Source organism: Ambystoma mexicanum, chromosome 14 (genome assembly GCF_040938575.1).
Source record: "Ambystoma mexicanum isolate Mex_15411 chromosome 14, UKY_AmexF1_1, whole genome shotgun sequence".
In the NCBI taxonomy this organism is placed as follows: Eukaryota; Metazoa; Chordata; class Amphibia; order Caudata; family Ambystomatidae; genus Ambystoma; species Ambystoma mexicanum.
Genome location: NC_090940.1, coordinates 215076261 through 216024757, shown reverse-complemented (window position 1 = coordinate 216024757; position 948497 = coordinate 215076261). Strand labels below are relative to the sequence as shown.

General features: G+C 46.6%; 1 protein-coding gene across 3 annotated transcripts; it reads left to right on the top strand.

Annotated features, from left to right (window-relative positions):
* The first annotated feature begins 114172 nt into the window (after nucleotides 1-114172).
* On the top strand, nucleotides 114173-835123 carry VCPKMT (valosin containing protein lysine methyltransferase). 3 transcript variants are annotated; one of them, XM_069638975.1, is made up of 6 exons: nucleotides 114173-114506; nucleotides 148123-148233; nucleotides 227648-227720; nucleotides 284212-284331; nucleotides 365537-365642; nucleotides 833297-835123. In XM_069638975.1, the coding sequence occupies exons 1-6, from the start codon at nucleotides 114256-114258 to the stop codon at nucleotides 833401-833403; spliced, it is 768 nt and encodes a 255-aa protein (XP_069495076.1). In that variant the 5' UTR covers nucleotides 114173-114255; the 3' UTR covers nucleotides 833404-835123. The 3 variants fall into 3 exon arrangements, with proteins under 3 accessions (XP_069495076.1, XP_069495075.1, XP_069495077.1); XM_069638974.1 differs by lacking the exon at nucleotides 833297-835123 and adding an exon at nucleotides 447901-448204; XM_069638976.1 differs by lacking the exon at nucleotides 833297-835123 and adding an exon at nucleotides 481771-489021 and having other exon boundaries at nucleotides 114177-114506.
* Nucleotides 835124-948497: the final 113374 nt, after the last annotated feature.

Below are 948497 nucleotides of genomic sequence, written 5' to 3'. Positions count from 1 at the left end.
TCTAGTAGACTGGGGCTACTTGTTCATGTATACGAGAGGGAAAATATCTAATGTTGGGAATTGCCATAAATGCTCAAGTGTTCTCTGGAGCTACAAGTCGAGTTCCTTTTACTGACGAATTACCAGTCTCTATAGGAGAATGTAACATGTCTGTTCCACTGTTGTTTTCATGACAGATGCCAGTTAGCATTTTGGGAAGGGACTTGATGACAAATTTTAACGTGATGATTTCATTCACTGATGAAGCAATGGTGCGTTCCACTACTGGAATACACTACTCAAATGTGGCTGAATTTATACTGGCGTTCACAGAGCAAATGACTTTGCTAGGCGTGCCAGTAGAGCCAGAGGTATTTCTTTATGGAGTAAGCATTTTACTAACATGTCTACCTGGGAAGTCTGTGAGGATACGCGACAAATATTTTTTCAGACCACAGATACCTATGGACGAAGAGGGGGGACAGACTATCCCTCTAGAGTTAGAAGCAGCCATAGTACTAAGGGAAATGGCGATGCTCGAAGGAACTAATGATGAGGGTAGACCATGGAGAAAAGTAATGGCTCTCGAAGAAGGGTACAGGTTGACTGATATTACTGATATGTTTAGAGAAGACCCAACAGTCGATGAAGTAGTGCTCTTTATGAGCATTACGTACTAGATTAGAATAGAGAAAAGGGAAATCCTACAACGAATGGCAATAATGCAGCAGAGTCCAGCATTTTGTTAAGAGGACTTGGAGAAAGTGCCCAGCTTCCTATCGACTATAGGCCCTTATGACGTAGGATTATTAAAGGGAATTGGGGAAGTTAAAATAAAGTTGAAACCAGGAGCAATTTTACCTCAAGCAAGACAGTACCCCATGTCTCGAGAGGCTGATGGAGGGGGGGTATATTTCAGACCATTTCAGGACTGATGAAACAAGGTATTCTGGTATATCCTATCAAGAAATCAAAGGGAGGGTCGTGGAGATTCATACAGGACATGAGACAGATAAATCAGATTGTAGAAGCAGAGTTTCCTATAGTTCCTAACCCGGTGACGATACTATGCAGTATCCGGGTGGAAGCACGACATTACACAGTAATCGATTTGGAAAATGCGTTTTTCTCAATCCCGTTGCACAAGGACTCACAAGACTTGACTTCATTTACGTTCTGCCAGACTCATCTGAAACATGCTAGGCTACCTCAAGGGTACTGCGCGTCTCCATCAATCTTTAACAGGGTCCTATAAGATGGACCAAGGCAATGTCGCTTTGAAAAGTGTGGTGATACAGTATGTGACATTTTAATTTGTAGCACTACAGAAGATGGGTGCAGGCAGGACTCTTCAGCTGATGACTATCTCAGCAGACAAAGGATACAAGGTAGACAAGGAGATGCTACAATATTGTCAAGAAGAGGTATTATATATAGGACAGTTGATTTCACATGAGGGAAAAAAGGTGACACCTGAAAGAGCTGAGGCGATTATGAAAACTGCAAAACCGCATACAGTAAAACAGATGCGACTATGCAATTATTTTTGAGCCTGGGTGTTTGACTACAGTTCCTTATACAAAACCCCTTTTTCAGGCTTTAAAGAAATCACTGGTGAATAAGGCAAAATAGAATGGACTGAGGAGATGTAGGAAGGTTTTGTGGAATTGAAGAAAGCGATTTGTACAACCCCTGTTTTAGGACTTCCCAATTATGCTGAGAAATTCTATTTATTTTTGCACACAAATGGGACAGTCATGACAGCAGTGCTTACACGGAGGACTGCATTGGGGTACAAGCCTCTCACGTATTACAGTGGAATTTTAGACCCAGTAATGAAAGGACTCTTCGTGGCGCATGCTCTGTTTGCCGTTTTAGAGAAACCCAAAGGTACATTGACATTTCAGAGAGCCTCCGCTTATGATGTAATAATTTCGAACCCAACCATCAGAATTCTCAGATGTAAAATAGTGAATCCTGCCACATTTCTAGCTGAGCCAATAGCTGACGGCGATCATGTGCAAGACTGTGCAAATTATTTTACATTTTATGATGATATACCTTCTGTGAAAGAAAATGCTTTGCTAGGAGGGGAAATTCTCTTTATTGATAGTTCTTCGGACTAGTGGAGAACGACACTCTGGCACGGCACATATGTAGTGAAGAATAGAGAAAATGGAGAGTTTGAAATTGTAGCAAGTGCTAGACTACCATCTCACTTTTCAGTGCAAGTGGCAGAATTGGTAGCGCTGATTGACGTGCTCAAGAAACACAAAGGGCAGGAAGTGATGGTGTGCAGTGACTCTGTCTATGTGACATCAACCGTACACGCATCGTTAGCACATTGGAAAAGGAGGGGTTACCTCCACACAGACGGCACTCCAGTGCAGCACGCTTCTTTATTGGACAGGCTTAGTAAGGCACTACAACTCCCAGTAGCCATAGCAGTCGTTAAATGCACCACACACACTAAGCGAACAGATTTTATTTCTTGTGGAAACGAAGCCGCAGAAGCCAAAAGGGTTGCGTATTTACCAGATATCTCGAGTTTTGAAACTCCAAATGTCATGGAGAAAGTAGTCAAGATTATGGTAAAACAAGAAGGGTTTAATCATTTGCTGAATACCCAATTAATGGCCATCCAAGGCAGTGCACCACAGGAAGAGCAGGAGTTATGAAAACGAAGGGGGTGTTCTTTATCCCCCACAGAAGCATTATTGCAACAGGATAACACTGGAAAGCCGGTTATGCCAGTGGCATTGTTAAAGGTAGCGCTTGAACAGTTGCACTACCCCTCGCATGTTACTAGGGAAAGTCTTGCTGCAATGATTGCGGAGGACTGGTTTGTTCCAAATTTGTTATAACATGTTGTGTTCTTTGTAGTGAATTGCATCATTTGTCAGTTTACCGCTGGGCATACACTGAACGATTAGAGGAGTAATACCTCGACCGAATGGTCCTTTTCAGCATTTAAATATTGATTATGTTGACATGCTGCAGGTGTGTAATGGATTCATGTATCTGATAGTGGTGGTGTGTCCCTTCTCTAGGTGGATGGAGGCAGGTCCGTGTACACACCCTGACGCCACTTGTGCAGCAAGGTTTTTAGGACGTGAGGTTTTTCAAAGATGGCGTTTGTGTGAAGTGCTGAGATCTGATAATGGGACCCATTTTGTTAATGAAGCGTTCAAACAGATAGGACTATTATTGAGTATTAAACATACATTTTCTTCTGCTCATCACCCGCAAACAAACAGGATATGTCAGAGACTCAACAGCCTCCTTAAGGTAAGGATTACCAAAATCAAGCTAACTTTGAAGAAGGGATGGCTATATTGCCTGCCCTTAGCTTCATATGGCCTAAGGAATCGGCCTGGTTCGGACCACCACCTCATCCCCAGGAACTAGTGCTGGTAGACGGATGAGAACGCCTCTTACACTTCCATCGAGGAGTAGAAGTGATGCCCAGAGTACAGCGAAACTGTTTGGTGCTGAGATGCACAATTATTTGACATGTATGACCTATAGCATTTCTCTCATTTCAGATCAACTCAAGTGCCAGAGGGGTAGGTCTCGGAACACAGATGAAATCCATCCAGCAACTGGATCAACTGAAATTTTATCGGCATCTAAATTATTTGTTGGTGACATTGTTTTAATTAAAAATTTCACCCGAATGTGGCACGATCCACATTTTAATGGAACCTTTATCGTTGAAAATATAAGCCCCTCAGTAGTAAAAGTCCAAGGCAGACGAGCTTGGCGTCATTTGAATGACGTGAAATTATGCACCAGCAAGACCGTCCAGCCAACTCCTGCTGCCCTACCCACTGTTGCCGATCCAGAAGCAAGACAAGAAGAATTTCAGCGGGTGCAGACTCGATCAATGACGAAGGAGGGGCATGATAAATCAATGAGCTTGAATAATGCAGTTTGTGCATTTGGACTGTGACTCAATCGGACATTCTTATAGCTATTATAGCACAAGTGCAAACCCTTGCTGAGAAGTCACAGGAACTTGAAAAAAGAACGTTAGAGATTTATTGACATATCAAAGTAATGCCCAAAAGACAGTTCTTCGTTAAAAACTGGAAAAGAGCTAATTATCCCGGTGCATTTCTTGGTACATATTTGTTCTAAGTAATTGAATTCCATAGTGCTGACTGATGGGGATATACACAGACTTATACTTGCTGTTTTTGTGTTTATTCTTCAAGCTTATCCTGCTCTTGTCAGAAGAGACGTTGATGTTCGCACTTTTTTACAGGATCCTAAAAACTGCCCCTTGTTTAGGATGTTGTTAATTGTAATCATTGAGCATATATTACAACACCAGTAGACATTGCAATTGCAGGAGTACAAATGTTTATTTTTCCTTGAATGATCACAGAAGAAATGATGAATGTTGAAAGTAGTACGATTTTAAGGAAAGAACAAGCCCAACCAATTCCTGATTGCCACAAATGGTGGGGGTTAATATGTTGGTTTGTGATATACGTATGTGCAACTATACTTTGTGTCTTTCTGTTTCTCCTGTTTAGCATTCCCTATTATATTGATGCTCCTGTTAAGATAGAGGCCACTATGGTTTCCCCTACTGCAGGAACTGCTTTTGATTCGCTTACTTCCACTAAGACAGAGGCTTCTATAGGTCTCCCCAAAGAAAGAACTCTTTCTGATTGGCTTCATGAATATTATGTACTGACCTTGTAGTAGTAAGACACAAGAAATACAGAGGAAGATAATGAAGGGATAAATACTTACCTAGATAATGCAGCACACCTGGGTAATAATGTGGTATCAGCACATGAGAAAGGTGGGAGAGAGAACATCTAAGGAGGGCTGCTACATCTGCTCTCTCATACCCTATGCCATGTATGCAGCTCAAACTTTAATTTCAAGAGAAATCCCAGAACACAATGCCAAATGTCTTGTTCATCTTGCAGCGTGTATGACCAGAGGACCATTTCAGGGGAATTGGGCGCCTCTGTGGTGGAGATCGAAATGGTTGTTTCCATTCCCGGATGATTACATCAAGACCACACAGATGGAAAAGTAACCTGCATGGAATAGCAAGATGCTTACATATCCGGTTACAGGAAAGGAAGTGGTAATCATTGCAGAAATGAAGAGACTGAATTGCGCTGATAAGACGGAAGTAGCTCGATGGCCTGGATGTGGGGAACAAACTCAAGTTTTAGTCTATGGTCGAGTGAAATTCAACATGCCAAACTACTGGCGTGGGTAGAAGATGAATCAGGTCCTATGATTGTGATCGCATTGGCAAATGCAACATTGTGCTTTCAGGGAGAAGGAAGAATTTGTGTGGGAAATAAAAAAGGCTGCAAAACAGTTTTGGGCCTGAAACTATCCTTGGGCCTGGTGCGCTTTATAAATAAATAAATACAAATACAAATACAGTTAATTTTATTTATTTATTTCTAAAGCGCCGGAGCCCGCAGTCATAGGGGCGCTAACGTAGACACAGAAGTACAAACATAGTGACAGGACAAGGCATTCAGTCTTCAGAGGTTAATTCCAGAATAACAAAATTTTAGCAGAAAAGATATGTTTTTAATGTTTTCTTGAAACAATTCCAGTCTGTGATTTCTCTGATGGATAAAGGCAAAAGCTGGGGCCTTAATCTGAAAGGATCTACCTAGACCTCTGGTTCTTTTAGATCTGATTTCTTGTATCGGATTCAGATCAGATGAACGAAGGTCTCTTGCCGGACAGTATGGTATAATAGTATTTTCCAAATACTTAGGAGCCTTACCATGTAGAGATCAGTGTATTATAGAACCCATTTTGAAATGTATATGTTGTTGTATCAGTAGCCAATGTAGGTCTTTCCTGAGATTTGTAATATGTGACCTCCTCGAGATGTTCATGGTGATGTGAATGGCATCATTTTAATTACCTGGCATGGTTTGACATTGGATTTAGTTGTACCACAAAGTAAGATGTTACAGTAGTCCAGTCTTGCAAATTAACAAGGGGGGCCCTGGGAGTCTCTCTGCCAGACATTAGTCCTGGTTGCGAGAGCCTCACCCAGATTCTTTAGCTCACTATCTTTCACAGAGGAGACATTTCCATAACATATCAGTCTTTGTCCTGCTAGGCAATTCTCCTCTGAACAAGAGTACCAACAGCAACCCTAGACATGTTTTTCCGTCTGGTTGGACCTCATCAGTAGGGAGGAGCTGTGCCTCTCCAAGAATAGTGAGCAAGGGGTCCACGTCTGGATTCCCCTAGTAACTTAGGGTGAGACCCAAAGCTACTTAAATTATGAAAAGTAACAAGGGTTAGGCTCTCATAACCGGGACTAATGCCTGGCAGAGAGACTCCCAGGACACACCCTTGTTTGAATAGGGGCTACCTTGTCTAACAATGTGAAAGTGTCATTAAATGCAGATAACATATTCTTAATTAGATCGGATGGCTTTGAAGTAGCCATAACTGTCTGAATTCCATCTATGATGTCCTGCAAGCTCAGTTTCTTAAAATTACGACCTTTAACTGTTTTCAAGTTATTACTCATCTTGACAATGGGTGTAGGTAAATGCATCATAAAACTAATTATGGAATGGTCAGACCAGATGCATGGTATTGTGATGGGGTCGGTTGTTCCAATGTTCTTAGCTACTACCCAATCCAGCATATGGGAGTTCTCATGTGTTGGGTCCTTATTTATGTTGTTGAATCAATTGACCCTTCCTAACCTTTCATGCTACTGAACTCTTAATCTCCTCCCTCATCTTCTCTAGACTTTTCTACTGCTCTACTATTTTATTTTGTGTCCCCTCCTCTCATCTCTCCCCATTCAAATCTGTCTACCGCTCTGCTATTCGCTCCCTCTGCCTCCTCTTGACTCTATCTCTTCCTCTCACCTCACTTGGTTGGCTCCCTTTCCACACTCAGCTCAAATTTAACTTCCTCTGCCTAGTGTTCAAATCCCTCTATGGTCTTGCCCCCCTACCTATCCTCCCTCCTTACTTTCCACACTCCTTCTCGTTCTCTCCGATCTGCTGATCTCTTCCTTCTCTCTCCTTCTCCTCCCCCCTGCGCCGCTTCCGCTCCCGCTCCTTCCAATTGCTCGCTCCCTTCCATTGGAACCGCCTCCCCCTCTATATCCGGTCCATTCCCTCCTACCCTATCTTCCGTACCTCTCTAAAATCTTATCGCTTCCATTCACCTCCCTAACCCTTCCACTCTACTCCCTCCTACCCTTCTTCCAGCATCTCTAATTCTTATCTCGTCCATTCTTCTCCCTTTCACTGCCTCCTTCCTCTTTACTTCTGCTTTTACCACTACTCATTGCTCTTTTTCCCTGTCTTGTTCTGTTTTCTGGTTTGATTCAGTTTGTTACCTAATGCTTGATGTTTCTGATGTTTGATGTATCTTGTTTTGTTCCTCTTGTAAAGCGTTTGGGATTAAAATGCTATATAAATTCAATGAAATACAAATACAAATTGTCTATTTGTGCTGTCTCCAGCAGAGTTGCTTCCTTGCCCTCTACAACTCCCTACCACCTATTGAGATCACCCAAAAAGTTAGTGGAGGAGTTTGGACTGTCCAGGTCATTTAGGATACCCATTATATCATCATTGAACTAGGGCATATTGCGAGGAGGGCGGTATATCACTATAATAACACAGTGATGGGGTGTTGGAGTCATTTTGATGTGTAGAGTTTCACAGTCCTTGCATGTAATAGCGGCTGGTAAAAGGTTCAAGTTGGATTTGGCTATTATGGCTACCCCTCGGCCCCTCCCTTCCTTATGATCTGCATTAAAAAAGGTATAACCATGGGGAGAGGCTTCAGATATATAAGGACTGCTCGTGTCTTGTAACCAAGTTTTGGTTATAAACATTAAATCTACTACATTAGAGATTATATAGTCATGAATGTCCAATGAGTGTTTAACTAGCGATTGTGTATTAATGAGTGCAACTTTGATGCATGTGGGATAGTGATAATAAAGGAGGACCCGATCTTTTCTTTGTAGTACCTTCCTCTACTGGTCTCACTTGGTTGATCCTAATTTCACTGCCTGAATTAGACGGTAGGGAGTCTAAATGGAGGTTTTTAACCTCATCAAGTGTGGCAGTGATCTCGTTTGGATTAATATCTGCAGGAGAAAGAACAATCAATTTAACGATTGCCTCTTTAATGTCGATGATAGTGGGAGGGGGAGCCAATGTTTGACGAAATGGACTCCTTCGTTACAGAGTCAGCTGGAATGAAGTCTGCCTGTGTACTTGCCGATTCTAAGTTGTTAGCATGTTTGTCCAGAATTGTTCTTTTTAATTTGTGTATAAGGACTAAGCGGTTTATTCATAATGTCGTAAGGGACAAAGGTTCATATTTAGTGTATCCCATGTTATACTTGTTTATTTGGTGTAGCAGTGTCAATTAACCGAACAGAAAAACTTGTTGCCGAGATACACGAGTCACGGCGAAGACCGGCTTGGCTCCTGAAGCGCCTGACGTTACGGCATATAGGTGATAGGGCACCTAGGAACTGTAGTTCCTGTGGAAATTTGTTAATAGGTTGACAATGTTAACCTGTAGCGAGTTCTTTCTCGCTACGTAAATGAACAGCAATTACAAGACAATGTGCAACTTCTGTTTCTAAGCAGAGATCTTAACTTTAATCAATTCAAATAGGTCTATTTCCTGCAAAACACTGTCTAGATAGCAGCGGCTGACTAAAGTTGAAGCTGTACTAACAAGTTCCCCATAGCGCTCTGCCGCCCTTTAGCACAGAGTCACAATCAAAGCAATATCAATCAAACAGATTGTTACCAAGGTTTATAAATCCCCCGGCGGGACTGGCGAAGACCGACTTGGCTCCCAAAGTGCCGGCACTGAAGCGCCAGACGTTACAGGATAAAGGTGATAGGGCACCTGGGAACTGTAGTTCCTGTGGAAATTCGTGAATAGGTTAACAACATTAACCTGATGCAAGTGCTTTCTCGCTACGTAAATAATTAAACAGCAATTACAAGACAATGTGCAACTTCTGTTTCTAAGCAGAGATCTTAACTCCAAACAATTCAAATAGTCTATTTCCTGCAGAACGCTGTCTAGATAGCAGCAGCTGACTAAAGTTGAAGCTGTACTAATAAGTTCCCCAGAGCGCTCTGCCGCACTGAAGCACACAGTCAAATCAAAGCAATAGCAACGTTGTACCAGGTATGAAGGAAAAAACAGCCATCCTAATGGATCATTATTGGGCTTGTGGGTCCAGAGGGTGTCCAGTCATAATTTCGAAAACATAATTTCGAAAGTCAAAAAAGTCGAATCAAAAATGTCGAAAAAAAAAATGTCGAATTGTTTTTTTTTTCAATATTTTTTTTTGGGCTCTAGTTTCTGTGAAAAAAATAGGTAAAAATAAAAAAAGGGGGGGTTGGGGGGGAACCCCCCCATTTCGAAACAAAACGTCATTAAAAAAAATTCGACATTTTTTTTTTCGACGTTTTTTTTTCGACTTTTTGACTTTCGAATATTTTGTATTCGAAATTATGTCTATGAACCGGTCCAGAGCCTTCATGAAGCTGCCCAAGGACTAGGGAGGAACGTGTTCCTTAGTGCTCATCCATGTTCCAGCACTAGTGATTCCTCAGTGTGACCTGGACATTGGAGAATATACAAAGGTAGATGCTTATTTAAGAAGATCGCTTGAATTTCTCATTATCTCATTTGAACCAAGAGAGGGAATTACTTCACAGCAAAAGCAATAGAAGCCTTTAATGCTATCCCATATGAGCACAGGTTGTTCAGCAAGACTGTTTCAGCATTCACAACGATCTTCATGCCTTGGATCCAGACGATGGCCAACGCTAAATGGTTGCAGATTACCAGATGGGAACTTCTGCAGACCATCAACACCACCATAAAGGGAGTCAATGCTATCAGGGAAGAGCTGAGAGCCATACGACTAATGACCCTAAGAACAGCTATGTCCTCGGCATGGAAGGAGGTGGTTGTGCCAAAATCGGGCCACTATGTTGCACGTTCATACCTTTAATTATGACGAAAATGGGACCTTGACAGCGGCCATAACGTTGCTGACAAACCTGCACAACGAGTTGAAAGATGAGACAGAAGACATCATGGATGGTTCATGTCCATTTTCTCATGTGTCCCACAGTGGATGGCAAACATCTTCAAGCTTCTTGGAGAAATTTTGGTGATGGTGATGTTTGGATTCTGTGTGATCAGGATAATAATTACACAGTGCAAGAAGACAACAAAGAAGACAGTAGGAATGAAGATCATGATCGATGTTGAATCAGAATTTAGATCCATGGAGTTGACCGATGGAGATGTCAGAAAATACATAGAGGCCAGCATTGTAGCACCTGAGGGAACGAAGTTCCTGTATCCGAAGGATCACAAGACGTACGTGGGATGATGGATCTATTGTAATCCGAATGGACGGTGCACTTACATGACCTGGGGTGTTGAGGAACATGTCAAATCAGCAGGATGCCTGAAAGGAGTAATGAAGTTTTGGACCCCGAAGAAGCACTTCTTCAAAAGAAGAAATCAAGATGCAGAGATTAATGAAGATGTGGTTGACGAATCAACCAGAGGGGGAGTGTAGATGAGCAGTCAACTGCCTATGCAGGAAGTCCTGGCCCCCCTACTACCTGTATGCTGGAAGCCTAACATAGTGCCATGTTTGGCACCAGCAGTTGTGACTATTCCGCATCGTGTTTTTGAGAAAAGGTATCCACTAAGAAAACCCTATCAGATGTATTCCGGAAGGGATGACAATCCCATGGAGGAGATCCCTGAAGGAATATGAAAAAGAGAGAAAGAGGTGTTGGTGATGTCACAAGAAACTAGCGTGACGCACTGAGAAGACTGGCTGACTAAGAGAATGTATGGAACTTATAGAAACTGATCATGAAGTAAAGTTTGAGTAAACTCATGTGCAAAACGAAGATTGCACATGTGAAAAGCATTGAATAAAATGTAAGCTGTTTATTAATTGTACAGATGCAGCAATGCAAGTAGACTAAGTGATCATAGAATCTGGCTATAAATAGTGAATAGACTACAAGCAAAGCCGCCATTATATAGAAGCTGGACATTGGGGTCACAATTTTAGTAAGTTCAGACCATGCAGAGAAGGGATGAAGATTGTGTCGTAGCAAAGAATTAGCGGGGAGCATGGAAAAAGCGAGAATTGCTGTCTGGCCTGGTGTAAAGACTGAAGGCAGCCAAGAACTGGTTATCTATCCTCGAAGAACAGTGAACGTGAGAAGCTAAATTATCCCTCGTTAAGATGCAAAGAAATGCTGCAAAAAGAGCCGAATTGCAGCATCCTGTCATGTGAACCAAGGAATGGAATAGAGTGGGCACGCAATGCAGAACTTTGATAAGGCTGTGCCAGTACTCCCTTATATTCACAGAGATGAGAATACATTGCCATGCTAAGCTAAGTTCAAAGACAGTCTGCATGACAGAAGGTATGGGTGATGAGAGATGGTGGGCTAATTGGGTGGGGCGGTACAGTCAAGTCCACCTCCTGGCACCTGGGTCTGAGCTCCCATGCTGCTAAGTGAATTGAATGTTCCAGAAGAGCACGAGCGTGCCAACCAATTGTAGAGGGCCATATAATGAAGGGCCTTATAGTTTGAGAGCCAATTAAGTACTGTGTTTCTAATAGCTGATGAAGATGACTTGCACTAGGGGTGGGCATGAATTGTCCACCTGAATGTAGAGATTCAACCACAGCCCAACCCTTTATAGAAAGTATACTTAGATATTCCCCTTGAGCCAACCACAATCCCCCATAGGTTTTTCTTATTTGCCATGTAGTATAACGTCAAGTATGATGAGTTTTTGCTATATAAATGTTGTTTTATATTAAATGCTTTGAGAGAACACACTGTGTGACGTCCGTTGTAACTCTCTGTGTTAGATAATTGATATTAAAACAGTAAAAGAAATTAGCTGTCTTCCTGAGTAGGTCTGATTATTGGAGTACAGAGTTATTCTGTTTCCCATCCACCTGCATGACACGCTACCTACATTAAGGCCCATATGGTCAAAGGGAAGAGTAAGAACGACAAGAGGAAAAAACACTCACTGTGTACATTGAAATCTTAACAGAGGATATGGAAAAGGTAAGAGAAATGGGCAGAGAATTTGGGAAGAGCCCATAATGACCACGAAGTTCAATATAACACACAAAAAAGAGACAGATGAGAACCTTCAAAACAGGCGATAAAGTGTTGATTCTTTTGCCCACCAGTGAAAACAAAATGCTGGCATGACGAAAGGGCCTCCATCTCATAACCCAAACACTAGGATCGGTCAACTATATGGTAGCCCACCCAGAACGTAAACAACCTCAAAAAGTCTACCATTTCCATTTATTAAAGGAGTGGAATGAACCAGAAGGATCCATCAGGCTCATTACTATGGAAACAGTAGAGGACCATTACATGTCCCTATACAAACCAACCGTGACCCTAGAAGACGATGGTGGAGCTGTCTGTCAAAGAGAGAAACTGAGGAAATCCTAGAATCTCTCAAGATCTACAATAAGGCGTTTTCCAATATACCTGGACAGACCTCGTTAGCCGCACACATTATCCACACAATACCAGAAAAGGTAGTATGGATGAGACCATAGCAGATTCGGGAAGCAGGTATCCGGTTATAAAGGAAGGTGAAGAGATACTAAAGATGGGTATAATCTAATCCTCTAAGCCCCTGGTGTTCCCCAATTATTTTGGTACCAAAATCTAATTGTTCAACGCAATTTGGTATGGACTTTTGACAACTGAACAGTAGATCAGTTCACAAGGCATACCCAATGCCAAGAGCGGATGAACTCATAGAGAGGTTTGGGTCAGCTAATTATCTCAGTAACATTGTCCTCCCTAAGAGTTACTTACAGATTCCTCGAAGGCCCCCAAGACAAAGAAAAGACCGCCTTTGCAAGCCCACAAGGAATGTTCAATTTCAAAATGTTGCCATTTGGTCTTCACGGGGCACCAGCAATGTTCCAGAAACAAATGGACCATATATTACAACCCCATGAGCTGTACGCTGCTGCTTATTTGGACAATACTGTTGTTGTCCGTGGGTCATGGGAGGAACACCCGGGACAATTGCATCAGGTGGTAGAAGCCCTGGCCAAGGCAGGAATAAGAATCAATCTAAATTAGTGTCACGCATGCATGCAGCTCTACCCAGGAACTCACCTGGGGTCCGCAGAGGCTGGTGAGTGTACCCCCGATGGTGCAGGAGGCCGTGGATGGTGGTGGGCACGGCCGTGGTAGCATCCTTGGACGAGAACCACGCAGAACATTTCTTGCTCCAGACAGACATGTCGGGAGGAGGAACCTTTAGGCCTCTGTCCCGTCTGTTTTATCAGACATATACTTCTTCGTGTCAATATGTGGGAGCAAGAGAAAATATTGTATGCGGAATCGCTATTCACAAAAGGGTTTTTCCATTTTATTGAATTAGGCCTTGTTTCTGCATCACTCTAGACAGCCCATGGACTATCAAGTACTCGGCAGAGTGAACTGGCTGCACAAATATTACCCCTGGTATCAACAATTGGGCCTCTCAATGTTTAGCCATTTTAGTTTAGTGTCTCTGCCGTTTTGAAACAAGTTTTGTTTCTACCCCATCCCAGAGAACCTTCAACCTGCCAAATATGTGGAAGGATGGCCAGGCAACACCAATATTAGCTATTACTGTAATAGTTAGGCCCCTGGTACACTTTCTGATGGGATCCTTCCAGAGGAGTGGAGCACACTATGAAATTATGGTTTTAGCTTTGGGATATGCAGACATGAATACGAAATCCACACGGTCAGACTTTAATGTGGGAGAGCTGCATGTACGGGGAGTGACGCAGGATGCCAATTTATCTGGTTTTACGGAAGAGAATAGCTACAGCAATAGTTTATTGCTGGGAATGACCGAGTTCGCTCTTGCTGACAGCGCATGATAAGTCATTGCCGGGGGATCCACATCGAAATGTAACATGTTTTGTACTGACCAGTGGTAGTGGGGAAATGCACTAACCAATGAGAACACGGAAATGTAGTAACCTCTTTGAATAAGACAATTTGTACTGGCTTAGGGTTTATTTATGCAGAAGGCAATAGAATGCTTAGAATGTAGTTATAAATAATGTTTAGATTATATGCAATTGTATTCTAATCTTGTGGTTTTAGTCTTTAAATACTCGTGGGAGTGGGTGTGGCGAGTTCTCAGCTTTTTGGTTGTACGTGACTGACCTCACCTCTCCGGCCATTAATTCTCTAATAAACCTGTTTTTTCTCACAACTTGTGCTTCTCATCTTTGTTTCCCGGAACGTACTAAGGGTCTTCATTTTCATCCGGTGAACTTGACGTGAGCTTCAGTGCCCCCCCATAGACACCTGAGTCCTGCTACATGCCCACGGTCGTGGCACACACCTTCAAGAGAGCAGTTTGTGTGTGCACCAACAAAGATGTGGGCAGGAACCGTGTTTCCCTAAAGTCCTGCCTGGTTTCTGGATAGAGGGCGCTCGGCAGGGCTGCGCAGGCTGTTGCGAGGACGTAGTGTAAGGAGGTCTAAGATCACCTAGCGAGTAAAGCGCACAAGTTGGGTTGAGTAAGATACAGTACTTTCTCTCTTCTTTCCTGGAAGATTTGTTATTGTATACATGTTGAATAAGTAATGGGGAAGATCCTCTGTATGGGGAAAGACAATGTTGTGTATAAAGTGATCGTCCTATTAAAAAAGGGCAAGATTTCCTGCGATTCTGAGGTGCAAGGGAAATCTGGGAGGTTTTAGTACGGGGACAGAGAAAGGAAGGGATCTACATTGTGTAAATGAATGTCTTTTATTGTCAAGCTGTGTTATTAACTGTGTGCATAAAGGTGTTTGTTTTTGTTTAGTACTGGTAGCAATTGTGTTGAAAGACAAGAGAACCCAAATTTGGGATCCTCCCGTCCCCTGCACACTTTCTACATACGGCCTACGGGTGGTAAAACATATAGATAGTCAAAAGTCAAACAAGTAAAGCAAAATTCACAATTTAATACCACAATGGGTTCTGAAACGCAGTATTTCTTTAAGAACAATGATTAAATGTTTCAAGCATAATGAATGCGAGGAGAAACACAATGTATAAGCAATAGTGTCCAATGTACATCGGCCGATGCGTTTTCGAGGATTCCCTCTTCTTCAGAAAGGGCCTAATTGGACTGTTAGTTGAAAGAGAAAAAGGAAAGAAAGAGTCGGGTAAGTTGATACAGTTAGCCCATTGTTACATTAGTTGCAGGTTTATAGTTAAGCCATGAAGCAGTTGTGTCATGAAGCAGGTGAGTCTAGGTCCAGAAGTATTAGAATTCAATTAACAGTAGAATAGGCATTGAAAACAATCTAGTACACGACATTGGATGTATTGATATTATTAAACCAAAAGGGATGGTCCCTAAAAGAACATCCACGTACCAACAAAAGTGGGTGGTCAGCTTGCCATTAATGAATAGGTACTTAAATCTCCACATGCACCAAGTGAACGCGCTACCTGGATGTCTAGCTGTCTCCAAGCATCAGTTCTTAGAACATGCTTATGATATATTATGAGAACGAATGACTCAAGAGCCACTCAGAAAAAACCCAGAAAAAGTCCAACTATGTGAGAATATGTGGAAATACCTCAAATCATCCACGACTAGGAATGCGATGTCTGTCCAGGCTCCAACCACTAGTTCCTTATGCAGGACGTGTATCTATTAATGGAGGAATAAGCAATAATGAAATCAAAGTTGGGTGGTATCTGAAATCCACTGATAAGGTCATTATCTGCTGGAGGATGACTAAATCTCAATAAACTATATCTCATGGTATAATATCCTACAGTTTGAAAGATACAGGATTTAGAATATTAATGAGAAATGACATTATGGGGGTGGTTACCTCTTATGAGATCGAGGTGGGAGTACAGATGGTGCTCGCTGTATTGATACAGGCGTAGACTCTGTGGTACTGTCATGGTTACTGAACCCGGTCTATAGGTAACAATCTATCCAGAAACAAGTAGAAGTAGAGAGAGCATGAACAAATAAGTGTTGGGTAAGAGATGCATACGGAATATCATCATGTTGGTACTCATTATACAATTGGGCATTTCCTATGATGAACAGATCGATACATGCAATATAAAGAGCCCGGGGCTCAAAAGTACCTCATGCTAACAGGTCCAAGGGGTACAGAGGTAGTTCCTTCAGCGGATATCTGAGCGGTGTCAGAAGCGCCTCAAGTATGGATATCGGGATACTCACAGGCCGTGAGGGATCTATAATATAATTTGAACAGTGAGGATTGTGTTAAATAAAGTTAAATGGACATCGGCTCATGCAACATAATTGCTATGCTTACAAATGTCTTACCTTCTCAATGGATTGAAGATGTTAGCACTCGAGTCACAGCATACTAAGTCTCTAGCGCAAGAGTCACCTAGGAGACAGTGGACGCGCCATATGCGCAGCGCCATTTTAGTAAAGAATATAGATCATAGAAACTAAAAAGGGACATTGCTGTAAGTTGTAGAGCAAAGTGTTTTGGAGTCAGATAATTGTAGTAATTGTGCAAACAAAGGTGTTCGGGTTTGGATAGCAGTTGTGTGAGTGAACCGGTTCTATTGTCCAATTGTGTATTTTAAATAGGAACCTTTATGTTTTGGTGGAAGGTGTAGGCCATGTTGAAAGAGTTTTGTGATAAAATGGACACTCCATTGGAGCATGTATGTAAAGTGCTCATGTTATAAAGACAAGATTTTGATGTACCACAAAGGGGGACCGATGGTGAAGATTTTTACACCGTGGCCCGAAGAAGGCATGCATGAAAATGTTTTATTGGAACATGTGCACACCTATTTGTTAACATATAAGGGGGGAAAAGTTGAGGAATCATATTTTGAATTTATGGAAATTGTGGAAGAAGAAAATAATTTTGGCATGGTTAAACAGGCAAGCGCCCCGCCACTACCACAGACCAGTATTCCGCCACCCCCATATGGGTTCTACCACCTGCTGTAGGATTCACCAACCCCACATTTTCTTTCCCAGTAAAGGGGTGAAGCAAGGTCAGGGAAATCAAGGAGGGGGTTGGGAGGATTACCAGATATTATAGAAATTGAATACCAGGTTCGCCGGCAGTTACAGGACACAAGCTATCATGAGCAGGGAGAAATGCAAACCAGCAACAGGGACAAGGGCGAGGCTTTGTATGCCTATATTTGCTGATAAATGATGGACAGAACCGATTTTCCTCAAGAACGATAGAAAAGAGATAGACCATGCATCTCTAGATGATATGGGTAGTGTGTGCGGCCCAGGCAAGTCCTCGCAGGATGGGGCTATTGATAGGGACAGGGTTTTTGGGGAACAGGACAAGGACAAGGAAATGTGCGGGAATCAGAGGAATAGGTGGTAAGGTCATAGTGGATAAAGCTCTGACCGCTGCCCGGTTGGATGGTCCTAGCCAAGACAAAGGAACTGGTGCAGATCGCCCGACCCGGCCAGCAGGAAGCGCAGTTTCCATTGCTCCAGAAGGGGCAGTGGGGACCACAGTATGTGACCTGGCCTCACATTGACTAGCAAAACTTGATGAATGCCTTGCCCTCCCTTACAGTGGGAGTGGGAAGGGGATTTATGCCCTCGCAAAACATACCGCAGGCATCACTTTAGCTGTGAGAGACATGGAAAGTATGTTTGCCTCCCTGTTAGGGGAACAAGCGGACGAGATGTGGAAAAAGGCGTGGCATCTAGGAGTAACGTTAAATGATACTGTTTAATAACAACTGAGCGCATGTGTGGGGATGTTGAGGAACATGTAACCCGACAGGTAAGCCATGCATTTCATCATGGCCCGCACAATAAAGGGAGATGAGGACCCTACCGCTTTTATACAACGAATACAAGAAATGTGACGGACAGAGACAGGGGAGTGTGAGGAATCTGAGGGCATCTTCACTTCTTTCCCCAATATATCCTCCCCACAGGTGGCCAGGGAAAAGCCATCACTTTCGTATCCTGACCATGGGGGTGGCTATGCGAGGGAGGATCACCTGGGTGGAGGAGACTAGGGGAGTGGGGAGGAGGCACCTTTGGGTGGGACACAGTGTCCCCCATTTCCCTTTCACAATGAGTCCACCATTTCCAAAGCCTTTATACGCTGTTGTCAATCCCTTCAATGGTTACCTCGAAAATCTTTCCCTAATAAACACCACGTTGGTACTGGGACGAGGAAGAAGGATGCAGATTACCAAGATCGTTATATAATGAATGAACATTGCCTACACCTGAAGCCAAGAGGACGGTATAGATGGCCCGCTCAGGTGAGGATAAGGGGATCACTTTTGGAACTTTTGCTATAGAAGCTGGAGGTGAAGCCAGAGAGACGTATGCCTATGAGCTGTAGAGCCGTTGCAGCAGAAGCTGATCGTGGCAGGAGCATTCGAGAGGTCACTGGTAGCAGAGCTGGTCTGAATACCTCCTGGAGCGAGAGACACTAGCTCTCCATGCAGCCGAGGCAGCGGAGACCCTAGAGGCGAGACCCACCGATCCGGGAGAAGCGACAGCCGTAGCCAACCTGCAGAAGTGGAGAAGAGCACCTAGAGATAGTATACCCAGTGAGTCAGAGAAGCCTGAGCGACTCTGGGAACGCTGAGGTGTAGATCACATGGTTGTTGCAGGCCGGGCCGCTCGCGAGTGAGTGAGAGACAGTTTGGGCGATATGAATGCTGGTTTAGTTTCAATTCCAACATATTGTTGAATACTTTTGATAACAATGATGACATAAAACAGCTAAGAAAACCAAGTGAAAGGTTTTGTGAATATCGAACTGCAACAGAGATGAAAGAAAGGCTAACCTGGATCTGAGCTAAACCCCAGGGTGAATTACATGAAAATGTGAGTTTAAGCAAGCTTCATGAAAGAGTGCCAAGAGGAGGCTGTAAGCCTTGCCGAAAATAAGACAATGAAAGAAAGAAAATAAGCATTGTTTTATACCGATTCATTGATTATTGCTGTAGTTTTTGATTGGCATCTCAAAAGTATTGCTTACTGCTGATCACTGAACAATGCTGCATATGAGTGATGCCAAGTTATCTGCAGGAACTGTGTAATATCTTGGTACCAACACCCAGACCAGCAGGTAAGATATAAGTAGGTTTATTGTAGTATAGTTGCCAGGAACAACATCGCGTCACAGACCAAACTGGAACCACGCATCTCCTGATGGTGTTTCCTACGGGACTCCATGAAGGCAACGCACTCTCCCTCGCATCCGCTGCTGCGTTCCAGCGTATCACGCTGGCATGCTTCGCACGTTGCAGACGTCATCATTCCGTCTGCTGCGCTGTAGAGGCCACATCTCCTCTGCACCTCTGTTACGGCAGCTACTCCAGAGTCCGTAACGCCGGGGAATCTCCACCCCCCCCCCCAACGCCCTCCAAAACCGCCAACACTCGACAGCTGCCTCAACGCGGCAGGTCATGTTCATCCGGACTCCTGGCTGTGTTGCCTCATAACTCGGGCACCCGCTCACCTTGTTCAAAGGCTCCTCGATGCACATCCAAACTCCTGGAAGTGCTACATCACCATCCGGGCACCCGTTAACCATGTCTGTACGACGCCTCTCGCGTGCTCCATGTCCGCCAGACACAAACCTGCAATTGACCCTCCTGGGTTTCCGCTCGCACCGCTCAGGCGCTACCTCCATATCCAGCTGTAACTCCTTCCAAACCGACCCCGAACACCAATCGGAGCTGGAAACAAAAGGGCCCGATGCGCAAGGACCTCCCAGCAGGGGCACAAAAGGTACTCTTCGAAGCGGGGTAAAGGTGCACCGAGGCTGGTGCACCCACCCCAGGCTGGTACACTCACCCAGGCGCTACTCACCGACCTGTGCGCCGAACACTACCCACAGCACCACCCGTTGACTGTGTATGGGGGGGCCCCTAGAGCTACTGTGCCAACCTGCACTGCACACCGACCTGTGTGCCGACTGGGCTCCTCAACTCAGCACCACCCGGCCTGCTGAAAAGGATACACAGCCCAATCCGAACAACTCTGGGCCATAAACCTGCTGACACTTCTTCATGGGACATGGATTCACTGGAGGGCAATGTTTCCTGGTTCTGGACTGTCCCCTCCTCAACAGGATCCCATCCTCGTTGCCAGTGTAATATCCTGGTACCTGAAGCAACACCCGGACCAGCAGATAAGATATAAGTAGGTTTATTGTAGTATAGTTGCCAGGAACAACATTGGCATTTCCCCTCAAGCCAGCATAACTCTAACTGTAAAACATAGAACCCAGCTTCAGAGCATAACATTCCAACACTCCACTTACCCTGACATCACAGCATTCCATGTAACAGTGATGTCACCACCTCACCTCAGATGCACATTACAACACCTCTCCCTCCTTTCATTTCTTGAACAAGAAGAAAAATTCCACTAAAACCACCACTGACACAAACCCCTACATACACGTGTGGCCAGCACGTAATGCACCAACTCACCAGACTCCAATGGCGACAAGAAAACTGCCACCCGGAGCTCACCTAAGACCCACGACACTCCAAAATTTAAGACACTACTAGGGAAATGTGCTATGACCACGAAGCCATGGGACAACAATACCTACATGGCACCCCAAGAAATACACAATCTAACTGTGCCACCAACCAATTGGACAACATTACCAACCACTGTCAACAAAGACACCCAAATCCAACATCAGAACTAACAAAATTCAACTCCAAACCTACTCCTCCCTCTAATACACAACAATGAGGAACCCAACGCAGTCTAATAAGGCTAACTCCTCCCATAAACAGAACTGGAAAATACCCTTGAGGAACAAAAACAATAAACTAAGCACTAAGGACCTGCCACGACCCAGCGTTCACACGATTAAACTAACACACCAAACACTGCGTGCACAAACAGCCTTCCGCCCTAGTCTGCACCCTAGAGCACCAGGGCTGCCACCCCCGGGCAAGAACCCAGCCCAAAACGAGCAACAAGCAGCACACCAACCCAAAATCAGTCCCCAACAGCACCCCAACAGGGCACCCCAACACAACCAATAACACCTAAGAAACCCTAACACTAAGGGTCTCGCAAAACACCCACCGTAAACCAACACAACCGAGTACACCACCTCCTAGGACCCTTAGGGCCTCATTACACGGTAGGCGTTGAACCATGGTGCTATTAGCGCCATGGTTCATGCCGGTAAAATACCGGCACCGCCTTGGTGGAAAGGGGAATTACCACCCCATTCCAAGGTTGGCGGGGCGGTAATTCCCCCTTCCACCATTGCCCTTCCCCTTTCCCATTTTTGCCCCATAGGGCTCTATGGGAATGGAGAAGGCGCTAATTACGGTACCGCAAATTGCAGTACCGTAATTGGCTCCACTGGTCCCTTTGCGGGTTGGTTTTTAACGCCTGCAAAAAGCAGGCGTTAAATTCCCCAACCCGCAAAGGGACCTCGTAGTAAGGCGGTAAGGATTTACCGGTAAAATACTGGTACCGGTAAACCCTTACTGCCTACCGTGCAATGAGGCCCTTAGTCCAGCCAACTGCGTAACCGCAGTACACCCACACACACACCATGGACCCCTAGTCCAGCCAACTGCACCACCGCAGCACACCCACTCACATAATGGACCCCAAGTCCAGCCCACTGCATAACCGCAGTACATCGACTCACACAATGGACCCCAAGTCCAGCCATGCTACACTATAATTATCCACACCTGGCACACGATGTGCAGAAATGCGATCACACACACAAACATTAGCATAAATGTGCAAACACACTGGCATAAATGCAAATACACTGGCATAAATGTGCCAAAGTGCACCATTAGGGTGAAATCACTGCAGAAATGCTACAGAAATACTCCACTGATTACTCCAAATCCTTTTAGCACATAGTAAAACGCTGCCATCAATAAAGCATCAACAACCTGCAAGTGCCCCACCCACGAGTCCGTCCAAACCCACAAGTGAGAAACCCAACCTGCAAAAAAAAACAACTTTGTTAAACATTAACACATCACTTTAGCACACTATGTTCAGACCATCAACCACAGGTCTTTGCAGGCGAGTACCCCCACTCACGAGTCCAAAATCCCAAAAGTTCAGACCCACCTGGAAGAAAAAGGTTACACAAGACAAACACAATGCACTTTGGGAATTAATGCAACAATTCAAAAACCTCACTCGCACAATATTGCAATATGTACCAAGACACAAAAACGCACATCCGGATACACATCTACCACACACACTGTAACCACACACACACACAACTGGCCATACACACAAATTATCAATAGTGTCCTGCTAAAACGCCAACATTCCTCCACCTGCCAATGCGTCGCAGCCAAACGAAAGTCTGTGCCTCCAAAGTTCTTCATCCGACACGGCAACATCCATGGAATGACCGGTAAAGACAACCAATGGAAGTGTGCAATCCAAAGGAAGCCTGCTGTCTTGAGATCCTCCTCTGACCAGCATCTCACAAGTCTGCACTCCATTACTGTAACACGTCTCCTTACGGATCATCCCCCTTAGGACCACAATTGTTCGCCGCGTAAGGCTTGGTGCAACTCTCACCAAGTTCCCTCCTCGGAATCGCGTCACAGACAAACTGGAACCACACATCTCCTGATGGTGTTTCCTACGGGACTCCATGAAGACAATGCACTCTCCTTCGCATCCGCTGCTGCGTCCCAGCGTATCATGCTAACATGCTTCGCACGTTGCAGACGTCATCATTCCGTCTGCTGCGCTGTAGAGGCCACATCTCCTCTGCACCTCTGTTACGGCAGCTACTCCAGAGTCCGTAACGCCGGGGAATCTCCCCCCCCCCCCCCAACGCCCTCCAAAACCGCCAACACTTGACAGCTGCCTCAACGCGGCAGGTCATGTTCATCCGGACTCCTGGCTGTGTTGCCTCATATCTCGGGCACCCGCTCACCTTGTTCAAAGGCACCTCGATGCACATCCGAAATCCTGGAAGTGCTACATCACCATCCGGGCACCCGTTAACCATGTCTGCACGACGCCTCTCGCGTGCTCCATGTCCGCCAGACACAAACCGGCAATTGACCCTCCTGGGTTTACGCTCACACCGCTCAGGCGCTACCTCCATATCCAGCTGTAACTCCTTCCAAACCGACCCCGAACACCAATCGGAGGCGGAAGCAAAACGGCCCGATGCGCAAGGACCTCCCAGCAGGGGCAAAAAAGGTACTCTTCGAAGCGGGGTAAAGGTGCACCAAGACTGGTGCACTCACCCAGGCGCTACTCACCGACCTGTGCGCCGAACACTACCCACAGCACCACCCGGTGACTGGGTATGGGGGGCCCTTAGAGCTACTGTGCCAACCTGCACTGCACACCGACCTGTGTGCCGACTGGGCTCCTCAACTCAGCAACACCCGGCCTGCTGAAAAGGATACACAGCCCAGTCGAACAACTCTGGGCCATAAACCTGCTGACACTTCTTCATGGGACATGGATTCACTGGAGGACAATGTTTCCTGGTTCTGGACTGTCCCCTCCTCAACAGGATCCCATCCTCGTTGCCAGTGTAATATCCTGGTACCTGAAGCAACACCCGGACCAGCAGGTAAGATATAAGTAGGTTTATTGTAGTATAGTTGCCAGGAATAACATTGGCATTTCCCCTCAAGCCAGCATAACTCTAACTCTGAAACATAGAACCCAGCTTCAGAGCATAACATTCCAACACTCCACTCACCCTGACATCACAGCATTCCATGTAATAGTGATGTCACCACCTCACCTCAGATGCACATTACAACAAACTGCTTGTTTAGAAATCCAGTGTGAGACTCCTCAGATCTAACAACTTACACCAATTGAAGCATCCCAGTTGTAAAAGCAACAAAAGCCATGAAAGGGACTTTTGTGAAAGTGGTGCCTAGGGCATAGAATGCCCTTCCACTACACCTAAGAGACTTAAAGACTACAGATGTCTTCAGGAAAAAATTTAAGATGCACTTATTCTCCTAGACATCCCCGCTGATCTGCTGCTCATCATTTTGGAGGGCTTTTGTATAATGCCTCTATTCCTGTGTGTTTGTCATTGTCGTGCCTTTTTGTGTGCCCTTAAGCCTACGGGTCGTTGGTTGTGCATTATAAATTAAAGTAAATATTTTAGTGAATACAAGTACTGTTGAAAACAGATCTGAATTAAAACAGTTTTGTGAATTCTTATGTTATAAAGTAACTCTGTGAATTGAGAGAACAAGCATTGGCTAGTGCCTTAGAAAGATATGAAAGTGCAGCAAACCAAGCAAATGGTAAAGCATCATGATGTGAAATGGGAAGAATCCAGGTACCGCCATAGAGCTGAAACAGGGACAACGTGTATACAAGGAAGAAGCAGCAAGACGGGTGACCTGTGTGAGAAACCAAACGGTGTCTCACTGCTCAGTCCCCGTGGAACTGTCATCCAGGTGGCCAGGACACAGCCATCGCCTTGGGATCCAGTTCCTGGGGTGGCCCAGTGAGGGAAGATCACCTGGATGAGGGGGGTCCCTGGGGAGTGGGGCACCCGGAGGAGAGACGCTGTATCCCTGTTCCCATTTTTCTGAAGAACACCCTCATTCTATATACTATCTAGAAACGTTACTCCCCCCCCACTTCCTATACATGCTCTGCTGCATGGGCAAAGCGCTTCAGGACAAGATACTTGCACACAGCCAGTTATTTTGATATGTCCCAGCATCAGGGTCAGGCAGAGTAAGGCACTTAACCTTAATGACTCGCACCTGAATACTGTTACTTTTCCCCACTGGGATAAAAGACAGAGCATGAGAGCTCCCGGAGAGCGAGGTGAGAAGGGCAACCGAAGCGAGCAAGACCAGCAAAACAGAAGGGCAGTAAATCCTGGGAAGGCGACATGACTATGGAAGCAGAACAGACTGCACCAGGAGGCGAAGGAAAGGCAGTGATTCTATCAGCTGCGAGGTGACAGTCCCTGCAGAATCCAAAAGTGGCAACTCCCAGCCCGTGCAGAAATTCACAGCGGTACCTCCTTCATCTGTGACGTGAGGACTTGAAAGAAGGCTAGCCGCACTGGGCCAAAAGCCTGGACTGAATGGTAGGTCTTTGAAACTGTATCAGCCGCTGCCAGTGAGTGAAAAGGGAGACCGGCTTGTGTGGATAAATGAAAAGGACATTCATGTTTGAATTGCTCGTTAGGTTGTCAAGAAACAGCGAGCGAAAGCACATTGTAACAAGAAGGAAGAATGCAGAGATTGTGTGTGTGAGAGAAGACAGGAAAGAAAATAACTAAGAAGGGAAGTGAATACTCAAAGTGGTCATACGAGTATAGAATCAAGGGTACAAGCCCCCTCGTACAGTTGAAAGTTCTCAACAAAAAGTGAAAGTAACTGCAGATACCAGAAGGCCTCGGGAGGGGATGGCGATATTGCGCGTAGGCGGCAGCTGTGAGAAAGGGAAGCTTAATTGTAAAAAGTAAATGCACTCGCTGCAATATAACAGAGTGGCTGGCGAGACGCTATCGTCTATCAGAAGTGTGGCTGTTTGAAGGCTTGCGCCCGACCGAGGGAAGCTAGAACTCTGCTACAGAGGAAGGTCTGAGCCCAGAGGAGGGTTTCTGAGTGAACCGGTGAAAGTGAACCAAATATTTGTTTAAAAAGACATTAAGAGTTCCTGAATGCTATAAGCTAGTAGATCTGGTAAAGTTAACTTGTGTTTAGGCACGTTATAAAATCATAACTGAACTATGATTTGAAGGCTACAGTGAACCCGACTGAGGGATGCCAAGTGAAAGTAAGGGAAAGTGATTCCCGCGTTTTTATAAAGTGACTGAATAGTGGTGTAAAGACGAAGGTGAACCCAATGAAGGGGTATCGTGGGAAAGCCGCGGAAGTGGGGAATCCCGCATGGTGAGAGCTTGGGAAAAGTCTTGTGCTGCCAAGTAAAAGACATTTATTCGAGGGATCCTGCCATTTCAGAAGAAATGGCTTCCTGATGCCTATAGACTCAAGGGGTGCTCAGTCATGCCACTGTTCCGCCTTGTCCGTGTTGCAATGTGGGGAAGGCAGTGTATTAGTTCAGCAGTCCTGAACTACCGAAAACCCTTTTGGACATTTCAGTTTGCATTACACTCTTTTGTTATACATATCATTGTCCTGCACCTTTTGTTATATAGAGTAAGGATTCAGCAATAGCTTTATTAGTATAGGCCAATTTGATTTGACACACCACTAAAACAGCGTTTTCTTTACTTTGATGGTCGTAGCTTGCTCCCATCTTAGATTTAGGTTTAGATTAGGTGTTTTTCTCACCCATATACTGTTCAATAAACACACTTGGATTGTACTCCTTGTGTCTGTCGTGCTTCTGATAACCATGCCTTCCTTACACCTGTAATGGGGTCACTGTGTGGGCTGATAACTGGGCCTAGACCGAGGACACCTATATATGTGAAAGCCACTTAAAATGTCTGCCAAGAAGCTTGTACTTGAATATAAAGGGAATTTGGTGAACTGAAGTTAAGCAACGGTACTTTGTGAAATTGGTAAAATGTAACCAACCCAGAGGAGCTGGAAAGTATCACAAAGAAATGTGTTTTGGAAAAGCTGAAAGACTTGAAGCTTGGGGTAGGGACCTCCTTTGCATTTGGAACTATTTAAATGCTTGGAGTAGATTACCCCTTTGCATTCTGAAATATATTGAACCTACGAGCTGGAAGAAGCTCTGAACTCTTATTTGAACATTTCTTGATTTGACATGGACATCCCTACACATTAGATACAAATAGCTGTGAGTGCAAGCTTATGTTTTGGACACCGACAGATTTTTACTTTGGACTTCCTGTCGCAGACTATCCTTCGTTTTTTTGGTAAGGGAAATACCACCTTAGCACAGGGCAAGTTAGGCCTTTTTCCAACCTGCTTTTTGCTGAATAAAAGTCTATAGCCCAAAACTTGAATTCAGTTGTCTGTGTCTACTTCATGATGTCTTCACAAGAGGCATAGGACAAGAATATGATTGTGTTTTATCACATGCTGTGTAGGGGACTCCCTGCAGGCGTACAAGCAAATTTGAACAAAGTTGTTGGGCTAGAAGCACAGGAATGTCCAGAACTGCGGACACACAAATATATAGTACATTATTGCAGACAGAAACAGGAAAAGGATAAGGATTGGACAGAGCAAGCACAGAGGGCAGATGCAAAATTGGTGCAGAAAAAGTTAGCGAAGCGGAATGTGGAAGGGGCAGTGACAACCAGCATGGCAGGAGAGCAACATGAGCAAGGACCCCCTGCAGCGTTGGACAGGGAACGGGTGATTTTAGGAGGGACATGGGAGGTTTTCAGAATGGAAGAGGGTGAAGATTTGGAGGCATGAGGCCTTGAATGGGGCCGCAGTGTTTGTCGTGTAGGAAAAAGGGTCACTTTGCACGAGAGCGTAGGAGCAGACCAGCAATGCCCTTTAAGTATATTGTCCCAGCATATTACCCCACATTTTAGCACTAACCCAAGTACAACACACAAACACAGTTCATCCTGCAGACCCCAAACGCACCAAATTTCACCCGTCACCTGCCTAGCTGTGGGTTAAGAACCCCCTGCCACAGAGCACAGTAACACTACATATGGGCAAACATAACAGGGGGTACCCCTTTCCCGTTCCCAGGGTCGAACACATTTCCTCAATAGGATGACACGAGAGGGCTCTCTGGTGTGCCCAGTGCTATCCGTACGCCCAGTACTATCTGTACCTACAGACCCACATGAGGAGCCTTGGGTGGGGGTGAAGATGTGGGGGGGGGGTCAAACATTCTTCTTTTTGGTTGACACGGAAGCAATGAAATCCTGTATTAAAGAGGGGTTGTTCCCTATGTCAGACAAAATAGATACACAGGGATTATCTTGGTCTGTGGTATTGGTTCCTTTCACTGAAGAATTAACTGTGTAAGGGTGCAGAAGGAGGCTGACCAAAAAGTGGCATGTTTGGGGCTAAAGACTTGTATACAAGAAAGCAAGAGAAAACCTATCTGTCCCTATTCCTAAGAGGGGTTTCCCTGCCTCAGCAAATGATAAGAGGATGTCTGTCAACTGAAGTGTCCACCGTCCTGTGTCAAGAAAACCTTACTTCTGTCCCTTGCACTATAAACTAAGGAATTAAGCAGTACTGCTCTGGCCCCAGGAGAATGACTCCCTTCTCCTTGGTTATGGTTCCTGGTTTGTTGAAACAGTGCCCAAATCTTAGAACAGTCTCCTGTCCCACACGTTGTCAGGGGGAATGGCTCCCTTCCCATCATAGTAATGTTCCACACAATACATTGTTGGTGGGCCAGCAGAATGTCTCCCTTCTCCTGATGTCCATTCTCACATACCCATGCGGAATGACTCCCTTCCCCAAGCCTTTCAGACCTTACTGACGCTCCGTGTTACCAGGAGAATTACTCTCTTCTACTGTTATCTTGTTATCAGTTCCTTACAACCAGGGGGAATGCCTCCCTTCCCCATGTCGTCTTTTCATTAGGCTTCACAACACCCAACTCTGAGCGTTAGGAGGGTCTGTGACCCTAGCTTCTTTTTTTTTAACCTGGCCCACTTGGTTTACTTCCCTGCCAAGTACTTCCTTGACTCGTATCTTGTTTATGGTCCCTTACTCTCCTTTGAGTGTCAGTGGTTATATCCCCGCCACTGTCATGAGGGACTCTCCCTCTCGAGTTCTCCTTAGGATACTTGGGGTTCTTGACCCTTCCCTGGTGAATGGGCTTTGTCCCACCACTGCAATGAGGAGGAGAATGTATGTAGGCTTTCTGCCCCTGCCATGCCACCCAAGCATTATGGTTGCAAAGGGGCCTAAGGACAACTGCAGGTTCCCTCGTGGTAAACCACCCTGTGTCCCCTCAGTGTCTCCTATGCCGCCCTTTATCTTGTTGGAGGTTTTCAGCATGTAGCCGGGGCTCCCTGTGATGGGGGGCATTCCATTCGGCATCTCTGGCTTCTTGCTTTCCCTCCGGCTGCAGGGCAGTGTTCCCCTGCTTCCTTCTGTGTGCCTGCCTCCTCTTTTTATTTATTTATTTATTCACATTTGTTTAGTGCACAGGCAGCCCAGAGGGCATCGTGGCGCTTGTTACAGATATGAACATGACTTGTTGTACATACAGTGAAGTCATTACTTAGTTGCAAGAGAGGAACAATAGTTACTGGAGAGGAGGAGAGGAGAGGAGAGGAGGAAAGGAGGAGGAAAGAGTAAGCTACACGAGGAAGGTGAATTAGTTAAACAGGGTGGTTTTCAGTTTTTTTCGGAAGGCAGTGAGAGAGGTTTCTGCTCTGAGCGTGCTGGGTAGTGCGTTCCATAGCTTTGGGGCAATGTAGGGGAAGCTTATTCCACCTGCTCTAGCTCGTTTGATGCGTGGGACCCTAAATTGGTTGGAGTGGCATTGCCTGGTTGGTCTGGTGGAGTGTGATCTGGCTAGCGTGTCAGACAGGTATGAGGGTGCAGACAGGTTGATACATTTGTGTGCAGTGGTAAGTATTTTGAATGTAATGCGCTCTTTGACAGGTAGCCAGTGTGCTGCATTTCTGGCTTGCGCAATGTGGTCCCTTTTTGGTATATTGAGGGCTGCTCTTAGTGCATTATTCTGTGTTGTTTGGAGTTTATTGAGATTGGAGTTGGAGGTGCCAGCCAATAGCGCATTACAATAATCTAGTTTAGCTCCGATGGTGGCTCTGGAAATAGAAAGGCAGTTATCTTTGGTTAGAAACAGTTTTATGGCATTAACCCTTTAAGTGCCATGGGTATTTCTCCCCAGTGCCAGGGCCTTTTTTGGTGATTTTGGTATGTGGCCATTCAATGGCTTGTAACTTTTTTGTTACATGAGATATCTCGGCCAAATTTGGCTCCTTTTTTTCCCACATGTAGGCGGTCGTAACGCCACCCATGAATCCCAGGTTGCTGTAGGGGGGTGAGAGAAAATAAGGAAAAAGTGTGAAAAATTTGGGTTTTTTCAAAAAATGCCAATAAAATGATGTACAAAGAAGCCTGTGGTTTTTTTCCTTGTAAGAGCTAGGAACAAATGGTTTGCTGTGCTGAGTTCCCCAATTTCGTGGCTTTCAGGAACAGGTTGAGTGGAAATGGAAAAAAAATATTTTGATGTGGTTATCAACCGTTTTGTGAGAGGTAGGCGATTTTTGCCATTTTTGCCAATTGGACATGCATGGACGGAATGGAAGAAAAGGGCAGGAAAGCCAAATTGGAGGACAGAAAGACATATATTTCTGAAAAGTAGACAAAATTCCAAGTTTAGGAAGGGGTGATTTGCATAGCTCAGGCAACAACTAGGTAGGGGAAACTGCCATCGAATGGGGGAAAAGCGGGAAAATTACTGAAAAAAAGGTATGTGTTGGACATGGTTGGCTTGGTACGGCAATGGCTTCTATGAATAATTTTGAGAAAAGCACTGCTCCGCTACATTCCCCCAACTCTTGCAGTTAGGAGAGCATACAATTTTTGTAGTGTTTTTACAAAACAAGCAATACCACAAGCCAAACATTGAGCCATGGTACACAGGAGTTTTACGCTCACGGCCTGACCAGACGCACTTAGCATGTGTAAATTGAGAAAACCAATGAGGTGAGGAACGACAGCCATACATTTTTTGAAAGAGCACAGGCAGACCTTTTCAAGGGTAGGTGTCTTGTGCAGGTTACAAAAGTGTATGGTGGCTAAAGCAGCGACTAAATGTAGGTCACATTTGGGAAAAGAAAGGGTTGTGAGACAAAGGGTACCAGCAAACGGGTCAAAACGTTATGAAAACCACACAAACACAACACATGGCCTACCGTCCCGCGTTCCCACAGGTGTCCCGATGAAAACGGTACCCCACATGTGTGGGTGCACCTACCTGGCCGCCAAGGGGAAAGCCTAAAACACAAGTAACCCCAAGTCTGTTTTCAGAGCGAAATCTCAGACATTCTGCCGACCGGCACAACGTACAGATATGGGCCTCGGGTGTCCAAGCCACCGAGGAAAACGGGGAACCCCATGCATTTCTGAAAAGAGGACACCCGTGGGAATCTGCAGAGGTATGATTTGCGCGCATCGCCCCAGATTTTATTACCCAGACAGCCCCGCAAAGTCCGAAATGTCGGGAAAAAACGCTTTTTCCGCACATTTCGCTCGACGCACCCATCGAAACACGCCCCCAACAACACATGGTCTACCATCACACGTTCCCACAGGTGTCCCGATGAAAACGGTACCTCACATGCGTGGGTGCACCTACCTGGCCGCCAAGGGGAAAGCCTAAAACACAAGTAACCCCAAGTCTGTTTTCAGAGCGAAATCTCAGACATTCTGCCGACCGGCACAACGTACAGATATGGGCCTCGGGTGTCCAAGCCACCGAGGAAAACGGGGAACCCCATGCATTTCCGAAAAGAGGACACCCGTGGGAATACGCAGAGGTATGATTTGCGCACATCCCCCCAGATTTTATTACCCAGACAGCCCCGCAAATTCTGAAATGTCAGGAAAAAACGCCTTTTCCGCACATTTCGCTCGACGCACCCATCGAAACACGCCCCCAACAACACATGGCCTACCGTCACGCGTTTTCACAGGTGTCCCGATGAAAACGGTACCTCACATGTGTGGGTGCAACTACCTGGCGGCCAAGGGGAAAGCCTAAAACACAAGTAACCCCAAGTCTGTTTTCATGGCGAAATCTCAGACATTCTGCCGACCGGCACAACGTACAGATATGGGCCTCGGGTGTCCAAGCCACCGATGAAAACAGGGAAACCCATGCATTTCCCAAAAGAGGACACCCGTGGGAATCCGCAGAGGTATGATTTGCGCACATCGCCCCAGATTTTATTACCCAGATAGCCCAGCAAAGTCCGAAATGTCAGGAAAAAAACGCCTTTTTCGCACATTTCGCTGGACGCACCCATTGAAACACGCCCCCAACAACACATGGCTTACCGTCACGCGTTTTCACAGGTGTCCCGATGAAAACGGTACCTCACATGTGTGGGTGCAACTACCTGGCGGCCAAGGGGAAAGCCTAAAACACAAGTAACCCCAAGTCTGTTTTCATGGCGAAATCTCAGACATTCTGCCGACCGGCACAACGTACAGATATGGGCCTCGGGTGTCCAAGCCACCGATGAAAACAGGGAAACCCATGCATTTCCCAAAAGAGGACACCCGTGGGAATCCGCAGAGGTATGATTTGCGCACATCGCCCCAGATTTTATTACCCAGATAGCCCAGCAAAGTCCGAAATGTCAGGAAAAAAACGCCTTTTTCGCACATTCCGCTGGACGCACCCATTGAAACACGCCCCCAACAACACATGGCCTACCGTCACGCGTTCCCACAGGTGTCCCGATGAAAACGGTACCTCACATGTGTGGGTGCACCTACCTGGCCGCCAAGGGGAAAGCCTAAAACACAAGTAACCCCAAGTCTGTTTTCAGAGGGAAATCTCAGACATTCTGCCGACCGGCACAACGTACAGATATGGGCCTCGGGTGTCCAAGCCACCGAGGAAAACGGGGAACCCCATGCATTTCCAAAAAGAGGACACCCGTGGGAATCCGCAGAGGTATGATTTGCGCACATCGCCCCAGAATTTATTACCCAGACAGCCCTGCAAAGTCCGAAATGTGGGGGAAAAAACGCTTTTTCCGCATATTTCGCTCGACGCACCCATCGAAACACGCCCCAACAACACATGGCCTACTGTCACGCGTTCCCACAGGTGTCCCAATGAAAACGATACCTCACATGTGTGGGTGCACCTACCTGGCGGCCAAGGGGAAAGCCTAAAACACAAGTAACCCCAAGTCTGTTTGCAGAGGGGAATCTCAGCCATTCTGCCGACCGGCACAACGTACAGATATGGGCCTCGGGTGTTCAAGCCACCAAGGAAAACAGGGAACCCCATGCATTTCCGAAAAGAGGACACCCGTGGGAATCCGCAGAGGTATGATTTGCGCACATCGCCCCAGATTCTATTACCCAGACACCCCTGCAAAGTCCGAAATGTGGGAAAAAAACGCTTTTTCCGCACATTTCGCTCGACGCACCCATCAAAACACACCCCCAACAACACATGGCCTACCGTCACGTGTTCCCACAGGTGTCCCGATGAAAACGGTACCTCACATGTGTGGGTGCACCTACCTGGCGGCCAAGGGGAAAGCCTAAAACACAAGTAACCCCAAGTCTGTTTTCAGAGCGAAATCTTAGACATTCTGCCGACCGGCACAACGTACAGATATGGCCCTCGGGTGTCCAAGCCACCGAGGAAAACAGGGAACCCCAGCATTTCCGAAAAGAGGACACCCGTGGGAATCCGCGGAGGTATGATTTGCGCACATCGCCCCAGAATTTTTTACCCAGACAGCCCTGCAAAGTCCGAAATGTGGGGAAAAAAACGCTTTTTCCGCACATTTCACTCGACGCACCCATCGAAACAAGCCCCCAACAACACATGGCCTACTGTCACGCATTCCCACAGGTGTCCCGATGAAAACAGTACCTCACATGTGTGGGTGCACCTACCTGGGCGCCAAGGGGAAAGCCTAAAACACTGCTATCCCCCCCAAAGGGTTTGGGGAGGCAACCGACAGATTTAGGCCTGGGGTGCTTCAGCCACCAAGAAAAACAGGAACCCCCATGCATTTCCGAAAAGAGGACACCCGTGGGAATCCGCAGAGGTATTATTTGCGCACATCGCCCCAGAATTTATTACCCAGACACCCCCGCAAAGTCCGAAATGTGCCCCGGACTTTGAGGGGGTGTCTGGGTAATAAATTGTGGGGCGATGTGCGCAAATCATACCTCTGCGGATTCCCACGGGTGTCCTCTTTTCGGAAATGCATGGGATTCCCTGTTTTCCTTGGTGGCTTGGACACCCGAGGCCCATATCTGTATGTTGTGCCGGTCGGCAGAATGGCTGAGATTCCCCTCTGCAAACAGACTGGGGGTTGCTTGCGTTTTCGGCTTGCCCCTTGCCAGCCAGGTAGGTGCACCCACGCATGTGAGGAACAGTTTTCATCGGGACACCTGTGGGAACGCGGGACGGTAGGCCATGTGTTGTTGGAGGCGTGTCTCGATGGGTGCGCCGAGCGAAATGTGCGGAAAATGCGTTTTTTTCCCCACATTTCGGACTTTGCAGGGCTGTCTGGGTAATAAAATCTGGGGCGATGTGCGCAAATCATACCTCTGCGGATTCCCACGGGTGTCCTCTTTTCGTAAATGCTTGGGGTTCCCCGTTTTCCTTGGTGGCTTGGACACCCGAGGCCCATATCTGTATGCTGTGCCGGTCGGCAGAATGGCTGAGATTCCCCTCTGCAAACAGACTGGGGGTTAATTGCATTTTCGGCTTGCCCCTTGCCAGCCAGGTAGGTGCACCCACGCATGTGAGGTACCGTTTTCATCGGGACACCTGTGGGAACGCGGGACAGTTGGCCATGTGTTGTTGGGGGCAGGTTTCGATGGGTGCGCCGAGCGAAATGTGCGGAAAATGCGTTTTTTTCCCCACATTCGGACTTTGCGGGGGTGTCTGGGTAATAAATTCTGGGGCGATGTGCGCAAATCATACCTCTGCGGATTCCCACGGGTGTCCTCTTTTCGGAAATGCATGGGGCTCCCTGTTTTCCTTGGTGGCTTGGACACCCGAGGCCCATATCTGTATGTTGTGCCGGTCGGCAGAATGGCTGAGATTCCCCTCTGCAAACAGACTGGGGGTTGCTTGCGTTTTCGGCTTGCCCCTTGCCAGCCAGGTAGGTGCACCCACACATGCGAGGTACCTTTTTCGTTGGGACACCTGTGGGAACACGAGAAGGTATGACATCTGCTGTTGGCGACATGTTTCGGTGAGTGGACACAGGGAAATGTCTCTGAAATTGGCTGGAAATGAAGACAATTCTCAGACATTTCGCTCTGGCCACCCACCGAAACACACCGCCAACAACACGTGGCCTACCTTCCCGCGTCCCCACACGTGTCCCGATGAAAACGGTACCTCACATGTGTTGGTGCACCTACCGGGGGCGCAAAAGGAAAAGGGTAACCGACTGGGAACCCCAAGCCATTCGCCACTGCCCATTTTGTTCATGTGGGCAACCTACAGATTTGGGCCTAGGGTGTCGAAGCCAGCAAGGGAAACGGGGAACCCCATGCATTTCCCAAAAGAGGACACCCGTGGGAATCCACAGAGGTCTGCCTTGCGCAAATTGCCCCAGTTTTTATTAGCCACAATCCCAGACAAAGTGTGATATTTGGTGGGGAAAAAACACAATGTTCACTTTGTCTGGGGTTCTGGGTAATAAATTCTGGGCCGCTTCGCGCAAATCAGACCTCTGTGCATTCCCACGGGTGTCCTCTTTTGGGAAATGCATGGGGTTCCCTGATTTACTTGCTGGCTTCGACACCCTAGGCCCAAATCTGTAGGTTGCCCACATGAACAAATTGTGCTGTGGCGAAAGGCTTGGGGTTACCAGCGGGTTACCCTTTTCCTTTTGCGCCCCCGGTAGGTGCACCCACACATGCGAGGTACCTTTTTCGTCGGGACACCTGTGGGAACACGAGAAGATATGACATCTGCTGTTGACGACGTGTTTCGGTGAGTGGACACAGGGAAATGTCTCTGAAATTGGCCGGAAATGAAGACAATTCTCAGACATTTCGCTCTGGCCACCCACCGAAACACACCGCCAACAACACGTGGCTTACCTTCCCGCGTCCCCACATGTGTCTCGATGAAAACGGTACCTCACATGTGTGGGTGCACCTACCGCGGGCGCAAAAGGAAAAGGGTAACCCACTGGGAACCCCAAGCCTTTCGCCACTGCCCATTTTGTTCATGTGGGCAACCTACAGATTTGGGCCTAGGGTGTCGAAGCCAGCAAGGAAAACAGGGAACCCCATGCATTTCCCAAAAGAGGGCACCCGTGGGAATCCACAGAGGTCTGACTTACGCAAATCGGCCCAGAATGTAATACCCAGAACCACCAGCAAAGACCCACATGGGAGAAGGGTGCCCAAGGCCAGGGATATTACCACCGACTTTGCTGGAGCCCTGGCTGCCCTGCGTTACAGCTTCTCACCACCAAGGAGTCTCGGCAGTGTGCCAATACCTCCTCGAAGGGAAAAGCTGTAATGCAGCCCAGCCGCAACTCCAGGACAGTTGGAGGTGATCTGCCCAGACGGGCCATTCCCACCCACACCACCAACAATCCAGCCCCAGTCTCACCCACCCCACTGAAAGTGGGCCCTAACCATAGAATAATAAAAAACAGTACTCACATAACGTTGCAGCTGCTCGGGTAGAAAAAGCTGTAAACAAAACAAAGAACATGTGTTACCTACGGTCACACCAGCAAAATGTAGCCCTCCCCGGGGGCAGATAAGGGGGGGGCTGTCCTGCACTCCTCCCTGGGCTCAGGCGTCCGTTCCTAGGAGGAGATATCTGGTTCCAGGGAGGGCTGCATGACTTGGCACCCACTCCATTGGGGGTGGGGGGTAGGGGGTCAACGCCCCATCCCATTAGAAAATTCCCTGACCCTTTGGGGTGCCCCACCGCCCCCCCCCTAAAAAGCGTTCCACCATTTTCATTTTTTTCCTTTGGTAACCCAACTCCCCTTGGTGCAGAGGGTCACATTGGTGTGCCAATCTGGCGCCGGGGTGCCCAAACCTTACTGCCCCACCCACTGGGGGGGCCTGTCCCACCGTTTTTGGGGGCCCTCTCACCCCTCACCCCAAATGGCTGGCGGGGACACCTCATGCAGACCTCCCCGGGCCTCCTACAAACAGCTGCGTGAGGTACACCCCACCTCCATTTGGGATGGGGGGGGGAGAGGGTCACCACAAAAGGTGGGGCAGGACCCCCAATAGATGGGGCAGTAGGGTTTGGGCACCCTGGGGGCAGATTGTCACACTAATGTGGCCATCTGCACCAAGCGAAGTTGGGTAAACAAAAAAAATAATACAAATTCATAGGCTGCTTTTTAGGGGGGGGCTGAGGGGCACACTAAATTGGCAGCGAATGATGTACTGCAACGGGGGGTGGCCCTCAGCCCCCCACCAGAAAAATGGAGGGCCCCACCTCATGCAACCCTCCCTGGGGGCTGATATCTGCTCCTAGGAAGGGGCATCTGACCCCAGGGAGGGATCCAAGAGGTGGGGCCCCCCTATCTGCCGCCAGGAAGGGTTGCATGAGGTGGGGCCCTCCATTTGGGGTGGGGGGGCTGAGGGCCACCCCCGTTGCAGTACATCATTCGCTGCCAATTTAGGGTGCCCCTCAGCCCCCCCTAAAAAGCAGCCTATGAATTTGTATTATTTTTTTTTGTTTACCCAGCTTCGCTTGGTGCAGATGGCCACATTAGTGTGGCAATCTGCCCCCGGGGTGCCCAAACCCTACTGCCCCATCTATTGGGGTCCTGCCCCACCTTTTGTGGTGGCGCTCTCCCCCCCACCCCAAATGGGTGGCAGGGACACCTCATGCAGGCCTCCCTGGGCCTCCTACAAACGGCTGCGTGAGGTACACCCCACCTCCATTTGGGGTGGGGGGGGGAGAGGGCCACCACAAAAGGTGGGGCAGGACCCCCAATAGATGGGGCAGTAGGGTTTGGGCACCCTAGGGGTAGATTACCACACTAATGTGGCCATCTGCACCAAGCGAATTTGGGTAAACAAAAAAAATAATACAAATTCATAGGCTGCTTTTTAGGGGGGGCTGAGGGGCACCCTAAATTGGCAGCGAATGATGTACTGCAACGGGGGGTGGCCCTCAGCCCTCCCCCACCCCAAATGGAGGGCCCCACCTCATGCAACCCTCCCTGGGGGCAGATAGGGGGGGCCCACCTCTTGCATCCCTCCCTGGGGTCAGATGCCCCTTCCTAGGAGCAGATATCTGCCCCCAGGGAGGGTTACAAGGGGTGCCCCCTTTCTACTTCGGTTGGGGGGGCACCCCCACTTTCATTCAGTAAAAAATCCATGGTGGCTAGTGGCCCCCACCCCTTCCCCCACCCCCTTTTCCCATAATTTCACTTTTTTTTTTTTTACATTTCCTTGGAGCAGATGGTCAGCCATCTGCCCCGGGGTTCACATGCATGTGCCCCCATGCTTTGGGGGCCGGGAGGGGGAAGAGGACTGCTTACTTGAAGCAGCCCCCTCCCCCCCACCTCACAAACGGATCCATTGTGGTCTAGTGGGTTGCTGGTCACGGATCGAGCGCCCTGCGCCCGATCCGTGACCAGCAATGCCTCATATGTGGTGTCCTTGGAAAGGGGAGAAAGTCCCCTTTCCAGGGACACCACTTTTTGATCAATCCCTGGTGGTCCAGTGGGCCCCAGGGCCCCAAACCCCCTCCCACCTCCCCTTGATTTTTTTTTGATTTTTTCATTTTCACCCCTGGGGGCAGTGATTATCTGCCCCCAGGGGTATCTGGCGCTGTGGCCCCATGCCTTGGGGCCATTGGGGGAGGGAGGCCGCTTACCTAGTAAGCAGCCCCCCCTCCCCCTGCGTCACAAATGGATCTGCATTGATCCACTGGCATTGCTGCCTGCGGATCACGCGCGCCCTGCGCCCGATCCGCGGGCAGCAATGCCTCATATGTGGTGTCCTTGGAAAGGGGAGAAAGTCCCCTTTCCAGGGACACCACTTTTGTTCCATCCCTGGTGGTCCAGTGGGCCCCAGGGCCCCAAACCCCCTCCCACCTCCCTCCATCCCTCGAATTTTTTATTTTTTTATTTCACCCCTGGGGGCAGTGATCATCTGCCCCCAGGGGTCCCTGGCGCTGTGGCCCCATGCTTTGGGGCCACGGGGGAAGGGGGCCGCTTACCTAGTAAGCAGCCCCCCTTCCCCCGCGTCACAAACGGATCTTCATTTGATCCGTGACATTGCTGCCCGCGGATCGAGGCGCCCTGCGCCCGATCCGCAGGCAGCAATGCCACACAATTGGTATCGTTGGAAAGGGGAGAATCTCCCCTTTCCAACGATACCCGCCTCGATCTCCGGCTTGAAATACAGCCGGAGATCGAGGCTGACAAAGAAGGGAACTCACCTTCTTTATCCACCGCAGCAGCCGAAAATGGCTGCTGCGGTGGATTTACTTTCAGTTTCACGTCGACGTGCGTTACGCACGCTGACATGAAACTGAAGGTAATCCAGCCCCCTGGCAGTGAGGGGGGACCTCCCCCTCACATAGCCCGGGGGTTGGATTACAGTTTTGAGCGATCCCTGCAAAACAAGGTGCCGAAAAGGACGAGCTATCTCGTCCTTGGCACTGCGTGTGCCCTGTCAAGGACGAGATACCTCGCCCTTGGCACTTAAAGTGTTAATTAGCTTTGTGCTCAGGGCGGAGGCAGAGACAATGGAGTTGACTTGCTTGTCCATGGAGAGTGAGGCGTCAATGTGGACTCCTAGTGTTTTACCCGAAGGTAGAACTGGGATGACACAATTGTCTATGCAGAAGTTGGTGTAGAGTGGGTCGAGGTTCGTGAGAGTGGATTTTTGACCAAGGATGAGGATTTCGGTCTTATCTCTTTTAAGACATAGGCTGTTCGTGGCCATCCATGCTTGGATGGTGGCGTATATATTCTGGAGGGTGGCTGCGTCCTGATGGTAGAGACCTGTGAGTGGGAGGAGCACTTGGGTATCGTCAGCGTAGTTGGTGTAGGTGATCCCAAGTGCATCCAGTTTATCAAAGAGAGGTTTGGTAAAAAGATTATAGAGGGTGGGAGCCGTACATGAGCCCTGAGGGACTCCATACCTGATGGTGGTAGGCTCTGTGTTAGCTATATTGGAAAACACTTTCATCACTCTTCCTTCGAGGAAGGAGGTGATCCAATTTGTGGCTTGTTTGGAGAATTGTGCGGCCTGAGTGAGATGGTTCGTAAGGATGGCATGATCGACTAAATCAAATGCCGCCGAGAGGTCTAGGAGGAGGAGAAGGGCCGGCTTGCCTTTGTCTAAAATTAGGGTAATTTGGTTCTTCAGATCTAGTAAAGCAGTTTCCGTGTCATGACCTTTACGGAATCCGGACTGTCTTTTACCTAGGACAGCGTTGTTTTCCAGGTAGGACTGTATCTGCATGTGTGCAGCTTTGTCTAAGATTTTTAAAAGAAATGGAACTGTTGTAATGGGACGGTAGTTGTTAGGTTGGGAAGGGGCCAGGGTTGGTTTCTTTAAGAGTGGGCGCACCCATGCCTCTTTAAGGCTGTCAGGGACTTTGCCCGTCTTAAATGAGGCGTTGATGAATGCTGTGACGATCAGTGCGAGGGGTGCCGCACACTCTTTAATGATGTTGGGGGGGCATATATCGCCTTTGCATTGAGATGGTTTGAGCTGTTTGAGGATGTGTAGAGCATCTGATTCGGTGATTGGCGAAAAATTGAATTTGGAAGTGTGCTTGTCTTTAGCGGTATTGACGGAGAGGGTTTGTTAGGGGTTCAGGGCCTTGTAGTGTTCTGCTATTTTATTTTGAAGAAGGTCTATTTTGTTTAGCATAGCTGTTTCAATGCTGTTGCACTCTTAACACTACTATGCACTGGTGTGCTGCTGCAGACATCCCGATCATCAGACCTGGTGTACTGCCAGTGTCCTTTGAGTTCTCGCCCTCTGGATCAGTGAAACCGGTTTGAATCTCTCACTTTTGGTCCGCAGCACAGCTGACGTCTTTTGCGGCTGCCCGAGACAGTGTTTAGTCCACTGTTGATTTGTATACAATGTTGCCTGCAGTGTCTGGGCCCATTGTATAAGTCCTTCTCGTTCACAGGTGTAATCTTCATTACTCTGCAGGGCTAACTCGTCCCAGTACTTGGATTACCTAGGTTCCTGTTGTTCTTTGTCTCAGTACTTTACAGAACCTTAAGGTACTCTGCCTTATAACAGTACATAGGTCTACTGTCTACAAAGAGGTTGGCAAATGAAGGAGAGGTTAGAGTATGTGGGGGGTGTAATGTTAGCATATGGGCTGCACCCTAGATGGTCGTCCTTATCCCTAGATCGGGAGTCCCTCCCCATGAGATCCTCCTGCATTATACCACCCCCAGATGGACTATCTGTTAGCAGCCTCGCCTATCTGGCCTCATGGGAAAGGTCTGCCTCTCTTGGAGAAGTGGCGACATGTTGTGAATCATCACACCCGTCACCATGGGTACACATGAGCTGTCAGCACCTTTGTTATATTTACAAGACTCCCCGGCCAATCTCCTGGGTAGAGGCCTGAAGAGCAAGTTAAATATGACCATTCCATTTATGGAGGAAGGTATAGTGTGTTCCAGGCATGTACCACACGAGGGCCGCCGTAGTAAGACAAGCACTTTGTGGCCACAGAACCCTGCAAGGTGTACCGCTCCATCTAGAGTTGCTCCTTTATGTGGTGACAGTTGTACTAAGTTGGGTGCCAGGGATTAAGGACAAGATTTTACGTGTACCTGCTGAGTTCCTATTTAGACTTGCTGTTCAGCAGGATTGGAAGTCAGGTACAATTGTCAAGATATATTTGGAGGCAGTGATCACCAAGAAAGGCATGTAAATCCTGTCCGGTTTTCGATGAGGAGGACCAGGAATGGTGCTGTTCGAGGACACCAAAGATGAGGGAGAAATAATATTTGAAATGTCTACACCCTGCCAGGTAGTAGTGCAACACAGTAAAGTAATGCATACCTTGCTCTTTGTTAACACCGTATCTTTGCACTTTCATAAAGATTTGGAAAAGGTGCCCAGTCACTTGTGGAACATAGGCCCACATGATGTAGGGTAGCTTAAAAGCATAGGGGCAATTTGAATCAAATTGAAGCCAGTTTTGCCCAGAGTAAAACGACACCCCATGTGAAAAGAAGCGCAGAAAGGAATTTACTCCACCTTTAGAAATGTTATGGCAGCAGGGCATACTACAGCCTACATAGTCCCTATGTAACACAGCTATTTATCCAGTGAAAAAGTGAAAGGGTTATCTTGGAGGATGGTGTAGGACTTACGCCTATTGAGCAACTTTGATAAAACAGAATTCCCAGCGGTCCCTAATCCTACCATCATCCTGTGTAATATACACACGGAAGCAACCCATTTTACTGTAATAGATCTTAAGAATGCATTTTTCTCCATTCTGGTACACTCGGAGTAGCAGCACCTTACAGGACTTACCTACAAGGGTTAAAGATTCCAACACACTTGTTTTCCGCAAGGGTACTGTGAATCCCCCAATGTTTTTAACAGAGTATTGCAAATGGATTTGGGAACTTACAAGAACAGAGCACAGCGATTCAGTATGTAGATGACCTTCTGGCCTGCAGCATGACAGAAGAGCTATGTAGATAGGACTCAGTAAAACTTTTGACCTTCTTGTCGGAAAAGGGTTACAAAGTGGACAAAGATAAACTGCAGTATAAGCCCCTATTGCAAGGGCTCAAAGAAGCGCAGAAAGCAGAAGTGACCATTGCCTGCACAGATCAGATGATCAAATCATTTCAGGAGCTTAAAATAAGCAATCAGCAGTGCCCAAGTTCTCGCCAAACCAGATTTTTAAAAAAGTATTTTTTGTTATCACACTATAACAGTCAGGTGATAATGGCTGTCATCACACAGAAGACCTCAATGTGACCTAAGCCTGTGCTTATTACAGTGGTCATCTGGACCCAGTGATGCAGAGACATTTCTCATGCAAGCAGGGTCTAGCCGCAGCAGCCTTTGCAATACAGACATCTACTTTCACTATAGGATGCCCTGTAACTCTTTTTGTGGAATGTGCAGTTTTTGCAATTCTAGAAAATCCAAATCCACACTCGCCACCCAACGAGCATCAGGATATGAAGTGATTCTGTTGAACTCCTCTATTTGCACTGTTAGGTGCCACACAGTTAATCCAGCCACATTTGTTGCAGAACCAGTACAGGCAAATGACACAGTACATAGGAGGACACCTTGGACGAGAGTGCCTGCATTAAGGAAGATGCTCTTGAGGAAGGAGAGGTGCTCTTTGTCGACGGTTCATCAACGATTGATCAGAACACTGGTGTCAGGCACACGGGAGCAGCAGTAGTAAGCCTTGAATTGGGGGAATACCATGTGGTAGCACAAGTACAATTGCCTGTGCATTATTCGGTGCAAGCGTCGGAGCTTGTGGCCCTTATAGCCGCGCTAGAAATATCCCAGGGTTGCCCTATTACAATTTACTCTGATTCAGCTCACTTCACATCCATGGTGCACTTGGGCCTCTCCAGATGGCAGAGACAAGGTTTTAAAATTCAAATGGTACGCCTGTGCAGAATGCCACACTACTTTCAAGGTTGATCAATGCATTAGTGTTCCCTGCAGTAGTAATGATAGTGAAATGCACAGCTCACACAAACAACACAGACCCAATTGCTCAGGGCAACTGCACAGCAGATTTAGCAGCAAAGGAAGCCGCATATTTAGATGTCCCCACTAACATAAGACTCTGCAGATCTACCAGAAAACGAAGAGGCATATGTAGTAGATCCCGATGACATAAAATCCACTGAGTTTTCAACACAACTAATAGAAATTGCAGTTTATTACAACACCCTTCCCCTGACCCAGATTATTGAACTACAGGCACAAGCTCCCCAGCAGGAAACAGAATTATGGACAAAGGGGGTGCTCTAGATCTCCTACAGGCCTCCTATGGAGACCAAAACATTTCAGGAACCCCAGTTATGCCCAACAGCTGCTCACAATTGCCCTTGGGCAGTTGCACTTTTCTGCACATACCTCCAAAGAATACATCTCTGCCGACTTGCAGCAGGAATGGTTAATTCCCAACTTAAAAGTGCTCGTTAGTAATTGCATTACCTGTCAAATGTATAGTACTTGCCAAACTCTTATGACACTCAAAGCAACCTTAAGACACTCAAAGCAACCTTGCCCTGCCATTTCAACATTTGTACATCCACACGTGAACAGGGTTAACAGGTGCAATAACTACTGTTACCTTATTGTTGTGGTTTGATCTTTTTCACAATGGATCGAGGTGGGTCCCTGTGTTTGCCCTGATACTAAATGTGTGGCCCGATTTGTGATACGCAAAGTATTTCCCTGATGGGGGATATGTGATGTTCATCAGGTCTGACAATGTGACCCACTTCTTTAATTAAATGTTGAAAGAAATGTGTGTTTTGCTAGGTATTAAACACAAACTGTGATCGATTACTCCCAGGCCAACGCAATGGTTGAGAGAATGAGTGGCCTCTTGAAACAAAGGCTTGCTAAACTTTGCAACACATTTGCACAACGGAACCAGCCAGGGTCAGATCCTCACTTTACTCCACACAAAATTACTACAGGAAGGAGGCTGCACACACTTCTCACACCCGTACGCATATCCTCCGATTCACACAACTGTGCACAGATTTGAGAAGAGTTTCAGGGATACCTTAGGGAATTAACCAAATTTGTCAGGTTTATCTGTTGCCAGATTGGGCCTGAATGACACAAACTAGCTCACCACTGCTTGAGGCCTCCTCACCACACTGTCATGACTCATCACAAGCACAGCTACAACAGCTTTTTCCAGGTGACCGGGTCTTTGTGTGCAATTTGTCCACAAGTGGAAGGAGCCCAAATTGCATGGACCTTACAAAGTGATCTGTACTACTCCCACATCCATTAAAGTAGCAGGACGCAAGCAATGGCTACATCTCAGTGATGTCAGAAAGGACAAGAGTTCCATCGCCCCTCACCAACAGCATGAGGATAGAAGGGGGGGGATAACAAGGGGAGTAACATCATTGTCATAAATTCATTTGGGTGTCTTGACCAGCGCCCTTGACCTTAGGCAGTATAAGCCTTATTTTCCCTTCTTTTGATGTCTTGTTTTCCCATGCTATATTTTGTTTCGTCCCTCAGAAGGGTGGGGTGTATAATGCTACTAAGCATGAAGATGCGTCAGCAAATATGAATGTTTCTATAACAAGAATTAAGAGTGATATTGGGAATCCAACTGTCCTTCCAGACAAATTTAACCATGTGCATCACCACACAGAAAATAACGTGTGGTTCCGCCACATGCAGGTGCTAGGGAGAGAGAAATAGAGTGACTCCTGTTTTGTTTGTTCTTTGTTCCCCTATGCAACAGCCAAGAGTTGCCAATATGTGAGGCAATATGCTTAGTTCACTTGGCTTTATGAAGAGTGTAAGGCACTGTCCAGGCAAATAAGGGCTACTTTTAGTGTCGTGCAGTTAACACAATATATGATCTGGCAATTTGAAACACATTTCTGTTGTATAAAGCGCCTTACAACATAATAACGATGTACAGGACAACATTATCACAGAAGGAAATGGTTTGAGTAATCGTATACAAATGTATCGAAAGAGGGGCAGGCGCTGGTGGTTGAGGAATGGGAAAAGTTAATCAGGAAGTTTTAATGACACAGGGCTGAACCAATCTCATTGTGCAAATAGGCCTGGCTTGCAGGAACAGTGCTGTCTAATACAAAGGCAGATGGGTTGCACGGACAACTGGCTGAAGGGTTGTTTGCACTAAGCAATAATGTGCTGCAAAGGATAAATATTACTTGTTTTCTTACCTGGGGCAAAATGTCTATCATGGATAAATCAGCACAAACTTCCAATAAGAATCATAAAACCTACACTGTTTTCCTTATGTTTCAGTGGCAATGGCAACACTTGTGAGAGCTAACAGCAATTGCAACAAGACGGTCTACCTTCGTGGAGGCACTGCAGCACTCATGGACATTTACTGTGTGTGCGGAAGACTCTCCTGCACCCAACTGCCACCGTTAGGGGGAGGGCTGTGCTCGATGGTTATGTTGTAAGCTCCCATATTGGTGATCCCTGATATTAACCTTACCACCATCCGCAAGCATCCCATGGCAAAGAATATGTACGTACTGCACCAGCGGGTCGGCTGATCTCTAAATTCGCGTCAGTAATTGCACTGCACTCAAAAGTTGAGCGTCACGCTAAACGTGGTACTACAAGAATATCGACTATTTAGCAAAACAAAAAAATGTTGCCTGTCTTCTCACTCCTGGAGTGCATGCAGCAGTAAACACCAAATGGCTGCAAACCACCATGTGGGAATTCATTCAGCTAGCCAGTGATACAGAGAACAGACTGAATGCTGTTAAAGAAGAATTTGAAGCTATAAGGATAACCACCTAGCAGAACTGGTAAATCCTAGACCTCATCCGTGGAGGCAAATCTGTGGCAAAATAGTCACTTACATACCTTCAAACGATACAGAAAAATGTAAGCATTACACAAGCAATACATGAAGGACAATGATTGGTTTTCCTCTATTTTCTCATGGGTGCCGTTGTGGATGAGTAACCTTCTAAAAGTATTGCTCCCTTTTATCATCCTACTATTGGTTCTTTTCAACACCTGTCAATTAGCTCTGGGGTGCTGCTAGACAAAGATCGCTATAGCTATTTCCATGATATGCCTCACGTTAAAAGTCATTGATGACACTCCCCTTCAGAATACCCATACCAAAACTAACACCGAGACTTGCAGTTAAAATGTCACTCAATTGGTCGCCCAGGAACTTTGGAGGGCCCTGATGATCCACAGAGGTATTTTGAATTGTACATCAAACCTGCGGGGGGCAGGGACTACTGTTTTTTTTAAATCATCTAACCCAAAAGAATATACTGGAGATCAAAGAAATATTTTTAAAGTATGGGTACCGAAGACTCCATTTGACAAGATGAAATATAACGATAGTGTAGTTAATAAATTAATTAGAGGGGGGAATATAACTATGGGGGTGCAATGTCCTCCACACAAGAGAAAATATTGCCTGCATGACTGCTATTATCAAAAGGGTCTTTCCATTTTGTTGAATTTGGCCTTGTTTCTGCATCACTCTAGAGAGGCCATGGACCTGTCAAGTATGTGGCAGAGTGAACTGGCCTCACACAACTTAACCATGTTAACAACAATTACCCCTGTCAACATTCAGCCATTTTAGTTTAGTGTCTCTGCCATTTTGAGTTAAGTTTAGTTTGTATTGCATCCCAGAGAACCTTCAAGCTGCCAAATATGTGGAAGGATGGCCAGCAACACAAATATTAGCTATTATTGTAAGAGTTGGGCTTCTGGTACACTTTCTCATGGGATCCTTCTCAAGGAATTCAACACACTATGAAATTATGGTTTTACCTTGGCATGCTGTGAGGAACTCGAGGGCATCCTCCCATCTATTTTCCTTGGATCTTCCTCTCAGGTGGCCAGGGAAAGGCCATCACTCTTGGATCCTGACCATGTGGGTGGATATGCGAGGGAGGATCACCTGGGTTGAGGGAAGAGGATGTCTTTAGGTGAAGCATGGTATCCCCCTTTCCCTTGTCATAATGAATCCTACCCTTGTAGGTGTTTGTCAGTCATTTTCTTTTTCACACACACCAACTGTCCCCCATTCATGCTCCTTTAAGACTGGGACGAGGAAGAGGCAACTGGGAGTTATGCACACTTCCAGTCATTCACACCACTTTGGTACTGAGACGAGGAAGAGGACTATGGAGTACCATTACAATGGCCAGACATGTCCCACTAATAGAATTAACTGTGGTCAGCAAAGGACTTGCACATGCAATCAATGTACAGGCTACAGGTGCATAAAAGAAGAAACGGGCAGGAGTGAAGGAGAAATTCGCCTTGGAAGAAGGACAGGACAACAGCGACACGGAGCAGGTTGGAGATGGGACGGTGAAAAAGATGCTGACTGTTGCAGAGGGGTGAGAGAGATGCCAGGCCCGAGGGTGCCATGAGAGGGTAGAGTCCCCTGCAGTCCCCAGTGCCGTGTGTCCACAGCCAGAGCTGTGGGACACCGAACACTCCAATAAGCCACAGTCTTCTGCTGTAAGGTCGTGACAAGCACAAGGGGAGTGAGAAAGATCCGGAGATGAGAATGACGATGCCCGGAGGAGCAGCCTAACACCAGTGATTGAAAGAAAGGGAACACTCATACTGAGGTGCTCCAGGGGCTGGAATTGGGCAGAAGGAAATGCAGATAGAACAGAAACTTATAATTAATGAGTTTGAAGACTGAATGGAAGAATATTGAATATGCTGCAAGATACTTTTGAAATGCAACATGTATTATTGAATACTGAACTAGAGAAGATATGCAAAGTAAATCACAATACAGCACAAGGAAAAAGAAAGTGATATGAATTTATGAACACAGTGAAAACAAGTAATGGGCATTGAAGGACAATGTGAAAGTATGAACAAAGTGTAAGCCAGTAATGAGCACTTATGGAGTAAGTGAAAAGCAAGTGAGAAGTACTAATGGACAATATGAAAGCAAAGTGGTGAAAAGGAATAACACCACAAAGTGAGTTGTGTGAAAGTCACGTTGTGGCATGGTCAAGAGACTGCCAAGGAGAAACAGAATTTAATGTGGACTAATGAGACACGTTCAGAGGGAAAACCTGTGTTGGCAAGGAAATCCAAAGGAAAGCATAAGTGGGTAACCAAATGCCCAGGGTTATCAGTTGCGTGACCTGTAGTGGGTGGACTGTGTGGTCTTACAACTGTGCCTAGACTGAGTAACCCATATTTAGGAAGCACCAAAGAAAGTCGGGATACAGAGGCTGTTTTAATTGTTGAAGTGATTGAAGAAAGAAGCAATCTATGTGAACTATTAGAAAACCTGAAGGGTTACAAAGTTGAGCTAGAATCCTTATTAAAAGCTGAGAGATTTGAATAGACTGTGGTTTGGATGCTGGAAGAGCTGCCTTCTTGGGGAAAGACACCAGAGACTTTGTGAACTGTGTTGACCTTCAGCAAGGGAACCCTGGGGCCTTGTGGAATTGTTTTGAACTTGCGGAAGAGAAGCCTGAGACCTTTTTGGAGTTGTTTTGAACTTGGAGAAGGGAACACAGAGGCCTTTTCAGAACTGTTTGAACTTGGGGAAGGGAACCGCAAGGCCTTTTTGAAACTATTTGAACTTGGGCAAGAGGAAGCTGAAAGGTAAGCCAGGAGCTGAAGAAGCTTGAAACTTTGTGTTGAACACTATTTCTTTCATTGCTGACATTCATACACATTGTATATCTTTGTATATCTTTAGTTGTGAAGGCAAGTATAGGTTTTGACAAAACAGACAGACTTTTGAATGACACAGACTATCCTTATCTTCCTTAGGTAGGGAAATTCTACCTTAGCGTAGGGCAATTGAGGGCTTACTCCACCCTGACATATAAGAGGAATAAATCATTTTTGTTGAAAAGTGAATCTGTTGTCTGTGTCTTACTTCATAATGCCTTCAAAATGGTGTATGGAGTGGGATACGGCTCAACCGATACAAGTTGAGGGAACCCTAATATTTGAAAGGTTAAGTACTAGAGTATCAGACCCCTCAGTCGCCACTAAAGGCTCTATTGGGTTTTATATTTGTAGCAGTAGGGACGAGATTATTCACTGAGGTGAAAGAAGACTGATACCCATTGATTTGATTTTAATTCCATGCCATGAAACTTACATTAGACTGGCTCCCAAATCGGGACTAGCATGGAGGTTTGGAATTGATGCGCTAGCTAGGGTTATAAACCCAGACTTTAGAGGTGATGTTAAAGTGTTGTTTACAGAATCATGGAAAAGATCCCTTCCAAATCCATCCAGGGGATAGAATTACTCCAGGGGTGCTTGAGAGGGCGATATTCCCTAGGATCAAGGAAAATGCTGGGAAGGAGAAAACAGATGGAGGCACTCTGGTTTTTGGGGAGGCGGACGATCTACCAGACGACCTTCCAGAACCGGAGCCTAGAAAAATCAGAGAAGAAACAAACCCTTCCCGACCTAGCCTTTGCCGAAAGGCACAACCATTGTTGGCTAAAGCCTTCTTACAGGTTATATCTGAACAAGAGAGCCGTGAGAAAGGTGGACCTTTTCGCTTTTTAAGACCTGCGCTTATGTATCTGGGTGACACTACTTCAGAAAGCTTAGTAAAACAACAATTGGTGTCCCTAAAGTTAATAAGTATTTGACATGCCATTCAGGACAAATACGTAGGCCCAAATCATTAATAGGTTCTACTGGCCAGAAATACATGCTAACATTAAAAACTTTCTCCATGCCTGTGAGATTTGCCGAAAGACTAATACTCATATGCCACCACCAGTTCCATTAATTCCTTTGGCAATCATTGAAATTCCATTCTCAAGAATTGGTATGGATATTGTGGGGCCCCTAGAAACATCGAAATTGGGGAACAAGTACATTTTGGTAATCGTGGATTATGTAACATGATACCCAGAAGCTTTTCCCTTGAGAGCAAATACCACCTTGAAACACCTGCTGCCTTTCTTTTCATGAGTAGGGTTTCCAAAGGAAATACTGACATGTCAAGGCTTTAATACATGAGCCAACTCATGGTGAAGTTAAACAATTGTTGCGTATTACTGCTTTGAGGAACTCAGTATACCATCCACAGATGAATGGCCTTGTAGAAAGATTGAAGAAGACGCTGAAGCTCATACTACAGAAGTTTGTGGAACAAGATTGCGTAAATTGGGATTAGATGATTCCATGGGCTTTATTGGCAGTCAGGAAGACACCTTAGGCTTCCACAGGATTTCCCCTGTTCTAGTTACTTTATGGATGGGAACCCCAGGATGTCTTAGATATGCTGAGGAAAACCTGTGAGGAAAGGGAGGAAGCACCAGTACCACTTTCCCAAACTGCCACTAGATTTGAATAACATATGACGGCAGTTAGATCTTTGGTACAAACCCATATGGCCAAGGCACAAGAACAACAGAAAGCCTCCTATGACAAAAATATCTTTTTCCAAAGGCCAAAAGGTATTAGTGGTGTTACCCACTTCTAAGAACAAACTAATATCCAAGTGGCATGGGCCATATGAGGTGTTAGAACAAATGAGACCTTGTAACTATAACCTTTCCCGAACCTGATTTCTGACAAAAAACCTCTCTACGACATTAATCTTTTAAAGGAGTGGAAGGAAAATGCTTCATGATCTAATGTCACCGTTTGTTGCCGAAGGATTCGGATAACTCTGCCCTAATACCACCCAAACTTAATAACAACCAAAAGCAAGAGCTGTATGATCTCATAAGACAATTTACTGACATGTTCAGAGAAGGGCCAGGAAGAGTGAAGGATATTTATCATCAAATCCGCACGCCAGAGGGCAAAGTGGTAGATTTAAAACATTACCAACTACCTGAATACCGAAAATAAACCATTATTCAGGAAGTGAAGCAAATGCTAGAGGCTAATATTATTGAACCATCTACTAGCCCCTGGTGGAGGGTGGGGTGGGGGAGTACAGTAGGTCCCAGTATGCAGCCGAACACCAACTCGCACCTCCCCCCAATGTCTGCTCTGGGGTATGTCAGCCAGCCACACAAGCCCATTCTCAGTGCAGTTTTCTTCAGAGTGCAAAGCACATCAAGTGATAAGCAAATCAGAATACAGACCTACAGGACCATTGAGTTTCAACAATTTGAGAGTATTGTCATGTCTGTCCACAGAACCCGTTCAGAGAACCAGTGCTTTTTGCTAGTTCAATAATACATTTATATAACGGCACCTATCTCTGTCTCCTAAGTGTGATGCCATGTCACAGGCGATATGTGAGATTGATGCCGAACAGGTAGCCACAGTACGTCAAAGGGACCATCCCTTAGCTTGCCCATACTCCCTCGCTGTTACCCACCAAGTGACCATTTCCCGATAGAATCACTCCCCTCTGCTCAAAGAACGGCGCAGTGCTGAAACGTGGATCGGTCGGGCATGACGGGAGCCGTGCTTTGCTCCAGGAATCCCGGCTTGGCGTGTGGGTCACTGGACACTCGGCGCCAAGCGGTCGATGACACATCAGATGGTCCAAGGGTCAGAGACTCTGAGGGCCATGGTGACACAGGAAATGCGGGCGAATGCTCACTGATGCTGCAGGCACAATGGCGGCTGCAGGCAGGAAGGAAATTATGGTGGCCATTACAGGTGGGGCGGGGCTAACTGATTTAAAGGACCAATAGACTCCCCATACAATGAGGGCCAGGATTGGATGACCAGTGGGCGACCTCCTATAAATGACCGGGGATTTCAACAAATGGCATTCACTTGTTTCTCTCAGTACGGGGAGAGGAGATCCACAGAGAAGAAGCTGCCCAGTGGTGGGCATATTAAGAGAACTCGGAGGAGAGGAGGAATTCTCCCTTAGCCAAGGAGGAAACCAACACACTCAGGCTCAGAAGAACTCTAAGGGTGAAGTAACCTGGAAAGAGATTATACTGAAATTGACTGCCTGTCAATAAAAGCTTAAACCAACCCTCATTGAGTCTGGCTTTCTGTCAATCTCACAGGCGGCAACACTAGAGTGGCTATTTTCAGCTTGCAATCTGGCATCACAAATTCCTCAGAGCAATATATATGCTAGAAAGGCAATATGTTTTTTGTGCAACAACAAATGGCATACATGGGTTTATTAAAACTTGCATGAGATTTGTTTTTAAGGAACTGCATTGGTTTTACAGGCTGGCACATTGAACAGCACTTTGTCATTTTTAGTAACCTGGCATGTGGTGACAACACCCTTGCATCTAGTTCTAATAGTGTTTTATGTTCTAGCAGTCCTTATTGTATCTTATTAAATAGCACATGAACAACGAGGTGCTATATTTAAACCTGGTGTCATTTTTACTGGCTATGTGATTTGATTGCCTTTTCGCCTAGTGTGGTAGCGGCACAGTGTAACCGGAACGGTTTCAAGGATGTGGACAAATATATGTATTTGCCTACTGTGCCTCCAGTGTTTCTGTTGGTCACGTTTTTTGAAGGACACACCAACTGCTAAAGCTCCTGTATACAGTGGGCGACCCAGCATCTGAAGAACTGGAGTATTTTATGTTTGCCTACAAAACTGCCTGTAAATCCCCTAGGCGTTTTATGGTATTTCACCTATAAATTGAGTTGTAAAATTCACTCTATCAACCCATTTAGATAAAAAATGAAAAAAATAAATTGTTGGGGAGAATTTGCAGAAAACATCTCTTGGTTTTTTTGGGCTCATCTGCTATGGTCACACATACCAATTTGGGCAAAATATGTACACCCCTTTGCAGCTGCCACCATTTTTGTGCCTACCATGCTCTGTCCACCCCAAGGCATTCCCTTCCATTGCTTAAGATGGCTAATTGTGGCATGGTCCCATCTATTTTTCAGCGATAGCTGCATATTTTTGAGCAGTTAAGTTATTATGTTATGGTGCTGTGACAAATCGGAGATATTCATCCCTTCTCCCCAGAGGGGAGTCACCCCCCTTTGAGGATAGGGAGGTGATCCCGCTATGCAAGACCCTCCCTAGGGGTCCAGGCAAGTGGAACCTCATTGGGAGTGACTCCCCTCTTGGGGACAAGGACTCCCATCCCAGCATGGAACTCCCACCCGAACTACCCTTTCTGTATTCATGGATGTCAGGAAAACTTGCATTTATAGATCCTTCTGTGACCCTGTTGGCTTCAGCTAATGGTAAACCATGCACGGGGTCATAGTCATGGAAAACGGACATCACTCTGATGACGTCTATAAGAACTGAGCGTTTTGTGAATGAAGAGGTAACTCCCACAGTGGGAGGAGAGTGGGTGCTATGAACATTGTAACGTAAGGCTGGAGGCTGACAAAATACGCCAAGATAAGAGAGTGAATCAAGCACACAGCCCTCACTAAATAAGAGTGGGAAAAGATACAGAAACTGTATATCCAAGTGGAAATAAATCACCAAGAGTGTTGAGAAAAGCACAGACAAAAAGTCCTGTGCTGAGACAGAGTAAAGGGAAATGGAATACACTCTAGATCACGGACAGCAATGTGTATAATTCACGGGGAGTGGTGTTATTCAATTGGGGGAAGAACCCTAAGATAATTTGTATATTGAAAGATAACACCTTTTACGACAGACTTTGGAGAAATCCTAACGCTTCGAAGGTGGAAAAGAAAGAAGTGTATTTTCAAGTCATCCTGGAGTGATTGGAGCATTTAAAAATCAGAAACAGTTTCCTTATCAAAGGGAGAGGGAATCCCAGAATGATGACATTTGTGAGTTTTCCTAAAGGATCTAATAATCGAACTGTGAAGAGAATCTACAAGAACTGTGAGACTATAACGTCGAATACAAGTGGGCCAGACAGAAAGAAGCCCATACAGAGGCTTTTCTACAAGCCTCTGTTTTTCTTTTTAGTCGGGTACTTTTCTAAAGTGGTAGGGCTAGTTAGAGACTCAGGATTCACACAGAGGACTTTTTGGTTGGACTTGACGTGCACCCTTAGTTTTACTTTTGTTAGGTATGGGAATTCACTCATAGCTTTAGGGCAAGTTAGGTGTTTTCTTTTAATTTAAATAAAACCCTTTTTGAACGTGTCACTAAGTGTCTGACTCAGTCTTCTGGGTCACCACAGTGCATTTCCCTAACTTTCCCATTTGTTTGTCAGTGCCATACTTAATTTTCTTTCTCTCTCTCTCTCTCTCTCTCTCTCTCTCTCTCTCTCTCTCTCTCTCTCTCTCTCTCTCTCTCTCTCTCTCTCTCTCTCTCTCTCTCTCTCTCTCTCTCTCTCTCTCTCTCTCTCTCTCCCCCTCTCCCTCTCTCTCCCCCTCTCCCTCTCTCTCCCCCTCTCCCTCTCTCTCCCCCTCCCTCCCTCTCTCTCCCCCTCCCTCCCTCTCTCTCTCTCTACCTCTCCCTCTCTTCCTCTCCCTCTTAGCTGCTTGGCAATTGCTTTACCACAGGTAGGTCCAGAAAGGAATCTATCAAAAATGTAGAATTGTGCCGTGTGCACCCTCCAGTCAGCCTGCACCCTTATGAATTAGTGTGCATCACAAACCACTATACGTGTTGCATCACTCCACACACATGACCGAGTCTGGAACATGCACCTCACTGTTACCTCTCCCGTTTTGTCCCAGGGAAGTGACTCTCTTCAACTCTCATTGTAACTTGTATGGGCGTGTTTTTTATGTTTAATTTTCCAATTGGTCACTTTGGAAAAGTTACACCGAACTCATCATACTCCGCCGAATCTTGTGCACAAGTAAATTTAATTTAAAGGATTTAAAGATAGTGCCTAATACTACTCTGAGTGACTGGCACTTATCTTATATTATGCGCATTGGGAACCTCCACAGAGCGAGTACCTGTGATGGGTTGACTTTGAATTAGCTGACAACTCTTGTTTAGTCCAAGTTGCACAAGGAACTGGAGACTGGCAGCTATATGGTAGGTTGCCTGTGTCACAGGGTCTCAGTAGCCTGTCTCTGTCAAGAAGAATAGGGGCCCCTCTCAGCCTGGGGTGGGAGTCTTACCATAGTGGACACCAGAGATATTCCCACCCGATAGAGGGAAGGTGGTAGTTAGTGGGGGCATTCTCTGTCCATTCTCTGTGTATGATTAAACATGATACTACTCTTAATCACCCATACCGCGTATTACCAAATGCTGGGCAGGTTCTTTCTATGTGTTCTATGGAACTACAGATACCAACAGCCCCAGCGGTGAAACAAAAGACAACAGCCCACAAGAGCCTCTTGAAGGGTACCAAGTAACAGCAGACCCCGAACAGCAGCACACCACCAAGGAACTGCTATGCAACACAGAAGGACCAAACCTAATGTCAGCATGTGTGTGGAAACTGCCATCCACTCCTTACAGCAACCATGCTCACCTGCACCGGAGCCATAGGAGCAGCTTTTTTACATAGCCAGCCAGCCGCTTAAGACAGAGCAGCTGCTTACCGGTAATAGAGTGAGAGACCCTGTGAGAGGCAGTGTCCCTGCAGAAGTGCAGCACTGGCTTTGATGGTGTACCACTGGAAAGGAGAGCAAAGCCTGGTAGAGCTGCCCACAGGCGCGTCCATGAGAAATTCCTAGTGACCTGGAAGTCTCAGACATGCCCGTGCAACGTGGCCAAACCCACCAGAGACTAAAGGGGGGGTGGAATATCCATCCTCTCCCCAGCTAAATAGCTCTGGGGTGCGTAACATCAGGCCCCAGAATATGACTATGGACACTTACAGTGCTGAGTTGCCAAGGCCACTCTGCCGCAACCCCACACAAGGAAATGTGGGTTATTTGGGTGAGCTCAGAGTTGGAAGTGGATGACGACTAAGAGACGAACAGGGGAGAGGAAGGACCGGCAAACTGTGGAAGGGTATAGTAGTGTGGAGGAAGGAAATATTGTTGTGGAGGAAAGAGTAGCAGCACAAAAGAGAGTGGTAGTCGTGGGAGGAAGAGTAACATCAAAAGGCCAGAAGAAAGGTGACAGGAGTAAGGAGTGGGATGGAGCTGGAAGAGTAGAAAGAAAGAGGTGAGAGTGAGTTTGCTAGAAAATGCCTGACTAAAAGCAGCATAATTGCAAGGCACCATCCCAATTTCCATTAGAACAGTTGTAACCATTGGATAGAGTAAGGCCAGCTAGGAAGTCCTGGAGGGAGTCTTAGATAGAAAATGCAATTTGGCCTTTAGGTCCTCACCACCAGGACAAGACAGTAGCAGTTGACCTTCGGTATCTATCAATTAACTCGTGCCAGGGATGATTGGTTTAATGTGGGGTGGGGTGGGTCAATATAAAACGAGAGAGGGATGGCCTTAATGCCGACAAAGGCATCAATAACAACCCTTGAACTACCTCTGAGATTTGGAGGTATTCTTGTACCATCTATGACCGTAGAAGAAGTACTAGCCTTGTGTAAGCGGGAGTAGCAGTGGTGTAGAGACAGGAGAGTAGTAGCAGAGGAGGAGGGGACAGTATTAAGTAGGTCAGAGAGCAATGCTCTCAGGGGGACGGATAATAGTGGGAGAAGAGAGGGAGGAAAGAAAGGGAGGACAGTAGCAAAGCAGGAAGAGAGAGTAGGAAACCAGGGAAATTAGTAAAATGGCATGGAAGAGCAGGAGAGTGGCCATAGTGATTGGAAGGCACTATTCCTTTGGAGCACCTGATGGTTGTCACCTAGGTTGTCGCCAAAGATAGAAAAGGGGTTTACCTTTAAGCCATCACCAATAGACAGACAGCTTTTAGATAGTAGGGGGTCACTGATCACAAGTACCAGTGCAGGGTTGAGGGAAGCCTGGGTTAGGGTGGCCCATTGTTAAATTGAAAATAAAAACATTTGAACCTCATCTGGGAATTGCTGTCTTCTTGGGGCCATATGTGACACGTGGGATCCATCGAGTCCCGCTACAAAAGCAGCTCGTGGGCGAGAGAAAATGGATGAGGAATGTGAAAAGGCCTTGTCAGGAGGTGATGGGAACTCCTCTGAGCAACAGGCAGGAGGATTAGCAGGCAGAAATCCAGTGCCAGTCCTTACCCCTGAGGTGGACAGTAGTAGTTGTGTGCCCCAATTCCTGCACCCCATACCAGTTTGTTTCTGAGCAGTCCACTTTTCTCATGCACTACCTCCTAGAAAAGATGCTTTCCAGTGTCTGTTTTTTTCCTAGTGACCGACCATCACAATGGGAAACCAGCAAGAAGCATTCGAGTGAGAGTCAGCTGCAGGAAGATTGGGACTCGACTATCAGTAAACAGCAGCCTAGTGTTCCGTACTCCGCTGCCGGCAATTGGAGCCCAGTGGAACGAGCAGAACGCAGCAACCCAAGCCATACGCAGTGAAGAGTGATATCCCACTTCGCCACTCAGTGACTGCCCACAGCCTGTGCCGTTACACAACCTTACGGATACAGAATTGGATGATGACTTGCAGGTGATGATGCTTCCAGGTACCCCACAGGCACGGATGACTTTGACAACCGTATCCTCGGAGATGGAGAACCTCATGAGGCTCCTCTTTGAGATTCCCCACTGCATGAAATCCGTTCAAGGGCCACAAAGATATGTGGCTTAATCCCAGAGGAGCAGAAGAAAGAAAGCTTGCTCTACCAAGGATGTGAACAACCAAGAAAGTCAATTATGGCACTCCCTTTGCTTGAAGATTTATGAGAAGACGTTCTCCAAGCCATGACCAAACTATCACCTGCACCTCCCAAGAAAGAGAGGTTTGATAAGAAATATAGTGTGCCTGACTCAAACCGAAATATCTCAGGACAGAAGCCAGTCCCGACTCTGGTGTTTGCTGCGGCCCGCAAGCGTTCCTCCAACCCCTCCTTCACTTTCTCTGCTCCCCTACACAAGGAGGGAAAGCATATGGATGCCTTTGAAAAAAGGGCTTTCTCGACTGCTGCCACCACCTTCAAGGCAGCAAAAGCAATGGCCATTCTGTCCAGATATGACAGAGCTGTGGTTAAAGATGGGCCCATTTGTTGAATTCCTGCCTGCAGATAAAAAGGAGGCGGCATTCTCCATTCTATACAAGGATGAGGCAACTTGGGGTCGTGGCCAGCAGCCATACTGTAAGGACACGTTTTGCTCCAGCTCCTCGAGATCCGAAACGATCCTGCCTGAAACTCTAACAATAGCAGGTTAAATCCCCTGCAAACATAAGACAGATGCAAGAAGCGAGCCGGTACATTGTGTAACAATCTGAGAACTGACGGATAGCGGTTTGCTAAGCACAGACTTGCAGATATCTGGACCCGGCCAGCAGCAGCGAGATAAAATGGCGGACATATGAAGGGACTTGGTGCGCACTTGAGGACAAAGGGACATGAAGCAAGGTTTGGTTGGTGAGCAATGAACCAGGATGCTCGGTCGCCCCCTGCGGTCTAATTGGGCTCTGTGCAAGATGGGCTGGCGGACAAGCAAGTGAAGTGGTCCTCACGGAGTAATTCTGCGAACTGAGAGGCGGAAGAACTGGGAGCCCACAATCTGAGGAGACTGGCGTAGGCGGTGAAAGGCACAAAGGGAATGCAGAAGGAGCTGCGGATAAAAGTGAGTGGAGTGCAGAAGCGGCGGTGGCTAGAGAAACGAGGCACAAAGCAGAGCAACAAGGAGCCTATATAGCCCAGTAACAGAGCGAATAACCTAAGCACACTAAGGCATTGGAGGTCCAGTGCCTGCAGCAGCTCTTGACCCCGTCAGCAGCGGGTCTCCGCTCGCCGAAAATTGATGCCGGAGCAGAAACCGACTACAGCCGGCACGGACTGGTGGGAGGCTCGACTAAGCATTGCAGAGTGGAGCGCGCCCACCGTGTGCAGAGAAGATGACCATCGCAATGCCAAAAGGAGAATGTTTGAGGCAGTGAGAGGTGGGGAGTGGCCAGGACCTGAGGGATGGGGTGCCTCCCAGCTTAGCAGCTGAGGAACCGGATTTCGGCACAGAGTAAAGGCTGGAACAGGCGGAGGGCGGCTGGTGCCGGGAGAGACCCCTGATCCCCTATAAACACCTTGGTGTGTGACCGTAGGTGCGTGCCAGTGATCAGAGCAGGGAGAGTGAGAGACGCAACATGGACGGAGCACCATATCCATGCCAGCACTAAAACTTGCAGAGCAAGGAGAGGGGAAAAACTGCCGGGTGAACCGCATCTCAATGCAATCCACATCCCTACAGGTACGGAGCGATTGTGGGGATCAGAATAATTGCACATCGGAGGGTGAAGCAATGACCGTTAGTATACAGGCGGAGGTGGAGATGGGCTGCCCAGGTAACAGACACATGGGAAACAACGAGCCTGCATAGTTAGAAGATGCTGCAAAAACAAAACAAGACGGCTTCCGAAGCCCGGAGCACACATCAGCGAGTGGGCGGTTGATACCAGGAGCGGTACCCGGCTCCCCATACGCAGACGTGGCACACAGGACATGAAAACTGGGAAAGGCAAGTACCACGGCCGGTGGAAGCTAGCAAATGGGGGTGGGTATACATCCCTGCCCACAAGAGACGTTACTGGTGTAAGAACGAGGTAGAAGCCACTGACACACTCTGCTCTTCGGCGCTACCCACTTCTGGCGAGCAGAAGGAAGTAGTACAAGCAAGGAACGACCCACAAAGGAGAGCTGAACTGGTACTGCAAAGTGCTGTTGTTGTGGGGTGGATACCAGCCACAGGAGAAGGACATAAGAGACAGCGCACCTGCATGGCCGGAAGACGCCGCAGGTGGCAACCACAGGGACCAGAATAGAGACACTGAAGCTTGAATAACCATAACAAGCGGTGGATCACATGTGCAAGCAACTGCACAAGGTAACAGCAGGACACATGATTTAAAAAAGCCTCAACAGACACAAGTGGCTGAACTCTTGAGGACGAGCTGCAGACGACATTTGTTTTTTTAGTCTGCAACAAACAGTGGAGTAACAACCCACCTCCCAAACCGGTACACCAAGCAGGCCAGCAAACACGTGACAGAGTATCGGCCACCAATGGAACATATGGTGAGCAGAGTAGAGACAATATTGCGATACCGGAAGACACAAACAACCCCTGTCCAACAATAGTGGACAAGCCAAGGTCCGGACATCGGTAAGCGCAGAACTAAGTGGTGGCAGAAGAGCAGCACTGGGGACTTCAGCCATGGCGTTCAAAAACGCAGAATAGCAAATCCAAGCCACCGGCACTGGACAGTTTTAGTTAAACTATGACTGCAGCAGAAACCGCCATTCCAGCAAACACATGTACACAGAGGGAGCAGATCCAAGCGAAAGGAGATCAGCAAGTACTGGACGCTACTGCAGCCTTGAAGATAGCATTAGAATACAAAATGGATGCAATCAGCACAGATGTAAACCTCCTGAGACAAGATGTCCGTGCCCTCGCAGAGCGCACAGGGGTGCTAGAGAAGGAAGTCGCAGTCAATACTGCTAGACTTAAAGACACTTCAAGAGGTGTATCGGTATTGAAACAACAAGTGAAGAAACTGGAAGGCTGAGTGGAAGATGCAGATGGAAGGGCCAGATGCAATAATGTCAGAATAATTGGATTCCCGGAAGGAGAGGAGGAAGCAAACCCCACAAACTTCTAGGGACCATGTTATTACAAGAAATTGGTCCTGGCAACCTCATCCAAGGCTTCACAGTGGAAAGAAGCCCTGGGTGAACCCCACCACGGCCCATTATAGCCCGGATTTTAAACTACAAAGACAGGGGAAAGATACTGGAACACTTCCGTAAAGGTGGCACGATGCATCGAGCATCAGCCAATATTACTGCACATCCGGACTACACTATGCAGTTGCAAAGACAGAGGATGAACTTTACTTCGGTGAAAAGAAGGCTGCGAGCGTCAAACCTCAAATATATGCTGCTGTACCCTGCACCGCTAAAAATAATAAGCAAAGGGAGGGCCATTTTCTTTGACACCCTGGAGGAAGCCCACAAATGGATGGATGTGGTGAATATTCTGACTGGAGAGGGCGATCGGTCAACGAGGAAGGAAGGCACATGCTAACAAACTACGGATACATAGTAAGAACATTGCCAGATACTGCTGACTGCTCGTACGAGAAAAGGCTTTACTTGTGGAAATCAGGCATAATATTTGGAGGACTGCAGGAGCCAATGGAGGAGTTCCCATCCAGGAGCGCCCCAGGGGGAAGTGTTCTTCACCTAAGAGTGGTACTGTTTGAGGATACTAGTGTTTATGTAGCTGCCTGCTGCAACCGAGACACCAGGATAGGTGACTGGGGTAGGGGTGAAGGGCCTGAGCAGAAGGTATTGAGCTGGGCAATCGTTGGGGCGGAGGGGAGGGGACTGGGGGTTGTTAGTGCGGAGTTAGCCTATAGAAGCACACAAGAAATGTTAGAGAAGCACATTGAACTGTTGAGACAAGTGCGGAGGCAAATTCATGATGGGGGAACTTAGAATAGCCTTGTGGAATGTCACGGGCCTAAACAGTTATATTAAACAAAATAGGATAATTATTTATTTAAGGCGCCAGAAAATAGATATAGCGCTTTTGCAGGAGACGCATCTTACAGCAGAGAAATAAACTGTCCTAGCTCGAAAATGCAGGGAGACAACTCTGGTCTCATCGTATTCTGCATATGCGAGAGGGGTTCTAATATAGATTGCACCGACGCTGCAGTTTAAAGTCCTTAAAACCTTTGCAGATGTGGGAGGGAGGGTGATAGTAGTGCAGGGACTCATAGGACAAAAAAGTATGAGCATAATCGACACTTATGCACCAAATAAGGGTACAGCAATTTATTTCCATCCATTATATACACATATTGGCACATACAGAGATGAGACATTAGTATGGGGAGGAGATTTTAACTGTATGTTACACCCGGAACTGGATAGGTTAGATGACAAATTGGCACATCCTAGCCCGGCGGCTAAAGCCTTAAATACACAGCTACAAGCATTCAATTTGGCCAACATATGGAGGACCCTACACCGGCAGGCATGAGGTTACACGGCCCCCAAGAATTTAGATACCAGATTAGACTACGTTTTCACGGGAGAGGAGACTCTGGATGAATTTAAGACAGCCAAATACAAAGCATGGGTATTTTCAGACCATTCGCCACTTGTGGTCGTATGGCAGAGCTCACCCCTTAGGGCATGCATCATGACCTGGAGGCTTAGAAGCAAATCCCTGAAGGACCCAGTGTTTTAAGAGAGGGGGGTGAAAGATTATTTCAAGAACAATACAGAGAGTGTCGAATCGGCAAGCACGCTGTGGGAAGCCTTTAAAGTAGTGATCAGAGGGACGGCGATAGCTAGGGCAAAAGGAATGCAGGCTGCAATTGAAAGGGATCTACGGGAAGCTGAAACTAAATTAGAAGCATTAGATAATGCAGGAAATCCGACTGTGGACCAAGCCCGCAAGGTCACCCGACTGCAGCAGGAATGTTTTTAGAGCATTGGGAAAGACTAGGCATGCTGAACTACAGGAAATATGTAGAAAGACAATGGCTGTTGGAGAAAGGCACGAGGCAGGGTTGCCCCTGGTCACCTATGTTATTTATTCTGGCCACGGAACAATTAGCGGCATACCTCAGAAAAGGGCACTGATAACCTGATTTTGTTATATGCTGGTGATATGTTGCTATACTTAGAGCAACCTGAAAACAACCTGCAGATTATTTTAGAAGTACTTGAGAGATACGGAGAATTATCTGCCATCACGATGAATGCACAAAAATTGTGCCTGTACCCCTTGGCTTGGTAAAAAAGGGAAATCCCAGAATGCATTGCCAGTGTTGACGATTGCATGGGAAGTGAATACATTCAAATACCTGGGAGTGGACCTTCTTAGAGGCCTTGCCTGCTACAGGAATTCTGTGAAAACGGCTCCTGTACACCACTGTGGGTTGCGAACGTGGGACTGTTCACTGATGGTCGGCAAGGCCCCTCCAAAGATGCGGCCTGGAAGCCTCCGTCTGGCACGGAAAAAATCTGGGATCACGTCAGGGTCACCAAAAATGTAGAGAAGCCCCGCAGCATGCCCCAGCACATCTCTTGCAAGGAGAACAAGGTTTAGTCTCATAAAAAAAACGAGTACATGATAGCCAAGAACTCTGCTGCCATGCAGCGCTCTGTCAATAACAGCACAAGCAAGGGATTATAAAGGTACACAGTGTCACAAGTGATGTAACTCACACAGGTTACAAATCCACGTAGCTGGTCGGTGCGACCCTATACATAGACGGCCTGCTTCAAAGGGGATACCAGGTCATTGGTCCCAACTTCTTCTGTCCGTCTTCTTCCAAGTGGGGTTCTTCTTAGCATGTCATCGAGCGCACAACTTATTAATTGGCAATTTAAAGTCCAAATCATAGTATGTCCTATCTGTGGCCCAATGTGGACATGGTACTGCAGACATGGGCGCAAAGGTTACTTTCAAGGTCACACTATCTTACATACCCCAGCTCAATCCCAGATGCGTCCGCTTCCCAGTTCTTCTCACCTCGGGCTTAAATGTGTTACCGTCCCTCCCTGCACCTCTCAGCACAAATCACAGGGGCCTGGGATATTCTGCTGTTGTCTTTCTGATAGATTGCCGATCTAACAACTTTATGGTCGGTGGTCTGGGACTGACCTATGCATCTGGGCACTATAACTTGGAGCTTGGGCTGGGGGAAGTTCAGAGGCTTGTGTCCTCTTTCTCGTGAGATAACTGCTCACAGGGAACTTTCGGCCCCCTTACGGCCTTGCAGGGCACATTCTTTCTGGGTTAGATGTGCCATCAAAATAAGACAATGAGAGTTTTATGAATCCCTGTGGATTTGGCCTTTCCCACTGCTGCCCAAGCTGCAACCAGCTTTTACATTCACATGTGTGTTTCTATGTTTTGTGCATGGGCCTACTGTCCTAGCTGCAGCCCAGCGCCAGGTCTCGATTTCAAAATGGCTGCTGTTTTCTAAAATGGCATTTTATTCTCTAGTGTAATCTACACCCAGTCACACAATAATCTACCTGTAATACATCTTCTATTAATACCTCTGTACCCCTACAACCTTCACAAGCACTTGCAACATACTGTTAGGCCTCTGCCACATTCAAAACCATTTGGAGGCCTGGGACAATTGCCCTCGCTTGCCAACAGGTGAATTCAGATGTCTCGTGTTCGGCCTCTTCAGTCCAGTTCGTACTTTTCTGATTGTTTGATGGCAACCTTCTCAACTCCAGTTGGACATCTGATTGGTTCTCTGCAAAGGTAAAAAGTACTTTAATATAACATAACTGGCTGTTAGCAAAGAGCCCCAGTTTATCAAACAGTCTACTGAGCTGACTACAAACGTTCCCCTGCATTAAACCACAGCTATCAATTTCACTTTCATCAATGAACGAGGAAGGGCAGTCATCAGCACCATACAAGTGTTCTTTGCCACTAAGTGTGGTCTAGTATTCTCACTCCCCACACTTATTTTATTTATTTTTTATATTTATTGTGCATTTAGCCAAACCCATTTGACTTTTTACACATTCAACACCCTGTAAAAACTATCATAAGAAATAAAACAACAACATACATCATAATTAAAATATAATTATCAAATATACATGAAAAAATGAAAAAGAAACAATAACAAGGGAAGGAAAGAGACGATACAATGATTTGCATCATTCATCAATGAACTATACTATGTTCCCTACTTGCACTTAAGTTCTAGTCTCACACCCTCTTTAACTTTCTTTGGAGTCTGGCCTTGGGAGCACGCTCTGCTGAAACATCTCAATGTTTCCAACCAAAATTTTAGTTTCATGGTTTCATTACCTTTAAATTTGATTCTGTAAGCCTAATGCGACCATTGCTCAAAGAAGTTCATCAATCACAGACTGATTTGGACCCTGGTATTCCTATGTATAAAGATGGCAGGCATTGAGAACTCACAATTTTTGTAGGCAATGTGCAGTGAGATTAAATTATTTGCCAAATATAACACACTTTGGCTAAGCAGCTACAAGCCCATTGTTTTATGGCTGGGCCTTGGCGACTGTTGATACATAGCAGGACCCCAGGTAAGCGCGTTTAAGCAGAACAGAAAAGGGGAAAAGAATGACCGGCTGCAATAGCCGTGGTAACTTGTACTGTAGATGTGTTAGTCCCTTGGTTAATTATTTTCTGTATGGATGGGTAAATTATAGATTGAAGGGATAACTGCCAGATCGCATATCCCACAACACATCTGCGCCCCCCTCGCCCCCTCCCTAATCCCTTGCGAATGGGCAACCGTTCACCCGTCCTTTCTTTACTTCCCCTCCCCCTGGAATGCGTGTTGGGGTGCCAGAGCATGCGCTCTGGTAGCGGACATTTGGTGGACATCATCCTTTAGGATGGGGAAGCGCCTGCGTGGGTCCGCCCACGCATCTGATAATTAAGAAGAAGACGAAGGCCATACATTTCTTCTTGTGAGCACTAGCTGATTAGTATTTAGATGTACCGCGTGTTCTAAGTTGGGTGCTGGGAGTTCTTAGTTGCACCAGTACTCCAGGCCTACGAGTATCGGCATGCACTGTATCGCAATGTGATCTTGATAGACAGAGAGATATATCAGCACCCCTCCACAAATACAAAATGACCCACAAAAACTTTTAGGTGCCCCTTCTATTACTGTGTGACTTCACCACACGCACGCACTTCTCTACGCTCACATGTGTCCAGGATGCCCAAGAAATGATTATATACAGTAAGCAATTTCAAGGTGAAGTAGCGCTCAGAGGCAATGCCAGCCTTAGCATTTTTTACCGCAACCCATTGCGGCACTCATGAACTTGCCATGAACTTGCACATTTACCCACTGGGCTACCTTCTGCACACAAACGACAAAGGTTTCGGAAAAATACTGCGAGTCATACTGCACAGTTGCCAATTCCAACACTCGTGCTCCTTGCAACTCAGGACACACCCAGGACAAAAGCTTTTCTTCAATGACATATATTATGTCACAGGTTGCCTACTTGGCAGGGCGGCATCTGCCTGTCACTGAGTATTGAGTGTTTCCTCGAGGGTGCAAGGCTGCCTTGCAGGTAAGTTAACGCTCACTATTCCCACTGCCCCTCTATGCCATCCATCCCCAGTGCCCACTTAACCAGACGAAGCTGCCAGCGTTACATGTACTGCCTGCAGAACACTTGTAACTTTACACATATCCAGTCCTGTATGCGCCCACCCCACAATGCTGCATGTAGGCCTGGGGGTTGGTGGGCACAAGTGTATAGAGTACATGTGATAGGACCTAGCGATGAAGGCCCCTTGGACCTGGAGTGGCTGTGTGCCTTGCTGGCGTGACCTGAGACACCCGAGGCAGCGGGCGGTGGCACAGGGGTGGGGACGGTTAAGAGGCGGTGGCAGCTGCAGTCTCGAGCCAAATGGGCATTTTCTGGTGGGCATGGTGAAAACATGCCTTTGATTATTGAGGGTGATCTGTGTATCTAACCCATGTACAATTTGAACAGCCACTGTTTCCTCCCACTGCCTCCTTCCTCCGGTCAGTGAACTTACTTTAAAAAATGTCCCAATAGGCTGGGCACAGGCTGGGCACAATGATGGTGCTACGATACAAGAGGTGTCTGCCACCACAAATAGATCCAGCAAAACACAGCCACCTATATGAGGGGACAGGTTTTCATGGACAAGTGTTTAGCACAAAAGGGGCATTGGGTCCCCTCCCCACACAGACCTCAATGCTCCCAGCAGGACCTCTGATAGCCTTCTAACCTCTACACCTCCCCGCCCCTTATGCTGGTGTCCCTCTTCCAAGAACAAAAAAACTACTGTGCTGGTTGGCACACAGAGCTTGGAGCTTTGTCAAAACCAGTGTTTTCTGGATTTCCCTGAAGAAGATAAGAACCATCTCGGAGGACTTCTTTCGGCTTATTTGGGATTTCACCAGAAAACCCTTAATAGAATACACAATAATTGTACAAAAATACAAACATGTATTATAGGCCTTTACACGCACTAAAAAATGAAACTAGCAGGTGATATTGCACAATACTCAATAATACCTAATAATAAACATATATACATTCATCATAGGTTCTTAAAATGCATTCAAATATAGGAGGTAAGTAAATTAATGCCGTAAGGATAGAACTAAGTCACAAGTGAATTTCCTTAACTTCAGCAGGTCATTCCCTAAAATGAATGGGGCTTTGCGCCCAAAAGTCACATGAGCCACAATGCTTCTCCCCACTGTAGGTAAGTTCTAATTTTGCTTGAGTTGATGATTGTTCAAAGAAGATATTCAACAAAGTTACTAGGTAAGTTATGTTCCTATCTTTATGAGAATACTACACTGGCTGGATGACCAAAAGTCAGTGGAATGTAAGATAAGGATACAAAGGGACTGGTTCACAATGTTATCCTATGGAGGGACAGTGGGGACAAATGCTTTGCGTTTACTTACACCCCCTGACTCTGATTTTCCGAGTTGATGTGACGAGTCGACTGGGAGTCACTGGAGGTTAGATTTCCCACCATTGATTCCAGCGAGAGGTGCCCAGAAGTTGTGGATGCAAGGATTCTTCGGGTCAGTTGCAAGATGCAACCCTGGTGATGAAAAAATGCAAGATTCACCAATGCAGGCCTCTTCACAACACTTGAGAGGATGGGGGAAGGCGAGTATGAGTGACAGCCACCGCACCCAGATGATGGCAGTCACAGTTGAAGAAGCTTCTCTAGAACAGGATCCCTTGTGGTTGGAAAGCTAAAATTCTCAGGGAAGGCAACTCTTACCACAAGCTGGCAACCACCAAAGTTCTGGGTGCAACCATGGAACCGCAACACTTCCTGCGAGGTACCCCATGAGAGAGCTGGTCAGTCCACCGGGTGGTCCAAGGGCACTTCCAAAGGCTCACGATGGCTGGATCCTGGAGAAGGTGTTGAGACTAGTTGGCTCCGCTAGTCCAATGTTTGAAGCACCGCTAAGGGCCTCTGGAGATCAGGTAGTGCAACAGGGCTTCTCCGGGCCAGACGCAGGAAGAGATGGCAGACCTCTCCAAGAGTCTTCTTCGGATCTTCAGTCAGCTGTTTGTCTACAGGGGATTCTTGGCTCCAACGCTGATCTGAAGAAATGGTCGCAGGAGTCCTTCCTTTCCAAAATCCAGCCGCCTGGGAGGAAGTCCAAGCCCACCAATGCTAAGGATCTGCACCATTCAAACATTCAGTAGTTGTCCAATCAGGGACAGCTAATGGTTTCACTAAAGCACCACACCTACACACTCTGTCTCCATGTATGTGGAATGGGCCTCAGCAGCCGAGAGAGAGAGAGAGAGAGAGAGAGACTCTGACTCTCTCTCTTTTCCCGGGCAAGTGTATTACCTTATATGGGATTTCATGACCTTGCAAAGGGGCAATGCGTTTGTTTTGGAAGCAAGACAATGCGGTACAACATAGGTTTGAATCCCGATCCTACGCTTAGAAACCACTTGCTGGTATTAAGCAGATTATAAATGAACAATAAAATAAAGCAAGTGAACATCTCGTGACACGCCCATTTTAGGGCACTAGCTATGTGTAGCAGCCATATGCGGGAAATATGAATGCACACACTAGTCTTTAGGCACATATAAAAACAAAAATAAATCCCAAGTGTAAAAAGCTAGGGTGATACAAATGTAGTCCCATTGCACTGCATTGTAAAAAGTTACAAACATGTAAAGAATTAAAGGTAAACCTAATTTCCCACTACTGATAGTATGAAGGATTGATCAGTTTCCCCATAACAAATGAGAAAACGGCAAGGGACGTGAAGCCTAAGGCTTTACTTCCTTTCAAAAAGTCAGAACAGTTTAAAAAACAGAGCAAAAATATTGGGGGTCTTAAGAAACTATGGAGGGAAAGTTGCCAAAAGAGAAATCTTTCCTAACGCCTACAAAACATCATCTGTCAATTACAGGAGACACCCATCGAGGAAGCAATCTACACAGACTATGGGCACCAAATAGCCATGTATTCCAAAGAAGTGAAGGACCCAAGAAACCCAATGATAGAGGAAAGTCCAACCCTGAGGGGGGCAGGTCCCACCATCCCAACCCCTGAGGCCAAGAAAAGCCTCCAATCCAATGGACTGGCGCACACCTGGACCTCCACCCGCCTGATGTACATAAATGGTATGCCTTCTGAAAACCTAGACACCTTCCCAGGTTCTTTCTAGAAAAGCACAAGGAAGATCCCATGGAGATCATATTCCTACCCTGCTAGTATAAGCCCTGAGGGAGGGCCCACCAGACTAGAGAGACGAACCCAGCATATGTGGCAGATCTGTTTCCAGAAGAAGAGGAGGGTCCCGAGCCAACCCACTGGCCCTTCTACACAACCGGAGAAAGCAACCAGAAATTCTATATACTCTTAATGGTCCAGGGTTTTTCAGCCAGAGCTCTGCTAGATTTGGGGAGCAAGAGAACCTCTATCAAATAGCATATGGCCACACTTGAAGGGCTCCACCCAGGGGCCCTTTCTCAAATCATCTGTGTCAACAGGGAGAGGGTGTATTCTACCGACGGTCCACTATCGATATCTTGGCCCTGCAGGAAGATCGAAAGGTGCCAATGATAGTTATGTTGGGATGCCGCAAGGCAGTTTTCCTGAGGATAGATGTTCCTTTATTTAACTGTTTCCTCAGGGAAATACAAGAAACCCAGTGTTCTTATTTGGGGGTTACAGGGAGCTAGTTTTCCTGGGGGAGAAAAGAACTTGGTGAAAGGGGTGGAGTTGTATGACCGGATCAGTAGCCTGCCCCAGTCAAGAAGGGATGGGAACCCTTCCTAGCCTTGCGAGGAAGGCCTACCAGGGTGGAAGCAAGAGCCAGTCATACCTCAGAGGGGGAACATGGCAGTTGGGAGGGCCCCCACTCCCTGTCCCTTCTCTATGTGTATGTGTTATTGAAAATTGTACCACTCTTAACAGTCCGGTACCTCTGTTAACAAATGCTGGCCACTTTCTCCCTATTTCTTTTAGGGAACCACAGATACCAGCAACACCAGTGCTGGACAGAAGAGAAAACAACCCACACAATTCTCTCAAGGGGTACCAAGTACCACAGCACCTCAACCAACATTCCAATACCATGGAACCACAGCACAACTAACCAAGCCAATTGTCAGCGTGTATGCGGAATATTGCCATCTGCTATTTACAACCGCACACGCCTGTCTCAGTGCCACAGAGTGGCGTTTCCACACACTGTTGGCTGCTTAAGACAGAGCAACTGCTTACCGGTAACAGAGCAATGGAGTTGCTCTTTAACAAAGACTGCCGTACCAAGGACTTAAACTCTCACACAAACTGGAACTTTGATCATAGTGGGCTGCCTTTGATGATCTGCGGCAGACACACCCACAGATTTTATGTCTATAATACCTCCTGGGCGGGGCAGGTAGGGAAAGATTGGCCCGGGAACCAGAATGGGAGATTCAATGGAGGCTGGAGGGGGATGATATAAGGGACAACAGGAAACATGAAGTTGTGGGTTGTTCACGTTAGGTCAGAGGAGGCGGCGGCCGTGGACCAAGAGACCAGAAGGAGGAAGGACGGAGTAAAGGAGCATGGAGGCGGTTTATAGTAATTGTGAGATATTGGCTGGTGAAAGAAACTGGTACTGTTGTGCGTTTGTGTGAGTGAACCTGGTAGGAGAGTAGGGAATGAATGAAGGTTGATTGAGGGAGTTGAGAGGAGGGTGATTGAGGAGAAGGCAGGTGGAGTATTAGTGGTGTGGAAGTGGGAGGGGTGCTATAGTATTGGTGGGAGTAGTAGGGGTGTGGAGGTGGGAGTAGTGGTGTGGAGGTTGGAGTGGAGGTGGGAGGAATGGTGTGGGAGTAGTGGTGGGGAGGTGGGAGGGAATGGTAGAGTATTGGTGGGAGTAGTAGGAGTGTGGGGGCAGAGTAGTGGCTTTGAGGTAAAGGGATTGGTAGGTGTGCAAAGGAAAGAGTTGCAGTGCAGTAGACAGGGGAGTAGTAGCAGGGGCGAGTAATAACCAGGCAGGAAGAGCGAGAGTAGAACAGCAGGGAAAGTAAAGAAGGGTGTGGAAGAGCAGGCAATTGCCCAAAATGACTGAATGGTACTTCCAAACCATGGTTCCTAATAGGTATCGTCTATATTGTTCCCAGAGGAAATCTAGATAGAAAAGGCCTTTGCATTTAGAACATCACCAAAAGACATATGGCTTTTAGACAGTAGGGATTACCGATCACTTGTACCTGTCCGGGGTTGAGAGAAGCCTGAGTTAGGGTGGGACTGGCCATCCCTAGGCTCAACAGAACGGGACGGCCCATAGACCTGTTGCTAAATTGAAAATAAAAATCCTTGAATCAAATCTGGGAGTTGTGTTCTTGAGGACATCTATAACAGCTCCAGACATAAGCAGAGGGGTTCTGTGCAAGGTGCAGTCCATAAACCAGCATTCAGTGTTTGTGTGAAAGTCAGAAGTACTATTGCAAAATGTTCAACTGGCTGTTAGATGTCTTACTTTGGGCAGTGAAAGTTAGCACCTTGGTGAGAGAATGCTCTTTGTTTCAAGACCAGGGAACCCTGAGGTACCTACACACCAGAAAGTACCACCTGGATCCTGGCCCTGCCTGATGGTTGCTAGTGTGCGTTGGACCTCTTGTTGTGTGATTGCTTGGCTTTCAGATGAGTTGATTTCGAGGGGATTGGGTCCTCCGACGTATTCCATATCTATGACAGTAATCACCACAGCTGTGCTGCTTCGGAAAATCTTCGGCGTCTGCGTCCTGCGTCGATGACGTCGATAAACCGCCCTCGAGGACCTCCTCCGACGGCCGACGTCACTGGATGTTATAAGTAGGACGCACGACGCCTGTAGCCTCAGTTCTGGTTTTTTTCCGCAAACGTTTTTGCTTCGGAGATCTCGGCGCGCCTCGACTCTTTGGAGTTTCTGTTCTTTCTCGGTTCTTCGAACCTGTTTGTATTGTGTAGTATATTCTTCGTGAAGTGTCTACCTCGTCTTCCACCCCGTGTCCGGGCTTTAAGAAGTGCGGGGACTGTGGGTCCAAGATGTCGGTGACGGACTCGCACGACGCCTGCCTCTGGTGCCTCGTGGAGGCCCATGACACGGATGACTGTGTCGACTGCCAGTCGCTCACGTCCAAAGCCTTGCGGGTGCGCAAGAAGAAGTTGTCGGTAGGTAAGGTGCCCAAGCGACGGAAGTTGAGGTCTGCGGGGCTTTCGACGGACGATTCGAGGGGCGACTCTCCGCATTGTCGTGGGAAGTCCAATGGGTCTCGGTCCCGGAGTCGGTCCTGCCACTCCTCTGCCTCTTCGAGGCACTCCCGGAAGCACCATCATCGGTCGCCTTCCCCGTCCTCATCCGAGGACTCCGCCCATCGGCGGGTCGCTTATCCCAGCAAGCATGCGACGCTGGAGGAATGGGCTTCCTTCGGGAAGAAAATGTTAGCGATTCTCGAATCGCAGGGCACTGGTCCGTCCGTGCCTCCGAGTGGGGTCGGTCGTGATTGGTCGAGAGACACCGCTTGCACGCCTTCGGGCTCGGGTGGTCGGCACAATTCGCGGGAGAGGTCCCGCTCGGAAAAGGGGAATCGTTCTCGTCATGCCCGTCCAGGTCCTGGTCCTTGACGCGCTCGAGATTGTGTGCACCTGGGGTGTCTTCGAGGAAGACGTCGACGCCGGTGGCGCCGAGGTCGTCGCCAGACTCTTTAGAGGCCCCGCCTCCGAAGAAGTCGTCGACGCCATCGGCACCCAGGCTGTTGAGGGACACGCTCGAGGCTCTGGCCACGAGGCCTGTGTCGACGCCATCGATGCTGTCAGCGCCGCGTTCGCTGTCGACGCCGATTCACTCAACGCCTTTCGAGGCTGTTTCGATGGGGGTAACCCGGAGCTCGGTGGAACCCCCTAGAAAGGCTCTGGCCAAGGTCAAGCATGGCTTTGTTCCACATTCTGTGCCTTCTTACCGCCATCTTGAGTTTATTTCAGAGGTGGATGAGGGCTCTGATGATGACATGGTTCCTGATATGGTGCCAGACGAGATTCTCTCGGGCCATAGCCAAATTGAGGACCTGTGGCAGTCCCTGCTCGATGCCAGTGGGCTGGAAACCTCTCCGGAGGTGGAGTTTTGTAGGCCTGAACCTGGCACTCCTGCCGACTCCTCGTACCGGCGTCTTAAATCTGGGGTCACCGAGTACTTGGGATGGTCTGCACCCCCAGGGGTTTTTCTTCAGGATGACCTTACGGATATCCTCGACCAACGTCCACCAACTGACCCGGTACTGCCGTTCCATATGGCTCTACAGAGGAGGGTGGCGGCGGCTTGGACTGCTCCGGAGAGTCTCCCGGCAGTGGGCAAGTCTTTGCCGCGAAAATACTGGCCAGCCAGTAGCGATCCCTGCTATTTGACCAAGCACCCTACTCCGGAGAGTTTGGTGGTGCAGGCGGCTAAGGCCCCGGCAAAGCAGGCGTCGTATCCTACCATCCCTCCTGATAGGGGCGACAAGCGTTTTGACGGCTGGGCGAGGAAGGTGTTTTCTTCAGGGGGTATGGCGCTTCAGGCGGCCAACTCCATATGTGCCTTGTCACGTTTCACGCACACTCTGTGGAACTGTGTTTCCTTAGCGGCTGAACATATTCCCGAAGGGGATGAACGGGATGGTTTCCTTGCCATGGTTCAGGATGGCAAGGATGCCATGTGTGAGGCCGTTCAGTCGGGTTTGGACATGGCAGATTGCGTAAGCCGGTCCATGGCCGCGAGCACTGTAATACGCAGGTTTGCATGGTTGCGGAAGTCGGGGTTTGCTCCTGATGTGCAGGCCCGGCTCCTCAACATGCCCTTTGACGGGGAACATCTTTTTGGCAGCAAGGCTGACGAGAGCCTTGAGAGGTTGCAGACCTCCAAAGCTGCAGCAAAGTCGTTGTGCGCTGCAGTTCGCCAACCTCTGCCTTTTCATCCTAGGAGACAGCAATGGAGGGGAGGTTCCTTTCGTTATTACTCATCCGTTGGTAAAGCGAGAGGAGCTGCCAGTCAAAGGGGCCACCGTAGGAGTGCCAGAGGTGGAAAACAAGGCACTCGAGGTGCCAAGGCCGCTCGGGCTGTTGCCTCTTTGCCCTCAGGCAATGGCGCAGCCGCTTCAGCTCAGTCATGAGGCCATGTCCCCTGGTTCGCCGGTTGGGGGAAGGCTGGCGCAGCATCTTGCAGAGTGACGCGCCATTACTTCAGATGTGTGGGTTCTGGAGATCATAACCCACGGCTACTGTCTTCCTTTTCAGCAGAGGCCTCAAGACAATCCACAGGGGAATCTCTCTTTGAAGAGTCCGGATCCGCGCCTTGCGCAGGAAACTCCATTCCTGCTGGAGAAAGGCACCATAGAACTGGTGCCTGTAGCGGAGAGGAACAAGGGATGGTATTCCCCTTATTTTTTGATTTCCAAGAAAGACGGGGGATTGAGACCCATCATGGACTTGCGCGGTTTGAACAAACTGCTCAGGAAGGACAAGTTCAAGATGGTTACTCTCTCTCAAGTCCTCCAGGCCCGTCAACGTCAGGACTGGTTGGTGTCTCTCGACCTCAAGGACGCTTATTTTCATGTGCCGATACATCCAAAGCACAAGAAGTACCTGAGGTTCGCGGTTGGCGACTTGCACTTTCAGTTTCGGGTCCTGCCATTCGGATTGACCTCCGCCCCGAGGGTCTTCACCAAGCTCATGGTAGTGGTGGCAGCGCACCTCAGGAAAGGGGGGATTCACGTCTACCCCTACCTGGACGATTGGTAGATCAGGGCGTGCTCTCCTGAGCAAGTCCTGGATCATCTGTCAGTCACCTGCCACTCCCTCCACAAGCTGGGCTTCTCCCTCAACTTAAAGAAGTCACATTTGACACCAACTCAGAGGCTCCAGTACATCGGAGCAGTGCTCGACACGTCCCTGGGGCAGTGTTTTCCTCCCCAGGTGAGGGCTCATCAGCAGGTGGTGCACAAGTTTCAGCGTGCCCAGAGTCTCCCAGCGTTCGAGTTCTTGAGATTGCTCGGCCTCATGGCATCCTTCATTCTTCTGGTGCCAGAGGCCAGGTTGCGGATGAGATCTTTGCAATGGGCACTCAAGGTCCAGTGGTCTGTCCTCCGGCAGGATGTCGGACCCTGTTCAGGTGCCGTCCTCGGTCGCCCAGGACCTTCTGTGGTGGGCCGTCAAAGACAATCTGATGAAGGGGGCTCCATTTTGGCTACCCTGGCCAGAGGTGACGATCGTGAGGGACGCATCCCTCACGGGATGGGGAGCTCATGCCAACGAGTTGACAGTCAGCGGTTGTTGGTCTCCATCGGAGTCCAGACTCCATATCAATCTGTTGGATCTGAGGGCCATCAGGCTACCCCTGAAGGCTTTTCTGCCAACTGTGCGAGGGAAGAATGTCCTGATCCTGACAGACAACACGGTGGCCATGCACTACCTCAACAAAAAGGGGGGGCAGGGTCACTTCCTCTGTGCAGGGAGGCAATGCAGCTCTGGTTCTGGGCAATCCAGCAGGAAGTTTCGATCTCGGCAGTTCATCTGGCCAGAGACGAAAACGAGACGGCGGACGCTCTGAGCAGGCCGAGCGCAATCACTCACGAGTGGGAGTTGGCTCAGGAGATTCTCCTGGAGATCTTTGCCCTTTGGGGACCCCTCAAGTGGATCTCTTCGCCTCCAGTGTCAACCGGAAGTGCGAGAGGTTCTGCTCGCGGGAATTTCCTCCAAAAGGAGCCTTAGGAGACGCGTTTGTGGAGGAGGGGTCATTCCCACTGCTGTATGCGTTTCCTCCAGTCCCCGTCACCCCGTCATTCTGCAAGTACTGCAGAGGTTACGGAGGTTCGGTCCCGGATGATCCTCATTGCTCCGGCGTGGGCCCAGAGGACCTGGTACCCGGACCTTTTCGATTTGTCCATCTGCCTCCCACGTCGTCTTCCCTACCGAGACGATATGCTCTCACGGGAGGGGGGTCAGGTTCTCCATCCAGAGGTCAGATCCCTCAACCTTCACGCTTGGTTTCTGAAAGGTTGAGATATAAGGATTGGGACCTCCCTAAAGACGTGATGGAGGTGTTGCTCTCGGCCAGCCCAGTACCGTTGCCGTTGGCGTAAGTTCTGCGACTGGTGCAGGGTTAACAATGTGGATCCTTTTGCATGTGACATTCCAATGGTTCTGTCTTTTTTGCTTTCTTTGGCCCACAGGAGCTTGCAAGTGGGTACCGTTAAAGGTTACCTGGCGGCGCTGTCCATATTTAAGCGCTCGTCTGAAGAGTGTTCCTATTTTAAAATTCCTTTAATTTCTCAGTTTCTGAAAGGGCTCACTAATGTGTTCCCTCCGTCACCTTTCCAGGTGCATGGTTGGGATTTGAACCTTGTTCTCAAGTTTCTGATGGGTGCTTCGTATGTGCCTTTGCATTCATGACCTTTAAGACTGTTAACTCTTAAAACTGTATTTTTGGTTGCGGTCACTTCCGCTCGCAGAGTGAGTGAGTTACAGGCACTTTCAGTTAAGCCACCCTTCACTGTGTTTCATGAGGACAGAGTTGTCCTTAGAGTTCGTCCTTCCTTTCTTCCGAAGGTGGTGTCGGAATTTCATTTAGGCCAGAAGATTGTTCTTCCGGCGTTTTATCCTCCACATCCTGGTAAGGAAGAGGAGAGGCTCCATAGGCTTGCTCCTAGGAGAGCGTTAAGCTTTTATATTTCATGCATGTCCCGGGTCAGAGTGGACGATCAACTCTTCATTGGTTACGCCGGAAAGCGTTTGGGACAAGCTGTGATGAAACAGACTTTGTCTCGCTGGATTATTCTGGCTATTTCTTTTTTTTTTTAAACTCTTTTGTATTGACTTGACAGCACAAACAAAGGACCAGAGGAAGACCACAAGACACCAGCATAATTTACAAACAGTATGAGGAAGAAACATATACAATTACATGAATGTAGCATATCAATAATCGGCAACACCCAGAGAGTAATATACATGCCCCGGGGTAGTATGGTATTTAGGGGGAAGCATCTGGGGATGTAGAAGAAGAGGTAGGGGGCGAGGTCATGGCAGAAATATAGTCACGGAATCTCGGCCAGATGTCCCTTGGTCTAGAGTGGGGATGTTGTATATCACTCCAGGACTGCTCAGTATCATGAGCCCATGTGACCGATCTGAGCCACTGGGCGTAGGTGGGCGCTCTGGGGCAAAGCCAGCAAAGTAATATACAGTGAACTGCCAGTAGCTTGCGGAGGCCTGCCAATTTCTTAGCATCGCCGGGGAGCTGTGGGAAATTGTGGAATAAACAATGCAGTGGGGTGGGGGTGATTGGGTGATCTAGAATGCCTGACAATGTAGAGCAGATGTCTAGCCAGAAATGGGACAGATGGGGGCATAGCCATAGCATGTGTATATAGGAGGCCTGATCTGCGCCGCACCTAGGACAGGTAGAGGGGTTGGTGTGAAACATGCGGTGAAGTCTCACAGGTGTATGATGATACCTGTGTAAGACTTTGAACTGAATGAGCTTAAATTTAGTATTGTAGGAGACCTCATGAGTCCGGGCGCACATCCAAGCCCACCTCTCGTCAGTTATTTCGGCATCAAGGTCCTCCCCCCATCTGTGTCTCAGCTCGGTAAAGTGGGGGGCCGCTCTGGTCTGAAGTAGGGAGTAGAGCCGCAACACTTTACCCCTGAAGGAGAGATAGGAGCAGAGCTCCTCCACTATAGGTTCATCAGTGGGCAAGGCGGGGAAGTCTGGATAGGTGGACTTGAGATGTGCTCGAAGTGAAGAGTACTGTAGCCACACCGAAGGTCGTCGCCTGAGTAGGGGGGGGAGGTCAGACCATTCTATGAAGTTCCCCTGTTCAAAGGCATCACGTAAAGTCAGGAAGCCAGCAGTGGCCCAGCGGGTGACTACCGAAAGTGGGATGTGTGGAACATCGGGAAGGAAGTTCCACAGGGGCAGGTCCCCGTGAAACAGACGGGGTGAGCCGACCATTGACCAGAGTTTAGTCAATGCTAGGGACGTACAAGCCACCGGGTTCGCAGAGTCTATGGAAGGGGAGATTGGGCGGAGGACCAGGGACCCGATCACTTGGTCACAGACAGCCAGCTTCTCAAGGCGGACATGAGGGGGGGGGGATCAGTAGTGTTGAACCAGAATGCAGCAAACTGTGATTGGGCCACCACCCAGTATCTGATGAAGTCGGGTGCGCTAAAGCCGCCCAACGCTTTAGGGGCAGTTAGTGTACTCAATTTGAGCCGAACGGCCCCTGAGTGCCAAAGGAATGTGTTGCATGTGGTGCGCAGTGTTTGAAAAAAGGTATCCCCAGGCCACAGGGGGAGATTGGTAAAGCGATACAATAATTGAGGTAATACGATCATTTTGAGTATGCATACTCTGCCCGCTAGTGAAAGGGGAAGCTTAGTCCAGCTTGAGGTTTTAGTTTCGAGCTTGGTTAAATAAGTGTGATAATTGTCGTCTCGTGGCTGTGACGTGTGCCTGGAGACCACCACTCCCAGGTAGGTGAAGCTAGAAGAAGCCCAGGTGAACCCATGAAGATCCTGAGGGGGTTGCGTCGAGTCTGTGAACGGGAATAATATAGACTTGGAGCAATTGATCGTCAAGCCTGATATGTCCCCAAATCGAGCCACATCTATCAGTATCGGTAAAAGATTAATTTCAGGGGATCGAACAAACAACAGGGTATCGTCAGCATAAAGGGAGACTATGTCGGTCTGGCCAGACGTGCGCAGCCCTCTGTGTGAGTGTGACTGCCGGAGCATGTCAGCGAAAGGTTCCATGGCAATTGCGAAAATAAGCAGAGAGAAGGGGCATCCCTGACGTGTTCCTCTAAATATCCGAAAAGGGGAAGAGCATCTGTCTTCTGTACGGATCTTGGCTGACGGGGCAGTGTAAAGGAGCTTCATCCAGGCGCGAAAGTTGGGGCCGAATTTACATTTCTCGAGGACGCACCACAAGTATTTCCAAGAAACTGAATCAAATGCCTTATGCATGTCTAATGTGGCCGCCACTGCATGTGTGGCCGGGTCGATTCTGTTAAGGATATTAAAGAGTCTCCTTAAATTTAGGGAGGTGGACCTGCCCGGGACGAACCCCGCTTGGTCTGGATGAACAATGTGGGACATATATGGTCCCAAGCGGTTGGCAAGGAGTTTGGCAAATATTTTAATATCGCTATTAATCAGGGAGAGGGGTCTATAGGAGCCACACTGCGTGGGGGCTTTACCAGGCTTGAGGAGCACCGTGATGAGTGCCTCACGGAGAGATGGAGGGAGTATGCCCAATTCGCACGATTCCTCCCACAGGGCCAGCAGGTGCGGCGCTAGTTGGGCTTTGTATAATTTGTAGAAATCCATCGGAGCCCGTCGGGGCTGGGGGCCTTCCCCGCTGCCAGTGACTCGATGGCCTCAACGATTTCTTCTAGAGTAAAGGGCCGCTCAAGGGAGGCACTAGTTTCGGCTGATAGGACTGATAACGGGAGGTTCTCTAAGTAGGAGTTGATTTTGGTTATCTGGGAGGTGTCGACCTCCGAGCATAGGGAGGAATAAAATGCGAGAAACTCAGAGTTGATGTCCTGAGGGGAGGTGGCGAGTGTGCCATCTGATCTAGCAATGGCCGGTATGCTGGGGGCACCAAGTTCGTGGCGTAGCAGTCTAGCCAACATTCTGCCGGGGCGTTCACCCTCGCCGTATTTCCTCGCCAACCGAGGGGAGTCCAGGAGCTTAACCTTGCGTTCAGCAAGGCCACGGAACCTGTCCAGCTCAGTGCCCAGATTTGCCAAGGTGGCCGGGGAGTGATCTACAGCGTACTGTGCTTCATAAGCAGATAGGGCCGATTCGCTGGTGGCGATGTCGGCACGGATGGTTTTAAGGATACCACTGCTCTTAGAGATGGCAACTCCTCTCGTGTGTGCCTTGAAGGCTTCCCATAGCACAGCATGTGTAGAGACGGAATTTAAGTTAATCACGAAATATTCCTCAATTGAGGATTCAAGCTCGGAGGTGAAAACCTGGTCGAGGAGCGCGTAAGGGCTCAACCTCCACAGCCTTGGTTTGTTGGCGTCAGGTCCCCAATTTAAGGAAATTAGTACTGGTGAGTGGTCCGAGAGTGTCCTGGGGAGAATGGCTAAGCTAGTTACGCATCTAATCAGTAAGTCTGTGACCAGCCATCTATCTATTCTAGAGTGGGAGTCATGTACTGAGGAATAAAAGGAGTAAGTACGGTCATTAGGATGCATTAGGCGCCAAGTGTCCACCAGTGCCAAGCGGGGGAGCGAGGTCAAGATCGAGTAGGCCGCTCTAGACAGTTGACGAGGGCGAGAACCGCCCTATCCAAGGTGACGTCTAATATAGTATTGAAATCCCCGCCCCATATGATGGGGATCAGGGGGTAGCTCTAAAGTAACGTGACTAGGTGATGGTAAAAGTCGGGGTCGTCAACGTTGGGACCGTATATATTCAGGATGATTATCTCCTGGCGCTGCAGTATACCAGTGATGAGTACAAATCTACCAAGTAGGTCTATGTGGGATTGATGAGAGGTGAACTTGAGGCTGCTCTGTATTAGGGTAAGGGTGCCCCGACTCTGAGTAGAATAGTTAGTGTAGTATCTCTGGGAGCCCCATTGTCTGGCGAATCGCTCACATTGCTCTGAGCGAGCGTGGGTTTCCTGTAGGCAAAGGATCTTCGCTCCGTGGCGTTCGGCGTGGAGCTGGATCTGCCGCATCTTCTTATGATTGCCTAACCCCCTGACCTTCCAGCTCATAAAAGTCAAGGAGGTATCAGCCATTTTCATATGAATGGCGGTGGAATAAGCAAGGGTGGATTCCAGGGTCGTGAAAATTGTGTACCTTAGGTGTATGCAGATGGTGGACTGTATATGTGGATTGCTTGGGCGCGGTGTCTGCGGGGCCTCCGGAGGCTGTCAAGACATTTTTAAACCAGAACGTTCCCTTCCAACCCCCCACCCAAGTCCCTCCCCCAATCAGAGGGATGAAACCCGAACAAAACCAGAACAACCGTGAACTTTTAGGCATCAGCGCCTGGGAGACTGTTAGCAGCCGGCCAATGGCCGCCGGACTGGGGAGAGCGTCAGGAGGTTTATATTACGTGGTAGGTAAAGGTGGAGAACATAGAGCGGGTGCAGGTCATCACGGTACCCGAACCATAAGCTAGGGCCCTCAGCGAAACAGGATGGGACCGTGCAGTCCGTTACAACGCAAGAGAGGAGCATGCAAAATCATGGTTGGTGAGGGACCAGGGTGTAGGAACATGACACAGAGGTGGATGGGTTGGGAGAGCAGGATATGTCTAGGCTGTGAGTCCAACAAGAAACAGATAATAGGAACTGTGATGGGACAGCATGGTAACGAAACATCGCCTATACGGAAAGGTGAAGGGGAACAGAAGCAACCTGTGCAGTAGTGGGCTACGATGAGCAGTTCTCACAGTGAGGGAGGGAGCGCCGTGGCGGTCCGATCCCATGGCACAGGTATGATAATTGATGATGGAGCATGTGAGACATATTAACATTGCTTAGATCAGCCGGGTATGTGTTTGTCTATAAACTTCGAAGCCTCTTCCGGGATGGTAAAGAAATACGTTTGATTAGAATGTTCAATCCTCAGTTTGGCAGGGAAAAGCATGGAGTACTTGACTCCCAAGTCTCGAAGTCTTTTTTTCACCGCGAGGAAGGTTTTATGCTCTTGTTGAACAGCCACTGAGTAATCCGGATACAAGTGTATTCTAGCCACCCCCACATGTAGCTCCCCCTTGGCCCTGGCCGCCCGGAGTAGGGAGTCGCGATCGCGGAAGTTGAGGATCCTGGCTATGATGGGACGGGGCGGAGCACCCGGCCTGGGCTTGGCAGTTAGGGATCGGTGGACTCTCTCCACTGCAAATTGTGCTGACAGCTTGGGGTTGTCCAAGAGCGTCAAGAGGGTGCGCTCCACATACTCCTCCATAGGCTCATGAATGTTTTCCTCCGGTATACCTACAATGCGGAGGTTATTCCTCCTGGAGCGGGATTCGAGGTCGTCATTTTTCTTCTCGACCGCAGAGACCCGGCTGGTCAAGGTGGTTACAGCGGTACGCAAGGAAATCAGGTCATCCTCTGCGGTGCCAACCCTTGTCTCAATTTCAGCGACCCTGCTGTCCGTCCTCTCAATATGGGCCTTAATAGACGAGATGGTCCCATTCATATCGTCTAACTTAGTGTGGAGTGTGGTGAAACCCTCTCGTATGTACTCTAGCATTTTCTGCGAGTCGTCAGAGGTGGAGGGTGCAGTGGTGGACGGTGGTTCCTCCGGGGGATCAGAAAGTGACTTAGAGGGGGTCTTGGCAAACATGTTTAGTGAACTTTGCTTCTTATTGGAGCCGGCTCCCTTAGTCATGGTGGAAAGCAGAGCTATAAGTTCAGGAGTGCTATAGATGGGGAGCGGCGAGAGCACAGTCGTGAGGAACCTAGAGCAGGCGGTTCACTGCAAGCAGGTGTGAGACGGCCAGATAGAGCTCCCGTGGTGCAGGTTGGATGTCACACTACAGGGGGGGGGAGGCGAGCAGACAATGCACCGGCAGCGGGCGGGAGGGCAATTAGCAGTAGTACAGGCCGGCCGCTGGTGTAGGTCAAGTGAACCAGGAGATACACAAAGTCCACGGCACAACCAGGCCCGTGATGGCTATCCGCGCAGCCCAAGCACTTCGCCGCGTATAAGTGAGGGTATATGGCAGGCACCACACCAAGACAGTCAGCAGGTGGTAGGGAAAGGGGGGGAGCGACAGTGCAGTGCGGGCTCCCAGCTGTAGTATGCGCCCCCACAGTGCACGTGGGGGGGAGACAGCAATTTCAGGAGAGGCGCCCCAAGAGCAGGGGGCTCGGCGCAGAGCTGAGTAGAGATGTGGCGGGGCGCGCCTGTAGTGAGCGAAGCGGGCAGCACAGGATCACTGGAGCCAGTGGGACGACTCCCCCGTGTCCCCCACCCCACCGGAAGGAGAGTTCTGTGTTCCGTGGGAGGGGGGGGCACCGGAGGAAAAGCAGGTCAGTAAGCTGGAGGATAGAGGACCTGCAGTGACGGCTCCGTTCCCCGCCGAGTGAGATCAGGAGGCGGGGGGACTCCGGGGCCCAGTAAGCCAGTCACGTTGCCCCTGGGTTGCAAGAGCGCATGGAGGCTAAGGTTGTGAAGCTGGTAGTCGTAGGCTGCAGTACGTGTCCAATTTCAGGAAGGGTATTCCCAGAGCGGGGGGCCTGGCGCGGATCCGCTGCCGTGCAGAGGCACAGTGGGCCACGGAGCCAGCAAAGACGAACCCCCCCGTGCCCCCGACCTTGCTGTGAGCAGCGTTCTGTGTTCCATGTGAGGGGGGGCAGCGGAGGGAGCGCAGGCGAGTAGGCTGGATGAGAGAGGACCCGTGGCGGTGTCTCCGTCCCCCGCCGCGTGGGACCAGGAGGCGGGTGGGCTCCAGGGCCTCCAGGCCCCCGCGAAATTGGCGGGCCACAGTAGTCGTGAAGCCAGTGGAGCTCCGGTCAAGATTGGCTGCCCGGGCCGCACCACAGGGCCGGATGCCCCTCCTCCGCAGCGGTGTCGGGGGGAGCCACAGATCCAGGAGCCGCAGCGCGGAGCGGGCCAGCGAACCAAGGCCCCTGTCCAAACGGGGCCCACAACAGGTAAGCAGGAAGCAGGGTATAGGGAGGAGAACCTGCGTCGGCGTCCTCGTCGCCCGCCGTGCGAGGCCAGGAAGCGGGGACTTCGGAGCCCCCAGGCCAGCACGAAGCCGATCAGCGGGGGTGGTGGCTCGCCAGAGTGGGGTCCTCAGTGGTGAGCGGCAGAGCGGGAGCCTGGATCCGGGAGATGCCGGGTGAATCTGCGTCCGTGGAAAGCTCGGGCCGCCCGGGAGGTCTGCAACGCCCCTCCCCCGCAGCGGCCTGCAGCGCCGCGCTCTCTGGTATCAGGGAGAGTTGCAGTTCCTGGAGCCGTAACGCGGCTCGGAGATGACACCACAGCCCCAGTCCGAGCGGGGCTCAAAAGCTCAGCCCCTGGGGGAAGCCTGGGTCCAGGAGTTGGCAGAGGGGTAGGTTGGTGGTTCACCCACAAATACCGCCAGTGTGGAGTAGTATTGCAGTATATTAGGGCATCTTTTTAGGTTTTTGCGCTCTCCCAGTCCGGAGCACTACGATTAGGCGGCCATCTTGTTTCAGCGCAACAGTGTTACTGAGTGTTACCGCTTGGTGTAACGCTCACCTGGCTCCCACGGAGGCGCTGACCTTGTCTGGATTGCTGTGACCTCTTCAAGCGTGATGCGCAGGATTCGAAACACCGACTGAACTGGACCCCCAAATCTGGCTTGTCTGGCCCGTACAAAAATCTTTCTGTAGGTGGAGAAAGGGGATTAACTGACTGCAGAGTATTGTGATTGCTTCCCACCTCCCCTTTGCTCTTTTCTGACCAACTCCGAAATCCCCAATCAAGGCTCACCTTAATGTTTGAATGGATGAGCTCTCCATCCTGCTTCTGGTGCAGGGGCGTGTATTTGACCAGTTACTTCACTGGTTTCGGAAGGTGAAATGCCGTAAGTATACAGTTTAAAATGTTCCAGAGTAGAGTCTTCTCTTTGTCTGCTTTTCTTAACCTGCGATCTGTCCTTATTTTCAGGTGCAGAGTGGAAGTGATGCTTCGAGGGATATTGCCGGAGATAAACTCAGGTGAGTTTGTGATAAAATGATCCCTTTAAACGTCTTTGAATCCCTCTAGTAATGTCTTTCTTTTTTCCCCTTAGGGGCCGGGGTGCGGTACCAGGCCAAGAAGTGGCGCCGACCCGAAATGAGGAGTGGTTCCGTCAAATATGGCCAGGTAAGTCTTGTGACGGAAAATCAGGCTTTCCTCATTTGTTCCTCCTGCTCACCTTTTGTCTCTTCTTCTCCCCTGCAGGTGCAGAAATGTGGCGGAATGCCCAGAAGGTCGCGGTGGATAGTGAAGAGCCCACGAGGCAGGTGAGTGATGCGCGGCGCTGCTACAAGTAGCGTGATGCTTTTAAAGAATGTCTATCTTCAGGATCGCTGGCGTGATGAATTCCGGAGACAGGTAGGAAATTAGATTAAGTTCTTGGTTTTCACCTTTTCTTTTCCCTTCCTTCCTTTCAGGTATCCCAAGATCGAGGCGGGCGTGGCTGGAGGCACGATGCAGGAGCAGGCACGGTGAGCGTTCAGCTGCTAGATGCAGAGCAACGCGAAGCACGTGTGGCAGTCCGGGCGTGGTTTAAATAGTCTTGGAAGAAGTTCCAGGTAAGTATTCTTCCATGGTCCCCACCCAAGTAAAATAGTTCCTTTGATAAAATAGTCCCTCCTAAGCCTCATTTGGCTTGAGGCTTCATGCAGCATGGTCTGTGTCAGGTAAGTGCACCAAACACCCTCTTTTATGAGCCTGGCCCCTATGGCGCCAGGACTGATGTCCAACATGAGCCTGGCGCCAGGACAAAGTCCAAAGAACCCCTATTTGGGGCCGCTGGGCTTTTACCCGAGGGCATGATGCCTGCTCCCGGGGGTGCTGGGCCTGTCCTGGTGCTCAGGGGGTAAGCATCATGACACTTGGCGGGTAAGGACCCACCGGTCGGCTTGCGGGCCCATTCTACCAGGGGTATGGCTGCCTCTACTGCCCTACAGAGGGGTGTTCCTATTCGTAACATCTGTGATGCAGCCACCTGGGCTTCGGTCCATACTTTTGTACGTCACTACTCCCTCGATTCCATCCGTGGGCAGGATCTGGCCTTTGGCAAGGCGGTCCTTTGCTCCGCAATTTGATTGGGCATTCTAAATTTCTGTTTTCTAAATTCTTTTCCCACCTCTTTGCATTGGTACTGCTTTGGGAGTCTGTCAGAGATATGGAATATGTCGGAGGACCCAATCCCCTCGAAGAACAAGTTACTCTCTTACCTGGTAACGTTCTTTCGATGGGATGGTCCGACAACGTATTCCATATCGCTCCCTCCCTGCCTTCCCCGCTACAGAATTTCTTATGCAATTGCAGCTTATGTTTCCGCAGGGCTTTGTGTGTCAGACTGGCAGAAGACTGGTGCCACACGTTCTGGGACAAAACTACAACTGAAGCTATGGTCGTCGTGCGTCCTACTTATAACATCCAATGACGTCGGCCGTCGGAGGAGGTCCTCGAGGGCGGCATATCGACGTCATCGACGCAGGACACAGATGCCGAAGATTTTCCGAAGCAGCACAGCTGTGGTGATTACTGTCATAGATATGGAATACGTCATCGGACCATCCCATCGAAAGAACGTTACCAGGTAAGAGAGTAACTTGTTCTTCTTCATGTTTGTCCCAAGTTAAAATTAATTCTGTAGAAATTATGAGCCTCCCAGCCAAGGGTTGTGTAACACCTGGATGTTCGCCCCAGCTGGCCATCTACATGAACCCCTGTGCACCGCACAAATCTGACTTGGTGGTCTTTGTGGGCCCACCAGTATCTGGAATACGGCTCCTTTCTAGGATGCAACTATTCCCCCTTCTACCTCTCTGCTCTGCTTGGATCTTTTTGCTTTGCCCCCACCAGTCTTATGGTCCAGGTCCACAAAGCTCTCAACACTCTGAGACCCCTCTGTTTGACCAGCTCTCACTCCACTGATCTTTCCTTAGACCCCCCCAGAGCTCTTTTCAACCATTGCCCCTCGTAGCTTGGCCAAAGCTGCTAGCTTTCTCTGGACCTCACTGTCCAACTCCACTTCCTTTCACCTTCAACTTTCCTTCAATGACTTCCACCTTCTTTGGCTCTAGTCTACTACCCCCCTCAAGCTCCTTTGTCCATTCCCAATGCCTTCCTTTGCTTTTTTACTTTCTTCGCCCACTCTCTTGGCCTCCCCCTCCTCCAACACCTATCCCTTCTCCCGTCCCCCACTCTCCATATGACTCCACACTGCTACCTGGTCTCCAGGCTATTGTAGAATCACCTGGAATACTGAATTTCACTTGCCTTGGAATTGCACAAGTCCTGAATGTTCCTCTTCTCTGTGTAGCTACTACGTTTTGCATTACTGATGATCAGTCTGCACAGGCTGAGTATCTAAAAGGGTCTCTGGCCTCTTGGAATCAGAAAGATGTGTCATGGCTGCCGTCTGATTCCACGGCCAATGTGTGTTCATAGTTACCACAGTGTTTCTATCTGTTGCGAAGAACCGGTGAGCTTGTGATCACAGCACAGATTGGGATCATGTCCCTTCTTTCTCCAGGGTTTGGCGCTGCAAATGATCAGATCACAAGCAATTGGCCAATCTGAGTTGTTTAGCAAAATGGCTATGTCTTCTGGCAGATCTTTAAGAGAGGGGCAGTGGGTTAGTAGGGAAAAGGCCAAGGGAGTCCACATAAACCTCTGGGGTTGACATTGCTTATCGGGTGGCATCCTCCGTCTGCCAGGGTCTCCCTTACCCAAGTTTGTGACCTCACCTAAGGGACTTTGTCACAATCTGCAGTTCTCCCAATCAAGCTTGATGAATTGACCTTATAGGATATGCCCTTTCTGGTGGTCTCCTGCTGCCCTTCACCCTCCTTCGCTTTCCCCACTGCCTCATCAACCTGTTTTTCACAAAATGTCTAGATGCTATACCTGTTGTGTTTAACATGTGCAGCACGTACACAACACCAAATTCTCTGAACCCGTGACACCCCAGTTACAGATTTCCCTCAGGAAACCATCCCTCCAATTACTACTATCAAATGTTCGGAATGGCTGACCCGCAAAGGTCTGTAAGCAGTGTTGTCAGGTTAGTTTTGGGCCACCCTTGCTGCCTGTTTGAGCAACTGTGTAACTCCTGTAAATAACCAACAGGTACAGACATGGGCACCAGTGCCTGTATCTTCACCTGAACCAGAACCTATTCCCGAACAATCTCAAGAGTTTTGCGATTTTAAATCCTTGCAAATAAAACCTAAGACTTCATGGATGAACCTGTCTTTTCAGGACACGGTGCTCACAGCAGCTTTAAACAAGGTAAAGTCCCAGCACCTCAACCTTCTTCTGTCCAAGAGACAAGTAATATGCTTGGCAGAAGTAACAAAACAATACCAGCCAACACTGTGCTTCTATCATTCTACCTGTACTATATAAAATGATAATCTCCATTTGCATATTCGTCTGATCTATGCATACAGGCTATTCCTTAGCTCATATAGTGTTTGCAGTGGTGGAACGATCTGCTGGTTAAAGTGCATTTCTTTGAATATAGCCCAGAGAGGGAGATATGAAAGCATACTTTTATTTCCTAAAAGGGGGCATTTAGAGTCAGGTAAGTAATTTAGGCTTACAAAGCCTCACATCTTTGAGGGGACAAATCTGGCCCTGATAGGTCAGTTTGGCCCTGATAGGTCAACCGCTAGTCCCTAGGGAGGCTTTCAGCTTAAATCATTTTTGAATAGTGTGCCCCAGGTGACTTTACAGCCTGTGCTCAGTCAACTGAAGTTTAGTCTCGTACAGTGGGTGAGACAGACTGGCTTCTCATAGGCTGATCAGGATATTGACCTTCCATGATCTCCCCGAATGTTAAGGATAAGCCATTTCTTGATTATAGGGTCAACATGTGAGGTGGGACTTCACTCATAGGCCATTCGGGTGCCTTTTGGAAAGTGTGCCAATTGGTGTGAACCTAGTGGGGCTGGTACATTTAGTAATTTCTGGCTGCTGCCAGTCACCTCTCTGGTCCCTATTCGGTTAGCAGCAGCAGTTACTGATGTTCAGGTTCACTGGTAAAAATGCCTGAGCGGCCTCCTGACAATCTTCAATCAAGTCAGACTGGTCTGTCAATGCTCGATAAGCGGAGTTGACAAAAAAGGAGACAGAATGGTAACGCTGTGATTCAGGGCAGCAACTCTTTTCAATGGAGATGCAGACAGCGTCCAGTGATGACAGTTCAACAAGGAGGTTCTTTGTAGATCGGTTCTAACTTGGGTAGCTAACAGGTGTAGGTCTCAGATCCTGTAAGTTGTGGTGCAATCTGTGTCCGGTGCTCTTGCCTTTTGTGTTAGGTTTGTACAGGAACACAGTAAGGCTTTCAGAGGCCAGGGGTTCTTGACGGTTTCTGATTTTGCTAGCTCTCAAAAAGTGTCATGTTTTGCCACTCCCTTCAAGGTTGCAGTCTGCACAACTTTTACCAGATTATAGAAGTGTTTTGGCAGGTTGCAGGTTCTGGCAAGCACAGCCTCGTGTCCAGTATTTAGGTTGGATTCTTCCTTGCTTCAGGTCTTGCTCCCAGCTGCTACAAGGTATGGAAGTGGAGGGACCACTTTTATAGGGATTTGAAACTGTGACGAAGTCCCAGATTTCAGGTTACAAATTATGGAGAAAAGGAGCCAGAGGGCACTTGGAGACCACCCGCTACTTGATGTCAACCTCAGAGGTGGTCTATGCTGGATTTGCCAGGGCCACTCCTTTGTTCCCAGACATTGGGCGAGAACCAACAACTTGTGCCCTAAAAAGGAAGTAGCACAGTGTTATCTAGAGAACCAGGGTGCATGTGAACACTGATTACAGCCCGTGAACCAGAGATGGGGGAATGGGAGAAGGGAGGAAGAAAGGAGAATAGGATCAGATGGAGGGAATGAAGTAGGGAAGGAACCATCAAAAGGTAAAGAGAATGGAAAGTCCAGAGAAAGGAAGGAGTTTGAAAGGGAGAGATCAGGAAGAAAGCAAGCAAGAGGAAGGAGAGGAAATAGAGGAAGGAAGAATAGATAGTGCTATTAGGTGGAAGAGAAGGGTGAATAAACGGGTGGTGGACAATAAGGGCTGAGCCTTACCATGTACCATTGTAAATAAGTATATTCAACATTATAATCCTGTCCAAAGTTATCAAACAGTCCAAATCAGTTTCCTAAAGAAGATGACATAAATGAAACAATATCATACAACATTGTATGCAGTCATCAAATCAATGTCATACATACCCAATTGGGTGCGCCGAGAAGTACATGTAAACAAATGTATACGAAAAAAGAATGATGATGTGGTATGAATAGTGCAATTCACCAACAAAATACTCGGTGGTAGAGTCAAGAAAGGCAAAAATGATGAAAATACCTTTGTTGTTTGACCAGGTGGTCAATCTCTACGAACTCTGTAAAGTCCAAAATAAACGTGTAAAGCACTATCCAGTGTGAAATCATTGGTGAAATCGTAGTGTGTGCTGGAAATATACATGAAGTTACCCCATACGAGTTAGCCAAGTGCTTCAATTTCAATAGCAATCCAAGTTAAGCAAAAGTGACGGTTACGGCTCTGCTTACTCAGTGATTGTAAAAGACACGCCAGGGTGTGTAATGTGGGCGCTTACCTGCTGTTTCTGCACAGAGGTCTTGACAGCTAATGGAAGCCGCACACCAACGCCCGCCTCCAAATATTTTGGATCGTCTCCATGGCGACCAATTGGACGCTGCGACACGGCACACCCGGGGAACCTCTATGAAAATGCATAGGCATTTGAGCTCTTTCCATTGAGGCAACATCTGGCCTCCCCTACTTTTGTTATAAAAGTTTCATTTTTTCACAAGAAAATCCTACGACTGGTTCTGTAAGCCTTACATTACTTTAAGATATTATTTGCATTCATTTTTCAGAAGGGACATCTCTTATATTTACCTTCCTTCAACTCACTGGTGACCCCGTAAGGGAAAGCGAGTGAGAGCGACTGGCTAAATGGGTGGTTCCCACCCAGTTTTTCCATGTTACTGTTTTTTGATCCTTGAGTCTTTGGATCTCTTCAACCAGTCTGCTAATCTAATTGTATGTTACTCGATTAGTGAAGACAGCATAATTCTGAATATTTGAGTTACTCAGTTGTGCCCACCAATACCTGTCATCAATTGGTGGACAGTAAGGTCCAAAGAGCAGCTCTATATTCACTACACCAAGAGAGCACAAAGATCAAAGGGGAGGAGGGGGCAAGAGGTGGAAATCTGAGTGTGATCTAGATTGGAGAGGAGCCAAGATACCAGGGCTGAGACATCTAAAAGTCTTTTTGGGACTGGGCCTCCCGACTGGCAGAGCCCACACTTTCAAAAGCTGGAAGCAGCAAAAAGCTAAGACAGAAGTGTTTCTAGCTGCAGGCTTTAATCGGTATCTGCTGGCATTGGCAAGCCCACTGGGAGCACTAAAAAATACATTTGCTCAAATAGAAAGCCTGAATCAATGAGAAAGAAGTAGGCTACCCAGGACCCATATTCCAGATCTGGTGTATTGGCAAGTCTACCAAGAATACAAAAGACTTGTCTAGCAGTCACAAGTCAATGACTGCTAGCCAGCAAGCTCCTTAGGACCGGATACCAGTAGGTGGAACTGAGGTGTGAGCACTGGTGCCGAACCCTAAGACAATATTTAGCTGGTGAAAGGCTCTTGCAAGACCACACTAGAAGGGAGAAAGGTAATTGAAGCACCATCCTAGTGAGCAAATCCATGAGCTATTGCACTTGGAAGGAGGCTAGAATGAGACTGGCTTAAAAATCCTCCCATGGTAGATGGGAAAGAAATAGACTACCATGGCCCAGGATGGCCAGCCCTTGCCTAAAAGACTGGTATTGTAATTTGTGGTCTCGGGTGCAAGATCCAAGGAGCTGAATTAGACTGTAATGTAACCACAGTATCTGGAACTGAAGTCCCAAATGTAAAAAGACTTGGATGAGTCTAGGGCTCCCAGGGATCCAGATCCAGGGACCTTTTTAGAATAATAATTCCAACAAAAACTGGCACTAATCCGGTAAATACTCCCTGTACTTCAGTTCTCCTCATCGCCACAACCTTTTAAGGAGACGTGTCCATATTGCTTTGAACTCTACTCCAAACATGAAGACCTGTTCCATAATAAAACTAGTACTATTATTGATAGTCTCTGCTCGGTCCCATACAGTGTGTCAGGGGGTGGCAAGAAGCCAGACCTCAGTCACAGAGCTGCATTCTTTCTGGCAGTCACACGAGTCAGTAAGTGGTTGCTACAGTTAGCTTTCCCAGGTGCTCTCTCAGGTATGGATTCATACCTTGATTCCTAGCTACGATTCAAAAACTGGTCATAGTTCATTGTGATACTCTGAGATGGGCAGCAGCGACGATCATATACAGCTACATCAGTATCCCATTCGATCACTCGGAGAAACAATGGCTCATGGACCTGATGCTTGATATTATATGGTTTCCATCATAAAGTGTACAGCAGGCTGTACCACATTAGAACCTCGAATGTCGCAACCATCCAATGTAGCCCAAACAGACAGCTGGGCAAGGAGATTTGCACTGGGGAAAAGGGGTATATGGTGACACTGACCATCTGGGGAGTAGGTTCCTCAGGGGCAGAAAGTAAGCCAGGTGTACAAGTTAGGAAACCTTTATAGGGGGCTCATTCTGACATGAGGCCGGGACTTTAGGTCTCGCACCATTCTGGATCATCATTACAATGTTTGGGATCTGGAAGGTTTGTGGAGTGCAGCAATTTGCGTTTTAAGCATGCGCTGCTTTTAGGAGTCTCTGCCTCACCTCTTCTATTAAGGACTTTGCAGAGGCCTACCATCAGCAGCAAGGGATCCACTGCAAATTCACACATCTTCTATCCAATAACATTCCTTCTTTTGCACAGTTCCAGCATCATCTGGTTCATTGTTGGTTAAGGCCACAACATGTTGCCATGTTGTGTTGAGGCTTTCTGATTATTTCTGAGTGCACAGTCCCTCTTTTGTCATGGCCCATTGATTCGACTCAGGACACAGACATTGTTTTGTCCATTGTGTTGGCCTGGATTGGTGTCCTCGCCCTACCTTTGGGCATTCCTGTGGGGCAGCCCTTCGTTGTAGTTCGGCTCTCTTATGTGGTCTATCTAACAAGAGCTGACCCATTTCTTTTAACCTTGGAGTGCCACCTTTGTGGCCAAAAGTGGACCCACCCTTGGTAAATTATGGCTCCCTGGATATGCATTTGATTTCTCTGTTGAGATCCTGTCACGATCTAGGAACTATTTACCAATCCATACCATTGAGTGAGCAGAGTAGCATTCTTATGTCCAGGAGTCTGACGGCCAGAGTGAAGAAGATCACAACATTGGTCTTTGTGAATCCCTATGAGAGGTGGCCACTCCTGGGATCTGTGTTGTACTATCCAGGGGTGATGCCTGGGTGACAGCTCCTCACCCGACACGTGGTTAAGCCACTATAGGTGTTCTGAATAACCACCCTGGGACTTCTCCCGAGGGGTACTCCACTCTTATTACGCGGTCCACACCTGCTGGCACCCGGCCCAACAGGTCCCTCCACACTCTGCAATACTGCACCAGACTCACTAGGTTCAAGGCACTACTGTGGCAAACCCAAGGCACGAGGGTTGGGAGAAGACTGGTAAACCCACCTTAGTCCACAGTTTTCATTCACCTAAACTGCCATTCACCAATTGACTCTGGTTCATCCAAGCTGACCCACGGCCATTCCAGCATCACAGGCACCATCTTGCTTGTTAGGGGGCCCGAACTCCCACCCTAGCATCCATTCCTCATGCCAACCAGGGGTTCTGCGGTGTCAGGCGGCAGCAGGAGATCATCTCTGTCTGCTGCTGCAAGAAAACTGCTTATTCAACCATGGCCTTCAATGAATCCAGAGGTAGAGGGACCCACTCCTGGGCTTATATGCACTTGTCCATACGTGACCCGGTGTAGTTACACCCACCATTAAGTGAAGCAGCATTTCCTGCTGCCCTCTGCTCAGCACTGAGTGGATCAGTGCTGCTAATATGGATAAGATGTGAGCGGCTGAAGAGTTCAGAGCTGATGTCTGTTAAGTGGAGGGCCCGCGGCCTGCGCGCGGGGGCTGGCGTAATGCGATTAGGCCGCGCGGCCTGTGGCGCAGCTCCAGCGGGAGCTGAAATAACATACACCCACGCTGATGTCAGGTCTGCCCCAGAACTGCCTCCCGAACGCGGGGGCGGGGCTTTTATTAGGACGCCCTGCGTCACCGCGTAACAATGTCCTCATATTTGGGCATGTAGCCATGCCCCTGAATGTTACAACAATCTCATTTCATTTCTTGACTCTGGATATCTTCTTCATGGTAATCTTTCCCGTTTGGCAGGTGTTGCAAGTAGAGGACTGGATGTACACTGTATGACACGGAACACAAGCCGGCAATGTAGCATGGACAGGCACTAGAAAAGTAAGTTATACCAGATAACCAATATTGGTATTTTGAAACAATAGACATTATATCTATCAGAAGCTGTCGTTATACAACCGTATTCTGATATGTTTATACTGTGTAAACTAAATAGAATTGTGGCAGACCGACAAATTAACTAATACAGATTTAACTACCTCCCCAGACACACGACCATAGCCTATAAGGTGTGCAGTCATAACATCGAAAGAAATGTTGAATTACACAAAAATCTAAAAAATAATGTCGAAAAAAAACAGTCGAATGATTTATTTTTTTATTTATATTTATTTTTTGGGTCCCGCATGTAAAAAAAAAAAAAGGTAAAAGCAAAAAAAAAGGGGGTTTGGGGGCAACCCCCCCATTTCGAATAAAAACGTAATAAAAAAGAAATTTGCCTTTTTTTTCAAAATTATTTTTTTGATTTTTTTGACTTTTGACATTTTGGTTTTCGATTTTATGACTATAAACCAGCCTATAAATAGAGTGTTATGCGCAGGACCTTGGCCGCGCAACAGCCACGGACAGCATTCAAGTTTGGGGTTCACTCCCATGGCAAGTTTCTGTCCAGAAACCCTTCCATATGGAATAAGTGGAGGTTGCCATGGAGAATAACAGCAAAGACCCATTGTCCGAGTCACGTAAGGACCCGACGTACGCCACGGCGGCTTACTCACGTTCATGCTCCGCCGAGTTCAGGAAGTTAAATAGGTTCTCTTCCTGTTTTCCCGTGCTTCTAATTGAAGTTACTCCTCAGACCTTTACCTGCGAACTACCTTTGGTCTCCGTATTTGATCATCCGGCTTTCGACCCTGCTTCGTCCTCCGACCAGCTCCTGCCTTCCGAATTTGTACCGACTTGGTCTACCTGGTAACGATCCCCGGACTGCATACAACCTGCTTTCTCTTACCGTTCTGTGGTCACAGCGTTTATCTCCGCAGAAATCCTTTCCTTCTGTAACTCGTTCCGAGTACTGCCTCCACCGCAGACCCGAGGAGGTCCTGCGTAGCGGGACGCAGGGCGGAACGTAACATTCCTCCTTTATTATAAAACAAAACAAAACACATAACTCTAACTGCCAAACAACGGCGAAGTCCAACAAACTTTCAGTCTTCAACACTCAGCCACCCTGCCATTGGGGTTCATGGCACCAGTGCACCGGCTACCACACATAGTCACTTAGCTTGGCTGGCGGTCTCGTCGTCGTTCTCAGTCTGTATCGTCCTTCGCGGGGGTCATTCCCCCTTGCTTCCGGCTCTGTCCCGTCTTCGCTGTTCGGGCCCTCGCGGCCGGGTTCATCCACCGGCTCCCAGTCTCCATCCCGCGCTCCATTCTCCTCAGGGATGGCCTCCGGCTCTTCTTCACTGGGAGGAGTGTCCTCGCCTTCCCGATGGCCCTCCTTATCGGTCCACAGGGTACGTGGTACGGCCTTGAACCATGACGCGTTCCTCGTCACTTGGCGTCTTCCTCGTGTCACAGTTACCATGGTTCCATGCCGGTGGCTGACGGTCCATGGGAGTTCCTCGTACCTGGTGTCAAGTTTCGACTTGGAGGGGTTTCGTAGCATGATGACCTGGTCACCCACTTGATGATGGGACGGCCTCGCTCTCCGCTTGCCACTCATGTGTTCGTTGGCATCCCTTCTCCTTCTCTCTGTGCGTTCCTCGTTCACCGTGTCCGGGGTTCTGCTTGGGTGATGCGGGATCGAGGATCTGATAACGGTGCCGAACATGAGGTCCGCTGGCGGAACGCCGGTTGTGCTGTGAGGCGTGACCCGGTAATTTCGGAGGAATCGGAAGAGGTCAACCTTCCAGGGGCTGGCGTTAGCCTTAGATACTCTGAGCACCTTATTGATAGTCCTCATAAATCGTTCTACGTCCCCATTTGCCTGGGGGTGTCTTGGAGTGATGTGATGATACTTCACATTGAGTTCCTGGAGATACTTTTTGAAGTCCTCCCCTGTGAACGGCGGCCCATTGTCGCTTTTGATTGAGATAGGTAGCCCGTGGGTTGCGAACATTTTCTCTAGGGCCGGAATGACCACTTCAGCTGCTGTGGACTCAACTACCTCAACTTCCGGGTATCGAGAGTGATCATCGACGGCCACCAACAGGTGGAGGCCCTCTCGGAGCTTGCAGAAGTCAATGCTGATGGCCTCCCAGCGAGAGAGGCCCCGTTCTGCTGATATGATGGGTTCCGGGTCTGGCGGGGCCCCCGTTATCTGACAGGATAGGCACGTGGCAACGAGTGTCTCGACCCGCTCCTCGATCTGGGGAAACCATACTCGGTGCCGAATGCGGGCTTTCGTCCTTACCAGTCCTTGGTGTCCTTCATGTGCTAGGGCCACTATCCTGTCCTGTAGTTTGAGAGGGATCACGATGCGGTTTCCCCGTAGTAACAGTCCACCTTCCGTGACTGACAAGTCTTGCCGCACTGTGAATATGCCGGACAAAAACCCTTTCGCTTCCGCTGTTCTGTTGTGTGTGTGTCTCATGAAAGTCTTCCAATCACCGGAAAGGATGGCATCTTTCACTAAGTCACAACACGGGTCCTGGTGCGTTTCCGCCTCGATTTCCTATATGCTCACCGCCTTGGGCCTCATTGCGCGCACTACCTGGCATATATGTTCCTCTGTCTCTGCCGCTACTTGGATCTCTTGTTGAGTGGCCTCTCGCGGATGCCTGGAGAGATAGTCCGCTGGGTTTCCGCTGCCTGGTTGGTAGGCGAGAGTAAAGTCATATTGCTGGAGGTGCAGTAACCATTTGGTGATTCGTGCCGGAGGGTGTGCTGATGTTCCCATGAAGATTGTAGTAGGGGCTTGTGGTCCGTGATCGTCGTGAAGTGACGCCCATATAGGTAGAGGTGAAAATGTCGGCACCCCCACAGCACGGCGATGGCCTCCTTTTCGATGTGTGAGTACCTTTGTTCGGTCTCTGTGAGGGCTCTCGATGCATATGCAATCGGTCTCTTCTCCCCTTCCTTCGTGACTTGCATTAGGATGGCTCCGAGCCCCACGGGGCTGGCATCTACGAATAGTTCTGTGGGCAGTTCAGTGTTGTAGTAGGCCATCTTGGTGTCAGCTGAGAGGGAGTACTTGATGCTCTCGAACGAGTCCTGGCATGTTGGCCCCCATTCCCACTTGACGTTGGCCTTCGTGAGTTCCCGCAGCGGCTCAGATAGTGTGGCCAAGTTTCGGATGAACCTCCCGCAGTAAGTGGCCATGCCTAAAAAACTGCGCACTTCTGTGGGGGTCATCGGTGGGCTTGCCGCCTGGATGTCTGCGACCTTCTGCGGGTCAGGGGAGATGCCTGTGCTGCCAAACTTGTATCCGAAAAAAGTGATCTCGGATTTGAGGAACTCGCACTTTTCCCGGTGTATTGTGAGCCCAACCTCTTGTAGTCGGCCCAGTAGGGCGTGAAGCCTCTTGACGTGTGTTTCTTTGTCGGGGGCGTGAATCAGAATATCATCGCTCACGTTGAGGACACCAGGGATGCCCCGGATGACCTCCTGGATGGTTTGCTGGAACACCTCCGCGGCAGACGATATTCCGAAACTTAGGCGTTTGTATCTCCGCAGCCCCAAATGTGTAGAGAACGTTGTTATGTATCGAGAGTCTCTGTGGAGTTTGAGTTGATGATACCCCGCCTTGAGATCAATCTTTGAAAATATACTCGACCCTGTGAGGTCAGCCACAATCTCGTCGATTGTTGGGGTTATGTGGCGTTCTCTTTTGATGGCAGTGTTGGGGAGGCGCATGTCTATGCAGATCCGTACCTTTCCAGGCTGCTTGGGCTTCCGTGTTACCACCATTGGAGAGACCCACGGTGTGGGCCCTGTGACCTCCTCAATGATACCCGCTTCTTCCAGTGCCTTGAGTTCCTGCTCCACTTGTTCTCTCATGTGGAACGGCGTTCTCCGGTGCCGGACGGCTTTCGGCTGCACTGTCTCATCAATATGAAGTTTGATGGTTTTGCCTTTTAGACAGCCTATGCCTTCTTGCAAGTCAGGGTATTGGTTCAGCATCTGCTCCACTTCCTTTTCTTCGTTGACATGGCAGATAAATTGGACCACCCCCAAGTCCTCCGCTGCGTCCCCACTCAGGAGGCTCTCAACACCTGCCTTCACAACATAGACTTTGGACCATAGTCTGTTTTTTCCGTGTTCCAGCGTGGTGCGGAACCTGCCAATTACCGGCAGGGGCTTTCGACAGCCGTATGCATATAACAGAGTGTCGGTGCTTTTCAGCTCTGGTGTAGGACTTAGAGTCAGGAAAATGCTTTCAGGCATGACGTTCACCGAAGCGCCTGTGTCGATGGTCATCAGAATGCACTGGTTTTGGATGGTTACCATGCATTTGCGCCTTCGGGCGGCTTTTCTTCGAGGTCCTCGGTCTTGGCATAGTGCAGACACCAGGTATACCTTCCTTCCTTTCCTGTCTGTGTCCTTGGAGGGGGCCTGCAGCATCGCTGAGATGTCATCCCCTTCATCCTCCGTGGAAGAGCTGGCCACTGCGACCTTTCTGGCACTGGCTTGCTTCTTTTTCTTAGTCGCGACCTTCTCCGGCTGGTTCTGCGGGGGCTGTATGGGGGTGTCCGTTGATCGGCATACCTTCGCGTAATGGTCCTTCCGGCCACATGCTCCACATGTGGTGCCTTGAGCAGGACAGTTGCGACGGCCATGTCGAGGGCCACCGCACCAGCCACACTCTGTGGGTCCCGGAATGCGCGGTTGCCACCTGTTTTGGCCGTATCCACCACTGTTGTCATCTCTCGAGGATTGTTTGTTGGTGATGCGGGCCACCATAGCCGTGTTGAGAGCAGGTTGCAGCCTGTGTAGCGTAGCCTCCATGTTGGCCGCTCTGGTGTGTGCCAGTTCCCTCTGACGTCCCAGTTCAAGGATCCGCTGTAGGGGGATACCCTTCTCACTAAGTATCAGGCGCCTCAATTTTTACGAATGAATCCCGTTGATGATCTGCCTCCTGATTTCCTTCTCCACGTTCGTGAATTCACAGGACATGGCTAACTTTCTCAGGCGGGTGTGGTACGCATCAAGGGTTTCCTCCGCTGCCTGTAAGGTGGTGCAGAAGAGAAACGTCTCATAGTCTGGGTTTAGTTGAGGGAGGAAGTGATCAGTGAGGGCCTCTTTCGCGCTTCGGTACCCATCCTGGCCATCATCAACGTTCAGGGAATTGAAAATGCGCAGTACCTCGTCACCCACGCTGAGTAGAAGGTGTGCCTTCAGTTTCCTGGGCGCTGTGATCTCTTTGCACTCCATCGCCATCTCGAACTTCTGGATCCACAGCTGCCATCTGGGTCCGCATGACGACGGATCCGTGAAAGGGTCAAACGGCTGGACCAGTGTCGACGAAGTGCCTTGTGTTCGAGGTGGAGGTGGCGTCATGGACAGGTTTGCCGCAATTCTGGACGGCGTGGAGGGCCCAGGCGTGGATGTGCCGGCCGCCATGTTGGCGTGGACCTGATCCGTGTTGTCGTAGGTGCCTCTGACGGCCACCAATGCTGCGACGTTGGGCCTACCTTGGAGGTGCCGCCGTATCCAGGCACCGTGTTACGACTCAGGGCCTGGCACTCCCCACACGCCGTGATGCTGCTCTCTTGTGTTGGATGTCCGATGCCACCTGGTTCTCCCGTTTCCGGAGGGAAGAACTATGGTCTTAGTGGCAGAGAGCATGAATGGATGAGGTGGAGAAAAAAAAAAAAAAAATGTTCTTTTTTTTTTTTTTTTTTTGGGGTGGGGGGTCACGTGTGTGATGGCACCCCCACCGGGTGTCCAAAAATTTAGCCGCGATGGCTGTGTGGCGTTATGGTGCTTTCAGAGCACCGAGCCTGTCGTGGAGTTCGTCTCTCCTCGTCGCCATTGTTAAGTGGAGGGCCCGCGGCCTGCGCGCGGGGGCTGGCGTAATGCGATTAGGCCGCGCGGCCTGTGGCGCAGCTCCAGCGGGAGCTGAAATAACATACACCCACGCTGATGTCAGGTCTGCCCCAGAACTGCCTCCCGAACGCGGGGGCGGGGCTTTTATTAGGACGCCCTGCGTCACCGCGTAGCGGGACGCAGGGCGGAACGTAACAATGTCCTCATATTTGGGCATGTAGCCATGCCCCTGAATGTTACAACAATCTCATTTCATTTCTTGACTCTGGATATCTTCTTCATGGTAATCTTTCCCGTTTGGCAGGTGTTGCAAGTAGAGGACTGGATGTACACTGTATGACACGGAACACAAGCCGGCAATGTAGCATGGACAGGCACTAGAAAAGTAAGTTATACCAGATAACCAATATTGGTATTTTGAAACAATAGACATTATATCTATCAGAAGCTGTCGTTATACAACCGTATTCTGATATGTTTATACTGTGTAAACTAAATAGAATTGTGGCAGACCGACAAATTAACTAATACAGATTTAACTACCTCCCCAGACACACGACCATAGCCTATAAGGTGTGCAGTCATAACATCGAAAGAAATGTTGAATTACACAAAAATCTAAAAAATAATGTCGAAAAAAAACAGTCGAATGATTTATTTTTTTATTTATATTTATTTTTTGGGTCCCGCATGTAAAAAAAAAAAAGGTAAAAGCAAAAAAAAAGGGGGTTTGGGGGCAACCCCCCCATTTCGAATAAAAACGTAATAAAAAAGAAATTTGCCTTTTTTTTCAAAATTATTTTTTTGATTTTTTTGACTTTTGACATTTTGGTTTTCGATTTTATGACTATAAACCAGCCTATAAATAGAGTGTTATGCGCAGGACCTTGGCCGCGCAACAGCCACGGACAGCATTCAAGTTTGGGGTTCACTCCCATGGCAAGTTTCTGTCCAGAAACCCTTCCATATGGAATAAGTGGAGGTTGCCATGGAGAATAACAGCAAAGACCCATTGTCCGAGTCACGTCAGGACCCGACGTACGCCACGGCGGCTTACTCACGTTCATGCTCCGCCGAGTTCAGGAAGTTAAATAGGTTCTCTTCCTGTTTTCCCGTGCTTCTAATTGAAGTTACTCCTCAGACCTTTACCTGCGAACTACCTTTGGTCTCCGTATTTGATCATCCGGCTTTCGACCCTGCTTCGTCCTCCGACCAGCTCCTGCCTTCCGAATTTGTACCGACTTGGTCTACCTGGTAACGATCCCCGGACTGCATACAACCTGCTTTCTCTTACCGTTCTGGTCACAGCGTTTATCTCCGCAGAAATCCTTTCCTTCTGTAACTCGTTCCGAGTACTGCCTCCACCGCAGACCCGAGGAGGTCCTGCTTCCAATCGGCTTAACTTCTGCACGCAGCATCGGGAGAACAGCATCGCCCAGTCCACATCCACGGCGTCTCCTGAATCAGAGGCAGGTTCTCCCAGCTGTGGTAAGCAAATCAGAGTTTTTCTGGGGACAGTATTCTATTCCTTAATTGCGCTCCAGCTTTCTCATACAAGTGCATCTGAACTACATTTCCCAGAATCCAACTTACTCTCTGATTTCCTATTTCCTGAAACTTATTTGGTTATTTCCCAGACCTGGCCATATCGAACTACAAAAACCCTGAATTAATCAAGTGCACTTAGAACGCTCTGCTGAACCCGTGCACAATCCCGTCAGCAGTGCGTCCCTCGTGCCGCCCGGGTTAGGTTCCCATACTAACCTTCCTATTTGCTATTTCTTCCTGCCGTTGATTCCTTAACTGGTTTGGCCAGTTCCATATCTTGACCTGTGGTATCATATTAGTTGGTAAGAACTAATTCTTGAATAGGAGGGAGGTGGCATTAAGAACTTATATCCATCCAGTAATATATTCCCTATTCCTTAGTTCTGGGATTTCCTGTCCTTAACAAGATAATACGAGGTACTTACTCTGTTCTCTAGTGGGATAGTATTTGATGACTTGTGCAGACCATTAACGGTTGTTGTTTCTTTTTCAGCATTGGTGTAAGCAGTGCGTGTTTTCACCGGTCTTTTGTGGGATCAACTCCTCTGTCTGTCTCTTTACAACAGCAGAGGGGTGTATCGTAAAAAAGAGTTTCCCTCAAGTTGAGGAGGCCTGCATTCTGGGAGGTCGTTTTTCGAATGAGGCTCGTTGTCGATCTTGCCTTTGTGGCTTTGCCTACCACCGAGACGACATCGCCCCTGGCAGTATAGGCGTGGTGAGTAACATAGAGGTGGGAGACATTCAGTCCATAGAGAAACACATGAGAGCCACATGAAGGCGAACCCTCCTAAACGTTACAACAGAGGCTGTAATTGTGTTAAATATACTATATCCTTGTGGTGTTCTGTGATGAAACATGACTGTTACGCTCACCTGGTGTCCACGGGGATGCCACCCAGCCAGTTGGACATTGGTGCCCTTCTCTATGACTCCCTGGTGTGGTTCTCGGTGTCGATGGGATTCCGCCTGGAAATGAAGACTATATTAGGACTGGACGACCAAGGTAAGTTTACCCCACCTCCCGTGTGTATTCAGCCCCTCTGGGTTCTCTTCTCACCTGGCTGTCGGAATTGGTGAGCTCTCAGTCCTGCTTTCTGGGCAGGGGCGCGTGGTCTTTTGTGGGTTCCGGGCGGTCCAGTTACTTCACTGACTGCGGCCCTTGTAGGGTTTTTCAGGTAGGTCTTATTGAGATTGATGGCGTTGTTATTCTTGCATGCCTTTTCTCTGTTCTAAAATGTCTCTTTTTATCTCCTTTAGGTGCGTGGAGTATCCGCTTGGAGAACTGGGTAAACTGGTTCTCACCGGTAGATGATGACGCACAATAGCGCTATGATGCGGTAAAGAGGCGCTTTGCGCAGCGCAGCAATGTCTTGTCCTCACTGACCTGTGCTTTTCACTTTTTCGTAGGTCACGGTGTGCTCCCAGCGCAGATGGAGTTCCGGAGGTATGCCGGTCGAAAATCAGCCAGCCAGGTAAGTCTCTAAACGCTTCGTGGTTGTAATGTCTCTTTTACCTTCTTTAATAATGTCTTTCTCCCTTTTTTCAGGTCCTTCGATCCCGGCGGAAAACTCTTCAAACGGAGCTGTCCAGGAGCTGCGAGCAGTGAAGGATGGCGATTACAGGTAAGATTCTGCTGCTAACGATGTTCTTTGTTTTCTGCAGGTCCGGAATTCGTGAGGCTCGTGAGAAAGCTGGACACGGTGAGCGTCACGTTGCTAGTTGCAAAGTAACGTGAAGTGTGTTGTCTTGTTCGGGTGTGGTTTAAATAGCCACTGCAAAGTAGTCCAGGTAAAGTAGTCCCTAGGCCACCCCACCCAAAACACTAGACCGCATAGCATTGTTCTAGGAATCAAGCTATGTGGATGCCTCCATGTTGGCTGAAGGCCCTAAAAAGTAGTTCCACAAGCAGATGTCTATCTTTGTTTATGAGCCTGGCACCAAAGGCACCAGGACTGGCCCCAAGAGGGCCTGAGAAGTGGATGCCAGGCCTTATAAGCGATCCGAGTCCTGATTCCACCTGGCCAATGGGCTTGCCAGTGGGGATCAGGGCTGAGGGTCGTGACAGCGACTTCGTTTGTTCACAGATTATAAACAAGTGGATTTCAGTAGAAAGAATTAAGTGAATATATGAGCGAAAAGTCAAGAACACGGATTACGAATGCATTGAGATACGCTGGACAGCAGTTGTGTAGCCAATGCTCCTTCTGAACACTGGGTAAACCTGGATTAAAAACTAGGTAATAACATGTCTTTATTGCCTTGCTGAACCATATAACTTTGGTACCGGTGCCCCAGGTTCATAGAGAGACTGTGCTGTGAAATTGAATATATTTAATAGAAAACTGTGTAAGTGTGCATGCAAATTTATGGCCACTTTAAGTTAGATCATGCTTGATATGGTCAGGTTCAAACACACTCAAATGTAAGACAAGAGTCTTTTTTAAGTGTCTTATTAGAAGTCATATGTAGTAGACTAAAACTCTAATATGATTGTTTAATAATGAATGTAAGTTAAAACATAAGACATGAGCTATGTGATAAATCCTGCAGGGTCATCAATGAACTCCAGCCTAAAGTCTCCTCCCATGTGGCTCGGGGAAGGCAGCCGCTACCTGCTTCTGACCCCTGGTCATGGTATTCTGAGGGTGGATCACATATGAAGAGATGGCTGTTGGCGGTGGGTGATGGCTCTGACAGGGGGGGCGCTGTATTCTTCCCTTGACAGTGAAGAAGAAACCCTAATCCCAGTGTTCCTAGTGGCCTGCTGTCATTATTCAGAACCCTTTAATTGTGAAGTCTTAAAACCTACTTCGGTTAAACATCTTAAGCAGAAACTTATTTACCCTTCACATGTACCTAACCTCTTTAAAACTCCTTTGACATCTAATGTTGATGATGATTGCTGTGTAGATAAACATGTGCAACAAAAGAACTTAAAACCCCATAGTAATCCTTTGGACTTCAATTCTCTGAAACCTTTAAGTACTGGTACGAAGAAGAGGAGTGAAGAGTTAATGAGGATCAACAATAGTGCCAATAGTAAAGTGCGGCCTAGTTGGCCATTCATTCAACTACGTGGAACATTTAAATTAGGGAAAGACCTGCAGACGGTAGAAGGAGAAAGTGAAGGAGATGCCAGATCGGGCTGCATAGTACGCAGAGCAGGAATCTGGGCCGCTGTTAGACGCAGACGTGTGGGAGTGCACCAGGCTGAAGGAGAGAGGTGGTCTCGGACTGCCGTTTGTTACCCCAATGTACTGAAGTGGCAGGAGACCCAACAGAGGTTGGCCAACTCCAGAGAAGTGCTGCAATGTTGTCGGCAACCGCAGAAAGGTTTTACACGACGCTGTCAGATGGGGGAAACCTGGAACAAACATTTCCAAGAGCCAAGAGACATTCTAAGAGAGGTTGACAAAAGGAGTGTGAACAAACCTTCATGTAAGCGATGTAAGTATGGGGGAAACTGGTGCAAGTGTTAACTGAAGTCAACAAGGTTGTGCCACTGAGGGGGTGCAATTGTGAGAATATTTAAGAGAAATGTGAATGTTGTGGAGTGACCTGATAAGAGCATAAGGTAGTGAAAGCTTTTTGAAAGAGATACCTGTCAGGAGAGTAAACCAGGATAACCAGAATTTTCAGTTGAATCTTCTTTGGAAATAGATACTTGGCAAGGGAGTACACCAGGGGATCTGTGTGAGACAAAAGGAGGAATTTCCTGCCAGGGGAGTATACCAGGAAACTTAATGTTATGTTGAAAAAGAGGTTTTGTTATATTAAGTCTTTGTTGAACTTGGATATTTCAGTGGAGGAGTTCCTGGCAGGGGAGTGCACCATGAAATCCAATGTGTTGTTGAAAAAGACATTTTATTATATCAAGCCTTTGTTGAAACAGAACACTTTTGCTTTGGCCATCCTAAAGACTCTAATAGACTGTCTTTCAATGTATTTCAACCCGTATGATATAAAGAACATTTGTCTTGCCATCTTAAGAAAAATACCTGAGAAAGAGACATTCTCATTACCGTTAATGGAACCTTTGGTGAAACAGAGTATTTCAAAATGCCTTTTTCCTGAAACCATTCAGGGGAAGGGAAACTTAATCCTGGAGACAAGGGTTGTTTTGTTGAAACTGTATGTATATGGTGTCTTGAACAATTTAGTTGAACTGACAATAGAAATGATATTGTACCTTTTGATTGTGTACGTTAGTGTGAGGGTCAGATGCATTTTGGACACAAGGTCAACTTATTTTAGTTTTGATTTGATAGGTATGGACATTCTCGTTTGGTTAGAGAAAGATAGACTTTTTCCAAATCCATTTTATTTCAATAAAAATGGCGAATATTGAGAACATTTCAACTTTGTGTCCCCCTCTCATTTCAAATAGTGATATGTGATTACTACAACAGTTATGTAGAGGGGTGTGGCCTGAGCCCGTGAGGTGAGGATGTGAAGTAACAGAGCTCCCATCGTGATCCTCAACTGATCCTGCAGTTTGAAGTTTATAGATAACTTTAACTGTGCACAAGACCATCAACGTTCAGGGGAAACCAGCCCTTTGCTGTGGATAGCTGCTCTGGTGAAAGGCAGACTGGTGAGCTGGAGTATTTGCCATCGAAACCCTGACCCGTGTCAGGAAAGATGGCAGCTGGGTCTGCTTCATAGTGAGGAGGTGGAGGAGGGGCATAGACGCGACTGTATGCAGCGACACCCCCTGCACGACCTGTGTGCTGGTCGGCGTGGGGAGCATTTGTTGCTGGGTGCTGCCAGAGATGCTGACTGGTTGTGGAGCGGTGACCGAGAGTGAAGCTGAGGCACATATGGGATCTGAGCTCAAACGCTGCCCGAAATGCTGAGCTAACAGATAGGTGCCTGCGGGTGCCTACCTTGAGTGACTGTCGGTGGACCCAGGTCGCGGGATTGTGGGTGCGCTGCCTGCCAATGAAGAGCAATGTGGAGCCTGATGAGGAGTTTAGGGTCACCGGTGCGATGCCCGGTGATTGAGGTGCGGCCTGCGCTGTAAGAGGAGAGGTTTTCTATCTAGCTGGAAGACTCCATCGCTGGGAGCGGCCCCAGCGTGGAACTGGGATTGAGCTGGCGCGATACGGACCTCATTGATGGAGAATCGGGGGCCTTGAGTCCTGTAACACACACTTAGCGATAGGCAATCAAAAGGGCCCATAATGTCCAACGACACCTTCGACCAGACTTCTGTAGGCACCTCCACTGGATAAATTGGCTGTGGATGCACCACCTTGCTCTTATCGCTAAGTGCACAAGAACAGCAATCTTTGACCATGACTTCCACCTCTCAGTCCATAGCTGGCCACCAATATTCTTCCCGCAACCTCCTCTTGGTTAACGAACGACCAAGATGACCTTCATGCGCCAACGCAACCAATACATACATGCCAACCCTCCCGATATAGGCGGGAGACTCCCGATTTTTTCATTGAAAACAGTGCTATTTTTTTACTGTCTCCTGCCTAAAATAACAATATGCCCAATGCATTCCTATGGAGAAAATGCATTCTCCCGATTTCGGTACTGAAATCTCCCTCTTCGGGGCTTTGAAATGTTGGCATGTCTGCCAATATATTCCTTAGATTCACGGGGGGTATTAATCTCTCACCCCTAGACACACCCCAAGGCACAACAGCCAGCTCCTCCAACACTTGGGCATATCCTTTCCCTTCTACCCTATCTTTGACCTCATCCCAACCCTTAAGTAGACTTTCCTTGATCCAACACAACTCAAAATCCTTGTCACTTTCCACCTCCCATTCATCCTTATCAACGACCGGAATAATGCTTGCAACTTGGATACTGTGATGTCAGCTTGCGGGGTTGCATGCAGGCCCGACATTCAGGAGTGCACATTGCAGGCCGCTGGCAGTGCGCGGGGCAGGGGCTTCGCAGGCAAAGGACGACACGACCACTTGGTAGGATGCATAAACCCGGACTGGCGTTCTAACGCCAGTTCCGGTGATTCCTTTATTTCTGGCGTGTCACGTGACCCGGAACTAACGGGCACGTGACACCACATTCCTCCCCAACTTGGAGGTGTTTATACAACTTTTAAACATCAACAATCAACTGGGCCATGCATAGTCAGATACCTTTGAGTTCATCTGGGCAGGGTATTCTGGAGGTAGACCCCGTCTACTACGTATCCTTGGAGACGGGATGATGGTTTGGGCCTTTCCCTCAAAAGGTATCGTGTGCCGCTTCTCTCGGGTGCGTCCGCTCTTGGGGTCCCGATCTCGCTCTGGTCCTCTTGCGGGTGTGGTGCTTCAGTGGCACGGGTCATGGGCGATATTTGGCCCCGGGGTGTGCGAGGTGTTATCGCCTCGCTTCTTGGGGACATCTGGTGTTCTTCCCATAGTTCGTCTGGTACCTTCCTGAAGTGTGACACGTTTCTCATCACGGTCTCGCTCCCTCGGGTGGCGGTGACCATGCTGTGGTTTGTTGTGCTGACCGTCCATGGTTGGAGCTCGAAGTTGAGGGGCATTTTCTTGGGCGTTGCTCGGTTTTTGACAATCACAGTATCACCCGGCATTAGCTCTCTGTGGCGGGCTCGCCTGGCAATGCTCTCTTGCTCATTCCGCCTCCGTCGCATGGCATCTATTGCTGGGATGTCTGGTTTGGGAGCAACCCACTGAGGGTGTATGGGAAGCTCTGCTTGTATAGGTACCCCGAGCATCAGGGCTGCCGGGCTGATGCCGGTGGAGGAGTGTGGGGTTTGCCTATGTGTCCTTAAGAATCGGTATACGGCCTTCAGCCATGGATGTCCTTTTTCTTTGGCGATACAAATGACTTTATTAAGTGACCCCATGAATCTTTCTGCGTCGCCATTCACTTGGGGCCATCTCGGGGTGATTTGTTGGGGTTTGACGTTTATGTCTTTGAAGAACTCCCGCAATTCTTGGCTGGTGAACGAGGGCCCATTGTCGCTCTTCACTTTTCTCGGGATTCCATGTGTCGCGAAGATCTTCTCTAGCGTGAAGATTGTGGTCTCCGCGTTAGTGGACGCTACGTGTTCTACTTCAGGATATCTGCTGAACTCGTCAATCACCACGAGTAGGTATCCTTCGCCGGCAATTGTGCAGTGATCCATACTAACTGCGTCCCACCGCTTGCTGCTTCTCGGGGCGCTGCTGATCGGCTCTGGGTTCTCGGGCCTCCTGGAGGCTTGGCAAGCAGCGCAGGATTCCACAAGCACCACTACTCTTTGTTGAATGTTGGGCATCCACATTCTGGACTTGAGGTATGCCGTTGTTTTGATGACGCCCTGGTGTCCACTGTGCGCTAGCCGGAGGGCTCTCTCTTCAAGTGATGCAGGTAACACGATGCGGTGGCCTTTGAGGAGCACTCCTTCAGGGGCTACGGTGAGTTTGTGTCGTATTCCGAATAGCGCTCGGAGCTTGGCCTGAGCAGATGTGGTGCGTTGAGCCATGGACGTGAGGTAGGTCTTCCAGTTTCCTGACTGGATGGCAGCGGTGGTGTGTTGCAAGATGGTGTCTACTTCCGTCTCACGTGCCACTTCCTGTAAGGTCATAGCTCGTGGTCGGGCGCAAGCGACCACGTGGCATACGTGTTCGTCAGTTTCTCTTGAATGGCGTTGTTCTCCTTCGGTGGCAGGCCTCGGTTGACGGGACAAGTAGTCTGCTGGGTTATCTGTCCCTGGGCGATAGTCCACCTCTATGTTATAGGGCTGCAGCTGCAGCATCCAGTTCTCAATGCGTGCTGGTGGGTGAGGAGCGGATCCTCGGAATATCGGGATCAGGGGCTTGTGATCTGACAAGACTTTTGCTTTCTTTCCTAGCAAGTATACTTTGAAATGGTGGCAACCTCACAGGATGGCGAGGGCTTCCTTCTCTATGTGGGCATAGTTCTGTTCTGGTTTGGTGAGTGCTCGACTGGCGAATGCAATGGGGAACACATTCCCTTTACTGTCCGTCTGGGTTAGTACCGCCCCCAGGCCAACCGGGCTGGCATCCACGAGGAGCTCGGTGTGTCTTTCCACGTTGAAGAACGCCATGGTTGTGGATGCTGACAAAGTGTCTTTAATTTGTTGAAACGCCTGTTGGTGGGACGATGTCCATTCCCACTTCTGGTCTTTCTTGGTCAGTTCTCGGACTGGACTTGCGATGTTGGCGAGGTCTGGAATAAACCGTGCGCAGTACGTCGCCATTCCCATAAAACTCCTCACCTCCGTGGCAGACTGAGGAGCTTTTGTGTTCTTTATGTCATTGACCTTGGCAGGGTCAGGGGATACGCCTTTTGCACTGAAGTTGTACCCAAAGAAACATAGTTCTTCTTTTGCGAATTCACATTTCTCTGCGTTCAGCGTCAAACCTGCTGCTTCTAGTCTGCCCAGAACTGCTGCCAATCGTTTGTGGTGCTCTCTCTCGTTTGACGCGTACACCAAGATGTCGTTGCTGATGTTGGTGGTGCCTTCTAGGCCAGTGATGACCCTGCGGATTTCGTGTTGGAATACTTCTGTGGCTGACGAGATTCCAAAATTGAGCCGTTTATACCTCATGAGACCAAGGTGATAGGAGAATGTGGTGATATATCTTGAGTCTTTGGCCAATCTGAGCTGGTGGTAGCCGGATCTGAGGTCAAGTTTGCTGAATATTGTGGCTCCTGTGAGATCTACGATGAGCTCATCTATTGTTGGGGTTATGTGGCGTTCTCTTCCAATCGCTGCATTGGGAACTCTCATGTCTATACAAATTATTACTGCGTTGGGCTGCTTAGGTTTTTGGGCTACCACCATGGGCGACACCCACGGGGTTGGTCCTGATGTTCTTTCAATTATTCCTGCTTCTTCAAGCTTTGCCAGTTCTTTTTCTACTGCTTCTCTCAGATAGAATGGTATCCGTCGGTGCCGTACGGCTTTCGGCTCTATGGTAGGGTCTATATGAAGCTTGATTGTTCGGCCTTTTAGACACCCGATGCCTTGAAATAGTTTCTTGTGTTGTTGCAGTAGGTCGTCGAGTTTGTTGTGTTGAAGGTTGAACGCAAAGTGGATTAGTTTTAGCTTTTCCGCTTTCCTGCAGCTTAGCAGTGTCTCGCAGCCGGCATCTACGACATAAATGCGCGCTCGACAATTGGTATTTTTGTGGGCGAAGTCTGACTTGAAGGACCCTTGCATGGGCAGGGGTTTCTTACATCCATAGGCGTATAGCCGGACCTTCTTCTTGTGCAGCGTAGGCTTCGGGTGAAGCTTGCTGAATGCCATCACTGGCATTACGTTGACCATTGCACCAGTGTCGATGACCACTTTTAGCGGCTCACCATTTGAAATGACCGTGCACGATGGCCTCTTCCTTTGTCGTGACCGATGCGGTTCAACGGCGGATATGAGGTGTACCCGGTGTATACGTTTGTTCCCTCTTCTCCGTCTGTCTTTCCTCTCAGGGGATGCACTGTCGTCGCTCTTGCTCGTGTCTGGGGACCTCTGAGAACGTTCCACTGCTCGGTCTTTTCCTTTCCGGTCTGATTGGTATGATGATTCTCTTGGTGCGAATTTCTTCCGGCGCTCTTGTGCAGGTCGCGAGGCGAGATGGTTTCCTTGTCGTTTCGGTTTGGCGGGTTCAGGCAGACGGCAGCATAGTGATGAGACGGTTGCATTTTCTGCACATGGATCCCCATGCTGGGCAGGATTCTCCCTTGTGCCACGGGCCGCCGCACCACTTGCAGGATTTGTCTCTCCCTTGTGGCATGTTGGTTTTCCGGCCATGCTTCGTACGGGTGTTCTGGTGTTTTGAAATAGCTGCAATGTCTTCTGTTGGCTTGGGATTGTCAAGTGGGAGCCTTTGAATCGCTGCTTCGATCAATTCTACCTGGTCTTCTGTCTGTTCATGCAGGCGTGCCATTTCCAGGATGCGGGACAGGCGAATTTTCTTCTCTGAGAGTACGGCTCTTCTTAATTTCTCGGAGGACATGCCGTTGATTATTTGGAGGCGGATGGCAAACTCTTCATCCGGAAATTCACAGCCTACTGCCATTTCACGGAGGCGAACATGAAACTTGTCCATTGTTTCTTTTTCCCGCTGCCTGGCCATGCAGAAATGAAAGCGTTCATAGTCGGGGTTGAGGTCTGGCTTGAACATGTTCGTTAGCACAGCCTTTGCCGTGTCGTAGTTGTTGTCATCTCCATGGTCAGGGGTGGCGTTAAATAGACGTAGGGCAGCAGCCCTGACATTGAGCAAGAGGAAGGTGCGCTTTTTCTTTGCTATGGTGATGTCCCTTGCATCGAGGTGCATTTCAAATTGTTGCAGCCAGATTTCCCATCTGATAGCTGCCCCTGAGGTTAATGGGTCGAACGGCGGCATGAGCGTGGTTAATGCTGGGTCAGGGTGGTCCGTGGCGAGGCTCCTTCTGTTGGACGAGCTTGTGCTGGACCTCACGGGGCTAGTTTCAGAACTTGACATGGTGCCGGGGTTTCTGATATGATGTTACTTTCCTGTGGGGGTGGTTGTAGGGGTACACTCACCGGTGCGTGCTGCTCCCCGTGTTAGCGTTGGTTGTTCATATTGAGTATTGAATATCAGGGCAGCTACAGTCCTTCCAGAAGGCACAAAAAGGATTACATGTCTTTTCCCTTTGTTCTGTGGCTGGTATCATGCAGTGATAGGTTCTCTAGTGTTGAGAAAAACTGTGAGGGCCCTGCTGGAACGCGTGTCAATACGAGGTCTTTTGGAACGTTGGAGGATGTTTCCCAACGTCGTTGCAGCTGATGGACGTTGCGGTCGGAGCGCGTGTGTTGCATCGGCTGACACGCAGCCTTACGGGACGTCGCTGCCGATGCGCCTGTTACATGCGGCCTCGTTCCTTTGATGGACTGGAGTGCTGGCGTTGCGCTGGCTGACACGCTGTATAAAAAATGATCGGGTCTGCAGCTGTGGGCAGCACGGGCCAGCCGGTGCGCGTTCGATCGCGCGGCTCCACAGAGGCAACGTCCTCCGTATGATGAGGAGGCGTGGTCACGCGTGGCTCTCACTGTAGCCTCGTCGCCAGTGTGATGTCGGCTTGCGGGATTGCATGCAGGCCCGACATTCAGGAGTGCGCATTGCAGGCCGCTGGCAGTGGGCGGGGCAGGGGCTTCGCAGGCAAAGGACGACACGACCACTTGGTAGGATGCATAAACCCGGACTGGTGTTCTAACGCCAGTTCCGGTGATTCCTTTATTTCCGGCGTGTCACGTGACCCGGAACCAACGGGCACGTGACACCACAGATACCTACTTCACCCAATTCCTGATCGCCACTAGACACTGCCACCGGCAAACGAGATAAGCAATCAGCCACAACATTCTTGCTTCCCGGCAAATACTCCATCGTGAAATTGTAATCTGCAACTTCACCACCCATTTGGTAATTCTTGGGGAAACCACGAGTGGAGAACACATGTACCAACGGTTTATGGTCTGTCCTGACAATATAAGGGATACCCCATAAAAACGATCTAAAATCATAGCTCTCAACCATTTGTGTCGCAAAGGCGGGTGAAAACACCCGATGTTGTGTATGGAGGGTGAGAGCCCATTGAAATTAATGGGCGTGCATGAGGCTTGGCGAGTGAGTCAGCTCTTTACAAGGCGGGTGACACCCGCCAAAAGCGTGTGAGTTGGGAGCTATGTAAAATGCTTGGAGGCCCATAAAAAAATTCAACAGGGACAGAGGGTGGGGGGAAGATGGCGGCGGGAGGTGCCGACCGTCAGGCAGCATGGAACGTGGGCTTTCACCTTCAAGCCCGCGAGCCTATCCACCTGATTGGCTGGCTCCCCTAGCCAGGGCATACATGCCAACCCTCCCGATTTGGGTGGGAGACTCCCGATTTTTTCATCAAAAATGTTGCTCATTTTTACTTTCTCCCTCCTAAAATATTTGTAACCTCAATTCAATCCAATGGGAAAATTTCCTTCTCCCGATTTCTGTCACAAAAACTCCCTCCCAGCTGTGGCAAAATGTTGGCATGTATGCCAGGGTGCTAATAAGGATTGAAAAACAAAAGTCAAGGACAGTCCTGCCCTAAAAAACCACACAAGCAAGTCTGCGCGGAAACCTCGACAGTCAGGTTTAACACCTTATAGTGGCAATTTTGGTAGCTGAAAAAACACACATCACAGATATGGGCCATGAGGTATGCCCTTCCCTAACATGGCCGCCATTCGGAAACTGAAATATAGAGACGTGCGTTCTAGCACCTTTTGTGACCAGGCGGGCTTTCGTGGGCATGCGCGCGGAATCACCCGTCGAAATCATCTGTTTCTTGACTGTGCTGCTCTTTCAATTTTTGTTATGACGGAGCTCAAGTCCCCGGGAAGCTTCCAAAGGGAGCTGCATCTGAAGGATGGGTCCGCGCTCCTTCTGGAGCAGCGAAGCCTAGGGGATGTGGGCTGCGTGGTTTGGGACGCGGCGTTGGTGCTCGCCAAGTTCCTGGAGACTGAGGCTTTCTACAACGCCGATTCCGGGCATGCTTTCCGCGGGCGCTCGGTGCTGGAGCTGGGCGCTGGCACTGGGGCTGTGGGTCTGGTGGCTGCAGTGCTGGGGTAAAGGCGCTCCCGTGACACTTTAATTCGCTAGCAAGGCCTGCCACATATTTCTTCTCTTTATTGAAAGACTCCAACAGGCAGATATGTTTTTGTTCACACAACTAAAATGTCTTTTATTTTAATTGAAGACACCGAGCAAATACTGTCATCCCTATTCGTCCTCTGATCTGACATTTTCAGTTTGCTGTTTTCTTTGATACTGTGTGGTACACTTATTCTGCATGCTCTCTGCCAGCTATGCCTATATTTGCAAATCAAAACCCCTGATTTTTGCGCGTTCCTAACTCCACTCCTAAATGTTTAAATGTTAATCATTGCCACAAGCTGTGGTCTGGCTGAACTATTGATCATTGCCACAAGCTGTGGTCTGGTTGAAATATTAATCCTTGCCACAAGCTGTGGTGTGGCTGTCGTTATCTGCAAAGGGAGAAGTTTGACAAGCTGCCGATGTCATTTGTGTGATGTCGGAAGCAAAATGTGTGGAACGTGGTATATGCTGTGTTCTACGAGTGGCAGTTGGGGAGCATAGATGGTGGGTACCGGTGGCTTTTGTATGATCTGAAGTAATTGCACCTGGGTTGATAATTACGTTGTAAAGATTTGTTCCTGCGGTACCTGTAGCAGCGACAGCAGAGTGATTGAGTGTATCCCCAGAACTTATGTTACACGTATTGGCTGTGGTGGAAAATGATGTTGAGAAGTTGGTGAGTTTTTTTGTAGTTATATTCAGAGTTCAGGTGTTTACAGCAACAATTACATAGATTTTTCTCATAGAGTGGTCCGGTTTGGGTGGCAGCAAAGTGGTGCCTAAAAAGAGGTAACATGTAGCTTTGCCTGTGGGACTAGTTTAGGGGCAGCAGATGCATAAAGTCATTAGTGAAACTGGGATGGTACCCCGCCCCTGTGGCACTGGTGTGGTTGCGATAGGGGACACTGGTACTGTTACAAGGGTATTGTTGCCCAGTATTATATCATTAGGAATTGGTGTTTTAATAGGATGTTGAGTAGTGTTATAGTACTGTTAGTAAAAAGTAACAGATATATCTTTACCTGCAGTGCTAGAATATTAGCGGCAGATGGATAATGGCATCGGTGTGAATGTGATGTACTCTTACCCCCGTGGCACTCGTGTAGTGGCGATTTTGGGGTGGGAGGGCAGTGGTACCAAAACAAGTGTAGTCGTTTTTGATGCCTGTGGTACTCGTTAGGGCTGGCTGCAGGATTCTAGGGGTCTTGGTAATTTTAATATTTTTATTGTTCTGAAAAAGTCCATTGGTTGACTTCTTGTAGGTTTGAATGGGTTATTTCATTAAAGGTTAACCTCTGATTATTACGTTCAGTGTGTTAGTAGTTATCTAAAATGATGGTCTCTCCTTCATTTACTCTGTTTTGGTGAGTGTTCGGTTAGATTTGTATTTCTATGCTAAATCTGCCTCACCTGTGAGATCCCCAGAATGTTTTGCTGGTCTTGTGGATTTTCTTTCCATGTTCCTGAGTGATTGGGAACATTTTCCCCCGCTCACCCTTTCTTTTACTCTTTTCCTAGGTGTCATTTTGCTGACTCCATACTGTTTTTTTGAAGATATCCTTTGGGCATCTACATTCATTGCAGCACACAGCACTTTAAGTACAGTGTTGCTGGGTTGCACTTGTGGCTTCCTTTTTTATTTTCTCTTGATTTACTTCGTGTGAACTTCTGTTCCCAAGGGCAGAGAGGGATTTTCATCCCCTTTACATTCTATATAGTGAGATCAGCGCACCCTACCTTATCTGGCGTGCTGGGGAGAGACATACAGGCTCGTTCCAAGCATGCCGGTCCAGAAACCACAGTGCTGGTAAGCTTACCGGCACCGTGGTTTCCGGACCAGCGTACTACAGGTCTGCCTGCCGGAGCTGCTGTGCCCAAAAGGTGGGACCCTGCCAGACACAGCGGCCACGGTAAACAGACCGCCAAGGAAGCACCGGCACCGTTATTAACAGTGCTGGTGCTTCTGTGTTCCCCATTCCATGGGAATTGGGAATTACAATTCACTGGCGCCTGACTTTCCAGACCACTGGGGTTTTAATCCCCCAGTGTTACCAGCAAGTCAGGCCCCGTAAATAATTATGGGTTCGGCGGCAACCCGCCAGTAATACGGCACAGTTACGGCCAGACTCGTAATGAGCCCCATAGTATTCCCTTTCCCACTGCTCCAATAACATTTCTGTTACTGTGACAAGCTAAGTCATGGCTCGTGGCAGTGGTTATACTTTAATGACATTTGTGTTATTATTACACGCAGGCTAAACCAGCTGTGGTACTGCATAGAAGGGTCACTATTCTGCTAGAAAGTGGCTTCTTTATTTTTTCGCCATTTGTAGTGTTGTTGGGACAAACTCCCAGGCATGCCAGAGGGCCACTAAGAGTTGGCGGACTCTCGGAAGCCCCAACACCTTCCACAGGACAAACTGAGGACTCAGTCAAGGGCAAGTTCAAACTGCATTTTATCTACAGACAAAACCCACAGGGATTCGCACAGGGACAGAAGAAATCCATGGACATCTCAACTTCTCCTGGCTCGCAGGCCAGTTTTGATGTAGAATTACATCACTGCTCCATCACGACCTGGGCCTTTCTCTATCGACATCTTGGATTGGTCGTCAGGAGCCTAATGCACTATATGGTCACCTATATATGTTATTCTACTGGCTCTCCCATGTCAGGTGGCTGGCCTGGTCCATCCCGAATTCACCATCTATAACAATGTTGCATTATGAGGGTCTTACCATTGGTTCTTGCCCGTTTCTATCCACCCCTAGGATACTAAAATGTGATGGGCTAGAGCTGACGTCCCCAGGCCTGGGATCTGCAAAAGGTTCTCAGCTCTTGGTGTACCTTTTCAAGGTAATAAGAATGACTGTGTCTGCATTGTAACTTGTGTGTACCACCTTAGGCTATGAGAATGCTTGTTTGCTCTTTGCAACACTTGTCTCACATTGTAAAATATTTGTTGCGGTCTTTCCCAGCGCTGGTCGCTGTCCATTGTCTGCGTTGTCCGGGTCACGTGTACGGAGACCATGATTTGGAGCTGTGCAGCTCTGAATTATGAGGGAGGAATTATTTGTATTTATTGCAGCTGATGCTACTGTCATTCCGGGAATGGAATGGCATCCATATCTTGTGGCCTTGCCAGTGGGCCCTGTCCCACGCGTTTTGCTCTGTTCAGCCCGAATTCAGCTTAGCTCTTGCTGAGAGGCCTGTGGCCTGCTGTAGTTTTCCTAAACCATAATACGGCGTCTATGGTATTCGTGCAAGTCTATATTCTCGTTAGGTTAGTCACACTTGGTTCTGTCAGGTCCCATAGGTGCTCCTGCAGTTCCGCAAGGTTATTCACATGTAAGCATCTGAAAGCTTTGCTCAGGATATCTTGCTTCTGGCAGTTTCTGCGTTGCTGCCTTTAGGTAATGATAAATAAAAATAATAGTATTTATATGTGTCTGTCCTCTATCTATAAAACTGTACGTTTGTGTTCTTTGTGTATTTAAGTGCATGTTTGTGTTCCGAGTGCGGATGGCACATGTGCTTCATGTCTACCGCTGTTAAGTGGTGGTGTCTCTAATGATGTCAGCAACATGGCTTCTTGGTGTTTTAATCGATACTGTCGATTGAGGCATCTTTTTTATTTGCTGCCTGAGTCTCCTCGTCCACCCTGGGGTAGATTTTAACCGCGCTTGACCTGTAGGGCTGGTTTAGGGGGTAGCTCTCGACATATTTGTCAAATATAGGTCAGTTGGGAATTCGTCGGAAATAGAATGGGTGATTGCGATGTTTCCTGGTCTTCTTCCGTGATGTATTTCATAGGAGGGGGTAGGCTTCCCCATCCATCTTCAGTGTGCTTGTCCTTTCTTGGGTCGTCTTCTGCCGTCCTAGGTGGAGGAGATCCTGGTTGAATTTTTGTTTTGTCCTCAGTGGGAACCCTTTGTGTAGACTACTGAGGCTCCAGTCTTTGTGAAGGCAGGAAGTGAGGGAGGCGACTGAAACGCGCAGCCCTTTGTCTTCTGGTGTGCCTGAGCGAAACCAGTTACCACTCGGGGGCTGGCCGTGCAGATTGGACAGCCACCCTCCCCTTTCTCTGAACTGCAGGGAGAGTTTGTAAAAGTTGTGTATGGGTTCCTGGATAACTGTCTGAGTCTGGTAGCTGAAGACCTGTCAACCACTGGAGCTGACTCCAAAGATAAGAGAAGATAGCTGTAGCTGATTTCAGAGACCCAGATGCCTGCTGTGTAACCAGAGCTTGTTCTGATCCTTTCTTCCATGCAACTTACGAGTCCCAAAGCGATGCCTCAGACCCAGAGACAGTTGGAACCCTTCAATCTTGAGGGCCTGCAGAACGAACCATCCCACGATGTGCTGTGACCTTCCAGGGCAGCATATTGCCAATATCGTGGGTCCTCGAGCCTGCTTGCTGTGCAATGTCTTCCGAAGTCCGATTCTCGCTGAAACTTTGGTGGAGTCTCCAAAGACACTATTAGAATCCCTGAAGTCCCCTTACCAGAGTGCTGGACCGAGAGAGTGAATAGAATCCAACTGGCGACAACAGTCCTTCATCTGGTACCTGTAAAAGGTTGCAAAAGCACAGAGCCACGAAAAGCACAGAAGTATCCTTTATTCAGAGCCTTTTCTGTGGACTGCTGCTGCAAGTTCCCATACTGTGCCCATTCTTTCGTCACTGCGAACAAGAATCCAAAGACCGGGTCCTGTGCTTCTGCATCGTGCGACGTCCGTCTGCAAGCACCTCTAAAATGCTGAGGTACTGTGTTCGCTTGGGTAGTACTTACCTAAATTCTTGTGTCGATGCTGTGTGGCTTAGTGGGTTATTTTGGTGTTTGGGAGTTCGCCCAGGCCTAATGCCAGAATGCATCAAGGGAGCCTTCTACGAAGTCCCTGAACACTTTTTACTAACTCTAACGCCTGTACTTGTTCGACGAGATATCTTCTGGAACTCTGACTTTTCTGCATCTAAGCCCTATTCTAACTTGCCTGCTCTTGGCCACTAGACCACTAGTGCCCCTTGTGATGCTGGAAATGCATCTGAGGGACAGGGCCTCTGAATCCTTGTCCTTTTTCTGTTTTTACTGTGTGTTCTGTTATGTTTTCTGCCCCGGAGTCCATGTGGGACTCCTGGCAGTGCAGCTCTCTCTTTTTGGTTTGGTGAACAGACCCATGGGATACCCTTATGGCACCCATGGGTAGGGGTACAACCCTGTGCCCCTAGTGTATGTTTTTGGGAACCTGTGGGTGGCCCCAGAGCAGGGTATGGGCTGGTGGCAGCTCCATGCTGAATGTGACAGGTGCTCTGGGTGTCCTCCATTTTGGGATACCCAGGCCCTGCCATTGGGATCTGTTGATTCCTAATAGAAAACAAGATGGCCCCTGTGGCCTCTTGCTTTCTATTGCCTGTTATCTTGTTTTCCCAAAGTCCTGGGAAGCCCTGTCTCTGTCCCTTCCCCCTGACTGGCTGATGGGTGGCAGTTCCATGTATGGTATTGTGGTGAAGGCCCAGCTAGACTGGCTGGAGCCTTCCCAGTGTCTGTATCTTGTGGGTACCTCCTGTGGGTGGGACCTGGGTGAATGGAGTGTGTGACCAATATACACTTCTTGTTGTGGTTGTCTGGTTTCTGGCATGAGAGACAAAGACTGAGACAGCCCTGCCCGAAACTGGCCTGAATGCAGTGTGTAGTGTTGAATGGCTGGGTACTTGTCCCAATCCACATTCCTTGTTGTGAGTGTCTGGAAGGGAGGAGTGTGGCCTGAATGCACTGTGTGCCTGATTGGCTGACTGACTGCATGAATGCCCTGCAGTATGATTGGCTGCTGAGTGTGTGCCAGCAGCGTGGATGAGAGTGAGGATAGTATATCTGGGGACCTCTCACCACTGGAAAAGTGTTCAGTTCAGAAGGGACCTTTGGTTGAGAAGCGACCATTGTGCTCCTGAAGCAGCCAGGGAGCTGAGTCTCCACTCTACGAGTAACTGGAACTGCTGATCCTCGATGTCCAGCTGGAAGAAGAAGACTTGCTGTGGCATTTGCTTCGACCGATCCGAAGGCTGACGAATTTGTCGAGGGCTGACCCGAGAGAGGACCTGGTAAGGCGCCCTCTTCCCGTACTCCGAGGGACCATCGAGCACCGCTCCATCTTCGCCGAAGCGCCCTGGAAGACAGACCCCGGAAAGGTTGTCGACCCGAGACAGGACCGCTGAGGAGATCGAAGTGAAGCACCCGGACATCGACGCCGTCGAAGTCCATTGCCGTCGACCAGGGTTCGCAGGTTTGTGTAACCGCTGGAGGCCCGTCGAAGTTGTGTTGCCCAGCCGTGGGAACCACTTGACGCCGTGCCGCCGACGACCGGAGCCGTCCGCTCCCTTGCCTAAGAACATTCAATCGAAGGACTCTCTCGACCGCTTCGTCGACCGCTTATCCTGCCGGAGAAAGTCGAGGACGACCAACGCGCCGAGGAGAAACCTGCCGGTGGGTTTCCCGCCACCCGACGACCTCAAAGACTCGGACGACTCGACGCCCTTGCCGGGCTCCCGTCTCTACAATCTTTGCGGTCCAGAACTATTGTCATCGAGGTGCCCCGCACACCTCCGCCTTGCAGGACGCCGACGTCTCGACGCCGACGAGCACCGCTCAGACGAAGCTGCCGCCGCTTCGACATCGTTCTACCTCGTTCGTCGACGGACGTTCGACGCCCCGTGCCTCCCGCTTGAAAGGGAAGGCATTCAAGAAGGGCCGTCGATTCCCTGTCGCCGAACAGCGAGTCCCTCGACGTTTGTCGACGCCTCTTCGAGGAACTCGACTCCACCAGGTACATTGGGGGGGTAAAAACATTATAGGAGAGAATAAGACTTACAGAGCAATATATGGACTGGGCTTGTGCTATATCTTTCTTTACAGGTTGCCCAGGTGGGGGGATCTCCACACAGAACTGTGCCCAGTGGTAGGGGCCAGTATCCTGCCTATTGCTCAACCATCTTATTTTCTCTCCTCTCTCTATTGCTGGTTTCACTCTATTGGTCTGTGTGTCATTGTACTGTATTGTTCATGCACTTCAATGAGATCTAGGGTGGTACCACTTTAGGATTGTAAATATTAGTCATTGTAGATTTTGCCGGAGTACAAAGTGAGTTATCATGATGAATGTACATAACCTTAACTTTTGATGATATAAAGACTGTGTTCTAACCAATACAGAGTGTGGATATTCCTTTGTGGGGGCTTGGGGAAACACTCTACTTAAGAACCAGCCTGCATCACCTCCTGAGAAGCTAGGCCTTGATTGCTCGACCATTGCTACCGAATAGAGAATCTTGGCTGGGGTCTCCTGTGCCTCTCCTCCACCATATAGGGAGCGGAAGTACAGACACCCCCCACCGGTCGTAGAGGCCCGTTCTCTCACACTGGTGTCAAGCGGTGGGATGCTTATGGTTTTAAGAATCAGTGTATAACCGTGCCACTTACAAAGGATATTTGCCCTTTATTGAATTAAGGTTTAGTTGTGTACAAGGTAACTGCATTACAAACAATGGAGTCTATTGCGAATGGCAAATTAACTCGGATGAGCTTGGAGGCTCTCCAGATTGCTTGTGAAGCTAGGGAGTTAGACTTTGTGGATAAGTCTAGGGCTGAGCTGATAGCTGCCCTGGTGGACTACCAGACTGATAGTGAAACTCTTGATGAGGGGGGGAATGCAACCAATGAGGACTCTGCCCCTGGGGTTTCAGCTGAATCTGTTTCTGGGAATGCCGCCATTCCTGCTGCCTCTGTTCCAAACTCCAGCAATTCCTTAGAACTTGAGTTATTAAGGATGAAATTGGCCTTTGAATACCGCAAGTTGGAAATAGATGCTGAGCTTAAGAAAGAGGAGTTGGCTCAACAAGTTGCACTCAAAAATAAGGACCTTGAACTCAAGAGCCAGGACACTGAATGTCAGAGGATCCAGCTAGAGAAAGCTAGAGTGGAGACTTCAGCTAGATCCAGTGAGAGTGTCAGGTCCCCAGCCACCAAGTTTATGAAAGATTTGGTTGGTGTATTTGTGGAGGGTTCGGATATCCTCCAATGGATTGAAGCGTTTGAAATGGCTTGTGAGATTCATGATGTGGATAAAAGAGATTGGGCGAAGTGTTTGTTAAGCAGAGTGCCTCAAACCGGGTATGACTGTATTCTGAAGCTGAGTGTGGAAGAAAGGGGTCAGTACGAGTGTATGAAGTCTGCTTTGATTGCCAAGTTCGGCAAGACACCTACCCAATACCTTAGAAGGTTCAGGGATTTTAAGAAAAAGGAGAATATGTCTTGGGTTGACTGGGTGAGTGCTGCGCACATGAACATGATGGGGTGGATCGATGGATACAAGGTTAAGACTTTTGTTGAATTGTCCCACCTCTTGTTTTTTGAGCATTTCTCTGAAGCCTGTTCACCAGAGCTGCGTCAGTATGTGGCTGACCAGAACATTTTGGACCCCTTTAAGCTGGCTAGGTTGGCTGACAAGTGGGTCTCCCACCGGGTGTCCCCTAAGGACTCCAGTGGGAAGGACAAGGATAAAGAGAAGGGGGCCTCTCAGAAAGCTGAGGAGTCCCCCAAGCAGTCACAGTCGGGTAAACCAAAACCTTCCTCTCCTAAGACCCAAAAATCTAGTGGGGATAAGTCATCTGGGGGTGGGAATAAGAGTAGTGGTCCACCTGCTGCAAAGCAGGCTCCCAGTGGTTCCAGTACCGTACCCCGCACTCCTGGCGCTTGTTGGGACTGTGGGGCTCTGGATCACAAAAGGGGTGACCCCAAGTGTAAAGGTAAGGCACTTGGAGTACAGGCTGTCAGCCTGACCTACCCTTACCCCGTGTCTGAGGTGGAGGCCACTGTCCTCCCCTCCTCTGCCGGTATCACATTTGGTGCTCCGGTGGAGATTTCCTTAGTGTCCCTTGGGGCCTGGGACCAGTACGCGGAAGTACTGGCGACTATCCCACAGAACACCCGTAGGTTTTTGAGAAGTGTCCTCTTGAATGGCCAGCCTTCTACTGGTTTGAGAGACACTGGGGCAAGCATGACAGTGGTGGACAGGACCCTGCTCAGGCCAGAGGACTATGAAGGTGCTCCTCTGCAAACCACCAGGTTAGCTGGTGGGCCTCCCAAATTATCACCTGTAGCCTTAGTCACACTCATGATTGGCGACAAGACAGCGAAGCTTCCTGTCATGGTTCAGGACAATGTCCCTGCTAACATTTTGTTAGGGAATGATCTAGTAGAGTTGGGGTTGATCTCGGATGGTCTTCCCATGACTGCTGCTGCCGTCACTAGATCACAGGTGACATCGGGTCTGGCTGTGGGTCAGATACCCGAGCCAAAGGCGAGGCCTAAGGCAAGAAGGAGGAAGACCAAGAAGGCCACCTCTGTGGAGGGAGCACCTTCTCTTCCTGCTGCACCCATTGGGGTCCATGCTCCGGACGGGCTGGGTCCAGTGGAAAACCTCAACTCCTTTGGGAGAAGAGGCAGAAGACTCTCCTGTGGGAGAGGTTCTTAACCCGGAGGATCATCCCGACCTTCAATGCTTGTTAGCTGAAGGGGGACCCTCCCGGGCAGACTTCTGTAAGGGACAGAGAGAGTGCCACTCTCTCTCGAGGGACTGAGGAAACAGGCCCTGGCCCAGGCACAAGGAGAGGTGCCTAGGAATTTCCGGATTTATTGGGAGGGTGAGCTCCTTGTTAGTGAGCCCACTAAGCCTGAACCTGGTGCCCGCAAGAGGTTGGTGGTACCCCAGGTTTACAGGCCCTTCCTACTGCGGTTGGCGCATGAGGTGCCCTTGGCTGGTCATCTTGGGACCAAGAAGACTAAGCAGAGGCTCTCTGCCCATTTCTACTGGCCACGGATGGGAGTAGAGGTGGAGTCCCACTGCAGGACCTGCCCAACTTGTCAGTTGTCTGGCAAGACTGGAGGCAGTGTCATTGCCCCACTACAGCTATTGCCAGTGGTTGGCACACCATCTGAGAGGGTGGGCATCGACATCGTCGGTCCCCTTGACCCTCCCTCATGTCTCTTGCTAGCTTCCGGGCAAGAAGAGGATGAGAGTGAGCCCCTTCCTGATTTGCTGCATAGCAACCCTCAGGATGGCTCAGTGGAGGGAGTACATCTCTCTCCAGATTTGACAGCAGAGCAACAGAGGGCCTGTAGGGCTTTGCTCCAACAGTATGCCTCTCTGTTTTCACTGAAGCCAGGCCTTACACCGTGGTGTAAGCATGAAATTGACACTGGTGACAGTGTGCCTGTCAAAAGCAGGTGCTACCGTATGTCAGATACCGTTAAGAACCACATCCAGGCTGAGGTCGCCAAGATGTTGGATCTGGGTGTTATTGAACCCACAACCAGTCCCTGGTCCAGTCCAGTGGTCCTTGTCCCCAAGGCAAGTTCCCAGGCGGGCACCAAGGATTGGAGGTTCTGTGTGGACTACCGAGGAGTCAATGCCGTCACCAAGACTGACGCGCACCCATTGCCCAGGGCTGATGAGCTCGTGGACACCATCGGTGCTGCCAAGTTTGTGAGCACCTTTGACCTCACTTCAGGCTATTGGCAAATAGCTCTGACGGACCATGCCAAGGAAAAGACGGCCTTCTCAACACCTGAGGGACTCTACCAGTTTAGGGTCATGCCTTTTGGGTTGAAGAATGCCCCTGCCACCTTCCAGAGATTGGTCAATCATGCGCTCAGTGGGCTGGAAGCCTTTTGTGTGGCTTACTTAGACGACATTGCCGTCTACAGTTCCAGCTGGGAAGAGCATTTGACACATCTGGATAGGGTGTTGCAGGCCTTGAAAAGGGCTAACCTCACTATCAAGGCTACCAAGTGCCAGATAGCTCAGGGGAAAGTTACCTATCTTGGTCATGAGGTAGGAGGGGGGTCAAATCCAACCTCTCACCAGTAAAGTACAGGATGTACAGAACTGGGAGGCTCCCACTACTCAAACCCAGGTGAGAGCCTTTTTGGGCCTCACTGGGTACTATCGCAATTTCATGGCAGACTATGGGACCATAGCTGCACCTCTGACAGCTCTAACGTCACCCAAGCAGCCTAGGAAGGTTAATTGGACCGAAGACTGTCAGAGGGCCTTTGAGGGCTTGAAAGAAAGTCTGTGTAGGGCACCTGTGTTGAGTGCGCCTGACTACAGCCGACCCTTTATCGTCCAGACGGATGCCTGCGACACCGGAATTGGAGCTGTCTTGTCCCAGTTAGATGACAAAGGGAGAGAACACCCTATCATATTCATCAGTAGACAACTCAAGGGTAGAGAACTTAGGTGGGCTACTGTTGAAAAGGAGTGTTTTAGTATAGTTTGGAGCCTTAGGCGTTTTAGGCCCTACCTTACGGGGTCTACCTTCAAGGTCCAAACAGATCATAAGCCCCTGAAGTGGCTTATGCAGATGAAGGGTGAGAACCTGAAATTGCTCAGGTGGTCCATTAGCCTGCAAGGGCTAGACTTCACCATAGAGCACAGACCAGGGAAGAGTCACGATAATGCAGATGGCCTTTCCAGAAGGTATGTTGACCGTCTGGATGAGGGTGTCTATCCCGTGGGAGATTAGACACCCTCCACCTCAGTCTGGGGGGGGGCGACTGTGATGCTGGAAATGCATCTGAGGGACAGGGCCTCTGAATCCTTGTCCTTTTTCTGTTTTTACTGTATGTTTTGTTATGTTTTCTGCCCCGGAGTCCATGTGGGACTCCTGGCAGTGCAGCTCTCTCTTTTTGGTTTGGTGAACAGACCCATGGGATACCCTTATGGCACCCATGGGTAGGGGTTCAACCCTGTGCCCCTAGTGTATGTTTTTGGGCACCTGTGGGTGGCCCCAGAGCAGGGTATGGGCTGGTGGCAGCTCCATGCTGAATGTGACAGGTGCTCTGGGTGTCCTCCATTTTGGGATACCCAGGCCCTGCCATTGGGATCTGTTGATTCCTAATAGAAAACAAGATGGCCCCTGTGGCCTCTTGCTTTCTATTGCCTGTTATCTTGTTTTCCCAAAGTCCTGGGAAGCCCTGTCTCTGTCCCTTCCCCCTGACTGGCTGATGGGTGGAAGTTCCATGTATGGTATTGTGGTGAAGGCCCAGCTAGACTGGCTGGAGCCTTCCCAGTGTCTGTATCTTGTGGGTACCTCCTGTGGGTGGGACCTGGGTGAATGGAGTGTGTGACCAATATACACTTCTTGTTGTGGTCGTCTGGTTTCTGGCATGAGAGACAAAGACTGAGACAGCCCTGCCCGAAACTGGCCTGAATGCAGTGTGTAGTGTTGAATTGCTGGGTACTTGTCCCAATCCACATTCCTTGTTGTGAGTGTCTGGAAGGGAGGAGTGTGGCCTGAATGCACTGTGTGCCTGATTGGCTGACTGACTGCATGAATGCCCTGCAGTATGATTGGCTGCTGAGTGTGTGCCAGCAGCGTGGATGAGAGTGAGGATAGTATATCTGGGGACCTCTCACCACTGGAAAAGTGTTCAGTTCAGAAGGGACCTTTGGTTGAGAAGCGACCATTGTGCTCCTGAAGCAGCCAGGGAGCTGAGTCTCCACTCTACGAGTAACTGGAACTGCTGATCCTCGACGTCCAGCTGGAAGAAGAAGACTTGCTGTGGCATTTGCTTCGACCGATCCGAAGGCTGACGAATTCGTCGAGGGCTGACCCGAGAGAGGACCTGGTAAGGCGCCCTCTTCCCGTGCTCCGAGGGACCATCGAGCACCGCTCCATCTTCGCCGAAGCGCCCTGGAAGACAGACCCCGGAAAGGTTGTCGACCCGAGACGGGACCGCTGAGGAGATCGAAGTGAAGCACCCGGACATCGACGCCGTCGAAGTCCATTGCCGTCGACCAGGGTTCGCAGGTTTGTGTAACCGCTGGAGGCCCGTTGAAGTTGTGTTGCCCAGCCGTGGGAACCACTTGACGCCGTGCCGCCGACGACCGGAGCCGTCCGCTCCCTTGCCTAAGAACATTCAATCGAAGGACTCTCTCGACCGCTTCGTCGACCGCTTATCCTGCCGGAGAAAGTCGAGGACGACCAACGCGCCGAGGAGAAACCTGCCGGTGGGTTTCCCGCCACCCGATGACCTCAAAGACTCGGACGACTCGACGCCCTTGCCGGGCTCCCGTCTCTACAATCTTTGCGGTCCAGAACTATTGACATCGAGGTGCCCCGCACACCTCCGCCTTGCAGGACGCCAACGTCGCGACGCCGACGAGCACCGCTCGGACGAAGCTGCCGCCTCTTCGACATCGTTCTACCTCGTTCGTCGACGGACGTTCGACGCCCCGTGCCTCCCGCTTGAAAGGGAAGGCATTCAAGAAGGGCCGTCGATTCCCCGTCGCCGAACAGCGAGTCCCTCGACGTTTGTCGACGCCTCTTCTAGAAACTCGACTCCACCAGGTACATTGGGGGGGTAAAAACATTATAGGAGAGAATAAGACTTACAGAGCAATATATGGACTGGGCTTGTGCTATATCTTTCTTTACAGGTTGCCCAGGTGGGGGGATCTCCACACAGAACTGTGCCCAGTGGTAGGGGCCAGTATCCTGCCTATTGCTCAACCATCTTATTTTCTCTCCTCTCTCTATTGCTGGTTTCACTCTATTGGTCTGTGTGTCATTGTACTGTATTGTTCATGCACTTCAATGAGATCTAGGGTGGTACCACTTTAGGATTGTAAATATTTGTCATTGTAGATTTTGCCGGAGTACAAAGTGAGTTATCATGATGAATGTACATAACCTTAACTTTTGATGATATAAAGACTGTGTTCTAACCAATACAGAGTGTGGATATTCCTTTGTGGGGGCTTGGGGATACACTGTACTTAAGAACCAGCCTGCATCACCTCCTGAGAAGCTAGGCCCTGATTGCTCGACCATTGCTACCGAATAGAGAATCTTGGCTGGGGTCTCCTGTGCCTCTCCTCCACCATATAGGGAGCGGAAGTACAGACACCCCCCACCGGTCGTAGAGGCCCGTTCTCTCACACCCCTCTTCTGCCTCTCCTCTGAGATCACTCATGCCTTAGCAAGGCATACATTCGTTTTCCTAAATTGATTAGCAGAGTTTGCTAATTTAAATGTTCTTGGTTAGCATACCAATTTGATTAGCAATGTTGTACTAATATTTTTAACGTTGCCTGAAGTTATTTGTATCCAAGACATAAAATAAGCAACAATACAGCAGTTGTGTACGCTGAAGAGCTCAGGCATTGCAAATTCTTTAAAATTCCACTTGACCTGCAGGTCGAGTATCTTAGTTTACCTACTTGACCTAAGAGAAATGCTCAACCCGTGACAACAGATGACGACAAATTTAAATGCGCTTTCTGTAAAATGGTGCATGTCGCCACAAACTACTTGGGACACTGCTGCCACCCAGAGGCCAGCCATGCAAAATGAAACCTTTTATTTGACATTTTTTGCAAACAAAGTAAATGTTAAATAAAAGTTTCAAACATCCCCTGCAAATGGTGCTCTCCCTTTATAAAATCTACTATGCGAAGGGGCCGACAAGACTTTGCAAGCCATGGATGAGTGTCTGTAAAATGTAAAAGGTTAGCTGCATGAATGGACACAAATAAATACATATGATAAAAAGGCTCTGGAAACAGTTTGGCTAGCTCTCTCCTGCAGGTGCTAATATATATAATGCAATCATAATCATAGAGGAGAGCAAGCTCTGTAGGCTAACTGCATTGTTATGGCAGTGCAGTAGTTTTACAGACTGGATGGAACTTTTGATCACTACTTTGTGTAAACCTAAGCTCTGTGTGCAACACTAAGTAGAGTGGATGGCGTAGCAGGCAGGGCACTAGGAAAACTAGCTAGAATATTGTAGTTTGCGGCAATCGAATATGTCATGGATTATGGGATTTGCTTATGGATTGAGTACCAGTTGCAAGATGCATGCAACCAGCAAGTTACATAACTAGGTTAGCCATCAAATGTATTTGGCCATGTGATAATGTACATTTTCAAAAGTGTTCGTTCATCAGTATGATGCATCTTCCCCAACAAAATGAAATATAGTTTACACTGAGATTTGGATGCAAATCTCAAATTTACACTTTACTGTAAAGCGTGGCGACAATGCAGTGTTTTACAATAGAAATACTGTAATTATGTTTTATGTAACAACTTAAATGTTTAGGAATAGAATTGCAAGACAACTTTTATTTAAAAGAAAAAAGATGAACACATACTGACTGGTCTTTGCCAGACAGATTATAGTCAACTTAATAAAAGTACCATCCCGATTACTTCTAGTTTGCAATTATTTGAAAAAGTTAACAAAAAAAACCTGCCTAGCACTCATTTTAGAGGTCTTTGGCACTCAAGCATGGAGGAGAGGATTAGGTCTTTGGCACTCAAGCATGGAGGAGAGGATTATTGCTGCGCTGTATCTACATTAGCCGCTTTAAACTTGCAGTGAACAGAGAAAAGATAGAGAGCGCCCTGAAGGTAAGAGGAATGCAGGGTGAGCTGTGCTTTCATTGAACAGGATAACTTAAATCACTAGCTTTCCTACACATATGCCAATTTAATTAGCAAACCTACAGAATTGCATAGCAAACTGCTATGCAACACTGCTTATTGTATGCCTTGCTTAGAATAGGGAAGTACTCTTAAATACATGGACTCTGACTAGAAAATATAACAAGTGGTTGCAAAGTACTTACTTGTAAAGCTGTTGGTGTGTAACTTTGATTCCCGAAATAGAATAAATTACAAAGTGTCACAAAGGTCTTTCTCAAATGTGATTGCTTATTGTCCCTCTGAAAAGTATAAGAAGATATTTACTTTTGATTTGTGTTTCAATCTTCTAAAAAGTAATTGAGTTGGTATTTCTTTATTATTCCTGAAACTGAATAAGTGTAAAGGTTTACCAATAAGGTTTACTCACCTTGAGTAGCTGCTGCCATTCGAAAAGTATAACATTGGCTACTACTTACCCTGAACTGCTTAGAGCCTTTGTAACATAGTTTTACAGAGTTCTCACTTGTCCTGGAGTTGAATTCTGTCCCTCCAAAATGTATTGTGTTGCACTCTTCTGAAAAGTATCATTGGTATAACTGACTACTCCTGTAAGAGTTTATGACCAGAATGGTTTTACTCACCTTGAATAGCTTGGTGTCATTCTAAATGTGTATCCTGAGTGCTTACTTATCCATGAGTAGACTGCACCTCTAAAATGTATACAATATTTTTACTTACCTTTTGAACTGTTAGGAAAAGTAATATGAGAGTAACTGTATCCATGCTGAAAGAATAAGTTACGTATGTTGCAAGGTTTATACTTGTAACGGTGTTGGTATAGCTGTACTATTCCTGAAACAGAATAACACTGTATGTTATTACCAATAGGGTCTGCTTACCTTGAATTACATTGTCATTCTTAAAGTCTAACTAATGTGGTTTTGCTCCCCATGAACAGCATTTTGCCATTCTAAATGTGTATCAATAGGCTTTACTCACATTGAACTGCATATTGCCCTTCTAAATAAGGTTCATGCTTTGGTTTGCATACCATAATTATCGTGTTTGTTTTTATAATTGTTTATGAATGATAGTACTTGGCTTTCTAAAGAACTCATTGCCTGTGTATGTATAAAATCCATTATTTTTATAATACATCAGTGTTTCTTTGGACCAAATGTATGCTACAATTCCTTTGTACCTATCTACAGCGCTGTCTCCCTCCTAAGATTAGTCTGACTGCTCTGTCCACGCCACCAGCAGCGCATGAGGCAAATCAATGAGAATGCAACGATGGATGAGTGAGTGTGAGAACAGCAAATTCTACAACAAGGCCACGTTTTGTGGCACCACTCTTACCATGCAGCTGCCAGGAAGTTCTAGCTTGTGCAAAGGTGCTTACAACCCCACAAGCTGTGTCATGGTCTTTTAGAAGCATCCTTCTGTCCCAGTTTACCCAATTTGAATGTTTGGGAGAGTGGTGGGTGGCTTCAGGTGTTCTTCTTACCAGTAATACTATCCTAGGACATATGAATTTGACACTCTCCTGCCCTACCCTCACACTGCCAGAGGTGGCTTTGGTTCCAATGGGCGTGGGTGGCTTCTGAGGGGGCCTCAGCTTTCTGTTGTCCATTGGTGAACATTTTCAGTGTAGGGGCATTCATATTTCCCTTGATTTAGTATGAGAGCAGGCATATGCAGTGCCGAGGAACCCCTAATGTGCAGGGTGTATGTAGTGGGGTGACAGTGGAGTTTACCTGCAAGACATGTTTATAAAAAGAAAATGCACCCTTTTGGTTGAGAAACTACAGGGGAAAAGCCAGGCAGTAACGCATTCTGGTAGGCGCCACGTCACCTACCGACAGTCACAGGTGCCTTTTACAACATTTCCATTATGTCTGTGCCGACAGTATATACCAGTATTCCTTCTGTAAAACTTTGATTGTGCTGAACCAATAATATATGCCAGAATTCTCATGTAAAGTACTTTCATGATGCCTGTATTTTCATTATATGCCAGCTTTTTCACTGTAAAACATTTCTATAATGCTGGTGTCCACATCCTCATTGCCATTGTAACACTTTCATGATGCTGCAGCTTCACTCACAATGTATGCCTGCATTTTAAAATGTCCAGAAAATTGTTTTAAAATGTCCTTAGTACGCAGGAGGAAATTGTAAGCGCGTTTCTTCAATGCAGCAAATAAACTGGGGATATAAGTGGGCGAAAGTCTCTCTGATGCCCACCCTCTCACCACCTTTAACATGTAATATATTAAAGCTTCATAATTCACCCTTCAGTTCATTGAACATTTTTGACAGTAGTGACAGAGATGAAGATGTGCACTCCCCACTAGCAATTGACGAGTGATGGTGTGCTGTGTGAATGAGGACAATGCAGAAGGTCAGTGATGTTTTATGTCTGGGTAATAGCTTGCAACCTGACACTTTTATAGCTGGTAGTTGTATGAACTATTGCCACACACTATCCACTACCACCATGGATATGAGGGTGGAAATTGAATACTACCATAGGTATTCCAGAAATAAGATTGTTAAAACCGGGCTAATGGCATTTCTGGATGATAATTTGAATTACCTTTGGCAGTGGTACTAATTACTACTGGTACTACTTCATTCCCAAAAATCTGGTAAAACTGTAACGAGGCACTAATGAAACTTGTATAGTCTTCTCTGAAGCCAAAGTCAATTTCTCCGGCAGGGTGTGTTAGATGGATTCACATGCTGATGAATATTCCCTGTGAGGCTGGGAATCCTCAGTAAGATTAAAGCAGCTTTTTTGCTTTAAAGTTAAAGAAAACTGCTCATCGCTTCTGTAGCGTATTGTTGTCACTTTGGGGTATACTGCCCCTGCCAATGACAGTCGTCCTCCTAAACTGGCCATCTTCCGATTTATCTTGCACTTTTTTGGATTCCTCGTTTTCACTCCTTGAAATTCGATCACTTTTTTGCCTATTTTTGCGAGAATTAGTCTTGATTTATCATGTTCGAGTCACGTGACTACCGGCGATGGGGTCCCGTTGCCAGAAGAGATCTTTGTCCATCGTTGGAACTCCGACTCGTGGGATGCCATAGGCCCAGGTTTGGACATTTGCTTCACACCATGGTGGACACCACAAGGATAAGCCTCTTCAGGGCCTGGGAAATCTGCGGCCTGAAGAACATCTTCATTGAAGATTGGCACATAAAGTGCATCTACTGTCTACATCCCGACTATGATGCTGATGGATGTTCGATATGCCAGACCTTCTCCTCTAAGATGCAAAAGGACTGCCGTAAGAGGTTAGTGGCGTGGATTGAGATGGGAAGGCCTCTGACATGGCCTCTGTGCGTAGTAATGCGTCTTCCAGGGTCGGCAGACCCAAAGGCTGCTCCCTGTGACAAGAAGAGGTTGAGATCCTTTTAGGACACTTCCCTGGGGAATATACCAAAAAAGGCCAAATCATCCCACGCTCCAACAGCCTCTTCGTCAACGGTCGCTGCGGGACCCAGATGAAAGGGCGCCGTCTCCATATCCGTTGATGGTTGGCCTACCGGCAAGTGGGCAGGTTCTGTCCGCGAGGAAATCGCTGACACCAGTGGCCCACCATAAGGCTTTGTCGAAGCGCATACCTGCGTCGTCATTGTCATGGGCCTCATCGAGGGAATCGACGATCACTCCGTCGACGACTTCGTTTTTTTTCGAAACCTGGTCTTCTGTCGACTACTTCATCCCATCAAGGGGCTCGTCCACTACCATTACCAATTACATGCCTTCCACACCCAGAGTAGCGTTACCGCACAGGCCTGATGCAGTGCCAAGTATATCCCCTTTTTCTGCTCCGCAGGCACCAGTTATCCTCTTTTTCTAAGGGTTCCGATTTGGAGAGAGCTGTTTCTGGCCCTCGATTTTTCTCCCTAGGTCCACCAAGGCCACACCACCTTTCACGCTGGCTCCCTTGGAATCTCCCAGGATGTCACCAACGTCAATAATACACTCTCCCAGCTCTGAGGATGACTTGCCAGAGGGATTTTACTCTGGCCAGAAAGGTGGTCAAGGGGACTTGGATCCCACTTTAGTGGCACCCCGGCAGGGGGCGCCATCTCGCCAGCCACCCAAGCCATCTCTGGCTCATGGACCAGCACCAAGGGATATGTCTTTAGACATTTTTGACTTCTTTGCACATACTGGTTGTCGGAAATACAGCAGTGTCTACCAGCTGCTCCCAAACTCGGCTGATGGGGAAGCTCCTGACATGGACACAGCCGCAAGCAACTCTCCGCCAGACGAGATTGGGTCATTTCACTCCCTGATCTCAAGGGCGACAAAGCTTTCCAGCCTTTCCCTTCTTTGGGTATCCTCCTTGAGACCAAGCCTGAGCCCAGGCCAGGGAAACAGAGGAGGAAAATCTTCACACTTAAGCAACGGGGACATTGACCCCTAGTGTGGCTGAAGTCTGCAACGAGGTGCATCCACGAAACCCCCCCCCATGATCAAAGGTGATGCTTTAAATTTAATTGAAGAAATTAGCAACTTCCTGGGCAGTGTACTGGAAACGGGGTTGGGGGTAATCCCATCTTTGCTTCTACTTCTACCACAATGCCGCCACCAAGCCTCAGCAACACTGAAGGAGGGACCCATGAGTTGATGGTACATGCTGGTGAGAATTGTGGTGTTTCCGGTCCAGTTAATGCTGCCAGTAGTGCCACCAGTGAAGGACCCCTGTTGTACTTGTGTGGCGAAGGAGGGGAGGATTGTGGCAAAACTACCATGGGAGGTCCAAACCAAATGGCTTTTACTGCCGTACCCCCCACTTGTGTCCCCTTCCTGTCATTCCCATCCCTATGCCACAATACGACGAGAACCCTTCGACAGAGTGGCTCCCAGTTTCTTGTACCATTCCCCCTTGGATTCGGCCTAGCCTCCAATCCTGCTGCACTTTAAACCCCGGCCACTTTGTTGACAGTTCACTTAAATCTGCTTTACTCCCCAGGCCTTTGTTGGGAGCAGTTGGCTCATGAGGATCCAAAAGTCCCTATGCTCATGCAGCACAAAGGAGCCCCATGATTGTGTGGGATCAGTAACTGGGGCTGTGCCTGCACTAGGGTTTGCTAATGCAGATGTTGAAGGGTTTCGGGGTGAGAACCAGATGGACGGAAGCTCAGTAAACGCCTCACCACTCTGCACCCCCCACCCCCTGGCCAAGCAATCCATCGCTTGCACCACGCCTATCAAGGGGAATGATTGCCTTCACCCTTCACCCCTTTCAATCAGAATCTGTAATGATTTTTCTGCTAGATGATCTTGCGTTGCTCCAGGACCGCAGAGAGACCGGAGTACTTATTCTCCTGGATCTCTCAGCCGCCTTTGGCCCATGTGGATCATGAAATCTTGTTGACTAGGCTGGAACAGGCGGGGGGGTCACTGGCTCGCTCCTGGCATAGTTCGGTTCCTTCTTGGAAGGATGCTCTCAAACCGTGTCCTTTCAGGCATGTTTTTCTTCTCCTGTGGAGTTCCGCAGGGATCAGCCTTTTCTCCTGTTTTATTTAACCTGTATGTGCGTATGTTGGCTGATCTCATTATGAAATGCGGAATACTCTTCTGTTCTTATGCGGATGACACGTAGCTAATGTTCCGATTGGATTATTATCCAGTGGCATCCCCCACAAAGCTGCGTGACTGCTTGGAGAAAGTGGGCAACTGGATGGCGGGAAACTCCATTAATTTGAATGGAAACAAAACTGAGGTACTGGTGGTTGGGCCTCTGGGAAGGGACCATCTTTGAAATTCACAATATTGGCCTGAATCACTTGGTCCATGCCCAGCCCCATGTGCCTCGTAAAGAGTTTGGGGGTAAAACCTCTGCCAAATGGATCAAGGGAAGCTTAGATCTGTGCCATTTGCAGTGTGGGTTTTGGAAGGCTGAAAGCATTGAGGAAAATTCTCCCCCTGCTTCTGCCAGAAAACCGCATTACTCTGGTGACTTCTACTACAATGGGCTCTGTAGACTATTGTAATGGTATTTATCTGGGGCAGTCAAAGTACAAAATCCAGTGGTTGCAGGTCATTAAGAATGCTGCAGTACGCCTGGCTCTTAAGGCTCCTCATTTGACTTCCTCTGTCACTCTCCTTCACTGGTTGCGTTGGCTGCCAGTGGTATCGCGAATCGTTTTCAAGATTTTGTGCACTGTCCATCGAGCCGTGCATAATGTCCGGCCACATTACCGTAAGAAGAAATTGGAAAGGTACTGCCCAGCAAGAAGTCTCTAATCGGAATCTCTGGTACTTCCTAAGATTCCAAAATATCTACTTAAGTGGTTGGGTGGCCGTTCTTTTTCAGTACTGGCCCCCACTCTGGAACGCATTGACGTTAACACTTGAGGTTACTCAACGAGTATCTCTCCTTTAGGAGAGCCCTGAAGACTCATCTGTTTAGCACTATTCTTCTTAGGTTGATTTTTGAGCACTGGTTACTGGTAGCTGCTCCCCTTCCCAGCACCTCGATGCTTTTGGGCCATAGTTTGCGCTCTATACATTTTTATAATAATAATAATAAAGGTCCCAGACCTGACCCATGACTGTGGCTGCAAGCAAGAGTTGGTCGAGCTTGCAGCTATAAAAAGTCTCCTACTGGCTCTGATTGAACTTGAAGGAAGAGGGGATATGGGAACAACGGGGGGGGGGGTCCAAACCCTAGCACTGTATTAGCTCCAGACATCGGAGTCCATAATCTCCACGAGGAACTTGAAACACATACCAGCACAGATTCCAGGAACATTGACAATCATTATCTTCTAACTAACAGGATTACACCCCAGGGCATCACTCAGTGTGAGCCACATGCACTTAGTCCAAACCCAAGGAATACCAGGGAGCAATCTGCCCGCCAGCACACTCCAAAGGAATCTAACAAGCCCCCTAAATTCTATACTCTGCATGTAAATAGGGCCCCTGCGATCCCAACTAATGGAAGTAACTGTGGCTTTTCTCTTGGTTCCATTTTAGCCCACCACAGTGCTTCTCGTCCGGGTCCTTGAGTTGGGCTGATTAAAGGCAACAACTTTGGGAGGCAAGGGAAGGGCACTGTATTTATTCATGGGTTACCCAAGCTGCACGATAACCAATGAGAACATAGGGATGCACTCTTGAATAAATGTCTGCACTGGCTCCACACTACAAGAGGCTGCTCATTTGTAGCATGAGATGCCATAATGAGCTGCCATAGACTGTGCCATGAGTGTGATCCCTGTAATTAGAATTCGGGGATTGGAAATCGACTAATGGGAAACTGGATAGTAATGTGGACCACGCTTGGAATAAACCCAGCAATATTTCCATTAGCCCTATCCCTACTCGCAGTAATATTTCGACCCCTGAAAATAACTTCCATAATTTTGCTCTCACAGGTGCCAATTTAATCCCTCTGGGGAATAGATCTATGGGCCACTAGTTTGGCAAACAGCCTGTTTGGCAAACAGCCTGAAAGTTCCTTACCATCTAAGCCTCCCTGAAAGGGGGATTTGGTTCTTTTTCTCGCAATGATCACGTCTTGTGCATTATGTAACTTATCAGTTGTTGTATTATACTAGGATGTACTTTGATTGCCAACGGCTGAATAAAGTTATTCTGATTTTAAACACATTGCTTGACATAACAGCGTGTGAACTGACATGACAAAAGATAAGATTACCAACCATACAGCATAGGCTCACAGGTGGTGCCCTTGGGCCCATGTCCAACATCAGCGGACTTCCAATGAGAGCCCACCATACCCTCAACCTCCTGCCCCCCCACCCATTTGCACCAAAAGTTTGCCAGACAACCTTGTGCATTGTACACCTGTCTCTCCAGGGCCATACACATGTCCACTTCTGCTGTCCACCGAACAGTCTGGGGGTGTTCCGGGGCCCTCCCAGAGTGAAACAATTTTTTGATCTGCCCCATGGCAACCGATAGGAACAATTTCTCATATTTAGTAAACCCAGCCTCACCCCCACCCCCCATATACCCAGCAGCACACACTTCAGATCTCTGTGGACCTCGGAACCCAATGCTGCCGACAGTCTGTCTATGCATTTCCCTCAGAAGAACTGGACTTAAGAACACTCCCATAGTATGTGAAAGAACGGGACCCCAGACCCCCACGCTGCAAAGAATTGTCATTTTCAGCCCTCCCTCATCCATACAGCATTGTGCAGGAGCAGTAGACCCTGAATAATATCTATTTCATGAGGCAAAGCTTGGCTAACCCTCCAATTTGCCTGGCAAACATCGTCTCCCGCCACTCCTCTGGATCCAACAAGCCCATGTTCCCCCTCCCAACTACCCTTGAGGTGGGACAGTTCCTGGCACCCGAAAGCTAATAATACTTGTTAAAGAGTGGAAGTGGCCTTGGTTCTTGATACATGCCGGGAGTAAATTAGCCTCTAATGGGGAGCACTGTGGTATGTCATTCAGGTCTGTGAATTGCAACCTCATTGCATGTGTCAGCTGCATATGTCTAAAGTGCTCACTACCCCAAAGCCCAAACCTCTCATGTAGTATCTCAAACGGGAGGAGGCCACCCACATGAACAACATCTGCCATGGTCCGGATCCCAAGACTCCCAATTCCTGAAGTGACCCATCCTGAGAAGCTCTGGAAGATACGAGTTGCTCCAAAGGGGTTGCCCTAACGTGGGTCTCCCAACGTGCCTGTGTGCCTCAGCCCATATCTGTTGCACATGTCACATCGTAAGTGCAGGCCCTCCCATATAGCACTTGTGTCAAAGACCTTCCTGCCATCCAGCCCCGTTCAGCTACAATGTGTGGTAACCCGGGATTGCGTTGTCAGTCGTTCACCACTCCCAGCTGTGGTGCCCAATAATTCCATTGCAAGCAAGACGGGCTGATGCCGCCCACCCACACAGAGCGCTGCATAGTTATGACAGCGATAAGTTCCCGTTTACCCACCCAAAAAGCTCCCTGAGAACCTGTTCAATCTTTCAGAAGACCAACATGTAAACCACGAAAGGGGCATTCTGCAACACATAGAAAAACCTGGGCAAAAATAACATCTTGAAGAGGGCTGCTTTGCCCATCAATTTCAATGGAAGGGTCTGCCAGTGTGTTGCATCAAGCCTAAATATGTCCCTTATCAGGTGCACGTTTAGCCTGAGAAACTCCAAAAGGTGTCCGTCAAACTGGATACCCAAATATCTAAAGCCTGTCGCTGATACCTGGTAGGGGCAGTCCTGTGGGGCTGCTATGTTCCTGCCCTGGATGGGAAGGAGGACTGACTTCTGCCAGTTGACCTTGACGCCGCTGAACCCCTGGTATTCATTTACGTTTTGTGTCACTGCGTGGCAGGAGACTGATGGATTGCCCATATGAAGTTGTCGGCATACAGAGTCCCGCTCGCCACTGCCCCATGGCCATCTAAATTCCACCCATTCCGGGCTAGACCTAAGCTCCACCTTTAGCGGCTCCACTGCCAGCGTAAAAAGTAGAGGAGAAAGGGGACATCCCTGCCTTGTCCGCTGCCCCACGGCAAAGGTCTTGGCAGAGATTCCATTCACCCTAACTTCGGCCATCAGCAAGCAGTATAACAGTCACACCAAACCCAAAAAGTTCTCACCCAACCCCATACCGTCCATTATGTCCCACAGAGAGTCCCAATATATGGAGTCAAATGCCTCTCAAAGTCCACTGGGAGTAAGGCTAACGGACAAAAAATGTAGAGTCTTGACCCATGTGCACCCTGCGTATATTCATGCAGGTAGGTTTGGATGGCATGAACCTGCACTGATCCGGCTGAATTAGACGCCCTATGAACCCTAACATGCAGTTAGCCAGAACCCTTGCAAGGTCTTTTGCCCCCCCCATTTATGAGCGAATCACCTGTAGGAGGCGCAGTGTTTCAGTTCTTTGCCCGGTTTGGGAAGAACTACTATATGTGCTTTCCTCAAGTCCTCGGGCAGTATGTCGTCCTGCTTGCTTTGAAAAATAACCGGTGAAGTGGTCCCACCACCTCTTCCCCCAATCACTTCCAGACCTCTACTGGGAAGCTATTCGGCCGTGGGAATTTCCCAGACTAGTTGGGGAAATAGCTGTTGATATTTCTTCCTTGGATACATCTGCTTCCAAATCCCTTTGCTGTCGAGTGTGGGAGAACCGCTGGGTCAATCGCCCTTGGTCCATCAACCCAGGGTTGTCTCAACTGGTGCAATATGAGGACTCGTAGTATGTCGCGAATGCCTGAGCGATATCCACATCTTCCATCAGCACATCCCCAGTGTCATTCTGTAAGATCCGCACATAGCTATTGTCCCGATTCCCTACTTTCCAGCCATGCCAACATCTTCCCCGCATAATCTCCGCCTTATGAATCTGGGTTAGTTTGTGCCAGTGCGCCTGCTTAGCATCGTCTAGTGCTACATTTCTGAGTGTTTCCTGAGCTGTCTGAAATGACAGCTGTGCCACCCTAGATTCTGACTGTGTGAAATTCACCTCTGCCATCTACACTGCGACCTCTGCTTCTCTCACCGCTGACGTGTATTGCTTATGCCATGCCGCCACCCGTGAGATGGCCTCCCCCGTAGAACAGTTTTGAATCCCTACCAAATGGTGATTGGGCTGTCTACAGAACCTTTGTTGATGGAGAAGTATTCCTGGGTGGTGTGCGTTAACATCTCAGAAAATTCAGCGAAACCCAAATAGTGTGATTTCAGCCTCCACGTGGGTGGTGGCGTCGCACGCCTGCTCTTTAGTTCCAGTAGCATTCCGTGACTGTCACCATGTGGAATAAAAAAAAGAGTCCAGCCTGGACATTGAGGAGTGAGTCCCAGAAAGAAACAAAAACGCCTTTTCCATGATGTACAATCATCTGCAGGCATCTAACCAGCCCATCACCATACCAAAGGAGTACAGGTTGGTGGGCAGCTCTGGATGCCTGCTGCCCTCCTGAGACCTGCCCAACACTGTATCCATAACATTGAAGTCCCCACCCAGGATCAGGTTGAGCCTGAACAGTAGACTTCTGGAGGTCATTCAGTAGCTCCTCTGTGAGTGTGGGGTGCATAAACCGCCTCAATACACCATGAGACCCTCGTAACTCCCCGGATAAGTACAGACCTCCTCCTGGGGTCTGACCGCACCTCAGTGAGCGCAAATGGAACTCTTTTATACATAAGGATCAGAGTACCCCATGACCCTCCTAGTAAAGCCGGCATGAAAGACTGTCCTACAGTTGGATCACATGAAGAACTTGCAGTGCAACCCCGCTATGTGGGTCTCGGTAAGGAGGGCAAAGGCTGGCAAGTGTCAGAGACTGAAGAACAAGCCTACGCTTAATCCTATTGCACAAGCCATTCACATTGCACATTAGGAACATGACCCCTGTCATTCTCCCTGAAAAGCCATGTCCGAGGCCCTCAGCCCCGCTCCCCCTTAAAGACCAGAGATAAACAGACAATCCTCGCTGCCCCCCCCGAACCCTACATGACCCCCACCAAGCAATGTGAACCAACAATTACCCAAAAACATCCCCAACTCTCCCCAGCTCGCACTTACCCCACAACTGAAGCACCTGTCACCCAAAGTCTGTGCAAACTAACCCAAACATGAATGGAACATCCTCTGAGACAGTTAAAACCCCTCCTGGGCTCAGGCAATCTGCAATTCAGAGGCCAAATTTGCTGAGGTACAACTGCCTTAAAAAGCAAACATTTCCACTGAGTCATATCCTGTGCCACCCTTCGGAGAAAGATCATCCATCTGTTTCAGGTATTTGCCCTTTTCTTTTGGAGTCATCGGATCCTGGGAATACAGTGGGGCTGAGGACGTTACTTGTTTCAGGACTTGTTTCTGTCTATCTTTCTGTGTCGTGGGGCTGGCGCATACTGGACACTGGCCTCATTCTCATCCTTCCCTATTTATGCTGAAGAGGAGAGCCTGTGCCCCATACTTGTAACTCCGAGGGGAAGAAGAGGGCGTACTTGATGCCACTGGAGAGCAACTTCCTCTTGATTGAGTGGAATGATTGTTGTGCCCGCTGCACTTCCCTTGTGTAGTCTGGGGAAAAATCCAATTTGAGAGCCATTGAATGTGATTGGACCAGTGGCCCTTGCCATTTGCAGGAGCGCGTCCCTGTCCCGATAGTTCAGGAGCCTTGCGATAACTGTACGTGGGATGGCTCCCGGAGTGGCCCTACCAGTTGGTACTCTTTGGACTCATTCAATTGAGAAGAAGTTGGAAAGCCTCTTCAGCACCATAAGATCTGTGAGCCGTTGCTCCAGGAAAAGTTCCATGTAGGACCCCTCTGCTCTCTCCGGTAGCCCCAAAATGCAGAGATTATTTCGCCTCAATCTCCCTTCATTGTCCTGCGCACATTTTCCAGGGACTTGAGCTTCTGGGTTACCTATGTTAGTTGCTTCTCCATCTTTATCACTTCATCTTCCGTGTCCGATTTCTGCTTACTCCACCCTCTAGGAAAGCTTACGAAAGTCCTGACGCTGAAAGGAGACCTCTGAGGATAGCCCATCGGTCTTTGCTGCCACTGTGGACCGAGACTCAACAATAACCCCCATGATTTCCCTGAGCGAAATGGATGGCAGGATCCTGGGCCGGAGCCTCGATATTAGGGATGCTGTGTGTGACAGGCTGTAAAGCTGCCAGGCCATTTACTGCAAACTGGTCTATTTTGCTTTGCTGTGTCGTGTTCGTGCCTTTTTCTTTGCCATTTTGTAGTGGGGAGCCCTCCCCAGCGAGACGCTTGCTGTACCCTGCACTGTCCTCTGCAAAGGGCCACCTGCACCAGTCACTGCCTGCGCACCCTGTACTCCCCTCAGTTCTGCCCAGGTGGGCCCCTCTAAAGTGCTTGCAGTGTCTCTATCAACTGCCGTGCCAATGCCATTTGTTAGTTGCTGCTCTCTGCCCCGATTCGTCATTGGATCCTAGGGCTTAGTCCCTGCCTCAAATCTTTATGCTTTCATCAGGCTCCCATATGTTCTCTCTGGGTGGCCTTGGGCAAACCCCTAAGATTCACCACTCCCAGCGTGCTGTCCTGCGCTGCCTCCTGGTTTGTTCATGGGCCTCCCCGGGGGACCCACACCTGATGCACCACCTGCAAGACCCTGTGCAAAGGAGCCCAACCCACTGATGGTGGGGACAACGTACCAGGCTTAATTCACCCGTTTCACCGGGATTCTCACAGCGAATCCGCTGTTACCGGGTCGTGCAGCCTTCCTGGTGCCTTCCCACTCTGTCCCCGCCAGGTGCTGCAGGGCTAAATATTGGGGCTGTTAACTTCCTCCAGCGACCTTTCTGTGCCACCGCGCCCGCTTCCCTCAGCCGCCTCTCACATCGGCCCTCCCGTTTGACCGCGGTTCACTGCCTTCCAAGGGCTGATTCCTCCTCTGGTTTGCCCTGACTCGCTAGGAGCGTGGGCAAAATGGTGACTGCTCCTCCGCTCTTAGGTATCCCGCCTCTGTTTCACACCGGGAAAGCTGCAGGCTGACGCTGACCCAGGGCTCAAGTCGAGGGTACATGCGGGTGGGCCGAGTCCCCCACTTTTTTCAGAGGGCACCTTGATATGACAATTTCTGGTGTCCCATCATCCAATTGGTATCTAAATGAGACCCCCTACCCCCACATTTATTTTCTTTTTGGACATGACCCCTGTGCTGCCCCCTCCTGCTGCACTGTTATATGTTTATGGCACCTAATAATAATGTAACTTCAGCCAGTATATTCGTACAGGCTAGTGGCGGCCTTGCGGAGCACCGAGAGCTCAAGTCTGCATCCTTCTGGTGCTCAGCAGCACTCCCTCATAATTAAATCTTGACTAGCAAACAAACTTATTTGATTAGCAATTTTCTACAGATTTCATTTTTTTTTTGTCTCCCGACGTTATTTGTAATTTTTGTGTACCGTTGAAGTAATGATTGTCTGTAAAATGTAAAGGCTAGCTGCATGAATGGACACAAATAAATGATAAAAAGAATCTGAAAACAAGCAAGGCTCTGTGCAACTGGGTGCAGTCAGTGTTGCACAGAGCAGCGTCCCATGTGTTGTATAATTGACCCATCATTTGCAGTGTAAAGAGAACTTCAGAAGTTTGTAAATAAAAAGAAAGTTCACAATGTTAAAGGAAAGTCTTATCCTGAGTATGGTGTTGCATCAGGCAGGGCAATTGTCAACTTAAGGTAGACAAGATGGCCCTTGCCCGTCATTGATGTAAACTCTTTTCAGTATAGCATTCAATATCACTTTTGGGGAAGGGCAGGGCCTCTAAAGGTCTTCAAGCCTTAGCTAAGTATCCCCAACAGAATTAAAGCCCTGTGCACCCATGAAAGCAGTATTTATTACTATTAGCACTCTGATCCCCATCTGGGGTATTGATAGTTTTTTTTTTCCTTTTTAAGGGGAGCAAGGATTGCTCAATTTATGCTTCCCTTACAAAGAAAGTACACATGTCTGTGATTGGAAATAAGTATTTCCAGAAGCTGGATGTGGGCCAGAAGGTGTGTAGGTGAGTGGGCAGGGTTTGTGAGGTGTGTGACTCCAGTGGAGACTACTATTACTTGCAGATTCTGATTTTGTTCCAGCCTCTCCAAGAAGGTGGTAATACAGAATGCAATCATAACCTTGGAGCAAAACAATCTCTGGGGGCTAACTACAGTGCATGGTATTGCAGTAAAGCTGTAGATGTACAGACTGGATGGAACTATTGATCACTACTTTGCGTAAACCTCTAGTTAGTTTTGTATATTGATTATGTAAGAGGAAAGAAAGGAGACTAAGAGTGAAGTGGTTGCTGTAGCAGGCAGGGAACTCGACAAAATAAGTGGAAGACTGTAGTTTGCGGCCATCTCACAGGGTAGCTGGTATAAAGCCACAGGGTGATAAAGTAAAATGTCAAGGAGTTTGATGATCAGCTTATGGGTTGAGCACCTGTTCCACAGATGGATGCAGTCATCAGTTAACAGAAATGGGTTTGCCTTCAAAAGCATTGGGCAGTGTGATCATGTACATTTTCAAAATTATTCACTCGTCAATATGATGCACCTTCCCCAACAACATGAAATATAGTTGACGGTATGAGATTTAGATGTACTAACCCAAACTTTACCGAAAAACGGACCATGCAGTGTTTTACAGTATCAACACTGTAATTGGGCATCATGTATCAACTTACATTTTTAGAAATGATTGACCCATCATTAGAATGAAGGACTGTCTTTTAAAAATATAAATAAAGTTAACACATACTGGTCTTGCAAAACGGGGTATAGTTGGCTTAAAAGTATCGTCCTGATTACTGGTTTGCAATTATTTGAAAAAGAAAACCTTTCTTGCCTAGCATTCCCACACAGGCCTTTGGCACTTGTTTCTGCTGCATTCTTTCCTTGTTATCCTCTTTTGAACTTCAGTGAGGGGAGCAAGGAGGGTGGAGAGAGCCCTGATGGCAAGCGAGGAATGTAGCGTGAGCTCTGCTTTTATTGACCATGAACAGGGTAATTTATTTAGCTAGTTGTTCCAAATTAATTGGCAAACCTACAGAATTGCCTTGTAAATGTCTATGCAACACTGCTTATTTGTGCCTTGAGACCTGCCTGGATGAGGCAGTAATATAGGCCAGGTAGGACAACTTCTTTGACATGTTGTTTTTTCTGTGCTGGACTTAGAAGGGGAAGTATGTTTCGGCAGCCAGTGACATGAGCCCTGGATGCTGGCCCCAGAAAGATGTCCTTTATTCATCTGTTTGGTTGATGGACAACCCTCCAAACTGGGGACAGAAGTCCAATGTGGGGAGTAAAAAGAAAGCTACCAGACACTTCAGCAAAAACACAATTTGGAGATGAAAGGATCATGTGTGGCATCTGTATGTGTTGGAAGAAAGTAAGAAACCTAACCACCTTTGCTTAGGACCAGTCGAAAGGACTTTGGCATGTAATCCAATGATGAGTGGGAAAAGGAGAATAAATCCAGTCTTTGTATCTCAACAGTATGCAGAAGTTGTGAGGTCATTGCAAGTAAGCATAGGTAGGCTTTGAGTCTTCCAACTCCTTGGTGGGCTGTAGTCAAATGAGTGGGCTAATTCTGACCCCATCTTCCTGTGACTTTGAGGGACTACTTATTGGGTACGGGATACTCCTTCTGCAGTTCTCGCCGCTTCCTCTGGGACCAGTTTTGCAAAAGCCTCAGTAAGGATTGGATCACATTGTTGAGTAAAGGCCAGATTGAGGAGGAGATCAACCTCTTCTACTTCTTATGTTAAAGCACATTATACTGCACACTATCACCACCTGAGTGGTCCCCTGGCGCTCAGGTGGATCTGACCAAGAGTGTGGCGGAGTGGGAGGGGGAGAGTCGGGGGTGGTGGTAAATTAGTAGGACTGAGCAGGAAAAAAGCCCCATAGAGCTGTAATGTGCTGTTGGTAGCTTCAATTCGGTGTACACCTGAGCATATGTTTGAAATTTCGATCAGTATTTGTCATGTGTGGATTGTTTCGTTGTTGCAGTGTAGTGTAGTGCGTGTGGCTCGTGCTGTAGAGGTATAGTTGTGTTTAGAGTTTGAGAAGTGTAAGCAGAGGGATGAGTTTTATTTAGAGGGGTTGGTTAGTGGTGATCCTTTCTCCTCTAGTCTCGATCAACTCTACCCCCTCCCTTCTTTCTGCCCTACTCGTAAGCCTTCCCAACCCTGACTCTCCCCTCACCTCCTATCCATGCGTCGTCTCCTCCGTCGCCTTGAGCGATGTTGGCTCAAATCCCCCACTCTTTCTAACCTAACCTCTTACCTTTCTTACCACTCTCTATACGACTCCTGCCTTAACTCTGCTAAACGCTCCTACTTTTCTTACCTCTTCACTCCCAGCCTCTCATCCTCGTATCTTTCAAACCCTTTCTGTCTCCTCTCCCCTCCCACTCCTGACCTCTCTGCTATATCTCCTCTCTCTCCTTCTAACTTTGCTGACTTCTTCTCAGCCATAATTCTTTCTCTTTGCCATAAAATGAACTGTTCTCCTTCCTATTCCCCTCCGTCCCCCACCTTCCACTCCCCCTCGGCCTGCATGTCTGAATTTTCTCCAGTCACTCCCTCTGACGTCTCTCTCCTCCTGACCAAATCCCACCCTACTGCCGCCCCTTGTGGTCCCATCCCAACCCTTCTTATTCCCAAGATCGCCGCCCCCCTCTCATTCCCTACCTGACCTCCACCTTCAATACTTCTCTCTTCTGCCACCTTCCCTTCTGCCTTCAAATATGCCACTATTATTTGTATCTGTCATTGCTAGCAGGATTTCACCCAAAACAACCTGTTCTTCATCTCCATTCATTTCACTTAGCAGTCACCTCATGCTTCAGAGCAAATGAATTCTGAAGACATTCAAGTCTATTTTGCTGCTAACGTAATATTATTTAGTAATGCCTACAAATCCACAGTGCAGAAGGCAGCCCAGTCCCAACATTAGCAAAGTAGCATTTATTGGGCTTTACAATGGAATGCATATCAGTACTAAAATATGAAGTGTAGAAAAGCATAAAGAATCCAGCAAAAATAATTCTAGGGCAGTGTGGAAAGCCTATGCTTCTTGAACCCGGGCTAAAAGCAGCAAAAAGAAACAGAGCATTACATAACCCTTTCTCAGACAAATTGGCTCATTCCACAAACATATGTTTTTAGTATTCCTAACAACAAGTTTGGGCTGAAGGTCTGCTGGTGGAACTGTAGGATTTTTGATGCCTGGTGTTAAAAGGAAACCAAAGCATTTCTAGTAATGTTTAACATGTCTACTCAGCGAGCAATTTCAATGCCTAGAAAATAGCCATATTCTTTCATAGCAATTCTATCAGCTACCAGGGTGATCAGTTAAGAGGAAAGTGAAGAATACAATAATATAATTGTCTACCATGTGGCTTTGTGCGAAGGGAAACTAAACTTTGAGCAACAGTAATTTGTTTTCATTTAATATTGGATTAGGTCTTTGAAGGGTGAGGCGGTAGCCTGAGCAACCCAATTTACAGTCCATATTCAATCCCGCTCAAAATATATTTTAAGGCATGGTTGTATGTTGAAATTTGTGGACATTTGTCTAATAATCTGTCTTAATTTATTGTAGGGCAAATGTGACCATTACAGATCTAGAAGACGTGCAGGATCTCCTCAAGATTAATATTGAAAATAATAAGCATCTCATCACTGGTTCTGTTGATGCCAAGGTACTGAAATGGTTTGTATGTCCTTTTTTCATAAGTGTAATGTTGTGAAAGACAGGTTTCAACATTTAAGAAATGTACATTCCAGTGGCAATTTTTTAAAAAATACATTTAATTTCTTTGCATACATGGGAAAGTAATGCATGTTTTGCCTGATACTACTCCTGTGAGGAGTCGGCATGAAACTCGGATACAGGTTAAATGGGGTTTTGGCTAAAGACTTTTATTGATAAAGGGCTAAATATGGGAAAATGCCTCGCTGTCCCTGCAATAGAGGTGTTTCCGTACCTAAACTCAAAACTAAGGAAGTTTCTGTGTCAATGTCCAAAACAAAACCGTCCTGTGTCCAAAGTACTATTATGATACTCACATTCTGAAAAGGATAATGTATGTGGCCATTCTCTTGGATTAGGCTTCACTCTTCTTTCAATTCAAGAAAAATAGCGCTTTTTGGGTTCTTCTTGATCTATAACACAGCTATTCCAAAACAGAAGCTTCTGAAGTATTATTGTTTCGGAGAGTGATTCGCTTTCTCTCTCTGATTTGGATATAGGTGTCGATTTAAGACTTTGTGCTTTCATACTTTTTGTAAGGAAGCTCATATGTATTTCAGCCTTTGTTCCAGAAGTAGGTTCCATGTACTTCTCAAGGTTCTTTTCCCTTTCTCTTCGGAACTCTGTGGTTTTTAGGTAGCCCTGATATTTCCCTCTCAGGACTCCTCTTTCGTTTCTTTAATTTACCTCAAAGTAGTTCACAACCAGTTTGGCTTTATCTTTAGGCACTCAAGATACCTGGTATATGCTCCTGCCTGGTTTTCTTTGTTCTTTGGATTTACCTTTTTATCCAGAACAAAATCATATACAAATGTGTTTGGTCTTTGTTTTGTCAGGATACCTGGCGTAATCTCCTGCCTGAATTTTGCTCCTTGGTCCCCTGGACCAATACTGCTTTTCTGGCTATTCCTAAATGTTCCTCAATATGTGCTTGCCTGGTATGTTTCCCTCCCAGGACTTTCTTTGTACACTTTTACCTGCCTGGTACTCTCCTGCCAGGCTTCCTAGAATCACACACTTGCAATTGTGCGGTATACTCTCCTTCCAGGGCTTCTTACAAACATACACGTTTAACTGCCTGGTGTATTCTCCTGTCAGGGCTTTCCACCTGTGTGTCTTTGCTCACCCTTCCACTCTTGATAGTTCACCACATTAACTTTACTGGCTAGTACACTCTCATTTGTATATTGTCTTGTTAATGTATGCAGACACATACTCGCAAACTTCAAAGTCTCCCTTCTTTAAAAGATGCATTTTCACTTTCTCTCTCTTTGGTTTTGTAAATGGCTCTCTTCCTCCCTCAGTTCCGATATGTTTAATTATTCGGATTTGGCGTGGCCGCCAAAATGCCCCAGTGTTCCCTCTGTCCCTGTGTGGACTCAACATCTCTTCGCGGCATTCCTTGTTCTTCTCGCAGCTCTCCGGTAATAGTCTTCGGCTGCTTTCTTGCCCGAGACCATTCGCTTTCTACATCCTTGCTTCCCACGGTTCCAACTGGGCATGTCTGCTTCGCATGGGTCTCCGGTAGGTGAACTGATGATTTCTGAAATTGGCGGATGCCAGGACTCTTGCACTGACCTCTGGTGTTCCTGCTGTGTGCTACCTTCAATGTTGAGCCTTCTGCTTCTGAGCTCCTGAGCCGGTTGCTCCACCGACCTTCTTTTAGCCCATCTAATTGCGGTATACACACATTTCGCCGAATGAAATGTCATCGTGGGACATTTCATCGCCGGAATTCTCATCGCCAGAAACCCTTTTTTAAAAAAAATATTTTTTGGGTGGTGTTTTGTGCGGGTTGGGGTATGATTATAAAAGTAGGCGAGGTCTGGGGGGGGGGCCACAAATAAAAAAAATAAAATACAGGGTTTCTGGTGATGAGATTTCGGCAATGAAATGTCCCACGATGACATTTAATTCGACGAAATCACGTAGAACCTCTATTGCATAGATGGGAGCAGCCCACTACCACCAGCAGTCTTCCTGAGTCTCTTGCGGCCCTGATTTAAATGTCCTGGGCAAAGGTGTGTGTTTCCAGCAACTAGAGCGCTACCTGGGCTAGGGACTACTCTTGCTCTGCATTCCTCCACTTCTCTTCCTCGTCGCAGTTTTGTGGTGGTTATGTTAACAGTAGTCCTTTTTTTGGCAACTTCAATGAAAACGTTGGATGAATGTCCATAATTGTTGCTGGCAAATCAGTCATGGAGGATTGGTATGTGGAGTTAGGACAGGTGGTTTTAGCAGATTTACAAGATTTGAGAGTTGGTCTATAGGTTGTAACAAAATAGATTCAATGATCTCCATAGAGGGAGGAGGGGAGAGATCACAGTAGGATATTAGAGTGTTGTAAATGGGAGGTTCATGTTGCAAGGGGAAGGGGGATACCATATCTCACCCACTGATACCATCACCCCCTCCCAGAGCTTGTTCCCCCCCCCCATTTGATCCTCCCTCATATAGCCGCCCCCAGGATCAGGTAGCGCCAGCTGACCCCTGACCACTTGGGAGGAGGTTACTGCTGGGAAAGAAGTCATGATGGCATCGGATTCATTACCCTCCTCTTTTTATGCCTAATGCTGCAACCTAGGGTATTTGCACCCATTCATCTGCCAGAGCTGCTTTTAAATGGCAGGGAGGGCACTCCAAAATGCTTATAATGAACAGTAAAGGTTCCAAAAACACAACTTTTTTTAATGTAAAAATCCCCCTGCATGTTCTATAATCCCATTTTCTGGTTATGTGTGATCATATGCAAAAGCTAATTCAGAGAATGGTGGGAAAGGCCCCAAGTCCTGCACTCAGGTCTTGCAACAAAGCCCCCGCCCCCTCCTGAACTAAAATGCATCAAATGTCTATTTTCTTATATACACACAAAACAGAAATGAGGGGAGCAAGTAGTACCATGATCTCATCTGCTGTATTGATTTATACAAACCTATTAGCGGCTGCCATGGAACATAGATTCTACCATATCAGTGGCACTAGGTGCTTCCTTGCAGCAGAGACCTGTACCTGAGATAGCCAAAGCAACCGGGGCATCAGCAGTATGGACATGGTCATGTATTTAGTAAGGCATAAATCACACGTTGTAAATACAAACTAAAATCACGTGTGCGTTCAAGAAAAGTCTACAGCAAAACAAAAGAGGTGATGGCTGCAAACTTTAGGATTAATCTTAACCTCTGGCATTGCTCTGGGCAACCCTACAGACCATCGTTCTTCACCTGTCAAGCAATTACAAATGGGGACAGACCATATGCGAATCAGGCTTGGCCCCACCACAAAAGGGGAGTGCAGCCTAAACTGCCTGGTCAATGGCATTTGTAATGGCTTTACAGGTGAAGGACGATCTGGAGGGTTGCCCAGAGCAGTGCCAGAGGTTCAGATTAATTTGAAACCTTCCAGCCATCGCCTCTTTTGTTTTGGTCAAGAAGAGTCTACCCAATGGAATGATCTGTGGGTTGTGACTGTTCCCTGTTCTTCTTGTTGGGGAGAAACTTCTCTCACATGTTCACATCCATCTGACCTACATTAGACTTGCTTTCAGCATTTGGTTGGAAAGCGCTGTGGGCTTAAGTGTGGAAAATTGTCACAAAAAATGTAACTGTAATCACTCTGTAACTAGATGAACATTAGGTATTTTTTATCTGGTCAGTTTTGGGCACACAGTATAGTGTTCTTGCCTTGCAGTAAAAAGAAAGTTTGCTTTACACGTACGCATGTATTCTAAGAGCAAGTCCAACGAGTGGAAATAGCCCCTGTAGCAGCTGCATTAGCAGTAAACTGAGACCCTGACTCTGTGTTTGCATTTAGCCTGATGGTTTAATGCCTGTTATGAAGCAATGTAACTGTTCTCAGAATTACAAGGGGGGCACAGACAAAGCCAGTTGCTTTGTTCAAGCCCCACTTAAACGAATTAAGAATAAAATAGGACTGTGAAGACTTTGAACTCTTCTGTGCTGCTGTCTCATTCTGCTGGTTATGGGCACAGGCAGTGATATGAGTATGGCCAACACAAGTTCCACAGATTGTTAAAGAATCAAATTTAGTTTTTGACTTTTAATGGTGAAAAGATTATCCATAGGTTTTGGAGGACTTCAGAAAAGAGCATGTTTACACCAAATAATATAAGATTCACTATACATAGAACAGAAATGTAACTCCTGACCCATGCAGTTCTTTCACCTGTCACAGGAGGAGGGATAAACTAATGACTCCAGTCCATGAAAAAAAGTGCTTTACTTGGATCAAAATACAGAGGTTCGAGTAAGGCTTTATGTGAAACAGAATAGCTATCATAAAACTATGAATGTCTCTGTATAATGTGCAAATGATCAATGAATATACAAAGTGGGGGTGGGTAGGTTTGTCCAATGTCCAAAGGTCCTCTCTAAAGAGGATTAGAGCACGGAATACCAAGTTCCATAGTTCTACAATATGGTCCGGGGTTTACCACCTTCAGTGGCTCAAAGAAAGTCACTCAGTTCTTGAGATTCCAAGGGTTTACGGTGCTTCTGCTATTTTCTGTTGCAACCGGTAGCTCTCTTGTACTACGTAGCTTGATTCCATGACATCCAATTCCTTCCTAGATGGATTTGGGTGGAATTCACACCCCACAGCCAAGGACTGGTCCCAGTGGGGGGTCCACAGACTTCAGGCTTGTATCTTGGCTAAGCCAAACAGTTAGCCATATCATGGTCCTCATACTCTTGAGACAGTGTAGAACATAAAGGTCCTTTTTATATTTTTTGTGTGTAGCGATCCTTTCTTTGTATAGTTCTCAGTGTTTCTCTGTATATATGGGACATTGTCTGCCATCCGGCTTCCTAGTCTTCTCTCCTTGGTTCTCCTCTGGTCTCTCCCTGCCATAAACTGGGTCAGGACTCCAAAGAAGCTGTGGGCAAGGCTACTCCCATACCAACACAGAGACTGGGTGACTTCCCTTAGTTTCTGTCTGGCATCCCCTTTCCACCTCCATATGATTCTATTTCTCTAATCTTTTCTTTTCCAACACCAACCTTCTCAAACCTCTTTCTTGCCACCGCCTCCTGGATCTATCCCTCCTCCAGCTCCAGTCTTGCTATCACAGTTCCCCTTGCCGCCTCCTCTATTTCCTCCTCCAACAGCAACTTTTACCTCATGCCCCTCTCCCTCATGCTCTTTCTTTCCTCCTCAATCCCTTCCGTCTTCCAGCTCCATTCTCTCTCTCAGGCTCCTTGCTTCTTTATCCTTGCTCACTCTCTGCACAATACTTTTTCCAACAATCTTCCAAAATCCCTTCCTTTGGTCCTGACCTGACCCCTTTTTATACTAGGGAAATAAGGACATTGATGGCTTTACCCCGGTTTAGTAGGATTCTATCATCCCGTTGATCAGCTGTACCTTGTATTATGTTAATACTTCACCACAGGTTCAAACAGTAAGCAAGAAGGCCAACAAGGCCACCATCTTGGTGTCAGACGGCCCTCTCATGGCTGCCACCTCACTCTGCCATGGCTCACTCCTACTTGCCAGTGGGCTCCCTAGCTTCACTGCTACCTTTGCAGTGATGTCTCTCCTTGTGAGCAGCTCTCCCTTTTGCCCATTCAAACTGGTGAGTTTGTGAGTGCTTCCGCAGTTGCTCCCTAAAATGTTTCTCACTAAAATCACAATCCTGGCTCCTGGGAATCTGTTTCTGGGCTTCATATTACCTTAACGCCACATCTCTAGCCTTGCACATAAGGGCTAAATCAGCATTCTGGGGATGGGAGAGCGACTCGGGAGGCTCCCCCATATATCTCCTCCAATGTTAGAATTGCAAAGCAGGCACTGTTCCCCGAACCTGACTCTCTTGATCTTCTTCACTTGGATGTTCACTTTTCTCATCTTCATGCACCCCAGACAAACAAACCCTAATGATGTCCACAGTAATATTTAAAAAATCATTCCATACAACATTCTATCAGGTTATCTCGAATCCCTAATGCCACAAGTAACTGCTTCCAATCATCTACTACATCCTACTCCTTGTTATGTAAACCTCCTTTGCAACATGTTCAATTTAATCCCTCCACCCCTGTCAAATTTTCAGTCTCCCCCACCCCCCAAATTAGGTACTTATGAGCATCTTAAATGAATAGAGTAGGAAACAACTGAGACTTTTAAACCGCTTTATCAGACCTTTGTTCGGGGAGTGAGAGGCACTGACCAACAAATAGGTACAGGGTTTCCTGTAAAGTAGTCTGAGAGAGAGACCATCAGAGTGAGACCTGAGAATTTCAAACAAGCTGCTGGAGTGACGCTGATGAACACAGGGAAAGGCTGTTTCCTAAGCTGGAAGGGAGGCTGCAGAGGACGGGTGAAAGCCGCCCTGTTCAACGATCAAGCTAAGTTGAATCCTGTTTCCGAGGAACAGAAACAAGAAACAAAGGAGTACAGTGACCTGGTAACATGGCCCCACTGCATGGAAGGTGACTGGGAAAGCGAGAGGCGGGAAGGGAGGCAGTTAAATTGATTGGCATAGTCATAATGTCACAGTAAGAAAAACTAATGTAACAAGTGGAGTAATCTTACTCGGCCCAGTGGGACACAAGTTTTCAAGGAGATGGAGAAACCTCCCAGGGTAAGATACACTACTACTACCAGTGAGATATAAATGGACAAGAGTGGAAAATATTACTGGGTTCATCATCCTTACTCCAGTGAAAGACAAGCTAATAAGAGTGAGAATCACTACTGGTCCCAAACTATTCGTCCCAGTAGGATATATTGTAATGAGAAGAGCAAGAATCATTACTGGGCTCAGCATGCTCGTCCCATTGAGGGACCAAATCGCAAAGTGTGAACATCTTCGCTGGGTTCATCATACACTTCCCAGTGAAAAGCCAAGTGATCAGAGGATTAAGAGCAGTGCAAAAGAGAAGACCGTTTATAATCCTCAAAACACAAGTTTGGCGTCGGGGAGGGACTTTTAAGTGTATATGACAGAGTGAAAGTACCTTAAAGTATAAGAGCATATGGACAGAGGGACTTGAAAAGCCAAGAGAGAACAAAGAGACTGAACAAACTGTTATGAGAGATAGCCAAGAACCATCTGAAGATTCTATATTGATAGACACTTGCTGAGAAAGCAGCTCCAGGAGAAAGTCATTCTCCTGGCCTTTAGTTGTTTAGTGATAGGTTCCGAGCAACTTAGGTTTGGAGAGAGGACAGACTTTTACTTTGGACTTTACTACTGACAAGCATCCTGGTTAGTTGTTAAGTAGGGAAACCCATAGCTTGGGGAAAGTAAAGCATTTTTTAAAATCATTTTTCAGTGAAAGTTTCTTGAGAATGGCAACTTCTAGTCTTTCTCCTTCTGACTCTCCACAGATTTATATGGTTCAAGATAAGAGTATAAGACACAATGTGCTATAAGGAGATGTCTACCCAAAGATGTTACCAAAGTATTCATTTATTTTCTTTGACAGTAAAATGTATTGCATGTTTCTGATAGTTATTTTTTGTGGTCTAAGTTTTCAAAGGTTGTGATCCTAATGTTTCGAGTCCATGGCAGTGTAGAATGCCAGCCAGATTACCGGGTATCAGGTTTTGTTGTCCGACCAAGGGGTAATTTTGGATCGTTATCCACTCAATCAGGAGTTAGCCTCTGGGGATTACAAGGGAGAGATGGATTTGGTTCTGATTGACCGAGTGGGATACTGGCTTGGATGCTGTGGTAACCCCCAATGTTATATATAGGTCTTCAATCTGCAGATAGAACCCTTAAGGGAACTCGCAGGGCTTTGGGATTACCAGGATTTAGCCTGGGAAATTCCTCCCCAGGTAGGCATCTTAACCCCAGAACACAACGTCTTGCAGTTTAGTCTGCCTGTGTGCTGTTTAAGCTAAATTTGAGGGCCTATAGTAGACGCTTCACAAATAACCAGCTGGCTCGCCACACCTTTAATGGCCTTAATGGTTGTTCTTCTAATGACTGTATTCTAATTTCAGCAAAAGACTTGACCAGAGTTAGTGACTTTTAGATATTCCAGAGGATGGAGAGTGAACACTTCCCTCTGTCAATTTTCTTTCTCAGCGTCTAATCCGTTTGATCCTAATGCCTGTTCTGCCCTCTGCCTTCAACAGATAAGGGTCAAAGTTAATGCTCAAAAATCTTCGAAATGGACAAACGTAATGGATCATAATGTGAAGCCACTTAATTATGATATAATGTATCCTAACCCAGAAACAATCTTAGTCAGATATCACTGATACAGCAATTTTTGCTGGATTCGAAATTATGCTGGAAAAAGATCCACCCATTTGTAGCGGTTCCTATGAAAGTTAAGAGAGCACCATTAGAAAGGCTGATTGGTATGACGATGAGAGCCGCTTAGTAAAGATAGCCATTGAAGAGTGTGTTGCCTCCTGTTTAGGGGTGGACAGGATCTAGTGATGTGTTTTAAGGGGAAAATATAAGTGTTCTTTCAACCAAGAAGAAAGAATTTGCAGCTGAGAAATAGAGGGCTCGGTATGCTGCCTTCAAATCAGGGGACATTCCCCTCTTTAAGAATCTAATAGAGACACTAAACTTCAACTTTTGGCAAGTTGTAGCGGTGAGGTGGAAATCTCATTTTTCTGGCTTATATTGCAATGCATCATCCCTTTTACCTTTCTCATTTGAAAAATGCAGTTTCCTTGTACATTACTGTTAAAGAGGTGGAAATGGCTTTAGCTACATCCAAGGGTAGTAAGGACCCGGGCCCAGACTTAATACCCCTGAATTTCTTCAAAAATGAGGCTTGAATCTGGGTGCCACTTTTATCGAAGCTTATCAATGCTATTCTTTCTATGGGGGTTACCCCCGACTCCTGCCTTAAAGTGGTGATTGTCCCGATTTACAAAAAAGGGAGGCAGCGATAACCCTGCAAACTGCAGCCTGATCTCTGTTAGACGGTGTGGGAGCGTTATTTGGCAAAATCGTTCTCCAAAGTTGGGTGGATAACAATAACATTATATCGGATTAGCAGGCGGAGTTTAGGAAAAACAGGGGCACAATAGACCAGTGCCTAATAATCCCAAAGTATACCGTTCTCCTGAAAATGAACTTGTATGTGGTTTTCCTTGATTTAAGCACCACTTTTGATTCAGTTGTAAGGGGAAGACTGGCACATTTTATTAAGACAAGGGGCGCTGTCTATGCTGATTCATGTTTTAACTCGATTGCACTCAAATACAATCGCTTGTGACCACTATGGAGTGGGTAGGGAGACATCTGATCAATTCGATGTGACCATGTGAGGTAGACAGGGTTGTGTCCTGGGTCTGGGCCTTTTTAACATCTATATGCAACAGATAATTGATTTACTGAGCGGGTACCAGGACTCCCTGAGATTAGCATCTTACAAATATCCGGCCCTTTCTACGTCGATGACGCAGTTTTAATTTCATCTACTCTTCAGGGTTTAGAAAAATCATTGTCCATTTTTGGTGCTAAATCCTCCGTGCTTCAATTAAAGTTAAATGTTGATAAAACCAAATCAGTGGTGTTCAGTCCTCACCCCTCTAAGCACAAACTGGTCCACTTAGAAGTGGAAGGAGTCTTAATTGAACAAGCTAACCATTCTGACTACCTCTGGGTGAGGTTTCAGGAGTACATTGGCTGGGTGGCTCAGGTTGACATGGTAACTATTCAATTGGAAAAACTAAGTGGTGCCATTAGGTCTTACTATTATCGTCCTGGTAGTGGAGTCGTGTCCCTGCCTCTGGACTTGTATAATATATAATAAACAAGTTTTACCAGCCATATTGTATAGGTCAGAGCTATGGGGTTATGCTAAAATTGACACTTGAGGGGGTGGGGGAGTTCCCAGGTTTAGGGAACTTACAACCCCAGCACACTATCAATGGCTCAAAATAAGCCCAACTTTAGGATGCAAAGCTGAGCCTATTGGGTAGCTTCTGTGCTTAATGATTTAAATGCAATTATACAATGCAATAATTATTTTCCATTTTTAGAAATCAAACATAAGTTGAGGTAACAAAGTTTTTTTTCATTAGAAGCTTTTTACTCTTTTTGCCCAACGCATTTCGAGATTTGTATTCTCTTCTTCAGGGGCTTTTAAAAAAAATGTTTTTATTTTTTTACATATGAACATTTCTATTACAAAAAATCAAATAGTACAATCTTAGTCTAATCAGTTTACTTTTGGTCAGATCAATCATATGTTACTGCTTCATTACTGCTTGTACTGGTACAATATCCAAATTCAATATCTGTACAGATTCTAGTGTTAGTATGGAGTAATGAAGAAACAAACTTTTGTTACCTCAACTTTTGTGTGCTTTCTAAAAATGAAAATAATTATTGTACTGTGGAAAAGACTACATAGGCAAAAAAACATGCAAAGTTAAAGAACGCTGGACAGAGCATAAATCAAATTTCAGGACGAAAAATATATAATCCCCAGTCTACAGACACTTCATGGACAATAACCATACCATAGCACAGTTAAGGTGGTTGATTCTTGAAGTAAGACATCCTCTGCCAAGAGCGGAAATCTATCAAGGATATTGTCACAAAGAGAGCTATTATGGATACACAAATTGGATTCAATGGCCCCATTGGGTCTCAATGAAGAATATTATGTAGGCTTTACCAAGAATGGATTAGAGATCAAATCATTAACCGCCAATTTACATTCAGATAGTATAAAATGAGAATATTTTTCTATTTCTTTTTTAGAGGATAATTTGTCATTGCCTCCCCCAAATCGTTATACAATGAGCCTGAAATAGGGTTTAACCATAGTCTGTACACATTTTGCATTTTCCATTTCACAGTGTAAACCAATGAGGACAATGACAACTCTAAACGCAGCACAGCTATTGGCAGACAATCTGGTCGACCTAACGCTTTCCGCCAAATAATAGCTTCCACCTTGTCCCAGGCCATTCCTCTTTATATGGCAGCAACCGCCACCCCGTAAGCCAAAGCTGGTATGACTTTTACAGGGTTCGAAATTGAGATTTGATGCACAGGAGCTAAAACCACATCCTGGGTGTCGGGCATGTAGGCAGGAGCTACCAGAGCTCCTCCTTTAACTTGGGGAGGAAGGCTAGCTCAGGGGCAATGCATTTGTCTTGGAAGCAAAACAACGCAGCGCAACACAGGTTTGAATCCCGATCCCGCGCTTAGAAACCACTTGTTGGTATTAAGCAAGTTATAAATTAACAATTATAACTTTTTGCATTTTGGAAGAACCATTGGGTTCAAATGTGTATTAAATGTGTTCTAATTCTTCTTTAATAGCATTATTCGATACTAAAAGTTAATGTCACATATACCTGTTTCGAAGGCACCAGTTGGCCCTAGGAGCCAAATCTAGCTCCTGGTCGCTGTTGGTTTCATGCTAACCAGGCTCCAGTATGCTAGAAGCAGGAGCTAAATGGTCCCCAGATCCCCTCAATTTCAAACCCTGTTTTAATTTGTAAAAATCATAAACTGGGACAAGGGAGAAACAGCAGTATTGCCTATGAATTCTCTTAATATGCACTAAAATTGACCTCTCCCTAATCCTCACCACTACATTACCTCGATTCAGGCTTGCTTCCATAACAAAACCAAGATAGTGTGATTAATCTGATGGTGTCATCACTCCTATCCCAGAGGTGACTTCTCCCTGTATAGCCAGGGGGCGACAGTTGCTACCTGACCCCGTGGGCAGCTATATGAGGGAGCATCACATGAGGGAAGGCGGTCCATGGGAGGATGTCGGGACCTCATCGGATGAGACCTTGGCACCACCTTTTTCTTTTGAAATACCCCTGCTATTCCCCATGCCTTAATGGCATATTGTCCTATCTTCCCTCACCCAACTAAGAAAGGTACTGGAAACACTTTTACAGGATCTGTATACAAGTCTTTAAAATCAAAATTGCCCTTCAAGACTCCTAAAACATCTTTTTCAGACCTTGCATACAAGTTATCAGAAACGGACTACCATTGCCCTAAAAACAAAAATACTGTGACGAAGAAGATGAGCCAAGTAATGAAGATCACTGGCAGCCAGGAGCACACGCTGCGCTCTAGTTGTTGCAGGTACAAGTCTGATGCTGGGAGATTTAAGCCAGCAGAACAACTGGCAGGCAGACGCTGGCTGGAGAACACTACTTCTCTAGGTGCTGACCAGGAGTATGTTGCGAGAATGCCCGATGCAAACAAAAGGCTTCTGGGCCTTCGCAGGTACTGGAAGACAGCCGCCACACCACCAAATCCCAGAAAGACGTGGAGCAGATGAGCAGGATTTGCAAGAGGCAAAAAAGCAGAGAAGCAGAGGGTTTGAGAGGTTGTGTAACGCCAAAGGAATGCCACAGGCTTGCTGCGGGAGAACCAACATAAGCCAACAAGTGCCTGTGAGCCCACCCAAGGGAAGAGGAGACACTGGGGCGTATTGGCAATCCTGCCACAACCGAATAAACATGAATGAAGAATTTGAGAGAGCGAACAAGTGACCATTTCTTGGAGGCAGAACAGAATATGTATAAGACTGTTGAGTTGTGAATGTATGCAGTACCTCTATAAGAGAAGTGCTGGCAGGATAGTACACCAGGCGTATTCAAGACGAGACAGAATATATATGAGACTATCAAGTTTGTAAGTATGCGGAGAGCCCACATGAGAAAAGACCTGGTAGGAGAGTATCCCAGGCAGATGCAAGTTACAAGTGTGTTCATATAAGAATAGCCTTAGCGGGAAGAGTATACCAGGCACCTTCAAGTTGTAAGCGTGTTCATGTGAGGAAAGCCATGGAAGGAAAGCACACCAGGCATCGTTAAGTTGAACAGTGTATAATATACAGTACCCAAGGATGTCCTGATAAGGATACACCAGGGCTAATAAAAGGCTTCGGAAACATATTAAAGAGGAGAGGAAACCTGGCAGGAGAGTACACCAGGTATTCTAACAAGATACAAACAGTCAAGTTGTTTTTGTATACCAGTTGTGGTGTTGACCAAGAGAAACTTAAGGAACTGATATTCTTGAATATAAAACTGAATAAAGAGAAATCCAGGTGAAGGGAACCTCCCTCTGGAACAAGTAACTATCCTTTTGGAACCTTTTGTGTTGGAGTTACGCATTTCCTATTTGAACATTTGCACACTACTAAAAGCCAAAGAAATTTTCACTTTAGAGTTGATTTTTAGAATTTGAGGGCCAGAATAGTACTTTGGACACAGGACGGTTTTGCTTTAGACATTCTGACATTGACAGACCCTTAGTTTTAGGTGGGGAAACACCTCTTGGAGCAGGGACAGAGAAGCATTTCTCAACCCCCTTTTTTATTTTAATAAGTCTTTGACAAAAATCATAAATCCCCTGTGTCAGTGTCTCATTCCTGGCTCCTCACAATAGGTTATGCTTGTTTTCCTTATCAAAGGTTGATTATATATTGTCCAAACATAACCCACTGGTTTTATAACGTTCATCTTTTTCCGTTAATAACTAGAAAATTGGTCTTTGCACTATTTTCAATGGAACTAGCAATCCTCTGAATTCCTACTTGGGTCATATCCAGCCAGACAACATCATCAGCACATGTCAAATACCAGACTGGGATGTTATTAATCCCTGGCAGGACAAAACTTGCACACCTCAAGTGCTCACCCAGAACAGATCAGTATAAATTGAACAGACGGAGCCAGCATGCAACCTTGTCTTATCCCTCTGTGCATATTATCCCCCTGTGCGTCACAAACTCTGACAAGGCTCCCTGCCTGGTTCAATCTGCCCTGTAACACTGTTTCCTCGTGCAAAAAGATCAAAATCGAGAGCAGTGATTTAGGAATTTCCCATTCCTGTAATGTGGCCCAAAGAAGCCAGTGATTAATGGAATCATAGGCCTGGGAGAAATCAATTGCCATCACAAAAACGGGGCCTTCGTTGTTCTCCCATGACTGTTCCTGAATACACGATGGAATAAGGCTGTTTCAGTTTGTTGAAAGGCCTCTTCTAAACCCTGTCTGATATTTAGACAAGCATCCCACAGCATTTGCCCAACTCTCTAGCTCTTGGAAGATTAACCTGGCAAAGATTTTGCTGTCACAGTCCAATAATGGTATTGGATAGTAATTCATAGGATCACTTCTGTCACCCTTCTTTTACCTCTGATCACTTCCAGAAAGGGGGCATGGATCTAGTTTCCAAAATAGAAACAAAAAGAAAGTATAGAATAATGGCCCACCCCACTGGGTCAGATATTAATAGCATGTTTGACACACCATTCAGAAATATAATGGTCTTAAACAAAAAAAAGGGTTATTGTCAAACATTTATAAATACAAAAATTATGATCAACTTAAATCAAAACCAAAGGTTTATAAAGTGTTTAACAACTCACTTCATATTAATGACTTCTACCCTTTATGCAAGATGAACAATCTTTTTTTACAGGTGCCTAATAATAACAAAACCTCAAAACAAGTATGTTGTGCTAAAGTACAACATTTTTAAAATACTTCAAACCAACACCAAGCAGTTACATTGGAAGTGCAGAGTCCTACAAATGTTATTCAATGGCACTTCAAGGAAGCCGACGCGTTTTGGAGTCCAAGTCCATTTTCAAGGCTGTAACTCTGCTAGTTTTCTAAATTCAGAGAAGTCTTTAATGCCTAAAGAATATAATTTATAATTACTATACCATTCAATTAAAGCTTCAAATCCTAAACCAAAAACATGTCAATTACTGACCTCTCGGTTACATCTCATGGGTCTACACCTAAAAGGCAGAAGCAAACAGCCTAGTCATCCCCTCCAGATTCAAAAGTCCACTAATCTGACTATCCGTGTAGCATAAAGTGTAACATAAAGTGTACTCACCCACAGGTAAGTCATGTTGCCCACATTCCAAAATGAAACCCTATGGGTAAAATTCACATATTTTCTTTGTTTGAAATCAATTTTTTTGAAACTATCAAAAACTTTTCAAATGAAGTCCGGATTGGATTCTGGACCGGCGGATAGAAGGTACTTTTGGGTGCCATCTCCGAGCACTAACATTCTTTGTCACTTTCACTTTGTTGCTCCAAAGAATCATAATATACCTTCAACTCCCTCATTAGAGCAAAGAAATCAATCTTTTTGTGCAGCGAACTGTTACAATGTTGCGGAACGATTGAGAGGCCTTTCGGTAAAACCTTCGCTTCAAATTTATACAACTGATGTTTTGATATGTGGACTACTAGGTCTTCCTTGAGACAACTGATTTCCGTATCTGATTTTTTCTTCTGCGCTCTTCTAGTCTTTCTGGCAGTAATTGGCGGGACCTTAAGTTACATAATGGCTACTTACATGAACCTACACCGGTTCATCTAGTCCTTAGTTGAGGGGATGTATAATGATACATGGCCATTATCAACATGTGTCTTTATTGTGGAGTTTGTGTAAGAATGTTTTTAGTTGCAAAGATTTTTGTAATTTTCTGTTATTACTATGTTATACATCTACTTTAGTATTTATTTTATAATTATTTATTGGTATCTGGATAATTTTTTTGAGGACCATACCTATGCACATTGGCCATTCCAAGATGGCTGGTAAAGTATGTTGCCTCTCCCTTGATTTTGGAGGGGTGGCGCTGCGCGTTCCGTTGAACTACATTTGCATGATTGCGTAGGGAGTACTGGTGAGTGCATTGGGAATGGCCAATGGATACAGATTTTGATTACCAAAAAGGGGGAGGGCTAGACTGCTCCCTTAACACTTTTGTTTTGTTTCAGTAATTGAAGAGATCTTTGGGTGTTGGGAGCTGGCTGCTTTCATTTTGGAACGTGGGCATAGGTGAGTGCACTTTGTTGCGCTTTATTTTTGCTACACGGACGGCCAGATTAGTGGACCTTTGAATATGGGGGACTGACTGGGCTGTTTGCGTCTGCCTTTTTGGTGTAGCCCCATGAGATGTAACTTCACTCTGAGAGGTCAGTAATTGACATGTTTTTGGCTTAGGATTTGAATCTTTAATTGAATGGTATAGTAATTATAAATTATATTATTTAGGTATTAAAGACTTCTCTGAATTTAGAAAACCAGCAGAGTTACAGCCTTGAAAAGGAACTTGGACCCAAACGCGTTGGCTTTCTTGAAGTGCCAGTGAATGACATTTGTAGAACTGTGCACTTCGAATGTAACTGCTTGGTGTTTGTTTGAAGTATTTTAAAAATGTCTCACTTTAGCATAACATACTTGTTTTGAGGTTTTATTTGTCATTCGTAGGCACCTGTAAAAATGATTCATTATCTTGCATAAAGGGTAGGAGTCAATAATAGGAAATGAGATGTTAAACACTTCATAAACTTCTTTTGGTTTTGAATGAAGTTGATCATAACAATTTTTGTATTTATAATTGTTCGAAAACCGTTTTTGTTTAAATGCATTAAATGTTGTATTTAACAAATGTTTTCTGTATAAAATACACTGATTGGATTTGTGATTAGTTGCAGCAGAGTGCATTTGGGGGTACCTGTTGGCAACAATGGGCAGTATTTGATTTTATGCATAATTTGAGGTCCCATGTGCTCGTGGGGCCCTACCTAGTTGCAAAACAAAACAATGGAATTAGATTGAATTACCTTTATGTGATTAATCCACTACTGCACTAATTGAACTATACCGAATTGTGCACCTCCTTTTTCAGATGTTTTCGACACACCATTCAGCCCAGCGGCGCGAGTTTGTAACTTTCCTTATAGCATCCTCTATCAAATCACAACTGATCAACCATGATCAATCAAGGCAGTGGGAAGGAACAGCGAAATCTGGTCTCCTATACAAGGAGATTCATTGTTTTTCCCACTCTCCCTTTTCAATTGGCTTAGCTTGTCTATCCTCCTCTAGTTTCACTAAATTATTGATCACCAACTAGAAACTGAGTATTATTGCCCAAAACAATTTGTAGCATTCTTTCTCTCTCCTGTTATAAAAACCATTGTACCTCTGTGCCAATTTTTAAAGGATTTTTTCAATTTACGTACGTGCTCTCATCACACCTCCATATTAGATATTTCTGTCATCACCGTACACATTTTTTCTACATAGTTCCTTTTTCCTAGCTTGCACAATCTTATTGAAAGGATTTTGCTAATTGCTGGCTGTGGGAACTTCGTAATCTTTGCAAAATCAAATGACCACATTGATGATCCCTGTATCCAGTTGAACATTGACAGTTCTGGTTTCGATGACTAGGTTCTACAAGCAAGCACGACAACTTACTATCCACTGGAGAAAAGTTCTGCTTCAGAGAGTTGATGCCCTACTCAATTATGGTACAGGTCAGATGATTGGTTTATCACCAGTTATGGTACAGTACTGGGGAGGTTCAGGTGGGTAATTATTGGTTGGCATTCACAGAAGACTCACTATTCGGAGTCCCATCGATTCCTTTAAGGCTCCTGGCTGTTTCTTGGTATTTGTAAATGCCCCTAGCATTGCCTGTTACTGGTACTCTCGGTGTCCCGTGCTCCTGCCAATTGATGTCTGGTCTATGCAACTAAGAGCAGCAAGGATTTTCCTTGAAATGGGGTGACTTAGTCCAACTGCACCCGCTCGGCTTGGGGAAGGGAGCACTGGTTATTCTGCTTTTTCTTGTCACGTGAGACATTTGATGTCTTTATACACTCGTAGAGCTTAACCGTCAAATTGGTTTTGGCATGATTCAGGGTATCGTAGCTTCCTCACCACCCTCTTCGGTTTGGCTACTTCTCAGTCTAGCAGTGTCCCCCATCTTCCATGGTCGACTTTAACATAGGGAAAGTTGTGAATCGTGGTGCCGCAATCCCGACAAGAGACTTAGCCAGTACTGCCAGGTGGCATTAGCAACTCTGCCTGCTGCAGCAGAAGAGCGGCATCAGTGGTGCAGCTCATGATATGTGGAGGAACAACTGGGCATCCACCCGTTAGCATGCTTGTGTTGGAGCACTGGGATCCAGGACGCAGAATGCTCCTCTCCGAGGGATGGAAGTGGATGAGAGAAAATGGCAGAGACACTGCAGAACATCAGAGGAAAGGCCCTGGCCTTTTCCTTGGAGGGCCAGGACAAGTCCCAAATGTTCGGAACACCATAGAGCATATGGGAGGACCTGGTATCATAGAGGAAGCTGGGGAAATGTAAGGACTACTTAAATTAATAAAACTCGAGCCCTCAAGTACCGGACAAATAATATTTAAAAAGGGCCCAGGACAAAAGAAGAATAAATAAAGGAAATGACGAAAGTGAAACTACAATTGAACTAATAAAAGTCCAACTGGCCAATAGAATGAGAGCCCCATACAGGAAGACTGAAGTGGAAACACACTGCCAGCCAATCTTGTAGGCTGGGCTTTCCTGCAATCATCAGGATGGAGAGGAGTTTGGCTATAAAAGCGGAGCCAGCTCACTCTGAACTTGTCTCACTCAGGGACAGGTTCCCTGTATTTCTCTCCAGACGCTGGTGAATTGAAGAGGAGCTGTATCCTGAAGGAGTTGCTGCCTGGGTGAAGGAGGCTGGACTGTCCTGGAGCACTGCCTACCTGGAAGCTGCCTGAAGAGCCTGGAGGAAATTGATTGAACAAGGAGGAAGAAGGAGACTACCCTTGCTGTCCCACCTAATCCTAGAAGCAAGTCCCCTGAAGAGAAGGAGCAAAAACCAAGTCCCCCTGAAGAGGAGAGTGGCAAAGAGAAGGAGCAAAGAGGAGAGCTGATCAGTCTGGGAAGCCTGTGAAGAGGCTACGGAAACACCTGGATGAGATTCTGGTAGAGGGACCAGGACAGAAGCAAGTCCCCTGAAGAGAAGAGGGACAAAAGCCAAGTCCCTGGAAGAGAAGAGGGGCAAAGCAAAGAGAAAGAGAAAAGGGCCACCAAGTAAGAAGTGAGCATACCCCACACAGGGCGTAAGAGACGCCAAGAGAGACTGACAACCCCTTGAGGAAGACATGGAAGGTAAAACCCCCTGAAAGGAAAACGGAACACAAATAGCATGATGGGGCTCAACAGGAGTTTAGGCACAAAAGACCCCTGAAGCAGGAGAGCTGAAGAAGCATAAGGCTGCAGAAGAAAGTGAGAGAAACTTAGAAGCCCAACAGGAGGTTGGGGTCACATACTAAACAACCAAGAGAGTGAGCGAGAAGGATGAATCAACCAGAGGACTGAGATAAGGAACCAAAGAGCAGGTCCCAGCTGATCCCTTACCTGAGAGGCAACTACAAGTCCCAGTTTGAGGTCTTTGCGTAAGCAGACCTGTTTGTCTATCCGAGGAGGCCTGGGAGATGGCTTCTCTGAATTGATGGACTTTGTTATTTAGGGAAGGACATTAAGATTTTACCCCAACACTTTTCCACCTAAGGAATGTTATTTTCCTCATTTCACCTTTAATTTAGCCATTCTGACAACTCCCTATTTTAGGGACATTGGATTCAGGAGACCCTCAAATTAACTGAGGATTAGTTGTGACCGGCGATTTTAATTTTGTTTTTTTTTGTTTGTACGTTGGGTACCTTTTGTACTCCATGGATGAAGTGCACCTTGGGTTTGCGTTATTCACACAGATGGACTTCTAGACCATTGTGTTTGAACACTTTGCTTATTCCTCAAACCCTGCTTTTGTCTTACACTTGCTTAATAAAGAGTTTTTCTTTGAAAAGACACAAAGTCTGAGACAATTCGGTTCGCCATGTCTTTACAGGCTGTAGACTTACAGGTTAAGTAGCCACTTTTGTGAACTAAGCACAAACTCTGCTTCAAATCATGAGTGCATCTTTTAAAATATTTGGCAGCAGCCAGTTACTGCAGGCTACCGCATTTAAACGTTACGAGGCTTGCACGATTTAGGTAGCTAGCCTATGCTGGCCCTGGCTCTGTAGCGCTCATCCTTCTGAGGAAGGTAAAAGCCATGCCAGTATCTATGGAAACATCCCTTTCAAATTCACTTGCAGGGATCAAAGTTGAGCTGTGTGACTACATTGCATTTTAACACTGGCCACTTAAGACTTCCCTCAGGATACAGCAAGCTGTTCCCCTACTAGTATTCTGAATTTGCAATTATTTGTCACTAACCCAAGGAACCCACACAAGTAACCATGCATGGTTACTGGCCCGGGGGGGGGGGGAGGGGGGGCACCCTAAACCTGAGGGACCTAGTACCTCTCAGTGGGTCTCACCAGAGTTGCTTCCCAAATAAGGCCATGGTTGTGGACCTCTCTGGGGTAAGTTGGTTGGTAAGTCATTCAGGGGAAATAACATTATTTAGGGCTTCTTGTCACAGGTAGGATTGAGGACTTTTAATTCTCACAGAGAACCCAAAATATGATCCAGTTGTTGACCTATCAAAATGTGTCCCTCCTAATCCTCTAGGAATGTCTCCATATTCTGAAGAAATCAGCGTTATCAAGGCTTGCATTCTCATACATGTATAATCCTACAGGAGTTTGGAGTGTTACAAGCTGTCGCAAATCTGAAGAATCTAGGTACTCTTTTCTTTTAATGTGTGAAATATACTTTCAGCTGCCACACGTCCCATGTTTTCTTTTAACAAGCATTGAAGTCAGTTGTGAGCGCTACCCTCCATAATTTCCCCATCCATGATGCTAGAAAATGCTGAGTGATCTGCTTTGCTCCTCATTAGAACATTAGGCAAATCCTCTGCACTGGTATTCTAAGGAGATCAAACCACTGGGTTCTTTGCATCATGACCTCTGCAATTTTTCTAATATAATTTAAAGTGGTCTTATATATCACCCTTCTGCTAATGTTAGTCTTGCTGCGCGTGGCTCTATAAAAAACGGAGGGCAGGGTGAGTTAGTCGGATAGCAGGAAGGTAGATGCAGAAATCTTTGGTGTTAATGGATGCAGGCCAAAAGTACCCCTTTTTGTGCTGATATGAACATCTGTTTGTGGTAGGTAGCGACTGAGCAGGTTGGCCAAATGGGCAGCCCCCAGATTGTGGAGTACAGAACTTGACAGCATTGTTGTTGATAGAAGATGGCTAGGCTCTAATTCTGTTTAGTAACTAGACCTGATGGTCATCTGAATGAGTTTGGGAGGTGGAAGGATGCAAGATTCTAGTACTGAGGAGGCATTTGCGGGATGAGGGGGTGTAAGACTGGTGGGGAGTGAGGGCGTTTTTGCTTCCTGGCTCTTGGTTGTAGATTTCACGTTCTGTTACTCAAATTGGTTTCCCACAGATAATGAGCCAAGAGTTTCAAAAGTGCTTGTCGTAATTTAACCCAAGTTCATGGTGCACAGTTTTTAGTTGGTTGTTATTTTTATTTTCTTTCAAAGTGGTTGGTTAAAAGCCAAGCCTTCAGCAGTTTCCTGCAAGTCAGGTGGTTCACTTTCAGGCGGAGAGTTTTGGGTAGGATGTTCCACAACTGAAAAAGAGGATCTTCGTTGTTGTTTCTTCTTGAGGACTAGTACTAGTGCAACATTGCTAGACCCAAGTGTTCTGGAAGAAGTGTAGTGTTGAAACGTAAATGTATGGCCCCCTCCGTGGTATGAACAATGGGCAGTGCACAAGGCTTTGACATTAACCCTTTTTTTATGGGTATCCAGTCGAGAATACTGTAATGCTGGTGTGATATGTTCAAATCTTGTCATTCTGAGAAGTAGTCTTGCCCCTTTATTTTGAACACTTTGAAGTTTCCTCATTGGGTAATCTGGTAGTCCAAAATACAAAATGTTTGCTTAGTCTAGTTTGGATAGTATCAGAGAAATTATGACCATGACCCTGTGGGTGAAGGTAAGGTAAGATGTGGTGCACCATGCACATCTCAGTGATACAGCTTCTGACAGTGGCTTTGACCTGTGGATCAAGAGTGAGGGTGTTGTCCATTATCATTCCAAGATTCCTTACTGTGATTGACTGGTTTGGGCAAGGGACTTTAACTTTTAGATTTTGACATAACCCTGGTCAGCCTCTGTGGAAACCCCAGTTGCAGCATCTCTTTTGGCCGAAATCAAACATAAGGATCTCTCACAAAATCCCCAAGTGGGCACCATCACTGTCCAAAAGGCTGCCAGTTCTACAATTAATTTAGCTAACAAACAGTGCCCAGCCCCAACGCTGTGATTCAACTCCTGAATCCAGACACTAATCAAGACCAAACCTATGAGCAGAGAGAGGAAGAAGCAGAACTTATTTTCTCAGGACTAGCCGAAAATCCAATAGCAGCCCAAGGTGAACACAATTTTTCATTAAAGGAAACTTTTTCAGACTCAAGAAAGGCTTCTGAAACAGGAACTAGCATGTTGGTGGGAAATTAAATAATTGGACAAATACCTACAAATCAGTCGAAGACCGCGCGGACTCAGAGTCTGCATTTTCCCTCCGTTTGAAGACGACATGGAAGAAATTTTGGATTGGGAACAATTACTACCACCTCAAATTAAATGATTCATAGATTGATCAATTATGCAAAAGTTAAACATATATGACATAACTCGGGTCAAAGAAGACATAGAGAAATTAAACCTTTAAAAACTACAAGATCCTGGATGAGATAATTGACAAATATTCTGCAGAAATCAAAATAAAAAAAACAGAGACAGTTCCTACGCGAGGAGCTGGATTATACATTCAAAAGAGTACACATTTAACAAAAGACCGACAGCTCATCCAAAGGACGAGCACCTAACATTAAAATACCCAGTAAACCATTAACTACCCTAACAGCATCAGACACTGACACCGTCAGCGACCGCAAACTCGAAGATAGAAGTCTAGCACAGCAAACGCAGCAAACGCAACCGGTTAAAGAAAGCCAAACCACAAACAAGGAAAAACAAACCACTAAAAAAGGCTCACCTTTTTTTAGAGGAGTTCCAACAATAAAAATTGATGAGAAACTACCAAAGAAAATCAAATACCAGAAATCCTACCTTGACACCTCCTCCAGGCCAAAACGAGGCAAGAGAGAAGGGAGACCCAAACAATCAAGGAAAAACAGGAATACAACAACTCGCTCCCAAAATCCCTTACCACAACGCAAAACCAAGTAATTAATCTATCAGGAGACGAACTCTCAACAGCCCTCACTCAAGCATTAAATATGGGACTCAACTGCTGTCCCAAGAACAACTATGACTACTTTAAAAGACAACAGTAGACCTCTACTTATTTTGTAGAAAACTGAAACTCAAGTTTTTGCAAACATTGAAGTACGGAAAAACCACTCTAATTCAAACTGTATCCTCAGAACGCTTGGTCGAACAACAATAGATCTTCTTAATATCACAGAAGAAAGCAACCAATTCACCATTGAAAGGTTTACAGATGAGCAGAACATCGAAATTGGCCTAGCAACCAGCACCAAACTGAAGGACAAATCGACCTTTACACCAACACTACCAACAGAAAATATTATTGACACATTTTTTTAAAGTAGTACAAAAAGATTTGAGAAAAGGAAACAGAAGAAACAGTTACCCATCCAACCTAAGAATTGAACAGACCAAGGCGCTCAAAGAACTAAGGAATAACGACTATATAACTGTAAAATCATCCAATAAAGGAGGGAACATTGTGCTCCTGAAAACAAGTGATTACATGAAAATGGCACTTAAACATCTCAACGACAGAGTGTTACGAACAACTGACCACCAACCCATTGACTCAACTAGGTACCAAATGGAGAACCATAGGCAGCTAATGGAGAGACCAGTCACTCATCACAGAAGAGGAATATCAGTACATGAGTATACCACATCCCATCATCCCGACTATCTACTTCCTACCAGAAATCCATAAAAAATTCACTAATCTACCATCTAGCAGGCCCATAATCAAGGGAATTGGATCCATAACAGAACACATCTCAGAGTACATTGACCACTGGCTACATCATTAACCTCATACATCAGAGATAGTCATGATCCCTGCTTCCAAGGGGTCAGGACTTGCCCCACGACCTTGGAAGCAGGCCCATAACTCTGATCCCAGGAACCAGCCAGTCCCTATTGGGACCTTTTGGACCTTGTCCTGGCGCCAGTGGCGCCAGGCTCATGAAGGTGACTGGTCCCGGCACAGGAAGCGCCGGGCTCATATTAGATAAGAGTGCTTGGTGGACCTACCTGTAGCAGACCATGCTGCTTACTTACCAGCTAGCTGGTCTCCTGATCCTTCTCTGCGCCTAACACTGAAGACGGTATCCCCACCAGATCAAGGCCTGCGCCTCCGAGGGAACCAGGTGAGCGTTACAGAACGCGAAGCCTTACCACATAAATCCCGCCCAGGCACAATGGAAACCTCAGACACAGACCAATTGGCCCATTTACTCGGGGAGTTGAGGGCGGAAGTAATCGCCGCACGTCAGGAAACAAATGCCCTAACGAGGGAGTTAGTGGTCTCCAAGGAGCGAACAGACGATTTGGCTAGGCAATTGCTGCAAGCCCAAGCCGGACAAACTCCTCTACCCACCCCTAGTGGGGGCCACGCTCCTACAGCTTTCTCAAATCCGGTGCAAATCAATCTACCAGGAAATATACCTTTGGCTCCGCCCGAACGCTTTTCAGGTGATCCGAAAAGGTTTGCTGTGTTCATCAATCAATGTCGCTTGCACTTTTTGTGCAGACCCGCCGCTTTTCCAACGGACCAGGCTAAAGTGGCCTTCGTGCTCTCTTATCTCAGTGGCAGTGCCGCAAATTGGTCTGTTCCTTTAGTGTCTCAAGATGACCCCATTCTCCATAACTTCCTGGACTTCCAAGCCAGTATGGAGAAACTGTTCGCAAGGCACTATCAGGGACAGGCCTTGGACAATGAACTTCTTTCACTACGACAGGGCAATCAAGATCTTCTGACTTATATTGCATCATTTAACAGACTAGTGGTGGAAACCGGATGGCCGGAGGATAAGAGGATCACACTGTTTTACAGAGGTCTGCGTGGGGAATTAAAAGACGTTCTGGCTCAAGTGGTAAATCCTCCACAAGACTGTTCCGAATATATCGATCTGGTAGTGCAATTGGATCATCGACTACAGGATCGGAAAGCCGATTGATCCAGATTTGAAACCCGACTTTTTCCAAGGCCACAAAGTTCCACGAAAGGAACTGATTCTGTGGAACCCATGCAAATAGGGGTTGTTAAAGGACCTTTAACCCAAAAGGAGAGGGAAAGGAGGAGACAACTGCAATTATGCCTCTATTGCGGAAACTCAGGGCACTTTCTTCGAGATTGTCCAGTGAAGCCCAAGAAGAAGATAGTAGGGGCGTCTGATAAAGGTACCGAGAATTCTGAGCCGGGAAACGACCTCGCCCGGCAAGTGTAGAGGTCCGCTTGCCGAGCGTTAAAACCAGTTCTTTGACCTCGCATTTCATCATACCCATGGTCCTCGTGAGTCCAGAGCAACCTAATTGTATGCATGCCATTAAAGCATACATTGATAGTGGCGCAATCGGGAATTACTTGGACTGTGAACTGGCAGCCAGGATGAATCTATCTCTTTGTCCAAAGACGGTGAAAGACGTCATCACCACCGTGGATGGGACGGAAATAGCTTCCGGACCCGTAACTCACACCACCATGGAAGTAACGTTAGTAAGCCAAGATGGGCATCAAGAGAAGATCGTGTTTGATATGATCAAGGCCCCGCAGTTTCAAGAGATCTTGGGAGTCCCTTGGTTGGAGAAACACAATCCTCAAATTGATTGGCGAGCAGAGACAATCCGGTTTCCAGAATGCGCTTCTACCTGTTACCCTCAGCCCTCCACCAAACTAGCTGCAACTGTTTCTGAGAGTCCACAACTGCCTCCTGAATACCAGGAATTCCAAGATGTCTTTCGGAAAGACCAAGCTAATTCTTTGCCTCCCCACAGATCATACGACTGTCAGATAGACCTGATTCCCGGATCCACTCCTCCGTGCAGTCGGATTTATGCCCTCACTGAACCTGAAAATCTCCACCTAAGGCAATATTTGGACCAGTACCTGGCTAATGGATTCATCCGTCCTTCGAAGTCCCCGGCCTCCTCAGCTCTGTTCTTCGTGCCAAAAAAGGAGGGAGACTTAAGAACGTGTATAGACTACCGTGCCCTGAACCAGATTACATTTAAGAACAGGTATCCATTGCCATTGATCCCAGAACTACTTGACCAAGTCAAAAACGCCTGTATATACACTAAGTTGGACCTCAGAGGGGCCTACCATTTGGTGCGAATAAAGGAGGGCGATGAATGGAAGACGGCCTTTCGTACCATGTATGGACTGTTTGAGTATCAAGTGATGCCCTTCGGGTTGTGTAACGCACCGGCCGCGTTCCAGTTCTTTATGAATGACATGCTCCGTGAACTCATTGATGTGTGTGTAGTTGTTTACATTGACGATATTCTGGTTTATTCGTCCTCTGAGGCAGAACACCGAAAACACGTCACCGCGGTACTGGAGAGGCTCCGAAAACACAAACTTTTTGCAAAATTAGAGAAGTGCGTCTTTCATGTCACTGAGGTCGAATTCTTGGGATTTATTTTGTCGCCGACGGAGTTCACATGGACTCGAGGAAAGTAGACGCAATCATCAAGTGGCCCTCACCAACATCTGTAAAAGGGGTTCAAAGTATGTTGGGCTTCGCCAACTTCTATCGTAGGTTTATTCCAGACTTCTCTCGGGTAGTCCAACCCATTACAGCTCTCCTCAGAAAAAACAAACGTTTTGAATGGTCTACCGAGGCAGAACAAGCCTTTCAGGAGTTAAAGACTAAATTTACCTCCGCCCCGATTTTAAAACATCCCCGCCTGGAACTACCTTACATCGTCGAGACCGATGCCTCCAGCCTCGCTATGGGAGCAGTGCTTTCACAAAGAGATCCAGAAACCAACCAGTTACACCCCGTGGCGTTTTGGTCTCGCAAATTCTCGGCTCCAGAAATCAACTACACCATTACTGATAAGGAACTTTTGGCTATTAAATCCGCCTTTAAGGCCTGGCGGCATTATCTCCTAGGAGCCCGACACACTGTCACCGTCATTACTGACCATCGTAACCTACAGTATCTTAAATCAGCCAAAGCCCAATCCTCCAGACAACTTCGCTGGGCATTATTTTTTGCCGAATTTGATTTTATAATCACCTACCGACCAGGCAGTAAGAATGGTAAAGCGGATGCCCTCTCTCGAATTGGAGTAGATGAACACATGGTTAACCCTGAGCCCGTACCTATTATTCCTGAACAAAGAATCCTGGGTCTGATCGGCATGCAATCCATTGAAGAAATTGAAGCCCAGGTTAAACAACTTGTAACTCCAGCAGACATACAAAAATGGCATCTTCAGGGGGAAGACTTCACAGTAAAGAACGACTTATTGTACTTCAAGGAACGACTTTATCAACCCTGTACTAGCTTACAAAATCAAGTCATCTCTTGTTATCACGACTCCTTAATGGAAGGACACCCGGGTATGGCCAAGACCTCGGAAAAGGTCAAGCGTCACTTCTGGTGGCCATCTTGGAGAAAGGATATCATAAACTTTGTCATGTCCTGTGGAGTGTGCGCCCAAAACAAGAGTCCTAAGGAGAAACCATCAGGCCTCTTACAACCAATTGACATCCCACCTTGTCCCTGGCATACCCTCTCCATGGACTTTATCACCGACTTACCTCCCTGTTCCGGATACAATACAATCCTGGTAATCGTAGACTTATTCTCAAAAATGGCACATTTCATCCCACTAAAGGGTTTACCGTCAGCAGCAATCCTGGCTCGAGAATTTCTTGAAAACATCGTTCGGTTGCACGGCTTTCCTTCAATTTTAATCTCGGACAGAGGAAGTCAATTCATCTCACACTTCTGGCGGAGTTGCTGTCGGTTGGCTCAAATTGATGTGAGACTTTCAACCAGTCACCACCCACAAACCGACGGTCAGACCGAAAGGACCAATCAGACTTTGGAACAGTACCTACGCTGCATGCTGCAACAGACAGAAGGAACTTGGAAGGACATCCTTTGGATAGCCGAGTACGCTTACAATAACTCAGTCCACTCTGGAACCGGAAAGACCCCGTTTTTTCTTTTGTTTGGTAACCATCCTCGAACCTCTAACCTGGATCCACCTCAGGATCTTGGAACACCAGCAGTTGACCACCTACATTCAACCATCACCCAAGCCTTCAAGGAAGCTACTACCCACCTTCAAAGGGCCAAGGAACAATACAAGAAAGGAGCAGATCAACATCGGAAGGAAGCCCCTCAATACCAAATAGGAGATCAAGTCTGGTTATCCACCAAACATTTACCCCTAAAGGGACCACGCACCTTTAACCCAAGATACCTGGGACCCTACTCTATCACTGCCATAATAAATCCAGTAGCGGTCAAGTTGGATTTACCCCCTCGTATGAAAATGCACCCAGTCTTTCATGTTTCACTACTAAAACCTGTTCAACCAGAAACCCGATTGACTAAATCTCCTGAACCTATGCTAGTTGACGGAGAACTCGAGTTTGAAATCAAAAATATCCTGGATTCCAAGATCTCCAAATCAAAACTACACTACCTGATTGACTGGAAAGGCTACGGCCCCCAAGAAAGATCTTGGGAACCTGCAGAACATGTACATGCACCTCGACTAATCAAGAAATTTCATCGGACATTTCCTAACAAACCAAGACCTCCGGAGAAGTCAACCTTGGGAGGGGCCTTAAGGGGGGGTGCTGTCATGATCCCTGCTTCCAAGGGGTCAGGACTTGCCCCACGACCTTGGAAGCAGGCCCATAACTCTGATCCCAGGAACCAGCCAGTCCCTATTTGGACCTTTTGGACCTTGTCCTGGCGCCAGTGGCGCCAGGCTCATGAAGGTGACTGGTCCCGGCACAGGAAGCGCCGGGCTCATATTAGATAAGAGTGCTTGGTGGACCTACCTGTAGCAGACCGTGCTGCTTACTTACCAGCTAGCTGGTCTCCTGATCCTTCTCTGCCTGGGACTACTTTTTCTGTCTGGGTGGAGCAGGAGCCACTCCCTGGAAGCAGAACACAGGAACTCTTTTAGAAATCTGGAACTCTTTTTCTTACCTGGGTGAGGCCGTGGAAGAAGATGCCTAAGCACTACTGAAGGCTATTTAAACCACACCCGATTGGTTTCACGTGCTTCGCGTTATTCTGCATCTGCAGCAGGACGCTCACCGTGTCAGCTCCAGGAAACCTCCAGATCCTGTGAACACGAAATCACCTGCTGGGATCCAACCTTCATTCTTCAGCAGCTCCTGCAAAACAAAGGCACAGGTTAGGCTAAAGCAAAGGCAGCGCATCTACTTACCTAATCCAACGGCAGCATCCAAGGCGCCTTTTTCAGCCTTTCTCTTCCGGCATCCGACATCTGCAAAGAGAAAGAACATCGGTCAGTAATATTTAACTACAAAGTCTGCTTACCTGTGTTACGTCCGTTCCAACTCAGCTCGCGCTGCATTCCGGCACCTGCAAGACAAGATACATCGGTTAGTAACGCTTAGTTACAAGACTGCTTACCTGTGTTACGTTCGCTTCCAATCTGTTCGCGCTGCACCTCGGCACCTAAAAAGACAAAAGAGACATTACGGTGCATTCTACAGCGCTAGTGTAGTCTTTCTACTTACGTGCCATTAGAAGAATAATCTTCACTACCACAGCATCTGAAAAGGAAAAGACATAGACTTTAAAGACTTAAGACCTTTGAAAGAGAAGAGAACAATCTAAAAGGAACTTAAATACTTACAAGGCACGCTTGTGCAATAACGGCGTCTTCGCTCTCAGCTAACCCTCTGCTATCAAGAGGCAGAGCTTGCATCCAGTGAAGCAACTGGACCCAGCGCCCCTGCACAAGACGCAGGATGGAGAGCCCGGCATTTACCTATCTAAGGTAAGCGCAATTATCAACCCAGTTCCACGGGGAAAGAAAGGGCGAGAGGGGCTAGGAACTTTCCCAACCTTCCAATCACTAATACCTTGGTTTACCCTTGCAGACACCTCACTCTTCAGCTTAAACTTTCGGTGAGAAGGGGGCCCTGTCCGGGAGCAAAACAAACCCTGCGCCTAACACTGAAGACGGTATCCCCACCAGATCAAGGCCTGCGCCTCCGAGGGAACCAGGTGAGCGTTACAATAGTACTCGCATCATCCAGCAAACAGAAACTATACCTTGGGACAAAAACTATTGGTTGATTACAATGGATGTCACGGCACTATACACCAGTATACTACATGATAAAGGACTCGCCACTACTGAATATTTTCTAAAAACCCGATCTGTTTCATTCAATGACCACAACAATATGATTCTCGAAATGTTACAATTCACGCTTCAAAACAATGTCTTCATGTTCAACCAATCACTATACCGACAAATCTAAGGGACGGCCATGGGTGTGAAATATGCCCCATCTTATGCCAATCTTTGTATGGGCCACTATGAACTTGAATATGCGTGGAACATCCATCCTTCACCGACCTTAATAACATTGTATTTTGGGCCCGCTACATTGACAATTTTTCTCATATGGAATGGTACAATCTTTTCAGGAATACTTCAGATACCTCAACAACAATACTTACAATCTCAAACTCACAACAGAATACAGCCAAACCAGTATCCACTTTCTGGATGTCGCACTATACAACGACACGATAGACACACTTTACACCAAGCCAACGTCAGTCAATGGCGTGCTACACGAGTCAAGCAACCATCCACAGCATGCGATTCGCAACGTTCCATTTGGCGAAATGCTGAGGATAAAGAGGAACTGTACAAAGGAGGAGGAATTTTCCAAACATGTAACTCCAACAATTGAGAATTTTAAGAAAAGATGTTATCCCACAGAACTAGTAAACAAAAGCTATCAAATCTCTAACAAGACCCAGACAGGCATTGCTACAAGTGAAAACCAAAAAGGATAAGAACATTACAGATATGGAGCGTAAAACCAACTTCGTAACGACATACAGTACCAACAACAAAACAATTAGAATGTTCCAGTTCCTGTTGAGGATTTTTCGAAGATCAGACCCTGATCTACTTTCAGCACTGGGAATGCGACCCACTTTAACATTTAGAAAAGCAACAAACTTGAAAGAACTGAGTCCTTCACACTTTCAAATTAAAACAACCACACCAAGTAAAGATCTGAACACTATGTGGTTACAAAAACCAGTTCAAGGGAATTTCAAATGTGGTCAATGTTCGGTCTGCCAATATTCAGATAATGCGAAGACTACCATCACAAAACCAAACGGCTCCAAATATACTATTCAACAACTAATCAATTGCAACAGCAAACTCGTTATTTATGGCATCAATTGCCTATACAATCGCTCTGCATAGGAAGTACCATACGACATCTGAAAACAAGGATAAGCGAACACATACGTGCCATAAAGAACCACGACAGGAAATCACCTATATCCACTAATTTCCATGAATTCCACAAATTGGAACAAATCAAGGTTCTTAGATTCTTTGGAATCGTGAAACTCAAACCAACACCGAGAGGAGGAAACGCCAAACTCCTCTTAAGAAGACAAGAAGCTCGTTTGATTTGCCTTATGGACACGTGCAACACTGGATTAAACACAGACCAAGAGCTATTCCATTTTTTATAGACAAATTCCAAGCCAATCATGTGTTTATACTAAACACTCACACATAAGAATACATCACAACTTTAAAACAATTTTTTCCATCCTCTGACCTCTCTACTCCCCTTCCCTTCCCTTTGCTTTTTCTCTCTTTTCTCCTGAACCTAGCCTTTCATGACAGTTCTGCAACATAATAATAAAATGAACAACATATTACATATACCATTGAGTATTTCGTCCTCATCTCTGCCACAAATCTAACTGCAAGCACCATAGAAATAGAGTCTCACCATCTGTAGAAATCAAGCCAAATTGAAATTTAGACCCATGTCAACACTCCGAATTACAGTAATGAATCATCTACACAATCGGAGTTCTAACAAAGTTCAGACCAATGCCCATTTGAAATGAAGTCAACTCTGTATTACATCAACATCAAATAGCAAGCAGAACCATTGACCTACAATCATCTCCACATCAGCACCTTGAAGTAGCTGACACATCACTCATTGACAAAAGCAGATTTGCAAATACTAGACATGTACCTCAAGTCTAATTAACCCATTCTGCTATAAGAGTACCCCCAAGATGGCCGACAACCGCGGGCGCATGACAATATGACATCATTGCACTTAGCCAAAAAATACCAGTAGCACACAACAAGCAGAATTAACACCACACAAATATCCCCACATTAGCAAAACTCTTCAAGCAGCGCTCACATCTTCCGCAGACACAAATATATTTGTTAACACTAGCGATATAGCTCAAGGTTAACTAACCTATCATGCCAAAAGAGCACCACAAAGATGGCCGACAATCGCGGACGCATAACATCATGATGTCATTGCATTTAGCATAAAACGCATGACGTCATTGCATCAACGCTATCATACGCAAATACACGCTATTTAAAGCGGTCATCTTTTGCCATTGCACTATGGCAATCGGACCATCCAGACGTATTTAGTAGCAACACCAGATCCTGCTTGGGTAAGACCTTTCTTTAAACAGGAGTTCCTCTTGAATGTGGTAGTCTAGATGAGCATGAGCTATAGAACAAATTCTAACCACTAACTGTTCTTCACAACTTTAGGAATACAACGCCTGTATTACTACCAATAAACCAAAGGAGACTACACTGAATCACCACCTGTAACATTAAGGACACACGCCAACGTGAGTACACACACTTCGAGCATTGAACAGCTCAACCTGTAATTGAGAGTGTGCAAAGAAACATACTACTGTTATTTCATCTTTTCAGGGAATTAACACAGTTAAAACACACTACTTGCTCAAACGAGAATTGAAACTAGAACCAATGAATTCAAATTGGAACCAGTGAAACATCTTCATACTAACTGGAGCAATTCTCCTTACTAAGTCCTACTCACCTCCTGAAGAACCACTCAAAACCTTGAGTGGGGAAACACGTGTCGAGGACCTTTCAACAACCAGGAGTATTCTCCTCAACCAATTTGAGGGCCTTCCAGTAACAAATTCACGGATCTTTCATATCAGTAAACTCAATCAGAGGACCTTTCAACAACTAGGAATATTGTCCTCCGTCAATTTGAGAACTTTCCAGCAACAAATCTGAGGATCTTCTGTATCGGGGAAATCGATCAATTGAACTGAGGATCACACAGTAATAAGGAGCCTTGGTATCAACACACTCAACTAATTGGAACCTAAACATTTTGAAAATACACCTTTTCCTGTGGGTCCTAGACCATACAACCCAGGAAAACACTGAACATCTCAACTAATTGAACACTGAGTGTTAATGCAACAAGTTTGTGCAATTATTATAATTTCTTTCTTGAAACAGTGAATTCAACTGTATTGTTTTCAGTTCTCTATTTTCTTCAATGGTAAAGCCTTTTCATGATATGCATTCAAATTTGATTTATTTCAAAAATTCAAACTTGAGCCAATAGTTTAATTTCACAGAGTAGAGTGACTCAGGGACTTTAAATTTTATGGTCTAGGCAAGGGCCCATCTCGCCAGGCCAAAATATTGTGGTCGAGTTAGAACCTATATAATTTCAGAACATCAGTTCTGTTTTGCTAGGGTTGCGTTTTAGCACCAGTTTTCTGTCACACATGCGTCCACCTATGCAAGCCATTTTTTAATATCTGTGGTGTCACATATTTGAAGATTATTTGTGTCATCCTTGTAGTTGTAGCAGGAGATACAAGATGTATTGTTACCTAGTAGGGGTGCAGTGGAGATGTTGAAAGGTATAGGCGAGCATGTGGATCCTTGGGATACTCCACAAGTAAGTTGATGGGGCCAGGAATTGTTGGTGCCCAAGATAATGGTTTCTATTCTAACCATGAGCAAGAAGGTGTTCCAGTGAAGAACTGCTTCTTCAATACCAACATCTATCAGTCTTTTTAGGAGGATCTTGTGACTGATGGTGTCAAAAGCGGCAGAGGTGTCTAGGAGGTTGAGCGCACTCAGAGTTTTAATATGCCTTGTTTTTACATGTATCCCAGATGGAGCATAGAGCGGATTCTCTGCACCTAGACGGTCTAAATCCGTGCTGTGCCTCATTCCGGAGACGTGTATCGCAGAACTCCCTGAGTTGAAGATATATGAATTATTTCCAGAAGTTTCAACATGAAAGGAGTCTTTGAGATGCAGCAATTGCTGGCTGAGTTATCTGGGTCATCTATGGGCTTTTTAAGCCAAGGTCTAATGTCTGTTGATTTCAACGGATCTGGGACTCTTAAGTACTTATGGAGTCATTGAAGAGGGATAGGAAGATTTGAGCCAAGTATGGACATTTTAGGATTGATTTGTTAAGATTGGGTGGACATGGATCCTCAAAAGATCCTGATTGGTTGAATGAATCAAGATAGATTGTAGGTCCCCTGCAGAGAGAATGTGGAAAGACCATAGAGAGGAGATAGTGGGATGTGTTGGAGAGACCTCCTTGCTAGCGTCTGGATTGGAGTGTCCTTTATTGTCAATGTGATCCTGGATGTAGAGGATATTGTCTGTATGCAGCAATCTGGTCTCTGAGCTCTTGCGTAGGGGTAGGGTTTGCACTGCAGGCTATCTGTTTTTTTAATTCTATGATGATCATATGATGATTTCACATGCACCAAACTTATTTGTTTGGAGTAGTGTGCTTTCTTTGCTGAGAGGACTTCATCCTTGTAAGGGTGTAACTGTTGATAGTAGGCACATTTTTCTAGTGTGTGGATTGTTTTGCGATTTTCCTTTTTATAAAGTAATTCATTCTTTGGTGAACCATTTGTCTTGTTTATTTTTTCTGAAAGTTTTTGAAAGGTTTCTTAGGGGCAGTGCAGTCCAACATAGTAATAATCCAGTTGTGAATGTGGTGGAGTTTTGCATCCAGTGTGGTGGTTGGTCCATCTGTGAATATGGTAGATTTAGTTGCTTGTGTTCCTTTCCACGGTCTGTTCATGGTTGATGGTTCATTTGAAGGTCCGGTCCTCTGAGGCATAGTGTTAAGTGACCTCAATTCAGCACTCCAACTAAGTCAATGCCGAGTCTGGGATGCCCAAAGGAAGCCCTTAATTATATATTTTTATGACAAGTTCATAGATCTGGATGATAAACTCTTGTATAACGCCCCTCTCTTTGAATCCCCCTGACCTCACTGAGCCAAGAAGGAGGTTTGTTTTGCAAATTAAAAGATTTATTTGAAAATTTAAACAAGATATATCACCCTTTTATAAATAAATATTTGATAGCACACTTATGAATATGACAGTGATCAACAATGGAGAATATTACACTAGCACAATTTTTTAATTACTTAGGAGTTGGTATAGAGAGGATAACGTAGCTGAGAATGCTTTTATGGTTTCAAGGAAATGGAATGATGGAAAATAATGCCACACAGAAATAACTGAGATGGTTTCCACGAGAGATAATATGATCACTTTTTCTTTTGACAATTCACTCCCCCCCCCCCCCCTTATGCAATATAAGGAGATGGAAGGAGAGCACACAATTTTCAGGAATACAATCAAATGCAATACCAATTCAGTTCCCCCCTAGCAAACTTAGAGCAACAGGGATGATTTTAAAACACAGGCAAAAATACTTTAAATGTGATTTGCAAAGAAGTGAAAATATGCTAAAAATTATTTTAATTCCCTATAGGAGATTCTGGGTAGGTGATGGCTACTTAAGATTGGTTCAGGTCAACACTATCAGTGATTCATGAGGGATTATCAGGTTGAAAACGGATTTCAGCAGTTGCAAGCAAAAGACAGCGATTTTGACAGGTGGAGAAATTTGATTCAAATTGCAATTCGCGGCACTGTTTCCGAGTTCGTCGAGCGCAATTACAGAAAAACTATAAGGAGTAGAAAGCCGGTTTAGGGGGCTTGTTGGAAAGCTGAGGATCCTAGCCTTAAAATGAAAGTTAAATCTCATTCCTAGCACACGTGGTTCAAAAGATACGGACGATTTTGTGGAGGTAGATTTTCAGAAATTAAATAACGATTCAGAATGGCAAATGACACTTTCACAGGTTTGAAATCACAGAATGAACACACGATTTCTATGATGCAGTTCTAAATAGGTGGAAATGGTTTGAATTAGATTATTTTAGACTAAGAGATTGGTTTTGTACAGTTCTGGCTGAGTACTCGCACTATAAATTTGAAATAGGCCGTCGAGGTCTGGTCAGGTTTGGGCTTCACTCACCACGGACGGTCTCGGGTACTGGTTCTTCTCACAGCGATCTGGTCTGGGTCTGCTATCGGCACTGCACAGCGGTCTGGTCTGGTCTCTGGTTCTGGCAAAAGTTCTTGGCACTGCACAGCGGTCTGGTCTTTGGTTCTGGCAAAAGTTCTTGGCACTGCACAGCGGTCTGGTCTGGGTCTGGGTCTCTCTGGATACAGCACTGCTTTCTGGGTTCTGGCACAGGGTTATAGCCAGAATCAAACATCACAGCCCGGCTGTTGAAGAGTTTAATTAGGTTGCAAAAGATTTTGAGGCCTGCTGAAAAGGATTCAGCTTGTGGATCCGGCCTCTCTGCTACAAAGTTCTGGAGTCTGGTTTTCTAAGTTCTGGTTCTGGAGTCTTCTGGATATTGTCTGGTCCGGCAAAGTGCTCCGCAGGAAATCAGTTTGAAGTGGAAAGTGAATGTCCCTACCTGGGTTTCAGTGGTCATTTTTATGTCTTTTGAAAGTGGGTGGGAAGGCTGATTTTCTATGCCCAACCCTCTGCAGATCCTGATAGGTTAGCAGATTTTCTGTGCTCTCACTGGAGAACAGAGTTGTGAGTCATCCGATGTCATTTTTATGGCATACAGAAAGAACACTCCCCTTGTCACTTTGCACACAAATCTATTTTTGATCCAAATGTGTATTTATCTATGTACAATTTTTCTAATATTATATGTCCAGTTAACATATTTTCTGTAGCACCAAACATCCGATCCCTGTCTTTGTAAGATGTTGTGTCCACTTCTGACAGAATTCTGACCTTTTCATCCAGAACACAACCTCTAAACTTTTCCAGAATGTACACAAATTTGCGCAAGGAATATGGGCATCCGATGAAGTGTCAGATTTGTAACATACAGACACTTGGAGTAACACCCTATTTTCCGATACTACTCCCCAGAACATACCACAGAGACCTAACACCTCTTAAAATGTGCACAGAAAAATTACAGAAATTATATTATTTACATAATTGTGACACTTCCGTACTATGAATTATCCATCTTTTTAAAATTATGCTCTGGCCCAGATGGGTGTGGTTTAGGTTCCAAAGCACATGGGGGGAATTTCTGTCTGTCCCTGCCTCCAGCTCAGGTGGCTCCCAGAGGCAGCGCCCCTCCCATTTCCTTCCAAGAGGAAGCCATTTACGACCCCCTGATTTAGCATTTACCTGAGCCATGGAAAGTTCATTGTTCTGTTTCCTGCAGTCCCAGGTAATCCTCCCCTAATTCAATCAAAGAGGTGTGATCTCCTTTCGGTGGGAACAGCAGAAGGCAGCCAGTCCTGTGAATGTAGTTGCTGGGCAAGTTTCAACTCCTGTTGGGGGTAGTTGACGGGCAGAATTCAATCTTTTTAAGCCAGGCATCAGCTAAATGTCACGTTTGTTCCAGTTTTCTTCATTCAAATCAAAATTACAATGTTTACACATGCAGCTAGAAAGCTGATTCTAAGTTCAAAACTATGACCTTTAAACAGTTGCAACCTATGTGACACTCAAAAGTAGGTCACTCATTTATTTTAAAGATTTTGATTTTAGTGGTTTTAAATCCAATTTCACTTAAGCTGCTGACATCCACAGCTCAGCCAGTTGTGTTATAAACATTGTTTTAGGCTCTTCATCTTTCCAGATTTTGTATGCACACAAAGTCTTGTCAAATGTCTGCTGGTGTTCAGTGAGATTTCTGAATATCTTGCTATGTTTGAAATAGGCATTTTGAGCTTGCATTTCAGAGAAACAAATGTGATTTCAAAGCGCTTTTTGAGATAACAGGCACTGCTGTTTTTCCTTTGGCACCACGTTTCACTCATGACGCTTCTGGCCCATCACGCCCGCACTGGTGGGTGGCCGGTCACGCGACCATTTTGGTGTGCGCAAAACTGCACGGTTTTCCTGGATTCTGGCGCACATGTGGGCTTTTCGGCCATCTTGGATTTTCTAAGCCCACAGCACCACATGTTGTAGCATAATAATTTAAACGTGGGTCAAGCCACCTGACAGTAGTGTATCTGTGAATATTGTGAACTGGATAGATACGTGCTAATTTTAGTTTTGTCTGCTTGTTGCTTTTGGCTCAAAGATGAATAAACTGAGATAACTGCCCCTCTACGATGGGACTGCCCCATATGGTCGAGGACCTTGGGGGTAATATTTGATTTTGAGCTGTGTTTCATGCCTCAGATCTACACCACTGGAAAAGGGGCTCATTTGCAGCTCCACAGACTTCAGAGACATCCCCCCACCCCCTTCCTAGACTATCGATGCAAGCTGTAAACCGTTCAGACTAGCCCTATCCAGTTTGGATTACTGTAATAGGCTTAATGGGTTTGCTGAAAACATCTGTTAGACACATGCAACTGGTCCAGAATAGGGTGGCAAGAATGCTACTGGGCTTAACAAATAAAGGGCCCTATTGCTCCAGACAGTCTTCACAGACTCCACTGGAGCAAAGGATTGAATCCACACTAATTTATAATGTACACTGTGCCATAGGGAGAATCGGCCCAGCCTGGCTGACAGAAGAATCCAACCAATATCAGTCAATACTGACCTTCTCCGGATACTCTGGTGTAAACGCAAGCATAAAGAAGGAATCTGATTATGGGTATTCAGTCCCTTGGTTCAGAACAATCTCACTCCTTAGCGCAGAAAACAAGAGTAATTGGGTCCTGAGGTTTCAGCACTCTGCCCTGTTCTGGTTTAAGCACAATTTCATAATTCCGATAAATTAGATGCAAAATTCCGTTCCATTGAGTGTAGAATACGATTGCACAGCTATTCAAAGGAGTTTTAATGATTCCATTTAGTATGGTCAGTCACAGCCGACACGTGTTTCGACCCACACTAGGTCGTCCTCAAGGATGTTTGTCAAATATACATCAAATCATCAACAAAAGATTTAACATGTTACATATTCAATACAGTGTGGGATAATGTTGCACATAACATGGTACAGGAAAAAGATTTTTTCAAATAATGTATAAAAAAACAAAATATGTCAGAAAACTGATTGCATACCCCAGATTAATTGTAACACGAAAGAAACATTTGATGAAGCGGGAAAAAGCAGAGCAAAAACATTAGCATATAATTAATGGCTTCATAAAATATATTGCTGCGCAGTATTCATAGTACCTGTGAAGTGTAAGATAATGCAATCTATGATAGCTAATATTGTTAAAACTACATAGAGAAGGTGATGGAAGCCCACCTCTCCCTGCCAAACACAAATCTCATGAAAAAAAGTGTTGATTGGAAGGCTAGATAATAATAGATGATGCCAAATAGCCAAAGAGGACGAGTCCAATCAAAAGATAGAACAAACTGCCAAGCCTGTGCTACAATCACCAAATGTAATTTGTGTGTCCAAAGGGGAAAAGGTCTAATCAGAACATATCAACAAGAGGGCTTACAGAGTCCAAATGGGATAAATCAAAACTTTTGGAATCCAATGATGAAATCACATAATGAGAAATGAACTAAAACTCTAAAAATATACGCAAAATAGATCACATACCAGGTTTGGTTAGCCATTAAGGGTTCTAGAAAACTTGATGTCACAAAAATGTATTTTCCCAAGTCAAGTAGCGTTCTTAACTCTCATTGGGAAAATCCCATGCAAAACTGTGTTGAAAAAACAGATCAGATGATTTAATGTAACTGGGTCCTCCCCCCACAAACGTCATTAGCAGCATGATTGAAAAAACAAATTATTTTTTCTGAAAATTAGATTTGGTTCATCACTGTTGCTAACATGTGAACAAAAAGGAAACAGGAGAATGCCTGTGCAATTCTTACCATGTAAAAAGAGCACTTCTTATGCACGTGTTGGATACGGAGTACCAATACTAAGTAATCCAATTAACGGGGATGAATCCCTAAAAGACAACAGAAAAACGTGATCCCATATATGGCGGTTCTGATTTGAAAAAGGGATATATAATAAGTCATGGAATTTATTATTAAAAAAAGAGAAATAACCTTCACAGAAGCCAAGCTGCAGCTTGTACCTATGGCGTTTCACGAGTGCGGAAGAAATTGCACACAATATATGGTAGTGAGCCTGTGTCATAGAACGTATAATGATGTCACACGCTTGCCCGTACCGGAACACGTGGCATCGCACGTCAAACCCGTGATGTCATATGTTTACATTTTTATGGCGCATGTGCGCATGCATTTAAAACAAATAAAGCTCAGCCAAATGCAAATCACAAAGCGGAAAAATAACAAATGTTTAATGCCTAAGCCCTTGAATCAAACCTAATAAAGGTCAGATATGTCAGGTAATCTTATATTTGTTTCAAAAACCTATTTCAGAGAATCCTAATCAATGGAGATATCATACTAGACCAGTGAAATAAAGAGTCCATGTATGTTTAATGCCTTAAATGCTAATGTTTGAAGTGTGTCTAATGTACCAACTGAACATGAAGCAATATAGATAAACACCTCTTTGGTATTGGAGACAAAGGTGGGTGCTCGGTTGGCTAGAAGGCAAAAAGGGGGAGGTGGCAGCCATCACCTTACTCACCTTACACCTTAAAGTTAGAAGGCAGATGACATTGTGATGGTGAACAATGCAAAGCCAGGAAAACAACAAACATCCAGTTCACAAAATCAATCATTTATGCTAAAGTAATCCCAATCACAGAAAGGCATAGTTCCAGTTGTGGATGAATACCATTGGATTTGATTCACACAAAAACACCCATACAAAGATAACATCGGGTTTAAGTATCATAGGCAGATATAGTGCTCTATTTAACATAGGAAAATACTCATTTCATGGTCTGTGTTTAGACCCCTCTCTATGCATCGGAAAAAACAGATACATTTGCTCTCCATTTGCGTAAGTCTTAAGCGGAGATCACCACCTCTCTTACCTGTTTTGGCTTTCATTAACCCAACATAAAATGGAACCACATCAATTGAACCACAAACACAAATTGGCGCATATATCACATGCGTGGTTCTGCAGTTGATGAATTCTTTAATTGAGATATTAATACCAAAAGAATCTGTGAAACTTGTACAATCTGTACATTTGTGAAAACCCACTTTTGGTTTAAGCCAATTTGTATTCACTGAAGGCTTCAGGCTGCTTGTATCCAAATGTGAGGGACAAAGATTGGTTTTAATCGTTTTAGCCCTCGTGTAGACCAATTTAGGTTTTCATTTTTTTTTTAAAACTTTTCTTTATTGGCAAGAAGCAGTAGACGGCACGACACGTGCTACAGTGACATCATAGGGTACAGGTAAAAAAAAAAAAGAAAAGGAAGGCAGGTGTCGATGCATAGGCACAGCACAGAAAACATATAAGCATATACCAGCCGGTAGCTCACAACAGGCAGTTCATATTACAGCATGGTCCATATCCTGCCCCGGAGAAGGGGGAGAAGATAAAAGCTCCAGGTCAACCCTTCTGTTAAGGTAGCTACAGAACTCAGTCCAAACATTTTTAGGTCTAGCATTCACAGGCAACATGTTGATGTAGTCTTCCTCACATGTTTGTGTCCAAGTGAGGTCTTTCAGCCACATCTGTAGTGAAGGGGGGGATCGGCGTTTCCAACACCGCAGAATGCACTTCTTGGCCACGCTCGCAGCCACATTCAGGAATCTAGCAGCCCGCTTCGCGTCAGTTCCCTCCCAGACCCCAAACAGTAGAGAGAGGGGGTCGGGGTCAATGTGGAATCCCACTATCTCAGAGAGAGCCCCGAGGACCGCGTCCCAAAACGAGGCCAGTGCCCCACAGGACCAGAACATGTGTGCGTGATCCGCATTGCCAGCTCTACATCTCTGGCAGGAGTGGGAGTGGTCCTGTGCAAATCTCCCAACCGCGTGAGGGGTGTAGTATAGGCGATTGAGCAGCTTGTATTGGATGCATCTGACCCTGGAGTTGAGAGAAACCTTGCGAGTGTGCGTGCACATTTTAGTCCACAAGCTATCTGTGATATCCAACCCCAGATCGCGGCTCCAGGCGTCCCGGACAGCATGGGAGGGTTCGGGGGCTCTCGCCATCAACATCTTATACAGGGCTGACACTATGCCTCTGCCCCCTGCGGAGTTCGCAATGTAGCAGATCTCTGGGGATTCGGGGGGTTCGTCAGGATACGAGGGCCACATTTCCTGGACAGCCGCTCTGAGGCGAAAGTATTGCAGCAGTTCCAGAAAGGACCTAGAGTGCCCCGGTTTCCAAGTGAGAGGGGTGATAAATTTCCCATCAGGGAACAAATCGGCGAATGATCTGTATCCCAGGTCCAGCCAGTGACGTGTTAGTAGTTTGTCCTGTGTGGGGGTGAGGCCAGGGAACGACCACAAGGGAAGCCATTTATAGTACGGGGGGGAGTCGGAGTATGGCATCAGAACCTGTCGCCACGCTCTGATGGTGGAGGCCACCGGGTCGGCGGGGGCGTCTGAGTGATACGAGTGGAAGAGGATAAGGGACATGACGTTTACTTCCGGAGTCGCGAGTCTCTCAAGCTTAACATGGGGGGGAGGGTCCTGGTGGTGGTACCAGTAAGTGGCGTGCTGAGCTTGTGCGGCTATCCAGTACTGGGTAAGATCGGGCGCGTTGAAGCCCCCTTTCTCGTAAGGCAGAGTCATAAGCTGCCACTTCCTACGGACGGCACCAGAGTGCCACAGGAAGCGAGCACAGCCCGCATGCAGGTCAGCAAAGTATTGTTTTCCGGGCCAGAGTGGGACATTGGCAAATATATATAGGAGCTTTGGGACGATGATCATCTTGATTAGGGAGAGCCTCCCTGATAATGAGAGTGGGAGGTGGCACCATCTTTTCAACTTGGACTCGGTATATTGCGCGGCAGCCCCATAGTTGTCAGCCAATAGAGAGGGTTTCGAGAGGGACACCTGGACCCCCAGGTATTTGATGCCATCGGGGGCCCACTTGAGTGGGAATTCGCATGCAGGTTGGGGAGTTGCGGGTGTGAGGGGGAAGATTTCTGATTTGGTGTAATTTATAGTGAAGCCCGAGAAGGTGCCAATTTTAATTATTTCACGAATGATCGGGTCAAGGTGGACCGATGGGTCTCTTATGTACAGGAGCACGTCGTCCGCATAAAGTGATATGATCTCAGGGGTGTCCCGTAGCCGTATACCTTTACGGGTGTGGTTGTCTCTGACACTGTCCGCCATGGGCTCAATAGCCATCGCGAAAAGAAGGGGAGAGAATGGGCAGCCTTGACGGGTCCCTCTATGGAGGGTGAAGGGAGCTGAAAGGTGAGAATTGACCAGGACTCTGGCGGAAGGGTTAGTATACAACAGTTTAATGCAGGCCAACATGTGAGGGCCGATTCCCATTTTCGCCAGTACCGCCCACAGGTATTGCCATGAGACCATGTCGAACGCCTTTTGGGCGTCGAGTGTCACGGCAGCCGCATGGGCTTTGGGGTCTATCCTAGAAATAACGTTGAATAACCGCCGGATGTTTAGCGTAGTGGAGCGAGCGGGGACAAAGCCACTTTGATCCGGGTGGATCAAATGTTTCATGATGGGGAGGAACCTGTTGGCTATGACCTTGGCGAAGATCTTGGTGTCGGTATTAATGAGGGACAGGGGCCTGTAGGAGCCGCATTCGTCAAGAGGCTTACCCGGCTTGGGAAGTACAGTGATGACGGCCTCGCGCAGGGTCAGGGGAAGGGTGGCCAGGCGTAGGGACTCGGTCCAGACCTCATGGAGTCGTGGGGCAAGAAGGGCAACATGCTCTTGATAGAATTCGGCGGTTAGGCCGTCTGGGCCAGGAGCTTTCCCCTTAGGGAGGGCGGAGATGACCGAGGCAATTTCGTCGAGGGTGAGGGGTGCATCTAATTGTTCTTTAGTTGCTAAAGATATGATGGACATTGGGATGCGGTCGAGGAGAGCGTCCAGGTCTTGTGGGCTATGCTCCCGTTGTCGGGCATAGAGGGTAGTGTAAAAGTCTGTGAAGGTATCGAGGATGTCTCGGTCGGACCAGTGCCGCCCTCCGTTACTGTCGATGATGCTGTCGATCCGGGCTCCGCCACGCTCGGATCGGACAAGACGGGCAAGGGTGCGACCAGGCCTCTCTCCCTCCCCATACCTTCGAGCCGCGACTGGTCGGGCAAGGTACTTTATCTCGCTGAGGGCAAGGGATTCAAAATTATCCAGCTCAGACCGTATCTCTGCCAGCTTCGGAGGGGAAGGGGAGGTAGCGTATTCGTGTTCCAGCCCACCCAGTCTAGTCTCAGAGCGGCGTAACGAATCTCTAATAGCTTTCAGAACCCCTGCCTCCCTGGAAATACACATGCCTCTAATGTAGGCCTTGAATGCCTCCCATCTCACCCCATCTGTTGTATCATGTCGTTTGTTGGTATCAAAGAACAAGGTAATATCTGCGAGGATATCTGCCCTGAAGACAATATCCTGGAGCGCCTCCGACTTAAAACGCCAGTTAGAGTGCTGGGGGAGAGACGGGTGCATGGCAATGTCCAATGTGATCGGGGAGTGGTCGGACATAGTGCGTGGGAGAATCTGTGTGGTGAGTGTTTTGGCCATGAGCCCGGTAGAGAGAAGGAAAAGGTCGATTCTGGAGTAGCTGTCATGGGCAGAGGAGTAGAATGTAAACTCTTTAGACCGAGGGTAGAGTGCTCTCCAGGCGTCGACCAGTCCGGCAGTTGCCATATGTGCGCGGAGGCGGCGAGCAGCCCTGGACAGCACCCTGGGTGCGGTTCCGGATCTGTCCAATTCGGAGTCCAGGATGAGATTCATGTCCCCCCCCCAAATAATCGGAACCCCGACATATCTTAGGTGGGTGTCGTTGATGCGATCGAAGAAGTCAGGCGCATCGAATCTCGGGGCGTAAGTATTAACAATTAGGCATTCGATATTAGCTAGGAAGCAGTGGAGAATCACGTACCTGCCCTCCGTATCTATGTGGCAGGAGCGGAGAGAGAACTCCAAGGACTTGTGAATCAATGTGAGGACCCCCCTGGACTGTGAGGAGTACGCCGTGTAGTACTTGTTGGGGCCCCATGCCGGGGCGAGAGACGCCGAGAGGTGAGCGAGGGCGTGGGTTTCTTGTAATAGAAGTATTTTGACATTGTGTCGCTGGGCATATGCAGTAATCCTACGCGCCTTCGTGAAGTTACTGAGCCCTCTGATATTCCATGACATCAGCCTAACCGCCATTCAGTAGTGTTCTTACAGGGGGTTCCAATATCGAATGCCACATCCAGTGGGGTAAGTGTCTGTCACCCCGTCAGCCACACGCTGCGTCGGGCCATAAGCCACTGCTATCTCACCATTTTTTACATAACATCCCGCAACTGAACCCTCCCCCTCCCTCACTGCCACCCACAACTCAGCAGTGCCCGTGTACCCACCCAGAAACCCAAAGCGAGCGTGTGAGCCCAAACAGGGTGCCCCATACCCGCGCGCCCAACAGGGGCGCAACCAGGGATCAAAACAAGCCAACCTCGGCGTTGCAGTTGCAGCGGGGGTCGCTGCTGCCGTAAGCCCGACTGCGATGACTGAACGGTGGTATACACCGCCTAGCGTACAGCAGGGAACATGGTGATTTTAAAGAAACAGCACAGCAGAGCACGATAGACGGAGGGTATAGAATTAAAGTCCCCAGTGGACGGTGAGATGTACCATAGTTCGTGCTCCAATGTCCTATATTAAGTTTCAGAAGACGTTACAACAAGTTACAACAAACACAGGATATGCAAGACAAGGGTTCATGAGATTGCAAGGCAAGTATAGATGGCAAGGAGGCCATCGGTACAGTAAAGGATTCGAGTCTCGGGGCGAGGTCAGTCCACTTAACCCTCCGCTGATGGTTCGTCGAGAGGACCGGGGAGAGGAATATGGGACTCAATAAATTTCACCGCCTCCTCTGGGACCGTGAAAAAATACAACTTGTTGCGGTGGGTAAGCTTCAGCCTTGCGGGGAACAGCATGGCGTATTCCACCCTTCTCTCCCTAAGCAGTTTTTTCACACCATTGAATTGTCTGCGCTCCATTTGGACATTGACGGAGAAGTCAGGGAAAATACGGATTGTCTGGGACTCAAATTTCAGTTCACCCTTCTCTCGAGCCTGACGTAAAATGAGATCCCTATCCCTGAAACTGAGAACCTTGGCGATGATTGGTCTGGGAAAATCGCCGGGTTTGGGGCGGGGAGCCAGTGCGCGATGGGCGCGCTCAATAGTGAAAAACGGGGAGAGTTGAGGATTGCCCAGGAGGTCTTTCAGGAGGTTTTCGACGGCGTGTTCCATTTTGCCCTTGAGGGCCGCCTCCGGCACCCCGATGATGCGGATGTTGTTCCTGCGGGATCTGGACTCCAAGTCATCGCATTTCGCTTTAATCTGCTTCATATCGCGCACCAGATCTGTGACGGTGCTCTGGAGTGTGTGCACCGCATCCTCGTTGGCCCCGATCCTGGTCTCAGCCTCGACCAGCCTAGTGTCGTGTTGGTCCACTTTAGTGCGCAGTGAGGCGACACTGGCGTTGATGTCGTCAAGTTTTTCATGGAACGAAGCAAAGTTTTTGGCCATAGATTCCATCAGCATTGAAAGGTCTGGCTGAGGGGGGGGCGAGGAGACATCCGGATCATCCTGAGGTGGGGTAGTTCCTCCCTGCTCCTGTCTGGAGAGGTTTTTGGCGAATTTGTCCATTGCCCCAGATTTGTTGGACCCACGTGACTTGCCAGACATGGCGACGACGACCCCAGATCAAGAGAGCGGTAGAAAAGAAAGCGCGTGGTAGGCCGCAGGGCAGGCGAAGGCGGGGGTCTCAGAGGGGATGGCAGGCCCCACAGGGCTAATCACCGTATAGGGGTGAGAGTGAGGTGCACAGCAGGCAGGTGCGCAGCGGAACGCGTATATCTTGGTCCGAGGAGGGAGTGGGTCCGGTTGGGGACTACATTATAGAGACCGGCTCAGCAAGGATCAGGTCAAGAAGCATTTAGAGAGCAGTCACCACATAGCGCAACCCAGGCCCAGGACGCCAGGCAGCAGGCGGGGGAGTGGGACGTTGGCAGTGGGGTTGGCAGGAGCAGGATGATCCCCCCAGCGGTCGTCCGTAATGCAGGCGTAGCAAGGGTCCTGGGGTATGCACTGTGCTCCGAAAGTGTGGGGGGTGATAGCGCTCTGCAATGGATCCCCCAAAAGGATTGGAGAAGTAAAGGGGGGCGGCAAGCTGCAGTGAGGGGCCCACCACTCCTCACCTGTATCCAGTCCAGTCAGCAGGCCGATGGATGTGGCGTCCGGCGCGGGCGAGATCCCAGAATCCGCGGGCAGCGTAGAGAGGGACAGGGGTGTGGTGATCCAAGTGGCTGCGGGAGGTGGGATGCCCCGCAGGCGGCCCGCCGCATGAAGGAAGAGCAGGCCGAGGGGCGGAGGGCGTCCCAGGTGGAGCCGCCAACACAGGGTCCACCCCAAGCATTCAAAGGGGGGGCCAGTGATCCGCACCGCGAGGGACCGAGTTGGGGAGGCCGCTCCAGCGGCCCCCGCGGGAAGGTGTCAGCGATCTCGCCCGCCTCCGCCCCGCTCAGGAGACAGGTCGGGAAGTGGAGTCGGGAGAGCGGGGGCGGAAGGGGGGGCTCAGCGGCGCCAGGCCAGGCAGTCAGGAAGGTCCTTGGGGCCCCGGCGGCCCGTGTATGTGCAGAGGAGGCCCGGCGGGGCCGCTTGGGGAGCCCACAGTACGAGAAAGCCGCTCCGGCGGCCTCCGCGGGAAAGTGTCAGCGAGCTCGCCCGCCTCCGCCCCGCTCAGGAGACAGGTCGGGAAGTGGAGTCGGGAGAGCGGGGGCGGAAGGGGGGCTCAGCGGCGCCAGGCCAGGCAGTCAGGAAGGTCCTCGGGGCCCCGGCGGCCCGTGTATATGCAGAGGAGGCCCGGCGGGGCCGCTCGGGGAGCCCACAGCACGAGGAAGCCGCTCCGGCGGCCTCCGCGGGAAAGTGTCGGCGGGGCCGGCCGCTCCACCTCCCCCGAGAGGCGGTCCAAAGAGAAGCCGGGGCCGCCCGGCTAGTAGGAGGGAGAGCGATGACGAGGCAGTGGAGCAGAGCCGGCGGGCGGAAGAGCCGGAGATCGTGGCCCAATCCCCAGGCTCCGCAGGCAGTGGGGGAGAGGGCTGGCAGGAACCCGGCCCCGAGCGATCCGCAATAGGCGAGGCCGCGGCTCGAAACAGCAAACGAGGCCTCAGCTGTCCGAGGGGCCCGCCGACACCAGGGCATCCAGCGCTCCGATCTTCTCGCGCAAGGTATCGCAGTGATGCCCACCACGCTGGCAGCCTGATTCACGGCCTCCGGAGCACAGATGGCGCACGTATCCGCTGATATGGACGGATGAAGGGCAGCCAGGCACGGAGCATGAAAGCTAAGCAGCCATCTTGCAGGCTGCTCAACAGCGCCCCCCCCAATTTAGGTTTTCAGATAAGTAGGGACATAGATCTTTATCAAGACATAGAATATGCCAGTGTTAAGCAACCAGTTTGTGCAATAGTCTTGAATCAGATGAGTTTTTGGTTATGATACTCAACTTTTGTTATTGTTTAATCTGAGTTTTTACAGTGGTGAGCAAATTAGTTCTGTCCACACTATTGTATTTGTCAAAGGCTGTATTTATCACCTTGCGTCGATAACCTCTATTAAAAAACCTGGTCTTCAGTAATAAAACATTCCTGATCGAAGTCCTCTGATATAATACAATTTCACCTGGCTCGGTAGAACTCGGCACATGGTATATTTTCAATTGTGGACCTGAGATGGAAACTCTTAGCATGCAAAATGGAGTTAGCTTCTGTAGGCTTTCGAAACGTATTGGTCTCAATTTTGTTATTCTGAATGGTTTTGTGTAAATCAAGAAAATTGATCCTGTATGACTCTGACTGGCCTGTAAATTGTATTACAAAAGTGGTGTTATTGATATGCAGTACAAATTCCTCAAAAGCTGCAGGAGTACCTTGACAGACTATCAGTGTATATCATCAATAAATCTCTTCCATGAGACCACATTGTTAGAAAAATTGTCATTATTGAACACGTTTCCTCAAAAAAGGCCATAAAGAGGTTAGCGAGCGATGGGGCAACTTTGCTCCCGTGGCTACGCCCCTGGTCTGCATGTAATATGTATCATTGAATGTACATGCGTTATTTATAAGAGTGAATTGAAGAAACATTTTGATCATTTCAATATGTCTGTGTGAGGCAGACACATTTCTAAAGGTATAGTCCACTGCATGTACAGCAAGGGCTTAGTCTATATTTGTGTAAAGGGCAACAACATCTAAAGTTGTTAATAGGAAGTCCTCTTGCCACACAATATTAGACAAATGTTCCAGTATGTGGGTCCTGTCCCTAATGTATGAATGCATTTTAATCGCATCTGGTTTGAAGGCATTGTCTAAATACTAGATATTCCTTCCATCGCCCATCCAATTCCACAGAGTATAGGTCTCCCGTCAGGGAGGTCAGTGTATCCTTTATGCACTTTAGGCAGGAAATTGTTATGCTCACCTGGTCTCTGCGGAGGCGTTGGGGCATGGTTGCAGCCCTCCCTGAACTTGAATGACCCCCTTCAGGCCTCTCCCTCAGTAGAAAAGCTGTGAGCGGTGGTACGCTGTGATGCTGCTCCTGTGTGGAGATAAGTGTGTGAGTGTGCCAATCTGTGATTGTTGTACCTCTCAAACCCTTCATCCCAAATTACGGTTTCTGTGAGCATATGCCGGCCCATAAAGCTCACCTGTGAATTATGGAAGATAATCTGACCGTTCTGCTACTTCTGGCAGAGGCGCGTCGAATGGGATCTAGTTCCTTCACTGATCCCTGATCAGGATTAGTCCAGTCCAGCTGCCACTATGCGTCTCCTTATGATTGGTAAGTCTTTCTTGAGCTCTTGTGATGCTGTTCGTTCTGTTTAATGTCTTTATATGTTGCTCCTATTTCTCCAGCATTGGATCTTTCATGGATTCACATGCTTTGAATATTCCCCGTCGTCAGGCTGGGAATCCCCGGTACATTATATAGACCCTTTCCCGTAGGAAAACTTTTTCGACGCTTACGCGTCCTATCCACCTCGTTTTGTATCATGCGTGCCCGTACCGTTGGGACGTCATGATACAAATCCAGGCCCCGCCCCCGCGCTCCCTCAGATTTCAACCGTCTTTCAAATTAGTGGGATCCTCGTGTTTTACTACTAGTGAAAACTAGGTTGTTTTTGTCTGTTTCGCTTCGGCGAAGTTCAAATTCTGGAGAATTATGTCTGTAAAAGCGTTATTTCGCCCGTGTGCAACCTGTGGCCTCAAAAAGGTTTATGAAGGAGACGGCCACATGGACTGTATCTACTGTCTCCACCCGCACCACACGGCGGATACATGTGAGATATGCCAGGGTTTCTCCCAAAAAACCCTTAAGGACCGAAAAAGAAGGCTGGTCGACTGGCTCAATGACGGAGCGGGGGCCTACCCGGCTTCGGAAGTTGGCTCCACGGCCTCCAGGAGCAAGTCGGAACCTCCATCGAAGAAGGTACGGCCAGCAGAAATTTGCGCTGAGGGCAAGCATAAGAGGAAACAGGCTGGATCTTCCTCATCACATAAAAAGTCCTCCTCTTCCTCCTCCTCATCATCTAAGACGGAGAGGCTAGCGCTGTCAAAATCCTCCTCAGGGGACCGTCCCAGGTCTTCCATGAGTCGGGAAGCCTCAGCCGGGGAGTCGGTATCCAAATCGACGACGAAGTCTAAGGGCTCGACGACGACGACTTGCTTGTCGACCTCGGTGTCATTGATGATGCCTATTACCGTTCAAGCAGCAGCGGTTGGGATTCCTTCGTCGACGGAGACTCAGTCTATGGCTTGGCTGCCTGAGGTCTATGACCCGATCCCCCCGGAGGTCTTACTGCAGCCAGACACGGCCGGCTCGGCGGAAGGAGAAGGTGATATGGTTCTGCAGCCATCAGATTTAGGCTTACGGCCTTCCATGTCGACGACGACGGCGACGAGTGCGAGCGGGGGTATGGTACCGATATCATCCACGTTATTGACCCCCCAGACGGTTTTTCTCTGGATGTGCTTAATACTCTTCAGAAGCTCCTACAGCGGCTGGATACGCAGTTCCCTCAACCTGGGACGTCATCGTCACTTTTGTCTGTACCTTCCGTCGACGAGCAAACTTGTACGGCTCGCTCGACGATGAAACACCCATCGGCTCCCCAGGCGGCGAAAGATCGTCCTCGAGCTCAGGAGGAGGGTGAGTTGTCGGAGTCCGACTCTATACTAGATGACTCGGGGTCAGACGTCTCCCTGTCACCGTCGAGGGACCCAACATGGAATTCGGATGTAGAGTTAGAGTCTACGAGGAGCCAGACACAGCCATCTCCCCCTGATGATGTGGGAGCCTTCCATGCAATGATGGGGAAAGCTTGTTCCGAATTCGGCTTGATTCCTGAGGAGCAGAAGAAAGACTGTTTCCTTTTTGACCATATGGGTCAAAGGAGAAAATCGGTATTTGCCATCCCAATCCTGGACCACGTGTGGCAAGAAGGTCTCAAGACGATGCACCATCCGTTCTCGGAGCCAGCCATAAAGGGACGGATCGAGAAAAAGTTTAAAGCTCCGGAGTCCACTCCAAAATGTCTAACATCACAGCCTCTGTCTGACTCGGTGGTGTCGGCGGCAGCGGCTAGGAAGGCCAGGGTCCAGCAAAAATGTTCAACGCCACCGGAAAGCGAGGCTAGGAGACAGGACGCCTTTGGAAAGAAGGTGCTCTCGGTCGGAGCGACGACAGTAAGAGCAGCCAATTCCTTAGCGATCGTGTCACGATATGATAGGGAAATGTGGCACAAACTAGCCCCTATCCTAGAACACCTGCCAGACGAACACCGGAAAGCAGCTATGTTACTGGTGCGGGATGGCGAAGAGGCCTCGAACCACGCTATTAATATCGCAGTTGACCTAGCAGAGTCTGGTTTCAAACAAATCAACCATGGAGTAGTACTTCGTCGACAAGCGTGGCTCAAATGTATTACTTTCCGTCCTGAAGTGCAGTACAAAGTCCTGGACATGCCATGCGAAGGGGAACACCTGTTTGGCGAAAAGGTTGATGAAGCGCTGAAAGGGATGAAAGAAGACACGGATACTGCTAGGTCCCTCGGCGCCCTTCAAATGGGTAGAAATTTTCGCTCTTTTCGCCCTTTCAGGGGTGCTTCTGGAAACTCCCGCTTTGGAGCCTCGAGGGACCGTGGATTTAACAGGCCCTCTTACTCTTCACAAGGGTTCAGACGAGTGTCCCAGTCGGCACGTAGAAGCAGGGACTATCAAGCCTCCAGGCGGCGAGGCTCGGGTCCGTCGTCAACGAAGAACAAGCAAACCAGCAACCAATGACGGCCTTCGGAACGTCCTGGGGGGTCGAGTCTCTCATCACTTCGACCGATGGAAATGCATCACCACAGATCGATGGGTCCTAGACACGATTCGCATGGGTCATGCGCTGCAATTCAAAGACAAGCCTCTGCGTCTGCCTCCTTTATTCTCGACACAGCCCCACTTCCGAATCCTACGACAAGAGGCGGCGCTTATGTTGCGAAAAGGGGCGGTAGAGAGAGTTCCTGTGGCACAGGAAGGACAAGGAGTTTATTCCAGGTTCTTTGTTGTCAAAAAGCCAAACGGCAAATGGAGGCCCATTCTCGACCTGAGGGTACTCAACAAGTGGCTAAAGAGCCTAAAATTCAAAATGCTAAAGCTCCAAGAGGTTATCAGGTCGGTGCAACCCATGGATTATCTATCATCACTAGACCTTCAAGATGCTTATTTTCACATTCCAATACGCCCACGACACAGGAGATATTTAAGATTCGTCGTCGGGAGAAAGCATTTTCAGTTCAAGGTCCTCCCATTCGGGCTCAAGTCCTCCCCCAGGACGTTCACCAAGTGCTTGGCCCCTATAGCGGCCCATTTAAGGAAGGATGGTCATCATGTCTATCCATATCTAGACGACTGGCTGGTCAGAGGTTCATCCAAGGAACAAACCCGAGACAGTCTACGAGCCACAATGTCCCTCTTACAGGAACTGGGCTTCGCAATAAACTTCAACAAGTCCTCCGTAGAGCCTTCGAGGACCTTGGTCTTCCTAGGAGCGGAGTTTCATACACACACAAGCCTGGTGAGACCATCCAGCGAAAGAATTCAGAAACTTCAAAACAAGGCGTCGGAATGGAGAGGCGGTACCAAGATCTCGGTGCGCAAGTACATGTCCCTGCTAGGGACCATGTCGTCCTGCATTCCGTTGATAAACAACTGCCGTCTGTTTATGAGACCTTGCCAGGAATTTCTAGCGGACCGTTGGACGCAGAGCCGAGGTCGCTGGTCCGACAGACTGGTCGTCGACGAACAACTAGTTCAAGCACTCGGCTGGTGGAGAGTGTCTACTCATCTAACGAAAGGGATGCCTCTACTGGAACCAGAGTTCCAAAAGACGGTGGTGACGGATGCATCGCTGAGAGGATGGGGAGCTCATCTGGATACGTTACAGGTACAAGGCCAGTGGTCCTTGCAGGAGTCCTCCCTGCATATCAACCTGTTAGAACTGAGAGCAGTGCGATGGGCTCTAAAATCTTTTCTTCTGCAACTGAGGGATTCGGTGGTGCGTGTCATGACGGACAACACCACTACGATGTTCTACTTGAGGAAACAAGGAGGGACACGTTCCAGGTCCCTATCGACGGAGGCACAGAAAATCTGGCATTGGGCCCTGCAACACAACATGCAAATCTTAGCGTTCCACCTAGCAGGCGTGAGAAACGTGGAAGCCGATGCCCTCAGCAGAGAAATGAACGAAGTTCACGAATGGGTGCTGAACGACCAACAACTACAACAAGTATTCAAGAAATGGGGACACCCGTCCATAGACCTGTTTGCAACGAAGAACAACAAAAAATGCCATCAGTACGCAAGCAGATGGCCTCAGCAGGGCTCACTGGGGGATGCGTTCTCCTTCCCATGGACGAACAAATTCATGTACGCATTCCCTCCATTTCCCCTGGTCAGGAGGACGTTGCAATGGATCCTCAGGTACCCATGTCGGGTAATTCTGGTGGCCCCATACTGGGCCAGACCGGTGTGGTTTTCAGACCTGCTACACTTAGCGGCGGCGGAACCGATGAGATTCAAGAAGACCCCCGACCTTCTGTCTCGACAGGAGGGTGTTGTTTGGCATCACGACCCGGACAGCCTCAAGTTGACGGCCTGGCTCCTGACTTCGCCGAATTTGGTCGGCTAACGATTCCGGAGGACTGTCGGCGTATCCTACAAGCGGCAAGAGCACCTTCCACAAACGCCTCATACGCGTACAAATGGAAAAGTTTCCGTCAATGGTGTGAGGATCAACCAGGTTTGGCCCCGCAATCGATTAAGCCAGAACAGCTCCTTCCATACTTGCTGCTCTTAGCTCAAAAGGGCCTGTCGGTATCGTCAATAAAAGTACACCTAGCAGCCATTTCCAGGTTTACTCGTCGACGGCACTCGGCACCTTTGTTCAGCGACCGCCTGATTAAGCACTTCCTTAAAGGCCTCTTTCGGAGTTTCCCTCCAGAGAAGAAATTTCCGCCGGAGTGGAGCCTCAATCTGGTCTTAACGTCTCTTATGAAGCCTCCTTTTGAGCCAATGTCATCATTGTCTCTAAAGTTTCTGTCGTGGAAATTGGCCTTCCTGGTGGCCATCACTTCAGCCCGACGTATTTCAGAAGTTCAGGCTCTAATGGTAGACCCACCATACTTACGATTTTTCAAGACCAAGGTAGTCCTAGCCACTAACCCACAGTTCATACCAAAAGCTCCTTCGGTGTTCCATAAACACTCCTCTATTGTGTTGCCTATGTTTTTTCCGGAGCCATGCTCTGGAGCGGAGCGCATGCTACACACATTGGATGTAAAAAGGGCTCTCAAGTTTTATCTTCATCGTACGCAACCGTTCAGAGAAACGAGGCAGCTGTTCGTGGCCTATGGTTTGGGTGCTAGAGGAAAAGCTATTTCAAAGCAAGGACTATCAAGATGGGTGTCATCTACCATTTCGTACTGCCATTCCAGGGCAGGGAAGCCTCTTCTACGACGGCCAAGAGCTCATTCAACTAGAGCAGCGGCATCGTCGACGGCACTGTGGTCCGGAGTCCCTCTAGGGGACATCTGCATGGCGGCTACCTGGGCGGCTACACACTCCTTTACCCGCCATTACTGCCTGTCGCAGCAACATGCCGAAGACACCCGGATGGGACAGGCGGTGCTTAGACACCTATTCCAATAAGGTAAGCCCCGGCTGAGGGGTTGCATCCTGTGAAATTTATGACTGTATGTGGTTCGTTTTCCTATGTTAACGATTACTGATGTATACATGATCATAGGGAACGGGCTTTGCGAAGAAAGTATATGGGTTTGCATGCACGCCTCCTCTTGGGGGTGGTACTGCTATGTAATCTATTCAAAGCATGTGAATCCATGAAAGATCCAATGCTGGAGAAGGGAATAGTTTCTTACCTGTAACTCCATTTCTCCAGCATTGGTATCTTTCATGGATTCACATGCGCCCGCCTGCCTCCCCTGAAAATGCAAACCGGTTCCCCCACTACTTTGGGGGCCGAAATCTGAGGGAGCGCGGGGGCGGGGCCTGGATTTGTATCATGACGTCCTGACGGTACGGGAACGCATGATACAAAACGAGGTGGATAGGACGCATAAGCGTCGAAAAAGTTTTCCTACGGGAAAGGGTCTATATAATGTACCGGGGATTCCCAGCCTGACGACGGGGAATATTCAAAGCATGTGAATCCATGAAAGATACCAATGCTGGAGAAATGGAGTTACAGGTAAGAAACTATTCCCTTATGTCTGCAATAATGTCTCTCCTCTGGGGAAATGCGGCCTCAATGCAGCTGTGAGACGTGAGACGCGGCTGGATTGGAAGATGGATGTTACCGCAATGTTCGACAGCAGGTAAGTGATTGTTTAAGGAAAAGCGCGGAGTACGGTGAAGCGCAACCTTAAACTGACTGTTTTTCGATGTCTAACCTTGTCATCTGTTTTTCCTTGCAGGTGCTGCTGTCGACGAAGGAGCGTGTCGTGCTGCGGTGCCAAGATGAAGATTTTGGCATTCCGGAAAGTGTAAAGATGAATACTTGGTTCGCCGAAGAGATGTAAAGGTATAAACGGCTTCACCCAGTTGGTAAGTATGCTGGCAGGAAGCAGGATGTCTAGGAAGTAGGATCTTCAAAGGTAAGTCTGACCTCAGCCGACTGTGAGCGTTATGCTGCTTGCAAGTGCAGAATAACACGAAGCGTCTGTCTTGAGGATGGGCAGCTTGTATAGCTGAGATCATGGGCACGCCCATTAGGGCAGGCTTACCAGCCACACCCTGCCACTCCGAGAGAGTGAGCATGTGCGAAGGCAATCCGTTAGCAGCCACACCCAAGAATACACTTGCGGCTGCTTAATGCATGGTGGAATGTTCAAGGTTAATGCATCCTGCTTAATGTATGGAATGTTCAAGGTTAATGCATCTGAAGTGCTATGTCCATAATAAAAGCTTTTTGGTGTTAAATTATCTTGTTTACGTTTGTTCATGAGCCTGCCACCAAAGGTGCCAGGACAGTGTCCACCAAGGTCTCCTGTGCATGCGACCCCTGCATGCATGTGCCCCTGACTTCATGACCATGACAGAAATACATTGTTGGCATAATGTTTTTTTTTACACTTGGGAATCTTTTTACATCGTCTGTGAGGTACCTAAGAGCATTCCATTCATTAATCATTATTTGTGGATATATTGTTCTCCTTTTGGTAGGGTTAGCAGAAAGCCTAACATAGCTGCCTGGTATTGCTAGGTGCTTTTCTCCCATAGTAATATAGTCTTTGGTATTTAAAACAACAACATTTCTCCCTTTATTGCTTCTTTAATGGTAATCAAGGGGGTCCCGTTCAAGGTTCTTAAGGACTGCGATTTCAGCCTTAGTCAAATAAGTGTAATGATTACAGTCTCTCAAAGAACCTGTTGTTCGACGGTCTGGCGTTTGTGTATGTCCTTAGTTAGAGCTTGTTGAAAAGTATCAATCACATTATCATTTGCCAAATTAGGTGTGAACCTGGATCTAGGTTTTAATTCCTCCAGTTCCAAATGTCTGGCCTGAATCCCCAATTCAGAACACAATTTTCTGGGTATCATTGTTTAAGGATAAACGGTGATTCATTTCCTCCAAATCTTCACTGGTTTACATACTTACAAGGGATTCAACACCAGTTTGGGTGCAAAGGTCGATACCGGAGTAGCACAAACGTTTTTAATTTTTTTAATGTAAGTTTACGCGTAAACTTAAATATCTCAACTTGAGTCAGTAAAGTCAGTCTGGGTGGTGGGTGCAAAAGATAAGCCTTTATTCAGTAAATCATTTTCAGATAATAAAACCTGATCTGAAAGGTTGGCAACTAGTTCAGTCTCCGTTATTTTACTAGTCTCTTTTTGGCATTGGAGCGGGTTAGGATTCCTACTAAACCTTGATCTTTGTCTGAGCTCCTGCTTCCGCTTGATTTCCCCCTACCCCTCTTCTGTCCCTGCTGTGGTGTGTGTGTGGTGTTGCTGTATTGGTAACAAGGGTTTTTTGAAATCGTACTTGCTTGAAATTCAGTGAGGTGCCTTTTTGATAACGTTGAATCTGGTCTTAAAAAAACCACTGGATTTTGAGAAAGGTTCTAGAGCAATAGTTTCTCCCTCAGTAGTTGTTGCAGCTTCGCCTTCCGATTCTGGATCGGAACTGCCCGGAGTGGTATTAGGTGTAATATTTGGTGTGTTGCCTCTAGATTTGGATCCCAAATTATCGTATTTTGATTCAAAAGTAGATACTCTATCATTTCTGTAATCTGTCATCTCTAAAGTATTTTTGTGCCTTTCTTAACTTTTCAAACACATCATTTGTTTTTTCAATCATGCTGCTAAGGACGTTCGTTTGTGGGGTGAGGACCCAGTTACATTAAATCATCTGATCTGTTTTTTCAACACAGTTTTGCATGGGATTTTCCCAATGAGATTTAAGAACGCTACTTGACTTTGGAAAATACATTTTCGTGACATTAAGTTTTCTACAACCCTTAATGACTAACCAAACCTGGTACGTAATCTATTTTGCGTATATTTTTAGGAGTTTGAGTTCATTTCTCATTATGTGATTTCATCATTGGATTCCAAACGTTTTAATTTATCCCTTAGGGACGATAATTGCATTTTTCCCTTTGGATACACAAATAGGGTGTGGTGATTGTAGCACCGGCTTGGCAGTTTGTTCTATCTTTTGATTGGACCCGTCCCCTTTGGCTATTTAGCATCATATATTATTATCTAGCCTTCCAATCACAACACTTTTTTTCATTAGATTTGTGTATGTGTTTGGCAGGGAGAGTTGGGCTTCCATCACCTTCTCTATGTAGTTTTGACAATATTAGCTATCCTAGAGTGCATTACCTTACACTTCACAGGTAATATGAATACTGCGCAGCAATAAAGCCATTAATTATATGGCAGTGTTTTTGCTCTGCTTTTTCCCGCTTCATCAAATGCCTCTTTCGTGTAACAATTAATCTGGGGTATGTAATCTGTTTTCTGATTTTGATTTTTATTCTTTAAAAAAAATATCTAGTTTTCCAACTGAATATTGCAATAAACATGTCAACAAACCCCCTCCTCCTCTGCCCTCCCACTACCCCTGGGTGGCAGACATCTTCCTTGCGTTCGTCTTCTATTGTTCTCATGCGGAGGCTATAGTAAGTTCAGGATACGGATCTTGTGCGGGCTCCATTGTAGCAGGCAATCGCTCTTCAGATATGTCAAGATAGTGCCCCAGTGTGACTGGAATTCTTCTGGAATACCCTGAATTTTATGTCCTACACTCCACTTCCAAACTTTCTGTAGCCATTGAAATTGTGTTGGGGGATCTTTCTGTTTCCAGAGTTGTGCTATTATTAGCCAGGCCGCTACGATTAGTAACATTATGCCTTTCTGCTGCTTTTTAGTGTGCGTTCTCTTTTCCGGGTTCTAAAGGCCTGCCAGCCATACCCTTTCCTCTAGGGCCTCTGTTCCCTGGAGCATTTTCCCTACTTGTTCCTTTATATCCTTCCAGAAGTTAGTTAAGGCTAGGCAGCTCCACATGTGTTTCCAGTCACCCCGTTGTTGGCAGCGACGCCAGCAGTTCTCGTTGGAGGTGGGATAAATGGCGTGCAGTCTTTCGGGGGTAAGATGCCATTGAAGTAGTATTTTATTTTTTGCCAAGTTTCTCTCAGTTGTTTAGACCGTGCGAGTTGTGGAATTTTATGCCATACCTCTTCCCATTGGTTTTGCGGTATCAGCTCTCCCAATGTTCTCTCCCACTTTCTTATGTAGTTCCATTGCACCTCTTCTTTCTGCTCATTTAGGATATTGTACAGATTTGATACTAGCTTGCGGGACCCTGAGTTCGTTGTCATGAATGTTTCAAATTTCATCAGCGGCCTTGTGACGGCCTCACTGTTAGCAGGAGTCGCCAACCAGTGTATGAGTTGAAAGTCGTAATACGCCTAAGAGGGTTTTAGACCCAGCTCCTGGCGGCCTTCCTGGAATGTCATGATTGTTGTCGCCTTGTACACATCTCGAATTTTGGTGCATACCACTTGTTTCCAGGTAATGAAGGTGTTGCGGTCCATCCCTGGCTGAAAGTCTGGATTTCCAAACATTGGTGTGAGGGGTGACGGGAATGTCGTGAGCCTCCCTCGTTTGACCGCCGTGTCCCATGCATCCAAGCCTGCCCCCAAGGCTTTGCTGATTCTGGTGTTGGGGTGCCTATATCTTTTGTCTCTCCAGAGTAGGTTTGAAAGAGGGGCACCGGCCACTGCCTCATCTCGTTTTGCCCAGATGTGTAGGGGGTTGTGAGGCACCAACTCCTTTATTACTCGTAGTTGTGTGGCTTCATAGTACTTCCTAAAGTGAAGGAATGGCAGTCCACCTTCTTGTTTCTGTTCTGTTAGCGTCATCTTTGCTATTCTTGTCTCTTGTTTTGCCATATGTAGTTTGATACCATCTTATTTAATGACCTGAAGAATGTTTTCGGGAGCTTTATTGGGAGCGTCTGGAAATGGTAGAGGAGCTTTGGTAAAATGGTCATTTTGACCGCCGCTATCCTGCCCCACTATGATGTGTTGAGGGGGGTTTCCATTTCTCTAGGGTCGCTTGTAGCTGAGTTAGTAGACTCAGGAAGTTTGCTGCCTATAGTTGTGTCACTGATGTCAGTTTAATTCCTAGATAGGTAATGTTGTTTGTTGCCGTTTTCATACTTGCATTGCGGGATGGAGTTCCTTAGGGTCCATAGTCAAGTTCAGGATCTGACTTGTGTCTATTGATTTTGAGTCCGAAGATGGTGCCAAATATGTCTAGTTCGCGAAGTAGTTCTGGGAGTGATTGGTCTGGGTTTTTCATGGCCACAAGCATATCATCTGCAAAGGCCATCGTTTTATGCTCCTCCCCTCCCATCTGGATGCCCCGAATCTGACTGAGCATACGTATTTCCGCGAGGAGGGGTTCCAGATATGGAGCGTAAAGAAGAGGTGAAAGCGGCCATCCTTGTTTGGTACCTCTAGTTAGCGCCACACTGAGTGATGGAAGGCCATTTATTGATATCCTCATCAAGGGAGATTTATAATGGCCTTTACCATTCGCAAGTAGGATTGCCCGAAGCCCATGCGCTCCATCGTGGAGAAGAGTTACATTTTGTTTTTTATATATAATTTACTTGAAAACATATTTTTCCTGTACTTTATGTACAACATTATCCCACACTGTATTGAATATGTAACATGTTAAATCTTTTGTTGTTGATTTGATGTATATTTGACAAACCTTCTTGAGGACGACCTTATGTGGGTCGAAACAGGTGTCGGCTTTGACTGACCATACTACATGGAATCATTAAAACTCCTTTGAATAGTTGTGCAATCGTATTCTACACTCAATGGAATTTTGCATCTAATTTATCGGAATTATGAAATTGTGCTTAAACTATAACAGTGCAGAGTGCTGAAACCTCAGGACCCAATTACTCTTTTGTTTTCTTTACATTATAAATAGGCCTCTATGGCGGGCCCTTGGGTCAATTGGGAAATCGCAGCCGCCCACTTCGAACCTTGATTTGGCATCTTTGCGCCGGCCCCTCAGGGATCATACCTGTAGCAAGACAATTGCCTCTTTCCTTGGCTCAGACGGCAGAAGAACCTCCTCCACTTCAGGGAAGTCTTTAAGACCCTCCTTTTCCAGGAAAAACCTTTTCACTTTAACCCCTCCAGCCTCTTCCTTCCTGTCAGTCTAGTAATTGTAAACTGCCTCCCTTAAACTTTCTGTCTCACATTATCAGTCAATCTTCCTGGTCTCCTCCCCTTTTCCATCGCTTGTTCTGTGGGATGTATTGACGCACTCCGCTATGCTATGCGACATCTCCCTGCCAGTTATGGGGAAAGAAACGGCAACAATGGCAGCAAAACCTTTGTGCGTGCCAAAAACCTACAAAAACCGTGTGCTTCAGAACACGGAAGGTTGTTCAACCTGCCACCCATGGGGCATGTGCGGGGAAATAGAGCACATCCTGCAGAAAAGGTGCCAGTGGGCTCCATGACCAGCAAACAGAGTGCAAACAGAGAAGCAGCACTGTGCAAGTGAAACCCCAAAATGTGCCTACAAATGTCATTTGCTTTGTTGCTAAAAAATTCAAAATGCCTATAACACAACACTTTTCAACATTTAAAATCTTGCCTGGTATCTAATGAAGCATTGTAAATATACAAAGTCCTAATATGAAGAGCAAAACATTCATCAGAAAACTGGAAAGTCTGTAAACTGACAGCCTCTATGCCAAAATCTGGGTGCAGTACCCTGGGCCGCCTGAATGACAGCTGTCAGAGGAGTTACTAATGAAGCCTGCTGTATTAGCAAACGGAAAAAGGATTGTTTCCAAAAAGTGTTACTTATCTTAGCTGTGTTTTTATCCCACAGACTTTAAGGCTAAGAAGATAATGTATTATGTTTGATGCAACAATGTAGGTTTTGCTGGATTTAAGTTAATTAGCCTGGCTGGGGCTGCAAGAACTGAAAAGCAGTTTTTTCTCCTGGAAGAAGGGCCTACCTCTTAGCAGAAACTCACGGGGAGGTGTTAATTGCAGGGTAGTACAGAATCTTGTAAGGAACAATGGACAACCCCCAACCCAGGATATTGAACGTGTGAAAGGCCATAAAACCGCTGCAGCCCAGGAAACTCCTGGCTGACGGAAGCAAATTCCAAAGCAGGGGACCACCACATGCTTCAAGAAGTGACAGATACTGACCATTTGGTGTTAACAGGATATGTAATGGACATTTTTAAAAGGTGTATAACTTATTATCAAAAGGGGTGCAACATTTGAAAATGGCAGATTAATTAACCTGATTTTTAGCACTACCTTTGAAAACTTAGTACAACAGTGTAGCTTATTCTGAACAGGAATGGCAAAAAATGTGGGTTTATGGGGTCTGTATTTCTGCTAGAATTGTGAAACTTTATACACTCATTCCCATGTTAAACACACACATTTTTGGAAAGTTCCATAAAAATTGGAAATTATGTTCATAGCAAAAAGGACAAAATTCTGTAGAAAGTTAAAACAAGCTCCTACAGCTGCAAGATTTTGATGAAAAGATGCTACACAAAATATGGCATCTTTGTGTGTGATTTATATGAAGGTGACTAATGTAGAAATGTGTGTTTAGTGTAAAATCTGATTTTGAGACCAGTGGCTAAAGGGAGGTCTCGGAGGACTGTAAAGCAAATCATAAATTGTGACATCAACCGGCCTTGATCTAATCACCCCAAATGCAAGGCGGAGATGAAGTGTTGACCCTATCCCAGCTCAAAGGGGCGAGCTTAGCTAAGCCGGCCCACAAAGCCCCTTTATGATGTCATTTTATAGCATAAATAGAGACAGTTGACAAGACATAGGACGGACAGATCCACTCACTTTCCTGACTGTTGGCGGAGTGCCCTGCTGCTGAAATCTACATCTTCCTTGTTCCAGACTCCAGAAACTTGATAAAGCAAAGGCCTACGCATAGCTGAACCATTCTCAGCTAGGCCTCAAATTCTAGAACAGAACCCCAAAAGCCTGGGGGAAGCATCGTAATACAGCCGGGTGTGCTATTAATGCTTGCCTGCTGAATTGAAATATCCTCAGAACCAAGAGGGACAGATCCCATCCAGTCCTGTGCCGTGCTGTGACCAGAGAACCTTGCTGACCTTGTCCAGTCCGATGTGCCCAGCTGTCCGTCCCTGATAGATCCGATACAATGGTGCAGAATCCTGACGGTCCAAAATCCATTGTTTTGTGGATCGAACTGGATTTTGACATCAAACTACCCAGACCCAGAGGCGGTAGGGCAATTAATACAAGAGTGTGAGCTGAGGGAAAGTCAAAGTGGTCCTGCAGAGGTCTATAGTAAAAGCCACGCATATTCAAAGTCTTCGACATCAGGAAAAGGTCTGAGACCGACTGAGGGAGACCGGAAGTGTGATGTTAGGGGAAGGGAACCCCTAAAGGATGTGAATTTGTTGTTTGAAAGGTCTGAGCCCGACAGAGGGAGACAGTTGTGAACCTTTTGTGAAACTGTGTTTTGAAAACTGGATAGAGAGACTTTAACATTGAAGACCAGGAGGGCCTCAATCCATGTTTTGAACTGCCTTTGTTTTGAGAACCTGAGCCAGTGTGTCATCCTGTTTACGGGGAGCACCTTACTCCTTGCTGACCAACGTGGAGAGGAGAGCTAACTCGGCCACATTTCAAAACAGTGCGATTCTCCCCTTATCGTGAATATCGCACACAGAAAAGTTTGCCGCAAATTCCCATTTTTTGAGAAGTTTTTACACGTGTGAAATAGCTTCCATTTGTTTCCGACCTGGACTTTAAGATTGCAAATGTTTTCTGCTGACTAAAGCATTGCTGGTGATTGTGTGCAACTGTTCATAGCGGTTCCCATGGGAATTTAGAATAATTTAAGCATTTTTCCACACATTTGGAGTTCTTGCTCAGCCACTTTAAAAGTCATCCTGACAGTTGAAAAGCCCACTACGTTTTTCTCTTTCTGTGTAAAACGGGAAGGGGGAAGTGAGACACTGTTTGATCTGTACTATTCCTGAATACCTGCTCTCTCCTTCCATCTCTTTGCATCTATTGGGGGTTGAGGGGTTTTGCTGGGGCAACCTCTAACCATAGTGCTATCTGATCTGAACCAACACAAAAATATTATTTTCTGTGCTGCATTCGTTTTGCTCATTACTTTGCTCATTACTTATTCCCAGTGTATTCAAGATATTATTCAGTGTTCTGTCACCCCATTGGTGATTGTTGTTTATCTATTAAAATATATATTGTGATTTTGATCTTTAATAAATAAATAATACCTTTTACAAACCAGCCTGATTCCTGGTCCAGCGTGACCCGGGGTATTTTTAAGTAAGGGGTGTGATACGAGTGGTACATCTTTCAAATAATTGAATATATATATCAAATAAGTTTTTCCATTACACTGTACGCTAGGCCGAAAACAGAGTGTATCGCCAGATTGAAATCCTTAATAGGTCCATAACCCAGAGAAGCTTTCTTTAAATCTCCCCCTCCAGAGGTTTCTCTCACCACCCCAGCACTTAAGATTCCCCCCTGCTATTCTGATCCCAAAGAAAGGGTTTACCCAAGGACACTTCCAGTACCCTGTTTCTAGTAGAAGGTGCCTCAGCGCTTGCCCCCCGATGGCTTTACATCACGAAAGGTGTCAGTTTGAGAGTCATCTGCCACCAAGTCTCCCTTTTTCCCACGTTTACTGTATCTCAACAATTTGGTATATCAGGGCTGCAACTTCCTGTCAGCACTGACACCACATGCCCTGTACTTAATGGACAGAGTCCCACTTAGAGTATCATGCCAATGAACCTCCCTTCCCTCACACTAGCTACTTCTCATCTGCTTGGTTTAAACGGTCTTCAGTCCTAGGCTGCTTTAAATGCACCAGCCATCTTAACCATTTCCCCCTTGGAACTCTTTCATATCCTTTCTGTGCCTGGGGGTTTGCGCATTTCTATCTTTTTTTCTCTCCATCCCTGCCACCCCTCCAGCCAGCCTTTTCTGGCTTTCAATCTCTGACATTGTTCCTGCCTCTCCTCCCCCAACTTCCCAAACCGGCTTTTCTTCTATCCCCTTAAACTGAAACTGGGTTATTGAACCTGTGTCTGATTGGTTTGCAGTAAACAAAACAAATAAAATTATTTAATTTCACTTGTACTACAATGATGTCCCCTACCTGCCCCTTGGGTTAAAGGTTGGGTTGGTTGCGATGTGATGCTGGGCTCGTCGGCTGAGTGGAGTGGATATCCTGGCCAAACATGCCACCACCTGTAAGGAGAAACGCTCCAAATTAAGAAACAATGTCCCTTTAAAGGGATCTGTTGTACTAGAATCAAGATTTAGCAGATGTACCCAAGACCAATGTGAGAGAGGGAGAAGCTTCAGCCCGGCTAGACCATTACATCTGGATAAGCCAAAACAGTGATCCCCAAGGAACTAATAAATCTACACAGGAATTGGAGCAGGCACTTGTGTGTTTTTGTGTGTAGAAACTATCTTGCCCACTAGCTGGGAGACCGGAAGATGATCGGTCAGAGTAGCTTGATGGTAATTCTCCACTGCTCTGTGGTAGGACATTGAATTGCCTCCAGACATTGCTTCTTCTGCAGCCTAATTTCTTGCAGGCTGGCTGTACCCATGCACTCCCCACCCCTCCCACATTTCTACTGTTGCTCACCATTGTTTAGAGCCCAAGGGCCAAGAGACCATGACACCCTGTGCAACCATCTCTTCCTGGGCTTCTGGTCCTTGACCTTTGGGCAAGACCTCTTCTTTGGAGTCCATTGATCTCATCAGCTGGCTGTTTGCTAATCCTGCTGCACCTTTGCAGGAAAACAAGTACTTAAACTTTTTCCATTATTTCAGCAGGCTTGTTGGGTTTGTCCTGTTGATTTTTATGGGAGAAACTTGTGGAAACTTTACAAATCCCTAAAAACTGACTTTTCCAGGCACCATTCTGAACTGAGATTTTCCCCTAGTCCCACTTGCGGTCCTGGGTTTTCTAGTACAGAAAATATAATTTTAACAAGTGCTGTTGATTTGTTTTACATTTTTGTACAACAAATTGCTGAAGTTAACTCTCCCTCAGGAAATACCGATGTTAGGCTAACCACTACTGGTTTATTTATTTCTCGCTATATCCATAAATAACCTGGGACCTATTCTGTTCCAGCACTGTATTGCTGATTTTAACTACGGTTTGTTTGCCCTCCCGGCCTTGTTTTCCTATAGTAGTTAACCCTTTTTCTCCCTCCTTTTTGGGCACCGTATAGGCTTAGTGCGTCCCTGTTAGTGGTCCTCTATATTGTGTTTTATGGGGTGGTGTAAAATCGCTGTTTAACTGATTACTGGTTTTTGTTATATACTTCTACATTGTTTGGTATATGCTGGACTACTTATTTGACAGTGCCTTTTTAGTCTAATGTAACAATGGTATATATCTATACAATGTATTGTGTAGTTTATTGTATTGTGTGTTGTAAGGGTGCAGAAGTAAGGCTTGGACACAATGGTGGCATCATTTTGGGTATAGACTTTTATTAATTAAAAGTCGGCTGGAAAAATGCCTCTCACTAAAGCTAAGGGGGGGGTTTCCTAACCTCCAAAGAAAACTAGTGAAATGGTCAGGAAGTCCAAAACTAAAAAGTCTGTCACTGTTGTGTCTGAAAACCTACCTCTGTTCCGAACACTAATATTCTAAAGCAACTGTGCAAGGATGATCTCTAATCAAAGTAACAAGTGTTCTTTGCATGTTCTTTGTGTTTTCAACCGACAGACAGGTTCCCAGTCTCTCTGGTAATAATGTTATACAAAACAATGTTCAGGATACAAGATTCCAATGCCAGTGTTGTGCTCCTTTTCCTTAGACTTCCTCTTATCTTATGCCTATTCCTTTAGGGCTCCTGAAACACTTTTCTCTTAGCTAAAATGACAAGATTGCATTGTGAATTCAAAAATGTAAAATAATGTTATTTGGGACCTCTATTAAAAGGCGTATCCATCAAAGAAGGACTCCTCAAAAGAGTAGGCCAGGCAAGTAATTTTTATTGACAAAAATGGATATCCATCAGATTAAACCGTGGTGAGACCCCCTAGAAGTAGGGGAACACATTTTAAAATATTGTCTCACTTTGGATCGGTAATAAAACCCAGAGCAAATGATTATCTTGGAACAATTCACCAACTCTTTGCCTCTTTTCTTACAAAAAGCAGTATTGCAGTTAACTAGGCCCACCCTTAGCATGGCTATTGAGACAGCCCAAAATCACTCAGATGCAGTAAAACATTTCCACTCCTTACATAAAACTGAACACCGAAAAGATCAAAAACCAACCTACCGCTCTCAAAACCAGATATTAGAATGAGGATGACTCTCTAAAACCCGAGAGTGGACCCCCAAAAGAAAGGCTAGAAATAAAAAATTAAAAAAACACATTAAGGGTAAAGAAGAGCCCAGAGGAGTTAAACCATTACCACCCATCTTCTTCTCATGTAGAGAGAGGTCATTTGGCCCGCCATTGTCACGAAAATCAAAGGGAGGAGCCTATGGAAATAGGATGCCTAACAGGAGAGGTATGGGAAGAACAAGAGGAAGACCTAGAAACCATCATATGTTTAGCATATGTTATGCCGATCCTCAGCCTATTTTACAAATGAGATATCGCTGGTAAATGGGAAGACAGTGAAGGCATTAATTTACTCTGGCAGTAAACAGACAGCCATAAGAGCTGATTTGCTCACTCCAGCAGCTCTAGAAAATGTGTCTATGGTTAGTTACCTGTGTACACGGAGATAACAAGATATATCCCAGAATACCCGTATACATTAATCCCAAAATGTCCACCTTTATTGAAGAACTTCCAACTCCACCCAGAGAATATATACCTCAAGATCGGTGGCAATCTGATTTTTCTATACCCAGACGTCTCTGGTATGGGAATGGACGGAAACAGACCCTCACAAACATGTAATTTGTATAAAAGCCCCCCGATCTCAGTTCATGGGCTACTTACAGGGGACTAATGTCAACATCCATTCCCTACCAGCACAGCCGGAAGGAAACCCTTTGAATATGCGAGAGCCCCTAGATAAAATGTTCCCTTGTTCTCTCCAAGGCCCTCAAACTGGAGGACCTCAGAAAAGAACAAACCTATCCACCTCGCATAGAGGAAGGATATGTGATAAACCAAAGGGTGTCTCACCTGGTAGTCTCTCGGACTTGTCATCCAGGTGGCCAGGACACGGCCATCGCTTTTCGATCCAGTTCCTGGGTGTGGACCAGGGTGGAAGGATCACCTGGGTGAAGGTTCTTGTGGGGATGAGGCAACCAATGGTGAGACACGGTATTCCCCCCCCCCCTTTTCCCGTACACATGACCCATCCTATTTTATAGGATTACCCAATTTCCCAACTCCCTCACCCCTTATTACACAAACACTGGGCCGAGGAAGAGGCCGACTGAGTAAAGAGGCTAACCCTTACATATCTCATTGGACATGTCACTCTAATCGGGTAAGGCACTTGACTTTAAGTGCATACATCTGATACCAATTAGCTCTCCTCGCACAGATAAAAGGCGGGACAGAGACACACTCTGAGCAAGGTGGAACATGAGTAAGAGCAGTACCTCCGGGGCAAAGGTGAACCTACTAGTGCGGAGCGACGGACCAAGGGACGAGAGCCAAGGTTAGAGAACCCCAGGAGTTCCCTGCAGGATGTCTTTGCCTCCAAAAGGCAGCAAAAGACCTGTGGAGAAGGCCAAATCCCAGACAAGAAGACTGCATTGTGTCTTAAGGACGCCAGTGACCCTCCCAGGTTAACGGCAGAGTTGGGGAGGCGAGGCCAAGCCTGTGATATTAACCTTGACTTTTGAACTGCAAAGACAACTGTGAAACTAGCGATACTGAGTAGCGGAGTGGTCCGGTGAAAGGAAGTGGCCCACTCGAAAGTCTGTTAAAGGTTAAATGTCTTTTTTCTGTAAAGTGAATGAACCATAAAAAGCAAAGTGATCAAAGTAAAAAAAAAGGGCGATGTAAAAAGGTGAACGTTGAACTTTTGTGCTTATGACATCGAACGACCCAGACCCAGAGGCGCTAGGGCAATTAATACAAGAGTGTGAGCTGAGGGAAATTCAAAGTGGTCCTGCAGAGGTCTATAGTAAAAGCCACGCACATTCGAAGTCTTCGACATCAGGAAAAGGTCTGAGACCGACTGAGGGAGACCGGAAGTGTGATGTTAGGGGAAGGGAACCCCTAAAGGATGTCAATTTGTTGTTTGAAAGGTCTGAGCCCGACTGAGGGAGACAGTTGTGAACTTTTTGTGGAACTGTGTTTTTAAAACTGGATAGAGAGACTTTAACATGGAAGACCAGGAGGGCCTCAATCCATGTTTTGAACTGCCTTTGTTTTGAGAACCTGAGCCAGTGTGTCATCCTGTTTACGGTCAACGCCTTACTGCTTGCTGTCCAACGTGGAGAGGAGAGCTAACTCAGCCACATTTATTCTTTATATTCGAACACTGATTTTCCTTTGCATACATGTTCTCCTTTACACACTTTTTGTACGAGAGATAGGGTAGGCATTGGGTTTTGTTAGTGTAGGCCATTCCGATTTGATGGACTCAACTAGGACTGTTTTATTTATTATTTGATGGTGGAGATTACTCCAATCCTAGAAATAGGGCAAAGTAGGAGTTTTTCCAAACCCTGAATGTTGAATAAAGGTTTTACAAATTGGGCATTTTGTGTCAGTGTAATACTTGTGATACCATGCCTCCCTTACAGCACCTTCTAAAGATCTTGGTGAATTATTTTCTGCCCAAGTTGATGGTGGTTCTGTCTTAAACGTAGCCCTGATCTTTTGAATGGCAGTTCCATTCGACCGATGCGTTCCTGGCCTTGCAGTACTAGATCTCTGTGAATATTTTTGTGTCCGTTGTTTGGTTTGGTGGGTGTTGGATGTTGACTATCCCTCTTTGCATTGCTGATTCCACTGGCAGCTTCATAAAGATAAGCTGACATACAGAGGTTGCCTATGCAGAATTAAAATGATCTGGAGCACAGTCAACAGGGTTATCTAGATATAGCTTGGTTGTTTGTTGAAATCACTAGCAAAACACCATGCAAGAGCAAATACTTAATTGGTGAGCCTGAGTTTGATTTTGTCTCTTTAGGAAAGCGCATGCTAGAGAGTGCGCTAGTGCCAGAGAGTGGATAATTAAGAGGGCTCTGTGACCAAGAGAATAGATTACCCAGTTCAAGACCTTTACCAAGTATAACAGGATTGGTTGGATAACTTGTAAAGGAACTAGAGTTTAATCTAGAAATCAATATAGAATTCCCATAGTAAAGGCATCAAGCTGGGTAAATTCAATTTTATTGAAGGACCTAACTGAGACTATTTTCCAAGATTCCCCAACTAGTCTACAGTTTGAGGGAGTTGGCAAAAAACATGCATTTTGGCTTCACAATATAAGGGTTATGCTAGCCAACATACTCGGCCTCTCACCTACAAACTACATCTCCCACTTGCTTTAGGGTACCTGTCAGGATCCGATATTCTTACCTGTAGCTGCAGATTGATCACCTGCTCTAGAGTCAACACCTTCAATACTCTCCTTTCAGCAGGTTCTTGCTCCTTGCCTAGGATCTTTGTCAGGCTATGTTATTGTACCAGACCAACTATAGGTAGCCCTGCAGGGTCAATGTCTCCTCTGGACTTTATTGCATTTGGTCTCCTCTTCGTGTCTGAGATCTATCTCTCCGTATGCTCTTGATGTTTTCTCCTTCTCTATCTGGTAGAAACCAGTGACTGAGCTATAGTCCTCCACAGACTTGTGGTTTTGTCTCGACTTCTGTGTTTAATCTCTGCCAGGGTTTGATATATAGCCCTGGGCAGGCTCTGGACATTTTCCCCTTCCCTGGGTCTGGTCTCTGAGTCTGGACAATAGGCAATCTCAATTTTCTAATACCACTACCCAAGTTGGTGTTGCGGCACACTTTCACCTCATACTTTTCCAATGCCAGAAAGCCTGGTGACTCCCCATGAAAACCTCATCTCCCTGTCCTGAGTTGTGGGACTTAGGTGGGTTGCTTAGAGTCTATTTTTGAAGTCCTCACGCTGGATAGTCTGGGTACAGAGGATGAGGCGGTTATTGAAATCCAGTATATACTGCCTCCCGGTAACTCTTCTTGAGCCAGTGTTTCTTCCCGTGTTCCCAGAGCCCTCCTTTGTACCAAAGGAGGTCTGTCCAGTGTTTGTGACTTTGTTACAGGTGTAGGGTGTTTTGTGTATCTGGCTGGCATAGTTGTTCACAACAGACGTCTTTTGGACCAGAACTTTTCTTGAATGTTTGACATCCCTACATGAAAAGCTGGATGAGGCCTGAGCCCTTGTCTAACCTGAGCTACAGCGCTGTCTGAAACCTTAACATGTATTACTGTGTAACCTAAGGAGATCTCACCTGCCCATGTCCGAATAGAGTGTTAATGGAGTAATCCTGCTTGTTACTTTTCTGAGCTTGTCAGTGTTACTGAAGAGATTGCTTTGTCCTTGGACCAAGCCTCCGAGGTAATACTTGAGACCCCTTTAACATATGTGTTACTTGCAGGCTATCTTTCCAGTCTGAACCGAAGTGGTTGCTGCTTCCTGAGTTATAGGTGTGTTGTTTAAGGATGATGATTCAAGAACTGTGCAACCCAAGGGATTGTTCTCTGAAACTGTGTAATTTGTGGTGTCTGGGAGACTGTTTATGACTACAGGGTGGTTGGCCTTGCTGCCCTGAACCGGAATGTGTAGTTGTGTACAATCTAACAGATGGCTTTGCTGTTTAAGCCGTTTTGCAATGGGAACAAATGAGTGTCATGCAAATAAACGAATCATGAATGAAAACCATGTTTTGAGGGGATTGGGTCCTCCGACGTATTCCATATCTATGACAGGTAATGTCCACAGCTGTGCTGCTTTGGAAAATCTTTGGCGTCTGCGCCCTGCGTCGATGACGTCGATGCGGCGTCCCCGAGGACCTCCTCCGACAGCCGACGTCGCCCGATGTGATAAGTAGGACGCACGACGCCCATAGCCTCAGTTCCGTTTTTTCCACGAACGTGTTCGCTTTGTGAATCTCGGTACGCCTCGACTCGTTGGAGTTGCTGTTTTCTTTCTCGGTTCATTGAACCTGATCGGTTTGTTTGTGGCGATGTCTTTTTCATCTTCGACCCCGCGTCCGGGCTTCAAGAACTGCGGGGGACTGTGGGTCCAAGATGTCGGTCACAGACTCGCACAATGCCTGCCTCTGGTGCCTCTGGGAGGCCCACGATACGGACGACTGTGTCGACTGCCAGTCGCTCACTGCGAAGGCCTTGCGAGAACGCAAGAAGAAACTGTCGGTAGGTCGGGTGTCTAAGCCCCGGAAGTCGAGGTCTGCGGGGCTTTCGACCGATGACTCGAGGGGTGACTCTCTGCGTCATCGTCGGAAGTCCGGTGGGTCTCCTTCCAGGAGTCGGTCTCGCCACTCCTCTGCCTCTTCTAGGCTTTCCAGGAAGCGCCGGCATAGGTCGCCTTCCCCGTCCCTTTCCGAGGACTCCGCCCGTCGGCGGGTCGCTTATCCCTCCATGCAAGCGACACCGGAGGAATGGGCTTCCTTCAGGAAGCAGATGCTAGCGATTCTGGAATCGCAGGGCACCGGTCCGTCTGCGCCTCCGAGTGGGGTCTGTTGGCACTGGTCGAGAGACACCGCCCGTACGCCTTTTGGCTCGGGTGGTCGGCACGGCTCGCGGGAGAGGTCCCGCTCGGACAAGGGTAGCCGTTCTCGCCATGCCCGTTCCAGGTCCCGGTCCTCGACGTGCTCGAGACCGCCTGATCCTGTGTCGTCTTCGAAGAAGACGCCAACGCCTGTGGCGCCGAGGTCGTCGACGATTACTCTCGAGGTTCCGTCTTCGAGGGGGTCGTCGGCGCCCAGGCTGTCGAGAGACACGCTCGGAGCTCCGGCTTCGAGGACTGTGTCGACGCCTCCGATGCTGGAGGACTTGCAGCTGACGTCAACGCCGATTCGCTCGACGTCGACGCCTTTTATGTCGACGCCGGCGGCGACTCTCTCGGCGCCCTCAACGCCTTACAGGGCGGTGGTGTCGGAGGGGCCCCGTCGCATGGGTTTTGCCCCTAAAGAGGCTATGGCTAAGGTCCGGCACTGCTTTGGTCCGCAGAGGTCTTCCTCTCCCCGCCTGTAGTACATTTCAGAGGGTGATGAAGGCTCTGATGGCGGTCTGGTTCCGGTTACGGATCCGGATGAACTTATCTCGGGCCATAGTCAGTTTGATGACCTGAGGCAGTCACTGCATGATGCCAGTGGATTGGACACCTCTCCGGAGGTGGAGTTTTGTCGGCCGGAGCCTGGCACTCATGCCGATTCGTCATATCGGCGCCTTATGTCTTGGGTTACCGAGTACTTGGGTTGGTCGGCTCCCCCAGGGGAGTTCGTTCAGGATGATCTCACTGACATCCTTGATCTCGGTCCACCCACTGACCCGGTTTTGCCTTTTCATATGGCTTTGCAGAGAAGGGTGGCGGCGGCTTGGACTGCTCCGGAGAGTCTCCCGGCAGTGGGCAAGTCTTTGTCGCGAAAATACCGTCCAGCCAGTAGCAACCCCTGCTACTTGTCTAGGCACCCCACCCCGGAGAGTTTGGTGGTGCAGGCGGCTACGGCCCCGGCAAAGCAGGCGTCGTATCCTACCATCCCTCCGGATAGGGACGACAAACGTTTTGACAGCTGGGCGAAGAAAGTGTTTTCTTCAGGGGGTATGGCGCTTCAGGCGGCCAACTCCATATGTGCCTTGTCTCGTTTCACGCACACTCTGTGGAACTGTGTTGCATTAGCGGCTGATCATATTCCCGAAGGGGACGAACGGGATGGTTTCCTTGCTATGGTTCAGGATGGCAAAGATGCCATGTGTGAGGCCGTTCAGTCGGGTTTGGACTTGACGGATTGTGTCAGCCGGTCCATGGTGGCGAGCACCGTAATGCACAGGTTTGCGTGGTTGAGGAAGTCTGGGTTTGCTCCTGATGTGCAGTCCCGGCTCCTCAACATGCCTTTTGACGGTGAACACCTTTTTGGCAGCAAGGCTGACGAGAGCCTTGAGAGGTTGCAGACCTCCAAAGCTGCAGCGAAGTCGTTGGGTGCTGCAGTTCGACAACCTCCGCCTTTTCGTCCTAGGGGACAGCAATGGAGGGGAGGTTCCTTTCGCTATTACTCGTCCTTCAGCAAAGCGAGAGGAGCTAGCAGTCAAAGAGGCCATCGTAAGAGTGCCAGAGGTGGAAACAAAGGTACTCGAGGTGCCAAGGTATCTCGGGCAGTTGCCTCTTTGCCCTCAGGCAACGCCGCAGCCGCTACCACTCAGTCATGAGGCCAGGTCCCATGGTTCGTCAGTTGGGGGAAGGCTGGCGCAGCATCTTGTAGAGTGGCAAGCCATTACTTCAGATGTGTGGGTTCTGAAGATCATAACCCACGGCTACTGTCTTCCTTTTCGGCAGAGTCCTCACGACAATCCACCAGGGAACCTCTCTTTGAAGAGTCCAGATCCGCTCCTTGCGCAGGAAATTCAAGCCCTGCTGGAGAAAGGCGCCATATAACTGGTGCCTGTAGCGGAGAAGAACAAGGGGATGGTATTCCCCTTATTTTTTGATTTCAAAGAAAGACGGGGGATTGAGACCCATCATGGACTTGCATGGTTTGAACAACGTGGTTTGAAGTTCAAGATGGTGGCTCTTTCTCAAGTCCTCCAGGCCCTTCAACTTCAGGACTGGTTGGTGTCTCTCGACCTCAAGTATGCTTACTTCCATGTGCCGATCCATCCCAAGCACAAGAAGTACCTGAGGTTCGCGGTTGGTGACTCGCACTTTCAGTTTCGGGTCCTGCCGTTCGGATTGACCTCTTCCCCGAGGGTTTTCACCAAGCTCATGGTGGTGGTGGCAGCGCATCTCAGGAAAGGGGGGATTCACGTCTACCCCTACCTGGACGATTGGTTGATCAGGGGGAGCTCTCCCGAGCAAGTCCTGGATCATCTGTCCGTCACCTGCCACTCCCTTCACAGGCTGGGCTTCTCCCTCAATTTAAAGAAGTCCCATTTGACACCAACGCAGCGGCTCCTGTACATCGGAGCAGTGCTCGACACGTCCCTGGGGCAGTGTTTTCCTCCTCAGGTGAGGGCTCTTCACATTCAGCAGATGGTGCACAAGTTCCAGTTTGCCCATACTCTCCCAGCGTCCGAGTTCTTGAGACTGCTCGGCCTCATAGCGTTCTGCATTCTTCTGGTGCGGATGAGATCTTTGCAGTGGGCGCTCAAGCTCCAGTGGTCTCAGTCCTCCGGCAGGCTGTCGGACCCTGTTCAGGTGCCGCACTCGGTAGCCCGGGACCTTCTGTGGTGGGCCGTCGAGAGCAATCTGATGAAGGGTGCCCCATTTTGGCTGCCTTGGCCGGAGGTGACGATCGTGACGGACGCATCCCTCACGGGATGGGGAGCTCATGCCAACGAGCTGACAGTCAGTGGCCGTTGGTCTCCGGAGTCCAGACTCCATATCAATCTGTTGGAGCTGAGGGCCGTCAGGCTAGCCCTGAAAGCTTTTCTGCCGACTGTGCGCGGGAATAGTGTCCTGATTCTGACGGACAACACAGTGGCCATGCACTACCTCAACAAAAAGGGGGGGGGCAGGGTCACTTCCGCTGTGCAGGGAGGCGATGCAGCTCGAGTTCTGGGCCATCCAGCAGCAAGTTTAGATCTCGGCAGTTCATCTGGCCGGAGACGACAACGAGACGGCGGACGCTCTGAGCAGGCAGAGCATGATCTCTCACGAGTGGGAGCTGGCTCGGGAGATTCTCCTGGAGATCTTCGCCCTTTGGAGGACCCCTCAAGTGGATCTCTTCGCCTCCAGTGTCAACCGGAAGTGCAAAAGGTTTTGCTTCCGGGAATTTCCTCCAAAAGGAGCCTTAGGAGACGTGTTTGTGGTGGAGTGGTCATTCCCACTGCTGTACGCGTTTCCTCCAGTCCCTGCCATCCCGCAAGTGTTGTGGAGGTTACGGAGGTTCGGTTCCCGGATGATCCTCATTGCTCCGGCGTGGGCCCGGAGGACGTGGTACCCGGACCTTCTAGACTTGTCCATCTGCCCTCCATGTCGTCTTCCCTACCAAGACGATCTGCTCTCACGGGAGGGGGGTCAGGTTCTCCATCCAGAGGTCAGATCCCTCAATCTTCACGCTTGGCTTCTGAAAGGTTGAGGGAGGTATAAGGATTGGGACCTCCCTGAAGATGTGATGGAGGTGTTGCTCTCGGCCAGGCGGCCGGCAACTAAGTATGTACCGTTGGAGAAAGTTCTGCGACTGGTGCAGAGTTCAGAATGTGGATCCGTTTGAATGCGACATTCCCATGGTTTTGTCTTTTTTGCTTTCTTTGGCCCACAGGGACTTGCAAGTGGGGACCATTAAAGGTTACCTGGCGGCGCTGTCCATATTTAAGCGCTCGTCTGAAGAGTGTTCCTATTTTAAGAGTCCTTTAATTTCGCAGTTTTTGAAAGGGCTCACTAATGTGTTCCCTCCGTCACCTTTTTTGGTGCCAGGTTGGGATTTGAACCTTGTTCTTAAGTTTCTTATGGGTGCTCCGTTTGAGCCTTTACATTCTTGCCCTTTAAGGCTGTTAACTCTGAAAACTGTGTTTTTAGTTGCGGTTACTTCCGCTCGCAGAGTGAGTGAGTTACAGGCACTTTCAGTGAAGCCACCCTTCACTGTATTTCACAAGGACAGGGTTGTCCTTAGGGTTCGTCCTTCTTTTCTTCCGAAGGTGGTTTCGGAATTTCATTTGAGCCAGAAAGTTGTTCTTCCGGCGTTCTATCCTCCTCTGCATCCTGGTAAGGAAGAGGAGAGGCTCCATAGGCTTGATCCTAGGAGAGCGTTGAGCTTTTATATCTCGCGCATGTCCCGGGTCAGAGTGGACGATCAACTTTTCATTGGTTACGCTGGAAAGCGTTTGGGACAAGCTGTGACGAAACAGACTTTGTCTCGTTGGATTATTTTAGCTATCTCCGAGTGTTACCGCTTGGCGGGTAAGGACCCTCCGGCTGGCTTGCGGGCCCATTCTACCAGAGGGGTGGCTGCGTCTACTGCCCTGCAGAGGAGAGTTCTTATTCATCACATCTGTGATGCAGCCACCTGGGCTTCAGTACATACTTTTGTACGTCACTGTTCCCTCGATTCCATCAGGGGGCAAGATCTGGCCTTTGGCAAGGCAGTTCTCTATTCCCAATTTGATTGGTCATGCTAAATTTGTATTCTAAATTCTTTCACACCTCCTTGCTTGGTACTGCTTTGGGAGTCTGTCATAGATATGGAATACGTCAGAGGACCCAATCCTCAAGTTACTTTCTTACCTGGTAACGTTCTTTCGATGGGATGGTCCGACGATGTATTCCATATCGCTCCCTCCCTGCCTTCCCCGCTGCAGAATTTCTTTTGCGATTGCAGCTTGCGTTCCGCAAGGCCTCGTGTGTCTGACTGGCAGAAAACTGGTGGCACACGTTCTGGGAAAAAACTATAACTGAGGCTATGGGCGTCGTGCGTCCTACTTATCACATCGGGTGACGTCGGCCGTTGGAGGAGGTCCTCGGGGACGGTGCATCGACGCAGGACGCAGACGCCAAAGATTTTCCGAAGCAGCACAGCTGTGGACATTACCTGACATAGATATGGAATACGTCGTTGGACCATCCCATCGATAGAACGTTACCAGGTAAGAAAGTAACTTGTTCTTTTAGTAGGAGTCCCAACAAATATTCTGTACATGGAAAGGAAATATTATCACATGATGCCCTTTCGCTTCCAATAGAGGGACTGCTGTCACAGCCATTCTATGCTCCCATCCAAATCCACAGGCTGTCTGAATAAGGTATATATGGTTCCATGTTAAAAACATTTTAATGGCAGGATGAGTGATTTTGAAAAATAAAACTAATGCAAAACCCATTGTGCACAGTATACTTAGTGATTCAGTCGTATAACCCTTTTATCGAAGGCATATTTCTCAAATATAAAGATCTGTTGTAGTTCTTATTTTCCCAAAATGATCTGTGATATTATGCAAAGCAGGCAACAACCCTCACTTGTGTTATTTGTCCCATTGTCCTTTCCTTAAGGGGTTTTTCAAAAGAGTGACCCAGACTTTATATCTTGGAATTATAACTTTTTATTCTAGGTTTTTATAATGTGTTTTTCTCAGTAAGACATGCATACCTTTATTATTATGACCAAGTTATATATTGGAAGTGATTATTAGAAAAGACCGTTTCCAGTTTCCAATGTTAGTACGAATACCATTGATTAATTTCCTTTGTTTTTTGATAGCTACGTTAGCAAGGAAAACACAGCCCTTCTACTCCTCCTCTTCCTTCCTCCCCCGTAAAAGGCATGTTTTCCCCCTACAGTTGTGCAGCTGTCGAGATTGCCCCATTTGTTGGGGCTAGGAGAGGCTATATCTGTATATGTTTTTGGTGTGCCCCACACTGCTTTCTGAAACAAGGGTGAGTGGCTTTTATGTCTGACTAGCAGTTTAGAACTTCAAATTTTGCAGCACCTACCTGCCCTACCTAATATCGGTTGTAAAATAGTTTTCAGAAAGTGACCACACCACCCACTACGCTCCATTTTTAGTAAATGGAATAACCTCAAATAGTATGATATGCTTTAGAGAATAAAGGTATATGGAACCATGGGTCAAGGCAGGGTACAGTTCAAAGTTAGTAGTGTTGTTTGTACACTGCCTCTAAAACAGTGGTGATTGGGCTGCATATTTTAATTGGTCACAATTTGGATTTTTGTGATGAAATGTTATTTTAAGGCCTTGCATATTTGAATCATATTGAGTAATCAGTGAAACATTTTGTGGAAAAAGCACTAGCGATATTTCATGTGCATATACGTTTGTATTTTTATAGGGGTGAGAATGTGTCGGAATTCCTTCCTGCTCCGGACTACATATTGATTGCAGACTGCATTTACTACGAACAGGTGGGTACCTGTTCCCATGTGACTTTTGTATATTTTGACTGTTTTTATAATTCCACCTGATTGAAAGATAGGACAGTTTTACTTTTTCCATACAATTCATACCTCAACAAAAATACTGTGGCGAGTTCACCAATTCTTGCAAAAAGTGTAATATTTTGACAGGATTTTTCTGATTTTATTTATTATTATTTTTTTTATTATTTGTATTTAATCAATTTTGATTTTTACAAAGACTTTTCCTGGTTGTAGAAGAGAAAGAAGTGTCATTTTCTGTACATTTGTAGGTTTCGCAGACCGGTGCTTTATAGAAGAAAGGTCTCTTTTATGTCACTTGCATAGTCTTCTCCATAGCGATGGTTATAAGTTTGGTAGCCGCTATAAGCCAACGCGTTTGGGCTCCTGCGATGAGGCGGTTCCACCAGATGTTTTCGTCAATGATGTAGGATGCTTTATACACAGGACCGAGGAAGGCCTCTCTTTCAAGGTCAATGGCCGGACAGACCATTAAAAGGTGTTTGATAGATTCTGTGACTGGAGGTCTCTACAGAGTCTACAGGTTTTTTCTTTAGATACAGATCGAATTGCTAGGACTTCCTGCGTCGGTAAAAGGTTTAGACGGGCTTTCAGCAAAGTTCTCATGAGGGATTCACTTGGATATTTGGTGCAGTACTCCATCGGCTGCTTCAATTTGTTGAAGACTGGCGGCAGATGGGTTAGTCATTTGTTCGAGATTGCACTGTCATTGGTTTTTATCCAATCAAACCACTCCATTTTGGTTTTTATTCTCATTGGATTCTGGAATTGTTCTTCTTCTGAGAAAGCTATTTCTTGCAATATGCGCCTTTGTTTGTCTGCCCAGTTGTTAAGGAAACTGTTGCTCCCTTTAAATATTTCCTCAGAAATCATCCTGTATATTTCCAGGCTTTCTTGTCTCTGAATTTTCCTGTAAAGTTGGATCGTACTCTGAGCGACAACTGCCTCCATAGAGAGCAGCCCAAGTTCACGCCTTATGGGAGCCACAGCTGTTGATTTCGGTAGGCCTAGTGTTGCTCTCCAGATGAAGCCTTCTAGTTTGGACCATAGGGTCAGTGGGATTGCGGGGTTAGCGTCCACACCATATGTCAATGCTGGAATTACTTTCGACTTATAGAATTGGATTGCCGGGAGGAAACTGTATTTACCATATTTTCTGTCGACAGCGCGGAGTTGGGCCGTTAGGTTTTTTGTTTTTGACCACAAAGTTTTCTGCATACTTAAAGATCTTTTCGAACTGTCGATGTCAACTCCAAGATATTTGAATGTGGAGACGATTTCGATTTTCGAGTGGTCAAGGAACCACTTCAATGGCTCCTGTTTTTGCGGTCCGTCCCTGCTTTTGTAGAATCAATATCTTCGTTTTTGAGTTGTTGATCTCCAGATTGTTCTCCTTGGTGTATAGGGCCAGGTTGTCTAGTTGGCGTTGAAGGCCCACTTGGGTATGGTCTAAAATTATGAGGTCGTCTGCATATTAGAAGTCTGGCGACCATTGTGTTTCCAATTTTCGGAGGGAAGCATCTGATCAGTTCTTGTGAAGTTTGAAAATTGCCAAGGAAGGAGATGAAGAGTGCTGGGGCCAGAGGGCAGCCCTGTTTGACTCCTCGATTAGACAGAATGGATTTGGACAGTAGCCCTTGGTGGTTTAGCCTGACTGATACAGTAGTGCCGGTATGCAGGGCGATAATTGGATCGAGGATCTGGCTAGGACAGTTCCAGTTCTTCAATTTGGCCCACAGTTTCGGTCTGTCCACTTTATCGAAGGCCTGGGATAGATCACGAATGCGAGGAAGATTCAGAGAGCACCAAGCAGAACTTTTTCTTTTAGGATGTTTAAGATCATTATATTGGCAGCAGTACTGGCGTTTTTCTGGAAACCCGTTTGAAGTGGGTTTCTGGCAGGAGAAGATCTTGCCCAATTCTGGAAGTGAGTCAGAAGAGAGGTAGCGAAGACTTTGCCGATGACATCCAATAAGGCAATAGGACGATAGTTGGAAGGGTCTTCTCGAATGCCTTTTTTGAAGATCGGGACGACAATAGCTTGGTTCCAGGAACTAGGGATTATCTTTCGTTCTTTGCAGTGTTTGAAAATCAAGCTCAAGACCGCTGACCAGGCTTCCGGATGTTCTTTTAAGTCGGTATTTGCTAGACCATCTTGTCCAGGGGTACGTGATAGTTTCAATTTCGAGATGATTGCCCTTATATCTTCTGTGTCGGAGAGGTCGACCCAGTTTGATTTGGTAGGAGATAATGTCTTCTCCGTGGCAGAGGTAGGGCAATCGAACACTTTTGAAAAATGGGTGATCCATCGTTCTTCGGAGACCGCATTTATCTGCGAATTTGGCTGAGCTTTGTTGTTGTAGATTGATTTCCGAAATTCTCGTTTTTTTTTTGCTGGCTATGGCCTTAATCATGTTTTCAGCATCTGCTTGAGTGCTGATCTGGTGTTTCTTAGCCATTGTTTGTAGGATCTCAGCTCGAGAGGATAGAATTCCCATAGCGTTGAAGAGCTCGCGGTCGTTGCCTCTTTTTTTTGTTTTCTTAGGTGACGGCGCCTGATCACTAGGCTTCGATTGTAGGTGTGGGTATGGTTTCTAGTCCAGTTTTCGAACCCTTTTCTGGGTTTTTTGTATGTCGGGAGCAGTGGGATGTAGCTGGACTTAAATGTTGTGTCGTTTGCTTCGATATCTGAAGTATGAGTTTTATATTCATCTCCCAAAGTTTTGATATCTTTTGAGGTCATGCGCAGACGAGAGAGCCGAGTGTTAGTCTCGACCGCTACGTTGTAGAATTGCTGATCCCGACGCTTTATACTGCATGTGAGGTTTAGCAGGTTGTGGTCACTAGCCTTGGTTCTGATTACTTCAAAAGAGGATATAATCGCGAAGATTTTTTCTGAAACAAAGATGTAATTGACATTGGCTGTAGATTGGTCTCGCTCCCATGTAGGAATGGTGGTATGTTTAGTGGATTTTGCAGCGCTGCGGAGGTTTTTAGAGTTCATTAGCGATACCCACTGTTTTCCTCTTTCTGCTGCCGGTGTGTGATCTGACGGGTTCAAGCAGTTAGAGTTGAGGTCTCCACAAATAAGAATATTCGATGTTTTGTGTTTGATCATTATTTCATCGATGATGTTTGCTGCTTCGTCACAGAATTTGTCGGGAGAAGTTTTTTGTGGGTTCCAGTAGGCGTTGATAATAGCCCAGACTTCAGAAGACTTATTGTCACCCGTTGTTATGAGCACTGCCAGAAAAGCGTAGGTGGCTACTATAGTTTTACTGATGATTATGTTTGATCCCGTCTGAATTGCAGTCAGGAGGCCGGAAGAGGGTCTACCGAACGGACCTTTTAAAGCTGGCGAGATTTCGATCGAATAGCCATCAAGGGCACGCTTACTCAGTAACCATGTTTCTTGTAGGAATAGGATATCGTGGACTCCTAGGTTGTAGCTCCCAATTTTGGTTAGATGCGTGTGACCTCTGGTGTTCCATGATGCGTGGATGGTTTTCTCACCTCTTTACTTTTATTTTTCATCTTTACCATTGTGCGAATGCAAAACCTACCAAAGTGTATAAGAACGGCAAACAGAAAAGTACGAAACAGCCCAATCTACAAAGCATCACCACTTTGATACTGTAAGATACAATACCTCGTTCACGCAAGCCGGGCCAAACACCAAAACTGTATCTATTGACCGAGCCAATAATGGCTTGCTTCATCCCCGCTCCTTCAATCCCCATCAGTACCCTCTTACACAAAAGTGTTTGCTTATTTCCCCCTACAGGAAGCCCACAAGAATTGCAGCTTGAGGGAAATGGCATCACAAAATGCACATGAACAATAACAAAGAACAAAACCTGTCACAATCCCAACAAAGACATCCTAGTTTGAAATAACAGGCACGCCAGTTTGCTAATGTCCTCAAAAAGGTCAGAGATCACCTGAGAGTGTCCTGCACACAACTATTAGTTGCCCGATCCCTGGTTACTGAATTAAAGCAGCAACAGTGAGTGCCCATGTATTGAAAAGGAACACAATAGAACCAAGCATCTCTTTCGTAGACTTCTAGTTAGTGGAAGGGAATGCTATATTGATCATGACACTGTTTGACCTAATTGAACCATTGCATTTCTGAAAAATGCCTGTTCAGTGTCAATAAACTGCAATAATAATTTAGTAATGGATTTTCCTTTGCGATACAGTGTGACGTGAAATGACCACCAAATCGCCCATGCGGTGACGAGATCAGGTCTACCTTTACACGATCTTTCAAACCTATCCCTCCCTTATGCCCGAGGTTAGAAATACTAATGTGCTCTATGTTCCACCCACCGAATCCAAGCAATAAAAAATTCCACATTCAGCCCCTTCCCTACCCCCCACAAGAAATGCATTACTACTACAGCTGAGGTGGATTGCAGACCTGAAATTCTGAAAAGGCCAGATGACTTCTCTCTTCCACTCTCGGTGACAACATCTCATGGCACATCTTTGCCTAGCCTGGATGTCTTGTTAACTCTTTGCTTACGGTTATCACATTACTGCTTCTTACTGGTCAGGCCCTTTAGACCGGCCCCACTAATTCCCTGCATTGGCAAGTCCATGCTCTCTGTAGGTACTTCCCACCAATGACCCAGGTTGCTAGACCACAAGCTTGGAGGCAGCTTGAGTGATTTCGCTCTCAATGCCAGTTTAGATGGTTCACTAACCTTCTTGGCCTTCCTTGTGTAACCTGCTGCCAAATCAAGGCATGTTACACAATTTGTGGTAGTAGCTTGATAGTTTGTACTTCTATTTGCTTTGTATTTGGAATGCATAAATGCAATGGTAGGAGAGATTTTATCACATGAAAACGAGAACAGCCATACAATAGACTACTTGTCATTGATGATCCCAGTGTGATTCTTGTTTTTTTTAACATATTTTGTTCATTTTCTTTTACTGCCTCTTTGCTTAAGTATTGTCTACTCTTGAGCCCTCGAAATTAAAGATTTCCCATGATCTTCCACACTTTAACATCTTGATTGACCGACCCACCAAAAAGGAGATGGTTGGAGTCTAGGGAATACATCAATGCTGAGGAGACTGTGAACCAGGTTCTTTTTATTATTGGAGGATCGTCTTTTGTATTTATATGGATATCATTTCAGGAAGAAAGATCGAGCAAAATAGAAAGGAATGTTATGGGTTTCTGCACCATTCCGCCCCTTTCTTAAGCCCCACGCTTTTTTTTTTTTTTGTATTTATAGATTTTGTAAACTGGTGCAGAAGGACAAAAAGAGTCCAGTGTGCGCCAGATAATAACCCTTCACCCATTTCACCCTTCACCCTTCACCCATTTCTAAACCTATATCACCTACACAAATTGATGACCTACAGCACCTGGAGCACCATAACATAATGTACATATATTAATTTCAAGCTGTGGTTCGAGAGGACCAGCATGTACGCAGTCCACATCAGATCTTTATCCTGCACAATGTAGCAGAAAATAGAAAATGTTATGAGCATGATAATTAAACCAATACAATATATATCATGTTTACCTTCACAGTGGTAGGCTACTATGCAAGTCTATGCAAAAAGGACGAGCATACTCGTCCTTGGCACTTAAGAGGTTAATAGAAAGTAGTATGAAATAAATCACCATGCTGCAGACGGCATTCGGCTCTGTGTAAGTCATGGTCAGCAGATGACCACTTCATTATCGCTTTAAACTAAAGTCTAAAAGCCGGTGCATACAAGCCTTTCCAGTGCTGCACTATAAGGCGTTTTAGTGAATCCACCCTATAGAATTTAGTAGTAATTTTACTTTCATACACATGGGCAGCAAAAACAATAAGCACACCTAGGGAGACCTTTTGATTTCCCAGCCTGATACATCAGTGAAGTACTTTAGAACTTCCTGTCATCAGTCTTCTATGGCAGCCCAATCCCACGTCATACAAAACAAGTTTCCTTTGGGTGGGAACATCGGGGACATTATGTAGTTTTATTTATTGCTCACTTGTTTGGCGCTTGTACAATTACCAAAACTGTTTCAAAGCGCCCACAGGGCAAACGTGGTGGGGACAGAGGAAGGTAGACAATTAATTACATCAAAGATAAATAAGTTAATAGTGCAAACAATGATGAGAATAAAGGGAAGGGGAGACAACCCTACTATGGCTTGCGAGTGTTCAGAACGTGCAAGTGCAGAGGGGAATAGGGGTGAGGGAGAGGCACTTTGATGCTCATGGAGAAGTGCTTGTTTGGTATAACCCCAAGTATCAATGCTTGGGGCATACATGTTCTATGCAAATATTTTAAATGTATTAGTTTAAAACTAGCATTCATGGTGACCTCTTTTTTTGTCTGATGACACGTATGCATCGACTCGCCAAATGTCGAAACAGTACCCATATCTTTATCCCAGTTGCCCTTGCTTTGCAATTTAACTTCACTTGGTTTTGGGATAAGTGCTTGTTTTATGACCCAGTTTTAATGCCAGTGCTTTGAAAGGCCAAAACGCTCCACACTCAGGTAACCGCTCGGGGAAATCCAGTTAAGTCCTATGGACAATGGGCAATTTTGCTGCATAGTTTAATATCTGGCGGTTCCGAATTCCCAATGAAGTACATAAATCTTGAAAGGACAGTACTTTGAAATTCGAAACAGGTATCCCACCGCCTTACATTCTTTTTTCAGCCATAAAAGTCTACCCGATGCAGCCAGCACTTCTCCAATTATGCATTTACACTCCAAATGAGTATCCATTGAAAATATAGAGCATGCAGCCCTATGTGAGGCTGAAGTTGTCCTAACATTCTGCAATGTCTCCACTGAATGGGCAAGTCAGCCTCCATATTGTGGTGTCCTCACAACACATCTATTAATGTAGATGGATACACAATAATGTTGCGCTTCATTCTCTCCCATAAGCCAAGATAACCCTCATGACACCGTGAGACCACATGTTGGAGACGAGTAATTTAAAACGTCGGGAATCCAAGTTCATAATGGAGCTTCTGTGTAAATAGGGTGACCCAAGCGCTACAACCTTTCCAGAATATTGGCAGCAGTAACCCATCCATCACCCTGAAGAGTGATGTATAGAGAAGAGTGGAATCCCTTTCAACACATGCAGCAGTCTAGGGAAGAGAACCATCTTGGCCAATGACATTTCCTCAATTCAAGGTAAATGGAGCCTAGACCAGGATTCGACTGCTCTGTACAGTTTAGTAATGTCTCCACGTTTCACCATGGCTGTGATTCGGGATCCACAAATGTCTGAAGTACTCTACAGAAAACTGAAGTGGCAGACCATCCAGATCCATAGTAGGCACCCCTGCAACAAAACAAACAAATGTACATCAACAAGTTTATCTTGATGTCTGATAATATATCATTCTCAATCGTTTCAAGCATAGCAGAAATTGCAAGCAATGAATCGCGCATATAACAGTGCAACGTGTGGAACAGCAACAACCACCAGGAGATGATCTGCAAAGTAGGTCATCATTTTTGCACTGATGGACACCCCTGCCTGGTACTATTGCCAGTCATAAAGGATTCTAAAATATAATCATTTGTTCTGATCCTGGCAACAGTTAATATTACATTTCCAGCCAAACCTTTGAATCATCAAATTAATTAATTCCCAATCGAAGTAATCAGTGGCCTTTTCCACATCTGAATAGGCAATGACCCAATTGCCTGGGTTAGTATTTGCGCACTCCAGCACAAGAGAAAGCCTTTGCAAATTCAGGGTGATGTTTCTACCTGAAGCTTGATCCACCAGTCAGTTTTTGCAATTACCCTTGAAAGCTTGCACACTATATAATTTTGCTGAAAATCTGTGCTTGAGTGATAACGGCCTACAGGCTCCAAATTGTGTGTAGGTCTTACCAGGCTTCAAAAGCTGCTGGCTTCATAGATGGTGGAAGTATCCCCTTTGAGAAAGCCCCCTCGGACACTGCAAAGAGTTGCGAAGCATGGATATCAAATGCCACATATAACTTCACAGGCAGTTCAGTCCTGGAGACCCACAAAAATCTGTGTTGATCTAGTGGTGCATCCAGGTAGTCCCTATCACCATGAGGCAGATTCGATGGGTCAGCTTCATCTGAGAAATCTAACAGCTGATTCCTGTACATCATGATATGCTGGGTGTGCAGTTTCCAATAGAAATCTCTACCAAGACTTCATAAACACCATTTCGAAGGGATTGTGTCCTCCGACGTTTCCTCATCTTAGATAGATATATCCTTCCAGCTCTGCTGGCCTCGGAAATTTTTTTCTCTAGAGGGCGCTGCGCGTCGACGTCCCTCGAGTCGATGTCCTTCGACAGCCGCCGTATCGACGCTCGACGTCATCCTGCCTATAAAGGCCGCGCGCAGCGTCCGTTGCTCAGTTCCGTTTTTCCGCGCTACTCGGTGCCTCGGAATACCGTTGCTCAGTTCTTAGTCAGATAATCCTATTTACCTCGAGTTATTCGATCCGTACTCGATGGCTTCCTCGTCGGAACCGACAACTCCTCGATCCGGCTTCAAAAAATGTCGAGATTGTGGGAAAAAGATGTCGTTGACCGATCCTCACAGAAATTGTCTGTGGTGCTTGGGAGCCGAACACCATTGTTCGGAGTGCGAGGACTGTATGTCCATGACAGCTAAGGCCCTGAAGGAGCGTAGGGGGAAGCTGGAGAAAGGTAAGACTTTTAAAGCTTCTTCTTCGTCGACGAAGTCGAGACATTCGTCTCCTCGTCACCATTCGCGCTCCAGGTCTCGGAGTGGGTCTCATCACTCCTCGAGATCGAAGCACTCGAAGAGGAGACGTCGAAGATCCCCTTCTCCGTCTTCCTCTTCCTCTGTTTCGCCAAAAAGAATCCCTTGCCCCACGAAACATAGTTCCCGGGCTGAATGGGAGGAATTCAGAAAGAATATGATGAGCGTCTTCGAGAAAGCGGCCTCGACCCCCTCGAAGACTGCCGAGAGCGATGCTCTGGTCGAAAGACCCGAAGGTCAAAAACGCCGCGAGTCGCAGTACCCGGCGAAAGAAACCTCTCGAGCGCGTCTCGAACCCTCGAGTAGGACTATGACCTCCAAACCTTCCTCGAAGGTTCCGTCGACGCCGTCGACGAAGGTTCCGTCGAGGTCGATGTCTTCGACGCCGTTGTCGAAGGGACCTTCGACACACGGGTCTGTCGACTCGACGGCGGCCTCGACACCGGCGTCGACGCCGAGAAAAGTCACGGTGACCACACATCCACTGACGATCCCCAGGCCCTCGACGTCGATGGCGTCGATATTGTCGAGTAGAATTCCAATTCTGTCGAGGTCCTCGAGGCCTCCACCTCTGTTTTCGACGCCACGCTCGAAGCCTTCGACGTCGGCGTCGACGACATCGACGTTTTTGAGGCCAATAATGACAAGTTCGGCACCCTCTGCCTTGGAAATGGGATTTACTCCCTTTATGAGTTTAGAACAATTGAGAACTATATCCTCAATTTTAGAAGAGGGTTATTTGTCTGAACAAGACACATTTGAGTTACAGGGACCTGTAACCCCACTTAGAGAGGAATTTTCCTCTGAAGAGCGCAGATTAAAGGATCTTCATGATTCTTTACATGAGGCAAGTGGGTTAGACACTTCCCCTGAGGTGGATTTTGCTAAGCCAGAACCGGGGGAGCATGCTGATACCCCCTACCGAGCCTTAATGGCTAGGATTACAGAGTTCATGGGCTGGTCTGCACCTTCACAATCTTTCCAACAAGATGACCTCACGGATATTCTTGACAAAGGCCCACAAGAGGATCCGGTGGTGCCCTTTCATAAAGCTCTTCAGAGAAAGATCATGACAAACTGGGAAACCCCAGATGGTAATACCAGCAGTAAATAAAAAACTGTCTGCAAAGTACAGGGTATCTTCCACAGACCCAGAGTTTTTGTCTAAACATCCATCCCCAGAAAGTCTGGTGGTACAAGCAGCATCCTCTACCGATGTCAAGACGGCTTATCCTACAGTCCCACAGGACAGGGACGATAAAAAATATGATGCTATGGCAAAGAAAGTCTTTTCAGCATGTAGCATGGCGTTAAAGTCGGTTAATGCTACGTGCACCCTTGCTAGGTTCAGCCATACACTTTGGGAGTGTGCTTCTACAGCGGGTGACTGCATCCCGGAGGGAGAAGAAAGGGATGCGTTCCTGAATATTATACAGGACGGTAAAGACGCTATGTGCGAATCCCTCCAGACGGGCATTGATTCGGCTGACAGTATCAGCAGAGCAATGGCGGCAAGTACATCAACCAGGAGGTTCGCTTGGTTGAGAAAGTCGGGTTTTGCCCCAGATGTGCAAGCCAGGCTCTTGAACATGCCATTCGATGGCTCTTCTTTGTTCGGGAAAAAGGCAGATGACAGTTTGGAGAAACTGCAAACTTCAAAAGCAGCAGCAAAATCCCTAGGAGCTGCAATCCGTCAGACTCCTTTTCGTCCCACAGGAACCTCTGCGAGGGGCAAGTCCTTTCGCTTCTACTCCGCATTCGGAAGAGGTAGAGGACGACCGGCTCAAAGGGGTCAAAGAAGAACTACCCGAGGTGGACGGGGTAGATATTCTAAAGCCGCAGCAACAGCAGGTGCCTCTTTACCATCGGCATCTGCATCAGCCGCCCCAAAACCACTCTGAGGACTCCCCTCACAGGACACCTGTAGGAGGCAGGTTGACTCAACATCTGACGGTATGGCAGGCTATCACGTCAGATGCTTGGGCATTGGAAACAGTCGCCCAAGGTTACTGCCTGCCTTTCCTACGTATACCTCAGAGTCATCCACCGGGGATCAGCTCTCAGAAAGCTCCAGATCCGCTCCTCTTGCAGGAAATTTTGGACCTGCTAGAGAAAGGTGCCATAGAACCGGTACCTGTAGCGGAGAGGAACAAGGGCTGGTACTCCCCTTACTTTCTCATTCCGAAGAAAGACGGAGGACTAAGACCCATCTTGGACTTGCGAGAATTGAACAAATTCCTCAGGAAAGACAAATTCAAGATGGTCACTCTTTCTCAGATCCTCCAGGCCCTTCAGTTTCAGGACTGGTTGGTATCTCTGGACCTTCAGGACGCTTATTTCCATGTGCCTATCCATCTCAAACACAGGAAATACCTGAGGTTTGCAATTGGCAACTCTCACTATCAATTTCGAGTACTGCCATTTGGGCTGACCTCCGCCCCGAGGGTCTTCACCAAGTTAATGTCGGTAGTGGCTGCAAGTCTAAGGAGGGAAGGGATTCACGTCTACCCCTACCTGGACGATTGGCTGATCAGGGATGTTTCTCCGGAGCAAGCTCAGATCCAGCTAAATCACGTGTGCTACTCCCTTCACAAACTGGGCTTCTCCCTCAATTTAAAGATGTCTCAAATGATACCATCGCAGAGACTCCAGTTCATAGGAGCGATCCTGGATACTTCCCTGGGAAAAGCCTCGCCACCAGAGGTGAGGGCTCAAGATATTCTACAGATGGTTACCAAGTTCCAACATGCCCAACGTCTCCCAGCCTTCGACTTTTTGAGGTTGCTAGGCCTCATGGCATCCTGCATTTTCCTTGTGCCAGAGGCTCGCCTGAGAATGAGATCCCTCCAGTGGGCACTGAGGACTCAGTGGTCACAATTCTCAGGGAGAATGACAGATCTTCTTCAGGTTCCCGGCAGGGTGGCTCGAGACCTTCAGTGGTGGGCCTGTCAGGAGAACATTCTGAAAGGAGAACAGTTTTGGCAACCCTGGCCGGAGATAACAGTAGTCACGGATGCCTCACTCACGGGGTGGGGAGCCCACGCCAACGACTTGACCATCAGAGGTCGTTGGTCTCCATCGGAGTCCAGACTACACATCAACCTGTTAGAGCTGAGAGCCATCAGACATGCGTTGAAGGCTTTCCTGCCAGCTGTACAAGGGAAGAACGTCCTGATAATGACGGACAACACGGTGGCCATGCATTACCTCAACAAAAGAGGAGGCGTAGGATCACTACCCCTGTGCAGAGAGGCGATGCAGCTCTGGTTTTGGGCAATCCAAGAAGGAATCTCTCTTTCAGCAGTTCACCTAGCCGGAGAGAAGAACTTGACAGCGGACGCTCTGAGCAGGCAGAACACAGTCTCCCACGAGTGGGAGCTAGCTCAGGAAGTCCTTCAAGAGATCTTCGCCCTTTGGGGAACCCCTCAGGTAGATCTGTTCGCCACCAGCCTAAACAGGAAATGCGACCTGTTCTGCTCAAGGGAATTTCCTCCGAGAGGCGCTCTGGGAGACGCGTTCATAGTGGACTGGGAGTTTCCGCTTCTGTACGCGTTCCGACCGGTCCCTGTCATTCCTCAAATGATCAGGAGGTTGAGAAGATTCCGGTGAACCATGATCCTAATTGCCCCGGATTGGGCCAGGAGAACGTGGTACCCGGACCTTCTAGACTTGTCCATCTGCCCTCCAATTCGACTTCCTCTCAGAGAGAACCTACTCTCACAGAAGGGAGGTCAGGTTCTCCATCCAGACATCAAAACCCTCAACCTTCACGCTTGGCTTCTGAACGGCTGAGGTACAAGGATTGGGACCTCCCTGATGATGTTATGGAGGTGTTGCTTTCGGCAAGGAGGCCAGCAACAAAGTCTTTATACCGCTGCCGTTGGAACAGATTTTGCAGCTGGTGTAGAGAACAGAATATCGACCCATTTTCATGTGGTACACCAATGGTTTTGTCCTTCCTACTATATTTGGCAAATTCAGGCCTTCAAGTTGGCACCATTAAGGGCTATCTCGCAGCGCTATCTATCTTTAAGCGTACTGCGGAAGAACCATCCTATTTCAAATTACCCTTGGTAATACAGTTTCTAAAGGGGTTAACCAATGTTTATCCCCCAAGACCATTCCAAGTTCCCCTATGGGATTTAAACTTAGTACTAACTTTCCTGATGGGTACACCTTTCGAACCTCTCCATTCTTGTTCGTTAAGATTCCTTACCCTTAAAACTGTTTTATTAATAGCACTTACATCTGCTAGAAAGGTGAGCGAATTACAAGCTCTTTCTTGTAAACCCCCTCATACAATCTTTCACAAAGACAAAGTTGTCCTGCAAGTGAAGCCTAATTTCCTCCCAAAGGTAGTTTCTGAATTCCATATCTCTCAGAAGATTACCCTACCATCTTTCTATCCTCCTCCTCACCCGGGGAAAGAGGAAGAGAGGTTACACAGACTAGACCCTAGGAGGGTTTTAAGTTTTTACATTAGTAGACTAGCCAGGATAAGACAGGCAGACCAGCTGTTTGTAGGTTACGCAGGTCACAAGCTGGGGTTACCAATAACTAAGCAGACCATTTCCACATGGATCATTCTAGCCATTCTGGAATGTTATAAACTGGCAGGGAAAGAGCCCCCTCAAAACCTTAGGGCTCATTCGACCAGAGGTATTGCAGCTTCATCGGCCCTCAAAAGAGGCGTGCCGGTTAAAGACATATGTGCGGCCGCTACATGGTCGTCTGTCCATACCTTTACACGTTTTTACAATCTGGATTCCTCCTCTAGTCAAGAGACTAGGTTTGGAAGGGCTGTACTGCATTCTATTCATCAATAGAAGACAGCGTGAAGTCAGTACTCCCTCCTCCGAATATAGAATACTGCTATGGGAGCCTATCTAAGATGAGGAATACGTCGGAGGACACAATCCCTTCGAAGAACAAGTTACTTCTTACCTTGTAACGTTCTTTCGACGGGATGTTCCTCCGACGTATTCCTCATCGACCCTCCCATCCATCCCCGCAGTTCTACTTCCCTTGTTGTTGCAGCTTACGCTCCTTCAGGGTGATTAGTCTAGTCCAGACAGTAATACTGTGGGCTACAAAACGGAACTGAGCAACGGACGCTGCGCGCGGCCTTTATAGGCAGGATGACGTCGAGCGTCGATACGGCGGCTGTCGAAGGACATCGACTCGAGGGACGTCGACGCGCAGCGCCCTCTAGAGAAAAAATTTTCCGAGGCCAGCAGAGCTGGAAGGATATATCTATCTAAGATGAGGAATACGTCGGAGGAACATCCCGTCGAAAGAACGTTACAAGGTAAGAAGTAACTTGTTCTTCGAATGGATTGTGTCCTCTCATGTATTCCTTGTCTTTTTTCACATAGGTTTGTATTTCCATTTTCAACCAAACTATTCCCAACCCCACCTCCCTGGTAATCCCTTTTGCCCCCACACCCACCTTCCCAATCCTCCTCCACCGAAATTCTCAATTTCTCCAAAGATAAATCATCAAAGTCCCAATACTCTATGTTCATATTCCACATGTTCCTTTCTCTGTCCCTCCCTTTCTTCCCCTCGCCTCTGGCTGACCCTCTTATCAATCAATCCCAAGAGACCTTTGGCACCATGCGCTTGTAGAATCCTTCCGTTAGAACCATCACCAAGTCCCAGTCTGCCACAAACCCATGTGGTCTCCTTGCAAGGAATAAGACACGCACTCCATTGCCACAAAGTGCCAGACCTTACCCACCCATTTGTGCTCCGTCGGCGGATCTTTTTCTTTCCAGTTCTGTGCAATCACCAATGCCCCTGCCATCGTCAAAATCACATCAAACCTTTACTGTGTTTTCGAGGTTAGGTCCCCGAATGGTTCTCCTGCCCAAAATTGCCATGCCTCTGTGTCCCCTCCCCTTTATCCCGAGAATTTCCTCTATAGCTTCTTCTCTCTTTTCCCAAAACTGTTAAGTGTGCGGACGCTCCCACCAAATTTGTTCCCACGACCCTTATGCCCCACAATCCCGCCAGCATTCACTTGATACCTTTGGACAGAATGTATGAAGTCTCATCGGTGTGAGATGCCACTGGTACATTAGCTTTACCCATATCTCTTTCAATTGGCTTGACCTTGTGGGTTTGGGGATATTTACCCATAGTTGTACCCACTCCTCCTCTCCAATCTTTGTACTAACTGACTCTTCCCATTGCTTCAAGTAACGTCTATGAACTGGGACCTCATTCTGTTTGATATATTTGTAAATTGTGCCTACCATATGTTGGTTCCCAGAGTCTAGTGTAAGTCATTTTTCAAAGGGTAATATGGGTCTGGTTGCCGCCTCCCTATTCATTGGGTGCTGCAACCAATGCCTTAATTAGGTATAGTGAAATCTTTCCCCCTCCCCCAATGAGAAGTCAAGTTTACACTGGTTGAAGGATTTGATCTCTCCCCCCTCAAACATGTCTTGTAGCTTAAGACATCAACCCTTTTCCCACTCACTGAAGCTGGACCCTCTCGCACCCGGGGAGAATTGCGAGTTGTGAAATATCAGTGTGAATGGGCATGGAAATTTGGTGAATCCTGCTCTGGTTACTAATTCATCACACACATTTTCCACCGGGGCTCCAATCTTACCCGAATACATGTTGTCTGGTCTATCCCTTTTAGGTTTCCACAACACCTCCTTGAGATGAACCCCCCGCCCCCACTGGTGCTTAGTCTATTTGTCTCCAGACCTTCTGCCTGTCATCTTATACCCAGTCCCTTAGCAGTCTGTTTTGTGCTGCCAAATAGTATGCCCTAACATCTGGCTTTCCCATCCTGTCCCTATTTCTTGGCATAGTCATCACTTCTCTTGCAACTCTGTTTCTAATTTATCCACATGAATCTCGCTTTTTCCCAATTTCAACTACTAGAGGGGGATAGTTTGCTTTGAATAATGATTCAATGTCTTTGATAATATTAACCCCCAAATATCTTATAGCCTTGGAAGGCCAGGACTTTTTGAGTTCCTGTTCCTTATCCACAGGAATCATCAGGTTCAATACCTCTGGTGTGTTCTTTTTTAGTATACATTTTTAACTTTGCTGCTAAACCAAATGTACTCGACTCCATATCTAGTGCTCTCATCGACTGGATCCCTGAGTAATAACAAGTCGTCCGCAAATGTGGTTACTTTGTGGGTTCGTCGCCCAAAACAGCACTCCTACAATCTCTTCTGATTCCTTTATTGTGGCCATTAATGGTTCTAGGTGAATCGAGTAGAATAATGGGGAGAGGGGCACCCGTGTTTGGTACCTCTTGAAGCCCTGACTGCGTCCGATAATTGACCATTAATCAAGAGTCGCTGCGTTGGGTTTGAGTAATTAGCCCTTATCTTGGACATGAATTTGTTCCTGAGTCCCATTTTCCCCATGGTATAGAATAGGAACTGCCACTCCACTCTATCAAATGTTTTTTTCAGCATCCAACTTGATCACAAAAGGATATTCTTTATATTGACCTTTTAAATTAAATGTATTATTCTCCTAGTGTTATCGCCAGTTTGTCTGCCCTTTTATAAATCCTGATTGGTCGGTGCTAATGAGTCTCGGAAGTAAAAGATCTAACCGGGAGGTTAATATTTTTGTATAAATGTTCGCGTCTATGTTGATTAATGCGATAGGTCAGTAGGATTTACAGCTTGCTGGATCCTTCCTCGGTTTAGGGAGTAACACCACCTTAACCTCTTCCATCGTTGGGGTGGTCTTTCCCACTACCCCAAAGTCGTTATTGGGACCAAATGCGGGATTAATTGTTCCCTGAATTCTTTATGAAAGTCAGCCTTAAAACCCGTCCGGCCCTGGTGACTTATTAATGGGCAATGATGTTCTGATTTATTCACCTTTACATAATATGTCTATTTAAGATCAAGCAGTGTTCGTTCTACTTCCCTTGATTGTAACATTTCTAATTGACACCTTATGGCCCTATATTCTCTCCGAACTTTACCACTAGCTCCCACCCACATGCTCTTTTCTTTTAAACCTTTATTTTTGTGCTTTTTTGCACATAAACAAACACAACAATTGTTAACCGAAAGACGGTTGCTATTCAGCCCATTCACCCCCCCCCTCCCATGCCCCACCCTGCCCCTAGGCGCAAGGTCTGAGTCTTCCCCATCACTGGCTCCACTCGGACACTTCTGTGCTTTCCATAATCGAAGGATGTAAACTGCAGGGTTGCTTTACTCGCTCCCTGCCATTTACGTGTCCGTTTGTGCGGGCGAACTGTCTGGTCGTGTTAGTAAATAGTTCACAAAGGGACTCCAGATGTCCAGAGGACGGGTATGGAGTGGCAGAGTTCTGATAAAGTTTGTCTCTACGTCGTGGCAGTATGTCACTTCCCTGAGCCACTGTGTATGCTGCGTTGTAGATAGAACCCTGTCCCAGAATTGCCTGATGGGTGGGCACTCCCACGCAAGGTGCCAGAAGTTTGAGGGAATGTAGCCACATTGCTGAAAGGCCGGAGAAACACAGTCTTGGTATCAATGGAGTTTGCACGGCGTGAGATAGGTCTGGTGAAGAAAGTTGAAACAAATCAGTTTGTCTCGTGTTGAGCGCAACCTTTTGGGTCTGCCTTTGGATGTAGGCCCAATCGGCTTAGTCTATTGTCCGGGCCAGGAGGTTTTCCCATCTCACTTTTGAGGTTTGTGGTTGGTCTAGGGCAGTGAGTAGTTCTTTGTAGATGAATGAGACTAGTTTGCCCTCACCACTTGCTTGTATAACCTTCTGCGATAACCCCCACGTGGGAGGACGGGCTGGGAACGTTGAGAACTGCAGTCTGAAGGCGTGCAATCTGAAGTATACAAAAATATCCAATGCTGTGACTGTGCAGCAGTCTTTGACTTGTTGGAGCGTCATAAAGCTGCCATCAACAAACCAGTTGTCTATTGTGGTTATTCGGAGTTTGCTCATCAGGTGGTGATGCACCGTTTCGGTAGTTATTGGCAGTCCCGGAATAAACTTCGCTGGCAGGAGTGGGGGGAGCATCTGCACGCAATGCCTTGCTTTTGTGCTATTCTTTTCCAGATCTCGTAGTTGATCAGCATTATATTCATGGTTTCGGCGGGACCGACTGCTCTCCAAGGATCACTGCTCTCAAGAGATTGGGGGTGGCAAGGGCCCTCTCTATATAAACATGCGGTCTGATAAATTGAGTCATGTACCAATAACTCAGAAACTTTGCTTGTGCCGCCCAGTAATATCGTTCCAGGTCCGGTAAAGCCAGCCCTCCTTTTGCAATGGGTTGAATCAGCGTATCATGCGCCACTCTTTCCGGCCTACCAGCCCAAATCAGGTCGTGGACGAGTGCCCGTAGTTGCTGGAAGAAACGTTGTGGCGGTAGCAGCAGGACATTCACAAATAGGTACAACAATTTTGGCAGGATCACCATCTTAACGATGGAGACGCCCCCATAGTGTTAACGGTAAGCGTTTCCAGCGGGTGATCTTCTCAGAAATCGATGCTACAACCCTGCCGTAGTTGTCACGAAGGATCTTGTCGCGATCTCTGGACAGCATGATTCCTAGGTACTTGACATCTGATCTGTCCCAACGAAACTGAAAGTCATCAGCAAATGCTACTGTGCTGAGGGTTAGTGGGAAAATCACTGATTTGCTGTTGTTGATTTTAAGGCCGGAGATGGCTCCGAACTTGAGGACTTCGCATCACTGGATTGAGGTTGGTCTCCGGGTCGCTGAGAAACAGTGCCACGTCATCTGCATAAAGGGAGAGTATCAGTTTGTGCGGTCCAATTGTGATCCCTCTTTCCATGAATTTGCTCCTGAGGTTGGCTGCGAGGGGTTCCATGGCTAGAGCAAACAGGGCCGAAAGGGGACAGCCCTGCCTAGTGCCTCGGATCAGCTCTATGGGGGCGGATGTTGTGGTCCCTAGAGTAACATACGTTCTGGGGTGCTGGTATAGAAGCGCCACCAGCTTTATAAAGAAAGCACCGAGGCCCAGTTTGTGAAGGATGGCGAAAAGGAACAGCCACTCCCCGGAGTAGAAAGCCTTTTCTGCATCTAGGAAAACCGCAATGGCCTGTCTTGATGGATCTAGAGCTTCCATGATGCCGAAAAAGCAGCGAATGCCGAAGGTTGTATTCTGGCCACGAATGAAGCCAGCCCGGTCTGCCAACACCAGACCCGGCATTAAGGGAAGGAGTCTGTTGGTCAGGAGCTTGGCCAGGATTTTGTTGTCCATCTTTAACAATAAAATTGGCCTGTAGGAGGCGCAATCTTCCGTTGGTTTCCCTGGCTTATGTAGAAGAATGAGGTTGGCTTCCCTCAGCGCAGGGGACAATTGTCCGACTGCCGCTGCCTCATTATAGACCGCCAGGAGGAGAGAGGCCAGTGAGGGTCCCATTGCCTTATAGAACTCGCCTGTAAGGCCATCAAGGCTTGCTGCCTTTGAACTTGGTAGTTCTTTTATGACATTTAAAATTTCATCTGCAGTGATTTCTTTAAGGTGTTCTCTCATCTCATCTGATAACCAAAACAGTTCAGTGTCGTCGAGGTATTCTCGGAGCGCCGATGTGATGCCCATGGATCTGGAGTTGTACAGCTCCTGATAGAAGCCTCTGAAGGCCTCGACAATTTCTCTTTCCGTGTAGACCAGTGTCCCCAGATGGTTGCGGATGCAGTTGATGGTCGGTGGCTTCCTGTCCGCCGCGAGGATTCTGGCCAGGAGTGCTCCCGGTTTCTGCCCTTCTACATACTGGAGAATCAAGTGACGCCTCGATAAGTAGCAACTCTCTCGTTCTGCATTTTTGTTGAACTCATTCAATTCAGTTTTAATGAGGGCTAAAGTAGTTTGATCACCTATTACTTCAAACGATCTTTCCAGGTCTTTCAGACAGGATTCGTTTTTGTGGAGGTCCCTCTTTATTGTCCGTAAGACCGCGAATTCCTTGGCGATACAGATCCCACGTGTATAACACTTGAGGGTTTCCCAGAGGACTCCTTGGGATGGGGCGGACTCCTGGTTTGCTGTTAGGAAGAGCGTGATTTCTTCTGACAGTTCCTCGGCAAACGCAGCTTCCTGGAGTGCTCCAGACTTGAATCTCCAGGTGTGGGTCTGCACGCTTCTGTCTGCAGGGCCGACGTCCAGGGTGACCGGGGAGTGGTCAGATACTGTCCGGGGTAGGATCTCACATTCTCCCCACTGTAGTGGTCCTGTTATTGATACTAGTAGGTTATCGAGTCGAGACCTCGTCCCGTGTACTCAGGAGACTGACAGACTGGCCACTGTGCCTTACCACATATTTCTACTCAGGCACTCATGCCATGAATTCAGATGACCTACAAGAGTTTCTGTGACTGAGGAACTATCCCTGCAGCGCAGTATCCACTTTTTCTATTCAAGAAACATTAACCTACTAGGGTATTTGCCCAGCATCACTAGACTGCCTTGATAACGACCCAGTGGTCAAAACACGTGTCGGCTGATACTTGGATTAAAATCTCTTTACACATAACCAATCGCTTTATCCATGTATATTTTCTGATGTTGTTATGGATTCTGAATTGGAAATTCAAGTATGAATTACTGTAATTCAGGTCTATTTGCGCATTTTAAGTACACTCCACATCCTTTATTGCTCATCACCTTGGAGGTTCTGAGGGAAACCTTCTGTGTACTTTCTGCTGCATTCAGACAAGGCTATAGAAAGTTGAGCCCACCACGTCAGTTATCCCCCTCAAGTTCTGTTATTTAAATTCTTGAGTGGTTTGGTGTGATTGCCTAGGGACAGAAAGAGAGTCGGAAGCGACCCCAGGTCAACCGTATATAGTAGGTAGGTCTAGGTTAGCAGCAAGCTAGTGTTTAATAACTAGTTAGTCAGGGTCACTTGTAGTCCTAAACAAACAAATTCAATTTTATTTTACAAAAGAAAACACAAGAAAAATGAAACAAATTTAGAAATGTCGCATATAAGCTTCATGTAGCTTTTAATGGACGGAGAAACAGGTAAAAGGTAAATTGTTGGTAACATCACAGTTGAATTAGGTGAGGGTTAGTAGTGATTGCCTCCAGATATCCACCAGGTCATGTGTCGCAGATGTCTTTAATTTGGGAGGAGACGTTAGACCGCTGGCTACTGACTGCGTTGGATCTATCTACTGCTGGGTCAAGAACAGTATTGAGATCCCCCCCATATGATCGTGGTGAGTCCTGTGACTGCCAGGTTCCGCATTACCCAGTCAAAGGAATAGGTGCCGTCTACGTTGGGGCCATGACGATGACTATGATGGTCCCAGCCAGGACCCCTTGCACCAGCAGACCTCTTCCTTCAGTGTCTCGAGAGACTTATCAGTTAAAAGGAGATATTCTTGCCAATTAGGATTGCGACCCCTCTTGCGTATGAGTAGGAGGAGTAATAACAGTGGCAACCGCTGACCGGGGTCCATTGATTATCTGAGGAGCGAGTTAGGTGGGTTTCTTGGATAAGGGCAATGTCCACCTTGTGCCGTCTCAGATAGAGGGAGATCTTCCTGGTCTTTGCAGGGGCATTAGCGCCTCTAAAGTTCCATGTGATTATCTTTAATGGAATGCTGGTGTGAAATAATTTGTACAGACGTTATTGCGCTGATGGCTTGTAGTAGACGAGCGGGTTGGCGCCCGAGTGGCTACTATGGCTGTTCCCAGGGTGGGCGGGTGGAGGCGGCTTGGGCTGGGGCCGCTGCAACCTTCTTAACATAATTCCCAACTTCTCTGCAACCCTCCCTGTCGAGCAATTCCCAACTTGCCCGCAAATACCCCCATCCCTTCAACCATATAAAACATTAACAGTGCAGAGCGCGGGGAGCTAGTGCCCTCCAAGAGCTGGTGTCCCTGTTAAAGCGAAGTAACTACGAGCGCTCCCGTCATATTTGAGTTATTCCTGGTCTCGTGGCATCCTCGGCAGCGCTGCTTCAGAGAGGTTCTCTTCCCCCTCTACCCATCTCTGTGGTCTCGGGTGGTTGCGGGGGGGGGGGGGGTAGGGCGCATCCAATGCTGTCCAGAAAGGAGTTGGCTTCTTCAGGGGAGGTGAAGAAATTGGTCTTTTCAGCATGGAGTACACGCAGCTTGGCCGGGAATGGCATGGAGTATTGCATCTGGCTATATCGTAGTCAGTGCTTTACACCTGCAAAAGCTCTCCGAGAGGTCTGTACCACTGGCGAAAAGTCAGGAAAAAATGTGTACCTTGACTTCATCGTGCTGTAGTTCTCCCTTTTCTCCCGCCAACTTGAGGATGGTGTCCCGATCCCTGAAGTTGAGGAGCTTTGCAATGATGGGATGGGGTGGAGCTCCAGGAACTAGGCGGCCGGAGGGGACCCTATGCACCCGCTCCACCACGAACACCTGAGAGAACACCCCCTCACCGAAGAGATCTTTACACAGGGACTCCACAAAGTCCTTTGTTCGTGTTGGGGTTTGCCGTTCTCTTATGCCCACCAACCTTATGTTGCTGCGGCGAGCACACCCCTCCAGGTCTTCATTTTTGTCGACTACTCCTTTCATTTGTTTCTCAAGCGTTGTGACCCTGGACATCAGGGATGAGGTATTGTCATCGAGGTCTGACATCCTCTGTTCCACCGAGTAAAGTCTCTTGCCCTGTTTGTCCATACAGTGCTGTAGGAGGTCGACTTTGGATGATAGTGTCGATTTTGGAGTCGAGGTTACCGATACCAGCCTTAAACTCGAAGGATTTCACAAATGTCAAATGCTGGCATCTGCTGGGGTTCCTAAGTTTGCTCCATGTCAGGGGGACGAGACGTCGTTTGGAGCATTTGTTTTGGACGTCTGACAACAGTACCGGTTTCAAATGTTAATCTTCGTTGAGATTTGTCTGTTTTGCCCATCTTGGGACGCAGAGGAACAGGTACAACAGATCGGCTGTGTGGATAGAGGGTTGCCAAAGAGTGTCACTTTTAGGTTAATAGCCGTTTTTTGCGGCTAGGCTGGGCACTCTGTGCTTAGGGATCCCCCGGGGTGACCGGCTGCTGCGAGCATAGGTTAATTTGGTGAGTGCGCTGCACCCCTACCATAAAGAACGGCAAGGGAATTACTGGTACTCTTGCCCCTCGCTGGATGCTGACAAACGGTGTGGCACCACAGACCTCGGACCCACCCATGCAGTTTAGGCTGTCCAATGATCCGCGTCTCAGGAGCCTGCGCTTTGCCAACGGCAGTGGCAATGGCAAGTGATCCCGATCTCACGGCAAGCACTGGTGCCCGTCTAGCTTAGCAGAATTTGTGAAGTCTTTTATGTCGCCACAAGCAGGGGTGGGGGGCTGTGTCAAGCGTTCCCCGCGCCCTCCGTGATGCGGTGGGCTCCCGGTATGTAAGGCTCCGCAGGAGTGGCCGCCTTCAGAGGGTATAGGTTAGTTGTCGTGTACGCTGCGGCCCCTTTCCTCCAGTACTGTAAGGGAGTTGCTGGTGCTCCTGCCCCGGACCCCGGATTCGTCTAGGGCCGGCAAGGCTGTCCAGTGTTCTGTGCTTTGGGGGCTCGAGATCCGTCAAAGGCTGTGGAAGTGGGAAGCAGTTCTGACCCCCATGGTGTGCGCTGATAATTGCCTGAAGCGCACGACCCTGTTGGCAGGTAGCACGGTCAGGTTTCTCCTGGTGTGTTATTGCCAGCCCACCAAGTTCAAGCCGTGGTACAGCACCGCCAGCTTTGTGGACTCTGTGTGGTAGTTTACGGTTCTCCAGGTAGGTACCAGAAGTATCAGTAGGTCAGCGGTGGTGGGGGCTAAGACAGGAGCCCACCACGCTTTCCGTAGTATGGCGTGGTCCTGGACCGAATAGTGTCAGGGAGGCACCCACGATATTACTGAGTCCCCAGCATGGAGCAGCGTTGTGATAGACCGCAATTGGTGGGTGGGGGGGCCCACTATTGTGCAAGAGGTTCTTCCATCTGTGGCTTTGCAGGGTGGGAGGAGGCAGCGGGGGGCGCAGGCTCTGTTCCCACCCACTGGGCAGCCTGCCCTCTTGGGTCCAGCAGCACGGACCTCACTTCTTGTGCTGCTCAGCTGCCTCCGCCAGCCCGCCCCCACTCCAGGACACTGCGCCGCACGCCCAGCAGGCCTCCTGGTCGCGCTGTCCCACTCCTTACCAGAGTCCTCACAGCCGCCCTTTCCCGGGGTCCACCACCTTCGCCCGCTTGGTCGCCGGCTCGCGGCGCCGCGTCTGATATCTTTGTCAGAGGCGGATGGGCCCCCCGCCATACCCGCTCTGCCAGAGCACAGGACACCTCGCTCCGTCGCCACGTGGATGCTGTCTCGGGGGCACCCACGCGGGTCCGTCTGCCCGACTCCTTCTCAGGGGGGCTCCGACCCGGACTCAGAGTGTTGGCGTTGCCGAGGGAGCCACCCCCCCTGCCTCCCAGCCGCAGCGCTGTCTCTGCACTGGGCCGTGCAGCAGTCGCCTCTTCTCCACCCACCGCGACTGCAGCTAAGGTACGTTCGGCAGGGCTGTCCGGTCCAACTGCTGGGTTTCGGCTCTGGGTGCTGCACAGGAGCTTGAAGCTTCGTCGCTGACTGTGCTGGACGAAAGAATTGCGTGGGAGTGCTATTTTCAGGATTTTTAAAGGGGGACCAGCAGGGAGCTCTTAGTGAGCTGCCATCTTGGATGGCACAGTAGCGCCCTCTACCCCCATGCTCTCCATAACCTGCCTTCATTTTCCTTCCAACTCTTCCATATCTCTCCTTTCTTTATCTCTTCGGGCCTTAACTACAATAATCCTACCTCTAATCGTTGCCTTAAATCATTTTACTTGCTGGTTCATATCCGCCAATGTATTTTTTTTTATATAAGTTTCGAAAAACAAACTGTAATACTCTGCAGCTTCCACTAGATGTCGGCCTATGCACAGCATGTGAATCTAAGCAGATACAAGCATCAGAAATACGATTACGGTGAGTAATGTATCCTATAGATATATAGATATATAGATATATAGATATATAGATATATATATATATAGATTGTCATTGGTGGACGCCAGAAGAGAGGTGATGCTAAAGGATATACTTTCTTCTTTCATGTCCACAGGACATCCTCCAGAATAGTCTACATTAGGGTATTGCAGAACTTGTTGGGTCTGGTACTAGAAATTGAAGTGGGGCCTATAACATTATCGGATCACGTCCCCCTAACTTTGAAGGTGAGGAGGAAACACATACTGCCCGGGTTATGAACTTCCATAACCCGGGCAGTAGGTGTTGCCTCCTCACTTTCAAAGTTAGCCCTAGGATTGGATGGTGTCATTGTACCTTCTGGATGCTTACTTTCATGTTCCAATCATCACAAGCACTAAGTAGTTGAGGTTAGCTGTTGTTGGTTCTCAGTTTCGAGTTCTGCCATTTGGGCTGATCTCTGCCCCGAGAGTTTTCACCACGTTAATGGCGGTGGTGGCAGAGAGTCTCATTAGAGGGGGGATTCACATCTACCCCTACCTGGACGATTGGCTGATCAGGACTCGTTCTCCCGAACAGGCCCTGGAAAATCTCCTCACTCTCTCCACAGACTGGCCTTCTCCCTCAATTTCAAGAAGTCCCACATGATACCATCTCAAAGACTCTTTTTAGAGGATACACTAACTTGGGTAACAATAACTTGAGCGTACTTTGTAACTTCTTCTTTCACAGTGATACAGTTACCACACTAATTATTTCAGCAAGTATATTTGCATTTGTTATAGACAGATGCCTTTTCTTATCATGTCCTTCTCTAGTCTATTGCATGAGTTATCTGAGGCAGAAGAGGGACCATGGTCTAGGTGCCAGCTGTAGGCAGGTTGAGCTAGGTTTCAGTTACAGGAAAGGAAAGTGTGTGTGTTTTGTTTTTTTTTTTAAATTTTTTTATTAATTTTATTTCAACAAACAACACATACCAGACTTGCAGTGCATATAATAACATTTTGAATTTACATCACTCCATCCGTGTCCACTGCTTCTCCCATTTCCCCTCCCCCCGTTCGAGCCTACTCTCCTTCATATTCTACCTTCGTCTTGCAGTAGGGATTCCTCTCCTGTGGTCTCTGCCGGGTCCCGATCACTTGACCGGTCTTGCGTGGGTCCAAATAACGTGGCTATCAGATGTTTCCAGGCTATCAAAGTTTCAGCCTCCTCCCCTCCAAAATTACTAGCTTCCTGCCATATTGCGGTTTCAGCTTCTGTCCATTTCTGTAGGTCTTTCCACCATACTTCTATTCTTGGTCTATGGCATGCCTACCCTCCCATAGCAATTCTAAGTATGTATGCCAAGTCTTTTAGTTTACTTACATGCTTGAGTTTACGTGGTCTGGGAACCCCCCCCATCAAGCATGCCCACACTGTTCCCACCATTATCTTAATCCCTTTTCCTTCCAGCCTATGTACTACTTCCCTCCAGAAACTCTCAATTACTGGACATGTCCAAAACATGTGCACCATTCCAGCGTTTTCTTTGTTACATTTGGGGCATGATTGTCGTCCTGTATTTTTTAATTTGGCTATCCTCTGTTGTAACCTCGCATTCCTCGACACTTTCGTGTGGTACCCTTGGGCTCGCTCCCACATCCCATCACTCGTTAGTGCACCCACTTCCTCTTCCCAGTCCTGTCTCAGTTGTACCACTTCCTTCCCCACTTTGGACATCATCAGCTCATAAATTCTAGATATCTCATGTCCTCCTTCTGCTATATCATATATTGTATCTATGGTGGCGTCCGGTTCATCTTCTAGTACTACTTCGGACCATGTCTCTTTGATTCGCCGCACCACCCTATGGTATGTAATATATTGTCCCGTATGTAACCCGCTTTCCTCCTCCAACGTCTGTCTTTTTTTTTTTTACATTCTTTTTATAAACATTTTCAACAGACATAACATTCCCCATAACTCCCCCCCCCCACACTTCCCTTCCCCCTTCCCACGGTGCTGCCCTGGGTTTTCCGTTGTTTCCTGTGCGCTCTTTCTCTGCTTCCCGGCTCTCCTGCTGCACCCTCGGGCCGAAGGCCCATGAGGGTCGATTCCGGGGGCGTGTACCCCCCAATCCGAACACCTGTTCTTGTGCTTGACGGATTTCCTCCCAGAATGGGACTATCTTTGGGCACCTCCACCAAATATGTTCCGCTGTGCACTCCTGCCCACAGACTCTCCAGCAGATTCCCGTTGTCTCCGGGTATATCCTGCACAGACGAGCTGGAGTGTAATGCCACCCATAGAGTATTTTATACCAGGCTTCTTGAGTCTGTGAGGCTCTTGCTAGTTTGGGGATTTTCCTCCAAAGTTTCTCCCATTCCCTCCTGTCTGTCCCTGCCCAGTATGTGTTCCCATCTTCCCATATATGCCCACTGTGCCCTTGGGACAGCTTCATCTAGAATCCTATACAGCTGCGAGATTAGCCCTTTCGTACCGTCATTAGTCATCAAGAATATCTCGAAGGGGGTCGGAGATCTGGTGGCCGCCTCCTTATTCGTGGGGTGGAGAAGCCAGTGGCGCAGTTGGGAATATCTCGGTCTTTCGCCCTCCCCCAGAGCGAAGTCCCTTTTGCAGTCCACAAAGGTGCTGATCTCCCCCCCCCCTATGAATATGTTTCTAATTCTCTGGCAACCCCCTTCCTGCCAATTCCTGAATGCCCCCCTCTCCAGCCCGGGAGTGAACTCTTTGTTATTGAATATAGGTGTGAAGGGGGACGGGTAGGTTGTGATTCCCATGCGTTTGACCAGCACGTCCCAGTTATCCGCCACCAGTTTAGTGATGGAGCTCTCGTACATGTGTTTTGGCCGGTGCTGCTTAGGTAGCCACAGCACCTCCCCTAGGTCATGCTTTGTGACAGCCCTGTCCATTTTAATTCAGTGTTTTTCTTCCCCCTCATGAAACCATTGCCTAATGACCCTTAGCTGGGTTGCCTCGTAGTAGCGCCGGAAATTGGGTAGGGCTAGTCCCCGTTCTTTCCTCAGGCTAGTCCCCGTTCTTTCCTCAGAGCCATGAGTTGCTGCCTGCTTATCCTAGCCCTTTTCCCCTCCCAAATAAAATAGTTTGTTACCGCTTGGAGCTCCCTAAAGAAGCTTGCTGGAACATTTTGGGGGATGGCTTGAAATAGGTAGAGCATCCTTGGCAGAGTGACCATTTTTATAGCTGCAAGCCTCCCAAGCCAGGAGATCTGGAGACTCTGCCACCTGTGGAGGTCTTTTTTTAATACTTCTCAGTAGGATGGGGGGGGGGGATAATTTGCTGCATACCATCCTGTGAGAGCCGGGGTAATCCTTACCCCCAAGTATGTGATCCCCCCAGGTCGCCATGAGAATGGTGTTAGTCTTTTAAGCTCTTCCCTCTCCTCTTTCCCCAGTGTCGGGTCCATTAGCTCGGATTTGTTCATGTTAATGCGTAAACCGGACGCTTCCCCAAATTCCTCGAGTAATAGTCTACTCTGCCTGCTTGATTCTATGGGGTTGGTCAGGGCGAGTAGCATATCGTCAGCGAATGCTGCCACTTTATGCTGTCTGCGCCCAAATGGGATTCCCTGTATTCCCTCCGACTCCCGAATGGCCTGTAGAAGGGGTTCCAAGTAAATTGCGTAGAGCAGGGGCGAGAGGGGGCAACCCTGTTTCGTGCCTCTTTGGAGTTAGAACGGTCTCGATGTCGAGCCATTCACTACCACTCTCGCTTGGGGCCCCACATAGTTTGCCTTGACCATCTGCAAGTAGGTGTCTCCAAGTCCCATTTTTTCCATAACCTTAAAGAGGAATGACCACTTCAGCCGGTCGAAGGCTTTTTCAGCCTCCAGAGATGGTAGGGCCGCTGGGGTGTGGGTTTGTTCCGCCTTTTCCACCAGGTGTGCCACCCTCCTTATATTATCTGCTATCTGCCTCCCCTTTATAAATCCCGCCTGGTCCTGATGTATCGGGTCAGGGAAGAGCCCCTCCAGCCTATTGGCAAGGATTTTTGTGTAAATCTTAGCGTCTACATTGCTGAGCGCTATTGGCCTGTAGGATGACCTTTCCAGGGGGTCTTTACCCGGTTTCAGGATTCCTGATAACACCCCTCACTTCGTCCTCCGTTATCTCTTGGTGTAGCCCCAACTGGGCGTCTTCGTCTATTTTGTGCAGGCCTACCTTTTCCACGAATGCATCTTGGGCTTGGGCGCGGGGGTTTTGTGAAGTGTACAATGTCTCATAGAATTTGGCCATGGTTTCTTGAATCTCTTCTGTTTGCGTAACCCTATCGCCTGTTTCTGTCTTTAGGGCAAGGATAGTATTTTTTGACGTCACCCCCCGGAGGAGGCGCGCCAATAGGGCGTCCGTTTTGTTCCCTTTTGCGTAGAATTTTTGTCTCACGTAAAGTAGAGCCCCTTCCGCTTTTTTGGTTCGTAAGATCCCCAATTGACCCACCGCCCTCCTGTATTCCCTCTGGTTGTATCTACTGGGGGTCTTGGCTACTTTGTTCCTTGTTTCCTCGACCTCAGCCTCCACCCGGGTCTCCAGGGCCAGCAGCTGCTTGTGTCTTTGTGCTGTAAGTGCCATGATCTCCCCCCTCATAGTGGCCTTAAAAGCATCCCATCTTATGTCTTCAGCCATGTCTTCCCTTTTATTATGGTCGAGGAATTCCCTCATCTTTCCCTCTATCTCCTCCCTTATTATGGGATCCCTCAGGACGTGTTCTGGGTATCTCCATCCCCACAGCCCCCTACACCTTCTCCCCAGTTCCAGCTGCATTGATAGTACTTTGTGATCTGCTATTCCCACAGATCCCACCTCTATCTCCGTGACCCTTCCCACCAAGGCCGCTGATACCCAGATATAATCTATTCTGGACTGTGCCCCGTGTACTTCATAGAGGAAGGTGTAGCCGTCCGCGTTCCCCTTCAGTTCCCCCCAGACGTCGCTCAGCCCCATGTTTGCCATTTTATCCCTCAGCCCCGACAAGGCCACTGCTCCCCTGCCTGCCCCCCTGGCTCCCCCCGATCTATCTTTGGCCTTGTCCCAAGCTATGTTCAGGTCCCCCATTATAATTATCTGACCCCTTGCGTGTTCCTCTAGTTTTCCCAGAATGCTCCGCAGGAAGGAGTCCTGCCCTGAATTGGGTGCATAAATGACCCCAATAGTACAAGTTATTTCCGCAATCTTGCCTCTCACTATTATGTATCTACCCTCCTTGTCCCTGAGGGTCTCCTCCTCCCTGACGTTTACCGAGTTCCTAATAGCCAGCGCCACCCCTCCCATCTTTGTGGGTCCTGATGCCTGGTACACCTGGTCGAACCCACTTAGCTTGAGTCAGCTCTGGTCTTTACGGAGCAGGTGTGTTTCTTGTAGCCCCAGGAAGTCCGGTTTTCCCCTTTTCATGTGTTGAGCTTTTTCCTTTTTAGCAGGGAGTTGAGTCCCCTGACATTATGTGTTACCCACTTGAATGGTGATTTATCTCCTGCTCCTGCTGAGTGTTTTCCCCCCACTTTTTGCCTCTCCCTTCGTTCACTTCGCTCCGAGCTCCCAGATGTTTTGCAATGATCACTGTGTCCCCTGAGCAGCACTCGGGGGGAACCCCCTGCCCTCCTGACTCCCTCCCCCTCATACATCCCCTGAAGACCTTGGAACTAGGTCTTCCCGTCCCCCTCCTCCTCTCTCCAGGCTTCCACACCCTTGCTGGTCCCATGATGTTTGCTCGTCTCCCCTCCTCCCGCCTTGAATAAGCCTTTCTGTCCACCACCCCTTATGATTGACCAAATTTCCTGTCAGCCCTCTTCCTCCCGCGCCATCCCCTCCGCTGCTGATTCCATCTCCTCCCACGTCCCGGCGGTGATTCACCTCCTTTTCCCCTCTCCCACAACCGACCACTCCCATGGTCTGGGTCTCGTCCCAGTCCCTGCTTCCGTTGGTTTTCCCGGTCCGGTCGCCCCGCGCTCCTGACCCCGCTCCTGATCCAATTCAATTTGCAGGATGTCAGCCCCTTCTTGCATCGTGGTTATCCGCTTTTGTGTGCCTGCCCACTCGAACAGGAGCCAAAATGGAAAGGACCCCTTGTGCTTTAAGTTTGGAAGTGATTGGGCTCCATTGTCTCCGCTTGCGTAGGGTGCTGCTGGCAAGATCTTGGTATAATTCGATCCGTTGACCGTTATATGATATCGGCTCTTTCCGCCTGGCCACCCTGAGAACTGCTTCCTTTTGGGTGTGCCTTGTGAATGCGGCCAGCACGTCTCGCGGCCTGGCCTTTGGGTTCCTGTTGAAGTGGCTCACTTGGTGAACCCTATCCAGCTCTATCTTGTCAGGGGAGGGCTCCCCCAGCAGCTCCGCGTAGATCCCTTGGACGGTCTCATTTAAATCTCTGTCCTGTACGGTTTCCGGCAGAAATTTAAACCTGATGTTGATCCTACGAGACCTGTTTTCCATGTCTTCCATTCTGATTTCTAGGTTTCGCGTTGCAGCGTCTAGTCTTTCGATTGCTTCGCTATTTTGTCGTTTCTCTAGCCACCTCCTGTAGGCCTTTTTTGACGAGGTCCGTTCGCTCTCCCAGCTGGCCTACTTCCTGCTTGATTCCCGCCATCGCCTGGTTCATATCGGATCTCAGCAGTTGGAATTGGTCCTGAAATGTCCTTCCCAAAGAAGTTTGAAGGGAGAGCATCGTCCCGCGCAGGTCCTGGCGTGAGATTTGTGCTCTTGTCCTGTGGTTTTCTCTCATATGCTCCTGCGCTCTTCGTGAGCATCTTTATTCACCCACATAGTTGTGAGGGGGCCTGATGCGTCAACCTGCGGCATTCTGTTTTTTTTGTCCTGCTCTTGTTCTTGGTGGCCATGGTTATGGGATTCAATCGCTTGCGGAGAGCCAGATGACTCCGCTTAAGTGGTGGGGGCCCCGGCTGGAGGGCCCCACCCGAGCTCGTAAGCGTCTCCCCTCCAACAAACCCTCCGGCCGTGGCTCACAAAGTGTGCCTTCAATGTCTCTTACTTTAGTGTCTAGTTGGGCTTTATACTTGGAGTGAAAGTCTCTCTGCGGATCTGAGGAGAGCCAGTACCAATGTAGAGACCATCCACAGCCGGATGCCGCGATCTGTTTGTGAGGGGAGATGGCAGTCGATGAGCTGAGATGTACCGCCCTTATCCCCCCGCTCCGAAATTGTACTTATTTGAGGCCTGGTGCTGTGGCCCCCGGGATGGTCAAGCAGCAGGAGAGGGGGCTATCAGGCTTGTGGGGAGGCCTCCCACGCCCCCCTCCGGATCTCCGCTGGACACCTATCGGCCTCTTTGCGCCGTGCTCTAGCTCTGGCGGGAACAGTTACAGGGCCGAAGTGCAGGTTTTTTTAAAAAAAAAATGTGTGTAGTGGGCTCTGGGTCAAGCATTGGTAGGAGCGGGGCCCAAGCTCACCGATCAGAGGGCAGCCCACTCAGAGAGCTCATCCGGGCCAAGGTCTCCGGGCCCAGCGCCTGCCGCCGCACTCCTGGTCTCCCTCTCAGCCGGAGCCCTCGACCCCTCACCTGCGCCACTCGCAGGCCCACGTCCTCCTGGGACCGGCAGAATGCCTGCTTCCCCGAAGAGAGTCCTGCGGTCCCCGGTGGGAGCCGCCGGTCAGGAGCTGGAAAGGGAGGCCCCCAAACTCGCAGGGGGGCCGACGCCACTTTGCTCCGGGCCTCCGTTGAATAGGGGGCAGCCCCACCAGAGTGACCCCCCCCCCCGGGCCCAGGTCTCCGGGGCCTCGCGCCCACCGCTGCACTCCTGGTCGGGGAGCCCTCGACCCCTCGCCTGTGCCGCACGCAGGCCATCGTCCTCCTGGGCCGGTAGAGGGCCCGCTTCCCCGATGGGAGTCCTCCTTTCTCTGGTGGGATCCGCCGGGACCCGCCGCAGGCAGCCTGCTTCCAAGTCCTTGCCCGGCGCGTGCAGTGATGCCTGCCGGGGACCCGTTTGTGTTGGGCCCAGATCTGGCGTGTGCCCCCCTGCCGGCCAATCCGAGTCCCCGCAGGCGGGCGTGCTCCGTGCCCCCCTTGGCCCGAGATCAGAGCTGGGCCCGCTTCTCCTTCTCGCTGCAGGGCTCTGCGCCCGCCGCTGCTTATGCTGGTGGGCTCGGGCTCACACGCCGGATAGCGGGGGCCAAAGGGCGCCCAGCCGTGCTCCCGTTCTCTCTCCTGTAGCCTATTCCCCTCCGCCCGTAGTCTGGGGAGGCGGGAGCAGAGCCGCCTCTTCTGCTAGGGCTGCTGCAGTCGGCCGGGGCCTCCCCCACCTCCGCGGGGCTCCGGACTTTGGGTTCCCGTTTCTCTTCTTGCTGGACGTTATCGCGGCCGTGGGTGCACACCTGTGTAGGGGACACCGCTCAATATTGTCAGAGTCTCGCTAGCCTACTAGGGGTGGTGTAACCGCGTAGTTTAGCTAAAGGAGACAGGAGCTCCGCCGACACACGTCTATCTGGTGTCGGCGGCCATCTTGGAAACCCAACGTCTGTCTTTTATGCTCCCCTCTTGCCATATGTCTCCCATTGTTGCTATCCCTACCGGTTCCCAATGCTTCCTGATCATCATCCTTAGTTGCTTTTCTTTTCCCGCCAGTGCAACTAGTGGCACTTGCAGGGGAACACGGGATGGGTTCTCAATTAACTGACAGGCCCTACGCCATATCTCCCACCCTAGTATCATCATCTTTGGGCGCTCTTCCATATCCGATCTGGGCAACCACATCATTTCTTTTAAGACGAATGGGGCACAGTCCAGTCGAAACAGCCTGGACTCTGAGGTTGGTTCTTCCGAGAGCCATTTTGCTACATATTGTAGCTGGCTTGCTATGTAGTAAACTTCATAGTGTGACAATTTTATACCCCCTCTCTCGTGTGAGTTCTGTAGCTTCCAAAGGGCAACCCTGTTCCTGGTCCCGTGCCAAAGGAATTCCCTACATATGCCATGTATCCTAGCAAAGAATCGCCTTGGTATCAGGTATTGGATGTTCCCAAAATAATGCAGTAGTCTTGGCAGGACCACCATTTTCAGCATTGCCCCTCGTCCCATCATCGCCAAGGGGAGCTTTACCCAGAACTTCATACTATTTTCTATACTTCTGATCGCTTTCTCTGTATTATGTTGGTGTTCTGCCTCCACAGTATGATAGATGTCTATCCCCAGATACCTGTTTTACAGATACCTCCCATGGTATCTGTAAAACAGGTAATTGATCTAGCGGGATCCCTTTATATCTGCCCAGTGGAAATATACAAGATTTCTTATGATTCACTGCTATGCCAGACAGCCCTGCAAATTGCTCTATCACTTCCAGGACATATTGGAGGTTTTCTTCAGGGTAACGTAGATACAGCAGCATATCGTCTGCATATATGGAGATTAAGTGCGGTTCCCCTTTTATGGTGATGCCTATTATGTTATACTGCTGCCTCAGGTATATCGCCAGGGGCTCTAGGGATAAGATATACAGCATAGGGGACCACGGGCATCCCTGTCTGGTACATCTTCTGAGTTGCCACCTCTCTGATATTACTGCTCCCGTTTTAACCCAGGCCAGCGGCGCGCTATATTATACTTTGACCCATTTGAGATACCCAGGTTCTTTTCCATAATTGGTCATGGCCGCAATCACATCCAGCGATACAATTGCCATTTCGCCCGCATCCTCGTTCGCATGTTCAATAACTCGATGGAGTCATCTGAGGTTATTGGATATATTTCTATTAGGGACATAACCGGTCTGGTCAGGGTGTATGTATTTGTTAATGAACCTCCTCATTCTGTTTGCCAGAACCGCTGTTAGCATGTTGCTATCCTGATTCAGCATTGAGAGCGGTCTATATGAGCCACAATCATTGCCGGGCTTATTGGGTTTGGGGAGCGGTGTGATAATCGCCTCTCTTAGGGACTCTGGTAGCCTTCCCACTTCGTATGCCTCAATTAACATCGCCAAGAGCGGGGGGAGCACCTCATTTTTGTACATTTTATAAAATTTGCTAGGGAGTCGTCCCCCGGAGTCTTGCTGGTGGGTAGTTGCACCACTACCTCTTCTAGTTCCTCTAGAGTAATCGGAGCATCCAGCTCCTCTCGCTCCTCTGCGCTAATTTGTGGCAACCCAATGTCTTCCAGTGTTTCTCTTATTTTCCTGCAATCACTTCCCTCTTCATCTCCGTACAGGAGTCGGTAATAGTCTACAAATTCCTGATTAACGCCTTCTTGGGTATCCACTATGCAACCATCTTCCTTCGTTACGGTTCTGATTGCGGGTCTAGGGGTCTCGCTTTTATAGAACCATGCCAGGGCCCTCCCTGGTTTATCCCCTCCTGCTTGCTGTCTCTTGATGTACTTCTTATAGTTAGGATTACACAACCTCTCCCAGTGCCCAGCACATTTCTGTTGCAGCTGGAGTATTGCTTTGTTATCTTCCTTGGTGTTACCTCCCCTTCTTAGCGCTGTTTCCAATTCTTTTTCTGCGTCTTGTAGTTGGGCTAATATCCCTCCCTGTTGTCCCTTGGATTTGGCTATGGCTATTCCCCTCACTACCACTTTAAAGGCTTCCCAGAGCATACCCGCTGTCTCAACACTGCCAGTATTGATCTCAAAATAGCTTCTGATTTCCTCTCTCAAATCCTCCCTGAAAATTGTATCTTTCAACGCCTCTGCTCCGAGGCGCCACATTGGTATCCTTGCTCTTGGGGGTTGGTATTGCCATACCAGTACCAATGGTGAGTAGTCTGATGGGACCCTCGCTTTATATTCTGTCTGCGCTATTTCTGCCATTAGCTCCTGTGTGGCAAACATGTAGTCCAGCCTGGTGTGTACATTTTGTGGGGCCGAATAATGCGAATACTGTCTGTCCTGCGGACCCCCCATACATCCTCGAACCCGAAATCCGTTAACAGTGACTGCAACGCCCTGGCGGCTGGAGTGGGTCTATCTACTTTGCCATCTGATCTATCTATTTTCGGGTTTAGTGCGCAGTTAGTCTCCTAAAGTATGTGCCATGTCGTGATTCGGGGCATATGTGTTTATAATGCTTATTTCCTTGTTTTCCACCAGCCCTCTTATTATAAGCATCCTCTCGTCTGCTTCGACTGTGGAGTGTAGTAGCTGGAATGGGACATGCAGTGCTACCCAGGTAATCACCCCTCTAGCACAGGCCGAATATGTTGCGTCTACAACAGTCCCCCTCCACTTCTTCTGGATCACCTCCAGCTTTTCTTGTGTGAGGGGAGTCTCCTGTATTAGGGCTATGTCTATTTTCTGTACATCATAACCTTATTCCTATTTAGATAGCTATTGAGCCCTCTAAACATTCCAACTAATTACTTTAAGGTCCCCCATGATGTATTGGGATACTACTCCACCCTCCGCAAGTGCAGGCCATATCGAAGTCTTTTCCTATTACGTGTAGGCTCGTTCCACAACATAAACTTCCCCTAACTACAAACACAGCAACTTCACCCACGTCCCTCCCTCCCTCCTCGCACCCCAACCCCTCTCCAACCTCCCCAGCTCCCAAATCCCCCCCTCCCTTTCCAGCCCCAACTCAATCCCCAACTCCCCATCCCAACTGTTGCCCAGCTCCATCCCTAGATCTCAGGCATCCCCGCATCTAGTCCTTTTTCTCAGCTCTTGCCGGTACTCGGGACTCCACAGGGTGATATCGCCCTATCAGCGTTTCAACTACTCTACCTACTGGGGATAGGTCGTCCTCATCCTGTGTCTCCCGTATTACGCTACCTATCGCAGTGCGCTTCCCCCTTTTATCTGTTTTGCACACTTCTATATTCTAGTCCACCAAGTCCACATATTTAGCGTGCCCATTAATTAGCCCACGCCTTGTTTTAACTTGTCTCTTGTTCTTCCCTAAGGCATAATCTCTTATGTATTCCCCCTCCCCCAAAATTTACAAACATGGCGCCGGTTCACCTATCCTGTTCGTCTCGCTTCTGCCCATCTCCAGACTCTTGGCATCCCTGGGCATCCAGACATCGTTCCGCTTCCTCTGGGACCTCGAAAAAATGTGCTTTGCTTTTGTGTAGGAATACAGAAGCATATATTTAAATCCGGCCGTTCACAGCCTTCTTTTTATTGCCAAGTAGCTGTAGCGCTGTCTCTGTACCAACATGGTGTAGTCCGGGTATGCAGTGATGGTCGCCGACGCCCGCGTTATTGTCCACCTTTCCGAAAAAATTCCAGGATCTTTTCCCTGTCTCTGTAATTCAAGATCTTTGCTATAATTGCACAAGGGGGAGCCCGGGGTTGAGGCCTCTTTGTCAGGGCCCTATGTGCCCTTTCGATCGTGAACGCTTGGGAGAGCGTGCCGGCCCCTATTTCCTGGATTAACATATTTTCCACATACTCTGTTGGGTCCATGCCTCTTCCCTTTCAGGTAAGCCTACCACGCGTATGTTATTGCGTCTGGCTCGCCCCTTCGCTTCCTCTGCTCGGTTTTCCAGGTTGGACACCTGCTGCTTCAGTATGTGAACTTCCTTAGCATTGGTGGTGCTCACCTCCGTGTTGGTTTTCACTGCGCTCTCCAGGCCACTCGTCCTTTCCGCCAGTGCTCTCACATCTTGTCTCAACAGGTTGATCTTGGTCTCCAGGGACACTTTCAGGTTCGCCATCGCTGTCCCCCACGAGGATTTCCATTCTGTAATGGCTGCAAGGATCAGGTGATCCTTGGCAAGGTCATCCCTTCCGGTGCAGTGGTCAGGGCTTGTGCAGGCATAGCTGGGGACTGCTGCTGTTTCGTGAATATGTCCATCAGGAAAGGAAAGTTTAATAGGAGAGCTTCTTAAACAAGTAAGCATTCACTTTCAGAGTTAGTTAAAGTGTTCAGGGACTTCTGAGAAGGCTCCCTATATGTGTTCCAGCATTAGGCTTGGGCAGGTGGTATGGCCAAACTCCCAACCACATGCATCACCCACTCAGCCTTACATGATGCACACCAGATATAAGGGAAGTATTACCCAAGCCTACACAGTAACTTAAGAGAACATAAGAGCTTCAGAGTGGATGCCTTCACGATGCAGCAGCACAGGACCTGGTCCCTGGATTCTTGGTCTGGAGATGAAAGAACTGGACACTGGATGTGAACTTGCAGCAGCAGTCAGTGCAGGAGGCCTTCAGCAATGTATACTTCAGAGATTCTCGTGGCTCTGTGGGTTTGGGGCCTTTTCAACGACAGCCAGATGAAGAACTAATATTGCTGGTCGGATTCTCTTCACTCTCTCGGATCTGCACTCTGGTGAGGGGACTTCAGGGATTCGAATCGTCTCTGGAGAGCCAGGAGGAGGCCGCCAAAGTTTCGCACAGATTCTGACTTCAGAAGACCCTGTACTGCACAATGGCTCAAGGTCCCATTGTATTTAGTTATTGCAGTCCAGCAAGGTCGCAGCACGTTGTGGGGTGGCTCAAAATGCAGGTGGTGTTGAGACTAGTGGATTTCACCAGCCTCTGAGTAGGAGTCTCCGTTTCCCGGGAACCCCAGGTCGATTGGAAGGACAGGTTACATCAGGCTCCAGATACGCAGCAGGCTCGCCAGTCGTCGGATATCGCTACAGATATCCTTTATTTTTCTTCCTCTTTGGTTTTAGCTCCAGTGGTTGACTTGTCAGGTTCAGAGTATTTCTCAGGAACCACAGCACAAATACTGCAATCTCTCCCTGCATTTTACAGAAAGGGGTGGTCTGGCTGTCCAATCGGGACAGCCAGCCCCTCACTGTGAGTTGGGTAATTTCAGGCAAGGTGAAAGACAAAGGGCTTCAGAGTTTTGGACTCCTCCCTCGCTTCCTGCCTTCTCAGACACTATGGACCCTGGGCAGGGAATACAAAGGATTCCCGCCAAAAGAAAACTTCCACGGAGGTAGTTCCCACCTAGAATGGCAGGGGAAGACCTCAGACACAACAACAAGCATACTTCTAGCAGAATGTTGGCCCTTCTGTGCATTACCAAGGCTGATTTAAAAGCCTGCAAGTAATACAACTAAAAAGTCACCAAGGTAAAATCACTGCCACCAGCCATTCAAGTATACTTGTAATTGTAATAGAAATGCTACAGGTAAGTAAGCAAGGGGATACATTGTACCCCCCAGCACTCCACATAAGGTGGGGTGTGCTGGCTCACCATATGAAATGTAAATGGGGATTAGCATTCCTCTTTACCAATTGGGAATAGTAGTTCACCCAAGTACACTGAAGAGAAATTAACATGGAAGCCCAAAGGGGCAACCCAGCCTAAGCCCAAAGGTTATAGGTGTCAGGGATGGCACGCTATTAAGAGTGGCACAGGACACCCAAAAAGGGTTTGGGTGGTTGTGCCTAAATAAAGTGGACAGAGAAGCACACACACAGCTGAAAGGAAAGAGAACGAAGAGTAGGCAAGAGTAGCAAGGAAAAGGTACAGAATGAATTCCCTCTTGGGGTGTATGCAGATATAGGAAAAGAGTATTCCACGAACCTTAGGAAATACTCAAGCCTTCTGCACAGTTTGCTATAACAGAGGCCCACGCTGTTTGCTCATGGCTTGGAACAGCAGCTATGGGTGTCTGTAATGTAGAAACGAGACAAGGGAAGGGGCAGAGGTTGACTGATGGGAACCAACAGACAAGCTCTGTACAAAAGGGTCTACAAACAGGACAAGAGAAGATACTTACAGACAAATCCAGGAAAAGGAGGTTGATAGCAAACTAGCAGAAGGAAATGAAGGGAAAGTCGGTAACAGGATAGGATAGCAGAGGACAGTAAGGAACAAGGTTGAGAGCTCAGAGGAGCAGGAAAGCAATGAGCAAGCCCACAGGAGCAGGGCTGTAAGGTAGAGAGCCCAGAGGAAAAGGGCTTGGGGCAGCAGAGTAAAGCAGGCTGCACGGCAAGGAACCCAGAAGGACCGGGCAGCAAGGAGTGAGCCCTGAGGGACAGGGCCGCTGACCGTAGAAGGTTACAGAGGACTGTAGAGGGCTGCTAGGCCGAGAACCCAGCGGAAAAAGGTAGGTAGTAAGCAGCGGAACGTGATCAGCTGCAAAGTAGGAAGCCCAGAGGACAAGGGCTGTAGGCAGCCGGAGTGAGGCAGGCTGCAGAGCAGGGAGCCCAGAGGACAAGGGCTGAGACTGGAAAGCAGCAGAGCGTGATAAGCTGCAATGTAGAGAGCCCGGCAGGGCAAGGGCGGAGGCTGGAAGGCAGCAGAGCGTGATCGGCTGCAATGTGGAGAGCCCGGCAGGGCAAGAGCTGGATGGCAGGCAGCAGAGCGTGATCGGCTGCAATGTGGAGAGCCCGGCAGGGCAAGGGCGGAGGCTGGAAGGCAGCAGAGCGTGATTGGCTGCAATGTGGAGAGCCCGGCAGAGCAGGGCTGAGACAGGGAACCCAAAAGGCTAGGGCTGTAGGCAGCAGGGTGTAGCAGACTGCAAGGCAGGAGCCCACCAGGGCACTGGAACAAAGAGCAGGTGAACTCAGGAAACAGCATACAAAGTTTGTAGCTCGAAGCAAATAAGGTGCCGGAAGGACACTCAATGCAAGAGACTGAGCTCTCGCAGGCAGCAGCCTTTATACTGCCCAGCCCAGCACAGAGGCAGGCTAATTGGTTGCACCTGGCTCAGCACACCTGCAGACAATTGGCCACCTCCCTCTCTGTTCCTGAGCTGGTGGAAGCAGAGCAAATCCCTAGGGCTTCTGGGGATTGTAGTTCTGATGAAGAAAAATAGGAATAGCCAGGAATGGATGATTATAGCCAAGTGCATTGTGGTAAGTGTAGTTTTCTGGGAAAAATAAAAAGGCACCAAAAGTCTTGCAAATGGGAAATAAAGTCCAAATAGTGAATAGCGGTTGATCCAGGAGTTTTCTGTAGATAAATGAATAACAATTTGTCCATATTGATTGCCAATGTATGCGCCCATGGCGCAGGCATGACAATGGGAAACTAGAATTCTAAACTTACACTATGGAGAGACATAAAAAGGTCACCCATAAAAAGAGTAAGACTAGGTGAGAGGGGGAAAAAAGATTCCCCTTCACCAAGGGTCAATGGAAAATAATATCCACATCCAAGCAAAAGGTTCTGGGGTTGACACAGGTCAGGAAGATTTTCACTGAAATCAAAATCCTACCTAACAAGCTTCATTAATGAGCTACAGGTATAACCATCATTATCCGCCTTGATATGTGAAATGGATTTATAATCTCTTCGTCTTGTAGTGAACCAAGTTAAGGCCCCAACAGGTGTATTGGCACCCTTGCATGCTCGCTTAACACATTCAGTATTCTCGGGTTTAATGAGCCAATTCAGTGCCTGGAAAAGAAATTCTGTACCAACAAATCCATGCGCCCTACCCAAAAGTTTAGCTTGATCCTATAATTGTTGTATTTTTCTGTATAATGTATTCTCAATACCATACTTCAGATATCATATAACCTTTTGATTTAATAATGTTTCCCAAAACATGCTTCTTGACGATAGTTTAAATTATTAGTGAAAAGATGACATATTGCCATGCCTACCTTGTGAACAAATACAGTGTCAGCAAGTGCAGCATAGTTGAGCGTCCAGGTGGGAACTGGGGTCCGGCATTTCCTCACTAATAAATCAGTATAGTAAAGTGGTCCGATAAGAAGTGATCTAAATATTTGGAATGTGCTGCCCTGTTTAGTTGAGACATATTCATGAACATATTAATTCTAGAAAAGGACCCTGTGAACATGGGACCAGTGTGAACACCTTTTATCCCCAGGCTGATAGTCTCTCCAAATGTCTTTTAGCTTTCATTGTGACAAAACAAGGGAAAGTCTCAGAGGCTAAACCTAGAGCCGAATCACTTCCCTTAAAGCTCTCCAAAATGGTGTCTGGAATACAATTAAAAACCTCTTCCCTTCTCCAGCATTGGATCTTTCATGGATTCACATGCTTAGAATATTCCCTGTCGACAGACCGGCAACCCTCGGTACACTTATAAAGCTGTTTCCCATAGGAAAACTTCCAACACTTCTGTGTCCTATCTACGTCGTTTTCGGGGCCGCTTACGCATGCCCCACTAGGACGTAGCGGTATAAATGCCCCGCCCCCGCGGCTCCCTTCAGATTTCAACCGTCTCCAAAGTAGTGGGATCACCTTGTGTAGTCTACTATTTTGTCAAGGTTGTGTTGTTGGAGCTTTGTCCTGATGTCTGGGAAAGCGCTGTTCCGCCCGTGCGCTACGTGCGGGTTGAAGAAAGTGTATGAGGGGGACGGGAATATGGATTGCATATATTGTCTACACCCTCATCATTAGGCAGACAAGTGCGACATATGTAAAGGCTTCTCCCAAAAGACTCTTAAAGATTGAAGACGGCGGCTAGTGGCATGGTTGAGCGATGGAGCGGGGGCATACTCGCCTTCGGAGGTAGGCTCCATGTGCAGCGTAGCCTCAGCGTCAAAATCTTCAGGGGCCCTGCGCCGCTCGACATCGTCGGAACCCCCGGTGAAGAAATCGCGACTGGCGGTGAAAGAGTCATCAAGAAGCCATTCCAAGGATACATCGTCGAAGAAAGCCTCATCATCCTCATCTTTGGCGAAGAAAGACAGAAAATAAAGGTCGAAATCCTCCTCGGGCTATCACCATAGATCGACCTCGAGTCGAGAAGCGGAGAAGCATAGGTCAAGTTCAGAAAAGTTTGGGTACGCCTCAGGGACCTACACGACCACCACCGTCGTCGACGGCAGGGCAGTCGACCCCTTCTCTACCATTGACACAATTGGTCTCAACTATTCTTGGACCGCAGGTGGTGACGGCGACGACGGGGCCGGCTTTAGCCTCGTCGACGGAGATTCCGCAAGAGGCCTGGCGACCAGAAGTATTCAACCCGGTTTTGCCGGAGACCCTGCTGCAGCAAGAGGCGGCCTTGTCAGTGTCCTCGGGAGATGAGGAGGGTGTGAGAGTAGCTGGCCCTGCAGACCTCGGGTTACGAGGAATTGGCAAACCTCTCTGCGGGGGAGCCATCATTCCGGGGTCTACCCCTCTTCTTAATCCGCAGTCAATCTTATCGCTGGAAGTTTTATCCACCTTACAGACTTTATTGAAGTCATTGGACGAGAGGCTACCTCAAGCAACTCCGGCCAAGTCGACCATTGACAAACCAGGCCCGTCTTGTCGGCCAACCCCATCAATCCCCACGACAGTACCAGCGGGTGAGGACCTCGCAGCTGCACGCCACAAGGAGGGAGAACTGCTAGATTCGGACTCGGACAGGAGGACCCTATCAGATGTCTCATTATCCCCCTCCAGGGATCCAACCTGGGAGTCGGAGGTGGAGTTAGAAACCCAAAGAAGCCCGTCTCCCCTGGACGACATTGGGTCATTTCACGCCATGATGGCCAAAGCGTGTACAGAATTTGGGTTGGCCCAGGAAGAGGAGAGAAAGGACTGCTTTCTTTTCGACCACATGGGAAAGAGAAGAAGTTCGGTGTTCTCGATACCCATCCTGGATCATGTGTGGCAGGAGGGGGTACGGACCATGCCGTCACCCTTTCTCGGAACCGGCAATAAAAGGTCACCTGGAGAAGAAATATAAGGCCCCAGAATCTACCCCCAAGTGTCTGTCCTCCCAACCAGCCCCTGACTCGGTGGTGTCAGCGGCGGCGAAGGCGAGAAAGGCGAGGGCCGAGCACAAGTGCACAACCTCCCGGAAAATGAGGCCAGAAGACAGGATGCCTTTGGCAAAAAAGTGCTGTCGGAAGGAGCAACCACAGTTAAAGCGGCCAACTCTCTAGCTATAGTAGCCAGATATGATAGAGCGATGTGGCACCGGCTGGCACCTATGCTGGAGCATCTTCCGGAAGAACATAGGAAGGCGGCGATGTTACTAGTCCGGGAAGGGTGAAGAGGCCTCCAATCATGCTATAAACATCGCTGTGGACCTTGCAGAATCGTGGTTTGAACAAGTGAACAACGGGGTGGTTCTAAGAAGGCAAGCATGGCTTAAATGCACCAACTTTAGACCAGAGGTGCAGTACAAGGTGCTGGATATGCCCTTTGAGGGAGACCTTCTGTTCGGCGAGAAGGTGGATGAGGCCCTAAAGGGCATGAAGGAGGACTCTGACACAGCGCGTTCCTTGGGTGCCCTCCAGAGTGGTCGAAGTTTTAGGTCTTTTCGTCCCTTTAGTGGAGCAGCGGGAAACTCCAGATTCTCGGCATCGAGAGATAGATCCTTCAGTAGGCCGGTGTACCCCTCCCAGGGATACAGACGGGCTTCTCAAGCGGTAAAACGACGCCGGGACTACCAGACCTCCAGGAAGAGAACAGGCTACTCGTCGTCGACGAGAGATAAGCAGACCAAGGACCAGCAATGACGGGCGTCGGAACGTTCTGGCAGGCAGAGTATCGTACTGCGTCGATGAATGGGAGCAAATAACGGATCAGTGGGTGTTGGACACAGTAAGGTACAGACATTCCCTGCAATTCAAGAGCAACCCTCCGCACATTCCACCGGCGTTTGTAGCTCAACCCCATCTGAGCGTGTTGCAGCAGGAAGTAGCACTTACGCTACAAAAAGGAGCTATAGAATTGGTTCTGTCATCGCAGAAGGGTCAAGGGGTTTATTCCCGATACTTCGTGGTGAAAAAACCAAACGGAAAATGGCGTTTAGGACCCTCAGATTGTATTTTGGGTTTGGGGCCTTTTTTTGGCACAAGGAAGTAAGTTGAATAAATACCCTTGTTTACCTGGTGTCCTGGGACGAGTTCTATCGCATCCTTTGCTAGCAGATTGACAATCTCCTTGAGGAGGATCTTCTGGTGGTCCAAAGAATGTATTTTTTGTCGTGGAGTATGGTTTCGGGGACGCTCTAACAGTTCTATGCAGTACCCTGCGGATACTGTGGACAGCACCCATCTGTCTGATGTGATCCCTTCCCAAGCTTGGGTGAAGTTGGAAATGCGTCCCCCTACTGGGGTTGTGTGAGAAGGGACCCTGAACGGAGCGTCACTGTTTTGGTGGAGGCGTGCCGCCTCCTCTACTGGGGCTGCCTCTACCTTTACCACGTCCTCTTTAATTACCCCTGCCGTAACCCTGGGTAGACTGTTGGTTATTATTGTTCCACAGTGTACCCTGCCCCTGGGAATAGTTAGATCCTCTCTGGGAATTTTGGCCATCTGATCGACGAAAATTGCCATTCCCTCTCTGATTAGGGGGTTTATTGGTTAGTTGGCCCAGGGATTTGAGTGTCTCATACTCGTCCTTGGCATTTTTCAGCGCGTCCTCGACCGCCTTACCAAACCGATCCGGCTCCACCGGTTTATCTAACAATGATGCTTGGGTTTCAGCTTTAAATCCAGACTGCCGTAACCAAACGTGTCTCTTCATAACAGTTCCTTCTGCTATCAATCTTCCGGCGTTATCCGCAGCATCAAAGGTTGCTTTTAAAATGCAACCGGACATGGGTCTTCCCTCCGCCGAAACTCGTGCCAACTGGCTCTTTAAGGGTTGTGGGGCGGAGTCTATGAGTGCAGCGACTTCTTCCCACTCATTGGCAGTTGTAGCTGGCCAACAGGGTGGTGGACTTGGCAATCCTTGCCTGGTAGGCGGAAGTGGAGGCTACTTTCCTGCCCAAACCGTACAGTTTCTTGCTCTCCTTATCGGGTGGAGTTTCGGACGATGACAAGGCTGTTCCAGTCCTCTTACGCGTGTTTGTAACAACCAGGGAGTCCGGCTGCAGATGTCCCCTTATATACAGTGGGTCTGATTGGGCTGCCCTGAAAAGTTTTTCAATCCTGGGGTTCACTGCGCTGGTGAGGTTAGGATTTACAAGTGAAGGGTCTATTCTTCTCTGAATAGATTTAAGGATAGGGATAGCCTGAGCAACAGGCCTCCTTTCTCCCACTAACTCCTCGGCGAAGTCCCTCTCCTCTTGAGCACCCTGGGTGTCAATGTGGAAATGTTCTGCTGCTCGAGACAGAACTTCATTCTGGAGAGGTTGGTTGTCGACAGGGGAGTCGGTAACCGGGGTTTCCTTCTCTACCAGGGAATCTACTCTGTAGGTTTCAGGGTCATCCTCTTCCTCTTCTTGGTCCTCATCCCCATAGTAGCCCGTACCAGTTTGCTCTTCCAACATGCCCAAATCTGGATCCTCACAAAAGGATGTCTCTCCTTGATACTGAGAGTAGGGCTGTACATAGAAGGGGTCCGAAGACTGTGTTGGTTTTTCAAACCGGGACTTTTTACTTGGAGGTATTGGATCCTTAGAGCCTGAGGGTGCTGACCCGTCGGGGGTATAGGAGAGAAAGTGTTCAGGGTGTTTAGTGTAAAAATCTGCCAATGTTGACATCCTTGACTTAACCCTGTCTATGTCATTACTAGACCATTCTCTAGAACTGGGAATGACCCTTTCTGGGACTTTCTCCGCCTTATCCTGACTAGACTTACTGGTTTTAGCAGGGGTCCTAGGGATAACAGAAGACTGGGACTTGTCTGTCTGTTTAAGTGGAGTGGACATTTTTTGAGGTGTGTAAGGAGGCTGAGACTGCTTACTTTGTTGTTTTCCCCTATCCCCGTGGGCGGATGAGTGTTTTCCCTGTCCTTTCGCCCTTACGGAGCCTTCCGACACCTGGCATCGAGGTTCGGGGGTAGTGTCCCTATCCTTAGAACGTGGAGGTAGGGACTCGGGAGCCGCCGTTACGCGGTCTGCGGGCCCCGACTCCTGGAGTGCGGTCTGGGGATGGAAGTCGGCTTCGTCTTCGGATGATCGAACTTCCGTTACCTTGGGGAGCGAGGCACTCTTGGCAACAGTGGACGATTGCCTGAAGTCATGCGGCGATCTAGATCGAGAACGCCCAGAGGACATCGATTCGGACCGTTCTTTATGTGCCTCTTTCTGAGAACTCGAGGTGTGCGTCGAGTCACGGTTGGACTTCATGTGCTTTGTGGAAGTGCTGTGGGTAGCGCTTGTGTCGACGGGGGTCTTCACCATAGCCGCCCTGCCGGACGACCTTCCGAGGTCGGGGACTTGCGCTCGGCTGTCCCTTGACGCCGCATTGCCCTCGCCATCTGAAAGCAGCATCTCTGCCATCGCTGAAGGTGCCCTCCGCTGCCATGGCCTCCTGACGCCTGGCGTGGTGGGCCCAAAGCTTGACCGAACGGTCCTTAAGTGTCTTTGGTTTAAACCTACTACACGCTCTGCAATTCGCCTCGGGTAGTCCCTCGGCAAGCAGAGATTGCATGTGGCGTGCTTGTCGACCCAAGGGTACTTGCGGTTGCACTTGGGGCAGAATTGGAAAGGGGTACCCTCCATACGCACCTTGTGGCAGTGGGCTGGTAACTGTAGGAATATATAAGAATGTACCTATATACAAAAAGAGTGTAGAGTATGTCCACCCCCCACTCTCCCTACGCCCATTTATGAGTTCCGAAAAACAAACTGTAATACTCTGCAGCTTCCACTAGATGTCGGCCTATGCACAGCATGTAATCTAAGCAGATTCCCCAAGCCTCAGAAATATGATATGTATACACACACACACATACATATTAGTGTATATATATATATATATATATATATATATATATATATATATATATATATATATGCTTAAAATAAGTACAGACCCTTCATGAAAAGGGCTTACCTTATTGAAAACAGATGGCGCAAGACTGCTCTTCCCATTTGTACATCGTTCGCATGCTGCCGTTGGAGGCAGTAATGGCGGGTAAACGTGCGAGGCACTGACCATGCCGCCACCTGGCAAATGTCTGCCAGCGGGATTCCTGCCCACAACGCTGTCGAAGACGAAGTTGACCTCGTGGAATGAGCTCTCGGACGCCCTTGTAGCGGTTTTCCCGCCTTGGAATGACAAAAGGCAATCGTCGACGAGACCCATCGAGCCAGGCCTTGTTTTGAAATTGCTTTTCCTTTTGTCGACGGACCATATGCAATGAAGAGTTGCTGCGTAGATCTAAATTGTTGAGTCCGATGAAGAAAACATTTTAGAGCTCTCTTCACGTCCAAGGTATGGAGGGCTTTTTCCGCAGCCGATGAGGGGGTCGCGAAAAAGGTAGGCAGGACAATGGACGAGTGTTTATGATAAGCAGTAGGAACCTTTGGGATGAAACGAGGATTAGTTGACAGCACCACTTTGTAATTCTGAGAGCCGCCTAGCTGATGTAATAGCTATTCGAAAAGCCAACTTCTATGATAAGAACTTCATCAACGAGGTGGCCATTGGTTCAAAGGGTGCTTTCATTAACCCAGCTAGCACCACATTAAGACTCCACGTTGGTGGAAAGCATTTAATCGGCAGGAATGTTCGGAACAGACCCCTCATGAAGTGTTTCACCAGCCTGTCACTAAACAAGGGAGACGACTGCTTCTTCCTCGTGAACCTAGAGATGGCCGCCAGGTGTAGTTCGACTTGGTCAACCACCAAATACTATGTCGGCACCTAAAGTCCGCTGCTCACTTCTCTGACAATGCATCCAACTGGATCAGGTCATTCCTCGACAACAGGCACATGAGAGTTTTCTCACCTACCGCATCGGCCGACCCTACACCAGTCCCGTGTGGAGTCCCGCAAGGTTCCTGTGTCTCCCCTACTCTCTATAATGTCTTCACCAAACCACTATTTGATGTGCTTGACTATCTGGGCGTCACCTACACGAACTATGCCGATGACACCCAGATACTCATACCTATTACTGGTGACTACATTGTTGACTCCAAAGCCCTCAATGACATTTACCTTGTCATTCAAGCTTGGATGGCCCAGCACGAGTTGTGCCTCAATGATGACAAGACTGAGCTTCTCATCCTAGGCACGCAACAGAAACTTAACAAACTAAGTCCCCTCTTCGGCTCCTTTAACATTGACGGCAATCTAATTAAAGTATCTAAAGACACCAAAACTTTGGGTATTTACCTGGATGCCTCCTTGAATCTCACCCGACAAACCAATGCAGTGGCTGCTGCATCTGCCTACACCTGCAAATTGATCTCAGCCTGTCGCCCATTCCTTACCGCCCAGAATTGCATCACCTTGGCCAGGACCTTGGTCATGTCCAAACTGGACTATTGTAATGCACTGTACCAAGGCACTAACCAGAGTAACCTTAACAAATTACAGACTACCCAGAACAACGCCATTAGAGCGGCTCTCAATATCCCCCGATCTGCCCACATCTCAGAAACCAGAAAGAACCTCAACTGGCTCTCAGTCGCCCAAAGGATTTCACTGAAAGCACTCACCCTTACATACAAATGTGTTAACCACCAGGCCCCCTCATATCTAGCCTCTCGATTCACTCAACATATTCCAACGCGAGCACTCAGATCCGCACAGTCCCACGGTCTCGAAATCCCCAGATTCAAGCTTCATACAGCTGGGGGTGCTAGCTTCCCTGTCCTGGCAGCCAAGCTTTGGAACACGGTACCACTCACCATCAGATCCTTACCATCACTTAAACTATTCATACACAAAGCCAAGCTTTGGCTAGTTACCTCTCATTAACAACTGCCCTCTGACCCTGACGGGCTAGCTGCGACTTAGCTTTGCTCTGCCCTGGCACCTTTGTGCCGCTTGTTGCCCTGTTTTGTAACGTCAACTGTATTTGGTAACGTCAATTGTATAATCCGTATATCTTTATATTGTATATATTGTATATGTTGTTCGCAATCTGTTGATACCAATGTGATGATATGTTTTACCTGTAACCTTCTGCCAAGATATGCGCCCGGTTGCCTCAGGGCCTGGTTTGCGCTATATAAATAAATAAACATAAACATAAACACATAAACATTGATGAAAAAGACAATCCGCTCTTCGCCAGGTGTAGCAGATACGGTAGAAGTTACTCCGGAGTTACCCTTAGAGGTTGCACTCCATGCTGCCCTTGACACCACGTACAGAACCTTCTCCACTTACATGCATGCGACTTGTTGGTGGAAGGGGCCCGTGCTGCCTGCAGGATTCTCCGACAATCCGACGAAATGCTCAAGGCACCAAATTCCGAAAAGTCAGGAGCCAAGCTGTGAGATTGAGACTGTCTGGATTGTGATGCCACACTGTCCCTTCGTCCCGGGACAGGAGATTCGCGACCTTCGGAAACGTTATCGGTTGTTCTATTGACAGGTGAAGCAGGTCGGAAAACCACGGCTGCCTCGGCCAACACGGTGCCACTAAGATGACCCGGCACATGTACCTGCGTATCCACTGCAGGGTTCTCCGTATAAGAGGGAACGGGGGAAAGGCGTAGAGAAACTTGTCCGTCCACGGGAATGAGAACACTTCCCCCAGAGAACCTTTCTGTGGCCACCTGCTGGCGTACAGCTCGCACTTCTTGTTCCTCTTCGTTGCGAAGAGATCCAGCGGAGGCTGCCCCCATTTCTCGAAGACCTTCGCCAACTGAACGCTGTATCTCCCATTCATGTATTTGGACCATTTTTCTGCTGAGTGAGTCCGCTTGCTCGTTCCTTACTCCAGGGAGATGATGAGCTACGATGGATATATCGTGCCTCAGAGCCCAATGCCACACATTCTGAGCCGCTTGCCCCCTTGCTTCCTTAAGTAAAACATTGCCGTTGTGTTGTCTGTCAATATTCTCACTATTGACCCTCTGATGTGCGGCAGGAAAGACTTCAGGCCCATCGCACTGCCCTCAGATCCAGAACGTTGATGTGCAGGAGTGACTCCCTCCGGGACCATCAACCTTGCGTTTGTAGAGTGCACATGTGTGCTCCCCAGCCCGTCAGGGACGCGTCCGTCACTATGGTTAGCCGAAACTCTGGCTCCTGTAGGGGTACCCCTCTGGATAGGTTCTGAAAGCTCTGCCACCACTGAAGAGCTAGCAGGAGCTGGTCGTAGTCGACGGTCAGCTTGTCCCACCAGAGCCCTTGGGCCTGCGTCCACCGGTCCGCCAGGAACTCTTGAACCGGCCTCATGAACAGGCGGCAGTTGCCCACTAGAGGAATGCAGGACGCCATAGCGCCCAGAATCAACATATTTTCTCACTGATGGTCTGGTATTGATCCTCAGCCGACTTGCCAATCGATTGAGTTTGGTGATTCTGTCGAGGGATGGCTTCACTAACCCTGACTGGGTCTCGAACTGCGCACCCAGGAACACCAAGCTTCGAAGTTTACCGCAAACCCCAGCCGTTGTAAAAGTTGCATGGTGGCCTGCAAACTTGTGTGAGTCGACATAGGGGAGGACCCACTCACCAACCAGTCGTCGAGATACGGGTACACATGATGACCTTGCCTTCTCAGCCAGGCTGCCACTGGGGCCAAACATTTCGTGAACGTTCTGTGAGAGGATTTCAGCCCAAATGGAAGTACTGTGAACTGATAGTGAGTCCGTCCTACCACAAACCTTAGGAACTTTGTGTCTACGACGCATTGGTATGTGGAAGTACACGTCCTGCAGGTCCAGAGATGCCAGAAAATCCCCTTCTTGAACTGATCGGATCACTTCCTGGAGCGTGAGCATCTTGAATTTTAGGTTTTTCAACATCTTGTATTGTATTTTTTCTGACATGAGGTAGCATGAGGAGTAGCGCGAGTACAGAAAATCTAAGCAGATAGAAAGGTAAGACTACAAGCATCCATGCGCCTTCTCTCAGAGGGGAGGAAGGGTGGGTCGCATGCGAATCTAAGCAGATACAAGCATCAGAAATACGATTACAGTGAGTAATGTATCATATATATATATATATATCAGCCACCATATGTTTCAGAAGCATTGAAGCCGAAAAGTGGTGGGGACGCCTGAGAGTTGCCTCTATAGTGCATCTGCTGGGCACAGTTGGTTACTTTGTTTATTGTTGGTTGAAAAGTTAGAAGTACTTCACAAAAATTGTGGCAACGAAGAAATGGGCACTTGACTGGAGGAAAACAGGGTGCAGGGATGGGGTGTAAGAGTGGGACATGGGAGGGGACGAAACACAGCAATGGCAGCTGACATACAAGTGTTGACATGGAATGTCAGAGGGATGGGCACCTATATGCGTAGGAACAGGATTAAATCTTTCCTAGGGAGGAAGAAAGTCTCGATAGCATTGCTGCAGGAGACCCATCTCACTGCTGACATGAGCCACAAAGTGGAAGAGCAATGGGGGGGACAAGGATATGGAGTGACCTACTCCAAATATGCAGGCGGTGTGTACATATGGATCAGTGAAACCATACCCTTCTGCCTACTAGCAAAGTAAGTGGATGCAGATGGGAGATACCTAATACTCAGGGGAAGCATTGAACGAACAGAAATATGCATAGTTAACTCCTACCTGCGGGATCCCAGCGTACTTGAGAATGCTGTGTGCTAAAATAGCCCCTTACTGCAACTGTTTTTTATATGGGAAGGCAATTTCAATTGTGTCTGCGATCTCGACCTAGACAGATCCAGCCCACTGATGAGGGGGGCAGCGTTGGCCCCGATGGCATTAAATGAAGTAATAAGGACCCTAGATCTGGCAATAAGGAACCTAGATCTGCCAGAGGTATGGAGGGAACTACACCCAAAGAACAAGCAATACTCATATTTTTCATCACCACACGAGCTATACACCAGAATAGACTATCTGCTAATAGGTAGACCTTACCTGCCACAAGTAGAAACAGCGCAAAATGTGGGCAGATCAAGATCTGATCACTCACCGTTACTCATGGAATGGAGGATGATAGGCCTTAGGCCCCCCATACCACTGTGGCGCATGTCAGCAGATGCACTCACGGACAGTGCATTTAAAGATGGGCTCTGTGGCAAAATGGTGGAATACATAGGGAATAATATGGGGAGCGTGGCGGACTGGAGCACGGTCTGGGAGGCACTGAAAGTGTTAGTAAGAGGGGAAGCCATTGCTAGCGCAGGGTGCATCAGAAGGACACTCAGGAATGAACTGGAGACGAGGGGAGGAGAAGATCAGGCAAATGGAGGCTGGTGCCCAGAAAAATAGGGAGCTGGAGCTAGCGGCAGCTAGGGATGAATGCCACGGTACCTGGACTAGACTAGCGAAATTTGACTACATAGCGAGAACTACTAAACACATTCAGAGGGAGACACGCCAGGCAGGCTGCTGTCATGGCTGTGCAAAAGGGAGAACCCAAGATACCTGGTCACAGAAATTAAAGATGGACAAGATGTGGTGCATAAGTCACAACTACTAATTAACGACGCCTTTTAAACATTTTTATTCCTGGTTGTACGGTCATGACACGCTGGTGCCCCAAGATGATATTCTGGGCACTTTGGAGAAAATAGGGCTGCCCGTATTGGACAGCGCACAAGGCGAAACACTAGAGGGGGAGATATCAGCTGAAGATATAGGTGAAGCGATCAAACCGTTAAGCACTAGCAAGACTCCAGGGAGTGACAGGTTACTCCCCGAGTTTTACAAGGCATACAGTTCGGAGCTAACCCCGGTTTTATATGAGGTATTTAAGGAGGCATATTAAAAAAGTGTGTTGCCAGGAAGCATGAGGGAGACACTAGTGATCCCGATGCCCAAGCCTCGGAAACCCACAGATAAGTGCGATTCATATAGACTATTAGCAATGCTAAACTATGATGTTAAAATATTAACGACCATACTGGCCAAACGGCTCTCGAGGGTTATAGGAGCCCTAGTGCATGGGGACAAAAACGGATTTATACCTGGCTGAAACACGGCAATGAATCTGCAAAGATTGCAACACATTATGGCACACACCGCAGGATCGCAGGATCAGTACGCAATAGTATCGCTGGACGCAATAAAGGCGTTCGACTCCATATACTGGGAGTGGTTAATCGCAACACTGAGAGAGTTTGGGTTCGGCGAGTGCTTAATTAGGTGGATAAAAATACTCTCAGGCACCAGTAGCTAGGGTGAGAACAGGAAGAGTAGTGCCGGAGATCTGGAACATCCAAAGGAGCACTAGACAGGGTTGCCCACTGTTCCTGATGCTCTATGTGCTGGGACTGGAACCAATAGCAATATACCTTTTAGAAAGCTGTTCTTCGAAGCAGGAATCGGAGTGGGTGAAGTGAACCATGTGGTATCCCTATATGCGGATGATGTACTATTGTACTTCAGAGATCCACATTTACACTTACCAGTAATCTTAGATGTAGTGGAGAACTTTGCAAAGGTATCTGGAATCTGCTTTAGGGCTGAGAAGTTTTGCGTATTCCCGCTTGCAGGGAAGCAAGAGGGAGAACTACCGAGAGTTGGGTTCCGATGGCAGTTGAAGTCTAGGAGTGAATATTTGGCACACATCTGAATTGATGCATGAGTCAACACTGTAAAGGCGGTGAAGGGACTCAGGAAATCTATGAAGTTCTGGGCCAGACTACCGCTGTCGATGATGGGCAGGGTCACCATTGTTAAAATTATAGTCTTACCAAGATTTCTATACTACTTTCACAATGTTCATTGTTATATACCGGCCGCATTCTTTCGCATAATAGAGACGTTTCCGCAGGACTTTCTCTGGGGTCCCACCAGACACCAGCTGTCCTTATCCATACTCACGCTATCGTACAGAGAAGGTGGGGTCCAATTACCAGACTTGGAGAGATACTACCTGGCAGCACAACTCCGCTTCGTGGCCAAGTGGCTCGCAGATGAGGTCACCTCGGAAACGAAGCTGATAAAGCAACTGGTGGCGCCAGCACGGTTGAAGGAAATACTATGGATTCCGAGGTGGTGTTTGGGTAGTGTCGTGTCCCAATGATTGTATCACTGGGCAGAAGGGTTTGGAGCAGGGCCCATATGCTACTGGGTCGCAAACAACTCTACTTACCAGAATCCCTGATTGCAGCAGATGTTTGTGCAGTCAGGTCAGACCTAGCGAATGTAAGGTATTGGGAAGGTTGTGACATCTATATCTCGGAACGCGTATGAGGAGGGTGTCTTTAGGGCGGTCAAATCTTTGCGAGAGAAAGAAGGAATACCCAAAGGTCAGTTCCTATGGTACCAAAGGATTAGGAAAGTAGCTAAAAGGAAATGGCAAAAATGGCCAGAAGAGCCCACAGCAGATTTTGACGCTAATACACAATATAGGCGAGGGTTGGAAGCCAGTGTCCACTCTATGGTCAGCTGTCAGACAGACCCAGCCCCAAGAGCAAAACACTGAAGCAGTGGTGGGAAGCGGACCTAGGAATTAATATAACAGAGAGGGAATGGGAGAGGATCCTAATGTATTCCCGGGAAGTCTCCAGAAACTCCAGATTCTGGCTGATCCAATTGAACATCTTGTATAGAACCTTTGACACCAAGCAGAATGGCCAAATTTAGTAGCAAAACACACCCACTGTGTCCTTGGTGTGGCACCGATGAAGCAGGAATTTTGCATATGTTCTGGGGATGCCAAAAGATACAGCGCTACTGGGCTATGATAGAAAGGGCGTGTAGAAGGAATTGTACGAACGGACCGAAAAAAAAGTCTGAACTCACAAAAAGTATGAGAAATGCTACCATCAAAGGTTCGAACACCAAACGTTCGAACCTTTGGTGGTAGCATGCATTGAAGGTAAGTTTAAAAAAAAAAAAAAGACTGCGGGGTGTCCCCCGCTCACCATACTATGCAGTATGGTGAGCGAGGGTTAGAGGGGCACCCCCGCTGCGCACACAACATTAAAAAAAAAACAGGGGCTGCGGGGGTGTCGCCCCGCAATGCCCCGCTCACTATACTTTACAGTATAGTGAGCAGATGTTACAAGGGAAACCCCTGCAGCCTTCCTTTAAAAAGGGAAAAAAAAGGACCCTGTGGCACCGGGTTCCCGATCACGGACGTGAAAGGGAACGGGCGCTGCAGGGAGACAGCCTGAAAAAAAGGTAAGTAGGGTTTGTTTATGTTGAGGGTGTGGGTGGGGGGGGTTGAGGGTGTGGGTGGAGGGATGTGTCGTGGGTGTGTTGTGGGTGAGTGTGTGGGTAATGTAGTGATGTGCAATGTTTGTTCGCATGGGAAATGGACGTACCTTTTCGTGGTGCGTACATTTCCCATGCAAACATTTCCATCACTGACTTTTCAGTGATGAAGGATCACACAGATCCTTGTAGAAAGGTTGGGATAGTCAGATATGATTGGACCCCGAAAGAATGCCTGCTAGGTATCTACCAGAGAATAAGCAAATTTAGACACATGGTCAAATCTATGGACATGGTATGTGTACTAGCCCAAAGGTCTATAGTAATTGCGTGGAAGACAGCGGGGGGCCCGCAATATGCTAGATGGCACAGGGAATTAGGACACCGGACAGAAGCAGAAACTAGAGTATGGGGTAATGGAGTGTCCAAGGCGGGACGCGAGGCAAGTCCTGCGTATGAGGCCTGCAAAACCCTAACAAGGGATATGTTCTACCCATCAGATGATAAACTAAAACAGTTGAAATCAATAAGAAACGCACTGTCAAAAACAGATGGCCCAAGCGATCACACTCCTGCCCCGGATGACTCTGGCTGAGTTCTGTGCCTCAGCACTCGCTTGAGAGATGCACCAAGAGGCCCAAGGAATAATCCTAGTGGTGAAGACAGTTGGATTTGGTTATTGTTACAATGTTCTCTGTTGTTGTATGACCGCTTTTACAAACATGTAGAACAAATATGACTAATTGAGATGCAAACTAAGTGTAAATCACAAATGCCAATAAAAATATTTAAAATAAAAAAAATTAGAGCATATAGCAGTTACAAATGTAATTCATTTTGATATGGAAGATGTTACATACATTGTGAACTGCTAGGGGAAAAGTATATACAAGTCTGTATGTTTGTTTTCTTTAGATATTTGAGGGTATGTTTGGAATTCTGCCACTTATTTTTTTTTCAAATATTGTTATCTAGTCTCTAGAACCTATGCTTAAGACGCTAAAGGAACTAACCGGTCCAGACACCATCATTTTATGCTGCTATGAACAAAGAACTATGGGTAAAAATCCTGCCATAGAAAGGAACTACTTTGAGGTAAGATTTCATAATCGTGAGCTTTAAACGAGATGGGGTCCACCCTGCCTACAATGGTCTGGTTTTAACTCAAACCCACCTGTCCAGGTTTGATTCCATTGACATATATTTTTGTCTGCATGTATGTATGAGCACCTCTCATCGTCTTTACTCGTTACTCGTGGGGCTTACCAACATATTAAGGCAGTGGCAGCCTGTATCATTTGTATAATTTACTAAATAAATGTGTATTAATTACTGGTGGGTGATGGGGTGAGATGGGGGGCTTTTTAAAAGGTTTTCAGAAATTGAGGAGTTACCACTACCACATACATATGTTTTTGTAAACATTGCAAGCTCTAATATGCATTCTTCTTTCAATTGAGTAGTGATCTCGACTTGTCAGATCACCCACCAAAAGAGGCCAACATACTGGACTCCTAAGCGCTCATATCCACCTTATGTAGTGCTTAGATCGGCATTCATAGCAAACCCACTAGAAGGACAGAAAATGGAAAGGGGACATAAGCGAGTTATCGGATGACTAGAGGGAAGATGCACAATTGGCATAAGCGGTCTAAATGAGAGAATATACTGGGAACAATATAATCTGTTTCTTTTTAATGCGATATGCTTCACACAACGGACTGCACTAGAGATGACATGCCTCAGATGTACGATAAGCAAGAGATGCTAGTTTGCTATGTTACTAAGTGTTGAGATGGATTTCCAAAATCGGCTCTTGTGGGGAGGATTTTGGGAGGCCATCCTATTTAAGGTAAACGGGGAAGACACTGAGAGGTTAGCCAAAACCCAATCAAGGTAGGGTAGCTGAGCAGTCAAGGCTTAGTCGTGCCAGGAAACACTTGTATACAGGCGCGTTATAAATGCCACATCATATTTCATATATCATAGTCTCAGGATAAGTGTGAGAGTGGTCTAGCACTACAATGAGTCCAAAAAGAGCCGCCCCTAATTCTCCATCATTGGATAGTTCATGGATTCACATACAAATGACGACGGGGAATATTCAAAGTATTTTTGTATTTTATTTATTTATATAGCGCACCTGGCCCAAGGGCATCCGGGCGCATATCTTAACATACAGGAGATAGTACAGATTTACAGAAAGTATACAGAAGATGGCATTATTACAAGTCAGGTACAAGTTATACAATTATAAGGACATCCAAATTGCATATGTACAACAAAATTTTTCATCAGGTCTGAGCATAATGGTGGTTAGCGTAAAGTCTAACTCAAAGGGTGGTCTTCTGCAGATAACCAGGCTTTGGCCTGCTTTTTGAATGCTGAGAAGGAGGGTTCCGCTCTGAGCGGGTTGGGAAGAGCGTTCCAGAGTTTCGCTGCCAGGACAGGGAAACTGATCCTGCCAGATCTCTGGAGGTTGAAGTGGGGTATAGCGGGGCAGTTAGACTGGGCGCTTCTGAGGGGTCTGTTAGCGGTGTGCATAGTAAATCTGTTGGCAATAATGCTGGGAATCCTCGGTTACCTCGGTAATATATTATATAATGAAGAAAAAACAGCACTGTTTTGTATTCTATTCATGCCCTTTTGGGTGCATTCAACTCCAACCAATGGGACGTTGAGTATCTAGCTCCACACTGTAGGCCATCTTCATATCCTAACCGCCAGTTGTACTGCGGAACCTTTCTCCAGCTTTAGAAAACCTTTATCCAGTGTAAGGGTGCAGAAGGAGGAGACTGACACACAAGTGGCCTGGCTGTTGGCATATTAGTAATGAAAATAAAGAGAAAACCTTCCCTGCCTCAACTAAAATGCTAAGGGATTTGTCAAGATGTCCATGTAAACCAGTAGTCCACCGTCCTGTGTCAAAAACCTTATGGCCCTCACATTTATAATTATACTAAGAGGTAATGGATCTTCTTGGTTCAGAAGAATGGCCCCTTTCTTCTGGACATCGGATCAAAGTTCCAGTTGTTAGGTGGGATCTTTACCTGAAGGAATGACTCCCTTCCCCCGGTCTCAATCCCTTTCCAAGGCACAAAACCAAGTTCCAGGTTGTAATGCAAAAAAGTGGTAAAGTTTTCAATTCAAACATCAACATCCCTTATTGAACATAGTTGCTTCTTCACTATTGGGTTCCTGGAGAATGCCTCCCTTCTCCAGGTGCCTGACTCTGTGATTTTTCCCCACACAAAGCCAGTGGGAATGACTCCCTTCCCCTGGACACTCTCTTCACTTGGTTTTTACGATTTCACAATACCAGGGAAATGACCCCTGGCCTTCCTTGGCTTCATTCTCACACTCTTGGCTTTTACATTCACAGTTTATGCTGACTCCCCTTTTGACCTGCGGCATCAGTTCCCACCCACTTAAGTGAGTTAAGTGAGTCTTTTCTTTTTGCTGTCTTTTTTGTTTCCTTAACTTTCTTGTCCCCCCCCGCTACCCATCTAATGGAAGCGAGACACCCCTAACCCCAATTACATCAACTAAACGGTGTGGAGGACACCCCTGCAACCGCTGTTCCCCTTAGTCGGTGTAATGGGGGTCGGGGATTTTTGTAATGCGCAAGGGCGCGATTTAGATAATGGGCCACATTTTTAAGTCGCAGTCATGGAACGATGCCGGCCTTGCCTGGCTTTAGTTTCACAATTCACAGTACCAGGGGTAATGACTCCCTTCCTCTGGTTTTTCTTAGGCATTTTATCACAGTTAAACCACATCTTTCCTATTGACTAATATAACATGCCTACATGCAGTTGGCCCTATTGTGCCAGCTAGCCAAATTCTGCTTTCAGCCTATTTGTGCCAGGTAGCATTTCTCTGCTGTTAGCCCAATTGTGTCATGTAGCCACACCCTGCATTAAACAATTGCAAGGACTACCTAAGTGTCTTCATAAGATGAGGAATATGTGGGAGGACACAATCCATTTTAAAGAGACATTAGACATGTAGAGACAGAAAAATGCAGATCAACAGCAGACTGGGAGAGCTGGAAATGGAAAATCCAGACTAGAGAAAGGCAGGCCAATACCAAAGAGGCACAGTGCAAGAAAAATAATCAAAGAAGTAGCAAATACAACAGAGAAAATGAAAAAACAGATATAGCTAGGGTAATGACATGAGAGAAGAAAATGGGTTATATCAACCGATACAGAACAATGTAGGAGGGAACCAGCAAAAATAGAATGCAGGGATGGGAGTGACAGAGCAATAGACCTCAAAACGTGGCATAGTAACACTTAACGGTCAGAAGCGGAACATCAGAAAGTGAGAGACTGGGAAATGGAGTAGCAAAGTGAAAGAGAAACGGAGCAAAAACATGGATTGGCTGTCAAGCAGGTAGTGTCAGGCAGCAACAGTCCCTTGGAGACGCCATCAGGCAGCTACAACCCTCTTATCCCACTGGATCATCTTGGAGGGGCAAGTCCTTTCACTTCTACTCCTCAATTGGAATGGCGAGAGGACTGGCTAGTCAAAGGGGTCAGAGAAGATTCCCTCGTGGTGGACGAGGGAGAGGTGCAAATCCTGCCCAAGCAACAGCTACTTTACCATCAGCCGCTGCTTCAGCCACCTCAAAACCTCTCCGAGGAACTAATCCACAAGACCCTGGTGGGAGGTAGACTCTCACGGCATCTGAAAGAATTGCGAGGCATTACTTCAGAAGCATGGGCGTTGGAAACAGTAGCCCTGGGTTGCTGCCCCCTCTTTCTAAAGTTGCCTCAAGACCATCCCCAGAGAGATACTTTTCAGAGTTCCAGATCCGTTCCATGTGCAGGAAAGTTTGAGTCTGTTGCTATGGAACCAGTACCTGTGACGGAGAGGAACAAAGGGCGGTACTCTCCCCATTTCCTAATCCCCAATAAGCACAGAGGATTGAGACCCATTTTGGACTTGACACTTGAACAAGTTCCTTAGGAAGGACAAGTTCAAAATGTTCACACTTTCTCAGATACTTCAGGCCCTCCAGCTCCAGGATTGGATGGTGTCATTGGACCCTCAGGAAGCTTACTTTCATGTGACGATCCATTGCAAGCACAGAAAGTACCTGAGGTTTGCAGTTGGCTGTTTTTATTTTCAATTTGGTGTTTCACCATTTGGGCTGACCTCTACCCTGAGTGGTTTAACCAAGTTGATGGCGGTGGTGGCAGCGAGTCTCGGGAGAGGAAGGATTCATGTCTACCCCTACCTGGACGATTGGCTGATCAGTGCTCGTTCTCCCAAACGGGCCCTGGAAAATCCCAGCATAACTTGCCACTCTCTCCACAGACTGGGCTTCTCCCTCAATTACAAGTACCACCACATGATAACCATCTCAAAGATTTCAATTAATCGGAGCAGTGTTGGATGCATTCTTGGGAAAAGCCTTGCAACTGGAGGTGAGAGGTCAACACATTGTGCAGATGGTCATGAAATTCCAGAGTGCCCAGCGTCTTCCGGCCTTGAGGTTGCTCAGCCTCATGGCATCCTGCATTTTCCCGGTGCCAGAGGCTCGCCTGAGAATGAGACCCCTTCATGGGCCCTCAGCACGCAGTAGTCTTAATTATCGGGCAAGATGTCAGACCTACTTCAGGTTCCAAACGGGGTTGCACAGGATCTTCTGTGGTGGGCCTGCAAGGACAATATTCTGAAGGGAGAACCTTTTCGACAACCAAGGCCGGAGATAACAGTAGTTATGGATGCCTCACTCACGGGGTGGGGAGCTCACGCCAACGATCTGACAGTCAGAGGTCGTTGGTCTCCATCAGAGTCCAAACTACACATCAGTCTTTTAGAGCTGAGGGCTATCAGACCAGCGCTGAATGGAGAAAGAATGTCCTGATAATGACAGACAACACAGTGGCCATGTACTACCTCAAAAAGAGAGGAGGCGTAGGGTCACTATCGCTGTGCAGATAGGCAATGCAGCACTGGGTCTGGGCAATTAAAGGTTTCTCCCTCTCAGCAGTTCACCTACCCGGAGTGGAGAACATAGCGGCAGATGCTCTGTACAGACAGAGCACAATCTTCCATAAGTGGGAACTAGCTCAGGAAGTCCTTCAAGAGTTCTTCCCCCCCTTTGGGGAGCCCCTCAAGTGGAACTGATCGCAACCAGTGCCAACCGGAAGTGCAAACTGTTCTGTTTCAGGGAATTTCCCCCAGGAGGAGCTCTAGGGGATGCATTAGTAGTGGACTGGGAGTTTCCACTTCTACACGCATTTCCTCCAGTCCCAGTCATTCATCACGTGATCAGGAGGTTGAGAAAGTTTGGGAAATCCATGATCCAAATTACTCTGGATTGGGCCAGGACGACGTGGTACCCGGACCTTCTGGACATGTCCGCCTGCCCTCCAATGCGTCGTCCACAAAGAGAGGACCTGCTCTTGTGAGAGGAGGGTTGGGTTCTCCATCCACAGGTCAAGACGCTCAACCATTCACACATGGTTTTGAAAGGTTGAGATAGAAGGATTGGGAGCTCCCGGACGACGTAATGAAGGTTTTGCTTTCGACCAGAAGGCCAGCAACGAAAGCCTTATGCCATTGCTGTTGGAACACATCCTGCATTTGGTGTAGGGTTTCAATGCAATACACCTATGGTGTTGTCTTTTTTGTTAAATTTGGCTAATCTGGGGCTACAGATTGGGCCCATTAAAGGATACTTGGGTGCGCTTTCAAGCGCACCTGGGCAGAGGTATCATATTTCAAAATACCATTGATTATACAATGTCTTCAAGGGCTCACTAATGTGTTCCCTCCTAACCCTTTTCAAGTCCCAATTTGGGATCTTAATCTGTCATGAACATTTCTGATGTGTGGTCCTTTTGAGCCACTCCACTCATGTCCATTAAGACTGCTAACATATAAAACCATTCTGATAGTTGTGTTAACATCAGGCTGCAGAGTGAGTGAGTTGCAGGCCCTATCTAGTAAGCATCCAATTACCATTTATTTTTACAAAAATATGGCTGTTCTTAGGGTTAAACCAGATTTCCATTTGGCCCAGAAAATTGGGCTTCCAACTTTCTATCCGCCCCTCATTCTGGCAAGGAAGTAGAAAGGCTACACAGACTTGATCCCAGAAGGGCTTTGAGCTTTTAAATTTCTCGGATGACAGATATGTCAACATGACCAGCTTTTTATTGGGTACACTGGCACAAACTGGGTCTTCCAGTTACAAAACACATTTTGTCCAGATGGATAATTCTGACTATTTCAGAGTGCTACAGGTTGGCTGGAAATATCCCTCAGAAGGCCTAAGAGGCCATTCCACAAGGGGCATGGCAACCTCTTCCGCTCTTCAAAGAGGGGTGCCGATAAGACATTTGTGCGGCAGCCACTTGGTCTACCATCCACACTTTTACAAAGCATTACTGTCTGGATTCATCTTCTAGCCACAAAGGATGATTTGGGAAAGCAGTCATATACTCGATCCATGACAAATCTTGAAACTGAAAATACTTAATCCCTCCTCCAGGGATGGAAGCCCTTGAGGGGCATCGAGTCGACCGCATCGACGCACAGCACCCTCTATCGAAAAATAATTTCCGAAGCATCTGAAGCTGGAAGATATATCATACAATGAGGAATACATGGGAGGAACATCCAGTCGAAAGAACGTTATCAGGGGTAAATAACTTGTTCTTTGCTCTGCTTCCATCCCTCACTCCTATTGTGTTCTATTATTTACCTGGTTGCCTTTTCATTTTCTTTGTTTCTCTCTTAAGTACCTCATTGGTGTCTCTCAAATTCCTGCTTTGGATTGTCTAAAACGTTCTCTGTTCTCTCAGCCTCCCCTCTAACCCCCACTTTGTTCTCCTGTATTGCTTTGGTTCTTCCTCCTTTTTGTCTTTTGACATGGCACCAATAAATATTCAAAAAGCTGAAAATGCCCTTTTCCATTTATAAATCTAGCGCAGATTTACCATTGGGTGCTCCTTTTACATGTGTGCAAACCTACTTTTGTTCATTACTCTGGGAATTAGAGTTACAGGTTTGTCTTACCAGATGCACTTGTTCGAAAGCGCATGTTTTACCAGCACTGTTTGCCATTACAAGTATAAGAGCCCAGATGAGATGTGTGTTCTGAGCCATTACAAGTATAGCAGCCCTCATGGGATGTGCTTGTTCTGAGCCTTTACAGGTATAGCAGCCCTGGGGAGATGTGTGTGGTCTGATCCATTACAAGTATAGCATCACTGATGAAATGTGTGTGTTCTGAATCACTGAACATTTAGTAGTCATTTTGATAAGTCGAAAGCTAAATCCGCTCTGTTACAATTGAATGTGACCTGCATCTTAAACACATACCTCTGATGCAGGCGCATTAACTCGCCTAGTTTAGTTTATTCATTTGTATTGCGCACCAGACCCGAGGGTATGAGGGCGCATGAGCAGCAAGGTGATTCAAAGCTTGGTTACAGGATGCTTATACTTTACATTACATAATTATACTTTACATTACATAATTACAGTGTGACGATGAAGGAACATGTGTACAGTTTGGCAGGAGAGAATGCAGTAGATGTATTTAAAGAATTACAAATATATACAAGTTTAGTATTACAAATTTACAGATTCTCTTAAAGCATGCAACGCGGAGAGCAGCCGTGTGGTGTTAGAGGTGTTAGTGGTTCGTGTTCTTTAACCAATGGATGTAGTTGCGTCTAAAAAGTGAGTAAGGTTGGGGAGTTCTGAGCGATGGTGGTAGGGAGTTCCAGTGTTGGGGTGCTTTCACCTGGAAGCTGTTGCCAACCATTTTAGTGCGTTTAAACCTGGGGACGGTGAGCAGATTAGCATTGGAGGTTCTGGTGGGTCTGATGGGGCTGTGTTTGCATATTCTGTCTGCCAGATAGCGTGGGGCAGCATTATTCAGGCATTTGTGGGTGAGCGATGCTACTTTAAGCAGGATTTTGTCTGTTGTGCTGAGCCAGTTATGGGATTTCCTGATATTGGAAATGTGTTCCCTCCTGGGAATATTGAGTGCTGCCCTAAGGGCGTTGTTTTGTAGCGTCTGAATTTTGTTGGTGATTTGTTTGGTGGCTCCTATGTAGAGGGCGTTACAATAGTCCAGTTTGGATAATACCAATGCTCTGGCAAGTGTAGTGCAGCTGTGGGTGGAGAGGAAGGGTTTGGCTGCTCTTATGAGCTTACATGTGTAGGCCGTAGAGGATGCCATCGAGCTAACCTGTTTGTGGAAGGTTAGGGAGGTATATTCCTAGGGTTTTTACTTCTTTCGAAACCTTGATTAGGTTCCCATCTATGATGAAGTTGGCATAATTGTGGTCGAGTTTGGTTAGGTTGGACGTAGAACCAAGGATGATTAGTTCAGTTTTGTCATCATTCAGGCATAGACTGTGCGAAGCCATCCATGCCTGGATGATGAGATACACCCTGTTCACCAAGGCCAAATCCTGGTTGTAATCTCCCATCAACGGGATGAGGATCTGTGTATCATCGGCGTAGTTAGTGTAGGTGATACCCAGGCCGTCTAGATCATCAAACAGGGGCTTTGTGAACACGTTGTACAGAGTGGGGGAGACGCACGAGCCCTGTGGGACTCCACATGTAATGGGGATGGGTTTGGCGGCGGCAGAGGAGGAGAAGACTCGCATGGATCTGTTGTTGAGGAATGACTCAATCCAACTGATGGCTTCTTGTGAAAAGTGGGCAGCTGAGTCTAAATGATTACATAGGATTTTATGGTCAACTAGGTCAAACGCCGCAGAGAGGTCTAGCAGGAGTAGTAATGCAGTTTTCCCGTTATCTCTAAGGTCGTCTATTTGGGCTTTCAGATCTATCAGGGCTGTTTCAGTTCCATGTTGGGGTCTGAAGCCGGATTGTCTTATTCCTAGAAGGTGGTTTGTTTCAAGATACTTTTGAATTTGTTGGTATGCTGTCTTGTCTAGTATCTTGAGCAGGAATGGGACGGTGGTAATCGGTCTGTAGTTGGTTGGGATGGACGGGTCAAGGGAGGGTTTTTTGAGGAGAGGGAGGACCCAGGACTCTTTAAGGTTACTGGGGACTGTTCCTGAGGAAAAAGAGGCATTGATGAGTCTGGTGATGAATGGCGAGAGGTCTCGTGCTGCGTCTTTAATGATTTGTGGGGGGCAGAGGTCACCTTTGCAGTTGGAGGGTTTAAGGCCAAGAATTATTGTTTCTACTTCGAGGGAAGAGACTTTGGAAAAGCTGAAGCGAGCAGAGTTAGGTGTGTGGTGTGAGGGTGGAGGGCTCGAGTGGGCGTTGATGGGGTTGGTAAGATTGGTGAGGGAGTCTTTCTTATTTTTAATTTTTGTTTGAAGGCCAGTGACTTTGTTGTTTAGTGCATTTTGGACACTGGTGCACCATTGTTTGTTTTTAACGCAAGTATCTGGGATTGTTACCGGGGTTTCCAATTCTTTCAGGATAGTAAATAATTCTCTGGAGCTGGAGTTGGATTGGGAGATTCTCAGGTTATAGGATTCTTGTTTGGCCGCTATGATTTCTTTTTTATAGTTGGCCGTTATTTTGTTAAGCAATAGTTTGTTGTGGTCAGTCGGAGATTGTCTCCAGACTTGTTCCAGTTTACTCTTTTCCAATCTAAGGGTTTTAAGATGGCTTGAGAACCATTGGTTGAGGTGCTTTTTTGGTTTGGATTTTCTAAGTTTCAATGGTGCAATGGCGTCTAAGGCTATGCGCATGGTGTTGTTCTAGCCTTCTACGAGGTCATAGGGATTAGAGTCTTGGAGTTGGCTTAGTGTAGGAAGAATGAGTGGGATCAGTTTTTCTACTGTGATATTTTTTTGTTTCTCGTGTGGATGGCTGGGGCTAGTGCCATGTTGGTTGTAGGGCTTGAGGCCTCAAGTGAGAAGGAGAGGAGGTGGTGGTCGGTCCAGGATTGGGGAGTGTTGTTAGTGATCGATACGGCACAGTTATAGTCTGCTATCCAATCAAGGGTTCTCCCTTTGTTATGGGTGGGGCTGGTTACTTTTTGTGTGAAGCCTAGTTCAGACAGGGTGTTGCTGATGAGAGTGGCTTGATTGTCTTTGGGGTCTTTGTAGCCTAAATTGAAGTCTCCTAAGAGAAGGCATTGTGAGGAGTTTTTTAGGTTGTCGGTAAGGATGGCATTGAGGTCTTCCTCGAAAGATCCCGGGGGTCCGGGCGGTCTGTATAGTAAGTGAATGGATATTGTTTGGGAGTTAGCGATGGGTAGTTTGGCTGTAAGTGATTAACAGGATTTGAGGTAATAGGACCCACTGGACCTACCTTTCCCAACAGGCTGTTGACTCGGAAAGGCACATAGAGTTAGGGCACTGGCAATTCCATGTGAGGCTTGCCTGATATTACTGGCTTGTAAAAAGCCCTCCGCCCGTTTGGACTATCCTACATGAGTCAGGAGATTCATAATAAGGCTTTGAAATGTGCTAGATTTTTGGCAGTGGGACTCAGTAATCGGACATAGGAGAAGCAGAAGTTTTGAAAAGCACAAGACTGAGTAGGGGGGATTAATGTATGACAGCAGTGCCATCTTCTCACACTGTCCACGTGTGCATCACACCAGCTCAGGAGAATGGTGGGTGGATTTTTAATGCAGGGAAAAACCCCCACAGATCCCTCTCACCCCCTCCACCCCACACTTTATCAAATACCCTGACCCAACCCCCTCAGGCCCCTCCCCGTCTTTTTTTTCGGTGAAATTTGCTTTTCAGCAAGGTTTTCTACCTCGCAGTAATGGGATTCAGTATTTTGTAGTGATATCGTTGCAAAGCGCTCAGACACTGTTCTTGCTCAGAAAATGCCAACACATGTTCCTGCTTTGTCATTACAGCAGCTCTGTTAAATTCAGGTGCAGTCCTACTACAAAATGTGGGCCTGATGCAATCAGCCCTGCTGTGAATAATTGGCATTGTGCCATGACATGCGTATAACAGCACTACTGATAAATTAGGCTACTTTGTCTGAATACATAGCAGTACTGTTGAGAGTTACCAGTATAATCTGTGCCACTGAAAATATATACAGCACTGCTTCTACCTGCATCTATTAAACCTGCTTGGGGTGGGTGAGTAGTCAGAAAGGGAGTTAAATTAAAGATCAGACCACATGCCCAGCTATTACTTGCTCTCTAAGACAAACTGTACTGTGCCCTTTAATGCATGTGCATGGAATAGAACACATGCAATCTTAAGACTAAAAAAAAACACCTCTTCATATATAACACCAAAAGCTTTTCTTTCTCACAAATGCCGAACTACTTGCTGGGAGACTCTCCTAAAACTTCAAGCCCTCAAGAACCCCAAGCCATTAAATGCAATTGGTGTGCTTCTCTGATGAAAAGAAAACTAAGTATGAAATGTTCGTGCTGCTGCAACTGCCCTGTCTCTATTAAAGCTGATTAAAACTTGAAAGTGCAGCAAGAATGCAGCCCTAGTTTAAGAAATTTTCATTTTACACAATACTACATGTGTCCTAAAGCAATGAGAAAAGCGTGTTCGTGATTGAAAATGCTTTAATAACAGTGTAACATACAAAATGGAGGAAGTTGAGCAAAGTGAACAAAACACAAATTGCCTTCTACATTACTCAAAGTATTATCCTGATAGAATTATTAACAGGAGAGTGTTGAAAAAATAAACAGACCAGGACTCCTCACAGTTGCTTCTTTCAAGGAACTGTGTGGATTGCTAAAATAAAGAGTGGATTTGCAAGCTGCAGCTGGCCAGACTGTCACCAGTAAACTCCATAATTTATGGGGGTGCTGCTATAAATAGCCAGCGTAAGCTGTACACAAGGAAGAATTAAAAGGGCTGTATTGACAAGATTTCTGTGCATAAAAAGGCCTGATATGCACCTTATCTGGAGGACTGGGCATCATAGATCGAGCTCTTCGTCCTCTGACTCCTCACTCGATTGCAAGGTCATCTGTCCAGGTAAATAAGCTTCTAAAGCAGAGTGGGAGGATTGTTGCCTCTGAATGTTGAAACTATTTGAGAAGGCAGCTTCTCCCAACCCTTCGAGAAAGTCAAAGAAGATCACTGACCCTGTCGTGCCTCGTAAGGCTGAGAAAGGTTTCTGCTTGTGTGCCCACAAGCCCGGGCCCAAAATAGTCGACCCCTCGAGAAGACTCTAAACCACGAGATTAGAGGCCTAAACCTCATCCTTCGACTCACTCACTGAGTCTCGGGTCGGGTACTCTTAGTCCCAAGTATACATCAACCTTTTGGAGCTGAGGGCAATCGGACTAGCGCTGATGGCCTTTCTGCCCTCTGTACGTGAAAAGAATGTCCTGATAATGACAGACAACACAGTGCCATGCATTACCTCAAGAAAAGAGTGGGTGTAGGGTCACTATCAATGTGTAGAGAGGCAATGCAGCTCTGGTTTTGGGTACTGCAAGAAGGAATCTCTCTTGCGGCCATTCACCTAGCCAGAGAGGAGAACACGCAGGGGGATGCTCTGAGCAGGCAGAGCAGTCTTTCACGAGTGGGAGCTAGCTCAGGAAGTTCTTCATAAGATATTTGCCCTTTGGGAAGCCCCTCAAGTGGATCTGTTCAGGCCCAGTTTCATCAGGAAGTGTGACCTGTTCTGCTCCAGGATGTTTCCTCCAAGAGGAGCCTTGGGAGATGCGTTTGTAGTGGACTGGGACTTTCCACTCCTATTAGCGTTTTGTCCAGTCGCCGGCATTCCTCACGTCATCGGGAGGTTGAGGAGGTTTGGGGAAACCATAATCTTGATTGGGCCAGGAGGATGTGTACCCAAATCCTGTGGACCTATCCATCTGCCCTCAATTCGTCTTCCCCAAAGAGAGGACCTACTCTTGCAAGAGGGGTGGTTGCATTCTTCACACAGAAATCTGGACCCTCAGCCGTCACGCCTGGTTTCTCAGAGGTTAAAATACAAAAATTGGGACCTTCCGGAAGACGTAATGGAGGTGTTGCATTCAGCTAGAAGACCAGCAGCAACATCTCTGTACACATTTTGCAGGTGGTGCAGAGCTAAGAATGTAGACCCTTTCACCTGCGACACACCAGTGGTGGTGTCTTTTTTTGCTTCATTTGGCCCATCACGGGCTGCAGGTTGCGACTGCAAAAGGCTATCAGGCAGCACTGTCTATTTTTAAGCATTCGCCAGAGGAGGGATCATTCTTTAGGATCCCTATTGTGGTCCAATTTCTGAAGGGACTAACTAATGTTTTCCCTCCTGTTCCGCTCATTGTTCCCATCTGGGATCTGTACCTTGTGTTAAAATTCCTCATGGGTGCTCCGTTTGAACCCCTTTAAGGATGCCGACCCTCAATACAGTCTTCATAACGTCCATTACCTCAGCTCCTAGAGTCTGTGAATTACAGGCTCTATCTTGTAAGCCTCTGTTTACCACCTTTGTACAAGGAGAAGGATGTGTTGAGGGTCCGCCCTCCCTTTCTTCCCTTTCTTCCGAAGGTAGTTTCAGAATTTCTTCTAACACAAAAGATTGTGCTTCCTACCTTTTACCCGTCACGACATTCCTCCAAGGAGGAGAGACTTCATTGTCTTGATGCTAAGTGGGCCTTCAGCTTTTACATTGTCAGTCCAGAAAAAGTAGACACCCCTTGATCGTAAGGCAATGTATTTTGTTGGCCGAAGACCAACCGGCTCATGTGTTTAGTATTAGAAATATATAGCCATAAGCTTGACTAAAGTGCGGCCATTTTAAAGGTGATTGAAATCGCCATTTTGTTTTCTCTAACGTTGCTTTTTGCTTTCTGTTAAAACTGCTTTGCTGAAATATTATTCTGCTCCACTAGTGCATAATGCAAGGCTGCGAGGGGCATGTTGAAACGTAACGCAGTAACCCAGACAGAAATGCCCGGTCTCCTCCCTTGCATATCCTTGGAAGTAAGCAGCAAGGCATCCTAATCAGTCCACAGGTGCCAGTTAGTCTCGAAAACACATTAGAAATGCTAAAAGCGAACATTAAATGGCTTGAATTATGCTCTTCTTTGCGGCCCCCCTTTCCTGAGCCCTGTAGAGCCCTGGAGAGCAAGTTGACCCCCAGTACACAAATAGAAACTAGGAGTTAGCAAGGCCTGGAATGTGTCTCTCCCCTGCACGCAGCTTGCTTGCAAGAACAGAAGCATTGTGTTCTTTTAAACAAAGACTTGTGTCTGTAGGCTTGTGAAAATTGCAAACTGTTGCTAAATGAATGTTCGAAGGAGTCATACTCATCACCATTGTCAATCATTGTGCCCAATTCAATGGAAATGTATTAGGGGCGGTATTGGATGTGTCACTACGGATTACAAGATGCTTAATTTGTATATATGTAACTGTTGTATGATTCTCTGTCTCTTGCGTCCCCCGGGGTTTGGAAACGCACGTCGCTGGACGTGGGACCCAGTTGGCCAACTGAGACTATTTGCTTTGCAATAAACCCTAGATTTTGGGAATACAACCTCGTGTCTGGCGTATCAGTTCGTGTGTGGTGGTTGTGCCTTGTTTCCATATGCAAGGGCCCCTCAGGGGCCCCTTCAACATCACTAGAATGACAAAGCATAGGCAAGATGGCTAGCTTTTTGTGGGGTATGCCGGTCACAAGCTAGGTTTAGCTGTAACCAAGCAGACCTTGTCCCGCTGGATTATCCTTTACATATCAGAATGCTATAACCTAGCGGGTAAAGACGTCCTGGTTGGATTACGGGCACACTCGGCTAGGGGTGTGGCTACTTCATCAGCTTTACAGAGAGTTGTTCCAATGCAGGACATCTGTAGTGCTGCAACCTGGCCCTCTCTTCATACTTTCGCAAAAACATTATTGCCTGGACTCTGCATCGGGCTTTACACAGTGTTAATGAAAGACACATTTTCTGTTCCCACCTCCAGTAACATACTGATTTGGGAGTCTATCAAAGATGAAGAATGCGTGGGAAGACGCAATCCATTCGAAGAACACATTTCTTACCCCTGGTAGTGTTCTTTCGACTGGATGTTCCTCCCACGTATTCCTCATCGCCTCTTCCATGCTGCCCCTCAGGAGAATTGCTGTTTATTACACCTTCCTCTCCTCCAACATCTGGTCAATCCATTGCCTCACGAACGTCTGTGCTTTTAAGAGCGGAAAAACTAGAACTGAAGAAACAGGCGCAGTGCATGCTATACATACATACAGTCAGTGACTTTCTGCTTGAGAGCGGACAGAGGCCATCAAGGGGCACAAGTCGGGGACACAAAGCAACTGATGCTGGATGTAAGATAGCAAAGAGGAGTAATACGTGGGAGGAACATCTAGTCGAAAGAACATTACCAGGGGAACATAATTTGTTTGGGTAAGTAATTTGTTCTTCTAAACCGAAGCAAATACCTATCCCACTACAAAGAAAAGAACAGGCAGGAGGAGTATACCAAGTGGGGGAGGGGGTTCACCCCTCCCCATCAACATTTTCAGAAATCATGCCGAACCAACTCCTGGAACATGAAATAGATTAGGAGTTTGAGCATGGGTGTCCCCCCCCCCCATATTTTTTGAAGACTAGTGAGATTCACAGTGTCAACTACTGCAAAAACCTGCAGTTTTACAAGAACCAATGACATTTCAGGGTTCAGGCATAAACCCACAGATGCTGTTCTCACAACAACTATTGAGTTCTCTTCAAACCTTAGTGGCACAGTTGGATAAGTGACTGCTGGGAATGCAGATACAGCCAATACATCCTTCACCATACGTACATACAAGGGTGTGCCCCACTTCGAGAACAAAGGTCCAGTACAAGGTCACCTACAGTCAGACCAACATAAAGGTTCTTTGAAGTACCTTCAAGGCCACGGAGGAGATCACTTTTTCTGCTTAAACCGATGGAAAAATCAAAAAACATCCCTGGCACCTCTGCCGCCTGTACGGCCAAGGTATTCCCCATAGACTGAACAGGAAGAAGGTGATCTACTGTCTTCAGATACAGATGAGAGGCAATAGATACTGACTCCACAACGTGTCTCTCAGATCCACAGGATGACTGGGACGTGGATGATAATGGCATTGGCTCTGTCACTGACGAACCGCCTAAGCAGTCGCTGCTTGACGAAGTTGGTGCTTTTTACGCAATGATGACTAAGGCTTGTGAAGAGTTTCGGCTGATGCCCTCCGAGAAATAGGACTATTTCCTTTTTGACCTAATGAACAAACGGTGCAAGTCAGTGGTTTCCATCCTAATATTAGTCCATGTTTGGGAAGAGGACTTCCTCCTAATGAAGAAACCGTTTTCTAAACCAGCACGTAAAAGGGAAGCTATAAAAGAAGTTCAGGGCACCTGATGTCTCTCCCAACAACGCAGCTGTCTCCAGAGTCCGTGGTATCTGCAGCAGCAGGGAGGAAGTTGCAGGATCATGGCTCCAAATGTTCGGTGCCGCTGGATAACTGCAGGAAAGCCGATGCCTGCGATAAGATCCTAGCCATAGGCACAACTACAGTTAAAGCTGCAAACTCCCTGGCAATTATGGCATGCTACGATCGACGAATGTCGAACTGCATGGCCCCCATCTGCAACATCTACCAGAAGATGAGCGAAAAGAGGCGGTGGCCATGCTGCATGGGGGAGAGGAAACGTTCAATCACACCATTAACATTGCAGTGGACATACTGGCGATTGGGTTCAAGCAAATAAGCAATGGGGCGACCCTTTCGCCGGCAATCATGATTAAAGTGTATGGACTTTCGTCTGAAAATACAAGCTAAAGTGCTTGGCGTTCCCTTCAAAGGCCCTTTTCGGAGAGCGTTGGGTCACCCAACTACCACGTCCAGAGGAGGAAAATCTTATCAAAGAGGATCCTATTATTCGCAAGGGTATCGAAAGCCATATACCAATACAGATCGAAAGACTTTAAAGAACACAAAGGAGACTGGTGGTGTTTGCTCAAAAAGGAAGTCAACAAAAGCAAGCCTGCCACATGATACCCATTGGCCCCTACAAATCTGCAAACACGAGTGGGAGGCAACCTCTAAAATCATCTAATCCAATGAAAGGAAGTGTCTGAGTTTTAGACATCATTCAACAGGGGCATGTGCTAGAGTTCAGCAAAACACCACCACACGTGCCCCACCAAACACACCAGCAGCCTCATCTAAACATCCTACGGGACGAAGTAGCAAAAAATGCTTGTGAAACGGGCAATACAAAGGGTTCCAAGGAACACAAAGGCTAGGGAGTCTACTCCAGCTTCTTTGTAGTAAAAAAGCCTGTGTATTTGACCTACATACCCTGAACATGTCCACAGGAAAACAAATATTCTGGATGATCATGTTACAGGATGTCATCAAGGCAGTCTAACCAGGAGACTTCCTCACATCGTTAGACCTACAGAACGTGTACTTTCACGGCCCAGTACACAGAAGACAACCACTAACAATTCAAGATACTATAGTTTGGACTCCAGTCTGCGCCAAGAACGTTGATGAAGTGTTTGGCACCAGTGACAGCATTCCTAAGAAAGGGGGGTTATCTCATAGCTAGAGGATTTGTTGGTAAGGGCAGCCACAAAGTCGTCTCAGGCTCTGCAATGCACAATGCAGATACTGAAGTGCCTGGGATTCAGGCAGAGATGTCCCTACATTCTTTGGACCTTCGAAGAGCCATAAAATTTTACCTAGATGGAACAAAATTATTTAGTCTGTTTGTGCCTTCGGCTCTCCTAACAGAGGTAAAGGCATCTCAAAACAAAGCATAGGCAGAAGGGTCATATCTGGAATCTCCAGGGGTCCAGCAGAAGCTAATAAACCTCCTTGGGGGGCCAGCACGTGCCCATTCCACAAGGGCTGTAGGAGCATTGGCAGTAATGTGGTCGGCAATCCCACTGGCCGACATCTGCTGAGCCCCTCCCTGTTCAGTTCAAAATTAGTTATACTGGTCCAAAGTGTACTGGGGAGACCCCCCGGCCGGCCCATAGAGTCAGGGTTTGCTCCAGAGTACTTGAAGATAAGCTAGCTGCACTTTTGAGATGGATGGGGGTGCAGGTTTTCTACTCCAACACCAATCAATAAGGACAACTCAATGGTTTGGCAAAGGAAGTCCGTTTAATGACAAGAACAAAAAACGGGGAGTCATGGAAATCGACAGTGATGCGATAGTCCGTCTCGCTTCGACTCTCCGAACTTCATTCAAACAAGAACATTTATACTCAAAACTCGTCATAATTGACATGTAACACTTAAAAGTTAACATGCAATTCTATTGGTTTGGAAAAGGTAACTTTAATATAGGTACTATATCTGTATATGGTAACGGAGTGAGGGGTTTGGATAAACTATCAGTTGGGCGCCTGAGCCCTTCCTTCTAACATCACTCTTGTAGACGTCACTAAGAGTACGACGTCCCATTGGTTCCACTATCTATAGGACCCTAGATTATTTGGTCCATTGTGATTGGGTTGGCCTCAACCCCATGCAAACATTTCCACTTTACTTAGCAGCACGCCGAATGGTCAGCCAGGTTCAGGGTGCCCCACGATTCACCCGGCCTTCTTTCGATCAATCATTACTTTAGTGGCTATGTGTCAATTAGTTGGCTGTGGTTGGCCTCAACTGTATCTTCTTGTCAGGAAAAGTTATGATATCTCTGTCTGGGCGGCTGCCAAGCGTAGGTGTGAACCTGTGCCTCTTCTTGCTCAGATGGTTGGATGGTCATGTGCTATCTGAATCTGCCTAGTTTCCCTCAATTTGTGCATTTAGTTCTTATTCGGCTTGCCACCTGCCTGTGACTCCTTATCTCAACCTTCCAAAGATAGGATATTCTGTTCTTAAGTTTCAATTCTGCAAAGCTACTGTTCGCTCCTTCTATTGGTCTGACCTTGGCTCTTTCCTGGCGCAAGTTGCATATGCTAAGTTTCGATTCAGCCATCCTGTCTCGTTTTAGCTGGAATACGAATCTTGTCCTGTTTGGCCTCTAGTAACCTGAGTTGATTCTGCTTTTGTGTAAAGTGGACTCGCACTTATATAATGTGCTTCGTTGAGGTAGATATGTATAGTTGGTGCTTGCCGTGGTCTATCTTCTACTAGGCATAGCAAGCCGCACCTTTTTCTTAGCTTTCTTGCGGTTTCAAGCATATGTACAGACGTTAGCTGTTTTAATGACTTCATTCTGCTTTACAGCTTAAGCTTCTTTGTATTTCAACATCGCCTCTCCTTTTAGGTTCACAATATCCTTATTCATGGCGTTTCGTCTCCGTGTGTCATTTTTTGGTTCTGCGCGTTAGTCCGGGCCCTCGTGACGTCTCCATTCGTCTTCCATTAAGGCCTTTTGGGTTTCTTCCGGGACAGTGTTTAGGCTATCTTCATTTCGTCTTATTTGCTGGTAGGGTTTTCTCAATGGATACCTTACTGTCCATGGTTTTCTAGGTATCGGTATTTCAACAGGTGTTATTCTCCTGATAGGGACCGGGCAGAGCCCTACTGCGGCTCTCTGCTGGTTTATTTGCCCGTCGTACATCACGTATTTTGGTGTGAACGTTCCTGGTACTTCAAAATGGGCGATGGGAGTGCAGGCTTTATTTGGGACCTCCTCTACACTCCCCCCTCTGGCCGATTCTTCCACCACTTCTACTTCCTCCTCTGGATTCAGCTTACTTGGTTCCTCTGTATTTATCTTCACTCCATCGTCTGTGTTCATTCCTTCTTAATCTTCTGGGTTTGTACATGATGGTTTGAAGAAGTGTCTCTTTGGAGTCCATATTTTTATTACCCCTTTTAAGCTTCCTGCTGTTCTTACATATTAGTCTTTATTCCATGTCATTATTTGATATTGTCCATTTGGGCTGCAGTAAATCCATTTTCCTCATAATTTCTGCGTTTCCTGGGATAAAGAAACTTTGTACCTTCTGGTGCATGCTCGCTGGCCTTCACAAAGTCTCTTATTTCTTCATCAGTTAGGTCTCGAGGCCTCCATCCTGGCTTCACATCAATCATGATCTTCATCCCTATGGCTTTCTTCGCGGTTTTCTGGCATTGCGAGATTATTATCTTGATGACTCAAAATCCTAGTAATATCACTAGCAGGGCTCCCAGAAACTTGAATGCATCTGCCATCCATTGTGGAACCCATTAGAATAGTGATCCAAACCAGCTGTCATTGTCAACTTTGGCGGTTTCGTTGATCATCTGATTCTGTAGCTTCATCAGCAGTCCTATGGCTTCTGTTAAAGTTCCATTTTCTTCGTCGTGAGAAGGTATAAATGTGCAACATGATTCTCCAATTTTTGCACAAACTCCTCCATCCATAGATGTGATCATGTCAAGGAAATATCTGTTCTGGAGAGTCATCAGTCGGATTGCTCTTAACTCTTCCTTAATCGCATTGAATCCTTTTATGGTCGTGTTGATTGTCTGTAGCAATTCCCATCTGGTTATCTGCAACCATTTAGTGTTTACTCCAACTTGGATTCGTGGCACGAAGAGCGTCGTGAACACTGATGAGGTGAGACTGAACAGTTTATGCTCATATGGGATTGTGTGGAATGCTTCTTCTGATTTGGCAGATAAGTAATTTTCTCTCTTCATTCGAGTTATCAGTTCCACAGATCTCTTCCTTCTCAGGTGAGCGTCTGCTTTTGGGAAACTGTCAATGTTCAGATTGCTTTTCGGGATCACCAGTGCTGGAACGTGGACATTTACTATTGTGCATATGCCTGCCCAGTTTTTCGTCTGATGTATGCCTTGGGTCCGCATGCCCAATAATGATCCATAATTACTGCAGTTCCATGTACCATTCCTGGAGCGTCAAAGATTCGTCCACAGTTCTGATTCTCTCCCATCTTCCTTGTGCCATTATTCCTGAAGCACAATTTCGGGCTTTCTAGCAGCACTATCTGCAGGGGTCCCCTTTGTCTTCGACCCATGTCAGCAGCTTTGCAAGTTTTGGCCATACTGGTTTGCACAATCTTTGTGAATTCTCAATTGCTTCCTTGTAGGCTCCAAGGACCATCCATGCTCGGCATATCACCACTCCTTGCTCTCATACGTTTGGTGAGAGAACTGTTCCCCAAATCTGCATTTGGCCTCTATTTTTCCAAATGTGAGCCTCTTCTGGAGTTTTCCCTTGGATATTTAGTCTTGGGTTTACTGTCCAACTTATTCCTGCTCCTTAAACTTCAGGTTTCTCGTACCTGATCACATGATTCCTAGTATGAGCTCTATTTCTCGTCTTAATGTCCTGGACATAATCATCAAAAACAAAGAGGTGATGGCTGAAAGGTTTAGACTGAATCTTAAGCACTGGCATTGCTCGGGGCAACCCTCCAGACCATCGTTCTTCGCCTGCCAAGCCATTACAGAAGGGGAAAGACCATATGCAAATCAGGCTTGGCCCCACCCCAAAAGGGGCAGTCCAGCCCGAACTGCTAGGTCACATCCCTTCTGCACAAGACCACAAGCATTCCCAAACATGTTTCGCCCTTGTTGGGGCTCATCAGTGAGGAGTATCTTGGGTCTCTAGGCCCAGCAGGCACGGGACCCACGTCTGGGCATACCCGTCCCACTCGGGGGTGACAAAGCAAAAACAAAGACATAATCATCTTCATCAGTATAAGCTGTTTCAGTTGCCCAGATCAATGAGGCGTCACTTCCCATGAACTGGCCTCTGGTCTTACACATTGCTACGTGTGAGAGACAGTGTGCTGTCGGGACATCAATTTCTACAGCTACGAATTTTGTTTCCCAGATGTGCTGTGCTATCCAGGTAGTCGTTTAGTTCATTGTCATCTCCATGCATACTTCTCTTGATTCTTAGTGTTTTCTTGTAGTTGGCTATGATGGCATCCCTGAATGCATCGCTATGGCTTCTTCTTGCTGGAGGAATCTAAGGTATCCCGGTCCATGGTGCAGGTTTCCTCATCTGCGTCATTTGAGTGGACAGGAGTCTGGCAGCTCTTTCCTGGTCCTCATGCATCTTTTCTTTGCTGCGTGCAAATGCCCATGACAACCACCCTGACGCCGGTCCGGTATATGGCAGCATTGTAGAACTGGTACTTGTCCCTTGTGTTAGGACGTGTGCTTGGCAATACAGTCTGTGGTTTTGTTCTTCAGTTCCTCTTGTAGTTTTCTCGCTCTGGCTATGTAAGGGAATAATGAGTCTACTATCAGTTGTGTCTGTGCAGAGAGTTTCTCCGAGTTGGCTTTTTTCTCAAGAGTTTCTAATTTGACTGCTTCTGTTGGCTTTTCTCTTAATTGTTCTTGTTTTCTTACAATATCTGTTGTGAGGGTTGTTATGGCAGGCCGTCTCTTCTCTACTGCTTTGGTTCGTGGTTCTGCAGTCATTGAAACTAGGCCTGTTTCATGTGCATTCAGTGTTTGTGTGCGTGTAGTTATCAGTGATTTCACTTCATTCATCTCGTGCCGACCCTGTCTCTGGCTTTTCTTTTCATTTGTTACCTCAAGTGTGTGTGTGTGTGTCACTGCTAATTACATTCCTTTTAAGTTCATTCGCCCCACCGGCATATCTCTTAGGGACTGGAATGACTATATAAGGTCTGGGTGCTTTTGTGTGTTTCATACGTGTATCCTTAGGTGGGTGCACTGAATTTGGAACGCTTCGTGCACCAATAAAGAATGCAGTTCTGATCCTTAATGACAGTAAAATAATGATAAATATGATGCATAAGTACATTATGGTTCTATACGTTAGACGACAGCATTTCCTTCCAGAGAAGCGGGGGTGCCTCTCTGCTTGTGGGAGGACCAGGTTGCTGCTCTGGACCCCCATCTTAATCATTCAACAAATGTCACTGTTATTCTTCCCTCACCCAATATCGTCTTCCAAGCTCTGTGTTTCAGAGTGTCGGGTGCTTCAAAAGTGTCCCCCTTCTTGTGAATTCCAAATTGTCTTATTTCAGGATGCAGTTCCTTTGCTAGACTATGGGAAGAAAAATTAAATCAAATAACGCTTCAGTGAGTTCCTTTACTGTGCATGTTCAAAGTAAGTAAGCTCCCAGTCCACTCCTCGAATCCGCTTCAGTCCTGAGGACATATTGGACACTGATCAGTATGAAAAAATAAGGAAAGAATGACAATATAACAAATGAAGTTCTTGACTCTGTTCCCTCGATCTGTCCCTCTGCGGAAAGCTTTCTTAGAATCTCCTCAGATAGTCTCTCTGATGGTTGGAAAGTTCCACTTGGAGTATGATTCCATGCAGGAGCATTCCCATCTGTGGAACATTAGCTGGATCTCTGATGAATGTGAAGACGTCAACATCGATGGGTCTCCCCACTAGCTCTGGAGAGTCAGTGACTGGGCGAAAGAGGACATTGTGTGCCAATCTGCTGTCTTCTGGTGACAGGGACATCTGTCCTGTCTTGCTAGGTTCAGGATTGTATGCTTTTTCCTTGATGTAAACAATGTCTGCACTGTCCGGTCGCGTGGAGTGCGACTAGAATTCTGATCTTATTTAAAAGATGGCTTAAGTGTTCAGTGTTTGCTGGGTCTCGAAGAAATGCGAGTGTCGGCGTTCTTCCAATAAGAGTTGGACAGTCTTCGATTATGCGACAGAACTGTGTGTTGACAAGCTAATTTATTTCCGCCTGTGTTGGGAACATTTGATTCTTTCTCACTGTACTCAGGGAGTAGGATAAGTTGTTCGGCAATGACAGTGAGGAGTTGTCTTATTGTCTTTTCGTTTTCAGGATCTTGTAAAAAGTCTGTGACACTGGTGAGCCTCCCTACCAGTGACGGGTATGACCTCAGTACTAAGTTGAAATATGTGACTGGGTCCTTTGTGATGTCTCTAATGTGGGACACCATAAGTGATTCCGAATAGAGTTCCGGTGTGGAACGAGTCGGGATACTGTATTTGCTTCCAATGTAAGTGTCCTCCTTCAAAATTTGGCATATCCTTTTCTTGTCGAGGCTTAAGTGTGCCTCAGTCCGAAGTTCAAAGTCAACAGATTATATTGTGGCTTATGTGTGCAATTTTTCTTCTTCACCCTGCAACTAGGATGCACAGAGTATCCGTTTTTTATGTCCTCATCCTCTTTTTTGCTTAGAGGAAGTGTCCAATTTAAGCCACAATTTGCAAAAGGTTCTTTGTCTTTACTTTGCTGGTCATGCGTCCTTCTTCCTCGTCATGGATCACGTCTGCACGTGCTGTGGTTCTTCCCCATCGCTCGTCGATTCCTCTCGTTGGGGTGCGGCAGGGGGCCTTCTCCGATATAGGGTTTGATATCACCGAGAAAAATCCATGCTTGTTACGCTCACCTGGTATCCACAGGGACGCCACCCAGCCGGGTAACTCGCTGGTATGCTTCCCAGCTTTGCCCTGATGTGGTCTGCGGGGAAGGTTCTGCCTGAAAATACAGGAGGACTGTGTTCAAGACTGACCGGCTGGGGTAAGTATCCTCCCTCCACCCCCGTATGATTTCAGTCCCTCTGGCGCCCTCTCCTCACCTTGTGGTAGAATTAGGCGTGCTCTCCGTCCTGCCTTCTTTGCAGGGGCACGTTGTCTTTCATGGGCGTGTGTGGTCCAGTTACTTCACTGATGCCGACCCGTTTGATATTGTTCAGGTAGGTCTTATTGCTGTTCTTTAGTTTTGTTGCTATCCTGCATGCCTTTCTTTGTTTAAAATGTCTCTTTTTTTCTCCCTTGGGTATGCGGAGCTTCAGCGTGGCGAACTGGCTTGGTTGAGCCCCGCTGGTAAATGATGGCACATTAAGAGCGCTATGATGCGGTAAGTAAGCGCTATGCGCAGCGCTGTGAAGTCTTGCCTTTGCTAACCTGTGTTTTCCTTCCTTGTAGGCCGCGGTGTTCTTCAGCGCGAGTGGAATGCCCGGAGTGGTGCCAGCCGAGAAGCGACCAGCCAGGTAAGCCTTTTGAGCAGTTCGTAATTTGTAAATGTCTCTACTGCTTTCTTTAATGTTGCCTCTATCTTCCTCTTTCAGGTCGTTCTGTCCGGGAGGCGTGCAGATTCGAGGACGCTGTTCTCAGTAGCTGCAAGTGTTTAAAGATTAAGACTGCAGGTAAGATGCTGCTGCTAATGATGTTCTTTTTGTCTCCTTGCAGGTTCTGCTTCTCCGAGGTTCGAGGGAATAGCTGGACACGGTCAGCGTCACTTTGCAAGCTGCAAAGTAACGTGAAGCGTGTTGTCTTGCTCGAGTGTGCTTTAAATAGCCCCAACAAAATAGTCCAGGTAAAGTTGTCCCAAGCTATGTGGATGCCTCCATGTTGGCTGACAATACAATACAATAAAGTAGTTCCCAAGCAGATTGTTTTTCATGGTGTATGAGCCTGGCGCCATAGGTGCCAGGACTGGCCCCATGAGGGCTTTTGAAGAGGATGCCAGGCTCTAGAGGCGCGAGTCCTGACTCCACCTGGCCAATAGGTTTGCCAGAGGGCGTTTTGGGCGAGGGTCGTGACAACGCTCTCCTGCCCTGTAGCTTCACGGCGGACAGAGTGCAGTCCTCTACGATAAAAGGACTGTTGAATCTTGGCTCGTCCCACCTTTTCCTTGTATGATTTTTCACAAGGACGGCGTCTCCAGGGAAGACGAGTGGAACACGTAGACCTTGAACTGAGTCTGATGCAGTGTCTCCTTCTGTGTTCTGTGCTGTGCTGCACCCTTTTCGTCATCGCTGCAGCTGTTCTGAAATTACAGTAAGGCAAGTTCTGATGTTTGTTAATCTGCTTAGAATCACATGCTGTGCATAGGTCCGACATCCAGTGGTCACTGCGGAGTATTGCATTTTGTTTTTCGTAGTCGAAAAGGGGACGTCGACAAGGCGTGTCTGTAACACTATCCCTACAGTGACGTGCGTTGTACCCACAATCCCTCACGCGTCGAGGTCCCTCAGATTGTTTTTTTCCGCCCAGTTTTCTGGTCGCCTTTCGCGGAGCTCCTAGAGAGACATTGCTATACTTGCCACGGACCTCGGTCCTTTTGTCATAACTTAATATACTGATAACGATCCCTCCCCCTCGACGTTAGCTGTGAAGCTGTTTCTCCGCCGAACTGATTTTCGACGGAGAGGAAGAGCGGAGGAGATCCTTCGGCGCTGCCGAACACGTGGCCTGGCCTCGACGGCCAACTTACAGTAGGGAGAGTGGGGGTTAAAACTTTGTCTCTTCTCTTTGAGAATGTCTTTCTTTCTCCCCTTTCTTTCCCTTGGGGTTGTTATCGCCAGCTATTATTGCCTCAGCTATGGAGAGGACACCATTTAAGTTTTGCCCACGCTGCAGGGGCAAATATACTTGGAAAGATAAGCACAAGCTTTGTAATCGTTGCTTACCCCTCGATCACATAGAGAACAGCTGCGCGGCCTGCAAGCTCTTAAAACCCAGGACTCTTAAAGAACGTAGGGTTAAGAGGTGGGCGGACTACGCGATGTCGAAGTCAGTTTCCTCACCCGCTGCCGCTGTTACTGAAAGTGACGAGGAGTGCGATAACTCGACATCCGTTACGGAAGTCATGAACCCCCAGAAGGAGCGCTCCCGCTCCTCGTCCGTCCCCGGCCCCGACGGGCTCGGCTCACGCCCTGCTTATGGGGATGAACACCCCGGCGACAAGGACGCACACAAACCCCATAAGGCTAAACACACTACCCACGGCTCTTCTTCGTCGAGAACGAAGGATCCTTCAGCACCGAAGGGGACGCAGGGCACTCCGGCGTCTACCGCAGACCGTAAAGGTCACAAGCCCCACCCGCAAACGCAGCCGCGACCAGCGATTGGGCTTCCATCTAACACGGGCGCTACCCCAAAAACATCCGACGCAACGCTCCATAGAGCGACCGTCGAGGTACAACGCGCAACGCACACAACGTCGACACCAGAGCCCTCGACGGACAAAATCGTGGTCGAGAGCCTAGCGAGAATTGTCGCCGAAGACAAACGTACGCGGACGACGAAACAAACGTCGAATACCGCGTCGAAAAAACATAAAAGTAGCCAGGAACTGCCCCTTTCTCCAAAGGACGCTTCCAAACTACCTGAAGGCTTTTCAGAAGGAGACGGGAACCTCTCGTCGACGTTGTGGGAGCGTTCGAAACGATTCGAAGGCGAAAACACTAATTTCCCCCCTCTAGACTATTCAGGGGTACCCCACATGGGAACTCCTCTCCCATAGATGACCAACCTTCCCTCAATGCACTATTGCGCAAGGCAGCAGCGCATTTTGAGATTGATACAGGGGAAACTCTTCCAGACATTGACTTTGTAGAAAAAGTCATCAAAGAAAAAGCCCCTGTTAGCCAATCTATTCCACTCCTGGCTTCTATTAAAAGAAGAATTTCTCCTTCCCTTACTAACCCAGCTTTAGTACGAGGGGTCAACCCTAGAATAGAAAAGCTCTTCAGCCCTTCATCCTCTGACCCTTTATACATCAGAGGACACTCTATTCCGGACTCCCTTGTGGTTACCAACACAAGAAAAAGAGCAGGGGTGCCACTATCCACTAGTGAAGCACCTCCAGACAAAGAAGGCAAAAAACTCTACGCACTGGGGAAGAGAATCACGACCTCCGCCGCCTTCTCTACTAGAATTGCTAATAACAACTCACTTTTAGCTAGCTACGCAGATGCACAGTGGAACAAGCTGCGCAGCGAAGCAGAGGAAGCACCTGAACCTCTGCGTTCTCGCCTGCTAGCTATAATATCAGAGGGCACACTGGTAAACCAGGGCATCGTTAAGAACTCCCTAGATGCCGCTGAGACGGCTGGCCGCTCACTAGTGCAGGGAATACTTCTCAAGCGCCACGTTTGGCTACGCAATTCAGGTTTTAAGCCCGAAACCCAAGCCTCCCTCATAAATAAACCCATTGAACAGACGCATCTGTTTGGGAAAGCAGTAGATGAGGCCCTAGAACATGCTAAAAAAGAGTTTGATACCATCAAGACTCTTGATCAAATTTCTAGGCCCCCTAACAGGCGAGGCTATGGTAATAAACGCTCCTTTCGTGGCCAAAGACAGCAGCAGAACCAACAACAACAATATTACTCTGGCTCCAACTGGACCACTAACCAGGGTAACACCCAGTTCAGTCAAAGAGGCCAACGCCGTGGCAAAGGAAGAGGTCGTGGCTCCAGCCCCAGAGGTTCCACGCCCAATACCAGCAAATGACCCGAAAATTCGGGTCCCCTCCCATGCATCACCGGTCGGGGGCCGGCTAACATCGTTCCTTTCAGCATGGGAGGGAATCACGTCAGACCGTTGGGTATTATCCACCATAGCCCACGGATACTGCATCGAGTTCAACGGTTCCCCGAAGTACAAACCCCCACGGAACCGACGCATGACACCGCAACACCTCTCCATTCTTCTTCAAGAGGTGGAAGAACTACTGAAGAAAGAAGCTATAGAGCCCGTCCCCCTATCACAGGTAACAGAAGGTATTTATTCAGTGTACTTCCTTGTACCCAAAAAGGATTTAACCATGCGCCCTGTATTAGATCTGCGCCCAGCGAACATATTTGTCAAACCCCAAAGTTTCGTATGGTGACCTTACAGGAGGTAATCCCACTGTTATCACAAGGGGATTACATGACAACACTGGACATGAAAGATGCATACTTTCATATTTTAATGTTGACATCGCACAGAAAATACCTCAGGTTCAAAATAGAGGACAAACACTACCAGTTCAGAGTACTACCCTTCGGGATAGCATCTGCACCAAGGGTATTCACGAAAGTACTGGCAGTGGCAGCGGCCCACCTGCGCAGATTATCCATCCCGGTATACCCTTACCTCGACGACTGGCTCATAACAGGGGATTCTTACGAAACATGCTTCTCCAATACCCAAAAGACCGTAGACCTTTTGTCCCAACTGGGCTTCTCCATCAACGAAAAGAAGTCCAGCTTAGACCCCAGCCAAACCAAACAATTCCTAGGGGCTCTAATTCGAACAAAGAACGGCCTCGTATTCCCCTCCAACGAGAGGGTCCAAAACATGCTGTTTCGAATTCCCCATTATGTAGCAGGCCGAGAGGTGACGGTACGCAAAGCAATGCGCTTGCTAGGGATGATGGCGTCATGTATTTATTTGGTACCTCACGCGCGCCTGCGCATGCGCCCAATGCAAGAGTGGCTCTACAGCCAGTGGTGTCAGGCCAGCGGACAATGGGACGATCTAGTGGTGGTCTCGCAGGCCTTGGTTCTCTCGCTACGGTGGTGGACAAAAGAAAACCTGTTATTAGGGAAAACTTTTGCCACACCCGCAGTGGAAGCCACTCTAACCACAGACGCTTCCCTTACAGGATGGGGGGCTCACCTATCCCATCAGACGGCCCACGGAGTTTGGACTCCGAGCTTGGCATCCAAGCATATAAACCTGCTGGAACTACTAGCGGTGTTCAAAGCACTGAAAGCCTTTCAGAAACAGCTACAAGGAAAGACAGTGATGGTCCTCACAGACAGCACCACAGCCATGTACGACCTCAACAAGCAAGGAGGCACTCACTCTCCAGGACTGTCCAAACTGTCCCAGAATATATGGAAGTGGGCTCTCAGACACAACATGTTCCTACTGTCACAACATGTACCAGGGGAACTCAATCTTCTAGCAGACAAACTCAGCAGAGACTTCCCCCTGCCCGGAGAGTACGAATGGCAATTACACAAAGACATCGTCTTAGACGTCTTCACTCAATGGGGATTCCCGGAAATAGACCTGTTCGCAACTCTGGAAAACTCACAATGCCAAAGTTACGCCTCCAGGTACCCCCAGAACCAGTCCAAGGGGAACGGTCTGTCGATTCTATGGTCAGGGAAATTTGTTTACGCCTTTCCCCCGACTCCCCTTCTCAACAAAGTGGTGCACAAGATGCATCAGGAGCAGGTTACAATGATACTAGTGGCCCCAATGTGGGCCCGGCAGCCATGGTTCGCTCACTTGATGGAGATGTCCCTATCTCCCCCAGTGAAACTTCCCTGCCCGTACAACATGCTGTCACAAGACAAGGGCAGAACACTGCATCCATGCCCTCAGACCATGAACTTAGCAGCCTGGCTCCTGAGATCATAGAATTTGGACATTTACAACTCCCACAGAGATGTATGGACGTCCTCAGGGAAGCCAGAAAACCTAATACTCGACACTGCTATTCTAGCAAATGGAAAAGATTCGTTATCTGGTGTAGAGGTACTAGCATCAACCCAGTTGACTGCTCTCCTACTGACATTATTCTATACTTGACCCATTTACTGGATTCAGGTTTAGTGTTCAATTCCATTAAAGTCCACCTAGCGGCACTTTCTGCATACACCACTTCCCAACTTAAAGTGTCATGGTGGAAGATACCAGTTATCAAAGCCTTCATGGAGGGGGTAAAGAGGATACACCCTCCGATAGCTAACCCAGCTCCCGGATGGGACTTAAATGTGGTACTTTCCAGACTCATGGGCCCTCCCTTCGAACCCATGCACAAGGCAACTCTTAAAGATATCACCCTTAAGACTGCTTTCCTAATAGCCATCACGAGAGTAAGTGAACTACAGGCTCTTTCTGTACTAGACCCCTTCGTAACAGTTCACAAAGATAAGGTGGTTCTACGCACACACCCAAGGTTTGCACCTAAATTCATCTCGAAATTTCATGTAAACCAAACTATAGAACTACCAACGTTCTTTCAAAACCCTTCCAGCTCGGGAGAAAAAAGTCTGCATACACTAGATGTACGCAGAGCTGTCATGTTCTACATTGAAAGAACCAGACCACTGATAAAGATCAGTTCTTTGTCTCGGTGGCAGCAGGAAGAGAAGGAGATGCAGTCTCAAAATCCACTATATCTAGATGGATTGTTCAATGCATCCCTCTCTGTTACACTCTTGCTAAGAGAGAACTACCCTTCAAGCCAAGAGCACATTCCACTCGAGGCACGGGGGCTTCCATAGCATTCATTGCAAATGTTCCCCTTGAGTCCATCTGCAAAGCGGCAACCTGGAGTTCTGTGCACACATTTACAAAACACTACTGTCTAGATGCACACTCTAGATCTGATTCCCAGGTTGGGCAGGCAGTATTAAGACATCTTTTTTCTACTGTTCCTTCTCATAACCCACCGCCAACTCCGGGTACTGCTCGCTAGTCTATGCACAGCATGTGATTCTAAGCAGATTAACAAACATCAGAAGACAATGCATTACTTACCGTAAAAGCATTTCTGATGGTTGTATCTGCTTAGATTCACATGCGCCCACCCTTCCTCCCCGCTCGGATGTAAGGAACATAGACATCCTTTTATATATATTTCTCTCTCTTTTCTGTACTCACTCACGGCTAAAAGGCTCCCTCAGGGCAGAAAAATACAAACAGAGGGACCTCGACGCGTGAGGGATTGTGGGTACAACGCACGTCACTGTAGGGATAGTGTTACAGACACGCCTTGTCGACGTCCCCTTTTCGACTACGAAAAACAAAATGCAATACTCCGCAGTGACCACTGGATGTCGGACCTATGCACAGCATGTGAATCTAAGCAGATACAACCATCAGAAATGCTTTTACGGTAAGTAATGCATTGTCATGTCATGCAGTTCAGGTAGTTTTGCATTTCAGACCCTAAAACCACTCCTGTTGACTGGGCATCACATCTAGCTCTATCTCGTGGTGTCAGGGGAGTTCATTTTTCTTCTTCATGTGGCTATCTCGTGTGGCATACGATGGTTGGAGCCTGGTTGGTTCCAAAGTGCATACAGTGCCAATGGAAGGCAGTGCAACCATCCCTTCCTTAGAGTAAGCTTCAACTTGGCTATTCTCTCCTTCAACAAGCCGTTGAGCTTCTCACAGATTCCATTACCTTGCGGATGATAAGCCGACGAGAACTTGTGCTTTATACAAAGCAGCAAGCTAATCTGTTCAAATATTCAATTAACAAAGTGAGGGCCATTATCTGATCTCATGACTTTGCATACCTCCCACCTTGGGAACACGTCCCTCACTAAAAATGTGGCCGCACAGTTAGAGTTTGGGTGTGTACATGGACCTGCCTCTATCCATCTAGAGAATAGACACACCACAACAATTAAGTATCTGTACCCGTTACATACTTGAATCATGTAGACATAATCAACACGTAAGTGCTGAAAAGGCCCATTTGGCCTGGGGATGACTCCTCTCATTACTTTTAGTGTGCGCCCAGCGGTGAATTGTTGGCAGATTATGCAGTTCACCATAAAGAATGCAACATGCTCAGCTAAATTCGGTATGAACCAGTCTTCCGCGAGCGTTGCTGCTAGATTCTCCTTTGTCACATGCGCCAGGTAATGTAAGTGCTCCAACGCTATTTTTAATAGGGCTACAGGCATTACTGGTTTACCAGTGCTGTCTTGTCTCCACAAGCTGTCGGAGGGGTTTAAAGAACACCCTCGACGTTTCCACAGGTGTTTCTCTCCCTGTAATGCCTCCCCTTGCAGTTCCATTAGCTGCGTTTGCCCAAGGCTATTATTGCCTTCAGGTGTTGTTTGCACAACCATCATTCTTTCATTGGTACAGGCGACTTCCACTTCCATAATTGTCTCACTTTTAGATGCCATAAGCTTGGCTTCTGTGTCTGCTGTCTGGTTTCCTCGTGAGATAAAATATGTCCCTTTCGTGTGGGCGGCGCATTTCACGGCCACTATGCCCACTGGGAGCTGTAGTGCTTTAATCAGCCTGTCCAATAGGGCTGCGTCCTGCACTGGCATGCCGTCTGCTCGGAGGTAGCCCCTCCTTTTCCAGTGCGCTAAGCCTTCATGTACTGTTGACGTTACATAGACAGAGACACTGTACACCGTTACTTCCTGGTCTGCATGATTCTCAATGGCAAGTATCGACGCCAATTCTGTGGCCTGTGCTGAGTAATGGGGTGGTATTCACGCACTAATAAGTACTCGGAATTCCCCATTTGCTATGTGTTTCATTACAGCGACGCCTGTATATGTTTGCTCATCATTTTGGTCGATCCTCGAAGACCCATCAATAAAGACGATCTCTCCTCCTGCCAAGGCATTTTCTTTCACCCTGGGAATTTCATCATAGAATTCTTCATAATTTGCACAGTCATGTATGGGCTCTCCCTCAGTGACTTGTTCTGCTATGAACATGGTTGGGTTCACTATTTTATATTGCACTATTCTTATCGGGGGATTCGATATGATCACTTCATAAGCAGAAGCTCTCTGAGATGTCAATGTGCCTTTCGGTTTCTCTAAAATAGCAAATAATGAGTGCTCGACGTACGTCATTGAGCATTCCGTTACAATGGTTGACGCCTTCTCTATGTCGAACGCTGCGGCAGCTAAACCTTGTTCGCATGGGAAGTGCCCTCTCATTACCGGGTCCAGATTCCCGCTGTAATAAGCCAGGGGCTTGTACCCCAGTGAGGTTCTTTGAGCGAGTACTGCCGTCATGACGCTGCCATTTGTGTGTGAAAACAGGTACATTTTTTGGGGATCCCTAGAACTGGAGCTGTGCAAATAGCTCTCTTGAGTTCAGCAAACGCTTTCTCCATGGCCTCAGACCACTCTATCTTTTCTTTCGTCACTTGGGCCTTTTTTAGAGCCTGAAGTAAAGGCTTATTGTAAGAACTGTAGTCGAAGACCCATGCTCTGACATAGTTGCATAGGCCTAAAAAGCTCTGCATCTGCTTTATCGTGTGCGGCTTAGCCGTGTTCAGTATGGCTTCAGCCCTTTCTTGGATCACTCTTTCCTTCATGTGAGATCAGCTGGCCTATGTACAGCACTTCTTGTTGACAGTATTGTAACTTTTCCTTGTCAACCTTATATCCTTTCTCAGCCAGTATAGTCAGTACCTGAACAGAATCGTGCCTGCATTGCTCTTCTGTTGTGCTGCAGATTAAGATGTCATCCACATACTGCAGGATGACACTTTTTAATGCGATATTGCTTAAGTCCATCTGCAGGACTCTGTTGAAAATAGGAGACGCATCTGTCTGAACGTGAATGACCTCAGATCTTGTGAGTCTCGGTGCAACGGGATTGAGAAAAATGCATTTTTCAAGTACATCACCGTGACATATCTTGCCTCAACGGGTATAGTACATAGGATTGTAGACGGGTTCGTGACTAGAGGGAACTTGGCCTCAACAATATCTTTTATTGCAGATTAGTGTTTCGGGATATTTGTCGGTACAACCTCTCCTGTTGGCGACATAGATAGGTTTAAATTTAGCCTTTCAGCCGTGTCGCATCCTATGTGGCATTTGATGGAGGAACCAATCCCCTACCTCCTTGGTTACTAATATGTATAGATAATCTGCCACTCAAGAATTGCGCCACAATTGTTAATTCAAAAGTTTCAAAGCAACTCCTTTATTTCTTATTTGCCCTTTAATTCTTGTTGACACGTGTTTCGGCTACTCAAGAGCCTTTCTCAAAACAAAACAGGGCTTGGATAGAGTACACATCAAATTCTATTCACATAATTATTTTACATAAATTGTTCATGAATTTGTACCCAAAAAGGTTCAGGCAAAAAAGAGGGTTATGTAATGTGAATACACATGTATTTTAAGAAATAAATAATAAATAATAAATAATTTACAATTGCATTACATCGCAATACATATAATTAAATCAATATATACATCCAAGTCACAATAAATGCAAAACAACAAAAATTGTAAAAGAACAATGAAAAAGTGGAAAAAGAATAATAAAGATAAAATAACAAACAGAGAAACAAAGAAATATTGTTTTAGAATAATTAATCATAAATAAGTTCAAGTTTATATATTTTTGGTTTCAATATTAAATGCAAGTTCTCATTTGTAATCCTTGTATATTGGTTCTTTCATATATTATAATCTACAATATTAATCCCTCTAATGGATTGTAGTAAATCTCCATTCGACACACAGTAATAAATGCACGTGTGAGTGCAATAAATGGATAAATTAAAATTTCTTACCCGTCTTATTCCATTAGTCCCGGGTAATTCCCTATAGTAAAAATAATAATATCGAAAAAATATTTCCAATCTAAATTGTTATTAGCACACAACAATCTAATCTATTGATTGTCACAGAGTTTTGTTAAAGCCCAGCCTCTCGTATGAACATAAATATATCCCTCCACTTTACAGTCCTATACACCTACTTTGTCACTCAGCACACCTTCAATTATAATCAATTTCTGTTTATCATTGTGCAATCCTATTTAGTTACTCAACACACCTTGAATTATAATCAATTTCGGTTTATCCTTGATTGGTCAAACATTCTCCCCGTTAACAAACCGTCCCCGATCTAAATGGACTCCCATATGGTTACTTGGGATGCCCGACTGCGGGCATGCAAAAACGTCTCTTTCCCCTCGTTCGGAGACCCACCGCTGTTAGCTTACCTTCTGCTTGGTAACAATCCGTCTCCTCGCGTCGGCCTCGAAAAGTAATGAGCCGTCGCGGGGATCCAACATGCAATGTATAGCATCACCATGGTTACACAAGTCCACCTTCTTCTCTTTCTAACATCGTTTCACACAGCGGCCATATTGGAAAGGTTTAAAGACACGCACATCATCCATTCACTTTGTCATTATTTCTATCATGATGATGTGACGTATAGAAATTAAAAAGATTAATTTTTATGTATTAATCCAATTGGTATTCCAACTGTATTTGTGTCGAATGTTATTGACCACTATCCACCCTTACATAGCGCTGTTTCTCATCTCAAGCGGGACCTCCCCGATGATCTAATTTAATGTATTTATACATATTCATGTCAATCTTGATACAAGTAATTGTTATTGAAAAGACTCGGTATTACAAAATACCCTTACATACATTATTGTGTATCATTATATACATATTACATATAAGATCAATTTTTCAAAAAATAAAAGAAAATAAAAAGATATATAATAGTCACTCCATTTCAATACCCATTGTTACCTTCTACCAGATTAAGGGTATCATACTCAAATGATATCCTTCGATTTCGTGATATATATGAGCATTCAAAGTCAGAGAAAATGTCCCATCTCATTGTCATGGTTGAGACCAAACTCAATCGATCTAAATTTACATATCAATCTGGCTTCCATCTGTCTTAGTCTCTCCTCTAGGTTTCCACCTCTTTTCCCCATTTGTATCTTCTGCAGTCCAATAAACCTCAGAGATTTTTTGTTTTCCATTTGATGTTTGAGCTGCCAATGTTGGGCCAGCGGTAATGTTGCATCTTGGCTTCCAATAGTTGAAAAATGTTCTCTTATACGAAACCTAGTTTCCCTAATCGTACTCCCAATATAGATCATCTTGCATGGACATATTATCGCATATATTGTGTATTTTGAGCGACAATTTATGTTTTCTTTTATTTTCATTTTCGTCCCTCTTGAGTCCACAAATTCCATCGTCATATCATGTGCAAAATCACACATGGTACATGTGCCACATTTTCGGAACCCTGTCATCTTTCGATCCAACCATGTTCTACTAATTTCAGGTTTCACATCTGGTAGAAGAGAAGGGCTCAAGGTCATTTTCAAAGTTTTAGCCTTCCGATATATCATTCTTGGTCTCTCTCCAATACAGCCCGTTAGGTGAGGATCAAGTTGTAGAAGATGCCAGTTCTTGTTTAAAGTTTTCTTCAGTACTGCAATATTAGAGCTGTATGTTGTAATAAAATTAATCATCATATGCTCGGTATCATTCCTTATTTCTTTGGGCATCAGAGTCTGCTCCCAGGTTAAATTGGCTACCTTTTGTTTTGCTGCTCCAATGCATTTCCTCGAATACCCTCACTGTTCAAAGCGGTCCAGCAGTAATTCACATTCTGTCTTATAATCACTAGTATTTGTACAGTTTCTACGCGCTCTGATAAATTCCCCTTTCGGGACATTCCATTTTACAGGTTTGTGATGGCAGCTACTGGCATGAAGGGTTGAGTTCACCTCCGTTTCTTTGCGAAAAGTTTGTGTTGCCAATCTATTGTTCTGTACAAAAATGGTCAGATCCAGAAAATTTATGGACATCTCGTCATCATGACCTACAAATTCAATGCCCAGATCATTATTATTTAATCTGATTTTAAATTCATTCAAATCCAAACTCGTTCCATCCCAAATTATAAAGACATCATCAATAAACCGGACCCATAGAATCATATGTTGTTTAAATGCCTCATCCTTGTATACTGTTTTCTCCTCAAACATTCCCATAAAGAGGTTTGCCAATGCCGGTGCATACTTAGTGCCCATAGCAATCCCTTTCTTCTGCTGATAGTATTTGTTATCAAACAAGAAAACATTATTTTCTAATGTTACTGCCAACATCTCCTTCAGCATTTGTATGTATTGGTAGTGCGATGCCGAGTCCTGTCTAAATTCAAAGTTAATAGTTTGTATAGCCGCTTGATGTTCAATGATAGTATATAGTGCGCGGACATCCCAGGTTGCAAGTCGGTATGATGGTTTCCAGGTTATTTTACTGATTGCCTTGATGGTATCTGTGGTATCTTTAATAAACGCCTTTAGTTTTGGTACACGCGGCCTTAGTATATTATCAATATACTCAGAGATTCTCTCCGTTAACCATCCAATTCCACTGAGTATTGGCCTTCCCTCAGGAATCTTGTCAAACAGTTTATGTATTTTTGGTAAAAAATACATGGTTGGAATCACTGGAGTTTTATTTGATAATGCAGATTTTTCATCATCCGTAATCGGACCTTTTCTATGCCATTCATGTATCCGTTCTTCCACTCGAAGAAGAACTGATAAAAACTGATTTTACTATGGAGGATATTGAGAACATTCATACTTTAAAAACATTGGGACATGGTGAAGATAGTGAAATTCACAATACACTTCCTGATTTGAAAATCAGACCGATTTGCCTTATAGAGAAGGAACTTAAACCTAAATCTAAATTTTCACCGCAACTTTCAAATGAAAATATGATTGAAGTATTCTACAAAGCAACATCACGAGATATATATAATATGTATGACGAAATTAGAATGAACGTGGACAAACAGAACCTAACAATGGGGGAAAGACAAGCATTGAAAGACTTGGAGAATGATAAAACAATTGTTATAAAGGAGGCCGATAAAGGCGGAAATATTGTATTGATGAACAGAGAGGACTACATTAATATGGCTCAGAATCACCTGACAACACCAAATTGTTATCTGGAATTACCAGGTATCCCTGTAGTGGAAATTATAATTCAAGTAGAAGAACGGATACATGAATGGCATAGAAAAGGTCTGATTACGGATGATGAAAAATCTGCATTATCAAATAAAACTCCAGTGATTCCAACCATGTATTTTTTACCAAAAATACATAAACTGTTTGACAAGATTCCTGAGGGAAGGCCAATACTCGGTGGAATTGGATGGTTAACGGAGAGAATCTCTGAGTATATTGATAATATACTAAGGCCGCGTGTACCAAAACTAAAGGCGTTTATTAAAGATACCACAGATACCATCAAGGCAATCAGTAAAATAACCTGGAAACCATCATACCGACTTGCAACCTGGGATGTCCGCGGACTATATACTATCATTGAACATCAAGCGGCTATACAAACTATTAACTTTGAATTTAGACAGGACTCGGCATCGCACTACCAATACATACAAATGTTGAAGGAGATGTTGGCAGTAACATTAGAAAATAATGTTTTCTTGTTTGATAACAAATACTATCAGCAGAAGAAAGGGATTGCTATGGGCACTAAGTATGCACCGGCATTGGCAAACCTCTTTATGGGAATGTTTGAGGAGAAAACAGTATACAAGGATGAGGCATTTAAACAACATATGATTCTATGTGTCCGGTTTATTGATGATGTCTTTATAATTTGGGATGGAACGAGTTTGGATTTGAATGAATTTAAAATCAGATTAAATAATAATGATCTGGGCATTGAATTTGTAGGTCATGATGACGAGATGTCCATAAATTTTCTGGATCTGACCATTTTTGTACAGAACAATAGATTGGCAACACGAACTTTTCGCAAAGAAACGGAGGTGAACTCAACCCTTCATGCCAGTAGCTGCCATCACAAACCTGTAAAATGGAATGTCCCGAAAGGGGAATTTATCAATGCACGTAGAAACTGTACAAATACTAGTGATTATAAGACAGAATGTGAATTACTGCTGGACCGCTTTGAACAGAGAGGGTATTCGAGGAAATGCATTGGAGCAGCAAAACAAAAGGTAGCCAATTTAACCTGGGAGCAGACTCTGATGCCCAAAGAAATAAGGAATGATGCTGAGCATATGATGATTAATTTTATTACAACATACAGCTCTAATATTGCAGTACTGAAGAAAACTTTAAACAAGAACTGGCATCTTCTGCAACTTGATCCTCACCTAACGGGCTGTATTGGAGAGAGACCAAGAATGATATATCGGAAGGCTAAAACTTTGAAAATGACCTTGAGCCCTTCTCTTCTACCAGATGTGAAACCTGAAATTAGTAGAACATGGTTGGATCGAAAGATGACAGGGTTCCGAAAATGTGGCACATGTACCATGTGTGATTTTGCACATGATATGACGATGGAATTTGTGGACTCAAGAGGGACGAAAATGAAAATAAAAGAAAACATAAATTGTCGCTCAAAATACACAATATATGCGATAATATGTCCATGCAAGATGATCTATATTGGGAGTACGATTAGGGAAACTAGGTTTCGTATAAGAGAACATTTTTCAACTATTGGAAGCCAAGATGCAACATTACCGCTGGCCCAACATTGGCAGTTCAAACATCAAATGGAAAACAAAAAATCTCTGAGGTTTATTGGACTGCAGAAGATACAAATGGGGAAAAGAGGTGGAAACCTAGAGGAGAGACTAAGACAGATGGAAGCCAGATTGATATGTAAATTTAGATCGATTGAGTTTGGTCTCAACCATGACAATGAGATGGGACATTTTCTCTGACTTTGAATGCTCATATATATCACGAAATCGAAGGATATCATTTGAGTATGATACCCTTAATCTGGTAGAAGGTAACAATGGGTATTGAAATGGAGTGACTATTATATATCTTTTTATTTTCTTTTATTTTTTGAAAAATTGATCTTATATGTAATATGTATATAATGATACACAATAATGTATGTAAGGGTATTTTGTAATACCGAGTCTTTTCAATAACAATTACTTGTATCAAGATTGACATGAATATGTATAAATACATTAAATTAGATCATCGGGGAGGTCCCGCTTGAGATGAGAAACAGCGCTATGTAAGGGTGGATAGTGGTCAATAACAATCGACACAAATACAGTTGGAATACCAATTGGATTAATACATAAAAATTCATCTTTTCAATTTCTATACGTCACATCATCATGATACACATAATGACAAAGTGAATGGATGATGTGCGTGTCTTTAAACCTTTCCAATATGGCCGCTGTGTGAAACGATGTTAGAAAGAGAAGAAGGTGGACTTGTGTAACCATGGTGATGCTATACATTGCATGGTGGATCCCCGCGACGGCTCATTACTTTTCGAGGCCGACGTGAGGAGACGGATTGTTACCAAGCAGAAGGTAAGCTAACAGCGGTGGGTCTCCGAACGAGGGGAAAGAGACGTTTTTGCATGCCCGCAATCGGGCATCTCAAGTAACCATATGGGAGTCCATTTAGATCGGGGACGGTTTGTTAACGGGGAGAATGTTTGACCAATCAAGGATAAACCGAAATTGATTATAATTCAAGGTGTGTTGAGTAACTAAATAGGATTGCACAATGATAAACAGAAATTGATTATAATTGAAGGTGTACTGAGTGACAAAGTAGGTGTATAGGACTGTAAAGTGGAGGGATATATTTATGTTCATACGAGAGGCTGGGCTTTAACAAAACTCGGTGACAATCAATAGATTAGATTGTTGTGTGCTAATAACAATTTAGATTGGAAATATTTTTTCGATATTATTATTTTTACTATAGGGAATTACCCGGGACTAATGGAATAAGACTGGTAAGAAATTTTAATTTATCCATTTATTGCACTCACACGTGCATTTATTACTGTGTGTCGAATGGAGATTTACTACAATCCATTAGAGGGATTAATATTGTAGATTATAATATATGAAAGAACCAATATACAAGGATTACAAATGAGAACTTGCATTTAATATTGAAACCAAAAATATATAAACTTGAACTTATTTATGATTATTCTAAAACAATATTTCTTTGTTTCTCTGTTTGTTATTTTATCTTTATTATTCTTTTTCCACTTTTTCATTGTTCTTTTACAATTTTTGTTGTTTTGCAATTATTGTGACTTGGATGTATATATTGATTTAATTATATGTATTGCGATGTAATGCAATTGTAAATTATTTATTATTTATTTCTTAAAATACATGTGTATTCACATTACATAACCCTCTTTTTTGCCTGAACCTTTTTGGGTACAAATTCATGAACAATTTATGTAAAATATTTATGTGAATAGAATTTGATGTGTACTCTATCCAAGCCCTGTTTTGTTTTGAGAAAGGCTCTTGAGTAGCCGAAACACGTGTCAACAAGAATTAAAGGGCAAATAAGAAATAAAGGAGTTGCTTTGAAACTTTTGAATTAACAATTGTGGCGCAATTCTTGAGTGGCAGATTATCTATTAATATCTTTTATTGGCCTTAGGTCCTGTACTAGCCTCCAAGACCCCCCTTTACTTTTTTTCACAGGATACACTGACATATTACATGGTGACTCTGACGTCACTAAGATGCCCTGGTTCATCATGGCAGAAATTGTCTTGAAAATCCCCTCATTTGCCTCTCTGGACATGGGATATTGTCGGGCTCTGGGTAGAATTGCTTCTGGTTTCAGTTTAATCCTTACTTCTCCAACCCCCTTTAAGAGACCCACGTCATAGGGTGCTGTAGTCCACACTGAGACAGGCACCTTAGCTATGTCGTCATAAAAATATTCAGGACATTTTAGTACCAACATCATTCTCTGAGGTACTTCTCTTTTAATCATCTTTACCCAAAAATTGACTCACTTCCACCATCGTCTCTCCCATTTCTGCTTGTTCTTCAAATAGATCATCGGTGACGTCAGTCACTCGATATCCTTCTTCAATGGCAATTATCGCGCACCATTGTCTGCCCTCGTCATCGTAACCGTCATCTAAGACCAGTTTCCCTCGTATTGCAGCTGTACGTAGTATCAAGGGAAATACTTGTCCCTGCTCCTCGTGCATAGGTATTCTTGATCTGAATAAAAACTCCTCAGGCGTTCTCATTATTCTGTCTGCAAGGCCTGGTAATCCTTCCATAAGCACACGCATGCCATATGCGAAGATTTCTGGCTGTAATGGTATGGCCCTCATGGCTACGTGTCCTGAGTATGCTCTAACCATTTTGCATACATTTGAATAGTGCATTCCTGGAGTGGAACATACTATGCCCTCTCCGTGAACGAGATTGTCATGTTCAACTTTGTCATTAAGTCTCGACCCACAATATTTACTGGGGTCTTCCGAGAATATAGTAGAGGCACGTTCATTTCGCAATCCCCTATAGAGACTGGAAGTGTCTTTGTAAAGGGAACTTGACTGGTCGCTCCTGCAAAACTCTGAGTATCTATGGCCTCGCCGGACAAGGAAAATTTGCCTTCACGTATGCACGAGCATGTCGCACCTGTGTCAGCTAGGAAGGAACATTCTTTATCCCCTATGACAACATCCACCCTGGGTTCCCTGTGAAGGTCTGGTGTCACCGATAGGGTGAAACACATCAGGGTTCCCAGTGAGCTGTCCTAGCTTATATATAAATTTGGCCCACTGTGTGCTGGTGGTTTCCCCATTCCCATTGTTACCTCCCATTCCAGGGTTCATGGTCTGTGATAGTTGCAGCGGTGCCTGTTGGGATTGTGCTTGTGGAAAATTCCCCATGTTTTGCGGTTGCACCCCTTGCTGCGCTCCTTGTGCTTGTTGTTGCACTGTGTGATTCTGTGCACCACCCTGCTGTAAAACTGCAGGTGGATTTGTCATGCCTGCTTCTGTTCCTTGGCCGTTCTGCATCATGCCTTGACTTCTGCATGTGCGCGCCAGATGCCCTGTCATTCCACACAGCCAACAAACTGGCGGTGGTCAGATCATTTGCCCGTTTGACATATCTTGGTTATCATTTTGCATATTTTGAAAGCCTCCTTGATTGTTTTGGAAACCTCCCTGATTGCTCTGCCATCCTCTTCCCCTAAATCCACTTCCCCTTGGATAAAATCCTGTATTGCCCTGGTTATTTTGCTGCGGACTAGCCACCTGCTGCATGCTTGGTGCAGCTGTACTAGTTATCATGGCTCCCTCAAGAGCATATTTTGACAATTTCTTTTGCACCAATTTCGCTTCCTCACCTTTTCGAGTTGCTTCCTTTTTGTGATTCTTTTCCTGCAACAGTCTACAATAATGTGCAATGGTCAACTGTATTTCAGCCCAAGGTTTGGCTTCGATTCCCACCAGTTTCTTGAGTTGTTTCTGCACCGGCTCTGGCAGCCCTTGGCACAGGATATGGTAAAACACAGGTATAGATTTTGTCCACGATTCATGAGTCTCGAGCACCCATGCGTCTTGGAAATTCTGTATATAAATGAACAGATCTTCAGACTCCTTCATTTTTCAAGTCATTATAGCTCCCAAATCAGAAGTATCTGGGTAAAGTACTCATAGCTCTTTCCATACTGTGGCTCTACAATTGTTAAATGGCGCTCCATCATGTGCGGTATTAATTGTGGTTGTGCCAGGTTAGCCTGCTTGTGCACACACATCGTCTGCTCTCTCACCAACTATGGCGATCAGGAGACCTTTCATAGCCCCTATAGCTAACTTGTTTCCTCCTGTCATCTTTTCTAACTCGTGTATCCACTTTGCGGCTCCCGATGTCAGCATTGGAAGCTTGTTTTAAAAATTTTCTCAATCCATGTGTGGCCATGGAATATATTGTGGTCTTATTCCCCCCCCTTCTCCAGCAACGGAAATTGGAATGTGTAGCCCTCTCTCTCTTCTCTCATTGTTCTCCTGTCTATTGGAGGGGTAATATTCCCCCATCGCCGTCTACCTGGCAATGCCCTTTGTCTGTCCACATGGGGAGGTGAAGACACCCCCCCCCCTCTGACCGTGAGATACTTCTTCATATCGGTCAGGCTGCGTGGCGGACTCTGATGTTCTCGGTTTAGGTTCGCTATTGTCTGACCACCTTACTCTTTTCTCTTGCGAGTCATCTTTCGCTACGTCCCTCTTCCTCATTTTCCTTGCGCTCCTCCCTTTCAGAGTCGGACATTGGTTGTCCCCAACTAGTGCGACTTCTTGTATCCTCTTTGTTCCTACTTATTGCCAATCTATCCAGGGATAGCTCTCTATCCCCACTACTTCGGGTGACATCCCCAGTTTCATACAGCTGAGTGCTTTCCAGGCCCTCATCTTCCCCCTCCTCTTGGGGTATTTGTTCTAGCCACATTTCATCATATATTCTATCGATCGTTTCTCGTATTTGTCCTAGACGTGCCTGGTACTGAATCGTGTGCGGGAAAGAATTCCTCGATGTCTTCCCAGTCTAAAACTGGAGTTGGTTTTTTAACCTCTCCCCCCAGATATTCAAGATTGCGTGCTCTGTCTTCGCTTACGTTCTATATCGTCATCAAATTCTTTGTGCTTCCTCACCTCTTCTCTGACCCTATCTTCTTCCATTCTCTTTTAATTTCTACGTTCATCTGGCTTTTGAATTTCCTCATCTCCTCGTCTCCTTATTCTTTTTTCACGTATCCTCTGCTCTTCTAACCTTTGCTGTTTCTGTCTTTCTTGATCATAGGCTGCTCTTGGGTTGTGATCGAGCTGTCTTTCATGATCTTTGCGATATATAGCTGTTCTCACCTTTGTCTGTCTTTCCTTCTTATTGTTTCGTCTCTTAACTCCTTTTCTTTCTCCTTCCTCTGTGTCACATCTAACCTCTCCTTTTGTTTCGCGTCATCAATGCCTTTCCCATCGAGTTTTAATAAAATTTGTCCTCCCATCCATTTGCCTTTTGCGAATGCTATCTCGTCAGTTCTGTCTTCGCTCCCTTTCCATCTCTTCCCTTCTCTCTTTGTCAAGAGATGCACTTGCCTGTGCCTGATCTTTTCTTTCGTCATCGCGTTTCCCCTTGTCCCTTGGGACTATGGAGGTAATATTCTTGTCCTTATCCTTCCCTTGATTTTCATCAGTACTATTTGTAGGTGACTCATATGCGGGGTTGCTGTACCCCGTGGCTGCTTTGATTTCCCTCAACGGGTATAATCCCTCGTCCTTACTTTCTTCGACTTTTGCTTCCGGTGGGGCAGGTGGCGCAGTAGGTGTCTCACCCCCCACTGTGCATACATTAAGTATCCATTCTGTTGGTGGTTCTTCCTCCTTCCCCAGTTCATACATTTTCCATAACTCGAGAACAGCAGGGCGTTTTTCTAACTTCTTGCCTGTGTATGTGGCATGCAAATATGTCGTCATATGTTGTAAAACGGCTTTAGATAGACTCCTTGTGTGGCCACGGCATAAACATCTTGTGGGCGGTACCTTTAACCCACTCGGTACTATATTTCTTTAGCTTGGGTGCATGCTTTGGCAACTGTTTGCATAAGTGTGCCAATGGAGTTATGTCTTCCATGCTTAAATCTGTTCCTTTTCCTCTTATATAACACTTGTCAATGTTTTCGTGCGACTTAAACCGCTTCTAACAATATGAGCAAGCACCAAATATCGCAAGCTCCAATCCAAATTTTCCACAAACTTTTAGGTTCCAATTTATTCAAAAAACGTCAATTCACGTGCGATTTTGTCTCGGCTATCAAATCTCACAAAATTTTAAATCAGTTCTTTCAAAAAATGTCCAATACATATGACATCACAACAGAGAAACTTGTAAGACAGACGCTTGGCAGACTAGACGGACACCAGCCGGACACAGATATCTCTGCCTCTAATCAATACCCCTTCATGGAGTGTAAACGTACCCCTTTCACGACGTCTTTAAATGTTGTGGTAGTCTAATTGTTCCCCATTATGTGGGACTCTGGGTACACGTTTCTTCTAGCCGCTATATTTAAAGCGCAGGAATAAGGGGAATCCTCTTACGTCTCAGGTGTCTGCCCGGTACCCTCTCTCTTCTCGGGTGTCTACCCCGGTAACCTTGCTCTACTTTTATTACACTTGAGTCATTATCCATATATATATATATATATATATCTTCTCTATTTCTACCTATATTTTGTTTTCCCCTCCTCCCTCTGTTACCTTTTCCCTTTACTTGTTCTAAGGCATGCATCATTTGCCAAAACATTCCATTTTTGTTCACTCAACGTTCGCATAGTTCCTCTCTGGACCCTCGGGATCACCGCCTTTGTTACCGCCTCCTTCAGCTCTTCGCCAGCTCAGTTGCCTGTAGGAATGGGAAGGGATGTGTGGGGAAAACTGGTCCCTTCAGGCCCTTTCTGCAGATTCTTCTTAGGCTATCATTTTCTACGGGGAGCTTCACGGTCTACTCAGCCGAATGGCAAAGGAGTTGTGATATTGCTGAAGACCTAGAGTTACTTTGTCGACGGTCAATGGGTGTCTTACTTTAGTCAATAATCGATAGTCGATAACCATCAAATCTCTGCTCCCAAGTGTACTTGAGACACCCCCCGGCCGGCCCATAGAGTCGGGATTTGCTCCAGAGTACTTTAAGACAAGATAGATGCACCTTTGAGATGGATGGGGGGGTGCAGGTTTTCTACTCCAACACCAATCAATAAAAACAACTCAATGGTTTGGCAAAGGAAGTCAGTGTAATGACAAGTACAAAAAACGGGGAGTCATGGAAATCGACAGTGATGCGATAGTCTGTCTCGCTTCGACTCTCCGAACTTCATTCAAACAAGAACATTTATACTCAAAACTCGTTATAATTGACGTGTTACACTTAAAAGTTAACATGCAATTCTATTGGTTTGGAAAAGTTAACTTTAATATAGGTACTATACCTGTATATGGTAACGGAGTGTGGGGATTGGATAAACTCTATCAGGTGGACGTCTAAGCCCTTCCTTCTAACATCACTCTTGTAGACGTCACTAAGAGTACGACGTCCCATTGGTTCTACTATCTATAGGACCCTAGATTATTTGGTCCATTCTGATTGGGTTGACTTCAACCCCATGCATACATTTCCACTTTATTTAGCAGCACAGAGAATGGTCCGCCAGGTGCAGGGTGCCCCACGATTAACCCGGCCTTCCTTCAATCAATCATTACTTTAGTGGCTATGTGTCAATTAGTTGGCTATGGTTGGCCTCGAAACTGTATCTTCTTGTCAGGAAAAGTTATGATATCTCTGTCTGGGCGGCTGCCAAGCGTAGCTGTGAACCCGTGCCTCTTCTTGCTCAGATGGTCACGTGCTACTCGCACCGTGAATCTGCCTAGTTTCCCTCAATTTGTGCATTTAGTTCTTATTCGGCTTGCCACCTGCCTACGGCTCCTTATCTTGACCTTCCAAAGATAGGATATTCTGTTCTTAAGTTTCAATTCTACGAAGCTACTGTTAGCTCCTTCTATTGGTCTGACCTTGGCTCTTTCCTGGCGCAAGTTGCATCTGCTAAGTTTCGATTCAGCCATCTCTTCTCGTTTTAGCTGGAATATGAATTTTGTCCTGTTTGGTCTCTAGTAACCTGAGTTGATTCTGCTTTTGTGTAAAGTGGACTTGCACTTATATAATGTGCTTCGTTGAGGTAGATATGTATAGTTGGCGCTTGCCATGGTCTAACTTCTACTAAGCATAGCAAGCCACACTGTTTACTTAGCTTTCTTGCGGTTATAAGCATATGTACAGGCGTTAGCTGTTTGAATGACTTCATCCTGCTTTACAGCTTAAGCTTCTTTGTATTTCAACATCGCCTCTCCTTCTAGGTTCACAATATCCTTATTCATGGCGTTTCGTCTGTGTCATTTTTTGGTTCTGCACGTTAGTCCGGGCCCTTGTGACGTCACCATTCGTCTTCCATTAAGGCCTTTTGGGTTTCTTCCGCGACAGTTTTTAGGCTATCTTCATTTCGTCTTATTTGCTGGTAGGGTTTTCTCAATGGATACCTTACTGTCCATGGTTTTCTAGGTATCGGTATTTGAACAGGTGTTATTCTCCTGATAGGCACTGAGCAAAGCCCTGCTGCGGCTCTCTGCTGGTTTATTTGCTCGTCATACGTCACGTATTTTGGTGTGAACGTTCCTGGTACTTCAAAATGGGCGATGGGAGTGCAGGCTTTATTTGGGACCTCCTCTACAAAAGCGCTTAGCAATGTAGATTGTTTATTTTTCTTCACAACAATGCCATAGCAGCCAACACGTGTTTCAATAGATTGTCGTTGTCAAGGTTGCCAAACGCAACACAATTTTACATGACAAGTTTAACCAGAAAACCAAATTGTAGCAAATTACATCATTTAACAAAAATACGTTCATATACATGATTTGGTATCTAATTATCTGAACATCATGAATGTATTTTTGTTAAATGATGTAATTTGCTACAATTAGATTTTCTGGTTTAACCAAAATTGGGTTGTCTTTGGCAGCATTGAAAAACAAAAATCTGTCGAAACACGTGCTGGCTGCTACAACATTGTTGTGAAGAATAGAACAATAAACAATCTAGGTTGCTAAGCGCATTTGACTAGTAGAACTAATTTTTGATCTGTTGATTGATGTAGTACATGGGTAGTACTACTATACTAGTCTTTGCGGCTGGTATAAGGAAAGACGTTAGTCATGGTTTAGCTCACTGAGAGTTTGGTGTACCCACTGCTGTTATTTGCCTACCTGGAAAGTGCCTCACAAGTTTGCAAGACAATGTTGTCTAGAAGGCAAGTGCAAAGCTGGACTTGGGAGAGCCGTACTGCAGTGCCTTTAGCAGTAAGGTATGCCTTTCTCCCTTTACACCACCTATTGTGCATGAAATTGCCATCAACTCTATTCAAGCATGTGAATCCATGAAAGATCCAATGCTGTTGTAGGAGTCAGTTGCTTACCTGTAACTCTTGTTCTCCAGAATTGGTATCTTTCATGGATTTACATGCTCCCTCCTCTGGCCCAGGTCAAAAGGCTACTGCTGAAGTGGTCACTCTGGGGTTAGAATCTGAAGATGGCCTCCAGGGTGGGTCTAGATACTTGACGTCCAATTGGTTGGGGCTCAATGTCCCCAAAAGGACATGGATAGAATACACAACCGTGCTGCTTTTTCTTTATTATATCATCTGTTACCGAGGATTCCCAGTCTGTCGACTGGGAATATTGAAAGCATGTGAATCCATGAAAGATACCAATGCTGGAACACTGGACTTAGGTAAGCAACTTACTCCTAATTCAAGTTAAGCAATAAATATATAAAAATAGTTATTTATTAGGTCTTTAGTACTGTGAGGAATCCATGGCATCAAAAGCAAGACCGACACAAAAGATACATTTGGAAAACCTTTATTGGTCTCGAAAGGGGTTGGAAGAATGCCTATCTTACCCTATGTCTAGGGTGGGAGCACATTCGACCATAAGTAATAAAAGTAATAAATAACACATTCGGGTGGAGTCTGTCAAAACAAGATGACCTATGCAAACAGAACCTATTACCAGCCCTTACTCTTACAAAATGTATGGGAAAATGTTTTATGCAAAAGGAATATTGTGGAATAATATAAATAATCAATGTGGCTGAGTCAGCTCTCCTCACTACGTTGGACAGCACAGAGAAAGGCAGCCTTCTTAGACAGGATGACACTGGCTCAGGGTGTCAAAATAAAGGCAGTTCAAAATGTGGATCGAGGCATGCCTGGCCTTTAATGTTAACGTCTCTTATTCCAGCTTTCAAAACACAGTTCAACTTCACGCAGATCTCCCTCGATCGAGCTCGGACCTCTCACAGCAAAAAGTTCACATAGGTCTCACTCAGTTGGGCTCAGACCTTTCAAAGCAAAATGTTCACATAGGTCTCCCTCAGTCAGACTCAGACCTTTCAAACACAGCACTCGCAGGGGTTCCCTTCCCGAAGCTTAATTCACATCCTTTTGGGGTTCTCTTCCCCCAACATATCACACTTCCGGTCTTCCTCTCTCGGGCTCAGACCTTTTCCTGATGCCGAAGAGTTTCAAATGTGCGAGGGTTTTACTTTTGACCTCCGCAGGACCACCTCAACTTTCCCTTCAGCTTACTCTCTTGTGTCATTTGCCGCAGTGACTCTTGGTCTGGGTTTTCCTCTATCATTAACCCAAAATTCAAAAGTCACCTTTTCACTTCCCCTTTTGCCAGGGTTAATCTTGATCATTACGCTTTTTAGAGTTTGTTCACTTTATCGCTTCATAAGAAAAACATTTCACCTTTCGCTGAGACTTTCGAGTGGGCTACTTCCTTTCGCCGGACCACTCTGCTACTCTGTATCACTAGTTTCAAAGTTATCAGTACTTTAAAGTTCACCACAGGTCTGCCTTCCTCCTCGTCTCATCCACACGCGTGCAGCCTTCAATTGTGCGATATACTGTTTCAACTTCAATCTTTCCTTAACACACACACCAGCCTTTCCTGTTGCTCGCCAACTCATCGTCTGTGTGCATTCCTTTCTGGTCTTCGCAGTTTTAATTAATGAGTCAAGGGTAACACCACAGGCCTGGCCTCGCTTCCCCAACTCTGTTGCTCACCCCGGAGGGTCGCTGAGTGCTTGAAACACAATGCAGTCTTCTTGTCTGGGATTTGGCCGTCTCCATGTATCTTTCACAGATCTTTGGAGGCAACAACCTCATGCAGGGACCTCCTGGGTTTCTCTACCCTTTGCTCTCCTCCCTCTGTCAGTCGCTCTGGTCCAGTATGTTTGCCTCCGCCCCGGAAGTTCTGCTCATTCTCATGTTCCACCTTGCTCAACTTTTTCTCACCAAAATGTCTCTGGACTTCAAGTTCCATAATCCTTAACTCTGATTATGGTCCCGCTTCGCTAGGTCCCCTTTTTGGTACTCTGGCAGTTTTGGGAGCTGCAGGAGTTAAAGGGCATACTTGTTGAGGTCAGGGTCTCGCCACCTGCCGCTCAAAGGCCTGGCTTTTCTGATTTGCGCAGGGGTGGAGCTCTGGTGTGGGCCCTGCCAGGTAACCCCAGCTGCCCCCTGCATCTCCCCCGAGGGCATTCCTCCTGTAGTCCCCAAGGACCCCTTGTCCAGGTGATCCTCCCGCACTGGTCCACCTACAGGGTCTCGTTCCAAAGGTGATGGCCGTGCCCTGGCCACCTGAACAAAAGATCCTTGTGGGCCTATCCATGAGAGCATCCTCGGGTTTCTCACAGTACACACTTGGCATATAAAAATCACAGGCAGTATTGTCAACTAAAACCATTTATAACATATATATATATATATATATATATATATATATATATATATATATATATATATAATTACCAATCCGGAGAATAAGGGTGAATATGAATTAGATACCAGTGTAATAATACAGGTGAATAGTCAGATGCAAGAAAAATAGGTAGAACAGTCAGAATAAGCACATGGCCTGTTAGCTCTATCTTATGACTTCCAGCCCTAAGATGTATGGGGCCTTGTGCGCAAGAGTCACAACGTCCAAAATACGCTTTTTCCAGGGAAGATATTTCAGAAATTCTGCAGTGGATTGTGTGGTGCTTTAGAAAGTTCTTTAAAGAAAGAAGTAGTTACCCCAGATAAATTGAGTACTCTGCTCTATCCTATTCCCAAGGTAAGGCCTAGGAAAGTATCTTTAGCCCAGACTCGATGACCCGAGGCCAGGCAAGAGGGATTTAGGGACAAGGGCTTTATATCCAATAATGCCTTATGGAGGAAGTGGGAGATAGAAACAGGTATGCTAACTTACAGGCCCTCCGCCGACTGATTCTTCCAGTTGACACTGCATGTCTTCTCTAATATGCTGGTGACACAATTTTCTGTCCTTGGTTCGGGTGAGGGAAGCCCAGGGATTGTGGGTGCAGAAGTCACTTTACAGGTAGGGAGCTGGTCACGTTGATTAACGGATGGTACCAGTCAGCTTCCAGAAGAAAACCCCAATGACGAAAAGGTGAAGACTTCGGCAGAGCTGACACCCTCAAGACACCTCACAGGAATGAAGGAGTGTTCCAACAAAGGTCACCACGGTCAGGCGGCGAAAGGCGATCGTACAGCTGCGAACACAAAAGCCGCCCCAGCACAGCTTCGCTTGGAGTGAGATGCCTGAAAATGCCAGAGCAGGCAACTTGTAGCTTTAAGATCTGCACATTTTTAAGCTCTGAACAACGGCCTCAGTGATTTAGTGCAGAAAACAGCTGATCAGTCTACTGGTGTTCCAGGGACACTTCCAGAGGCTTCCAAGGCATTGATCCTTGAGCAGAGGTTGAGACTGGTTGTTCCCACTGGTCTACGGTATGAAGCACCAGCAAGAGTCTTCTGCGATCGGTCAGAGGAGCAGGGCTTCACTGGGCCAATCCCTGGAGAGAGTGCTGATCAGCTGCAGAGGTTGTCCGTGTGCCATCAGTGGGCTGCTTGTCTTTGTAGTAGTCTTAGCTCCAACAGTGATCTGAAGAACAGTTGTAGGAGTGCTCCTTTTATCCAAGATTCAAGCTTGCGAGCAAGCCCATCCACCAATGGTAAGTATCTGCAGCATTCAAATAGGCCTGGGTTGTCCAAATCTGAACGACCACTGGTCACCACATCTGTCCCACAACAGACTTTTGGGAGCCAGAGGATGTGGATTGGGACCAGACCGTCCCAGCCAACTCTTCTGGCTCACACACACAAAGCACCCTTACCCGCGAAAGCCACAGCTTTCCCCTGGAAAGGGTTTCCATATATGGCATTTGCCCATCTGAGAAGGTAGAAAGAAGGCCAAAGAACAAGCGAATATCTCCTGGCACAGGCGTTTTAGGGTGCAAGCCACCTTTAATAGCCATTCGCGGTAAATGCAAAAGTACACCAAAAAAATCACAAACTGTAAAAATCATGCAGTGACCACCAGTTTGTCTTAGGTACATTGTCAAAGTAACTAACAAGCCATTGTATAGTAGGTTATGATACAAAGTCTCCTAACTGCACTTCACGGTAAAGTGCAATTGTAAAAATACAAGAATCAATAAAGAGAGACCTAGGGCCTCATTACGAGTTCGCCGGTGTGGCCAGAAATGGTGGTAATGCAGTCCATTACCGAACTAAGGGTTTGGCGTTAAGGTGGAGGAAAAATCTACAGCAGAACAGAACTTGTTGCCGGCTGTCATTCTGCTGAAATCCTCTTGGCGTCCTATGGACTCCAATAAATGGGGACTCACACTGCCTACCATCCCTCGTATCTGGCAGTAATTCCGCTGTACCAAGTGGCTGTAATGTTAAATCTGCTTGGTGGTATTTTGGTGGATTTACCACCAAACTTGTAATGAGGCCCATAGTCTCAGTACTGATAGTCTTAGGGAATTGTCAATTTCCCCCTAAAAATTAGCAACACAGGCAAGTGAAGCAGAAGGCTTTACTGACCTCCAAAAAGTCAGGACAGGGTTCAAAACAAGCCAAGACTGGGTTTTCCATTGAAATCTATTGCAGGACTGGTGTAAATAGAAAAACTTTCCTAACGCAGAGGCATTGCTGTAGGACATGCATAAGGCAAAGTGCCTAAGGACAAGGCTGGAGGCCATGCTCGGTGCGAAAACTGGGTTTCATGGAGTACAATTTAACTTACTGTTGTTCAAACAAAATTGAAATTCACAGAAATTAACTTGGGTTGAATGCACGCTCCTCATGAAGCCGCAAATGACAGGGATGTGCCCTTAGTTCTTCGAGACATTCAGAATGAAAAGAGCTAATGAAAATCTGTAGCACCCCAGATTGATTATTTTTTTCTTCTAATTTGTGTGTTTACGTAAAAGAAAGCCCAAATAGAATGTAAAGATTATTTTCAAGAGTGTACTTTGCATGTCAGCACATGTAATGTAATGAGCCATGAATGACAGGGTTTCGAGTTTCGGTTGCTTTCAAAACCATAATTGGCAAATTTCTGGGGGGTTTTGTGTTTTGTGCTAGAACCCTAACATCCCTTTAACTAAAGCTTTACAATTCAGTGTAAAGGGGAAATATCTTTTTCTTTACAAAATTAGTTTCTATCTATAAAAAGGTGAAATGTGCAAACGGTGGAAATGACAATGTTACGGTACAAACACTGTTTGTGTAAAGTATACCACCAGCCCCGGCATAGCACAGACCACTGGAACCCCATCTTGTAATGTAATGGTGAGGTAGCATATCTGGTGTTGTTTGCGCAACATCCTCCAATTTTCTGTATTGAGATTTTTTAAATGGGTTGGGGGTGCAACTTCATCGTGATTTAGTTACCATACTGGCATATAATGTAGCCGCAGCTTCGCAGCATGATGTATAATGACCATACAAGCCTAGATTGTGTTTTCATCTTTGTAAGTTATTTACACTGGCCTTAGTGGCATATATTGTGACCACAAAATCAAGTGCTTTACACTAGGAATGCTGGTATTTACTATGGACTCGGCTACTTAAAATGATTTACACTTACAATGATGGGATAGATCGTGGGCACTCCTGCATAAAATGAACTCCAGCACCATGAAAATGTCAATTGCTCATGTGTACTGCTGGTGCCATGGCATCTACTAGATATTTTCATGCACTACCCTAAAGAAACAATTGTAAATTGTATGACTTAAACAATTTCTCTAAATAATATGCCTTAAAATATACCATTTAAACAGATCATTTTAAATAGGTTCTTGGGAGAAACTCCCAATTTCCTGTACATTACCTGGGGGCTCTCTTGTTATTCTTGCTTGCGCAAATTTATGAAAGATATTCACCTTACGACACTGACCTTGAATCGTTTACAATGCCAGTGTCTCCTCAAGGGCCGCCAGGACCCCCTACCGGTGCCAAAAGCTGCCTCTGCTACTGCCATCCCACAATAATAATACTGGCGACACATAGTGGCAGCCGAAACTTTTAGGTTCATCCCCTTGTTTCTATGTTGGGTATAAAATAACAGATTTGAATCAAAACCTTAAATCTACACACAAACGTAAATAACTGATTCAGCCCCAGTATTGAGTCTTTTATTGACACACACATTTTAGAGTTCCAGGCAGTCAAGGAAGCAATGTATGCACATGAAAACGGAGAAGAAAATTAAAAAAGCAAGAGAAGAACCAACAATTGTTTCTGTACCTGGGGTATGGGGTAGGAGGCCACTTATTGAAATAAACTCGTCAACACTGCTTGTCCGACCTGATCTTCCTGGTGAGCTGTTCGGTCCATGCAGTATTGCCGGCTAAATGTATGCACACTCGTTTGCATTGGAGATTTCCTGGAGAGGATTGTTATTGCACAAGGCACGTTTTGTTGCTTTTCCGCTCACCTAGTGCACCAAAACAGAGCCGGGCAACTGTTGATTGGCCTTACAGTATTTGATTCCGTATTTGATGCAGGGCTGGTGGGTTTTCATTTCTCGGTCTGCTTAGGCCCACTGGTTTCAGCACCATGAAACCTCTAGGTTGAGGCGATACGTTTTGCACTTGCTGGGCCATACCATACCCATACAGTCTGCAATCCATCTGGCAATGCGTCTTTGCGATCTTTCTCTGCGTCCAGTGTGTTCAGCACATTGTTTGCAGTGCTGGCCAGTTTCTGGAAAAACACTGGTAGATGTACTCTGGTTTATGTGAATATGTTAAAACACTTTAGGGAGGAAGCAAGGATTAGTGCTTTGCACCACCTAAGTCTCTTGAATATCACAAAAGGTTCAAAGGTAGCAAGGGCCTGCATCTTTGACACCGTCTAAGTCAACGTGATGGCCAGGATGAAAGTCACAGACCAAGAGAGGAACTTCAGATCTGACGAATGCACGTATTCAAATTGAGGGCCCATCAGCATTGACAGAACCACATCCAGCAGTAAAGCTGGCGCTGGCCTGTGAACAGATGCGTGCGTCTGAAGCAGCCCCCCACCCATAAACTCCTTGAATACTGTAATATTGAAAAAAGAATCCTGATCAGCCCTCTTTCTGGATCGCGTGATGACACAGAGATGGACTCCGGTGGATGAGTGCTGCAGCCCACTCTGAGCAACGTTTAGTAGATCAGGCAAGACCTCATGAGGCTGGCAGAGGAAAGGGTGTAGATCCAAACAAGTTGGCAGAACCTCTTCCTCCTCTTCTCATAGTGTCTCTTGTCAAGAGCGTTGTCACCTCAGCAAGAAAGACCTTGCAAACCTGCCACTGCACCAGATCATCGAACTCTAGGACTTCCAAAGCCACACTGCTAGACTAGGTAAGGCGGGGTGTTAGGGAGAATTCTCTTTAGGCTGAATTTCCTATCCTAGTGAGTCCCCCAGCAGCTTTGCTGGATTTCTGGAGTTTGTTTTTTTCTCCTGCCAAGAGTGAGACTCTCTTTCTCCCACTTTTGGACATCATTTATGGTGTTCCTTTGACTGTTAATGTGTTTTATGGGCTATGGGGTCCTTAACTCCATAGGGTCTCATGTGTTTTTACTGTGTGTGTTACACAGCACCCTCCGTGCAGTAACACAGGGGTGTCATAGTGACACCCCACCATAGACTCCATAGCCTGGGACTGACTACTGTCTCCCAGGGCATGTAAAGTCACCATTGGCTTTACTAGTCCCAAATTATTAACAGAAACCAGTACAAACCATCATATTGTGGACGTACTGGTCGGGGCAATTCGATTGCCCCGGGGTCTGTTAGTCGAGGGGGCACGTCTCCATCCCCCCTGATCGAGTTTTGGCTGGTGGCAGTGGAAACTACTTTTTATATTCGACCGCAATATATCCCTATGGGATTTTCTCAATGTTCGAGGCTACCAACTTTAATTATTTAATTCTCATAGCCTCGAACATACCGCCGGTTTATTTAATTAATATTAATTCGCCGGTTGGTATTTTTTGCCAGGACTCGATTCTAAAATGGCGTTTGTGTTCTCTTCTGTGACTCCAACCCAAGTCGAGCCCTTTGTTCCACTTTTTGGCGGGCTTCTCCACAGAAGCCTCCAAAAGTGGTACTCTGTCTGGGTACCACAGGGGGTGTGGCAGGGGGTTTAGGCACCCTGGACTGAGTTACCTTGGTAACTCAAGTCGCACTCTTGTGTGATTGGCCCAAGTGGTGAGCATGTTTGATTGACAGCTAGGCTGAGTGAATGGGGATATGCTGCATAAAAGCAGGGCTTTGGGGACTGGAACTTCAGAAGTCGCCACAGGACCTGAGAATCCGATGAGGGAGAAGCTGAGCCGACCTACCACGACGACACCACCGGTGGAGCCCTGCGGAACCGACTCACCACTTCCCGACGACAGAGAAGATCTCCCAGCTGGAGAGGCTTCTTCCCCTGACTGGTGGGCACAACCAGTTTACCTTCTTCTCTTCGCAACCCAGACCGGTTTGTGGTCGAATTGCCCGTGCCAAGCACCCCGGCAGCCGGATAGCCACTTACCACTGGACCGCGAATCAACGGACCGCTCCTTGTACCTGAGAAACTCCGCAGCTGGTTTCTTCCCTGGCAGTGCAACGGACTCCTGTCTTCCTCCCCGACGAGATCCTCTCTTCCCCCGGACGAAGCACCGACTTGCATCCGCTGCCAGGAACAACAGCCCCCGCTGGAGTATTCTCACCACTTTAAGGTACCGTGTCCGCCAGGCCTCCCTTTCTAAAGATTGCTACAAGGTAATAATAACCCCTTAACCTTCTGGACTGGGCTGGCCGCCTTGACCCTCTAACTGGTCCCTTTCTTTGGTCCAACTCCTTTTTGAACCGTTACAAGACTTTTGTGCACTGCAAACGTGTGACCTTGGACACATTTCGTTTTGATCCTCTTAAAGCGGATCCGGCCAACTGACTCTGAATTCACAGTGTTACTTTGCCTTCCTCTCTTGTTGTGTTCGTGAAAAAGTGTTGGGACCTGTTTCAATTTATTCTCTGCTCTTCTCTCCCTTTTTAAAACGAATTATTAGTGTGCCATCTACGTTAAGCGCTCACTGCTGTCTGAAAATAAGTGGGTCTTTACTTAAGACTTGTCTAATATTCTTTTAAGGGAGTGTATATCTTTTAGTGACCGTGTTTATGAATTGCTTACTATTAGTCCCTGTGTGTTTTTCTAGATGTGGTTTTAAATAAATAATTATATCTCTTTTACACCAAGCCCTGGTCAGTGTTTACTTGTTCTATTGTGGTCTCTTGACCTATTGTGAATACTCTGTATACTGCCTAACTCTTCTTGAGGGAAGTCTGACTGCTCAGCCACAGCTACCAAGTGAATCTGTGTGGTACAGACTGCTACCAAGTGGGTTTACTGCCAAACACCTGTAGTCCTAAATCTTTTGCAGTGGTCCCAGAGGGAACTGCACAGGTTTCTGCCTAACACGGGGGGTCATGGCGGAAGATCCTGCCCTACTCCATGAACAACAGGATATGTTGGTGAGGCAACGCCTTGTGGGAGTCCAAAGATTAGTGGAGAAGCTTCAAGTACCAGGTCGGACTGCATGGAGTGTACCACAGTTTTTTTGGCCACTTTCTGGACCAGAGGGATTCCAGGAATGGCATACACATGTATCCCTGACAAGCTCATCAAAAATGCACCCCCACAGAGACTTCTGTATTGTTGCACCTGGAGACAGTCTCTGCGTTTTTGTTTTTTGTGCTGACAGTGGACCTTACGCCACCCCCCACCGCCCCTCGCCCAAGCTCCAAACTCGTGAGCTGCCACTGCTTTATCCAACTCAGTCTTCAACAGCCTTTTACATTTCTGATGAGTGAATCTGTGGTTATGTACTTTTCACCTGTTAGATACACCACCTCCACATAGTCTGTGCCTCCTGCGACAGGGGCAAAGACCTGGGTGCACCTGCTACCAAATATAACCCATCACTGTCGTGTAGCCTGTCTGGGTCCGGACTGCTTTCCTATCGGTCACTCGGGGCCAGTGCAGCAGGCCACTGTGTTCCACATAGCATCCTTCATCCTTTGCATCCCCCTTAGTGTCCAGGCAGATCAGCCAGTCATCTAGGTAAGGGTAAACACGGATGCCCTGCGTGTGTAAGTGAGCCGCCACTGAGGCCAGATACTTTTAAAACCCTGAGCACTGATCTGAGCCCAAACAGGTATACCTTGCGTTAGAAATGTGTGCCCAAGAACTCAAACCATAGGACTGTTCAGTGTTTTTTTTTTTTTAGGATGGGCATATGAAGTATGCGTCCTTCAAATCTACAGTTCAGAGGAAGTCTCTGTTCTAGCCCAAAGGGATGACCTTTTGTAGTGTCGTCATCTTAAATCTCTTGCTGACAAATAATTGGGTAAGTGTGTGCATGTTCATGGTGGGCTTGTGCCCTATGTCTCTTTCGAATGAGGAAGTATCTGGAGTAGACACCTTGTCCCCTTCTTTCCCAGCGACCACCTCAATGGCACCTTTCAAATGCATCTGCTGCACTTTCCCAAAAGTTGAGCCTGCTGTTCTTCAGGCACTCCTTTCCGATGTGGTGGTATGCAGGGAGTTCTTTGAAGGAATTTTAATGCCTGGCCTTTTGCCACAAAGTCCACCATCCATTTGTCCAACGTTATGAGCTGATGAGCTGATAAGCTGACAAATGGCTTCAGACCCTTCCTCCCCCTGTGGTGCTGTGTGTGGAAGGGTTGGATGGAAGGTCAAGCCTGACTAGGGCTGGCCCCCTTCCTACGATTACCCCTTTAGGCTATGTATGGTGAACAAAAAGAGCCTTGTCCCTCCACTGAGGTTGATGTTTGTATCTCACCAAGGACTTCAGGAACTGAGATGACATACGGCCTCCATTCCTAGACAGGCCAGCAGACAATGACCAGTACCTGACCAACGACATCCCTGTGGATTTCGCAATCTGTCTTAATCTTATGCCTTGTCCCTGCTCTTCCCGAACAGCAGCACCAGAATCCTGGAATGAGCCTCCGGCCTGAAACCAGTGTGCTTCAGCTCCGGCTACTGCCTGAGCACCACCCTAGTATTCATCTCATGGAAATTGACATCCACAGAGTGGTCTGCATGAAGTTGTCTGGGATAAAGGTTCTCCCAGCGACCAGGCCTTTGGCCTCTCTCTGCTGGTCTTCTCGAAGTGGGACTGCACCGTATCCCATCAGTCCATCTCATACTGGGTATTAAGGATGTTTTTTTATTTTTTACAATTCTCTGTTAAGGGACCTACAACCAGTGTCTTTATTGAGGCTACCACACCTTACAAGAAAGGGAAGCCTGTTAGGAAAGATTTCTCTTTGGGAAACTTTCCCTCCATAGTTTCAATGGACTCCCCATTCTTTTTTTTAAAAAAATTTTGTTGCCTGCTCTGACTTTTTACACAGAGGTGGAGCCTTCAGCTTCACTTCCTGGCCTTTTTGCTCATTTATTAGATCAGTCCTTCAGACTGGGAAACTGTTTCCCTTTTATCTTTTATATTTGTGTAACTTTTTTAACATTTCACACACGGTCTTATTATGCAATGCAATGAGGATACTTTTATATCAACCTAGATTTTTACACTTGGGATCTTTGGTTACTGCCTAAAGACAAGCTTGTGGCAGCAGATCTATTTGTTTACATTTTTGCATTTTTTCTAGTGTGCACATTTGTGTTTACTGTGTATGGCTACTAAACGTGGCTAGTGTCCAAAAATGGCAGTGCCATGAGATTTTCACTTGTTCTTTGCCCATATTGTAGTTTTACCTTCTTCCTGCCTTGCCAGGTCAGGAAATCCTGTGCAAGTTCATGCACTTGTCCGGTAAAGCTGCTTTCGTGGGTTAGTGATGCCTTTGTCGCTCCTTCACAACACCCACCCAGCCATACCCCGTATAAGCATATACTTGCTTACAACCAGCAGTACGCTAAATCATGAAAATAACTGAAAGGAAGTGGGTGTGGGCGGTTAGTGACGTAGGGGTGAAGGGTGGGGCTGGCGCGCCGTTGGACGCGCGCGATACATGGTCACATCACTTGAATGTTCTTAAAGGGGCTGCTATCTTTGAGTCAGCTTTTTCTGACCTGCCTGCAGATGCAGGCGTCCCAACCAGTAGTGGAGGAGGGAGAGCAGGGACTAAGAACCTGATTCACCATGATGAACATCACCTGATTGTTCATGACCTGCCTCTGTGCACCATCTTAACACAGCGCTAGCCTATGATTAAGTAGTACTAGCTATGGAAATTAGGTATTTCATTAATCATACAAAAGAAAATGTTGCTATCATGTTTTCTTTACTGTGTAATCAGCCAGGTGTGTGTGTCTTAAAAATTAAAACAATATATATAGAAGAGATCAAATGTGCAGACCTTTTGCAGAGGAACAATGAAAGGCATATTGAGTGACTTGTTCTCCTGCATAATATTAACATCCCACTCTGAACCATGCTTTAGGGAAGTAAAACAGGCTGGGAACTGGTACAAAAAGCATTAGTTTTCCTAAGGTTGAATTCCTATTAAATGCATGTTATCTGATTTTGGGCACACTCTGGGAAAAGAGCGCAGAGGAAGTGATTGTACTTTTGCGTTACTTAAAGAAATTGAGAGATCACCTATTCTCAAAATCTTATCTGTGCATTTCTTGGGGGCTGTGCAGCAGCGCACAAGATGCATTGGCCTGACCCTTCGCATACATCGGTGACTGGTGCGTGCTCCCGACATTATTATTATCCCCGTTTCGGGTGTGGAGATGAAAGTGAGACCACCATGAAAGATTAATTACTCTGTCATGATTTGTTCATCCATTGCAGCTGTTTCCAACAGGTGCAGGGGAATGTGCGTCATTCCTGTGCATTGGAATTATGGTTAACAGAATTGTGGCTAAGTGAAGCTTTCTTGATTCCAGAAGCAAAGTTAGTCTACACATTTGGACTATTTGCTGCTAAGTTGAAAGGAGTTTTATCGGTGTGGGTCTTGCTCTGCAGATATTCATGCAGTTTGTTTTCTATTTGGGTGGTGTTCCCACTGCTGTGGGTAACTTGCCTCACTGAGGCCCATGCTGGGCATGTTCTTTGTGATGGGGACTTAGAACTGCTGAGGCTTATTCTGTCCTGTTCTATGTGAATGTAGTTTGCATTGCAGAGGGCTTTCATTTACCTTTTCAGTGTGGGAGGAGTTTGAACCTGCAGAGCTTTGACCCACAATGCTTCTGTTCCAAGTGTGTTAATCCTGCACTGTTGAGACCCATGACGTTCCTACTATGTGAGGCAAGCATGCTCTACGGCATACCTTTTCTACACTAGGAGGGGAGCTGCAGCCCATGTTGTAACTTTTAGGTAGTTTCCACTGCAGAGACATTCTGTATCTGTTCTATGGGTAGGAATTGTTTACCCTTGCTTTACATTGCACTGATCCATGCTGAAACTGTACATTGCTTTTGTCCAGTTTCTCATTTTCTGTTTGTGAGATAAGCCTATAGTCCTGCATCTCAAGCTGACTGGTCTGTGTGAGCAAAGCATTAAAAGGCTTATGCTGCTGATGTACCGTTTCTTTGCATGCAAAGGAGACTGTTACATCTCATCTGTTGCATTTGTGATATGGTGTTACAAGTTCATTGTGAGAAAGTTTTCTTTTCCACCACGATTTGGGCCACTGCACATAATGATTTCAATACAGTTTTAATTTACATATGCGTTGACTGGATGTGACATGCTTTTTTACTCATTTGCGAAGGGGAAAACTCATTTTTACTACCATGAAAGTGTACTTGCACGCAAAGTATAAAACCCGGGAGTAAAATACTCCTGTCTCAAAATCTTATCTGGACCACTCTTTAGACGGATCAGGAACCAATATTGGTGCACAAATGTCAGTGTCAGATCCTCTTTAGACGGATCGGGAACCAATATTGGTGCACAAATGTCAGTGTCAGATCATCAGTCATATCCTCCTAGAGCCTTGGCCTTTGTTTCAGCAAGAACATTTGATAAAGAGTACTTATATGTGCGAAGAATAATTAACTGATCAATCCTGCTTGTCACAAAAGCTGTTTGACTGGAACATTCCTTCTCTTGCCACCGTTGCGCAGGTATAGTATGTCTGGAGAAATAGCTTTCTTCCCTTAAGACTAAAAAGAGGTGTCAGTTTATTGACAAGGGACATGTGGTATCAAACTTCCCAAAAATGTTTGAAACCTCCCTATCAAACACATAATCCCTTTGTGACAAATCAGAATATTCACACCTTCTCCACGGGGGCGGCGGGCACCCACTTTTGAGGCTAGAGAGGTGAGCCTGCTCTGCAAGACCCTCGACAGGTATATGTGCAAATAGGACCTCACTGGAAGGGACTCCCCTCTAGGGGCAAGGACTTTCATCCCAGCAAGGAACTCTATACCAGCAATGGTATCTGCCTATATGGGATTGCTTTCAGTTACAAATAATGTGCCTTCCTTTTGTTTGGCTTAAGGTAATGCTGGCTGAAATACGACGCATGAAGAAAAAGGGAACACCCCTTTAAGTGTGAACTTGTATGTAACCAGGACTAGTCGATCAGAGAGGAGGAGAAAGAGCCACACGCAGGGAAAGTCCTCTGGCGTAGCTACGCCTTGGAGGGGTGGAGCCGCAAAGCCTGCAGCAACCTGAGAAGGTGAGGATGCCCAAAAAATATACTGGGGGCCTGGTCGCAGTGAACAGCAGGAAAAACGCTGTTGGGACCTAGTGTTGGAGACAATCTGATGTGGTGGTGTGGCAACGGACAAGCTGTGGTGGGCCTGGGGCCCGATGAACAAAGCTGAAACCGAAGAAAATAGGAGAGGCTAAATCTCCCGTCGGCAGACCTACGCGAGTACACCAACACTGCGAGATGCAGAGAGCAAGTCTGCCAAGAAAGAGGAGGCAGAGAGTCGAGGAAACTGACCTGTGTGGATGCCAAGCCCCAAAAAGCCACCCAAGTCGAGAGAAGGTAGCGGGGTGGAACAGAGAAAGGGGAGGCAACCGGGACCACAAGCAATAATTGAAAGGAACCGCAAGGTTCACTGTGGATCACTGAGAAAGCACAAATGTGTATATTAGGAAACACTGAGAAAGTTACCAAGCATACTTGCTGGTGAACATTGGAATCCATTATTAATGCTATGAATATCGCACTGAATTAAGTCCATGTATCAATCCGCGAAATGTAAGAAAGAGAGAGTGGAACCCAATAGAGTTCCCAGGAGTGGTGGTGCCACACCATTATTAAGGGTATACCAGACCCCAACCCATGGAGAGTTGAATGTAAAGAATCTGAAGGACTAAAAGTAAGAGGACCAACTGTAAGAGATTACATTCAGAAAAATAGTAAGGAGGATATCAAGGACATTGTTAGGTCTTGCACCATCTGGTGTACCAGACCTATGAATATCTATACCAGGAGATCCAGACTCTCATGAAAAAGGCACTGTGAATCAGAAAGAATATTCTCGATTGACTTCTTGCCATCGAAGTGGCATTATCAGACTTGTTGTATTTGGCCAAACCCTGAAATAAAGCTCTGCATCCGGCTAAAGGGAAGATGAAGATATATATTTTGGCAATTTCTTTTATTTATTACCGCAAATGGTAGGGTGAGATAGATATAGGTTTTTGGACTAAGATATTTTTCTTTGGACTTTTGGCGGCCAACGAGCAGCCTTGGTTTTAGTTAGGCAAGGAGCATCCCTGTAGCAATAGGGCGAGTTAGCCATTTTTCTTATTATTTAAATAAAACACTTAATGTCCAACGTGTGTCCGACTCCTTCTTCTGACCCGCCTCACCTTGCAATGTCACAAAAAGCGAATAGATTGCCCTTTTTGGTGAATTAGTACTACACACACTTAAAACTCCTTTACTAAAAATGTTCATGAAAATCGTTACATCATTACATTGGATCCTCTCGTTTCCAATGATACCTGACTTTGGCATCTTGTGTTGTATTAACGTTTCTAAATGCAGTGAGATACACATCCGCTTTGTGTACTAGATGGAGAACAATAAATCGCACAAAGTTATACATTTTTAAAACATTCTGTGTCTAATTGGTCACATCTTTTTAGGCAATATAATACATTTAATGACATAAGGTTGAATATTCTTTTAGCTGACGTCCTGCCTGAAAACTAACACAGAGCACTGTCTCGATTTTATTTGGGTTTTAATTTTAAGCACTTTTCTATGTCAATTACACTTTCTCTTTTTGTACATAATGGCGAAAATGGTTTCTTTGACGAATTGAGGCTTTTAATTTTTTTGAAACTGCAGGTCTTGGGGCGTGACGGGTGTCGACCAAGATGGTTGCACTTGAAATTTCTCTGGCACCCCTAGCTATGATCACCCCCTCTGGGGAGCCCAAAGCAGGAGAGCTAGCGCCTTGGGACAGTGGCAGAGGATGCTTGGTGCCCCTGCAGGAGGATGATGTACACCTGCAGGGGGAACTGGCCGAGGCACAACAGAGAATGACAGAACTAGTTACCAACATTGAAGATTTGGAAAATAGACACAGAAGAGAGAACCTGCGTATTTGGTGCCTCGAGGAGGTTGCAGAAGGGGCTGACCTGCGGGCGTGGGTAAGCCAGTTCTTCAAGCAGACCATCCCGGAAATCGCCTCGGAAGGCATGATCTTGGACAAGGGTGCACAGGGTCCTTTGAGGGCAGGCCCCCCCGCCCACCCCCGAGCGCAACCAAGAGAAGTTAAGAAATGTCATTCCTACACAGTCATGGGAAAGATCCAAGGAAAAGGGAGAGGTCTTCTACAAGAGTCAAAAGTTTCTCATCTACCAGGACCACGTGGCTTTCCCCCTTAAACGGCTTACATTCCGCCCGATCACTGGGAAGTTACAACAAGAGCAGGTCCGGTATAGGTGGACATTCCTGTTTGTGCTCTTCTCCGGGGGCAGGGGGGATAGTGTCCATGCACATGCCCGAAATAAGCGGCAAAAGACCTGGGCATTGCGCAGGGCCAGACAAAGGATAAGAGTCGACCATTGGAGACCAGTGCAGGGCAGCGGGGGGCGAAGGCTGAGGGGGGCACCGTGGGTCGCTGTGGGCTCACTGTGTAATGAGCAGAGCCTGGTGTTGCTTCCTGGTATGGGCAGTGATGTGTGATGGGTTTCATGGAGGGCCTGTTTGGAGAGAGTGGGTGGGAATGCACCATGGCTGGGGAAGAATGTGGTGGTTACTGGCAGAGTAGACCTGTCGGGGCGAGAGGGATAGAATATAGACTCTGTTCTCATACCTGTTCGGCCTACACTCATGTTTTTTGTTCCTTTTTGTTTGGGTTATTGTTGGGTGTAGCACAGGGGAGCAGAGAGGCCTTTGGGTGCCGAGGATGTGGAGGTGGGGGATGGTTTGGAGGCCTCTTTGGGGCAGTGCGTATGGGCAGCCGGGCAGGTCAATGTTATGGGGTACTAGTAAAGGATGGTTCTATCAGGAGCGTTCAATAGGGAGGTCATTTGCATAGCTCCCAATGTGCGGGGGACTCTCAGAGGAAGACTAATATTTTCCAAGGGCTCAAGATACAGAAGGTAGATGTGGCTTTTCTGCAGGAGACACATTTGATAAGGGCTGACCTGCAAAGGCTCAAATCGCATCTGTACCCTGACCAGTTCTTCTCCCCAAACTCCCAGAAGAAGAGTGGTGTGGGGCTTCTGGTGGGGGGAAAAGTTCCTTTTCAAGTTGGGGAATCTTGGGCCGATAAGAAAGGTTACCTGTTTGTTGTGGGGACACTGGAAGGCCTACAAGTGACTTTGGCGGTGGTGTATGGCCCTAACTCAGGGCAAAATGATGATCGGTTTGCGGTTCCGGGGCAGTTATGTTCCTTTGCAGAGGGCCGCATAATTCTGGGGGGGGGGATTTTAATCTACCCAAGGTTCTCAACTGGGATACCTGCAAATGTCAATACTGCAGTGCAGTTGGACCTTCCAAGGACCTGCTTCAGCAGCTGTCGAATTCCCACCTAATTGATGAGTGGCGACTAAGCCCTCTGCCAGGGACTAAACCTACTTTTTGCATTCACCTAGGATGTATTCCAGGATAGACTACTTCTGGTTGAGCGCTGGCCTCCTCTCAAGGGTATTGAGGGTGAAGGTAGGGACTATTCCTTTTTCAGATCACGCCCCAGTGCATATTGTCCTTTCCTTACCCTTGGGCGAACATAGACCAAGACAGTGGAAGCTTAACACGGCCATCCTGAAGTACCCAGCCATACGCTTGAAGGTGGGCGATGCAATTGAAGACTTTTTAGTAAAAGCCTGGTGGGGCTATTGCGTTGGGCGACCAGTTGGGATGTGTTTAAAGCATACATTTGATGAGTATTGATATCCAAAGCAGCAGGGCTTAATAAGCTTTGAGGGAGCAGACCCTTTTACTCACTCGGGAAGTGGAGGTCAAGGACAAGGGAATACAGCAAAACGGGTTCATGTAAAGCTTTTTGCGCATTACAAGTGGCCCGAAGGTCAGTTAATAGTCTAGAGGTGGCCAAGGCCGAGTTTGCAAATAAACAGACCTACTTTGAAGAGGGCAATAAGGCCAGGAGAATTTTGGCATGGAAGCTTGGACATAAAGTATGTTCCGGGGCTATTACAGGCACGCGTGGGGTGAAAGGTGAGGTTGTGCACTCAGCCCAAGGTATACAGGGGGAAATTTGATGGCTTCTGCGGCTCCCTCTATAAATCAGATAATCACTGAGAGGAGAGAATAAAGGGGTTTCTGGACAGCGTTTCCTTACCGCAACTCACAGGCGATCAACAAGACCAGCTAAATAGGGCCATCTCTAGCGTAAGGACTATTTCCTCACTGAAAGTAGGTAAAGCCCCAGGGCTAGATGGCTTCACTGGCTCCTTTTTATAAACAGTATGCGGACAAGCTAGTGCTCCCGCTTCATGTACTATTCAACTTAATTTCCCTGGGTTACTTGCCTGTCACCATGGGCAAGGCAAAGATCTTACTGATTCATAAGGCGGTTAAGAATGCAGAGTTCTGTTCCTCTTATCACCGTATTGCGGTTCTTAACATTGACATAAAAAAATATGCCCACATATTGGCATCCAGTTTGGAACTAGTTTTGCAGCAGATAGTGAGTAGGGACCAGGTGGATTTTGTGAGGGGGCGGCATGGCGCAGATAATGTTAAGATGATGGTGTGGTTGATTGAAGTAGCTCATAAGATGGGCACGGCCGCAATACTTCTGGGGCTGGACGCAGAGAAGGCGTTTGACCGGGTTCAATGATCGTTCCTTTGCTTGGTCATGCATAGAGTCAATCTGGGGTACACCTTTATCAAAGGTGTCTTTTCCGTGTATGCGGCTCTCACAGGGAGGGTTGCAGTCAATGGGTTTCTCTGATAGGGGTTTGCCTTGGCTAGTTGGACTAGGGAGGGGTGCCCCTTCTCCCTACTATTATTCGCTCTGGCTTTGGAACGCTTTGCAGATTGAGTGTGGGCAGATGAGAGAATCAAGGGTATTCAGTACCGCGATGGCGCCCCCAAGATTGCAATGTTTGCGGACGATATTATACTCCTGCTGACCAAGGTGGATACCTCGGTTCCGGACGGTACTCCTTAAGATTCTTGAAAGCCTTCGGACTTCAAAGTAGACAAGTGCGAAGCACTCAATATCGCATGCAGTGACGATATGGTGGACAGGGTGCGGGAGGATAGCCACAGTTAAAATGAATGTACTGCCAAGATTGCTGTACAATTTTCAGGCGCTCCCACTTTCAGTTCCCACACGCGCTCTTAGGAGAATGCAGCAGGACATCCAGTCTTTCATTTGGCTCGGCAAGAGCACTAGAATAGCGAGGGAAGCACTTTACAAGCCAAGGGACTTTGGTGGGCTGGCAGTACCAAATATAGCGCGCTATTAGCAGGCAGCCCAGCTGAGCATTTTTAACGAATAGGTCAACCCAGATATCTCCAAGGAGTGGACCTGTCTGGAAGAGGAAGTAGCAGGGAAACCTCTTCGATATATGCTGTGGCTTCTGAAGGTGGGGCGCCCCCTAGGAGTGTATGAGTTCTCGACCAGCAGAGTTACGCTGCAGGTTTGGGATAGGGCAGTGCTCGGAAAAGGCCTTTCCATGTTCCCGTCCCCGGGGACCCTCATTCACTTTAATCCGGGCTTCTTGCCAGTTTATGAGGTGGTGCTTTTTTACCCAATGGTGAGTTGGGAACGTGCATTTTTGCCACATTCATTTGAGTGGGGCAGATCTGGTCCTTTGAGTCTTGTAAGTGCCTATTTTGGAGTGGGGGAGAAGGAGAGATTCCAATATTGGCATCTATAGCACTGGGCAGCACAGCCCCATTTAGGACATCCGCAACCAGGCAGTTGGATTTTGATAAGATCACTTTTTACACTAGTGAGTGTAAGTGGAGGATATTTCATTTATTTCATTGTCTAGGAGCTACGCACAAGAAATCCATGCCGTTATAGACTCGGGCATTCAGTAAGGACCTAGGGAGGTAGGTAACGGAGGAGTTGTGACGGGAAGCCGGAACGGCCTGAGGAAAACAACCAAAGGTGTACAGCACAGAGAGTGGCTTCAGATTCCTGGTGATGGACTACATGACCCCAAGTAGGCTGAAACGTTTCCAAAAAGAGGAGGGGGGGAGAGGTTCGGTGCTCAAGGGGTCTGGGGGGGGGGAGAGGGAATGTTTATGCACATTTGATGGTGATGCCGAAGCTTGTTCGGAATTGGACAGGGGTAGTGTTAGTGATGAACCAGATTATAGGGGGCTCACTTCCGTTGGTACGCCTCCTGGGTTCACGAAGGGGACACAGGCAGCCATTCAAGGTAAGTTGTCATGTCATGGGCCATGCTTATGATGGCTATGTTTGCAAATTCCTACTTGCTGGAGAAGGGAACACCTGCCCTTGGTGGACTCGGATGTGTCGATTCTTGCTGACTGTGAGATGTCTGAAATGCAAGACGGACACACAAGTATAGCTTTCTCACAATTAGGAAATTCCTGCCTAGCAAGCTAAGGCTAGAGAAAAATGACCTAATGTCCAAAAAGTATCAGAGCATCAGACTTGTATACACAACAAAACTATACAGGAATTGTTTGGCTGTTTTTAAACTCCACAAAATAACACATCAATTAAAACTGAAAAGTTATAAACATTTATCCTTGTGATCAGGGTTGGATTCCCTTCCCCCTTATCAATTCAGGTTTATCTGTCTGTAGCACAGAACAGGTTCAAGGGAGTTCTGGTCAACAACAAACTTCCATTCAATATAGGATACAAAGTCTTTTCCGTTCAATATATCCTTAAACTTGGCAAAGTGACTTTCTCCAAGGCGTCTTTGCCATTCAAAGTCATGGTTAATAATTCCACAACCTCTTGCACAAAGTTGTTTTTCTCCAAACATTAATTCAGAAATCAAATACAAGTGTTCTTTTCTCCAAATGCCAAACACTTGTTAGCACATCACACTTCTTCTTTATAAGAACTACTTTAGACAGAATGTCTCATTCAAAGGAAACACTTTAGTCAGGATGGTTTCAGCAATCTTTTTTGGAAATGTAGCAGGTTATCAAAACGCATTGATGGAATCAACATCTTTTCCACTACAACCTTTTACCACAATCGCAGTACTTCAAATCACTTCTTCTTCCTGGTCCACTCGACCTTCCAAGACTAACTACAATTCTTCCCTTTCCTGGTTTACTCGCCTGCCAGGATAAAACTCCTACTACTGTAATTAGTACTCTGTGGTAACGCTTATTCCACAGTAGATTCATTAATGGGGATATTTAAACCAACAACTGCTTCTCTGATTTTTGGCTTTTAACACAATTGGCTTACATCTTCTTACTGTATATTTCCCAAAAGGATAATTATTCTCTTGTTGGTATATGTGCCCCAGACAATGAAGGTTACAGTTCTCTCCCCCTTGATCTTTTTTTACAAGGAGGGCTTTGCTCCTGCGATCTCTGATTTCTAGCAGTATAACCTTTTGGCTGCTGACAATGGGGGTTATAATTCTCTCTGTAACCTTTTGGCTGCTGACAATGGGGGTTATATTTCTCTCCCCTTTGACATCCTTTTTTAGGAGAGTTGCTCCTGGTTTTTCTGCACTTTTCTTTTCCTAGGCTTTGGCAATGTGGATTACAATGTCCCTCTATTTGAAATTCCTCCTTAGGATAATTGTCCGCTTTGCTTTATTATTACATTCTTCTGGCTTTGGCAATGTGGATTACAATGTCCCTCTATTTGAAATTCCTCCTTAGGATAATTGTCCACTTTGCTTTATTATTACATTCTTCTGGCTTTGGCAAAGCGGGTTACAATGTTCCCCCCTTTGGAATACCTCTTTAGGAGAGTTATGCCCAATGTGCCTTAATTCAATTGTTCAGTATTCAAAATAGTTATTATTACTTAGTGGTCTCCTTCAGAGCACCCCATGGTCACCTGCATCATGCCAACTCACCGGTGTGCCTTGGCGTCTCCTTCTGACTCGTCGGTAGTGCTGCTTCACTCGTCAGGACTTCTCCTGCTTCTGACAGCTCCTGTCGGTCGGCCGCCACTCGCGCTGACTTTCAATGGAGCCTCTGCAGCTCTGTGTACTCTCCGGTGCACATCGAATACTGGAGCAGTTCACTGTGTGTAGAGAGCTTATCTCGCATGGGATGGCTTCAATGCTGCTTCCCGCTGCGCGTCCTCTGCATCTCCAAGGCGTCCCGACCTCACCCCATCTTTTACACAACTTCCTGCAGTCGCCACACAGTAACTTCTGCTTCGCCCTGCTGCTTCCTTCTCCTACCCACCTGAAGGGTCTTTAAATGTTTAAAGGTCCCACCCAGGTGTTGATTATTAAAATATCTAAACCACTGACAATGGTTTAGTAACTCTGGGCCCCACTTCCTCGTCTCACTAGAGTCCATAATGTTCTTGTTTGTTCTTATATCAAAATTGTCACTTTCACAATAAGCCATTAAGACTGAAGGATATTTAGGATAATTGTCTAGAGGGTTCTCACATTCCTCTTGACCGGAGTCTTCTCCCATTTGATCGTCCAGCATACCACCCCCAGGGTCAATATCAGGTAGCGGCTGCCTTTCCCTGGCCACGTGATAAGTTCCAGGTCATGGCTTTTAGGGTGATCACCTCCGGTTCATCACATGACTGACAAGGGGACTGCCTCTGTGCAGAATAGTATTCCAGATTTCTTTACAAAGTGGGCATCTTTCCAGGAATTTCCCAGAACGCACAATACACACTACATGCCCAGTGAGATTGAGGGCCATGGGCATGTTGGAGTGCTCCCGGAGAGGTCCCTAGGCGTGCACCACGTGTGCGAACCCCATACTATACAGTAGAGGGATAATTAACATGTACTTACTGAATACTATACAGTTCCTTTTCTTATGATTTATTTCTTATGTTGGTTTTTTCACTGAACGATTGCAAACGTTTTTTTTATATTTGTATTTGGTTTATACAAATCTTTCCAAAATGCAACACATTTAAATTACTTTCTTAGATTATACTTCAATCAGACCTCTAAATATAAAACATTTGCATAAAAATACACCGGTTTCTAAACTAAAAAAAGAAAAAAGTCATGTGTATCAAAGTATTATGATAATAATGTAGATACAAAACAAGACTTAAAACTTGCATACATTAAACCGAGTCACCAAACATCCCTAAAATGTATAAATAAGTACACACAAATGGAGGATGACAAATCTAAACGGTTAATGCAATAGATTAATTTTAAGTGCAACAGTGCAAAGCTTGTAGAATCCCACCAGGTCATATTCCAGGAGGAAATAGTAACCAGTTAGTAACCAGTTACGATCCGGTTGTTGCTGATAGCTCCCCATCCCCCAATTTATTTAATCCCAAATGTAACACACAGCATGCAACAGCACGACCAATGGAGTTAGTTAACAATACAGAATTATCTCCAGATAAAAACACTATCCACACAGCTTAGATCCATACCTAATTTCTTAATATAACTAATTCTCAATATCGACAGTGCTGGACATTCCGTTAACAAATGTTTCAGTGTTTCTACTCTGTTCACTGCTCAACAAAATCGACAATATGCATCTTTAGGTTCTCTCAACCTACGCCTAAGTCAAACCTAAAGCGCATTATGATCTCTCTTAATTGTCGATTTGGAAAGCGCTCCAAATATTGAGCAACGGAGCCCCCTTTCTTGTGCTCCAAAGAAAGATGTAATAAGGGGCACCCATGAAACGTATCCACTGTCTTTGCCCAGTCCCAACGCTGCAAAACCATTTACACCTTTAATAAATCATATTCAAGGTCAGCAGTTTTACTTCCAATTTCTTCAAGCATGTCTACACAATGTTTTAGAAATTCTTTTCAAAAGTTGGTCTTAATCCTCGCCATCAGCATGGTATCATGGAAATGACAATGGCTCTCATTACGGGTCCGGCAGTAACCGTGCCGGTAAAACCGGCAGGTAGCCGCCGGACCCGTAATGATTTACCGCTGCCTGACTTGCCGGAAACACCGGGGCATTACAACCTCGGCGTTCCGGTAAGTCAGGCACCGGTAAAATGTTGATCCCCATTCCCATAGAGTCCCATAGGAGAGTGGGGACCACAGAAGCACCGGCACCGTTAATAACGGTGCCAGTGCTTCCGTGAAAGTCTGCAGGCGGGAGCCGTTCAGCCCGTCAGTTCTATCTCGTAGTTTGCCAGTCCGGAAATAACGGTGCCAGTAAGCTTACCAGCACCGTTGTTTCCGGACTGGCAAACTTGTAATGAGGACCAATGTCTTTTTTGCAGGAAAACTGATTTTTGGTGCAAAGCCAAAGATCTCCACTTGGCTTTTGCTTGCAGTGACAAAATGGCTAATTCGAATTGGATCACTGCCAGAGGAATACAATTGGGTACTCTTAACACTTTCTCCAAATTATTGCTTCAATTAGGTCAACATATTCATACAGCCATGATCCCCACAGCTCTGTCCCATACAGCGATTTCAGACAAACTTTCCCTTTATAGTACTTTAACACAGGCCTGAAAGAAAATATTTACTATTGCTTTTCAACATTTGATAAGCTAACTATGCTTTATGCTTCAAGCTGTAGATGAACTGTTTCTTTTGTGGCTGACTAAAAATCATAAAACCCAAGTATCAAATGCTCTTTTCATTACTCAAATGAACCTTGTTCAAGATCCATTTAAATGCACTAGGTTTACAAATTTTAGAAAATTATAAGATTTTTGTTTTTTTGAGGGTTAATCGTTAATCCATTGTCTTTTGCAAAGAAAGAGCCTGGGTAAATGTGTCAAACCAATTAGTGTCTTATCAAAAAGAAAAGTAATCGGCAAACGCTACCCTAGGTGCACACATAGTTCCAATTTTTGGCAAAATAAAAGCAGCCGGGGCTAGATAGTCCTTCACATTCGATGCATAAAGATTAAAAAAGCAGCGAGCTATGACGCAGCCTTGGCTAGTCACAGTTTCTATCCTCCTCGAAAGTTCATCTTCTTTATTCAGCCTAATCCCGGATCCATTATGAATGCCTATAATTAATTTCAGAAGACCTTCCGGAATTCCCCAATTCACTATCTTAGCCCACAGTTAAGGTCCTACAACAGAATCAAAGACTGCAGAAAGATCAATCGAGGCAGCAAAGGTCTGACCCGGTTTCTCCATCGAAGCCTGTTTTGTATGTAACGTACATTTGTACCATGCCCTTCACGAATTTCGGTTTGGAACACATTTAATCCATCATTCATCTTCACCCACTCCTCCAAATGGGACAATAAAAGGGACGCAAAGACTGTACTGTCCGCGTCCATTACTGTTATGGGGCGATAATTTCTGGGGTCAGTCTTTGCGCCCCTTTTTAAAAATGATCACCACAAAAGCTTGATGCCAAGATTCAGGAAATTATTCACAAAGTATGTCATTGATCAGAATTGTTGGTAGACAGGCGCAACCACTTGGATTACTCTTAAATATACTGTTGGTACGTTTATTAGGCCCGCTGCCCTAGAGCTACTGCATTTTAAAAAAATATATTTCAATAACCTTTCCAAATCGGCCAAGGGGATTCTTTTTTCCTCCCTTACCAATTCACTTTCCTTAACGGGCTGCAAAGACTTGCATCCTGTTGAGTACAAGCTTGTAAAATGGAGCACCCACTCATTCTCAGGAATAGCATTCATTTGTTTAACAGCCTGTTTACTCTCAAGCGCATTACTTCAAGAACGCACACAAAGATTATTTCCAATTTGTCTATTAAAGCCAGACCACTTACCTTCACCACCCTAATAGAGGAGTAAAGCTTTCATTTTTCAGCGACCGGAACATGATCATATCTATGCATATGTGCCACTTTTCGTCTACATTAGCTCACAGAAGAAAGCAGAGCCATGGAAACCAGATTCGCAATGGACCCATGCAGACCTCCAGATAAGATGGGTACTTGGCCTTTTTACACATTAAAATCTTGCAAATACAACAGCTTTATTATTTTCGTAGGTATATTTACACACATGTTTAGAGCAAATGGCAGTGCAAAGGTCAGGTTACTTGAAGGAAACTAGGAGGCTTCTTTTGATTTTTATCTACATGGATGTAATTGCAAGCCACCTCTGAAACAATGTACTTCTCTGAAGCCTTTCAAAAAAAGAAACTACACACTGTGATAAAAGGAATGGTTTCTTTCCATTCAGCTTTAGAAGCACTGTGCATAATTTCCTAGAATTTTAGGATTGTATAATTACTAAAATGGAAAACTAAGTTGCAATTGAGAATTAATATTTTGTAACAAATTATGCTTTTTTCAAGTGAAAGCAAACCAGTATTGCACAATTGTATTTTTCAGAGTTCTGGTGTTGTGTGCATAATCATGCGGAGGCAGATAATTTGTACACTGATCATTTAATTTACACTATAATTATGTGTGTAAAATGATGACTATGCACAGTCTAGACTACATCAATTCAACATTGCAGTCAATGGGGTACATTACTATAACTGGTCAGTGGCAGCAGAGTCTTTGCTCAAGGGTGAGTGGTTGTCATTACACCAATCACAGGTGTTCTAGCCTCTCAAATCTTCAAGACTACAATTAAAACATCCAAAGCCTTGCTCTCCAGGAAGTGCAAGCACTGTTCAAAAACAAACAAATGAAAGTTACATTTGTAATTGAAATAGAAACTCAGCAAAACCTGTGCCTGTGATAATCCAGATAGGTATTTAACTTCATGTAGTGCTTCATAAATGGTTCGTCCAACATCTAGGTACTGATTATTATGATATGGCATTTATAACGCGCCTATACACGTGTTTCAAGGTGCGACGAGGCAAGAGGGGGGAACAGAGGGATGACAGACAATGATCCTACTAGGCTAGGTATCATTCAGATCGCGCAAGTGCATGGGAAGGGGGCAGGGACAGTGCAATACATGGGAATAATAATAACAATAAGTAAGGACCAGCAAGTGACAAGTGCATGGGTAAGTGCAGACATCAGGTGTCAAGCCCTCGAAGGGGCACTGTAGGGATACAGTAACAGTCCCCAAGTGCGGGGGTTTCGGGGTGGGCAGTGCAGGTGTGTGATGCCTGGCGGGGGAGGGACCTGGGCCCGCGATAAGAGGGTGTCCAGGTAGCCAGTGCAGTACCGGTTACAGCCAGAAGGTCAACAGAGGAGAGGCAAAGAAAAAGCAAAAGCAAAGAGAGAGGTTTTGAGGTGCTTCCGGAACTGAAGATGGTTCTCCTCAAGTTTAAGGGAGGCTGTTCCAGAGGGAGGCCCCAGCCGAGGAAAGAGATCTACCACCAACTCGTTGCTTGGAGAAGCAACTGACCCACAGGGAGTTGGAGGTGGATGAGCGAAGAGCTTGAGAAGGAAGATATTTGGGAAGGGGGAGTTGAAGGTATTAAGGCCCAAGACCCCAGAAGGCATTATGGACAATGCAGAAGGTTTTGAACTTAATCCTATCAGCCACTGGTAGCCAGTGAATAGATTTTAGTCCTGGAGAGATACGATCCCTGGGCTTGAGGCCAAGGATAAGTATCGCAGTCCTGTTCTGGATAAGTTGCAGAGGGCGAAGAGTAGAAGCAGGCAGATTTAGAAGGAGGCTGTTGCAATAGTCCAGCCTAGAGAGAACCAGAGCTCTGGAGACAGTGAGCTTCTGGGGGAAGGAGAGGAAAGGAAGAATACCTCTGAGGAGGTGCAGCTGGTAGTGTGACTTCTTAGAGAAGTCTTATACCTCAGTCGATACTCAGTTAACCGACCTCTGAAGGATGTTAGCCAATAAGATAGCTCAGCCGGTTGAGCACTCATTGCTGCAATCTGTGCGTGATCTGTAAATTGCAGGCTCGAATCCCAGCAAGTCCAACTCAGACTTTCATCCTTTCGAGGTCGATACAGGAGTACCGACTTTGGTTTGGTGATCATTTTCATAAATATGTTCTATGTACAGCGCTTGGCCAAAAGCGTTCTATAAATAACCATTTGACCATTAGATTAGATGTAGAATTTAGCATGGAGTCATTGCCTCTCTGCACTGTTGTATCATAACATTGGCATACCATTAGGTAGTAATAGCTCCAGAAAATGAGGACTCGTCAAATGACAATTCTGCTATTGAACCCCAAAACATACAATACAATTCATGTTTGCTATGTATTTGGCTAGGTTTTTGTGATTTCAACATTTAAATATATACAGGTGAGATCAAATGGCCAGACCTTAGAGAAATAATGAAAGGTGTATTCTGTCACGATGCAGAAAGCTGCCATACGGTAATGATTTCCATACATTTTGTGCATGCGTTGGCTGGATGTCGCATACATTTTACTCTCTTGCAAAGGAGAAAAGTCATTTTTACTCTCTTAAAATCACATTTACTCTCAAAGTTTAAAAACGCGAAGTAAAATACTCCCACCTCAAACTCTTATCTGCAGCACTCGACCCATCTTAATTATCCACTACAAAGGTGTTAAGTTTCCATTCATAGTTGGTTTCTAGAAGTAGTTCTTCTAAGCTTGTATTCAACATGATGTATTCCTTGGTTTTCAGGAGACCCTATTATCGGCTGAATTTCCCACCAGATCAATCACATCCCAGCGTCATTTTTGCCCAAAACAGACCCAAATGAAGTGATAATAATACAATGATCGCGCCATGGAGTCTCAATTGCAAACATCTCCACACAATCATTGAATAAGGAAAGATCTACAAAAAATTAATCCAGACAAGATCTGCCTGTACCCCTGAACCAGGTAAAGTTCCCCCCCTTTTCATACCTTGTACATTTCCATTTAGCAATTTTTTCCAGAAACCTATCTTATTCGTCCGGGAAGCCAGCATTCTTTCTACAGGCTGCCAGACTTCATCTGATTCAATTCCATACATGTAGAATTCAGGTCACCTGCCAGGATGACTCTACCATTAGGTTGTTTACATTTCCAGTTTACTACACATTCCACAATCATTTTGAAGAATCGATCAAGATTGCACACCTTTTGTATGCCAGTACACATTGCTCACTCTCCCTGGAAATATTTCAACACCTAGAATGCCGAATGCAAGGTGAGGGACCACACAAGCCCTTTATTCTTGGCATGACCTTATTGCCCCAATTAGTCCACCAGAAGGTCTCCCCCCTAGACTAGGTATGGTCTACATATCCATCCCATACAGGAGGAGAGCTAAGCCTTTTTTCTTGTAAAAAGACACCACTTAACTGTTTTAAATACAACATAGCTGTTGAATTGTTAAACAGATGGCAACTGCCCCTCGCGTTCTAAGATGCAAACTTCAGTCCAATCTCCTGGCTAAAGAGTTTTTGTCACCAGGTCCATGTTTATACAATGCAGACGCCAGCCAGGACCAGTCAACTTGAGTGGAAGTTTCAATCACACCAGTATGCCTCACATCCACCACATGCCCCAAGCCAACAGGTGGCTGTGAAACTGCTCTAGCAGAGGTACTCTCAACCGGTGGCTGTGAATGTAGTCTAATCTAGCTACTCACATCCCACGGATCCCAAGTCCCCCCTATTTGATACAGCCCTGCAGGGACAAAACTCCTCTCCTCACTTTTCTGTTGCAATTCCATATAAGGCGGCAGTCCCTCCTCCGGTGCAGATATTTCAAAACTGTTATGCATCATTGCTTTTTCCTTTTTATATAAGGTCCCTCACAAACCGAGAACCAAAATGTAGAACACAAGTATCGGTCCTCGGACTGTCTGCAAATTCAACATGATCTATATCAAAATAAGATTTTTAAACCTTATTGTTGTGTGTATGTATGGTTGTCAATAGAATTAGCCAAATGTGGTCCTTTAAAAAAAAAAAAAAATCAGTTTTTGTTTAACTGACTAAATCCTTTTAAACATGCCTTCTGTGTTGGGTATTATTCATTTTGAACCCCTGGGTGAAAGTGACATGGAATGTATAATATAGATAAAGATTTTGCTTACGTGCGATTGTTTTACAGGTGATGAGGCAAATTGCCACTTATCATTTTTACTCTAGGTTTTGTTAATTTCATAAACTTTTTGTATCCCTTTATCTGAACCTGGAAGGATTCTTCATCAGTGAGATGTTCTGATAGCTCAGACATTGGATCGCACAAAAATCTTCAGGTGATTGGATTGGCAATTTGTCACATATGGGAAACCTAACCAAGGCATATATCCATGTGTACATTGTAGAGCTACATTGCCTTCAGTACCCCTGATCTGGAGGATTTTCCTCCTCATCTAGGAAGGTTCAAGGCAGTATCTGTGTACTTCTAATTTCATGTTCCCCTAAATAAATGTTTTTTTTCATAACGAGCTTCAGGCCGGATTCCATGCTCAAAGCACTGCTTGGTTATGTCTTGTTTCCAAGACGTGCGTGTTTCCCCTTAGCTCTCCTCCCTTTACCTGAATATTGTATACAAAGCAGCCACCTGGGCTACTGCATGTTTGTTTTGCATTGACTCCAAATCAGATGCTCATTTTGGCCCGCTATGTTAGCCAATGCTGTCAATGCTGCCATCACAAAAACAACCGTATGTTCCCTTCTTAAGGTTCTCTGCTTTTGGAAGCATATTGTTAGATGCTAAATTTCAAGTAGTTTCACTTTCAAGAGAAATTGGACCAATTGAACAGAGGAAAGAACAATTTCAAAAAGATGGTTCCAACTAGAAATTCATAGAAAAGATGTATATGAATGTCATTCATGCAGCAAAACAAATCCTTTATCATTCAGTTTGTTAAAGTCACATAACATTTGAAAGTGTTTAAGGTACAAGGTAATGCGTTGCCCTTTCACTATCCATTGTAACAATTGTGACCAAAAACATTACATTCGCAAAAAGGAAAATTTGAAATCTTCCATATCCTCACACCTTAACCCTCCATCGCCACCCTCTCCCCTTAGAAAATATCTGCAAATCATCTTCTTTGGGCCCCATCTTAAAATGTAGTTAAAGTAAAGCAAGCATCTTCACTTCTTCCCCACTCTTCATACAATTCTTGAAAATAGAAATACCCTAAATCAGGTTCACAAACCTCATGTTTCTCGGTTAGTGTGATGCTAAAATCCCTAAAATGGTTAGCATTGGAACAAGAGTGTTGAAAACCTACCCTCAAACCCAAATTTCCTTCTAATACTTATTGGTGAACTCACTCCCCATCTGAATGCTGGATTGTATATAACAAACTGCAGGGGTTGTAGTTGACCATATTCTTGCCCTGGTTGATATTAAAGAATGTGTGATTATTTTCCTTCTTGTTCCATTGACCGTTATTTACTCCTAACGTGTCACCAGTCTGTTGCTATGCTTTTGTCCTCAATATTCTGGTTTTGGTTCTGTCTTCACAACGGAGCAATTCAAGGGACCCAGAGACGTGTGCACTTTATAGTTTGGATAAGGTCTTTAAACCCCAGAAGATTTCTTTTGAGGAATGTGAATACGTCTAATTTACTAGCACCAGGGATTGGTGCATTTAATGTTCTTTCCGAGTATATATCAGTTTCTTCAGCATTTCGTGTACCAATATTATTAAGATACTCCAATTTAGGTCATCCCTGCAGTTGAATTTCAGTTTTTTACGTCCTCAGCATATGACTACTCCATTTTTTGTACTTTTTTCTATGAGTAGACCTCTTTTAAATTTTCTAATATTTAGAAAAATGAGCAAACGCTGAGACAATGTTAAATGCACTTCTGTGAAAAAGTATGAAATGGTCATTGTGCAGAAAAGCCATGAGTTTGACTGCCGGCATAAATATTTCTACATCTCCTGGCTTACAATATATGTATAAACTACTTAAGACTAAATAGGTTTACCTTTTCATTTAAGGAGACTCAAAGCTAATTGGTATTCTGTTTTCCCACTATCATAGCTTTTGCAGGTGGATTTTGAATGGGAAGCAGTTCCTCTAAATAAGCACGATGAAGAGTATAGAAGTGAAGACATTCACATTTTATGCATCCACAGGAAGAATAAAGGTACTGCATGGCACGTAATGTGGACACTAACCCATAATTCACCAAATGTAGATTTAATACTTGAATGCGGATGGAAGTTTCACTCTAGCTTACAATTTAAGCGTGGCACGGGAACTATTCTTTATGCAGCAAAGTGGTGGTTTTTTCCAGATGGTGGGTATTGAAGAACTGTTTATGCAAGTGATGCACAGTCTCTTGGCTTCCTTCACTGCCATCAGAAATCTGTCTTGCAGTAGAAAAAACTGCCATTGAAAGACATTGGTACTCCCTTCAGAAAACTTAGCATCCTGTACATTATTATTATATTTTTTTAGGTTATACTAAGTTTTCTGAAGTGGTAGCGTATTGGTTAAATTAAATCCCCTGAGCACTGAATGGATACAATTGTCACCAGTTAATAGAGTATCTACTGTGTTGTCTTGCCTGCCTCATATTGAATCAGTAGGGGCTCCCCCCTCATTTGCCTCAGTGGTCCAATCTTTGGCTTTCTGATTAGACCAGCAATTGTCTTTCAAGACCCACGTGGCAAAAATAACAGTCTGCTTATGTTCAACTTTACTTGTTACAAAAGATCAAATCTGACTTTCCGTCTTCTCTTTTTCGCTCTGCAGTACAGGCTTTAGTCTTGTCACATATTGATTTATACAATGCGACTTTGAATGTTGTTGCCAAATGCAATGTTACTTCAGATCAAATTTGCATTGTTTGGTACGTTTGGTCTCATGGAAACGGAGGTTTGACCATATCGGGCAGGGTTCGAAATTGAGATTCGATGAGCAGGAGCTAAAACCAGCTCCTGGGTGTTGAATTACCCTGTATATACAGCAGCTACAGCAGGGGAACAAGGAGCTACCAGAGACGTTCCTTTAACTTTTGTCCATTTTGTATAAACCGTGTTTAAATGTGTATTAGATGAGTTCTAATTTGGCTTTATTAGCTTTCCCGAATACTCAAAGTTAATGTTACATTTACATGTTTGCAAGGCACTAGCTGGCCCTAGAACCAAAAGTAGCTGTTGGTTTCAAGCTAAACAGGCTCTACCACACTAGAAGCAGGAGCTAAATAGCACCCAGCTCCCCTCAGTTTCGACCCCGTGTCCCTGACGAGGGAAGCCACAGCCGTGTGGAGGCGCAGTTAAAAATGTCAAATTTCTGCAACATGGTTTCATGTTTGCCCCGTTTTTGGTTTGGGCACTTTTTGTTGGCGAAAGCCAACAAGTTTTGCTTAAACATTGCTACAAAGGGGTTCTGAGAAGCAGTCTTGGTGGTTGGTATGACAACTGAAAATGCTGTGCCTTACAATCACCAATGCACAAAGTGTTAATTTCTGTAGTACTAGCACTAATGGGATGGAATCCAATAGTGGCTTGTTTAATGTATTTTTGACCAATTAGGAGTACTGTCCCATGTCTCTGTGATTTTCGCTGGAGCCGTGGAATGATCTCGAAGGATACCGAGTCGGTTCTGCATTTTCTTTTCATTTTCCCAATGGTGGAACGTGCCGCATAGTTCATAGATGTGTGACCTGCCGGGACTTCTGCAGACTGTGTTATGTGACTGCGCCGGGCTGCATGGAGCCTGCTGCTCACTGTGCTGCTGGCGGACTTCGGGCACAGTAAGGAAGCCCCATGTGACCGTTTGAGAGTGGAAGGGGATGGACGTCACGAGCACCCTCTAGGTTGGCTGGCTGGGTTGTCTCGTGGTCTGATGCATCACAATATGCTTAAGCCCCAACGGGTCTGCTATTCGCGCTTCCCTTGCTCAACGTTTTTGGAACTAATTTGTGCTGTTACTATAGAGTAACACTTTTTAAATCTATAGTGCTTTCTTTCGTAGCGCAATAAGAATTTTTGTTAAAGAACTTTGACAGCACTCCTTTTAGTGACTTTTGAAGAACGAAATGCTCAGTTGGAACTGCTTTGTTTAAACCAGATCGTTGATCTCTGAAGCTACTACTTTGCTTGCTGAGCTAGCCTTGTGCCTGGATTGTATGGTTCTGGCATATTTTTACACTGGTTCCGGGGACGTAATTTGGAGGTCGCCAGAGGTCTCCCTTGCGACCTCTGTGGTCTCCCTTGCGACCTCTGTGGTCTCCTCTGCGACCTCTAAAATCAAAACCAAAAAATCAAACTTTGTTTTTTTTTTTTTTGTAATGCAAGCTCCTGGGCTGCGGCCAGCACCATGTGGCTCTTTACTTCTGGAGTGGCTGGCTTTCTTGTTCAGGCCCCTTAAAAAAAAGAATAGAAATAAGAACAGGAGTGCCACAAGTCTAACACTTTCAGCACAACTGACCCTAAATAAGAAAGAATAGGAATACCAAATAATGTGTCTTTCTGGAATTCTATACAGTAATTGTTAGACTCATTAAAGGTTTATTTCAGGCACACTTCAGGGGGTGAGTCACTGATTTAGTATGTTCTTAAGCACCTCAACTCAGCCTTTCATCCTTCTGAGGTCGATACATGAGTACCAACACAGGTTGGGTGATATTGGGTCTATATGTTTTCTGTATGAAGCACTTAAGCTTAAGTGCTATATAATAACGCATCATTATCATTTGGCCATGGACTTCTACTTGCATTCACAGTAATTTGGTAATATGGGTCTATACACACTGATATGTACGGATACATATGGCGATCCATTCTTGTATGAAATGTACATCACATTATAGTGATATCGTAACCATATTTTTCGGACTGTACAATGCTATGTGATGCCACTTCTGTTTTGTCAACTGGTGAAAGATTGTGTTTCATCACTTCCCACAATATCACTTTGGGCGTGGGGGGGTCAAGTGGCATCTCTTCCTGTGATGTCATCAGGGGTCGTGTCATGTCAATTCCGCTACCCCTGGCATTTTGGTGAAAAGACGTTCCTGACTGGTTCTTGGGAGGGGCAGAAGCCCACAGTCTAAAAGGGCGAGGGTGAGCTTTCCTCTTTGTTTTTTTTCTTTTGTGTGTTGTTAAAAAAGTCTCATGATCCTATCCCAGTAAACAGGGATCGCTAACTCATCTGCCTCTGAACTACTGGTGAATGTCTAGCAATCCTTTCAGCGATGTTTTAGGCGATTGATAGAACGAGTCTCCTTTTTCTCCATCTCCCCACCCACGTGTGCTGTGCTGTCTGTGTGCACACACTCTGGGACCTGTCCTATCTATCCAAATGTGTGCAATGTCTGCCAGGAAGTTTTAAAACTTGCCAGGAGACTGTCTTATTTTTACTAAATGCGTGCAGCACACACCCCAACGTTTCAAATGGCTGTCTGCCTTTTAATCTTCCGTTCTAGCAAATGCCACAGTCTCCTGGGTGCAAGGGCAACAGACTTGTAGCACTTGTGGGCATATAGACTGTGGATATTCTTTACGTGGTCTCCCAGCTGCTGAGTTATCCTGATTGCTGTCCTACTGACCACATGGACCATCCACTGACCATCCACTACCCTGGACCTCCTACTCCTGGGAATTCAGGGGCATATTTAGACGGCAACTTTAGTGATTTTCACCCGCCTATCTAGATTAATGTTGAGCGGCCTGTATAGAGCCACTGCAAGCCAGAGTGTGCACTTTAAAGTCTTGGTCGATTGGTGGCACAGCCACGGTTCGCAGCTGCCTTGACGCTCATAGTCGAGGACAATGCGGGGGGAGAGGGGGTTGGTGGACAAGAGGGCGGCAAGGACGCTTCCTGTCGGCAGTCTATTGTATCCCTAAAGCCCTACAGTTTGTCATTAAGTTGTCTTTATTTATTTTTATTTATTTGCTTTTATATAGCGCACATCTGCCCGTGGGCATCGAGGCGCTTGTTAGTGTGCTCACTTGGTAAATGAATACATTACATCAGGTAGGTACGTTCAATACATTGCTTGGTGCCGGTGTACATTACGGAAGTAGGTACATTCAAACACATTGCATACAGTGAGGTATGTACACGAGAGGAGACATGTTAGTTGAACAGGAGAGTTTTCAGCTGTTTGTGGAATGTGGTGTAGGATGTTTCGTTTAAGGCTTCTGGGTAGAGCGTTCCAGCTTTTAAGTGCTAAGTGTTGGAAACTGGACCCGCCGTCTTTACTTCTTTTGAAGATGGGGACATGAATCTGGTTGGTCAGATGGGATCTAGTGGTTTTGGTGGACGAGTTGAGGGTGATCCTTTCGGATAGGTAGGCAGGGGCGTCATGGGATAGACATCTATGTGTGATTGCCATGGTTCTGAAAAGGATGCTATCTTTTATTGGTAGCCAATGGGCCTCTTTCCTGGCCTGTGAGATGTGTTCCCTTTTGGGGATACTCAGTGCAGCTCTCAGTGCATTGTTTGTGATTTGCATTTTGTCTTCAATGCTCACTGCTTGATCCCGGAGAGAACCCCACTCCCTGAGGATGCTAACCCGTTTATTATCGGAATATTACACTGTTCACTTCCTTACTATTCATGTGCTTTGGCTAAGAGGTGTAAGTAACGGCTGCTGTCATGATTTCTGTAACTTGAGATAAAGGGCAGTGTACAAGGCTTGCAGGGTGGTGGCTGTCTGCCACCTGATTGCTTGCGTCACACAAGCGTATTAGGGATGCAGGTCTGATTTTGGTGGGTGATGGTCATTGATCGTATTTGCGCAAACCAAAAAAAAGCATTGGCAAATTAATGCCAATAGTTTTACCGTTTTTGTAGTTTTTTGTTTCATTTTACATATAGAATGGAGGGAAGGAATGACAGCGCAGAGGGGAAGAAATTACTGCAAGGGAGGCACTGGGGGTGGAGGGGAAGAACTGTGGGTGCAAAAATAAGAAACGAATGGCAACACGGTAAAGAATTAAAAAAAAAATGAATATATGAAAGCTAGGCCCTCAACAGAACACAGGAGCATTGTACAAAATTTGAAGAAAGGTGTGAAAGTGTAAATGGGGAGGAGTGACAGCACAAATGAAGGGGGAAAGAGCGAAAACACAAGGGTGGAAGGAACGTCAGCGCAAGGGGGGGCGACAGCGCAAGGGGGGGAAGGAGCAACAATGCAAAGCGAGGAGTGACAGCACGATCGGAAAAGAGCAACAACACATGAGGGAAGGAATAACATTACACAGAGAGAAGGAGCAATACGAGCGACGATGCAAGGGGGAAGGAGCGACGATGCAAGGGGGAAAGGAGCCACAGAGCACACGGGAAAGGAGCAACAGAGCAAGAGGGAAGGAGCGACAGTCCACAAGGGACGGAGTGACATTCCACAAGTGAAGGAGCCACAGAGGAAGGGGTAAAAGCAGCAATAGAATGGGGAAGGAGTGACAGCACAAGGGATGAAGATGGATAGCGCAAGTGAGGAAGGGGGGACAGCACAAAGGGGCAGGACGGACAGCACAAAGGGGGAAAGGAGCAACAGTGCATGTAGGGAGTACATATGTTGGTTGTATGCATAATTGCATCCTGGTCGTAGTTGTACTATACTGTAGCTTTCCTCTCAATGGGGTTCATTTTCGTCCCTGTGCAGTTGTCCTCAAAAGAGAACTGACATTTCCTCATAGTCGTAGATGAACAAAGTCTGATGTTCTTTCCCCACTTTTTATGCAGTTGCACGAAGCAGTAGGACAAAAGGCATTTCTACCCATTTCAAAGTGCATTCCAAAGTTCAGAAATGGAATGTGCTTTCACATGCGCATACGTCATGTTTCGCTTGGGAACAGGGGAATGCCCAATGCATATCAGGTCATTCATGTCCCTGTGATACTATTTTTTATTTCTATCCCTCCAACAGACATTGAAATCCTTGAACAACATACACAAAACACTTTGGTATGGCAGATAACAGAACCCTGGGATCAGAGTTTTACATTGCCAGCATTATTTTTTGGAGAGGTGCAGTACCACTGACAACATATAGAGGTTGATCTGGGAGTATCCTGGATACCTACCCATTTCTGCGAACTACGCTGACGACACCCAAATCCTTATCCCGATTACAGGTGATCATAAAACTGACTCTTTAGCTATCAACGCCATTTATCAAGTCATCCAGGCTTGGATGGCGCAGCACGAACTGTGCTTTAACGATGAGAAAACTGAGCTCCTCATCCTAGGTTCACCCCATAAACTTAATAAACTTGACCCTTCATTCCAGTCCTTCTCTATCGATGGTAACGCCATCAAAGTGGCCAAGGACACCAAGAAACTTGGCCATGTACCTTGATTCCACCCTCTCCTTAACTAGACAAATCAATGCAGTCTCCTCAGCTGCATCCTACACATGCAAGCTCATCACAGCCTGCCGCCCTTTCCTGTCACCAGCTAATTGTACCACCCTTGCCAGGACCCTGGTTTTATCCAAAATCGACTACTGTAATGCCCTTTATTCAGGCACCAACCAATGCAATATCAAACTCCAAATCATCCAAAATAATGCTATTGGAGCAGCCCTTAATGTTCCCAGGACTGCACACATCTCTAAACACAGACGGAACCTCCATTGGGTCTCAGTCACCCAACGAATATCCTTGAAAACTCTTGACACTCACACACAAGTATCGTGAACCAAGCCCCCAGCTACCTCTCCAACAGGTTCATAACTCACTCGGCTGCGAGACCCCTCAGAAGCACACACGCCAACTGCCTGGTTGTCCCACGATTCAACCTCCAAAAATCTGGAGGTCGCAGTTTCCCAGTCCTCGCTGCTAAGTTGTGGAACACTCTTCCTAACTCACTCAGATCTGAACCTTCGTTCCCTACCTTTAAGCGCAAGGTTAAAGACTGGCTGTTCACCTCAGAATAGGCACGACCTGTTTGGAACTCTCATCTCAGCATTTCAGGCCGTCTCTGCATTTTGTCGCAAACTTATATTATGTTTAGATTGTATATCTTGTACACCGCAGTCATTTATTATGTATATTTTGTGTTTTTCAAAATAATTATTGCGCCTGTAACTATGTACATTTTGTATATCTTGTATATTTCGAAGTAATTACTGTGCCTGCAACTATGTATATTTTGCATATTTCAAGGTAAACATTGTTATGTACATAACTTGCCTGAAACTAAGTATGTAACCTTCCTGTAACTAAATAATGCGCCCGGTTGCCTTTGGGCCTTGTGCGCTATACAAATAAACAAAATACAAATACCTCGATGTTGGTTTGTTTTTACACAAATGGATTTTCCACACCGTTAGTTATTGGTGGTAAGTGCAAACAAAGCTTTCATTCATCAGATTGTTTTTAAAAAAAACATGGGCTCATAGTCCCAGTAGTGGTCAGCTGACACGTGTTTCGACCCGTGGGTCTTTATTAAGGCATATTATCAAAGATGAGAGCCCCCTGTGGGGTCCTGAATTGGTTGTAGAAAGCAGTCTTGTCAGTGACCGCTGGGCTCGTCTTTGGGCCCTAATGCGAAAATGAGGTGATGTCAATGCGTCCTTCGGATCACTGTTTTAACAGTGTGGAAAATCTATTTGTGTAAGAACAAACCAACAGCAAGGTATCCAGGATACTCCCAGATCACGCTACCAAGGAGGTGTGGGCTTCACCTCAACTAACACATCCTGTGACCTCGCACTGACGTGAAGGACATTACAGCAAACAGAGCTTAGCAAGGAAGGTTCCATATCTAAGGCCCAATACCGAATCCAACATACAGAGGTTCTTTCAGATTTGTTATAAGGACATACGTTTGTAGCTCACTGCGCTTTACATTTAGCATGAAGGAAAGGAAAGAGGAATGACAGCACAGGGAGGAGGCAATGACACCGTGAGCAAATGAAGGGCAGCACCGGAGGGGCGAGGGGATCACTGTGGCAGGAGAAATAAGAAATAAATGACAAAACACTGGAGAATACAACATTGTTATCAATTGCAATATGCTTTGAATGTGGCACATCGTAACTGGAAAAACAAGCATTGACAACGCCAACAATTTTAGCTTGTGTATAAGTATTAGGCATTTGCCAGGCATTATTAGATGCCGAGGTACTCGTATCATTTTGCAGCTGCTGCCTCCAGTGGCCAGTTAATACCAGTACAGCAGTGCCATTCTCATGCATACACAAATCCCAAAATGTTGGCATTGCCAAAGCTTATTTACAAGTGTGTTTTCTACATGAAAGGTGTCTGACTTTTTGGTGCAGCGGGCATGCGCATTAGTCTAAAAGAAAACACTGTACATTTTTCGAACCTGACGCCACCTTTCATGTAGATAATTACTTGCCAAAAATGACTCTGCCAGCCGGGAAGGATTGAGTCATACATTAAATATTAAGTAAGCGGGGGAGCGGGCACCTCAGCCTATGAGCCTGTGTCCGTGTGCAGCACTTACTTAGGCCACGTGTCCAGGGCTATAGATCAGTCACTCAATCACAGGGAGCAAGAAGGGGACTCGGGAGTGAGCCTGGCTAGTCAAAGGCCTGGCTGAAGATTTATTGGGGATAATTTCAGCATGACGATTAACCCCACGGCTCCCCTTAGAGGGGGAAACATTTTGGTGCTGGACTGCCCTTGTAGGCGGGACAAAGACTGATATGCAAATGGTTATTCCTCCTTTGTGAAAAGTTCAGTGTGCAAAAAGCGATGGCTGTGGACTCTCAAAGTGGGGATAAAAACCACAGAACAGGTTATCATGCCATGTTCTTTCTAGAGGGGGGCGCCTGCTACCTTTTTTGTATTAGAGGGGAAAACAGTCTGCGGCATCCGTGGGTGCATACATTATAATGGAGATAAAGAAACTCAGCTAGGGTAAATGGCTGCCAATTATCACAAGACGGCCAGCCAGTAGATATGTGAAATGCTAAATACCCACTGAAAACCAATAAATCTTTCATTGTCAGCAAGTGGCTGGTGTGGAGGAACCATGATGAAAAAGGCAGTGAGGTGATAACACTTCTGTACCATGAGGGAAGTGGCAGCAGGAAGAGCTCCAGGAAACGCAGCTTGTCAGCAACACATTTAAAGCTCTAGAACAAAAGTAATATAAAAATGAATATATTACCATTTTTGAAGACTGCTGTCTGGCAACATGGGGGCTATTGCTGGAGGCCCTCCTGAGAATAGAGTCACCTTTCAACTAAAAGAGTTGAAAGGTCTTGCCCCTTCCCTGGGCGTCAAGCACAAAGACTAAGAAGGCAACGCCACTCTTCTTAGGTGCGTGCTGTAACTGCTGACCCCATATGCATGCATTTGTATTGGCTGACCCCTAACCCACACTCTGGCCCAGGGTGTCTGTAATGGGAGATGCCCATGCTTTTAGAGCACCTGCTGGGTCTGTTGTTGTTGCCGTTGGCGCAATTGTGGTGGCTGTTGGTGGTGTTACTGGCACCTGTGGGGGTGGTGTTGCCAGGACCGGTGTTGCAGGGATGTTAACTACCGTTATAGCAGGTTCTAGAGGTACGGTAGGATTCGTGGCCCCAGGTTCCCCTGTGGGAGGTAGTTGTTTCCCCCTGATTTCGAGCAATAATTGCTGTAATTCAGACATATTTTCGCTTAATTTTGTCAGTTTTTTTGTTGCCTTTTTTGGCGCCTTCTGTTAATTTTCTTCTTTTTGACGACGTTGTGCCCTCATCTTGGTTGGGTGGTATGGGTGTTCCTTCCTTTGGCAGGCCATACATGTTTTCCCTAACCCATGCCCATCCATAGTGCTCTGCTGCCTCGATGGCTGCTAAAAGGTGAGTTGATTTGGGTTTTTGCGCCAGTGTTGTGGGTTCCTGTGCTTTCGGTTTGGGACCCATGTTCCTTTTTGGCCTGTTTACAGAAAAGGAAGAAAGTTTTACTACAATTGGCTGGCTGTTGTAATTGTGTGTTTTTTGTGGTTTGATATGATGTTGCTCGTGCTGGGTAACTGGTAGCTGTTCCCCCACGATTTTCCTGCTTATGCTCAGCCAACTGCCTTTACCCCCGGTGCTGGCTTGGCTCTGAGTCTTTATGTTGTTGCCCTTGCCATGCTGGAAAATGTTGGTGCCTGTGCGCTGTTTATTCTTACTCAATATTTTGTATAAAAAAGGCCTCAATTTGTAAGACCGTAAAGACAAAAAGGTATGTGCAATGAATAATTATGCCGGGTGTTGGCTTGCCCCTAGAATTATATTTGTATAATGCTGTAGCGCCAGCTTATAAAGCAAAAGATTTCTCGCAGCCTGGGATTTAAACATGCAACATTCCTTTCTGTAATTGACCAAAAGCACGTGGTTTATAAAGCAAAGTTTTCCTCGCAGCCTGAAGGCTCAGGCTTGCAACATTCTTTTCTGAAATTGACCAAGCATGTGGATTTTCAGTTTATCGGAGGATCTGCATCACTGGCTCCTCGCGGATGTATATTATTGCACGCGTTGAAAACAGTAGTAGTTATTTTTTCTCTTCTCGCAGTCCCGGCGTGGCGGCTCACCTGAAAGCAGTAGCTGTAATTGACACCGTCTGTGCCGGGCTGTTCTGTCGTCCTCTTCCTCCTTCGTTCGGGCTGGGCTGGAAAACCTGCTTCCGCACGGCACGTCCCTGGGGACTCTCTTGTTTCTTCAGCGTTCGCCGCTCGCTTACCCGGCTTAGATGATTTGAACATTTAACAATGTTCAAGGTGGGAAAAAAAGACGCTGCGAAATACAACGAACTTCTTGAAGTTTGCTAAAGAAGCAAAAAGGTTGGAAGACACTGAGTAAACAGTGAACCTCCTGTTTGTTTGGGTCCTCGTTCAGGGTCCACAAACAGATTGTGTTTACTCAGAGCATGCTGCTCTTATTTATAAGACCCAGGGGAGCCCTGAGTCTTTGTTATGTATAGTAGTGGGGGCTGCTGTTGTCACAGCCCCCGCCAGATAGCCGACTATCTGGCCCCCTGAGGGGGCAGGTCTTTGAACCTGGGTCCTGCCTGACTGTTGGTTTCCTTAGGTGTTTAGCACCTTGCTGTTTGGAGGAAGGGTGAGGTGACTGTTCACACCTCACCCTTCTTTGGCTTTGTGTTAGAGACTGCATATTTCTGCAGCTGGGGGGAGGAGAGGAGCAGAACAAGGAAGGGGTTGGGCTGCCCCTCTCCTGGGCTGCTGATGGTAACAGCAGTTACCCAGCCTCGCTTTGGGCGGCTCTGCAGCATTGCCCAGTGTTGTGTGCTGGAGAGGAGGCAGCAAGGAGCCGTCAGCACATGCACCAGTCTGTGGATGTGCGGAGCATAACGTGCGTGCAGGCTGAGCCAAATGTGCACCTACCCTCAGCCAGAAGCACCGGATGTCGGCAGGACCGTCTCCATGATTGAGCTGAATCGAGTACAGCAAGGCACTCGGCCCTGGCCTTATTCCCAATTTTGTAAAATGAAATACTCATGAATATCAATTGGCACAATAAACAAGTACAAAACGTTTTGCGCATGTCTCACCGTGAAAGCAGACTATGCTAATGGTAACCCGAGCTGCAAGAAATGCTGCAGAGGAGAGCTCCGTTACACCGACTGCTACCCGCACTTAGTACAGCACTTTGGTAAAAGCGCTATAAAAATACCTCATTAACTGTTGAGGCCTCGAAAATAACCTCTGCAATTTACTTCTGAATGATAACGATTTGTTTACAGTACAATCTAGGGCTCAAATTGTTATCTGGAGTTATTTATTGCGCAATCTAATTGGTTGGTACTTCTAATCCAGATGGCATTTTACAGGTCTCTGGGTACATTGTATTGCTATTGGTCTCTCAATATTATACACGCTCTAAATAATTCCCCTTGAGTCGGTGCAAACAGAATAGGAGGAGGCTGCTCTTCAACAAAACCTAGTTCAAGCATCAACAGGGCTGGAATTGGAAACCAAATTTGCGTGCACCCTGCTAGTGACTGCAGTGGCTGATCTGCAGGGGCGTTGCTAGGGGGGGGCTAAGGGGGCTATAGCCCCTGATCTTTTGGTTGTAGCCCCGGACAGAATCTCAGGAGCTACAGCCAAAAGACTAGCTAGCCCCCAGTCCCAACAGTTTCCAGACCTAGCAACTCCCCTGCTGATCTGTCAAATGTACATATAGTAGAAGGGGGACCTCTGTAAAAACCGGGATCCTGCTGTTCTCGCGTACACTTTGCCAGGCCTCACTTATTATAAGATTTGCAAATCCTTTTTAAGTTCATGGACAGCTGCCATTTGCACTTCTCTAATTAGAGCAGAGATTTCACAAACTGCTCTGCTTTCAGTCACAAATGTTACTTATAAAAGTGGCTATTCTGTCCTTTAAAGAAGAATGTGGGAGTTTTCCATTTCCAGAAGTATCAGTCTTACAGCCTGAACAGTGAACATTTATCTTTTTAGCGATTACTGTTGAAATCAATAAGTTGGGCACCGAATTACTGAGGTGCCTAGGTCTCTCTAGTGTTAAACCCAATAACAAAAACTAGCGCTGCATTACAAAGCCCACGTTGTCCAGGCGGCGATTGAAACAAAGGCAAAAGGAAAACGATTCACATTCACACGCTTAAAAGTGATCCGAAAACGGGGTCCCAATCTGTTTTCACTATTTTATTTGTTGTTGTGTACTTTCACAGTGGATATCCCACTGCGCTCTGTAAATCAGCTGCTTTAGTCCTTGCCCAAGCATATATGCAGCTCTGTTGCCATGCGAAACAAAATAACAGTTCCTTTTTGCTTTGCTTCATGTCAATTTCACTCGGCTGTAGCTCGGATCAGCTGTTTCAGCCAGCTTGTCTGGAGTTGGAGGAGTTCATTGAAACTCGCACACACTGGCTGGCAGGCAGGAAGTAGTCAGAGAGATTATGCTCTCTTACTCCCACATCCCGCCCCCTTTCCTCCATACTGCATGGGTGTCCCTCACTAGGGACGGGACAGAACCTTTTTCACCAGAAAAAAAATATTTTCCCTTTTTAATTTAGTTGTGGGTGTCCCCGGGAGCATGCGCTCCCCTGACTGCGCCCTATTGCACCACACCCCAGTCCTCTTTTCGACGTTGGCAGGAGCGGACCTGCTTCACCTGCACTGTGGTTGAGGCCTTTTTACCCTCCAAGTCCACATGTTTTAAGTCTTCCCATGGGACATTTGTCCCTCTGTTTTTGTTTTATTATTTCATTTGTTTTATTTTTCATTTTTCCTTAAATCTTCTAAATTCATAGGAACTTTAATTTACACTGGTCTCTGGTGCCTCAACCCTCCCTGGGGCATGTCAGCCGCGGCAGGCTTTAGTAGGTGCCTGTCCTGCGATGGATACTTTCTGACGTCTGACCCGCACACGCTCTGCCTCCACTGCCTCATCGAAGACCACGGCAGGGACGGCTGTTTGGAGTGCAACGCCCTTACTGATCTGTTACTTATGAACCGGCTCGCAAGGTGGAGGGAGCTGTTCTCCAGATTTCCACCCAAACAAATAAGAGTATGTGCATAGGAAAATTAAGGCCAAGGTAAATGTTCTGTTCTCCGAAGCACCCAGCAAAGGTGATGCCTTCCCCGGGAAGCAGCCAGGCGGGAGGGGCAGATCAGGCTCTGTCACCAGCCAGGGTGCTGAGGCTCACTGAACTACTGGCCTAACCGCTAAAGGATCAACAGATCCTCCCGGTCCCAGTCCTGAGGGGGCCAGATGGCTCTTGTTCTGGGAAATCACTCAAGGGGCTCTGCCCTAGTGCCAGGCTGATGCCTGAGGGGGTGCCTAAATGCAGTAGCACTACCGGCTCCATGTCTGAGAGCAATCAGCCTACCAGGTCCATGCTCGAGGTGCAGGGGAGGTTTGAGCCTACGCGCGCACGGAAACCTGCAGAGGCCAGAGCCAGAAACACAACGGAAACGCAGACCACATGTGTCGGTCTAGCGTAGACTGACAAAATGGCGGCATCGCAGTCGCTCTCCACTCCAGCGAACCCGAGAGGCAGGAATTCACTCCCTAGGTGGAATGAACTCCCATAATCACGCCACAAGTTACATGCACATCCTACCTGGTGCCCTCAGGCCAGGGGTGCTGCACCGAGGCGAGTTACTCGCACGGCAGGTACAGAACAGGAACAGCACAGCCCCTACACGCTGGTCACGCAGTTGCTGCCTGGGCAGGAACGCACATCTCCAGCCATGTGAGGAACGTTTCTTTAAGATGTTCCTCACTCTCATGAAGTCTCCTCAAATTATTTTTATTCCTGAGGGGAATTATTAAAGACCTGCTTCTGCTTAACACAGCCTTTGGCCCCAGTCCAGCTGCAGCCGGCTCCACCCTTAGTCTTGGTGGCTTCACCATCTACAGAGACACCGGTCCCGTGCAGCCTAGCATCACAGCCTGGTCCCTGCCTCCTGTGGCCCCCCCCAGGCCACGGTTGCCCTGGCCACACCACCCGTCGGATCCTGCATACCCCCAGAATGCCACAGATCAGGGTTACAGGGACAAAGAAGAGGATCAGGACACCTCATCTTCAGCGAGGGCCTTCTACGATAGGCTAGCGCGATTGGCAGAGTGCCTGGGCATCCCTCGGCCTCAGAAGGAACAGCCAATATCGGGGGTCCTAGCGGAAGACCTAACCATCAGATTAGGCATACCACTCCAAAAAGACGTGGAAGCCCTGGCAAAAAAGGGATGGTCCAAGTCACATTCTACGCAGCCCATCAGCAAACAGCTGGACACAAAATGTAGGCAGGCAAAAAGGGGATGTGATCCTCCTGTCGGTTCACCCACAACCCATTAATTGGTCATAGAGGCGGTTTACATGTACGCCAAACCAGACATCTGCATCATCCTCATCTACCTCTGCCTTACTGGGCAAGGAGAAGGTTCTGGAGGCCTACAGGAAGACAGTATACTCCACACTGGCCTCCACCTGTGACAAGCTAAAGAAGACCCTATGCTGGCTGCTGCAAATCAGAGGCTATGAAGGGAATTTTGCTGATTTTCCTTCTTGATCTGTCCGTACACAAGCAAGTGTCCTTCAAAGCGGGATTGGCCGAAGCCAGGCTAGTGTTACAGGACCTAATGGAGTCGTTTGTGGCTCATAATCGACACGGCCGGCAGGGCCATTTGCGTGGCCACATTAATGAGGCAGACGGCGTGGCTTAAAGCCACCAGATTTAACCCCGACTTACAGGACCGCATCTTGGATCTCCCGTTTGAAGCAGGGGATTTGTTGCATTCTACCACGGATGAGGGTTTGGACAAGAAAAATGACAGTTCCCAAAATGCCAAGTCCTTGGCTATACTGGCAAAGCCCCCATCTAAGTCCCAGGGGCAATCCCAAGCCAATGGGGGAGGAACGTTTGTAGGATTCAGAGGCTTTCAGGACCGGAGAGCTAGGCAACCTGATGGGTCCCACAGCCAACACAGGTGCAAACAACAAAGGACCTCCCACAAAGGCTTCTTCCATTCCCCCTCCCAGGCACCCGCCTCAGAGGCAAAGGAGCAATGACGCGGTCATCAAGGTCCACAATTCTCCGGTGTGGGGCAGGCTTGCTCTTCACATTCATTCCTGGTGGGCACTCTTCGCGGATCCATGGATCCTATCAGTGGTCTCCCATGGTGTTCGCCTCCCCCTCCCTCCAATCCCCCCTTTCTCTCCATCCCTCCCTCGGATCGGGACACCAGCTCTCCTTGTGGAGACCCGCTCACAGGTAGTGAGTGGGGCAGTAGAGGAAGTCCCCCTCTCTGAGAGGCTTGGGGTTTTACTTAGGATTTTCACAATACAGAAGACGAATCAGGCAGCCTGCCAGTGGTTCTCAATATATCCTTATTAAATCTATCTCTACCCTTTCCAAAGGTTCAATATGGTTATGCCAGCTCTGATAGTGGAGTCTCTGTGTGGGGGAGACTGGACGTGCTCCCTGGACCTAAAGGATGCACACCTACATTTCCCAATATGGCAGTCCCACCGCTCCTTCCGCCGGTTCTGAGTGATGGGCTCCCACTTCCAGGTCAAGGTCCTTCCATTCAGGCTCAATTCAGTCCTACTGGTATTCACAAGGCTCATGAATGTGGTGGTGGCGCTGCTCAGATCAGAGGGCCACAATGTGTTCCCTTATCTCGGCGACTGGAATCACTGGGGGAGGTTCGGAATACGGCCTCCAGACTAATGGATATTCTTTACGGACTGGGGTTCTCCATCAACCACAAAGTCTCAGCTCCAGCCCAGGCAGGCTTTGGTGTACCTTAGCCTGAGTTAACATTCCAAGGGGCAGAGGATATTACTGACCATGGAAAAGGTGGCAGCTCTAATGGAGGTACCGGGCATTTTTTCAGCAGGCCTGGAACTTCGGCCTGGTGGTACCAACCACTTTTGGGGATTATGGCCTCCTGGCCGTTTCTGCATACAAGGCTCAAAATGAGGAGGTTGCAGTTACCTCTCAGCCTCATGGAACCAGGACACAGGTTCTCAAGCACCATCATTTACCATCCTGGCGAAACATCACCAGGATTTGGTGTGCTGGTGGCAAGACGCCAATCTTATGGCAGGCAGACTGTTCAGACAAACACTGCTGGTGTATACCATCACGACAAACTCCTCCCTGGACTGGTGGGGAGCCACGCTGGGCAACCCCGGTGTACATGGTCTCTGGATAAAGGAGGACCAGAAAAGTCACATCAACTTGACGTCCATACGGCTGGATTTCAGGGCCTTCGTACTGGTGATCAAGAACAGCCCATTCGAAGGAATTGTGTCCTCCGACGTATTCCTTATCTTTGATAATTCGTCTCCAGCTTGCTGGCCTCGGAAACATTTTTCTCAGCAGAGGGCCCTGCGCATTGACGTCCGTCGAGTTGGTGTCCTTCGACAGCCACCGTATCGGCGCCGACGTCACCATGCCCATAAATAGCCACGCGCAGGGTCTGTTGCTCAGTTCCGTTTTTCCGCGCTTCGTGGTGCCTCGGAATATCGTTGCTCAGTTCTTCAGTCAAATATACTTCATTATTCCTCGTGAATACCGACTCGTACTCGATGGCTTCCTCATCCGAACCGTCAACTCCACGGTCCGGCTTCAAAAAATGTCGAGACTGTGGAAAGAAAATGTCGTTGAGGGATCCTCACAGGATCTGTTTGTGGTGCCTGGGAGTCGAGCACCATTGTTCGGAGTGCGAGGACTGCATGTCCATGACGGCGAAAGCCTTGAAAGAGCGTAAGTTTCCTCGGCGGAGTCGAGACATTCGTCTCCTCGCCATCACAAAAGACATTCTCGTTCTAAGTCTCGAAGCAGTTCCCATCACTCTTCGAGATCTAAGCATTCAAAAAAGAGACATCAAAGATCCCCTTCCTCGTCTTCCGTTTCCCCGAAAAGGGTCTCCTGCCCCACAAAACATAGCTCTCAGGCTGAGTGGGAGGAATTCAGGAAAAAGATGCTTATCGTCTTCGAGAAAGCGGCCTCGACCCCCTCGAAGACGGCTGAGGGTGATACCCTGGGTGAAAGACCCAAAAAATCAAAACGCTGCGAGTCGCAGCACCCGGCGAAAGAAGCTACTAGAGAGCGTCACGAACCCTCGAGTAAAGGCAAGGTCGCGTCTTCGCCGTCGTCGAAGATCCCTTCGCATAGATCTGCATCTTCAACGCCATTATCGAAGGGTTCTTCGATGCACAGGTCAGTCGATTTGACGCCGTCTTCGACGCCGAGAAAGGACACACCCACGGCCACCTCATAGCCAGTGGCCATACCCAGAGCCTCGATCACGAGAATGTCGTCGAAAACCTTGAGTAGAATTCTGATACTCTCGAGTTCCTCGAGGCCTCTACCAACTTTCTCGAGGCCTTTTTCGATGGTTTCAAAGCCTTTAACGTCCGCGTCAACGACGTCGACGTTTTCTCAGCCAATTATGACGAATTTGGTCCCTTCTGCTCTGGAAATGGGATTTATACCATTTCCAAGACCTGATCATTCCAGAGCCTTAGCATCTATTTATGAAGAAGGGGAGAATTCGGATCAGGAGAGACCTTTTGAGTTGCAGGGATCTGCAACTCCTGTACCAGAGGAATTTACCTCTGAGGAAGGTAGGTTTATGGACCTCCAAGAATCCTTACATGAAGCAAGTGGGTTGGACACTTCCCCAGAAGTGGAATTTGCCAAACCAGACCCAGGGGAACATGCTGAAACCCCTTATAGAACCTTGATGGCAAGGATAATAGAGTTTATGGGGTGGTCTACACCCTCACCTGCTTTTCAGCAAGATGACCTCACAGACATTTTGGTTAAAGGTCCACAGGAGGATCCTGTGGTGCCATTTCATGCGGCATTACAAGGGAAAATATTGGCAAACTGGGAAACCCCTGAGGTTATCCCGGCGGTTAACAAAAAATGATCAGCCAAGTATAGGGTGTCTACTGCTGACCCTGAACATTTATCCAAACACCCAACTCCGGAGAGTCTGGTTGTTCAGGCAGCAACTTCATCAGGGAGTAAATCGGCTTACCCTACTGTTCCACAGGACAGGGATGACAAGAGAATGACCCTATGGCCAAAAAAGTATTTTCTGCATGTAGCATGGCGTTGAAATCCATCAATGCTACTTGTACGCTCGCAAGGTTCAGCCACACACTTTGGGAGCGTGCTTCATCAGCGGCTGACTGCCTCCCAGAGGGAGAAGAAAGGGAAGCATTTCTAAACATCATTAAGGATGGTAAAGACGCAATGTGTGAATCCCTTCAAACTGGCATCGATTCTGCTGACAGCATCAGCAGGGCCATGGCGGCAAGTACAACAACCCAGAGATTTGCTTGGTTGCGAAAGTCTGGTTTTGCTCCAGATGTGCAAAGCAAACTCTTGAATATGCCCTTTGACAGCTCTTGTTTGTTTGGTAAGAAGGCGGATGACAGTTTAGAAAAGCTTCAAACATCAAAGGCAGCAGCAAAATCCCTGGGAGCTGCAATCCATCAGACACCATATCGCCCCTCAGGAACCTCTTGGAGAGGCAAGTCCTTTCGCTTCTATTCCTCATTCGGAAGAGGCAGAGGACAGCCGGTTCAAAGGGGTCAGAAAAAATTCACCTGAGGTGGACGGGTTAAAAATACAAAAGCCACAGCAGCAGTAGGTGACTCTTTACCCTCGGCATCTGCATCAGCCGCCTCCAAACCGCTCTGAGGACTCTCCTCACAAGACACCATTAGGGGGCAGGTTAACTCAACATCTGACGGAATGGCAGGCTATTACGTCAGATGCTTGGGCATTGGAGACAGTTGCCCAAGGTTACTGGCTGCCTTTTCTACGCATCCCTCAGAGTCATCCACCGGGGAACAGCTCTCTGAAAGTTCCAGATCCGCTCCTCTTGCAGGAAATTGTAGACCTGCTAGAGAAAGGTGCCATAGAACCGGTACCTGTAGCGGAGAGGAACAAGGGCTGGTACTCCCCCTACTTTCTCATCCCGAAGAAAGACGGAGGACTGAGACCTATCTTGGACTTGCATGAATTGAACAAGTTCCTCAGGAAGGACAAGTTCAAGATGGTAACTCTCTCTCAGATTCTTCAGGCCCTCCAGCTGCAGGACTGGCTGGTATCTCTGGACCTCCAGGATGCTTATTTCCATGTTCCAATCCATCTCAAACACAGGAAATACCTGAGGTTCGCAATTGGCAGCTCTCATTATCAATTTCGAGTTCTGCCATTTGGGCTGACCTCCGCCCGAGGGTCTTCACCAAGTTAATGTCGGTAGTGGCGGAAGTCTAAGGAGGGGAGGGATTCACGTCTACCCCTACCTGGACGATTGGCTGATCAGGGCTGGATCTTCGGAACAAGCTCAGATCCAGCTAGATTATGTCTGCCACTTCCTTCACAAACTGGGCTTCTCCCTCAATTTAAAGAAGTCACAGATGATACCATCACAGAGACTCCAATTCATTGGAGCGGTCCTGGACACTTCCCTGGGAAAAGCCTCGCCACCAGAGGTGAGGGCTCAAGATATTCTGCAGATGGTTACCAAGTTTCAAAATGCCCAACGTCTCCCAGCCTTCTACTTTTTGAGGTTGGTAGGCCTCATGGCATCCTGTATCTTCCTTGTGCCAGAGTCTCGCCTGAGAATGAGATCTCTTCAGTGGGCACTGTGAACTCAGTGGTCGCAATTCTCAGGGAGAATGACAGACCTCCTCCAGGTTCCGGACAAGGTGGCTCGAGATCTTCAGTGGTGGGCCTGCCAGGAGAACATCTTGAAAGGAGAACTGTTTTGGCAACCATGGCCGGAGATAACAGTAGTCACAGATGCCTCACTCATGGGGTGGGGAGCCCATACCAACGGCTTGACCATCAGCGGTCGTTGGTCTCCATCGGAGTCCAGACTACATATCAACCTGTTAGAGCTGAGAGCAATCAGACTAGCGCTGAAGGCTTTTCTGCCATCTGTACAAGGGAAAAATGTCCTGATAATGACGGACAACACAGTGGCCATGCACTACCTCAACAAAAGAGGAGGCGTAGGATCGCTGCCCCTGTGCAGAGAGGCGATGCAGCTCTGGTTTTGAGCAATCCAAGAAGGAATCTCTCTATCGGCAGTTCACCTAGCCGGAGAGAACAACTTGATGGCGGACGCTCTGAGCAGGCAGGGCAGAGTCTCCCACTAGTGGGAACTAGCTCAGGAAGTCCTTCAGGAGATCTTCGCCCTTTGGGGAACCCCTCAAGTGGATCTGTTCGCCACCAGTACCAACAGGAAGTGCAATCTGTTTTGTTCAAGGGAATTTCCCCCGAGAGGAGCTCTAGGGGACGCGTTCGTAGTGGACTGGGAGTTTCCACTCCTGTACGCGTTTCCACCAGTCCCTGTCATTCCTCAAATGATCAGGAGGTTGAGAAGATTCCGGAGGACCATGATCCTAATTGCCACAGACTGGGCCAGGAGAACGTGGTACTCGGACCTTCTGACATGTCCATCTGCCCTCCAATTCGCCTTCCACTCAAGGAGAATCTTCTCTCACAGAAGGGAGGTCAGGTTCTCCATCCAGACATCAGAACCCTCAACCTTCACGCTTGGCTTCTGAAAGGTTGAGATACAAGGATTGGGACCTCCCTGATGACGTCATGGAGGTGTTGCTTTCGGCCAGAAGGCCAGCAACAAAGTCTTTATAGCACTGCCGTTGGAACACATTTTGCAGCTGGTGTAGAGAAGAGAATATCGACCCCTTTTCATGTTTTACACCAACGGTGTTATCCTTTCTACTCTATTTGGCAAATTCAGGCCTTCAAGTTGGCACTATCAAGGGCTATCTCGCAGCGCTATCGATCTTCAAGCGTACTGCAGAGGAGCCATCGTTTTTCAAATTACCCTTAGTAATACAATTTATAAAGGGATTAACTAATGTCTATCCTCCAAGACCATTCCAAGTTCCCTTATGGGACTTAAATTTAGTCTTAAATTTCCTGATGGCTACTCCTTTCGGACCACTCCACTCTTGTTTGCTAAGATTTCTCACCCTTAAAACTGTCTTATTAGTGGCACTAACATCTGCTAGAAGGGTGAGCGAATTACAAGCTCTATCTTGTAAACCCCCTCATACAATTTTTCATAAAGACAGTTGTCCTACAGGTGAAGGATAATTTCCTCCCAAAGGTGGTTTCTGAATTCCACATCACTCAGAAAATTACCTTACCTTCATTCTATCCTCCTCCCCATCCGGGGAAAGAGGAAGAAAGGCTACACAGGCTGGACCCAAGGCGGGCTTTAAGCTATTACATCAGCAGACTTGCTAGGATTAGGCAAGCAGACCAACTATTCGTAGGTTACTCAGGGCACAAATTGGGACTACCGATAACAAAACAGACCATTTCCAGGTGGATTATTTTGGCCATTCTGGAATGTTACAAACTAGCAGGGAAAGAGCCTCCTCAAAATCTTAGGGCTCATTCAACCAGGGGTATCGCAGCCTCTTCGGCCCTCCAAAGAGGGGTTCCGGTTCGAGACATGTGTGCGGCTGCCACATGGTCGTCCGCACATACCTTCAAAAGTTTTTACAACCTGGATTCCTCCTCTAGTGAAGAGACTAGGTTTGGCAAAGCAGTTTTACATTCTGTTCATTCCTAAAGGGAAACATGGCGTTTTTACTCCCACCTCCAATTACACACCACTGCTATGGGAGTCTATCAAAGATATAGAATACGTCGGAGGACACAATCCCTTCGAAGAACAAGTTACTTCTTACCTGGTAACGTTCTTTCGATGGCATGTTCCTCCGACGTATTCCTTATCGCCCCTCCCATCCATCCCCGCAGTAATACTTCCCTTGTGGTTGCAGTTTATGCTCCTTCAAGGTCAATAACCAATTCAGGCATGACTTATCTTATGCTACAAAATGGAACTGAGCAACGGACGCTGCGCGTGGCTATTTATGGGCATGGTGACGTCGGCACCGATACGGTGTCGCAGCGCCCTGTACTGAGAAAAATTTCCGAGGTCAGCAAGCTGGAGACGAATTATCAAAGATAAGGAATACGTCGGAGGAACATCCCATCGAAAGAACATTACCAGGTAAGATGTAACTTGCATGTGCTACTTCAACAAACAAGGGGGCACCAGATCACCTCCCCTGTGTAGGCTCACCATCGAGATATTAGTATGGACAGTCTCAGCAGATTCGGTGTCGACCACTATGAGTGGCAGTTGATGTTCAGCAAGTGGAGCCAGTCTCAGATAGATCTATTCGCCACAGAGCAAAACCGGCAATGCGAACAGTTTGACTCCTGGCTGAGACAGGGCAGAGGCTTTCTGGGGAAGCCTTGCAATTTCAATGGAACGGGATGTGGGCTTACGCATTCCCTCCGACCCCACTGATCCACAAAATCATTTGCAAGATCTGAGATGCTCATCAATTATGACTAATCCTGACAATGCCGCAGTGGAGACCTAGAGCATGGTTTTCAGACCTCTTACGGCTCTCGGCGCAGGCCCCGGTGCTTCTTCTAGTCGGGGGGGAACGCTGCTTCTCCCCCAGCAGGCAGTGGGGGGGCGGCAGTGGTACACCCCGCCCTGGAGACATTAGCCCTAGCAACGTGGTTCCTGATCACATAACCCTACCGCACTTTCTCCTGTCTCGGGACAACCTGAAGATAATTCAGAAGGCAAGAAACGATTCCTCAGGAACCAATACAGGAGCAAATGGACCAGGTTTTTCTTCTGGACCACTGAAAGAGGTGTAGACCCATTGACTTGCACACTGGATCAGGTGCTGTCATTCTCTGCACATCTGGAAGAGTCAGGGGTTCAGGTCGACACATGTTGCACCTACCTGGCGGCAATACGAGCTTACAAAAATTCTGACAACTGGTCCTTTCCAACTTTCAACCCTGTGGTCAAGAGGCATCTGACAGGTCTGATGAGGTTGTACACCCCCCTCCCCGTATCAAACACCCACACCCGTTCTGGGACCTCAACGTGGTTCTGGATGCCATCGCGCATAAGCCATTCGAAGCCCATGGCGTCTTTCGACATCAGATTGGTCCTTATCAAGACAGCTCTGCTGGTGTGCCTAACTTCGGCACTGCAAGATTTAGGCCCTCGTGGACTCGGAACCCTATATCATGTTCCATTGCGACAAGGTGGTGCTCAGCACCCACCCTTCGTTTCTCCCAAAGGTGATGTCTTTGTTTCATCTCAACGAGGAAATAGTCCTACCAACTTTCTTTCCGAACCCAAAGGATGAGGCAGAAAGGATATTGCACTGTCTTGATGACCGGAGAGCCTTGAAGTTCTACCTGGACACGCCAAAAGGCTTCTGCAAGTTAGATGCTTTATTCATCACCTTCGGGGTGGTCAAAGCCAGGTTACCAGGCATCAAAGGCCTCCTTAGGTAGATAGATGATTGCAGCCATTCAGGATGCCTACAAGGGACAGCATTTGGAGGTGCCAGCAAATCTTCACGCTCATGCAGTCGGGGGCAAGGCAACATTGGTTTCCTTCCAGAGGCATATGCCATGGCAAAGAATCCGCAAGGCAGCTACCTGGGCTACACCATCAGCATTCTGCAAGCATTATTGTATAGATGGCAGTGCACGATCAGACTCGGCCTCCAGGAAAGCAGTCCTGAGGAACCTGTTCTCTTAAGGTCTCAAACGTCTCACCTCCCTGGGCCTTCAATCCGTGGTAATCGACCATGGTATGCAGTGATTTTAATGAATACAAAACAATGAATGGCATTGTTAACAAACCCAAAAAACGAAATAATAAAATAACCCCTGTTTTTAAAACTATATATATATATATATGTAGTTGGGAATGGCTATAGTAGTTTTGGGGGTGGGACAAGAGTATGAATACAGAAAAGGGCGTTTGGAGGGGAATCCCCCTCAAAAACAAAGAAGAAAAATGCCTTTTTTTTTAAATAGACCTTTTTAGTTCCTTAAAAATTAATTTGTTGTTTTTGTGATTAGTTAAAATCACATGTAACCATTGCCCATGCGGTATGTAGGAAAGAGGACGGGACGCAGGATGCAAAGGAGTCTGTTTGACTTCCATTCGGGGATGGACAAACCATCTGCTCCAATCTGCATCAAGGAGCATACATCCCCGGTAGCAGGACGGATTGCGAAATTTTTACATTATTGGGAAAATATCATGTGAGAGGAGTGGATATTAAACGTTGTTTGTCTGGGTTACTCTCTGGCCCTTCCTTAGAAAAAGTGCATTACCAGTGCACATGTATCCCATTTGGACTAATCGCGTCTCCCAGAGTCTTCGAGGTTTTGGGCACAATAGCAGCACACCTATGTTTGCAAAAGGTACATCTCATCGCATACCTAGACGATTGGCTGATAAAAGTCCAATCTACGGAAGGAGTGTTCCAGAAGGTGCAGTTGTCGTGCGAGGCACTATTCGAGCTGGTATTCTCAATAAATGTTGCCAAATCAAAATTAATCCCATCCCAGAGGATTTAGCTTACTGGAGCAGAGATGGATAGTGCTCTAAGAAAAGCCTTACCCTCTTGAGGCAGGGTTTTGCCAATACAACAAGTAATCTCCCTTTTCATGGCTGGTCAAGGAGTGTTGGCCTGGTGTTACCAAATACTCTTGACTCTGATGGAATCTTGCATCCATCCAGTCCCCTATGTGAAACTTCAGATGAGAACCATTCAATGGCACTTGCAGTTGGAAACCAACTTTTGGATTCCCAGAGCATGGAGACTTTGATACCAATTCACATTCAGGAATTCCTTGTTTGGGAGCACAATTCGGGACATCTGTTGATAGGTTTTCCTTTTCAACAACCTCCCCAACCTTTTCAACAACCTCCCCCGCCCCATCATCAGGTCATAGCAATGACAGACTTCAGAATAAAGGTGAGGTGTTCGTTGTCAGGTTTTGACAGCACTAGGCCTTTGGTCCAAACAAGAGAGAAAGGACAACATATGTTTTGGAGCTGAAAGCAATTTTGTATGCACTAAAGTCATTCCTTCCCTCAGTTCAGGGAAAGGTGGTAAAGTTTTTACAGACAATACTACCGTGATGTTTTACGTGAACAAGCAAGGGGGGGGGGCACTCGCTCCCGTCCTCTTTGTATTCTGGCAGAACAATTATGGACCATGGAAACCCATCTTTTTCTGACAGCGTCCCATCTAGAGGGAAAGAAAAACATCTTAGCAGACAAACTGAGCATACTAGAGTTTGCGCCACACAAATGGGAACTAAAGGCATCCGTTGTGAGAATGCTATTCCAGAAGTGGGGTTGCCCACTGGTGGACCTGTTCGCAACCCAGTACAGTGCCCTCTGCCGCCTATTTACATCACGGGAGGGACTGGGATGACACTCTTTGGGAGATGCTCTAAAGCTGGACTAGTCCAACAAAACGTTGTACGCGCTTCCCATAATTCACAAGAAGTTGATGAGGTTCAAAACCACTCATTCTACAAAGATCCTCACAGATTCCTTCTGGCCACGTCAGATTTGGTTTGCAGTCCTGTTGGATTTAGCATGGACAGTGAGAGTAGATCTACCAGTGTCGGAAGATCTTATGACTCAGCGGAAGGGGCACGTGCTTCACCACTCCCCTCAATTACTGAACTTAAAGGCTTGGTTCCTGAAGAACTGACCTTTGCTCATTTACACATAATCAGTCTAGCGACATTTCAGATAGTGCAAGTACAAGGAACAATGAAGAGGTGTGGGGGGGTTCATGAGACAGACAAGCGGCTATATTACTATGCCTGATGACATTTGGTGTAGTGCTGGAATTTAACAAGTGGAGGGAAGGGTGGAAGAGGGGTTGGGGTAAGGGAGAAGGAGAAGAACAAAACAAGCTACTATCACAACGAGTCAGATAATGCTGGGGGAGAGGGAAGGGAGAACAAGGAGGGAAGGGGGAGACAAACAAGCTGCTATCACAAAGGTCATGAGATAAGATGTTAGAATAAGTGCTATTAAATAATGAAAGGGAGGGGAGGATAAGGGAATGAGACAAACAGGCGGCTACATTACTATGCCAGATGGCAATTGAGGTAATGCCAGAATGTAACAAGAGGAAGGGATGAAGGAGGAAGGGGGAAGAAGGAGGAGAAGAACAAAACCATCATGGGCAAGGGAGGGGTGTGGGGGGGCACAATCACCACAGGGCGGGGGGTGGGGGTCACACACAACCATGAGGGGGTAGTGGGGACACACATCAGTCACAGGGGGAAGAGGGGCAGACAAAATGAAAGGGAGGGGATGGCGAAGGATTGAGACAAACCGATGGCTGCATTACTATGCCAGATAGCAATTGAGGTAATGCCAGAATGTAACGAGAGGAAGGGGTGAGGGGGATGGGGAAGAGGGAGAAGGAAAAGAACAAAACCATCACGAGGGCAAGGGACGGGTGTGGGGGGCCGCAATCATCACGGGGATGGGAGGGTCAGAAACAAACCATCAGGGGGCAGTGGGGAGGGTAGTGGGCACACACATCAGTCACAGGGGCAGGAGGAGTGAAGGGGGGGCAGACAAAATGAAAGGGAGCGGAGGATGGGGGGGCAAGGGAATGAGACAGACCGGTGGCTACATTACTATGCCAGACAGCAATTGAGGTAATGCCAGAATGTAACAAGAGGAGGGGTGGGAGGGTTAAGGGCAAGGGAATCCATTTAAACCCATTACAAGTATATATCGACGATGTAATGTCCTTTGTCTTTTTGGTATTAACAGGAGTGAAGGTTGAGACTTGTTAGCATTTTTTGTCAGCATAGGTGCTTATTTGAATAGGGAAGACTCCTCTTTTTTGTTATCAAACGAGGCCATTCAGAGGCATTTCGGAGGCCTTCTTTGATTACATCCACCTATTCGCGATCCTCAACCTTAGTGGGATCTAAATTTGGTTCTGTCATCGTTAATGCACAAGCCATTTGAGCCAATGACCTCTTGTGATATTAAACTCTTAGCGTGGAAGACAGCCTTTTTGGTGGCCATCACATCAGTTAGGAGAGTGCGAGAGCTTCAGGATCTATCATCAAAGGAACCTTATTTGATTTTTGCATAGGGCTAAGGTAGTGCTTTGCATAGTGCCCTCCATACTGAAAATGGTATCAGAATTGCATCTTAACCAAGATATTTTCCTTCCAATTTACATTCTTTACCGACTGTGGAGGCCTTACATAATCTGGATATGTCAAGGACTCTAAAATATTATTTAGAAAGGACCAAGCCGTTGAGAAAAACAGATCAACAACTCTTCACGTATGGTGGGCTTTCGCCTTATAATGTAATAAACCTCCAAAATCTTCAATTGCCTGGTGGGTTGCCTTGTGCTTTTCAAAGGCATATGACGTGAGAGGGCTTTCAGCTCGGCAGAGACTTTGTGCTTATTCCACAAGAGCCAAGGCAGCATCAGTAGCCTTTATTAGGCACATCCCTATTACAGAAATGTGTAGGGCTTCTACCTGGGCTAATCCTCTTGCATTTTGCAAGGATTGTGCTCTAGATGCATCTTCCACAAAATATGCTACTTTTGTCCAAGAGGGGCTTCAAAATGTATTTGCTTGAATTTTGTATATGCGGTCGCCTCCACCCTTACTTTTATTGGGGCTTTTTAGTCTGGTCCCAACCTGTTGGGAAGGAGGGCGAGCAGGATGACACAGAAATGAAAAAATACGTTCATGGTGGTTCAGGTTCTTAGTTCTATCTCTCCCTCCTTCACAAAACACCCACAAAGTCATCCCCAGTAAAAGCATATACTTGATCACAACCGCCAGTAGGCGACAAAAAGGAAAAAAAAATGAAGGGAACTGGGCGTGGTGGTTGGTGATGTAGGGGTGAAGGGTGGGACTGGCGTGCAGAGGGACACATGCACGTAAACGAGTCCATAACGTGATAAAGTTCTTAAAAGGGCAGCTATCCAACTGCATTCTTCACCTCTCCCCTTCCCTGCCAGGATCTCTGCACCACCTTGGCATCCCATTTCACATCAAAAACTCAGGACATCATGTCTTCACTCTCCACCTCCCCCCCACTCCTGCTCTCCTCCCTTGGTCTCAACCTTCTACAGCCACGTTCTCCTCCCTTATGCCCATAGCACCTGATGAGGTCGCTGAAGTTGTCTGCTCTATGAAGATCTCATCCAAACAGGTGCTCCCCTGCTCTTTTATAACCATTTTGGACAACATATCCTCTCTTGCCGCGGCTCTTGCTGATTTCTGTAACCATGCCTTCGCCACTGGCTCTTTCCCTCTATCCCTTAAGCACTCCTTTGTGCACCCTCTCCTAAAGAAAGCCAGCTGCTGACCCTTTCTGCCTGACTAACTATCGCCCTATCTCCACCACTCCCTTTTTGGGTAAACTCTTTGGAGAAGTTGGTCCTCCCCCAATCGATCCTTCATACTGAACTCGCTGGTTGCCTCCATGACCATCAATCTGGATTCTGGGAATCCAGAGGCTCAGAAACTACTCTCCTGAACACCCATGAAGACATTCTTGCAAATCTTAACTCCAACTCTCCTGCTGCTCTCATTCTCCTCGATCTCTCCTCTGCCTATGACATTCAATCCTCCTAAAACGGCTTTGTGATACCCTCGGCATCAAAGATCGGGCACTGGACTGGCTAACCTCTTTCCTCATTAACTGACCCTCCCAGCTCAAGAATCATGCAGACCAGGAAGTAAGTTTACAGCGACTCTGCCTATGTGACGTCGACGGTGCACGCAGGATTAGCGTGCTGGAAAAGGAGGGGCTACCTCCGAGCGGACGGCACGCCAGTGCAGCACTCAGCCTTATTGGACAGACTTATTAAAGCACTACAACTCCCTGTCGGCATAGCAGTTGTTAAATGCGCAGCTCACACGAAAGGGACAGATTTTATCTCACGCGGAAATCAAGCAGCAGACGCTGAAGCCAAGCGCATAGCAAATACAGATATAGGGATGATGAATGTTTAGACCCTTGATGTGAATGAAAGAATGAATGTAATGATGACTGGTTGAAGGATATAATCGTATGCCTAAAACACAGATAATGGAGCTCCAAGGGGAGGCACCACAAGAGGAAAAGAATGTGTGGATGCAAAGAGGGGGTTCTTTAAAACTCTCTGAAGCATTGTGGCAACAAAACAGCACTGGAAAACCAGTGATGCCTATAGCCTTATTATTAAGCTACACGACCCAGCGCATACAACTAGGGAGAATCTTGCTGTAACTATTGCTGAGGATTGGTTTGTGCCGAACCTAATGGAACATGTTGCATTTTCTATGATAAATTGTATTGTTTGCCAACAATTCACGGCTGGGCATACACTGCACATAGTGAGGGGGGTCATTCCAAAACCCAGTGGCCCTTTTCAGCGCTTGCATATCGACTATGTTGACATGTAACAAGTATGCAATGCATATAGATATTTGCTTGTTGTAGTGTCCTTTCTCAAGATGTATAGAGGCAGGTCCAGGCACACACCCAGACTCTACCTGTGCAGCAACATTTTTAGTGCGAGAAGTGTTTCCTAGATGGGGAGTGTGCGAGGTAATGAGATTGGATAATGGACCTCATTTTGTTAATACAGTTTTCGAGCAGATCAGCTTGTTGCTTCGTATAAAGCACAAGATTTCTTCGGCTTATCATCCACAAGGAAATGGGATCTGTGAGAAGCTCAACGGCCTGTTAAATGAAAGAATAGCCAAGTTGAAGCTTACTCTGAAGAAAGGGTGGTTGCATTAAGGAACCAACTAGGTTCTGACTACCATCTTACGCCTCACAAAATCATGACAGGAAGGCGAATGAGAACACTCCTAATGCCTCCATCCCGAGTTAGAAGTGATGCTCAGCCGCCGTCAGTTTTAGGATTGGAATTGCAAAACTATTATGAACTGTATGACTTCCAGTTTTTCTGTAATTTCAGGACAGTTGCAGAGACAAGGGTGTAGGGCAGTACAGAACATAGGAGATACTTCAACAACCCAACCTCCGGAATTTCATCTTCCCCCAACTTTACCCTGGAGATGCGGTCCTAGTTCGTAACCACACAAGGAAAAAGTGTGACGAGCCCAGGTTCAACAGTCCTTTTGTCGTTGAGGACGTAACGCCATCTGCTCTCAAATTGCAGGGTTGGTATGCTTGGATCTTCTTGAGAGACATAAAGATCTACTCTGGCGAAACCCCTCTTCCTACACCCTCCGTGAAGAAGCTACAATCATCGGGGAAGAACCACAGCACATGCAGGCGAGGTCTATGACGAAGAAGGACGCATAACCTGACACGTGGAAAGTATAAAGAACCCTTTAGTTGGACTGTGGCTTGATTTTGGACACTCCCTTTTGAGCTATAAATAAAAGGGTCAAAGGACACAGTCGAACACTCTGCATCTTAGTTGCAGAGTTAAGGAAAATCTGCATTCTGAAAGCCACAGTAGCTTATTGATTTTGGACTGAGGCATACTTAAAGCCTTGATAAGAATGAGTATGCCAGATTCTGATTGCGGATACAGCAATTGGAAGAGGGTCCAATACCCTGATTCCTTTCACACAGAATTCTTGTTTGGATCTACTCATGGTGTTACCCAGTGATTGACCTTTCCAGGAACATACTTACGTATTTTGAGTTGGTGTTGCGTTCTTATCTGTCACTGATGTGGAGAACTTGCCGGATCCCAGCTTTCACTTGAGATCCTGACAATGAGAAAATCATAAGAAGATTGCTTATAATCATCACTGAAGAATTCTTGAAGTTACCCGAGTACAGTGAAGAAAACACAAATGCCCTTATCAGCCGACACAGCACATAGACTGGTCAGTGTGGTGTTCTTTCGTCTAATTGAAGAATACCTGCATCTTGTTGGAAGACACACGGATGTGGTAACTTTTCTGAGAGATCCAAGAAACGCTGCAAAGTTGAATATAATCTTGGAAGGTATCATCCAGGTGAGCATCTATTCTGAAAGAAATCAGAGCGGTGTAGAAACGTTCCTCCGACTGACAGATCGAGGAAGTGAATAAAAGACCAAACCTTTTGTTCATGCTGACAGGGAAGCAACATGTCATCTGGACTGAAGCAGATTAGAGGCATCGATTGGGAGCTGATATATGAAGCAGAACTCGGAGGCTTGCAGAGGTCATTTTTCTTCACGATAAAGGAACATTTGCATCCCGACTGGTAAAAAAAACTGGTTCCAGAGAGAAAGATAAAGTCATTTCTTAAGTATCCAGAAAACAGATAGTTGATCAAGGATGAATGCTGAATGAAGACAATAGCTTCCAGAAAGCAATCTAAAAATGCAGAACCATTAAAATTCGTTTTTTCCTTCCTGTGCATCAAATGATCGAGATGGGTATTTTCAACAGTAACGTTGTTGCCCCATGAGGACAGACGTACACATTGTCCAAGAAGCAAATGCTGCAAAGTGACATACCTTTGTGTCATCTACACATGCATTGTATTTATACTCGTATTGCTTTCACTGACAGTAAGAACTGCATTTTATATAGGAGCACATGGGGCAAGACTCCTGTATATGTTTCTAAGCAGAAGGAAAAGGTGAGCGTGGCAACTACAAGGCAGCCTAGACCCTACATAGCTATTCCTGTCCCAAGAAAAGAGGGGAAGATATCGGAGCTTGAAATGGATGTTAGTAATCAATCACACAAAGCACTTCTTTCAGAAAATGCTTTTAAACGCCAGAGACAGGGTCGGCGGATCAGGCAAAGTAAGGGGTTAATAAAGGTTGGGCCTACACAGATAATGTATACAGACAAACCTGGTCCATTGACAAGAGGCCCAAGCACAAGTCGCAAAGAAAAATCACGTATAGAGATTATAGCAGAATCTTTAAGGCCTTCATTAGCTGCTGCTAGGAAAAGACAGATGGATAGAGAAAGACTTGCTCAAATTTCTTCTACACAGGGAACCTGGACGGATGTTCATGCAACCAAACCAGCCAGAAGGAGCTATATCAATACATTTAGAGATGTAGTCATAGAAAACTACATTAAGTGTGAGGACAAAAAGAAGCACCCAAGAAGATGATTATGAACTAAATGATTATCTGGACAGCACAGCACACTTGGGAAACAATATATGGTACCAACACATGAAAGACGTTGGAAGAAGGACGTCAGATGAAGAATGCTTTGTATGTGCACGACTGCCATACAGCATGGGGAAGTTTAAGATCTTCATAGCTATTGAAATGGATGTCCTAACTGCACACTGCATAGTGCACCTAGCTTTCTGTAGTACAAGAGGCCAGTTCATGGGTCGAACAGTCTCTCTCAAATCGGCAACTGAATGGACAGATCCAAATGAAGATGACTATGTTCAAGATATAAAGACAAGAAACAATGCCAAGACAAAGAATCTTGAGATCAGATACGAGAAACCTGAAGTAAAAGGAGCTGGAGTAAGAAGAGAATTAAATAAAAAATGGAAAGTTCCAGGACAATCTACAGAAGACATCCGTAGATGGAAAGACAGAGGCCAGATGAAGATTTGGGGAACTGTTCTATCACCAGATGGTTGGGAAGAAGGAGTAGTAATCTGCAGAGACTGGGTAATAATGGGTTGATACCAACCAACAATCGAGAATGCACAAATGTTGTGGAAACCACTATGGCCAAAACTTGCTAAACTACTGACATGGGTCGAAGACAGAAGAGGACCCCTGCAGATAGTACCATTGGAGAGTTCTAAATTGTGCTTCAGGAACAATTGTACAAGAAAAAGGGGGGAGAATCAGAACTGTGGGCGAATCTTCGATGCACCAGGAATGAATATCGGAACAGCAGTAATCATGGATCATTATTGGGCTTGTGGATCCAAGGCCTACATCAGAATGCCTAAAGATTGGGGAGGAATCTGCACATTGGTGAATGCCCATGTTCCTGCGTTGATGATTCCTAAAGGTGACCAGAACATTAATAGTTTCCCGAAAACAGATGCTCATCTGAGGAAGAGATCTGTGGAGCTGATAAATCGAATAAAGAGAGAGAACTACTTCTTTGCCAAATCAATAGAAGCCTTTGATGCTATTCCATATGAACACAGACTGTTCAGCCAGACTTCTTCAGTGTTCACGCTGATCTTCATGCCAAGGATCCAGGTTGGAGCAAATACTAAGTGGCTTCAGATCACCAGATGGGAATTGCTGCAGACGATTAATATTGTTTATTTGGTAATGTGCACCTAACCCTTAGGTAGCTGGGCGCAGCAGTTACACAGATACTTGAAGCTTAGTTACAGGATACAGATAAGTACATGGAGCAGAAACCTATGTGTTACATGCAAGTTAGGTAGGGTAAACACACAATCAGGACTGACATTAATGACGGAAGATGGAAGTAGACGCATATGATCTTGCAGGTTTATGCAAAGGTCGCAGGTCCAAGTCGTGAGCAGTTTCTAGGGGTCGTTAGTTCGCAGCCAAATCAGCAGGTTCCGTCTAAAGCTAGAGTATGGTTGTTCCACTCTAATGGAAGCGGGCAGGCCATTCTAGGAGATAGCAGCTTTGTCAGGGAAGCTGGTCCCACTAGCTTTGGAGAGTCTAAATCTGGGAATTTCTAGACAAAGGTGGTTGGAGGCCCTAGTATGGTGTGTTGGGATTTTTTTCGTGAGTCTGGCAGAGAGATGGGGGGGTGCAGCGTTGTTGAGGCATTTGAACGTAAGGGACGCAATTTTGAGTAGTATCCTATCGCTGATTTTTAGCCAGTGCTCTTCTGGAATTAGATATATTCTCTGCGTGGTATATTCAGGGCTGCTCTCAGGGCGCTGTTTATACTACCATAAAGGGATTCAATGCAATCAGAGAAGAGATGAGAGCCATACGACTGACTCTCCAGAACAGGTATGTCTTGGACATGATCGCAGCTATGGATGGAGGTGTTTTTGCCAAAATTGGAGAATCATGTTGCACATTTATACCTTCTCATGATGACGAGAATGGAAACTTGACAGAGGCCATAGACATGCTGACGAACCTCCATGGCCAGATGATCGAAGAGGTAGAAGACATTGCTGATGACAGCTGGTTTGGATCACTCTTCTCGTGGGTTCCACAATAGATGGCAGATATGTTCACATTTCTTGGAGCTTTGCTATGATTAGTGATGCTTGGATTCTGTGTGATCAAGATAAGAAACTTACAGTGCAAGAAGACCGCAAAGAAAGCCATAGGGATGAAAATTATGATTGATGTTGAACAAGGATGGAATCCTAAAGGTCTGACTGATGAAGAAATCAGAGACTTTGTAAAAGCCAGTATTCATGCACCCGAGGGAACTGAACTAAGTTCCTGTATCCAAAGGACCATAAGGAGTACATGGCAAGATGGATCTATTGCAGTCCAAGTGGACAGTGCATGATCATGACATGGAACAAGGATGAGCATGTGAAATCAGCTGGATGCTTAAAGGGAGTCATAAAAATATGGATCCCTAAGAAGCATTTCTTCAGACCAGGATGTCTAAATGTAAACGATGTGAGAGTGGTTGATAAATCACCCAGAGGGGTGAGTGTAGAGGAGGAGCCAAGTCCCACTCCAACTGCCCCGTCTACATTACCTGAAAAATATGAACCAAAGTATGTGATGTATACTGAACAATTAAACCAGCAAAGAGAAGAGCGTGGACTCTGTGCAGTACCCATAATAATACTTATACCTAAAAGAATATGGGAGGTAAAGTACCCATTGAGGAAACCATACCTGCATACAAGACAATATGATGGCCATTTGAACAAGATTCCTGAAGAAGCAGAGAAACTAAATGGCAAAGATGAATGGTGACATCATACAAAATTAAATTGACACCCATATAGAAAGATAACCGGACCAGAGAGGCAGGCGATTCATAAAACACAAAGTACCACCAAGGAGAAGTGACATCTTGGGATCAAGATGAAGAGACTTAGGCCACAGACCTGATAAAGATACTTTTTTTAAACGTGTACAGAGGCAAGAAAACGAAAGCACCAAAGCAATCAAGAAACTAGCCAAATGCTTTTGTATAAGTTGGACCGTGGTGTGTGTGTGTGTGTGTATGTATGTATGTATGTGTGTGTATGTATATATATATATATATTTCTGAGGCTTGTGGAATCTGCTTAGATCACATGCTGTGCATAGGCCGACATCTAGTGGAAGCTGCGGAGTATTACAGTTTGTTTTTCGAAAGTCGAAAATGGGCGTCGACACAGGCGTGCCAGTAATACTATCCCTAGTGTGACGTCCACTGTACCCAAGATCCCTCACGCGTGTAGGATCCTCAGATTGTTTTTTTCCGCCATACTGGTCGGAAGCATCTTGCGGAGTTCCCTGGCCTTAGCCATACTTTTGCTGTTATTATCATTTTAATTCTTATTCATTCCCTTCCCCACCCCAACGTCGACCCTCAACCTCGACGACGGCTGGAGAAGTCATCGACCGTCGACTGCTGCACGACGGATCTGGGCCTCGGTAGGCCGCTGGCCTCGGCCCGGGCCTAGTAGGCCGCTGGCCTCGGCCCTTACAAGTAGGGAGAGTGGGGGGTGGTACATACTCTTCACTCTTGATATATAGTTACATTTATATATATTCCTACACTTAGCAGCCCGCTGCCTTAAGGTGCGTATGGAGGGTACCCCTTTTCAATTCTGCCCCAAGTGCAATCGCAAATACCCTTGGGTCGACAGGCACGCCACGTGCAATCTCTGCTTGCCGAGGGATCACCCCGAAGCGAACTGCAGAGCGTGTAGTAGGTTTAAACCTAAGACACTTAAGGACCGTTCGACAAAGCGTTGGGCCCACCACGCCAGGCAGGAGGCCATGGCAGCGGAGGGCGCCTTCAGCGATGGCAGCGACGCCGTACTTTCGGACGGCGAGGGCATTACGGCGTCGAAAGACAGCCGACGAGCGCAGGTCCCCGACCTCGGAAGGTCGTCCGGCAAGGCGGCTATGGGGAAGACCCCCGGCGACGCAAGCGCTACACACCTAACACACACTAAACACACTAAGACCAACCGGACCTCGACGACGTCGACTTCCCGGAAAGAGGCACAAAAAGAACGGTCCGACTCGGTGTCCTCTGGGCGCTCTCGATCGAGATCGCCTCACGACGCAAGGCAATCATCCACTCTTGCCAAGAGTGCCTCGCTACACACACTAACGGAAGTTCGATCGTCGGGGGGATGAGGACCTGGAGGAGGGAGAAGATGAGCAGGAAATTTACAGAGTAGATTCCCCAGTACAAAGCGAAGCCCCAGTTACTGACTCTCCAGTTGATAACCAGCCCCTCCTTAACGAGGTTCTCGCTCGAGCAGCGGAACACTTCCACATCGACACCCACGGTGTACAGGAGGAAAGGGACTTCGCGGAGGAGTTTGTAGGAGAGAGAAGACCGGTCGCTCAGACCATCCCTATCCTCAAATCCATCCAACGAAGAATAGATCCTTCCCTGGTGAATCCTAACCTCACCAGAGCTGTCAACCCCAGAATTGAAAAGATTTTCCGGGCAGCCCAGTCTGACCCTCTGTATATAAAGGGACATCTTAAACCAGATTCCCTAGTGGTGACCAACACTAGAAAGAGGGCTGGCACGCCCTTATCTTCATCAGAAGCTCCTTCCGACAAGGAGAGCAAAAAACTTTACGGGTTTGGCAGAAAGGTAGCCTCAACGTCCGCCTACCAAGCAAGGATTGCGAATTCCACCACCCTGTTGACTAGTTACAATTGCCATCAATGGGAAGAAGTCGCGGCGCTCATTGCCTCTGCTCCAGAACCGTTAAAGGGCCAGCTGGCTCGGATCTCGGCAGAGGGGAGAGCCGTGTCTGGTTGCATTTTAAAAGCAACTTTCGACGCCGCTGACAACGCAGGGAGATTGATAGCAGAAGGTACTGTTATCAAGAGACATGCGTGGTTACGGCAGTCGGGATTCAAGACAGAAACCCAGGCTTCCTTAATAGACAAGCCAGTGGAACCCGACCTATTGTTTGGGAAAGCGGTCGAAGACGCACTTAAAAATGCCAAAGATGAATATGAGACTCTCAAATCCCTTGGCCAGCTTACCAACAAACCCCCTAACCAGAGGGGGAACAATAATTTTCGTCGCCCACGCGGCCAAAATTCACAAAGAGGCAACTATGCCCAGGGACAAGGTACACAATGGAATAACAACCAGCAGTCTACCCAGAGTTACGGCAGGGGTAACAAGAGAGGTCGTGGAAGAGGCAGAGGCAGCCCCAACAAGGGCGGTGGCACGCCTCCACCAAAACAGTGACGCTCAGTTCAGGGTCCCTTGCCACGCAACCCCAGTAGGGGGACGCATTTCCACCTTCACCCAGGCTTGGGAAGGGATCACCTCAGACAGATGGGTGCTGTCAACAGTATCCGCAGGATATTGTATAGAACTACTGCAGCGTCCCCGGAATCATCCTCCACGACAAAGAGTGCACTCCCTAGAGCATCAAAGGATCCTTCTCGAGGAGATCGCCATTCTGCTAGAAAAGGACGCGATAGAACTCGTCCCAGGACACCAGGTAAACAAGGGTATCTATTCAACTTACTTCCTTGTGCCAAAGAAAGATTTGACAATGCGCCCAGTATTGGACTTACGGCCTGCCAACAAATATGTCAAGCCCCAAAAATTCCGTATGACCACGCTACAAGAGGTAATCCCCCTCCTAAAAAAGGGGGATTACATGGCAACCTTGGATATGAAAGATGCTTATTTTCATATTTCCATGCTCCCAGCGCACAAAAAGTACTTGCGCTTCAAGGTGGACAGTCGCCACTACCAATTCAAGGTACTGCCCTTCGGGATAGCTTCAGCACCAAGGGTATTCACCAAGGTACTGGCGGTGGCGGCTGCACACCTACGCAGGGAAGCAATCCCGGTGTACCCTTATCTGGACGACTGGCTCATAACGGGGGAAACCCCAGGAATTTGCAGGTCAAACATTCAGAGGACTATCGACCTCCTCCACGAATTAGGCTTCTCCATCAACGAGAAAAAGTCAAGTCTGGTGCCAAGCACCTCAAAACAGTTTCTAGGAGCTATCCTAGATACTCAGAAAGGATTGACCTTCCCTTCGGAAGAGAGAATTCGGAATATACTTCTGCAAATTCCGCATTATCAGTCAGGTCAACAGATAACAGTACGCAAAGCTATGCGGTTACTGGGCATGATGGCGTCATGCATTTACCTGGTCCCCCACGCGCGTCTGCGCATGCGTCCCATGCAGGAATGGTTGGCGAAACAGTGGTCTCAGGCAAGTGGTCATTGGGACGATCTAGTGGTCGTTTCGCCAACACTCGTACAGAGAGTACAAGCCGTGGTGACTACAGATGCATGCCTGACTGGGTGGGGAGCTCACCATCTCCACCACACAGCTCAGGGTCTCTGGTCTCACTCAGTAGCCAAGAACCACATCAATCTGCTAGAGCTTCTGGCAGTATTCCGAGCGCTAAGGGCGTTCGAGCCCCATCTACTGAACTTGTCGGTGCAGATCAGGACGGACAGCACGACAGCCATGTTCTATCTGAACAAGCAAGGGGGGACTCGTTCGCCAAATCTGTCCAAGCTTGCCCAGAAAATATGGATATGGGCACTCAGACGGAACATCTTCCTGTCATCGCAACATGTTCCAGGGGAGCTCAATTCCCTAGCGGATGCTCTAAGCAGAGACTCCCTCCCAGAAGAACACGAATGGGTCCTTCACAGAGACGTAGTAAGAAATCTCTTCTCTCAGTGGGGTTTCCCCACTATAGACCTATTCGCCACAAGCGAAAACAAACAATGCCCAGGATTTGCATCCAGGTTCCCCCAGCCGGACTCCCAAGGGAATGCCCTGTGGATGAACTGGTCAGGGATGTTTGCGTACGCTTTTCCACCAACTCCTCTCATCAGGAAGGTGGTGTACAAGATGAACAAGGAATCTATGACGCTCATCCTAGTTGCTCCCATGTGGGCGAGACAACCATGGTTTCCACACCTACGCAGGATGGCGGTGTGCGAACCCATCAGACTCCCAGCCTGGTACAACCTACTGTCCCAGCAACAGGGTCAAACAGTGCATCAGGAACCCAACTCTATGAACCTAGCAGCATGGCTCCTGAAGTCATAGAGTTTGGACATCTCAAATTACCACAGAGGTGTATGGACATTCTAAAGGAGTCCAGGAAACCAAATACAAGGCACTGTTACTTTGATAAGTGGAAAAGATTCGTTATCTGGTGCCAGAATAAACAAATCAACCCGGTTGATTGCACTCCTTCCAACGTTGTGACATACATGCTCCACCTGCTGGATGCAGGGTTGGTTTTTAACTCGCTGAAAGTACACCTGGCAGCCCTCTCGGCTTACACCACATCCCATAACAAGGTCTCGTGGTGGAAAGTACCAGTGGTTAAAGCCTTCATGGAAGGAGTAAAGAGACTTCACCCTCCTATTTCGAACCCACCGCCAGGATGGGACCTCAACGTGGTGCTAGCTAAGCTCATGGGACCCCCATTCGAACCCATGCATAAAAGTAGTCTCAAACACCTGACTTATAAAACGGCCTTCTTAGTAGCCATTACCTCCATAAGAAGGGTCAGTGAAATTCAGGCTCTGTCAGTGCAGGATCCTTTCTTTACTATCCACAAGGACAAACTGGTTTTACGCACACACCCTAGGTTCTCACCTAAATTCATATCCAAGTTCCATGTAAACCAGTCCATCGAGCTTCCGGCTTTCTTCCAGAACCCGCAAAGCTCGGCTGAGGTGAAACTACACACCCTAGATGTGCGTAGGGCGGTCCTATACTATGTAAATAAAACCAGACCGCTAAGGAAAACAGATCAACTGTTTGTCTCCGTAGCTACAGGCAGAGAGGGGGATCGCGTCTCTAAGGGCGCTATCTCGAAGTGGATTATCAACTGTATACAGCTGTGTTACTCTCTTTCTGACAAGACTCTGCCTTTTACGCCAAGGGCCCACTCTACTAGAGGCATTGGTGCCACTCTGGCTTTCATTGCAAATGTTCCCCTCGACACCATTTGCAAAGCGGCTACTTGGAGCTCTATTCACACTTTTACTCAGCATTACTGCATTGACACTCATTCCAAGACAGATACACAAGTGGGACAAGCGGTTCTAAGACACCTGTTTGCTCATGACCCTTCTCACATCCCACCTCCTTCTTCTGGTACTGCTCGCTAATCTATGCACAGCATGTGATCTAAGCAGATTCCACAAGCCTCAGAAGGGATACATTACTCACCGTAATCGTATTTCTGATGCTTGTATCTGCTTAGATTCACATGCGACCCACCCTTCCTCCCCTCCGAGAGAAGGCGCATGATTGCTTGTAGTCTTACCTTTTCTGTCTATCTGCTTGGATTATCTGTACTCACGCTACTCCTCATGCTTCCTCATGTCAGAAAAAATACAATCTGAGGATCCTACACGCGTGAGGGATCTTGGGTACAGTGGACGTCACACTAGGGATAGTATTACTGGCACGCCTGTGTCGACGCCCATTTTCGACTTTCGAAAAACAAACTGTAATACTCCGCAGCTTCCACTAGATGTCGGCCTATGCACAGCATGTGAATCTAAGCAGATACAAGCATCAGAAATACGATTACGGTGAGTAATGTATCCCATATATATATATATATTTCTGAGGCTTGTGGAATCTGCTTAGATCACATGCTGTGCATAGGCCGACATCTAGTGGAAGCTGCGGAGTATTACAGTTTGTTTTTCGAAGTCGAAAAATGGGCGTCGACACAGGGCGTGCCAGTAATACTATCCCTAGTGTGACGTCCCCTGTACCCATGATCCCTCACGCGTCTAGGATCCCCAGATTGTTTTTTTCCGCCATTCTGGTCGGAAGCACTTCATCGGAGTTCCCTGGCTTTGCCATATTTTCACTCTAAACTAATTCTAATTTGCCCCGTTTGGCCAACCTTTCGTCGATCAACATCTCGACGCCGAACCGGGGAGGAGATCAACGTCGAATACCCGACGGATTGGGCCTTGAGGCTTCCGCCTCGGCTCGGGCCTGGGCCGCTGGCCTCGGCCCTACAAGTAGGGAGAGTGGGGGTGGTACACTTCCACACTCGACACCTTATTACCTACACACACTTGCCCGCTGCCCACAGGCGCGTATGGAGGGTACGCCCTTTCAGTTTTGCCCCAAGTGTAATAAGAAATACCCTTGGGTAGATAAGCACGCTACGTGCAACCTTTGCCTACCCAGAGACCACCCCGAGACGGGTTGCAGGGCCTGTAGCAGGTTTAAGGCAAAAACTCTTAAGGACCGCTCCACCAAGCGTTGGGCCCACCACGCCAAGCTAGCAGCTATGGAGGCGGAGGGTACCTTCAGCGACGGCAGCAACGCCGAACTTTCGGACGGCGAGGGCACCAAGGCGTCGAAGGACAGCCGAACGCACGTCCCCGGCCTCGGAAGGTCGTCCGTCCCGGCGACTATGGGGAAGTCCCCCGGCGACAAAAGCGTTACACATACACACGCTAAACACAAAAAATCCACCCGAGATTCGACGTCGTCGAAACCTCGGAAAGAGGCACAGAAGGAGCGGTCCGAAAGGACGTCCTCTGGGCGGTCCCGGTCGAGGTCGCCGCACGACGTCAGGCAAGCCTCCACACTTGCACAGAGTGCCTCGACCATTAATATCCCGGAAGATCAATCGTCCGGAGACGAACACGACTTCCACCCCCAGCCTGCACCCCAGGAAAAGGGTACATCACTTGGGAGTAAAGAGGGGCCAGTTTCGAAGGCTAGTTCGAAAGACAGGGATTCCACCTCCGATCCTCGACGCCAGGCGTCGAAAGATAAGGGAAAGGGGAAACACACTTCCACCCACGGGGAAGGGGGTAAACAGCAAAGGAAACAACCCTTGCAGTCCTCCACTACAAAAGAACTGACCAAGTCTTCTCAGGGCCAATCCATAGAAAGTCCCAGCAAGGTCACCCCAAGCTCAAAACTCTGGTCATGCGAGGACATTGACAGAGTAATGTCAAGGATGTCTTCCTTGGCGAATTTTTTCGAAAGACACCCTGAACAACTCCTAGCTTTAAACCCTCAGGAAGATTCTCCCTCAGGGTCAAGGGACCCTATCCCCTCAAATAAAAGACCCCGGGTCGAGACACCATTTAGGCCTTTAGACCCCATCGAGGTCCAACCCTATTCTTACCTCTTCCCTACAGACCAAGGAAACTCTTCCCTTATAGAAGGTCAGGAAATTGACACGCCAGAAGATCCTGCAGGATCAGATTATTACGGCGAAGACGAAGACGAGGATGAGCCAGAAAATAGCCCAGATATTTTCAGAATGGACTCACCAGTCGAAAGGGAAGCCCCAGTGTCTGACTCCCCAATAGATAATCAGCCCCTCCTGAATGAACTGCTCTTTCGGGCAGCTAACCACTTCCACATAGACACACAAGGTGTCCAGGAAGAAAGGGACTTTGCGGAAGAACTAATAGGGGAAAGGAAGCCAGTAGCCCAGACCATTCCCATCCTAAAATCTGTTCAACGCAGAATAGCACCATCCCTTGTCAACCCAAACCTGACAAGACCTGTAAATCCGAGAGTGGAGAAGCTGTTTAAAGCAGCCCAGTCGGACCCCCTATATATTAGAGGTCAACTTAAGCCAGACTCTCTAGTAGTAACCAACACCCGCAAAAGAGCTGGTACACCATTATCTTCCTCTGAGGCTCCCCCCGACAAAGAAAGTAAAAAACTTTATGGTTTTGGCAGGAAAGTAGCTTCCACGGCAGCCTACCAAGCCAGAATCGCGAATTCCACCACACTGTTGGCTAGCTACAACTGTCACCAGTGGGAAGAAGTGGCAGCACTAATAGACTCTGCTCCCGAACCCCTTAAAAGCCAGCTAGCTCGCATTTGTGCGGAAGGAAGGAACGTGTCAGGCTGCACTGTAAAAGCAACTCTGGACGCCGCTGACAATGCGGGTAGACTTATAGCAGAGGGGACTGTCATCAAAAGGCATGCTTGGTTGAGGCAGTCGGGATTCAAAGCAGAAACACAAGCTGCGCTCTTAGACAAACCAGTGGAAAGTGATCTCCTGTTTGGGAAGGCAGTCGAGGACGCTCTAAAAAACGCTAAGGAAGAATTCGACACCCTCAAATCCCTTGGCCAGTTAACTACCAAACCACCTAACCAAAGAGGGAATGGCAATTTTCGTCGCCCCCGCGGCCAAAATTCCAATAGAGGAAATAGCTACTCCCACACCCAGGGTACACAGTGGAACACCAGCTCACAACAGTCTACCCAGGCGTATGGTAGGGGTAGTAAAAGAGGACGTGGTAGAGGCAGAGGCAGCCCCAGTAAAGGAGGAGGCACGCCTCCACCAAAGCAGTGACGCTCAGTTCAGGGTCCCTTCCCATGCAACCCCAGTAGGGGGACGAATATCAAGTTTCACCCAGGCATGGGAAGGGATAACATCCGACAGATGGGTGCTGTCAACAGTATCCAATGGGTACTGCATAGAACTACTGCAACGTCCCCTAAACCATCCTCCAAGACAAAAAGTCCACTCTTTACAACATCAGAAGATCCTCCTCGAGGAGATCGCCATTCTGCTAGAAAAGGACGCGATAGAACTCGTCCCGGGACACCAGGTAAACAAGGGTATCTATTCTACTTACTTCCTTGTGCCAAAGAAAGATTTAACAATGCGCCCAGTTTTAGACTTACGGCCTGCCAACAAGTATGTCAAGCCCCAAAAATTCCGTATGACCACACTACAAGAGGTAATCCCACTCCTAAAAAAGGGGGATTACATGGCAACCTTGGATATGAAAGATGCCTATTTTCATATTTCCATGCTCCCGGCGCACAGAAAATACTTGCGCTTCAAGGTGGACAGTCGCCACTACCAATTCAAGGTACTGCCCTTCGGGATAGCTTCTGCACCAAGGGTATTCACCAAGGTACTGGCGGTGGCAGCTGCACACCTACGCAGGGAGGCAATCCCAGTGTACCCTTATCTGGACGACTGGCTCATAACGGGGGAAACCCCAGGAATCTGCAGGTCAAACATTCAGAGGACCATCGACCTCCTCCACGAATTAGGCTTCTCCATCAACGAGAAAAAGTCAAGTCTGGTGCCAAGCACCTCAAAACAGTTTCTAGGAGCTATCCTAGATACTCAGAAAGGATTGACCTTCCCTTCGGAAGAAAGAATTCGGAACATACTTCTGCAAATTCCGCATTATCAGTCAGGTCAACAGATAACAGTACGCAAAGCTATGCGGTTACTCGGCATGATGGCGTCATGCATTTACCTGGTCCCCCACGCGCGTCTGCGCATGCGTCCCATGCAGGAATGGTTGGCGAAACAGTGGTCTCAGGCAAGTGGTCAGTGGGACGATCTAGTGGTCGTTTCGCCAACACTCGTACAGAACCTACACTGGTGGACAAGAGAGAATCTCGCAAAGGGGAAACCCTTTTACGATCCCGAAGTACAGGCAGTGGTGACTACAGATGCATGCCTGACGGGGTGGGGAGCTCACCATCTCCACCACACAGCTCAGGGTCTCTGGTCTCACTCAGTAGCCAAGAACCACATCAATCTGCTAGAGCTTCTGGCAGTATTCCGAGCGCTGCAGGCGTTCGAGCCCCATCTACTAAACTTGTCGGTGCAGATCAGGACGGACAGCACGACAGCCATGTTCTATCTGAACAAGCAAGGAGGGACTCGTTCGCCAAATCTGTCCAAGCTTGCCCAGAAAATATGGATATGGGCACTCAGACGGAACATCTTCCTGTCATCGCAACATGTTCCAGGGGAGCTCAATTCCCTAGCGGATGCTCTAAGCAGAGACTCCCTCCCAGAAGAACACGAATGGGTCCTTCACAAAGACGTAGTAGAAGATCTCTTCTCTCAGTGGGGTTTCCCCACTATAGACCTATTCGCCACAAGCGAAAACAAACAATGCCCAGGATTTGCATCCAGGTTCCCACAACCGGACTCCCAGGGGAACGCCCTGTGGATGAACTGGTCAGGGATGTTTGCGTACGCTTTCCCACCAACTCCTCTCATCAGGAAGGTGGTGTACAAGATGAACAAGGAATCGATGACGCTCATCCTAGTTGCTCCCATGTGGGCGAGACAACCATGGTTTCCACACCTACGCAGGATGGCGGTATGCGAGCCCATCAGACTCCCAGCCTGGTACAACCTTCTGTCCCAGCAACAAGGTCAAACAGTGCATCAGGAACCCAACTCTATGAACCTAGCAGCATGGCTCCTGAAGTCATAGAGTTTGGACATCTCAAATTACCACAGAGGTGTATGGACATTCTAAAAGAGTCTAGGAAACCAAATACAAGGCACTGTTACTTTGACAAGTGGAAAAGATTCGTTATCTGGTGCCAGAGTAAACAAATCAACCCGGTTGATTGCACTCCTTCCAACGTTGTAACATACATGCTCCACCTGCTGGATGCAGGGTTGGTTTTTAACTCTCTAAAAGTACACCTGGCAGCCCTCTCAGCCTACACCACATCCCATAACAAGGTTTCGTGGTGGAAAGTACCAGTGGTTAAAGCCTTCATGGAAGGAGTAAAGAGACTTCACCCTCCTATCTCGAACCCACCGCCAGGATGGGATCTCAATGTGGTGCTATCTAAGCTCATGGGGCCCCCCTTCGAACCCATGCATAAAAGTAGTCTCAAACACCTGACTTATAAAACGGCCTTCTTAGTAGCCATTACCTCCATAAGAAGGGTCAGTGAAATTCAGGCTCTGTCAGTGCAAGATCCTTTCTTTACTATCCACAAGGACAAACTGGTTTTACGCACACACCCTAGATTCTCACCAAAATTCATATCCAAGTTCCATGTAAACCAGTCCATCGAGCTTCCGGCTTTCTTCCAAAACCCACAAAGCTCAGCTGAGGTGAAACTACACACCCTAGATGTGCGTAGGGCGGTCTTATACTATGTAAATAAAACCAGACCGCTAAGGAAAACAGATCAACTGTTTGTCTCCGTAGCTACAGGCAGAGAGGGGGATCGCGTCTCTAAGGGCGCTATCTCAAAGTGGATTATCAACTGTATACAGCTGTGTTACTCTCTTTCTGAAAAAACTCTGCCTTTTACGCCAAGGGCCCACTCTACCAGAGGCATTGGGGCCACTCTGGCTTTCATTGCAAATGTTCCCCTTGACACCATTTGCAAAGCAGCTACTTGGAGCTCTATTCACACTTTTACTCAGCATTACTGCATTGACACTCATTCCAAGGCAGATACACAAGTGGGACAAGCGGTTCTAAGACACCTGTTTGCTCATGACCCTTCTCACATCCCACCTCCTTCTTCTGGTACTGCTCGCTAATCTATGCACAGCATGTGATCTAAGCAGATTCCACAAGCCTCAGAAGGGATACATTACTCACCGTAATCGTATTTCTGATGCTTGTATCTGCTTAGATTCACATGCGACCCACCCTTCCTCCCCTCCGAGAGAAGGCGCATGGTTGCTTGTAGTCTTACCTTTCTGTCTATCTGCTTGGACTATCTGTACTCACGCTACTCCTCATGCTACCTCATGTCAGGAAAAACACAATCTGGGGATCCTAGACGCGTGAGGGATCATGGGTACAGGGGACGTCACACTAGGGATAGTATTACTGGCACGCCCTGTGTCGACGCCCATTTTTCGACTTCGAAAAACAAACTGTAATACTCCGCAGCTTCCACTAGATGTCGGCCTATGCACAGCATGTGAATCTAAGCAGATACAAGCATCAGAAATACGATTACGGTGAGTAATGTATCCCATATATATATATATATATTTCTGAGGCTTGTGGAATCTGCTTAGATCACATGCTGTGCATAGGCCGACATCTAGTGGAAGCTGCGGAGTATTACAGTTTGTTTTTCGAAACTCGAAAATGGGCGTCGACACAGGCGTGCCAGTAATACTATCCCTAGTGTGATGTCCACTGTACCCAAGATCCCTCACGCGTCTAGGATCCTCAGATTGTTTTTTTCCGCCATACTGGTCGGAAGCATCTTGCGGAGTCCCCTGGCCTTAGCCATACTTTTGCTAATTATTTAAAATTAATTATTGACATCCTTCCCCACCCCAACGTCGACCCTCGACGACGGCTGGAGAAGACATCGACCGTCGGCTGCTGCACGACGGATCTGGGCCTCGGAAGGCCGCTGGCCTCGGCCCGGGCCTAGTAGGCCGCTGGCCTCGGCCCTGCAAGTAGGGAGAGTGGGGGGTGGTACATACTCTTCACTCTTGGTATATAGGTACACCTTATATATTTCCTACACTTACCAGCCAGCTGCCTCAAGGTGCGTATGGAGGGTACCCCTTTCCAATTCTGCCCCAAGTGCAACCGCAAATACCCTTGGGTCGACAGGCACGCCACGTGCAATCTCTGCTTGCCGAGGGACCACCCCAAAGCGAACTGCAGAGCGTGTAGTAGGTTTAAGCCTAAGACACTTAAGGACCGTTCGACAAAGCGTTGGGCCCACCACGCCAGGCAGGCGGCCATGGCAGCGGAGGGCGCCTTCAGCGATGGCAGCGACGCCGTACTTTCGGACGGCGAGGGCATTACGGCGTCGAAAGACTGCCGAGCGCAGGTCCCCGACCTCGGAAGGTTGTCCGGCAGGGCGGCTATGGGGAAGACCCCCGGCGACGCAAGCGCTACACACCCTACACACACTAAGCACACTAAGTCCAACCGAACCTCGACGACGTCGACTTCTCGGAAAGAGGCACAGATAGAACGGTCCGACTCGGTGTCCTCTGGGCGCTCTCGATCGAGATCGCCTCATGACGCAAGGCAATCATCCACTCTTGCCAAGAGTGCCTCGCTCCCTAGATTAACGGAAGTTCGATCGTCGGAAGACGAAGACGACTTCCACCCCCAGGCCGCGCTCCAGGAGACCGAGGCCGCAGTTAATACCAGCGAGGCCCCACGCTCGAAACACACAGATACCTCTCCCGACCCTAGACGCCAAGCGTTGAAAGTCTCTGGGGCCTCCAAGGGGCAGGGAAAACATTTTTCCACGCACGGGGAGGGAGGGAAACAGCGGAAAGCACAGCCTTCCACTCATGTAAGACCATCCTTCCACCCTAAGCAGACAGACAAACACAAATCTACTGGGACATCAACATCCAGCAAGGGTACCCTTGATAAGTCCTCTAAATTGCCTACCAAAGTCATACCCTGTTCCAAAGAATGGTCCAGTGAAGACATAGACAGGGTCATGTCAAGGATGTCTTCCTTAGCTGATTTTTATGACAAAAACCCAGAACATTTCCTTTCGTATGACCCTCAAGGGGCCACACCCTCAGGCTCCTCTGATCCTATCCCCCTAAGTAAAAAGGCCCGGTTCGAAAGACCTGAACCCTTCGAGGTGCAGCCTTACTCTACTCCATACTCTACTCCACACCCCAGATACCAAGGACAGCCTTTCCCTGAAGGGGACCAGGAGTTTACAATTATGGAGGAACAAACCGGGACTGAATACTATGCGGATGATGAGGACCTGGAGGAGGTAGAAGAGGAGCAGGAAATTTACAGAGTAGATTCCCCGGTAGAGAGCGAAGCCCCAGTTACCGACTCGCCAGTTGATAACCAGCCCCTCCTTAATGAAGTTCTCGCTCGCGCAGCAGAACATTTTCACATCGACACCCACGGTGTACAGGAGGAAAGGGACTTCGCAGAAGAGTTGCTGGGAGAGAGGAGGCCGGTCGCTCAGACCATCCCTATCCTTAAATCCATCCAACGTAGAATAGATCCATCCCTGGTGAATCCTAACCTCACCAGAGCCGTCAACCCCAGAGTCGAAAAACTTTTTCGGGCAGCCCAGTCTGACCCTCTTTATATAAGAGGACATCTTAAACCAGACTCCCTAGTGGTTACCAACACTCTGAAGAGGGCTGGGACACCCTTATCGTCGTCAGAAGCTCCTCCCGACAAAGAGAGCAAAAGACTGTACGGGTTTGGCAGGAAGGTAGCCTCAACGTCCGCCTACCAAGCAAGGATTGCGAACTCCACCACCCTGTTGGCAAGTTACAACTGCCATCAATGGGAAGAGGTCGCGGCGCTCATAGCCTCTGCTCCTGAACCGTTAAAGGGTCAGTTGGCTCGGATCTCGGCAGAAGGGAGAGCCGTGTCGGGTTGCATATTAAAAGCAACTTTCGACGCCGCGGAGAACGCAGGAAGATTGATAGCGGAAGGTACCGTTATCAAGAGACATGCGTGGTTACGGCAGTCGGGGTTCAAAACAGAAACCCAGGCTTCATTAATAGACAAGCCGGTGGAACCCGATCTATTGTTTGGGAAAGCGGTCGAAGACGCACTTAAGAATGCCAAGGACGAATACGAGACTCTCAAATCCCTTGGCCAGCTTACCAACAAACCCCCTACCCAGAGGGGGAACAGTAATTTTCGTCGCCCACGCGGCCAAAATTCACAAAGAGGCAACTATGCCCAAGGACAGGGTACACAATGGAACAACAACCAGCAGTCTACCCAAAGTTACGGCAGGGGTAACAAAAGAGGTCGTGGAAGAGGCAGAGGCAGCCCCAACAAGGGAGGGGGCACGCCTCCACCAAAGCAGTGACGCTCAGTTCAGGGTCCCTTCTCACGCAACCCCAGTAGGGGGAAGCATTTCCAACTTCACCCAGGCTTGGGAAGGGATCACCTCAGACAGATGGGTGCTGTCAACAGTGTCCACAGGATATTGTATAGAATTACTGCAGCGTCCCCGGAACCACCCTCCACGACAAAGAATACACTCCTTAGAACATCAGAAGATCCTTCTCGCGGAGATAGCCACTCTGCTAGAAAAGGACGCGATAGAACTCGTCCCAGGACACCAGGTAAACAAGGGTATCTATTCAACTTACTTCCTTGTGCCAAAGAAAGATTTGACAATGCGCCCAGTATTGGACTTACGGCCTGCCAACAAGTATGTCAAGCCCCAAAAATTCCGTATGACCACGCTACAAGAGGTAATCCCCCTCCTAAAAAAGGGGGATTACATGGCAACCTTGGATATGAAAGATGCTTATTTTCATATTTCCATGCTCCCAACGCACAGAAAATACTTGCGCTTCAAGGTGGACAGTCGCCACTACCAATTCAAAGTACTGCCCTTCGGGATAGCTTCAGCACCAAGGGTATTCACCAAGGTACTGGCGGTGGCAGCTGCACACCTACGCAGGGAGGCAATCCCAGTGTACCCTTATCTGGATGACTGGCTCATAACTATCGACCTCCTCCACGAATTAGGCTTCTCTATCAACGAGAAGAAGTCAAGTCTGGTGCCAAGCACCTCAAAACAGTTCCTAGGAGCAATCCTAGATACTCAGAAAGGGTTGACCTTCCCTTCAGAAGAGAGAATTCGGAATCTTCTACTGCAAATTCCACATTATCAGTCAGGTCAACAAATAACGGTACGCAAAGCAATGCGGTTACTGGGCATGATGGCGTCATGCATTTACCTGGTCCCCCACGCGCGTCTGCGCATGCGTCCCATGCAGGAATGGTTGGCGAAACAGTGGTCTCAGGCAAGTGGTCAGTGGGACGATCTAGTGGTCGTTTCGCCAACACTCGTACAGAGCTTACACTGGTGGACAAGAGAGAATCTCGCAAGGGGAAAACCCTTTTACGATCCCGAAGTACAGGCAGTGGTGACTACAGATGCATGTCTGACTGGGTGGGGAGCTCACCATCTCCATCACACAGCTCAGGGTCTCTGGTCTCACTCAGTAGCCAAGAACCACATAAACCTGCTAGAGCTTCTGGCAGTATTCCGAGCGCTTCGGGCGTTCGAGCCCCATCTGCTAAACTTGTCGGTGCAAATCCGGACGGACAGCACGACAGCCATGTTCTATCTGAACAAACAAGGAGGTACTCGTTCGCCAAATCTGTCCAAGCTTGCCCAGAAAATCTGGATATGGGCACTCAAACGGAACATCTTCCTGTCATCACAACATGTTCCAGGGGAGCTCAATTCCCTAGCGGATGCCCTAAGCAGAGACTCCCTCCCAGAAGAACACGAATGGGTCCTTCACAGAGATATCGTAAAAGATCTCTTCTCTCAGTGGGGTTTCCCCACTATAGACCTATTCGCCACAAGCGAAAACAAACAATGCCCAGGATTTGCATCCAGGTTCCCCCAGCCAGACTCCCAAGGGAACGCCCTGTGGATGAACTGGTCAGGGATGTTTGCGTACGCTTTTCCACCAACTCCTCATCAGGAAGGTGGTGTACAAGATGAACAAGGAATCGATGACGCTCATCCTAGTTGCTCCCATGTGGGCGAGACAACCATGGTTTCCACACCTACGCAAGATGGCGGTGTGCGAGCCCATCAAACTCCCAGCCTGGTACAACCTACTGTCCCAGCAACAAGGTCAAACAGTGCACCAGGAACCCAACTCAATGAACATGGCAGCATGGCTCCTGAGGTCATAGAGTTTGGGCATCTCAATTTACCACAGAGGTGTATGGACATCCTAAAAGAATCCAGGAAACCAAACACAAGGCACTGTTACTTTGACAAGTGGAAGAGATTCGTTATTTGGTGCCAGAATAAACAAATCAACCCAGTTGATTGCACTCCTTCCAACGTTGTAACATACATGCTCCACCTGCTGGACGCAGGTTTGGTTTTTAACTCTCTGAAGGTACACCTGGCAGCCCTCTCGGCTTACACCACATCCCATAACAAAGTATTGTGGTGGAAAGTACCAGTAGTTAAAGCCTTCATGGAAGGAGTAAAGAGACTTCACCCTCCTATTTCGAACCCACCGCCAGGATGGGACCTCAATGTGGTGCTAGCTAAGCTCATGGGCCCCCCTTTCGAACCCATGCATAAAAGTAGCCTCAAACACCTGACTTATAAAACGGCCTTCTTAGTAGCCATTACCTCTATAAGGAGGGTCAGTGAAATTCAGGCTCTGTCAGTGCAGGATCCTTTCTTTACTATCCACAAGGACAAACTGGTTTTACGCACACACCCTAGGTTCTCACCTAAATTTATATCTAAGTTCCATGTAAACCAGTCCATCGAGCTTCCGGCTTTCTTCCAGAACCCGCAAAGCTCAGCTGAGGTGAAACTACACACCCTTGATGTGCGTAGGGCGGTCCTCTACTATGTAAATAAAACCAGACCGCTAAGGAAAACAGATCAACTGTTTGTCTCCGTAGCTACAGGCAGAGAGGGGATCGCGTCTCTAAAGGCGCGATCTCGAAGTGGATTATCAACTGTATACAGCTGTGTTACTCTCTTTCTGAAAAAACTCTGCCTTTTACGCCAAGGGCCCATTCTACTAGAGGCATTGGGGCCACTCTGGCTTTCATTGCAAATGTTCCCCTCGACACCATTTGCAAAGCAGCTACTTGGAGCTCTATTCACACTTTTATTCACACTTTTACTCAGCATTACTGCATTGACACTCATTCCAAGACAGATACACAAGTGGGACAAGCGGTTCTAAGACACCTGTTTGCTCATGACCCTTCTCACATCCCACCTCCTTCTTCTGGTACTGCTCGCTAATCTATGCACAGCATGTGATCTAAGCAGATTCCACAAGCCTCAGAAGGGATACATTACTCACCGTAATCGTATTTCTGATGCTTGTATCTGCTTAGATTCACATGCGACCCACCCTTCCTCCCCTCCGAGAGAAGGCGCATGATTGCTTGTAGTCTTACCTTTCTGTCTATCTGCTTGGATTATCTGTACTCACGCTACTCCTCATGCTTCCTCATGTCAGAAAAAATACAATCTGAGGATCCTAGACGCGTGAGGGATCTTGGGTACAGTGGACGTCACACTAGGGATAGTATTACTGGCACGCCTGTGTCGACGCCCATTTTCGAGTTTCGAAAAACAAACTGTAATACTCCGCAGCTTCCACTAGATGTCGGCCTATGCACAGCATGTGAATCTAAGCAGATACAAGCATCAGAAATACGATTACGGTGAGTAATGTATCCCATATCTATATATAACTTTGTTAAAGGGACGTTATGGTTAAGTTGCGCTACTAAAAACCTATGAAATTCAGTAAAAAACTTTGTTAAAGGGACGTTATGGTTCCAAGTAAAACCGAAAAACCCCTGAAATTCGCCAGTTATGGTAAGCTAAGCAACCATAACTCGCGCCACCACCTTGCATTGCTAAGACTAACACCCAGGACATCAAAGATGACATCACAAATGTCATTGATGACATCACATGTACATTTACTTTTCATGAAAACTTTGTAGAAGGTATTCTCATTATAATGTTGACCAAAAAGTGGCAAGAAATATTGGAATAAATATCAAGTGCTAGTTAGTACATACATTAAGCAATGCGTTGATATAAATAGCATTCTATTATGAAGTTCTATCCAGTATACTACGCTACTCAAGTAGAAACATATGCATTGTGTGCAGCATATATGATGGAGGTGCAATATTCATAAGCTTGCCATGTTGAATAGTGAAATGATAACTGTTTTCTTATTAGAGTTTTGCGTACTGTGAAACAGCTGATAAGTAGGTAATAAAACCCACTTACTACATAATTGCATTATCATAGACAACAACACATACAAATATAATATGAGTATATACAAGGACTTTCAAGTAAGGAAAAAAACAGCAGTAGTAGCAGAAAGTGTTCATATTGTAACTGATTACGTTTATGCAGAGAAATGATTGCTCTATTTCAAAGGTGCCACCCTATGCATACGTATCCCATGATTCGACTGGACCCTAAGGGAATTACTGTAAGAACATACTTGAAGAATAAGTCTACAAATAGAGTACCTTTTCAATTTTTAATTCCTGACTGTTACTGAAGGAAACCATGTGGCCAAGATATCACAATAAAGGAAAAAAGGGGGAGCCAGACATGTGATGTCATCAGTGATGTCATCAATGACATTTGTGATGTCATCTTTGATGTCCTGGGTGTTAGTCTTAGCAATGCACGGTGGTGGCGTGAGTTATGGTTGCTTAGTTTACCATAACTGGCGAATTTCAGGGGTTTTTCGGTTTTACTTGGAACCATAACGTCCCTTTAACAATGTTTTTTTACTGAATTTCGTAGGTTTTTAGTAGCGCAACTTAACCATAACGTCCCTTTAACACATATTTATTTTTACTGAATTTCATAGGTTTTTATTAGAGCAACGTAACCATAACATCCTTTTCAATGGATGAAGACCAGTAGCATCCTAGATCCTTAAAGTGAGAACCCCGGGTGGTAAAAAAAAGATTTTTCTTCCCAAACCGGTACGCCTGCGGCGTCCCGGTGTAGGAAGGAAAGTCTTTTACAAAGATGGCCACCATGGAAAAGGAAGGAGGGGTGTATAAAGAGAACACAACAGGGCATCAGCGGGGGGTGGGGGGAACAAGAGGTCAACAAGGGGCATCATAGAAGGGGGGACAAGAGGAAGACACAGGGCGTGAGCGGGGGGTGGCGAGAACAGGAGGAAGACACAGGGGTTCAGTAGGGGGTGGGGGGAACAAGAGGTCAACAAGGAGCATCATAGGAGGGGGGACAAGAGGAAGACACGGGGCATGAACTGGGGGTGGGGGAACAGGAGAGAGACACAGGGCATGAGCGGGGGGTGAGAGGGAACGGGAGGGAGACACGGGGCATGATCGGGGGGTGGGGGGAACAGGAGGGAGACACGGGGCATGAGCAGGGTTTGAGGGGCAACAGAAGGAAGACACGGGGCATGAGCGGGGGGTGGGGGCAACAGAAGGAAGACACGAGGCATGAGTGGGCGGTGGGGGCAACAGAAGGAATAAACCAAATCAAAAGGAGGACTATTTTTAGGGTAATACACCTGTGTGTTGCCCAGTTTCGTTTTCACACTAATAATAACAACACAGTCCTAACGATTGTAGAGGGTTTGACAAAGAAAAGCCAATATGCCTAATTGCGCTTTCCGAATAGTCTCTTGACGCACTAGTGTTGTGCTAAAAGACACATGCTCCACCACTTTGGCTTTGGCATGTGTTGGCTGCCCCCCAGATGAAGATAAACATTAATTTTATTGGATTTTCTCTGGGTGGGCAGGTGCAGATACAAGTTGGTTAAAATTGTGAAGAGTTTTCTTCAACGACAGTCTCTCTTGAGGTAGGTCACCTCGGATTGAGAAGGGGTCCCTGAATGCTTTTAGCAGGGTAGCCTCAGATTGAACGAACTAGACCTGCGCGATACGTGTTATGCACTAGGTTAGAGTCGTTCTCTTAGCCGACCGGTTTCTGTGGTGCAAATAAGTGGGCCACATTCATCAGGGCTTGTGCAGGGCATCTGCATGTGTGCCTGCTGTTAGTCTCATAGGGCAGCACTGTCTGCGTGTCTTATCGTCCTCTCCCTGTAGGGGTGACAGGAGGGGAGGGGGAGAGAGAGAAAGGGAGAGCAGCGGTGAATATCACATGCTGTCAATTCAAGCTATTAGAAGACACTGCACTGGTGTGTCAGGAGGGGGAAAAGAAAGACTTACCCGCTCCGTATGATCTGGTGGCTTAGTCAAGAACGGTGAGACGGCCCGCTACCTGGGGGCCAAAGGACAACAATTATTAATGTCTACTATGATGTCTGAGTACATCGGATCGGAAAAAAGTCAGTACAGAAAGTTACTAATTCTTCTAACCAAATTGAGTAGTTTTCCTGTCTAGTGCGACACGCACTCGGCGTTGTCGCTACACATTTAGCAAACATATTTCTAACAAGCTTCGGTACATCCCGGATGCCCACGAAGGCGTGACATCAGTGGGAGAGGGAGTGGCTAAACCAGGTGGGCCACAAGGGGCTTACCTCTGGGCAGAGTTCAGTCCGTTTCACGAGCCGTGCGCGAGAGGGTTGAGTCTTCGCGGGCCGTGTGACTACACTATTTATGTTGCCATGGGTTGGCGCGTGGTCACGTGATCACGCGTGCCTGACTCTGGGATGGCCGTCCACAGAGGGAGACTGCGGCCATCACCAGGTCAGGCACCGCGGACCGCGGGTCCCCAGGAATTTCACATCAAATGTTATGAGTGGGAAAATCCCCGATTTTCATCATGAATCTTGCTGCTGGTGCCTGCATGTACCATCCTGTGCAGCCATTTATGCATACAGCACTCATCACGGGCACAGTCAGGAGCACCAGTCCAGAGTACATCAAAAACAATCAGTCACAATGAAAGTTAAATTAAACAAAACAGTTTGGCACTATTGATTCATAACGTGGCCAGAGTTTGCCAACTAGTTGCTTCATTCAGTCCGTCTTTATCTGTTTTGAGACGGAAGATCCAGAGTTGTTCACGTTTGAACAGTAGATTCTGTAGGTTCCCGCCTCTTGTGGGGATAGACACTTTTTCAATTATTGTCCATGTGAAGTCTGCCGAGGTGTGTTTAGCAGCTAGAAAGTGTTCTACCATGGGTGCCGTGATCTTCTTAGTGCGGATACAGGATCTATGTTCTGCAAGGCGTATTTTTATAGGGCGTGTTGTCATGCCTATGTAGCGTTTTTCACATGGGCATGTGATCATGTAAATCACGTTGCTACTGTTGCAGTTAGTCAGTGTTTTCTGGATCCACGGGTAATGCCACCCTATGTTAATGGAGGTGGTTCTCTTGGTACTTGAGCAGGCATTACATGTGCCACAGGGAGTGTGGCCCGTCGCTGGGTTCTGCCCCCACAGTGTATTCAATCTGTGTTCTTTTTCTCTATATGAATGTACCAGGGCGTCACGTAGATTCTTCCTTCTTTTGAGTGCAAACCTTGGGGTATCGATACTATGCTGGCCCACATTCAAAATTGGCCATAGTTTCACGATCTCTTTTTTGATTTTGTTGGCAATAGGGGAGAAGCTCATTACTGCAGTTATAGTGTTCTCAACTTCATTGGACTTAACATGATGTTCCAAAGTGACTTCTCGTGGGATGTTACTGGCTCGTTTTCGTGCCTGTTTGATAATTCGCTTAGGATATCCCCTGTTTCGGAGTTTAGCTGCGAGACTTGCTGATTGTCGGATGTAATCTGTTCGTGTGGAGCAGTTTCTCCGGTACCTAAGGAATTGTCCAAATGGTAGATTTCTTCTGAGACTGGTGGGATGGAAACTTCCATATGTAAGAAGTGAGTTTCTATCCGTAGGTTTATTGAATACTGTGCTGAAGATGGTTGCATTCCGTATCTCCAAAGTGAGGTCTAGGAAATGTACAGATTCCGTGCTATGTGTCTCTGAGAATTTGAGAAAAGGATTCTGTCCGTTGAGCCATATCATGAACGTTGCAAGTTCTAGTTCAGTACCTTTAAAGATTAGTAACACATCGTCAATGTATCTGGCCCAAAGGTCCAAATTGGGTAGCCACGGATTGGTTGGATTGTAGATGATTGCCTCTTCAAAGTTTGCTACATAGAGGTTCGCAAGACTCGGGGCAAAGGTGGCTCCCATTGCTGTCCCGGAGATTTGTTCATAGAACGAATTCTCGTAGATGAAGAAGTTTTTTGTTAGGGCAATTTCTGCCAGTTGCATCACCAGGGAGACTGGGGTCGTCATCGGAGGGTCTCTTTCCCGTAATATTTTGTCAATGACTCTGAGTGTGGCCATTTGTGGAATCTTCGTGTAGAGTGATTCGATATCAAGTGTTACCAAAATGTTCAGTGTGGGATCAAACGGACGGTCCTTAATGAGTTCTAACACAGCTGTAGTATCCTTCAGATATGAACGCATCTTAGTGACTTCAGGTTTCAGAAAGTAGTCTACAAATTGTGACAGAGGTTCAAGGATTGAGCCTATCCCAGATACTATGGGTCTGCCGGGTGGTGGATTCCTTCCTTTATGCACTTTGGGGAGGGCATAGAAGGCCGGTTTTTTGGGGTATTTCGGATTGAGGAATTCATATTCTTTGGTGCTAATGAGTTCCTCAGCATGTGCTTCTTCAAGAATTGGTACTATCAGCTGTCTGATAGCTTCAGTGGGATCCGTACCAAGTTGTCTATAGCTCACATGGTCTTGAAGGAGCTCCATCACCATGTGGTGGTATGCCGTGGTGTCCATTATTACCGTGGCGCCCCCTTTGTCGGCTGGTTTTATGGTAATGGCAACATTGTTGGATAAAGATTGGAGTGCCTGTCTATTTTTCTTGGAGATAAGACACGCAGACAGTGCTGCCCTATGAGACTAACAGCAGGCACACATGCAGATGCCCTGCACAAGCCCTGATGAATGTGGCCCACTTATTTGCACCACAGAAACCGGTCGGCTAAGAGAACGACTCTAACCTAGTGCATAACACGTATCGCGCAGGTCTAGTTCGTTCAATCTGAGGCTACCCTGCTAAAAGCATTCAGGGACCCCTTCTCAATCCGAGGTGACCTACCTCAAGAGAGACTGTCGTTGAAGAAAACTCTTCACAATTTTAACCAACTTGTATCTGCACCTGCCCACCCAGAGAAAATCCAATAAAATTAATGTTTATCTTCATCTGGGGGGCAGCCAACACATGCCAAAGCCAAAGTGGTGGAGCATGTGTCTTTTAGCACAACACTAGTGCGTCAAGAGACTATTCGGAAAGCGCAATTAGGCATATTGGCAACAGAAGGAAGACACGGGGCATGAGTGGGGGGTGGGGGCAACAGAAGGAAGACACGGGGCATGAGCGGGGTGTGGGGGCAACAGAAGGAAGACACGGGGCATCAGCGGAGGGGTGGGGGGAACAAGAGGTCAACAAGGGGCATCATAGGAGGGGGGACAAGAGGAAGACACGGGGCATGAGCGGGGGTGGGGGGAACAGGAGGGAGACACGGGGCATGAGCAGGGATGGGGGAACAGGAGGGAGACACGGGGCATGAGCGGGGGTGGGGGGAACAGGAGGGCGACACGGGGCATGAGCGGGGGTGGGGGGAACAGGAGGGAGACACGGGGCATGAGCGGGGGTGGGGGGAACAGGAGGGCGACACGGGGCATGAGCGGGGGGGACAGGAGGTAGACACGGGGCATGAGCGGGGGTGGTGGGAACAAGAGGTAGACACGGGGCATGAGCGGGGGATTGGGAGGAACAAGAAGTAGACACGGGGCAAGAGCGGGGTGGGGGAGAACAGGAGGAAGACATGGGGCATGAGCGGGGGTGGGGGGAACGTGAGGGAGACACAGGGCATGAGCGGGGATGGGGGAGAACGGGAGGAAGACACGGGGCATGAGCGGGGGGTGGGGGCAACGGGAGGTAGACATGGGGCATGAGCGGGGGGTGGGGTGAATGTGAGGGAGACACGGGGCATGAGCAGGGGGTGGGGGGAACGTGAGGAAGACACGGGGCATGAGCGGGGGGTGGGGGGAACGGGACGAAGACACGGGGCATGAGCGGGAATTGGGGGGAACAAGAAGTAGACACGGGGCATGAGCGGGGGTGGGGGGAACAGGAGGGAGACACGGGGCATGAGCGGGGGGTGGGGGGAACGTGAGGAAGACGCGGGGCATGAGCGGGGGGTGGGGGGAACGGGACGAAGACACGGGGCATGAGCGGGAATTGGGGGGAACAAGAAGTAGACACGGGGCATGAGCGGGGGTGGGGGGAACAGGAGGGAGACACGGGGCATGAGCGGGGGTGGGGGGAACAAGAAGTAGACACGGGGCATGAGCGGGGGTGGGGGGAACAGGAGGGAGACACGGGGCATGAGCGGGGGATTGGGGGAACAAGAAGTAGACACGGGGCATGAGCGGGAGTGGGGGAGAACAGGAGGAAGACATGGGGCATGAGCGGGGGGTGGGGGCAATGGGAGGAAGACATGGGGCATGAGCGGGGGTGGGGGAAACGTGAGGGAGACACAGGGCATGAGCGGGGGTGGGGGAGAACGGGAGGAAGACACGGGGCATGAGCGGGGGGTGGGGGCAACGGGAGGAAGACATGGGGCATGAGCGGGGGGTGGGGGCAACGGGAGGAAGACACGGGGCATGGGGGGAGTGGGGGGAACGTGAGGAAGACACGGGGCATGAGGGGGGGTGGGGGGAACGTGAGGGAGACACGGGGCATGAGCAGGGGGTGGGGGAAACGTGAGGGAGACACGGGCATGAGCAGGGGGTGGGGGAAACGTGAGGGAGACACGGGCATGAGCAGGGGGTGGGGGAACGTGAGGGAGACACAGGGCATGAGCTGGGGGTGGGGGGAACGGGACGAAGACACGGGGCATGAGCGGGGATTGGGGGGAACAAGAAGTAGACACGGGGCATGAGCGGGGGTGGGGGCGAACGGGAGGAAGACACGGGGCATGAGCGGGGGGTGGGGGCGAACGGGAGGAAGACACGGGGCATGAGCGGGGGGTGGGGGCAACAGGAGGAAGACACGGGGCATGAGCGGGGGGTAGAGGCAACAGGAGGAAGACACGGGGCATGAGCGGGGGGGTGGGGGGAACGGGAGGAAGACACGGGGCATGAGCGGGGGTGGGGGAGAACGGGAGGAAGACACGGGGCATGAGCGGGGGGTAGGGGGGAACAGGAGGAAGACACTGGGCATGAGCGGGGGGTGGTGGGAACGGGAGGAAGACACGGGGCATGAGCTTACTTTGCAGGCGGCAGATCCCGCTCCTCGGCCCTCCGCAGGCCACCGTGTGGCGATGGCGTGTCTCCTCGGGACGGGTTGAATGCAGAGTCTCTATTGACAAAGCCTCTGATGCAAACGATAAACAAAGATGGCGGGCGTCTCTGAAAATACAACACACTGCATGCTTCACCGCAGCCAATGGGAGAGCATGTTCCATGTCCGCGGACATCACGCAAGCTGCTTGCCCAATCCCTGTCCTGTCCACAGAGAGAACAGGGAAGTGTGTCCGCAAAGGGGACATAGATATCACTAATTTTTTTCACTTACATTTTTGACATTTTAAAAAAAACTACTGGACGGATTTACACCAAATAAAAAAAATAGCACGCTTTCGGGACCAAGCCGCCGCTCCTGCCGCAAATTTGGTGTAAATCCGTCCAGCGGTTTGGGCTGTAGGCGTGAGCAAAGTTTTTTCCCATTATGTCTATGGGAAAAAATAAGTTTTGGGATTTCCCTATAACTTTGCCCCCCCCCTGGACCAAACCTCACCAAACTTTGCAAAAAAATTCAGAGTGGGCCATATACTTTTTTTTTAGTTTGGTGAGGATTCATCCAGGGGGAGCGAAGTTATAAGTCGCCCAAAAGGTGCTCTTCCTATTGAAACAGCAACTTAACCATAACTACATGGCCACTAACGTGGCCATGTAATATATATATATGTATATTGTTTCCACTACGCATATAAGCAGTACTGAACAAAGCAAGAAAGCCTAATTTCAGTGTCGCAGTTAAGAAAAGCAATTGAATTAAACAGAATACAAGTTCAGCTAAGGAATTGACTGAGACAAAAAAAACAAGGTCTTATTAAACTGGAATTGGCTGACATTGGATACAATTAACGTGAAAGAACAGAAGCTCCTGTTCAGAGAGGTCAAGCAAAAGCAAAAGACGTTGGAGGACTATTGAAGAATAAAATCAAATACACGAAAAGCTCAATTTCATGGTGTCCAGCCATGTGGAAAAAGGGATGTTGGACGAACGAGATGATCACACCTACGCACGAAGGCAGGCTGGTGTCCATACTCCTTAAACATTCTCAGAGAACAGTACAAACTCAAGGCCAACTTCAAAGCACTAATTGACACTGGACCATTGAGGTGATGCTGGATGATATGCTAATTGGTGGGAAGCTGGTGCTAAAACGAGCTCACCCGCACCTGGTCGTTAGTCTCTGTGCTGCTAGACGTAGGTGGAAAAGTACTGACGGGGGTTAGGAGCTAACCGGTTGTAGGGGACCACATAGTTGCGTGGTCCTATAGCTTGTGTAGCCAATGGAACGTTGTACATTTAGTGAAGTTCATAGTGGCCATTTTAAGGGGAGGGCTTAGTTGCCCCACCTGGTGGTATGATAATTTACATCTTCTTTTGTTACTCCATATAGATATAGAGCTTATACTTAGAACTTCACTTGGACCTGATCACACCCTCCGTGAGATTTGTGTAGTTTGCCATATAGGATGACGTTGGCAATGATGCAGGTTAAAACGTCAATGATGACCGATTTTGGGTACAAAAGCGCAGGTTATTTATGAAGTAAGTAGAGTCAGAGTATCGAGCGATTGCTGATGTTTGTTGTACTCCCTGTTTTAGAAACTTGATATTAAAACGGGCAAACTTTGCCAAGCTATTTGGGTCATCTTGATTATTGATGTATGAATAAAATCTGCATCCCCATCCATCTCCAGGGTATTGCTACTCATCTTAAACGGCTGTCTGAGAGAACACCCAGCTCAACTTTGATGTTTCAGGAGAATATCCCCACCTGCCGAATTGTAGTACTGAGCATTCATCAGGACACTGTTGCCGTTACGTTTGAACTGCCGAAAAAAATGGACCACAAGATCACCAAAAGTAACATTGGGCTATTGCATGAAATGCTGCCACCTGTTAAATTGTAATGCCAGAGAAGCCCTCTACAGAGGACAGCTCCTACTTTTCACTACTTTGTATAAAGTGTATGAGATCATAGATTGTAGCAATTGAAGAACGGCCTCAGGGATTTGTTGCCACATTTGAACACGAAGAATGTAGCAGCCACTTCAACTGCTGACAGATTTGCTGGTGACTCTCGATACCTGAAACATTCCTGAATATCCAAGGACAACCTGACTGCTAGGTTGGGATTGGGCTTCTTGAGGAGAATCAGCACACCTCCTGAATTGGAGCACTGGGCATTCATTAGAACACCATCCCTTTTACAGGGATATAAATTGGGATTTGATGACCAGGAGCAAAAAGCAGCTCCTGGGTATCGGGCATAACCATTTAGGCAAGAGCTACCTCTGGGGAACCAGGCACTAGTACAGAGTACGTAGCAAATCTAACTTTGTGCAAAATGCAAACTCTAACTTGTTGCCCATTTCATATTCTCCAATATACTCTAAATGTCTTTGTGTGTTCTTTATTGTCCTTTATATACATTCCCAAACATACAGTTTATATCACATAGCTAGATTTGCATGGCTCCTCTTGCCCCAGGAGCCAAAAGTAGCCGTTGGCTTCAAGCTAACCAGACTCGCATTGGCTATAATCAGGAGATAAATGTCTCCTAGCTTCTAGCTCTTTGCAATTTTGAACCCTGCTTCTACATTTTAACTTGTATTGTAGGTCTGGTCTGAAACTACAGGGTAAACCGGACCTTGAGTTCAATGAAAATAACACTGGGCTTTTTGATGAATAGACCCAGCTGTTCAATTGTAGTGATGGAGAACCCTTCTATGGATTGCTGCTACTTTGAACACTTCTAGATTGTGGTTTGCACGTCATAGTACTAGTGAACCATCTTAAATTGATCTAGAGATTTCATGAAATTATTTGTTACTACGGTCGGATACTGAAAGATTACATAGACTTTAGGAACTGCAAAGCTAATCCAACATTAGCGTTGATCCCGAACATTCCATGCTTTTACGTAAAGTCTCTAACAGAGAACTATGATTTTCTACTCAAAAAACTAGTCTATATTCACAGTGAAACCTTTGTAGTATTGAACTAAGGGCTGCTCCAGCATATCTTTTTACATTGTACTTACCTAGGTAATTTCCCATATTTACCTGCAACATTGATAATGCATTCTATTTTCGCTTAGTAAGTGAGGATATATTGAAATCCTGGTATGCTACAGCCTAAAGTAATTGGAACGGTCTATCTGAAGCCCCAACAACAATTTAATTGCGATAGCCAGCAGGCTAGTGCGCAAGCGAATGGACTTGTAACAGTACTAGCAGGAAAGGCCTGAAGTGCATAGTCCTTCTTTGTGCAATTGGCTAACATTCGGCAATGATTTAATGTTCAATAAACCGCAACTTGCTTCGCTTCTGGGGAATGCAAGAATTCGCAAGGAGCATTTGCAGAGTTGTGCAGCTGCTACACCAACCGTTGGCATGCCGTGGACAGGCCGAAATACTGAACGGAAAATTGTGTTGGGCAAGATGGCAGATGTTTGTAATTTGTTATGCAGAGCAGTGCAGCCTATTGTGGCACAACTGAGAACTTGTTTGAATTGTGATACCCAATCCTTTGTGTGAACCAGGTTGTGCATCACAACTGTTTTCCGGCCATTCGTAGGGTGGGTCTGCGGGAGGACGTCTTCCTAAATTTTCAGCAGAATTAAAAAAACAAGGGGATATCCCAATAATCTAGGGTTCTGTGGGCTAAATATATAGTACAAAACAGAAAGTGAACCCATAGATAGAGGATGACAACCTATACATTTGCTTCTTCATAAATAATCACAAATAATCCAATATTCTTTTCCTTCATACAAAATATTTAATGATGTTGCATATCTAAAAAACACACCTAATGGTGTAAAAGTACATCAAATATAAAAAAACAATTAATACTTTTCATTCAAAAGATCCACAACACTCAACCCTACATACCATTCCTCTCACTTCACCAAAACAAAATCCATACATAAAACAAATCGTATGACCAATTCATCAGGATAACCGCCTTCATCCCATTAGACATACTGCCTAATGGGATGAAGGCGGTTATCCAGATGTGAAGATTTTATTAAAGGGATCGAATATCAAACAACAATATATTTTGAACATTGGAGTGTTGACCTTAATGAATTGGTCATAAGATTTGTTGTATGTATGGATTTTGTTTTGGTGAAATGAGAGGAGAGGTTCAGAAGGCCAGCCTAGTTTCTTGCACTAGGGTAACCTTCTGGACAAGCCAGACCAATCAAGGTAGCAATGGCAGCAGTCAAGAGTAGGTCTCAGGAGGGGTGAGGGTGACTTTAAGACCTCAGTGAGCACACAGAGTAAAGGACACTTACAAATCTCTCCCAGTCAGATGTAGTTATATTAAAAATATAAATACATTTATTCAAGGTCTTTGAGTTTCAACACAATAGTTAATAACAGTAATACTTTTAAACCAATACAATCCTACTAAAATACATATATACAAGACCAAGTGGCCTAAAGGGTTAATGCACGAAATGGGCCCACAACCTAGAAGGGGAAGGAAGCAGGTAGTGTGAATAGTCTTTAGGCAGTTCTGCAGTGATCACAATCCTAACTGACGGCAGCCCAGTCCCTAAGAAGAGGGGAGTCTATTGCTGAAATGCACTCGCAATGCTGACGCACGCAGTAGTGCAAATGGGCAAACCGGTGTCTCTTGTAGGGTCTGTAGCAGGTCAGGAAGGTGGGTGAAGTGATGCAGAATAGGTTCCCACTATTTGTAGATGGTCAACCCCAAGGGGCAGAGCAGGTTCCAAGAGTTGGGAATGGATCAATAGCTCAGGCTATCTTTGGAAAGGAGAGGGGCCTTCAGGGGCCACTTGTGCATAAAAACAGGTGGATGCGCTAGGGGTCACTGGTAAGGGTTGCAAGTACTCACCGACAGCTGGCGCACTCCGGACCAAACTTCGTTAGTCTAGTCCAATTCGGTTGCAGGTTCATATGTGGCAATTCTGCGGCTTTCATCGACGAAGTTACAGCGTTGAATCCCAAACGGGACCGTGGCGATTTCTCCACTCCTGGTGGATGGATCATGCCAGTTTTACTGTAGCAGACTTCAGGGCACAGAGGGGCACAGCTGCAAGGCAGCTGCAAAGATCGTCACCACGGCTGGGCGACACAGTAACTGCAGGTACTCCGGTTCGGGCGCTCTCTCTTTACTCCAGACCTGGGAACACCAAGTGTACGAAATTTGGTGTGAGAGTGCCATGAAGACAGATCTTGTGATGTACCAAGTTTCAATGGCCTCCTCGAAATGGCGGCGGTATCAGAGCAAAGGTCCTGCGCAAGCTGGTCAGCCCACTGGTTGGCCCAGGGACACTTCCGAGAAGGCTTACTTGCAGGGTTTGATGAAGGTTCCGGAAATAGTTGGTCCGACTATTCAAATGGGTCGAAGTGTCTTTGCAGACCTTCTAGTTCGATCAGATGCAGAGGGGTCCAGCGGAACGACAGCGGGCTCAAGGTGCCAATCCTTCCAGCAGATCACCAATCGATTTCTTGACTTGGCTTCTTATTTTCCGGATACTTGGATCCTATCCTTCATTCAGTGACAACTCAAGAGATCGACATGGTATGGGCGTTTGCCGCCTTCTCTTATCCAGAATCTCCTTCGCGCCAAAATGAAGAGGACCCAATGGGAGATCTGCTCACATACAGGCACACCATACGTGGACCAATCCGGTGGTCCCAGGCATTCACAGCACACCAGACTCTCTGGTCCCCAGGATGTGTATTGGAACCAGACAGTCCAACCCACATCCGGGAAGCACACAAGGCATGCAGAAGCCTACGAAAGCTTGGCGTTTCACAGGAAAATGCTTGCCCAAATAAGGACTGACCCTCGACCTGCGGAAGGTGAAGGGGCAAGATGGCCAAAGCACAGGACAAAGAACCTTGTGGCATGGCCATTTTGGAGCCAGGCCACCTATTTGTGCCAAACGCGGTAAACACGGTTTACCTGCCAGGAAAGGGTTAAAAATATATGAAAAGATAAGCTGCCACCAGCCCTGTCCAAGGCACATCTGCACTTCTCCTGAAAAACAATCCTTCAAGGGTGTCTAAGGCCTTTAGAAATGACAGGATGATCCAAGTGCACGGTACTGTAAGGTACATTGTGCACTTGCAACAAGTTGCAGGAAAGTTACAACATTGACAAGGACTAAGGGAAACCATCTCCCAGTACGACTGTCTTTAAGGGCATGTCAGTTTTCCCCTAATAAAGTGAGCGAAAAGCCCAGGGGAGTGCAGCAGAAGGCTGTACTCCACTGGCAAAGTCAGACTATGGTGTAAAGGAGCAGCAAAAAAGTTGGGGGTGGGTACACAACTGGAGGGAAAACTTCACATAAATGGGAATCTTTCCTAACAATGGGTTTAGTTTTGCAGATGCGCAGGGGTTCCACTTGTTGATGGCTGCCTCTATAGTCTGGTTATAGAGAGCTACCAGGGATGTGGGATTGGCGGTGTGATCCGTTGTGAGATGAGAGGTGAAACCAAAGGAAGCATTTCGTCAGGAGTGATGTTGCGATGGTTGCCAGCAGGAGTCGCTGATGCAAGGATGATATGAGTGCTAGAATGTGTGGGCATACTGATGGAGAACAGCATAATATTGTGGTCAGACAAAGGGCAGGGGTCGTTATTGGAAATATCAGTGAGGACGTTCTGGTCAGCCAGCCAGTCCAAGGTACAGCTTTTGGCATGCGTTGGGCCCGCGTTAGTGTTGGCTAATGCAAGTGCTTGGGCATCTGTACTGTCATTGAGTCCTAGATCGAAGTCCCCTAGGATAAGAACTTTGGATGTGGGCTTTAAGTCTATTGCCAGTAGGGATGCTATGTCTTCTTCAAAGGAAGAGGTGGGGCCTGGTGGTCTATAAATGAGGTGTAAGCAGAGAGATGCTGTAGCAGATAGTTATTTTGGCAGACAACAATTCTCCTGTCGAGAAGGCTTGGTTGGTTATTTCTTATACTAAGGTTAGTTTTGGTGATGAAGGTGACTCCACCTCCTTTTGCGGTTGTCCCGTCTTTTTTGATGATGAAATAACCATCAGGTAAGGCGAGTGTGAGGGAAGGGCCAGCTGCTGGGTGCAGCCAGGTTTCCATGATGGCGATAAAGTCTAAATTATTGGTGCTGATGAGGTTTGAGATGTCCAGGACATGTGTTAGGAGGGATCTGGCGTTGATAAGGGCCCCTTAATAAGGGTGGATGTATCTTTCTTTATCCCTGCTGGTTAGAGTGGTCACTTTGGGTATAAGAGGTTTTCTCCCTGTAACTGACGGTCTGTTTTCTGTAGTCTGGTTCAGCTGAGAGGTTGCATAGGGTAGAGTTGGGTTAGTCATGGTTGCTGTGGGGTGGAGGTAGCTAAGGGGAGGGGGGCTAGTTCCTCTAGGCTGATGTTGGTTACTAGTGGAAGTCGGGGCTTGAGTCCTGTCACTAAGACTTTAATTTCTCCGCAGAGTGGTTTGGATGGTGATTGTAGGTTGATCAGGATGCCGAATGGGATATTGGTAGTGAGATTGTCCCAGGTTATGTGCTTCAAGGCTAGGTTTGTTCTCTGGTGGTGTGCTTTTGGGTCTCAGGCTTGGCCAAGTAGGGTGGGCAGCGGTTGTGTGTAGGGTGGGCTGTGAGGTTGACAAGGCTGGGTTTTCTGGTGTGATGTTGGTTGTATCCGATTCCCTGTTACCGTCCCCATTGTTCATGGGTCGGGCACTAGTACGGACACGTTTTGTAAGTGGTTTGAATGGGAACATTTGCGGGGGGAATGATGGAGGGATGGTTAGCGAGTTGAGGAGTCTATTGGCCATACTCAGTGGGTAGGGGTGGTGCCTAGGGGTATTTGGGCGCTGATGAGTTTTATTAAGAGTTAAAGTAGCTAGGGTCAGGCTGAGTTTGTAGGTGGTCTGGCTGTCCTTGGGCATTATGACTCTATTTGTAAGGGATGCTTTGGTCACTCGTTGAAGTGGGGCCATGGAAGTTGGGTGGGGGGGGCGGTCGGCACGGAAGGAATGCTCTTGTGTCCATGAATTGAGATGCCAGCTGCTGTATCCTATGTAGATACAGCGATAAATGGTTGTGAGCTAAGGGCTAGGGACTTAGTAGCCAGGGTGGCTAGATGAGAGGAGCTGTGGTGTGTTACCACAGGGAAGTGATATACGGGAAGGTAAAACTGTATACCGCTATTACCTTACTCGTGGGCCTGCATGAGTAGACATGCTATGGGTAATGTGGCAAGGTGCCTTAGGGACGAGATGCAAAGGAGTGTATGTTACAAGCCGTCGCGTACTAAAGCGGGCTGGCAGACATGCAGGGCAAATCAACTAGGTAAAATCAAAGGCAGTATATTAGAGGCAGTACAATCAATAGTATGCAAAGTGCAGTCGCGTACTAAAGCAGGCTGGCAGATATGCGGTGCAAATCGTCTAGGTGACATCAAAGGTGATACATTAGAGGCTAAAATACAATGGTGCATACGGCTCGTTATTGAAGTTCATTTGAGGCACAAATGACGCAGTACTGTGGCAGAGACAGCTGTTCGGCCGGTCTGCTGAAAACTGGATTGGCCGGTCTGCATCACTTTTAGAAATGATATGTAGTATACAATGCAATGATATAAGGCGGCGACAGTGCTTCTAAAATAGAAGAGTAGGTGGTCTGGATATGGGAGCGGGTAAGCCGTAGCCAGTCGTGTGGAAGGCTGGAGAGGATTGGTAGTCTTACCGTAGCGGTATGGTGAGGGTAAGGTGGCAGAACATTGACTGGAGCTTTAGAAATGTACATCACGCTAGTCATAATAGTCTGTTTGAGGACCGAAGCAGGAATCTCGTGTAGATAGGAGATCTCAGAGGCATGTGAGCGGGATGTATTTGTAGAGGCGGTGGGTGGCATATGATCAGACCAATTTGTGCAGCGCTCCAAGCACTCACCAGCGCTCTAACAGGCTCAGACAGGAGCCTTGAGAGTGGGCCTTTGGTGGGGTCCGGCATTCGCCTGCCAGTACCCGGATTGGCCTCTTAGAACCCTCGGCCAACCAATCAGTGCTGCTTCATGCTGCAGCGTGTAGGAGATTTTGGAGTGGGAGGCGCGGCGGCCATTTTTAAATTGTTTTCAGATCTCGGTTTGAAAATGCATCTCGGTAGAATACAAGGTAGCGTGCAGGATGTTGCTTACTTCGATATAGCAGCAGTGTGCACCAGATAATGTGCAATAAGATTAAAAGCAGCAACAGTGAAATTCAAACTATTTTTACGATCGAGTGGCAGCCGGTCCACTATTATCCCAGGAGGGCTTACCTCACATGTAGATCCTCAGGGCAATCAGTGACTTTTTTTTTTTTTATACAACCAGGAGACAGAGCCCCAGAGAAGTAATTGATGGACTTGTGGACTGTGTTTAGCGAGCAAGCTGGAATTGCTCCTTTTTAGTTTCTTTTAAAATTCCCTCATTCTTCTCTCTAGTCCACTCTAAATTCTGCCCCCATTTGTGTTATAAACCTATTGGAACACTATCTCTTAAGTCTCAAGCTATTTGTTCATCCCACAGCCGTGACAGTACCCTAAAGCTATGCCCTTGAGAACCATTGCTGCATCTGTAATATCAAAGGCTCCTTTTAGAAAGAGTGTTAAATTCCTCAAGGAGGTAGTTTGGACCACGCCATGTCAGCAGGTGTTAAAAGCGCTGAAAGATGCCATGTGCTGTGCTCCAATGTTGTGAGAGCACTGTGCAAAATGTTCTCAAGTCACAAGACCACCAGAATACATTTTTTCATGTTTTTATTATAAAAATATTCTTACGAAAAGCAGATGTAGCTATTTAGGGTTCACAGGCTAGTGATGATTCCTGTACACTTTCACTCGTCCTTTATGGGGGCTCCCATCTGCTTGTCCAGTCCCCCTAAACCAAAAGTCTTTTTGCAGTAACTATGGCCAGTTGACTTTTAATGTGTACGCTATAGGGAGGCCTTAAGGTCATAATTTTATTTCTGAGGATTGTGGATCTCCCTAGAATTGCATACTTTGGATAGGACGACATCTAGTGGTAGGTGTGTAGTATTGCATGGCTTGTTTTTGAAGTTTGAAACGGCACTTCGACTGGGCATATTTGTCATACTATCCCTAGTGTGGCGTGACGTGTACTGTACCCATGGTGCTTCACGGGTTGAAGTCCCTCAGATTGTTTACCACCATCGTGCTCGGTCGCTTCTATGCGGTGTGACAAATCCTAGAATGTAGTTACTGCTTCCCAAGGGGGAGCTACTTCCCATGAGGAAAGGGTGGTGAGGCTGCAACCTGATAGTCTTCTTTGGGGTCGTACTCAGTGGGTGGGTCTCATGGGAGGGGAAACCCCCCTTTGGGACCAGTGCTGACCATATCAGGAGAACGTGGTATCCCTGACAATCACCTGAGCCTCGACCCCCCTCCCTACAATAACCCCACCTCTCCCTCGCCACCCCTACCCTCATATACCATGTACCTTTGTAGACCAGCAAAAGTAGAAAGTACTGAGACAAGGAAGATCTCTGGTGAGTTACAGCATCATACCTCACTCACTACTGGGACGAGGAGGAGGCGTGGAGCAGTATAGAATACTTACCAGAACCACTTTGCGCATTCTAGTGGTTCTGAACAGCCGATTGGAAGAAGCTGCGTTCAAAGTAAAGAAGGACTTGACTAAGTGCCAAGCCCTCCCTGGAGGGACTGCGAGAGCAAGCACGGACCAGGAGTGAAGGCAGAAGCTGACCAGGACGCAGAGAATAGAGAGAGTGTCTGAGGCCGGTCCAGGACATGAGGACTACACGGCCAGAAGTCTAGCTGAAACTCTGGGCATCGCTGAGATCCCGGGAGTGCGCAGGGAAGAAACCACACTGCGTGGAACCCGAAAGACTGCAGAGCTGCCGTTGAATGAGATCCGAGAAATGGAGAGGGCGCAGTGAAGGAAATGTGCTACCCGGAAGGAGAAGAAAACTGTGGAGCTGCCGCAGAACGCCACCAGAACCCTGTGAATGAGCCCAGCTGTCCCAGAGAAACCAACACCTGCTCAGACCCCGCAGTAAGGTTTGCTGGTGACTGGAGAGGCACTAGAGGCCTAAAGATGTGTTGGCATGAGCTCAGAGGCAGGGAAATGAGGGTCTGGGACCCTGAAACAGTGGGAGAAATGGTTGATTGGACATGGGCTTATGCTAAGGATTGGCAGGAGAGTGAACCGAGCCCACAAATTGGGAAACTAAGTCAGAAGCCCGAGCCTGGGACCTACACCCATTTAAAGAGGACTGTGAAACAGAGTACATGCAGTACTTGGCAGGCAAGTTAACCAAGTCTGTATGTGACCCCACAGCTTGAATGAGCATCCAAGCCACTCTTTTTTTTCTGTCGCAGTACCTGATGGGAAGAAATCTGGTCTGCCAACCAGGGTCAGGGACCCACCACAGCTTGGGAGGACATCCAGTCTGTTCTTCTTTGTCGCAGTACCTGGTGGTAGGAAACCAGGTCTGTCAACCAGGGCCAGGGACCCACTCCAGGTTGGAAACCCATTCAAACTCCTTTTTTTGTTTGCAACTGTGTCTCGTGAAAAGGGACCAGGTCTGCCAATCTGGGTCAGGGACCCAGGTACCGAAAAGAAGCCTGAGAAGGACCAACCAGGGGATGGAATTTCCCCCAACATTCCCCCCACAGTTGTTGAACCTTACGAGAAACCTGAACAAGGCCAGGGAAGGGAGATATTCCCCACTTCTTCAAGGGCTGAAGATTCCAGAACTGTCTTTTGTCCAGGGGAAGCATACCACGCCTGTTGGGTTGTAAAGACTGTACTTTCATTTTAGTTTAAACTTAGATGTGAGGGACAGAGTTAGGATTCTAACACTGGACATTGGAACTTTTGCTTTGTACATTCTGACACTAGTTATTTTAGTTGAGGCAAGGAAACACCTATTAGAGTTAGGGTGAGATAGAGTTTTCTTTTCCTTTTTACACTTCTAATAATCACCATGACCCCTCTGTGTCAGTCTTACTTCTGCACCCGTACAGCATAGCGTGTAGTCTGTAGCTTTTGCTACTTTAATATTAGTAGTTGTATTACTTTTATAATTCTCGCACCTTTCAACAGACGCAACCTCGGCGCACGTTCATTAAGCAGCATTCAACATCCATTGGCTGCAGATTTTTGACTAATTCATGGACGGCTCGCCGCTAGGCTTCGGCCTACACTAGGCTTCGGCCTTGTAGTAAGGAGACTGATTTACATTTATCTTGGAGAATGCATCCTCCACTTTCTTTTTCTACTGCATTTTGTCTGGCTGCCTTTTACATTTATAAACAAAGATGAAAACCGGTAACAGGATATTTCTGTGGAAGAACACTCAAGTGTGTTAACACTGACTTTCTCGTTTTCATCCAGAAGGGCTCTGTGTGTCGTGTAAGCTCTTTAAGCCCAAGACACTCGAGGAGAGATGTACAAAGCGGTGGATGGCCAATGCTATTATGGCCGAGTCAGAAACTCCCACCGGCGCCTATGAATCAGATTTAGAAGGACAAGGCAGCGATGACTCCATTTCAGATGCCAAAGATGTTTTAGAAGAGCCCCCCAATTCCTCCGTGTTGGTCCCCAGCCCCCGAAAGGCAGGCGCAGAGCTATGCTATGTGGAAACTCCTGGCGACAGACACGCACACACGCGCACACACACGCACACACGCACACACACGTAAGCACACGTCCCCCAGCCGGTCTTCAACGGTTATGTCGAAGAAAGGCCACACTGGAGCGTAAGGCACTTCCTGGCCTAGTATTTCTAAAAGAAAACACACAAACTTTTCACGGGTTCTCCGGATGTTCTTCAGTAACACTCTCTACACTATCAACAGAAAAAAAGAGTATTGTAGGGCCACCTCTCCCTTGTTATGTTAGCGGTACTTGTATAGCGCACCGTCACCAATGGAATTGGTCCCCAGGCGCTCTGGCGGATCTGTAAACAGGAAGGGTGGGGTAGGGTTAGTCGGGAGGAGGGGAGAAGGAGAGTGGGAGAAGTGGTGTGCTGTTGGCAGCTTCAGCTCGGTATACACCGAGTGCTGGCTTTGGTGCTAGTATCGGATCGGATGAAGGCTTCGAGTGCTGTGGGTGAAGTTTGTGTTGTTGATGCGGTGTGGTAAAGTGCGTGCGGATTGCTGGGAGAGAGATGGTTATGTGGTTTTGTGTGGGTTTAAGTATGCAGAAGATTGAGGGTTGGGTTAGTGGGGTCTATATCCTGGTTCAGGTACTTATGATTCCGTTAGAGTTGTATACCTGTGGGTTCGGATGTTGCTGTTTCCTCGTGGGCCGACCTGATTTGGTGGTGTTGCGCTGATCCAACTGTATCCTTTTGAGTATAGTTTGGATTGGTGAGTGCGTCTGAACATAATCTTCAGGTGTGGGACTGGGTGGGTGATATCTATTCTCAGGTGATCTAGTGTGACCCTGGTCGGTTAAGGGTTTGAGTGGTTCAGGGTCGGGGTCGTGTTGACGTGTTGTCCTAGTGGATCCGTCTTGGTGAGCATGTGTATTCAGACATCCGTATCCATCTGTCCTGACTGGTTCTTTGATTTCCGTGGGGTGAACATCCTTGGGACTGATGTTTAGTTGTAGTTTTGTGTGGTGGGGCATTGTGCTTCCTGCTTTGTATTGGTGGACCATGTGTAGTGATGAAACATTCTGTTTCTCACCCATTGCATTGGGCCAGTGATGCAGTGCTTCCTTTCCCTCTCTGTTTTGTTCTAAGGGCTGTTGGGGAAGGTCATAGTTAGGTCCTGGTCCTCTTGATGATTTGTTCTAGTCTTTCTGTCTTAGTTCGCTATGTTTACTGTCTTTGGTCGTATTGCGACTGTCTCCCGTTTGGTCCTTTAGTATGCCGTGGGATATTTACCTCAGCCTTTCCCATTGATTGATCGATGCGTATCGCGGTCGCTCTACATTCATTGATGTTTTTAATTATGCCGGTGGCCAGTCTTTCTAGTTATGACGTGAAGAGCCAGGTTTTGAGTAATATCCTGAATAATAGGTGGTTTCTTGTGTTACGTATGTACTTTGGAAGGTTGTTCCAGGTTTTCGGGGCTTGGTGAGAGAAGGAGGATCCTCCAAGTTCTTTTGTTGTAGGGCTTCGGTTCCAGGCGGATGTCCATGCTTGATCTGAGCGTTCTTGTTGGTTGATGTAGGCGCAGTTTGCCTCTTAGGAACCCGGCGCCTTCGTTGTGTACTGCTCTGTGCGTAATGCACATTGTTTTGAATTTTATTCGTTGTTTTATTGGTAGCCAATGTAGTGTTTTCAGCGCTGGTGCAGTGTGTTCTCTTCAGGGTAGTTTCAGAAGTAGTCTGGCTGCCGTGTTTTGAATGCGTTGTAGTTTTTTTAGGAGTCGTTCAGGCATGCCTAGGTATAGGCTGTTGGCGTAATCTGCTTTGAACATGACGAGGGCGATGATGGTGGTCGTTTTGTTGGTGAACGATAAGAACAGTAAGATTCTCTTTGCCGCTCGCAGGAGGAAGAAGCATTTCTTGAGGAGAGCATTTACTTGTGGCTCTAGCGTGAGATTATTGTCCATCAGAACCCCCAGTTTTCTTACAATCGCCGAGGGTGCTGGGGTAGTCCCGATTTCCCTTAGCCAAGGGATGAATTGGTTTTCTCCTCCATTTTTTGTGACGATCATTATTTCAGTTTTGCCTGGGTTGATTTTGAGGGAGTTGGAGTTCATCCAGAAGAATACATTGCAGAGGCAGTTTTCTAGCATTGAGTTTCTTTGTCTAAATCATTGCAGAGGATAAGGAAAAGTGTAGACCCGGATGCTATTGTATTTCCACTTCCAGAAACTCACAAAACAGGTACATGGACAGGGAACGCTTAGAAGACACAATGGATAAAGTTGTATCCTTTGTAACTTTTATGGACAAATTACCCTGCAAGGCAAAGTCTTAGATTTAACTTAAGGGGAATCACCAAATAAATCTCCTAGAATACACATTTCGAATGGATTGTCTCCTCCCATGTATTCCTCATTTTAGATATATCCTTACCTTCAGCTTTGCTGCTTGGGAATTTTTTTCTCTCTCCACCAGAGGGCGCTCCACTCGAGGCTGCAGCGTTGATGTCCCTCTTCGGCATCCGTCGAGCGCCGATGTCATCCGCTGTATAAATACCTCAAGCGCGCCTGTTTGGCCTCAGTTCCGTTTTTCCGTTAGCATGGTTGAATTTAGGATTGTGCCCAATATCCACTCTGTGTAAAGCTGAATTTAGAATTATGCCTAAATAGCCTGCCCTAGTTGAATGGACATGTGTACCTAATATCCTCTCTGTGCAAAGTTTGACTCAGAAGTGTGCCTAATATCATCTCTGTAAAACTGAATTTAGAAGTGGACCTAATAGTGCACACTGCCCGCATTTAGAAGTGTGCCTAATAGCCTCTCTGTGTATAGATGAATTTAGAAGTGTGCCTAAATATTCCCTCTGGGAAATGTTGCTTTTAAAGGTGTGCCGAAAACCGTGCCCTCGTTGAATCTAGAAGTGTGACCAACAGCGTATCTTGCTTGCATTTAGAAGTGTGCCCAATAGCGTGCCCTGGTGAATTTAGAATTGTGCCTAATATCCTCTCTGTGTAAAGTTTAATTTAGAAGCGTACCTAATATTCGTGCCCTGGTTCAACTGACTAGTATTCCCAATATCCTCTCCTTACAAAGTTGAATTTAGAAGGGCGCCCAATAGTCCACCCTGGTTGAATTTAGAATAGTGCCTAATTTCCGCTCTGTGCAAAGTTGAATTTAAAAATATACCTAATAGCCTCTCTGTGAAAAACCTGAAGTTAGAAGCGTGCCTAAATATCCCTTCTGTGCAAAGTTTAATTTAGAAGTGTGCCTAATATCTCTGAGTAATGTAGAATTTAGAAGTGTGCCTAATAATCTAATATCCCCTCTGTGCAAAATTGAATTTAGAAGTGTCCCTAATATCCTCTCTGTACAAAGCTAAATTTAGAAGCAGACCTAATGGCGCACCTTGCCCGAATTTAGAAGTGTGCCTTATAACATGCCCTAGTTGAATTCAGAAGTGTCCCTAATACCCTCTCTGTGCAAATTGAACTTGAAGTGTACCTAATATCCTCTGTGTACATAATATCCCTCTCTGCGTACCTAATATGGAAGTGTACCTAATATCCTCTCTGTGTGCATAATATCCCTCTCTGTGCAAAAGTGTGCCCATTAGCGTTGAGTTATTAGTTGAATATAGAAGCATCCCTATCGTATCTGTACAAAACTCAAATTTAGAAGTGGGCCTAATTGCGCCCTTTGCTTGGATCAAGTGTGCCTAATAGCGTGCCCGATTGAAATTAGAACTACAATTAGAAAGTACTCCTAAATTGCACTTAAAAGTCCACCTAAAAGCATACCTGTGGCGTTGCTACATTCAATTTCTCCCTAATAGCTTACCTGTATTCCAGCTTGCTAGAAGAAAGTCTGCCCAACAGCATAACTGTGCTGTAGTTGCAACTAAATAGACCGCCTAACAGCATATCCTAAGGTGTAGCTACACTACAAAACCGCCTAATATCTGCAGCCTAGTTACAATTGGTACACTAAAACCTAGAATAAGTGAATAATATCACCCTGCTTAGTAGAAACCAGAAACCAAGACTAATCTCACCCAGTGATATAGCCAAACTTATAAAGTCCAACATAAAGTGTAAGTCGCACCCGAAACTACACCTAATAGCACGTACTAACCATGAGTGCACCCAATCCACCAAGGTCGGCCGGAAACGACCACCGTGGACCGCCTCCACCCTCCGGTCAGCCTTGCCTCCCGTCCACCCCTTCCCAAATCATCCCACCCTCCTTCACATCCCCTACCCATCCTCTTTCCAAATACCAAGCCAGAGGGGCATGATGGCGAGCCAACCGCCCTAAGACCAATGCTCCCTGGAACCCCACCACCGACCAGCCTACGTTGATCATGCCCGCTCCCCTCACTATCATACCGGGCACACCCTGCCCTGCAATCATGCACCTCCTGCTTTTCCCACTAACCCCCACCATCATCCCCCCCGACCACACCCCTTCCCCTCCCTAACAACCGCACGCCTATCCCTAGCAAGAACAGAAGCCTCATCCCTCTCTCCCCCTGACCCCCCCACCCTCTCGCACACACCAATCGCAACAAAGACACTAAAGAAGAAACGTACCTGGTCCCCCTCAACCTCTCAACACTTATCACCTCCTCTGTCTCGACCCACTACCTCATCCCCCCAATCACCACCATCCCCCCCTTTCTTCACCCTTCCTGAAACCCCTCTCCCTCGATTTCTCTCCGACCGCAACTGAAACTCCCAACTGCCCACACTGTCATGATGCCCGCTTCCGGGGAGCCGGTTCAAGCCCTGCGTCCCCGAAAGCGGACATCCAGTCCCCAAGGAAGGTCCCAGCAACCCCATATAGGGGCCCTTTGGACAGTGTCCTGGTGCCTATGGCGCCAGGCTCATAAAAGACATCAGTCCTGGCGCCATAGGCGCCAGGCTCATTATGGAAGTGCTTGGGTGCACTTACCTGATGCAGACCATGCTGCAGGATCCCGGCCTCCTTGAGGCCTGAAAGGAACTACTTTACCTGTGGGACTAATTTACCATCCGGGCGTGGTCGGGGAAGGATACATACCTGATTGGAGGAAGGATACATACCTGGAATTTCTTCCAAGGCTATTTAAACCCCACCCGAACAGCCACACGTGCTTCGCGTTGTTCTGCATCTAGCAGCTGGACGCTCACCGTGTCTGCTCCTGCATCCTGACTTCTGCCACGCCTGCCAGCATCCTGGATCACCTGCAAAGGAAGAGAAGAAGAAGAACAGAAGAAGGAAAAGTCCTTACCTGCTAAATCCGCATCCCGGAGACATCTTGCCGACAATCCTGAAAAGGAAGACTTTTATTTAAAAGCTCATCGCGTCGATCGCTGCAGCGCCGCATTCCACTCACCTTTACAAGGCGCCTCCATGTTCAGCAGCGATCATCCGGATTCGCAGCCACGCCCCAGCGCCTAGGGAGAAAAAGACCAGAACAAAAGGTGAGAGAGAGAAGGGAATAAGGAAAGCTAAATCTCCATGTTAAGACTTACCTGTTGATTCATTCCCTCTTCATTTCAGGTCTGCGCCGCATCCTGGCATTTCCGGACTCCGGCCCCTAAGGGGAAAAAGAGACATCAGCATTAATGAGCGAATGAAAAGACATTACCAAAAAACACTCATTAAAGACTTACCTGATTTCTACAAGGATTTCACCTCTCATCTCCGGTCGGTGCCTGTTCCCCGGCATTCCGTCCCCCGGCCCCTATGGGGAAAAAGACACTAGCATTAGTACATTAATGCATGGACACAAGGGGAACCTCTTATCAAAAAACTTACCTGGAAGCCAAGCAAGTTTGGTTCTCACCAATCCGAAAATCCAGTGAAGTATCTGGATACCAACGCGCCCCTGCATCAGAAGCAGGATGGAGAGCTCGTCCTTCCAGATCCTAAGGTGAGACGCTACGAGGAATCACAGAAGAGTTTCGAGGGGGGTGAGAGGGGAAAGTGGGAGGCTGATTGCATTACCCCGCAGACAGTTAATCCCCTATTTTCGCCTACAGAAGGATACTTCTGCGAGCCAGACAAGCCAGATTTGGGTGCCCGGTCCAGTCCGTCTTCCGAACCCTGCACATCACCTTAGAAGAGGTCACAGCAGCGCGAACCAGGCCAGCGCCTCCGTGGGAGTCAGGTGAGCGTTACACACACCCCACCTTCAAATCCCCAGTGCCAAACCCAATCACCCTAACACACGCATACATCCCCTCCCACCCGAAACCCGCCAACTTTTCTGCTCGCCCACTTTTCCCATCGATCATCAACAACCCCACCCCTCTCCCTCTCCAGTTTCCACCCTCTCTCTCTCCCCCGCCACCCGCCTCCGCTGCAGCTCCGACACCAACCTCCCCTAACGAAGTGAATTGCATCCTATTTAATGCGCGATCCATAGCAAAAAACAGACACAGGATCTTTGACCTCCTCGCTTCTGACAAACCAGACCTGGTTTTCATCACTGAAACTTGGTTCTCTGACGACTTCGCCCCAATCGCCAATGAAGCCTCACCCCCCCCCCCCCCCGACTACTGCCTCATCCCACTGAACCGTCCCTCTAGAGGAGGGGGAATAGCATTCCTCTTCAAGTCTCACTTCCACGCCTCATCGACAATCAACCTTCCATTCCTTCCTGCAAATCACTCCTCGTTAAACTATCCCTCGCCCCGGCGTTCTCACACAGCTTCCTAATAATCCATCACACATCATAAGAAGAGCCTATAAAAAGGCAAAAAATATACAGAGAGGCGAATGCCTTAAAAAACAAACCAAAACTGCTCTTGACAAAATTACATGCGTCTCATCTTTTACACCAATCAGTAATGACCTGAGGAAGTCGATTCTAAAAAACTGGAAAATTATCAACACCGAATCCTTCCATATTTCCCCTCCGCGGTTTGCTTTTCGAAGACTTCCCAATTTAGGTGACAAATTGGTACATACATATCTGCAACAACGTAATGCGACCAACACTCAATCTACACTTTGGGATCTTCCGCCGGTTACTGGCCATTACAAATGTGGCAAATGTCTGATGTGCAAATTTACAAAAAATCTCAAATCCCATTGACCTCAAAGGAAAAATTTGGCATTTAAAATCTTTTACCAACTGTGCCACTAAATGGGTTATTTACTGTATCATTTGTCCATGCAATCTATGGTACATTGGAAAAATCAAAAGAGCGATCCGAACCAGAATTGGGGAACATCGCTCTTGCATTAAAAATGGCACCACAGACAAACCCCTGGTAGAACATTATAAAAAAATGAAACATAGCCATGACGATCTTTTTTGGTGTGTTCTACAAACCCTAGGTTTCCATCCGCGAGGTGGTGATAGAGATCTCAAGCTTCGTAAATTGGAACAAAAATGGATTTACAATTTGGACTCAGTCAGTAAGGGCCTCAATCTTTACATCGAATGGAACCTCTTTCTCCATAAGTAAAACTCCGTGGTTCCACAGTGTAATATAAATACACCCTTCTTGCACATACGATGTGTACACATTTGAGAGAGCAGTCCAACACATATGGTAATGACACATTTTAGATGCGCTCCAATGTGGTGATCCTACCACCTGATAATATAATATAAAAAAAAGGAAATTAAATGCTCCCTTGTAGCATTTATTAGGGACTTAGTTCAGTGTCCAATGTACATGCATCAGGGCCGTCAGATAGGGCTAATCCATTTAAATACTTTTTTCCTTCCCCGGCTTTGTTTTAACACACTCAGCCGTGGGTCAATTATTTGCAATTGGACATTAGTTACATGCACTAGAATCACCCTGCCTCATTTCTAAGCACCTGGCCCCTTTGAAACGAAATGGGGCAGTGTGTGTAACGTTGGTTACACGGGCCAATAAATAATCACGTAGCGCGTGCCCACGTGACCAAGATCAGCTGGACTGGATCACGTGGTGCCTGTGCTAAGAAACGCTGTTTCTCCTCGCGACTGAGACGCCACGCATCCATTTCTGTGCCTGCCGCCGAAACAACATCCAAAGACGTTGCAAATCCACGGCAGTGGTCGCCGTCTAAATTACCAAGTAAGTACAAATATCCGGCATTGAGAACTCGTGAGCCCCCATGTCGGCCCGATTGTGGCTGGTTTCTCGTTTTTTCTACTCACAATGGACCAAATTCCTGCACTTTCGGCCCCATCTCGTTCTCTGTAGGGCGATTTGATATTTCATCAAGCAGGATATACGCTCAAAACAAGTCATGAAAAACTGAGAAAGCGTCCTTGTTTTCTGATTGCCATGTAATACCGCATCATCTGGTCTCTTGCCAGGTATGTGTGTTTTAAAAAAAAAAATTCTAGAAATAGTAACGCCTAGAAAAGAAAAATATAGGGCTAACCCTTCTAAGAACAACCATTCTGTTTGTCTTTTTCTCTCTAGTTGAATAAACAGAAGACTTAGTCTCTCATAAGTGGCCAAGAAATCTGGTCAACTAAAAGAAATACAGCAAGATTGTTAATTGTGGCTAGCACCTAAAGGTATAACCCCAATTTTAACAGGTTCACAAAAATGGGACATGTATAAGAAGTCACTAAACCCCCCCTTTGTTTTGCCCTCCTTCCCCTCCCCTTTCCCTTTTCCTTCCTTTCTGATTCTGAGCACTATTTTGTAAATGTGCCACGTTTGGTATGAGATGCTGTATGCAAAGAAAAATGGTGACTAAATGATGTTCACCATTTATATCAAATTAAATTTTGGTGTTTTTCAAGCTAGCTTATAAATAAACTATTGGTTGATATGTATATTGATTTTTTCAGGCTGTTTAAAATATAGATTATCACCTGTGCAAAAGTATAACACCCTTGGGTTTTTATAAATATGGTCGGTGTAAAAATATTCTCTTTTATATGTGTTTTTTAGAATTGCTGTTTACAAACGAATTCAGACCACCAAATACGTCATCCGTCATTTCTTCCTACTTGGATCACAAGTGTCCTGATGAAAGCCTAAGCGGGAAATATACTAATCTACCACTGACCCTAAAGTGTGGGGCACTCGTAGTCGCCACATAAAGGCTGGAAACAGATTTTTGTTTACTGTCGACACTTTCCTAATGGGTTCTTTCTTCTTTTTTGCTGTGTAAAAGAAATGTGCAAAAAGTCACCCATTAGTTACTAACATCACCCTGCAGATACAGGAAAATTCTTTGGATGATATATATTACCAGTATCTCTTTGTTATGTATTCATGTGTGAATAGTTCTTATATGGGTCTGGGCATATTTCTGATGTCCAGTGTTTTATTATGTTCATGTATTATGTACAAATAAAAACAAATCTATTTTTGGATAAATCCCCGACCATATCGTCTTTACATATGTTAGATAAGACGACTTACCCATCTTCCTTTTGCCTCAGGTAAATGCTAATTTTCTCAGCCCTATACGATATTAGCAGGTAGCTTCGAGATTTCAACATATGGCTCGACATCCCCACCAACCCTATGACACACACTCTGGTTGACGGTCTAGACGCGATTAACCTCCAACCCCACATAAACGGCCCGACTCACTATAAAGGACACACTCTTGATGCCATCTTTAGCTCCCACAACCGGATACATCGAAACCCCCCCACCCCTATTATCTGGTCCGATCACTTCATTGTTTCTTTCGCCATTCGCTCACCCGACCCGCTTCCCGTACTCGAACCTGAAACTCCGAATCTACGCAAATGCTGGAAAAAACTAATAATCGTTCCTGACCTAGCTGACGCACTCCTCCAGTCTCCTCCACCTATCTGCCAACTCAATAAACAACTAACCCCCCGACACCTTTTACTCATGGCTCAACACCTCACTAATGCGGCTCACACCCTCTTGCAAACCATCGGCACGCCGTGGCCTGTTCCCTAGATGGTTCACACCTGATTTGAAGACCACTAAACAACTATATAAATACATAGAACGCAAATGGCAGAAAGACAAAACCCAAGAGAGCAGAGCCACCTTGGCCCGACACCTTCATCAGTACAAGGCCGAAATCCGAAAAAAAGCCCACTACAACTCCCGAATCCTAAACTGCAAAAACCCCAGCAAAGAACTTCACAAAATCATCACCGAATTCATCAAACCGGCATGCACTACCACCATCCCGATCCCCTCACAATCACTGTGCGACTCACTCTCTCTGCACTTTTACGCCACGGCTCTCGAAAGAACAAATGCGCTAACCACCAAAATGGCTCTCTTACATCCACCAGGCATCCCTCCCCCCATACCAGCCAACCCACCGCCTACGACCACTGCGCAACCAACGTTCGACTCCTTTAGTCCAATATCACCAAATCAATTTCTCAAACTTCTCTCTGCCCGCAAACCATTCGGCTCTCCGCTAGACCCTTGCCCGGCCACAACCCTCAGACATTTTCGCTTCTACCTGCGCAGGAGAACACGCAAGATCCATCATAAATGACTCCCTTTCATCAGGTATTTTTCCTGACGCATTCAAAATGGTTCATGTCAAACCTCTAATAAAAAAACCTTTTCTCGACCCTCTAGAACCCAAAAAGTACCGCCCCATCTCAAACGCCAGGTTCCTTGCCAAACTCATTGACCGAACCGCCTACTCCCAACTAAATGGCTTTGTCGAAGCCAACAATCTCCTAGACCCCGCACAATCAGGTTTCAGAGCCCGACCCGAAACTGAAACCACCCTAACCTCAATCTGGGATGACCTTAAAATCATGGCAGACTCCGCGGGATGCGCTGCATTAATCCTTCTTGACCTATTTGCCGCCTTCGACACAATCAATCACTCAATCCTCCTTGACCGCCTCCGCTCCCTAGGAATTCGTGGAACCACTCTCAAATGGATAGTTTCATTCCTCAAAGATAGGTACCAAATAACGCTACTCTCAACCTATTCCTCCCAAGCCCGACCAGTCGACACAGGAGTTCCACAAGGAGTATGCCTATCTGCCCTCCTGTTCAATCTCTACTTGATCACCCTCCCACCAATAATTTGTTTACACAACATCCTGTGTAACAACTACGCTGATGACACTCAACTAATTCTAAAACTCTTGAACTCAAAACCCAACTGCCGACCTGACCTCGCCTCCTGCCTCCTCGACATAGAGCCCTGGATGACCCAAAGCCACCTCTTGTTAAACCCCTCCAAAACTGAAATCATGGTATGGGGCAACTCCGAACTTCTTCCGCACCCACTACCCTGGCCATCTGCCATGGGCAACTCACTGACTCCCTCTAACTCAGTAAAAAACCTTGGATGCACCCTTGACTCTGACCTAACACACTCGCGCCAAGTCAACAACGTCTCAAAGTCCTGCCACTACCACCTTAAAACTCTTGGGCGCATCTTTCCATATCTCTCCTTTCCCAACAGGCTCTCTGCGGTCCAATCAATTGTTATATCAAGACTTAACTACACTAACCCCCTCTACCTCGGAGTCCACGCTTACCAACTGAATAAACTTCAACAAGCAGAAAACGCTGCAGCCGAACTGCTACTAGCGCTCGGCCCGAGAGACCACATCTCCCCAGCCCTTAAAACTCTGCACTGGCTTCCAGTGGCCCGAAGGGTGACTTTCAAAACCTTTTGCATTTCTCATCGAACATTGCTTAAAACCGGACCTCAATATCTTCAAGACAAGCTAAAACCCTATCACCCTCCACATACCCTAAGATCAAGCTCAGCCGGCCTCCTAGTCATACCTAAAACAAACTCAGTCAGGTTAAGCGGATCATCATTTTCAGCCTTGGCCCCCACGCTGTGGAACGCACTCCCACCCCACATCCGCCTAACTGAAGATCTTATGTCTTTCCGCAAACTACCGAAAACTTGGCTGTTCCCCTAAAACCAACCTATACGCAAACTAACGCAAACTGAATAACAGCATCTCAATGACACCAACCCAACAAACTACTAGATCTTGAATAACAAAAAGACAAATAACAATACAACATCAAGATCCATGCGAGAAATCGACAACTAACAACCGCTAATGTAAACTAAAAGGACAAACAGAATAGAATGAGTAAAGTAGATCAAAGCAGTGAAGTGGATAAAAAGAATAAATTGTACGAAAACAGCAATGAGTTTTAAATTAATGAAATGGATGTAATGAGGGCAATGGACAAAATGGGCGAAATGAATAAAGAGAAGAGGATGGAAAGATGAATACAAGAGACTGATGAGTACACAGACAGATGACACCGACTGTATGAGTGCATGGCATAAATGGAAAGTACAGAATAGACAACTCAAGTACATGAGACGAGTGTAGTGTATGAAACAGATAGAGAGCACGGAACGGATCCAGCGCGTATGACAAGTGACATGGCCTGAAATTGATAATGCATGTTGACAGAACGAAGTGAATGGAGCGGATGAAATCGTTAGAATCGATGAAGCGCGTGGAACGGATGAGTGCCCTGAGCAGATGTGTGTAGAGCGGACGAGTGTGTAGAGCGGACGAGTGTGTAGAGAAAGCGGAGGAGTGTGTAGAATGCAGGAGTGCATAGAACAGATGATTGTGCAGAGGGGATGAGAGTAGAGAGGATGAGTGTATAGAGCGGATGAGTGTATAGAGCGGATGGGTGCGTATGAGGGAACGACTTTGTAGAGCAGATGAGTGCATTGAGCGTGATGAGTGCGGGGAGCGTGATGAGTGCTCAGAGCGGAAGAGTGCGCAGAACAGACGAGTGTATGGAACAGACGAGTGTGTAGAGCGGGTGAGTGAGTAGAGCGTGAAACGGCATAAAACCGACAAATGCCTAGAGCGGACGTGTGCATAGCGCAGTCGACTGCGTAGAGCGGATGAGTGCGTACAGCGGATGAGTGCGTAGAGCGCATGAATGCACACAGCGAATGAGTGCGTAGAGAAGACGAGTGTGTAGAGCGGGCGAAACGGGTGATGCATGTGGATGGAACGGGTGAAATATGTGGATGGAGTGCATAAAACAACTTAGAAATACACGGAACGGATTGGAGCTGACTGGAGTGCGTGGAGCGGACTGGAGTGCGTGGAGTGGATTGGAGCGCATAGAATTGCGCGACTTACATGGAATGGTTTGGAATGCATAGAACGTTTGAAAGAGCATGTAACCCATCATATCACATCACCACGCTTACTCTCTTCTTTACACCACCATTCAACTAGAACACAGAGATACTATGACACCATTCGGTATAGCTGTTCTCATAGCAACATCTGCCTCATACTCCACATCACTCTAACTAAACACTGCTGGCTACACACCCCTCATCCAGGTGTTCTCCTCAGGGCTAACGCAGCCACAATTGGTCTGGATAAATCCTGCCAGATCTCTCAACCACCACACCTACCGCTAAGAAGCAGCTATTACACGAATGCCACACAAGGTGCGCACATATCCGGTGCTCACACGCACCTTTGACTCGCTACTCTCTCTACTGACTTGAACTTCGGTTCCCAAGGGCATTCAACCTACCATTGCCTTCAGACCATACCAATGGTACATAAGGCGCTATATAATTGCAAAGTAACATAACATAACATATGAAGGAGAGTCATCAGCAGAAGAAGAGGTTTCACCTGCCGGTGTTAAATTTGGTACAAGACCAGTCCCTGAGAAGTTAGTTGACCCTCAATCTAAAATGCAAGACTTCTGAGTGCTTGCAGTCAGCAAGTGGCATGGATACTTCTCCAAAATATGAATTTGAAAAACCTGACCCAGCAGAACATGCTGATGCAGGTTATAGGAAATTGATGAGTAGAGTTACTGAATTCATGGGATGGGGTAGAAATTCACCTGTCTATCAAGATGATGACATGACTGACATCCTTCCAGGAGGACCTCAGCAAGTCCCCATACTTCCCTTTCATGTAGCCTTACAAAGGAGGCTTAATACTGCATGGGAAAATCCTGAAACTATTCCAGCAGTAAATAAGAAATGTGTGTCAAAATAAAGACCCTGTAATTCAGACCCAGAATACTTAAGTAAACGCCCATCTCCAGAAAGTCTGGTAGTTCAAGCAGCTACCTCTACTAGAAATGCTGCATACCCTACAATTCCCCCTGATAGGGATGATAAAAAGGTTGATGCATGGTCCAGAAAGATTTTTACGTCAGGGAGCATGGCTTTAAAATCCACAAATGTAACTTGCACCCTTGCAAGATTTACATATTCCCTGTGGGACTACATATCAGCAGCAGCTGAACACATCCTGGAAGTTGAGGAACGTGATGGGTTCCTATCCATAGTAAGTGATGGAAAGGAGGCTTCTGGGGAATGCCTTCAATCAGGTTTGGACACAGCTGACAGTATCAGTAGGTCCATGGCATCTAGCACAGTGCTACGTAGATTTGCATGGCTAAGAAAGTCAGGTTTTGCACCGGAGGTGCAATCCAGGCTTCTTAATATGCCATTTGACGGCTCAAGGTTGTTTGGCAGCAAGGCGGATGAAAGTTTGGAGAAGCTGCAGACCTCCAAAGCGGCGGCTAAATCTCTGTGCCGGTATAAGACAACCTCAACAACACCCCTACACAGGCTCATCTTCCTGCAGGGGTCATCCCTTTCGACTTTATTCCTCATTTGGAAAGGGGAGGGGACAGGCCAGTCAGAGAGCTCAAAGAGAATTTCCTCGGGAGTGAAGAAAAGGTGCTAGATCTACCCCAGCAGCAGCATCTGTCCCTTCAGCCGCTTCTGCTGCTGCTGCAAAACCACTCTGAGGTTTTGACACACATGACCCCAGTGGGAGACAGGATCTCACAGCATCTGAAAGAATGGCAGGGTATTACTTCAGATGCTTGGGCACTGGAAACAGTATCCCAAGGTTACTGCCTTCCTTTTCAAAAGAAACTTCAATCACCCACTGGGATACAACTCTGTCAAACATCCAGATCCGCACCTGTTGCAGGACGTTTTAACCCTGCTACAGAAAGCTGCAATAGAGCATGTACCTGTAGCGGAGAGGAACAAGGGTTTGTATTCCCCATATTTCCTAATTCCAAAGAAAGACAGAGGGCTGAGACCCATCTTGGACTTGAAAAGCTTGAACAAGTTCCTCGGGAAGGACAAGTTCAACATGGTCACACTTTCTCAGATCCTTCAGGCTCTCTAACTCCAGGACTGGTTGGTATCATTGGACCTTCATGATGCTTACTTTCATGTGCCAATCCATCTCAAGCACAGAAAGTACCTGAGGTTTGCGGTTGGCAATTCTCACTATCCGTTTCGAGTTCTGCTATTCGGGTAGACCTCTGCCTGAGAGTTTTCACAAAGTTAATGGCGGTATGGCGGTAGTGGCAGCGAGTCTCAGGAGAGGGGCATTCACGTCTACCCCTGTCTGGACAATCGGATGATCAGGGCACGTTCTCCAGAACAAGCCCAGGATCATCTGTCCAAGACTTGCCACTTCCTTCACAAACTAGGGTTTTCTCTGAATGTAAAAAAGTCAAACATGATACCATCACAGAAGCTCCAGTTTATCGGAGCAGTCCTGGATAATTGTTCGGGCAAAGCCTCGCCTCCCGAAGAGAGAGCTCACCACATTCAACTGATGAAAATAAAATTCCAGAATGCCCAGTATCTACCGGCCTTTGATTTTCTCAGGTTGCTCGGTCTCATGGCATCCTGCATTTTTCTGGTGCTAGAATCCAGATTGAGGATGAGATCCCTTCACTGTGCTCTCAGGACTCAATGGTCTCAATTTTCAGGGGAAATGTCAGATCTATTGCAAGTTCCAGCCAAAGCAGCACAGGATCTGCAATGGTGGGCTTGCAGAGAACATATCCTCAGGGGAGAATCTTTTTGTCAGCCATGGCCGGAGAGAACAGTAGTAACGGACGCCTCACTCACGGGGTGGGGAGCTCACACCAAGTTGACAATCAGCGGTCGTTGGGCTCCATCGGAGTCGAAACTACACATCATTCTATTGGAGCTGAGGGCAATCAGACAAGCACAGAAGGCTTTCCTGCCCTCTGTATGTGGAAAGAATGTCCTGATAATGACGGACAACACGGTGGCCATGTACTACCTCAACAAGAGAGGAGGAGTAGGGTCACTGCCACTGTGCAGAGAAGCAATGCAGCTCTGGTTCTGTGCAATACAAGAAGGGATCTCTCTGTCAGCAATTCATTTAGCCGGAGAGCAAAACACAGCGGCAGACGCTCTGAGCAGGCAGAGCACAGTCTCCCACGAGTGGGAGCTAGCTCAGGGAAGTCCTTCAAGAGATCTTCACCCTTTGGGGAACACCTCAAGTGGATCTGTTCGCGACTGGTGCCTACCGGAAGTGCGAACTGTACTGCTCAAGGGAATTTCCCCCGAGAGGAGCTCTAGGGGACGCTTTCGTGGTGGAATGGGAGTTTCCACTTCTGTATGCGTTCCCTCCAGTCCTTGTGATCCCTCAAGTAATCAGTAGGTTGAGAAAGTTCAGGAAAACCATGATCCTAATTACCCCAGAATGGGCCAGGAGAATGTGGTACCTGGACCTTCTGGATATGTCTATCTGCCCTCCAATACGTCTTCCAAAAAGAGAGGATCTTCTCTCGCAAGAGGAAGGTCACGTTCTCCATCCAGAGGTGAACACACTCAACCTCCACGCATGGCTTCTGAGAGGTTGAGATACAAGGATTGGGATCTTTCGGATGACGTAATGGAGATTTCGAGGGGATTGGATCCTCTGACGTATTCCATATCAATGACAGTAATCACCACAGCTGTGCTGCTTCGGAAAATATTTTGCTGTCCTGTGTCGATGACGTTGATACGCTGTCCTCGAGGGCCTCCGTCGAGCCGCCGTCACCGGATGTTGTAAGTAGGACGCACGACGCCTGTAGCCTCGGTTCTGTTTTTTCCCCGAACGGGTTTGCTTCAGAGATCTCGGCGCGCCTCGATTCTATTGAATCCTGTTCTTTTGATTCTTCGAACCTGTTTCTTCATTGCTATTGTATGGTATCTTTGGCTTCTTCCACCCCACGGTCCGGGTTTAAGAAGTGTCGGGTGTGCGGGTCCAAGATGTCGCTGACGGATACGCACGACGCTTGCCTCAAGTGCCTCGGGGAGGACCATGATACGGACGACTGTGTCGACTGCCAATCGCTCACATCGAAGGCCTTGCGGGAGCGTAAGAAGAAGCTGTCGGCTGGTAAGGTGGCCAAGCCCCTGAAGTCGCGTTCCACTGGTCTTTCGACGGATGATTCGAGGGGCGACTCTCCACATCGTCGTCGTGAGTCCGGGGGTTCTTGGTCTGGGAGTCGGTCCCGCCATTCCTCTGCCTCTTCGAGGCTCTCAGGAAGCGCCGTCACAGGTCGCCTTCCCCGTCCTCTTCCGAGGACGCCGCCTGTCGGCGGGTTGCTTGTCCCAACAAGCATTCCTCTCTTGAGGAATGGGATTCCTTCCGAAAGGAGATGTTGGCAATTTTTCAATCGCAGGGCTCCGGTCCGTCCGCGCCGTCTGAGGACGCCGGTCGTGGCCGTGCTAGAGACACTGCTCGTTCGCCTTCGGGCTCGAGCAGTTGTCTCGACCACCGGGCGCCTTCGAGGTGCCGGTCAGACAAGGATGGTCGCTCTAGACATGCCCGTTCCAGGTCCTGGTCCTCGACGCCCTCGAGACAGCGAGAACCTGTGAAGTTCCGAGGTCGTCGACGGAATCTCTCGAGGCTCTGCCTCCGAGGAAGTAGTCGACGCCATCGGCGGCAAGGCTGTCGAGAGACACGCTCGGGGCTCAGCCCTCGAGGCCTGTGTCGAAGCTGTCGGCGCCACGCTCGACGTCGACGCCTTTCGAGGTGGCTTTGTCGGGGGTACACCATGGCACGGTGGAACCCCCCCTGAAAGGCTCTGGCAAAGGCAAAACATGGCTGTGTTCCTTATTCTGTTCCCTCCTTCCAGCCTCTGGATTATATTTCTGAGGTGGATGAGGGGTCTGAGGAAGGTGAGGTTCCTGCAGAGGTTCCTGATGGCCTCCTTTCTGGTCATAGCCAACTTGAGGACCTGCGCCAGTCATTGCACGACGCCAGTGGGCTGGAAACCTCTCCGGAGGTGGAGTTTGATGGGCCTGAGCCTGGCATGCATGCCGACTCCTCTTACTGGCGCCTGATGTCGAGTGTCACGGATTACCTTGGGTGGTCTACTCCCCCCTGGGAATTTTCAGCAGGATGATCTGACTGATATCCTCGACCAAGGTCCACTACTGACCCGGTACTGCCATTCCATATGGCCTTGCAGAGAAGGGTCGCTGCGGCTTGGACTTCTCCGGAGAGTCTCCCATCAGTGAGCAAGTCCTTGCCGAAGAAATATCGCCCAGCCAGTGGCAACCCCTGCTACTTGACCACGCACCCCACTCCGGAGAGTTTGGTGGTGCAGGCGGCTACGGCCCCCGCAAAGCAGGCGTCATACCCTACCATCCCTCCTGATAGGGACGACAAACGTTTTGACGGCTGGGGCGAAGAAGGTGTTTTCTTCTGGGGGTATGGCGCTTCAGGCTGGCACCTCTTTGTGCCTTGTCTCGTTTCACGCACACTCCAACTATATCTCCTTAGCGGCTGATCATATTCTCGTAGGGGAGGAACGGGATGGTTTTCTTGCTATCGCGCAGGATGGCAAGGACGCCATGTGTGAGTCCGTTCAGTCGAGTCTGGACATGGTTGATTGCGTCAGCCGGTCCATGGCGGCGAGCACCGTAATACGCAGGTTTGTGTGGTTGCGGAAGTCGGGTTTGCTCCTGATGAGCAAGCTCGGCTCCTCAACATGCCCTTTGATGGTGAACATCTTTTTGGCAGCAAGGCTGACGAGAGTCTTGAGAGGTTGCAGACCTCCAAAGCTGCAGTGAAGTCGTTGGGCGCTGCAGTTCGCCAACCTCTGCCTTTTCGTCCTTTGGGACAGCAATGGAGGGGGAGGTTCCTTTCGATATTACTCGTCCTTTAGTAAATCGAGAGGAGCTGCAAGTCAAAGGGGCAACTGTAGGAGTGCCAGAGGTGGAAAACAAGGTACTCGAGGTGACAAGACCGCTCGAGCAGTTGCCTCTTTGCCCTTAGTCACTGCTGCAGCTGCTTCAGCTCAGTCATGAGGCCCATGCTTCGCCGGTTGGGGAGGAAGGCTGACGCAGCATCTTGTAGAATGGCGTGCCATTACTTCAGATGTGTGGGTTCTGGAGATCATAGCCCATGGCTACTGTCTTCCTTTCCGGCAGAGGCCTCACGACAATCCACCAGGGAACCTCCCTTTGAAGAGTTCGGATCAGCTCCTTGCGCAGGAAATTCAACCCCTGCTGGAGAAAGGTGCCATAGAACTGGTGCCTGTAGCGGAGAGGAACAAGGGATGGAATTCCCCTTATTTTTTGATTTCGAAGAAAGACGGGGGGGATTGCGACCCATCATGGACTTGCGTGGTTTGAACAAGCTCCTCAGGAAGGACAGGTTCAAGATGGTTACTCTTTCTCAAGTCCTCCAGGCCCTTCAACTTCAGGACTGGTTGGTGTCTCTCGACCTCAAGGACGCTTATTTTCATGTGCCGATCCATCCCAAGCACAAGAAGTACCTGAGGTTCGCGGTTGGCGACTTGCACTTTCAGTTTCGGGTCCTGCTGTTCGGATTGACCTCCGCCCGAGGGTTTTCACCAAGCTCATGGTGGTGGTGGCAGCGTATCTCAGGAAAGGGGGGATTCACTTCTACCCCTACCTGGACGATTGGTTGATCAGGGCCCGCTCTCCCGAGCAAGTCCTGGATCATCTGTCCGTCACCTGCCACTCCCTTCACAAGCTGGGCTTCTCCCTCAACTTAAAGAAGTCCCACTTGACGCCAACTCAGCGGCTCCAGTACATCGGAGCAGTGCTCGACACGTCCCTGGGGCAGTGTTTTCCTCCGCAGGTGAGGGCTCACCACATTCAGCAGATGGTGCACAAGTTTCAACATGCCCAGAGTCTCCCAGCGTTCGAGTTCTTGAGATTGCTCGGCCTCATGGCATCCTGCATTCTTCTGGTGCCAGGGGCCAGGTTGCGGATGAGATCTTTGCAATGGGCTCTCAAGCTCCAGTGGTCACAGTCCTCCGGCAGGATGTCGGACCCCGCTTAAGTGCCGCCCTCGGTCGCCCAGGACCTTCTGTGGTGGGCCGTCGAAGGCAATCTGATGAGGGGGGGCTCCGTTTTGGCTAACCTGGCCGGAGGTGACGATCGTGACGGACGCGTCCCTCATGGGATGGGGAGCTCATGCCAACAAGCTGACAGTCAGCGGTTGTTGGTCTCCGTCGGAGTCCAGACTCCATATCAATCTGTTGGAGCAGAGGGCCATCAGGCTTGCCCTGAAGGCTTTTCTGCCGACTGTGCGAGGAAAGAATGTCCTGATTCTGATGGACAACACAGTGGCCATGCACTACCTCGACATAAAGGGGGGGCGGGGTCACTTCCTCTGTGCAAGGAGGCAATGCAGCTCTGGTTCTGGGCCATCCAGCAGGAAATTTCAATCTCGGCAGTTCATCTGGCCTGAGACGAAAACGAGACGGCGGACGCTCTGAGCAGGCAGAGCACGATCTCACGAGTTTGAGTTGGCTCAGGAGATTTTCCTGAAGGTCTTCGCCCTTTGGGGGACCCCTCAAGTGGATCTCTTCGCCTTCAGTGTCAACCAGAAGTGCGAAAGGTTCTGCTCGTGGGAATTTCCTCCAAGAGGAGCCTTAGGAGACGCGTTCGTAGTGGAGTGGTCCTTCCCACTGCTGTACGCGTTTACTCCAGTCCACATCATTCTGCAAGTGTTGCGGAGGTTACGGAGGTTCGGTTCCCGGATGATCCTCATTGCTCCGGCATGGGCCCGGAGGACGTGGTACCCAGACCTTCTCGACTTGTCCATCTGCCCTCCACGTAGTCTTCCTTACTGAGACGATCTGCTCTCACGGGAGGGGTGGTCAGGTTCTCCATCCAGAGGTCAGATCCCTTAACCTTCATGCTTGGCTTCTGAAAGGTTGAGGTATAAGGATTGGGACCTCCCTGAAGACGTGATGGAGGTGTTGCTTTCGGCCAGACGGCTGGCAACAAAGTCCCTGTGCCGTTGGGGAAAGTTCTGCGACTGGTGGAGGGTTAAGAATGTGGATCCTTTTTCATATGACATTCCTGTGGTTCTGTCTTTTTTACTTTCTTTAGCCCACAGGGGCTTGCAAGTGGGTACCATTAAAGGTTACCTGGCGGCGCTTTCCATATTTAAGCGCTCGTCTGAGGAGTGCTCTTATTTCAAAATCCATTTCATTTCTCAGTTTCTGAAAGGGTTCACTAACGTGTTCCCTCCGTCACCTTTCCAGGTGCCCGGTTGGGATTTGAACCTTGTTCTCAAGTTTCTAATGGGTGCTCCATTTGAGCCTTTAAATTCTTGTCCTTTGAGACTGTTAACCCTGAAAACTGTGTTTTAGTTGCGGTCACTTCCGCTCGCAGTGTGAGTGAGTTACAGGCACTGTCAGTTAAACCACCCTTCACTGTGTTTCATAAGGACAGGGTTGTCCTTAGAGTTCGTCCTTCCTTTCTTCCGAAAGTTGTGTCGGAATTTCATTTGAGCCAGAAGGTCATTCTTCTAGCATTTTATCCTCCTCCGCATCCTGGTAAGGATGAGGAGAGGCTCCATAGGTTAGATCCTAGGAGTGCTTTAAGTTTCTACATTTCACGCATGTCCCGGGTCAGAGTGGACGATCAGCTTTTTATTGGTTACGCTGGAAGGCGTTTGGGACAAGCTGTGACTAAGCAGACTTTGTCTAGATGGATTATCTTGGCAATTTCTGAATGTTACCGCCTGGCGGGTAAGGACCCTCCAGTAGGCTTACGGGCCCTCTCGACTAGGGGTATGGCTGCCTCTACTGCCCTGCAGAGGGGTGTTCCTATTCGTAACATCTGTGAAGCAGCCACTTGGGCTTCGGTCCATACTTTTGTACGTCACTACTCCCTAGATTCTATCCATGGGCAGGATCTGGCCTTTGGCAAGGCGGTCCTTTACTCTGCAATTTGATTGGGCATTCTAAATTTGTATATTCTAAATTCTTTTCCCACCTCCTTACGTTGGTACTGCTTTGGGAGTCTGTCATTGATGTGGAATACGTCGTAGGACCCAATCCCCACGAAGAACAAGTTACTCTCTTATCTGGTAACGTTCTTTCAATGGGATGGTCCGATGACGTATTCCAAATCGCTCCCTCCCTGCCTAACCCGCTACAGAATTTCTTATGCGATTGCAGCTTACATTTCCGCAAGGCTTTCTGTGGTCATACTGGCAGAAGATTGGTGCCACACGTTCTGGGGAAAAAACTACAACTGAGGCTACGGGCGTCGTGCGTCCTACTTATAACATCCGGTGACGTCAGCTCGACGGAGGACCTAGAGGACAGCGTATTGACGTCATCGACGCAGGACGCAGACGCCGAAAGATTTTCCGAAGCAGCACAGCTGTGGTAATTACTGTCATTGATATGGAATACGTCGTCGGACCATCCCATCGAAAGAACGTTACCAGTTAAGAGAGTAACTTGTTCTTTGCTTTCGGCCAGAAGGCCAGCAACCAAATCTCTGTATCGGTGTCATTGGAACAAGTTCAGTAACTGGTGCAGAGAAAAGAATGTGGACCTGTTTCAATGTAATATTCCCACAATATTGTCTTTTCTGTTACACTTGGCTAATCTGGGGCTCCAGGTTGGTACGATAAAAGTATATTTAGCAGCGCTATCCACTTTTAAGCGCTCCTCAGAGGAAGAATCTTACTTTAAGATACCTTTTTAATATCTAAATTCTTAAAACGTCTAATGTTTCCTCAATACCTTTTCAAGTTCCTGTGTGGGATTTAAACTTGGTACTAAAGTTCCTCACATGCATTCCATTTGAGCCTTTACATTCTTGTCCATTAAGGCTCCTTACTTTAAAAACAATTCTTCTTGTGGCAATGACATCAGCCCGCAGGGTAAGTGAGTTGCAGGCGCTTTCTAGCGGTCCTCCTCACACCATCTTTTATTAAGATAAAGTAGTCCTTAGAGTAAAACCCTCTTTTGTTTCAGATTTTCACCTGTCACAGCAAATAACACTGCCTACTTTCTACCCTTTTAAGGCTTGGGGTCAAAAGAGGCACGCCTTTAACTACAATCCATGGGCTATAATATACGAAAAACAGAACTGAGACCAACGGGCGCGCGCAAGGCATTTATACAGCGGATGACGTTGGCGCTTGACGGATGCCGCTGAGGGACATCGGCGCCGCAGCCTCGAGTGGAGCGCCCTCTGGTGGAGATAGAAAACATTTCTGGAGCAGCAAAGCTGAAGGTAAGGAGACATCTAAGATGAGGAATACGTGGAACATCCAATCGAAAGAACGTTACAGTTGGTAAGTAACTTGTTCATCTCACACATCCCCAAGACATGGCGTCATCAATGTCACTGAGCAATCACAACAAGACTTGCTCAAGGACTATTTTCAAGACCAAGACATCAATGAAGATCAGGGTGATAATCAATGCCTGGGTGACGATGACCAGGGAAACTGCTAGGATGACCCTAATGATCCAACCAGCTATGACCCAGATAACAGACATATTCATTTTACCGTCTGTAGACATTACTACCTTATTTTAAGATCCAGACCAAGCGACTGTAGAGGCCACAGATTTTGTGGACATTTTAAATGAAAAGAAGGCGGTTGGTCAGTTTATACCTCTCCTTTGCTCAGTTAAAAAAACAATTGCTCAGCACTAACTAAACCGTCTTACATGTGCAGTTAATGCTAGAGTGGAGAACTTTGTTAAGCCCACTCCTTCAGATCCCCCGTATATTGGGGGCCATGCAAAAACAGATTTGTTACCACAACAAAAAAAAAGGGCATGTGTGCCATTGTCTAACGCTAAGTTACTGCCTAATAAAGGGTGTAAAATGCTCTACGTAAAAGAATAACCACATCTGGTGCTTTCTGTATGCGTATAGCAAATACTACATTGCTCACCAGTTATAACGATGCTAGTGGGATTTGTTACAAAGCCAACTAGATTCAGTCCCAGAACCCATTACGTCTCAGATACTTTAAGTTGTTTGAAGAGGGAAACAGGTAGCCCAAAACATCCTTTAACACCCTAGATACTGCTGAGACCACAGGAAGGGTTATAGCTGAGGGGACCTTGTTTAAACGCCATTCATGGCTTTGCAATCCTGGCTTTAAGCCAGAAACTCCGGCAAACCTAATCAATATGCCTATAGAGGAATCTGTCCTGTTTGGTAAGGCAGTAGATCACCCGCTGGAAACAGCAAAAAAAGAACACGAAACCTCAAAAACATTAGGGAAAATATCTAACAGACCGTTCAAAGGGGAGTTTTTAATACCCACCCTTCTTTTCGAAGCCAAAGATTTGCAAAGACAGCTCAATCATGGTTTGGTTCAAGCTCATCTCCTTGGATGCTTGGATACACCTTTCAAACCTCCCATCATCGAGGGTTTCGACGAGGCAACGGTGGAGGCAGGAGTGCAACCACTAGAGGCCCCCTCCAACAAATGACTGACAAGTTCAGGTTCCCTCCCATGCTTCCCCAGAAGGCTGTCGCATCACTCTTTTCACCCACGCTTGGGAGGGTATAACATTAGACAAGTGGGTTTTAACAACAGTAACCAAAGGGTATTCGATAGAATTCCTTGAAAGGCCTCACGACCATCCGCCAAGATCAAGAAAAATGTCGCGAGAGCATCATTTGATTCTACAAGCGGAGATACTAGCACTGCTGGAGAAAAGAGCAATATAGCTGGTTACATTTCTAGAGATAAACAAGGGTATTTATTTAGTTGACTTCCTTGTCCCCAAAAAAGGATTTAAGCATGTGCCCTGTGTTAGACCTGCGTCCTGCAAACATGTATGTCGAGCTTCAAAAATTCAGGATGACAACGCTGCAGGAAGTAATTCTGTTTCTGAAGCAAGGTAATTACATGGCAACATTAGACATGGAAGATGCATACTCTCATATTTCAATGTTGCCAGCGCACAGAAACTACCTATGGTTCAAAGCAAGACAAACTCACTACCAATTCAAAGTACTTCCTCAGGCCAAGGGAATTCACAGAGGTATTCGCAGTGGTGGCAACCCACCTGCGTACACAGTCAATTCCAGTGTACCCTTATCTAGACAACTAGCTAATAGACACACAACAAATGTCTCTTTGGAACACCCATGAAACAATCAATCAACTGTTTCATTTGGGGTACTCAATGAATGAGAACAAATCAAGTCTTGTTCCCAGACAACTAAAACAGGTTCTTGGAGCTTTAATGCAAACAGAAGACGCCTTTGGCTTCACCTCCAACGAGAGGGTCCAAAACATTCTATTTCAGATTCCACAGTATGTAGCCGGTCGTCGGATAACAGTGTGAAAGCCCATGCGCCTTCTCGGAATGATGGTTTCCTGCATTTTCCCCACACTCAGCTGCACATGCGTCCCATGCAAGAATGGCTTGCAAAATAATGGTAGCAGGCAAGTGGTCAGTGGGACCATCTAGTGGTGGTTTCGCCGTCCCTCATTCACTCACTGCAGTGGTGGATAAAGGCAAATCTTTTGAAGGGCAAATCATTCACCACCCGCGCAGTGGAGGTCACTCTAAACACAGACGCATCGCTATCAGGATGGGGAGCGCGCTTTCTCCATCAGACCGCGCACAGCATGTGTACACAAGCATTAGGAAACAAATGCATCAACCTTCTAGAGCTACCAGTTTTCAAGGCTCTACAAGCCTTCCAACAACATCTAGAAGGGAAAACAGTTCTAGTCCTAACAGACACCACTACAGCCATGTTCTATATAAACAGAGCAGGACCGACTCTCCAAGTCTGTCCAAACTAGCCCAGAACATTGGGCTTTGGACGCAAAAGCACAAAATAATCCTGCTGTTACATGTTCCAGGGGAACACAACTGTCTAGCGGACATGCTTAGCAGAAACCTACAACTTCCAACAGAGCACGAATGGCAGTTGCACACTGACATCATAAACATCTTCTCAAACTGGGGTCATCCAGACATAGATGTTTTTGCAACACAAGAGAACACACAATGCCCAGACTAAGCATCCAGATATCCCCAAACAGGGTCCAAGGGCAACGCACTGTGGATGAATTGGTCAGGGAGATTTGCGTACAGCCACCCTCACCCCCTTCCAACCCCCCCGCCAGAACCTCTTCTCAACAGAATAATCCACAAGATGCACGAGGAACAAGTCAAACTTATCCCGATGGCCCCAATGTGGGCACGTCAGCCATGGTTCTCACACCTGCTCAAAATGGCGCTTTTCCCTCCACTCAAATGACTGTGCCCTTACAGCATGCTATCCCAGCATCCTGGTACAGCACTGGTAAACACAATATAAGATATTTCAACAAGTGGAAACGCTTTGTCCTTTGGTGCAAAACACACAGCATCAATCCCATTGGCTGCTCACCTTCACATATAGTTCTCTATCTGCTTTACCTCTTAGACTGAGGATTAGTCTTTAATTCACTTAACGTCCATCTGGCTGCTCTTTCTGCATGCACAACCTCTCATAATAAAGTGTCATGGTGGAAGGTACCAGTGATTAAAGGCTTTATGGAAGGGGTTAAAAGATTTCCCCCTCCAAAATCCAACTCCTGCATGGGACTTAAATGTTGTCCTTACTAAACTCAAGGGTCCCCCTTTTGAGCCAATGCATAAAACCAGTTTTAAGCACCTCACTAACAAGACTGCCTTTCTTGTGGCCATTACATCAGTAAGCAGGCTGAGGGAACTGCAGGCTCTTTCAGTTGAAGACTCTTTTGTTATCATTCACAATGACAAAGTAGTATTATGCACATGTTCTATGTCAATCAATCTATACAACTACCCTCTGTCTTTCAAAACCCAACAAATTTAGCAGAGAGAAGCCTCCATACATTGTATGTACTACTTAAACAAGGCAAAACCACTCCAGAAAACAGATCAGTTCTTTGTTTCCATAGCCGCAGGAACAGAAGGGGATCCTGCCTCTAAGTCTGAAATTTCAAAATGGATTGTCAAATGCATCCAAATATGCTATTGTCTTTCAAAGAGAACTTTAACTTTCATACCCAGAGCACACTCCACTCAAGGCACAGGGGCTACTCTAGCTTTCATTACAAATGTACCTTTAGATGCCATTTGCAAGGCAGCAACTTGAAGTTCAATACCACCCCTTCACACAGCATTACTGCTTGGATACTCATTCAAAGGTTACTCACAAGTGGGTAAAGTAGTGTTAAAACATATTTTTGCCGCTTACCTTCAAAAGACCCACCACCATCGCCAGGTACTGGTTGCTAGTCTATGCAAAGTGTGTGAATCTTAGCAGATCCACAAGCCTCAGAAGACATGCATTACTTACTGTAATTGTATTTCTAATGCTTGTATCTGCTTAGATTCCCATGCGTCCCCCATTCAGCTTGGAGATGAAGGCACATAGATAACTTACACCTTTCCTCACTTACCTGTATTCGCACATACACTTCATGCTCCCTCATGACAGAAACAAAACAGTTTGAGGGACCTTGGCGCATGAAGGACCATGGGTACAGTAAACGTCACACTAGGGGTAGTATTGCAAACACGCCCAGTCGACGTCTGTTTTTTAACTTCGAAAACCCACCATACAGTACTCTACACCTACCACTAGATGTCGGTCTATGCAAAGCATCTGAATTTAAGCAGATACACACACGCCTCAGAAATACTATTACAGTAAACGTAGCTGGGTAGACTGTTTGCCCCAGCCCTTTCATCCTGATGAGTCTGTCAACCATTTCTTCACTCACCTGTTCTCTCTCTCGTTCACTCACTCTCTCTCTCCTCAAAATGGTGAAGCCTATCCCATTTGTTCCTTCTGTTCCAGGCTGGATCTTGTCCGTTGGACCCAGCTGCATTGTGGTACGTTTTAGAAGGTGCTGCCTCCCTGAAGCATTACCCTTCTCAAGGATCTGTAGAGTCTGATGTATTATGGTAAACTTAGTCTCTTGGAAATCACCTGAAAGACAAGGGACAGATGCCTGGCCAGGACAGGGACTGATGGGCATTGGGTCTGGGATAGAGATCCAGTATTGATGCATGGCTCCATGTAGACTGGGGAGCCGGGTACAGCTGGTCCTCCCCTAAACTCACCCACACCACCTCTGGGCTTTTTGTCCCCCTGTGACAAGGTGAATCCCATGATCGTGTCACAGCACCTGACCATTGCCAGCCGTTTCTTGCTCAAATTGACATGGTATGATGTGAGGCGGAGGAGAAAGAGCACAGCCAGGCACAATTATTTATTAATCACCAACTCAATACTATGGGACGTAGGTTCCCAACTTCTGACTTTTTAGATATCCCCATTCCCTCCATGTTAACTTTTTTTGTGACCTGCTCCCAAAGTGTTAGTAAAGGAAAGGCTGTGGTGGAAACATAAGGAGGTATTCTGTAATATGGATGTTTGACATCTTCTTTTTCCTGTATTCTACAGCTCAGCAGTTAAATCCAAAGTTGTCTTCTTTTTTTAAATACATTATTGTATTTAATCTTACTAGAGAAAAAAAAAGGAGTAACACTTTCAAATGAAAAAGAAGTCATTCAATCTCTTCTGGATCAAATCAATGAGTAGACAACCCCCTACCACTTCCCCCATCAACCTTAAGAAGCCTCCTGCCCTTAGCCCCCCATCTGAACAACCTTTACCACATTTTTCTTTTTTAAAGTGCATTAGTTCATTATAAACTTTTAGTACCAAAACATTTAGAATACGTAGTCAACAATAAATTTAATATTTTAAAAGGATTTACATTACCTATTAGTACAATCAACAATATTATTAAAAACATAGTCAATAATAAGATTCATATGCATTTAGCTTTTCATCCAAGTTGCAGCTAGCCTACTACCTAACCAATAGTGTCTTACATTCAAACAAGTACATAGTCTTCATATATAGCAACATTTCAAGTCATATCGGGAACCATATAATTTACAATCTCCTTCCAGATCATAAATGCTGCAGGTGCTATAATAATGGATTCAGCTCCATAAATGGCGGCCCAGAATTGGTCCTTGATGATATTATCAATATTTATAACAAAGCCCGAATATCCTTTTATATATCGCTTTTGTAGTGCTTGAAAAGCTGAAAGCATATGACAAGTCTTATTATTTTGACACGTGGCATGCTACTGTATTAATTTCACCTTTATTCCATTTATTTGTATATTCCCTAGTAGGGATGATATTAAAGTGTAAATAAAGCGTAAAATGTTTAAGTTTAGGAGAGCTCAGTTTCAACAGATAACTGCATGGTTTATTAATGTTGAACCTCTGATGGGAATATTCCAAATATCTTCTCCTAATATGTAAAGCATCAACATTACAGGATTTATGCCATAGTTTAACCTTGTTTTTTTAGTTTGCTTTCATTGTTTGGATAATTTTCCAATATGTCATCATCTAAATCCAAAGCCGTAATGATTGATGTAGCACTATTTTTTAGCTCAATTACAAATTGATTATTTTCATGATCACCAAGCTTAACACCCAATAGTTTCAACATAATATTGGAATTCTGATTTTCTTGCAGCATTTTTGCATATAATAAAGCTCTCTGTGCAAACCATTTGGACCTTAGGAAACTCTGACCAAATTCTAACCGAAGTGCCTCAACAGGCACAGATTGCGGCATATTAACAGCTGTGCGTAATATTGTGGATTCAATATGGTTGAGCCAATTCACCTGACTCTCGGGAAGAACCACAATGGCGTAAATTATTCCCAGAATTATGGGCGTACGATATATTTCAAGCAATCCTTGTATATTGTTTCCCCCTTTATGTATGATATACTGTCTGACCGCCAGCCACTTATTCCATGTTTTACTTAATACATAATCGCCATAGTAAGTTCTTATTAGGTTAATGGTAATCGGAAATCCTAGGTATATGTACTTGTTAACATTTTCCAATGTCTGACCATTGAGTTTCAATACCTTCATGGTATTATGCGTACCATTTTTACCCAAGCAAATAGTTTTAGTTGTGTTGATCACCATTTTGTTTTTATTTGCGTATGTCATTGCATTCATGGAACAATGGAGTGCAACCTGTTTGGCCGAGCAAAATAATATCGTCAGCATAGGCTAACCACGCTAAAGGGAGTCCATTGATTTTAGGAGGAAAATTACGTACTTTCCAAAACTGTAATTTCACTCATATCTGCTGTGTAAAGATTATATAGCAAAGGAGCGAGTCCACAACCCTGTTTAAGGCCATTATTTGTTTGCGGATATTTAGCATATGCTCCCGATACACTTGATCGTATCGTGATAGATGTATGTGAATATAGTTATTAAATTAAATAAAATACAATAAAGTCTTATCTATATACATGGCCACTAGCTTTTTCCAAAGTTTGGCTCTAGAGACCAAGTCAAAGGTCTTACTAAAATCTATATAGCAGCAGTATACTTTTGTCCTGAGTTCTTGTTTCGTTTGGGCAATAAGGTACTGCAACATAGATATATTAGTGATGGTGTTATATCCTTTCCTAAATCCCACCTGTAAGGGGCTCAATAGATTGTTTTCATTCACCCAACTTGTTAAATTTTTCAATATATGATATGATATGATATGATATGGTATTTGTAACGCGCCTATACACAAGTGTTTCAAGGCGCGACGAGGCAGGGAGGGGGGGACAAGGGGAGACAGACAACGATCCTACTAGGCCAGGTGTCATTCAGATCGCGCAAGTGCAGGGGTAGGGGAGTGGGAAAAAGTGCAGGGGGAAGGGGAGGGGGAAAAGTGCAGTACAAGGTAAGTGGCGTACGTAATAAATAAATAAATAGGACCAGCTGGTGGCAAGTGTGAGGTAAGTGCAGAACAAGTGCTGGGGGAGGGGGTGGCTGTAGGGATACAGAGACAGTCCCGCAGTGCAAAGGGGTTCCAGGGCATCAGTGCAAGTGGAGAGTGGCAGGACCGAGGCCGTTTAGAGTGGTCCAGTTGCAGGATCATTTTTTTTTATAATTTATTAAATTATAAAAAAAATCATAATTTATTTTTAATATAATCGCTGCAAAGTTGTTTGGCTACAATCGTTCATAGCTAGCAGTCGATAAGTATTTGGGTTTAGCCTATCTCCCTTTTTGAAAATAGGGATCAAGACTAATCAAGTCCAGCTAACCGGCAAAATACCTGTATTCAAAATTTGTATAAAAAGATTAAGAATCTTGGCCCATAGCTGTGGATCTGCCTTGAGTACCACCTTCGAGATGCCATTGGGACCTGCCGCTCGAGAGCTCTTTAGTTGAGATATAACGCCAATCAAACTATGCTCATCTATGCCCCAGTCAATTATATCCAATTCATTCTGAGGTTGGATTCAAGTTTCTTCTATTTCCCTTTCATCATAGTACAGAGTCGCAATAAACTTACACCAATCAGACTCCATTATTGGGTTGGTTTCAATCGGAAGTAAGCTCATCTTGTGTGCATTGAAATGTGACCAGAACTTTCTGGAATTATTGCCCATCGACCATTGGAAGAATCTGATCCAGTTTATAGTGTTCATTGATCTTTTGTGACACTTCATCCAGTTTCTATACTCTGTATTAGCCCTTTTCCTAGTAATCGCTTTTTTCACAAGACTAGTGTTTTTATCTCACTTGATTTTACTGCACATTTTGCGATATAGACTCTTACATTTAGCAATAAGTGGATCAAACGATATTCCTTTTCTACTATCGTTTCTAGATATTCTATTTTTAAAATTGATCTGTCTAGGTTTTATTTTATTTTTGATCATGTTATATCTGTTGCTGTCTTTCAAAACTCTTAATATATCAGATTTAGGATGTTTTAGTTGATCATTTATATCTTGAATAGTCCTATCTGTCCAAATCAGCCAATTACCTTTATTATTTACTTCAATATTAATTTCCTGGTGCATATTTAAGATATCATTGCAATGCAGTTCCCAGCTCAAAATGGCATGATCACTAAGGGTATTAAACTCGATCTTAATGGCTTGTGCACTTCAAGGACCAGATCTGGAAGCAGAGCAAATGGTCTATATGCGATTTATGTATCCCATTTGTCCAGGTTATAACTTTTTGGCCCTTATTAATAGTATGATAATGCATAGTAACCAGAGCCATAATCATAAAGCTGGAACAAGGCATATTTGAGACGCTTCCATTATTGATCGCCTTACTTAGGCTAGTTGTATTGAAATCGCCCGCTATCATAGGGTCTTAACCCTGGGGGGATTTTCATGCCATTTCAGAATCCTCTGTTTTATTTTTTTTGTAAAATTACCTCCCGGTGGGTCGTACACATGTATTATCAATATCTGTGTCCCCATAAAATCTTTAATACTCAGTATGGCTGCCACAACATAGAGGGAGTGGTTAGAATCCCCAAACAGGATAAATCAAGCATCAGTCTCGCCCCAATAGCCAGGCCCCCACTGACCCTCCCTCTAACCGAGGGTATAACAAGTCTGGGAATAATATGAAACCCATCTATATAAAAGGGATGGATGCACCAAGTCTCCTGTAGGAAAAAACATCCGCCCGAAGCATGAATTTAACCCCATCATGATGGACCAGAAAGCAACAATACCCTCCGGCATTCCACGCAATTACGTTATTCTGGTCCTTTCTGGTCCCCTATCAGTTTAAACCCTGTTTAATACATTCTGCTGGCCATATGAGGTTATCCACAAGTTTGCTGTGTTTTTCTTCACCGATACAAGAATATAGAGCTTCTTTAGCCGAATTAAAAGGCGTAGATGTACTGGCCACCAGGGGGCGCACGGATGGACATACCTTCCGCGTGAGCTCCGTTCTGTGGCCCCTAAAAGCAGACTGAGCCCCCCACCTCAGGAACCCCCGCAAAAAAACTTGGAAGAAATAGGTGGTGGAAGCCAACCTCGACATAGTGGGAAAAAACCTGACACGAATCGGACGAGAAATGCCTGAGAAAGGAGCCCCATAAGTTTGACAGAACACGCTGCGTAGCAGACCACAGGCATACAGCCCCGATGAAAGACGGAGTGCTGCCAGCTGCCCACCGAGCGTAAGCGGAAACCCGGTGAGCCAGCTGCAGAAACAGACTGCCCATTAAATGAACCCCCTCTCGACCCTGAGGTACAATTGGTGTGGGTCATGGAGGCCTGCCGCCCCCCCTCCCCCCCCTGGCCGCCAACTCGTGGTTCATCCGGAAGCATGGAGAGACTATTCTCAGGGGCTCGGACAGTGCGACAGAGAGCCACGGAATGAATCATGACTATTAGCAGCACACAAGCGTTCTGTTGGCTCCAGTCTCCTACAGCGTGCTTCACACTCCGCCGGCACCTGCTGGAAGAGACTTGACCGTCGCCGGAACGCTGTTACTGAATTCGGACTACAGACACGGAGACCGCTTCATGCCCGGCGAATGGCGCCGGCACCAACGCCTTTGGCCCCCATGGACCGCTGAATTAGGAACATACCACCTGCCCAGTCCCAACAGGTGACCCGGCATCATTTAATACTACAAGCCAAAGGACTCCCCATGACGAGGCCCTGGCGATCCCCACTTCACATGAGGACAACTGGCCTATGAACACGCAGCACCTGCTCCAGAATCAACGGGGCAAGGTAGGACTGCGAAGCGCGAAGCAGGGAGCAACCAACATCTGATCTTCACTGCCTAAGTGGGCTGCCTATTCCCAAATCGCTTAGAAACGAGGTAAGTGAATTTATATTCCTGTGAACCAACGGAACCCGAGGAGGGAGCTCCCCAACAAAGACAGTCCGAGCGGACGACGTAGCACGCAAAACCTTTCATGGCACACACGCCCGATGGGTGGCTGGGCCCCTTAACCCGCACATGACCCGAGATAGAACCCACCAGAACCCACAACTGAAGTGTTCCACAGATGCACTTGGTACGCGCAGTGAAGGCTCTGGACCCAACCCGAGGCTAAGTAGAGAGGGGCTGCTCCCTGTGTAACGCCCCTGGCATAGCTCATGCTCTACCACTGAGAAGGCCCTGCTGGTTATCTGCAAATGTGAAGGAAGGAAAAGACCACAGACTACGGGCTAACACTTTAGTATGAGCTGCGTCAGATGCACATTCGTATGAAATCTTAGTCCTGGTCCAGTTGAAACGCTACATATAGTGTGCCCCCCACAATAACTCGCATTGCAAGATACCACCACTGCTTAAAGTGTACATACCAAACTCCAAACCAGGGAAAAGAAGTGCAGCGACACGGACAGCTAAATGATACACAAATGAACTGCTGAAATTAAAATGCATTCCTGGAACCATCTTGGAATCCTGACGCTGACCCTTTCTGACCCTTATAACAAACAGTGACTCTGAGGAAAAAGGGTTTACCCTCCAAATCATACTAACCGAATAGAGGCCTACATGAAGAACAGTTCACAAGTGTACACACTCGCGGCCTGTGCACCCCTCCCAAGGTGAGGTCGCCACCCAGGAGGTACCATCGCCACAGGCGGGTTAAACACAATTCACTAAAAATCACGTAAATCAGTATCTGTTAAGAGCCCTACCGCCTCAACATCAGGGTCGTACCAAGGGCCCTCTAAGCCCACATTCCTCATCCACAGATGATGGGATTAATGCTTCCCCTCCCCTGAGGGGCTGGGCCCCCGAAGTCGGGGCGTGTGCCCTCCTTCGGCCGCAAAGCTGTACTGTTCACTTGGCGTTAGAAACAGGAAAAACTTCACAGACTCCAGACTTTGAGAACAACTGGGGACCTACCTTCAATCTCTGCAGAGGACGCTAACAGACTTTGCCTACCACCCCTGAGAGATTGAAAACCCTTGGCTTCAGCTCAACCTTCATCATAAGGTGTGAAATAACTCCTTGGCTTCAGCTCAACCTTCATCATAAGGTGTGAAATAACTCCTTGTACCACAAAAAGCATAACAAAAGGGACTAAGAGGAGACTACCTCTGTTTATATGAACATAAAAGCAAAGCTAGCCAAGTTTGCCTACTCCCTGCTCCCTTCTGTTGCGCAGCACACCGGCACCCTAATCATGGAGACCGTAGGAAGGGACTCAGTAGCTACCAAAGGGGACATCGCCGCCCTTCTTAGCGAAATAAAAAACATGGGGGCCAACATAGGCGGAAAGATAGACAAGATTACACAGCGCCTAGACAACATTGAAGAAAGGCTTGACGGAGTGGATAACAACCAAGCGTCGATAGACATTCTCGAGGCCCAATTTGAACACAGGATAACCGACTTGGAGCAGTGTGAGGAGAACTTCAAACTCAAAATGGACAATTTGGAAAACCGAGAAAGACGGAATAACCTGCGATTCTTTTTTTTTTTTTTTTTTTTTTTTTTTTTTTTGTGTGATCCCAGAATAAGGAGAAACGGAGAGTGACCTGAAGAAAACGCTCCATGACATCAAACTGCTAGTCGCTGATGATGCATTGATGAACCAAAACCGAACAGATTCACAGAGCCGGAGGCCCACCTGGTGGTCCGAGATCTGTCCTAGCCTGTTTTCATTCTTACCAGGACAAGACTAGGGGGCTTTGAAAAGGCGAGGAGTGGTGGTGCAATCACTCTTGGAGGTGCACAGATAATGATCTATCAGGACCTATCTTCCTTGACCCTGTCCCTAAGGTGCATGTGTAACCCCCTCACGAAATGGCTGAAAGAACGAGACATAAGATACAGATGGGGCTATCCCTTCTCTCTCTCCTTTGAACATGGAGGAACAAAGATACGACTGAGATCAAAGAAGGAAATTAAAGCATGCATCTCTGAACTGACTGTACCCCATGGAGAGGAGGAACCAAGACCAGATGAGGAGATGACACATCCAGGGCCCCAGGAGAAAGCGGATGAAAGGCTTGAGAAAGTTACGAAGAGGCAATAACTTGACAGAGGGAGACAATTAAGCGTGGTCTCTTATTACAAGACGTGAGGTTTGACCAACTTATTAACCCGATACATTTTGTTTTCTTATAAGCAAGAGGGGTGGCCTGAGGGGGAAGGCATCGGGGGGGGGCTCAATGGACATTGTAGTATTCTTTACGAAAGGGGCCGTGCAGTAACGGTCTCCACTGGTGGTCTGATGAAGGGCCGGTATTTTTCACTGGGCACGATCGGACGCCATCAATTGGGAAATGGGAGGGGGGAGGAGGGGAAAGGAGATGGGTAACGGTCAGACCTATGTCCTTAACGGTACAAAAAGTGAGGCATGATGGTACGAATGACGGACAGAAGACCAGGTGGTCGCGGCTGATAGGCCTTTATACCCCATTGATACGCAATGGTGGAGATTTTTAATTCAAGGGGGATGGACTCCCTTAGAGTGGGAACACTAAATGTCAAGGGTCTCAATTCACCAACTAAACGATCCCTAGTATCCAGAGAATTCTCCCGGGAGAGGATTGACATTCTCCTCCTGCAGGAGACTAAATATTTGAAAGGAGAAGAAAGACAAATCTTTGGGAAACGTAGGGGCACAGAGTTCTGGGGTTCTGGACCATTGAAGAGAGGGAGTTGTGTGGATACTCATTAGGAAGAGTATAGAGTTTACGGTTACCAAGACATGGTCAGATGTTGAGGGTCGGGCTCTCCTAGTGATGGGATCCACTGGAAAAGCGAATGTGACAATCACTACTATATACTCCCCCAATGCAGGGCAAGTTCGGTTCCTTGCCAAAACAATTTCCAAAATAATGCTCGATGCCACGGGACCATTTTGGGAGGGGACTTTAACCTTTGGGCAGATCCTATCATGGATTGAAGATCGGGAAACCCAGAAACAGATTGCACCAAGGAGGAGCGTAGTGAGTTTGCTGATATGATGGAAGTGTATGGCATGAATGATGCATGGAGGGGGATGCACCCGAATGAAAGAGGTTACACCTTTTACTCCGCCCCAGATAACACCTTTACTCGAATTGACTATATATACTTTTCAAAAGACCTTTACAACATCATAACACGATCCGAGATTATTCCGGTTTCGTGGTCGGATCACAATATGGTCTTGGCGGACACCCAATGGGAGGACTTACTAGTAACAGGAGGTAAATGGAGATGTAACGAGGCTCTCTGGAAGGACCCCGTCTTTAAGACGGCGATGGAGACCGAGATCAGCGTATACTTTAAGTTGAACAATACAGGAGAGGTCACCAAGCAAGTAGTGTGGGAAGCAGGGAAGGCAACTTGGAGAGGTGTTCTGATAAGAGAGAAAGGAAATTAATTGAGAATAGACTTAGGAAAGAGATTACCTACCTAAACAAAGTGGTCAGGCAAGACCACAGAGTTGACCCTGATAAAATCAACGAGGCAAAACGGAAGCGGGAGGAACTTCGCCTCTTAGAACATGACCAAACGGTGCACAGGCTACAACTCCTGAAGCAGAAATTCTATAAAAAGGGTGACAAGGCCGATGCACTGTTAGCTGCCAGGCTCAGGGAACAAAGGGCGGAGCGAAAAGTACTGGAGATAGTCATAGAAGGCTTGCTCCGCCCACAACTACACACACTATCCCAGAGGCTTCCGCCACCTTTTATGAAATACTTTACACCTCAGAGGCAGACCCGGATCTGCCAGGGACAGAGACTTACTTGTCCACGAACAACATGTTAAAAATATCAAACTCAGACTCTCAGCTCTTAGACTCCCCCCATAACCGAACAGGAAATCCAAAACGCAATAAAGAGATTGGCTATAGGCAAATCCCTTGGAGAGGACGGCTATACTGCCGGATTCTACAAATCCTTCAGCGCCCACCTGTGCCGTTCATGGTTGAACTCTTTAACGAGATCTTAGACTCAGGTAAAGCCCCGGACTCCTTTCTGCGAGCTCTCGTTACTGTGATCCCCAAAGATGGTAGAGACCCCAAAAAGTGTGGATCATATCACCCCATATCTCTGCTTAATCTAGACGCCAAAATGTATACCTGGGTCCTAGCCTCAAGATTAGAAACACTCATGCCACAAGTTATCCATTCTGACCAGGTGGGCTTCATACTCGGGAGACAAGGGGCTGACACAATGAGAAAGACTTTACATCTTATCAACGAATCCCAAAACATGGTCAACGATCCCGTCTTACTGTCAATTGATGCGGCAAATGCCTTCGACAGGGTAGAATGGGGCTTTTAAATGGCTGTCCTACGCAAGGTGGGAATAGGTTCAAGATTCAGAAGGAAAATAGACGGTGTACACATCTCCCAAGGCATCCATATTTGTAAATGGTCAGTATTCAAGGTAGTTCGGACTGGGACGGGGCACTAGGCAGGGATGCCCTCTTTTTGCTATACTATTCACCCTTTCCATTGAACCCGTGGCACAAAAGATGAGAGAAGACTCCCAGGTGGAGGGATTATGGCTGGGCGCTGTGGAGTACAAGGTGGCTATGTACGCCGATGACGTACTACTTCACATAGCCAATCCCATAACATCGGTTCCTAGAGCTATCCGCCTTCTCGAAGACTATGGCGTACTCTCTGGCTTTAAGATCAATAAAGCAAAATCCATCTTGTTCCCGCTACAGGGTTCAGCGGAGACCAACGAGGCTAAATTCTCCCCACTGGGTCTCATGATTGAACATTCCAAATTGAAATACCTCGGCATACATATTACAAGAAAAATAGATATATGAAGCCAATTTCCCCTCCACTTCTCCAGAGGTTCCATGCAGACCTTAATACGTGGGATAAATTGACAATATCCTGGCTGGGGCGACTCAACGCAATCAAAATGCTTTGTCTTCCCCGGTTCCTGTACCCCTTTTCAAATGCTCCCTATAAAGATGCCAGGTTCCTTCTTCCATGAAACTAAGAGCAATTGTACGGTTCCTCTGGCAGGGGTAAAAAATTAGAGTAGCATATGACACCCTGACTCTACCGAAGGATAAGGGTGGGGTAGGCCTCCCAGACCTTAAGAAATACTACGAAGCAGCGCAACTACGAGTCCTGATCCCTCACCTGCGGAATCGCAAAGAACCCCAATGGATAGCCAAGGATAACCACTACTTGTCCCCAGCGACAGTCTCAGAATGGCTGTGGGCCCCAAAAAATAAGCTCTTAAAAAGATCAAAACACCATCCGATATTGGGAACCATATGGGAAATCTGGATGGAGGGCGCAAGGATGCGGAAAGTCTCCACATGGCCATCCCCATTGAGCCACCTCTGGTCCCTAGGTATTGGAAAATACATCCCCAACATAGAAGGGTCTCAATCATGATACGAAGCGGGTCTGGAGAGGGTGGGCCAACTAATGAAAATTGACGCCTTCATTACACTTCCGGAGTTGGAAGAAGCATTGACTATAGGAACATTATCTATTTTCCATTTCCTGCAGATAAAGGGCACTCTAACGAGAGCAGAGTGGAAAGATGAGCTACAGAGAGATCTAACCCCCTTCGAAATACAATTGAACTCTAGGACAGAGATGAAAGGCTTGATATCCGCCAGGTACAAAGAATTGGTAGATGCAGGGAAGGGAATTACTGAACCACTGAGGAATAGATGGGAAAGGGATCTTTGTGGATACGTTGAACCAGCCTTGTGGAGGCGGATTTGTAGGGCGGCCTCACAAACATCCTTATCGAGTCAATATAAACTGCACAGTAATAAGTTATTAAATCGTTGGCAGTAGGACCCACTTAGACTCTCTAAGTTGTTCCAGTTATGAAGTCCACGGTGCTGGCGTGAATGTGGCGAAATCGCTGACCATATGTGGTGGGGGTGTCACCAGATTCAGATTTACTGGGATGACGTTTTGGGCTGGATCAAAGACCTAGACAGTATCCATAGAGTTGCAGACCCATATCTTATTTTGTTCGGTTTTGAGAGGTGTGAGGATGAATGGATAAGGATCAAAGGCCTAGCGCCTCACCTACTACTGGCAGCTCGTGCCCTATTAGTGATGAAATGGAAATCCATCACTGTCCCGAGTATGAGCGAATAGGTTAATGTAGCCTCAAATATATGCATTATGGAAAAGATAACGGCATCCCTTTATGGGAGAGCCACGACTTGTGAGGCAACATGGATGGACTTTGTAAACAAACATATGTCCGGTGTATCAAGTTGATTTGTGGAAGTGCCTACAGGAGTCTACTCTGCCTTATGACCCGACCTGAATCAACCCATACACTGTATGATGATGTATTTATTATATGTAGCCTGAAGGGATATGAAGAAATGTGAAAGGAGATTTCCCCACCACGCGAGATTCCTGAAATCCAAACCGCGATTGTCTAAAGACTTATTCACACATGTCTCTTACACGAACCGTCTGACTCAGGGGCGGTGGGAGGTTCAGGGGGTGGGAAGTGGGAAAAGTCACTTTGGAAAACTTAAAGTTCGAAGTTGTGTAACTCCATGTGACCTTCACTTAAATGCCAATTTATCGTTTTTCCAACTCTGTTCTGTATTTTCTTGTATGTAACTATTTTTGTGACTTGTATTCAAAAATTAATAAAACTGAATTTAAAAGAAAAAAAAAAGCAGTTGATGTAAAGTCAACTTGTCTCCTGGCTGATGTGGGCCATTTTTTTTTCTTTACGGCATATGCTCAGTTCAAGGCCCAATTCTGCAAGCTTCACAACGTTTCATCTAAGTAGTGCAACCGCCAAGAATGAGGAAAGTTAAATCGGGGCCCAATTTGTCCAACTTCTGACCCTAAGTAGTACAGTCTGGAGAATATTCGAAGTATCTATATGACTCATGTTCGGTAAAGGTTTTTAAGTTTTTAAAAGTTAAGTGCAATTTTGAAAATGGGCTATTTTCCTGCAGCTTGTTTCCGCCAAAATTATCCAACGGCTTAATCAGGGGACTTATTCAGTGAGGCCTTTGAGTTCATTTCACTATTGGGTTGCGATGAAATTCGTTGACTTTTTGGATGAGCTGCTCTATGTAGTTCCTCAGAATGATTCATAGGGCTTGTTTTTCTTTTACCAGTAACAATAATCGGAGTTGAGGCAACAGCAGGCAGATGTTGAATTAGATGAGCTGAACACAGTATTTAACACCTTGGATGGTTCCATAAGGGCCAGCCTATTTTTGTGGTTAACGCTTTGCAGTCCTTTAGGTAAGGCTTGTTGGACCGACCCATCAGCCCAGGTTTTTGTTATCATTTTAGCTTTTCCATTCATCTGTCCTCCAATACAAGGAGGCTCAAATAGAGGTTTAGGCTCAGATATCATGGCCCTGGACTCACTTTCTTTAGGCCCATTTGGTATGGCCAGTTTTACTTTTTTTGCTTCATAGTTACCGTCTTCGTAGATGTTTCCTTATTATTTAAAAGTGCTACTGGTGGAATGAATACTTCCTCATAATCCCATTTTTCTAGTTTAGTCACCTTATCTGGAGGATGTATATACGGGCCAGCCCAGCCAGCTCATTTTCAGAGATGGAAGGGATTAAGGATGCTTTTTCCATTTTACCAAGGGTTGATTTGTTTAAGGTTTTCATTGTTGGTATTTTTGTTTCCATCTTCTTACTTTCAGTAACTTTCACAAGTTTGTTTATAGATGCGTTAATTAGTATCTGTTCTCTGGCCATATTGGCTGTCAAAAGTGCTAACGCATCTATTTTTGCCACCAGTCTTTCAAAGTCATTTTTAGTGCAAGCAACATTGTTTTTCTGAGCAATTTCCTCTTTAGTATCATCATCATCCCTATCAGAGGATGTTGAGATAGAAATATAGGAATCATGGGGTATGGAAGCCAGTGCTGTGAAATCTGGTTAATGTGATCGGTTCAGGTCCAATATGTCTGTGTAATCATCATTAAGTGGTAGTTCCCTCCCCCTACTGCCGCCCAAGGAAACTCGCTGCAATCCAACCACCAGCTTTAATAACAAATTGTTATTGTCAATAGTATCCAATGTTGTATGTTCAATAACATTTGTCAATTACCCCAGTGATGCAACTCAAGGAGTTAAAAAAGCTTGTACTAAGTGATTGTGGCTTGCCGCCAGGGGCTGATATATTCGTGCCCTTAGTGTTAATAACTGCATTTTCCAAAGCAATGGATTTGCTCCCTGCATTTTCCTTCAGGCACATTTTCACACTGCGCAATGATGCTTTCCGCATTATCAGATGAGAAGACAAAAAAGGCAGTCAATTTAGTCTGTGCTCAATCTTCCTGTGTGTCCTGTACACCGTGTCACTGTGTCACCAGACACAAGACACTCCCTCACATCCGGAGCACGGACGCACGCTCTGATCCGTTTCGTGGTTAATGTAGTAGACCAGGGAGGCAATAGATTGTAAGATTCGATGAGTCAATCCAATCCAGGCAACCAAGTCGTGCTGGTGAATAATTTAGCATGCAACATGCTGGCAAAGCAACAATCCTCAGGGAAACTCGGACAGCAATTAAGTACTCCCGACACACAAGACACTCCCTCACACTCTGGATCACGTACGCCAAATGTCTAGTGATCTACAATATTAGGAATTATTATCTTGGCTTCAATGCCCTTGTTAGATTTCTGTGCATGCAATACTTTAGTGTTTTGAAACATTTGTTTATTTTCCAGGTCAAAGAGGTTTCTTCTCTGATCAGTTATTACAGTCTGCATGTTTAGTGAATTCAGTTTATTCACACATAAGGAAAGTTGCTGTACACCCCTGAAAAAACACCAATGTTTTTTGCAATGTCAGTTTATTGCTTCTGTTAGTCTATTAACGTTGTATCATTTCCACAGAATACGATTTAAATGCAAACACGAATAATCTAAAGATTGTATACAATGAATATAAATACAATTGAAACCTCTTTACTCATTTTTGTAGATGCTGATGTGGCGAAGACCTAAAGCCTCCTTCAACAGACCTTAGGACGTAAATGAAAGATTAGACATCGCGTGGGACTTTTTCTTGGACTTCATAGGTTTAAATGCTTTTGCACAGTTTATAACAGCCAAGCTATCAGAACATTTGGAATGCTTATTGTAATACAGGACTGATTACCTACTAATCATAATGTACACGTTGCAGTTTACTGTCAAGAAAGAAACCTGTAGAGATTTCACATCAATCTGAATTGTCTCTAAAACTTGGATAAAGTATGGAAAATCTGGATGAATGGCCTCTGGTTTTGACTGGGCTGAAGCAGCAAAGAGAAATGTAATTTAAAATCCAGACCTCCTGCTCTCCTTATTGCGTGTCTAATTGGAGCCAAGCGGACATCAAAATGTTTAAATAAAACTGTTCATTGAAATTGCTATAGTAAAAAAACAATGAAATAATTGTGCACATTCACTAAACTACTTTATTTTCCTAAAATATTGTTCTAGGTGTCCTTGTCCTTAATTTATCGGAAATTGGGGAAGTTGATTTCAACCTTGTATAAAAGAAGGGGGCTTTGCATAAAGGGTTCTGTTATTGAGGGCTGTACCCAAAGGCAGAGACTTAACTCCAAATCCAGGCCTGACAAGTCGTTACAACAGTCCCAGCTCCCTGGTTTCTCAGGTATAAAAATACACTCTTAACGAAACAGCTACTTTAGCATCAGTGATTTGTACTTCTGAGGCACAAGTAGTGGAAGCATAACATTAATTGCTTCTCATATTCCCTTTCTACTGAACCAATCTCTGGTGACTCCAGTCTCGTGATCATTCATCCCATTTGTTCAAGTCAGATTTTTGCCATTCTTTCTCCATCTTTGTGGCCACTTCTGGCAACGAGGTTGCTAGGAGCTTTGACTGTCTGTGCTCTGCTTTGCAATGAAACATGAATCTGGATATCGGGAGTATTGATGACACTAAAGCCATGCTCCCAGATTAATACACCCAGTTGTCTTGCATGTACAGTGAAAACAAATAGTTTACATCACTGACTCCTTGGTGAAGGGGTCTTCAATGTTTGGTTGACCAGATGTTTTGGACTACAAGTACCATCATCCCTAGCCAGCAAAAATATCTGGCAAGCCAAAGGCTCTCTACGTTGGGTTAAATCTGTTAAACAGTCTAGAGCGGACTGTCCACTGATCTAATGTCCACTGAGACAGCATTGAGTAGGCTGCTGGTTCACGTGACCAGGCCCAGCCGTTCAGTTGTTCCGCCCAACGCCAGTTTAATCAGTCCTCCTTAGGCGTCCTCAGCCAAGATGAGCAAAGACAAGGACCTGACCTATTTGTGCCCAAGTGCCTGACCTGCTTTTCTGCATTTCACCTACAAACTAATCGCAAATACTGCGACTCACCAGAAGACATCACCATGTGTCTCCTCCCTCCACACCCCATCCCCACTCTCACTATGGTTCGAAGGGCCAGGTGCCCTGGGCAGCCCTGGCAAGCTACCCTAGCGAACCATATCAATATCGCCCTTGCCCCAATCCAAAACCCACATACCAGAGGCACACATGTTGATGAATGCTCGCTCAGCAGTTGCTCACGCTGCAGAGATCGCTGACCTCATCTCGCACAACAACCTTGATGCCCTGTTCATCACTGAAACATGGCTTACCCCATCCACCCAACATGTTTTCGATGTCCTACCCTAAGGCTACTGCATCCAACATGCCAGCTGGCCAGAAGGGGCAGTAAGCGAAGTGGCAATCATCCACAGGAGCGTTGGCAATGCTCCTTCATCCCCTCTCCTAGAACAAGCTTGTTTGAATCACTCGCCTGCCGGATCCCTCTTTCGCACGAGGAATCCATCACCTTCTAGGTCATCTACAGACCAACTCACAAGAGTGACTCTTTCATTGCAGACATCTCCAACTTACTCTCCTCTGCCAAATTACCACATTCTAATAATGTCTTTCTTTGTGATTTTAATGTCCCCGAGTCACAGGGTGACAGCCACACTTTATGCAAGCTTTTTGCACAGACCGCTTCCATGGACCTTAAGCAAATTGTGCTCTTCCCGCACGCACAACAAAGGCAACACTCTAGACTTAGTCTTCACATCATCCCCCTGCTTCACCTGTTCAGACCCTATCCCACTTGACTGGTTTGACCATGCTGCCATCCCTTTATCAGTCAACCACTCGACTATGGCCCACAAAGGTAGGCTAAACTTCCCCTCAGCACCGCTCATACAAAGACTACCCAGTCAATTAGCTGGAAGCAAACTTTGCAGACTTACCCCACCATAGGGAATGCCTCTGGCCTCCTGGAATTATTCAGCAACTCTGCTATGAAACTGGTGGACACTCATTCCCCCCCATAAAATCCAGCCAGGCCAAGACCAAGCCATCTGCCCCATGGTACACCCCCGGGCTTGCCTCCAACAAACGCTCAGAGTCCTAGAGAAGCAATGGAACAAAAACCATAACCCCTGAGACCTCACCAACTACAAACCTCTGCGCGCAAACCGTAGGATTCTGATTACCGAGGCCAAAGCTGCTGACTACTACACCACCATTGCAGCAGCCGCTAACGGGAGCAAATCCCTCTTTAAAGTAGTAAAACATTGTGCCAAACCCTCATCTGACCATGATGTACCAGCAACTCAGGAAAAATGTGATGGAATCAAAACATTTGTTTATTGAAAAAATACACCAAATCCAAGAAACCATTAAATCAACCTCTCAAAGCATTAGCATTGTCTCTTCCCTGGCATGCACACTGCCACTCTGGACCGAATTCTCTCCTCTCTCTCCCCTGGATCTCCTAAGAATAGTTGCCTCCCTCAGACCTACTTCTTACTCTGAAGATATAATCCCGTCCACCATCATTAAACAATTGACGGGCCCAGTGCTCAATTCGCTCCTCTTCATCATCATGTCTTCCTCACAGAAGGGTCATTCCCGGACACCCTCAAGACTGGTCTCATATGACCTCTTTTGGAAGAGAGAAAAACAACTAGATCCGGGCGACCTGGCCAACTACGGGCCCATTAAGAACCTCCCGTTTATAGGCAAAATCTTGGGAAAAGTAGTTGCTACACAACTACTTGCCAGAATCGAACAACTCCACCTCCTATACGACTTATCAGTTAGGGTTCTTCACAAAGTGTAGCATGGAGACAGCCATCATCCAGGTGGTGAATGATGCCCTCTAAATCATGGAAAAGGATGACTCATGCCTCCTTGTCCCTCTTGATCTCTCGGCTGCATTCGACACTGTTGACCGCTGCATCCTTCTCTCCCACCTTGCTGACAGGATGGAATTCTCTGGCACTGTCATGAATTGGATTTCCTCCTACCTCTGGGGCAGATACCAGGCTGTCCAGATGAACTTGTTGCAATCTAACCGACTCCAGGTCTCCTACGGAGTGCCCCAAGGCTCCATCCTCAATCCCTTTTAACATTTACATGGAGCCTCTGGTCACTCTCCTCAAAGATCCCAATATGGACATCCATCAATACGTGGACAACACTCAGTTGTACATGAGAATAAATAGCGCACAGGGCATAATTTGGTTCCATGATTGCCTAATCATCATCCAGTCCTGAATGTTGACTGCCTACCTCAAACTATCCAAGATGGAATTCGTCCTCACCGGCCCACCCGTTCAAAAACAACTTGTCCAACAATGGCTCAGTGATGTGTGTCTAGAAGGATTTGATCCACAACTCTCAGACTTAGCAAAATTCTTTGGCTTCACCATTGACAGCAGCCTGTCCTTCCAGAAACTCATAGCCAAGAAGGCCCAAATAGCCTGGCTTAGAATATCTACACTTCGAAAATCAAACCCTTCATCTCACTGCAGGACTTCCAGACCGTAGTACAGGCCTTTGTGGTTTTGCACATCAATGGGGGAAATGCTCTCCTGACAGGGCTCCCAGCTGTTCACTTGGCTCCCCTAAAAGCAGTCCACCACGCTGCTGCACCTCTCATTTCAGCCACACACAAATTTGACTTAATCGCCCCTCCCTACGCAAAATACATTGGCTTCCACTCCAAGCCAGGATACTGTTCAAGACTGCATGTATCACCTACAAAGCAGTCATGAGGACCACACTAGCATAACTGGCGGCTAACCTCCACATATCTGGTGGCACGTGCTCCTTGTGCAGCATATCGACCAACCGGCTTGAATCACAACTGGTCCGCAAAGAGAGGACCCACAAACAATCCTTCTCTTGTCATGCACTCACTCTCTGCAACTCAATTCTGTGTCGCTCTGAATGCCCTCACAATTCTACAATTTCACAAATCTCTCAAAACCTGGCTCTTTGAACATCTGATCAAGGACTAATTCCAATGGATGCACATACCGACGCACAGATCTCACACTACTGCGCTACTAAGATGTGAGCCCGAATTCTGGCTACCCAGACTTTGTACAGCACTCCACTGTTCTCGAGCTAGGTCCGCGCTTTAAACAATATAGTAAAAGAAATAAAAATAAAATATATCCTAATGCATGGCTCCATGGCACAAAATATATGGGATAAATTAATTTGATTTCATGTCATCAACAAAGAGAATCAGTAGAGATTTTTCATAATCCTCTAGAAGAACATCATGGAACCTTGTCAGAGGACATCTGGGATGTTGTGACATAGTGTACTGAATTGGCCCTGACCAGAAATGTCTATATATTCAAGAATCAACTTAAACAGCAGAATAAAGGAACTACTATGAGAGCTCCCGTAAATACCAATGTAGCCAAATTGAATGATTGGTTTGAAGAGATGTACATTTACCCCATGGAAAGCGCCTTTTTTCATCAAATGGTGCTTTAGAGACGGTACATTGTTGAGGATCTAGTTTGGAAAGGCCCAGAATCATCTGCTTTCGCTGTTATCCCATGACTCAACACTGTGGATCACCAGCTTACATTTACTGGTCACATCATTTGCAAAACAACTGATTTTCTTAACATAACAATAACCTCAGATGAGGGCATGTCTTAACAGGAAGACCTTTTACCAAACCTACAACTAGCAACTATTTTCTAAGCCATAATAGTTTCCATCCACCCCTGTCCATTAAGGGATTATGTCCTTTATGTGGCATTTCCTAAGTCTACTTAGAGATAACACTGAAAAAAAGCACTTCAAGGCTTCAAGGAAGAACAATATCTTCACTCAAAAAGGCTACCCCTCCAGATTAATAAAGACATCTTTCAAAAATGCCTCTAACATCAACAGAGAATCGTTCTTGGGACTGAATAGCTAAAGGTGGTGACTGATTGCTTAATCTACATGAATACCTAAAAGCGAGTTCTGCTAACTAATCCAACCCATTTTCATGAATGCTCCATACTGAACATTATAATGCAAACATGCAACTCTGCTGAGGCTGTCTACTACACCTCTCAGCAGCTGTCTTGTAATTTAGCAAATGTCAGTTGGAGTGACATATATATTCCTGCCGACAGCCTGATGAAACCCACATTTTTCAGCTGACGGGGCCTTCCTTTTAATCGTGGACAGCCCTAATCCAAAATTGTTTAACTGTGTGCTCCCAGAGCATGGTGGCAGCTTAAAATCTATATGCCTATGTCTAATTTTGACATGGTGGCCTCTGGGAATCTAAAATTATACAATCAAAAACCCATTGGAGGGATATTCTTATCCCTTACCTCACCTCCTTCAACATCTGTCTCTCCTCTTCTGCCTTGAAACACGCCACTGCCATCCCTATTCTGGTAAAAACCCTCTGCTATAACCCCCTCCTTGCCTCCAAATTTCAGCCACTCTCTTTTCCCATTCCTTTCTAAGCTTCTTGAGCGCTTAGCCTACGCTCAACTCTCTGCTTTTGTATCCTATCTCTCTCTTCTCCCCCCTTCTCAATCTGGATTCCGCCCCAAACACTCCACTGAAAGTGCCGCCACCTCTGTTCTCAACTCCTTCCTCACCACTCACTACTCTAAGCAATCCTCTATCCTCATCCTCCTTGATCTCTCTGCCACCTTTGATATCGTTGATCACCCCTTACTCCTCAACACTCTTTCTTCCTTTGGTTTCAAAGGCCCTGTTCTTAACTGGCTCTCCTCCTACCTCTCCAACCGTTCTTTCACTGTCTCTTGGGGCGGTCGTACCTCACCTACTCTCCCCTTGGACTTCGGTGTCCCCCAAGGCTCTGTACTTGGCTCTTTTCTTTTCTCACTTTACACTTCAGTTCTCCCCCCCATCATCTCTTCCTTCGGTATCTCTCACCATTTCTATGCTGATGACACCCAGCTCTTTCTCTCGTTTTCGTCTTTCACTCCTGACATCCACCTTAATTTTTCTTCCTGTCTTACACGCCATCAAAAACTGGATGTCATCCCACTTTCTCTCCCTCAACATTGATAAGACTGAAGTCTTATTCTTTTCCTCTCCCTCTCCTCCCGCTCCTTTTATTCTCTTTCCCCCTTCTAACCTACCCATCTCTGACCATGCTTGCAATCTAGGCCTCCACTTCGACTCCTCCCTCTCCTTCTCCCACCATTTTTCGCTACCACCTCTTCAATGTTCGTAAAATCTGTTACTTCCTCACCTTCCATGCCACTAAACTCTTAATCTCTTCCCTAATCTTCTCTCGTCTTTTCTACTGCTCTACTCTCCTCTTTGGCCTCCCTGCCTCTCATCTTGCTCCCCTCAGATTCCTCTATCACTCTGTTAACCGTACCCTCTGTCTTCTCTCTCCTCACAATTACATTTCTTCCTCGTGCTCTGTTCTTGGCTTGCTTCCCTTCCACTCTTAACTTAAATTTAACTTCCTTTGTCTCGTTTTTAAATCTCTTCATGATCTTGCCCCCCCACCTTTCCTCTCTCCTCTCATTCTACGCTCCCTCTCGCCCCCTCCGATCTGCTGGTCTCTTCCTACTCTGTTCCCCCTCAGCTCCTTGCCCCCCTACACTGGAATTCTCTACCTCTCTCTCTATCCGCTCCATTTCCTCATACCCCTCCTTCCGTTCTTCCTTGAAATCTCATCTGCTCCATCTCCCGTTCTGTTAACCTCATTACTTCCCTCTTACTCTCCCTCTGATCTGCTTCTCTTTTACAGTATTAGGCAAATTGTTCTACTTATTGTTTTTGATGGTTTGTCTCATGTTTACAATTATGCTTCCATTTTATTCTTATGTATTCTTGTTGTTGCTATGTAAAGTGCTTTGGCTGAAAGTGCTCTATAAATTTAATAAATACAAATATTTTTGTCCACGTGTTTGCCAGTGACTCATTCACTGCAGGGGCCTCATGTGTGTAACTCTGCTTTGATCTCTCTGGGACGGCTTGTCATCCAAGAAGACAGGGAATCTCCCCACAGGGTTAGCTGCAAACCACTACTTCAACAGCAAGTCCTGCCAGTACAATGGAGAGCTTGTGCCTGGGTGGGAATTAACAGACTGTTTGACTGAGGGCAGACAGGACATACTGTGTTTTAGGGTAGTTGGAAGAGGAGTACCAGTCCATACAAGGGTTGTACCATCCCCAAGGGCTTCACACTTCCTATGCCCCCTCTCCACGTCCTTCAGACCACCCACTCTCGGACTGGCATCAGGCAGAAGATTTAAGGGGTGACCTCTGTTGTATTGAATCATCTCTGGACTACAGAAGGATGTTTTCACCTGGTACTTTGTTGTCCCCTTCCAGGTGAAGACAAAAACACCAAAGAAAGGAGTAACTCCTTGCTCTCAACCATCACAGTGGATTGTTTGGAAAGCACAGAACAAGGATCCACCTTGTCCCTGGAGACCCTGGGCAAGGTTCCCCAGCAACCAGAATTAAAGATCCCGCTCTGCACTGTTATTTTTTTGTTGTTGTATTTTTATTACATTTTTAATCACAAACATACACCAACCACATATTTGTTCCAAATAGGGGTACATTTCTTGCCTCTTACCGCCTTCTAGCCCGGGATTTGCCCTCCTCCCGCCAGAACCTGGGTCAGTGTCTTGCCAGGGGCTACCAATGTTCATTGTTTCAGGTGCCAACCTGGTGTAGAGTATAGTCTGTATATCACAAGGTGTTCCCCATTCAGCTTCACCCAGCACCCCCCCACACCCCAACTACAACTCCCCAGTCTTAACTGTAACTAAAACTATATTTGTGCTAGAATCCATGTTGGGCCGTAGGGTGGATCTGCAAGACCTGGACGGCCTTTGAGTGACTACATCCCAATTATTGCAGATTTTTGCGTGGCTTGGTGCGAGGGAATTGATGTCCGTTGTCTGGGCAGGTCCCTCAATGTATGCATCAGGTGCAGCTTGCGTAGGGGGAGGGGCGAACATGTCCCACAGTTTGCGTGCAAGTACAGCCCTAGCTGGGTGGATTCTTCTTTGAGCGCATCTCTCCAGAGAGCACCGTTTGGCCAGAAATGCGATTACTTGCGATGTAACTGGCTGTGTAGCTGCTTTCCAATTCACTATCAGTAGTTTGCGCACTGCAAATATTGTAGTGTTCAGTGTTCTGCACACCAATGCGTCCGTGTGCCAGTCTTTTGTTATTGGCTCTGAATAATATTTCTTTTGGGGTCCGTGCGATATTAGCATCTGGATTGCGGGCGGTTATCAGTCCCTGGACCATCTCCCAATACAGCTTGACCTTTCGGCAAGACCACAGCATGTGGCCCATTATTCCATTCGCCCCACAGCCACGCCAGCATTGCGGCGATGGAGCTAACCCCATGTGATACATTCTGGACGGTGTAAGGTATAGGCGTTGGACTTTCTTATATTGGATCTCCCTGTTTTTTAGGTTCATAGATATCCCTGGGATTGCTGCAAAGAATTGGTATGTGTCTTCCGTTTCTAGCTGTGTCTAAGTCTAGCGACCATGTTGTTGCTGGAGCAGAGTTACTCCCCACGTTGTTCGGGCTAGCCATAGAATAGAAGGTGCTGAGCCGTGGATGTGTGTCCGCCTGATGTTCAAGTTTTAATTTGCATGGGGTCGGGTGGGTGGGGGTGTTTCTGGATTCCGCTGTAGTATGCCGAGCTATCTCGGCCTGAATGGCGCCATATTGCAACCACATACGCATGTAACTTTGAAGTATGCGGCCTCGACATGGATAATTATGTTTGGGCCATTGCATAGTTCTAGGATCTTAACCCGAGCCCATTGGTCTCTCTGCTGCGGGTGCAGGGTTGTTTTTTGTCCAAGTGATAGAAGTCCTTTAATCAACATCCACATGGGAACCGCCCTGATATCGATGCCTTGTTTGGCTCGAAGTCTGTGCCATTGGGCCAATGTCGGGCCAAGCACTGGGTGCGACGCCAGTCGTTTGGTTAATTTCGTTGGGGGGGGACATTCTCTGGGGAAGAGGCGGCCATGAGTGCTAACTCCATCCTCCTCTAGCTGGAGCCATCACCCGATTCAGCCAGCGCCTGGCCCAGCATATTTGGGCCGCCATGTAGTAGTTCCTCCAGGACGGTAGCGCTAGGACGCCGTCCTGTTTGGATGCGAAAAGGATCCCCATGCGGATGCGTGCTTTCTTACCCCCCCCAGATGAATTTCGAGACAGCTGCGTCTAGGGTTTTATACATCTGGGGGTTGGGGGGCCGCATGGGAGCATCATTGCCAAGTAGATGAGTCTGGGCATCAAGTTCATTTTAACTGCGTTAATTCTGCCGGTCAGAGATAGAGGAAGGGTATCCGTTCGATCAGCTGCAGATATTTGGGTCCCGGAGATCACCGATATGTGCCCTAATATTTACAGGAACTTAATATGGCCGGGTTGGAGTCTAAAGGGCGCAACCCCACCCCGGTCCCAGGGAATATCGTATCGAAGCTGTAAGATTTCGGACTTGGTCCAGTTTACCCGATAGCTGGCCATCGGGCCATAAGTCTGAAGGAGGTGCTTTACCCTGGAGAGGGATGCGCAAGTCTTTCTGAGGTATACAAGGAGATCATCAGCGTACAGGAAGACAATGTTCTTCCCCGCCTCTCCATAGTCCCTGCCACTGAGGATCTGCCCGTAAAAAATTGCCAGTGCTGGTTCAATGGAAAGGGCATATAGGAGGGGCGATAGCGGGCAACTTTGGCGCATTCCCAAGTATAGGGGAAAGGGGGCGGATGTTATGCCGTTGGTGGTTACCATTGCCACGGGGTCGGTGTACAGTAGCTGGATCATGGTGATCGGGGGGAGTGGGGAGTCCATAGTACGCGAGCGCGAGAAACATAGTCCCATTGGACCTTATCGAATGCTTTTTTGGCGTCTATAGCAGGGATCGAGTCGTCTTAGTCTGGCTCTTCAGCAATTATGTGTAAGAGAGTGCGTACATTGTCCCTGGAATGCCGTTTGCGAATGAACCCAGTCTGGTCCTTATGGATCAGGTACGGCAGTACAGCCTCCAACCTCTGTGCAAGACATTTTGTGAGGACCTTACCATCCGAATTGATCAGGGAGATAGGCCTATATGACCCGCATTCGTCCCTGGGCCTCCCTTTTTTGTGGAATACCACTATATTCGCGGTCATCATTGAACCTGGCAGGCGGCCTTTCTCGGTAGCCTCCTTATAGACTGCATGAAGTTTTGGAGCTATGTTGTCGGCCATGGCTTTGTACAAGTAGATCGGAATCCCGTCTAGGCCCGCGCCTTTCCCGAAATTGAGCGGGACAATGGCCTGACAGATTTCCGCAATAGTCAGGGGTGCGCCTAGCGCTTCATACTGTGCTTGGGTAAGTCTAGGCAGTTGGATAGTTTTCAGGAACATTTGCATGGCCTGCGGGGGAAGCGCTTCCGGTTTTGCGTAGAGTTGCGCATACAATTCTGCAAACCTGGAGTTGTGGGGTATCAGGGAGGGTTAACCTGATTTTGACGGGGGCATGATTGGAGACCGTGATGGGAAGTATGGAGCTTTTCTCTAGGGTGTGCAGTGCAGTAAGTGGGGCTAGCCAGTAGCTTTGATGGCGAAAGGAGTAGAAGGTGTAGTACCTCCGATGTCCATGCTCAGCTCTCCACACGTCAGCTATGCCCAGCTTTGCAAGGAGGGATGTGAGGACTGCTATCTTTCTCGGCCTGCTCGTGGGAGGCTAATTCCTGGTTTGTCTATCCAGGTCGTGATCAAGCATTATATTTAGGTCTCCCCCTCTCAATGTGAGTCTTCGCATGTGTGGTGCGCATGTGGCGAACATGTCCGTGAAGAAGGCAGGGTTGTCCGTCATTGGAGCGTATATATTAATGAGAGTGATCGGGTATTGGTGGAGCAGCCCGCTCACCAGGACGTATCACCCCTGCCCATCCACGATCGTGTTTTGGATTATGAGTGGAACCCGCCTGTGTATCAGGATGGAAACCCCCCGCTTCCCCTGCTGGCGGCATGCACCGCTTCTCCCCCCCATCCTTTTGCCAGTTTCCTTGATTCCCCTTCATTGAGGTGCGTTTCTTGGAGAAAAATATCTCCCTGCAGGTCCCTGAGATGATTCAGGACGCGTCTGCGCTTAATGGGATGTCCCAGACCCTGGACGTTTAAGGTTGTGAGTGTGTATCTAGCCATGCGCTCTTCTTGGTACGAGGTTGCATGTTCTTCTGACGGGATGAGCCAGGTTCTAGACCGCCAATCTGCTTTGTGTTATGTGGAGATTGTGGCGCATGTCCACCCCGCTCCTGCCCTCGTGTTGTGGCTCTATAGTGCACAAAAACCAATCAACAGTAACTTTAACAACGGAGAGCAATAGTGCTCTTATAACATTGGACATTAAAGAACGATATCCAATACTGGGCTCTAAAGCCAATGCATGGTGCCCCGGAGCGCGGACTCTGGGGCCTGCACTCGTTGCCATGCATAACGAAGTACCCTCTACCTTTTTGTTCATAGTCCGATAGTGCTGCCGGGGTTCCCATATTCGTTGGCATGCTCGAATGGCATCCCCCGGGCTTGGTTGGCGTTGGTATATAGGTTGAGGGGTTCATCTTCATTCTGTTCCTAGGGGCAAGAGCAAGAGGGCTGCTTGTGCCGCGCGTGACCGTGGTCGGATTTGTATCCAGCTTGGCGTATCTCTTCCCCCCCGGGAGTTGCAGAAATAGTGGTAGTTCATAGGTGGGATTTGAAGCAGTCGGCGCTCCCCGTCATGGTGCAAGGTATTTTAGATGAGAGCTTGGGCAGATGCGCAATGATTTTCAGAGTATCCTGGCGCGGGCTCGGATTCCTAGGCCCACCCTGTGCAGGAAGTCAGGCCACAGGGTCTCTACATACTCCATGGGGGCCCCTCAACCCTCTGCCCACTTTCTGCCTCCCTCTTCTGTCCCTTGGTAAGCGAAAGTCAGACAATGTGGAGGCTTGCGATGTCTGTGCCCTCCTCTCGGTGGCCTTGGGGAAATCCGTGGGGACTATATTTTGACGTTGCAGGACCTCCAGGCGTCCTCCGGGTCATCGTATGTGTACCATTGGCGGTCAATTTGGACGCACCAGATCGCTGGAAATTTCAAGTAATGTCTCAGTTCACAACCTCTCAGCACTTCAAACAGGGGATTAAATTCTTTCCTTCGGCGGGACACCTCAGCTGAATAATCATTAAAGAGCCTGATGGGAGCTCTATAGGCTTTCAGAATTGCCATTTTGTGTTGCAAATGTAAACGTCTGAGTTTAATAGGCCTGGGGTGTTCGCCCGCCGCTGGTTTGGGGGTGGGGCACGGTGGATTCTCTCTATCAGGTACCTGGGGTTCTCTATGCAAAGAATGTCTTGCATGAAATTGTACATAAAGGATTCCAGATCTGGGCCCTCTGAATTTTCTGGGAGGCCGACCAGTCGCAAGTTATTCCGTTTGGACCTATTCTCTTGGTCCTCCATCTTTGCACCTAGACATTGGACCTCTTTTATTACTTCGTTCAGTTCGGTGGCAGTCGACTCCTGGTTGTCTTCGAGGGAGCCAATTCGCTATTCATTATCGGTAGTCCTTTCGGCCTGAATAGTGAGCCGTGCCTGGACGTCTTGCAAGTCCCTTTTTTATATCCTGGACGGTGGTATTTGTTTCCTGAGTGCATTGGCCTATCAGCTTAATTTCAACCAGGATGTCTTGGAGTTGAGCTTGGACGTCCATTGTTGTTTTACATCTGGCGGACTGTCTGAGTGTGGGCGTTGTGGCTACTGTCTCTTCAGAGGTTTTGGGCTTTTTATCCGAGGTCCCTTGTATCGTAGCCTTGTAGGTGTCCTCCGTCGCTGGTGTCGTTCGCGGGCCCCATCTTTTCTATATTTTGACCTGGCGGTGCTTTGGACCCAGGCGGGGTCACGTGGAGTCTGGTTAGCTGCCGCACTCTCTTGCACATAAGCTAGTGATTGGACTCCTGGAATGGTGATTTCTGTGGCCCGAGGTCAGGCGCACTTTTGGCGTTACCGGCTCATCGGCCCCGGCGATGGTCGAGGTTGGTAGTGGTCGAAGGTGGTATCGGCCTGGCCGGTTGACCTTTGCAGGCCGGTTCTACGGTCGGTGGGGCTTCACAGTTGCCTGTGGAGCAGGCGCCCTGTGGTTCTAGGGTGGTAATTCTAGCCGCTTTCAGGCTCGCTGCTGAATTTGGCGGTCCCGCGACCCAGCTGGATATCCGGAGCTGGTCTCCTTTGCTCTAGCGGTTATATTATGTCCGGGACAAGGCTCCTGCAGACTTTGTTTGGACTGCGGGTGGGCGCAGTGTTCTGTGGCTCTCAGCTGGCTGGAGATGGTTGTGCCATATGGGGAGGCTCACCAGGTGATTGCTGGCCAGTGTGTGTCTCCCCTAATCCTTGGGGCGTGGGGCGCCGCAGCGCAGGGCATAGGGTCGGGCCGAGCCAATATTCGGGGCTGCCCACAGGCCGTTCTGATGTGCACGCTGTCTGCCACCGGTGAGGCTCAGCGCCTCGCCAATCCGCTACTTTAGGTAACAACTTGTCCATTCTGTGTGTCTTCCCGGCCCTCCGGTCACTGGGTCCGTGTCCCGGCGGTGTTCAGGGAGACTTTTAGTGAGTGAAGTAGCTGCCGGTCCGGGTACGGCCCCTCTGCGGGTGTATGCGCCCTGTACCGAATACTCCTTGGGTCTTGAGGTTTGCCCACGCTGCCGGGCCTACTCCAGGGCTCAGCTTTAGTGCGATATGCAGCACTGTGTGGGCCTGCAGAGGGGGGGGTCACGTCTTGTACTGTCGGCGCCCTGAGATGCGGTATGAGTGGGGGAGGCCCCTCAGCAGCCCCGGGGCTTCGCTGCCATAGCTGTTCCTCCCGGGCACCTCGGTCCCCAGCCCGCGATACTCTCAGGTTGTGCGTTGCTCCCCCAGGGTCGGGGGACGGATGTTAGGAAAGTGCGGTGCGGCCCTGGCTGCACTTACCCATCTCTCCATTGGCTGCCGAGCTCCGGCATGGGGACTGGTGCGGCTCTTGTGCGTTTGAGAGGGGGGACCTCTTCACACTGGCCCCGGTCCACCCACGGCTTCCTCCACACAAACAGCAGCGGTCGCGCACCCCGCTCCCTGCTCCTCAGACGTTTGCTGTCTGTGTCCCCGCACCTCCGGGAGGGTAGGGCTTGCTGGGGAGGCACCCAGCTCCTGCAGGGGCAGACAGGTGGTGGGGCCTGTGTCCGACTGGGGGACCCTCGGATGGGGCAATGCTTCGGCTTGGTGTCCCCAGTCTGGCGCTGTGGTGTCTTTGAGCAGGAGGGCGAGCCCCTCGTGTCACATTCAAGGTCCGGTGTTGCAAGTCGGAGTCAGGGGTGCCCCTTTGCGCTCCTCGTCTCTCCGTCTCTCTCTGGGCTGCTTGTGCAAGCAGGGGTGCGTTGGCATTGCCCTCAGACCCAGGGCTGCGCGGGCCAGAGGCCCGATCTAACAGCTGGTCTGCATGGCAGTCCTGAGGTTCTTTGTAGTTACTCGCAGGTCATCCCTTCACCTTTCTGCTTCTTGCGGGCACTCATTCTGCTTCTCTCTGTGGGTATGAAGAGGGACTTTTTTTATATACAACTGCTGCGGGCCCGCACATAGAGCTTCAGGGACCTGCGGCCATCTTGCTCGGGCTCTCGAGCGTCCGCCCACCCACCCCTGTTTGTCCATTTTGATAAATTTTTGAGCTTGAGTGACCACTTTGAGGCGCTTTTCGAGCCACATTAATAAACAAGAGCTGCCACCGCTTTTTGATCTACTGTTGAGCCACTGACCCAACCCATTACTACCTTGCCCTGTAGCCATTTTCAAGCTGATCGCCACTGAAGAACCGCCTTGCATCATTGGGCCTCTTCAAGCTGACTCAAACTTTGCCTGCTTCTTAACCCGATAGGAGCCGATCATCACTACAGGACCATCTGGAGCAAACTTGCCTGTCTCAGCGCCACCAATACTTTGGGGATAACTGACTGAAAACATCTCGATGCTGACTCGCCCCACTTCAAACCACCTACAATCAAATCTCTCTACTGTTGAGAACCAGGGACAAGCATAAAAGCTGTCTGAAGTGGTTCTGTCCACTTGGCCTTCCTTAAGTCTCAACTGGCATTTTAAGAGCCCACTCCTTCCCTTTCAAAGGCCTTCATTGAAGTTGAATTTGCAGCTGAGCTTATTTCCTGTGCACCCGTCTTCAGACCCAAGACCCCCTCTTTCATTATTTTTTCTCTTACAGGGTGTTTTATATTGTTTTTGATTAGTGTCTTTATTTAGATAAATTAAAGTCTTCTATTTTCATGGCACATTTGTTGGACATTGTTTTATTTTAGTACCACATAACTATTGTTGTTTGCACTGCTTGTGTGCTAGCTCACTTCCCTCCTGAAGTGTATAGCTTGCATCAGCCCACGGTACCACAAAAGGCAAAGGGAGGTATGCATGCCGGGGTGTGCTTATGAATGTGATCACTGCTGGTTTGGTAGTAGGGTGGGGGACGAGTAGGTGGTTTATTCACTACTCATCATTGTACTCCTGCAGAGTGGTCATTTGGTCACAGCAGCACTTTTACCAAAATCCTTTTTTTTGTCTTTTCTTTTTTTTTTAAAGGAGTTCCAATATGCACGACAAGTTATACCATACAGATGTGAGCCTGCCTGCTATTCCTCACCACCCCACTATTACTGAATATTGGGGTCTTCCCTCTGTCACGGTCCAGCCTTCGCGTGGCAATTGTTCAGTTTGTAGATTTACTCAGCCCAGTAAATAAATACATCTTGGCTTATAACCTCTATGTTAACATGCCATATCATAACACACGTTCACCAATTGCAATTCACAGAGAGTGATCTACATTATCACTTTTCCTTGTGGTCTTAGATACATTGGTAGGATGAGGAGATCAGTTATAAAAATAATTGACTATTGCAGATGCATTTGCAATAAACAGTCCTTCTGTTATTCACTTTGTAGGGAAGGGTCACACTGAAAATGTCCTTTATTAGACGGTCCTAACCTCCTTTTACACAGGAATACATATGTAAACTAAATTCTTCAGTCTCGAGCAACGTTTAACTTTCAAAACTGTAGTATATTAGGACTCGCATACATTAATTGGGAATGAGAGAATTTGTGTCGTATTTTAATTGTACTGTGTAACAACTATTTTTGCTGTTTTATTACAGTTGTGGCCTCTTAGTAGGTTTTCTGAAACTTAGCTCTGTTTGCTGAAAAAAAGAAAAGGATAACATTTTCTCCCAACGAGCTTTGAATTGTATTTACTTTATTTTCTCTTGAATAATTGTACTTGTCTTTCGTTAGTTACTAAGAGTTACTGTGTCGACATGCTCTATTCTCGCATTTGCCATAATGGACAAGTTGTTAATAATTTTCCTAACACAATACTGGCCTAGATGTCTGCTTTGTGTTGTGTTAATAACAACACCACCCTTTTTTCATAGTCGTGTTTTGGCCCTTCCCTGGCCATTCACTGTTATTGGTCCAGTGTTCTAATTGCAACTTTTGAGCACGAGACCTGTGGGAAATATTTTCTTTTAGCCACTGTCCTCTGTCTCTCCTTGGTTTCCCCATACACAGACACTTTGTATTGCACATGAGTGACCATCAAAATGACAATTGACTCCTTATTCTTTTTACATTAGGAACATCTTATGTTCAACCCTTGACTCGGCAAAGAATCTGCAACCCTTCAGAATATTATTTAACTAAAACTAGCGCTTGGGTCGAATTAATCCCTCATATTCATTTGTTCCTTGGATCTCTTTTTCAGAATGGGGCATGTCAATATTTTAATTCTTGTGTTTACTACTTCTTTCCCCCCCACCCCTCTTTTTTCTGGTGTTTGGGTATCCCAATGTTTGTTTGGATTGCCGAAAAAATGTCCCCCACATTCAACATGGAAACAAGTGGTTTCTAATGAGGCCCTTTGCATTCGCCTTCCCAATACTGTGCAGGTATGTTTCTTTTTAGTCCAGTCTCAAGCATACATAATTGTTGGTCTGGTCCAGGATATCAACAATGGGAAGTAAATCCTGTTATGCTTCTCAGATCCTAAGCCCCATTTTTTTTGTCATTGGGGTGCACCCGGTGGCTTGTGTGTTCTCTGTATTATGGCTTTCTCCATTACGAGATAAGGGTGGTTTATTATTTACCTTTTCATTCATTTTAGTGTGCCTCACAACCTGATTGCTATTTTCCTTTCAAAAACATTTGTTCTCCTCCCAGAATCCCCCCTAGCTACTTACCCCCCAAACGAAACACATACAGATAAGGGACCGAAATATGACAGTCTTCTATGCGCTATATGTTGCGAATAGTGCATGTTACAAAATGATTATTTTTTTTAGATCTGTACTTTCTCCACAACTAACAGGATTTGTACAGAATCATGGAAATAGTGCTTACCTAACTGTTCATTTTTTAAGAATTGAGGTAGCTTTTTCAGCAAAAGTGTAGGTCTTTCTCAAACTGACACTACGTTGCTTTGTAATAAAGGATTCCTTTTGATTATATGCATAGTCGTTTGAAATATGTCAACATATTGACATGTTGCCAACTTAACTACAGGCACACTCCTTGGGTAACGAGAGCCCAATGTGTTGGTTTGTTATTGACATTGTCATTCTGATCCCCATTCAAATACTTTCTGATTCTCTTCTTTTTGTTTCTACAGTAAAATAACTTGGCCCTATCCATACATACCGTACCAGACGGGCCAAACATTTATATTTTCCAGTGCATTGCCTGATAAGGGTGAGCACTCCAATTCCAAAGGCCACTTTCTTCCAAATATGCATGTACCAGAACCTGCTTCAGTGACTGTGTATTCTCCCCCACATCTCTTCATGACCATAAGTGGTGCTGTTTTTCTAAAAGAATTCGGGCAAATACTCAAAGCATTTGTGTTAGTGCTTTTTCTGCATGTTCTGTTGCTAGAGAAGTGGCTTTCCGGCACTGAATAACCCTATACTGAGTACAGGGAAAAGGGGTGCATTTGAACTCTTGTCCTAGCTGAAGAAGTTGCATCTGAAAATGTAGGTCTTTAGAGCCCTTTGATATGCAATGTGAAGCTTGATGTATTTAATCTCTAGTGGACGGTCGTTCCATAGTCTCCCTGTCACAAAGACTCTACCTCCAGATCCTACCTTGTGGATACAGGAAACAGAGCTAAACCTGCAGATAATAGTTATCGCTTTGGGCAATATGGCATGCATTTGTCTGTTAGTACGGTAGATCCTAAGCCATGAAAAGCTCTTTGGACCATATGGAGCCATTTAAACTTAACTCAAGCATTCACCAGTAGCCAGTAGAGTGATTTGAGGGTAATGTGTGTTTTTTCTATAATGCAGTTGGCGCAGAATCAAGTGCAGAGCCACATTCTGAAGGTGCTGCATCAAATATGTTGAGTCCCAAGTAAACTGTTTACATAGTCCAGATGTGGCATAAGTTTATGGTTTGCCCACTTTGACAAGTAGTTACAAATTACACATACTAATAATTCCTGTTTTAAGGTGGTTTATTTGCTTATGGTTGTCAATTTCTCTGAGGTTTTAATGTGTTCCCTTCACTGTAAAATAGTTTGTGTAAAATTCTTGCATTCTCCCTAGGCTAATTCCCAGGGGACACTTCCAGAGTGTCTTCCCTATAAGTTAGTGCCTGGGTCATTCTTCTTGCTTGTCATTGTCTCAGCAATTTTTTCATTGCCTTTTTTTGGCTATAGCTTAGGAGTTCTCTGAATGCCTTTTATTCGGCCAGCGCACCAGTGCTTTCTTTCACTGCTTTCTCTTTGGTCAGGCGTTTTACCTTTTCTCCTTTTTTTTTCTCCCTTTTGATCTTAAATTCTGACTTTTCTCTCTCTCCATATTAGTTTTGTTGCATTCGCACAGGTAACTTCCCCGGTCTGTCTTCTCTGGAGTTATGGTGCCCCACACACCACCTTCTCCTTTTGGGGTAAGATGTCCTGCTGGTTTTCTCTTTTTCCATCTTATTCCAGTCTCTCGGTTTTCCCTTTCTTTCCATATTCTTCCCCTTTTTGCGTTTCCTCTTCCACTCCGACTTCCTCTACTCTTCAGGCTGCCTCTTTACTCCACTGATGGTCCCCCTCCTTACTTCACTGCTTGGACACTTTATCCAATAATATCTAGCTCTCCAGTATTACCACTCAGTAACACTGCACTCCGAAAACTCCCTTTCACCGCTGTCCTGAGAGCTGATCTTTATCTATGGCTTGGACTGAATAGCTTCTCAGAGTGGCTGAAAAGGTCAGGTTCTGTCTCAGCATGCACTGTGGTAGGGGTGGTTTTCAGTCCTGCGTCTAGGATAGTAGTCTTTTAGAAGATCGGCTACAATTGTGGATCGTTGCGTGTATCTGTTAATTGCAGCGATGGAAATGCTGCCTTGACACCCTTTCTCTGGCTGAAGGACTGACCCTTCTTGGAATCCACTTTTGCTGCCCTCTGTACTCAGCAGGTTAGTTTGTGTGTTAAAAAGACTTTTTGTTACATATGGAGTTTAAACATGTTTTTCCTTTATTTTGTATTGCATGTGTGTTTTCCACATTGATTTCAATAAGGCTGTTGGTTGCATCTGTTGAGAGAAAAAATGGGCTTTAATTTCCTCAAAACCACCTGTAGTGTTGGGAAGAGGTGCAGTACTCTGTATCTAGTTGAGCATCTTCATGACACCTTAAGTGTTAAATAGGAAAGAGGTGTGGGATTCCCGTGGCTATTCCTTTTATGATGGGGGAGAGGGGGAGTTCTTCTCTGGGGTATTTTAGGTTCCCTTCTAATCTTCCTTCATTTGGGTTTGTAATTGCTCCCTACATACCCAATGGGATTTCGCTGTGAGAACAGGATTCTGGGAGATTTGTTCCTGTTTTGTTTAGCCCTTCTAAGCAGTATGGGAAACCTGTCCCTGGCATATGTCCATGAGTCCAATCTGGATTTGTGTGCCGTGTAATTTAACTCCCAGGTCCTTGAGACCATAACACGGCGGTCGCGTCATCACACACCCCCTCCCTTGATTGTCTCTCCCTAGCCAAAATGGCTTGTTAATTCGATTTGTTCTGGACTACTTGTGTCCAGTTGTCGAGTCTGGCTAAATCAGACTAAACTGTTTGAGTCACTGCAGGCATAAAACATGCTGGTGCATGGGATGGGAGACCCCTTCCAGCCGGTTCTTATAGCTTAGACAAACCAATGGGTGTAAACACATTCTATGACAATAATCAGACTTTCTAATGAATTGTGTCCTCCCACGGATTCCTCATCTTTGATATAACAATAGTCTGCTTGCAGCTTTGGAAAATTGTTCGACAGCAGGGGGCACTGTGTGGTGTTGAGTTGATGTCCCTCTGCGCTTTCCATTCCTGCGTGTGGACGTGACGTTGACAATGGTGTAAGTAGCACACACTGCGCCCAGTGCATCAGTCCCGTTATTCCGCATGCGAAGTACGATCTCGGAATGATTCGACTCGCCTCAGTGATTCTACATATTTCTTTGAGGTCTTCTGAGTAGGTCTACTCTGAAGATGAGTTTTAAGAGGTGTACGGACTGTGACTCGAAGATGTTGATCACAGATCGCAAAGGATATGCCGCTGCTGTCTTGGTAAGGATCATTGAGTGTCTTTGACTTTCAAGGCCTTGAAAGAGGGAAAGACAAAACTCGCCCTAGGTCGATCGGTCTCCTCTCCGTCCACTGTTCCTTTGATGAGGAAATCTTCTGAAGGCAGATGTTCGAGGGACAAATCACCTGAAAGGCCTAAATAACACTCCAAACACTCAGAGCGATCGAGTTCTAGGAGCAATTTGCATAATTACTCTTCAAAAATAAGAGACTTCTTTGTCTTCTGACTTCTCACCAACAAGAGACCAGTACATTTCTCAGATAAGTCTGCCTCGGAAGCCGATTGGGAAAAGTTCAGTCAGATAATGATAGATGTCTTTTCGAAAAGTGGCCCCTCCTGAAAGAGGCGAAAAAGGCCAACGATCCCACTGCACCCTCAAAAGCCAGAAGGGAATTGTTGAAGGCTTTGACCAGTGTGCCCAAAAGCCTGGGGTCAGAAGGCCTTCTGACATGCCTACTCAAGTAGTGTCAACGGTGTCGACTGCAGGGAGTGCATCAAAGCCAAAGGTGCTGATATCTTCATTATCAAAGGGCTTGACGTTGAAGCCATCAACGTCAGAATCAACTTTGTTTTAAAGCTACAATCAAAGGACTTTCAAAGTCTTTTGGATCTATCTCCGAGCAACATGAGGCAGATGACGTTGCACCCTTCGTTTATGAATGTTTTGGCACACCTAGTGTCCCTGAAAAGCCCATTTCTGATGAATCTCGTTTGGCACTTGGCTACTTGCCTGAAAGAAGGCAGTAACTTGGACACTTCCGCTTAAGTGGAATTTGCCTCATCTGACAAAACTACTCATCCAAGTGCTGCATACAGGACAGTTATGAACAGGTTCACTGAGTATTTGGGTTGGGGATGTCCTGCAAAGGACATAGTTCAGAATGACCTCACAGACATCTTGGATAAAAGCCCTTCCAAAGAACATGTGCTGCCTTTTCATTCACCACGCAACACCATCCTGGTGAACTAGCAAATACCAGACACCACTCCTGTTGTCAATAAGGAGTTGGTGAGGAAGTTTAGACCATCATCTATTGATCTTGATTTCCTCTCGAGGAACCCTACTCCGGAGAGCTTGATGGTACAGGCAGCTACCCCGACGTCTAAGGCAGCTGCTTATCCATTCATCCCACCTGATGGAGATGACAAAAAATATGACATGCTAGCCAAAAGGGTGTTCTCTGCTGGGGCCATGACCCGCAAGGCCATTAATGGGTATGGCTCATTAGCAAAATATATATTCACTTTGTGGTATGTAATGTCCTAGGCAGCTTGATAACATGCATGGAAGGAGAGATGAGGGATGGCTTTACCAACATCATTGGTGATGGCAAGGAGTCAGCATGCCAATCATTCCAATCGGGACTTGATGCATCAGACTGCATTGGCTATTCTATGGGCTCAAGTGCAGTCATCAAAAGGTTTGCATGGCTGCGCAAGTCTGGTTTTGCTCCTGATGTCCAGTCAAGACTTCTGGACATGCCCTTTGATGGGTCTAAACTTTTTGGGTCAAAAGCTGATGACCGCTTAGAGCAGCTTCAAGCATCTAAAGTGGCTGAAAAATCTTTGGGAGCGGCCATCCGTCAGCCTCATCAGCAGCAACATCCGCCTTCCCAGGCTTGGAGGGGTGTTGAGGGTGTTGTTTTCGCTTCTATTCTTCTTTTGAAGAGAGGTAGAGGCCAAGCAACCCAAAGGATATTTTCACGTATCCCCTCGAGGACGTGCAGGAAGAGCTGCTCTGTCAGCCAACTCCTCATTGTCCTATGCGAGAGCCTTAACTCCAACACCTCCGAGTGCTTTGCACACAAGACTCTGGTGGCAGTGAATTCATGCTCACAAACACTCACTCATCCAAAAATAATGTAGCAGACCAAAGTGCACGAAGAACTTAATCACTTTATTCAAAAGTGATTTGGCTGGTAGATGGTACAAGACGTTATCAAAAAGCATCCGTTACATCAGGGATTATAAACCAAACACAATACGTTGTCATAATTCTAAAAAAAACACTACTACAAGCTGCTGATTGGATGTTAGGAAGTAAATACCTATATCATTCTATCTTTATACATAAAGCTGAATGTATGTATGTATGTTTGTCCGGCTATACAAATCCATACCGTTGAACCCATGTCTACCAAATTTTGCATGGATTCATTTTTTGTTTGGGGCAAGATCGTAGTTTGGATGCAGAAATCTTACTTGCAAAATAAATGTGTGTGTCTTCGTCTCCGGGTGTGTGTGTCTAGGTATACAAATCCACACTGTTTTCTTCGCACTGCTGCCAAATTTTGCATGGATGCCTCATTTGCAAGGTTACAGTTTAATTTACTTAAGTTCATTCACAAGAAGAGAGCACAATCAATGTTTCTTGGACGTTTTCTCAAGTTTGCTGAAGCCATTGAGTGACTGGAACATGCCGCACATAAATCGAACATCACTTGGAAAAGCTCCATCTGATGCAAAGCGAAAATCAATTTCAAGAGCTTCTGAAACAACAACAAACAGCAGCACGACTTGCCAACCAGAGGACCAGAGCAACTTTCTCCAGGGCAAATGAGATGCCAGAGCAAACGGAAGCAAGACTTGCTGACACGAGGGCAAGAACAATATCCTCCAGGGCACATGAGACACCACTCGATCAGGACACTGGCAACGCTGGGTACCCCAGCTAGTATATTATAACTCCTCATTGGTCGGTTCCTAATCTCTGGGTCTGCCCATGGTTCTTCCCGCTAGATGAGACGTCACTTCATAAACATCAGGGCAATCTTTGATTGGCTAGCACCACAATGCACTGACACTAGTACATAAATGGTGCAACATTAGTCCGTTATAACTCATATGGCCTAGGATTTTGCATTTGTCCACAACGACCCAAGTATATTTCAATGAGCACGGCGAATTTGAAATGTTGCTGAGGGCAGAAATAATACATGTTCTCCCATCTCGCTTTCTCATGCTGGGCCCCAATCTCCCGGACAGTTTGCTAACCTTGGACAGTTTGTCATGTCCTCCCTTGCGGCACACACTGTTGCTTGCAGATGCATTATATAATTGAATCAGAATTGTTACTTTATCAAGTTGCTGGGCCAATGTGCAAGGCCTACTTCTTCCATCTATTCACTTTGCTACTGTGTTCTTCGGGTACACACTAAACCTCTTCTACCGTGGGGGACGGGGGCGGGCTGCTGTGTTCATCTTGCTATAGTATCCTTGGCAATGTCACTGCATGCACATGGCGATCAACGCTTTGTGCGTTTTACTCTGCCATCAACAAAAATGAACTAACTCTTGCATATCTAGGTAGAAACCGTGGGAAAGCCAATTTGTGCAATTTCAGCTCCCTATCCCGTCCTCCCTCCTTTCTCAACCTTGATATGGTATGGCATTTATAACGCGCCTATACACAAGTGTTTCAAGGCGCGATGAGGCAGGGAGGGGGGACATAGGGAAGACAGCCAACGATCTTACTAGGCCAGGTGTCATTCAGATCGCGTAAGTGCATGGGAAGGAGGGATGGGAAAGTACGAGGGGCAAGGGAGAGGGGAAAGTGCAGTGCATGGGATAGTAGAATAATAAGATAAATAAATAAAGGGCCAGCTGGTGGCAAGTGCAAGGTAAGTGCAGAAAAAAGTGCTGGGAGGGGGGCTGTAGCGTTACAGAGACAGTCCCGCGGTGCAGGGGTTGCCAGGGAAGCAGTGCCGGGGGCAAGGGCTGGGCCAGGGACCGAGATCAGTGAGAGTGGCCCGGTGCCGATTCATTGCAGTTTCAATCAGGAATTTATCAGGGGAGAGGGGGAGAGAAAGCGGAAGCAAAGAGGAAGGTTTTGAGGTGCTTCCGGAACCAGAGATGGTTCTCCTCAGGTTTCAGGGAGGCAGGAAGGCTGTTCCAGAGGGAGGCCCATGCCGCGGAGAGAGATCTACCCCCCGACTCGTTGCTTGGAGAAGCGGCTGACCCTGAGGGAGTTGGAGGCGGATGAGCGAAGAGCTCGAGAAGGAAGATATTTAGGAAGGGAGAGTTGAAGGTATTTCGGCCCCAGGCCCCGGAAGGCCTTGTGGACAATGCAGAGGGTTTTGAACTTAATCCTCGCAGCCACTGGGAGCCAGTGAATAGATTTCAGTCCTGTGGAGATTCGGTCCCTGAGCTTGGGGCCAAGGACAAGTCTCGCAGTCCTGTTCTGGATGAGTTGCAGAGGGCGGAGAGTAGAGGCAGGCAGATTTAGTTAGAGGCTGTTACAGTAGTCCAGTTTAGAGAGAACCAGAGCTCTGGAGACAGTGAGCTTCTGGGGGAAGGAGAGGAAAGGAAGATTACCTCTAAGGAGGTGCAGCTGGTAATGTGACTTCTTAGAGACGTCAGAAATGTGAGGAGAGAACGAGAGTGTGGAGTCTAAGATGGCCCAGAGGTTTTTTGTCTTGCAGGAAGAGGGCCTAGAGAAGCTGGCCAGAGAGCTGCAGGTAAAGAGGGAGTGGGTGTGCCGATGAGGAGAATCTCAGTCTTACTGGCATTAAGGCAGAGGTCATTGGCGGCACACCACTCCTGGATAGCAGACAGTCATAGATGAGGGAAGGAGAGGAGGAGGCTGAGGGTAGCCTGAAAATGAGCTCGGTATCAACCGCATAGCACTGAAAGTTGGGGCAGAGAGCGGTGATGCGGTGAGCAAGGAGTGCCAGATATTGGTTGAACAGCCAGGGAGAGAGGTTAGATCCCTGGGGGACACCACAGGTAGAGAAAAAGATGTCAGAGAGGAAGCACCCAAGTTGGACCTGGGAGGGTCAATTGGAGAGGAAAGAAGTCAGCCACGCCAGAGCCTGACCAGTGATACCCAGGTTATCACAGAGACGGTTGAGTCAAGGTTGGAGAGCAGGTCTTCACGGATGTTCAGGAGATCAGTTTCCGTGCTTCTGGCAGGAAGGGAGTGATGGAGATTGGGCGATAGTTAGCCGAGCAGGAGGGGTCGGAAGAGGGTTTCTTAAGAAGAGGGTGCACAAGGGAGTGCTTAAGGGGGGATGGGAAGACTCCAGTGGCGAAGGAATGTTTGCAGAAGTCAGCCAGGGCAGGAGCCAGGGAGTCAATGTGGTCCTTGATAGTTTTGGAGGAACAGGGCTGAACCTTTTTTGACGAGACTTGGCATCCTCTGTCTTCCAGACACCATTGTGAACCAACATCTCTTCAGTAATTTAACCTCTAGTGCTGTGTATTTTAACTACGAATCCTGCAGGTATTTGCTCACTCAAAATGGCAGTCCTCTTATCATGTTCAATATTCTCGTATGTACCCTACCTAGCTATGCCTGCTACCATTTACTATGTTCCCTATCTGTGTATTCAGCAACCTAACCTTCCCTATAACACAAATTCCCTACAGTGTAGCAAAAACAAACTCTGTCCTACTTTTGTTATATTTCGCTAAATAATCATGGAAGCTGCAGCAAACTATTCCAGCTCCCTTATGCTATATGTCCTTTCTCGTTTGGAGACTGCTGGGGGCGTGACCTTGTGTTTCACTGGTTGGTCTTATCTGTACCAGTACTTTCCCCTCTCTGGTCAATTTATTGACCAAAACCCCTCTTTCTTCAGATCTGTCCTTTGGAACCCAAGCTCTAAACCCCCCCCCCCCATGCTATCTCCTTCTTTAGCATATTCCGCTGGGTCACAAGTCATAAAGCGGCATTTGCCATCCCCTTCACAGTCCACCCAGTATAGAGTGTAGTTCTTGGGATCAAAAGGGGGCTTAATCCTAGTTCCAGGCGGTCCAATAGGTCTTCCTATCAGGACCATAATTTCCTCTGCGCCAAGGGAAGCATCTGTTGGGGTGCCAGTGTGTAGCGGAATAGCAGCACCTCCTAAAGTACCAAGTGTAAGAGACATTGTGTGTTTGTACTTCTTTTTTTCCCTACTACTTTATAATACCCCAATACTATTTGTAGAACGCAGAGACCTATCAATAATACAATAAGGAGAGGCACTACTACTTTAAATATTTTCCCCAACCAGGTAGGCACCCATGAGAACATCCAATGGTGCCAGTCCTTATCTGCTATTACTACTCTCCTCCTCCATAGTATGTAATGTGTGCACGGCCAATATGGCATCTGTCAAACTGCCTTTATCTTTATCATTTGCCTGTATTACTGTACAGCAACTGGCCCCTATTTTTTCACAGAGCCCTCTCTCCATAGCGGTGAAGAGGTCCAACACATACCTTTTCTGGCGAGCAGTCAGTCTGACGGCCGTATTTCTTCCTTAATGGCATTCAGACCTTTCTGTGTGGCATTCGCTAGCTGCAATAACTACAACCTGGTAATTTGAAGCCACTTTGAATTTGCTGCCGCCTGCAGACCACGGGCCGGCAGGGATGTAAAAAACACAGCTGATTTGCTGAACAGCCTGCATTTGGTCGGGATTACTGCTAATCTATCCGCTGACATCTGTGAGAAATAATTCTCTCTTTTGCTCTTTTGTAACCCCAAACGTCTAGGAGATCTCTTCTTTATGGCCAGATCCACTACTGCCCGATGTTCTTTTATTACCACAACGTTGGTCTGAGGCACCATCAGTGCTGGTGAGTGCAGGGTGGTAAGAGAGCTAATTGGGTGGGAGATGCATATATGCTCGCGTTCCACATGACCAATAATGGTCCATCAATCATGTGGAGCCCAGTCGCATAACTGGCAGGTCCATGATACATTTACACCATGTGTTATTCCCTATTTGCACCGTTCCATTGTATCTGAAACATAAAAAAAGGGCATACAAGTTTTTGTGAATGGGTTCTGATTTCACATCCACCCGGCTGAGCAACTTTGCATATTTCTTCCAGTCAGCTCTGCACATATCATTAAGGAATGCAACAGTTTCTTTGGCCAATCTAACCAACACCTCTGCACTGCATCCCATTATCCCTTCAATCCACCCACCTTTTGTGAACACTTGTCCAATTATGTGTAATTGTGGCCTTGTCCAGCACCATGGTATTACTGCCCCTGTGGCATTCATGCATTTTTTTAGATCTTGTGTTCTATATGTATGTTCACCTCTATGTGGCCCTTGCAGTGTATAATACATGGCAATATTCCTTGATCCCAATCTTTCTGCCATCCTTTTTTGCTTAATTAATCATCTGTAAAAGGATAATCCTCTCTTGCTACCCGTTTAGCATAATCCCAATGTCCCTAAAATAGCCCTCTTCTTTAGCATAGGGCCAATGTCCCCGAAATAGTCCCCTCGCTTTGCAAAATGTGAGATGAACTAAGCAGTGTTCTATTTGCCATACGCTATCAGTTTCTGAACGAAAACCTTCATACTTGCTTCTCAATGATCATTCTTCATGAAATATTTGTATTTTTACTCTTATACTTCTCCTTTTTTCAACTCCATATATTTCTATGGCTTGCTTCTTCATATTTCTACTGTATTCAAACCAAAGGAAAGAAAGAGAAAATGGCAAAATACCTACACAGATTACTATCCATAATAATGTAGTCATTGCTAAGTGACATCTCATATATCGTGGATAAATGAAGATTGAGTCTGTGTTGGTCACACGCAATGTTCAACATGGATCCTGTTATTCTTCTTGCTTGGTATCGTTCTACAGGGGGGCTCTGCTGTTGCTCTTCTTCATGTCTCTGATTTTTAGCCATCACTTGCGGACACGTATCTTTACATTGGATTCAGTGGCCGCCTGTACAATGTGCGTTCCTACGAAACACACTGTACTCCACTTGGGCAAAAAAAGTGCATAAAAACAATGCCACTTGGGTACAATTGGTAAGGCAGTGGTATCAGTTCTGCTGTGTCTGTGAGCTCTTCTCATATGTTGTTGGTTGCGGCCGGTACCCACCCTGTCAGAGCTTTACCTGGCAGGAAATAAACTTCAAGGCATCAGTCATGGCAGTCAAATATGTGTGAATTCATCTCCTAATATAGCAGCGGAACTCTGGGCATCAGACAGGGCACATGCAGAAGCAAGGGGAACATTCATTTGTTTGCCAGTAACCAATTCTTGCGGGGTGAGGTGGTGTTCTGTACCTGGCTGATTGCGTAAGACAAGAAGAGCCAGAGGCAAACAGTAGAGCGGATTGCTGTTAAGTGTGCTTCTTAATTTAGCAATGCGTTCTTTTACATAGCCGCTTAGGCATTCTACCCTGCTGTTTGCCTGGGGATGATAGACCCATCACAATTTGTGCTTTATGCCCAATGAAGAGGTGATCTCTTTGTTTGCAAAATGTTGGCCGATAGCTGATCGCAACACTTCACACACTCCACACAGGGGGAATACCGCCCGTATGACTAATTTTGGTTGCTGATTTTGCATCTGAATGAGCATAAGGACCTGCCTCTATCCAGCGTGAAAAGGGACAGACCATGACAATCACATGATAGCAAGTTTGTATCATACCAACATGGTCAATATGAAGATGACAAAATGGCCCAGAAGGGATGGGTAACATTGCTTCCACCATCCTCAATATATGACCTGCAGTAAATTGCTGACACACTGCACAATTCTCAATAATATTTTGAACATGCTCATGCAAATTTGGGATGAACCAGTTCTCTACTAACTCCACGGTGACATACTCTCTTGACACATGTGCAGGATAATGTAGTTGGTCTAATGCTACTGTCAACACCTCTAAGGGCATGACAGGCTTTCGTGTGAAGCTTCTGCCTGCATACTAAGTCAGTGGGGGACAGTGAGCAGCCCCTCCTTGTCCACAGTTCCTGCTCTTGCTGTGTTGCACATCCCTGTAACTCTATGATTTGTGTTGGGGGTAATACATTATAGGGTTCAGTTATTTGTTTCCTTTTGCCACTTGATAATGCTATTAATACTAGTATGTCTGTCGCACATGATGCTTCTTTTGCTGCGGCATCCGCTGCATCGTTACTCATGCTATTAAATCGGTGCCATTTGAGTGGGCAGTGCATTTCACAATTGCCACCTTCGTAGGCAGTGACAGTGCCTCAATCAGTCTTTACAACAATTCAGCGTGCTGCACTGGCATGCCGTCTGATCGCTGAAACCCTTTTGTTTCCAGCGAGACAGTCCAGAATGTACTGTCAATGTTACGTATGCTGAATCAGAATAGATTGCCACCTTTCTGTCAAGGTCCATTTCTAGTGATGTTATCAATGACACTAGTTCTGCCTCTAGTGCGTATTATTGCAGTGGTTATAATTTCTGTGCTACTTCCTGAAGTCTTCACTGTGTACTATGGATGCTCCTGTGTGTCTTAATCCAGTACTCTGATCCATCATCGATGACCTGTCAACACACACAATTTCTCCCCCCTCAAGTTTATTCTCCTTAATTTGTATGTCATCATATATGTTGGTATATGTGGAGCAGTCATATACATAATTGCCCTCTTCTATTGGTTTGGTGAGGACGGTTGCCACATTCATTGTGCAGCACCTTATGACCGTAATTGCAGAGCTGGATATTATCCAGACTCTCGCTGTGTCGTCCATGTTTATTTTGGTTTTTGCAAGATTGCCAATAGGGCATGCTCTACATAAAATGTAACGGCACAACCCATCGTTATCGTTGCTGATTTCTCAATAGCAAAGGCTCCTGCAGCCAATGATTGTTCGTACGGGAAATGTCCCTTCATTACTGGGTCCAAAAGACCACTGTAAAATGTGAGAGGCTTGTACCCCAACAAAGTTTTCTGTGTGAGGACAGCCGTGATAAAATACCCATTTGAATCAGCAAATAAAAAGAACTCTTCATAATTCGGTAATGCTAAAACTGGAGCAGTAGTGATTGCAATTTTTAGCTCATCAAAAGCTTCTATCATTTCTTGTGTCCACTTAAGAGTATGCACCTCTTTCTGTGCCTTCGTTTAATGCTTGCAACAGGTGTCTGATGTATCTAGTATAATCGAAGACCCAAGATAGGCAAAATTTGCACAATCCCAAAAACTGTTGCCTTTCTTTTACTGTGGTTAGTCAGGGCATTTTGTGAATTGCTTGTGCTCTTTCTGATGTCACCTTTCTCCCATCTGACGATATCATTTGTCCCAAATAAATTACTTCCTTCCAGCAATACTGCACTTTCACCTTGTACACATTGTATCCCTTTTCTGCTATTAATGTTAGAAGTAATACTGAATCTTACATGCATTGCTCCTCTGGGGTATTGCAAACCTTTACATCATCACCATACTGTATGGGTATCTGGTAATATTATCCCCATATATGTGGTCGCCTTGAAAAGGCAGTGGCGCCTTTATACATGGTGACCATATATATATATTGGGTCAAGGGGAGCGGGGGGCTTGCGGGGGTGTCCCCCACATGTTCAGTGTGATAATGTCTCTGCAAACCACAGCAGTTTTTTGGCATTTTTCTCAGACATTTTTTCAGGGACATTATCCCATGGAACCACTGTGTGACGGTGCTTTGTGTCTGTATGTTAGCCAAATCCATTTGCAATACTCTGTTAAACACACTGGGAAATTCACAGTACCTTGTATGTTGAAATCTTTGCCTGCGATATGTAAATGTGGTGAGATCTTGTTAGTATGCATGCAATAGAATGGAAAATAAAGCATTTTTAAGATCAATCACTGTAAAATACGTGGTGGTGGTGGTGGGTATGCTACACAAAATTGTAACTGGGTTAGGTACAAATGGAAACTCTGCCTTCACAATATTATTCAAAGGACCTACATCTTGAATGAATCCCCACAACCCTCCCTTTGATTTTATTTCACTGGGTACTGTGAAGGCATCACAAAGCAGACACAGGCAACAGATTAAAGTTTGGGGGCTTCATGGGGCTTCAGGGCAGATGAGATGCAGCTTTAGCAGACTGATGTGACATGCTGGAATGGATCTTTGGATTATTGCAGCTCTCTTGGCAGAGAAGAATGCCATTGGACATCATCTATTGGAAGGATCCAAGATATTGACGTTTTAGCATGATTCCATGATGTATTGGAGATACTGATTCGGTTGAGTAATTTAGAAATACTAATCCATGCACTGTTTTTGATGAAATCCATATAGATACACCTGTTGTGATGAAAACTTTACCCTCATAGAGAAGGAAGGTTGAAACTAGGAGGAGGGAAATAAAGTACACCCTCCAAAAAGCACTATCATTAACAGGAAGACAGTGGGTATATCTGTCTCACCTAGTAGACTGTGGTGGTTTTCCATTGATTATGGTGGTTTGTAGTTAATTAGGATACTTCTGTTTAGGGGTTGGATTTTAGCGTCTATAACTGATTCACGCCCATTATTGGCATAGACATATTCTTTTGTCGTTCTCAATTGATGGACGACGGTGGTGGATATTAGCATATTAGGAGATTATATGTGCATATACATATTGTGTTGATTGTATATGAAATACATTAGAATTGTTCAGGTGTATATTATGTTTTGCTAACAAACTATCAGCTAGCTATGGCAGCTTTGAAAAATTATATAATGGTTGAATAAATACAACTGTTTGTGACAAAATACATCCTCATTCTTCTTTTGTGTATATAAATGGTTCTTCATGCCAGTTTCTAAAGGGGGAGAACTTCAGAGTACGTGGACTTACTTCTTGCATTAGTGATGTAAAACCAGGGAAGTCAGTACCGATTTCTTCCGGCAAACATGGAATAATAGCTGAGGGGAAAAGGGTAATATCAACATTCGGGTAGATTTCTTGTTCAGTGTGCACAAGTGATTCTTACTAAAGGAGCGTTTGTCAACTTCTCAGGGGGAATCAAATTGGGCCGTACGGCTGTCTGCTTACTGCCACAATCTACCAGGGCTTGTACGGCTATACTATTCACCAGGGCTGTTTTGTGAGTGGACTCAGTCGGTATCTCACAAAACAAATTACTTTGCGTTTTGATAACATCATAGGTACATTGATTTTCCCACTCTTCCCCTAACATCCATCCATCCAATCTCCATGGCTTATTCCTTTTTGTTCTGTGGACAATTTCTTGCTAGATGCCTTGATTCTCTACAGGAGAAACATATGGGAACCATTGGCTTAATAGGTCTCCTTACCTCCCTCCTCGTTTCTTGCCATACTCTAGTCTATGGCCTTCTTTCTGTCTTCTCCTTTTCTCAACTAGTAAACTCCTTGGACCTATTCGTAACACTCATTCTTTCTCTTGGTTGGAAGTTATAGCCAGGGCGTCCTCTGTTATCCTTTTTTTTTCTTCACTCCGATGTAACAGATGGAAATGTTTATTGGCATCAGCAAAATTTATGGTAGTTTCAATAGCTAAAGCGAATGTCAGTTTATTCAGTTTTAAAACAGTCCTTTGAAGAAAGGGAGGTACATTTTTCTTACTAACCATAAAGACATTGGGCCTCATTACCGGCAGGTAACCCACATAACACTGAATCTGGCACCTGACTTTTCAGTGCCACCGGGACATTACAAGTCTCAGTGGTGTGGGAAGTCAGGTGCCGGATTTTATAAATCCCACAGGACTCTATAGGAGTGGGGAAACAGAAGCACTGGCACCATTGCTAACAGTAACTGGGCTTCCGTGATGATTCTGCCTACCGGGGCTGCTGCGCCTGCTAGAGTCAGACCGGTTGGGCGCAGTGGCCCGGGCAGGCAGACTCGTAGTTGGCAGTCCGGAAACAAGGGTGCCAGTAAGCTTACCGGCACCCTTGTTTCCGGACCACCACACTTGTAATAAGGCCCATTGTGTTCTTAACTCGCTCCCCAATTCCAGTGGTGTTTCCCCTGGCAGTAATTTGAGGCTTCTAAATTACTAGTCTGGCTTTTTAAGAGACCTTCTTTGATTTCAGCGAAGGTAGCTGTACCCGGGAGATATAATAACTGATGGGAGGTTTGTAACTCTCCCTTTAGTAAGGGACCTAAATAACAGTTTTAAATGGTCTCAAATGGTCTCCCCAATTCAAAAATAAATTCCTAGGTCATCTGCTTCTTTGTAAGGTTGAAGAACCCCCTGTGGTATATTAAGCCTTTCTTGGGCTGCAATACATTTTTTCAGCCCTGTCTGGAACCGATCTTCAGCTTGTGCCTGGTGCGCCGCCAATTGAGCCAACATGTTTTTTCCGTGGCCATGATGTCTTGAGGCAGGGAGATTTTAATTGGGCTTTCTTCAGAATCAGAGAGGAAAAAGAACTCGAGTCGTCTGGAACTGATCTTCAGCTTGTGCCTGGTGCGCCGCCAATTGGGCCAACATGTTTTTTCCGTGGCCATGATGTCTTGAGGCAGGGAGATTTTAATTGGGCTTTCTTCAGAATCAGAGAGGAAAAAGAACTCGAGTCAACTTCTGTTTCAGGGCTTTATTCAATTTCGGTTAGGTCTGGTGGTTTCACGTCCCCTTTCTCCCTTGTAGGCTGGCCGACACTTGGGAAAGGGGGAGAATTTCATGCTATGAACAAACAAACCTAATGCTCCTTGACAAATAAATCCTTGTGATTTTTGAATGTTCAGGAGTACTCCCTCCCCTTGTTTTAATTTGTAGGTGGCAAGGGTAATAGTATCAAGAAGGATTTTTTTGTTGTATACTAGATCCTGACACCTATTTCAAAAAAAGGTAGCAGGCGCTCCTCTCCAGAAAGAACATGGCATGATAACCTGTTCCTAGATGAGAGTTTGCAGCACACGCTTTTTGCTCACTGTACCTTTCACAGATGGGAAATATCCATTTGCATATCAGTCTTTGTCCCGCCCACATGGGCAGTCCAGCACCGAAATGCTATGGCAATTCCTCTCTGAACAAGAGCACCACCAGCAACCCCATACACGTGTTTCAGCCTTGTTGGGCCTCATCAGTGAGGTGAAGCTGCGCCTCTATGAGCACATTGAGCAGGGAGTCCACGTCTGGTTGCCCCCAGGTAACTCAGGGTGACCAACCCCAAGTTCCTTACAAATATTTCAAAAAAAAGGTGTGGCGTTTTTAAGCAGCAGTAAAAGCGGCACATACTTTTATGAACCTTCTTCCTGTACCCGTCACTGCGAGTGAAAGGAAAAAGCTCTTGCCGGCTCCGGTATTGCCGCGATCCGCTTCCTGGAGGAGGCAGAGCTAGTGCGCCTCATGTGTGCGGTCACGTGACTGGACAAGCCCTTATCATTGCCCTCGAGTCGCCCGAGCGACGCATGTGTGGCGTTTTTAAGCAGCAGTAAAAGCGGCACATACTTTTATGAACCTTCTTCCTGTACCCGGCACTGCGAGTGAAAGGAAAAAGCTCTTGCCGGCTCCGGTATTGCCGCGATCCGCTACCTGGAGGAGGCAGAGCTAGTGCTCCTCATGTATGCGGTCACGTAACTGGACAAGCCCTTATCATTGCGCTCGAGTCGCCCTTGCGGCGTTAAGCCCGTCGGGGTGAAGGGCGCCGGCTGTTGAGTGGCTGTTTGGTGGCATAGCTAAACGGGAGACTGTGGTGAGCTTTCACTTTGATCCCTCTGTAACTTTATTTTGTTAATGTCAATGGACAAGAACTCTGCTTCCAAAGTTGCATTGGTGCTGTGGGATATTCAGGAACATATGAGTATGTTATAGTAGTGAACTAGATAAAATTGTTATTTGCTGCTTAGGCGTGTACAAAGTAATGATTTTAGTAGAACACCGATATAGTGTATCAACCTAGCTGCTTCCACAATCGATTTTTGTGGAGCATTCTTAATACGTGTTGGTGAAGCACTGTAGTAGTCTTTTTTTGATGTACCAGTTTGTCCTTACCAGATTATTATCAGGAATTAATTTGGGTTTTATATTGCTCATTTACTATACTCGACATTGTATAATAGGTCGAAAATATTGTCCTTTTGTCAACATATTTTATAAGTGCTCTTATCTGTATTACAATAATGGCCAATGGACCGAGGAGTGGGCGGTGTACTGAGGCAATATTGAAAACTCTGACTGTATCTAATTCTTTTGGGGTGAAAGGGAGCATCTCTAATAATGAGCCATTTAATAATAATACTTTGGCAGTGGCACCCAAAGCAGTTAATATGACTTGTACTAATACGCCCCTCATACCACTCACCCAGCTCAGGTTCATGCCGCTTCTCTCGCTGGAATGCATTCGTTTGTAGTGGAGGAGGAAAAGGAGTGTAGAAGGGCGAGTTTGACTCTCTGTATGACTCCTCCGCTTCCTTGTACTGCCAACGAAGACTCATTCACGAGCACCATGAGGAAAATGGCTGAATTAGACGAACAGGTTAACCAGTCTATTAATATGATAACCCCATTTGCCCAGAGAGCAGCGAACATGGTCATTGTAGAAACCAGTGGTAGAGATGATATTAATAAAGTTTATAATGAAGTAACAGGTGGAGGAGTCTCCAAAGGGATTTCACATGCTTTATTGTATTCTCCTGAGCAAATTAAAGATCAAAGTAGGATATCCGATAATGTTCCTGAGGAGGGCATGAATGATAGGGGTGGCACAGAACATCAATCCCCTAGTCCCCTTCCTGTGATAACAAAAATATTGGATTTACTCGATAAGGGCCATGAACTTACCCATTGGGAATTAAAATAAATAAAGGCAATTATGCACTATTTATGCTCTAAGATGGATAAAATCGACGGATTCATAACTGCCATTGATACCTTAAGACATATGCAATATGAAAAATGTCCTCAAGGAACAAACAATGCACCTATGATGACCCACGAGAAAAGTATGCAATGTCTGCAACCTGGTTGCCATGAGAGGGACTCGATTGCACAGTTATCTGGTGTATTATTTGAGCCTCTGAAGTGTAACTGCGAGAATGACCTGAGGTACATCAAAGCATCGATAACAGCATTAAATGATACAATTATTTCACAAGTATTGAATAAGGCACCGCTTTCTTACATGCCGATTAGCCCAACTGTTGTGGTGCCACCTCCAGTCAGACCTGATAGTCCATCTGCCTTGTTGGAAGAAATTGAAAAACAAAAAAATGCAGAGAATGAAATTTTATCTATTGAACCAACACCCATTTTTATGTCCCGTCGGGCTGAAAGGTTGCACTTGCGAGCTGTTAAAAGACTTGCTAAAAGAAGGAGGGAGGCGTTATTACACAAGAAAGAATTAAAAACAAAGGATATAGAATCAACTTCCATTCTAGAAATTGCAGTTGACGAGTATATTTACTTGGAACAACTGTCTAAAGAGAGTCAAGACGCCCTTTCAACTGCAATTGATGTAATAGCGGTCACAAGAAGTGGAGATGTCGGTAATGCTTTGTCAATGAAGGAAGATGTGCATGGTAAAATGGGCATGATAAAAGCTAGTAATTCATCATTGACAAAAGCAAACTTCCAGAAAATGACATCTAGTAAAACTGTACCGTATCGAAAAACAGGTACAATTATTCCAAAGGAGCATGCATTTCAGGAAAAAGAAAATGATATCTCTGATATAGATGCGAATATAAAAACCTCTACCAAGTCTACTCTAAGTAAATATTTTCCTATTGTAGGTAGATGCTGCACGTCAAAAAGCCAAAAGAAACATCACGATACACGTGACTGTGTCCCCCTAGAAACATCTATAAGGAAATCTTATAGCGAGATATGTGCTAATGGTTCAAATAATGAAACAACTCTAATTAATCATTGTACTTTGAGTAAAGAAAAACAATTTGAAGTAGGAAATAGTAAAGTTAATAAAACTAATGCAATGTGCGAGGAATCTTTGAGGCTCGGCGATGGAATATCGGACAAAAATAAGAATCTGGCAGTGATAAATGGTAAGGGGAAATGAACTGAAGTGGATATGGCAGTTTCTACTATCCACTCTGCAAACCTCACAACTAATGAGGCGAATAATGCAAATTGTATGGGAATCTCTCACTCCCCTAGTTATATATCAATCCATGGTCCTGCACTAAGCAGGTCTTTATCTGAGAACAAAGTAAACATGGATTATTTATATAGGGAAGACCAAGCACATGATAGTAAGAGTATCCTTCCACTCGAGACAAATCAACCTGTAAACAATACTAGTAGGCCTTTCCCACTTCAGTTATTCCATGGCATCACTAGTGCCCCTCCGAATGCAGTTATCTTAAAAGACACAGTATCATTCACAAATTCTACTAGGCCTCAACAAATTGAAGCTGAAAGACAGTTTATTATTGGATTTGAGGGGGATGCAAGCGATCAGGGAGATAATCGCATTAATCGATCCTTCATACTCTCTGTATTCTCAAAAATACCTCAATTGAGAATAATAAAATCTGAAGACATCACAAGGGTTTCCTTAGCGAGAGCTAATAATAACAGGGCTATATGTTATCTTAGCTCTGAGGCAATAATGACATTTATTTTGTTTACCTGTGAGGAAATAAGGAATGAGGGCTTGGTCCTGCTTACTTTTGATTGTGAGTTGGACGCTACAGAATTTTTAGAAATCCCAGGTAAGGGTGCTGTAAAGACCATAGAAGTAGGTAGGCCTAGCACTCAATCTCAAGAACGTTTGGAAGGTGAAATGTTGGAAATATTGAAATCAGTAGCCATTTCAAAAGGGTTACCATGGTTAGAACCCATGCTTTTGATGATTTTGTGTCCAAAAATACCTCATTCTGTTACATAGCCACCCAATAAGATAGGGATGAAAATTATATCTTGAAATTCCTGTGGATATATAAATTTAATGAAATGGCATTCTGCTTTAACTTTTGAAGAACAACCAACAATAATAATTGTACAAGAAACGATGAAAATTGAACCACTTTTGATTCCTGGATATTTGACCTACTCCTCGACCGCAAAGAGATCTCTGCAAGGGCTCCCATCTGGAGATTTGGTGGTTGCAGTTAACATATCTCTTCAGGTTCAATCTGATTTGGTATGGGAATCTGCTAGTATACTGGGGATTCATCTTACTATACCCTCATTTATATACTCCTCACTAATAATAATTTCTCTATATTGGAACCCTGCCACCTTAACAGTTGATGAGATGTTGGATGAGCTTGATGCATGTTTATTACATATATCTGGCACGTATCAGACTTGTGAAATCATAATAGGTGGTGACTTCAACTGCGATTGCAGAGATTTGACTGAAAGCCATATATATAAAGATTCCAATCTTTCTCATAACAGAGGAGCTAAATTTAGAGAACTTCTCACATAGTGGGACATGGATTTAATGGTTGGAAATTAGATGAAATCCGGAAAAACATGGGCACGAGGTACGATGAACTCCATGATAGATTACATATATGTCTCTCACAAACTTATTATGCATATGACACCACTAGTAATAGGCCAGATTGAGATGGGTGACCATGCACAACTCTCTACACTTATTAAATTGAAATGCCAAACACCTATGCCAAACATAGCATTGGCAGTGGTGGAAATTAATCGACCTCAGCATTCCATCAGATGGAATCAAGGGATAGCAACTTTGTTGTAAAACAAATGCCATTAGAAATTGAGAGGATTAGACGATCAGGGGGAACATTTGAAAATACATCTTGTACGCATTATTCTGAAATAGTTAATATGGCACTTGAACGGTTCTCTAAAACACAAAATAATGGGAAACACATTCACTTATATGATCATAGATGCAAATTATTAAAAAGGGTTAAAAATAGTGAGTTGAGAGTTTTGAAGAGAAGCAACTTGGGTACCGAGGTTAGAAAGGCAAGGCGGAATATAATTCTATCTGCATATAAACAAAATTTAAGATTTGCCCGTATTTCACGATACAATGAGGTGAATTGTGCACTCATTCGCGCCATTACGTCTTACGATACGCGCGTAATTTGGCGCACCTTGAAATCTGATAATAAATGCATTACACTGTTCTCTCCGAATTGCATTCCTGATCAGATATGGCAAAAATGTATAAAGGTCAAATACCAATTGCCTTGCGAATTTTGGTCTGTTCCGGATGTTCCTCTGGAATATTACAATATCCCAAGGCTTAAGTGGAACTGCAGTGATATTACCTGGGCAATTTCCAGGTTGTCATACTCAAAAGCTGCAGGTCCAGATGGCCTTCCGCCATGTCTTTATAAGGCGGATCCAGTGTTGTGGGCAGCAATCATAAAAAATTAATTCGATAATATCATTAAGTCAGGGGTTGTTCCATCTTCATGGCTAACAGCAAATATAGTACCCATATTTAAAAAGGGTGATCCATCTCGGCCAGAGAATTATCGACCAATATCATTGATCGATACTGAGGCTAAGATTTTCTCGATTCTTCTCTTACATGAGCTTGAGAGAGTAATTGGGGCCAATGACATATATTCGAGATACCAAACTGGATTCAGGAAGAATAGGAGTACCTCCCTTAATGCTTTTATAATATCACATGTTATTGCCGGAGCAAAAGAAAAAAATGCCAATCTGGTTTACATAGCAATGATCGATATGAGTTCAGCCTTCGATACTGTTGTTTGTAATTTGCTGTGGCATAAAATTATTAAGATAGGGATTCCAACTGTGCTGATCTATTGGATTATAAACTTGCACAAGGATACATCATACAGAATAAGAATCTCTCCAGAAGGTGGCACAACTGATCCGATCTGCACAGCAATTGGCTTGAAACAGGGTTGCAACCTAGCGGCCACCCTGTTTAACTTATATCTATCTAATCTGGGTGAGAATTGGGAAAACGGGAATTTATTTTCTGGTAAAGTTGGGAATATCCATTTGAAATGGATTTCCTTTGCAGACGATATTATCTTGTTTGATCCTACCCCGGTAGGGCTCCAAACCAAACTCTCATTATTTGAGACATTTGCAAAAGCACATAATTTGACTCCCAATCCAGCTAAAACTGCCATTATGACATTTGGAGTAAAATCTAAAAGGCAATTTTAGATGGCAAATATCGGAAACCTAAATTTGCTGTGTGAAGTGAAAGTGCAATTTATTTGGGGTATCATCTATCAGCCCTAAATTCTATTAATTCATGGTCCGCAATCATTAAAAACAAGACACAACCTTTATTGTCTCAATTGAAAAAGATATTTACTCAGTATTGTAAATTCTCTCTAACCCCGCTACTAGAATTTATGACATTAAAAATTGAAAGTGTCATACTCTATACACTGGATGTCTGCTTATGCGATATGACTGCTACGCTGGACAGCCTACAGGGCTCCTTTCTGAAATCCGCAATGTTTATACCAATGTCGGTTCCCAACGCTATCATCAGATATGAATTGGGGTTGGTTTCTCTTTCAACTCGATGGAAATGGAGACAGTTGTCTAATTATGTTAAGATCCATTATCCATCTCCTAATTCACTATATATGGATATGAATAAAATGTTGGACTCCCAAACACCTAAATCCTTCCTCGTTTATCAACTAAAAATGCAACAAATTTTAGATAATGCTAATATCACCATTGATGATATACATCGCCCATGTTTTGCCAAAAAAAAAACTTTTTGAAACAGATTGGTGTGTAACAATCGATTTAATCAAGACCTATAGGCTATACAACAAATATGGAATATATGTGAAACAGCGCATCCCACAATATGAACATATTACGCTATTTCCTTGCAAATACACTCGGAAGGCATATATTGGTTATAGATTGAATCTCTACCACACAAGAGAAAGAACTAAGAATTGGAAAACTAATGAATGAAATGGGTGTGTGGAACATCGCTTCAATGAATGTAATGAACCTTATGAAACATTGAAACATCTGATATTGTACTGTCCGCACTTTAAGAAAATAAGGACATTGAGATTTATGAAATTTGTGAATACTGAATTTGAGGATTGTCTCGAAGTATTGTGGTCTAGAATGATGCAGGGATCACACAAACCTTTAATTTATAAGTTGGCAAGTTTCTGTAAACATATTGAGAATTAATTAGTTATTTATGTAGCCGATTTGATTGAGTGACGTATAATTGTAAGATTTTAATATTTTGTAAAGGTTCTACATGAAATTGTTTTTATGTAACTGAACCAAATGCAAATAAAAAATAAAAAATAAATAAAAAGGTAGCAGGTGCTCCTCTCCAGAAGGAACATGGCATGATAACCTGTTCTCTCATCTCAGAACAGGTTATCATGCCATGTTCTTTCTGGAGAGGAGCGCCTGCTACCTTTTTTGTAATAGATCCTGACACCTAACTGGATTCTGACACTGAGTGGCAATCAAGGTCATAACTTTTGAGACTCTCTCCTGGGCTGAGACCTTTACGATAAGTTATTTTCCTGAGGGATGTTGAACTACTAGAAGCATAAGGGTCTACAAATTATATCAATTGAGAGCATCCCACATCTGACACCATTTGTGAAGGCATTTCAAAGCAGACACATACAACAGATTAAAGTTTGGGCTATACACCTTTATTAACTAAATGGACATGATGTAAAAATACCTAACTTGCCCTATGCTAAGCTGGGATTTCCCTAGCTAAAGGATTCTAAGGATAGTCACTGTAATGAAGTCCAAAGCAAATGGCTGTCTGTGTCCTAAACCTATACTTGCCATCAACACTAAACGTATACAATGTGTTGGGATGTTAGCATCAAAATAAGTAGTGTTCAAAGAAAAGTTCAGAGCTTCTTCCAGCTCTTGGCTTGAAAACAGGTTTCCCTTCTCCAAGTTCAAAATAGTTTGCAATGTACAGGGGTTCCCTTCCCCAAAAGTTCGTCTTACAGCTTTCCAAAATCACTATTCCTTGGGACACTTCCAGTTTTCTGATTTAGTTACCATTCACCATTTCATGTATACAATTCAGTTCCTTGACTTCAAATCACACAAGTTCCTTGCTATTCAAACACAAGCTTCTTGGTAGGTGCTTTCAGTGTTTTGTTCATAAAGGGATGTTCTTGGTCTAGGCACAGTTGTCGTACCACACAGTCCACCAATTAAAGGTCTCGCAACTGACACACCTTACTGGCTTCCTTTTCACAAACACTTTGTACCAGCTTAACAGTGGTACTTGATTCATACTCGTATCACATCCATATATTCTTCTGGCTCTTGCCAATGCTTGTTCCCCAATGCCTCATGTGGCTCTTGCCAATGCTTGTTTTCTCATTTCATACAGTTCCTTAGATTCTCATGGCTCTTGCCAATGTTTGTTCACCAATGCGTCTTGTGGCTCTTGCCAATACTTATTTTCTCATATCATACAGTTCCTTATATTCAGGAAGTTTTCACAAACTTGCTTTCAGGTATTCATTACTAGCTTTGTGTGCTCGCCTGCCATCCCGGTGTCCCCCTTGCTTGGTTGACTCACCGGTCTGAGCTAACGGCATTCAAGCGAGGCCTACTGCCACCACAAGCTCTCTCCCACCTGTGCGACACCTCTGTCTCCCAACAGCTCTCTGTGGCTTTGCTCACTCAGCGATGCTTCTCTAGCAGTTGGTCTCTTCTTCCTCTCAGTACCAAACTGGTGTTTCTTGGGGAATATTCTAGGGGAAAAATAATAGGGAAATGATTGACAATAGCCTATGAAGGTTTGCGGGACAGAAGACTCATTGTGAAAAGTAAATGGGGGAAACCATGTCTCACCTAGGGGCGCCTCATCCCCACTACCCAAGTCTCCTCCATCCAGGTGATGCTCCCTTGCATATCCATCCCCAGTGTCAGGATCCAAGAGCAATGGCCTTTCCCATTCCACCGAGAGGAGAATACATGGGTAAAGAAGTGAGGACGCCCTCAGGTTCCTCACAGTAAACGTCCGTGTTACATGCAGATTCTGATAGTATTATAATTATAATGCCTTGCTGCAATAGCACGGCAATGGTCTCGTATACTCCTTTCTCTGCTTCTCTTGACATGGGGTATTGTTTTATTCGAGGTAATATCACCCCTTTCTTCAGTGTAATTTTGATCGCTCCTAGGCTTTTGAGGAGCAGTAAATCATGGGGATTGCTATTCCATAGCTCTTTTGGTACTTTTTCAAAATCTTCTGAAAATGCATTGACTTTTTTTGGCTAATAATATCCTCTGTGCGACCTCTCTGTGTTCTACTTTTAATTGCCATGGGATATATATATCTCAAATATGAATTAATCGTCTTCATCCTGAAACAGTTGTTCGTCAGTCATGTCAGTCAATTGCAATGCTGGATCACTAGCTAAAGCTGCACGCCAATTAATGTCATCCTAGTCTGTCCCATGCAGTGTTACCCTTTCCTCCCTTACCACTGCTGCTTATAAATTCACTGTAGTCACTGTCCCATGTTTTATGTCTGTTGGTACTTTGGGTCGGGAACACAAACTCTGTTGCTAATTGTAAAAGTTTGTCTTGTACTCTGGGAACCCCTCCTAATAACACCTGTACTCCATAGGAGAACACATCTGCATTAAGCTGCACTCCTCTTAAAACTCTTTGGCTACCAAAGGCCTCTATGAATGTTTTGGCATGCATATAATGAATACCTGGTGTAGAGCACACCATACCCTTTTCCGTGAACAAAATGGTCATGCTGGATTTGCTCATTAAATCTGGCTAATATGTTCACTGATGTATTTCGTGAATATAACATGGGAACTAGCTGTGTGTGTGCCTACTGTGATCGGTAGATCTTCTGTGAAAGGAACGCCATCATAGCCCCACAGAATCCTTGTGTTGCGATGAATCTAGCAATGTCACAACTATCTCCTTGGGAAAAGTCCCCATGTGGCCACGGAAGGGCAGCCTCTACCTGATCCCAAACCTTGGCGGTAGCTGCCCAAGGGAGGAACATATTGGAGGAGACAACCCTCAGGGGAGTAAAGTGGGCTTGCTAGATGAAATGCAGTATCTGCGCCAATTATGAGCCCCTACACCCATTTGGGATAATCCCTTCCCTAATGGACTCATGGCTTGTACATCTCCTACCATTCCCCTAAAATGTACTGGGATGAGGAAGAATAGGAGTTACCTGGATGAAGATTCCTGTCCCAGTACTGTGACGAGCATGATCCCCAGTGACTCGCAAGGGAGTTATAAGATCAGTATGTGACGAGGGAGAAGACTGCAGGAATGAGGATTACCTGTAAAACCAACATACCGCAGTCTAGTCTTTCTCAAAATACTATTGACCATAGCCAGTATAAAAGCAAGGAAAGACTCAGGAAGTGTGAGAGTGACCCTCCCTGGAGGATCTGACTGCAGGATTTGTTTGTAGACAAAGGGGCTTTGGACTGCTTTGACAGAGAAGTGGAGGGGGAACCCTTGCACCCCAACAGATTGTGAAGGACTCGGGCCGCTGGGGGACCCCTGTGAACTGGTTGGGCCCCAGAAAAGGGGGTGAACCCCTGGGCACCAGCAGTGTGTCAGAGAAAAGTTGGAAGCTCCATCATTGGGGAAATACAGCTGAAAGCAGAAAGTTTGAATTTGCTACCATTACACTTGACCGCTGCTGTCAGGAGAAAACTGTTCCTCTCGATACAGACCGAGAGATTGTGGGGCTGGAGAGTGTTCCGTGGAGCCAACTAGCTTGAGGACAAGAAAAAGCTAGTGCGAACACGATGCTCGAACGCCAGAAGCCGACAGAGGAGGCGAGAAAGAAGGAAATGCCAAACGACCACCACCGGCTTGGTTCCATGTAATAATGTTGCCACAAAAATCTCACCATGCAAAAATATCGCCGAAAAATGGCCGTTTTTTGTGGCAACATTATTGCATGGAACATGCGGGGGGCACCCCCGCAACCCCCAAACTTTTTTTTTCAATTTTTTTTCAAATTTTTTTTTGCCCCTGTCCCCATATATATGGTCACCCAAATAATATTGCCACAACATTTTCCCAGCAATATTATTTACGGCGACCATATATATGGGGATATTATTACCTGATACCACCGGCTTGCCGCAGAGAAACTGAATACTCCAGCAAGAGCCGGGGAGCCCACCCAAGGGAAGCGGGGACACCGGGGTGTATTGGCAGCCATGCCAAACCTGAATAATGGTTAATGAAGCACATGAGAGTGCAAGTGAGCATTGCTTTAAAAGGGAGAACGACACAGAAATAAGAGAATTTCAAGTTTGAATGTATGCAGTGCACATATAAGAGAAGCCCTGGTCAGATAGTATACCAGGCAGATGCAATATCCAATAAAGCAACCATAAGAAACTATCAAGATTTGAAGTGTGCACAGAGCCCATATGAGAAAAGCATGGGCAGGAGAGTATACCAGGCAGTTGCAAGTGTGTTCATATCAGAAAGCCCTGGTAGGGAAGCATACCAGGCATGGTCAAGTTGAACAGTATGTAAACAATATTATGCCAGGAAGTCCTAATAAGAGCACATCAGGACTAGCGAAAGACTGTGGAAGCATATTAAACAAGAGAGAAAACCTGGCAGGAGAGTACACCAGGTATCCTAACAAGATAAAGATTAAGCCAAGTTGTTTTGTCTACCAGTTGTGTTGTTGATCAAAAAACTCAAACTGATATTCCTTCTGGAACTTTTGTGTTGGAGTTACACATTTCCTTTTTTATGAAAAATGATACACTACTAAAGGCCAAATACATTTCCCTTTTCACCTTAGAGTTGTTTTTCTAGAATGTGAGGGTGAGAATAACTCAAGATGTTTTGCTTTAGACATTCTGACAATTGACAGACCCTTGGGTTTGGTTTTAGGTAGGGAAACATCTCTTAGAGCAGAGACAGAGAGGCATTTCCCAAAACCATGGACCTCCTGTGTCTGCGTCTCATCCCTCGCTCCTCACAGTGTCCACGATTATTTCTGACAATGGAAACCCCCTTCTCTGACACAAGATCGAGTTGCCCTTGTGTCTACTAAGAAAGAGAATGCCCTGTTTCCTATTTTCACCCCTACCCTCGATTCCTCTTCTGGGTCTGGAGTCACTGATAGTATGGGATGCGTCAGAGCCTTCACTGGGCGACCCTATTGTGGGTATATACTTGTACCTGTAGGTAGAAATGGGTTCCCTTCTGTAACAGTAATCCCACCTAAATGCGGTACAACTGCCACTGGTATTAAATTTGTGTCCCATTATTGTGTTGCTTGCTGTAATTGTATCTGCAAGGCATTTGGTTGCTATTGCTGAATTTGGGGCAGTGACTGTAGTGCTACGTTTGGCAATGTCTGTTGCTGTATATCATCAAGTGTTTGTCAGGGCCCATTGTGTCTGCAATGCTTATGGTGCATTAAAGGGATACTGCATCTAAAAATGCAGGGGATACATGGGTGCAGAATGTGCTACCCTACCTCTGTGGCCATGAGGTGCTAATCCATATGGGGTCATTCCTCTATCCCAGAGGTCTTCAAACTGTGGGGCGCGCCCACCCAGGGGGGCGCGGCCGCATCCCAGGGGGGGCGCAAGAGCCCCGCATGAGATGTAAAAAAAAAAATTTAAAATGAACAAAAACATTTTTTTTTCTTCTTTTTTTTTTAGATTGGAGGAAATGGGAAGGGGCAGCTCACATAGTCAGACTGGACCATAAAACGATCTTGGGCACCAATGAAAAAATGGCAAGCAGTTGCAAATGGATATTCAGTCCTTTAGTCACAGACTGTTTGAAAAGTACCCAAGGGGTTATTTTTTGTTCAAATCGTTCAAATGTAAACAACTTGTGATATTTAAAGAATATTTATTCAGCAACAGTGGTCAAAACTACTAGCTGCATAGTGAAGAAACTCCTCAAAGTGGCCCACATTGGCAAAAGAGGGGCCATTTTGACTGGCCTACACTAGCATTTTGTATCTTTGGTACGGTCATTGCCCTATGCCCTATAGGCCAGTCCAAGCCTGCTGGCTCATCCATAATGGGTGAGGGGGCGCCCACCCCCTGGCCACCTCACCCATTATGGAGAAGCCGAGGAGCCAGCCCAGTGAAACACTGAACACTCGCTCAGCTGCCTTTTCCAGCTGAGGGAGTGCTCCTGGGCTGGCTGAACTGTCAAAGGGAAACACTGTTTGCCTTTGACAGTTCATTTCCACAGCCGTACATGATCACTGAGCCATGCAACGCTGGGGGTGTTTTGCTTCGCCAGCCTTGCATAGCTCATTGGAAATGCTGGCTGGGGCACTGCATGTATGTATGTGCGAGGGGGTGCTACTGCGCCTCCTCACACATACGGGCAGAGCAACCTGGAGCGGGGCATTTTAGGAATCGCGCGCAGGCCCCTGCAGAAGGCACATTTATGGTGATTTATTTTTTATTTAAATGTGTATGGATGTGTGTATGTTATGGGACTGTGGTGGGAGCAGGATGGGCGGCAGCACTGGGATAGTGGTGGGAGTAGGGTGGGGAGAGCCCAGGGTCTGTACTCGGAGTAGGGTACAGTGACGGCACACAAAAGTTCATAGCGATTTTTACATACTGTCCATCTGGCACTTTTAGGGGGGCCTGGCCTGCCCAAACTTTGCTCAAGGGGGGCCCAGGCCAAAAAAGTTTGAAGACCACTGCTCTATCCTATCACATAATGTCCTTTCATTCCGCATGTGCACCATTGTCCTCCAAAATTCCCAAAGCTCCCAAAACTAGTTCTGCCTCTGTCAAATCCTCCTCTGAATGTGTGTTGTCCAAATCCCATTTCCCCTACCCCTTTGTGAGTTCCCCCTTCCTCTTGGGTAGTACATCTGTTCTCCCCTTCCTACTTTATATCCCATTGGTCCTACTTTCTGGTAACCCTGCTCATATTGTTCTTCTCCCACATTTGTAATCTGTGCCCCTTCTACTTCAATCCTTGCCAATTTCTTCTGTACCAATTTAGCTTCTTCTCGCTCCCTCTCCTCTACTTTCTTCCTTTTTTTTTCTTGTTTCAAACTACAAAAATGGACAATGTACGATTGTTTTTTGGGCCACTGTTGCATCTCAATCCCCACTACTTTTCGCAATTGTGCCTGGCATATATATGATAATAAACAGGGGTATTCTTGTCCCATGCTTTTCTTGTAGCTAAGTGTCAGTTTTCCTTCATCTCCTGAATATATTGTGCAGGGTCCTCATCTATTTATATCTTCCGTATCATAATGATGCTCATGTCTGATGTGTCTGGATACATCACCCTTAATGCCTTCCAAATATTCACCCTACAAGTATTAAATGGCGATCCTTCATGATGATTACCATTTGCTGTTACTTCTGCATATCCTGCTCTTTTCAAAAGAACATCTGCCTGCTCTATCAAAATTGAAGCAAATAAAATCTTCATGTCACCTACAGCTAAAGTAATCCCTGCAGTTCTTTTTTTTGAATGTATGAATCCACTTGCCTGCACCTGCTGTGAGGGATGCTAATTTATGTATTAAATGATCCTTATCCATCTTGGGCCACGGGACGTACCTAGGCAATCCCTTACCCTTTGGTAACAAGGGAAATTGCGTAACCTTGTTTCTATGTGTGGATACGTTCCCTGCTCTTTTCCCTGTTACCGCGGCCTAGTAGCCACCGAAGTCTGTCTCTGTATAGTGATACTCTCCTCGTATTAACTGGGGGCGCTGTTAACAGGGGTCCTGGTAGCTCCTCCTCGTCCGTTTGTTCACCTTCCTCTGGATCGTCAAATTCTTCTTCCAATTCATTTTCATCATCCCCTATATAAAGAATCAAATGCAATATTGGTAGTACGTCCCACGCTTGGGACACCCTCCCTCCTCTGTTTGTTGACCCGCTCTGTCTGGCACACCCCCAGAATCCTCCCTCCCCCTCTGTACATTTGTTGCCTTTGGTAATCTAACTTGGGAGTCATCAACAGCTCTTCTGTCAATCTTAAACCTTATTTATCCTGCTCTCCACTTATCAGGAGCTAACTCTGCTCCTTACCCGTCTCTCCTCCTCATTCTCGCTCTTTCTAGCTCTTCTTGCACCTCTCGCAGTCATGCTTCTAAACTTTGTCACGCCTCGCTCCCTTGCTGTAGCGCGAGCATACTTCTCGTGTCTTCCTTTACCTGTCGTTTCACGGTCATCGTGTCATGACCCACACTCTGAAGACCCCCTGGCCAACCTATGGGCCAGGGAGAGTCTCGATTCCAGCCCCCTGTCATGATCTCTGCTTCCAAAAGGTCAGGGTTTTCCAAACTCCCTTGGAAGCAGATCCATAACCCAGGTTCTGAGTGCCAACCAGTCCCAATTGGGACCTTTTGGACCCAGTCCTGGCGCCATTGGCACCAGGCTCATAAATATGCCCAGTCCCAGCGCTGGAAGCGCCGGGCTCATAATGCTTGGGTGGACTTACCTGCAGCAGACCATGCTGCTTACTGCCTGCCAGTTGAGTCTCTGATCCTCTTCTGTTTGGAACTACTTTTCCTGTTGGGTGGGGCAGGAGCCACTCCCTAGATTCAGAACACTGGAACTCTTCTGGAAAGCAGGAACTCTTTTCTTACCTAGGCGTGGCTGTGGAAGGAGACACCTAAGCACTACAGGAGGCTATTTAAACCACACCCGATGGATGAATCTTGCTTTGCGTTATTCTGCATCCTCAGCAGCAGAACGCTCATCGTGTCTTCTGCATCTGATCCTGGGCCTAAGGAAAAAGGCTTACCATTCTGAATCCAGTCTTCAGCAACACCTATAAAGACAAGAAAGAACAGGTTAGCATTACGGTCTTCAGTGACAGCTCTTCACTTACCTGGTCCATCGGCTGTCACCAACGCCTCGCGCTGCATTCCGGCATCTGAAAGACAAAGGCTTACCTACTCTTCGTGCGCTCCGGAAGTCTTCACACTGCATTCCGGCATCTGAAAGACAAAAGCTTACCAACTCTTCGCACGCTCCGGAGGCCTTCGGCGCTGCATCCCGCATCTGAAAGACAAAACAAGGTGCGTTTAAAGACATTGGGGAACTTTAATACTCACGTGCCATTACCCCTTTCCACATCTAACCCAGTGGGTATTCCGGCACCCTGCAGCCGCCCCGAACTTGTACCTGCAAAATAAAAAGACAGTTAGAGCGCATCGTGAAGCAGGCAACAAGCGCTTACTTACGTGCTTCCAGGCGCTTCTATTCATCACACGGGCTCCATCTTCAACTCACTTCAGCCCGCCATCCGCCATCGCCGGAACCCTGCAAAACAAGAGACATCATTACTAAAGACTTTAAAGACATTAGAATTACTCGAAACTTACCGTTCGTGCAGTAAACGACGGACAGCAGTCCTCTGAAGTCAAGAGGCCTGCTCCCCTTATCCAGTGAAGAAACTGGTTACAGCACCCTGCCTCGAGGCAGATGGAGAGCACGGCGTTCACTTACCTAAGACATCTTACCCTTCAAGCCAGACATACAGTGCACAGAGGTCCAGCCTTAAGAGCCAGCCGTGTGTTACACATCACCTTTGAAGATACGGTATACGCCCAGTCAAGACCGGCGCCTCTACGGGAATCAGGTGAGCGTTACAGAACGCAAAGCCTACCACAAAACTGCCGTCCAGGCGCTATGGAAACCTCGGATACCGACCAGCTAGCCCAGTTACTTGGGGAACTAAGGGCAGAAGTGCATGCAGCCCGTCAGGAAACGAACGCTCTAAGAAGGGAACTGATTATTTCCAAGGAGCGAACAGATGATCTCGCTAGACAATTGCTACAGTCACAAGCCGGACAGATCCCGTTACCCGCATCTGGGGGAAATCTTCCTTCTACATCCTCTATGAATCCAGTGCAGATCAACCTACCTGGGAATGTACCTCTGGCTCCGCCCGAACGTTTTTCTGGTGACCCAAAGAGGTTTGCAGTATTTATCAATCAGTGCTGGTTGCATTTCTTATGCCGGCCAGCAGCCTTTCCAACTGATCAAGCTAAAGTAGCTTTCGTGCTTTCGTACCTTAGTGGCAATGCGGCAGACTGGTCGATCCCTCTAGTAAATCAAGATGATCCGGTCCTCCATGATTTTCAAGCTTTTCAGCTCAGTATGGAAAAACTGTTCGCAAGACATTCACAGGGGCAGGCCTTGGACAATGAGCTTCTTTCGTTGCGACAAGGTAATCAAGACCTTTTGGCTTATATTGCGTCTTTCAACAGACTGATAGTGGAAACTCACTGGCCTGAGGACAAAAGGATTACGCTGTTTTATAGAGGTCTACGCGGAGAGCTCAAAGATGTGTTAGCCCAAGTAGTGAATCCCCCACAAGATTGTTCGGACTATATAGACTTAGTCGTTCAAATAGATCACAGACTGCAGAACAGGAAGGCTGATCGTTCCAAGTTTGATGCTCGAGTATTTTCCAAACCGCCAACGCCTTCCAAAGGAGTAGACTCCGGGGAACCCATGCAAATAGGGGGTCTGAAAGGTCCTCTAACACAAAAGGAGCGGGAAAGGAGAAAACAGTTGCAATTATGCCTCTATTGCGGAAACTCGGGGCACTTTCTTCGAGACTGTCCGGTGAAACCTGCCAAGAAGGCAGTAGGAGCTGCAGTTACCAAAGTTACAAACTCTGAGCAGGGAAACGACCTCGCCCGACAAGAATAGAGGTCCTCTTGCCGAGCGTGAAAACCAGTTCCGTGACCTCGCATTTCGTGATACCTATGGTCCTCATTAGCCCTGATAATCAAGATCGATTACATGCAATTGAAGCTTACGTCGACAGCGGTGCCATCGGCAATTATGTGGATCATAAAATGGTTTTGAGGATGAATCTAACTCTTTGTCCCAAGGCTGTAAAGGACGTCATTACTACGGTGGATGGTACGGAGATAGCCTCCGGGCCAGTAACGCATACCACTCAAGAAGTGACGCTAGTAAGTCAAGATGGACACCATGAGAAGATCGTGTTCGATGTGATCAAGGCCCCTCAGTTTCAGATTATTCTAGGAATACCTTGGTTAGAGAAACACAATCCTCTGATCGATTGGCGAGCAAGAACGGTCCAGTTTCCAGAATGTGTCTCTACTTGTCACACTCCACCTGGTGTTGCACTGGCAGCAATTTCTTCAGAGACTCCCCAGTTACCTCCCGAATACCTAGAATACCAAGATGTTTTCCGGAAGGATCAGGCTAACTCTCTACCTCCTCATAGGTCTTATGACTGCCAGATCGACCTGATACCTGGATCTACTCCTCCTTGTAGTAGAATTTATGCCCTCACCGAGCCTGAGAACCTTCACCTTCGACAATACCTGGATCAATACCTGGCAAATGGGTTTATTCGTCCTTCCAAGTCCCCTGCTTCTTCAGCTTTGTTCTTCGTTCCAAAAAAGGAAGGAGACCTTAGAACTTGTATAGATTATCGCTCCCTGAACCATATCACCGTTAAGAATAGATATCCGTTACCTTTGATCCCTGAACTCCTGGACCAAGTCAGAAAAGCATGCATATATACAAAGCTGGATCTTAGAGGAGCTTACCACTTGGTACGAGTAAAAGAGGGCGATGAATGGAAGACGGCCTTCCGCACCAAGTATGGGCTATTTGAATATCAGGTCATGCCCTTCGGACTTTGTAATGCCCCGGCCGCCTTTCAATATTTTATGAACGATGTCCTCAGAAAGCTCATAGATGTGTGTGTTGTTGTTTACATTGACAACATCCTCGTTTATTCTTCATCGGAATCTGAACATCAGAAACACGTGAAAATGGTCCTCGAAAGATTGCGTCAACACAAACTTTTCGCTAAGTTGGAAAAATGTGTTTTCAACGTGACTGAAGTTGAATTCTTGGGATACATATTATCACCTGACGGAGTGCGTATGGATTCAAAGAAGGTCGATGCAGTTCTCAAATGGCCATCACCATCCTCCGTAAAAGGTGTGCAAAGCATGTTAGGCTTCGCTAACTTTTACCGCAGGTTTATCCCCGAATTCTCTCGAATAGTCCAGCCCATCACTGCCTTGTTAAAGAAAAACAAACGTTTTGAATGGTCTACCGAGGCGGAACAAGCTTTCCAGGATTTGAAGACTAAATTTATCTCTGCACCAATCTTAAAACACCCTCGCCCCGAACTCCCCTACATCGTGGAAGCTGATGCTTCAAGCCTTGCCATGGGGGCAGTTCTATCACAAAAGGACCCGGTAACCAATCAGTTGCATCCCGTGGCATTTTGGTCCCGCAAATTCTCGCCTCCTGAAATCAATTACACGATTACTGACAAGGAACTTCTGGCTATCAAGTCTGCCTTTAAGGCTTGGCGGCATTATCTGCTGGGGGCCCGACACACCATTACTGTGATTACGGATCACCGAAACCTGCAATATTTGAAAACCGCAAAAGCCCAATCCTCTAGACAACTCCGTTGGGCATTATTCTTTGCCGAGTTTGACTTCATAATTACCTATCGACCTGGTACAAAAAACGGTAAAGCTGATGCCCTTTCTCTGATGGGAGTGGAAGAACACTTGATCAACCCTAAACCTGTACCAATCATTCCCGAGCAAAGAATTCTGGGTGTAATCGCCACAGAATCCATAGAGGAAGTTAAGGATAAAGCCAGGCAACTTGTAACTCCAGCAGACATACAGAATTGGCATCTGCAGGGAAAGGACTTTGCAGTAAAGGACAACTTATTGTATTTCCAAGAACGATTATACCTACCCAGCACAGATTTACAGAAAAAAGTAATCTCTTGTTATCACGATTCTTTAATGGAAGGACATCCCGGTATGGCCAAGACCTCGGAAAAGATCAAGCGCTACTTCTGGTGGCCGTCTTGGAAAAAAGATATCAGAGACTTTATAATGTCCTGTGGAGTATGCGCCCAAAACAAGAGTCAAAAGGAAAGACCAGCAGGCCTCTTACGCCCTATTGACATCCCACCTCGCCCTTGGCATACGCTTTCTATGGACTTCATCACCGATCTACCTCCATGCTCCGGATACAATACGATTCTAGTAATCGTGGACTTATTCTCCAAGATGGCGCATTTCATTCCGCTCAAAGGCTTGCCAACAGCAGCAACTCTGGCCCGAGAATTTCTCGAAAACATCGTCCGACTGCACGGTTTTCCTTCGGTTCTAATTTCGGATCGAGGTAGTCAATTTATTTCTCATTTTTGGCGAAGTTGCTGTCGGTCGGCTCAAATTGATGTGAGACTATCGACCAGTCACCACCCTCAGACCGACGGACAAACCGAGAGGACCAATCAAACTCTGGAACAGTATTTACGCTGCATGCTGCAACAAACTGAAAAAACTTGGAAAGACATCCTTTGGATAGCCGAATATGCCTACAATAACTCTGTCCATTCGGGAACTGGGAAAACCCCGTTTTTTCTTTTGTACGGCAGTCACCCTCGAACCTCGGAGTTGGATCCCCTCCAAGATCTTGAAACACCAGCAGTAGACTACCTGCATTCTACAATCACCCAAGCCTTTAAGGAAGCTGTTTCTCACCTTCAAAGGGCTAAAGAACAATACAAGAAAGGAGCAGATCAACATCGGAAGGAAGCCCCTCAATATCAAGTAGGGGATCAAGTCTGGTTATCCACCAAATATCTACCTCTAAAAGGGCCACGCACATTCAACCCAAGATACCTTGGTCCCTATTCCATCACTACCATAGTAAACCCAGTAGCGGTCAAGTTGGACTTGCCCCCGCACATGAAGATACATCCGGTCTTCCACGTCTCTCTATTAAAACCCGTGCAACCTCAAACCCGACTAACCAAATCTCCAAAACCTATCCTAGTTGATGGAGAACTCGAGTTTGAAGTCAAAAGCATTCTGGACTCCAAGATCTCCAAATCTAAACTATTCTACCTAATTGACTGGAAAGGCTACGGCCCCCAAGAGAGATCCTGGGAACCTGCTGAATATGTCCAAGCTCCTCGCCTAATCAAAAGATTTCACCGAACATTTCCTGACAAGCCAAAACCCCCGGAGAAGCCCGGTTTGGGAGGGGCCTTGAGGGGGTGTACTGTCATGATCTCTGCTTCCAAAAGGTCAGGGTTTTCCAAACTCCCTTGGAAGCAGATCCATAACCCAGGTTCTGAGTGCCAACCAGTCCCAATTGGGACCTTTTGGACCCAGTCCTGGCGCCAGTGGCACCAGGCTCATAAATATGCCCAGTCCCAGCGCTGGAAGCGCCGGGCTCATAATGCTTGGGTGGACTTACCTGCAGCAGACCATGCTGCTTACTTGCCTGCCAGTTGAGTCTCTGATCCTCTTCTGTTTGGAACTACTTTTCCTGTTGGGTGGGGCAGGAGCCACTCCCTAGATTCAGAACACTGGAACTCTTCTGGAAAGCAGGAACTCTTTTCTTACCTAGGCGTTGCTGTGGAAGGAGACACCTAAGCACTACAGGAGGCTATTTAAACCACACCCGATGGATGAATCTTGCTTTGCGTTATTCTGCACCCTCAGCAGCAGAACGCTCATCGTGTCTTCTGCATCTGATCCTGGGCCTAAGGAAAAAGGCTTACCATTCTGAATCCAGTCTTCAGCAACACCTAAAAAGACAAGAAAGAACAGGTTAGCATTACGGTCTTCAGTGACAGCTCTTCACTTACCTGGTCCATCGGCTGTCACCAACGCCTCGCGCTGCATTCCGGCATCTGAAAGACAAAGGCTTACCTACTCTTCGTGCGCTCCGGAAGTCTTCACACTGCATTCCGGCATCTGAAAGACAAAAGCTTACCAACTCTTCGCACGCTCCGGAGGCCTTCGGCGCTGCATCCCGCATCTGAAAGACAAAACAAGGTGCGTTTAAAGACATTGGGGAACTTTAATACTCACGTGCCATTACCCCTTTCCACATCTAACCCAGTGGGTATTCCGGCACCCTGCAGCCGCCCCGAACTTGTACCTGCAAAATAAAAAGACAGTTAGAGCGCATCGTGAAGCAGGCAACAAGCGCTTACTTACGTGCTTCCAGGCGCTTCTATTCATCACACGGGCTCCATCTTCAACTCACTTCAGCCCGCCATCCGCCATCGCCGGAACCCTGCAAAACAAGAGACATCATTACTAAACACTTTAAAGACATTAGAATTACTCGCAACTTACCGTTCGTGCAGTAAACGATGGACAACAGTCCTCTGAAGTCAAGAGGCCTGCTCCCCTTATCCAGTGAAGAAACTGGTTACAGCACCCTGCCTCGAGGCAGATGGAGAGCACGGCGTTCACTTACCTAAGACATCTTACCCTTCAAGCCAGACATACAGTGCACAGAGGTCCAGCCCAAAGAGCCAGCCGTGTGTTACACATCACCTTTGAAGATACGGTATACGCCCAGTCAAGACCGGCGCCTCTACGGGAATCAGCTGAGCGTTACACCCCCACTAAACCCAAGAAATTGCAGCATAGGCCTTCTTGGGGCCAGTCCTGGCGCCTTTGGCGCCAGGCTCATGTTTGAATATGGACTTGTGCTTGGGAACTACTTTTCATTAATGCCAGTCATGTGGAGGCATCCTCGTAACCTGGATCCTTGAAACCAGGCTTGCAGTGTAGTGTTTTTGGGTGTGGTACCATGGAGACTATTTTACCTGGACTTCTTTCTTGAAGCTATTTAAACCACACCCGAATAGACTGACACGCTTCACGTTAGTTTGCATTACTGCAACGTAACGCTCACCGTGTTCAGATTCAGCCGCGAACCTCGTAAGGACAGCACCTGCAAAGGAAAGGAGAAGACATTGTGAGAAAAAGGCAGCAGCTTACCTGAACTTCATCGCCAGCGGTCCGCAGCTCTTCCGACCATCATGCTGGAACCAGCGCTCCTCCGGATCGACGGACCTGAAAAAGAGAAGAAACAAGGCATTAGACATTGTACAATTAACAAACTGTGCCGAAAGGCTTATCTCGCCGGCCGCTCCTCAATCAGCATCACGACGGAAATTCCATACCCAGGCCGAGTACCACGACCTGTGGAGAGGAAAAGATAACAGGTTAGCAAAGGCAAGGCACCTTAAGCGCAGCGCATAGCGTCTACTCACTGCATCAAGGCGCTCCAAAAATGCCCATACTTACCGGCGAAACACAGATTCCGCCTTGCCACATATTGGACTTCCGCGTACCTAGGAAGAAAAAGACATTGTTTAAAAGGCATGCAAGAACAGCAATTTTCACAGCAATAAGACCTACCTGAAAGACTCAAGACGGGCTGACATCAGTGAAGCAACTCGATCGCCATTGCCCACCAAGCTCAACGCGCCCCTGCCAAGACAGCAGGACGGAGAACCCGCCAGGTGGGAGGCTGTTTACCCCGGTTGCCCAGTCCTGAACATAGCTTACCTGTATTCCAGGCAGAACTCTTCCGCTGGTCGCATCAGGGCATCGCAAGGAGGGACATCTGAACCCCAACTGCTGGGTGGCGCCCCCGTGGAACCAGGTGAGCGTAACACTTCATCAGGGAGTATAAATTGGGGATTGGTATATCTTGCATCTGAAATATCCCGTAGCTGGCAATAAAGGGTACTGTCAGGGCCCGGTCGATACTGGAGAGCATTGCAAAGGAGGAGTTTCTTTTCAGTTCCATCACACTTGCTTGCTGCCTCTTCCTCAAACATTTTCAAGAGTTTGAGAATGCTTAACCTATTTTTCAATTTGTTTCCCTGTGGCGGTCAAATGTGTATACCTGTGCTGTAGCACCTCCGTTCTTTGTGTTCCCTCTATGGGCCATGGCCTAAGCATCTTACCCGCGGACTCACCTACCATTCTTTATTATATTTAACTATTTTCTCTCAATAGTGTGGAAGTCATTTACACATGTGGGCTAGTGGCAAATCCATCATATAACGCTATTTATTTACTTATTAATTATAATAGAAACTGTTCTAGCACAGTCTTCCAATTTATCCCCTTTTCCCCTTGACTCAAATCACCCCGCCCACATTTCATTCTATACCCAAAGCGCTTATATAGCACATTCAACTCTGACCCTTCCATGCTCATCACACTCTCACAAAATCTATATCTCTCTATTTCAAAAACCACTAAACACTATTTACAACAACCTTGCGACAGCACTTACACCGGGCCAACACCAGCAATAAAATAATACCTTTTAATCCCAAGCACTCACTTATTCAAAAATAAGGGAGCAGACGAAAGTTCACAAAGAATCGGCTTTAATCACTTTATTCATAAGTGATTCAGCTGGTAAAAGGTATAAGACGTTTTTAAAAAAAACCTGTTACATAAGAGGTTATAAACCATACACAATACGTTGTCCTAAACAAAACTAATACAACCTGCTGATTGGATGTTAGGAAGCAAATACCTATATCATTGTATATATCATAACTGCTAATTGGTTGATTCCTAATCTCTGTGTCCGCCAATGGTTCTTTCATCTAGATAAGACTTCATACACCTTACCAGGGCAATCATTGATTGGCTAGCACCACAATGCACTGACACCAGTACAAAATGTGGCGCCATTGGTCAGTTATTACTCATATGGCCATGCATGTTGCATTTGTCCACAACTACCCAATTATATTTCAACTAGTAGAAGGCCTGTGTGAACAGGGTAATGTGCATAAAGGAAGACATTTTCAGAGTATAAACATGTCATGTGGTGTATTTTAACATGATTTGTTAGCCGGAAAAAAAATAAAGGATCTTGCTTCTTTTACGTGGAGGAGTAGTAACGTCAAACAAAATTTCACAGGATCTGTTGAAAGTTCAACGTAGTACATACGGCCAATTGTTGTATCTGCTTTTCATTGTCTTGGATTCCACTTATGGGTTTTGAACACAAATATATAATATTGAGGGATGTCGGAGTAATACAATTCACGCGCAGCATGATTTGAAGTAGACATGAGATCATAAAGTAAATTGAAGTCAAAGTTTAAAACGTACATGAAGAATATTCATATAATACATACTAAGAAATAAGACAATGAATAATTACATAATACATAATTATGGTAAGAAATTAATTTAATTGTTAGAGAAATAGTGCTTAATCAAACAAATTTCAGTTTTTTATTTTTTAAATGTAAATATTTTCTTAGTGTATGTAATTTGAAGTATGCTGTTAAAATGGTATCCCTGTCTTGGGCCTTTTCTGCAGCTAATTGTATGTTATCATTGAAATACACATTGTGTTCGCCTGGAAGATGAACTTGAAGGCTTTTTGGTTTATGCGTAAGAGAACAGCTCTCTCTAGCGGTGATAACAGGTGAAGCGGTGAGGACGAATTCAGACAAACCTATATCTGGCCTTTTATTATATAGTATATTGTTTGTGCAGGGCAAGTTTGAAATGTTATTATGGGCATAAATAATAAACGTACTGCCATCTCATTTTCTCATGCCGGGCCCCAATCTCCCAGACAGTTTGCTAACCTTGGTCTTCGTCATGTCCTTCCTCGCGGCACACAGTGTTGCTTGCAGGTGCAAAATATAATTGAATCAGAATTGTTACTTTATCGTGGTGCAGGGCCAATGTGCAAAGCCCACTTTTTCAATGTATTCATCGTGCTACTGTGTTCTTTGTGTACACACTAAACCTCTTCTACCATGGGGGTGCTGTGTGTTCATCTTGCTATACTATCCTTGGCAAGGTTACTGCAAGCATCTGGCGATCAAAGCTTTGTGTGTTTTATTCTGCCATCAACAAAACCCGACTATTGCATATCTACGCCTTGACCCTGGGAAGGCCAATTTGTGCAGTTTCAGCTCCCTATCGCGTCTTCCCTTCTTTCTCACCCTTAGCATTAACTGCCTTGGGTGAACCAACAACATTTCTATTCAGTAATTTAACCCTCCGGTGCTGGGTATTTTAACTATCAATCCTGCAAGGCCTTGCTCACTCAAAATGGCAGTCCTCTTGTCATGTTCAATATTCTCATATGTACCCCACCTAGTTATGCCTACCGCCATTTACCACGTTCCCTATCTGTGTATTCAGCAATCTATTATTCTCTATAGTGGAACACTAATTTCCTACAGAGTAGCAAAAACCAACTTTATACTACTTGTGTTATATTTTGCTAAATAATCATGGCGGCTGCAGCAAACTATTTCTGCTTCCTTATTCGATATGTCCTTTCTCGTTTGGTGATTGCCGGAGGTGTGGCCTTGTCCGTCACTGGTCTTACCTGCACCATTACAGGAGGCGGTTTACCTCAGAATCTGAATGAAGGGCATGACATTACTTGAGATGCTTGGGCACTTCAGTCAGTGGCCCAAGTGTACTGCTTCCCCATTTCTAAAAAGACCCCCAGATTCTCCCCAGAGGGAGCAATCTCTTTGGGAACGAGACCTGCTCCTTCTCCATGAGATTCTTTCCATGCTGGAGTAAGATGCTGTGGAAAGGGTACCTGTACTGGAGCAATACCAAGGTTGGTAATCCACCTATTTTCTGTTTCCCAAGAAAGACAGAGGACTGTGACCCATCGTGGACCCTAGACACATGAACAAGTACCTCAGGAAGGCCAGATGTAAAATGGTCACTCTTTTGCAGGGCCGCCAGGCCCTTTAGCTTCAGGATTGAGTGGGGTCACTTGATTTTCAGGATGCTTACTTGCCTATACATCCCATGCACAGAAAGTACCAGAAGTTTGCCGTCAGCAGTTCTTACTATCAGTTTAGATGTCTGCCTTTTGGGCTGACCTCCGCCCGAGGGTCCCGGCAGCAAATCTAAGGAGGGGAGGGATTCACATCTTTCCTTAACTAGACAATTGACCTATGTGAGAAATGAACAGATCCATCCCTACAGCCCAAGGGGGAGCCCCCTTGGGTGAGGGTAGGAAGGTGAGCTCCATTCACGACACCCTCCCTACAGGTCGAGACAAGTGGGACCTCACCGGGAGAGACTCCCTAAACCTGTACAATGTTGACTACCAAAACTGGATTGAAGAGAAAGATAACATAGATCATCAGATAAGAGAAAGAGATGTTGGCCCTTTAAAAGGAAAGCAGCAATCCACTGCGACGAGTGGATTAAAGGAGGATTATTCATCAGAGTGGGAGAGGGGAACATGTACTGAAGCTGGGGAAGGCCCCTGATGACATGGGACCAAGAAAAGGCGGAGCTGCCGATGTACACAGAGCCTGTGAAATCCTGAGTTGCTGGAAGCCGAGAGAGAGAAAAAAGAAACTAATAAAAAACAAAAGCTGGGATACTCATCCAAGTAAAACTGGAAAAGGAACGGTTTTAGTAGACAATAATACAGACGATAATAGTGGTCAGGGTAGGGGAAAAACAGATAAGTGAAAACCAACTGAAGTTCACCTCAGTGAGAAGAACTTAGAAAGAAAATTGCAGACTCAGAACTGTCTTAATATACAAAAGGAACAAATAAAACACTGTGAGAAATCAAATGAGATGGGGATAACACCATAGTGGAAAGAGGGGAGGGATATCCCCTGGCTGAAAGCAGAAAGGTGAGTGATAAGAGAGAATGAGTATGGGAAACTAAATGCCAGAAAAGCTGTGTGGATAAATATCCTAAAAGAGAAACCAGATCCGAAAAATCTGAAATATAAAGGTCCAGAAAATCAAAACCTTATAAGAAAATGTTTTATCAGATAATAGTCCCCAAAAACATTGATCTATGAATCTGACGGGAAACAGAGAGACGCAGCTCTAGGGAAGACAGCCAAAGTCACAATCTGATGAGAGAGTTGCATGAACTAATGCAAAGAGTCGAAGACTGTTCAAAGATTGGGTATTGATCTGAAATACCAAGAATAAGAAGACACGTGTGGCAAGCACCCAACAGGAGAAGGGGGCATTCTACTGTCCTTAGTTGTTCATGTTAGTGGTAGGGTCAGTAAGTATAAGCTTTTGGATGGTGTACTCATCCTTTTTTTTTGGACATTCAAAGATGACCTACGAGCAGCTTAGTTAATCGTAGGTAGGGAAAACCCCATAGCGATAGGCATAGTTAGCATTAGCATTGTGCATCCTCCTTCTGACTCTGCAGACTGATCACAGCGCATTCACCCGAATGGGCTCTGGAGCACTTGCCACTCCCTCCACAAACTGGGATTCTCCCTCAACTCAAGAAGTCCCAGGTGATGTCTTCTCAGAAGCTGCAATTCATTGGAGCGGTTCTGACTCTTTCTCTGGGAAGGCTTTGCCTCCCGAGTTGAGGGCTCAACATATCTTGCAGATGGTTTAGAACACCCAACATCTACCGGCATTCAAATGTCGAAGGTTGCTGGGCCTCATGGCATCCTGCATTTTCCTGGTGCCAGAAGCCGGCCTAAGGATGAGGTCCCTCCAGTGGACCCTTAGATCCCAATGGTCACAATTCTCAGGCAGGATGACAGAACTTCTTTAGGTCCTGAGCAAGGTTGCACACTATCTCCTGTGGTGGGACTGCAAGTATAATGTAATGATAGGGAAACCTTTTTTGCAACCTTGGACAGAGATAACAGTAGTCACAGATTCTTCCCTCACGGGATGGGGTGCTCAGATAAGCGATCAGCAGACTTTGGTTCCCATCAAAATTAAGACTACACATAAACCTTTTTGAGCTGAGGGCAATCCAATGTCCACTGATGGCCTTTTTGCCTTCATACAGGGGAAGAATGTCCTGATAATGACAGACAACACAGTGGACATGTATTACCTCAAAAAGAGAGGCGGTGTAGGGTCATTGCCACTGTGCAGGGAGGCAAAGTAGCTCTGGGTTTGGGCATTGCAAAACAGAATCTCTCTATCGGCCGTTCACCTACCCTCAGAAGAGAACACAATGGCAGACAGTCTGAGCAGGCAGAGCACAGTCTCCCACAAGTGGGAGTTAGCTCAGAAAGCCTTTCTAGAGATTTTTGCCCTTTGGGGAACCCCTTCAGTGAATCTGTTCATGTCCAGTATCAACAGGAAGTTCGGCCTGTTCTGCTCGAGGAAATTCCGTCAGAGAGGACTTGGGGGATACGTTCATAGTGGACTGGGATTTTACACTGCTTTATGTGTTTCCACAAGTCCCCCTCATTCCTCATTTCATCAGGCGGTTGAGGAAGTTCGGGAAGTCCATGATCCTCATTGCTCCGGATTGGGCCAGGAGGATGTGGTACCCAGACCTTCAATACATGTCCATCTGCCCTGCATTCCGTCTTCCCCAGAGAGTAAAGGTACTCTCATAAGAGGGAGGCTGTCTTCTTCACCCAGGAATCAGAACTCTAAACCTTCATAAGGTTCGTACCAGGCCAGTGAATACGACAGCTTTATTATTTTCCTGTGCACATTTACAAACAAGTTTAGAGCACAGGGCAGTGCAAAGGTCAGGTAACTTGACAGACACCAGAATGCTTCTTTTCATTTTTATCTACATGGATGTAATTGCAAGCCATGGAGAAAATTCTCTGAAACAGAATGTAGTTCTCTGAAGCTTTTCAACAAAAGAAGCTGCACTCTGATAAAAGGAATGGTTTATTTCCATTTAGCTTCTGCCTGTGTTGTGTGTAGATGCTCATGGAGAAAACAGAAGCACAGTGCATATATATTTGCATAGCATTTTAGGATTGTGTAATTAATAAGATGGAAAAGAAAGCTGCAAGTGAGAATTAATCTTTTGTAACAAATTATGCTTTTTTCCCCCAGTAAAAGCAAACCGTTATTGCACAATTGCTTTTTTTAAAGTTCCTGTGCTGTGTGCATATTCATGCAGATGCAGATAGTTTTTACATTTATAATTTACTTTCTCCAGCATGGGCTCTGGCATGGATTCACATGCTCATGAATATTCCCTGTCGTCAGGCTGGGAATCCTCTGTATTAAGAAACAGTTTCACTTTTACTTAAAACTGAATTTCTCCTCTAAACCAATCCCTGTCCTCTGGGTTATACTTCCCCCATCGAATGACAGCCTTCTCCTTAAGCCCCTCCTCTGGCAACAATCTTCAGATTTTCATGCTTCAGTGTTGGGTGTCCTCGAGTTTGCTCTGCCAGCTACTTGTTTATTTCTTTGCGTTTTTCGTGGAAAAAGGTTCTATTTTTGTTCCGAAGGAGACTGTGTGCTCTTCTCTCCACCTGCCGACAGCAGGGATCTGTTGTCAGTGAAGTTCAGCACCCCTCAAGGGCAAAGATCATTGAAGTTTTCAGAAGGCCACCAGATCTACTTCGCACCCTCTGAACATGATGAAGGGGCATGCCTCCCCCATGGGCGGTCGGTCTGAGGAGCAGTCTTCTAAGTCCTTTGAGGGCGCCTCATCCGTGGGGTCAAGATAAGGCCAATCACCGCAAATCCCTGTCCACTGGTGTCGCTGTGGAAGCGGGTCCCACGGCAGACAGGACGTGATTGAGATCACCTTCCGCCTCTATTGCCACCCTTCAGTTGAGCTCCTCCTCGAAGATAGTCATCCAACCGGCTACACTGCGGGAGAAGCCTGAGAAGCCGCGGATGGAGGAGAAGGCCGAGCTGCCCAAGAAGGCACAGGCAGCACAGGATAAGTCTTCAGCAACGATCGAGCTGGTGGCAGCTGCTCTCTCGAAAGCTAAAGGGGCTGACTCTGAGAAGGTAGCCTCCGGAGCACTGAAGGTATCCCTCCCTCCGAGGCACAAGGCCACCGTGGTGATTTTGACAGGGACCTCGTTATGAGTCCGGTGGTAACCCTGACGGTGCTACCGCCGGGTTGCCGCCAAACTCATAATATTTTACCGGCGCCTGACTTCATGTCCCGGCGGCACCAGAAGTCAGGCGTTGGACTTCATAACTCAACATTCCCATGGAGTCCCATAGGACTCTATGGGAGTGGGGAGATGGAAGCGCCGGCACCGCTGAAGAGTCTACCTACCGTGGCCACTGCGCCCGGCAGGGTCAGATCACCTGTCGGGCGCAGCAGCACCGGCAGGCAAATTTGCCGGTCTGGAAACTAGGGTGCCGGTGTGCTTACCAATACCCTTGTTTCTGGACTGGCAAAGTAGTAATGAGGCCCAAGGTCTGCCGGCACGCCGGAGAAGGGGACACCGCCTCAGAACCCGGTTCCAGCCCCCCAGGGTGGTAAAAAGGTGGAGGGGAGTCCCTACACACGGTCCACAAGGACGTGGCAGAGGAGGACGATCACGGCGTGGGGCCTAGTGTTCCAATCACGCCAGTTCCACGGAGGGATGCGTTCTGGACATCCTATAAACCCTCCACACCTTGGTGTCGGAGATCCAGAAGAGGATGCCACAAGGGCCTGTTCCAACAGTCTCCACGTCCCCGACCAACCGCTGACAAAGAAGAGGAAGCACCATCTGATGCCCCCATGTCAGCCGCCTCATCTGTGACAGGCCCCCTCTCCCCTGACAGACCCAAACACGGGTACAGGGACAAAAACGGCTAAGATGGACGACGACGATACCGTCTGAGCGGGCAGTGTGTCCCTGCAGCCTAGGGCATCCTACCGGACGAGGTGGTGTTGTTCCAGTCCATGATTGCCAGAGCCTCCGAGCTGTTCCAGATTGTGCCCAAAGAAACTAAGAAGGAGGATTTCCTGTACCAGAAGCGCAAGACCAAGAAGAAGACAATCATGGCAGTGCCCCTTCTGGACGACGTGTGGAGGAGGGCCTGGCCCTCTTGAAGTACCCTTGCATGGCTGCAGCCAAGCAGGATAGGCTGGAACAGAAGTACTGTGTACCGGATTCCGCACCCAAGTGCCTGAGGTCGCAACCATCGCCGGATTCATTGGTTTTGGCTGCCATGAGGAATCGGTCATTTAACCAGTCCTCTTCTTCAGTCCCTCTGGACAGCGAGGGTAAGAAGATGGACGCCATTGGGAGAAAAGGGCTTTACACCGAGACGTCTGCCATCAAGGCGGCCAATGCACTGGCGATCCTAGCAAGGTATGACAGGGAGCTGTGGTACAAGCTGGGCCCGATTCTGGAGTTCCTCCCTGACGACAAGATGATGGAGGCAATCACCCTCTTCCAAGAGGGAGAGGTAGCGTCGGATCATGCCATCACAGTGGCGCTGAATGTCGCCGATGCAGGGTTCCTCAGATGGGGAATGGTGTCTACCTTCATTGCCAAGGCTGGATCATGGTCACAAATTTCCACCAGGAGGTCCAAACAATGGTTCTGGACATTCCTTTCGACAGAAATAACCTTTTCGGGAAGGATATCGACGAGTCCCTACAGGCCATCAAGGCAGATACAGAGATTGCCTGTTGCCTGGGCACCCTCAAGCAGCACCCCTCTTACAGAGAAAAGTCAGGCAGGTCTACAAAAGGTTTCTCCTCCTCGTGCCGCCAGCCTTCCAGATCCACGACCCAGGAAGCCCACAGAGGCCATTCCCAGGCCTACAGAGGTGGAGGAGAGTGTCGTAACCAGCAGGGAAGGGTGCTGACGCTGAAGTAAGCATGAACCCACCAAGTCGTCGGGCCCCCACCCGTGCACCCCGGTGGGAGGCTGGCTGACGAGATTCGTCAGCGAGTGGGAAAAGATCACCGACAGATGGATGCTAGACACTCTTGCCTGGAATTTCAAAACAGGTGTCCGCAGAGCCCTCTGGTGGCCTGTCAGGAGCAGGACATCACTCAACATTTGGAGGATGTACAGGCCATGCTATGAAAAGGGGCGATAGAGCTGGTTCCCCAGCTACTGCGGGGCTCCGGAGTCTATTCCAGATACTTCTCGGTAAGAAAGATGAGGGGCTGGAGGCCCATTCTAGACCTGCGACGTCTGAGCAAATACCTCAAGTCTCCGAAATTCAGGATGGTCATGTTGCAGCATGTGCTCGGCCAACTGGAAAGAGGGGATTTCTTGATTTCACTGGACCTGGAGGACGCCTCCATCCATGTCCCCATTCACAGGAAATGCTAGCGGTTTCTACGCTTCATAGTGCTGGGAAATCACTACCGGTTCAAGACCCCTACCCTTCAGCTTGAAGTCGGCCCCTAGAGTGTTCACTTAGTACCTGGTACCAGTGGTGGCCCATCTGCGTCTACAGGGGATTCACATATAACCGTACCTCGACGACTGGCTCATCTGGGCCCGCTAGCAAGACTTGGTCGTCGGACACACTGAGACAGCCATCAATCTGCTGATGGAGCTGGGATTCTCCATCAATTATCCAAGGTCCTGCTTGACCCCATCGCAGAACGCGCTGTTCTTGGGGGCCAGACTAAATACAGTGTCCTTCCTAGCATCACCATCGGAGGAGCGGGTAGCAGCCATTCAGGGGAAGGTGCAGTGTCTGTTGTCGATGAAGATGGCCATGGTGCGGACCATCAAGTCGTTGCTCGACATGGTGTCCTGCATCTACCTCATCCGGCTCTGCAGGTTACAGATGCGACCTCTTCATGAGTTCCTGGACGCTCCCGGGGTACAAGTGTCCGGGAACTTTGTGGACAAGATCGCTCGAGACGAGTTTCGTCGGGCGATACGGTGGTGGGACGTCTGCTCCAACATCGCCCAGAGAACAGGGTTTCAGAACCCTCCATTCCAGGAAATGGTTTCCATGGATGCTTCCCTGGAAGGCAGGGGAGACCACACCGGATGTCTGCACGCCAGAGGCCTGTGTCTACCGGAGGAGAAGGATCTTCATGTCAACATCCTGGAGCTACAGGCAGTGTTCTGGGGCCTGAAGTCATTTCTTCCATCTCTGAAGGGCAAGGTGGTGAGGATCTTCACGGACAACACCACCACAATGGTCTACATCAGGAAAAAAGGGGGCACTCAATCACCGGCGCTGTCCAAGGAAGCACAGGCATTATAGCACTGGGCCATTGGACAATAAATGTTCCTCGTTCCTCTTCATCTAGCAGGAGTCCACTGCAGATTCCCTCAGCCGGAAATTGCGCTCCTGCCACGAGTGGGAACTTCGGCAGTACCAGGTGGACCACATCTTCGCCAAGTGGGGCAGGCCCCAGATCGAACTGTTTGCGACGGCGGCAAACTCCAAATGCTAGAAGTTTGCCAGCAGATTCCACCAACCGAGGAGCCAGGGAGACGCGTTATCCTTCCCGTGGGAAGGGATGTTTCTGTGCGTGTTTCCTCTGTTGCCTCTCCTACTACGAGTCATCAATACACTCATACAGGGTCACTGCAGGATGATAATCTTCGCCCCAGCGTGGCCAAGGCATATTCGGTATCGGACCTTCTCAGCCTGTCAGCGTCGCCTCCAATCAAGCTACCAGCAGTCCCGGATCTTCTTGCCAGAGAAGGAGGCACAATCCTGCATCATGACCAAGGATCGCACATCCTGAGGGCTTGGCTCCTGCAGCCCTAGAGTTTGGAGGATATGAGTTGCCTGCAGACTGCAGGGAGGTCCTCGCTAAGGCCAGGGCGTCGTCGACTTGGAAGTGATATGGTCACAAGCGGAAATGTTTTGCTATGTGGTACTAGTCACAGATTACCCCTCTGAGGGTCATGGCCCGCAGGTTCTTGCATATTTGCTATCCTTGGTCAAGGCTGGACTGGTGCACGCCTCGATTAAGGTACATATGGCGGCTATCTCCTGGTACACCACGTCTCCTGGAAGGTTTTGACCCTGGTCTCATAGTCTCATCAAGGAATTCCTCAAAAGAAATGTTCGTTCTTTCCCGTTGGTGAAAGCTATTACACTGGCGTGGGAACTCAACGTGGTTCTGACCAGGCTCATGAGGGGGACCCCTTTGAGCCTATGCATCAGGCCCCTCACCTTCGTCACCAGCTGAAAATGCCTTGCACTATCTGGACTTTGCTCGTGCCCTGAAGTTCTACGTGGCATGCACAAAGAGTTTTCAAAAGACTTCACAGCTGTTTGTGAACTTTGGTCCTGTGAACCATGGGAAGGCCTTGTGCAAGGCTTCCATCTCAAGGTGGCTCTCCGGCTGCATTATGCACAATCTCTGGTTGGCAAACTCCACCAGAGCGATTGATGCGAAGACGAGGTTCCTAGCTCGTGTGCCCCTGCTGGACATTTGCAGGGCTGCTATGTGGAGGTCCATGCACCCCTTTACGAGGTTCTACTGCATCGACAGAGATTCCAGGGAGGAGTCCAGAGCCGGTCAAGCAGTGCTACACAGCAAGTTCGCCTGAGGTGAGTCTTTTCCAGAGTTAAGAGTTAATTGCTTCTGTTGAGTCTTGCCACTTCCCATGGTTGTGTAATGTTGTACTGATCGTTATTCATGATCATGTGAATCCATGCCAGACCCAATATGGGAGAAGGAACAAGTTACTTACCTGTAACTATTGTTCTCCAGCATGGGTTTAGCATGGATTCACATGCAAACCCTCCCTCTGCCCCCTCTGCGGCTCTTCTTGGTCATACTGACACTTTACGTGCTTACCAAATCTGAAGATAGCTGCCAGAGGAGGGGCCTAGGGAGAAGGCTGTCATTGGATGGGGGCACTATGACCCAGAGGACAGTGATTGGTTTAGAGGAGAAATGCAGTTGGTAAGTGAAAGTGAAACTTTTGCTTTTTACCAAGGATTCCCAGACTGACAATGGGTAATATTCATGAGCATGTGAATCCATGCCAAACCCATGCTGGAGAACAATAGTTACAGGTAAGTAACTTGTTCCTTACACTCTAATTATAAAAGCAGTTTGTAAAACGATGAGTATGCGTGGTCCAGTTTACATCCATTCAACCTAGCAGTCAATGGGTTACATTACTATAAATGGTCAGTTGCAGCAGAGTCTTTGCTCAAGGGTCAATGATTGTCATTAAACCAATCACAGGTGTTATATCATCTCAAATCTTCAAGACTACAATTAAAACACCCAAAACGTGACTCTCCAGGAAGTGCGAGCGCTGTTAAAAAAACAAACAAATAAAAGTTACATTTGTAATTGAAATAGAAACTCACTTCAACCGTGGAGCGTGCTGTTGAGTGTGTGCAGACTTTGGCAGACCCGGACCCTGAGTCTTTCTACCACTTTTACTGCTTCCCGGCTGGAACTTCCTGTGTTTCCATAAAAACTCACTTCAACCGCGGAGCGGCCGTGGAGTGTGCTGCTGAGTGTGTGCAGACTTTGGCAGACCCGGACCCTGAGTCTTTCTCCCACTTTTACTGCTTCGCGTTTGGAACTTCCTGTGTTTCCATAAAAACTCACTTCAACCGCGGAGCGACCGTGGAGTGTGTGCAGACTTTGGCAGACCGTGGCGAGCCGTGGAGGACTCGTGTGGGCGTTACCGTCACAACAGCATCGGCATCGACCGGAGCCCAAGCCCAAGCCCAAGCTGAAATGTAAGCTGACATTCCTTTTAAGCTCTTTTTGATACACTGACACATTGTCACACTTCGAGTGCGGCTTGGGCGACGCAAGATGGAGGACCCCCCACATAGTACCGTGCCCACGGAACTGAAATATATTTAATGGACCTTGAGGTTCTGCAGGCCATGCAGGTACAGCGCTTTTTTCCTCGCCTCTTCCCTTCCCTGACGAAAACGCCCTTCCTTATGCCTTCCCTTCCTGTTCCCCTGTTTCTCATACCCCTGCCCCCTTCACTCTCCCCTCGTTCTCCCGCCTTACCTGCTGCCGTACATGCAGGCCGCAGGCCGAAAGAAGGAGGAGCCCTCTCGCCGTGTCCTCCGGCCGCTGAGGAAAATGGCTTCTTGCAAACCCAAACTGCAAAGGCGGGGCGAAAAGCTTGCGGCCCCCAAGCGGGTACTGAAGCGAGCCGCCTCCCCGGTCCTCTCCGAGCAGTTCGACCAGCCTACGGATCCCGCAAGGAAGACTGCCAGGATGACGGCGGACTCTTCGGCATGTGGAGAAGCCCTGTGGTAGATACTTCTCCTTGCGCCTCCATGCCCCCCTCTCTGAACTACGTCGGACAGCTCCTAGATCTACCTATGTTGACGGGGACCCCCTCCTTGGTGGAGTCTCAGGCACTTAACCCCTTTTGGCAGTAGACTGGGCAATTGGCCCCTCTCTCTGAACCCGAGAAGTCATTAAACGTCGCCAATAGCAAAACAACACACACAATTGAAGTACATCCAATTCCAGTCAGAGTTGACTTGACGAGCCCAAAGGTGGCATGTGACTTTTTAGACTTGGGTGAACACACGTGCAACTCTACGAAAAATCTTACAGCTCCTTCTAATCCAGATTTCCTAACTTCTTGGGCTACTGTCTCTGGACAAGATCACCATACCCCTCATGAGGGGGTGGACGCTCAGACAGAGCCCGAAAGCCCTAAGAGAGCTCCCTTCTGCACTTTGAACGAAGAATCACTACAAGGCGACCTCGAACTCGCCGCCAGTCAGAATTCTCCGCTGACCACGGACAAACCCAAAATAAGATCCTCAACCGAGGCTCACCGTAATCTGGCACCTACAATGTATATCAAAAACTATCGTTTCACCAGCAGCAAGTGTAGAAGAAGACTGACTGTAAAACCGGTCCCTTTAAGCAAAAAAAGGGTCCCAAGAAATGCCTCGCAAAGCCCCCCACTGTGGCAGCTTTGAATGACTTTTTTAAGAGGAAACTGGAGACTCGAGCAAATCCCTAACTTGAGCTTTCGGATAACGAAATCCTGGACAGCCTAGTGCAACACGAATTAACCATCACTTCAACCCAAAATTCAACAGTGGGCTCTACTTCCATAACATGGCCTTCGCATCCCTTAACTTCCACTAAACTGGCTGACGGCCTGCCAATGGCATTGCACTGACAAATCGGCACCAGTAGTGGAAATGGACCACCAGCTGCTTGCCTCGACATCTGTTCTAGCTGCAGCCACCACAACCCTGGAAGCCGAAAGTTCCAACGACATAGTGCCGACACGAAATCAAGCACAACACTCCAATCTGCCTGAGAAGTCCACCAAACAACACTTCTCAGGCACTGACTTACAGAATCTGAACGTACGAGACCCAAAGGTGCCGGGATCGCTTTCATTACCAAGCCCCCCTCTGTTGGCACAAATAACCTTGAAGTCACCGGCGCCCATGCAGAAAAACTTGGAGGCGGCAAAATCTTGCGGATTAAAACATTTCTGTGATCCACAACATACCCCTATTCCAATGCGAAGATTGAGCGAAATCCATCATCCACCAGCGCAAGACTCACCTCAAAAAAACAAGGCTGGTTTGCTAAACATTATGTCCACGGTGAAGATCGCACTTGTGCCTTTTAGCAAGCTCTATGAGAGCATTAATGACACTCTACGGGACCCGACCTCGTTTGGGCGGAGGGTACCCTAACAACCAGGATTGACCAATCACTTTGGTCAGCGCTCTCCAGACCCGTACAGTCTTCCTCTACCTCCCATGAAACCGGTAGTGACAACGGGAACAGATCGACCAAGCAAACTCAAACAAGCTCAGAAGTACCGTCATCTGTCATCTCAGAGTCGCTCAGTGTGGAAAACCATCAAGCGGGGTGCGCTACGGTCCCAGAACCTTGCCATCAGACTGATCCTCTTGACGCAATAATAGCAATAATAGAAGAAGTGGAGAACAATCCGGAAGGCAACCTAAGCGCTGCCTCTGCTGGAACCAAAAAAACAGCGTCCAATCCCTTCTCATATACAAAATCTACTGGCTGCCAGAGGGTGAACACCAAAGGATCAAACACAAACCCGAAGGTTTTCTCCTATGGTATCTTCAACCAACAAAAATCGATTGTTCACTTCAGTTCTAAGGTACACCATAAAAAGACAACAATGACACGCAGCCCCCAAACCTTGAAGAGCCAAGCCAAACTTGTGGATCGAACGAGAGTGTCTGTACCCAAGCCCCTAAATGAGGACTTCTCTAGGTCGAACCATCGATCCCTCACATCTACTGGCCTGGGGAAAACTGAGTGATGATCGTGGAGGATCAGTCAGATTGGAGTTTGATCACCATTGATGAAACCGGCTTTGAAACAAGCGTGAGAAAAACCCCAAAGAGAAAGGTCGACTAGGTGTTTACACCAACCACCAACCACGAACCCCCAAGCAAAGTATTAAGTCACGATCAGTCTCTAGTTCAATTGATATCCCTAAATAGGCAGCCTAAAACCCAGCCTTGTGGCTTGGAAAAATTAAGGTTGCCACAAGTAAATCAAAAGCCTCACAATTCAATGACCAAGGCATGTAATCATCCTAGGAGAAGACGTAGATCTCTGTCCGTGAACTCTCACCTCCGAAGTGGCAAACTGAAAGGCGACCAAAATACTTCGATGCTTTCCGCTAAAGCCGGCACTGGAAACAGATCTTCATCTCTTTTCAAAGAACCAATGTGCTGCTATCAACATTAAAAATGTGATAAAACAAGAGAAGGAAAGAGACTCAAAGGTTGAATCAAAGCAAATCAATGTTAACTGTATCATAAGGCTGAAACGTATGCACCCTAAGGTCAGTGAGGAGACACTGAATAGAACGAACATTTTGAATGTCTTGACAAAAATACCAAGTCTGAGATGCATCCAAAACAACGATTTATGGTGGTGGAACCCAGCACGTCTGGAAGAACTGATTACTCATATATCCACCTCAACTCAAAAATTATCAAATTTCAAATGTTAAGAGAAACAGAAAGTCTTTTGATCCTGGGTTACGAGCTAACGGATATGACACCCCCGAACAAGCAAAAGGACTTGCCGAGAAGACAAGTCGAGGATGTAAGAAATTCTTCATATCCATCAACATCATCAGGAGCCTTTCGCTCCAACTACATCAGCAGGATGATCACATTTAAACCTCTCAGAATGATCGGCTGAAGGAGAGCCGCAGAGTTTATCCATCTTCACATTTGACACCTGACGAACAGAAAAATCGACCCCATGGGCTGATAATCCCCGACCGGTCCAACGTGCGGTCTCGGAGAACTCCACGTCCACCACAAAAAACCTCACCATCGAAAAAATACGAAGGTCCTGGTGACGAAACCCGAGGGCCCTGGATGTGGTTCAAGACCGGCACGAAAACTAATCGAAAGAATTAGCAACCACCGGCTGTAGAGGGAATCCCATTACCCGAAGGAAGAGACAAGACCAATGGAGTTAAATCAAACCTAAATAAATGGTTAAAACTAGGATGTTGGAACACACAGGGCTTTGATCACCTAACTAAAGTAACAGATGTCAACCTGGGCCATTACGATATCCTGCGTTTACAGGAGACATGGCTACCAAACCCCAACTGGATGGTTATGAAATAATCTTTTCTGCCGCAAAGAAAAGGGTCTTGGGACGACCGTCAGCTGGGCTTTTAACCACGATCAGATCGGGATCCGGAATCGATGTGTTCTAAGTTCTCCCCTCCCCGGACTGGATCCAGGTGATGATCTTAAACTGGAAACATATGTCTGGTGACTCTGATCTTCCTATGGAGAGGAACATTTTGTTAATATGTTAATATGAGGAATTCGAAACCGTGCTTTTGACCCTGTTGGACAAAGTCAACGGCAAAAACCGGGACCACAACATAATAATCTACAGAGATTTCAACGCAGCGTGTGAAGGGATCGGCCCTGACCCTAAACATCAAGATAGAAACCTTCCAGTGAGGCGAAGAGGTAACTGCTCGAGGAGATTATGACATCCAGGGACATGCATAACCTTCATTGGCTTCGACCTAAATTGAACCTACAAATTCCATTGTGGAAAAGAGGGGACCAACAAGGCACGATCGACCATGTATTTGTATCTAAGGATCTCCTCTCTGTGATCCATACTTTTAGGGTTGAGCGGACGTCGTTTAGCGATCACAACATGCTCATTACAGAAGGCCTGGCGCCTAGGCCCCAGTCCCTGCTGTATTCATTACCCTTGACGGTGTCGGCGATGGGGAACCGGGTAAAGATTTCGGACAAAGGCCTGCGCCAAATCGATTACCAATATTCCTGTATAAGATTGGATGCAGAAGTTCCTGTAACAAGTTCTAGAAGCGACCTGGACTACACCCCTCTGCTGACAAGGTTCCTGATGGCAGCTGCAACGCCGCCTAAACCCGAGGCAGCCCACTTCCATCATACAACAGAACACTTGTTGAAAAAAGGCTACTCCATCAACGACTAAAAAAAATCCAGCAAAAATCTCCTTCTCCAGAATCTTTTGGTAGATGGGCTATGGCTGTCCGTGACTACAAGAACTGGCTTTTGACACTACCGGCACAAGGGGACACTAAACAAGACGAAAAATAACATCCAGAACAACGTAGGTGAGACAAGGTGGATATCCCACTTTTCTATCCTTTTTATCCCGATAGCTGACAACAATATTCTGAATGTACCAGCCTTCAGAACATCTTCGAAAGACCGAGAACCTTGGAACATCCCTACAGACATCGAGTCGATTCTATTCAAACTAAATAAACTGAACAACTCAAGGGCCCCAGGGCCCGACGGCATCTGCAATGCGGAGCTCAAGAAACATCCGGAACTATGGGCACATCTAATGAGCAAGATTTTCGCCAATTGCAACCACTTCCAGGATATTCCATCTTCCTGGAAAAAAGCCACCATCGTACCCATATTCAGGAGAGGTGCGCCAGACGATCCAAGTTATTATAGACCAATCGCACTCCTGGAGGTCATGGGTAAGGTGTTTGCATCTTTGGCCTTGGACGCTTTTCAAACCTGGATCCGTGGTGTCCATCTGGCGAACCCTTTTCAGAACGGGTTCGTAAAAAATTCAGGAACGACTACTAACATCTTGCTCCTGAGCTCTTTGAAGGCGAAAGTTCTGCAGGGTGGACCAACAATCTATATGGCCTTCATTGACCTGGTCCAAGCTTTTGACCGGGTCAATAGGCAGCGCCTATGGGCAAAACTGGAAGGCAAGGACTGCCCTCGCTCAATTCTGGAACCCATAAAAGCCCTTCATCAAGATACCTCAATACGGGTGTGTTTTAGCACTGAAGGTCGCTTGTCTGAGGAAATACAGACTTCAAGAGGAGTAAAGCAGGGGTGCCCCTTGCACCAATCTGTATAACTCCTATATCACAGACTGCGGGGAGTCAGCGGCCATGGTCAGGTACTTTCCACCATCATTAGGAGGTTCTAAGATTGAGCGACTACTATACGCCAACGACATCATCTTGTCGGACCTGACCCCTATAGGTCTTCAAAGCCAACTCGATAACTTAGCGCGCTACCTGGCAGAAAACAACCTAAGACTAAATAACGCCAAACCCAAAATACTAATCCTGGGAAATCCCACCAAAAGGAACCATAAACTTTACTGGCATTGTGAAGGGAGGAAATTGGCAATAGTTTGTGCTTTTAAATATCTAGGCATTATGATCAGGAACGACAAGAGGGAAAAGGCCATGCAAGAAACTCTATGGCTGAAATTGAAAAAAACGCACAGCCCAAGCCAAGGCAGTGGACATTGAAACATGGAAGATTTTCTATCATTCCAATCATTAGATTCTACAAATCCAAAGTTGTCACTGCCTTGATTTACGGCATAGATGCAATGCCTTTGGTTCCAAATTCAGTCTGGGCTAAATACTAAAGTTACTTCTGGCGAGGTGTTTTGAGCTTGGCGAACTCAACACTGATAGCTCTGATAAGAAGAGAACTGTGCCTTCCCTCTCTTCTGGCAATAAAAATGAGAGCTACTGTCATGCTGTATCGCAAAGTTATCAACACGCCTGAAATCAAACTCTTGGATCTCATCCACAAGGAAATCAAGGATGGTGCTAACAGGATGCTTTCGAGATGGGAACAACTCAATGAATCCATTCTGCAAGAACTCAATGTCAGCGTGGAAACACTGATCAAAAACCCCAATAAAGGGGGTAATTCATAGAATTTAGCGCACAAGTGGCGCACGCGGCTGGCGCACAGTGTGCGCGAGCGAATCTCTGCGCCAGCCGCGTGCGCTAAAATCCATTTCCGCGCACAGCGTATTCATGGATTTCAGCTACCAAAACCAGCCGTGGCGCACAGTGGCGCAGCAACCCTGCAGCAGCGCCTGTTACGCCCCCAAGAACGCCCCTCGCGCAGGGAAGAGCCATCAAAATCCCCAATCCAGCGCAAAGGGCTGCGCTAACCCTGTACCAGCATGGCAAGCGGGGTACGTGTATTACTGGGGTTCGCGGGAAGTTTCACACGCGATTGGCCCTGTGCGAGCGGGGTACGTGTATTACAGGGGTGCGCGGGAAGTTTCACATGCGATTTCAGCAGGGTACGTGTATTTCAGGGGTGCGCGGGAAGTTTCACACGCGATTCCAGCAGGGTACGTGTATTTCAGGGGTGTGCGGGAAGTTTCACACACGATTTCAGCAGGGTACGTGTATTACTGGGGTTCGCAGGAAGTTTCACACGCGATTGGCCCTGTGCGAGCGGGGTACGTGTATTACAGGGGTGCGCGGGAAGTTTCACATGCGATTTCAGCAGGGTACGTGTATTTCAGGGGTGCGCAGGAAGTTTCACACGCAATTCCAGCAGGGTACGTGTATTTCATGGGTGATCGGGAAGTTTCACACGCAATTTCAGCAGGGTACGTGTATTACTGGGGTTCGCGGGAAGTTTCACACGTGATTGGCCCTGTGCGAGCGGGGTACGTGTATTACAGGGGTGCGCGGGAAGTTTCACATGCGATTTCACCAGGGTACATGTATTTCAGGGGTACGCAGGAAGTTTCACACGCGATTTCAGTAGGGTACGTGTATTTCGGGGGTGCTGGGAGTCCTACACGTGATTCGGCATTGTGGGTCCTCCCAGGTGTTCCCTGTACACCCTCCACGGCCTCTGCAGGCAGCCCACACCACAGGGCACTACCCTGCCCCCCTGGTCATGTCCCGCAGGCAGCCCACCCAACATGGGCATGCCCCCCAGCAAAGGCACATGTCTCATTGCACTACTGATCACCAACTCATGTCCCCTTGCACCCCCACCCCCCAGCAGTGTGGGACACCTGCCAGCAGGCCCCCACTCCTGTCCCACTCATGTCCCCCTGTACCACCACCCCCCAGCAGTGTGGGACACCTGCCAGCAGGCCCCCACTCATGTCCCACTCATGTCCCCCTGCACCCCCACCCCCCAGCAGTGTGGGGCACCTGCCAGCAGGCCCCCACTCATGTCCCACTCATGTCCCCTTGCACCCCCACCCCCCAGCAGTGTGGGGCACCTACCAGCAGGCCCCCACTCATGTCCCACTCATGTCCCCTTGCACCCCCACCACCCAGCAGTGTGGGGCACCTGCCAGCAGGACCCCACTCATGTCCCCTTGCGCCCCCACCACCCAGCAGTGTGGGGGCACCTGCCAGCAGGCCCCCACTCATGTCCCACTCATGTCCCCCTGTACCCCCACCACCCAGCAGTGTGGGGCACCTGCCAGCAGGCCCCCACTCATGTCCCACTCATGTCCCCCTGCACCCCCACCCCCAGCAGTGTGGGGCACCTGCCAGCAGGCCCCCACTCATGTCCCACTCATGTCCCCTTGCACCCCCACCCCCCAGCAGTGTGGGGCACCTGCCAGCAGGCCCCCACTCATGTCCCACTCATGTCCCCCTGCAGCCCCCACCCCCCAAACACCACGCCATGACTATACAGACCCATGGCCCTAATGCCAACCCAAATCCCACCCCTCCACCCCCAGTGCAAACACCCAACGAACCAGTGCACCCACTCCCTAGTAAATCACCCATTCCATGAAAAGAACCAGCATGCCCATCAGCACATTTCCTACAGAGCCACGCAGTTGCAACACATGACTGTGCCAATGCTCATGGAGACATGCACCAAAATCATCACTGTACACCACACCAATAATGTTGAATAAAGAAATGTATTAAAAAGTATAACAAATGTCAAAATGAAAAGCACACATACAAATGAAGAAATAATATTTGAAATAAGAAAAAGAAAGTCAAATCCAAGCAAGAACAGAAATCCAAAACATGAAAAAAATAAGTGGTGCATCCCCAAAGTCCATAGAATGAAATCCAAAGATGGAAAGGATAAACAAAAATACTCCATGTGAATATGACTAAAAGAAAGTATATACATGTCCTGAAAATTGAAAACGAAAGTCTGAAGGGTCCATTATCTCAAAAGCAAATGAAACCTACCAAGAACCCTATCTAAAATACAACTATATACAAAAAGTGGAGCAAAGTCTGTGGACTCCAAATCATAATAATAAAGAAATGAAACCTAAACCTAAATAACTATATACAAAGGCGGCGGGCTAGTCTGACGGCTCACTGGTTGATGTCATGGGCCATTGCATCATCGAACTCCTGTTCAATGGCTTGGAGGCGGGCATGTTTCCCTGGCCCTGAGGTCTCGCAGGGATAATGCAGTGTCCAGCTCCAACTCCCTGCGAATACCCTCGAGGCACTCAGCCCGCCTCAGCGCCCTCCGCATGGAGTTCTCCGCCCTGACCATTGTGAGCCGTTCCTCCTCCGCCCGCCGCTGCTCCGCACCTATCTGCTGGCCCAACCGCTCCCACACGGAAGACGCTCCCATTCCAGGGTTCTCCTGCCCTCCGGCCGATGCCTGCCCCCCTTATGTTAATGGCCCAGAGCCATGATGCCTCCCACGTCGAGCCTGCCGCTGCCTCCGACGCAACTCCCTCTGCCAGCACGACGGCATCCAGGCTGATGGAATCCACCAACGCCGTTGTGCATGTGCCCTGCCTGATGATGCCGTCACCTCCTCCATCTGCTGGGGTCCAGTTGCTGGTGTGTCCACCCCTGCTGGACCTCCGACTCCCGACTGTGGCAGGGATGGGATCCCCACCGAGTTGGCAGCGTTGGTCGGGGCAGGTCCACAGGGGGCCCTGGTGGCATCTGGGCCGGAAGACGGCATGGAGAACGACTGGCGCATAGCCTCCACAGAGGAGGAGAGGGTCGCCAGAGTGGCCGACACATGTACGAAACCCCCGACCATGGCCGCTCCCAACTGGGCCACGTTGGCACGGTGCTCTTCGTGATGACGTGCATGCTCCCCCCGGGAACCACGCACGTCATCACGAATGTCACGCGTGCGCAACGCAACACCAATCAGGACCTTCTCCATACGGCCAGGGGTCCCCTCGTCCGCAGGTGGAGGGGAGTCAGATGACATGGACATTCCCCCTACCTGCGGACGGGCCTGGGATGGGGCATCCCTGCTGGTGCATGGTGGTGCAGTCACAGTGTCAGGGACAGTGACATGCACAGGCCCCTCCACGGCGACCTGTGCTGCCTCCTGCCCCTGCCCCTGGACTGCAGCACTTGCACCAGCAGGGATGCCCCCACCAGGCCCCATGTGTGGCTCAGTAGCGGCCTCCTCCTCCTCTGTGGAAACCACCAACCTGGATGGCTCCACACCGTCTTCCGCCGTTGCAAGCCCCTGTGGGGGCTCACCCACCCCTTCCGCTGCAGCCGTGGGGGCATCCCCGCCGCTTTGCTCCTCAACGCCGTCTACGCCCTCTTCTTCACTTGGCGCTGTGCAGAGGGAGACATAGAACACAAGCATCAGGGTACTGTACAATGGTCCCCTAGACAGTAAGCAATAGCAGATGAGTGGCACTGTCAAAGATCACTTCCATCATGTCCCTCCACAACACATGGGTCAGTGCAGGCAAAACACATGCAGTAACAGGCATGGCGTATGCTATGGACATTAGCATACATGTCCAAGCGACTCTTGAAACATACAATGTTGTTTTGGAACTCACATGCATCATGGGTCATGCCTATCACATGCACACACTTCACCGTAGTTTCATCCATCTGGCCTCGTACACCCCAGACACAGTGGATGCAAGGATAACTAGGCTGCATTAGTGAATCTGAACATTGTCACAGACATGTGTCATGTATCCATGGCATTCACAAGTCACAGACACGCAGGTCAGACACACAGACATGGACACCATACATGTACATGGCATCAGCACCCATCCCTCACCCCCACCCATGTCCAGGAACAGAGACTGGCATGCTCTCATGTGTCCATTCCGCATATGGCTCCCTATGTTGCATTTAAACACATGCACCAACCGTGTGGTTCACACATTACTGCTCTCAAATGCATGACCATGATGTCCCTGCACACACACATGCGTACATGGCCTATGTCACACATACAGGCAAGTATCAGACAACCAGTACACTGCAACATGCCCTGTCTCACACAGCAATGCATGGCCACTTACCTCTCGACTCCAGACGGGTCTGCCTCTCAAGGATCTGGGCATGGAGCGCTGGGCGTACGCGTTCCAGGACCCTCATCTGGATGGTACTCATGCTGCCCCGGCCCCCCTCCATGAGGCGTCGGGCCTTTATAAGGGTCCTGGACCTCAAGTCCTCCCAGCGCTTCTTGACTTGCTTGATGTTGCGGGTTGCCACCCCCTCCGCGTTGATGGCAACCACAAATTCGTCCCAGATCATGTCCCGTCCTTCCTTGTCGGCGCGTGATGATCCGAAGAGGGCATCATAATGCCCCAGGACAAGCTCCACCAGGACACCAACTTCCTTCTGACTGAAGCTGGTGGCCCTCTGCCCCTCTGGCTGGGGGTAGCCAGTGGTCTCAGATGGTGTTTGCCCCGACATGGCGACCCCCGAGGCAGGCGTGGGTGGGCAACTAGGTCCTGGGGCTGGGCTGTGGAGCGATGGTATCCCAGTCGGGAGTCTTCTGTTCCAGCAGCGGTGGGCACCGCAACTGGACCCCTGCAGATGGCTGATGTGCAGGCACCAAATGGCAGGGCACGAGGGCAGCAAGCAGTCAGGCAGCAGCAGATGGCAGGTGGGAGCATGCTCGGGGCTCTGGGGGGCAGTGATTCGGCCTTTTGGGCAGGAGCGTGGTCTTCCGTGTGTTTTCGCGTGGCCAGCTTGATACGGAGTGATTTGGCACGTGAAAAAATTGCACGTCAGCGTGTAATTCGAGGAAAGGCCCTTAGCGCGTAAGCAATCTGTGACGTATCGCGCATGGGCGTTGCCCTGGCAGGGCTTGAAGATCCCATGTGGATTTCCATTGCTCTGTACGTGCTTTTCGTGGGGTGCGGTGCGTGTGTTTTCCAGGCATTGGGGTTCACACGCTATTACTTCACAGCGGGTGGGTGTTGGCTACGCGTTCTTCTACACGCAGACGGTGAGTGGTACCCCGCTCGCCCAAGGCCTATCTCGTGTGAAACTTCCCGCGCACCCCCGAAATACACGTACCCCGCTTAATCGCGTGTGAAACTTCCCGCGCACCCCCGAAAAACACGTACCCTGCTCAATCGCGTGTGAAACTTCCCGCGCACCCCCGAAATACACGTACCCCGCTCAATCGCGTGTGAAACTTCCTACGCACCCCCGAAATACACGTACCCCGCTCAATCGCGTGTGAAACTTCCCGCACACCCCCGAAATACACGTACCCCGCTCATTCGCATGTGAAACTTCCCGCGCCCCCCTGAAATACACATGCCCCACTCGCACAGGCCCAATCGCAGTATGGGACATTCATCATTGCTGTATATTGCCACTTTTGTAATGCGCAGGGACGCTACCGCCTGCCTTCGTGTGGCGGACGTGTTTCGGCTTGTGCGTGTCTTTGGCTGTGCGCGGCTTTGCCCTATTCCATTCCATCAATACGTGTGGTTCGAGTGCGTGTGGGCGTTCCGTCTGCTCCCCTGCAGTACATCCCCAGTTACGCCCTTATTTTCGCGCGTTGTTCCCCATTCCGCGCGTTACGCCCCATGTTCCGCCCACTTTCTGGTGTATGCGCCGAGGTTGTGCGCTTTCACTGTGTGTGTCGCGCACGCCGTTCGGGATGTTGCAGTGACGTATGCGCCATGCACGGGTTTGGCGCACATCCCGAGGAAAACACGCACAGGGACTTCCATGAATCGCACGCGTGTGCCTGTTTTTTCGCGCTTGCGCCTGCTTGCACCTCCTTGCGGCAAGATTTTCGGCGCACTTTTGTTCCATGAATCGGCCCCTTAGTGTCAAAGAAACTTTTCGAACCTGACTGGATACTTTGGAAGTCGCCAGCAGATATTCTCTGACAGCAAACATGCCATGCACTCCTATGAAACTTAACAAGGTGCATGGCTATCTACATAAATTTCACAAGAGACTAAGCTGAAACTTTTTGAGGTTTAGACTAAACCAGCTAAAAACAAAAGAAATCTTAGCGATTCGCAAACAAGCTCAATCCAACAATTGTCGACACTGCTAGGCACCGGATGTGGTTGAAACCACAAAGCACCTGATGCTTGAATGTCCCGGTTTGGTAACAGAAAGGCGACGATTCCTCATGGAGCCACTGAAAAACTTTAGCACCGTAGATTCAGAAGACCTATGGGCTCTGTTGACCAGTGGTAATAACAAGCGATGTGTTATCGGAGTGTCTCTGTTTTTGAAGGCGTTGAACCTTTAAAAAAAAAAACTTGCCACACGATCAGAGACACTCCTGCTTACCACAGAAAGGACATTAGAAACCAGAAATCTAGCAAGGTTCTTGGAATGATTCTTTTTCTCTTTTTGTGAAAATTGTAATTCAATTAAATCAAAATTAAAAAAAAAAAGAAACTCAGAAAAACCTGTCCCTGTGATAATCCAGATAGGTATTTAACTTTATGTAGTGCTTCATACATGGTTCGTCCATCATCAAGGCACTATGATTATTATACCTCAGTCGATATTCAGTTTACCGACTTCCGAAGGATGTTAGCCAATAAGATACCTCAGCTGGTTGAGCACTCATTGCTGCGATCTGTGCGTGATCTGTAGTTTGCAGGTTCGAATCCCGGCCCGGTAAACTCAGCATTTCATCCTTTCGAGGTCAATAAAGGAGTACTGACTTCGGTTTGGTCATAATTGTGATAAATATGTTGCCCATGAGCTATCCTCCCTAGATTAGGTTGAGAGGAAATATAAGAACCATATAAAATGCAAACAGCAGATATAAACATCAGGTATTGAATAGCGACCTAAATGAAGGCTTTTTGGCAAGGTTATGACCTGATAAGTCTGTGTGAAATTCAAATACCGCCTATTGAAGGCAAAGCACGCACTGTATGAAAGATTGCTACAAAAGTATGAAAGCAAGGTGGTGATATAATAAAAAACACCTCAGAGTGAACTATTTGCAAAAACACGTTGTGGCGAAACCCAGAGTTTGGCAAAGGAAATAATACATTGTGTCAAAGCCAAGAGGCTGAATCATCACACAGGTAATCATAATAATTATTGGTCTTTTAGAACGTGCTTAATACTGGAGAGGATTCAAACCTGTGTTGCTATGCGTTGTCTTGCTCCCAGTACAAATTCAGAAGAACCTGTGTCGGTTAAGGACCAGTTCCTGGTTGCACAGCCTGTGATGGGTGGACCGAGTGGTCCGACAACTGTGCTTAGACCGGGGCAACCCCAACTGTGAAAGCCAAAGAGGTTGCTGAAGTGCAACAGGAGAAAGCAATCTGATGGAACTGTTAAGAAACCAGGAGGAGTATAAAGTTGGTTTGGAGTTGTTTTTGAACATTGAAAGATTGAGAAGGAGTACAAGTTGACAAGCTGCACATGGGGAAGGGAACCCTGGGACCTTGTGGAACTGTCTTGAACTTGGGGAAGGGGAGCTGAAAAGTAAGCCAGGAGCTGGAAGAAGCTCACAACGGAACTCCCACCTTTGTACAGGGAAAGTTAGACCTTCAAAAATCCTGATATTTGAGTTAATAAAACATTTCTTTTTGAACTTTGAATCTGTTGTCTGTGTCTTCCTGCATGGTGCCTTCACAGTGCGAAGACGCACAGTGAATTGAATTTTTGTGGATTTGTGTTTTTGTGGCAACTTGGGGGTGCACCGTAGGTGGTGACATCAGGAGATCTTATTGTTAAATGGTGTTCTGTTTTATTTTGATTGTGTTAGTCAGCTTATTGGCCAGTACATCACAGTAACATCGTCATTGTTCAAAATGTGCACACCAGTTGAACACGTGTGTAAGGAGATCCCGACATACAGGGATAAGATCCTTAAATATAATTTAGAATGGGCAGAAGGGAACAAAGGGACAATGTTCACATCACGGCCAGCAGATGGCACGCATGATAAGGGCATTATTGAGCACATGTACACACATTTGTTATCAACTTACAAAGGTAAAGATCTGAAAAGGAAACAAAGCATATTAGAGCTCTGAAAGCTGTACAACGAGGTAGATGGGCAGTCAGAGGGGAGGGAATGGAGTAGAAGGGAAAATGCTTGTTGTAGCTTCCGCCCCTCCATTAGCCACAGACACCACTAGCACGACATGGGCTGCGACGCCTCCGCTGTTGTCAGCCCTGCCTCCATTTCAAGAAAGTACCAGTTTGGTACAGGCTTCAGCATCTGCGCAGCAGGCAGGCCCTCCCACAGTTAGAGGCGAGACATGCATAAAACAGCCATGCAGACAAAAGGCACACATTGCCCCCTGTAGGAAAACGTCCACCTAGGAGTGGCGACACAGATAAAGAATACCAAAAGCCCCCAACCCCGGAAGAGTTCGATATGTACATTCCAGAGAAATTCAAAGGCCTTAGCTCACCATAGAGAATGTAATAGAGATTATACATCGACTTATGACAAATCCCTTAATTATAGAAATGCATAAAGTAACAAGGCCATACAATTTTACACATTCAGAAAACACATTACTTAGATGTGCACATCGTCCGAGAGCAAGAGGCCAAGGGGCACACCCCATAAGGTCATGCAGACACATCATGAGAAAGGAAGGAGAACGGTTACATGTGTCCAATTAGAAGTCGCAATATTATATTGCTGGTTGAGCAGTCAGAAGGGGGAGAATGATAATTTGGTGCCAACCTTTTAGCTCCCATGTGAAAGAATGCAAAGTATTATTTTTTTTTGCCATGCTGTTCTCACCTCACATTTCTATTGGTCACCAATGACCGAAGCAGCCCACGCTAGGATGGCCAAAAGGGCTACACCAATCAGATGTCAAAGTGTATAAGAAACATTTTAACGTGTTAACTGTCCAATAAAATTCATGTGAAACTAGATGATCCCACTATGAGATCATTGCCATGATGTAGTCCTTAGAATGGTCATGTGGGATAGGATAGGCAGTATGGCTAGGCATTGCATAGGATCACCTATGGCATAACCAGGGCTAACCAATCAGCAAATATGAATTCAAAAGTGTTTGAAATGTCACTTCACAAGCCATTTTTATGATGTACTTTGAACGACTTGGTGATTTTTCCCAGCTGTGGTTGCATGCAATAAACTTTTGTTTTTCTTGCTCTTGTTCACTTTTTATTGGCTCATTCAATTACTTTTATATTGTTGATTTTTGGGGCTTTCCCTACATTACTGCTGCTTTTGGAACACAATTTTGCAGCTGGTGTAGTGCTAAACATATTGATCCTTTCACTTGCAATACACCTGCAGTGTTTTCTTTTGTGCTGCACATGGTCAACCAGGGGCTACAGGTGGCTCCTGTCAGGAACGTTATGCTCTTTTATACGGTTATTAACCTTCTAAACAATCTTTCTAGTAGCCATCACCTCTGCTCGCAGAGTGATTGAGCTACAAGCTCTATCATGTAAACCTCCTTTCACTATTTTTTCCAGGGAACAATTTTTTGTCAGAATTCCATCTGACACAAACAATTACCTTTCCAGCATTTCATCCACCTCCTCATCCTTAGAAGGAGGAAGAGAAGGTGCACAGACTAGACCCTAAAAGGGCTCAAAGTTTTTTATTTCCAGATTGGCAAATGTCAGTCACGATTATCAGACCAGAAACGACCCTATAATATGTATAGTATGTTGGCCAGAAACCAATCGCATCATGTGACAAACCTTGCAATCTAAGAATCGTCAATGTAACCAAAAGGCATCCATTTTGTGAAATATCAGCCATTTGCTTGTTTCCTTTTTGTCAAAACGCTTTGCAAAATGTATTCTATGCTTCGAACTCACACACAGTGCGAGGCCACGACCTGAATGCTGAAATACTAACACAGACAGGAATGTCAAACTGTGCAGAAAGACATTGATTTTCTCTCTCACTAAGTCCATGAAGTCGAGCAGAAGCCACATCTAATCAGTAGTCCAGGTGTTGGGCTGTCTTGCAAACTCTGTTGTAAAAGGCAGTTAAAACATGAATTATATTCTCCTAGCGGTGCTCCTTCGCGGAGAGTGGTATTTTCTGCTTCAGAACTATCTGACACTTAGCTCATGAACCGAGACACACAGATAACGTAGTAAGGAATGTTTCCCTGCTAAGAACATGATATCCTTGCTGAGCTATTGCTCCATGTTCCCCATAACAGAAATCTGTCTCTGCTGCCTTTGCTAGAATAACTATGTTTAGCCTGAATGAAGACTTGTCATAACATGTCCTAATGGTCATAATTGTCAATCACTGAACCCTAGCCTGTATGACATGTATGTGGGCGGATCGAATTGCCTTAACAAAGATTATGTCTAATGAATATATATTGCTGCTTGAGAGCTTCTCACTCTCTCTCATCTCACGAGGTCTGGGAACACACGTCATGAGGCATTGAGACCCGGTCGGCCGACTGAGAATACTTTGAAATAAACCAGACTTGTTTGGAAAACGAACCTCGTGTCTGACGTGTCACTTTAGTATATGGTTATTGTGCCTTAGTTTCCATATGCAGTCTTTATGGCCTAGCAAATATGTTGCCCAAACAGGGACCCTCCCACTAATGCTCCATCGTATACGTTGAAGTTGAAGAAGGCAAAAATGAGTCGCGGACGAAGCCGTCGAGCCGGGTTCGGACGGTGTTCAGTGCACCCCTGTAGAAGTGATGAGAGACTCTTCCGCAGATCTGTACACAGCCGATCCATGATCATTGAGCAGCGCCCAGAGAGCATCGAGGCGAGAGTCCTGGAACGAGGTAGATTGAGCCAGACACGCAGTCATGACGATTCTTGGTTGCGTCTGTATACAGATGAATTGCGTCCTGAGTGACAAATTGGTTGATCAGGTGAGTCGTGCCCCGATTCTTAAATGTCCTGATATTGGTTGAGTGTTGCTCTTGCAAGATCAAACGGCCAGGGTAAGAAAAGGGTAAGAATTAACCATGCCTGGGAAATTGTCTTCCTGTTTAGTGAGTTTTTTTCACTGCGGTAGACAATCTTTGGAAACTGGCCAGGTCGCGCAACCCAAAGAGTCGCCGGCACATGAAATGTATATCAAATATGGTATAGGGGCAATAGAGTTTAATGCGATTTGGCATAGGCAGACCAGACATGTATCAGACCTTCAGTGGACTAATAACGGGAGCTTTGAATTAACACGTATAGAGCACCTAGAATCAGTATTGCTACTCAAAAAGGCTCGACCAGCAACGTTAGACGTAAGAGACTGGAGGAAGGAAGCTAATCTTTGTTTGAGAAGTAGGGAGAAACACGCACGCAGACATAAAACTAATGTAGAGAAAGTGCTAGAGCATGATCAGCATCAGCAGACAGAAGCCATTAGGAACATGGACAGGGCTTTCCAATTGGATGTACAGAAAATATATCCATCGCAAGATTTGCATACATCCGATGAAATAATAAACAAAATATTGAATGAACAAAGAAATGAACACCCAGTTGCACCTCCTCCTTATGTACCCCCCATTCCCGTTATTCCATCTGCACCAGCAGTAAGCAGTTCCTCTCCCCCTGTGCTCGTGACATCACTTCCTCCACCGCCTCCAGAGCATGAGTTAGCCGCTTTAGCAGGCAGTTCAATAGAGATGGGGCCTGCGCAAGGAAGTATTAGACAGACTCGTAGAATGATTAGCAAAAGAAGAACTGAAAGAATGGGCTGAAACTTATGTTGATGGTGACGATGAAGTGACTGTGCAAAGCTCCATATCTGATAATAGAGGCCTTGGTGAACAGCAGGTATTGTTACAATGCATGGGAATTATCTTGTGAAAATATGGAGTGATTTGACCGACACAGTGGTACCACAAGAGTTGCGTGATTTGGTTGTTCTTTCGGATTTGCGGGATTATGCGACGAAAGTACGAGAACATGTAGGCCGATTATTTGTGTTTAAGCGAGAACTTGATAGATTGCATAAAGAATTAATGAAAAAGATAAACCGCATATGTCGTATGTCCAGCAACGTTTTTTTCCAACGTTGAAACCTGTTAGTGAAGAGATGCAAATTTGTACGCGAGATGCGCTTAGATGGATTATGGATGTTTCCATTTCCCCAATTGAAGTGCATGATACGTTTAGTCAGTATACACCAGAAATGCAGCGAAAGGTATTACAGGTTATGGTAGAGTGCCTACAAGATGAATGTATGAAGAATAAGATATGTTGTCCCGCTGATTTAATGACAATTATAAAAGAGCATTTTCACCTGGAACTGGAACAACTGCTTTTTCTCTTGATTTAGCTTTGTTGCTTAATAGACGATCAATTGTAGAATCGCCTAGTTTGCAATTACCCATGAGAGAGGCGCCTTCCACGTTTGTCCCGAAAGTAGAAGTTGCTGCCTTTGGAGGAGCTCCAGCAAGAACGATAGAAGCTCATTATATTGCACAGTTTGTACATGTCCCTTTTTCTAGGCAAGAGGTAAATACTATAAAGCAGACGATCCCTGATATTGGGAAGAACCTGTCAGGATTCTATAAGGAAATTGAATCTGTTTTGAATTAATCTGTTTTTACATTGAGTGACATTGATTTATTGTTTCCCCTGATTCTTCGTGTAGACATATGGAAACAGGTTAGAAATATAAGTGACGTGCCCATATTAGGTGAAACATGGGAGAATTTAACTAGAATTGATAGTGAGAGAAATGCTGGAGAGAAGCCACCGCAAGTAATGTTGGCTTTGCCGTCACAAATAGTAGAGAAATGGAAAACTTTAGTATCTGAAAAAAGAATAGTTTGGGATACATTGACTGCTTGTTTACAGTGCAAAGAAGAAGGAGCAACAGATTATTTTGATTGGTTTGAAGAAGTATTTGCAGATTTTAGTGGTCAGGATTTAAGCACTGAACCTGGGAAGAGATTGTTTGTTGAAAAGTTTGTGCGAGGGTTGCTACCGAAAATTCAAAGTTTGATAATGACATCTGAAAGTGCATGGCAAGAAAAAACACAAAGTGTAGTATTACATATGGCCCAATATTATGAGAACAGAGTAAATTATGAAAGACAAGGAACTAAGGGACAAAGGGAATTTGAAAACAAGGGTATTGTTACAGCAAGTAGCAAACAATGATAGAGGTAATGGGAACGCACCGTCCAGAGTCCAATTTGCATTAACGCCCAATATGCAAGGTGGTCCAATAGGGATTCATTGGTGTGTCTATTGTAGACAAGAAGGCCATTGGCAAGCACAGTGCCCACATATACAGAATTGAAATGGAACTTTCCTGAGAAGACAGCATAGAGGTTGTCCGGGAATACTAGGACAGAATAGAAACCAAAGAGCGCCACGATTTCAGGAAAATCAGGGGAGTCAGAACCAGAATCAGAACCAACAGCGAAACAATACAAATGGTCGGCATGTTTTTGATAATCAGTCCAATGCATATTACTCTGGCGACTTTACATCTGACGATGTACTGTTCTACTAGGACAGCCCGTGACAGAGGTTGGAACCAGTATCTATTCCCGTAGACCAGAAAGGGCCCTATGTAGAAATTAAAGTTGGGAATAGGGTGCACAAAAATGTTCGATTGATCATCAGCGGGTTACAGAAATACCAATGTCAGGGCATAGAAATGTCTCACTAGGGTTCTTAGGTATGCCAGTAATTAGTCCAGTTTCACAACCAGTACCTATGACACTAGGTCCATTCATAGAGTCTTGGCAATTTCTTTTGACGAAAAATTGCGGCGAAAATTTGCTGGGATTAAATTTATTGAAGAAATGGAATGCAGTAATTTATTGTTCTCCTGATGGAGTGTATATGACAATTTCACCACAAAAGACTCCTGTATCACAATTTGTATCTATGCCACTACCGACTGATTTGAGTAAAGTACCAGCTTGTATATGGGCAGTGAACGGCAATGATGTTGGGTGTTTGAAAGTAGAGCCAGTAAAAATTATTTTGAAAGACAGAATTACATGGCCGCGTATTCCGCAATATAAAAGTTCAGCCATGGAAGAAAAAGCGTTGAAATGCATTGTATCAGATTTGATTAAAAGAAACGTAATTGAAGAAACTTCTGGTAGTATTTGTAATATTCCGATTCTTCCGGTTTATAAGAAAGGAGGCAATGACATACCGTACCTTTTTATAATTGATTTGCGCAGAGTGAATAAAGTGGTTGATCCACAATTTCCATTAGTCCCGGATGTGACTACAATTTTGACTGAGTTGGGGAAAACAATCCTATTTTGTATATCTTTGTTAATCAGATCATATCACAACGGTAGTAGTGATTTAAACCTCAGAAGGTTGTTGATATGTCAGTATTTCACTATTCTGAATGATATTGAATTGTGATTGTATTTTAGACACTTGTTTTATATTTTTGATATAATTTTTTAAATTTGAATGTATTAAAAATGAGAAGGTTAGTATGTTTGAGTGTGTATGAATGAAGTATGTCTGAGGTATTCTTGTTTAGATATGATATTTGTGCGGTACCTAATCATATAGGTTATTTTATCACTAACCGATTCTAGATTTGCACTGTTTGAGGTACTTCCGATGAATTTTTGTATTTTAGAATTATAAAATTGATTTTTACATAGGTTTTTTACACAGTGCTGATTTGTGAATAAAAAATATTTATGATTGTACTATGTGCTAGTGAGTAGAATTGAATTTTTTCTCCTCACACATTGTTGTTAATATGGACACTTGGTCTTCTTATTTAGATATAGGTAAGAAATGAAGTTTTGTTAACCAACTGTACACTTGAACTCTCTAACACAGATTCACGAGTTTTATGGTCTTCGATTTTCTAGTTAGTATAAGGTTATATACAGGCCAGACCATAGTACTGAGATACGCCTGTTATCGCTTGTTACTCCTGTTAGTTGTTGACACATCTAGCAGCACATGGACACAAAGCTTCACTAAAGAACTTCCGGTATAGTTAAAAGGAACTGGCCTAATTGGGCTACCTCCTTTCAAAGGAGGGAAGAAGATTGACACCAGAAAGAATAGAAAGCATCTCTCATATGCCTATTCCAAATACGCCGAAAGAAGTCAGAGCTTTAATTGGCATGGCTTCATATTGTAGGCAGTGGATCGCACATTTTTCAATGATAGTGAAACCAATAGTAGCATTGTCAAGGAAGGATGTTACCTTACCTTTGCCATGGAACATGGAATGTCAAGATGCATTTGACCTGCTCAAAGCTGCATTGTGCTCAGCTCCAGTTTTGGGCAAGCCAATTTACGATAAGAGTTTTAAGTTATTTGTGCATGAAAATAATGGATGTGCTTTGGCTGTTTTGACTCAGGAACAAGGAGGGAGAAATAGACTATGCGGCTACTTCTCTTCCACGTTGGATCCTGTTGCATGTGCATTGCCGCGCTGGTTGCGGGCTGTTGCTGCAGCCGCTGCATGAGAAAAACAAACCGAGGGAATGGTTTTAGGTCACGCTTTAACCGAAATGGTACCTCATTCAGTGGACATTCTTTTAAATAGAATGCAGACGCAACATCTCACATCAGCTAGATTAACAAGGTAAGAGATTGCCCTATTTGCACCGCATATCCAAATAAAGATATGTTGCGCTTTAAATCCGGCCGAATTAATGCCTCCTCCCAATGAAAAAGAGGGTAAAGAACAATTCCCCCATGATTGCTTAATGATTACTGAACAAGAGACAAAAGGAAGAATTGACCTAACTGACATCCCACAGAAAGAGTCCGATGAAGAACTGTTTCATGGCGGTTTTGTTTTAAATTACCAGTTGGCACATCAACTGCTGCTTATGCCATCACTACACTGAAAAGTATTATAGAAAGCAAAATAATCCCATATAACTCAGCACAAGCGGCAGAAATAATAGCGTTATCAAGAGCATGTGAAATTTCTGCAAACCTCAATGTAAACATATATACTGACAGTCATTATGCCTTTGGGGTGGTACACAATTTTGGTTGATTATGGGCTGAAAGGGGTTTCCTAACGTCACATGGAACCAAAATCCAACGTGGTACTTTGATAGTGACTGTTGTCAGCACTTGCGCTTCCTAAGCGATTAGCGATAATGAAATGTGAAGCACATAAAAAAATACCATGTAATGCATGAAAAGGAAATGCATTTGCAGACAAAATTGTGAAACAAACTGCCACTGATTTACACACAAAAATTTATGTTACAAAAATAGTAGTAGTACCCTTCATGATAGAAAATGAAATCGCAACAGTTAAGGAAATGCAAGCAGAAGCTACTGTAGATGAAATAAAAAAACTGGTCTGAGGGTCCAGCAGAATTAGATTCTGAAGGTTGTTGGGTGGACAAGAAAAATAACCGATGGATGTTACCAAATGCCTATGTGATGGCAATGGTCATGATGGTCCACAGCCCGACACACATATGTGCTAGAAAAATGATTCAACACCTGGATTCTGTATGGCAGAATCCACACATTAGAAAAACTTCTGAAAGATTGGTTCAGAATTGTATGACTTGTTTACAACATAACATTGGAAAGGGAACAGTAACTCCAGTAGGAGGTTTTGGCCAACCGTCTATGCAGTTTGAAGTCATCCATTTTGATTTCATAGAAATGGAGAGACGCCAAAACTATAAGTATGTCCTCGTGGTGGTCTGAGCATTCAGTAAATTGGTAGAGGCCTATCCCCTGAAAGATGTACAGCTATGTCCAGAGCTAAAGCTATGCTAAAAGAATACTTTTCCCGTTTCGGGCTACCACGTGTCATATGGTCAGATAACGGGCTGCACTTTATTGCGGCCGTGATATTGCAAATTCGCACACGTCTCCAGATTGATAAACGATTCCATTTGGCCAGACACCCAATGAGTGCCGGTTTGGTAGAACGTCAAAACGGAATCCTGAAAAACAAGATTAGCAAAATATGCACGGGAAGCAATTTGAAATGGCCCGATGCATTACCACTAGATTTACTTTGCATGCGAACAACTGTACAGGCGAGGACTGGTCTCTCCCCTTATGAAATCGTGATGGGAAGATCAGCGAATGTTTGGAATGCCCCTCGGCCGAAACGGTTGAGGTATATAGAGTACCCATTACTTATTGACTACTGTAAACAGTTAACAAAAAACTTGCGTTTCATTCATTAGCAGGTACAGGAGCCTCTTCCTGTCAGATATACCGGCCCAGGACATTGTCTGCAGCCTGGGGACTGGACGTTGGTCAAACATTTTGAAAGAAAGTCTTCACTTGCACCACGCTGGACAGGGCCTTTCCAGGTGCTACTGGCTATGCAGACTGCAGTCCGAGTGAATGGACGAAAGCATTGAATCCACGCAACACACACGAAAATGGTTCTGTTTCCTTTGCCACACGAGAAAGAGCTTGATGATCCTGACGTCGAAAGAAAGACAGATGCACTTGATCACAAAGATGATATCACCAGTTCACTGTCAGAAGTGCTTCCTAAGCCTGAGAAAGGGCCTGGGAAGATTGCAACCAAGATCGAAAGGCCAAAGGTGCCTCAACTTTGCCCGACTGCTGCTTCATCATCATGCATTGCATCGCAAGCTGGCACTGATCCTGCAACTGGAAATGATAGTGCATTGTTCATCGATCATACTGTACCTGGAGCTGTAAGGTACAATCTACGTTCACAAAATCGGAAGTCATCAGCTTTTGTCTCGCCTTTGTTCCCAGCTCATGGATGAAGTGGTAATGGAGGCCTAGGGAAAATGAGCGCATGAGCTATATCCGTTGAAAGCTCTGACACGTGGTTTCCTGGTTCTACCATTAAAAAGTGAAGCACCATTGCAAACTAGCATGGACAAGTGGGGGGCAAATGGTACCGACACTATCAAATTGATACTTGGTCCTGCCTTTTTGGAGCTCTGTACAACTTGCTGTCATCTGTTAAGCAAAGTTTGCAACCACGTTTATATCTGCACGACTGAATGCATGTGCGCTAGAATTTCAGAAACAGGTAAGCCAGCCGCTACCTTAACTAATTGAATGACCATTTGGCATTATAACTAATAGATATATATGAGTATGACTTTAGATAGCATTCAGGTACTTACACACATCTACACATCTCATTACAGATGATTGATGATATCGTTGAGATATACCGGACTGTATCTGGAGATTTATTAGCAGCTAATAACCGAGTCACACCAGGCAAAACATGGTAAGAGTTGCTGATAATGCATGGCACTTTAACTACTCTGTGACTTTTAAATTACTTGCGATTGTATATATATATCCCTCTAGAATAGCTACAGAGGTATCTTTTTTCCACCCACAGGTACACGCATGGTCTTGAATGCACCTAAATGGCCTCCCACAAGACTACAGAGCACAGATAATTAAATCCAGTTTGGCTATAACTAACCTGCAATTCAGGTAATTATTGGAATCTTCTTTCTATGTAAATAATTGAGACCACAGACGAAGTTGTCTGTTTTTATGAGCATTACTTCTTCTTATCATTGGAACTTATTGATAGTCTTTCTCATTATTTTTAGTATTGACATGAATGTACAAACCAAGATGGCACTTGAGTCCCAAAACAGAGAACAGGCAAAGGCATAAACAGGTGATTATATATGAGGAACTATTCAGTTATGACAGATAGGAACTACTATATATTAAGATTATTAATACCATGGTATTCTTTATTTTACTTATTATTTCACGTAGACATACAGAGTAAAGAAAAAGTCTGGTAGACATCTTCTGAAGAAGGGGATACATTGGCCCCGAAACACGTAAAGAGTATCGTACTTCAAAGCATCCGATATTCTAAAACATCTGGAACAACACGTACCACTGTGAAAGTTGAACTATGAGTTGGTGCTTAGTACACATGTCTACTTAAGACATACGGATTGGTTGATTCTGACTATGAAGCAATAGCCACTACATGAACTTTGTATCACAAAAGATTAATTTATTTGATGTTTAATCATATTACTACTAATTTATGTAAATGTTTTGTTGAACTGCTGTTCTTTTAAAAAAAAACTTTTTCTGGTAAATGGTCTTACCGATGACAATGTCATCTTTACATAAAGTTTTATTTTATAAAATTGGATGAAAATTGTGGTTGTCATTGCAACATTAGGGTGTGCAGGGGACGGGAGTGTTCCACAAGATTGTGGACACCTGCTGTTTTCACATTGTTAGATACAACCCAGTGTCAGGGTTGATATTCTGCCCCGCACCCCACCAATTATCTTAACATTTCTACTACATTTCTCTTAAAAAAGGTGTGCTCTAGGCCAAATAGCTGGTAGCATCTGTTAAGCAGGCCAACCTGAACTGACCTGTACGTTTGCTCTAAACATGTGTTGCTGTGGAGAACTTTCCCGATGGACACTGAAAAACTTTTCCTGAGATAAACATTACAGACAATGCCTATATTCGCTCCTGCTCCCTCCTGCACCAATGCGGTTGATGATATAGAGATAGAGACTAAGCTGGTCCTAGAAAGACTTGGTTTGGAAACAATAATATGCTAATGATTATGATACCGCTTTGCATTTTGATTACACTGGTCCCAATATTTTGGTATCTAGAGACTGTGCATCCCTCACACTCTTTTGTCTGCTACCAATGCTCCTACCGTGAGCAGCCAAGTACATGTGATCTCTTATACTCTCCCTTCACAAGAAGTGAAACATAAAAAAGGATATGACAATAATACATTATTATTGATTATGAATATGAACCATGCTATTTTGAATAGGTCCAATTGTCGGGTTTGTTCCCATTTACCCCAGCACGGTGAAGGAGGAATGGGTTGGTATGTACATACTTTGCCACTTAATACCGTCTGTTATGCATCATTAAGAGCACTATTCTTTGGAAAATGGAATGCTAGTGTTACTGGTCAGTTTGATGGAACAAACATAAATGAATTGAAAGATTGGTATTGGAACCGTTGGGTTGTTCCGTATTTACAAGCAGAAGCAAAGTAAACCCGGTAACAGCGAGTCCAGTAGAGAGGCTCTCTAGGCCTTACAAGTCCCTAATCACTTTTAAAATGGCTGCGGTAGGAAACAACGATGATGTGCCTCCCTCCTATACTATCAATCATAGTCCATGTTCTGTCCCATTTTGCTTGCGGAGAAAACACTCCTACCCTGAGGGAATATTCACTAGATGTATGAATATTGCTGTACTTGAGCAAGAAGAGAAACCATTAGGAGGTTCTGTCTATTTTATATGTGGAGATCAGGCCTATCCATGGTTCCCTAGAACTTGGGAAGGGACCTGTTATTTAGGAATACTTTTACCTGGCATATTTCTTTCCAAAACTTCTGAAATAGCAAAACTATCTAGATCTCGGCCACGTCGAGATGATACCGCAGGGCAGATCGTAGGGGATATAGCGAAATCATTTATACCATTTTGGGGACAAGCAATAAATTCATGGAATATAAGAAAACTGTCCAGGGTGTTAGAAAAAACGATAAATGGAACTGCAGATATACTCTATAATATGACATTGGAACAAAAAGCAATTAGATTTATTGCACTTCAGAATAGAATGGTGCTTGATATAATTTTGGCTGATCGTGGAGGAGTATGCAAATTGGTGGGGTCAGCGTGCTGTGTATTCATAAGCGACTCCTCCCCCACGATATTTGAAGCAATTAAGAAATTCCATGCCCTAAGTTCTGAAATTCATGTTCCCATAGGTGGTTGGAATCTGAATATAAGTTCATGGTTTTGGGAACTGCTGCGATCATGGGGATGGAAACTAATTGCGATTTTGGTTATGATAGTTGGAATTCTCATGTTCTGCTGTTCTTGCATAAAATGCCTACCAGTTCTCTGCTCCCAAATTACAAATGAGTGTGTACATGCGATTAAAACAAAACCTCCTCGCATGTTAAGTGAAGGTGCACAACACGAAAATGAAATAATTAAAGAATTTATGGCAATTAATATTTCTGATGATGATTACAGCAGTATGGGTAGTTCGGAATTGGACACGTGGTCCGAGAAAGATGCGCTGTATGGATGATGCTATTGGCTTAAGGCCAAAAGGAGGGTTTGTTAGACCAGAAACGACCCTATAACAGTATGTTGGCCAGAAACCAATCGCATCATGTGACAAACATTGCAATCCTAGAATCGTCAATGTAACCAAAGGGGTGTCCATTTTGTGAAATGTCGGCCATTTGCTTTTTTCCTTTTTGCCAAAACTCTTTGCAAAATGTATTCTATGCTTCAAACTCACACACAGTGCGAGGCTACGGCCTGAATGCTGAAATACTAACACAGACAGGAATGTCAAACTGTGCAGAAAGACATTGTTTTTCTCTCTCACTAAGTCCTTGAAGTCGAGCAGAAGCTGCATCTAATCAGTAGTCCAGATGCCGGGTTGTCTTGCAAACTCTGTTGTAAAAGGCAGTTAAAACATGAATTATATTCTCCTACTGGTGCTCCTTCGCGGATGGTGGTATTTTCTGCTTCAGAACTATCTGACCCTTAGCTCATGAACCGACACACAGATAACGTAGTAAGGAATGTTTCCCTGCTAAGAACATGATATCCTTGCCGAGCTAGAGCTCCATGTTCCCCATAACAGAAAGCTGTCTCTGCTGCCTTTGCTAGAATAACTATGTTTAGACTGAATGAAGAGTTGTTCTAACGTGTCATAATGGTCATAATTGTCAATCACTGAACCCTAGCCTGTATGACGTGTATGTGGGCGGATCGCATTGCCTTAACAAATATTATGTCTAATGTATATATATATATATATTTCTGCTTGAGCGCTGCTCGCTCCCTCTCATCTCATGAGGTCTGGGAACACACGTTGTGAGGCGTTGAGACCCGGTCGGCTGACTGAGAATACTTTGAAATAAACCAGACTTGTTTGGAAAACGAACCTTGTGTCTGACGTGTCACTTTAGTATATGGTTATTGTGTCTTCGTTTTCACATGAGGTCTTTATGGCCTAGCAAGATGACCAACTCTTTATTGGATATACTAGACACAGACTAGGACAGGCTGTGACTAAACAAACCTTGTCACTTTGGATCATTCTGTGTATTTCAGAATGTTATTATATAGCTGGGAAAGAGGTCCCTGAAAATCTAAAGGCACATTCCACCAGACGAGTGGCAACCACCTCAGCTCTGCAAAGAGGTATACAAGCGCAGGACATCGGTAATGATGCAACTTGGTCTTTCATACACACCTTTTCAAAACATTACTGTCTTGACACCATGTCGGTTCAGGACGCTATGTTTGGGAACGCTGTTTTGCATAATATAAATTAGAAAGAAAAATCCACTGGTCCCACCTCCCATGAAACTTCTATGGGAGTCTATCAACGATGAGGAATCTATGGGGGGACTCAATTCATTAGAACAACAAATTACTTACCCCTGGTAATGTTCTTTCTACTGGATGTTCCTCCTATGGATTCCTCATCGGCCTCCGAGCCTACTCCTCTGACTGAGGATGCATTTTTTAATACACTTCTCTTTCAATGCCCATGTCGGTTCTTGTAATCCTCAAATTGGATGTGCAGAAAGAGGGAAAGGCAACGGGCGGAGAGCGTGTTATTTATACCATAGTCAATATCACTTCCACCTGCAGGAATGGAAACCACTGAGGGACATAGATATGATGCTGCACTGCGCCCTCTGCTGTTGTAAATATTTTCAAAGCTGCATGCACAATATCGGTATATCAAAGATGAGGAATTTGTGGGAGGAACATCCAGTAGAAAGAACACTACCAGTGATAAGTAATTTGTTCTTCTAGCTGCGTGGGTATAAGGACAACATTGAGCAGATCTACCTCTTGGCAATGTTTCATCCAGATTTTAATGCTAGAGTAGCCTTTTGTGCAGTTACATGCACAGCAAATGATCCGCTTGTTACTGGTTCATCTTAAACGGGGCAGTACAAGATCTGTTTGGATGGCACTTTGGTGACAGATGAGTCCATTAAAGCCATTATCTCATATTGAAATACCTGAACTGTAAGTTGATAATCTTGTTTGAATTTGTAATGTGTTTATATTTGTATTGATAACAAGAATTGCTAGTTGGTAAAAATGTGCACACATTACCTGTTAATTACTTTTGGAAGTATTGATTTGAAATGTGCTTATGATAGTATGATCTCTCAATCTTGGACAATATTAACTAAAGCTTGTAGTTTTGAGTTTTGGAGAATGAAGTGTTTATCTTATAAAGAATGTTAATTATTGTTAGGGAGACATTATGATGTATTGATTTCATGTAGTGTTTAAAAGGGTTTTTTTTAAACCATGAACACTTCAATAAATGAAAAAAAGGAAGTTGATATTTCCCTGTATAATGCAGGTGTTCTTATTATGCCGTCCTCGGTTCCGATATTATCCTGGAAGAAATAGGTGTATTCTTCCTTGTCTGAGTTTTGTCTAATGGGCAGTTTTGGAGTTTTGCTTAGTAATTCTACTAGTGGAGGCTAGTTCCTCAACTGAAATTATTGTGAGGGTAATCCATAGACTTAGTTGAGGCTTTTATGGATTGTGTGTCAAATCCGTTTCTCATTTTCAGTTTCTCTAATTTTGTTTCCCTGTTAGATATTTGCAGTCTATTTATCCATTCCTGCGTGGTGTCAACCTAGGTTTGCAGTGGGTCTTCTCTGACTCCTTGTGGAAACCTTTTAGGAATCCTATGTTCTGACAGGGAGTAGGTTTTAAATTTGTAGCATTCATCAAGCAAACTTTCTGTGCTGCCTCCTGGTCCTTGGTGGCACTGTCTTTTGAACCAGACATCTCTGAACAGTGTGAGCATCCTGGGATTTTAACACCACTTAAATGTCCGGTGTCTTGTAGATTATATAGGATGGCCCTCCTATTGTTTCACAAGTCCAATCCTTTCACACATTTCTCATCTCCTCCACAGCCATTTACCTCTTCTTAGCAGCTAATTGATCTCCAAAGGTTTCCTCAGACTGATTTTCTCTTGGCTGTAATAACTGCATCTCGAGCTCCTTTGTCCTTAACAGGCTGTGCATCTGTCTTTTAATCTTCCATTTTGTTAATAACAGGTAGATTTAGAGTGCCAGTGGGCAAGACAAATGTTTAATCTTCCTCTTAATTGCTTTCTTTTGGTGTGTCCCCATCAGTCTTCACTGCATGTATCACCCCCCCCTCCCAAAACTCTGGCACTAGACACATGTCCTCAACCTCACTTTTGCTTGGAACTACTTGAACCTTTTACTCCCCGTGCCCCTATCCAAAAACATTTTTGTCCCCAGATGCCATTCTCATTTCTGCTTTTTCCAGGTGGCTCAAATGGGGCTCCTGGTGGTTGATGAAGAGAGCTGGCTGTCATCTCTTCTTTCTCTTAGAACCTGTTCTCTGGATCCATTTTTCCCCAGAGATTTCCTGGCGAACGCTGCAAGAAAATTCTCGATGTTGACCAAGGTCAGGGTTTGTTTATTCCTCTTTGTAGTTTATGACCCAAGTTCTCTTACAGTTTGTGAGCTGATGCTTCTAGCTTACCCTCTTTTTCTGTTGGTATTTTTCTTAACTTGATTTGTTCTTTTTACTTAGCGGCCTCCTCTACTCCTGCCTGTGGTTGTCTAGTTGATAGACTGCAGCGTTAAAAGGTGTGGGGGCTCAGAGCTTAGTTGTAAATGAGGTACTGCCAAGACCTCCAGGTCCACAGGAGGGGAATATGCCTCTTGTTGTTCTTCTCCAAGTACCTAGCAGACAATCTCTGGGCTTCTCTAAATTGGGAAATCTGTGTATTTGCTCTGAGTTTATGGATTAGATCAGAGTTTGTGAACCAGTTATTTGCACAGTGGAATCGAACAATGGCATCCTCTTTGTTTACCCGGTAGAGTTGGTCTGAAAAATGTAATACAACCACCAGGTTCCTTAGGTGCTTCAGTGGGAACCAAAGCACAGGTAATTTTGGTCCTGGGTCTCCACGTGGGTGGTAGAATGGGGAGATGACTCCACAGTATCCAATTGGAATCTCCATGTGCAGTTCTGTCTTAACCAGAACTCTGCTTTCCTGGAGCCCAATAGTTGTGAGCATAGAAATATCGATAGGCATGACTCTATGGGGATCAACTGGAAGGTGGTAGGGCTTTGCAAGTCAAACGGGTGAATCACAGACTTAGAACCTTTCATGTTTTCTAATGCTGGCAGAAAGGAATCAACAATCTGAGCTTGTGTCATCTGTTTTCTCTCTTGGTTGGTTCCAAGGCCACTCTTCCGTCTTGTCTCTCCTTTTCCTTGATTATTGCCTCCCAAATTTGCTTTCCCCACCGTTAACTTGTTTGGAGCTTTGACTTATACTTTCTGTGCCTTTCCTTGGTTGGCACTTCAGCCATTTCTCTCAGTGCCTCCCATTTTCTCGTCTGTGCACTTCACTAGCTTGCCTTTTAAGTATCCTTCTCACAAGACAGCTAACATTGGGATTCCCCATCTTAAGTTGGGACCCATCACATGGCTGTAGTTAAAGGGAGTTACTAAGCGTTTCCTTGCTCTCTGCAGCCAGTCAACACATTCAGCACATCTTTGATGGATGCATATCTTGCCCATGCTAGCTCTTGCACATTGGGAGGAAGACTCATAGCAAATTCATAAAATAATATACACTATAGCTAGTTTGATAGGGTAGTCCGTGGGTTTAAACAATTAGAAAGGCCTAAACCATCTGATATAATTTGATTGTCAGCTTGGTTTTTAGTGACTCGTTCCTCTGACAGGGCCCTTTGTGTATCAACTCTCTGGGACTGGGTTTCACCCAAAACAAACCATTTGGGTACAGCCCTCAAAACTCCCCTTTCTTCTCCATGAGAAGGCCTGTCACCCTATGAAGTGGACAGGAAATATCCCCAGGTGGTTAGCTAGGAACCTGTGCTTCAAAGGCAACCCCAGCCAGGACAATGAAGTGCTCGCACAGAGGTCGTAATTGCTGGGCTCCCTTTGATGCAGGGCGGACAGGGACTATAGAGGACGTAAAGTAGCCTGGAGAGTAGTTGCAACAAAGAGAGTGTTATCCCCCATCTTGAAATTTCTTTGGCCACTCACATTTCCCCCCTCTTTCTCCAGACAAAGCACTCTCGGACTAACATCATTTTCATAGTAGCCAGGATTGGACAGATTGGACCCTTACAGAAAGTTTGTAATGGACCAATCCACTGAGGCTAATTCGCTATATAAAGGAATGAAACAACCCCCACTCCCCTTTAGTTGAGAGATCTTGGGACCTCGGAATAATGATTCACTTAGAACTTTATTGCAATGCACTCTGCCCAAAGTCCCCTGCTGAAGTGGTGAACATAAAGACTCCAAGAAGGGAGCAAGACCCTCCACTCACCCATCCCAGAAGACCATCTGGAGTCAACTGCTGCGTGGACAAGGCCTCCTGCCTTAACAATGGTTACAAAGATCCTGGTCACTGGAGGTGACAGCCCCTGCAAATACTCTCTGGTAACCTTCCAGATGTGGAAGGGCAGAACAAGGACTCTGTTTCCCAGAAACCCTGGACAGGGTCCCCCAGCAACCATGAAACCAAGGAGCAGCACTCGGTTCTGTTGCCCACATCAAACTACTTTCAAGCCATCTTAACTACCTTTCGAGTAGTTTTTGTGCCACTGCAGGACCTCTGAGTCGCCTTTGACATTCCCTATTTCTTCGATCCACTTCGAGCTGTCTAGCCACTGACTGGACCATCACCTACCTCTGCTCCAGCCATCTTCGAGCTGATCGCTGCTGGAGACCCATGTTGCCGGGACCTTGTCAAAACAACTTCAATGCGTTGAGACACTAACCCGACCATTGCCTGGCTGTTCTTCAGCCATTTTAAGCCGATTTCTGCTGCAGGGCCACATCACTTCATTGGACTTCATTGAACCGACCTGACCATCCCATCGCCAACTCAATCCATTGGGAGCACCAGACTCAATCATCTCAATGCTGTTTTGGGCCATTGAAAAGTGCCAAGAAGCCCAGCTTGAGCCATCTATGAAGAACATAATGGTAATGATAGTGCTTCTGTCTACCTGGCCTAGTTTTAAGGACCTTAGTGTCAATATAGGACCCAAATTCTCATCCTTTTTTATTATATTCCTTTGATCTGGATCATTGCTTTGGATACTATTGATTGTTTACCCCTCTCTTCAGAGCCAGAGCGCCTATTACCATGGTGAGTTACTAGTGTTTTTTTAGTGTGTTGTATTTTTAGTTCATTAAATACTTCCATTTATTTAACCTTGATTGGACATAACCTATTTTGGTATCACAGTACTGTTGTTGTTTGGATGTTTCTTTGCTCACTCACATCCCTCCTGAAGGGTATAGACTGTTCTCGGCCCAAGAGGCAAAGGAAGTCTACCTACCGGGTTGTGCTTGTTTCACTTTTAGGATTGGGATCACTGCTGGTTTAGTAGCAGTATAGGCAAAGTCGGAGTTGTAACCACCACGCAACCCCTGTGCAGTACTTCCTAAGAGCAGTAGTCATTTTATCACACCCAGCTGGTGTACGGTAGGATTTGTCCTTTTTATTTGTTCACATCTTCCTTATGTGTGCCACAAAAGAGGTCTGTGGTGCAGAGTCTGCCCCCCTGTTGGCAGTCTACCACTTATATTGGAATTCCCAAGTAAAGCTGATAAAATGATTTGCGCTCTTAATAATGTAGGCTATTGATTAGGATAAACCTGATTGCAGATATATTTCCTATAAACATTTTGATAAAGTATCTTCTACATTGAATACACGTTTTCTCATTATATTCTGAAAATTCTACATATTTGTCAAATAAAAGGAATTTACTGAGTCCGAATTAGTTTCTCTGCTACTTTTAGCTGAGTGATTGGCAAGGTGATGCTGGTCTCCAAGACCGTCTGCTTGTTGCTTGCTTGGCCATTTCTAACCTGTGTGCATGCCGGAGTCCCCAGGCTTATTCTGTGTTTTTACACTGCCTAGTAGAACTGTGCATTTATTTTTTAACTAGCTGGGGTACCGGGAGTTGCCCGTGTCCTGATCGCCTGGTGTCTCATGTTCCCTGGAGGATGTTGCTCTTGTCCTCATGACAGCAAGTCTTGCTTCAGTTTGCTCTGGCATCTCATTTGCCCTGGAGGAAGTTGCTTGTGTGCTCTAGATGGCTAGTCGTGCTGCTGATTTTTTTTTTTGTGTGTGTCAGAAGATCTTGATATTGATTTTCGCTTTGCATCAGATGGAGCTTTTCCAAGTGATGTTCGTTTTTTCTGCGGCATGTTTCAGTCACTCAATGGCTTCAGCACATTTGAGAAAATGTCCAAGAAAGATTGATTGATTGTGCTCTCTTCTTGTGAATGAACTTCAGTAAACTGTAACCCCATATTTGGAGTGGCGTGATAAAAAAAATTGAGTATATCAAATGAGAAAAGGTTCCTACCTGAAGGTGCAGCGTTTGAAGAATCAAAGGAATATAGGGCACTTGATTTACAGTGAAGAGAGATACTCATTAAGAAAATAGCAAACAGATACATTGTCCAGCTCATGAAGAAGGGATATTACATCCTGAAACGCGTAGAGCTCTTTATTTTACAAATGTATGATTTCCTTTGATGTTATTCTTGTTTTCCACAATACTCCTATGGTTGAATTTATGGATTGCCATTCTTTTGAATTGTCAGTATAATGTACAATAGGAGATTAATATTGTTTATACACAATTCACTATAAAATGTTTTTTTAATATAAGCCTAAAAACTCATTATTGAATATTGATTGCCTTGCATGAGATATTGTTAAAACCATGAATACAAAGTGTGAATATATCCCACTATGATTTAATTGGACCCCAGTACTTTATCATATACAGAAACTCCTGTTGAACTTTGTTTGTCTTTTGGACAATCCCACGGAGTGTGCATGGGACGTGAGTGTTCCACAGACTGTGGACACTGTTTCTCACTGTTTTGTTAACCACGACCCAGTGTCAGGGTCGTTATACACTCCTGTGCACCTCATTACTCTCAATACACTAGTTACTTTATACTCAAAGGTGTGCAAATGTACAAATCCTCTTTGCTTACAATGTGTACCTCCATTGCCTCCCTCCCCCTCCATCATTGACCTAGCAACCCCCTTTTTCACTTCCTTTTGATTGTTGAGGGAAGTCTTCCTTATAGCAACGTCTCTGCCTTTAAGGACTTTGCTCTGATAGTTATTTTATTTATTGCATTTGTTACACGCCCAAACCCGGAGGTATCACAGTGTAGCTAGTTACTAGTCATGTTACAAACAGATAAAACCTAGTCATATATTTCATGCACAAGTGGATAGAGTAGTACTAGAAAAAGTCTAATTGAATTCATCAAATAGCCAGATTTTGATCAGCCTCTTGAAATGCTGGTGCGAAGGTTAATTTCTAATGTGAATTGAAAGGGTGTTCCATAACTTTGGGGCAGCTACTGGAAAGCTGGAGCCCCCGCCCTTTTACTCTTGAACCTCGGGACATTCAGGTGCGTCCTAGATCCGGATCTTAAAGACCTAGTTGAGCTCTTTTGGGTTACACAGTTGTTCAGGTAGGAGGGGGAAATCATTCATGATACATTTATGTGTAGTGATCAGAGTCTTAAATAGGATTCTAGCTTGGACAGGGAGCCAGTGTAGTGTACTTCTCTTCTGATATGTGGGATATGTTCATTCCTTTTTAGTTCAAAGGCTGCACATAGGGCTTTATTCTGTAGAAGTTGCAATTTGGCAAGGTTAGTCCTTGTGGTTTCTAGTAGAAGGATGTTGCAGTAGTCTAGTTTTGATAGTATGACGGTTCGAGCTAAAGTGAGGCAATTATGTGGTGTGAGGAATTGTCGGCTGAGTGAGATGGGTTTGGATGTATAGGCGGTGGAAGAGGATAGGGCGTTAATGTGTTTAGTCATGGAGAGATTTGCATCTAAGTGGACGCACAGTGTTTTTACTTGTTTAAGGTCTGGGATGCAAGTCCCATCGATGGTAATGGCAGAGTAGGCGGTGTGTAGAGATTTTAGGCGGGCGGGAGAACCTAGAATGAGGATCTCTGTTTTTTTTGTGGCTCAAACAGAGGCTATTGGTGGCCATCCAGTTTTGGATGATTGCATAGATCTTATTGATGGTCATGGAATCTTGTTTGTGGTCTTCTGCGATGGGAATCAGGATCTGTGTGTCATCTGCAAAGTTAGTGTAAATGACTCCCATGGAGTCAAGTGCTGTGAATAGAAGTTTGGTATATGCATTATACAATGTGGGTGATAGGCAGGAACCCTGAGGGACACCTAAGGGTACTGTGGTGGGGTCAGTGGCCTCATCACCAATAAAGACTCTGGAGGTGTGTTCCGACAAGAAGGATTTAAATCCACAAAGTAGCTTCTGGGGAGAAGTTGAAGTTTTCTGTCAGTGCAAGGCACAACTTGTCATGGTCTACCAGGTTGAATGCAACTGACAGATCGAGGAGGAGAATGCCCATGTTACCGGAATCTCGGATTCTATTCATCTGGATTTTTAAGTCTAGTAATGCTGTTTCGGTACTATGTTTAGGCCGGAACCCCGATTGCCTGGCTCCTAGCAAGTGATTACTTTCCAAGTAATCTTGGATTTGAGTATAGGCTACTCTATCTACTATTCTCAATAGGAATGGGACAGTGGTAATGGGGCTGTAGTTAGTGGGGGTGGATGGATCCAAGGAAGGTTTCTTAAGTAGTGGGTTTACCCATGCCACTTTAATGCTAGATTGGACTGAGTTGGTGGTAAATGAGGCATTAATGAAGTCGGTGATAATGGGTACTAAGTAAGGCGCACACGGTTTTACCAGCTGGGCAGGGAAACTGTCACCTTTGCAATTAGAGGGTTTCAGGGTAGTGATGGTAGCCTGAATCTGGTCATGGGATACAATATTGAATTTCAATTTGGAAGCGGTGTTATCAGCAATGGCGTCAGGTGCGATAGAGGGCATACCTTTGACAGCCAGTAGTTTTCTCTTGTTCAGTATTTTCTCTTGTAAGGTGAGGATTTTATGTGCTAAAGCAGTTTGGATAGTGGTGCACCGGGCTTTGTCAGTGTTGGCAGGAGTGGCTAGGGGGATGAGAGATTCTAATTCTCTAACTATACAGAATAGTTCTTTGGTGTTTGAAGACACGTTATTGATGTGAGTATTAAGGGAGTTAGCTTTGTGGGCATCGCAGCTGATTTGTAAGTTTTATTGGCTGCAATAAACGTCTTAGTTGTGCTGATGGATGGGTTCTTTTTATGGAGGTGTCCCAATGCTCTTTTGTTATGGCATAGGAGTGCGAGCTCTTCATCGAACCAGAAATTAGCTTGTTTTAGTTTGTGAGGTGTTTCGGAGTAGAGCAGGGCTACTGAGTCGATAGTGGATTTAAGTCAATTGTGATAAAAGGTGGAAATGCTGTCGGGATTAGTGTCTGTAGTTGGGTAGGTCTTGAGGGAGTCTACAAGAATAGGTGTAAGATTTTCGGTTGTGAGTTTGCAGGTGTTTCTGATAGAGATCGGGCACAGGCTAGTTAGTGGAAGGGCCTGAACCTTACTGGCCAGGAGGTCAAAACATATTAGGTGGTGGTCTGTCCAAGCAACTTCAGCAATAGATTCTAAAGTTGTACTTACATTTAAGGTCAGGGTCCAGTCAAGAATTCTTCCTTTGGAGTGGGTAGGAGAATTGACGATTTGAGTAAAGTGCATTTTGTGGAGGGCCGTGCAGAACTCTGTGGCTTTGTGGTCCAGTTTGTCATTGAATCAAAGGTTGATATCTCCTAGGATAATGAATTTAGTGTTTGGTTTCAAGAGGGAGGGCTGTGGGTGATAAACAAAGGGATGTCAAATTCGGGGTGGTTGGAGTATTTGGTTGTCTATAGATGATGAGGAAGTTGATTGTAGTTTTAGGGTTAGCCCTGAGCTTTAGTAGAAGGAGTTTGTATCCTGGCACAGGATCTAATGGGCATGATCTGAACTGCAGTGTGGATTTGGCTATTGGGGCTACTCCACCTCATATGGTATCCCAGTGGTCCGCCCTAAAGATTGTAAAGTCTGTCGGATAGCTAGAGTGAGGGAGGGGCCTGGTGCTTGGTGTAGTCAGGTTTCCGTGATAGCTAAGAAGTCTCAATGTTGATCGAGAAGCAAGTAATGGATGTCAATAGCATGAGCTCCTAAAGAGCAAGCATTTATCAGTGCGCCTTTGAGACTGGAGTTAGAGGCTGTTATGCGGTGTATGGGATCCATGGGTTGGGTGGAGAGGGAGATAGGGATGGGCTCCTTAGGCTGTGTAGATGCCTGGTCTTGCTGTTGTGTGGACAAAGTGGTGTGGGGAGTGGAGTCAGTGGGATAGTGGTGGTGATGGTTCAAGCAAGTACGTGATGATGATCTCACTTGTTCACACAGGATGGGTAGAGTAGTAGGCTGTGAAATTACTGTTCTGGAGCTGAGGCGTTCGCGATGAGCCATGCCTAGGCATGGGTAGATGGGTCCCGTTTGGCCTAAGGTGCAAGATGTTGTAGCGGATAATGTGGCGGCATATGATAAGGGTTTATGGATGTGGGTGAGAGAGGCTGGCAAAGAGAAATGGAAGCGCAGATGGGTTCCTGGGATTGGTGGTAGTAGGTGAGGTGTCACAAATATGACTAGAAGGGAGTTTGTAAGCTACTTTGCTGTTGGGCTTGTTGGTTGTCATCGCAATGTTAGATGGCCGTGTTGGAGGGGGGTTGGTGGGAAGGAGGATACTTTAGGTAGGAACGTTATGGGGCAAGGGTAGAGGTTGTGGTGTGGACACCAGAGTCGACCGAGGCCGTTTTCGATCTGAACAAAAGCGCTAGCCGTGCAGGGCAATGTACTAATCATATCTCGCTAGGTGTTTTACCTAAAGTTGGCCACTGGAGCACTTGGTGAGCTGTGGGTAGCTAAGGTAGGGGGCATAGGCCTTTCCTTCATACATTCACTTGTATGCTGTGCCTTGTTGTGAAGGGTAGGTCTGTATGTTAATATAGGTGAGGGCCAACTAGTGCACTGGGATATTCCAGTTCCCTCTTTGGGACTATCATTGGCGGTGCTCCTTGTAGGGGGGGGTAGAGAGTATTTACTAGGTGTAATTGCTACTGGCAATAGCGACCAAGGGTGTCTACTACATGAGCATTCGTCTGAGAACTCGTTCTAGCACAACTAAGGGCGGCTAAAGGCAAGTATGCTAACCGGCATTAGTGGTTACTCGCACGCACATGAGGAGTGAAGAAGAGTACGCGTTGTGGTAGTCATGAGAGCATGAGGAGCAGAGAGTGCTGTAGCTCCGTACATTACTACGAGTAAATAAATAGGATAAGTCCGTAAGGAACACTGTGGTGACAGTCACAAAGGGATATTACCTCTACAAACATTAAGTACACATTAACACAGTAAAAGCAGGTACTTCATTTTCGGCAAGCACACAGTCATTGAGGGGGCGCAGAGCAGCTGCAGAGGACAGGAACAGCCTGATTAGTCCTTGCTACACACAGAACCACAGCTTCACATGATCAGTGGAGCTCACCTTCTACACACTAGGTAACCCCATCTTGTGGCTCAAGATCAGCATCTGTGGCACCTAAATTATCTCAAGAGACAAACTATAAATCAGATCAATCCCTGTAAAAAGAAATATTACATTTATGTTATACTTGAGTGCCCCGCTACACAGTCATTTGTAGTCCTTAGCTCTTCTCAGACCCCAAAAGACCCCATGACTTATTGTTTCTGAATAAGTCACTGTTAACTTTCTTCCGTAGCCCAATCAGATCTGGCGTCTACAATGTCTTCTGGAATTGATGATGACAGTTACTTGGATATTCTCATTCCGGAGCAAGGACTTGTGCTCTCCTGGCACTTGATTTCAGGCTACCAACCGAGGCCGATACTGAACAATACTTTGAGGTCCAATGGAACGCTGTTTCACAGTTGTCTTCTGGCAGCTGATGGACAAGCAATTACTGTGATGCTCTTAACTTCCTCTTCTTGCCAAGGTTTCTGGAGACTTAAAAACACTTCCAGCTCCTCCCCCTCCCCTGAGTAGGCAAAGATTGTATCCAAGTAAGTGGACCCACAGGCCCAGTACTAAATGCGAGATTATGTTTCTCTCAGAGCTCTTCAGGGCCTAAGCTCTGATACACAAGCAAACAATACGCTAATCTCGTAGTCCTCAAACTACTGATCTAAGTCTTCCGCACATCATCATGGTGAAGCATTGTCCCACTATGTAGCAAGAAGGGCACTTCCTGAGGGGAAGAAGCAGGTCTCTGTTTCGATGTCACAAACCTTGAATGCTGGCTAGCACTGTACCTCTGGCAGGCGATTAATGGAAGGATAAGACAGATGCCTTCCTGATATTTATAGATAAGAGTATGTACCTCTAGGCAACTTGGCTAAGTCTTGGGGCATTCCAGTTTTGGAACAGTCATACCCAGTGTCTTCGATCGAGCCTCGCCGTACCAAACCGCCCCTCTCCCCCAGCACCCGTCTACTCAGTGGCACCTTATCCATAGGGACCGCACAGATGGGAGTTCATGCCCTTTGGCTTCTAGGCTCTTATACTGCATTTGTTTGTAGTTTCCCCACAGCCCATGCTTGAAGGGACTTAATTCAAGTGTGTGACATCTGGCCTAGTTCATCTGCACAGTGCAGTGTTTTTGTTCCCCCGTTCTTGATGGGTGATGGCCCAGCAGCTCATGCCTCCAGTCTTGATGGCCCCATAGTCTGATTTGGGGATCCTAATCCTGGCCGCGTGACACAGATCTGGATATGGACTTCACTGGCAGAGGAGTAAGGCTAAATGATTCCCTTACATATTCTGTGAGTTCATGGTATTGATCAGACTTAAACTGATGACCCTGTGGACAGAGGCAGAAGGTTTCTGCCTCCATTTTGCTCTGAAAACTAGAAAGCTGGGCATCCCAATTCAAAGATATGTACTGAGGGTGGCTTCTGAAATTTGAAAAGAAGCTGACATCTTCATAGTTTACCTACTAAAAGTAAACATGCGTTGATAAGTGGGTGGCTGATGATGAGTCAAGCACTACGAATGCTGACACTCAAGATGGAGGAGGGTAGATGGTAGGACTTGCTAGACAGAGAAATGGTCACTGGTCAGAAATGTAAACAAAGGAAAATGCAGACTGACTAAGAGGGAAGGCTAGGAATGGGTGAACAAGAATGAAGCAGAGCAGTTGAAAAAATGATGAGTTTGAATCAACAGAAGAACTGCAGACCAACAATACAGGCAAAAGACGAAGAGTTGAGGGTGCTCAGTAGGGAGCCCTGCTCCCTTCTTTATGAGTCTTGTCACGAAAGAGGAGGAACAGAACACCCGGGTCAAACAAATGTGTAAAGTGAACAGGTTTATTAGGCTCAGAGGCAAAAAATAGCGGGAAAAATAAACTCAAGTCAACAACTAAACAAACATGCATGGACTTGGCCCTTGTCTTTTTGAATTCCCCAAGCACCACACACTGGAAGAGCGCTCCACTACAAGACACTGCCTGGCTGAGCCATTAGGAGGCTCTCTCATGGGACATACCTTCTGCCAGCTCATGCTGTGCCTCGTGGAGCACTTGGGTAGGGATGGAGTATGGCTCACGGTGAGGTATGCAATTCAAAGGAAATAAATCAAGCAGGACAGTGGGAGGAAGGAAGTTTAACGTAAAGTTTGTGGAAGGGTCTAATCTACAAAAACTGGAGATGCAGAATGCAATCCCTATTATAATTTCAACAATAACCCTTGGACGTCTGCCCTGTGTGACAAGGCACTCGATGAACCCCATAATAACTTCTAGTATGTTTCTTCTTTCCCTATAAAAATATGTACGTAAAGCAGTTGAGTTTCCCAGACTATAGGTGGTCCATCCACCATTTTCCTCTACCATGCCAGGCTCCCTGTTCCAACAAGATCTGTTGACTGCAGGTAGGGTACCCTTACTGTCTAATTGTCTCCCTTGCCCTGGGGAGGCCGAAAGGCCATAGCCTTATCTGACTGACTGACTCCGGGACTTCCTACTGGGCCTAACTGAGTGGTTGTTCTGGCTCAGTTCTCCTGATGGCTGTCTCTTCTCCCCACTCCTCTCTCACCCTCCCACCCCTCCCTTGTGTCTCTCTCCCGCTGCACACTCCATCCCTTGTCTTGCTGTTCCCTCCGGCTTCTCCTTTATCCACCCTCCGACTGATCTCTCCCCCTTCCTCATACTTAGTTTCCCAGTCTTACCCAGCTCTCTCTCCACATGTCATCCCCTGGTCTTACTGCTCTCTCATTCTCCAGGCTCCTTGGTACTGCCAGCCAACTCCCTTCTTCTCCTCCAAAACAGCCCACTCCCAATGCTACCCCATCTTCTACTCTCCTCTACCCTCCTCCTCTCTCTTACAGCCTCTCCCCATCTTCCCCATCCAAAACTCCCTTCAATCTGCCTCTTTGTCACTCACTCCTATACAACCCAATTGGTACCACCCTTTAAGACCCGATATATTGCCTACCCTCTTCCAAAGCACCTCAATAGTCCCTTCAAACCTCTTCTCCACCTTCTATGCTGGTCTCTTGGTCCACCTCCACTTCTTCTGACCTCATCTGTGCACCTTTCATTCTAATGAAACTTCTGTTTTTAATAGTTCTTCCATTCCTGCTTAAAAGCTTCCCCTGGGCTCTCATTGGTTCCTTGAGTCAGCTACTCCCCAGCTACAATCTCTATCTTAGCTATACATTGGGTCTGGGACTTCCCCTGGATGTCTTACAAAAAGTACCTTTTCCTGCCCCCTTTTCAGTCTCCATTTTGCTGAAGACAGCCATGTGGTCAATGCTCTTGGATTTGCTCCTGAGCCTTTGTTCAAACAGGGTTAAGGGTAATGTTTCTGACTCTCCATGTTCCCATACAGTCTCGTGCCAGTTTCATTTCTTCTGCTGCTGCCCCAATGCTCCCCTATAGTCTGTCTGAGGTTTGTGGGGTAGGTATTTGGTGACTCATTCAGTTTACGAAGCCGAAACCCAGTCGATACCCGTTTTGGTAATTAATGCATTCCTCCTACTACAGGCTGGGTTTTGTCAGTTAGGCCTAGGTGCATTGTGGTAGTTGTATCTTTCCTTCACTTTGTATTGATTCTCAGAATCTATGCCAGGTTTCTGAAGAGTCAGGTGCTTGCTGGACTTTGTATTCCCGGCTAAAACAGAAAGAGACCCGGGCAGGACAGAAACTGATAGTTGTTAGCTCAGCGAGAAGGGCCTACATGGCCTCAGACATACCGGGGAGTCTGGGACAGGGGCCCACCTTAACTCCCGCTCCCCCTTGACAGGTCCACACGTATAAATGCATCATGCCAGGAAAGAGTTCTCCCAGTCGCAGGGCTTTAGAGGATCCAAGCAAACTTATCTCGCAATTGTTGTTTTGGCTGGGGTCTTTGTCCTGGCTGGATTTTTTGTCATAGCTTCCTCTGTGTCTTGAGCCTGGGTCATAAGATGAGGCGACAGCCCACAGAAGCTAAATGGGCAGGCACCTGTGTGGGACCTATCATGCCCTATGGATTTTCCCCTCAATATAACAATGTCATTTCGGCTAAGAAATATCCCCAATGCCTGGGTTTGCAAGCGTTAGCAGGGTTTCTTTGTTTGGGCTGGAGACCGCACAATCCCCACCAGGTTCTGGACTAATACCCTGGCTTTAATGTCAGGCCTTCAGGGATCTAGGATGTGGACGCTGCTAGACTCTGGACCTTGGTTCTCAGAAAGCCTTTCCCCCCAGCTAGCATTTTAAACCTGGCTTCTATTAAGCTTTGGGTCCACTGGCTTACTCAACTCCCTTTCCACGTGCCTCTGGTTGGCCCCTTTGGCTTGTACTAACCCAGGTCCGGTTCTCTTGGTACTTTTCCTCCTTGTTTTGTTAACTCACTGTATGTGCCCCTTTTGGGGTCCTCTTTCTCTCTAGCATCATTCTCTATCAGGAACACTGTACTGTTTCTCCCCAGAACAGGAGGGGTTTGCCTTTTTTCATATAAGTAGTGATAGAGTGACTGGAATAATGAGGGGTCTGATGCAAGGTTCTGTTTGCCCTGCTTTTTGCATCATGATATGCCCTGTTTGATGGTTAGACCTCACTAGTAATGTAGTCGTCATTCATGGTCCTCTGCAGGTATTGTGCGTTTATTAAGGGTAGGTATATACCGATGCCGTGCCCCCCATGGTCCAAGGTGATACATCCCTCATGCTGGAATCAGGTGGGCCATGGTACCTGAGTGCCAACCTCTGTGTCCCTGTGAGTCTTTCCCCCTCCTGTCACCATCACTGTGCGAAGCGCAAGCTGCTTGTACTTGTCAGTGTTTGCTACATACTTTCTGTTGAGCACAAATTCCGATTTAGTGGTGGGGCTTGCACACCAGTATGTGCTGATCTGTCCCCCAGCCCCCTCCCCCCAAGTCATGCATTTACTTGCGAGGGCAAGCCAAGCTGGAGTTCGCTACTGCTGGAAATGTAAAACACTGATTCTGGGGCTGTTTCCCTCTGGGTTTCCTCCTTGGGGACACTTGAGTATTTTTGGCGAAGAAAGACACAGCCTCGTTCTTCCATTCATAAATGTATTTACGCCTGACTAAACTGGGGTCTACTTACTTGTTGGGGCCTTAGGCACCCTTCTTAATTCACCCATAAAGAGGGGAACGAGCACTGGGTGCTCTTCCTTATAGCTCCAGCATCACAGAGGGGATGGCTTCCAGAATTCCCCAGTCTTCCTTTCTGGGTAAAAACAGGTGGCTTTCTCACTGTCTGTAGAGCCAATAGGGAGGCTGTGCCTCATTTCCATGTTTGCAAGGGACTTTTCAAGGACTCGCTGCAATGCGCAAGTCTCCAAGAAAGACAGAAGTACCGAAACCTTGCGCTTGCAAGTCAGCATGGCCGGGCCCCGGTAAGCACTCCATTTGGATGAGACTCATCACACCCAAAGATAGCACCCTCTTGTTCCACTGCTGAACACTGCCAAATCACCAGGTCGGATGCATCCTCCAGGCCATAGGCAATCCATTTTCTTGTGCGCTTCTTTGTAATGTTCTCATTGATGTGGTTACACAATGCTCCTGGAGGATCAACCAGGACACCTGGTTTAAAAAAAAAAAAGGAAAAAGCATTTCTCTAATTATTGATCATGACCGTGAGATATTGGTTTGCAGGTGCGTTCACATGCTGTTACCTTTTCAATCAATGAGATACTATAGTCATCCTCAACTTGTCGGGGAATTGCAAGTTTCATTGACATCATATTCCAATTTTACTGTTACTATGCTTGGTTGCACGTTTAGGATAGGCACGATTATACTGGTCTGAAATCAAATGTTTTTATACCTCCACATGAAAAATGGGATGAACATACCAAGTTGTTGGTAACAAGACGAAAAGCTAGTTAACAAAAAAGAAACATTGCTGCAAAAAAGGAAAAAGCATTCTGCACCTAGCCTAATACGCTCAATTGGTGGAGTGCTTGAACCTAAAACTGGGGTTTCCTTGTATCAAATCCAACCCCTAGTTAATACCATATTCATGCATGGTTTATATAGAAAAATAACCACAACTACCACAGCATTTTCAGTGTGTAAATTGTAATATTTTAGTGCTCTGAGTAGTAAAACAAAATTATCAACAAAGAATACAATGTATTCTAACTTCAAAGGATAAAAGAAATCAACATATATAGACAAAAATACACAAAAATGTTTTTTTTACTTTTCACATTTATCAATCATATGTTTGCATATAGACAAAATAGGAGGACAGAGACTAGAAGAAGTAGTAGAGCGTGAGTGAAACACACACCAGTGCTAGAAAGAGGGCTTGAAGAGGGGGGAGAAAAATAGAGGGTAGTATCCTCTAGTTGGGAAAGAAAGATGCATGAAACACTTTCATAGTAACAATTGCATGTATTCAAATTAAGGAAAAAGTCTGGGAATTACAAAAGAGAGAAAGAGGGTTTATCAATCCCATCACGTCTTAAATATCTACTGCTGTATATTAGTATGCATAGTTTTTAGAAAGTGTCCTGAAGTTTTTTTGTTATTCTGGAGATCTTTTTCGAAGGACTTCTTATGGGGAACCCCCACTGGGTTTGCTATGTAGGGGGAGCTCGAGACATTGGATTTTATCAGTTTCCATAGTAACTCCTGTGTCCCAAACGAGTGGACAAAAGACCAAATGTTCAATGAAGTAAAAATCTGGAAGCCAGGCCCCCTTACCCTTTAAATTGTGTTTTGGTGGTTGTGTGTTACCACCTTCATCGGGGCAGTTTCATGATACCCTATTGTTATGGAGTTCCCCGTGTCTCGGGGAACTGCCAGGCAATCATGCGGCCACTGACACGCACACAGCACAAGAAGACACGGGACGCGCTGTACGCGTCCCGGCGCGAACTGCCGCACGGGCGCGGTTTATTGTAACTGCGCATGCGTGGCCGAGAACGAGGCCCACGCATGCGCGATAGTGGCGCTGGGATGTCACATCCCTTCTTTTTCCCAACAACAGAACAAAACAAAATTGTGGTGTATAAACCCTTATAGTAGAACAGAACAGTAACACAACGATGATAAACCGGTGACCTCACGCGTCACTCACCCCTCGCTCAGTCCACTGTGTCCATGACATAGTCTTTCAGATGAGCCGGAAGCCTCCGACTCCCGCGCACAGGATATCTCGATGTGACCGTGGGCAAAACTCGGTCCGCTTCCGTTGTGGGTCCAGGATCCGATGAGGGGACGCCGCCCTGGACCTCCGATGTTCCTTCCTGGCTCGAAGGGTTGTTCGCTACCGGAGGTTCCTCCGGGACATCCACTTTCTTGAAAAAAGATCGATTTCGGGTAACAGTACCCCGTTCACTGGCTGCGGTCACCATCGTGCCCTTAACGTGAGTCACTGTCCATGGGCGTGGTTCAAACGGTAGGGACAACTTTCCTTCTGGATGTCTATTCTTGACTAGTACGGAATCTCCAACGCTTACTTCTTTTTCTTGTAGTCCTCTGCGTTCACTCTCCTTCTGGTTGCGCACTGCTCTGTCCTCACGAACTTTATCGTTGTCTATGACCCCCGGCCTCCGGTCCTCAATTTCTGGCAACATCCCCTTCGGGCACCGCCCGAAGAGCGCCTCAGCTGGGGCAACCCCTGTGGATTGATGGGGGGTTGATCGATACACTCGAAGGAACTCCACCACTCTTTGGACCAGATCCTCACCCCTGCTGGCCGAGATCCGCGTTACCTTGTTGAGCGTTCTCATCATCCTTTCGGCTTCGCCATTGGCTCGCGGCCATAGCGGGGATACTCTTCTGTGTTTTATCCCCCTTTCTCGTAGATACTGCGCAAACTGGCTGCCGGTGAACGGTGGCCCATTGTCTGAGCAGATGATCTCCTGGAATCCGTGTGCCACGAACATTTTGTCCAATGCCGCCGTGGTGAACTCAGTCGCCGTCGACTCAACCACCTCTACTTCCGGGTACCGTGACCATTGGTCGACGGCCACCAAAAAGTACCGTCCCCGACCGGTCGACCCAAAGTCCACATGGACCGTACCCCATGGCTTCTCACTGCGCTCCATCGAACTAATGGGTGGCGCTTTGTCACCTGGTGTTGCCGCCTGGCAGGCCAGACACCTCTTCACAAAGCTTTCCACCCTCCCCTCTAGATCGGGAAACCAGACTTTTGGCCTTAACCTGGCTTTCGTCTTGACGACGCCCTGGTGTCCAATGTGCGCCAGCTCCAGCACCCGCATCCTTAGTTCCCTCGGAATGACGATCTGCTGCCCCCTGAGAAGCAGTCCATCCTCGGAAATCGACAACTCATCTCTCACCCTCCAGAGCGCTTGCAAATCCTTCTGTGCTTCCTCCTGGCGCCTTGAATTGTTCCGTAGCACTTCTCTCCAGTCCCCGCTCCTCACTGCTGCCTTGATGATGCGGAAGACTTCATCATTGGAGGACTCCGTCGCTACGGTGAGCCTCGAGAGCGCCATGGGAAGTGCACTTTCTACCACTTGACACAGCAGACCCTTACAGTCCACTTCTTCATTTCCCACTTCTGCGTTCTCTTTGTTAGGGTGACGCGACAAATAGTCTGCGGGGTTGTTGGTCCCGGGCCTATACACAAGCTTTACCCCATATTCCATTAGAGCCAGCATCCACCTCTCGATTCGGGGCGGCGGCTTCGATGATGCGCCCGCCAGTATTGGCAGCAAAGGCTTGTGGTCGGTGACTACCACAACTGGCTTGCCCAAAATGTACAGGCGGAAATGCCGACAGCCCCATAGGATGGCCAGTGCTTCCCTTTCGATCTGTGAATATCTCATCTCTGTACTGGAAAGCGCTTTGCTGGCATAGGCAATGGGTCTCATCTCGCCACGCTCATCCGGTTGCAGCAACACCGCCCCTACACCCACGGGGCTGGCATCCACCACCACTTCTGACTCCACGGCCGGGTTGAAGTACGCCATGGTGTCTGTGTCTGATAAAGCATTCTTGAGGGCCTGAAACGCCTCTTGTTCTCGGGATTCCCATTTCCATACCGCGTCATTTCTTGTCAGAGCCCTGAGAGGCTCCGCCATCAACGCTAGTCCCCTGATGAACTGCCCACAATAAGTCACCATTCCTAGGAAGCTCCTTACCTCCGTGGGGGATTGTGGTGCTGCTGCCTCCTTTATGTCTCTGACCTTTGCCGGGTCTGGTGACACACCTGCAGCCTGAAAGATGAAGCCGAAGAACCCTATCCGGTCTTTAAAAAATTCGCATTTTTGGCGATGTAAAGTGAGACCCAGTTCATTCAACCTCCTTAGGGTACACTCCAACCTTCTCAGGTGCTCCGTCTCAGAGTCTGCGAACACTAAAATGTCATCACTCATGTTTATAACGCCTTGAAGGCCGGCCAGTGCCCCCCTTATAGTGTTCTGAAAGACTTCAGCCGCCGACGAGATGCCAAAACTCAGGCGCTTAAATTGGTAGAGGCCTTCGTGGGTTGTGAAGGTTGTAATAAATCGGGAGTCCGGGTGAAGTTCCAACTGGTGATAGCCGGCCCGTAGATCCAGCTTTGAGAACACACGTGCCCCTTGGAGTTCCCCCACAATGTCATCAAGTGTCGGTGTTAAGTGTCTCTCCCTCTTAATCGCGGCGTTGGGGAGGCGCATATCAACACAGATCCTTACCGCTCCTGGCGGCTTAGGTTTGGGAGCGACCACTATAGGCGATACCCAGGGTGTGGGTCCCTCCACCCTTTCAATAATATCCATGCTGATGAGCGACCTCAGTTCTTCCTCAACCTTCTCCCTGAGATGAAACGGGATCCTCCTATGCTTGAGGGCAACTGGTCTGATGGTGTCGTCGATGTGTAGCCTTATCGGGGGCGCTTTCAACTTCCCGACCCCTTCAAATATGTCCGCATACTTGTCGAGTAAACTCACAATGTCCACTTGATACACCTCCCATGCAAAATGCACCAAGTCAAGGGCTTCAGACGCGGCACAGCTGAGCAACGAATGGGGACTCACGTCTGTGACAAAGAATCGCGCTCTGATGATCCTGTCACCCTTTTCGACTGGCGTGATAAACACCCCTTTGATAGGTAGTGGGGCATCTCCACCAAAAGTGAATATCTTTGCTGCCGAACTGTCCAGTGGGGGAGGACCTGGTAGCCTCTGATAGTGGTCCTCGGCCAACACACATACTGATGCGCCAGTATCAATCAGGAACTGCGTCGGCACACCTTGAATGTTCACCATGCATTTGGGCTGTCTCTTCTTCTTAGCCACAGAGGCTAGGTTTGAGATGAAGAATACCTCTTCTTCGTCCTCCTCCTCTTCGGCCAGCTGCAGCCGCTGTATTTCTTGTTCAAGTGCCGCAATGCTCCTTTGTCTTCTGGGCCCACTGCTACTACTTCGTGCTGGGCCTCTCGGCACCGGAATGGGAGCCGGAGCACGACACATCCGGGCGTAGTGCCCTGGCTTGCCGCACCGGCCGCACGACCTCGACGCGGCTGGGCATTCTTCTGCATGGGGTAGGTCGTACCCGCAAGCCGGACACATCGATCCCGACTCGGGAGGACGAGTCTCTTGCCTTCTTTGTCCCCACTTGTCCTTTATTCCGGGCCGTTTGCTTATGGCAAATGCATCTTCGGACGTGCTTGGATGCCTTTCAGCATCCATCTTGGCTCCTCTCACATCCGCCAGTTCATATATTCTGCCGCTATCTAGGATCTGCAGCAGAGTCCACCCCGGTTCCCTTAGCACTTGCCTTCTTAATTTTCCGGAGTTACAGCCTTGGATGAGTTGGTTCCGTATCATTAGCTCATCATTATCCCACCGACACGTGGTGGCCATCGACCTCAACCTGGCGCAGAACTGATCAAGGGATTCTCCTTCTCTCTGCTTCTCACCACAAAACAGAAACCTCTCGTAGTCAACATTTGAGAGAGGAATAAAGTGGTTCTCCAGCGCAGTTTTGACAGTATTGTACGTCACCACCTGCAGGTTGCATGATTCGAAAATACGTAAAACGTCCAGCCCCGCAGAGTATAGCAGCGTGGCCCTCTTCGCATTATCATCGGTGACGCCAGTTGCTGTAAAGTCCATCTCGAGTTTCTTAATCCATAGCAACCACCTAGGCCCCAATTTGGATGGGGGGCCAGACACATCAAACTCTTGCATCGGTAGCAGAGACCCTTGTTGCGGCCTGACTGTACCTGCCGCAGTTCCTTCCTCCCCATCGCTTTTCGCCATGATTTCAGGTCGCACAGGCACCTCCTGGTGGTGCAGAGGCCGCAAACCTTACTTGGGGTTCTTGAGGCTGTTGCCAGACGGTCGCCCACTGTGTCTCGTCTCGGGTTTCTTTCCTGGAGGCGTCAGCGTTCCAGAGAAAAAGAAGAAAGTCATCCCCGGGTGCTGGGGGGGACAACCAAAGTTCCAAAAATTGAGCATATCAAACTGTACAGCGGCGCACGAGCACCTATTCAGGCCGCTACCGCTGCACGTGCATCACAGGATCATCCGCGTCGGGTCCGTGTCTCGCTCCGACACGCAGCACTGCCTATCACTCTCTCTCGCGGCTGCAGTGCGTACATGCACGACGTTGCCGTGGCGATCGTTCCCCTCGTCGCCAGTTGTTATGGAGTTCCCCGTGTCTCGGGGAACTGCCAGGCAATCATGCGGCCACTCACACGCACACAGCACAAGAAGACACGGGACGCGCTGTTGGTCTGTACGCGTCCCGGCGCAAACTGCCGCACGGGCGCGGTTTATTGTAACTGCGCATGCGTGGCCGAGAACGAGGCCCACGCATGCGCGATAGTGGCGCTGGGACGTCACATCTATTGGGAGAAAAAACACAGGAAACTAAGTATAGATTTGAAAATGTGGGGTAGCTGTGGTTATAGTGCAGGCTTGAACATACAAATACTATTTAAAAACGAGCTTGCTGTGCAATTTAGAGCATAGAAGGTTCTGCCAAAAACACATAAATGTGACAAAAGAACCCCATAGGAAGGAACAAATAAACTTATATATTCCTTACCTAGAGGGGTTGGGTCGAACAGTCTCCAAAAATGGGTGACTGGAACAGTAACTGTAGTGCTGATCAGCGCCAGCTCAGTGACCCCACATCTGAGCTACCAGAGGGCACCAAGCAAGCCTAAATCGGAGAGGGATAGGTATGCAGATGCTGAATATGTTAACGTAGAAGCTGGGAGTCTGTGGGAGGAATACATTGTGAATAGTATTTCATTTATTCAGCAACGGGCATGCAAAACACTTTTAATAATTGTTACAGGCTCGCAGACAAAAGCATACTGCTTATTTTGGGGCTATGTGTCATCACTGTGGTAGATTTCAGTTAGATTTAAGTAGAACAAAAAATAACAGTGCACCTACCAACAGTATTTGGAACGGACAAATCACTCAGTCTGGGGGAGAAAATCGTTTCAGCGTCGGGTGTAAATACGAAACTCCAAAGAGAAATTCCTCTTCCGCCTTAGCAAGGATCCAGTTAGATTTGCATTTGGGAACTGTATGGAAAACGGGGAGGGAAAAAAATCTAAGGGCCTCATTACGACCCTGGCGCTAAGGAATTACCGGTACCGGTAATGGTACCCGTACCGGTAATCCCTTAGCGCCTGATTACGAGGTCCCTTTGCGGGTTGGAGACTTTAACTCCTGCTTTTTGCAGCCGTTAAAAACCAACCCGCAAAGGGACCTTGGTGCTAAGTACGGTGCCGCAATTTGCGGCACCGTACTTAGCGCCTTCCCCATTCCCATTGAGCCCTATGGGGGCAAAAATGGGAATGGGGAAGGGCCATGGCGGCATGGGGAATTACCACCCTGCCAACCTCGGAATGGGGCGGTAATTCCCCATTCCGCCATGGCGGAGTCGGTAAGTTACCGGCATGGACCATGGTGCTAGAGCACCATGGTCCAACGCCAGGGTCGTAATGAGGCCCAAAATCTTCATCTATAAGTAAGGTTGCATGGTCATTGCAAACTGATGCGAAAAATGCATGTGAATAAAACCGCCCGTTGAGGGAGACGGAAAAGTGCTCACCTTTCTTAAAGGCCGCCGCGGGGAGGGTATGCTGCAAACAAGCAGCTCGACAGAATGCTGAGTCAAGCGTGCACGTATGCGAAAGCCTACGGCAATGTACAGCTTGCTTGAAGCTGGTTGCTTAGTGATGAGGTAGACGCGATACATAGGGAAACACGTGACCCGGAAGTGGGTGGGTATGTCTCACAGGGATTGGCCACCAATCGTAAGTAGCAGGACGACGTGTGCGGAACGGGGGTGGTGTCTCATAGGCCACACCTGATTGGTTCATCATACAGAGGTGTGTGTCTGGTGATCACACACAACGGATGCACCCAAAGAGAGATGTGTTGGGCATAACAGTGCATAAATGATCGTGTGGCTATACTCGCATATGCACATATCGTATTATGACAAGTTGTTGTACCCCCATTGAGTCGATTAATATAAGAAAAATCAATTTGTATACAAAAAAGACCCACGGGGGCAGGACCCAAAAACCCGCATATGACGTGATAATGAGTTAACGCTATTTTCGATATGTAGTGCTCTGGCTGACTGCGTGCGGTTAAAATAGCCTCAGTCACGCATGTAGAGATGTTTTTGGAAAAGAAAATGCTAGAATGAGTCAGAACCACATGGATTAGCAGTCATATGTAGAAAATACTCCTAGTGGTTGCGAGTACGAATCGGGTTAGCAGAAGAGTACACAATAGGGCTCACAGTCCCTTGCTACCCGAAGGACAGAAAGAGACTCAAGGGAAAGCGAAGTTCCTATAACAAGGACCTCAGTAGAAAAAGTGTTGGTTGGTGACTAGTGAGTCCAAATAGCTTTGGGCATATCAGGGACTGAGTACAACTCCAAGATTGTCTTAATTGTAACCTCCACTAGTGGCTAGGCACTCTGGTTTGCACTCTGGGGGCTTTTCATCAACCCAGATTGGATAACAGAGAAATCGACTCCGTCTGCAGTTACTGGAGTAATGCAATGGAGAAACCAAAGAGGGAGTTATAACTAGTTCAAAGGACACAAAGTAGATGTAGTGCCTAAAGTGGTGTATATTGTTCATTTAGGCCATTGTCACAACTGTCTAGTCTGTGAATCCATCTATTCTCTCAATTCAAAAGTCGGTGCTGAGTACCGGGCCCAGTGGGTAGTTTCTCGAGAACCCACCATAGTAAGTCGTCCGGAGTATGATTCAGGTCGAGGTAATGCTGAACCAGAGGTGAGGTTACTTTCTTGCATCGTATTCTAGATCAGTGTTCAGAAATGCGGGTGTGGACACTGCGCATGGTCTGTCCAACGTACCGTCGGCCACAAGGTCATTCAATGCAATAAACTACTTGTGTAGATTTACAATTTGAAAAATGCCAAAAAATCCAGGTTTTGCTCCCAAAAGTGAAGCTTAGCATTTTCTTGGTATATTTGCAGACTATACACGAGCCACATGGGTGGTGCCCTACTAAAGGTCTCAGATTCCAGAGGCCACCTCGTGTCGTTTTTTCAGTGAAGCAGGAGTGGACTAAAAGATCACAGATGTTGTGTGATCTTTTGAAAGCAAAACGTGGTTCCCGTTCTTCCGTGAGATTAAGTTTGGCAAAGGGCCAGTATTTCCGAATGATTTTTTTAATGTCACATGTGTGGGGACCATGTGTGAGTACACACGTCAGTCTCATGTCTTGGTCTACCTCTTGGTGATGCTCCTGTGGTGTCAGAATGTGATTCCTAATTTCTTAGGGTAACCTCTGTACTTCAGACGGTCACTTAGGTCGGCCGCGTTGGTATAAAAGTCCTCTAATTGTGTGCAATTTCTACGCAAGCGTAAAAATTGACCGTAGGGTACATTTTCTTTCATGTGTTGTGGATGATTGCTAGAAAAATGCAGCAGTGTGTTACGATCTGTTGGTTTCCTATATAGATTACAAATCAGTTTCCCTTCCCGGTTGCTGATTTTTAAATCAAGGAAGTGTATAGTTTGTCTATCATATTCCATGGTGAATTGAATATCTGAATCTTGATTGTTTAGCCATGCAAAGAAAAGTGCAAGTTCATCATGGCCACCATCCCAAATGAAAATAATGTCATCAATAATACAACGCCACTTTTTGATGTTGTCATGCCATGGGTTAGAAACATTTGCAATCTATTTTTGCTCATAGGCTGCCATATATAATATTGCCAGACTGGGGGCAAATGTGGTGCCCATGGCTGTGCCTTTAATTTGTAGATAGAATTGGTCACTGAAAGTGAAAATGTTTTTACTCAAAGCGACAGTCAAGAGTTCGATGATAAACCCTGGTGGGACTCGTGACTGAAAATTTGTTGCCGTTAGGAAGTCATAAATACAATCAATGGCAGCATTTTGTGGAATGCACATATATAATGCTTTGATGTCCATTGTTACCAGGATTTGAGTGTCTGGATTGTATTCTAAATTTTCAAAAGTTTGTATGGTGTGTAACAAGACAAGACGAAAAGTGACAGGAGTCGAGTTGCACGACAGGAAAAATACCAATTTATCATGGAATTAATTTCCTGGGGTTTGGTTAAGGCAGATTTCTTTTGACGAAAGCTGTTCATTAGCACTGACTTGATATATTGGTTCTAGACGTCTCCTTGTCTGCATGTTTCTTTTGTGTTTTAAGCAACCAATTAATTTCTTGTATTTGTTGTCATCACCAATATGAACCAAACTAGGTTTAATAGGACCATGGGCAGCAGTTTGGGGTTTTAGTCGTAGGTGCAGAAACAAAGCACTGTATCCAGACTGTGCTATTGTATACAATTTCCACTTTATTAATGAAATCGCTCCAATCGTGACCTACAAGAGAGATTCAAGAGTGTTTGTTTAAAAGCGAAGATACTGTTTGAGTGTTTGGTTTGTGTGCTCTGTCTATTACTTTGTGGGTGGTAACTTGTGCTGTCTTTTGTATCCTGAAATGTGACCATAGGGCCATCCAGAAATAAGTTACATATTGCGTTCCTCAATGAGAAATCACTTTTTCAGGGAGTAAGCAATATATTTCACGGAAAAACACTTCATCTTGATAGCAGTGAGTAAAGCAGGTAAAATAAGAACATTGGCCATTTTATTTTAACAGTCTGTAACCACTATGATGTAGGTATTGTCCCTGGATTTTGGCAGACCCACAATGAAATAACTTGCAAGTTTGCCAATTGCATGAGTTACCAAAACTGAAGCAATACAATGGGTTTTAGTTTTTCAATCTTGACCAGGGCCTAGCCTAATCGTATGGAGAAACTAAAATCTTTTGCTGGTATATACAATCTGGTTTGATGAAACATTTCCTCTTGCATATCTGTTTCAGTGTTCTGACGAACTTCAGGTACTCAAGTTTCATGCAATATGTCATTTTGGATGTGGTCCTGAAATGTTATCATGGCTGAGAGGAAGTCTTGAGTAGTGTGAGGGGTCAGAAATTCCAGAGGGACACACAGGTAGAGTTTTCTCACAAGTGGCCAGTTTATTGAATAAAAAGTGGTGAGACGAATGCCTGTATTTCCCTAACCTAACAAGTTTATACCTACCTAACAAACTAAGGCTAAAGACAATGACCTATTGTCAGAAGAATATCTTGACTCTCACACTAATATACACAACACAATGATATAGGAATTTTTAGGCAGTTTGAAATTCCACAAAATAACAGACACATTCAAACTCAAAAGTGATATCATTAATCCTTGTGACCGTGGTGGATTCTCTTGAACAAAGATCAGTTTCAAGAATGATTGCTTTAGTAACCAAGTTCCACTTAATGTAGGATACAAAGTTTTTTCCATTCAATACAACCTTCACTTGATAAAGTAACGTTCTCACTTCTAAAGGTTTCTTCACAGTGCAAAGCAGTTGTTAACATTTCCACAACCTCCTGCTTGATAAACCAAAAGTCTTTTTCTCCAAACATAAATTCCGAAATCAAATGCAAGTGATCTTTTCTGCATAGGCCAATCACTTGTTAGCATTGCATATACTACTTCTGTATAAGAAATTTTAGTCGGGATGGTTCAACAATCACTTTCAGTTATGCAACAGTTCATCAATGGAAGGTGGTGGAATTGACACTTATTTTCCAGCACAACCTTTTATCACAACCACAGTACTTTAAATCATCTTCTTCCTGGTACACTCGCCTGCCAGGACTAACCACAATGTGTCCATTTCCTGGTTTACTGGCCTGCCAGGATAAAACTCCCACTACCTCTACAACTTGTATTTTGTGGTAAGGCTTGTTTCGAACTCTCCACACTAGAATCATCAGTGGGGAGATTTGAACCAATAACTGCTTCTCTGGTCAGTCTTTTAACTTCTAACACAATTGACTTGCATCTTCTTCCAGATGGATATTTCACAAAAGGATAATGATTCTCTGTTGGTCTGTTTGCCATAGGCAATGCAGGTTACAGTTCTCTCCCTCTTGATCACTTTTACAAAGAGGGCTTGGCTCCTGCAGTCTTTGACTTCTACCTGTGCAACCTTTTGGCTACTGGCAATGCGGGTTACAACTTTCTCCCTCTGGACATCTCTTTCTGTGAGTATCAAATCCAAATGGCCTTGAGATCATTCTTCTGTTGACTTGAAAATGTAGGTCACAAGAGTCTCCTAATTGGTATCCCTAGTTAGGAGAGTTGAGCCCAATGTTTCTGTGTATCATTTTTCTTTGGCTTTGGCAATGTGGATTACAATGTCCCCCTATTTGAAATGCCTCATTAGGAGAGTTGTGTCCACTTTGCTTTCTTATCACTTCTCTTTGGTAATGCGGGTTACAATGTTCCCCTATTCTGAATCCATCAGTAGGAGAGTCACGCCCAGTTTGTCTTTTTATCACTTTTCTTTGGCTTTGGCAGTGCAGGTTACAATGTTCCCCTATTCGGAATCCCTTAATAGGAGAGTTTCCCCCAGTTCCCTTTAATTCAACTGTTCGGTATTCAAAATAACTATTATTACCTACCGGTCTTGTTCAGAGCGGCCTGGGGTTACCTGTTTCAGGCCAACTCACTGGTATGCCCTGGTGTCTCCTTCTGACTCTGATATTGCTGCTTTGTTCTACGGGACTGCCTCTGCCGGCTCTGGTTGGTCTGCTGCCACTCACACTGACCTTCATTGGAGCTTCAGCAGCTCTGTGCACTCCCCGGTGTGAATACATTACTGGAACAGTTCACAGCGTGTTACGAGCTTCTCTCTAGTGGGCTACATAGCTTTAAAACCCCTTCCCACTGTGTATCCTCTGCATACATCACGAGTCTCAACTTCTTCCACATCTTCTGCACAGCGTCCTGCTGCTGCCACAGCGGCAACTTCATCTTTGGCTTCTCCCTGCTGTTTCTTTCTCGCCCACACCTGAAAGGCCTTTAAATGTTTAAAGGTCCTGCTCAGGTGTTGGCCAATACAACAATTAGACCGTTCACCATAGTTTACTAACTTGGGGGGGCCCTCTCTCTCGTTTCAGTACTAACAGCATTATGGGTCCTGAAGTCCAACATTTTCTTGTTTGTTATTTTATTAATTAATCCAATTTGATTGAGTGATTGAGAGGATTTACACTTAAGGGAGGGTTTTAAAGGAGTTGATGTTTTTACCTTAGATCTAAGATCTAAACATAAAGTAGAATCATAACTACTGGAAGTTGTAATATTAACTTCCTGACTGTCTTGTGTACCATTCTCCTGTTTGTTAAAAGGGTCTTCATACAGGGCACTTTGGGTAACTCTGGGAGAGGGAGCCTTCCATTGACAACATGCCATTAAATGTTTAGGCATTAGGGAAATCTCATCCTCAGAAGATGATGATAATGCATCTCTCCTAAGAGAGCCACCACTTTCCCTTGACAGCTGTCTCTTCCCAGGTGATTGTCCCTCCTGATACAACCCCATGGCTAGGATCAGGTAGCGGCTGCCTTTACCTGGCCACATGGGAGGAGACTTTAAGCTGGGATTTCGTTTTGACTCCGCAGGTTTCATCACAGTAGGAAATAGAGTATGGGGTTCTTCACTTTTCTCACATGCAAGGAACAAGACAAGACAATGGGCCTCATTACACGGTAGGCGGTAACCGCCATGGTTGCCGCCGGTATTTTACCGTGTCCGCCTTGGTGGATGGCGGAATTACCGCCCTACACCAAGGTGAGCGGGGGCGGTAATTCCCCATTCACCAAGGCACTTCCCCATTCCCATTTTTGCCCCCATAGGGCATAATGGGAATGGGGAAGGCGCTAATTACGGTACCGCAAATTGCGGTACCGTAATTAGCACCAAGGTCCCTTTGCGGCACCCTACTTTAACGGCTGGTAAAACCAGCTGTTAAGGTCGGGTCCCGCAAAGGGAACTCGTAGTAAGGCGGTAAGGGTTTACCAGTACCGGTGCCCTTACCGGTACCGGTAAACCCTTACCGCCTACCGTGTAATGAGGCCCAATATCTTTCTTGTTTTGGGTGCTCAGAATAGGAGGTGTGAATAAATCAAATTGTGAGAAGAAAAGGCTTGAATGCTGTTTCTACATGCCAGTGAACATAGATATTGCAGATTTCAGTGGTCAGTCCAGATTTCAGGAGAAGGATATCCCTCTTGTAAATGATCTGTCTTTTCTTAGAAAGTTTCTTTGATTTCAAGCAATTCTTTTTCTACCCAGTGTAACTTCTTTCACAGGGGGTGAATTATGGGAGCAATAGAATGTTCTTGGTTGGTGCCCTAATTCTTCTGTAATAACATTGCTCCCATAGCTTGATCTGAGACCTTCGTTTCAATGATACATTGTTTGGTATTCTCTGGATACTGCAATGTGGGCATAGAGATAATTTTTTAAGAAATTGAAATGCAGTTTAAACAGTTGAATGCTAACAAAACTTATTTTTATGCAATAAACAGGAAATGTTTTCAGAAATTTCAGCATAATCTGCAATTAACCATGGTAGTAGTTTGAGAAACCCAAAAACAGTGTTTAGACTTGCTATGATATCTTATGCAGGAAATACAGCCTGTTCCTTCTTTGGATCCAAATGAATTATCTCAAAATGATGTATATTCAAGTGTAGTGGGTAAAAAACTCTGGGGCGCCAGTAGCAACAGCCAGCATTTGCCCAGCCTGTTTTCATTTTATGAAGAGGGTACTGGGGCACATTTAGTGGCTTTGACGAAGTTGTATAGTCAAAGACAATCCTGAAGAAGATGGCCTCAAGTATACAAGGACATTGAAACCAATCGACACACTGGGAATAAAGCTGCAGTGCAGCGAAGCCCAATATTGATGATCTTAAAGAGCCCTGCCATGAGATCACACTATGTCTTCCTACTTCTGTATCTTTAAAACAGGAATAGCGTATTTTAAGTGAAGTGTCCAGTTATCCAGGAAGAATAAATAGAGGAGTCCTGAGGCAGTGACACTAGCATTTTTAATTGTTTGTACTTTGATGTTCAGGGTTGTTGTCACTTGAGCACTGTAGTCGAAAATACAGTGAAAAAAGTCTATTTGTGGTTAGTCGTGAGTGTGTAGTGAGAAGCAAATGATCTGTTAGAGACCATGAGTTAACTCTTGGGGTTTCTTCTTGTTATCTCTTTTCTTAGACAGGCGGCACACCACCACTCCCTAGGTACAGCGCATGGTGGAGTCAGCGACAGCTAGAACTGCATTCTGTTCCTGTTATTTGCTTCGATGCCAGAAGCTCAGGGACTACAACCAAAAGGCTATTTAGCGCCGAGTCCCGACAGTCCCATCATTAGCATAGCCCCAGATCGTTTCTAGACCTAGCAACACCCCTGCAATAAGTGATCAAGGTCACCCTTCACCTGCTCTGCTTGGCTGCTCCCTGGGTAGGTGTTGTAGACATTTACATCCTTGGCCTAAGTCTCTACCCTGCCTCTTTTGTCTGGCAAGCTGTTTCATCAGGAGTCGCCTTGTAGAACTCACCAAAAAATTACAAAAGTAATCAAAAAGGAGTGTATGTCGGTGCAAGAAGTAACACAGTTTTATTCAGCAGCGCCCCAGACGCAGCTTGGACAGCAAATTTAAACAGATAGCGGAACATAACTGCATGAAAAGGCGCTGTCAAAGAAACGCCCCCTAGGTTAGAGCTTTTATACAACACAAGCAATTAGTTATTCATAATCATGCTACATGAATAAAATCTCCCCACACACATCTAATTGGACTTCGCACTTGGAACCCTTATAGAAAAGCATACATTACGATCAATGATTGGGCCCATGGACCTTGCCACATTGCCCTCATTTACACCCTGTGATGTCACAGTCCACCCCCAATTCCCACAATACAAAGCTAAGTCATTGAAACATTTGAGACGACCAGCGGAACTTTGTTCAACTGCCTTGGTCGCCTCATCCTGATTCTCATGAGAATGGCCCCTCAACATGACACCATCAGAACCTTGAACCACAGACTTACTACCATACACTTGTTGCATATCGGGAAACACTCTAACCAGTTTCCCACGGAAGATGTCTTATGGGGCAATTTGAAACCACTGTGGTTCTTTTCATCTCCATAAGAAAATTGTATTTCATAAATGATTTTGAATTATAAAATGGTCATTTATAACTTACTAATTGGCAAAAAATGTGAGCTCTAATCTGTGACCTCAAAAAATAACAACCACTTAGTTGTTTTCACAGCGCTGGCCTGGGATTGCAGACGCTACACTAAATCACCAGCCACCGCGGCCCTTGCCATGCAGAAAATGCTAACACATCTTTAAATCAAAACAAAGCTTTTAAGGCCTAGTTACCGCATTTAATTCTATCACTAAGTTGGGTTATACTTACATGTGCACCTGTATTCATGGATTTGTTTTATTAAGGATTTTATTTTACAAATATGAGAGAGAGCCCCCTCCCCTTTTACAGTGCTACTCTCGCAGCTGATAAGCGTGTTTCATTATACCGCATTGAACTTGCATCTTTATTATACTATCTTGTATTTAACTGGTAGCCTTGCTATTCCACCATTGCCTGAACTATAGCTCCCAACTAGCTTTCTCCTTTCACTTCTGTAATACTCTCCAGTATCTCGAAGGGCTCCTGTCCACCAGTCTCTGACCACTGGATAAAAAAGTAGTCTGCACCTAAGCCAATACTCCCTCCAGCTATGGCTCTTCTGGTCTACCCACCTGCCCCTCTGACCCTACCCTCTTTCTGCTCAGCCGGAAGGGGTTCACCACTCTGCATACCTCTGCACTACCCCATCCACTCTGCACTCCCTCATTGCTAGTGGCTCTGCACCCTCTCTTCCTTATTCTATCCACCATATCCTCTCTCCTTCCTCCAACTTCTTTACTGATGCTACCATTTCCTCCTCTCATTCGCCCATATCAAACTCCAAAACTCTCTCTCCCTCTCCATCTCCCTCTCTCTCTTGTCCCCTGTCCCCTACACAGTTAGTGAAAATGGGCTGTCCTTTATCCTATTAGGGCAATAACCACTCAGATTCTATGGCATGATGGAGGCTTCATATTATGCATTACAATCTTTACTTCTGAACCACAGCAGAGAAAACCTTTACAAACAAAAAATTTAAATAACAGAACTAAATAAAGTTCACAGTCCATGAAAGGGGGTTCCCCAATCCAACATGGAGGACAGGTCATGCAGATGACCAATGAGCAGGGACCCTCCTCTATATATGTCCTTTACTCTAATCCCAACTCCTCTTTCTTTGCTGCTGACACCACAGCTAAGTCACTCCTTCGAGTTGTGCTTTGCATACTAGTCAGTAGTTGGCAATTGTATATTATATTGTGTGGAGTGTTTTGTTTTACAGTAAATGCTTACTGCTTTCACTTTCAAAAATGTTTTTCCTTGGCTTCTTGTTAAGGTTTATTAATTTATGGGGTTGCGTGTTCCCACCGCTTTATTATTAGCGTTTTTTTTCCTTTTGTCTGTTTACCCAATGCGCGCGGGCCTGTCAAAAGCTTTGGCTTCAGACCCAACGCACGTGGGCTTGGTGCGCTTAAGCAGCGCTGGTGTCTCTCCAGGCCCTACATGCGCGGATCTGACAGAAGCTGTTGGGGTTTTTACTATTTAAAGTGCCTTTGAAGGGCAGCGCCGGGCGGCCCTCCCACTTCATGCCCTCCGCGCATGTGGGCCTGTGTGCGAGTAATTCGCATTGCCTCTGGAGTGGTTGGCGCCAGCCGGCCTGCCCGCTCCATGCCATAAGGCAGTGGTTCTCATCAATATGGTGGGAGGAGAGTTTAGCGGCTACGTGCTTGCCTTGGAAGCAAGACGACACTGAGCACACAGGTTCGATCCCCGGGTCCGTGCTTAGAAACATCTGGGTATTAAGCGCGTTATAAATAGCATATCATTATCCCAAAAATTACATGGACTTTTGAAAATTTGGCACTGCTAGTTCACCTTTTAATAGGCGTCCCATGGCCTGCTCGGCTTAAGGCTTTGCCTGAATTATGGTGCGAGGTTACCCCCTCGTGTGCTGCTGGGTGCCACACCCTTCTAGGGTGAGCAGCTTGGATGTGCGCTTGCGCAGTATGCTTTTCTCTGTTACGGCGAGAATAGAAGCCGTGTGTAAAGAGCTTTAAACCTTACCTGCTGGGTTTGCGGTTATACTAAGTACAAATAATGGAATTTCATTTTGTTTCCTTCTAATAAAAGAGAAGGTTGTTATAGACCCATATGGGAGCCCTTCCTGCCTATCCAGCCATTTGTACCGCAGACAGTCCTCATTGGACACTGCTTAGTCAAAACCTTATTTCTATGCTAGCCTCAGCACTTAACAGGCCTATTAAATAGATTGCTGAGTCTTTCCTTCCAGTTAAGTGATTTCTTCTTTCCGGATCATGCTCCCTGTAGGTGCATTATTATTCAATCATGTACAGGACAACTCAGTCCGTCCACTTCCCCTAGTAACACCTCCCCCCGCCCCTTCCAAGTTAAGGGGTCAGAAAAGTAAGATGGACAAGTTCTGACAATCCTGGTCTGTTCCTCCTTGGATCTAGTAGCTACATTCCGCAGTGTCTATTTCTTCTTCTGATAGCTCAGAAGACTGGGATTTGCCTCCAGGGAGGTGCAGGAGAAACGTAGGTTTCCAATTTTTCCTCCTCAAAATGGTTCTTGTTGCTAGGGGGGGTTACAATGTTCATCCTTCTTTATTAATAAGGTGGCCCTCTTTCCAATGATCGACCACTTCCTGGTATCCTTTTGGTCCCAAATAAAGGGACACAACCCAAAATGGGGGTGGATAAGTCCTGGAGGAGTGGTCAAGGCAGGTTATTATTGGAGGTGTGGGGTCCGCTCACCCAGACTGATTGCCTGTTGATGTGCAAGTCCTGCAGGACTGGATTTTGGAAATGGTTTGCCTGCTCAGCATCACTAGCGCCTACATTTCTACAGAATGGCGTAAGCCCTTTTTCATGTGACTTCATCCCAAATTGTCAATAGGTAAGGTTACGATTGTTCAGATCTTTGCCCCTCAGGGGAATAGAGCCCGCTCCTCTGGCTGTTTCTGCCAGGGCTCTACCCATCTCCGGCAAGGCTCCTCAAGAGGTGTGCACAATTACTGCTCTGCTCGAGGAGCACAAACCCCGTTTTACCCTAGGAGTTTTTCGGCTCCATTGGAGAGGTCGTGCTGGCAGGGGTCCTGCTAGACATAGGGTACTTTCAGTAATGTCTCATGTGCTAGAAGGTTTTTCTCTTTATCCCTTTTCCTTGCCTCTTTCCCTAGTGTCCAATAAGGGCAAGCAGGATTTGATAAGTGCTGGAGGTCAGTGACCTCAATTTTGAAGGGACGTTGGTACCAGCGTCCTTCTCACCTTCTCATTTTCTGGGCACAATAGCTCTGGTCCCATTACCTGAGGGGGGGGGGGGCTCACCCAATCATTAACTTACAAGTTCTAGCATCTTTTGGTAGTCTATCATCACTTCAAAAGGGAAGGGTTTGTTCTACTCATTGACTCCTTTCTCCCGGCGGATTGGATGATCTAGTTAGACCTCAAGGCTGAGTACCGGGGGGTCCCTGGAATTTTTCCTCCTCATCAGGAGGTTTTTCTTCAGTTCTTCAGTTCCACCGCAGGGCTGGCACTTGCCAATGTCCTTCCGTTCAGTTTGGCCCTTTTCATTAGCCACTGGTGCTTCACCAGGGTAATGACGCTGGTGATGTTTCACCTCAGGTCCAAGGGATTTGGATAATTCTTCTTGGAATATATACTTGTTTTAGTTTGCGGTTCTTAGTCCCTTTAAAATCAGATGGAGTTAGTGGTGTCCCTTCTACAGTCATGGGTTTTGTTTTATTCTAAATACAAGGGATTTAAGCGTTGTGGTCAGTTCGATTAGTTATCTTTCCCCTCCCCATTACAGGGCGTTATAACACCTCAAGATCAGACATCTTTGCAAGAGTCTGTCTTCCCCGCAGTTAGGTTTCTGTTCCCTGAGGTCAGGTTTCTGTTCCCTGAGGTCAGGTTGGAGCTCCTTTAGTGGCTCAGGTTAATGGATGCCTAGATTGGCGGGGCACTTTTTCAGTTCCCTCTCCGGAGGTCTTTCAGGTCTTAGATGCCACCAGACTGGGCAGGGTGCCAAGGTAGGACAAGTTTCCACAGGCAAGAGTGGTCCAATTGAGTGAAACAACTGCACGGCAGCCGCCTGGAGCTGTTAGCGTGCTCTCTTGTAGTCATGAGCCTCCTCTAGGATCAATGACATTTTTGTGTCTTTTCCGAATGGGCAATGTTTCGGCTGTGCGATACATCAATCATCTGGGGGGGACCAGTTTCAAGGACCTAGCAGATTTAACAAGCCAAATTGGGTATTCAGTTTGGATTGGGACATTGGGCCTCATTATGAGTCCGGCGGTAACCGAGGCAGTAAAACCGCCTGGTTACCGCCAGACTCGTATTACCATTCCACCTCCGTGATTCCCGGAATTACCGGGGCATTACAACCCCGGTTTTCCGGGAATCACGGATGCGGAATGGTGTTAATCCCCATTCCCATTGAGTCCTATTGGACTCAATGGGAATGGCGATCATGGAAACACTGGCAGCATCTCGTAATGCTGCCGGTGTTTCCTCGTCCGCCTGCAGGCGGGCTGTGTTAAACCCGCCAGGTCAGACCTGGCGGGAACATCACCTCCCGCTTGCAGGAGTTGTGATCGCCCGGCATGGAAACAACGGTGGCGGCGGGTTTACCGCCACCGTTGTTTCCATACCGGGCGATTTGTAATGAGGCCCATTGTGTTGAAAGCAGAGTATTCTCTGGGAGTAAACAACTCTGTTACGGTCTTTTTTTTTTTCCAGGCATCTCCGGGACAGGAGCAAATGGATGTTGGTCAGGACTCTTTGCCTAGATTTTGTATCTTTGGGCTCTGATTAAGTGATACTTTTGCCCCGTGACTTATATGCTAAGTTCCCCGGCTCTACAGTTAGAGTATGGATCCCAGTGCACTGCCTTCCGACTCTTTCCTCCAGGATTGGTTGGGTACTACCTTTTTTGTATGTGCGTAAGACTTTATCTGTGTCATCAAGGACTTCGGGGCAACCTCTAAGTCAGGATACCCTTCAGCTTGGAACCGCTGGGTGAGTCGGTGTGTGGCTCCATTTTTTTTCAGTTCCATTTCTCCCTTACAGTAGAGATAGGTAACTTCTGGTGGAGTTATTTAGAAAAGGCAACATTACATGTCGATGAATTCATTTAACTGCCACTATCTGAACAAGACATGTTGTTGTTAAGAGTGAAGTCACTGGGTAGGCAGTCCTTGGTGCCCAGGGCCTTCAAGTCCATTGGCATTAGGGTCCCACCTAAGCTAGGTGTTTTTTCTTCTAGGGGACGTTTATATCGTTTTGGATTAGTCTGTTTTTGTTGTCCTTTCTAATGAAGGTCTGTCTGCGCTATAACTGGTTTCCGAGTTATCCATGTAGGTTTTGTTCCTGTTAAGATGTTTTTTCTGGTATCAGAGCATTAGATATGGACAATAAAAGGTTCTCTCCTGGGGGGTCACTTTCTTTATTGCCAGGAGGTGTAAGTGTTTGGTTTCCTCCATCTCTTATCCAGGTTTTCCAGAGATTTTAATGTATGAATTACTGAGTGTTTAAAAGGTTTTGAGTTGAAGTACAGAGGCTCTTAGCCTCTTAATACCTCTCAGCTGCTTTTCTCATGGGAACCTTGCTGCGGGGTCCCTTGCCCCCCTTTGACCAGATAGATTAAGTAAGTTATGCGAAAAGAGGGAGTTAATTACTCTTTTGGTTCTTCAGTAAAGGAGCTATGGTGTTTAGGACGTTCTCCTGTGGGGGAATGGTGGGGGTTCAAAGCAGCTGATTGGTCAAGGGAATCATCATTCAAAGCATTTTATTGTATCACAAGGGTATTGATCATGTTGGGGTTCATGTGATGCAAGGGCTTTAAACTTGCATAATATGGAGCCTCCTGTCATGCCATAGAATGGTTAATCTCCCTCACTAATGTGACAGGGGGTTTAGATTCTATTAAAGACAGGAAGCGAGTATTATTCCACCCACCCACCCTTTTTTCTGTTTCTTAATCCACACACCCACCCTGTTCTGTTTCATATTGTTCCAGCTTTCGGGTGAGAGGTCCTACCCAGAAGAGTTTTATCGTAGTTTCAGGTTGCAGAGAGGTTGAGATCCCTCCAGTTTCGCTGGATCCTTTTCTCTGCGCTACGCAGTTGGATTGTTGCAGTGGGTATATGGTGCAAGACAGCTGCAGAAAGAGGAGTTGGGATTAGAGTAAAGGACATATATAGAGGAGGGTCCCTGCACATTGGTCCTCTACATGGCATGACCTGTCCTCCATGTTGGATTGGGGAGTCCCCCTTTCATTGACTGTGAACTTTATTTAGTTCTGTTATTTAAACTTTTTGTTTATAAACGTTTTTTCTTTGTTGCTGTGGTTCAGAAGTAAAGATTGTAGCGCATAATACTCGCCTCCCGTCTTTAATAGAATCTAAACCCCCTTTCACGTTAGTGAGGGGGATTAACCATTGTTGCTGCCATTCGGCCTCGTTTTTATCAGGACCAGATGACCTACCCTTGTATCCACCTCCTACCATTGTGGTTACTGCTTTCCCATCCTTAACCCCAGCTGAGGGGAATTTTTCTAGTGGTTTGCATCGTTTTCCACCCATGTTATGGTCACACAGAACCGACATGGCTGCTGCCTAACAAAATAAATGATCTGCTTGGGAAGTTTGTGGGGAACTGGCTGTCTCCACCTGCAGGTGTATGTAAGTGAGCATTTCTAAGCTGGCTATGGGTTTCCAATAGACTAACTGCAGGAAGTATATGCGTCATAGGTCTCTATTAACATTCATGGGGGAAGAGTGGGGGGCTGGAGAAGCACGGGGCATACCCCACTGACCACCTCTAGGGGTCGCGTTACAGAGCGGGAGACTCTCCTGCCCTCCAGAGTCTCCCCAAACGCATCGCTGTCACTCATCAGAGACATCAACACTAGTCTGAGATGTGGTGTGAAAACCTTGAAAACTTTGGAGAATAATGAATTACACCACGGGGCACGGTGGGTCTTGGAAGTTTATTGCAATAGCTTATTACATAGGACAGATAGTATACGTTTCATATTAGAAAATATCAAGATCACAGCCAAGTCATGGAGTTTGAAATTCCAGCATGCTTTCCGTTTTCAAAGCAGTAATTTCAATTTCAACTACTAAATTGTTTTCAGTATGTGCTGGATGACGAACAACTTGATATCTAATGTGCTGTTGTAGTGATGTTCTTTCTACTGAAGAGAAATTGTATACCACTCGTCATTGGTGCTTATTTTTCTCAAAAGTAGTTATTCTGTCACACAAGGGTGTGGCCGTGCTGATTTGTTGCATGTAGATCATTAAAATGAACCATGTGGCCCTGCGGTTGTATGCTAATTGACCTTTCACAATTGACCTCGGGAGAATTGACCTAATTTAGAAGGTCAATTAGGACATATAAGCGGGAAGGGACCCCCCACCCAATCCAAGACCCCCACAACCCCCACTCAATCTCCTTATTTATAATCCAGAACCAACCCACTACATATATGACATAACTAAAATAATATAAAGATCAATTGTGCAGAAGGTCAATTAGGACCACTATAATTAGGCCCATTAGGACAAAAGGTCAATTGTAAAAGGTCAATTTGGGTAACACCGGCCCTGCAGTTAATGAAGAACATGATCCTGTTGAAAACATTGCACCTGACCCTAAATTTAGCGCCTTTTTGGCAAGGTGGTGGAAGCAAACACATTTAAAGACTCCAATGAGTATAGGTAACAGAGATGCCCAAGGTGTTGCTGTGATGATATTCAGGTGGCTGCTGATGATAAAGTTCATACACAAAGGGCGTCTGCCAATCTGTGTGATATTGATCAGACTTGATTCAGGCTCTCTCTCGCTGCTTTTCATTACCGCTTTATGGCAATGGGTATATTTTTTAGCGCTGCCTTACGAATTTTTTTTAATTTAATTATAGAATATTTTAAACCCTGTTTATATTCATAATCTTGTGATTTCTTATAAGAAGACATTTCTTCAAAATAAAGCTTTTTGATTTCTTTGTGAAGTTCGTGATGGTCTTGCCTTCCTGAATACTATTTTGGCTGACCATCAATGAAAGTGTTGAGTTCTTCATCTAGAAGTCTAATAGTCCACTCTTGCAGTGGTTTGCTGTGGATGCGATACATGTTCACTTCTGTAGGAAAAATCACCCCTTTTTCTCGAAAAGTCGCACATTCGTTTTGTCATTTCATGGGAGTGAGTTGTTACATCCTTATTTTGATGTTCACATATGTTGTGGCTATGAATACATGTAGGGTTACATAGCCTATAGCTGAGGAAGAATGTTTCATGTTCTTGGGTTCCTTTTTGCAAGTTGTCTTGTTACTGCAATTACGACTGTCGTCTAGGATTTCTCCTCTAGGCATACTATTGATTGTATATTGACTACAGCTACTTTAGTTATCGCCTACAGGGATGCAATGTGAACAATATTACATATAAATATCTTGAGCTATGGCTGTTGATCAAGATATCTTGGAATCACTTTGCTTTTTCACATTAGTTACAAAGTTAGATCTATGTGGGGCATGTCATTTACTCAGGATCAAGAGTGGCGCTGAATTCTAGGCTGCATTTCAAAAACAACATGCAGTTAAATGCAGGTGGATGCTTTCCTGTGCTATGTAATGCCCTAGCAATCTTTCAGCATTGCATGGGTTCTACCTTTTCAGGTTGTATTCGGCTCTTTGTAAGAGTTTACATGCATGACATCCCAATAGTCGCATCTACTTTGGAAGAACATGTGAAAGATGCCACCGTATACCACACAAGGGACAGACACTCCCCCAAGAATACTTTAAACACATTGTAACTCTTGACTATGTGAAGTGAGAAGAAGCAAACTGGCATGGAAGCAAATAACTATCCGGGGCTACAACCAAAAGACACAGGGCTATAGCCCCCGCAGCCCACTTCTAGCGACCCCTCTGGCGCATTGTATTGCTGGAAGCTGTCGATGGCTCCTTTATATATGACATTCTGCTGGAGACAGCCACCTGGCTCTACGGGCAAATAAACCATCACCCCCCAATGTCATCGCCATCTGAACCATCATGTACCAAAGTCACCCTTGTACTGTGGCCCCATTCTTTGCTTCACAATCAGGACAGCTTGCAAAAGAATTGTGCAGGGACACTCCACTCCCTGTGATGGATCGTGTGTCACATGATCATCCTGCTTAGCTGATGTTGAGCAACCATGTATTTTTTTTATTTTATTTTTTAGAATAGGGATGGACTTTAGACATTCAGTTCTGCAAGATTAGAATTAATATAGTGATGCACTTTTGGATCTCTGATCCTTTAATATAGGAAACACGGAAAGAGCTTTCTGCGAATTCCACACGCTTTGTCCAGCTACTGCTACCCATTAACCTGTTCTCCAACTCATACCTAATCCAGACAAAGATTGCAAGAAGTATTGCAAGCATTGTAAACCCAGAACACTATCATTGTGGGGGGTGGGGGGGCGGTGGCTGGGGGTTCCCTGTACTCTCTTAGGAACGGTTGTAAAGTCTTCCCTTATGTTGCATTGCCCATTTGTTTGGTCTTTTGTTTTAATTTCTCACCCTTCATCATTAACACGTCTATTTTTGTGTCCTGTAATTCCTCACACCACCATTCTAGCCTGAACCCTTTCAAGAACTCGGGCGACCTCTGCGTGCATATTCTATAATAATTACTTTTGCAGTGCTCAGAAGTGGGAGGAATCCATCATAAAGCGCTGTAAAAAAATAATAATCAGGGACTCGGTTTCCAGTTGGAAAGGCTTCTCGTGTGTTGGATTACTCTTTTAATTGAACTTTTCACTCATTGCCAAGAAGGCCATTTTATGCCGTGCAATCCTTCAGACTACCAGCCTCACCTGTAAATAACCCCTTTAAGGACTCTGTAGACCAGTATGTGCATATTCTATAAAAACTAAAGTCAACGTTGTTTCGCAACAGAGCTGGTCACATAACGGGCTTCTACCACGTGCTCGTGAAAGACATGAATAATGGACTGCCGAGTAGAAAGGTGAAACTTCTTGCATAAGTTATGAGCCTTCCCTGGCTCCGTAATTGATCAGGGTTTCTTATCAACCTACGTGAGGAAAAAGCTGTTATGAGAATATGTGGACTAAGGAGAATAATTCGAGGCATCTTCAAATTGCTTATGAAGTGTCTTCCAAGCTTTTAATAACTAAAAAACAGGGCTGCTTCGTTTCGCTCTGAGGGGGATTTTTGTAGTATTGAAATAAGAAATATATTGTTTAATTGCATGCCAAAATAACCACGTTGCCATTTGTCCAACACCCTGAAATAAGACTTTTTTTGATGACCCAGGTTTTTTTTTTATACATGTTGACTTTCGCGCCACCACTCGACCTACCCTTCCCCTGTTTAGCTTTTACCCTTCACCTATTCTTTAAATCCTTCTCCATTTTTCAATTTTTTTTGCTTTATAATCTGATTTAACTTTGCTTCTATGACACCCTCTCTATCTCTGGACATCATTCCACGTCGTCAAACACGTGAATCATATTTTTTTTTAGTCAAGTTGGTTCAACACATTCGTGGGCAGTGTTTTCATCCAATCCAAAGAGGGCTTCCTCCATGAATGCAAAGTCTCACATCTATACCTCAGCTCTTAGTTCACGTCTTATTCCAGTGTCTCTTTTTCTGCGCTGCAGGTAAATCATTTAGAGGTCATTGCACAGACTAGGAAAGCCCACTGGTTTTTGCGCATTCTTTTTCAGAGGATCACCCCCTCCACTCTGCCATAACCCCAAACAGCATCCCCCAAGAGGTACTCTGCATACCTGTAGAAAAAGTCAGCCAATGAGCCTCATTTACAAGTATGGCGTAATTCCATCTGGCGAAATTACCATTACCACTATGGTGTACGGTGGTATGTCCGTCGAATAATGAGTGGGCAGGTGCGTGCACCACCCATCGGTGATAACGGTAATTCCTGTTACAACTGCACATTTGGCGCTAATTCCACTGGCGGAATAACAGCCGGTGGAATTAGTATCATCGCCAGAACGGAGAGTACTGCAGCAGCCATCTTTAAAAACACAATCCATTCAAAATCTGCTTGAAAGGAGGGCCATTCACCCCCAGACAGAGAAAGCCCAATCATGTCGGGAGGGAAAGGCAAGGGGAAGGTCCCAAAAATGAACATGAGGAAACAAACCATGAACTGACTTTCCTAGCGGAGTAGTTAGTGGCCCCTTCAGAGGAGTTGTATGGGTCACAGCACTGCAAGACCAACCAGCAGCGGAAGAATCCCATCTGTGCAGAGATAAGGGACAAGGTGGCGTCTGTAGGTCATGTCCCACACAACAGCGAAGACATGAGGAAGAGGTGGAACGACCTAAAGGCACGAGTCCACACCCTCATTTCCATCCACCGTCAGGAGAGAACAGCAGTCGCAGGTGGAGGAACAGTTGACCCGCTGCAGCTGACCCCATGAGAGGAGACGGTTAGCAGCATCATCCACGTGGTGGGCCTGGAGACTGGGTTCGGTGGACGTTGGAACCAGCAGCCAGATAGAAATCGATGAGCATGAGTGAATGATGAACCCATTGCACAACAACCCCAATAGCATGTTGACATACACAAACTTCCATGCATCCAAGTGACAGTAACACCGACAATGCATGACCATCTATGTGACACCGCAGGCCATTACATCATGAGTCGTGAACCCCCTTAAACACCCACCCAGTAGCATGACGATGGCATGATGTAGGGCACAACTATAGTGGAACTGCAAGTAACAAGGACTGTCACACATTTGCATGACACATCGCCACCACACCTTGCCGACAAACTGATCATCCATGTACAGACACATTAGCTACACTGGTCTCAAAAACATAGCGCATGTCAAGCTATGAACACCACTAGACGGGTGTCTCAAACTAACAATCACTGCAACCAACCAGTAGCTGCAAGGCTCCTATGAAGAGTCTGTCCCTCCTTATGTCACTATCACACCACAACTTACAGGGCACCCCTCAACTGACAATACAATTGGATACGCTAGCAGCATTTGTCCTGCCCCATATGGGCCCACATGACCATGTAAGTCAGTGATGCACATGACTCCACGGTCGAAGCAAGGCACAATTCCCACACTGACCACATGCATGCACATCAATCAAGGCAGTATACCTCCATACTGTCGGCCACATGAAGTATGCCTCCCCTGGAGCCCTAGCACCCCGTGACACCATGGTACACACAACACTACATGACAACCCACCTTACACAGGTCCATCAAGGTATTGATGCACACTTTCTTGTCTTCCAACAGGAACACAAGACACCTAGGAACCCATGGAAGGTGCCTGTACCACCAGCACCCCTTCACCATCAAGCGGTAAAATGGCCACAGGCTATGCTTCAGCCAGGAAGGGCATTGTCCATAAAATACCCCAGTCCAAGGGCACAGTATCAGCCACCTCCATGGGCACTAGCTCACCGGCTAAAATTGCACCACCTACTCCAGCCATGAAGGAGGCTGCTGCACCACCCACAACTGAGGTCCAACACACCCTCCCAAGTGCCAACCACATCCAGGCATGGCTCCAGCCCACTGCGCCTGTACCACCGTGCAACCAGAGTATGATCCAGTCCTGCAGCTTCCCCTGCAAGGCAATTCTCACCTGAATCCTCCCCCATGCCCAGCATCTCACTCATACAGTCCTCCCTTTGTCATCTCACTAGACCCTCCAACCACTCTGAGCACATGGATGATGTGAAAAACTTGAGGGTATTCACATCTACTCCCCAGGGATCTTCTGTTCAGGTGGCCAGGGAAGTGCCATCGCTTTTGGATCCCGACCCTGTGGGTGGGCAAGCGAGGGAGGATCACATGGGTGGAGGGTCCTTGAGGATTGGGAGAGAGTGCCTGAGGGCGAAACATGGTATCCCTCTTTCCGAACACTGATTTATCTGACCCTTCCTCATCCTATATGGGTTATATGCAATCCCAACCAATAATTCCCCATTCACCCCTACCTGGTACTGAGACGAAGAAGAGAGGACTAGGAGTAGTGCGCACTTCCTATGTGAAACACCACTATAGTACTGCGAGGAAGATGAGGGGATTAGGAGTAATGCACACTTCCTATGTGAAACACCACCATAGTATTGGGACGAAGAAGAGGAGTATACAGAAATCCATTACTGAAGGTCCCAGTAATTGGATTTGTTATGGTCAGGCAATACCAGCTAACAGCACACACCTGAGACCCATTAACAAGGCTCCGGTGTATAAAGGAAGATAGCTGCCTTACTGCAAAGAGTGAGAGTTGCTTTGGTGGAAGGATACCAGGGGGTCGGGAGACTGGCCAAGTTCCCAGAGGACCCACAAGACATGGAGCGAGCAAGTCCTGCGGTGGGTGCAGGACCGGGAACCTGTGAAAGGGAAGGAGGACAGGCTGTCAAACAAGTGAGGGGCAAAACGGCTGCAATCCGCAGCCGTCCGGATCGATGGCGTGTGCAGAGAAGTGCCCAGCAATGATATGATAGTTTATTTATATAGCGCCTATACACAATGTGTTTCAAAGCGCTTCAAGGCAAGGGAGGGAATAAGGGAAAATACAACAACATTCTTACAGGCCATGAACAGTAAGGATGTGAAATTAACTATCGTACTCAGCCTGACGACATTTCAGATAGTGCAAGTGCTAAGACATAGATAAGGAAAGGAGCGGGAGAGTGGGAAGGAAATGTAAACAGACAGGCAACTACCGTACTAGGCCTGACGACATTTCTTGTAGAGCCGGAGGAAAACAAAAGGCGAGGGAGAGGGGTGCAGAAAGGGAGGAGAGGAACAAAGCAAGCGACTATCGTACTAGGCCTGACAACGTTTGAGATAGTGCTGGAGGGAGGGGGGAACAGTAAGGGGATGGGGGAGCGACAGACGAAGTTGCTATCATACTAGGTCCAGGGACAATTCTGATAGAGTAAGTGCATAGAAGAAAGTAAGGGGAGGAGAGGAGGAGATAGGAAAAGGGAGAGGGGAGGGGAGGACAGAACAGAGAGTAAGCGGTCATAAAGAGTGGAGAAGCAAGAGGGGAGAGCGAATACAATAGCAGAAGTCAGTAGTAACACATAATGTTGCAAGTCTGGATACAAGGTGAAAATGGGAACAGCATGATTCAGGGTCTCCATGAGTACAAGATGCAAAGGAAGTCCAGCATGAAAGTTGAGAAAGAGTGACGCACCGTGAATCAATGAAGTCCATAAAAGCCAAATCTAGCATTGGCCACAATACGGTGATGGTGAAACCAGAATGTATCAGGACAGACTCCTGTGTGCAGGAAGGGGGGGGCACAAGGGAACAACACGGGGGGACCAGAGAGGGCGGGGATGGCCTGTGGGGACAGAGGGTGTAAACACATGTTGGTGCATGCTTACCTGCTGTCTTAGCAGGGGGTCGGACCCTGGATCCTCCCGGTCCGAACAGTTCCAAACAGGAATTGCCCTTTTCTTTGACTGCCCTTCACTTTGGACGCCCGGGCGAGAGACGCCCTTGATCTAAGAGTTAAGAGCAGGAAGGAAGAGGCAGGGCTAAGAAGGTGGGTGGTGCTTAGGTCAGGTGACCTAGATCCACTTACACCTTCTCCCCAGCTGCAAAGGAAAAGAGGCTGGAGGACTCCTTGAGTAGGGAAAAGAGCGGCAAGCAGGAAGGCACCAGGTGGGCAGGGCTTGCTAAGTGTTGAAAAAGAGCGGCAACCAGGAAGGCACCAGGAGTAAAAATGAAGCGAAATGAAGGTGCTCTGCATCCCGGCTGGCGAGAAGGAGAGTAGGAGAGTGGGAGCAGCAGGTACCGCCGTGGTGGAGGGCAAAGAGCCGATGAGGGTCAGAGGACTCGGAAGCACCGGAGCGCTCCCAGGGAACCATAGGCAATTAGTGGTTCACAGAACTGAATGCAATTACTCAATCTTGAATACGAAACTGAACGAAAAGTACTGTTTAAAGGCAATTACACAATCTTGAATATAAAATTGAACGAGAAGTACATTGTGACTGAAAATAAGCAATATTAAATGCCGAGTAGAATGAAAAGAATTCTTTGAATTGAAACAAAGGCATATTAAATACCGGGATAATAATCTGACAAGGAATGTCAGACTGAGTGAAAACAACATTGTGAACATAACTAAAGCAAATAGGTTGATGAACCAATGCAGAGGAGACTTGCAAAAGACAGATGTACAAGAGTGTTGCAACAAAGGCCAAAGAGGGCAACTTGGTTGCACGGCCTGTGCTGGGTGGACCGTGTGCTCTGACAACTGCGCCTAGACCTGTGAATTCCCCACTGTGAAGTTCACATACAGTGCAAATCAAGTTAAGGAGAAGCACAGGGCTCCTGGATGCGGGACCATGTGGTCTGAAAATTGCGCCTAAACCAGGCGGCCCTTGATGGTGATAAGCATGAGACTATGGCAAGTCATATAAGTACTAGAGTGCAATCTTGGGGAAGGGAATCCTGAGAACTTAAAGAATTGAGAAACGTTGTCTTCGAGAAGGGAACCTCAAGAACCCCTTTTTGTGAAATGTGCTAGATTGAACTTGGTTAGACCAACAACTATTGGAACTGTATTGAGCCTGAAGCAGAAGGCTCAAGAAGAACTTAAATTGAGAGCAGCTGAGACTTTCTTTTTTAACAATATTTTGGTTGAAACGAATCCCATACTTTGTTTATTTCTAGATGTGAGGGCAAGCATAGGTTTTGGACACTGACAGAACTTGATTTGGACATAGAGACTCAGAGATTCCTTAGTTTTCTTTAGGAAAGAGAAGTCCATACCTTAGTTATAGGGCCTGTTAGGCCTTTCACCATCCTGACACGTTTGTTTGATTACGTTTGTTGAAACTTGAGTTCTGTTTTTTGTGTCGTCTCTCTTGATTCCATGCAGTAGTCGGAAATGCATTCCATCGCCCCGGAGCAATTGGACCATTCGCAGACAATGCATGAAGCTATTCTGGGAGCCTCCAGGCGGGTGGCGACTTCCCTTTACCGTCTGTGCCGGCATGCATTTGAGTCAACTGCCAGTAACGCCCTCGTCAGTTAGTTGTAAGGGAGCTGACACAACAAATCTCTGCCTCACATAAGACCATGGCTAGGGCCATAAATATGATAATGCAACACTTCTGGGGCAGTGCCACTGTGAGTTCTGTGTCGGCTACCCCTACAGAGGGATCAGTGGCAAGCACACTGCCAAGGCACTCCTAGGGCCGCACGACTCATGTTCCCATGCCTAATGTGAGACAAGCATGGTATCAAGAGAGATGACCCAGACAACAGAACTTAAGTTTCAAAGAATACTTTATTTTAAATGTCACGATGGTGTAGGGCCTAACTTGCCATATAATTAAGGTAGGGATCTCTCCTGCCTAAAGAAAAAGAAGGGAAGTCTGTGTCCGTAAATCCAAATCAAAAGTCTGTGTCAAAACCTATCCTTGCCCTCACATCTAAAAATAAACATGGTGTGGGGTTTTTCTAATCCAACAGAATAGTGTTCAAAAGTAAAGTCTCAGCTGCTCCCAGCTTAAGTTCTTCTTGGGCGCCCTATCCTAAGTTCAATATAGTTCCAATATCTGCTTGCCTCAACAATGTTCCGCCAGGTCTTGAGGTTCCCTTCCCCAAGTTCAATATTGCACAGTTCACACAAAAAGGAGGCCTTGAGGTTCCCTTCTCCAAGACCACGTCTCTCAGTTCCTTTGACTATCAGGGTTCCCTTCCCCAAGATTTCACTGTAGCAATTATACTGTTTTAATCCGCTCAATGTTCAATACAAGAAGCAATAGGTCCCCTTGACCCACCTTCTGGTTTGCTTTATCAATTATTTCACACTTCTCCACGGCTCACTCACCATGTCCTTTGTTTGTCATCATAGGGCTCCCTGGTTTAGGTGCAGCTGTCAGACCACACCGTCCACCCATAATAGGTCACGCAACTAGGAACCCGATGCTTCTTCTTGGTTCGATTCATGATGCCTGTGATCGTCACAGTAGGGAAGGTCTAGTCGCAGTTGTCAGACCACATGGTCCACCCATTACAGGTTGTGCAACCATAAGTCCCCCTTAGATCTCTATGGCCCCTCAGAGGCTCCTCTGCTTCGGGCTTCTTATTTCTCACACTTGTATTCCCTTTCGTTAGCGTAATACTCTTCAGCATCAGACTTTGCCATGCCACAGATTTATGACTCTTTCTCACATTGGTAGTACGAATACTCAAGTGATTGTTCAGTTTTCCATATGCTTTAGTTGTGCTCACAGTGCTGTTCATATACAGTCTGACATTCAATATGTTGTTTAAACTTCAAAGGTTCATTCGGTATTCAATATACTCAAATAACAATTTCCATTCAGTTCGGCATTCAATAAAACGCGGTCTTACTCAAATAGTCATTTCCATTCAGTTTGGTATTCAATATAGTTTAGGTTCACTTGAGCTCATGGACCGTTCTTGAGCCCCAGCTGCTCACCTTCCAATTCGAAGGATCCCTTTCCTGCACCCACCAGCTGTAGGTCCTCTCTTTCCAGCACAGTGGTTCTCCTGATTTCACTTGCTCGTGTTTCACCTGCTTTATACACCTGAGCCCTTTAAGGGTCTTCAGGTGTGAGTTGTTGCCTGACAATATTGAACCCAATCAATGGGACATGCCTGCCCTTCAGTACTGGATGCCTTCATGCTCCTCCTCTTCGTCCCAGTAAAAAAGTGGTGTTTGTGATGTGAAGTGTGCACTACTCCCAGTTGCATATATTTTGCAGCACAATAGCACCCCCTTTGTTCGCTGCTTTAATAATGATTGGTTCATTAGTGCTTAACCTCTGTAATGCTGTCCTCTCTTTATTTATTATGTTTTGAAAGGAGGCCATATTGTTGATTTAGAGAGATGTTATTTCTTTAATAACTCTCTTCTCAAACACCTTAAGTTTAGCGAACATGGGTGTTGATCGGGGGTGGAGGTAAAGGTGTAGAGAGCTCGAAGGCCTGAATGGTTATCTTTACGACCATACATTGGATCAGCAAAAAACTCTGTAAGCCTGATTGTTGCAACTCATTGCCAAAGCTGAAGGGATTGTGTGCGTTAGCCTTCGAGCTCCCTCCATCTCCCCCTCCCCCCATTAACAGCGATGTCCAAATGTGAAATTAATGTGTTTCAGAAGAGAGTTATTAATGATATCACAGCTCTCGAAGTCAACAATACAGCCTCTTTTCAAAACATAAGCAATAAAGACATGGAGGCATTAGAGAGTTAAATCACTAATGAACAAATCATTATTAAAGCAGCAGAAGAAGTACTGCAAAATGCAAATGATTATATTGAGGAGTGTTTAAGTCATCTCAGTAATACACAGCATTACTCTGTATTGGATAATTATCCCACAGAAGAGCTCAAAGAGCTGATCAGTCAAGAAGTAAATTGAGCAGAGAAGCTTGGTATCATTTACACCCAAAAGCCCAGTCCCTTACCCTGAGTAAAGTTTGCATGCCCATTTTCTCTATAGTCCCCTAAATCCACAAGGGGAGAGGCCCCGTTCCTGGGTGCCCCATCGTATTGGGTAATGGATCCATATTGGAACTTTTATCCCAATATGCCGATTTCTTCTGAAAGTAAAAAATACCATCCATGCAGTCCTTCATCAAAGACACTACACATGTGATTTCCACGATAGAGGGACTTTCTTTCGATCCCACTCAAGAGGGCCTCATATCTATTTATCACAAAAGTATTGTGCCAGGCATACTATTCGGACTTACTGTCTTTCCAGAAACCATGATGACCTGGGTGGAAACATTTGAGGGCATGCTCATGCGGTCCATTTTGGGAGTATCTAGCTCTGTGCCTGTTGAAACCCCCCGCTGTGGGCTGGTAGTCCCATCTATCCGCTCTCTCTGGATTGTTCAGTGTTCTAACCTTTATCTATCCATCCATGCATCTTCTCCATCCTTAAACACATTAATTAGTTATATGGCAGGACAATACTCTCAGGAATGTGCTAACTTTTTATTACAATTACGTTCTACTGTATTAAGCCATTTAGAGCACGTTAGTATTGTGTTTGAAGATCTGTTACTGGCCCCTAATGCGTCAATCATTTTAAAAAAGAAAACTAGAGACTCTGACATCATTAGTAACATTGACTCTCTTGCAATAAAGGAAATGTATGCAGTGTACAGCTCTCAGGGTTCCTGCCTCAATCTTCCTCGATCTTATCTAACTAAGTTGTGCTCTCGACAAATATGATGATTTACAGTTTACTTATGTTTTAATATCTTACCCAGAAAAGAGCACACAGGTCATCTGGCTGTGTAAACAGCACGCCATCTTCTCACTCGGTGCCCCAAATTCAAGCTCTGCTATTTAAAGAGCTATTCTTCTTTTATCACTAGTGCAGACTCAGTTAAGTCTGATCAGTTCTGGAGTTTTATTATTAGGACTGATTCAATTGTTTGCACTGCGGCTGCATATAGGGTGTGGAGTGAAGCCTCTCGCCATATTGATTCATCTTAAGGAGCACTTTGTCTATTCCGCCCTGCACTTTATGTATATACTGAAGCACTCTTTTTTAATATGTCTTAATTGTTTTAGTGAAATATGTAATTATAATGGTTGTATTTGATTTGAATAGATCTTATCAGGACTTGACTTGTTTATCTATTCATACGCCTAGTACCTATTCATAAGCCTAGTAAGTATCGATTTGTATTAAGTATTCATTTTGTTATTATGTATTATTAATGTTGTGATAAATTGTGCAAAAGGTTTGTTGTATTCATAACAATGAACACATTTTAAAAAAGTAAAAAAAAAAGAAATAACCAGTTTTAAAAGAGTACTGATTAAAACAAATGCAGTCTTGAGATATCAACCTAAAAAAGTGCCCTGCGCGTTTCGGGTTGTCGTCTGCTGTGTAAAGGTACAAAGACTACCCCTTGCTCTGTTTGAATGTTCAATTGGAAGAAAAGGCAAAGCCTGCTTCACATATTTGGCAGTGCCAAAAATCAAACTTCAACACAGATTGTGTTTTGGAAAAATATATTTTTTATGCCCTTTTGGTGAGACACGTGTTTTGGCAACTTCTTTGCCTTTTTCAATCAGGGCTAATAGGTGTGTCTTTGCTGTTAAGTTTAGAAGTCTATTGGTTGCACAAAATCCTGGGTTAGAGAACCACAGAAAACCACAGCGTGCTTGCAACCACACGTTGCCGACGCTTGGAGCAAACACAGATACCTTCAAGGTGGGATTTAACTCCTCCATACCACTTCTCATTGGACCAGAAATAACATGTCCTGGAGCCACAGACATCAACAGCAGACCAGAACTGTCCATCAACCCATCAATTCAAGAATGGTGGACCATTGAGGCTGATAAGATGCCAGAAAGAATATGCGGGCTTCTTTGCAATTGTTGTCTTCCAGGACCCAGAAGGCATCAGGGTTCACTTGAGCTCATGGACCGTTACTTGAGCCCCAGCTGCTCACCTTCCAATTCGAAGGATCCCTTTCCTGCACCCACCAGCTGTAGGTCCTCTCTTTCCAGCACAGTGGTTCTCCTGATTTCACTTGCTCGTGTTTCCCTGCTTTATACACCTGAGCCCTTTAAGGGTCTTCAGGTGTGAGTTGTTGCCTGACAATATTGAACCCAATCAATGGGACATGCCTGACCTTCAGTACGGGATGCCTTCATGCTCCTCTTCTTCGTCCCAGTAAAAAAGTGGTGTTTGTGATGTGAAGTGTGCACTACTCCCAGTTGCACATATTTTGCAGCACAATAGCACCCCCTTTGTTCGCTGCTTTAATAATGATTGGTTCATTAGTGCTTAACCTCTGTAATGCTGTCCTCTCTTTATTGATTATGTTTTGAAAGGAGGCCATATTGTTGATTTAGAGAGATGTTATTTCTTTAATAACTCTCTTCTCAAACACCTTAAGTTTAGCGAACATGGGTGTTGATCGGGGGTGGAGGTAAAGGTGTAGAGAGCTCGAAGGCCTGAATGGTTATCTTTACGACCATACATTGGATCAGCAAAAAACTCTGTAAGCCTGATTGCTGCAACTCATTGCCAAAGCTGAAGGGATTGTGTGCGTTAGCCTTCGAGCTCCCTCCACCCTCCCCCCCCCCATTAACAGCGATGTCCACTGAAATTAAGGTGTTTCAGAAGAGAGTTATTAATGATATCACAGCTCTCGAAGTCAACAATACAGCCTCTTTTCAAAACATAAGCAATAAAGACATGGCGGCATTACAGAGTTAAATCACTAATGAACAAATCATTATTAAAGCAGCAGAAGAAGTACTGCAAAATGCAAATGATTATATTGAGGAGTGTTTAAGTCATCTCAGTAATACACAGCATTACTCTGTATTGGATAATGATCCCACAGAAGAGCTCAAAGAGCTGATCAGTCAAGAAGTAAATTGAGCAGAGAAGCTTGGTATCATTTACACCCAAAAGCCCAGTCCCTTACCCTGAGTAAAGTTTGCATGCCCATTTTCTCTACAGTCCCCAAAATCCACAAGGGGAGAGGCCCCGTTCCTGGGTGCCCCATCATATTGGGTAATGGATCCATATTGGAACCTTTATCCCAATATGCCGATTTCTTCTGAAAGTAAAAAATACCATCCATGCAGTCCTTCATCAAAGACACTACACATGTGATTTCCACGATAGAGGGACTTTCTTTCGATCCCACTCAAGAAGTCCCTCATATGCATGGATATAAAGGCACTATACATTGATGTGCCTCATCAAAGGATTCTGGAAATAGTAGCAGAACATTTGGGAGAAGAATTTCACGATTTAGACTCATCACACACAGAATTCATTTTCTTTAGTACGGAGATGACCCTTTGAAAAGATTTTTTCTGGTTTCAGGACATACTATATCATCAAACAGAAGGCACTGCCATGGGCTCCACAGTAGCACCAAACCTAGCACACTTATACGTTAACAATTTGAGGAAACATACATTTATCCTATTAACAATGACTTCCATCGTCATATAAAACTGTGGAATCGATATATTGATGATTTGCTGGTCATCTGGGCGGTTCTCAGTGAAAAGATTGCAGAGTTCATGATGTGGTTAAATGCTCTAGATCCTAAATTGTTCTTTACATACGTCACAAGTTTGATTGAAATATCATTCCTAGATATTTGGGTATTTTGTGAAGAGAATGTTCTTAAGGTCAGACCCTTCAGCAAGTCTACAGACACCAATGCACTGCTCAACTTTCAGAGCTTTCATCTGAAAGCGTAATGGGAAAACCTGACATTAAGCCAGTTTATAGGCTTACGTCGCAACAGTTCCAAAACCTCTGATTTTGAGTAAGCAGCAGGAAAACGTAAAAAAAAGCAGGTGAAAAAAGAGCAAGAGCTCCCAACATCCCCACAGAGATACTTTTACAATCCAAGGACAACATTAATTGACAGAGAAGTACTGCAACGCTGTATTGCAGACTGCATACTCCGCGGTTCACAGTGAGAGGGATTCCACAGACGGAAGGCGAGAGATCCATGTAAAAACCAGATCTGATTTCAGCCTGTACCAAGAGAAATTGATTAAGGAGGAAAGCATTTGCAATACAGAACTCCAATCTGACCTAAACTTCTATACCAAAAAACCAGATCGTTACTGGGATATGTGGTTGTTCCCTACTCTGAATCAGAGGACAATTATCCTTAAAATTCCGAATGGGATGTGCTGAATTGGAAACATCTCATCTTTCACCTCCTGTGTCCACTGGATAGGAGACAGTGTGGCTCAAGCAAATATATGTGCCAGAAAATTGGTGGTTTGTCCTGAAGAAGGTTGCCATACAAAGAGAGTACTACTGATGATGCTCGCTGAGAGCAACTGAAACACGTGTCGACGTGAGCATCTGTGGGAACAATACAACACAGACGTTTCTGGTACCCCAAAGTGATGGGGACTTCTCTTTACGAATTGTAAAAGTACAAAGACGTAACAGATATATGACTGTTCCTTTATATATAGACCAGTTTTCAAAGAATTAAATGTTTACTAGAGGTTGATGATGACAGTATGAATGTGAATGAGTGAATAATGAATGAGCCACAATGTTTTATTGAATGTTTAATAATTGTTTTAGATTTATATTTTCTTTGAATAAAATAAAAGTCTTGGGAATATAAACCAAGTTTAAAAATTGTTTGCGTATCCCGCCATCCTTGTTTTGTCTACTAGTCACCCTTATTGTTTCTGATTTAATGACCTGTAGGACTAGGGACATTAATACAGGTACCCCTCTTTTTTTGCAACATTAACAGGGGATAGAGATTAGTTTGTGTTTCAACCTATTCTGATTTGTCCTACAAGATTAACCAATGTATAGGCAAATATTGGCATCTCTTACATAATGGTCCTTTGGCTCTCCCGGCCCACCTCTGTTTGCTTTCAAAAGGAGTCAAAAAAGATACCGTAGTGCGATCTGATATCAAGAAACATTGTACACATACAGAGTCCACATTATCAGAAATTTGCGTTATGCAGCGACCATCAGGATATGTACCATATGGTAACTGCAGTATCTCCAGTTTTACAAAAAGGACTCATACGATGGACATAAGGTTAAACCGTCCCTGGAAACAACGGGGACCAATTGCAATTCAAAGATGGTGATTTATCTTATACAATGCCTATGCAAAAAGAGAGATATAGGCATGACCACAAGAAAGGTCAAACTCAGAATTTTGTAACACAGAAGTTGCATACGATCAGGCAACATTAATACACCACATGTCCCCCATTAACTGTAGGCACAAAATACAGCGAGTAAATGTTTTGTTGCTCTGGTGTTGGGATTTGAAATCCCTGGAAAGATGGGAACAGAGATTGATTATTATGACAAGCAGCCATCTAGTATGGCTCAGAGATGCCATTAACTGCAATGTCTAAAATGTGTACGTAGCGTGTCCAGTCTTACTGGGTTTTTCATCCTTGCTAATCCGGACATATTTGAGTTCTGGCTCCATTTATTTTAATTATGTCATTTTAGCGCTGTTATAAGGTTTAGAATTCCTGGCAACAGTGCCCGGGTCCTTTGAATACATTATTTTTCACTGAGACAATTGATGGAACCAACACTGTCAGGCTATTGCATATCCCTTTATAGCAGGTTCAGTGGGCAAGTAACGCTGGGACACTCCATTCCAACATGGTGACCATTAACATCATTTTCTAGTGTCTCCATGTGAAGATCACATGAACTAGATCTCACATGACATCTAGGACGCATAGCTATAATGTCCGACAATCGCATTCTCCTTTTGTGCTCCTCCAGCACACGCAGGAGATAATGGTCGAACAAAATATGCACCATTTTACTGGTAAGTGAATGAGGGAAAAGGGGGTATGCTAGTCGGGGTACACGTAATACTTTTTTTAGTCTTCCGTTGCGTGTAGCCTTTCCACAGGAATGCAAAACACCTGAGATCTTTACACTCAGTAATAACATACTAACAGGAATAGATTTTATAGGGCAACGACATTCTGAAATTATTATCGAGGACGCTTATTTTCATGTAAGCTAATAGTAATGGTTTCACCGTCACACTTATATATACATTTATAGGCAACATGAACCTAGTAGCTCCCAGATAGAGTTGGTACTTCTTGCACGCTAATGCACTAGACCCAGCCCTCCTCTCCTGACAAGTGAGACAAGATCTCCAATCCACTTATGTATATATAATATCAAAGATTGATGGCAGCAGGTTGGAGATAGTGGATCCTCAAAAGAATACCTGTTCAATTTATAGTCAGGTCAGTGCTACAGCCGAATGCTTTGGGCTGAGGTCTCATTCTCTTGGAGGGACACTTGACCCTTTTTTTTATTCTTTGACGGGCACATTCTGACTTAGAGGCCTTCCCTCAACATATTAGAAATATATCAGTTCCTTGGATCGGGTATGCCGACTATACCATCTTGTTGGACCAAACCCTGATTCGTCTTCAACACTCGCTGGATGCCCTTTCCTCTTTTGCTGGAAATAACTTCCTCACAATAAATGTATCTAAAAACAAAAATCATGAAATGCGGTGGAAAAACCAAAAAAGCAAGCTTTCATTGGTTGTTCAATCATTCCCCTATAAAAATAGTCGATAATTACAGATATTTGGGAGTTCCTTTTTGTTATGCTCCTTGTCAGGATTTCTATGGCCATTTTATCAGAATTAAAATATTAAGGAAGTGGTTGTTGCTCAAATGATTTATATGCTAAAAATGTGGTCGCAATATTGAGGGCCTCATATCTATTTATCGCAAAAGTATTGTGCCAGGCATACTATTCGGACTTACTGTCTTTCCAGAAACCATGATGACCTGGGTGGAAACATTTGAGGGCATGCTCATGCGGTCCATTTTGGGAGTATTTAGCTCTGTGCCTGTTGAAACCCCCCGCTGTGGGCTGGTAGTCCCATCTATCCGCTCTCTCTGGATTGTTCAGTGTTCTAACCTTTATCTATCCATCCATGCATCTTCTCCATCCTTAAACACATTAATTAGTTATATGGCAGGACAATACTCTCAGGAATGTGCTAACTTTTTATTACAATTACGTTCTACTGTATTAAGCCATTTAGAGCACGTTAGTATTGTGTTTGAAGATCTGTTACTGGCCTCTAATGCGTCAATCATTTAAAAAAAGAAAACTAGAGACTCTGACATCATTAGTAACATTGACTCTCTTGCAATAAAGGAAATGTATGCAGTGTACAGCTCTCAGGGTTCCTGCCTCAATCTTCCTCGATCTTATCTAACTAAATTGTGCTCTCGACAAATATGATGATTTACAGTTTACTTATGTTTTAATATCTTACCCAGAAAAGAGCACACAGGTCATCTGGCTGTGGAAACAGCACGCCATCTTCTCGCTCAGTGCCCCAAATTCAAGCTCTGCTATTTAAAGAGCTATTCTTCTTTTATCACTAGTGCAGACTCAGTTAAGTCTGATCAGTTCTGGAGTTTTATTATCAGGGCTGAGTCAATTGTTTGCACTGCGGCTGCATATCGGGTGAGGAGTGAAGCCTCTCGCCATATTGATTCATCTTAAGGAGCACTTTGTCTATTCCGCCCTGCAATTTTTGTATATACTGAAGCACTCTTTTTTAATATGTCTTAATTGTTTTAGTGAAATATGTAATTATAATGGTTGTATTTGATTTGAATTGATCTTATCAGGACTTGACTTGTTTATCTATTCATACGCCTAGTACCTATTCATAAGCCTAGTAAGTATCGATTTGTATTAAGTATTCATTTTGTTATTATGTATTATTAATGTTGTGATAAATTGTGCAAAAGGTTTGTTGTATTCATAACAATTAACACATTTTAAAAAAGTAATAAAAAAAAAATAACCAGTTTTAAAAGAGTACTGATTAAAACAAGTGCAGTCTTGAGATATCAACCTAAAAAAGTGCCCTGCGTGTTTCGGGTTGTCGTCTGCTGTGTAAAGGTACAGAGACTACCCCTTCCTCTGTTTGAATGTTCAATTGGAAGAAAAGGCAAAGCCTGCTTCACATATTTGGCAATGCCAAAAATCAAACTTCAACACAGATTGGGTTTTGGAAAAATATATTTTTTATGCCCTTTTGGTGAGACACGTGTTTTGGCAACTTCTTTGCCTTTTTCAATCAGGGCTAATAGATGTGTCTTTGCTGTTAAGTTTAGAAGTCTATTGTTTGCACAAAATCCTGGGTTAGAGAACAACAGAAAACCACAGCGTGCTTGCAACCACACGTTGCCGACACTTGGAGCAAACACAGATACCTTCAAGGTGGGATTTAACTCCTCCATACCACTTCTCATTGGACCAGAAATAACATGTCCTGGAGCCACAGACATCAACAGCAGACCAGAACTGTCCATCAACCCATCAATTCAAGAATGGTGGACCATTGAGGCTGATAAGATGCCAGAAAGAATATGCGGGCTTCTTTGCAATTGTTGTCTTCCAGGACCCAGAAGGCATCAGGGTTCCTTAATCCGTTCTTGCTCCTAGTTTGTTTGTGATCTTAGACCCTCCTAGATTCTTCTGGGCTTCCATTGACTTTTGTTCCTGTTTTGCCCTCCAGGTGTTTTCCCAGAGCCTGGTCCCGGGTCCCTCAGCTTTTTGACCCATTGTTTCACACTGGGACCACACACACACACATATCATTGTGCTAGGGTGGGCAGTTCCAAAGCAACCCCACTGGAGGAGCGGGCTTAAAATCTTGAAAGCACCTCTCGTGTGAAGGCCTTGACACCGCCTATGCCCAAAGTACAAAAGGAAAGCCTGTTTCTAAGAAGGGGTTAAATACTTTTTCTTTTGCAAAAAATATTTTACAAATAAATCCGGACTGGGTAATGTAATTGGTGCTGGCAATAGTCAAATACATGTTTTTGTTCTAGCAATAGTGGGCTAGGGGCACTTAAAAAAATATGTTTCTATTTCTAGCATGCTTCTGTACACCTACCATAAACATCGAAAGAACTGCATTTGTAGGACGAGTGTGCCCGTTCCCATGAGGTGACTGTTGCCATTAAAAATAGAAAAACAGCATATTCCCAAGGTTGATAGGGGGGCTTCTAATATGGGTCACTGATATGCGGTTGCTTTACCTGGCCCGTGCAGAGGAGTGGAGCATTTGGGGATGTGTGGGGTTGTCAAACTGCAACATCAGGAGGGTTCGCCCTGCCTAAATGTACTCAACCCTTTTTGGCCGAATCAGGGAAGTGTGAGGTGCTTTGAACGACTCGGAATTTTTTTTTTTTTTTAAATGTTTTGTTTGGATTTTTACAAACTTTTCATTTTCTTTTGTTTTGCAGCTATAATACATTATTTAAAAAAAAGAAAAGAAAAGGAGAAGATTATTCAGAAAACATTATTCGCTTGCGTTTCACTCGTTCAGCTTCTTTTCTTTTTTGATTTCCAGCCAGAATTTGATTATTGTTAAAATTAGACGTTTGTCTTGTCCTCTTAATAAATTGTCCCATCTTTCTTGAGTTGTCAATTGTTTATGCGATATCCCAAAGTAGTCTCTGTACAAAGATCTTTGATCCTTCAGTGCCGGGCAAATCATGATCAGATGAAATTTCACGTGGGATGGGTTTTCTTCTAACGGGTTTGAGCAGGCTTACTAATGCTAGCCTATGCTTGTATTTCTTATTGGTGCAAATAACACTCTACATTTAGCTATTGTGAGCCTCAATATTAACAACAGATTATGTTATAATGCTGATAAACTCAAATTTATAAAGTGTTTCTGCAGCAAAGAAACACAATTTCATCTGTTTAAAATATAATTGGAACTAGTTAAGGTGAATAAGTAAGTTTTTGAATTACATAAATGTGTATTTGATATTTAGGAGTATAGGTAAATCTAGATTTATTTATTTTTCAGTTAACCAGATAAAGTGGAGCTTCTAATGAAGTAAACACGAATTAATCATTTTCAGGCTGTCATACATTTTCTTCAGGATATCTGTGCCGGAGGGGGTCTCTAGTGGAAAAAGGAAAACAAGGCTCCTTCGGTTGCTGTATCTTTACTATTATTAGCACCCGGGGCAGGAGGCGCAGCCAATCGGGTTCCGCGGATCGTGGGCTGAAACCTCTGATCTCAGCCGTGTTTCACAGAACCTGCAGGCTGCCTCCAAACCCCCCACAGTGCCATCCCCCCCATCCCGCCCCCACCCCTGACCCATTTACCTGATTGTTATTTTGCATTTTTGGTTTGGGTATTGCCCTATAGGCCAGTTTGAGACTGGGTGCAAACACATTATTGGCACCCTGGGTGGGGGGAGGGGGGGCAGCCAATCAGATTCTTTGGATTGTGGGCTGAGATTTCTCATCTCAGCCCGTGTTCCATGGGCCTCTGCAGGCTGCCTCGGCCACTGGCCGCCATCTTCTACCTGCCCTTTCCCTTGTTTTTTTTGTTTAACTTATCCTAGCCTCCCTCCCCAGTTCCCCTTAGCTGGTTGTAGAGGCGGCGCCAACCACAGCCACTGCTTCACTCCTTCTCAGTTTGCGGCCGCCATGGAAATGGAAGAGGTGCTCTGTATGGAGCCCCGCCTTCAAATACAATGGAGCCCATCTTCGAACGGTATTTTCATTCAGTGAACAGGATGCATGCGGCGTCCCAATCTTTGAATTAAAATACTTTTTTTTAACACTGTGAGATACTGCTTTAGTAACTTGGGTTGCTAATAGCATTAGCACACCGTTCCTATGGCTTTGCTTGGGCCTATAACTGGGGCTGCCGGGGCATTACCCACCATTCCATCCCTTGGAACAGGGTGCTAATGCAATATTATCACATGGTGCAGTCATCTCCACCAATCAAGAAGCTTGGAATGCAACCTTATTTTCTGGTAGTATGACCACATTTTGAGTTTTTTGATGGGTAGCCACCTCACCTTGTTTAGTTGCAGGTCCCCTCCCACTGACCTAAGAAATCTTCTCAAATAAAATAAATATGTATTTACTTTCTTGGCTCTCCGTCTCCATCACACCTCATGATGTGCCCCGTGTCCCTCCTGCAAAGAGAACATCAACACTTTTTTGGCTCTCTTTTCTGTTTTCCATGGCAGCCCTCCTAGAGTTGACTAATACTTTTTGCATTAAAGTACATTTTTAAAAAAAAAAACAATGCTCACTGTAAGGAACTCATGGTGGCAACAGTAAAGACAGACACAAGTGATCACAGTTCAAGAGTGTTTTTTTAACTGTATAATGGGTGAGAAAAACGCCTAATCTAAACCTAAATATAAGATGGAAGCAAGCTATGACCATCAAATAATAATAAAGCAGTCCTAGTGGCATCTTGTAAAAATAAAAAAGGGCCTATACGAAAAACCTATTGCCAATCCTTACAATTAAGTTACAAAATAGTGTGGGATAATGTTCTCAAGAAAAGAAAGAAGTGTTCACCAAATGATAAGTCAGGATGGTGTGGCCGGGTCTCCCTTCTCCATGTTTTTAGTACGGGACAAGGCAGGACCTTTGAGCACAGCACAAACCTGGGCCTCGCCAGCACACGGCTACAGTTCCTTTCAACGATGCCAGGACCTTCCAGGGCCAAGTCTCTCTCCTGCAAAAGTCTCTTGCCTTAGAAGGCCGGCTATACCAAAAAGAATAAACAAACAAAAGTTCCTTTGCCAATCTTTTTTACGTTGGGTGACTGCTCTTCTCCCCTTGGATCCCCCTCAGTCCGGCTCTGAGCCTTCCTGCAACATTAGCCTCCCCCAATCGGGTTCACTACGGCCTTTCACTCAAAAACCTATCACTCACTTAACAGTCTCAATGTCCTTTTCACCAACTATCCATTGTGTACATCCCTCAGCCGGGTTCACACTTGTCACAATGTTCACGGGTACATCACTATTTACCCTCAATTCGCAGGCATCCCTTGGTCGGGTTCACATTTGCTAGTTTCGCAGTTCAATTAGTTCTCTCCCATGTGTCAAAGACTTTCGAGTGTATGAGGGGTTTGCTCGACCCTCATAGGACCACTTTGACAATTTACACTAACCTCTCCTAAGGCTTCTTGGTCTTTCTAGTTTCAGCAAGACAACACAACCCAAAAGGGTTTCAGTTAGCATCCTTCGAATGAGCGCCCTGTGACGCCTGACCACTCTGCTTCTGAACCTTTTACCAGGGTTTCTTTAAAGTTCAATTACACAAGTTCTTTGTTCAACAAGGTTGCTGCCTGCACCCTTATACCCAGCACAGTTTGGTTTTACTATCTTTCTTCTCTGACTCACTGGCTGTGCTGAACTGTTGGAGTTTCTTGTCCCGGGAGTCAAGGGCGGCACCACGGCGACAAGAGCTTCTCCCCACTTTGGCATTCAGCACTGAGGGCCCGATGTGCCGTTGACACCTGTCACACCACACGCCAGCTGGAGTTCTTAGTCTTGGGATTTCCGTTTTCGGAGGATTTGTGGTTCTGAGTTTAAAAGGGCAAGGGCAATTCCCTTCTCTTCGTCCCTCCAGGTCTCTCCGACTTTCTCCTCCGTTTGAAATGCTGGCCCGGAATAGCTGCTTCCTCGTGCGTTTGGCCTTGCTCGAAGTGTGCTTTCGGGCTCTAACTTTTATCCCTGTGGGGAAGGGAAAATGTGTCTCACCCGCTAGTCCCTGCAGATCTGTCGATCTGTCATCCTGCTGGCCAGGACATGGCCATCTCTTTTGGATCCAGTCCAGACTGCATTCTTATTATTTGATGGTTATAACTTGCTCCCACCCTTACCTTTAGGTTTAGATAGGCATTCAACTAACCCATTTGAAGTTCAATAAACACACTTGAACTGTTATCACTTGTGTCTGTCTTCACTGTTTGATACCATGCCTTCCTTACACCAAGCACCAGGGTTAGCCAGGCAATGGTTGATTGGTGGGGCTGGCCTCTGGTGCTGATGATGGTTATAACAGGCATCTACGACCAGGCACACCGTTGCTGGTTTGTGCCACTATTTGTCTTTGGACTGCCAAACCATGATCCTAAAACTCTTCGCCTGTGAGGATCCAGTGCTCCAAAGTCAAAAAATGACACAGATTTCGGGCCAAATGACAACATAATGATAGAGGCTGTACTTTGAATGTGGGATCTTTTGCCTTTTCTCAGGACCCAGCTATCAATTACTTTGGGCTTACCTCACAGTTGTGTGAGCCTGGCAGGTTTTTGCCATGAGTAGTCAGAAGCTCAGTTTAAATTGTTAGAGTTTGTAATGGTTACATAATACATATCCATGCTGCTTTGGTGGTGTCATGCTTTTATGCTGGAGAGGTGTCCTGGAGTCAAAACCACCATTTACAAGACAAAGGTGTCCTTTTAGGCAACAGCGGTGCAGAGAAGTCACCTAATTAAGTCCACTTTGCGGTGCTGCAGTGCAGACCGTCCAGTAAAGCAGAGGCAGAGCTCCGGTGAAGTTGGTATCTGCAGAGTTGCAGTCTTTAAAAAAAAAAAAAAAATTGTTTGCACATGTAGTTAAAAACAAACCATATGGAAAGAGAGCAACAAAGAATAATAATGACTTTTTTTTAATGTCACAGGGATATAAAAATAAAACACAGATAACAAATAAGGTTTACACAGGTAAAACATGTCCTCAATCTAATACCTTTGTTAAAAAATGTAAAGACATAGTGAAATAGCCTGTGAATTTCAAATGCTGAACCAAAAAGAATACGTTCATCATATAATGCAATGAAAAATAATACTCACATTTTAAATACCATATAGCTGGACACAACGTTAACAAGTGACACAACGTCTCAATATCTCTTTTGCAATGTCGAGATAGCCTTTCAGTCCTCCAGGACTTCGCAACCGGGCAACTTCATCTGATCAGCAAACATTTTGCGCAATGATGCAGTCCGCGGGTCTACCAATTTAGCGTATAATTGCTTACATTTCCAATTCCTCTAAGCTCTAAGGGATATGACTCCTAGCTCATGATGAATGACGCCTATGGGGACACATATAGGTAATGCCAATAGTCTTCGCCAAATCACAGCTTCAATTTGGTCCTAGTCTACCATATTCAAGCGAATCCCCGCCCCATACATCAATTTCTGGAAAATCGTATGCAAATAAAACCGCAGAAGAGGAGCGATGGAAAACTGCCCCAACCTACAGTCGAAGATTCCCAATTGGCCTGCTGCCACTTAGCATTAGAACGCACATTATTAAAAACGTCCAAATTAGACGGAATAGTATGAAAAGTCCTTCAAGAAAAGTTACATTGTTTAACTATCTCAATACGTGAATTATTTAAATAAAAACCAAACGTAGGTGACTTTGCATCTGTAGCACACACAGATTTCATAATTATTATTTTGGCTTTCCCCACATTAACCGTAAGGTCCAGTGATGAGAGAAAGTTATTAACAGCAACGAATGCAGGTTGATGGCCAACTGGCATTTGATCACAGATGACCAAATCATTGGCAGAAGTCATATATTGGAGGGGCTGTAAACCCAGACATGGAGGATTAGTACATACATTTGCGTAAGAGGCAGCCTGGTCATGAATGTAGAAAATGTCTTAAGCCACGCTGCGTCCTACTCGATTTAGTAAAGCGTCCGTGCTGGTCTAAACGTATTTTAATCATTGTACAGAAGCAGGGCACCCCCTAGCAGTCATTTTGCTCCAAAGCTTTGGCCTGTCTACACAATCAAATGCCTTGGACAGGTCCAAAAACGCATGGTAAAGTGATCTACCAGTCTGCTTGAGATTGTGAGGCCAAGGGTTCCCAGAAATGCTTAAGTTCTTTTTGAACCCAGCCTGAAAACCATCAGTAGCACCCACTCTGCATGCCCATGCTTGCGGTTCTATCAAGACAAGGCAGAGAAGACCTTGCTTGAGGCATCCAGCAGCAGTATGGGCCTGTTGTGCCAGGAAAAGGATTGAAGAGCAGTCAGTTAAGAAATGGAATAAAAGGAGTTGAGACATGAAGGTTGTCTCCTGACATTATTTAATAGAAACATGGTGACTGTAATGATATAATCAGATACATAACAGGGCCCATAGTTCTTCTGATCCAATTCGGTTAGCCTTTTTAAAGAGCACAACAATCGGAGCTTGCCTCCATGAACCTGGCAGAGTTTGAGTTACTAAAATATTCTTAAACAACCCCAAAAGTACTGCTGCCCATAAATATGTGTTAGCTTTAAAAGTGGCATTAGACAGCCCATCCAGGCCTGGAGCGCAAGATGGTTAAACATTTTTTATGACCTCCAGGATTGTCTCATACTCAAAATCAATTCACCAAACATCACCAGTGTTGGGCAAAGGAGTAACATTATGCAACTCCCTGCCTCCATACAACTTTTTAAAATGCTCAACCCAGACCTTCTGCTGTATAGGCTGAGCCATTAACAAAATCTGGACACCGTAGCGTTCAGCAAAGCCCAAAAAGACCTTGCATCCGTGTTTCACAGAGATCTGATCATCATTTCAGAGCCACTGCGTAGAAGTACCGCTTTATGAACCTTCAGTCCATTTTTATACATTTGCTTCTGGCGCCTTATCTCTGGCCCACACTCGGTGCTCCTCTGACTGAGTCTCTTGATCATAAGCTGGTGCGATTTCTTTTTCTCTTGGACTACGAGCCATAAAGATGAAGTCTGGCAGACTTGGTTCTATGCGAGTCAAAGGCCCTCATTACGAGGTTGCCGGTAGCCTACCGGCAGCCTCGCCTTACCGTTTCTGCTGCGCGATATCCCGGTAATACCAGGATATTACAGGTAGCAGCAGAACGGTAAGGGCAGGTTCCCATGGAATCCCATAGGACTCAACGGAAATGGGAACACTGAAGCAGCGGCACTGTTTTTAATGGTGCCGGTGCTTCAGTGATGTATCTGCTATTACGGGCCTGAACAACCAGCAGGTCAGGCCTGCTGGTAGTGCACAGCCCCTACCGGCAGACTCGGAGCGAGCCGGGCCGGACCGGTTCACATGTAGGTAGGGCCAAAGTCTCTACGTCCATTTAATCCTCTAAGTATAACCTGGTGGTTTTGCATAAAACGTTCAGGTCTTAGGAGGACCGAGTTATTTGAACACAGTTCTGCCTCTATCATCTTACTGAATCGAGTCCCCAGGCACGGCCACCATGTCAATGAACAATTATTGCCATTAACTTCAATTCTAAGATCCACATTTCTAACTGTGGTAACGTCCCTAGCATTAGAGAAATCTAAACACAAAATGCAATGATCATTTTTCTCAGTCGAAACAATGGACAATGGGTTACGCTTGGCAGCAGCCACTCTTGAAATAAAAATGTAATCCAGGGTGTACTTTCCACCTCTATTCTGCCAAGTACATTTTGGAGGCATGTTGCCCTGGGTCACACCGTTCAAAAGTTGCAAGCTCCATATTTCAAGTTCATTGTAAATTCGACAACCGTGAACTTTCGCAACTGCTGAGGTCTTTAAGCGTTGCACCTTTAGATACCAGTACTGCTCCGACATTCAGTATTAAAATCTCCAAGGACAATAGAGATAGTGGCACTATCAATAAGCCAGAGTAAAAACTGATCAAAGTGACAAAGAGAGCGATTGTACGGAGGAAGATCATATCATGGCTACTGATGTCCTAGTTGATAGACTGGACACATCGTTGTCAGAGTATGCACCGATGTGGGCTCTGTTGCTGGTAATAGCATAGAAAGGCCGGGGATGGCAACCTGCCATTGCCTGAGAGGCGGCCCAGCATCATCCCAGTTTTCCCAGGGGAATGATAAGCGACAACCTTCCCCCAGCTCGGGGGAAGGTTGCACAGGTTTCTAACCGACAACTATCAAGGGCTCCCAAGGTAATCGCTGCAGAGTCGTCTAGTATGGACTCCCGGGGGAAGAACTCTGGCATGGAAGACCCCAGTTTCCTCAGCAATCCCAAGAAAGATACATCAGCTCTTAAGGAATTTAACGATCCCTTTTGGGATTAGAGGGAGCAGAACCTGATTGTGACTTTCAAAAGGAGAACACATGGGAACAAGAACTCCTAAAACAATGCTTTTGTGTCGGCTATTCAAGAAAAGTTTGCTTTCTCTGAAGTTTCTTTTAATAACTTAAGCACTGTACGAATTTTGTCAGATTGCATGTTTTGTGGAGGGTGCAATGTGCGCTTTGTTTTAATCCACATTTTCGTGCATGCAAATGCAGGGAGGCTTTGGTGGGGGAAATGGATCGAAGTATTTCTCGATGTGAAAGCTACACAATACCATATTCATGATTCATGGTTTGAATGCATCATTCCGGCCTGGTCTACGGTTTTCAATGAATTTGCGAAGTAGGGGGCAAGGAGGAGTTCTATCCCCAAGATGCTGTTTCTACTCTAAACAAGAGTTTGCTGCTCATAGATCTTACCAAATGTGAGCTGGATAGTACATTGCTGGCTAGGTGAAAGTCGAATTGCGTACCATCAGCTCAAGCCACTGACAAAGTGTATAATTGCTGTAGTCCCCAGAAGCCTGCATCCCTTTAGATAATTGTCTAGACAGGGGCCCTAGGAGGGTGTTGGACATCTTGAGTGAGTTCCTCCATGTAATCTCCTGGAATGTGGCTGGGCTGGCAGCAAAACGGCCCGACCCCGAGTGGGTCGTCTATCTGGCCCGATTTGACATCATTTGCTTGCAGGAAATTTGGTTAACAGAAGTATTTAGCATTCCAGGTTTTCGCTCATGTAATCTGAATGTGGAAAACAGCTGCAAAGGCAGAAACAAGGGAGGGTTAACTACTCTAATCCGAGCACAGGTCGGTTGGGAGGTAACCAGTGCAAGGGCATCTTGGAGTAAGACACAGACAACAGATTCAAAGTTCAAAATAAACACTTGTATTAACTTAAATGCCAGAAAGGTTAAACGCTCATCTTGTCCTATACTACGGTGGGATTTCCCAACCAAAACTAAGGAAAGTCAAAGTCAATAAGTTCAATTTGGGAATCTGACTGTGTGCAAAACCTATGCTTGCCCTCACAACTAATCTTATACAATGTGTAGGGATGTCAATAACCAGAAAAATAATGTGCAGTGTAAAGTTCAGAACTTGGTTCAGCTTGCAGTGTTCTTTCAGCTCCCTTTCCCACGAATAAAGCAGTTCTTATGAAAAGAATGAACATTGTCTTGAGATTCAAATTGATGTAAGGTTGAACAATACTCTGGGTTCCCTTCCCCAAGTTTCAAAACACAGTTCAAACACAAAATCCAGAGGCTCCGTCCTCAATACAAAGAAGCAATTCCAATCTCCGGGATCCTTTCCCTAAGACAACATGTCTATGTGGTATTCAGATGAGGTTGTTTCTCCTCGTTCTTTAACGTTCTGTGCCACTCTGGGCTTCTCTCTATATTGCGGGTCTTTGTTGCACAAGAAAGGTTTTCGGTTGAAACTGATACATCCTTTGAGTTCACCTTTTACAGTTAATTTGCCAAAGTTCCCTTCACTTTGAGAAATAATGCACCGTGGGTTCTCTGGCCTTGGCATTCACTTGGTAGTTCAACATTCATTGGCCTCTTTATTTTTATACACAATGTTTTTGTAGAAATAACAGTTGAAAGTTAATTGCAATATAAAGTTTATTTTCAATTTAGATATCATCCAATGTATGTAATTATATTGAGAAAGCTCCCGTCTTGATTTCTTCATAAACAATAGTTTTCCTTCAATGCAGTATTCAAAATGATGCAGCTTTGTAAATTGGATGTTCTCTGCCGTTCGGCACTTCCTGAATATGCAAAGAGTTTAATGTAAGTTACTTCCATTCAGTACGTTGTTAAATGCGACATTCAAAATCGGTGTCGAATTTCATAGTTATAGCATTCTCTGCCATTCATCCCCTCTGTGATGTAAATAAAGTCATAGTATAAGTAACTTGGTTATGCTCATTAATTTCGTTAAACACTGTAATTCTCATGGGTCTTTCAATTATTCTCATCGTGCAGAGACTTTCGAGAACAGGATTCCAATTCCCTGCGACCAATCCGTAACAAAGTATCCAGCTGGCTTTCATGAGTTAATAAGTCTTTATTCAGAGACCTTCGACAAACTGCCTTTCAAGACATGCGACCACTTTGTAACAAAGGGGGTCATTACGACCTGGGCAGTAAAGGATCACCGGCACCGGTAAGGAGACCGGTGCCGGTAATCCCTTACCGCCCTGTTCCAAGGTCCCTTGGCGGGGACCGTAAGGAACGTGTGGTCTGACCACACATCCCTTACGGGTCCCGCTAAGGGACCAGGGCGCTAATAACGGGCTTGCAAGTCGCGAGCCCGTTATTAGCACCCTCCCCATTCCCATTGAGCCCTATGGGGGCCCAAATGGGAATGGGGAATGGTTTGTTCAATGGGGACTTACCGGTCCCGCCAGGGTCGGACTACACCGGTAAGTCCCCATTGAACAACACCGGACTCGGTCACGGTATGGGAGGCAGCCATGGTGCTAATAGCACCATGGCTACCGCCCATCTCGTAATGACCCCCAAAGTATCCTTACGTGCAGCATCTACAACTCGCATACTAGGTTTCTTTCTATCTAGAAACTCACTGAATGCTTTCATGCCTGTCCCATCATTGCAGATCTTCCGGCCTTCTCTTCTTTGCTTCAGGGCTCCACCTGCTGCCCTTCGGACACTTTTGGGTTGGCTTCTGTCCCCAGGAGAACAAGCACCTTGCACAATCGAAAAAGGGGCAGCCTTCTCGCACAGCTTTCCTATCACGCTTCTGTTGGTTCCACAGAGCCCTGGCTCACGGGGCTCTCCATTCTGAACCAAAAACATGTTGAAAACGAACAGCATCCTGCTGTACTGCTGTACTTCTTGGCCTCTCTGCTGCTGCAAAATCAATGCTGCTGCTCCTGTCACCATTGCCTCCCTTACACGAGTTAGGTGGGGCTTTTTATACACCTGCAGTACTGTGACAGGTTGCAGGTGTGAGTTTTTAATCAGCCTTGCCTGACCGTCATTAAAGGGACATGCCTGACCCTTACTGCTCTCAGCAGGCTTCTTCTTCATCCAGGTACATAAGTGGTGAAAGCAACTGTCTTCACTGCTCTTGGTTGCTTCTTCGTCGTCTCACTACTTTTGGTGGTCATATATGAAAAATTCTGCGAAGTTGTTTTATAATACCCGATAAAGATGAAGCATGGGTTGGTTTGGTCTTTGTTAGGGAAAAGGGAATATAATGTCTCTCCAAGGGCATCCCACTCCAAGTCCCCACAGACGCTCCACCCTGGTGATCTTCTCTCGCTTGCCCACTTGCAGGGTCGGGATCCAAGAGGAATGGCCTCTCCCTGGCCACCTGCCCAGCGGATCTATGGGGACTAGCAATGAGAACACCCTCAGGTTTCTCACTCCAGACTGTACTCAAATTAGAATTCAATGATTATGGTGTGTATGTCGTGGCTCTGGGGAAGCTGAGGATTTTCCTTGGGGACCTCACGTTGGGCGCGCAGCTCCTGGCAATGTTCTCATCATGGGTGACTGGAATATTAAGTTAGGACAGCGTACTGACCTTAGCGTGGAGAATAAACTTTTGGACAAGGGGTGTACACCAGTTGAAACTGTGGCAGCCTTTGAATCTTTTATAGATATGCTGTATAAAAGAATGTACAACACACCCGATAGTATTAGTACAAAGGAGTCTGGCACAAGTAAACATGCCTTATGGTTTGATATGGAATGTCAAAATAGTAAGAAACATTTATATGAGGCACTCAAGAAGGACAACCTCTTGGCGGGTGAGAGATATATTCTTAAAAGGGATTACAAGATGTTTCTAAAAAGGAAAAAACAGGAGCTTTGGAAGAACAAGGGGACACACTAGCACAAACAGTATGCACCAAATGCCATAGGTTATTTTGGAGGTTGGTAGCTAAAGGTTGTGCCAACAAAGGTGGTTTTATTGAAAAGGAGAGATGGGTGGCATATTTTACGAAGATATTTTACACAGACAAGGTTTTGGAGACCAAGCTACAATTGGTTTACTTAAATAATAACATCTTGTTTACTGTGATGGAAGTCTCAGCTTCCATTGATCAATTAAAAATAGGGAAACCACCGGGCTGTCCTTGGATGTGTTTGTGGGCCACAGTAAATGGTGGATCCCAATCCTGGTAAAACATTTTGCAGACATTGGTGGGACTGGAAAGACTCCCACAAAAGTAGCAGGGTGGGATAATAGTGCCAATTTTTAAGAAAGGAGATCCAGATTTATGCAAAGTGTATGTTGAGCCGATTGTAAGATTGGGTCTTGGAGAATAACATTCTGGATCAATCACAAGCAGCTTTTAGGAGTGGCTTTGCAACGATTGATCACTGCTTTACGTTGTCTACACTTATTGACAAAATACTGCAGACATCGAGGCGGTGTCATATATACCGCCTTTTTAGACCTCGAAAAGGCTTTTGATGTAATTGACAGAGGCACATTGTGGAAGAAATTAGTTACACTGGGGATTTCGCTTCATGGAGGAATATGAGATAACATGATTTTCTTTAAGACTAAGAGGGGGTAAAACAGGATTGCTCACTTGCGGCACTCCTTTTATACTTTTCATGACAGATTTTGATCCAGCAAGATATGATAATAGAGTGTGCCCGCCGAGGCTGAGTAACAAGGAATATAGGGCCTCATTATAAGGCTGGCTCTCCCGTAATGAAGGGGGCCGGTACGGGACCGGCCCCCTTCATTCCGGGAGCGCCGATTACGAGCTTCCCATCGCGGGACCCGGATCGCACGCCTGATAAAACCAGGCGTGCTTTCCGGGTCCCGCGAGGGGAAGAGGAAGGCAATAACGAGCCAGATGTAATCTGCCCGTTATTACCTCCATCCCCATTCCCATTGAGCCCTATGGGGGCTCAAATAGGAATGGGGATGGGTTCCTGCAAGGAGGAATTACCGGGCCCTCCTATGTCGGAGTAACCCAGCAAGTCCCCATTGCAGGAACCCGGTAATGGAGCCCATCTTGGTGCTTACCCCAGCTGGCCTTAAGCAATGGCTCAATTATGCCGTGGATTTTTTGGAAGCACATAAATTAATGTTAATTAAAGATAAACCAAAATTTTGACTTTTGGGAGAAAGAAGAGACTGCCTAGGTGGGAAATAAAAGGGGATCCCATAGAAGTTGTGGACTCGTACATTGACCTGGGCCTAAAGTTTGTGAAGAACGGTCTTTGGAATGATTACATCATTAAGTACTAGGCTAACAGGGCTAAGATCAGGCTCCAAAGGTTTACAAAGTTTTATTTTAAATATAGTGCCCGCAGGCTAGACAAGTGTATAGTGGTCTTCAATTGTAAGGTGGCATCACAGATATTGTATGGTAGTGAGATATGGGGGTCATAGCTCTTGCAAGCCTTTGGAGGTAGTCCAGTCATCCTTCTGGCATCAAATTGTGGGACTTCTACCAGGGTGTTCGACCAGTGCATTGAGAATAGAATTGGGCATACAGAGCATTTCTTCCCGGGCACAATCTAGACATTTGGGCTATTTCTCTAAATTAAAGTTGGCATATATAAAAATGTACAGTTAGAATTTGGACTAATGGAGGCCGCGCAGGTTGTGCATAAGCCAGTTTGCTATAAAACAGCTTGCAGGCTTTGGGACCAATTTTCAGCAGGAAATCAGCTGGATGGATAATTTAGCCTAAATTAAATCCAAAATTAAAATCTGGTCCAGAGATGCAGCACTTGCAGCAGATGTGAAAAAGATTCACTCTTTTCCCTTGCTTGCAATGTATGTGGAGGTTACGGGGAGCCTTATTGCCTCTGGCCCTATTCTTGGTCTTAATTCACCAGACGGGATTATTGATTCTGACAAGGTTAAATCTGTTGCCATTAGCTGAAAGAACTAGCTGGCTTAAAGCCTCTCCAAAATACCATTGTGATATGGGGCTGGATGAAGACCTTGCCCATTCTATTTTTATCTGCCCATTTTACAAACCAGAGAGAGTGAGGTGGCTAAAACCCCACTTTTTATCTAATAACATCAGAACCTGTAAGGAAGCAATGGTTTTAATGTTTAACTGCTTTAAGCCACAGTTCCTCTTTGACCTGATTAAGTATCTAGACCAGGCTTTAAATCTGAGAATACTTTCAGGTGTCGAAATATGTTTTAGATCATGATTTGAAGGTGAAATTTCATAGACATTTTAAGTGATGTCGGTTTATTTGGATTTTGAGCCATGATTTTATATTTTATTTGATGGTAAATATGTTCAATTATTGTGTAATTGTGTTTTGATGTGTTGTATTTATTGTTAATGGAGGAATCTGAATAAACTGAAAAAGAAGAATATTCAAAACAAATCCAATATGGTAGACCGCAAAGTCCATAGACCTGGGGTTAAAATAGATATTATAGATAAAACAGTTGTCGGTCTGCTTCAAAATACAGTTCCACCAACACAATTTCACAAGCAGTACTGCACTGCTATTTCAATCGAATCTGTGTGATTTTTTTTGCGGCTGATTTTCCAGCGACAGAAATATATGCAACACAAAAATGTTCGTACATTTCCCATCCGGACATCCATTGAAAATCACACAGATTCAAACACATACCCTCACTCACATCCCCAACACACCCCCACCACACCCCAAAACACCACCACTGCCACACCCCTATTTACCTTTCCTTCCAACGCGCTGTGTCCCTGCTGCGCCGGTGCCCTTTCACTTCCGTGATCGGGAACCGGCGCCGCAGGGTCCTTTTCTTTTTTTTAAATGTTTTTACTTTCCATCGGGTGGGTTGCAGGGGTGTCCCCTGCAACCCCCGCCTACTATACTGTATAGTATAGTGAGCTGGGTGTTGCGGGGGACACCTCCACAGCCCCTGGCTTTTTTTCCACTCAGGTGAGCTGCAGGGGTGTCCCCCACAACACCCTGCCTACTATACTTTATAGTATAGGGAGCGGGATGTTGCGGGGGACACTCCTGCATCTCCCGGCTTCGGGTGAGCTGCAGGGGTGTCATCCCGAAACACCCCGCTGCCTAAAGTGAACGGGGTGTTGCTGGGGACACCCCCGCATGCCCCACAGCCTTTGTGTTTCTTTTTTTTTTATTTACCGACCCCACCGAAACACATACCACCAAAAGTTCGAACTTTTGGTAGTTCGAACTTTTGGTGGTATGTGTTTCAAGTCTTTTAGTAAGGCTGGTAAATTATATTCGGTAATTTCGTCGTATTCCTTTGAATCACACATATACATTGTAAGACCCATATTATTAATGGACAGCACAGAAAAGGTCCCTCCAAGGGTGTCCCTTTGGCCCTGTTGTGCTTTTACTTCACATACACAGAACCCGTCTAAGACAGGGGTCTCTACCAAGCCTGTTTCTTGGACCCCTCTCACCACTGATAGACCACACTGGCCACTGATAAAGCCCTCGAGATGTTAATTCTAAGAGTCTTTTTAGCTCTCATCCCCAAAGTTTCTAGCAACCAGGTTGCGATTTAGGGAATCATCCCTAGCCATAAAACCTAATTTTTGAAAAACATCATACCCTAAATACATAAACATCGGAGCTTCCTCCCAAAGAGCATTTCTTACAGGTGTGTTTGAAGTGCAAATTCTTGCAATCTTCTCTAACAAATTTCACCTGGCAAATATCACTTGATGTTACCAGTCTCAATTTTGGAATTTCATACAATAGCGCAAGCACCAAGTTCCTATTCAAAGGTGAAGACTCTATGGGCTTCATCATGAGTGGGCCGGTATCCCGGTGATAATTGCGCCGGGATACCGGCCAACGCAATTAGCGTTACTGCAACTCGGTCCGAATTGCAGTGGGGCGGTAAATCCCCATTGGGTTCATCGGACCCAATGGGGGTTTCTTGGTGCTATTAGCACTGCCGCAATTAGCGGCAGATAGGGGAGATGTTTACCTCCAGCAAGAAGCTGGAGGTAAAGCTCCCACTTTCCGCTCAACTCGAGATTGTGGGCGAACCGTTAAATGCAGCTGTAATATCATTACTGCCGCATTTTCCTGCTACGCCCAACTCATGATGAGGCACAAGCCCTCAAAATAAAGTGGACACACTGAGTTCCCCTCTTCCGTGTGCCTGTTAGTCAGGGGTCCCTTTGGAGCTTCTCTCAAGGCACACGTCTCACTCCAACTCGGCAGCCTTATTCCGTTCTTCTTCATACTGTCATTGGCATCTTTTTAGCCCGGTTGTTATGGTTGGTTTCAACAGTGGATCCGACATTACACGGTATAAGCCTCTGCCGTTTCTCCTCCAATGTCAAAAAGACAGGTGACCCTACCGGAACGACAGATATAGCCTTGCCGCCAGTAATAGGGATCCTGCTAGACATACTTCCATAATCGGAAATAACCAGAGGTGCTTGCCGAGGGACAAGAGTCCCACTACTGGAGGTTCTGTAAAGAGAGGCACGCTAGCCGGCAGGGTAGGAAATACAAGAGAATCTAGATCAACCCTAACCCAATGCAAGGTATAGAGGGCAACTCATGAGGGTATCCCTACAAAATATCCCCACCAAAAATATTGCCGTAGATATGGCCGTTTGTCTAGCCATAGGTGATCTTTTTGGGGGGGATATTTTGTGGGACCAGGGGTTGCGGGGGTGTCCCCCGCAGGGTCCATGGGTCAATATCGCCACAAAAATATGGCAATATTTTTGTATTGCGATATTGTTGCGGGGATATTAACACATGGAACCCTCATTAGAGGAAACCACAGTCAATAGATCCTTATCAGAGTAAGTAGACAACCCACTGATCTCCAGCATACCCTCACCACAATCATGTGATTATATAATGGGTGCCAGGGGCTTCATGAAGTGTGATATTGCACTTTGCCCCACCACTGGAGCCAATTTCTTCTTGCCTCATTTTTTAATGGTCTCACCCAACAGTACTTCCGGAACTTCTGCTCGTGAGATGTTATCCACACCATAACGGCTTCACACACCTCCCCAGTCACTGTAGAGATGCCTTCATTAGGAGCAAGCAAATTAGTTTGTGATTTGCGCAAACATCTCCTCAAACCTTTATTGTTAGATTTTGCAGTATTCTTTACATTCTTAGATTTTCACAGCGCAGGTGAACTTTGCCACTGTTTTCCATTTTTCCTGGTGGTCTTTTTATTACTGGCCCTGTCTATATCCTCTCCTATAACTACATTATTAATTTTAGGGGGAGTTACCAGGATGGAGATCACATCATTCAGGAAATCCCAGTTTAAGCTAGAAGCTCCCTGAATATGGACTGTCTCTCTTCTCCCTACCCCACCTTCCCCCATCATCACCTTATCCTAGAGATCACCCGGGTAACAACTATCAGAGGGACCTGGGTCACTAGAAATTACACCAGACACCACTAGCCCCAATGGTCCCGGCGGCTCACACTCCTCAGAACTCACTTTGGTCAAGCGAGCACACATGTTCTGATCCGTTCTCCCTGCCCCTGATGTTCCCGGGTTGAGAACACGCATCTTGAATAGATTGAAACGGGGATAGACACCTATTCGTACCACTTTTCTTGTTGACATTATCACATATGCCCTCAATAAAATTCAAATTATACATCATATCAGTCTGAAACCCGAGATCATTTTTTGTAAGACTAGAGAGTTTAATTACAGAGCTTGTAATATAATCGCCAAGCCAAACTGGCCTCCTACATGGAGTGCCGGTAACAACTCCCGGTCAATCGACGACTCTGTGGGTTTATAAGCAAATAATGAAGAATCCTGTATTTTTCAGTAGCATAAAGTAGCAGAGAATGGGAAGTGCTGGTAGCCGGGACCTCTGCCGAGATCTGCATCACACCCGCAGGAGGAACCCCAGGAGACTTCCCATCCCCCCACTTTATTCTTCAGCGTAGGCCTTAAATCCTCATCCAAGGCGTTAGGAATGACGTCCAGCATAGAAATGTCACTTAAGGACTAACCAGGTTGCGAAAAGCTATGTGCTGCTTGTACTACTTGCGCATAGGACCGGAACAAGTCCCCAGATTTAAATAAACCACCACTGACGTGGACTCCATAGTTGGAGTGTTAGACGTCACCATTGTTACCAATGAGATGTGCACGGGGCAAGTATTTTTCACTACCACACATACATCGGTCACTGGTAAAGTTCCCATATCCACAACCACTTTACTTCTCAAGGCATGCATTTCTTTCAAAAGGCAAGAGCTGGTGAGAGTTGGCACGGACCAGGGGAAAAGATTCACCCTTAACTCTAGTGCCACTTTATACACAGTGGATGAATTAACTCCACAGGTCCCCAAAGTGGGACAAGATCCCCTTTCTGGAGCGCTAACCACTCTCTGATGAGCCGTGGACTGCTGAATGTTCACTTCTCCAACTCACTTGCCGACCTGGTGGATTGATAATATCCATTCCCCAAATCACATGTTTGGTCACTATTTGGTCATTAGTTGGCTACAAACCATAAACAGTAAACGGACAGCCCTCACAGTACTCTACTTGCGCAGGACGGTTTTGTAAAAGCTTGTGCAGCACCGAAGTGACCTCTGGCACCATAGTGCTTCTCCAACTTCCCAATGTCAACTGCAGGTCTCTGCGGACACTGATGCATTTGTGGTGCTGTAACAGCTTTCCCCACAATGCTGGAGCCGCACTTGTCCAGAGCCCAGAGCTCCCAAGGCTCCCACAGCTCACCCCGACTCACCCAGTCTCTTCCACTGCAGAAAACCCGACCAGAACTTGGCACCAGCTGCGCCATTCAGGCTGCAGCTGGTACTGCCACTGGCAACAGCACAGTATGACCTCTGGAGAATCGACAGCAAGACAGCAGGAGCTACAGTGGGAAAGTCCAAGCAGATCCAAACAGCGGAAATTCCGAGGAAAGCACCTCAGAATGTGCAAAGCAACATACAGCACAAGGAGGAGTCAAGCTGCACCGAAACTCTTGCCCGCTTCTGACAATTCATTAGTTTTTCAATTACACAACCGGAACAATATGAAAACAGAAAGAAAGTGTTAAAAAGCATACCTGTGTTTCCAGACCCTAATTCACATGCTGGGAAAAAAGGAAACCACAGCTCAATACCGGCAGCCTCAGGGAGGAACAAAGAAGAAAGAAAACAAACCTTTAAAATGACAAAGGGAATTGCAAAGGGTCTTGAACTTAATCCTTGCAACAACGGGGAGCCAGAGAAGGGATTTCAGCGTCAGAGAGATGCGGTCCCTGGGCTTGAGGCCAAGGATAAGTCTTGCGGTTCTGTTCTGGATGAGTTGAAGAAGACGGAGGGTAGAAGAGTGCAGGTTGAGAAAGAGGCTGTTGCAGCAGTCCAGCCTAGAGAGGACCAGGGCTCTTTCTGCAGATGTTGAGCCTCTGGGGGAAGGTGAGAAAATGTAGAATACCTCTGAGAAAGTGCAGTTGGTAGTGGGACTTTTTAGAGATGTCCGTGATGTGAGACGAGAAAGAGAGAGTGGAGTCAAAGATGACCCCCAGGTTTTTTGCCTCGTTGGTAGGTAGAGGCGCAGGGCCAAGGGAGGCCAGCCAGAGAGAAAGAGGGAAGGTGGGAGCAGGGGTGCCAATGAGGACAATCTGTGTCTTACTGGGATTTAGGCAGAAGTAGTTTGCAGCACACCACGACTGAATTGCGGACAGCGAGTCAGGTATGAGTGAGGAAGAGGAAGCAGCCGAGAGTAGCCTGAAGGAGAACTGCGTGTCATCTGCGTAACACTGAAAATTGGAGGTGAAGGTGGCTCTCATCCGGGCCAGTGGGGCCTTGTAGCCATTGAAAAACCAGGGGGATAGGTTAGATCCCTGGGGAACACCGCAAGTAGAGAGAGTGATAGTGGAGAGTAAAGACCCCAGTTCCACCTGGGATGGGCAGTCAGAGAGAAAGGAAGTTAGCCACGCCAGGGCTTGGTCAGTAATGCCCAGGGTATCACAGAGACGTTCGATCAGGTTGTTGTGGTTCACTGTATCAAAGGCAGAGGAGAGGTTGAGTAGAACGAGGACAGAGGGGGAGTTAGAATCAAAATTTGAGAGCAGATCTTCACGGGTGTTCAGAAGAGCAGTTTCCGTGCCTCTGGAAGCTCTAAAGCCAGACTGGTGGTCATGGAAGCAGCCAACAGATTCAGTGTGGAGGGTAAGCTGGGAAATAGCTAACTTCCCCAGGAGTTTACTCAGGAAAGGAGTGAGAGAGATCGGGCGATAGTTTGCAGGAATGGAAGGGTCAGCAAAAGGTTTTTTGAGCAGAGGGTGCACAAGGGAGTGCTTCAGAGCAGTGGGGAAAACTCCAGTGGCGAAGGAGAGGTTGCAGAGGTCGGCCAAGGCTGGGGCGAGAGTCAATGTTGTCCTTGATTGTTTTAGAGGGACAGGGGTGACCTCCTCAGGTGTGACCGGGGAGAGAAACGAGAGAAGAAGGGGAGAGTTGAGGCGGCCAAGTGTGGTACAAGAGATGTTGGTGCATGAGGCGGTGAAGAAGAGTGGGCGGATAGGATATCCTGTGTTTTTGAGGTAAAATGTGCAGCCAGGGCCAAGCAAAGGGCCTGGGTGCGTGCAATGGTGGAGGAGGCTGTGGTAGGGTTGGCGAGTTCCTTGCAGACTTTGAACATTTTGGCTGTGTTATTTGATACTGCAGAGATGCAGGCTTGAATAGGACTCTTCTCTTGGAGCGGATGCAGAGTCTATACTGCCTTTGGAGGAGGTGGCAGGCCAGTTTGTCAGAGGGTGCGTACAAGGATTCCCATTTCCCTTCGGCTGCCCTGCACTTGCGTTTAAGGGCAGCTAGTTCGAAGTCGTACCAAGAGTTGCACTTTTTGGTAGGTTTCAGTCATATCCTTAGGGCATGGGAAAGAATATCAAGAGTGTTGGAAACAGAGAGGTTAAAGTTAGAGAGGGCTGTGTCAGGGTGGGAGTCAGCCGCTGGAGTGGAAGAAGCAGAATAGGTGGAGGCAAAGGCAGCTACTGATACTCTTTTCATGGGTCGGATGACCTTGTGGATGGGAGGAAGTGCTGGGCTTACTGATGCAAGTGGAGAAGAGAGCTTCAAGTGAGAAGAGAGGAGAGAGTGATCAGTCCAGGAGAGAGAATTACTGAGAGGGATAGATAGAGGAATGTCAGTTGAGATGAGAGCATCCAAGGTGAGGCCAGCACTGTGCGTTGGGCCCGAGGGTAAGATGGAAAGAGAGAGAGAGTCACAAATGTTGCAGGAAGGGCCTGAGGAATCAGGTGAGTCGAGATGGATGTTGAGATCTCCCAGTAGGAGGAGTTGAGAAGAGGAGAAGGAGAGGACAGAGAAGGCCAGGTCAGCCCATTCTGAAAGGAAGAGGGAGGGCTGACAGGTGGCCAATAGAAGGTGGCCAGCTGGAGTGAAGAGCTAGGAGATAGGGAGAGCCTGCAGACCAGGCACTCAAAGGATGAGTAGGCCTGAGTGGGAATGACAGACACAGGGAAGATCAATGCTACTCCTCCAGCTGGTCTGTTTGGTCTAGGCAGAGATAGTATCTTGTAGCCTTCGAAGAAAGAAACATTGTGAACAGTTTACTGATGTGCAAGTGGGAAAACAGAAGTGGCAGAAGAGGTATCCTCCTGATATAAAGTATTCAGAAGTGAAGCATAACTTTCATTGCCTGTGGCAAAACCAAGAGCGGAATGAACCATATCAATGTGTAACTTGTTTTCCTGAAAGAAGTTATTAATGTCGAAGTTGATGAAGGTTTAAGACTTTCCTAAATGTTTTAAGTAGACCTCACCACAGAATACTTGCAGTAGTGTTAGGAGTTTGTTTTGTCAAGGCAGGTGAGTATACCAGGATAGGGACCATTTAGTGGTACTCCTGGCAGGTTAGTGGACCAGGAAGAAGTCATATACATATACATACTGCATTGTGTTAGAAGGTTTTGTGGTTGTAGCAGAAGTGGCAGAAGTCACTAAAGTGTTTTATGAACTGTTGTGAGATCATCTTGACAAACTTGATTTCATACACAAGAATTATTACAAGATTTAGTTTCTCAAGAAGAAGAAGAAGAAGTAGTAGTAGCTGTGGTCAACTTTTGTTATAAGTGGAAAGACAAGGATTTGTCAACAAATGGAACTATTGTTTAAAGTTGAAGTGGAGAAGCTTTGGAGTCAGAAGAACTGTATGATGCAATCTTGGTTATAAGAAAGAACTTGGTTATTTGAATTCTTAAGCAAAATCCTGCTTTGAATCTGGGGGAGGGGAAATACCTTGTCAGGTTATGGATAGTGAGGTGTTTATCAAACCCCTTTAAGTTGAATAAAATGGCATCCTATAAAAACCTTGAACCAAGTTGTCCACCTCACATTTCTGACCCTGACAGGAGATTCAGAAAAAGAGTTACTGAAATGTTTTCAATGACAATGTATATGAGATTAAATATATAATTTACTATGGAAAAAATCAAATTACTTTTTTTATTCATTTGAGAGCTGTACTTTTCGGAAACTGACCAAGGAAAATCCAACACTCCTGGCCCCAAGTTGCCATAAAAAAATATTATTCATAACATACCCATTGGCGAATTAATAAGAGCAAAACAAAATTGCAGTAAAAAGGAATCTTTTAAAGAAAAATGTAAGATTTTAGAGATTAGATTCAATGAAAGAGGTTAGACAAAAAATTCAATTAGTATGGCGAAAAGATTAATTAACCAAAAACAAATAAATTAGTTATTAATTCCTAAACCAAAAGTGGCACAAAGAATGGAGAAATGTTAATTTATAACACACTATAAAACACAAAGTGAAAATGTTTTTAATTTGATCAAAAAGCAATGGCAAATTCCATTATTGAATCAAGATTTGATAACTTTTTCGATAGCAAACCAAATATAGTGTATAAAGAAGCAAGAATATTACATAATATACGGGGCCTCATTACAAGTTTGCCAGTACAGTAACAACGGTACCGGTAAGCTTGCCGGTACCGTTGTTACCGTACCAGCAAACTACGAGTTCGGCTTGCGGGTGCCTTTGCAGCCACCAGGTCTGGCACCCATGAGCAGAACATGACGGTAGCACCGGCACCGTTATTAACCGTACCGTTGGTACCACCCTCCCCATTCCTATTGAGAATCTATGGGGCTCAAATGGGAATGGGGAAGAATTTTTTTCCAGTGCCTAGAAAAGGGCAATTACCGGGTCCGGCAAGGTCGTAATGACCCGGTAATTGCCCTTTTCTGGGCACCGGAAAAAAATGAATAATGGCGGCAGGCACGCCTACCACCAGCTGCGTAATGAGGCCCACTGTCTCCAAAATTGCTCAAACCAGACACAAGAAGTGTTGAACTGAAATTGTGGTTAGATAAATCAAAAAAGGGGTTCTACAAATCAGGTAACTGTACCTTATGCAAGTTTGCATGCAACAACAGACGGACTAAAAGTGATTCCAGGCAACAAGTGATTAAAATATATTAATGTATAAATTGTAACACAAGCTATGTGGTGTATCCTATAATATGTATATGCATAAAGATCTATATTGGAAGCACGACTAGATCACTTACAAAAGATCACTTAAAAAGTAATGTATGAGCATTTGCCAATGCTTTTTGATGAATGCGTGGAAGAAAACATTGACAAAATCATATTCCGTGGCATAGACAAGATCAGCAGTCACCCACGAGGTGGGAATAAAGAAAATCTATTAAGTCGGCAAGAAGCCAGAAGAATCTTTCAATTTCGAAGTACAATCATTGGTTTGAATATAGATCATGAATTAAACTCTTTTAAGCCATGCGTTTAGCATGCCACTGATATGGACTCTCAAAGAAATTAAGAGAGTGACTTTAAAACAGTCTAAAAGTTGGAATAAGTTACATAACTGTGATTAAGAAATCATCACTCTTGAAGACAGCACGAAATACAATTTAAAAGAGAACAAATTAATCCTAAAATCGCAACAATGAATGTACAATACTAAACAAACAAATATATTGGACAATGGTACTAAACTTCAGCACAGATAAAGTAGATGATACTAAATAGTTATTGGATTAATAAGAAGAAAGAAAACAAACGTTCAAAACGGCAGACAGGCCATTTGCAGATTTGGTCCAGCCTCTTAAATTCAAAGCACCCCAGTTGAATTCAAGAATAACAACCTATTGAAGCCCTCGTCAACGTACAGGATGCAGGTGCACCCCCTCACTGAAAGCCCCAAACAGACAGAGGAGAGAACACATTATACAAGCGCACTGCCTCAGTTGTTCAGTATGCAGTGAAGAAGACTTGGCTTTGGCGAAGGCTGGAGAATGTAAAAAGGTGTAAGGAGTAGAGGCTGGAGAGGCGGCAGCAGTTGTCATGATCTCTGCTTCCAAAAGATCAGGACTTGCCCGACTCCCTTGGAAGCAGACCCATAACCCCGGTTCCGAGTGCCAGCCAGTCCCAATTGGGACCTTTTGGACCCTGTCCTGGCGCCAGTGGCACCAGGCTCATAAAGATGCCCAGTCCCAGCGCTGGAAGCGCCGGGCTCATAATGCTTGGGTGGACTTACCTGCAGCAGACCATGCTGCTTACTTACCTGCCAGTTGAACCCCTGATCCTCTTCTGTTTGGGACTACTTTTCCTGTTGGGTGGGGCAGGAGCCACTCCCTAGGTTCAGAACACTGGAACTCTTCTGGAAAGCAGGAACTCTTTTCTTACCTAGGCGTGGCTGTGGAAGGAGATCCCTAAGCACTACAGGAGGCTATTTAAACCACACCCGTTGGCTGAATTCTCTGCAGCAGAACGCTCATCGTGTCTTCTGCTTCTTATCCTGGGCCTAAGGGAACAAAGGCTTACCATCCTGGAATCCAGTCTTCAGCAGCACCTGTAAAGACAAAGAAAGAACAGGTTAGCACTACGGTCTTCAGTGGCAGCGCATCTCTTACCTGGTCCATCGGCTGTCACCAACGCCTCACGCTGCATTCCGGCATCTGAAAGACAAAGGCTTACCTACTCTTCGCATGCTCCGGAGGTCTTCGCACTGCATTCCGGCATCTGAAAGACAAAAGCTTACCAGCTCTTCGCACGCTCCGGAGGCCTTCGGCGCTGCATCCCGCATCTGAAAGACAAAAGAAGGTGCGTTTAAAGACATTGGGCAACTTTATTACTCACGTGCCATTACTCCTTCCCACGCCGAATCCAGTGGGTATTCCAGCACCCTTCAGCTTCTCTAAAGCTCCGAACTTGTACCTGCAAGATAAAAGGGACAGTTAGTGCGCATCGTGAAGCAGGCTACAAGCGCTTACTTACGTGCTTCCAGGCGCTTCTATTCCTCACGCGGGTTCGATCCTCAACTCTCATCAGCCCGCCATCCGCCATCGCCGGAACCCTGCAAAACAAGAGATATCATTACAAAAGACTTTTAAGACATTTGACGTGCCCAGAACTTACCGTTCGTGCAGTTAACGACGGACAGCAGTCCTCTGAGGTCAAGAGGCCTGCACCCTTATCCAGTGAAGAAACTGGTTATGGCACCCTGCCCCGAGGCAGATGGAGAGCTCGGCGTTCACTTACCTAAGGTGAGGGCGTTAACCTTTGGGGTTCTACAGGAGAAGAGAAAGGGAAGAGGAGAGAGGCACCCAATAACCCCAGTTCATTAATCCCATATTTTCTATCTGCAGACATCTTACTCTTCAAGTCAGACATACAGTGCACAGAGGTCCAGCCCAAAGAGCCAACTGTGTGTTACACATCACCTTTGAAGATACAGCATTCACCCAGTCAAGACCGGCGCCTCTGCGGGAATCAGGTGAGCGTTACAGCAGTGGAGAACAGGAGGAGGTTGTGAAAGCTAATGGTGTAAAGGGGAAGGTGGTGACAAAGGGAAAGAGAAGGCAGGAAGAGGAGGGGAGATTTAAGAAGGTTGAAAGGTGGAGGTTACAACATTGATGGGAAGGGGGCAGGAGGAGGTGGTGAGACCTAACAGGTGAATAAGGGAGTGATGAGAGTTAAGAAGGTAAAGAAGGCGGTAGTAACAACATGGCACAGAGGTGGAAGCCAAGAGGAGGCAGTGAATCCTAAGGAGAAAGAGGAGGTGATAACATTTGAGGCTGGAAGTGATGTGTGACACAGTGGAGGTAACATTGGGGAGAAAGTGATAAGTAGGAGGCGGAGGAAGGTGGTGCTACTGAAGGTGGTACAGAGGAGGTGGGAAGTGTGGATGAAGGGGGGAAGGGAATACCCCAGAGGAAAGCCCAGAGGAGGAGGGAGGATGGCTAGAGGTAGTAACAGTAGGCAGAGAGATCAAAGTGGACCAGGTGGTAACATCCAAAAGCTCAGAGGAAGAGTTAAGAACATCACTTCTCAAAGACTGGACCGAGGTGATGACAGAGACACATTTCTTAGATAGCCAGGGCAGGAACATTTCCAGAGGGCCCAATCAACCCTGGACATGGCCAGACGGTGGGAGGAGGAATGAGATGCAGTGACCGAGATTATTCTGAGATCAGAGAGGTGCAGAAAGAGGAACTCAAAGCGAACCCAGGCAAAGTCACATCCCTCTCTAACACTCCTTGCTGGCTACACCCACAGACCATTTGTTTTATTGTACTTTACGCCTTAGTGCGTCTTGGGATATGGGCCCTGTGAAAAACCCTCATTTAGATCAGTTAGGGAAGAATGGCTTTTGTCAATCTAACACCTGCAATGCAAGGAAGGGGTTAGGATGCCCCTCTTGAACTATACGAATTGGGACACACTGTGCCCGAGGCCTGGAAGGCCTATGAACTGCAACCAGTGGAAGAGACCATTGGTTACACCCCCAGACACTAGAATTCCCTCTCCTTCAACACCAGACTCACCCCCATTCCCTCACTTGTGCATTTCAGAAGGAGCTCAAGATCGTCCTCAAGGAATGTCTCTTCCCGAACACCAAAGTCCACACACCATCCACTCCCCACTTAGTGTAACTCTCCCAACAGGCTGGTGCATTGAGTAGGACCCCGAGGCAGTTGTGGGTTTGATGACAAGGACGGCAACCTGTGGTCTTTAAGCCAAGGTCCGTCCTGACCAGGCATCCTCAACTTGAGGGAACTCTTTATTATGACATGTCCCTCTGCCGAGCGGAACAGAGAAACCGGTCAAACTAAAGAGCCGGGAATACGCGCACCGATAACCGCAATGCTGAAAGGGAAAAACACACAGTTAAGCATATTGAAGACACAACCAAAGTATCAATCAATCTTTCTGCATGCTATACTTGGAATACCCCGAGTAGACAGCCAACAATGGGCCCCACAATAAATGATAACAACAGATTACTTCTACTGTGAGAAGGCAGGAATAAAGAGTGGGTATGGAAGAAAGGTTGGTTCTTACTCCTTTAGGATGTGAGTTATGAGTAATGGAAGACAGCCAAGGGAAACAACGGTAGGATAATATAACAAATGTGTGGTTAGTAGAGGAATTTATATCCGAATGGCACAAGGAGCGCACTAGATCCGCAATGGTGCACCACAGCAGAGCGTGCAGGAGTGCACTGCAGCAGAAATGTTAGAGTCTTGTAATGGAGGCCATTGAGAAGCAATGGAGACTGAAGGAGGTGGATGAATATGGAGTACTAGAAAGTTAATGGCAGAATGAGGGGAGGCGAAGCAGTCAGAAAGTGGAAACAGTTGGAAATCACGGCGGTCCTCAATGTTCAGGGAACAACCACAATAAGACACAAACAACAGGAATGTCGCTTACCCAGTGCCAGGTGGATGCAGAAAGAATAAAGTAGCAGCGTCCGGAAACTAGGAACATTGTGTGAGTCAGCAGGCGGCAGAGATCGGAGCGCTGTGCGGGAACAATGTGGAAGTACTGTACAGGGTGAGGTCAGCAACAGATGGGTACGCCAAGGATGAAGTCGTGAGGAAAGGGAGTCCTTAAGCGGTCCAAGTCGAGTAAACAGCAGGTACAACAGGATCCAAATTGAGAGGCAATCTGAGTCCGTAGAACGAAGCAAGGTCAGGAACAGGAATCGGAAAGTCACAAGGAAACAATAATGAGAAAGCTCAAACAGAAGCGCTGTGCCACGCATCAATGCCGGCTTTAACCCATATCACATTAGGGGTTGGTCAGGTCAGCTGACTAGTCACGTGAAGCTTCTCCGACTCTTTCCTGCGTTGCCATGCCAACGCCAAAGCCTCCAGAATGGTGCCGCTAAACACTGTAGTGATGGGAAATTATGCCGAAAGGGACAGCGAACGATAGCGGGGAGCAAGCTGTGACCAGGTGTGACACTTAGTCGGAGACTGAGCGATCTACCCCCCACCCTGTTTCCTCCCGTGGTTGCAGGCATAGCCCTTGCTGCCACATTGTCCGTCCTCGACCTCCCTCGTTCTTAGCCTCCCGCTCCCATGTATCTCCGCTTCCCTCACTGTGTACTTGTAAATTGCTGTGTTGCTTCTCGTGTCTAGGCCAGTGCTAAATAAATACCCTAATAATAATAGACTTTGGACAAGATGGCTGTCTATGAGGGGAAAGGGACCCATTTCCATCTAGGAGAGAACCATCCTGACCATTGCTTTGATTTAGGAAGATTCCATTTTCATTTAAATGTACTGTTATTGTCACAAATCCTCAAATAAAAGATAGTGAAGTGCAACAGATAGGGCCTCATTACACGGATGGCGGTAACCATGGCGCTATTAGCGCCATGTTTGCCGCCGGAGTCTGGCATGGTGAATGGCGGAATTACCGCCCCATTCCAATGTTGGCGGGGGCGGTAATTCCCCATTCACCATGGCCCTTCCCCATTCCCATTTGAACCCCCATAGGGCTCAATGGGAATGGGGAAGGAGCAAATAACGGTACCGCAATTAGCGGTACCGTTATTTGATCTGAAGTCCCTCAGCGAGTCCCTTTCTTAACATATAGTCTGACCACACGTTAAGGACGGGACCCACTGAGGGACCTCGTAGTAGGGCGGTAAGGGATTACCGGCACCGGTGCCCTTACCGGTGCCGGTAATCCCTTACCGCCATCCGTGTAATGAGGCACATAGTCTTTTCATCCTCCTTGGTCCCGGTTGAACCTGTGATAATTCCTACGGATCTTCTCTTCCAGCCTTTGCATCACACTCTCGACAGTGGATTGAAAACAAGGGAGACATAGGCTGCTGAGACTATGTCCATGATGGTCATAAGACAATGGAATTGTGCACCAACCCTGATTTCACTCTGCAAGGTATTAAGTCTAGTTCCTTAAGATGCTGAACACAACTTGAAGCTCCATTCATTCACTCTTTTGGTGATAAGACAGTCAATGGTGGCCACCAAAAATAACTTTCCCTGGCTTCTTTCATATCAAAAGCGAGCATTTGGGTTCATTTCAGATCTTTCGCAGTGCCCAGAACTGGTCTCTGCTTATCCAGCCTTCTGGAAATCTCAGGCATGCTTGGTAGGAGCAAATAAGGCCACATCTGTTGCGTTGCCCCTGCACAACTTGTAGGTTCTGGCAAATCATCATAAGAATGTCAGGAGAAAACAGAGTTATATTTAGAAAACATTCATATGTTGATTATCTGAATGTCTCTATAGTCTTTCCCTGTTTCAAAACACTATTTGATTTTAATTTATTAGCCAGGATGTAGCCTTTCTTTTTTTCACAGATGTTTTCCTTTGTTTTTGTTACACAATGTCTTCCTTCACCTCTCAGAATACAGTGTTTCTCTTCAGCCATACAGTGTCCATCTCGTGGCTATATACACTATGGAAATTGCACTTCAACTCCCAGAACTCAGCTTTTCTTTGAATTCACACAGTGTCCTTATCTTGGATATATCTGCTATTAAAGATGAACTCCAACTCCCAGCATGCTGCATGTTTCTTGTCTCATATAATCTTTTAATCTGACATAGTGGAATTTTGACACCACGCCCCAGTATTCTGCATGTCACCTGTTCTCTTGGTGACAAACACTGTAGGATTGTGGCTCTGACTCATAGAATGCAGCATATCATGTATTAGGAGTTCTGACACCCTTCTGATATTGCCGGCTCCCTGTCTTATCAATGCTTTCCTTTCTGTAGGTGTCAGCCAAAGTGTCAGAAGTTGTCATCTGGCAAGGGTTTATCGAGGAATACAAAGGATGCAGGTAATTCCATCTTTGAAAGGGACATCCAGAACCAGGTAGAGCTGCCTTGGCCTCATTCCTCCATGCCCTAAATATCCGTATATGTATTTTATAGGACGTTGATTGGACATTGCTTTATTTTGGACTGTTGTTCTTCGCTGTTTGGGCAGCGACTGAACCACATTCACACCCCTCTTGAGAGTGCAGCCTTCCCTCAGCCCATGTTATCACAAAAGGTGAAGGAGGTGTATCTCATAACTGTGCCTGTTCTAACTTTATGATTTGTGTTGCCTCTTGGTTTGTAGAAGTGTGAGGGCCGAGTAGGCGCTCTAGCCTCTGTTCATCCATGTGCTCATGCAGGTCAGAAGTCAATTCGTCACATCCAGGTTTCTGGATTCTCAGTGAGTCACATTCCTTTCCATTTGTGCATGACTTTTCCCATTCGCCACATACTCACAGCAGGTTGATCTCCTTCTCATCTCTGCACCGGCTTATGGTCATCCAGCCTAGGTAGCGTACTCTGTGCTTTAAGTAAGGCAAAAGAAAAGGGATAATGTCCTAGATTAGACTAATTCAGCCCGTGTGGGCAAATAATTCACAAAAAAACCAGGCTGCTTACGTTACTTTACCATAACTGTGGTAATGTTTTAGAAAATAGATGCAAAGACTACATCTATTGTTGTTTTCCTATTGTTAAAGTTTCTAATAAAAATGCGTTGAAAAAATGAATTTAAAAAAAATAAATTAATGGGGGGTCCCCCAAACCCCTGTTTTTTTACCCCTTAACACCCATTTTAGTTTTAAAAAAAAAAACCCTTTATCTACAAAACAAATGCATTTTTTCGATGCATTTTTTCGATGCATTTTTTTCGAAACTTTTGTCATTCGAAACTATGTTTTCGAAACAATGCCTGGATACCCCCAATTATCACTGATTGCAGCCCGTCTTTAAAGTATTTAACTCTATGCTTTCTCATGGCTCGCGTCCCCTTTGCCAAGCGATAGTCCCTCTTCTCATTTGCTGTGGTTGGCTCGGCTCCGACAACCGTGGAAATCCAGGGTTTCAGAAGAATGTACGTCAATATTCAGCACCTGCCAAGGAAAGTCATGGACTAGGCAAGAAAAAACAAAATTAATTCCATCACAGGGGGAGTCCGCACACAAGATGGTGGAAATTAAGAGTTTCAGGAGTGAAACTCATAGTTTGGCCGCGTTCTAAAAATATTGGATGTTTTACCACTACCGCCAAGCTTCTATTCAGGCCCATAGTGTGTTTAAATCAGTACAGTGTGTCTTTTGCAAGTTTTTGTCGGTGTAATGAATGAGTAAATGCTCTAAATAAAACAAACAAGAGGTCAGGGCCTTTCCGATGTATATTACTTTAATTTCTCAAATCTCCACATTACATTTACCTAACTGAACTTAATTATTGCTACATCCAACGATGAAATATCTGTCAAAATAAAAAGACATCCAATCATTTCCTGTGTTCCCTTACGTTTGGGCACCCTACAACCACACTTTGAATTATGCCCCCCCACCCCCCTCTGTAACTGCTACTTTGAGGCTCACCACTGTTTTATTTTGCCACCCTTGCATTTTGCCTCCCAGCATTTTCCCAATTTGGGCTGGCTACTTTGAATCTTGCCACAGTTATATCTTTGCCACACGTTTTCCTCTCAGAGTTTTCCAGGACTGTTGGTTTGAATCTGGCCACCATGATGTCTTGCCACACTTATATTCACTTCCTGGAGTGCACACCAATTTAGGTGCTACATAGAATCACACCACAGTAATGTTTTGCTAGACTTGCATTTGCCGCCAAAGTGTACCCGACATAGGTCAGCTACTGAATCTCGCCACAGAAATATTTTGCCACACTTGCATTTTGCCTCCCGGAGTGTTCCTGATATAGATCCACTACTTTGATTCTCCCCACAGTGATATTTTGCTGCAGCCGAAGGCACGGCCACCCACCTGCACGCATCTGCTACCATACACTATTTTTAAGATGCATTGCAAAACACCTCTGCCATAAAAATCCAGCTATGTAACGCAACAACAATTCGGTCTAGCTGGACACATAATGAGGCTACTGCACTCGCATACTCTCCCGACTACCTCTCAGCACCCATCCACATGCCTGCTCGACAAGGGTAGCTAACAGGGACTTGGTCATCTCTACCTACCTTCATATTGGCCAAAATGCGCACACGTATTCTAAACTCCTCTGATGAATTTCCAGTATCTTTGACTTTGGTCCCCCAAGGGTGTTCACCTACAGCGCTTTGAGGCCATACCAATGTGAAAAGGTGCTATGCAAATGACAAATTACATTACATTATTCGCATTTCACCTCTTGGAGTCACAGTAGGGTATGGGATCCTCCAACACCCATTCAGAACCAGGTAGAGCTGCCTTGTCCTCATTTCTCCACTCCCTAAATATCTGTATAAATAACTTGCCCCCCCACTAAGATATCACCTCCATACTCATAACCTCCATGAGGGGTAATAGCTCCATAATTAGAGGTTCCAATTGGCACTCCAGAAAGGCCCCTATTCACTCGGTCATACACCATCCTTATATGTCGCCACCATCCACACAGCCGAGCACTCATGAGAAGCAACAACCAACCCCCACTTCCTGCTGAGGCAGCCCACCCCTCACCACCTATTCAATCGATCATCCACCATACTTCTTATAGGTTGTCTTTCCAGCTCTCTCCCTCCCACCAGGTTTAGCTCACTTTTGACCACTCCTACTAGCTTCACCTTCCCACCAGCACTACAACCACCCCACTTGGATCCGCGCTTTGCATCTCTAAGCACCTTATGTGCAATCCTGGCCTCCTCCACCCGCTCGGCTGACCCGCCAACTCTTACCCACATGCTGCAGCACCCTCAAAATACCTAAAGAATAGACACCTCGCCTCCCGTGCCATTCCTATTGAGTAAAACTCCCCATACATACCACCCAGACAGAATAATAACTCTCACACCTACACCCTCACCTCGTCCCCCAACACCATACCCAGTGAAATTGCTCTTAAGCTGCTAAACAGCCCACCAGGCTGTCGAGCCAAGCACTCCACCCCATGCACCTCCAAGAGAATGTCACCGGACTCACCTTGCCTTACTGGAAATCCAACCCCATCTCAGAGACCTTCCGACCCCCTTCTCCTCCTCTAACACTGCTGAATCCACCTCCACCAACTCATGTCGCACCAGCACCAAGCATAGACTCTCATCCAATGTAGCCACAGTACCACCCAACAACCAGAACTCCTCCACCATCCCAGCCCTCCCCACACATCCACCAATAACACATAGGTTTTTGTCTCTTCACCCTCCATTTGAACCCCACTGCCTCCCTTTGTGGACAGCCACCCCCACACACACTGCAGACCCTGCACCGATACCCACCTTCCCCCTCTGCCCCACCACAAGCCAACCTTCCGACCTCTTCTTGCAGCCCTCCCTCGCCTTCATAGCCTCCATCACTGCATCAGCTATTACTCTCTCCTGCCTCTGCATCAAGCTAACCCCATCCCTTTGTGGTCATCCCTTCTCCTCTACCAGCACACACACAGAATCAAACTTCCCCTTCTTCAAACATACGACTAAAAAGTCGGCTCAACTGCATTCTCATCAATGCCAGGTCTGTGGCAAAAAATGGTCCCAATATTTATGACCCAACATCCTCTTCATCACCGAAACATGGTTCGCCCAATACTTCCGGGTGATTGTGCATGAATCCTTCCCAACAGGTTATAAACGTACTGCACAAAACAGGGCAAGCAGTGCAGGAGGTATTGCCATCCTTCACAGAGCTTCCCGATCCACCTTGCACACTGACAAACAGGCCCGCAACACAGACTGTGAATCCCTCTTGGTAAAATTCCTCCTCTTCCCCTCTTATACTCACAGGTTCTTGCTCATCTATCGACCCCCAGGATACAATAGAAGCTTTACAGAATCCCTAAGTGACTCCATAACAGCCATCATGGTCTCATAGCCCACCTCACAGTATTAGATTTCAAAATCTGGTTCCACATGCTACGTAACCCAATGATCTGATCACCACTGGACAACCTGGAAACCTTGCATCTAACACAGCTAGTCTCAGGGCCAACCCACTCTGCTGGTCACAACCTAGACGCAATCTTTGTTTCCCCAGACCTCATCACCACAATACCACCACAACCACTTGTCTGGGCAGACCATCCTCTTTGCCCTTTCCTCTGTGGACCCACCCGCCCCTCTGCCAGCTCGGGACCACCAACTCAATCCTGCCTCTGGAAGGAAATCAAAGTGACTCTTGATCTGGCAGAGACCCTACTCGCCTCCTTGACCTCCACCCCCCTTTACACGGGTCAGATCACCATCTCGAACTTCGATCACTGGCTTCTAGAAGCACTCAGCTCCTTCTCCCCCAACCTATATTTCTCTTACAGACATGACCACTCACACAAATGGTTCACCCGAGACCTCAGTAAAACTGAAAACCTTGAACCATATCCTGGGAAGTAGATGACGTGCAGACTCCTCTCCATCCAGCAGAATGGCCTCAGCCTGTAGGAGTTGTTGGGTTAAAGGGGTTTTTGAATTACAGGGGCTTATTAGTTTAGCATGCACATGTAGTGTTACATGTAGCTTTAGTGTGAGTTTTAGTGTGGGTTTTATACACAAATACAGGAAAACTGAAATTCAGACTTATGCATGGCAAGACATATGTTGCCAATGCAACCGCATGCATGCTGGAAATGCACAGAGTTCAGAAGTATAAGTCACATGTTTAAAATAGTTTTATTTCAGGATATTAATTTGACTGATTTGCACCAACTTAATAACTAATATACATTAACATACTAACTTAATCCAATCCAAATACCATGTCCAAAGTCCATAATATTTAGTGCAAATTAGTCTATATAGAAATAAGGAATCCAAATTTGAAATGCATGTGGCTCTGTTCAATGAGGTTTTTAAACATGCAGCCTGAGCTTGTGTGGCAAGCTGAAATAAGCGAGGATCCGTGCTGCTAAGGATGGCCATTGTGTGCGAAAGAAATGCAGGAAGAGATGTATCTTCTTGCTCTCCAACACTAAAATCACATGGTATTTTTTTAGTGATATGATCTGGTCGAGGGCAAGGATTTCTGTTGACTGGCAGGAAGAGGTCATAAAAAGGCTTTGAGTGGGTGTAGTTGAGAGTAAATTGCAGGACAGAGTCCAATGCTGGCAGACTTCCTGGTGCCATAGCAGTTTTTATCTGTGGCTGATCCTGAGGGGATTCCTTGTTAAGCTGAAACAGAAATATCACCAAATTCTAGGTAAATATAAGTAAAGTGAGGGGGTTAGGCTTGCCTGTCGAGCAGTTAGACAGGGAAATAGGTCACTTCATGTGTAATATTTCAACGTTAAAAGTGCATGCAATTTCGAATGTACATGAATGTATTTGCAGTTGTGTTCTCTTGTTTCACAGAATATAATTATTGCCAAGTTTTTCGCTTTCAAGGTCAGATTGGTTAGACTGGTCACAGTTCATTCTATTTTTTGAAATGTGTCATTGTAACATGCTCGCAGTGGGAAATCTGCCCCAGGTATAATTGTTATCATGTGTAATTGGTAATTTCATCTATTATGATAAAACAAAGTATCTTAAAAATCTTTGGGTATTGTGGTATATTTTTGTGGCAGTTGGTCATTTTATTTGTTCTGCACATAATAAATGTTTCCAGGTGAGATAACTGCTGTGAACTATCTAGTTAGAGAGTGAATGACTGTGTGATGTTTCCATTTATTGTTTATGATTTTGCAAGTTAGCTACAAGGGCATAAAACAGCATTGTAAATAAAATGCGGTGAGGCGGGAAAGTATTAGTTACACTCTAGAATCTACCAAGTCCAGTTTTTTGTTAGAAAAGGTACCCTTGTAAAAAAAACTATTGTTAGTCAATATTCTGAAGTAAGTCTTACCACTATAAAAAAGGACACCCCAACCACAAGAGATACTACCACCATAATAAAATACCACAAAATAGGTATAACCCCAAAATATATACCACAAGCCTCCCAGTTCAAACTATATCACGCAGAAATAAGCAAAGCCAAAAAATCCTACTATTAGAACAGAATCTCCAAAGCCCTGCACCCGTCGAGGGAACTCTTCAAGCTCATCTCTCAATTCAACATCCCTGCCTGCACCACCAACACTCGCCCAACCACACCTAATCCCTCTGTGAATCTCTCTCAGATGACTTCCACAACATAGTCATAGAGAGACGAAAATCCATCCTCTCGAAAATCTCAGTGCTCACCCGATTTGCCCCCCAACCATCCTAAGACATCAGAAACATCATACATCCTCCTATTTTTCTCTACCTTCTCAGCTATCTCCTACCCAGAATTCCTCAAGCTACTATCATGCATTAGGATCCCCTGGGGACTCTTGCCCCTTCTCTACTAAAAGAAATATTGACAGCCACCTGTACTGGTGACCTTGCTAGATCCATCATCAACTCATCACTCACTTCTGGTATCTTCTGGCAAGAATTTAAGACCTTCTACATCAAACTCCTCAAAAGACCCCCCTCAACCTTCTTATCCTGACCAACTACAGACACATCTCAAACAACCGCTATATAACTAAATTAGCCGACTGGGCGGCATACTTCCAACTATGCCTCTTCTCAGGATCAAACAAGATCTTCGACTCCACTCAATCTGGCTTCAGACCTCTGTGAGGAATTGAAGCCTGCCTAGCCTGCAACTGGGACAATCCTAAAAGACACTTAGTATTAGAGGATTGCGCTGCCTTAATACTACTCGACCTCTCTGCAGCATTCAACACCATTGAACACTCCACCCTTCCCAAGTGACTACATATCCCCCAGCATCAGAGATACAGTTCTGAATTGGATATGTTCCTTCCTCTCCAACAGATCTCAAATAGTACACATGCCTCTGTTCTCCTCGGCTCCCCTCCCAGTCGCCCACAGAGTACCGCAAGGTTCCTCTTTCTCTCCCCACACCTCTTCAACCTCTACCTGAGCCTGCTAGCCATACCTATTCAATCCCACGGTCTATTATGCTACGATTATGCAGACGACACCCATATCATCTTCAAAATCCCAAATAACCCCGAGTCTACCTCCCCGGATCTCGCAACCTACCTTGTAGAGACTGAATGCTGGAATACTGCCAACCACCTCCTACTCAATACAGGCAAAAATGAGATCATGCTATGTGGGAAGACTGCCCTCTTCCCGCAACCCACCCTCTGGATGCTCCCTAGGCCTACCCCACACCACCTCCAACACAGTAAAAAATCTTGGGTGCGTTATTACAGAGGCATAGACAGGGTAGGGCCTGAGTGGGCAAGACCCACCGAAAATCTGTAAATGCCACTCAGCATCACTGTGTGGGCATTTACAGATGTTCATGTCACTACGGTGGGCCCGCCTACATTAGCTTCAGGCACCACTTGTTAGACAATCCTGGCTGCGCCTCTGGTTATGGATGAGAACTTAACTCTGTCACATCACATCAACTCCATGGTAAAAAACTATTACCTGCACATATGCATCCTCTGCTGCCTTTTTTCTTTCCTGACCTTCCCACACAGTCTCTGCAATCATTGCTATCACCATCTCATCATCTCACGTGTAGACTATGTTAATACCCTTGTACTTAGGGGCTCCTGCATTACAGCTAAGAAAACTCAGAGTACAAAACACTGCCATGAGGCTCCTCCTAGCCTTAGGCCCCACAGAACACATCTCTCCAGTCCTTTGTGTCCTTCACTAGCTTCCGATCTGGCAGCGATCCACCTTCAAGACGATGTGCATCATCCATCGAGCCTTTTACAACAAAGGACCAGAATACCTGCAGAATAAATGTACATGCTACAGGCCTAACAGAAACCTCAGATCATGCTCAGCACTTCTACTCGTCATCCCATCGACAAAATCAACCCACATGGAGGGTTCCTCCTCAGGACAAGCACCCACCTTCTGGAACTCCCCCCCCATTAACCATCCGCTGCATACAGGACCACCTCGCCTTCATGAAGGCACTCAAAACCTGGCTCTTGCCCTCGGGAACCTTCTGTTACGCTCACCTGGCTCCCACAGGGGCGTCGGTCGGACCCGGACAGCTGCGGTCTCCACCCACGTGATGCGTAGTGCAGCGATGACTGACTGGATCTGCCCTCCTAATCTTGTCTGCTTAACCCGTAGAAATATTCTCCTGCAATTGGAGAGATGGATTTAGCCACTTGTGGATTCAAGTGATGGCACCCCCACAGTCCTCCCCAATTAATCACCTCCGAAATGCCCTCACAGCAATCCCACCTTATATTCTTGAAAGATGAGCTCTCCATCCTGCGTGGATTTGCAGGGGTGCGTCGATTCCAGTTACTTCACTGGTTTGAAGGCTTGGGAGAGTTCCAGAGAGTATTGACTCTGAGGTTTCTGGTGAGGATCAGTAAGTATTAAGTTCATAGAGTTCAATATGTCCGATGTTCACTCTTGTTGCCCCCTTCCTTTCTTGTCTTGCAGCTGGCTCGTGAAAAGATGCTCTTGTGGCAGCTGGTGGCGCTCATGTAAGAGTCTGTATTACCCGGCGCTGTCCGGTAAATGTTGCACAAGGAAAACGTGTTGTTTTGTCTCTCTTTACAGATGCGGCACGTGAAAATATGGAGAGTCACAAAAGGATGCCTCCAGTGGTAAATCAGGTAAGTCTATGGTGGTAAGAATTCCCTCAGCTCACCTTGTGGTTTTCTTTTGTCTCCTAGGTGCCGAAGTTCGGCGAAGAAATGATGGAGGCAGCACCGACCCGAAGGATGCTGTGAAGACTGGTGAGTATGGCGCGGTGCTGCAGCTGGAGGTGCGGCGCGTGCAGAAATGATGTTCTTTACAGGTCCGGAGACGAGATGGATCCAGAATCAGTTGTGGAATAGAAATAAGTTTGTTTTCTAACCTTGTCCCTTTCTTTCCTCTTTGTGTTAGGAGCTCCGGATTCGAGGCGGGCGTGGCAGAAGACTGCATGCAGGCTGCAGGCACGGTGAGTGTTACGCTGCTGGATGCAGAATAACACGAAGCGTGTGTTGCGGGTCGGGCGTGGTTTAAATAGCCTCAAAAGTAGTCCCAGGTAAAAAGTCCCTAGAACCACACCCGAGTAAAAAATAGCCCCTGTAGAAAAATAGTCCCTTTCAGGCTTCATGTTGGATTGGAGTCATTTGCAGCATGGTCTGCCTGAGGTAAGTAATGACTATGAGCCTGGCGCCTTAGGCGCCAGGACTGATTCCTACTATGAGCCTGGCGCCTAAGGCGCCAGGACTGAACCCAGATAGCCCCTAGCCGGGGCTGCTGAGGTTTTACTAAATGTCTAGATGCCTGCTCCCGGGGCTGATGGGCTTGGTCCGGATGCCTGGGGGTAGGCATCATGACTCCTTCGAACAGCTAGCCCGGATCACATGCCCAACTCAAGCGCTAACCGCTGCCCGGCCTCCCTTGTGAGAAATTAGGCATTCAAGATGAGTCAGTGAGGTGGAACATAGCACTCCTACTCATGCCTCTATGATATGTACTGCATTACTAAAACTAATATTCTTCAGAACCTCTTCTCCAGAACCTTGTGCACTACATCCCACAGAATACAGCTGGGTCCCACAAGAGATTCGGCCCAGCTGTTCACACAGCCACTCACCTTTGAGCTATATATGCTGTCTGACTAATACCTTTCCCAAAAATATAAATCACCCTCCACCACGAGCACTACAACCTATAAAATACAGCTCAGTTCCATGCAAAATTCGGTCCAGCTGTTCACATAGCATTGTCACTATGACACTTTGATACCTTGACACAGTACCCGTCCTCACACCTTTGCAATATAGGCTGCTGTTAGAGACCTAGCCCCTCCCTCCCTACCTTCGATTTGACAATAAATGCGCACACACATTTTACCACTCCTTCCATTACATTTCAAAACAGACTACGGTCTTCCAAAGGACGTTCATCTACACAGCGCTTCGAGGCCATATCACTGGCAGCAGGCGCTATATAAATACCACCTAACATAACAGAGACATATTTTGGATGCCTCCATTGCTCTTCTTTCTGAAGTATGAGAGTTTATGGTACTCATAAGAATGTAGCTTCAATTAGAGCACAGATGCAGATCTACAAATAAAATAATCAAGACTGGGGGCCTCATCACGAGTTGGGCGGTAACGCCAGTGGTATTACTGCCGGCGGTATTAGCCCTACCGCCAAACCCACCAGCGCTATTAGCGCCGCTCATGGGTTTGGCGTTAATGGAATTCCCCATTCCCCACTGAGCCCATTCGGGAATGCCCCATTCCCCATGGGGCTCAATGTGGAATTTTCGTGCTCTTACCGCCAGCGGATTTCCCGCCGGCGGTAATAGCACGAATTTTCGGCAGATTTCCCCCCAGAGGGAAAGAGCTGGGGAGAAATCCGCCAAAGGCCTGATTTCACGGACCCTTAAATCCGGCGGTAATAGCACGACCACCGGATTTAAGGGTTACCGGCAAACTCGTGATGAGGCTCTGGGTCTGCCTTTCCCCACCCAACTTGTATCGCCCCTATCCATGTTCTTCCAAGTGTCCCATTATTATTCTCCCCTTCAGTTTGTATCTATGGTATTGTACCCTATCATAGTATCCCCTTGCTGTACAATGCTCCGTTGCTTCACAGCTAGGTGTGTGTTATAAATATTTAGAGAAGATGCATGTATACTGTGATGATTCACCAGGTCTTGTCACTTCTCCCCAAGGGATAGACCTTTTCTATGAGGCTAGCGAAGTGAGGCAGCTACTCGATAGTCCCCCTAAGGGTGGTAGTATGATGGAGGACCTTATAGAGAGGGACTCCCCTCCTGGAGATAAGGACGGCCACCTGGTGAAAAGCCTCCATATACCACCACCACAGCACATAAACCCCTACCCTCATAGTCACCCATTTCATCCACCCTTGATAGTAGAGCCATCTGCTACTGTAAATCCATGACTGTGACAAGCATAAAACCTACTGAGATGAAGAAGAATGTGAGAGGCATATGGAGAAACCAGATAAAGAATCAGCTAAGTACTGTAAGAGGTGGCCCACTGGAGGTATGAAGAGTGCCAAAGAGACTTTCATCGATGGTGTTGAGGTTATGCGAGGGCAGTGTCAACAGTATAAAGAGGAAAGTGAGAATGGACAAAGGAGATCTGGTTGCAGAAGCCAGGAGTATGCGAACGAAGCCCAGGAAGTTCAAAGTCGGAACGCTGCAGTCAGAGCAATCACATCTCTCAGGAAGTGAGACAGGAAAGGCAGGAGGTTGCCAGAGGACCCTGTGATGAATCCTGTGGAGTCATCACTGGCCCCCAGCCTAAACTCACCTACCATGTGGCCAGGGAAAGGCAGCCGCTACATAGTCCTAACCTTGGGGGTGGTACCTGGAGGGATGATCACATGAGAGGAGATGGCTGTCAGGCGGAAGTGGGGACTCCTTTAAGAGAAACGCAGTGTTCATCATCTACGGAGGATGAGAATCTTCTAGCTCCCAGATACCTGATGGCATTTTGTCATTGTTCAATTCCCTCTCATGAAAATATCCAGAGAAGCCGTTGTGACAAGTCTTGTAATCAGACTTGCATAAACCATTTGGGAGTTCAGCACTTAAATCCTGCACCCTCTTATTTTCATGAAACTATCTCAGATAAAGGCCCTACTCCAAAGGATAAAACAAGAGCGTTTTTCAGTTTCTTAAATATGACAACTTTCAATTGGTAAAACAGTCTAAATGGAATATGTTTGCAAGGGTTAATTTTTTTTTTTTTATTGGTTTATTCAACCTTTAAAAAAGCAAGACAAAAAAATACATCACATATAGTTTTGTTTCCCTCCATCCATCCCTCCCTCCATCATCATCATCATTAGCAGCTCTATGATCACAGCCATCGTGTCGTATTAGAAGATAGGTCCAATGACAACTGGTTTAAGTTTCTCATCTTTGCTTACGTCCAAGTTTGCTTTTTGGTCGTCCAGACGTCCTTTTACTACGCGAAGAAAGTTTATTAGTGCAAATAGAACTGCTCTATTAGACCCCTCAAATAGGGCTATCCACCAATCGTCAGCAGACATACACTGGTGCTCCTTAATCAGGGCTCCAAAGTGGATTTCTCTTTGTTGTTGAAATGCTTGACAGAACATCGTAAGATGTTTTAAGGTCTCCTTATTCTTACTACAAAATCTGCACGTAAGATCAATGGCAGCACACTTCACCCAACTGCTCAATCACTCTTTCGTTTCTAACATGTTTAGCCTAAAGCGCATGTATAGAAATCTTGCATGTTGGTCCGGAAGGAGAGTTAGATAAGTGTGCCTCTGACCAAACGCTTTGGCTTCTCCTGGGACCTCTTGCATTAGTTTTGATTTTGCTCTTAGTTTGCAGGTTTTAATCCAGTCTACTCTCCAAATGTTTGTCTTTGCCAGCTCGGGATTCTCTATTAACATTGTAATGGGAATATCAAACTCCTTTAAGAGTGTTTGACAAAGGAGATTCCATTTAAAGAGAATGGTATATTCTTTGGCGGTATCCGGCTTGTGCAAAATTTGGAATTGGACCACTGGATCTTTCATCATTGTTTTCCTAAACAAGCACAATAGGTTCCAGGTAACTCTTGCGTTTATTGAGATAAAGCCCAGTTCACATCGCAGGCAGACCGTCGAGGTGCCTTTAGGGAGCTGTAATACTCGCGTCCAGAATACGTTTTCGAGTGAGTTCCACAAATCACTTGAGCATCCAAATGCGTTTTCACCGCCATAAATTAGGGCGGGTACTACTTTTTGTTGGAAAAACTCAATTGTTGGTTTTAAAGAAAATTTTCCAAATTTTCTGTTGATTAGCATCGCTTGGCAAGCCATCTGTCGGCATTTGCTTTTCAAAACTTCAACCCAGGGCGCGTCATTTCTGCTGGCACTGATCTTCATGCCCAGGTATGTAGAGTGTTTTACAGTCTGCAGTTGCTCATTAGCAATACACCATCTGAACCTCTTTCCTCGTGTGTTGCAGCCTTGTAATTTCTCAAAAATTAGAATGTCACATTTTTGTTTGTTGATTTGGAGTCCATTAACTGTGGTATAGATGTCAAGACAGTTCAGTTTATGCTGAAGGCCTATAGGAGTCAGATCTACCAAAATAAGATCATCAGCGTAGACCAGATAGTTGATGGGCGAACCGTGTATTTTCGGAGGAAACATACTTGCACCAATAAATGCTTCGTTTATATCAGATATAAAAAGATTGAAATTAATGGCTGCCAAAGGGCAGCCTTGTTTCACTCCATTGTGTGTGTTAATAGGGGTGGATAACGTGCCTTTAGTGTCCAAACGGATCTTGATAGAAGTGTCCGTGTGTAATTCTCAGATTGCTTCCACTAGACTGGTAGGACAGTTCCATTTGGTGAGTTTGTCCCACAACAGCTCCCTGTTTATGCTGTCAAACGCGGAAGACAGGTCTATCAGAGCCAGATAGATTTTAGCGTTGGTTCTGATTGCTTCCATCTTTAGGAGGTTCAGCAGCAGCAGGTTTATACCGCATCCAACCCCTTTAACAAACCCCGCTTGTCTAGGGTCTACATGATTAAATTCTATAGCCCATTTTGACAGTTTCTGTTGCAAAAGGGTAGCGTAAATCTTCCCCAACACGTCGAGGAGTGCTATTGGCCTATAGTTTTTTGGGTTTGAACGGTCTCCTTTTTTAAAAATTGGGACCACCACAGCACTTTTCCAAGACTTTGGGGTTGATCGACTCTCAATGACTCGGTCAAACAAGGTTACGCAGAAATCTGTCCATAGATCTAGTTTTTTTTTTAGCGTGTAGTTAGTTAACCCATCGGGCCCGGGAGCTCTAGAGTCATGCACATTCTTAATTGCATCCAATATGTCACTTCTTTCAAACGCCAGGTCCCAGTTTTTTGTCGTCATAGGTTCCCAGATAGGTGCTGGTTTGTTTCTGCGGAAAAGGTTGGTGTAGAACTTAGCCCAATCAGCTTCAGTAACTGCAATGGCTTGAAGCGCTTGTTGCGGAGCCATAGTGTTGTTTATCAGTCTCCAATAGGCCGCTGAATTTTTACCAGCCATTTTTTGCAGCATATCCTCTGAGTCATTTTGCAGCATAATCACAGCATGTGATTTAAGCCAGTTTCGATATTTGGCCTTGATCGCTCTTTTGCTCTCTCTCAAAGAGGCGGTATTGGGGCCTTTGAGTTTTCTTAATTCTTGTCTCATCGCTCTTTTTCGTTGAAGAATAGTCACGTCGAATTTATGTTTTGGACAAAACTCAACGTGTTTTAGATTGCATTTACGTTCCTCAAAGCTGGACAAAAGATGTTGATATTCTAAGGATTTTGAAGTGTGTTGAAAGGCGTTTGATATGGCCGCTACTTCTGTGTCCAATAGATTTAGGCGGATCCTACCGGTCCCAGTGCACACCGCAAACGGCCAGCAGGTCTGACCACCCGAAATGGGGTGGTCAATTGACAGTTTTACCATGTCATGGTCGCTGTGTTGCATTTTAGTAACTTCGAGTTTCCTCGTTCGCTTGTGGATGTTTTCTGTCACGAATATGTAGTCAATGACCGATTTTTGGTCAGCTCTTCTCCACGTAGGGCAGACCGGTATGTCACCTACCGTTTGTCCGTTAAGCATATACAAGCCTCGGAGATCCAATTCCAGACACCATTGGGACACAGCTTGTTCACGTTTGCTGTCGCCTCTGTTGTTTTTATCAATTGGGTCAGCATCTGGAATACAGACAATGTTCAGGTCTCCACATACAATTAGATCCAATGTTTGCTCCTTTGTGAGTAAGTCGTCGATCAAATCTGTTACTTGGTCGATAAAGGTAAGTTCTCCGTTGTACCTGTGGTTCCAGTATAGATTGATAATATATAGGCAAGCTTCCTTGTTGGTGTCTTTCAGATGGACACCAACAGTGGTGACCTGAATTAATGGTGATGGATTGCAAGAGTTCAAGATCCGAAGGCCAGAGCCTTTTCTTACGGCCAAAAGAAGGCCAGCCATCGGTCTGCCCTTTGTCTGCTTTATAGCTGGGTTGATGGCTACTTCGAATCCTTCTAACATTGGACTTTGTGTAAGCCACGTTTCTTGTAAACACAGAATGTCTAATTCCGAAGCCCATGTTGTTTCAAACAGATGCATGAAACCTCTAGTGTTCCATGAGCCTATAATACAACCGTTGTTTCCTCCCGGTTCCTGGCATTACTTCGAGTCCGTGTTTAAGGTTTTGGCCAGCCAGGACCAGTCGTCGACTTTGTCGTTTGTAGTGGCAGAGGTCTTCACAGTGTCTCGTGTGGTAGAAGGACTCGCCATTCCGTTAACTGTTATTCTTATCAGATCACCCATATGGGAAGATTCCGCCAAATCCCAATTTCTAGGAGAGCTAGACACAGGACTTTCCTTTTGTTCTGAAGCTGTGCTGTTCTCATGGTCTTGAGAGGGTCTTTGACTCACTACATACGTCGATCTACTGCGTGGCCTCTCTTTAGAGGACACAGGCCGTGCCCCTCCTTCGGCGTTAGTTATGTCAAACCCTAGAGACATCAGCACTGGTCCAGCATCCAGTAGTGCGTCTGCTATGATCTTCGACTGTAGATGTAGAATCACAGCATCGGTTTTCTTTTCGTTCGGGAATTCCACTATTTTGAGATCTTCAGAAGTTATCGCACGTAGGCTGGGAATCAGCTGACACAGCTAAAGCACGTTGTGACGGTTTAATATTAGATTGTCGGAGGATTCTATGCTTTCTAATATCAGACGATGGGGTGCTTGCCGCGTCGATGATTGTTGTTTTCTCTCTTTTGCCATTGGTTTTTGAGGTCATTTATTTGAGCAGTTCACCCACTCTGTTTGATTTTTACAAAAGTTGTCTGTAGTCGAAAGCCGCTTATTCTCAGTTTTGCTCTCCGTGTGGGCACCATTGGTTGCAGCCTGTGCCACACATTTTGAGACTTGCATCGCAGTGTTCACTGACCATGATTCAGATGCATCCTGCGAGCCTAGTGGAAGATCCTTTATGCGGATCTTGGCACAAAGCGGGGAGCCTGCGAACCTTCATCTATGTCCGGCAAAGGCGATGGATTAATCAGTTGGCAAATTCTGGATGCTCCCTTAGGCAGGCTCACATTAATGAGCTCATGTTGATTGGACTTCAGAGGTATGGTAAAAGGGCTCTTAACAGCTTCCTGTGTTAAACTGTCAGACACATCTGAGGCAGTCTGAGCAGGCGCATCAGAGCAAGACTTGACTACTCCCTGTGAAGGTGCCACTGACATGTCTCTGACGGTAAATTCTGCATCATCATACACAGATACATTCATCAGGTCGTCGGATCTGTCACTGATACAGTTAGCTGTCTGCTTGGGCTCTGGTGATACAGGTTTTGCCGTACTTGCAGCCTGCTTTTTTCAATGGTGTTATCTTTTGTGATGGAGCCATTGAAATTTTCAGGAGTCGATTCCTCGTCTCATTTTCCTTGCAGGTTGATTTTTAGATTTTTTGGGTAAGCCCCCTGTGATTTGCTGTTTAGCTAAAGAGGTCTTTAGTGCAACAACAGGCTCCTTAAAGATATCATATGCAGCAGACGGAGGATTTACCCTCGCAGATGGTGAGGTCGGTTGCGATTCGGAGCAGGACGGATCTTGATTAGGGGTTGACTTTGAAGTTGAAGCCAGTTGGGGATTTTGTAGTGCCAAGTTCGTAACAGCCTGACTCTCCTTTGGTACAGCAGCAAACAGAGTACTAGGCTGACATCCATCCACCATAAGAACAACATCGTGCGGTTGGGTGGGGGGTCTTCTGTCTCTCTCCGTAGTCTCAAGTGTCAAGGTGAGGTCTACAGGGTTTGAGATGACTGGGTGAGGCCCAGTTAGCTCTGGGGTTCCCATGTTGCTCGATATAGGATCATTTTGCGCATGGACGGGTCCACTTGATGTAGTAAGAGCGGCTGTAATGATGCTTCTGCTAGAATCACTCTCAGGTAGTTTGGTTAGAGCGCCCATCCCAGAACTAGTTGAGGAAGCTAGCGTGTCGCGTGGCCGTTTTGGCTGGAGTATAGCACTGGGGGTAACTTCCCCTAGATAAGCGTGTTCTTTTTTTTGCTGTTGAAAGATACCCAACGCTTCTTTGGCTACTTCAGCTAGAAGTCTTTTGTCTAGATTTGTGTTTTTAGCATGTTCTGACAGTGTTTCAAGGGCCCAGTCTGTTTTTTTGTGTATCTCTTGTAGGACTTCCTTACAGTGGAAGTTTTTATTTTCCATATTCTGCAGTTTATTGTTCATGGCAATGACCACCGAGGAAAGCTCTTTTATGTTATCGTTGAGGTTCTCGTACATTTTGATGAAAGGCGCGGTGGAAATGGCCATGGAAGAAATATTAGTTGCCTGTAAGTCTTTGGTGTACTGAACTGTTCTTGGTACTTCCAAGTTTTTGGGGTCACATAGTGGCGCTCTCCTACCACGGTGTGCCGGTCGTCGGATCTTTGGGTAAGGGCGTTCCATTATGGGGCCTCATTACGACTCAGGCGGTAAGGGGTTTACGGCGGCGTAAACAGCGCCGACCCTTAGCGCCTGATTCCGAGGTCCCTTAGCGCCATGGAGGTTTTAACACCTGCTTTTAGCAGGTGTTAAAATCCATGGCGGTAAGGGACCATGGAGTTAATTACGCCACCGTAATTTACAGTGGCGTAATTAACGCCTTCCCCACTCCCATTATGCCCTATGGGGCAAAAATGGGAATGGGGAAGGGTAAATGGGGATTGGGGACTTACCGCCCCGCCAACCTCGGAATGGGGCGGTAAGTCCGCCAACCACCATGGCGTAAACGTAGTTTACGCCATGGTGGTAAAGGTACGACCCAGGCGGTAACTCACCGCCTGGGTCGTAATGAGGCCCATGGACGAATCCGTTGAAGCTTGCTCAGATGAAGAATCAGTTGTGCATGAGTTGGCTTCAATGGCTTGCCTTGGTGATGAAGATTTAGCTGGCGAACCCATTAGATTGCTGGGATCTATGTTGCTCATTTTCGTTTTTTTTGTTCTGAGAGCAACTCAGACTGGGAGATATGCTCCCATCAATCCTCCTACGTTTGTATAGGGAGCTTGTCTTTAAAGTGAGCACTGGGGGCTACGTTGTTGAAGGACAGAACCCCAAATCAGAAGGGTCTTTTACGGGAGTATGCACGACCGGCTCTCCGTTTGATGCACTTTTAGCGGCTCTTTCTTTTTTAAGACGAGTGAGGTCAAGTAGCAGTTTATTGGCCACCTCAAGTGAGTTTCTTCTCTCGGACCCTGATGTGAGCTTGTGAATGGAAGAGTTCAAAGCCAGATGGGGCAAAGCACTACTCAGGGCACCATCCATAGGTGGGTCCGCCCCCCTCCCCTCGCCTTGTCGTCGAGCAGGACACATAGGCACCTTGTTACCGCTCGTGGGACCGCTGGAAAATACTGCTGCTTCTTCTTAGTAAAAAACCTCTTTGCAAGAGCGCACTGATGTGATTTCAAGATTGCCAGGTGAGTCAAGGGCACTATAAAACCTAGAACGTGGTGACTCCAGGTTTATATTTATGTGTGTATTTACAGTTGTAGTTGTGTTTGCAGATAGCTTTGTGGGTTTAACAGGGCGTAACTGCATGCCACTTGTGACAAACTCTGCGTCCACTGCACAGACCTTGCCTGATTCACAGAGGGCGCCACACACGCAGGGCTGCCGTGCGTCTGCACCCCCCAATCCAGGCAGGCTCCACCCCTCGACCAGACCAGCAGGTCCGTCCACCCGCCGGGAGCCCGCTCCAACGCCGCGCAGCTCCAGGCAGCCAGCGACGGCGGGGACCCCCGGAGCAGAGGGGCCGGTCCCGCCCCCCACACCTCCGCCGCCAACACCACCAGCACACGCAGTGAGTCCACACGACCCGCCAGTCTTCCCAACACTCGGCAGGGCGTCGAGCACAGATTGGGACGCGCAGGACGCGCAGGTAACAGTACTTGCGTAACAGGTAACAGTACTTGTAGGCGACTCTGTGCGATTGCCGTTATAATTACTGTGTGTGACACATTGTTTGTGCGAGTAGGCACTCACCTGTAGAATAGATGTTTCCTTTCAGGTGAGGGTGATACGGATGGTGGTGAGGTTGATGTCACACTAGTACAGTCATTTGTACTATCATTGGGGCGTAAAACGTTGGTCGGCGATGTGTGTAACGCCGTTACACATGCGACGGGGTTCCAATGTTTATCGTCAGATCTTGACTGAGAAGCCAACTTTCGTTGCACGCGGGTTTCGCGCTTTGCTGCGTTGAAGCTGTAACTATAGGGCGGAAGACTGCGAGGACACAGCCGTCAAACCAGGACCGCACTCCTCCACTCCTCCGATCCTCTGACTCCTCAGACTCTGTCTACCCTCCTCAGACAGGGTAGACAGACTCTCCACTCCAACAGCTCCTCAGACTCTGCCCTGACTCCGCGCCCGCTCCGCGGGGGGAATGAGTCTTTGTAGGTTAGGTGAGGCAAGCACACCCACAGCAGGAAGTAGACAGGGTAGACAGACTCTCCACTCCAACAGCTCCTCAGACTCTGCCCTGACTCCGCAAGGGTTAATAACCACTAAGGACTTCAAAGTCCTGAATGCCTGTGGTAGTGGGACGAGGATGCTGGGCTCAGAGGTAGTAAAGATTCAAAGTGCAACATCGATTCCCTCGCTCTAGCCCTTGCCGATTTTTGCAACCATTCTTTTACCTCTGGATCTTTCCCCTCCCCCCCTGAAGCACTCCCTTGTGCATCCTCTCCTCAAAAAACCCACAGTTGATCCCTCTTGTCCGGCTAACTACCATCCAATTTCCATTACTCCCTTTTTGGGCAAGCTCCTGGAAAAGCTGGCTATCTCCCAGTTTAACCTTCTCTCTGACTCTGTTGGCTGTCTCCATGACCACCAATCTGGATTCAGAGCTGCCAGAAGCACAGAATCTGCTCTCCTGAACATCTGTGAAGACCTGCTCTCTAATCTTGACTCTAACATTCCCTCCGTTCTCATCCTTCTTGATCTCTCCTCTGCTTTCAACACAGTCAACCATACCATCCTGCTCAATCATCTCTGTGACAACCTGGGTATCACCGATTAGGCTCTGGCCTGGCTGACCTCTTTCCTTTCTGATTGACCCTCCCAGGTAACACTTGGATCCTTCCTATCCGCTATCTCCCTCTCTACTTGTGGTGTTCCCTAGGGGCCTAACCTCTTGCCCGGGCTTTTCAACCAATACCTGGCAACTCTCGCCTACTGCATTTCCATTTTCTGTTCAAACTTCCAGTGCTATGCTGATGACACCCAACTCATTTTCAGGCTTCCTTCAGCCACATCCTCGCCTTCCCTCATCTCTGATTGCCTAACCGCCATTCAAAATTGGTGTGCTAACAACGATCTTTGTCTAAATGCCAACAAAACTGAGATGCTCCTCATTGGGACACCATCACCATCCTTTCCCCTCACTCTCTGACCGGCCTCCCTTGGCCCTCCTCCTACCCCTACCTGCGAGGCTAAGAACCTCAGGGTCATCTTTGACTCCACATTTTCCTTCTCCACACACATCTCTGTCATCTCTAAAAAATCAAACTTTTTACTGCACCTCCTTATAGGTACTCTGCCTTTCCTCTCTTTCCCCCAGAAGCTCACTGTCTCCCAAGCTCTGGTTCTCTCCAGGTTGGGCTATTGTAAAAGCCTCTTTCTAAATCTACCTGCCTCCACTCTTCGCCATTTACAACTAATTCAAAACAGGACTGCGAGACTTGTCCTCGGCCTCAAACCCTGGGATTGTATCTCTCTAGCTCTGAAATCCCTTCATTGGCTCCCAGTGGATGCAAGGATTAAATTTAAAACCCTCTGCATTGTCCACAAGGCTTTTTGGGGCCTGGGTGTGAAATACCTTCAACTATCCCTCCGTAAATACCTCCCTTCTCGAGTCCTTCGCTCCTCTACTTCTTATTCCCTCAGGGTCGCTCGTTTTTCAAAGAAAGGAGCTGGGGCAGATCTCTGCCTTTGGCTGGGGCCTCCCTTTGGAACAGCTTCCTGACCACCCTGAAACTTGAGGAGAACCATCTCCGGTTCCGTAAGCATCTCAAGACCTTCCTCTTCGCCTATGTGCCATTGCTCCTCTTCTCCCCTGCTGATCTGTTTCTCTCTGCATCGTGCACCTGGCCACCCTCTGTTCTTCGGGCCCAGGTACCTGCTCACCCTGCCTCCCTCCTGCACTGCCTTCGGGCCACCCGTGGCACTGGGATCTGTATCTGTACCCATACAGTCCCCCACTCTTCTTCTGCACTTATCAGATATACCCTATCTGACTAATCATTCACTTGCCACTTGTCTGGCTGCACTACCATTTTCACTGTATTTATTTATTACACTTATTATTTATTCTGTTCTCTCCTCTGTGCTGCACTTTCCACTTCTCCCCTTCCACGCACTTTCACCCTTTACCCTTTTCCATGCACTTGCGCGTTCTTAATGTCACTGGGCCTAGCCCAAGATCATATTTTTGTTCTCCCCTGTTCCCCTCCCTTTGCTTGGTCACGCTCTGAAACACTTCTGTATGAGCACGATATAAATAAAATATCATGTCATATCATATCATATCTGAGTGAGCAGTCTAGGTGCTACAAAGGGAAGAATCTGAGCGGGGTATTTAAAAGGAGAAATGAAATGCAGCTGAGAAAAGAAGTGGCAATGGCATGGCTGTAACAGACCAGTGTGCAGAGGTTGAAGTGAGCGTAGAAGCATGCCCAGCTGATGCTGATGTGAACTGGGAGGCTGGAGGACCATGCAGAGTGTTCAGAGCTGGAAGCGGCATCAGAAGAGGGAAGCCGACTGACACGGAGACGTACTCCCATTCAGGCGGGTGTTAGTCTGAAGCGCGCAGTGAAGCAGAGAAACGCTGGGGCTTCAGAAGCAGAAGGAGCAGTCCACTGAAGCAGAAAGGATGCTGCCAGGAGTGTGGCCAGACCACGACAGATCTGCCGCCCCCAGTAATTAAGCAGAGGAGACGGCAAGTCAATCCCTTGAGCTGGCCTAAATGCATAGGTGACCCCAGGGTGCTCCAAAAAGACTGTAGCTATAAAAGACAATTCTGAATACCAAACCAAGAAAGTGACATTACGGCGAGCCAGGCATAATTCCTCTTTTGTGGGATACAAATTGGGGGAACCTACAACCCGTATAACCAACAGTCAAAGGATGTACAGAAGCAGCATATGAGAAACAAGGGTGTAAATCCTTTTTGGTCGGATACCACATTGGAGAAACCTTCAACCCACATTACCCACAGGCTGTACAGAATCTATAAAGAAGCAACAACGGTTTCAGTCTTCTTTTTTGGGATATCAAAGGAGGACAGTTTGTAACCCAGATTGTCAAGAGTCATGATACTATAAAGAAACTAACCCTTTTTCAATTCTCTTCTCATGTGATGCTGGGATGAAGAGTCTGGGGAACAAATATTGATACTGTGAACAATTGTAGAAGTAGGACTTTTATTCTGGCTGGCGAGTAGACCAGGAAAGGGATCTATATTGGTTAGTTCTGGCAGGCTAGTGGACCAGGAAATAAGAAGATAATGTGAAACATTGTGTTGGTGACAAAAAGGTGTTGCTGAAAGAAAGTGTTATCTCAATAATCATTTATTTCCAAACTGTTGCCTTACAAGAAGACTTTGTTTTGCTATCCTTTAATAAATATTCAGTTGGAAGAAAACTGTGATATGTTGATAATTGTGATATGTCCTGAAGAGAATACTTTTCTAAAGCTATAAACTGTTGTTGGTGAGAAAGGCATTTGTCATAAGAAAAAGGATATTGTGAAAGATATTGAATACTTTAAAGTGGAAGAACAGTGTTATGGAAAGACAGCTTCCTTAACCAAAAGGAAAGTGGTAAGACATTTTTGAAGTACTTTGTTATGGAAACAAGTGTTCATGAAAAGACAATTTTCATTACCCAAGGTAAAGTCCTATTGGGAGACAAGGAACATTTGTGTTGGATTGAAAAATACACTTAGTTGAATCAGGACTCGTCTTTGAGTGTTCCTGCATTGAACCATGGGAAGGGAACACAACTCTGATGACAAGGAATACACTTTGGAACATATATGTTTGATCTTTTGTACTGGGGTGTTGAATTTAAGATTGCCAATTACTCCTTGTAATGTTTTGTTTTTTGTATTAGTGTCTTTAGTTTAGTTTGCCAGGTAGGGATATTCTCGCTGTGATAGGAAAGATATGAGTTTATCTCGCTCTTTATTGTTTAATAAAATGGCAAGTTCAGAGAAAGTTGTACTTTTGTGTCTGCCTCACATTTCTGACTCCTCACAATCCTGAGAGCCAGAAGGGAGCCGACTCACTTGGTGGTGGCGTGACCACTGGAAGATGGACCGTTGGGTCCAGAAATTATATTTATCAACTAGACGTTAAAGGGAAGCCAAATAAAGCTGTGAGCTTTTCTACATCCAGGAAGTAGTTGAAGGGACTGGTACAAACTTTCTGTAAAAGTGCTGAAGAATCGCTGTGGATAACTTTGATAAAGGAGCTAGGGAAAGGCGTCATTCCACTGGCCTTGTTTGGAAGGGGCACTGAGAGAATTACTAATACGAGAAGACTGAAACCAGTCACCAGGAGAAGGGAGTCATTCTCCTAGGGAAGGAACTTTACCTTTGTTACAGACTTTTGGTTTAAGAGTTACAGTTAGACTTCTAGGTTTCTGACAGAGGACGGAGAACATATTTTTTTTGGATGGACATTCTGACAGGCCACTAAAGCGTCCCAAGCCCCTTTGAAGTAGGGAGAGATAGGGTTTTCTTCTTTCATAATAAATGTTTGTAGGCCAAACATGGCCCATTCTTGTTAGTATCCTTCTTCTACATGCCCACAATACATAATTAAGGCATTAAAGGAAAACCTGCTAAAAGTTCAACTCTGCCCCTTGCCCTTTGATCTTTTATGCAGGACAAAAGGGCAACCATACTCAAACAAATTGCCACAAAAGAAGAAAGACAGCAGTTTATGAAAGTGGGTAACAGAATATATTGGAATAAAGCAGCACAAGACATTCTTGGAGATAATGCAATTGACATCAGTATCACATAGTCATACTGTCTGCCACTCCTGGTACAACAAGCAGAATTCACACCATAGAAGAACAGGTCTTTGGGACAATGTTTAGCCCCAGAAAGAACTATTTGTGCTGCCATGTTACCTATCAATTTAATGAGGGTGAAATGGTGCAGGTCAGTACTCAAACAATGAACTGCTGTATCTCCCTTTATAGTGTAGCCTATGCCGCAGGAAACCAAGTACACTCCTTAGTGGCTTAGTGCCCGTCCCCTGTCCAGAGCAATTAACCCATGGATCCAATATAACCAGAGTCAGGAAGCACACCATTTGGTGGCTTTGTACCTTTCTCTCTGACTGCTCTTTAACCAATTATGCCCCTTCATGTCCATCAAACCTAGTGTGCATTACAGTGTTCCTCAGTCCCCCACCCCATCCTGTCACATTTAACATTTACCTTAAGCCTTTGGCCGATCTCATCAGAAACTTCCACGACCACGCACAAATGTATGCAGACTATACCCAATTATACTTACAACTGAATGACTCAATAAATCTACTTCAGTGTCAGTTTGCCTACATTCCATCAATCATGGATGAGAAACAACTTGGTTCCCCTCAATTGCTATAAACATGAGATTATCATTGTTTCTAGCCACTTAAACCCAACTCCATCAATACCATGCACTCTCTGTAGCTAGCTTCCACTGTATCATCCTATGGGTAAATTTGACCACAGTCTTTTTCTTCACAAGCCTCCATGGCACCAATATCTTAGTTGATAAGATGTTGGTGCCATGTGCTTGTACTTCCTCCTCCCACCTCTCCCCGACAACTGAAAGGATTGTGTTGATCAGCACTGTAGCTAAAACTTCCCCTAGTTTTCCAGGGGCCATTCTTCTCTCCTCCTGCTATCGCTCATGCCTTGTCCAACTTCTACGTATTCCTTTCCCACTTGTGCCGCTTCTCCATCCTGTTTGCTTTATCTCCCCTCCTCCTGTATCTTCAACCTCACTTGCTCCTCCAAGTTTTCCAATTCTACCAACTCCTCTTGTAGTTCCACTTGCTCTTGAACTTCGAAGCCCTCCTGCTCTTCCAACTCCTCCTGCTCTTCTAAATCCTCCTGCTCCTCCACCTCCTCCCACACTTGCAACTCCTCCCACAATTCCAACTCCCTCTGACTCTTCACCTCCTCTTGCTCCTTCAACTTCTGCACTTTTAACACCTCTTGTTCCACGCCTCTTCCTGCACTCCCAGATTATCCTCCTCTCCCAATTCCTCCTGAAATCCAACTCTCATGTTTCTCTGCCTCATCTTGCACCTCAATGTGCCTTCCTCTTCACTCCCTGCTCTGCTACTCCAGACTCCCACACCACTGTCCTTCCTATGTGGGTTTTTATAGTGGGACTTTCCCTCCCCCTGCACTGGGCCTTTAGTAAGGATTTATAGCGGCACACCATAATTGAGCCATGAGGACTTTGTATGCCCAGGTGGGTTTACACTAACCTGATTGTTTTACCTTTTGCCATGCACCGAGCCGCTACAAAGGAAGTCTGCCATATTTGATTTGACAACAAAGTGCATGTGTTATGAAGGATGCATAATGAGCTATGCACCCAGAGTCCTGAAAATGGTGTGTATACCACCCTCAACAATTGCAATAGGGATCATCGCAGTCTTTCTTTCGGGATTGTACTAATTCAACATCTTTTGCACCAGTTTGACATATGCATCTCTTCACAAGAAAAGGGTGGGTTAGAATGTTGAGGCTCACACCATGCAAAAGCATTCATATTGTGAACACATTTCACCTGTAATCAAGTTAATCTATTGGCTTCTGAATAGAGAAATAACTGCCACAAAGACACTGGCAAACATCACCAGAGACTGAAATAAGGTTTAATAATATTTATTTATTCGGTGTTTACAGGCACCTGCAATGGGGTTTGCGTACACAAAATATCTCCACTGGTGGGGCCACAGAATAATGCTGTGGAATCTAGTTGCCTAGTTGACACTATAACAAGTCTCTTGTCAGGACACTCTCGTCACTACAGGTCTGTCCTACGATTCCCCCTTAGTCCACGTTAGTTCTTGGGAGGTTCTCGGGACTTGTCAACAATCACTTGAGTGGCAAGAAGTTCCTGGGATAACTCCAGTGGCCTCTATCAGGGGCCCCTCCTGAGGGTTCATCTGCAGAGAGGTCTCACAGTCCCTCTGGGTCCCTCCACAGTGTCACTCACAGTCTCTTGCTCCAGGTAGCTCTGTGGAATGACATTCCCATAGGGGAGTCGTCTTCCGAGGAGAGCCTTTTGCAGGATAAGGACTTAGTGCAGTGTTATGTGTGGTTAGGAAGACTTCACAGCATCCCTCAGAGGTGAGGCAGGCCCAGTGGGTTTCTAGGACGCCTGCTGGCAACTGGTTCACATTACTATTTTAGCTAACTGAACCTGTAACTGACACCGATCTTACTATCCTCCTCTCCAAGTAAGTCGTTGCTCGTCCGTGCCTAGGGGTTTTTCACTATTGCTCCTGTCTGGTTCTTGAACTGTCTGTTTTTTTAACTTCCTTGGTGTTCTGCCATGTGCTTGTACTTCTTCCTCCCACCTCTCCCAGACAACAAAAAGGATTGTGTTGATCAGCACTGTAGGTAAAACTTCCCCTAGGTTTCCAGGGGCCTTCTCCTCTCCTCCAGCTAGCTCTCATGCCTTGCCCAACTTCTATATCTTTCTTCACCACTTGTTACGCTTTCTTCATCCTGTTAGCTTTATCTCTCCTCCTGCTGTAACTTCAGCCTCACTTGCTCCTCCAAGTTCTCCACTTCATTCAGGTGTTAAGGTTTCCATTCTGACTTGACATCAATCGTGATCTTCATCCCTATGGGCTTTTTTGCAGTTTTCTGGCATTGAGAGATTATTATCTTGATAACACAAAATCTGAGCAATATCATCAATAGCAGGGCTCCTAGGAATTTGAATGCGTCTGCCATCCATTGTGGAACCCATGAAAACAGTGATCCAAACCAACTGTCGCCGTCTACTTCATCAGTTTCGTCAATCATTTGATTCTGTAGTTTCGTCAGCATACCTATGGGTTCTGTTAGAGTTCCTTTTTCTTCATCATGAGAAGGTATAAATGTGCAACATGATTCTCCGATTTTTGCACAAACTCCTCCATCCATGGCTGTGATCATGTCAAGGACGTATCGTTCTGGAGAGTCATTAGTCGAATCACCCTTCATTCTTCCTTGATCGCGTTGAATCCCGTTATGGTTGTATTGACTGTCTGCAGTAACTCCCATCTGGTTATCTGTAATCATTTAGTATTTGCTCCAACTTGGATTCTCGGCATGAAGGTTGTCATGAACACTGATGAGGTCTGACTGAACAGCCTATGTTCATACGGAATCGCATCAAAAGCTTTTATTGATTTGGCAGAGAAATAATTTTCTCTTTTCATTCTTCTTCTTACTTCTACAGATCTCTTCTTCCTCAGATGAGCATCTGCTTTCGGAAAACTGTCAATATTCAAATCACTTTTTGGAATTACCAGCGCTGGAACATGGACATTTACTAATGTGCATATACCGCCCCAGTTTTTCGGCAGTCTGATATATGCTTTGGATCCACATGCCTAATAATGATCCATGGTCACTGCAGAACCGTGTACCATTCCTGGAGCATCAAAGATTTGCCCACAGTTCTGGTTTTCTCCCATTTTTCTTGTACCATTGTTTCTGAAGCACAGTTTCGGAATCTCCAATGGCACTATCTGTAGGGGTCCTCCTCTCTCTTCGACCCATGTCAATAATTTTGCAACTTTTGGCCGGCCATTGTGGCTTGCATGTCTTCTGCACATTTTCAATTGCTTCTTTGCAGGCTCCTGTGACCATCCATGCTCAAAGAAAGCATTCCCCCTCTGAGCTCCGTCTTCCAACTTCTTTCATGTGTTGGTACCATATGTTGTTTCCCAAATGTGCTTTGCTGTCCAGGTAATCGTTTAGTTCACTGTCATCTACTTGTATGCTTCTCTTGATTCTCAAGGTTTTCATGCAGTTTGCTATCATCACTTCCTTAATAACATCCATGTAGCATCTTCTTACTGGGGGATTCGCAGGCACTTCCATCCATGTTTCAGGCATATTCATCTGTACCAATGAGGTAGGCGAAAGTCTTGCAATTCTTTCCCTCATCTCCTGTTTTTCCCTGGCTCTGGTTATGAATGGCCAAATTGATTCTGCCACTATCTCTGCACGTGATAGTTTTGCAGGACTTGTGCTTGTCCTCTTCTTTGGATCAGGTGTGATTGTCAGTGCTGTCTCTGTTGTTCATTCTTCAGCTCTCTTTGTCTTTTTAAAAGTGCAGCTTTTCCCCTTTGTCCTTTCTCTTCACTTGTGGGGTAGCTTCTCCCAGTTGGTTGCCCTAACTTCTCCCCTTCTTTGGCCTGTTGTTCTGTACTTATTGAAATTAGATCTGGTGTATGTGTTGTTGTCGTTTGCATGCGTGTGGTTGTCAGTAACCTGTTTTCATTCACATTTTGCCGACCCTGTTTTAGGCTTGTTAATGTGCTCGTTACTGCAACTGTGTGTGTGTCATTGCTACTCACATCCATCTCAAGTTCACACACTCCATTGTCAGACATTCTAGGGACTGGAATGAATACATAGGGTCTGGGTGCCTTCATGGGCTTCATGTGTGTATCATTAGGTGGGTGCACTGGACTCTGAACACTTTGTCTACCAATAAAAAATGCAGTTCTAATCATCAGAGACAATAAAACAATGATGAATATAATACAAAAGTGCATGATACTCTTATAGGTTAGACTGCAACATTTACTTCCGGAAAAACAAGGCTGTCTCTCCACCTGAGGGAGAACATGGTTGCTATTTTGATTTCTCATCTCGAACACTTTACGGAAAAATGCTAACGCTTTAATACAACCTTAGACAATATTATTTCTGGATTCTGCTGGTTCCTCTTATTTGCTTCTTTCCAGATGACATGTGTCTTTGTCAGTGTAACATGAGTGAAGTCTCTGGCAACGCTTTCTCGAACTGTCCCTCAGTGGGAAGCTTCAAGGTTTCTGAGGACGTCAGCACCGGCAGGTCTCCCTACAAGTTCTGGAAATTCCAAAATTATGCAAAAGAAGACATTGGTCGCCAATCTGCTATCTTCTGGTGACAGGGACATTTGTTTTTCCCTTGCTGAATTCTGGAACAGTTCGGTACTCACTGTGAGTGGCTTCTACGATCTAGGTTGGTGTGGAGAGTGACCTGTATTATGATACAATTCAGAATTATGCTCAAGCGTTCTGTGTTTGCCGGATCTCGAAGAAATGTTAATACATCAAAGCTTGGGTGCTCTTCAATTAGACGGAAAATTATTACGTTGATGAGTGTATTCGCTTCTTCTTCCTCTTGGGACATTTGTTTTTTCCTCTCTGTATTCGCGAAGTAGGAAGAACTGCTTGGTGATCACGGTGAGCAGCCTTCTTATTGTCTTGTTGTTTTCAGGATCTTGCAGAAATTCAGGGATGCTAGTGAGCCTTCCCACTAGTGATGGGTGTGACTTCCAGACTAGGTCAAAGTAGTTCAAAACGTCTTTAGTGATGTCGCGACTGTGGGACGCCATTTGTGAGTTCAAACAATGTTCCTGTCTTGAACGAGTCTGGATACTGTATTTTCTTCCAACTCGTGTGTCTGCGATTGAAATTTGACATATTCTTTTCTTATCAAGGCTTCATTGTTCCTCAGTCTAAAGTTCAAAGTCAATAACCTACGTTGTGGCTTACATATGCACTTCTCTCCTTCACCCGGCAATTAGGATGCACAGAGTGTCTGTATTTCTTATGTCCTTATCCTCTTCTCTTTTTGCTCAGAGGAATGTCAATTTTTAAGCCACAAATTTGCACAAAAGATCTTTGTCTTTGCTTTGCTGCTGGTCATGCGTCCTTCTTCCTTGTCATGGAGCTCGTCTGCATGTGCTGTGGTTCTTCCCCGTTGTCTGTAGTATCTTCGCGGTGGGGTGCAGGCAGGGGGATTTCTCCGACGTATGGCTTGATGTCATTCAGGAAGATCCAAGCTCTTCTTCCTTGTATCTTGACTGCAGATGGAGTAACGTCTTCAACTGTGAACAGTCCGTTGAACCGTGGCTTGTCCCACTTTTTCCTTGTGTGATTCCTCACCAGGACGGTGTATCCAGGGAAGATTGAAGGAACACATTGATTCTCAGCTGTGTCTGCAGTAGCATCTTCTTCTGTGCTCTGTGCTGCCCTGCACCCTTTTCATCGTCGCTGCAGCTGGCCTGCAATTACAGTAAGACAAGATGTCATGCAGTTCAAGTAATTTTGCATTTCAGACCCTAAGATTTCACTTGTCGGCTGGGCATCACACCTAGCTCTGCCTCTGGGTGTCAGGGGAGTGTGCATCCTTCTTCCTATTGCTAATTTGTGCGGCGTAAGGTGCTGGTCAGAACCAGGTTGGTTTCTGAGTTCATACAGTGCCAGTGGAAGGCAGTGCAGCCATCCTTTCTTTAGAGTAAGCTTCAACTTGTCTATCCTTTCCTTTAACAAGCCATTGAGCTTCTCACATATCCCATTACCTTGCGGGCGATACACCGACTAGAACTTGTGCTTTATACCAAGCAACAAGCTCATCTGTTCAAAAACTTTGTTGACAAAGTGAGCCCCATTATCTGATCTCATGACTTCACAGACTCCTCACCTGGGAAATACCTCTCTCACCAGAAACGTGGCTGCTCAGGTAGAGTCTGGGTGTGTACATGGACCTGCTTCTATCCATCTAGAGAATGGACACACCACAACAATTAGATACCTGTACCCATTACATACTTGAATCATATCGACGTAATCGACATGCAAGTGCTGAAAAGATCCATTGGGCCTTGGAATGACTCCTCTAATTACTTTTAGTGTGTGCCCAGCCGTGAACTGCTGGCAGATCATACAGTTCATCACAAAAAATGCAACATGCTCTGCTAAGTTCGGTATAAACCAGTCTTCAGCGAGCGTTGCCGCAAGATTCTCTTTTGTCATGTGTGCTGGATAGTGTAACTGCTCCAGTGCTAATTTTAACAGGGCTATAGGCATTACTGCTTTACCAGTGCTGTCTTGTCGCCACAAGCTTTCGGAGGGGTTTAAAGAATGCCCTTGCCGCTTCCAGAGATTCGTCTCTGCCTGTGGTGCCTCCCCTTGGAGTTCCATTAACTGGGTTTGCCCCATGTTATTATAGCTCTCAGGTTCATTTCGTGCAACAATCATCTTCTCGTTTACATTAGTTATTTCTACGTCCATAATGGGTTCACCATTGGACGCCATACGCTTGGCCTCTGTGTCTGCTGCTTGATTTCCTTGTGAGATAAAATCTGTCCCCTTCGTATGGGCGGCGCATTTCACGACCGCTATGCCCACTGGGAGCTGTAGTGCCTTGATGAGCCTGTCCAATAAGGCTGCGTGCTGCACTGGTGTGCAGTCCGCCCGGAGGTAGCTCCTCCTTTTCCAGCGTGCTAGGTCTGCGTGCACTGTTGATGTCACATAGGTGGAGTCACTGTACACCGTCACTTCCTGGTCTGCATGATTCTCAATCGCGAGTATCAACGCCAATAATTCTGCAGCCTGTGCCTAATAGTGAGATGGTAATCGTGCACTAAGGAGCACTCGAAACTCTCAATTTGCCGTGTGCTTCATCACAGCAGCGCCTTTGCCCATCGTTTTGATCGATTCTCGAGGAACCATCAACAAAGACAATTTCTCCTCCTACCAATGCATTTTCTTTCACTCTGAGAATCTCATCATAAAATTCTTCATAGTTCGCGCAGTCATGTATTGGCTCTCCTTCAGTGACTGGCTCTGCTATAAACATAGCTGGGTTCACTATCTTGCATCGAATGATCTTAATCGACGGGTTCGATATGATCATGTCATAAGCAGAAGCTCTCTGAGATGTCAACGTGTCCTTTGGCTTCTCTAGAATGGCAAATAGCACGTGCTCGACATACAACGTCATTGAGCATCCCATCACAATGGTTGTAGCCTTCTCAATGGCGAACACCGCTGCAGCTAAACTTTGTTCACACAGGAAGTAGCCTCTCATCACTTGGTCCAAATTCCCACTGTAATATGCCAGGGGCTTGTATCCCAATGTTGTTCTCTGTGTGAGTACTGCCGCCATGACGCTGCCATTCGTGTGTGAGAACAGGTAGAATTCCTCTGCATAGTTGGGAATCCCTAAAACTGGTGCCATGCAAATGGCTTTCTTGAGTTCAGTAAACCCTTCCTCCATGGTCTCGGACCACATAATTTTTTCTTTCAGCACCTGTGCCTTCTTTAGGGCCTGTAACAAGGGCTTGGTATATAAGCTGTAGTCAAAGACCCATGCCCTGACATAATTGCAAAGACCTAGAAAACTCCACATCTGTTTTATCGTGTGTGACTTGGCTGTGTTCAGTATGGCTTCAGCCCTTTCCGGGGTAACTCTTTTCCCCTCGTGTGAGATCAGCTGGCCTATATACAAACTTTTTTCTGACAATATTGTTACCTTTCCTTGTCCACTTTTTTTTTTAAAAACCTTTATTTTGGTTTTTATATCGAACATAATACAACTTCACACCCACATTAGGGTGGACTTAACTTGGGCCAAACCCCATTCTCCCTCCCACCCAACCCCCCCCCGCACCTCACCCAATAGTTCAGTATCTACATTGATACGTATTGCATTCTTTGTCCACTTTATATCCTTTCTCAGCCAGTATAGTCAATAGCTGAATAGAATCGTGTCTGCACTTTTCCTCTGTGGCTCTGCAAATTAAGATGTCATCTACATATTGCAAGTAAACTGGAGGGAAAACCCTAAGTATTGGGAAGGTCAGGTTAAGGGCATCAAAACTGCTGTTATACAAACAAGGAACTGACCATATCCCATCAACAATATTACTCTTTTTACACACACTGTTTTTTCGTGTGGTGCTCTACAAACAAAGGCTGAAAACTAGTACGCCTATAAAACAATAAATGTTGAACCCAAATACTCTGGATATCTAATTCATTTGATATCTCAGGCTACCCCGGAGCATCGAGTGTTACTACCTTGGAGCAAAAGAAAATATATAGAGAAAACTGCTGTGATAGCTTAGTGGCTATTTTTAATTATACAGTTATTGTTTAACAAATAAACATGATCTCCCAAAGGAGCATTTACAAAAAAATGGTACTTTCAAGAATCGAAACCATGATCATTAAAATGCACAGTGAATTACATCAAATACTATGGAACATACATTCTGGTATTTGACAAGAAATAAACATTTTCAAACAAAAAACCATCCACACAATGTGTGATTAAATCCACAGTCTATATGATGAGTTGAAAAAACAAAATGAGGAAAATAAAACAATGAAAAGCAAAATCCCAACACATCCTGATTTTGTGTGATAGGGCAAAGCAACCAAATGCGACCCCCACCAGAGTCTGATGTATTGGTGACCTCGGCCAAAGGACCGATTGTCAGGTCCTCGGGTTTGGAGCCCAGGGCATATGTGGTTCCAAACTAATGCCAGAGGTCAGGTCCTCCTGATGACTTGGAGGGTCAACTGGTGGGAGTTTATCAAGAGACCAATCCTAGGTCAACGTCGGTGGTTATATTCCTGCTGATTTGAAAGATGGGCCGTATAGCAATTACGTGTCCAATAAGACGTTTCGGCGGGCAGTGAAGGCTACCTTCATCTGGACCTGCGGATGTCGCTCTGCACAGAGAAGAGGGGGAAGGTAGAAGAAAGCTCCAATGGTCAGGGTGACCAAGGAGAGGACCCGTGCCAAATTAGCACAGGTACTGTATGGAACCGTGGTTCCAAAAGGCTGGTGCCTCCATGGGGTCCCGGAACCAGTCGAGCAGAGGGTGAGTTAGAGACCCGATGTATCAAAGCTGGGAGGCTACAGACATGTTGTGATTCATGTCAGGATCCGGTGTGTGCGTCACTCAGTCAAACCTCAGTCAAAAAGGTTTTTAGGTTCTTTTCTCTAAACACATGGAAGGAATGAACTGCACAACACTGATTTCGTGAAGCGTTTGGACTTTGGCCACAGTGGGGAACCACCCCCTGAACTCACAGGATCTCCAGCTACACTTTGATTTCTTCTTTGGAACGATCCACTTACCTGCAAGTACAAGGTTTGACTGAGTGACGCACACGCATTTTCCCTCACACTATGGCTGTGTGCATCATCAAGGGAAATACTTGTCCCTTCTCCTCGTGCATAGGTATTCTTGGCCTAAATTGAAACTCATCTGGGGTCCTCATGGTTTTGTCTGCAAGGCCTGGTAGCCATGCCATCAGCACCCATACTCTGTATGCAAATATTTCTGACTCCAATGGGATAGCTCTCATGGCTGTGTGTCCTGCATATGCTCTAATCATCTCGCATACGTTTCAAATAGTGCATTCCTGGAGTCGAGCATACTATACCCTTCTCTGTGAACGAGATTGTCATGTTTAACTTTGTCATTAAGTCTCATCCCAACATATTTACTGGAGTTTGCCTTGAATATAACAGTGGCACATTCATGTCACATTCTCCTATAGAGACTGGAAGCGTGTCTGTAAAAGGAACATGACTTGTTGCTCCTGTGAAGCCCTGAGTGTTTATAGCATCGGCGCACAAGGAAAACTTGCCATCACGTATGCACGAGCGTGTCGCACCCATGCCAACTAAGAAGGAATATTCTTTACCCCGTATAACGACATCCACCCTTGGTTCCTGGTGAGGGTCTGGTGTCACTGATAGGATAGAACACATCAGGTTTCCCAGTGAGCTGTCCTAGTCTATATACAATTTTGTCCCATTTTGGGTGAATGGTCTTCCCCCATCACCAGTGTTAACTTTTATCGCATCGTTCACAGCCTGACCTATGCTTGTTGTTTGCGGCATTTGCCTCAGTGACTGTTGGGACTGTCCCTGTGGACAATTTATCAAATTCTGAGGTTGCGAGCTTTGCTGTGCTCCTGGCATTTGCGGTTGCAGCGTGTGATTTTGCGCAACTCCATTTCCTCCCTGTTATAATAACACAGGTGGATTCACCATACTTGCTCTGGTTCCTTGGTCGTTTTGCACCTTGCCTTGACTTCTGCATGTGCGTGCTAGGTGCCCTGTCATCCCACACACCCAACATATTGGCGGTGGTCTGATCATTTGCCCATTTCACATATCCTGACTTCCATGTTGCATGTTTTGGAAACCTCTTTGATTACTCTGCCATCCTCTTCCTCGAAAGCCTCTCCCTCTGGGGTAAAACCTATTATTGCCCTGATTACCCTACTGTTGATTATTGGACTGTACCTGATCTGGCAGCACTTGGCATGATATACGGTAGAACACGGGTGTAGATTTCTCCCAAGATTCCCGCGATTCAAGTACCCACACGTCTTGGAAATTCTGAATGTAAAGCAAAGGGTCTTCTGACTCTTTCATTTTCAGTGACATTATAGCCCCCATGTCAGAAGTATCCGGATAGAGCGATCGTAATGCTTTCCATACTGCGGCTCTGCAATTGTTAAACGGTGCTCCGTTATGCGTGTTATTAACTGTAGTCACAATAGGGTAACCTGCACATGTGCACACATCATCAGCTCTAACACCAAGTATGGTGATTAAAAAACCCTTGATATCCCCTATAGCTAACGTGTTCCCTCCCTTCATTTTTTGTAACTCATGTATCCATTTTCCGGCTCCGGATGTCTGCATTGGAAGCTTGTTTTTCAGGTTTTCCCGATCCATGTGTGGCCATGGAATATACTGTGGTCTCGCTCCTCCTTTCTCGAGCAACGGAAACTGGGATGCTTAGTCCTCTCTCTCTTCTCTCATTGTTTTTCTATCTACTGCAGGAGTGATATTCTCGCATTGCCACCTACCTGGTAATGTCCTCAGTCGGCTCACATAGGGTGGTGGAGACACCCCTCTCTGACCGTACAATATTTCTTGGCGTCGGCCTGACTGTGTGGCTGATTCTGATGCCCTTGGTGCAGACACACTAGAATCTGACCATCTTATTCCCTTTCCCCTTGAGAAGTGTCTTTCGCATCTACTCTTGTCTTCCTTTTCCTCATATTCCTCTCTTTCTGCATCTGACATTATCTGTGCCCAACTTGTGCAATTTCTCGCATCCTCCTTGTTCTTACTGATTTTGAACTTATCTAGGGATAGCTCTCTATTCTTACTATTTAGGGAGACGTCCTTAGCATCATAAAGCTGAGTGCTCTCCAGGTGCTCGTCCTCCCCCTCCCCTTGGAGTACTTGTTCTAGCCCCATCTCATCGTATATTCTATTGATTGTCTCTCCGATGCTTCTGGTGTCGAAGTCATCCTCGATATTTGCCCTAGACATGCCTGGTACTGAATCGTACCGAATTCTTCTATGTCTTCCCAATCTACTACTGGATCAGGTTTTTTAACCTCTCTTTCCAGATATTCAAGATCGCGTGCCCTCTGTCTCCGCTTACGTTCTATGTCGTCATTTAATTCTCTGCACCTCCTCTCTTCCTTTCCTATCTTCTTCCTCTTTCTTTACATTTCTACGTTCATTTGCCCTTCATATTTCCTCATCCCTTTGTCTCTTTACTCCTATCTCCCGTATTGTTTGCTCATCTTCTATTCTCCTTCGTTCCTGTCTGTCTTGATCATTAGATACTCTCTGTTTATGATCTTGTTGTCTTTCTTGCTCTTTGCGATATAACTGCTCTCGTGTCTGCCTATCTTTTTTCCCAATTTTTTCATCTCTCAATCCTTTTTTCTGTTCCTTCTCCGTACATCGTCTAACTTCTCTTTTCGATTTGCGTCATCAATGCTTTTACCATCGAGTTTCAATAGAATCTGACCTCCCATCCATTCGTTCGGTGCGAATGCTATCTCATCAGTTCTATCCTCATTTCCTTTCCATCTCTTGCCTTCTCTCTCTGTATCGGGAGATGTACTTGCTTGTGTCTGGTCTTTCCTCTCGTTTTCGCGTCTCTCCTTGCCCCTTGGGACCTTGGAGGCGATATCTCTACCTCTGTCTTTGTCTGGGCTTTCGTCACTACTTTGCGTCTGTGACTCATATGCCGGGTTGCTGTACCCCGTGGCTGCTTTAAGCTCTCTTAGCGGGTATAATCCTTTGTCCTTACTGACTTCGATTTTTGTTTCAGGCGGGGCAGGTGGCGCGGAAGGCATCTCACCCTCCTCTGTACATACGTTAAGTATCCAATCTAATGGTGGCTCCTCTTCCTTATCCTCTTGGTACATCTTCCAAAGCTCTAAACTAGCTAGGCGTTTATCTAACATTTTACCTTTGTATGTAGCGTGCAAATAGACAGCGATCCACCCTGGGGCCATGGCATAAACATTTAACCCATTCTGCACTGTACTTTTTCAGCTTGTGTGCATGCTTTGGCAACTGTTTGCACAGGTGTACTAATGGAGTCATATCCTCCATGCTTAAATCTGTTCCCCTTTCCTTCATATAACACTTGTTATGCCCTTCTGTTTCTTTAAACAACTCTAACAATATGAGCGAGCACCAATCGTCGTAAGCTCCAAACACGTTTTTTCCACAAAAATTATAATTAATCGTGTAATTTTTTATGCTCGTTCCTTAAAGGAAAAATGTCATCCTATGACGTCACAACACAAAACACATGAGACAAACATTAACAGACTAGACAAACTCCAGCTGGCTACACAGATCTTCTGCACCTAGGTTTTACCCCGACATGAGGTGTAAGCCCACCCCTTTCACAGGCATCTTTATAACTGCTGTGGTCTCCTATTTATTCCTGTTTTTTTCAGGACTATGGATGCAGGCTTCTTCTAGCTTCTATATTAAGCATAAGAATGTGGGCGTATCCTTTCTCTTCTCGGGTGTCCTCCCCGGTATTCCCTTCTTTTGTCAGGTATCCTCCTGGTATCCCCCTCTTCTCAGGTGTCCTCCCCGGTATTCTTATCCACTACTTGGTCACCCCTTGAGTTTCTATTTCCTTTCCATATATATATATATATACATACATTCTACTCTACTTCTAACTATATTTTGTTTTCTTTTTTCCTCCTCCCTCTGTTACCTTCCCTTACTTGTTCTAAGGCATGCACTTTTGCCAAAGTATTCAATCTTTTTCGCTCACTGTTTGCATATTTCCTCTCTGGGTGCTCGGGATCACCGCCTTCATCACCGCCTCTCCTGCCGTTCGCCCGCTCAGCTGCTCGTAGAAGTGGGAAGGGGTTTGTAGGGGAAAGTACAGGTCCCTTCAGACCTTCACCTGCAGGTTTTGCTCTTTATTCTAACCACCATCTATGGGGAGCTTCACGGTCTACTTATCCAGATGGCAAAGGACTTGTAATATTGCAGAAGACCTAGAGTTACTTTATGTTGATGGAGTGTCTTATCTAATCGATAATCGAAAACCATCAATCTCTTCCACCAAGTGTGAAGGTGGGACCCCAGCCGGCCCATAAGACTGGGGCTTTCCCAAAGGGAACTTTAAGATGGAATAGCAGCACCCGTGAGATGGATGGGGATGCAGATTCGTACTCAAGCATCAAATCAATAATGACAACTCAATGGTTTGTCAAAGGGAGTCGGTTTAATGACAAGTACCAAAAACGGGGGGTTATATCAGCAGTTGCTCGATCTTCCTTCTCGCTTCAACTCCGACGAACTTCACAAGAATCACATCCTTTATACTAACAACTCGTCATCGCTGTCGTGAAACGCTAAAAATGTTGCATGCAATTCTATTTGTTATAGGAAGGTAACTTTACTAAAGGTACTATATCTGTATATGAAAGTGGAGTAAAAGGATTGGATAACTAGTGTCAGGTGGGGCATCTAAGCCCTTCCTTCAGAATGACTACTGTGGACGTCACTAAAAGTACAACGTCTCATTGGTTCTACGGACTATAGGATCCTAGATTAGTTGGTACATTGTGATTGGGTTGATACCATGTCACCTTGTACTTTTCCACTTTGCTTAGCAGCATGCAGAATGGTCCGCCAGGTGCAGGGTGCCCGTCAGCTCCCCTAGCCTCCCACCAACCAGTACCACCATCTATCACTGACCCACTGGCCATGTGTCAATTAGTTTCTAATTTGTAGGCCTCGATGCTGCCTTGCTGTCTGGGAGAACTCGGATATCTGTGCCTGGCTCAAGGCTGCGCATAGGTGTAAGGCCCCAACTCTTCTTGCTTGGCAGGTCACGTGTTTTAGGCACCGTGAAATCGTCTCTGTCTCCATGTAGTTTGTGTATTTGATTTTAGCTTTCTGTCCACCAAATGCCTTCTGCTGCTTATCTCAACACCTTTGTACAGGATACTCCGCTCTTGGCGTCATACATTGTATTAGCTGTGTCAGCTAAAATGACCTTGGATTCTTTTCACGGGTCTCATGCATCTGAGTTTTGTTTCTGTCTTTGGCTTTCGATTCCCGTGTTTGAGGGCCCTCTCTCCTGGGGCCTCTGGTAACTTGCGGTTGGTTCTGCCCTTTTGCAAAGTGGACATACACGTCCTATAAAGTGCTCCTTTTGAAGTAGATATATATATGTGCCACTTGCCGCATCTAATTTCCTACTAAGCAAAGCAATCTGCACGATTTCCTCAGCTTTCTTGCGTTGCCAAGCATATGTACACGTGTAAACTGGTTGCATATCTTCATCGTTCTTGTGGCAAAAGCTTCTTATACTTGACATCGTCCTTTTACTTCAACTCAGGGTGTCCCTTATCCTTGGTGTTTCGGCTCTTTTCGTCATTCACAGGTCGCTGTTTTCCTTATCTGCGAGTCAGTCCGAGTTCTTGTGACGTCACCATTCATCCTCTTTTAGGACTTTCGTGGCTTCTTCAGGCATTACGTTTTGACAATCATCATTCTGTCTCACTTGTCGATATGGTTTTCTCAATTAGTACCTTACTGTCCAAGGTTTCTTAAGTGTAAGTACTAGAAATAGGCACTGTCCGTCTGATAGGTACCAGGCAGAGTCCCACTGCGGCTCTCTGCTGGTTTATTTGTTCATCATACGTCGCATATCTCGGCGTGACCGTTCCTGGAACATCAAATTGGTTGGTTGGAGGGCAGGCCATTTTTGAGGCCTCTTCTACAACCCCAATATCCCAATATCTTTGTTGACTCTTCAGGAATGTAATGGTATGATAACTTGAAACTTCCGGTGCAAATGCCTGGCATGCTTTCTGAAACTCTGTACTCACTGTCCTCGCCTGGGACAAGAGAACAGTGGATAACCCCATCCCCTAGCAGAGAGAGGGATAACACGCTAATCAGAACTGGAAAGGCAGAGAAACCAGCAGAGCTGCAGAAGCCTGCAGATGTCCTTCTGGGAGGTTTGGCGAGGAAAAGGAAGTGTACTTCAGGCATGGCAGACCCAGCCACAGGTAAGCCCACCGAATGCTCACAGCTCCTGCCTGGCCAGGAACCAGAAGCAACCAGCCTAGAAGAGCATCGAGTATCAAAAGCCGCCCGAGAAGTGGACAACTGGCTTACCAAGAAGCCAGCGCCAAAGTCCCACCGGAATCAAGCAGGAAGAGATGGCAAGCTCTGCCCGACGTGGACCACCTTGTGGAAGCTGAAGAAGCGGTGCAGTGTCGGCCGAACTCACCACTGTACCGAGGATCACCACCTGGAGACCAGAGGTACGTGTCTGCCCGGATAAACCGGGAGGAGGGTGGCGAGGCCCCACAAGACCCTAAAGCGCGGTTAGAAAAATTAGACCCCAAAGCGAAGAAGAGAGAAATATGAACTCAAGGCATGGTGAGAGAAACCAGACCCCAAGGTGGGGAGAGATTAAAACAAAAACAAAGAGAGGTGAGGGAAATGAGATCCCAAGGTGGGGTGAGAGAAACGAGACCCCAAGGCTCGGTGAGAGAAACCAGACCCTAAGGTGGGGTGAGAGAAACCAGACCTGAAGGCGGGGTGAGAGAAACCATACCCCAAGTTTGGGTGATAGACACATAACCTCAAAGTGGGGTGAGAGGAACGAGACCCTAAGGCGGGGTGAAAGAAACCAGATCCCAAGGCAGAAGGAGAGAACCCAGACCCCAAGATGGGGTGAGAGAAACCAGACCTAAAGGTGTATTGAGAGAAACCAGACCCAAAGGCAGGGTGAGAGTATCTAGACCCCAAGACGGGGTGACTGAAACCAGACTGCCTGTTGAGGTGAGAGGAACCAGACCCCAAAGCGTGTTGAAAGAAACCAGACTCCAAGGCGGGAGAGAGAAATTAGACACTAAGGCTGGGTGAGAGAAACCATAACTCAAGTCAGGGTTGAGAGAAATGAGACCCCAAGACCGGAAGAGAGGAATGAGATCCCAAGACAGGATGAGAGGAATGAATCCCTTATGTGGGTAAAAGACCAATAACTGCCCAGGTGGAGAGAACAACAGTATTTATCTTGGTAGGAAACACAAGAAGAACACTCAGAATGGGGACCGGAACTAGGGGACCCCAAGTGAGAAAGAGGACAAGAGAAATGTGTTGTACTTGCTTGCTCTATGCCGAGAAGAGACTGATTGAAGAGACATGTAGTGTACTTTCTTGGACTGTGTCTGAGGACGAGGAGCCCCTATTGATACAGATACCTCAGGGTGGGGGGTCAGAAACCAGCTAGCATTGTTTTGCTTGGGCCAGACCCCTCCATGTATCTGTGTTGAATTTATGTTTTCTTTTTGTAGTGATAGGGACAGAACTGGGGTTAGCATTGGATTCTGGACAGAGGACCTTTCTTGTTTTGTTGTTTTGTAAGACAACCTGCCAAGCACCCTTTTATGTTTTCCTTCATAGAGCAGGGCAGAGAAACTTAGGCCGAGGGGCAGCTTAGGGCTTGTGATTTATAATACAGAAACAGTCAGCCAACATTCCACCCTGTCTGTCTTCTGATTCTGATCTACCAGTCTGCTATGGCTAATTATCATCTCTGCAGGCCGGGGGGTTGGGTTTTCATTGCCTTATTTACCTACTTTACCTACTTGCCTAGTACAACATAATGTGTGACAATTCATAAGATCAGTGCTGCCTTGATTGCAAAGGTGTTGTGCACATTCTGGAGTTGGGATGGGAGTTATAACTTCCAATATTGAAGTGAGTAATAATGAAGTTATTGCCTCTAAATCATGAGAACCAGGTCCGATTGGATTATGTAACACGACCTGCAAAGCCGACCCTTGGATCTGGACTATGGCACTCTTTCTGCTCTTACAGGACATCCTGCGTAATAATAAATTCCTTGCATCATATAATATAATATCAATATATAAAAAGGGAGATAGACTTAGTCCTCCGAGCTATAGGCCAATTGCACTACTGGACGTGGAGAACAAGATTTTCTCTGTCTACTAAAGGAAATAGAGGAATGGATAGACTTGCATAACATTTTGTCAAAGTTCCAGACCGATTTAGGAGCGGGGTTGGCACTGATGCTATTGGCCTGGTAATAAACATCTTAATAAAGTAGGCTGAGGGTACTGGTGGCGACCCCTTGTATGAGGCGGCCGTGGACCTCAGCCTGGCATTTGATTTGGTAGACAGACACATTCTATGGAGAAAACTAAAGCAGTGGAGTTTCCCTGCACATTTGCTGGATATAGTAGTCCATATCCATGGTCATACAGTGGTACAAGTGAGATTGAATAGACAGGGCCACGTAACTTGCCCCTATTCGATGACAAGAGGTTTAAGGCAGGTGTGCGTTTTAGTCCCCTCCTTTTTTAACCTCTATGTATTGGATATGGGTGGGTTCTTGGCTCCTGCATCATTTGTTGCCCCAAGACTGGATGATGAGGGGTGTCACTGCTTGAGTTATGCAGATGATATACTGCTATTGGATAGAACCCAACGGGCATGCATTGATTACTCTCAAAACTGTCTAAATATATGTAAATGAATAGGTAGAAGGTGGATCCTGCAAAGGGCAGTGTTATGTGCTTTGGAGGACCCAGAATTAAGCCAGCTAGATTTACTTGGTGGATGGAAGCAACGCTGCTAGCTGTGGAAAGCTCTATGAAATATCTGGGATTTATCCTAGCAAGGAATATACTGGGTACTCCTTGGATTATGTACTTACAAAATAAGGTCACACAGCTGTAGAGGAGCAGCTGAATACCTCTGCAGGAAGTCCCGCCCCTTCCTTCCTATATCTTGGAAGCCAGAGATTGAGACATGCACAACACCAGTGATGGTCTATCCCACGAAGAGCCTTAGAGAAAAGGTATCCATTGGGAAAACCTTATCTGATGTATCCTCGTAGAGATGGCAATCTCTTGGAAGAGATCCCCGAAGGAATATGGAAATAAGAAAAGGAGAAGTTGATGATGTCACAAGAAGCAAGCGGGGCACTCTAAGGAGGGTGGCCTAAGAAGAGGATGTATAGACCTTACAGAAATTGATGGTGAAGTAAAAACCGAGCAAACTTTAATGTGCGAAGTAAAGATTGCATGTGTGAAAAACACTGCAGAAAATGCAAGCCATTTTTATAACTGTACAGATGCATCAACGCAAGTAGACTAAGTAATCATAAAGGCTGGCCACACGTAGTAAATAGACTGCAGGCGGTGCCACCAATATATAGAATTTGAACATTCAATGTCACAATTTTAGTAAGCTCAGACCCACGGAGAAAGAAGGATCAGAAGCTGTGTCGTAGCAAGAAAGCAGCTGAAGATCGAGGAAAGACTGAGAAGGCTGTCTGGCCTGGTGTCAAAGGCTGGAGCGGCCAAGAACTGGTTATCTATCCTTGAAGAACAGTGAACGTGTGAAGCTGAGCAATCCCTTGTTAAGGCATGAGGAAGAGACACCATGAGTGTCAAGGTTTATTCATTTAATACAATTAGTTGCGAGAAAAGAAGCTGAGGCACAGTCTCCTGTTACATGGGTTACATGGAATAGAAACGGGGCATGCAGTGCTAGACTTGAGATAAGAACGTGCTAACACTCCCATATATTCTCAGGAGCAAGGATACTTTGCAAGGCCAAGTACAAAGACAAGCTGTATGACAGGATGCATGAGTGATGATGGATGTTGAGCTAATTGGGTGAGGAGACATGGTCAAGTCCACCCACTGACACCTGGGGTACCAGTTTACACGCTGCTAGTAGGTCAAATGTTCTAGAAGGGCATGAGCGAGCCAACCAATTGTAGAGAGCAATATAACAAAGGGCTTTATAGTTTGAGAGCCAATGATGTACCGTGTATCTAATAAGTGTTGAAGATGACTTGCACTAGGGTTGGGGATACGTTGTCCACCTGACCGTAGAGACCCAATAACAACCCGTCCCATATAGAAAGTATACTTAGATGTTCCCTTTTAACGAATCACATCCCCCCGTAGGTTTCTCTTATTGGCCACGTAGTATGACGTCACGTATGACGAATGTTTACTATAAAAGTATGTTTTTTTATGAAATACGTTGAAATGAGTAGAGTAAGCTGATGAGAGCAAGCTTGTGCGACGTCTGTTGTAACTCCCTGTGTTAGACAATTGATAATAAAACAGTCGGAATGAGACTTTTGCCAACTTCTTCAGTTGGTCTTATCATTTGGTATAAGAGTTATTCTGCCTCCCCATCCCTGCATGAGGTGTTACTGAATTTAAGGACCCCCCAGGGTTCACAGATGACGGCACAAATGTCCTAGATGTATAGAACAAATACTGCTGATTTACTCTTCAACCACTTATTGTTTCTACAAACAAAAGGTAGTACCCACCTTATTATATGGTAGCAAGATAACTTTTGTGGCAGAAGCGTATGATTTTGCAAAGCTGGAGGGTACTCTGTGGAGAAGGGTTTTGGGGCTGCCTAATTGCGTCCCAATGTCATTTGTGCACTACGAGTTGGGCCTAGCTCCACTGACGTGTTTGAGAGACTGGAGCATTCTCTGGTTGTTTTTTAAACTAAAGGCAGCCCATCCCACATCTTTGTACCACCTAATTTATAGAAACCTTGGAAAGTTGGAAATTAGCAACAAAATTTCCTTCATGAGCAACAGTAAAATTATCCTAAATAAAATTGGAATCGTTGAGGATTTTGATATGTGACGAAATTAGTGATTTTAAGGATAATGGTTGTGATTGTGTCAATTGCTCTCGTGGGATTTTCTTCTTTTATTCAAATGAATTGTGTTATGTGATGAATTTATAATTTTAAGAATTTTGATGTATTAAAAATGCTTTGCATGTTTTTGTATAAGGTTTGAAATAAACCAAATACAAAAATAAATACAAAACAAAAATGAAGTAATGTTGAAGTAACAACATGATAAGGCCCTTGAAGGGATTTTGTGAGTTTAATATAACTAGGTATTCTTAAATAATTCGGAGTACCCTTGAACATCTTGGCATTGTTCAAGTTCAGACACTGCATTCCCTTGCTTTCTTGTCACCTTTGGTTGGAGGCTGTGTGAGAGGTTTCCGCAGGTTTTGTGCCCACCGGTGTACCCATGCTCTTCGAGCCCTGCCAGAAATGTTGCTGAAAAAAGCAGAACATGCATTGGGCAACTTCACAGAGATATAGCGGAGTATACCAAAGTCATGTTCTGCAGTTTAAGCCCAAAAGATGAAAGACAATTTGAAGATTTTGATTGAATACTTTGACTGGATATTTGTATCGTGCAAACTGATATGTAAAATGCTGAAGAGTTATTTTTTTAGGTTCCGCCTCCGTATGTCCAAGTAAAAATTGGGCATCAGAAAATGTGTGCTTTCAAGGTATTCCATAACAATGGCAGCATTAGAATGCTGTTATCCCATAAAAGAAATTTTGGCATAGCATGTTTGAGGGTGGTTTGAGGGTGTACCCCTTTATCAAATGTATTAGAAGTAATCAACAAAAATACATTTGAATGGATTGTGTCCTCCCACGTATTTATTATCTTTGATATACATTTCCAGCTTGTTGGCCTCGGAAATTTTTTTCAGTAGAGGGCGCTGCACGTCGATGTCCCTCGAGTCGATGTCCCTCTGAGGCATCCGTATTGGCGTCATCATAGGTATAAATAGTCACGCGCAGCATCCATTGCTCAGTTCTGTTTTTCCGCGTTTCGTAAGTCTCAGAGACGTAACGCTTGGTTCCTCAGTGAATCAAAACTTCGAACTTCTGTGAAGAAAAAACAATGAATCTCTAATCCATAATGGCATCTTCGTGAGCTCCATCGACGCCCCGATCCAGCTTTAAAAAATGTTGGGATTTTGGTAAAAAGATGTCATTGATTGATCCCTACAGGATCTGTCTATGGAGCATGGGCCCAGAGCACCCGTGTTCAGAGTGTGAAGAATGTCTTTCTATGGTGGCGAAAGCCTTGAGGGAGCATAGGGGGAACAGGGATGTCATTTCACCAAAATGCCAGGGGTAGCGGAAGTGACATCACATGACTTTGACCTCTGTTGACATCACAGGGAGTGATGTCATTTGTGCCCCCCACCTCAAAGTGACATCACAGGAAGTGATGGAACACAACCTTTCACCCCTTGACAAAACAGGAAGGGACATCACATATTGTTCCTAAGTACACTACAAAAAATATGGTTGCATATCACTATAATGTTATATACATTTCATACAAGAATGGATCACCATATGTATCGTTATCGACCTCAGAAGGGTGAAAGGCTGAGTGGAGGTGTTTAAGAACAGGCTAAATCAGGGACTCACCACCTGAAGTGTGACTGGAAATAAAACTTTATGAGTCTAGCAATTATTGGATAGAATTCCAGAAAGACAAATTATGTGTTATTCCTACTCTTTCTTATTTAGCGTCACGGCTCACCATGATACACCTGTGGAACCTCATTTATTTTTTAAGAGGCCTGAACAAGAACATCAGCCACTCCAAAAATAAAGAGCCACATGACACTGGCCACAGCCCAGGAGCTTACATTTTTTTTTTAAAGTAAAAAAATAAAAAGTAAAAATAAAAATTCTTTTTTTTTTTAGGGGTAGCAAGGGAGATCATAGGGGTAGCAAGGGAGGCCTCAGGGGTCACAACTGCGACCCCTGTCAACCCCCAAATGACGTCCCTGAGGGGGAAGCTGGAGAAAGGTAAGACTGTTAAATCTGTTACACCCTCAAAATTGACCTCTGACGAGTCGAGACCGTCGTCTCCTCGTCGAAATAGAAAGCATTCCCGTTCGAGATCTAGAAGCGGATCACACCACTCATCTGCTTCAAGACACAATAAAAAGAGGCGCCATAGATCGCCCTCATCTTTGTCCTCCAGTTCCCCAGAAAGAGTTGCTTGTTCCACGAAGTACAGCTCCCCAGCTCAGTGGGAGGATTTTCGTTTAAAAATGTTAAGGGTCTACGAGAACACGGCCTAGCCCCCCTCGGAGATACCTCGAGGCGATACCCCGTGTAAAAAACCCAATAAACATAAAAGCCGTGAGTCATCGACCTTGGCAAAGCATACTCCTCGAGAGTGTTATGAACCCTCGAGTAGAGACAAAGCCTCTTCGACGCATAAGGCGTCGACCATACCTCTGAAGTCTAAATTTGCGTCATCAACGACTTCATCGAAGGAGAAATTCCCGGCACCTCGTGACCCTTCGACGCCATCCGTACCCGAGGCATCGGAGTCTCCTTCAAGACCGGTGTCGACCCCATCGGCAACATCGAAGAAAGTACCAAATCCATCGATGAAATTGAGGCCAATCTCGAGTACATCGACACCTTTCACGATTATATCGAGACCTATGATGTCTACCTCGCCGATTTAGAGTTTTTCTCAGCCAGTGATGACTAATATAGCTCCATCATCACTTGAGATGGGCTTTACACCCCTTCCACTCTCTGATTATTTCAGGGCTTTATCTTCCATATATGAAGAAAGGGAAGACTCAGATGCAGAAAGGCCTTTTGGTCTTCAATCTACAAAACCTCCAGAGTCCTTACATGAGGCAGTGTTATTGATACCTCTCCAGAGGTAGACTTTAGTAAACCGGAGCCTGGTGATCATGCTGAAGGAAGTTAAAGGTTACTTATGAACAGGGTAATGGAATATATGGGGTGGACGAGACCCACACCCCCCTTTTGACCAAGATGACCTAATGGACATTTTAGATAAGTGTCCTTAAAATGACCCTCTAGTTCCCTTCTATACAGCATTGCAGAGAAAAGTAGCCACAAATTGTGGGACTCCAGAAGTAATTCCGGCAGTCAGTAAGAAACTCTCTGCGAAATATAGGACATCAACTTCAGATCCTCCTTATTTATATAAGCATCTGACTCCAGAGCGTCTAGTAGTCCAAGCTGCTACTTCATCGGGCAGACAATCAGCATACCACACAATTTCACAGGATAGTGACGACAATAAACTTGAGAAGGTTTTCTCGGCATGTAGCATGGCTCTTAAGTCTTCTAACGCCACATGCATGCTGGCAAGGTTCAGCCACACCCTTTGGGAGTGTGCTTCGATGGCGGCTTACCACCTCCCAGAGGGAGAGGAGAGAGACGGTTTCTTGAGCATTATCAAGGACGGAAGGGATGCGATGTGTGAGTCCCTTCAAACTGGTCTCGACTCTGTTGACAGCATCAGCAGAGCCATGGCGGCTAGTACCACCATTTCTTTTACCAAATAGCTAGGTGCCGTCAAAGGGAAAATTCAGAAGTCTGGATTGCACATCAGCGGCAAAGCCAGATTTCTGCAACCACACAAATCTGCAGATTGTGGTACTTGCCACTTCCTACACAAGCTGGGCTTCTCCCTCAACTTCAAGAAGTCCCACATGATACCATCACAGAAACCCCAATTTATTGGAGCAGTCCTGAACACATCCCTGGGAAATGCCTCGCCACCAGAGGTGAGGGCTCAAGATATTCTATAGATGGTGACCAGATTTCAAAATGCCAACATCAGCCAGCTTTCAACTTTTTGAGGTTGCTCGGCCTCATGGCATCCTGCATTTTCCTAGTGTCAGAGGCCCTCTTGAGAATGAGGTCTCTCCAGTGGACTCTAAGGACCCAATGGTCACAATTCTCAGGAAAGATGTCAGATCTCCTACAAATCCCGAACAGAGTCGCACGGGACCATCCATCTGCAAAGGAGAACCATTTTGGTAACCATGGCCGGGGATAACAGTAGTGATGGACGCCTCACTCACGGGTGGGGAGCCCATGCCAACGATTTGACCATCAGCGGTCATTGGTCTCCATTGGAGACCAAACTACACATTAACCTATTGGAGCTGAGAGCAATCAGGCTAGCACTGAAAGCTGTCCTGCCATCAGTACAGGGGAAAAAATATTCTGATAATGACGGACAACACAGTGGCCATGCACTACCTTAACAAAAGAGGAGGTGTAGGGCCACTGCCATTGTGCAGAGAGGCAATGCAGCTCTGGTTCTGGGCAATTAGAGAAGGAATCTCTCAATCACCAGTTCACCTAGCCGGAGAGAAGAACGCGGGGGCAGACACTCTGAGCAGGCAGACCACAGTCTCCCACGAGTGGGAGATAGCTCAGGAAGTCCTTCAAGAGATCTTCATCCTTTGGGGAACAACTCAGGTGGATCTGTTTGCAACAAGTCTCAACAAGAAATGCGAACAGTACTGCTCCAGGGAATTTCCCAGAGAGGAGCTCTAGGAGATGCATTTGTGGTGGACTGGGAGTATCCGCTTCCCTTATGCATTTCCTCCAGTCCCCTTCATTCCTCATGTAATAAGAAGGCTCAGAAGATGCCGGAAAACCATGATCCTAATTGCCCCGGACTGGGCCAGGAGGACATGGTACCCAGACCTTCTAGATATGTCCATCTGTCCTCCGATTCATCTTCCACAAAGAGGATCTTCTCTCGCAAGAGGGGGGTCAGGCTCCCCATCCAGATATCAGAACTCTCAACCTCCACGCATGGCTTCTGAAAGGTTGAGATACAAAGATTGGGACCTCCCGGATGATGTAATGGAGGTGTTGCTTTTGGCCAGAAGACCAGCAACCAAATCACTATACCACTTCCGTTGGAACAAACTCTGCAGCTAGTGTGTATATAAGAATATTGACCCTAAGTACTGGTTTATTTAGCCTGCTTTAATCAGTTGGCTGCCGAAACGAACTGGCCTGAAGAGAAGAAGACAGCTGTCTTCTACCAAGGTCTTTCTGACGAACTGAAGGACATATTGTCCACTGTCCCAGTCGTTCCCACTGCATTTGGAAAACTACTCGATTTAGTCCTCCAAATCGATGCCCGCAAGGCTGAAAGACGTGGGGAGAAGAGAACAACTCTGTTCACCCCGGCAGCGGCAGAAGCCACGTCCACGACCCTACCTGCCCCTGAACCAATGCAGATAGGAGCAGTTAGGGGTCCACTGACGCCTGCTCAACACGAATATTGCAGGTCACACAATTTGTGTATGTACTGCGGAGCCTCAGATCATTTGCTACCCGAGTGTCCTAAAAAACCTAAACGAAAGGCGGGAAACGCCAAATCCCGACAGTAGATAGAGTCCCTACGTCGGGATGTTTCACTCTGGACTCACCTTTGCAGGATCCTGTCCAGGCTTTTCTTCGGCCAAGGGTGTGTCCTTTAATGCTACAGCGATTATATACTCCTCAGCAACAGGCAATTATATTGATCAAGGTTATGTTTCTGCATCAGGTATAACTTTACTTCGCAAAAAACATCCTGAAACTGTCAATGTTGTGGACGGGTCCGTTCTAGCCTCTGGTTTGGTCACCCATCAAACAGTTCCTTTAATCATGAGTACTGAGGATGGACACACAGAAGAAATATCCTTTGACGTTCACAAGGCTCCAGCTTATAAAGTCATTCTTGGTATTCCGTGGCTGCAATTCCACAACCCTGCCATCGCGAAAAAACAGTCAGGTCCATTTCCAAACATCAAAAATGGTATACACCAGAACTGACCAAACTTAAAAAGGAAAAAAATCTTAGAGAAGCTCAATGGCAAAAAATCCCTACAGACGACAATAAGATTAGTTGGAAGTCACTAGAAAAATCATATAAGAACCGCATTAATGAAGTCAAAAGGAATTATTTCAACAGTCAAATCGAAGCATCTGCAAGCTCAGCAAGCAAACTCTTCGACATACTAAAATCTATCGACGAACCACAGGCCCTGGTTCCCAATTTCAATCCCTCCCAACTAGAATGTGATAACACTCAGACAGCTTTCGTCAATAAAATAATCAAAGCAAGAGAACAAATTGCTTCCGCCCTTCAGACCAAGCCACAACCTAACCCTTCAGTCGAACTGACGACTGACATGGGGATAGAAAAATTCCAATTTCAACAAATTTATATTGATACCATGAAGAAAACACTGGCATCTATGAAACCGTCGTCCTGTGCGGAAAACAAGCTTCCACCGAAAATCATTCTTGAACACTCTGACATTTTCACCCCTTTATTTACTAAAATTGTAAATTCATCTTTCAGAGATAAAACAGTGGCAGGTAATATAAAAAAAAATCACCATTACCCCACTGGCAAAAAAAAAAACAACTTAGACCAACGCGACCCTAACAACTTGAGGCCCACTACGAACTACAATTTCACCCTTAAGGTCATGGACAAAATCGCTAAAGCTCAACTACAGGAATACGTAAATAAAAATAAGTTATTACATCCGCAACAATCCGGCTTTAGAGCAGCACATAGCACAGAGACAGCAATGCTAGACTTACAAACAAAAATGCTGGAAATCATGGACAAGGGTAAAACCGGATTACTAGTGCTTTTAGACCAAAGTGCTGCATTTGACTTGTTAGACAACCAACTCTTACAACAAGCACTAGCGAACACGGCAAACTGCTCCAATGAAGCAATAAGCTGGCTCACCTCCTTCCTAGAGAACAGAATTTCACGTGTCCATTGGGGAGACAAATTTTCAACTGAACATAGCATCTCGTGTGGAGTTCCTTAGGGAGCCAGTTTATCACCGCTGCTCTTTAATATCTACATACGCCTCCTGTGTGAATTACTGGAACAACTTCAAGTATTTTTCACTAACTACGCTGACGACACCCAGCTAGTTATGGAATTGAGTGGTGATTATGTTAAAGACAGTATTACATTGAATACCATCTATAAGAATATAGAAGAGTGGATGAACAATAATTGGATGTGCCTTAACAGCAACAAGACTGAGTTAATGGTATTTGGATCCACCCAGGCTCGCGCTAAACTGACATCTGACTACAAGGCATTCCAAATCAAGTAATCCTGCATTGATGTAGTTGGTAAAGTCAAAACTCTTGGCATGACCCTGGAAGCTACACTCAACGCAGATGCTCAAGCCATGTATGTCAGCAAAAACTGCAACTACTATATCAGACTCCTCAAAGCAATTAGGACCCTTCTCAATGAAAAATATTGCGCCACTATTGCCAGAGCCACCATTTTATCACGCTTGGACTATGGTAACGCACTCCTTGCTGGTGCCAGCAAAGAAAGCTTACACAAGTACCAACTGATTAAAAATCAGGCGAAAAGAGTTATCAAACAAAAACCAAAGAGAGATCATATCAGCGAAGCCAGACAAGACCTACATTAGTTGAAAATGAAAGGCCGCGTACAATTCAAGTCCTTGTGTCTAACCCATAAATGCCTTTATGGAAAAGACCCTGCCTACCTCAAGACCAAACTAACACCCTACAACCCTACCAGAACATTAAGACTTGAAGCCAAGGGACTGATAACAACTCCTAAATTCAAAAAAGAACTAGGTCTAGGAAGAGCATTCCACACACGTGCGGCATCTTTCTGGAACAAACTACTGACAAGCCTCAGACTAGAATATAACCAATATTCTTTCTGTAAAAAACTCAAAGCCATGCTTTTTGAGTAATACTAGATAAGACCCTATGTCCTTTGATGGCCTAATCCTGATGTGTAATGAAGTGTCCCGTCATTGTTCTGTCCATCACTGTCTGTCCGTGTCTCCACGTATGCGCCCCGATGCTTGCGAGCAGTTCGGCGCAATACAAATAAACAAATAAAATAAAATGAAAATAAAATTGACTGGTCAACGCATCAGATTCAGTTCCCGTCTAATGTTTGTAACACCCAATGCACTTCATTGGACGGGGTAAGCCAAGACGGTCCGGCCAAGGCACTAGTTTCTCCTTCCATGCATATTGGGGCTATTTCAAATTCTTCCACACCCTTGGTGCCATCCCAATATTTAGATTATACTGATGTGTTCGACAAAGGAATGGCAGAAACACTACCCCCACATCGGGTCTATGACTGTCCAATAGACCTTATACCAGGGGGAAGGATACCAGCTGGGAGAGTGTATTCCCTCACTCTCAAAGAAGACGCCGTGCTCAAGGAGTACATAGATAAGGCTCTCACTATGGGGTTTATACGACCTTCAAAGTCCCCACTGGCTTCTCCTCTCTTCTTTGTCCCTAAAAAAGAAGGAGATCTGTGCCCCTGTATAGATTATTGCGCCTTGAACGCGGTAACAATAAAGAACCAATATCCCCTTCCACTGATCTCTGTTCTATTCGATCAATTGGGTTCATCCCAGATCTTCACGAAACTAGACCTTAGAGGAGCATATAACTTGGTCCGCATGAGAGAGTGGGACGAATGGAAGACCTCATTTAAAACAAGATACAGCCTATTCGAATACTTGGTGATGCCCTTTGGGCTCTGCAATGCCCCGGCCACTTTTCAGGCTTTCATGAACGATATATTCCACGATGTCTTGGATCAATACGTTGTGGTGTATTTAGATGACATCCTAATTTATTCATAGAATCTATCAGAACATGTCCAACATGTCAAGACAGTGCTTCAACGCCTACGAGACCATAAATTGTTTGTGAAAGCAGAAAAGTGCATTTTTCACACTTCTGAAGTGGAGTTCCTGGGGTATGATTTAACTAACCATGGGGTCTGGATGAGTCATTCCAAAGTGAGGGCGATTCTAGAATGACCGATACACAAGTCAGTCAAGGCCCTTCAGTCATTCTTGGGTTTTGCTAATTTTTATAGGCGTTTTGTGAACAGGTTTTCTGATCTGTCAGCTCCTCTTACCTCCTTGACCAGTGCCAAAGTTCCATATGGATGGTCCCCGGAGGCCCAGAAGGCATTTGATCAATTAAAGTCTGCCTTCACTACCCCCCCTGTCCTTAAGCACCCAGATCCGGATCTCCCGTTCTTTGTAGAAGCGGGTGCCTCGGGTTATGCAATTGGTGCAGTTCTGTCACAACCATGCTCTCATTCGGGTGACATACATCCCATCGCCTACTTCGCTCGCAAACTGACACCATATGAAAGAAACTACTCAATCACAGAACGCGAACTCCTAGCCATTAGAGATGCCTTCTTGGAGTGGAGGCACCATCTTCTAGGTGCTAGACACCCTGTAACCATTTACTCAGATCATAGGAGTTTGTTAGCTTTCAAATCCATGAAATGTCTCACTGTCAGGCAGCCGCGTTGGCAATTGTTTTTCTCGCAATACCAGTTTACTATTACCTATCGTCCCGCAAAGGCTCAGGTATCAGCGGATGCTCTCTCCCGCTCTTGTGCGGGTGAACGAATCTTACAGACTGAACATAAGTCACTTCTACCGAACAGGGTCGTGTGTGGGTGTTCTGTTCAACCCTCCTTACGATCTGTTATTTCAGTTTGGGCCTCTGCTCATCCAACGGAGATCACAGAACTTAACATGGATCTGGTGCAGGGTTTGCCGTTCATTCAGGGGCGTGTTTTCATTACACCTGGCCAAGCCCGCACTTTAGCCCTCCAGTGGTCTCATGATTCTCTTGTTGCTGCACATCCTGGTATCCAAAAAACATTGGAAGCATTACGGCATTGGGCTTGGTGGTCTTCCATGGCTCACGATGTAAAAGATTACATAACAACATGTGCCATATGTACTCAATGCAAAACATCCAGAGCCAAACTGGTGGGTTTATTACTTCCTTTACCGGTCCCATATAAACCTTGGCAGATGGTATCAATGGACTTCATTGTTGACTTACCAGAAATGCAGGGACACGACACAATTTGGGTGGTGGTGGATTACTTCGCGAAGTATGCTATATTCGTTCCTTGCTCCGGGTTGCCTTCGGCACCCGAACTGGCTGGTTTATTCATGACTAATGTGTTTCGCCATTTTGGGTTACCATCAGTCATTGTTACCGACAGGGGAACACAATTTACTTCACGGTTCTGGAAGGCTCTTACAGCCTCCCTTGGCATCGATAATAGATATTCCTCATCTTACCACCCACAAACAGATGGGCAAACTGAAAGAGTCAACGCCACTATCAAACAATACTTACGTTGTCTCTGTCTCCAGTTCCAACAAACTTGGTTCACAGCGTTGCCTCAAGCCGAATTCACGTACAATAACTCTATGCATACCTCCACTGGAGTTTCTTCATTCTTTGCCCTCTATGGATGTCACCCCAGGACATTGCCACTTGATCCATCATTACCGGACTCCAATCCGGCGCCGCAAGACTGCATCCGCGATCTGGACCAAGTACATCGGGATTTACGTTGTTATCTGATCAGGGCCCAAGAACGTGCAAAAAAATCAGCCAATGCACATCGATCTCCGGCGCCCGTCTATCAGATTGGCATGAAGGTCTGGCTTTTTTCCCGTAATTGAAAGATTGCCGGTAAGCGCTCTTTGTTGCGTCGCTTTGTGGGTCCTTTTTCCATTGCATAGGCCATCAATCGTGCTGCGGTCCGGTTGTCACTGCCCAGATCCTGGCGTATACATCCTGTCTTTCACGTTTCCCTCATTAAGCCTTTTGTTCCTTCCACCCGGCCTCCAGCGTGTCCGCCCCCTGTTTTGGTGGACGGTGAAGAGGAATACGAAGTGTCCCACTTCCTTGACTGCAGGATATCCAGGGGTACTCTCCTTTATCTGGTCGATTGAAAGGGGATTGGTCCTGAGGACCGTACTTAGGAACCCCTTTCTAACTTGCATTGTCCTGAGCTTTTGAGGGTCTTCCATTCCACCAGGGGGTTGCCGGTGTCTTTGGGGGCGGATGCTGTTACATATCAGCGCAGACCTGCCGTGCCTGCCTTTTCTGAGTAATATATGCGAGGGAAAACACGTTCCAGAACGTCGTTGTGGCTCAGGTATCGGTTGCAATGGCGCCTGGCTATGCAGCAGAGGAACGCCGCATCAGCTGAGGCGTCCCGTGCACGGAGAACGCGTAAGGAGGCCCCGGCCCCCTGCACCATAAAAGCCAAAGCAACCCAGCGGCTTGTTGCTGCTAATTGTGGCGTTACGCTCCTTCGGTTACAACCCACTCCTGGTGCTCTTACCTTTTTCCTTCCGGCTGTTGTCTCCCCGGCTCTACGAACCACCTTTGTTTGTTCGGATTACGTCTGCCTTTTCCTTCGGTCTAATCAGTGAACCCTGTTGCCGACCCCCGACCGCTCCTGGACTGCTACTGCCTTCTCCCTATCGGTTTGGTTACTTCCTTACCTCCTACGCATTCTACGTGTACTTATTCTAACGCGGACTGTCACGTTGAGCCCTACAGAGTATCCCGCCAATGTCTGCCCGTGGCTGTGCCCATCCGCATTCTTCGAATCCTAGCGGAGGTCATGTCGGACCTACAGAAGGCCCCTCTCTCTTCCACAATAACCCGTGGAGGTATTGGGTACGAAAATAAGGTAAAGAATGACCTAATTCTACCTATTATTGTTTGTGCCTCATTATCTGAACTGCCTCCTTCCTCTCTCCGTTGTGTGGATTCCTGGAACCCTATCATTAACATTACAGCTTGAATTGCCCTACCAGAGTGCACAGAAGTGACGCTTTCCTGTGTATGCACCAACCCGTCACTAGTGCGACCTTCATGCCACCCGGGTGTACTCCTCCTTTACTAACCTTCCTGTTTATTATTTTACACCTGCCGTTGTACTCCTTTTCTACTGGAAGTCCCTTAACAATTAGGAATCCCACTTGTCAGGTCTGTGTTGTGTATTACCAGTCTTAGTGAGGCTCTATTGGTAGTTTGTGCATATTTATAATCTTGGGTTTTCTTGTAGGTTCATCATATTATTATCAACACCACATCAACCAGTGTCTAGTTATTTAAAGAGATATCTGATTGTCTTGTTTTGATTCCATATTACCTTATCTTTCCTAACCATACTGTATTTTCTTTGCAGCATTGGTTCTTGGCGGCGTCTGCTTTCCCCCGCTCTTTTATGTGATAGACATCTCTGCTGGTTTTCATCCCAAACAGCAGAGAGGTACATCGTAGAGAAGAGCCCCTCTTTGGAGGAAGCCTGAATCATAGCTGGATTCTTGGAGGCTGAACTTGAACCTACTAAATACTACCTCCCTCCGCAAGGTCTTCTTACCTATGCTCCAACCACCTACGCTCCAACCAATATTCGGAGCGGTACGTAACAGTGACTCATGCTGGACCTATCAGAGGCATTCGACACAGTAGACCACAACATCCTGCGAGAGGTTTGAAATAGGTCACCTCTGGGTAGTATTAACCCCCACCCACCCCAACGCCACATTTCCCTGCAGCCATTTCACTGCATTTGCATGTAGAACGTTTCACTGCATTTTGACAGGATAGATGCAGGCAGGGAGGTGGGAGGAAGGGGGGGGGTGGCGGTATGTGGTGCATGCCCCCCATTGAAACAAGGTTGTGAAATGCAGTAAAATGTCCCCTGTGGTGGAATGGGGGTGATCCATCTTTGCTCAGAGGGATGAATTACAGAATCCCTAGCGACTCCCCTCTGACATCCCTGTTGTTGCCCATATATGTGAAAACTGATGGCCTTTGAGAGAACACACATACTCCAATGACACGCTAAGCCGATGACACACAATGCCGATGATACCCAGAGCTATCCGCGATTGTGTAGCAACACAGGCCAATTTGCTACTGTGTCCAATGGAGACGGCTGAGTCCTGGATGAACAGCAACAGCCTGAAAGTTAACAGCATTAAACCATAACGATTGTACTGGAAAACCTCCTGAATTAAACAGTTATGCTTTTGATGGACCCCACTTTCTCTGGTAAAAAAAATTGCAGATCCTGAAAAAGCTGAGAACGCTGGACATTTTCCGGAATTCAGACATAAGCAAGCACTGCTAGGTCAGTGTGGAACTCAAGTCCTGCTTCCCAGCAGGGGAAAATGCTGAAAATGAGGCTCTCTTTCATGCGACAGAAGAAGCCCTCCGTGTCAGCGCTGCAGCATAATTCCCCCGGCTGGTGGCGCGCACAGGGCCAAATATTCCTAAAACCCAAAACCCACATGCGGCACCAGGATCACATAGCAACCAGTGACAGATGATTATCTGAAAACCCCCTCAGTAATCAGCTTCAGTGACACCAGAAAGACCTACGATAAGGTTAGGAAGCCTCAGGGTTATGGTTGCCAGCCACTGCTGGTCAAAGCCCACCCCCTGGGCATTGTTCAAATCAAAGGGCCGCGGGCAGATCTTGTAGTGCATTGGCGGCCAAATGTTTGAATTCTCTCCCAGAGGAGATCCAAAAATGAGTGCTCGGGAAGGCAGCCAAGACTCAAAGATTTTAGTCCATTCAATGTCCAGTCGAAATGTCCCCTTGTGCTTTGAGACCATGTGTGCTTAACAAAAGAAATTAGGTCGTATCAAGAACTGCAAAAGCAAAGCCCTTGCGTTCAAAACAACACATTCTGTAAGGATTACAAGCCCTTTTGCCTGTGATAGCATGTAAAGCGTAAAGCTGACAAAAGCATATACATGCAAAATCTCAAATACCAAAACATTGCGGTTCCCCGCTGAGTATTCTGATAATGGTCCTAACTACAGACCCCAATAGCATACAGACAGAGCAAACCCTTCACTGGAAGTCATACTCACAGATGGGTTAATATCCTTGGGTTGGGGGCAGGTAGGCAAAACACTTGTCAGAGGAAGGCCTTTGGTGTATCCCAAAGACAGACAATGTAAAGTATTTGAACTCTGGCCATAACCACAAAGGGAGGGGGGCGGAACATTGCTTGATTAATGCTCTTGCTATGCCAGTCCACCGCCCTTACAAAGGTTTAGCACCCAGGCCACACAATCTCTCCCACCTCCCCTCAATCACAAGGGCTAACAAGGTCAAACTGCACTAAGAGCAAGGATGTTGGGTTCCTAAACTAAAAGCCATGAAATAACTCTAGCACCCAAGGCCAGATGAGGTGGTGTGTAAGTCGTAAAACTGCAAGACCGAGAATATTCCAAACCCCAAACCAAGCCACTGTCTTCCAACTCCAAACCCTCTATGACAACAAGGACAAGGGCGCAAAGTCTGAAAAGGAGGTCCTTAAAGAAATCCCTTTCACAGTGGTCTTCTAAAACACATGTCCCAGACAGGGGGTGGCTGAGTCGAACACACATATAAATGCTGTGTGTGCCACCTTGCAACAGACACGACTAGAAGGAAATGCTTCCTGCAGGACGGCCTTTTCCAATGCGAAAGATGGGACTTGGTAGGAGGCCAAATCTGTTTCTTTTTATGTCACACAGCAAACATGGTGCAAACGCAGGGGCGGACTGGCAACCTTTGGCCTAGGGGCAAGTTTACTTTTCTGGCCCATAGTGCAATGGCCCAAGCCAACAGTGCAGCTGCCCCAACTTCCAGAACAAGTAATTTCCATACCAACCTCTCGCCTTCCCACACATTCTCAAGTGTATATAGTAGACATTATTGACATTCCTTTTGTGCAACATTTTTTTCAGTTGTTTTTGTAGTTTCTTAGAGACCCGGACCCCTAGATATTCTTCCACTTACAATACATAGTAACATTATTTCACTCGGTTAATATCCTGGTCCGATAGCACATTAAGTAGCGCTCTTGCTTGGACATCTGTCCAGAGCCTGCTCACGCAAGTTTGAATCCTGGCAGGGCCAAACTCAGCCTTTTATCCTTCCAAGGTCAATAATTGAGCACCACACACCGTGGGGAATAATAAGCATGGCTCAGATCCCTGAGGGTTCGTAGCGCTATATAAATGCTAAATGTATGATAATTATTTAATTATTATTATCATTGGTGAAATGGGAAAGATGGGATTTGAGCCAGGTTTTCAATGTGTTACAGTTTGTAATTTGATAGCAGGTTAAATCTCCTCTCATCCCATCTTTAGTTTTAGAACAATATAAAGAGGTGGCGAAACTAGAGAATTAATTGCTAGAGCAGAGCCATTACGGGACCAGGAGGTCCAGGTTTGCTCTCAGAGTCAAACATGAACTGGCATGGTAATCGACTCATACCTGGTGTTCTACCTCCACAACACACAACGCAAAACCAATACCTGTACACACCCCCACAACATAAAACCCTGAATGGTATCCTGCCTCCTCACGCTTAACATACATTGTTAAAATTACTTTATTTATAGAGTAACACTATAAAGTATAAACCCATATGAGTGAGGATTTCTCTAAAGATAGTTAAAGAAAATAAGGCACAGTGATGAAAAGTGATTGGCTCAGGATCACTTAATGTATGAGGTGTGGATTTCAGCCCTGTCTTCCTGATTCCAGTTTCCATTTCAGAAAGCAGCACAGACTTCATGTTCTCCTGTTCAATATTTAGTATTACAAACAACAAAAAATGGTTTCTTCAAAGTTGTTATTCAGGGGATGAACTAGTACATTTTTGCAATAAATCTCATGTTCAAAGCACCAATGTATCTACAATGGAGATGCCTATTGATCGAATGCATACTGAGGTAAATACATCTGAGGAACAGACTAAAGTTATAATGAAAGCTTACTGTAATTATAATCTTAGTATGTACAATTGTGTGTACTTTCAAAGCACAAAGTCACATGATAAAGCAACCTGAAAAAATATATCAACGAGAAGTAGTAATTGAAACATATGTTCATAGAGCAAGTATGCATCATTTCGTCAGAAGAAAGAAAGGGGTTCAAATCAGTCCCACAATTGGGTGCAGTGGCATGCAGGTCAGACATAAATCTCAGCAACAGTCAAGCTATTGACCCACTGTTCCAAATGTGTGCTTCCATCTAATTTACCCTATTTTCCTTACCCATCACCAGCTGTTGTCCTTACCTGGCACCACATTCTCAATGCCCCCCTTTCCTACAATTACCTTTCAGACCTACGTCGCCCTTTTACTCCATCCTTTAACTATTATCCCGATCCCCTTCCCTTACCTTGCATGCACCACCTTCCCTTTCTCACATTGCTCAGTCACCAATTCCTTGCCACGCACGCCCTTTCATTGTCCATCGAACCATGTCCGTTCCTTGCCCCTCACCACCTTTTGTTGCCCTGGCTTACAGTTAGACAGAAGACCACCTTGATTTTGCAGTCAGCCTCTGCAAGACATGACAAGAATCAGTGAGCAGTGCCTTGCTGTTAATAGTGGCAATGGGGTCTGCACTTGGATAATGCAGAGCGAAAGGTGGTGAGGGGACATGGCTTTTTTCTGCTTGCAAGTTGCACTTTCTTGAAAAGTCGGCTGCATATTTCAATTCACAGAACTGGAGGGAACTGCAAGGGGAATACACCTTGGACCTTGGACCCGGTGATGGAGAGGGAGCTAGAGCGGCATATTATTTTTTTGTGTTTTAAAATACAGTGGAGTGTGTGTGTTTCCGTTTCTGTGACTGGGTTAATGTGTTTGAGTGTATTCGCGACAGTATAAAGTGTAGGTGGAAGGATGTATCTGTATTCATGTGACTTTGTATCTATATATCTGAATCTGATTGATTTGCTTGCGTCTTTTGTTGTTCACATAATAGACAAGTGTGCTGGAGAAGACAATGAAAAACCATCACAGACAAAAGGGGTTCATTCAAATTTGGGTAGTAACTGTACAATCGTCAGTATTTGGCAAATACTGTTTATTTTACCCTCCACCCAATTCAGGGTTGGATTATATACTATCAGTGGTATTCCATGGGCAGTGGTATGTGGTATTTTAGGCAGACTTTTTGCAGAAACTCCACCTATTTTTACCTCCACCTTGATGGTGAGGGTAAAAAATACAAACTGGCCCCACATGTTTTACATCTTTCTTTTTACTGTACAAAATAGAAACACAGGTGCTTCAATAGAGTAAAAAAGGTTTACAATGGGGCATGTTGAAGGGGCAAAAAGACAGGCATCTCTGATTGACTCCTCCCTCCACCGTGCCTATATAATGCATGAAAGGGCCTGAATTGACTCTTGGGTGCATAAAGAAATTCAATAGTAGTAATATGAGCCATGACTGTACATAATCCATTTCTCCCTTCACGCTGATGCTGAAAGAAAGTTAAAAAAAAACCTCTCTACATTACAGCCAACAGAGGTGGTGTTTCTGAAAAATCAATGGAGGAATTCTAGAAATACGACCTCTGATAGTGGTAAACTTTGAGTACGGTGGATTTTCAGAAATACCACCGACTGAGCTGGTAACTTTCTTCAGCGGTACTACAAACATCTTCCCAACTCTGAATGACCCTTCAGTTTGTAGCTTTTTAATAATTAATACCTGAATATTACATCTTGTCCAAAGGTAAGTACCAGAAACAGTCCAACAGCCATTTCTAGGACCACTATAAAGGAAACATTGATGGGTGCTATTCAGGGTGCTATTAAACTCTTTCTGTATGAACACACTGATGATCAAGAAATTCACCATAACGTAGGGGAAGCAGTCATATGAAATCAAACCAAGGTTTTGGGAGGATAGCTCAGAGGCAATGTGCTCACCTTGGAAGCAAGAAGACACAGAACAACACAGGTTCGATCCCCGTATCCGCGCTTAGAAACCTATGGGTATTAAGCACTTTATAAATAACTTATCATACAAGGACAAACTCTAATAAGATATGGACACTTATTTCCTTGGCAAATAGGAGTCGTGAAAAGCTGCTGTGGATTGTAACAGACCAATGGTGTACGGGGAACTGTGGCACGAACATTACCATCCAGGGTCACAAAATCTGTTATTTAAACTCACACATTGCCACTGGCTGGTATGAATGTTAGCGGGGGCCCTGTCTCTTAAAGACAGAGACAGGGCTACGTAGGAGATGATGAGGGAAGGAAGAGGAGCATGAGGGGGGAGTTTATTTTCAGTATCCTGTTTGTCCTTAATAAAAGAAGACGTGTGTGTATTCCCCCTTTGCGTGTGTCCTTATTTCTGTGGGTCCCCAGGCCCTAACAATTGGTGACTAGGCTGACTCGGTCGCACACCAAGGTACTCCTTACTTCCAACATGCGAGCGGTACAGCCGCGGTGCATCCGTTCCAGCGGCCACCCATGAGCAGCGTCCACAGCGGTCCCCGCTGATCTAATCCCACGATCCCGCGACACAGCAGGACCCGGTCCCGGGCTGCCCCTGTTTCTTTGGTGCAGGCAGCACCTACAGTCAAGCGGAGAGGCGTAGAGAGAGAAGAAAGTCATCTCAATTTGCCACGCGGCAGTCCACCCGCGGCTGGGGCATTCACACATACTGGAGCATGTGTAACTCCAGGTGGGTGGCCCCTCACCCTCCACACCCAGTGGAGCCTGCTATTCGCCTACACAGCCCCAGTGGCACATGCATCTCGCCAGGAGTGGAGCCTGAGTGGGGCCCAGCCGGTCTCTCTCCAAGAGGAAAACAATAAAAAGTACCACAATAAAGAAAACATTGGCCTGGTACCAGTTCCACTGGCAGGCCTGCCTGGGGAACACACCATAACACCCTGGTAGAAGTGAACACACACTCCTGCGAGCTGCCATTACCCCACCTCCACATGCTTCCTGAACGCCGGCCACTCGCCACTCGCCTGTTGCCACAAGGGTGCACTGCTGCCACCCACAGCCTCCAAAAGGTTAACTCTACAAGGGGCGCAGCCACCCGATCATCCCGCCCACAATCATGAGCTCGACGCCTGGCCATGCTCCGCAACCCAGGTCGTGCAGGACTCTCTCGCGTGATCCACAGCCACTGCATGGTGCATGCCACCCCCATTTTCCATGACAAAGGCCCACGGTGGGTGGAATGGCTAAAGGACTTCTCCAACTTCATTGCGGCGGCGGGTGAGGAAAGCTCTCAGAGGCTACGCAGCATGTTCCTCAACATAGCTGGTAGCGAAGTCAAGACACTCATCAAAACCATCCGTGCGGTGGAGCAACACGATTTTGCGGCACTGATCACAGCCCTCAACAGAAGACTTGTAATTGAGCCCAACAGAGACTAGGAAAGGTACATGTTCAATTAATATATCATCACTCGCCTGAGCATAAAAGGGGCACACTGCCAGTTCAATGCTTTCTCGTTGGATGACGCCATTCGTTTGAGGATGATTGAGGGGTGCCTATCTCAGACGCTCAAGAAACAACTGCTCAAGAATCCGCACTCCATCTAGAAAGTCAGTGAAATGGGCAGAATCTTCGAGAGAGATGACGTACAAGGAACCCACATGCCTGGGAGCACCAAGTCCAGGCAGGGCAAGGGCTAGCTGATCGTGGTGATCCAGCCCAGAAACCCAAGACCCGGGGACAAGGGTTCCAGAGGGGGATACCAGATGGCCCCCAGAATACAGAGGCAGTGCTACCGATGCTGGATGGCGTTCCCCCCACTCAGGGGCATGCCCTGTGCTCACCCAGAGGTGCGGAAACTGTGGCAGGGATGGTCTTTTCCAGTCAGTCTGTAGGGAAGGCAGACCCTTCCCCTCACTGCACATGCCACCGTCACAGCAGTACAGGGAGTACAATAGAACCCCACAGAGACCGGCATATCAGATGCACCCGTACTGAGACGTTATGTGACGGTTGTGGAGGACCACTACCCTGAAGATGACGCTCAAGAGCCTGAGACGTATGAACAAATCCCGTACGAGTGTGACCAGTATGCCCAAGACGAATACGTGAACCTCATCATGGATGAGAGAGAAGCCAGAGAGGCACCTAGGATACTCGTGGAGATATACAGGAGACAGTTCTGCTTCCTGATCGACTCAGGAGCCACCGTGAACATCATAGGGGAGCAAGAATTTCTTCATATTCCTGACAGGCCAATAATGGCCGAAACAGTGTCCAGAATTTTCCAATGGGGAGCTGACCTCCCCCTTCACTCCATCGGATACTTTAGGTGCCGGCTCGTCCAAAGAGATCTGTCCACCACCACGATCATCCATGTGATCCGAAGCCCGACCAAATGAAGGTGTCTGCTTAGCTACTGCACGGCGTCCTGCCGTGGGCTCATTGACGTTCACGTCCAGGAAGGAGACTCCATTCACTCGACTGCCCCCACCAGCGACGGAAGGGACCAGGTCTTCACCATCTGGAATGGTCATCCACCTGGATACCCCATCATGAAGGACAGGATCCTGAACGAATTCCCACTCCTGTGCAAAGGGCTAGGCAAAATGAAAGGTCCCCCTGTCAAGCTGCACATAGACCCGTCGGTCCGGCCTGTCCCCCAACACCCGAGGAGAGTAGGGTTTCACCTACAGGCTGCCATGTCAAACAAACACAATCAGTTACTGGATAACGGCATCGTTGAACCGGCCACAGGCCCGACTGTGTGGGTCTCATCGCTGGTGGTCGTGCCGAAGGAAGGGGGACGCCTGAGACTCTGTGTGGACATGAGGATGGCCACCACCGCCATCCAGAGGGAGCGGCACCCAGGACCATGCATAGAGGACATGATTGTCCAACTGAACAAGGCGATTCTCTTTTCCAAGCTAAACCTCAATTAGAGGTATCATCCTGACTCTAGAGGCATCACCACCTTTCCAACCCACGATGGCCTTTTCCGTTACAAATGCCTAAACTTTGGCATCTCTTCGGCGGCCGGGATCTTCTCGGAGGCCATCAGACAGGTCATCAGGCTGTTACGGGGGGCACTAAACTAAAGCGATGATATTCTCATCTTTGGAAGGTCAAGTGAGGAGCACGATGCCACCCTGCGTGCAACCTGTGCTGCCCTCCAAGGAGCAGGCCTGACACTCAACATCGACAAGTGCAACGTCAGCAAAACCAAGCTGAAGTTCTTTGGGCGCATTTTCTCTGCAGATGGCATGATGCCAGACCCCGACAAGGTCTCCACCATCTTGAACCTTCAAGAGCCCTGCAAGGTAGCTGATGTGCGATCATTTCTGGGGATGGCAGGCTACTGTGCCAGGTATATCCCACACAATGCCTCTATCACCGAGCCGCTATGATGTCTGCTACAGAAGGAAGTCCCGTTCGAGGGGTCAGTCGAATACCAAGGGGACTTTAACTCCATCAAACAGGCCCTAGCGGAAGACCGGAGACTGGTCTACTTTGACCCAGACTGGCACACTGAAATTGTAGTAGATGCAAACCCAGTGGGTCTGGGCACCATACTGGCTCAGACCAATGGGATTGACGCTCACCCCAGACACATTGTGGCCTACGCCAGCAGGGCATTGGCCCCACCTGAGTCTGCGTACTCGCAGGCTGAGAAGGAGAGTTTAGCAGTCGTGTGGGCATGCAAGCATTTCCACAACTTCGTGCTAGGGAAGAGGTTCACCCTCATCACGGATCACCAAGCACTGCTGTCACTCTTAGGGAACCCCAGGACCAAGATGCCTCCCAGGATTGAACGGTGGGGCATCAGACTCCAGGAATATGACTTTGAAATAATCCACAGGCCCAGGGGGGAAAACGACCCGACAGTTTACCTATCGAGACATCCAGCAGGCAAGCCACTGCCCAGACCCGGCGACACCGAGTACCTGAACTATGTAACCTCCAATGCACTCCCACCGGCTGTCTCGCTTGAGGCAGTCATCTCAGCGGCGGATCCCTCCATGGCCCTGGCGATCAGCCTAACGGAGAACAACAAGTGGAGGGACCACCGGCGCGCCGTTTTAAACCATCTGGGGGTGTGTAGAGACGAGCTGGAAAGATTAGCCAAGGTGCACACGCAGCTGGCCGTAAAAGACAAAATGATATTCCTGAGAGGGTGCAGACTTGTCATCCCAGCGACCCTCTGGTCTGAAGTGATCAAGACAGCCCCTGAGGGCCACCGAGGGGCGGATAACACGAAAAGGCAGCTCAGGTGCCATGTGTGGTTCCCGTTCCTAGACGCCATGGTTGACCGGTAGGTGAAAAACTGCATAGCGTGCCAATGCACAGCCAGGGCCGAAGCCCGGTTCCCACTTCAACCAACGCAGATCCCTGAGCACCCCTGGGAGAAGGTGTCTGTGGATTTCTATGGTCCCCTTTAATCGGGAGAATACCTGTTACTCTTCATAGATGAGCACTCGAGATTTCCAATGGTGAAGAGGCCAACATCCACGACATCTGCCCAGGTGGCAGCGATCTTCAGTGAAGTCATAAGCGAGTGGGGAATCCCACACACCATCAAGTCCAACAACGGTCCGCCGTTCAGTGGACATGAGTTTGTGGCCATCGCGAAACACGTGGGCTTCGCCCATCAAAAGATTACACCCCGGTGGCCACAACCCAACGGAATGGCAGAGAGGTTCATGGCCTCAATCAAGAAAACTCTGCAAAGGGCCTGCATTGAGGGCGCTGATCCGCACCAAGCTCTCTGTTGACTGCTGTGGGACTATCGAAACACTCCCCATGATGCCACTAATAAGACCCCAGCGGAGCTGATGGTGAAGTACCAAGTTCGCACCCGGATTGTGAGACACTCGATGGGCCAGCCGAAAGCGGACCAAGAAGTCATCAGAAGGGACTCCGAAAGGAAGGATAGAACTCGGATGAAGACCGATGAAAGCAGGGGAACCCTACCAAAGGTGTTTCATGTAGGAGATGAGGTGTTGGTACAGCAAGCCACAGCCAGAAAGAGAGACTTGCGGTTTGCCCCAAACCCCTTTCCGGTCACTGCCATCAAAGGGACTATGGTGACAGCAGTGAACTCTGAGAAAGAGGTGACAAGGAACAGTTTGTTGTTTAAGCATGTTGTTAAGAGAGAGGATGAAAGGCCTCTGCCTCCTGACCCTGAGTCCCGTGAGCCGAGGGACGACCTGTGGATCCCTCTGGGAGGTCCCGCCACCACTTGGTGGAACCGAGCGACAGCCCTGGAGGAGGTCCGAATGGGGAGGCTCTGACCTGTGCACAACGAACCATCAGGAAGCCTCTTTGCCTGGTTGAGGAATGCTGAGCGGAAGCAAGGAAATTTGTCCGGGGGTGTTGTTAGTGGGCCCCTGTCTCTTTAAGACAGAGATAGGGCTACGTAGAAGATGACGAGGGAAGGAGGAGGAGCATGAGGGGGAGTTTATTTTCAGTATCCTGTTTGTCCTTAATAAAAGAAGACGTGTGTAGATTCCCCCTAGGTGTGTGTCCTTATTTCTGTGGGCCCCCAGGCCCTAACAATGAGCATGCCTCTTCAGACTAGACTCCTCTCCCTCTCACTCACTGTGGAGGCCCATGTTTGGGGGCCACCTATGCAGATCTACAACATTGCTGAAATCAAGACAAACGCCTCGCCCCATTTACACCGAATCTAAGCAGGCTTTGAAGGACCCTGTTCCTTTGTGACAGGCTCGATTCTGAAGGATTTTGTCTTTTCAATGTTATTTTTACATTTTGGAGCTCTGGCCCATGGGGCAACAGCCCAACCAGCCTGGGAGGGAGTGGCCCCTTTACCCCCTTGTCAGTCCGCCCCTGTGCAGTACAGAAATGTGTATGTAAAATAGATTGAGGCCAGAGACGTTTTTATGGGAGGGCAAAAAGGGCACTTGCCCAGGGCCCCTACCTAGGAAGGGCCCCCAGAAGGCTGCTGATCTAAAGTAAGATTCCATTGTTCACCAGACTTAAATAGCACCCACCAGGATATTTTATGGCATGCTGCTGAGGCGCTAAACCTATTGCCCGTCTTTTTTGACAAGTACATTTTGCCTTGATCAATTCATCATGCAATGCTTTCTGTGTTCACTGTGGGATACATAGTTTGTGTTTTCCGTATGGCACAACTTCTGTAGCAGTCTTTCCTTCCTTTTGGAATTATGTTGATCGGGTGCAATAGCCAAAGTTGAAATCCATATTGATAAATTGAGTGCCACAAAGGTTCAGAAGTTAGCTCAGTGTGTTAAACACTCATTGCAGAGATAAGTGTTTATATAAAAGATTAGAAGAGCACATTCAAGCAAGGCTGGCTGAACCTTACCTATGTCTGAAGCATATAACCTATCTGCATATGTACTTGGTTTTGCAGCATAAGAATTGCTACTATCATCAATGTTCCTGCACCAGATAGGAGTTGCTATAAAAACTAACATGTCATTCATATGGTGAAGGTCTAGAAATTGGTTTGTTGAGATGGGGCTTTCTAAAACCTAGACAATCCCTTCCAAAGATGAGCATAAACTATTAGTCCAAGAGGTGAATAAGTATCCAAATTCAAATCTGTGGAACCAAAGCGATCCTGCTTGCATCCTGGCTTTGGCAGCAGACGATACAGTGATCCTGGTCAAATCATATATTATCTCTTGCATTACTGTACTGTCTTCTGTGAGGTTTGCCATCTTGCATGCTGATGGCATAGGGTAGCTCATTACTTCATCTTTCTTCTTATGTAGGACATTTGAGTGGAAGCGGTGGTAGACAGGAGAGAGCGGACCAGATGTTGTAGGCCTTGGGCAAGCATATTTTAAGTTCTGCTCATTTGACACAAAAAACGTTTTGATTTTTGTATAAAAGTCAAAGGTTTTTCGGCACTTTTATGAATGACAATTTCACAAGCCATTGTTTTGGAAGTATTTAAAGCTTAAAAGTACAATAGACATACCTAGATTAAATCTGTCAAATCACATTGATTGGTATGCTGGTACTAATATTCCCTTGATGATGAAGAGAATGAAGCTAGAATCATTCCCATTTTGCGTAATGTCCCTTCAGTAATATTTTGGTTTTACAAATTGTCAGGTTTGGAAATGTGATTTGTCTATTTTGCAAGTCAGTTTTATAAATGAGATTGTTTTAGTACATGGTAAGAGCTGGAGAAGAAAGTGTTCAAATGCAGAAACTGCAGAACTGCCACAAATCCCAGCTTCACCCCTTAATCAATGTGTAAACCTGGGCCTCTCATTTCATCTTGTATTGTATTGCCTAGCCTCTCAGAATTGTCAGTCCCTAAACCTTTCAAAATGGTCAGCCCTTCAGAGTGAATTTCTTCTCAGGGTATGATCTTCATAAAAGTCTCAATCATGGATTCAGTAGCTGTAGTGTTGCTTCCACTATAATCGTGAGCATTGATATATTGCACACCACAGGCACTTGTTCCCTTGATCTCTAATTGCAACACTATTTGAAAACCATGTCCCACTTCTAATCTCAGTCTGGCTGGATAGAGCCACCTAGCTGGTAGCTTCTAATCTTTGAATCTGCATTCACTGTGTATGCTATGCTATGTGTAGCTTTATCTTTCCTTACAAATGGTCTCCTCTATCCATGCATGAGCACTTTTGCATTCTCTGAGAAGCTATTGTGAGTTCGCTGCCTATTCTGGGTTACATGTACCTTTTTCATACAGTCCTGAGTTAATACTACAGGCTGCATACCTTCCCAGATGCTACTGATAAAAAGTATCCTGTTTCTATACTAGAAGTGAAGTAAACTCTTCGTAGATTGCTAATGTTGGCCTTCAAATGCTACTTGTTTATCATTCTGATTAGACAGAGCAAGAATGAAGAGGGTAAAGGGACTTAAAGGGAGTAAACATGATAGGTTATGATCACGATGGGGGGTGCCACCAGATATTCTTGATCAGTTAATTCCTTTGGTTTGGTGGAAGGGGGCCCCAAGGATGTCCATGCCCAGGGCCCCAAAAATGCTTAACATGGCCCTGATTGAGGCAAAACCGGTTTGCTCCATTCTGTATTACACAAGCAGCTACACTGGTGCTAGGTGTACTTGCTCCATTTTTAGCATCAGTGCAAACTTTAGATAATCTGTTCCCTGCTGAAGTTTTGGAGTGAGAAATGCTATTCCTTTGCAGCGACTGCTTATGCAGCTATTAGAAAGTGCCACTAGCTGGCACTACATTCATTATAACAAGAGAGCAGGCACACCAGGGACGTGAAGACCTGCCGTAGTAAAGGCGGGAAGTCAAGAGGTTATGTTGATGAAACTGCATGTACAAACACTTTCTTGGACGCAATGCTGCAGTGAAAAATGAAAAGTAAACCCGCGAGTTCTGCTCACTGGAAACTATTTGCTTAAGCCCTGCTAAGAGCATCTGAACCATCGCTTCGGAATCGTTTGCAAAATGGGATTCTTGCCATGTCAATGTGCGAGCTCACATGACTTCTCGGCATCTTTTTTCAAGCCGGTAACCAACTGAGGCAGACAGGATGTGGCCACCACTGCACCCGTCAGCTCTTCCGGGCCAGCAGCTTACAAGCACATTCTCATGGCAGGTTCCAGGGTCTTGTACAACAGGCCTGAGCAAAGTGGCGCTCTGTCTCCCAGGGCCGATGCAAGAATTGTTGCCGCCGCCCCGTGTGTCCTGACTATAACACCCCCTCCTCCCAAATGTGTCTCCATGCATGTCCTGACCACACCGCTCGCAAGCTGCAGTTTCACCATCGTGGTTTCATAACAAGTCTAAATCATATCCTCCGTTACACAGTCTATGGCACACAGGTAGGATTAGAAACAATGACCAGAACGCAGGATTACAAATAAAAATATCAGGCAGGATTCGGAAAAATCTAGGACTGGGGTAAGCAACTTTTGGCTCCCCTCACCTTTTGGACTGCAGCTCCCATCAGCCCCACCCAGCATTGGCAATGGTGGGAGATCATGGGACTTGCACTACAAAATATCTGATCTATGTAAATACTGTGCTTTTTTTACTGCGCCTACGTAAATGTTTTTAACATCATTTTTACCGCATTTATATTTGGGGGAGAACCGCGCAGACCCCTGTCCCCTCACATGTATTATTGACTTTACCCATCCCCCAATGTGTGGGAAAGTAGATGTTGAAATTCGACATTTTCATATGCGCAGCAATTCTATGCACAGTGATTGTATGATACGCAAACTATCTAGACAGCTGCCGGTTACACAACTCTGACTATGATAGCGGGTATTATTAAAAATAATGACCATCGAGTACCCCCCTACATCCTTCTCCTTCCCACTCCTCCACTACCCGCCCCACAGTCACACACGTGCCGGTGTCATCCAGTACACTGGGCTAATGTGGGTGACTTTAATCACACACATCTTTAAAGGTTGTCGGATGGAGGTTTAAACTTCCTTCCACCAACCCAGCTGGCTCTCCGCCCGCACTGCCCGATTTGGATGCTGAGCTACTGGAGACTTTACTTGCTGAATATTTGCCCTCACCGTCCACGCCCATTCCGCCTTCACTAAACCGAGTGGCAAGCCAGTGAAAGGCAGAGGACTTTGGTGGCTTGCAGTAGCTTTATTTCCACCACCGCTAGCCAGGGGTGTTACTAAGTCTGGAAAAGATCCGGGGCTATGCTTATTTTGGGACTGTCAGGACTGGGGGCTAGCTAGCCTTTTTGGTTGTAACCCCTGAGCTTCTATACAGGGCTACAACCAAAAGACCCGGGAATATAGCCCCCTTAGCCCCTCCCCCCAGAAACGCCTCTGCCGCTAACTCAAGGATGGTGGTATTCCCCCTCGGACTGTCCTTCGAGGCATCAGAGTTGGGTCTTTGCTCATGAGCATTCCTGGCCGAGCAGACGAGATGCCTGGGAAGAGGAAAGGAGTGGGACTGAGCTGGGGGTTTGCTAACCAAAGCACCAATAAAAGTCACTGCAAGAAGCTCCAAAAAAGTGCAAGCCTTCCTGACAAATACAGCACATACAGTTACTACATGGGCAGGACCAGCAGAGGTCATCCCTCCGAGATGGTACAGGCACGTCGTAGGCAGGGCCAGTGCAAGCCTTTCTCAAACAGGTACAGACCAATCCATCAAATACACCATGTGCTGAGTCTCTGCACGTTTCTCTAACAACCAAGTGCATGCACAGGATGGAAAGGGCTACTGCAAGCTTCCCTTCCAAACAGGTACAGCAGAGTGTTAGCAGGCCTCTCAAAAACCATTCACGGTCTGGATGGACAGGGCTACTGCAAGTTTCCCTTCCAAACAGGTACAGCAGAGTGAGAGCAGGCCTCTCAAAAACCATTGACGGTCAGGATGGACAGGGCTACTGCAAGCTTCCCTTCCAAACAGGTACAGCAGAGTGAGAGCAGGCCTCTCAAAAACCATTGACGGTCAGGATGGACAGGGCTACTGCAAGCTTCCCTTCCAAAAAGGAACAGGAGACTGAGAGCAGGCCTCTCTCAAAAACCATTCATGGTCAGGATGAACAGGCCTACTGCAAACTTCCCTTCCAAACAGGTACAGCAGAGTGAGAGCAGGCCTCTCTCAAAAACCAACCATCCATTTTCATGTACCGGATGGGCAAGGCTACTGGAAGCTTCCCTTCCAAACAGGTTGGGCAGAGTGAGAGCAGGCCTCTCTGAAAAACCATCCATCCTCATGTACAGGATGGGCACGGCTACTGCAAGCTTCCCTTCCAAAAAGGTACGCACGAGTGAGAGCAGGCCTCTCTCAAAAACCATCCATCCTCATGTATGGGATGGGTAGGGCTACTGGAAACTTCCCTTCCAAACAGGTACAGCTGAGTGAGAGCAGGCCTCTCTCAAAAACCATTCACGGTCAGGGTGGACAGGGCTTGTGCAAGCTTGCCTTCCAAACAGGAAGAGCAGAGTGAGAGCAGGCCTCTCTCAAAAACCATTTGTGGTCAGGATGGACAGGGCTACTGCAAGCTTCCCTTCCAATCGTTTGTGAGAACTCTGCTGCACCTTCCTCCACCCACACATTGTAAATGATGTACACTAGCCATTATTGACTTTCCCTTCCCTTTATGCAACATATCTCTCAGTTATATTTGTGGTTTCTTAGAGAGCCGTGCCCCAGGGAACCTCTCCCGCATACCAAACCTAGTGAAATGAGTTCACCAGGATAATACAGTTTGGTGAACTGGAAAATCTGGGATTTCAGCCCAGGTTTCTTCGTGTCTCAGTTTTCACTTTGACAGCAGGCGACATCTCCTCCCATAATTTGCTTTAGACCAATGTAAAGATGTGAAGAAGTAGAGCCGAGTCAGGGGGCCTGACTTCGCTCTAGGAGCCAAGCACGTGCTGCCACAGCAAATGCCCCACACCTGGCTTCCTGCCTCCCCAAACCACAACACAGAACCCATACCTGGCACTCCGTCACCCCATGGCCCACTGCATAAGAAATGATATAAATGGTTAATATTTGTTTATAGAGTAACACTATTGGTTATAAGCCCCTATGAATGAGACTTTCCATACAGACAGTAACAGAAAATGAGGCAAAGTGATCACATCATGTGTTAATTTTGGAAGGCAGGGATTTGAGTCCTAGCTTCCTGGCTCCACAGTTCCAAATTCAGAGAACAGAGGAGACTTCATCTTCTCCTAATCCATTTTCAATATTAGAATCAACAAAACACTTTGTGGAACGTTGTTAGTCATGGGCTAAACTAGTACACTGTTCAATACATCTGGCTTTCAAGGCACCAAGTCCCAGGATAAAGCAACCTCACAAAGGTCTTAATTGAAACATATGTTCATAAAGCAAGTGTGCAGCACTTCATCAGAAAAAGGAATGTGGTTGAGCAAGTCCCATAATCGGGTGCAGTGGTGTGCAATTCAGGCACAGATCTCAGCAACAGCCACTCCATCTGCTGACCTACCTTTCCACCTTTGTACTTATAGGTCTCACCTCATTTTCCTTGCTCATCACTCTGCGGTCTACATCCTCGGCAACGCATCCTCTGCCCATTCACCTACTTCCTTAAAATTAACTTTCAGACTTCGGTTCCCCTTTTGCTCCATGCCCTAACCCTTAACACAATCTCCTTTAGTTACCTTGCACGCACCCCCATCCCTTGCCTGTATTGCCCGGTCACCAATTCCTTGTCACTCACCCCTTACCATTGCTCTGGCTTGCATGCAAAGAGTAGACCATTTGGATTTGCTTGCCAGCCTCTGGCAGACTTAACAAAAAGCTGTGGTTGGGGCCTTGCTGGTCATTTTGGATATAGGGTCTGCACATGGACAATGCAGAGTGAAAGACACTGAGGGGACTTGGCTTTTATTGTGCCCCCAAGATCTCAATATGTGAATATGTTGTTGATTGTATATATGCAACAAAAGAGTGTTCTTTACAGGAAAAAAATGAAATAACTTCAGAGTTTGGTGGCAATGGTAAAATTAGTGATCTTTGGCAAATACCACCAATTTTATTGTCTACCCAATTCAGGGTTTGATCCAATACCACTGAAAGTATTTTATGGGAATACTGGCGCCATCATTTTAGGCAGGCATCTGGGTGGCGTTGTCAGGCCACTTTGCCATCTGTTTCATGCTCATTGTACCACATAACATCCCCCCACCTTCCACACACCCACCTGCCACCAGCATAGCAAATCAAACACATCACAAACACATCACTCACACCTCCCATACATCCCCCTTCCCTCCACAACCATCATACCTTACTCCTCAACAATCACAATACTACAATCACCCAAGCACTTGATCAAAAGTCCCCCTCAAAACCAATAGATCCCACAACCACCTCTGCACAATCTGGGTCAACAATTCCCTTCCCACCATTAAACAATTAACTAGATGCCTATAAAGAACCTGAAAAGAAAACCCATGCCCCTCCACCAGGACACACCTTAACAGCAGCCACTCAACACAGACCATGGCCATAGTCAGTGCCAAAGCTGCCCACTACCTCCAAGAGCTCCTATCCACCTGAACCTCACACAGAAACCTTTTAACATCATCCACTCTCCAAACCACCATCCACCCGTCCCACTACCCCAGCCACCACAGTATGCAACTACCTCATAGAAGATCCCAAGATACACAGCATCAGAAAGGCCCAATCCCTCCACAGTCCCTCTTCCAACTCCCAAACCCTGTAACACATGGGACACATTACACCCCCTCACAGCTAAAATAAAACCAGCACCATTCCTGGATGACTCATGCCCCTCTAAGGCAGCATATACGTGCAGCCTGGCTGCACACTGGGTCAACATCCTCAGATCCTGCTACATCATCACCACCATATTCAAAACAGCATGAGACTCCCGCACCTCAAGAAACCATCCCTCAACCCCATGCTCTCAGAAAACTACCACACCATCACAATCTTGCTGTATCTCAACAGAATCATGGAATGCTTTGTTACAGTTCACCTCAAACAGCATACCACCACAAACAACCTCCTCAACCCCTTCCAATCAGGCATCCTCCCTGGACACAGCACAGTGACAGCCACACTTCACGTTCTGGATAACATCTACAACATCACTGCAGGGTTCACAATTAAGATTCAATGACCAGGTGCTAAAACTAGCTCCTTGCAGTACCTGGCACGCTGCAAAACGAACTTTCTCACTTTAAACATTTGCCCATTATGTATGATCCATTATGTTTAAATGTGTACTAACTATGTTCGAATTCTTCTATATTAACTTTCTCAAATACTCAAAGGTAATGCCAAAAATGCATGTTTGGAAGGCACCACTTGTTTTGGGGAGCCGAAAGTAGCTCCTTCAAGCTAATCGGGCTCTCCTAGGCTAGAATCAGGAGCTAAGTAGCTCCCAGCTATTTAGAACCCTGCAGTGACAAAGGACACACAACCCTTCTGGTCCTCCTCAACCTCTCTGCAGATTTCAACACCGTCAGCCACCCCATCCTCCTACACCTCCTGTCCAACAGGCTAGCACTCTCAGGCACTGTTCTCAGTTGGTTTACCTCCTTCATCACTGACATAACACACTTTGTCTCAATGTGCCCCTATCAAACAAATTCCACTCAGGAGTACCACAGGGGTCCTCCCTGTCCCCCCTGCTCTTCAGCCTATACAATGTATACCTCAGACAGAGACCTAGCAATCATAACGTCCACTTTCAACAATATAAAGACACCACACAAATATACTTCCACATCTCGTCCCCTTCAGAACTCACCCTCAGACACTGTCTGTTCACCATCAATACCTGGATGGTCACCCACTTTCTAAACACAGGCCATTTAAAACTGAACACCTTCTCATCTGCCCTCGAAGGCACAAACCTAACCTCACCCCTTGGATCGAAGAACTCACCACAGACAACCCGCACATGTTTCTCTTCACACCGGTCATGTCCTTAGGTTTCACCATCGACCCTCACCTATCCTTCCCATAACAGATAGCTGCTGCCACCAAAGCATGCAAACTACAACTACAACTCCTATGCAAGATCCCCCTGATGACCTCTCTACCAGGCACTTGTACGGAAACGCTATCCTCACTGGACTCCCAAACAACACGCCCACTATAAGCCATACCGAGTGCAGTAGCAAGACTCATTGTATACCTACCAAAACACTCACACATCCCCTCAGCTCCCTCCTATTGCCACAGGCTGCCAATACCAGAGTGGACTGGTTTCGAAGGATTCTGCATCATATACAAACCCACCCAACTCAAAACCCCATACTACCATCATAAAAAACTGAAACCCATCCATCACACAAACACCACACAAACTCCCCTACACACCCCCACTCTGAAAGTTAACCTTCACACAAAAACTTGTGTTCACATTATGGGCAACAAAGAGCCTAAAATGCCAGCCAACAGCTCATCCGTACCACCTTCCACAAAAGCCTCAAAGCGTACCTCTATCCCGCACCTAAACCAGCCAGAGCCCCTTCCCAGCTATCCTTTGTCTATTTTAATCTTCCTACTCCATTCCAAAAGCATTGTAACTTCTTGTTTTACCTTCTCCCTTTTGAAACTTATACAGGACTCCGAGACCCTCTGGATAGGGGCAGTGCTGTTTCAAAGTTTATGTAAAATAAACAAAATAGGGAGGGAGAGGGTAGGGAACAAGAGAAGGTCCCCTAGGCTCAAGTTTGTGTGAGAGCTCTGAAGGACCAGAAGGAGGGTTCCATCGTGATGGTGCGAGGGAGAGTGTTCCAACATTTGGCGGTAAGCACTCGGAATCTAGCCCCTCCAGCCATTTTTAGATTGTACCTTGGGATATTAAGGCAGTGCGAATAAGAAAATCTAATAGGTCTGGCTGGTTGGTGTCTGGAGAATTTGTCCGACAGGTATTTGGGAGCAGAGTTTGACAAGCAGTTATGAGTGATACCTAAGGTGAGGAGCGCAATTCTGTCGCGCACAGGCAGCCAGTGGGCATTCCGTCTAAAACTAGAGATATGGTTGGGCCTAGGAATGTTTAACGCTGATCTCAGAGCATTATTTTGTAGGACCTGTAGTCTGTTGAAGTTCTGTTCGGAGGAGCCTAGGAAGAGATTGTTACAGTAATCCAGCTTTGATAATACTGGAGCCCTAGCTAACATAATGCAGCTCTTAGGGGAGAGGTAGGATTTGCAGGTATTAATCAGCTTATTGGTATAGGCAGTTGTTGAGGCGGTGACACTCACTTGTTTATTGGGTAAGAGGGTGGAGTCTAGATAGACTCCCAACGTTTTGATCTCCTTTGCAACTTTTGGTCAGTGTCAAAGGACGTGTATCGAAAGTCAAGTTTCTTTAGACATGCTTGTGATCCGATGATCAGGAGCTCCGTCTTATCATTGAGACACAGGCTGTGGGCGGCCATCCACGCTCGGATTTGCAGGTACATTTCTTTAATCAATTTAGAATCATCTTCATAGCAACCAGTCAGTGTAATGAGAACCTGGGTATCATCTGCGTAGTTCGTGTATGTGACACCCATGTTATCAAGACGATCAAAGAGGAGCTTTGTGAAGATGTTATAAAGCGTCATAGAGATGCATGAGCCCTGTGGCACACCACAGTAGATGGGGACTGGGTCAGGTGAGGCTGTAGAGGCGAAGACCCTGGTAGTTCGGTTAGAGAGAAATTATTGGATCCAATTGGAGGCATTAGCGGAGAAGGCAGCAGCTGTGGTCAGATGTTCTGTAAGGATCTCGTGACCTACAAGATCAAATGCTGCAGAGAGGTCTAACAGCAGAAGAATGGGCAAGTTGCCTTTATCCTTGGCTTCATCCATTTGGATTTTTAGGTCCAAGAGGGCCGTTTCTGTAGCATGTCTCGGTCTAAAGCCAAATTGTCGGAGCCAAAGTAGATTATTATTCTCCAAATGTTTTGGATTTGGAGATAGGCCACAGTAGTAATGAGCTTGGTTATGTTAGGGTTCAGGTTTTTTTTTTTAGGAGTGGCATAACCCAAGCCTCCTTGAGGTTGTTAGGGATTGAGCTGGCGTTGAATGAAGAAATTAATCACAGCGGCAATGAATGGAGCCATGTCTTTGGCGCCTTCCTTAATGATTGGGGCAAGACAGAAATCTCCCTGGCACTCTGATTGTTTTAGGCCTCGGATAATATTTTCCACTTTTTTCGGTGAGACTGGACAGAAGAAGAAAGGAGGACAAGGCGGGGCGTGATGGTCCGGTGAGAAGTTATTGTTGGAGCTATTGACAAGGCTAGTTTTTTTTACTCTATTTTAGTTTGTAGTGATGTGATTTTTTTGGCTAGAGCTTTCTGTATTTTGGCACACCAAACTGCATCCTTCACGCATGCTTCTGTTGGTGGAGCTGGAGACTCAAGTTCCCTTAAGATGCTAAAGAGCTCCTTGATCCCAGATTTAGCATTTACAGTTCTGTTATTGTAAGTCTCTGTTTTAGTGTTGAGGATGGCAGATTTATAGGAGGCAGCAGCAGAGGCGAACAATGTCTTGTTGGGAATGGTAGGTGATTTTCTCCATGTGGTTTCAGCCACTCTTTTGGCATTCCTGAGGGTTTTTAGTTCAGTTGTGAACCATTTATTGAGGTGGGCTGTTGAGCCGCTAAGGGACCAGGGAGCTAATAACGGGCCCGTTATTAACAGGCCCATTATTAGCTCCCTCCCCATTCCCATTGAGCCCTATGGGGGCTCGAATGGGAATGGGGATGGGTATTTTGAATGAGGACTTACTGTGTCTTCCAAGGTTGGAATGACCCGGTAAGTCCCCATTCAAGGACCCCGGACACGAGTTTGGAGGCAGACATGGTGCTAATAGCACCATGGCTACCTCCAAACTAGTATTGACCCCCCTAGGTCTTTGTAATTAGGTGGGTCCAGGATACCGTGGATCAGGGGTCGTAAGTTCGGAAGCGTTATGTTCCGGTTGTCTCTGGACAGAGTTTGGGGGCGATGGTGGAGCTAAGATTAGGGGTGCGTTCTCCTGAATGGTGAAGGAGATGCAGTGATGGTCTGACCATGCGGTGGGTTCATTCTGGAGGATTGTGGTTGAACAGTTGAGATCTGCCAGCCAGTCCAACGTTCGTCCCTAGTTATAAATCTTTTGTTTTGATCAACCTGAACATTTATTTATTTATTTTATTTATTACATTTATTTTGCGCCCAAACCCGTGGGTATCACGGCATAGTTACAGACAGCTTTCTTATATATATCCTGAGTAACAGTACATTTCACAACATTACAGACATGATGCTTATATAGAGGACAGAACCGTAGTACATTTAGCAACAATGCATCATAAGACAGGTGGCCATACCGTGAAGGTCTGGCATTCGAGGCTGAGAGGAGCAGGGATGGGTGCTATTCATAGAGCTGCCTGGCTCTTTGTGTCCTTAGAGACTGAATGTATGGGGGGGGCATTAGGTTTAAATTTATTGAATAGCCACATTTTGAGGTTTCTTTTAAGCATTGGTTTGAGGGTTCAGTTCTCACGTGGATTGGGAGTGAGTTCCAGAGTTTAGGGGCCATTACTGGAAAGCTGCTTCCCCCGGCTCTAGAGTATTTGAAGCGTGGTATGCAGAGGTGGGTGTTGTTGTTGGATCTTAATGTTCTGGTAGCTTTATTAGAAGTGACAGTGTTGTTGATATAGCTGGGGGCCTTTTTGGAAAGGCATTTATGAGTGATGAGTGAAAGTGATTCTAGCTTTAATAGGGAGCCAATGGGCTTCTCTCCTGGTGGCGAAGATGTGATCTGATTTTTTTAATCCTGTGGCTGCTCGAAGTGCGTTATTTTGTAGCAATTGTAGTTTGTCTAGGTTGGTCTTTGAGGTACCTAGCAGTAACACATTGCGATAGTCTAGCTTTAATAGGATGAGGGCACAAGCTAGCCTGGTGCAGTTTTGTGGTGTGAGGAATTTGCGGATTAAGGGAATGAGTTTGGATGTGTAGGAAGTGGCTGATGATAGTGCGTTTACATGTTCCGTCATTAAGTTTGCGTCGAGGTATACGCCTAAGGTTTTGTACTGGAATAGATGTTCCATCGATTGTGATTGTAGAATAGTCAGAGTTTAGGGCATTCATTCTTGAAGGGGAGCTCACAATGAGGATCTCTGTTTTCTCATTGTTTAGGCAGAGACTGTTGACCCCCATCCAGTTCTGTATTATGGCGTATATTTTATTGATCATGGTAGTGCCCTGATCATAGATCCCTGTTATAGGGATTAGGATCTGGGTGTCATCAGCGAAGTTGGTATAAATGACACCCAAGGCATCCAAAGCAGCGAAGAGTAACTTGGTGTAAGCATTATAGAGGGTGGGTGACAAGCATGATCCTTGTGGGACTCCTAGTGGTTCTGGTATGGGGTCAGCAGCATCCTTAGCTATGGAAACTCGGGATGTGTGATCTGCAAGGAAGGGTTTGACCCAAAGGGTGGCATCCTGATAGAATTGGAAGTCATTGGCCAAGGTGGTGCATAGTTTGTTGTGATCATCTAGATCAAATGCAGCAGATAGATCTAATAATAAGAGGATGCAGAGTTTGCCCGCATCTCTTATGTGGTGCATCTGGATTTTTAGATCAAAAGCATTGTTTCGGTGATGTGATGAGGCTGAATGCCCAATTGTCTAGCTCCTAGGAGGTGGTTATCTTCGAGGTGGGATTGAATTTGTGAGTAGGCTATTTTATCAATCATTTTCAACAAGAAGGGAACTGTAGTTAAGGGGCCGGTAGTTTGTGGGGACTGTTGGGTCCAGGGAGTTTTTTTTAGTAGCGGGGTTACCCAGGCTTCTTTGATGCTGGCCGGGACTGTGTTAGTACTGAAAGATGCATTGACAAACTTGAGCGTAGGAGCACACAGTTTGACTAGGTTAACTGGGAAACTGTCTCCTTTGCAGTTGGATGGTTTTAGTTTGGAAATGGTGTCAAGTACTTGTTCTTGGGATACTGGAGAGAATTTGAATTGGGAGTTGAGGTTATCACTAGAGCTGTCTATGATTTGAGGGTGTGTGTTTTTATTTGCCAGGATCTTTCTTTTGGAAGAGATTTTCCCTTGAAGTAATTTTGTTTTAGAGGCTAGTGCATTTTGTATATTTGCACACCAAACTTTACTTGAGTTCACTTGGGTGGGTGCTGGGGTAGGGTTTTCCAAATCTCTGAGAATTGTAAAGAGCTCTTCTGAGTTGGAGGACTCGTTACTGATACGGGTGTTGAGGGCATTGGCTTTGTGAGTAATAATGGCCGCTCAATATATTTAGTTGGCTTCTGTGAAGGTTTTTGAGGAGTCGAATGAGAGTGTCTTTTTATGGATATGCTCCAGAGATATTTTGTTGTGCCTGAGTAACAGCAGTTCTTCATTGAACCAGAAGGTTGTGCATTTATCTGGGCGTCGAGTTTTGGTTTTCAGTGGGGCTAATGAGTGAATGGTGGTTTTACGACAATTGTGGTAGACGTCTGCAAGGCGACTTGGACTGGGGCCCCTAATAGGTATGGTGGACAGTTCTTCTTTAAGAATATGGGTGAGGCTGTCTACTGTAAGGTTCCTTTTATTCCTGATTTTGATAGTGTCCAATGATGTGGACGTAGGATGAGGTATCTTGTCCAAGGGTAGTGTAAAATTGATGCAGTGGTGGTCAGTCCAATCAACTGGTGTGTTGCAATCTATTAATACTTGGGTATTGAGTGTGAGTACCCAGTCTAATATTCTACCCTTAGCATGGGTGGGGGCGTTGACTAACTGGGTGAAGTTCATATCTACTAGGGAGGCATGGAAGGCTTTTGCTTTATGGTCTTGTTTATCATTACAACCTAGATTGATATCTACGATGATACATTAAGTATTAGGTTTGAGGAGGGGTGTGAGGAGGAGTGGGATATCTGATTCAGGGTTGCTATTATTATTGGGTGCTCTGTAGACGACCAATGTTAAGATGGATTTCTGAACTCTGACCTGGAGGGGCAGAGGTTCAGAAGGTCAGCCTAGTTTCTTGGAACAGGGTAACCTCTGGACAAGCCAGACAAATCAGGGTAGCGATGGCAGCGGTCAGGACTAAGTCTCAAGAGGGGTGAGGGTGACTGAAAGACCTCAATAAGCAAGGGCACTTACAAATTACTCCAAACAGGTGTTATATTAAAAATATAGACACATTTATTACAAGGCCTTTGTAAAATCGATCATAGCAAAGAGTCACAATAATACTAAAGTAAACCAACACATCACAATTAATACAATATATATACAAGACCGAGGGGTCTAAGGAGTTAGGAGCACAAAATATGTAGACCACCTAGATGGGGAGGAAAACGGGCAGTGCAAGTAATCGTTAGACCCAGTTCAACATCAGAAATACACCTAACTAGGAGGCAGTCCAAGCCCTACGAAGAGAGGAGCCTTATGCTCAATAGTACATGCACACGCTTGTGCCAATGGACAAAATAGGGTCGCTTCAAGGGTCTCTGACAGTTGAGGAAGGTGGATGAAACGATGAAGAACAAGTCTCCACTACTCAAGCAAGACCTCCACGTGCGGGCAGAGGCAGGCTGAGAGTGCGGGATGGATCTGCTGTTTCGCAACAGCGGTAGAAAAGAAATGGGCTCCTGCCCTAGGGGCCAACGGTTGGGGTATGGACTACTCACCGTTCCCCGACGCAGGCAGACCCAGACTTCGCCAGTTCAGTTCACGTTGCTGGCAGGTTCGGATGCAACAAGTATGTCTCGACACTGTGTAGATTCCGCGGTAGCAGGATTCAGGGTCAAGGGGGTCACAAAGGCAGCGAATGTGCACAGGTCGTTGCCACAGCAGGGCAACACGGCAACCGCGTTTACTCTGGTCCGGGCCACTCGTCTCACTTCAGACCTGGGAATGCCAAGTGTACGAAATTCGGTGTGAGGGTGCCGTGGACACAGAGCTAGCAGTAGGCCAAGTTTCGAGGGCTTCCCCGAAACGGCGGCGGTGACAGAGCAAACATCTGGTGTAAGCTGGTCAGCCCACTGGTTGGCCCAGGGACTTCCGAAGAGGCTTACTTGCAGGGTTTGATGACGGTGCCGAGAATAGTTGGTCCCACTATTCCAATGGGTCGAATGCCTTTGCAGACCTTCGCAGACCTTCTAGGACGATCAGATGTGGAGGGGCCTCGCAGGACGACAGCAGGCTCAGGGTGCAAACCTTCCAGCGGATCACCAGCGGTTCCTCGACTCGACTTCTTGTTGTAGGATACTTGGCTCCTTATCCCTTTTTTTCGGTGTGAACTCAGGAGATCGACATGGTAGTGGTGTTTTCAGCCTCCTCTTATCCAAAGTTCCCTTTGCGCCAAAACGGAGAGGACCCAATGGAAGATCTGCTCACAAACACTCACTCCATATGTGGACCAATCACGTACCATGGTAGTTCCAGGAATTCAGGACACTCCAGACTCTCTGGCACCCAGGATGTGTATTGGGAACAGACATCCCAGCCCACATCCTGGAGGCACACACACAAGGCATGCAGAAGCCTGCAAAAGCGTTGGGTTTCGCGGGAAAGTTTATGACCAAATAAGGACTGACCCGGGTCGGCTCGACCTGGGGAAGGTGAAGGGGCAAGATGGCCAAAGGACAGGACAAAGAACCACGTGGCATGGCCATTTTGGAGCCAGGCCACCTATTTGTGCCAAATGCGATAAGCGCGGATAACATGGCAAAAAAGGGTTCAAAACATAAGATCAACGATAGCTGCCACCAGTCCTGTCCGTGACACACCTGCACAGTTCACGATAAGTCCAGCGAGAGTTTCTAGGGCCTTTGGAATGACTAGAGACCCAAGAGTGCGGTAAAGTAAGTTACATTGCACTCTTGTTACATGTTGCACAACAGCTGCAACATGAGGAAAGGACTAAGGGAAATGAAGTCTCCCAGTACTGACTGTCTTAAGGGCATGTCAGTTTCCCCATAAGAATTGAGCGAAAGCACAGAGGAGTGCGGCGGAGGGCTGCGCTTCTCTGGCAAAGTTTAGATCAGGGTGTAAAATAGCAGCAAAAAGTTTGGGGGTTGCCAAGATGTTGGTTGTTGTTTTGGGGTCTGTTGTGAGTTTAACTAAAAGTAATTCATAACCTTCTAATAGGTCAACTGGGAAGGATCTTAGTTGGAGACTGGTTTTGGCTATTATGGCCACCCCACCTCCCTGCGTGTTTGTTCTGTCGGTCCTGAAGATGTCGGATCCAGGTGGGATTGCCAATGCTAGTAGTGGGCCCGATGCTTGGTGTAACCAGGTTTCGGTCACTACTAGTAGATCCAAATGTATGTCTGCAATGAGGTTGTGAGACTCAATGGCATGAGCGCCAAGTGACCGTACATTGTGATGGGCACCTTTGATGCTGATATTGGGTTCTGGTGAAGGGTGTGAGGGGACTTTAACTTGTGGGAGTGCTCGTTTGGGTGTGATATATTGTTCAATCTTGCAATTACATTGTGAACCCGGGCAAGGTCTATCCTTGTGTGGTTGAGGTGTAGATTTGCAAGATACTGGCTTTTTGATCGTGGATAATGTGGGTGTCTTACGCAAGGATGTCCAGTGGGGAGACAGGAAGGTGGAGTTTGGGGGTAGGGGAAGGAAGTTTGTGTTCTTAACCTCTTCAGTCTAGTAGCACCCATGATAGGGTAGGAGGTCATGATGAATGGTGATGTTGAACTAGGATTGGCTAAAGTGTGGTAGATGGTAGTGTAGGTGGAGATGGGACATGATATGGTGGTCTCATTAGTAATAGGGTCAGCTCTGGTATTTGGCCAGGCATTGTTGATAGATGAGAGCTGGACATTCCCCTTGGATGTAGTGGGTTGAAATGGGGCGATGTTAGGCAGGAATGGGGTAGGGCAGGGTAGAGGGTGGTGTCTGGAGCAGCCCAGTTTGGCAAGGCCATTGCCTACTAGGGTGTAAGCACCACCTGAGCAGCGAGTGGCATCTTCTATGATGCGGAATGGCTCCATTGTATGCCTGGTAGAGCCTTGGGTAGCGTATTAGGGTGGGATTGCACCAGTTGGTGGCAAGCAGCATTGTAGTTTGGCTTTCTATCCTCAGTAGATGGGTGGTCAGTACGTAGTGGGCATAGCGAACAGTTTAGGGTTAATGATCAGTAGGGCAGAAGGGCTTGGTGGGGTGCACATGGGGTTCTCTTGGGCTAGGCTGTCAATGTGAAGCACGGCATGCCTGCACAGTAGGTCATAGTAATGACCGTATGGGCATTCAATTGCACAATATTAGTGAGGCAGACAACGTTTTGCTATAGCCGTCCGGGCCATCTGCAGTTGTAACAAAAAATATCAGCTATGGGGAACAGAGATTTCAGTGGCTGGAAGTGATGCTGTATGGGCGCACAACAAATCAGCATGTAAGCAAAGAGAACAGCCTTTTCATTGACTGGATGTAATGCTGTATGGGCGCACATCTAAACAGCATGTAAGCAACGAGAACAGCCTTTTCAGTGACTAGAAGTAATGCCATAAGGGTGCACAACAAAACAGCATATCAGCAAAGAGAACAACCTTTTCAGTGACTAGAAGTAATGCCGTAAAGGCGCACATCAAATCAGCATCTAAGCAAAGAGAACAGCCTTTTGCTAATGTTGTGCGGACCAGCAACAGTTAGCACCGTAATCCCAGCATTGAGATGCAATAGGTATACAGGTTGGGTAAACTTGAGACAATTGGGGCACGGTGGAGGTCAATGAGTCAATTAAAGCATTATGATCCATTGATCGGCATTGAGAGCCTTGTATCGGCCACTAGAGCTCTGTAACAAATATAGCTACATGGAAGTTAGTAAAGTTACGCTCCGCCAGATTGCGTGGCCATGAGGTATCAGTGGGATATGGGGAGTCTCACTTGTGTAGCTTGTACTGTATTTCTTGCGATTTTTCCTGAAATTAAAGGCCAAAGGTCCTTGGTGTCCCTCCGTTCCTATCAGCCCCGACAAGCTTGGACAGGAGCCTTGTTTGTGTGCCTTTGTTGGGGGCCGGCTTCTGCCTGCCGGTGTCCCAGGATTGGTGAAGAGGAGATGGCTTGCCAATCGGCTACCTGAGGCATACACACTGCCCTGGAAGTGTGAACTTTCTCTGGTCGGCCATCTTGAAACATGCAACCCTCACGGTTTGCTTGCCAAACGAATATAGAAGGTTGTAGTAAATGGCTTCTGCCGCGCTCATGTAGCGATCAGGTCTGTAACATCAGTTGTTGGCATCAAAGTGGAAACAGCTGAGAAATAAATTGGGGCAATGTTGAATGCAGCTGGAATAGCCCATGGGCTTACCTTTTTGTTACAGGCAAATATATCGAGTGGATGCACTGCTCCAGCAGCGCCCATGGGAAGGGAGCTCCTGCTCCTGGACTTCCACGACACAATGGGAATAGGGCTCGGACAGGAGCCTTGTTTGTGTGCCTTTATTGGGGGCCGGCTTCCGCCTGCTGGTGCAGCCAGGATTGGTGAAGAGGAGATGGCTGGCCAATCGGCTGCCAGAGGCATTCATACTGCCTTGGAAGTGCGAATTTTCTCCCACATCTGTTTCGTTCAGCCCACATGAGAGATCAGGACTTTTCTGAACCAGATTTGAAATAATCTTTACTTTGGACCTTTTGAACCTTCCTTATGGACACTGATTCTGAATTTGACCCTAGGAACGTGTAAGACCTCTCAGAACGACAATCCTGACTCAGATTAAGTTATTTTGTGCACATAGGTCCTGATGGAATTTATTTTTTTCTTCCTGTAAGATACAATAATAAGATGATGTTGGCAAAGAACATTTGCATCTGACCTATGTTTGATCAGTGTACTCATTGTGACAGCAGATAATCCGTCCTGTAATATATGTAAAACAAAATAGGTGATGGCTGGAAGGTTTAGAATGAATCCTAACCTCTGGCATTGCTCTGGGCAACCCTCCAGACCATTGTTCTTCACCTGCCAAGCCATTGCAAAAGTAGAAAGACCATATGCAAATCAGGCTTGGTCCCACCCCCAAAGGAGTAGTCCAGCCCGAACTGCTAGGTCACATCCCTTCTGCACGAGACCACAAGCATCCCCAGACATGTTTCAGCCTTGTTGGGCATCACCAGTAAGGAGTAGCTTGGGTATCTAGGCCCAGCAGGCACGGGACCCACGTCTGGGTATACCCGTCCCACTCAGGGTGACAATAGCAAAACAAAATAGGTGATGGCTGGAAGGTTTAGAATGAATCTTAACCTCTGACATTGCTCTGGGCAACCCTCCAGACCGTCGTTCTTCGCCTGCCAAGCCATTACAAAAGTAGAAAGACCATATGCAAATCAAGCTTGGTCCCACCCCCAAAGGAGTAGTCCAGCCCGAACTGCTAGGTCACATCCCTTCTGCACAAGACCACAAGCATCCCCAGACATGTTTCAGCCTTGTTGGGCATCACCAGTGAGGAGTAGCTTGGGTCTCTAGGCCCAGCAGGCACGGGACCCACGTCTGGGCATACCCGTCCCACTCAGGGTGACAATAGCAAAACAAAATAGGTGATGGTTGGAAGGTTTAGAATGAATCTTAACCTCTGGCATTGCTCTGGGCAACCCTCCAGACCATATGTAATATATGTGCATACATGCTAACATGCCCCAGTCTTACCTGGGAAGAGCTTATCCAGTCCTGTTTTTTTAAGCATTCTGGGATTTCCCCTAAAAGTCCCAAAATGCAAAGAAACTGCCATGACTGGATTAGCACCTCTTTAATGGAAGAGAAAGAAAGAGAGAGAAAGAGATAGAAAGAGAGAGAAAGAGAAAGAGAAAGAGAAGGAGAAAGAGAAGGAGAAAGAGAGAGAATGTGTATAAAGCAATAAAGGAGACACTAGTTGTACAACACACATTTCCTTTTAGTGTCTCTCTAGTACAATTATTCCTCTACTCCGGTGGGAGCTGACACTTACCACAAAGTTTATTAGGACATACCTGAGGCCAAGACATAGGTGTGCATAAAAACAGAGATGTTTTTTAGGGATAGTCTCCTGCCTAAGGGCACCCCTTGTCGTCTTCCTTATGGTCTGTCACATCTCCTGTACCTCCTTGATGCTTCACCATAGGTTTGGACTGCCGCTCCCCATAGGCCCCTCCTTGCCAGTTGTGGGGTTCAACCTCTTTTGACTCTATCAAAATCACTCCATGCTTCTGCGTGCCTCCCCCCTCCTCTACAGGCTCCTCTCCCACCTCAATGTTCTCCCTTTCTCTGGTATCTCCTCTGACCTCCTTTTTGAATCTCCTTCCCTCCCTCTTGGTGTCAACCCCCTTCTCAATGATAACTGCTTCAACCCCTTCTCTCTCGCTTGTTCCAACCACTTCATTAGGTCTGCTTCCCTCCTCTGTGATCTTCCTCTTTCCCTATTTTCACTTTCGCTCTTTCTCTCTCCAATATTTTCCTTGATATCGCATCCAACTTCCTCCTTACTGATAGTACCCACACAACTCTCCCCTTCTCCCACCTCTGCCTTGATGTTCTCTCCAACAACCATATCCCCATCTCCAGATTCTTCTCGCCTCTTTCCACCTCCAGCCCTCTGTTCCCACCTCCCGTCCTCTCTTTCCACTCGCCTTCCTATAACTCTCTTCTGTATCCTCTCTCTGTCTCTGAGTCACATCCTGCACTCACTCGCCAACGCCTCTCATCTCATTCTCAGCATTATTGGCGCTTTATTTAGGCCCTAGACATACCCAAGGGGCTGTCCTATGCAGGAGTGTGTGTACCTGTAGGTGATAATCAATGTGGTGTATGGATTGGTGCAATGAGGATAAGAGTCCTCCTTCACCTCTGTATGATCAGGGATTTCTTTTCCACGTGGTGACGTAGACCGAGACGTGTCCACCGTCTTGGATGTCTCATACTCTTTCAGCGCACTACTTGGTGGAACAGAATCGTGCACTTTGCCATAGACATACAGCTGTGTCAGTTCTGCCATGCAGGGGTATCATAACATGCAGGGAAACCAGGGTGGTGCTGAGTACTTAACGTAAGGATTGGAAATGATAATGCCAGTGACAGGCCTGTACTTTAGATCTGGGTCAGTTACGGTGGTCAGTGAATTCCCTGTGTACCACCTCTTGGCTGGCATCACACAGTCCTAGTGTTTTGCACCAAGACAACACCAGCCAGAAACTACAACATAATGTCACTCTCTACTGGCACTAAGGAGCCACAGGAAGTCAAAACTAGAAAAGAAAGGTAACCCACGTGTTTTAATAAGAAAGTGGATATGTTAGAGAAAACAAATCAAAGCCATAATGAAAGACATGGAAATACCTCACAACGCCATCGAACAAACTGAATAATTTGGCATAAGCATTCAGCTTTGGAAGCAGGCCCCTCATACTGCTAGCTTGTCGGACAAATGAAGGAGAATAGGTGGAAAGGGGCAATCAACTACTTTACAGCTCGGTACTTGTCTCACTCAAAAGAGAGCAGGAAGAGCCATTCATGTCATTATTTCCATAGGATCTGAAGATATGGTGACTTTCTCCAGGTGGCATGGCCCACTAGAATAGGATCCTAAGTATTCTGTATAAGGATAGAGTATGACGTCAAGGAACATACAGACACCCACTAAAAGCCTTCAATGGTAACTTACAGGGAATAATACATCTCATCCTGCTCCAGCACTAGCTCCTGGCCGAGGGCTTGGTTCGTAAATACTAACCTCCTCTGAGAACATCTATCCGTGGACCAACAGGCATGGAGCGGACTCCTGGGGCCACCTGAATGGAACAGAGCAGATACCTGCTGCCTCATGCCTCCACCACAAAACCTCCTCATGCAGATCCTCTCACAAAAATATATTATTGAACTACCATAGTCACTAATGGGCTTTTAAAATAAACATTAATTAGGTCCACATTTGGATGGGCAGTCTCATTTGCATCACTTGCTTATATTTGCACCCATTCATTTTAGCAGTAACTAATAAAGACATATTGGTCCTCATTACGAGTTTGACGGGAATCCGCTGGTGCTACTGGCGGGTTGCAGCTGAACTCATAACACTGTTTCGTCACCTGATATCCCCGTGCCACAGGGACATACAGTACAGGCAGCCTGGGATATCAGGTGGCAGAAAGTGTAAGTCCCAATTCCCATGGAGTCCCACAGGACTCCATGGGAATGGGGACATGGAAGCAAGGGCACCAGCGCTTCCATGACGACTCTGCCTTCCCAGGGCCGTTGTAGGCAGTAGATAGTGTCAGTGTGGCACTGGGGGCCCTGAGCCTTCAATTAATTTGGGTACGTTATCTACATATAGATGATTGATCACGCTGACAAGCCGCCCTTAATGCGCATGAAATGAAGATACACAAAGATTTAGCCATCCTCATCAAAAATATGAGAGGCCCATGGTGAACCATAAGAAAAGTACCATTTTGTGCTTGACCCTTGATCAATCGCTCTTTGCTTACCCAGTGGATAATGATGTGACTGCAGTTCAATTACCATACACCCATGGAACCTAGAGAATTGGATAGTATTTTAGTTGGGTTACATCCAGTTGGCTCCATATATGCATATGATGTTTATAATGATTTATCATGCTAATCTCAAAACAAATTATGGTCTACCTCTTGACTGTATGAACTATATAGCAGCCTTATTGATTCTGTACTTGGCATTTATTAATTTCAATATAAAACACGGTTGATTTCATCGAAGATATGGATTGTATAACAACCCCACTTATTCTGGGTTCTTGACAATCCCTTTTACGTGATGTTCTCTCCGCAGTCCGTAAGGCTCAGGAAGAAGAGGCATAGACCTCGAAACGTGTCAGCCAAGACACCGGACATGCAGATTGTTTTGCCTAAAATTATGTTTAATTAAAGATTATTCATTTTTCTACAAAATTCATACAAGCATGACCTAGTGGATTTATTTACTAAATTGATGTATGAAAAGTTTTTGAATTGATTTGCCAACTGTCTTGTACAGTATTCAAAAGTGTGCAGGGGACTGGAGGATTCGACTTTTGAATCCTCTTTCTCTTCTGTATTGTGTTGTGGTTCTGTGCCAGGACCATTGTTCCTCCTCCACTGCACCTTTAACTTTCTTGAATTGAGTGATTAAGTTGTTTCGGAACACTAATTTCGGAAATTTGGTGTGCACCATTAACTCTTGGTTCTATATTCTCTAGTGAGGCCCATATAATTGGCAGCACCCTCTCATTGTGAAGATTCAGGAAGATGTAATTTTCCAAAATAAATGAAAGTACTGATAAGCATGCAACCACACTAGCATTTAATGCAGACGAGGCAAAACTCATGTTATCATTAATAAAGGACACAGACAAGGCCCTCCAGACCCAAGATAACCCGACAAACTACTGTTTAAATTAGTAAAACGTATAAGACTAGAGTTATCCCAAAAGCTTCACGCCACAACACTAGTAAAGTATTAAAGTTGCAAAACATTCCCACTACATTCTACTTGAGTCCAACTCTCTGTAGTGAAAGCAAAGCATTTGTAGCAAAGTGGGACCAGATCCTGAACAACGTTTGATCCTGCTTAAAATCGGGGAATTAACTAAGTCCCTCGCATCTATCAACACAGACATCATAGCATTGAAAGCCCAGTTATATGAATTTAAATCAGAACAGAAACTGACACTATTGCTTGAAGAAGTGAATTCCAAACTGGCTAGATATAAACTTGTTATAGAGCAAAGGAAGTTGAGGAAGTTTAAATGTTTAAATGAGAAACGTTTGACTACCTTAACGATATTGTATACACTTGGCAGGAATTCTACCACCCTAGGAATTTCAACAGGGGCAGACCACAACAACTGGGCTCACCCAACACGGGTAGCAGTAGTAGCAATAGCAGTATAGGTGAAACTATTCAAGCAGACAGACCATTACAATCTACCAACATCCATAACAATCGAGGAGAGACATCAGGTAGTGGGTCAGGGGGAACCGTTGAACCTCAAATGACAGCTGAGACTACAGGTACAGGTGTTTTTTAGGCCTCCAAGAAAAACAAGGAGAGAGAAAAAACCCTCCAAAAAGAAAAAACAAATAAGTGAGAACCTTGTTGTCAACCTTTCTGGCAAAATCCTTACAAATGGACAATTAGACATCCTCAATCAGGGACTCTTGTGTGTTCCCACTTGCAACACATCTCTCTTTGATGAGAAAGTCTGCTTACACAGACTTCTTAGGAAAGTGAGATTGAAGATATTATTTGAGACCCAGTCTAATATGGAACCACCACCAACGACAGATGACAGGCTAGAAATGCATCCCAAGAGTGAGTTTGATCCTCAGATACAGAACGCCATCCTTAATCTGTTTGAGAGGACAGAATTATCTGATCTCATGGGCATAACCAGAGCACCACCCCTCTCAACATCAAAAATTGTCAGCTGGAACACATGGGAGGAGCGATCATAGTGATGGACACTATCTACTACACAAAGAAATGCTTATGTTATTGCTTATTTTATTGCTTCTACTTTCCTTGTTAAATGTGTTCTTGTTGTTAACTGTAAAGCGCCTTGGATTAAGGCGCCATATAAAACAATAAATACAAATACAAATACAAATGCCTAGAGCTCCTTAATGATGAATCCACCTACATAAGATTTAACAGCGATCCCCTTTTTGATATCAAGGTGTTGATTGAGAGGACCGTTGAGAAAGCCCTCGAGAATGAATGGATCAGTAAGAAGACTTACCAATTTCTATTTAACAGGTAGCCTCTAACTCTTGTGTTCTCCTGTCTACCGAAGATACACAAGGACTGTATTAATCCCCCACTACGACCAATAGTAAAGGGGACGGAGAGTATCTTCGACCTGCTGGATAACTATGTAGATAGACTACTACAACCTCTGATCCAAAATATACCAATGTATCTCAAGGATACTACTGACTTCCTGAATTGCCTGAAAGACATCTCAGCCCTTAGCTCAGAATGTATTATCTTTAGTCTCGACATATGCAGTCTCTATACGTCAATTCCCCATGAGGAGGGATTGGAGGCCATTGAATGGCTTCTACTTAACTCATCTGAACTCAGAGGTACTGTGCAATTTGTACTTGAGCTGCTCAAACTTATTTTGTACAATAACTATTTTCGGTTACAGGGCAAATACTACATACAGGCTTCTGGCACGTCTATGGGGTCAGCAATGGCCCCAGTGTACGCGAATGCCTTCATGTGCAAATTTGAACAACAATTTGTGCTTGACCACCCTGTATGATCAATTAATACACTTATTTGGAAAAGGTTCATAGATGATATTTTTGGTGTCTGGTGTGGACCCAGAGAAGAATTGACTACATTCTTTGACTACCTCAATACAGTCCACCCTAGGATCAAATTTACTATGGAGACGGGATCACCTTCACTTCATTTCTTGGATGTGAGCCTGGAGATTAAGGATGGGAATATTGCCACATCCGTTTATCATAAACTAACCGACATTAATGACTTACTTCATTACACCAGCTTTCACCCAAGGGCGATGCTCAAGAGCTTACCATATAGCCACATTTTGAGGCTCAAAAGGATCATCTCTGACCCAGCTGGGCTTGACACAGAATGCTCAACACTGGTTGAAAAATTCAAGGCGAGAGGATACCCTGAAAAGATCCTTAATGGAGCCAGGTCGATATCCGCAGAGGTTACAAAGGATCAGCTATTGACCCCTAAAGACAAGAGTAAAGAGACACCACTCCTATTCATCTCAAAATTCTGTAGACAGAGTTTTCAGATCAGTAAGACCATTAAAAAGCATTGGAGCTTCTTACATAATTGCCCCACACTGTTAAAGTTATCCCCTAAACCCCCTATGATGGTGTTTAAAAGAGGACGGAACTTGAGAGACAAACTGGTAAGGGCGGAGAATCCACCCAAAGAAAAACAGCTATTTTTAAAAAACAGGAAAAAGGGCACATTTTCATGTCTCGGTTGCACCCATTGCAACCATGTTATAAAAGAGGACAAAATCTCCCACCCTCAGACTAGCAAATAAATCAAGCTGAGAGATTTTCCAACTTGCCTTACCCCAGGGGTAATTTATGCCATAAAATGCCCATGTGGGAAACTTTCCATAGGGCAGACAATGCGACACGTCAAAGAACGATGGACAGAGCATAAATCCAACATTAGATGTAAAAATGTTAGATCACCTGTAGCACAGCATTTTGCCAAGCAATACCACAGAATTGCCCAACTTAAGTTTCAAGTATTGAAGGATGTTAAACTCCCCGATAGTGGGGGTAATTACCACACACTCCTTACACATAGGGAGACATACTGGATACACTTATTGGACACTGTCCAACTAAGGGGCCTGAATGAGAAATGTTCGTTGAATTGTTATATATAGTGAATGCGTTCACTAGCTTACTGTGAAATATCTAAAACATCACTCTGGACATTAGAATATATGTAATATATATATATCGCAGAGGACTGGATTGCCCATGAAGACATAATTGATCTGTATACTGACATTTACTGAATGCATCCATTAGCCTACTGTGAATGTCTACAACATCATTCTGGACATCATAATAAATGTAGCATATAGAGTGGATGACTGGATTGACCATGAATACGTCACTGATGTTTTCACTTAATTTTATACAACCTACTGTCTGTAACTATTTGAATACAGTTTAATCAATAGGTGAGGAGGAGAATTACCTTCAGTATTTCTTCATGTAATGCAAATGCTTGCTTCAGTACGTGAATATCAATACTACATTAAGATATGGGACTATATAGCGTGTATGCAAAAGAATACTTGAAATATAAAGACCGAACCAGATATACCATACGTGTAATCTAACTATTGTACAAATGTTGGATATTGGGATACAACACATGCAAGCTAACTGGATGTTGACCTGTTAGATCTACATTTGAGCTAATTCCAATTTGAATATTCAAATACTCAGCCAACTCCAATTTGAATACTCTGATACTTGGCACCTTTGTTGCCCGTGGATACAATACCCCCTTATTTACTGCCCTTTGGCATGCTGGATTTCATAGCACAACACCACACCTTATTGAGTGTATTCCCTCTTGACAGGGAACCAGTAGGGCTTGCTTAGAAATCAAAGCAAAGGCACACATTTGATTTACTATATAGGTGATATAGTTTATTGCAGAATCCGCATAGTGTATAATGTTCCGCTACATTTCTTCCTAGTTTTTATATAGGCACCTCCATAGTTAACCCTGAACGTCGGTGTTAGCACCCGATTGACAATATAGTGAAACTAGTAGAATTAACATTGTAAACAGTTACTATGAGAGGTTTGTTCGAGTGGATTACCCCACTCCAAGATGGAGATTAGGCTATACCCCTTGCACTTAGTCACTTTTCCCTTCACTGACTATGTAGGCCTTTTGAACTTACATAAAATGGCGTCTGCCACGAGTTAACAGCGATTGATGTTACCGTGGTTACAGACGCCTTCATTCTAACTCCGAATACTGCAGAACAGCAGCTGATAACGCGGGCTGTTGAGTAAGAACACGCACACGGGGCCCGAACTGTAATATTAATTTGATGAGTCACGACTGGGGACAAGGCTGCTCATGATCTATTACTCACATATTTTCTGTATAATGCACCTGCGTTTGGTGATCAAACGTACAATGCAAGGAACACTGAATGAGATAGACGCTCTACACAATACTGTAAATACCCACAGGGACACAACCAGGGGGGTAAATGTTGTTATTATTACTATTTTTTGACTGGATTAGCTCACACTACACAGAATAACGAATGTTATATGTGGCCAGTGTATGAACTCCTGCAGCCTGACAAGCCATTATCACTACTCTTTGCAGTGGACTGGACCATTGATTGATCCACAGTGCAGGCTATTGAATCCCATTGTGAACTAGACTCTTTAGGACGGCTACTTCATTTTGTTGAACATTCATGTTTAACGCACTACCACCAGTGGTGAGTGCCTTTACACCCCCTTTCTTTGCTAAGAATTACTGATTTTAATTTCTTTTACGCAGCATTTGCAATATCCACCTGAAAGACATTATGCAATTAAATCTGTCTAGCATGTAGGCAGTAGATAGTGTCAGTGTGGCACTGGGGCCCCTGAGCCTTCAGTTAATGTGGGTACGTTATCTACACAGGTGATTGATCACGCTGACAACTCGCCCTTAATGCGCATGAAATGAAGATACACGAAGATTTAGCCATCCTCATCAAAAATACGAGAGTCCCATGGTGAACCATAAGAAATGTACCATTTTATGCTTGACCCTTGATCAATCGCTCTTTGCTTACCCAGTGGATAATGATGTGACTGCAGTTCAATTACCATACACCCATGGAACTTAGAGAATTGGATAATATTTTAGTTGGGTTACATCCAGTTGGCTCCATATATGCATAAGATGTTTATAATGATTTAACATGCTAATCTCAAAACAAAATATGGTCTACCTCTTGACTGTATGAACTGCATAGCAACCTTATTGATTCTGTACTTGGCATTTGTTAATTTCAATATAAAACACATCTTATTTCATCGAAGATATGGATCGTATAATAACCCCACTTATTCTGGGTTCTTGACATGTCCTTTTATGTGATATTCTCTCTGCAGTCCGTAAGGCTCAGGAAGAAGAGGCATAGACCTCGAAACGTGTCAGCCAAGACATCGGACATTCAGATTGTTTTGCCGAAAATTATGTTTAATTAAAGATTATTCATTTTTTCTACAAAATTCATACAAGCATGACCTAGTGGATTTATTTACTAAATTGATGTATGAAAAGTTTTTGAATTGATTTGCTAACTGTCTTGTACAGTATTCAAAAGTGTGCAGGGGACTGGAGGATTCATCTTTTGAATCCTCTTTCTCTTCTGTATTGTGTTGTGGTTCTGTGCCAGGACCATTGTTCCTCCTCCCCTGCACCTTTAACTTTCTTGAATTGAGTGATTAAGTTGTTTCAGAACACTAATTTCGGAAATTTGGTGTGCACCATTAACTCTTGGTTCTATATTGTCTAGTGAGGCCCATATAATTGGTAGCACCCTCTCATTGTGAAGATTCAGGAAGATGTCATTTTCCAAAATAAATGAACTTACTGATAAGCATGCAACCACACTAGCATTTAATGCAGAGGAGGCAAAACGCATGTTAACATTAATAAAGGACACAGACAAGGCCCTCCAGAGCCAAGATAACCCGGACAAACTACTGTTTAAATTAGAAAAACTTATAAAACGGAGGTTATCCCTAAAACTTCACACCACAACACTAGTGGAGTATTATAAATCACAAGAAATTCCCAGTGGTCTTAAGGTCTACTTGAGTCCAACTCTCTGTAGCGAAAGCAAAGCATTTGTAGCAAAGTGGGACCAGATCCTGAACAAGTGTTCACTTTATTTGATCCTACTTACAACCGAGGAATTATCTAAGCCCCTCACATCTATCGCCACAGACATCATAGCATTGAAAGCCCAGTTATCTGAATTTAAATCAGAACAGGAACTGACACTATTGCTTCAAGAAGTAAATTCCAAACTGGCTAGTTATAAACTTGATATAGAGCAAAGGAAGTTGAGGAAGTTTAAATGAGGAACATTGGACTACAGTACTATAGTATTCAAAAGTGAGCAGGGGACGGGAGGATTCGACTATTCAATCCTCTTTTTCTTCTGTACTGTAGTTTGTAGGATCAGGTGTGTAGTGGAAACTGCAGCCAGAGTGCATTAAGCCTCTCTCTTCTCCTCCACGCCTACCCCAATTGTTCCATCACGCTGTATATGCTTGTATGCTGCAATTGGTCCGAAGTTGTATACAACAATTATTTACATAAACTACCAATGGTAATGTTTCTCTCAAGCCAAGCCCTCCATTGAGATCATTGGCAATGCCTTCCTTCTTCATTAGATTGCTCTGTGAGATAACCTCTCAGTTAACATAGCATTTGCTTGGCAACACTTGCCGTGCCTCTTTCCAACCTACGGTCACATAAGATTTTGCGCATTGACGGGGTCATCCCATAATTTATCATTCTAATTCAGGATCATGTCTGTTGAACATTTTGTTGGGACTTTGTTGATTCCGTTTTTCTTTTCAAGAGTTCATGCAATCCTCACTAAAATCACTTTTCCTACACTTGGTATTGAGAGGGGGGCCTCGTGGCTGCTACGCTGATCTCTAAAGCATTTAGAAAACCATTAACTGTTGTGCAGTGGCATTTCTCTGGGCACTCATGCCTCATTGGTCTCTATATACATAGAATGGGGGGGGTGTAACTATCACAAGCAGGGAGATATTCCACCTGAGTGGCATCTGATACATAATAAGAGCCGAATTTCTGTGATCTGAATACAGAGATCTGGATTGGTTATGTCAGAGAAACGGAGTTCACAAGTCATTCTTGGGAAGTTGCAAAGACAGAGACAGCTTTATTGTCTTGCAAGACCACCAACAGAGCTACTTGTTTACTCTATCAGAACAAGTCACTGACTATATCAAATTATAAATGGGTAACACTGCATTTAGAACATTAGAATGTTGGCAGTTCTATTGCTGACAATGCAGTGGTGGAAGGCTATAATATATTAATAATACCCTGTTTGGTGTGATTCATCGTCTGGTAATTGGCCAGTGCCCAAGTTATAGACGCGAGTAAAGCAAGGGCCTCAACACAAGGCCCCTGTAAGTGACTTCAATCCAGCAATCCAACTAAGTCAATGCTTAGGATGGGATGCCCTTATTTATATATTTTTATGTCAAAGTTCTTTAAATCTGGATGATGAACCCTTATGTAACGCCCCTCTCTTTGAATTCCCCTGACCTCACTGAGCCAAGAAGTAGGTTTATTTTGCAAATTAAAAGGTTTATTTGAAGAATTAAACAATATATATATATATATATATATCACACTTTTATGAACAAAAGAATATCTGAATAACACACTTATGAATATGGATGGTAATCAACAAGGGGTAATATTACAAAATTGACAATCTCTTTAATCACTTAGGAGTATGAATACCAAGGCTACTGTAGCAGAAAATACCTTATATGATTCAAGGAAATGCAATAATGGGAAAGAATGCAACCCAGAAATAACTTGATATGATTTCAACAAAAGACAATATGGTCACTTTTTCCCCTGTGACTACTCACTCCCCCCCTATGCAATATGAAGAGATGGAAATGAGGGCACGCAGGTTTCAGGAAGACAATCATGAATGCAGTTCAATCCCAGTTCCCCCAGCAAGCTTAGAGAAACAGGTATGATTTTAAAACAGGCAAAAATACTTTTGAATGTGATTGCAGTGAAAGTGAAAATATGCTAAATTGATTTTAATTCAATAAAAGAGATTCAGGATGAGTGATAGTTACTTGAGATTGGTTCAGGTCAACACTAGCAATGATTCATGAATGATTATCAAATTGAAAACGAATTTCAGCAATTGAGAACAAGGATCAGCTATTTTGACAGAAAATGAAATTGAGCCAAATTGCATTCGCGGCAATTCTTCCGCGTGCGTTAATCGCGATTACGGAAAAACTATAATGATTTGGAATGTCGTTTTGGTTTTGTTGGAAAGCTTAGGATCTTAGCTTTAAAATGACAGTTAAATTTTGCTTCTAGGAGGATATGCGGATCAAAAGTTACTGATGTTTTTGTGAAGGTAGATTTTGCAGAAATAAAATCAAGATTTCAGAAATGACAGATGCGCTTTACAGATTTGAAATCAACAGGATGGACACAAGATTCTACAATGCAGTTCTGGACAGGTTAAAATGGTTGGAAGAGGATTACTTTAAACTAAGAGATTGGTTATGGACAGTTCTAGACTAGATGCTCACTCCTAGCTTTGGAATGGAATGGGCCTCGTCAAAGATCTGGTCAAGGGGTTTGGCTTCACTCTCGCCACCGGACAGGTCTCAGGCCCTCTGGGTTCTGCGTTCAGCACTGCACGGCGGTCTGCGGCCTCTTGAACTGGATCTGACGGGTCTTGGATACAGCTCTGCTTTCTGTGTCTGGACCTTGGTTCTAGCACAGGGTTCTTGGCAAGAATAGAACAGCTCAGCCCGGCTGTTGAATGTAAGAATCAGGTTGCTAGAGTCTACAGGCCTGCTGAGAAGAGTTCAGCTTTTGGTTTAGGCCTCTCTGCTTCAAGGTTCTAGAGTTTGGGTTCTAGAGTTCTGGTCTCTGGATCTAGATCTGGAGTCTGGAGTCTCTGTCTTGATATTGTCTGGATCTGGTCTGGCAGAGTGCTTCGCAGGAATCGGTGACTAGTAGAAAAAAGACTGTCCCTTATCTGTCCTAAAGAGTCTCTTTTTATGTGTTTTCAAAGTGGGTGGGTAGGCTGATTCTCTATGCCCAACCCCCTAAGGATTTGATAGGTTAGAGGATTCGCTGTCCCCTGACTGGAGAAAGAATCAGTGTGTCACCAGGTGTCATGTTTATGGCTTAACTAAAATCCCTCCCCTTTGCTTTTACAGAGAAAATCAATTTTACCCAAAAAACATATTTCCCAGATACACAAGTTGTTCATAATACATATACACACATCACAAATTACTTAAGGTACATTCTTGTCCAACTCTGATCTTCCTAAGAGCTCTAGTTCAGAAATGACAACTTATTCACGCTTTTGGTGGGTTTCCCAATATTGGTTCTGCACCAAATTTTACACAAACATACATATCCTCTCTGGGCACATTCCTGTAAATTCTTATGGTCATAGCAAAAACACAAACTGCAATATTAATAATTCTGGGATTTGGTCTCAGAACATCACACGGCGTCCAGCTTAGTCTTAAATTGTGGGTGGATTTTTCATTTTAAGAATCCCAAAGTTTCATATTTTTGTCAGCTTGGTAAAATTTGTTATATGCAATTTTATAAAACATATATTTGCTGGGCTACCTGAATCCACAATGTTTTTCCCCCACCCCCAGAGCTGGCTGACTCAGAGGGTCACATGTCTTGCTTCTCCCAGAGCAGTTGTTCACCAGTCACACCCAAATCAGCATATTCTATTCATCCCAAAGAATCCATTGTCTTGACTGAGAGCAGCAGGCCAGGGTGCCGTGGCTAGTTCCTGTTCACACCAGTCTGTCAATCTCTTATCCCAGGGCAGGGGAGGCTTCCTTTGTCCAGGGAAAAGATGTGAAGGGTTCTCATGGGAAGCAAGCCTTTTGGAGTTTTAACTGCATCAAGTTACTTTCTGATCAATTGTAACATACTTCCTTGTAAAAAAATACATGTATAAACTCACAATAAGAAACATATCTTTAAATCAAGTCTTTTTCAACAATGAAATCACTGTGTGGCACTCTATATGGCATTTTGATGAAATTCTCTTCTTTGGCATAGTTAACTTCTGAAACACAGCTCTCCTGTCAGAATTATAAATCGCCAGCACCTGATAGAGGCGAGTAACAGTACTACACCCATTTTGACAGCTGTCTTTCCATCAAATATCTTTAAAAGTGGATTTTGTTCTAATAACACATGATTCTTTCTGACATTGGATTTATGTGGATTCTTGCAGTATAATGATGTGGAACACCCAACAAGGAGATTGGATCTTTTTAGGTGGTTTGTGAGCCATGATTTTAGCAAATTTGACACCAAATAAAAACAGATTTTGAGACAGCTCTGTATTCCTTGGCAGAGATTTTGCTCTGTGAGCAGCCAAAGGATGGGTTTTGGCAGTGGTCTTCGGTGCTCACAAAAGTGGATGGCAGCCTATTTTTCAGGTTTTCACTGCGCATTTTCTGGTGATTTCTGGCGAGCAGCATGCTTTCCAGTAGCCATTCTGATGTTTCTGCTGCCAGCAATGCCTAGTGGTGTTGCAGGGCTTGGATGAGTGGGTTGAGACATCCCACAAGCCCCCCTCTTGCGATGGCTGTTGATCTTTCATCGATGGAACTTTTCAAGACTGGGATGTCCGCATCATCTCTCCGGATTCCACAAATGGCAAAGTTCAGCATCTTTTCCTCCATCAGAGGTGGATCGATCGGTTCTCCTCGCCAGTCCCGATGGGAGTATTGAGTGATACCCCAGGCCCCTCGGATCTTTGCTCCCAGTCCCCGGGTCGTCCTCCTTGGTCAGTCTCCATGGTTTCTCTCTCCTAGGATGACAAAGCAAAAAGGCAACAACATATTCATAGACTTTTCCCCACCAGTATTAATGTAGTGGGGTGGGCAGATACATTTTGTAAATAAGGAGACATTTGCTTTCTTATTATTTTATTTTATAGACTATATGTGAAATATTTTAGGGTTGGAATGTTATGGATCTGGAGTGGCCCCCTCTGGGTTTCCAGAGGACTCCTCCAGTTGCTGCAGAGTGTGCCTGGGATGGCAACACTTTAGCTGATTAATATGGACCCACTTATCTTCCCCCTCTGCCAAACTGCCTTTGGGGATGCAGATCTTGTAGGCGACTGGTGAGATCTTGTCTACAATTTCAAAAGGTCCCTTCCAGGCAGGCAGAAATTTCCGTTGTTTGGCCTGGTTCCTTTGGAAATTGTATAGATAGACCCGGTCTCCTACATTGTATTATTTCCTGGTAGTCTTCAAGTCATAGTGGGTCTTCATGCTATCGGCTGATCTTTCTAGATTTCGCTGAGCATAGGCAAAAGCATGTTGAAGGTGTTTTCTTAAATTTTGAACATACTCATGAGTTGTGGAGGCATTAATCAATGTCTGCTCTTGGCTCCTGTAAAGCAGATGCTGGGGAAGCACCATCTTGTGTCCAGTCATCAACTCAAACAGTGACATTTTAGTTGCAGATGAAGGGGTAGATCTGATGGCCATTAGGACAAGAGGTAATCGGATATCCCAACTTGGCCCAGAATCTGCCACAAACCTTTTTAAGATGCTCACAATGGTTTTGTTGTCACGTTTTACTGCACCACTAGAGGCTGGCCGGTAAGCAATGTGTAGCTTCTTTTTAACCCCAAGTATCTCCCACATCTTTGTCATTACTTCGCTGATGAAATGGCTACCTCTGTCTGACTCAATCCTTTGGGGTAGTCCAAAACGTGAAAAGATGTGATTGATCATCAGGGAAGCTGCTGTTTCTGCCTTGCAGTTTGGGGTCGGGAGACATTCCACCCATTTAGTAAATAAGCATGTCACAGTCACATGTACTTATTCCCCCTAGAGGAGCGAATCACGGGCCCGATAAAGTCGACTTCCAAATCTGACCATGGCAGTGTCATGATCCTCTTTTGGAGAGGCGCACGGTGTGTGAGGGATGTTGGCTGAAATTGTGCACACACAAGACACCCCTTCAAGTATTGGTCGAGGTCCTGTCCAATGTGTGGCCAGTATGCAACCTCTCTTAAGATCTCAAGTGTTTTATGAAACCTCCTAGGACCGGCTGTGGCCGCATCATGGGCGTGACTTAACATAAGGCTTCGGAATGAGGTAGGAACCACCCACTGATCATGGCCAGCTAGGGATTTCCTTACCAACAAACCGTCTTGGATTCGGAACATTTTTGGACATTTCATCAACACTCTGAGGTCCTCTTTCCCAATGTAATCGGTATCCGTCAGGGGAAAGTTCTCAGGGTCCTCAATGTGTTGATAAAACTTACCAATTATTGGATCCCCTTTTTGAGCCGTAATCAAATTAGCATCTGGGGTCTCCTTACTCCTTTGTGCAGTTGAGAGATCATTGTGAGCTTTTGTCTAGGACCTAGTGATAGCAGTGACCTGGATTTCCCCCAACAGGGACTCTATCTCTATTAGATCCCCTTGGATGGCCCCGGTTTTGGCCAGCTGATCAACTAAGTCATTTACAGTTTTGTCTGGTCCCTCTACTTTGGAATGACCCTTGATCTTTTTCCAGTAGATGGTCAACCCATTCAAGGTGACCAGATCAGCAATATTTGGAATTAACTTCCCATGTTTCAAGGGTTTGTTATTAGCACATAACATGCCTCTGGTTTTCCAGTTAACCAGGTGCTCCACGAACCCGTTCCGTACATAATCCAAATCTGTAATTATGACCAGTTTGTGGAGTTGATGTTGGACAGCAGTGAGAATGGCTTGAAGCACAGCCATCAACTCTGCCACCTGACTACTTCAGGGACCAATCTTGTACCCAGCGGAGGGTTCTGGGGACTCATTCACCCATGCATTCCCTACACCGGCCACAAGTTCTTTTTCCCCGCTGTTGTCAACATGGTAAGAGCATCCATCCACATAGACAGTGGGCATTCCCTCACACTTGTCTTCTTCAAAGACTTTGGGGGTCATTACGACCCTGGCGTTAAGGGTTTCACGGCACCGTAAAGGTGTCGACGCCATTAAACCCTTAAAGCCTGATTACGAGATCCCTTTGCGGGGCCCGACCTTAACGGCTGGTTTTACCAGCTGTTAAAGTAGGGTGCCGCAAATGGACCTCAGTGCTAATTACGGTACCGCAATTTGTGGTACCGTACTTAGCGCCTTCCCCAGTCCCATTGAGCCCTATGGGGCGAAAATGGGAATGGGGAAGGGCCATGGTGGAATGGGCAAATACCGCCCCGCCAACCTTGGAATGGGGCGGTATTTCCCCATTCCACCATGGCGGACTCGTAACAACACCGGCACCAAGCATGGTGCTAATAGCGCCATGGTTTAGCGCCGGGGTTGTAATGAGGGCCTTTGTGTGGGGAATTAAGGTATGCCTCCATGTTGTCCTTGATTTTTAGACTTTCGTCCTTGAGACAGTTTTCTCTGGCACAATAATGCAAGTCAGCCAGACCTTGCGCGAGGGGATTCTTCTTGTTTTGACCATATCTGACCTCCACAGAAAGGCCTTACATTGACAGAATCCAGGAAGTAATTTGGGAATTACTCACATTTCCGGCCCGGATTCTGTCACTTTGGAGATATTGCAGAGGCTGGTGTGGAGTCTCCACTATGATGTGTTCCCCCTGGATAAACGGGCGGTAATTCTTCAATGCCCACACCTTTGCCAGGAGTGCCTTCTCACAATCATTGAATTTTTCCTCCACAGAGGATAAAGTTTTGCTTCCATAGGAGATTACTTTATTGACTTTGTCATGCTTTTGGTATAATACTGCAGTCAAGCATGTATTAGAGAACCCTGTCCTCAAGAAAAACTCCTTGTTTCTGACAGGGTAAGCTAGGCAAGGCGCTTGTGAGAGGCTTCTTTTGAGTTGTCTTACTGCCTCGGATTGTTCTGGACGCCATTCCCACAGTACCCCCCCCTTCAAAGATGAATCAGGGGTCTGGTGATCTCTGCGTAGCCCTCAATTAACTTTCTACTGTAATTAGTCAGTCCAAGGAGGCTCCTTAGTTCCCGCAGGGTTGTGGGGTCCTTCAGTTTCTGGAGTGCTTCCACTTTCTTTTCCTGGGGACAGAGACCCTGAGGAGTAATCTCATGCCCCAAGAAATTAACACGGGTTTTACACCACTGTGCTTTTTGGAAGGAAAGTTTTGCTCCGGCGGCCCTCAACTGTGTCAGAACATAACGGAGGTCCACTATGTGTTCCTCAACAGTTGAGCTCTTGATGAGGACATCATCTGCATAAGCCAGGTTACCCCTTGCACCCAGGTCGGGCATGGCCTTATGTATGAAAATGTTGAACTCATTACCGGAGTTGAGGTATCCGAAGGGAGTCCGGGTCCATGTGTACTGCTGACCCCCAAAGGTAAAAGCCATCTTGTATTGGTCCTCCCTACTGAGAAGGCACAGTCCAGTATCCATTGGTCAGGTCTATTGCAGTGAATACCTGTGACCCCTGGATCTGGGCCAGTCATTGGTCAATGTAGGGAAGAGGCCATCGGGAAGTATGGAACCGTTTGTTGAGCTCCCTAAGGTCGGCGCAGAGTCTCCACTGGCCGTTTGGCTTCAATATCCCCAGGACCGGATTATTGAAGGTGCTGTGGACTGGACGGATTATCCTGCGGGACTCAAGGTTCTTAATGATTTCAGTCAGGGACTCCATTGATGCGAGAGGCAAGCGATATTGCTTCACAAACACTGGAGTCATGCCCGGGTCCGTGGGAATTGTTGTGGTGTGGATGTCGATGCGACCACAATCATATGAGTCCACCGCAAAGAGATCTTGAAAATACAAGAAAACTTGTTTCAACTTTTGCTTCTGCTCCAGAGTCACACAGGCATCAGCTAGATTGACTCTCTCTTCAACCATCTGCCTAAAGCCGGGAAAGACTTCCGGTTTCGCTATCTCAGCGGCCTCCTCCAGCTGGGTGGAGAAGTCCCTGGTCAGAGTGCTGATTTGGACTGGTGGCTTCAGGTGGGAAAGGCAGCCCTAATGGACCTGGAAAATCACCTCATCTCTCCTGAAGTCACAAGTCACATCTTCCTTACCATAAGGGCAGGAAGTGCACACCAGGAAGTTCCCCCCATGCCGGGTAAAGATCCTGCCTGGTGTTGTGTTGTCATCACTGTCACTGTCAAAACAGTCCTTGGGGATTGGTCCTAACAGTTAATTCCCTAAATCTATGGAGAAATGTCGGTCATCAACCGCCATTCCAATAATGGTGCCTGCGGCTAGAGTGATACTCTTTAAATCGCTGTTATCCACCTCTATTGGAATGGCGTCATGTTCTATATTGACTAATGGTGTTGGTTTTACCCCCAACCCTTGCTGTTGGAGAGAAGCATTTAGATGAATATAAGCATCAGGGTTTTTCAATTTCTGTCCTCTTTTAACTTTCACTTCCAGGGAGAATTGTCGGGTCCTTTCTAGGATGGTGACTTCCTCTCCAATCTGAATTTCAACTGCATAAGGCAGCAGTTGAGCTGACCTAAATGCTTTCTCTTGGTCACCAAAGCCCACGTGATTATCCGCTAATCGGGACCAAGCTTTGAAGTTTATTAGGTCCAAACTAATGGCAATGCGATTGAGAATGTCACTGCCTAAGTAAAAGGCGGCAGTGACGTCTCGCACAAACCAACAATTATGGACTATGTTCTTGTTGCCAATGGAGATTTTGAGCATACACCTGCTTGGCAGGAAATGTTGTGAATTGGGTGCTTCCAGATCCATTTCCCATTTGTCTATCAGTTTGAATGTGGGAATGGCTGCATCTTTTGGGAGTTGGGGGAACATGGCTTCACTGATGAAGCTCTTACCTTTGTTTACACACACTCGGGCGAGAACAGAGTCCTTCCCATCATTTAACTGAACAGGGATGAACAACTGCTCTCCAATTTGCCGAACATCAGCCAGGCTGTGAGCTGATTTCACATCTTTCTGGACTATTGGAGAGGGAATGTCTGATTGTGGATTGGTAAAGAATTTCACAGTGTTTCCTTCCAGTGTGGAATACCACCTTAAACTGGAGGGAAGGTTGATTTTCAGAAATAGAGAGGACTCCCCATCACCAGTCTGTTGCCCTACTGCTATTACTGTCACGTCTGGAATTTGGTTGTTCTGGAAGTGAAATTCTACTTGGTCAGATTTTTGTTCAACCATGTGGCATGTGCCGTTTAGACTAACATGGTTAACACTCGGTTTCAATTTTATGGGTCGGCTAGTCTTGGTCTAGAGGACCTTGTTTACGCAATCTATTAGGGGTGACAACCTTCTCAGGAGGTCATTCTCTAGTAAACAAGGGGTGCCCTCTGGAGTCACTACTATGACCGGGTGTTTCAACATGTGTCGCCCAATTTTAATGTCCAGATCCGCAGTCCCCTCGACGGGAAGTTCCTTCCTGTCAAAGTTCTGAAGTTGTCCAGGAAGAGAGGTGAGAGGAATTTGGTAATTCTCCCACCTTCTTGAATTTAGTTCATCAAAGGCCTTTCTGGACAGAAGGGTAGCTTGGGATCCAGTGTCCACCAGTGCCGAGATTGTACCGTGCCCCTGTATTTGAACCGGGGCATAGTATCTTCCCTCCTTCTCCGCAAGGGGGCACAGATAATGCACATTTTTGGACAACTGGGGGGCTAATTTTCTGGTTTTGGACATGGAGAGAGAAGAGATTTGGGCAGAATTCTGTGGAGAGTCTTGGGAATCTGAAAGAAAAAGTTGGCAACTGGAGATAGGAGATGTTTTGCGTTCCCCTGGTTCCAGTTCTGCCCCCCCCCCCTTTTTGGAGGCAGTCACCAGGATGGGTTTGAACCAGGGGATTTTGATGTTGTTGGTTCTGGGATGGGATGATGGGCGGCACTAGCTCAGTCCCCACATCTACCCAGTCGGGATTTGAATCGCTTGGGATCCATTTTTCTTTGGGAGGAGTTCCCCCATCTCTGAAGGAGAAGTTACTTTTCCCAGGATCCTCTGAGGATCCCTCTCCCTCAAATTGGAAGATCTGTATCTCCTCCACAAAATGAGTCTGTTTGGGTCCTTGGTTTCTCCTACCTCCTCTCAGCTCCTTGGGTGGCAGACTTTCATGGGTAGGAGATTTTGTTTCCGGTCCCTGGGTTTCCAGGGACTGTTTACAAGTGGGGAAGGAAGCTTCCTCCAAGGCTTTACACCCCCCTTCCGCCTCCTCCCTGGGAACCGGTGGGTTGTCGGGGTGCTGCCCCGTCATTGTTCTGGAGCACCAGGTCCAGAGTTTGGGGCATTCTGCACCGGCATGCCTATCTGAGGGTTTTGCTGAGCCCTCAGCATGCGACCCAGATCCTGTGCCATATTTTGGACCTGGCGCTGTAACTGTGAAACCCGCTCAGGCTGGTGCGGGGTTCTGTTTTCTCCCCTGGGCTGATCCCGTTAAGGGGAGCTATCCCTTCTCTGGTAGTACCCCGGGTTGGGAAGATTTGGGTACCCCTCCACCCTTGGCCTCCCCTCTCCCGGATTAGGTTGTCTGGGCTCAGGGAATTGGGGAAAGAAGGATGGATGATTTTGGGGTTGGAAGTTCTGTGGGTACCTGGGGAAAAAGTTCTGGCCAGGATTTGGTGAACTCCTGACCTCCTGGGGGAAGTTAGGAGGGAAGTTCCCTGGGTTAGGTGCTTGGTTGGATCCCCCCTTGTGCTCGAGGTGTCCACACATAACCCAGGATGGGTCCGTTTCCCTTGTAGCGGGGACTTACATAGTCAGGGGAGTGAGGGACCCCATTTGTGGGACTACCTCCTTGGCTCCCTGTCTGTGACTGGCCCGAGGGCCTTCTGGGCTTGAAATGATTCTGTGCAGGCATGTTTTTAGGCCCCCCCATCTCCAAATCCAAAATGGGGGAAACCTTTACCTCTGCCACCTTGGCAGCAGCAGGGTTGCTGGTCGGTTTGGGGGTTTTCTGAGCATTATTTTTATTTTCTATGAGCTTCTGCACCTCATAGATTCGGGTGGCCTGTTCAATGGCCCAGTCTAGTGACCTCTTCTCATGAAAATCTCTCACTAGCTGTGTCATGATGTATTTGGGTAAGGGATGGAAAAAAGTGTTAACAAATTCTTTACTGTCCGTGCGCACTCTTTTGGTATTCTGCGCAAAGGCATGCTTCAAATCCTGCACACATTCTTTTGGGGCCTAATCCTCCCCACATTGCAAATTGTAGGCTGCCTTGCGAGCCTCTTGGGGATTTCTATGAACAGAAAAGTGCTTCAAGATGGCCGCCCTATATGTGGACCATCTTGAATGGTTTTGGTCCTCCAGCCCCACAAAGAAACTGGAGTATTCTGGGGAGAATGTCCATTTTACGTACTGAATGCAGCCACTGCTGTCTTTCAAATGGAAAGTCTCCATCATTTGCTCAAAGAGCTCCAAGTGTTCCCAAACAGAATACTTTGAGTTCTTATGATAAGGAGGGATGACGCTCCTTATTGCTTTGATCTGTTTTAAGGGGTCCTTAAGCAAGGCCCTTTTTGCCTTATTGGCCTTCTTGGTTTGGGTAACCCTGGTACATTCATCCTCTGACTCAGAAGCACTGCTCCCAGAGGTGCCCGTCTGATCTTCCAGGTGGTCCCGGATTCTGCGAGCCTGGGAATGGCTGGCAGAATGGGGGGACCTAGTCTCCTGTGTCCTAGGATTCTCAGAGGAGTCTTCTGATTCCTCCTTGCCCCCAGGATTTGATGGGTACCCCCCCACTGACCTAACTGGGCAGAGGTTTTCAGGATGCCCTTAGTGGGCCTACTCTCTTGGGGTTCCCCACTAAACTTCACAGTACTTGGGTGCCCATACCCGGATGCCCGCCCATACATTCCTGGGAGGTACTGGCCTATGAGCCCCATACTTCTGGCTGGATAGTAATCTGCCATCCCCGTGGCCCTGGGCTCATGTGCGCCAGGGGACATGTGGGTGGCAGAGTCCAGGGACTGGGAGAGATGAAGGCCTCTGGTACTAGGGCTCCTGAGGTTATGCTCAGGTGTTTGCCTTTCCCAGCGAACCTCATCTCTATCAGCCCCTGCTCCTTGTTGCCATGCAAGAGCCTGTGCTTTCAGTTCCTCAATTAAGGCCTTACTAGACTCTATCAGTCTCTCCTGCATGGCTACCTGTTGCTGGAGCCTATCATTGTGCTGACAGAGAGCCTCATTTTCCCTCTGTGCTTCCTGGTTGGTCCTGGAGTACTAGGTCAGTCTTTGCTGCAGGAGGGTTACCTCCTGAGTCCCGCCCCCACTGGCCTGTTCCTTTCTTGCCAGAGCATCTTCCACCCTCCTGGTATGCTCCAACAAGTTTTTATGCTCTTTTTGGAGATCACCCAGTCCCTGGAGGGCCAGGTGATTTTCTTCCAGCTTCCTGTTACATCTTCCACGTCCACGTCCTCTACCTTACGAACTCCTGTGTTTCCCACAGACTCACGTTTCCACACACCCAAATTACATAGCCCCCGAGGCTTACCTCTGGGCGCGCAGACAAGGCGACACCAGTGCACTCGTAATGTCAGGGGGGTCCATGGCAGACTTGGTGTCTGTCGCCCTTCTCTCCGTTGGCAATGTAATTGGAGGTTCCCATTTGGCCGCAATCACCGTTGCCCATGTGGACCTGATCGTCACGTGAGGAGACCAAACGCAATCGGTATCACGTGACGACCCCCACGCCTCAACGTTCCTTGTTGAACATCACGTGACTTTCCCCAATGGTTAAATGCATTCAGAAACACCGACACGGTGCTTCACAGCTGGTCTTTCTCTTGGACATTGCTACGCTTTGAATCTACCAGGAAACTTACGGTTACTCGACAACGGTTTTGCTTAACGGATTGCTCTCTCTACGCCCTGAACTTGCCTTGAACTCTATCGGAACTCTTGGTTACTTGACAACGGTCTGCTTAACGGATTGCTCTCTCTATGCCCTGAACTTGCCTTGAACACTATTGGAACTTTTGGTTACTCGACCACGGCCTGATTAACGGATTTTCTCCATGAACCACGATTCTTTGGAACCTGGGCCTATGGCCTTTCACTAGGCGTTCGCCTGATCAAGCACTTCAAATCCCAGTGCTTACCGTCATCAACCAGAGGTTGTGGAAACCTATCCTAACCTGAGTTCAGGTCCAATCACTCTCCTTCCTTTCCGGGTGGAGCCACAGTACACATACAGTGCACATAGGTAAGAACGTTTAGTTTCTATTTCTAAATACCCTGTGAATTGCATTTCGCCCTGTACTAATCCCTCCTTGCCTTACAGCGCTCAAAGGGTCCTTCCGGCAGTTCCTGACTACAGCCTTGACGAACTACCACACCTGTGGCTCCAAGGATTGCACAGGCAGTATTCACATAATTGCCTGTGTGGTATTTGGGGACGGAGGTATTCATATCTGCACGACCGGCAACTTTGTAACAGACTGTGAAGCCTTCCCGGTTCGTTCGGACTATGAATCCCTCCGCCGGGGACCCTGTGACCGCGTTAATGCAGGCCCTACAGGCCCTTAGGACCGATATGGCCACTGCCACGACCGCCATTCACCACCGCCTTAATGCCCTCCAGAGTACACGTTTTCCCTTCCCCGGTGATGACGATGAACCCGGTCCTGCCTCTCCAGCCCAGCCTGCCCCGACTTCAGCCCCCGTTCCCGTTCCCACTCCAGTGCTGCTCCCGTTGACCCCCCCTCTTGCTGCTCCAAAACGCTTCCAAGGTGAACCCCGGAAATATCACACCTTCATAAGTCAGTGTAAATTACACTTCCTATGCAAACCTCAGGCTTTTCCCGACTCTGTCACTAAGGCCGCTTTCCTTCTGTCTCATTTGTCCGGGGTAGCTGCCCCTTGGGCAAATCCATTGTTGGAAAACGATCACCCTGCCTTATACGATTTCGATCCGCTGGTCACAGAAATGGCAAAGGTATTCGATACCCGTTACAAGGCCCAGGCACGGCACCTGGAATTACTTAATCTCACACAGGGTAGGCAAACACTGATAGACTATATCACCCGTTTTAACCAATTGGCCGCAGAAACTTCTTGGCCAGAGGAGAAAAAGGCGATTGTTTTCTACCGGGGCTTGTCCAATGCCATGAAGGATGCTCTGTCGGTGGTTCCTGCTCTGCCTTCTGTTTTTTCGGATTTAGTTGATCTCACACTGCAGTTACACGCCCGCAGATCCGAGCGGAAGGCAGAAGCGACATTTACTAGTCACTCTTCCCCGGCCCCTCCATCTACCAGTCCTGAACCCATGCAAATAGGTGGGGTCTGCAGTCCAATAACACCAACTGAAAGGGAACGTCGGAGGACAGATAACGCTTGCTTTTATTGCGGACTCAACGGGCATTATGTGAAAGGATGCCCTCGACGTCCCAGAAACAAGAATCCGCTTTTTCAGAAGACTCGCCCATGAGAGAGGCGGCACCGGCAAGCCCTTCATTGACCCCCACTGAACCCGCCTTTGGTCCAATCAGACCCATAGTAGTTCAGGCCTTATTAAAACCAACCAGGGAAATCACACACACTGTCTATCCTGTGATCGATTCAGGGGCCGCTGGCTGCTTCATGGACATCGCTTTAGCCCATAGTCTTAACCTACCGCTAATAAAAAAGGAGCATCCTGAGCCCGTACAAGCAGTCGATGGCACGTCACTGACTTCTGGCCCGATCAGACATCAAACTGCCCCTCTTGAGGTGGTAATACAAGGCACACATAAAGAGACTCTGTCATTCGATCTCATCACTACACTGCAGTTCGGTATCATTCTAGGTATCCCCTGGTTGAGGCAACATAACCCTTTGATCAATTGGGGAACAGGTCACGTATCGTTTGAATCAGAGTTATGTCAACATTTTTGCCTGATAGATACAGACTCCCTTGTTTCTCCTGCCACGATTCTTGGCGCCATGGCCTCCTCCCGACTCACTGATGACACAGCAGAGGTTACCACATTACATACCGTAGGGGCCATCTCGGTTAGCATCCCTGTTGAATACCAAGATTTCCACATGGTTTTCGATAAGGCATCCGCGGAGGGTTTGCCCCCGCATAGGGCCTACGATTATCCTATTGATCTCATTCCAGATGCCCCCATATCAAAGGGGAGGATTTACTCGTTGTAACCTTCTAAGGAACAAGCCCTGAAGGAATACATACAGCAGGCTCTGCATTTAGGTCATATTCGTCCTTCCTGTTCCCCGGCTGCTAGCCCCATTTTCTTTGTGCCAAAGAAGGAAGGTGATCTACGCCCGTGGGTGGACTATAGACGATTGAATGCCATCACCATCAAAACAGGTATCCTATTCCACTCATTTCTACGCTGTTAGATAAGTTAACAGCCGCCTCTATCTTTACCAAGTTGGACCTGAGAGGGGCATACAATCTGATCCGCATGCGGCGGGGGGACGAGTGGAAAACGGCCTTTTGTTCGCGACAGGGGTTGTTTGAGTACACCGTGATGCCCTTTGGGCTCTGTAACGCTCCTGCCATATTCCAACGCTTCATCAATGATGTATTATCTGACATTCTTGATGTATTCGTGGTGGTCTATTTAGATGATATCTTGATCTTCTCATCCTCTCTGGAAGACCATGTCGGGCATGTAAGAGAAGTCCTCTCTCGCCTCAAAAGAAACACTTTGTTCGTCAAACCCGAAAAGTGTTTGTTTCATTCTCAAGAAGTAGAGTTCTTGGGTTTTCACATTACACCCTGTGGGTTGACCATGAATCAGGCAAAAGTACGTGCAATCACAGAGTGGCCTACCCCCGTCAACCTCAAACAACTCCAATCGTTTCTCGGTTTTGCCAACTTTTACAGGCGATTCATCGCCGGCTTTTCTGCCATCGTTTCTCCCCTGACCGCCCTCACCAGCCCTCATGTCCCCTTTATCTGGACACCTGACCACCAAGAGGCCTTCGAGGCACTCAAGTCTAGGTTTGTTTCTGCCCCTCTGCTACAACACCCTGATCCGGAGGTGCCGTTTGTTGTAGAGGCGGATGCCTCCTCTTTCGCGTTAAGCGCTATTCTTTCTCAACCTTGTTCTGCTACTGGGCTTTTGCATCCTATAGCTTATCATTCACGGAAATTCTCGACAGCCGAGTCCCATTATACCGTAACAGAAAAGGAACTGTTAGCCATAAAGGATGCACTTCAAACCTGGCGTCACCATCTCATGGGGGCAAAGCATCAAACGGTGGTGTACACAGATCATAAAAACCTGCAGGATCTTGCCTCTCTGAAATGTGTGAACAGTAGGCAGGTGCGTTGGCATTTATTCTTCGCAGCATTCGATTTTGTGGTAAAGCATAGGCCAGCTCTCGCTCATGGTAAAGCAGATGCACTTTCACGTTCTCCTGGGGGAGTATCGCTTTCCACATTTTCGGACACATTATTGGGAAAGGGCCATGTCATCTGCCTATGTACACCGACCTCAACCATGCTTACCACGATTAAAGATTGGACCTGCCAACACCCGCACATAATCACTGAATGGGACATTACACTCCAGGAGGGACTGCCATTCATTCAAGGGAAATTATTCCTCCCCACTAGCGATGTACGCAATCAAGCACTTGCTTGGTCTCATGATGCTGCCATCAACGGACATCCAGGGCAACAACGTACCTTGGAGTTATTACGACGCTGGTGTTGGTGGCCGTCAATGAGAAGGGATGTAGCGAACTATGTAAACACCTGTGCGATCTGTGCCCAATGTAAAACACGCAGGGGACGTCCTTTGGGTTTGCTCCAACCTCTACCCGTTCCTCCCAAACCATGGCACACGGTCTCTATGGACCTTATCACAGACTTACCCCGCAGACAGGGGTATGATACCATCTGGGTCATCGTTGATTCTTATACTAAAATGGCCCGTTTCATTCCCTGCACTGGCGTGCCATCAGCTCCGACCTTGGCCCGTTTGTTTTTTAGGTCTGTCTTTTGTCTTTTCGGCCTCCCACAAGTCATCATACCAGATCGTGGTACACAATTCACGTCCTGCTTTTGGCGTTCTCTGACCAAGCTCCTGGGTATTGATGCCCGCTTCTCCTCAGCCTATCACCCGGAAAGTGATGGACAGACGGAAAGGGTGAATTAGGCTCTAGAACAATATTTGCGCTGCCTGACCCTTCAGTATCAAGATTCCTGGTTCGATCTGCTCCATCTCGCTGAATTTGCTTACAATAATGCATGGCACTCGGCCACCGGCTTTTCTCCTTTCTATTCCATGTATGGCCAACACCCACGCACCCTTCCGCTTCCGGACTTTCCTTCTGCCACCCCTGCTGCTACTGCTTGTGCCCGCGATCTAACTAAGGTTCATGCCCAAACCATGATCCATCTCCGTGAGGCACAGACGGCTATGAAGAAGAAGGCGGACAGGAAACGAGCAGTAGCACCTGTGTATCATGTAGGGGACCGGGTTTGGTTGTCAACTCGCCACTTACACATCCCGGGCTGTCGCAAACTCTGCCCCGCTTTGTCGGCCCCTACAGAATTGTTAAAGTCCTGAACCCTGTTGCCTTGCGCCTTGCTACTCCATCTGCTTGGCGTATACACCCAGTTTTTCATACTTCCCTCCTTAAACCATACCTTGCCCCTACCCGGGTTCATACTCCTCCTGCTCCTGTTTCAGTCTCCACACCTGATGTCTTTGAGGTCAGTGCCATTTTGGGTTCCCGTCTGCACAGAGGTCGGCTCCAATACCTCGTGGACTGGTTGGGCTATGGTCCGGAGGAGCGCTCTTGGGTTCCATCTCGGGACGTCCAGGCCCGCTTCTTGTTGCGCGCTTCCATAAGGACCATCCCTCCAGCCCACGAGGTCGTGGGCCTTTGAGGGGGGACTCTGTTACATCTTCCACGTCCACGTCCTCTACCTTACGAACTCCTGTGTTTCCCACAGACTCACATTTATACACACCCAAATTACGTAGCCCCCGAGGCTTACCTCTGGGCGCGCAGACAAGGCGACACCAGTGCACTCGTAATGTCAGGGGGGTCCATGGCAGACTTGGTGTTTATCGCCCTTCTCTCCGTTGGCAATGTAATTGGAGGTTCCCATTTGGCCGCAATCACCGTTGCCCATGTGGACCTGATCGTCACGTGAGGAGACCAAACGCAATCGGTATCACGTGACGACCCCCACGCCTCAACGTTCCTTGTTGAACATCACGTGACTTTCCCCAATGGTTAAATGCATTCAGAAACACCGACACAGTGCTTCACAGCTGGTCTTTCTCTTGGACATTGCTACGCTTTGAATCTACCAGGAAACTTACGGTTACTCGACAACGGTTTTGCTTAACGGATTGCTCTCTCTACGCCCTGAACTTGCCTTGAACTCTATCGGAACTCTTGGTTACTTGACAATGGTCTGCTTAACGGATTGCTCTCTCTACACCCTGAACTTGCCTTGAACACTATTGGAACTTTTGGTTACTCGACCACGGCCTGATTAACGGATTTTCTCCACGAACCACGATTCTTTGGAACCTGGGCCTATGGCCTTTCACTAGGCGTTCACCTGATCAAGCACTTCAAATCCCAGTGCTTACCATCATCAACCAGAGTTCAAGTCCAATCACTCTCCTTCCTTTCCGGGTGGACCCACAGTACACATACAGTGCACATAGGTAAGAACGTTTAGTTTCTATTTCTAGATACCCTGTGAATTGCATTTCGCCCTGTACTAATCCCTCCTTGCCTTACAGCTCTCAAAGGGTCCTTTCGGCAGTTCCTGACTACAGCCTCGACGAACTACCACACCTGTGGCTCCAAGGATTGCACAGGCAGTATTCACATAATTGCCTGTGTGGTATTTGGGGACGGAGGTATTCATATCTGCACGACCAGCAACTTTGTAACACTTCCCTTTTAAGTGGCAGACTTCCTGGCCTAAGGTGTCCCTTTCCTGAGCAAGAGCCTGCCTCTGTGCCACCAGATCGTCCCTCTGCCTTTGAAGGGCACCAGCTTTCTGGCACTCTTCATCAAACTCTGCCTGGGTATTCAGGTCTTTCAAAATCAATGTATTGCTCTCCTCTTTTTCTTTATCCAATTGGCTTTGCAGGGTGGCTACCTGCTTTGTGCATGCCCTGTTGAAATCTATCTGTTGCTCCAGCTTTTTCTGGCTCTGCAGTAGGGAGTCCAAACCTTCTTGATACTCCTTCTGCAAGGCCAGAATTCTGGTATCCTGGTCTGCCCTTTCCTGTTGCAGGATACCCATGTCCTCTTTTATTTTAATTAGGTACTGCCTACTTTCGTTTTCTGACTCCTGGCTCCTCTGCAGCCTGTGCTCAGAAGAGTCCAGATCAGACTGTGCCTTCTTTAATGCCATCAGTTGCCTACTTGCCAGATCTTGGCCTTCAGGACATTTGTCCTGTTTGGCTCCCATAGATAAATATAAATATGCTGCTAGCGTGGCAATCTTGCTGTGCTCATCCTTGGCCTTAGGGGCCATATAGTTCACTCAGGGCCACATGTAAGGGACCCTGATCTCTTCAGATATCTAACCCAGTTGCAGTGACCTGTTGTGTGATTGCCTGCAACCATGCATTCTGGTCCTGCTCAGTCCACTCACCTCTCACAAATAGCTTATGTAAGAGGTGCTCTCTAGCTATCTTGATATCTACCAATGTCTCCATTCTGGAAATTGATTTCCTTCCTGACTTACAGAAGTTTATTATTTTATTTTGCAAAACAGACCGTTTCCTGAGAGTGTTCCTTTTTGAGGGGTGCTTTTACAGTGTATCACAGCGTAGTAGCCCAACAGGATTTATGTATCCTGTCAGTTAGCACAATGTATTAATCTGCACAAGTGGTAGATCTAATCCAGAAGTCCCGCGACGAGCCCCCAATCTGTAAGTGACTTCAATCCAGCAATCCAACTAAGTCAATGCTTAGGATGGAATGCCTTTATTTATATATTTGTATGGAAAAGTTCTTTAAATCTGGATGGTTAACCCTTATATAACACCCCTCTCTTTGAATTCCCCTGACCTCACTGAGCCAAGAAGTAGGTTTGTTTTGCAAATTAAAAGGTTTATTTGAAGAATTAAACAATATATATATATATATCACACCTTTATGAACAAAAGTATATCTGAATAGCACACTTATGAATATGGACGGTAATCAACAAGGGGTAATATTACAAAATTGACAATCTCTTTAATCACTTAGGAGTATTAATATGAAGAAAACTGTAGCAGAGAATACCTAATATGATTCAAGGAAATGCAATAATGGGAAAGAATGCAACCCAGAAATAACGTGATATGATTTCAACAAAAGACAGCATGGTCACTTTTTCCCCTGTGACTACTCACCCCCCCCCCCCCTATGCAATATGAAGAGATGGAAATGAGGGCACACAGGTTTCAGGAAGACAATCAAGAATGCAGTTCAATCCCAGTCCCCCCAGCAAGCATAGAGAAACAGGTATGATTTTAAAACAGGCAAAAATACTTTTGAATGTGATTGCAGTGAAAGTGAAAATATGCTAAATTGATTTTAATTCACTAAAAGAGATTCAGGATGAGTGACAGTTACTTGAGATTGGTTCAGGTCAACACTAGCAATGATTCATGAATGATTATCAAATTGAAAACGAATTTCAGCAATTGAGAACAAGGAGCAGCTATTTTGAGAGAAAATGAAATTGAGCCAAATTGCAAATTCGCTGCAATTCTTCCACGTGCGTACATCGCAATTACGCGGAAATCTGTAATGATTTGGGTTTGTTGGAAGGCTTAGGATCTTAGCTTTAAAATGACAGTTACATTTCGCTTCTAGGACATGCGGTTCAAAAGTTACTGATGTTTTTGTGAAGGTAGATTTTGCAGAAATAAAATAAATATTTCAGAAATGACAGATGCGCTTTACAGATTTGAAATCAACAGGATGGACACAAGATTCTATAATGCAGTTCTGGACAGGTTAAAATGGTTGGAAGAGGATTACTTTAAACTAAGAGATTGGTTATGGACAGTTCTAGACTAGATACTCACTCCTAGCTTTGGAATGGAATGGGCCTCGTCAAAGATCTGGTCAAGGGGTTTGGCTTCACTCTCACCACCGGACAGGTCACAGGCCCTCTGGGTTCTGCATTCAGCACTGCACAGCGGTCTGCGGTCTCTTGAACTGGATCTGACGGGTCTTGGATACAGCTCTGCTTTCTGGGTCTGGACCTTGGTTCTAGCATAGGATTCTTGGCTAGAATAGCTCAGCCCGGCTGTTGAATGTGAGAATCAGGTTGCTAGATTCTACAGGCCTGCTGAGAAGAGTTCAGCTTTTGGTTTAGGCCTCTCCGCTTCAAGGTTCTAGAGTTTGGGTTCTAGAGTTCTGGTCTCTGGATCTAGATCTGGAGTCTGGAGTCTCTGTCTGGATATTTTCTGGATCTGGTCTGGCAGAGTGCTTCGCAGGAATCGATGAGTAGTGGAAAAAAGAGTGTCCCTTATCTGTCGTGAACAGTCTCTTTTTATGTGTTTCCAAAGTGGGTGGGTAGGCTGATTCTCTTTGCCCAACCCCCTAAGGATTTGATAGGTTAGAGGATTCTCTGTCCCTTGACTGGAGAAAGAATCAGCGTGTCACCCGGTGTCATGTTTATGGCTTAACTGAAATCACTCCCCTTTGCTTTTACAGAGAAAATCAATTTTACCCAAAAAACATATTTCCCAGATACACAAGTTGTTCATAATACATAAACACATCACAAATTACTTAAGGTACATTCTTTTCCAACTCTGTATCTTCCTAAGAGCTTTAGTTCAGAAATGACACCTTATTTGCGCTTTTGGTGGGTTTCCCAATATTGGTTCTGCACCAAATTTTACACAAACGTACATATCCTCTCTGGGCACATTCCTGTAAATTCTTATGTTCATAGCAAAAACACTGCAGCTGCAATATTAATAATTCCGGGTTTGGTCTCAGAACATCACACGGCGTCCAGCTTAGTCTTAAATTGTGGGTGAATTTTTAATTTTAAGAATCCCAAAGTTTCATATTTTTGTCAGCTTGGTAAAATTTGTTATACACAATTTTATAAAAACATATATTTGCTGGGCTACCTGAATCTACAATGTTTTGTCCCTGCCCCCACAGCTGGCTGATTAAGAGGGTCACATGTCTTGTTTCTCCCAGAGCAGTTGTTGAGCAGTCACACCCAAATCAGCATATTCTATTCATCCCAAAGAATCCATTGTCTTGACTGAGAGCAGTAGGCCAAGGCGCCTTGACTAGTTCCTGTTCACACCAGTCTGTCAATCTCTTATCCCAGGGCAGGGGAGGCTTCCTTTGTCCGGGGAAAAGGTGTGAAGGGTTCTCATGGGAAGCAAGCCTTTTGGAGTTTTAAATGCATCAAGTTACTTTCTGATCAATTGTAACATACTTCCTTGTAAAAGAAAATACATTTATAAACTCACAATAAACAACATATCTTTAAATCAAGTCTTTTTCAACAATTAAATCATATGGCATTTTGATGGAATTCTCTTCTTTGGCATAGTTAACTTCTGAAACATAGCTCTCCTGTCAGAATTATAAATCGCCAGCACCTAACAGAGGCAAGTAACGGTACTACACCCATTTTGACAGCTGTCTTTCCATCAAATATCTTTAAAAGTGGATTTTGTTCTAATAACACATGATTCTTTCTAACATTGGATTTATGTGGATTCTTGCAGTATAATGATGTGCAACACCCAACAAAGAGGTTGGATCTTTTTAGGTGGTTTGTGAGCCATGATTTTAGCAAATTTGACACCAAATAAAAACGGATTTTTGAGACAGCTCTGTATTCCTTGGCAGAGATTTTGCTCTGTGAGCAGCCAAAGGATGGGTTTTGGCAGTGGTCTCCGGTGCTCACTAAGATAGGCAGAAGTGGATGGCAGCCTATTTTTCAGGTTTTCACTGTGCATTTTCTGGTGATTTCTGGCAAGCAGCATGCTTTCCAGTGGCCATTCTGATGTTTCTGCTGCCAGCAATGCCTAGTGATGTTGCAGGGCTTGGATGAGTGGGTTGAGACATCCCACACCCCGGTGCCATTAACGGCTGATGAAGCCCACTGAACAGTTGATTATTGTAATGAGAACCCTGAGGCAAACTCTCGGGGTGCTAATAGCAATTTATTTTTTTAAACCTGGTCTCTGCGGCTTTGGAGATTTGAGGAAAAGTCTGGCTGCCATGGAAATGGAAGGCGGGCTCCACTCTAAGCTACTCTTCCATTTCCATGGCTGAAGGAGGAAGCGGGCAATGCGGTCCTGAAGGAGGAGCAGCATTAAGCTAAGGATATGGGGGTGTTGAGGGGCTTGAGCTAGGGGTGGGAGAGGAGGGTGGACAGGCGGTAAAGGGTGGAGGACAGGTACCCAGAACACTCGGTTTGCTTCCAACACAGCCTTGGATTGCTAGATTTAGCAAAGGTTTGGAGCAACCTGAATGGCTGACACACCCACCAAAGGTGATAATATATTGATAACGGTGTATTTGGGGGACACAGGACAGGTAATGGCCCACTAGCCCTAGCCTCAGTAGGCCAGAGTGAAGTGAGGGCCTCTGGGAGGGCTCAGAGCCATAACCAACCATTTCTGCTGCCGAATTTAAGGGATACTTGGTATTACTACTCTAGGGCAGTTTACATTCTTACAAGGGAAATGGTCTCATCTCGTATTGCACAAAAAATAGTAAAGGGACTAAGTATTTCTCCTAATTCCATGGCAGCCATCTGGAAGCAGCGCGCCAGAGACAGGCAAGAACAGGTAAGTCAGGCGGCAGGATGCAGGATTTCATGCAGGCATGGGAGGGAGTGAGACTGTAGATGGATGAAGGGGACAAGAGAGGGCCAGTCAGCCTGAAGAAAAAGGTCAGACAGGAGGGAGGCGGGCAAGTGGCAGAGAGGATGCAGGAAGTCACTGATGGATATCGCCTGCATTCTTGGCCACTAGACTGGCAATATACTCTTCCCAAAGTGCTAACTGCCGGTACATGTGAAAGCATTGCATCTACAAAGCATTATTTCAGGAAAGGTGTTGCTTTCACTACTTTACTGGCCCAGCATCCAGCAATTTCCCTAAATATACTAGGACTGGTGTTAGATTAGTAAATAATACTGTTCCTAGAAATTGGCAAGAGTGATATTTGGAGGGTCAGGAAATAACATTGTTCCTGAAACAATGTTTTCTAGTGCAATATTAACTGGCATTAGTTTTATAAATGGCAGTGGTGCATGGTATACATAAATCACATTAGTACCCGGCAAGGGTGAACTAGAATGTAACAACCATTCTGATTGGCCCTCACCGGGTCCATTCCTTGCCGAGAATCCCTCGGCGGGGTGGTGGGGGGGGTGTGGCAGCCCCTCAGCCAATGAGGAGGCTCAGAACAGGGTAATCCCCGCTCCGATCCTCCGCAGGGCTGGAGGCTGCCATCCTCCCCCACCAGGGATTCAGGTGAGTGTTTTCCCCACCCCTGCCACCCACACCCCCAACAATCCCCTCCCTGCCCTCCCAATCCCACTTACCTTGTTTTTTCGAGAGCGGACGTGCTAGGGACTGTCTCCCGATGGCCACCATGGAAAGGGAAAATGGACTCTGTTTTCCCTTCCCCGGGGGCCATTTTTTTAAAATGTATTTTCTGTTCCGAAACGCTGTGACGTTTCGGGACAGAAAAAATTGCTATTAGTACCCAGGTCTTGCGGGCCAGGGTACTAATAGCAATAGGCCCCTTGCCCCGGGGCTCGGGTCTATAACTATGGGCCCCGGGGCATTACCTGACTTGGTAATGGCCCTGCGGTGGGCATATTGCTTAAATAACAATGTTTCACCATTATCTTTCCTCGTTTTAGACAGAACACTGTGCCTCATTGGGTGGGATGTTCTAATAGCATTAAACCCCTCCTCTGGCCATTACGAGGTGGTAACCTGCCTGGGCCCTTGGTAAAGGACCTCACTTCCCTAGGGCCCATTCATTTGATTGAGGGACCGGTACCACCTGCCAATGTCCTCCAAGTTACATCTGATAGACCATGAGAGAGAAGCTTGAGTTGTCTATGATGTCATCAGAACCAGAAGGGGGGGATACATCCCCTTTTCTGAAAGCTTGCCATCTAAATTCTTGCTTATTCTCACCCCAAGTGTTCCTTTCTCACTCCCTCTGAGGTCCCTATGGACAGGCAGTAAGCAATGCAGGAGTGGGGGAGGGGTGGAGGGTGGAGCATGAAAGGACTATATACCGTACTACAAATTCCCTCACCAGCTATGTGTAGATTTTTCCGCTTCCCAAGCACCCCAAAAGAAAAAACAACACCAGGCATCCTGCCACCTCCCTGGTGTAGATGGACCCTCACGTTGCAGCCTAAAAGGAAGATGAAATGCTTAATCTCTTTGCCACTCTGTCCATCAGGGCCCTATCTGTGGCTCCTTTCTCTTCTATAGTTCCCTCCGAACGCCATGTTTCCCCCGGGTGTAAACTGTGCTTTAGAGGTTTTCTTAACATATAACATAACATAACATAACATGTGGCATGCTTCCCTCTCACCTATACCCAGAAAAAGATAAACGCATAGCTGGTGTCCTTCCTGTTACCCTCCTACACCTCTGTCAGCTTCCTGACTCCCTCTCTTTGCCACATTTGGTAATAAGCCTTAGGGATTGTTTTGTTCACCAGGTGCAAAAAAAGGCAGGGAGTCTTGGAACTGGCAAGATTCCCTGTGCATCCTTTACACCCAGTGCACAACATCAACAAGATTCAAAAGCGCGAATCGCAGGTGCTCAATGGTTAGCAATCGTGGTCCTCTCCATATAATGGGCCTCATTACGGGTCTGGCGGAAACCCTGCCGGTGCTACCAGAGGGAAGTTGCGTTAGTCCCAATTCCCGACTCTATGGGAATGGGAGCACGGGAGCAAGGGCAGCGTAGCTAACCGTGCCAGAGCTCCCGTGAAAACTCTGCGGGCTGGTGCTGTTGTAGTGAGCCGGTCCGGAAATAACAGTGCTAGTAAACTTACCGGCACCATTGTTTCTGGTCCGGCAGACTTATAATGAGGCCCAATGTGCCTGTCTTCTAAAATTAGCCTGTAAAAAAAAAATCTGTTTGGGGCTCGTTTTTGATGTGGTGGTGCGTTAAATGGAGGCAGAAAAGCAAGATGCAATGCTTCTCCACCTCCTTTCATTATCTGCCCAATTTCTGCTTTGCTTTCCTTCTTTGTCTTGGAAGAGCACCCAGTTTTAAGCTTGCAGGAGATTTTCATGCAGGCGTAAAACCGAAGCATTTCTGTGGACTACGCCTCGCATTTACACCTGGTAAATAGCAGGCGTATTCAGTAGGAATCCAGTATGAAATGAGGCCAGCAAAGCGCAATATGCAGACAGCGGTTCATTTTTTCACAAAGCAGAGAGTCAAGATGGTTTTGCCTTGTTTTACTTTTCTCCATTCCACCCTGCTTTGTGAGTGATGAAAACGACATACAGGGGACCCAACAGCACGTAGGTGCTAACATTGGCGGTCCACTTGCGGTCCATTTTCACTTTTTGGAACATGACCGCCTGTGTGCGGAGGGTTTTCTGTTGACTCTGTTACAGCCGCACACTTTGTCAAAAGCCCAAGGAGAGCAGAGGCTGGAATCAAGTGTTTGCTTTACCACTCCAGTGAGGATGCTTAACATGGAAGAGAACGGGCATTAATCAAGTTTTTATGCTACCGACCTATTGTAAAAAGGCCTGATTTACAAATGCCCTTTTCAATGGGAAAAGCCCTTTGAAAAACGGTTTGTCAACCAGGCCCAAAGTCTTCCCAGAGAGCATTGCAGACCACCTCACCGTGAACGGTCATACAAGTTTGGCGGTAGCCTTGCCAGTAAAACCGGCAGGCTTCCCCTAAACTTGTGTTTTTTCTGGCACCTGCGAATGGGCAATTACCGGGTCATTACGGCCCTGCCGTACCCGGTAATTGCCCATTCGCGGGCGCTGGTAAAAAATGCTCCTTATTCCCATATGAGCCCCATAGGCAAAATGGGAATGTGGAGGTCGGATGCACCGCATGCTCTGCTCGCGGGTGCTGGCTGGCCGTCAGAGAGGCACCCGCGAGCACAACGCGTAGTTTGCTGGTCTGGTAGCTTATCGGCAACGTTACTACTGGACCGGCAAACTTGTAATGAGGCCCATTGACCCGATTGAGCATCAGCTTGTAGTGGTCATTGAAATAATGGATGCATGAATGAATGAAAAAGCTTGTGGGTTATGCCTCTGTGAATGGCATCCCTTGCAGGGGCCTCCTAGTGTGAGCAGTCAGTGTGCTTTGCTCCCGCCCCTAAGAAGTGGACTTTGGCCCCTGGGAATGCTTTATGGCAAGGGTTAGCAACCAGCAGCTCTGCAGATTTTTGCACTAGGTGTCCCAGGATCCCTCATCATGGGCTATGCCGGTCAGGGCTGATGGGAGTTGTAGTCCAGAACATCTGGAGAGCAGAAGGTCCCAGACCGCTGCTTTATAGCCTAACGTCGCTCGGAAGCTGCCATGACTGAAATCCATGGCGCTGGACATCCTACCTGCTCGGGCACTACTGCAAAGGCCTAGCTGGTGCGGGTACTGTAGATGGCAGTAACCCCATCAAAGTGCACGTGCACGGTCATCACAATGCGGCGTGCCAGTGATTCCCAGATCCGGAAGGTTTGTCACACCTCACAGATGTCGAAAACAATGGTTGTTCTTGCGGCACAACTCTCAACCTTTTGAGGCCTCTGGGTGGGTGAAAACAGCCGATTTTGTTTGTTTCTAGGGGGTGAGAGCCCATTGAAGTGTATGGATGTGTAGCAGGCTTGGTGGGTGAGTACACTGATTACAAGGCTGGCGATACATTCCAAAAGCGTGTGAGTTGAGAGGTATTTTATATTGGTAAATTGCGCACCTGTTGCAACCTAGGTCAATCGGGGCCGAGTACAGGGAGAAACTGCCCCCTTACTACGTAGCAACAGGGGCAGGAACTACTATTTGCCCCTGCAGAGATGTTTACACTTCTCAGCTGCCGACTTCATGCCGTGTTGCTGCTGCTGGAGATGAAACACGATTGGCTTTTAAACCATGAACTGCACTGTGGCGAAGGCAGTGGGCCTCATTATGAGTGTTGCGGTAAGGCAACAACGGCGCCGGTAGTGCTACCGGTGCCGTTGTTACCTCGCTGCAACATTCCGAGTTCTGCTTGCAGGGCAGCTCGGTACGCCTGGTCAGACCAGACGTGCAGCGGCACCCACTAGCAGAACAGGACCGTTGTTAACATCCCCCTCATTCCCAATGGGCCCTATGGGGACTAAAATGGGGATGGGGACGTACCGGGTCCGGTCCCGTGAATCGGAATTACCGAGCTTGCAAAGGTCGGAATGGCTCAGTAATTCCCATTTTTCGGGACCCGGACCCGAGTTTGGGGGTAGCCATGCCGGTAAAAACGGCATGGCTACCTCCAAACTCGTAATGAGGCCCAGTGACTTTAAGCAGTATGGCTCCACCTGCATTGTTGAGTGGCAGTCCCTAGAGCAGAATGCCGCAAGGTAGCGTAGCAGGTTAGGAGACTGTTGATGAGATACTATGTGATGGGATCAACTAATAAATCCAGTCGTTTTTTTTCAAATTCCTTCTGTAAAACTTTATCTAAAAGGCACAGTTTCCAAAAGGGGTCGAACTCAGTCCCCCTAGCTCCCCCATAGTGAAAATGCAAAGTGATACCCATGCCTAGGCCCACAAAAATGAAGAGACTGGAAAACAAACTGAAAAACCACATGATAAAAAAAGATTAAAAGACCCACACATTAATGAGTGCTTTGTTTGAGTGGGGTGCCTCGTGACAGGACAGTCAAAAGCTTATTCGGATAACTTCATAGTTATTGTTGCTACCCTTTATGTCAGTACAGCAGGGTCTGCAAGCAGCACTGCTCCAGATATTTGGGACTACGACTCCCATGATCCCCCACCATTGACTCTGCTAGCTAAGGTTGATTGGTAGTTGTAGCCTATTTATTGTTTATTTTATTTATTGCACATTTGTATGGGACCTATACAGCAGAAAGTGGTTCCAGGCGCCGCAAGACAGAAGAAGGGGGTTGGGGGGGGCACAGGGGACACTGCTGCCTTCCTTCCCCCGGGATACGTAGATTACTGCGCAGGAGAATTGGTCAAATTCAATTTCAATCAACTTTTTTAAATCGAATTTCACTGCAAATATATGCGGGGTGGTGGGTAAGGGTAATAATTAAGGTGGGAGGTCAGGGGATACGGGGGTCTCCCCCCGCATATATTTGTGGCAAAATAAGAAACAACAAAAAATGAAAATCGTTGAAATCGAATTCATCGAATTCTCCTCGACCAAATCACATAGAACCCTTCCCCCACATGAAAGGATGGGGAGTCTGACAACTCTCCACAATATGCTAAATCCTTATTACACAGATGGCCTCATTACAAGTGTGGCAGTCCAGAAACAAGGGTACCAGCGCCCTTGTTTGCGGACTGCCACACTGCGAGTCTGTCTGCCGGGGCCGCTGTGCCCGACAGGTTTAACCCTGCCAAGCGCACTGGCCCCGGCAGGCAGAGCAGCCATGCAAGCACCGGCACCGCCAGCAACATTGCTGGTGCTTATGAGTCCCTATTCCCATGGATGCAGTCCTGTGAGACTCCATGGGAATGAGGATTTACTTATTCCGGCGCCTAATTTCCTGGGCCGCCGGGACTTGTAATGTCTCGGTGGCACCGGGAAGCTAGGTGCCGGAAACGGTGTTATAGGTCGGCAGCAACCCGGCGGTCACATCGGTGGGTTACAGCCAACCTCGTAATCAGGCCCAGAGATTCACAAGAAGCAGTAAATTATCGTATAAGACATGGGGCCTCATCACAAGTTTGCCGGTAGCCTTGCCGGTAAAACCGGCAGGCTGCCGCCAAACTTGCGATTTTTTCCATCACCAGCGAGTGTGCAATTACCGGGTCATTACGGCCCCGCCGAACCCGGTAATTGCCCATTCGCTTGCGCTGGAAAAAAATGCTCCCCATTCCCATTTGGGAATGGGGAGGTCAGATTCACCGGCACCATTAAGAATGATCCGGTGCATCTGACATGCTCTACTCGCAGGTGCCGGTACGCCCGCCAGGCCAGTCCTGGCAGGCGGGAAGACACCCGCAAGCAGAGCTCGTAGCAAGCTTACCGGTACCGTTGTTACCGGACCAGCAAACTTATAATGAGGCCCATGGACATAGGTGCAGAAGGGACACCCTCTGGCTAAAGTACAATGCCGAAGTACAAACATCAATTCAGTGTTGTGTTTACTCACAAAATGAAGCCCCCCCCAATGCACTGCGCTGGGATGGAATATGAACTCGGTTAAATACGACCCTGGCGCTAAGGGGTTAACGGCGTCGTAAAAGGCTGCGGCGCCGTTAACCCCTTAGTGTCTAATTACGAGGTCCCTTTGCGGCTTCCGACCTTAACGGCTGGTCTGGACCAGCCGTTAAAGTAGGGACCCGCAAAGGGACCTTGAAGGTAATTACGGTACCGCAATTTGCGGTACCGTAATTACCGCCTTCCCCATTCCCATTGAGCCCTATGGGGCAAAAATGGGAATGGGGAAGGGCCAATGGTGCATGGGGAATTACCGCCCCGCCAACCTTGGAATGGGGTGCTAATTCCCCATTGCACCATGGCGGAATCGTTACAATAACGGCAGCAACCATGGTGCTAATAGCGCCATTGGTTACCGCCGGTGTTGTAATGAGGGCCAATTGTATATTTATATCACGTTCATAACTTGTATTCATTAGACAGAAAGAAATCGACTAGGCGTTCACAGGTGCAAATTGCAATATGTGCAGCCGACCTGCAAACTTATTGCTAAATGTAACCCACCCAGACCACGTGGCTGATGAAACGTGATTAGCACGTGAAACTCCAACAGGAAATCCAGGAAATCCAGAGACCGCGCCTCAGCCGCGAGGCAATTCTGACTTACTTTCCTTCAAGACCCCATCAGAGGCTGTGCACGCGCTTTGCATCTACAGGTGCATGTCAGCAGGGACCACCTACGGGCATCTGAGAAGAGCCAAACCAAAGTAAACGGCATCTGAGGGTGGCGCAGCAGAGCCATACTGGACCATGCCATTCCAAAAGGGGAGCGTTTCTCTTTGGAGGGTGAAACCAGCAGCCAAACTCTGACACAGAGGAAAACGAGGAAGCTGCGCGCTTCCAGTGCACACAACAAAAATCAAACACGCATGTGAGATAAAGAGCAAAAGCAGGAAAGATGTGGCCTGGGACCCAAACCTGTCACCTGTGCTCAGGGCCCACTCAAAAGACATACAACTTTATAAAACCAGAAACCTGAGGAGAATAATTTTCCAGGACATATGTTGTGTGGTCTATGAACTCAACACATGGAAGCCCCTGGTTGTGGTGAAAGCTGCTCTGCAGCTGTGGCTCAGGAATGCATAAGATTCTAGGCCACAGAACATATTTACATTTGTGTGGACACTTAGACATTTGAGCTAGGATGCAGTGTGTGGCTGCCCTGCCTTTTAACTGTCAGTTTGTCTCTCTTGCCGCTGCACAATCTAATTTCTCTTCATCCTGAAACTGAATGTAGGGGTAGAGGGAATACAATATATATACTATAACTATAAGCCCCGAACCCAAGGGTTTCTTGAGTGGTTTGTGAAAGGGCCTCAACTTCTTGGATGTCATGGCTTAAGGCTAAGTTCCACATTTCAATGGCTATGGGTTCACCTACCCATACGGTATCATTCTGAGTACTTGAATCATGCAGTCCTACCTGAATTTCCCCTTGGCAGTCTGGATCAACCACACCAGTGACTACATCCAGGCTATTGTGCCAGGCTAAACCCGATTTAGCTGCTAGTCCGAGGTAGCTGCCTTGGGGAAGAGAGACACTAATACCTGTAGGAATCAGCCAGCGTCCTTGGCTTTCGATCTCAACCTCTTTACTGCTAAAGAGATCGAAGCCGATGGATTAGGAGTAGCTTTATTTGGGAATCTGGCGAGGGGGTTTAGCCATTGAACTAACATGGGTCCCAATCTTGTGTCGAACTGTTTGCATCCCAGTACTGACACCACTTGTGGTAAGTCAGAAAGAGGAGATGGACGAGACATGATTCAAACTGGTTCAGTTTATTTAATGTAAAGAAGAATGCCTCACCTGTCCCTATTACTACAGCGCAAGTTCCCCATTGCAGAAAATAATAAAACAGTGCTTGTCAGAATGCCTTATAAAATACAGCGCTTTGGTGTAAAACGCTTTATAAATCAATAAATACAAATACAAATCTAAATCTCAGCCTTGGCCCGTACCTATGCTACTGCTCTACCAGACCCTACCACTAATAAAAAGGATAATGAATGTTAGCTTGGAGAAATGTTCCTACTTTCCCCCTCTTAAGTAGTGCTGGTTGATGCTTGACCCTCTCCCCAAAGTGTCTCTCATGTGGCTCGGGCTTTTGCTTGCTAGTATAGTTTAAAAGTTCAAGTGTCTCCGAGTTTTCACTCTGCCTCTCAAGCCATATTCCTTTCATACAGTTCAAGTTCAAAGTTCTCTTTGGAATTTCCAAAAGAAAAGGGGTTTCCTAATCCTCCTAACAACAACTGATATAAGATACATAGTTCTCGCTTAAATCTTGCCACAGATTTGCAACTTGACTATGCAAGTCCTTCTATTCCAGTACACCCCCTCTGAGTGTTAGTCTTTCTTTCATATATTTGGTAGCAATCCCTCATAGGCTACGGTTCTCAATAATTTCATGCCCTTTCTCTTTGAAACCCAACTCTCGTGAGTTGGGTTTCTTGTTTTCAACCCCTTGGAGTTCTTCTCTTTCATTTTGACATATGTTAACCTCTCATTATTGTTGATGATTCTCAGTGTTGGCTGTTACATCCTTCTGGACTCTCGATACTTTCATAAGGCTTAATAGTTTCAGTTCCCCCTTTTTGTGATGTTGCTTTTAGCTTCAGCTCTTCACTATGCCCACCCGGCCCTGTGGATCATATACCCCTTTTGGCATTCTACCTCTCCGCTAAGTGCCACAGAGTTTAACTGCCATTCTCTATCTTCTGCCTGAGACCCATCTTCCTGCTGTTTCACGGTCTCCTTGCTTGGCGTGGGTCCGTTTCTCCCTCTCTGGTTCAACCTCGCTACTCGTGTTGTGAGTTCGCTTCTTGTTCTGGTCGGTGACTCCTTCCAGGCACATTACTCTTCTGCTTTGGTAGTGGGCCAGTCTCTGTCTTCCAGAGACCTTGCAGCTTGGGGCATCCAGAGCACCGGGGATCGGCAGCATTCCGCAGGCTCTCTGCCCACCACGTAGACATAGGGGCTCATTCCGAGTATGGCGGTAAGGGATAGCGGCCACCGGTAACGAGACCGGTGGCGGTAATCCCTTACCGCCATACTCCGAGTTCCCTTTGCGCCCTCGCCCTTAACGCCTGCTTTGAGCAGGTGTTAAAGTCGAGGGCGCAAAGGGGCCTCCAAGCCAATAACGGTGACCGTAATGAACGGTCACCGTTATTTGCATCTTCCCCATTCCCATTGAGCCCTATGGGGGCTCATTTGGGAATGGGGAAGAGCCTTGGTGAATGGGCAATTACCGCCCCGCTAACCTTGGAATGGGGCGGTAATTCCGCCATCCACCAAGGCGCTGCCGGTCCGGGTACGGCGTCAACCAAGGCGTTAATAGCGCCATTGGTTAGCGCCGTACTCGGAATGAGGCCCATAGTGTTGCTGCCTCCAGGATATGTCGACTGCACAAAGACACAGGGGTGTTTCCTGATGGCTCCCCTCCAGCTGTCTTAATGCAAGCTGTCAAGGCCTTCTCCGTCAGCTACTCCTCTCCTTCCATTATGGATCTCTGTGCTTTGACATCTCTCCCTATAGTGAGAGACACAACACAATTGGTTCTCTGGTTCAGGCCTCCCGGAATGGTCATCAACAAAACTCTACACATTTAAAGAACCCCTTTCCCCAATACTGTTATCAGTTCCTGTGTATGCAACAACTCTTTAGGGCATGGGCGGTAATGGAGGTGATACAGATTTTGGGCCTCATTCCGAGATTGGAGGTAGCCATGGCGCTATTTGCGCCATAGCTGTCTCCAATACCGGGTCCGGCAACGGTATGGTTCAATGGGGACTTACCGGTGCATTCTGACCCTGGAGGGACCGGTAAGTCCCCATTGAATCAACCATTCCCCATTCCCATTTGAGCCCCCATAGGGCACAATGGGAATGGGGAGGGTGCTAATAACTGGCTCGCGAATAGCAGGCCCATTATTAGCGCCCTGGTCCCTTAACGGGACCCGTAAAGAACGTGTGGTCCGACCACACGTCCCTTGCGGTTCCCGCTAAGGGGCCTCAGAATTGGGCGGTAAGGGATTAGCGGCACCGGTCTCCTTACCGGTGCCCGGTATCCCTTACCGCCCAACTCAGAATGAGGCCTATTCTCTCTTGGGAGTGCTTGTCCCCTAAGGAGGAGTCACCCCCAGTGAGATCCTCCCTGCCCAATCCCCCAGGGAGGGTTTTGCGTAGCGAATCCACCACCCTATTCTCACAAGGGGTGGCTCCACCATGGGAAGAAGGGACAAATTCCTTGGCTTTGTCAAAATATCTATTCTAAATATTTGAAGAAAGTCTTTTGTTGCCTTGTTAAATTGAAACACCATAAACTAATCATTATTAGTACCTGGCGATATTGATATTGATATTTTATTGATATTCTATGTGTATCACGCTCATACACATGTGTTTCAGAGCGTGACAAGGCAAGGAAGGGGAACAAGGGAGAACAAAAACAACGATCTTACTAGGCCCAGTGACATTGAGAACGTGCAAGCGCATTGGAGAGGGAAAGGGGAAAAGTGCATGGAAGGGGGGAGTGGAAAGTGCTGAGCAAAAACAGATAAATAATAGGATAAATAAATAAATAATAAAGGCAACAAACAGTGGTAGTGCAGCCAGCAAGTGGTAAGTGCTGGGTCTAAGGCAGCAGACAGGGTATGTCTGATAAGTGCAGGAAGAATAAAAATGGGTGGGGGCTGTATGGTTACAGATACAGACCCCAGTGCAATGGGGGGCCCGGCAGCAGTGCGGGTGGGTGGCAGGATGAGCAGGCTCTGGCTCTGGAAGGCAGAGGGTAGGTCAAGTGCATCGTGCCGTGAGAGAAACAGATCAGCAGGGGAGAGGAGGGGCAAAGGCGGAAGCAAAGAGGAAGGTCTTGAGGTGCTTCTGGAACCGGAGGTGGTTCTCCTCAAGTTTCAGAGTGGCAGGGAAGCTGTTCCAGAGGGAGACCCCAGCCAAGGACAGAGATCTACCCCCAGCTTGTTTCTTTGAAAAACGACAGACCCTGAGGGAGTTAGAGGTAGAGGAGTGAAGAGCTTGAGAGGGAAGGTATTTGCAGAGGGATAGCTGAAGGTATTTTGACCCAAGCCTCAGAAAGCCTTGTGGACAATGCAGAGGGTTTTGAATTTAATCCTTGCATCCACTGGGAGGCAATGGAGAGATTTCAGGGCTGGAGAGATACGATCCCAGGGCTTGAGGCCAAAGGCAATTCTCGCAGTCCTATTTAGGATTAGTTGCAAAGGGTGGAGAGTAGAGGCAGGTAGATTTAGAAAGAGGCTGTTAGAGTAGTGCAACCTAGAGAGAACCAGGGCTTGGGTGACAGTGAGCTTCTGGGGGAAGGAGAGGAAAGGCAAAGTACCTCAGAGGAGGTGCAGTAGGAAGTTTGACTTTTAAGAGACATCAGAGATGTGGGCAGAGAAGGAAAGTGTGGAGTCAAAGATGACCCCGAGGTTCTTGGCCTCGCAGGTGGGGATAGGAAGAGGGCCAAGGGAGGCAGGTCAGAGAGTGAGGGGAAAGGAGGGTGAAGGTGTGTCGATGAGGAGGATCTCAGTCTTGCTGGCATTCAGACAAAGATCGTTGGCGGCACACCAACCTTGAATGGCAGTTAGACAATCAGAGATGAGAGAAGGAGAGGAGGTGGCCGAGGGAAGCCTGAAAATGAGTTGAGTGTCATCAGCAAAGCACTGGAAATTAGAGCAGAAAAAGGCAATGCAGTGGGCGAGAGTTGCCAGGTATTGTTTGAAAAGCCGGGGCGAGAGGTTAGACCCCTGGGGAACACCACAGGTAGAGAGGCAGATAGATGATAGGAAGGACCCAATTTGTACCTCGGAGGGTCGATCAGACAGGAAAGAGGTCAGCAAAGCCAGAGCCTGATCAGTGATGCCCAGGTTGTCACGGAGACAGTTGAGCAGGATGGTATGGTTGACCGTGTCAAAGGCGGAAGAGAGGTTGAGTAGGATGAGGACAAATGGAATGTTAAGGTTGGAAAGCAGATCTTCCCGGATGTTCAGGAGAGCAGTTTCCGTGCTTCTGGCAACTCTAAAGCCGGACTGATTGTGGTGGAGACAGCCAATAGATTTTAATTTCAATGAAGGGTAAACTGAGAGATGGCAAGCTTTTCCAGGAGTTTGCCAAGAAAGGGAGTAATGGAAATGGGGCGATAGTTGGCCGGACAAGAAGGATCAGCTGTGGGTTTCTTTAGAAGAGGATGAACAAGGGAGTGCTTCAGAGGGGAGGGGAAGGCTCCTGAGGCAAAGGAGAGGTTGCAGAAATCGGCGAGCGCCGTAGTGAGGCTATCAATGTGGTCCTTTAAGGTTTTAGAGGAACAGGGATGAACCTGTTTTGCCAAGGCTTTCATAGATCGGACTTGTCTAGCGACCGTGTCAGCGGAGAAAACAGGAAAGGACGAGAAAGAGGATGGTGGGGTGACTGAAGGAGTGTTAGTATGCATAGAAAGATAGGGACAGGACGGGGAGGAGAGGGTGGACAGGATGTCCTTGGTTTTTGAGATAAAGTGAGAGGCAAGGGCATTGCAAAGAGCCTGGGAGGCAATAGGAGGGGTAAGGACTGCAGCAGGGTTAGCCAGCTGCTTGCAGATTTTAAAGAGTTCGGCAGAGTTATTTAATGGCGCAGAGACACAGGCTTGAATGTGGGCTCTCTTATTGGTAAGGACAGAGAGTAGGTATTGTCTTTGGAACAGGTGACAGGCCAGGTTGTCAGAGGATAACCAGGAAGTCCTCTCAGCCACCCTACACTTACGTTTAAGTGTAGCTAGGTCAGTGTCATACCAGGAATTACCCTTGGCTTTGGACTTAAAATGGATCATCATGACAGGGGCAAGTGCATCAAGGGTGTCAGAAATAGAAGACTACAGCAGAGACAGGGCTGTGTCAGGATGTGAGTCAGCCAGAGGTGGCGGTGGGGGAGAAGATAAGGTGATGGGGAAGGCCTCAATTGACACACGCTTCATGGGCCGGATATCCGAGAAGGTAGGTGGCAGTGTTGGGGTAGGCTTGGCCTGGGGGGAAGAGAGGGAGAGATGAGAGGAAGGAATGATCGCTCCAGGAGAGAGGAGTGGTCAGGGGGATGGAGAGGGGAGGTCAGAGGAGATCAAGACATCAAGTGTGTGCCCTGCAGAGTGAGTCGGGCCAGAGGAGAGAATAGAAAGGGAGAGGGAGTTGCAGAGGTCACGGAAAAGTAAAGAGGAACAAGGAGAGTCAAGATGGGTATTGAGGTCACCGAGGAGGAGGAGTTGAGTGGTAGAGGCTAGGAGAGAGGAAGAGAGGTCTGCCCACTCGGAGAGAAATTAGGTGATTCGGCCAGGAGGCCGGTAGATAGCAGCCACTGTAAGAGAATGGCTAGAAGAGAGCGAGAGCCTGCAGACAAGGCATTCAAAAGAGTAGTAGGTCTGAGTGAGAATGATAGAGGAAGGAATCCACTCAGAAAAGATATGGGCTACACCCCCACCAGACCGGGAGGTGCTGAGTACAGAGAGGATCTTGTAGCCATCAGGGAGGATAGTGTCAAAGCTCGTGTCAGTGCTGGCCGTGAACCATGGTCCTCATTACGAGGTGGTCTGTAAGGGATACCGCGCACCGGTAAGGAGACCGGTGCCGGTAATCCCTTACCGCCCAATTCCAAAGTCCATGAGCGGGAACCGCAAGGGACGTGTGGTCAGACCACACGTCCCTTACGTGTCCCGTTAGGGGACCAGGGCGCTAATTACGAACCTGCCATTAGCAGGTCTGTAATTAGCACCTTCCCCATTCCCATTGAGCCCTATGGGGGCTCAAATGGGAATGGGGAATGGCATTTGGAATGGGGACTTACTGGGTCCGCCAAGGGCGGAATGTCCTGGTAAGTCCCCACTCCACCAGGTCATACCCGGACACGATTTTGGAGGCAGCCATGGCGCTATTTGCGCCCTGGCTACCCCCAAAGTCGTAATGAGGCCCCATGTCTCAGTATGACCAAGGATATCGAGGTCAAGTTCTTAAAGAAGGTGGCAGATGTCAGAGGAGTGTTTGACAGCAGAGCGAGAGTTGAGAGTGGCAAGATGAAGAAGGTTGCCAGCCTTAAAGACCTTCTGGGGAGGGGTACAGATCGGGGGTACAGTCTGCGCAGGTGAAGGAGCCATGGATGGGGCAGAGGAGGAGGAGAGAGAGGGCAAGGTAGCCAAGGGGGAAGAAGGGGGGACAGCAGGAGATGAAAGGAAATTGATGAGGCAAGGGAAGCTCCTATCAAAGAGGAGGAGATTGGCCTGAGGGCCTTGGACCATCACTGTGCCATTAAGATAGACATTAATGATAACTTTAGAGGAATCGAAGGAAGCCATGAGAACTTCCCAGCGAGTGCCACCATTAATGGGAGAGGAGGAGACTTACCGGGTCCGCCAAGGGCGGAAAGTCCCGGTAAGTCCCCACTCCACCAGGTCTTACCCGGACATGATTAGCGCATAGAGATCATATGAAGAGTCCATAGATCTGGCGAAGGAACGACAAAGAGGATGTCAGTGAGGGTCTTTCTGGAGGAAACGTTGGAGTAAGTGTCGGCGATAGGAAGTGTCCGGCTTTAGAGCATCCCACAGCACTGAAACAGCTATGCTGGACCTGCAGAATCAGATGCTGACGATGCTGGACGACAACAAATTGGGGATGCTGATGCTTTTAGATCTCAGCGCAGCATTTGATCTAGTGGATCACAGCCTTCTTATCAAGGCGCTTAGGGAGAGCGTTGGCTGCTCGGAGGGAGCTATTGATTGGCTCCTATCCTTTCTTTCCAACCGCCAAGCGAGAGTACACTGGGGTAACAGTTTCTCCGATTCATGCGACATCATATTCGGAGTGCCCCAGGGTGCTAGCTTATCCCCAATGCTTTTCAACATATATATGCGCACTTTGTGCACCCTTCTGGTGAAAGCCGGAGTGTCATTTACTAACTATGCAGATGACACCCAACTCATATTGGAGTTGGGGGGTAGGAACCACGCCACAGATAGCGAAGTGCTCACCAAGGTTTACAAGCTAATTGACGACTGGATGCAGGCAAACTGGATGTGCCTGAACGACTCCAAAACTGAATTAATGTTGTTTGGCTCTAGTCGTCAGTTGGAAAAACTGGGGGCAGAGTATAACTCTTTTCAAATTAAAAATGCCATTATCCAGGTGGTTCCCAAGGTGAAGACCCTGGGCATGATGGTCGATTCAGTTGTCGACTCTCACGCCCAAACTAACTTCCTCCAAAAAAAACACATCATACTATCTTAGGCTTATGAAAGCAATTAAACCACTGCTTAACGAAGTAAACAGGGCTACGATAGCAAGAGCCATCATTCTCTCACGGCTCGACTACGGGAACGCCCTGTTGCTGGGGGCCGCATCCAAGGATCTATCCAGTTGTCAGGTTATCCAGAACAACGCGGTCAGAATAGTAAAAAATCTGAAAAGGAAAGACCATGTTACCGAAGAGAGGCTAGCTCTGCACTGGCTCAGAGTAGAGGAGCGCATTAAGTTTAAAGCTCTCTGCCTGGTCCACAAATGCCTTTATGGCACAGCGCCTTCATATTTGAAATCACACTTAAGGCCCTACAACCCCACCAGAAACCTACGCTCGGGTGGAAAATGCCTTCTGCACGTGCCCAAGTTTAAGCTAAAAACAGGGCTGGGCAGATCCTTTCTTGTGCTGGCTCCTAAACTGTGGAACAGTGTCCCGGAATCACTTAGGTCCGAAGTCAATCACTCAGCTTTTAGGAAGAGGCTGAAAACATACCTCTTTAGATAGGATCGTGGGCGCAGGACCTCACTCTGAGACCTTGCCGCTCAATAGCTAGCTGTACCATTTGTCCGTCTCACACGTGTTGTCCGTCTTGTTGTCTCGCAGTTTCAGTGTTCTTTGTACAAGCGCCCTGATGCCCTCGGGCTAACGGCGCTATATAAAAACTAAATACATACATACATACATACATACATACATACAAGAACAGGGTTGAGGCCAAGATATCCTTTTTAAACTTCCTCCTACCAGACTTGGTGAGAAGGGAAGGATAGCCAATGGAGAAGCAGTTGGAAAAGATAGGAGAAACAGAAAGCTTCTTGTGAGTGGCAGTGAGGAAAGGATGTGGGGTGGGGGTAAGGCAGGTAGGTGTGGATCAAAGGAGAGCGGTGAAGTCACTGGGCCGGCAAGTTACAGAGAGGCAACAGTTTACAAGCAAAGTACAGAGAAGTTAGCAATGGACATCCAAATTTGACTTTCAAACCCAGAGCAAAAACATCAACATTTGCCTTTCAACCCCAGAGCAAAAGCATCAAAATTTGACTTTCAAACCAGAGCAAAAACAGCCAAATTTGACTTTCAAACCCAGAGCAAAAACAGCAAAAATCGACTTTCAAACCCAAAGCAAAAACAGCCAAATTTTACTTTCAAACCCAAAGCAAAAACAGCCAAATTTTACTTTCAAACTGGGTTCAGATGTTAGCAAAGGGTTTAAGGAGGCAATGCAATCAGAGTGCAAGCATGTGAGAAACAGCAGAAAGTACAGTGTAGGTCAAAAGGGGGTAGGAATGAGTCAAGAGTGAAGGAACTAACCCATAGTTAAGGAGGAGACAATGTCAAGGCAGTCCGAATTTCTTAGAGGAGTGAGGTGGCAGCATCCTTGGAGAATGGGGTGCAGAGAGGAACCAAGTAGCGTTCTGGGAGCAGACAGGGGCCTTAGGAGTGGGCCTTTGGTGAGGGGGCCAGCTAAAGCCTGCCGGTCCCCCGTTGCCCAGCAATAACACATGGCAATCAATGGAGAAGCAGAGGGAAGGCAGTCAGGTTTCAAGCATCAGCCCCAGGAACAAAGATAGAGCGGCTGCCATCTTTAAAAGTGCAGAGAAATCGGCAGAAATGCAGGTAGCAGCACATGTAGTGGCAACAATCCCAGAAACTAACCAGGATGTAGGCACAGATGGGCCAATGCCAGGATGCACGATGGAAATGCGCAATTAGCAATGCATTTTGGACAAAAATAAAATGAATTCAAAATATTGCTTTTTTTTTTAATTCCGTCGATGCTCACGGCGCTGTAGGTGGGGTGAGCGTGCTGCATCTACCTCGTGGAGTGGCTAGGTGCTCTGCACAACCTCCAGGTGTGAAGAATGGAAGCAGAAGGTGAAAGTGAAGCTCCTCGCACAGTGGTGCATGAAGAAAGAAGCTTCTGCTCCCGAAGGTGTGCAAGGGAGGCGTGGCGGCCTGCCAGCCAATGGGGAGGCTCAGAACGTGGTTGCTACCAGACAGTAATCCCGCTGCACTGAGCCTCCTCAGAGCTGGCGGGCCACCATCTCCCCTTGCTGGGGAATGAGGTAAGTCTTCTAACCCCTCCATCCCCCTGCCCCCTTCTCCACATTTCCCTTCCCTACCTCCCCCCCAAACTTAGCTGTTTTTCCAGAACTAACGGGCTGGAAACACTTCTGTCTCCAGCGCATCTGCTCACGATCTGCGACAAGCTGCCATAGAAAGGAAGAAGGGACTACATGTAGCCCCTTCTCGCTTCCTATGGTGGTCATGTTGTTTGTTTACTTTTTTTTTATTGTTTTCAACGGCCGCCATGGAAAGGGAAAATGGACTTAGTTTTCCCTTCCCCAGCGACCATTTTTTAAACCCTTTTTTCTGTTCCGAAACACTGGAGCTTTTTCGAAACAGAAGAAAATGCTTTTAGTACCCCGGTCTTACAGGCTTGGGTACTAATAGCAATAAGTCCCTTGCAGGGGGGCTTTAACACTTCAGGTAATGTCCCCGGGCCTGTAACTAAAGGCCCCGGAGCATTACCTGAAGTGCTAATGCCCCCCTGCTCAGGGCTTATTGCTGAAAAATAAGTTTCAGAGTTTACTTGCTTCTCTTGTTATTAGCATTGCATATATTTCTGTCATGTTGGATTGTATTTGTTTAAGGAGATCCTGGGGTTTCCCACTCAATTCAGGTGGAGGCACTAATGCAGTTACTTAACATATCCACGTGCTCAGGCCGTATACCATGTAGATGATGCAAAATGGCCGTATCCTGAACCGGTGAGCACCACAGGTACGACGTTGTCCTTTTTTCAATGGGTTTTTGACTGAACAGTTTTCATCGAAAAAAATAAGGGTGTGTGGGTAAAGGGATATAAGGGGTTGGGGGTAGGGAATATTAAAAATAACGACAGGCAAGGGACTTGGGAGGAACTTCACCCTGAAATACAAACAAAATGTCGAAGGGTTTTTCGAAAAAAAGGTTCTGTGAAAAACCCATCGAAAAAATAACATTTGTTGAGAAAACATTGAACCGCGCCACATAACTCTTTTCCCCAATCAGTTACCGCCACCTCGGGCTGCGTAGATTTGACAGACACCGACGAGCAGAAGAAAGCTGACTGACGTATGAATCGGCACATTCGCGTTCTCTTCCGTGCTACGTGTTTACTTGCTTTAAACCATCGTCCACATTGTAACTGTTCTGAGGTTGCCATTGTTCGCAAACTTCATCGACAGGCATCATTGTCGCGGAGCATCTGCAGACCAGGCGCAGGAAGGACTCGCGCTTAGCATATTGCTAATCAATGAGCTCCATCGATAACCCATGCAATGTGCAACTTTAGAAATCCTGGCTGGCTGTTTGCAGGTGCATTTGAGTAATGCGGTGATTGAGCAGTTCTGCTTACCTCATGGCTTCACTTTTATGGGTTTGATTTGCATTCCACAGTAAACCAGCACAAACACCCTTTAAATTATTAAGTAGTTGCATTCTGTGGGTTGATGGTTTTACTTTGTACGCCCGCAAAACAAATTATATATAGCGAAAACATTGACCAGCTTTGAGGAACGTTGCTGTCATTTATTTCGTTGTTAATCATGCAACATTTTAATCATTCTAAAAATAATTTTAATAAATATGCTTTGAATAGCACTTCATAAGAGGATGCCTCCTGCTTCTAAGCGCTGTAATAATGTACCTTCTCTTAAGCAAAGCAAGCTTAGAACTCCCTGAGTTATCTTACCGACTTCATCAAGCCTCAGCAAACTCTCTGAGCAGTGATTTTGGGGGTCCTGTGACTCCCCAAGCGAGACTTGCGTTGTTTAGAGTATTTTTGCAATCCGTTCCTAGATTCTGAATCTGGCTGTGTCTCCCCTCAAAGCTCCCTGGGGAAGTCCGAGGTGTTCCGGAATAATATTAACATGGAAAGGATAACTTAAAGGGAAGAACAAGCAGGGATGAAGTGAAGGATTGGAAGAAGGGTTGGAGCGTTGATAAGGCTGGAAGGAGGCATTCAGACCAGTCCGCATTGTAAACACTACCACGAGACCGTGCACTGGTGTCATGCTCCTGCTTTGGAGATCTGTGTGTAGCCTGTAGGCCATAGAGCCATGAGGATTTCTCAAGGTACTCAAATAAGCAGCTGTGGGGGGTCATTCTGAGCTATTATTGCAGCATCGGTTTCATTTCATCGAGGGGCGTTTTATCGATTTTTTTTTATAGGACATTTTACCGCAAATGTATGTGGGGGAGACCCCGCAGCCCCTCCAAACCTGCCTACCTTTATTATTACCCTAACCCGCCCCCACAAACATTTGCGCTAAAATGCGGCGAACAAATGTCAATCCTACCTCGATGGAATAACCTGCGATGGAATCTTCGTATCCCCGCCGGTGTAGGTCTGGGGTACAGTCAGTCATGCGTTAGGTATGTGTGGCCCTGCTTTTCATCCTTCAAGGTAGAAGGAAGGAGTACCACAGAGCTGTGAAACAATACAATACAAGGATGACACGCAGTTGGCGGAGTCCGTGTCCTGTCAAGCATGCAGGATGCGGCCGTTCCACCTTCTGATAGTGCTTGCATAATACCATTGAAGTTGTTTATATAATGTAAATATAATCTACAGTAAGGAAAGTTCATGCCAGACCTTTACACGTGCACAGGCCTGCCACACGCCACACATCCATGAAGCTGCCATTCATTCCCCTAGCATCACTCAGATGTGTAATGCTAGGAGTTCATGGTAGCCATGTGCTTGGGGACATAACAATAATACACCCATTTCCGCAGTAAGGGTCTTTAAATGATAATTACTTTTGCCAATTTAAAAACATGGAGTTCGTTTTGATTCCCACATATAGCAGACTACAGACTGAAGCTATTCGCATTGTAAGTGACCGCTTGGTTGCCATTAAACGCCTGCTGGCAGCAAAGGCTCTGACCATTTCAACTCAATATGGATAGCAACGGACACCGCGCCATGCACTTAACTTGAACTCAACACCCAAGCCTCTTAAAAATGTAAGAGGTACTTTAGAAATGTGAGAGGCACTTTAAAAATGTGAGAGGCACTTTAAAAATGTGAGAGGTATCATGCAATCCGAATGCCATGAATATTCAGGGAATTGGAGTTTCATCCAAACGCATTCACCCATGCTTATTCAATCCAAGAGGATGCCCATCCAACCAGATATTCTGCATGGAAAGAGAGGAGTCAGACAGGAAGACCCACCAAGACCCGCCTCTACAAGGAGTCTCTCCTCCTCAACAACTAGGCCATCACGTAGCCCCCTGCACCACCTGACTTGCTAGATGCTGTCCGCCCCTCTCCTCCCCGCCACTCGGTATAACTGTACCCCTCCTTTGTGCCCCTCTGTATCCTAACCCTGCCGTATATCTGTTCTGTTGTTACCTCTGAAAAGTGCTCCGTTATGCACCTGTACTGTTGCATACTCTGAAAAGTGCTCCGTTATGCACTGTGCTCCGTTATGCACCTGTACTGTTGCATACCTCTGAAAAGCGCTCCGTTATGCACCTGTACTGTTGCATACTCTGAAAAGTGCTCCGTTATGCACCTGTACTGTTGCATACCTCTGAAAAGCACTCCGTTATGCACCTGTACTGTTGCATAGCTCTGTAAAGTGCTCCGTTATGCACCTGTACTGTTGCATGCCTCTCAAAAGTGCTCCGTTAAGCATATGCACTGTTGCATACCTCTGAAAAGTGCTTAGTTATGCATCTGTACTGTTGTACACCTCTGTAAAGAGCTCTGTTATGCATCTGCACTGTTGCGTACATCTGAAAAATGCTCTGTTATGCATCTGTACTGTTGCATACCTCTATAAAGCGCTCAGCTATGCATCTGTACAGTTGTACACCTCTGTAAAGCACTCAGTTATGCATCTGTACTGCTGCATACCTCTGTAAAGCGCTCATTATGAATCTGTACTGTTGCATACCTCTGTAAAGCGCTCGTTATGCATCTGTACTGTTGCATACCTCTGTAAAGCGCTCAGTTATGCATCTGTACTGTTGCATACCTCGATAAAGCGCTCAGTTATGCATCTGTACTGTTGTACACCTCTGTAATGCACTCAGTTATGCATCTGTACTGTTGCATACCTCTGTAAAGCGCTCGTTATGCATCTGTACTGTTGCATACCTCTGTAAAGCGCTCAGTTATGCATCTGTACTGTTGCATACCTCGATAAAGCGCTCAGTTATGCATCTGTACTGTTGTACACGTCTGTAAAGCACTCAGTTATGCATCTGTACTGCTGCATACCTCTGTAAAGCGCTCATTATGAATCTGTACTGTTGCATACCTCTGTAAAGCGCTCGTTATGCATCTGTACTGTTGCATACCTCTGTAAAGCGCTCAGTTATGCATCTGTACTGTTGCATACCTCGATAAAGCGCTCAGTTATGCATCTGTACTGTTGTACACCTCTGTAGAGCACTCAGTTATGCATCTGTACTGTTGCATACCTCTGTAAAGCGCTCAGTTATGCATCTGTACCGTGTAATGAGGCCCACAGTCTTATAAAAAGTATTAAGCGGGCAATCATACAGAATGTCCCGTATAGACAAATGGAACGCTCAGCAGCTTTCGGTCAAACCGTGAGGCTGGGAGGATTGCCAAGTTGATAAAGCTATAGATTCCTCAAGGGTGGAATGGAAGAACTGTCATGTTGCTCATTTCTGAAGGACACTTTAACAAGCACTCAATGCAAATCACTCTTAGCACTTTCGCAGGACCCTGTCACTAATGCTCTCCTCTTCACTGCCTTAGGCCCAAAGGCAAAAGAAAAGACCAGAACGTCCTAGCTCAGGGACCCATCACTCGACCAGGAACCAGCTACCTGCACCTATGAAAGAAAACACAATGTGCCTCATTACGAGGCTGGCGGTAAGGGGTTAACGGCACCGGTAAGGATCCGCTAAGGGGGGCTAATAACGGGCCAGCTATTTGCGGGCCCGTTATTAGCTCCTTCCCCATTCCCATTGAGCCGTATGGGGGCCCGAATGGGAATGGGGAATGCTTATCAGAATGGGGACATACTGGGTCCTCCAAGGTTGGAATTACCCGGTAAGTACCCATTCCGAGAACCTGGACCCGGTATGCGGTAAGGGGGTAGCCATGGTGCTAATAGCACCATGGGTACCTCCAACCTCGTAAGGAGGCCCATAGTGTATGAAAAACAACAACAATGATAGCGGCAATACATACATGAGAAACACTACACCAATCCCAAAAGTGCTTCATCTCAATCTGAAAATAATCCCATTGAGGTTCAGTAAGGAGCTAAAACAACCCCACAGAGAACCCCCTGTGTAAATTCCCATAAAATGATAAGAGATAGCTCTGCCAATTCCACTAAAACACTATTAGTGAAACTAAGAGCAAATCAATGACAAGATGGCAGATCATCACCCCTGTTTTCTTGGAAAGCCATCTTCACTCAGACCCATAAAGCTGCAGTAGTGACTGGATATCTGCCCTCTCTCCTGGCGAAAGAGACTCTGTGAAGTCTAGCTCCATGCTGGTCCAGTTTCCTAAATCCATTCCCATCTCTGTGGGGATTCCTGAGCATCCAGGAGTGGAGCGGGCCACCCTTCTGCAATAAACCATATAAATACACTTTCCCCCTATCCCTGATCTTTTCTTCCTAGAGGGGGCCCTAGGAAGCTGGTTAGCGATGCAACTAAACTTCTTCATTCAAGAAAATAATCTTCTAAGGTGCACCAATCATGTTTCAGACCATCATCCAGATGGGGAAAGGTACCCTCTTTGATAATGCACAACCGTCTGCCTCGTCATCCTCAAATGGCTTCTCAGCAACACTCAATATGGTGGCCCACTTAATGTTCCATGCTCCTTACCACCATCAAATCTACCATTGACAAAGATGCAACTGGTCTTAATTGATTTGCCTCACTCAGGGAATGTGCAGTGATTTATACCACCTTAAGCAAAGTTCCACATTGGCACCCCCAGACACCTTGCGATGGGGCTAGATGTTAGGTATTGAGAGCCAATATGCGTCAGCTCTTGGATCACTCCTCCAGGATCATGCGCAGTGCTTGAAATGTATGCCTCGCTTTCAACTCACTCCCTTCTTTTTTAAAGTTTCCATGGAGCCCCTGTGTGAACTGACCAGACGCAGACGTATCATTTCCCCCCAGTGCTTAGCAAAACCTTAAGGTCACTGACCTGAACGTCACTCCCTTCTCACTGACTGCCCAGGCAAGAGACAGCAATGGATGCTTCGCCAAAATCTGAAACGTACCCCACAAACGATGGACTGCATGCCGCACTCCTTATCCAGCTCCGATAACCTTTCAGGGACCAGGATCTAATCAATTCTCTTCCACTCCTGTCTTCAATATTCTCTCTCCCTATTCCACTCCTCTCTTCTGTTCCTTCTCCTTCTCCTCAGCTCCAGTCTCCCTCTGCAGCCTTGCTTCTTACTCAACGTCCTCTGTTTCTCTCCCCCTTTTCACTGCAGCTGCTCCTCTACACTCCTTCACCTCTCCTTCTCCACCCCTTCTCTTTCTCACTCCTCTTAATGCCTCCTCGACCTACTGCCACATTCTATTTCTCACCCTTGCCTACTCCTTCCCTTCTTACTCTACTCTCTGCACCTCCTCCCCGCTGTGCCACATTCTCTCTTTCTTCCTCTCCTTCCCCCGCCCCACATGCTCTCTCTTGAGTGACTTTGGCAGCACTGTTAACTCCAGTAACCTTTTCCAAAGGCAGACAGGCCACGGTTTTGGATTAATCACAAGTCATAACTTCCAACATCTCCTACACATTCCACTCTGCAAGCTAAACTGCACACAAAAACACAACTTCACACAATGGTCCCCCTGAGCCTGGAACTCCCTTCCACCCTCATCTGTACTGCCACCCTCATCTGTTCTGCCACCCTCATCTGTACTGCCACCCTCATCTGTTCTGCCACCCTCATCTGTTCTGCCACCCTCATCTGTACTGCCACCCTCATCTGTTCTGCCACCCTCATCTGTACTGCCACCCTCATCTGTACTGCCACCCTCATCTGTTCTGCCACCCTCATCTGTACTGCCACCCTCATCTGTACTGGACCTTTCATCGAACCTTCCACAAACGCCTCAAAAAGGTACCTCTTTCCCCACACCTAAACCAGCCACAGCGATCCTTTGTATATTCTGATATTCCTATCCTATTCTGAAAACATTGTAACTTCCTTTTCACCTCCTCCCTTTTGAGATTTCGAAGGCGCTTTGAAACCCTATGGGTAGGGCCAGCACTGTATTAAAGTAGAATTAAAATTGCCTGGTGAATACGTTCGAGCAGGGCCAATGGTCTGCCCTGTGCACAGCAATTATAAAAGGCCTCCATCCTGTCAACTGACCTACCAGTGCTGCACCACAGGGTCATCCACACTAGGGAGTCTGTTTGCGCCTCACTCCCACTTCATGACACATGCCTTTTTCGCCATTGGATTCACACACACACACGCACGCACACACACGTGCGCGCGCGCACTGTTAGCGGTGGGACGGGGAGACCCTCTGTATCCCTCCTTCGGGGCCTGCTTCACAGAACGGCGGGTGCTTCCAGGCTCACCTCAGACCTATCCCCTAATTTCCAACATATGACCTAGTCAGACCCTGCCGCTTCAAAATACCTAGCTGATAAACTATAAATTAGCAGGGTGTAGAGCTGTCAAAGTAACCAGAGTTGCTGCCTGGAGAGTACCAACTTCTGGTAACACTGACTTTAACTATATTGTATTGCAGTTGTCATTCATATAGCGCCTTTTACCATTATTATAGTCTCAATGCGCTGGTGGTGGGAACGCCCTCGGGGATCTTCATCCAAAGTGTTGGAGGTTGTCGGACCTTTGTCTCAATAGATGTGCTTTGCATGTTAAGCGCTCACAGCAGAGATCTGTTTGTAAACGGCATTACAGCTTCAAAACGCAGCCCTGCTTCCTTCCGTGGCCAATGCTTTAGGTATCATTACATTTGCCTTAAAAAGGATAGGAATCCGGCATTAAGTGCGATAGCAAAACATATTTCTTTTATTTTCTAGGAATAATTGAAGTATTTGCTGGTCACAAAGTACCTGGCACGCAGAAGCTAATCCAGAAACTGCCATTTCCTCCACACCTGCTCACTCGGCTGCCCTTGTCCTTCTTCTACCTCTAACAACATTCTGACACCCTCTATCCCCTCGTGTGAATTTCCCTCACAAATGTTTGCTCGTTACCACCTGGGAGGCTTAATCATGGCAACTGCTCACAGGCTATCTTCTGCAATTCCAGCCAGTCTAGGATGCTGTTTACAGGAAGCTTTGCCAGTGGCTTAGTACTAAGGCCCCATTTCCCTTTTCAGAGGCAACAGCACCCTCTGATGTCTTAACTGCGTGCATTTTCCTGTCTACCTTTCCCAAATTAAACCATCTAATATTTCGGGCGTAATAGCTTGCATTTTCTGTCCTGGATGACCCCTCCCCTCCTCTGCTACCTTATCAGCTCTTCTAGATGTGTCTACTAGCGTCTCTTTTCAGTTTTAATTTAAACATAGTCCTGCTGCAGGGTACATTATTTGGGAGCTACAACATGTTTATTATTTTTCCTTATTATAGCCAGTGGCGTCTGGTACATTTGATCATTGGAGGTATGCATCTATCTAACAGGATTTGGCATGTGAGAATGAGCATTGAGGGGGAGCCCCAACAACCAAGGAATGTTCAGTGTTCTCACATAAGAACCCAGTTATGTTGGCTTTGCCTATAAAGGCAATATTATGACTGTAAAGCCCCAACAACCAAGGAATGTTCAGTGTTCTCACATAAGAACCCAGTTATGTTGGCTTTGCCTATAAAGGCAATATTATGACTGTAAAACAAGACGTCTATGCTGGCTGTACTAATGTATGCCAGTATTCCCACATAAGCAGCCAATCATGTTGGTTTTGCCCATAATGTTAGTAATGCCACTGTAAGAAAACATGTCCTTGCTTGCTGTGGCACTCTGTGCCAATGCTTGCCATGTACAAGTGCACTCATAGTGGCTTTGCTCATAATGCATGGCTGTGCCAATATTTGACAGTATCTGCCATGTAAGAACACACTCAAGTGGGCTTTGCCCATGAAGCATTAATGCAACTGTAAGACTAGACCCCCGCAGCATCCAGGTTTCCCGTCGAGCAGCAGGACCTTGTAAACCTTACCTTTGTCCCCTGCAAGGACCAGCCCTCCCTGGCCAAAACCCTCATACATTTTTGCGCCACATTCATATGCACACATACCCATGCATAATCTGTTAGGACTGACTTTCTATACTCTGGCCTGGAGGGCAGATTTATACAAGGTTAACCTATATTGTGACAGGGACAACTCTGGGAGCTGTATCCAAACCAGTTGAAGGTAGCAAGACGAGTGGTCTAGGCAAAGTCTCAAGAGGTGGTGAGCTTGTAAAGAGTCCACAATGAGCACATAGTGAAGCAGTCAAGGAACTCACTTAGACAAACAGGTATTCAAATACCTCGTTGCTTATGGCCAAAATAACACAGTGAAAAATAACTACAAACAGTTATTACTATCCTGCATCACTAAAATTACATGCATATATACATTACTGGTGTAGGGCAAAATACATATCAACCCCCTGAAAAGAAAGGTACAGATTACTATTAGCACCACAAGTCCACAGATAATAAAGCCTAACTTCAGAAGTCATTCCCTAAAATGTATGGGGCCTTGTGCCCAAAAGTTCAGCAAGGTTCCACACAGTTTATGAAGCTGGAAAAAATGAAGGTAGGATCTCTGAGGTTCAGTGAACGGTTCCAAGTGTCAGGGAATGAGTTAAACTAGCTAAAAAAACGTGTTTCCAACTTTCGGCGTGCTTGTGTGAACAAGCAATGGCAAAGGCAAAGTGTTAGAAATGGTACCTGAGAGTTATCAAACTTTTAAGGGGAGTTAGGGGTGCAGGTAAGTATCGCTTTAACGCACCCCCGGTACTCCAATTCTTCATGAGCCTTGGCAGGTAGGTTGAAGAAGGTCTGAGGTCACTTTAGCACATCAGCCTCAGCCCTTGGTTCTCAGGGATTGCAGGTTCGAGTAGATATCTGGTTGGTGTCTGATGCGGGTACAAGGACTCTCAGTGGAAGAAGGCAGCAAAGCTTGATGCAGGGTCCCTCTCAGAACAGGAATGGATGCCGAGAAGCAATTTCAGATGACTACCACTGACGCACAGCGATGCAAAGGGACTCACTTGTCACGGTCAGACTTTCCTTCCTATCTCGGATCCCCTTGAAGCTAGGACCAATACATTTCACAGGGGTACGTCTTATAGTACAAGCTGGGGATCCCCCAAGTTCCAGGCCTCAACTCAGAACAGTGATGTCTGCAGCACAGTAGCCCAAACTCAGAGCTCGTCAGGCACAGGGTGGTCCTGGGGCACTTCCGAAGGCTCTTCTTTGTAGAACTCTGAGCTTAGGTTGAGAATGGATGTTCCCGCCACTCCAACGGTTGCAGCTCTGGACTAATGGAGATCTTCCACAAGACAGGGCTCGACCAGGGCAGCAGCATAAGTTGGTCACCAAGCCTTCTTCCGACTGGTCCACGGTCTCCTCCGCAAGTCTTGTGGTTGGACAGGAGTCTTGGCTCCTTCATTTTCTCCTAGGATCTCTAAAGAGGGGGTGCAGGGGTCCTCTTCCTATCCAAAAGTCAGGCAAGAGCAGTAGCTCCCACTTGCCAATAACAGATCTGCCCCCTAAAATTCCCCATCTCTCTCTCTCTCTCTCTCTCTCTCTCTCTCTCTCTCTCTCTCTCTCTCTCACACACACACACACACACACACACACACACACACACACACACACACCCTCTCTCTCTCTCTCTCTCTCTCTCTCTCTCTCTCTCTCTCTCTCTCTCTCTCTCTCTCTCTTTCTCTCTCTCTCTCTCTCTCACTCTCCCCCCACCCCCCAGCAATGGCCCAATCAGGACCACTGGTATCAACAACACTTATTAATTCTACCCAGACACACTGGCACCAATATGTGGATTGGGACCAGATAGTCCCAGCCCACTTCCTGGCAGAAAACACACATAGCCCTCCAGTTGTCTGCCAGAATCCTCTGCTTTCCCGGGCACTGGAAGTCCATATAAGGATTTACCTGGCCTCACAGGCCAGGAAGAAGGTTAAAAGACAAGATGGCCAAAGGACAAGCGAAAAATCTCGTGGCACGGCCATGATTGACCACTAGCCACAGTTAGTAGCCAAACACAGTAAACTCAGTAAGGCTGAAATTAAATGCACTAACAAATGGTACAAAGACACTGCTGCCACCAACTTGTCCATTTAGCACACCTACAATAACCAAAAATCATCTGAGTGTTAGTCTAGGGCAAAACAAAACGTTTCCCCCATTGTACTGCATTGCAAAATGCATTGTACAATGATAAAAAAAGTTACCACAACTGATAACAGGTTAGTAAAAGTAGTAACAAAGTAACTACACTAAGGGAAACAATGTTTCCCATTACTGGCAGCCTAAAGGACATGTCAGTATCCCCATAATAGATGTGCAAAAGCCAGTCTAGTGCCACTTCATTGTAAAAAGAACAGGTCAGATGCAAAAATAAAAGCTAAAAGTTTGAGGGGTCCATAGAAATGAAGAGGAATCTTTCCTAATCCTCACCCCTCCCAGACTAGGCACAGGGAGTACTTATTCGCCGCTGGATGGGTACTTTGTTCCAGTCGGTTATCCCAGTTGGACAGACCATCAGCATTGCTAAATTTGGGATCTGGTCTAAGCCCAATAGTGAAGTTCAAGGCCTGTAGACTCATGAACCACCTGAGCCATGTTGGGTTCTCTCACTTAATATCCACCAACCACTTCAAAGGCTTAGGGTGAGCATACACAGTGAAGTGAGTACCATAGAGGTAGAACCTCAACTTCCTAAGGCCCCACATGATGGAAAAGCATCTCTTCTCCACCTGGGGCCACCTGAGATTTCCACCCTAAACTCGTAGCTGGTATGATATATAGGTTGTTTCTCATCTTTGTCATCAAGCTGTGAACGTTTTCCAACTATCCCAATGTCATAGGCATCTGTCTGCACTATGAAAGGTCTCTTCCAATCAGGGACCTGACCAAAGGATTATTTCATGCCAGTGAAGGCCTTCTCACAGTCAAGGGTACATAAGACATCTTTTTGTCCCCTTGAAGTAGTGAGGGCAGTCAAAGGGACAGCTATATTTCTGTAGTCTGCCACTTTACTCCTATGTTTCCCAGTGAGGTACAGAAAAGTCCCTTCTTGGGATTGGGTAGTGGAAATTTCCCAGTTCTGTACATCATGTACTTGCCTGTCAAGAGGTTGCATCTTGCATCCACTTACACCAAAGTTATGCTGAAGGAAAACCAATGTCTCCTGTTCAGGTTGACACTTGGTTGTCTACCAGAACAAGTTGGTCTGATGAAAGTCATGACACACAGGCTCTTGAGTTATTCCGAGCTCTTTCCAAGTGGGGGTTGAATCTGCCATGTCTTTTTTATTTATTTTCTTATTTTATTTTATTGTGCATTTAGTCACAAAATAAAAGGATGACGTTTTACACATCTGCAATGTTATCCAGACATGTATTGCCGAGATCCTTTTCCCCATTCAGAACAGGGTCTGGTAATGTATGGTAATGTTTATTTATAATGCGCCTATACACAGCCAAGTGTTTCAAAGCCCTCAAGGAGAGTGGGAACATGGGTAAAAACAACGGTCGCTCAGAGCCCTTGAAATACTTAGAGAAAATTAGTCTGCACAGGCAAAGTAAGTGCATATAATACATTTAACATTTGAGACACAGCAAATCGGCCTGAACAGCGATTCTGCAGTTTTACCAGTGCATGCATTTTGGGGTGAAGACAAGGGGGACAGACAGACGATCTTCAGGTGCAGTGTGTTCAGATCATGCAAGTGCACAGGCGGTCAGAGGGAGGGGGAAGTTCAAGTGCACCCAGTCGGGAGAGACTGGGGTAAGTGCAGAGACATCTACTCTCTAGGGTAATTTCTCAAGTGTGGTAAGGGTGGGTGGGGTGTAGAGCCCTGAGGCAAGTGTGATAGAGGACTGGTGGGGGTGCCTGGGACCTGTGAGACTCTGAGGTACACCAGGCGGCCAGTTGACAAGCTGTAGGGAAGAGGAGGGGGAGTGGGAAAGAGCAGAGAGCAAGGTTAGCAGGGTAGAGGGACAGAGAAGGAAGAGGAGAAGAGTAAAGTCTTGAGGAGTTTCCAGAAATTAGGAAGATCAGGCTCAAGATGGAGGGCGGCAGGGAGGCTATTCCAGAGGGAGGCACCTGCCGAGGATAAGGATCTCCCTCCAAATCTCTGCTTGGAGAACCGGCTCACTCGCAGAAGGTTGGAGGTAGGTGAGCAGAGGGCTCGTGAGGGACAGTATTGAGGGAGGCAGCGTTGCAGGTAGGTAGATCCCAGGCCCCAGAAAGCCTTGTGGACAATGCAGGCGGTCTTGAACTTGATCCTTGCAGCCACTGGGAGCCAGTGAAGGGACTTTAGTGCCAGAGAGACAAGTCTTGCGGTTCTGTTATGGAAGATTTGCAGAGGGCACAGGGTTGAAGCAAGGAGGTTGAGGAAGAGCCTGTTGCAGTAGTCCAGCCTAGAGAGAACCAGGGCTCTGGAGACAGTGAGCCGCTGTGGGAAAGTGAGGAAAGGTCTAATCTCATTTGACAGGTTTCATTTGCAGCCAACAATTCAGAGGTCAATGCACTGAAGTAAAGATATGAAAAGGCCAAAACTTCTGTCTCCTCCTTAGCATACATTGGGCAGGGATATGTTTCTATACCCTAGAGACAGAGATCAAAAAGGCCACTGTACTTTAAGTACAGAGCTGATCCACCAAGTGGTTACCTCTTATTGGGGAGTGAGTATCTGTCCTGGATGTTACATTTCAGCATTTGCCGTGCCGCCCGCGTCTGCACCCACATCATGCCACCCTGGCCCCCCATGCATGTAGGGCTGATTGGAAGTCTTTATTGACACAAAAAACGAAACTCCGAAAGGTTGTAGCATTACACAAGGGGCTGCAACACTGTCATGCTCCATTTTTCACTCAATGGATGCTGCCCTGGAAACTAGCAGCTCCAAACTACATTACCCAGAAAACCTGAGTCACATCTGTAGTTTGAATATCGTAGCCGGAGCCTCGGTTTCCTGCGGTGCCACCTCTTTGTTGTTTAAAGCAGTGTCGTGCTTCAGAAACTCTGCTTCTGTTTAGAGTTATAGCCGGCATATTAGAAGTTATTTCTTTGTTGCTGCTTTCTACAATTTCCTTACCTGCTGTGTACCGAACTACCTTTGTATGTAATGGATTCCTTTGGATCATTCTTCCTGTGTTCCTGCTGATTGAGTATCGAATCCTTGCCTGTTTCACTGACTTCTTTGAAAACGTTTTTGGTCATTTCTGCCGCCCGCTTGTGCATCGGAACTTTGCCTGCTTTCACGGATTCCTATGGTAATGTTTTGAACTTGTTAACACCCACCTGTGTACCAGTTTGCCACTTTGCTCAAGGACTACCTTACCTTTGCTTCTGTTGCTGATTTCTGCTTCCTTAGCTCCTATTGCCTTCCTGGCAGCTGGGTCTGACCCAAACTCTTCTCCCAGTTACATTGGTAAGACATTTTGGATATTGTTCTGACTTTTTCTTTCACTAGCATTTTGTGATTTGGAGTTGACTAGTGCACACGAGTACCCTCTGCTGCTGGTGCACCATCCCAAAACCAGTGCGACCATCGTGCCGTCCGGGTATAGCATCCCTACTAACCATTCCCTTTTGTTATTTTATAGCTGGCGTGTGTTCTGTACTACTATCAACTGTTCCACTCTCAAATACACTGGTAAGATCTAGCTCCTATATCTTTCATACCTTATATTCCTTGTTTGCCTAGACTACGGTTTAATCTCCTTTTGTTCTTTAGGTCTTTCCACTATATATCACTGGATTAAGGGAGACTGCTCAGGTATTCCAATAGATAGAGAAGGACTAGGAGAAGAGTTTTGTTTTGTCTTCGCGAATACTCACCTCTTGTCCTTTCTTTGCAGCTGGGTCCGTGGCAGTGTGTTCTTCTTGCTCTGTTGGGTGATCGGTCCCCTTGTCTGGTACAACCTCCAGCAAGGGGTCATATCATAAAAAAGAGTTATCTTCCCTCACAGAGAGGAGGCTCGGGTGGAGGCTCCAAACCGAGCTCTTCAAGCAACTCTCCAATCCCAAACTCCTGGTCTCCTGTCCACGTACTCCCTCTCCCGGTGAGTAACACTGGGGACGGCATACTGAGCTCTAATGTTCATACAGATACAGGGTGGATCTCAAACCAACTACCAGAACTTCTTGTTTGGTCTGAACCACCACAACACCCAAACGTGGTCGGTTCACCAACTCCTATAATACAGTCTGGTTTAGACCAACCTGTTATCAGAGGTCTTAGTGACAACAAGGAGGGAGATTGCCTCAGCAAGAACTCCAGCTCACCCTGCTGATGTGGGTTCAGGTGAGGAGACACTAGGTCATGCTCACTGAAGCAATGAGGAGGGATGCTTTGGCCCAGGGCAGAAAGACACACAGATGTGTCTGGTTCCATCTCTGTAACCTTAAGCAGGGCTCCACTTCAATCTTTCAAGAATCATCCACTCTATCCATAGGAAACTTAACGGTGACCTGTCCAGATCCACCAATGCCTACTGAATAGTTTACATTGCCAAGCTGTGAAACATGGCAAGGCCCAGAACACCCACATGTGTTCAGGGATTTACAAAGTAAGTTTGACAAGAGAAGGTCCCACACGAGCTCTGACAGGTCTCTCTGTCTCAGACCATCTTCCAGTGGATGACAGTTCAGTGACACTTGACAGGTCACTTCACCCTCCTTCCACTGGTTCTGACCACTACTGAGCACAGCAGAGGAGCTAACTCTGGGACTGCCATTCAGTAAGGTGTCAATGAATGACTAGGCAGTCATTCTCTGTGGGGTGGCACAAGGACATATGGGATTGTGATCAGCAATCACCAATTGTAACCTATTGCCTGAGTTCTCCAGAATCAAAGGGCTAATCAAATTAGGCCTTCTGTTAAAAATAGGTCACTCATAAAAGTGAATTCTGGAGTAACTGAATTCCTCTCTCACATCTGTCAACCTGGTGACAGGTAGTGAGACTCCTACATTGGTTTTTGTCTGGGATCCCCATCGTGGGCCAGCAAGAATGTGTGTTAGACCACTCTGGTGGTAGACTGACTCTAGGATTATCCACAAGGGGAATGTCACACACCCACTGCAGGAGGAAGGGCCTCACAACCTGAGAAACCTCTTACCTTTCAAGGCTTCCTCTGGTGGGCTCTGTGGGCTTCCTTTGCAGTAACCCACCTTCCTGTTTAATTCTTTGACTCACTGGAGGGGAACCCTCCCATTGGAAGCAGGCCTTTCTCCATAGGCCTATCCATGATTGTTTTCTTTTCTCTTGGCCCATACATCTCTCTCCCCTAGGGATCTCCTCTACCAGCATGCTAGGTAGTTCAGGAGTCCTATGGGATCCAAGATTTTCTGGGGGTTCTTCTTCCAAACTTGGAGCAGGGACTCTACCAACTACCTCAACAGGTGTTGTGGGTAGGACAGGGGGGAAATACTCCTTCCCTCTACCTCTGTTTCTGATTACTCTGGCCATGGATTTCCTCTTAGGCTTAGGCTTTCCTTTAGGCTTAGCTAAGGCAGCCTGTTCCTGAGACCAAATGCTTGAAGGGTTTGGTGAGTGTCTATCAGGACCTAAGTCTTGAAGAATAAGCTCACCCAGAACTCTCCTAGGAACCACTCTCCTAACATTGACAGATGCCCTGACCATTTCTCTAGTCACAGTTCTAATGACAGGTGCTCCTGGAACATTGAGAGGGCCTACCAGCCAAGTGAGTATCCCCCACAGGATCCCTGGCAAGAACCTGTGGCTTCACCATGGAGGAAGCTACATCAGTATGATATGATAAAATGAGTCATTTATAATGCGCCTGTACACAAGTGTTTAAAGGCGCGACAAGGCAAGGAAGGGAGACATAGGGGGGAACAAGCTTACTAGGCCTTGAGTCATTCAGATCATGTCCCTGCAGGCGAGGAAAGAGGGAGGGGAAGTGCCAGGGGGAGAGAAAGGGGAAGTGCGTTCAGGGCAGTATTGCTCTGAGTAAGTGTAGCTGGGCGAGCCAGCTCGAGGTAGTGCAAGGAGGCAGGGGACTGTATGGTTAAAGATGCAATCCCTAAGAGTGCACAGGCCCGGAGGCAGTGCAAGTGCTACAGGTTGAGGAGGAGCTTGGTGCCCATTGGGTTCTGAGGGTAGCCCGGCAACCAGTCCGCGCAGCAGACAGGTGGGTCAGCAAGGGAGAGAATGAGAGAAAGCAGAAGCGAAAAGGAAGGTATTGAGCTGCTTCCTGAACCTGAGGCGGTCCTGCTTGAGTTTGAGAGGGGCAGGGAGGCCATTCCACAGGGAGCCCCCTGTGGAGGAGAGATTGCTACCTCCCATTCTCTGCCTGGAGAAGCATCTGACCATCAGAGAGCTAGAGGTAGCTGAGCGAAGGGTTTGAGAGGGAAGATGTTTAGAGAGTTGGATATAGTGTGGGCCCCAGCCCCAGAATGCCTTGTGGATGATGCAGAGGGTCTTGAACTTTATCCTTGCCGCCACTGCGAGCCAGTGGAGAGATTTCAGGACTGGAGAGATATGATCCCTGGGCTTGTAGCCAAGGACAAGTCTTGCAGTCCTGTTCTGGATTAGTGGAAGAGGGTGGAGAGTACAGGAGGGCAGGTTGAGAAAGAGGCTGTTGTTGTAGTCCAGCCTAGAGAGAAGCAGGGCTCTGGAGATGTTGAGCTTCTGGGGGAAAGTGAGAAAAGGAGGAATACCACTGAGGAGGTGCAGCTGGTAGTGAGACTTCTTTGAGAGGTCCGTGATGTGAGGAGAGAAGGAGAGAGTGGAGTCGAAGGTGACCTCAAGGTTTTTTGCCTCACAGGAAGGTGCAGGAAGAGGGCCCAAGGAGGGCCGCCAGAGTGAAAGAGGGAAAGCGGGAGTCGGGGTCCCAATGAGGAGGATCTCAGTATTGCTGGTATTGAGACAGAGATTGTTGAAGGCGTACCATTCCTGAATCACGGATAGACAGTCAGCAATGAGCGAGAGAGGAGGCAGAGGGGAGCCTGAAGCAGAGCTGTGTGTCATCCACATAACACCGGAAGTTAGAGGATAAGGTAGAGATGAGGTAGGCCAAAGGGGCCACGTAGACATTGAAAAGTGAGGGTGAGAGGTTGGTGGCCTGAGGAACATCACATGTGGAGAGAGAGGTGGTGGAGAGAAAGGACCCCAGTTGAACCTTAGAGAGACAGTCCAAGAAGAAGGAGGTCAACCATGCAAGGGCCTGATTCGTGATGGCCAGGTTCTCACAGCGACAATTGATCAGGATGGTATGATTGACCATGTTGAAAGCAGAGGAAAGATCCAGGAGGATATGGACAGAAGGTAGGGTGGAGTCAAGATTAGTGAGAAGGTCTTCACGGGTTTTCGGAGAGCAGTTTCCATGCCTCTGGCTGCTCTGAAGCCAGACTGATGGACATGGAGACAACCAACAGATTCAATATGGAGAGTAAGGTGGGAGATGGCTAACTTTTCCAGGAGTTTGCCCAAGAAAGGAGTGATAGAGATCGGGTGGTAGTTTGCCAGACAGAAAGTGTTATTGGAAGGTTTCTTCAGGAGGGGTGCACAAGGAAGTGCTTAAGGGGGTGGGGAAGTTCCAAAAGAGTGATTGCAGAAATCAGCCATGGCTGGAGCAAGGGTGTCGATGTCGACCTTGATGGTTCTTGAGGAGCAGGGGAGCACCTGCTTGAATGACACTTTCATAGATCGGACTTGTCTAGAAACGTCATCAGGAGTGATCACAGAAAAAGCGGAGAAAGGAGGAGGAAGGGGAGAGGCAGCCAGAAGGGGGCCAGGAGTGGTAGAGGGAGAAGAAGAGGAAAGAGAGCGGGAGAGAGAGGACAGAATGTCATGAATTTTGTAGTGAAGTGAGAGGCTAGAGCTGTGCAGAGGGCCTGCATGGGAACAGAAGAGGTGGAGACTGCAACATGATTGGCTAGCTCCTTACAAATTTTTAAGAGTTCAGCCGTGTTGTTTGAGGCTGCAGCGACACAACCTTGGATGTGGGCTCTCGTCTTGGACAGGACAGAGAATCTGTATTGCCTTTGGAGCAGGAGACAGGCCAGTTTGTCAGAGGACATGCCCGATACCCTCCACTTCCTCTCAGGCACCCTACACTTGCATTTTAGAGTGGCAGAGTCATACCAAGAGTTGCACTTGGAGGTAGGTTTCAGGCGGATTCTCATGACAGGGGCAAGGAAATCAAGAGTGTTAGTGATAGAAAGATGCAAGCTAGAGAGGCTGGTGTCAGAGTGTGATTCAGCCACAGGAGTAGGAAGAGGGAAAGAAGTAGGATGGGGCCCAGTGTTCCTAACAGCAGATGTACTTACACCTGCTACCTGAAAACCATACTGAAAAGAATTAGGACTAAGTGACAGGACTGGGATGGGAGCAGGAGCTCCAGCACTACTATTTTTGAAAGAATCTAGTCTATCTTCAGACTCTTCACCTGTGGGGAAGGAATCTGAAGTGAACCCGGGTAAAGGGGCTCTTTAAGACAAGGTGGCGCCCTTAAGGAGATGACCACAGTCCTACGTGATCAAAAGAAGAATGTTCTGCTGAGCAGTAGAAGAATGTTCTGCTAAACCGAAGAAGTACTTTCAGCTAAGCAGAAAAAAGCAGAGTATAGGCCTAAATGTTGCACAATTCAATGAAAAAAGTTCTCTTTGTGTGCACCAACGTTTTTAGAAAGGCTAGCATATGCGTTAGTGGGCTGAAAATGTCAGAGAAATGATCTTAGTAAAACTCTTTTTGAATAGCAGCAAGGAGTAAGGCTTTATGTTAAAAAGAAACTTGACCCCCTTGCCAGTCCCCAAATGACTTTTGTCTCTATTTTGATTTTCTACAGAGAACAGGGATCCCTATCAGCAATGTCCTCTTCTGCTACGGATGCGCCTAGAAGACAGGAGAAGAAGAAGACCCCCTTCTTTTAATGTCTTTCTTAAATCTGATTGATTGTTGTTTGTTGTTGTTGTCTCCTTGGTCTGAAAGTGTTGACCTTAGGAGAAAATGTGTCCTCTAAAAGGATAAATAATTTTTATAAAAAGAAGCCCATAAGACATAAGGTCAAAGATGAGACAAATGTATTTATTGCCTAAAAACTATACACAGGTGAATGTGTTTATTGAAAACACACCAGGTCCCGGTATCAGACAGCACAAATTAAGAAAAAGTAAAAATGTATGCAAAAAAGGAGAGGATCCATAGCTTTGAACCCTATGAGCAGAGAGAAAGGACTGATGAACCCAACCAAATGCCCAGCTATAAATCACCCTTGTTTGAAAAACTGTTTCTACATAGGCTCCCTGATCCTTGTTTCCCCCCAGAAGAAGTTTTCTATTGCTTTTCCGATCAACTGTTCTTTGATGACATGAAATAAAATTATCATTGCTAGACAAAGACAATGGACTCCTGGCCCAGTCATTAAAAGGGCCTGTGAGACTTGCTGCAAAGCAGCCCAAAGGACAAAAATGATCTGTGGACATGGAAGATGCCAAACCAAGATGAATCGGGTGGAAAACTTATCAGTGGAAGATGTACTAATTGCAAAAAAAATACGAACATTGAAAATTAACAAAAATGAATGGGGTAGACAATGAAGAAATAAGGCACTGAAATGTTGTTATGGGGTGGGAGTGATACAGAGGTGTGCAGTAAAAGCCACACACAAATAATTTGTGAAAAGGGCTGGTGGGTTTCCTCAGAGTAAACCTCCTTTTAATTCTCACAGTGTCCGTGAATTACCTTTTGTATAATTAGTGTAAAATTAAACAGGGTAATGGAGGTGGGACTCAGATCAAAGTAAACAAAGGTATTCTCTAGGGATACATACATGTTTAGATTAGGAGGATATAATGTGTTAGTACTGATGTTGTAGAAATGTTTTAGGATGCCTCCCATATTGAAAGAAATCGCCTCATAGGGGCAGGTGATTAGAACAAAAATGTATAGGTACACTGAAAATGGAGTAGGGTGGACATTGGGTGTAATGGTATGTATTAAATAGGGGTCTAATACAGATCAGAGGGGTGTGTGTATAGGGGCAGACCCCACCCCTCTGAAACTGAATGCAGATAACTTGTTGGGTTGATCAATGACTTCAGTATTTCGAAAATCAGAATTGTGGTGCCTGGAAGGCCAAAACAAGCACATTGTAAGGCAACATTCATTTGTAAGGTCAGAATGTCTTGTGTAGCAAAGGGCATGTTAGATAGCATACATTTATTATAGTTATCCGAAATTCTATGCTTGAACCTGAACAGGAGCTAAGTTCTGATCAAATATAGATTGGTCAGTCATTTCGTAATCCCGATCAGCCATTTTGGTTTGGATGAGGTCAGGCAGCCTCTAAGATGGATACTGAAAACACAAAATGGTCGACTTTCACAAAGTCATGATGATGTCAGTAAATACTTTTTTTCATAGAAGTTCATGGATAGTCCACTGGTCTAGACTGAGTTAGGTGAAAGCTGTTTAGACTTGTCCTGAGTGGCAGTTAAGGCAACCAACCCTGGATTGAAGATGGGGTTGTCTTCAAGTACCAAAGCCAATTAGGATGTTTTATATTACTTATATTTATATTATATTACCTAATTTTTTTAAACAGTATATAAGGGTCTGAAGTAAAGAGAGAGTTGGGAGTTGCTGATTTTTATGCTGCATCCTGGTTAGCTGTGAAGAATAAACAGATGTATTTTGAAATCTAGCCTGAGTGTCCTGATGAGTTTTGTGTTTGGTCTCTAGCCTGCCTTTCCTGATCCAGGGGTGCCAAAGCCCAGAGAGGGTGTTGGGACCTTCTCTTCAACTCCAAGCCTCCTAAGCACTAGATCTGTCAAGAGTGCCCCATACACACATTTTAGCCTGCAGTACCCCAGCTAGCATAGTCAATGGACCACAAAAGGCTCTGAAAGTAAAACACTCCTTGCCGTGCTTTGCCTATTGGGTATGTTCAGCTGTGCTACTCCAAGCTAGTGGAAACGTTTCCCAATGTTGTGCTGCCATCTCAGGAACAACGCCTAGCTGCTCACTGCAACCAACAGTGCCCCCAGGTTTTCAGTGGGCTGACTTTTTCTCATCCCTAATGGGTGGCAGGTCCGTGTCCTGTTACCAATTATGGAGGAGGCACCACTGCGGCTTTCACTCTTTGTAGCAGAGTGTCATAGAAGCGTATTGCTCTTTTAACTGTACAAATCACTCTGACTCCTCCTTTTAATTTATAGTGTTCCAAGACCATCCGTAGTCAGGGAGGATAGCTCAAGGGCAATGCGTTTGTCTTGGCATAGCAACACAGGTTCGAGTCCTCGTCTTGCGGTTAGAAACTGGTCTCCGGTATTAAGTGCGTTATAGAAGAACAATTATATTATATATCAGTGCGTGTAAAAAATATTAGAAACTAAAAAAAAATCAATAAATGCTGCTTTTTAGTCAAACCCGTACCTCACTTTTGCTGCCTAAACTGACTCCTCCTCTCTCTGACCACTAAATACTAACATTTAAGTGCTCAATGCTGAGCTAACGATCCCCTGGATCAGATCAAGTCTGTGAGAGATTAAGTTAAGTTGCAACATGCCTCTTGCAAGCAACCCAAAGAGTGTGTGATATAATCCGAGAACAACTTGTGGAGTAAGATCACAACTTTTTCATGATCTCTACGATTGGTCTGCCAAGATGCTCTTCATGGCTTGCACTGACCAACCTTTAACTGTCCCCTTACAACACAAAAGAAGCTTTAGGAGACGGACTAGAGAGGAAATCAGCACCACTGCAAGGTCTTCTTCTTCTTCTTCTTAATTATCGGAAGCGTGGGCGGACCCACGCAGGCGCTTCCCCATCCTATAGGATGATGTGCACCGTACCCACTAATTATTATTTGCCTCCATTTAAGCTCACAGCTCCTCCCACCTCCCCGTCTGTCTCACAAAATCCAACATCACACTACTCCTCCTCCTGCCTCTCTCCCCATCACCTCCCAGTATAATCCTCTCACTCAGCTCAGCCACTCCCAACGCATTCAACCGAACCCTCATCAATTCTCTCTCCGTAACATGTCTTTCACACCTAATCAAAAAATGTCCCACCGTTTCAGGTACCCCACACACCGTACAATCCCTTGATTCACGCTTCCCTATTCGAAATAGACAGTCGTTCAGCCCCACATGACCTATCCTCAACCGATTCAGCATCACCTCCTCCCCCCTCCTCCATTCTGAACTCTCTGCATCCACCTTCACCGACACTTTCCCACGAACACCGAACATCCACCTGCCCTTCACCCCATTCACCCACCTCTCCTGCCATTCATCCAGGACCCGTCTCATCATCACAGCCTTCACCTCATCCACACTCAAAGGTAACCTCACATCAATCGCTCCCCTCCTCATACCCTCACCCGCCGCCAGATCCACCAACTCATTTCCCAAAATGCCACTGTGACTGGGAACCCACGCTAACTCCAAATCCATACCCCCACGCACACACCGATCAATCTTCATCCTAATGTCCAAAATCACATCCTTCCTATCACCATCCCCTACCACAATCGCCTGTAACCCACTCAATGAATCTGAGAACACCACCACTTTCTCATACCTCAACTCATACACCCTGTCAATCACCATTGCAATCGCCACCAACTCAGCCGTACAAATAGACACATCATTCGTCAGTCGTCCTATTTTATACTCCCCAATGCTTTCTAGATAATACGCCATTCCCACTCTCCCAGACATAGGATCCTTTGAACCATCCGTAAACACCTTGTATCCTTCCTTTCTTGCCACATACTCCTGACCCAAAGCTTTAATCTCACCCCGCATACCTCTCTTCTTCGATACCACATTCGCCAACTCCAAACACACCTTTGGAGATCTCATCATCCACCTCGGCCTTCTCTCCAAATCTGTATCTGTCACAATCATCAAATCACCCACACCCCACTGCACTCCCTTCTCCCACATGTGAAACCCAAAAGGGCCCCCCTTCCTCCTCCACCGATCCCTGTAATAGTCAAACCTCCAGTTACACTGCAAGGTCTCTATCCGCTGCTGGGCCAGGCGTTCCATTTTTGCTTAAGCAATAATGCTGCATTTCAGCGGCCATTAATAGGTGGCATGTGTATTGGCTCAAGTTAATAAGCCCAGTGTAGTGAAGTGGGTTGCATGAGAGAAACTAAAGTCTGTGATTCTAGCTCCAACCAGTGTGAGTTTGCAGATATCTGCAGATCAGGGGGGTGTGACTTCATGAGGGTGAGCGCCAACAGATCCCAGGGTGCCTAGACTTTTGATTTCATTCACAACTACCGATTTCACACCAGTGCGGAGTGGCCTCCATCTTGTGAAGCTGCACACTACAAGGCCTGCGAGACTCAGTGTGCAATGATAGCAGTGATATCATTACATTTGGGGCTCCACTTCTAAAGCCGATTGAGCCACTTGCCATGATGAAATAATCTTCTTGACCTCAGTTCTTCGCCCCAGTTTAGCCTTCCAGCTCTTCTGAACAGCAACATTTTTTAGCTAGACTCTTTAACCAATCAGAAAGCTTATTCCCTCCTATAACTCAAGGCAAAGGCCTGCTTAGACTTGAGAACTGTGGAATATCAAACCATCAAATCAGGAGTCATCGCTAAAAGAAATTGGATAGTTGATTGGTGGAGAATTTCATCATTGGTCCTTTGCAAACTTGGGAGGTAGCAATAGACAGAATAATGTATTACCTAGAATTTGCAAACCATTTCCTTCCCCTGAGAAGCTGATGAACGGGGAAAACAATCTGCAAACCAGAGTTACAATGTTTGCACGCATTCCCGCCACAGCGTAATCAATTCTAGTGTTAACTTTCAGTGAAGATACAAAAGAGGAAGAGGCTTTCTGATCACCCCTTTGCCATCTTGCAAGTTGAGAGTTTGTGGTGTGGTGCATGCGGTTACTGGTCAAGCCATCGTGACTGCGCGTCACATTTGCAGAATCACGACCAAAAGGTAGAGATGAGGTACAAGTGCAGGCGGGGTCAGGGGTATGAAGAGATGGGGGCAGGAGCTGAAGGGGGTATTGGAATCTCCCCATAAAAAAAAGGATCGGAGAGAATATGATATGATATGGCATTTATAACGCGCCTATACACAAGTGTTTCAAGGTGCGAGAAAAAAATACAAAGATACAAAATACAAGGCAACAGCATTTGTTCCACGATATTTAGGGGCATGCTATTTCGAGGCTCAAAAAAGTGATGTGTTTCCAGTGCATAACCAGCACACAACCCCTTACCTCACGACATAAGACTGAGTTCTAGTGGTAGGTGAAATCATAGTTAGAGCTGATTCCCAGATCTGGCAAAAATACATTCACTCCATTCTGCTCCACATTCAAAGCCAAGTAACACTTTTTGAGATTGTGTCTTGGTTTGTTCCCTACTAAAGAGGTTTTGGGGAGACCCGCAAAACTTGATTTAAAAGCACAGGTGTAGATTCTGTGATGAGACAGACATGATAGAGACATTGAAGCATGTGCTCGAAGACTGTAACAAGCCACAAGAGTTAAGAAAACGAATGTTTGGAAAAATAGTTGTCCAACACAAACTTATGGACAAAGATGATTGGTGGAATTTGCTTTTTAGTGGTAAGCACGTGACTATTGTCTTGGCAGTAACCTCGTTTTTAAAACGGCTCTTCATATGAAAGTGTTGATGGTGTAAAGCTAACAAACATAGGCTATTGATGTGTGTTTGGATTTTATAGATGTATAGGTAAATGAAATGATTATCGGAAGGTCTTATTTTATCATTTTTTGCAATGTTTACATTTCATGATGTGAGATTGAAAATCGTGATAATTGAATGTATTTGTGTAAAATGCATAGTGGTAATCGTGCTACATTATGTGTGAAAAATTATCATGTGTGTAAACATTTTTTTATAATGTTTACATTTTATGATGTGAGATTGAACATCGTGATAATTTAATGTATTTGTGTAAAATGTATAGTGATAATGGTGATACATTATGTGTGCAAAGTTATCATGTGTGTAAACATTTTTTTATAATGTTTACATTTTATGATGTGAGATTGAACATCGTGATAATTGAATGTATTTGTGTAAAATGTATAGTGATAATGGTGCTACATTATGTGTGAAAAGTTATTATGTGTGTAAACATTATTTTGTTTAATGTTTACATTTTATGATGTGAGATTGAAAATCGTGACAATTGAATGTATTTGTTTAAAATGTATAGTGGTAATGGTGCTAAATGATGTGTGAAAATGTATTATGTGTGTAAACATTTTTTTATAATGTTTACATTTTATGATGTGAGATTGAAAATCGTGACAATTGAATGTATTTGTGTAAAATGTATAGTGATAATGGTGCTAAATGATGTGTGAAAAGTTATTATGTGTGTAAACATTATTTTGTATAATGTTTACATTTTATGATGTGAGATTGAAAATCGTGACAATTGAATGTATTTGTTTAAAATGTATAGTGGTAATGGTGCTAAATCTATGTTTAAAACATAATTATAACATGTATGGTTAGCAGAATTCTAGCTAAACTGGACAGCTGATTCAATTGTATTATGGGTATATCCTGGATAGGGGACGAAAGCCAAGTTGAGAAGATTGCATTAGGAGGTAAAGATCTCAAAGCAGAGACTGACCCTCCAAGAATTCCTTCCTATCAATCTGTCTGGTCGTAATAGATAAAAAGATACTGCATATTTTTATTTTGACAAACATAAAAATTACGTTCAACAAGTAAAACAGCATTTTTGCATGCAAAGCCTTAACCCTTCATTCAAGTGTTCACATGTATCCATGGCACTCTGGTAGATCACACCTGTACAAGAACCCTCATTGTTATGTATACATATTGGCTTGATAACACTGGACACCAACAACACCCCCCAGCTATGTTACCCACAGATCAGCTCTCGCCGAAACGTCTTTAGAAAAACTATGAACAGTGATGTCAGATAAATACAAACCCCAAACAAGTGTGAGGTATAGACAGCGAAGAACATCTGTTTTGCAGGTGAGAACTGGCAACGTTTGGGGCTAGTGTGGGGGTCAAGAACAACGCAGTGGCCTTGGTGCAGTTTAACCAGCCCACAGTGCAGGTGCCCCAAGCCGCCTTTCACATTATATATTTCATATTCAAGCTTAATTATGGAGTAGTAACACATAGGACTGTACAATAGTGAAGTGTTTACAACACATAGGGCTGTAACAATGGGGCCCGGTGCCTTACCTGACTCGGTTATGGCCCAGCGGCTCAGGGCGTATTGCTTAAATAAACCTCCTCTCTCCCTAAACAAACTTCTCAATTTCACAACGTGCCCTATTTACAAACTACCTATATCCTGCCCCACATCTGCTTACCAACAGCACACTGGGTGGCTCTGACAGTCACGTTGCTCCCTCTTTAAGTTCCTACTCCTCCTCTTCAAATCAATGGCCTCGCCTCAGTACCTTGCAGACTGCATCTCTCCTTACTCTCCCTCCTCCCGCTTCTGCTTCTTCTCTCTAATTGCCCCCCTGCACTGGAATGCTCTGCCTCCCAGACATCGGAGGAATTCTTCAACACCCGATTCAAACTCCACTATCCAGCCAGTGAGGGGGCCTCTCACACTCACTCTCGACCCCCTCCAAACTGCACCCCACCCTACCTCTCCTAATAATGTTACTCATGAATATGAATGTGTATATTGTTCCTCTATGGAATATGGTATTAGGCCGATTACGTATATCCTATCTATCCCCGTTCACTGGTCACTGTCCCACGGTCTATGGTCCACAATTTGAGCTTGCCAGTATCACGCGGGTGTTTCCGGGGAGACACCGGCATACTCCCCTTCACATCTACGCCCCCTGATATCCTAGTATTACCGGGATATTCCATGCAGCGGATTGCCGGTAAATTCCCATCCCCATGACCTCCCATATGACTCCATAGAATGGGATTTCTGCAGTTACCGACACCAGTATTACTGGTGCCGGTAATTGCAACATGTCTTTTCCGTAAGAGACCTGATCTACCAGCAGGTCAGGCCTGCCTGGAGATCCATTGCCCCCACCGGCAAACTTGAAGTGTGCTGGTCCAGAAAAAATGACAGAGCCAGAATGACCTCTATTCGACAGATGAGAGCACAAGCACACCATGGGCCTCATTACACGGACGGCGGTAAGGGTTTACCGGTACCGGTAAGGGCACCAGTACCGGTAAACCCTTACCGCCTTACTACAAGGTCCCTTTGCGGGTAGGTACTTTAACGCCTGCTGTTTAGCCGGCGTTAAAAACCAACCCGCAAAGGGACCAGGGTGCTAATTACGGTACCGCAATTTGCGGCACCGTAATTAGCGCCTTCCCCATTCCCATAGAGCCCTATGGGGCAAAAATGGGAATGGGGAAGGGCAATGGGGGAAGGGGGAATTACTGCCCCGCCAACCTTGGAATAGGGCGGTAATTCCCCTTTCCACCAAGGCGATGCCGGTATTTTACCGGCATGGACCAAGGTGCTAATAGCACCTTGGTCCTCCGCCTACCGTGTAATGAGGCCCCATATGTTTAAACGAATTTAGAGTGTTCAGTGTTATGGTAATTGGAGCTCCAAAGGCTCACTCATAGTAGGTACAAATCAAGGGTGCGGAGGAGAGAAAATTGACTCTGGTATCAAAAGTCAAACGAATAGTTAGGTAAATGGAGAACCCATAAAGTAGCAAATGTATGCACAAGTATGAATAGGAAACTATTCCAATAAAGAACACATATGAAATTATTGCTCCTGAAGAAGAGGGACTAACTCTCGAAACGCATTGAGCTCCTTTTTTTGAATCTTTGAATTTGTTTAACTTTTGGGTATTTTGGAATTTCTTAAAAGAACGGTTTGTTCAATTATTTTCGTTGTTAAAAATATTTGATATTTTGTTTAAATTTCTTTACGATTTAAAATCAGATTGAAATGAAATCCTTGGTTTATAGTGAACGTTATGAGATGTATGTGATTAATACAGAAATATGAAACCTACTATTATGTTTAGTATTTCTTAAAAAGTGATGGAAAGTAAATTGTTAAAACAGTAATTTGTGAATGCACTGAATATTGAATCTAATGAATGAAATTGTGATACGTTATTGCCAGCATTTATAGGTGTGCAGGGGACGGGAGAGCCAGAATTACTGGCATTTTTTCAGGCCTGGCACACTCGTAATGAGGACCAATGTCTCATTTTGGCACCCCTACAACACCAGGTAGGTGTACTGTCAGCTTGTAACCATTGCTTAAAGTAAAGGCAGCCCAACAGCAAGGCCAGCTGTAAACACATCTTACCTAAGTCCTTCCTTTTTGAAAATTACATCTTTATTGTTCAATAAATACAAATATGAATACAACATGGAGTTTGAAATATCATCGTCATGACGCCATTGAGTGTGACAAGAATATGCAGATGCCTTTGAGTGTGACATATGTCTTCAGCAGCAGAAGCGGAATAACACATGCACATGAGAGAATTATTGGAAATTATTTTTTTCAAAAACTACCGGAAACGATGTCCTTTTTATGTGAGTTATCTGTGCCTATGTGCACACCACTCGGTGACAGCATTTATAAAAAAAAAAAGCTGTGCACACAATGCGCAAGCGGTATCTTTTTTCTTTATGAAATGTCTTTAGAAGGATTTCTGCTTTAGCAGAATTAAAAATGACTAAATCAATCTAGGAACTCGCGCCAAGGGAAGCAAGTGTTGGAGTTTCTGTTCGGAGGAGGTGTGAGGGGGGCACCCAGGGGAGGCCTTCCGCTATCTCGCGCGCTCATTCTGCTGAGCCGGCTGTTTGCGAGTGCCATTAATCGCTGGCGTGTGCGACATTGCTCAGCGAGGCTGGGTACTGTGTGCAGAGTCTCTCGACAGCACACTAGTAAAACTGCTGCCATAGGCCTTTAAGTAAAACCACAAGTATCCGTGCACGCCGGATGCATTAATACATAACTCATGAAGCTCACGCAGGCAGTGCAAAGCCGAGTCGTGGCGTTGTGTAATTCAACGGCTCAGAGCCATTTGGTTTGATATGGCTAGGTGCTTCACTGGACGTTTAACTATTTCTTAACAAGAGAAACATGTGCGTACTCTTATTGCGTTACCTCAATGCATGAGTTACATTATTTTGTTGGCTTTTCCCACCTACCTAAAATGCAAATGAACTTCTTTGGCATTTTTCTAATGGGTTCTCTACTCAGACATTACTCGATAGCAGCTCCCCATGCCGCCACTCTCCATGGTCCAAGGACCGACACCATGTCATGTGTCTGACTACAAAGCCAGCAATGCAGACACACACTCTCACAAGTGTGTGCACACAGCCTCGCCCACGCATGTGCGCGCACACACACACTCGTACTCCCACATCCGGGGCCTGTTCACACATACTCCAACATTCGTCCACGCCTTCTTGTTCACACTCCATTGAAAACAAAACATAGATTACATTGGGCATCATTCCGAGTATGGCGGTAAGGGATAGCGGCCACCGGTAACGAGGCCGGTGGCGGTATTCCCTTACCGCCATACTCCGAGTTCCCTCTGCGCCCTCGCCCTTAACGCCTGCTTTGAGCAGGTGTTAAAGTCGAGGGCGCAAAGGGGCCTCCAAGCCAATAACGGTGACCGTAATGAACGGTCACCGTTATTTGCATCTTCCCCATTCCCATTGAGCCCTATGGGGGCTCATTCGGGAATGGGGAAGAGCCTTGGTGAATGGGGAATTACCGCCCCGCCAACCTTGGAATGGGGCGGTGATTCCGCCATCCACCAAGGCGCTGCCGGTCCGGGTACGGCGTCAACCAAGGCGTTAATAGCGCCATTGGTTAGCGCCGTACTCGGAATGAGGCCCATTGTTCCCATCAAGCAAAGGGGAGGGTGGACGGGCGTCTCGAACAGGAAGCAAGACCAAAAGAGGGTGCCCCAGAGCACTGGCCGTCCTTATATTGAACCTCCTGCCTGTGGCTCAACCTTGCGTCGCCCCCTGATAACACTTCTGACCCCCCCAACCAACCCTGGGCAGTGCGTCGGGGTCCCCCCACCCTTCTCCTGACCCGGGCCAGGTGGGCGTCACCGCTAAGGGAGGCCCCCGCCAATGGCCGTTGGCAACAGCGCAGGAGCCTGGAATAGCACCGCCAACCCACATTGGGTCTGTCCACACATACTCCAACATTCTTCCATGCCTTCTGGTCCACACTCCATTGACCCACCGCCCCTCCTCCACCTTACAAACCCACTGTTCCCCTAAATAAAGAGGCTGGACCAGTTGGCTGAGAAGAAGTTGAAATTGCTGCAACAAGCTTTATTGAACATGTATAAAGCCAGGAGTTATTTTACAGGTGTTCCGTTTCTCCGCCACGCCTCAGGATTCTGTCCCTGTTCTGACTTGAGTGTCGTGTATGTAGACCGATGAGACCTCCGTCCCCAAGTGACGCACAGGGGAACAAAAATAGAAACCCGCTGTGCGACCCTTGAGGCCACAGGTGAGAGATGTCTTCCCAGATCCACGGAGCCTCTGGAACACCGATGCTGCTGTCAAGAAGGAATGAGGTTAAGCACCAGGCAATCACAATACAGACAGGTAAACAAAAGAATCTAAAGTGTCTTACCTATCTGGTGTAATGGAGACCCAGGTAACCTAGTAGGGAGGTTCGAGGCTCAAAAAGATACAGCGGTCCCTGGAGTGGTAGAACCGCAGGTAAGCGTGGATACTGGTAGGCCACCTGTAAGACAGGGCTTGACTTGGGCGTAGAATTACAGCAAGGATTCCAGGGATGATCCAAAGACAAGTCGAGATGCAGTCCAAAATCCGGCAACAGCTAAACAGTTCCGAGCAAAGGTACAAAGGGGTGTCCAAGAAATTCCAAGATAGAGTTCCGTGGTCGAGGTAGCAAGGAGCAAGTAGAAACGCCAAACAGGGTCCGAAGCCAGCTGAGAAGCAATGATCGACCTGCCTCCCAATACTTTATACTGTGTGTCCCTGGGTCATGTGACGTCTACCAAGATCACGTGAGGAACGCCACACTGTATCACGTGACCGACGTGATGACGTATCGCCGTCCCTTCTGCGATACATCCTCCAAGGCAGTTGCCAATGCAGGAAAGGTTGTAAGCGAGCCCGTACACCCAAGAAGGAACGGTGTTTTCGGTTCTGTGGGTTCACCGAATCCCTTGAGCCTCGAAGCTGGGGTGGAGGTGTTTGGGGAAGGTGAGCAGTGTTCTGATGTGGGGAGGCCTGATGTGCTAAGGATCGCCTAACATAGCCCCTCCCCAACGGCCCACGACCCCGTGGGCAGGATGGATGGTCCAAATGGAAACGGGCTACCAAGCGAGGGGCATTCAGGTCAGAGGTGGAAACCCAAGAACGTTCCTCCGGGCCGTAACCCTTCCAATCTACCAGGTACTGGATCCCTCCCCTAAACCACCTGGAGCCCAAAATGGCCGACACCTCGAAAACATCAGGAGAGGACAAGGACACCGGCGCAACAGGGGTACGAAGACGGACAGAGTCGGGGCAAGGCTTGAGGAGGGAAACATGAAACACAGGATGGATGCACCAAGAGCTGGGAAGCACTAGACGGAAAGCCACCGGATTAACAACCTTTGAGATCACATAGGGACCGACAAAGCGAGGCAGCAATTTCCGACAACCCACTAGGCGAAGATGACGGGAAGACAACCAGACCCTGGAACCCACCCCCAGAGGGGGAGCAGCCCGACGTTTGCCATCCACACGGGCCTTCATAGCAGCCTTTGCTTCAGTGAGATGAACCACTGTACTAGCGTGTAAGGCAGAAAGATCCCTAAGACATGTCGTGGCCGCAGGGTTCGCAGAACCAGAAGCATCAGGGACCGGCAAGACCTTGGGATGCTGACCATAGAGGGCATAAAAGGGAGAATAACCAGTGGCTGAATGAGCCGCATTATTATATGCGAACTCCGCAAGCCGCAAAGCGGCTAACCAAGAGGTCTGATGTTGCAATATAAGGCAACGAAGGTATTGTTCCATAGATTGGTTCGTCCTTTCGGTCCGTCCATCGGTCTCAGGATGGTAGGCCGAAGAATACCTGGTATCAATGCCCAATAGCTTCGTCAGGGATCTCCAAAACCGAGAGGTGAACTGTGACCCTCGATCCGATATAATGACCGAAGGAAGGCCGAATAGCATGAACACATGTTCAAAAAACAAATCCGCTAATACAGGAGCCGAAGGGATACCTTTGCAGGGAACAAAACGGGCCATTTTAGTGAACGTGTCCACCACCACCCAGATGGAGTCGAAGCCCATCGACTTGGGGAGATCAGTAACGAAATCCATCGTCAACGTATGCCAGGGCCTGGGAGGTACCGGAAGCGGAAGCAACAACCCAATAGGTCGACCCCTTTGGTGTTTAGCCTGAGCACATACTGCGCATGATCTCACGTAACATTCTACATCGCGCTTCATAGAAGGCCACCAACACCAACGCTTGAGAAGATCTAAAGTGCGCTCTTGTCCGGGGTGAGCGTTAAAGGGAGCGTCATGAGACCACTCGAGGGCCAGATTACGTGTGTCAGGGGTGGGAAGGAACAGGCGTTCATGTACGAACGGTAATCCATCAGAGAACACTGGGTCCCATTCTCGCAACTGGTCAGAATGATCGGTAGTCCAGGATCGAACCGAGTCTATCAGTGACAATGAGGGAGTACAAAGACAAATCACATGACTCTTTCCGAGAACAGTGTCGGGGAATATAGGCAATTGGACCCCCCCCGGGGAACGTGACAAGGCATCTGCCTTCCCATGTGCCGTTCCAGGACGGTGCATAATACGGAAGTCAAAGGAGGAAAAGAAAAGATGCCATCGGACCTGTCTGCTATTAATGCATTTCAGAGAGGCCAAATCCTGTAGGTTCCGATGATCGGAGTATACTGTGATAGGATATTTAGCCCCCAGAAGATGATGACGCCAAACACGGAAAGCGTCCATGACAGCCAAGCGTTCTTTTTCCGTAACGGTATAATGAGACTCAGTACTGGAAAACTTACGGGAGTGGTATGCCACTGGATGTAATTTGCCTGTATTAGGACATGTTTGTGACAGTACCGCCCCGAGGGCAAAGGAAGAGGCATCTGCCTCGACTATGAACGGAAGATCCGGATTGGAATGTTGGAGTACCGGTGCGGTAGTGAAGGCGGTCTTCAAGGTCTCAAAAGCCTCCTGCTGTTCTCTCTGCCACTGATATGGTACCCGAGGACTAGTCAGGGCCGTGAGTGGGGCTACAATCGTGGAAAAGGAAGAGATGAAACGCCTATAGAAGTTGGCGAATCCTAAAAAGGCCTGCAAGGACTTGAGTGTTTGAGGTACTGGCCAATCTAAGACTGCTTTGACCTTAGACTCGTTCATGGATAACGCCCCAGGGGTGATGTGGAAACCCAAAAACTCAACAGAAGTCTTATGGAACTGACATTTCTCAGGTTTGGCAAATAAGGAATGTTTGCTTAAACGGGTTAATACTTCTCGGACGTGTTTTACATGGTCATCCAGATCACGAGAGAAGATCAGGATGTCGTCCAAATACACAACCATGTACACATCCAGAATATCCCTGAAAATGTCATTCATGAATCGTTGGAACGTGGCCGGGGCGTTACATAAGCCAAAGGGCATGACAAGATATTCGTACAAGCCGTAACGAGTACAGAAAGCAGTTTTCCACTCGTCTCCCTCGCGAACGCGTACCAAATTGTATGCGCCGCGTAGATCAAGTTTGGTAAAAATGGAAGCATGTGTTAAATGATCTAAGAGTGGAGTGATTAACGGGATGGGATATCTATCCTTCTTGGTGATCGCGTTAAGATGCCGATAATCCACACAAGGACGTAAATCCCCCTCCTTCTTGGGTACAAAAAAGATAGGACTTGCCGCTGGTGAAGTGGAGGCGCGGATGTGTCCTAAACGCAGGGCGTTCTGTACATATTCTTTTAACACCAGTTCCTCCGAAGGAGACAAAGAGTAGATCCTGCCCGAAGGAACAGTGGAATCAGGAAGCAATTCGATTGGGCAGTCATAAGTTCTATGTGGAGGAAGTACCTCAGACGAGCCTCGATCGAAAACTGATTCGAAAGCCAGATATTCTGGCGGAATCCCAGACACCAACCCCCCAACAGTATGGGACTGTATGACTTCTGGATCGGCAACCGTCAGTGTGAGTTGTGCTAGGGCTCCCAAGACCCGAGAGGGTGTGTCAGGGGCTTGATGGATCGGGAGACAATAATTCTGACAAATATCGGACTCAAAGAGTACAGTGCCTGCTTGCCAATTGATCAATGGATTATGTTCACGTAACCAGGGAATCCCTAGTATGATACCGAATTGAGGTGCGGTGATCAAATCAAAACTTAAGGTTTCTGTGTGTATGTCCTGTATGTTCAACAAGAGGGGTGCAGTTTGATGTCTAACAGGACCAGAAACCAATGCGGAGCCGTCTATGGCTTGGACATGTTCCGGTCGTGTTTTTACCACTAAGGGTAGATTGAGGGAATGGGCCAAATCAATATCTATGTAGTTACCAGTGGCACCAGAATCAATAATGATATTGACTGCATGTAGAAGGCCAGTAGAGGGACAAAGAGTAGCCTTTACAGAGTTGGGTTGAACACGAGCAAAGGAAAGAGGGGTTCCCGGAGAAGATGATGGAACACTCGACCTGGTCTCCGGTTCTAAGGTCGAGCCATCCGAAAAACCTGACTCTTCTTGGGACGTCGAGGACACTCTTTCACGAAATGTCCAGTGGTGCCACAGTAAAAGCACGCATTATCAACCCTTCTACGTTCCCTCTCAGATGTTGTAATAGGACTGCGTACCCCTCCCACTTGCATAGGTTCTTCAGTACCGGAAGCGGGAGTATTAACAAGAGTAGGAGAGGAGGAGGCCCCCAATTCAGCTCTACGCTCCGCTCGGCGTGCATCTACCTGCAGGACGAGATCAACCAATTCCTGATACTGAGTAGGCATAGAGGGGATCACTGCTAAAGCGTCTTTCATGGTGTTACTCAACCCCCTATAAAAGACCACCACCCGCTTGTTTTCTGGCCATGATGTTTCCGCAACTAGCTGATTAAACCGGGTGATGTAATCTATCAGAGTTCTTTTGCCCTGAGTCATTTCCAACAACTCCAAATCCCTAGACTGTGCCTTGTGTCGAGTATCGAATACTCGGGACATTTCGAGGACCAACAAATCAAAGTCATAAAGAACCGGGCTATTGTTTTCTAACAGGGGATTAGCCCAAGCGGCAGCTGTTCCAGCTAAATGGGAAAGGGCGAAGGCGGCCTTAGCAGTGGACGTGGGAAAAGCCAAAGGCCTGCATAAAAAATGTAACTTGCACTGGTTAACAAAGGTTCTGAATGTCTTGGGATCACCCTGGTAACGTTCAGGAGCAGCCAGGGGGGAAGGAGTTGGGAGGACTATCGGAGTCGGGACTGGGGGTGTAGTGGAGGAGCTGCCATCTCCAAACTCCGGGTCTGCAGGAAGGGAATGTTGAACGCTCTGTATGGTATCCAACCTTTGATGGATCACTGTGTTCGCGGCGGCCATATCTGCCCTTAGTATTGTAATTGCCTGAACTAAAGCAGTTATGGGTTCGTCCGTGGATCCCTGCATCGTCTAACACGACTATACGGCTTCTCAGTCTGTTCTGACTTGAGTGTCGTGTAGACCGATGAGACCTCCGTCCCCAAGTGACGCACAGGGGAACAAAAATAGAAACCCGCTGTGCGACCCTTGAGGCCACAGGTGAGAGATGTCTTCCCAGATCCACGGAGCCTCTGGAACACCGATGCTGCTGTCAAGAAGGAATGAGGTTAAGCACCAGGCAATCACAATACAGACAGGTAAACAAAAGAATCTAAAGTGTCTTACCTATCTGGTGTAATGGAGACCCAGGTAACCTAGTAGGGAGGTTCGAGGCTCAAAAAGATACAGCGGTCCCTGGAGTGGTAGAACCGCAGGTAAGCGTGGATACTGGTAGGCCACCTGTAAGACAGGGCTTGACTTGGGCGTAGAATTACAGCAAGGATTCCAGGGATGATCCAAAGACAAGTCGAGATGCAGTCCAAAATCCGGCAACAGGTAAACAGTTCCGAGCAAAGGTACAAAGGGGTGTCCAAGAAATTCCAAGATAGAGTTCCGTGGTCGAGGTAGCAAGGAGCAAGTAGAAACGCCAAACAGGGTCCGAAGCCAGCTGAGAAGCAATGATCGACCTGCCTCCCAGTACTTTATACTGTGTGTCCCTGGGTCATGTGACGTCTACCAAGATCACGTGAGGAACGCCACACTGTATCACGTGACCGACGTGATGACGTATCGCCGTCCCTTCTGCGATACATCCTCCAAGGCAGTTGCCAATGCAGGAAAGGTTGTAAGCGAGCCCGTACACCCAAGAAGGAACGGTGTTTTCGGTTCTGTGGGTTCACCAAATCCCTTGAGCCTCGAAGCTGGGGTGGAGGTGTTTGGGGAAGGTGAGCAGTGTTCTGATGTGGGGAGGCCTGATGTGCTAAGGATCGCCTAACATAGCCCCTCCCCAACGGCCCACGACCCCGTGGGCAGGATGGATGGTCCAAATGGAAACGGGCTACCAAGCGAGGGGCATTCAGGTCAGAGGTGGAAACCCAAGAACGTTCCTCCGGGCCGTAACCCTTCCAATCTACCAGGTACTGGATCCCTCCCCTAAACCACCTGGAGCCCAAAATGGCCGACACCTCGAAAACATCAGGAGAGGACAAGGACACCGGCGCAACAGGGGTACGAAGACGGACAGAGTCGGGGCAAGGTTTGAGGAGGGAAACATGAAACACAGGATGGATGCGCCAAGAGCTGGGAAGCACTAGACGGAAAGCCACCGGATTAACAACCTTTGAGATCACATAGGGACCGACAAAGCGAGGCAGCAATTTCCGACAACCCACTAGGCGAAGATGACGGGAAGACAACCAGACCCTGGAACCCACCCCCAGAGGGGGAGCAGCCCGACGTTTGCCATCCACACGGGCCTTCATAGCAGCCTTTGCTTCAGTGAGATGAACCACTGTACTAGCGTGTAAGGCAGAAAGATCCCTAAGACATGTCGTGGCCGCAGGGTTCGCAGAACCAGAAGCATCAGGGACCGGCAAGACCTTGGGATGCTGACCATAGAGGGCATAAAAGGGAGAATAACCAGTGGCTGAATGAGCCGCATTATTATATGCGAACTCCGCAAGCCGCAAAGCGGCCAACCAAGAGGTCTGATGTTGCAATATAAGGCAACGAAGGTATTGTTCCATAGATTGGTTCGTCCTTTCGGTCTGTCCATCGGTCTCAGGATGGTAGGCCGAAGAATACCTGGTATCAATGCCCAATAGCTTCGTCAGGGATCTCCAAAACCGAGAGGTGAACTGTGACCCTCGATCCGATATAATGACCGAAGGAAGGCCGAATAGCATGAACACATGTTCAAAAAACAAATCCGCTAATACAGGAGCCGAAGGGATACCTTTGCAGGGAACAAAACGGGCCATTTTAGTGAACGTGTCCACCACCACCCAGATGGAGTCGAAGCCCTTCGACTTGGGGAGATCAGTAACGAAATCCATCGTCAACGTATGCCAGGGCCTGGGAGGTACCGGAAGCGGAAGCAACAACCCAATAGGTCGACCCCTTTGGTGTTTAGCCTGAGCACATACTGCGCATGATCTCACGTAACATTCTACATCGCGCTTCATAGAAGGCCACCAACACCAACGCTTGAGAAGATCTAAAGTGCGCTCTTGTCCGGGGTGAGCGTTAAAGGGAGCGTCATGAGACCACTCGAGGGCCAGATTACGTGTGTCAGGGGTGGGAAGGAACAGGCGTTCATGTACGAACGGTAATCCATCAGAGAACACTGGGTCCCATTCTCGCAACTGGTCAGAATGATCGCTAGTCCAGGATCGAACCGAGTCTATCAGTGACAATGAGGGAGTACAAAGACAAATCACATGACTCTTTCCGAGAACAGTGTCGGGGAATATAGGCAATTGGACCCCCCCCGGGGAACGTGACAAGGCATCTGCCTTCCCATGTGCCGTTCCAGGACGGTGCATAATACGGAAGTCAAAGGAGGAAAAGAAAAGATGCCATCGGACCTGTCTGCTATTAATGCATTTCAGAGAGGCCAAATCCTGTAGGTTCCGATGATCGGAGTATACTGTGATAGGATATTTAGCCCCCAGAAGATGATGACGCCAAACACGGAAAGCGTCCATGACAGCCAAGAGTTCTTTTTCCGTAACGGTATAATGAGACTCAGTACTGGAAAACTTACGGGAGTGGTATGCCACTGGATGTAATTTGCCTGTATTAGGACATGTTTGTGACAGTACCGCCCCGAGGGCAAAGGAAGAGGCATCTGCCTCGACTATGAACGGAAGATCCGGATTGGGATGTTGGAGTACCGGTGCGGTAGTGAAGGCGGTCTTCAAGGTCTCAAAAGCCTCCTGCTGTTCTCTCTGCCACTGATATGGTACCCGAGGACTAGTCAGGGCCGTGAGTGGGGCTACAATCGTGGAAAAGGAAGAGATGAAACGCCTATAGAAGTTGGCGAATCCTAAAAAGGCCTGCAAGGACTTGAGTGTTTGAGGTACTGGCCAATCTAAGACTGCTTTGACCTTAGACTCGTTCATGGATAACGCCCCAGGGGTGATGTGGAAACCCAAAAACTCAACAGAAGTCTTATGGAACTGACATTTCTCAGGTTTGGCAAATAAGGAATGTTTGCTTAAACGGGTTAATACTTCTCGGACGTGTTTTACATGGTCATCCAGATCACGAGAGAAGATCAGGATGTCGTCCAAATACACAACCATGTACACATCCAGAATATCCCTGAAAATGTCATTCATGAATCGTTGGAACGTGGCCGGGGCGTTACATAAGCCAAAGGGCATGACAAGATATTCGTACAAGCCGTAACGAGTACAGAAAGCAGTTTTCCACTCGTCTCCCTCGCGAACGCGTACCAAATTGTATGCGCCGCGTAGATCAAGTTTGGTAAAAATGGAAGCATGTGTTAAATGATCTAAGAGTGGAGTGATTAACGGGATGGGATATCTATCCTTCTTGGTGATCGCGTTAAGACGCCGATAATCCACACAAGGACGTAAATCCCCCTCCTTCTTGGGTACAAAAAAGATAGGACTTGCCGCTGGTGAAGTGGAGGGGCGGATGTGTCCTAAACGCAGGGCGTTCTGTACATATTCTTTTAACACCAGTTCCTCCGAAGGAGACAAAGAGTAGATCCTGCCCGAAGGAACAGTGGAATCAGGAAGCAATTCGATTGGGCAGTCATAAGTTCTATGTGGAGGAAGTACCTCAGACGAGCCTCGATCGAAAACTGATTCGAAAGCCAGATATTCTGGCGGAATCCCAGACACCAACCCCCCAACAGTATGGGACTGTATGACTTCTGGATCGGCAACCGTCAGTGTGAGTTGTGCTAGGGCTCCCAAGACCCGAGAGGGTGTGTCAGGGGCTTGATGGATCGGGAGACAATAATTCTGACAAATATCGGACTCAAAGAGTACAGTGCCTGCTTGCCAATTGATCAATGGATTATGTTCACGTAACCAGGGAATCCCTAGTATGATACCGAATTGAGGTGCGGTGATCAAATCAAAACTTAAGGTTTCTGTGTGTATGTCCTGTATGTTCAACAAGAGGGGTGCAGTTTGATGTCTAACAGGACCAGAAACCAATGCGGAGCCGTCTACGGCTTGGACATGTTCCGGTCGTGTTTTTACCACTATGGGTAGATTGAAGGAATGGGCCAAATCAATATCTATGTAGTTACCAGTGGCACCGGAATCAATAATGATATTGACTGCATGTAGAAGGCCAGTAGAGGGACAAAGAGTAGCCTTTACGGAGATGGGTTGAACACGAGCAAAGGAAAGAGGGGTTCCCGGAGAAGATGATGGAACACTCGACCTGGTCTCCGGTTCTAAGGTCGAGCCATCCGAAAAACCTGACTCTTCTTGGGACGTCGAGGACACTCTTTCACGAAATGTCCAGTGGTGCCACAGTAAAAGCATGCATTATCAACCCTTCTACGTTCCCTCTCAGATGTTGTAATAGGACTGCGTACCCCTCCCACTTGCATAGGTTCTTCAGTACCGGAAGCGGGAGTATTAACAAGAGTAGGAGAGGAGGAGGCCCCCAATTCAGCTCTACGCTCCGCTCGGCGTGCATCTACCTGCAGGACGAGATCAACCAATTCCTGATACTGAGTAGGCATAGAGGGGATCACTGCTAAAGCGTCTTTCATGGTGTTACTCAACCCCCTATAAAAGACCACCGCCCGCTTGTTTTCTGGCCATGATGTTTCCGCAACTAGCTGATTAAACCGGGTGATGTAATCTATCAGAGTTCTTTTGCCCTGAGTCATTTCCAACAACTCCAAATCCCTAGACTGTGCCTTGTGTCGAGTATCGAATACTCGGGACATTTCGAGGACCAACAAATCAAAGTCATAAAGAACCGGGCTATTGTTTTCTAACAGGGGATTAGCCCAAGCGGCAGCTGTTCCAGCTAAATGGGAAAGGGCGAAGGCGGCCTTAGCAGTGGACGTGGGAAAAGCCAAAGGCCTGCATAAAAAATGTAACTTGCACTGGTTAACAAAGGTTCTGAATGTCTTGGGATCACCCTGGTAACGTTCAGGAGCAGCCAGGGGGGGAAGGAGTTGGGAGGACTATCGGAGTCGGGACTGGGGGTGTAGTGGAGGAGCTGCCATCTCCAAACTCCGGGTCTGCAGGAAGGGAATGTTGAACGCTCTGTATGGTATCCAACCTTTGATGGATCACTGTGTTCGCGGCGGCCATATCTGCCCTTAGTATTGTAATTGCCTGAACTAAAGCAGTTATGGGTTCGTCCGTGGATCCCTGCATCGTCTAACACGACTATACGGCTTCTCAGTCTGTTCTGACTTGAGTGTCGTGTAGACCGATGAGACCTCCGTCCCCAAGTGACGCACAGGGGAACAAAAATAGAAACCCGCTGTGCGACCCTTGAGGCCACAGGTGAGAGATGTCTTCCCAGATCCACGGAGCCTCTGGAACACCGATGCTGCTGTCAAGAAGGAATGAGGTTAAGCACCAGGCAATCACAATACAGACAGGTAAACAAAAGAATCTAAAGTGTCTTACCTATCTGGTGTAATGGAGACCCAGGTAACCTAGTAGGGAGGTTCGAGGCTCAAAAAGATACAGCGGTCCCTGGAGTGGTAGAACCGCAGGTAAGCGTGGATACTGGTAGGCCACCTGTAAGACAGGGCTTGACTTGGGCGTAGAATTACAGCAAGGATTCCAGGGATGATCCAAAGACAAGTCGAGATGCAGTCCAAAATCCGGCAACAGGTAAACAGTTCCGAGCAAAGGTACAAAGGGGTGTCCAAGAAATTCCAAGATAGAGTTCCGTGGTCGAGGTAGCAAGGAGCAAGTAGAAACGCCAAACAGGGTCCGAAGCCAGCTGAGAAGCAATGATCGACCTGCCTCCCAGTACTTTATACTGTGTGTCCCTGGGTCATGTGACGTCTACCAAGATCACGTGAGGAACGCCACACTGTATCACGTGACCGACGTGATGATGTATCGCCGTCCCTTCTGCGATACATCCTCCAAGGCAGTTGCCAATGCAGGAAAGGTTGTAAGCGAGCCCGTACACCCAAGAAGGAACGGTGTTTTCGGTTCTGTGGGTTCACCGAATCCCTTGAGCCTCGAAGCTGGGGTGGAGGTGTTTGGGGAAGGTGAGCAGTGTTCTGATGTGGGGAGGCCTGATGTGCTAAGGATCGCCTAACAGTCCCTCCCTAGCCGTCCCTCCCTACCCATGGCCATTTTTTCACTTTACTTATTTCATTTTACTTTTTTCCCTTTTACTTTTTTCCACTTTTACTTTTTTCACTTTTACTTATTCCACTTTTACTTTCCCAATTTTACTTTTCACATTTTTCACTTTACTTTTCACTTTACTTTCCCACTTTACTTTTTCCACTTTCCCTTTTCCAGTTGGTAAAGCCTCTTTTCCCACAATGGTTTTCCTGTCCCCATCGCGTTCTTCCCTTTTTCCTTTCGTGTAAATTTCGCTCTTTATCCTTCCCCTTCTTCAAAAACCCAGTGCTGTCCAAACCCCCCTGCCTTCGACTCTGGTCCAACCCCCCAACACTTGCATAGCCCAGCTCCTTCCCTATTTCCCAATTCTTTCCCCTACCAGGTACAACCCCCATTTGCTACCATTCCCCAGGCTCCCGTTACCCAGCACAATCCCCATCTTCACCCCCTTCCCAGTTCCTACCAGTCCTCCCCAATTCTTCCCAATCCCTGCTCTGCTCATAGGCCCACTTCCCACTGCATTCCAATATCCCTGTCCTTTCCATTCCAAATTATTTTCCTATGTTGCAATTCCCTACTATCCCTGACGCTTTCCGTCCCTCTTTCCCAGGTTCCATTCCCCATTCCATCCCTATCCCCAACCGTTGCTTCCCCACTACTTCCCAGAGCCCCGTTTTTCCCCTAACTCCCTTAGTTCATCTCTCCTTGGGTCCGATTCCTTGTTTTCTCTCATTCTCCTTATGATATCTCCCAAACCTCCCCACCTGCGTGTTGGGGTTGGAAGGTCTTCCAAGCCCCCTTGTCTTCCCTTTATACGGGCTCTCCCCTGATACTAATACTCCTGGGTGCCGTTACTTCTAAGCTGATGGCTGCGCAGTCCCCTTGTGGTATCTGCCAGTGCTTTCTGTAGGGATCCACCATGTAACATCTGCTGGACAAATCTGGAAAACAAAACATAGATTACATGTTCCCATCAAGCAAAGGGGAGGGTGGGCGGGGTCTCGAACAGGAAGCAAGACCAAAAGAGGGTACCCCAGAGCACTGGCCGCCCTTATATTGAACCTCCTGCCTGTGGCTCAACCTTGCGTCGCCCCCTGATAACACTTCTGACCCCCCCCAACCAACCCTGGAAAGTGCGTCGGGGTCCCCCCACCCTTCTCCTGACCCGGGCCAGGTGGGCGTCACCGCTAAGGGAGGCCCCCGCCGATGGCCGTTGGCAACAGCGCAGGAGCCTGGAATAGCACCGCCAGCCCACATTGGGTCTGTCCACACATACTCCAACATTCTTCCATGCCTTCTGGTCCACACTCCATTGACCCACCGCCCCTCCTCCACCTTACAAACCCACCAGTCCCCTAAATAAAGAGGCTGGATCAGTTGGCTGGGTGGAAGTTGAAATTGCTGCAGCAAGCTTTATTGAACATGCATAAAGCCAGGAGTTATCTTACAGGTGCTCCGTTCTCTGCCACTTCTCAGGATTCTGCGCTGAGCGTGGCATCCTAACGCCTCACACCCCCTGAGGGTCCTCGAGGATCCTGTTGGGGTCCCCATCCATCCATAGCCGTCTCTTTATACCCATGGCCATTTTTTCACTTTACTTATTTCACTTTACTTTTTTCGCTTTTACTTTTTTCGCTTTCACTTTTTCCACTTTTACTTTCCCACTGTACTTTTCTCACTTTTTCACTTTACTTTTGCCACTTTCCATTTTCCAATTGGTAATGTTTCTTTTCCCACGATGGTTCTCCTGTCCCCATTGCGTTCTTTTCTTTGCTTTTTCCTTTTATGAATCCCCCCCCCCTTATCCTTCCCCTTTCTCAAAACCCATTGCTGTCCAAACCCCCTGCCTTCGACTCTGGTCCAACCCCCCCCAACACTCGCATTGCCCAGCTCTTTCCCTATTTCCCAATTGTTTCCCTTACCGGGTCCAACCCCTGTTTGCTACCATCCCCTAGGCTCCCGTTACCCAGCACCTTCCCCATCTTCATCCCCTTCCAAGTTCCTACCAGTCTTCCCCAATTCTTCCCAATCCCTGCTCTCGTCATAGGCCCACTTCCCACTGCATTCCAATATCCCCATCCTTTCCGTTCCCAATTATTTTCCTACGCTGATCCCTTCCGTTCCCCAATTCCCTCCTATCCCGATGCTTCCTGTCCCTCTTTCCCATGTTCCATTCCCCATTCCATCCCTAGCCCTAACCATAGATTCCCCAGTAATTCCCAGAACCCCGTTTTCCCCTAACCCCCTTAGTTCATCTCTCCTTGTTTTCGATTCCTTGTCTTCTCTCATTCTCCTTCTGATACCTTCCAAACCCCCCACCTGTATGTTGGGTTTGGAAGGTCTTCCAAGCCCCCTTGCCTCCCCTTTACACGAGCTCTCCCCTGAGTCTAATACTCCTGGGTGCCATTCTTTCTAAGCTAAAGGTTGTGCAGTCTACCTGTGGTATCTCCCAGTGCTTTCTGTAGGGATCACCTGTGACTCAGCCATGACTCTCTGCAGGTAGCCGGGAGCAGAGAGTTCCCCCAGTCACCTGGTCGCGGCTCGGCCTAGAACTAGGGCCTCTTCCAAAACCAATCACTTCACATCATACATGCACAACAAACATAGACAGCCAGGATTGCTGTGAATGCAACTTTGCTCCTTAACCAGAGTGCTCTCCGTTCTCACAAGGTGGCGTGACAGACTATGTTTGACCTTATACCCATTGGGCTCCGTACTCAGAGGGCCCCCCCCCCGAGCGTGGAATGTGGTGCGCTGCAATGTGGGAGAGCATGGAACCCCGGCCCCCACCCTCTTGTGAGGGCGTCTCAAGTTCAGTCGTTGCAAATTATACATTTCATTTATTTTTTAGTTTTATATTTATTTATTATTTAATTTAATTTATATTTTTATTTTTTTAATTCTGATATCATTGTTTTGGGCTCCTACTTTAACCTCACTGTTAAGTTGCCCCCACATTAGAGAGTTGACACTCATTGCAACTTCCATCCCAGTTGCTAATGTAAAAACCCAGCCAGGGCTGTCTGAGATACCCGAGAGCTGACACTCAAGATTATAGGTAATGCCCCGGCAGGGAACCATTCCCCTCTCTCTGTGCTAACTCAGCTTATGCTTATTTACTTGCTCAGTGGGGGCTCCCTGCTCCTTCACGGTAGCGTGACAAACTATTATTGACCTTCTACCAATTCGGCTCCATACACACCCGTCTGTGGGTGGTGGCATGCTGCCCATGTGGAGGGTCACGGAACCCCGGCCCTCACCCCCTTGTGAGGCCGACTGAAGTTCAGTGGTTGCAAATTATTCATTTATTTGGAATTTGTAGTTCCACTATCATTGCTTTGGGCTCCTAATACCGCCCAAATGACGTTATGTAGTGACATTACTCCTAGCCAAACATGGAAGTAGCATGTCATGTATGGTCCTGCATCCTTGCTTACACCCTCGCCCCTTCATAAGTCTGCTTGAGCCAGCAGTGCCCGCCGTAACATGGGAAGATACTACTATCGGTGCCGCCTGATCGGAGGAAGACCTATGTTTCTCATTCCGTGCATCAATAGCTTGGGGCAAGTAATGACATTACAAACCCTTTCGTTTTGCAGATGGCAGGAATACTCGCTTATGAAATAGTCTCATTGGAAATCGAGGTTGCCTATACCTCTGTAAAAATCACTGTGCTCCCAACTTTACATCTACCCCCACTCCCGAATACTATGTGGGGCACTGACTGAACCTATGCCACAACAAGCATAAAGTGGCTCAGCACAAACCCCCATACCTTGCCCTTACACCATGCAAAGGGATTTCAAATAGTCGTCAGCAACAAACGGCAACTGTGGTAGTCTGGTAAGTCACACATTCAACTAAGCCACTGAGCAACCCCAGGACCCCACAGCCATATCGTTTCCCTTATTAGACCTGCATTGTTGCTGAATAAATATTCTTTTTTAGCACCTAGAGTCCCTAAAGACACCTTGTAGCCCATTTATGTATCGTCCTTCTGGTTGTTCTTTGAACGTCAGGCATCGTGTGCACCCTACCAGCCCCATATCTGCTTTGCTACACAGTGGTGCCAACGTGCACAATACAAAATGCATCCCCATTCAAACAGGCCACTGTGTCTTGGATTCCTCCGTGCCATTTGTTATATTCAAAGAACATGAACCATATGTAGTGCCCAATTCGTGTCTCGTGCAACAAAGGCATAGCTTGCCAGTGCGGTATTGCTTGCAAATTAGAGCAAGGTGATCGTTAAGGCCCAAGCCACACCGGCATTTGCAAAATTGGGTACGCGGCGGTCGGTATAAATCACTAAACCTGAACTGAGGTGGGCCCAGCAAAGCACCCATTAGTGTTAACGTGCTGGCTCTTTACAGGGCAGATTGTTTGCTCCATGTTTCAGAAAATCTTGCTGCAACATGAGTAATATAGGGCACCCCCTGCATTTAGCTTTCACCCCTTCTTGCCACCCCATGCACATGCATGTTTAAAAGCACAGCTTGGTAACTTTTGCACATAACTAATGAGGATTTCCAATGCATTTTAACTGCCCATGACTCGCAATGCTAAGCGCCCCACACCCATTGCATTCCCCAAAACGAGGCACCGAGCTCCTGGGTCCACCAAAGCCAAAATTTGATCATTCAAATCCGCCCTGCGGTACGTAGACCGCACAGGGGATGCAAATAGAAACAAAATTGCTCCAGGTAAAAAACAACCCTACGGCACGGCGACCGACCAAGGGTATAAACTTACCACGCAACAACCCCCCGCGACACGGCAACTGCACAAGGGACATACTATATTTCACCTACCAAGCCCCACACGGCACAGCAACCATCTGGGGCACCCGGAAACCTTAACAACCTTTAACACAAAGAAAGATTGAACCTGGTGGCACAAATGTAGCTGGTAGCACGGCGACCAACCAGGCCATACCCAACACAAACAGCAATTGTTAGAACGCAGCACATTAGTAATCGTGCAGCATGCTTTGCAAGGCATAACATACAATGCAACAAACCGCACTACTAATCAGCAAAAGAGAACATGCAACACTGGCTTGTCACTGGCAACCAATGAAAGGAAAAATGATCCAGTTCAAGCACTTCATCGCTCACAGAGCTTAAAGGCCAAGGAGCAGAATCCCTTCAAAAGAAAATCTCACTCTACGCACCAACAAGAGACGAAAGATCGGGAAACAACATACTATTAGAAACAAGAAGATTCTGCAGGGAAATAGACAGAGGCTCCTCCTTTTCCACTATGGTGGGCAAACACTGGAATTCAGTACTGACGGAAAGCTGCACCCTACAGGAACACCTGAAGTTCAGGAAAAAAAATCTAAAAACCTGCATCTTGAATGCATAATACACATTTTAAATGATGCCCATCGAGTAGTGGGAGCAGCACCGTCAATAGGCAACCTTCATAAGCAGACACAAGCAAAGGGAACTCCATGCTGGCTACCGATTGTCCACCAAGAATACAACGCTTGGCATTCAGAGAACTAAAACAACTAGAAGACAGCACAACTAGGCACCGCCAAAAACCTAAGCAAAGGCCTTGCCTCTCTTGCAGAATATCTAAATCAGAAAACAAGACATCTTCGTGCATCAAACAGAAAATCCAACCACCACAAGGCCAATAATTTAAAATCAATGCAGAAACCCACAAGAACACCCCTATCTTTTTGAATAATTCTCAACTTCTCTCCATCTTACTCACCATGTACACACGGAAACCAGTCAATCACAAACAGCTTTTAAAATGACCCTCTCTCCAGAGTTTGAACAACACAGAATTAAACCTCTAACTAACTGACATACACAGTCTCTGACCAATGCATGCCAGCGTTACAAGCAGGAGTCCACCCCTCTGGACACAAAGCCCTCAGTGCTTCCAACACCTCACTACCTGGAAACTATTCATGCATGCAGACCACAGGGTACTTCCAATCTCCTTCCTCAACACAAAGCACTGCAATGTTGCCTCCCCATCCTCCCAACTAACCAAGCCCACTTGCTCTCTTTCAGATGTGCCAAAGCACCTGGAGACCATGCAAATGGCTGCGGTTCACGGTACAATTCCTAATGACATAACATACATAATGTCCTCATAAGACTCAAGAATGCATACAGAACATGTGACTTGCAAATAAAAGACCACAGGCTCATTATGCAGAGCAATGTGTGCACTGCAGTATCGATAGGAAGGGAGACAAAAGGGGTGCTGTCTCCACTTGCAAAGCTACATGAGTCTTCTAGCAGGCCCCTCTATCGTGATGGGAAAGACACACTGTACAACACCAGGGGAGGGGACACACTCCTATGACCTAATGTACAGAAATGGCACCATCACCCCTACAAGCTATGACCTCTGTGCGGAGGGGTCTGTGTCATGAGTGCTGGCCGGCCATTAAGTGGCAAAACCTTTTCTGAGGGCCCCTGTGGAGCCTGTGCTCTGCTTTCAGTGGTGGAGAAAGGAAACCAGGGGTACATATGATTCTGTCCTCTAGCTATCAGCACGTGTGGTCCACCTGAGAGACTTGAGCACCCGCTCAAGTTCTTGGGCAACAGTGTGTGTGTCCATTTATGTGGACTCCACCATGCTCACTCAGCCAGCAGGTGGGTACTTTATTTTGCAGATATCATAGATGTTTGAGTGTCTCCGCCCACTTACATATTGTTATGCTGGGCAGACATAGAACCCCCATCCCAAATGCATGTGTGCGTATGTGTACAAGCACATGCACACACACGCACAGACACACATGTCTAGACATGAGTAGCATGAAACATGTATCTTTATTCCAATGTTTATCTTTTTAACATGTCAGGTATTGCACTTTGCCTCTCTCCATTTCCATAATGCAATTACTGTTTGGACCTGTTCGGACTGGAAGGACCGAGGACCAGACCCCCTGCTCCACTAACATCAAGCACACCCCCTTAAATATATGTTTCACCCATCTCTCCCAACAGCCCACCCCCACCATTACCATTCCTCGCCAACCACAGAACTCATCAGCAACATCGTGCATCACAGCAACCTTGCCTGTGTCACCATAGACCCCATCAGCACTACATCATCCACCACTTAACGACAAGTGATGCTCACCAATGTACACTCAGTAATCAACCACGCAGCAGCCATTGTCAATCTCACCACCACACATGTCTTGGATGCCATCTTCACTACCGAGACCTGGATGACATCCCCCCCACCGAAATCTGAGATATCCTCATCCTCAAGGCTATATCATTCTACAGTAGGACCATCAAATCAAGATGGGCTGAAGCCTCACCATCATACACAAAGCACAAAGCCATGCGCCCAACTGAACGCCACCACCGTTGACTCTTTTGAAAAGCTTTTCTGCCACATCCTGTTCTCCCAATGAACACAGTCACTTTCAACCTCATCTACAGACCACTCAGGCCCAAAACCTTTTCCTTGTAGACTTCTTGGACTTGGTCACCACCATGTCTCTCACCCACGCCATCTTCCCCTGCGACTTCAATATCCCTGGCAACCCAGCAACCAAGTCAATGAAGGAACATCCCCACTCCTACTTGACACTCTGAACCTCACACAGCACACGAAACACCCAACTACCAGGAAAGATAATTTCCTCAACCTCATCATCATTGCCCTGCCCACCATTCATCATAGCTTTCCAATCCCGCTCAACTAATTGACCATCTGGCAATCCCATTTGATGTTAGTCACACCCCCCCAGTAAAGCACACCCATCGGAAACCCAGCAGACAAGCCTTCACATCATTCAAGAACTTCTAAGTGGAGGCTCTCACCGGACGACTTTGCAAACTCCAGCTCATGTGGGCCAATCTACCTCAGATGAATCAGAATTGTGACTCACTTCTCCAATAACTTAACACCACCCTGACAACCAAAACCAACCACCATGGACCAGTAAAACAACACAGCCCCAAGCCTAAACCTCCCACACCCTAGTACATTCAAGAACTCAACTTCAACAAAAGAACCATCAGAGGACAAGATAAGGCTTGGCAAAATTCCTGTGACACATCCGGCCTCGGTCTGCTCAAAGAACTCTGTGCTACATGCAGATGATTGATCACCACTGCCAAGGCCAACTTCTACCAAAACACCAAAGCCAAGGCCAACAATGAAGACAGAGCCCTCTTCAAAGCCATCAAGCATTGCATCAACACTCTGTCCGACCCACCTGTACTCCATCAACAAACCCTCTGTTATCAACTCCTTCATTAACAACAAGATTAGCATGACGTGTCAGCACATAGACATCACCACCACAATTGACAGCACACTATGCATCCCACCTCAAAAAAAACACCCCTCCCCCGGTGTTAGCTCCCCTCCGTTGTATCTCTTCTTCCCTCACTGTGTCCTTACCCTAAGACTTGAAATGCTCCGTTAGTTCCCAAAGCTAGGTCTGTGCTGAATAAATACCCTAATTATAATAATAATAATGATAATATCCATTGGGAAAGTATCATTTCCGTGGTCTCTTCTAGTTACATGACAAAGTTCAAGATTACACGTTACATGTTTCAGAAAACGGGTACTACTGTCAGACTAAACATTGTCCTATGCCCACTACTTTTCTGTGGCTTTTACACGTTCATCACTAGTTTCTCTGAGACATTCAATATCCGACATGATCTGAAGAATCGGCTCCATCGCCTAATTCACAGTCCTGGGGCTGCCGCTATGTTTTTACAACATTCCAACTCAACCAGAGCCCACCAGTCAAGCTACCAGTAACTCCCATGTCACTGGAGTCACTAAATACCACACCCGGTCACTTCTTCTTAGAAGACCCATTATTCAAGTCCATGCCAAACTCTACCAAAACACATCAAACCCAAACCAGGCCCTCTTACGAAAACGTACCTGCCCATGCCAAACTCTACTACGAACATCAGTTCCCACTGCTGAGGTTCAATGCTACCTTGTAACACTGGCTTACTCTTGGCGGGGTCTGATTCTCATCCAAGTTATCCATGGCACTGATCTTGCATGTATATGAAGATGGACCTCTCTGCAGTAGAAGGGGAAGCACTGCACTTACATCACTACAAACCAAAGCCTATCCGCTGCCATCCAGGACATGGCAACTCTTGCTGTATCACACACTCCACAGTAGTGGAAAACAGAGCTCACCAGTCGGTGCAGTCCACGGGTCAGTCCTCCTCTGAGTGGGCCCACTGTTTCTATAGTTCAGCTCCCCACTGTCACTGTCCACACTACGGTCAGTTATATTGTCTTCATTCCAGTATGGAACCAGGAAAGAGTGGTCTTTCTGCCCACCATCGAGCTCCTCTGAGCACCTTGAGGTATGTCCCCAAATACACCACGCAATCCACAGAGCCTCCCTTTTTTAACAGGGTCCTCGCCACCTAACAACAAAAGTGTAAAAACATAAAACCACTTTCCATCCATGCTAAAGTCCCAAACCTTTCAATACACTTCCCTTCTAGAATCTTCTGTGGCTTTCTAGAACCCTTAATCACTGGGCGCAACACATTCTCTCAGGCTCTCACAAAGATCTTGAAACAGCAAACTTTCTTCTTTCTTACCCCTTAATTTCCCTGGATAATCCCCCCCCATTTCAGTGACACAGCCTGTGAGAATAGTCCCCCCACCCAGTTTCAGTGACACCGCCTGAGTGTAGTACAAGGCCCCCTTCCTGGTGACAGCGAATGCTAGGGATCTACCCCTATTCTACATGAGAGAAGCAGTTCGCTAGTGGTCCACCAAACCTTGCCGCTGCATTCCACCAATCTATGCGCTAACCACCTCCTTCCCATCATCTAGTCCAGGACCAATCTCATATAAATGCATAGCATATTACACTCCAATGACAGGGGCATTACATTTTGATAGCAACACATTTCTTTCTTTTTATTCACACCAATTGCTGGCCAATGACCCTCATTCTAAGTATGGCAGTCTGGAAATAAGGGTGCCGGTAGGAATGTACTGGCACCATTTCCAGACCGCCATACTACGAGAATGCCGGTAGGGGCCATGGATCCCCCGGCAGGCCTGACTTGCTGGGTTTTCAGGCCCCCACTAGCATGTCTCTCACTGAAGCACCGGCACCGTTCACTGAAGAACTGAACCGGTGCTTCAGTGACCCCCATTTCCTTGGAGTCCTCTGGGACCACATGGAAATGCGGATTAACCGTTAGCGGCGCCACTTGTGGTATCCCAGTGGTACAGGGATATCAGGTGGCACTAGGGTTGTAACAGGGTTGCTGGTAACCCGCCACCTACTGGCGGGTTTTACCGGCAACCCCGTAATGAGCCGCAATGATTCTAAGCAGACTAAGGTCCTGCTGTCCATGGGCAGGGCTTGATGAACCCTAAATCGGACAAAGTGTACGCGCTTTGGGACTACTACGGTGTTGAGTTGTCACAGTATAAAAAACACAATAATGATAATACACAGTCACAAAAGGATCTGGCTCACCAACACCAAGAATTGCACATTTAGGAACATGCATCTCTCCAGCTTCAGACAGCCTTTGGGGGCTTTGGGTCTAAACAAATGTCGATGTAGGGGTAACCGGTGGCACGCCCCTTGCTTCAACTCAACACTGCATGGCCTGATTTGCTTGTTTGCAGGCTCCTCTGACAGACTTCTCTATTCGTATGCTCTTGATGGACGAGAACATTCACTGTTGGCAATGAACACAGAGCTCTGGGACTGCTGGTGTAGGCCACAGGCTGTATCAGCTGACTGACACAGTCTCTGCACACAGATCTGCCCCCGGCTGGATGCAGGGAACAGTATGGGTGGGTGTAGTGCATAAGACTTGAGGCACATGTATGGGTGGTTGGGCCTCAATTTAGGTGTAAGTGCTGCTGTGCCTCCAGCCCTGGGCAACACTGGGGGCTACATAGTCCCCCCTTTCCTGGCAGGTTTGGAGGAAGAAAGAAAGATGCCCTCTTAGTGACTCAGCTCCTCCTAAACTGGGCCGGTACTGTGAGTAACCAGCCAAGGCCTTATGGGAGCACCAGTGACCACCTTGCAGACTTGGCCAAACCAAAGGGGAAATTAGGGAGAAGCCTTCTGGGTTTCAAGCCCTCAACTTGGCCCCACACATGATCAGCTTCCTTGCACCCTGCTATGCTTCTGGACACTGTCAAGTTGGACAGGCGATACCAAGAAAGACAACAAGACTTTGAAGACCAGCTCAAAGGATTATTTAAGGGAAAATGTACATTACGGCCAATTTAAAAAAAAAAAGAAAGGGTCTTCCCTTCAAAGAAAAGTGCCCTGTGGGGCAGTGTTTGGCTCTTAGTGGGGCCACTCCAAGCCGACTGATGTTCTCCCCGGTTCCTCCAGGCTTCTACAGCCTTTGGCTAAACCACCACAAGAAAAGTTAGTGTCCACTCCTTTCTGCCGCATGATGGGCCTCTCAATCCTCAGTAGCTGGCCTCTTCAGGGTGCATATGGTGGTCCCAAGACTATATACACAAGTCTTGCCAGTGTGGATTGGTGAAGAGGGCCTTCTTGTTTTCAGCCAGTAAGAGGTAAAGGGGTAGCCTGACAGACCTGGCTTTCCTACGCTCTTCCCTGCTTCTTCCCTAGTCTCCTATCTAACTCTATACTGTCCTTCCTAACTCCCTTGCATTGATTCATGCATTGTCTGGTCTTTCCTGGGGCTGGACCTTACTGTCTAAACCCTTCCGGCTCCCTCAGTTCCCTGAGCTGTTCCTTCCACCTCCTAGCTGTTCCTCCTGCCTACTCCTATGGTATGCTCCAGATGGAAGTATATAGTATTCTTGTTCTTCGTCCTAAATCCACCTTACCCAGTTTGTTCTCTTTCCTTGGCGTTAGACCTCTAAATGGGCCTTGACATAATTATGGACTCCTTTATTGGGTGTCCGCCCCTTCTTTGCATTTTACATCTACCTGATGTTGTCTCCTGCTCCTTCCCTTGACTTCCTCCTGGCTCTGGCACTTTCTCGGGTCTTCCACTTCCCCCATTTTCTGCCTGTCTCAACAGCACATTCATGAACTCCTTATCTCTTTTCTCGATCTTTTTCACTTTCTCTCTGCACCACATGCCTCCTCTGACCACCTCCTCTTGCCCCCCACCTGGGGCCCTTCTGCTATTACCCTACTTCGGTCGCTCCTGGCTTCTCATGACCAGCAACTCTTTGTCTCACTACTCTTTCTACCTGTTACTGACACCACCGCGCAGCATAATAAACATCGACTACTGGGTACCAACCAACAGTTCATGGGTCGCTCCTCCTTCCTTTCAACACCCCCCTCAGGTGGTATAACTGCCACCTCTTGGGTGTAAGTACTAACCTCCTCCTCAGGTGTTGCTCCCCTTCTATCACCTCTGTAGGTTTCAATGAATCTTCCAACTCAAGTCACACTACTTTCCTATCCACCTTCTGTTCTTCTATCTATTCAGTTCCAGCACTTTCTTGACCTCCTCTTATCTCACTGGTTCCAGTCCTTTAAGTATAACCGCCTACTCTTAGTCTTCAAGTATAGCAACTTCTTCCTCCCCTTCAACGACAATTTCACCCTCCTTTGCCTCAGTTACAACCAGCTTCACCTCTACATGCTCCTCCACCTTTCCAGTCTCGTCTTTCATTAGGTGTCTCCAGCCTTCTCCAAATGTGAGCCTCCTGCTTCCTCGCACAGCACCAGACTGGGCTGCCTGGCTTATATGATATGATATGATATGTCATTTATAACGCGCCTGTACACAAGTGTTGCTAGGCGTGACAAGACAGGGAGTGGGAGACAGAGGGAGGACAAGACAAACGATCTTACTAGGCCTTGTGTCATTCAGATCGTGCAAGTGTGACATTGCAAAAGTGCATGGGCTGGCGCTGAACAGCTCCATTAAGGTAATTTTGAGGGGTCATCTGGTGAGTATGAGCATACTCAGTGGTAGGGGAGCTGTGTAGATCTGTCTCCCTAGAGGAAGTTTGTAAATAAGCCAGCAACTATCTTGGGACAAATTCTAGAAGGGTCATCCCGCTGGCTGAGTCATGGTTGCTGCACGTCCTCCCTTTCTGCTTCTGGAAGGCCCTCTCCCCCTAGAGTGTCTTTTGGCATTTTCCTGTCTTTAGCTGGTCAGTCTGCATATTGTAAACCCCTTTGGGGAAAGAAATTGTAAAATTGATTTTCTTCCATTGTTCTAAAGAAGTGGAGGGCTTGCAATTCCTTATGTCTTATGGGAAAGGGGTGCAGGGTCTCCCGGGCCATCTGCCTTGGGGTATAGAAAGTATCTCTGTGGGGTGCTCAATCAACCCCATAGTCCCCCTGCCCCTAAAACAGTTATTGTGTCCAGTGTATCTGGTCCGACTTTAACTTCCGCAGAACAGAGGGATCATGGAAACGTAATGTTGTTCAAACTGGCTTTCCAGCTAGATCCTAAGAACTTGGCCTCGGCACAACCCTTTTAAAATGCCCTCTGCCTTTAGGGCCCAAGACCGGATACCTCAGTTGTTCTCCCCCCTCCAAAATCCATGGTTGGTTCCTTCAGGTCTCGTCCAGGTTTTCCATCTGACTCAGTAGTGTATTCGGGGAGTCGTAGTGCTTAATGTTGCGACACAGGGGACCCCAAAACATCCTTTACTCAAGATTTTCTCATGGCTTGCTTGCCCCTTTTAGTCTCGTGAGGATAGCTTAGGGGCAATGTTCGTGCTCACCTTGGAAGCAAGATGGCACATAGCAACAAAGTTTTGATTCCCGAGTTAGCGCTTAGAAACCTCAGGGTATTAAGCGCGTTATAAATAACCAATTATAGATTATATATACATGTCTTAAAGGGACTGTGACATTAGCGTTCTCATGTGACAGCCCCTCCCATATGAAATGAATTCCTGGGCCAATCATCCACAGGCTCGGGAGGCACGAGGCCCACTTCTTCACAGCACTCAGTCCTTTGTACCAATGCAGTATCCCACTCCACCGTAGGAGCCCCGACACATCCCATGCTCGGGTGGGATCGTTAGTGGGCAACCGTCCTTAATGTAGACCCTGGTTCGGACCTGTTAATGATCCTGAATCGATAGAGTCAACAGAGTGGAAAGACTATTTCTGTAAAGTTGCATAATGGGAAGACAGTATTCACCCATTTGTGCGCCATGTCAGGTCTTCTCAGTGGGAGGGAGTTTCCCTGAGATAATCTTGATAATCTTGATGCCTATCCTCTTTCCAGTCTGGGATAGAAGAGGAAAATCACAAAGATCTTGTTGAGCCAAGACGACCTTCACGAGGGCATATGAAGATCCTGAATCCTAACCAACAAAGACAACCTTCTTCAGTTTAAGATTGCTGACAAAAAAGCCAACCTACCCAATATCGACACACCACCGGCTAGTACTCCCTCGCTCTCCCATAAACCATCACAACGATTTAGTCTCTATTCTCGAGGTTGAAAAAATCATCCTCTCACTCTGTGAGAGGATGATTCAAACTGTCACAGAGATAAATGCCCAGCCCAAATTATTAAAGATGCCACAAGAGACCTTGCACCATTCATAACCAAGTTAATTAATGCCTCTTTCTCAACTGGCACTATTCCTAACAATTTAAAGGAGTCTTGGGTTCTTCCCCTCCTCAAAAAACAATCCTTAGATCCAACCATACCCACCAACTATAGGCCTACCATGACTGTGCCATTCTTACTTAAAATCTTAGACAGGGTGGCTTGTCTCCAGATACAGGAGTACTTGGAGCACAATCAGCTCCTAGGAGTCTGCCAATCGCGCTTTAGGCCCCAACACAGCACTGCAACTGCGCTGATTGATCTTAAGGCCCAGATCGATGAGCTTAAGGACAGAGGGAACTCAGCTTTACTACGTCTGCTGGATTTCTCGGCTGCTTTTGATTTAGTGGACCACAAGGTCCTCTGCAATCACCTTGACTCAGCAGCTCACTTCTCACAGGAGGCCATTCCCTGGATCCAATCCTTTTTGAGCAACAGGACTATGAGAGTTTTCTCACCATCAGCGGCTGCAGACCCTATTTCTATTGCATGTGGTGTGCCACAGGGCTCCTGTGACTCACCCGCAATATACAATATATTTACCAAGCCCCTATTCGATGATCTGGACCATCTCTCTGTCACCTACACTAACTATGCAGATGATACCCAGATTCTCATTCCGATTGCCGGGGATTATGACAAGGATTTGGCCTTGGTAAATAAAATCTATCTCATCATCCAGGCATGAATGGCTGTCCACGGCCTATGCCTGAATGATGACAAAACTGAGCTTGTCATTCTGGGAACTGCATTCATCCACAATAAACTTGGAACCAGATACACTTCTTTCAATAGCGATGGTAACCTCATTAAAGTTGTGAAAAGGTAAAAACTCTAGGTTTCTACCTAGACTCCACCCTCACCCTTGCTAAACAGATCAATTCCATGGCCTCTGCCTCAGCATACACATACACATGTAAGCTGATCACAGCTGGTAAACTGTTCCTATCGAAGAATAGTTGCAACATTCTGGCCTGAGCTTTAATTTTGTCCAAACTGGACTACTGCAACTCTCTATATTTGGGGCCTAACAAGCACATTATTAACAAGATACAAATTCTTCAGAATAATGCCTTGAGAGCTTCAGATAGCTAGAAAAGAGCACATCTCAGAGGCAAGGAGACAGAATAAATGGCTGTCCACCAGCAACAAAATGCTGCTCAAATCTGCCTCGTTGACACACACATGCCTAAATAACGCTGCACATCGCTACCTTACGGAGAGAATTATCAGAAAAACATCCAGCCGTCCCATCAGGACTGTGAACACAAACTGTCGAATGGTACCCAGGTTTAAATTGACTACAGCCGGAGGGAGTAGCTTCCCTGTCAAAGCAACGCAGCTATGGAACACCCTCCCCACCTTTCTAAGGGCGGACCAAACCTTTCTGAACTTCAGACACAACGCTAATAAATGGCTCAGAGAAAAAGACCACTAAATCGCCACTAATCCAATGACTGACCTACCTCTCAATTTTCCTCTGCACTACCTACCATTTTGTACTGTAAATAGATATGACAGAGCTTATTATATGCTGAACTCCAACTTTTGTAAATTATGTAATCATGTACTGATTATTCCTTTTGTATGTATATACGTGTCACACAGCCATTGACTACCTCCTATCCTCAAGATTGTTTTCCTATTATGTAACTGTGTAACTATAAGCTGAAAGTATTCATGTTTCTTCTTGTTCCTCTGCTTGTTCCTCCGCACCCTAATACCTCCGGGTCTGGCGCGCATTACAAATAAATAAACAAACAAACAAACAAAACAGCGCCTAAGCGTCGGCAAAGGATGGGTTTCCTCTCTCCAAGCAGAGTGGAGACCTGATTATCAGCCACTAGCTACAGCCGCCCCTTCATAGTGGCCGTTTTACAGGTTTCGCCACTTCAGCTGCATGTGACTACTTCCCTTTCAGGAGCCCATGCCACACAATTGCACCAACATTCCAGATCTGCGCTCAGCTGCTTTCAGCAAACACATTTCCTATGCTGCACAAGGATGGAGTCAGTGATGTGTTTTGAGTGTTTGCACCTTTATAACATCGCCCTAGAACACTGATCTCCACAAAGACCACTTCCCAATCATTCTTCAGCTTCTGCAGGAGCAGCAACCAGCATCTTCTAAAGCAGAGGTCTGCAGTCTATGGCTCTCCAGATGTTTCCAGTTACAGCTACCATGCTCCCTTGCCATTGATTATGCTGGCTGGGGCTGATGAGAGGTTTAGTCCAAAGCATCTGGAAAGCTGAAAGTGTCAAACCCTTGCTCTAAAGTGTGCCACCAGAGCGCACATTGGCAAATCAGAGTGTGCTCTCTGGGGAGGAAACTGGTAACTGTTTGTACGCTTATACATGCAATGCCCATGTCCATTTATGAAGCATTGGTTTATCTGTGAGGTACCAGGTCCAGCCTTTATTTGCTTCCAGCTGATGAGCCCTGTGTCTTGCTCCATACTCCTGAGTCTCAGTGCAGTGAACCGTCACCACATAACAGGTGAGGGACACTTCCTTACAAGGCACCTGACAATGGGGACCTTTGTCACCATACATTGCAGTGACCATTTACCATGCTTCTACTACACTCACGCGATGCTACATGGGGGTGTATTGACACACCCATCAGCTACACAGACACTGTAATAATGTCATGGTTGTTGAATGAAGAATATAGATTAGCCATTGAGTTTCTTTTACACTGAGGCCTCTCCCTATTGGGTCCCTTCTTTCACAAAGCATGACAGTCAGTGCAGCGTTTGTATGCGTTTTTCATGCCTTTGTCAGTGTTTGTAGTAACTCTGGTGTTATTTTATGGGTCCAGTCGAATTTTCCAAGCCGGAAATGACCTCTAGAAGGGGACATGGCCAGATGGCCAGGAAAGGAGACTCTGATGTACTTCCTATCTAAGCCTCCTGCTTTATCTGGCTCGCAGGTACATATTTGATACAGATACTTCCCTGACTGTCTTTCCGCTAGTCAGGCATGGTGCACCTCTAATGATCTCTGACTCAATGCCAGTAAGACAGAGATCTTTCTCATTGGGACCCCTGCTCCCACTTTTCCCCTTTCACTCTGGCCGGCCTCCCTTGGCCCTGGGCCCTCCCCCTCTTGTGAGACAAAAAACCTTGGGGTCATCTTCAACTCCACTCTCTCCTTCTCTCGACACAACACAGACATCTCTAAAAAGTCCTATATCCAACTGCACCTCCTCAGAGGTATTCTATCTTTTATTACCTTTCCCCAGAAGCTCACTGTCTCCAGAGCCCTGGTTCTCCCTATGCTTGACTATTGCAACAGCTCTTTCTCAATATACCTAACTTTACCCTATGCCTTCTGCAACTCATCCAAACCAGGACCGCAAGACTTATCCTTGGCTTCAAGCCCAGGAACCGCATCTCTCTGGCTCTGAATTCCCACCACTGGCTCCCGGTCGCTGCATCGATCAAATTCAAGACCCTCTGCACTGTCCAGAAGGCCTTCTGGGGCCGGGGCCTGCACTATCACCAACGCTCTCTTCCTAAGTACCTCCTTTTCAGAGCCCTCCACTCGTCTACCTCCAATTCTCTACAGGCGAGTTGCTTCTCCAAGCAGAGTCTGGGTTGTAGATTTCTTTCCTCTGCAGATGTCTCCCTCTGCAAAGGCCTCCCTGCTACTCTGTGCCTTGAGACAGACCCCCTAAATTCCTGGAAGCTCATCAAAACATTCCTTTTTGGATCTTCCTTCTCTCTGCCTCTCCCCTGCCAACCATTTCCCACCTTCCTTTTCTCTCTGTCTTTCCCTCTGCTATCCCTCCCTTCCTCCTGCTGTTACATTGACTGGCTGCCTGGTGCTCCTCTGAGTCGTATAGGACACCTGCTCTCCTGCCCAGTCCCTAGCACTTGCCTTCGGGCCCTCCTGCACTGCCACCTTGCCTTACTTGCACTTTGTGGCATGTTCCCCTTGGAGGCCATGCCTTCCTGCACTTAACCCAGGGCACTCTTCCACTGGGTGCACCTTTCCCCCTTCCCCTCCGCTGCACTTCTTGTCTGCGCACTTGCACATTCTAAATGATACCAGGCCTATTGTTTGTCTTGTTCTCCCGTTTTCCCCCTCACTGCCTGGTTGTGCCTTGAAACACTTATGTAGAGGTGCATTATAAATAACCTATCAATTAATCAATCAATCAACCATATTGCACCATAGAATTGTCTGAATACGGAATCAGAAAGCGACACTGCATCGAAACTTATTTTATTTCGTTGCTGCTAGCGGGAACCTAGCTCAAGAGCCGCAGACCGCTTTTCAACAGTCGGGTGCCAGCATTCGCCTCCATCGACAGAGTGACTCTCACAGACAGTCCAGAGCAATCAAGGGTGAGTAGGAGTCTCCCTCCTCCTATGTTGGGACTGTGGGTGCTGCCGCTTTCTGCAACTGTACAGAAATGTTTGAGGCAGTTCTGTATCTACTCTACTGTTGCCCAGATAACTGTCCAGTGACAGACTCAAAATGAACCTTTCTGTGAAGACTCTCCACTTCTGTTCTGCACCAGCCTTGACTGGGAGGCAGGGTCGGATTGGCCCCTCAGCCTTTTAGCCCGTGACTGGGCCTCAATCGTCCCTGGGGAGTCGGGCTGGTGTCTGGCCATGCCTGGGCCGGTTTGGAAGAAAAGAAAATTGAAAAAAAATTGGAAAAAAACTAATTCTTTTTTTCCACATTTTTTTCTTTTTTTTCTTCAAAAAGCCTTTCATCCTTCTTAGGTCGATAAATGAGTACCAACACAGGTTGGGTGATACTGTATGCATATTTGTTCTATAAAAAAAGAGCTTAAGCGTGTTATACAATAACATATTATCATTTGGCCTTGGACGTCTGCTTGGATTCACAGTACTTTAGTATTTGATGGCACTTCCTGTTTTGTCAAGGGGTGAAAAGTCGTGTTTCATCGCTTCCCGAGATGTCACTTTGGGGTGGGGTCAAATGACATCACTTCCGGTGATGTCATCCGAGGTCAAGGGTCGTGAGGCGAGGGGCGGCCACTTTTTTGAGGCGAGCGGTGGACCACTTCTTTTTTGGGTGACCAGGCCTATTTCTTGTCCCAGTCCGACCCTGCTGGGAGGTGGCTACTCAGTGGCATTGGAGGTGGGAACCTCTGGCAACTTGGAGACATGTGGACAGAGCTCGGAGCCTATATATTGCAGTAATACAAAATGCAACGGCACAGGCTGATTCTGCTGGAAACAACATTATTGGTCATGGAGGATCACATGCAGGCATGTCTTCCTAAGTTTTACTGGGTGATTGGGGGTGGGGAGGAGTACTGTGCTGACCGGAAAGGGGCAGGTGTAGCTAATGAGGCGGATAGCCATCTGGCTGCTGCTTCACTGCCGTGGAGCGGGAAAGGACGGCTGTCACCTGGGCCCAAATATGAGCACGGCAACTCCTCACTGAGGCAATGGCGGCCATTAATGGCCTCCGATGTGGAGTGCACTAACGTCTAGTATAGCCCAATGAGAAGTGATATAACACTACTAGAACACTCTACACATTGGAGATTCTGTTTAAATGTGAATGGACAAATGAGAAGCATTGCAATGTTGGGCGAGAAGACTGATCCCAGCCACTACTGCCCTCTGCCACTACATTGCCTGCAGTGGAACTACCAGCATTCAAATGTTAGAAATAAACTTTATAGACCCAGTCCAAAGGCTGTACTGGGTATTGTGGACCCAAAAGACTGAGTTAAAGACCTCAGGCAATTATTTTACTGGAGATTAATTATTATATATCTAACAGGCCTTTAAAAATATCATTGTCTTCCTTTCAGACCAGATATGACCCTTTTACAGTGCATATTAAGCAACTGCTTGAGTTACACAGGACAAGTCTTTTTTCAATATTATTTAGCTACTTATGGTTCTTAGACCACCCCATACCTTTCTTAGGTCTTGCCCCTTAATATTGTTTTGTGAATCGTTAGGCCCCAGCACGATGACCTAGCCCACTTACAGCGCCGGCTTTATATAGCCTGAAGGTTGACCAATCTGAAGGCAGCGTGCCGCTTTCCTGAGTTGCAATGATTTGAGCAGATCCTGCCTGGGACCAAGTGCCATGCAGCCTCTCTGCCATTGAATGGTGATGTGTTTGTGCTAGCAGCATCCTCTAAAGAGGATGTGCAGAGCTTTTGATTAAAAGATTTGACTTCCCCTTACTCTCAATGGTGAGATGAGCAGACTGTGAGTGGCTTGGTAGGGTGGCTGCGGGGCAGCCACCTGATGTAAATCACCTAATTGGAGGCTAAAGACATCACCTCAAGCTATTATTTGGAAGGGCCAAAGAGCATGTTAACCTTTGTCAGGTTATTTCCTGAGATATTTTCTGAACCTTTTATAGGATTAGGAATTGCAGCATATCAACCTTTTGATTTTCTGAATGGACCGGAGGAGTTCTTCCTATAGTAATCTGTGACTCCAGATGTTTTGGACTACGTCCCCCATGAACCCTCATCATTGACTATATTGGCTATGTTCGCTCGAGGGTTGTCATCCAAACCTATGAGAGGCAAAGGTGGCAGACCCCAGTTCTTGTTGCTTCATGCTTGGCTGCCTCTTCACTGACCCATCCGGCCAAAAGTCACTAAGACTCTTTTTCCCCCACCCTCTGAGTCCGTTCCCCTTCTCTCATCTTCTCTTCCTGTTTTACTGTAACCAGCGCCCTGATGCCTTCGGGCTTGGAACGCTTATTTAAATGCCTCAAATAAAATAAATAAATAAAATAAATTAAGATCTTACAGGTTACCATATAATAAGGGGCGGTTCGTGCATAATGGGCGAGGGGTATCGACCCACCGGGACTTGGCCCGTCTCTCATCCCTTCTTTTTCAGCTGAGGGAGTGCTCTTAACTGTGAATGGGAAGTAGACACGCAAGCCCAATGTGCCATGCAAGGCTGGGCGTTTGCTTCTCCACCCTCACGTGGCTCACTGGAAATGCTGGCTCGGGAACTGCACATCTGTATGTGAAAGGGGGCGCTTCCGCGCCTCCTCGCACATACAGACAAGGCAGGCTGGAGTGGGCCATTTCCGGACCTAAGCTCAGGCCGCTTGCACGCATGTGCAGGAACCAGGAAACTTCCCTACAAGCATGAACAGGATTCCTGTTCATGCTTGTAGGGGGCTGGAGCACTTGTACCCCCGGACCCAGGGAAGAAGGTATGTTTGTTTATGTTAATTTTTACAAATTTAAATTATTTGTATCGATGCAAGCATGCGTGTGTTGTTAGGTGAATGTATGATGATGGATGCTGGTGTGAATGAGAGAGTGCTTTCTGTGTGTATGTTGTGTACATTTGTGTGTTTGTATGTTCGTTCGTTTAGTATTTAAGTACGTGTATGGATGCGTGTATGCTTGTTATGAGAGTGCATAATGGGTGCTCGTGTGAATGAAAGAGTGCTTGCAGTGCATGTTGTCTAAATGTGTATGTTTGTATGTTCATTCATTTATTTAAATATGTTTATGGATGCGTGCGTGCTTGTTTTTTGAGTGAGTGCAGGATGGATGTTCGTGTGAATGAAACAGAGAGTGCTTGCTGTGTGTATGTTGTGTAAATGTGTGTGTGTGTTTGTATGTTTATTATTTCAATATGTGTATGGATGCATATATGCTTGTGTTTTGAGTGAGTGGATGATGGATGTTCGTGTGAATGAAAGAGTGCTTGCTGTGTGTAGGTTGTGTGTGTGTGTGTTGTGTAAATGTGTGTGTTTGTAGGTTTATTTATTATTTAAATACGTGTTTGGGTGCATGTATGCTTGTGTTATGAGTGAGTGCATGATGGGTGCTCCTGACTGTGAATGAGACAGTGAGTGCTTGCTGTGTGTATCTTGTGTGTGTGTGTGTTTGTGCTGGACTGAGATGAGTTTGGCGAGTGGGGGTAGAGGGTAGGAGGTTTGTACAACAAAGGCATTTCAAAAATGCTTTTTTTGCACAAACCCACTCCCCACTGGCTAAAATCAGCTCTCCGTCTGAGGTGCTGTGGACCCAGGGGACAGGGATGGTATTATTTTACTGGAGATATATCATAGATGTCATAGATGTCCACTAAAAAATACCATCCCTGCCCCCCTGGCTACCAAGCGCCTTGCATACACTGTAAGAGGATTCAATTCAACACTACAGCTAAGTCAACGCCTAGTCTATAATACTGAATGAAAACCCTTATTGATATATCTTTAGGTCCAGTTCATGCGTTCTGGATGACTACCCCTATATACACCCCTCTCTTGGAATCCCCCTGACCCCACTGAGCCAAGAAGTAGTTCTGTTTTGCAAGTTTAAAAGGTTTATTTGATAATTTAAACAATAGATATATATATGACACTTTATAATAAATTAATAATTGAATAGCACACTTAATCTGATATGATAAAGATCAACAACGGAGAATCTGGCACTAGCACACTTCTTATAATCACTAATGAGTTGACATGAAATGGATAAGGTAGCACACTGGTAAATAGGAACAAAAGAAGAAGGTGGTACAAAATGCTTTATAGAGTTCAAATGGATGCAAGGTTGAATGAATGAAATGCAGTATAGAAATACTCAATATGATTTCAACAAAACAATGTAATCACTTTTCTCTGGCAATTCCCTCCCCCCCTTTATGCAAGGCAAGGAAATGGAAGGAAGCACACAGTTCTCAGAAATGCAATCAAATGTGATTCAGTTCAATCCCAGCAAGCTTACAGAAAACAGATAGGAGTTTTGAAAACACAGGCCCAAATGCTTTGATATGTGCTAGCAATGGATGAGAAATATGCTGGAAATGCTTGTTAATTCCCTTTCAGAGGTTCAGGGTGAGTGGTATCTAGTTAACATTAGTCCAGGCTCACACTAGCAATGATGCAGGGATAGTTAACAGGTTAAACGAATTTCTGGCAAATGGAAAGCAGGCATCAGCAGTTTTTTACATGTGAAGAAATTGCAAATCGCGGCAAAATTCGCGGATGCGCCGAGCGCTATTACAGAGGAACCGCAAGGACTATCTCTACCGTTTTGGGGTCCTAGGAAAGCCTAGGATCTCAGGTTCCAAATGAAAGTTATTGCAAGTCTCTAGCCCAAACGGTTGCGGAGATATGAGCAATTTAGTAAAGGTCGTTTTTGGTTTTGCCAGTTTTAAACGCACACTTTGACAAGTGACAAATTTTACTAGAATTGACAGGTGACAGCTAGGAGGCAGTTCTACTTAGGTTAAATAGATTGAATTAGATGAATTTAAACTAAGAGATTGGTTCTGCACAGTTTTCTAGGTACTCACACTATATTCTTGAGTGAAATGGGCCTCGCCATGGATCTGGTCAGGGTTTTGACTGGACTCTGGTCTGGTCTGGTCTGGCCTCTGCACTTCACAGTGATCTGGGTCAGCTCTCTCTGCTGGTCTGGGTCTCTCTGGGTACAGCACTGCTTTCTCTCTCTGGTCTCTGCTAGGATAGATTGAAGTCTCTAGTTTGGCTTTCTGGAGTTTGATGGAGGTAAGTATGGATTTTTCCGGCAGGGCTTCCAGCGGCAGATGGATTTTGAAGGTCTCTATCTGTCCTGTCTGTCTGCTTTTATGTGTTTAGAATGTGGGTGTGTTCTAGCATCACTGACCCTACCTCTCTCTCAGCTTCTAATTGGTCAAACTTTCATTCGTCCCCTTGATTGGCAAACTGAACTGTGAGTCAGATTGATGTCATTTTATGATCTCTTGAAACAACCTCCCTTATCAACTGTGCACCCAAATCTATATATGATCAAAATACATACTTCAGAGTTACACAGTTGTTTGAAATTACATACCCATGTCATCTATCACATGAGGTATACTCTGTCCCAAATCTGCTGTTTCTAGGAGCTTGCATTCAGAACTGGCACATATTTCACTTTTTAACTGATTTTGCAATTTCTGACATGGACCCAACTTTACATACATGTGTGCAGGGGGTAGGGGCATTAACTGATGAAGTTTCAGATTTTTAACATGCACACATTTAGAGTAATATCCACTTTTCCGCTAAAACCCCCCTGAACATACCACCGGTTCCTACCACGTCTTAAACTGTGGGCAGAAAAATCACAAGAATTATGGTGTCATTTATAAAATTTTCACATGTCCGCTCTATGAGTTATTCATCTTTTTAAAGTTATGTTCTGGCTCCAAATGGGTGTGGTTTACCCTCAGCACAAGGTTGAATTTCTGGTTCTTTCCAGTTCTGCCAAGCCAGCTTGCTCTCACAGGCAGTGCTCCTCCCAGCTCCTGCCAAGAGGAAGCTACAATTTACGACTGCGGTAATAAAAACCTTTGCCTGAGTGAAGAGGGCTTTGTTCACTCTCTTGCAGAGCACAGATAATTCAATTATCAGATAGATGGCATATCCTTAGCTTGGGCAGCAAAAGGAAGGTTGGCCTGGGAACACAGTGGTGACTCAAGTTTCACTGCTGAAGGGGGTAATTGCCAGGCAGAATCAAGTTCCTTAAGCCAGACTTTCAGCTAACTTTTTGTTGCTTTTAAAATAACTTGTAATTTTACACATGCAGCTAGAATGCTGATTCTAAGTGCAAAACTATGACATTTCAACAGTTACAAAGGCATGTGACACCAAACATAGGTCACTCATTTAATTTAACATTTTCGATTTTGGTGGTTTTAAATCCAGTTGCAGTTAGGCTTAAGCTGCTGACTCCATAGCATTTTTGTTATAAGCATTGTTTTTGGGCTCTTCATTTCCCAGATTTTGTAGGCACACAAAACTCCATTCTGCCAAATGTCTGCTGGTGTTCAGTAAATATTTTGCACATGTTGCACTGTTAGAAATAGGCATTTTGACTTGCCTTCAGAAACACACAGAGTGGTTTTAAAACGCCGGCTTTTGGATAGTGGTGAGTACTGGTACTGCACTCATTTTTGGGATTTAAGAAATGAATTCCCCACACTTCTAGGTTGCATTTGGCAATCAGCATTGCCATTCCCAATGGTTTCAGACTACTGTGCGGGTAGTCCAATGGTGGTTTTAAAGCGCTTTGAAGCTAACCGGCGCTACTGTTTTTCCTTTGGCAACCCATTTCCCTCATGGCAACCCGGCCTTTCATTCTCGCACTGGTGGGTGGCAAGTGAGGCAACCATTTTAGTGTGCGCACAGACTGCGCAGCTTTCCTGGATTTCAGCGCACATGTGGGTTTTCCGCCATCTTGAATTTTCTAAGCCCACAGCACCAAATGTTGCAGCATGATAGCTTAAACGTGGGTCAGGACACCCAACAAGCCCCCCCACGCGACTGCACTTTGAATTTGAGTCGATGGGGAGTCGCGTGCACAAGGGTTTTGACCCATGCACCGGTCTGTCCGCATAATCTTCTTCCTCTTCTGTAGATGGCACAGTTCAGCATCTTCTTCTCCATCCGGTACTGATCGATCGGTTCTCCTCGCCGGTCCTGATGGGAGTATTGGGCGGTCCACTGGGCCCATTGGATCTCCGTTCCCGGTCTCCGGATCGTCCTTCTTGGTCATCCTTCATGGTTTCATCTCTCCTAGGATGATAAAGCAAAAGCGGCAATATCTACTCATAGGCGATTTTTTCCACCACTGTTGAGATAGTGGGGCAGCATATGCATTTTATCATAACAAAACATTACATTCTTATTTTAATAAAAACAGTATGACTAAGAGACAGTTTCATACAATCACAGTATGTTAGAGACTAGATGTGGTATGTTTTATGATTGGAACTGAATTAGTCTGATACAGTACCCGCTAGGATTCCAGAGGATTCCTCCAGTTGTTGCAGAGTGTGCCTGGGATGGCAACACTTCAACTGGTTTATGTGTACCCACTTGTCTTCCCCCTCTGCCGAATCGCCTTTGGGGATGTGGATTTTGTAGGCCACAGGAGAGATCTTATCGACGATCTCCAAGGGTCCCTTCCATGTAGGCAAAAATTTGCGCTGCTTGGCCTGGTTCCTTTGGAAGTTGTATAGATAGACCCGGTCTCCCACCTGATATTCCTTCCTGGAAGTTTTCAGGTCATAATGGGTCTTCATGCTATCAGTCGATCTTTCTAGATTCCGCTGAGCATAAGCAAAAGCATGTTGGAGGTGTTTCCTTAAATTCTCCACATACTCATGAGTAGTGGAGGCATTTATCAGTGTCTGCTCTTGGGTCCTGTAGAGCAAATGCTGAGGAAGCACCATCTTGCGCCCAGTCATCAACTCAAATGGTGACATTTTGGTTGCAGATGAAGGGGTAGATCTGATAGCCATTAGGACCAGAGGTAATCGGATATCCCAACTTGGCCCAGAATCTGCCACAAACTTCTTTAATATGCTCACAATTGTCCGGTTATATCTCTCTACTGCCCCAGAAGAAGCTGGCCGGTAAGCAATATGCAACTTCCTTTTGACCCCCAGTATCTCCCACATCTTTGTCATTACTTCACTGGTGAAGTGGCTACCTCTGTCTGACTCAATCCTTTGAGGTAGACCAAAACGGGAAAAGATGTGGTTAATCATCAAGGCAGCCGCAGTTTCTGCCTTGCAATTTGGGGCTGGGAGACATTCCACCCACTTGGTAAACAAGCATGTGACGGTCAACATGTACTTATTCCCCCTAGCCGAGCGAATCACAGGGCCTACAAAGTCGATTTGTAAATCTGACCATGGCAGTGTCATTCCCCTCTTTTGTAAAGGCGCCCGGTGTGTGAGGGATGTCGGCTGAAATTGTGCACACACAAGACACCCCTTCAAGTATTGGTCGAGGTCCTGCCCCATGTGTGGCCAGTATGCAACCTCTCTTAAGATTTCCAATGTTGTATGAAACCCCCTATGACCGGCAGTGGCCGCATCATGGGCGTGACTTAACATCAGGCTTCGGAATGAGGTAGGAACCACCCACTGATCGTGGCCAGCTTTGGATTTCCTTACCAACAAACCGTCTTGGATCCGGAACATTTTGGGACATTTCATCAACACTCTTAGGTCCTCTTTCCCAATGTAATCGGTATCCGTCAGGGGAAAGTTCTCAGGGTCCTCAAGGTGCTGGTAAAATTTACCAATTATTGGATCCCCCTTCTGAGCGGTGATCAAATCAGCATCAGGGGTCTCCTTACTCCATTGTGCAATTGAGAGGTCGTTGTGAGCATTTGTCTGGGACCTAGTGATGGCAGTGACCTGGATTTCCCCCAACAGGGACTCAATCTCAATTAGATCCCCTTGGATGGCCCCGGTTTTGGCCAACTGATCAGCTAAGTCATTTCCAGTTTTGTCTGGTCCCTCTACTTTGGAATGACCCTTGATCTTTTTCCAGTAGATGGTCATCCCATTCGATGTGACCAGATCATCAATGTTTTGGATCAACTTCCCATGTTTCAAGGGTTTGTTGTTAGCACATAACATGCCTCTGGTTTTCCAATTAACCAGGTGCTCCACGAACCCGTTCCGTACATAATCCGAATCTGTGATTATGACCAGTTCGTGGAGTTGATGCTGGACAGCAGTGAGGATGGCCTGATGCACAGCCATCAATTCTGCCACCTGACTACTTCGGGGACCAATTTTGTATCCAGCGGAGGGTTCTGGGGACTCATTCACCCATGCATTCCCTACGCCGGCCACCAGTTCTTTCTCCCCGTTGTTGTCAACATGGTAAGAGCATCCATCCACATAGACAGTGGGCATTCCCTCACACTTGTCTTCTTCAAAGACTTTGTGTGGGGAATTAAGGTATGCCTCCATGTTGTCCTTTATTTTTAGACTCTCGTCCTCGAGACAGTTTTCTCTGGCACAATCATGCAAGTCAGCCAGACCTTGCGCGAGGGGACTCTTCTTGTTTTGGCCATATCGGACCTCCACAGGAAAGCCTTGCATTGACAGAATCCAGGAAGTAATTCGGGAATTACTCACATTTCCGGCCCGGATTCTGTCACTTTGGAGATATTGCAGAGGCTGGTGTGGAGTCTCCACTATGATGTGTTCCCCCTGGATAAACGGGCGGTAATTCTTCAATGCCCACACCGTTGCCAGGAGTGCCTTCTCACAATCGTTGAATTTCTCCTCCACAGAGGATAAAGTTTTGCTCGCATAGGAGATTACTTTATTGACCTTGTCATGCTTTTGATATAATACTGCCGTCAAGCACGTATCAGAGAACCCCGTCTCCAGGAAGAACTCCTTGTTTCTGACAGGGTAAGCTAGGCAAGGCGCTTGTGAGAGGCTTCTTTTGAGTTGTTTTACCGCCTCGGCTTGTTCTGGACCCCATTCCCACTTGACCCCCCCCTTCAGGAGATGAATCAGGGGTCTGGTGATCTCTGCGTAGCCCTCAATGAACTTTCTGCTGTAATTAGTCAGTCCAAGGAGGCTCCTTAGTTCCCGCAGAGTTGTGGGGTCTTTCAGTTTCTGAAGTGCTTCCACTTTCTTTTCCTGGGGACAGAGGCCCTGAGGAGTAATCTCATGCCCCAAGAAATTAACACGGGTTCTACACCACTGTGCTTTCTGAAAGGAAAGTTTTGCTCCGGCGGCCCTCAACTGTGTCAGAACATAACGGATCTCCGCTATGTGTTCCTCCACAGATGAACTTTTGATGAGGACATCATCTACATAAGCCAAGTTACCCCTTGCACCCAAGTCAGGCATGGCCTTGTGTAGAAAAATGTTGAATTCATTGCCGGAGTTGAGGTATCCGAAGGGAGTCCGGGTCCAGGTGTACTGCTGGCCCCCAAAGGTAAAAGCCAGCTTGTATTGGTCCTCCTTACTGACAGGCACAGTCCAGTATCCATTGGTCAGGTCTATTGCAGTGAATACCTGTGACCCCTGGATCTGGGCCAGCCCTTGGTCAATGTAGGGCAGAGGCCATCGGGAAGTGTGGACCCGTTTGTTGAGCTCCCTGAGGTCAGCGCAGAGTCTCCACTGGCCGTTCGGCTTCAATATTCCCAGCACCGGATTATTGAAGGTGCTGTGGATGGGACGGATTATTCCCCGGGACTCAAGGTTCTTCATTATTTCAGTAAGGGACTCCATTGATGCGAGAGGCAAGCGATATTGCTTCACAAACACTGGAGTCATGCCAGGGTCCGTGGGGATTGTTGTGGTGTGGATGTCGGTGCGACCACAGTCATATGAGTCTACCGCAAAGAGATCTTGGAAATCCAAGAAAACTTGTTTCAACTTTTGCTTTTGTTCCAGCGTCACACAGGCATCAGCTAGGTTGACTCTCTCTTCCACCATCTGCCTGAAGCCTGGAAAGACTTCTGGTTTGGCTATCTCCGCGGCCTCCTCCAGCTGGGTGGAGAAGTCCCTGGTCAGAGTGCTGATTTGGACCGGAGGCTTCAGGTGGGAAAGGCAGCCTTCATGAACCTGGAAAATCACCTCATCCCTCCTGAAGTCACACGTCACATCTTCCTTACCATAAGGGCAGGGAGTGTACACCAGGAAGTTCCCCCCATGCCGGGTGAAAATCCTGTCTGGTGTTGTATTGTCCTCACTGTCACTGTCAACACAGTCCTTGGGGATTGGTCCTAACAGTTCATTTACAAGATCAATGGAGAAATGTCGGTCATCAACCGCCATTCCAATAATGGTGCCTGCGGCTAGAGTAATACTCTTTAAGTCGCTGTTATCCACCTCTATTAGAATGGGGTCATGTTCTATGTTGACTAATGGAGTCGGGTTTACCCCCAACCCTTGCTGTTGGAGAGAAGCATTTAGATGTATGTAAGCATCAGGGTTTTTCAACTCTTGTCCCCTTTTAACTTTCACTTCCAGGGAGAACTGTCGGGTCCTTTCTGGGATGGTGACTTCCTCTTTAACCTGAATTTCAACTGCATAAGGTAGCAATTGAGCTGACCTAAATGCTTTTTCTGGATCATCAAAGCCCATGGGATTATCCGCTAATCGGGACCAAGCTTTGAAGTTTATTAGGTCCAAACTAATGGCAAAGCGATTGAGAATGTCACTGCCTAAGTAAAAGGCGGCAGTGACGTCTCGCACGACCCAACAATTATGGACTATGCTCTTGTTGCCAATGGAGATTTTGAGCATACACCTGCTTGGCAGGAGATGTTTGGAGTCAGGTGCTTCCAGGTCCATTTCCCATTTGTCTATCAGTTTGAAGGCTGGAATGGCTGGATCTTTTGGGAGTTGGCGAAACATGGCTTCACTGATGAAGCTCTTACCGTTGTTCACACACACTCGAGCGAGAACAGAGTCCTTCCCATCATTTAACTGAACAGGGATGAACAACTGCTCTCCAATTTGCTGAATATCATCCAGGCTTTGAGCTGATTTCACATCTTTCTGGACTATAGGAGTGGGAGTTTCAGATTGTGGATTGGTATAGAATTTCAAAGTGTTTCCTTCCAGCGTGGAATACCACTTTAGACTGGAAGGAAGGTTGATTTTCAGAAATAGAGAGGACCCCCCATCACCAGTCTCTTGTCCTACTGCTATTACTGTCACGTCTGGAATTTGGCTATTCTGGAAGTGAAATTCTACTTGGTCAGATTTTTGTTCAACCATGTGGCAGGTGCCGTTTAAACTAACATGGTTGACACTCTTTTTTAATTTTATTGGTCGGCTAGTCTGGGTCCAGAGGACCTTGTTTACGCAATCTATTAGGGGTGACAACCTTCTCAGGAGGTCATTCCCTAGTAAACAAGGGGTGCCCTCTGGGGTCACAACTATGACCGGGTGTTTCAACTTGTGTCGCCCGATCTTAATGTCCAAGTCTGCCGTCCCCTCGACGGGAATTTCCTTCCCGTCAAAGTTCTGCAGTTGTCCAGGAAGAGAGGTGAGAGGAATTTGGTAATTCTCTCCCCTTCCTGCATTCAGTTCGTCAAAGGCCCTTCTGGACAGAAGGGTAGCTTGAGATCCAGTGTCCACCAGCGCTGAGATTGTACCCTGCCCCTGTACTTGTACCGGGGCATAATATCTTCCCTCCTTCTCCTCAAGGGGGCACAGATAATGTACATTTTTGGACAACTGGTGGGCTAACTTTCTGGTTTTGGACATCGCTAGCGAAGGGATTTGGGCAGAATCTTGTGGAGAGCCTTGGGAATCTGAAAGAAAAATTTGGCAACTGGAGATCAGAGCCATTGGGGGTTCCCCTGGCTCCGTTTCTGGGCCGCCCCCCCCTTTTTGGAGGCAGTCACCAGGATGGGTTTGAACCAGGGGATTTTCTTGCTGTTGGTTCTGGGATGAGATGGTGGGCGGCGGTAGCTCAGTCTCCACATCTCCCCAGTCTGGATCTGCATACCTAGGGACCCATTTTTCTTTGGGAGGAGTTCCCCCCTCTCTGAAGGAGAAGATCCTTTTCCCAGGATCCTCTGAGGATCCCTCTCCCTCAAATTGGAAGATCTGTACCTCCTCCTCAAACTGAGTCTGTTTGGGTCTTTTGTTTCTCCTACCCCCCCTCTGCTCCTTAGGAGGCAGACTTTCAGGGGCAAGAGATTTTGTTTCCGGTTCCTGGGTTGCTAGGGGCTGTTTACAAGTGAGGAAGGAAGCTTCCTCCAAGGCTTTACACCCCCCTTCCCCTTGTGCCTCCTCCCTGGGAACCGGTGAGTTATCGGGGTGCTGCCCCCGTCATTGTTCTGGAGCACCAGGTCCAGAGTTGGGTGCGTTCTGCGCCGGCATGCTGATCTGAGGGTTCTGCTGAGCCCTCAGTATGTGACCCATATCCCGCGCCATGTTTTGGACCTGGCGCTCTAACTGGGAAACCCGCTCAGGCTGATACGGGACCCTGTTTTCTCCCCTGGGCTGATCCCGGGAAGGGTAGCTGTCCCTCCTCTGGTAATACCCCGGGTTGGGAAGATTTGGGTACCCCTCCACCCTTGGCCTCCCCTCTCCCGGATTCAGTGGTCTGGGCTCAGGGAATTGGGGAAAGAAGGATGGATGGTTTTGGGGCTGAAAGTCGGGTGGATATCTGGGGAAAAAGTTCTGCCCAGGGTTTGGTAAATTTCGGCCCTCCTGTGGGAAGTTTGGAGGGAAGTTCCCTGGGTTAGGTGCTTGTCTGGATCCCCCCCCTTGGGCTGGAGGAGTCCACACATAACCCAGGATGGGTCGATTACCTTTGTAGCGAGGACTTACATAGTCAGGAGAGCGAGGGACCCCATTTGTGGGGCTGCCTCCCTGGCTCCCTGTCTGCGACTGGCCCGAGGACCTTCTGGGCCTAGCATTATTAGGTGCAGGTAGGTTTTTAGGCCCCCCCATCTCCAAATCCAAAACGGGGGTGACCTTTACCTCTGCCACCTTGGCAGCAGAAGGGGTGCTGTTGGCTTTGGGGTTTTTCTGGGCATTGCTTTTATTTTCTATGGGCTTCTGCACCTCATAGATCCGGGTAGCCTGTTCAATGACCCAGTCTAAAGATCTTTTCTCATGAAAATCTCTCACGAGCTGGGTCATTATATATTTGGGCAAGGCATGGAAAAATGTATTAATAAATTCCCTGCTATCCGTGCGCACCCTTCTTGTGGTCTGTGCAAAAGCACGCTTTAACTCCTGCACAAATTCTTGTGGGGCCTGATCCTCCCCACATTGTAAATTGTAGGCTGCCTTGCGAGCCTCTTGAGGATTTCTGTGAACAGAAAAATGTTTCAGGATGGCCGCCTTATATGTGGACCATCTTAAATGATTTTGGTCCTCCAGCCCCGCAAAGAAACTGGAGTATTCCGGGGAGAAGGTCCACTTTACATATTGAATACAGCTTTGGCTGTCCTTCATATGGAAAGTCTCCATCATTTGCTCAAACAACTCTAAGTGCTCCCAAACAGAATACTTAGCGTTCTTATGGTAAGGCGTGATGACGCTCCTGATCGCCTTAATCTGCTTTAAAGGGTCCTTAAGCAAGGCCCTTTTTGTCTTATTGGCCCTTTTGGTCCGGGTAACCCTGGTCCAATCGTCCTCGGACTCAGAGGCACTGCTCCCAGAGGTTCCCGTCTGTTCTTCCAGGTTTTCCCGGATTCTGCGAGCCTGGGAATGGCTGGCAGAATGTGGGGACCTGGTCTCCTGTGTCCTGCGCAGTTCAGAGGAGTCTTCAGATTCCTCCTTGCTGCCAGGATTTGATGGGTACCCCCTCCACAGACCTAACTGGGCAGAGGTTTTCAGGATGCCCTTAATGGGCCTACTCTCCTGGGGTTCCCCATTGAACTGTACTGTACTTGGGTGCCCATACCCGGATGCCCACCCCTCCATTCCTGAGTGGTACTGGCCTATGAGCCCCATACTCTTAGCTGGATAGTAATCTGCCATCCCTGCGGCCCTGTGCTCATGTGCGCCAGGGGACATGGGGGTGGCAGAGTCCAGGGACTGAGAGGTATGAGGGCCTCTGGTACTAGGGCTCCTGAGGTTATGCTCCGGAGTTTCCCTTTCCCAGCGAACCTCATCTCTATCCGCCCCTGCTCCCTGTTGCAATGCAAGAGCCTGCATTTGTGCTTTCAGTTCCTCTGTTAAGGCCTTACTCGACTCTATCAGTTTCTCCTGCACCGCTACCTGCTGTTGGAGCCTATCATTGTGTTGACAGAGGGCCTCATTTTCCCTCTGTGCTTCCTGGTTGGTCCTGGAGAACTGGGCCAGTCTTTGCTGCAGGAGGGTTACCTCCTGAGCTGTGTCCCTATTGGCCTGCTCCTTTCTTGCTAGAGCATCCTCCACCCTCCTGGTGTGCTCTAACAAGTTCTGGTGTTCTTTTTGGAGATCACCCAGTCCCTGGTGGGCCAGGTGATTTTCTTCCATTTTTCTTTTTAAATGGCAGACTTCCTGGCCTAAGGCGTCTCTTTCCTGACTAAGAGCCTGCATTTGTGCCGCCAGGTCGTCCCTTTGCCGTTGAAGGGCACCAGCTTTTTGGCGCTCCTCATCAAACTCTGCCTGGGTATCCAGGTCTTTCAAGATCAGCTTGTTGCTCTCTACCTTCACTCTATCTAAATGACTTTGCAGGGTGGCTACCTGCTCCGTGCATGCCCTGTTAAAGTCTAATTGTTGCTCCAGCTTTTTCTGGCTCTGCAGTAAGGAGTCCAAACTGTCTTGGTGCTCCTTCTGCAGGGCCAGAAATCTGGTATCCTGTTCTGACTTTTCCTTTTGCAGCACATCCATATCCTCCTTTATTTTAGTAATGTACAGTCTGCTGTCATTTTCTGACTCCTGGCTCCTCTGCAGCCTCTGCTCAGAAGAGTCCAGATCAGATTGGACCTTCTGTAATGCCATCTGTTGCCTATTTGCCAGATTTTGGCTTTCAGCACATCTATCCTGCATGTCTCCCATATATAGGTACAGGTATGCTGCTATCCTGGCGATCTTATTGTGTTCCTCTTTGGCTTTAGGAGCCATATATAGTTCACTCAGGGCCACATGTAAGGGACCCTGATCTCTATATATATCTGACCCTGTTTCAGTGACCTGTTGTGTGATGGCCTGCAACCACACATCCTGGCCCTGTTCGGTCCATTCACCTCTCACAAATAGCTTATGCAAGAGATGCTCTCTGGCCATTTTCATGTCTACTAAGGTCGTCATTCTAGAGATTGGTCTCTGTCCTGACTTACAGAAGTTTGTATTTTATTTTTGCAGAACAGAACTTTTCTTGGAGTGTCCCTTTTGAGGAATGCTTCACAGCGTAATGCAGCGTGGTGATCCGACCGGATGTATGTATCCCGTCAGTTAGCACACTGTATTAAGCTGCACAAGTGGTAAATCTAACCCAACGTCTCGGCTCGAGCCCCCAATTTGTAAGAGGATTCAATTCAACACTACAGCTAAGTCAACGCCTAGTCTATAATACTGAATGAAAACCCTTATTGATATATCTTTAGGTCCAGTTCATGCGTTCTGGATGACTACCCCTATATACACCCCTCTCTTGGAATCCCCCTGACCCCACTGAGCCAAGAAGTAGTTCTGTTTTGCAAGTTTAAAAGGTTTATTTGATAATTTAAACAATAGATATATATATGACACTTTATAATAAATTAATAATTGAATAGCACACTTAATCTGATATGATAAAGATCAACAACGGAGAATCTGGCACTAGCACACTTCTTATAATCACTAATGAGTTGACATGAAATGGATAAGGTAGCACACTGGTAAATAGGAACAAAAGAAGAAGGTGGTACAAAATGCTTTATAGAGTTCAAATGGATGCAAGGTTGAATGAATGAAATGCAGTATAGAAATACTCAATATGATTTCAACAAAACAATGTAATCACTTTTCTCTGGCAATTCCCTCCCCCCCTTTATGCAAGGCAAGGAAATGGAAGGAAGCACACAGTTCTCAGAAATGCAATCAAATGTGATTCAGTTCAATCCCAGCAAGCTTACAGAAAACAGATAGGAGTTTTGAAAACACAGGCCCAAATGCTTTGATATGTGCTAGCAATGGATGAGAAATATGCTGGAAATGCTTTTTAATTCCCTTTCAGAGGTTCAGGGTGAGTGGTATCTAGTTAACATTAGTCCAGGCTCACACTAGCAATGATGCAGGGATAGTTAACAGGTTAAACGAATTTCTGGCAAATGGAAAGCAGGCATCAGCAGTTTTTTACATGTGAAGAAATTGCAAATCGCGGCAAAATTCGCGGATGCGCCGAGCGCTATTACAGAGGAACCGCAAGGACTATCTCTACCGTTTTGGGGTCCTAGGAAAGCCTAGGATCTCAGGTTCCAAATGAAAGTTATTGCAAGTCTCTAGCCCAAACGGTTGCGGAGATATGAGCAATTTAGTAAAGGTCGTTTTTGGTTTTGCCAGTTTTAAACGCACACTTTGACAAGTGACAAATTTTACTAGAATTGACAGGTGACAGCTAGGAGGCAGTTCTACTTAGGTTAAATAGATTGAATTAGATGAATTTAAACTAAGAGATTGGTTCTGCACAGTTTTCTAGGTACTCACACTATATTCTTGAGTGAAATGGGCCTCGCCATGGATCTGGTCAGGGTTTTGACTGGACTCTGGTCTGGTCTGGTCTGGCCTCTGCACTTCACAGTGATCTGGGTCAGCTCTCTCTGCTGGTCTGGGTCTCTCTGGGTACAGCACTGCTTTCTCTCTCTGGTCTCTGCTAGGATAGATTGAAGTCTCTAGTTTGGCTTTCTGGAGTTTGATGGAGGTAAGTATGGATTTTTCCGGCAGGGCTTCCAGCGGCAGATGGATTTTGAAGGTCTCTATCTGTCCTGTCTGTCTGCTTTTATGTGTTTAGAATGTGGGTGTGTTCTAGCATCACTGACCCTACCTCTCTCTCAGCTTCTAATTGGTCAAACTTTCATTCGTCCCCTTGATTGGCAAACTGAACTGTGAGTCAGATTGATGTCATTTTATGATCTCTTGAAACAACCTCCCTTATCAACTGTGCACCCAAATCTATATATGATCAAAATACATACTTCAGAGTTACACAGTTGTTTGAAATTACATACCCATGTCATCTATCACATGAGGTATACTCTGTCCCAAATCTGCTGTTTCTAGGAGCTTGCATTCAGAACTGGCACATATTTCACTTTTTAACTGATTTTGCAATTTCTGACATGGACCCAACTTTACATACATGTGTGCAGGGGGTAGGGGCATTAACTGATGAAGTTTCAGATTTTTAACATGCACACATTTAGAGTAATATCCACTTTTCCGCTAAAACCCCCCTGAACATACCACCGGTTCCTACCACGTCTTAAACTGTGGGCAGAAAAATCACAAGAATTATGGTGTCATTTATAAAATTTTCACATGTCCGCTCTATGAGTTATTCATCTTTTTAAAGTTATGTTCTGGCTCCAAATGGGTGTGGTTTACCCTCAGCACAAGGTTGAATTTCTGGTTCTTTCCAGTTCTGCCAAGCCAGCTTGCTCTCACAGGCAGTGCTCCTCCCAGCTCCTGCCAAGAGGAAGCTACAATTTACGACTGCGGTAATAAAAACCTTTGCCTGAGTGAAGAGGGCTTTGTTCACTCTCTTGCAGAGCACAGATAATTCAATTATCAGATAGATGGCATATCCTTAGCTTGGGCAGCAAAAGGAAGGTTGGCCTGGGAACACAGTGGTGACTCAAGTTTCACTGCTGAAGGGGGTAATTGCCAGGCAGAATCAAGTTCCTTAAGCCAGACTTTCAGCTAACTTTTTGTTGCTTTTAAAATAACTTGTAATTTTACACATGCAGCTAGAATGCTGATTCTAAGTGCAAAACTATGACATTTCAACAGTTACAAAGGCATGTGACACCAAACATAGGTCACTCATTTAATTTAACATTTTCGATTTTGGTGGTTTTAAATCCAGTTGCAGTTAGGCTTAAGCTGCTGACTCCATAGCATTTTTGTTATAAGCATTGTTTTTGGGCTCTTCATTTCCCAGATTTTGTAGGCACACAAAACTCCATTCTGCCAAATGTCTGCTGGTGTTCAGTAAATATTTTGCACATGTTGCACTGTTAGAAATAGGCATTTTGACTTGCCTTCAGAAACACACAGAGTGGTTTTAAAACGCCGGCTTTTGGATAGTGGTGAGTACTGGTACTGCACTCATTTTTGGGATTTAAGAAATGAATTCCCCACACTTCTAGGTTGCATTTGGCAATCAGCATTGCCATTCCCAATGGTTTCAGACTACTGTGCGGGTAGTCCAATGGTGGTTTTAAAGCGCTTTGAAGCTAACCGGCGCTACTGTTTTTCCTTTGGCAACCCATTTCCCTCATGGCAACCCGGCCTTTCATTCTCGCACTGGTGGGTGGCAAGTGAGGCAACCATTTTAGTGTGCGCACAGACTGCGCAGCTTTCCTGGATTTCAGCGCACATGTGGGTTTTCCGCCATCTTGAATTTTCTAAGCCCACAGCACCAAATGTTGCAGCATGATAGCTTAAACGTGGGTCAGGACACCCAACAACACACATAATCACTTTGATTGTTTGTGTATGTTTGTCCCTGTGAGGCCCAGGGACAGGCATGGTATTTTTTTTACTGTACATCTATGATAGATGTCTAGTTAAAAATACCATACCTGCCCCTCTGGCCCCCCAGCACCTTGCATACACACATAATCACTTTGATTGTGTTTGTGTGTTTGGCGCTTTGAGGCCCAGGGGACAGGCATAGTATTTTCTTTACTGGACCTCTATGATAGATGTCTAGTAGAAAATACCATGCCTGCCCCCCTGACCCTCCAGCATCTTGCATACACACATAACCACTTTGATTCTGTGTGTGTGTTTGGCGCTGTGAGGCGCAGGGCACAGCTATGGTATTTTTTTACTGGACATCTATAATAGATGTCCAGTAAAAAATACCATGCCCGTCCCTGAGTCCCCCAGTGCCTGGCATACGCGCATAACCACTTTGATTGTGTGCATGTGTGAGGAGCTCGGAAGCCAAGGGGCAGATGTGTTATTTTTTTATTGGTCATCTATGATAGATGGCCAGTAAAAAGAACGTCCTTTACCCCAGTGCCCCTCAGTGCCTCGCAATCACACATAATCACATTCATTATTAGTGTGATTATGTCTGATTAAAAGGTGCTAGCACACCATGGACCAGGCATGGCATTGTTTTACTGTGCATTGCTGATAAAGCAAGCATGATAAGTGTTATTATGCAGCACTGGTGGCACTGTCATGGTGGCTGACTAACTCTGTAATTGCCCTCTGCCTTCCTGACATGAGTGTCTTGCTATCGTCAAGTGTGCGGCTTGCGGTGTGAATCTTATCCTCCGAATGAACAAAATTGGATAAGCAGCGGCACTTGCATGCCCAGGACCCTATTAAAAGTAATAAACATATTCTTTCCCTGGGGTTTATTGTCATCTTGGGTTGAAGCAGGAACTAGCGGAGTGGCCCTTGGGGTTCTGCTATATGCCTCCTCCATGCTTGACTTCATGTTGTTGGGGGCCTTCCCCTGCCTAGAGGGTCCCTCCACACCATCTCCTGGCTTTCTATATGGAACCATGAACCTCTCTATACATGCAGTCTCGGCAATGCTAGTTGTCTATCAGGAGGAATATCCGAGGGTGAATAACATTAACATTGAAACCAAAGGCCGCGGATTGCATTAACCCCTTAAATACTGAGATCTATATAATTGTATGCAAATAGGACGAGCATATTCGTCCTTAGCACTTACAGGGTTTAGGTCTAGTAGCAAACTCATTAGGGATTCCATCATCTCTGACCACATCACAATTCAATGCGGGTGGGGATGCAGGCGTAGCAGGCTTTCCACTCCGCCCCACAGCTCCCCACAGCTCCATGCTGTAAATGCACAAAAGTGACCGTTTTCTTAGGTCAATGGAGGACAGAATGTCTTCGCCAGCAAATTACGACCTATCTACGCCTGCACCCCACATCAAAATGACCGACAAAGTGTATGAATTTGCAGACGGAGAAATGTTGAAGACTTATGGGACTTGGCCAAAAACATTTAGGTCTCCATAACTGCGGTGTGGTGGTATTTTGAAGAGCGTGTGCATCAATGGCTTGCGTCAGCCTCATTTCTGTTATCCTAAAGGTCAAGACCCGATCCATTGTGGTAGCCTTTGGAGTTTGGACACAATTGTGGTGCGGGGGGGGGGGGGGGGTCGGGTGATTGCTCTTTTGAGCATTCTGGGCTTGGGAGACAACCAAGGTTGGGTGGACCTCATGTACCTTTTGTTACTGCCTTGACCGGGCGAAAGAAAGAAAGCCGACTGTCAACAATAACACCCTGTTTGCTGATTACGTCACCCCGCACCGGAGGCTGGCCCAGGTGGCCGGCCCAGTGCAAGGGAAGCAGGTCTTCTGCCTTATTCCTATTAAGGCAAAGCCAGTTGTCCAGAATACACCAATGAACCATTCCCAAACACTGAACTACCTCAAAGGCTTCCCGGGAATAACTCTTTATGCTGTCCAGAATGTTATTGTGTGTTAACTGTACCATTTATGTTAGCATAACTATCTCCACAGTAGGGTAGCAAATTCACATCACAACACAACAAACACATTCTCAGCTAATGTGTAGTGAACAGCACTGTTTTCAAAGAATTCCTGGATATAATTGTTTTTTTTTTTTAAATAGACGGCAGGGGCTTATTCCATAACCTGGCTGTTGCGACAATGCATACCCTCCAGCTCTTCACCTTCTGGATCTAGAAGCAATCAGAAGTTGTGTAGCAATTGACCAAAGTGTGCAGGGTTGTTGCATTGCTTACAAATAGAGCACCTTTTTTGCAGAAGGCACAACGTGCCATGCAGATAGTCCTGAAATGTATGTGGGCTTGAATGACCTGCCAGTGCCAGGGTCGTAAAGCAGAGCCATAATTCCAAACTTTTGGAGCTTAACTTAAATTCCTGCAGCAGTACTTTGTTCCCTCTCCATGCGGTGCCCAGATTTGTAGTATTGGCATGACCAATGTGGGCCAGAACGCATGTACTTAAGACTTGGCTTTTGCATTGGAAGCTGAGGCAAGGCAGTATAAGCTTCATCATTTTTAAGTGATAGAAGCATTTCTTTGCCGTGGCTTCTACCTGGTGGACCATCAAGTGTTCTGTGTCTTTTAAGACCCCCAGGTTACGGACCACAGTAATGTAGGTGGGTGGTGGTCAATTTCCAAGTTACAAGATATCAGCCGGCGATGCTTCTGGTGCGGCACCAACCAATATAAATCTCAGGGGTTTGTTGGATTGAGTTTAAGATGAGTGTGGCCAATCTAGCTATACATAGTTCTGTATCGATTTTTCCAATTTAGCATTTAGTCTACCCATCAGCTTTGTATTGTTAGTGTAGTTGAAGATCTTTTTTCGCCGATTAGTAAGGGACAGCGAAGGGATGCAATACATTTTCAAAAGCAATGGGGGATAGGGAGGAGCCTGGAGGGAAACCACAAGATGCACCACTGAACGCAGGCGCAAAAGGATCGAGAGCTACCATATGATGTTGGCTTTTTAAGGAGGATTTAATCCACACTAAAGCAGCATCTCTAATTCCGATTTTAAACAGACAGGACAACAAGATATTACGGTTAATGGTTTTGAAACCTGCAGCTGGTCCTATAATGCTGTAGCACATATGCTGTACTATACAAAGGGTGGTGGTCTGCCTATTTATTTATTGTATTTGTTGACAGCGCCCTAACCCATGAGTATCATAGCGCTGATAAGTAAGTAAGCAAAAAAGAACATAAAATAAGGTACATAAGCATGGTAGTAAATGCTGTGGTATAGTCAGGCAGTGGGGATACCCCAATTTCCGGTTAGTCATATCCGTCATACAGCCAGGTTTTAGCAGTTTTCTGAAGATGAGGTAGGATGGTTGCCCTTGGATGTGGAGTGGTAGGCCACTCCGCAGGGTGGGGGCAATGACTGTGACTCCGTTCTTTTACTTGAAAATCTGGGTATGGCTAGTGATGGAGTGGATGTGGACCGTAGGCAGTGGAGTTTGGTTCTTTTGGAGATGCGTTGGGTGTGGAAGGAGGGTGCCGTATTGTGGATGCATCTCTGTGTTATAGAGAGAATCTTAAAATCAATCCGTGCTTTGATTGGCAACCAGTGGGCATCTGGCATGAGATATGTGGTCCGAGCGCTTGAGGCCCAAGACAGCCTGTAAACCATCCAAGAGATTATTAGAATCCAGAAAAATGTGAAGCTTTCCAGTTACCGTCTTCTCTAGCAGCTTTGCAGGCTACATGTCAGCTATTGGCCTTTAAGAAGAGAAACCTTTCGAGTCTGCTGTGGGTGTTTAATGCAGTGCAGCGAAGCACAGGGTTTTCAAAGTATCCGGGGCATGCTCTGGCATTAGAGATCTTTCAATAGTTGCTCTGGGATGCGACAGTATGGGTTCAGTACTTGCCCTTTTGTTAAGAAAAACTCATATCTGGATGTTATCTGTGTATGACTAGCATGCAGAAGGGGATTCCTACACAGGCCACAGGGAACAGCCCCCGACACCACAGCTCGCAAAATATACATCCACAGGCTAAGACTTTGATGCTGATACCTAACTCAATTTCTAAATGATTTGTTATCCTCCAATAATACATGCTTATTATAAGGCCCCATTTCCTCTGCATATAAAATGCTGTCATAGCCCAGCACATCCGGTAGAGTTAATTCTTGCGTTCTGCCAAAGCTTCCAAAGGAATGGAGTTTGTAACACCTCAATGAATCCTGGTTTAGATCACTTGATGCATATGGATGTTGTGGGAGTTTTTAATTAAAGTCACCCAGAATTGCAAAAGAAAAGTAAGCAACACTTAAACCATTAAGGTCTCAGAGGGATGGCTCAGGGGCAATGCACTTGCCTTGGAAGGAAGGCAACACAGGTTCGATCCCCAGCTCTGCGCGTTATAAATAACCAATAAATATATATATAGTCCTGTGAACTTAATTACACTCTAATTTTCGCCTGTGTAAATAGAAGGAACCAGTATACCGCCATCTTTTTCCTGCATCCTCAGCAAGTATGTGTAATCCCCTTCTCTGCCACTTTGTTCAAGGTGGGCTTCTCCTTACTGTGGCAGTTATGAGTGCCTTTCGGTATGAGTCCCGCTTGCCTCCATATTTGTTCTCTGCTTTTGACTACTGTACCAAAGTGGGTTTGCACAACCAGAGGGAAGGTTTTAAGAGTAGGAAGGAACATAGTTAACAAGCTTTGGCAGGTACAAAATGGTGCGAGTACCTGGGCATCTTATAACAGCAGTGCCTGGCAAAAGCTTAAAAAGTTTGCACAAGCCAAAAATGTTGGCTTCGCCAGTGCTTGTTTTAAACAGAACTTCAGTGGCTTTGCCAATGCTTGTTCTTAACAGGACTTCAGGGAAGGAAACGCAGAGTGACTGAAGGTAGTCCTAGTAAGACATTTTCATTACACCAGTAGCGTGCTTACAGCTCTCAGAAGACTGATTTGAACAAACACTGGCAGGCACTTCGAGTGCAAAGTTAGATGGTAAGGCTTCATTAAAGCGAGCTCAAAGAGTTCCCATGAGGAGGTGTTGTGGGCGGGCAGAAGCAGGAATGGGTGACAATGGCCATATTGATTAGCATGACACATGGGCAGGCAATGGGTGGGCACATAACCAAACAACACCTGCAGACTCTGTCCCTCCACATATGTCATTCCTCCCTACCTGTACTCCAATGCAATATTTTCTGCTTGTCGGTGTTGGCGTCACTGAGCTTATCAGTTACCAATCTCGCAAATTCAGAATCACGTGATAAATACAGCAACATCATATTTGTGACTCTCCGGATTAAGAATACACACGTAATATTAAACCGTTTCCACGTATTTTATTTAGAAAATCTGCCTAGGCTGTATCCACTTTCTGCTTCTTTGTTGGTGCACTCTGAAATCCATTTCAAGTAAGGAATGTTGGCAATTTTTCTTTATGCCAAATCAGCCTTGTATTTTCTGAATGCGAAATTTCAAAGAATAATTTTCTTTTCAAGGTTAAGACATGTTGTTGATATCTTTTAGTAACAATCCTGGTCAATAAAAATAAGGTGAAGAGGACGAGCAAACCCCATTTGTAACAAGGTTAGAAGCGCCGTGGTAGCCTGCATTTTGTACCGGTCTGTAGAAATAGACAGAGGACTAGCAATGCTCAATAACACTGATGAAAAAGGACACCTGGAAGACTAGTGAAATGGAGGACAGAAGAAAAAAAGTTATAGAAGTATGGCCAAAGGAGGATTGACACAGAAGGACTTTGGCATAATGACCTGCAAAAATTATTAGCAAAAGCAGCCCATACAGAGCTTGCATTTTTAAGGTAATAGAATTAGTGCCCTAGGAGCCTCTAAAACCTATCAGGGATACTCATTATTCAGCCTCCAGGGCACTTGTAGCCCTAAGTTCCATTTATTTATTTATTGAGCATTTGTTAGGTGCCTATACAACCAATGGTGTTTCCAGTAGCCATAAGGCAACATGTGGAGGGAACAAAGGGGGTGAATAACAATGGGAACAGTAAATATACAATCGTGGTCCTACTAGGCCTTGTGGCATTTCGGACGTGCAAGTGCAGTAAAGAGAAGTGCAGAATATAGGGAAGGGTGGGGGCGAGGAAGGTAGAGCAAGTGCTGGTGGGAGCCCGGGCGGGAAGTGCCAAGGGGATGCCAGGGAGGAGGCCACTGGCTAAGTTCTAGGCTGGAGGAATCCCAAGGGTGGGATGCACAGCTGCCAGTCAGGGGGACCACAAGGGCAGTGCTGGGGGGTGGAGGGTGTTGGTAGCATCTGGGTAGAGGGCCTGGTAACCTGTGAGATTGATGGACCAGGCCGACAGTCATAGCAGCAGTAGGGTGATTAGCAGGGGAGGGAAAGAGGGAAAGAAGTAGAAATAAGCAGAGTTTTGAGAAGTTTCCGGAACTTAAGGAGGTCCAGCTCAAGTGTGAGAGGGGCAGGAAGACTGTTCCAACGGGAGGCACCGGCCAAAGAGAGGGACCTGTCCCCCACTCTCTGCTTGGAGATGCATTTGACAAGCAGAGAGTTGGAGCTAGAGGAGCGGAGGACTCTGGCAGCGAGGTATTTAGGGAGGGAAAGTTGGATATAGCGTGGTGCCAGGCCTCAGAAAGTCTTATGGATGATGCAGAAGGTCTTGAATTTGATCCTCACAGCGACCGGGTGCCAGTGGAGAGATATTAGGGCTGGACAGATATAGTCCCTGGGCTTGAGGCCAAGGAACAGTCTTGCAACTCTATTCTGGATTAGCTGGTGGTGGCGTAGGGAGGAAAGGGGGAGATTGAGGAAGAGGCTGTTGTAGTAGTCCAGCCTAGAGAGGACCAGAGCTCTGGAGACTTTGAGCTTCTGGGGAAAGGTGAGGAAAGGGCGAATGCCTCTAAGGAGGTGCAGCTGGAAGTGGGCCTTTTCGAAAATGTCCAAGATGTGAGGAGTGAAGGAGAGAGAGTCATTGAAGATGACCCTAAGGTTTTTGGCCTCACAGGATGGTGAGGGTAGGGGGCCCAAGGAGGGCGGCCAGAGGGTAGGAGGGAAACAGGGCAGAGGTGTCCCATTGAGAAGGATCTCCATCTTACTGGCATTAAGGCCTAGATCGTTAACCGCAGACCGCGAGCCAGTGGCAAAGGAGTGGTTACAGAAGTTGTCAAGTGCTTTGGGCATCAGAGAAGATGTCCATAATGGTTCTAGAAGAGCAGGGGAACACCTGTTTGGATGAGACCTTCATAGAGCGTACAACTTTAGAGACCTCATCAGGTGTAATGGGTAGGAGGGGGGAAAGTGCGGGGGATGGAGGGACGGACCCAAGGGATGCAGGGGGTGGGAGTGGGAGTGGGGTTGGGGGTGGTGGAGAGGACAGGATGTCCTGGGTTTTAGAAGTGAAATGGGAGGCCAATGCGCTGCGGAGAGCCTGGGAAGGAAAGAGAAAGAGGTGGAGACTGCAGTTGGATTGACTAGTTCCTTGCAGATTTTAAACAGTTCAGCTGTGTTGTTAGTGGTTCTAGAGATGCAGGCTTGGATGTGGACCCTTTTCTTGGAATGGATAGAAAAACTATATTGCCTTTGCAGCAGGGCACAGGCCAGTTTTTCAGAGGATGAACCCGAGGTCTGACACTTCCGTTCAGCAACTCTGCACTCACATTTCAAAGAAGCTAGAACAGAGTCATACGAGCCATCGCGCTTTGAGGCAGGCTTCAGGCGGATCTTCATGACAGGGGCAAGGATGTCAAGGGTGTTAGAGATGGAGGGGTGGAGCTTAGTGAGGACAGTGTCAGAAGGAGAGTCAGAAGCAGCGGTTGGAAGGGGGTGAAAGTGGAGGCAAAGGCAGTGGCTGACACTCACTACATCGGTCGAATGACGGCAAAGAAGGCTGGCAGTGCGGGAGGCAGCTTGGACAGAGGGTTGAGGGGTCCCAAGTCAGAAGAGAGGAGAGAGCGGTCGATCCAGGAGAGGGTGGTGGTGACCGGGTTAGAGATAGGGATATCTCCTGAGATGAAGGCATCCAAAGTGTGTCTGGCCGACTGGGCCGGAAAGGAGAATAGTGAGGGAGACGGAGTCACAGAGGTCACAGAACTATGAAGTGGCTGATTCAGCAGAGTCAAGGTGCAAGTTGAATTCACAGAGGAGGAGGAGTTTGGAAGTAGAGGTCAAGAGAGAGGAGGTGAGGTCAGCCCATTCAGAGAGGAAGAGAGAGAGAGAGATAGGGCCATGGGGCCTGTAGGTGGTGGCGAGGGTGAGTGAGAAAGTAGGAAGGGCCCTGAGACTACAGACAAGGCATTAAAAAGGTGATGGATTGTGTGGGCATGAAAGAAGCAGGGACCCACTCAGGGAAAATCAGGGCCACTCCACCTCCATGCTGGTTGGGCCTGAGTTTGGAGAGGAGCTGGTAGCCCTAAGGATTGAGAGTGTCAAGAGCACTGACAGAGCAGGCATTGAACTATGTCTTGGTAATGACAAGGACGTCAAGGTCAAGCTCTTCAAGAAGGAGACAGATATCAGAGGAGTGTTTGACAGTAGAACGTGCATTTAAAGTAGCTAAGTGAAGCTGATTACCACTGTTGATAGTTTTCTGAGTGGGTGTGCTATTCCCATTGGTGGTGGTGGAGAGGTTAGAAAGGAAGGGTGAGTAGCAGGAGAAGGCAGGACGTTAATGAGAGAGGGCAGGCACTGGTCAAGAAGGAGAAGAGTAGGTCGAGAACCTTGGGCTGTGATAGTGCCATTGTGATAGACATAATGATGCACCTAGAGAATAAGAAGTATGCCAAGAGTACTTCACATCTAGTGCCACCATTAATGGGGGAAGGGGATAAAGGGGAGAGAGTGGAGACCAAGTGTGGTGGAGTCCACAGGTCCGGGGAGGGGACAGAGAAGAGGATATCAGTAATAGTCTGCCTGGAAGTGGCATTGACGTATGTGTCAGCAATAGGTAGGCCTGGTTTAGGGGGCAAGAGAGTTTTTTAAAGCTTATTTCTTCCAGACTAGAGAGAGGGATAGGATAGGTGATAGAGTAGCAGTTAGAGTAGATAGGGGATATAGAGAGTGCCATGTGAGTGGTGGGGTGGGGGAGGGGCAGGGGGAGCGAGACAGAAAGACAGAGGAGCTGCACAGTGCACGAATAAACACACCAGGCGTCCTAGCAGCCAAGCAGGCACATTTGAAGGAGGTGCACAAGCTAGCATAACTTTAAGTTCCCATACTGGGGGGGTGCTAAAATGTAGCTGAAAGCAATCAAAGTCCAGGTTTAAGGCCACCTAAATTCAACTTTCACAACAAGCACTAAAATGCAGCTGAAAACAATCAAAGCCCATGGGTAAGGCAAATCTAGATTCAACTTTCACTTTGTGGCCCTCCTGACCTCACCTCTGCTATGGCTTTGCTGATACCTACACCAAGTGCTGCAGCAATGGGGCTGATAGGGTGCCTGCCTCCAGCTTTGAGCACCTGCTTAAACTTTGAAGTGTATTTATTTTACTGCCAGCTTTTTACTTCAGCATAAAGGATGAGGTCATAAATAACACATTCTGCCAAAGACAAAGGGTAATAAGAGAGAACAGCTAAAACGATTTAAAGCAGATCCCATGAGAGAGGAAGAAAATACTGAAAACAACTAAGCACTTAATAAGCCATATGTTTTAGCTTTTGAATTTAGTGACTTTGTTTTTGTGTGGCAGTAGTAACCCATTCCATGGGTTACACCGGGAGGTAACGGACCGGCAGCCCGGGTTAACGGCCCGAGCTATGCGAGGGCGGTTAATGAGGGCTCCGTTAGTATTGTGGGGTAACAGAGGGGCACTGTCAAATGTTAGTGAAGTATTGTCTAGCAGTATGCTATAGTATTGTCTAGTGTCGTTGTTGTGAGTAGGGACTGGAGCGGAGGTAGAAGTACCCCTTTTTACGTTTAGGTCACTGACGGTCTTAGAGGGCTTGGTTGGTGACAGTTTTTGAATAAAAGTATTCTTGTGGGGTAGGTGTTTTAGCTCTAGGCCATAGATGATGGTATTCCGATGAGGGTTAGCTGGAGCTATCCTAGATTGCAGAAAGTGAATTGGCTGCTTAAGCCTCCTGGAGAGACACGTTTCACACGTTAGGCAATGCACCAGGTGCAGTTTGAACACAAGAAAACAGGTATACTCTGCCCTGGAGAGGCAGGAGGACAGCTGTGGGCTCTGTGTGGGGTTGGAGTAAGGGGTCATTGTTGTGTGGGCAATCGTCTATCTACCTGCATTGTGATTTTAGCTTGGTGATGTCACTCTAAGATCATACATAGGACAGAGAAATTGTGGACGGTGAGGAGCTAGTCTTGTGAACTTGGGATTGGCAGACGAGGTGAACCAGTGGCAGTGTGCGGAAGCCGCATGCAGAGGATTGTGGTGGTATGCTAAGAGAGGCAGCGATTGTGAAGGAGGGGCAGTGCGTGGAGCACACCGTGAAGGTGCAGGGCCAAAGAGGCTCATAGAAATTGGAGCATATTATCATTGCATTGTAACTTTTATTCCTTGAACAGCGGATTATCAAAAGCCTCGATCTGAGGTCAGATAAAAGAAGGGTTTACAAAATGTATCAGGGAAGTAGTAGGGCAGTAACTCACCTTCAGCACTCGTGTAAGACATTGCTACCTAACAGGGAAAAGATTGTCAAGTACAGCATAGAGTGGTCCAAAAACACTGAAGGTAAATTCACCAAACCATGGCCGTCCTGCAGTAGTTTCTCCAGAGACGTGCAGCGATCACTATTGACACACATACAGGGTGCTTATAAGGGGAAGAAATTGACCAAACACATGGCTATATTCGAACTGTGGTGCATGTTTCAGGAGGGGGAGGGGGACGCAGCGAGGCAGGAGTGGATGCAAAGCCGGGACAATGTGAAGGAGGAGGGATCACACCCTTCTTCACCCCCCTGCCCCTCCAACTGTAGATTCTGATGACACAGATGATGAGCAAGGGATATATCCAGTAAGGGAACTAAGGGCAGCGGAGGGATATTCAAATCCGAAATACAAGCCACCACCATACACTAGAGAGGAGAAACAGAAAAGTGCATGACAGTCTGCTAGCAGCTCAGGAGTGAGTGAGGAGGGGCTGCAGCTCACGAAGGCAGAATTTGAAGGCATAGGTAGGGAGGAATGGATAGCAGCACAGATACTCTTGAAACTTAAAGGGAAGATCACAGGGGAGGCAGACGGTGCGACTAGGGCAATAAAGAGCTTGGAAAAGGATTGTGAAAGACTTGACTGGGCAGAACAAATAGAGGAGGAGGAGGAGAGAAGGGAGAAGGACAGGGAAATAAGATTGTAACGCGAAGACAGGGAAAGGAGGAGAGAAGAGAAACTGAATGGGAAGATAGGGAATGGAGAAGGGAGGAGGAGAAGGAACTCATAGAACGGCAGCAAGAAGAAAAGATAGAATGGGATCTTAAGGAGAGAAAGTGGGTGAGAGAGAGATGAGGGAGGAAAGGGAGAGGGAAATAGTGAAGGCCGCAGAGGAGGAGGGAGATAGCAGAGCAAGAAAAACACAAGTTAGCAGAGAGGGTACAGAGGAAGTTGCAGATGGACAGATTGGCGAGGGAACGAGCATGAAAGGAGGAGGACCAGCAGGCAATAAAGGCGGTTAGTACACAAGTTGCCCTGGTATGGGAGAGAAATTGATGGGAGGAGGAGAGGCGAGTAGAACCAGACAGCACAAATATACAAGGGAGGAGCAGAGTAGGAAGTGGTGCCGCACACCTAGGGGTATCGGCAGGAGGAAGCAAATATAACATGGTGGACACTGATCTCAGTTTAAAACCTAATGCCGACTTGGCATCAAGGAAATTGAATTTCTCAGATGAATTCTGCAGCAAAATGGACATAGGGTCTGACAATGATGACAGACACAGTGGTGACGAGAGGGGGGAGAAGGGCAGGCATCACTCCATGAGCACAAGGGCGGGAGCATCATGGCAGTGTAGATCCCACAGACAGGGAGAAGGAGGGGCCGATCTAGAAGAACGAGCACAGCAAGCTATCAACAGGTGCACTGCACATAACACTTATGTCAATAGACTCAGGGGTCGCGAGGACTCAGGAGAGAGGAGACAGCACTGGCACATTCAAGGGGACGATTGTCTAGAGCTCATGACAAAAACAAGCGAGTAGCCACACTAGAGCCAGTGGACATATGCACAGTCATTGAGGACGAGAGAGGGCCCATACAATTTAGGGAATGCTGAAGGACACGGGAGGAGAGGGAAGCGTACTCACAGTTGCCACTACTAGAGAGGGGAGGGACAAGGCCTCAGTATGTACCCTGGAAGCATACAGACAAGAAGAATGTTAAGTGCAGATTACCATCATTAAGCGCGGGAGCTGGGAAGTGGATGTATGAGATGGAGAAACTGATGGCGGGTCACAGGTTGGCAGTGGGTGATGTAAAAGGATTATTGGATTCGATATTGGGTGACACAGCTGATGACATATTCAAGAGGGTGGGGTTCCCAGGGGTGAATATACAAAACACAGCATATGATGGGTCACCATTTGCAAACTGCAGAGCTGCAGTTTTCCAAGCACTGCAAACACAATACCCGGACATGTCAGACATCCGGCGATTACGTCACGCAAAATGCGTGAAGATGAGGACCCTGTTCAATACATTTAGGAGATCCAAGAGCTTTGGCCCCTTGAAACTCGAGAGCCGTGGGACAAAACAATAGCTATCTTCTATCATATCTTGGTGCAGGGGTTACCTGAGCCAGTGCAAAAGAGTTTGAAGAAATTAGAGGGGATGGAAGTGAAGGGATGGCCAGAAATACAGCTCACAATAGTACACCATTGCAGACTATGGCAGGAGAAAGCCAAATAAAAGGCAGAACAGAGAAAAGCAGATGAAGCTAAGCTAGTGCAAAAGAAGTTATCAAAGTATGCAATGGAAGGGGCAGTGATAACCAGCCCCACCCCACAAGCACCGGCATCATAGCAGCAGTGTCAGCAACCACAACAATATGCACTGCCCATGGGAGGAGGGTACATGGGGCGAGGTGGGTTCCAGCCTGGGTCCAGAGGAAGGGGAGGATTCAAAAGGAGGTGTGGCTTTGGACCACAAACACACCACAACGAAGGGGGATTTTAGGGGTATGCACAACAGATGCAGCAGGGACCAGGAGATTTCCAAGGGGGTGCCCCAGGGAAAGACGGGGAACCACCTCAGTGTTTGACCTGCAGGCAGCTAGGACACATTACAAGGGCACAGAGGACAAGAGGATTAACATGCTCACGGTCAACAGCAACAGGGACAGATACAGGGCACCTACCAACAAATGCCACAAGCACAGACAAAAGCACCAGCAGCACCACAGATACAGGCACAAGCAATGCAAATGGCCGCACCACTACCACAATATTTGCAGGCACCACAGATCAGGGTGAACACACAACAGGTAGCACAACTACAGAACAACGACACAGCAGAACCCATGGACACAATAGTGACAGTGCCAGTTAGGAGACTGGGAGAGGTTACCATGGTGGGGGCAACCCCTTCACAGGGAACAAATTGTCATTGTACCCTCAATAGGACAGCCCACAGATGAACTTGATGTGTTCCATCATGTCAGTCCCACCCAATCCTGCAGAGGAACCTCGCATAGGGGTGGTGATAGGTGTCAAAACTTTTTCTTTTCTTGTTGACACTGGGGCGACTAGGCCATGCATCCGGGAAGGGACATTTACGTTGTCAGGCGACGTCATGAACCCTCAAGCATTCACTGGGGCTCAGGAAGTGGTTCCTTTTATTGGTAACATCTCACTATCTATAGGAGATCACAACTTATCACTACCTTTACTTTACTTTCAACAGACTCCTGTACACATACTGGCAAGTGACATCATGAGCAGGTTAAACATGACTATTTCATTTACAGATATAGACTAATTACCCCTCTTTAAGCGACTTAGCCAATAGAACACTGTTGGTACATTTAACACATGTGGTAAAGAGACCTCATCTACTACATAAAGAATATGGTGAAATGCACACTAGACTTCTATAAAAGATATGATTTATTAAATTCTCATTATGTTACATATAACAAAAAGAACATCAAAAAAGACATAGTTTGACTTCATGGTTTTGTCATAATTGGCTCTGATAAAACACTATACAAAGTGCAAATGTCACAATATTTAAAAAATGCAGGGAAATTGATTTGAACGATATTGGAAATAAATCACATGAAATACAATACAGTAAACTTAATTAGCAATTAAAAAAAAAAGAGAAAAAAGAACCCTGAGTTAGTTTCTGTGGGTGTCTTGGATAGTCAACATGTTTCGGCCTGCTTAACATTTTTTAGACACTATCCCTAGTGTCATTGAGCACAACAGATAAAGGCCATCTTCAGGACAGAAATTTCTTCACAATCACAAGGTTATTCTTATTACCCCTGGTGGATGTTCGTGAGGAATTAATCTAAAAAACACATGGGGAAATATCAGAAGTCATTGGGGGTTTCAATTAGTACAATTACTAGTATTATAAAACCCACTCTAACCTGTAAACATATATAATCTCTTTCTACATATTACAAGACAAAAACATTGGCACATGCTAAAAATCACAGACTTCAATCCTGTGACTCCCCGTTTTGCCTTTAAAAGACAAAAGAACTATAGAGATATCCTAGTCCACACGCATCCGGTACCACCTAAAACCAATCAGCAGACTACCCTATGCGGTCTGCCCTCAGTGACGGGGCACTTTAAATGCAGACAATTATCAGTCGTGCTCCCTGACTAAAAACGTCACGTCCATCGGCTTAAACGGAAGAATCTGGCAACTGCAAGATTTCTCAAACTGCACAACAGATTGAGTAGTGTACGGAATAAAGTGCCCCTGCAATTTGTTATATATTGGGAAAACACAAAGACCAATACAACCACGCATTTGTGAACATTGTTCGTGTTTAAAAAATAAAGTAGAAAAGAAATATACCAAACTATTTTGGTTTGTGATCCAAAGAATCCCAACAACATATCCACAATTTGAACACAGTGCATACCCTGTTCTGCCCACATTAAGAGATTCCTCCGTAAGAAAGGTCTGGGAGGAAATATTTGTTTTCGCCATCAGTGATTATCTAGTTCGCAGAGCTTGAGGGTACTCAGAAATATGATGTCAGACTTGCTGTGTCGTGAAGAGTAATAGGGCCTCTGTCCCCAAGTTCCCCACGAAGAGATAGAATACACTCTTTGTGCGAGCCTTGAAGCCACAGGTGTTGGTGTTGTTTGCACAGGAACCAGGTGCCGCCGAAGACCCCAAGACTGTGGGAAGGAAGGCAAGTTTAGCACAAGCAGGCACAGTATACAGAATGCAGGCACAAGTAAATAACTGAAGTGTTCTTACCTAAGTCCTGTAAGACTGTCCTGGTATCGGTTTTGTGGTGCAGGGGGACGCGCAGTGAAGTTCCTGAAGCCGACTGCAAACACCTGGTTGATTTGTGGCACAGGGTAAGGCTTGAATGCTTGAACGTGATTCGTGGCAGATTAGGGCAAAGCAAAAGCAAGTCCAAAAACACTCCGAGGTCGATGCCAGGTGAGCAGGGAAAAGTCAACAAACCAGGGAGTGTTTCGAGGGCAGTCCGGTATATGTTGTCCAGAGGTCAAAATCCGTGTGGTCTGTGCCGGTTGTAGTAGTACCAAAAGGAGCGAGCAAAGAAGTCCGCGACCCGTGAGCCGAGGTAGTAGAATGCGGGTTGAGGCAGAAGTACAAAGGAGTTAGCAAGGAAGTCCGTGATCCGTAAGCCGAGGTCGGGTAACGTAAATCTTGAATCCGAGACGAAATGCTGAACAGCGATACGAAGAACAGCTGTGAAGCAACAAGCATTTCGAACTGGCCGGCTTTATGCACGGCGGTTCCCGATCACGTGAGCAGGGGGCGAGACACGTGACCGGGAAAGCGTCCTGTAACCAGGAAGCCAATGCGATCGGGTCCTCCTACCCGATCGCATTCTCCAGGGAAGTTGCCAATGGAAACGGGGGTTCCAGCGAGGATGACCAATGCCCCTGCGTTGCAAGAAGGAACGCCACTTCCCCTGCACCAAAAGTAAGCCCTGAACTGCCTGCAGCCTGGGGAGTCTATCGCTACTGCTGGTCGAGGAATTGTCGGGAGTGGGAGTGCTGATATCCCGGTCTGTAGTGGTTTGGACGTTCTGTCCGATAGGAGTCGAGCTGGTATGCCTCCCCCGCATGACATATGAACACACAAATGCATTTCCTGCGATTTTCATGTGGGAAACTTTATCATCTCATCAGCTGCAAGGATCAAGCAGCATTAGTGGTCATGTCGAAAACAATAACATTTGGTTTAACTTTGTTGTGTGTATTGATTCCCACTGGAGTGCTGGGTGTTATAGTCTGGCAGCTCTATTTTACAATGAGTGCTACCACTGTATCCCCTACTAGCATTTCCCTGACCTAAGCAGGAGGAACTACCATGTCAGTTGGAAGAGAAGACACTGCTGATAAGGTAAGGAGAGGTAAGCGTAGTGTTGATGCAGACATGAAGGGAGTTGACATGTATCTAACAGACATAGCACGAGTAACAAACAACATGTGGTACAAACACATGTCCAAAGTTGGTAGGGACACCACCGGGGAGAGTTATGTCTGCTTCTTAATCCCCTACGCCATAAGTACCTCTAAAATGTTAATTGCAACTGAAATACCGGCAGCCGAAGTGCAGTGCTTGATGCACCTCGCAATGGTCCAAACGGGAGGCCGATTCCAGGGGAAGACAGAAACCTTAAGATGGATGTCAAAAGGAACCTTCCCATATGAAGATAGCTACATGAAGACATTAGACATGATGAACAATTACTGGCAGCTCGATGAAGGGTTGCAGTACATAACTGATGGGCCAGAAATGGGGAGACAAAGACTATCACACTGAAGGAATTGCCATGCCCGTGGACAAGAGTAAAGGAGATAGGAGGAGAGTTGAGAAGATGGAGTGGTGGGAAGCAAGGCACTGACCTTAGCCAATTCACCAGTGAGCAAGGTGCAAGAAAAAAATGACAAGTGCCTGAAGGAATGGGACAGGAGTGCAAAGTTAGTAACATGGGTAGAGAATGAACCTGGACCAATCCCAATAATTCTTCTGAAGACATCAGCTTTGTGTTACCGGAACAATGGCGATGTGGATGTGGGTGAAAATGTGGAGTGAAAGACGACTGAGACTATTCCGGCAATGGGAGCAGGAACGGCAGTGCTAATGGATCACTATTGGGCATGTGGACCTAAAGCATATGAGAAATTGCCACCTAACTGGGGAGTGGTATGCTCCCTAGTGCACATCAACATGCCCTTGTTGGTGGTACCCAAGAAAGATGTGAAGCTTGATGACTTTCCCACGATGGAAAACGATAAAAGGAAGAAGAGGTCACTAGAGGGAACACCAACTGTCCAATAGAAAAGACTGACAAGCAAAGAGGACAGAGCAGAGTGAAGAGAGGGGGAAATTACTTTTCAGGAAAATCAGAATCAGCATTGGACGAAGTACCAGCAGAAAACAGACTGTTCAGCAGAACACAAATGTTCTTTGCTTAGCCGATACAAGGAGTACAGACATACGCAAATGCCAAGTGGTTACATATTACATGTTGGGAGTTGATGGTAACAATAAATTCAACAGTGAATGGGTTCAACACCATAAAGGAAGAACTCAGAGTAATAAGATTGGTGGCGCTCCAGAATAGGTACGTTCTGGATCTCCTCACAGCAATGGAAGGAGGAGTTTGCACAAAAATAGGTAGTTCATGTTGCACATTCAAACCGGCTAACGATGAAGATAACGGAACGTTCTCAGATGCAGTTGGACAATTGTCACGAATGCATGGCGAAGGACGACGCACGTGGAACGGGGAAGGACAAGAGCTGACTAGCATATCTGCGGTCATGGATGCCATCATGGCTGTCAGATGGATTGTAAGTGATACTTGGAGCACTGGCGATAGGGGCAGCATCCCTGTGTGGGATCAAGATCTGCATTGGAAGATGCAAGAAAATAGCAGAAGAAGCAATAGGAATGCAAATCCTGATAGATGTGAACATAGGAGGAACAATGGATGACATTGTGAGAGAAAGAGACAGGCTAAGGGAGAGAATAATGATGAGTGACCTATTTCCGGCAGGGACAAAGGTGGACAATCCCCATGACCTAAGGAAGTTTGAAGGCAAGTGGGTTTGGTGCAACCTTGAAGGAGTGTGCTGTTACATGTAATGGTCCTTTGATGACCTTTGCGACTCAAAGAAGATGAGTGGTTCTTTCGTGATGTAGTCGGCAAGTCAAACAGAGGGGGACTGAAGAGAGAAGGTTGAAGTCTACCCCTGCTTCCCCTCCCACCAGACACATGAACCGGAAGAAGACCGACAGTTCGTACCATTTCAGACCGATTCCCAGTGCCCCTATAATATGACAAGTATGTCGAGAGGTACCCACCTCAGCAACCCTATAGCCCAGGAGCACTGAAAACATTGCCCAAAGTGGATGAGGAGCCACGAGACACGACCAAAGACATCTCCATTGACAGTCTCGACTAAAGCACCAAGAAGCTATACATAACGTTGTTAGAGACATCACGACATAACAGCATTAGACATGAAGCACACCTGCCATCAACACATCGGGACACAATATTGTGATGTGGTCGACAAGCCAACCAGAGAGGGGAGTGAAGAGGGAAGATCGAAATCAGGCCATGTCCCCCAACACGCCAAACACTCAAACCATAAGAAAAACCACAGGCAATATGGCCGCCGAAGGCACGAACCCTCACCGAGCCCCACTGTAACTCTGATGGATAAGTACAATGAAAGATATCCTCTCAGCCAACCTTACCACCCCAGAGCAGTGCGAACATTACGAAAAGTGGACGAAACCCTGCAGGACCAGATCAAAGACAACTCCATTGACAGTCTCGACTAAAGGGCCAAGAAGTCACAAATCTAGCTGTTAGAGGCAACCTGTCATAGTAGCACTAGACATAAGGCACACGTGCCATCTGCACATCGGGACACAACCATGCACCCAACTACACAGGGGCTCAGGGGCAATGTGCTCGCCTTGGACGCAAGATGACACAGAGCAACACAGGTTCGATTCCCGGGGCCGCGCTTAAGAATGTCTGGGTATTAAGCGCGTTATAAAATCGCACAGGCGTACAGTTCTATTAGATAGAGGACAGTAACATATACATACTGCCTGCAAGTTTATTATTTTGTCATTAGTTTGCTGCAGCAACGCAGAAACCGCAAGAAGCAAAGAAGAGATTGTGTAAATGCTTGCAGATGCTTGTATGCAAATAACTCTACAGAGAACAAGAACCTCTGAGAGACCTCGAAGCGCCAGGGTTCATTAACCACAGATACTATGGAGAAGCACATACAGTGGAGACTAGACTATGGCTCAGAAAGACAACCCCGCCACACCAGGCTCACAAGCTGAAAACTAAGCTGACTGCAGCACGAGCCTGAGAGCTGCCGTGTATTGAGCAGGACCCTCACCAAGGTCGCACTGTTGCAGACAATATTCTTCCCCCTGAGCTGAAGTAACACAGGCAAAGCAAACCCGAATAATTCTCCTAAATTCAACCTAATTCAGACCTAGGGAAGGAGCCCACAAATGCATCTCTGGACACGTGGTCTGGCCGAGCTGATGGCGAGCCAAGAAGTGGCTGCTGAGAAGGGCAGAAATCCCACAGGCTGAATAGCGACTAGCAACAAAGTGGTTACAACCAAAGCCGAAGCTAAACGATGGGAAAGGAGCGTCCTCATAGGCAAAGGTGGTTCCATACGAGTATGACACAGACACATAGTTGCACATGTTACCTTGAACGGGTACACTCTGAGCTGAGAACCAACATGAGTCCCAGGCCTGGGGGCGAGTAGCTCAGCCAATCACAATTCGCGGCCCTCGGGTGAGTAATAGGGGGTCACCAACCAATCATTGAGTCCACATACTGAAACATTGTAGAAATAGCACTTTTCAGGGTTGATCCAGGCCAGAAACCTGACACGGGAGAGTCAGTGGAATAACTTCTATAGATTTGCCTAACAGCTGGCCTGCAAGCCACTGTTCACTGAGAGTGCGCCTCGACTTCTATCTGTGTACTATCCCTGTTGGTTTGTTGGCTGTAATAAACAATATTTGAACTTGCTACCTTTCTGGACCTTTGTTCCTTTTGGGAAAGGGGAAGGAGTTAGGCCTTCCATGCGTTCGGAGTGCGCAAACTCCTAGCAGCCACCCTGCTTGCCGGGAGATCTCCCTAATAATCTGCAAGGAACTAGCCAATCCTTCTGCAGTCTCACCTCTTTCATCCCAGACCCTCTTCACTGCACTGGCCTCCCACTTCACTGCAAAAACTCAGGCCATCCTGAGTACTCTTTCCTCCTCCCCTTCCCCCTCCCCTACTCCCATTCCGCTGCCATCCCTGGCCTCTCATCCTCCATCATCCACTCTCTCCTCCTTCTCTCCTATCACATCGGATGAGGTCACTAGAGTTGTCTGCTCTATGTAGGTCTCCTCCAAACAGGTCTCCCCTGTTCTTCCAGAACTATAAAGGACAACATTGGCTCCCTTGCCCTTGCTGATTTCTGCAATCACTCTCTTGCTACCAAGTCTTTTCCCTCTTCCCTCAAGCACTCCCTTGTGCCCTCCTCCCGAAAAAACCTTCCACCAACCCCTCGTGTTTGGCTCACTACCACCCCATCTCTATCACTCCCTTCCTTGGGAAACTTTTGGAGGAGTTGGTCTTCCCCCAACCCACTCTGCATACTGAGCTTGTTGGTTGCCACACGGCCATCAATCTGGATTCAGAGCATCCAGACGCACAGGAACTGCTCCCCTGAACACCTGTGAAGAACTGCTTGCAACTCTTGACTGTAACTCACCCGCTGTTTTCATTCTACTCCATCTCTCCTCAGCTTTCGTTACGATCAACCACTCCATCCTCATAAAATGGCTCCATGATACCTGTGGTATCTCAGAGCGGGCACTGGACAGGCTGCCCTCCTTCCTCACTGACCATCCCTCCAAGGTTACCCTGGGTTCTTTCTCCTCTCCCCCCTCTATCTCCACTTGGAGCGTCCCCCATGGCTCTAACCTTTCACCCTGGCTCTTTAACATCTATCTCACCCGCTTGCTCACCTTATCTCCACTTTCTCTCCACACTTCCAGTGTTATGCAGATGACACCCAACTCCTCTTTAAACTTCCCTCTGAACCTCATCCTACTTCCTCTACCATTACTGACTGCCTATCTGCTATCCAGTACTGGTGTGCTGCTAATTATCTCTGTGTCTATACCAGCAAGACTGAGATCCCTCCCATTGGGACTATTGCTCCTTCTTTCCTCCCTTCACTCTGGCCACCCTCTATGGGCTCTCCCCGTCTCCTTCATCTGAAGCCAGAATCCTTGGAGTCAACTTCAATCCCTCCCTCTTTCCTTCATCACATCCTGGAACTTTATTTATTTATTTATTGTTACATTTATATTGCGGGCCTAACCATCAAGCATCTGGGCACATACACTTATGAATATGGTTACAGGTTCATCAGGCTTAAGAGATTGCTTACATTTCTGACAGCTTAAGTATATGGTTATAGGTTATAGGCTATGCATGTTAAGCACTCTTAAGGATTCGATTACAGGTTATGCAGATCACAAATAACGCATGCTTAAGTGATTGATTGCAGGGTATGGAAGGCACATGCTTAAGTATTTGGTTGCAGGATATACAGGCATAGGTGGTGCTAGCTTTGGGCATGTATCAATTTAAGAATATGCCTTGCCAAGAACACCCATTTCCAACTGCACCTCCTCAGAGGTATCCTCCCTTTCCTCACTTTCCCCAGAGCTCAATGTCTCTAGAACTATGGTACTCTCTAGGCTGAACTACTGAAACACCCTCTTCCTTAATCTATCGTCTTCTTCTCTACGACCCATCCAGCTAATCCAGAATAGGGCTGTGAGACTTATACTTGGCCTCAAGCCCACGGCCCCTTTCTCTCCAGCCCTAAAATCTCTGCACTGGCTACCGGTTGCTGCAAGGATCAAATTCAAATCTCTCTGCATCATCCACAAGGCCATCTGGGCCCGGGGACCACGCTATCTACAACTTGCTCTAACCAAATACTCTCTCTCCAGATTTCTCCAACCTTCCGGCTCCAACTCTCTGCGTGTCAAGCGCTTCTCTAAGCAGCAAGCAGGTGGCTGATCTCTTTCCTTTGCTGGCTCCCTCCTCTGAAACTGACTCCCCCTTCCTCTCCATCTTGTGCCGGATCTCCTCAAATTCTGCAAGCTCCTCAAGACTTTCCTTTTCTCCTCCTCCTTCCCCCTCTCCCTCCAGTGCTAAATCCCGTAGTCTCTGAGATTGGTGGCCTGGGCCCTTGTCCTTCCGTCTAATCGCTTTCAGCCTATGCCCTCCCCCTGCACTTGCCTTTGGGCACCCACTGGCCTGTGCTGTCCCACAGGCCTGCACTTATTGTATTGGCAGTTGACCACCCGTTACCAAGTGGTCTTGGCCAGTCACTTAGCTGTTGCCTTGCAACTGACTCCCTGTCCCCTCCCCCTCTGTGGAAACGCTAGCACGTACCGCCCTTCCCGTGTCCCTTCTCTCTCTCTGCTCTTGCACATTCCGAATGTTCACAAGGCCCAGTAGGACACCTCTGTCTTTGTTCATCATTATTATTCTATTTGTCTTTTGTTCCCTCCCCTTTGGCCTGTGGGCACTTTGAAACACAATTTCCTGATGTATAAGCACCTTGCAAATGTACAATAAAATATATAAAAATAAATTAAAGTATTTGTATGGCAGAGAGAGAGCACATATTGTAATTTACCATATAACCTCGCCCTTACTCTCCGCCATGCAATTACACCAGCGTGATATGTTCATGCTGGCGTAAATGACGTGGATTCCTGTGGAATGCCCTTGCTTTTCACACCATCTGTCTGCCATGTGTGAACGGCACACGTCATTACTCAGTTTGCACTGTGGAGTGCAAGACGGAGGTGTGAAGGCAAATTCGTCTCCATACACCATCCTTTTACACTCTGTAGTGCAAATGCTGAAAATTACGCAGAGGGGACCTATTTGCACCGAAGTGCAAACCTAGCCGTCCCCTCTGCATAGTTTACAATGACTTTCGAAATGAGCTCCTGTAACATCACATTACATCCCCCCTCCCCTTCAGGTAATTGCTCTTTGCACTGTTTTGTCAAATGATTCATGATGTCATTTTGCTTCCACTGTTATTTTTTTGTTGTTGTCATGTATTATGTTGTTCCACTGTACAGCGCCTTGGTGTAAAGCGCTCTATACATAAATAAATCAATCAATCAATCAATATATGGCCGGACTTTGTTGGGGACATTGCCGTCAGCCCTCTTCTGCGTTCAGTACATCAAGTCCCTTTTGGAGCTCACCAAAACACTGCGTCACCAGGGTGTGTGTTCATTATCAACAAACAAGTAGCAGTTACAGCTGCCATCCCAAAATACCAAGCTTGCAGGGAGTACCCGGATCCCAAGGCTTTCCTTCGAAGCACAGTGAAACAATATTACTGTTGGCAAACAGAGAAACATGATTCAGTGCCAGCCTGTGCTTTCAGCAGAGTTTGGAAACCAGAGCACGGTGGCAGTTGTGATGAATTTCTAGGTTGGAAACTGAATTTGACGGAAGGGGGCCTACCCCGGGTTGAACGTCGACCATCGAGGGTTGCAGTGTGCAGAGTCATACCTGCCAACCTTATGAGTTGCCAAGGCAAGTGCAAAATATAGGCTTTTGTTTTTGCGGGTACGAGCTCCATTGACTGTGAACGGGCAATGCGATTGGCAGGTGAGAGAACTGCCAGGTACTTAGTTACAAAGAGTGGGCTGCGCGAGGGCTTCCCATCTTACCACACCTTCATGAAAGGGCCCGAGTTCATGGCATGGTTGGCCCGTTCTTCTGATTTTTCCAGTAGTTAAAAACGACTGCCCATAATGTACAAACAGCTGACTTTAAGGCTTCCAAAAATTCTCCATTAACGCAGAATATGGGCCACCAGATGTTTTAGACTCAGCTCCAGCCAGCACTGTCAGAGGTGAGGGATCATGGGAGTTGAAGTCTAACACGACTGTACGGCCACATACTGCGTATCCATCTAGGTATCCAGAATATTCACAGGTGTCTTCCAATCGCAATCAACTACCTTGCCTACTGCAAACTCCTAGAAATGCATCTTGCCAGCCAGCGGTACTTGCACAATCTTCTCACACCCTCCTTTCACACCAAATCCGCCCTTTGCACTGTTCTGCACTACACCAACACGTAGGGTTGCTTATGATGGCTTTGCAATGCTGGGTGGGGGTACCAAGGAACTCCCTTGCTACTACCATCAGAGCCCAACCTGTCTTTTGGTCTTTCAGATCTAAAGTGAAAGCTTATCTCCTTGCCCAGCAGCACTTAGTTCTTCACTTAACACCTCCAATACCGCTATTCGCCTCTGCTTTGCTGTTCTATTACTTTTTTATGAATCTGGTTTTGGCCTAAATCTGGTTTTGTAATTTTGCTGACCTGTTCTTGGCCAATATCCTTTCTGTATTTCTGTACTTTTGTATATCTCGCTGATGTTTGGCATGTTGTTCAAATTGTAACCTATGTCAACAAGCCACGTGTCGCCTACTTCCATGTACATGTACTTGTAACAATTACCTATGTTTAAGCGCCCAGATACCTTAGGGTGAGGTGCACTCTACAAGTAATAAACTAAACCAGGAGGCTGATAGTGTGATGCTCTATGAGTGGGGAGGTGACTTGTGGGGCCAGATGTGAAAGCAGTACTGCTGAACATCCCTCCCGTGCAGCCATAACACAGCCAAGCGGCTGTACCTGCCCGTGCTGCATGGGGAGGTAGAGCCCCACCCCATCTCAGTGCTCTTCTCCAGCCTTGCCAGGTACAGTGTTGCCCGGTCGCAAGCCAAATATGTCCCCCTAAAACGAGCAGACTCCCATGCAAATAAGATGAGAAAACAATTCCTAAAAGACTGTGAAAAGTTCTCAAAAGTAATAAATATAAAACAATAGTTTAAGCATACATAAATAGAACACAGGCAAGGTTTTCTGGAACAAAAAGCTTTTATTAAAATTGCCTTTCCCTGCTAATTAGTTTCTGTTCTATTTAGCTCTTGTATGTATAGGATTTATAAAGGCATGCCCTTGGTTCCTCTGGCCCGTTGCCCCTCTGGTCCTGGGTTTCTTTGTGATTTGCCCGTCTAGTCCTTGGCTCCCTGCGGTGGTGATGGGGTCCTTGGTTGGCTTTGTCAGTTGCTAGTTCATGATGCAAGTCCGGCTGCATTGCATCATAATCCCATGTAAGACTGAGGGTGCTAGCGTTGGAGTGCCGTTAGGTGCCAATGGGCAGGCAGAAGGAAGGCCCTGAGCACCTGATTAGAAACTGTGGGCCCTGAATGTGTGCCATTGCATAGTCTCCTGCCATAGCATCACATGATATGGCATGCAAAGGCATGAAAGCTTCGTTATATCAGAAAAAAGACTCCATGTGCCTTGTTTTGTAGAAATAATGAACACAAGCAAATACCTGTGTCCAACTGTGATGTCCCCAAAGTAAAAAAAGGTTGTCCCTAGCTGTTATTGGGGTGACTATTGGGCAAGATATGGTAACAACAACCACCTCAAAATCATTCCTGCTCCCACCCTAACCACCATCACATCTCGACACACAACTCCCCCACTGAAACACAGGCTGCACCAGGCAATGCACACCGCTCAAATACAAGCATTAACAATTTTAACTTATTGCCATGCCCACAAAGAAGTGTTGAATAAAATAGTCTTCCAGACAGCTTATTGGGGGTCAGTTTCTAAAACATGGCAATTACATGCTATGCACTTTAGCACTTGTGTGCCGTTGGGTCCACTGCATGCTATTTTGAACACTCACAAAGTGGAGTGTAAACATAAGGAGTAAATCAAGGATCACTCTTCACTTTCACTCTCTGCTTTGTGAGAAATAAAACACTGCCTCCAAATTGTGCTTTGGAGTTGGTGTTTTATAAAGGATTCCAATGGAATTTGCCTGATATATATCAGTGTAAATGCGAGGCGTATTCAATAGGGATCCTCTGGCTTTACACCTGCATGAAAATCTCAGGTAGGCGTAAAACCATGTGCTTTTCCAAGATGGAGGAAATAAGCAAAGCAGAGATGCAAACTTCGCTTTGCTCCCTTTGTATGCCTTGGAAAGTCCCAAAATGGGCCAGAGCGTTAAAATGAGGCGTACAAGCAATACGTCTTGCCTCCTTGTAATGATGGAAATTACCCATGTCATTGTGTACTCAAGTCTTGATAAAATATCACAACTAATCACATCTCCCAACACTTATCCATTAGGATAGTGCCATTAGTTTGCAGGGAGCTTTAAATATTAATTAATGTAGCGTCACGTATATGAGACTTTAGGTGGTCTGTTGTAGGACGACTCTTCAAAAGTAGTCTGCAAGAACAGCACTCAAGCCTGATAGCTGGGTTCAGCGCACAGGACACAGGTTTGAATCTTGGCCGAGCCAATGCAACTATTCATAATTGCAAGGTCAATGATATTAGTAATCAAAAAATAGTCATAGGCGCCCCTCTGCGAGAAGGGACATGGTTAAATGACCTGTTCTTTGGGGAGGTACCCACTTGAGAGTCCGCCGCCACACTTTAACTCACTGTACCTTTCATAGAAGGGGAATATCCATTTGCATATCAGTCTTTGTCCGTGGCAGTCCAGCTCCCAAATGCTTTGGCAATTCTCTTCTGAACAAGAGTACCAACAGCAACCTCAGACACATGTTTCAGCCTTGTTGGGCCTCATCAGTGAGGTTGAGCTGTGCCTCTCTGAGCACAGTGAGCAAGGGTCCATGTGTGGAAGACTCTAGGAAAGTTAGGGTGACTCAGACCATCACTTGGCTCCTCATGAGCTGGTGACAGGACGCTAAATGCGTCTACCATTTGCTCCTTCCACTAGAGCAATAACTGATGCCCATAGTGCTGTTGTTGTTTTGGGTTCTGAGATGCACGAATACCTGGCGGCGATGGCGCATAGTATTTCTTTTATTTTGCAACAGCTTTAAGAATGGCAGGGGAGGGCGAAGAAGAATTATAAAGATGACACTCAAATAGATCTGAAAGACCTTCTCAACCCCCCCTGTGGGGGGTGAAAGGAGGGCAGCCAAGGGAGACAGGGGAGCAGGAGTGGGTGTGGGTGTATAGGTCGAGGAGAGTGAGGGCAGGATGTCCTGAGTTTTAGATGTGAAATGGGAGGCCAAAGCGGTGCAGAGAGCCTGGGAAGGAAGGGGAGAAGGCGAGACTGCAGTTGGATAGGCGAGTTCTTTGCAGATTCTGACAAGTTATGCTGTGTTAGTGGCTCCATAGATGCAGGCTTGGATTTGGGCCCTCTTCCTGGAGCAGATAGAGGAACAATATTGCCTTTGGAGCAGGCGGCAGGCCAGTTTGTCAGAGGATGAACCCGAAGTCTGCCACTTCCTTTCAGCAACTCTGCACTTAAGTTTCAGAGATGCTAGATCAGAATCATCCATTGCACTTGGAGGCAGGTTTTAGGCGGATCCTCATGACAGGGGCAAGGATATCAAGGGTGTAAGAGATGGAGAGGTGAAGGTTAGCAAGGTCAGCATCAGAGGAAGAGTCAGAGGCACGGGTGGGAGGAGGGATGAAGGTGGAAGCAAAAGTAGTGACACAAAAGATGACAGAGAGCAACACAGGTTCAATTCCCAGGGCCGCGCTTAAGAATGTCTGGGTATTAAGCGCGTTATAAAATCGCACAGGAGTACAGTTCTATTAGATAGAGGACAGTAACATATACATACTGCCTGCAAGTTTATTATTTTGTCATTAGTTTGCTGCAGCAACGCAGAAACCGCAAGAAGCAAAGAAGAGATTGTGTAAATGCTTGCAGATGCTTATATGCAAATAACCCTACAGAGAACAAGAACCTCTGAGAGACCTCGAAGCGCCAGGGTTCATTAACCACAGATACTATGGAGAAGCACATACAGTGGAGACTAGACTATGGCTCAGAAAGACAACCCCGCCACACCAGGCTCACAAGCTGAAAACTAAGCTGACTGCAGCACGAGCCTGAGAGCTGCCGTGTATTGAGCAGGACCCTCACCAAGGTCGCACTGTTGCAGACAATATTCTTCCCCCTGAGCTGAAGTAACACAGGCAAAGCAAACCCGAATAATTCTCCTAAATTCAACCTAATTCAGACCTAGGGAAGGAGCCCACAAATGCATCTCTGGACACGTGGTCTGGCCGAGCTGATGGCGAGCCAAGAAGTGGCTGCTGAGAAGGGCAGAAATCCCACAGGCTGAATAGCGACTAGCAACAAAGTGGTTACAACCAAAGCCGAAGCTAAACGATGGGAAAGGAGCGTCCTCATAGGCAAAGGTGGTTCCATACGAGTATGACACAGACACATAGTTGCACATGTTACCTTGAACGGGTACACTCTGAGCTGAGAACCAACATGAGTCCCAGGCCTGGGGGCGAGTAGCTCAGCCAATCACAATTCGCGGCCCTCGGGTGAGTAATAGGGGGTCACCAACCAATCATTGAGTCCACATACTGAAACATTGTAGAAATAGCACTTTTCAGGGTTGATCCAGGCCAGAAACCTGACACGGGAGAGTCAGTGGAATAACTTCTATAGATTTGCCTAACAGCTGGCCTGCAAGCCACTGTTCACTGAGAGTGCGCCTCGACTTCTATCTGTGTACTATCCCTGTTGGTTTGTTGGCTGTAATAAACAATATTTGAACTTGCTACCTTTCTGGACCTTTGTTCCTTTTGGGAAAGGGGAAGGAGTTAGGCCTTCCATGCGTTCGGAGTGCGCAAACTCCTAGCAGCCACCCTGCTTGCCGGGAGATCTCCCTAATAATCTGCAAGGAACTAGCCAATCCTTCTGCAGTCTCACCTCTTTCATCCCAGACCCTCTTCACTGCACTGGCCTCCCACTTCACTGCAAAAACTCAGGCCATCCTGAGTACTCTTTCCTCCTCCCCTTCCCCCTCCCCTCCTCCCATCCCCCTGCCATCCCTGGCCTCTCATCCTCCATCATCCACTCTCTCCTCCTTCTCTCCTATCACATCGGATGAGGTCACTAGAGTTGTCTGCTCTATGTAGGTCTCCTCCAAACAGGTCTCCCCTGTTCTTCCAGAACTATAAAGGACAACATTGGCTCCCTTGCCCTTGCTGATTTCTGCAATCACTCTCTTGCTACCAAGTCTTTTCCCTCTTCCCTCAAGCACTCCCTTGTGCCCTCCTCCCAAAAAAACCTTCCACCAACCCCTCGTGTTTGGCTCACTACCACCCCATCTCTATCACTCCCTTCCTTGGGAAACTTTTGGAGGAGTTGGTCTTCCCCCAACCCACTCTGCATACTGAGCTTGTTGGTTGCCACACGGCCATCAATCTGGATTCAGAGCATCCAGACGCACAGGAACTGCTCCCCTGAACACCTGTGAAGAACTGCTTGCAACTCTTGACTGTAACTCACCCGCTGTTTTCATTCTACTCCATCTCTCCTCAGCTTTCGTTACGATCAACCACTCCATCCTCATAAAATGGCTCCATGATACCTGTGGTATCTCAGAGCGGGCACTGGACAGGCTGCCCTCCTTCCTCACTGACCATCCCTCCAAGGTTACCCTGGGTTCTTTCTCCTCTCCCCCCTCTATCTCCACTTGGAGCGTCCCCCATGGCTCTAACCTTTCACCCTGGCTCTTTAACATCTATCTCACCCGCTTGCTCACCTTATCTCCACTTTCTCTCCACACTTCCAGTGTTATGCAGATGACACCCAACTCCTCTTTAAACTTCCCTCTGAACCTCTTCCTACTTCCTCTACCATTACTGACTGCCTATCTGCTATCCAGTACTGGTGTGCTGCTAATTATCTCTGTGTCTATACCAGCAAGACTGAGATCCCTCCCATTGGGACTGTTGCTCCTTCTTTCCTCCCTTCACTCTGGCCACCCTCTATGGGCTCTCCCCGTCTCCTTCATCTGAAGCCAGAATCCTTGGAGTCAACTTCAATCCCTCCCTCTTTCCTTCATCACATCCTGGAACTTTATTTATTTATTTATTGTTACATTTATATTGCGGGCCTAACCCTCAAGCATCTGGGCACATACACTTATGAATATGGTTACAGGTTCATCAGGCTTAAGAGATTGCTTACATTTCTGACAGCTTAAGTATATGGTTATAGGTTATAGGCTATGCATGTTAAGCACTCTTAAGGATTCGATTACAGGTTATGCAGATCACAAATAACGCATGCTTAAGTGATTGATTGCAGGGTATGGAAGGCACATGCTTAAGTATTTGGTTGCAGGATATACAGGCATAGGTGGTGCTAGCTTTGGGCATGTATCAATTTAAGAATATGCCTTGCCAAGAACACCCATTTCCAACTGCACCTCCTCAGAGGTATCCTCCCTTTCCTCACTTTTCCCCAGAGCTCAATGTCTCTAGAACTATGGTACTCTCTAGGCTGAACTACTGCAACACCCTCTTCCTTAATCTATCGTCTTCTTCTCTACGACCCATCCAGCTAATCCAGAATAGGGCTGTGAGACTTATACTTGGCCTCAAGCCCACGGACCCTATCTCTCCAGCCCTAAAATCTCTGCACTGGCTACCGGTTGCTGCAAGGATCAAATTCAAATCTCTCTGCATCATCCACAAGGCCATCTGGGCCCGGGGACCACGCTATCTACAACTTGCTCTCACCAAATACTCTCTCTCCAGATTTCTCCAACCTTCCGGCTCCAACTCTCTGCGTGTCAAGCGCTTCTCTAAGCAGCAAGTAGGTGGCTGATCTCTTTCCTTTGCTGGCTCCCTCCTCTGAAACTGACTCCCCCTTCCTCTCCATCTTGTGCCGGATCTCCTCAAATTCTGCAAGCTCCTCAAGACTTTCCTTTTCTCCTCCTCCTTCCCCCTCTCCCTCCCGTGCTAAATCCCGTAGTCTCTGAGATTGGTGGCCTGGGCCCTTGTCCTTCCGTCTAATCGCTTTCAGCCTATGCCCTCCCCCTGCACTTGCCTTTGGGCACCCACTGGCCTGTGCTGTCCCACAGGCCTGCACTTATTGTATTGGCAGTTGACCACCCGTTACCAAGTGGTCTTGGCCAGTCACTTAGCTGTTGCCTTGCAACTGACTCCCTGTCCCCTCCCCCTCTGTGGAACCGCTAGCACGTACCGCCCTTCCCGTGTCCCTTCTCTCTCTCTGCTCTTGCACATTCCGAATGTTCACAAGGCCCAGTAGGACACCTCTGTCTTTGTTCATCATTATTATTCTATTTGTCTTTTGTTCCCTCCCCTTTGGCCTGTGGGCACTTTGAAACCCAATTTCCTGATGTATAAGCACCTTGCAAATGTACAATAAAATATATAAAAATAAATTAAAGTATTTGTATGGCAGAGAGAGAGCACAGATTGTAATTTACCATATGACCTCGCCCTTACTCTCCGCCATGCAATTACACCAGCGTGATATGTTCATGCTGGCTTAAATGACGTGGATTCCTGTGGAATGCCCTTGCTTTTCACACCATCTGCCTGCCATGTGTGAACGGCGCACGTCATTACTCAGTTTGCACTGTGGAGTGCAAGACGGAGGTGTGAAGGCAAATTCGTCTCCATACACCATCCTTTTGCACTCTGTAGTGCAAATGCTGAAAATTACGCAGAGGGGACCTATTTGCACCGAAGTGCCGTCCCCTCTGCATAGTTTACAATGACTTTCGAAATGAGCTCCTGTAACATCACATTACATCCCCCCTCCCCTTCAGGTAATTGCTCTTTGCACTGTTTTGTCAAATGATTCATGATGTCATTTTGCTTCCACTGTTATTTTGTTGTTGTTGTCATGTATTATGTTGTTCCACTGTACAGCGCCTTGGTGTAAAGCGCTCTATACATAAATAAATCAATCAATCAATCAATATATGGCCGGACTTTGTGGGGGACAATGCCGTCAGCCCTCTTCTGCGTTCAGTACATCAAGTCCCTTTTGGAGCTCACCAAAACACTGCGTCACCAGGGTGTGTGTTCATTATCAACAAACAAGTAGCAGTTACAGCTGCCATCCCAAAATACCAAGCTTGCAGGGAGTACCCGGATCCCAAGGCTTTCCTTCGAAGCACAGTGAGACAATATTACTGTTGGCAAACAGAGAAACATGCTTCAGTGCCAGCCTGTGCTTTCAGCAGAGTTTGGAAACCAGAGCACGGTGGCAGTTGTGATGAATTTCTAGGTTGGAAACTGAATTTGACGGAAGGGGGCCTACCCCGGGTTGACCGTCGACCATCGAGGGTTGCAGTGTGCAGAGTCATACCTGCCAACCTTATGAGTTGCCAAGGCAAGTGCAAAAATAGGCTTTTGTTTTTGCGGGTACGAGCTCCATTGACTGTGAACGGGCAATGCGATTGGCAGGTGAGAGAACTGCCAGGTACTTAGTTACAAAGAGTGGGCTGCGCGAGGGCTTCCCATCTTACCACACCTTCATGAAAGGGCCCGAGTTCATGGCATGGTTGGCCCGTTCTTCTGATTTTTCCAGTAGTTAAAAACGACTGCCCATAATGTACAAACAGCTGACTTTAAGGCTTCCAAAAATTCTCCATTAACGCAGAATATGGGCCACCAGATGTTTTAGACTCAGCTCCAGCCAGCACTGTCAGAGGTGAGGGATCATGGGAGTTGAAGTCTAACACGACTGTACGGCCACATACTGCGTATCCATCTAGGTATCCAGAATATTCACAGGTGTCTTCCAATCGCAATCAACTACCTTGCCTACTGCAAACTCCTAGAAATGCATCTTGCCAGCCAGCGGTACTTGCACAATCTTCTCACACCCTCCTTTCACACCAAATCCGCCCTTTGCACTGTTCTGCACTACACCAACACGTAGGGTTGCTTATGATGGCTTTGCAATGCTGGGTGGGGATACCAAGGAACTCCCTTGCTACTACCATCAGAGCCCAACCTGTCTTTTGGTCTTTCAGATCTAAAGTGAAAGCTTATCTCCTTGCCCAGCAACACTTAGTTCTTCACTTAACACCTCCAATACCGCTATTCGCCTCTGCTTTGCTGTTCTATTACTTTTTTATGAATCTGGTTTTGGCCTAAATCTGGTTTTGTAATTTTACTGACCTGTTCTTGGCCGATATCCTTTCTGTATTTCTGTACTTTTGTATATCTCGCTGATGTTTGGCATGTTGTTAAAATTGTAACCTATGTCAACAAGCCACGTGTCGCCTACTTCCATGTACATGTACTTGTAACAATTACCTATGTTTAAGCGCCCAGATACCTTAGGGTGAGGTGCACTCTACAAATAATAAACTAAACCAGGAAGCTGATAGTGTGATGCTCTATGAGTGGGGAGGTGACTTGTGGGGCCAGATGTGAAAGCAGTACTGCTGAACATCCCTCCCGTGCAGCCATAACACAGCCAAGCGGCTGTACCTGCCTGTGCTGCATGGGGAGGTAGAGCTCCACCCCATCTCAGTGCTCTTCTCCAGCCTTGCCAGGTACAGTGTTGCCCAGTCGCAAGCCAAATATGTCCCCCTAAAACGAGCAGACTCCCATGCAAATAAGATGAGAAAACAATTCCTAAAAGACTGTGAAAAGGTCTCAAAAGTAATAAATATAAAACAATAGTTTAAGCATATATAAATAGAACACAGGCAAGGTTTTCTGGAACAAAAAGCTTTTATTAAAATTGCCTTTCCCTGCTTATTAGTTTCTGTTCTATTTAGCTCTTGTATGTATAGGATTTATAAAGGCATGCCCTTGGTTCCTCTGGCCCGTTGCCTCTCTGGTCCTGGGTTTCTTTGTGATTTGGCCGTCTAGTCCTTGGCTCCCTGCGGTGGTGATGGGGTCCTTGGTTGGCTTTGTCAGTTGCTAGTTCATGATGCAAGTCCGGCTGCATTGCACCATAATCCCATGTAAGACTGAGGGTGCTACCGTTGGAGTGCCGTTAGGTGCCAATGGGCAGGCAGAAGGAAGGCCCTGAGCACCTGATTAGAAACTGTGGGCCCTGAATGTGTGCCATTGCATAGTCTCCTGCCATAGCATCACATGATATGGCATGCAAAGGCATGAAAGCCTCGTTATATCAGAAACAAGCCTCAATATGCCTTGTTTTGTAGAAATAATGAACACAAGCAAATACCTGTGTCCAACTGTGATGTCCCCAAAGTAAAACAAGTTTGTCCCTAGCTGTTAATGGGGTGACTATTGGGCAAGATATGGTAACAACAACCACCTCAAAATCATTCCTGCTCCCACCCTAACCACCATCACATCTCGACACACAACTCCCCCACTGAAACACAGGCTGCACCAGGCAATGCACGCCGCTCAAATACAAGCATTTACAATTTTAACTTATTGCCATGCCCACAAAGAAGTGTTGAATAAAATAGTCTTCCAGACAGCTTATTGGGGGTCATTTTCTAAAACATGGCAATTACATGCTATGCACTTTAGCACTTGTGTGCCGTTGGGTCCACTGCATGCTATTTTGAACACTCACAAAGTGGAGTGTAAACATAAGGAGTAAATCAAGGATCACTCTTCACTTTCACTCTCTGCTTTGTGAGAAATAAAACACTGCCTCCAAATTGTGCTTTGGAGTTGGTGTTTTTTCTAATGGATTCCAATGGAATTTGCCTGATATATATCAGTGTAAATGCGAGGCGTATTCAATAGGGATCCTCTGGCTTTACACCTGCATGAAAATCTCAGGTAGGCATAAAACCATGTGCTTTTCCAAGATGGAGGAAATAAGCAAAGCAGAGATGCAAACTTCGCTTTGCTCCCTTTGTATACCTTGGAAAGTCCCAAAATGGGCCAGAGCGTTAAAATGAGGCGTGCAAGCAATACGTCTTGCCTCCTTGTAATGATGGAAATTACCCATGTCATTGTGTACTCAAGTCTTGATAAAATATCACAACTAATCACATCTCCCAACACTTATCCATTAGGATAGTGCCATTAGTTTGCAGGGAGCTTTAAATATTAATTAATGTAGCGTCACGTATATGAGACTTTAGGTGGTCTGTTGTAGGACGACTCTTCAAAAGTAGTCTGCAAGAAAAGCACTCAAGCCTGATAGCTGGGTTCAGCGCACAGGACACAGATTTGAATCTTGGCCGAGCCAATGCAGCTATTCATAATTGCAAGGTCAATGATATTAGTAATCAAAAAATAGTCATAGGCGCCCCTCTGCGAGAAGGGACATGGTTAAATGACCTGTTCTTTGGGGAGGTACCCACTTGAGAGTCCTCCGCCACACTTTAACTCACTGTACCTTTCATAGAAGGGGAATATCCATTTGCATATCAGTCTTTGTCCATGGCAGTCCAGCTCCCAAATGCTTTGAAATTCTCTTCTGAACAAGAGTACCAACAGCAACCTCAGACACATGTTTCAGCCTTGTTGGGCCTCATCAGTGAGGTTGAGCTGTGCCTCTCTGAGCACAGTGAGCAAGGGTCCATGTGTGGAAGACTCTAGGAAAGTTAGGGTGACTCAGACCATCACTTGGCTCCTCATGAGCTGGTGACAGGACGCTAAATGTGTCTACCATTTGCTCCTTCCACTAGAGCAATAACTGATGCCCATAGTGCTGTTGTTGTGTTGGGTTCTGAGATGCACGATTACCTGGCGGCGATGGCGCATAGTATTTCTTTTATTTTGCAACAGCTTTAAGAATGGCAGGGGAGGGCGAAGAAGAATTATAAAGATGACACTCAAATAGATCTGAAAGACCTTCTCAACCCCCCCTGTGGGGGGTGAAAGGAGGGGAGCCAAGGGAGACAGGGGAGCAGGAGTGGGTGTGGGTGTATAGGTGGAGGAGAGTGAGGGCAGGATGTCCTGAGTTTTAGATGTGAAATGGGAGGCCAAAGCGGTGCAGAGAGCCTGGGAAGGAAGGGGATAAGGCGAGACTGCAGTTGGATAGGCGAGTTCTTTGCAGATTCTGACAAGTTATGCTGTGTTAGTGGCTCCATAGATGCAGGCTTGGATGTGGGCCCTCTTCCTGGAGCAGATAGAGGAACAATATTGCCTTTGGAGCAGGCGACAGGCCAGTTTGTCAGAGGATGAACCCGAAGTCTGCCACTTCCTTTCAGCAACTCTGCACTTAAGTTTCAGAGATGCTAGATCGGAATCATCCATTGCGCTTGGAGGCAGGTTTTAGGCGGATCCTCATGACAGGGGCAAGGATATCAAGGGTGTAAGAGATGGAGAGGTGAAGGTTAGCAAGGTCAGCATCAGAGGAAGAGTCAGAGGCACGGGTGGGAGGAGGGATGAAGGTGGAAGCAAAAGTAGTGACTGACACTCTCTTCATCAGCCGAATAATGGTGAAGGAGGCTGGCAGTACTGGGGGTGGATTAGATAGAGGGCCAAGGGGCCCCAAGCAGGAGGAGAGGAGAGATTGGTCAGACTAGGGGAGAGGGGTGGTGACCGGGTTAGAGATAGTGATGTTTCCAGTGATGAGGGCATCCAGAGTGTGTCCGGATTAGTGGGTCAGCCCGGAAGGAAGAATAGTGAGAGAGAGGGAGTCACAGAGGACACAGAACTGTGAAGTGGCTGATTCAGGGGAGTCGAGGTGAATGTTGAAGTCACCAAGGAGGAGGAGTTTGGGAGAAGAGGTTGATAGGGAGGAGGCAAGGTCAGCCCATTCAGAGGGGAAGAGAGGGATAGGGCCAGGGGGCTTGTAGATGGTAGCAAGGATGAGACAGAGTAGGTAAGACCCCAAGCCTACACATGAGGCATTCAAAAGAGAAATAGGATTGGGTAGGCATGATAGAGGAAGTGACCTAATGCGGGAAAATCAGGCCACTCCACCTCCTGGCCTGTTAGGTCTGGGTTTGGAGAGGATATTTTAGCCCTCAGGAAGGAGAGTGTCAAGAGCAGTGACATAGCTGGCTATGAACCACGCCTCAGTGAGAGTGAGGATGTCGAGGTCAAAGCCTTCAATAAGGGGACAGATGTCAGAGGAGTGTTTGACAGTGGAACGAGTGGTCAGGGTACCTAAGTGAAGTTAATTGCCACATTTGAATGTTTTCTGAGGGGGTGTAAAGGGGTGGGGTACCCCCATTGGTGGTGGTGGAAAGGATAGAGCAGAGGAAGAAGAAAGAGGAGTAGCAGGAGAAGGGAGGAAGTTGATGAGAGAGGACAGGCACCAGTCATGGAGGAGGAGAGTAGGTTGAGAGCCTTGGGCCATGATAGTGCCATTGTGATAGACATTAATGATGCACCTAGATGATGAGAAGTAAGCTAAGAGTACTTCCCATCTAGTGCCACAATTAATGGGTTAGAAGAAGAAAGGGGAGAGAGAGTGGAGACCAGATGGAGGGTCCTTAGGTCAGGAGAGGGGACAGAAAAGAGGATGTCAGTAATAGTCTGCCTTTGAGTAGCATTGACGTAGATGTCAGCAATAGGTTTGCCTGGGTTAGAGGCCAGGAGAGCTCTTTTAAGCTTTTCTCTTCCAGACTTTGTGAGAGAGATAGGATAGGCGACAGAGTAGCAATTGAAATAGATATGGGAGTTAGAGAGTGCCATGGGAGTAGCTAGGGAGAGAAAAGACAGACAGGGGGGCTGCACAGTGCACAACACAAATAGCACACCAGATGGCCTAGCATACAGATGAGGAGGTGTGCAATAGAAGACAGTCAAAGCATGAATTTAAATGCACACCTAAAATTGATTTACGATCAAGGCACTAAAATGCAGCGCAAGATGGTGGATGCTAAGATTTAAAAGCACACCTAAATTTGATTTAAAAACAGGCACTAACATGCAGTACAAGATGGTGGATGCAAAGATTTAAAAGCAGACCTAAAATTGATTTTCAAGCGGGCACTAAAATGTAGCAAAATATTTGAAATGAAAAGATTGAAAACCACACCTAAATCAATTTTCAATCAAGGCACTAAAATGCAATGCACAATGGTGGATGCAAAGAGTTCAAAGCAGACCTAAATTCGATGTTCACACAGGCACTAAAATGCAGCACAAGATGGTGGATGCAAAGATTTAAAAGCACAGATAAATTCGATTTTCAAACAGGCAATAAAATGCAGCAGCAAAAAAAACTATCGATGTATGGACGAAAGCCAGCAAGAGAAACAATTCACAGTAGAAAGGCTTAATTAGTCCAAGTCAGGCCGACAGCCACCAGAGCACCAAAGGCTGCAGAAAAGTGAGCATTTAAATGCAACGATACTCATAACAAATGCTGTAGTGGAGGAGGGCTTCCTGAGGTTTTGCTATCCTGGAGATAAGTAGGCCATCCTGGAGATAAGTAGGCCAATGTAGCCCATCACAAAGGCAGCTGCAGAGGTACTTTGGGGAGAGGTGGAAGTTAGGTGCAGTGCAATACAGAGGTCAGGTAGAACCAGGAGAAGGTGAGGCTGGGTATAGAGAGGTAGATGCAGGAGCTCAGCAACACGCAGAGTGTAAGTGGAGGACAATGGGCCTCAAGGCCTGCAGTAAGTAGGATTGCAAAGAGGCACACACGTGGGCAGGACACAGCAAGAAGTGGCTCTAATGCGGGCGTGCGAGCGCCAGTGAAACTGTGGATCTGTGAGAGGAAGAGAGGGCAATGGGTGTTGTAGCATCATAAAATTGAGAAGTAGATGCTTATCCAGTGTGTGAAGTCACTGGCAGTGTCCATTTCGGCAAGACAATAGGATGTGGGAGCCCTCTGAGCCCGCCCAGGCCCGGACAGGGCCAGACAGGGGTGGGCAAGTCTCTATCAAGTGGCCCTTTGAGGGGACCGGCGTTCGTCTGCCGGATCCCAGATCAGCAAAAACATAAATACATGAAAGCCAATCAGGCGCAGCCTCAGCGATCTCGGGGGATGTTGAGATCAGCTTTTGTTGCAGGCAAACGGGGTGGCCAAGCTGGAAGGCTTGCACTTGTGTCCTCAGGCAGGCAACATCTGGTCTCCAGGGCTCCAAGGAGCAAGATGCTGCAAGGCCAGGCTCTAGTGCAGGGAAGACCCCCAACAGGGGAGTTTCAGCCTTAATATTTTGACCGTTAAGGGAGGCGGCATTCGCCTGCCAGCTCCTGAGTCAGCAAAAACATAAATAAATGAAAGCCAATCAGGCGCAGCCTCAGCGATCTCAGCAGATGCTGAGATCAGCTATTGTTGCGGGCAAACAGGGCGTCATGTTGGAAGGCTTGTGCTGGTTTCCTCAGGCAGGCACCATGCGATCTCCAGGGCCTTGAGGAGGAAGATGGTGCAGGGCCTGGCTGTAGTACAGGAAAGATCCCCAACAGGGGAGCTGTAGCCTTAAATATGCAGCCCTTGAGGGGGCCGGTGTTCGCCTCTCAGCACCTGGGTCGGCAAAAACATAAATAAATGAAAACCAATCAGACACGGTCTCTGTGAACTCGGCAGATGCTGAGATCAGCTGTTGTTGTGGGCAAACGGGGTGGCCAAGCTGGAAGGCCTGTGCTGGTGTCCTCAGGCAACTATCTGGTCTAGGGAGAGAGAAAATGCTGCATCCCCCTGCTGTGACATCATAGCTGTGTATTATGACTTTCAGAATCCTCTGTTATGACGTCACAGAAGGAACATACAGAATTGGGAAATGTTACTATGTGCTTCCTATGTAAGCCATACCTGACAGTAACATTATCCCGGGAGGATAGCTCATCAGCAGCATGTTCTCTGTTGAGTCTACTTATGTATGTGTTACTTAGGTAGGCATGCATTGAACAATGATTAACAATGTAACATAGTTCTGAATGTGGATCCAGACCAATCACAATGTTCTGTTCATGTGTTTATTTCAGTGTTCCATTGAAGGTATATGTATTCTTAGAGTGTTATTATTTATGGAGTTCTGCAATCTTCAGTTGAGTTCTGCCTTCTTAGGTGGTGCCTGCTGTCGCTTGAACTAGACTTAAATAAACAAGTCTTAATCTCCTACATTGCCCCGAGTCATCTTTTTTAACATTGGCGACGAGGACTCGCTTCACGGACCCCTGACGCCGGCCCCAGCTGCTGGCTTTCTGTTGATTTTGCCAAGTTGCCGGCGTTGTGCCTTTTCTGCCGCACCATCGACAGCAGGCGAGGCAGATCGATAAGGCGGAGAAGAAATAATGAAGGAGGAGGCAGTCTAATCAGGCAAGTCGGCGTTAATTGGGAGAAAGGAGAGCCGCGAGGGAGCCGCGCACAGCTGTCAGAGCGCAGGCCCCGCTCTTCACCGCCTGCTTTCGCTACAAGGCGGAGAAGAAACATTGAAGGAGGAGGCAGTCTAATCAGGCAAGTCGGCGTTATTTGGGAGGAAGGAGAGCCGCGGGGGAGCTGCGCGAGCCGCGGAGGAGCTGCGCGAGTACTGCTGCAGCAGAGCAGGCCCCCGCGAGCCGCGAGGGAGCCGCGCACAGCTGTCAGAGCGCAGGCTCCGCCCCTCACCGCCTGCGTGCCAGCGCACGCGGCCCTCAGCTGGCTCTGGTGCACGCAGACACACGCGCTGCAGCACACGCTGTGGAGGGCGTGTCAGCTCGAGCCCCGGTCTCCATTGTGACGCCAGTTGCCCAGCAACGACTCGGCTTTATCTTCAGGAGCCCCGGTCTCCATTGTGACGTCAGCTGACTGCCAGCAGGACTCCCACAGCTGGGAGATAAAAAAAAAAAGAACACCGAATTGGCAACAAAGAAGACACTTTGTGCCAGCAATTTATCTTTACATAAAAGGAAAAGTGGAACTTAGGAGCCTGTACATCAAAGGCAATTGTTCCTACAGTGAACAAATTTGACAATTGTATTTATGCATCACAGCATTAGAAGTCCTGCCGCCTCACAGCCATCACAGCCATCTACACACACATAGTTGGCTATTCTTTCTTCATCATGGCAGCATCAATTCCCCCACCCATTTCATTCCTCAATGAACCCGGCCGCCCCCCCCTCAGGTGGGACAAGTGGAAGGACACATTTGAAAATTACCTGGTGGCAATGGGCGGAGATAGATTTTCTTCAGCTCGCAAAAAAGCTCTTTTGGTTCACAATTTGGGCGTGGAAGGACGCAGGATCTTCGATGGGCTGGCTGGAGACCATATGTTGGAGGCTGGTGATGCTGATGAATATGCATTGGCCCTCAAAAAACTACAGGACCATTTTGAGCCCAGAAAAAATGTCAGCTTTGAAAGGCATAAATTCTTCCAGCGAGTACAAGAACAATCAGAGTCAGTTGAATCATATGTCGCTTGCTTGAGGTCATTAAGTTACTCATGTGAATTTGAGCATCTGACTGATTCTCTAATCAGGGATCAGTTACTCAGGTGCACCAATAACGCCAGAATCCAAGAGAAGCTACTGGCCAAAGATATGAAACTGGATGAGGCACTCGAATTAGCCAGGAGCATCGAACAGACGTCTTTATATGTCAAGGAGCTCAAGGGGGACAAACAAAGTCTGACCACCATGTCGGTCTGTGCAATAGACCAGAAGAAGAGGTCAAACAACCCCAGTGGAAATAAAGGAAATTGGACTGCGAAGAATGCATGTACCAGATGTGGTAACCCCAGACATGGTGCCAACTTTCCGTCGTGCCCTGCCAAATTTGCCGAATGCTTTAAGTGCAAGAATAGAGGGCACTTTGCAAATGTATGTAAAGCTACTTCCATCAATTTTCTCGAACCCAGAGTAGAGAACAGGCCCAGCATTGAAGAATCGGTCAGGAGAAATTACAACATTCAAGAAGTATCAGCCACCCAGGAACCAAGTGCCAAGTTTGTTTTTGAAATTTCAGCTACTTCAAGCGAGGCTAAGGGTCCGGCAGACACCTTTCTGATTGATGGGCGCAGTTTAGTCATGAAAGTCGACACTTGTTCTCCTTGGACCATAATCTCACGGGATACCTTGGTGAACATATTGAAGAAGAGTGAAGGCGCAATTAAACCCACTGATGTTAGAGCCTGTTGATATGGAGAATCTACGATAGAAGTTTTGGGGGAATTTTCCGCATCTGTCCGTTACAAAGGAAAGGAATGCCAGGCCAACATTCTGGTAGCAAACAAGGGAGCCTCTTTATTAGGATGGGAAGAACAAAAGAACTTGGGTGTAAGAATACAGGCAAATGCCCCCCAACCAATATCTATTGCTGAAGTGGAAGATGACGTCTGGACTAAAGAGTTTCCTGAAGTGTTTTCCGAGAAATTAGGGAAACTTAGAAATTTCGAACACCATATCAAACTAAAAAATGGTGCGCAACCGGTGATACACAAGGTTAGGCAAGTGCCATTGAAGATGAGAAGTAAGCTTCGTGTAGAATTAAATGACTTGGTGGACAAAGGAGTAATCGAGCCAATAACAGCAACCGAATGGTTATCGCCGGTTGTACTAGTAGCCAAAGCAAATGGAAATCTGAGACTATGTGTAGACCTGCGCAGCCTCAATCGGAACATTGTTGTAGAGAGACATCCTCTTCCCAACATATCGGAGACCCTTTCCACCCTGGGGAAACCGAAGATATTTTCCATCATTGACTTGTCAGCAGCATATCATCAAGTTCCGTTGTCCAAGGGTTGTCAGCATCTTACAGCTTTCATCACTCCTGAGGGAGTGTTCAAATACAATCGCATGCCTTTTGGATTAGCTTCCGCTGCTTCTGTTTTCCAAAGCGTGATGGAGCAAGTGCTTAGAGGGTTAAGGAAAGTAACAGTGTTCCAGGATGACATACTAGTGTTCGCTGAAAATGAAGAGGAACATAATGAGATTTTGAGGGCTGTCCTAGTCAGACTTAAAGAAGCTGGTTTGACTGTACAAAGGAAAAAATGCAGGATTGCTGTTAGAGAAGTAGACTATTTAGGTCATAGAATTTCTGGTGATGGTATTGCTCCGAAAAAGTCTCTTATTGATAGCATCAGCAGTGCTCCCCAGCCACGAGACAAAGATCAGTTACGTTCTTTCATGGGGCTGGCGGAGTACTACCATAAATTTGTAAATGGTTTTGCCACCATCTCCACTCTGTTAAGAGAGTTGTTGAAAAAGAATGTGAAGTTTGTGTGGTAGGGTGACTGCCATGAAGCTTTTAAGCAAATAAAAGAGTGCATAGTGCAAGCACCCTCTTTGGGAGGGTTTGTGTCAGGAAGGAAAACTGTTTTATCGGTTGATGCAAGCAATATGGGTCTAGGTGCAGCTTTGTCTCAGGTGGACTCTGGTAAGGCCGAACATATAATTGCTTTTGCCTGTAGGCCATTGAAGGGAGTGGAAGAAAACTACTCTGTGATTGAGAGGGAGGCACTGGCAGTCTCTTGGGCTGTAGCACATTTCAAATTCTATCTATGGGGTCAAACTTTTACGGTAAAAACTGACCACAAACCTTTAGTCCAACTACTAGGTAGTGTAGAGTGGGCCAAAGGATCACCCAGAATATCTAGATGGATGATTGAACTCCTAGCCTATGATTTCAAGATAGTGTACATAGCTGGTAGGGACAACGTAGTAGCAGACTGTCTGTCTAGGTTACCGGTGGAGGGCAAAGATACAGAGGAAGCATCCTTAGAGCAGGGTTTGAGTAATTCTGAGGTTGAATACAATGCCATAAGTAGAGATGAATGGGAGATTGCTGATAGTGAGGATGTTATATTGAATCAAGTCAAGGTGTGGACCAGGATAGGGTGGCCTCATAAAGACATTGTAGAAAAACAATTTGACTGTTTCTATTGCATAAAGGATGAGCTGAGTTTATCAGAAGACGGTCTAAAACTCAGGAAGGGTACCAAAGTGATCCCACCCAGCAATGTTAGATCGAAGCTGGTGAGTATAGCTCACCAAGGCCATTTAGGGATGGGAGGAACCAAGAGATACATCAGGGAGTTCTATTGGTGGCTGGCAGTTGACAGTGAAGTAGAGAGGTGTGTGAAGAACTGCAGAGAGTGTGAGATGAGTGATAAAAGTAAGGTGGTTAGGGAAGCACCCATTAGACCTGTTAGTGTTCCGGGTGAACCCTGGAAAAAGGTGGCTGTGGATCTGATGGGCCCACTACAGAATTTGGGGGAGAATCTCAAGTATTTAATAGTGTTAGTAGATTAACACTCAAAGTGGATAGAGTGGAAGGCAATTGGTGAGGCTACCACCGCCCAAATGATATCATTTTTTGAAGAAACATTTTACAGGGAAGGCTTCCCCACGGAATTAATTTCAGATAATGGTGGTCAATTTTGTTCTGACAAGATGGTGGAGTTTTTCAAAAAGTTTGGTATAAGGCATAACAGAACAGCACTCTATCAACCCAGGGCTAATGGGCTGGTAGAGAGGGCAAACAGATTTGTAAAGAGAGGCTTGCAGTTAGCAATGGCGGCAGGTTTGGAGTGGCAGAAAGTGTTGAGGGAGATGGTTTGGAACTACTGTACGACGCCCGACACTGTTACCAAAGTGTCACCTTTTATGTCTCTCAAGGGCAGGCAGCCGGGCACTAAACTCTGTCCAGGGTGGCTTGACTTGGCCAAGAGTGTGAATGTTGATAGGAATAAAATTGTGACACTCATTAAAGAGGCCCAAAATGCATACAAGGAAAGGTTTGAATAAGAAAAGAAATCCAAGAGTTCGGTATGGAGAGAAGGTGAACTTGTGTATGTAAAAAACCCCAGGTTGTCCCCTAAATGCATCGAGAGCAAATTTATTGGGCCTAAGAAAATAGCGGTAGCAAGAGGGAATGTGGTCATAATGGAAGGTGGGGAATGCTGGTCCATGTCCAAATTGGTGAAATGTAATAACAATGGTCAAGCAGTAGAGGATGGAGAAAATGGTGATGGAAATGACAATGGCAATGACAATGAGTTGGTGTATGAATCCGGAGGAGTTGATAAGAGTGTTCAACAAGACACAGACGTTAATATCAGTACAGAAAGGAGGAGAGGTAAACCTCTTTGGTTGCGAGATTATGTATTAGAGTAACTCAGTGTTATTGAAAGGGGGAAGATGTGTTGAGTCTACTTATTTATGTGTTACTTAGGTAGGCATGCATTGAACAATGATTAACAATGTAACATAGTCCTGAATGTGGATCCAGACCAATCACAATGTTCTGTTCATGTGTTTATTTCAGTGTTCCATTGAAGGTATATGTATTCTTAGAGTGTTATTATTTGTGGAGTTCTTTATGGAGTTCTGCAATCTTCAGTTGGGTTCTGCCTTCTTAGGTGGTGCCTGCTGTCGCTTGAACTAGACTTAAATAAACAAGTCTTAATCTCCTACATTGCCCCGAGTCATCTTTTTTAACATTCACCTTGGAAGCAAGACGACACGGAACAACACAGGTTCGATCCCCGGGTCTGTGGTTAGAAAAATCTAGGTATTGAAGCGCGTTATAAATACGCAACTAAAACAACAAAAAAACAATTACGCATCTAAAAAAACAAAACTATTCCTGTATCAGCGCCTCGATGTGTGAGCGCTTTAAAAATGCTAATAAAAAAAATAAATTATAGTAAATATTCACACACTGAACTGGGAATTAAGGAAACAGCTGCCAAGTCACTGGTCAAATATCTATTATACATTCTGAAGATTATAATCATGCTTATCCAAATGATCTCTTTTGGCGACCTAACTACGGCCCTTCAGAAACGTGTAGACAGTGGGCACGCTCTCTAAAACTATGCACACGTCTCAAGAACACTAACCCCAAAGACACTTGTGCTTACAGCCGAAATGGGGAGCGAACCTCACATACACTGAATTACCCGATAGCTAATAAACAGTGATGTGCAATCTGGATGTCCCCCAACAAAGTCTCAACTAACATAGCCCAATCAAGATGTTTGGCCCTGCCCTACACCCCCTGTACACCTCAAGAAATGTTTAATGCTGGCCTTAATCTCCTCCTAAACTATGCTGGCCCTGTTTCAAAGCTATAAGTCACTTATTGCATATGTTGTTGTCGTGCAACATATTAGGTTCTTTTTGGCTATAAATTGAAAAACAACTATGCAACATACCCGGAGCACCATTAAACCTAGATGCTCACGTTTTTTGTTTGGAATTCCCAGGTAATAGGAGCCCGGAAGGCTTACGGCAGGTCCCGAGTCAAGCAAGGGCATTGAGGAGTTCCAATTCCCCTGTACCCACAGGGTGCTAAGTCTTTCAGACCCATGGGGGGATGGAGGGTTCTCCAAACAAAAGAAAAAAAATGCTTGGTGAACCGCAGCATCACAGCTGCCCTGTATAGCCATGGGTGAGTGTTGGCCCGCACCTAGGTGAAAGCTGAATCCCAACACACCCACACCTAGATAGATTAGTGAATTTAACATTTGGCATGCCCGCACCTATGCGAAACCTGAAAACTTTCACAGGCCACACCTAGAATTGTGGACATTGGCCTGTGTCGCATCTAGATGGGACTGATTGAAGGATAGCAAGCCTGCGCCTAGATGAAACTTGAATATTGGCGTGGGCCACACTTGGAATTGTGAACACCAGCCTGCGCAGCATCCAGATAGGGCTGTAAATGACAGCATGCCCACACCTGGACAGATTTCTAGACGCTAGCTTGCACCGCATCTGGACGGGACTGTGAATGTTGGCTTGCTCACGCCCAGATAGAATTCTAGACATTGGCCCGCGCCGCATCCAGATAGAGTTGTGGGGGTCAACTGGTGCCACACTGGGACAGCACTGCAAATGCTAGCATGCCAAAGGTCAGGTAACCCACTAACCAATATAAGCTCAAACTCTGCATACTTATCTCATTCAAACTCACACAACCATCTCTCGCACAACAAGCCACACGCACTTCACAACACATAAGCCGGACCAACAGCACACACGGCCTATCACAGACCCGATACCAGCACCAAAGCTCAGCATCTGGTGTATACCAAGTTGAAGCTGCCAACAGAACACCGCTCCTCTCACTATCCTACTCCCTCTTCACCTTACTAACCCACCTCCACCTTATCATTTACAGATCCGCCAGAGCGCCTGGGGACCAATTCCGTTGGTGATGGTGCGCGGTACAAATACCTTTAACATTTAACATTTAACATTTAAGTGGGGAGACACCACAAACAGATGGGGAGTGTGTGCGGCGGCGGAAGATGGGCTTGCTGGCAGGAGAGCTAGGCAGGAGGACCAGCCCGCCTGCCAATGGGGAAAAGATGGCGAGGCAGGGGCAAAGTAAGGCACCATAAACCTCCTGATTGGTGCTCAGAATGTGCTCAGAATGCTTCTTCCTGATTGGCTGAGCCGATCAGAACATTCCATCCAGGGTGCTAATACCTTCTATTTCACCCCTCATCTGAACCATCACGATGACAAGCTCCCAGGCCTAATTCTAGCTATTGCAAGTAAGTCCATATTTTGCAAATGGAAAAATATCCCTAAAACCCACATCACACCTGCGGGGCATGGGTGTGTGACATACGTAACTGTATGGTCCTAGCATATACTACATCAACTTCAGTGCTCCCTGACCGGATGATGTAGTCCAAATTTGAGGCATATTTGCAAATAATTAAGCCTCCATAGATCAAAGACATGCTCCAAAGAATCACGTACATCGCCGTCATCCTCCACCTCTACCCCCCACCCTACTGCTATTAATGCACTACCTGGACTTGGGCTCTACATCTCTATTTTCATAGCTATCCACTCAATCTTTAGGGGCTGTCCTTTGAACGGAGGAGACCCCTTCTGTGTGCACGTAAGTCCAAAAGATCCCCACCGTGCAATTAGTTAATTATAAAACATAAGCAAAATCGCCTTTACTCTTCACTTTTCCACTCGGTTGGTCGAAAAGTGAAAAACCCTCCCGTGGAGTCTGCCACTGTGGTAGGCATTTACAATATATCCCTGTGGAGCCCGCCACTGCGACAGGCATTTACAATATATCCCTGTGGACTACGCCACTGTGGTAGGCATTTACAATGGATCCCTGTGGAGCCCGCCACTGCGGCAGGCATTTACAATGGATTCCTGTGGAGTCCGCCACTGCCATTGCTGCAGGATTGACAATGGATTCCTGTGGAGTCCGCCACTGTGGCAGGCATTTACAATGGATCCCTGTGGAGTCCGCCACTGCCCATGCAGCAGGCATTTACAATGGATTCCTGTGGAGTCCGCCACTGCCCCTGCAGCAGGCATTTACAATGGATTCCTGTGGAGTCCGCCACTGCCCCTGCAGCAGGCATTTACAATGGATTCCTGTAGAGTCTGACACTGCGGCAGGCATTTACAATGGATCCATGTGGAGCCCGCCACTGCGGCAGGCATGTACAATATATCCCTGTGGACTCGCCACTGTGGTAAGCATTTACAATGGATTCCTGTGGAGCCCGCCACTGCCACTGCTGCAGGATTTACAATGGATTCCTGTGGAGTCCACCACTGTGGCAGACATTTACAATGGATTCCTGTGGAGTCTGCCACTGCGGCAGACATTAACAATGGATTCCTGTGGAGTCCGGCACTGCGGCAGGCATTTACCATGGATCCCTGTGGAGTCCACCACTGCGGCAGACATTTACAATGGATCCCCGTGGAGTCCACCACTGCGGCAGGCATTTACAATGGATTTCGGTGGAGTCCGTCACTGCGGCAGGCATTAATAATGGATTCATGTGGAGTCCGCCACTGCCCCTGCAGCAGGCATTTTCAATGGATTCATGTGGAGTACGCCACTGTGGCAGGCATTTACAATGGATTCCTAAGGAGTCCGCCGCTGCGGCAGGCATTTACAATGGATCCCTGTGGAGTCCACCACTGCGGCAGGCATTTACAATGGATTTCGGTGGAGTCCGACACTGCGGCAGGCATTTACAATGAATTCCTGTGGAGTCCGCCACTGCGGCAGGCATTTACAATGGATCCCTGCGGAGTCCGCCACTGCGGCAGGCATTAATAATGGATTCCTGTGGAGTCCGCCACTGCCCCTGCAGCAGGCATTTTCAATGTATTCCTGGCGAGTCCTCTACTGCGGCAGGCATTTACAATGGATTCCTGTGGAGTCTGCCACTGCCACTGGCATTTACAATGGATTCCTGTGGAGTCTGCCACTGTGGCAGGCATTTACAATGGATTCCTATGGAGTCCCACGGTGGCAGGCATAATGGATCCATGTGGAGCCTGCCTGTTTTCACCATGTGATAATTTCACACCGATGCCATAGGATTTCATGGCATGACAGTCAGAATGAAAATCCATGCTGGTAGTCAGGCAACCAGTGGGGACTGGCAGAGAGGGAAATGGAGGTGAACGTGACAGGTCCGGGCCGCTCCCCAACCCCGCCTGACAAATGCAGGAACATGAAGCGGATGAGATGAAGTGGCGATAAACTCTTTTTTTTTTGCCATATGACCCCTTTGTCTTGATGCCCTCTCACCGTACCTGCCATTAGGCATCAATAGGTCTATTCCTCCAGTTATATGTCTGAGCATATTCTGGATAGTGTCATAATGTCAGCTTTCTTGTTGGTTATTATTGCACAACCAATACAGATCTTTGAACTCAAAAGTATTGGCGCTAGGCTGGGTGTGGTGTCAGTTTCAGGCATGTGGTTAGATTATTTTTTTAAACCATTTACAGGGGTTTACTTATAATTGTGTTCTATATGGAAGTCCGAAAATAGTGCACTTTTCAAAATCACATTATATATTTTCTGCACCTGCTTCTGGCAACCCCTAGTTTACTGGCTCTTTCAGTTTCTACATTCACTAGCCACAGTTAACAACAGCCTCTAAAGGAAGAAAATGGCTGCCTGCTTCGAAGAAAGGGAGCAGGATAATGTGGCGTAGAAACCTGTCCCGCTACATTTTTTCAGGCGGCGTTAATGAATGGATGTTTTTTTCTACCCCAACCACACCCTCCGGTTCTCCCCCAAGCGCCCTCGCCTAAGAGTTGCCAGCGTTTCCAGGTCATGCATGCACCTGTTCCAGCCGGCATCGCTTTGGAGTTTGGAACTTGTAGTTCAGGCTATGCATATTTGTAAAAATAAAACTGTGTGTGATGCTTCGGCTGTTTCAAGGCAAGACCTCAAGGGTTGACAGAGAACGGCTGTCAGGTGAACTGGGGTTTTCTCAATCAGAATGAGCGCAACGAATGTAGAAGAAAACGGAGCAAATAACACTTTAGTACCATGATGACATACATGCCAACGTGCCCTCGTCCAGTTCTGAGATGCTTGGCCGGTCCTGTTTTTTTCCTTTGCTTTCTGGGACTTCTAGTCCTGGATTTATAATGTGATATGATATTAAGTGGTCATATATAACACCCTTCTCCCATGTTTGTTGGTCTAGGTGTGCGTATGGGAAAAACAGGACTACACGTCCCAGAATGCAACAGACAACAGGAACACACAAGCATCCCCAGATTGGAATAGGGCATGTTGCCATGTAGGTCATCCTTTTATTTGTCTAAATGTAGCATTCATCAGGTGTCCTTGCCACCCGAGAGGCGAGGAATAGCTCTATCCTCAACCTGCTACAACTAGACTCCTCCCTCATGCTATGCAGTGATTTTACCGAATTAAAAATAACGAAAAACATTTGTATCTAAAGATTTTTGTTAAAAAAATACAGATTTATAAAAAAAATATATATGGGGGTGTGGTAAGGGGTTAAAACGGGTGGAGAGATGGTCGGGGTGGGATTATAAACGAAGGAAATGGGGGCTTGGGGAGGGAGCCCCTACCACATTTAAAAAAAAAAAAAACATTCAGTAAAAGTGTTTAGTTAAAAAGGTTTTAGTTCTTTTTTAATTGGGTAAAATCCCATGCAACCCTCCCTCATTACTCCTACTGAGACAGAGTCATCTTCAGAGCATTCCTGCTGTTGGTTTCCTGTCACTGAAAAGAAATTGCAGATCCAGAACCCTGTGGGCTTGGGCCTGCAACAGCGGTGTGCTTGTTATGTCTGCCTTGCCTGGCCTCGATTTTAAGACTTAGCCTTTGAAGGCATCTCGGCTTCGGCCGTGACCTCAAACCCTTCCAGTATGGCAAGAAGATATTGCACATTAAGGGTGGCACACTAAGGCCGAGCAGACAGCAGCCAGCCCACATATCACCTTCCATCGTGCAAAGCTTTTTCTGGATCAGTCCCAAGATAAGTTCTATTGTGTCTTTAAGGAGCCGACACATTCTCAGTCCCTGAGGTCAAAGCCTAAAATCCTTTTGTGTCCCTTAATCTCGAACACTGCTAGACCCACTGCATGATTCCAAAGTCCTAACTATGGGTAATGTCAGAGGATGCTTTGGCCAGGTCTCCAGCATCTGGTAAGAGCCCATTGCGGATAACTGGATGAGTAGGATAGTCAAAGAAGGACACCTTCTAAAATCTTCTTCCTCTCCACCACATAGGCTGCAATTGGCCACCAATCTCCCAGCCAGCATTTGCTGATGAAGGATAAGATTCAGATCCTCCGGGAACGGAACATCTGCTCTGCAGCCCCGCCCTGCATCTGGGAGACCGGCATCTCCTCCAATATGTGTCTGGTGCTGAAGCCTTCAAGGGACATTGGGCCTCATTACGAGGTAGGAGGTAGCCATGGCGCTATTAGCACCATGGCTATCCCCTTACCGCATTCCGGGACCGTGTTCCCGGAATGGGGACTTACCATGTCATTCCGACCTTTGCGGGACCGGTAAGTCCCCATTCCGGGAACCTTTCCCCATTCCCATTTGAGCCCCCATCGGGCTCAATGGGAAGGGGGAAGGCAGCAATAACGGTACCGTAAATTACGGTACCTTTATTGACCCCGGTGTCTCTTTGCGGGTTCCGTCCTTGACGCCTGTTAGAAAGGACCCGAAAAGGGAACTCGTAGTAGGGCGCATAGGGATTACCGGCACCAGTGTCATTACCGGTGCCCGGTATCCCTTTGCGCCCTATTTGTAATGAGGCCCATTGTCTGGTCTCGGATCTCAAGGCATTGGAACGCCGCATCTCTCCTGCCCGGTTCAAGGTGGAGACTTCTCATAGTATTATCCCACTCTTCCCTAAGTGCAGCCAGTGAGCCTTGTTAGATTTTAGGGGAGCTTACCTGCATATGCTAATCCTTCCTCAGCAGCCGGCAGTTCCTCAAATTTGCAACAGCGACCCAGCATTTTTATTACAGGGATCTTTTAGTTTGTACTAATGTGTTTCCCCAGCTGACTAGACTTTTGGCGAACAGGGAGTCACTATCTTTCCCCATCTGGATGACTAGGTCCTGGCATCTCCTTCTGCATCCATCCTCAGGACCCTATCAGCAGTAGCGGCCCCGCTTCAGAGACGCAAGTTTCTCATAGATTAGGAGAAACTAATTTTCTTCCCTCTCACGACATGACCTTTATTGGAGCTCATTTCCGTAAGGACTTGGGCCCTGTTTCTCCTCCCAATGAGAGGCCTTTCATCTCAGGGGCGAGTTGCAGGATCTTTTGCACCTCTCCCTTGCCTAAGCAATCTCTCGGCTCAGAGACCAGGGGTAGACGGAAGCAAACTTTATTTGTAGTTCCTTGGGCCAGGTTTCGCCTCCACCCCCTGTGCTCATCTACTTTCTTTTTGCAGCCCACTGGGGCAAAAATTGGGACTCTAATTCCAGTAATTTTGGAGTGACAGGAATACCTTGCCTGATGAATAGTTCCCTGGAGTCTCAGGAGGATGACCCCTTCACCTCTCCATCCCAGAATGCAGTAACAGCAGATGCCAGCCCATGGCTTTTGAGTACAATGTTGGCATCGTGATCCAGAGTATCTGTATGGAGTTGGAGTAGGAACCCTCATCCATCTGGAAGGAGTTGATGGTAACCTTCAAGGCGCAGAAGGAATTATTTTCCTTTCTCCAAGATCGGGCCATCCTCAAACGTACAGGCAATTCAGAGGCACATATAAAAAAGGGATCACCAGATAGAGATCACGGTTGAAGCTAGCCACGACACTGGGTGTTGGGTTGAGATTCTCGTCTCCCTCTCAGTGAGTTTTATAAGAGTCAGGGGGGACAGATTCAGCTGAGTCTTCCCATCGTCTCAGAATCTGTCTCTACCTCCACAGATGATGTTCACATAGATCCTCTAGAGTTTTGGGATGCTTTCTGGATTGCCTTGCTTCCAACGTCAAACCACTACTGTCTGTAGTTCCAAAACCCTCACCGTTTAAGCAGGTTTCTCCCATCAATGCACAGCCTAGTATGTCAATCACACAGTAGGGTGGCTGTCCTGCAAGGACAGCCAGCTAGTCAATCAGGACTAGTTGTATTCAGGCATTCCTAGAGACAAAGGACAGGGGAGTTTTGGAAACCTCCCTCACATCCTGTCCTTACAGACACACTGGAGCCTGAGGCGGGCTCCAGGGCTAAAGCCAGCCCAAATGCAAGACAAAGGGCTCAAATCTGCCTCAACTCACAGAGTAAAACCCCAGAAAGACCTCATAAACAGGAAATGGGGAAAAAAGGAGACAGGGGCCATTGTGACAAAATTGTCAACCATGGGTGATATACTGCAGCTGAGGGTTCAGCCTGTGGTAGAAAAGCACAATGGTAGGAAAAGGTAAGACACTGCCACCAGTCATTTAAGGTAGTGTGGGTAACATAGGAATGTTACTTGAGAAAGTAGGATAAAGGGCTACTAGGCAACCCCCCCAGTACTCCACATAAGATGGTGTGTGCTTGTTGTACAAAGAGAAAA

What these genes read in the sequence shown, in the direction of transcription:
- VCPKMT (XM_069638974.1), top strand. Translation starts at nt 114,256, where the DNA reads ATGACGGAGCTCAAGTCCCCGGGAAGCTTCCAAAGGGAGCTGCATCTG. An exon ending in CTGGTGGCTGCAGTGCTGGG is followed by an intron (nt 114,507 to 148,122) that starts GTAAAGGCGCTC and finishes AATTTATTGTAG; the next exon opens with GGCAAATGTGACCATTACAG. An exon ending in TAGAAAGGAACTACTTTGAG is followed by an intron (nt 284,332 to 365,536) that starts GTAAGATTTCAT and finishes CCACTATCATAG; the next exon opens with CTTTTGCAGGTGGATTTTGA.